Genomic DNA, 1153433 nt, shown 5'->3' on the forward strand with positions numbered 1-1153433 from the left:
CAGTATTGTGAAAGCAGTGATCAAAATTAGTGAAGTGCACTGGTACTGAAGCTCTGATGAGTTAGAAATAGGGCTCAAAGACTTTGGGAGTGAGAAAGCTTTTGAGTGTGAAACACTCCTAATGAGTGAGAACTGGTATCTCTATATCAAAGTACGATTTCCTTTACCAACTCTGCCTCTTCCCCCAACTCTGCCTCTTCCCCATAAACCTTACCTATGCATTCTAATAAAAAAAAACATATTCTTCAGCATAGTTTTCATCAACACCAGATTCAGCTTCACTGATCGCTTTCCAGTCTCAACACTGTCTGGAACTCGTTCTTCTGCCTCACTGGCACCCGTAGGCGCAGTTTATGTCACGTTACCGGATCTTCCTCCCGTCAGTCCCTGGCTTACTACAGTCCCTCCCTTTCCCTCTCCAGTGTTGCTAGGCGCCAGCGCTTTTATCTAACCTCTTTGATTCAAACGGTCTGTAGCCCTACTGTTCATTGGTAGCGCCCCTTGTCAATCATCCTGGTGTCTCCTCTCTCTCTTCCCAGCTACTGGCGTCTGTCACTTACTGCGCCTGCGTTCTAGGATAGACTGTCTTCGGGGGGGCGGTAGAGACGGGAGAGCGTGGTATGTGTCATTGAAGCCGGCCTGCGGTCTCGCCGTGCTTCCTCTGTGCTCTCAGGACATGCTGCGGCTTAGCAGGAAGGCCGGCTCCGCGCTCTGTCAGGTAAGGGTGAGCCCGAGGCGTTAGTATACGGCGTCTGAAAAAAAGTTTGGAAGTTGGCGGAATGTTACAGGGCGAGAGAAGGGCAACGGAATGGTGGAAATGGACAGGAGTTGGCGGGGTGTCGGCTGTAACGTGTCTCTAGCGCTGACCCACGCACGGGACCTCGTTGCCTTGCCAATCATTTTGGGTGAAAGCAAAATCCGTGGGCGCACAGAGCTTAAGTGGGGCGAGTTTTGCCCAGTGAGAAGGCGGAGGCGCTCTCTGGGGGAAAGTTGATGCTGGGATGGCAGGGCACGCGAGGCGCCTCTTTCGCTCCGTAGGGAGTTTTCCGTTTGTACTGGGGGAACGGAGGGAGATAAACGGTTCTTCCGAGCAGGAAAGCAAGCGGCGCGCGTATTTATTGAGAAGGAAGGGGAGGAGCTGAGGACGTTCCCCTCCCGGAGGGCAGGGGAGGAAGGGCGTGACGTGACCTTCATCCTTCAAGAGTTGGTGTGTAGTTCTGGACACGAGGGGCTGGGGGCTGCCACTTTTGTTGTCATCCAAGGTTTTGTGTCTTTAAGGTTCCGTCAAAGTCGCCACCCGTAGCCAAAACATAAGAGAATTGTGGGTGTCCTTTTGTTGTTGTTGTTTTGTACGCTGCCGGAAGCGAATCAGATCGCGCTTCACGCTTATTTTTACCAAGTGTGCAATAGTAAACATGATTTTTGACCATATTTGTATTATATTGCCTTACGTACCAACGTAGATTATAAGTTATTTGCGCAGGGACTTGCTGTTTTAGAATTGTAAGAGTGCCACAATGGGTGGCATCACCTACAGGACCCACATGGGAAGCGATTCCAGCTTAGAATTAACTAAAAGCTGCTTAATTACAACTGCACATGGTTTCTTTGGGTACTCTAATCATCCCTTTTGTTTAAAAGGAAGCCTGGTTATATTCTATGGATTTAAAGGAGGTGTATATTCACATAGGCCCTCATGATCAAAAGCAAACTCTGGTGCTAGAGGCTGTTAACGCCATACTAGCGCCAGAGTTTGCAGCCGACCCATGATCAGAACCCTCGAGCGCCTGAAACAGCGCACTCAAGGGCTCTCAGCGCAAGTAGCATGCAAATGCATGCTAAACAGGGCTTCTAGCGCAATTAGCTTGCAAATGCATGCTGATTGGCGCTTAACGCATTCATCCCCAATGATCAGTGACCAGCGCGCCAAAGATTGGGTTGCTGGCCGCAGCAAAATCAACGCCAGCTCCGAGCTGGCGTTAGATTTTGCGGATCATTGGGGAGGAATGGTGAGCCCTGTCCAGCATGCAGTTGCATGCTGGCAGGCCCCCCTTCCCCCCCAAGGCAAACGCGAACGGGGGGCTGGAGGTCCTCCAGCCCCCAGCCCACCCCAAATCCTCCCCCCAGCGTTGTCCTTAAATTCCCTGGTGGTATGTGGTGTCGTGACACCCCCCTGGCCCCCTCCCGGCCCCCCTACCTTGTGTTGGAGGAGGGACACAGCCTGCCTGCCTCCCTCCTCTTCCAGTCAGTCGACGCCCAAAATGGCGGCGCCCAGCACCGCCCACTGCATCCTGGGATGCACTGGGCGGGGCTACAGACCATGTAAGGGAATCGCTCCGTCGATGGAGCAACGATTTCTGGGGGTTTCGGGAGCTGGAGACCCACCGATCCTCCAGCCCCCCCTCCCCCCCCCCCCCCCCCCCCGTCGCCGGGAGGGAGGGTGGGAGAGGGTTTGGCCGGCGGCGGCCACGATGTTTTCTTGGGGTTTGGGGGGGGGGGCCTCGTTGTTCGGGCCTCAGGGCAGGCTGTTTGACAGGTTTGGGCTTTTGACAGCCCAGACCTGTCAAACAAGTGCGGGAGGATTATTCTCCTGCACTTTAAACATGATGATCAAAGATAATAGCGCTGCTTAGATTTGCATGCATTATCTTTGATCATCGATGCAGAAAAGCCCTGCGCTGTCCCGGCGCTATTTTTAGGGTGCTGTTTGGAACAGCGCAGGGCTTTTGATCATCTGGGCCATAGGGCTACATCTTAGTTACGGGGAAATATCAGTACCCCATGTTGTCTTTTGGCCTCGTATCATCTCCCGTGGTGGTTGTATAGCATATCTATGCAGACCGGGAGTGAATGTTATTCTGGCTGGGTGGTTGGCTACTCAAGAGTATGTCTCAGGAGGAAGCAGGAAGACAATCAAGTCTCTTCCCCTTGAGATCCATGCTGAGCTTTCTTTTAAAATGTTTTGCAAAGTCTTGGCTTTTCTGCCATGCTTATGTTTTATCTTAAGCTGGACTTTATTGCTGACTCCACTGACCTTACCACCTTCCCTTTTTCCTTTTTCCCTGTTTTCCCTTGACTATTATGATGACTGTATGAATATTTGTCTATTCTTTCTATCCTAAGTGTAGTTCCTTTTCATACTTTATTATTTGTTAGAATTGTTCACTGCCTGGGTGGTATAGTAAGTTTGCTTGTTTGTATAAATAAATAAATAGGCTTCCATCATAAACTACCCAAATCTCACCAAAGCCCATCAGTGCAATTGGAATTCATAGCACCCCTATTAGCTAGACGTATCTTGGGTAAAAGCCTTTCTACTGTAACAAAGTATAACCAATCTAAATGTCTGTCCTGGTAGAAATCCAAATGATTCAGCAGACACAAGCTTGGAACATGGTCTAATACCCGTGGCAAATCTCAAGATAATGCACTTTGTGGACATTAGCCACTCACAGGTTGCAGGATGTTAAGTGTCCTCAAACCCTTCAGGACTCTGGCCTGCTGGATGGTCCAGTCCAGTCAGGCAAAAGACATCCCCCCCTTCTGTATTTCATCAGTTAAAAAAATGCCAATGACAGATGCATCCAGATTGGACTGGGGAGTGCATGTAGGTGGGTTTCATGCTCGTGGATTATGGTCCTTCCAGGAGCAGCTTCATCAAATTTCCTGGAATTGGAATGCTTTAAAGGCTTTCAAGGATTGGTTGGCCAACAAAGTTGTGTTAATGCATTGCTACCTGATTGTATTTATCAATAAGCAGGGAGGAACAGGTTCGAACATCCTGTGTTGGGAAACTCTATGAATGTAGAACTGGGTCATCTTCCATGCAGTGACCCTTGAGGTCATGTATGTGGTGGGCAAAAACAACTCCCTAGCAGAAGTCATGTGCTGCAGCTATGGAGGAAATTTTGAAAGAGGCATTTACAATAAATCTATTCATCACTCTTGGAACAGGAAGGTTCATCAGTTATGTTTCAGGATAGGAACACAGCAAACTTACCTCGGGCACTTTCCTTCTAGATTGAGGGTGTGTGGGGGGAGGGGGGTGTTTGCTGTACGCATATCCTCCAGGACCCCTGATAGTGAAAACTCTTGTGAAATTGAGACAGGATCAGAGAACTATGGTTCTCATAACCCCATTTTGGCCTTGACAAGTGTAGTTCCTTTCTCTTCTGGAGCTCTCCATGAAAAGGTCCATAAAACTGGGGGAGTTCTTTAGTGCTAATCATGCAAGCTCTGGGTACTCTGTTGCATCCCAACATCAAGTCCCTTGCCTCCACTGCTTCGATGTTGAAAGGGTAACTGTGACCTCCCTGAATTTGCCTAACAGTGTTTAGCAGGTGGTTCTGGCTTCCAGGAGAGATTCCAACAGAAGGTCTTAACATTTTAAATGGAAGAGGTTTGCTATCTAGTGTGACAAAAGGCTTGGACCTTGTTCCACACAAATTACTTCTACATCTTTGAGTCAGTTTTGAAACCAATTCAGTTTGAGTACAACATAATGCAATTGAAAGAATAATACACTGGAAAAAATAACATGTTTAAGTGCCATTCTATAAACTGTGCTGAAAGTTATACACCATTTATAGAATATTCTTGGTGCCTAACTTCAGACATGAGGATTTACCCCAAGTAAACCCTGGTCTAAATCTTTGTCTAAATTGGGTGCGGATCACCCTTTTTCTATAACAGTTTACGTAAATTCTAGGAATGTCCATGACCCTCTCATGGCTGCGTCCCCTTTTCGGAGCAGCATGACTAAAAATGTGTAAGTTTCAATTAAGGTGAGTTAGTACCGATAATTGATCAGCACCCAATTATTGGTGCTAATTGGCTCGTTAATGAAACTGCACATGCAGATTGAGCTGCTTAGCGTAATTTTAAATGTATTGAAGAGCTGCACATTTTGAGGAGGGTTCAAATTGTATGCTACTCTGGTTAAACAAAAAAAAAAAGCCACCAAATCTTGATATCTTTGTTTGCACCTTTTTTCAGTAGTAGCTTAAAGCAAGTTACATTCAAATTATTCCAAGGAAATTGTTTTTCAACATCTGGAAAATCAGAGTTATTTGATTTATATGCCTCCTTTTGATATTCGTTTTCTAACAAAAAGTATCAAACGAAGTACTATAAAATTCATGCATATCACAAAATACATAAGTTAGCTTATAACACTCCAAGTAAAATATAAAAATTGAACAGGACAGCTAATGTTTTAATCCCCAGCCCCATATGATTATATAAGCATTTTGCTGTACAAAAGGTAAACTTTTTCATGGATCTCCCTCAGAAACCTGTTGCACAGCAGTGGACCCACATAGCTGAATGCCCAATCTGTAGTCAACTGAAAATGCACTATTGAGAGGAGTGGTATATGTAAAATCCCCTATTGAGAAAAATAGAGGGCCCTCTTTAAAGTAGTCACCTTATTTTCAAACTCCTCTTACCTATCTATATGTTCCATCTTTATTTATACCCTACGTTGTCTATTTAGATGTTCTATTATGTATTGTGTTGACATTGAGCCCTATTTTCTAAGCCATGCTGTAGGCGCGCAAACTTTTTAGTGCAAACTAAAAATTAGTGTGCACGAACGCTAGACACACCCATAGGAGTATAAGGGGTGTCTCTATCATTAGCATGCGCTAATTTTTAGCATGCGCTAAAAAGTTAGTGCGCCTACAGTGTGGCTTAGTAAACGGGGCCCATTGTAGGTAGTATACTGTGCCATACTTTATATTATTTGAATATTTTTACTGCTGTAATTGTTGTGTGTTTGATTTATTCCTACTGTACACCACGTTGAGTGAATTCTTTCAAAAAGGCGGTAAATAAGTCCAAATAATCAGAACACATAGCTAAAAATAGGGTTAGTATTTCCCAGCATCTTGGGTCAAAATTTTATCCAAGACACCAGACTGATTAATCACCAAATCAGCCCTAGTATCTACTTGTTCTTTCATATCCTGGTACAGATGATAGCTGGCAGTTGATCTGTGTCTTCTTAGGGTGATTTTTCAGGGTTGAAGAAATGAAAATAAAGGCTAAATAAGAAATGATACATTGTTTTATTTAACGCATTAAAAAATAAAACGTGGGGGTATGTTTTCTAAGGCACACTATAGGTGCGTTAGCGTTTAATGCGTGTTAATGCGCCCATAGGAATGTATTGGTGCGTTAGTGTTTAACGCGCCTTAACTTTAAAGTCAAGTTTAAAATGCTAACGTACCTTAATAAACATACCCCTTGGTTGGGGATCTTGGTTTGGTGATAATCAGTCCCAGAGATTTTGGTTCTGCCTTTCAGCCTCTGTTTTGAGAGCTTTTCATTTTGAAACAGCAGTTGAAAAGCCAGCGTAGTATTGCTTATGCTCATGGGTAAGGTGACTATCTTGGTTATAAAAAGAATTTAAGAAAATGTGCAAGCTTACTTGGATTCCTTGTTTTCTTGTAAGTTACAGATGTTTGAAAGGAAAATTGTACTGTGAGAGGCAGTGATTTTCAACCTTCATCTTGCGGCACACTGACAAGGCATATAAATTGTCAAGGCACACCATCAGTTTTTTTTACATGTATATATTTTGTCATGTAACAAATGATTATTAAGATTGTGTTTAAAGTTAATTACATTTTTAATCAGTCTTTATAGTTGAATATTTTTATTGAAGACACAAATTGACAAAGGGCAACAATACACTTCAAAGATAATGAAATTAGCTACAAATAACATGTATTAAAAAAAATGTTTAGATTTTCATGTCATCTGAGCTATAGCAAAATGAAATTCTCCGCTACTAAACGCATTTCCGGAGGATGTGGTAACAGTGGTTAGTATATCTGGATTTCTCCGAGGACAAGCAGGCTGCTTGTTCTCACTGATGGGTTGACGTCCTCGGCAGCCCCCTCCATCGGAAAGTTTACTAGCAAAGGCCTTTGCTAGTCCTCGCGCGCCTATGCGCACTGCGCATGCGCAGCCGTCTTCCCGCCCGAAACCGGCTCGAGCCGGCCAGTCTTCTTTCGTCCGCGCTCGGTACGGTCGTGTTACGCCGTTCGTGCCCCAGAGAGTCGACCTCGCGCGTCCTTTTCGACGTGTTTTCTCCTTCTTTTTCTTTCAAAAAGTTCGGGAAGCGCTCCGGAAGTGTTCCGGAAGACCCTTTCGGGTTTTTCTGCCCTTCCCGTATTTTTCTCAGCTTTTGCCCCGTAAGTTTTCTTTCGTTATCGGGGTAGGCCTAGTTTGGCCTCGGTCGGGATTTTTCTCCCTCTAAATTTTGGTGCTTCAATTTTCGCCATTTCGGCTTTTGATTTCGCCGGCGTGATTTTTCCGCCCATGACATCGAAGCCTTCCAGCGGCTTCAAAAAGTGCACCCAGTGCGCCCGGGTAATCTCGCTCACTGATAGGCACTCTGCGTGTCTTCAGTGTCTAGGGGCCCAGCACCGCCCTCAGAACTGCAGTCTGTGTTCCCTGTTACAAAGGCGGACTCAGGTAGCGAGATTAGCCCAGTGGAACGTTTTGTTCTCGGGCTCTTCGTCGACATCGGCACCGGAGGCATCGAGTGCATCGACGTCGTCAGCGTCCGGACCATCTTCCTTGGCTGCCACTCCATCGACTGCATCGAGGCATCGGACCTCTGCATCGGCGCCGAGGCATCGGGCGACTGCATCGACGTCGGTGGTACCGAGACTTCGTCTGCTGATGTCGTCGGACGGAGGTGCATCGTCAGGAGTGCAGGTGAGGGCTGTCCATTCCCCTGCTGGTGGCGGTGAGCCTTCGGGTGGGTCTCCTCCTACCCTGAGGGCTCCTGCGGTACAGCCCCCCCGGGATCGACCCTCTTCGGTCTCGGCCCCGAGGAAGCGACGGATGGATTCTACGTCCTCCTCGTCGGTGCCGGGGAGCTCCGGTGACATGCTTCGGAAGAAGTCGAAGAAGCATCGACACCGGTCTCCTCCCCGTGTCGGCACCGAGAGCTCTGGGTCGCCGAGGGATTCGGCACCCAGCAGGCATCGGCACCGAGAGGACCGCTCACCCTCTGTTCAGGAGGTGTCGATGCGCTCCACTCTGGACAGCCCGGAACAGCCTCCTCGCCCGGAACAGGTTCTGACGTCGACGCCTGCATCGACCTCTCAGCCTTTTTCTGCAGCCACTCTAAACGAGAGCCTCCGGGCCGTTCTCCCAGAGATTCTGGGAGAGCTGTTGCGCCCTACCCCTCCGGTACCGGCGGTGCTTGCGCCTCCGGTACCGTCGAGCGTGGCGCCGGCTGGCCCATCGGCCAGGTTGAGGTCCCCGACGTCGGTACCGCGTGCGGTACCGACCGCGGCCACCTCCCAGGACGGCTCCCCGACTACGTCGGCGGAGGGAGCTTCGCCGATGCGGGCGAGGGAGTCTACCTCTCGACGCCCCCACCGTGGACGTGGTTCCACCGAGTCGAGCAGGGCGAGGTTGCAGACACAGGTTCGTGAACTTGTGTCTGACACCGAGGGTGAGGCCTCGTGGGAGGAAGAGGAAGATCCCAGATATTTCTCTGACGAGGAGTCTGAGGGTCTTCCTTCTGATCCCACTCCCTCTCCTGAGAGACAGCTTTCTCCTCCCGAGAGTCTGTCTTTTGCTTCCTTTGTCCGGGAGATGTCTACGGCCATCCCCTTCCCGGTGGTTGTGGAGGACGAGCCCAGGGCTGAAATGTTTGAGCTCCTGGACTATCCTTCTCCACCTAAGGAAGCGTCCACTGTTCCCTTGCACCATGTCCTAAAAAAGACATTGCTTGCGAACTGGACAAAACCTTTAACTAATCCCCACATCCCCAAGAAGATCGAGTCCCAGTACCGGATCCATGGGGACCCAGAGCTGATGCGCACTCAGTTGCCTCATGACTCTGGAGTTGTGGATTTGGCCCTAAAGAAGGCTAAGAGTTCTAGGGAACATGCTTCGGCGCCCCCGGGCAAGGACGCTAGAACCTTAGACTCCTTTGGGAGGAAGGCCTACCATTCCTCTATGCTCGTGTCCAAGATCCAGTCTTACCAGCTCTACACGAGCATACACATGCGGAACAATGTGCGGCAGTTGGCGGGCTTGGTTGATGCTCTTCCCCCTGAGCAAGCCAAGCCTTTTCAGGAGGTGGTCAGGCAGCTGAAGGCGTGCAGAAAATTCCTGGCCAGAGGAGTTTATGACACTTTTGATGTTGCGTCCAGGGCCGCTGCTCAAGGTGTGGTGATGCGCAGGCTCTCATGGCTGCGTGCCGCCGACCTGGAGAATAGACTCCAGCAGCGGATTGCGGACTCGCCTTGCCGTGCGGACAACATTTTTGGTGAAAAAGTCGAACAGGTGGTAGAGTCTCTCCACCAGCGGGACACCGCATTCGACAAATTCGCCCGCCGGCAGCCTTCAGCCTCTACCTCTACAGGTAGAAGATTTTTCGGGGGAAGGAAGACTGCTCCCTATGCTTCTGGTAAGCGTAGGTACAATCCTCCTTCCCGACAGCCTGCGGCCCAGGCTAAGCCCCAGCGCGCTCGCTCTCGTCAGCAGCGCGCGCCTCAGCAAGGCCCCGCGGCTCCCCAGCAAAAGCAAGGGGCGAGCTTTTGACTGGCTCCAGCAGAGCATAGCCGACATCCAAGTGTCAGTGCCGGGCGACCTGCCGGTCGGGGGGTGGTTGAAAGCTTTTCACCAAAGGTGGCCTCTCATAACCTCCGATCAGTGGGTTCTGCAAATAGTCCGGCAAGGATACACCCTCAATTTGGCCTCAAAACCTCCAAATTGTCCACCGGGAGCTCAGTCTTACAGCTTCCAGCACAAGCAGGTACTTGCAGAGGAACTCTCCGCCCTTCTCAGCGCCAATGCGGTCGAGCCCGTGCCATCCGGGCAAGAAGGGCTGGGATTCTATTCCAGGTACTTCCTTGTGGAAAAGAAAACAGGGGGGATGCGTCCCATCCTAGACCTAAGGGCCCTGAACAAATATCTCGTAAAAGAAAAGTTCAGGATGCTTTCCCTGGGCACCCTTCTCCCCATGATTCAGCAAAACGATTGGCTATGCTCTCTGGACTTGAAGGATGCCTACACTCACATCCCGATACTGCCAGCTCACAGACAGTATCTGCGATTTCAGTTGGGCACACGCCACTTCCAGTACTGTGTGCTACCCTTTGGGCTCGCCTCTGCGCCCAGGGTGTTCACAAAGTGCCTAGCTGTGGTAGCAGCGGCACTTCGCAGGCTGGGGGTGCACGTGTTCCCATACCTCGACGACTGGCTGGTGAAGAACACATCCGAGGCAGGAGCCCTGCAGTCCATGCAGATGACTATTCGCCTACTGGAGCTACTGGGGTTTGTGATAAATTATCCAAAGTCCCATCTTCTTCCAATGCAGAGACTCGAATTCATAGGAGCTCTGCTGGATTCTCGGACGGCTCACGCCTATCTCCCAGAGACGAGGGCCAACAACTTGTTGTCCCTCGTCTCGCGGGTGCGAGCGTCCCAGCAGATCACAGCTCGGCAGATGTTGAGATTGCTGGGCCACATGGCCTCCACAGTCCATGTGACTCCCATGGCCCGCCTTCACATGAGATCTGCTCAATGGACCCTAGCCTCCCAGTGGTATCAGGCCGCTGGGGGTCTAGAGGACGTGATCCACCTGTCCACGAGTTTTCTCAAATCCCTGTATTGGTGGACGATTTGCTCCAATTTGACTCTGGGACGTCCCTTCCAAATTCCTCAGCCACAAAAAGTGCTGACCACGGATGCGTCCCTCCTGGGATGGGGAGCTCATGTCGATGGGCTTCACACCCAAGGAAGCTGGTCCCTCCAGGAACGCGATCTGCAGATCAATCTTCTGGAGTTACGAGCGATCTGGAACGCTCTGAAGGCTTTCAGAGATCGGCTGTCCCACCAAATTATCCAAATTCAGACAGACAACCAGGTTGCCATGTACTATGTCAACAAGCAGGGGGGCACCGGATCTCGCCCCCTGTGTCAGGAAGCCGTCAGCATGTGGCTCTGGGCTCGCCGGCACGGCATGGTGCTCCAAGCCACATATCTGGCAGGCGTAAACAACAGTCTGGCCGACAGGTTGAGCAGGATTATGCAACCTCACGAGTGGTCGCTCAATTCCCGTGTGGTACGACAGATCTTCCAGGTGTGGGGCACCCCCTTGGTAGATCTCTTCGCATCTCGAGTGAACCACAAAGTCCCTCAGTTCTGTTCCAGGCTTCAGGCCCACGGCAGACTGGCATCGGATGCCTTCCTCCTGGATTGGGGGGAGGGCCTGCTGTATGCTTATCCTCCCATACCTCTGGTGGGGAAGACTTTGTTGAAACTCAAGCAAGACCGAGGCACCATGATTCTGATTGCTCCTTTTTGGCCGCGTCAGATCTGGTTCCCTCTTCTTCTGGAGTTATCCTCCGAAGAACCGTGGAGATTGGAGTGTTTTCCGACCCTCATCACGCAGGACGAAGGGGCTCTTCTGCATCCCAACCTCCAGTCTCTGGCTCTCACGGCCTGGATGTTGAGGGCGTAGACTTTGCCTCTTTGGGTTTGCCAGAGGGTGTCTCCCGCATCTTGCTTGCTTCCAGGAAAGACTCCACTAAGAGAAGTTACTTCTTTCATTGGAGGAGGTTTGCCGTCTGGTGTGACAGCAAGGCCCTAGATCCTCGCTCTTGTCCTACACAGACCCTGCTTGAATACCTTCTGCACTTGTCTGAGTCTGGTCTTAAGACCAACTCTGTAAGAGTTCACCTTAGTGCAATCAGTGCATACCATTACCAAGTGGAAGGTAAGCCGATCTCAGGACAGCCTTTAGTTGTTCGCTTCATGAGAGGTTTGCTTTTGTCAAAGCCCCCTGTCAAACCTCCTACAGTGTCATGGGATCTCAATGTCGTTCTCACCCAGCTGATGAAACCTCCTTTTGAGCCACTGAATTCCTGCCATCCGAAGTACTTGACCTGGAAGGTCATTTTCTTGGTGGCAGTTACTTCGGCTCGTAGAGTCAGTGAGCTTCAGGCCCTGGTAGCCCAGGCCCCTTACACCAAATTTCATCACAACAGAGTAGTCCTCCGCACTCACCCTAAGTTTCTGCCAAAGGTCGTGTCGGAGTTCCATCTGAACCAGTCAATTGTCTTGCCAACATTCTTTCCCCGTCCTCATTCCTGCCCTGCTGAACGTCAGCTGCACACATTGGACTGCAAGAGAGCATTGGCCTTCTACCTGGAGCGGACACAGCCCCACAGACAGTCCGCCCAATTGTTTGTTTCTTTTGATCCCAATAGGAGGGGAGTGGCTGTAGGGAAACGCACCATATCCAATTGGCTAGCAGATTGCATTTCCTTCACTTACGCCCAGGCGGGGCTGGCTCTTGAGGGTCATGTCACGGCTCATAATGTTAGAGCCATGGCTGCGTCGGTAGCCCACTTGAAGTCAGCCTCCATTGAAGAAATTTGCAAAGCTGCGACGTGGTCATCTGTCCACACATTCACATCTCATTACTGCCTGCAGCAGGATACCCGACGCGACAGTCGGTTCGGGCAGTCAGTTCTTCAGAACCTGTTTGGGCTTTAGGATCCAACTCCACCCCCCCGAGGGCCCTGTTTGTTCTGTTCCAGGCTACACTCTCAGTTAGTTGGTAAATTTTTTAGGTCAATCTCTTTAATGTCCTCGCCGTTGCGAGGCCCAATTGACCATGGTTGTTGTTTTCAGTGAGCCTGGGGGCTAGGGATACCCCATCAGTGAGAACAAGCAGCCTGCTTGTCCTCGGAGAAAGCGAATGCTACATACCTGTAGAAGGTATTCTCCGAGGACAGCAGGCTGATTGTTCTCACAAACCCGCCCGCCTCCCCTTTGGAGTTGAGTCTTCCCTTGAAGTGTATTGTCTTGCTACATACTGGACTGGCCGGCTCGAGCCGGTTTCGGGCGGGAAGACGGCTGCGCATGCGCAGTGCGCATAGGCGCGCGAGGACTAGCAAAGGCCTTTGCTAGTAAACTTTCCGATGGAGGGGGCTGCCGAGGACGTCAACCCATCAGTGAGAACAATCAGCCTGCTGTCCTCGGAGAATACCTTCTACAGGTATGTAGCATTCGCTTTAAAAAATGGTTTGGACAAGTTCATGGAGGAAAAGTCCATAGTCTGTTATAGGGAAGGACATGGGGAAGCCACTGCTTGCCCCAGGATTGGTAGCATGGAATGTTGCTACTGATTGGGTTTCTGCCAGGTACTTGTGACCTGGATTGGCCATTGTTGGCAGCAGGATACTGGGCTAGATGGACCATTGGTCTGACCCAGTATGGCTATTCTTATACAAAATGTGAAATGAACACTGGGATTAACAGCCTTGGGGCTAATGCTGTGCCTCCACTGCGAAACTAGGATGCGTGAGGGGCAAAGCACTGCTATTTTCAAGATGGTGCCTGGAGAAGCAGGAGCAAGTGGGCATTTCTCCTCCTTCCTACAAGGTATGGGGGGAGGTCTGAGAGAGGGGTGTGCGTGGCTTCCACTGTGACTGGGAAGCCTAGCCTAGCTTGGGTTTATGGGGAGCATGGGACTACCAGGGAATTCTTAGATTGGAGGGCGAGAAGGGAGGGGCCATTTGACCATCAGGGCATTTTCTTTTAATAGGGGGAAGGGGGGGTCAATGTTCAAAATTGGTTGGGTTGGGGAAGTATTTTTGGGGGGGCCTGTGCTGGGTGATTGAGAAGGAGTGCCACTAAACACCGCTTCTCTCAACCAACCTTCTAATGCCACCCTGACCTGCTGTAAAGTTTCGCATTAAATGTGCTTGCAAAATGTTCTTGAGAATATCTACAGGGTAGATAATGACTGAATTAACATAAATGCATTTTTATGTAATCTATGCTAATGGTTTAAGTGCCCGTGCTGGAACCATTAAAACATTCATTGCACAATAACGTGCATGCAAACCCGGCTCAAACCCCCTTTTAGTGCTGGTGTTATTTTGAGCATTGGCCTTTTTGTGTTAATCCTTTTGAAATTCTGCGCGCCGCAATATGCATAGAATTCAACTTTCTGCGCAAAATCTACACTCTCCTCCCACCCACCCGTTCGCTGCCACCTGGCCTACCAAAGCACAGCATACCCTGGTGGTCTAGTGGCCTCTTTGGCAGCAGGAAAGAACTTCACTCTTTCCTGCCCTGCTGCCGCTGCTCTCCCACTAATGCCATGCTTCTTCCAAATGACTGCTAAGACTTCAAGTGGTAATCTTGTGAGATTACCACTTGAAGTCTTGGCGGCCATTTGGAAAAAGCACGGTACCAGCAGGACAGGAAAGAAATAGGATTCTTTTTTGCCCCGAAGAGGTTCTCCCGCTGCAGCTCTTCTCCTCCTACCTTACGGGTGAGTGTGGGGGTGGCTAGAGGGAGGGGCTGTAAAAAGAAAAAAGGGGGATGCTGTGGGTGGGATGGTGCTGCAAAGGTGATGCTATGTGTGGGGGAGGGAGAGGCAGCTTAAAAGGGGGTGGGAGGGGGCTGCGCAAAAAAGTGGGATACTGTGGGTGGGTGGGAGGGAGCTGCTATGTGTGGGGGAGAGAGGGGGGGCTGTAAAAAAGCTGGATTTTATTGGTGCTGGGAAAAATATAGATGGTATCTGTGTACAGGGAGAGGGAGCTGTAATATTACATTCTGCCAAATAAACTTGCAGAATTTTGCAAATTTTGTGCACAGAATGTTGCAGAATTTGCAAACTTTGCGCGTAGAATTTTGATTTATTTATTTAGTTTTGGTGTAGAATTCCGGCATGAGAATTGTGTAAAGGTGTGTGTTGTTTTTTTTAAAAATATCTGTCCCTTCCCTAGCTTCTGAACTGGAGCGAAGGCATGGCTACTGAGGTTTAAATGTTGCATCACTTTTTTTTTCCCCCCCTGCAGAATTGCCTGCATAGTAAATCTTCACTCCATCCATTGCAGTCATGCCGGCGATATGTTACATCAGGAGGGTCTGGGTAGGTATCCTTTTTTCTTTTTTCCAAATCTGGAGGTTGATTGTAGTTATTTGTTAAAGAGATTAATGTGATGGTGTGATTTTATTTTTTTTTTATGAAATGCCTATTCGTGGAAGTTATAGTGTAATAAGAGCTGGTGGTCTAGTGGATAGGCAGGTATAGAAGTTAACAAAGTGTTATCTTTGTATTGTACCAATTTAATGTATTTCTTGATTAGCTTTTGGGAATTAATGCTCCCTTTCTCTGCTCAGAACAGAATGAGCAAAAGATATTACCAGAAAATAAGTGAATTGTAAAAGCATTCCAGTGATCTGACAGTGAAAGGGAGGGGGCGGGGGGTTAATGAATAATTAAGGTGACATAAGGCATAAAAGCCTATGCTCTAGAGCATTAGAAGACCCAGGTCTTGAGTCTTGTCAGTTCTGAAGTATCTGACCATTTTAACTTCAAAAGCTTTATGTTCCTGGATTGTATTCAAATAACATTTTGTATTATAAAGGTTTTTGGTGTTGTGGTGTTTTATAGCACTTGAGATTTTTGGTGATAACTACCAAAATCACTTGATAAGAACAGCCATATTGAGTCAGACCAATGGTCCATCTAGCCCAGTATCCTTCTTCCAGCTGTGGCCAATTCAGTTCACAGAATCCCAAATAGTAGCAAGATTCATGCTACTGATCCCAGGGACAGGCAGTGCTTTCCCCATGTTAATCTCAAAAGCTTAGGAAAGCTTAAAATAAAAATTATAATGTAAAAATAATGAAATCTAGAGGTCACGTGATGCTGTGAGCAGCTCCGGACGTGTCCCTTGGGAGCGGCTTGAGTCTTCATCTCTAATCTTTTTTTTAGAGCTTTTGAAAGCAACAGGGCTTAGTGTTGTCTTAAGAACATTATAAATAGTTTATGGACAAATACCTGACTCGCTCAGCAATGGCAACATCTTCTAAACCACCATGGAAGAAGGAAGAGCAGAATAGGGTGTCTTGAGGCCAATATGACATCCTCATCCCCATCACTGTCACAGACAACAGCCCTGCTCCGATTATAGAGCTCAGTGAATCGGTGACCACTGATTCACTGAGCTCTATAATCGGAGCGGCTTACCAGTATGAGCCTTAGACCCTCGGTTTGCCCAACTATCAGAACAATTAACAGGACTTCTGGCGCTCACCTCTGAGCTTACCCGGCGTACCAGATATGCAGGTGCAGGTCTCGGAGGTGGACAATATCAGCAGGCCCATGCCACGGATCTGATGAGATTTGACCAGCTCACCCAGGGACATCAACAGAAATTAGACAATTTGAAAAACCATTTGAGAAGGGATAACATACAATTTGTGGGTTTTCCGTTCATCCAGGATCATAAATTAAAGCAAACCTTGGAAACGTGGCTTTTGGCAAATTTCCCCAAAAAACAGGAAAGGGTGGTACCATTCATCTTGACCAGGCCCATCACATAGGACAGTGACGTACATGGGATATGTGCTTACAGATTGTGCTGGCTAAATTTCACCGCTATTCACAGAAAGCGGCGATACTCCGACTTCATAAAGGTTGTAGAGACAAAATAAAGTATGATGAAGAACTGATCAGGCTTTTCCAAGACTATTCAGTAGTTCTTGCATGCTGGCGGGCTTTTCCACGGCATGTATGATACTGGTAGAAAAGAAGCAGTAGTTTATTTTGCAGTATCAACGCTGAAAGTGCTTACGGAAAGCCAATGGGTCACCTATACCTCACCTGAGGCCGTTCTTGACTGGCTCAATCGTTCAACACCAACTTGACGAACACTAGAGTAACTGATTGGGTTAAAATTTGGCTGAATGGAAGGAGACAGAGGGTAGTGGTAAATGGAGCTTGCTCTGAAGAAAAGGATGTCGTCAGTGGAGTACCGCAGGGATCGGTCCTGGGGCCAGTTCTTTTTGTGAGGGATATTGCGGAATGGCTGTCTGGTAAGGTTTGTCTCTTTGCGAATGATACCAAACTCTGCAACAGGGTGGACACCCTGGAGGGCATGAATGACATGAGGAAGGACGTAGCGAAGCTGGAGGAATGGACCGATATTTGGCAACTAAGGTTTAATCCCAAAAAATGCAGGGCCATGCACTTGGGTCGCAAGAATCTGAGGGAATGGTACAGTATAGGGGGTGAAGTGCTTCAGTGTACGAAGGAAGAGCGGGACTTGGTGGTGATTGTTCTGATGACCTTAAAGCTTCCAAACAGGTAGAAAAAGCGATGGTCAGAGCCAGAAGGATGCTTGGGTGCATAAAGAGAGGCATGACCATCAGGAAAAAGGAGGCGATAGTGCCGTTGTATAAGTCTCTAGTGAGGCCCCATTTGGAGTACTGTATGCAGTTCTGGGGACCGCACCTACGGAAAGATATAAAGAGGATGGAGTCAGTCCAGAGGACATCTACAAAATTATTAAGCGGTCTTGAATGCAAAAATTATAGGCACAGGCTTATGAACCTCAACATGTATACGCTGGAAAAGAGGAGAGAGAGAGGAGACATGATAGAGATGTTTAAATATCTCAAGGGCATTTATGTACAGGAAGAGAGCCTTTTTCAACTGAAGGAGAGCTCTGGAATGAGGGGGCATATGACGAAGTTAAGAGGGAATAGGCTTAGGAGTAATCTAAGGAAGTACTATTCACAGAAAGGGTGGTGGAGGTGTGGAATAGCCTCCCGGTGGAGGTTGTGGAGTCAAGGACTGTTCCAGAATGTAAAAAGGCATGGGATAAGCATGTGGGATCGCTTAGGAAAAGGAAGAGTTAGGGGTTACAGAGGATGGGTCATATGGCCTTTATCTGCTGTCATGTTTCTATGTTTCCTATAGGGTACCCTCTAGCTCTAAAGTTCCTGCCTATCCTGGATGGGCGAGGTCCAGTCATGTGAGCAGGGGGAGGTATGGGGGAGTGCAGGGAAAGGGTTGAAATGAATGTCCATTATCAATGCTAGTGTGTGGGCTCTTTGGTTGGTATTTCTTTTATGCTGCTGGGTACACTATTGTTTATCTTTTCTTTCGACACAGTGTATGGTACTTTTCAGAATCTTCTGTTTATTTTTTGTGTTTTACCGCCGGGCCGAGTTTGGGTGGTCTGGGGTTTTGGCTTTATGGTCAGCTTGCAGGTCCTTTTCATGCCTAGACCTCATGGCTAACCTTTCGGCCCCTCGTATTATTTCCTGGGACGTGTCTGGGATCATGTTTTCAGTCAAAAGCTCTAAAATACTTACTTTTTAAAAAAGCCACAAAGCACCCATCGCCTGCCTGCAGGAAACTAAACTCTCAAAAGAGCATCTAAAGTTATGGCAGCGGTGGGTGGGGGAGTGTTATTTTTCCTCACCAGTGGGATGTCGAGGGGGCTATCATGATAAGAGGGGCTTATCTTGCACTTCATGGCTCATGGCACTGGATGTGGAGGGTTGCAATGTTTTAATACACTTAATCTACCTAGGCCATGAATATTATATATGTTCAGTTTATAGTCCCAACACATATGACCCTGCTTTTTTTCACATGCTTACTAGGCTGGGATTACAATATGTTGGAGCCCCCTGGATATTGCTTGGTGATTTCAACCAAGTTTATGACCCTGCTTTAGACCACTTTTCCCAGCAGGCCTGCAATGCACTGGGGAAATCATTCTTCTCCTGCCAGTTTTCCTGTTATTATGGGAACACAACGGGTAATTGGTGCAAATTGTGAAGATTTCGTCATCATCCAAGTTTGTCCCTTCGTTAATCGCACCTGATGGTTCTCTTGTTCATCGACCCCAGACATTGTCAACACCCCTGGACATTGTCAACACTTTCTTTGATTATTTTTCATGCATGTATTCAGCGGATCCGGAACCTATGGGCCCGTCTTTAAGTGACTACCTTGATGATTCGGGCATCTTGAGGCTCACAATGGAAATGCAGTCGAAGTTGAATGTACCTTTATGCATGCGGGAGGTTTACCAAGCTATAAAATCTTTTTCTGCCAATACAGCTCCTGTGGCAGACTGGCTTACATCGGAATATTATAAACGTTTGTCCCCCCAACTCTGTGCCCCCCTCACTGCTTACTATGAGGTGATAGTTACTCAAGGAACCTTTCCCTGTTGGCTAACAAGGCTCTCATAATCTTAATCCCTAAACTAGGAAGAACGCCTGATCACTCCGAGATGGGTTAAGGTTTAACATTTTTTATTGATGATAAATCCAAATATACAGTACATATTCCAAGTTTTTCATTGAAATCTGAACCATCCACGTAAGCATAACACAAACTCATATCATCAGCATTTTAACACATATCTTCCCACCCTGACTATTCCTTAAACCCACCCACTTCCCAAACTTCTAAACGTCAGGATTAATTAACTATTGTCACCACACACGCATTAGATGCAATTTGTCCAGACACTCCTTTGGCCTGATAGAAAAGAAAATACGTTAGTGTCCATTGCTGTCCGAGAGTATTCAAAATACTTTCAATCATGTATGTGGGATCCTACTAAACTCCTTATTCCTCAGAGCCACTGATTTTTTAATTCGACCCTTCTTACTGAGGACAAAAATATAACAACAACATTTTCATTCAACATACATAAATTCCATTTGCATTACTCAAAAAGGCAACCCAACATCCGTATAAGATTCTATATTAACTTTATCTTTGCTATCTACTTCATTAATAGACCATCAAGACCCTCCCTAGCTCCCCCTCTCAATAATAATAATAAAAAAAAAAAGGCGTTACAAACCATTTAAAACTAAACTCCGTGCACTCAGAGAGAGGGATTGTATATAGGGTCTCCATATCTCTAAAAATCGTTCTCTTCTGGGAGGGTCCCACCGCCCTACGTTCATGCAGAAGCATCTCATGATATCTGTTCCTCCAGTGCCAGTAATCTGGGGGATCCCCACCCAGCCAGCCATTCAAGATTAATTTCTTCCCCATCTTACAGGCTTTACGAATTAGCTGTTGGTTACCTCCACGTTGAAGGGCAAATTTCTCAAATTTATCCAATATAATCCCCATGGGGTTAAGACTAATTTGGGATTTTACTAGGTTTCTAAGTATGTTATTATCGCTTTCCAATATTTTTGTATGACTTGACATTCCCAGAGATTATGATAAAACGTGCCCTCCCGCTGGTGGCACTTAGAGCACAACGGGTCCGGTACTCCTCCCATTTTAAACACTTGAGCTTTTGTCATGTAAGCTCTATACAAGATTTTAAATTGACATTCCCGCAAATTTGCATTGACCGAGATCGTGGGTATACGGGAAACCAGTTTGATATAGTCTAATGCTAAGCCGGGTTTCTGTAAATCTCGTACCCAACGTTCCGTGACTCTCAGCATATTTTTGGGAGGTCCCGTTGTCCACAATAGCTTATGCAGGCCCGATATTGAGAGCCGTTCTCCAGGCATTGCCATAAAAAACTGTCTAACATGCCTCCCATGACCGCTATTCAACTTCTTCAAGTGCAGGGTCTTTATATAGTGGGCCAATTGTTGATAGGCAAACTCCTGCCTTGTATCTATGCCTACCCCCAACGCCCCCAGATTTAATAGACCGCCATTCAACCCCAATACATGTTCTATTCTCGTGATTCCCAGAGATGCTCATTGTGAAGATGAGGCTTCCGCTTCCGCTCCCGCTCTCCAGCAGGCCTCACTGGCCTGTGACCTCTGAACAAGACTCCAAACAGTCTCTTCCCAGCCTCCTGAGCAATCCAACCTCAAGCTCCTGGGCCCCTTTCTCACTCAGGGTGGGAAGATATGTGTTGAAATGCTGATGATATGAGTTTGTGTTATGCTTACGTGGATGGTTCAGATTTCAATGAAAAACTTGGAATATGTACCGTATATTTGGATTTATCATCAATAAAAAATGTTAAACCTTAACCCATCTCGGAGTGATCAGGTGTTCTTCCTAGTTTAGGGATTAAGATTATGAGAGCCTCGTTAGCCAACAGGGAAAGGTAAGGTGATAATGGGTGGGCAGTGGGGGGGAGGGAACAGAAGGTAATGTGCCACCACCATTCTCAGGTCTGTGCTTCTCCATTTAATGCTTTTATTTACATCACTGTCTGATTCATATTGCATAGTATACATGCTATTTTCATAAGTAAGTTTTTGAATTGTTCGTGTGGCATTGCTTTATTTATTTGGCCTGTCCTTGTCCCCGTCTTAATGGCTTTTATGACAAAATAAATTTGGAACCCTATTCCCCAGATTCTATATATGGCGCCTGACATTGCTTGCACAAATTCAACAGCATGGCTGAATTACACACGCAATGTAATTTTCTAATGATCCAATTGGCACCGGTAATTGGGCACCAACAAGCAGTTATCGGCGGTAATTGCTATTAATTGACATTTGTGCTCATCTCTAGTCATACTCCATAAGGCCTTTTTTAAAGCATACAGGTGTGGTGAGATGTATATGGCTAAAGCTTGGCAGTGCTCTAGAGCTTTGATGTTTAGTTTTCTGATATTTTGTGATAAGCATTCTCCGAGGACAAGCAGGCTGCTTGTTCTCACGACTGGGGTGACGTCCGCGGCAGCCCCCACCAACCGGAAAAAGCTTCGCGGGACGGTCGGCACGCAGGGCACGCCCACCGCGCATGCGCGGCCGTCTTCCCGCCCGTGCGCGACCGCTCCCGCCAGTTCCTTTTTTTCCGCGACTGGAGAGAGTTGTGCTTTGGCCGCTCTCTCTGTTTCAGCCGCCGGATTTTCGACCGCGTTTACGCGGATCGTCGCTTCGCTTGGATTACCTCTCGGTTTTCCTTTTTTCTTGTTAAAAAAAAAAAAAACATCTGCGCGTGTGGAGCACGCGCTCCCTTTTTCCCTCGCTTCCAGCGGGGACGCCACGTTGCGGCCTAGTGGTCGCTCGGTCGTTTATTTTTTCGTGGTGTGATTTTAGCCACCATTGACGACTTTGACTTCGCCGACGCGATTTTTCCGTCGATGTCCTCGAAGGTCCCGAGTGGATTTAAGAAGTGTGGTCGCTGCGGCCGGCCGATCTCGCAGACCGACACCCACGCTTGGTGCCTCCAGTGCCTCGGGCCGGAGCACAATCTCAAGTCGTGTGCTTTGTGTCTCGGTCTCCGGAAACGGACTCAGGTTGCGAGGCAAGTTCTGCGGGACCGTCTTTTTGGAACTTGCGCCGGCCCCTCGACGTCGACCTCGACGGCATCGGTATCGAAGGCCGGTTCTTCGGTACCGGTATCGATGCCCGAGACATCGGCACCGATGGCAGCGACCCCAGGAGAACAGGTCCCGCCGGTCCGCCGGTGAGAGTGGGGTTGAGAGGCCGCGTGGGCAGTCGGCCCCGGTCACTCCCTCAGCTCGTGAGCCACGGGACCGAACCCTGTCTGACCCGGTACCTCGAGACCGAGGGGGATCGACCTCCTCCTCCTCCATGCCCTCCGGCGCCGGTGACGTGCATCGGAAGAAGGATAAGAAGCGCCGTCACCGGACGCCCTCGGTGCATCCTGAAGAGGAGTCGACGCCGAAGCGTCATCATCGAGAGGAGAGGTCTCCGTCGGTTGTGGAGGTACCGACGCGTCGGGGTTCCGGCACCTCGGTGCCGTCTCCTGGCCCCCAGCAGCTTCCGGCACCGACACCCTTACCGGCCCCACCGCCTTTCCCGGCAGCGGGCCTGGACGAGTGCCTCAGAGCCATCCTTCCGGGGATCCTGGAAGGGCTGATGCGCCAGGCTGTGCCGGCGCCGGGGGTGCTTGCGCCCTCGGCGCCGATGACTGTGGCGCCGGCGAGCTCTAGCCCGGCGCCGGGGACGTCGACACCGCCGCCGCTTGCGGTGCCGGTCTCGACAGCCACGCAGGTGGAGTCCCCGTCGACGTCGATGGAGGGAGCTCCGTCCCCGCCGGCGCGGGAGTCCACCGCTCGACGACACCGAGACCTTGGTGCCTCGACGTCGAGCCGGGCCCGGTACCGGACTCAGCTACATGAGCTAATGTCCGATACCGAGGATGAGGACTCGTGGGGGGAAGAATAGGACCCGAGATATTTCTCCTCAGAGGAGTCTACGGGCCTCCCCTCGGACCCCACGCCTTCACCGGAGAGGAAGCTCTCACCTCCTGAGAGTCTCTCCTTTGCCTCCTTTGTGCGGGATATGTCTATCAGCATTCCCTTCCCCGTGGTCTCTGTGGAAGAGCCGAGGGCCGAGATGCTCGAGGTCCTCGTCTATCCATCACCACCTAGAGAGTCCTCCACGGTGCCGCTGCACAATGTCCTGAAGGAGACGCTGCTTCGGAACTGGGTGCGACCATTAACTAACCCCACCATTCCCAAGAAAGCAGAGTCCCAGTACAGGATCCACTCTGACCCAGAGCTCATGCGGCCCCAGTTGCCCCATGACTCAGCGGTCGTGGATTCTGCTCTCAAGAGGGCACGGAGTTCGAGGGATACCGCCTCAGCGCCCCCGGGGCGGGAGGCTCGCACTCTGGACTCGTTTGGGAGGAAGGCCTACCAATCCTCCATGCTCGTGACCCGCATCCAGTCATACCTGCTCTATATGAGCATCCACATGCGGACCAATGTGCAACAGCTGGCGGACCTGGTCGATAAGCTCCCGCCGGAGCAGTCCAGGCCTTATCAGGAGGTGGTCAGGCAGCTGAAGGCGTGCAGAAAGTTCCTGTCCAGGGGTATTTTTGACACCTGTGACGTGGCATCTCGTGCTGCGGCCCAAGGTATAGTGATGCGCAGGCTCTCATGGCTGCGTGCCTCTGACCTGGACAACCGCACCCAGCAGAGACTGGCCGACGTCCCTTGCCGGGGGGATAACATTTTCGGTGAGAAGGTCGAGCAGATGGTGGACCAACTGCATCAGCGGGAAACCGCTCTCGACAAGCTCTCCCACCGGGCGCCTTCAGCATCCACCCCCACAGGTGGACGTTTTTCCCGGGCCCGGCAGGCTGCACCCTATTCTTTTGCGAAGCGTAGGTACAACCAGCCGGCCCGAAGGCCTCGTCAGGCACAGGGACAGCCCCAGCGCGCTCGTTCTCGTCAACAGCGTGCGCCTAAGCAGCCCCCTGCGCCTCCACAGCAAAAGCCGGGGACGGGCTTTTGACTGGATCCACGGGAACATAGCCGCCCTACAAGTGTCCGTACCGGACGATCTGCCGGTCGGAGGGAGGTTAAAATTTTTTCACCAAAGGTGGCCTCTCATAACCTCCGACCAGTGGGTTCTCCAAATAGTGCGGTGCGGATACGCCCTGAATTTGGCCTCCCTGCCTCCAAATTGTCCTCCGGGAGCTCAGTCTTTCAGCTCCCACCACAAGCAGGTACTTGCAGAGGAACTCTCCGCCCTTCTCAGCGCCAATGCGGTCGAGCCCGTACCACCCGGGCAGGAAGGGCAGGGATTCTATTCCAGGTACTTCCTTGTGGAAAAGAAAACAGGGGGGATGCGTCCCATCCTAGACCTGAGAGGCCTGAACAAATTCCTGGTCAAAGAAAAGTTCAGGATGCTTTCCTTGGGCACCCTTCTGCCAATGATTCAGAAAAACGATTGGCTATGTTCCCTGGATTTAAAGGACGCATATACTCACATACCGATACTGCCAGCTCACAGACAGTATCTCAGATTCCGCCTGGGCGCACGGCACTTTCAGTATTGTGTGCTGCCCTTTGGGCTCGCCTCTGCCCCACGAGTGTTTACCAAGTGCCTCGTGGTGGTAGCGGCCTACCTACGCAAGCTGGGAGTGCACGTGTTCCCATATCTCGACGATTGGCTGGTCAAGAACACCTCGGAGGCAGGAGCCCTCCGGTCCGTGCAGTGCACTATTCAACTTCTGGAGCTGCTGGGGTTTGTGATAAATTACCCAAAGTCCCATCTCCAGCCAACTCAGTCTCTGGAATTCATAGGAGCGCTGCTGAATTCCCAGACGGCTCAGGCCTACCTTCCCGAAGCGAGGGCCACCAATCTCTTGACCCTGGCTTCGCAGACCAGAGCGTCTCAGCAGATCACAGCTCGGCAGATGTTGAGACTTCTGGGTCATATGGCCTCCACAGTTCATGTGACTCCCATGGCTCGTCTTCACATGAGATCTGCTCAATGGACCCTAGCTTCCCAGTGGTTCCAAGCCACCGGGAATCTGGAAGATGTCATCCGCCTCTCCACCAGTTGCCGCACTTCACTGCTCTGGTGGACCATCCGGACCAATTTGACCTTGGGACGTCCATTCCAAATTCCGCAGCCCATGAAAGTGCTGACGACGGATGCATCTCGCCTGGGGTGGGGAGCCCATGTCGATGGGCTTCACACCCAGGGTCTGTGGTCCCTCCAGGAAAAGGATCTGCAGATCAACCTCCTGGAGCTCCGAGCGATCTGGAACGCACTGAAGGCTTTCAGAGATCGGCTGTCCTGCCAAATTATCCAAATTCGGACAGACAATCAGGTTGCAATGTATTACGTCAACAAGCAGGGGGGCACCGGATCTCGCCCCCTGTGCCAGGAGGCCGTCGGGATGTGGCGTTGGGCGTGTCGGTTCGGCATGCTCCTCCAAGCCACGTACCTGGCAGGCGTAAACAACAGTCTGGCCGACAGACTGAGCAGAGTCATGCAACCGCACGAGTGGTCGCTCCATTCCAGAGTGGTACGCAAGATCTTCCGAGCGTGGGGCACCCCCTCGGTGGACCTTTTCGCCTCTCAGACCAACCACAAGCTGCCTCTGTTCTGTTCCAGACTTCAGGCACACGGCAGGCTAGCGTCGGATGCCTTTCTCCTCCATTGGGGGACCGGCCTCCTGTATGCTTATCCTCCCATACCTTTGGTGGGGAAGACCTTACTGAAGCTCAAGCAAGACCGCGGCACCATGATTCTGATCGCGCCCTTTTGGCCCCGTCAGATCTGGTTCCCTCTTCTTCTGGAGTTGTCCTCCGAAGAACCGTGGAGATTGGAGTGTTTTCCGACTCTCATTTCGCAGAACGACGGAGCGTTGCTGCACCCCAACCTTCAGTCCCTGGCTCTCACGGCCTGGATGTTGAGGGCGTAGACTTCACTGCGTTGGGTCTGTCGGAGGGTGTTTCCCGGGTCTTGCTTGCCTCTAGGAAGGATTCCACTAAAAAGAGTTACTTTTTCAAGTGGAGGAGGTTTGTCGTGTGGTGTGAGAGCATGGCCCTAGAACCTCGTTCTTGCCCTGCACAGAACCTGCTTGAATACCTTCTGCACTTATCGGAGTCTGGCCTCAAGACCAACTCAGTAAGGAATCACCTTAGTGCGATTAGTGCTTACCATTACCGTGTGGAAGGTAAAGCCATCTCTGGAGAGCCTTTAGTCGTTCGATTCATGAGAGGCTTGCTTTTGTCAAAGCCCCCTATCAAGCCTCCTGCTGTGTCATGGGATCTCAACGTCATCCTCACCCAGCTGATGAAACCTCCTTTTGAGCCACTGAATACCTGCCATCTGAAGTATTTGACCTGGAAGGTCATTTTCTTGGTGGCAGTTACTTCAGCTCGTAGGGTCAGTGAGCTTCAAGCCCTGGTAGCTCATGCTCCATATACCAAATTTCATCACAACAGAGTAGTGCTCCGCACCCACCCAAAGTTCCTGCCGAAGGTGGTGTCGGAGTTCCATCTTAACCAGTCAATTGTCTTGCCAACATTCTTCCCCAGGCCGCATACCCGCCCTGCTGAACGTCAGTTGCACACATTGGACTGCAAGAGAGCATTGGCCTTCTACTTGGAGCGGACACAGCCCAACAGACAGTCCGCCCAATTGTTTATTTCTTTCGACCCTAACAGGCTAGGGGTCGCTGTCGGGAAACGCACCATCTCTAATTGGCTAGCAGATTGCATTTCCTTCACTTACGCCCAGGCTGGGCTGACTCTTGAGGGTCATGTCACGGCTCATAGTGTCAGAGCCATGGCAGCGTCGGTGGCCCACTTGAAGTCAGCCACTATTGAAGAGATCTGCAAGGCTGCGACGTGGTCATCTGTCCACACATTCACATCACATTACTGCCTCCAGCAGGATACCCGACGCGACAGTCGGTTCGGGCAGTCGGTGCTGCAGAATCTGTTTGGGGTGTAAATCCAACTCCACCCTCCAGGACCCGAATTTATTCTGGTCAGGCTGCACTCTCAGTTAGTTGTTCTTCGTAGGTCAATTTCTGTTGTACCCTCGCCGTTGCGAGGTTCAATTGACCTGGGTTCTTGTTTTGAGTGAGCCTGAGAGCTAGGGATACCCCAGTCGTGAGAACAAGCAGCCTGCTTGTCCTCGGAGAAAGGGTATGATACATACCTGTAGCAGTTGTTCTCCGAGGACAGCAGGCTGATTGTTCTCACCTACCCTCCCTCCTCCCCTTTGGAGTTGTGTGTTTCATCTTTTGCTAGTTATTCAACTGGCGGGAGCGGTCGCGCACGGGCGGGAAGACGGCCGCGCATGCGCGGTGGGCGTGCCCTGCGTGCCGACCGTCCCGCGAAGCTTTTTCCGGTTGGTGGGGGCTGCCGCGGACGTCACCCCAGTCGTGAGAACAATCAGCCTGCTGTCCTCGGAGAACAACTGCTACAGGTATGTATCATACCCTTTATTTCACCTAACGAGGTATTTAAAGTGTATGATATTAGGAACAAAAGTCATTTAACATCTAATATTAGCACTTGCCAAGGAATTGTTAAGAGGGGAGGGGGGAGAAAACTGGGGAAGAAAAGTGATTGGCGATGTTGAATATGTTGTAAGAATGCTGTTTTGTATATCAAGCAATGCTATATGAATATTCTAAGTTAATTTGTATTGTGATAACCGTCAATAAAACAGTTTAAACATAAAGCATACAGGTGTGTGCAAATCCCCTGAGAAGGGGTGGTGTCTCTTTGGAAAAAAATGAGTTGGGCCATGGGTGTTCCCACAATCTGCATGCATTGCTTTAAGAATGTGGGGCATCCACACATATTTATTTAAAACATTTAAAACCGGCTCAATCTATAATGTTCTAGGCAGCTCACAATAGATACATTCACAATATTAAAATAACACGATTAAAACAAAACAATCAAACAAACATTAATCAGTTTCCTCCTATATAGGACAAAACTGTCTCCTTCTTACATGTCAGCCATTATATTTTCAAAAATAGTTATTTACACCAGGTTTTCATTGGTGTAAATTGCCATTCGGCACTGTTCTATATATTGCGCCTATGACTTAGTCTTTCTGTTGAACAGGATACTTTTCCTGTGGAGTTATCTGTTGTTCTAGCTTATGGTTCTGATATATTTCCTCTTGTGCAAGCCATGCCTTTACCTGATCACAACAGTCAAACAGAGACATTTGTGTAGGTTGATGTGAATAGCTAGGTGTTTGATTTTTTGGGAGCTTCCAGGTCACAGCTGTACTGACATTCTCAACTGTGCTGTGTTTCAGTGAAAAGGCTGGAAGCTAGCCTGGTAGTGTAGTGTAATGGTTAGGACTGCAACCTTTGAAACTACTCTTTGCCACATTTTTTATTTTTGAGGGGCAGTTACTTCTCTTATAAATAGAGCTTCCAGTTTTTGTAATTGGAAAAACCACGAAAAATTGCATATTCCTTGGCATTCCAAAGATGTCACATGGCAGCCGCAGTCATAGCTGGGTGATGTCGTCTGAGCTGACCACAGCGGCAGTGTCCATTGGCAGTATAGGCAGTGGAATAGGGTGGGCTACTGGGACCATGGCCCTGCCAATATTGTGCCCAACACAGCATTAGCAAATAGCTTGGAAGCAGCAGGGCCAGAGGATTGGCTTGTTTGGGCCCTCCAACCAAAAGGTTGTCCCATTTCCCTGCTTGGCTGTGGCAGGAAGCTTATATTCTTACTCTGATTACTCTGCTGCTTTGCCAGCGCTAGAAAGGCTTTTAAACCTGAGAGCAGGCACAAGCCTCTCCATGGTGCAAGCTGCAGAGTTAGCAAAGCTGCAGAGAGTAGCAGAAGTAGGATACAAGCTCCCACTGCTATAGCAGGTGGTGGTGGGTTTGCTACTGATGCAGGGGGTTGGGAGGGGAGGTGGATCTCTTGCTGTTGAAGAGGGTTAGATAAAGGGCACTGGAAAATGTTTTGGGTCATTGAATGGAATCTACCTAAAAATGTACTTAAATTATTTCTCAGTGCCACTACACCCGTAAACCCCTTTTTTTCAACACTAAGAAAGCACCTAAATGCCTAAAACAATGAACACGTAAAATAGGAAGCCCTGTTTATAAGACAGTCTGTATTGCAATAGGATATATTCTGTGTTCCTTTAGCACCCTTCTGTGTAAGGCCCCAGCCCATTAACTGTATTCTGTCTTTAATATAGTGCCTCAGCATGGAAGATTGTTGGAGCGAGTGTTTTGTTTGCCACCGGAGGCCTTGGAGGAACTGTGCTGTATGCAAAGTGGGATCCACGATTCCGAGACAATGTGGAGAAATCCATCCCTTATTCTGAAAAACTCTTTGACTTGGTTCTTGGTACTGCCCCCTACAATTTGCCAGTGTCAGTGAAACCAGTAAGTAGTTGGTCAACTGTATATTTTTACTTTTTAAAGAATCAGGATACAGAATGATTTCTACTCCATAATTTGAGAAAGTGATGCATATGGCAGAATGTAACACTAAGAATGATATTTAAAATTTGGGTTTGATGGGAAATTAGGTTTGGGGAGGGGGGTATTCTGGATCAATGCCTGCTATTGGTATTTGTATCCTTGGAGGTTGCTCAGATGATGTTATTGATACTTGTGTATTGTTTTTATTTTTCTCAATAAAATTTTGAAAAATAAAATTTGTATTTGAAAAATTTGTGGATTCTCAAGGATTGTGAAGGGAAAGCCTTGAAACGAAATGCTTGATGTCAGTCTTTCACATGTTTCTGGACTTGCATGCTGCATCCATGGGTTCTCAATAAGTACACCCTCTGCACTGTTGCTCAGTTCCCATCCCATGCCACATTCCACTGCTAAACTTCCACACACCCTTTTGCTCCCCCACCCCTCCTTTTATTACTACTGCGTCACATCCTTTGCTATACCTTTAGGCATGTGCTAATCCTCTACCCTGAAAGCCTTTGGCCCTCCATAGTCCCCTTAACAGCTACTAATACTCACCTCTCCTGTACTGTTGTACTTGTGGAACCATAATGTTTGCCTCACCTATTGTAAGTATGTTTATTGTTGTCTTCTTTAATGTCAGAAGATGTTCTGTAATGTGAGGGACATAGTGGGGCTCATTTTCAAATCACTTAGACTTACAAAGTTCCATTGGTTATTATGTAACTTTGTAAGTCTAAGTGCTTGGAAAATACGCCTCAGTATGTTTTCCTATAGCAATTGCATTAGGTTTGCTACTTGACTTCAAACCCAAGTTTTTTATATTTGATTTCATGCTTGCTCAGGGTTACCTTCAGTTGGAATACAACTTTCTGTGCACACCATGGCTTTTGGCTTTCAGACAAAATGAAAACTTAACACATTTTCAGAAACCAATAATTTATAGGGAGGATGCTTCAGAATTAAAAATGTAGTTGGTGTTCTCATGGCTGTGAGCAAATGATGGCATTACTTGGTACCTTATCACTTGTTGCCTCTTTCCACTGTAATTTGTTACCAGAATGATTAGTGTGTATCTTCCCTCCTTACCCTTTTGGCCATCTCTTCATGCATGTTTGAACTCTTAAGTTCTTTGCTTCCTGTTACTATCTCTGCTGATAGCTATTAAGATATGCATTACTGCCTCAATAAAGAAGTATTACTTTGAGTCCCATTCCTCCAGCTTTATATTATGATTCCTTGTCCCTCAGGCATGCTTGTCTGTGGAAATTGCTACTGTTAGATATTTATTGAAACCTGTTTAAATTTTTGAATATTGTTACTATCCCCCTTTTTTTCTTCCAGTAAGTATATTTTGAATTCTTAAATCTTTCTCTGTAGAATGGGTGTTGCAGGACTTTGTTCCATTTTGGTAACTGAAGTGTTGCTATTCTCTCAATGGCCTTATGAACATGTGATCTTCTGTAAACATAGTTTTGATGGGGGTTTCAGCAGTGACCTATACAAGGTCTCTCTCTCACAGTAAATAGTGCTGTGGGACAGAGTGTGCTTTATGGACTCAATAACACTTCATGCTTTTCCTGTTGTAGCTGATTCATATATTTTTTTGTATGTCTTGTAAACATTTGTCAAGCCATGTTAGCGCATGGTAAAAACATTTAATCTTGTTCAAATGCCAATCATGCCTTGTGTATCCTTTTGGTTTTTCATTTTTTTAGATACAATCTGGTCCACTACAGATATCCTCTGTTACAGAGGTAATGCAAGAATCGAAACAGCCTAAACTACATAAAGCTAAAACGGAAGCCTCTACACCACCTTCAGTGGATGAAAAAAAAGATGGTAACTCTCCAGAGCAGTTTTTTGAAGAGAATGAAAAGGGAATTTTAATGTTTTAATCTTTGTTTCAGTTTGATGTATTAATGTATCTCAATAGATACAATGATAACTTAAGAACCTGGCACACAATGGCACACAATACAGTGAAACCTCGGTTTTCATCGATAATTCGTCCGAAAACTATCAATGAAAACCTAAACCAACGAAAACCGAGGCAAGTGTCTTCCCCTTACATTTGTCTCTAATCAACGTTGTGTGTCTTTTCCTCTCCATTCTCTTGCTTTTTTAGGCTTTTCTTCACAGACTGGCTGTCCAGGTTTCACAGTTCACGGGACCTTAGAGGCAGTGAACATCCCCTGAACTGAAACTTAATCCCTCAGCTTTGTCTCTCTCCTCTGCTCTTTCAAAGCTTGAGGGGGGAGGGGGAGAAAAAAACACTGTAAAAAGCTGCAAACCAGAGAAGGAAGCAAGGAGTGCGCAGATGGCAGAAGAAAGCCTGGAGCGGGCAGATACTCACAATGAAGCCTGTGTGGACTGCAGAAACAGCTGGAGGTGGTAGGAGAATCTAAATGGTTAAAGATTTTAGCCAGCGTCGTTCTGATGGGAGGGGCTCAGAGCCAGCCCTTTGCACGTTTGTGCTTCCGTTATTGCGCTTCTTGGCTGCAGTGAAACTCTGGCAGCTGTACTGTGTGAGCGGTCGGGACCCTCAGTCTCACTTCCCTCTCCCACCAGGAACGATGGGGCTTCCTTTTTTTTGCAGAAATCCTCCAGCTGCTCCTTCAGACCCTGCCAGCTGAAGACGAAATCCGAGGCGACAGAAGAAAACCGAGACAAAGTCTTTGATGAAAAAAAACGACGAAAACCGAGGTTTCACTGTATCAGCTTGCGGGGGGAAAACAAATCCAGGCAAAAGCAGTAGATAGCTAAAAGGTCATCAATAAAACCATTATACACAGTGTAGTGATTAATCACAGAAGAAACCTGCATTTATTAATAGGGTCTTCATCTAGTGACATATCCCCCAAACTGCCTTTTAATTCAAAAGGAGTTTTATCAGCATACCATTTTGTACTTGGATTGCTCATAACACCTGATCCTCCAGAATGTGTAGAACGAAAATTGTGTGTTCAGGAGTAGGAAAAACAGTTGATTGAAGCTGTCTTCATAGCCTTCTATGAAGAAGAGTGGAGTAGCCTAATGGTTAGAGCAACAGGCTGTGAAAATAAGTCAGGTTCAAATTCCAGTACATTTACTTGGGTAAGTCATTTAATCCTCTCTTTCCTCAGGTACAAACTTACTACTACTTATTTCTATATCACTACTAGACGAATTCAGTGCTATACACTAAACATGTAAAAGATAGTCCCTGCTCGACAGAGCGTACAGTCTAATCAAGACAGGCAATTACTTAAGGCAGGAATGATAAAACAGGCATAGGTGTTGAACAAGTGAATAGGAGTTAATAATTACTACTACTACTAGTACTTAACATTTCTAGAGCGCTACTAGGGTTACGCAGCGCTGTACAGATTAACAACAAAGGACAGTCCCTGCTCCAAGGAGCTTACAATCTAATGGGCGAAATGTCAAGTAGGGGCAGTCCAGATTTCCTGAATAGAGGTGTGATGGTTAGGTGCCGAAGGTGACATTGAAGAGGTGGGCTTTAAGCAAGGCTTTGAAGATGGGCAGGGAGGGGGCCTGGCGTATGGGCTCAGGGAGTTTATTCCAGGCATGGGGTGAGGTGAGGCAGAAAGGGCGGAGCCTGGAGTTGGCAGTGGTGGAGAAGGGTACTGACAGGAGGGATTTGTCTTGAGAACCGAGGTTACGGGTAGGAATGTAAGGGGAGATGAGGGTAGAGAGGTAGGGAGGGGCTGTAGATCGAGTGCATTTGTAGGTTAAAAGGAGAAACTTAAACTGTATGCGGTACCTGATCGGAAGCCAGTGAAGTGACTTGAGGAGAGGGGTGATATGAGTATACCGGTTCAGGCAGAAGATAAGACTTGCAGCAGAGTTTTGAACGGACTGAAGGGGGGATAGATGGCAAAGTGGGAGGCCAGTGAGGAGTAGGTTGCAGTAGTCAAGGCGAGAGGTAATGAGAGAATGGATGAGAGTTCGGGTGGTGTGCTCAGACGGGAAGGGGCGAATTTTGCTGATGTTATAGAGGAAGAAGCGACAGGTCTTAGCTATCTGCTGGATATGGTCAGAGAAGGAGAGGGAGGAGTCAAAGATGACCCCGAGGCTGCGGGCAGATGAGACGGGGACGATGAGGGTGTTATCAACAGAGATAGAGAGTGGAGGGAGAGGAGAAGTGGGTTTGGGAGGGAAGACAATAAGCTCGGTCTTGGCCATGTTCAGTTTCAAGTGGCGGTTGGACATCCAGGTCGCAATGTCGGCTAAGCAGGCCGATACTTTAGCCTGGGTTTCTGCAGTGATGTCTGGTGTGGAGAGATAAAGCTGGGTGTCATCAGCATAAAGATGATATTGGAACCCATGGGAGGAGATTAGGGAACCCAGGGAGGAGGTGTAGATTGAGAAAAGAAGGGGTCCAAGGACAGATCCCTGAGGAACTCCAACAGAGAGCGAGATGGGGGTGGAGGAAGAACCCTGAGAATGTACTCTGAAGGTACGGTGGGAGAAATAAGAGGAGGACCAGGAGAGGACAGAGCCCTGGAACCCAAGTGAGGACAGTGTGGCGAGAAGTAAGTTATGATTGACAGTGTCAAAAGTGGCGGATAGGTCGAGGAGGATAAGGATGGAGTAGTGACCTTTGGATTTGGCAAGGAACAGGTCATTGCAGACTTTAGTGCCGTTTCCGTCGAGTGTAGGGGGCGAAAGCCGGATTGAAGTGGATCGAGGATGGCGTGAGAGGATAGAAAATCAAGGCAACGGCTGTGAACGGTGCGTTCAAGTATCTTGGAGAGGAAGGGTAGGAGTGAAATGGGGCGGTAGTTGGAGGGACAGGTAAGGTCAAGTGATGGTTTTTTGAGGAGTGGTGTGACTACAGCATGCTTGAAGGTGTCAGGGACAGTTGCAGTGGAGAGAGAGAGGTTGAGAATAATTAAAAGCAGCCAGAGCTGGAGCTTGTTGTACTGACTTGGGAAGTCTATTTCAGGCATATGGTGCAGCAAGATAAAAGGAACAGAGTATGGCATTGGCAGTGGAGGCGAAGGATACAGATAAGATGGATTTACCCTATGAACCAACCCTTAGCCAGCCAGTATGTTATCAGTCTCCAGTAGATGGTTCCAAGCATTCTGTAGCCAGTTTGGTAGGCCTTGAGGGGGAGGGGACCTAGATTTTAATTTGGGATACAATCTGTGCTTCAAAAAAAATAAAGTGAGCTATTGTTTTCTGGGCTTTTCTCTGCCTTATTGAATAATTTGAAGACAGCCAGAGCTGGAGCTTGTTGTACTGACTTGGGAAGTCTATTTCAGGCATATGGTGCAGCAAGATAAAAGGAACAGAGTATGGCATTGGCAGTGGAGGCGAAGGATACAGATAAGATGGATTTACCCTATGAACCAACCCTTAGCCAGCCAGTATGTTATCAGTCTCCAGTAGATGGTTCCAAGCATTCTGTAGCCAGTTTGGTAGGCCTTGAGGGGGAGGGGACCTAGATTTTAATTTGGGATACAATCTGTGCTTCAAAAAAAATAAAGTGAGCTATTGTTTTCTGGGCTTTTCTCTGCCTTATTGATGCTATTGTGAGGTTGTTGGTCCACGGAGACCATGGATACCCCTGGGGGGGGGGGGGGGGGGGGGAATTACTGAGTCTTTCCTCTTGTACCCCTGCCTTCATTTGGCAGCAACCAGCCTGTTTCTGTGAGCAATGCTTACTTGTACTGTGCAGCCTGTCCTCCATGTCCTCCCTCCAGATTGAGCAGGTAGTTTGCAGGATGTCAGGGCACGGGGTCTTCCACGGAGGAGAGTGTGACATCTGTGGTACATCTGCTAAGTTGCACTGGTGTTGGGCATGCGGATGCTGGGGTCTCGAGGCTTTGGGCACAAAGTGCAAGTCTTGTGTGGGGAGCCCAAGTCACTGGTACTGCCTGGATCAGAGGGTGCATCTAAGGAAGGGTCTGGTGGTTGTTTTTCCTTCTGTTTGCTGAGGAGGGAGTGAATTGAGCGGCAGTTTCTCTTTTGGCGGGAAGCTACTACAACTATTACTACTACTAATTGTTGCTCATCTGAGCCTGGAAAACCCCTCCTGATCTTGAACTCAGTTGGCGACCCCGGGGTTTCTGCCAGAATTTATGTGGGCGCATTACCAAGCTTGGAGATCCAGGGGCCCTGCTCAGACTTCTTTTGCCGACACATGCTGTCCCAGTGGCTACTTTTGAGCCTTCTCCTGCTTTTGCGCTTCTCCTCCTCCTAAACAGACAATTGGAGGGGGACTTAGTGATCTTGAGCAGGATTTTGGTGGAGAGCTGCTCCCTCCTGGGGAAGGCCCCTTTATCATTTGTATGTTTCATAGAGAGGAGTTAGTGGAACTCATTTCTTTGGTCCTTAAGGTTGAAGGTGAATCTCCAGTCGAAGGCAACCCTTGGAAGGTAGATCCCCTGGTTCCTGAAGGCAGTGTCATGTCTCCTACCTCAACGCAAGCGGCGTCCTCGGGCTGCGCGGGGTCCTGTCGACAAGCACACTTGACTGACACAGCCCTGAGCCATGTGTGTGTAGTTCTTCTCTGGCTGTAGGCTCCTTGATTGCTTTGCTTCCATGCACCTCGGTCTGCTCTCTCTGCCTGGCTTCCAGGCTCCGTGATTGCTTTGCTTCCATGCACCTGAGTCTGCTCTCTCTCTGCCTGGCTTCCCTTGCTTTTCTCCTATTGGTCTTCTGGTTCCTCCTTCCCCTGCTCTTGTCCTATGGCTGTGCTCCTTCTCCCTGCTGGTCCCTGCTGATGTCAGACGCCAGCACTTTATCAGCTGAGCTCTTCTTGGACTCCATGCTTCGGCTTCTACTTTGGTAGGTGTTACTTGCTCAGTGTTGTGCTTCTTCTCTACTTTGTCCCTCGTTGTTGACTTTGCCTGTACCTGGATTACTCTCGTGTCTGCTGCCTGCCTACTGACCCTACCTATACCTGGATTACTCTTGTGTCTGCTACCTGCCTACTGACCCTGCCTGTACCTGGATTACTCTCGTGTCTGCTGCCTGCCTACTGACCCTGCCTGTACCTGGATTACTCTCGTGTCTGCTGCCTGCCTACTGACCCTGCCTGTACCTGGATTACTCTCGTGTCTGCTGCCTGCCTACTGACCCTGCCTGTACCTGGATTACTCTCGTGTCTGCTGCCTGCCTACTGACCCTGCCTGTACCTGGATTACTCTCGTGTCTGCTGCCTGCCTACTGACCCTGCCTGTACCTGGATTACTCTCTTGACCTGCTGCCTGCCTACTGACCCTGCCTGTACCTGGATTACTCTCTTGACCTGCTGCCTGCCTACTAACTTTACCTGTGCCTGGATTACTCTCTTGCCTGTTGTTTGCCTATAGACATTGCCTATACCTGGATCACTCCCCTGCCTGCTGCCTGCCTGTTGACATTGCCTGTTCCTGGATTACTCCCTTGCCTGTTGTTTGCCTATAGACATTGCCTATACCTGGATCACTCCCCTGCCTGCTGCCTGCCTGTTGACATTGCCTGTTCCTGGATTACTCCCTTGCCTGTTGTTTGCCTATAGACATTGCCTATACCTGGATCACTCCCCTGCCTGCTGCCTGCCTGTTGACATTGCCTGTTCCTGGATTACTCCCTTGCCTGTTGTTTGCCTATAGACATTGCCTATACCTGGATCACTCCCCTGCCTGCTGCCTGCCTGTTGACATTGCCTGTTCCTGGATTACTCCCTTGCCTGTTGCCTTCCTATTGACTTTGCCTGTACCTGGTTCACTCTCTCGCCTGCTGCCTGTCTGGCCGTTACGTTCACCGCCTTGCTCCCTTCTCCATCTTGTAAGTCCTGCAGGCTGCCCGCACCTAGGGGCTCAACCTCTGGGGAATGGCGGTCAGCGCAGATGAAACCCGGGGTTGTCCGGCTGCCAAGCGGAACCTGGTCTGAGTACCGGGCTCAGCAGCGCTCTACTTGGGAAGTAGTAGTACAAGAACTCACAAGTCTGACAGGCAGGAGATCATTTAAGCCTCCTACAGTAGATGCCTTGGTAGCAGTAACTTAGAAGACCAGGATTCCAGTGGATGGGAAAGTGGCTCTTAAGGATCCTCAAGATTGGAAAATTGAGACTTTGTTGAAGTTTTAATTTCTCGGCGCTTGCTTTGCAGGTGGCCATATGTGGCAGTCTCGTGGCTAGAGTATGATTCCACTGGTTGGAGAAGGCATTTGGATGTTCCTTCTGGGGAGTGGGCATTGGTAGTCCAGGAGGTGATGAATTTAGAGCTGGGGTCCTCATTCTTGGCTGATGTTCTTTGATTAACTTAGGGCCTTGGCCAAGAATATGTTCCTGGTGGTTGCTGCCTTTAAGGCTTTGTGGTTTCATGGCTGTGTGTCAGATGTAGCCTCTAAATCAAAACTTTGTTCCTTGTCCTTTTGTGGGTTCACACTATTTGGAAAGGAACTAGATAATGTTTAGGAGAATCCAAGTGTGAAGAAACAGTGTGTTTTAAGCCTGTAAAATGTATTCGTTATTTTCCTGCATTGGTTATGTTCTGAAGTGTATTTCTCCTATTTTGCCAGCGGATGGTGTGTGTTTATGCTTAAAGCTGTTACACAGGATTGACTTTTTCCTTCTTTTAGTTGGCACACAGATAATAGGAAGTGCCTGTAGTGATGTAACCAGTTTTTATTTGAAACTTGACTGTTCTGGGCTCTGATTGGCGGATGCTGGATGTTGCTTCAGTTTCAGCCTGGGAGAAGAGAAAGAGAGATCTCTTTACTGAAGCTCTGTGAACAGATATATGCCCTGATCTCCCCAGGTACTTTCTAGGAAGTATGCAGATGTGTAGTTAGTTTTCTAATTGATCCATTTTTCAGTTACTTCTTACTGTTTGCTATTTGCACATTTTAATTTTTGTCCACTGTTCCAAGTTCTGAGAATAAACACATTTATTTGTTCATTCTGCCTGTCTGTACTGATAAAGAATCCTGGTGATTTGGGTCTGTGAGTGCTTTCTGGGAACTGTGGGACCACTGGGAGTGTGGCTCCAGTAACCTTGAAATCACTGGGGTTAATTGGAGAGTGGGAGACTCGCCCAGAGGCGGTTGTGACCCAGTCGGTGGGAGGAGGGTGCTAGTGTAGAGCTCAAGCGGCAGGTGCAGGTGGACCTGAGCTGTACTATGGATAGACCCTCTAAGTGGCTGCAGGGTAACCCCAGGCAGGTGGCCAAGGGTTTCGTGACACCAAGGTTCCTCGCTTGGCAGAAGATAGGCTCAGGGGAGTGGGGCATGGTTCTTCAGCCTGGGGTAGGTGTTGAGAAGCTTGGTGCTATTGGCTGGGCAGATCGGGTGGATGTCAGCATGGTCGTTTATTTTAGAAGACTCAGTCCTTTCGGGGGGGGGGGGGGGGGGGGTGTTTGAATGTGACTCTGGCTGCTTTAACTCTGGTGAGTCCCGCAACTCCCGATGAAGGTCTTGTGGGCCCTCCTTTGCTGGCTGCAGCATTTTTACCAGAGGTGGACCCAGATCACTTCAGACAGGTTGCTTCCTGATTTGTTCACAATGGCTATGCCCTGGAATTTGAGCGCTTTCTTTCCCAAACTTTGTTTAAAGTGAAGGAGTAGCATAATGGTTAGTTCAGTGGGCTTTGATCCTGGCATCCTTCGTTCGATTCCCACTGCAGCTTGTGATCTTGGGCAAGTCACTAAACCCTCCATTGCCCCAGGTACAAAAACTTAGATTGTGAGCCCTATAGGGACAGAGAGTACCTGCATATAACGTGTACAACTCTGTCTAGTACTATAGTAAATGACGGCAGATAAAACCTGAATGGTCCATCCAGTCTGCCCAACAGTCACATTTATTTTAAATTCACGATTAAACTAACAATGAATGTGATACAAAAAAGTACTATAGAAATTATTAGTAATACTAGGTCCTGCTGAAAGATTGCGGCTATAAAGAACATGTTTCAGAGGCTTGTCTCTCTGCGGTGCTGGTGCTTCAGAATGTGGTTCTGACACTTTTACGCCATCTATTTTGTAGTGCTCAAAAGGAAGATTCTTATCCTATCCTGGATCTAAAACGAGTTAAGAGCCTTGAAGGTAACTGATTTCCACAGGGAGATGCTTCGGTTAGTTATAGTGGCGGTTCAGTGTGGAGAGTTTCTCTTGACGTTGGATCTCACGGAGGCGCACCTTTACATTGCTGCATGGTATGTCTGTCTCACCAGTGCTTCCTACATTTTGCTGTTTAAGTGTAGCACTTTGTTTTGCTCTCCCCCCTTCGATTTGGGTATTGCTCTGCAGACCTTTTTCCAGAATGATGTTAGTGGTTGTCGTGGCGCTGTGAGAGGAAGACATCTTGGTTCATCCCTACCTTGACCATTGGTTGATTCAAGTTTAGTCTGTTCAGGAGAGCGAATAGGCTACTGCAAGAATGGTTCTGGTGTTGGAGCATCTGGGATGGATAGTCAATCCAGCCAAGAGACATCTTGCTCTAATCCAGTGCCTGGAATATTTGGAAGCCCTCTGTAGTATGTATTCAAGTGGGGAAGGTCTTCCTTCCTCAATCAATGATCCCCAAGTTGCAGAGTCAAATTTGAAGTCTAGCCTCCAGTGCTCCACAGGCACAAGATTCTCTGCAGGTACTCATGGCTTCGTGTAGTGGCTGTGTTTTTAGAGGTTTTGCAATTATTACTGCTTTTAAGAGATGTTAGAAGTTGTTCAACGTGTATTGGTTAAATGTCTTATTAATATTCTGCCTGGGTTTGGGTTCTGTGGGTGGATTTATTCAGGGTGAACTGAAACATGGTTCTACAGCATAATTATGTAAGGAATTGTGATAATTTGCTGGACTGTGTACAAATTTGCCCATAAGTAATTCCAGCATTCTTATATGGTAGGCGGAAGGACAGAAAATGGAAAATACATAGGAGTAGATGTCCTTTTAATCATAATCTAATTCAGGTTCCCTTAAGGGAAGAAAATAAATATATTTTTTTAAATTATGAGGTTACTGAATGTTTATATTTTAATGCTAGTTTGATTTATGGAGAAGTAAAAATAGTGAAAGATTTTATAATGGAAATTGATCCAGGTTTGGTTTTTATTTCAGAAACTTGGATCCAAGATGTAAATTCACCCCTTTTAACTTTATGTCCTAGTGGGTAAAAAGCTATTAACTGTCCTAGAAAGGGGGAGCGGATTAGGATTAGTTTATAAGGGTTTCTTTGACATTAAATTGGTAGAATCATAGTGTGATGAATACTTGGAAATTATGCTATATCAGTTCTTAAACAGTACATAGGTTGGAACTTTGGGTTTGGTTTTACTATCTAGACCTCCTAAAAACTGGTTTTTATTATAGCCGAAGTTGTTTGAATTACTATCTTCATATTCAATTCGATTTATGAATCTAGTGGTGATGGGTGATCTGAACTTGCATTTGGAAGATTATAAAGATCCTTGCGTGAATCAGATTAGGCAATTCCTATTATTACTGGATTTAACTTTGGATTTAGATTTTGTGGCTTATTCTGCAATATCTACTTCTATTTCATTGAACCATTTTTCTTGGAGACCTTTAATTTGGTCCGATCATTTTTTCTTTCATTTTATTTAAACATTTTAGATTTTAATAATTATCTTAAAGAAGCAGATGTTAGCTAAATTAACACAAAAGAAATTGAATGTTGCACAATTTTGGCAAAAAATGGTCTCTAATTTGGAAATGGATTCTTGTGATATATTTCTTTACAACTGGGGTATTACTACTTGCTCATTATTAGAGGAAATTGCACTGTTCAAGAAGAAAATATGTCATAACTCTAGTGATGTTTGGTATAATGTGCAACTAGCAATAAAAAAAAAGTTTGTAGAAATTTGGAAAGAGTTTAGAGGAAAAATAGTGAATTATATGAAGTTTTGAGAAATGAGATTAGAGAATATAAGCGGATGATATCATGTTTTTTTTATGATCAAGAAATTCAAAGAATCAGATAATAGTAGCAAAACGTTTAAAATTTTTTGAGAATATGACTGATACAACTAGGTTCTGTATATCCAAGTTTAGAAGATCAAGCTAGATTAATAGGATAAAACAGTCCTTCAAGGATGTGAAGTTGGGAAAGGCTTTAATTCCTGTTTCTAATAGATTTAATGACATTCCAACAGATGTTGGGATAGGTTTGAGATGGTTACTTTCGAACTACTACTACTTAACATTTCTAGAGCGCTACTAGGGTTACACAGCGCTGTACAGTTTAACAAAGAAGGACAGTCCCTGCTCGAAGGAGCTTACAATCTAAAGGACAAAATGTCAAGTTGGAGCAGTCAAGATTTCCTGAATAGAGGTGTAGTGGTTAGGTGCCGAAGGCGACATTGAAGAGGTGGGCTTTGAGCAAGGATTTGAAGATGGGCAGGGAGGGGCCTGGCGTATGGGCTCAGGGAGTTTATTCCAAGCATGAGGTGAGGCAAGGCAGAAAGGGCGGAGCCTGGAGTTGGCGGTGGTGGAGAAGGGTACTGAGAGGAGGGATTTGTCTTGAGAGAGGAGGTTACGGGTAGGAACGTAAGGAGAGATGAGGGGAGAGAGGTAAGGAGGGGCTGCAGATCGAGTGCATTTGTAAGTTAGTAGGAGAAGCTTGAACTGTATGTGGTACCTGATCGGAAGCCAGTGAAGTGACTTGAACTGATTAAAAAAAACTGTGGTTAGATTATCGAAGAAATCATGTAGCTTAGATAAATTCCTACTTGTTACGGGAAGCTCCAGATGAAGTCATTAGGTGGTTGACCATTTTTGTAAGCAATTCTCTTGGATTAGGGTGTTAGCCAAAAGATCTTTCAGGAATTGTATTGACTCCACTCCCAAAATCTATAGGGGCATATCTGACACTTTTTGAAAGTTTCCGTCCAGTAGTGGGTGTCCTGTGCATGGGAAAGCTGCTTGAATTCTTAGTATATAAGCGGTTACAAACGTTTATTGAGATATATAATATTTTGCATAAAACTCAACACGAGTTTAGATCAAAACACAGTATGGAAACCTTACTTATTCTTCTGAAATTAAACAATATCTGAGCAAAGGACAGCAGGTTATCCTGCTTGTTTGATATTTCTGCAGCATTCGATGCTATAAATCACACTGTATTGCTTCTCAGATTAAGTGAGCTGGGTGTAACAGGTTCTGTGTTAACCTGGTTTGAATAGTTTTTGACCTTGAGATCATATATGGTGAAGGAGAAGGAAAGAAACTCTTGTAGTTTAAAACCGGGTTGTTGAGTTCCACAGGGGTTTCCATTCTCTCCTTCCTTTTTTAATATATACTTAATTTCACTAGGTAAATATCTTACGGGATTGGGAGTTTTTGCATTATCTTATGCTAATGATATCTTTTTGTTATGTCCTGCTTTGCCCACAATTACAGAAACTATTGGATAAAAAAAAATCATATCTCCATTATGGATGAATGGGCTACTACTCATTTTTTTGAAGTTAAAAACGCATAAAAACAAACTTGTTTGGTTTGGGGATTTTGATTTGCTTTCAGAAAAGAAGGTTGTATTGGTTTCTGGAGAAAGTTTGATGATAGAAGATCATTTGAAAGTGTTGGGCATTATTCTTGATTCAAAATTATCATATGAAAGGCAAGTCGATCCACTTGGAGAGTTGTTTTTTTTTTGATTGAGACAGTTGAGAGCAATCAGATCTTCATTAACACAAAGTAATTTTAGGTCAGTAGTCCAGGCAGTGATTTTCTAGATCTCTCAGTGGCACTTGGAGCAGAGATTGACAACTAGCAGGTGGATTTCTTGAGCAGGCATATGCTGAGTGGAGTCTAGAGCAGAAATCCTTTGATAGGGTGGTTGACATGTGGGGGCAACCAGTGATGGATTTGATGGTGACATTGGACAACGTAAAGGGAGCTCAGTTCTTCGGCAGAAGAGAACCATTGGCAGTAGGAATAGACGTGGATACAACTGTGGCCTCAGCAGGGTCTTGGCCAATGATAAGACATATCATCCAGAGAATAGAGAAATGTTCCAGGCAAGTGATTTCTTGTAGCTCTGAATTTGCTTATTCAACCATGGTACAGGTGCCGCAGCTGCTTAAGGCGCACTTTAGGAAAGGCACTGTGGCCTACTGGGCTGAGAGAAGTTTGATTCTCTCTCTAGATATTTGCAAGGCAGTGTTGTGGTTTTCTGTGCATTTCTTTGTGGCTTACTATTGGGTTGATGTCCGGGCACGGTAGGATGCAGCATTTGGTGCAGTGTGCTTTCTTCAGCCTTCCATGGTTCCCGCCCATAGCTTCCTACTGTTTTGGTACTTTCCAAGCATCAGCGTTTGGACCAGTCTGGAGGCCAACAAAGAAGTAGAAATTAGGGCTTACCTGCTAGTTTTCTTTCCTTTAGGCCTCCAGGCTGGTCTAGAACCCACCTGTAGATAAGTGGCAGATGCCATAGAAGACTTAGAGGTTAGGATTTGGAGGACTGTGTAGTTACAACTGGTCATCTGTATATATTTAAATCTCATTGCTATTTGTTCTGGTTGATGTTAGCTGTGTGTTTAAAAAAAAAAAAAGGAAGGAAGACAATATGAAATGTAAGACTTAATGAATGTACAATTTCTAACGGGCACATGTATAACACAACTTTTTGGTTTGAACGTTTGTGGTTGTAGAGAACAGCCATGAGGGGTATTGTTTTCAGTCTTGTGCTTTGTTAGTGAAATACTGACTGGCTGAGGGATGGCACAGTGCTATTATACAGGTCTCTGAGTTCTAGGGTTCAGTTTCCATCCGTCAGTAGATGAGCATAACCCCAAGTGTCGGCATTTGGACCTGTCTGGAGGCATAAAGGAAAGAAAATTTAGCAGGTAAGCCCTAATTTTTCCATCTCCTGATAGAAATTTCTTCCAGAGTTGTGCTGGCCTTAGTGATGGCATTTGTTTTAGAGCATGAAGGTAGCAAGCTGGAATCATGGTATTCACTGAAGTGAAGCATAGACCAATAATGCAGAAATGTTCTTTCCTTTTATCACTATTTACAGCTTAACCAAGTCAACCTGAGAGAGGATATATCTTCATACTTAGATTATCTATATAAATTAATTCCCACCTCCAACGTTCTGAAGCTCACTCCGTGCCAGTGAAGCACTGAAGCCCTGTACTGTTCCTAGGCTAGGCTGTCAGCACCACTCACCCTCCCTCATAGACCTGCCCTCAGCCATGCCCCATCCAGACATAATTCGCAACTCCAACGTTCTAATGAAGCCGGAAGCCGTCTCCCCAACTTCTGTAGTTGTGTAGATCGCTGTTCCCCCATGAGTGTGTGCCCCGCCCTTGTGTCACAACGTTATGACGTCGAGGGCGGAGCACTGACACCCAATCGCATCGCTCACACGACTGAGAGGAGGCATACGAACGCAACGCCACGCCAGGAGCAGCCCCCTCTGACTGACGTCACCTTCCCAGAATGACCTCCACATCAGACCCCGGGGGGAAAAACCCCCGAAAAGAAAGCTCACAGCTCATCCAACTGGCCCCAAACTGCCTCGCGTACATTTCCACTACCTTCCCAGTGCGCTGAACAACGGAGAAACGGAACAGAGAGAGGAGACGATCGCAAGGTTAAATGCCTGTTCCCTGTCTTTCCCCAGCTTCTCTCTGTCACACACACTGTAGGGGGCCTGCACCTCGGATGGAAATCGCGCCAGGGGGTCCAGGGGTCTGGAACATGGAGGGGGGTCTGGAAATCGGAAGGAGGGGGGTCTGGAAATCGGAGGGAGGGAGCCAGAGGGGTCTGCAACTCGGGGGGGGGGGGGGGGGGAGGGAGGGAGGGGGATCTGGAACTCGGTGGAGGACAGGGGTTTGGAACTTGGGTGAGGGGGTGTGGAACTTGGAGGAGAGGGGGGGGGATGCACCACCTGTACAAAAACTAGAAAAAACGAAGCGGGGGGACGACCCTGGAACTCGGAGGGGGGAGAACCACGACCCTGGAACACGGAGGAAGGGGGGACACTGGAACTGGGAGGGACGGGGGGCCCCTGGCACACACTCTCACACACACAGACACACTTGCACCCAGTCTCAATTTCTCTCTGTCAAACACACACACACTCGCACATTCACTCTCTCACACACACTCTCTTAAACATACACACTGCGACGAAACCCTTGCTAGCGCCCATTTCATTTCTCTCGGAAACGGGCCTCTTTTCCTAGTTAAAAATAATTACTCTTGTTCTTTCTTTGTCTGTTCTAACAAAGCATAACTTTTGTGGGCCAATCCTATATCATTGGTTTCAGAGAGAGAAAATTCTATTTACATAACAAGAGAAATGGATTATGAGGCTCGGACATCCATTTCAGAAAAGGACACTGTGCTTTGTGTTCATTGCTTGCTTTTATTGCAGTTTGACTTTGAGAAGCATGAGAAAATAAGAACAGAAATGATTAAGTTGACAATTCATTTAGCAGTTGCTTACTGCTAGTATAGTTTCAGATGTATTTATTATAATATTTTAATTGAATTTACATCTAATGAAAATTCTCTATGGAAATATTTATCTGAAATGTGTAATGTACTCAGCTACTAGATTTTGAGGTGAGCAAGATCAAGATACATACTTTTGAGGAGAGTCAGTGAGACAGAATTCAGGTATAAAGCCAGTGAAAGCAATGGAGAAAAGGAAAAGGCTGGTTTGGAGGAAGAGCAGAATGAAAAGAAAGCTAGGCTCCTCCAATAGGACATTAAAGGGCAAAAGCCAAAGGAGAGAGGAGATCAGAGAAAGGCCCTTTATAACAGGAGAAAAGATGGGTTTTACAGAGAAGCGAAAAAACTGAGGATGAAGAGGAAAAAATCACTAGCTAGAGAGGCAGCCAGGAAGAAGAGAGAGAGAAAAAAAAGTTAAGAGGGGCACAGTAAAAATAAATTTCTAGAGGTGGTGTTGCAGATGGGCTCATTTTCAAAGCACTTAAACATACGAGGCGGCATATTTTCAAAGCACTTAGCCTTCCAAAGTTCCATAGAAACTTTGGAAGGCTAAGTGCTTTGAAAATATGCCTCAAAGTTACATAGAGGGGCATTTTCGATATGATGTCTAAATCCAACTTTGGACATTTTGTTGAAAATGTCCAAAAATCAAGTAATGAAAATGACGATTTTCAAACCAGGAAAAGTCTTATCTTTTTTTCTTTGAAAATGACCCATTTCCTAGATGATGTGGTTAGTATGTTTATCTTTTTGGGACATTCCCTCCCCCCCCCCCCCCAAAAAAAAAAAAATGGCCAAGTGAAAAATTCACAAAATGAAGCCATTGAGATATAGGAGGAGTCAGCTTTCCTAGCAGATTAGTCACACAGGCATCCCAGCAGAGCAGTAGGGAGTGTTTTGGACAGTGTCCTTGCCTTTCATGTCTCCTCAGTAGACCTGCTGAGCTCAAGTAATTTCTCTTGTCATTGTTCCATTGCTACACATGAGTGCACTTACAGTAGCAAACATTTTAATGCATGATCTAATGGCTATTGGCAATTCTAGGCTGTAAAGATACAATAATTTTACAAAGTGCATGTTGTCTACATCTTTGCAAGCAGGCAGCATGCTGTAACTTACATTTTAAGTGTGCAAGGAAATAGGCTGCTAATACCTGAGGCACGGCAAGCATAAAAATCAAGCATGATACTTGAGTATTGTAGCAAACAAGAATCAAGGATGATCAGAGAACCTGCTTGTCTTAGACTTTTGACTTGATCAGTCCTTTCAGCAGGGTCAGTGATGTTTGTGAGTGTGGTAATGAAATGCTTCCTAGGTCACAGCCTTGGTTCAGCAGTAAACCTAAAACAAAACAGGAAAAAAAAATAACCCCTTTTTCCAAAATGTATAAAGCCCTTAGCTAACAGGTAATGCATTAGCTTGACACTTTGTGTTCACTAAGTCCTGCGCTAATGACAAACGTGGAATGGGATAGGCAGAGTCTGCACCTTACTCCTAATGTGTGGTACAGTATAGCATGTTATGCCGCAGATAACTGCTTTTATTTTATCTGTTACATTAATGCTGTTAATGCCGCCTAAATAGGTAGCACTAAATGCATACGCCTTATTTGTAATGTAGTTAACGTGGTTACTGCAAAGTTTTAATGCATTTAGTAAGAGAGATCCAGAGTTGTTTTCTTTAATAAAACAATTCATTGTTCCATCCCTAAAGGAATACCTATCACATAGATTTAAAAATATTCTTGAAATTAAGTAGATCCTTTACAAAGTTCAGAAAAAAAGTTGCAAGCAGCCATATTCAAAATGTCACAAAAATAACAGCACATGCTATTAGGTGATTGGTTTACATGATGGCTGTCTCACAGCTTAAACCAGTTGGAAGTGGTACATGTGAAGTGTTTTGCTCCACTGCTCTGAGAAGTGCTGCTGGAGTTATTAGGGAGCTTTATCTGTAACAGCAGTAATATAAACAAGAAAGCCCCCCCAGAAATCTAACAGGATGGGGATTACTACTTTCCAAGTGCACTGTGAAAGCACTGTAGAGCAACCATTGATCTAACTCTTGTTTTAGAAGGGACTGATCTAGTTTTAAGTTTTCCTGGCCGCTTTAGGGTTCCACTTATTTTGTTTCCCAGTTTGATACCCTGATATGTTTTTCCAGTTTCTACGCATGTAGCTCAAATAATTTCAGCAACGGGTGAAGCTGTCTCAGTCCCAGCTCCAGTGGTGCACGAAGATGAAACTGCAAATGTACAGGGGCATGGAAAACACAAGCACGCCCCCTCAGGTGCTCTCACAATGCCTTTGCACTTTGGAAGTATAGATCAGCACATGAATTCTTGCTTATATCATATGCATTTCTTTTGTCAGTGCTGTGACCACATTTATCCATAGTGATATGTTGTTGCAGTTACTACTGCTGAAATGTTTTGAGCAGATTATAAGATCAATTAAATACATTTGTTAGCAGCCTTCCAGCATGGTCAAGACGCTTGGATTATGCATGCCTATCAGCAGATGGAGACTGACTGAGAATTGTATAAGAATACTGTACAGGTCCCAGCCAGCCAACCAGTATTTCTCAGACTCCCAGCAGATGGTGGTCATGTAGTCTGAGTTGGTCTGGTAGGCCTGGGGCGGGGGATTATTTTTCTTGGTATCCCTTAAACATTTTTTGTTGGGGGGGGGGGCTTCTCCCAAAGGGGAGAAAAACCTCTTGGCCTCTGCCTGTTTAGATTTTGGGGTGTTGGTCTGAGGCGGGGGTCATGTGTTTTCCCAGGATAGTTAATCATTCAGCCAGGTCCCTCCCCTTGCAGCTGCCCTCCTTGAGAAGACCACTTGTGCCTTGGCTTCAATGTTCAATGGATGCCTTGAGTGACCCTGTTCCATATACAGCTGCTGCGGATTTGCAAATTGGGAAAAATATATATAAAAAAAAATCTACCTGAAAGTGCTGTAATGTGGTTTGAGAAGCTGTCTGAGAGCCTCACACCTAGTAGGCCTTTTTTTCCCCAAATGGGATTGGCTTGTGGTCCTCCTCTTGCCTCATGTGGGTTCCTTCATTGAGCCTTAGTTCCTGCAGTGCAGGAGAGGAAGCCTTGCCATGAGTGTGGAATTGCATTGCTGCTGCATGTGTGGGCAGCAGAGAATAGAGGCACATGGTGCTCCTTGCTGTGTCGAGACCCATTTTATTTACTATTAAAAGATATTTTTCCACACCATGTCTCCTTGGCTTTTTGGAAGAGTCCTGTTGATCATGCTACTCCTTTGTTGCTCCTCCTTGCATCTCTTCAGGGAGCCAAAGCCTTCGGCAGCAGCAGTGTCAAATTCAGCCCCGGCAGAGAGGCAGGCGCAAGTAGCTGTGGCTGAGGAAATAGTGGGCCTTTCAGCAGTGACCTATCTTTGGCAGAAATCGCCACCATGAGATGTCTCTAGAGGGCACAACCAAAAAGATGGACCTATTAATGAGGGGAATACTGCAGCTACCTAAATCCTTCCCTATAAACCAGGACCTCCAAGATATGGTCCACATGGAATGGAAGTCACTGTAAAGTGACAAGAGCAATGGGCAAGTTGTACCCCATTTTAACAGAGATTCTTTTTGACCTCCTAACTATGGGCGCGGTCATATAGAAAACTGCTATTCCACTGGATGAGGGTGCTGCCCTGATGGATCCAAAAGACAGAAAAACAGAAGCTTTGTTGAAGCGTAGTTTTGATATTTGTGTTGGCACTTCAGGCTTCCATGTGTGGTGGCCAGTGCATGTTTCAGGTGGGCAGAGTATTCCGGATGCTACTCCACCGGATCAGAGAGCCTTGGAAATGGGGGTAGCTAAGTTGGAAATGGACTCCTCTTTCCTTGCACATGCATTGTATGATCTGTTGAGTGCTTTGGCGAAGAATATAGTTCTTGGTGTTGGCCTGCAGGGCTTTGTGGCTGGGTAGTGAATGTTGCCTCTGAGTCTAAATCTTGTACACGTCCCTTTTGGGGTTCTATGCTCTTTGGAAAGGAGCTGGATAAGTTGGTATGTAGCTTAGGGGACCTGAAGGTCCTGCATTTGCCAGGGGACAAAAAGTAGTGTGGGTAGAGGTAACTCTGCATGTGTCAAGTTTTCAGGTTTTGGAATGCTAGAAGTTTCTGTCCCTGTAGATTTAGTGGGACAGAGAAGTCATGTTTTTTTTTTTTTAGAGAACCCAGGTTTTCTGGGGTTGGGGTGGCAGGAAGCCTTGTGCTGGTGACCCCAGTCAGATTAGTATACAATGAAGATGTAGGAGTCCAGCCTCTGGTGGCAATACAGACCCTGTTAAGAGACTTTTACCAGAGGTGGACCCAGATTACTTTGGACCAGTGGGTTCTTGAGGTTAAGATTTATCCTAAAATCAAAATTTTTTTATTTTGAAAATTTGTATTATGAAGTAATTTAGTATTTTGAATGGCTTTGTATAATTTCAAATTCTGATATGGTTAAATACAATTTTTTAAAATCTTTGTTATTCATTTTTTTGAATTTAACTTTGGTTATTCCAGGCATTTGCTTCTGTTTTTGTTCTGTTAACTGCTTATAACTACAAGGTATTAGTGGTCTACAAGAGTGTTATGTTTGTGATGGGTATTTGCTGGAGTTTGAGCGGCCCCTGCTGGATCTGTTTGTGATGTCTCCCTGCCATTCCTGTTGGAAAGTGGGGCAGTCAGGGATACGCTAGAGCTTCATAGCCCATTGTGGATTTTGTTTTTTTAGTGCATTGTTAGATTTCTACTGTTTTTTAGTGCATGGTTAGACTTCTACTGGTTTCTATCTCCCATCATGGTTTTAGCGATTTTTTGGTGTGCCTGATATATTTATTTGGCATTATTTGTATTGTTTCTACGTCGTATCCAATTACTGACATCACTCATTTGCATACAGTGTGGCATTTGAATCACTGCATCATTTAGTTTTTATGCATTTTGATTAAATGTTGTCCGGATATCAGATTATCTATATTATTTGCAGTCATTATTTTACCATTTTAGCGCGCCTTTTGTTTTTTTGTTTTTCGTTATATCTACTTGCTGATGTCACCTATTTGCATACAGAGTTGTATCTCTTAGCATTATTTTTGTTTTTCGTGTTTATATTATGACACTCGCATAGCAGACTATTAGTGTCCTCATTTGTTGTTATTTCATTGTACTACTTCAGCGCGCCTTCCAGATTTGCACTTTGACCTTTAACTCACATATATAATGTCGGAGTCAGACAGTGCAGATTTTTTTCAGCCGCTATTGGGACGCAAGGGTGTATGACGGCTCCTGCATTCAGGTTTATTTTACCTACTTCATTCATTCTGTTTTTTGTCATTTTTGTCATAATGTATTTGAGCTATACCGTGATTCATCCGTTTGTCAGCTACACATTGGGTACGTCTTTAGAGTTGTGTAAAGATATTATAGCACTCTTGTTATTAGTCGGCGTCCTTTCTCGTATAGGCTGGTATGGGACCATTGAACTATAGGAATAAGGATGTTCATTTTGAGCTCTTTCTTTCAAGTTTGGGTCATCATCTATCTAAGTCATATGGTTCGTGTACTTTAAGCCTATGAGGATATACAGTTTTGTTTCATGAACATGTGAGTTTATTTGTTATTCCACTATTTGCACATCCTTTTCATATGTAGATTTTGTTTTAATATTACATCTTTTTATCTTTTTTCTTTTTTTCTTAGTAATGGTTACTGGTTCACACAGTCATAAACATTGATAGTAAGATCATTGAGTAGTGGTGTCCTATCTGTTGTTTTTTCTATTTATTTATAATTTATATAAGTTTTTTTAGTTATATGATGTATTCTGAAGTACATTTATTTTAACTGTATGGCTTAAAAGACTGTGTAATTTAGTTTGAAAACACAAACTATCTTTTTAGTTATAGGATGGATTCTGTTGTTTTATCTGGATGAATATAAATGTTTTATATTTTATATTATGAATTATATATTTTATATATATCGGTTGAGTAGCTTTTTATCCGTACAAGTGACGTCTTTTTTTTTTTTTTTTTTTTTTCTACAGAGTGGGATATTTGTGGTTTATGATTTTTCATTACTTTATTAGTGTGGACATTTAATTTATGTATTTTATCCCTTTATTATGTACTAGTAAAAAAGGCCCGTTTCTGTTTGTAAGGAAACGGGCGCTAGCAATGGTTTTGGTTTTTTTTTTTTTGGTATCTGTAGAGTTGTTAGTAAAGTGTGTGTGTTTGAGTGTGTGTCACAGTGAGACACAGAGAGTGGAAAAGAGTGTATGTGTGTGTGTGACACAGAGCTACAGTGTGCCAGAGTATGTGTCTGCGTGTGTCTGCGTGTGTCTGCGTGTGTGCATGACCCCCTCATTCTGTCAGATGTGCAGTTACCCCCACCTTTTGTGTTTGAAGTTCTGGGACCACAGGGGCGAGCAGTGAGTCTGAGTGTGAGTGTGTGTGTGTGTGAGAGTGTGTCTGTCTCTGTGTGTGTGTATTTGTGTGTGTGCATGACCCCTTCCTTCTGTCCATGTTGCAGGGTCGTCCCCTCCCCCCCATGTGTTTGTATTTTCAGTAACTTTTCCTTGTTTTAATCCTGCGATTGTGCTCTTTTGTCCATGCCCTCCATCCATCCATGTGTAACATTTGTCCTCTCCCCTTTCCCTCTCATTCTGTTCTCTCCCCCCTCTCCATGTGTTTTTGTCTGTCTCCCCTTGAAGTTCCAGGCCCCTCTCTTTTCCTCCCCCCCTCCCTGCATGTGAGAGAGAACATGTGTGTGTGTCAGACAGAGAGTGTGTGTGTTTGAGAGTGTGTGTCACACAAAGAGTGAAAGACTGTGTGTTGTGTGTGTGTGTATGACCCCTTCCTTCTGTCTGAAGTGCAGGGAAGTTCCCCCCCCCACCTGGTTTTTCAGTTCCTTTTCTTTTTTTTTTTTTAATCTCGTGATTGTGCTCTTTTTTTTTTTCCTGCCCTTTCTCTCCCATAAGTGTACCTGCTGTTAGGAAAGTTGGTCCGTCTGCTAGGCTTCAAGCAGCTTGCGTTATAGTCGACCCCTGCTGATAGGCTGGAGGCTGTGTCTTCACCTTTGTTTTTGTTTTGTTAGTGCGGGTCCAGAGGGCTGTTCAGCTTCCTGCTGCTTGTTGGGGTGCCCGGAGCTTGCAGTGTGGTCGAGGGCCCCTGCTGAGTTGCCCAGAGGCTCTCTCTTCATCCTTTTGGGGGGTTTTTTTTTTTTTTGTTACTGTGGGTCTGGTGCCTTTTTTTTTCTTTTTTTTGCACGTGCCAGCAGCCAGTTCCTGCGTTCAGCTGTGTTTGTTGATGTCATTGAGTTCGATGCTGCCTAGTAGACCACCTGCTGAGGGAGCCATGGTCCCAAGCATTAGAACGTTGGAGGTGAGTTTTATTATATAGGATTGTGTACATGTAAAAAAAAAAAGTGTGAGCAACACATGTATATGTTTATATCATTTTATGTTATTGTGTTATCAGCTGAGTTTTGTTCTGCTTTATTAGTTCTACTTTTATTGTTTTATTGTTAAATTTTTATATATATCCACATATAATTTTTTTTAATTGTTATTGATTTGTTTGTGTGTTTTTTAATTGATTTTTATAACCCCTGATGCAGCCCAGCTGGGCAAAACATGGCCTGTGTCGGGCAATATACTCTAGTTATTTTATTAATAAAGTCTTTTCTGATTTTCCACTGATCTGCTTCGTTGTTTTCCATCTTGGAGTTTGTGGATCGTCTGTCTTGTTGTTTTCTTATACGCTAGAGGTTGGTTAGTTTATGAGTTGTTGCACTGATTCCATGGGAAGTGCAGGTTACAGGCAGTTGTTCTGTTTATTTCATGATCCCCAAAAAAGAGGGCATCTTTTGTCCCATCTTAGATTTCAAGCATGTGAACAGAGCCCTCAAGGTGCCCAGTTTTCATGTGTAAAATCTGCGCTTGGTCAGTGTAGCGACTCGATGAAGAGAGTTTCTCCTGTCGCTGGATCTAATGGAGACATATTTTTATATCTCTCTTCACCTGGTTCATCAGCAATTCCTATGTTTTGTGGCATTTTCACTTGTGTGTGCTGCTATTTCAGCTCAAAATGGCTCTTAAGACCTTTTCCAAGGTAATGGTTGCGGTGGCTCTGCGCAAGAAGGAATTCTGGTGCATCCCAATCTGAACGATTGGTTGATCACGGTGAAGTCCTTCCAAGAGAGCGAGTGAATTACAGCTTGAATGGTCCAGTTCCTTGAAGATCTGGATTGGATAGCAAGTCTTGCTGAGAATCAATCTCTCTCTCTATCTCTTCCCCCCCTCCTCGCAGCCCTTCCAATACCTGGGGGTGTGGTTTGACATTCAGTTGGATTGAGTGTGTGTTCCCTCTGAGAGAATCAACAAACTACAGGGGAAGATTCATCATCTTTTGTCAAAGAGCTTTTTTTGTCACTGGATTTATCTGCAGGTGCTGGGGTTGATGGCGGAGTCTCTGGAAGTGGTTCCATGGGCCAGAGCACACATGCGGCCCTTGCAGCTGGCGTTCTTGCCAAGGTGGTCTCCACAGAGACATTTCTAGAGATGTCATCCCCTCAGAGAAGGTGCAGCGCAATCTCCAGTGTTGGCTTCTGACAGACAATCTGGAAAAGGGTATGAATCTGGAGTCCCTGACGTGGACAGTGGTCACTACGGATGCCAGTCTCATAGGCTGGGGAGCCCACTCTCTCGGCCAGGTGGCCCAAGGTCATTTGGTCTGCGGAGGAAACCCAGTGGTTGACCCGACAGGCTGGAGACCAGGGCGATTCACCTTGCTCTGTTAGCTTGCCAACAGATTCTTGAAGGCAAGGCCATCAGGATGCTGTCTGACAGTGTCACATCTTTGGTATGTGTCAATCAGGGCGGCATAAAAAGCCATCAGGTGGCTTCAGAGGCCTTAAAAGAGCATAAGCGTTGCCGTACTGGGACAGACCGAAGGTTCATCAAGCCCAGTATCCTGTTTCCAACAGTGGCTAATCCTGGTCACATGTATCTGGCAAAATCTCAAAAGAGTAAATTAGATTACTGCTTGTCTTAGAAATAAGCTGTGGATTTTCCCTAAGTCCATCTTAATAGTGGCTTATGGACTTTTCTTTTAGAAAATTATCCAAACCTTTTTTTAAAACACCTACTAAGCTAACTGCTTTTACCACTTTCTCTGGCAATGAATTCCAGAGTTTAATTACATGGTGAGTGAAGAAATATTTTCTCTGGTTTGTTTTAAAATTTTCCATTCATTTCCTAATAATTCCTAACATTCTATTTGCTTTCTTAGCTGCTGCTGCACACTGTGCAGACTAGAGGGGTTCAGTGCATCATTAACAGTGACACCTAGAGCTTTTCCTGGGTGGTGACTCCTAATGTGGAGCTTTGCATCATGTAGTGTAATAGTTTGGGTTCCAAGTTCCCATATGCATCACTTTGCACTTGCTCATATGAAATGTCATCTGCCTTTTTGATGCCCAGTCTTGCAAGGTCCTCTTACGATTTAACAACTTTGTGTGTGTGTATGTTTGTATATGTATGTGTGTATGTGTATATATATGTGTGTGTATATGTATATATTAGAAATGATGCAGAGGAACAGTGTAAAGAGATAATGGGCAGCTGGCAAAGGTATGGGTTTGGTCCTACTGTCATCTGCCCTGAATACTGACTGGCTGGCTGGTGGGCAACTGCAGTGTTCTTACACAGTTCTCAGAGTTTGGTGTTCTCAGGCTCCATCAGCTGGTAGGGATGCAAAACCCAAATATCTTGAGTGGTCTGGAGGGCCTAACAAAGAAAATATCAAGTAATTTATAATTTCTCCTTTAAGAATGCTCCTTATATCTTACTATTTATTACCTGTTCTGATTATAGTTGCTTTAATAGTAACTGCATACACTTTTTCTGTTCTCCTCCCCATTTTAGCAAATTGTTTTGATATAAAGTGGCTCCATTCATTTTAACTGGTAGTGATGTCCTTACAGATGCACCTGTCTCTAAGTGTGTCTAGCAAAAGTAAAACACACTGCTGTTCACTGGTGTAGTGTAGACAGATGCAAAGTATGCAATCTCTGTTAACTATAGGTCAAACAAAGGAAAATGAAGACAGAGGAAATATTTTGTCTTGATTTTCATCTTTGTTTTGTAAACCCCCCTGATTAGCACGCTGTGCAGTCCATGTGCAAACTTTGCTATGGTTTAAATCAATAATGCATTAATATTCACCAGTAATGATATCATACACAGTTTTTGTATGTGAAATCAGTACCGCATCTTTCTATAAAAGAGCTTTGAGTTCTAGTGCTGTACTTAACTACCTTCCTTTTTTATCTGCTGCTTTGTAACCCATGGGGGGGAAAGGATATTGGATTGCTTGTGTTCATGATTTTCTTTTTTTAGGTCTTGAAGTTGATATACTGCCTTTTTGTAGTACAGTCAAAGCAGTTGATATATTATATGCAGGTACATGGCTCTGAGTCAGGATTGCTTAGGAGTGAGTTGGTAGGAGGGGCTTCTTATAATCTTTTTGTTTTTCAAGTTCTGTACCATTTCTCTCTTTCTGTGGGAAAGCAGAACCCCATGAGAAGCGTGACAAGGAGTCCTTACCTGCTGTGAAGGAAAGGCCTCCTGATGAAATTGCATCCCGGCTTACACAACAAGAGAAGGAAGATCAAGAGAAATTGAAAGGTAAGTTAAAAATATAAAAAATAGAGGGAACGTTTGGTCTCCAGATGGGTAGTTTTACAGGATATGATGTTCTTAACTGACTGACCTCTGTATGTGAAGCGTGTTGAGGCCAGATTTCTGCCTTAGTTTGACATAAATGTCTGACCATTTTATGACTTTGGGTCTCATGATGAATGTTAATGTTTCTTTTAAGAATTTTGTTACTATTTTAATTTACTTCTACTATGGATACCAATTCTAGAGGTCTCTATAAAGGCTGGGTGTGGAGTAATGCCTCTTGTGAAAACATATTTTTCCTATTCCTCTGGTCTGCCCCAGCATGGGAAGTGAAAAGCACATACCAACAGGAAAATCCAAGAAGTTTGCTATGAGCCATTTTGAGTAGATCCTCAGCTTATTTTTTTTTAATTTTTGTTACATTCCCACTCATGGCAGGCTCAATGCGGCTTACATGGGGCAATGGATGCCCACAGATATTAATGTTTTTACGTAAGTCTTACTGTTAGTCTATGTCCTTCCAGCTCTCTTTAGAATTTGTTTCTGCAGAGCACATAGGATGCATTACTGCCTCTTCTGTCTCATAGACCACAGGAATTCTGACTGGCCACTTGGGTCACGGTGTCCTGCGCTTGTGACAGTCGGGGTGAATGGCAACTCCTGCAGAGGCAGTTAAGCAGTGTTCCTGGTGGGACTACTGGCCAGCGTCGGGGTGTTGCAGTGTGTGCAAGCCGGGAATCCTGCGGGATGCACAGGGAATGGTCTGCAGTAGCAGCACATCTTCAGATTTGGCACTGCATCCGAATATGCCAGGGTCTTCGGGCTCTCCAGCAGGGCCATTGTGCACTTTGATGCAGGCGAGCATGAGAAAGGATGCCATTTTCTCAGGGTCGACTGGTAGTGAGGAGCAGCCTCTGATCACATGAGGAGCATAGCTGACATTTTACAGCCTCAGGGTACAACAGAGCATTCAGCTGCATCGGGATCTTTGTTTTCTCTGGAATTTATATTGCTCTTACACCAGGCCTATTTACTGAAGCAGGGACAGTCAGAGTTGTTGCAAGGTACTTCAGTTTCCTGCCCCGATGCCCCTCCAGCTCCTAAGAGATCAGAGGGCAGATGAGGTTATCTGTGCTTCTACGTCCTTATCTGATGTGGCCTTAGTCTATTCAGGAGAGCCGATAGAGGAGGAAGAGCTCCCAGGGATGATCTGAGAAGTACTGAGGTAGTTTCATAAAGAGGAGCTCAGTACTCTTTTATTTTTTATTTTTTTCTGTGGCAGTGCTTTCCATTGAGGAGCCTTGTGCTTCAGGAGTTTCATCTTCGTGGATCATGAGGGGGCTTGGAGGTCCTTCTAAGGCCTTCCCCATGCATCCAGCCATTCAGGACCTGATTACAGCAGAATGGGTCTTGATGGACATGGGGCTGAGAGTGGGAAGAGCCATTGCTTGCCTCTACCCATTACTTCCAGAGAGAAGATAAATTGCAGCTTCCCAGGGTGGACTCCTTGTTTACAGTGGTGACTAAGACTACTTTGCTGGTGGAAGGGGGCATTTCCCTAAAGCACCTTACAGGATATGAAGCTAGAAAGCTCGCTGAAAAAAGCCATTGAAGTGGCTTCTTTGGGCCTTCAAGCCACAGTGTGCAGCTTGCTTGTGGCAAGAGGATGCCTGAAGTAGCATCAGCAGTCAGCAGCACAAGATGGGTTGGAAGCAGGGTTGGCCTACTTGGAAGGTTTCCCCTGTTATTCCAAGAAGTTCTTGTAAAACTTCATTCCCAAAAATGTTACGGGTTATGACCTGCAGTATGTCTCTGGCTGTCATGGCATGTTGGCTACTCCGGTTGTGGCATTGGGCAGCGTCAAGTCACATCTTGTTAAACTGCTCTTTCGGGCTAAGTGGTTACTTGGAGAAGATCTCAGTAACTTGGTGAAAGAACTGGAGGGAACTAAGCCACAATGGTTGCTGGAGGATTAGCCAAAAGCCTCTTGTCTTCTGTCTTCAAGGAGCTCTCGATCTCCTTTTCGAGACAACAGACGGTACCAGCCTGGCTGTCAGCAGTATGATCAGAAGTCACACTTTCAGGCACGGCGGTCTGCCTTTCGTGCAGACAGGAATTCCTCTTCTCGGTTAGCTAGAGCACCTAATGCATCCATAGCTTCGCAATGATGCAATACTGGTCCACTCTTTTTCTTCTTCTGGTGGGAGGATGTTTTCAAGAGTTTCAGGAGGAGTGAGCCAAAATCACATTAGACCAGTGGATTCTGGATATTCTTACAGAAGGTTTGAAGTTGGAGTTTTCCTGCCTGGTCACCCTTCTCCTCTTTGGAATCTCCTTGTCAAAAGGGAACCAAGGCAGTCGAGATTCAGGCCACCCTAGATTCCTTGCTGGCGTTCCGGGCCATTGTTCTGGTATCCCCAGTCTGAACAGGGACAACTACTACTACTGCTAATTAAATTTCAACTGCCAAACCCTTGACCTAGCATTTGGAGACCCCTTCTTATGGTTTCTACTCCCTCTAGGGTATCCACTCTGTTGGCTATCTTTGTGTCATCTGCAAAAAGGCAAACTTTTCCTTCTAACCCTTCAGCAATGTTTTGCACAAATATATTGAACAGAATCAGCCCCAGCACTGACCCCTGAGGCATTCCACTACTCACCTTCCTTTCCTCAGAGCCGATTCCATTTACCCAACAATCTCTGCCGCCTGTGAGTCAACCAGTTTCCAATCCATTTCACCACTTTAGGTCCTAAGTTCAGCTTTTTCAGCTTATTCACAAGTCTTCTGTGAGGGACCATATCAAAGGCTTTGCTGAAATCCAAGTAGATTACATCTAGCGTACGTCCTTCATCCAGTTGTTTGGTCACTCAGTCAAAGAAGTCGATCAAATTCGTTAGGCAGGATTTCCCTTTGGTAAAGACATGTTGCCTCGGATCTTGTAACCCATTTGCTTCTAGAAAGTCGTCTATGCATTCCTTCAGCAGCAATTCCATTATTTTTCCTACCATCGATGTGAAGCTTACCGGCCTGTAGTTTCGCACTTCTTCCCTGTCTCCACTTTTGTGAAGAGGGACCACATCAGCTTGTATCCAATCCCTCCTGTTTCTAAAGAACTATTAAATAACTCCTTAAGAGGTCCCACCAGGACTTCTCTGAGCTCTCTCAGTATCCTGGGATGTATCCCATCCGACCCCATAGCTTTGTCCACTTTCAGATTTTCAAGCTGTTCATAAGTACATTGGAAATGGGCTGCCTCTTTCTTGGGCTGCCTGATCCTTGATCAATAAAGAGTGCCTGAACTGTCTTTGCCACTTTAGGGGGGAGTTGCTGGTCAGTAGAAGGGTGATGACAGAGCCCTCCCTACCCTTCTTTGTGTTTTTTGTAAAAAACTTTGTCAGGAACGAAGACCCACCCCACTAACTACCAAGAAACATTTCTAGCCTTCGGCTGTCAGATTCTGTACAGCTCCAGTTCTGTATGGAGTTTATTACTTAGCAGGTGATCTCCCACAACTCTGAGCTCACATCTGTTCTCGCTTTCTTCCCAGCTAGAGGGACTATGGTGGGAGCAGTCTGCAGAACCAGCTCTCTCTGCCTCCCAACATAGGTGTCTCCCCAAGAGAGCCTTAAGCAGTTTAGGCTGGCTATATTAAAATGGAAGGGAATCCTGGTTGGCCGTGCTTCATCAGCGCCTCCAGGTTCCACTAAGCCCTAATATGTGTCCCAGTATGGAAGGAATTGCAGATTATCCTTGGCTATATCTCTGGTACTAGAGCGTCTCTCTGACAGGAGCAAGAGAAAGGAGATTGTCTACTCGGTATGGAATAGTGTCGCTGAAAAGGTGATTGGGGGAGGTAATCTGGTATCCTTTACTTTCTACAGCTTGATGTCTGGGTGGCTCACAGATGGGCAGTGAGAGTGGATCCCCCTACACAGTACTCTATCTTCCTGGGTGGCTTTATGTCCCCTCTCCCTCACACAGTTGCTCCCTGATATTTTAGGTAGAAGTAGATGAAATTTTCTTATGCTGAGCCATATGATTCTAGTCTTAAGGTGGTCAAGGTTGAGGGTTTTCAATTATTTTCCTGATGTACAGAAGGATAAGGTGTTGGGGAACCAGGGGTTGTCTTTATTTTGTAAAATCGTAATTGGAGAGGAGCAAAGCATTCAGAGACTTCTGTACTAGATGTGACTGTGTTTAAACAGTATCTTTCCTGTTTTTATAGTCTCTTCTTTCCGGGCAGCTATATGCAGTGGCTCCAGAACTCAAATCTTTTTGGATGGGGTCAGAGGGATCTTCTGCAGGTGACAGCAAGCAGAGGAGAGAGTTCTTGAACATCCCTATGTAGGATCTAACCGATCCTGGATGGGTTACTGGGTGGTATATATTACATAGTGGAGATAAGTGATGCTATAAGGCTACTTGTTTGGCTTCTCCATATTGCCTAGTCTGTGTAGGAACACCTACAGGGCTGTAGTTTTCCCACATATTGACAGATGTGGCAGTCTTCACCTTGTTCTGCAATTTCATTCTCTTGAAGCGGTGATGGTCTTGGAAAGTGTTCTTGCCTTTGAACTTTGGTTCCAAGGTTTCAGAAGTATTTATTTGTAAACCACTTTGATTATAAGAAGGGCAGTTTATTAAATTTAAATAAACTAAACTGTGGTCCCTCTTTATCCCAGACCCCCCCCCCCCTTTCCCCAGTACTGGTCATGGTTGGTCCTAATCTGGATGCCATGAACAATTCTTTTTGGCAGATCCCTCCCTTACTCGTAAAAGTAGCCCTGAACAAAGGGTTTGGCTAGGATTGCTTGCTCCTTGCTCCAAATCGCAGTGTTCTAATTGTACATGAATGCTGTACTTGGAAATCCAATTCAGTGGGGCATGAGACTCTGCAGTATGTTTTCTTAAATGTCTTTGCTCCTGTGTTTGAGCATCACATAGAAATGCTTAGGGTAAGGGGGATGTTGTCTTGCAAAGATGGGGGTGTATCAGGGTCTCATCTTCCTTCCTTCTGTCTAGGGTTCTTAAAGCTTTGATATGTTTACTCATCTGCACCGGTCTTGCAGGTGACAGTGAAATTTATTCTTAACTGCTAATTTCCTTGAGCCCTGCTAGACCAAGGTTTAAGCATATTTGTAGTGGTATCTTCCACAAGTTGCGGTGGTCTTGCACTACTTAGGCTTTGAACTCTTTTTTTTTTTTTAACTTGATAATAGGGCAGCATTTCAATTAAAAACAAAATTAAAAAAAAATTTAATAGCATGATTAAAGGACCAATATCTCCCTCTCTCCCACCAGCATTTCTTCCCTTCTCTCCCATTGTCCAGCATCTCTCCCTCTTTCCCTTCCACCCCCATGTCCATTATCTCTCTCTTTCCATCCTTTTCTACTTCCCATTGGCCAACATCTTTCTCCTTGCCCTATGTACATTCTCTCTTCCTCCCTCCGCCTTCCAGTGCATGGTCAAGCATCTCTCTCTCTCTCTACTCCCCTCCTGCTTGCCTACCCTTGTTTGGCATCTGCCCCTCATTTCCTCCCGCCCCTCCTTCCCAGTGTGTGGTCTGGTTAGGAACATTTTCCAAGGTTATGGTAGTGGTAGCAGTGATTCTGTGCAAGGAAGAAATTCTGCTAATCCCTAACTGGGTGACTGGTTGAGCAAAATCATATCAGTAGTGTAAGGAGGAGAGGTGTTAAGCTGAGCAGACAATCGACAATGAGCAAGCAGTGCCCATTTCTGATAAGAGTATCTTGGAATGTGCTTTGGCACTTGGCAGGGGTGATCATCCCAGACAATGGAAACAGTGGAGAAGTTACAATCGCTAGTCTGTAGCCTGCTCAGCAGAGGGAAACCACGGTTTTGGGATTACCTACAGTTTCTGGGATCCATGTTGGTGACACTGGAGATAGTTCTGTGGGTCAGGGCTCATTTGTCCCCTTCAAAGGGCCTTATTGTCTTGATTGTTTCTACAGGAGTAGGACTTGGATGTGTGACTTTGAGGCGTATTTTCAAAGCACTTAGCCTTACAAAGTTCCATAGGTTACTATGGAACTTTGTAAGGCTAAGTGCTTTGAAAATACGCCTCTTTCTGTCCCAGGGGAGGTTAGGAAGAATGTGTACTGGTGGCTCCAGAGTTCAATTTGGAGAAGGGGATGAGTTTAGAATCCCTGGAGTGGTTGATTGTGGCAACAGACGCCAGTCTTAAGGACTGGGGATTTCATTTGTTTGGGTCAGGTGGCACAGAGCCTCTGGTCAATGGTGGAGGCTAAGTGGTCAATAAATAGATTGGAGACCAGAATGATTTGTCTTGCATTATGGACATTTTGGCCATTGACCCACTACAAGGAAGTTTGGGTGCTCTCAGACAAAGCTACAGTGGTGGCTTTTGTGAACTGCCAAGGTGGTATGAAAAGTCGCCAGGTAACAGAGGAGACACAATGGTTAATGAGATGGGCAAAGAGACACCTGTTTAAACATCAGCGGCACATGTAGCTGGAGGGGAGAAATATACTGGATCCAGGGGAATGGAGCCTCGGTCTAGAAGCTCTTTTGATTATAGTACAGCGCTGGAGGCTCCCAGTGGTGAATCTTGTGGCTTCAGCAGACACAAGGGTTACCATGTTTTTCAGTTACAGAAAGGGGTAGCATTAGGAATGAATCATCGTGTTGATTCAACAGTGTCCTCAGTCATCGTATACGTGTTTGGGCAGAGCCATACAGAGAATAGAAAGGCACAAGGGCTCATTGTGTTGGTAGCCTCAGTCTGACTGAGGAGAGCCTGATATGGAGATCTAATGTGTCTTGCAGTAGGGACTCAACTGGACCCTGCTTCAAAAGTTCCTTTGAAACTGGCAGGTGCAGTAGAGATGCCTCTTGCATCTTCATGCTGAGACAAAGGAAAAAGTCTGCTTCTTTATCATATGTCAGTGTGCTGTATATTTGAAGGAGCTGATCCCTCTGAAGTCATCAGTAGTAGGACATCCTAGAATTTCTGTAGGGTAGAATGGACTGGACAGGGGGGGAGGTAGTGTTGGCCTCCCTTAAGGTGCAGATTTTAGCATCGGTGTGTTGTAGAGGTTTGGTTAGTGGCAGTGTGTTGGCTTCCTATCTAGATGTGATGTGTTTTTGAGAATTGTTTTAAATTGTCAAGATCCCTAGAGATCAGATGATTCTTCCATGGCATTTGAATCCCTTTGAGACATGCAAGGAAACTATGGTGAAGGATGTCGCATAAAGACAGTTTTTCTGGTGGTTATTGTTTTAGTAAGAAGAATCTCCAAGTTGCAGGTTTTGTTAATCAGGAAGCCTTTCCTGGTTTTCTTCAGGGAAGAGGTGGTTCTTCAGCCCGTTCCTTCTTTTCTCTCAAAGGTTGTCTGTTCCTTCCATGTTAATCAGTTCATCTCTTTCCCTGGGAAAGGCATGTAGGACTGAGGAACAGAGGAAATATATTGTTTGGATGTTAGGAGGGCTCTGTGTGAATGTTAAGAGGATGTTCTCTCATTGGGATCATTTGTGTGTACGTTTGGGGGACAGAAGAGGGAGGCAACTTCGAAAGCAATAATATCGCAGTGTATTAGTTCTCTCATTGGTATCATTTGTTTGTGTGCTTGGGGGACAGAAGAGAAAGGCAACTTCGAAGGTAGTGATATCGCAGGGTATTAAGGAAGTGATCTCTTTGGCTTATTTACTCAAGGGAAGATTTGTTCCACTGATTCTCAAGGCTTGTTCTACCAGGGGACAGGCGCTCTCTTGGGTGGAGCGTAGTCTTATTCCCCTCAAAATGCATTCCACGTATTTTGCAAAAGTGGAAAGAAGAGAAAACGACAGCCAGGTGGCACTCAAGGAAGTTACATGGAAATGCTTTTAAAACAAATAGGAAGAAATATTTTTTCTCTCAACGAATAGTAAAGCTCTGGAACTTTTTTGTGGAGGATGTGGTAATAGTGGTTAACGTATCTGGGTTTAAAAAAGGTTTGGACAAGTTCCTGGAGGAAAAGTCCATAGTCTGCTATTGAGACAGACATGGGGAAGCAACTGCTTGCCCAGAGATTTGTAGCATGGAATGTTGTCACGATTTGTGTTTCTTGTGACCTGGTTTGGCCACTGTTTGGAAACAGGATACTGGGCTAGATGGACCATTGGTCTGACCCAGTATGGTTACTTTTATGTTCTTATGTGGGATATCTGCAAGACAGCCTCCTGATCATCTTTGTATTTGTTTGCGAAACACTATTGTTTGGATGTTCAGTTATGACAGAATGCAACGTTTAGGGCGTGGGTATTATCCAAAGGATTAGTGGGAACCCACCCTTTAGGTAACACTACTGTGGCACTTTCCACGTGTTTGGAGGGATGCCAAGGAAGGAGAAATTAGGTCTGTCTTACTAATTTTATTTCCTTTAGTTCGTCCAGACCAGTCCAAAATCTACCTGGGATCAGTCTGATTAGATGGTCGGAGATGAACAGTAAAACAGTGACTTGGATTTAGAGGTTTATAGAGTTGTAAATAGTTACATTCCTTTGTTTTTGCTAGTTGGTCTGGTGCTGTTTGTTCCCTGTTTAAGAGGGGGATTTTTAAGTATTTGTTAAGGTTATTCATCTGTTATGAAAATAGTGGCTGACTGTGTGCTGCATAGGATTGCTTTGAAGCTAGTGGTTCTCGGTTCGTCTGCTGGTAGAAGTTCTTAAACCCCACATGTCTGAATGGTCTGGAGGGATTAAAGGATAGAAAAGTAGTAGGTAAGAATTTTTTCTCCATTGCCTTTGACTGTCTTAGATTTGACCTAGGATACTGAAGAGTTGAAGTAAGCTTTGTTTTACTCCATCTGATGGCTACTTATTTGGATGGGTCTAGCAGGACTCAAAGGAAATCAACAAGCAAGTTCAAATTTCCTTGTTTCCATGTATTTATAAGCCCTTCAAATAAAAATCTTATTGGTAAGGCAAGACTTCCTTTTGCTAAGCATGTTTCCTGTGGATCATTATTCTGTGTCTGTCCAGATGATCAGTAATTTTGCTTTTAAAATAAGTTTCTAGCATTTTGCCTGGCATTAACATCAGGCTCGCTAGTCTGTAGTTTCCCAGGTCACCTTTGGATCACTTTTAAAAATGGATGTTAGCACACCTGCTCATCGGATGAAGCACAAAAATGAGTGTTAGACTGGGGACTGTTCATTCCTCAGGTACTGTAGCTGATTTGAATTGTAGATCACAGATAACTAGTAATAAGTCTACAGTTTCATTTTATTTATTTATTTTTAAAGAACTCTAGTGTGTATGCGATCTGATCCTGTTTACTCGTTACCCTTTAGTAGATAAATTTTCTATTACTTTTTATTGGTTCACTTCAGTTTCTCCAAATCCTTGCATTCAAGGAATAATTTCTGATGTGGATATCTCCCATTATCCCATTCTGTAAAAAAAAAAAAAAAAAATCATGTAGTTTTTCTGCCATGGCTTCCCCCCTCTCTCCCCCCCCCCCCCCAAAAAAAAAAATGTTCCTTTTACCCCTTAGTCATCTAGTGTTCCAGTTGATGCCCTTACAGGCCTTTTACTTTGAATATATTGGAAAAGTGTTTGAGTCTGCATATTTTCAAAATGTTTCAGCTTGCATTATTGTAGGTGTACATATAACTTGCCAGTGCCTATACTTCAGTTACTTGGCTATGAATGGTCCTGCTTGGACTATTGTCTTCTCAAGTCTTTATCCCATTTGATGAGCACTTTGTAGTTATACTTCAGGTACATGAATGACATGAAGTTTTCATGTTCTTGTTTTCTTTACCTGTGATCTGCCATAGCTTGCTTTCCCTTCAATGTTTTATCTAGGTGGCAAAGAAAGATATATAATATTTCTTTATTTTTTTAAGGTATAACAGCGGTATTAGAAGAAGCCCTAAGTCACACTGCTCGAGTTACACTTCAGGCCATTACAGCACAGGAGACTGCTGTCCAGGCCGTGAATGCTCATGCTCAAAAACTGAAGGAAGCCATGGATGATTGTGAGGTAAATTTAAATAACCCACCTAGTAATAGTTGTAAAGTTCAGAGTATCATAACTTTGGCAACCATAGGCATGGGGGAAGAGGGAAACTGAGGCAGCTAGATCTTCAGATAAAAAGAACTGTGCCAGTGTCTGGAATTATTGTGGATCTTGTGGTTGGACATGGGAAAGGAGAAATGGTATACTGGGGGTGAACCAAAAAGGAGATCTTGCATGTTAAGATATCCAGGAGGGTAGAGTACAGTGGAAGATGATAAGAAAAAGTGAGATCCTACTGGCAGTCGCACACTTGGCTGTCAGCTGGGATATGTCTTTAACAATATGGACAGAAATAACTGAGTAGACCAGGTCTTTTGGTTTGTTTTTTTCCTGATCTATTCTTTTACTGTAGCATTGGATAGGAACCCCAGTTGATGACTTGCATTTAGTTATAGTATCACTTAGAACTTTACAGAGTTTACCATATTTATATAGTTTGATTTGCTCATTATGGTTATTGCATTTTGTTTGTTTGGCTTTTAAGAAGACTGTGTTTAGACTTTGTAAACCTAAGGGTTGCTGGAGTATTACTGAGGGTGTTAGAGAGCTCTGAGATTTCTGTGGAAAGTCAGTGGATCTTGGCAGTACCTACTGTAAATGCTGCAGTTTGAGTCAAGGAAGTTCTGGAGACCTTTGCTTAAAAAAAAAAGTTAAAAGGTCCTGTCTGCTCTAAACAATCGTCTGCAGTACTCTATGGAGAGAGTTGTTCTGAGCTTGAAATGGTGCATTTTACTTGTAAAATGTACTATAAATATTCATGAGAGATTTTACTTAGCCTGGACTAATTGAGACAGAAAATTCATCTTAGTTATAAGTATAACACAGTGGAGGCATGTTCTGATTTTTACATGCTCAAATAGAGCAGGAGGAGCTTCTAGGCCAGAATCCTAAAACATACTCGGCCACCCAGCTGGTGCACACACTACTACTACTTATCATTTCTATAGCGCTACAAGGCATACGCAGCGCTGTACACCATGCAGAAAAGACAGTCCCTGCTCAAGGAGCTTACAATCTAGATACAGTTAATATGCAGGTCCTACTTGTTTGTATTAATCATATGCAAATCACAATCTGTTTCTGACCTAGAATATATGCATTGATAAAACCATTTTTCTAAACCTTTCTTCAAACTCTGTCTAACCAGTATATTGCTGGAATCCAATATGTACATATCCTGAGTTGGGCTGCTAGATATTGTTATATGTTGGCTGAGATGACTATTCATAAACGCCTTTCAGCCCCAGAGGGCTCTGAACATCGCCTTCACAATATCCTTAGCTTGGAAGGCTCAGTATGCAGAACCCAGGCACAGAAATTAAAGCCCAACTTTCTTTCATAGTAGCACTCTGCACTGTCACTGAGCTGTTGGATTCAGCCTTCTCTGTATTGCTTTAGATTTTATTGGTCAGACTTTCTGTGATCAGAAGTGTGTTTGAATTTTCTAGATTCCAGCTGAAAAGAAATCTGCTCAGTGGCGGGAACTGGAGAATGCTCTGAAGGATCGTAGAAAGGCTGTGGATGAAGCTGCTGATGTACTTCTGAAAGCCAAGTGAGTTGCCACTAATGCAGTGGTTTTTTTTAAAATCAGAATTTCAATCAAAATATTACAATAAACATGATCCAAAAGGAAATAATGTACACATTTAAGCAATAACCAACCACAAAGTACTTGAATTGTTTGTCTACAGTAAACTGATTAAGACGAAGAAATTAAAAATAATCATTAACCAAGTGAGAGACCCCCAGCACTCCCCTCCCATAGCCTCAAGAAGGCTCATAGTTCCCTTTCTCAGTTGTTGAAGTGCATACAAGATTAGTGCAGCCATTCTTCACTATGCTGGCTTACCTCTGGGATCCAGTCTGCTTGTGACCCTAGTACTAATGCAGCAAACCACACATCAAAGACTGGAAAACTCTTTGCAATTGCAATTTCTCTGTTGTGAAAAGATCCTTGGAGCACTGTGACTTTCTTTGCTATCAAGATGACTGTCTTTGCCCCAAAGCTTCTCTTGCTCCCATCAGTGGGGATGTATCCCTATTGAAATGTCATCTACTAGCCCTGAAGATCCACCATCATCTGCAATGAACCTCCAGTTGAAGACTCAGTAGAGGAGTATTCATACCCCAAGTTATTACAGACGATTCTCTCTGTGCTCTGTGCAGACGTCAAGAAATAAAAATGTTCAATCTGTTCTTCAGTCCTGCAATGCCCCAAAAGAGATCATAGTGATATCTTGGAGGATTTGGTGGGCTGCTGCTCAGATATCCATATGGAAGATACATTTCTCCATACAAATGACAATGTGACGCCTTGAATTTTTAATTGAAGTTTTATCATCTTACATAAGTACATAAGCATCGCCATGCTGGGTCAGACCAAGGGTCCATTGAGCCCAGCACCCTCTCACCGACAGCGGCCAAAAGAATAAGCAATTTGTCCCGCCCATCCTAGAAATACTGTATTCCCTCGTCCATTCAATAACGTTCTATGGCTTTTTCCTCCAGGAAGCCGTCCAACCCTTTTTTGAAGTCCGCTAAGTTAACCGCCTTAACCACCTTTTCCGGCAACGAATTCCAGAGTTTAACTACGCGTTGAGTGAAGAAAAATTTTCTCCGATTCGTTTTAAATTTACCACACTGCAGCTTCATCGCATGCCCCCTTGTCCTAGTATTTTTGGAAAGCGTAAACAGATGCTCCACATCGACCTGTTCCATTCCACTCATTATCTTATAGACCTCTATCATATCTCCCCTCAGCTGCTTTTTCTCCAAGCTGAAGAGCCCCAGCCTCTTCAGCCTATCCTGATAGGGAAGCCGTCCCATCCCCTGTATCATCTTTGTCACCCTTCTCTTTACGAGAAAAAATAAGACAAACGACCAAACATATTACGGCCTCTAGTCCACATTAAAGAAATATGTGTCATGAGATGATCAGTACAAAGAATTTTTTTTTCAAAGTACTGGCAAAGAAAATTAGTTAAACTTAGAATTATATTTTTTTATTAACTACTTAAAAAATAAAAGAAAAAATGTCTTGAACTTTTTTTTTTATTTGCATGGTCTTTATTAACAGGTTAAACATACAATAAAAGAAAGAAGTAAAGCACCAAGCCACTGAAAATCCTTCGACATTCACCTTAACTGTTTGGTACATGACAAAAACAATCCTTGTTAACCTTCCCTTTGAGAACTCAAAGCACTCCAAAATGTATAGAACATTTTTATACTTAAGTCCCCTCCTCCCGTAATAACGCTTGGTCTCCCCTATGCCTCACTGACGCAGTGTGTTACTGGTAAAAGGGACCCATATTGAGTGCCACCTTTGCTGTTGATTACGCCTTTCCGCTAAGAGCCTTTCCATTTCACAAACATGCCTCAGTTTACTAAGCCATCTCGCTATTGGAGGGGTCAAGGCCTGTCTTGAACTTTTTAAATACAAAGTGCGCTTGTCACCAGCAGCTCCCACACCAATCAGTTTCTGAGGCAGCCCTAGAGCACAACAATACATCTAAGCAGGAAGTCTGCCTATATTCTCTCTTACCCCCCTAGTAAAGAATATACAACTCTAGATGCTATGGAAATGTGTACCAGAGTGCAGTGTTAGTATCCCTGCCATTCCCTATCAACATGCAACAATCCAGATGTAAGAAATTGCTGCACTTCTATGAGCCATAATGATACAAATTCCTCTTCATCAGAGGGGGAATGAGGCTTTTATTCCAGGTTCTTCCTCAACTCCAAGAAGTTGGGTCTGAAACCCATCCTTGATTTATACAACCTGAATCCTATATATCAAGAAGGAAAAGTTCCAAGATGAGTTCCATGGTCACAGTTCTCTCATTGTTGGACTAAGACTGGCTTGCTTCATAAATTTCAGGTCCTCTAAGACATTGACAGTTCCTTCCCTTTCTTTCCTCAATCAACATTACTAACACAGGGAACTTTATTCAAACTATCTTCAACACCCAGAGTTTTCACCCAGTGTCTTGCAGTACTAGTTGCCTGTCTGCAAGAAAGGACACTATGGGCCAGCAGCGAACTGGCAGCAGTGAACATTTTGCTAACTGCTGCTGGCGTTATTCCTGGATATTCAATACCAGGCCATGTCCAGGCTTCAGCACTGAATATCTGGTTTTTGTGGAGCTGGGCTAACACACATACATTCCTACACTTAACTTCAGATAGGCATGCCCAAATAGCATCTACTGCAATGTTCCTTGGACTTTTAGGATGCATGGCAGCAGATTTCCATGTAGTTTCATTAGCTTGGTTGCATGTGCAACCGCTCCAGTGATATCTCAAGCTACACTGGGACCAGCATTGCCAGCCTTTTAGTAAAAAGATTCCCTTGCTGAGCCCATTTCAAATGCTACTCTGTTTTCCCTCAGTTAAATGACGACATATATTTGACTCTTCTGTATACTATCAAGCAGTGTCAATGTGGAATTTGTTACCAATACAGATTCGTGTTTCGCAGAATTATCTGTTTTTTTCGAAAAGGACTTAAAACTTATTTATTCAATGAACATGTCCCTTAAGGTTGTTCTAGAATAGTTGAAAAAGTTTCATTTGTAAATTCCTGGATTTTTATCTGGTTATCTTATACTGTGATCTGCATTGAACTATTTTTTGGTATTGTGGAATAGAAGAACTGTGTAACAACATAACATCCCTACATTGGTGGGTAAACCTATCAAACATGACCAGAGGCTGCCAATTCCAGACACTGCAACTTGAGATGACTTGAACCAAAGATGCATCCATGCATGGCTAAGGAGCTAATTTATTCCCATTTGTGCATGCAAGGATTACAGAACCAACAAGAACAATGGCTGCATACTAATGTTGTGAAGATCAGAGCAATTTTTAATGCAATACAAACTTTCATAACTTGGATCCAGAGAAGAGTTGTGCTTGTTAGAACAGACCATCAAGTAAGCAATGTTCTATGCCCTCAGACAAGAGGGTTCAGCTTCCCTTTGACTCTGATGCCTGTTGGGAGGCATCAAGAATTTGGCAGTTCACATGTTCCATGCAGACCATGCTTCAGACAGCATACCTGCTGGGGTTAGCAGACTCTCTTAAGTCAAAAACTTGATTGACTTGAATGGTCACTCAGTCTGCAAGTAGCACAGTAGTTTCAAGTTTTGTTTATTTTTGATATAGCCCACACCGTATAAAAATAAGTGGTTATCAAACCTTAAAAAGGGGTGGAAATACACAAGGATAGCAATTTTAATTACAATGCAATCATAAATGAGCACAGTAGGACGCTGATCATCGGTACTAACCTTGGCAGAGAGCAGGCCAGATAATGAAAAATCTGGGTAATTGGGCATTTCTTTCTGAAAAGAGTACACACTTTGAGAGTTACTTGTTGAGCATTATTTTTTGTTTTTCAATAATAAATGGGGGGAAAAACCTCTTTTTGATTATATAATTTTTTAAACTGTATATTGGGCATAATGTGATAACTGATAGAGATTACAGTAAAAAAAAAATTAAAGATAAAGAATGGAAGCAGTCCGGATAATTGGAGTTCGGATAGTCTGCATCCTACTTTAGTTAGACCCAGAAATAGACTTTTTTTCATCTGCTGAAAATGCAGCATGAACTGTTCTGTTTGTTCAAACCAGTCCAGATTAGCTCACAATGCTTTTGTAATGTTGAGGGGACAGGGTCTTCTGTATGCCTTTCCTCCATTTCCCTTGGATCCTGGTTCTGCAGGTCATTTTTATTGCCTCACAGTGGCCAAGACAGCTTTGGTTTTCCCAGCGTTTTGCCTTATCGAATATTTGGCGGATATTACTCCACCACCATCTGATGCAACTTTGCAGATTCCTACTACATGCCAACCTGAAAAATCTATCCCTCACAGCTAGGATATTGAGGCGAATATAAATGATCATCTTCCTGTCACAAAATTGTGAAAGGAAATTCTACTAGTGTCTAGGAGACCTGTGTTGATTAAATTATAAAAGTTTAAATGGCACCAGTTCTCTAAATGGCTAAGGCTCACAGACGGGACCATTTCTTATGCTCAGTATCTCAAGTCCTTTCTTATATTCTCCAGCTGTTTCTAAATAAAGCCTAAAAAATTTTCAGTGCACACCATTTGCAGCCTTTCATAACTGCATTCAAGGAAATTCCCTTTCCATTTATAATAGTGGTATTCTTGGTTCATTAGAAGCCTCATGCACATTAAAACCTCCTCTGAAAATGCCTCCGCCAGCCTGTGACCTCAACATTGTATTTCTCCAAGGACAAGAAGGCCTTCTTATTCTCACATCTGGGTGGCATCATTTGACCCAGCCCAGTGCAGATGCTGACAATCGAGTAAAGTAGAAGATTAAAGCAGCATCCCACAGCGCATGCGCTGGCACCTTCCCACACAAGCACAGGTCCTCCAGTTTTGAGCTGAAAAGTTACGTTAGCGTGTTCTTTCCTCACGCTGTGGCAATTTTTTGCCAAGTGCCTTCCTGTGTGGGTTTTAAAAAATTTTTTAGTCATTATTTTTCTCATTTTTCATCTTTCCAGCCCCTTGTATTTTTTTTAGGGGTTTTTTTTGGCCCTTTTTAAGTTTGCTTTATTTTCGGGTGTGGCTGCCTGGTTTAGGCCGTAGTCCTGACCTTAATTTGAATGCACCCCTTTTTGAGAGTTCAAGATTGAGGAATTTAATTTGGCCGAGATTCTTTTTATCGATGTCACAGAAAGACCCCAGATGTCTTCAAAAGGTGTGCCCAATGTAGATGGGTGATTTTTGCCACGGACCTGCACAACTGGTTCATTGGGTGCTTTGGACCAGATCATGTCTTCTCTGATTGTGATCCCTGTTTAAAAATGTAGGTGAGAAATCAGTGGGTGCAACTGACTCAGCAAACTTTTGGCTCCTCGAAGGCTGGAACATCAACTTTGGCACCAGCAGCATGGACCTGCATGGCTGCCCAGACTTCATCATCCACTGGGAGTGCACTGGCATCAAGGGGATCTTCACTTGTTTTGACACTGGACGCTGATAGACCCTGGGACAGGTCAGCATCGGACCCGACACCGAGGGCACGCACAGGTTCGGCGGCGTCCTCTTTGGCACCGGGGGATCGAAGCTCTATGCATTGGGGGAAGCCCAAGAATGGTAAGCACTGATCTTCATCAACACATGGTGCTGGGTGCACTGGGACATTGGATTCTCCATTGCCCGAGAAGTGCTGGGAGGAGCACTCCCTCTCCTTAGAGGTGCTGGTATGCAAAACAAGTGACCTAGTTCACACCACCAGTTCGACATCGATGCCTGCTTGGGCTGCCTGTTCCTCGGCTCGCATGCCTTTTCCAATACCCACCTTTTGATGAGCAGTTCCAGAGCATGCTCCCAGATGAGCTAATGTAGTTAATGCAGGGGCCTTCCGCTCAGGCATCGTAGGTTATTCGTGACATCAGGGAAGAAAGCTTTCCTGGAGTCTGAGTAGGGCTGTACCTCGGGGCTCTTTGGGGTGTGGATCTCGCTCCACCAAGCCAAGGTTGGTGCAGACTCATTCAGCTGCCTCTGAGTACGCAAAAGTCTTATTGGGACCACTTTTGGGAGTCCAGTGAGGATCCACATTACTTTTCAGAGGATCCATTTCCTCTTCAAGGGAGACAGAAATTTCCACCTGAGGCGCTCTCTTTTACTGGTTTTGTGAGGGAGATGGGTGCGGCCATCCTATTTAAGTTGGAGGAGGAACCTAGGGTGGAAATTTTCTGTCCTGGGCTACAAGTCTCATCCTAAGGAAGGGGTCACTGTGCCATTGCCCCCTATCCTTAAGGATGCATTGTTGAAGAACTGGGAATCTCCTCTCTCAGTGCAGGTCGTACACAATATCCTATCCAGAAGGCTGCTGGTTTTGATAGGGCATAGCTGCCTCACCACTCCATGATGGCTGAATCTGCTCTCAAATGGGCCAAGAGTACTCTGTCCTCGGCGCCTCCTGGACAAGAGGCCAGAACCTTGGATTTGTTTGGGGGGAAAAAACGCTTCAGGTCTCGATGGTCATTCCCGCATCCAGTCTTGCCATCTTTACACGAGCCTTTGCTTGGAGTCTTTTTAGTGAGCAGTACACCGAGTCTGATGGACTCTTTCCCTTCGGATCAGGCCACAGAACTTCGCCAGTTGGCCAACAAGTGGATGGAGTGCAGGCATTATCTGGCCAGGGGTCCTATGATACTTCTGATGTTGCATCCAGACTCTCTGGCATGAGTGTGGGGATGTACAGACTTTCCTGGCTGCTTGTCTCTGACCTCAAACTAGTGGTTCAAGAGAGATTGGTGGACATGCCATGCCAAGTAGACAATTTGAAGAGAAAGTGGAAGAGGTCACTGACCTCATTAAGAAACATATGGACACCATCCACACTCTCTCTTCTGGCATTCTCCATGTGCGTCTTTTTTTTTTTTTTAATCAAAAAGATTTCCAGTGTGCCTAGGCGGCGACCCTATTACCCTCAAAGGTGTAAGCTCCCACCTCCCGCTCACTCTGCTCAGGCCCCTCAGGCCCATACCTCGCATGCTCCATCCTCAGAAGTTCAGCTGGCTCCCCAGTCAAAGCAGGGCACGAGCTTTTGACTGACATAGCTGCTCAACAAATATACATTCCCAGATGGCTTGCAGGTTGGAGGAAGGCTCACTTTTTACCAACACAGATGGCCCATTGTAACATCCAACTGGTGGGTTCGTCAAATAGCCCATCTTGGGTACGCACTGAATTGGCATCAGAAACCACTAAATTGCCCACGGAGAGTATCTTTCATTAGATCTCAGCCCAATCAAGTAGAGAAAATCTCCACCCTTCTACAGCCCTGAGGAATTGAACCCATGCCACCAGGGGAAGTATTGAAGGGATTCTATTCCAGATACTTCCTTGTGGTCAAAAAACAAATAGGGGGAATTTTGGCCCATCCTAGACCTAAGGACCTTGAACAAATTTCTAGTCGAGGAAAAGTTCAGGATGATCTCCCTGGGCACCCTTCTCCCTCTAATTCAGGAAAACAATTGGCTATGCTCTTTGGAACAACACCACCACAGGCGATCAGGAGTAGTGAGCCCTTGGGCTGCTGCCAGAGACCGGCAACAGCAGGAAGACCACCCAACAGGGAAGCGTGGACAAACTTCAACAGACTAGGCTGGAACCAAAAGCTGGAACAGACTTGGCTGGACTGGAACCAAAAGCTGGAGCAGACTTGGCTGGGCTGGACTGGAACCAAAAGCTGGAGCAGACTTGGCTAGACTGGAACCAAATGCTGGAGCATACTTGGCTTGGCTAGACTGGAACCAAATGCTGGAGCAGACTTGGCTTGGCTGGACTGGAGCCAAATGCTGGAGCAGACTTGGCTTGGCTGGACTGGAACCAAATGCTGGAGCAGACTTGGCTTGCCTGGACTGGAACCAAATGCTGGAGCAGACTTGGCTTGGCTGGGCTGGAACCAAAAGCTGGAACAGACTTGGCTTGGCTGGGCTGGAACCAAATGCTGGAACAGACTTGGCTTGGCTGGGCTGGAACCAAATGCTGGAGCAGGCTTGACTGGGCTGGAACCAAATTCTGGACCGGGCTTGGCTGGACTGGGACCGGATACTGGAAGAAGCTTGGCTTGACTGGGCTGGAATTCAGGATTCTCGAACTAGGCAGACCCAAGCAGAGTAGGGCAGAAGCTAGGTCAAACAGAGTGATACAAACAGGAAGGGAGCACGAGCTGAGGACAGACAGAACAAAGACACACAGGAAGAAACTGAAACTAAAGACACACAGGGCAGCTACAAGGAAGGAAGCTAGAACTGAAGACAAACAAGGCAGATACAAACAGTAAGGAACTAAAGCCACACAGAGCAGCTAGATGCAAACAGTAAGGAACTGAAGCTTAAAGACAAGCAAGGTAAATGCTAGCACAGCTAGAAGTGCAACAAAAACTCACAGATGAAAGACCATCTGAAGACCTCTGTTGCAAAGGCAAAGCCTGAAAGTTCCCAGGAGCTTAATAAAGGCAATTACAGATGATGTCACAGGTGAGGCTTGGCAGCAGAACCACCGGGGCAAGTCTGGAAAGCTGGAACATCAGGACTGGAATGGAACCTGGAAGACATCTGGGAAACAGGAAAATCCAGTCCACATCAACCACAGGACCCGGTCACCCGGAGGCAAGGTGAGTGTAGGCGTGGAATATAGTCACAGTCGTGACATAAAGGATGCCTATACCCACATTTTGATAATTCCACGTCACAGGAGGTATCTCTGATTTTGTGTGGGGAAACACCACTTCCAGTTCTGCCATTTAGCATGGCATCTTCCCCTCCCCCCCAAGTTTTTACCAAGTGTCTGTTGGTAGTCACACTGCATCTACGTAGACTGAGGGTGTATGTGTTTCCCTACCTAGACAACTGCTTGTCAAGAGCACAGCTCATGAAGGAGCCATGGAGTCCATACGCCTAACTATTCAGGTGCTGGAGTTTAACTACCCTACATCCAGTTCACCAGTTGGAATACATAGGAGCCCCGCTTGATACAGTGCAGACTCGGGCCTTCCGTCCTCAAGCGAAAGCGGATACCTTAGTAACACTTGCTTCGCAGGTCTGCGGCAGCCAGCAGGTTTCAGCTTGGCAAATGTTGAGATTGATGGGCCACATGGCCTCAGCAGTGCATGTTATTCCTATGGCAGGTCTCCATTTGAGAATGGCCCAGTGGACCTTAGCTTCCCAGTGGCTTTGGGCAACAGGGATCCTAACAGATGTCATTCGCATTCCCCTGGAGCAGACTGACGCCCTTCTCTGGTGGACAATAGGGTCCAATCTGACCCTGGGACTTCTATTCCAAATTCCACCGCCTTGAAAGGTGTTGACAACAGATGCATCCAACCTGGGTTGGGGAGCTCATGTAGATGGGCTTCCACACTCGGGGCCGATGGTCCACGCAGGAGGTTAAGTTGCTCCAGGCCATTGGGAACACTCTAAAGACTTTCAGAGATCGACTCCAGAACCAAATTGTTCTTATTCAAACAGACAACCAGGTTGCAATGTTTTGTGTCAACAAGCAGGGGGGTGGGGGGTACAAGTTCTTGCCCTTTGTGTCAGCAGGCAGTCGGCATGTGGCTATGGGCTCTACTTCACAGTATGGTCCTTCTTGCCAGTTCCTGCCCAGCGGACAGACTGAGCAGGATATTGCAACCACATGAGTGGTCTTTAAACATGGGCGTAGCCCAGAAGGTCTGAGAGTGGGACACCCCCCTCTGTGAACCTTTTCGGCACTCATCTGAAAAACAAAGTCCCTCAGTTCTGCTCCAGGCTTGGGTCACACAGCATGTTAAACTTTAGATGATGTTGACACATCCAGGCAGCGATATCAGACAGGCAGGCTGAAACATTAGTCTGGATGCTGGTTGAGATTTCGGGGGTAGAGAGGTAGATCTGGGAGTTGTCATCGTGGAGATGATATCAGAGAGCCAAGGGAGGAAGTGTAAATGGGAGAACAGGAGAGGACCGAGAACAGAACCCTGAGGTACTCCGATTGGTAGTGGGATAGAAGTGGAAGAGGATCCACCAGAGTGTACACTAAAGGTGCAAAGAGAGAGGTAGGAGGAGAACCAAGAAAGAACAGAGTTTTGAAATCCAAGTGAAGACAGTGTATCAAGGAGTAAGCTGTGATCAACAGTGTCAAAAGCGGCGGATAGATCGAGAAGAATGAGGGTAGAATAGAGACCTTTGGATTTGGCCAGCAACAGGTCATTGGAAACTTTTGTAAGTGCAGTTTCAGTTGAATGAAGAGGGCGAAAGCCAGACTGGAGTGGGTCAATAACGGCATGAGATGAAATAAAGTCAAGACAGCGGCGATGAACGGCGCGTTCAAGTATTTTGGAGAGGAAGGGGAGGAGGGAGATGGGTCGATAGTTGGAAGGACATATAGGGTCAAGTGAGGGCTTCTTAAGGAGTGGTGTGACCACAGCGTGTTTGAAGGCATCAGGAACGGTCGCAGTGGAAAGTGAAAGATTGACAGATAAAAGGGGTGAGAGTAGGAGAGATGGTGTTAAGAAGGTGGTGGGTAGGAATGGGATCAGAGGAACAGGTAGTTTGTTTAGAGGAGGAGAGAAGGTGTGTTGTTTCTTCATCAGTGACTTCGGGAAGGGAGGAAAAGGACAGAGGGGTTGGGGACTATTAGGACACATGGTGGAAACTGTTCATTTAATTCCCTTAGCCAGATTGCACACTCAGCCACTTAGTGGCATCTCAGATTGCACTTGAACCAACATCAGCCTCTCAGCAGGAAGGTTGCATTGCTAGACACCATTCTATTCTCCCTGCAGTGTTATGACCCTACCAAACCAAACTGGAGGCTGTCTATTCCAAACACGGTAACCTCTGATCTCCCTAACCATAGATGTTTCCACACATAGCTGAGGAGTTCATCCCTATCTGCACATGCAAGGGATATAGAATAAACAGGAAAGAGCATTCCACATTAATGTACAGAAACTCAGGGTGATATTCAGTGCAACTGAACCTTTTTTTTCATGGATTTGAGAAAGGTTGTGCTCATCAGAACAGTCGGTCATGTGTTCTGCATCAACAAACAACAGGACTACAATTCTTTTCATCTGTATTAAGATGAAATGAAAAGCTAGCGGTTTGCTTACTCTCTCCATACTATAGTTCAGGCAGGCAGCCTGCCTTGCAGGGCAACAAAACCAAATGAAAGGCTGTTTAAGTCAAACCGTCTCATGAATGGTCACTTGATCACTAGTAGCACAATATCTTCTCAAGTATTGGGGAACCCAGATAATAGACCTCTCTGCATCTGCAGAAAATGCAAAATATCTTCTACTCCATTCATCCAAACCTGTACAGAGTAGCTCACAATGCTTTTGTAATATCTTGGAGCCAAAGGCTGTTCTACCATTCCTCCTCCCCCCCACCATTCCCCCAATTCCAGAAGGCCTACAAGAAATACAAAGGGATAGTTTCATTCTCATTGTGTTCGCATTCATAGCTCTCTTTTTAGCTTTGGCAAAATACTGGCCTGGGCAATGCGAATCGACATTGCCCGCTTGTAAATATGAAGCCTACTGACCTTGGAGAATACCTGCTACAATTAAGTATCTTCGCTTTCCTGACACTATTCCTGAGTCACCCCTGGGATTAGTAGCATGGAATATTGCTGCTAATTGGGTTTCTGCCAGTACTTGTGATCTGGATTGGCCACTGTTGGAAGCATGGGCTAGATAGACCATTGATCTGACCCAGTATGTCTTCTTATATAAGAACTGCCTAAACCAAAAGGGGGTGGTGGAGGATAGCCCAACCTGCAGAGCTAAGAGGCCACGTGATCATGAGAATACACTCTGTCTGTCTCTATTGGAGCAAACTTGGGTGCTGAATAGCTTGTCAAATTGAGCCCTAAGAGGGAAGTGCAGGTATTTCCTCATCCAGGAGAAAGGAGGGGAAGTTTGTTTAGAGGGAGAGAGAGTAGAGCCATTTTATGCTGCTTAACCCAGAAATAAGCAGTGGATTTCCCCCCCTCTATTTAGTAATGGTCTATGGACTTTTCCTTTAGGAAGCCGTCCAGACCCTTTTAAAACCCTGCTAAGCTAACCGCCTTTACCACATTCTCTGGCAACAAATTCCAGAGTTTAATTCCACGTTGAGTGAAGAAGCAATTTTCTCCGATTCGTATTAAATCTACTACTTTGTAGCTTCATCGCATGCCCCCTAGTCCTAGTATTTTTCAAAAGAGTAAATGATTTGTGTCTACCCATTCTACACCATTCATTATTTTATAGACCTCTATCATATCTCCCCTCAGCCGTCTCTTCTCCAAGCTGAAGAGCCCTAGATGCTTCAGCCTTTCCTCATAGGGAAGTTGTCCCGTCCCCTTTATTATTTTCTTCGCCCTTCTCTGCATTTTTTCTAATTCCACTATATCTTTTTTGAGGTGCGGCGACCAGAATTGAACACAATATTCTAGGTGTGGTTGCACCATGGAGCGATACAAAGGCATTATAACGTCCTCCCTTTTGTTTTTCATTCCTTTCCTAATAATGCCTAACATTCTATTTGCTTTCTTAGCCACCTCAGCACACTGAGCAGAGGATTTCAATGCATCGTCAACGCCGCCGCCGAGATCCCTTTCTTGGTCGGTGATTCCTAATGTGGAACCTTGCATTACATAGCTGTAGTTCGGGTTCCTCTTTCCCACATTCATCACTTTGCACTTGCTTACATTAAACGTCATCTGCCGTTTAGTTGCCTAGTCTCCAAGTCACGTAAGGTCCTATTGTAATTTTTCACAATCCTCTTGCGATTTAACCACTTTGAATAACTTTCTGTCATCAGCAAATTTAATTACCTCACTAGTTACTCCCATCTCTAGATTGTTTATAAATATGTTAAAAAGCAGCGGTCCCAGCACAGACCCCTGAGGAACCCCACTATCTACCCTTGTCCATTGAGAATACTGACCATTTAACCCTACTCTGTTTTCCATCCTTTAACCAGTTTTTAATCCACAATAGGACACTACCTCCTACCCCATGACTCTCCAATTTCAGGTAACATAGTAGATGACGGCAGATGATGACCTGAACGGTCCATCCAGTCTGCCCTACAAGATAAACTCATTTTACATGGTATGTAATACTTTATATGTATACCCGAGTTTGATTTGTCCCTGCCTTTCTCAGGGCACAGACCGTAAAAGTCTGCCCAGCATTGTTCCTGTACTAAAAGTTCTGAAGCTAACGTCGAAGCCCCTTAAAATTTACATTCCAGCCCATCCATATCTATTCAGTCACGATCAGGGCACAGACCGTAGAAGTCCACCCTGCACCGATTTTACCCTCCAAATACCAGCGTCACCACCCAATCTCCGCTAAGATTCCATAGATCCATTCCTTCTAAACAGGATTCCTTTGTGTTTATCCCACGCACGTTTGAATTCAATTACTGTTTTCATCTCCACCACCTCCCGCGGGACGTCATTCCACATATCTACCACCCTTTCCGTGAAAATATACTTCCTGACATTACTCCTGAGTCTGCCCCCCTTCAACCTCAACTCATGTCCTCTAGTTCTACCACCTTCCCGTCTCCGGAAAAGATTCGTTTGCGGATTAATACCTTTCAAATATTTGAACGTCTGTATCATGTCACCCCTGTTTCTCCTTTCCTCCAAAGTATATATGTTCAGGTTGGCAAGGCTCTCCTCGTATGGTTTGCAACGCAATCCCATACCATTTTTGTAGCTTTTCTTTGCACCGCTTCCAGTCTTTTTACATCTTTTGCAAAATACAGCCTCCAAAACTGAACACAAAGGTACTTTGTCAAGCACATTTTGAAAATCCAGATACACAATATCAACCGGTTTGCCTTTATCCACATGTTTGTTCACCCCTTCAAAGAAAAATAATAGATTGGTGAGGCAAGATTTCCGTTCACTAAATCCATGTTGGCTTTGTCTCATTAATCTATGCTTTTGAATATGCTCTGTAATTTTGTTTTTTATAATAGTCTCCATTTTGCCAGGCACCGACATCAGGCTTATCGGTCTATAATTTCCCAGATCCGCTCTGGAACCTTTTTTAAAATATTGGCGTTACATGGACTACCCTCTAATCTTTCAGTACCATGCTCGATTTTAATGATAAATTACATATTACTAACAATAGTTCCGCCAGTACCTTTTTCAGTTCTATCAGTACTCTGAGATATCTGGTCCAGGAGATTTGCTACTCTTCAGTTTGTCAAATTGCCCCATTACATCCTCTAGGTTTATAGAGATATCATTCAGTTTCTCCGACTCATCAGCTTTGAATACCATTTCTGGCACTGGTATCTCTCTGAAATCTTCCTCGGTGAAGACCGAAGCAAAGAATTCATTTATTCTCTCCGCTATGACTTTGTCTTACCTGATTGGTGGTTTACCCCTCAGTCATCTAGCAGTCCAGCTGCTATCTTTTTCATCTTTCTGAATCAGGACTTAAAGATTTCTTCAGTGTGCATTGACTTATCAGCTGTTGCCATCAACAATTGGCAAATTGAAGTGCCTTTCCGTTCACCCTTTGGTAGTATGATTCATGAGGGGATTAGAGAATACAAAGCCATCCCTGAAGGCCCGTTATCCAGCGTGGATCCTTAACAGTGTACTAGCTAGACTCATGGAGAGCCCATCCAAGCCACTGGGTGCCACCTAACTTTAAAAAAAAACCTATTTTTCAGGTAGCTGTAACCAAGCATTGATGCACTGCCCTCTCCTATAGGAATTCTTCCATAAGAGTTGTTCTCAGGACTCATCTCAAATTTTTACGAAAAGTCATCCCTGAATTTCACTTAATCCAATCTATAGTCCTACCAGCCTTTTTCCCCCCCCCCCCCCCTCGCTCATCACTATTAGAAGCCATGTTTATATTATTTACAAGGAACCAAGTCTTTTGGAAGACATCATTGTTGTTTGTCACTTTAAATCCCAGTAATCTGCTGTGATAAGCTCAGTGCAAGCCTTAATACCTTCCAGAAGTGGGTTTTCGCCCCTTCTGGGGGATCGGTCTAAGATCGTCAAGGCTTACAAAACCTGATCAATTCCTCTCTGTGCAAGATCCTACATAACAACATAAGAACATAAGAGTTGCCATACTGGGACAGATTAAAGGTCCATCAAGCCCAGTATCCTATTTCCAACAGTGGCCAATCCAGGCCACAAGTACCTGGCAAGATCCTAGAACAGTAAAACAGATTTTATGCTGCTTATCCTAAAATATGCAGTAGATTTTCCCAAATTCAACCTTTTCTTTTACGAAATTATCCATACCTTTTTTAACCCTGCTAAGCTAACTACTTTTACCACATTCTCTGACAATGAATTTAAAAGTTTAATTATTCTTTGAGTGAGATCATGTAGAATCAATCTATATCAAAAAGTACATAAAAAGAGAAATATGCGTAAGCAATACATACCAGGGTGGCACAATCGACCAAACCCGTACTTGCTGGGGACTGGCCTGCAACCATCAAAAAATGCCAAGATTTATATCTACGTGTTGATGAGTAATGATATATCCCCTTTTTAAATTAGAAAAAACATAACCGCGGCAGTCCAAAAAAGGCCCTTCTCTGGAACATAGATGTTAACATTGTATCCATTCTACTTCCATATTAAGACTCTTAGGAATAAGTGTCTCAAGTATAAATCAGTCTTTGTTCTTTTTGCAGGAGTATTCGTGTTACATTACCTCCAATGTCATTCAGGATGTGAAGCAAAACAACAAATTAATAATCAGTCAGTGGTGCCTCTGGCCTACCTGTTCTTATACAATTCAGATGTTCACCAATTTTCAATTTAATAGACCTTTTTGTTTGTCCTATGTAATATAGTCTACATGGGCATATAATGCAGTATACCACATTGGATGTTGTATAATCCATATGTGACTTCAACTGAAATTGTTCTGTTCCAAGGGGGATCTTAACACTGTCCTTTTCAACTGCATATGTACAGTATGCACACCTGCCACATTTATGGTGGTCAATTGATTTATATTTTCTATCATGATATCGAGAAGAAAAAGAAGGCCTAAAGTAAAAACATAGATTATCTATATAGGGGCTGGATATCACCACTATACAGATGATTTATGGTTACCACCTTTGGGTCCATCCTAACACTCGCCCATATCAACACTGATAGTGTGGAGCAGATAGACAGATATTCAACCTGTATATGGATGGTGATAGACTGAATATTTGCAGATAATTTATATCAATTCTAGTTGTCAATATTTTTATAAAACTTTTGAAAACTGACCCATATGTTGCTAAATTTGCCAACTTCCCATAGTAAAGTATTATATCTTATTTCAGTTGCTAAAATTAGAAGATGTGATTCAAAAATGGAAAATAACAGCATCTGTCTAGCAATGGTATACCCTTTTGTTTAGAAAATTGATCCATTAGCAAAAGTGTTGTTCTTTTTGGCTCCGTGCCCTCAGGAAATTAAAGACAGTAGATATAGCTTTCTACTTCACCTTACCAAATATACATGAGGCTAAAGATTGGAACATGGAAGGCATATATTGTATCCTAGTCTGATGGGGGCATTATCTTACCAGGAAATGCATCCAACCGCAAACCTACCATAGTAAGCCTGTCATTGCCTAAAAGGAAAAAAAATCCTTTAGTATACATTTTAGAACAAATAACGCCCTCAATAAAATGCACTAGCGTTGATATTCTTCAGAATATGGACAGATGCCTGATTGTCACTGTTGAAAGTACCTGTCTTTGGTGTGGCTGAATTGGATGCAGCAAAATGCATACTAATAGTATGTGTCTATTTGTAGAGAGGAGTTAGAGAAGATGAAAGGCGTTATTGATGATACTAAGAAGACTTCTGTTGCTGGCTCTAAACTGCACATTCTTGCTGCAGAGGAGAATCTCCATCACATGATTGTGGACTTGGACAATGTGGTCAAAAAGGTAATTGTTCCTGTCCTTCCTAGAAGCAGCACATCTCACTGGCAATCATTTTGTTTGGCAATACTGTATCTGTACTGCTGTCCATTTTAGTATCTAATTTTGAAGACAGTAGTTTCAGGCGTTTTAAGCTCGTTCTCCTCCTTTTGCAGGTTCAGGCATCGCAGTCTGAAGCAAAAATTGTGGCTCAGTATCATGAACTGGTTGCTGTGGCTAAAGAAGAATTTCAACGAGAACTGGATAGTATCACACCTGAAGTACAGTCTGGTTGGAAAGGACTCAGTACGTATGAGCTAACTCATGTTTGTGTATAAATACTGAACATTGCATAATGTGCTGGCAAAGTGATGGTGATCAGTGTTAAAGTTAAAATGCAAGCTGTAACTGGCAAATTGGCTTGTATAAGTAATAGAGACTACAAGGGAAATGGTAACATATGATACTGTGGACCTAAAAAAGCTGGCTTTACAGTAACCTTTGCTATTGAACTGTTCCTGAATTGTGGCACTCGCAAAATCCAACAAAAATAAATACCCTGAACCTTTAACTAGCATCAGTGTGGTGACCCGCGGGCTGTGTTAGCTGTCTGGAGGGCAAAAACCTTACAAACAAATCTTCATGTAAGAAGTGCTGTGTGTCTTAGTCAGCTAAAGAGTTGATAGTATATAAATGCTTCCCTGTGGTGCATACATTATGAAGGTTCAAACAGAAAAACTGAAAAAAAAATTATTTGATGAAATTAGGTTTAGTACAAAGAAAGCCACTCCTTCCTCTCTGAGGGTGATCTACCTTGCTATAACATATACTTCTTTTCATACTCCTAGATAAGTCCAGACCAATGGGTTTTGTTGCCATCAAATGGAGGCAGAGAAACTGAACCAGTGACGTCAACGACATATATAGCAGTGCAGCCTATTTCTCTGCCTCCAGCAGCAACAGGATTTTTTCAGTTTAGACCCGATTCCTCCAGGGCTCCAGTTTGATCAGGCCCTCACAGGTGTTGTGTAAGGAGTGGAGGATTAGCTTAATGGTTAACGCAGTCGGCTGAGAAACCTGGGGAAATGGGTTTGATTCCCACTACAGCTCCTTGAGACTTTGGGCAAGTCATTTAACCCTCCATTGCCCCAAATGCAAAAGCTTAGATTGTGAGCCCACTAAGGACAGAAAAAGTACCTGCATATAATGGTAAACCATTTTGGTTGTACCACAGAAAGAAAGGTGTTATTTCAAACCCATGACCCCCCCCCCCCCCCCCCCTTTGTTTTTACTGTGTGAAAAGCTTTCTTTGCAACACAAAATGTTTAAGCTGGAAGTATGGGAATAGATCCCTTGATAGCATGCCAAATTGTTTTTGCAGCTTAGGAAATGGCACTATAGATTGTGAACGCCTATTTAACAGTTGCCCTAGAAACTTCAGCCCCCATGTTCCCATCTCACAAAAAGTGCGTGATTTTTAACCAGGCTGAATTCAACGTTATATACCTAATTGCTGTAAAGTAATGGTACTGTTTTTCTCCCATTAGCTTTTGCTTCACCTTATTCCAAATCTTTAATGTGAACTGCTCGAATGGCCTTCAAGTACCCAGATCATTCAAGATTAGCTTATCTATAAATTGAAGTGGTATTGAATTTTTCTTCTCTTCCTCTATCAGCATCCATTGCTTCTCCTCTCTGGCATGCCATTCTATTAGTTTTTTCAATTCCACACCCAATAATACTGCCAATCTCCCTAACTTTTTTTGATAATTATAGGGTTTTCCTAGAAATCCTTGGGGGCTTTCTATTCCTGATGAAATAAAATAGTTTCCTATTGATATCTCGGAATACATTATCTGAAACCTATATGGGGAGTTTTTGGAATAAATTAAGAAAATGTGACTAAACTACCATTTTCTTTTTGAGCTTGGGTGATATATTATTATGGCCAGTTCTAAAGTCCCCCCACTTTGGATCCAGCACAAGCATGCAACTACTGTACTGTAGCAAATTTTCCACTGTTTGCAAAAATCATGGAGGGCTTAGGGTCCAGACAGCTGGAAGATTATTTAGATTTTCATGGTCTTGCTTTTAAAAACAGAGTCTGATTTTAGACAAAGTTTAGTACTGCAAAGTTACTCAATTCTTTATTAGCTTAGATTAGGTTAGTAATGTCTTGGTGACACCAAGTCATTTTAATGCAATTAGTTTTATCTTCGGCTTTGACTTGATGGACCAGTCTATTTTACTGGATATTTTGGACAATTTTAACTTGGCGGGCTCGATGATCTAATGGTTTGATGGATTTTTAAGGAAGGGGCTCTACAGGGTTCAGAAGGGGTAACAAAAGTCTGAATCTTGGATTTCTATGGTGGGAGTCCTTCATCACTCTCCCCTATCACCAATGCTGGGGAGATTCTTTGACTTTCTAGGGACAGTTTGTATCTATATGCAGATGATATTATGATAATTCTTCAGTTACCGAATTCTGTTGAGGATGGTATTGGACAGATTGTTAGATATTTCAATACAGTGGAATAGTGGGTGTCCCAATATAAGCTGAAGTTAAACACCAGTAAGTCAAAGATTCTTTGCCTTACTCCTCCGTCAAAAGAGCTTTCTAGTGCATCGTTAACGATCTTGGGCATGCCATTTGTTTTGGAAACTTCACTGAAGGTGTTAGGAATAATCTTAGTCATTTAATTATGAAGGATCAGATTAAACAATTTACTAGAAGAGTCTTTGTGAAGCTGAGACAGCTGCAGTACACGAAACATGTTATAAATCAGAAACACTTTCAAATAGTGGTACAGGCGCCGGTACTGTCTCAGCTTGACCACTGTTATTCGCTTTACATACCCTGTTTCCCCGAAAGTAAGACATCCCCCGAAAATAAGACCTAGTAGAGATTTTCCTGAATTGGTAGATATAAGGCCTCCCCCGAAAGTAAGACCTAGCAAATTTTTGTTTAAAAGCAGGGCCGCCGAGAGCCGGACAAGGCCGCCCCCCTCCACCCACCCTCCGTCGCTCCCGGAACTAATCTTAAACGCCTCCTTTCACCTTCGCAGCAAGCAGCAGCAGGGCAGACCTCTCCTTCCTTCCGTGCCCCGCCCTCGCGGACATTACATCAGGCGAAGGCGGGACACGGAAGGAAGGAGTGGCCTGCCCTGCTGCTGCTTGCTGCGAAGGTGAAAGGAGGCGTTTAAGGTTAGTTCCGGGAGCGACGGAGGGCGGGCGGGCCAACCCCGATCCAACCCCAATGTTTCCCCGAAAAATAAGACAGCCCCTGAAAATAAGACCTAGCGCATTTTGGGGGGCAAAAATTAATATAAGACAGTGTCTTATTTTCGGGGAAACACGGTAGTTGCTCTAAGTCATCTTTAAAACGTCTGCAAATTCTACAGAACACTACAGTGAAGCTAATTTTTGGTTAGCGAAAGACAAATCATGTTGCACCTCTATAGAGGAGCCTTCATTGGCTCCCAGTGGAGGCTCGCTGCCAATTTAAATTATGTTCTATGCCTCAGAATATCTGGTTGGTTTGCTCGTTGTTAAAACAGCAGTTTACTTGGGTCAAAAAAACTATGCTTTTTTTGCAGTTTTGTAACCTGAAAATGTGAAATATAAATCCATTCATACCATAGGTTTTGCCTATAGATCGTCACAATGTTGGAATTCACTTCCCCTTGATTGAGACTAACTTCATATTATCTGAAGTTTCATAAGTTGTTAAAAATATATTTATTTTTCTATATATTCTGCTATAGTGGATGTTTGTTCAGGATGTTGTTACTTTCTAGGGTTGGCCTAGCTTTCTTATACATTGTAATCCACACCGATCCAGAAATGGTTTGTAGCAGAATATAAATCTTATTGTAATTTTCACTGTATCTATCCTACCCAACCAGGACAAAACTCAGCTTTGACCATCCCTCTAAGTCTGTTTAATTTAGCTCTTAAGGGATTGTAGTTCAACTCAAATAATTTGTAGTATTGCACCATTAGTTGAATCCCAAGATATCAAATTGATTTAGCCACCCACTTAAAAGGGAATATCCTCGATAGCACTCCTTCCTACTCGGGTGGTATCGATACATTGAAAATCTGACTTGGACATATTCACCCAAACTCCCAATACTCCACTGTACTGTTGGATTTCTTGCATGATAACTGAAAGTGATACCTGAGGATTGGTGACAGCAAAATATCCTCTGCAAAAAGAGAAATCTTGCCCCTTGATTTTAAAACACAAGTTAAACATAAAATTGATTTTGACAATTAGATATTTCTCAGCAGACTGCAAGGGAGGAATTCAGGCACTCTGGGTGACATCATCCAACATTGCCTGCATAGCAGACTCTCCAGTAGCTCAGAGCTTGCGCAGGAAGTCCTGTGTTCTGCGTTCTTATGATCCTGTTTAGTCTGTTTTATCCATGAATCTGTGCCAGTACTTCTATCCACACCTCTGTGTCACATCCTCACGAATATGACTGACTCTTAATTGTTTTTGTTTTTCTCTTTGTATGGTTTTTATACTAAAAGAAAAAGAATTGCCAAGATGTCTAAGCCATTGTCAGTCTCCTCAGTTCATCAGTCTCCTCAGCTTCTTGTCACTGTTCCAGCTGCTGCTACCTCTCATATAGCCACTCAGCATGTCTCCATCATGCATCCTGTGGCAGGCAGTCTGCTGAAACAGGAACAGTTCCCACACCCTCTGCAGCTCCTCTGTCTGAAAACACTGTTAGTAAAAAAAAAAAAAACACACCTCTCAGCCAGTCTCATCCTGACAGAGGGAAAACTGCTAAATCTTCTACCTCCTAGAAGAAATCAGTACAACCTCCACAGAACCCCCTCCTGTAAAGCGTCAAAAGTTACCTCAAACTTGTTTGTGGCTTCTGTCTCCAGCAATTCCTCAAGTTTCTGACTGTACCTCATAGGGACTGACCCATAATGCCCTATTACATCTTCTCAGATGTTTTTTTCAGAACACTGCCAATATTTTACAAGCAGCAGATCCCCCTCCCCAGTTTCTTCAGTGCCCCCCCCCCCCCCCCCATGAATATATCACTCAAATTCAGGATATTCCCCATTCTGTGCTCTGCCTCATCTCCAGCCTGGTCTCTGCAGCAGTCACCTGAATGTCATATCAACAGAGCCCGCATTGCTCCCATTCCAAGGATATTGTGCCAACTCACTGTGCCAATGTATCGATACCACCCGGTGCCAACACACCCCTGAGAGTTTTCACCCTCTCCCTCAAGTTCCTTACTCAGAACAATCTTCTGAAGATTTTTCCTATACAAAATGTATCCCAAAAAACACAAAACATATATCACTAGGAGTTGCTCAACATCAGGAAGATAGAAAAAAAATTCAGGTCCATCCTACAGAACTGCTCTTTAACAAAAGACCTTGTGATTTTCCCTATACATGAGCTCCTTCAGGAACTTCAATTAAACATATTGAAGACTCCTACTATTCCTCCATCTTCCAGATGCCTGGAGCTCTGTTACAGGGTTTTTCTAGCCCCAGGACATAATCATAGCCAACCCCCTTTTCAGTGTCTAGTTCTGAAACAGCTCTTGAAAAAACAAATTCACTAAATGTCAGATTTTTAGTCCACCAGGGAAGGATAATAAATTCTTGGATTCAGTGGGTAAGAAAGTATACCAAAGTTCCATCCTTACACTCAAAGTATTTTATTTATTTTATTTTTACATTTGTATCCCACATTTTCCCACCTATTTGTAGGCTCAATGTGGCTTACATAGTGCCAGAGAGCTGCTTGCAGACGCCGGAGTAAACAAATACAAGGTGATGTTGTGGTAGGATAAGGTTCATGTGGTAGGACCACATAAAGGAATCGTACAACGGGAGAGTTGTGTAATGACCATTACGAACTTTAGTGTTGTTGTGTCGCAGAGATCAGGCATTTATGTTGGGTCGGTAGGGTATGCCTTTTTAAACAGGTGGGTTTTAAGTGTTTTTCTGAAGTGTAAGTGGTCGTATGCAGTTTTCAAGTCTTTTGGTAGTGCGTTCCACAGTTGTGTGCTGATGTAGGAAAAACTGGATGTGTAAGATGATTTGTATTTGAGTCCTTTGCAGCTTGAGTAGTGGAGATTTAGGTACGTTTGTGTAGATTCGGATGTGTTTCTAGTTGGTAGGTCAATCAAGTCTGTCATGTATCCCGGTGCTTCACCGTAGATAATTTTGTGAACAATAGTGCAGATTTTGAAGGCAATGCATTCTTTGATTGGGAGCCAGTGTAGTTTTTCGCAGTGGGGTTTTGCGTTTTCAAATCATGTTTTTCCGAAAATGAGTCTTGCTGCTGTGTTTTGTGAGGTCTGAAGTTTCTTTAAGGTTTGTTCTTTGCATCCTGCATAAATTCCATTGCAGTAGTCTACATGGCTTAGTACCATTGATTGTATTAGGTTGTGAAATGTTTCCCTCGGGAAGAATTTTTTTCGCGCGTTTGAGTTTCCAGATTGAGTAGAACACTTTCATTGTTGTGGATTTTACTTGGTTCTCTAGTGTTATGTTGTGGTCCAGTGTAACGCCGAGGATTTTCATGCTGTCTGAGACAGGAGGGTGTGGTCTGGGATGTTGATAGTTGTGGGATTGTCCATGGTATGTTGGGATGAAAGGATGAGATAGTGTTTTTTCTTTGTTGAGTTTTAGTTGAAATGCGTTAATTAAGTTTGGGTCTTCTAAGTGAAGGTTGATGTGTCCTAGTACTAGTACATTGGAGTTAGTTACCCATGTGTTTGAAATGAAGTCTATGAAATTATTCTGGCCTTCGTTCTATTTACCTTGGAGGTCTGTAAAACAAGATACAATTTAAGTAATCGCGTAGGGTTTTGCTGTGGATTCTGATTGAAGCGATTTCAAGTTGGGGTGTCATGGACTCGGCAATGGTTTCGGTGGTAAAGTGAGATCGGTAGATTAGTGCTATGCCTTCGCCTCTTTTTTCCCTTTCTGATCCAGTGTGTGATTTTGTATCCTGGAGGGCACAGGTCTAGGATTATGGGGTCTTTTTGGTCGTGGATCCAGGTTTTGCTGATGAAGAGTAGGTCAAGGTCTTCTGCCATGATCTAGTCTGCTAGAATTGCTGTTTTGTTTACTGCGGATCTGGCATTGATGTAGCCCACTTGGATTGTTTGGTATGTGTCTTCTGCGTTTGGTGTTGTGTGGACTTTTATTAGTTGTCATTTCTTAGTTGGGGTGAGTTTGTTTGGGCCCTTCTTTGCATTCTGAGTTGATTGTCTACATGTTGGGGTTCTTCTCTTGTTTAGGTTGTTGTCTGTTTGATGAGGTGTGGTGTGTCTGATCAGTCTTTGATGATTGTGCAGTATGCGTATAATGTTACTGTCTGCAAGAGGGGCGGTTAGTGTAAAGTGGGTCAGTGATAAGGAGTAGATTATTAGGAGTAGTTTGAGGGTATTCATTTTGGTTTTTTTTCACTGTGGGCTAGTAATGGGGCTGTTCCTGATGACTGGATGTGTGGGAATAATTTTTATCTTTGGTGTGTGTCTGGTGTTTTGATCTTGTGTGTTATTTCAGCTTGCCTATTAGCTGTAGAGGTCAGTGCTGGATTAGGTTTCAAAGATGGGTTGATGAGTAGTCAGGCAGGCAGACAGCTACAAATAGGTGCCTTCATAACATTCACAGCTGCACATATCCCCAGGGTCCCATTGCATCAGTTTTACAACAATAAATAAGTGATAGCAGTTTGTTAATTAGCAGGGGGGTAGGGGAGAAGAGACAGGGCCAGTGATCTCCTTTACTATGTCTCTTAGCAGCTTTATGTTTCCCTCCCTCTTTGCCTAGAGAGACTTCAGGGCTCTTGTTACCGCTGGCTTTGACAGGAGGTGGAGGGTAGGGGGAGGACTTCAGAGCTCCTTCAGGTAGTTAGCAGTGGGGAGTCACACATGCAGGCCAAAGGACTTAGGTTGGAAGATTCCATCTTCAGAGCACCTTCACAGAATTAGCAGGGCAGTGTCATACATGCATCACAAAGAATTCAGGTTGGGAGTTTCCTTCTCACTCTGATCCTGCTTCAAGATTCCTGATCAATTGCAAGATACACATTAGGTTAGTTTCAGTTCATAGGTTTTGCTCTTGGTCAGTGAAAGGTGCTTGAATGACAATAGGAAGGCACTTGACTCAATTGCTCTATGGTATGTGATCGGCAGGGGATGTTGGCTCTTAGATACTGTTTCAAACCTCCACAGACTCTTCTGCTCTTTCCCAGCCAGCTCCCCAGCAAATGTGCCAAACACTCCCCAGCATTGCTTTCCGTAGCTAAATCTCGCCTTTGTGCGGATCCCTATCAACATCCAGGTCTACACAAGCAGAGCTACTTGATTTACTTTCCCACTGGTATGGTCAATTCATTGAGCAGGCGTCCCTCATTGAGCAGGCACCCACTCTTTACTCACAATCAGCTGTTCAGAGGTGTGCCCAAGGGTACAGGGACGCCGGCTGCTCCCGGGCCCATGGACTCCGGCTGCTCCCACTGCGGCCTTCGTGAGCGGCGTGGAACCGTGGTAGCTCATCAGCTTCAAATGCTTCACTTCCAGCATTCTAAACTGCATCAATTAAAGGATTCTTTTTCCTCCATGTTAACTCCCGTCTGAACAACTCACTTTTTCTCTTTTTATGGATATTCAAGAAACTACATACCATTTGTTCTCCGAGGACAAGTAGGCTCCAGTAGTCTCAGAAGTGGGACACCGATCCATGTCGCCCGGTCTGGCATTTATGCCAAAGTAAAAAAAAAAGTAGAGCTTTGTGAAGCACAAGCTGCGCTCCACCATGCATTCGTGAGTGCCTTCCCGCCTCTCACAGGAATGCAGTCTCAGTTCTCTTTTTTTTCCGCATGAGAAGCTGTGTCTTTTCGATCCTCTCCTTACTCGCCTGGTTCAGAGAGCTTTTAGTGTTTTTTGGCTTTTTCTTTTTCCTATTTCCATTGTAGTTTTTTAATTTACTACCTTTTCAAACCCGTCCTTTATTTTTTTAGTGAGTTTTGCCCAGGTTTAAATTTTCTTTCATTTTTGACGTCACGGGCTGTTTTTAGGCCCAGACTCTGGTTGGGTTCTCCCCTTCTTATTTCGTGCCTTTGCCCCTTTTTTAGGCACTATCGAGTCATTTAATTTGGCCAACGAGGTTTCCCTGTCTATGTCCATGAAGGCTCCCAGTGGCTTCAAGCGCTGTAACCAGTGCAATCGGACGATCTCGGGAAAGGACACCTGCTCTTGGTGACTGCAGTATCTTGGGCCTGACCCTAGCCCTGCTAACTGTGTTCTTTGTTTTCGAATGAAGTAGAGGATCCAAGTTTTCCAAGAGGTTCAACGAGAGAAGATTTTTGAAGCCAAATCCATTTTCTTGACATTGGCATTGAGCATTGCAACGGCATCAAGAGCTTCTTCAAGACCTTTAGACACTGGGCGCATTGAGGCGTTGAGTGGGTCTCCACCTTTCTCGAGGCCACTTGTGCAAGCCCCCCGGGACCATCCATCGTCAGACCAGACCCTGAGGCGATGTGAGGATTGAAAGTCGTCCTCATTGGCACCAAGGAGCCTTGGTGACACGTTTTGGGCAAAGGCCAAGAAACGTCATCATTGATCACCCTCGATACATGGTGCCCGGAGCTCCTTGGCTTTGAAGGATTTGGCTCCCGAGAAGTGTCTGCACCAGGAGGACCGCTCTCCCTCCATACAGGAGGTGCCGATGCGACTGTCTCCAAGCAGCCGAGATCCTGCTCCTGTATCGACTCCAGCGGTTCTGCGACCTGCGCCTCAACTGGCACCCTGGCTTTTCCCGATGTTGACCCTCTATGAGCGCATCTGCTCCTTGATCCCTGAGCTGCTGGATGGCCTTATGCAGTGGGGTGCATTGGTATCAGGAGTGCTTGAGCCTGCCATACCTTCCGCTGTGGCACCGCTTGCAGCACCCAACTGGCACCCAAGCTGGTACCCCCTCATCGTTGGGGAGGAGTTTCACTGGAAGTGAGGTGGGAGCCAGTTTCTCGATGCTGCTCTCGAGGACATGGCTGCTCGGCATCGAGGCAGATTCAGTCTTGGGCGTCCCATAGTGAGATCCTGTCTGACACCGAGGAGGAACGCTCATGGGAATTGGAGGAAGATCTCAGATACTTTTCCTCAGATGAGTCTTATGGGATCTCCTCTGAGCCCTCCCCACCACCTGAAAGGAGATAGGCTCGCTGGTGGAGACCTTCTTTCCCATCTTTTGTCAAGGAAATGGCTGAGGCCATTCTATTTCCTTTGGAGGATGAGCTCAGGGCCAAGATGCTCGCGGTCCTTAACTATACATCTCTTCCTAAGCAGGCTGTGACGGCACCTCAACTCTTTACTTCTACGATCTTCTATTGTATGCCAAATTGAACTAAACACGTTTGGAAAATTTGAGATACAAATGCTGCTATAAATAAATAAATACAGTAGAAATGGAAATTTAAAAGTGTAGTTGAATGCATCATAAAGAAATTATACACTCCTTCAGGTTAAAAATACATATACATATGCAATGGGGCTGAAAACCTTCCTTGAGCTATGCTGGGTATGCTTTTCTCACTTCTCCTTCACGATGTACTCATTGTAATAAGTTGCACAGTACGTCACACTGCCATATTTTTGCATTTGTGTGAAAAAAATTAGCCTTTCTTTGTCTCTGATAGCTCACCAATTACTACTGTTTGGGATTCAATCTTATAAGTGATAGTAAGCTACCTTTAAGTTATTATGTCCAGGGTTTCACTACATTGTTGAATGTTTGAATGACTGACTGTCTTTTTTAAACATGCTCTAACATCTCCATACCTTGCCTCTTCTGTTTGCAGAAATCACTGATTTGGGTGAGTTTATGCTGACATTTTCTTATTCTGGTTCTTTGTTTCAAACCTCATCTTATTCTTTCTTCAGGGTCATGTTTCATTTTGGTATCTGCATGGTGTGACAAAATTGCAGCATGTCTTTTTCTTTTGCAATGAAGCATGTTAATATTTTAATAACCAAAGTCAGAAATGTTTTTCTTTACCAATCAATAAGCATTATGATGATGAAATTATTTGCTGCTTTAGGAAGCCAAAAAGGTGATTTTATTTCAAGAAACACTCGGTGCTTAAATTAAGTTTTTAAATTTTAGGATCCTAAAATTAAAAACATGTTACAGCTGAATTTTAACCTAGTTTTTCAGCTTAAAGCTTTTCCTGAATTTAGGCCTGTGGTTCATTTCCCTATACTTAGGCACGTAAATTAGTAACCTTCAGCTTGATGATCAAAAATAAATGCGGGTGCTAGAGGCAGCTAGCGCCCACATTTACTAAGCGCTGATGATCAGAGGGCTCCGGTGTGAGCGTGCAGGGATTCTACCCCTATGATCAGAGTACTGTGCTCTGATTGTATGTGCTGAATTGCGCCTTAACCCTATGCCAGCCAGCAGGGATTCGTTTTTTTTTTTTTTGTGATGGGTGGGGGGATTAGGGGGCTGGAGATACACTGTACCTTCAGCCCCCTGTGTCGCTATCCGGGGGGGGGGGGGGCATGGGAGGGGCACTAGGCCACCAGGGCCTTGCTTTGGGGGGGGGGGGGGGGGGTTTCCATGTGTTTCACAGCTTTTGACAGACCAGACCTGTCAATCAAGTGTGGAAGGTTTGTGCCTGAGCGCATGCCTAAGCACAATCCTCTCGCACTTTCCCCCAATGATTAACGCTAATAACGCACCTAAAATTGCATGTTATTAGCGTTGATCATTGGAGAGTTAATTCCCCGTGCTGTTCCAGAGAGATTTTTAGGACGCTGCTTCAGAACAGCATGGGGTATTGATCATCAGGGCCTTAGTGTTGAAAATTAGTGCTAAGCAACTATTTTTTTGTTTCAATCTAATTCTGCCACATAGCTGCCATTTCTTTATGAACCCTGGCCAATTTAAGGGATAATTTTATTAACAATTCTCCCAATTCTCCCTCTTCCTACCTAATGTTTCCCCAATGTATCTACCATATGTGAACCATATTCTTCCACATTCACAGCTTGTACTTGTGCACACTTTGTATTTGTTCAGACCGGAACCGGCGAACGCCGGTACAGTACTATGTAAGCCACATTGAGCCTGCAAATAGGTGGGAAAATGTGGGATACAAATGTAGCAAATAAATAAACAACCTCTTGGCACATAAAGCAGTGTTATATGCAAAAATAGGTGCTTTTAAAGTTCCCCAAGGGTATGCGTGCATAAAAATACATGCTGCCACTGCATGATATGTGCTCTTACATGTCATAGGGGTAGGCATTGCTGGAGGTGGAGTTGCAAGATCTATGCATATGTTTAAAATATGTGCATATTTGCACAGACTTGGGCAGAAAAGTTATGCTTTTTCTGAGCAGATGTAACTTTGTGCAAGAGCTTTTTGAAAAGGAATTTTTCAAAGGTATACAGATGCAAATGTTGCCTTTTAAAAATAGGTGCAATATCCATCTTCATGCCTTTACAGCCTAATTGCCCTGTTGTAAATCTATCCTCTCAATATTCTAACTTAGAAGCCTAAACTATTTGAATATTAAGCCCTGTAAATCCCATCACAAACTGTAATCTTTTATAGGCATGAACATTTTTACAATGTTTTAAAATAAGGACAACCCGTAAAACTCACTTTTTGAAGCTTTGGGGATCTTATCTGTCCTCTCTGTCTCCCAGAGGTAGAAGTTTGGTGATCAATGTAATGTGAAGTGGTTGGCGGGCCGATTAGACTAGTACTTGAGTTTGGATTCCATATAAGATCCACAATTAACCGTTAAGGTACCTGGGGTGGGGGGGGGGGGGGGGTAGAGGTAAAGGAAGTAGGATGTTCTTAATGGTCCTGATCCTATGAGCTCAGGGGGGGTCATAAGGAACCAGACCTCCTGGGACCTGGGAGGGGGCTTTGTGCTGTTTTATTTCAATAATTTTTTATTGATGACACAAATCACAGTACATCTTCCAACGTAAACAGGAACATTGTCCTCCGTCATCAACTTTTTTTAATTTTTATATACTTGAACTTCTTGCCCGCCCCCCCCCCCCCCCCCCACCCAGATGATAAAGACAATTATTTGCTACCAATAACTATATGGTAATAATCAAACATCAAACCTCCAATTAGGAACAGTGTGTCAAACCAATTGACCTCTAGTCAATTAAAACCTTGAAGTCTCTTTCATTCAGTGTCAAGTGGTCATCATAAACTTTACCCCCCCATCCCCCCCTGAAACCTTCCAACCCCCCTCCCACCCCACCAGGAACTTGAGATATCCTCCAGAGAAGGGCTACGCCCCTTTGAGATCGGCCTTCATTAAACAGTGTGCTACAACCCCGGGGGTGCAATATCTGTACATAAGGACCCCAAATGGCCAAGAAGTGTTTTCTTTTCTTTGGCGAAAAACGAGACTCCCTTGCCTCCCAGGTCGCTAGTTGATGTACCTTATTCCTCCAATGCCAATATGCTGGAGAACTTGGCGGCGTCCAATATTGTAATATATGTTTCCGAGCAATCAGGCACATTTTGTGAAGAAGCAGTATTATATATTTATTGCAACCTCTGAAGTCTCCTGGCACATCCAATATCAACTGTTCTACTGTTCCCACTACCCGTATATGCAGCTCTGCCTCCCAAAAGCTGTGAATATGACGCCAATAAACTCTTATTGTTGAACAACTCCAAAACATATGGGACAAAGTCCCGTTAGTGTCCCCACACTTCCAACACGCTGATTCCTGCAGCCCCCCCCCCATATGGCACAGCTGTGAGGGTGAGATATAACCCCTATGTATCACCCTGTAAGCGCATTCTCTTAAACGTGCGTATGTAACTAAAGTGGGTATGCGTGCAACTGAAATTGATATGTCCCAGTGTGTCAAAGTGACTCCCAACTCATGCTCCCATCTACCTTTCAAACCTGAAAAGTCTTTGTGTTGTTTCCACTTGTTCAAGGCCTTATATAATAATGATATTGAGATCTCCCCCTCCCTCAAAGACTGAAAAAATTCTCTGATCTTCCCCCCATTCTGCAACTCAGCTGCTCACAGGGAAGCGTTAAGATGTAGTGCGAAACCTGCCCATACGCAAATCTTGCTCCCCAAGAGTCTCCCGTCTGTTGTAACAAATTTCTCATCGAAATGGGCCTCCCTTCCCCCATCATTAAATGTTCCAGACAAGTAATATCTTGCTCCGCCCAATGCGTATAAACCTTATTAGTAAGTCCTGGTTGAAATTCACAATTACCTTGAATTGTAAGGAGATCCGTAGCACGCGGGTCACCCCCCCCCCCCCCCCCCCCAAGTTCTTCACCAGCATTCTCCACATGGCTGTTTGTGGGTGCAAAAGTACACTCCTCTGTAGCCTCAGAGGAAGCTGGGTTTGTTTATAGTGTATCAGTGAAAAGAACTGGTAAGGAGCATAGTATGCTTTTTCAAAATCTATTGGGGTATATATCTGAGTCTTAAGGCTCAAGTCCCCCAAGTAACTTAGTAACATAGTGAATGACGGCAGATAAAGAACAAAACGGTCCATCCAGTCTGCCCAACAGTCACATTCATTACCAATTCAAGATTTAATTAAGAATAAATGTGAGATTATATACTTGATCATGGTCTTTCTTTGGTATTTCTGGGACACAGACCATAGAAGTCCGCCCGGCTCTGTCCTTATGTTCCAATTTCTGGAGTTGCTGTGAAAACCCACTCCAGCCTATCCAAATCTGTCTTGTCATTTGCGGGACACAGACCGTAAAAAAGGTCTGCCTGGCACTGTCATCACGTTCCAAATTACTGGAGTTACCATGGAAGCCCTCTCCAGCACATCCTAAACTGGATTGCTATATGCGGGACAAAGACCATACAAACATTTCAAGAAAAGTCTTAGGTGACGTAATTGACAGGTGCAATTATAGAGTTTCATATCTGGGAGACCCAAGCCTCCCTGCCCCCATCCTCCAATCAGATACAAAAAGCTAATCCTAGGTTTCCTTCTATTCCAACAAAATTGTGAGATTAAACGATTAAAGGCTTTAAGATCTCTTTGAAGTAACCAAAGGGGCAGCGTATGTAACAAATAAAGCCACTTGGAGAACACCACCATTTTCACTAAGTTCACCCTGCCTAACAAGGTCATAGGGAGATCTCGCCAGCCCTCTACTAACTTACGTGTATCCTCAAGCAACATGGAAACATTTAAGTGAAACAACTGTGATACATCCTTAGGTAACAAAATTCCTAGATATCGAAATGACCCCCTCGCCCAGCGTAAAGGGAACTCTGTAACCCACTCCTGCTCTAACAGATCTGAAGAGGACAAGGCCTCGGATTTCCTTAAATTCATCCGTAAGCCAGCATAGTTCCCATATTCCTTTAGAATCTCCATTAACGCCAGCAACAATTCCTGTAGCTGCGTTAGATGCACCAAAATATCGTCCGCAAAAGCTGCAACCTTGAAAGTCAGTGAGCCCACTGATATTCCATGCACCGACGGAGTAGCTACTATATCTCTTAGCAAAGAATCTACTGTCAGGACAAAGGGGAGAGGGGACACCCCTGCCGCGTTCCTCTGAAAATTTGAAAATCCTTAGATTCCATCCCATTAATGGATATTCTCGCTCTAGGAGCCTGATATAGAGCTTTCACTGCCGACAGAAAGTGTCCTGAAAAACCATACTTAGACAACGTTGCATAAAGGAAACTCCACTTCACCCAGTCAAATGCTTTCTCAGCATCAAAACTTAACCAGGAGAGATTGTAGATTCTTCTGATTTCAATATTCCAGGGACGCTATAATTTTACGGATATTTTTGACTACCATGTGTCCACGTACAAAGCCCACTTGAGACTCGTGTAACAACCTCGGGAGGATATTTGCCAGACGGGTTGCCATTATTTTAGCTAGCAGTTTGACCTTGTAGTTTAAAAGCGAAATAGGTCGGTAGGATTCTACTAACGTTGGGTCTCTCCCAGGCTTGGGGAGCACTATAATCTGGGCTATATTCAACTGCTCAGGTAACCTTTCCGTCTCTATCATAGAGTTAAACATGTTCGTCAGTGGGGACAAAATTTCTTCTCCCATAAGCTTAAAGAACTCCGCTCGGTATCCATCTACTCCTGGAGCTTTTAATAGGGAGCTTTGTCGAATTGCCAGGTAAACTTCTTCAGGTGCGATCGGTTGGTTAAGCGAATCGCTATCTGCCTGTCGTAAACTTGGCAACACTAAGTTATCCAAATAAAGGCTGCTGGAGAGTCCCTCCTCTACCTCCACACTATATAAACTTTGATAATAAGAGTAGAATAAGTCACAATTTCTTGGTCAGTGTTGACTACTAAGCCCTGTCCCGCTTGCATAGTCAGGATTCTAGAGCAGCCCTTCCTGGCGGCTACCAGGCGTGCCAACAGACGTCCCCCCCTTGTTCCCATGTCTGTATAGCATATATTTATAATATGTTTGTGATTTAATGGCCCTCTGGTGTAGTAACTCATTTAGTGTCACCTGTATTTCTATCACTTTCTGTTTTTCTTCTGCTGAGTGTGATTTACCAAATCTCCTCTGAGCTGTGCCCAACAAGTGGCCCAGCTGGATGATCTCTCGGTTTCTGGTCTTCCTCTTATGGCTGGTATAACTAATAATTTCCCCTCTTAGTACTGACTTCGCGGCCTCCCAGTTAAGAACGGATTCCGCCTCATGCTCTATATTATGAGATTTATACTCCTTCCAGCATTTAGAGAGCACTTCCTGAAATGCCTTGTTTTGTATAATTCCACTGGAAAAACCCAATGCCATCCCCGCCCCACAGGCTTGGTCAACGCACAGTCCATCCAAACCCAGGCATGGTCCAAAATGACATAAGGCCCAATATCAGACTTTTTGATATTGAGCCAAAGATTGGCTTTGAGACCAATAAATAATGAATACGGGCCTGGGTGGAGTGCGTGCGAGATAAATGCATGAAGTCTCTCTCCTGTGGGTGTAGCACTCGCCAGACATCTACTTAATCTAACTGTCCACATAGATTTGAAAGCCCTTTTCCCCCCTGGTAGGTCGATTCCTTCACTGGGTGGGATTTATCTGTCATGGGATCTAAAACTGCATTAAAGTCTCCTCCTATCAATATTGATGTTGCCTCACTAGCCAACAACTTTGACGTAATCATTTTGTAAAAACGGCGGTCATATTAGGTGCATATACATTCCTTAGTACAAATTCCTGGCTTGCAATTATGGCCTTACAAAGTAAAAATCTACCTCCAGGGTCTATAAAATGTGGGCTAATTTTGTCTACTACTCCTTTCCTAAACAAAATAGCTACCCTTCCCTTTTTCCCCTGGGCCGCCACTGCCAAACAAGCCCCCACCCACCAAGTTTTTAGTTTGGCATGTTCAGATATAGATAAGTGGGTTTCTTGCAGTAATGCGATGTCTATTCTATGACGTTGAAGGTGTAGTAGTATTTTTGATCTTTTAATAGGGGCTTTGTGTTGTTTTAACATCCGGGGATAGTGGGGAGGGATGGGTTAAGGAGGTTTGGGGGTATTAAGTGGGGAGGGGTTTGATACTATGCTTACTGCTGGATTGTAGTTCTACAGCATGGGGGTGGGATGAGGGTAAAGGGGGATAAATGAGAAATATTTGTTGACGGCCCATTTTAGTGGCTTCAGTTTCTGTACTATACTGAATGGTCAAATATTTTCTGTCTTGAAACATTTGTATTGGTTATGTTGAGTCATCAATAAAAAAAATTGATGAAAGTAAAATAAGGACAACCATTTTAAAGAACATAAAGAGAAAAGCAACAGTTTCATTACATTCTCAAAATATTGCCCCTACCAGAGAGATTTTAAAATAATCTGACATTTTTTTTTCTGCATTTACTCAATAGTATTCCAATAGTTTTAATTCAGAATAGGTTCATTCCATCTACACAGAACAGGAACAGAAATGTATGAAGTAGGCCTTAAAGTCTATGATCATAATAAGGACAACTTTAAGTGATTTCATAAAAGCCTGCTTCTGCAGAAATAAGTTTTACTGAAACTGCTCTCCTGATAAGCATTAATTTGCCAGAGCTGAGTGGAGGTGTTTTTGGGAGCCGGGTTGGGGAGGGGGTCTTCTGTCTCTTGGTGCCCCTGACCAAGGCCTGGCTCTGTGATCAGTAGTGCAAGACAGAGACTCAAATGTCCCCTCTGGAATATTTCTCTAACTTGGAACGGTCATGGAACTATGACGAATAACCAGAGGTCTTCTCAGAGGAGATCCTTTCCTACCTCACAAAAGAAGTAAGTCCATACTGGAAGAACTCTCATTGATTTTGAGAGAGATGGCATGGGTTATCACATAAGTTAGGAGAAGGAGTCCAGGTCAGAAGCACTGCATATTCTCCAATCCTGAACCAAAGAAAATTGTGATTCATTTGAGAAGGTGGGATATACCCCCTTCTGTTTTTCCAGTGAATAAGGTGGTTGACTTTGTACAGAGCCTAGAAGACTTTGGACTTCAAGAAGCAACAGCTTCCTCCTTATTCCATGGTGGTGGTATGTGCTCTCAAGAGCCAAAACTTCCAGGACTCATTCCTTGGTGCCCCCTGGGTGGGAGGCATGGACATTAGAGTCTTTTGGGATAAAATGTTTCCATAATGCAGTGTTAACTTCTGGCATTGCATCCTACCAGCTCTTCAATTGGACATTGTGCACAGTGTAACAGAGTTAGCTAGCACTCTCCTAGACAGAGCTAAAAAAAAAGCAGCAGGCTAGTAGCTAATGGAAAGGAGAGAAAATACAAGATCCTGAAGCAATATTTTTGATACAGCACTGAGAACTTTTGCAACAGGTTTCGACTCCTGCATCAGGGTCTATGGTATCCACCGGCTGGAATTTTAAGAGCTAGATATCTACTGGATGAAGCTGGTGGATACCACGGACCCTGGTGCAAGAGTCAAAACCTTGGCCAAAGTTGGGCCGTGGTTAGTGGTCAGAACATGAGCAGAAGACCGGGCAGTTGGAAAGATACGTTACTTTTCACTTTCTAATTTAAGAGCTGTTTTGAAAAGTCTGTGTGAACTTTCAAAAACAATAAAGACGGGAGTTTTTTTGCCAGTGATGAATGCGTGGGCCTCCCTAAGGTCATTGTAAGGATTGACAACGGAGTTTCCCAGCGTTTGAGGCTTTTCCTCCTATAATAATAATTAAGACATCGACATTTTTAGGGGCCTATGGATGATGGGGGGGAGGGGGGGTAACAGTTGATATGAAAATTTTTACTAGAATGTTTGTATACTGAAATGTAAGGACAGTTTGAGGAGCCTAGAGCTCCTGTCAAATTGGTTGACTAATAAAAAGTTTACAAATTAAAAAAAAAAATAAGACATCGACATTTGTAGAAGTTGTACATTGACAAGGACAGGCTCCACCGTGATAGCTTCCAGTTATCTCCTGAGACCCTCTTCAGCCAGACTAACAGGTTGTGATCTGTGATGACAGTAAAGTCTCACCCATACAGAATGGTTGTAACTTCTTGAGGGCCCACACTGAGGCCAGATCCTCCTTTTCAATAGTGGCATAGGCTGCCTCTCTGTCAAGGAGCTTGCAACTCATGTACACAGTGGGGTGCTCCTCCCTTCTGCTGTTCACTTGACTGAGTATAGCCCCAATGCCATATGCATACAGAAAACTACCTACAATTCAGAAAAAACCTGAAAACACATCTTTTCAAGAAGTCTTTCTCCCCTGGATCTGTCTAATCCCACACCCACCATACATCACGAAAAGTTCAGAAATGGAAAACAATAATATTAACCTCTCTCACAATATGCTAATATATCAACCTAAGCGTTTATTGTACTTCTGTATTATGTACTACTACAAATCTAAATTTTGTAATCGCCTTTTTAGCAATATGTAAGCCACATTGAACCTGCCATACGGTGGGGAAAATGTGGGACATAAATGCAATAAATAAATAATTAAAATATGCTGAGGCGTCAGTCTGTACCTCAAATCTTTGCTGGTAATCAGTTTCAGCTGTCTTTAATTTTTGGAAGGCTGCTTCACATTCTGGCAACCAGGTAATGATTTGGGGTAGTCTCTTTTTAGCCAGGTCAGTCAAGGGTTTGGCTATAGTGAGGCACAAACTTTCTGTAATACCCCGCTGTTCCAAGGAAGGCCAGTACTTGCTTTTTAGTTTGGGGAGTGGGCCAACTCTGGATAGCTTCCACCTTAAGTGGTTCAGGCTTCAGCGATCCACCTCCCACTCTGTGCTCTAAATATTGCACTTCTGCCATTCCCATCTGACATTTGCTGAGATTTATAGTCAGGCGGGCCTCCCTGATCTGGTCCAGTACTCCACTCAAATGGATCAGGTGGTTATCCCAAATCTGACTATATACAGCAATGTCATCGGGATAAGTCGTAGCATGCTCCTGGAGTCCATCTAGCAGACGATTCACCAAGGATTGAAATGTATCAGGGGCATTTTTCATTCCAAAAGGCATCACAATAAATTCATATAGAGCAAATGGGGTAATAAATGCTGATCGCTGCTGAGCAGCAGCTGTTGGAGGAATCTGCCAGTACCCATGGCTAAGGTCCATTGTAGTCAGGCACTTGGCCCCAGTTAAATGGTCTTGTAACTCATCCATCCAGGGCATCGGATGGGCATCAGATACAGTACAATCATTAAGTCTCCTGTAATCCACACAGAAGCAGATTGTGCTATCTTTCTTAAGAACGAAAACTACAGGAGAGGCCCAGGGACTTTGAGACTTCTTGATAACACCTCGGGCTAGCATCTCATCAGTCTCCTGCTTCATTTGCCTCCCCACCTCAGCAGATATTCGATAGGGACCATGCTTCAGCGGGTCATACCCACTTATGTTTACATTGTGATTAGCCAAATGGGTAAGTCCTGGTTTATTGGAAAACATAAACATACTTTTGTAATACTGTGTCTAACTGCTGTCTCTGGGTGGGGGTTTGTTGCTCTCCCACTACAATTTATTGTATAGATACCTCTAGTAAGGTCTTTGCTAAGAGGTCAGGTATGGGCTCGTTATCAAGATACTCTTTTGGCAGGCTGTACACATCTAGCATCATAGCTGTATGATTTGCATAGGCCTTTAACATATTTACACAAAACGTACACTGCTTTCTGTCTTTAGAGTCCATAGGTATAACATAGTTTGTTTCATTCAGGCACCTTATGACCTTCTAAGTTCCCGCCTAATTAGCTTGAAGTTTATTCTGACAAACTGGGACTAAAACAAGTACCTGCTGTCCCTTATGATCATACCAGGTCTTTTGCTTAGTCTGGGCTGCCTGCATCTTGTCTCTGACAAAGCCCATGAGTTCTTCTAATCTCTGCTGCAAATTAACTGTGTATTCAATTAATGGGGTGTCATAGGTATTGCTTCCCCTCCAAAATGCTCTATTAGGTCAAGAGGCCCTCTCACCCTCCAGCTATAAAGCAGCTCAAATGAGTAGAACCCTGTAGACTCCTGAGGTACTTCTCTATATTCAAACAGTAGGTAGGGCAAGTATTTCTCCCAGTCATGATCTCCCATTTTCACAAAAGTCTTAGCATATGCTTTAATATTCCATTAAATCTCTCCACCAACCCATTAGTTTCAGGGTGATATGGTGTGGTACGTACAGATTTCACTCCACAGTGTGTGCCCACAGATTCTGGATCTACTCGGACATAAACTGTGCCCCTTGGTGTGAGAGTATTTCTCGTGGACATCCAACCCAAGCAAATATTTCTAGCAGGGCAGTGGCAATTTTCTCTCATTCTATGGAGGATAAGGTTATCGCTTCAGGATATCTGGTAGTAAAGTCCACCGCTGTCAATATATTATCTTTTCCCAGTCTGGCTAGGGACAGCTAGAGGCCTCCACTATATCCACAGCTATTCTCTCAAGGGGCTCACTGATAATGGGTAAAGGTTTCAGGGTGCTTGGTGGTGATCTTGGGTCTTACCCACTCTTTGGCACACATGACAGATTCGACAGTAGTCAGCTATGGCTCGAGATACTCCCGGCCAGAAGAAGTTCTGGTTCAGTCTAGTGCTTGTGCCTGTCACCCCTGATTTCCTGCTAGTGGAATATCATGTGCAATCTGTAGAAGCTCTCTGTATGCCCTGGGCACTATAAGCTGCTTGCCTGCTGTCCAGGGCCTGTTAGGATCGACAGGATCAGTCTCTCTGTACAACAGGTCCCTTTCCATAGGATACGATCTTTACAAGTCTCATTGGTTGGTTGATCAGCCCTCTGCCTTAGGGCTTCCAGGTCAGGGTCAGAATGCTGCGCTTCCTGAAAAGCATGTCTTTGTCCTCTATTTATCCATATCTGGAAGGGTCTCTGCTGGTGACACTGACAAATCAGGATCAACAGTCTGATCAATAGGTGTGTTAGTTAAGTTAGGCTATTCCGTACTCACGTCCCTGGTCACCTCTGGAACTGGTACTGCCTGAAAGACTGGAACATCTCCCTCCTGTCACTTGGTCAGCTGGTTTCACCTTGACTGGCTCAGGATATGGAACTGGAGAGGTGATCTCTGCTGCTTCTCTTGTTGGGCCGCCCTGGCCAGACTACGGGTCACCATAGCGGAAATGCTGACTCCGCTATCAAGGATAATGGTCATTGGACCTGTGTTGGTCCCACACAGCATGAGTACCGGCATGTTTTTCATTATGCCTACTTCTCTGTATCCAGGCTTCGTACCCCAATCCAGGAATACTCGAGCAATGGGTACAGTGTCTCTGGATCCATTGGCTAGCACTACTGCAGTGCGCCCTAGAAGAATAGCATCTTCTGGCACTAGCTCTAGTCGTAGCAAAGTGATGCTAGAGCCTGTGTCCACAAGCCCAGCTTCCTGGGTCTGATTAACAGTTACTGGAGAGCTGTAGTGTTGGGGAAACCCATCTGCTTCCTTGCTTGATGAATGACCAGTAATTTGTACTGCAGCAGCTGTGTGGGTCTCCTTCATGGGATTGGAGCCACCCATGAAAGCTGCCAGCTTAGGTGCATGAAGGTGCATGAATTGAAATGCTCTTTATTGCAGGCTTGGGATTATTTGGGTAATCCGCTTTGAAATGTCCTGTATGCCTACACTGATAACAAGAGTGCTCATGCCCAAAGTCTTTAGGTTTTTGGGGAACACTGGAGGGTTTGCCGACAGTCTCTGAGGTTGCAGGGATATTTGACTTAGGGCTCTGGCTACCCTTAGATCCCAACTGCTGTGGATATGAATGGCTTCTCTTTGCCAACTAGAGACAGTTAGCCATAAAGATGTCAGCCAACTCTGCCACTTTGTTTGGAGTTTGGGGTGATCTTGGACACGTTTCCTCACCTCTGGACAACAATGCTGAAGAAATTGCTGCAGGACCATCAGGTTTTGGCAGTCCTCCAGGGTTTTAACTTCAGCTCCACTGAGCCACTTACTGATGGTGGAATCTTAGCTGAATCACAAACTCATTGTGAGTATCATCCACCCCCTTTTAGCAAAGTCTGGAACTTTCGTCTGTAGGTCTTGGGGGTAATAATGTAATGGTTTAACAAAGCTTTGCACACCTCCTCAAACTGGGAGCATGTTTCCATGGACAGTCCTTGGAATGCCTTAAGTGCTCTACTAGTGAGCTTTCCTCCCAGATAGTACACCCAGTCTTTCTGAGGAATCAAACTGTGAAAACAAGTTGGAACCAATCCGGGTTGTGGATCCTGCCTCGGACTTTGGCACAGGGGTTAGGCTGGAGCTTTGGATACGAGCCATTTCCATCTCCATCTTTATTTTCTTCAGCTGGAATTCATGCTTTTCTCGCCGCTGTCACTCTTCCCGTTCCTCTCGCTGTTTGTTGGTTCAGCTGCTGTTGCTCTATCATGTAGATCTCCCGGATCTCAGCTGGTGTGGCATCTGGCCCTGCCAGTGCACAAGCCCTTGTCTATAAGGAGTCTGGTCTCCCCTCAGGAGAACTCTGCACAGGCCGGTCCTGTGTCTCCTCCTTGCTGAGGCCGTCTGGTTGCTCTTGTGTTAGGTCAGGCATCTCCATTGTCTGCTGGCCGCTGCCGGTCACTATCAGCACACTGCTAATCTCATAACACTACCAAAAAAAAAAATTACCAGGAAAGGGACCCTGTTACTGCTGCACTTATTCACTGTGTCTGGAGGTTGCAGATGAAAAAGACTAAATTCAGGCCGACAATTCTGCCGCTTCCACAAAAAAAGGACAAAGTCTGTCATGAAACGCTTAGCCACAGCCACTTAGATGGTCTATTCCCAGCTGTTATTCCGGACGTGAGCCCTTGAGCCCAGGCCGAGGCCTAGTATAGGGTTTTGGCCAAGGCCTAGGGTAGACCGAACAGGCTCTACGCATCACCTCAGCCACCAAGCCCCGCACACACACAACAGCCAACAGGCACTACCAGAAAGTGGGGAGATACATTCAGGTGGGCCTCACGGCCGATCGGGAACCCACTCGCGCAGAGTCCAAGCAAGCGGGCCTCACAGCCAACTGGGAACCGAATCACACTCTGGGAAGGGAGAAAGAAGAACAAGGGTTCCCCACGGAACTGGGCCACAAGCAGTACACACAGTGCAGGATAGAGGCACAAAGAAAGGGGTGAGAGGCAGAAGCCTCTAAAGGTATACAAGGCTGTGCACAGGGCGAACAAGAATACAGGAAGCCCCAGAAAAAAGGAACTGCTAAAGGAATAAACAGGACAGTGCTACTCAGCAGACAAGGATAAAGGGGGAGTGTAAGCAAACAGAGGAAGCTGCCTTGACACACACAGACCAGAAAAGGCACGCGGCTCTCCGGAAACTGGAGGCAGATACAGCAAACAAAGAGAGCTAAAACAACCAAACAAACAGGAGCAAAATACAAGGACAGGGGGAGACAGAACCACAGGTAGCAGAGCAGAAGCTCATCACAACAAAGGGAACACAGAGAGAGATAACGCTAAACAAACAAACAAACTGAAATGACTCAAGGCACAAGCTTACCCCAGACAGCACAACGTTAGAGTAGGAGAAAGCAAACCAGGTGTGGGGAAGTGAGGTAGTCAGGCTCATGCTGGGAATACCCAGCACACACACACACATACAATAAACAAGCACGAGGAGAAAGGCTAAACTCCAACGTGAACACAAACGCCCAAGCACAGGCTGGCTTCAGCTGAGCAAACAAAGCAATCAACGCTTAAAGCAATGATTGCAGGGGAAAGGCAGGCTTAAATGGATCACGCTTCTGACGTTTGCTGGCTCAAGCCCCTGACAAGCCAATCAGGAGTGAGTCCCAAACATTCCCCTGCCTGTCCAGCAGAATCATAACACCAGCACAGCTCAGGTCCACCTGCATCTGCTGCTTGTGCTGTACACTATCACCCTCCTCCCACTGACTGTGTCACAAATTCCTCTGGGCAAGTCTCCTCTCAAATTAGCCCCAATAATTCTAGTGTACTGGGGGCCACACTCCCAGTGGTCTCACATTTCCCAGAAAGCACTTACAGACCCAACACAGAAGCCACCAGGATTCTTTATCAGTCCAGAGAGGCAATAAACTAAGTATTGTTTGTTGTCTTTTAAAAATCAAACACGAGCAAAATAGTGCAGTCAGCAAACAATAACAGATATCTGAAATATAGATCAATTATAACACTAACAAAAACATTTGCATTCTTTCTAAACAGTACCTGGGAAGATCAGGACATATAATTCACTGAGCCTCAGCAAAGAGATCTGTCTCTTTTTTTCTCCCAGGCTGACTGAAGCAACAGCCAGCAACAACTGCTGGGTAATTTCAAACTCTAGGCCTATCAGAGCCCAGTCAGCAAGTTTTAAAAGTATACTGCTCACAGTACTGTTGATTCACTTCTTCACTAAGTGAAACTAAAATAGGGCATTCACTTTTCTATAACAGCTTTAACACAAAACATGCACCAGCTGCTAGCCGAACTAGAGAAATGCTCTTCAAGAGTTAAAGGCAATTTTACAGGTTTAAAACACACTGTTCTGTCAGAAATACAACTGCTTTACTGACATTACTTTTGAACGAGCCTATTTTTGTCCTTGGTACCTTAATTATCTTCTACATGCACATCTTGCATGATTGCCTATTCAAGTGTGCCACAGTCTTTTACTTCGATCCTATGAGCTCTATGGAGAAAGTTATTACCCTTTTGCAAGCAGGATGTCTCTATTATTTTTCTTCCACTGATGGGAAATGCAGAATTTGAATCTATTCTTAAAGGCAGTTAATAAATACCAATAAATAAAATCAGGTATGGAAAATGCAGTATTTAAATGGTGGAGGACACAAGGTATTTCACTGTTGGAACATTTGATTAGGGAGGATAGGTCTTTTTTGACTTTCCCACATTTGTAACAGCAGTGCTCGTTTGGACCGACTGATCCTTTTTCTTACAGTTAGTGCATTACCTATCTTCTTTACTATCACAGACCCTGTCTTTAAGGTTTGGGGGCCAGTTGCGTGACACTTTAGAAGACTATACACTGGATCAAATGTTCATTTCCTGGTTTTACAGGGCTTGGTCTGGGTATCACCCACCAAAGGATTACCAGTGAGTGGTGGAGGCTTGGGGTAGGGACCTGGGGTGACATCTCATATTCCAACTTTCTAACACATTTTTAAAGCATTACCTGAAACTGTGCATAGTACTGAACTTCAGGCGTCATTTCATACTGTTCGTAGGGTTTAGTTTTCTTTTTTTTTTTTTTAAATGTTTGAATATTTTTATTAAGCATCATTACAATACAACAATGTAAACGTATTCATTTTTCCCCACGTTTTCCCCCCCCCCCCTTTCCCCCTCCCCTCCCTCCTCCCCCTCCCAGCTTAATTTCTACTGTCCTTATTGGGTTAATCGCTGAAATCGAGACCACAGTTCAGAAGATGGGTTGTACCTTCCCATTCTTTTGTCCATTAGTTGCTCCAATTCCCCGACCAGGGAAAGTTTTAGAGTCCAGTCCAGCTCTGAGGGAGCCATCTGTTTCTTCCAGTGCATTGCAATGACACTCTTAGCCGCTGTTAAACAAATCCTCTTAAGGCGTCTTTGCCATTTAGTTCCTCTTCTGTGGGTTTAGTTTTCTTAATGCAGGCCTATCTTGGACACCCCACAATGCCAGAAATGTCAATTAGGTGATAATGCTTTCTCTCATGGGTTATGGCATTGTAATCAGATTAAAACTTTCTGGGTAGAATTATTTTCCTATTTACAGTTTATTGTGGGTCACCCACTTTGATTTTCCTTTGAGGGAACTATTTTTAATTCAACTAAGTTTTTTTTGAGCTAGTGTCCTTGAAGAAAAATTATTTCTGGGAAAATCTTGTATCTTGGGGAAAAATGTATATGTAATCATTGGCTGTTTGCTCATCCTCCATCATTTTGGTATTGGAAAAATAAACTTCATGTATTAACGTTGTGGTAGTCATACAGGGCTCGGGACTCTCCAAAGATGGTTATCTGTTTGGGATGCCTATTTGCAAAGGATATCTCCCAAAGCTCATAGTCGAGCCCTGAATCATTTCCATGGCCAATCTTCGGGATTAGCTAATATTCCTTGAGCTCTCAGGATGGGAGAGGGAGGGAGGAGTGATGCAGGGAGGGGGGGAATGTTTACTGTTCATGTGGTAGGTTTGGGGTCATAAGAACCTTAGGCCCCAAACTGTTGTTTTGTTTTCTACTGTTCTGGTTGTTGTTATCTAATGTTCAGAAGTTCAGGGGGTGGAGGGGATATAATTGACTTTGTATATCATTGTGATTTTCTGTTTCTGACCTAATAAAGAGATTTTCATCTTAATAAATCCAACCTATCATCAAATATCACCAGACACCTCAATTTTATCCCCATCATCTGTATTCCCTCCAGATTCTTGAACTCAAGATTTCGGTTATATAGTAGGCTTTTACAAAGGGTGGCATAGTCTCCAGGTATATGTAGAACTTCTTGCATATATTTTTTAAATAAATCAAGAAATGACAGCAAAGGATGCTTGCTTAGGATGAGTGAGGTTGCAAAAAAAAGTCAATGCTTGCTTTTAACTCAAAACCAGACTCTGCCGGCATAACTCCAGTGGAATGAGCAAGAAGCTCAGATATCTTTTGCTTGCCAATAGGGGGGAGAAATCTGTGACTTGATAGGGAAAGTCCCTGGTCATCCCCTGTATGCTTCTACATAGAATGTAGTAAGAGTAATAAGAACCAGACATGGAGCAAGACTCGATCGTGTCTCCCTTCAGGCAGTCATCTTGAATTTCCCCTTGAAAGTTAGCTAAATTCTAAAGGAATATTAAGGGCCTCTTATCAAGCCATACTAGCGGCTTCCGGTGCAGTAATGCCGACAAAGCCCATTCACTTTGAATAGTCTCTCAGTATTGCTGCATAGGAACTGCTTGTGCAGCTTGATAAGAGGCCCTAAGATTGCTATAATTGGCAGGAGAAGAGGTTGTTGGTAACTTAATATACTATGTGTAAGCAATTTTGGCTTTTTGTTGTATTCTTCATATGTTACTGTTTAGCAATAGTCGTAGTGTGCCATGTGTAAATACTAGTGAAGCTTCACTGCACTGGATACCTCTGCTGCTTCAGTTGTATAATAATGCTACCCATATAATGTCAATAACAGCCCTTCCCTTAAACTTAACATAATTTTATTTTTAATTATCCTGGGTTGAATTAGTGTTCAGTCTTGATAGATTGTGAGAACTTTTAAAAGATAGTTTTAGCTCTGAAAACCTTCCAAAACCTTCCTTCAAATTTGTGCCGAGTTAAAGATTAGACCCGTTCTCCGAGGACATGCAGGCCTATCCTCACAAATGAGTAACGCAGGCCGCATTGCTCAGTCCGGATCTTATGACAAGCATAAAAAGAGCTTTGTGGATCACGAGACACGCTCCACCGCACATACGCAATTGCCTTTCTGCCCGCTGTGTGAACACGGTCACCTCAGTTGCTTTTTACCGTGGATACTTTTTTCACCATCTCCACACTTTGCTTGGTCCAAGAGCTTCTTTTGTGCCTGTGGCGTGTTTTTCTTTACCTTTTTTGCGGTCCTTCTGTTCACGGAACACTGCTTTTCTCTTTCCATTTTTAAGTTTCTTTAATTTTTCATAGTCACAAGGTCACTTTTGGGCAGGTTCACTCCCTATTTTTTTTTTTGGGGGGGGGGGGGGTGCCTCATTCCTTTTTTCATCACCATCGCTTCTTTTAATTTAGCCGACAAAGTTTTCCCGTCCATGTCCAGTGGCTTCAAGTGCTGTACCTGGTGCAATCAGATGATCTCTGGAACAGACACCCATTCTTGGTGTCTCTAGTGTTTAGGGCCCGACCATAGCCCTGCAAACTGCAACCTTTGTTTTCGTATCATCGCACTAGTGTCAGGAGCATCAGTAAGCATGTCTGCTGCTGCTAGACCTGCAAACGCTGGGAGCAGTGGTGCATTGAGTGGGTCTCCACCTGTCTTGAGGCCTACTGCTGTGCAGAGCCCCTAGGACCGTCCATCGTCAGACCCGACCACGAGGCGATGTGAGGATTTGTTGTTTTTCTCGTCAGCACTGAGGAGCCTCAGTGATGAGCTTCGGGTTAAGACCAAGAAGCATTGTCATCGATTCCCCTCGATGCATGGTGCCAGGAGTTTTGGGGTGTTGAGAGACTGGGCCAGGCCCGGGACAAGGCCACCCCCCCCCCCCTGAAGTTGCTGCCACTCCCCCTCCACCCGCCCGCCACCGGGCCGGGCCCCTGCATTGAAATCACAGCGCCTCTCACCTCCATGTGAAAGCGCTGCAGGCAGCAGAAGATCGCCTCCCTCCTTCGGGCCTCCTTCCCTCCCTGTGTCCCGCCCTCATCTGACATAAATTCCATGAGGGCGGGACACAGAGAGGGAAGGAAGCCCGAAGGGAGGCGATCTGTGGCTGCCTGCAGCGTTTTCACACGGAGGTGAGAGGCGCTGTGATTTCAATGCAGGGGCCCGGCCCGGTGGCAGACGGTCGACGACGGACAGGGCTGGTTTTAGCAACTGCAAGGAGCTGTGCTTACCAGTTCGCTGGGGCCCACCCACCCACTTCTCCCTGATCCAGTATACCCAAAATGACAGAAACCAAATTAGCATACAGATTCTGCATGCAGCACAATACCAGAAAAACAGAACATTGCTATACATTGCAAAATAAGACAGTAGATGTAAATTCTCAAATTGGACATATTCGAAAAACTAAAATGAAATTAAAATGATTTTTTCTACCTTTGTTGTCTTGTGACTGTTTTTCAGATCATGTTGGTCCCAGTCTCTGATTCTGCTGCTCTCTGTCTGCTCCCTTAACTCCACTTCCAGGGTTTCCTTTCCATTTATTTCTTTACTTTCCTCCTTTCTTCTTCATTTCTTGACCTACATCCATAGGTAAAAGCTGGGTCCTCTGCAGACTTGACTGGAGGAAGTATAGAGTGGATCCAGGTTTTGCCTATTTTCTCCAGCCATGTGCAGTTTTTCTCCTCTTTTCCCTTTCCCTCATCTCTGTCAGGATGCATCTCCTTCCTCTCTCCCCTCTCCTCCATCCATGTCCAGCATTTATCCTCTCTCTCCTTCCCTCCATCCATGTTCATCTCATGTCCTCTCTTCCCTCCCCTCCATCCATATCCAGCATTTCATCTCTCCCCTCTTCTCCATCCGTATCCAGAATTTCTCCTCTCCCCTCCATCCATGTGCATCTCCTTTCTGTCTTCCCTCACTTCCATCTATGTCCAGCATTTTTCCTACCCTCCCCTCCACCCATCCATAGCAACTGTCCTCTCTCCCCTGCCCTCCCTACCCATGCATGTCCAGCAATTCTCCTCTGCCCTCCCCTCCCATCTACGTCCAGTGATTCTCCTTTGCCCCCTGTCCTCCCCTCTCATTCACATCCAGTGATTTTCCTCTGTCCCATGCCCTCTCCTCTATCCCCTCCATCCATGTGCATCTCCTTCCTGTCTTCCCTCATTTCCATCCATGTCCAGCATTTCTCCTCCCCTCCAACCATCCATAGCAACTCTCCTCGCTCCCCTGCCCTCCCTACCCATCCCCAGTGATTCTCCTTTGCTCCCTGTCCTTCCCTCCCTTCCCCGCCATGTCCAGTGACTCGCCCCAGCTGTGCCCTCAGTTTTCCACCACATTCCTCCCTTCCTTCCAGCCGCCCTGCGTTTAAAAAGTTGCAGCAGCGGCAAAAAAGCAGACTCGCCTCTCCTTTAAGCCCTTCCCCTTCTCAGCGTGCACTGTGCCACCTTCGCAGAAACCGGAAATTGCATCAGTGCACGCTGAGAGAGAAGGGGAAGGGCTTAAGGGAGAGGCGAGCCTGCTTTTTCGCTGCCGCTGCAGATTTTTAAATGCAGGGCGGCTGGAAAGAATGAAGCTGAGCTCGCAACGATGTGGCAGGGAGCGCCAGGGAGCGCCGCGGGGCCCCTGGAGGCGCGAGGTCCTGATGACGGAAGGCGGGTGGGACTCCGGTGCTGGGCCCCCCTGGAGGCCTGGGCCCGGGGAATTTTGTCCCCCCTGTCCCCCCCTCTCGGCGGCCCTGGATTGGGCACCTGAGAAGCGTTGGTGCCAGAAGGTCCGCTCTCATTCCATACAGGAAATACTGATGCATTCTTCTACCAGCAGCCACCAACTGGCTACAGTATCAACCCCAACAGTCCTGCAACCTGTTTCTCAATCGGAGTCCCAGCTTTTCCCGATGTAGGCCCTCGATGAGCGCAACCGGGCCTTTCTTCCTGAGCTGCTTGGATGATCTTATGCAACGGTGTGCATTGGCACCGGGGGTGCTTGCGCCTATCCTACCTCCCGTTGCGGCCTTGTATGGTCCTCGGCCTGCTGTGCAGACTCCATCACTGGTACCATGTGCATCCCCGGTTTCGACTGCCACCCAAGCCGGGACCCCCTCGATGTCGGTGGAGGAAACTTTGTAGGAGTCGAGTCGGGAACTGACTCCTTGATGCCATTCTCAAGGACATGGCTCCTCTGCATCGAGGCAGGCTTGGTCTTGATCCTCTCATAGAGAGTTTTTGTCTGACACCAATGAGGAGCGCTCATGGGAATCATAGGAAGATCCCAGGTACTTTTCCTCAGATGAGTCCTATGGGATACCCTCTGAACCCTCTCCACCTGAAAGGAGAAAGTCTCCCGTGGAGAACTTTTCATTTCCATCTTTTGTAAAGGAAATGGCTGACGAGCCCAGGGCCAAGATGTTCAAGGTGAACTATAAGTCTCCTAGGGAAGCTGTGACTGTCCCTCTCCATGAGGTACTCCAGGAAAGCCTTGTTAGGAATTGGGAGTCCCCTCTGTTGGTCCCAGTACTGCCCAAGAAGATCGATTTCATGTACCAAATCCACAGCACATCTGGATTTGATAAGCCTTAGTTGCCTCACAATTCCATGGTGGTGGAATCCGCTCTCAAAAGAGCCAGGAGTTCCAGGGAATTATGCCTTTGTGCCCCCGAGTAGAGAAGCTAGAACCCTGGATTCTTTTGGAAGGAAGATGTTCCAGACCGTGATGCTCATTTCTTCAATACAGTCCTACTAGCTCTTCATGAGCGTCTACTTGCAGAACTTGGTGTGCAAGTTGATGGACCTGGCTGAGACGCTCACTCCAGAGCAGGCCGAGTCACTTTGCCAGTTGGCCAAACAGCAGGAGTCATCTTGAAAGTACTTTGCCAGGGGCACTTACGACACTTTTGATGTGGAATCCAGGATCTGTATGCCCAGAGTATAGCAATGCGCAGTCTCTCATGACTACGTGTTTCTGACTTGGAACATTCTGTTCAGCAATGGTTGGTGGATGCCCCATACCGGGGGATAACCTCTTTGGAGAGACGGTTGATGAGGTCCCTGACCAAATCAAAAAACATATTGATACCATCTTTTCTCTCTCCCACTGGGAGCCTTTTGCATCTGCCTCCTCAGCTAGAAGAACTTTTAGCAAACCAAGGAGGAGTACCTATTACTATCAGAGGCGTAGGTATAATCCCTCTGCTCGCCAGCCTGTTCAGGCTTGGCCCATGAGCTCGTTCATGTCAACAACATGCGCCTAAGGCCCCTGCTTCTCCCTGGTCAAAGTAAGGGATGAGTTTTTGACTGGCTCCAGCAGAACATAGCCGCAGTAAAAGTGTCCGTCCTGGATGACTTGCCGGTTGGAGGGAGACTGAAGAATTTCCACGAAAGATGGCCCCCTTATAACCTCCAACCAGTGGGTTCTTCAAATAGTCCATCTCAGATATACCCTCAGTTGGTATCAGAATACTCCAAATTGCCCACCAAGAGCTCACTCATTCAGCTCTCAGCACAGGCAGGTACTTGCAGAGGAACTCTCCGTCCTTCTGAAGGCCTACGCGGTCAAACCCGTTCCGCCAGGTGAGGAAGGATGGGGATTCTATTCCAGGTACTTTCTTGTGCAAAAGAAAACAGGAGGGATACATCCCATCCTAGACCTAAGGGCCCTGAGCAAATTCCTAGTCTGAGAGAAGTTCAGGATGGTTTCCCTGAGCACCCTTCTCCCAATGATTCAGAAAAATGATTGGTATGCTGTCTGAACTTCAAGGATGCATATACTCGCATCCCGATACGTCCAGCCCTCTGGAAGTATCTTTGATTTTGGCTGGGAACAGATCACTTTCAGTACCTCATGTTACCTTTTCGCCTCATTTCAGCTCCCAGGGTCTTCTCCAAATGTCTAGTGGTAGTTGCAGTGTCGCTACACAGACTGGGAATCCATGTGTTCCCATATCTCTACAATTGACTGGTAAAGAGCACCTCTGAGGATGTTGCTCAGGCGTCCATGTGGAGGACTATTCAGGTGCTCAAACTACTACAGTTCGTTTTAAATTTCCAAGTCCCATCTTCACCCTGCCCAGCAATTGGAGTTCATAGGAACCCTGTGACACACACAAGGTTCGAGCCTGCCTTCCAGAGACAAGGGCAGACACTCTTGTCGCACTCGCTTCTAGGGTTTGAGCCTCTTAGCAGGTCACAGCTCTGCTGATGTTGAGATTGTTGGGTCACATGGCTTCCACAGTGTGTTACACCCATGACATGTCTTCACATGAGGTCAACCCAATGGACCCTGGCTTCTCAGTTGTGTCAAGCCACGAGGAGCCTAGAAATTGTCATCCAGGTGTCCCCAGAGCTTGTACGCTCCCTTCAGTGGTGGACCACTCAATACAATTTGACTCTGGGACTTCCTTTCCAAATTCCTCTGCCACAAACGGTGCTGATGATGAGTGCATCTCTCCTGGGTTGGGGGAGCTCATGTACATGGGCTTCACACCCAGGGTGTTTGGTCCAACTAGGAAATAAATCTTCAGATCCATCTCCTGGAGCTCTTGGCGATCTGGAACACTCTAAAGGCTTTCAGAGATCGGTTATATCAAATTGTGCTCATCCAGACAATCAGGTTGCCATGTATTACACCAACAAGCAGGGGTTCACCGGATCACACCCTCTGTGTCAAGAGGCCATCCAAATGTGGCATTGGGTTCACCAGCATGGGCATGTTCCTTCAAGCCGCTTATCTGGTGGGCAAAAACAACACTCTGGCCAACAGACTGAGCAGGATAATGGAACCACACGAGTGGTCTCTCAATTTGGCCACCCCCTCTGTGGGTTTCTTTGCCACTCACATCAACCACAAAGTTCCTCAGTTCTGTTCCAGGCTTTAGGCCCACGACAGACTAGCGTCAGATGCCTCCCTTCTCAATTGGTTGACAGGTTTTCTTTATGCATATCCTCCCATACTTCTAGTGGGGAAAACTTTGTTGAAACCCAAGCAAGATCGCGGAACCATGATTCTGATCACATTATACTGGCCGTGGCAGATATGGTTCCCTCTACTTCTGGAGTTATCCTCTGAAGAACCGTGGAGATTGGAGTGTTTTCCGACCCTCGTCACGCAGAATGAGGGGTCTCTTCTACATCCTAACCTCCAGCCTTCGCGCTCAGAGCTTAGATGTTGAGAGCCTAGAATTCGCTTCCTTGGCTCTTTTGTACCATTAGTGCAATTAGTGCTTACCATCACCATGTAGATAGTAAGCCCATCTCTGGACAGCCTCTAGTTGTTCGCTTCATGAGAGGTTTGCTTTTGTCAAATACCCCTGTCAGACCTACACCTTTGTCATGGGATATCAATGTTGTTCTCACCTAGCTGATGAAAGCTCCTTTTCAGCCACTGAATTCCTGCCATCTGAAGTTCTTGACCTGGAAGGTCATTTTCTTGGTGGCTGTTACTTTATCTCATGGTCAGTGAGCTTCAGTCCTTTGTTGTGATGAAATTTAGTATAAGGTGCATCCACCACTGAGTAGTCCTCCGCACTTACCTAAGTTTCTGCCGAAGGTAGTGTCAGAGTTCCATCTGAACCAGTCGATTGTCTTGCCAACATTCTTTTCATGACCTCATAGCCATCCTGGCAATAACACCTTGCACACTCTGGATTGCAAGAGAGCATTGGCTTACTACATGGAGCGGACCAGGTCCCACAGACAGTCTGCTCAACTTTTTATTTCTTTGATCCCAACAGATGGGGGTCACCATCGGGGAAAAAACACCATTTCTAATTGGCTTGCAGATTGCATTTCCTTCACTTTTATGCCCAGGCTGGGCTAGCCAAGAGGGTCATGTCATGGCCATGATGTCAGAGCCATGGCTGCATTGGTAGCCTACTTGAGGTCAGCCTCCATTGAAGAAATTTGTAAGGCTGCGACGTGGTCTTCAGTCCAAACATTCACATCACACTACTCCCTTAAGCAGGATACCTGATGCGACAGTCAGTTCAGGCAGACAAAGTTGCAGAATCTGTTTGTGGTCTAGAATCCAACTCCACCCTCCTAGGCCCATTTTATTCTGCTCCAGGCTGCACTCTTTCAGATTGTATATAGTTTAAGGTTAATCTGCGTTATGTCCTTGCCTTTGCAAGGCCCAATTGATCAGTGTTTGTTGTTTTTGGTGAGCCTGGATGCTAGGGATTCCCCACTTGTGAGACTAGATAGGCCTGCTTGTCCTTGGAGAAAACGAAGATACTTACCTGTAGCATGTATTCTTCTCCAAGTTCAGCAGACCTTAAATTCTCACAGTGTTTCCACTTGGCATTGTGTCCTTTATTATTTTCCTTTTTTGCTGTTATACTCAATTGAGTTGACTGCGTTCTCACGGCGGGCGGGAAGGCTCTCGCGCATTTGTGGTGAAGCACTTCTTGCGCTCCACAAAGCTCTTCTTTGCTTATCATAAGATCCGGACCGGGTAATGCAGCCTGCGTTACCCACTTGTTAGAATATAAAGCTTGCTGTCCTCAGGTAAGTATCTTTGCTTTTTTTTCTTTTCAAAGAAAGCAAGCTTACTAGTTAGAAACTGTTAGTACATGCAAGGTTTTACTGAACATTTGGTGCTCACTGTTGGATTTTTTTTTTTTAAAAACTTGTCCTGTTCTGTGTAGCTGGCCAGCTGACTACGGATGACCTGAATTCCCTCATTGCCCATTCACATCGACGAATTGATCAGTTAAACAAGGAACTTGCAGAACAGCGAGCGCGAGAAAAGCAGCACATTGAGACCGCCCTGGAAAATCAAAAGCTGGAGGATAAAAAGACACTGGAGACTGCTGTGTCTAAAGCCTTAGAACACTACAGATCAGAACTTGGCTTAGAGCAGGACAAAAAGGTACAGCAGGATAGCTCCAACTGGGTCGCATTGTTACTATACAAAACTGTGTAAAGTGTCTTTCATATTGGTTCTCTGAGATTACACTGATTTCCTGTGCTTTAGTTTTATATTTACAGAATAAAAATCACTGTTTTGCACACTCATTTCATGTAGGGGGTCAAGTAAAAATTAAGGTTCAGGATGTGTCCTTTCTGGAGCTGGTCATTACTGTAATGGTGTTAACAGATTGACAGTGTTGCTCAGGAAAGAACACATCCTAAGCTCTGCATTTTGGTTGCTCTGTAACAAATTGTGGAAAAATACTTGGAGAGAAGGATTTAGAGAAGTGGCAAACAGGCTGTCTCTCATGGTATAGAGAAAGCTGCACTCAAAATGAATGTTCTACCTAGGTTTTTATATTTGTTCTAGGCATTTTGAGATGAAATTTCCAAAGGGGTGTAAATTAAACTGCCTAACATATCTGCAATTTATGTGGTAATGCAGAAGGTACTGTTTTGAAAGAAGAGAGGGAAAGGACTAGCTTTGCCAAACATTAGATACCATTATCTGGTTGCCCAGTTAAAACATGTATGTTAAACTGGGCCTTAGTGGGGGGAGGGGGGAGAACCTGTAATAAAAGTAGAGCAAGCCTAGTGGAAGAAAGATCAGCAGTGGACCTCGGTGGAGGGGATGAATGGATAAGGGAGATGTAAAACCCATAAACGCTTTACCTGTTGATAATCTGGAGGGAGATTATTCAACTGAAAGCGTAAATATTTAAGTTGGCCCTGATCAAAGAGGAAGTGGAGTTTAAAGGAGGAAGTGAAAAAGGCATATTTGAAAGGCTGGTATGGAAAAGTTTATATAATTTCACCCAAATGGTAGGGGATGAGAGTTTTATTCCTTTCTTAGAATTAGAAAGCAATATGGGTTGGGATTTTTGTTTTATTTTGCAGTTCATCAGGTGCAGGGGTATATGCGTACATAAGGGAAAGGGTTAGAAGGCTAGAGTCAACTATTACTCCAGCAATCCTGGGAGAAGGAAGTTCAGGTGGTGTTGGGAACATAATGCTATGAGCTCATAGGAATAAAGCCGAGATGCCCTGGCAAGTGTGTAGGATTGCGCTTGGGTTAGAGTTCCCTTTTAGAATTTGGTAGCAGCATACATGACTGATCAGTCAGAGGAATTCTTTTGAGCAAACCTTTTTTGGGACCCTTAAGTATAAGGACTAGAAATGGTTGTGGCTCTACCAAGGGGTCAGGTAGGACACCTCAGAGTAAACTTCAGTGGCTTTGAAAAGCTCTATGACAAGCAAGGTCTGCAGGAGCCAGGGGACTGGATATCCTGGTAGAGCCAGGACTGACATCCAGTCTCCTGTGCATACTCCTGCTCAGAGCATGGATTATGCTATGATCTGTTTTCTAAAACGGCCAGTCAGGACTCACCTTTATCCCTGTCAGATGATTCTTTCCTGGAAGACCCTTTCTATTTTTTTTTTTTAAGTTTAACAATTTTATTGAACAACCAAATAAAGATACATAAGCCAGTACTGAAGTGGGATGGACGTCTGTATGCCAAGGATGTCCAGCATGAGCAGTTATTTTACAGACTGGAAGATCCAACGTATGAACAGCAAAAAAGTAGGGACAAGGATGTCTGGCAGCATTCTTGGAAGAATGACCACACTGACATCCGTGCAGATCAGAGGTGTAACTTAGTAGTGTTATGTAATTATGTGCTTAACTTTATTACAGTGTGAAAGAAGTGTAACAGACTAGCTAGTAGTAAGTGAAATACAACAAGACTGGCACTAAATGTAAATCTGCATTAAAAATTGATCCAACAAAATAAAATGAATTATATAGGTACCTCTCTTCAGAACTCTCCACGGTAACTCTAGGAGCTACTTCTTTAGCTCACCGGGACAAGACACAATATCTAATGGTCAAGGGACTTAGCAAACCCCGCAGTCTAAACCTGAGTTATTAATTAATGCGTCCACTAATTATAACCTTTTGTATCAGGATCCATTACAAGACACTTAAGACGAGGTCGCTCAAAAATACCCTTATCACCCACAGTTTGGTCAACCTCAGGACCGCAAAACAATAATTTGGTCAACCTCGGGACCGCAAAAAATACCCAGTTCGGTCAACCTTAGGACCTTAAAAAACACCCAGTTTTGTCACTTCAAACCTCTAAAAAAATAATCCTCAGCTAAATGTATAGTACCCTAATTAGGGCACTCTCAAAAACTCCACCTTTGTGTTCATAAAGGGACGTAGGGCCGCAACACTCCTCTGAACAGAGGGACAACCGGACCCTAAAAAGACCACTGCTCTGTATAGGGACAGTAGATTCCCAATTCTTGTTTGTGGAGGAGTTGCCTAGTGATTAGGGTGGTGGACTTTGGTCCTGGGGAACTGAGGAACTGAGTTCAATTCCCACTTCAGGCACAGGCAGCTCCTTGTGACTCTGGGCAAGTCACTTAACCCTCCATTGCCCCAGGTACAAATAAGTACCTGTATACAATATGTAAGCCGCATTGAGCCTGCCATGAGTGGGAAAGCGCGGGGTACAAATGTAACAAAAGACAAAAGAAAGTAGACCTGCCACACTCCTCTTTCTCTTTTTTTTTCTTTTCTTTTTTTTTTTTAGAGGGAAACCGGATCTACATAGGGCCGAAGCCCCAAACACTCCTTTGCAGAGAGCACTAGGAACTACCTTAAGCCTGACGCACTCCACCTATCTGCGGTGGGAAACCAGTCTCAACCTCTCCTATACAAAGTATATAACCCTAGAAAATACCTTGGTAGAGGCTACCCCAGCGGACTCCAACTCTCCACCAATGGCGGGCACAAGTCCTAAGGAAGCCTCTACAAAGGGGGGGGGGGGGGGGGGGGGGTCAGTATCCAGTGTCTCATAAATGGATACTGTCTAACAAAAAAAGTGCAATTTTGATACAGAGTGAAGGCAGTGCCAGCTTTTGAGAAAAAAATGTAAAGTTTAAGCAGAACGTCTAGTGTGAGGCAGGATGTGGAACTAGCGGAGACTTTTCCAAAAGCAGGAGGCAACAAAAACACAGCTCAGAGCCCAGTATTACATTAAAAATTGCCTTTCCAATGCTATTGCAGCATCGAAAATGCAGCAGCTGGAGTTGCGTATGTTATCTGTATTGACAGAACATGAAGGGCTCTGTCTTGTCAACATCTGAGTTTTTGCAATCTTCCCGGAAGAAGAAGCCTGGCATACAGTTTTAGATGTAAAAAAAGTATGGAACAGTCTAAAGAACGGAGCTCAAAATTACTTGGATTGAGAAAAGAAAAAATAGATATATTTAAAGTGGGCAGATGCACTTATCCCTTTAATCCCAGTTGAAAAATCAAAATACAATAGACTCTATGTAATTAAACTAATCATCCTCTGCTACCAACTTGTTTATTGTAGAGTCTATTAGAAGGCCATAAAAGCCGTAAAACTATTAGTTTTGGTTGCGGAAGCAATAGGGTTTCTACCAATTAAATATAATTAATTACTTTAACCTTATCTAGTCTCAGTCTGTGTTTACACAGGCTGAACAGTAGTGAGCTCAAGAAGCAGAAGGACTCAGAGGGATAGATTTATAGGTTTATTTCATACTTACCAAAGGCAAACTTCAACAGAGAAAGGCATCGCAGCACAGGCATTCAGCTGTTGGGAGGGCAGCGCGACGTGGCCCATGGCCCGTGTCTTCACAGGTTTCTGGCTTCTCCGAGGCACTGCCTAGCCAACAGCTCTTTTATACATTTCTGGTCCCATAGATCCCTATTGGCATCTTCAAAACTTTGCCTACTATCAGCTGATACATGCTTAACATCAACAATTTTGATTCCCATTACTCTTAGATGGTCATGGTTCTACATCTTGCCAAGTTTCTCCAGCCCCCTCCAGATGGTTCCGTGTGACCCACTGCTATCTACTTGTAACCACACCATCCTTGGTCATGTAGTGCCCAGCCACCTGTTGTTTATAGAGCAGATTCCACCCTCCCTGTCAGCTCTCTGAGAACTTACTGCAGCTTCTGCTGAAGTGAAATTCAACTATGTCACAGACAGTCTTTAGGATTTTTACAGAGGCCTAGCTCTTAACTCTAAGCCTGAGCTCTTGGCTTGTATTTTACTGAAAGTCAGGGGTAGCATTTTTCTACAGTAGTTAGTGCAGTGAACTTTTAAACCAAGGGACCCAGATTCAAATCCCACTTTAATTTTCATTTTGTAATCATGAGCCCTCTAGGAACAGAAAAACATACTGTACCTGAATGTGTCTCGCTTAATAGTTTTCAGGCTTGCAGGTGGCTTCTATATTTAGGTATTTTTCTGTTTCTGGAGGGCTCACCAAAAAAAAAAAGTTAAAGTGGGATTTGAACCTAGGTCCCTTGGTTTAACGTCCACTGTACTAACCACTTGGCTGCTCCTCAGACTTGCTTCCATCTATAGGAATGTGTATAATACCTGAAGCTGTTAAGTCTGACATCCCCTTTCAGTTTCACTTTCAGGTGAGAGGGGGACAGCAACCACTGAGGGTTAAGGAGGTGTTGTGCCTTCATACTTCCAATGGTCAGCTGCTCAATTAGAGCACCTTTTTGTACCCTAGATGTAATTGAAACTGGCCTAACTTTGGATGTCCTTCTTTTTAGACTTGATGTTTCTTCCCATTTGGTAATTGTTGTTCCTTGTCATCAATACCAGACCAATCCAGACCAATAGGTTATGTCCATCCACCAGCGAAGAAGAGAAAATAGTTCCAAGTACTTTGCCTCTTAAGGGTATCGTGCAGCCTGGAATGCTCAGTATTTTCTCTGTCTCCTAGTAGATGGTGGACAGATGTGCAGCTCCTGTTGGTGTTAGCTGGCTAGCTCCTACCCCAGCTTGGCTGGGTGTTAGTTGAGCAAGGGGTCTGCTGGTAACCCTGGTTTGGGCTCCTTTAAGATGATACTCAGTTCTCCTGAGTCCCTCATTGATCAATTAGGGGATACATAGTACTTCTGGGTCCCTCCCCACCTCTCTCATGCATGAGGCCTGTGAGACTTGGTGGACTTTCATGTGGCAGGCTACAGTCTTGTGGTAGCTTCTTCTGACGAAGTATGTACCTCTGTGAATTGTGAAACTCTTCTTCCCTTAACTTTTAGGAGGTAAACTGTATGGGTTTTTTAAAAAATGAATTTTTGCTGACTTACTTTTCCTTAGAACTGTGTTGATTTCTCGTGGTCTTTTTCTTGTGGCTCGAGGTTCTTTGTCGATCTGGATGGTGCACTTTTCTCTTCTTTTTAGTAGGTTTTAGGGTGCTCTTAATGGACCTTCCCTTCTCGCTGCGCCTGTCGCCATTTTGGCTGGCCTTTTTTCCGTGGCTCTTTGTCCCGCGGAGGCCTCTGTTTTCTGAACCATCCAGGAGTTTGTGGCCGGGATCAAATTTCAGATGCTTGCTCTTTCTTTTCTGTGCGTGCTCCGAACCGGCATTGGTCTAGTTTAGGCCTCTGGGAAGTGCACTGGCAATGCACTTCTATCAACACCTAGTCACCTGCCTGGGCTAACCCTGTGGCCATTTAGAGGGTCTATCCCTAGCACAGCTTAGGTCCACCTGCACCAGGGCAAGTGCTATACACTGGCACCCTCCTCCCACCGACTGGGTCCCAGCCACTTGTGGGTAAGTCTCCCACTCTCAAGGTATCTCTGTTACTGGGGCCATAGTCCCAGTGGTCCCACGGTACCTAGAAAGCAGTCATGGACCCAACACAAACTACCAGGATTCTTAGTCCAGACAAGCAGAGTAAATAAACTAAAAAAAAAAAAGAGGTTTATTGTCATAAAAATATTGAACAATGAACTATAAAAACAGATGGCAAATAACAGGTAACTGAATAAGGATCACTATCTGGTTAGTGCCTGGGAAGTACAGGAAAAATAGCTGCTCACAGGTTACAGAATATAACTGCTCACAGGGTCTCAGTAAAGAGGTCTTTTTCTCTCTACTTCCAAGCTGATACTGAAGAATAATCCAGTATTTCCAGACTGAATTTGAGCTCCTGGGCCAATCAGAGCTCAGAACAACATTTTTTTTAAGTAGCTGGCTACATCACTGCAGACTACTTCCTCTTTGTGTTAAACTAAAGAAGGAACAGTCATTTGTCTGTAACAGCTTTAAACATAAGACATGCACCATCTGCTGGCCAAACTAGAGAAATACACTTCAAGAAATAATACAGTTTACAGGCTTACAAACCCATTGCTTTGTCACACCTCCCTCCTTAAGAGAGAGAGACCCCGGACTGTGGCCTCTATGGACCGCAGGTCTGATCTCGACAGTCCAGTGTCAGGGCGGTTCTGGCTCTTCCTTTCTGGAGAGTCTATCAGCATTACCATGTTCACTGCCCTTCAAATGCTGTATGGTAAAATTGTACATCTGCAAGGACAGGCTGTGCTGGAGTAGCTTCCCAGTTTCTCCCGAGACTCTTTTAAGCCACACCAATGGATTGTGATCTGTGATGACAGTAAAGTCTTGCCCATACAGATATGGCTGTGGTTTCTTAAGGGCCCACACTAAGGCCAAACATTGTTTTTCAGTAGTGGCATAGGCTACTTCTCTGTCAAGGAGCTTGCAACTTAAGTATACAATGGGGTGCTCCTCCCCTCTGCTATTCACTTGACTGAGTACAGCTCCAATGCCATATGCAAATCTTTGCTGGCAATCAGTTGCAACTAAAATTGGATCGATAGCTAATGCTGTCTTTAATTTTTGGAAGGCCGCTTCATATTCTGGCGACCAGGTAACAATTCGGGGTTGTCTCTTTTCAGTCAGGGGCTTGGCTGTAGTGCTATAGTGAGGCACAAAGTTTCTGTAATACCCCGCTGTTCCAAGGAAGGCCAATACTTGCTTTTTAGTTTGGGGAGTGGGCCAACTCTGGATAGTTTCCACCATAGCTGGCTCAGGCTTTAGCTGTCCACCTTCCACTCTGTGCCCTAAATATTGCACTTCTGCCATCTCCATCTGCCATTTCCTGGACTTGATACTCAAGTGAACCTCCCTGATCTGGTCCAGCACTCCACGTAAATGGATCAGATGGTCATCCCAAGTCTGACTGTACACAGCAGTGTCATCAAGATAAGCCCTAGCATGCTGCTGGAGTCCATCTGAAAGACGATTCACCAAGGACCGAAATGTACCAGGGGCATTTTTCATTCCAAAAAGCATCACAATAAATTCATGTAGAGCAAATGGGGTAATAAATGCAGATTGCTCCTGAGCAGCAGCTGTTAGGGTAATCTGCCAGTACCCTTATCTAAAGACCATTGTGATCAGGTACTGGGCCCCAGCTAATTGGTCTAGTATCCATCCGGGGCATCGGATAGGCATCAGATACAGTACATTCAATAAGTCTTCTGTAATCCACACAGAAGCAGGTTGTGCCATCTTTCTTGGGAACAAGAACTACAAGAGAAGCCCAGGGATTATGAGATTTCTTTATAAACCTAGGGCTAGCATCTCATCAGTCTCCTGCTTTATATGCTTCTCCACCTCAGCAGATATTCGATAGGCACTCTGCTTCAGTGGTTTATGGTTACCAGTGTCTACATTGTGGTTAGCCAAATAAGTAATTCCTGGTTTAGTAGAAAACACATCAGCGTACATTTGCAGTACTGAGTGGGGGTTAACTGTTCTCCTACCGTGTTTCCCCGAATATAAGACACTGTCTTATATTAATTTATCCTCCCCAAAACGCGCTAGGTCTTAACGTCAGGCGAGGGCGGGGCATGGAAGGAAGGAGAGGTCTGCCCTGCTGCTGCTTGCTGCTGGGAACTTGCGTTGCGAAGGTGAAAGGAGTTTAAGGTTAGTTCCAGAGTGACGGAGGGCGAGTGGAGGGGGGCCCGGCGACCTCAGGTGGGAGGGCAACCTCAGGTGGGGGTGGGGTGGGGGGCGGTCTTTTCCGGCTCTCGGTGGCCCTGCTGCAAAAAAAAAGTTTGCTAGGTCTTATTTTCGGGGGGAAGCCTTATATTTAGAAATGTAGCAAAATCGCTACTAGGTCTTATTTTCGGAGGATGTCTTTTTTTCGGGGAAACACGGTATTACAACTTGTTGTGTAGATCCTTCTGGTAATGTCTCTGTCAGGTATGGGTTCACTATCTTGACACTCCTCCAGTGGGCTGCATACAGCTAGTACCATGGCTGCGCAATCTGCATAGGCCTTTAACATATTTACGTGAAAGGTATGCTGCTTTCTGTCTTGAGAATCCATAGATATAATTTGTATCATTTAGGCGCCGTATAACCTTATAAGGTCCTGCCCAGTTAGCCTGAAGTTTATTCTGACATACTGGGACTAAAACAAGTACCTGCTGGCCCTCATGAAACTCTCCATTTCGGACTTCACGATCATGCCAGGTCTTTTTGCTTAGCCTGGGCTTGCCTGTAAGTTACCTATGGTAAATCCCACAAGTTCTTCTAATTTCTGCCTTATATTGACTACATATTCAATTTACAGGGTTGTCAGAGGTGTCAACTTTACCTTCCCAATGTGCTCTTATTAGGTCAAGGGGCCCTCTCATCCTCCGGCCATAAAGCAGCTTGAATGGGGAAGAACCCTGTATACTCCTGGGTTACTTCTCTTTACTCAAACAGTAGGTAGGGCAAGTACATTGCCAGAGATTGTGGTGGGGGCGGTTGGCTTAGCGGAATTTTAAAACAGTTTGGACGGCTTCCTAAAGGAAAAGTCCATAGACCATTATTAAATTGGACTTGGGGAAAATCCACTATTTCTGGGATAAGCAGTATAAAATGTTTTGTACTGTTTTGGGATCTTGCCAGGTCTTTGTGACCTGGATTGGCCACTGTTGGAAACAGGATTCTGGGCTTGATGGACTTTTGGTCTGACCCAGTGTGGCAATACTTATGTACTTTTCCCAGTCGTGGTCTCCTGACATCACAAAAGCTGTTAACATCTGCTTTAATGTCCCATTAAATCTCTCCACCAACCCATTTGTTTTAGGGTGATATGGGGTGGTAAGTACAGATTTCACTTCACAGTGTGCCCACAGATTTTGGATCAGCTTAGACAAACTTCGTCCCTTGGTCTGAGATATTTCTTGTGGGTATCCTAACCAGGAAACTATTTCAAGTAGGGCAGTGGCAACTTTCTCTGCTTCTATTGAGGATAAGGATATCTGATAGCAAAGTCCACCTTTGTCAGTATATATCTCTTCCCAGTCCGTCTAGGGACAGCTAGAGGCCCCACTATATTCGCGGCTATCCTCTCAAGTGGCTCACTGATTTATTTATTTATTCGTTCTTATATCCCACAATTATCCAAAAACAAGTTTCGGTTCAATGTGGCTTACAATTTACAGTTAGGAGAAGTTAGTGTTGTGCTATAATTACAGACATTATGGAACATTATGACCTTAGTAGCATGTGTGATTAACCATAAAATTTCTTGAAAAAAAAAATTTTTTTTTTCTGAACTTTAGATAGTCTTGTAATCTTGGGTATTGAATTCCACCATTTGGAACCCAGGTAGCTAGATCGAGCCATGTGGATGGATTTGGAGTTTTGTATTTCTACGGTTGGGTAGATGAAGTCGTAGGTACCCTCTTGTTCCTGGAGTTGTGTTTCTTGGTGATAGTATGTAATCAGGAGACATACCAAATAATATCTTAATATAATAATTTGCACCTCCAACGTTCCATGTCTGGCTGCCTGGGTTCGTAACATCTCCTGACGTCAGCCAGCCTCCAGCGTTTCATTCCCCCTCACTGTCCTGCCCTCGCGTCAAGACATAATGACGTCAGAGGGCGGAACAGTGATAGGGAGGGGAACGCTGGAGGCGAGCTGACGTCAGGAGGGATGTTAACGAACGGAACGGAAGCCAGCGCCAGCCAGCCAGAGAACGTTCAGGTACAAATCGAGGGGAGGAGAGAATCGTGGGGGAGGGAGGAAGGGGAGGGCAGGGCAGAGCAGAGGAGAATTGATGGACATGGATGGGATGGGAGGACAGGAGAGGAGAGAATCGCGGGACACGGATGGGAGGGCAGGGAAGAGGAGAATCGCTGGACATGGAGGGGAGGGCAGGGGAGAGAGGATAAAAAAAGCTTACATAACAGCCTTCCTACGTTTCATTGTTGAGGAAATGGGCATGGTTCCACTAGTTTTGAATATTAGGGTGTTAGTTTTGAAAAATAATCTGGTCTTAATTGGTAGCCAGTATAGCATTTCAAACAGTAGAGTTACTGTTTTTGAAAATTAGGCTTGCTGCCGTGTTTTGGACAGTTTGCAGCAATTTTAGCATGTTTTCTTTGCATCCTACATATGCCACGATGCAGTAGTCTAGTTGGGACAATATCAGAGATTGTACTATAAAATGGAATGATTTGCTGGGAAAATAATCTCTAATTTTTCTCAGTTTCCATAGAGTTTTGAAACTCTTTGATGTGACTGCTAAGACCTGATTATCAGTAGACAGATGTTTTTTCAAGAATAATTCCTAATATTTTTAGTTGTGGTTGATTGTGAAGTTTTGGCAAGAAGTTAGATTATGCAAGCTAGACAGAACCAGGAATTTGGTTTTATCTCAGTTGCAGTTTGAAAGTTGTGGTCCTGTTTTCCATGAGGTCAAGGCCTTGTTTAACCTTGTCTGATATCTCCATGATATATTAAAAGGTACATAAATAGTTATAGAAGCAAGAAGTAGGAAAGGTAGGCTCTTCTAAAAACCGGAGGAGACATCTGTAAAGAAACAATTCTTTATTGCCGTTGTTTCTTTATAGATGTCTCCTCCGGTCTCTCATGCAAAAGGTCATCTATTGGACTTACTAGTCTCAATATTAACCACATATTAGAAAATCATAACTGGGAAGAAGTAATATGGCCAGATCATAGTAAACTCACATTCACACTTCAATGGAAAGAAACAGCAAGAATAGGGAACCAAAGACATCACACAACTTCATAACTAGAGGAAAGGTGGACAATCATAACTTCTGGCTAATGCAGCACTAATAAATAGTCACATCACCCAATAACATCCACTTTATGAGAAATTGAGATGAACTGAGCGTGGAACCACGCTGAACAAAATAGCTCCACTTAAAATGAAAATAAGAAGTAAAAAAAACACCCTCACCCCTGGTTTAATGAGCTACTAGAGATGAAAAAAAAACTCTGCAGGAAACTGGAAAGAAACTGAACCAAATATAAGTCAGACATGAACAAAACTATATGGAGGAAAGCTTTAAGAATGTACAGACACAGTATAAAGAGAGCTAAAGCGAAATATTACAGCACATACATGAACCCAGAACAGATAAACAAGAAAAAAATATATGAACTTATGAACAATTTACTAAACAATCACAATTTAATAGAATAAAATAAAACATGGAAAAGAAAATAAGATGATACCTTTTTTATTGGACATAACTTAATACATTTCTTGATTAGCTTTCGAAGGTTGCCCTTCTTCCTCAGATTGGAAATATATAGATATTTTGGGGTTGTATTACAGCACATACATGAGCCCAGAACAGATAAACAAGAAAAAAAATATATGAACTTATGAACAATTTACTAAACAATCACAATTTAATAGAATCAAATAAAATAAAACATGGAAAAGAAAATAAGATGATACCTTTTTTATTGGACATAACTTAATACATTTCTTGATTAGCTTTCGAAGGTTGCCCTTCTTCCTCAGATCGGAAATATATAGATATTTTGGGGTTGTAGCCTTTCTGTTTGAAGGGTGCAGTCAGGGTTTCAAGGTGTCTGTCTCTATCCTCTGGGTCCAAGCAGCTATGGTGGTATCTTGTGGCTTGGCTGTAAAAATTTTTGTATGTGAAGGATGGAAGCTGGAGTTGTGGAGGTAGCTGCATCTGTCTGTGGGTTTCTTGTATATAGATGTTTGTATACAGCCATCACTGATTGAGACTGTGGTGTCCAAAAAATTGACACTTTCTGGGGAGTAGTCAATTTTGAATCTGATTGTAGGATGGTATGTATTGAAGGAATAGTAAAATTGTTTCAGAGTTTCTTCCCCCTCCGTCCAAATCATAAAAATGTCATCGATGTACCGGCAGTATTTTAGAGGTTTGGTCTGGTATGTATTCAGAAATGTCTCTTCCAGCTCAGCCATAAAAAGGTTGGCATATTGGGGTGCTGTCCTGGTGCCCATTGCAGTGCCCATTATTTGTAGATAGATATCATTGTTAAAGTGGAAGTAGTTGTGAGTTAAAATGAATTTGATTAATTTTGTAATAGTTTCTGGTGAGTATTGATGGTCCAGTGTGGATTTTTTTTAGGAGTCTTCCACATGCAGCTATGCCATCTGCATGTGGAATGTTGCTGTATAGTGATTCTACATCCATCGTGACCAGAAGGGTGTTTGGTGGTAATTGTTTGATATTTTTCAATTTATTCAGAAAGTCTGTGGTGTCTTGTATGAAGCTGTTAGTTTTGTGCACGAGAGGTTTCAGAATTTCCTCTATGAGTCCAGATATTTCCTCCGTGAGCGTGCCAATACCTGATATGATTGGTCTGCCCAGGTTTCCAGGTTTGTGGATTTTGGGTAACATGTAGAATGTGCCCACAGCAGGCTGGTTTGGTATGAGTTTCTTCAGATGTGGCTGTGCTTGTGTAGGAAATGTTCTGGCTTACCTGGCAGATGCCTTATATGATCAGGTTACTCTGGCTGCAGCAGTGGACCGCAGGTATAGTGTCTAAGCAACATCTTACCAAGTTGCCCTTTAGGGGCAAACTTTAATTTGCTGAGGACTCCCAAAGGCTCCCAGAAGAGAAACCTAAGGCGTCAGCTAGGATTGGATCCTCAAGGCCCGAGGTTCTGGAGGCTCGACGCTATCACCCGGGTAGGACTTACCTTCTTTTTAGTGTTCCCATTTCGAACAGCGATCTTCCTTTCGAGGGGGAAAAAAAAGAGGAGTGGCCTCGGTGGTCCGACAGGGAGTGGCCGGGCGGTCCTTGCAATGATGGAGTGCCGGTCCATTCTTTGGTGTTGCAAATAGGGGGGCGGCTGGCTCTCTGTTACCAAGAGTGGTCCGAGATCACCTCAAATCAATGGGTTCTCGAGGTTATCAGAGAACAAGCTAGAATTTGGCTCTCCTGTCAGAGATTCTTTCTTGGAGTCCCATTGCACAATGGGTACCAAATGGGAAACAGTTCTAGCAACATTGCAGGAACTGGTGGCCATTGGGGCCATTGTTCTAATTCCGCTGCTCAAAAGACACACGGGTCAGTATTTGATCTTTTTGTGGTACTGAAAAAAGGAGGCTCCTTCAGACCCATGCTTTACCTCATGGAGGTGAATCAATTCCACAGGGTTTGCCATTTTCGCATGGAAACTCTGCAAGCACTGGTAGCGGCAGTGCAGCCGCAGGAATATCTGACTGCCTTGGATCTCAAGGAGGCTTATCTTCATATTCCAATCTAGCCACCGCATTAGCGGTTTCTGCAGTTCACTGTGCTGGGGAAGCATTTTCAGTTCTAGGCATTACCCTTTGGGCTGGCCATGGCACCACGCACCTTTTCCAAGGTATGGTGATGGTGGCAGCATCTCTGCGGAAAGAGGGAATTCAAGTTCATCCCTATCTGGACAACTGGCTGATCCGAGCGTTGTCTGAACCAGAGAGTCAACAGGCTACCCTGGTGGCAGTGCTTCAGTCCCTCAAATGGGTGATCAACTTCTCCAAGAGTCACTTGGTCCAGTCCCAGATGTTGGTTTACTTAGGCGTCCGGTTCAATACGGCACAGTTTTCCTGCCGGAGAGCAGGAGACTCAAATTGGTGATGCAAGTGCGCAGCCTCTTGTGGCTGCCAAGTCCTCGAATATAGGACTATGTTCAGGTGTCAGGGGTTGATGGCAGCCACACTCGAAGTAGTACCATGGGCCAGGGCACACATGTGGCTGCTACAACATGCTCTCCTGAGCCAATGGTCTCCGTTTTCACAGGATTACTGTCAGCAACTTCCATGGTTGCATGTGGCGCAACTCAGTATGGCCTTGGGCACAACTCAGTATTGCAGCGGCATTGCCTCAGTGGGTGGTGGTGGTGGTAACAGATGCCAGCCTTACAGGCTGGTGTCTCATCTCTGGCTGTATGCGCAGGGGTGTTGGTCGATGGAAGAAGAAGCTTGGCCCATCATTCATTTAGAGTTGAGAGCAGTGATGTACACCCTTCTGGCATTACAGGAGGTACTGCAGGGCCCTGTGGTACGGGTGCTATCGGGCAACACGACGGCGGTGGCTTACATCAATCAACAAGGCGGAATGCACAGTCGGGCTCTGGACTCTGAGGTATGCAGGATACTGAAATGGGCGGAGGGTTGGGTTCCTCCTTAGCAACTCATCCCAATGTAGTGCTATTTTTGTGTGTGTGTGGCGGGGTGCTCTTCACCTTCGACCTCCTTGTCGGCGACCGTGTCTGAGCTGGAACTTGAATTACTTAGGGCATCAGATAAGGACTTGACCCTTAAAACATGTTTTTGGTGGCCATAGTGTCCGCTCAGTCTCGGAGATCCAGGCATTGTGTCGAGACCCTTTTCTTCAATTTTCAGAAGCAGGCTTAACCTTGCGGACAGTGCTGTCCTTTCTACCAAACGTTGTGTCGGCATTCCATCTTAACCAGGCTCTCTTCCTTCCTTTCTTTCAGTGGAAGGACTACCCAACGCAGTTTGCGTCTCTGCTTTGTGATGTGACATATACTAATTGGCATAGGGGCTGGCTGTCTGGTTTGACTCCTTTCAGTTTAGTTTCTCTATCTCCACCTGCTGGTAGACGGATACAACCCACTGGTTCCTCGATTCATCTGCTGCGACTAAAGGAAAGAAAATTATCAGGTAAGGCATAATTTTACCATCTGTCATGCTTGCCTGCATCTCCTCACACAAAAGACAGACAGTGGGCCATGCACAAAATTGTGACTGAATTAAGTATGCAACAGAAAAGTATGGGTCCTGCATTTACTACTGGTAATACTTTTTTCTGTAACACTAGTAGACATAGAGGCATATTTTCAAAGCACTTAGCCTTCCAAAGTTCCATAGGTTTCTATGGAACTTTAGAACACACACACACACACACACGAATCCCTGCTCTGCAGAGCTTAGTCTGTTTTATTTCTTTTTGAAAATGATTTAAAACAAAATGGATATTAAACAGGTGAAATTGGTTAAGGTTTAAAATCAGCCTCAAAGTTGTGGACTTTTAACTTAGATTTGAATTAGACTAGAGAGAGTATGACCTACCAACTCAGGAAGTCTGTTCCGTGCATACGGTACAGCAGGTTGCCATTGGGGAAGGCAACCATTACTGTCTCTGGAACCACTGATGATAAGAGATGCACGAGGAACTCTGCACTGATAGGAGGGGAGAAAAGGATAACATATGCATCCAGCTTCTCTTATATAAGCACGCAACTATGGAATGCACTTCCAAACGTTACGAAAACAATGCACAACCTAACAAACTTCCAGAAATTGTTAAAAACCACCCTGTTCACAAAGGCCTACCAGTAAGAACCAACCTAAACTCCTAAACTCTGCAACACAATAGAAACTCTTACTAGAACTGGACAAAATCTAACTCTCTCTCCTTGATCACTTAAAATACTCTGTCATCTATGAACATCAACACTAGACCACTCTGTATTTCTCTTACGGGAATTAGTGATCGCCATCACGGTACTATGTAAGCCACATTGAGCCTGCAAATAGGTGGGAAAATGTGGGATACAAATGCAACAAATAAATAAAGGGTTGAAAAATGGAGGCAAAGAAACAGGTAAGACACTATGTAAAGGGAGAAATGTTAGAGAAAACAAGGAATATGGAAAGAAGATGATGCTGGAAGAATTGACAAGAGGGTAAAAAGAGGGGGTGCTAGGAAGAGAAGGAAGGTGAGAGGTGCAAGGGAAGCATCTAGCCCTATCAGTGATTATATAAAGGGTCATATGACTATCAAAATATTTGCCAACCCCTGCTGTAGGATCTAAATTGGGTTAATGTATATGCATGTGTGTGTAATATAGATCTTTATTTAGATACGTGTATATGTACACATAACACAATATTCGCTTACTAGCCTGGCTTCTGTCCATCAATATAAACTGTTTACCCAGAAAAATGAGATGCCTATTTTTTCACAAATGTTTTTCCCTGGTTTTATTCTAGTTGTAATAAACACTGCTGTTTTGTAGAAAAATAAAATGAAAACTGAAAATAGTGGTTTGTTGGCTACTTGCAGGCTGAAGAATTGCGAAACATTATGGAGGCAGAAATGAGAACCCAGCTACGCAGACAAGCTGCTGCCCACTCTGATCACCTACGAGATGTCCTTAATGTCCAAGAACAAGAGCTGAAGACTGAATTCCAGCTGGTGAGTCTCACGACATTATGTGCAATCAGGCCAAGCTTTAGCCATTCCTCATTCAGTATATGTTTCGGAGGATACCAAAACTAACTCTGAGACCACAGAAAGACTTTGACACAGTTTCTTTAAAAATGGGAAAAGATGCCTTTCTTTAAAGAATGTATGACAAAACGTTATGCTACTACTACTTATTTCTATAGTGCTACTAGACTTACGCAGCGCTGTATACTTGAACATGAAAAGACAGTCCCTGCTCGACAGAGCTTACAATCTAATTAGGACAAACAGGACAAATGAGATAAGGGAATATTAAAAGTGAGGATGATAAAATAAGGGTTCTGAACAAGTGAATAAGGGTAAGGAGTTAAAAGCAGCATCAAAAAGGTGGGCTTTTAGCTTAGATTTGAAGACGGCCAGAGATGGAGCTTGGTGTACCAGCTCAGGAAGTCTATTCCAGGCATATGGTGAGGCAAGATAAAAGTGATCAAACACATAATTCAAGAAAGTACAGCATTTGTACCTGGATTGAATTATGAATGGCGAAGACATCAATATAATGAGCTAAGTACATTTTCCAAGCTTGGATAAGTGATTTGAGTCTACTACTACTACTTAACATTTCTAGAGCGCTACTAGGGTTACGCAGCGCTGTACAAAATAAACAAAGGAGGACTGTCCCTGCTCAAAGGAGCTTACAATCTAAAGAACGAAATGTCAAGTTGGGGCAGTCTAGATTTCCTGGGTAGAGGTGTAGAGGTTAGGTGCCGAAGGCGACATTGAAGAGGTGGGCTTTAAGCAGAGATTTGAAGATTGGCAGGGAGGGGGCCTGGTTTATGGGCTCGGGGAGTTTGTTCCACGCGTGGGGTGAGGCGAGGCAGAAAGGGCGGAGCCTGGAGTTGGCGGTGGTGGAGAAGGGTACTGAAAGGAGGGATTTGTCTTGAGAGTGGAGGTTGTCTCCTACAATGTTTGTGGTGGCACATGGCAGTGTTCATATGAAAGTTAATGTGGAGTTTTTTTTGTGAAGACATATGATTGCAACGGTTCCCTCATTATATCTAAGGTGTGTCCTTTAAAAATGAGGTGGATCCGATTTTTCTGAAGTCTTTTTTTCTCTACTTTTTTATGGTGTGCCTGCCATAGTTGCCCTCAAACTAATTGTGTACGAGGTAGAATTGCTTGTGTAGTGTTTTTAATGTTCCCATACTCTCCACCTAATGTCAAAAATATACATTTAGGAAAGCCTGACTTACACTATAATAATTCTTTAGTGTATTGTATTTTTGTCTTTATAAATCCTGTAGGTTAATGTTTGAATTAAACTTCAGGTCATGCCCCTTTTCTGTTCTCTGTGGTAAATATAGGTCCCCAGCCTCTCTGTCCCTGCCCCCCCCCCCCCAAAAAAAAAAACCCTAAAAATTAGCTGTTTTAAAAAATACAGGTATAGCAGTAATCTATATAAGACCACATATTTTGTGCCACACCCCTTGAGCCATACATTGAGAGCCGCTGATGTAGGTAAAGAGGAGAAATCCTGTCCAACACAGTATAAACTGTTTCCTTGGTGTTATATTGATGTCAGAATTAATTATGAATTTTACTAGGAATTGTTCTTTTAATGTTTACAGCAAATGTCTGAGAAACTATCCGAGCAGGAAATACAATTTCGACGTTTGTCTCAGGAGCAACTTGACAACTTTACGTTGGATATAAACACAGCCTATGCTCGACTGAAAGGAATTGAACAGGCTGTTGAGGGTAAGCTGAAAATCACAAAGCATAATATTAGATCTGAGTTTCAAACTATGGTTTGCCCTGACCTAACAAGAGCTCATGGTGAGAGGAAAAATTAGTTAACAGTATTAACGTTCTATTTCATTTGTTAAACACATTAGCTAGTGGTGGTGACTTTAGGAAAATGTTTTGTCCATCGGAGGCTTTTTTTTGATGGGGGAGGGGAAGTTGTTTTTAATTAAAACAAGTCCTTTTACTAAGCTGCTTTAAGTGCCTAATGCAGCTAAAAATGGAGTACTACAGGACGTGCTCAGAATGGGCTCACACTAACAGTACACAAAAAAAAATTTCTATTTTCTCTGGGGGTGGGGGGGTGCATCAGGGGCGGAAAGTGAATGTTCTTGAGCAAACCATTTAGCACATCTGTATTACTGGTTAATGCAGGGATACCATATGAACCCTTACTGCCTACAAAATGGATAGCAGTAAGTGCTCACACAGTAATTTTTTTAAGTGGCCACGCTCTAATGGTAACATGAGTGCAAGGCCATTAATACAAAAAATAGAAAATAGACCGTTCTACAGCTGCAGTAAAAATGGCCTTAGCATACAAAAAAGACCTGTGTAAGGGCACACTAAGGCCACTTTTTGCCACGATTTTGTAACAGGGCCTCTAAACTAAGCTCTAAATTCCAGGTTTACCTGATATTGCCTTAATCTGCTAATGGATTTTTATGTTTGAGCTGTAGCTAGACTGCCTTGGTGTGCTACCATCTGATGTCTAACTTTCCTGAGTCCTTGCAATACAAGGATAATAGGGGCCCAAGAAACAAAGGATCAAAATCAAATTGCTAGAAGTCTGATATTCTTTGCTTTGTCAAAGGTTGCTGACAAGGGATTCTAGCAGTTTTCCCTTTAATGCCAACTTGAGTGTGACAGACATCACTTGGAGAAGATACTGGAAAAATTGCTCTGATAGCAAAATAGGAAAGGAGGTTAACCTTGGCAGCATATTTACAGTTGAATCTAAATTTGTGCCAGTATTCTTCTGAAAACCATTTTTATTTAGGATTCCATGCTTCACAGATTTGGTCTTGAGTGAATTAGTATTTAAAGTGCAAATGTGATAACTATACAGTACAGAGGAATTAACAAAGACTAGCATAGTCCATCTGGCCTGCATAGCAAAGTGGCTAGAGTTGTAGCTATAGCTCTGTGCAGAGCATGTAGGTTACTTCCTCTGTTTAGGATTGTGCCTGCTACTCCGTACAGATAGATGTATTAATGTACAGACTTTATTAATATTATATACCACTTTACATAAAGAATTACATCAAAGTGGTTCCCAGACAAATCATAAACAATATCCAAATAAAATACAAGTTATGAAAGCTATCGAAATTTTTAAAAAATAAATAAATACAGTTCTTGAAATATTAAAATTGTGCACAGTATGGTGGAGTTAACAGATACAAGCAATGAGAGTGTGGAAAGTACACAGTGTGGGCAACCTATGATGCTTTCCATATGGCATCCAGAGCCTCCGTCATGGGTATTGGATTGCACAGACTCGCCTGGCTGTGCACCTCAGACCTAGAACCAGCAGTTCGGAAGCTGGCAGACATTCTTTTACCAGGGAGAACTATAGAAATGTTAAATAGTAGTAGTAGTGACAAGATGGAGTAGGTTGCAAATCTCATCGGGAAACATTCTGAGGGGAGGAGAGTCTTAAATGAAAAGGTTGCTGAGAAGGGACCAGTACAGTACCCTGCATGTTATCCACAGTATGAGTGGGGAAGTTAATGGGTTGTATGAATCTTCCCAGGAGTGGTCAGCCAGCCTGCCATAATTACTCCAAGGGTGCAGCAACAGCTCATCCAGGAAGTCACAAAATATGTCAGAAGAACATCCAAAGAACTTGCAGGCCTCAACTAAAGGTTACTGTTCATGACTCCATAATAAGAAAGAGACTGGGCAAAAACGATTCATGGGAGAGTAGCAAAGAGAAAACTGCTGCTTTATTCCAAGAGCAACATCTTTGCTAGTCTTACATTTGCAAAAACACCTGGATGATCCCTAAGCCTTGTGGAATAATGTTCTATTGTCAAATGAGGCAAAAATGGAACTCTGTGGACAGTGACCTTGCGGGGTGGGAGGGGGTAGAAGGCGGGTTGGAAGGGCCCACCTGTGTTAATTCTGGGATCACCCAAAATGGCAGGTCTGTCTATGTAGATCCCTTTATGTTTGGCGTAAAGCAAATATAGCATTCTACTGTAAGAATATCGTACTAACAGTCAAACATGGTAATGGTAGTATGATGATGTGGGGATGCTTTGCTGTCTCAGGACCTGGAAAATGTGCTGCTATTAAAGGAACTATGAATTCTGCACTATACCAAAAATATCTTAAGGAGAATATGTGGTCACCTATCCGTGAGCAAAAGCTGAAGAATAATTGAATTACGCAGCAAGACAGTGATCTAAAACACAAAAGCATGTCCGCATCTGAATAGCTGAGGAGAAACAAAATTAGTTTTGGATTGGCCTAGTCAAAGTCCAGACTCCAACCCTATTGAGATGCTGCAAGACCTGAAACGAGCAGTTCATGCACCAAAACCTAGAAAAATGTGTCTGAATTAAAGCAGCCAAATGATAGGAAGCATTTAGTTGCTGTTGCTAAAGGTAGTGCAACCAGTTAGTAATTTTAGGGGGCAGTTACTTTTTCACATGGGTGATATGGGTGTTGGATAACTGTTCACTCAGGTTCCCTTTGTCTAATGTTACATTTTGGTGAAAGATCAGAAACCATTCAGTGTGACTTATATGAAATAATAGAGTAAATCAGGAGGGGGTAAATACTTTTTCATATCACTGTAATATGATAGACAGTGAAAACTAACAAGAGACTACAATTCCTGAAAGGAGTGTGCATGCAGAGAGGTGAATGAAAATATACAGGAGAAAATCTCCCGATGGAGATGAAAGCAATCTGAATGTAAGGGATTCTGTTGGAGGAGCTTCCTCCCAAACCCACCTCCCCGCTCCCCCCGTTTTCTATTTCTGTTGATGGCTCTCTCATTCTCCCTGTCTCTTCAGCTCGTAACCTTGGGGTCATCTTTGACTCCTCTCTCTCCTTCTCTACTCATATCCAGCTGATCGCCAAGACCTGTTGTTTCTTTCTTTACAACATCCGTAAAACCCGCCCCTTTCTTTCTGAGCACTCTACCAGAACCCTCATCCACACCCTTGTTACCTCTCGTTTAGACTACTGCAATCTGCTTCTTGCTGGCCTCCCACTTAGTCACCTCTCCCCTCTCCAGTCGGTTCAAAACTCTGCTGCCCGTCTCGTCTTCCGCCAGGGTCGCTTTACTCATACTACCCCTCTCCTCAGGTCGCTTCACTGGCTCCCTATCCGTTTTCTTATCCTGTTCAAACTTCTTCTAGTAACCTATAAATGTACTCACTCTGCGGCTCCCCAGTATCTCTCCACACTCATCCTTCCCTACACCCCTTCCCATGCACTCCGTTCCATGGATAAATCCTTCTTATCTGTTCCCTTCTCCACTACTGCCAACTCCAGACTTTGCTCCTTCTGTCTCTCTGCACCTTACGCCTGGAATAGACTTCCTGAGCCCCTACGTCTTGCCCCATCCTTGACCATCTTTAAATCTAGATTGAAAGCCCACCTCTTTAACATTGCTTTTGACTTGTAACCACTTGTAACCACTCGCCTCCACCTACCCTCCTCTCCTCCTTTCTCTACACATTAATTGATTTGCTTGCTTTATTTTATATCTATTAGATTGTAAGCTCTTTGAGCAGGGACTGTCTTTCTTCTTCTATGTTTGTGCAGCGCTGCGTACGCTTTGTAGCGCTATAAAAATGCTAAATAGTAGTAGTAGTAGTAGTAATGGAGAAAAGGGACTGAACAGTCAAATGTGAACAGAATAATACTGCAAGTCCCCAATCTCTACTATCTTTGAGAGTGAGATTTAGACAAGAATATCAGGCAGGGGCAGCCTGTAATGTATAAGGTGTATCAGAACCATTTAACTGCCTCTGGCAGTTCATTACAACCAGATTATTTTACTTTGACTTTCTCCAAGCACGGGTGTCAAGGGAAGGACAAAGAAGGGTGACCAAAATAGTTAAGGGGATGGAACTCCTCTCATATGAGGAAAGGCTTAAGAGGTTAGGGCTCTTCAGCTTGATGGCAAAGGGGAAATATGGTAGAGGTCTACAAAAATCCTGAGTGAAGTAGAACTGGTAAAAGTGTTTACTATTTCAAAAAGTACAAAGACGGAGGGCATTCTATGAAGTTATATGGTGATACTTTTAAAACAAATAGGATAACATTTTTTTTTTTTACTCTGTGAATAGTTGCGTTCTGGAACTTGTTGCCCAAGAATGTAGTAAAAGCAATTAGCATAGCTGGGCTTAGTTTGGACAAGTTGCTGGAGGAAAAGGCCATAAACTGTTATTCAGGTAGACATGGGGAAAGCCACTACTTATCCATGGGGTCAGTAGCATGGAATCTTGCTACTCTTTGGGATTTTGCAAGGTGCTTGTGACCTGAATTGACCACGGTTGGAAGCAGGATGATGAACTAGAGAGACCATCTGTTTGACCCAGTATGGCAAATTTTTATTTTCTTGTCTTCATCTCATAGATGTATGTAGGGTCCCTCTGCAGTATTTGAAAGTAGCTAATCTTTTTCTTAAATAGAACAGGCCATTCATCCTTTTCAGTGGACTGCTGGAAGATGAGACAGCATCAAAATCTACATTGGGAAGGTGGATTAGGGAGGCCATAGCTTCAGCTTATTTGCTGAAGGGTATGCAGGTTCCAAAGGCCCTGAATGCTCACTTAGCTAGGGCACAGACCTCTTGGATGGACTTCAAGTTGGTGTTGTTGGAAGATATTTGTAGGTCTGCTACTTAGTTTTTGCCAACCTTTTGTGAAATTACAGGTTGGATGTAAGGCCAGGGCTGACTCGAGGCCACAACAACACTTGTTACTATCCCGTGGTCTCCAAAGGCTTATCTCAAAGTTTGGCCATCGCCTACCACTGGAGCGGGTGTCCTGAAGGCAACTGGTGCCTCTGCCCACCCTGTTTAGTCAAGCTTGGGTACTTCCTATTCATCTCGACTCGTCTACCAGAAAAGGAGAAATTAGTTCATATCTGATAATTTCCCTTCTTGGAATCCTACTATTCCAGTTCAGAACTCTTCTTAGAACATGGCTGCTACTGACCAGTTCTGTCTGCTAGAATAGTCCTAGCTGTCTGAGTCTTCCAAGGAATTGAGTGAGCTTCTGGGAGGGTGACTGAACCTATTGGGGTCATGATCTGGAGAGAGCTAAGTTGGTTGTTTAGTTGTTTGGGGATTTTTCCTCTTTTGAGTTGTTAATTTGTGGTTGAGCAGTTTGCCACTAAATACCTAGCCACCCATTTGGGGCTACTCTGCGGCCACTTAGAGGGTCTGTCCCCAGCACAGCTCAGTTCCGCACCAATGTCAGGCTCACTGGTCTATAATTTCCCAGATCATCTCTGGAATCTTTTTACAAAATTGGCGTTACATTGGCCACCCTCCAATCTTCCAGTACCATGCTTGATTTTAAAGATAAATTACATATTACTAATAGTTCTGCTAGTTCGTTTTTCAATTCTGTCAGGACTCTGGGATGAATACCACCTAGTCCACAGGGCCGTGCCAACGCGGTAAGCGGAGTAAGTACCGCAGGGGGAGCCGACCTCTGGAGGGCACCGCCGCGGTGCTTACCCTCACCGCTTACCTGAGCTCCGCGCTGCCGAGGCCTTTAAACCTTTTACCTCCGAGGCTCCGACGGTCACAGCAGCGTCAGTGAAAGCGCTGCCGACGTCTCCCTTCCCTCCGCGCTTGTTGGTTCCCTAAGAGGGGCATAATCGAATGCGGACGCCCATCTCCATGGGCGACTATCTCCGAGGACGGGTCTGTGAAGGGGCGGGCCAGACCGTATTTTCGAAAAAGATGGGCGTCCATCTTTTGTTTCGATAATACGGTTGGTGCCGGGCAAATGCATCGGATTTGAGCTGGACAGTATCAGTTTTCAGCAATAATGGAAACCGAAGGCGCCCAGCTCAAAAATGAATAAATCCAAGGCATTTGGTCGTGGGAGGGGCCAGGATTCGTAGTGCACTGGTCCCCCTCACATGCCAGGACACCAACCGGGCACCCTAGGGGGCACTTGTAACAATTAAAAAAAATTTTAAAATACCTCCCAAGTCCATAGCTCCCTTACTTTGGGTGCTGAGCCCCCCAAATCCCCCCCAAAACCCACTCCCCAGAACTCTACACCATTACCATAGCACTTTTGGCTGAAGGGGGCACCTAGATGTGGGTACAGTGGGTTTTGGGGGCGGTTTGGAGGGCTCCCATTTACCAGCACAAGTATAACAGGTAGGGGGGATGGGCCTGGGTCCACCTGCCTGAAGTCCACTGCACCCACTAACAACTGCTCCAGGGACCTGCATACAACTGCTGTGATGGAGCTGGGTATGACATTTGAGGCTAGCATACAGGCTGGCAAAAAAAGTTTTTTAAGTTGTTTTTTTGGGGTGGGAGGGGGTTAGTGACCACTGGGGGAGTCAGGGGAGGACATCCTTGATTCCTTCCGGTGGTCATCCTGGCAGTTGGGGCACTTTTTGGGGACTTGTTCGTGAAAAAAAGGGTCCAGAAAAAGTGACCCAAATTCTTGCTTTTAGCGCCCTTCTTTTTTCCATTATCGGCCGAGCGCGCCCATCTCTCCTCGGCCGATAAACACGCCCCAGTCCCGCCTTCACCATGCCTCCGACACGCCCCCATCAACTTTGGCCGTTACCGCGACAGACTGCAGTTGGAGGCGCCCAAAATCGGCTTTCGATTATACCGATTTGGGCGCCCATGAGAGAAAGGCGCCCATCTCCCGATTTAGGTCAAAATATGGGCGTCTTTCTCTTTCGAAAATAAGCCTATAAGTGTCCCGCCTTCTTCTGACATCAGAAGAAGATGGGACACTGAGGGAACCAACGAGCGCGAAGGGAAGGGAGACAGCAGCACTTTTCACTGACGCTGCTGCGACCGGAGGTAAAAGATTTAAAGGCCCTAGGGCGCGGAGCTGAGGTAAGGGAAGGGCAGAGAGGCATGGATGGGAGGGCAGGGACCAGGGAGGGGAGAAATTGCTGGAAATGGAGGGGAGAGAGGAAAATTGCTGGCTATGGATGGAGGAGGGAAGGGCAGAGAGGGACAAGGATGGACATGGATGGGAGGGCAGGGCCCAGGGAGAGCAGAAATTGCTGGAAATGGAGGGGAGGGGAGAGAGGAAAATTGCTGGTTAATGATGGAGGAGCGAAGGGCAGAGAGGGACAAGGATGGACATGGATGGGAGGGAAGGACCCAGAGAGAGAGGCGAAATTGCTGGAAATGGATATAGAGCAAGAAATGAAGAAGAAAGGAGGAAAGTAAAGAAATAAATGGAAAGGAAGCCCTGGAAACGGAGTTAAGAGGACAGATAGCAGCAGAATCGGATACTGGGCCAGCGTGATCAGAAAAAGAAAGTAACCAGTCAACAAAGGGGGGGGGGGGCGCCAACTGATAGTCTGCAGGGGGGCGCCAGAGACCCTAGGCACGGCCCTGCTGGTTCAGGTGATTTGCTACTCTTCAATTTGTCAAATTGCGCCATTACATCTTTCAGGTTTATAGAGATTTGATTCAGTTTCTCTGACTCGTCAGCTTTAAATACCATTTCTGGCACTGGTATCTCTCCTGTTGCAGTATACTCTTTCTTGTGTCTTTTGGTGCACTTGGACTGCAGTGCCTTATTTATGTTGCTGGTTTACCAATAAAAATTGTTTGGATGTAGGTTTGGAGTTTTAAGGACTAAGGCTCCAGAGGATTGAGTTTCAGCAATGTATTGACGAAACTGTGGGTTGCTCCAACTTGTCATTTTGCCCATTAGATTGTAAGCTCTTTTGAGCAGGGACTGTCCTTTTTGTTAAACTCTACAGCGCTGCGTAACCCTAGTAGCGCTTTAGAAATGTTAAGTAGTAGTAGTAGTAGGACTGGGGAGAGAGATGTTAGGATTGACTGTTGTATGCTTACTGTTTTCTTGCTATTAAATCTCAATAAAAAGATTTCAACAAAAAAAATTGTTTGGAACTAGATATCAAACAATTGTTTGGAACTAGATATCGAAGTCATGAATGATTTTCACAAATCGGACAGACTGTGCTTTTTGCTAAACAGAGGCTTGACTTCATGGCTTCCAAGCCCATAATTGCTAGATGGCTGAAGGAGATTTTCGTGTCAACTTATTTGCTTGTGGGAAAGCAGGCTCCTCAGGCCTTGAGGGCTTATTCTACCAAGTGAACAGTGACATCCTGGACAGAGACTACTTTACTGTCTCCAGTGGATATTTGCAAGTTGGCAACATAGTTTACGCTGCATACCTTTGCCAAGCACTACAGGGTGGATTTTGTGGCACAGACGGAAGCCAGTTTTGAGGCTTTGGTCCTCAGGACGGCAGTGCCAGGATCCTACCTACTCTAAGGATTTGCTTTTGAACATTCCACGGGTTCCGGAATAACGGGAAGTTACGTAATGGAAGGGAAATTAGGTCTTACCTGATAGTTTTCTTTCCATCAGTCCTTCCCACTATTCCAGAGGCCTTCCCAAGGTTTCTGAGATGTTGGTTTGAAATAATGGGTCAAATAATGACGATCACCTTGCTTGGTGCTTCCTGCATATTCTCTACAAGCTGTCCAGAAATGAGAGAGGTTCACATGTTTGCTTGACTGGTTAGTGTTAGGTGGTTAGCAAGTTGTTTAAGGTTGTTGTGCTTATTCTGAGCTTCTCCTTACTGTATGTTTAAGTAACTACTGAGAAGTTGGACTGGATGCCAAGAGAGAGATGTCTTAGCTCAGTTTTCAGTTCTGTATTTTCACCTACTGGTTGATGCACACAGGTATCCCACAGGTCTGGAATAGTGGGAAGGACTTATGGAAAGAAAATTATCAGGTAAGACCTAATTGTTCTTTTCAGTACTTCTGGATATTGACCTTCCTCAAAAGATTGATTTATTATAATCTTCAAAATACCAAATATCTCTGATTTCCACAATTTCAAAATCATCATGCCTGGATCTAATGCATATGTCATTTAATTCAACAGATAACAACAATCCAGGCAAGGGTTAGCTAGGAGCCAAATATGGTATTCCTAAACAGAGGAAAAGATCTCAGAAATTCAACTTCTTTTAACCGCAATATGCTGAACTATGTCTGCCATTTTTGCGGGTGAGAAAAACCTCTGTTTAAGAATTTTTATACATTTTTTATACTTTCACATATTTAAGACTGTAATTTACTTAATTGGCACTGAGATGACTTCCAGCTGTTGCACAAACCGTAGTTCCTAACTGTCATACATTCAAGTTTGTTTCAGATAATTAAAAAGCTCAGCTCAACAGAGCGCTGCTGTTTCACTGCGGCTTTTTCAAGAGCTTAGCTTTATTATCTCACCGATCAGCCCTGAAAGTAAAAACATAGCGGCTCACTCACTATTTTTCAAAAAAAGAGCTTAAGCATAGTATACAGAAACCTCGCTGAACAGTAACTGTACTGACACTGGCAATATGTTGCCAAATGCATTATGTTTCACTGAACCAAAGGAAAAAATGGTACAGGAAAGTTTTTTTTAAAGAGACGCTGTCAGCCTCACATGTGGGTAACGTCATTAGATGGAGCACGGTTCAGATGCTGCCTAGTGTATATTGCTTTAAAAAAGCTCTATCAGCGTCCCACCACACTTTCATAGATCCCCTCCCCTCCCCTGCAGAGCTAAGAGGTCATGTTTTTCTTGGTCTCCCCTCAGCAGTTGAGTGCCTTCCCTTGCAGGTATTACATTTTCTTTCCTTATTACCTTATATTTTTTCTTTTAGGTACCTTCCCTGTCATTTTTTTTCCTGCCCCTCATAGTTTTTATTTTTTTTACGGTTCTTTAGGCCTGCTTAGGTTTCAGCACCAGCCTCAAATTGAGCGTAGCCCCTTTTTGATGTCAAAATTGAGGAGTTTAATTTAGCCACGATTCTTTTCTTGAAGAAGACTCCCAGTTGCTTCAAAAGGTGCACCCAATGTAATCGGGTGATTTCTGTCAGGGACCCACCTAATTAGTGCATCAGGTGCCTAGGCTTGACCGTGAGCCTGATTCTTGTTCTCTCTGTTCATAAATGTAGCTAAGAGCACGCCAGGTCCAGCAGGAGAAACCTTTTGGTTCCTTGAAAGCCGGTCCACCAGATTGGCACCAGAAGCATCGACCTTGATGGCTGTCCAAACTGCTTCTATCACTGGGAGTGCACTGTCATCTAGGAGGTCTCCATCTCCCTCGACATCCAGTGCTGTTAGTAAGCCCCAGGACTGGTAGCATTGGACCAGACACCAAAGATGCGCATGGATTTGACTACGTCCTCATCGGCACCGAGGGACTGCAGTGCCAAATGTCAAGGGAAGTCCAAGAAGCATTGTCATCAGCCCCCTACAAAGCACAGTGCCAGGAGCTCCGGGGCATCGGCATTGCTAACACCCAAGATGCATCAGTGCCAAGAGGACTGCTTCCCCTCTTTAGTGGAGGTACCGAAGCAATAGTCTCCGGGCAGCCAGGTCTCGGCTTCTGGTTCAGCACTGACTATTCCCCAGGCTATCCCTGAACCAGCTCCCCAACCTTTGCCAATGCCTACCTTCGATTAATTGTACCAGGCCATGCTCAGGGAGGAGCCAGGTGCAGGTGTTTCAGCTGCACACTGTCCAGACATCAAGGGCGCTTGCGCCAGCTGCAGCTCAGCCTCAACTCCTTCTTGAGACTCAAGCTTTGCCAGTGGAGTGGTTTTCAATGCTGGCGTCTCGTCCACATCGACCCATGCGGTACTGCTCTCAGCATCAGGAGAGGAAGCTTCCCTGGAGTCTGAGAGTAGGGCTGTATCTTGGTGCCCTTTGAGTTCTGGGCATGGTCCCACTGAGCTGGGGCATGCACAGATTCACTCAGTCCACCCAGAGTACTTTGAGGAGTCTGATCTGGATCATTCATGGGAATCAGAAGAGGATACACATTACTTCTCAGAGGTGGAGTCCTTTGGTATCCTTTCTGACCCCTCGTACACTCTTTCCCTCAGGAGCAGGCCATAGAGCTTTGTCAGTTGGCCAGAAAGCAGCTAGAATGCAGAACATATCTGGCCAGGGGCACTTAAGACACTTTTGATAGTGTCCAGACTCTCTACCATGGGTGTAGGGATGCATGGACTTCATAGCTATTTGTCTGTGACCTAGAGCCAGGTTCAAGAGAGATTGTCAGATGTACCTTGCTGGGGTGACAACCTTTTTGGAGACCAGGTGGAGGAGGTTGCTGATCTCATTAAAAAAAAAAAAAAACAACCAGACATCATCCAATCCCTTTCTCAGCAGCTTCCAACTAGGGGGTTCGTGAGTGGGCCTAGACAGAGAACCTACTACTCTCAGAGGCATAGGTTTCTGCCGCCTTTCCGCTTTACCCAGCGGTCCTGACCATGTCAGCCACAGATTGGCTATGTTTTTTTTAATTTAAAGGATGCTTAATACCCACATTTTGATGCTTCCCAGTCACAGGAAGCATTTCAGATTTTGAGTAGGGAAATACCACTACCAGCACCTCGTTCTGTTGTTTGGCCTTGCATCAGATCTCAGGGTCTCTACCAAATGTCTAGCAGTAATCGCAGCATTGCTACACACAGACTGGGAGTTTGTGTTTCCCTACCTGATTGAGTGGCTAGTCAAGAGCATGTCGAAGGCAGGGGCGCAGGAGTTCATGCAGAAAACTATTCAGGGACTACTAGGGTTCATTATAAACGACCCCAAGTCCCACCTGCATCCAGTACAGCAATTGGAGTACATAGGAGCCCTGCTACATACAGTTCAAGCTTGGGCTTTCCTGCCACAAGTGAGGTTGGATGCCTTGGTTGCGCTCACTTCACAGGTTCATAGCAGTAAGCAGATCACAGCTCAGCAGATGTTGAGGTTACTAAGCCAGATGGCCTCCACAGTGCTTGTCACTCCCATGGCACACCTCGCATTTGAGAAGGGCCCAGTAGACTCTAGCTTCCCCAGTTGTCCCAGGCCATAGGGAATCTGGCGAATGTCATCCGCATCCCTCCAGAGCTAGTTCACACCCTACTCTGGTGGACAATATGGCCGAATTTAACCGTGGGACTGCTATTTCAAATTCTGCCACCTCAGAAGGTATTGACAATGGATGCATCCAACCTCAGTTGGGGAGCTCATGTGGATGGGCTTCATACCCAAGGGACATGGTCTACTCAGGAGACAGATCTCCACATCAGCCTCCTGGAGCTAAGGACCATTTGATTGTTCTCATTCAAACCGACAGCCAGGTTGGAATATACTGTGTGAACAAGCAGGGGTATGGGACCCTACCCCTTGTGTCGGGAAGCAGTAGGGATGTGGCAGTGGGCCATCCTTCATGGGATGGTTCTGTGGGCCACGTACCTGGCTGGCAAGAAGAACAGCCTGGCAGTCAGACTGAGCAGGGTGATGCAACCTCACGAGTGGTCTCTCAGCATGGGCATAGCCTGCAAGATCTTCCAAGCATGGGGCAGGCACCCTCTTGGTGGGTCTTTCTGCCACTCATCTCAACAACAAAATCCTTAAGTTCTGTTCCAGGCTCAGATTGCACTTCAGACTAGCATTAGATGCCTTTCTCCTTCACTAGGGGGAGGGAGAGTCTTCTGTATGTATATCCTCCCATACCTCTCAGAGAAGATTTTTCTCATGCTCAAGCAAGATCGGGGAGCTATAATCCTAATCGCTCCATCCTGGTCAAGACTGATCTGATTCCGGCTTCTTCTGGAGTTGTCCTCTGAAGAAATGTGGACACTGAATTGTTTTCTGACCTTATCACCCAGAACGAGGAGTCTCTTCTGAACCCCAGCCTCTGTCCCTGGCCCTCACAGCCTGGATGTGGAGAACGTAGAATTTCAGACCTTGAGTCTTGCTCACTTCCAAAAAAGATTCCACTAAGAGTTGTTCTTTTAAATGGAGGAGGTTTGCTGTCTGGTGTAAGGGCAAGACCCTAGACCCTCTTACTTGCCCTACACAAAAACTGTTTGAATTCCTCCTATACCTCTCTGAGTCTGGTTTGAAGAACAAGTCTGTAAGGATGCAGCTCAATGCAATCAGTGCTTATCTTCCTGTAGGAGGTAAGCCCATCTCTTTGCAGCCTCTGGTTGTTCAATTCATGAGAGGTCTGCTTTTGACAAAGCCCCCCAGTCAGACCTCCTCCTGTGTCATGGGATTTCAACATCGTTCTCACCCAGCTTATGAAAACTCCTTTTGAACCACTTGACTCCTGTCATCTGAAGTATCTGATTTCGACAGTTGTGTTTTTGACCTGGGCCCTAATCAATAAGCTGAAATTGAACTAGCAGAAATCCATTATACTGTGGTTCCAACATCATGGAGGAGTTGTCCCTCCCTCAATTTCATTAGCTAATGGTCAAATCTTTGCAGTTGATTCAGAAACTAGAGTATTAGGGGTCTTGACTCGTTACTCACTGTCTCCTCGCATATTAACCAGATATGGAGGAAATCTTTATTCAAAATGAGAAAACTACGACTAGTCAGATCACTCTTTGATCAAAAAGCCTTTGTTTTGTTAGTTCAAATGTTAATCCTACGACACTGGTATTAAGTGTAAATATATGAAAAAAACTACAGATCATACAGAACATAGCTGCTAGACTAATATTCAAGTTGAACAGATATATTAGCATTTCACACTCTTATCAAACTCCACTGGCTTCCCATTCCAGAAAGAATCAAGTTTAAAGCCGCCTGCTTAACCTTTCATATCCTACAGGACTTCACATCTGAACTGTTAACAAGAGCCACATCACTATGTGTAGCCCAGTCTAACAGACTGCAAGAACAAATGAAGCTAGTCACACTGTTCCAAAAGGCAATCCAATATAAGAAGATCTTTAACTCTCTATTCCTGGTACTAGGAGTCTCATCATGGAACTCTTACCTATTCCCATCAGAACAGATAAATACCTTAGCTTCAGGAAGAGGCTAAACATCTTTCTCTTCCCAAAAACCGCTTTACAACAATCCATTACAACCTCTGTCTTCAGATTATGCACTAGTTTGTCCTAAAATTGTTCTCCTGTTTCATGCATTCATTATTGTAGTTACTGCTTCTGGTCTATCCTAAAATGTTTGTTTACTACATGTATGCTTTCTAATAGTTTCTACTTTGTTTCATAAAGAATGTAAAATGTAATGAACCCTGGAAAGCGGATATTAGCAGTATACAAGAACTGATTTGAGTTGGTGGCGATCAGCTCACAGTCACTGAGCTTCAGGCTCTAGTTGCTGATGTACATTACACAAAAGTTTCATCACAATAGAGTAGTTCTTCACACACACCCATAAGTTCCTTTATAAGGTAGTGTCAGACATCCATCTTAACCAGTCACTTGTTCTGCCATCATTCTTCTTGATACCTCATACCCATCCTTGCGAAAGTTCACTGCATACCTGATACTACAAGCAAGCCTTAGCCTTCTGTCAGGAGCGGTCTAAAGCCCATAGACACTCCACCCGGCTTTTTGTTCTTTTGATCCAGACAGGATGGAGGTAGCCATCGGCAAACGCACACATTTTCCAGTTGGCTAGCAGATTGCATTTCCTTTGCTTATGCCCAGGCTGGGCTGACTGTTCAGGGTCATGTCATAGTTCATAATGTCAGAGCCATGGCTACATCAGTAACCCACTCCTCTTTTATATGAGCTACATTGGTTACTAATAAGAGAGAGAATGTCTTTCAAATTATGCGTTTTCGTTCACCAAATTCCCACCAAAGCCCCATCATATATGAATAACCAAAATTTGGAATTCTCTTCCTAAATCAATCAAGTTTACAGATGTTTACCTAACTTTTAGAAGTCTTCTAAAAACACATTTCTTTCAGTCTGGCCTTTCTGAATACAAAGAACTCTTATTTGAATTTTACCCACACCCTTTTCTTAATCTCATTTCCCATCTGGTCCTGCCTAATTATGCTCTCACCTATCCACTCTTAATTATTTGTCCTTGAGATAGTCAAAATCCCTGGTTACTTACTGCACATGTATGTATTGCCTCTTGAACTTACTGAAATTTGTGTTATATTCTGTATGTTATGTTATATTCACTTTTTTGTTTGTAAGCCACATTGAACTTGAGTCTATTTCAGGCTAGTGTGGGGTATAAATGTCATGAATAAATAAATAATCCTCTAACTCCAGTAGATGTATGCAAAAATGGCAGAAATCCTTAGCATTGTTTTTAGGGCTCATGGTTCATATCCAGCGATTCACCCTTCCATGCTGGAGATCTAAAATCAGTTCTTGAGACTGGCTTAACAGCTGCTGAAGATTCTACAAGACACTATTTTGAGCTGGGAGTTGGTAGAGTGGGTGAAAGCTTAGCCAACTCACAAATGGGAACATTTAGTAGCCAGATTTGAGTTGCACAAGGTTCTAGATGGACACACTACTCTATGTGGCTTCTGACTTAAGACTAGATGTCAGGAGATGATGTGCTAGGTAAGTGCAAATGAAGTACCATGACATTGTAGCCGAAGTAGTGTCGGGATACAAGTAAGTTGAAGACCAAAGGCATTGAAAGAAGCAGCTGGGTCAGAAAAAGGAAACATCTGTGAAGTCATTGGTGTAAAAATTGTGCTTTGTTTCATTTATATTAATAATGTGCCAAGTTCTCTAGGTCAATGGATTCTCAGCATTTTCTTTTATGTAGGTCCTAATTAAAAATTGATTGCTAGTGGGAAGATCACCAGAAATTATGGAAAGTGGTTCATACATTTACAAAGAAAGAAATCACAATTTTTTTATTTTTATTTATTGTTTTTCCAAATCCATAAATGTATAGTTGACTGTCTTGATTTCTGAATGGAGTATATCTTGTAACCCAATTTGTCTTGCTTTTTATTTGTGGGTCTGTACAATATTTTCTTCTGAAAGCCAGCTCAGAGTGATAGTGGACATTCAAAACCATCTGTTCCAAGTAATTAATATATTATACCAGGAATGCTTACTTTGTGCCCCCCAGACATGCCTCCTCCAATAAAAATTTGAACCAACCTTTGACCCACTGCTGAAGTAAACCTTACTAAACCCTAAATATGGGATATTAGTGGTATAGAAGCCTGAATTGAATTGCAGTCATACAGGACAATATGTAGGCATCTAATAGTTATTTGTCTGATTTTGATTTATAGGTCAGGCAGCTGCAGAAGAAGAGGCCAGAAAGGCTCATAGATTGTGGCTTTCAATTGAGGCTCTAAAGTTCACAATGAAGACTGCATCAGGGGATAGCCCTACAGAACCCCTGGAGAGTGCAGTTGAGGCTATTAAGGCTGGCTGTGCTGAGAATGAATTTACTCTAGCCTTAACCAAAGCCTTGCCCCAGGAGTCTCTGATGCGTGGTGTTTATAGTGAAGAGGCATTGAGAGCTCGCTTCTCTACCGTTCACAAACAGGCACGCAAGGTGGCTTTGATAGATGAAACCAGGAATAGCTTGTACCAGTATTTGCTGTCTTACATACAATCTGTGCTGACATTTGAACCTAGGCAGCTCAAACCCCCAGCTGAGCTCAATGCTGAGGACATGAACACATTCAAACTACTCTCCTATGCCTCATACTGCATTGAACATGGAGATTTGGAGCTGGCAGCTAAGTTTGTCAACCAGTTGAAAGGGGAGTCAAGAAGAGTGGCAACTGACTGGTTGAATGAAGCCAGACTAACCCTAGAAACCAAGCAAGTAGTAGAGATCCTTTCAGCTTATGCCAGTGCAGTGGGGCTTGGGACCACTCAGGTGCAGCGATCTGAGTAAAGAATTGAGACTGGAATTTTATATGTATAATTCCGGTGTTGATGGGAAACTGAAAAAATAAGAAAAATTCTGGTCACTGTTTTATGAACAAAGATCTTGAATTGAATTAAAAAGGAGTTATTTAACCAAACCCTCTTTTGCCAATTTTCTTTCACTGTACTAAACCTCTCTAAACTGCATTATATTGTGTACAAAAGTTAACGTCAGCAAATGCTTATGCTTGCAATCTGTATAATAATTTAATGTTTTCAGTTTTTACTGATGGGATTTTAAGCTCTAACCAAAATGTTTGTAACCTAACATCATCAAATTACTTGCCTCCTGGTTCACATGGAATAAAACAAGACATTTAAAAAGAGCTGCTTATCTGCATACTTGCTACTAAATAAATATCACAAACAGGATTTCATATCTGACCCCTAAAATAGGGGTGGTTGTGTGTTTTTACTGTAAACATTTTAGGTTTTATTTTAATCTGTCAAAAAAGTGAAGTTTCCCAGATTTGTATCTGTGGAAATTTTGACCTCAGGAAACAGGTATTTGAAGCCCTGGCTGCAGGAAATAAGGTAACTACAACTAATATTGATTGGGATATAAAAACAACCTTTTGATTCTACTGAACACACAGAAACAGTGGTTCAGGGGATGTTCTACACACTGCCATTCAGAGGATCTGCAGTCAGTTCCTAGGTCATGCTTTTCATTTCTTGAGTTGACTACAGGTAATAGAAAAAAAAGATGATTATGCAATTGCAAAGGTCATTGGTGAAATTCGCTTGGGAGTGTTGTCCAGTTTTGGAAGGGTATAGGCAGAATGAAGGTGGTCCAGATACATGGGACCAAAATGAGGCAAGGTTTTCACCTGAAGTCGTGTGAGATCTAAATGTGTATATTCTACAGCAATATTTCCCAGCCCCTGTCCTGGAGCCAAATCCTAACTGGTCTGGTTTTCAGGATATCTACAATGAATTTGCATATTTGTGTACATTGAAGATCCAGTGTAAGATATATCTCATGAATAATAGTTATGCTAAGTTTGACAGCCTGACTGAGGGTAGAAGGAGACAAAGGAGATATAGTCAAACACCTCAAAAGTATAAATACATTCAGGTACAGTAGGTCAGGGTTTCCCAAACCAGTCCTGGGGACTCCATAGCCACTGGGATTTTCAGGATATCAACAGTGAATATGAGAGAGCACTGCGTACTTCTGGTCGCCGCATCTCAAGAAAGATATAGTAGAATTGGAAAAGTTGCAGCAAAGGGTGACTAAAATGATAGCGGGGATGGGACGACTTCTCTATGAAGACAGACTAAGGAGGCTAGGGCTTTTCAGCTTGGAGAAGAGACAGCTGAGGGGAGACATGATAGAGCAGTGATGGGCAACCTTTTGAGCTTGGTGTGTCAAAATTCACCAAAAAACCGAGCATAACTCGGGTGGTGTGTCACTTCAAGAAAAATCACTGCTACTAGGACCGCCCCCGGGGCCCCCCCCCCACCCGAGGTCGCCGGGCCCCCCCTCCACCGGGCCCGGAACTAACCTTAAAGCTTCCTTTCACATTGCAGCAAGCAGCAGCAGGGCAGACCTCTCCTCCTTCCTTCTGTGCTCCGCCCTCGCGGACATTACGTCAGGCGAGGTCAGGACACGGAAGGAAGGAGTGGCCTGCCCTGCTGCTGCTTGCTGTGACGTGAAAGGAGGCTTTAAGGTTAGTTTCCGGGAGCGAGGAGGGAGGACAGACCACACTGCGGCGCCGCTGCGTGTCATTGAAAATGGCTACACGTGTCAGTGCTGACACACGTGTCATAGGTTCGCCATCAGGGTGATAGAGGTATATAAAATAATGAGTGGAGTGGAACAGGTGGATATGAAGTGTCTGTTCACGCTTTCCAAAAATAGTAGGACTAGGGGGCATGCAATGAAACTATAGTGTGGTAAATTTAAAACAAATTGGAGAAAACTTCTTCATCCAACACATAATTAAACTCTGGAATTCGTTGCCGGAGAACATGGTGAAGGTGGTTGGCTTGGCAGAGTTTAAAAAGGGGTTGGATGGTTTCCTAAAGGACAAGTCCATAAACCACTACTAAATGGACTTGGGAAAAATCCACAATTCCAGGAATAACATGTATAGAATGTTTGTACGTTTGGGAAGCTTGCCAGGTGCCCTTGGCCTGGCCGCTGTCGTGGACAGGATGCTGAGCTCGATGGACCCTTGGTCTTTTCCCAGAGTGGCACTACTTATGTACTTATGTAAGATGTTTGTATTCATCATGCATAAGTACGTAAGCACTGCCACGCTGGGAAAAGACCAAAGGTCCATCAAGCCCAGCACTCTGTCTCTGACAGCGGCCAATCCAGACCCCAAGAACCTGGCAAAACCCCCAAATTTAATAATGATCAATGGACTTTTCCTTCAGGAATCTGTCCAGACCCTCTTTAAACTCAGCAAGGCCTGCTGCCGTCACTACCTTCTCTGGCAATAAGTTCCAGAGTCTTAACTACGCGCTGAGTAAAGAAAAACTTTCTCTGATTTGTTTTAAACCTACTGTATTCTAATTTCATCTTGTGTCCCCTGGTTCTATTATTGTTCATTATGGCCTTCATTTTACAAGCATTGTTCATGTTTGGTGCCTGCATTAACCATCACTTAAGCTTATCTTGCATAAATGTCTTAAGTTCTCAATTTACAAATCCAAGTTGTGCACATATCTAACTCAAGCGCGTACAAATAGTAAGGACGCATGGTCTGGGCAGGGACAAATGTGGCAAGTTCATAAATGTCTTTTCCCCATTTCAGAAGGGGGCTAAATGTCTGTGTCTTAAAAAGATTGTTGTAAGTAATTATACCTACTGCTAAGCATGTTTAGGATTTCATAAACATCTTGATTAGCACTCCACTGGTGGGATTAGGGGGAAGTTGCCTCCTCAATCTTCTAGTAGTTTTTCTGCCACTTCCCCCACCCCCAATGCCAAAGTGTTAAGGGAAGCCAGGCACTGTGAAAGCATTCTGATTAAGTTTTTAAAAATTACAAAGATAACTTATGTGCCAGCACATACCCAGTTATGCTGCCATTGTATAACAACTGGGTATATGCTGGCTTTGAACATGACGATCTTATATGCGTTTATTTTTCTAAAATGAATGTTTATGCTGCATGTACCTGGCACATATATGTCCTTTTCTCTTGTAATTTACAACAGACTCTACATCTGTTCTAAAATCCTGATGAAACTTGAGATGCACTGACCTGCGTGTGTCTGATCCTGCTTTTACGACCTGTTTAAAATGTTGCTGTATAAGTATCCTGAAACTTTAGAATGCTAGTATTAGTGGTTCCAGGACAAGTTCGGGAAACCTGCAGGAAGTATTCTGGAGCCCTGAGGGGTTCACAGTCTAAGTTTGTATGAGAAGCAATGAAGGATGAAGTGATGTGCCCAAGTTCACAAGGAGCCCGAGAGACAAAAGGTAAAATTATGTATCATACCTGATAATTTTCTTTCCATTAATCATAGCTGATCAATCCATAGACTGGTGGGTTGTGTCCATCTACCAGCAGGTGGAGATAGAGAGCAAACTTTTGCCTCCCTATATGTGGTCATGTGCTGCCGGAAACTCCTCAGTATGTCGATATCAAAGCTCCATCCGCAGGACTCAGCACTTAGAGAATTACACCCACGAAGGGACACTCTGCCCAGCTCACCACCGCCGAAACGGGGGAGGGGAATTAACCCAGCTCATCCCCACACAAGTGGGGGAGGGGAATCCGTCCAGCTCATCCCCGCAGAGCGGGGGAGGGACACCACACCCGCCGATGCGGGGGAATCTGGCTTATCCTGCAACTGCGGGAGGAGCTGACTGACCCTAACACCGCCGAAGCGGGAGGGGTACAAAGCTGCCCTACAGCCGCACGAAGCTGGAGGGAGTGCCGGCAGAATTTAAATCTCAATCCAGCCCCGTAAAACGGAGGGGAGAGGAATGCAGCAGCTCACTGTAACACAAACTCGTCTCAACTCTTGAAGAATCCAAGTGAAAGAAGAACTTGAACACGAAGTCCTCCTGAAGTAACTGAAGGCTAAACTTGAACCTAAAATTCAACCAGAATATAAACAGTACAGATATCTGGGAGGGGCTATGGATTGATCAGCTATGATTAATGGAAAGAAAATTATCAGGTATGATACATAATTTTACCTTCCATATCATCAAGCTGATCAATCCATAGACTGGTGGGATGTACCGAAGCAGTACTCACCCAGGGCGGGACATAGAAATCCCTGACCGCAACACTGAAGCTCCAAACCGGGCCTCCGCCCGAGCAGCCACAGTCAAGCGGTAATGCCTGGCAAAGGTATGGGCCTTCCCCGCGGCCACCTAAGCCGCTGCAATGGCTTCCTTGCCCATCTTGCCACTGTAGGCTTAGAATCCTGCAGACCCTTACGAGGACCTGTAAACAGGACAAACAGATGATCTGATTTCCGGAAATCATTGGTCACTTCCAAGTATCTGATGATGACTCGTCTCACATCCAGAAATTGAGAGCAGAGTATTCCTCTGGGTAGACCTCCCTACGAAAGGAAGGGAGACAGAGCTGCTGAATCACATGGAAGCGAAAAACAATCTTGGGCAGGAAGGAAGGCACTGTGCGAATAGTCACTCCTGCCTCAGTGAACTGCAGAAAAAGCTCTCAACATGAGAGTGCCTGGAGCTCGGAAACTCTTCTGGCTGAAGAGGTAGCCACCAAAAAGATTGCTTTCAACGTCAGGTCTTTCAGAGATGCCCTCGACAAGGGTTCAAAAGGCGGCTTCTGCAATGCTCTTAGCACCAGGTTGAGATTCCACGCAGGCACCACTGAGTGCAGAGGAGGGTGCAGGTGATTAACTCCCTTGAGAAAGCGCACCACATCTGGCTGCGAAGCCAGGGAAGCACCCTTCAGGCGGCCCCTGAAGCAAGCCAGAGCCGCTACCTGAACTTTCAGGGAACTGAGCGACAGGCCTTTGTCCAGACCTTCTTGCAGGAACGCCAACACTGAAGAAATTGGAGCAGTGAAGGGAGAAAGTGAGCCTGCTTCACACCACGCTGCAAAGATACGCCAAACCCTGGCGTAAGCAGTAGAAGTAGAGCGCTTCCTCGCTCTCAGCATAGTGGCGATGACCTTGTCTGAGAAGTCCTTCTTTCTCAGACGCTGCCGCTCAATAGCCAGGCCGTAAGACCAAAGGGGGAGGGATCCTTCATCACCACGGGACCCTGATGTAACAGGCCCTGCTCCACTGGCAGCCGCAGAGGATCGCCGACTGAGAGCCTGATCAAGTCCGCATACCAGGGACGTCTGAGCCAATCCGGACCCACCAGGATTACCCTGCCGGGATGCTTTGCCACCCGGTCTAGCACCCTGCCCAACATGGGCCAGGGCGGGAACACATAGAGAAGCTCTTGTGTCGGCCACCGTAGGAGAAGAGCATCTACTCCCAGGGATCGAGGGTCCCGTCCTCTGCTGGAAAAGCGCGGCACTTGGCAATCGGCCGATGACGCCATCAGATCTAGGCTCGGCTGGCCCCAGCGCTTCGTGATGCCCAAGAACACCTGAGCAGATAGCTGCCACTCTCCAGGCTCCAAGGTATGGCGACTGAGAAAGTCCGCCTTGACATTCATGACTCCGGCAATGTGGGCCGCTGACAGCTGTTCCAGGTTCGCTTCCGCCCACTGGCATAGATTCATGGCCTCCTTGGCTAGAGGGGCGCTCTTGGTACCTCCCTGGCGGTTGACATAGGCCACAGCCGTGGCATTGTCCGACAGGACCCGTACAGGCTTCAACACCAGTACCGGGATGAACTCCAACAACACCAACCGAATGGCTCTGAGTTCCAGGAGGTTGATAGACCACTTGCCTCTGCAGGAGACCAGAGCCCCTGCGCTGTCCTTCCCAAGCAGTGGGCTCCCCAGCCCATCAAAGAGGCGTCTGTCGTGACGACAATCCACTCCGGGGTCACCAGAGGCATTCCTGCAGACAACTTGTCTGTCTGCGTCCACCAGCTCAGCGCCTTGCGCACTGCTGGGTCCAAGGGAAGGCGCACAGCATAATCCTCCGACATCGGAGTCCAGCGCAGCAGCAGAGATTGTTGTAGTGGTCTCATATGAGCCCTGGCCCAGGGCACTACTTCCATCGTGGCCGTCATAGAGCCCAACAGCTGCACGTAGTCCCAAGCCCGAATAGGAGAGGCTACTAGGAACTAGTCCACCTGAGCCTGAAACTTGACAATCCGATTGTCTGGCAGGAACACTCTGCCCACTTGGGTGTCGAATCGAACTCCCAGATACTCCAGGGACTGAGTCGGGCGCAGCTGGCTTTACTCCCAGTTGATGATCCACTCCAGGGAGCTCAAAAGAGCAACCACCCGGTTCACAGCTTTGCCGCACTCTGCATAAGAGGGGGCTTGGATCAACCAGTCGTCCAGATAAGGATGGACTTGAACTCCTTCCTTCCTCAGGAGGGCCGCGAAGACCACCATTACTTTGGAGAAGGTCCGCGGAGCAGTAGCCAACCCGAACGGGAGGGCTCTGAACTGGAAGTGTCGGCCCATTACTGCAAAACGCAGAAAGCGTTGATGAGGAGGCCAGATGGGAATATGCAAGTACGCTTCCTTGATGTCCAAGGATGCCAGGAACTCTCCTGCCTTCACTGCCGCTATAACAGAGCGGAGGGTCTCCATGCGAAAGTGCCGAACTTTCAAGGCCCAATTGACCCCTTTGAGGTCGAGGATAGGCCGTACAGAACCTCCTTTCTTTGGAATCACAAAGAAAAAGGAGTAACATCCCTTGCCAAGCTGATTTTCTGGCACCGGAACGACCGCCCCCAGGCGGATCAGATTGTTCAAGGTCTGCTGCACTACCACAGCTTTGACCGGAGACTTGCAGGGAGAGAGTACAAACCCGTCTTTTAAGGGTCGGCAGAACTCTAGCTTGTAGCCGTCTCTGATGACTTCCATCACCCAAGCGTCTGAAGTTATTGTGGTCCACTCGCCCATAAACGAGGACAGCCGTCCTCCAATCTGCACTGGGGCGTGGACCAAGGCCCCGTCATTGGGTACTAGACCCTGGGGGAGGACCGGAGGGAGCACCTCCGGGACGGCGGTCTCTGCGAAAGGAATGCTGCTTGGGGGAGAAGTTCCTCTTGAAGGAAGAGGGGGCAGAGGAGCCCGACCTGCCCGGGCGGTACCGACGGGTTTCCTGAAACCGTCCTCTGGAGGTACCAGGGCGAGTACTAGCCCGAGCCCTGACCTCTGGTAACTTCTTGCCCTTAGACGTGCCAAGATCGGTCACGATTTTGTCCAGCTCGACCCCAAAGAGCAGCTTGCCTTTAAAAGGCAATCTAGCCAGGCGGGATTTAGAGGCGTGGTCAGCAGACCAATGTTTCAGCCAAAGCCACCGCCGCGCAGAGATTGTCTGAGCCATGCCTTTCGCTGAAGCCCTCAAGACATCATACAGCAAGTCTGCCATATAGGCTAAGCCCGATTCCAGGGCCGGCCAATCAGCCCTCAAGGAAAGATCCGAGGGGAAAGCCCGCTGTACCATAGTCAGGCACGCCCTGGCCACATAGGAGCCGCAAATTGAGGCCTGCAAACTTAAAGCAGCTGCCTCAAAGGACGACCTTAAGGCCGCCTCCAATCTTCTGTCTTGGGCGTCCTTTAGGGCCGTGCCACCTTCCACCGGCAACGCCGTTTTCTTAGTCACCGCAGTGATTAAAGAAACCACGGTAGGCCACAGATAGGCCTCACGTTCACTTTCAGTCAAAGGATAGAGGCGGGACATAGCCCTAGCCACTTTAAGGCTCGCTTCCGGGACATCCCATTGAGCCGCAATTAAGGTGTGCATGGCATCATGCACGTGGAAGGTTCTAGGCGGGCGCTTCGTCCCCAGCATAATGGCAGAGCCAACAGGGGCTGAGGGAGAGACGTCCTCCGGAGAGGAAATCTTCAGAGTGTCCATGGCCTGTACCAACAGGTTGGACAAATCCTCTGAGCTAAAAAGCCGCGCTGCAGAGGGGTCATCCGCTCCATCCGAGCGGGGATCCGTCTCCTCCAAGGAATCCGCAAAGGACCGTTGGGAGACCTCAGATACGCTGCCCTCATCTACATCGGAGGAGACAAAGTCCTCCAAGGCCTGTGAATCAACCCGAGGGCGTTTACCTCTGGGAACCTCAACCTCTCTACCAGACGAGGGAGCAGGGGCAGCGTTTTGCATAAGGAAGGCCTGATGCAGCAGCAAAACAAACTCGGGGGAGAAACCCCCCAGACTGTGTACTTCCGCAGCCTGGGCAACAGCCCTAGACGCACCCTCAACCGGCGCTCGCAAGAGCGGGGGAGAGACATGCTGCGCATTCAAAATGGCGTCCGGCGCGACACTCCGTGAAGGAGCCGCGCGGGAAGAACGGCGCTTAACTGTAGCCGCTTTTGTGCCGTCGCCCAAATTAAGGGCGTTTATGGCATTAATGTCTCCAACCTCAAGGGCAGCCCAAGAAGAAGCCGTCCGAGCCGCGTGGCCAGCCAAGATGGCGGAGGCGAGGAGCGGGGGATGGGCGTTTATGGCGGGAAAAATCGCCACGCCGGAGGAAGGACCGGGACATTCATCGGCCACGAAACTGTCACCCAACAAGGGCGAATCAGGCTTTAAGACCCCCGCATCCCCTCTAGAAGCGCCCAAGCGATCCGGGGAGCGACTCTTTACGCCCTCGCCCTGCGACGCCATATGCCACGTGGAGATAAATCGGGGAACCCCCTGCCCGCTATAAAAAGGTAAAAATTACCTGCTGTCCGCTCCGAGCTGTAACGACCTGGTGTCCCAGTGAGTAGCTGCAATAAACGTTTAAATAAACGTCGAAATAAACGCCTTTAAGGACGTTCAAAATTTTTTTTTTTTTTTTAACGGAGCCAGCGGGAGGGGGGAGAAAAGGAGGGACCTGGCACCACCAGGTTTGCACTTGCTCAAAAGAGCCCTCAACCCCAGGCACTCAACAAAACCTAAAAATTAGGCTTGGAGGCCTAGCCAGAGCTGCTGCTGTGTGTGACCACCACCTGCTGAGATAGAGAACATACTGAGGAGTTTCCGGCAGCACATGACCACATATAGGGAGGCAAAAGTTTGCTCTCTATCTCCACCTGCTGGTAGATGGACACAACCCACCAGTCTATGGATTGATCAGCTTGATGATATGGAAACAGGATTTCAACCTTGGCTTCCCTGGAACTGCTCTTCTCACCATATAAGGATCTGAGGAGATACACAGTAGCAAAATATATATTTTATTCATAGATAAGTATGTTGGATGCATGGTATGCCCTTCCACCGTAGATGGCTATTATAGTTGGCTGGATTTCAAGAAGGCATGAATATGAACAAGATGTTTAGCTGCAAAAAAATGTGATGAAAATTTAACTTAACAGCTGGTTATGGCTGACATACTCCACGTATCTTTTGTTGTCTAGCTGAGTGTGACAGGTTCATAATTTCGGCATATTATCTGGGAAGACTAGGAGGCTTTTGGGCGGTCAGAATCTGATGGCTAAGTCATGGAACCTTGCCAATGGACAGTGAGGCAAAGGGTGCCAATTGTAAACTAAAAAGGAGGTTTTGAATGCTTAAAGTCAAAGAGGTTGGAGGAAGGTGACATTTTCTTCCATTGTAAATAACAGCATATAAAGAGCCAGCATGGCCATCTAGTCTGCTGCTCGGTGCAGGTTCACCCTTCTGTGACTTTTTTGAAGTGTGAAAGTTATTAAGAGGATGGAATCAAAGCACTATAGGGGTCCTTTCTGTTTGTACTACATCTTTTTTAATTCTGTTTTTGTCCCCACTCTTTCTGTGAAAAGTTATTTTGTGGTGGTGCTCTTAAATGTACCTTCTGCCAGCTTCATTTCATGCCATCAAGGTCTATAGCTTCCCTTCTGTAGAAAAAGGTGTTTATTCATTAATACCTTTCAAATATTTAAATGCCTGTGTCTTATGTCCTGTGTTCCTTTTTTTTTTTTTTTCTCTAGAGGTCTTCAAGTCTCTTCTGGTGCATATATCTTAATTTTTATTTTAGGGTTTTTTTTTTTTTTTTTGCATCCTGAATTTTTTCCTCGAATGACGATTACCATCAGGTTTCTGACACATGTCAAAAATGAAACTACCGCAAGGGCCGCCACATGGTAGCCGGGTATGTCCAAATTGACGTGCATATGGCACACGGTGCCCACGTGGCTTAAAGGGCCCCTTAACCCTCCATTGCCCTAGGTACAAATAAGTACCTGTATATACTATGTAAAACCACAGAAAGATGGTATATCAAGTCCCATTCTCTTTACCAACTGCATCTGCTTTACTCATTAACTAGCTGCAGACATTGTTGCAGTATCAAACAGAAGAATTAGCCAAAAAATATTTAAAGATAGCAGGATCTGTTATATCAACACAAAGCCCAACTTTTTGAATAGCTGTAGGATTTTAAAGCAACTATTAGCTGCAAATAGATATTGAACAGCATCACTGAAATTGAGGATCCTTGTGGAACCCCAAACATTATCACCTTACAACCAGGTTCTTGATCACACCGTACTAATTTTGTTGACAATCCTTCAAAAACAAATTTCTGAAACTAGCTAGATAGTAACTCACAAATATTTAACACTGCATGTCAACTATGTAAAAAAGCAAAGCTATAGTCAGGGAAAGCAGCAAAACCACATCCTTTTTCAAATTGGGCAAACTCCTTGCTTCCTCAAATGCTAACAGCAAAAGGGTTCTGTACTTTCATTCTGAAAGTAGCCATTCTGATTTCCAACAGATTATGACCTTCTAAAAACACCACCAGTTATCTCAACACAATTTTCTCAATAGTTTTGACACTACAGCAGCATCCGATGCTTTTTTCTTAAATACTGGTCAAATCCTTGCGGCACCAGAGCTGAGAGAGAAGGGAGAACTGAAGTAAGTGCCGAGCCTGCATGCTTTTTATCGCTACTGCCGGCTGCCATAACCCTGACGAGGTAAGTCAAGATGACTTTTAAAATTCGGAGGGAGGGGGCCTGGAACTTGGAGGGATGGACGGACCCTGGAACTCGGAGGGAGGGAGACAGGGGGGACCCTGGAACAGAGAGAGGGGGGCTGAGGGGGAGGGGGGAATGCACCACCTGTTAAAAAAAAAAAAAATTTTCAGCACCCCCCAATCATTTTGAAAAGTTGGCTCCTATGGCCTTAGACCTGCCAGTATTTTTCTGGTGGTGTGCTCATGCAGTAGACAACACACAGCTCAAGACTTCTTTGCATTGCTGGGGATTAACTAAAAGCCTCCTTACTATATATTTTAATAGGGGGATGTTCACTTTGTGAGTGAACTTCAGCACTGAAATTCTTTCTGCATCCTGTAGCAACGAGTGTGTAGGCTGCTCATTAACCACATTCTTTTGACCACGGTAGATTTCTGCATCTGACCCTGAGAAAGCTTCAACAGGTAATGGTTTGCTCTATGGGGGCCAAAACCCCACCTTTTGATGCTGCTTTTAACTCCTAACCCTTACTCACTTGTTCAGTACCCATATTTTATCATTCCTACCTTCGTAATTCCCTTATTTGTCCCGTTTGTCCTAATTAGATTGTAAGCTTTGTCAAGCAGGGACAGTCTCTTCATGTTCAAGTGTACAGCGCAGCATATGTCTAGTAGCGCTATAGAAATTATATGTAGTAGTAGGGAATTGGACATCCCCCAGCAGCTGTAAATAAATTTTAATAAGCAGTATAGGAATAGCTGCCAGCCCCTGTGCCTCTGAGAGGGCAGACTAAGGGGACGTTATGCTGCTGAAGTTTGTCTGCACCGATTACAGGCATGGATTGCAATGCTGAGGCAGCGAGTAACAGGTGCTGGAGTCCTAGAGGGGATGCATCAAGGTTAGGTAGAAAGGAGGGAAAGAAAAGCTGAGGGCCAAGGATCCACATGCTCAGGCCAATTTCTGGCCACAGCCCACTCCATTGCCTAAAATGCCTTAAAAATGAAATGTTTCAAATAAGAATACATGTCATCTATCAAATTAGAGCTACTGGATCTACAGTATAGCCAAGAACACAATTTTTTGTTTTAATTCTTGCAACCATGTATCCTCAGTTTTTGCCTTCTTATAGCCTGAAGTATCAAATTTCAAGTCCCATCTGCAGTTCTAGCTTAAACGAAAGCATGGCATGGTCAGACCAAGGTTATTACAGTGGCTGTTATTTGTGGAATGTTCTCCAATAAAAGGGGTTCACTGAAAACGTTGCCTACCTTGTGTCCCACCTCAACCTGCGGCTCTAATCCATGTGGCTGCATAGCTTCAAAAAACACACAGAAGCCAGCTTGTCTAAGGGTGATCAACATACGAATTAGAATCCCTCAGCATGATCAACTGGCAACTTATTTCAGAGATTATGGGGCACTGCTGGTCTGATAATATACTATGGAAACAAAGAATAATGAGGAGATAATATGAAACACAGAAAGATGGTATATCAAATCATGACCTCTTTTTAAAATGTTCCTGTTGCCAAGTCTTATTCTAAGACCACAGCTTACGGGTTTTAACATTTACTACATCCGTTTTATTTTTTTTTTTAGTTGCATTATGATTGTTTACCATAAGTATCTTTAGAGTTTTCAGCTCCTTCATAACCATAGGAAGGAAGGTTTCAGTTTCCTTGCCAGCAACTATTTTCTGTGGTAATAGAGAGTTCTGTTTAGACCTTTTGACATCAAGTGATGCTGCAAATGTTGTGTTTACGTCATATGACTTACTACTGGCTGTTTAGTTCCCTCATGGGATAACTATTTGGAAAACTAAGCAAATCCATGTGGTTTTTAATCCAGCAACTTTCTCACATATGAATATTCATCCAGCAATCTTTCGCCACACTCCATGACAGTTCCAGATAACAGAGGAAAAGCTAGATCTTTTCTGTACTATCCAGTATCTCAACAATATTTATGCCAATTATTGTGATTTATTGGTTATTGCATTTAAATAAGCAGAAAAATATAGGGCAACAAGCAAACTGCAGGCACCTTTTTATTGCACTAACACACTTGTCTAGCTTTTGTGAGTTATTCTCCATTCAATTAGGTCAGTGGGAAAACAACACTATAACCTATTTATCCCCAGTGCAACTGTGTTCTCTTTTCACTGATCTGATGAAGGGCTTATTTCTGAAAGCTAGTCACAGATGTACTAAATTAGTTAAATAAAATTGTAAAGCCTACAACTTGTGGTTGACCCTTTTTTTTTCTCCTGTAAGTAGCAATTTCAATTGACAATATCATTTTACAATTTTTGTTATTAACCTTTATTTCTGTACTACAAATAGCAGCACCTTTTCTCTGAACATGAAGAAACAAGTAATATTTTTAAAAATAATGTAAGCATGTTCTCTGCATTTTTCTGACAGTAGCCATACTTTCTTCAATCCTTTTTGACTATAAAATAAGTACTTGCATGTAATATGCATGCAGCAAGTAGTTTTAATCCAGCATATAGGTTTGGCAATTAAACTTCAATGCGAAGAAATGCAAAGTGATGCACTTAGGGAGTAGAAATCCACGGGAGACGTATGTGTTAGGCGGGGGGAGTCTGATAGGTACTGACGGGGAGAGGGATCTTGGGGTGATAGTATCTGAGGATTTGAAGGCGACGAAACAGTGTGACAAGGCAGTGGCTGTAGCTAGAAGGTTGTTAGGCTGTATAGAGAGAGGTGTGACCAGCAAAAGAAAGGGGGTGTTGATGCCCCTGTATAAGTCGTTGGTGAGGCCCCACCTGGAGTATTGTGTTCAGTTTTGGAGGCCATATCTTGTTAAGGATGTAAAAAGAATTGAAGCGGTGCAAAGAAAAGCTACGAGAATGGTATGGGATTTGCATTACAAGACGTATGAGGAGAGACTTGCTGACCTGAACATGTATACTCTGGAGGAAAGGAGAAACATGGGTGATATGATACAGACGTTCAAATATTTGAAAGGTATTAATCTGCAAACGAACCTTTTCCGGAGATGCGAAGGCGGTAGAACGAGAGGACATGAAATGAGATTGAAGGGGGGCAGACTCAAGAAAAATGTTAGGAAGTATTTTTTTCACAGAGAGAGTAGTGGATGCTTGGAATGCCCTCCCGCGGGAGGTGGTGGAAACGAAAACAGTAACGGAATTCAAGCATGTGTGGGATAGACATAAAGGAATCCTGTTCAGAAGGAATGGATCCTAAGGAGCTTAGCCGAGATTGGGTGGCAGAGCCGGTGGCAGGAGGCGGGGATGGTGCTGGGCAGACTTATACAGTCTATGCCAGAGCCGGTGGTGGGAGGCAGGACTGGTGGTTGGGAGGTGGGGATAGTGCTGGGCAGACTTATACGGCCTGTGCCAGAACCGGTGGTGGGAGGTGGGGCTGGTGGTTGGGAGGCGGGGATAGTGCTGGGCAGACTTATACGGTCAGTGCCCTGAAAAAGACAGGTACAAATCAAGGTAAGGTATACTCAAAAAGTAGCACATGTGAGTTTATATTGTTGGGCAGACTGGATGGACCGTGCAGGTCTTTTTCTGCCGTCATCTACTATATGTCTGAAATTCCAAAGGTAGCCGCAAAGCACCCCAGTTTGCTGACGCTCTCTCTGACTCAAGCTTATAGCTTGTTACTGTGAGATTGGTGGAAGGAGGATAACCAGTGGGACACTGTCATACCGGGGTACAAAGTATATCGTAATGATAGGGTGGACCGGACTGGTGGAGGGGTAGCATTGTATATTAACGAGAGCCTTGACTCAGATAGATTACAAATTCAGCAGGACACAAATCACACCTTTGAATCACTGTGGGTTGAAATTCCATGTATAAAAGGGAAAAAAATGAGCAGGTAGACACAGAAATGATAAAAGAAATCAGAGACGCGAACAAAATGGGCAATGTGATAATAATGGGTGACTTCAATTATCCAAATATAGACTGGGTAAATGTAACATCGGGACACGCTACAGAGATACAATTCCTTGATGAAATCAAGGACAGCTTTATGGAGCAACTGGTGCAGGAGCCGACAAGAGAAGGAAAAATTCTAGACTTGGTCCTTAGTGGAGCGCATGATCTGGTGAGGGACGTTATGGTACTGGGGCCGCTTGATAACAGTGACCATAATATGATCAGTTTTGACATCGACCTTGAAGTAACTGTACACAGAAAGTCAAATACGTTAGCGTTTAACTTTAAAAAAGGAGACTATGATAAAATGAGAAGAACGGTAAAGAAAAAACTTAGGGGGGCAACTGAGAGAGTAAAAACTGTACAACAGGCGTGGACGCTGTTCAAAAACACCATCCTGGAGGCCCAGGCCATACATATTCCACGAATTAGAAAAGAAAGACGGAAGTCCAAAAGACACCCGGCCTGGTTGAAAAGTGAGGTGAAGGAAGCTATTAGGGCTAAAGGAGACGCCTTCAGAAAATGGAAGAAGAAACAGTATAAGGAGTGTCAAAGCAAATGCAAGGCATAGATTAAGAAGGCCAAGAGGGAGTATGAAAAAAAAGATAGCATTAGAGGCAAAAAAACATAGTAAAAAATTTTTTTCAGTATATTAAAAGCAGGAAGCCGGCAAAAGAATCGGTTGGGCCGCTGGATGACTGAGGGGTAAAAGGGGCGATCAAGGAAGACAAAGACGTAGCGGACAGACTGAATGAATTCTTTGCTTCGGTCTTCACTGAGGAACATTTGGGTGGGATACCGGTGTCGGAAATGGTATTTCAAGTGGACGAGTCGGAGAAACTTACTGACTTCACGGTAAACCTGGAGGACGTAATGGGGCAATTCGGCAAACTGAAGAGTAGCAAATCTCCTGGACCGGATGGTATTCATCCTAGAGTACTGATAGAACTGAAAAACGAGCTTGCGGAGCTACTGCTAGTGATATGCAACTTATCCTTAAAATCGAGCATGGTACCGGAAGATTGAAGGGTGGCCAATGTAACGCCCATTTTTAAAAAAGGCTCCAGGGGAGATCCGGGAAATTATAGACCGGTGAGTCTGACGTCGGTGCCGGGGAAAATGGTAGAGGCTATTATTAAAAACAAAATTACAGAGCACATCCGAGGACATGGATTACTGAGACCAAGTCAGCATGGCTTTTGTGTGGGGAAATCTTGCCTGACCAATTTACTTCAATTCTTTGAAGGAGTAAACAAACATGTGGACAAAGGGGAACCGGTTGATATTGTGTATCTGGATTTTCAAAAGGCGTTTGACAAGGTACCTCATGAAAGGCTACAGAGGAAATTGGAGGGTCATGGGATAGGAGGAAATGTCCTATTGTGGATTAAAAACTGGTTGAAGGATAGGAAACAGAGAGTGGGGTTAAATGGGCAGTATTCACAATGGAGAAGGGTAGTTAGTGGGGTTCCTCAGGGGTCCGTGCTAGGACCGCTGCTTTTTAATATATTTATAAATGATTTAGAGATGGGAGTAACTAGCGAGGTAATTAAATTTGCTGATGACACAAAGTTATTCAAAGTCGTTAAATCGCGACAGGATTGTGAAAAATTACAAGAGGCCCTTACGAGACTGGGAGACTGGGCGGCTAAATGGCAGATGACGTTTAATGTGAGCAAGTGCAAGGTGATGCATGTGGGAAAAAAAGAACCCAAATTATAGCTACGTCATGCAAGGTTCCACGTTAGAGCACAAGTCTTGTAATCAGAAGGTGGCTGGTTCAAATCCCACTATTACTATTGTTTTAATTTGGACGTCCCTGACTGCACTTGCATGGTTTTTTTTTTTCTTCTGATTTTTGCTCTCTGCATGGGTCCCGCGCAGCACCAACTAAACTAAAATTGCTCTGGTTCAAATCCCCCTATTACTATTGTTTTAATTTGGACATCCCTGACTGCACTTGCATGTTTTTTTTTTTCTTCCGATTTTTGCTCTCTGCATGGGTCCCGTGCAGCACCAACTAAACTAAAATTGCTCCAGAGACTTGCATACTGCTGTCATGGAGCTAGGTATGATATTTGAGGCTGGCATAGAGGCATCTCAGGGGGACCAGTGCACTACAAATGCTGGCCCCTCCCACGACCAAATGGCTTGGATTAGGTCCGTTTTTGAGATGGCCAGCAGCGGTTTCGATTATCGCTGAAAACCGCGGACGGCCATCTCTAGGGTCCAGCGATCTCACCATTTGTGTCGTCTATCTCTAGAGTCGACACAAATGATGGGATTTCAGCGGGCCGAACCGTATAATCGAAACCGAAGATGGACGGCCATCTCGTTTCGATTTTACGGTTCGCTCCACCTCTTCGCCGAGCCGTCTCCGGAGATGGACGTTTTTACACATGGGCGTTCGCGTTCAATTATGCCCCTCCTTCTTTCTTTCAATGGAAGGCAGGATCATGACAAATCTGCCATGGGTTATGGTAGATTGTTAACACTATTAACACAAAATAGAATGTCAAACTCATATTAAAGTGTAATAGACTGACCCAATCACTAGCTACATATCAAAACTGAAAAATATATAAACAGAATTTATTTTGTACCTGACACACTATATGCATATAAACTGACTAAATCAGGATATTGCAGACTTGTTGCACTGGCATGAGAATTTGAGAACACAATTATCTTAAATACACAAGGTGGTAAGAAAGTGGTTTCTCTCTCAGTGCATGAGAAGAACTTAACATAAACTGCAATCTATTACATCCAGCCAATACCAACAAAACTATTTAGTACACATTCACAGAATGAGGTCAGTTTAATTTCACAACACAGCTCTCTAACACAAAATGTGGGAGGGTGACCAAGGATACCAAAGACTGGAAGATGTATATTGGTAAAAGGAGTTTATTGAAGTGCGAAGTCTTCGCACTTCAATAAACTCCTTTTACCAATATACATCTTCCAGTCTTTGGTATCCTTGGTCACCCTCCCATTTTTTGTGTTATATTGTTGTTTTTCCATGGGGCGTTCTGAGTTCTCTGTCTTTGGACGAATTTCTTCTTACAACACAGCTCTCTAAAATGTGGTCGAGGAGTTGGTGACATAATCTTCTGGTAAGGTTGTTGCTTCGAATGTTTCCTTTGAACACTGCCTCCATGGACTCGACTGTAAAAATTGTAGAACTTATTTCTGTTCCCAGTCACTATCACTATTATCACTGCTCTCTGCTTCCAAATTCTCCAGAGTTTTCCTAAAAAGAAAGGTAAATTAATATAGGAAAAGAAAGAACACAATATCATAGTGGCGACAGCGTGAATATAGCAAGCTGGTTAAGGATTATGTTTTTGTTTATTACAAGCATTTGATATACTACATTTTCCAAAAGAGGATCATAGCGGGGTACAAACAGTTAATTACGGGAAGAGCCAAAACATTCAGTAGGACTTAGACTTTTCCCATTAAAAAAAAAGAAAGAAAAATCCTGAAGCTGTTTATAGTGGCTAATGTTTTCCTCACATGTAATGTACAAACAGACACAAGAAAAAAAAAAATATAAAAATAAAAATATATTGTCCCACCCAAAAATCAAGATTCAAGGTTTTAAGGCCAATAAGCCCCTTCTTCTGAGTTGGGCCCAATAAAAGAAAAAAAAAAAAACACAGGAAAAAGCAGAGTAACTTATTACTAAGTTGGTGCTTATAAGTACATAAGTAATGCCATACTGGGAAAAGACCAAGGGTCCATCGAGCCCAACATCCTGTCCACGACAGTGGCCAATCCAGGCCAAGGGCACCTGGCAAGCTTCCCAACGTACAAACATTCTATACATGTTATTCCCGGAATTGTGGATTTTTCCCAAGTCCATTTAGTAGCGGCTTATGGACTTGTCCTTTAGGAAACCGTCCAACCCCTTTTTAAACTCTGCTAAACTAACCGCCTTCACCACTTTCTCCGGCAACGAATTCCAGAGTTTAATTATACGTTGGGTGAAGAAAAAATTTCTCCGATTTGTTTTAAATTTACTACACTGTAGTTTCATCGCATGCCCCCTAGTCCTAGTATTTTTGGAAAGCATGAACAGACGCTTCATATCCACCTGTTCCACTCCACTCATTATTTTAAATACCTCTATCATGTCTCCCCTCAGCCGTCTCTTCTCCAAGCTGAATAGCCCTAACCTCCTTAATCTTTCTTCATAGGGAAGTCGTTCCATCCCCGCTATCATTTTAGTCACCCTTCGCTGCACCTTTTCCAATTCTACTATATCTTTCTTGAGATGCGGCGACCAGAATTGAACACAATACTCAAGGTGCGGTCGCACCATGGAGCGATACAACGGCATTATAACATCCTCACACCTGTTTTCCATACCTTTCCTAATAATACCCAACATTCTATTCGCTTTCCTAGCCACAGCAGCACACTGAGCAGAAGGTTTCAGTGTATTATCGACGACGACACCCAGATCCCTTTCTTGGTCCGTAAATCCTAACGTGGAACCTTGCATGACGTAGCTATAATTCGGGTTCTTTTTTACCCACATGCATCACCTTGCACTTGCTCACATTAAACGTCATCTGCCATTTAGCCGCCCAGTCTCCCAGTCTCGTAAGGTCCTCTTGTAATTTTTCACAATCCTGTCGCGATTTAACAACTTTGAATAACTTTGTGTCATCAGCAAATTTAATTACCTCGCTAGTTACTCCCATCTCTAAATCATTTATAAATATATTAAAAAGCAGCGGTCCTAGCACGGACCCCTGAGGAACCCCACTAACTACCCTTCTCCATTGTGAATACTGCCCATTTAACCCCACTCTCTGTTTCCTATCCTTCAACCAGTTTTTAATCCACAATAGGACATTTCCTCCTATCCCATGACCCTCCAATTTCCTCTGTAGCCTTTCATGAGGTACCTTGTCAAACGCCTTTTGAAAATCCAGATACACAATATCAACCGGTTCCCCTTTGTCCACATGTTTGTTTACTCCTTCGAAGAATTGAAGTAAATTGGTCAGGCAAGATTTCCCCACACAAAAGCCGTGCTGACTTGGTCTCAGTAATTCTTGTCCTCGGATGTGCTCTGTAATTTTGTTTTTAATAATAGCCTCTACCATTTTCTCCGGCACCGACGTCAGACTCACTGGTCTATAATTTCCCGGATCTCCCCTGGAGCCTTTTTTAAAAATCGGCGTTACATTGGCCACCCTCCAATCTTCCGGTACCACGCTCGATTTTAAGGATAAGTTGCATATCACTAGCAGTAGCTCCGCAAGCTCATTTTTCAGTTCTATCAGTACTCTAGGATGAATACCATCCGGTCCAGGAGATTTGCTACTCTTCAGTTTGCTGAACTGCCCCATTACGTCCTCCAGGTTTACCGTTAAGTCAGTAAGTTTCTCCGACTCGTCCGCTTGAAATACTACTACTACTACTAAACATTTCTAAAGCGCTACTAGGGTTACGCAGCGCTGTACAATTTAACATAGAGGGACGGTCCCTGCTCAAGGAGCTTACAATCTAAGAGACAAGTGAACGGACAGTCCGATAGGGGTGGTCAAATTGGGGCAGTCTGGATTTAGTGAATGGTAAGAGTTAGGTGCCGAATGCAGCATTGAAGAGGTGGGTTTTAAGCAAAGACTTGAAGACGGGCAGGGAGGGGGCTTGGTGTAAGGGCTCAGGAAGGTTGTTCCAAGCATAGGTTGAGGCGAGGCACAATGAGCAAAGCCTGAAGTTGGCGGTGTTGGAGAAGGGTACAGAGAGGAGGGATTTGTCCTGTGAACGGAGGTTACGGGCGGGAACATAGGGGGAGATGAGGGAGAAGAGGTAGTGAGAGGCAGCAGACTGAATGCATTTGTAGGTGAGAAGGAGAAGCTTGAATTGAATGCGGTATCTGATTGGAAGCCAGTGAAGTGACCTGAGGAGAGGGGTGATGTGAGTAAATCGGTTTTGGCGGAATATGAGACGTGCCGCAGAGTTCTGAACAGATTGAAGGGGGGATAGATGGCTAAGTGGGAGGCCAGTGAGGAGTAAGTTGCAGTAGTCAAGGCGAGAGGTAATGAGAGCATGGACGAGAGTTTGGGTGGTGTGCTCAGAGAGGAAAGGGCAAATTTTGCTGATGTTAAAGAGGAAGAAGCGGCAGGTCTTGGCAGTCTGCTGGATATGCGCAGAGAAGGAGAGGGAGGAGTCAAAGATGACTCTGAGGTTGCGGGCAGATGAGATGGGGTATCCCATCCAAATCTTCCTCGGTGAAGACCGAAGCAAAGAATTCATTCAGTCTCTCAGCTACGCCTTTATCTTCCTTGATCGCCCCTTTTACCCCTCGGTCATTCAGCGGCCCAACAGATTCTTTTGCCAGCTTCCTGCTTTTAATATACCGAAAAACTTTTTTACTATGTTTTTTTGCCTCTAATGCTATCTTTTTTTCGTAATCCCTATTGGCCTTCTTTATCTGCGCCTTGCATTTGCTTTGACACTCCTTATGTTGCTGCTTGTTATTTTCAGACGGTTCCTTATTCCATTTTCTGAAGGCGTTTCTTTTAGCCCTAATAGCTTCCTTCACCTCACTTTTCAACCAGGCCGGCTGTCTTTTGGACAGGTATACTCACTGGTCTGGTACTATTGCCTCTGAGGCAGCCCTAGGTAGGATGAAACTTGGACAAGTCAGGCCTCTGTTTGAACTCCTCACATGGTGTTTAAATAAATCTCCATTTTAGAACTTTTCCTCATTCTGTTTTGCTCTTTTTTGGACAGTCTAGCATTTGCAAACCAGTTGCCTCTCTGTTGTCTGGGACCATGCATAATTACATCATCATAATCTGATTAGGTTCCAGTAGAAAGGTCAGCGATAAAGTGCTTCAAGTTATTAACTCCATGCAATTCTTCAGAACCACCGACAAATCCAAAAGAATCACTTTATGCTGACCGTCGTCCAGGCATACAAACTCTGGATGCTCACTCAAATCAAGACTGCCAGTAATATCATAATTAAGATGTAGATAATCATAAATATATCACCTGTAGAACTGCCTGAAAGGCATCTCAGCTGGTACAAAATGGCCTCAGCTCTGCCTGCATTTCGACTCAGCTAACTGGCAGAGGGAAGAAGCTGACCCCAGGTCAATGAGATTATTTATTCCTAAACCGGGGAAGCAGCTGCCAGGATGTTCCCCCTCCATGGGAGCAGCACACACTCCTTCTTGAGCAGAGAGCCCTCCCGAGGTCCCAGCCAGAGGCACGCTTTTTGCAAGTCAGTCTAGTCAACGTATATTCCAAGCTCTACCCTGACCTCTTGAAGCTGCCCGCAGCCACACTCCCTTCTTAATGGGCAGACACTACAGTTCAAAAGAGTTGCCTAGACAATGTGGGGAAGGTTCTTGGGCATGAAAGTCTAGGGTTTTCCCTGTCTCTTCCCCATCTCACTGCCAGAAAAACTCCAACACAAACTTGGTCCTCCAGCAGATTTGGGACACACTTCATTTGGTTTCTCCTCAGAGGCCCGTCTGATACGGGTCGCCCTATATTACAGCCCTCCAAGTTATCAAAATATACAAGCCCCATCCACCACAACAAGGTGGTGTCCCTCTGGAGAGACAGATATGATTTTCATGTAACCAGCTGCTGGAGACATATAAAGCACTATATTTATAAACAACTGGTATTCCTGGGGGGGGGGGGGGGGGGGGGATATGGCAACCACACAAGTTGCAGTGGCTGAGTGATCCTGCTGAGCTGGAGTTTACTTTGCTTTTTCTTCTTTCTTCAAGCATTATGCCCCATACTAGGAAAGGGATGGTAAAAACAGTTCTGCCACCTGCAGTGGCATCGTCCCCGCTTCAACCTACATTTCAGCAACCTCTAGAATGCTATGCTGCAAGATCACAACTAGGAAGCCCGGTGAGGGGCCCTGCTTTGCAGTTGGAGGAAGGAGCTTCTGACCATCATTTCGTCGTCTCCCCCAGTGGCTAAGGCATTTTCCTCATCCAGCAGCGGTGAGCTTTGAGGCTATGACCAAAGCTGCAGCAGAAGTCGCTGTAGCAGATGTCTGAGGCAGCGTGGCTTCTGCTTAGTAGCATAATACAAAGGAGAAGAGCTATTTGGATGGTTATCTAGAAGTAGGGTATGATACATACCTGTAGCAGTTGTTCTCCGAGGACAGCAGGCTGATTGTTCTCACGACTGGGTTGACGTCCGCGGCAGCCCCCACCAACCGGAAAAGCTTCGCGGGACGGTCGGCACGCAGGGCACGCCCACCGCGCATGCGCGGCCGTCTTCCCGCCCGTGCGCGACCGCTCCCGCCAGTTGAATGACTAGCAAAAATATGAAACACACAACTCCAAAGGGGAGGAGGGAGGGTAGGTGAGAACAATCAGCCTGCTGTCCTCGGAGAACAACTGCTACAGGTATGTATCATACCCTTTCTCCGAGGACAAGCAGGCTGCTTGTTCTCACGACTGGGGTATCCCTAGCTCTCAGGCTCACTCAAAACAAGAACCCAGGTCAATTGAACCTCGCAACGGCGAGGGTACAACAGAAATTGACCTACGAAGAACAACTAACTGAGAGTGCAGCCTGACCAGAATAAATTCGGGTCCTGGAGGGTGGAGTTGGATTTACACCCCAAACAGATTCTGCAGCACCGACTGCCCGAACCGACTGTCGCGTCGGGTATCCTGCTGGAGGCAGTAATGAGATGTGAATGTGTGGACAGATGACCACGTCGCAGCCTTGCAGATCTCTTCAATAGTGGCTGACTTCAAGTGGGCCACCGACGCTGCCATGGCTCTGACACTATGAGCCGTGACATGACCCTCAAGAGTCAGCCCAGCCTGGGCGTAAGTGAAGGAAATGCAATCTGCTAGCCAATTGGAGATGGTGCGTTTCCCGACAGCGACCCCTAGCCTGTTAGGGTCGAAAGAAATAAACAATTGGGCGGACTGTCTGTTGGGCTGTGTCCGCTCCAAGTAGAAGGCCAATGCTCTCTTGCAGTCCAATGTGTGCAACTGACGTTCAGCAGGGCGGGTATGCGGCCTGGGGAAGAATGTTGGCAAGACAATTGACTGGTTAAGATGGAACTCCGACACCACCTTCGGCAGGAACTTTGGGTGGGTGCGGAGCACTACTCTGTTGTGATGAAATTTGGAATATGGAGCATGAGCTACCAGGGCTTGAAGCTCACTGACCCTACGAGCTGAAGTAACTGCCACCAAGAAAATGACCTTCCAGGTCAAGTACTTCAGATGGCAGGTATTCAGTGGCTCAAAAGGAGGTTTCATCAGCTGGGTGAGGACGACGTTGAGATCCCATGACACAGCAGGAGGCTTGATAGGGGGCTTTGACAAAAGCAAGCCTCTCATGAATCGAACGACTAAAGGCTCTCCAGAGATGGCTTTACCTTCCACACGGTAATGGTAAGCACTAATCGCACTAAGGTGATTCCTTACTGAGTTGGTCTTGAGGCCAGACTCCGATAAGTGCAGAAGGTATTCAAGCAGGTTCTGTGCAGGGCAAGAACGAGGTTCTAGGGCCATGCTCTCACACCACACGACAAACCTCCTCCACTTGAAAAAGTAACTCTTTTTAGTGGAATCCTTCCTAGAGGCAAGCAAGACCCGGGAGACACCCTCAGACAGACCCAACGCAGTGAAGTCTACGCCCTCAACATCCAGGCCGTGAGAGCCAGAGACTGAAGGTTGGGGTGCAGCAACGCTCCGTCGTTCTGCGAAATGAGAGTCGGAAAACACTCCAATCTCCACGGTTCTTCGGAGGACAACTCCAGAAGAAGAGGGAACCAGATCTGACGGGGCCAAAAGGGCGCGATCAGAATCATGGTGCCGCGGTCTTGCTTGAGCTTCAGTAAGGTCTTCCCCACCAAAGGTATGGGAGGATAAGCATACAGGAGGCCGGTCCCCCAATGGAGGAGAAAGGCGTCCGACGCTAGCCTGCCGTGTGCCTGAAGTCTGGAACAGAACAGAGGCAGCTTGTGGTTGGTCTGAGAGGCGAAAAGATCCACCGAGGGGGTGCCCCACGCTCGGAAGATCTTGCGTACCACTCTGGCATGGAGCGACCACTCGTGCGGTTGCATGACTCTGCTCAGTCTGTCAGCCAGACTGTTGTTTACGCCTGCCAGGTACGTGGCTTGGAGGAGCATGCCGAACCGACACGCCCAACGCCACATCCCGACGGCCTCCTGGCACAGGGGGCGAGATCCGGTGCCCCCCTGCTTGTTGACGTAATACATTGCAACCTGATTGTCTGTCCGAATTTGGATAATTTGGCAGGACAGCCGATCTCTGAAAGCCTTCAGTGCGTTCCAGATCGCTCGGAGCTCCAGGAGGTTGATCTGCAGATCCTTTTCCTGGAGGGACCACAGACCCTGGGTGTGAAGCCCATCGACATGGGCTCCCCACCCCAGGCGAGATGCATCCGTCGTCAGCACTTTCGTGGGCAGCGGAATTTGGAATGGACGTCCCAGGGTCAAATTGGTCCGGATGGTCCACCAGAGCAGTGAAGTGCGGCAACTGGTGGAGAGGCGGATGGCATCTTCTAGATTCCCGGTGGCTTGGAACCACTGGGAAGCTAGGGTCCATTGAGCAGATCTCATGTGAAGACGAGCCATGGGAGTCACATGAACTGTGGAGGCCATATGACCCAGAAGTCTCAACATCTGCCGAGCTGTGATCTGCTGAGACGCTCTGGTCCGCGAGGCCAGGGTCAAGAGATTGGTGGCCCTCGCTTCGGGAAGGTAGGCCTGAGCCGTCTGGGAATTCAGCAGCGCTCCTATGAATTCCAGAGACTGAGTTGGCTGGAGATGGGACTTTGGGTAATTTATCACAAACCCCAGCAGCTCCAGAAGTTGAATAGTGCACTGCATGGACCGGAGGGCTCCTGCCTCCGAGGTGTTCTTGACCAGCCAATCGTCGAGATATGGGAACACGTGCACTCCCAGCTTGCGTAGGTAGGCCGCTACCACCACGAGGCACTTTGTAAACACTCGTGGGGCAGAGGCGAGCCCAAAGGGCAGCACACAATACTGAAAGTGCCGTGCGCCCAGGCGGAATCTGAGATACTGTCTGTGAGCTGGCAGTATCGGGATGTGAGTGTATGCGTCCTTTAAATCCAGGGAACATAGCCAATCGTTTTTCTGAATCATTGGCAGAAGGGTGCCCAAGGAAAGCATCCTGAACTTTTCTTTGACCAGGAATTTGTTCAGGCCTCTCAGGTCTAGGATGGGACGCATCCCCCCTGTTTTCTTTTCCACAAGGAAGTACCTGGAATAGAATCCCTGCCCTTCCTGCCCGGGTGGTACGGGCTCGACCGCATTGGCGCTGAGAAGGGCGGAGAGTTCCTCTGCAAGTACCTGCTTGTGATGGGAGCTGAAAGACTGAGCTCCCGGAGGACAATTTGGAGGCAGGGAGGCCAAATTCAGGGCGTATCCGCACCGCACTATTTGGAGAACCCACTGGTCGGAGGTTATGAGAGGCCACCTTAGGTGAAAGAATTTTAACCTCCCTCCGACCGGTAGATCGTCCGGTACGGACACTTGTAGGGCGGCTATGTTCCCATGGATCCAGTCAAAAGCCCGTCCCCGGCTTTTGCTGTGGAGGCGCAGGGGGCTGCTTAGGCGCACGCTGTTGACGAGAACGAGCGCGCTGGGGCTGTCCCTGTGCCTGACGAGGCCTTCGGGCCGGCTGGTTGTACCTACGCTTTGCAAAAGAATAGGGTGCAGCCTGCCGGGCCCGGGAAAAACGCCCGCCCGTGGGGGCGGGTGCTGAAGGCGCCCGGTGGGAGAGCTTGTCGAGAGCGGTTTCCCGCTGATGCAGTTGGTCAACCATCTGCTCGACCTTCTCGCCAAAAATATTATCCCCCCGGCAAGGGACGTCAGCCAGTCTCTGCTGGGTGCGGTTGTCCAGGTCAGAGGCACGCAGCCATGAGAGCCTGCGCATCACTATACCCTGGGCCGCAGCACGAGATGCCACGTCGCAGGTATCAAAAATCCCCCTGGACAGGAACTTTCTGCACGCCTTCAGCTGCCTGACCACCTCCTGATAAGGCCTGGACTGCTCCGGCGGGAGCTTATCGACCAGGTCCGCCAGCTGTTGCACATTGGTCCGCATGTGAATGCTCATATAGAGCAGGTAAGATTGGATGCGGGTCACGAGCATGGAGGATTGGTAGGCCTTCCTCCCAAATGAGTCCAGAGTGCGAGCCTCCCGCCCCGGGGGCGCCGAGGCGGTATCCCTCGAACTCCGTGCCCTCTTGAGAGCAGAATCCACGACCGCTGAATCATGGGGCAACTGGGGCCGCATGAGCTCTGGGTCAGAGTGGATCCTGTACTGGGACTCTGCTTTCTTAGGAATGGTGGGGTTAGTTAGTGGTCGCACCCAGTTCCGGAGCAGCGTCTCCTTCAGGACATTGTGCAGCGGTACCGTGGAGGACTCTCTAGGTGGTGATGGATAGTCGAGGACCTCGAGCATCTCGGCCCTCGGCTCTTCCACAGAGACCACGGGAAAGGGAATGCTTATAGACATATCCCGCACAAAGGAGGCAAAGGAGAGACTCTCAGGAGGTGAGAGTTTCCTCTCCGGTGACGGCGTGGGGTCCGAGGGAAGGCCCGTAGACTCCTCTGAGGAGAAATATCTCGGATCCTCCTCTTCCCCCCACGAGTCCTCATCCTCGGTGTCGGACATTAGCTCATGTAGCTGAGTCCGGTACCGGGCCCGGCTCGACGTCGAGGCACCGAGGTCTCGGTGTCGTCGAGCGGTGGACTCCCGCGCCGGCGGGGACGGAGCTCCCTCCATCGACGTCGACGGGGACTCCACCTGCGTGGCTGTCGAGACCGGCACCGCAAGCGGCGGCGGTGTCGACGTCCCCGGCGCCGGGCTAGAGCTCGCCGGCGCCACAGTCATCGGCGCCGAGGGCGCAAGCACCCCCGGCGCCGGCACAGCCTGGCGCATCAGCCCTTCCAGGATCCCCGGAAGGATGGCTCTGAGGCACTCGTCCAGGCCCGCTGCCGGGAAAGGCGGTGGGGCCGGTAAGGGTGTCGGTGCCAGAAGCTGCTGGGGGCCAGGAGACGGCACCGAGGTGCCGGAACCCCGACGCGTCGGTACCTCCACAACCGACGGAGACCTCTCCTCTCGATGATGACGCTTCGGCGTCGACTCCTCTTCAGGATGCACCGAGGGCGTCCGGTGACGGCGCTTCTTATCCTTTTTCCGATGCACGTCACCGGCGCCGGAGGGCATGGAGGAGGAGGAGGTCGATCCCCCTCGGTCTCGAGGTACCGGGCCCGACAGGGTTCGGTCCCGTGGCTCACGAGCTGAGGGAGTGACCGGGGCCGACTGCCCACGCGGCCTCTCAACCCCACTCTCACCGGCGGACCGGCGGGCCAACGGGACCTGTTCTCCTGGGGTCGCTGCCATCGGTGCCGATGTCTCGGGCATCGATACCGGTACCGAAGACCCGGCCTTCGATACCGATGCCGTCGAGGTCGACGTCGAGGGGCCGGCGCAAGTTCCAAAAAGACGGTCCCGCAGAACTTGCCTCGCAACCTGAGTCCGTTTCCGGAGACCGAGACACAGCGCGCACGACTTGAGATTGTGCTCCGGCCCGAGGCACTGGAGGCACCAAGCGTGGGTGTCGGTCTGCGAGATCGGCCGGCCGCAGCGACCACACTTTTTAAATCCACTCGGGACCTTTGAGGACATCGACGGAAAAATCGCGTCGGCGAAGTCAAAGTCGGCAATGGTGGCTAAAATCACACCACGAAAAAATTAGCCGACCGAGCGGCCACTAGGCCGCAACGAGGCGTCCCCGCTAGAAGCGAGGGAAAAGGGGAGCGCGTGCTCCACACGCGCGAAAATCTTTTTTTTTTTTTTTTTTAACAATACAAAGAAAGAAAAGAAGAGGAAACCGATACGGGAATCCAAAGCAACGATCCGCGTAAACGCGGTCGAAAAATCCGGCGGCTGAACGGAGAGAGAGGCAATTGCACAACTCTCTCCAGTCGCGGAAAAAAAGTAACTGGCGGGAGCGGTCGCGCACGGGCGGGAAGACGGCCGCGCATGCGCGGTGGGCGTGCCCTGCGTGCCGACCGTCCCGCGAAGCTTTTCCGGTTGGTGGGGGCTGCCGCGGACGTCAACCCAGTCGTGAGAACAAGCAGCCTGCTTGTCCTCGGAGAATGGACATTACACTGGGAAAGACTGCTTCAGACATAGCTACACTCATGAGTAAAGTTGATAAATGACAAAGTGCAGCAGGAAGGTTTTGATCAAATTCAACAAATGCAACTTGAGGTTAACAATCTTAAAGATGCTGTTTCTACTGTGATTAAGAGTCAGAAGTTTATCCATAGAAAGATTGAGCAGTTTGACAACTTTAATAGGAGACTGAACCTAAGAGTACTGAATTTTCCAGAAGTATTGGGTGTGGCCCTAATTGACATGTTTAAAAATGTTTCTTCTTGAGATTCTGAAGATTCCCTCTAAAACTATTCCCCCTTTGAATAAGGTATATTACTTGCCTGTCATGACAAAGAATGCCACAGAGGTTCAACTCTTGGAAGATCAATTGATAGCTGGGACTCAGATTCAGCCATTTGTTGGAGAAAATGATTTGAATAATATTTTTGCCATTCTGGAGGCCTTTTTTTCAGAGGTGAATGATCATGCTACCCTGATTGCTAAGTTTGTTTTTGAATAGTACTTAAACTCTATAATAAGATCATACTTTAGAAATTCTGGTTCTTTGTTCTGTGGTCAACAAGTTTGGTTATACACTGGTGTGACAAAATCAATGGAGGGAAAAACAATTTTTAGTTATGAGGGAAGAAACAAAAGGTTTAGGGGCCTTCTTTTTGTTAGCTTCCCTCTAAGTGTGTAGTGAAATATCTGGGTCTGAAGTATGTTTTCTTTGTACCTGAACATTCAAGATCATTTCTGGACCTGAAGCAGCTACCCTGAAGAAAACATCATGATTAGCTTTGTAATGTATAGTTGGATTAGTCTTGGTTAAATTTTCCTCCTTTTTAAAATAAATTCTTTCTGTATTTCTAAAACAAGTGGTATTGACTTGTGATTGTTGAAAATTATTTAACCCCCCCCCCCCCCCCCCCCCCACAATTGGTATTCCCCTTTACTTTCTACAATGTACAAGTATTGATTACAAAGCCATGCTTTAACCAGCTTCCTAAGTCTTCAACTATTCTTAGCCCTAGAGGAAAAGAATTCCATAGTATCAGGCCAAATTAACTAAGAACCATCTTTCTTGTTATCACCTTTCTGCCAGAAGCTGAACCTTTAACATTTGTTGTGATAAATGGAGGAGTGGCCTACTGGTTAGAGCACCGGTCTTGCAATCCAGAGGGGGTCGGTTCAAATCCCACTGCTGCTCCTTGTGATCTTGGGCAAGTCACTTAACCCTCAGGTACAAACTTAGATTGTGAGCCCTCCTGGGACAGAGAAATACCCAGTGTACCTGAATGTAACTCACCTTGAGCTACTACTGAAAAGGGTGGGAGCAAAATCTAAATAAATAAATAAATCTACCAGGTACATGTGACTACAAAGATATGGCAAAATGTTTGGGATACCCTGTACTTTAACATCTAAAAGTCACCACTAATACTTTAAGTCAAGCCATTAATGGAAGCTACTGTAAAGCCAGAAGTACTGATCTGATAAAGCTAATACTTCTTATTACCCATGATCAGTTTCACAACAATATGCTGTAACAGCTGCAACCATTTCATGTTTACTCCTGTCAAATCATAATAAAACTGTATCAATTAACTTCCAGATATACTAATAAGCAGAAGACTTACTACAGAGGAAACTTGTGCTGCCATAGTCGATTTTCCATCCAATTTAACACCTAAATGCACTACATTTTCCTTTGGAAAAATCTCCATACCATCTAATTTCCTGTTCCATATTTCAAGAAATCTGTTCAATGACTAATTACATAAGAACACTGGGTCAGACCATTGATCAATCTAGTCCAGTATCCTGTTTCCAACAGTGGCCAATCCAGGTCACAAGTACCTGACAAAATCCCAAATAGTAGCAACATTCCATACTACCAATCCCAGAGCAAGCAGTGGCTTTCCCATGTCTGTCTCAATTCAATTTCAGATGGTTTTCTGTCACCAGTCTACAAAATTCTGCAAGCACATTTACATAAGTACATATAAGAACATAAGTATTGCCATTCTGGGAAAGACCAAAGGTCCATCAAGCCCAGCATCCTGTTTCCAACAGTGGCCAATCCAGATCACAAATACCTGGCAAGATCCCAAAAAAGTACAAAACATTTTATACTGCTTATCCCAGAAAAAGTGGATTTTCCCCAAGTCCATTTACTAACGTCTATGGACTTTTCCTTTAGGAAGCCGTTCAAACCTTTTTTAAACTTCGCTAAGCTAACCGCCTTTACCACATTCTCTGGCAACAAATTCCACAGTTTAATTACATGTTGAGTGAAGAAATATTTTCTCCGATTCGTTTTAAATTTACTACATTGTAGCTTCATCGCATGCCCCCTAGTCCTAGTATTTTTGGAAAGTGTGAATAGACGCTTCACATCTACCCATTTAACTCCACTCATTATTTTATAGACCTCTATCATATCTCCCCTCAGCCGCCTTTTCTCCAAGCAGAAGAGCCCTAGCCGCTTTAGCCTTTCCTCATAGGGAAGTTGTCCCACCCCCTTTATCATTTTTGTCACCCTTCTCTGCACCTTTTCTAATTCCACTATATCTTTTTTGAGATACAGCGACCAGAATTGAACACGAAATTTGAGGTGCGGTCGCACCATGGAGCGATACAAAGGCATTTACCAAGTAAACTGAACGAGCAAATATATGGCATTCAATGTCATGTCTGCCAAAAATTGTAATCAAGGGGGATAGTTCAATATTAAATAGAAGCAGGGATAATACAAATCCTTGGGCTACTCAACTAACTAAAGGATAACTTTCAGATTATACTTTCCTTCAGTGGACATAGAACTTTCTATCAGGTATGATCAAACGCACTGCAATACATTTTCCCTACATCCTCCAGTCTTTGCAGCATTTAATGCTTTGAACCATGCCTTGTGGTTGCAAAGAGATCAAGGAGGACCAATAAGGAGTCACTGCCCTGCCTCCGCATAAACTCACCAAAATACTTTCATTTCTATGCCCAGTGCAGAATCTTGACTAGTTTGGATGTAAAATAAATACCTGTCTTTCAAAAATATGTTTACTCACATATCGCATAATTTTTCAGTTAGCTTAACCATAAAAGGAGATTTGATATTAGTCTATAATTTTTCACATTATTCAATTCCAATCTATTACCCTTAATTATTGGATTGATCATTACATGCTTTAAATGGAAAGGAAGTTTCTCTTCTGCAAAGGACAAAATGTACTATATGACATGATACAAAATCTTTGTTTCCTAACTTCTTAAATCTCATTAGCATTGGATCCAAAATACATATGTGATATGGTTGTCTAAGTTGGAAAAGAGAGACATTCAAGTCAGAATGTTCAAACTTTGCCAGGTTATTTTAAAATAAACTGAATATAGAGCAAGGCCACATTAAATACATATTTAAGTGACAGATTCTACAAAACTGCATGTCCAAGTGAAGCCAGTTAAGGAACAGAGAGCTTAAAAAACTGTCCACGTACTTTGAAACAAGACAGAACTAGATTCTGCCCTCTATAAGAACTGCAAGCTATGCCTCCATCTAATCTCTTTTGGATGAAGAATCAGACTGAAGCAATGTAATCCTCAGGGGTAATGCTGCATCCTTCGCAAAGCTGAACCCACAGAAGCTCCAAACTGTAACCTAGGTCCTATTACATGAACCTCCTTAGCATCACCAATGGTTGCAATCAATGCTGAGAAAAATCATTATGAAGACAGATTCTCAATTTCCAATATCCTAAGCGAAATGGAGGGATTTTCCAAGAATGAAGTCTCTGAAGGGAAAATAGAGGAGATTCCCTGCTTCTATTCTCTTTTGGTTGAAGAACTTGCTTTTCTTGGGGTTTTGCTAGATTGAATCAAAAGAGGAGTGCTATCCGACCCTTAGTAGGGCAAAGGATGCTTCTGCCAGTTCTCATATTCAAGGGTGTCAGGAAGGTCCATTCAAATAAGATTCCACTGGACCCCGACAGTGCTGGCTATGTAAGCTGAAGCTAGGTTATACAGGAGAAAACTCGGCCACAGTAAAAAAAAAAAAAAAAAAAAAAGAGTGGTTTACTTCTCCCAGTAGCTATGTGTAGAAGGGATTTCTAGAATCCCAACAGCTAATGGACAGAGATACCTGCTGGATTACCTAATCCAGGCTAGCATTCAGGACAACCAGAGCATACACATTTGACACTGTCTCTGGCTTAGTTAAGAGCAAGTGGAACTCCACACGCACCCCCCACCCCACCAAAACTGGGGCCACTGCTACCTCATCACATGGCTAATTACTGTTGATAAACTTTAATTACAGGAACTTGCTCAGTCTTTTTGAACCCAGCTATTCTGAATATATTGATCATAGCCTGTGCCAACAAATTCCATACTTTCTTCAATTTATTGTAAATTTGCTACCTGTTAGTCAGACTGTCCCCTGGTTCTTGCATTTCTTCAGAAATTGATTAAAGTTTGTAGCCCTTAAGCAGAGTCAGCTAGTGGTTCTGGGAAATTTTAATGCTGTTTTGTACCCTCAGATGGACAGACTTGGGTCCTTTTCTGAGGATTCCGTTAGTGGAATAGAGCGCTTCTGCAAGCTTTGAGTCATCATAATTTTTGTTGCCCTTTTTATACATTTTCTAGTTCCACTAGATCTTTCTTTACATGGAAAAACCATATGCATGTAACTGTACAGCAAAGATGTCACAAAGTGACAATGTATTATCTGTCATACTTTAAGTAGACTTTTACAGCACCGTAAAATGCATGGAGAATCAAACATATATGTCTAGCACCTTGTGCCTTGTGTCCTTAAGGAAAAATCTGCTCTCCCCCACCTCTCCCAAAAAAAAACAAAACAAAACCCTGGAAAACCCTTGGTGTGACTGAAAAAGTTAGCTAGCACTGTCTGGTACTGCATGGTCCCCTTGACAAAAGGGAAACCATAAGCAGAGTTTATATGTAGTAGTCAAGATTGGTTCTTTACTATCTAATTCATATACCCTTGTAGTTGGATCCACAGGGATCTGCTTCAGCTCATATATTGTTTAGCTTGCATTAATCATCTTGCTACTTTAATTCAGTCTTTTCTTTAGGTTGTCGACATTCAGCTACTTTTATTATGTTGATTCTACATGGCTGTACCTTGCACAGCATGATGACTGTTTATGCTAAGTGGTTGCTTGGCATTCTTCTAATCAGATGTCCTTCGTCCTCAAAAATGTCAGGCAATGTGGATTGTAGGTGGTTCTGTTGCTCCTTTCCATTTCCCCTGCTGCTTACTTGGACAGTAGATGATCCTATACTTAGAATCCAAGGTGTTGATACCTCATACACCTTCTGATGCTAAAACTTGCTTTTTTGTCCTTTGCCAAAACAGATCTCGGTTGACCAAAGATGCCACCCATATATTGACTCATGCTCTGGTCACTAGTCAAACTTCTACAATTCTCTTTACGAGAACAGGTTGCTCTTAAAAGACTGCAATTGATTCAGACCACCACCATTAGGCTTCATCATGATGCACAAGTTAGTGACCATATCATGCCATTATTTGTTGAATATCACTGATTTCCTATTAGCTATAGGGTTAAATTCAAACTTAAGATACTTGTTATTGGCTTTAAGAATATGCTGGTAGATCTTCTTGTATCTCTATACTACATTTATTCTTTAGGTCTCTTCATGTTTCTTAAAACTGATACAATGATAAATTACTTGTGATCCCTCCTTACTCGCGTGCATGGCATCAACCTGTGACTGCCTTCAATACTCTTGCCCCCTTGCTTTAAATTCCCTTCCTAAATATCTTCACCTTGAGACATTAACAAAATTTAAGGTGGCCCTTACAGCTTATTTTTTCCCATCTGGCATTACAGAGTTGTTCCCTTTCTTCTGTCTTTTTATTCTTACAGACGATATGACTATACACAGCTTTGATATACTTTGAACTGCAGTATAGTGAAACTGATTAACCAACATAATTATGGAATAGACAGACCGATTGGCTCATTCGGTTTGCTGGATAGATTTTTCCTCTGGTTTTCTAATTCTGTAAGCAAACAAGAAAAAAGGGGATTCGTTGCTGATTTTTGTGTGAGAGAATTTTTTAAACTCCTTTCCACTTCATTATACAGTACATCTAAATGGCAGATGAAAGAATGTGGACAAGTGCAAATTAATAGACGGGGAAAAAAAATCCCAACTACAGATACAAAATGCTAGGTTCTGTGTTAGAAGTCACCAAAAAGAACATTTTGATGTCACTGTCTATATGTTGAAATATTCTGCTCTTTTAGCACACAAGACACACTAGGCTGTGTGTGAGGATTTGAAAAAGGATAGAAAAAAGAAAATGACAGCACATGCCCTATCCAGTCTGCTCATCCATACCAATTACCAAGCTCTACAATCCCTTCCTCTCCCTTAGAGATCCTATGTGCTTGTCCCATGCTTTCTTCAATTCAGATAAAGTCCTCATCTCCACCACCTCAACCGGAAGGCCATTCCATGTACCTATCAACCTTTCCATAAAGAAATATTTCCTTAGGTAACTCCTGATTCTATCCCCCTTTTCTTCTTCATCCTATGCTCCCAATGTTCCACAGCTTCCTTTCATTTGAAAGAGGCCTGCCTCCTATGCATTTATACTATGGAGTATTTAAATGTATATCATCTCTCTCTCTAGTCTTTTTCCAAAGCATATATAAGCCTCCAAGAATACAAGCGGCCAAGTCCACTGTGTTACAATGGGAGATATTTGCAACCTAAGTTGTGAAGCATACAATTTCAGTAAAAAGAACAAGAAATGCCTGAATCGGCTTTAATCTGTCAGCAATCTACACATATCTTATCTCAACTCCACAAGACTTTCAACACAGACATGGCCCATTCTTGATCCAAAGACAAAATTAAAAAAGTGGATATGGCCTATTTTTGCTATGAAGGGCTCATAAATTGTTACATTTAAGACTACCCCCATATTGATTTATGATGAAAACCACTGACTATTTTCAGTAGCTGCCCTCTGGACCTATTTCATCACATTTATCTCATTTTGAAGGTGTGGTCTCCAGAACTGTACACAGTTCAAATGAGGTCTGGCCAGAAAAGTTAAATACTGGCACTAACACCTTATCTTTCCTGCTGGCTGTTCCCCTCTATATGCACCCAAGCATTCTTCTGGCTTTTGCCATTGCTTCTTCTACCTGCTTTGCCAGATACGGTCATCTCCAGCTTCTGCCCTTCTTTTGTGCACATTAGTACTAGCATTAATCTTTGCTGCTAAACTGTACACCATTTTTCAAGTTCTGCTAGATCCCTCCTCATGTTACTCACACCCTCTAGGGTGTCTACAGATTTTGGTGTCATCCACACAGAACTAGACCTGTATCAATCCATTGCAATGGCAGTTTTCTTCTTTTGCATAGATGTTCAAACTTGCCAAGCATATCATCCTTCTATAAAGATCTCTCTCTTCACATATGTCCACAGTATGAAAGGTATAGTTTTGTCATCTAAGCTTCCAAGAAAAGTTTAGGTTTGATTTCCTCCAATACTGAATGATTTGTCTTTTATGAAATCCATCGTATATGTAGTATTCTTCACCAGCTTCACAATTCAAAGACATTCATTTTCTTCTTATCTTGCTTCACTGTCCAACTTCATCATGTTATTCCATGGCTTGAAAAAGTCAAATCTTTGTGTCCAAAGAAACATCTTTGCTCTTTAAGATCTCTAGGTCCTTCACAATCATTCTGCCAATAGTGATTATTTGTTGGACTTTTTGCTGCTTATACTTTCATTATTGATCAATACTGATCAATGGTTGAAAGTGCCTAATATTTCTATTTCTTCTCCATCAAGGATGAAATTATGAATTTTACCAGTTGGCATGATCTTTTTCTTCTTCACATTAAGATACAGGATGTTCTCTGATCATGATAAGCAGATATTGCAGATAATCTTGACTTTCAGCCAGGAATGTAGTATCAGTCAAAACGTTGAGCCTTCTGCCAATTTTTACACCTTGATTTTCACCATATGGTCCTGCTTCTTTCATGATTTGTTCAGTGTACAAATTGAATAGATATTGGGGGGGGGGGGGGGGGGGGGGGAGAGTATGCAGCTTGTCATACACCTTTGCCAATTTTAAAGCATTCTGTTTCTCCTTGCTCTGTCTGAACTGTTCCTTTTCGATTGATGTAAAGGTTGTGCATGAGAACCATCAGGGCTCTTTAACGTGACCCAGAGTTTTTCATGATTTACACAGTCAAGCATGTAGATATCCCCTTTTGGTATCCTTTTCTCTTTTCAAGGATCCATCTAAAATCAGCAATTATACCTCTTGTTTTTCACCGTTTCCTGAACCCTGCGCATGCACTCTGGGCAGTTCTCATTACATTTAAGATTGTAATCTCCAGTGAGTTATTGTGAGTAGAATCTTGCTGAGATAAGACAGATTTGTGCAATAATCTCCACTGTCGGATTCCTTTTTTCAGTATCAGAATGAAAACAAGATCTTTTTGAGTCCCTCCCTCCCTCACAAGTATACATCTCTACTTTACTGTGCTGCTATAGACAGGAGTAAGCATTGAAGAGGAGGGTAAGGTATGATCTCTGCAGCCTGTACATAACCCATGAAACTAATAATTGGGAGGCACTGCAGGCAACATAGGAGTCTTGAGCTATCTGTGTTTCTGATAATGATGGTAATTTGCTTAAACTGCGGGTCTTGCGAGCCATAAATAATGATTGCATGGTTTTGACTAGACCATATCTTGCACAATTAGAGTCAACCCGGCAGGCCACTTTTTTCTATGCTGAGCCCTATCTTTGGAACTCTCTACCCTTATCTGTGCATGGCAAACAACGTTAAGAAATTTAAATCTTAGGGCTCCTAGTGAGAGACAGGAAATAGATGTTACTTGATAAAATATGTTTTATTGTATTTAGTTTCTTCATGAATGGGTGTGTTATCTGTCCTATTAATTTATTGTAGTTCCTTTTCTTTTGATGTTTTCAAATTTGTAAACCGCCTTGTTCTGTTTGATAGTTAAGGCAGTATATCAAGTTACAAATAAATTAAAAAAAAAATGTGAACCAAATAACCTAAAAACATTTTTGTTTATGAGGTTGCAACAGTGCTTTTACCAGGTTAACACAATATCTACTAGTATCAAAGCTGTACAATTTCAACTTGATAGATGCATTTATATAGTTGCTCACGTAAATAAATGTCTATAAATCTATAGGAAGTCAGCAAATAGTGCCAGAGCTTACTTCTGTTCTTCAGAGAGATCAAATTCTTCCATCACTCGTTTTGCAAGATTTGCAGTGGAAGGTAAAGCAAACTCAGCAGCCATCTTGACTAGGTTAACAGCCTGAACTTTGTTATTGCTCTGTTTTGCAGTATCCAAGAACTCATTCATCACTTCGTTACTAGAAAGGAAGAACAAAGATACCACCTTCTGATATTCACTTAAATTTACTCACAATTACCTGTAACTTCCTTTGCATTGGTGTAGTTTGGGGGGGGGGGGGTATTGCCCATCCAAACATTGCTGGACCAAGTGCCTCCCTCTACCTCCCCTTCCCCAGGTGCCCCAGTATATACCCCTCTTTCTCCTGTCCCGTCCCATCCAGCATTGTCCCTTCTGGCTCCCTCACTCCTGTGGTCCACCCCCTCTCATCCCCTCAAACCTGCAAGCTCCTTGCTGCTGCTGCAGCAATTCTATGCGCTAAAAAAAACACACAAGAGCTGCCAGCACAAAGCCTCATGCTGCAGTGTTCTGCCGGAACCTCCTTCATGGCAGCAGGATGAATATTACAGGGAGAGGTTTCGGCAGAGCCTGGTTGAATGCTGCAGTACAAGGCTCTGTTCCAACAGCTCTATCAGTTTTTTGTTTTAAAAGCACACAGAACTGCTGTAGCGGAAAGAAGCCACAGGTTTGAGGTGGGGGGGGGGGGGGGTGGACCACAGGAGGTGGGGGAGCCAGAAGGGACAATACTGGATGGGAAGGGACAGGAGAAAGAGGGGGTATATATCCTGGGACATGTAGGAAAGGGGAAGGAGAAGCAAGAAGCTGGATCGTTTGGGAGGGGGGGAGGGGAGATGCTGATCAGTAAGGAGATGGGACTAGGGAGACCAGGGGCAGCTTAGGAGGCAAGTCAGTTGGCACCTGGAGCACTTAGAGGCACCAAAAGCCTGCCTCAATGGATCACCCCTCCACAGCTGTACTGCTCCTCTTCCTTGACTGCCCTATTGATGTACCAGCTGAGTAGCCGAAGAAGAGGAGCAGGCAGCAGCACAATTGGGGAAGACAAGTAGGAGGGAGCTGAGGGGAGATGACCGGAGATGGATGCTGAGGCCGAGGGCAGAACACAGAGAAAGGAGCTGAGAGAAGGTTGCTGGAGACTGATGTTGGGGCCTCGGAGGAGGGGGAAAGGGGGATAATGCTGGGGCTGGGCATTTGGAGAAAGAAGCTGGAGATTGGGAAAAGGGAGTTTGTGGTTGATACTGGAGCTGGGAACTGGCAATTGATGCTGCGCCTGGGAGAAAGAGGCTGATGCTGGGAAAAGAGAGAAGGGGATTTTGGAAGAAGGATCTGATTCTGGAGCTGAGAGAAGGAGGAAGATGTTGGTAGGTGGCAATGGGAGAAGATGACTGATGCTGGGGAGTGAGAAAGGAGGACAGAGTGGTATGGTGAAAACAAGGGCATATGCAGTGGAAGATTGAGCTGGAGGAGTACAGGGATGGATGCTGGGGCAAGCAGGAAAGGCAAGGTAAATGAATTAAGGGTTCAGAGGAACTGTTTCCCTAATTGGACAGTTTTTGACTGTTGGATCTGTGGATATCAAGGATAAAGACACAGTTTGTTGATGGGCTCAATATATTGTATGAACCAGTGAATTTATGAGTGAAGTTTGGGAGCGTGACAGCAAGATCTTCAGCACCCCCGTTTAAGAGACGTTTGGGAACTATTCGTATTGGACATCTTATGGAACTGTGTCTGCATACAGTCTTTTAGTACTGCCTGCAAGGGACTTTAAAATCCAGATAAGAAGAGTATTTTTTAACATTTGGAGGTGCTATATGGTTAGGTTCATACATGATATGTTTTATACATTTGTGATATAAATGAAGGGTTGAAAATAAAAAAGTGATTTATAAGTGTTTTATATTATTTAACGCTATTCATATTATTTAATGCTATTTGGGTTAAGAACATTTGTATATTAACTATGCTTATATTAAGAAGTTGCTGTTGAGCATAGGGGGTACGGGTTATTTTTTTTCCAGTTTTTACAAATTAAATTTTAACTGCCAGACCCTTGACCATTCTTCTAATGTTTGGAAATCCCTTCTCATGGTTTCTACTCCCTCCAGGGTATCCACTCTATTGGCTATCTTCGTGTCATCCGCAAAAAGGCAAACTTTTCCTTCCAACCCTTCAGCAATATCTCACAAATATATTAAACAGAATCGGCCCCAGCACAGACCCCTGGGGAACTCCACTACTTTTCCTCCAAGCGGATTCCATTTACCACCACCCTCTGCCACCTGTCAGTCATCCAGTTTCCAATCCAGTTCACAACTTTGGATCTTAAGTTCAGCTTATTCATGAGTCTTCTGTCAGGGACCGTATCAAAGGCTTTGCTGAAATCCAAGTAGATTACATCTAGAGCGCACCCTTCATAGAATTCTTTGGTCACCCAGTCGAAGTCAATAAGATTCTTTTGGCATGATTTTCCTTAGATAAAGCCATGTTGCCTCGGATCCTATCCTTTCCTTAAACAGCGACTCCATTATTTTTCCTACCACAGAAGTAAGCCCACTTCTTTCTCGTCTCCACTTTTGTGAAGAGGAACATCAGCTCGTCTCCAGTGCCAAGGAACTTCTGTCATCTCTAAATATCTATTAAATAAATCCTTAAGAGATCCCACCAGGACTTCTCTGAGCTCCCTCAACACCTTGGGGTGTATATCCCATCCGGCCTCAGCTTTGTCCACTTTCAGTTTCTTAGGCTGTTTATAAATGTTCTTCTGTGAATGGTACAATATCCTCTCCATTCCCAGACACTCTCTCGGCAGACAACTGTGATCCTTCTCCAGGATTTTCTTCTGTGAACCCTGAGGAGAAGTATTTGTTTAGCACGTTCGTTTTATCCTCACCACTCTCCACATAGCCATTCTCAGCATCTTTCAGTCTACTAATTTCATTCCTAGCTTTTCACATTTCCCCAATATATCTGAAAAAGGACTTATCACCTCTCAACATTTTTAGCCATTTTTTCTTCCGCCCACACGTTCGCTAGCCATATTTCCCTTTTTGCTTGACTTTAATCCAATAATCTTGTCTGTGACCCTCTTGTTGCGTTCTTCTGTATTTCTTGAAGAAAGCTTCTTTTGCCCTTTTTTTTCAGCCACTTGTTTTTGTATACTTTCCTTGCATAAAGGGTATGATACATACCTGTAGCAGTTGTTCTCCGAGGACAGCAGGCTGATTGTTCTCACGACTGGGTGACGTCCGCGGCAGCCCCCACCAACCGGAAATAAGCTTCGCGGGACGGTCGACACGCAGGGCACGCCCACCGCGCATGCGCGGCCGTCTTCCCGCCCGTGCGCGACCGCTCCCGCCAGTTGAATGACTAGCAAAAAATATGAAATACACAACTCCAAAGGGGAGGAGGGAGGGAAGGTGAGAACAATCAGCCTGCTGTCCTCGGAGAACAACTGCTACAGGTATGTATCATACCCTTTCTCCGAGGACAAGCAGGCTGCTTGTTCTCACGACTGGGGTATCCCTAGCTCTCAGGCTCACTCAAAACAAGAACCCAGGTCAATTGAACCTCGCAACGGCGAGGAAACAACAGAAATTGACCTACGAAGAACAACTAACTGAGAGTGCAGCCTGACCAGAATAAATTCGGGTCCTGGAGGGTGGAGTTGGATTTACACCCCAAACAGATTCTGCAGCACCGACTGCCCGAACCGACTGTCGCGTCGGGTATCCTGCTGGAGGCAGTAATGTGATGTGAATGTGTGGACAGATGACCACGTCGCAGCCTTGCAAATCTCTTCAATAGTGGCTGACTTCAAGTGGGCCACCGACGCTGCCATGGCTCTGACACTATGAGCCGTGACATGACCCTCAAGAGTCAGCCCAGCCTGGGCGTAAGTGAAGGAAATGCAATCTGCTAGCCAATTGGAGATGGTGCGTTTCCCGACAGCGACCCCTAGCCTGTTAGGGTCGAAAGAAATAAACAATTGGGCGGACTGTCTGTTGGGCTGTGTCCGCTCCAAGTAGAAGGCCAATGCTCTCTTGCAGTCCAATGTGTGCAACTGACGTTCAGCAGGGCGGGTATGCGGCCTGGGGAAGAATGTTGGCAAGACAATTGACTGGTTAAGATGGAACTCCGACACCACCTTCGGCAGGAACTTTGGGTGGGTGCGGAGCACTACTCTGTTGTGATGAAATTTGGTATATGGAGCATGAGCTACCAGGGCTTGAAGCTCACTGACCCTACGAGCTGAAGTAACTGCCACCAAGAAAATGACCTTCCAGGTCAAGTACTTCAGATGGCAGGTATTCAGTGGCTCAAAAGGAGGTTTCATCAGCTGGGTGAGGACGACGTTGAGATCCCATGACACAGTAGGAGGCTTGATAGGGGGCTTTGACAAAAGCAAGCCTCTCATGAATCGAACGACTAAAGGCTCTCCAGAGATGGCTTTACCTTCCACACGATAATGGTAAGCACTAATCGCACTAAGGTGATTCCTTACTGAGTTGGTCTTGAGGCCAGACTCTGATAAGTGCAGAAGGTATTCAAGCAGGTTCTGTGCAGGGCAAGAACGAGGTTCTAGGGCCTTGCTCTCACACCAAACGACAAACCTCCTCCACTTGAAAAAGTAACTCTTTTTAGTGGAATCCTTCCTAGAGGCAAGCAAGACCCGGGAGACACCCTCAGACAGACCCAACGCAGTGAAGTCTACGCCCTCAACATCCAGGCCGTGAGAGCCAGGGACTGAAGGTTGGGGTGCAGCAACGCTCCGTCGTTCTGCGAGATGAGAGTCGGAAAACACTCCAATCTCCACGGTTCCTCGGAGGACAACTCCAGAAGAAGAGGGAACCAGATCTGACGGGGCCAAAAGGGCGCAATCAGAATCATGGTGCCGCGGTCTTGCTTGAGCTTCAGTAAGGTCTTCCCCACCAAAGGTATGGGAGGATAAGCATACAGGAGGCCGGTCCCCCAATGGAGGAGAAAGGCATCCGACGCTAGCCTGCCGTGTGTCTGAAGTCTGGAACAGAACAGAGGCAGCTTGTGGTTGGTCTGAGAGGCGAAAAGGTCCACCGAGGGGGTGCCCCACGCTCGGAAGATCTTGCGTACCACTCTGGCATGGAGCGACCACTCGTGCGGTTGCATGACTCTGCTCAGTCTGTCGGCCAGACTGTTGTTTACGCCTGCCAGGTATGTGGCTTGTAGGAGCATGCCGAACCGACACGCCCAACGCCACATCCCGACGGCCTCCTGACACAGGGGGCGAGATCCGGTGCCCCCCTGCTTGTTGACGTAATACATTGCAACCTGATTGTCTGTCCGAATTTGGATAATTTGGCAGGACAGCCGATCTCTGAAAGCCTTCAGTGCGTTCCAGATCGCTCGGAGCTCCAGGAGGTTGATCTGCAGATCCTTTTCCTGGAGGGACCACAGACCCTGGGTGTGAAGCCCATCGACATGGGCTCCCCACCCCAGGCGAGATGCATCCGTCGTCAGCACTTTCGTGGGCTGCGGAAATTGGAATGGGCGTCCCAGGGTCAAATTGGTCCGTATGGTCCACCAGAGCAGTGAAGTGCGGCAACTGGTGGAGAGGCGGATGACATCTTCTAGATTCCCGGTGGCTTGGAACCACTGGGAAGCTAGGGTCCATTGAGCAGATCTCATGTGAAGACGAGCCATGGGAGTCACATGAACCGTGGAGGCCATATGACCCAGAAGTCTCAACATCTGCCGAGCTGTGACCTGCTGAGACGCTCTGGTCCGCGAGGCCAGGGCCAAGAGATTGGTGGCCCTCGCTTCGGGAAGGTAGGCCTGAGCCGTCTGGGAATTCAGCAGCGCTCCTATGAATTCCAGAGACTGAGTTGGCTGGAGATGGGACTTTGGGTAATTTATCACAAACCCCAGCAGCTCCAGAAGTTGAATAGTGCACTGCATGGACCGGAGGGCTCCTGCCTCCGAGGTGTTCTTGACCAGCCAATCGTCGAGATATGGGAACACGTGCACTCCCAGCTTGCGTAAGTAGGCCGCTACCACCACGAGGCACTTTGTAAACACTCGTGGGGCAGAGGCGAGCCCAAAGGGCAGCACACAATACTGAAAGTGCCGTGCGCCCAGGCGGAATCTGAGATACTGTCTGTGAGCTGGCAGTATCGGTATGTGAGTATATGCGTCCTTTAAATCCAGGGAACATAGCCAATCGTTTTTCTGAATCATTGGCAGAAGGGTGCCCAAGGAAAGCATCCTGAACTTTTCTTTGACCAGGAATTTGTTCAGGCCTCTCAGGTCTAGGATGGGACGCATCCCCCCTGTTTTCTTTTCCACAAGGAAGTACCTGGAATAGAATCCCTGCCCTTCCTGCCCGGGTGGTACGGGCTCGACCGCATTGGCGCTGAGAAGGGCGGAGAGTTCCTCTGCAAGTACCTGCTTGTGATGGGAGCTGAAAGACTGAGCTCCCGGAGGACAATTTGGAGGCAGGGAGGCCAAATTCAGGGCGTATCCGCACCGCACTATTTGGAGAACCCACTGGTCGGAGGTTATGAGAGGCCACCTTTGGTGAAAGAATCTTAACCTCCCTCCGACCGGCAGGTCGTCCGGTACGGACACTTGTAGGGCGGCTATGTTCCCGTGGATCCAGTCAAAAGCCCGTCCCCGGCTTTTGCTGTGGAGGCGCAGGGGGCTGCTTAGGCGCACGCTGTTGACGGGAACGAGCGCGCTGGGGCTGTCCCTGTGCCTGACGAGGCCTTCGGGCCGGCTGGTTGTACCTACGCTTCGCAAAAGAATAGGGTGCAGCCTGCCGAGCCCGGGAAAAACGCCCGCCCGCGGGGGCGGGTGCTGAAGGCGCCCGGTGGGAGAGCTTGTCGAGAGCGGTTTCCCGCTGATGCAGTTGGTCAACCATCTGCTCGACCTTCTCGCCAAAAATATTATCCCCCCGGCAAGGGACGTCAGCCAGTCTCTGCTGGGTGCGGTTGTCCAGGTCAGAGGCACGCAGCCATGAGAGCCTGCGCATCACTATCCCTTGGGCCGCAGCACGAGATGCCACGTCACAGGTGTCAAAAATCCCCCTGGACAGGAACTTTCTGCACGCCTTCAGCTGCCTGACCACCTCCTGATAAGGCCTGGACTGCTCCGGCGGGAGCTTATCGACCAGGTCCGCCAGCTGTTGCACATTGGTCCGCATGTGGATGCTCATATAGAGCAGGTAAGATTGGATGCGGGTCACGAGCATGGAGGATTGGTAGGCCTTCCTCCCAAATGAGTCCAGAGTGCGAGCCTCCCGCCCCGGGGGCGCCGAGGCGGTATCCCTCGAACTCCGTGCCCTCTTGAGAGCAGAATCCACGACCGCTGAGTCATGGGGCAACTGGGGCCGCATGAGCTCTGGGTCAGAGTGGATCCTGTACTGGGACTCTGCTTTCTTGGGAATGGTGGGATTAGTTAGTGGTCGCACCCAGTTCCGGAGCAGCGTCTCCTTCAGGACATTGTGCAGCGGTACCGTGGAGGACTCTCTAGGTGGTGATGGATAGTCGAGGACCTCGAGCATCTCGGCCCTCGGCTCTTCCACAGAGACCACGGGAAAGGGAATGCTTATAGACATATCCCGCACAAAGGAGGCAAAGGAGAGACTCTCAGGAGGTGAGAGCTTCCTCTCCGGTGACGGCGTGGGGTCCGAGGGAAGGCCCGTAGACTCCTCTGAGGAGAAATATCTCGGGTCCTCCTCTTCCCCCCACGAGTCCTCATCCTCGGTATCGGACATTAGCTCATGTAGCTGCGTCCGGTACCGGGCCCGGCTCGACGTCGAGGCACCGAGGTCTCGGTGTCGTCGAGCGGTGGACTCCCGCGCCGGCGGGGACGGAGCTCCCTCCATCGACGTCGACGGGGACTCCACCTGCGTGGCTGTCGAGACCGGCACCGCAAGCGGCGGCGGTGTCGACTGCCCCGGCGCCGGGCTAGAGCTCGCCGGCGCCACAGTCATCGGCGCCGAGGGCGCAAGCACCCCCGGCGCCGGCACAGCCTGGCGCATCAGCCCTTCCAGGATCCCCGGAAGGATGGCTCTGAGGCACTCGTCCAGGCCCGCTGCCGGGAAAGGCGGTGGGGCCGGTAAGGGTGTCGGTGCCGGAAGCTGCTGGGGGCCAGGAGACGGCACCGAGGTGCCGGAACCCCGACGCGTCGGTACCTCCACCACCGACGGAGATCTCTCCTCTCTGCGATGACGCTTCGGCGTCGACTCCTCTTCAGGGTGCACCGAGGGCTCCCGGTGACGGCGCTTCTTGTCTTTTTTCCGGTGCACGTCACCGGTGCCGGAGGGCATGGAGGAGGAGGAGGTCGATCCCCCTCGGTCTCGGGGTACCGGGTCCGACAGGGTTCGGTCCCGTGGCTCACGAGTTGAGGGAGTGACCGGGGCCGACTGCCCACGCGGTCTCTCTACCCCACTCTCGCCGGCGGACCGGCGGGCCGACGGGACCTGTTCTCCTGGGGTCGCTGCCATCGGTGCCGATGTCTCGGGCATCGATACCGGTACCGAAGAACCGGCCTTCGATACCGATGCCGTCGAGGTCGACGTCGAGGGGCCGGCGCAAGTTCCAAAAAGACGGTCCCGCAGAACTTGCCTCGCAACCTGAGTCCGTTTCCGGAGACCGAGACACAAAACGCACGACTTGAGATTGTGCTCCGGCCCGAGGCACTGGAGGCACCAAGCGTGGGTGTCGGTCTGCGAGATCGGCCGGCCGCAGCGACCACACTTTTTAAATCCACTCGGGACCTTCGAGGACATCGACGGAAAAATCGCGTCGGCGAAGTCAAAGTCGGCAATGGTGGCTAAAATCACACCACGAAAACTGAAACCGACCGAGCGGCCACTAGGCCGCAACGAGGCGTCCCCGCTAGAAAGCGAGGGAAAAGAAGGAGCGCGTGCTCCACACGCGCAAAATTCTTTTTTTTTTTTTTTTTTTTTTTTATAAAAGAGAAAGAAGAAGAAGAAGAGGCCGAACAGGCCAAAAGCGACGATCCGCGTAAACGCGGTCGAAAAATCCGGCGGCTGAAACGAGAGAGAGGGGAAAACACAACTCTCTCAGTCGCGGAAAAAAAGTAACTGGCGGGAGCGGTCGCGCACGGGCGGGAAGACGGCCGCGCATGCGCGGTGGGCGTGCCCTGCGTGTCGACCGTCCCGCGAAGCTTATTTCCGGTTGGTGGGGGCTGCCGCGGACGTCACCCAGTCGTGAGAACAAGCAGCCTGCTTGTCCTCGGAGAAAGATCAGTTGCCATGTTTACAGCAGTTTTCAACTTGGATCACTGTGCTTCCACTTCACCCAAGCCTCCCCATGCCATCAGTTCCTTCTTTAAGTATCCCCCAATTTTACCAAAATCAATACGTCTGAAACCCAGTACTTTGAGTTTTGTACGTCCGCACACCACTTTTGATCTTATAACAAACCATATTGTGTTATGATCACTATTACCTAGGTGGGCACCCATATGAACATTGGAAATACTTCCTCCATCTCTAAGCACTAGATCCAGCATTGACTCATCCTTCGTGGGTTCCGTCACCATTTGTCTGAGCAAGGCACTTTGACAGGCATCCACAATCTTTCTACTTCTTTCAGATTCTAGCAATGGGACATTCCAATCCACATTAGGCAAGTTGAAATCTAATCACAGAACTTCCCTTTCATACCAAGCTTTTGAATATCTTCTATCAGATCCTTGTCCAGCTTCTCCATTTGTGCCAGAGGTCTGTAGATAACACCCATGTGGATACAGGTTCCATCTTCTCTTTCCAGGACTATCCATATAGCTTTATTCCTGTCCCCATGTTCCCCATATTTCAGTCGCTCTGATATTGTTCGTTTACATAACTGCGCCACTCCTCCACCTCTTCGGCCATCCCTGCCCTTCCTAAAAAGATTATAGCCTGGTATGGTCACATCCCATTCATGGATAATAGCAACAATATCCAAGTTTTCCTCAAACATCAGGGCTTGCAGATCTTGAATCTTTTTACTTAAGACTATGAACATTTGTACTTATTGAGTTTGGATGGTTTTCTATATCAACATGACTTTTCCCTCTTCCATTGTGTTTTCCTGGGGGTGAATTTCTTTTTGTTACCCTCACCCTCTAGTTTAGAAACATACTGTCTGAATTTGTCCCAAAGGATCCTTTTTCCCATCATAGAAAAATATAGCCCATCATTACAGTACAGCCTGTTAATTTTCCGTGCATTATCCCACCCTCCTATGTATCTAAAACCTTCTTCTTTACACCAAGATTCAAGTCACTTACTGAATTAGTCTGTTTTACGTTGTCTTTCTTCTCCTTTCCTACATGTTGGAATTACTTCAGAAAAAGCTGCAGTACGAACCAAAGAGTTCAGTCCTTCCCCAAGCTTCTGGAACACAATCTTTGCCTTAAACTTGGTATTGCTGACCAGGCCATTTGTCCCCAGTTGGATTACACCATCAGTTTTAGAATCCTTGCCATCTTCTTGGACCATGTTCAGTATCTTGGTTGTTACTTTTGATAGCTGAGGATCCTGGAAGGCATTTCACTAGGTTGGGACCCTCTATGTTCCTAAGTTAATGCCTCTGATAATGGAGTCTCCTAGCAGTAAGAATTTTCCACTTTGCACCAATTTGACATTGCTTTGTGGATGTCTCTGTGTTACATTTTATTTCTTTTTTATTTATTGCATTTGTATCCCACATTATCCCACCTATTTGCAGGCTCAATGTGGCCTCTGGTTCCACATCAGCACCTTTCCAAGCATCATAATACTCCAATGCAACAAAGTAATTATAAAGGGGCAAAGGTTGGGAGGGTGAATGCTTCTGTGTCACAGGTCGTAAACTACCCGAGCCTACTGTGATCCATCATTCCTCTGTTGCTTTATTCTCTGTGGCAATGCTAGTGGTAAATGGGCAATCCTGGATGCTTCCTTAATTATAGCCATTTCTTTCTTGAGGTTGTTGATCTCATCTTTCATAGTTGATAATGTTCACATTCTGTCTCTGAGGCAAAGGCAGGAATGCAATAATTGGGCAAGCTCTAAGGTACCAGGTGGTTTGCCTTAGGATTACAGCACAACGTGTATTCAATTGTATGAAGATCATGCTGATGTGATCCACAAGTATGAAAAAGGTGAACTGGGTTTATGGATATGAATAAGTAGGATTGACCAATTAGGGTGAATTAAAGATATTTGCCTCTTGATATTCCTATACAGATGGAGTTAACTTAGGGGTGGGACTAGAGAGTCAGATCCCTGTAAATGAAAAGAAAAAGGATTTTTTTCTTTCTTTAAAAGACAGATGGAGGTAAAGTCAGCAGATTATCAAGGAGATATTAAGAGAAGGGGGTAAGATCAGATTAGTATCAATGAATCAAAACAAGTCAGAAAATTCAGTTTAGCTCAGTGGCAGCACTCCAAGTGTTCTAGTTTTTGTCTTTTACCAAAATGCTCTACAAATTGCTCCTCCTCCACAGTCTGTCACCAGACACATTGGCACCAAATTGACTAATCACGAGATAGTTGGCATCTATTGGTTTTCCTGTGTACACACCAATTCTCTCATGCATATTTTTTTATCATTTTTATATATTTATATATTACACACAAACACATTCACACGAAGACCAAGAGAGGAATATACACATCACTATATTCTAGTGAACTGACCTGGGGACGCGGTTATTCTTTTTGAAGAGCTCCAGAATGTTCCTGTGTGAAAGGCAACAATTTTATGATTAGGATTTATAAAAAAAAATTTTTTTTTAAACCCTGACACCCTGTCTGGATTCTTTAATACCACTATGAATGATAAGTAAGTCCCCCCCCCTCCTTTTTAAAACAGTGGAAGCATGTTTTATTTGCTAATTTGCCTACTGGCTTTGGGGGCAGGGGAGATCATAAGAATCCAGACCCCCTTAAGCCTGATTTTTCTGTATTAAACTACAGATGGGAAGAGGGGGGGATGTTCTACATTGTTATTTAAGATTGTTGAGTACATAAGTACATAAGTGTTTCCATACTGGGAAAGACCAAAGGTCCATCAAGCCCAGCATCCTGTTTCCAACAGTGGCCAATCCAGGTCAGAAGTACCTGGCAAGATCCCAAAACAGTATAATACATTTTATGCTGCTTATCCTAGAAATAAGCAGTGTATTTTCCCCAAGTCCATCTTAATAACGTTTTATGGACTTTCCTTTTAGGAAGCTATCCAAACCTTTTTTAAACACTGTTAAGCTAACTGCTTTTACCACATTCTCTGGCAACGAATTCAGAGTTTAACTACACATTGAGTGAAGAAATATTTTATCAGATTTGTTTTAAAATGTACTACTTTGTAGCTTCATTGCATGCCCCCTAGTCCTAGTATTTTTGTAAAGAGTAAACAAGTGATTCACGTCTATGTTCCACTCCACTCATTTTATAGACCTCTATCAAATCTCCCCTCATCTGTCTTTTCTCCAAGCTGAAGAGCCCTAGCCGCTTTAGCCTTTCCTCATAGGGAAGTCATACCATCCCCTTTACAATTTTCGTCACGCTTCTCTGTACCTTTTCTAATTCCACTATATCTTTTTTTTCAGATGTGGTGACCAGAATTGCTCACAGTATTCAAGGTGCAATTGCACTATGGAGCAATACAAAGGCATTATAACATTATTTTTGTTTTCCACTCCTTTCCTAATACCAACTAACATTCTATTTGCTTTCTTAGTCGCCACCACACACTGAGCAGAGGGTTTCAACGTATGATCAACGATGACACCTAGATCTCATTCCTGGTCGGTGACTCTTAATATGAAACCTTGCATCTTGTAACTACTAGTAAAGCAGGCCCGTTTCTGACACAAATGAAACGGGCGCTAGCAAGGTTTTCCTCGGAGTGTGTATGTTTGAGAGAGTATGTGTGAGATTGACTGTGTGTGTGAGAGAGAGAGTGAATGAATGTGCGAGTGTGTGTGTTGGACAGTGAGACTGCTGGGTGCGAGTGTGTCTCCTCTGTTCCCCCTCCAGCCAACCAGCGATTCTCTTCTCTCCGCTGCCCCCCACTCCAGCCAACCAGCAAGTCTCCTCTGTCCCCTGCCCCCCCTCCAGCGAGTCTCCTGTCCCCTGCTCCCCCTCCAGCCACCCAGCGAGTCTCCTCTCCCCTGCCCCCCCTCCAGCCACCCAGCGATTCTCCTGTGCCCCCTGCCCCCCCTCCAACCACCCAGCGATTCTTCTTTTCCCCTTGCCCCCCCTCCAGCCACTCAGCGAATCTCCTCTCTCCCCTGCCCCTCTCCAGCCACCCAGCGATTCTCCTATCTCCCCTGCCCCCCCTCTCCAGCCACCCAGTGATTCACCTGTGTCCCCTGCCCCCCTCCAGCCACCCAGCAATTCTCCTGTGTCCCCTGCCCCCCCTCCAGCCACCTAGCGATTGTCTTATCTCCCCTGCTCCCCCCTCCAGCCACTCTTCCACTTTAATCAGCATATATTAAATTCCCCCCATGTGCTACAGAAAAGCATCAAGCACATCCTATATAATAAAACGCACCTGCAACATTCTGAAGCCATAGTTCCGGAACGTTGCAGGAATGCTTCAAGGCTTGAAGGCTTCACTTTCTCGGCTTCAGAACGTTGGAGGTGCGTTTTATTATATAGGATAGGATAGTTTGGGTTCTTCTTTTCCACATGTATCACTTTGCACTTGCTCACATTAAACTGCCATTTGGATGCCCAGACTCACAGTGTTGTAAGAATACTCTTGTAATTTTTCACAATCCTCTTGCGATTTAACAACTCTGAATAACTTTGTCTCGTCAGCAAATTTAATTACCTCACTAGTTACTCCTATCTCTAGATCATTTATAACTATGTTAAAAAGCAGCGGTCCCAGCACAGACCCCTGAGGAACCCCACTATTTACCCTTCTCTATTGAGAAAACTGACTCTACTCTCTGTTTTCTATCTTTTCACCAGTTTTTAATCCACAATAGAACACTAACTACCATCCCATGCCTCTCCAATTTTCTCTGGAGCTCCTTTAACCCCCCCCCCCCCCCCAAAAAAAAAAAAACAACACTCTTGACTTACTCAGGACCCCTACATGGGGTCCAACACCCTACACAATCGTCAGGGATAATGAAGATCCCAAAGCTTTATGATAAGAAAGCATCTGACCATGCTGTATAGCAGTAAGTTTAGTCCTCTAACAAATACAGTCCATTTTTCGATGGCCCTTCTTGGAAGTGGGAACTATTTCAATATCTAGAAGAAATGCCTAAAAGTTCTCACACTGGGCTAACTTTGTGTAGTCAGCAAATTTAATCACCTCACTAGTTACTCCCATCTCTAAATGATCTAGAGATGTGAGATAATTAAATTTGATGACGACACAAAGTTATTCAAAGTTCTTAAATCCCGACAGGATTGTAAAAATTACAAGACGACCTTACGAGACTGGTAGTCTAAATGGCAGTTAACTTTTAATGTGAACAAGTGCAAAGTGATGCATGTAGGAAAGAGGAACCCGAACTATAGCTACGTAATACAAGGTTCCACATTAGGAGTCACCGACCAATAAAGGTATCTCGGCCTCGTTGTTGATGATACGTTGAAATCCTCTGCTCAGTGTACTGCGGCGGCTAAGAAAGCAAATAGAATGTAAGGTACTATTAGGAAAGGAATGGAAAACAAAAATGAGGACGTTCTAATGACTTTGTATCGCTCCATGGTGCGACCGCACCTCGAATATGGTCTATGAGGAAAGGCTGAAGCGGCTAGGGCTCTTCAGCATGGAGAAAAGGCGGCTGAGAGGAGATATGATAGAGGTCTATAAAATAATGAGTGGAGTTGAACGGGTAGATGTGAAGCGTCTGTTTACGCTTTCCAAAAATACTAGGACTAGGGGGCATGCAATGAAGCTACAATGTAGTAAATTTAATATGAATCAGAGAAAATGTTCTTCACTCAACGTGTAATTAAACTGTGGAATTCTTTGCCAGAGAATGTGGTAAAGGCGGTTAGCTTAGCAGGGTTTAAAAAAGGTCTGATGGCTTCCTAAAGGAAAAGTCCATAGACCATTATTAAATTGACTTGGGGAAAATCTATTGCTTATTTCTGGGATAAGCAGCATAAAACGTACTGAACGTTTTGGGGATCTTGCCAGGTATTTGTGACCTGGATTGGTCACTGTTAGAAACAGGATGCTGGGCTCGATGGACCTTTGGCCTGTCCCATTGGGGCAATACTTACAAACTTATAACATTCAAGACTTTATTGTTAAGGTCACTATATATGCATACTTTGGAATTCAAAATTTTTGTGCTTCAGTTCTAGAAAATCCTCTGAAATTGAAGTTAGATCCCAGTGCTTGACAAACCAACATGTATTAGTAGAGAGGGCTGGAAGGACCGATACTAGGCTCCTACAGTGCTCAAATGCCTTAACTGGCACTTGAAAGAGCTGCACATGACTTGTGAATTGTTGATTGGCTACGCTTGCCTTGAATGATTGAGGCCCACCAGGAAGATTTTCAGGCCTACCTCACCAGCAGGTAAGTAGCCTAGTGGTTAAAGTAGACAACTGACCACCAGAGTGCTTGCAGTTGTGCTGGAACACCACTTTTCAATATTTCCCAGATCCTCTGAGGTAGGGTTAGACAGTTATAGCTGGAATAAGGCCTTTTCGATGATGTCATCAGTGGGGTAGCTGACCACTAGAGTGCCTGTAGTTGTGATGGAATACCACTCTTCGATATCACCCCCTTGTAGCTTCCCTCCCCCCCCCCCCCCATTTTTGTAAGGCAATGCTTTTCAAACCCATTTGTGAGGAACCTCAGCCAGTCAGGTTTTCAGGATATCTACAATGAATATTCATAAGTTAGATTTGCATGCAATAGAGGCAGTACATGTAAATCTAACTCCTGAATATTCATTGCAGATATCATGAAAACCTGGCTGGCAGGGGGTCCCTCAGGACAAGTTTGGGAACCACTGCTCTAAAGTTTTAATAGCCACGATTTCTATATTGGTGATTTTAATGACCAAACTCTATCTTGAAATTCGAACTCAGATAAGTGTATTGACTCAAGAAAAACAATATCTTTGCTTTGGATATCACCATCTACAAACAGAATTCTTTATAAAACTGAAAGGACCTATTTAACAAACCATTATATAACATCACTCCATCCTTACCTTCATAAATTGTTGGAGGCACTGGATTTGAATTATAAAGCCAATAACCTGCCTACTTTATTCATTTGTTCAAAAAATATTTACTTATTTTAGCTCATGTCTTTCTTCAAGGCAAGTTAACATTCAGGAGCAGCAGGCATTTTTCCTGTCTCTAACTGCCCCCCCCCCCCCTTTACAAAGCCACACTAGTGGCTGCTGGTGCGGTAATGCTGGTATTGCCATGTAACTTTGTAAAAGGGAGAGGGGTAGGTAAGTCTGTACCAGAGGCAATGCAGGGTTAAGTGACTTGCTCAAGTTCACAAGTAGCCATAGTGGGAATTTAAAACAGGTTCCCCAGTACTCAGCCCCATTACCCTATGCATTAAGCTACTCCTCGACATCCTGAATATTGTGATTTAATCCATTTCAACTTTAGTTAACATTCTGGAGGTGCAGTTCTGATAAAGCTCCTTCTGTGTTTTAATACAATGTTGTAAGGCATTAATCTTTGTTTCTTGTTTCCTTTTCACAGAAAAATATGGGCACCTTTCATGCAGTCCTAAAGGACGTGTGGATTTATATCCTGGGCTTTATTAAACTGGAAACATTCTTCAATCTTCTGCTCAACAGAACAAATGTGGTCATCTCTTAAAAGGCTACTAAATTTCCAAAAATCTACTGATGGGTCAACTGCTATCTATACTCTGATATCGTTACTCATGAAGCTGGAAACAGTCTTAAGAGTGCACCTCCTTTTCCAGCGTGAGTGGGGAGATATTATTGTGATCAATCTTGACCTTTCCACATACTCCTTTGGGTTTTTCTTTTAGGGTAAATTCAAGTACAAATAGGAAGGCTGTTCCTGTAACTCCAAGGATTTACACACCCCATCTAATTTTATAAAATGGTATCCACACACTGACCTGTTTGTTTTCAGGTAGTCTACCTCGTCCAAGTCTTACCTTGAACCTCCTTGGAACTACTATTTAGCCAGTAGATTCCTTTCACTATTAAGGTGTCCTTCTCGATTCCCAACTTTTTGTTCCTCATATATCCAAAGTGCGCAAGATCGGTTTCTTCATGCTTGATAAGTTACAGTCAATTAGGCAGTACTTTGACCATGATCCCTTCATCCTCTCTTTGCTGATCAACAGACTAGGCTATTGCAATATAGTTATTTTGGTTGTTCTCGCTCCCAGTTGAAGAAATTACAGTCGCTGCAAAATACAGCTATCAGGTTCCTCTGCCATGCATGATGATAATATTTAAAACTCATGCTCGTATTTAAGGCCGTCAGGGTAGGTCTCCCCTTTATTTGTCCTCTCTCAGTTCAGTATTCTCCGGCTCGTACACTTCGTTCTTTCAGTGATCAACGGTTAATGCTGCCTGGTACAAGACAAGCCCAATTGGAATCTACCAGATACTGTACTTTCTTTTTTGCTGCCCCCTTCTTATAAAACTCCTTGTCTATTTGGACTGAATTATCGTTGAAAAATTTAAATAACCTTTAAAAACTTGGCTCTTTCATTGTCCCTGTGACTCTTATCTAAACTGATTGTCATCTCCTACACTGGGTCTGAATTTGTCACTTTTGAAATTTTTTTCATCTTTTCCTTTAAAAAATTTTTAACCCCCCAACCCTTCTGTTCTTCTGCTCTCCCTGTCTGCTATGTCATTAAGCTGTTTGGTTTCTGAGTGTATGATTACTCTTTCCTGTCAGATTATGTAGTGCCTTTCCCCTCTTTGCTGTTTTTAGATTGTAAAAAATTAAATGAGGAAATTAAACTAAATTATGAGAACGCTTAATTATGCACAGAACTATGCACGTGTATAATTGCAAAACTCCCTACATCCTGACCAGCCTCTAGAACTGCCTGGTATACACCTTCTTTATCTTCATTCAGTCATATTCACTTGCATTAGGTATTGTTCTTACACTCTCTAAATTATTGGATAGCTCTCTGCTGTGTAATTCCAAGGACTCTGTGCAATTTTATGGAGCTGCCATATCTGGTTTGATACCTAGCTCTATTATATCTTGCTTTAATTCACAAAGTTTCCAGAAATATTCCCTTTACTACTGCAATGCTTTTCTTCAGCTTCTTATACCAAGGTAGGCATTCCGACCCACTAACTCTGACTATGCATATTGGTGCTCCCCTCCTCCCAACTGTGAGCATCTGATTTGGAACGCTCATCGCAGGACTGTTTGGCTGTGTTTTTTGCCTGTTCTTGTGCAGGTCTTTCTTCAGGGCCACAATAACTTCTCAAACCCTATATTTTTTAATTTTGATGACTACAGGAGGGACTGGAGATATTTGTTAAATCTTTCTTTTATTTAAGTTATTTGACCTGGCTTTCTATAGTTATCCATGCTGCACTCATCACCTAAGCAGTCATCTCACATGGTGAATAATTTCTTCCCAAATACAATGTTGATTTCAGATCTGTAAATAATTAATTGCTCAGACTGTTCACTCCCAATCTGCTCTGTTACATGAAATTAAAGTAGACAATTCAAAGATAAGGATCTTTAAAACAAATTTTTACACTTCGCTTTCATGTGGTCGACAGAACATAACTGGTCACAGGGTCTCAGTAAAGAGGTCTTTCTCTCTCTACTTCCAAACCAAGACTGGAGAAAAACCCAGTATTTCCAAACTGAATTTGAGATCTTGGGCCAATCAGAGTCCAGAACAACATTTTTTTTTAAAGTAGCTGGTCACATCACTGCAGGTTACTTCCTCTTTGTGTTAAACTAAAGGAGGAACAGTCATTTCTCTGACAGCTTTAAACATGCACCACCTGCTGGTCAAACTAGAGAAATACACTTCAAGAAATAATACAGTTTACAGGCTTACAATCCCACTGTTTTGTCACACTTACCATTAAATTAAAACCTAAAATGTAGGAATCAGTACACCTGTACTAAGAAAATACAAACATCTACAGGTGACCCAAAGCTTTTAGGCAATAGTTCATAAAGGTACCCCCATTCTCACCATGCTTCTTCTGTTCTGCCTGCTCTCGAGAGCAGTACGGTGATATTCCCCAAAGCACTGGCTGTCCACTCTAAAGGTACATATCGCATCTCTCGTGTCCCATACAGAGACTTTATGTCTAGAGCACAGTCTGCAAAGGAAACTTGAAGCTGGAAAATTAGAATACATGTCTGTTAATAAAAGGAATGTTACCTGTTTCAAACACCAAAGAACAATGCTACTTCGAGGTTAAGGGACAATGCTGCCAGTCAACATAGCATTGTGAAGTTTGCTGAGTAAGCTTGGGAAGCACTTATGTAAGGTGGTTGTAGGACTACTTTTAGGGGTTGACTTTGCTTTTTACCCCTATTAGTTTTTTTACCCCTGACGCAGCCTGAGGGCGAAACGTGGCCACGTCGGGTAACTTGTAATAAACCACTTCTTCTGTTACCCTCCTGTTCTATTTTTTTGTCTTTTTTGATCTGCTTTTTTTCTTTTGATTTGCCATTTCTGTGGCAGATCTTTGCCTTTTTTTTGTTTCTGTCATGTTTGGAGAGGGAAAGAAAAATAGCTTTTACCACATTCTGCCTTGAATTCTCCTTCAAAAGACACACTGTCAATGACTGCAAACATGCTTTCACAGTAATACTACTATTGGCTTCTACAAAAATTTATAAACAAATGCTGTACAGCAAATTGTAAAACATGACTGTAAACATTATATAATGTGGAACAACACACAGCTAATGGAACTCAAAGACAAGTAATTGGAAGTCAGCAATCCAGGAATCTTATCCTGAACAGATGAATTTGCTAGTTGGGATGCAATGTGATGGTAGGGACCTCCTGATTAGCTCACAAACAAACACCACGACTCACACCGCCAAATGTACTTACACAAGCAGCATAAGCATTAATCCCTAAAACAGACAGAATCCTGCAACAAATAGGCATCAAACTTAGATTTCACATGCCTGAGCTGGATTCTATGCTCAATAAACTGAATTAATGAGGTAATGTCAGTACTGCAACGAATGTACAATAGATTCACCATGTCAGTTACATTGATGTTGTTAAATTATATTCAATGTTTTGTTGAAATAAATCTGTACCTCTAGGGTTTGCTTGTCTCTTGCCATTAGTGCTAATACTTCTTCCACCAGATCAGGTTTGTTGCTATGACCAAGCTGCTTGATATCTTGACAGGAAAAGAAAAAAAAGCGGCTTTTAGACATCATCACTCCATTTACAGCTCACACTACAACCCAAACACAATAAACTGTTTACCAGGCTTCTTCCTTTATACAATGTCATCAGTTTAATCAGATCATTGGTAACACAACCACAATACTATGGATATGCAGCAGGCTCAGATTCAGGCAGTGTTCTCCTACAGATGTTCTCAAGTCTCCCACCACATATAGGATACAGAGAAACACCTGCAGTCAGCTCCCATAATCCAGCTGAGGTCCGTACCCCTGCGCCAATCATCACTGCCTTTTCGATTACAAAAGCCAAAAACAACAAATAGAGTCATTGATTTTTTTTTCATACTGTGATTTTAACAACATTTCTCCGTGGACAAGCAGGATCACTACAGTCACACAAGCAGGTGAGGTCACCACGACTGGCAGGGTCACGTCATCTCTCCCAGAGCTCAGACAAACAAAGTTACAGAATTGCCTGATGTAACAGTTCAAAAAAAGGCTGAAGACAGACCCAAACTGAACGAGTCCAGGCCCAGATGGAATGACTAATTTTTGGTGGGAAATGGGTCCTGGACATAAAAAAATACAACCAGGCTTGTTTATTGCATCACCTTACAGAATGGATGCTTGATTTTCCTATTTATACTCCGCTGCAGTTGGAGGGACAATATTTTGCTTCTTGGCATTTCAACTTTCTTTTACAGGTGCTGCTTGCTCAGCTCCCGTCCCATTTGAGGAATAGTATTTATTACTCATGCTGAGAGAGCTTTGGAAGGAGCTGACTAGATATTGGCAGTTTTCTTTGACTGTCTCTGATCTCTTACCTATTATAGAGCATGCAATGTTCTTCTCAGGAATGGATAATGGAACTTTTTGTTCTTGGGAGGAATGTGGCATCACTAGATTATCACATGTTTTATGGGAGAACAAGCCGTTAAGCCCATTAAAACGGGCAAGATTTTTTGCTAATCTTCAAGATGAGCTACCATCGATTCTTATATGTTAATGTGTGAGTGAACATTTGATTAAAAAACATTCCTCAGTTTTTGCTGTAAAATATATATATCCTCCAGAATCTTTCCATTGCATTGTTTCTTTCTGAGTTGGTTCAGATGATGTCTGCATCCAGGGTCCCTCCGAGTTCCAGGCCTCCCTCCCTTCCTCCCTCCCAGTTCCAGGCCCCCTCCCTCCCTCTCTCCCAGTTCCAGGTCCCCCCTCCTCTCTTCCTCCAAGTTCCAGGGTGTCCCCCTCCTCCCTCCCTCTGAGTTCCAGGGCTAGCCCTCCTCCCTCCCTCTGAGTTCCAGGGCCAGCCCCCCTCCCTCCCTCCCTCTCTCCGAATTTTAAAAGTCATCTTACCTCATCGGGGTTACGGCGGCAGGCAGCAGCAGTAAAAAGCGCGCAGGCTCGGCGCGCTTCAGCCTTCTCTCTCTCAGCTCTGGTCCCGCTCTCATTTCCTGTTTCTGCAAGGGCGGGACCAGAGCTGAGAAAAGGCTGAAGCGCGCCGAGCCTGCACGCTTTTCACTGCTGCTGCCTGCCGCCGTAACCCCGATGAGGTAAGATGACCTTTAAAATTAGGAAGGAGGGAGGGAGGGGGGCCCTGGAACTCGGAGGAAGGAGCATGCGCGGCACGTCGATCAGCCTTCATTTATATAGTAGGATAGTACAATGTGCCCGTTATGGGAGTTGGGGGATGATGCCCTGGTTCATTTGAAAGATGTTTTTGCATATCGCCAATTACATCATTATGCTTCCTCTTTGGAGGTAACATCTTTGGGTTCTAGGCACAGAAGTAAGCTTAGAACATTTTTAACGTCCGTTAGGGGGAATACTTTTCTATTCCAGAATTCCACCAGATTTTAATGGGCCTTATGCCTCAGATACTAGTGGACCCCTTGTTGACTGAGCGGGAGGCAGATTTAAATAGACCTTTAGGGGATGTCAATTTTACAGGATTGGTGTCAAGAATACCAGAAATTCATTGTGGCTGGTGCAGACTTGAGAGCATCAGGTTCAGGTTTTGCACCAGGCTTATATAACTCGGGTACAATTATTTAAAATGTGAGGGACTGATACACCACTGTCAGAAATGCCACCAGGACAGTAATTTTTATCACACTTTTTGGACATGTCCCTTGGTCCAGCATTTTTGGACAGACGTAATTCGTTATCTGGAATGATCATTATATTTCTCTATTCCAATCTCTCAGATGGGATTTCTTTTAGACAGTCATGAAAATTTTAGATTGCAGAGTAAAGGGGGGGGGGGGGGGGGTCTGCTTATTAGGAAAGCTGAGCTACTTGGGGAAAAAAGTAATTCTTAGCGGGCGGCTTAGCAAAGAAGCTCCTTCCTTTTGCAGTTGGCGTAGTAGATTTCATTGTCTTGGAAAAATTCCGCATTTTTAGGTATAACTTGTCTGGAATGTTTTTACGTTTGGGGAGCGTGCCAGGTGCCCTTGACCTGGATTGGCCACTGTCGGTGACAGGATGCTGGGCTAGATGGACCTTTGGTCTTTCCCAGTATGGCACTACTTATGTACTTATGTACTTATGTATGTCTTATGTTAATGGAGCAAAATAGGACCAGGTTGTCTTTCAGGCAGAAGTTTTCTCTCGGTTTAGGATCCATATATTCATTCATTGCTGAATGGAGGCCTGAAGTTTAATACTTAATTCTTTTTCATGACTTTAATGTATGGCTTTCGATCTGACAGTGTTTTTAGGACAAGATGGGTAACAAATTTAATGGGGGGGGGGGGGGAGCTAGAGGTATTATAGGAAGTGGGGAGATAAGAGTTTAGTCTTCCTACTGTTCTTTAGTTGTCTGTCAAAGAAATCTTCTCTTCTCCCAAGATTCCCCCCCCCCCTTTTTTATGGGATTATGGGAGTGGTAAGAGGAAGGGGGGTCTTTTCAATGGTTCTTAGGATTACAGAACCTCAAGACTTGTGCAAACTACTTTGAGGCATTGTATCACCATTTTTTTATGGTATTTATATGTTTCTTGTTTAATTAAGGTTATGTTCTAGATTCTATGACCACAGAGGTCCAGTATGGTGAGAAGGGGGAGAGAGAGGGGATGGGTTTCTTCATTGTAAAATATACTTGGAATGTTATTCAGTATTCTCTATGGATAATGTTCTTGTTGGGTTTACCTGTTTTGTTTGACCTCCAGGTTCAATAAACATATTTTAACATAACATCACTCCACCAAGACCTGATACATATAGCAAAAATCAATTGGTCAGGTGGCCAGGACTTACCACCACAATGGCTAATGACAGGCAGAACATTTCTTCCAAAGAGAGATCCAAGTAATATTTCCAAAAATTATAGACCAATAACTTGTCTACCTATAGTCTATAAGCTGTTCACTGCAACTGAAGCTGATAGAACATATGAGCCTAATTGACTAACTGCATCGTAGCATAGAATAGAAGAGTAATAAGAAGGGAGCATATGGAACCAAGGACAAGTTAATGCTGAACAAAGCCATTATGGCCATTGCTAAGAAAAGCAGAAATCTCATTATAACATGGATCGACTATAAGAATGCCTTTGATAGCATCCCACATTTCTGGATAATAAATTGTTTTGAAACGTACAAAATGAAGTCTGAGTACTGGCTTAGAGCCACAGCAACAGCATAAATACAGTTATTATCCACAGAGGATATTTGCAAAGCAGCAACATGGTCATCCATGAACTGGTGGGTTGTATCCATCTACCAGAAGGTGGCGTTAGAGATAACTAACTTAAGTGATGACCAGCCCCTCCATAGGCTAATATATGTCTCATCACAAAGCAGAACCTGGCAACAAACCGGAAACCTTCCTCAACAACGAAAAAGAAACCACAACAGTCTGAACAGACTAATAATTTACAACAAATTGCATCTCAAATTCCTTGTTTGATTCTCAAGTCTGTGCCCATTTCTCCATGTACATGTCAGATCATTTCATCTAAGCAAGAAGGAACAAAAACACACACAGTAAAGAAAGAATTGCCACGGTAAACCAGGGAGAGATCCTGGATTCAGGGCCGGTCTTAGCAAGTGCGGGGCCCTATGCAGACCAATTTGGTGGGGCCCCATCCTAGCCCCGCCCCGCCCCAGCCTGGCTCCGCCCCCACCCTAGCCCCACCCCATTGATAAGATTATTCCATTTTTAGAAAAAAATTTTAATTATGAAATTTCAAATAAAGACAAATGACGCTAAACTTGTACAAAAAAACTGATTGAAATAATAAGCAAAATGCTATCATGAAACCATAAACAGCACTAATTCCAAGGACAAGACGAGCTACAACCTTATGCGTGGCATGGAAAGCCAACTTTAATTACACCGGGCTCTAAAACACCAGTGCACAACCTAGTGAAAAAAAAACAAAAAAACAAAAATGGCTGCAAATTATACGCTAGCAGAATAGTGCACCTTCCTTGATCACATCTGAAAAACACATGAAGGCAAAATACTGAACTGGAAAGTAACCTCAAGAAGTCAGAATCAGCATGCAGCAATACTACAAAAATTGAAACTTACATGAAAAATATCACAGATGCACATTTCCAAAAACTGACATATTCCAATTAATAAATCCTGAATAAAATAGTTTTTTCTACCTTTGTTGTCTGGTGACTTTGTTTTTCTGATCATGCTGGCTCAGTATCTGATTGTGCTGCTATCTGTCCTCTTAACTCCGTTTCCAGGGCTTCCTTTCCATTTATTTCTTTACTTTCCGCCTTTCTTCTTCATTTCTTGCCCTACATCCGTAAGTAAAAGCTGGGTCCTCCGCAGACTTGACTGTCCAGTGGATCCAGCTTCTGCCTATTTTCTATATCCATGTGCACTTTTTCTCCTCTCTTCCTTTTCCCTCACCTCATCTCCTTCCTCACTCTTCCCTTGCCTCCATCCATGTCCAGCATTTCTTCTCTCTCCTCCATCCACCCATGTCCAGCGACCCTCCTGTCCCCCCTGCCATCCATCTATGTCCAGCAACCCCCCGTCCCCTCTGCCCTCCCCTGCCATCCACCCATGTCCAGCGACCCTCCTGTCCTCCCTGCCCTCCCCTGCCGGATATCCATCTATGTGCAGAAACCCCCCTCCCCTGCCATCCACCCATGTCCAGCGACCCTCCTGTCCCCCCTGCCATCCACCTATGTGCAGACACTCCCCATCCCCTTTGCCCTCCCCTGCCATCCACCTATGTCCAGAACCCCCCCTCCCATGCCATCCACCATGTCCAGTGACCCTCCTGTCCTCCCTGCCCTCCCCTGCCATCCACCTATGTGCAGAAACCCCCCTCCCCTGCCATCCACCCATGTCCAGCGACCCTCCTGTCCTCCCTGCCCTCCACCTATGTGCAGAAACCCCCCTCCCCTGCCATCCACCCATGTCCAGCGACCCTCCTGTCCTCCCTGCCCTCCCCTGCCATCCACCTATGTGCAGAAACCCCCCTCCCCTGCCAACCACCCATGTCCAGCGACCCTCCTGTCCCCCCTGCCATCCACCTATGTGCAGAACCCCATCCCCTTTGCCCTCACCTGCCATCCACCTATGTCCAGAAACCCTCCTGTCCTCACTGCCATCCTGTCCAGAAACCCCCTCCCCTGCCACCATGTCCAGCGACCCTCCTGTCCCCCCTGCCATCCACCTATGTGCAGAACCCCCCCATCCCCTTTGCCCTCCCCTGCCATCCACCTATGTCCAGAAACCCCCTCCCCTGCCATCCACCCATGTCCAGCGACCCTCCTGTCCCCCCTGCCATCCACCTATGTCCAGAAACCCCCCTCCCCTGCCACCATGTCCAGCGACCCTCCTGTCCCCCCTGCCCTCTCCTGCCATCCACCTATGTGCAGAAACCCCCCCCCCCCCGTCCCCTTTGCCCTCCCCTGCCATCCACCTATGTCCAGAAACCCCCCTCCCCTGCCATCCACCCATGTCCAGTGACCCTCCTGTCCTCCCTGCCATCCACCTATGTCCAGAAACCCCCCTCCACTGCCATCCACCCATGTCCAGTGACCCTCCTGTCCCCTCTGCCCTCCCCTGCCATCCACCTATGTCCAGAAACCCTCCTGTCCTCCCTGCCTGCCCCTGCCATCCTGTCCAGAAACCCCCCTCCCCTTCCACCATGTCCAGCGACCCTCCTATTCCCCCTGCCCTCTCCTGCCATCCTCTTCTCCCCCCCAACCAAGGAAGGTTAACTTTTCTTTTAAATTTACCCTCCATCGCCGCTGGAGCAGCATCAGTGAAAACGCTCCTCCCCTCCCGAGTTCCCCCGACGTCTGTAGCAGAACAGAAGCTCTTCCTGATTCGTTCATTCTCATTGTCCCGCCCTCGGGGGCGGGACAATGAGAATGAACGAATCAGGAAGAGCTTCTGTTCTGCTACAGACGTCGGGGGGACTCGGGAGGGGAGGAGCGTTTTCACTGACGATCGCTGCTGTGCTGGATTCCGGCGACGGAGGGTAAATTTAAAAGAAAAATTATCGTATGTCGGTGCCCTGGGAAGAGGCTGACTGAGGCGTGCCGCGCGGGGCCCCCTTAAGCGCGGGGCCCTATGCGGCCGCCTCGGTCTAAGACCGGCCCTGCCTGGATTCATCTGCTGCGGCTAAAGGGAAGAAAAATTATCAGTTAAGACAAATTTTCCTTCCTTAGCGCAGGCACCAGATGAATCCATGAACTGGTGGGATGTAACAAAGCAGTCCCTAGCCAGGGAGGGAACCTGTCCCTCACCCCCCCCCCCCCCCCCCCCCCGAGCCAACACCACTGCTCCAAAAAAAGCATTGGATCTGGCAGCCACATCCACTCTATAATACCTTGAAAAAGTGTGCAACGAGGCTCAAGTAGCCATCCAACAGATCTCATTCAGAGACAGAACAGAGATCTCTGCCCACGAAGCCAACTGCACCCTAGTAGAATGGACATGTAATGCCTCCAGCACTATCCGGCCACACAAGTAAGCAGAGGAAATCACTTCCTTAATTCATTTAGTGATAATAGGTTTAAAAACCACATCACCATGGTGGGGACCAGAAAGAAGCAGATGGTCTGTCCATCGAAATCATTAGACATCTGTAAGTAGAGGAGAAGAATTCAACCCCAAACAAGAAGCTTTTCGAAATCCAAGGGATAATCCTCCTCCTGAAAGGAAGGAAAAGAGGCTAGGATGAAAAGCCAAGATGACCTTCGGCAAAAAGGACGGCACAGTCCACAAAGTTACCCCCGATTCCGAAAACTACAAGAAAGGATCACAACACGAGAGGGCTTGAATCTTAGAGACCCTACAAGCCGAAGCCATAGCCACCAAAAACACCGCCTGCAAGGCGAGGTACTTATCCAAAGCCTTACGTAAAGGCTCAAAAGGCGGACCTTGCAACACCATGAGGGGAAAATAAGGTTCCAGGTAGGACAGGGTCAACACAAAGGGGTGTAAAGATTAAGAACCCCACGCAAGAACTGCACCACGACCGGATGAGCAGCCAGGGAAGTACCCAACACTCAGCCCCCGAAAACATGCCAGGGCTGCAACCTGAACTCGAAGCAAATTATAGGCTAACCCTTTCTGTAACCCGTCCTGAGAAAAGGCCAAGAGTTAAGCCACTGACGTCTGACAAGGTGACCATGGGCCTCACACCACACAACAAAGGTGCACCAAACACGGGCTTACGCTATTGAGGTATACTGCAACAAGGTAGATATCACCACCTAAGAATAGCTCTTTTTTCTCAAAAGCGACCGCTCAAGAGCTAAGCCGTAAGACCAAAGTTGCAGGGATCCTCTATATGAACCGGGCCCTGATGAAGCAGTCCGAGAAGACCCGGGAACCGAAGGGGCATTTCCATGAGAAGCTGCACAAAGTCCTCATACCAAGGGCACCAAGGCCAACCCAGAGCCACATGAATGACCGACCTGGGTGCCCCCCGATCCTGAGTAGAACCCGCCCAATCAAGGGCCACAGGGAAAAATATACAAAAGAGTGTCCTTTGCCCAAGGCTGAAGAAGGGCATCTAGTCCGGCGGACCCAGGCTCCTTTCTTCTACTGAAGAAGACTGGCAAATTGGCATTTGCCTTGGTCACCAGGAGGTCCATCGATGGTGTGCCCCATTTTTGGGAAATCAACCGAAATGTCTCTGTAGACATTCTGTTGATCCCAGGGTATGATGGCTGAGAAAATCCACCTGCACATTGCTCTGTCCCACAATTTGACCTGTCAACAGACATAGAAGGTGAGCTTCCGCCCACCGGAGAGACAATCCCCCTCGGCCTACAGAGCTGGGCCCTGACAACTGATATAAGCTACCGCCATTGTTTTTGTCCAAAAATACACAATCCTCCTTGTCTGTCAACAAGGTTTGAAACACCTGTAAGGCGTTCATGACTGCCCAAAGCTCCAGGCAATTGATCGGCCAAGCTGCTTCCATCGCCAAGTTCCTTGCACATAGCGGCAAAGACAAAGAGCTCCCCAACCGGAGAAACTGGTATCCATGACCACGACTACCCATTGGGTGGCTGCCAGAGACATGCCCTTCTGCAAGCGGGGGCCGTGAAGCCACCAGGTCATATTGCACCGTGCCCAGGGAATCCACAGCAGCCGTCATCGATAATCTTGAGAGACAGGCAACCATCTGATCAAAAGACAGGGTTGCTGCCATGGATCCCGAGACCTGAACGTGGTCCCGGGCCCGGGGACTCAACAACCACAGATGATTGGAAATCTGAAAATGGAGATTGACCATCCAGCTCCTCCGGCTGGAAGACACGTCCCACAGCTGTGTCGAAGTGAGCCCCCAGGTAGTCCAACTGTTGAGAAGGGACTAGATAGCTCTTGGGGATGTTGATAACCCAATCCAAAGACTGCAACAGCACAATGAACCAGACGGTGACTCTTCGACTCTCCTGTACCGAGTCCGCTTGAATCAACCAGTCGTCCAGGTAGGGATTGACTCTGATCCCTTTCTTCCGTAGGTATGCTGCTACTACCATCATGACCTTGGAAAATGTCCGAGGCGCAGTAGAAGCGCCAAAGGGCAGCATTCAAAACTGGAAATGACGGCCCAGAATGCATAAAACGCTGATATGGAGGCCAAATGGGAATATGAAAATACGCCGCCTTGAGATCCAACTCTGTCCGATACTCTTCCAGCTGAACTGCCACCACAGCAGACTGCAACATTTCCATGTGAAAATGCCAGACTCTCAAGAACTGGTTTACCTTGTGGAGATCGAAGATAGGCTGAAAGGAACCCCCTTTGCGAGGCACTACGAAATAAATGGAATACCATCCTGTCCGTGCCTTGAGAGGCAGGACAGGTACCACTGCACTGAGATCCAACAGGGAGTGCACAGTGGCCTCAACTGCCGCCCGTTTGGAGGCGGAAGCACTGTGGGACTCGAAAAATGCATTGCCTATGGGTGAACTGAACTCTAGCTTGTCTCTGACAATATCCAAGACCCATTGGTCTGACCTAATTTTGGCCCACTCTTCGTAGAAGAGAGTCAACTGACCTCCTATCCTGTTTATTGAGGAGTGGACTGGCACCCCATCATTGAGTAGAGCGACCTGTAGTTCCTGGATGTGAGGAGGAGACAGCAGGCAGTTTCTCTCCTCAAAAGGAAAAATGCTACTGAAAATGGCCTGGCTGAAAGTTAGTCGCAAGACAACAGGGGTGATAACGGCAAACCTGTTTTAGGTGAGGTTGCGCAGGTCCAGTCTGCAGAGCTGGTCTAGCTCTGTCCTCCAGAAGGCATTGACCTTTGGAGTCAGCCCAAATCCTTGACAATCTTTTCCACATCTTCTCCAAAAAGAAGCCTGCCCTGAAAAGGCAACGAGTGAGCCATTGCTTAGATGCCAAGTCCACTGTCCAACAGAGTAACCACAACAACCGGCGGGAAGAAACTGCCAGTGCCATCTGCTTTGGTAAAGTTCGGACTAGGTCGCAGAGGGAGTCAGCTAGATAAACTAAGCCCAATTCCATGTTGGAGGCAACAGACTCCAACCACAAATCCTCGTCCGGGTCTTGCTCCTGAGCTTGTTGCAGACAACTGAGGCATGCCCTGGCCGCATAAGAGGTACAAATCGAGGTCTGGTGAGCCAATGCAGAAACCTCAAAGGTACACTTCAGAGGCCTCCAGGCGATGGTCCTGGATACCCTTGAGAGCCACACCTCCTTCCATTGAGAGTGTAGTGTTCTTGGTGACCACAGTCACCAAAGCATCCACAGTAGGGAGCATAAACTTGTCCACCTGGTCAGAAACCAATGGATAAAGGCAAGACATCACCTTGGACACCTTGAGGGACCCCTCAGGGTCCGACCACTGAGCTCAAATCAACTCCTGTATGGCCTCATGAACCGGGAACGCCTTAGAAGGCTTCCGCATGCTGGCCATTTTACGATTAACCAAGGAGGCAACCTGCGCCTCAGGATCAGCTATATTTAAAGCCACCAAGGCATAAGAGATGGAAGCTTGTCCTTATGGAAAACTTGCATGGCAGTAGGATCATCGGGCTCCTCTTGCACCAATTCACCCTCCTCCAGCTCAACTACCCTTGAGGGGTGGAATGAACCTCCGAAAACATGGCCAGGGAAGGCAAAAGGGAATTGGGGCCCAACAACGCCCCTTCTGAAAGAGGGGTCAGCTGCCTCCTCTTCTGAGCATGGTCCTCAGGGGCCGAGTTCCCTACCTGTCACAGAGCTGTCTACGGACACCAAGAGACTCTGCAGGTGAAGCTGAGGAACGGCCCCCTCTTAAGCATATAGGCCTGATGTAGCAGAAGGACAAACTCCGGGGAGAATGGCTCCCCGGAGCTCCAAGCCCCCGAGGAGGTCCCCAGAGCCATCACCAAAGGAGATGGCAAGGTCCCCGCAGAGCTATCTGAAAAATCTACTGCTGCGCACAAGAGCTCTGAAACCGCCAACAGCTGACTGGTGGGAGCTGCGTCAGGTACCAAAGATAAAATGGTGCGCATGTTTGCGCCATCAGCACGGGAAAGGGCTGTCTTGATGGCGGGAACGTTCTCACTCAGCAAGGGCTTAGAACAGCTCGCCAACAAAGCCCTCTGTAGATTTCTTCCTACCGCAGTAGGAACACCGTTTTGCCAACTCAGCTGCCACCCTGACACTCACACCACGGTAAAGGGGAAAATAAAGGAGGCACTCACCAGGACACGACACAATCAGAACACTGAACCTCCAGGCCAGAAAACCGCTGACTGGACAGGTAGGCAGGCAGAAGCACACCAGCACCCCTCTGGAAAAATACATTGTGTATGTGCCATTCCTGCACTTTCTTCTTCCCCCCCCCCCCCCCCCCCCCCCCCCCGGTTGCCCAGATGAGGTGTTTCTCTTTTTTTTTTTTGGTATGTGAGGAAGGTTACAGCTAGCAGCCCAACCTGGGAGGCAAAGGGACATGGGGTGATGACAGCAAATGTATAATAAGAACAGCAATACAAATCCCTATTGAGAGCACACATAATCCCAAAACAAAACACTTAAAAAATGAGGATTCCTAGTGATGGTAAATGTTTGTACAGAAGAGCATGTTTCATTGGATCATTTATTCTGGAGATGATGGATCATTTGAGGGTATTAGGAGTATGTGACATGATATTTTGAGCATTAGCCAGAGATGAATGTGGGAATGACTGTGTCTGATTATTTTTCATCAATGAAGTTCCTAAAGGGGCAAGTGTTTTAAAAGAAAGGCCTCACTGTTGCTTAAGAAAGGTACCTTAACTGGTAAAGCTCAAAGCTTCCTAGTGCAAAGAAATGGAGGGACCTATTTAATCTAATGGTGATTAGGTTGGTGCAAATGAAGAAGAGTAATCTGGGATGGTGGGTGGCTTTTCAGAAGGTATAAGAGCCAGTGTGGAGAGCATTGCCAAACAGAAAATGAAGTCTGTTCATGAACTTTTGAAGGAGAGGATACAAGATGTTGGATTTATGAGGAAGAAATTAAGTCATTGTGGGAAGAAAAGGGGGAGGGAAAAGGGGAAGGGCTGAAAATATTGAAATGGGGCTGATTTTTTTTTTGTGTTGGGGGGGGGGGGGAGACTGTGTAAGGAAACTCACAATTCTCATGAATAAAGAACAAAGAGTATATACAGCATTGGGGGAGGGGAGGGGAGGGCGGTGGGTCAGGGGAAAATTGTTTTTATGATGTTTTCTGATAAACTGGAAGTGGGACAAATACTTAGTTTTAATGTTTTGTAAAGCAATTCACAGTGGGAGAGGAATTGTACATGAAGGTGGAGCTATTTTTCACAAAAGCATGTGGCGTCTGTTGGAAGGAAGGAATGAATGAGATGCTTCACGGCTGCATATTAGAAATGAATTACATTTCATCAAAGGCTAGCTCAAACAACCCTTTTTGGTTGGAGAGTCACATATGAAGGACTGTCAGCAGGTTTAAAGCAAAGTTATCACCACATACACACCATCAAGCTAAGTGGATTGAAGTAAGATCTGACTGTTTAGTTAATGAGGGAGGTTATAGTAAACATTCGGTTGTTGAGAGTCAAAGAAGAAGGGCCATCAGCAGATTTAAAGCAAAGTTAATATTCCTAAGCTAAGTGGATTGAAGTATTCTATATTATGCATAATCTGAATGTTTAGCTAATGAGGGCAGCCATAGTAATCATTTCAACATAAGAAATACAGTTTTGACTGTCTAGTTTAAACAAATTTATGTGTGGTTTTAAAATGTGTATAATTTTGATATATGAATAAAGACTAATTGAGTAAGAATTTAGTCACAATATAGCAGTAATGAGTATACATGAGAGAAATTTGCATGCCCGCTATCTCTACTATATGCAAATCTTTAATGATATTCCTAATGAATATGCATGAAAATCTAGCCTGTTTGCAGACTAGAGTAATAAAGACTTGAAGATAATAAAAATAGATCATGTTTAACCTTTCCATATTTGAGGAACCAGGTACAAACGGTTGTCCATGTCCAGAGCTTGGAGGAGATCTCGCATTCCTTGGGAGTTGGGGAAGTAGAGCTGGTTAAAAGAAATAAGCATTGAGGCTGTCAGAGCTGTTCATGTAATAGCACATTTTGAATAGGTGGATTTGAGAGATTTAAAAGCATGAAGGCAGCTCCTTACCGAAGGGATCAGTTCTCTGTACCACTTCAAAATCACATCGATATTCTCCATCATGCACAACAGATTGAAGAACCTCCCACTGCACAGTTAAATAATATACAAAGAAAAGTTATTTACCAAACCCAATGGCTACATAACCAGACTGGAGAGGTTATTTTTCACAAAGTCATTAATTTGAAAAATCTCGAGGAGATGGCAGAAAAAACAAAACACTGACAGTTGCAAAAACATGGCAGCGGGTAGAAAAGCCTAATCGAGATATATGTGTGTGTTGCTCTCTTAAACGCCACATTTTCTAAACATTAATAATGACTTTCGAATAATGTACACCATGTTTCAAAAAAAGGCCCCCCCCCCCTTTTTTTTTTTACTTTGTAACAAATTAATGGCAGGGTATACAATAATAAAACTTTCTCTCACAAATAGGCCTAAGATAGAACTATAAAATGATCATGCAACAAATATGTAGCATGATAAATATTCTCTGCAAACTTTATATAATAAAGGTACTTCAAAACATCACATGACCAAAGGAAAATGATTTCCAAAATGATCTACAAAAATTTGCTAGATTCAAGCTATTTGCACTGACAGTTTAAAAGAGCATGTTTGAAATGTCTATGCGCAAGTCTGCAGAGTGTCCTCTTGATTTAATACCAGATCTTCAACTTGTTCCATACTATGACGCTGTAATAGTAGGAGGCGCCTAAATGAAATAGCGTCTTTGTAATAGGCCCTTCGCCCTGAGGCAGCGTGGCGAAACATGGCCCATGTTGGCGTGGGTCTAACCTATAAAAGATAAGTTTTAAAGACTGTTCTTAATGTTTGTATATGAGATTTTGTAAGAAAGTAAAAAATGAAAAAGCATTATTGTGCAATTATGAGCCAATGACGATGAAAGCAAGTCACAGGATAGGTTCCTGTGTGAAACGAGTTGCTGCTGATGCTACCCACTTGTTCTACAAATTTATGTAAGTGGTAGAGTAAGTGAATAGCCGTGTTCTGTAATGTTTGAAGTCTTGAAAGTAATGCTTTTGAAATACCTAAATAAATGATGTTACAATAATTTATTCACGCTGTAAAAAGAGAGAACAGAATGAAAAGCGTCATGATCAAAAAACGATCTAACCAATCTTAGTTGTCGTAGAAGAAAAAATTACAATTTGCATAATACAGAAACCTGTGGCTCAAATAAGCTGGAATCAAGAAAGACACCCTGTTAACGAAAGCTTGAAATTGGAGTAATTAAGGTATCAAATACTGGAAGAGGAGTAGTAAGGTAAAATTATGTATCATACCTGATAATTTTCTTTCCATTAATCATAGCTGATCAATCCATAGACTGGTGGGTTGTGTCCATCTACCAGCAGGTGGAGATAGAGAGCAAACTTTTGCCTCCCTATATGTGGTCATGTGCTGCCGGAAACTCCTCAGTATGTCGATATCAAAGTTCCATCCGCAGGACTCAGCACTTAGAGAATTACACCCACAAAGGGACACTCTGCCCAGCTCACCACCGCTGAAACGGGGGAGGGGAATTAACCCAGCTCATCCCCACACAAGTGGGGGAGGGGAATCCGTCCAGCTCATCCCCGTGGAGCGGGGGAGGGACACCACACCCGCCGATGCGGGGGGATCTGGCTTATCCTGCAACCGCAACAGCGGGAGGAGCTGACTGACCCTAACACCGCCGAAGCGGGAGGGGTACAAAGCTGCCCTACAGCCGCACGAAGCGGGAGGGAGTGCCGGCAGAATTTATGTCTCAATCCAGCCCCGTAAAGCGGAGGGGAGAGGAATGCAGCAGCTCACTGTTACACAAACTCGTCTCAACTCTTGTAGGATCCAAGTGAAAAAACTTGAACACGAAGTCCTCCTGAAGTAACTGAAGACTAAACTTGAACCTAAAATTCAACCAGAATATAAACAGGACAGATATCTGGGAGGGGCTATGGATTGATCAGCTATGATTAATGGAAAGAAAATTATCAGGTATGATACATAATTTTACCTTCCATATCATCAAGCTGATCAATCCATAGACTGGTGGGATGTACCGAAGCAGTACTCACCCAGGGCGGGACCTTGAAATCCCTGTCCGCAACACTGTGGCTCCAAACCGGGCCTCCGCCCGAGCAGCCACAGTCAAGCGGTAATGCTTGGAGAATGTATGGGCCGATGCCCAAGTTGCCGCCTTGCATATCTCTTCCAAGGAGACGGACCCGGCCTCTGCCATCGAGGCCGCCTGAGCTCTTGTGGAGTGAGCCTTCAGCTGGATAGGCGGCATCTTCCCCGCGGCCACATAAGCCGCTGCAATGGCTTCCTTGACCCATCTTGCCACTGTAGGCTTAGCAGCCTGCAGACCCTTACAAGGACCTGCAAACAGGACAAACAGATGATCCGATTTCCGGAAATCATTGGTCACTTCCAAGTATCTGATGATGACCCGTCTCACATCTAGATATTTGAGAGCAGAGTACTCCTCTGGGTAGTCCTCCCTCCGAAAGGAAGGGAGACAGAGCTGCTGATTCACATGGAAGCGAGAAACCACCTTGGGCAGGAAGGAAGGCACTGTGCGAATAGTCACTCCTGCCTCAGTGAACTGCAGAAAAGGCTCTCGACATGAGAGTGCCTGGAGCTCGGAAACTCTTCTGGCTGAAGTGATAGCCACCAAAAAGACTGCTTTCAACGTCAGGTCTTTCAGAGATGCCCTCGACAAGGGTTCAAAAGGCGGCTTCTGCAATGCTCTTAGCACCAGGTTGAGATTCCACGCAGGCACCACAGAGTGCAGAGGAGGGCGCAGGTGATTAACTCCTTTGAGAAAGCGCACCACATCTGGCTGAGAAGCCAGGGAAACACCCTTCAGGCGGCCCCTGAAGCAAGTCAGAGCCGCTACCTGGACTTTAAGGGAACTGAGCGACAGGCCTTTCTCCAGACCTTCTTGCAGGAACGCCAACACTGAAGAAATTGGAGCAGTGAAGGGAGAAAGTGAGCCTGCTTCACACCACGCTGCAAAGATACGCCAAACCCTGGCGTAAGCAGTAGAAGTAGAGCGCTTCCTCGCTCTCAACATAGTGGCGATAACCTTGTCTGAGAAGCCCTTCTTTCTCAGACGCTGCCGCTCAATAGCCAGGCCGTAAGACCAAAGGGGGAGGGATCCACCATCACCACGGGACCCTGATGTAACAGGCCCTGCTCCACAGGCAGCCGCAGAGGATCGTCGACTGAGAGCCTGATCAAGTCCGCATACCAGGGACGTCTGGGCCAATCCGGACCCACCAGGATTATCCGGCCCGGATGCTTTGCCACCCGGTCTAGCACCCTGCCCAGCATGGGCCAGGGCGGGAACACATAGAGAAGCTCTTGTGTCGGCCACTGTTGGAGAAGAGCATCTACTCCCAGGGATCGAGGGTCCCGTCCTCTGCTGAAAAAGCGCGGCACTTGGCAATTGGCCGATGACGCCATCAGATCTAGGCTCGGCTGGCCCCAGCGCTTCGTGATGTCCAAGAACGCCTGAGCAGATAGTTGCCACTCTCCGGGCTCCAAGGTATGGCGACTGAGAAAGTCCGCCTTGATATTCATGACTCCAGCAATGTGGGCCGCTGACAGCTGTTCCAGGTTCGCTTCCGCCCACTGGCATAGATTCATGGCCTCCTTGGCTAGAGGGGCGCTCTTGGTACCTCCCTGGCGGTTGACATAGGCCACAGCCGTGGCATTGTCCGACAGGACCCGTACTGGCTTCAAGGCCAGTACCGGGATGAACTCCAAAAGCGCCAACCGAATGGCTCTGAGTTCCAGGAGGTTGATAGACCACTTTGCCTCTGCAGGAGACCAGAGCCCCTGCGCTGTCCTTCCCAAACAGTGGGCTCCCCAGCCCGACAAAGAGGCGTCCGTCGTGACGACAATCCACTCTGGGGTCACCAGAGGCATTCCCGCAGACAACTTGTCTGTCTGCATCCCCCAGCTCAACGCCTTGCGCACTGCTGGGTCCAAGGGAAGGCGCACAGCATAATCCTCCGACATCGGAGTCCAGCGCTGCAGCAGAGAGTGCTGTAGTGGTCTCATATGAGCCCTGGCCCAGGGCACTACTTCCATCGTGGCCGTCATAGAGCCCAACAGCTGCACATAGTCCCAAGCCCGAAGAGGAGAGGCTACTAGGAACTGGTCCACCTGAGCCTGAAGTTTGACAATCCGATTGTCTGGCAGGAACACTCTGCCCACTTGGGTGTCGAATCGAACTCCCAGGTACTCCAGGGACTGAGTCGGGCACAGCTGGCTCTTCTTCCAGTTGATGATCCATCCCAGGGAGCTCAAAAGAGCAACTACCCGGTCCACAGCTTTGCCGCACTCTGCATAAGAGGGGGCTCGGATCAACCAGTCGTCCAGATAAGGATGGACTTGTACTCCTTCCTTTCGCAGGAAGGCCGCTATGACCACCATTACTTTGGAAAAGGTCCGCGGAGCAGTAGCCAACCCGAAAGGGAGGGCTCTGAACTGGAAGTGTCGTCCCAGGACTGCAAAACGCAGAAAGCGTTGATGAGGAGGCCAGATGGGAATATGCAGGTACGCTTCCTTGATGTCCAAGGAAGCCAAGAACTCTCCTGCCTTCACTGCCGCTATAACAGAGCGGAGAGTCTCCATGCGAAAGTGCCGCACTTTCAAGGCCCGATTGACCCCTTTGAGGTCGAGGATAGGCCGGACAGAACCTCCTTTCTTTGGTACCACAAAGTAAATGGAGTAACGTCCCTTGCCAAGCTGATTTTCTGGCACCGGAACCACCGCCCCCAGGCGGATTAGGTTGTCCAAGGTCTGCTGCACTGCCACAGCTTTGACCGGAGACTTGCAGGGAGAGAGTACAAACCCGTCTCTTAAGGGTCGGCAGAACTCTAGCTTGTAGCCGTCTCTGATAACTTCCAGCACCCAAGCGTCTGAAGTTATTGTGGTCCACTCGCCCAGAAACGAGGACAGCCGTCCTCCAATCTGCACTGGGGCGTGGACCAAGGCCCCGTCATTGGGTACGAGACCCTGGGGGAGGACCGGAGGGAGCACCTCCGGGACGGCGGTCTCTGCGAAAGGAATGCTGCTTGGGGGAGAAATTCCTCTTGAAGGAAGAGGGGGCAGAGGAGCCCGACCTGCCCGGGCGGTACCGACGGGCTTCCTGAAACCGTCCTCTGGAGGTACCGGGACGAGTACTAGCCCGAGCCCTGACCTCTGGTAACTTCTTGCCCTTAGACGTGCCGAGATCGGTCACGATTTTGTCCAGCTCGACCCCAAAGAGCAGCTTGCCTTTAAAAGGCAATCTAGCCAGGCGGGATTTAGAGGCGTGGTCAGCAGACCAATGCTTCAGCCAAAGCCACCGCCGCGCAGAGATGGTCTGAGCCATGCCTTTAGCTGAGGCTCTCAAGACATCATACAGCAAGTCTGCCAAATAGGCTAGGCCCGATTCCAGGGCCGGCCAATCAGCCCTCAAGGAATGATCCGAGGGGGAAGCCCGCTGCACCATAGTCAGGCACGCCCTGGCCACATAGGAACCGCAAACTGAGGCCTGCAAACTTAAAGCAGTCGCCTCAAAGGACGACCTTAAGGCCGCCTCCAATCTTCTGTCTTGGGCGTCCTTTAGGGCCGTGCCACCTTCCACCGGCAACGCCGTTTTCTTAGTCACCGCAGTGATTAAAGAATCCACGGTAGGCCACAGATAAGCCTCACGTTCACTTTCAGGTAAAGGATAGAGGCGGGACATAGCCCTAGCCACTTTGAGGCTCGCTTCCGGGACATCCCATTGAGCCGAAATTAAGGTGTGCATGGCATCATGCACGTGGAAGGTTCTAGGCGGGCGCTTCGTCCCCAGCATAATGGCGGAGCCAACAGGGGCTGAGGGAGAGACGTCCTCCGGAGAGGAAATCTTCAAAATGCCCATGGCCTGCACTAACAGGTTGGGCAAATCCTCTGAGCTAAAAAGCCGCGCTGCAGAGGGGTCATCCGCTCCAACCGAGCGGGGATCCGTCTCCTCCAAGGAATCCGCAAAGGACCGTTGGGAGAACTCAGATACGCTGCCCTCATCTACATCGGAGGAGACAAGGTTCTCCAAGGCCTGGGAATCAACCCGAGGGCGTTTACCTCCGGGGACCTCAACCTCTTTACCAGACGAGGGAGCAGGGGCAGCGTTTTGCATAAGGAAGGCCTGATGCAGCAGCAAAACAAACTCGGGGGAGAAACCCCCCAGACTGTGCACTTCCGCAGCCTGGGCTACAGCCCTAGACGCACCCTCAACCGGCGCTCGCAAGAGCGGGGGAGAGACATGCTGCGCATCCAAGATGGCGTCCGGCGCGAAACTCCGCGAAGGAGCCGCGCGGGAAGAACGGCGCTTAACTTTAGCCGTTTTGGTGCCGTCGCCCAAATTAAGGGCGTCCATGGCATTAATGTCTCCCTCAAGGGCGGCCCAAGAAGAAGCCGTCCGAGCCGCGTGGCCGGCCAAGATGGCGGAGGCGAGCAGCGGGGGATGGGCGTTTATGGCGGGAAAAACCGCCACGCCGGAGGAAGGACCGGGACACTCATCGGTCACGAAACTGCCACCCAACAAGGGCGAATCAGATTTTAGGACCCCCGCATCCCCGCTAGAAGCGCCGAAGCGATCCGGGGAGCGACTTGCGCCCTCGCCCTCCGACGCCATATGCCACGTGGAGATCAATCGGGGAACCCCCTGCCCGCTATAAAAAGGTAAAAATTACCTGCTTTCTGCTCCGAGCTGTAACGACCTGGTGTCCCAGTGAGTATGCTGCAATAAACGTTTAAATAAACGTCGAAATAAACGCCTTTAAGGACGTTCAAAATTTTTTTTTTTTTTTTAACGGAGCCAGCGGGAGGGGGGAGAAAAGGAGGGACCTGGCGCCACCAGGTTTGCACTTGCTCAAGAAGAGCCCTCAACCCCAGGCACTCAACAAAACCTAAAAATTAGGCTTGGAGGCCTAGCCAGAGCTGCTGCTGTGTGTGACCACCACCTGCTGAGATAGAGAACATACTGGGGAGTTTCCGGCAGCACATGACCACATATAGGGAGGCAAAAGTTTGCTCTCTATCTCCACCTGCTGGTAGATGGACACAACCCACCAGTCTATGGATTGATCAGCTTGATGATATGGAAGAGTGGTTAAATAACCAGCCAACAGGCTACCGTTTTATTGCAATTCAGGACGAGATGGTGGTCTGTAAGCCACTGAGCGACGGCTTGTACACAGCACTGAAGAGATAAATCTAAGTTGGAGGGTTTCACTTTATATAGCAAGAGAATGTCGTTGGCATATATATGAAAGGAAATGCAAAACTCTTGGATGAGAATGACTAATGGACATGAAAATATTAAATAAAGGTGAAAGTATGGAACCCTGGGGTACTCCACATGATAATGGTTTATTTGAAGAAGTGAAACCATTAAAAATAACACGAAAACAATGATCATTAAGAAAAAAGACAAACCATTAGAGAACCACACCTGATATGCCTACTGACTGGAAGAACAGCCAAAAACACTGTTCTACCATTTCTTTTCATACTTCAGAGCTGCAAAGGTGTTCTGCTTCAGTCTCTCCCTTACAGACAGGCTGCAGAGAAGATGGGAGGGGTGAGCTTGGAGCACAGCAGAACACTCACTCTACCCCTCTTCTCCTGCTGCTCCTATTCCACCCCTCACCCCGGCTCACCCATTCTCCTCCCCTGCCTCTAGTTCCATTTCTTCTACATTGAGGAGACATGATAGAGGTATATAAAATGAGTGGAGTGGAACAGGTGGATGTGAAGCGCCTGTTCACGCTTTCCAAAAATACTAGGACTAGGGGGCATGCGATGAAACTACAGTGTAGTAAATTTAAAACAAATCGGAGAAACTTTTTCTTCACCCAATGCATAATTAAACTCTGGAATTCGTTACCGGAGAACGTGGTGAAGGTGGTTAGCTTGGCAGAGTTTAAAAAGGGGTTAGACGGTTTCCTAAAGGACAAGTCCATAAACCACTACTAAATGGACTTGGGAAAAATCCACAATTCCAGGAATAACATGTACAGAATGTTTGTACGTTTGGGAAGCTTGCCAGGTGCCCTTGGCCTGGATTGGCCGCTGTCGTGGACAGGATGCTGGGCTCGATGGACCCTTGGTCTTTTCCCAGTGTGGCATTACTTATGTACTTATTTTAAGCCCTGCCTGTAAGATATGTGCATTTACCAGCACAAGGTGACATCAGCTAGCACGATACCAAGTTTGGCCATTGGCAGCGTAGGAAACAGGACACTAGGAAGCTGGATGTGTTGGTGGCATTTTAAGAAAGGATCATGGCTGTGGTGGGCAATGTGGGTGAGTTGAGGCAGGAGCGCAATTGCACATGTAGTTGTCACAAGCCAACATCTACAAACAAAGCTGAATTAGCAAAAATATGTAACTTTAGCAGCACCAATTAAGGATTCAACCTCTGCAACTTTTAAAGTGGTGAAGAAATCATTAATAAATATGAGAGAATATTTTTCACCATACTTACTAATAGACACTTTGTTGGTAAGGGTTGCCCATAAGTTTCCAATTATCTCCCGTCTCCTTTAATTTGTGTAGTCTGTATGCAAGTTCAACATCCTTAAGATCAAGGCACTGTAATGAAAGTCAGCAGCCAGACATTACTAGCTCTCCCCCATTCTCTGAAGGGCTGCTGCCCTGACATGGGCCATTGCTGGACAGGTGAGATAATGAACTACCTGTCACTCAACCAGAATGGAAGCCCAAGCAAACAAGCACCTCTCACCCTCCATATCGCCTTTGTACCGTGCACAGATCCCTGACAAAAGTTTTCACATTAGTTTGGACATGCATCCATAGAAGTGCACTCAAAAGAAAAAGGTTTCTATATATAATTTTACTTGTATTAAGGCCAACATGAAAACATTCATATAAAGAATGCCTGTATAAGGGTCAGGGTGTGGTAAAAATGGGTGAACACTTTTTAACCTTTAGTAGATTTTGGCTTATGGACTATAAAGGATGCATGGCAAAGATGCTCTGTTTCATGATACAACTGCCAGCTTTTTGGTGCTAGCAACTGAGTGATAAGCAGTCCTGGGCTTTCCATATTGTATATGATTTTTCACATCACTTTAACATCAGGGGGCTGACCAGACTAGGATTTTACATAATCAGAAAGCAGTAAGAAGTTAGCATACTTACCACTCTCATAGCATTAGAAAAAAAATTCACTGAGAAGAAAAGACAAAGATGAATCAGTTGTGGTGCACTGCATGTAATTTCAAAACAACTGACTAGCACCGACTACATATGGGTCAGATACAAATATGGGTCAGACACATATTCAGATTATGCCTGTACAGTGGCTGCAGCAAGCCTACCTAAGCAGCTGATGAAGCTATAGGAACCTGGGGTGGCTATGTGAAACGTAACGCATGAAATGAACTGAAGCTACAAGGATGACCCGACAGCTACAAGCTCTCAATTTCCACTGCTGTACATGCTTTCTGCTCTGTAAGAAAGCCAGCGTGGGAAGAGAAGGAAATGACCACAGTACACAGCTACTGTCAGATCCTGCATTACTGTTATCAGTAATAAATGGTGATGGCTCAGAAAGAGAGAACAGACAGCCAGGGGGAGGAATCTGTGAAGTGAATCAGAAACATGCTTTCATGTTTAGTTCTTCAACTAATGCATAGTATTTACCATCCAAGTTTGTAAAAAGTTAATAGCACTGCAGTAAATGGATAAAGCAGTACCCTGGACAAAGGTACTACTTTATCCATTCTCCTTCAGCCTATTATGATCACATACTCAAAAAGATGGTTTGGCACCCTGGACACTACCCCTCTTGCCCACCCCTTCTACTTTCTCAGCTTGGCAAGTGCAACAGTCAAAGCATATTCAAATCTAAGTGAAGTCTCTTGTTTGAATTGCAAAGTCATATATATGTGTAAATAAAATGGATGACCATTACATGGGCTGTCATGCAATGCCTCCATATCAACTCCTACTACTCATTAGGGGTCAACCCCTACCTATTTGGAGGGTACCTATGCACCTGCAAATGTGCTCCAGTCTGGGTTACCTTCCACTCACCATTTTTTGGTCTTTTACAAGAAATATTCCCCCTCTCCCCATTTGTTGCTGTTAATAAAACTTACTTTATTTTTCCAATTCCTGGAATTCAAACTCAAATGGAACCGGTTTAAATCCTACACTCAGCCATGAAAAATGAGGGGAACTCAAAGCTGAGGCATCAGGAGTCTTTTTGTTTACAGCAACTGAATATATCTGCTCCAACCTATTGATTCAGCACTAAAACCATTACTATTACTACTAATCATTTCTATAGCGCTACTAGACGTACACAGCGCTGTACATGTCATATGCAGGTACTTTGTCCACCGAGGGCTCACAATCTAAGTTTTTGTACCTGGGGCAATGGAGGGTTAAGTGACTTGCCCAAGTTCACAAGGAGCTGCAGTGGGAATTGAACCCAGGTCGCCAGGCTCAAAGCCCACTGCACTAACCATTAGGCTATGCCTCCACTCTGATAACGGGCACACCCCTTACAACTCTGAAAGACTATATATAAATATGTAAATTAACACTCTTGCTGTGGCTGTAGAAGCAAAGATAATGAAGCACTACTGTAGCACTATGAGCACTATGCCCAGCCATCCATGTGACTATATGGACCTACATGGACTACATACATGGCACTATCCAGCATTAAGAACCTGATCATAATGTGCAAATTCAGACATTTTCTCTATAAAAACTCAGACACTGTAGAGTCAGCCAGTCTAACAGAAGAATAACAACTCTTGTTTACTGGACAGAAGCTGCTGCTAAGGTCATTATGTTCCAGGACAATCAAGTTGTTATCAGCATTGATGCAGGTTGTTACCAGAATGGACGTCAATGCAGCAAGCTGTTACCAGAATGGACATCTATGCAGGACACTTGGAGTTACTTGTTTATGTTCCTCAAGGACAGAACATACGTCAGTATGAGAGATAAGGCTCCCAATTTCTCCATAAAAGGCAGCTCTTGCCAGGGTTAGCTGCCTTGTGCCAACATCACGTCCGAGAGGCAAGACTCTGTGTCGGACCACACTGACATCTGAATATTCTGCTGACATCTGAAGGACTACATCAGGTTGTGTGTGTGCCAAGCATCGTTGTATAGTGCCCTGGGGACAGAGTTTAGCTAGGGATTTTAAATACCTTTACTCTAAGCTATCTCTGTGATAGGATTGTCTTTATTCATGTTTACTCCATGTCATTTGCTGCTACTTTAAGTAAATAAGACCCTATTTTTTATAATATTTGGGTGTGCAGATAGTTTCTTTTATTATTTTAGCACCATGGGCTTGGATCTAAGGATAAGGGGTGATACATTTACTTCTGACACTTCCATAACCAATGCTAGTCTGGTTGGGACCCATTTTTGTTATAGTGTCAGGTACCCCAATAACACCCCAAAACAGAGTGTATCTGTTTTTTGTCCACATGGCGTGCAGATTACACCTGTGTCAGATCAAGCATGTTTTTGGAGCCAGTAGGTACTGCTGTTGGGCAGTAAGCAGAATTCTTTCCATATGGCTGAAGGCACTACTGCAGCACCCCTTGGCCCTTTAAGAATAGAGTAGCAAGAATGTAGACTGAGATATCAACTCAAATTATATAAACTATGGTAGCTTATTTCTATCTAAAATTTCAGAACACATACCATCATCTGGGTCCTGACCAACAAATTCTTTTCCTTCTATTTCATCCAATACCTCAGACAGAATTTCAGTTTGTCCTCTGGTGGATGAAGCTGTAAGAAAGAAACGTAGAGTAAAACTCAAAAAACAAAAATTCTTCAGTACATTGCAAAGCATCTAACAAATTGCCAGAAAGTTTTCCCCACTCCAATCTTAAAAATGTATTTCATCCAAGTTTAGTTTAACGTGATCATCTTCACATGGTTACACGTTCCAAGTTTACTTTATTCAAAAATGTATAACTCGCACTATCCAAAAGAACTAGTCAAGGTACTATAAAATATAATTAAAAAAAAATTACAATAGGACATAACATAAAACATTACATTACAGGCATCTTTGAATACACCAATAGCTAAACAGTTCAGCCCCTAAAGCTTGAATTTGGTATTTTAAATGAACAGACATCTTAAAATATAACTGAACTAAAATGATCGAAAAGCCAGTGCAAATAAGCTCAAACTGTTTCCTGATCTGTAAAAAGTGATTAGTACAGCACAGCTCAAAAGGGAGAGTATTCCATAAATGTAGCACAGCAAAGTGAAATATAGAGGAGCCGTATTCATTTAATTTTGTTTGGTGGAAAAAGGGAACATCTAGCAGGAAAGAGGACACCTATGCCTATGAGATTAATAGCATCTCCTTTGTTCCTAGAAGAGGAAGCAAGTGGGCTGGGAGAAAGTCTCAAGAGTGTCACCGGGCTGCTTGAATAGCGTAGCAGTTTCCTTCATTTTTGGGCTCATTTTCAAAACAGAAAAACAAATAAAAATTGGTATAAAGCAGGATTTGGACATTTTTCTAACAAAATCATCCAAATCAGTATTTTCGGAACCTATTTTTAGACGTATTTCTTTGAAGTTCGTCAGAACTGCGTCCAAATCTCAAGGGGCCATATTAGGTGCACGTTCAGGGCAGGACTTGGGTGTTCCTGAGACAGACGTTTTTCAGCCATAATGGAAGAAAACAAAAACATCCAGGACTAAAACTAAGACGTTTTGAGCTAGACCTGTTTTTATAACTAATAAAGCACAAAAAGGTGCCCTAAATAACCAGATGACCACTGAAGGGAATCAGGGATAACCTCCCCTTATTCCCCTAGTGGTCACTAACCTCCTCTCACCCCCCAAAAATGTGTTGAAAAACATTACTTGCCAGCCTTTGTACCAGCCTCAGATGTTATACAGTACTCAGGTCCATTAGAACAGCATGCAGGTCCCTGGAGTAGTCTAATGGTGGGTGCAGTGCACTGCAGACAGGTGGCCCCAGGCTTCTACCTCCCCCTACCTGTTACACTTGTGGAGGAAACTGTAAGCCCTCCAAAACTCACTAGAAACCCACTGTACCCACATATAGGTGTCCCCTTCACCCGTAAGGGCTATGGTAGTGGTGTACAGTTGGGGGTAGTGGTTTTTGGGTGAGTTTTGGGGGGGCTCAGCAGACAAGGTAAGGGAGCAATGGTCAGATATGTACCTGCATTTTATGAAGCCCACTGCAGTGCCCCATAGGGTGCCCTATTGCTTTCCTGGGATGTCAGAGGACAACTGTACTAAAAATGCTGACTCCACGTACAACCCAATGGCTTGATTTTGTGCATTATTTAACTTAGACATTTTTTTTCGAAAATGGACCAAAAAATAAAATGTCCAAATCACAAGACCTTCTATTTTCAAAAACAAAAGATAGATGTTTTTCTTTTTTAAAAATGACCTTCTTTGTTATTCAGATTTTGGACTTTTTTTTGCAAAATGTCCAAAGTTGGACTTAGACGTCATATCAAAAATGCCCCTCTTAATCTCTGAAGAGATTCCCTCCATGAAACAGCATGTCTGTAAGCTTTTCTTGCAAAGTATATCTGAGCTTTGAAGCCCAGTCGGGCAACTCTTGGAGTCACAATAACCACAGCAGAAGCTCTTGATGCCATACTAAAAATATCACAGGTCACTTGGACCATGTATTTTGGAGTTGTTGGAGTTGCTCACCCTTCTGTGGAGGAAGAGTGCCTGAAAACTCATCAACACTACACAAAATGCTTTGCAAGTACATGTCATGAATTGCTGATCAGAAGCTGTACATACTTCAGGGTTTTGTAAATAGACTTCTAAGGACAGGGACAGGGAGATGTCCAACGTTTTAGCCCTTAAATGGAATGGCTTTGGCCATTTACCCTCACAAATCAAAGAACTGTGGAAATTTGGTTACAGATGTTCAAAAGTTGTGAAAGAAAAGGGGAAGTGCTGTTACTGGGAAATTTCAACTTGCCGGATGTGGACTGGAAAGTTCCATATGTGGAATCAGAAAGAAATAGGGAGATAGTAGATGCCTTTCAAAGTGCTCTGCCTCAGACAAATGATGATGGATCTCATGAGGGAAGAAGCAACATTAGATCTGGTGACACAAATGGGGAAAGTGTCTCTAATGTCAGAGTAGGTGCCCACTTGGGCAGTAGTGATCATCAAACGGTTTAGTTTGATATAACAGCTAGAGCAGAGGGCAGCCACTCACAACTCCTGGATTTCAAACATGCTGCCTTTAATAAAATGGGGGTGTACTTAAAGAAAAAGCTGATGGGATGGGAGGACATACGAGAAGTGGAAAGACAGTGATTCAGACTAAAAGGCGCTATTAAAATGGCTACAGAACTTTATCTAAGGAGAGTAAATAAAAGCAAGAAAAAAAGGAAGCTAATACAGTTCTCCAAACAAATGGCTGAGAAAATAAAGGCAAAAGAGGTGGCATTCATGACATACAGAGTAGAGAGATGTGGTAGCCGTGTTAGTCCACTTCTAAAAGCAGTCAACAGAAATAGAATAAAATAAAACATAGAAAAGAAAATGAGATGATACCTTTTTTTATTGAACTAACTTAATACATTATTCCAGGAACAACATGTATAGAATGTTTGTACGTTTGGGAAGCTTGCCAGGTTGTTGTTGTCACATTTGTACCCCGCGCTTTCCCACTCATGGCAGGCTCAGTGCGGCTTACATGGGACAATGGAGGGTTAAGTGACTTGCCCAGAGTCACAAGGAGCTGTCTGTGCCGGGAATCGAACTCAGTTCCTCAGTTCCCCAGGACCAAAGTCCACCACCCTAACCACTAGGCCACAGGTGCCCTTGGCCTGGATTGGCCGCTGTCGTGGACAAGATGCTGGGCTCGATGGACCCTTGGTCTTTTCCCAGTATGGCATTACTATTTTTTGATTAGCTTTCGAAGGTAGCCCTTCTTCGTCAGATCAGAAATAAGCAAATTTTGATAAGTAACAGCATATATAAGTAAAACATCAAAGTATTTCAGTGATGGTCTGAAAAGATGAGGGAGGGGTGGGCTAGGTGAGAAACAGAGAGGGCTGAGAGGATGGGGGACAGGGAGATATGCATGGTGATCAGAGGGTGACAAAGCAGTGAAATTTCATGGTTTATAATGGGCTAGAAAACCCAGACCTTTATTAAGTCCTGTCTGAAGGATGCCATATTGAAGAAACAAGCCAGATGCTGAAGAAGAGATTTAATTTACAGAGACATCATATGAAAAATGCCAGTACCAACCAGGATGTTACCCCTGTGGGACAGCACTTCACAAAACCAGAACACTGTACTAATGATTTTATGGTGAGAATACTTAAGGGAAACTTTAAAACAATACAGGAACGCAAGACATTTGAAGTTAAAATGATTAAATATTTTGACGCACACCAGACAGGACTTAAAGATCTGGGTTTTCTAGCCTCACTTCGGTTATTGGAAAAGTAATAAAAGCGTTGCTGAAGGAAAGGATAGTGAATTTCCTGGAATCCAATGAGTTGCAAGATCTGCAGCAACATGGTTTTACCAAAGATAAATCATGCCAAACAAATCTGATTGAATTTTTGACTGGGTTACCAGAGAACTGGATCGAGGACTTGCATTAGATGTAATCTACTTGAATTTCAGCAAAGCCTTTGACACAGTTCCTCAAAGGAGGTTCTTAAATAAACTTGAAAGGCTGGAGTTAGGAACCAAAGCTGCATTGTCAATATCTGATAGGTATTTGGACACAGGGTGGGTTAGGCTTGCTCAATATGAAGCTTTATAATATCGTTTGTCTGTTATGACATGTTCAGGATTGGTTCTACTCTTCCAAATGTTTCACTCCCCTGGGCCTCAAGATAGCCTACTTTGCTCCTTATAAACTGCAATCTCTTTTACACGTGGATAGTCTTTGATCCCCAGGCGTCTGAGGAGCAGAATGCTTTTGGGTCCACTGAGAGAGGCATGACATATAATAGTGAGGGGCTTGGGAGAGGATCCACAAGCTACTGATCTGTTATCCCTCAGCGGTAATCCCACTTTCCAGCCCGGTATGGATAATCAGGTTTTTGCTCAGTGAGAGGGGTTGGGTCTTGGGAGCTTGGAACATGTTATGGATGAGGAGGGAGGACTGAAGTCTTTATACCTTCTCAAAGACCAGGAGAACATTCAGACATACACAAGACAGAAAAACATCCAATACATTTCACAGGCTTGAAACACACTGTTTAGTCACACTTTCTCCCTTAAGAGTGAGACCCCAGAATACAGCCTCCACAGACTGCTGATCGGGTCTCGATAGTCAAGTGTCAGGATGGTTCTGGCTCTTCCTTTCTGGAGAGGCCATCAGCATTACAGTGTACGTTGCCTTTCCGGTGCTGTATGATGAAGTTGTACATTTGCAGGGACAGGCTCCACTGGAGTAGCTTCTCATTCTTTCCCAAGACACTGTTCAGCCAGACCAACAAACTGTGATCTGTCGTGTGCAATCTGTAGAAGTTGTTCTCTGTATGGCCTGGGCAACAATAAGCTGCTTGCCTGCTTTCCAGGACCTATTATGATCAACAGGATCAGCCTCTCTGAACAAGCAGCACCCCTTCCATAGGATACGATGCTTCCTGAAAAGCATGTCTCTGTCCTTTATCAATATCCATATCTGGAAGGGTCTCTGCTGGTGACTCTGACAAATCAGGGTCATCAGTCTGATCAACAGGTATGTCAGTTAAGTCAGGTTGTCCCATACTCACGGCCCTGGTCACCTCTGGAACTGGTGCTGCTGGAAGCACTGGAGTGCCTCCTCCCATCTCTCGGTCAGCTGGCTCCACCTTGACTGGCTCAGGATCTGGAGAGATGATCTCTACTGCTTTCGCTTGTTTGGCCACCCTGGCCTGACTACGGGTCACCATTGTGGAAATGCTGACTCCACTATCAAGGGTAATTTTCATTGGACCCACCTTGGTCCCACACAGCATTGGTACCAGCATGTTTTTCATTATGCCTTCTTCTCTGTATCCAGGCTTGGTAACCCTAATCCAGGAATACTCAAGCAATGCGTACAGTCTATCTGGATCCACTGGCTAGCACTACCTCTGCAGTACATCCTGGTAGAATAGCATCTTCTGGCACTAGCTCTGGCCGTAAAAGTCATGCTAGAGCCAGTATCCACAAGCCCAGCCACCTGGGTCTGGTTCACATTTATTGGAGCGTTGTGGTGTTGTGGAAATCCATCTGCTTCCTTGCTTGATGAATGGCCATTAACTTTTTGTGCTGCGGCAACTGTGTGGGCCTCCTTTGTGGGACTGTAGCCACCCATGAAATCCGCCAGCCTTGGTACAGGAACTGGAATGCTCTTTAGTGCAGCTTAGGATTATCTGGGTAATCCGCTTTGAAATGTCCTGTACGCCCTCACTGATACCAAGAACGTTCATGCCTGAAGTCTTTAGGTTTTTGGGGAACAATGGAGGGTTTGCTGACAGTCTCTGAGGTTGCAGGAATATTTGGCTTAGGGCCCCGGCTGCCCTTAGATCCTGGCTGTTGCAGATAAAAGTTTCTCTTTGCCAATCAGGAATGGTTAGCCATAAAGATGTCAGTCAATTGAGCCGCCTTCTCTGCAGTATGAGGTTGATGATCTTGAACATGTTCCCTCACCTCTGGACAACAATGCTGCAGAAACTGCTCCAGGACCAACAGGTTTTGGCAGTCCTCCAGGGTTTTAACCTCATCTCCACTGAGCCACCGCTGATGCTAATATCTTAGCTGAATCACAAATGTACAGCGAGTATCATCTGCCCCCTTTTGCAAAGTCCAGAACTTTAGTCTGTATGGCATAGCGATTCAAAAAAATCTTTGCGCACCTCCTCAAACTGGGAGCACGTCTCCATGGACAGTCCTTGAAATGCTTCAAATGCTCTACCAGTGAGCTTTCCTCCCAGATAGCTGACCCAATCCTTCTGAGGAATCTCACTGATGCGGAAAATGTTTTCAAAGGCAGTTAGATATCCACCTATGTCACCTCTGGTAAGTTAGATGCAAAGCACTGATGAGGTGCTAGAAGAGAATATTACGAGAAACTTGCCACAGAGGCAAAACCTCACAGCAACAACTTTTTCAGGTATGTCAGAAGTAGAAAGCCTGTGAGGAAATCTATGGGACAGTTAAATGATGGAGCAAAAGGGCACTCAGGGAGGACAAGGCCAAAGCAGAGAGACTGAATGAATTCTTTGCTTCAGTCTTTAAGGAAGATGATTTAAGAGATCTACCTGTCCAGAAACACCAAAGTAGGGATGTCAAACAGCTTTTCAAAACAAATCTAAGGAGACTCCAAAGGTAAACACAAAAGTCAACCTTTATTTGAACATCAAATTAAATCAGGACTCGAGAGCCATGTTTAGGCATGAAATTCCTGCCTTACGAGTCAAAGCTTCTTGGTCACTTCTCTGTACCTGAAATGTACGTAAGTACATAAGCACTACCATGCTGGGAAAAGACCAAAGGTCCATCAAGGCCAGCACTCTGTCTCCGACAGCAGCCAATCCAGGCCCCAAGAACTTGGCAAAACCCCAAAATTTAATAATGGTTGTCAAAGGTGACAATGCAGAGGAATTGAAAGAAATCTCTGTGAACCCGTACCGAGCCAAATCAACAAATTAAATAGTAAGTCTCCTGGACAAGATGGCATGTACCCTAGGGTACTGAAAGAACTCAAAACATGAAATTGCTGATCTGTGTTAGTGATCTGTAACCTGTCATTAAAATTGTACATAGTACCTGAAGACTGAGGGGTGGCCAATGTAATACCGATTTTTAAAAAGGATTTCTGGGGTGAACCGGGAAAATACAGACTAGTAAGCCTGACTTCAGTACCAGGCAAAATAATGGAAACTATTAAGAATAAAATTATAGAACACACAAACATGGTTAATGGGACAGAATCAGCATGGACTCAGCCAAGGGAAGTCTTGCCTCACCAATCTGCTTCATTTCTTTGAAGGCATGAATAAAGGTGAATCAGTTGATGTGGTGTATCTAGATTTTCAGAACGCTTTTGACAAAGTTCCTCATAAGAGACTCCTGAGAAAATTAAAGAGTCATGGGATAAGAGGCAATGTTCTGCTGTGGATTAGGAATTGGTTATTGGACAGAAAAGAGAAAGTAGGGGTTAAATTGCCATTTTTCCCAATGGAGGACAGCGAATAGTGGAGTGCCGCATGGATCTGTACTGGAACCAGTGCTATTTAACATTTATAAATGATCTGGAAATTGGAACAAGTGAGATGATTACATTTGCAGATGACACAAAATTAATCAAAGTTGTTAAAACACATGCAGACTGAAAAATTACAGGAATACCTTAGGATGGGTGTCCACTTGGTAGATCAAATTTAATGTGAACAAATGCAAAATGATACACATTGGGAAGAATAATCCAAATCATAGTTACCTGATGCAAGGGTCCACCTTAGGTACCATTGTAGACAATATGCTGAAATCTTCTGCTATGTGTGTGGCAGTAGCCAAAAAAGAAACAGGATGCTAGGAATGATTAGGAAAGGGATGGTAAATAAGACCAAGATAACTATAATGCTTCTGTAACACTCCGTGGTGTGACCTCACCTTGAATACTGTGTTCAATTCTGGTCGCCATATCTCAATATAGTGGAATTAGAAAAGGTTCAAAGAAGAGCGACCAAAATGATAAAGGGGATGGAACTCCTTTCATATGAGGAAAGACTAAAGAGATTAGGGCTCTTCAGCTTGGAAAAGAGACAACTAAAGGAAGATTTGATTGAGGTCTACAAAATTCTGAGTGGTGTAGAATGGGTAAAAGTGAATAAATTTTTCACGTTTTCAAAAAGGTACAAAGAATAGGGGACACTCAATGAAATTACATGGAAATACTTTTAAAACAAATAGGAGGACATATTTTTTCACTCAGCAAATAGTTAAGCTCTGAATCTCGTACAGCGGTTACTGTACCTGGGTTTTAAAAAGATTTGTAGAAGTTCCTGGAGAAAAAGTCCATAGTCTGATATTAAGACACACACGGGGAAGCCGCTGCTTGCACTGGGATTGGTAGCATGGAATGTTGCTATCTGGGTTTCTGCCAGGTATGTGTGACCTGGATTGGTCACTGTTAGAAATAGAATACTGGGCTGGATGGACCATTGGTCTGACCCAGTATGGCTATTCTTATATTCTTAGGAGTAGATATAAAACAAAGACCACCACCAGCATTATCATAACCAGCAGGTGCCACCTCTTCTCCCAACTCCAAGAAGCCTCTTAATGTGACAAAGAAACCCAACAAAAACAGTATAAGTTAGTCTTAAACCAATTGAAAGAGATTTTTTGTATTGGAGATATCGGATCCTATTTTTTTGGAATACTATGCTTTCCTCTTAGATTCATATGCAGCCTTATAGCTGTATTGAGTTTGTTTCCAGATCTTAATGTTTAGATCCTTGGATCTTAACCAAGCTGTCTCCAATTTTCTACAGGTCTGCTTTAATAGTTTCAAATTGGAGTCAAACCAAGCGTTAATTTCTCTTACAATGAGGGTTTTCAAAAATTCAGGAGCAATGTGATCTAAAGTTGTTCAATTCAGCTAAAGTCAAATTGAGGATCATCAGCAGAGATAAACTTTTGGTGGAAAAGTTCCCAAAAGTGTTCTACATTTATCTTACCCCTAGATTGGAAGGAAATTGTAACATGTTCAATTTGTAACAAAGCTCATCTTCTAAAAGACTGGCCACTGCATGAGCTGGTAGTGGGAGGCGGGGATAGTGCTGGGCAGACATATACGGCCTGTGCCAGAGCCGGTGGTGGGAGGCGGGACTGGTGGTTGGGAGGCGGGGATAGTGCTGGGCAGACTTATACGGTCTGTGCCAGAGCCGGTGGTGGGAGGCGGGGCGGGGATAGTACTGAGCAGACATATTTATTTTATTTATTTGTAGCATTTGTATCCCACATTGTCCCATCTATTTGCAGGCTCAATGTGGCTTATATGGTCTGTAACCTGAAAAAGACAGGTACAAATCAAGGTAAGGTATACACAAAATGTGGCACATGTGGCACATATGAGTTATCTTGTTGGGCAGACTGGATGGACCGTGCAGGTCTTTTTCTGCCGTCATCTACTATGTTACTATGAAAGCTAAGGAGGCACCAGCCTCAGAACTGTCGCTTACCAAAGACCCGAGCACCACATGTTTCTTCCATATGACCAATAGCTGGAGCTGATGCTGTTGGAGCAGTTCAACATTTGCTTCCAAAATGCCTAGTTTCCAGTTCCAAATACCCGCCCACCCCCCCTTCAAAGTGCTCCTCATGTTTTCCTTTGGTTATGTGACCATTTTTAAAATTTTTGTTACATTTGTACCCCGCGCTTTCCCACTCATGGCAGGCTCAATGCGGGTTACATGGGGCAATGGAGGGTTAAGTGACTTGCCCAGAGTCACAAGGAGCTGCCTGTGCCTGATGTGGGAATCAAACTCAGTTCCTCAGTTCCCCAGGACCAAAGTCCACCAGCCTAACCACTAGGCCACTCCTCCATGGCTGCTCCACAGGGAGATTTGATTTTAAGAAGAGAAACAGGCAGATGACATCATGGCTAAGGGCAGGACTTCCTTATGGGGTCTATCCTTTGTCCTCCTGTCACCTAAATGCCCCACGGCTAACCAACCACCACCGCAAAGCTTGTGCCTGTTTTTCAGATTCAAACCAGTTCTCCAGATTTTTTTTTTAAAGATTGAGAAATACAGGAATGAAAGAATCAACCGTTTCCTTAACTATGTATTTTAACTTAAAATTGATGACAATGGGATATAGCTGCTTTAAGACATTCTAATAGGGAACAATAATATTTTATAGCTATAATTTAAGAGAAATTCACACCTACCAGCTTTATAAAATATTCCAAGGAGGTGATCAAATGTTGCAAGGCTAGGTTCTGAAAGAGAGGAAAAAGCACAGTTGTATCAACATGTACGTACTTAAATCTCCACTACCCAATCTGTAAAGGACTCAAATACAAATCAACTTATGCATCCAGCTTCTCCTACATATGTACACAATGGTGGAATGCATTACCAAAAGCTGTGAAAACAACGTATGACCATTTCAACTTCCGGAAATCACTAAAGACCAACCTGTTCAATAAGGCATACCCTCCCGACCCAACTTAAGTGTCTGAACCCTGCAACACAATGTAACTAAAGCTCGTAATGAACACTATATAACTATCCTTCTCTACAATTCCCAATGTGTCTGCTGTAACATATGAACCTTATTCAATTATAACTTCACTTTGTATTTGTTTCTCTACCGGAGTTGGCAAACGCTTTCACAGTACAATGTAAGCCACATTGAGCCTGCAAATAGGTGGGAAAATGTGGGATACAAATGTAACAAATAAATGCACATGTAAAATGTTAAATGCCAAACACAGCTAAGAAACGATTGGTTGAAGATTATTTATTTATTTGTTACATTCTAGTTTTATGCGTTACATCAGTATTTTGCTCCGTCATTGCAGTTATGGCATCATTTCTCATGCTCTTTGGATTTAATTGTATGGAAAATATCCTCTCACACTTTTTTCTGTGTTTTTAATTTACAATTTATATTTATAGTTATTTTTATTGCCTGCACAGCCGTTGTTTTAAATATTCGTATTGCTTTATATGTTTTAAATATTCCTGTTGCTTTATATACTTTATTCTGTATTATTGTATGTTTCATTATTTTTATTTAGCTCATGATTATATTTTTATAGTATGTATGTTATGTAGTTTTTGCAGACATAATTTATTTGACTCCTGAAGCAGGCGCATGTGGCACTGAAAGACAGAACTGCATTGAGTCATTTGTAGCCATCATTCTTTAATAAACCACCTACTTTGGAACCACATTGGTGTGCCTTTTTTTTGTACACAGGTACTGATAAGAGGTGCTGTAGTAGAATAAGCTTTATTCTCAGGCCAGTATAGAGAGTGTTGCAATAATCTAGCTAACTAATTATAAGAGTGTGTATCAGTATGTTTAGAGTTGATGAATATATCAGGGATCTGATTGAACGAATCCGTTGAAGCCTAAAGAAGCATTTTTTAATAGTAGAAATTTGTGGTTGAATCGAGGGAAGATCCAGGAGAGGTGACTCTTACGGAGGTTTGGAAAGCGGTTCAAAGTTTGACCGTGGCAGTGACTAAGTCTATTAATGAGATTACAACGGTTGTAAGTAAATTGTAAAAAATTGATGCCTCACTTGAAAAAGTTAAAAAAGATGCGTCTGAACAGGCTCAGCAAAGCCAAATTGTGGCTAATGAATTAAAACCTTCAGTGGACGCATTGATAAAAGATAAACAAATAACTCAGCAAAAAATTGAACAAATGGAGAACTATAATCGTCGTTTAAACTTGAGGTTCCTGAATTTTCCCATTTCATCACTATTAAAATCAAGCGATTTATTTAGAATGTACCTTCAGGAAATTTTACAGATAGATTCTTCTAATATGCCCCCATGTAATAAGATGTATTATTTGCCTTTAAAAGATTCTGTAAAGAAGGTACAAGGAGAAAAGCAGGAGCCTCAGAATTTAACTGCATTCTTAGAAAAATCGGATGTTGAAATAACTAATCGTGGTACTTTAATTGTTCAATTTGTTTTTGAACAAGATTTAAATCAGGTCTTGAAGCTTTATTTTAAAAATTCATCAAAATTGTTTCATGGACAAAAAGTTTGGGTTTATCCTGACGTTGCGAAAGCAACACAAGAGAGGAGGAAACAATTTTTGGACTTAAGAAATGAGACTAGAGCCTTAGGGGCGATATATATGTTAGCATATCCATGTAAGTGTAGGATCAATTTTCAAGGAACTAAATATGTGTTTTATGACCCATCACAGCTACGGACATTCTTGAACTTGAAGAACCTAAGTAAACGCAATATAGAAACAACTTTACCAACTAAAGAATAATAGTTATGGTTCCAGGTTAAGCCGATTTATTTTAAATATTGAGGTTAATTTCTCCATTTAAATACCTGTCGCCCCCCTTTAACCACATAATTGAGGTCTAAGGAAGATATAAAGTGTTTCTTTGAATGGATAGCGATGTATATTACTGCTATGTATTTTAGCACAGTTGGATCTGTTTTTCCTTTGCAAGTGGATGTTAACTTGTAAAATAAATTTAATAAATAAATTAAAAAAAAAAAAAAAAAGAAATTTGTGGTTGAAAAGAGAGGGTGCCATCTAAGGTGGTACCCAGAATAATTGTGTGTGGTGGGTGGTTGTGGTGGGTATGGACCTACTTGGGCCACCATGGATCTTTTCTGAAAAGGGGTCATCTGAGATAAAAAAGTGGGATACATTTATTTTTCATTGTGGTTAATAACTGCCTCAAAAGAGGCGCTTTTGAAACAATATGCGTAGCTGCTGTCAATGTCAACTTTATGGAGAGGGCTACAGGGACACAGTTCCTCAACAGATAGGAAAAGTAGCAAGATAGCCAGGACTCTTCTAAGGAATTAAAAAAAAAAAAAAGATTGCTGAAGTCCAATGGGAAATGGGGACCTAAGGGTTAGAAGCACAATCTTGAAATTAGAAGACCTGCCCAGGTCATGACCCACAGTTTAGGAAGTTCTGATCTAACATTTTTAGATACCTGAAGATGAGGAGAGGCTATTTCTATTGTGATGCTCCCATGGGCTTCCCTACTCTTGCCTCTTATCAGTGGCCTTTGGAGTGCACCATCAGGAATTTTAATTTAAAGGCCTAGATGGATGATAAACAGTATAGCTTAACTCTGAAAGATCATACACTGGGCTTTGAATCTGCTAAATACTTGCCTTTCAGAAATGGGTCAGATGTAGTTGAACAGTGTGAAAATTAATAAAAACGAATCATATGGTTTGGATAGACCAACATCTCAGGTTTTAATCCCATGATGGTAACCATTACCTATAATTTTCAGGCTGAGTGTTTTATTTGATTTTTCCTCAACTACAGTTTACTTTAATTGATAGAAAAGTATTCCAGGAGTTCCACCTTATTACACAAATTCATCCACTTCTAAGGCTCCTAGCCTTTAAAACCATTATACAGACCTTGACGAATGCTGTAAAGCGAAAGCTACATACCTGTAGAAGGTATTCTCCGAGGACAGCAGGCTGATTGTTCTCACATGTGAGTGACATCCAACGGCAGCTCCAGATCAGAGATCTTCCTAGCAACAAACGTTTGCTAGCCCTCACGTGCGCATGCACAACGTGCATGCGCAACCGTCTTCCCACCTGCGAGAGAGCGTGCTCCTCAGTCCAGTAAATAGCAAGACAAGGGAAGAGAAAACTCCAAAGGGAAGGTGGGCGGGTTGGTGAGAACAATCAGCCTGCTGTCCTCGGAGAATACCTTCTACAGATATGTAGCTTTCGCTTTCTCCGAGGACAAGCAGGCTGCTTGTTCTCACATGTGGGGTATCCCTAGCCGCCAGGCTCACTCAAAACAACAAACAGGGTCAATTGGGCCTCACAACGGCGAGGACATAACTGAGATTGACCTACAACTTAACCAACTAACTGAGAGTGCAGCCTGGAACTGAATAAAAATGGGCCTAGGGGGGTGGAGTTGGATTCTAAACCCCAAACAGATTCTGCAGCACCGACTACCCGAACTGACTGTCGCGTCGGGTATCCTGCTGGAAGCAGTAATGAGATGTGAATACGTGGACAGATGACCACGTCACAGCCTTGCAAATCTCTTTGATAGTGGCTGACTTCAAGTGGGCCACTGACGCTGCCATGGCTCTAACACTATGAGCCATGACATGACCCTCAAGAGTCAGCCCAGCCTGGGCGTAAGTGAAGGAAATGCAATCTGCTAGCCAATTGGATATGGTGCGTTTCCCGACAGCCACTCCCCTTCTGTTGGGATCAAAAGAAACAAACAATTGGGTGGACTGTCTGTGTGGGCTTGTCCGCTCCAGATAGAAGGCCAATGCTCGCTTGCAGTTCAATGTGTGCAGCTGATGTTCAGCAGGGCGGGTATGAGGACGGGGAAAGAATGTTGGCAAGACAATTAACTGGTTCAGATGGAACTCTGACACCACCTTCGGCAAAAACTTAGGGTGAGGGCGGAGGACTACTCTGTTATGATGAAATTTAGTATAAGGAGCATGAGCTACCAAGTCTTGAAGCTCACTGACTCTGTGAGCAGAAGTGACTGCCACCAAGAAAATGACCTTCCAAGTCAAGTACTTCACATGGCAGGAATTCAGTGGCTCAAAAGGAGGTTAGTACTAGTGATGGGGATATATACCTTCACCTAACCATCTTCCTTTACCTTTTTTCATAGTGTGGGATATCATAATTTGTTTAGCTCAGCTGTTATATTAATGCCTAGGTATCAAAGCCCCTCCGAGACCACTTGAATGGGTAATAAGGCTTGACTCAACGATTCTCTATAAACAATAAGTCCAATTTAAGTTTATTTAGCTTATATCTGGAAATCTGGCTAAAATGCTGAAATTCCCTCAAACACTGAGAACAATGTCAATCGCCTCTCTGTAAATATTAAGGTGTTATCTGCATGTGGGCTTTTCCTCCGAAGTTCAAACCTGTGATGTCTGGTGATAATTGAATTTTTTTTTTTTTGGCCAAATGATTCAACTACCAGCATAAAGAGTGACAATAGTAACCCTTGTCTTGTGCCTCATCGAAGCTCAGTCAGCACATAACCAATCCATTTACTGTATCCTTAACCTTGTACTGAATTCCTGATACAATGCTCCTATAAATCTGTTCACCATATTCAAACACCTCGGACAGAATAAGTATATCCATGGCAATCTTGTAAAGGCCTTCTCTGCATTCAAGCCCCCCTCCAAAAAAAAAAAAAAAACCAATCCAAAACAAAACAAAACAAAAAACATAGCTGTAGGTTAGAACTGGGCATAGTGCTCTGTTGTGACAAAAGCACCTGCACCAGGAGTCAGTCAATCTTGTGGTGCACAGCTCTAGCCACCTCAGCAAAAACAAAGGTCTGTTTGTCAATACGTTTTTATGTGTGTATTGATCTTTGTTTTTGCTGAGATGACTACAGCTCAGCACCACCACACTGCATGACTCCCGGCACAGCTGCTTTTACCACAACAAAGCACTTTGTCGAGTTCCATCCTACAGTCCAGCCCTTGAGGTTCTCCTTCATGGAAATAAAGTAAACATATTTGGAGCTCTGTTTTTATCTGTTAGTAATACAGTAAATCTGTTTTGTTTTTATATAGTCTTGTGATTTTGTACACACTGTTATGTATGTTGGACATATAACCTTCTTTTTTTTAAACATAGCTCTTTTGAAGAACCTTCTGTTCCAGTTTTCTCTCTTTTTGATCTATCTGTACTTCTTTCCTTATTTAGTAAACCGCCTCAGAGATGCATGTTGTGAACTGGAAAATAAATTTGGGTTATCTGTAGGTCTTTTGGTATTTCTCTTACCTATGTTTAAGGCTTTCATTTCACTTAATGTCTGCAAGGCATACGACTTGCCTAGGGCACCACATTTCCTCAAACTTTTCAACACTGTATTAAACGTTAACAAGTTCGGCTGTACTTTCTGCTCAAACATTTGCTTCAGCAGCTCCTATTAAAACAAAATGTACTGTCTGAGGGTTTATCAGAAAGACATAACATAGTAATTAGCAATTATTCATAGCCAAAATTTGGTAAAAGTAGTGTATAACTTATCACAATGCATCTTTAAACAGAACAGTCCGCCCATACAGGCCAACTTTATCCAGTTTGTACCACTCTGTAAAATTCGATAAGGAAAGACAATTCTTTGTAGATATCCACTGTACTGCACTGGGGTTTTAATTCACATTTCTATAGCACTGTGTTACAATTGGTTCCTTTTGGAAAAATGACTGGAGAGTTTTACAGCACATCCAAATTAATGGAACTATTATATCAAGTCAGCAAATACAGTAGCAAAAAGATTTTTATAACCTCTGAGAATTAAAACGTGAGGTGTTAATGACTTAGGGCTGATGGAGTCTTGTCTGGTTAACAGGGCTGTGAAATACCACCACACAATTTAAATATTAAGTCAAGACTTACATACAGTCCTTGGCACATTTCATGCCAGTAGGTATTAACAAGAAATTTAGTCCATGGCTAAATTTTGGGTTTAGCTTTTATGGTATGCTGGGTGGCTCTCTATTCTGGGACAATCTGAGCCACTACTGACGAGGGGGAAAAGTCTGTCACGTATGAAAGTCAGGGTGAAGGAAGGACGTATCCTCTTTCAACAGCTGCGAACCACTCAATCTTCAGTGTTTAAAAAAAACGTAAGCATTTACATTTAAGTAATTAAATGGTTACCTTTTAAACAGTTACATCCTTGGTTAATAACTCACTTTGTTATTGCATACTTAAAGTTTTAAAAAAAAATCATAGTTGTGTCACCTATATGTGGTCATTCAATTATTAACTTACATCTGCTCATTATTACATTACAGCGCCATTTCTATTTTAAGGTTGTAAATATTTTTACCCATATGAACATCAATTCTGCCAAAAACATGTGGCACACAAATGGGTGAATAACTTTGGAATATCTGCCTTGCTCACAAAAATAATTTTTGAAGGTTTTCCTGATACCTGGTTCACAGTGTGCAAAGATGTTCAGCCCAGGCAGTGAGAGCCTCCACAGATAGAAACTAAAAATGGTAGGGCAGATGATGGCCTCAAGATAAGGACATCTTAGCTGCAGGCACTGAATTTGCTCATTATGTAAGCAAGGGGGCAAACAGCCTAGCCACACAAGTGTAAAAAGTAACAAAAGTAATTGGCAAAATGGCAGAGACTATTAAGAACAAAATTACAGAGCATATTCAAAAGCATGGATTAATGAGACAAAGTCAACATGGATTTAGTGACGGGAAATCTTGTCTCACCAATCTACTACATTTCTTTGAAGGGGTGAACAAACATATGGATAAAGGGGAACCGGTTGATATTGCGTATCTGGATTTTCAGAAGGCGTTTGACAAAGTACCTCATGAAAGACTCCAGAGGAAATTGGAGAGTCATGGGATAGGAGGGAGTGTTCTAATGTAGATTAAAAACTGGTTAAAAGATATAAAGCAGAGAGTAGGGTTAAATGGACAGTATTCTCAATGGAGAAGGGTAGTTAGTGGGGTTCCCCAGGGGTCTGTGCTGAGAACACTGCTTTTTAACATATTTATAAATGACCTAGAGTTGGGAGTAACTAGTGAGGTAATTAAATTTTCTGATGACACAAAGTTATTCAAAGTCGTTAAAATCGCGGGAGGATTGTGAAAAATTACAAGAGGACCTTACAAGACTGGGATACTGGGCGTCTAAATGGCAGATGACGTTTAATGTGAGCAAGTGCAAAGTGATGCATGTGGGAAAGAGGAACCTGAATTATAGCTACGTTATGCAATGTTCCACGTTAGGAGTCACGGACCAAGAAAGGGATCTAGGTGTCGTCGTTGATGATACGTTGAAACCTTCTGCTCAGTGTGCTGCTGCGGCTAAGAAAGCAAATAGAATGTTAGGTATTATTAGGAAAGGAATGAAAAACAAAAATGAGGATGTTATAATGTCTTTGTATCGCTCAATAGTGTGACCGCACCTCAAATATTGTGTTTAGTTCTGGTCACCGCATCTCAAAAAAGATATACTGGAATTAGAAAAAGTGCAGAGAAGGGCGACAAAAATGATAAAGGGGATGGGATGACTTCCCTATGAGGAAAGGCTAAAGCGGCTAGGGCTCTTCAGCTTGGACAAAAGGCGGCTGAGGGGAGATATGATAGAGGTCTATAAAATAATGAGTGGAGTTGAACAGGTAGATGTGAAGCGTCTGTTCATGCTTTCCAAAAATACTTGCCTTGCAGTACATGGCACGTTGAAATTCCCATGCCCCCCACCCCACCCCCAATCGCAACAGGAGAGGGAGAGATGGTAAAACCCCTACAGCAACTAACAGAGTCAGGGAAAAATGCTAAAAAGAATTTAGAATGAGGAAAGCTAAGGAAGAGAGGGGTCAAAGGAAGAAGAAAGCTGAGAAGAGGGAGGGCAGAAAGAAGTGAAGAGGAAAGGAGGAGAGGGTCAAAGGAAAAGGAAAGCTAAGGAGGAGTGGGAGGGCAGGTCAGAGAAGAGAAGAGAAAAGCTAAGGATGCAAGGGGACAAAGGAAGAGTAGAAGAGATGTTTTGAGAAGAGCCTTAAAAGAAAAAAAAAAAACGTAGCAGGTCTAAGAAGAGGAGGGAGGGTATTCCAAAGCTTAGGGCTAAGATAGCTGAAGGCTGTATTTATTTATTACATTTGTACCCCGCATATCATGCGCGAGCGAAAGATGCAAAACAGAGGGATGGGACGACTTCCCTATGAGGAAAGGCTAAAGCAGCTAGGGATCTTCAGCTTTGAGAAAAGATGGCTGAGGGGAGATATGATAGAGGTCTATAAAATAATGAGTGGAATGGAATGGTTAGACGTGAATGCTTGTTTACTGTTTCCAAAAATACTATGACTAGGGTGCATGAAATGAAGATACAAAGTAGTACATTTAAAACGAATCAGAGAAAATATTTCTTCACTCAACGTGTAATTAAACTCTGGAATTCATTGCCAGAGAATGTTGCAAAAGAAGTTAGCTTAGCGGGGTTCAAAAAAAGGTTTGGATAGCTTCCTAAAAGTAAAGTCCATAAGCCATTATGAAAATGGACTTGGGGAAAATCCACTGCTTATTTCTAGGATAAGCAACATAAAATATATTGTACTTTTTAAGGATCTTATCAGGTACTTGTGACTTGGATTGGCCACTGATGGAAACAGGATGCAGGGCTTGATGGATCTTTGGTCTGTCCCACTATGGCAATACTTATGTGGGTTCTGTGGGGCAAAGACTGGAGATAACTGTCCCAGGTAACCAGAAATAATTGTTTTCTAAGAACGAGCATGTCTGTGCTCCAATAACATCAGGGAATGAAACCTGTGCCTCCATTGCCAGAAGGATGGTGCTTCATCATTGGGCCACACTCCTAAAATAATGCATTTACCCAACATTCCTGCACTGCGGATCAAAAGACGAAAAAAGCGGCTATGAGTGCCAAGAGCTTCATACTTGTCCAAAAGAAAACCCGCTGGCGATGCTGCAATTGGCCGCCCACACAATGCCTCCAAATATATTATCACCTTCATCCAAAAGGATTTGGCTGTTGCACGGTCCAAAAAGCATAAAAGAATGAGTTGCCGATTTGGCAGCATTTCCGACATATGGGGGATTCCACCCCTCCCGCCTTATAGAGTAGCTCTTGGGTAAAATATGCTCAACGTAACACTCCAAATTGACACTCATTTAGCTCTGCATCAATCAAAATAGCAGGTACATGACAAATCAACTTATCAAAATCTACAGAATCTAATGGCAGTCCTAAATCCAGACACCAGCGAGTCCGAATTTCCACCCTATCAGGAACCAAATATAACGTTCTCAAAGCTCTATGTACAGAAGAAACTGACATACCACCATCTTGAAAAGTTTCAAAAAATTCCAGCAAGTGAGCCTGTAAGGGGAACGTAGGGTTCACCGGGTTCAAGCTCCCAATATAATGAACCACCTGTCTGAAAGCAAACAAATCACGTGGCTCTGTTACTCCTCTGGTAAGTAAAGCTTTCCAGGTAAGCATCTGAACTCTATCTGCCAGGAAATTATGTAAATATATAATCCTCCGTGTTGCCCAATGACAAAAACTAGCATTTTCCACCCCAGGCAAAAATTGAATGTTACCTAACAAGGGTTAGTGGTCTGATATTTGAGGGTTGCCCCCCCCCCCCAAAGTAGTACCAAGGTTTTTTCATGGGGTGCGCAGCGATTTTAAGAGGATACTACATCACAAAGGACAGTGTCTCCGATTTCTTTTAACTGTACTATTTTGTAGCTTCATTGCGTGCACCCTAATCCTAGTATTTTTGGAAACAGTAAAACAAGCGATTCACGTCCACCCGTTCCACTCCACTCAGTATTTTATAGACCTCTATCATATCTCCCCTCAGCCACTGCTTTTCCAAGATGAAGAGCCCTAGCCGCTTTAGCCTTTAGTCATAGGGAAGTCGTTCCATCCACTTTATCATTTTCATTGCCCTTCTCTGTACATTTTCTAATTCTGCTATATATTTTTTTAGATGCGGTGATCAGAATTGCAGTGAAACAAAGGAATTATAAGTATTCACATTTTTGTTTTCCATTCTTTTCCTAATAATTCCTAACATTCTATTTGCTTTCTTAGCCACAAATGCACACTGAGCAGAGGGTTCCAATATATCATCAATGATGATGCCTAGATCCCTTTCCTAATGTGGAGCCTTGCATCATGTATCTATGGTTTGGGTTCCTCTTACCCACGTGTATCACTTTGCATTTGCTCACATTAAATGTCATCTGCCATTTGGATGTATTTACAGCTATTCACCCAGAAAATACTTACTAAGTGTCTGAGGTTTGTGATAAATGCAGATGATGCATCGATCACATCACAGGTGACACGCCGATTACTCCCGGAGGAAGGGGGAGCAGCGGTTATGGCTTGGACGGCCAGAGCAGTGGGACAGCGCAAGATGCGGTGCTTGGAGTCTGGCGACTTTGGAGCGAGAGGATCACTCGATGATGCAGCACCAGAAAGCTGTAGAAACGGTGGAGTGCCAGTGGCGGTTGAAAAAACAGCACTACCATGTGCAGGCAGCAGGTGCCCTAGTTGTTTGCTCTGCATGTCTCTTGTGGGAACATAAGTTTTTGTTTTATAATACATGGCGGGACTATTTGCAAGGACGCTTAGATATCCTTCCCTCTCTAGTCTGGCTCCCTTCCAATAATAATCTAATGGCTACTTCACTGATACTAGTTGCCACTGGATAGCTTCCCACATCTAGTCTCTTAAAACAAGTTTTAACAGGCAACCATTCTTTTCATCTCCATGTAGTTGTGCCCTTGGCCCTATGGGCAGCAGAGTTCACAGAGTGGTAGGTGCAGGACCGCAACCCCTTCTGTGAGGAGATCTGTGGGACCGCTGCCGCTGAGCATTTTGGATTCAATTCTGCAACTGTCTTTTGATTTATTCTTCTACGGAATCGATGGCATCTCTTGCAACATCACAAGGGCTTTATAAGATTTGCTGTGCCCAGAGGTGTCTTCCACCAGATGACGTGGAGAAAAGGAAGGGCTTTAATGACATGCTAAGACCTAAGGCATTATTCCAAAGGGGCATGCCCCTTTGTAAGACCCATCCTATACAACTTTGTATGTTGCTTGAGGAATTTGTTTTCTGACTGCTTACTAGTATTAGTTGGTATTACATTTAATTTGGACAAAGCCCATCAGTCTACTTATGTTTTTTTTTTTTTTTTTTTTAATTGTGTTGGAGCTGTGTATTGAGGGCTTTTTATAACCCTGAGTATGCTTGGTTATCTTCTCAGACTTTACTTCCTCAACAGATTGGTGATGTGGCTGTCAACAGATAACAACCAATAGAAATGGCTTCTAATTCCCTTTGAGAGGTGGCCCCAAACTTAGGTCCAGGTCTTGTTCCTCACATAACTTAAAGATCAATCTAACATCAAAGACTGTTAAACCCCAAGTTCCTATCCCATGTTCTTACATAAATGCTCGTTCAATTTGTAACAAAGCTCATCTTCTAAAAGACTGGCCACAAGTTATGAAGCCTGGCTAGAAGTTATGAAGTCAGGTTGTTTATTCTTAACAAAAACCTGGCTCCAATCTAACTTGGACCCAGTCATCAACGATGTCTGTCCTGTTGGTTGTAAGATTGTTTCACTACCTAGAGAGGGTAAAAGGGGGGAGGTGTTGCTTTGATGCTTTATGGTTTTTAGGATTCATATATAGATTCAAACCTAGAAATTCTAGCTTACTATCTTCAGATGAGACATTAAGGTGAAAACTTGCCTGTTTTACTTTTTATTGCCCTCCTAAAAGCTGGGCTAAAATAAAGGATGGGTTTTATACTTTTTGTTTTTAAAAATCCATTGCATTCTCAACTTAATCTTTTGCTAGGGAATATTCATAGTCATCTAGACAATACGGAAGACCCTCCAGTCAAACGTTTGCTCTCCTTTCTATCTGCTCTGAATTATATCTTCCCATATTCTCAACCTACTCATGAAAAAGGGCACCAATTAGATTTCTTGGCCTACTCTCAGAATACTACCTCACAGTCTTCTCCACTCAATATCTCTCATTTGTCATGGTCCCCAGTCATTTGGTCTAATCACTACCTGCTCAATTTTACCCTCAATTGGGAACATGTTACTAAACCTAAAATTTCCTTCCAATCTAGGGGTACATAAGTACATAAGTAGTGCCATACTGGGAAAGACCAAAGGTCCATCTAGCCCAGCATCCTGTCACCGACAGTGGCCAATCCAGGTCAAGGGCACCTGGCACGCTCCCCAAACGTAAAAACATTCCAGACAAGTTATACCTAAAAATGCGGAATTTTTCCAAGTCCATTTAATAGCGGTCTATGGACTTGTCCTTTAGGAATCTATCTAACCCCTTTTTAAACTCCGTCAAGCTAACCGCCCGTACCACGTTCTCCGGCAACGAATTCCAGAGTCTAATTACACGTTGGGTGAAGAAAAATTTTCTCTGATTCGTTTTAAATTTACCACACTGTAGCTTCAACTCATGCCCTCTAGTCCTAGTATTTTTGGATAGCGTGAACAGTCGCTTCACATCCACCCGATCCATTCCACTCATTATTTTATACACTTCTATCATATCTCCCCTCAGCCGTCTCTTCTCCAAGCTGAAAAGCCCTAGCCTTCTCAGCCTCTCTTCATAGGAAAGTCGTCCCATCCCCACTATCATTTTCGTCGCCCTTCGCTGTACCTAAGATAAATGTAGAACACTTTTGGGAACTTTTCCACCAAAAGTTTATCTCTGCTGATTATCCTCAATTTGACTTTAGCTGAACTGAACAACTTTAGATCACATTGCTCCTGAATTGTTGAAAACCCTCATTGTAAGAGAAATTAACGCTTGGTTTGACTCCAATTTGAAACTATTAAAGCAGACCCGTAGAAAATTGGAGACAGCTTGGTTAAGATTCAAGGATCTAAACATTAAGATCTGGAAACAAACTCAATACAGCTATAAGGCTGCATATGAATCTAAGAGGAAAGCATAGTATTCCAAAAAAATAGGATCCGATATCTCCAATACAAAAAATCTCTTTCAATTGGTTTAAGACTAACTTATACAAATAAATTTACTCACCCGTATACAGCTATTCAGTAGCCATTTCTTTCATTCTAAAATATCTGATAGTAGATCTTCTAAGGATTGTATCAATGATGACCATGTTGTATCACCATCAGTCTATGATGCAATTTCCTGTTGACATAATCTGGCTAGATTTTATGCCCATTGATTGGGACTTGTTTTATTTCCTATTTCACAAATATTGCAAGATTTACTGAATTCTGGATCCCTGTTCACCTTTATCTATTTTCTGCTCCCCCATCTACTTTTTTTGAACCTTTTGACTGGATTCAGTCTTAATCAGACTAAGGTATTTTCATGAGAAATTAGGTAAAATAATCATTACACTTATTATTATAGACTCTAAACAACCTTCTACTTTAGCTTCCAACTATCGCTCTGTGGGGTCTATTCCACTGTTCATAAAAATTATGGAAGAATTAGTCTGTCACCAACTTAATGAAACATATTTTACACCTCTCAGTCTGGATTAAGATCATTATTTATTATTATCATTATTTCTGTGGAAGAACCATAAAGTACTCTTGCTTTAATTTATCAACGGCTTTCGGTTTAGTGGATCATGACCTACTAATTGGAGAACTTAGTAAGATTGGAGTCGATGGCCATGTTCTGAAATGGTTTAAAGGATTTCTGACAAAAAGATCTTATGCAGTATGACAAAGCGGAGTGTCCTGCAAGGCTCGCCTCTGTCCGTGGTCCTATTTAATATTTATCTTCATAGCTTGGGCACTACCCTCATGGATGCTGATTTCTCAATCTACAGTTATGCTGATGACATTTCAGTCACTATATCTATAGCTTCCACCCTAACACAGGAGCTACCCAATGTGCAGGACTACTTAGATTTAATTAGCTGTTGGATGAGCAAATTTAAACTGAAACTTAACACAGATAAAACCAAATTTATACTATTTGATAACAACCCAGTTCCTAACCTGGACTTCATTTTTATCAATCAAACTAATATACTCTTTGCTCTACAATTAAAATTTTGGGAATTTATTTGGATCAGACACTTTCATTGGACCATCATGTCAGCACTAGTCAAAAGCTCTTTCCTGTTGATGAGAAGACTAAGGGGAATTAGAAAATTTTTCGAAATAGAACAATTTAGATTATTAGTACAGGCCTTATCACTTTCTAAACCAGATTATTGCAACTTGATCTATTTGGGTTCACCAAAACAGTTAATTTGAAAACTACAAACTATCCAGAACACTGCTATCAGACTTATTTTCTCCTCACAGAAATCTGATAGTATCTCTGCTTACTATCTGAAGCTAAACTAGCTGCCTATACAAGATAAAATTCACTTTAATCTATGTTGTATGCTCTTTAAAATTTTATCAGGAGGCTGTCCAGACTATTTGGTTTCTCTTACAGATTTTATCAGGAGGCTGTCCAGACTATTTGGTTTCTCTTACAGAATTTGGTAAATTTAATAAGCTTCAGATACTTTGTATTGTTCCTACTTTGTTTTACCTCCTATTAAGAGTATAAAGAGATTTTCCATTTATGATAAATTACTTGCTGTGCAAACAACCAAGACTTGGAAGCTGGAATCCTCTTGTTTTAACCAGTTTTCTAATTACCTACTTTTTGGAAAAAAATTGAAAACATTCCTCTTCAAGAGATTTCTGGACTCAATATAATGCCTAGCTAAAATTCAGAATAAAATTACTAGTGAATTGCAAACTACTTTGTTTACAATGAACTACGCTTATTACATCTAGCATACTGCATGTCACTGTACGCCTTCCTAAGTACCAGCTTGCACAGACATACTTGGTACAGAATACAATGACCTAGTTGGTTTCTGGCAACGCTATTCATGATCATGTGTTAAAAGTAGGCTCCCTATGACCCAAATAGATATAATTTAAAATTTTGCAGGGTTCTCCTGTGTCATTTATCTTCCAGCATATAAAAACATGAACCTCTGTGTACACTACTTGCAGGTTCTACTGGTCTGAGATTGATGGAGACCAGCAACATGCCATTTTCACGTACTGGCCCCCACAAGTGGAATGTTATGACTTCTGAATTGAGGAGCCTGACACAATATGTGCTGCCAGAAGAATTGAAACCATGGTGGTTTGGGTGGACTCAAAGATTTTTTAACAGTTAGTTTTTTTATTGCAATTAGGTTTGTGTGTTGATTTAGGGGCTCATTTTCAAAGCACTTAAGACATTTTTCTTGTGTTCCTGCTTTGTAGCCCTTCGTGTGAAAGGTATGTTGTAAAAAATGAAAATTAAGTAAACCTGTCATTTGGCCTTGTATAATATGTAACAGAGGCAACAGTCTCTTTATACATTTTTGTTCACAATGTTTCTCTCTCTCTCTTTCTGCTGTCTTCCCTCTTTGCAAATAAGTACTGTAACTGACAAGTTACTCACAAAAAACACACACTAAAATTACTCTATAAAGATCATCTTCTTGGGATATTTAAAGGCAGACGGTCGTTCAAAAGAACGTGGTTCGGAACAAGGCATCTTAACAAGATATCGCCAAAACAGGGAAGATAGGGTATCCCGAAAGTGAGGTTGCAATACAGACCATAGTAGACCAGGTGTCTAAATAAAAAGCAGACAAAAGATTGCAAATTATCACTACCAACTGCCGAGCAAAATGTAAACAGGTACAACAAATAATCTGAAACGTCTATATGCGAATGCCAGAAGCCTAAGAAATAAGATGAGAGAGTTAGACTATATTGCACTAAATGAAAAATTAGATATAATAGGCATCTCTGAGACCTGGTGGAAGGAGGATAACCAGTGGGACCATATAGCCTATCCAGTCTGCCCATCCATGCCATCTATTCTCCCCATCATTCCCTTAGAGATCCTATGTACTTGTCTCAAGCTCTTTTGAATTCAGATACTGTTTTCTTTTTCCTTTTCACCACTTCCACCATGAGGTTGTTCCACTAATTTACCACCCTTTCCATCCTCCCATTTCCTCATTCTTGTGGACTTCAACCCTGATGTTAACAACCTCTCTTATAAAACTCTTGCTCCCCTACTCCTATTCACTGCCATTGTCTTGACCTTTTCTTCTCCAACTGCTTTCTCCACCTCCACTTTTCCCTACATTTATAGTTAGCCAATTAGTAAGCATCCATTCTTCAATTAGGACTAAAAATAGCTGACACTGATGCAAAAGCTTCAGAAAATAGAACTCACTGGAAAGAACTGAACGTCAGCATAAATCTGATAATGAATGCCTTGATAGTCTAATACATTTAGATCATATTTCCTAGCATCTGTGCAACTTTGGCAAGGCAAGGCTAGACTCCCCATCTGCCACAGCAGACAACTTAGGCAAATGAAGCCTGAAGCTCAATCTGCACTGCAGTCCAACACTAATGTTCAGCCAGCAGGAGTGTAAACCTCCGCTGGCTCTGTCTTCGTCACTGCAGTCTTAAACAGCCAGCACTGCCTAAATGGCCTGCTGCTGCACTGTCTCCCTACGTCTACCTTTGTTGGACTAACCTTCAATAGTGCCAGATGCAACACACCTAAATAAAACATATTATGTCCTTTACTCACTAGACAAAAATATGCACAAAACAAAGGCATGTATACAAAAAACAATCGTGTTGGAAGCGTACCCACATATCTACACCCAAACTATGGAAACAGCCACGCTTTTAACTTCTTTATCCTAAATACCTTTGCTTTATCTTAAGCTCAATGGACAATCCAATGGAAGAGCTAGCCTCTGGGATTATTCATCTGTACATTACACAACTGTACAAGAAGGAAAGAATAGTAACCAGCTTGAGTAGACTAAAACTGGCATCCCGATACACACCAATTTTATTTCTGTTTTAAGTATGTTGGCCCCTGACCCTTTAACACTCATAAAAACTAAAGAAAACTGGATACATGACCTAACTGGTAACCAGCGAAGATCTGATTTAAGGTGCCACAGAAAAATTTTGAATGGAAGCCTTTCAGCTGCATTCTGGAATATCTGACATCTTTGCACAAGTCTTGTGAAGCAACCCAGGCTCATAATATCACAACAGTCCAGACAGGAAAATACTATTACACAAAACAGCCCTGAAAGTACTAAGTTCAGGAAAGGGTGAATTTTACCTAATAACTGAAGCTAACAGTAGTTCTTATGACAGACATGTGAGAATCAAGACTGCCATACCAAAATTAGTGCTTTTCAAATCTTAAACAATGTCACACAGAATCTTATGACACTGAACAGCAGTAAAATACTTTCAAATAAACTTAAGTTCATTGATCATTATTTTTTTTATTTTTTTTGACATCTAGAATCTGAGATTTTCAAAGTGTCTTCAACAAAGAATTGAGACACACCAAAATCAGGAAGGACCTCCCCCCCACACACACACACTATTAACTGGACAATACATTAAAGGGGACAATTTATAAAAGATTTTTTGTGCATAAAGGCCTTTTTACATGCATAAAGAGACTCTTAAAAAGTTACCCCAGGTATGCATAGCGCCAAGAAAGCATATACTTTTATGTGACCCAGTGTAGGCATGTTCTGGGCAGAGCTGTGATTTACACGCATTTATAAACTACAGGTGTACTTTATGCATGAACAGTTATGCTTGTTCCTGAGAACACAAATGTCCATAACTTCAATCTAAGCATGATTTCTGTCACTTTGGCTCTACATTTTGTGTCTTTATAAAAACAGACGAAATTGGCAACTAGTTCTATTATCCTCCATGTATATTTAAATAGGTCATCCAGCTCTCCAAAATGCACACTCTGTCATAACTGGTTTTGTAATCTGTCAGGAATAAATGCCACATCTATGCCAACCTACTAGATTGATGTTCTTACCATAATAAGATCCCACTTTTCATTGTACTTCTCTTTTACTTCAGGGGCTGCTGAAATGAGTGCATTGAAGGTATATACATCAGCTGCCAGAAAACAAAAATTAAAAAGTTATTTCTGGTACAGCAAGCAACATGCCTTAACACCGGCTAAAGAAAAGTTCTTGAGAAGACCACCACTGCTGCAGAAAATAAGAGTAAGGGTCATGCATTTCATACACTGCCTTTCTATGGTACAATCAAAGCAGTTCACATATTATATACAGGTATTTTTTTCTCTGTCCCTAGCAATTTAAAGTTGGGGGTTTTTTTTGTACCTGGAGCAATGGTAGGTTAAGTTATTTGTCCAGGGTCACAAGGAGCCATAGTGCTAGACATTAGGCTACTCCTCTACTCCACTATGCTAACCAGGGCTCCAAGGAGCTTAGTCTCCAAAGTTGTGAGGGGGAACACTTTCATGTAAGAAAATATTTACAATACGCCTCATCCTCCCAGTAGAAAAAAAAAAATCTAGTAGTGTTTTGTTACTACTTTCAGATATATGTAATTTGGCTCAGATTCAGGCAGAGTTCTCATGTGAGTCTCTCAGAGTGCTGACCACACGTCAGCAATCTTGAGTAAGGATTCACATTCAGCTCCCATGATGTAGCTGAGGTCCGTACCCCTGCGCCAATCATCACTGCCACAGAAATTACTTTTATCTGTCTGAAACTTTAAAATAAATCTGGATTCCCATGGATTTCAGAAAGGAAAAACACATATGGCATACAATCAAATTTACTTGCCACATAAATAATTGTTGGCTGCTATGCAATACACATTGCATACAAACATAACAACATAAGAGTAGCCATGCAGGGTCAGACCAATGGTCCAACTAGCTCAGTATCCTGTTTTCCAAACAGTGGCCAAGCCAGGTCACCTGGCAGAAACCAAATTAGCAGCAACATTCCTTGCTACCAATCCTGAGGCAAGCAGTTGCTTCCCCATGTCTGTCTCAATAACAGACTATGGACTGACTTTTCCTCCAGGAATTTGTCCAAACCTTTTTTTAAACCCAGATATGCTAACTGCTGTTACCCTCTGGCAAAGTTCCAGAGCTTCACTATTCGTTGAGTGAAAAAATATTTCCTCTTATTTGTTTTGAAAGTATTTCCATGTAACTTCCTCGAGTGTCCCCTAGTCTTTGTACTTTTGAAACGAGTAAAAAATTGATTTACTTCTACTCGTTCTACACCACTCAGGATTTTGTAGACCTCAATCATATCTTCCCTCATCCATCTCTTTTCTAAGCTGAAGAGCCCTAACCTTCAAAAGATTTTCTGAGTTTTACTAGTTATTAAAATGTCATTGATTTTGCAGGAGACACAGGTATACTGGAAAGAATCTTTAGTGCTGAATATACAAGTGACGTCAGAAAAATGCTGGAGTCTTAAAAGATATTATTAAAATTAAGTCAACGGATTTCATTTTTTTTTTAAACCTGTAGAGATCACATCAGTTCACACAGCATATTATAAACTGAATCGGTAAAAGCCCTATTTTTAAAGGGAAAAATAAAAAATGTATTTTTACTTGTAAATTAAAGTCCTACTATATTCGTCTAAACACGGGGCTTTTGTTCCTCTACCAGCAAAAAGAAAAACTAAATTGCTGCCAGTACATAATATAAGGTCCTATGAAGCTTGCAAGTCTCCAGGACTTCTGCAAATACACTCCAAGGACCCCTCTACTAACTGTGAAAGGACTTGATAGTGAACTCATGGGCACTGATCTGCCCAGAACAAAGGCCAGTGGCCATTATGAACAATTCTAGATGTTATTGTTATGTATAAATCTAACAGAAAAAGTCCTGATATCTGAATGTATTCACAACCTTCAAATATAGCAGACGAGGCCCACAGACATCCAGCAGACAGCATGCTCTATAACTGGAAGACTTAATTCCTTTCTTGAAGAATGGCAGAGATACAGATTGATTCAAATAGAATGGCGATACCACCTTAGGAAGGAATGAAGATACCATGTGAATGGAGATCCTTGTTTCTGATATAAGCAAGACATGTTCCTGCAAGATAGGGCCTATAGCTCCAATATTTCCCTAGATGAACAGATCACTACTAAAGACTACTTTCAGAGAGGTCTTTGAAGGATGCTCTCCTGATATATTTGAACAGAGGTAACCCCAAGTCTCTAAAAACAAGGTTTAGATCCCAGGTTGGAGCTGCTGCCTTCCAAGTGTGGACAGAGATGGTTTTACCCTTGTCAGAAAGTGTGAGATCTCAGATACAACACAGAGGATTGGTAATATGCCTCTTCAACATGAACTTGTATCATAAGAGTTTAAAAGCAATCCCTTTCATCAGGCCATTCTGTAGACATGCCTGCACCAAAGAAATAAGCTCAAAAGGCATATTCGGAGAAAGCAGTGACATCACGTCCTGAGACAGCTAGCCCAATGTAAGGCTCCGCATACCCCATCACTAATTTAACTCAATCCCAGTCAAATAGGAGGATTTTGGAAACGAACTTACCTGTGTTCTCTCGCGTCGTTTCCTCTGCAATATGGGCACCGCACGAATCATTGAAAGATTTTGCTTATCGTTCACAGGCTCGAGCAGCTAAGATGGCGTCTCAGTCAAGCAACTAGGATAGCACAGAACAAGCTGCCTCGTGCACGCAACCTGTTGCGAAGGACAATCTAGAGAACCCCTTCTCAGAATTTCGTGGAGTTTTTTTATAGAAAATTTGGTCTGATATTAAAGGGGGTCTGTGAGGAGCTCTCGGCGCTAGCAGATTTGCACCGAGAGATTTCGGAGTTGGGCCATTGCATGGAGGACACAGAAACTCACACTGAACAGCAGCAAGAGGCCCTGATCTCTTTGGAGACTACCATCACGGAGAACCATCTTCTCCACACTCTTTTCCTTGAAAAGGTTGAAGATTTAGAAAATCGTGGCCAATGAGTCAATATTCACATCCAAGGGTGCCTGGTGAGTCAACAATTAGAGAGCATGCTTCTATCTTTGGACGAGCAAGCGGAACCTCTGGAAGCGATAAAAATAAGAGTGGGCCCATCGAGTGGTGACTCATCAGATAGCAAATATACCACAAGATATCATACCTTGCTTTATGGATTACAAAATTAAGGAATTGGTGCTGGCCAAAGCTTGCTCTACAACATTGCAATGGGATACATTTCATAGAAATATAGAAACATGATGGTAGATAAGGGCCAAATGGCTCATCCAGTCTGCCCATCCTCAGTAACTGCTAGCTCTTCCTTTCCTAAGGGATCCCACATGTCTGTCCCACGCTTTCTTAAATTCTGACACAGTCCTCATTTCCACAACCTGCACCAAGAGGCCATTCCATGTATCCACCACCTTTTCGGTGAAAGATTCTTAGATTCCTCCTAAGTCTATTTCCTCTTAACTTCATCATATGCCCCCTCATTCCAATGTTTTCCTTCACTTGGAAAAGGCTCGCCTCCTGTATATTGACACCACTGAGGTATTTAAACGTCTCTACCATATCCCCTCTCTCTTGCCTCTCTTCCAGCGTATACATGTTGTGGTTCCTAAGCCTGTCCCTATATGTTTTACGACAGAGACCACCTACTAATTTTGTAACTGCCCTCTGGACCAACTCCATCTTGTTTATATATTTCCGTATGTGCGGTCTCCAGAATTGCATGCAGTACTCTAAATGGAGCCTCACCAGAGACTTATACAAGGGCACCATCACCTCTTTTTCCCTGCTGGTCATTCCTCTCCTTATGCACCCAACCATCTTCCTGGCTTTGGCCACTGCCTTTTCTACCTGCTTGGCCACCTAAAGATCATCAGACATAATCCACCCCAAGTCCCGATCTTCTTTCATACACAGCAGCACTTCACCCCCTATAATGTACCGTTCCCTTGGAATCTTGTACCCCAAGTGCATGACCCTGCATTTCTTAGCATTAAATCTTAGTTGCCAATTATCAGACCACTCTTCAAGCTTCGTTAGGTCCTTCCTCAAACCATCCACTCCCTCTGGGGTGTCCACCCTATTACAGAGTTTGGTATCATCCGCAAAGAGATAAACCTTACCAGACAGCCCTTCTACAATATCACTCATGAAGATGTTAAAAAGAGCTGGACCAAGAACCTGCGGTACACTACTGATAACATCCTCTTCCTCAGAGCAAGCTCCATTTACCACTACCCTCTGTCTCCTTTCACTTAACCAGTTTTTAACCCAGTCAGTCACTTTAGGTCCCATGCCAAGGGCACTCAATTTATCAGTTGCCTGTGCAGGACCATGTCAAAGGCTTTGCTAAAATCCAAGAACATCACATCTAGCAGCCTTCCCACATCCAGCAGTTTGGTCGCCCAGTCAAAGAAATCAATCAGATTTGTCTGACATGACCTGCCTCTAGTGACGCCATGCTACCTCTGGTCCTGAAGTTTATTCGGTTCAAGAAACCTCACAATCCTCTGCTTTAGCTTTTCCATTAGTTTACTCACCACTGAGGTCTAACTGACAGGTCTGTAATTCCCAACCTCCTCCTTACTTCTGTTTTTGTGAAGAGGGACCACATCCACCCTTCTCCAGTTCTCCGGAACCACTCCAGAATCTAAAGGAAGCATTGAAGAGGTCAGAATCGTATCAGGACTTGGCAGCAACAACTCTGAAAAGATGCTCCAACTCTTCACAAGGCATCTTCGAGAGAAATGGATAAAATATTGTTGGCAGCACCCTTTTGCATTAACATTTTATTTAGATGGTACGTTCTATCGGGTGCACACACTGGAAGAGGCCCGATCTGTTTTGTCTGAGGTGGATCCTCAATCATCTAAGTCTCAGGGACAGGCTCCTAGGGCCAAGGCCTTAGTGGAATGTTCATCCCGTCCCTGATGGCAGTTGCAAGAGGCAAAGTGAGGTACTTGTCAACAATCCAGAGACCAGTTACTTCCTTTGGAGGCTACTTGACTTTTTTTCTAGCTGTATTATGGAGATTTGCAGCAATACTGGATTCCAATATATCTGTTTATGCTATTTTCTGAAATGCTATCTTATGTTCTATGATAGAATGACTGGTGTCATATCATAGTCCTTGTTGCCTTTGAAGATTGAGGGGCTGGGATTGTCTATAACAATCAAGTTTTTTTTGAAATATGTCTTTCTTGGGTTACGTTCCCTGGAAGTCGCTCTCTCTGGTTCAGTGGTTCGCCTTTTGGTCCTCAGTTGTCTGTGGTGAGGGGGTGGGGAGAGAAGAGATGGTTGGGAGAATGGATGAGGTGTAATCCAGTTTTGCTGTTCTTGGAACTCATGACTGTACACGTTACAATTTTTATTATGCTGCTTGCATCTTCTTTAAGATTTTTCTATGCCTTTATAGTGCACTGCATGTCTCTAAATGTGAGAGGCCTTAACATACCCATAAAACAAATTGCTAATGGGTGGGGGTGTGTGGGGGGATAAGGTAAAGAGTTTTGTTTGTTAGTGAAGTTGGGGTAGTAAGGGGGGGGGAGGAAACAGGGGGGGGGGGAGACAATGAAAAAAGTAATGATGATTGTTTTTCCTTTTTTTTTTTCATCTGTACATTCTACATGACTTGAGTCCCTTTTTTTGTACCATTTGGTATCATTTGGATGTTGGAAAAGTGTACATTACTTGTGTTAATAAAAATATGAAAATTTAAATGAAGTATTTGGCATCTAAGAGTAACACCTGTCATTTTATTATTACTCAGACAGTGATTCATTGTGTTGTGTTGACAAATAAAATTTGCAGAAATTAAAAAAAACAAAACAAATTGCTTAATAAAGAGGCGAAACGGCTGGAGGCTGATATACTATTTATAGAAGAGACCCATTAGCTCCCAAAATATGCATATTTGCTTAATAACCAACACTATTCACAGACCACTGTTTATCCCTGGGATCAGTGGCATGGAACCTGGCTACACTTTGGGATTCTGCCAGGTACTTCTGACCCGGCTTGGCCATTGTGGGAAGCAGGATACTGGGCTAGATGGACCATCGGTCTGACCCATATGGAAATATTTATGTTATTTAAATTACACTTTATATTCAAGGTGCAGTTACATCATGGTGCAGTCACATCATAGAGCAGTACAAAAGGCGTGATAATTTTTATTTTATCCTCTATTCCTTTCCAATAAACTCCTAACATTCTATTTGCTTTCTTGGCTACTGCAGAGCACTGAGCAGAGGATTTAAAGGAACTGTATTATGAAGCCTCAATGCTTCTCCTGGGTAGTGACTCTCAATGTACTGTAATTGGGACTATTCTTCCCTATGAGCGTCACTTTTCTCTTCTCCATATTAAATTTCATCTGCCATTTGGATTACAGGTCTCACAAGGTGGTCCTGCAATCTCACAATCTGCATGCAGGATCAACAGCCTCAGATCTACTGCTGCTTCCGATCTATGCGAGCAGAGGGAGAGACCCAGACTCACTGGCTATATTCTCCAGGTCCAAACAAATCATACTCTGATTCTAATGAGAGAGGAAGATCCAAGAGAACTGTGCTCTCGGGTCCTTACTCTTTCTCTCAGCTTCATTAGATTCCTGCTGGAGACAGAATACTGGAAAACTGCAAGCTTTTGATGTAGTTTGAGAACCATGCTTGAACTGTAACACAGATTAAATTTTGGAACCTTGTCTTCCATAAAAGGATGTTATTTTTTTTTTAATCAGGAGTTAACAAGGGAGGAGTAGGTATCTATGGTGGCTATAATAGCATGATACAAGTTACAAACAGTGAAGAGACTGATTGCTTCCATTTTCAGAGCAGGGCAATTTTATATTGTGGTCCAAGTACTGGTGATCTTACTCCACATCTAGATTACTACCAATGATCTGTCTGTGGCGCTGCCGTGTAGGCTACTGAAGTATCTTCAGGTGATTCAAAATGCAGCAGCATGAACAATGAGATGTCTGAAGTGGACACCAGTTTCCTCTTTTTTGAAAAATTCTGATCAAAGCAAGAATTCACTTTAAAGCTGCTGATTTGATTTTTAGGATGCTAAAGGTGAACTGGCCAGGCTTCTTATACAGCAAGATAAAGTTGTATTGCCCGGTTAAGCATTAAGGTGGTGTGTTTAGTGGTTGCTGTCAGATTAAGGAGATAATGTGTGAGAGATTTAGAGCTCAGGTCTTTTTGGTAGCTGTTCCCAAGCTGTGGAATCAACTTCTGAAGGAAGTATGGTTAGATCAGGATTATAGATTAATTTGACGGAAATTACCAACCTGGTTCTTTCTTAAATAAGTTGTAATGTGTGTGGAATGGGGGCAATCTGTTACTGGCTCATGCTATTTGTTTTCCCTCTGTAATTAAAAGAAGTGGGAAAGGGAGGGTCGAAGTATCACGTTTTTATGGGTTTTCTCAGATTTAATTTTTAGTTTCTTATATTTTAAATGTTTTTTATAGAGATATACAGTACATCACTTTGGATGTTTTTAGAAAATGGGAAAGCCAAACATAAAAGCGTTTTAGATGAATAAATATAAGGTACTAGCAGCAATCTTAGTTGTTTGTCTCCATCTACATGTAGGGGACAAAAGCCATGCACCTGAACTGGTCTGGTGGGATGAAAAAGGTATTCACATAAACTGACTCTTACCGTTTCTGTGCTTCCTATACCACAATTCCTTGCTTCCTCTTCTCTCTCCGGTGTAGGTTAACATGAAGCCTGTGCTTGCATGTTCATCTCAGACTAACCATAAGCATGGAATTGGGAGAAGGCTGTTCTCAGCAAAGTAAATAGCAGACACACTGATTGTTTTTTTCTTTTGGCTGTGATTGGCTTCATCAATTCCTTCTATCAGTGTCATTTTGCAACCATATAATCTTACTGCCCAAGTTTTAGCACTGATCAGAGTAGTACTGGAATACATTGAACAGTTGCTTTAGACTTGTATGTACAATCGTAAAACAACAAATACGAAAAGACTCACCAGTCAGCCTATTGTTTTGCAGTTCTCTATACATGTCAAAAGCCTTTGCATAAGCACCATACTGCAAGAGGGAAAAAAAAAAGAATTTGGATCCAAACACAAAGGGGTGGGAATTTAAACAGACTTCTGATTACAGTTTTTACCTTCACCATTCCTCTGATCATGGCACAAAAGGAAGGTGCATTCCGTTCTGCCATCAGATTAAATATCCTCTCTGCATTGTTGTTCTGTCTGATCTCAAAAGGAATGAAAATTTCAGATATCAGGCACAAGGGTACTGAACAGTGATCCCCTTGTTTAAAAAAAAAAAAAAACCCATCAGTGACATAAAAAATTTAATCAGTTTTCTAATCCTTTCATGAATAGCTCAGATGACTTCTCATATTATATTTCAAATTCTGAATGCAAATAAGTTTAACAAAGCATGGAGGTCACGTGATGCTAGGCTAAGGGGAGGACGCCGCACGTTAGAACAAAGCATTATCAGAAAGCAGAGCCTACTGTCAGTATACTAGAAAAACTACCAAGAAAAATTTTGTTTCTACCTGTTAGTTTCCTTTCCTCAAGTCTTACTGGATCAGTAAGACCAATGGATTGTGTTCCTTCCCAACCAGATGGAGCTAGACATACTGAATCCTTTCAGTGGCATCACCAGTATAAGGGTGCTGTGCAGGCTAGAAATAGTTTTAATTTCTTTTGTTGTTGTTTACAACGACTGTATCAGGCAACACCTCTGCCGAAAAGTAAAACAATAAAAACTAAGCTAAACAAGATTGTTGCAGTTGCCTGGGTCTTGCCATGTCGGTATAAGTGGAACCGATTTTTCACCCATTATGCTGTGGCTTTCTTCATGGTAAGCTATGAGGTCTGCAGTTTGTCTTTATATATAGTGGGTTCTCAAATCAGATTTGCTGGGGTTAGAAGTGGGTAGTTTCCTCAGGAAGGAAAGAGATTGAGGTGGGAATGTCTGTTGGTAACAAAGGTAAAATTATGTATAATCATACCTGATAATTTTCTTTCCATTAATCATAGCTGATCAATCCATAGACTGGTGGGTTGTGTCCATCTACCAGCAGGTGGAGATAGAGAGCAAACTTTTGCCTCCCTATATGTGGTCATGTGCTGCCGGAAACTCCTCAGTATGTCGATATCAAAGCTCCATCCGCAGGACTCAGCACTTAGAGAATTACACCCACGAAGGGACACTCTGCCCAGCTCACCACCGCCGAAACGGGGAAGGGGAATTAACCCAGCTCATCCCCACACAAGTGGGGGAGGGGAATCCGTCCAGCTCATCCCCGCGGAGCGGGGGAGGGACACCACACCCGCCGATGCGGGGGGATCTGGCTTATCCTGCAACCGCAACCGCGGGAGGAGCTGACTGACCCTAACACCGCCGAAGCGGGAGGGGTACAAAGCTGCCCTACAGCCGCACGAAGCGGGAGGGAGTGCCGGCAGAATTTATATCTCAATACAGCCCCGTAAAACGGGGGGGAGAGGAATGCAGCAGCTCACTGTAACACAAACTCGTCTCAACTCTTGAAGAATCCAAGTGAAAAAACTTGAACACGAAGTCTTTCTGAAGTAACTGAAGACTAAACTTGAACCTGAAATGCAACCAGAATAAAAACAGGACAGATATCTGGGAGGGGCTATGGATTGATCAGCTATGATTAATGGAAAGAAAATTATCAGGTATGATTATACATAATTTTACCTTCCATATCATCAAGCTGATCAATCCATAGACTGGTGGGATGTACCGAAGCAGTACTCACCCAGGGCGGGACATCGAAATCCCTGACCTCAACACCGAAGCTCCAAACCGGGCCTCCGCCCGTGCAGCCACAGTCAAACGGTAATGCTTGGAGAATGTATGAGCCGAAGCCCAAGTTGCCGCCTTGCATATCTCTTCCAAGGAGACGGATCCGGCCTCTGCCATCGAGGCCGCCTGAGCTCTTGTGGAGTGAGCCTTCAGCTGGATAGGCGGCACCTTCCCCGCGGCCACATAAGCCGCTGCAATGGCTTCCTTGACCCATCTTGCCACTGTAGGCTTAGCAGCCTGCAGACCCTTACGAGGACCTGCAAACAGGACAAACAGATGATCCGATTTCCGGAAATCATTGGTCACCTCCAAGTATCTGATGATGACTCGTCTCACATCCAGATATTTAAGAGCAGAGTACTCCTCTGGGTAGACCTCCCTACGGAAGGAAGGGAGACAGAGCTGCTGATTCACATGGAAGCGAGAAACAATCTTGGGCAGGAAGGAAGGCACTGTGCGAATAGTCACTCCTGCCTCAGTGAACTGCAGAAAAGGCTCTCGCCATGAGAGCGCCTGGAGCTCGGAAACTCTTCTGGCTGAAGTGATAGCCACCAAAAAGACTGCTTTCAACGTCAGGTCTTTCAGAGATGCCCTTGACAAGGGTTCAAAAGGCGGCTTCTGCAATGCTCTTAGCACCAGGTTGAGATTCCACGCAGGTACCACTGAGTGCAGAGGAGGGCGCAGGTGATTAACTCCTCTGAGAAAGCGCACCACATCTGGCTGCGAAGCCAGGGAGCACCCTTCAGGCGGCCCCTGAAGCAAGCCAGAGCCGCTACCTGGATTTGAAGGGAACTGAGCGACAGGCCTTTCTCCAGACCTTCTTGCAGGAACGCCAACACTGAAGAAATTGGAGCAGTGAATGGAGAAAGTGAGCCTGCTTCACACCATGCTGCAAAGATACGCCAAACCCTGGCGTAAGCAGTAGAAGTAGAGCGCTTCCTCGCTCTTAGCATAGTGGCGATGACCTTGTCTGAGAAGCCCTTCTTCCTCAGACGCTGCCGCTCAATAGCCAGGCCGTAAGACCAAAGGGGGAGGATCCTCCATCACCACGGGACCCTGATGTAACAGGCCCTGCTCCACTGGCAGCCGCAGAGGATCGTCGACTGAGAGCCTGATCAAGACCGCATACCAGGGACGTCTGGGCCAATCCGGACCCACCAGGATTACCCTGCCGGGATGCTTTGCCACCCGGTCTAGCACCCTGCCCAACATGGGCCAGGGCGGGAACACATAGAGGAGCTCTTGTGTCGGCCACTGTTGGAGAAGAGCATCTACTCCCAAGGATCGAGGGTCCCGTCCTCTGCTGAAAAAGCGCGGCACTTGGCAATTGGCCAATGAAGCCATCAGAACTAGGCTCGGCTGGCCCCAGCGCTTCGTGATGTCCAAGAACGCCTGAGCAGATAGTTGCCAGTCTCCGGGCTCCAAGGTATGGCGACTGAGAAAGACCGCCTTGACATTCATGACTCCGGCAATGTGGGCCGCTGAAAGCTGCTCCAGGTTCGCTTCCGCCCACTGGCAAAGATTCATAGCCTCCTTGGCTAGAGGGGCGCTCTTGGTACCTCCCTGGCGGTTGACATAGACCACAGCCGTGGCATTGTCTGACAGGACCCGTACAGGCTTCAACACCAGTACCGGGATGAACTCCAAAAGCGCCAACCGAATGGCTCGGAGTTCCAGGAGGTTGATAGACCACTTTGCCTCTGCAGGAGACCAGAGCCCCTGCGCTGTCCTTCCCAAGTAGTGGGCTCCCCAGCCCGATAAAGAGGCGTCCGTCGTGACGACAATCCACTCTGGGGTCACCAGAGGCATTCCCGCAGACAACTTGTCTGTCTGCATCCACCAGCTCAGCGCCTTGCGCACTGCTGGGTCCAAGGGAAGGCGCACAGCATAATCCTCCGACATCGGAGTCCAGCGCCGCAGCAAAGATTGTTGAAGTGGTCTCATATGAGCCCTGGCCCAGGGCACTACTTCCATCATGGCCGTCATAGAGCCCAACAGCTGCACATAGTCCCAATCCCGAGGAGGAGAGGCTACTAGGAACTGGTCCACTTGAGCCTGAAGTTTGACAATTCGATTGTCTGGCAGGAACACTCTGCCCACTTGGGTGTCGAATCGAACTCCCAGGTACTCCAGGGACTGAGTCGGGCGCAGCTGGCTCTTCTCCCAGTTGATGATCCATCCCAGGGAGCTCAAAAGAGCAACTACCCGGTTCACAGCTTGCCGCACTCTGCATAAGAGGGGGCTCGGATCAACTAGTCGTCCAGATAAGGATGGACTTGTACCCCTTCCTTTCGTAGGAAGGCCGCGATGACCACCATTACTTTGGAAAAGGTCCGCGGAGCAGTAGCCAACCCGAATGGGAGGGCTCTGAACTGGAAGTGTCGTCCCAGGACTGCAAAACGCAGAAAGCGTTGAAGAGGAGGCCAGATGGGAATATGCAGGTACGCTTCCTTGATGCCCAAGGATGCCAGGAACTCTCCTGCCTTCACTGCCGCTAGAACAGAGCGGAGAGTCTCCATGCGAAAGTGCCGCACTTTCAAGGCCCGATTGACCCCTTGAGGTCGAGGATAGGCCGGACAGAACCTCCTTTCTTTGGTACCACAAAGTAAATGGAGTAACGTCCCTTGCCAAGCTGACTTTCTGGCACCGGAACGACCGCGCCCAGGCGGATCAGATTGTCCAAGGTCTGCTGCACTGCCACAGCTTTGACCGGAGACTTGCAGGGAGAGAGTACGAACCCGCTTTTAAGGGTCGGCAGAACTCTAGCTTGTAGCCGTCTCTGATGACTTCCAGCACCCAGGCGTCTGAAGTTATTGTGGTCCACTCGCCCAGAAACGAGGACAGCCGTCCTCCAATCTGCACTGGGGCGTGGACCAAGGCCCCGTCATCGGGTACGAGACCCTGGGGGAGGACCGGAGGGAGCACCTCCGGGACGGCGGTCTCTGCGAAAAGAATGCTGCTTGCGGGAGAAATTCCTCTTGAAGGAAGAAGGGGCAGAGGAGCCCGCTTGCCCGGGCGGTACCGACGGGCTTCCTGCAACCGTCCTCTGGAGGTACCGGGACGAGTACTAGCCTGAGCCCTGACCTCTGGTAATTTCTTGCCCTTAGACGTGCCGAGATCGGTCACGATTTTGTCCAGCTCGACCCCAAAGAGCAGCTTGCCTTTAAAAGGCAATCTAGCCAGGCGGGATTTAGAGGCGTGGTCAGCAGACCAATGTTTCAGCCAAAGCCACCGCCGCGCAGAGACTGTCTGAGCCATGCCTTTAGCTGAGGCTCTCAAGACATCATACAGCAAGTCTGCCAAATAGGCTAAGCCCGATTCCAGGGCCGGCCAATCAGCCCTCAAGGAAAGATCCGAGGGGGAAGCCCGCTGCACCATAGTCAGGCACGCCCTGGCCACATAGGAGCCGCAAACTGAAGCCTGCAAACTTAAAGCAGCTGCCTCAAAGGACGACCTTAAGGCCGCCTCCAATCTTCTGTCTTGGGCGTCCTTTAGGGCCGTGCCACCTTCCACCGGCAACGCCGTTTTCTTAGTCACCGCAGTGATTAAAGAATCCACGGTAGGCCACAGATAGGCCTCACGTTCACTTTCAGGCAAAGGATAGAGGCGGGACATAGCCCTAGCCACTTTGAGGCTCGCTTCCGGGACATCCCATTGAGCCGAAATTAAGGTGTGCATGGCATCATGCACGTGGAAGGTTCTAGGCGGGCGCTTCGTCCCCAGCATAATGGCAGAGCCAACAGGGGCTGAGGGAGAGACGTCCTCCGGAGAGGAAATCTTCAAAGTGTCCATGGCCTGTAACAACAGGTTGGGCAAATCCTCTGGGCTAAAAAGCCGCGCTGCAGAGGGGTCATCCGCTCCATCCGAGCGGGGATCTATCTCCTCCAAGGAATCCGCAAAGGACCGTTGGGAGACCTCAGACACGCTGCCCTCATCTACATCGGAAGAGACAAAGTCCTCCAAGGCCTGGGAATCAACCCGAGGGCGTTACCTCTGGGAACCTCAACCTCTTTACCAGACGAGGGAGCAGGGGCAGCGTTTGCATGAGGAAAGCCTGATGCAGCAGCAAAACAAACTCGGGGGAGAAACCCCCCAGACTGTGCACTTCCGCAGCCTGGGCAACAGCCCTAGACGCACCCTCAACCGGCGCTCGCAAGAGCGGGGGAGAGACATGCTGCGCATACAAAATGGCGTCCGGCGCGACACTCCGTGAAGGAGCCGCGCGGGAAGAACGGCGCTTAACTTTAGCCGCTTTTGTGCCGTCGCCCAAATTAAGGGCGTTCATGGCATTAATGTCTCCAACCTCAAGGGCGGCCCACGAAGAAGCCGTCCGAGCCGCGTGGCCGGCCAAGATGGCGGAGGCGAGGAGCGGGGGATGGGCGTTTATGGCGGGAAAAACCGCCACGCCGGAGGAAGGACCGGGACATTCATCGGTCACTAAACTGTCACCCATCAAGGGCGAATCAGGCTGTAAAACCCCCGCATCCCCTCTAGAAGCGCTCCAGCGATCCGGGGAGCGACCCTTTGCGCCCTCGCCCTCCGACGCCATATGCCACGAGGAGAAGAATCGGGGAACCTCCTGCCCGCTATAAAAAGGTAAAATTACCTGCTTGCCGCTCCGAGCTGTAACGAACTGGTGTCCCAGTGAGTAGCTGCAATGAACGTTTAAATAAACGTCGAAATAAACGCCTTTAAGGACGTTTAAAATTTTTTTTTTTTTTTTTTAACGGAGCCAGCGGGAGGGGGGAGAAAAGGAGGGACCTGGCACCACCAGGTTTGCACTTGCTCAAAAGAGCCCTCAACCCCAGGCCTCAACAAAACCTAAGGATTAGGCTTGGAGGCCTAGCCAGAGCTGCTGCTGTGTGTGACCACCACCTGCTGAGATAGAGAACATACAGAGGAGTTTCCGGCAGCACATGACCACATATAGGGAGGCAAAAGTTTGCTCTCTATCTCCACCTGCTGGTAGATGGACACAACCCACCAGTCTATGGATTGATCAGCTTGATGATATGGAAGAACATATAAGCTAAACAATTCCCCCAGCCAGAGCCAGGGAGCAAACCAAGGACCAGAATCCAAACACCACAATTTTTCAGGGCTGGCTCTGGACTGGTCTAGTAGGGCTCAAAGAAAGGAAATTAACAGGTATTAATAAATTTCTCCATATCGTCCACTCCAAACCAATAGGATGTACTAGAGCAGTCCTTGAAAGGATGATGGAAATACAAGGTCCTCTGAATGACTGCCTCGTCAAAAATATATCTAGATTGTAGTCCTTCATGAAAGAGTGTAAAGATGACTAAGTTGATGCCCTGCAGATAAATTCTAGCGCCACTGCTCAAGCCTCTACCCAGTAAGACACTTGATTGCACACAGAATGTGCCTCAAAGTCCACGTCAACAGCTGACTTGATCTATTGCACTAGTGAAGATTTGGTAGACTCTTCTCTCTTACAGTGCCCTTGAAAGAGGAGGAACAACCTGTCAGACCAGTAAAAGGAATTAACATCTCTCAAACCACCTTCCCTTCCAACTGGGAATGGAAAAGGCAAGACAGCCAGAACCTACCACCAACCCTGCACTAAGCTGTCTCTGCAAAGGGCTCCCCAGCCAGCTAGGCTGGCATCTGTGGTTACCACTGTCCAACTGAACCCCCTGTACAGGATGAGATGATTGAGCCCACTACAGCAATTCTTTCCAGAGACGGCTCGGAAGCAGGAGACCAATCTCAAAATCCTGGGAGTGGGAATGGGGGGCCCACTTGGATAGCAGCCCCCCCCCCAGGCCACCACCTTGACTGTTGCACCACTGGATTGAAAAAGTTGCAGGAAATCCCCCACACTCAGGCTGGCCTGTGTATAAAAGGTCTGTAACTGAGATTACAGCTTGCGTATCTGCTCCTCCAGAAGAAAAACAATCCCCTTTTTCAGTGTCAAACTGGATCTCAAGGTCCATTTATGATGGAACTAGCTGATTCTTGGACAAATTCACTATCCAGTAGGGCAACCACCCTGACATTAGCATCCCTGAAATCTGCTTCCAAAGTCCGCCCAGATCAGCCAATCATCAATAAAGATGGATTCAGATCCCCTGCTTGCAGAGAGCTGCTGTTACTATCATCAGTACCTTGGAGGTACATGACATTATATTCAGCCCAAAAGGCAAGGCCCAAAATTGAAAATGAATGCCCAGGACACAAACGCTTGTGGTACTGCCAAATAGGGATGGAGAGATAATCCTCTGTCAGATTCAGAGAAGGAAACTTGTCTGGTCTGACATGATAAAGCACAAGATTTTCATAAGGAACCACTGGCCCCTTTGAGGTCCAGAATGGGGTGAAAGGTGCTTCCCTTCATTGTAAGTAGCTGGAATACCAACCAAAATCCCCTCTCTGAAGGCAGGGCTGGCACTACTACACCCAGATGAATGAAAAAGTGTAGGGGTATCCACACTTACTAACTTTCTGGGCGTGCACAGGGAGACATCATAAATCCATCTGAAACAGGTCTGTAAAAACTTCTAGGGCATAGCCTTCCTGAACTACCTAGAGGACCCACTGGTCCAAAGTTATTTGGGCCCACTTGTGGAAGAGAAGGGCAATTCTCCACCACCGTCAACTCCAGGCTCCGCTCATTCTGCCTCGCCTCACCCTATGCTTGGAACAAACTTCCTGAGCCCTTACGCCAAGCCCCCTCCCTGCCCGTCTTCAAGTCTTTGCTTAAAGCCCACGTCTTCAATGCTGCGTTCGGCACCTAACCCTTACCGTTCAGTGAATCCAGACTGCCCCGATTTGACTGCCCCTATCGGACCGACCGTTCACTTGTCTATTAGATTGTAAGCTCTTTGAGCAGGGACTGTCTCTCTTTGTTAAATTGTACAGTGCTGCATAACCCTAGTAGCGCTCTAGAAATGTTAAGTAGTAGTAGTAATTCTGACACCTATTACCATAGGGCCTGAAGCACCATCATCAGGACCCTCTGGAGGATGAGGTACCAAAGGAGACCAATATATGACCTGAAGGTCTTTCCAACAACGTGTCTGCAGATCATTTTAGACTCTCTTTTCCTTTCCCTATTTTCTTCTTTCCCCCTTTCTTCTATTCTATCTGATTAATTGTAGCCGTATCACCGCTGATTTGGCGATAGCCTATCAGTACATTGTAAGCCACTTTGAGCCTGCAAAACTGTGGGAAAAACGTGGGATATAAATGTGCAAATAAAATAAAATAAAAATAAAAAAGGAGATCCTCTATCCCTAGGTCTTTTGGCAACACAAAAGGTCAGGACCTTCTGGCCCTTGATACTGAACTGCCCCACAGGTCATCTGCCCTGTTGAAAATGGCCCCCAGTCTCTAGAGTGAGCCTTATTACCCATAGTTTTGAAGGACCCTTTGGGACAAGCTCAAGTTACTACAAAGGTTTTGCTCCCTTAATTCCCGACGAGCTTCTCCAGCTCTCACCAATAAGCATTCTCACCCTGAAGGACAGCTTGCTGAGGCAGCCCTTGGAGGCTAAATCCATAGCTACCAGCAAGACACCATCTGAGAGGACACATGGATCAAGTCATACAGAGCATCCATTAGAAAGGCAGTGCCTGACTCCAGATGTTGCCCCTTCTGAAGCCAATATCTGTGACCTAAAGGAAGAGAGCAAAAGCTAGATAACCAGCACAGAAGGAGCATTGTAACCTCAGGAAGGTGGACTAGAAAACCTGCTTGAGGTAATGTTCCTCTTTTCTGTCATAAGCATCCTTCAAAGCAGATCCTCCTACTAGAATGGTTATCTTGCAAAGGATAGAGCTTGCCCAGGTGCCTCATGCCCTAAGAGAGCTATCCTACTACTACTACTTATCATTTCTATAGCGCTACTAGACGTACATATTCCACTCTGTCAAAATCAAGTGAGACAGAGCCCTGTGCAGAGACTCAGTATCATAAGACTGTTCCAGGTCCGAGGCACAGATCTGTAGGACCACGGAGACTAAATGAGTAAGTTGATTCAATTCCTCCCTCTGTAACAGTGTTACCAGAGGTTCATCTTGTCCTCCTCCAGAAAGGGGAGGGGAGGACAGATGTCTTCCTCTGAAGAACAAGGATCCTCTATGTGGAGAGAAGCCAAATCCGCTCTCCTCTTGGGCCAGGCTTGAACAATTCCTGGGACACAACTAGATCTTCTCCTGTTCTTGGGGGCTCTGAACCAGGACCCAAAATCCCCCAACTAAGAGGCCAGAGATGCACTCTGAAATGGCATGAACCATTTCTGGCACCAGGGTTCCCACAGAACCTCCAGAGGGGCCCCTTATGAGTACCTCTAAGGAGTATAAGGTAGACCTATTGGGAGTATAAGGTAGACCTATTGGGATTCCCCCCCTCATTGCATGCTGGCTGCCTCCTTTGGTCCCATAGCCCCCCCCCCCCCCCAATTGCATGCTGGCTGCCTCCTTTGGTCCCCCCTGCTTTTCTGCAGGTCAGTGCCATGATGCCAATAGTTATAGGGAAAAAAACCCAAACAAGACTGCTAAAAGAACCATTAGGTTGCAATGCAGAGCAGGGCTGGGTGCAATTTCCTGGCCGGCTCCAATGATGGGATCTGGACGTGAATTTTCAGGCTTGGCCCTGATACAGCCATGCCAAAAGGAGTCAGCAGTGCTGCTCTGCTGCCAGCTTGCACAGGTCCCATAGTGTCATACCTGTGGAACTGCCATTGGCAGCTCTCCTATCTCCCCCCCTCCAAATTCAGTCCCTGCCCTTGACTAGCCCAGACTTGCAGCCAAGTCAGTCTGCCTCCAAAGCAGCTGACTGTCTTCCCTGCCAGGTCTGCACAAGAACACCCCTTTGCTTTTTTTTTTTTTTTTGCAACTTTATTCCTTCAGACAAGATAAAGGGAATAGAGAGTGATACTGCAAAGGCTTTGCTTTTCTTCTATAAAGCCTGGAAATTATACCAAGCCCCTCCCCCCCCCAAAAAAAAAAAAAACCCCAATATATGGTAGGAACCCCATGGGGACTTGTGCCAGCCTGTCCAATGAGCTAAGCTGGGCTAAGGACCTTGATCTGAAGCCCAGGAGCAAAGGCCCAAAGACCTAGCCAGGGGATTGGCCCTACCTAACCTTGCTGCACTGCACCAGGCAACATCAGCATCTACTAGAGGTAGAGAATGCTGAAGGATTCTAGCCTGCACCAGCACGCTTATACTGGTGAAATTATTTATTTATGTATTTATATCTCACATTATCCCCACAAACATGCAGGCTCAATGTGGCTTACATAAACCGGAGTGAGAGAGAGGACTGGAAGTATTCAGTATCTGTATCTCCATCTGCGGGTTGGGAAGGGACATAACCCATTGGTTCAAACTGGCTTAGTGGGATGATAAGGAAATCTTAAAGCTGAGAGTATCTTAAAAATTTCACAAATAATTTCGGACATTAAATATACACAATAACTTGGCACAAATCATTACTGTGCACACAGCTTACAGGCCTTTAAGATTCTTGTTGCACAGAGGAATATACACAAATAGGAACTGAACAGCCAACATGTCTTTTTTCTGACACTTATCTCCTGGTATACATGGAGGATTTAAAAAACAGCAGCAAAATGTCTAAATGGACACCTGATGTTATGCTAGACTGTATTCCATTAATGTTGTTTTAGATTGACTTTATATGCTGGCTGCCTATTCTAAGTCACCTGCAGTTTCTTTGGGTTAGATATCTCAATCAAAACAGTAAAACAACGTTGGAATACAGTTTATCAGGGAGGTGGGATGGGTGTGGGGTTGGGTTAGGTGGGGAGGGGGAAAAATTAAAAGTTTGATGATGAGGTTTATACCTGTATGTGCTTAGCTTTATATGTTTAATGACTCCAATTCATTGTACATTGAACTTTCTGGAGGCTTTCTATGCTTAATCATCAATGAAAATTGTTAAAAACAAACAAAAAATGAAAAAGCAACCACCACACAAATTTTAAAAAGTCCTATGAACTTCAGAAGAAACATATATTGTACCAAAGAGGGTTGAATAAGGTAAGCACCAGCACTAAATTTGAAATAGACTGTTATAACTGACATACTCAGGCTTTATTTACAGATCCCACTCATCTGGAGACACTGACTAGAGAAACTCTCAAAACATTTCTGTAGTGCAAATTTTCTAACCAAAGCACCATAAATAATTGATGAAACCTACAAGTACGTTTATAATTCTTTTACAGAATCAGGTGTTACATTTTAATTATGTTCACAACACTGCTAATCATTGATAGAAAAATTAGAGGAGTATATTCTATATTTTTTGCACCATACCTCCAAACACCAAGAAAATCTGAAGCTTTGCGCAGTTGACCCGGTCTTCTCTGATGATCTAGCTGGAAGAGATCAATCTGTCACTTACAAAGGAGAAATTAGATTTTCTTTCCTTTAGTCTTTTCAGACCATTCCCAACATGTGGGTAATATGCCCTCCCACCAGCGATGGGGAGACCGAGAACTACTTGAGTATAATAGACTTGAGTATAACTACTCCTGTGCAGTCCTGCCCTCCTCAGTATTTCTACTGACGAAACAAAAACAGAGCCACCAGAATAAAATTCCACAGGAAAACAAGGAACCACCACCACTGAAAATAGGAGTGCCTGCGAATTGCATCCATTTTTAAAAAATCATTGCTTATGGTTTGCTGCAAGTAACACCTGCAGAGTTCCTTTCCACAGTCCAGAGGCCGACCTGCAAAGAAACACAAAGCACCCTGGAACTGCCAGAAGACAGAAAGAAAACCACCGGGGTGGTTTTGGAAATGGTCTGGAGAGAGAATGAAAGAAAGAAAATTAGCAGGTAACATCTAATTTCTTCTTCCTTAGCGTCTACTTCAGACCATTCCAAACGAGTGGGAAGTACCAGAGCAGTACCTAACGAGGGCGGAAAACAAACAAACCCTGAGCCAACACTGTAGCCCCAAAGTCTGGGATGTGCAAGCCAGGAGGGAGACAAACAGTAATGCTTCACAAATGAATTCAAGGATGAACATGTGGCCACCTGACAAATGTCCAGAATCGGCACCAAGGAGTGACTTGCCCAAGTAGCATGAGAACTTGTGGAAGGAATGCACCAGTCAACACCATGCTTACCAATGAGCAAATAAGCGGAAGAAATCGCATCCTTAATCCACCGGGCCAGAGAGGCTTTGGAAGCCGCTTCCCCTTTCCATGGGCTGGCAAACAAGACAAACAGCCGCTCTGACTTCCAAAAGTCCTCTGTACAGTGCAGATAACAGAGAGCACATCCAACTGACAGAGTCCGAGGAATCCCTGTGAAACATCGGCAAAGAAATCAACTGATTCAGATAAAAGAGAAGTGATCTTTAGCACAAATGAAGGAACTGACCGCAGTATCATGTATTCCTCGAAAAAGAGAAGGAAGGGCTCCAGACAGGACAGAACCTGCAACTCGGAAATTCAACGGGCTGACGTGATGGCCAACAAAAAGGCAACCTTCAAGGAAAGATCCCTCAAAGTAGTGGAAGACAATGGTTCAAAGGGTGCCACTACCAAGTCAGCCAACAATAAAGACAAATCCCACGGTGGCACCACCGGACAAACCGGATGACGTGCCAATGAATGGCCAGAAATTGGTCCCCAAAAGGCTGACGCCAACAGGTGAACTCAGAGAAGAGGGACAAACCCTTCTCCAGCCCATCCTGTAAAATAAACGGCTCCGGCACCAACGACTGAAGGGGCGCTACACCATGGGCGTCACACCAGTCCTCAAAAATACACACACTCGAATATAAGCCAAGGAAGTAGAGCGCTTCCTGGAACACAACATGGCAGAAATGACACCCTTCGAAATAACCTTTCCTCAACAAGTGTAGCCGCTCAAGAGCCACACCGTAAGCGAGAACTGACCCACGTCAAGCATGATGACCATACCTTGCAGAAGAGGACCCTCCAGAACCAACCAAAGGGGATCCTCTATCACCAGCCACTGGAGCTCTCCATACCAAGGTCGACGGGGCCAATCCTGTGTGATGAGAACCACACAGCCACGATGGGTCTCTAGCCATTGAATGATGTGGCCAATCAGAGGACAAGGCAGAAAGATGTACAAGAGGCCCCGAATTCAGCCCCGACTGAACCAAGGCATGAAGACCCTCTGACATTAGCTCCTTCCTGCAACTGAAGAATTGAAAGACTTCATCATTCCTCAGAGTGGCCATCAAATCCATGCGAGGTTCACCCCAGTGGAGCACCACCGACAGGAAAACCACATCCGAGGGGGATCACTCCCTTGGGTCCAAAACATTCCTGTTCAGATAATCCGCCTCCAAATTGGAGACCCTTGCTACATGTGCTGCCAAAAGGCACAGCAGATGGCACTCCGCCCGTGCCAGTAACTATGCCGCCTCCAGAGCCTGCAAATGACTCCCTTGTGCTGCCCTGAGAATCTATGTACACCACCGCCATTGCATTGTTCTGCAGAGAAGTAAAAACAGAAAGGCCATCAGGGCCAACCAAATGGCCCTGGTCTCCAACTGATTGATGGACCACCGGGCTTTGGTGTGGGACCAGAGCCCCTGCACCAACTGACCCCAACAGTGAGCTCCTCAACTGGAGAGAATGGTGATTTCTGGGGCTTCAGATCCATCCCAGATGACAACTGAGTCTCATCCAGGCACCAGAGCAGTGAGTCCTGCACCTGCTGACTCAACGGCACGTGAACCAAGAGGTCATCCCACATCGGAGACTATTGAGACAACAGTAATAGCTGAAGAGGTCGCATGGCACCACCTTGATTATGGCTGCTATGGAGCCCAAGACCTGGAGGACAGCCCACGCCATTAGGCGCCGAAACAGAGTGAGCCAGCACACCTAATTTAATCTGAAATTTATAGACCGTACTTAGTCCCAGCATAAAGTTCAAGGCGCTGCTCTGGAAGAAACACTGCACCAGGGTAAGATTGCTCTTGGCTGCGTTGACCACCCAGTCAAGCTGTCATAGGAGACTGACTAACCACCTGATCGGTGGCCCTCCTGCTCTCCCCTCAAAGGACTTGGCTTGAATTAGCCAATCGTTCAACTACGGGTACATAAGCACCCCCCCCCCCCCTTCCTGGCACAAGTGAGCCGACACCACCACAATCATGACCTTGGAGATGATGTATGACGCTGTTGCCAGACTGAATGGCAGGGCCTTGAACTGACAGTGAAGACCAAGGACTGCAAAGGTCAAAAACTGCGATGGGCCGGATAGATCTGAATATGGTGATAGGCCTCCAAAAGGTCGAGACATCAGAAACTCCCCCTTGTGGATGGCAACAATGACCGACCGTAGCATCTCCATGGGAAATGGGAAAACCTTGAGTGCCTTGAGGTCAAGGATGGACCCTCCTTCTTCGGTACAAAGCAGATAGAATACCTGCCAAAACCTCTCTCGGCCAGCAGTACCGGACTATCACCTCCAATTCCAACAGCCTGTCCAATGTCTCACGCATGGCAGACACTTTCTGCACCATCTTGCAAGGCGAACTGATGAACAAGTATGGCAGGGGATAATGAAACTCCAGCCAAACAGTAAAATGTCCAGGACCTACCAGTCTGTGGTAATGTGGGTCCAGGCCCAGTAGAAATGATGTAACCACCTGCCAATAGGCGAATCCGGAGTCCTATCCTGGACCCCCAAACCTTCACTGCGCACAGTGGGGAGTCCCTGAAGCTCCCTGACTCCCTCTTGACCTCCACCCCGAAAGGGCTGGGACCTGCTCATTCGCAACGATTACTCTGAGAACTAGCAAACCGGCCTTGCTTAGAGCAATGATGGTCCCAGAGACGTCCCCTGGATGACCCCAGGAAGAAAGACCGGGTCCAAGACTCCAGCAATCTAGGAGTCTTAGACTCCCCCATATCATTCAATAATTTGTCCAAGTCCTCTCCAAAGAGAGCTCGCCCCCGAAAGGGCAACCGACTAAGGCATACCTTAGAAGCTACATCCACCGACCACTGCTGTAGCCACAACAAACAGCGTTCGACTACCGACAAAGCCAAGGACTTAACCCCGAAGCTCTGACGAGTCATACAGGGTATCGGCTAAATTAATTGGATCCTCTGACAAACGAGCAGACAACTGCCCTGCCCAGCGGAAAAAGTACGTGTCACATAACTGCCACAAATGGCCACCTTCAAGACCAGAGCAGAAACCTCATAGGACTGTGTGCAGATGCTTCAGGGCCGCACCACCCTCCAAGGGAACCACATTCTTAGTCACCACCATAACCAAGACATGTACTGTTGGTAAGTGAAAACGCTCATGTTCCTCTCGCAGAATCTGATAAAAGGCAAGTCATGGCCCTCACTGTCCGCAAGGGTGCCTCCGGATGCTGCCACTGGGCGTCTACCAACCACTGGGCGTCTACCAACTCCTTGAGGTCTTCATTTAAAGGGAAAACCTGCCAAGGGGCAAGCGTACCCTTTAGCAAGTGATCCCCCTTTCTGGGAACCGAAGAAGCCTCCTCCTCAAGACCCAGGCACCGTAACACCTGGGCTGCCAAGAAAGGAAGTTCTTGGCAGCAAAAAATCCAGACCACAGTCAGGTCCTCCCCAAGAGGAGCCACTGCATCCTCCGACTCCCGAAGCCATTCGTGGTCCACCTCCAAACCCTCTTCTTCCAGAGAGAGGCTCATAGTCCTCCAAGACCATCCAGCCCCTCACCCAAACATGGGCACTTGGACCCGGAAGATTCCTGTGGTACTAGGGACCGAGCCCCAGAACCAGAGGGCCCCAGTAGATCCAAGAGCCCCCCAGCACCAGGGGCCACAGCAACAACAGAGTATCAGAACCAGACCTACTCTGCTTCAGGCAGAAGACCTGGTGCAGAAAGAGGGCGAATTCTGGGGAAAATGGGAGTGCAGGAGAGGCAGGAGCCACGGCAACATCCTGCTGTTGCACCAGCGGAGGAGCGTTAGACAGACTGTGCATCTACAGCAGTGACTCAGACACTGCCGAGTTTCCCACCAACAAAATGGTGCTGGTCGTCTCTGAGGTCAACTGTCCTGGACCTGCCTGACTGCCAACTCCTCCCAATGCAATGGTTCCTCACCTCCAAGCCCTCCTGCGACAGCCAACTCAGCCGCGAAGGACCCCACAGGAGTGGACAAGCCTGATTAACAGCCCTCAGATGCCTCCTCACAGACTTGGAACAAACCGCTAAGGGGTGAAATCAGGCTTCACGCCACACAATACTTATCTTCCCGGAGTGAGCTGCCATTATCACAGAAGTGGTCATATGGGCTCACTCAGGACACACTCAGGACTACAGAAAGAACTTCAGTAAGTCTCGCTGAACTGCAAACCCTTGTCCTCTTTTGCTTGTCTTTTTTTTTTCCGTTTTAAATATGCAAGAATGATCGTTCCCAGTTTGATTGGGTAGCCTTAACGAACTCTTCTCAGGAAGGGGGAGGAGTCAAGGCTACCATGGCTCAAAGGGGTGGGGGAGGGACCCACAGCGCGAAGTGTGAACCCCCGGGGGCCCCACAACAGACAGGCTGCTAGATCACTCAGGCGCGCGCTTTGGGGGTTTATTTTTTTTTCAAGGCTATAGATTCAAGTGCTCTGCCCTCTGTTGTTCAACATGCCAAAACCTCAAATATAAGATGGCAAAACAGCCACAATAGACCGCAAGCCACCTACCTACCATCTGCTAAGGAGACTGAGAAATACTGGGGGGGGGGGGGGGGGGGGGGGCAGAACTGCACATAAGTAGTTATACTTAAGTCTCTAGTAGTTCCCAGTCTCCCCCCATCTGCTGGTAAGAGGGCATATTACTCACATTGGGAATGGTCTGGACTGGCCATTTTATTGATATTGAATTAAGGATTACTCTGCAGTCAAATGCACGGTGCACTGCTAATTTGCAAGTCAGTAAAAGCAGAAGGCAGCAGAATGCAAATACAAGTCCTATAGTCTAAAATCATGTGACATATCAGATTCCACTGGCTTGGAGAAATTATGTTCCTGAACTGTTCTCTCCATGGTTGGGTTACCAAAGGAGCCTTAATCACTAAACAGATTTCACATGGACAGACTTAAAAAGACAGATACCACAGAGCCATCACTATCAGCATTTTTTTTTTTTTTAAATCAGGTCTCTTGAAGTGGCCTTTAGTTGAAAAATTGCAACAGAATGCAGAGAATAAGATCATTCTTTCATATACTGCAATCAGATAATACAATGCACTTTGCTTATCCAATGTAAGCTCCTGAAAAATCACAATGTATGAAAGAAGGGCCTCAAATAGCTGTACTAGGCAGTAACAAAAGAAAACTGACTGGTAGCATGGAACGTTGTTACTATTTGGGTTTCTGCCAGGTATTTGTGACCTGGATTGGCCACTGTTGGAAATGGGATACTGGGCTGGATGGATCACTAGTCACTAGTCTGACCCAGTATGGCTATTCTTATGTTCTTAGGAGTAACTTTAGAAGAAGAAAACAGAGGAAGACTGAGATGGACCACTGGTCTGACCCAGTATGGCTATTCTTATGTTCTTATATACAGCTAAACAGCCGTTTACCTGTAGAAATAGCCCTTAACACTTTTCAAATCCTCTGTGGGTAAAAGCATTCATGCTGGTTTCAGCATGAACAATTATCCACTAGCAAGAAAGCGGTGGAATTGGGGCAAAGGAAAGGTATGAACAGGGCATTTTAAAGGAAAAAAAATGGGTATGCAGTTCTCACAAGGCTGCAGCTTGAAATCTCGGCCGCCATTCTAAAGATGCGACGGCAGCCAGCGGTTCAGCAGCAGCAGCACAGGAAAGAATGGGGATCTTTCCTGCCCAAAAGAGAAAACTAAACCACCAGGGTGTATAGAGGTATGTGCAAGGATGGCAAAAAACAATGAATTTTCATTTGTAATTGGGGTGGCTGCTGGCAGAAATGAAGATGGATACAAGCTTATGGGTGGTGGGTAAGTGGAATGGATGGATGGATGAATAGAGTGGTTCATTCATGTGTGGGTAGGTGGGAAGAGGCTGTAAAAAAGGTGGAGGGAGGGAGCTGTAAAAAGTGACTGGAGTGTGGGTGTAGGAAAGGAGGCCGGAAAAAAAACAGAGTGGTAAGGGGGACGTACATGGAGGGGGAAAGGGAAAAGGGAAAAATAGAGCACATGGGATAGAAGGGGATGGGAGGGAAGGGGGACATGCTGCTCATAGATGCTTGTTTTTGAAAATGTACATCTTTTTAAATTTTGTATTTAGCAGAGTATGGAAGAAATGCATTTATGTTACTTTTATCATTATTTTCATTGCTTAGAGATTGGGGGGGGGGGGGGGTCAAGGTGACTAAGCAGCGAGGTTGGGTGGGCCAGGGATGGAGAGGATTACTTGTGGTGGGGATGGGTTAGATTTCTGTCCCCATGCAACTCTATACTGGGATTAAGTTTCACCACTTTGTTATTTTAATATTGTTAATTCTCTTATTTTGTTTGGAGACCAGTGAGTTTTGAACATTTTAGTGCTCATTTTCAAAACACTTAGACTTTACAAAGTTCCACAGTAATCTATGGAACTTTGAAAGTCTAAGTGCTTTGAAAATATGCCTCTTTGTACACTAACTTTGATTGTTGTAACTTGTGTAGAACTCAGGTTATATTTATCTATATCAATATCTAGGTGGAATATAGAGAATCCAAATTAAACTGGGACATTATGCAGATAATGCAGTGGAGGAGTAGCCTAGTGGTTAGTGCAGTGGACTTTGATCCTGGGGAACTGAGTTTGATTCCCACTGCAGCTTCTTGTGACTCTGGGCAAGTCACTTAACCCTCCATTGCCCCTGGTACAAATAAGTACCTGAATATACTATGTAAACCGCTTTGAATGTAGTTGCAAAAACCACACAAAAGCAGTATATCAAATCCCATTTCGAGGACAAATCAAGGACAGGTATACATATAAAGTATCACATACGAGTTTATCTTTTTGGGCAGACTAGATGGACTGTACAGGTCTTTATCTGCCGTCATCATCTACTATGTAATTTCCCTTTCCCCTCCCTAATCAATCCAATCTGGCTTCTTCCACTTAAGGACATAAGAACATAAGCGTTGACATACCAGTCTGGGACAGACAGAAGGTCCATCAAGTCCAGTATCTTGTTTCCAACAGTGGACAATTCAGGTCACAAGTACCTGGCAAGATCCCAGAACAATAAAACAGATTTTATGCTGCTTATCCTAGAAATAAGCAATGGATTTTCCCAAGTCCATCTAACGGCTTACGGACTTCTCTTTTAGGAAATTATCCAAACCTTTTTTAAACTCTTAAACCCCGCTAATTAAACTGCTTTTACTACATTCTCTTACAATGAATTCCAGAGTTTAATTACATGTTGAGTGAAGAAATATTTCCGCCAATTTGCTTTAAACTTACTACTTAGTAAGCTTCATTGTGTGCCCCCTAGTTCTTGTATGTAGAACAAGCAATTCATGTCTACACGTTCCACTCCACTCTTGTGTCTGAACAACAGTGTTAAGCTTCAGAGAGAGCTCAACATTTCCCCTTCATAACTCCCAAATGAGTAATCCCAACAACAAACTGGAAGTAACGTATAACCTCCGACCACCCCCAAATGAAAGCAGTTAAGCATGAAAAATGAAAGAATTTGTAGTTTCACTGCACCAGAATTTCCAGAGACTCAGCTGCCAGTGACTGCATTCCAGCAATTTTTTCACTCATTTACGTTCACGCACAAAATGCACAAACAGTGATCCTGGGAGAGTCTTACCACTGCTTCCTGCTCTGGTTCTTCAAGCTGGTCATCCCTAGGTGGCTCCCTGTCTCCATAAAAACATAGCAGATCTAAAAGGTGGTTTGATGTTTTCAGGGATACTGTAGTTCCTACATAAAAATGTGAAATAAGAAAATAATCTACAACCCATCATTATGCCTCCTAAAAAGGTAACATTCCTCATAATTTAGCATCAACTAAAAACAAAAAAGAATTAAAAAAAAAAACAAACCTAAAACACCACAACCTTCTGAATAACTATCTTATAATCAAAACAAACGCCAATTTCAGATCCTCTCTGTTTGGGAGATGTGACAAGTAGCTTCTGGAAGTCAGTACAAGTCCTTAACATGCCTAAATGATTTTGATTCAATAAAATAAATAAATGCGCTAACGGGAGATTTATGATGAGCAGAAAAGGTATCCAAGCACAGGTTTGCACCCATTAAATCTTAAGAGCTGAAAACCTACAAAATAAGTATTTGATCCATCTAGATATCAACTTATGTCATTTAAGAGAATCCAATGTGATATAGGACAAATTTACAGAACAGGAAGTTCATTTTCTACATTTAATTAGCCTTTGACCTTCTCCTTGGAGCCTACTTAATGCTATCACTCAGCCATGAGAAAATGTCATAAGATTACACCTCATCCTATATAATAATTTGCACCTCCGTCTGGCTGCCTGGGTTCGTAACACAGTTCCTACTGGTCTGCCCTGGGGTTGACGTCACAGGGCGGACCAATGGGAAGTGAGAGGGAAGGGAACCCATCGGCAGCCACCAGAGGTGAGTAAACAAACGCCCCCCCCCCCCCCGAGTTCCATGATCCCCAACCTCCCTTCTTCTACTCCTGTCCGTCCGAGTTCCATGTGCCACGACGGCCCCACTCCCGTTCGAGTTCCACGCCTCTCCTCTCCTCTCCTCCGATTTCTGCCGCTCAGCACCTCCCTCCCACTATCTCTGTGGCCTCCGAGTGCAAGGGGGACGTGTGTGGGTGCCCCAGCCCTTCGTAAGTGGCAGCTGCTGCTTAAAATGTTTTACCTCCTGCTCGGCCGGCAACAGTGAAGTCCAGCAAGTACAGACGCCACTTCAGACAGGCTGTGGTTTTTCTTCTGTTTCAGCTGTTCCTCTGGTCCTGCCCTCATTTCCTGTTTGCGGAAGGGCGGGACCACAGCCTGTCTGAATCGGTGTCTGTACTTGCTGGACTTCACTGTTGCTGGCCAAGCAGGAGATAAAACCTTTTAAAATGCAGCTGCCACTTACAAAGGGCTGGAGCACCCGCACACATCCTCCTTGCACTCGGAGGCCACACAGACAGAGGGAGGGAGGTGTTGGGCGGTGGAAATCGGAGGAGAGGGGGTGCCTGGAACTCGGAGGAGGGAGGGGGTCCTGAGACGAGAGAGGGGGGAGGAGGGGGAGGTGGGGAGGGGGAGAGAGTCCTGAGACGAGACGGGGGGAGGGGGAGAGGGTCCTGAGACGACAGAGGGGGTCAGGGGGTCCTGGAACCTTGCTAGGGCCCGTTTCCTTTCTGTTAGAAACGGGCCTCTTTTATTAGTCTTACATGTATGATTGAATGGCCAGTATTCATTACACCGTTTGATGCTGGATTCCAGCAACTGCCTTAGCAGTGAAACCGTAAGACCCAAACTAATTGTATCATCCATTCAAATCCAAAAATCAATTTTTATTTCAAATCACATTTTTGACAGTTTTTATAACAGTTTTATACTGTAATTGTTCAAACTCCTCATTTATGCAAGATTACACCAGAAACAGCTGACAATTTGCTTTAAGTTCAAATAATAAAACGATTATGACAATTTTCTAACCCACTCTGTACATCTAAAAGCGTAAAAGGTAAACAAGAATTTATATTAAATTCTACAGCCTGCTTGTCATAGGCTACATTTTGGCTTTCTTACTGTAGTTGTGAACTACCTGTACACAACCTACCTATACCTGTATGTACATACACGATTTAAGGAGGCAGAACACCTAATGTGCTATGATGGTTCCATCTGTGACACTGCCACTTATTCCTTTTGGAGATATAATGATTGGAATGGGTACGGACTAAGCACATTAATATTATCACTTTGTGAGGTTTATTTGTGGTTAGTTTGAATTTATTGGTAAATGGATAAATTCTGAGTTATAGTTTTGGATTACAGTTAGACTCAGGAAGTTATTTTTTCTTCTTCCAGAAATTTATTTAATTAAATTTTAACTGCCAGACCCTCCACCATTCTTTTAAGGTTCGGAGATCCCTTCTCATCGTTTCTACACCCTCCGGGGTATCCACTCTATTGGCTATTTTTGTGTCATCCGCAAAAAGGCACACCTTTCCTTCCAACCCTTCAGCAATATCTCCCACAAATATATTAAACAGAATAGGGCCCAGCACTGACCCCTGAGGAACTCCACTGCTCCCCTTCCTTTCCTCCGAGTGGATTCCATTTACCACCACTCTCTGCCACCTATCGGTCAACAAGTTTCTTATCCAGTTCACCACTTTTGGTCCCAAGTTTAACCCTTTCTGCTTATTCATGAGTCTTCTGTGGGGGACCGAATCAAAGGCTTTGCTGAAGCCCAAGCAGATTACATCTAGCGCATGTCCTTCATCCAGTTCTTTGGTCACCCAGTCAAAGAAGTCAATAAGATTCTTTTGGCAGGACTTTTCTTTGGTAAAGCCATGTTGCCTCGGGTCCTGTAACCCGTTGGCTTCTAGAAAGTTAACTATCCTTTATTTCAGCAGCGACTCCATTATTTTTCCTACCACCGACGTTAGACTTACCGGTCTGTAGTTTCCCACTTCTTCCCTGTCTCCACTTTTGTGAAGAGGGACCACATCCATTCATCTCCGATCCCGCGGAACCTCTCCCTTCTCTAAAGATCTATTAAATAAATCTTTAAGAGGACCCACCAGGACCTCCCTGAGCTCCTTCAGTATCCTGGGATGTATCCCATCCGACCCCATAGCTTTGCCCACCTTCAGATTCTCCAGCTGTTTATAAACTCTTTCTTCCGTAAATGGCGCAGTACCCACTCCACTCCCAGACGTTCCCTTGGCAGACAACTGTGGTCCTTCTCCAGGACTTTCCTCCGTGAACACCGAAAAGAAATAATTGTTTAGCACGTTCGCTTTATTTTCATCACTCTCCACATAGCCACTCATTATCTTTCAGTCTCACAATTCCATTCCTATCTCTTCTCCTTTCTCCAATATATCTGAAAAATGTTGTCACCTCTCTTTATATCTTCAGCCATTTTTTCTTCCACTCGCGCTTTCGCGAACCGTATTTCCCTCTTCGCTTCGAGTTTAATCCGATAATCTTTTCCGTGATCTTCTCATTGCGTTCTTTTGTACTTCTTGAACAAAGCCTCTTTTGCTCTTATTTTTTCAGCTACTTGTTTGGAGAACCATATAGGCTTCCTGCTTCTCTTGTTTTTGTTTACTTTCCTCACAAAAAGATCAGTCACCATATTTAGAACAGCCTTAAGCTTGGACCACTGTTTTTCCACATCTTCTGTGCCTTTCCACGCCAAGAGCTCCTTCATCAGGTATTCCCCCATTTTATCAAAATCAGAATGTGTGAAATCCAGCACTTTGAGTTTTGTGTGTCCGCACTCCGTCTTCGCACTTATTTCAAACCATACAGTGTGATGATCACTATTACCTAGGTGGGCACCCACCTGGATATTGGAAACACTACCCCCATTCGTGAGGACTAGATCCAGCATCACCCCTTCCCTCATGGGTTCCGTCACCATTTGTCTGAGCAAGGCACTTTGACAGGCATCCACAATCTCCCTACTTCTTTCCGATTCCGCAGATGGGACGTTCCAATCCACGTCAGACAAATTGAAATCTCCCAACAGGAAGTGATCCTGTAGCTAGTACCTGTTCTCCAGTTGATGCAACATTACCTCCCACCGAGGATGTGTCTCCAGGGGCTTCTGCCCAGGAGGGAAGGGTTAGGACTGCCATTGTAGTTGGAGATTTAATCATCAGGCATGTAGATAGCTGGGTAGCTGGTGGACGTGAGGATCGCTTGGCCACCTACTTTGTCTGGTGCGAAGGTGGCAGATCTCACACGGAACCTACATAAGATTTTAGACAGTGCTGGGGAGGAGCCGGCTGTCTTAGTACATGGGGGTATCAACAACATAGAAAAATGAGAGAGAGGTTGTGGAAGTCAAAGCCAAATTTAGACTCTTATGCAGAACGCGCAAATCCAGAATCTCCAGGGTAGCATTTTCAGAAGTGCTCTCTGTTCCACGTGCAGGGGCCAAGACACAGACAGAGCTCCAGAGTCTCAATGCATGGATGAGGTGATGGTGAAAGGAGGAAGATTTTAGATTTGTTCGGAACTGAGCCTATTCCGAAAAGATGGGATTCACCTTAAGCAGGGTGGAACCAGGCTACTAGCATCAACATTTAGAAAGGAGATAGAGCAGCTTTTAAACTAGAAATTAGGGGAAGGCTGTCATTCAATTAAATGAATGGTTTGGAACAAGGTATCTATAAAAGATATCACCAAAACAGGGACAATAGATCCTCACCATCGGGATGCCCTAAGAGAGACCATAGTGGACCAGATGTCTTTAAATAAAAAGCAGATGGATTTTCAAGATTGCAAATTGTCACTGTCAACTGCTAAGCAAATTGTAAATAGGAACAACAAACATTGTTTGAAATGTCTATATGCAAATGCCAGAAGCCTAAGAAATTAGATGGAGAGTTAGAATATATTGAACTAAATAAAAAGTTAGATATAATAGGAATCTGCGAGACCTGGAGGAAGGATGATAACCAATGGTACACTGTCATATCAGGGTATAAATTATAATCACAGTAAAAGGGTGGGTAGAATTGGTGGGTAGAAGGCAGCTCCTTGTGACTCTGGGCAAGTCACTTAACCCTCCATTGCCCCATGTAAGCCGCATTGAGCCTGCCATGAGTGGGAAAGCGCAGGGTACAAATGTAACAAAAAAAAAATGTTAATGAGGGCCTTGAATTGAACAGACTAAAAATTATACAGGACACGAAAAAAATCTTGGAATCCCTATGGATAGAAATTCCATGTGTAAAGGGGAAAAGGAAAGTGATTGGAGTGTACTAATGCCCACCTGGCCAGGATGAACAGACAGATGTAGAAAGGTTATCAGAAATTAAGGAGGCTAACAATAATGGGTGATTTCAATTACCACGATATTGACTGGGTAAATGTAACATCACGGCGTGATCCCGGAAATTATAGACCGGTAAACCGACGTCATTGATGGGCAAAATGGTAGAGACTAACAAACAACTAAATTACAAAGCATATACATAAGCATGGATTAATGAGACAAAGCCAACATGGATTTAGTCAAGGGAAATCTTGTCTCACCAATCTACTACATTTCCTTGAAGGGGTGAATAAACATGTGGATAAAGGTGAGCCGGTCGATATTCTGGATTTTAAAAGGCATTTGACAAAGTACTTCATAAAAGATTCTAGAGGAAACTGGAGAGTCATGGGATAGAAGGTAATGTTCTATTATGGATTAACAACTGGTTAAAACAGAGAATAGGGTTAAATGGTGAGTATTCTCAAAGTAGAAGGGTAGATAGTGGGGTTCCCCAGGGGTTGATGTTGGGACTGCTGCTTTTTAACATTTATAAATGATCTAGAGATGGGAATAATGAGGTAATTAAATTTCCTGATAAGAGTTATTCAAAGTTGTTAAATAACAAGAGGACTGTAAAAAATTGCAAGAGGACCTTACCAGCCTAGGGGACTGGACATCCAAATGGCAGACAACATTTAATGTGAGCAAGTGCAAAGTGATGCACAGTGAGCAAGTGCAAAGTGATGCACATAGGAAAGAGGAACCCAAACTACAGCTACATGATAAAAGGTTCCATATTAGGAGTCATGACCCAAGAAAAGGATCTAGGTGTCAATGTTGATGATACATTGAAACCCTCTGCTCAGTGTGCAGCATAGTAGATGATGATGACGGCAGAAAAAGACCTGCACGGTCCATCCAGTCTGCCCAACAAGATAAACTCATATGTGCTACTTTTTGTGTATACCTTACCTTGATTTGTACCTGTCCTTTTCAGGGCACAGACCGTATAAGTCTGCCCAGCACTATCCCTGCCACCCAACCACCAGCCCTGCCTCCCACTACCGATTCTGGCACAGACCATATAAGTCTGCCCAGCACTATCCCCGCCTCCAGCTCTGCCACCCAATCTCGGCTAAGATCCTTAGGATCCATTCCTTCTGAACAGGATTCCTTTATGTTTATCCCACGCATGTTTGAATTCTGTTACCATTTTCATTTCCACCACCTCCCGCGGGAGGCCATCCCAAGCATCCACTACTCTCTCTGTGAAAAAATACTTCCTGACATTTTTCTTGAGTCTGCCCCTAGGGCAGTGGCGTAGCTAGGTGGCAAGCCAGGGAGCGGCTGCTCCCCCAAATGCAGTTCTGCTGGTGCCGATGCTTATTTTTTTTTTTGTTGTGTAGCACTGAAAATGTGCAACGGCGGAAGTCTGCTCTCGCTCCCCATGCGCCGTCAACCTGGCTGAACCTGGCTACGCTTCTGCTCTAGGGTCCTGTGTAATATTTATAGCACTGTCTTGTCATAGGTGGGTTAGGGCTGTTGTGTGTTTCTGTATAGGTTTTGAGTGTCTTTTTGAATGGTTTTGTGTTATTTCATGTGGAGGGGCATAATCGAAAGGGACGCCCAAGTTTTGTTGAGGACGTCCTCGCAAAACGTCCTGATGGGGGGCGGGGAAACCCGTATTATCAAAACAAGATGGACATCCATCTTTCATAGTAACATAGTAGATGACGGCAGAAAAAGACCTGCACGGTCCATCCAGTCTGCCCAACAAGATAACTCATATGTGCTACTTTTTGTGTATACCCTACTTTGATTTGTACCTGTGCTCTTCAGGGCACAGACCGTATAAGTCTGCCCAGCACTATCCCCGCCTCCCAACCACTATCCCCGCCTCCCAACCACTGGCTCTGGCACAGACCGTATAAGTCTGCCCAGCTCTATCCTCGCCTCCCAACCACCAGCCCTGCCTCCCAACCACCGGCTCTGGCACAGACCGTACAAGTCTGCCCAGCACTATCCCCGCCTCCCAACCACCAGTCCCTGCTTCCCACCACCGGCTCTGGCACAGACCGTTTAAGTCTTCTCAGCACTATCCCCGCCTCCCTACCACCAGCCCCGCCTCCCGATCTTGACTAAGCTCCTGAGGATCCATTCCTTCGGCACAGGATTCCTTTATGCTTATCCCACGCATGTTTGAATTCCGTTACCGTTTTCATTTCCACCACCTCCCGCGGGAGGGCATTCCAAGAATCCACTACTCTCTCCGTGAAAAAATACTTCCTGACATTTTTCTTGAGTCTGCCCCCCTTCAATCTCATTTCATGTCCTCTCGTTCTACCATCTTCCCATCTCCGGAAAAGGTTCGTTTGCGGATTAATACCTTTCAAATATTTGAACGTCTGTACAAAGAAAGCAAATAGAATGTTGGGTATTATTAGGAAAGGAATGGAAAACAAAAATGAGAATATTATAATGCTTTTGTATTGCTCCATGGTGTGACTGCATCTCAAATACTGTGTACTGAAATTAGAAACCGTAACGAGAAGGGTGACAAAAATGATAAAGGGGCTGGGACAACTTCTTAAAAGGCTAAAGCAGCTAGGGCTCTTTAGCTTGGAGAAGAGACAGCCGAGGGGAGATCTATAAAATTATGGAGTGGAGTGAACAGGTAGATGTGAATCGCTTATTAACTCTTTCCAAAAATACTAGAACTGGAGAAAGTATTTCTTCACTCAACGTGTAATTCAACTCTTAAATTTGTTGCCACAGAATGAGGTAAAAGCAATTAGCTGAGCACGGTTTAAAAAGGTTTGGATAATTTCCTAAAATAAAAGTCCATAAACCATTATTAAGATGGACTTGTGGGAAAACCCATGCTTATTTCTTGGATAAGCAGCATAAAATCTGTTTTGCTGTTCTGGGATCATGCCAGGTATTTGTGACCTGGATTGGCCACTGTTGGAAACACGATACTGGGCCTGATGGACCTTTGGTCTCTCCCAGTATGGCAATGCTTATGTTCTTATGTACGTTACAATCTATAATTGAAGAACTGGGTAGAAAGAAAGGAGGAAAGAACAGCACTATATGTAAGCCCTGCAGTGCTTACAAGATACAGAGCAAGCACTGTGGGATAATCTGGAAATAAGGAATGAAATATCTAACTATATTAATGTGATATACAGACATCTCTTGTAAATACAAGAAACAGAGAACACTCACAAAACTGCTATGAAAAGGGGATTTCAATCTTCCAGATGACTGGGACTGGTAACTGTGGATCCTGGATTCTCTGTAGAAAGTAACTGTGCCCACACCTTAGAAACTATATGAGAGGGGGTGATGGTACTGGACCTAATATTTATGAATCAGGATAGTATCTGAGGTCATAGTAGGTGACCATCAGGGATCCAATGATCACCGGATGGTTTGGTCCATTGTGAGCACACAGATGGATAGTCCGTTCAAAGGCAAGTGTCTTAGACTTTGAGAGAAAGAGCTGTGGATACTGGGTTGTTAGTTTTGATGGGCAGACTTGATAGGTCATTAGGACTTTTTTTGCTATCATTTTCTATATTTCTAGGTACAGTTGGCATGTTTCCTGCCCTTGAGTTTATATATGAGATGATGGAGAATGAATTGATTTGCTCACGCTCACAACAATGACAAGGAAGAAGCAGGATTTTAACTTTAGTTTCCGTGGCCTCACAGCATGCTGCTCTATCTGTACTTCATAAATCTGTTTTACAAATCATTGAAACATTCCACCTACAAATAAGAGAAGGGTGGCACTTCTAGAACAAATGCCACACAGCACAACTTAGAGGCAGCCAGTACACTGGAGGAGTGGCCTAGTGGTTAGGGTGGTGGACTTTGGTCCTGGGGAACTGAGTTCGATTCCCACTTCAGGCACAGGCAGCTCCTTGTGACTCTGGGCAAGTCACTTAACCCTCCGTTGCCCCATGTAAGCCGCATTGAGCCTGCCATGAGTGGGAAAGCGCGGGGTACAAATGTAACAAAAATAAATAAAAATAAACAAAGGCCAAATGTATTAAAGCTATACACATTCCCTTTTTTGCAAATCTGAAGAAGGTAGGGTCAAGTGATTTCAGGAAAAAAAAAAAAAGGCAAGCACAATTCATTTTCCTTCCCCTTCTTCCAGGGGTCCCGACTATTTCTTGAACATTTAACAAAAGCTGTATTAAATGAAATAAAGTTGTTTATATCAGCTTTTTGTTGGGCTGTCTTTGTCCCTTCATCCCAGTTGCACCATTCAAATAAAGCAAATAGTACTAATTTTTAAACCATTACAGTACCTGATTGTAGGAGTTGATCAAACATGTCAACAGCACTCTTGACTCTTCTGAGCTGTATGAGTTCCTTAAGGGCAGCCTCACTCACTCCTTCAATTTGAGGCTGCAAAGTCTCAGGCATCAAGCACTGAAAGGAAAAAAGGGACCCATGTTAAACTCCTCCTTTGAAAAGTCATATATGCTCCAATTCTTGTTACAATCATGGGAAATAAGGGTTGATACTGGGACAAAAGATGCAGAAGCATACTAGACGAAATAGCACCCTTACGAACAAGAACATCACGAAGACATCTCTCGATAACACGGTTCAATGACGAACTGAAAAAACTAAAAACATAATCCAGGAAACTCGAAAGAGCATGGAAAAAAATAAAAGATGAACTCACACTCAACGCTTGGAAACAAATACAAAGAAAATACAAATATGCAATAAAACAGGCCAAAAGGTCATACTACAGAACTAAAATAGGACCAGACTACAAAGACACGAAGAAACTATATCAACTCGTAAACAAACTACTAGACACCACCTTGGTCACCACAAACAACACAGACATCCTGTCTGCAGACAAACTTGCTAAATATTTCAACGAAAAAATTGAAAATCTACGCAACACACTTCCACATGACAATACTGATATTGAAAACTTCATCAACGGTCTGGACCCAACCTCTGGAGAATACCCAGCGAACCGAACCTGGTCAAACTTCGCTCTCCTCACCACCGAACAGTTACCCATGCGGTTTATAAGTTCTCCGGCACTCACTGCAAATTGGATACGTGCCCCAGCTACATAATGAAATCCGCTCCCAACTGCTTCATAGCAGACCTCACATCCCATCTAAACTATTTGCTAAAACAAGGTCTCTTCCCTAACAAAAATGGCAACATCCTACTCACCCCAATTCCAAAAGATACCAAAAAAAAGACAAGTGAACTTACAATTACCACCCAATAGCATCTATCTCACTAGCAGTCAAACTGATGGAAAGCATGGTAACCAAACAACTCAGTGATTACATAAACAAATTCTCAATATTACATGAATCGCAATCAGGATTTCACCCCTCCATAGCACTGAAACAGTACTCATTACTCTCCTGGCCAAATTCAAGCAGGAAACAGCAACAGGCAAAAGCATACTTCTCCTTCAATTCGACATGTCTAGTGCATTCGACATGGTAAACCATAATATACTACTAAGACTCCTAGATTACTTCGGTATTGGTGGAAACATACTTAATTGGATCAAGGGTTTCCTAACCACTAGAATTTGCCAAGTGAAATCAAATTCAAACATATCACCGTGGAAAGCAGACTGCGGAGTACCTCAAGGATCACCACTATCACCGATCCTCTTCAACCTAGTGATGACACCACTAGCCAAGTCCTTATCCAACCAAGGCCTCAACCCATTCATCTATGCAGACGACGTCACAATATACATCCTTACAAACATGATCTGGCAGAAATCACCAACGAAATCAAAGTCAGCCTAAACATCATGGACTCATGGGCAAATGCATTTCAACTAAAACTCAATACAGAAAAAACACACTGTCTCATCCTCTCTTCCCAACACAATAAGAACAAACCCACAAATATAAACACCCCAGACTACACCCTCCCTATCTCAGACAGCCTGAAAATCCTTGGCATTACTATCGACCGTAACCTTACGCTTGAGAGCCAAGTTAACTCTACAACTAAGAAAATGTTCCACTCAAAACGTGTGAAATCATTCTTCCTGAGGGAAACATTTCAAAAACTGATACAATCAATGGCACTAAGCCATGCAGACTACTGCAATGGAATTTATGCGGGATGCAAAGAACTACTCAAAGAAACTTCAGACCACTCAAAACAAAGCAGCCAGACTTATATTTGGAAAAACATGATTCAAAAGCGCCAAACCCCTTTGAGAAAAACTACACTGGCTACCAATCAAAGAACTTATTGCTTTCAAAATCTGCACCCTGGTCCATAAAATTATCTACGGAGAAACCCTGGGATACATGACAGACCTCATACACCTACCAACAAGAAACACAATCGAATCAACATGAACATACCTAAATCTCCACTACCCAAGCTTCAAAGGACTCAAATACAAATCAACTTATGCATCAAGCTTTTTCTACATAAGCACACAACTGTGGAACGCACTACCAAAAGCCGTGAAAGCAACGTACGACCACCTAAACTTCCGGAAATCGCTAAAAAACCAACCTGTTGAAAAAGGCATACCCTATCGACCCAACTTATCTATCCATGAATGGTTCCAACATCACTCTATAATAGCTTACACTAGAGGTAAAACCATAGGGGAAGTACTCACATATAAAAGGATAGACTATATGCAAAAGGAAACTACTCAAGTGAGTCACTTTGGCTGTGGTAGCCATCAGTGGTGTGGGTCAGCGACTGAGGGTTGCCAGTGGGAAGCGCCAGGTTCTACTTGTAAAATATGGCCAAGACATCATACTACATGTAAAACATCAAATTTAACTTATGTCATAGTATGCCCGTGCAATTTAAATTTATGTAGGAAGATCTACAAGGGCAATTAAATATAGATTGACTGAACATAAATCCCGAATTTGTAACCAAGTAGATATGCACCTCTGGTTCAGTGCTGGATAAATGAAAATCATTCCATAGCCGATATACGTTGGAGAATAATTGATAAATTGAACTGGGAGCAGAGGGAGGGGATCCTGAACAATTATTAAAGAGCAAAGGTAGATATTCACATTGGATACAGTCTACCCTAGGAGGCTTAATGTGGAACTTGATTGGGCCTCCTTAACGTAAAGTGACTCACTGATTGACTCGAATTTCAAGTTTATTAAGCACTTGCTATCCCACCTATCGGCGATGCCAACTAAGCAGCTTACAGACTACAAATAAAGAGGAAAGAGGAAGAAGAAAAGAGAGAAGGACAGAACATCAAACAGAGGGAAGGAGGGAGAACTACACTGTCATGATAGTAAAGAGGGGGAAGGGAAGCACACTAGGAAGGAGGAGAAGTCTCAAAAACCTTAGGACCTACCCACAGGGTATTAGGGACATGGAAAAAGCCTCTAAGAAGAGGCGAGTCTTTAGTTCAGCCTTAAACTGATCCAGGGAAGCACGAGACCTCAGGTGCTGTGAAGTTGGTTCCAGAGCTCAGAGCCTTGAGCAGAAAAAACTCTCTAGTAGCCTATGAGTATTTTATAAAGAGGAGTGCCTGAGCTGCCATTTTGTAAGACATAATTGTGATAATTGGCTGGTAATTATGGCAAAGCTATGATAAAGCTATCTCCCATATATAGAGTTGATGAACAGTTTAATTTGGTGTTTATAATTTCCATGTCTGCACCCCAATGAAGCTGATAGCTCAATGCCTAGCGAACCATGGCCCATGTTGGCGGCAGATCCAGAAGTACAAGTTGTAGTTTTTTGCTCATTTTAAGCTCATTTATATATTAAAAACAAAAGAGAAGAAAACAAAGTGCCTTAAATAAAGCTATAGGGAGGTTCAACAGGACCGATGAGGAGGCAGGTGAGCCATAAGCAGAGTGCTCATGTGAAACGAGTCACGGTTGAGGTCAGTTGATGAATTGTATCAATTTTTGAACTTTGAGCATTTGTGTTACCTACTATGCCCATAAGCTTGGCAGTATCCAAAACCATGAAAGAAACACAACTTTCTGCATTTCTGCACCTGCTAGACAGCTTCAGATGTCAAAAACGTTTCTCAGACAAGATACGTTTTGCTTCTCCTACTCAGTCAGCAGGTTTGCTCTCAAACTAGTGAGCAGCCGCTCCAGAAGCGAAGCAAAGAAATCATTATACTTCAGTGAACTGTCATATTTGAGACTAGCTACCAAATCAATCTAAGCTCTCCACTCTGATCTCTCCCTACATTCCTCCCCATGACCTCCGCTCACTGGACAAATCTCTCGTCGTCCCCCTTCTCCTCCACTGCTAACTCCAGGCTTCGTTCCTTTTCTCTCGCGGCACCTTATGCCTGGAATAAACTTCCTGAGCCTGTACGTCTAGCTCCATCGCTACCTGTTTTCAAATCTATGCTGAAAACCCACCTTTTCACTGCTGCTTTTGGCTCCTAGCCACTACTCATTTGCCTCCCCCCTTGTTCCATCTCGCCCACTACTGCCTTCGCCCTTAACTGTCTTGTCTGTCTGTATTATTTTAGATTGTAAGCTCTATTGAGCAGGGACTGTCTCTCTGTGTCAGGTGTTCAGCGCTGCGTGCGTCTGGTAGTGCTATACAAATGTTAATAATAATAAAAGCCACCTTGGTTTATTTTCAAATGGCACATTATCAAGTGAACAAATTGTCTGGAACAAAGATGCAACATTCTGTGTTGACGGGTATAAGCAATGCTTACAGAAACACTAACAGCAGAAATCTCTAAAAAAAGGACAAGGGCTGAGAGTTCTCCTTGTCTTCCATTTCTGAAACATATGAACTCCAGTGAAGGGCAGAGGCTCAGCTGAATGGGTAAGAGAATTCTTTATTCTACAAGTAACCCACATACTGGCAGACATGTCAACACACCATGTCACAACAGAAATGTCAAATAAATGATAACTGTACATAAGCACTTTCTGTATTAATAAAAAAGTGTTGCAACCTGAGCACATAGTCTAGTCTTTAGCTGATCTATTAACATCAAATTCTAAACGAACTGCTCCAAATCAAAAGCAATACTTAATATACAGGGAGTGTTATCATCAAAATCAAGTTGCTAGAGGTGGTCTCTTAGGATTAAAATACTTTATTACCAATTTGTACAAAGGGAGTCTGCCTTGTTACCTCCATGAAACTGATTCTAGGAGCTGGAAGAGACAAGGAACTTCAACACATTAAACAGTAAGAATAGGTATAACATATTTAATTTAAAAGTAAACAGACCATTTTGACCTGTGGATGAGGAATATTTTGCTCATCACAGCTATTGCTTTTTGTCAGAAGAGCAAGAAAGGCCACTACTAATTTTTAACTTGGTTTACTCGGCAAAAATTGCTTTAAACATTGCCCATTATAAAATTAACCACCCCCCAAAAAGAACAGGAAAAAAAACCTACAATTACTTACTGGTATAGAAGGTTCAGCATAATCAGCCTTAAAAAGTCGAGGACATGTATTAAAAACATATTTTGCTGCATTACATCCAGACTCCTTTGACAGGGAAAACAATTTCTAGGTAAGAACAAAAGAAAACAGTAACTCAAACCATATTTTCCAGAGTTCAAAAATGGACTTAACATAAGAAACAAGAAAAAAAAATGTTCAATTTAAAAAATACAATACTCACAAACTCAGCAGAAGTTTTGGGAATAAGGTAAGGGTCATCCTGGAACACGTAATGTGAAGCAGTGGGATCCTGAAATGAAAAAACAAACACACTACACTACATAGTAACATAACATAGTAAATGACAGCAGATAAAGACCTGTACAGTCCATCCAGTCTGCCCAACAAGATAAACTCATTTCACTTGGTATGTGAGGAGTGTGGTAGCCGTGTTAGTCCACTCTTAAGGTTATCAATAGAAATCAAACAAAATAAAACATGGAAAAGAAAATAAGATGATACCTTTTTTATGTTTAAATCTTTTTTATTCAAAACAAAAGTGACAATTGCAAATACAAGTCACAGGTAAAATTGACAACTTAACATGTCTGCAATCCAACTCCAATAAACATATAATGTGGAAAAGCATGTTTCAAACTCCCCCACCTCCCTTCCCTCCCTATTCCCCCCCCCCCCCAGACATTTAGGCAGTGCATCAGAAAGGCGTGGCACATTTCAACACTATTTCACAGAGGCATTAACTATTAAGGAGACTGCTCCTGGCTGTAGTGTGTCCCAGAAATGACTCCACACCAACCGCAAACGTCTGCCCTCCGGAGACTCAAAATTCTTGATTCCCCGTCTCTCCAGTTTTAGTCTCTCAATCATTTGCACCCTCCAATGCGCCACAGCTGGGGTGGTCGACTCCCTCCAGTTCAGTAGCAACACTCTCTTTCCCTGCAGCACAGATCTCCTCAAGAAGTCTTTCAGACCCGATACTTGAAGATTTCCTAGTTTAAAGTCCTCAAATAAAAGCAGAGGCTGCAGGGGCACTGAGTTGTTCCAATATTTCCGGATAGCTGCTAGGATCTCTGTCCAGAAGCTTGCCACTAATGGGCAAGTCCAAAACATATGGCCCAAAGTAGCTGGGTTCCTGCCACACTTTGGACACGCCCCTGTAGATCCAAAACGCGCCTTGAATGCTCTGTTAGGCGCAATATATAGTCTTAGCGCAAACCTGTATTGCAGCTCCCAGTCTCGGGAAAAGGTGGCCTGTCTCAGGATGCTTCTGAGAAATTCTGTAAACAAACTCTCCGAGACCTCCACCGCTAAGTCCGCTGCCCACTTCGCCGCATAGCCCGCATAGTCCAGATCTTCTGTTGTGTCCAACAAATTTCGATGGAAAAGATGATACCTTTTTTATTGGACATAACTTAATACATTTCTTGATTAGCTTTCGAAGGTTGCCCTTCTTCGTCAGATCGGAAATAAGCAAATGTGCTAGCTGACAGTGTATATAAGTGAAAACATTCAAGCATTACTATGACAGTCTGACAGGGTGGGAGGATGGGGGTGGGTCGGAGGTATGCATGGGGACATCAAAGCATATCATTGATATTCTAACAGGATGGGTGTGGATAGGTGAGGGGTGGGGTGATCAACAGAGACATACAGCTTTATGGTTTATAATGGGCTAGGAACCCCAGATCCTTGTTAAGTCCTTTCTGTTGGGTGTTAAAATATTCAATCATTCTGACTTCAAAGGTCTTACGTTCTTGTATGGTTTTAAAGTTACCTTTCAGTATTCTCACTGTGAAATCACTGGTACAGTCTCCTGGTTCTGTGAAGTGCTGTCCCACCGGGGTGGGGGCCCTACTGGCTGTATTGTTCATGTGATGTCTATGTAAATTGAATCTTGTCTTAAGCATCTGGCCTGTTTCTCCAATATAGCATCCTTCGTTACATTTTTTACACTGAATGATATATACCACATTGGAAGATGAGCAAGTGAAAGATCCCTTTATGTTGAATATCTTTCCTTTGTGGATACCTGTGGGGTCCTGTGAAATATTTTGGCATAGTTTGCAACTGGATAAATTACAGGGAAGTGTGCCCTTCTGTTCCTTTTCAGTCTGTGATGGAAGTTTACTTCTGATTAGCTTGTGTTTTAAGTTGGGTGGCTGTCGGAAGGCCAGTACTGGTTGGGATGGGAATATCTCTTTCAGTAATTCATCCTTCTGGAGTATAGGTTGTAGATCTCTTATGATTTTCCTCAGTTTTTCCAGCTCTGGATTGTATGTCACTACAAGGGGGATTCTGTCTGTGGATTTTTACTCCTTGTACTGTAGCAGATTCTCCCTGGGTGTTTTGAGGGAGGAGGCAATATTCTTGGAGATTATTTTGGGGTTGTAGCCTTTCTGTTTGAAGGATGCAGTCAGGCTTTTAAGGTGTCTGTCTCTGTCCCCTGGGTCAGAGCAGATACGGTGGTATCTTGTGGCTTGGCTGTAAATGATGGATCTTTTTGTATGTGAAGGATGGAAGCTGGAGTTGTGGAGGTAGCTGCATCTGTCTGTGGGTTTCTTGTATATAGATGTTTGTATACAGCCATCACTGATTGAGACCGTGGTGTCCAAAAAATTGACTTTTTCTGGGGAGTAGTCAATTTTGAATCTGATTGTAGGATGGTATGTATTGAAGGCAGAATAAAATTGTTTCAGAGTTTCTTCACCCTCCGTCCAAATCATAAAAATGTCATCGATGTACCGGTAGTATTTTAGAGGTTTGGTCTGGTGTGTATTCAGAAATGTCTCTTCCAGCTCAGCCATAAAAAGGTTGGCATATTGGGGTGCTGTCCTGGTGCCCATCACAGTGCCCATTATTTGTAGATAAATATCATTGTTAAAGTGGAAGTAGTTGTGAGTTAAAATGAATTTGATTAATTTTGTAATAGTTTCTGGTGAGTATTGATGGTCCAGTGTGAATTTTTTTAGGAGTCTTCCACATGCAGCTATGCCATCCGCATGTGGAATGTTGCTGTATAGTGATTCTACATCCATCGTGACCAGAAGGGTGCTAGGTGGTAGTTGCTTGATATTTTTCAATTTATTCAGAAAGTCTGTGGTGTCTTGTATGAAGCTGTTAGTTTTGTGTACGAGAGGTTTCAGAATTCCCTCTATGAATCCAGATATTTCTTCCGTGAGTGTGCCAATACCTGATATGATTGGTCTGCCAGGGTTTCCCGGTTTGTGGATCTTGGGTAGCATGTAGAATGTGCCCACAGCAGGCTGGTTTGGTATGAGTTTCTTCAGGTGAGGTTGCGCTTGTGTAGGAAATGTTTTGATAAGGTCTTTCAGCTGTTTTGTGTAATCCTGTGTGGGGTCCTCAGTTAGTTTCCTGTAGTATTTATTGTCTGAGAGCTGTCTGTGCCCCTCTTCAATGTATCACATGGTATGTGATAAAGCATTGTTTCTCACAGACAGCAGCATTGATTACTCCACAGAATTTCTAGTGCAGTACAGTACTGAGGGAACGAGGACTGTGGTAAAGGCCAGCTGGCCGCCACATCCCCCAAGCCTCGGTGGGCCTTCCCTAGGCCTACCTTAACACGCTCTGCTGGTCTAGTGGCCTCTTTGGGGGCAGGAAAGAGCCCTACTCTTTCCTACCCTCTGTCATGGCTCTTGCCGTACCACCACTTCTTCAAAATGGCTGCCTAGATTTCAAGAGGTAATCTCGTGAGACTGCCACAGGAAGTCTCACTTGCCATTTTGAAGAAGCGGTGGTATTGGCAAAAGTGGTGGCAGCAGGCAGGAAAGAGTAGGGGACTCTTTCCTGCCCTAAGAGGTACTCCTGATGTGCGCCCCTGCAGCTCCTCCCTCACTGGATGGGTGAGTGTGGTGGTAGGGGACTGGGATACTAATCAGTATCTGTGGAGGGATGAGGGAGAGAAGACTGGAAAAAATAAATACGGATGGTATTTGTACAGGGAGGGGAGACAGAGCTGGAAAAAATAAATATGGATGGTATTTCACATGTGATAAAGACAGGCTTCTTTTTTCTTCTCAAGTTAAGATCTCTGCTGAATTTTTGCACTCTTATGTTTGCTTTTGTCCACTCACGATATGATTATTATAATGTTACCTATGTTGGGATCACTAAACCAAATCTAAAAAAAAAAAAAAAGACTTCAAACTTTACAGAATACAGCAGCATTTCTTATCTGTAAGACAGATCATTTTGACCATGTCTCTCCTCTTCTATATCACTTACATTGCCTTCCTATCGAAAACTGTATCAAATTTAAGATTCTTACTATAACTCAAAGTGCTGCATACTGTTATTATTCCATACACCTCTACACGTACTCTGCATTCTCTTATTGATAGCAGATTGGTTAATCCTAGTCCTGCAAGAGCATGATGGGAATCTACAAGGGCATGAGATTTTTTTTTTTTTGCACCTGCATTGTGGAATTCTCTTCCGCAGTACCTCCAGTTACACACCCCTCTTTTTGCAAAGCTTTAAAACCGTACTTTTTTGAAATTGCCTTTGGAGCCATAAGATAGTTTGCTCCTGCAGTAGGAGATGGTTTTATTTTTACTATGGATTGGCTGAAGTAATTTTATGCTTTGTATGAGTGGTATGATTTGCTCAGACCACTGTAGTACAGATAAGTTCTGCATATGTGCTCTCTCATCTCATAAATGGCGTTCCTTTCTATGACTTGCACAATTTTGTTGTGTGTGTAAAGCGCCTCGATTTGCTTGCAAGGCAGGAAGTATATTAAATTTAATAAACAATAAATGATATTTGTACAGGGGGGGCTGTAAAATGGATGAAGTATGGGTGCAGGGAGAGGGGGGCGGTGGGTGGAAAAAATATTGTTTAAAGAATCTTGAAGAATTTCAAATTTTTTGGTGCAGAATTCTGGCAGGAGTGAATAAATCAAGCATACAACTGGGTGACAATGTCCGACGGCACCAGAACAAATAGCTCTGAGAATGCAGGACTTTCCTTCTGTGTGCATATGGACCTTTTCTGCGGCCAGCAGTTAGTTCCATAGCTCAAGAAGAAATGCAACTTGGGAGAAGTGGAAAGTATGCTTGAACAATTCTGCTTTCAATAGGAAAGATAAGCAATGCTTTTTCCCCCTACAAGCAAAGATGAGTCAGGTACACAAGTGGGTGACTCTCTAAACTTAGAACTGCTCAGTTTATTTACAACTACTTTATTGTGCAAGAACAGTTTGGTCAACGAAAAATGTAAGCGTTGCCAACATTACAAAGATAGATTGGTCAACGCAGCTGAACGAAATACAGTTTGTCAACTGGTTTAAGTAGTAGAGTGATATGAAAGTATGAAGCAAGGAACAAGTTGCTGCTTCGCACAGGAAATCCACGGTAGCTGCCATGGCTCTAAGGATTAACTATACTGGTTGGAGGAGAGATTCATCTTAAAACAAAAAACTTGCTGCACAAGGATTCCTACAGAATTTGACGTTGAACTTTCTATGTTAGCACTTGAGATCTTTTTCTGTTTTGATGATGTCTTTTGCCAACAGATAAAAGACATCACCATGGGCGCCACAATGTACCTTCGGTTGCTAACCTATATGTGGCACACTGAGCAGAAATATATCTGCACTCCCTTACAAAAACAATATCCTTTTATGAAAATGCAATATCATGAAAATATCATTGATATGTCAATATACAGAACAAAATTTGACGGAGTCCTACCAATGTTGAGGATTCTAAAACACTGGCAATTCTATGAAGAGAAACTCATCATAGCTTAAAGAAGAGAACAAAATTAGATATACTGGTACCATGAGCTGTAACTAGACCTTTAACTAGATACAGAAGAGTACCCCTTGGTCACTGCTCAGTACAGTGTTAACATAGCCAGAAGGATGCTTGGGTGCATAAGGAAAGGGATGATGACCAGCAGGAACAAAGAGGTGATAGTGTCCTTGTATAAGTCTGTGGTGAGGCTCCATTTAGAGTACTATGTGCAATTCTGGAGAACACACCTACGGATGGATATAAACAGGATGGAGTCAGGCACAGGGCGGCTACAAAACTGGTAAGTGGTTTTGAACATAAAACATATAGGAACAGGCTTATGAACCTCAACATGTATACGCTGGAAGAGAGGAGGGACAGAGGAGATATGATAAGAGACATTTAAATATCTCAGGGGCATTAATGTACAAGAAGTGAGCCTTTATCAAATGAAGGGAAAAAAAACCTCTGGAATGAGGGGGCATATGATTAAGAGGAAATAGGCTTAGGAGGAATCTAAGAAAGTATTTGTTCACGGAAAGGGTGGTGGAAGCGTGGAATGACCTCCTGGTGGAGGTCGTGGAGATGAGAACTGTGTCAGAATTTAAGAAAGCGTGGGACAGGCACGTAGGATCCCATAGGAAAAGTAAGAGTTAGTGGTTACGGAGGATGGGCAAACTGGGTGGTTCGGCCTTTATCTACCGTTATCTATATAAATAATTCTCACCTCCAACGTTCTGAAGCTTACTTTGTGGCAGGGAAACACTGAAGCCCTGTACTGTTGGTAGGCTAGGCTGTCAGCACCGCTCACTGTCACTCATAGACCCGCCCTCAGCCACGCCCCATCCAGACATAATTCACAACCCCAACGTTCTAATGAAGCTGGAAACTGCAAAGTCTCCAACTTCCGTCATGGTGTAGATCGCTGTTCCCCCATGAGTGTGTGCCCCGCCTTCGCGTCATAACGTTATGATGTCGAGGGCGGAGCACTAACACTTACCGAATGGGCTGCAGTGTAGCTCTGCCCTCACGTCAAAACGCGATGATGTCGAGGGCGGGGAACGCACAAGGCACGAGTCGCAAAGGTCGGATGAATCCAAAACCACAGAAAACCGCGAGCCAGACAGGGAGAGGAGTAGGGGGAAGGCACAAGGCACGGGCTACAGTGTAGCTCCGCCCTCGCGTCAAAATGCGATGACGTCGAGGGTGGGGCGGGGAAGGGAAGGCACGAGTCGAATGGGCTGCAGTGTAGCTCCGCCCTCGCATCAAAACGCGATGACGTTGAGGGCAGGGCGGGGAACGCACAAGGCACGAGTCGCAACCAAGGTCAGATGAATGCAAAACCACAGAAAACCATGAGCCAGACAGGGGGAGGAGTAGCGGGAAGGCACAAGGCACGAGTCGCATGGGCTGCAGTTTAGCTCTGCCCTCGTGTCAAAAGACGATGACGTCAAGGGCGTGGCGGTGAAGGCACAAGGCACGAGTCGCAAAGAAGGTTGGATGAATGCAACACCACAGAAAACCGCGAGCCACGCAGGGGGAGGAAACTTTCCCTACTCCTCCCCCTGCCTAGGAATCAGCTGTCAGTGCCCCCCTCCTCGGCGCATCACCAAAGCCCCCGCACGTGAACTCGGAGCTTCACAACGTTGCAGGTCAGATTTACATAATATACATGGGTGTCAAGAAAGTATAGGAGATGATACGTGTCTTCTTCCTCCCCCCGCCCCCTTCTTTTTAAAACAACAGAAAAAAAAACTTGCTATAAAGGAGGACAGGCTGAGTTGCAATGGCAGAACCCAGAGCGAAAGCACACGAGTTACCCAGCTCCACCACACTCCCTCCCTCCCTCCCACCCAAAAAAAAAAAAACCCAAAACATCTAATATGTAAAATCAGCATCTATCTCACTCACACACACACACAAACACACACTGTGCCATGCACAGACAGCATCTCTCTCACTCACACACACACCTATGTACCTCAATCACCCACACACACCCTCTGACCCCTCAACCCCTCCACAAACAACAGAAACACATACAATTATGTGGAACAACGGTACCCTCCCCCCAGACAAACCCCAACACCAAAATGGCAGCACTGATTGCTCATGCAACTCACACACTCCCCAACAAAACAATAACAAAGCCATGCTCAAAATCCACCTTCTGCTACAGAGGGGAGGAGGGGGTCCTCAGACCTGAGAGGGGGGAGGGGATCCTGAGACCAGAGGAGGGGGTGCAGAGACCACAGAGGGAGGAGGAGGTATCTCTATCACACACACACACACACACTCTCTCTCTCACAGTCACTGTCTTTCTGTCTCTCACTCTCATATAGTCACACTATCCTGTATCACATTCACTCTCTATGTGTCTCACAGTCACTCTCACACACTCGGTGTCACACACACTCTGTCTCATACACTCGCTCTCACAGAGAGTCTGTGTATCGCACACAGTCTCTCACTCTGTGTCACACACATTCTCTCTCTCTCACACAGTGTATCTGTGTGAAACACACTCTCTCTCACACTCGCACCCAGACACACTCGCACCCAGACTCACTCTCTCTCTCTCACACACACACACTTGCACATTAACTCTCTCTCTCACACACTCGCACATTAACTCTCTCTCACACACTCGCACATTAACTCTCACACACCCTCTCTCAAACATACACAATCCTAGGAAAACCTTGCAAGCGCACGTTTCATTTCTCTCCGAAATGGGCCTTTTTTTTACTAGTATATAGAGAAAAGGAACACCAACATACTATTTAGTATATTTCTACCCCACATTTTCCCAAGAAAGCTCAGGTTCAATGCGGCTTACATAACAAATTAACAAGAAGTATTACAAGACAATTAATATTAGGAAAGTGGACCACAATCTCACAAAGTCCAACCACTCAAACTTAAACCAAGTTCCCTGGTTAAATAGAAAGTCCTGCTCACTCCCAACCAGATCCCAACCAAACTGAGGGAATTCTGCACAAGAAGGATCTGTGTAGAATTCCCCCAGACCCAGAGTTTACCTGTTTCTTATCATGTCACTAAAAAGGTACACCATAGTAAAGAGAGATCATGCTAAGCACAACTCTAAACTGCGAGAGAGAGTCTGTATTCAACACACAAATAAACTCCCAAAACATTTCAGAATTGCCAAACAAAATGTTAACTACATACAAAAAAAATAAAATAAAATAAAAAAAAAGGTACTCACTCTATTCAATGTAGACGCCAGTGCCTGAAGAACTGCAAGCTTGTTCCTGTATTTAAGGAAATATGGGTCATTTTTTCAGTATTTCCATTACTAGGAGCACTGGACAGAACTTAAGATACCACACAAGCAAGAATCATACTCCCCTCAGCTCATTATTCTTATACCTTTTTCCTCTCCCACGCTGCATTTTCCTTTTTAAAAAAAACCCTGTGGCCTTTCGATACAATTTGGCGCATGCCAAATGCGCCATTTTATAGCTATGGTATTAGTTTTTAGCGTGCGCTAATTTTGTTAGTGTCTGTTAAGCTTTAGTAAAAGGGTCCCCTTGTGAAGTGGCTCCCCCTTCCCAATGTAACACATTTGCTTACATGTCTCATCAAAGAAAGGTACAAGAACAAAATACAACACAACAAAATGCTAGACCATCTCCTCAACAATTATTCCGAGATCTCTCCAATCCTACCAGTTTTAGAATTATTTTTGTTGAATTTTGTACTGTAATAACAAACAGTGCATCTTCATCATATATGAAACCAGATACAAAAGAAGTCTGCATCCACTACCCTATGCTCCAAATATAAACTATCCCCCCCTCTCCCTTCAGTGTAGGTAAAATGCCATTCCTTCCAGTTCCATGGACTGAACATTATGGAGAGAGGTCCCTTTAGGCTTGATAATGTCTACAACTTTGAAATTATTATTATTATTTGTTACATTTGTATCCCACATTTTCCCCACATATTTGCAGGCTCAATCATTGTCTGGCGCTCAGTAGGAGCAGGAGCAGGGGCTTTACATAGTGTATTCTGTAATCATTTAATAAAAGGTCTCCATAATGTATGTCAAAGATGTTAATTTGGTCATTAGAAAAAGACCACACCCTTTGAAAGGAATATTTTCAGGGCACAACTAAGGCTGTTCTGGCTGCTACTAGGCAGAATCATTTCCATTGTTTACAGGTTGATCTAAAATAGCTAACAAATAATCCCAGGGGTTTTTTTTTTTTTTGGGGGTGGGGGGGGGGGGTTAAGGAATATTTTTCTAAATTAGCTCTTTAATGAACTGTACTACCCAATCCCAATATGCCTGAGCTCTGGCATAGTCCCACAGTTTGTCCAGCACTTATTTGTACAAGGATATGATGTATATTGACTGGAGTATACCATCTGTATAATAGGTTTATATTAAGTCTCTATTAAGGTTGTAGAAATTAAAGTTTTATTTATTCCCACAGAGAGGGAGATAAGGAAAAACATGACAAGGTCAATGAAAACAGAGTACAGGATTTGGTTTAGCCATCGGGGGGGGGGGGGGGGGGGGGGGGGGGCAATACATTATAAAGTTTCAATGTACCACCCTCTCCCTCCCAAATTCCAGTAAGAATTCAAAGGGTGGCATATTCTGCAACAGAACCTTTTTAACTTGTGTTTATATATAATGGTAATAAATTTAGGTTTACTTATCTGTAACGGAGGTTCTCTTGAGGACAACAGGTAAGTCAGCCATATACTGGTGGCATCCAATGGTGCCATGGACAGGATAGCTTTCCTAGAGCTCAGAAAGGTCTGGAAAAGGCTTTGATCACCTGCTGGCTCCCCCATTTCCACTCCAGTGCATGCTCCAACCACAGAAAGGTTCATCCAAGAGAGGAAGGTGGGTGACTGACTTATCCTACTGTCCACAGACAATCCTTATTATGAAGAAGAGTCTGCAAGCTCACAATTTACAGCCCATGTAGAGAGTAATGTGGTAGGATGAAGCTACAAGATTTAGAGTTAGATCAGGGAAATTAGGGAGCTCTCGGTGCTGAGCATCAAAAGGGCATAAGCTACAGTGAAGGAGAAAAAGATGGGAACAGGAGCCACACAACCAACAAGGTCTTGTCAAGTGTGGACAAGGAATGAACAACAAAGGGAAATATTCAAAAAATAAGCCAAGTCAGGCTTAGTGAATCACCACATATGTAAAGGGGCCAGGCCAGTGTGTTAGGAAAGGGCAGTAAATGGAGACACCAAATAGGAAACTCCTACCCACACACCCCCCCAGAGCATCCACAACCCCTGGAAATCCCCCTCCCCCTCCAAGCATCCACCCACCTCCTCTGTAGGCCTCCTAAGGCCTATTGTTAGGATTCCCTGATGTCTAGTGCTGTGCTTCTCAACCCTCTCCTAGAGGCACATCTAGCCAGTCACATTTACAAGATTACCCCGATGAATACATATGAAAGACGTCCATGCAAATTTCTCTCATGTATTCATTTGTGGTAATCCTGAAAACACAACCAGCTAAGTGTTTAGAAGCACTGGTGAGCAGGAACAATTTACCATCATTCCTGTGTTGGCCCTGAGTTCAAAATGGTGGCTGCAAATAATGACAGTGCGAGACTACCACTATACCAGCATACTGTTTTGCCATGGGTTTATATTTTACATTCTGTGGCTTTAGAAAATAAATATTGTCAGGTCCTAAAGGCCCCATCACTAGACAAAAGCTCATGCCTTCTGACCCTTCAATGTCAAAAGGGTGACAACACATGACTTCAGGACAAGTTCTGTAAGGGGAAAAGGTCTCTAAACCTAAGAACTATCAAGATTGCAGGAGCCAAGAGAAAAATGTTTGTCCTTACAATATATTCATGTTTTTTTCACATTTTGATTTTCTTTAAAAAAAAAGAAATTCAAAAAGTAAATTAAGAAAAAAACTAAAACGGGTTGTGCATATTTTGTATTTATGTATACATTATTTATTACATTTATATCCTACATTTTCCCACAAACAGCAGGCTCAATGTGGCTTACAGAATAACGGAAAGCAATTGTAATTCCTATGTGGACAGATAAATAATAGAGGATGGGTGAGGTGGGGTACATGAAAATAGGGGAGGCAAGGTAGGTAAAGGACAAAAGATATGATCCATATGGGGGGGAAACCAAAGGAGGAATTGAAAATGTTCCAGTCTTTGTCGTTCATCAGGATATGGTGGGTAATAGATGATTTGTATTAAGAAGGATCGGGGGGGGGGGGGGTATGCTTTTTTAAACAGATGGGTTTTCAGTGATTTCTGGAAGGTTAGATGATTTTTCTAAATTCTTAGGTCAGTGATGGCGAACCTATGACACGCGTGTCAGTACTGACACGCGTAGCCATTTTCGGTGACACGCGGAGAAGCAGCGGAGTTCCTTGAGCGCGACCTCCCTCCCCCGGTGAAATCACCCCCCCCCCCCCCCGGTGCATGTTTACCCGCTGGAGGGGGGTGCCGTGTGCGCTCCTATTGGCTCCCTCCCTGCTGCTCCCTCTGCCCCGGCTCCTGCACGGCCGTTAGGGGATCTTTGATCTCACTTCCGGCCGGCGGAGCAGAGAGCAGCGGAATGCCGTGGGGGACGCATCTCTGAGGGCCCTGTGATCACCATTACCCGCAACCATCATCCAATCTACTGTTCTGGGGTGTCGTGGATTTGTAATTGACCATCATTACTGAGATAGGTGAGGGGGAGGCTGGGAGAGGCGAGGGCATGTGCTATGGGTGCCGTTTCCGGCCATTAGAAATAGCGGCAGCCGTCTTAATTTACATAAGGTGGTCAGTTAGGCTAGTTAACCCCTAATTGCCTGCAGGGCTAACAAGCTATCTATAATTCTATCTTCTGTCACTGCCCCCCTGATGGAGAACCCAAAAAATAAAAAACCAAGGTTAAGTAAAGGAAGTGGTAGTAGCAGTAGCCGACCCTTTCAAGAGACATGGACCGAGATGTATGGCATTATAGAAAAAAATGGCAGATCATTTTGCGTTCTATGTACTGAAACGATAGTAAGCAGAACGTGGAATATAAATAGACATTTTGAAACTAATCATTCCCAGGTCTTGAAAAAAAGTGAGGATGAAAGGAAGGAATACATTTCCAGGCAGCTACACTTTTATAAGAGCCAATCTAATTCCATCCTTAAATTTGTAAAAGGTTCTACAAATTTAACATCTGCAAGTTTGAGCATTGCTCACTCCATAGCTCAGCATGGAAAAGCACTCAGTGAGGGAGAATTTATTAAAGAAACTCTCCTAAGATGTGCACCAGTTCTATTTCACGATATGCAGAATAAAGATGCAATTATTAAGAGAATATCTGAGTTACCAGGAAATTTGGAGTGCCTGGATCCGATTACCAGACACTTTTAGCACCCTGAAAAATATAGCAATGGCTTTACTCACAATTTTTCCCTCTACATACTTTTGTGAAACCTTATTCTCAACGTTAAATAATATCAAAACCAACAAAAGAAACAGATTGACAGATGAAGTTAGTAGCGCTTGCTTGGGCTTGAAGTGTACAAAATACCAACCTTCAATTGAAGATTTAGCCAATGAAATTCAGCAACAAAAAAGTCACTAATAGGCAGGTTAGTTAAAGAATTCCCCCTCCCCCTCACTTATCTTAGTTCACGGCACCCCACACAAGTTAAATAATATCAAGACCAACAAAAGAAACCGACTGACAGATGAACAAAGAAGTCACTAAGCAGGTAAGTTAAATAATTAGGTTTTGGTTTATTAAATACAGTTATATATTACAATTATACATTTTTGTTATTTAAACTATAAATATCGCGAAATTATGGTTTTTTTCTCGAAGTGACACACCACCCGAGTTATGCTCGGTTTTTTGGCGAATTTTGACACACCAAGCTCAAAAGGTTGCCCATCACTGTCTTAGGTCTTTAGGAAGTGCATTCCATTGTTGTGCAGTGGTGTGCTGGTAACTGTTTACAACGGACTCTCTCTCCAAACAAACCAAAAACAAATCATTCCATTGGTACAAATATGTGCAGGCAACCAATTTGCAAATAATATTAAAATGTACAATATTCTTTACTATAAATTATTTACTATAAATTCCAAATGGCCAATTGATTTTCACAGAATGCTTTGGTTGATTTTTCCCGCTCTCTTGTATCTGTAGCCAGCCTGTTTGTTATTCATCCTAATCTGCTAAATCTCACATATGATTTACTGTTAGACTATTTCACATCCTATATACCAATATACCCATTACTGGGGAAACTGGAACAAGCTGGACTGTTACAGATTCCTACTACATGCCAGAAGAATCTCACACAAAGCAATCCTTACCAATTACAGAATAAAGGACCAAAATTAGAAAAGGAAACATTAAGAAATCACATTCTCTGTAAGCAGTACAGCACAGGATAAATAAAAATAAAAGGGGATTATCTATTGTAGGGAAAAAAATACAAGATCACTTTCTACCCCACAAAAATTTATATTCTGCCTACAACTAAGCAGAGTACAATAAAACATACACAATAAAAATCACACAAATAGATTTCAGCTTACAATAAACAAAGCTAACATATCTTGCACAAACAAATGTGTCTTCAGTATTCTGCAAAACGATGCCATATTGATATACAGTCTTAAAAACCCCAGGTAAAGCCTTCCAAATCTGTGGACCACCAAATGAGAAAACTGTATTCCAGGTACTGGCATATTTCACAGAAATATGAGAAATATAAGAAAGATATGTCAAATTGAAACCATTGAGACTAGAGACCTAAGACAGCATTGCTAGAAGATTTGGTTCTAACAAAATTAAGATTGGCTTTGGGATTTTCTGCAGCTGTTGATGTATAATCATGATATTTTGACCCTTTATTGAATTTTTCAACCTTATATCGGATGAGTTAAATGTTGATGATTGTTTTAGCACTTAATTTAAAATCTGTCACTTTTGAATAACCCCCTCCTCCGTTGTTTACTACAGATCTTTTCTCCAAATTTGAGGCTCTTGGAGTTGGTTTATTCTGTAGGTTTTTCGGAGGAAGGTGGAGCCAATGATGATAGCCATTTCAGTTGGTGGTACCCTAGGCTTATGAGGCTACGTTATTATAAATATATAAATAGGCAACTTTGGATATAAGAGCTTAACCAATCAATTTAATAATCTGGGCAATTAAACATTGTTTAGTTTATATTTCACAGAATGCAAATTCGCTAGTTGCCAACAGCATCGCATCAGGGGCAGAGTACTCTGCCCACCGCCCCCCCCCCCCCGCCATGCTGTTGTAGCACCGCCCACCATACTGTTGCCACTGCCACCAGTGCCCCCAACCCTACCATGCTGCTTCCCTCCCACTGTGTTGCCGTCCCCCACCCCTGCCGTGATGCCTCTCTCCCACTGTGCTGCCGCTGTCCCCCACCCCCACCTTGAAGGGCCCTGATGATGTAGTGGCTGTGGCTTCTTCGGGGGCAGGAAATAAATCCACTCTTCCCTACCCACCCACTGCTTGTACTCTGCCTGGCGCAGCGTCTTGTTTACAAAATGGCTGCTGAGACTACTGTGGAAGTATTGGCAGCCATTTTGTAAACACAGCTGTGCAACCAGGGAGAATAGTGGCAGTGGCCACTAGACCACCAGGGTCCCATGGGGGCTGTAGTGTGTGGCAGCAGGCAACCGGGCAGAGCCTCTGGGCCCTTAGGCACTGCCCGGTTGCCCGAATGGACAGTCCACCCTTGCATCGTATACTCCGACCTCAAGGCCCTTGAAAGCCGATAAATTACAATATCCTCTTTAAGGTATCAGGATACCCATAAAATTTTTTTACAAACTTGAGCCGCGGCCACTTAGAGGGTCTATCCCCAGCACAGCTCAGGTCTGCCTGCACCTGCCACTAGTGCTCTACATTAGCACCCTCCTCCCACTGACTGTGTACCAACTGCCTCTGGGTGAGTCTCCCGCTCTCAAGGTGTTCCCCAATGATTTCTAAGTTACCACACTCCTAGTGGCCCCACAGTTCCCAGAAAGCACCCACAGACCCAACATACAAACCACCAGGATTCTTAGTCAGTCCAGATAAGTAGAGGCAATAAACTAAAACTGTTTATTGTCATGAAAAACATTAAACAGTGAACAATAAAAACAGATAAAAAAAAAACAGCACATAATTACAGGTAACTGAATATGGATCAATTATAACACTATCTAAACATATCTAAATAGTACCTGGGGAAATCAGGACATATAGTTGATCACAAGGTATCAAATATAACTGTTCACAGAATCTCAGCAAGGTCTCTCTCTTTTCTCCATGGCTAAGACTGGAGAAAAAGCCAGTGCATCCTATCTGAATTTTGAACTCCTGGGCCAATCAGAAACCAGAATAACAAGTTTTAAAAATAGCTGGCCACATCACTGCAGGTTACCTCTTATCTGTGTTAACTACAGAGGGAACAGTCAACTCAGTAACAGTTTTAAACATAAACACGCACCAAGTGCTGGCCAAACTAGAGAAATACTTTTCAAGAAATACGGTTTTACAGACATAAAAACCCACCGTTTTGTCACAGTCATAAACAACACAGTTTATAACTAATTGTTCAACCACCCTTAGGATTCACTTTTGGGTTCAAAAAAGAAAACCATGTTCATGTAAAGACTGGATAAACGAATTAAAACAAAAAGTTTAAAGCAAATTACCTTAATACGTAATACTTGGTAGCAATAATGAAACAGTTATAGAATAGTCACATAGCAAGCAGCCTGAGCCAACAGATTTATTTTCCACTGAACATAATTAACTTTGTATGAACTTGGCGGCTAATAGTGTGCTGAACTGGACAATGTTGCCACATTAATGGGTTTTTTTTTTAGGTTGTTGTTTTGTTAAATGCTCCAAGGTCGCAACCTAATAATTAATGTCTTTTTTTGTTTGTTCTTTTAATTGTACTTATAAATAGTAAGTCTGATTATTAAGCACCAGACTCTCACAACATGATGTCTGTTTTGGTGAAAACATCTCTGCACAAATACAGGAATCCCTACAACGAGCCCCTCCAAAAGACACAATGATTTACAATTTAGAACTAATTACTACTCTAACCAATGAAACCAATACTTCCTCTGTGTACATCCTTATGCTACACAAGCCGGCATGTTTGAAAATATAAGTGAAATCAAATAAAAATGCTACCAAAAATAAAGAACGATAATGGGGATAGATCAGCTCATTGGTTTGCTTGTTTTGTTTTGGATGACGATGACGGCTGAGTAGAAGAGAGGGAAAAGGAGATCAAGTTCATGGACTTCAGCTGTCATGCTGTCTCCTATTCTCAATTTAATTTCCTTGGTCAGCTCTCTCCTACTCGCTCCCTTCACCACTGCCCTTCTTCAATTTTCTGGGCTGCTGGCCGCATCAGTGAGTAAGCACACTACCTTCGGCGGCCCCGGAAGCCCTCCCTGTTACAGCATCCCGCCGACAGGAAATTGTAGCAGAGGGAGAGATTCCAGGGCTGCCGAAGGCAGTGTGCTTACCTCACTAATGCTGCTGGCGGCCCAAAAAATTGAAGGACAGTGGTACAGGGAGCAGGAAGCAGACAGTATTGTCCAAAACAGGTACTTGACTTGCCACCAGAGTTGGGGGGGCCTGAGGCTCGAATAGGGGGGCTGAGCCCCCAAAGCCCCTCTGTAGCTACACCAGAGTGGAGACTGCATGGGCAGGAATGCTCCTGCTCCAGCTGACTTGACCTGGCTCAACAACTGGCTCGCAAAATTTCCAAAAAACTAACAAGACAAAATTAACACCTGACCAGAATAAAACCATAATTCAGATAGGAGGCAAGAACAAAATATATATAATACTAAAAAACAATATAAGGGCATATAGTCGCCACAAGTGACTTACTCAAGATCCCAAGAACATCAGTGGGAGAAACAAGATTTGAACCATAGTTTCCCCAGTTCTTAGCCTGCTGATCTAATCACTAGGCCAGAGGTGGGCAACTTTTGTCCTCAAGGGCCATAACCCAGTCTGGTTTTCAGGATTTCCCCCAATGAATATGCATTGTATGCAAATAGATCTCATGCATATGGGTTTGACGGTGTGGAAAGCTGCTTGTATGCTGTGATCATAGCCGCAAACAGTGAAAGGTTTGACGGTGTGGGACACTGGAGTGTTGATTGTATTGACACTTTATGATATGATGCAAAAAACTACGGACTACAAGAGGCATAGCTTTTGAATTACAGTAGAAGACTTTTTTGAGATAGAATAATAGTTTTCATTTCAATGATTACATCATTAGTAAAGAACGGCATAAATATTGCTGAAGGATTTCAAAGCAGTAAATGTGTAAAGCCTTATATATTACACAACAATGATTAATTGTGAAAGTTATGAAGATATAACCGTTTGAAGATTCAAGGGAAGATCGTTCATCATTGATAAAGAGACAACACACCATCTGGTTATTACATGAATAGAATGTTATTTCATGTTTAAGCTATGGTCTTGTAGTTGGAATGAATGTGCAGTGTGGTATTGTGGATAGGTATAGTATGAATGAGTGTATGAATGTCAATATGGTAGAGGGAAATAATTGATATTGCTCATGATGAAAATTGATAAAATGTGTTAAAAGCATATGAAAAAATAAAAAAACAATATTTTTGATTATAATGCTGAAATAGTGGTTTAAAGGTGTATTTAGTAAATATTTGGTAACCTCTAAAATCTAGTTGATCTCATCCAGTAATATGCATATTCGTAGGAGAAATCCTGAAAATCCTTCCTTGCACTAGGCCATCCCTCAATTTCAATGCTACTGATTTCCCCATTCCTGGCCAAACTCAAACCCCCTCAAAACCTCAATATTTAAATGAAGACTTGTCAAGCTGGAAGGCTTTTGGAGCTGGGAAAGGATTATGGCCTCAATACTTGCTCCATTACTGAGAACACTGACTGAAACATCTCCAGTGTGCTGCTGAAGGAGGATGGTGTCTCAGACCCACCACTAGGATTTTAAGAAGATCTTTACTTTAGAGTTCCCCCTTCCTTCTTACAACTGCAAAAAACACACACTTCAAATTCCACAGTAATTCAGAGGAGCTGGAACAAAGTAATATCTATATGGTAGGTAAATCATGCCCCCCTATTGTTAGCAAGTTTTATGAAACAGCTTATGTTTGTGTGTTGTGTGAGAATTTTCTCTCCATGCCAAATCTGGTTCTGCTTGAAAATGGGCCAGATCAGACAGTTCCAGAGAAATATGCCCTCCCTCCTTTTTATTCTATTGGAGTAGCAGTTTGTTTCTGCAGCACAGAAACAAATATAATGAAAAATATCTGTTAGGGAACTGCTCCAATCTCTCTCCTCTTCCCTACTGGTCACAAATGCACAACGCGCCACCACATACACATAATGCACTCAGGTGGAGTGGAAATAATTTCCTATCCCCAAAGAACAGCCTTTGTGTGACTCCAATATAGATTTCCTTTTCTTTCTTAATTTTACTGTGAAACCTACTGACTGAATCATACAATCTTCTTATTGCTTGCTGTGTATACTGCCAACTAATATTAGCTGCTAGAGCTAGGGCCAAATTAAAGCACTGGCAAACTAGGCACATGTCTAAGGCCTAAACATTTTTCTTTTGTGGGGAAGGGGAAGGGGCCCTGTCAGATGTACCAATGAGATTAGGATTGCCAACTGTTTTTTTCAGGTTTCTACAAATTTCTCCATTAATATCTGGAAAAGGATTGTTAACGTGTCTAGACATTTTTCAGAGTTTAAGATCTTTATCTGCAATTCTATCCTCCACCTCCATGTAAGTGAGCCTATCCTGCCTGCTTCTAAAGTAACTAGCAATATAGACTGTGGGTTGGGTCAGAACTGGAAGGCTAATCTAATCACAGAATTCAGGTGGTGGAACCACGGGAATACACAAGTGAAACTTCTGCATGAACTGGGGAGGAGAACTGAACTCAACGAGAGGCGCTTGGCTGACCTTGGGAAAAAAAAAAGCAAGTGAGCGTCCATGGAGGAGGGGTGGAAATGGAAAACATGGGATGAGGGTGATGAAGGGAAAGAGGGAAGCAAGTATGAATTTACCCATGAGTTACCATCTCTAGGAAAACATGACTAAAGCCTGGTGACTTTAATCATGTCTTTCCAGACACATTCACATAATTACCTGGGAAAATTCCTTTCAAAAATGTCCTGACTCCATTCTCTCTATATCCCTTCAGAAGGGCATCAAAGGAAGCTGAACAATTTTCTGTTGTTCCTTCCATTTGTGAAGCCTTTTTACTGATTATAGAGTTTTATACTTTGGACACACTGACTGTAACTATCACATTTTGGGGTGGCCCACTCTTGGCCATGGAGGATGAAAATTACTCACCCAGCTTTCCTGTTCTCAGCTCACTATTCTATTCATAGGCCAGTCCATTCAAAGCATTTGGGGAACTGAGGAACTGAGTTCGATTCCCACTTCAGGCACAGGCAGCTCCTTGTGACTCTGGGCAAGTCACTTAACCCTCCATTGCCCCATGTAAGCCGCATTGAGCCTGTCATGAGTGGGAAAGCGCGGGGTACAAATGTAACCAAAAAAAAAAAAAAGTCCCCTGCTCACCCACTGCACCCAAAAAGAGGCCCTGCATTTTCCCTACACTACTTATTGAGAGATGGAGGGGGGAGCCATGAACAAAGATCCTGGTATGGGGAAGGGGGCGCATGGAAAGAGTGAATGAAACTAAGCAGGGGCTTCAGAAAAGAAGTAAATGGGGTCTATGAGCACAGATAATGTATATTTATCTAGCACCTAACATAACCTTAATCCTGCCTTGGCTGTAGAACAGCGACACTCCTGCCAACTGCAAAATCCTTATTTTGAAACCTGCTATCAGCGGCACCTAATGGTTTCATATATATTGCACATCTGGTTTAAGTATTCTTCCCAAACCAACAGAATGTTTGGGTACTAGTCAAGCTACCCCTCCCCTCCCCTCTCCCATTCATCAAAGACACACAAATTCTATGAGCCATGCCCCAAGTGCTTTCTCCACTTGTTTAAAATTATGGTATGTAACTAAGTTCAATTGCAATTGTCTATGATTATTGGCATCATTTACTTACCAGGTTTTCCTTCTTGGAATAATTATGCTTTCATCTGTATCTTGAGAAATTAAAACACAAAACAATTACATTTACTTAGACACAGGAGCTCTTTTCTCTCTCTCTTTTTTTTTTTTAATATCCAAAAAAGATGACATTAATAATGGTCTAAACATGATGTGGTCTGTTAGCCCATGCTGCTACAAATCCATATACAGGTACACCATGAAGTTTTGCTATTTCTACTGTTTCTGTCTTGGATCACCTGTTCTGAGCTAGCAACTTGACACAGAATAAGGAGCAACAATTGATGTTTATTTGAATAGCCAGTAACACTACCTAATCATAGGGCTGTTTTTGGATATGCAGGTATTGTCCTGCATGGCTAGACTGAGTCCAGAAAACTCACTTCATTTAGTTATCAACATTTAACAATATATGGTGTCTTCTGACCTCTGCAAGGCATTATAATTGGCCCTGTACATTCAGAGAGAGTTAAATCAATCCTTAATCCAATTCACAATTTAATACAGTTGATAACATGATAAACAAATCAATCACTTCAGTTGCATTAAATCAGATTAGGAATTATGTACACACAGAGTGAGTCTCTGTGATTAGCCTCTCTCCCAGAGAAGAGGAACTATCAGTAGCTAGAAATATGAAAATCTGCAGCCACTGCAGTAACCACAGCAGCAGCAGCAATGCAGGTGAAAAATCACTATGGATTACTAACTCAGAGGGAAAAAAACAAGCAGCACTACTGCTGCAGCACAGAGAGTTCAAGCTCTCCACATGCTGGATTTATGACCCAAGTACAGCGGTAAACAGGTTGGGGGGGGGGGGGGGGGGAAATACTCTTCCCAGTATGCACAGAGGCACTGAGTGCAGAACACAGGTGTTCATAAAGGCTAATCAAAGAGGAGCGCAGAAATGCAAGGACCTGGTCCATTATACAGACATGTAATCTGTTACACACAGACAGTACAAGCTGCCTTAAGTAATGGGGACAAAGCATGGTGACATGTCAACTTTTTTTTTTTTTTAATTCTTTCCAACCTAATCAAACTCCTGCAAGATGGCCGAAGGGAGAGGAGCTCCGAAACTGAGCTCCTCAGGTCCTGAGTGGCCCGGCCCTCGAACTTATCCCGACATCTCACCCGAGCCCAACCAGGGCCGTAGTTCACTGGTGCGATTGGCTCGCCCTGTTCGGCAGATCACCCACAGCCGAGGCCGTGCGGTGAGAGATCCCTTGCTGCGGCGGCAGCAGTGACGGTGCCCACGCCGGAACGTTAAACTCACTCAACTCGCCCTGCCCTGCAACCGGAGCACAGGGAGAAATCGGGCGACGAAGCATCCAGGGCTACGGCGGTGACGGCGGCAGCAGTGGCGCCTCAACTGTGCGGGAGGGCTTCTGGTGTTCTGGCACCCAAGACCCAGGGTGGTAACACACGTACGCTGGTGGCCGAAGTGGTCCACCCGAACAGGGAGCCCTGATTCCCCCTCCTCCTCGAACTGAGGCGGCACCTGGATCATGCGGGAGAGCTTCCGCTGCCCTGGCACCCGAGACCCAGCGGACCCAGGGAGGTGACACAAGCCGGCGGCAGAAGTGGTCCTCCCGTTCAGGGAGCCCTGATTCCCCCGCCTCCCCGAACTGCGGCGGCACCTGGATCGTGCAGGAGGGCTTCTGTTGACCTGGTGCCCGAGACCCAGCGGACCCAGGGAGGTGACAAGTGCGCCAACGGCTGAAGAGGCCCACCCGAACCAATAGTCCCGATTTCCCCCCCCCCCCCCCCCCCCCCCCGAGCCGCCAGCATCTGGTGCACCTGGAGCTGCTGCTTGCCGGAGGAGGCAGGCTGAGAAAAGGGAAGAGGACACGCAGGTGTCCTGCTGCGGACTGGAACAGCGTCGCCGAGCTGGTGCCTACTGACCGACAACCTGGGAGCCTGCATTGACTCCGGAAGGAGCCGGAGTGGACGACGACAGGACCGAGGCGACGACACACAGAAGTTGCGACCGCGTTATGCAGCAGCTGATGAAGAGAGCTGAGTCCGGGCTCACCGATGGCACGGGCCCAGGATCTGAGGCGAGTCTGCTGCTTGTTATTCTAGTTCTACTTTATTTTATTTTTATTATTACTTTAATTCTATTCCAAATTTTGAGGCAAGCCTGCTGTCTGTTAACCCGGTTCTATTTTATTTTTTTTATTATTACTTTATTTTTATTCTAAATTTCATTTCGGAGAAGCACCTTGACAGCATGAACACCTCACCAGAGCTCTAACGCTGAATCTGTTGTCTGTTATCCTAGTTCTATTGTATTTTTACTACTATTTTATTACTTGAAGCGCTATTTGCATTTTTATTTTTGGAGAAGCACCTTGGCAGCTTGACGTACCTCACCGGAGCTCTGACTCTGCTAGCTCTATTTTTATTTCTTATCTTTTATCTTCTATTCCCTATCTGACAATCTGGTCTACCCCTGCAACTCTGGGTCTACTGGATTCCTCAAAACCAAAGGAAACCTTAGCTCTGTCTGCCTGAATCTCACTGGGAGGTGTTAAGTGCAGCTAATTGCCTCCTATCTGCCAGCATTGGCCACATCCCAAAAACAATCAAACTTAAGTACCATTATTGTCTTCCAATAATCCCTCCCTGCAGAAGAGTTACCCCTTCCCCTTCAAACCATCAACTACCAAGGCAAATAGGGAATAATAAAAGGAAACCACCCTTGCACTGGCAAACCTAATCACATTTTTAACATCCTAAGGAGCACAAGTGGGAGTAAATCCAGAACAGAGTATCTCAACAGCTAAAGGACAGAATCCAGCCATCAACGAATACACACCAAAATGAATATCTCAAGAATGTTCCTATTAATCTACTCACTAACACTGATCCAACAAACACTAACCACCCCTCTCACAGAAACCAACACTATACGCACATTATTTAACCATCAAAGACTGATCAAGTACGTCACAACTCATCAAACCGACAACCCTTAATTAACGGAAATACACAGACTTGCAGACATACACAGCAAAAGTCAAAGAAGGGTCCTAACAAACCCACCTCGACCAAGAAACGAAACCTACTAAAAATCCACACAACACCAAACGCTGAAGCACCAATCCAAACAATTCATACGGGCTACATTAACGCAAGACCTGCAGTGAACAAAACAGAAATACTAACCGATTGGATCATGGCAGAAAAACTTGACCTGCTTTTCATCACTGAAACCTGGATCCACGACCAAAAAGACCCCATAATACTAGACCTGTGCCCTCCAGAATGCAAAATCATACATTGGACCATGAAGGAAAAGAGAGGTGGAGGCATAGCACTAATCTACAGATCTAACTTCACCATTGAAACCACAGCTGAGTCCATGACACCTCAACTTGAAATTGCCTCAATCAAAATACACAACAAAACCCTAGGCGACTATTTGAACTGTGTCCTGTTCTAGAGACCCCCAGGCAACTGGAACGAAGCTCAGACAAATTTCATGGACTTCATTTCCAACACATGCATAGCCAACCCCAAAGTACTAATACTAGGAGACATCAACCTACACTTAGACGACCCAAACTCAACCAATACACGCGAATGCAAGGATTTCCTCCAACTGTGGGATCTCGAATGCCCACTTATACAAACAAACCACGTCAAAGGGCACACACTCGACCTTATCTCACACAAACTCTCAACAGACCAGAACCTAACCTTAACAGATATTAAATGGACTGAAACACCATGGTCTGACCACTACAAACTAAACTTATCCATACACTGGCAGAAGGTAAAATTATGTATCATACCTGATAATTTTCTTTCCATTAATCATAGCTGATCAATCCATAGACTGGTGGGTTGTGTCCATCTACCAGCAGGTGGAGATAGAGAGCAAACTTTTGCCTCCCTATATGTGGTCATGTGCTGCCGGAAACTCCTCAGTATGTCGATATCAAAGTTCCATCCGCAGGACTCAGCACTTAGAGAATTACACCCAGAAAGGGGCACTCTGCCCAGCTCACCACCGCCGAAACGGGGGAGGGGAATTAACCCAGCTCATCCCCACACAAGTGGGGGAGGGGAATCCGTCCAGCTCATCCCCGCGGAGCGGGGGAGGGACACCACACCCGCCGATGCGGGGGGATCTGGCTTATCCTGCAACCGCGGGAGGAGCTGACTGACCCTAACACCGCCAAAGCGGGAGGGGTACAAAGCTGCCCTACAGCCGCAAGAAGCGGGAGGGAGTGCCGGCAGAATTTAAGTCTCAATCCAGCCCCGTAAAACGGAGGGGAGAGGAATGCAGCAGCTCACTGTAACACAAACTCGTCTCAACTCTTGAAGAATCCAAGTGAAAAAACTTGAACACGAAGTCCTCCTGAAGTAACTGAAGACTAAACTTGAACCTAAAATTCAACCAGAATATAAACAGTACAGATATCTGGGAGGGGCTATGGATTGATCAGCTATGATTAATGGAAAGAAAATTATCAGGTATGATACATAATTTTACCTTCCATATCATCAAGCTGATCAATCCATAGACTGGTGGGATGTACCGAAGCAGTACTCACCCAGGGCGGGACATTGAAATCCCTGACCTCAACACTGAAGCTCCAAACCGGGCCTCGGCCCGTGCCGCCACAGTCAAGCGGTAATGCTTGGAGAATGTATGGGCCGATGCCCAAGTTGCCGCCTTGCATATCTCTTCCAAGGAGACGGACCCGGCCTCTGCCATCGAGGCCGCCTGAGCTCTAGTGGAGTGAGCCTTCAGCTGGATAGGCGGCACCTTCCCTGCGGCCACATAAGCCGCTGCAATGGCTTCCTTGACCCATCTTGCCACTGTAGGCTTAGCAGCCTGCAGACCCTTACGAGGACCTGCAAACAGGACAAACAGATGATCCGATTTCCGGAAATCATTGGTCACTTCCAAGTATCTGATGATGACTCGTCTCACATCTAGATATTTGAGAGCAGAGTACTCCTCTGGGTAGTCCTCCCTACGAAAGGAAGGGAGACAGAGCTGCTGATTCACATGGAAGCGAGAAACAATCTTGGGCAGGAAGGAAGGCACTGTGCGAATAGTCACTCCTGCCTCAGTGAACTGCAGAAAAGGCTCTCGACATGAGAGCGCCTGGAGCTCGGAAACTCTTCTGGCTGAAGTGATAGCCACCAAAAAGACTGCTTTCAACGTCAGGTCTTTCAGAGATGCCCTCGACAAGGGTTCAAAAGGCGGCTTCTGTAATGCTCTTAGCACCAGATTGAGATTCCACGCAGGCACCACCGAGTGCAGAGGAGGGCGCAGGTGATTAACTCCCTTGAGAAAACGCACCACATCTGGCTGCGAAGCCAGGAAAGCACCCTTCAGGCGGCCCCTGAAGCAAGCCAGGGCCGCTACCTGGACTTTAAGGGAACTGAGCGACAGGCCTTTCTCCAGACCTTCTTGCAGGAACGCCAACACTGAAGAAATTGGAGCAGTGAAGGGAGAAAGTGAGCCTGCTTCACACCACGCTGCAAAGATACGCCAAACTCTGGCGTAAGCAGTAGAAGTAGAGCGCTTCCTCGCTCTCAGCATAGTGGCGATGACCTTGTCTGAGAAGCCCTTCTTTCTCAGACGCTGCCGCTCAATAGCCAGGCCGTAAGATCAAAGGGGGAGGGATCCTCCATCACCACGGGACCCTGATGCAACAGGCCCTGCTCCACTGGCAGCCGCAGAGGATCGTCGACTGAGAGCCTGATCAAGTCCGCATACCAGGGACGTCTGGGCCAATCCGGACCCACCAGGATTATCCGGCCTGGATGCTTTGCCACCTGGTCTAGCACCCTGCCCAGCATGGGCCAGGGCGGGAACACATAGAGAAGCTCTTGTGTCGGCCACTGTTGGAGAAGAGCATCTACTCCCAGGGATCGAGGGTCCCGTCCTCTGCTGAAAAAGCGCGGCACTTGGCAATTGGCCGATGACGCCATCAGATCTAGGCTCGGCTGGCCCCAGCGCTTCGTGATGTCCAAGAACGCCCGAGCAGATAGCTGCCACTCTCCGGGCTCCAAGGTATGGCGACTGAGAAAGTCCGCCTTGACATTCATGACTCCGGCAATGTGGGCCGCTGACAGCTGTTCCAGGTTCGCTTCTGCCCACTGGCATAGATTCATAGCCTCCTTGGCTAGAGGGGCGCTCTTGGTACCTCCCTGGCGGTTGACATAGGCCACAGCCGTGGCATTGTCCGACAGGACCCGTACTGGCTTCAACGCCAGTACCGGGATGAACTCCAAAAGCGCCAACCGAATGGCTCTGAGTTCCAGGAGGTTGATAGACCACTTTGCCTCTGCAGGAGACCAGAGCCCCTGCGCTGTCCTTCCCAAGCAGTGGGCTCCCCAGCCCGACAAAGAGGCGTCCGTCGTGACAACAATCCACTCCGGGGTCACCAGAAGCATTCCCGCAGACAACTTGTCTGTCTGCATCCACCAGCTCAGCGCCTTGCGCACTGCTGGGTCCAAGGGAAGGCGCACAGCATAATCCTCCGACATCGGAGTCCAGCGCTGCAGCAGAGAGTGTTGTAGTGGTCTCATATGAGCCCTGGCCCAGGGCACTACTTCCATCGTGGCCGTCATAGAGCCCAACAGCTGCATATAGTCCCAAGCCCAAAGAGGAGAGGCTACTAGGAACTGGTCCACCTGAGCCTGAAGTTTGACAATCCGATTGTCTGGCAGGAACACTCTGCCCACTTGGGTGTCGAATCGAACTCCCAGATACTCCAGGGACTGAGTCGGGCGCAGCTGGCTCTTCTCCCAGTTGATGATCCATCCCAGGGAGCTCAAAAGAGCAACTACCCGGTCCACAGCTTTGCCGCACTCTGCATAAGAGGGGGCTCGGATCAACCAGTCGTCCAGATAAGGATGGACTTGTACTCCTTCCTTTCGCAGGAAGGCCGCTATGACCACCATTACTTTGGAAAAGGTCCGCGGAGCAGTAGCCAACCCGAAAGGGAGGGCTCTGAACTGGAAGTGTCGTCCCAGGACTGCAAAACGCAGAAAGCGTTGATGAGGAGGCCAGATGGGAATATGCAGGTACGCTTCCTTGATGTCCAAGGAAGCCAAGAACTCTCCTGCCTTCACTGCCGCTATAACAGAGCGGAGAGTCTCCGTGCGAAAGTGCCGCACTTTCAAGGCCCGATTGACCCCTTTGAGGTCGAGGATAGGCCGGACAGAACCTCCTTTCTTTGGTACCACAAAGTACCGTATTTTTCGGACTATAAGACGCACTTTTTTCCCCCAAAATTTGGGAGGAAAATGGGGGGTGCGTCTTATAGTCCGAAGGTAGCGTTTTTGGACCTCCGTTCCGTACTTACAGGATTCCATGTTCCCTGGTGGTCTAGTGACGTCGGGGCAGGAAAGAGCCCCCTCTTTCCTGCCCATCGCGCTGCTCTCCGTGCTTCTCAATGCTTTCTGACGGTCTCGGCGAGATTCAAAATGGCCGCCGAGAATCTCGGCGGCCATTTTGAATCTCGCCGAGACCGTCAGAAAGCATTGAGAAGCACGGAGAGCAGCGCGATGGGCAGGAAAGAGGGGGCTCTTTCCTGCCCCGACGTCACTAGACCACCAGGGAACATGGAATCCTGTAAGTACGGGACGGAGGTCCAAAACCCGGACAAGACGCACCGGAGCACCTAGGTTTTAGAGGAGGGAAAGAGGAAAATTTTTTTTTCCTATTTCCCTCCTCTAAAACCTAGGTGCGTCTTATGGTCCGGTGCGTCTTATAGTCCGAAAAATACGGTAAATGGAGTAACGTCCCTTGCCAATCTGAATTTCTGGCACCAGAACGACCGCACCCAGGTGGATCAGGTTGTCCAAGGTCTGCTGCACTGCCACAGCTTTGACCGGAGACTTGCAGGGAGAGAGTACCAACCCGTCTCTTAAGGGTCGGCAGAACTCTAGCTTGTAGCCGTCTCTGATGACTTCCAGCACCCAAGCGTCTGAAGTTATTGTGGTCCACTCGCCCAGAAACGAGGACAGCCGTCCTCCAATCTGCACTGGGGTGTGGACCAAGGCCCCGTCATTGGGTACGAGACCCTGGGGGAGGACCGGAGGGAGCACCTCCGAGACGGCGGTCTCTGCGAAAGGAATGCTGCTTGGGGGAGAAACTCCTCTTGAAGGAAGAGGGGGCAGAGGAGCCCGACCTGCCCGGGCGATACCGACGGGCTTCCTGAAACCGTCCTCTGGAGGTACCGGGGCGAGTACTAGCCCGAGCCCTGACCTCTGGTAACTTCTTGCCCTTAGACGTGCCGAGATCGGTCACGATTTTGTCCAGCTCGACCCCAAAGAGCAGCTTGCCTTTAAAAGGCAATTTAGCTAGGCGGGATTTAGAGGCGTGGTCAACAGACCAATGCTTTAGCCAAAGCCACCGCCGCGCAGAGATTGTCTGAGCCATGCCTTTAGCTGAGGCCCTCAAGACATCATACAGCAAGTCTGCCAAATAGGCTAAGCCCGATTCCAGGGCCGGCCAATCAGCCCTCAAGGAATGATCCGAGGGGGAAGCCCGCTGCACCATAGTCAGGCACGCCCTGGCCACATAGGAGCCGCAAACTGAGGCCTGCAAACTTAAAGCAGCCGCCTCAAAGGACGACCTTAAGGCCGCCTCCAATCTTCTGTCTTGGGCGTCCTTTAGGGCCGTTCCACCTTCCACCGGCAACGCCGTTTTCTTAGTCACCGCAGTGATTAAAGAATCCACGGTAGGCCACAGATAGGCCTCACGTTCACTTTCAGGCAAAGGATAGAGGCGGGACATAGCCCTAGCCACTTTAAGGCTTGCTTCCGGGACATCCCACTGAGCCGAAATTAAGGTGTGCATGGCATCATGCACGTGGAAGGTTCTAGGCGGGCGCTTCGTCCCCAGCATAATGGCAGAGCCAATAGGGGCTGAGGGAGAGACGTCCTCCGGAGAGGAAATCTTCAAAATGCCCATGGCCTGCACTAACAGGTTGGGCAAATCCTCTGAGCTAAAAAGCCGCGCTGCAGAGGGGTCATCTGCTCCAACCGAGCGGGAATCCGTCTCCTCCAAGGAATCCGCAAAGGACCGTTGGGAGAACTCAGATACGCTGCCCTCATCTACATCGGAGGAGACAAAGTCCTCCAAGGCCTGGGAATCAACCCGAGGGCGTTTACCTCCGGGGACCTCAACCTCTTTACCAGACGAGGGAGCAGGGGCAGCGTTTTGCATAAGGAAGGCCTGATGCAGCAGCAAAACAAACTCGGGGGAGAAACCCCCCAGACTGTGCACTTCCGCAGCCTGGGCTACAGCCCTAGACGCACCCTCAACCGGCGCTCGCAAGAGCGGGGGAGGGACATGCTGCGCATCCAAGATGGCGTCCGGCGCGACACTCCGCGAAGGAGCCGCGCGGGAAGAACGGCGCTTAACTTTAGCCGCTTTTGTGCCATCGCCCAAATTAAGGGCGTTCATGGCATTAATGTCTCCTACCTCAAGGGCGGCCCAAGAAGAAGCCGTCCGAGCCGCGTGGCCGGCCAAGATGGCGGAGGCGAGCAGCGGGGGATGGGCGTTTATGGCGGGAAAAACCGCCACGCCGGAGGAAGGACCGGGACACTCATCGGTCACGAAACTGTCACCCAACAAGGGCGAATCAGACTTTAAAACCCCCGCATCCCCTCTAGAAGCGCCCAAGCGATCTGGGGAGCGACTCTTTGCGCCCTCGCCCTCCGACGCCATATGCCACGTGGAGATCAATCGGGGAACCCCCTGCCCGCTATAAAAAGGTAAAAATTACCTGCTTTCCGCTCCGAGCTGTAACGACCTGGTGTCCCAGTGAGTAGCTGCAATAAACGTTTAAATAAACATCGAAATAAACGCCTTTAAGTACGTTCAAAATTTTTTTTTTTTTTTTTAACGGAGCCAGCGGGAGGGGGGGAGAAAAGGAGGGACCTGGCGCCACCAGGTTTGCACTTGCTCAAGAAGAGCCCTCAACCCCAGGCACTCAACAAAACCTAAAAATTAGGCTTGGAGGCCTAGCCAGAGCTGCTGCTGTGTGTGACCACCACCTGCTGAGATAGAGAACATACTGAGGAGTTTCCGGCAGCACATGACCACATATAGGGAGGCAAAAGTTTGCTCTCTATCTCCACCTGCTGGTAGATGGACACAACCCACCAGTCTATGGATTGATCAGCTTGATGATATGGAAGAAGGAATTACATAAAATACAAAAGCATACATCCTACAGCTCAAGAGGTCAAGTAGACAAGAAAACATTCTGGCAACTGAAATATAACAACGAATGGTCAGCACAAACAGACTCCACTCACTACCTAGCAGAATGGGGAAAAAAGATGCAAAAGCATCCTAGACAAAATTGCACCCCTCCAAACAAAAACATCATATAAATACAACTCTATACCATGGCTCACAGATGAACTGAAAAAGCATAAAACACTATGTCAGCAACTCGAAAGAGCATGGAAAAAGATACAAAGCTAACACACACTCTACGCATGGAAACAATCATTAAGGAAATACAAATACGCAATAAAACAAACCAAAAGACTATACTATAAATCTAAGATAGGACCAGATGCCAAAGACACAAGGAAACTATACCAACTCATGAACAAACTTCTAGACACCAGTCCGGTCACTACCTCAAACACAGACATTCAAACTGCAGATCAACTTGCCAAGCAGTTCAAAGACAAAATTATAAACCTTCGCAAAACACTACCCCAGGACAACACAGACATCGAAAACTTCCTCGACGAACTGGACTCAACCACAGGAGAACACCCGACCGACCGAATTTAGCCAAATTTCGCCATCCTTACCATCGATGAAGTCGCACAAGCGATCAACAGGCTCTCCAACACTCACTGTAACCTCGACGCCTGCCCCAATTACCTAATAAAATCCGCCCCTGACCGCTTCATAGCAGATCTGACATCTCATATAAATTACATGCTTCAACAAGGTCTCTTTCCCACAGAAAATGGCAACATCCTACTCACACCGATAACTAAAGACACAAAAAAAAACAATAAGCGATATCAACTACCGTCCGGTAGCATCCATCCCACTTATAGTCAAATTGATGGAAAGCTTGGTAACCAAACAATTTACACAGTATATAAACAAATTCTCAATATTACACGAATCACAGTCAGGTTTCCGCCCCCTCCACAGTACTGAAACAGTACTAATCACTCTACTAGCCAAATTCAAACAGGAAATAACGATTGGAATAAACAATCTCCTCCTCCAATTCGATTTATCCAGTGCCTTTGACATGGTGAACCACAATATCCTAATATGGCTACTAGATAAGTTCAGGATAGGTGGAAACATACTCAACTGGATCAAGGGTTTCCTCACCACAAGAACATACCAAGTAAAATCAAACTCGAACATACCCTCACCATGGAAAGCAGACTGCGAAGTACCTCAAGGATCACCGCTATCACCGTCCTTATTCAATCTATTGATGATCCCACTTGCCAAATCCTTATCCAAGCAAGGCCTCAACCCCTTCATCTATGCGGTTGACGTCACAATATACATACCTTACAAATCTGAACTGACAAAAATCACCCACCAAATCAACATTAGCCTGAACATCATGGAATCATGGGCTACCGCATTTCAGCTAAAACTCAACAAAGAAAAAACACACTGTCTCATTCTCTCGTCCCCACACAACACGGCCCACCCCAGACCACACACTCCCAATATCAGACAGTCTGAAAATTCTGGGCATCACAATAGACTGCAACTTAACAGAGAGCCATGCACAAGCCACAACAAAGAAAATGTTCCATGCAATGTGGAAACTAAAAAGAATGAAACAATACCTCTCAAGAGGAGTATTCCGCAAACTGATCCAAACTATGGTACTAAGCCATGTAGACTACTGCAATGGAATCTATGCAGGATGCAAAGAACAAATCTTGAGGAAACTCCAGACTGCCCAAAACATTGCAGCCAGGCTCATCTTCGGAAAATCATGATTTGAAAGTGCAAAACCCCTGCGCGAAAAACTTCACTGGCTCCCAATTAAAGAACGCATTACATTCAAAATCTGCACCATCGTCCACAAAGTCATCTACAGAACAGCTCCAGGTTACATGATCGACCTGATCGATTTACCAACCAGAAACATATCCGAATCATCACGGACATACCAAAACCTGCACTATCCAAGCTGTAAAGGAATCAAATACAAATCAACCTACACATCCAATTTCTCCTACATGAGCACACAACTATGGAACGCACTGCCAAAAGAGCAAGCGACCACTTGAGTTTCAGGAAAGTACTGAAAACCATCCTGTTCAAAAAAGGCATACCCTACCGACCCAAAACAAATACCAGACCTCTGCTACACACAAAACTAAAATATAATATGTACACAACACAACTCTCCAGCTATATGAACCCGTAATGCAACTGTACCACATAAACTTTATACTACTACTACATCATTCTGTATCTGTTTACACCGGAGTTAGAATCACCTCTCTGGAACTATATAAGACACATTGAGCCTGCAAATAGGTGAGAAAATGTGAGATACAAATGTACCAAATAAATAAATAAATAAATACACACACGGAATTGAGAGAATGCCCGTCTTGGGCAAATTTACTCTACAACAAAACAGATGGGGTCTGGCCAATGTTGACAGTACAATGCAAAAACCTGTATTATTTAGGTTTTCTTATGTATTTATATATATTTGTGTAATACGGGAAATGAACTCAGTGCAGATATTCACTTCTTCAAAATTATATTATTTTGGGGTCTACAGTGCATTCATTTCTTATCACGTTATCAAATATGGCTAACCTTAAAAAAAAAAACCCTCTTCCCCTTGCTTGTGATATCTTCAACTGTTTTTTTTTCACAAATCTGATGTAACTGACAAGTTCTTAAAGTACATATTCAAAAAAAACCCTCTTCCCCTTGCTTGTGATATCTTCAACTGTTTTTTTTTTTCACAAATCTGATGTAACTGACAAGTTCTTAAAGTACATATTCATGATTCTAAAGACTACCTCCTTGTGATATCTGAGGGAAGAGAAGGTGCTTTCCGGGAAAAATCAGATTCAAAATTAAGAAAGACACAGCACATTCTTGTGATCACAGAATACAGTAAAATAATAATTCCACTTTCAAAATAAACAAACTACTGTACTTATAATAAATTACCTCCTGTTTCAACAGAATACTTTTGGAGTGTTACAGCACCAGAGCAATGCCTGTAAAAAGAAAATCAGTAAGTGCTGGAAAAAATACCACAGTTTTCACACAAAGCCAAAAGAAGCTGCTGGAGTGCAGAGAAGAAACAGAGAAATATCAAAAAGAAAAGCTGCAGAATAAATGCTCTACCCATAGCTTATATTTAACGTTTTCTAATAGTATTCCCATTACAAATCATTTTTTCCTAGCACTGAAAGTAAAAGTAGTTTATTTAAAATTTACTGTCTCTCACCAGATTTAAACGCCACAGGGCTAACAGTTCGCAAAGTATAAAACCAAAATTGCTCATGATAATTTAACAATTTTTCCGAATGGCCACCCTCCCAACCCATCACGACAGTATCTATTATTCTCCAATGTAACTCTTCCCAATGGTGGTTCAATTGTTGCCAATGGGCAACCAATGGAGCTTGCAATGTCTCTGTAGTAATCCTGGATTTATGTTTACTTAGTCTCAGTTTAATCGAACGAGTACTCCTACCAACATAAACCAACTTGCAAGGACATTCGATGATATATACTACCTTACTACTACTGCAAGTTGTGTGTTGTCTAGATGGTAACTTATACTCAGTGTTAGGAGCTGTCCACACAGATCCAGTGAGGGTGCACCATTGGCAACAGCCAAATGCCTCATGAGACCTCAAGACTTCACAACTGGAGGACTGGAAATATCTCTGTGGGGTCAACAGTTCCCCAATAATCTTCCTCTTTTATAGGCAATAACTGGAAATTCTTAAAAACCAGGATATAGCTGTAATAAATGCCAATGTGTTCTCATAGACTGAATAATTTCAAGTACATGTTCCATTCCACTGGCTTTCGATATAGAATGGTCTGTAGTTTGTCTTCATATCTTTTAACTCTTACTTACAAAAATTCAATCTGCACAAGGCTATATTTCAAAGTAAATCGTAAATTTGGATTGATGGTATTAATCCATTGTTCAAATGATTTTAAGGATTCTTCTGTTTCTTTCCAAAGAAAGAAAATATCCAAAAATCTTTTCCATATTAAAACTGTTTTAAACTGATCCTTTGAATACAGATTTTGTTGTTCAAATAGAGCCACAAAAAGGATGGCTACTGATGGAGCTAGGGTGGCACCCATGGCCACCCCTTTGTTAATAAAAATCTTTATGCCAAAAGTAATTTTCTTTTATAACCAAAGCTGCATCAAAAATGTTGTTGACAATCTAGCTGGTTGTGGTCGTTTTTCCAACACCTCTTTAATCACCTCCAAAGCTCCTGTCTGTGGGATGACCGTATACAATGAAGTAACATCCAAAGTGGCTAACCAAACATCATCTGTAAGTGCTGATATCGATTGTATGATGTTTAAAAAATGTGTTGTATCTTTTAAATAAGAAAGAATTTAGGGACCTCAGGTTTTAAAATTTTATCTAAACATTTTGGAAAAATTGTTAAATTATCATGAGCAATTTTGAATTTATACTTTGCGAACAGTTAGCCCTATGGGATTAAATTCAGAATTAGAATGGTCCACCTTAATTTAGGTCCAAGCTTGTGATAGGTGGATTTCAGTATCAGCTGTCCTTTAAAATCTTGATTCAAACGCGTAGCCGCCATCTTGACAACAGTAGAGTATTGCTGTTGGCATGTATGACAGGCGTTTAAATCTGGTTTGAGACAATAAGTTTTAAATAAGATACTTTTATTTTCAATGCTTAGTGAATTCTAATATGATGTATGTATTTTTATCGGAGGGAGGGGGGTCGTCCTTGAAAAAGCCGTTAGTTGGCGAAACACATGACATGTCGGATTGAAGACCCCCCCCCCCCCCATAGCCGATTCTGTTCACTAAAAGCTAAGTGGTTTACCACACTATAAAGATTTGAGATGATAATTGACTCTTATTATTGAGTATTAATATTAAAATTATAAGATGACTAAGAATTAACAATTAGGGACCTGTGACGCTTGATCCCATGCTGAGGTCCTTTAAATCTTAAAAAACGTTTTGAATTATCTATACACAACATAGTAACATAGTAACATAGTAGATGACGGCAGAAAAAGACCTGCACGGTCCATCCAGTCTGCCCAACAAGATAAACTCATATGTGCTACTTTTTGTATATACCTTGATTTGTACCTGTCCTCTTCACAAGCTTGAATTGTTTATTATTGGTGATATTTACCAAAGCTGACATGTTCCAACTGATAAATTCAAACATGTTTTTTCTACCTTTGTAGTCTTGAGCATTTTATTTTTCCATTTGATTTGATCTGTGTCTCTTCTGCTTTTCCTGGATCTCATGTACATTTGACATTTCTTCTCTCTCCATGTTTGTCATCCATATTCTCTCTGCATCCCCATCTGTCCTGTTCAGCATCTCTCCTCTTTGTCCCTGTTCAGCATCTGTCCCTATCCATCCCTTTTCCGGTACTGCCCTGTGTCCCTATCTGTATTCTTACTCCATGCCCAGCAGCTCTTGTCTGTGCCCTTTCTGTTCCCCCTCGCTTCCTTTCCTCCCATACCCCACAAGTCCAGCATTTCTCTTTCTTTTTCCCCTGCCGCCCTCGTGATCTAGCATCATTTACTTATTTATTACATTTGTACCCCGTGCTTTCCCACTTATAGCAGGTACGATGCGGCTTACATAGTAATATGGTTACAAGGTATTGCAGAGAGAGTACAAGTTATAGTTTAGCAGAGTAGTAGTGGAGGTATGAAGGTAGGCGAAATGAACATGGAGAAAGGGGTAGGAGAGGCATGGGAGGGGCAGGAGAGGGGTAGGTTGAGATGAGCAGGGAATACGGATAGTATAGGAGAAGGAGATAGGGAGGTGGGCATGAGGTAGGCATAGGGACAGTTGGTGGCTGACGTGGATTAGGTCTTTATCGGTGTCTCGCGAGCTGATGTTGGGTAGATAGGTTCATAAGGTGAGGGCATAAGGTGAGGTTGGATCATTTGGTAAGCTTGATTGAATAGATGGGTTTTCAGTGATTTCCGGAAGTGTAGATAGTCTTTGATTGAACAAATAGGTCTGGGTAGGGTGTACCAGAGTTGGCTGCCTGTGAAGGAGAAGTTGGATGCATAAGAGGATTTGTATTTGAGTCCTTTGCAGTTAGGATAATGTAGGTTGAGGTAGGTTCGCGAAGATTCTGACATGTTTCTGGATGGGAGGTCTATCAGATTGACCATGTAGTTCAGTGATTCTCCGTGGATAATCCTGTGGATTAATGTGTGGATCTTGAAATTGATTCATTCTTTAATAGGGAGCCAATGTAGTTTTTTCTGAAGAGGTGTTGCGCTCCCAAATCGTGGTTTACCAAAAATGAGTCTGGCTGCCGTGTTTTGGGCAGTCTGTAGTTTTTTCAGGATTTGGGCCTTACATCCTATGAAAATACTGTTGCAGTAGTCAGCGTGGGCAAGTACCATAGATTGTACCAACTTACGGAATGTTATCAAGGGAAGATATGGTTTCACACGTTTCAGTATCCACATCATGTTGAACATTTTCTTCGTAGTGGCTTTTGCATGATCGAGTGATAGGTGTTTATCTAATCTCACTCCAAGTATTTTCAGGTTTTCGGATATGGGGAGTGTGACATCTGGAGTATTAAGAGTAGTTGGGAGGAGTGTAGAGTACTGGGATGAGAGGACTAGGCATTGTGCTTTCTCTTTGTTCAGTTTCATCATAAAGGTGTTGGCCCAAGAGGTTATGATGTTCATTCTAGTGGTGATATTGTCGGAGATTTCAGTTAGATTAGATTTGAAGGGAATGAATATGGTGACGTTGTCAGCGTAAATGAACGGGTTGAGAACGTGCTTCAATAGGGCCTTGTGGGATGTACTCAAGCAGTCCTCAAGTAGGGTGGGACACACCCAACCCGGCAGAAATCACCGACAAGCCAAACACCGCATCTTGATGAGCTGCCACATCCACCCAATAATAACAAGTGAATGTATGGACCTAAACCCATGTAGCTGCCCTGCAGATATCTTCCAGAGAAAACAAACGGGACTCTGCATAGGAGGAAGCTTGAGCTTGCGTAGAATGAGCACGAACTTGCAAAGGGACTCGCTTGCCCAATGCCACATATGCCGAAGACATGGCCTCCCACAACCAACAGGCTATGATGCCATATGACCCTTCTTATTGCCTCCAAAAAGGACAAAGAGATGGTCAGAAAGACGAAATTCATTAGTCATCTCCAAATACCTGAGAAGAGCCCGTCCGTCTCACATCGAGGCAGCGAAGAGCCTGGAATTGCTCAGGGTAATCTTCCCGGCGGAAGGCCGGCAAATGCAGGGACTGCCCCAAGTGGAAACGAGAAACCACCTTGGGCAAAAACGAAGGAACTGTCGTAATTGATACCCCTACTTTCGTAAAACGCAGGAAGGGGTTTCTGCAAGAAAGGGCCTGCAACTCTGAAATTCTCGGAGCGGAAGTAATGGCTACTAGGAAAATCGCCTTCAAGGTGAGATCCTTAATCGTAATCCCCGATAAGGGTTTGAAAGGAGGACAATGAAGCGCTTTGAGAACTAGATTAAGGCTCCAGGATGGCAGAACTGGCATGTGAGGAGGGCGCAAACGATTTATGCCCCTCAAGAAACGAACCCTATTCGGGTGGAAGGCAATGGACGCCCACTGAAGCCAGCCTCTAAAACACGCCAGAGCTGCCACCTGCACCTTAAGAGAACTCAACGAGAGTGATTTCTGTACAGCCTCCTGAAGAAACGTGAGGATAACCGATACTGAAGCCGAAGCCGCTGACAATCCCGAACTCGCACACCATGAATTGAACGTACACCACACCCTAGCATAAGCTATCGAGGTGGATATTTTCCGAGCCTACAGTATCGTAGCGATAACCGCGTCCGGATACCCTTTTCTTCTCAACCTCAGAGGGGAGAGCGTCCACTCACCCGGCTCCAACTGGTGGCGATTGAGAAAGTCCGAAAGCACATTCTGTGACTCCCGCTATATGAGCCGGTCAAGAAAGAGCGATGAGTCTGTGCCCAACGGCAGATCAGAGCCGCCTCACGCATGCTAGGTGCCCCCCACCACGCTTTACATAGGCGACAGCCATCGCATTGTCCAAAAACTCGAACTGGGCAACCGCGGAGAAGAGACAGAAACTCCAAGCGGTTGATGGACCATGACACCTCCGTCGAAGTCCAAACGCCCAGAGCTGTCTGTTGCAGGCAATGAGCCCCCCCCCCCCCCCAGCCAGACAGTGACACATCCGTGGACACTATCTTCCAGTCTGGAGTTGCCAGAGGAATGCCCGACACCAGATTCTTTTGAATGAACCACCAGTGCATGATTGTGTTGAATCCCTTCCTTCCTGAGATAGGCCGCCACTACCAGGACCTTGGAAAAGGTCCGAGGCGCTGTGGCCAGGCCGAAGGGCATCGCTTTGAATTGAAAATGACCTGAGAGGAAAAAATGGCACCCGTCAATGCGCTACACTAACTGCCCCAAGGAAACCATCGAAACTATTCGCTGCGCTTCCGACTCATTGGACACCTGAGGGGAACCCCCGTCGTGCTAAACACCCGCTGCGGGCTGACGGCGGCAGGACTCACACTCCCCTGATGCTGTTCTCCGGCCCCCACACCGGGAGCAGTGCTCAGCCACCTCAGAAGGCACTGACATGTTCCACAAACACCTGCCCCAAAACAGACTTGGCAGAACATCTAATTCCTTTGTATGATTAAACAAACACACAGTCTCTTACCTTTTTTTTTTTTTTTTTTTTAGTCAGGAGAGAAAGGAAACATCCGATCATGCCAACAGCCCCGGGCGACGGAGGAAAGGTAGGGGGAGACCAGGAGGGACCTGGAACCTGCAAACAGCCACTCAACCCCTACCTGTGCTAAACTAGGCCCAAAGGACACCAGTAGCCAGATCAAACTACAGCTGCACAGAGATGTCCCTCCACCTGCTAGATAGAGAATACTGAGGTTCAGCTGGCTGCACAGGTCCACATATAGCAAACCTCGGAGGTTCTCTCTATCTCCACCCGCAGGTAGAGGGACACAACCCACAAGTCTCTGGATTGATCTGTGGGACGCCATGGAAGCTTCACTTATGAATTTTTGGTTTGAAGCCACAATAAATTGGCTGCTGATCCCACCAATACAGGAGCATTGACCAGGTCTCACTCTTTGAACATCACAAGGATCACTGCTCATCTGGGGAAACCCTCCAGATTCACTTCTGGCTGGGTGCCCACCTACCGGTTCCAAGGCAAGCCAAATGCACCAGCTGAGATGCTGAACAGCTATGACTTAACTGTGTGTCACTTCCCTCCCCCCAACATACACGAAACAAATGTGTATGTAAGTGGGGCGGGGGGGGGGGGCATCACATCAGACCCCCTGACCAAGTTCATATCTGAAACAGTACTACAGAAAAGTGGGAAGCAGTCTGGGAAGAACGCTGTGCTATCAGTAGCTCCTACTGTTGGACCTCTAAGGATGAAACATCACCAGGTACCGGACCATTGGTGTGGAAACACAGCCACAAATTGAGTCTATTCCCAAGGGGAACAGAAATCAGTCCCCCAGGTCTTTTGCCTGCAGCATCCCAAGGACTTGATTATTGCTCCGCTGGAACCTGGACCTACTTGTAGGGGCTGAAGAAGTAGCACCAGCAGCAGACCCAGCTCCTTATAAGAGGAGCCAAGTTATTGCCGAGTTATTGCTCTCTAGCATTATTTACCGGCAGGGAGACATAAACCACTTGTCTGGACTGAACTAGCATGGATGATAAGGAAATAATAATGTTGAGAGGGGCCAGGAGAGGAACTGAAAGAAACCATCTGGAAGAGGAGCAGTGTGGCACTTGGGGGAGGAGGGAGACAAGGCTGAGAAAATTAAATCTCTATAGAGCAGGGGTGGGCAATCATGGCCAAGGGCTACAACCTTGTCAGGTTTTAGAATTCCTACAATGATATGCATGAGATTGATTTGAATGGACGTCTTCCATTATATGCAAATAGATCTCATGCATATTCATTGTGGAAATCTTGAAAACCCGACTGGATTTTGTGGCCCTCGAGGATTGTGGCTATTATACAGTAAAACAATGAAACCAAAATATAAAGCATTTCTGCTCATGTCAAAGCTTAAATGACATTAACACTTCAAAAATGGCATGGAGTGGTACAACTCGAGCAAACATTACAGGCAGACTGGATAGACCATACTGGTCTTTATCTGCCATTATTGTTTACTATGTCACTATTAAAAGGGTTCTGACAAAAGACTGTGGTGGAGGAAAAAGACAGGAAAGAGTGAAGAGAAGGAAGGAAGCAGGCAGACGGGTGAAACTAAGAGAAGGTAAGCTGTGGCGAGACAGCCTGTTTATAGAAAGAAGTATCCCCATGGAGGAAAAATAAAAAAATGTTAGGTAAATAAGTTTTAGAAGACAAGGTGTGAAGAGTTGGAGAGGAAATCAAGAATAAGCCAAGAACAAAAAGAGAAAAAGAAAATATTCAAACTAAAGCCACAAAAATTTGAAAATAGTTTATATGCTACCCCTACTTCTGACACAGCCCAATTGGCACTGGCTGAGAGAGATATTATTGGGCTGGGTCAGTTAAGGGGTAGCCAGTATCTGATCTTTTTTTCCAGCCCTGCAGCTACTAGAGTAGATATGGTATTTTACTGGAAGAATAGGGAAAAGGGAGTAGTTTGTGATGACATGCAATGTCATGAACTGAAAATCTCTTAAAATGTTGCTTTCCCTTGACAGCTGATATTAAGCTGGGCTATGACCACAGAATGAGTTGAGGGAAAATGGAGTGAGTGTAACACTGCTTTCCATTCTTCACAAAAAAATATCATTCCCCCATTTCCCACAGGAGGTAGAAATGAGCTCCCTCCCCTCCCCAACAAAAAAAAAGTTGTACAGGAGCAGCAGCCAAAAAACAAACAAAAAACAAAAAGGTAATAGGAGATCATGGGTGACTTATTTTATTTTTGAGGGAGGATGGCAAACAAGGGATATACCAAGGAGGTTTAATAGACAGGAGATGAAGTGACCTCAGAACGCTAAAACCAATTAGGTAAGTCTAAGCTTCCCCTTCCTAGCGTAGCCATCATCCCCCGTTCACGCAAAACAAAACATGCAAACCCTATCAGCTGCTGCATCCACCTTGTCGTTCTTTATTATTGTTGGCAGCATTTTTATTTAATCTTACTTATATTTTCAAACATGCCAGCTTGTGCAGAATACGGATGTACACAGAAGAAGTATAATAAAACGGAATAACTTTTCATAGGTAGAGTAGCAATTTGTTATAAATCTTAATCAATGGTCAGTTGGAGGGGCTGGTTAAAGGGACACCCTAGCACGTGTTATATTTGTGCAGAGATTTTTTTTTCTCCTTGTAATGGGCCACTAAAATAGACATCATGTTATGAGAATCAGGTGCTCAACATTCAGAGTTTCTATTTATGACATTCATATTCCACATTTAACATGTATTAGGTTGAAACCAGGGAGCATTTGAAAGCTTTTTTTTTTTCCTGTGCCTAGATCAAAAGAGAAAGATAGTTTGTGGGAACTTGTTTTGAAGAATGCAGTGGTATATTATAAAAATGCACTTCATATTGTTTATTATTGGTTGATATACAAAACGTTAACTAGCAAGCTCATTTTCAAAGCACTTAGCCTCCCAAAGTTCCATAGAAACCTATGGAACTTAGCCTCCCAAAGTGCTTTGAAAATATGCCTCTTCAAGTCAACTTCATGCTTTGTAATATAATTTTTAATAGCATTTTCTCAGTTACTACCTAAATACAAATAAACTACTACTACTTAACATTTCTAGAGCACTACCAGGGTTACGCAGCGCTGTACAGTTTAACAAAGAAGGACAGTCCCTGCTCAAAGGAGCTTACAATCTAAAGGACGAAATGTCAAGTTGGGGCAGACTAGATTTCCTGAATAGAGGTATGGTGGTTACGTGCCGAAGGTGACATTGAAGAGGTGGGCTTTGAGCAAGGATTTGAAGAAGGAAAAAGAAGCCAGCAGATCAATATAACATCAGAAGGATTTTATTGAAGACTAGTAAAAAAGGCCCGTTTCTGACACAAATGAAACGGGCGCTAGCAAGGTTTTCCTCGGAGTGTGTATGTTTGGGAGAGTGTATGTGAGAGTGACTGTTTGAGAGTCAGAGTGAAAGTGTGAGCCCTGCCCTCCCAATCCATGGCCATCCATGTTACTCTGTCACCTGCCCCCTCCATTCATCCCTATCCAGCATTTCCCCTCTCTGTCTGAGGCCTGCCCTGCAATCCATATCCATCGATGCCCATCTGTCCCCTCCATTCATCCCTATCCAGCAATTCCCCTCTCCCTGAGTCCTGCCCTTCCAATCCATGCCCATCCATGCTCCTCTGTCACCTGTCCCCTCTATTCATCCCTATCCAGCAATTCCCCTCTCTCCCTGAGTCCTGCCCTCCCACTGCTCTTCCAATCCATGTCCATCCATGCTCCTCTGTCACCTGGCCCCTCCATTCATCCCTATCCAGCAATTGCCCTCTCTCCCTGAGGCCTGCCCTGCAATCCATATCCATCCATGCCCATCTGTCCCCTCTATTCATCCCTATCCAACAATTTCCCTCTCTCCCTGAGTCCTGCCCTCCCAATCCATGCCCATCCATGCTCCTCTGTCCCCTGCCCCCTCCATTCATCCATTTCCAGCAATTCCCCTCTCTCCCTGAGCCCTGCCCTCCCAATCCATGCCCATCCATGTTCCTCTGTCACCTGCCCCCTCCATTCATCCCTATACAGCAATTCCCCTCTCTCCCTGAGGCCTGCCCTGCAATCCATATCCATCCATGCCCATCTGTCCCCTCCATTCATCCCTATCCAGCAATTCCCCTCTCTCCCTGAGTCCTGCCCTCCCAATCCATATCCATCCATGCCCATCTGTCCCCTGCCCCCTCCATTCATCCTTTTCCAGCAATTCCCCTCTCTCCCTGAGCCCTGCCCTCCCAATCCATGCCCATCCATGCTCCTCTGTCCCCTGCCGCCTCCATTCATCCTTTTCCAGCAAGTCCCCTCTCTCCCTTCCATGCTCCTCTCTCTCCCATGTCCCAGCCTGGCCCGCCCTCTTCTCCCCCCACCCCTTCGCATCCATGCCTCCCCCCCTTCGCATCCATGCATCCCTTTGTTTTTTTTTTCTTCTTTTTAAATTTACCTCCGTGGCGGTTCCGGCAGCGAAGCGTCAGGGAAGGAGGCGGCGCTCCCGACGTCTAGCTTTTCCTTCGCTGTGTTCCGCCTTCTTTTGAAGGCGGAACACAGCGAAGGGAAGGCTAGACGTCGGGAGCGCCGCCTCCTTCCCTGACGCTTCGTTTCCGGATTTGTTTGGTTTGATGCGAGGGCGGGGCAGAGACGGCTGGCTGGCTTGAAGGCTTCACACCACGAATCCACGAACCCTTCAGCCTGGGAGTGACGTCAGATGGCTTCATAGAACGTTGTCCTCAGAACGTTGAGGGTGCGTTTTATTATATTAGATACCGCATGTAAACAAATTGCCCGACACAGGCCGTGTTTCGTTCACCAAGGGCTGCATCAGGGGCTAATTTGAAACCTTCTGGTTTTTTTCCAGGTTTGACAGCAGTGCATCTGCTTGCATTGTGTTAAGAGTCACATCATTTTAGGCATCTGCTGTATGCGCTGGTTTTTTCCAATCTATTATACACCACAAGTTTTCCGTTTTTAGAGTTGCTCCTTTCAGAAGGTTTCAAATTAGCCCCTGACGCAGCCCTTGGTGGGCGAAACACGGCCTGTCGGGCAATTTGTTTACATGCGGTATCGTCAATAAAATCTTTCTGATGTTATATTGATCTGCTGGCTTCTTTTTCCATATTGGATTTTGCAGATCGCTTGCCTTGTTGTTTTTTAGGATTTGAAGATGGGCAGGGAGGGGGCCTGGCAAATGGGCTCAGGGAGTTTATTCCAAGCATGGGGTGAGGCGAGGCAGAAAGGGCGGAGCCTGGAGTTGGCAGTGGTGGAAAAGGGTACTGAGAGGAGGGATTTGTCTTGAGAGCGGAGGTTACAGGTAGGAACGTAGGGGGAGATGAGGGTAGAGAGGTAGGGAGGGGCTGCAGATCGAGTGCACTTGTAGGTTAGTAGGAGAAGCTTGAACTGTATGCGGTACCTAATTGGAAGCCAGTGAAGTGACTTGAGGAGAGGGGTGATATGAGTATATTGGTCCAGGCGGAAGATAAGACGTGCAGCAGCGTTCTGAACAGACTGAAGGGGGGATAGATGGCTAAGTGGGAGGCCAGTGAGGAATAGGTTGCAGTAGTCAAGGCGAGAGGTAATAAGAGAGTGGATGAGAGTTTGGGTGGTGTGCTCAAAGAGGAAAGGGCGAATTTTGCTAATGTTATAGAGGAAGAAGTGACAGGTCTTGGCTATCTGCTGGATATGCGCAGAGAAGGAGAGGGAGGAATCGAAGATTACTCCGATGTTGTGGGCAGATGAGACGGGGAGGATGAGGATGTTATCAACTGAGATAGAGAGTGGAGGGAGAGGAGAAGTAGGTTTAGGTGGGAAGACAATAAGCTCGGTCTTGGCCATGTTCAGTTTCAGGTGGCGGTTGGACATCCAGGCAGCAATGTCGGATAAGCAGGCCGATACCTTGGCCTGGGTTTCCGCAGTGATGTCTGGTGTGGAGAGATAAAGCTGGGTGTCATTGGCATAAAGATGATACTGGAAACCATGAGATGAGATCAGGGAGCCCAGGGAAAATGTTAATTATACGACCGTGTCTGCCTCTTCAAGTAGTTAGGATAACCTGGTCCTGGAGTTACCCAAGGCAGTCAGGTTTGTCAGGATATTGACAATGTTCTCTGTAAAAGTTTTAATTGTGCCATGTTAAATGGTTTACTGTTTTTTCTTGTTCTGTATGAAGCTTATCAACCAGCTTGTTTTGCTTTTAATAAATATGATTAAAACATTAACAAAAATAAGTAATGGATGTTACTGACTTCTATTATTCTGTCTCACTGTATTTCCAGTTTTGGCACAGTATAAACCATATCTTCACAAATCAGCTGGATGTGAGTGTAGTCAGATTTGTGTAGACATAGTGTTGTAACAATACAAAGAAAGGTTTTTGGTAAACTATTGGAGTCTTTAGTGTGTTAAGGTATCGGTAAAACTCCGGTATAGAATTACTATCCCCTATTAGTAGGATTGGCAACAGTATAAACCATGACAAGAACAAAATATAAGAAAACCAATGAACTGCATTAGGGACTTATTGCTCATTTAGTTATGTTTCAACAAATGAGAGATCTTTTTGACAGAAAATATTTTTATTACTTTGACTTATGAACACCTTGTCCCTGAAACATGCTCAAACAACAGAATAATCAATTTCTGTAACTAAAAGGTAAACTTCTACAAAACAGATGAAGATGTGATTCAATGTGCCCCAATGAAAGGAGAGTTTAATTCTACTTCCATTTAATTTCAATATATTCCATCATCTTTGTAACACCAGGCTTCCCAAGGCAGATTACAACATTTAAAATTAGCCCATCAGGAAACAGGTTATTCTCACTGAAATTTGGCTATCTGTATTGTATACAGTGTATTTATTTAGTTTTTAGTGTAGAAAAATTAGCACAAAATACAGAGGTTAAAATTGCTATTTCTCTACCAGCTATAATAACAATTATCACAAAACCAGCTTAAAAATTATTTCACGATATTTATATCCACATATGGGAAGCTTTCAAACAAATTAAAAAGCTGTCCAATAAATTAAAAAAATAAAAATAAAAACTTTTGACCTCCACCTTTTAAAAGCACTGCCTAGCCAATTGAAACAACTTTAGTCTTGTTATTGTTGGTTCATCTATAACATTAAAAAAAAAACGACAATGTGGATGCAGCAGCTCATAGGTTTGCTTGCTTTGTTTTGAATGAACGGGGATGATGGCTGCGCTGGGAAGGACAAACTTAGACTGTCCTAATTGACTTCCTTGCTTACAATGGACTACATAGGCTCACTAACACTCCTGATTATTAAACCTCCTTGGGATACACATACACACACAGCTGCGGCTCTGGCTTCTTCCTACATCCTGACTCCACATCTCAAGCCAGACAGATCCCGTGGGGATTCGAACTTCAACATATTGATAGAAATGTTTAAATATTTCACTCCAGCTCCTTCTCTCCCCAGATGTGAACGGTAATAACAAAAAACCTCCCTACCTAATCTCAGTCAATCTCTGCAAAGTCCCACGGCACCATAACACTCGACTACTGCCCGACATTACCACAGCAGCCATGATGATATGTGCGAGTATCGCACGTGACGGCACTATTCACACTTTCCGCTTCCGGGACAAACTTCTTGCTCATCGCAGCGAACATGAGGGGCAGGGGAACAGAAACCGTTATTGTCCTCAATATTACGCATTTATCTAATCGTTGCACTTAAAAATTTATCGGAATCAAAAATACGTATCGGTTCTCATTTTATGTATAGTTCGAGGGAGATTCTCGCTTAAAAAAAAAATAAAAGTTGTAAATATCGATCCTCCCTATATGTGGTATGGTCCAGTTAACAAGCGGTGGCTCAGTGGTAGGGCAGGGTTGCGCATGCTCAGTGATAGCGGCTACCGGCTAGCCTAGGTAGGCAGCCTACCGCGAGTTGCGGGTTTGGTGTTGTCTGGTGATGATACATAAGTACATAAGTATTGCCATGCTAGGAAAGACCAAAGGTCCATCGAGCCCAGCATCCTGTTTCCAACAGTGGCCAATCCAGGTCACAAATACCTGGCAAGATCCCAAAAATGTACAAAACATTTTATACTGCTTATCCCAGAAATAGCCCATTTAATAACGGTCTAAGGACTTCTTTAGGAAGCCGTCCAAAACATTTGTAAAACTCTGCTAAGCTAACCGCCTTTACCACATTCTCTGGCAACGAATTCCAGAGTTTAATTACACGTTGTGAGAAGAAAACGTTTCTCCGATTCGTTTTAAATTTACTACATTGTAGCTTCATAGCATGCCCCCTAGTCCTAGTATTTTTGGAAAGCGTGAACAGACGCTTCAAATCTACCCATTCAATTCCACTCATTATTTTATAGACCTCTATCAAAGCTCCCCTCAGCCACCTTTTTATCCAAGCTGAAGAGCCGTAGCCGCTTTAGCCTTTCCTCACAGGGAAGTCGTCCCATCCCCTTTATCATTTTCATCACCCTTCTCTGCACCTTTTCTAATTGCACTATATCTTTTTTGAGATGCGGCGACCAGAATTTAACACAATACTCAAGGTGCGGTCGCACCATGGAGCGATACAAAGGCATTATAACATCCTCATTTTTGTTTTCCATTCCTTTCCTAATAGTACCTAACATTCTATTTGCTTTCTTAGCCGCAGCAGCACACTGAGCAGAAGGTTTCAACGTATCCTCAACGACGACACCTAGATCCCTTTCTTGGTCTGTGAATCCTAACATGGAACCTTGCATGACATAGCTATAATCCGGGTTCCTTTTTCCCACATGCATCACTTTGCACTTGCTCACATTAAACGTCATCTGCCATTTAGACGCCCAGTCTCCCAGCCTCGTAAGGTCCACTTGTAATTTTTCACAATCCTCCCGCAATTTAATGACTTTGAATAACTTTGTGTCATCAGCAAATTTAATTACCTCACTAGTTACTCCCATCTCTAGGTCATTTATAAATATGTTAAAAAGCAGCAGTCCCAGCACAGAGCCCTGGCGAACCCCACTAACTACTCTTCTCCATTGAGAATACTGACCATTTAACCCTACTCTCTGGTTTCTATCTTTTAACCAGTTTTTAATCCACAATAGAACACTACCTCCTATCCCATGACTCTCCAATTTCCTCTGGAGTCTTTCATGACGTACTTTGTCAAACGCCTTCTGAAAATCTAGATACACAATATCAACCGGCTCACCTTTATCCACGTTTGTTCACCCCTTCAAAGAAATGTAGTAGATTGGTGAGGCAAGATTTCCCTTCACTCATAGGAGCCAACTTTTCAAAATTATTGGGGGTGCTAAGCCCAGTGGACACATACAAGGAATTTTCTCAATATTGGGGGTGCTCAAGCACCCACAGAGTCAGCTCCTATGCCTTCACTAAATCCATGTTGACTTTGAGGCTCATTTTCAAAGCACTTAGCCTCCCAAAGTTCCATAGAAACCTATGGAACTTAGCCTCCCAAAGTGCTTTGAAAATATGCCTCCCCGTCTCATTAATCCATGCTTTTGAATATGTTCTGTAATTTTGTTCTTAATAATAGTCTACCATTTTGCCCGGCACCAATGTCAGACTCACCGGTCTTTAATTTCCCGGATCTCTTCTGAAACCTTTTTAAAAAATCGGCGTTACATTGGCCACCCTCCAATCTTCCGGTACCACGCTCGATTTTAAGGATAAATTACATATTTCTAACAATAGCTCCGCAAGCTCATTTTTCAGTTCTATCAGTACTCTGGGATGAATACCATCCGGTCCAGGAGATTTGCTACTCTTCAGTTTGTAGGCCTGCCCCATTACGTCCTCCAGGTTTACAGAAAATTCATTAAGTTTCTCCGACTCGTCAGCTTCGAATACCATTTCCGTTACCGGTATCCCACCCAATTCTTCCTTGGTGAAGACCAAAGCAAAGAATTAATTTAATTTCTCCGCTACGGCTTTGTCTTCCCTGATTGCCCCTTTTACTCCTCGGTCATCTAGCGGTCCAACTGATTCTTTTGCCGGTTTCCTGATTTTAATATTCCTAAAAAAATTTTACTATGTGTTTTTGCCTCCAACGCAATTTTTTTTCAAAGCACTTTGCATTTGAGTTGACATTCCTTATGCCATTTCTTATTATTTTCAGTCGGTTCCTTCTTCCATTTTCTGAAGGATTTTCTTTTAGCTCTAATAGCTTCCTTCACCTCACTATTTAACCAGCTATGCTTAGTGAAGGAGCACTAAGCCATGATGAGAACGAGAGGAAAAAAATGTTTCAATGCTTTCCCTGTTGAAGCACAGCCCTTGGAAAAAGCCTGTAAGCGAAATAGATGTGGCCACCGTCGGGCAACAGATAAGTGCTCGACTTTATTTGTGAAAATAGCTGCTTCATAGCATTTCATAAGAATTGGTAAAGGTTTTTGTGTACCAAATAAAATTTGAAGCTACCATTGAGACTAGTAATATATTTTTTAAAATGTAAAAAAAAAAAAAAATAAATTTGCTAAAATCTTTTTGGAAATAAATTAAAAGTTGAAGTAATTGTTTGAAGCAAGGTTTTTATGACCAGTGATGAACACCACGCCCCCAGTTAAAGCCACTGAAAATTGAAAGTAAGCGGTCGGGCGTTTGAGGTATTTTCCGTGCCTTTTAGAAATATTTTGTAAAAATTTCAACATTATATTTCCATATAAGTTTTACTGGATTTCTCTATTATGAAGAAACTTTTGTAAGTATTTAAAAAAGCATTTTTTATTTTTTTTTCTATTCAGAAAATTAAGTGTGAAAGCCATTACGAACCCTCAATACTTGGAAAAAGTGGGAAACCCAGCTGTCAATGGACTGTATGACTTGGCATTGGGACCTAGTGACTTCAAAGAAGTGTGTTCTACCTGTGCACAGGATTTTAACAACTGCCCGAGACATCTGGGTCATATCAAACTTCCACTGATGGTCTATAATCCTCTGTTCTTTGATGTAAGTATAGATCTCCACACTGAAATGGTGGTGAACTCAGTTTGTCTTGTTTCTTAGAAAAGGTAATAGAAAAAAACATAGAAACATAGCAAAATGTAGACAAAGACCATATGGCCTATCCAGTCTGCTCATCCATGCCCTCTATTCTTCCTATCACTCCATTACAGATCCTTTGTACTTGTTCCAAGCTTTCTTGAATTGAGACATTGTTTACATCTCCACCACTTCCACTAGGAGGCTGTTCCACTAATTCACCACTCTTTCAGTGAAGAAGTATTTCCTCAGGTTACTTCTCAGTCTATCCCCTTTCACCTTCATTCTATGCTCCCTTCATTCCAAAGCTTCCTTTCAATTGAGACTCGCCTCCTGTATGTCACATAGGCATTTAAATATCTCTATCATATTTCCCCTCTCCCACCTTTCCTCCAAAATATACATATCAATCAGATTTGTCTGACAAGACCTGCCTCTAGTGAAGCCAATTTTCCTCGTGTTCTGTAATCCATTGGATTCCAACAATTTTATTGTTCTCTGTTTTAAAAGTATTTCCATTACCACAGATGTCAGACATCACCAATTCATGGCAAAGCCAAATCTTAGCGATTTACATGATTTAAAATCGCACAAAAAATTACGTTGTCTAATGCCTCTTCACTTAGTCATTTCTCCCTTGCACTCCCCTCTGACATAAGCATATGGGTGGGTCAGCAAGTGCTATTTCTGTTGAACTGGATTTCTTGGGTATAGTATTACTAGGATGATAATAAAACTTTCAGTATTTTTCTCACAATGCCTTTCAGACCTAGATCATGGATATGCTCACATAGATTTGGTTTATAGCCTTTCTTCCTCATAAGGTGGATGTTATGGGTCTTAAATAGATGAACTCTCACCCTATTATGGCTCTCTAAGTATCTGTATAAGCCTTTCCTTGAGGTAGTGGGACATGGGTGTTCATCTTCTGTGCATTTCTTATATTAGTGTTTATGTAATGGCTGTTTAGTTGGGATATGATTTTTTTTTCCAATTTAAAGTTTTATTTCACACATCCGAAAGTATACAATACATATGGGATATGATTTTTTTTATCTGCCTCTACTGTAAACATTTGAAGTTGAAAAATGGTGAATGACCAGTTACTCCTCCAGGATCTTCATCCTCATCCCTGTCCCCCAAGCACTAGACCATCCATTAGAAGCCACTCAGGTTGTTTGGGGGGGGGGGGGGGCAGGGCTGAATGAAAAGTGAGACCTAGGGCCATTTTGTTTTTCAGTTCCAGGTTCCCTCTACCCATGACTTAATTTCTGCACACACAAAAAAAAAAAGTGGCACTGTACCTAGGAGCTGGATTAGGGAAAAGAGTGGCTGTTATCTGCTGTGTTTTGGAGTCACCCCCTTCCTCTTCTCTTTCCTGCAGGCTACATGAAGCATAAAGTGAAGTTACTTACCTATAATAGAATTCTCTGGTTGGCATTGTTATGATATCAGTTTAATTGTCAGATTTATTGAAATATGTAGCAGTATGTCAGTTTATTTTACTGGTTCAGGTATCAATATAAAAATGCAGCTTTTAAAAGACTTATTGAAACTACAACAGGGAAACTGATCTGAACTCCAAATCCCTCTTTCATCTCCCCCTCCCTTTTCCCTGGGAAATTTCTACAAGTAAAAGGCACTACTTCAGAAGTCTTCAAAGTTCCTCTGATCAAAAACAAAAGAGCAGCAGCCAGGGAGACTGGAGGTGCGAATCCACACACCTATTGGCTCAGAGGAAACCATAAAACAAGATACAATAAACCATCTGCTGGACACTGCCACAGAGATTCAAAGGGAAAACCTTTTGCTTCAATTTGTCAGCAAAAGCCCAAACAGGAATGTCATAAAACATGAGACCAAGTGCAAACCAGGAAGCAAATGGTCCAGGACATGCACTCATGTTTCCCTGCAAACTAACAGTATAAAAACAGAAGCTGTTTTCCCAAGAGAGAGAGAGCCCTCCCTGCTCTTGGGACCTGTTTCCTTTGCTGAACTCTACACACACACACATTCAGACAAGACTTCTCACCAGGCTCCAGCAACCAAGATAGAGAGCCCTCCTTCTCTTCTTGGGAATCTGCTGCTCTTGGGACCTGTTTCCTCTGCTGAACTCTACACACACACATCCAGACAAGACTTCTCACCAGGCTCCAGCAACCAAGATAGAGAGCCCTCCTTCTCTTCTTGGGAATCTGCTGCTCTTGGGACCTGCCAGCTTCTTGGGACCTGACCTGCAGCTCACCTGCCTGCTATGAGGACCTCTCCTAACCATGTGCTTACCTCAAGCTGCTCATACTTTGTAACCAGGACTTGTAAGTAACATAACTTTTGATCTAGACCTGCTACCTGGCTTTAAGTGCAGATTCTCTGTAAGACCCTTACCTCTTGCTGCCACATTAATCGCTGCAATTGTATTATAATTGTAACTTTAAATAAACCTTTTGAATCTAAATATATAGTGTTCTTGTTCTTTAAATCTGGTAATGCAGGTTAATGTAATCCAATATATATTTAATTCGTGGCAATTGTGACTCTTGTTGCTTTAATCAGCAACTGGTGGAGAATTATTCAATATAAATATATATTTTAAAAATTATAAACAATAGTGAGTGCTCTAGCTATCCCCAAGTATAAATTAATTCCTTGTAACAGCATAAGTCAGCTACACATTGGTGATGTTATCTGGCAGCACCATGGCCTCCTAGAACTCAGAAAAGCCGAAAAAGTCCTTTCTGAGCATATGCGGCTACCCCTCTATCACAGTGCCTGTCCTTTTCCTCTCCAGGACATTCCCAAGCTGTAGACAGGTTCATCCAAGAAGGGAATGAGGGCGGGTTTGAGTGGCTGACTTATCCTGCTGTCCCTAAGGTCTACATTGCTGGCAGTTTGGAGCAAAGGCTGGGTCACAGTTGGGGAGGGGAATCAAAAATAACAAATGATTTATCAAGAGAGCACAAAATAACTAAGAAGGAAAGAAGAATTCTTAAAGGGAGAAAAGGAAGATCAATCGTATCATCGGATGGATTGAACAGACTGGAAGACTGGAGAGGGAAAGTTTGAGCTAATCCATCCATGGCACTGTCAGATGATATCACCAGCATGTGTCTGACTCATCCTGCTTCTACATGGAGAATACTCCCACTGCTGCTCTGGAGTCTGAAAAAAAAAAAAAAAGTGATGGAAATGCATTCCAGGGTTTTCTTAAGAAATTATGCCCTGTGTCTACATGAGGTGTGCTTCCCTCTTTGTTTCTCCCACCTCCTGAAGTGTGATTTGATTTTTTTTTTTTTTGCACAGGGAAGTAGTATATAAGAACTGGAAATAGGGCTGCATTTCAATTTAAATTTTTATTTGTAATAGTAGTGTCCAGCCTGCCATCTTTTATTCCCCCCCCCCCTATTATATCTAGCCTGCCAGCATCTTCTTTCTGACCCATGTCCTTCTTTCTCTCTGTTCCATCGCCCCCAGTTCCAATATCTATCCTTCTTTCTGAATATCAGTACTTAACTGCACATGTGCCAACTCTGCCCCCAGACCACCACAAATTTACCAGCTTTCACTTTAGTAGTCTGTGGTAATATTCAGCAGCCCTAACCGGTTAAGTGCCACACAATATTAGCGGATAGCCCTGCACAAGTGGTTTAAACTGACCAAGAGCCATTTCTGGCTGCTTAAATCACACTGAATATCGACTTCTTTATTCTCAACATGAGAAAAACGTTAAGTGCTGGATGTTTACAGATGCTATGACTATTTGGCTGCTTATGCAACTTGACTGTTTTACCTGCTAGATGTCCTGGATTGAAAACATTTTAACAAGATGTGCCAGATAAAACAGAATTGGTCAAAATGGCCATTGAAGTAATCCCTAGCATAGAAATACTGTCAGCAGTCTTTCGTTACACACGTTATCTGTGGTGGTTTGAATTTGGCCCCACTTAAAATTTAGTAATTAAGTCGCCTCAGACTTATTTAGAGACTATATATTCTGCTTCGGGGCTCCTGTTTCAACTGCCACATGCTGACATGTTCTCGTGCTGTTGTGCATTTGTTGCTGAACCAACTGAAACTCATAGAAGCTGGAGACCTTCAGTCAGTGTACGAGAAGGAGTGTGTACTACATTAGGTGTGTAAACCTTTTATAGTTAAAATTCAGAAATGGGCAGGGCGGTCCCTGGTGCCTTGTTGAATAGAATGCAGCTTCACATTGGTGTTCTCTGATAGTGGTTTTCTGATTCTGTGCCTGGATCCCAAAGAATGAATTTTCCCAAGAGTCTAACTGGATAACTTGGGAGTTAGCTGATTTAAAATTCTACTTTCAAAAATAATCCAATGCTGACCGGCTAAATTTAATCACTTTAATTTACAAGGTAGCCAAATTTAGTCAGGTGGTTCCAGAGAGTAGTCTATAAACTTCTCTAGTTAATGTTGACTTTCAGTGCTAATGGCTAAGTTTAGCTGCTCAATCTTGGTCGCACAAATATCAAACCTGTATGTAAGTGACCACATTTTGTTTCAGTAAAATGTGGAGGGGCATTTTAAAAATAGACGTCCATCTCTCATATATTTTCCAACAGGAAATACGTCAGAATTTCCTGTTTGAAGATATGTGAGATGAGTGTCCATGTGCTGAGGACATCCAGCATGAACAACCATTTTACAAAGTAGAACGTCTAACATATGAACGGCAAAAAAAGTAGAGACAAGGACATCTGTCTGGCAGCATTCTTAGAAAAAAGGCCACAGAGATATCTGTGCGGAGCAGACAGGCAGCCTAGTGAAACTGAAAGGCTCTATGGCAACTTCAGGTATTATGAGCATTCTTAGCAAAGTAGGAAGCAAGTCTGCAGAGTAGCCTAGTAGTTAGTGCAGTGAACTTTAAACCAAGGGACCCAGGTTCAAATCCCACTTTCTCTATTATTGCGAGCCTTCCAGAAACAGAAAAATACCTACTTATCTAAATATATTAGTGGGATTTGAACCTGGGCCCCTCAAGTTAGAGTCCACTGCACTAACCACTAGGCTACACCTCAGACTTTTTTCCTACTTTGCTAAGAATGCTTGTAATACCTGAAGCTGTCATGGAACCTGGTATCCCCTTTCAGTTTCACTTTCAGGGGAGCGGGAGGGGGACAGCAACCACTGAGGAATTAAGGGGTGTCATGCCTTAATCTCTCCAGTGGACAACTGCTTAATCAGAGCAACGTTTTATATCCTGGACTTGACTGAAACAGGTCTAACTTTAGGCTTGGATGTTTCTTCCTGTTTGGTAATTGCCATTGGATGTCTTGATTTTGGGCCCTCCCTAGTCCTGCCCAAAACATGCCCCCTTCCTCTTTGGACATACTGCAGTGTTGGACATCCCTTTTCTGCCTCTATACAATTGGGATTTGAACGTTTCAAATACTTGGATGTCCATTTGGGCATTTTGCGATGTCTGTGTGCTTCGAAAATAAGCTCTATAGCTGACTTACCTCTGATAATATTATGTGAATGATAAAAGTAGCTGATTCTTTGCTGCTCAGTAGCAATTTCAAAATTGCAAGATTCTGGTAGACATCTAAAGATTGATTTAACACACATTAGAGTCCTTTGTGTAGAAATAGTATTGTTCTCATAATATAACTAAAAATAAAAAGGAATCTCTTATCCTAACTATGAACATTTTATTTTTGAGTTATTATTGATAGACATTTTCAATTTCCTTTGAAGTGGCCTCTTTTAGCCTTGAAGTGACAGTGTGCAGTTCGTTCGTGGCTGGAGCATATCTAAATTGGCATGAGGTCTGCAACACAAGACTGGCGCTGTGAAAGAACAGTGTGCTTTAAGTCTGTAAAACTGCCTTAATTTCTGAAGCGTATTTCTTCTAGTGGCTAGCAGATGGTACATGTTTTTTATGTTAAAGCTGTTACAGAAAAATGAATGCTCCCTCTTTTAGTTTCACTTGGTGAAGAAGTGATCTACAATACTATGATCAATATACTTTTAAAGTCTGTTGGCTGGGGTCTGATCGGCTCAGGAGCTCTTTTCATTTGGATTGTACTGGTTTCTTCCCCAGTCTCAGCCAGGAAGAAAAGAGAGACACATCTCTTTGCTAAGGCCCTGTAAACAGTTACATTTGATATCTTGTGAGCAGCTATATGTCCTGATCTTCCTAGGTGGTACTTAGTAAACAAATGTTTAGGTAGTGTTATAATTGAACCATATTTCAGTTATCTGTTACTGTTTCGCTGATTGCACATTTTTTGTTCATTGTTCAGTTTTTCAGACAATAAACATTTCTTTTAGTTTATTATTTATTGCATTTGTACCACCTTTTTGCAGGCTCAATGTGGCTTACAGAGTAAGGTTATGATAAAGTCAGAACATGATTTAAATACAGTTGATCATAAGCTGAGGTAAAAGAGGATTTAGATGGGCGGATGTTGGATAGGTTCTGTGAGAAGTGTTTTAGGTGTGCTTGGGTGGTTTGGGGGATGATTTGTATCATTGAGGGTGACTTTTGTAAGCTTTGTTGCAGAAGCTGGTTAGATTGTTCATAGTTTTGCCTCCGCTTGTCTGGACTGATAAAGAATCCTGGTGGTTTGTGTGTTGGGTCTGTTGAGTTCTTTCTGGGAACTGTAGGCCCACTGGGAGTGTGGCCTCCAGTAACCTAGAAGTTACTGGGGATAACTTGAGATCGGGATATTTGCCCAGTTGGTGGGAGGAGGGTGCAAGTGCATAGCGTAAGGGACTGGTGCAGGCAGCCTGAGCTGTGCTGGGGATAGACCCTCTAATTGACTGCGGGGTAACCCCAGGCGGGTGGCTAGGCGTTTTGTGACAGCCTCCTTGAATGATCTTATGTTAAAGACAGTGCTCTTGTTGGCTGTTGCGTCGACATGTAGGGTTTAGGAGCTTCAGGTTCTTACTTGACAGGATACCTTTCTCCAGTTTTCGGAGGAGGGGGTGTCCCTGTGCATGGTTCCTCTCTTTCTTCGAAAGTGGTATCAGTATTTCATCTGAACCAACCAATCTGTAGAGTTTTCATCATTTTGCAGAGGGGACGAAGAGACTCAGTATTCTTCCTCGAAGCTTCTCGATGTGCACAGAGTCCTGATTAGATATCTAGAAGTCACAAATGAGTTTTGCAAATCAGACAAAAACTGTTTGTGCTTTTTGGTAAGCAGAGGCCTGGCCTCATGGCTTCCAAGCCCAATATTGCTAGATGGCCGAAGGAGACTATTGCGTCTGCTTATTTGCTTGCAGGGAAGCAGGCTCCTCAGATCCTGCAGGCTCATTCTACAATTGGTACAGTGATATCCTGGGCACACACTACCTTGCTGTCTCTGGTGGACAGTTGCAAGGCATTTATACAATTTCACAGAGAGGTACTGAATAATGAGGGAAGGGCTTCCTTCATGCAGAAGTTCTGTCCAGTGTCAAGTTCAGAACACTATTAGCCACAAAGTTTATACAAAGTTAATTATGTTCAGCAGAAAATAAATCTGTTGCCTCAGGTTGCTTGCTATGTGAATATTCTACACTACATATGTAAGTATTGCCATACTGGGACAGACCGAAGGTCCATCAAGCCCGATATCCTGTTTCCAACAGTGGCCAATCCAGGTCACAAGTAACTGGCAAGATCTCAAAACAGTACAATATATTCAGGAGAGAGATTTGCATGCACTGCCTCCACTATATGTAAATCTCTCTCATTAATTTTTATAGTGGTTATCCTGAAACCTGGGGTGATTGCAGGACCCATGCCAGTACTAAGTAGGAATGTCTATGGAGGCTAGAAGGGACAAAGTTATTTTATTGTTCAGTGTGTGATTACTCCATGCCAAGCTAGACAGTTTTAGTTCTAGGTTTAAAACAATCCTAACCTAACCTGGCACTAGAACATTTAGTGCTGCTCAGGGCGTAGCCAGAAGTCCATTTTCAGGGGTTCACAAAGAGGGGCATAACTGAACGGGGACGACCATCTCTAAAAACACCCATCCCCGAGGATGGCGAAAAGGGGTGGGGCAACCCGTATAATCGAAAGCAGATGGGCGTCCATCTTTTGTTTCGATTATAGGGTCGGGGACGCCCAAATCTCATCATTTGTGTCGACTTTAGAGATGGGCCAACTTGGTTTTCGTAGATAATGGACACTGAGAACGCCCATTTCAAAAACGACCAAATGCCTACAAATGCTGGCTCCTCCCACAACCAAATGTCTTGCATTTGGTTGTGGGAGGAGCCAGGATTCGTAGTACACTGGTCCCCCTGACATGCTAGGACACCAACCGGGCACCCTAGGGTCACTGCAGTGGACTTCACAAATTGCTCCCAGGTGCCTAGCTCCCTTTCCTTGGGTGCTGAGCCCCCCAACTGTACACCACTACCATAGCCTTAAGGGGTGAAGGGGGGGGACACCTACATGTGGGTAAAGTGGGTTTTGGGGGGGGGGGGGGGTTGGAGGGCTCAACATTTACCTGGATTGGCCACTGTCGGTGACAGGATGCTGGGCTAGATGGACCTTTGGTCTTTCCCAGTATGGCACTACTTATGTACTTATGTATTTATAACAGGTAGGGGGTGGATGGGCCTGGGTCTGCCTGCCTGAGGTGCACTGCACCCACTAAAACTGCTCCAGGAACCTGCATACTGCTGCGATGGACCGGAGTATGACATTTGAGGCTGGCAAAAAAGTTTTTTCACGTTTTTTTTTTTTTTGAGGGTGGGAGGGGGTTAGTGACCACTGGGGGAGTCAGGGGAGGTCATCCCCAATTCCCTGCGGTGGTCATCTGGGCAGATCGGGCACCTTTTCGAGGCTTGGTCATAAAAAAAAAAAAAAAAAGGGACCAAGTAATGTCGACCAAGTGCTCATCTGGGCCGCCCTTCTTTTTTCCATTATCGGCCGAGGACACCCATCTGTCCCGCCTTCGCTACACCCCTGACACGCGCCCAGGAACTTTGGTCACCCCCACGATGGAAAGCAGTCTGGGACGGCCTAAAATGGCTTTCGATTATACCGATTTCGCCGACCCTGAGAGAAGGATGCCCATCTCCCGATTTGTGTTGAAAGATGGCCACCCTGCTCATTTGAAAATAAGCCAGAAAGTGGACTAAGGGAGTCCTGATACTCTCTCCTCCCTCCCGCAATAAAATTATTACTTTTGCTGGTGAGGATGCGAAGAACCACCAGCCGAAGACATCTCCTGTCTGGGTTGTGCCTGCAGTAGCATGTAATTCAGCAGGTGTGCTTCGGCTGCTAATGCTGGCTCTCTTGCACATGGTCAGCCCCCCCCCCCCCTTCAAGATAGGAAAGAACAAACTGGAAATAAGAATCCATACCACAGAATTGCTGCAGAAATTACCCTTGAACTACTGTATGAAACCGGGGGTTCTGATTCATAGTTTCTTTGGTTTTTTTAAAAATAAGGATTAATGCAAGCCTGCAGACTTATATCACACTTTTTCTCTTCCCACATGCTCAGAGGCCTCCCCACCTCCCCCCCCCCCCCGGCTATGCCATTGGTGCTGCTTAAAGCATCTACAACAGCAAGTTAATACTTCCTTCTTTCCAAGCCCCTGTAGCAGAGAATGAACTGATGCCACTGAGTACTTCACTGCTGGCACAGAACAGATACACTCAGAAACAGGAGTCACTCATAGCCAAAGACCCACTTAAGGGTTAATTCCTCTCCATACAAAAGGACACTAAGCTGCACAATAAGCTTTGAACCAGAACAATAACTTGAGACAGGAATAAATATCAGTATGGTAATTCTATTAGTTAGTTAACCATCCGTTTTCTATGGTTAATAATGTCTGCACAATAATCTCCTTTCTCCCGCTCTACTATCAGTTTTACTAAAAGCAGAGCTCACAACACTGAATAACAATATATTTCACAAGTCCATTGTGCTTAACACCTATGATGAATTATAAGTCTGTGGAGTTCTCTGTCAGCAGTGGTATGATAGGAAACAGAACTGTTAAAATGATAGTGTCTACACTTTAAGGTTGGTGCGATCATGATACTTCTGGTAGGGATCATTGACAAACCAGTTTCTTCTTTTCCAGAAGGAAGTGGTCATTTTATCCAGCATTTTACTTTGGGTTTTATTACAGAACACTTCTTCTCGTAAGCGTTTCTTTCTGGCAGCACTCTTCTTCCACAGGCTCTTCTTGTAGCCAGCCTATTAGGGACCACAGTAAAACACAGTAAATGCATAGTAACATACATAGGTGTTTCAATTGGTATTATGCTGACATTGTATTATATTTATGTTATTGAAGGTAAAATTAGTCCTTACCTGATAATTTTCTTTCCATTAGTCCCAGCAGATCAATCCAGAGACTTGCGGGTTGTGTCCCTCTACCAGTAGGTGGAGATAGAGAGAACTACAGAAGTTTGGCATATGTGGTCACGTGCAGCTGCCAGAACCTCAGTATTGTCGATACCAAAGCAGTGGAAGAAACTGATATATGATCAAAAAAATTCCTCTCCTGTCCAAATATAATGCAAAACAAAAACCATCTCTACCACAGATGCAGGAGGATTAAGCCTAACAGAAGCTATAAACAACTAGTGACAAATTTCCTTTTCTTCTTCTTTATTAAGAAAATAAGCAACTCCTGGAAGCAACAGGAAAAAAACAAAACTTGAAGAATAACAATGTAACCAAATACATAGAATAAGTATAGGGCAGGCCCCTGGATTGATCTGCTGGGACTAATGGAAAGAAAATTATCAGGTAAGGACTAATTTTACCTTCCATAGCATCCCGCAGATTAATCCAGAGACTTGCGGGATGTATCAAAGCAGTCAACAAGTGTGTGTGGGGGGGGGGAAATGTCACTCCTGCGGCTAAAACCGAAGCACCAAAAGCCGCTTCCTGACGCACAGAAACATCAATTCTGTAATGTTTGGAGAAAGAATGGACCGACGATCAAGTGGCCGACCTACAGATTTCCTCCAGAGGAACACACCGATACTCAGCGAAGGAAGTAGCCTGTGCCCTGGTGGATGAGCTCGAAGAAGGGATGGCGGAGACTTCCCCATAGCAACGTACGCCGACGAGATTGCATCTCTAAGCCAGTGGGCTATTGTTGCTTTAGAAGCCATTTCACCTTTTTTTCTGCCGGCATAAAGTACAAAAAGATGATCAGATCGACAGAAATCATTAGTGATTTCCAGATACTTAAATAACACGCGTCTAACATTGAGACATCGCAGAGCTCTATATTCATTAGGATAATCCTCTTGGTGAAAGGATGGAAGGAACAGTGTCTGATTTAGGAGAAACCGCGACACTACCTTAGGAAGGAAGGATGGAACCGTCCTAACGGATACTCTGGCTTCCGTGAAACAAAGAAAAGGATTCCTACAGGAAAGGGCCTGTAACTCTGAAACATGTCTAGCAGAAGTAATAGCCACCAGAAACACAGTTTTCATAGTGAGATCCTTTAAAGATATAGACACTAACAGCTCGAATGGAGAATGCTTTAGAGCACGTAAAACCAGATTCAGGTTTCAACTTGGTACTACCGGTAGAACAGGAGGGCGAAGATGATTAACTCCACGAAGAAAACGGACTACATCCGGGTGAGAACCCAGAGAAGTTCCTTGTAAACAACCTCGGAAGCAAGCTAAAGTCGCCACCTGAACCTTCAGCGTAACTAAAGACAACGATTTGTCAAATCCAGCTTGTAAGAAGGAGAAAATGGAAAAAATCGAGGCCATATAGGGTGAAAGACCCGCTGACGAGCACCAAGACTCAAAAGTACACCACACTCTTGCATACGCTGTGGAAGTAGACTTTTTCCTTGCTTGCAACACAGTCATAATCACTCCATCGGGGAACCCTTTCCGACAAACACGTGCCCTTTCAAGAGCCATGCTGTAAGACCAAAGGGGGAGGGATCCTCCATGAGGACAGGACCCTGATGCAACAGCTCCCAACTTCCTATCAACCTTAGAGGTTGGTCGATTAACAAACGAATCAAGTCCGCGTACCACGGTCGCCTGGGCCAATCCGGAGCTACTAGAATCACCTGACTCGGGTGGCGAGCAATGCGACCCACCACTCTTCCTACCATCGGTCATGGTGGACGAGATTTGAGGGCCACGGTTGAAGCAGCGCATCGATCCCTTCAGATCCATATACTTTTCTTCTGCTGAAGAATCGTGGAACTTTGTTGTTGGTGGCGCTGGCCATTAAGTTGAGACCTGGAATCCCCAATTGATTCATGATCTGATTGAAAGCTAAGGAGGAGAGTTCCCATTCCCCCGGATCCAAGCGATGACGACTGAGGAAGTCCGCCTGAACATTCAATGATCCTGCTATGTGGGCAGCCGAGAGAAGGGGAACATGGGATTCTGCCCAACTGCAAATCAGAGCTGCCTCTCTCGCCAAGGGAGCGCTCTTGGTGCCCCCCGTCTGTTGACGTATGATACAGCAGTCACGTTGTCGCATAAAACTCACAGGGTGACCACCTATCCAAGGCTGAAAGGTTTGAAGAGCCAATCATATTGCGCGAAGTTCCAGGCTACTGATGGACCAAGAGGTCTCTATCCAAGTCCAGGTGCCCTGAGCCACTTGTCCCAAGCAGTGAGCTCCCCAACCCTGACAGGGAGGCATCCGTGGTCAATACCAGCCAGGACAGAGGTCCTAAAGGAAGCCCCTTGTCCAGGTGGGGAGGTTCCAACCACCATCTCATGGCCGTTTTTGTGGCAAGCATCCACAGGAGGGAAATGAGTTAATCCTCCGAAAAAGGCAACCACCGACTGAGAAGAGATAGTTGAAGAGGACAAATGTGACTCCTGGTCCAAGGTACCACATCTATTGTGGCTGCCATGGAGTCCAAAATTTGCACATAATCCCATACTTGAGGAGCCTTCTGAGAGAGAATTGTCTGTAATCTGAGATTGGAGGCGGAGCTTGCGACTCTGTGGAAGGGAAACTGTCTCCTCTTTCGTGTTGAATATGACTCCCTTATATTCCAGAGATTGAGTAGGAGTCCTGTGATATTTGGGGAAATTTAGAACCCAGCATAGAGATTGCAACAAGGAAATCACTTTGTCTGTCGCTTGCACACTGTCTAGGTAAGAGGGGGCACGAATTAACCAGTCGTCTAAATAAGGGTGGACTTGAATTCCCAGCTTCCGCAGATAAGCGGCGATTACTACCATGACTTTTGAGAAAGTTATTGGAGCCTTTGCAAGGCCAAAGGGCATGGCTTGAAACTGGTAATATTGACCTAGAACTGCAAAACGAAGAAAGCGTGATGAGGAGGCCAGATCGGAATGTGAAGATAGGCCTCTTTGAGCTCTAACGATGTCAAGAATTCTCCTGGCTGAACTGCTGCGATGACAGATCCCAGTGTCTCCATTCGAAAATGACAAACCCGTAAGGCCTTGTTCACAAATTTGAGATCTAGGACGGAACGAAAAGTTCCGCCTTTTTTGGGAACCACGAAATAGATGGAATAACGGCCTAAGCTGCGTTCCGCCGCCTCTACTAGCCGAACTGCGCCTAGACTGAGAAGCTCGTCTAGTGTTTCCCGAATCTCCAGACGTTTGACTAGATTTTTGCACGGGGACTCCAAAAGGAAGTCTTGTAGAGAAAGGGCGAACTCTAACTTGTAACCTCTTAGGCAAAAAAGATAGGGGAGGAGACTGAGAACTGTGAGAAAAGGATGGACCAGCAGAACCTTGCAGGTTCAAAGATCCCTTCAATAAATATGCTTTATGCATAAGAATCACAAATTCAGGAGAAAATGGCATCTGTTCAGCCAGCAATGCTTCTGAAATGTCTCCTGCAGTCTCCTGAGCCAGATTAGACGGCGGGCTAACAGGTCGTTCCGAGGGAATTGAAAGCTGGGCCACAGAAAAAAAAAAGCTGCTGCAGAGGCACGCTGCCCTGATCTTCCCGCTGAAAAAGATTCAGGCGCCGCCATTTTGAGCACAGAACGCTCTGGCGGCTCAAGCTGCGGTGTCTGAGCGGGTCCCCGTGCACAAAAATCACATGCCCCTGACGCTGCTCGCCAGTTCCCACACCGGGAGCAGTGTTTTACAGATTCCGACGGGTTAGACATGAGGTGCGCTTAACTTAACGAGAGTGTGCCCGAGGGACAAAATATCCAGTAAAAAAAAAAAAAATCACCTCGCCAAAACCCAGTCCCAATGTTACAAATAATGAATACTGCTTCTTACCTCGGGAGTCGCTTCTAACTGCCCTGCTTGCTTGCTTTTTTTTTTTTTAATCTGACAGGAGAGGAACAGTCAGAGACAGGAAAGAACAGCAAATAAACTCCTCAGGAAGCAGTGGGACAGTTGGGGGGAGGAAAGGGAGGGACCCGGCACCACCGGGTGTACCCAGAAGTTCTCAACCCCACGACCAGGCTACTACTAATCCCAGGGGACGGGAAAGGAGCCGGTCAAAACAGAGCTGCACTGAGGTTCTGGCAGCTGAACGTGACCACATATGCCAAACTTCTGTAGTTCTCTCTATCTCCACCTGCTGGTAGAGGGACACAACCCGCAAGTCTCTGGATTGATCTGCGGGACGCTATGGAATGATCTTGCATGCTATTATAGTATTTGTAGCATTGTACCAACGTTTACCATATGACTCTGGGCAAGTCACTTAACCCTCCATTGCCCCAGGTACAAAATAAGCACCAGTATTTAATATGTAAACCGCTTTGATCACAACCACAGAAATGTGGTTTTATCATGTCCCATCCCCCCCTTTCCCCCCTATGGTTGTTCCTACAGTGATTTTAAATATGTATATTTTTGATACTGTTTCATGGTAGTCCTATTATTAGTTTTCAAGTTGCTGTTTCCAAGTTTACCGTATTTGTTTATATTTGGTCATTCTACTATTATTTGGTCATTCTACTATTGTTGAGCTGTTAAAAAAAATTGTAAGTTTTATGTTAAACAGTACCTGCTGTACACCGCGCTTTGGGTGAATCTCTTCATAAAGGAAGTTAATAAATCCCAATAAACAAAATAGTAAGTGATAGCAGATAACAACCTGCATGGTCCATCTAGTCTTCCCAGTAAGGTGGTTGGAGTTTACCTGCCTCTCCATGCCCTGTTTAAGTGTAAAGCCATTAAAATTTTTGCTTTGATTCCCTCCTCTTTCTATATAGGGATCCTCTGGGTTTATTCCACAGTGTCATGGAGAAATTGATCAAGTGACATTGTGAGGTTTGACCCATTTGCTCCCTATTAAATCTATTGCTCTTCCTTTAGAACTGCAACCAGAACACATGCACCCTTCCTCCAGTGAGCTACTTACCATGCAAACAGATACAGTTGCTGATTAAACAAAGACATTTTTTGATTAAAGAATCTTGTCATGAAACACCTAGCCACCCGCCTGGGGTTACCCCCAGCACAGCACAGGTCCACCGGCACCTGCCACTTGTGCTCTACACTAACACCTTCCTCCCACCAACTGGGTCACAAACGCCTCTGGGCAAGTCCCCTGCTCTCCAATTATCCCCAGTGTTTTCTAGGTTACTGGTGACACACTCCCAGTGGTCCCACAGTTCCCAGAAAACACTCACAGACCCAAAACAAAAACCACCAGAATTCTTTATCAGTCCAGACAGACGAGGCAAACAAAAAATATTGAACAATAACAGGTACCTGAAATATGGATCAATTATAACACTTTACTGGACGTTGTTGCAACCATGGAGACATGGCTCAATGGTTCCCATGAATTGGATGCAAACATACCAGGCTATAATATATTTAGGAAGGATAGAGATGATCATAAAGGTGGAGGAGTAGCTCTGTATGTGAGAAATGATATTGCAGCGACTGAAATGACAGGGGCCTGGGGAAAGGAAGAAGTGATATGGATCACCTTAAAAAGAGATGATAAAACCTCTATCCACGTGGGTGTTGTCTACAGACCTCCGACACAATCGGAGGAACTAGATAAAGATCTGATCACAGATATTCATAAGTACATAAGCACTGCCACGCTGGGAAAAGACCAAAGGTCCATCAAGCCCAGCACTCTGTCTCCGACAGCGGCCAATCCAGGCCCCAAGAACCTGGCAAAAACCCAGAATTTAATAACGATCAATGGACTTTTCCTTCAGGAATCTGTCCAGACCCCCTTTAAACTCAGCAAGGCCAGCTGCTGTCACTACCTTCTCCGGCAATGAGTTCCAGAGTCTAACCACACGCTGAGTAAAGAAAAACTTTCTCCAATTTGTTTTAAACCTACCACATTCTAATTTCATCTTGTGTCCCCTAGTTCTATTATTGTTAGAAAGCGTAAATAAACGCGTCACATCTGTCCGCTCTACCCCACTCATTATTTTGTAGACCTCTATCATATCACCCCTCAGCCGCCTTTTCTCCAGGCTAAAGAGTCCTAGCCGTCTTAACCTCTCCTCATAAGGTAGTTGTCCCATCCCTTTTATCATTTTCGTCGCCCTTCTCTGCACCTTCTCCAATTCCTTTATATCTTTTTTGAGATGAGGCGACCAGAAGTGAACACAATACTCAAGGTGCGGTTGCACCATGATGCTATATAACGGCATTATAACATCCTCATGCTTGTTTTCCATCCCTTTTCTAATAATACTCAACATTCTGTTCGCCTTCTTAGCCGCCGCAGCACATTGAGTGGAAGATTTCAACGTTCTATCCACGATGACTCTCAGATCCCTTTCTCGGTCCGTAACTCCTAAAGCGGAACCTTGCATGACATAGCCGTAATTCGGGTTGCTCCTTCCCACGTGCATCACTTTGCACTTGTCAATGTTGAACTTCATCTGCCATTTGGACGCTCAATCCCCCAGTCTCACGAGGTCCTCTTGTAATCTTTCACACTCCTCCCGCGACGAGACGACCCTGGATAATTTTGTGTCATCTGCGAATTTAATTACCTCACCAGTTACGCCCATCTCAAGGTCATTTATAAATATGTTAAAAAGCAGCGGTCCCAGCACAGACCCCTGAGGGACCCCACTAACTACCTTTCACCATCGAGAATACTGACCATTCAACCCTACTCTCTGCTTCCCGTCTTTTAACCAGCTCTTAATCCATAATAATACACTGCCTCCGATCCCATGACTCTCCAGTTTCCTTTGGAGTCTTTCATGCGGCACTTTGTCAAACGCCTTCAAAAGTTGGGAAAGAAGAGAGAGGTGCTTCTGTTGGGAGATTTCAATCTGCCAGATGTAGATTGGAAGGTTCCATCTGCGGAATCGGAAAAGCATCCACGATCTCTCTACTTGAGAGATCGTGGATGCTTTTCAAAGTGCTCTGCTCAGACAAATGGTGATGGAACCCAGGAGGGAGGGAGCGACGCTGGATCTGGTGCTCACAAATGGGGATAGTGTGTCAAATGTCCGAGTGGGTGCCCACCTGGGCAGCAGTGACCATCAAACAATTTGGTTTGATATAACAGCTGAAGTGGAGGGTGGCCACTCAAAACTCAAAGTCCTGGATTTCAAGCATGCTGACTTTAGTAAAATGGGGGAATACCCGAGGAAGGAGCTGATGGGCTGGGAGGACATACGAGAAGTGGAAGGACAGTGGTCCAGGCTGAAAGAAGCTATAAATATGGCCACAAACCTTTATGTAAGGAGAGTAAATAAAAGAAAAAGGAAACCGATACGGTTCTCCGAGCAAGTGGCTGAGAAAATGAAGGCTAAAGAGTTGGCATTCGTGAAATACAGAAAAACTCAAGAAGAGGAACACAGAGAGAAATACCGGATGAAACTGAAAGAAGCCAAGAGGGAGATATGTCTGCCAAAGAACAAATGGCTAGAAATGTAAGGAGGGGCGACAAAAATTTATTCAGGTATATTAGTGAAAGGAGGAAGACTAAAAAGGGAATTGTGAGACTGAAAGATGCTGTGAACCGCTATGTAGATAATGATGAAGAAAAAGCAAATTTGCTAAACAGATACTTTTGTTCTGTTTTCACAGAAGAAAATCCTGGAGAAGGACCACAATTGACTGGCAAAAGTACATATGAGAATGGAGTGGATACAACACCATTTACAGAAGAGAATGTGTATGAACAACTTGAAAATCTAAAGATGGACGAAGCCATGGGACCAGATGGGATCCACCCCAGGATATTGAGAGAGCTCAGAGAGGTTCTGGCGGGTCCTCTTAAAGAGTTGTTTAATAAATCCTTGGAGACGGGAGAGCTTCCGTGGGATTGGAGAAGAGCGGATATGGTCCCTCTTCACAAAAGTGGTGATAGGGAATGTAGGAGTATTTACCTGAGATCTCACCTTTGCTGGTCTTGGCCTATACAGCCATTGTTATAACAATATGGATTTTACAGCTTGTGGCCTGTATGCATCAGTAACCATCAGAAACCAGCTTGGTTACAAAGGAAAATTACTGCTGAGCATACCACGATGACTTCATCTAAGGACATATTCTTTGTTGCAAACTAGTCCAGTTATCTCCTGGGAAGATTGGAGGAGACACACATGCCTCCAGGAGTATGGGATCAGACAGGGAGGTTTGCATGCCATCGATAACAGTTTCATGGCTACAACAAAGGCTCTCTTCATGACCATGAAGCTGGCTGGACACACACACACTCCCTCTCTCTAACAGACACAAACACACACACACTCTTCTCTCACAGACACACACACACTCTTCTCTCACAGACACACATACACTCTTCTCTCACAGACACACACTCTCTCACAGACACACACACTCGCACATTCACTCTCTCTCTCTCTCGCACAGTCACTCTCACACATACACAATCAGAGGAAAACCTTGCTAGCGCCAGTTTCATTTGTGTCAGAAACGGGCCTTATTTACTAGTTATTTACTAATTATTAAGTATTAAGACTGATAAACCAATACTGTTCAAGGTTGTACAATCACGGCAGTAAAGAAAAACAAAAGGATCTGATTTAGGAAACACAATGAAAAATGAAATATTGCTCTGGTAACATCTTACCTTTTTTCTTAACCATAAACCACAGTGTAGTCTGAGAAACCTGTGTACAACCGATTTCACAGTTTTCCTTTTTCCTTTTCGTAAACCAAAAGAGGTGAGAGTCCTTACTGGCTGGTAAAAAATACCAGGAAGCAGAGGTGTTACACTGAAAAGAGAAAAAGAACTTAAAGTCAATGATGAAGGAAATGTGTCCAACATAAAAAAATATTTTAAAGTTTTAACCTCCAATGAACAGTCATGCTACCAATGTTTACTGGATAAACACTAGAAATATTCTGGTCTCCCACATCCCCCTTAGACCAGCTGCTCTTTTTTGCACTCTGTGCTAACAACTCCTCAACTGTATAAATTCTTATTTACCACTCTGTTCCCACCAGTGTGGGAGAGAGCCACTACAGAATCTAAATAAAACTCTAAAAAAAATAGCTAAACACCTAAAATGTATAGAAACATCTAAAACAGAGGCATAGCCTGACTCGGTATTTTGGATGGGCCCAGAGGTAAATTGGATGTGTCCTTCCATATGCATGTTCTGCCGCCACCGCCCCCCCCCCCCCCCAATCACCACCACACAAATCTTCCAGAGATATTTTTTAAGAACACAGATTTTTTTTCCATCTACCCCATATCTTCTCCCTCTCTTCTGCAGCATCTGCGCTCGTCTATGAACCCAGTCCCTCCCCTGTGTTGGTACAGGTGTCCCCGGTGCCTGCAGCGATTCATTTTTGCTGCTTGCGCTGGCCCCACAGGCTTCCATCTGTCGGTGTCCTGCCTTCGCTGACATCATTGCCTGTTTCCTGTGTGGCAGAACACAGTAGATGGATGCTTGCGGGGCCGGCGAAAGCAGTGAGAATGAATTGTTGTTGGTGCCTGGGACGCCTGTACTGACACCGGAGAGGGAAGGGGTTCAGACAGAAGCGTAGATGCTGGGATGCCACGGAGAAGAGGGGGGAAGACAGCAGTGAGGCGCTGTAGCTAGGTGGGCCTGAGCCAAGAATAGGTAAAACAAGACACTCCTCCATGCCAAATTAGCGAAGTTGCCATAAAAGTGGATTATTTCGGCCCCTTTAGACACTGTGGAAAGAGTTACTATAGCTGTGGCAACAGAAGCCCTCCTGTAGTGTTTTGTTTGGATAATGTGGTATTCAGTGCTGGGAGGTATTGGATATCTGTTACAGCTACTGATTAAGGAAGATGGGAATTTTTTTTTTTACTTCCCAGGATTTACAGCAACACTTTGGTTCCGCTGACACTTTTGCCTACCTTTAGTTATCTCATTACATGTCCTTTTTGCCTATGCAAAGCTTGTCTCCGAGATTCGGGGTTGTGCTACGGGAATGTTTGAAAGGGGTTGCCTTTGGCCAGGTTTCTATTTCATGGTTTCATAGGGAGTTCACTAAATGTTTATCTCCAGGGAGTGGCACAACAGGATTTGGGCCGTACTTTTCGGGCTGTGATTCTTTCAGCTGCCATTCGCAGGATTCCTCATTGGGTCCTAGAGTGGAGTTGAGGAATATCATTTCAGAATTGTGCACAGAGCCCATTTTTCACAAAAACAAAAATACTGGGTAGGTAGTGTCATCCCACGATCTGAAATGTACCATGGAGGATAATTTGTTTCTTCATGGTATGTGGCCATGCAGGCAAATCCAGACCTTTTGGGAAAATGTACTTACTTTTCTTTAGTCTGAATTGGGCCGTCGTGTTGGGTTCACCCTAGAGGGCATGTTATTTAGCTCCTTCTCTACCATTGGGGTGGGCACGCCTGGTGAAAAGCCATTTGTGGGGAAGTCCTGTATTTTGGGGAAGAAGTACATCCTCAACTATTGGATGCTTTCTTACCCACTATCCATATGGTATGTATGAGCTCATGTTATGGGAATTCCAGGGAGCCCAGTTATCCCCGAAATGACAAAAGACATTTCTAGTGATATGGGGTACATATTTAAATGAGATCCTCCTACAGCACACAGTCAAGTCTTGAATAGGTTTTCTCTGGGTCATTAGGGTACATCAGATTTTCAGTTCTTAAGAAGGGAAGGGGGAGTAGAATTTGATGTGTGCGGATTGTTTTCTGGATTGGTGGTAGTTTAGGGTTCTAAGAACAAAGGCCTCAGACACAGGAATTGTTTCCTGCAATGTATTTCATGAATTTGTGTTTTGTCTTGTTCAGCAGTTGGGAGGGGGGGAGGGTTTGAAAGTCATGTGGTTTTATTATGTACTATTTGGTTGTAAGGCAATTTAATTTCAATAAAAAGATTTGAAAATAAAAGGGATATGAGAACATTGACCATTGCAGTCCTGAATTCCTGTAGAAGCTCCTTCCTCCTCCACTGTAGGCTTCTCTGGAGTGGAATCCAGCTTCACAATGGAGAAGGGGCTGGAGTTGTTCAAAGGATTATAATTATGCTGTCACAATTCCCACAGATGCTATCTACATGCATGCTAAGCAGCAATGTGCTTTTAAACTCTACTAGTAGATAATGACAGGTTTGTAATTTTTTTCAAAAATTAAAGTGGTTCTAGCAAAAAAACATTGAAAGGGCTATCTATTGATAACATTTGTTTACACCAGAGAAAATACATACACTGAAGCACAAGACTTGAACTCATTCTGTTGAGCCAGTTCCGACTGGGCACATTGCTGAGACTCTGCTGTTAAGACTTTGCTCAAGCTAGGCTGCTGAACAGCAGCTATAAATTCAAGGAAGGCATTGTGGCAGGGTAACCTAGGGTCCTAAGCATTTCACAGCTTCACTTTAAAATTTTTAAAAATCTCCTAGGTGTCAAAACACAACTAGATACTGCAGACTGAACTATCACAATCTGTGTCTGCAATCAAGAAAATCACCATCCAACCAGTTAAGGGCTGAGTTCTAGACAATGGCTCACAAGAACTGGCATCTTCAACGACAGGGATTCACATATTCAATTTTACCAAGCTTAGCAACACCCTCTTACAAAGTGTTACTTATCCAAACCAAAACCTTTTAGAGCTACATTGCAGAAATACAATTTAATAAACCTCTGATCAAGAAACTGTCTTCATAGGTATCAAACTGACTCTTTATATCAATATTAGATGAGATTAATGAAAAACTCATTCTGCAAATATTCCAGAGAATGTTTAAGTCATCTGTGAGGCAATTTGTTCACTGGGTAAAACCTACCTATTAATGATTGATGCATTATATGTTGAGTTTCCTGCAACAGATGTCAGTTTTGTGGCTGCAAAAATAGGAGCTTGAACTGGTTTCAAAAAGAGAGAGGACAATCCAGAGGCAAGTCGTCCACTGTATGAAATACCACTGTAGGTCACAGGAATCAAAGATTCTAAAGGTTTTAGCAATCCTGCTAAAAAAGGAAATAGAAAATAATTGTGTAAATACTACAATCAATCAATCAGCAGTAAGTATATGCAAACTGTATTCAAGCATAAAACAAGGTTAGAATAAGCCAACACTTATTTAAGAGAATCCCAGAGGTTTATGTTAGTAAGTTTAAGTTTAGTGATTGTCCAGATTGGTCTCTTTGTTGTGTCTTCTTGTCTTCTTTTCCATGCACTGCCTTCTTGTTACAAGTTTCAAAGGCAGATGGGAAGTACCATCACATGTGCATGTCTGAACAAAACCAAAAGTAAAAAGACGTGCATCAATACCAGATCTTCTGTGACTAAATATAAGTCTCTCAAAAATTTTTACTTACAAGAAATTCTTGCGAGGCTCTTTTAAGCACAGAACAACACGCGCCAATGTGTGCTGGCACTTCTTTTTTTCTTCTGGAAATGTGAACTTAGAAGCTGTGTTTTCTGCAAAATCTTTGTGTGCATGCATCGGGCATGCTCCCCCATTAGCCGCAATTTTCCACGCATAAAATTTAAATACATTTGGCTTTCTGCATGGCACATTTATTACCCTCGTGGTAGAAGGGATGAGCTCAGACATTCGCATGCAGTTCTACTGCAAGCCTTTCTGCATCAGCCCCAGAAAGTCGAGTCAGAGTGTAGATGCAGGAAAACATGCTGTTTTCTGAAGCAATACAACTAAAAACACCATTTGAGGGCAAAACATCCTGGGTACCAGAGTGCAATTTTTAAGTGCTCTGGCACCTGGATTAAAACATACTTTCTTTACTTGAAGGAGGTGTTTTCCTTCCATTACTAGCTTCCATCAGCTTGCCCATGTTCTTCAGCGACTTAGGAGGCACTGAAAGGCCATTATTGTATTTTTACCCTGCTCCGCCGAACGCCTCTGGCGGAAATCTCGGGCCCTTGCTGATTTCTTACACTTTAAGTTCATGCTGACCTCCTTCCAATCTGCTCTTTTACGCGCCAAACAGGATTATTATATCCAACTGACGAACTCTCTTGGCTCTAACCCTCGACTTCTCTTCACCGCATTGAACTCTCTCCTCAAGGTGCCCCCTCCCCCAACTCCCCCTTCATTATCTCCTCAGACTCTGCTGAATTCTTTCACAACAAGGTTCAAAAGATAAACCTTGAATTCTCTACCTCGCCACCTCTCCCTCCACTAGTCCGTTCCCCTCTCTCTCCTTCCCCTCATTCCTTTTCCTCCTTTCCTGAAGTTACTATAGAGGAAACTACACTTCTCCTTTCTTCCTCAAAATGTACCACCTGTTCCTCTGATCCCATTCCCACTCACCTTCTTAATGCCATCTCACCTGCTCTTACTCCTTTTATCTGTCACATTCTCAACCTCTCACTTTCCACTGCAACTTTCCACATGCTGTGGTCACACCTCTCCTTAAGAAGCCTTCACTCGACCCATCTCCCTCCTCCCTATTCTCTCCAAATTACTTGAGCGTGCTTGTTCACCACCGCTGCCTTGATTTTCTCTCCTCACATGCTATTCTTGACCCACTACAATCTGGTTTTCGCCCTCTCCACTCTACCGAAACTGCGCTTACTGAAGTCTCCAATGACCTAGTACTGGCTAAATCCAGAGATCTCTATTCCATCCTCATTCTTCTTGTTCTTTCCGCTGCTTTTGACACTGTTGATCACAGCATACTCCTCGATACCCTGTCCTCACTTGGATTCCAGGGCTCTGTCCTTTCCTGGTTCTCTTCCTACCTCTCCCTCCGCACCTTCAGTGTTCACTCTGGGGGATCATCTTCTACTTCTATCCCTCTGCCTGTCGGCGTACCTCAGGGTTCTGTTCTTGGTCCCCTCCTCTTTTCTATCTACACTTCCTCCCTTGGTTCATTAATCTCATCCCATGGCTTTTCCTACCATCTCTATGCTGATGACTCCCAAATCTACCTTTCTACCTCTGATATCTCACCTTGCATCCAAACCAAAGTTTCAGCGTGCTTGTCTGACATTGCTGTCTGGATGTCTCAACGCCATCTGAAATTAAACATGACCAAAACCAAGCTTCTCATTTTCCCCCCCAAACCCACCTCCCCACTCCCCCCGTTTTCTATTTCTGTTGATGGCTCTCTCATTCTCCCTGTCTCCTCAGCTCGAAACCTTGGGGTCATCTTTGACTCTTCTCTCTCCTCCTCTGCTCATATCCAGCAGATCGCCAAGACCTGTCGTTTCTTTCTTTACAACATCCGTAAAATTACTACTACTACTATTTAGCGTTTCTATAGCACTACAAGGCGTACGCAGCGCTGCACAAACAGAAGAAAGACAGTCCCTGCTCAAAGAGCTTACAATCTGTTCCCTTCTCCACTACTGCCAACGCCAGACTTCGCGCCTTCTGTCTCGCTGCACCCTATGCCTGGAATAAACTTCCTGAGCCCTACATCTTGCCCCATCCTTGGCCACCTTTAAATCTAGACTGAAAGCCCACCTCTTTAACATTGCTTTTGACTCGTAACCACTTGCCTCCACCTACCCTCCTCTCCTCCTTCTTGTACACATTAATTGATTTGATTTGCTTACTTTATTATTTGTCTATTAGATTGTCTTTCTTCTATGTTTGTGCAGCACTGCGTACGCCTTGTAGCGCTATAGAAATGCTAAATAGTAGTAGTAGTAGTAGCAGACTGGGAAACAAGCAACACATAACAAGAAGCAACACAAAGACTAAACTAGAATCAGGCAAGAATTACAGACTATAAACTGGACTAGGCAAAAATGCACCAGCACCCCAACATACCAGGGCCTTAGGCGATGCAAAGGCCAAGCAGAGAGTTTCCAAATGGCTAATAAGCCCAGCAGTAGCTGAGATTCAGCTACAGCAATCACCAGACAGCTACGGGTGCTGTGCAGGCTCAAACAAGCCAAGCAAGTCTGGCAGGCCGGAAGATCTGGACTGGACTGGGCTGAAGTCTGGAACGGGAAACAGCACACAGACAATCCAACACAGCCACCAGGGCTGGCCACCAGAGGGCAAGAGGAACACAAAGCAAAACACAGGCAGAAAGCATAATGGAGCACAGAAAGGCCTAACACACACAGGTGCAGTATAGTGGAGTGATCAGAGCCATGCTGGAAGCAGCCAGCACACAGAGACAGAGAAAGAACTAACTCAGGAAGAACAGACAGGAGCCAGCTCAGAAGCCGACCGCCGGAAATAAGGTGAGTCTGAGAGGGGTCACAGCCACAGACGTGACAAAACACTATACTCCTCTCACCAGGAGCTATACAAGAGAATAAGAGAGGCTATACAGAGAAGCACTAAGATACATAAAATAATACTCCTGTGATATCAATAGACTGTTGAATACTCAAGTATGGAAAGTTAACTTCACTTGACTTGTAGGAGATTACATTCATTAGCCAGCGCCATAGACTTAAGAAAAAGTTAAGAAATTGCTGTAATCTCATTTCACATCAGTACCAAATCAATGCAGTGATTACAGGCATATCTGTGTGAGCATATATGTACAGTTTGTAATGCATCCTTATAAAACATGAATCAGAACTCTCTCGGCTTTTGATTTTTTTGTTTCATAAAAATGTCTGTGAATGACAAGTTCCTGACCTAGGACACAATTATTTTGACATGAAGGAGCAGAACTGCAGATTGAACATTAAGATACTTAGAATATTCTTAAGGTCACAAATAGTATAACAGGGAAGCATTCCAGTTTCAACAACTAAAATTACCTCCTTTTTTGGCTGTATGCTTTTGAAGAACTGCACCACCATAGTAATGCCTGTAGAAAGAAAGACAGTCAGTAAGACAGTGCTCGGAAAAACAGGATGGCTGTGCTTTGATCCTAAGATCAAGACTAGCAGAAGCTGTTGGAATACTGAAAGGATACAGGGAATAAGTAGTTGTATGGGAGAGAAGAAAATGTTTCCAGCTCTGGGATAGGAGGAAATACTATGATAATTCTACAACAGAATATGAAGCAACTGATAAAGCCTCTATAGACATAAAATAAAAGCCCCTTCAATACCAGTAAGAACACTACTTATCTTTCCAGGCAAGTAAGTGGGCACAACTGATTTTTACATAAAGCATAAAATGGGAGGAAAAGTTTAATTTTCTGGATCCTAAACAGCACATAATAAGTAGTGCAGTTAACAAGGACATCCTAATTTAAGATTAAAATTAATGATGCCACTAATGCAAGTGCCACAGCCTGCGTTAAACATCCCCCCCCCACAACAAACTCCCATTCCAAATCTCCCCATTGAGGCATTAACCCCTTCAGAGGAGGCAGTCTATGCTTCCTCTGTCTTGCCCCAAGAGATGGAAAGCTGTAGCACTTCAAATATGGGTAAAGCCAACTTGTACTTCTTTCCAATCAGGCACACAGATAAGGGCTAGGAAAAGCTCAAAAAGGAATGGTTTCCCTTTTTAGACATTATTTCTCAGCTTGCAAAGTTTTTCATGCATCACAAGTTTAATTTGACAAAGGCGCTCTGAGAAGCTTCACTGGTGTAGAGGACCAGAGAACCAGTTCTCCAGGCTGTTCCCAATATGGTTGGGAGGGAAGGGGAGGAACTCCGACATGCAAGTAATTGCACCTGCTGAAATATTAACTCAGTAAAGAACTGGAACTGTGCAGGCTCTGCCATGCCTGAGGGTTGGAAGAATGATAACTTTAATAAAATTCCTCTGAGGGAAAGAAGATCAAGAGCTCAGCATGGAAAAATTAATTCTTACCTGATAATTTTCTTTCCATTAGTCCCAACAGATCAATCCAGAGACTTGTGGGTTGTGTCCCTCTACCAGCAGGTGGAAAGAGAACCTCCAAGGTTTGCTATATGTGGACCTGTGCAGCCAGCTGAACCTCAGTATGAACGATGTCAAAGCAGTGGAATGGAAACAATAGAAAACTCTCCTGACATTGTCAGACCAATTGCCCAACATACTTCCACCACTTCTATATTTATTTATTTTTTAATCAAACGAAGGAACATTCAGAACAACGGAACCCGAAAAAAACCCTAACCAACCGCAACAAAACCGCAGACAGTAAACCTGGGGGGGGGGGGGGGGGTATGGATTGATCTGTTGGGACTAATGGAAAGAAAATTATCAGGTAAGAATTAATTTTTCCTTCCACGGCGTCCCACAGATCAATCCAGAGACTTGTAGGATGTACCCAAGCAGTCCTCAATTAGGGTGGGACACCCCCAACCCGGCAGAAATCACAGACGAGCCAAACACCGCATCTTGACGAGCTGCCACATCCACCCGATAATGACGAGTGGAATGTATGGACCGAAGCCCATGTAGCTGCCCTGCAGATATGTTCCAGAGAAACCAAATGGGACTCTGCATAGGAGGAAGCTTGAGCTCGCGTAGAATGAGCACAAACTTGCAAAGGGACTCGCTTGCCCAATGCCACGTATGCCAAAGAGATGGCCTCCCACAACCAACGGGCTATGACGCCATATGACCCTTCTTACTGCCTCCAAAAAGGACGAAGAGATGGTCAGAAAGACGAAATTCATTCATCACCTCCAAGTACTTGAGAAGAGCCCGTCCGTCTCACGTTGAGGCAGTGAAGAGCCCAGAATTGCTCAGGGTAATCTTCCCGGTGGAAGGCCGGCAAATGTAAGGCCTGCCCCAAGTGGAAATGAGAAACCACCTTGGGTAAAAACGAAGGAACTGTCATAATCGATACCCCCGCCTCCGTAAAACCATCTAGCCCTAAGCTAAGTAACAGAAATTGTTCATTTATCTTCAAGGCTCTTCTGATATGTAAGTGAATGTTTTCAATCTTACTTACTGTTTAAATGGTGGTAGGGAGGAAAATGGTGCGATGATGCTGATTATGTATGTTGCTTCTCATTAGTCCAGCCGCTGCAACATGATTGTTTACTGAGCACCTACTTGAATATTACTCACATGCTCTACTAGAATATTACTCATATGCTATGTTTTGGTAGTCACGAGTTATTCACAGCAAAATAAAAAAACAAAAATTCTTTTTAGCGATGTACAACGGTTTCAATTGTATATGGATACAGTATAAACCATCACAAGAACAATTTAAAAGAAAACCAATGGACTGCATTAGGTGCTTATTGCTCATTTAGTTATGTTTCAACAAATGAGAGATCTGTTTGACAGAAAATATTTTTATAATTTTGACTTATAAACCACTTGTCCCTGAAACATGCTGAAACAGAATAATCCATTTCTGTATCTAAAAGGTAAACTTGTACAAAACAGATGAAGATGTGATTCCATGTGGCCCGATGAAAGGAGAGTTTAATTCTATTTTCACTTAACTTCAATATATTCCATCATCCTTATAACACCAGGCTTCCCAAGGCAGATTACAACAACATTTAAGATGAGCCCATCAGGAAACAGGATATTCTCACTGAAATTTGGCTATCTGTATTGTATACAGTGTATTTATTTAGTTTTTAGTGTAGAAGAATGAGCACAAAATACAGAGTTTAAAATTGCTGTTTCTACCAACTATAATAATTTTTTAAGCTGTTTTAGTGATATTCAATTGTTAGTTCATGACATTTCTATCTACATATGGGAAGCTTCCAAATAAATTAAAAAGCTGTCCAATAAATTAACAAACTTTTGTCCTCCACCTTTTAAGGCACTGCCTATCCAACTGAAACAGCTTTAGAAACATAGAAACATGACGGCAGATAAAGGCCATATGACCCATCCAGTCTGCCCATCCTCTGTAACCCCTAATTCTTCCTGTTCCTAAGCGATCCCACATGCTTATCCCATGCCTTTTTAAATTCTGGAACAGTCCTAGACTCCACCACCTCCACCGGGAGGCCATTCCACGTCTACACCACCCTTTCTGTGAAATAGTACTTCCTTAGGTTACTCCTAAGCCTATTCCCTCTTAACTTTGTTGTATGCCCCCTCATTCCAGAGCTCTCCTTCATTTGAAAAAGGCTCTCTTCCTGTACATAAATGCCCTTGAGATATTTAAACGTTTCTATCATGTCTCATCTCTCCCTCCTCTCTTCCAGCGTATATATGTTGAGGTTCATAAGCCTGTCCCTATAATTTTTGCACTCAAGACCGCTTACTAATTTTGTAGCCGCCCTCTGGACCGACTCCATCCTGTTTATATCTTTCCGTAGGTGCGGTCTCCAGAACAGCACGCAGTACTCCAAATGGGGCCTCACTAGAGACTTATACAACGGCACTATTGCCTCCTTTTTCCTGCTGGTCATGCCTCTCTTTATGCACCCAAGCATCCTTCTAGCTTTGACCGTCATTTTTTCTACCTGTTTGAAGCTTTAAGGTCATCAGACACAATCACCCCCAAGTCCTGCTCTTCCTTCGTACAATGAAGCACTTCACCCCCTATACTGTACCATTCCCTCGGATTCTTGCGACCCAAGGGCATGACCCTGCATTTTGGGGGATTAAACCTTAGTTGCCAAATATCGGTCCATTCCTCCATTTTCGCTAGGTCCTTCCTCGTGTCATTCACACCCTCCAGGGTGTCCACCCTGTTGCAGACTTTAGTTTCATCCGCAAAGAGACAAATCTTATCAGACAGCCCTTCCGCAATATCACTCACAAAGACGTTAAAAAGAGTCGGCCCTAGGACTGATCCCTGCGGTACTCCACTGACAACATACTTTTCTTCAGAGCAAACTCCACTTACCACTACCCTCTGTCTCCTATCATTCATCCAATTTTTAACCCAATCAGTTACGCTTGGTCCCATACTGAGGGCACTCAATTTATTTATCAGTCGCCTGTGTGGAACTGTGTCAAAGGCTTTCCTGAAATCCAAGTATACCACATCAAGCGCCCTTCCCACATCCAACTCCCTGGACAACATATCTGGCCGGCAGATGGGTGCTTCGGTACCCCTGAGAAGTGAATCTGCAACCACCACTACCTTACGCTTTTTGGGGGCCAATTGTCTGGCTGTGATGGCATTTTTGGTCATTGTTTCCTCCTGTTTTTTAGATGTTTCTAGTTCTTCTACCTCCAGGGCTGTGAACCGATTCTTTAGTTGAATAGAAGATGGAGTCGGAGGATTGATCTTGTGGGTATTGGTGACCTGCTTCTAGCTGTGCTCTGTTTGCCCAAGATCTTCTCTCCCTTTGCTAGAAGTCCTCAATGTTTTGACCTGAGTCTCTGGGACAAATTTCTGGTTGTCCCAGATGTTTCTTAGTCTTGCCACTTCTTCTCTTAATTCTTGTACTTCTTTCACGAGGGATTCAATGTATGTACATTTTTCACATGAAGCCAGAATCTTGTCTTGGCCCAAGGGTTTGGTCTTGACAGCGGTAGAAGTTTTAGGGGCTCTTTGTTTCTTTACCATAGTTCCAAATGTAGGGGCTGTTGTACTTGTGATAATAAAATATGTAGCCTGTCACCCAACTACCAATCCTGTTTCTTCTCCTACTCCTGTTCTATGGAATATAGGGGGTAGGTAGTTAATGTGTAGTTTTAGGATAAGAACTGAGAACCTGTTACTGTGTGGGTGGAATTCAATGAATGTATGTGACTATTTGAGATTCAGTGATTGAGCTTTTTCCTTCAGGGTGTTTGTATTTTTTTCCCTCTCCTTTCCCTCCTGCTAATACGATACTGCTAACAGTGAGAGAAGCTTAATGAACAAGTTTAAGGAAGAGAAGGTAAATTGGTATCCTATCCAGCTTATAATTGAAAAAGAAAAACGCCTATATTGCGACCCAAATCGGGAGATAGACGTTTATCTCACAAAAACGAATAAATCGGTATAATGGAAAGCCGATTTTGGACGTTTTCAACTGCAGTCCATTGCGGAAGCGTACAAAGTTGACGGGGTCGTGTCGGAGGCGTGGCGAAGGTGGAACTGGGGCGTGGTTATCGGCCGAGGAGAGATGGGCGCCTTTCGCCGATAATGGAAAAAAAGTATGCATTTGTAGCTAGAATTTAGGGCACTTTTCCTGGACCCTGTTTTTTCACGAATAAGGCCCCAAAAAGTGCCCTAAATGACCAGATTACCACCAGAGGGAATCGGGGATGACCTCCCCTGACTCCCCCAGTGGTCACTAACCCAAAACATGATGTTTCACAACTTTTTATTTTCACCCTCAAATGTCATACCCACCTCCCTGGCAGCAGTATGCAGGTCCCTGGAGCAGTTGTTAGGGGGTGCAGTGGACTTCAGGCAGGTGGACCCAGGCTCATCCCCCCCCCTGTTACAATTGTGCTGCTTAATGCTTAGTCGTCCAACCCCCCCCAAACCCACTGTACCCACATGTAGGTGCCCCCCTTCACCCCTTAGGGCTATAGTAATGGTGTAGACTTGTGGGCAGTGGGTTTTGAGGGGCTCAACACACAAGGGAAGGGTGCTATGCACCTGGGAGCTCTTTTACCTTTTTTTTTGTTTTTGTAAAAGTGCCCCCTAGGGTGCCCGGTTGGTGTCCTGGCATGTGAGGGGGACCAGTGCACTACGAATCCTGGCCCCTCCCACGAACAAATGCCTTGGATTTATTCGTTTTTGAGCTGGGCGCTTTAATTTTCCATTATCACTGAAAAACAAAAACGCCCAGCTCACAAATTGTCGAATAAAACATGGACGTCTATTTTTTTCGAAAATACGGTTCGGTCCGCCCCTTCACGGACCCGTTCTCGGAGATAAACGCCCATGGAGATAGACGTTTTCATTCAATTATGCCCCTCCACGTGATATATAATGAGAATAACAACTAATGGATATGCTAACAGAGGTCCTTTTTATCTGGAGCAAGAAGGCCCCTGATGCCGAGCAAAAGGCTGGGGATATACTGTGATAATGAATGGTTTACTTTTCAGAAACAGTTCTAATTTGGATAGAGTTAATTTGTGTTAGAGTATTTAGGAAAGCTATTTATGAAGTGCCAATCTTGGGGTGGGTGGGCTTAAACTTAAACCCTGTCTCTAGAGCTTTTCTACACAGCTGGTTGGGATTAGGGGAAGACAAGGTTAAGAAATGCACCAGAAATGCCCAAAACCACAGCTCTAAGGTAGGGACAGCCAGAAATTATGCCAGAACAAGTCTTATCTGTGAGCTTTCAGTACTTCAGGCAGGAGTCGAGACCTTGTGGTAGCCTTGAGTTCTCTCAAAGCAGAAGTTTTAGCCACACCTAAGCTATACAAGCTGTCTACAAAAAACCAGGTGGGGGAGGGCTCAACACACTTTAAGGAAAAAGAGCTAACACAGAGTTACAGCAGTTTTTAAATCTAGTACTCAGATTAACAGATATCAAATAAACAAGTTAGAAAACACAGCAAGCAGATCACAAGATTAGCAGAGGAGATAGAATAGTTTTGCTTTTTTTTTTTTGTAAATGCAGTGACAAGGACAGACAAGGATTGGAGAAGACCAGCTTTAGACTTGTTACAGATGGACCAACAATAAAAACAAACAAACGACAATGTGGATGCAGCAGCTCATAGGTTTGCTTGCTTTTGAGTGAACGGAGATGATGGCTGCGCTGGGAAGGGGAAACTTAGACTGTCCTAATTGACTTCCTTGCTTACAGTGGACTACATAGGCTCACTTCCACTCCTGTTTATTAAACCATCTTGGTATACACATGCACACACTGCTTCGGCTCTGGCTTCTTCCTACATCTTCCTGACTCCGCTGCGTCTCAAGCCGGCCGGACAGATCCCCACGGGGACGGGAACAAACTTTGTCCCCGTGTCATTCGAACTTCAACATATAGCTAGAAATGTTTAAATATTTCACTCCAGCTTCTAATCAAGCTGGATATGAACGGTAATAACAAACAACCTCCCTACCTAATCTCAGCCCATCTCTGCAAAGTCCCACGGCACCATAACACTCGACTGCTACCCGACATTACCACAGCAGCCATGATGATATACCGCACTTACACTTTCCGCTTCCGGGACAAACTTCTTGCTCATCGCAGCGAACTTGAGGGGCAGGGGAACAGTCAGCGTTATTGCCCTCAATATTACGCATTTATCTAATCGTTGCACTTTCACGTATTTTAAAAATGTATCCGAGTCAAAGACACGTATCGGTTCTCATTTTATGTATAACTCGGGGGAGGTTCCCTGCTTTAAAAAAAAGTTGTAAATATCGAGCCTCCCTATAGTAGTAGCAGTAGTGGTATGGTCCAGCTAAAAAGCGGTGGCTCAGGTGGGGGGAGGGCAGGGTCAGGGACAGGGTTGCGCTTCAGTGGCTAGGCTACCGCGAATTGCAGGGATGGTGTTGTCTGGTGCAGTTATTCCTTGGCGGCGATTGCGGGGCGTCTCTTTTGGAATTTATTCTGCCGGAGAGATCAGGTAGGATTAGGACTCGGAGAGAGAGACACACACACTGTGCCAGGAGGCGCACTTCTGAACTTATGTACCACACTCGCTCAGTCCTTCCTCTAAAACGCGCAGAAACACGTGTACCTTGCAACTGTTTGGTTTTACTTGAATATTTTTTGGAGGGATGGAGAGAAATTAAAAAGAGCGACTAAAGCGCACTTAATATCTTTAGCAGAACACCCTTTGATGTGGTGTTCTTCTTTGTACGCTGTATGTTAGGTATGTTCACTATGCACTGTTGAGAATTGATGTGGTAACGGTGTTAGTCCACGTTTAAAGGTTATAAGTAGAAATGAAAAACACAACAAAAAAGAAAGTAAGATGATACATTTTTTTATTGTACTAACTTAATATATTGTTTATTAGTTTTTAAATGACATACTTCTTCAGATCAGAAATAAGCAACATGGTGATATATTAGAATATGGGTGTCTCTGATAACTCTACTGTTTTATCTGCACCAAGTATACCCTGGTTTGGTAGTTGGCATAATTACTATTTTCATGTGCAAAATTAACACGTTTGTAGACATTACCCCCCCCCCCCCTTCATCCCCAGAGCTTCTTTCAGGTCTGCCAGTTGGTGCAGATTGTGGGCACACATGTGCCCTGGGAGGGGAGGGGTTGTTTTAGAATTAATCTCTTCAGGCATCCAGGCCAAAGTATCAGCCTGCCTGTCTTGACATTGCTGCCTGGATGTTTCACTGCCATCTGAAGCTAAACATGACCAAGACTGAGCTTCTTATCTTTCTACCTAAACCGACCTCTCCTCTCCCCCCTTTCTTTATTTCTGTAGATAATACACTCATTCTTCCCATCTCATCAGCGCGTAACCTTGGGGTCATCTTCGACTCCTCACTCTCCTTCGCTTCACATATTCAACAGACTGCTAAAACCTGTCGTTTCTTCCTCTATAACATCACCAAAATTCACCCTTTCCTTTCTAAGTATGCAACCAGAACCCTCATCTACACTCTTATCACCTCTCGCTTAGACTATTGCATCTTGTTTCTCACAGGTCTCCCACTTAGCCATCTCTTTCCTCATCAATCTGTTCAAAATTCTGCTGCACGACTAATATTCCACCAGTGTCGTTATGCTCATATTAGCCCTCTCCTCAAGTCACTTCACTGGCTTCCTATCCGTATCCGCATACAGTTCAAACTCCTCTTATTGACCTATAAGTGCATTCACTCTGCAGCTCCTCAGTATCTCTCCACTCTCATCTCTCCCTATACTCCTCCCCGGGAACTCCGTTCACTGGGTAAATCTCTCTTATCCGCACCCTTCTCCTCCACTGCTAACTCCAGACTCCGTTCCTTTTATCTTGCTGCACCATATGCCTGGAATAAACTTCCTGAGCCGGTACGCCAAGCTTCATCTTTGGCCATCTTCAAATCTAGGCTAAAAACCCACCTCTTCGATGCTGCTTTTAACTCCTAAACCTAAACCTTCAACTGTCCCCTAACCCTGATATGTCCTGTCTGTCCTAACCCTTATCCCTTACTTGTCCTGTCTGTCTGTCGTAATTAGATTGTAAGCTCTATTGAGCAGGGACTGTCTCTCCATGTTCAAGTGTGAAGCGCTGCGTACGTCCGGTAGCGCTATACAAATGATAAGTAGTAGTAGTAGTAGTAGTAGATACTCGGGTAAGGCAGTGCCAGTGGTGTATCCATTCAAGGTGTGTGTGCTGCATACACACCCCAGTCAGACAGTTGATCTGTATTCTCCCTCCTGGCTCCTGCCCTCTGGGCACAGTCTGGCATCTCTCACTATCCTTCCTGGCCCTGCAAAGCTCTGCAATTCTCTTCCTCACCTACTGCACCCCCCCCCCCCCCCGGTACCTTAACATCACTTCGCTGTACTCCAGTTTTCACCCAGGTAGCAGTAGCCGCACTCATAGGCTGCTTGTGGCGTGTGAGACAAAGTCCTGGTGCAGGCCACAGGCAGCCAATGAGTGCCGCTGCCTGGGCAAAGACTGGAGCTGAGATGATTTGAAGGTACAGGGTGGGAGACACACTGGTTAAAATTTTCTGGCTATGCTGTTGGGGTAAAGGGTGGAGTGAGAAGCAGGATCTGTGATCAGAGAGTGATAAAGCAGTATAATTTTATGGTTTTATAATGTGAGAGGAAAGCCAGATCTTAAATCTTGGCTGGTGGGTGTCAAAACCACACAGTTACTCACATGGGAAAATCATTCAACATAAGAGGATCCCACACTTATGCTCGCTTTCAAATATAGTATATACAGGGGCGGGCCAAGACAGTCTGCTGCCTGAGGTGAGGGGATGGTCTGCCCCTCCCCAGTCTGACTGCTGCCCCCCCCCCCCCCCCGTTCTAATATCTCCCTTCCCTGAATTTATCTTCCTTTCTGGGTTTCCAAAAGGCAGGTTGGCAGTGATTCCCGTATGCTGCCCTTCCGCCGGCCCTGGCCTCTTCTATCAACTATAACCCGCCTCTGAGGAAATAGGAAGTACGTCAGAGAGACGGGCCCTTAAGAGAAAAGGGGTCAGTGGCAGGACAGCATATGGGAATTGCTGCTGCCCTGACTTTCGGAAAGCATGAAAAGAAGGTAAATTTGGGGACGGAAAGGCGGGAGCAATGCCAGAGCGTGGTGGGGGTGGCTGCTGCTCCGAAAGAGTGCTGCTTGAGGCCCCCACCTCATGTGGCCTAATGGTAGGGTCACCACTGAGTATAATCAATGCAAAAAATTTGAGGAGAAAGATGCTGTATTGAAGAGACAGACCAGATGCTAGAGTCAAGAATCAGGTTACACCCTGGGAGAATTCACAATGCACAGTGCATCCATTCGTCGCTTATTATATCAATTAAGATGGCATGCTGCAAATTGTCAACTGCTGCATAATTTCTGATCATATGCAACATGATACAGTTTCCGTGCACATGTTCATTCGGAAGTTGATTGAGTTTTTGACGAATAAAACGAAGATTACAAGAATATACTACTTTAGTGACTGTTCAGCAGCACAATACAAAAATTATAAAAATGTCATCAATCTGTGCAATCACAAGAATGATTTTGAAATTGAGGCTGAGTAGAACTTTTTTGGCACGAGTCACGGCAAGTCACCATATGATGGAGTTGGTGGCACGACTAAACGTTTGGCTGCTCGATTCAGCTTCCAGTGACCATTAACCGACCAAATACTGATGCCAATAGACAGTGGCGTTCCTAGGGGGGCAAAATACTGATGCCAATAGACAGTGGCGTTCCTAGGGGGGCGGACACCCGGGGCGGCGCCCCGCCCCCCCCCCGGGTGAGGCACCCCCCCCCCCGAATGCAGCGCGCAACCCCCCCCCCCCGGGTGCGTGCCGCAGTGCGCGCCTGCTCAGAGTTCCCTGACTTCGCGCGTTCGCTGGAGTTCCCTCTGACCCGGAACAGGGTGTAACCTGTTCCAGGGCAGGGGGAGCTGCAGCGAACGCGCGAAGTCAGCAAACTCAGAGCAGGCGCGCGCCACGGCACCCCCCAGCGGCGTGCACCCGGGGCAGACCGCCCCCCCCCCCCCCTCCTTGGTACGCCACTGCCAATAGATCTGTTTAACTTTTGTGACAAAAACATTCATGGAATTAAATATATGTATGTTCTGACTGAAGAAATCCAAGAAAACAGGATGCTGCAAGAAGAAAGATGGAAAGCTAGCTACACAATAGCTGGCACAAGATCTCATCACCAGTTTGTGCCAGTTGATTCGACCGATCCTCGACTTAAGGTCAGTCAACGAGGCACTAAGAGTGCGGCATTTTCTCATGGAAACCCTGCGCTCCGTCATTGCGGCGGTACAGCCAGGAGAATTTCTCATGTCTCTGGACCTAAAAGAAGCTTACTTGCACATTCCTATTTGGCCCCCGCATCAACGGTTTCTCCGGTTTGTAGTGTTGGGAAAACATTTCCAGTTTCGGGCCTTGCCTTTTGGCCTCGCCACAGCTCTCCCACCTTTTCCAAGGTAATGGTGATAGTAGCTGCCTATCTCAGGTGAGAGGGTATCCGTGTTCACCCGTACCTCAACGACTGGCTCATCAGAGTGGATTCGGCAGACGAAAGTCGTCTGGCCACAGCCAGAGTGGTCTCTGTACTGCAATCTCTAGGCTGGGTCGTCAATATACCCAAAAGTCACCTGACCCCCCTCTCAGTCTCTAGAATATTTGGGGGTCCGGTTCAACACGGCCTCGGGGTTTGTCTTTCTACCTGACCAAAGGCGGTGCAAGCTTCAGAATCAGGACAATCTGCTCCTGCGGATGCCTCGCCCGCGAGCTTGGGACTTTGTCCAGCTGTTGGGGTCGATGACGGCCACTTTGGAGGTAGTGCCATGGGCGAGCACACTTGAGACCACTGCAGATTACCCTGCTTCAACATTAGTCTCCTATGCCCCAGGATTATCAACGCAGACTAACGTGGCTCCCTGCGGCCTGGCTCAGTATGGAGTGGTGGCTCTCCGACAGCATGCTGCGGCGAGGAATGCCGCTGGCGCTTCCCTCCTGGTGCCTGGTGATGACCAATGCCAGTCTGGTCAGCTGGGGAGCACATTGCAAGGGAAGCTATGTGCAGGGTCTGTGGACGCCCGCGGAATCGGGGTGGTACATCAATCACTTGGAATTGAGAGCGATATTCCAGGCTCTTCTGGCCTTTCACAAGACCCTGGAGGTGCTGGCTGTCAGAGTGATGTCAGACAACACGATAGTGGTGGCCTACATAAATCGACAGGGCGGCACGCAGTGCAGGGCTCTGGCTGCAATGGCTGCTCAGATTTGCCACTGGGCCGAGCTCCACCTGCAGCTTCTTTCTGCAGCACATACAGCAGGTCAGAGCAACGTGCAAGCTGATATTCTAAGCAGGCATCAAATCGACCCAGTGGAGTGGGAACTGGCAGACGAAGTGTTTCTTCAGATCTGTGCCAAATGGGGAACACCCGTAGCGGATCTAATGGCGTCAAGCGCAAATACCAAAGTCCCATGCTTTTTCAGCAGATGGAGAGATCCTCGCTCGGCGGGGTTGGGTGCCTTGGCTCAACCCTGGCCCTCGGGCCCTCCTGTATGTGTTCCCTCCTTGGCCCTTGATAGGGCGAGTCCTCCTACGAATTCGTCTTCATCGAGGAGTGGTGATTCTCATTGCCCCGGATTGGCCCAGACGGCCGTGGTATGCAGACCTCCGGTGGATGCTGGTGGAGGCCCCTCTTCCTTTGCCTCTGGTGCCGAACCTGTTGATGCAGGGGCCGGTGACCATGGAGGATCCCTGCCGCTTTGGTCTTACGGCATGGCTCTTGAGAGACAAAGGCTATTCTAACAAAGTCATCTCCACTCTCTTGCAGGCCTGCAAGTGGTCCACTTCCGTTGCCTATGCTCGGATTTGGCGCCAGTTTGTGGCATGGTGTGTTTCAAAGGCGATCACACCCACGCGGGCTTCAGTCTCGCCGATACTGGACTTTTTGCAGGATGGTTTACAAAAAGGCTTTGCCTACAATTCCCTGCGAGTACAAGTGGCAGCATTGGCATGCTTTCGAGGGAAGGTCTCTGGCTTGTCCCTGGCCGCTCATCCGGACATTGCCCGATTTCTAAGAGGGGCTCTCCGGCTGCGCCTGCCGATGCAGCTGCCGTGTCCGGCTTGGAACCTGGGGCTGGTGTTGAAGGCTCTTCAGTGTTCGCCTTTAGAGACGCTGAGGCGAGCTTTGGAGAAGGATGTGACTCTATAGACAGTCTTTTTGATGGCCATGACATCGGCGAGGTGGGTGTCTGTGCTCCAGGCGCTATCCTGTCAAGACCCTTTCTTACAATTCTCAGAGTCCGGAGTAACGGTACGTACGGTGCCTTCTTTCCTGCCTAAGGTGGTTTCAGCGTTTCACCTAAACCAGCCTATTTATCTGCCCTCCTTTACTAGGGAGGAGTTTCCGGAATCTTTTGGGCAGTTACATCTTCTGGATGTTCGCAGGGCTCTTTTGCAGTATCTACAAATGTCAAATGACTTCAGGACCTCTGATCACCTTTTTGTCTTGTTGTCAGGTCCTCGAAGAGGGTCTCCAGTGTCTAAGGCCACTATAGCCCGTTGGCTCAAAGAAGTAATTTTTTCTGCTTATCTGCTGTCAGGGCGGTCTCTGGCTGATGCGTTTAAAGAGCATTCCATGAGAGCGATTTCCTCCTCGTGGGCCGAAACAGGAGCACTCTTTCTTCATGAGATCTGTAGTGCGGCTACTTGGGCTTCTAAGCTTTCCTTTTTCCGGTATTACAGGCTGGATGTTGCAGCGAAGCGGTACGCGCAGTTTGGAGCGCAAGTGCTGGCTCGTGGAGTGGCATATTCCCGCCCTAACTAGGGAGTGCTTTTGTACATCCCATCAGTTAGTGGATTCATCTGCTGCTGATGACAAGGAAGGGAAAATTAGGTTCTTACCTTGGTAATTTTCTTTCCTTTAGTCACAGCAGATGAATCCATGATCCCTCCCTGTATGACTCCGTTTTTTTGTTCAGTTTTTCCTGCAGTATGTTCCCTCATTGGGAGAAGAAAAATAGTCTTCAGGATTTCTGTTTACTGTTCTGTTATAGAAGGTTGAGATCGTCCCTCCTTTTGTGTGATTATTGCTCCTGTTCTGGGGCATTCGTTCGCTGTGAGGAAAGTTCATGTTATTCTACTTTGAGGATATACTCTGCTTTGGAAGTTTTCAAATACTGAAGGCAGATAGAGCTAGCTGTCCATAGAGTATTATGGTTTTTCAGTGTTCTCTATCTCCACCTGCTGGTGGGCGGACATAACCCATCAGTTAATGGATTCATCTGCTGTGACTAAAGGAAAGAAAATTACCAAGGTAAGAACCTAATTTTCCCTTCTGGGATAAGCAGTATAAAATGTTTAGTACTTTTTTGGGATCTTGCCAGGTATTTGTGACCTGGATTGGCCACTGTTGGAAACAGGATGCTGGGCTTGATGGACCTTTCGTCTTTCCCAGTATGGCAATGCTTATGTACTTATCACCTCACTTATCATTCCGATTTCCAGATCATCATTTATAAATATGTTAAATAGCACCAGTCCCAGTACAGATCTATGAGGCACTTCACTATTCATCTTCCTCCATTGAGAAAAATGGCCATTTAACCCTACCCTCTCTTTTCTGTCCATTAACCAATTCCTATTGCACAGAAGGACATTGCCTCCTATCCGATGACTTTTTAATTTTCTCAGGAGTCTCTCATGAGGAACTTTGTCAAATGCTTTCTGAAAATATAGATACAGTACATCAACTGGCTCACCTTTATCCACATGTTTATTCACGCTTGCAAAGTAATGAAGCAAATTGATGAGGTCCATGTCTGAACCTATGCTGACTCTGTGCCATTAAACCGTGTTTGTTTGTGTTCCGTAATTTTATTCTTTGATAGTTTCCACTATTTTGCCTGGCACTGAAGTCAGGCTTAGTGATTTGTAATTTCCCCGATCACCCCTAGAACCCTTTTTTAGTATTAAATGTTTGTTTATTAAATTTGTCAAAAGGATAACGCATCCAGTCAGAAAAACAAGTGACAACATAATATGAGACCTGAAACATCTCAACACGATACAATAGAGAAAGACCTTGGGCCCTGTTTACTAAGGTGCACTAGCGGATTTAGTGCGTAGTAACGTGTAGACACCATTAGCAATATTAGGCATCTACGTGGTTAGTGCGCACTAAACAGCAGATCAGCAATTTCATTTTTGAGTTCTTTCAGTACCCTGGGTTGTATACCATCTGGTTCAGGTGATTTATGGCTCTTTAACTTGTCGATTTGGCTCAGTACATCTTCCAGGTTCACTGACATTTCTTTCAGTTTCTCTGCATCATCACCCTTGAAAACCAATTCTGGTACAGGTACAGTGGTGGAAATAAGTATTTGATCCCTTGCTGATTTTGTAAGTTTGCCCACTGACAAAGACATGAGCAGCCCATAATTGAAGGGTAGGTTATTGGTAACAGTGAGAGATAGCACATCACAAATTAAATCCGGAAAATCACATTGTGGAAAGTATATGAATTTATTTGCATTCTGCAGAGGGAAATAAGTATTTGATCCCCCACCAACCAGTAAGAGATCTGGCCCCTACAGACCAGGTAGATGCTCCAAATCAACTCGTTACCTGCATGACAGACAGCTGTCGGCAATGGTCACCTGTATGAAAGACACCTGTCCACAGACTCAGTGAATCAGTCAGACTCTAACCTCTACAAAATGGCCAAGAGCAAGGAGCTGTCTAAGGATGTCAGGGACAAGATCATACACCTGCACAAGGCTGGAATGGGCTACAAAACCATCAGTAAGACGCTGGGCGAGAAGGAGACAACTGTTGGTGCCATAGTAAGAAAATGGAAGAAGTACAAAATGACTGTCAATCGACAAAGATCTGGGGCTCCACGCAAAATCTCACCTCGTGAGGTATCCTTGATCATGAGGAAGGTTAGAAATCAGCCTACAACTACAAGGGGGGAACTGTCTGTCATTTGCTCTTCTTTCCACCTTTGTTAATAAGTGGAATACATCTGGTCTGGGCCTCCACGATGGTATTTTTAAACAACGTCCATGCCTGATTTAAAGTCCTAACCTTTGTGACTGATCCTTTTAGGTTCTTTTTAACCATTTTCCTAATTTTGTCATAGTTGCCCTTTTAAAAATTAAATGCTGCTACAGTAGATTTTCTTAGTGACTGCTCTTATTCTTTGAGAAGTGTGAAATATAAGTTATTTTATTCAATATAATTATCTCTGTTACATAGTTTTTCTTCTTTTCCCAAGTACACTGAAAACTAGGTACATAATATAGTTGTATAGTTTTCTTAAGTGGCCTATTTAGTAACGGTTTTCTTTCATTTTGTGTCATGGGAAAATGCTTAGTAGGTAAATGGTTCCCTGCATCACTTTGAAGATATGTTTACATTGCAACTTAAATAGTTTACATTCGTCATGGAAATGCATTTAAGACTGTTTTCGTAACCAGTGTTAGATTCACTGCAAGACACTTAAATGAGACCCCTAGTGTAATTAGAATGGCTTCTATTATATTGATCTAGCATTGCATTATGACAGTAAGTCCAAGTCTTTTTATAGTATGGAAATAAGAATGACATAAAAATTTGTTAACTTTCGGTCCAATGTAGGCTGTATGAATAGTGCTGTGTGAGAAGAATATTCAGTCCTTTTTAGGACATAAATAAGGATATCACTTGATCAGGTCACATTTGAGTACATTAACTGGGCAGACTGGATGGTACAATTGGTCTTTTTTTTCTGCCATCATCTACAGTGTTTTGGGTGTTTTATACTATGCATGGGTAACAGGTACTTGCTGCATTGTGCCTTTTCATACTGCAAGGCACATAATTACTAGCATGTGTTGGCTATATCTTTGGACCCTCCATCATTTGAAAAACATGGGTAGACGTTAAGCGTCTGTTTACTGTTTCCAAAAAATACTAGGACTAGGGGGCATGCAATGAAGCTACAAAGCAGTAAATTTTAAAACAAATTGGAGAAAATGTTTCTTCACCCAACTCAATGCGTAATTAATCTCTGGAATTTATTGCCAGAGAATGTGGTAAAGGCAGTTAGCTTAGTGGGGTTTTAAAAAGGTTTGGGCGGCTTTCTAAAGGAAAAGTCCATAGACCATTATTAAAATGGACTTGGGGAAAATCCACTTCTTATTTCTGGGATAAGCAGCATAAAATGTTCTGTACTTTTTTGGGATCCTGCCAGGTATTTGTGACCTGGATTGGCCACTGTTGGAAGCATGATTCTGGGCTTGATGGTCCTTTGGTCTGTCCCAGTAAGGCAATACTTATGTCTTACTATTGAGGGCATTAATTCTCTGAGAAAAGATGTGTAAGTTTTTAGAATTCCTCTGACAATGAAAGGAAGTGACATTCAGTGCATAATCTGTGATACGCCCATTTCTATGATTGCTACCTTGTTGCCCCGTATGGCTGGAATTGTTTTCCTCGGTTGCAATATAGTGCTTCCTCTCTGGCTATAATCAAATTCTACCTTAAAGTTAAAAAAAAAATATTTCCAAATTGTAAAACTGTGGCTCTCCGTGATCATCACATTATTTTAACCATTTTCACTATAATTTACCAAAACATCTTGTTTATCTTTTCTGTGTGTTTTGACTAGATTGTAGTTCTTATGGAGCTAGAATTGTCTCTTGTGTATGTCTTGTAATGCTACGGAAATAAGTTGTACTCTGTTATAAGAGGTTTTTGATGATAATGATCCTTATTCTAGCCCTTCATTTTAATTAGATCCATAACTTTGGAATAGCAGAGCTTTAAGAATGGTGCTTACTTATTATTATTATTTTTTTATTATTTTTGTTACATTTGTACCCTGCGCTTTCCCACTCATGGCAGGCTCAATGCGGCTTACATATTGTATACAGGTACTTATTTGTACCTGGGGCAATGGGAGGGTTAAGTGACTTGCCCAGAGTCACAAGGAGCTGCCTGTGCCTGAAGTGGGAATCAAACTCAGTTCCCCAGGACCAAAGTCCACCACCCTAACCACTCGACCACTCCTCCACTTTACACTTTAATCTTATCAATTTTTATTTTATTGAAATAAATATCTAAATTGTCACTTGGTTTTTGTGTGTGCTCTATTATGAAGAAAGTTTTTTAAGTTTTTAAAAATAATTTGTTTTTCTTTTTTCTATTCAGAAAATTAAGTGTGAAAGCCATTACGAACCCTCGCTACTTGGATAATGTGGGAAACCCAGCTATCAGTGGACTGTATGACTTGGCATTGGGACCTAGTGACTTCAAAGAAGTGTGTTCTACCTGTGCACAGGATTTTAACAACTGCCCGGGACATCTGGGTCATATCGAACTTCCACTGGCGGTCTATAATCCTCTGTTCTTTGATGTAAGTATAGATCTCCACACTGAAATGGTGGAGAACTCAGTTTGTCTTGTTTTGTTTCTTAGAAAAGGTAATAGAAAAAACATAGAAACATAGCAAAATGTAGACAAAGACCATATGGCCTATCCAGTCTGCTCATCCATGCCATCTAGTCTTCCTATCACTCCATTACAGATCCTATGTAGTTGTTCCAAGCTCTCTTGAATTCAGATACTGTTTACATCTCCACCACTTCCACTGTGTGGCTGTTCCACTAATTCACCATTCTTTCAGTGAAGAAGTATTTTCTCAGGTTACTTCTGAGTCTATCCCCTTTCACCTTTATTCTATGCTTCCTTCGTTCCAGAGCTTCCTTTCAATTGAAAGAGACTCGCCTCCTGTACATTTATGTCACATAGGTATTTAAATATCTCTATCATATTTCCCTCTCCCGCCTTTCTTCCAAAATACCATATTTTTCGGACTATAAGACTCACCGGACCATAAGACGCACCTAGGTTTTAGAGGAGGGAAATAGGAAAAGAAAAAAATTTTGCCTTTTCCCTCCTCTAAAACCTAGGTGCTCCGGTGCGTCTTGTCCGAATCCCTCCCTCCAGGTTCGGGATCGCCTTCAGGGTTACCTCCTCCCCCCCCCCCCCCCCCCCCGGCCCTGTCACCACCTCTCCCCTTACTCACGCGATCTTCCCTGGTGGTCTAGTGACGTCGGGGCAGGAAGAGCCCCCTCTTTCCTGGCCAGCGCGCTGCTCTCCATCCTCCTGTATGCATTGCTGCCTGACGGTATCGGCGAGATTCAAAATGGACGCCGAGAATTGAAGTCTTGGCGGCCATTTTGAATCTCGCCGAGACCGTCAGGCTGCATACAGGAGGATGGAGAGCAGCGCACTGGGCAGGAAAGAGGGGGCTCTTTCCTGCCCCGACGTCACTAGACCACCAGGGAAGATGGCGTGAGTAAGGGGAGAAGTGGTGACAGGGCCGGGGGGAGGGCGATCCCTAACCCGGAGGGAGGGCGGGCGGTCGGCTTGCCTGCCAGCCAGCCAAATCTCTACCTTCGGACTATAAGACGCACCCCCCATTTTCTTTCCAAATTTTGGGGGGAAAAAAGTGCATCTTATAGTCCGAAAAATACGGTATACATATCAATCAGATTTGTCTGACAAGACCTGCCTCTAGTGAAACCATTTTTCCTCGTGTCCTATAATCCATTGGATTCCAACAATTTTATTGTTCTCTGTTTTAAAAGTATTTACATTACCACAGATGTCAGACATCACCAATTCATGGCAAAGCCAAATCTTTGATTTAAAATCGCACAAAAAAATTACATTTTCTAATGCCTCTTCACTTAGTAATTTCTCCCTTGCACTCCCCTCTGACATAAGCATATGGGTGTGTCAGCAAGTGCTATTTCTGTTGAGCTGGATTTCTTGGGTATAGTACTACTATGATGATAAAACTTTCAGTATTTTCTCACAATGCTTTACAGACCTAGACCATGGATATGCTCACATAGATTTGGTTTATAGCCTTTCTTCCTCATAAGGCGGATGTTATGGGTCTTAAATAGATGAACTCTCACCCTATTATGGCTCTCTAAATATCTGTATAAGCCTTTCCTTGAGGTAGTGGGAAATGGGTGTTTATCTTCTGTGCATTTAGTGTTTATGTAATGGCTGTTTAGTTGGGATATGATTCTTTATCTGCCTCTGCTGTAAACATTTGAAGTTGAAAAATGGTGAATGACCAGTCACTCCTCCAGGATTTTCATCCTCATCTCTGTCCCCCAAGCACTAGACCACCCATTAGAAACCACTCAGGTAGTTTGGGGGGCAGGGCTGAATGAAGAGTGAGACCTAGGGCCATTTTTTTTTCAGTTCCAGGTTATCTCTACCAATGACTTTATTTCTGCACAAAAAAAAAAGTGGCACTGTAGCCAGGAGCTGGATTAGGGAAAAGAGTGGCTGTTGTCTGCTGTGTTTTGGACTTACCCCCTTCCTCTCCTCTTCCCTGCAGGCTACATGAAGCACAAAGTGAAGTTACTTACCTGTAATGGGATTTTTCTCTGGTCGGCATAAGTCAGCTATACATTGGTGATGTTATCTGGCGGCACCATGGACTCCTAGAACTCAGAAAAACCTAAAAAGTCCTTTCTGAGCATATGCAGCTACCTCTCTATCACAGTGCCTGTCCTTTTCCTCTCCAGGACATTCCCAAGCTGTAGACAGGTTCATCCAAGAAGGGAATGAGGACGGGTTTGAGTGGCTGACTTATCCTGCTGTCCCTGAGGTCTGCATTGCTGGCAGTTGGGAGCAAAGGCTGCTGGGCCACAGTTGGGGAGGGGAATCAAAAATAACAAATGATTTATCAAGAGAGCACAAAATAACTAAGAAGGAAAGAAGAATTCTTAAAGGGAGAAAAGGAAGATCAATCGTATCATCGGATGGATTGAACAGACTGGAAGACTGGAGAGGGAAAGGTTGAGCTAATCCATCCATGGCGCTGTCAGATGATATCACCAGCATGTGTCTGACTCATCCTGCTTCTACATGGAGAATACTCCCACTGCTGCTCTGGAGTCTGAAAAAAAAAAAAGTGATGGAAATGCATTCTAGGCTTTTCCCTAAGAAATTATGCCTTGTCTCTACATGAGGTGTGCTTCCCTCTTTGTTTCTCCCACCTCCTGAAGTGTGATTTGATTTGTTTTTGCACAGGGAAGTAGTATATAAGAACTGGAACTAGGGCTGCATTTCAATTTATGTTTAAATCTTTTTTATTAAAGAGTATAAGGAATACAATACAGAACCCACAATATTTTGAAGATACAATATGTGATACAAAGTTTTGAATTCTCAATAAACCTGTTATTTGAAATTCCATATGTTGTCTTCTTTGGAAGTCATTAAGTTTAAATCTGTTTATTGACGTATTATATGAAACCTATGTATTTATTGTCCGGTATAAAGCCTTATTGATATCACAGACAACTTGTAATCCTTCCACATACATCAAATCATTTTCTTCTTTTATCCCTAGACCCCCCCTCCCCCCACCCTTCCTTCCTTGTAGTTTTATATATTAATCTTGTTTATTGACAGACGTAATGAACCATTCACTGAAACTTATCAAAGAAACTACACTACAGGAGATGTTCTCTGATGTCATATCTTCAACAAATAAGTTACCATTTTGCATTTATTTATTCCTCCCTTAATCACCCTCCCTCCCTCCCTCCTTCCCTATATTGTCAACCAACATTTTAGGGCAGTGTCACAGCTCTTTTTATTTCCAAGGTAACATGTAATTAACTGTCTGTACATCAGAATATGAACCAGTCTACGCCTTGCTGTAAAGTACTGCCCTACCTGTCACACTGTCTTAGTCTCCCTGACTGATGTAGGGCCAAAGAGTACCAGATTAGAAGTTCAGCAGCAAACTTCGCGCTCTAGGCGGGAGGGTGTCCCACAATGGCTCCCATTGCGCCCTGAACCTATGGCCTGCTGAACTGTCCAGATCCTGTACTCCACATCTATCAATTCTCATTTGTTTCACTAATTGGGATCGCCATATCTGCAGAGGGGGAACTTCTTTTACTCTCCAATATTGCAATATGGCTGTTATTCCAAAATAGATTGCTATCTTTGCAAATGTCCTAAATCCCTCTGTGGGGTCTGCGGTGTATCTAAAAATATTGAATAAGATTGTAGGTTCCCGCACAAGGGTGCAGTGCCATAATTGATCTATCCCTCCTATGACTTGTTTCCAGAACTTTTCAATACCGGGACAGCTCCAAAACATGTGGCCGAGTGAGGCCTCCTCATGGCCACATTTAGGACATGCCCCCGTTGTATCAAATCCCGCTTTCCTGCATTTCAATTTAAATGTTTATTTGTGAGTAATAGTAGTGTCCAGCCTGCCATCTTCTTTTATTATTTTTCCCCCTACTATGTCTAGCCTGCCAGCATCTTATTTCTGACCCGTGTCCTTCTCTCCCTCTGTCCCATCGCCCCCCCCCCCTGTCCAATATCTATCCTTCTTTCTGAATATCAGTACTTAACTGCACATGTGCCAACTCTGCCCCCAGACCACCCACAAATTAACTGGCTTTCACTTTAGTAGTCTGTGGTGATATTCAGCAGCACTAACCGGTTAAGTGCCGCTCAATATTAGCGGATAGCCCTGCACAAGTGGTTTAACTGACCAGGAGCCATTTCTGTCTGCTTAAATCACATTGAATATCGACTTCTTTATTCTCAGCGTGAGAAAAACATTAAGTGCTGGATGTTTACAGATGCTATGACTATTTGGCTGCTTATGCAACTTGACCGTTTTACATGCTAGATGTCCTGGATTGAAAGTATTTTAAGAAGGAGATGTGCCAGATAAAACAGAATTGGCCAAAATGGCCATTGAAGTAATCCCTAGCATAGAAATACTGTCAGCAGTCTTCAGTTACACCCACGTGATCTGTGGTGGTTTGAATTAGGCCCCATTTAAAATTTAGTCATTAATCAAACTGAATGAATTCACTGAGCACTAGTATCTTAACTAAGATAAAAATCTGAAACTGAATCCCAGGGTCCTGCATCAAATGGCTAGGAACTGGGAGCTCACCTTGAGGAAGAAAAAAGCATAGATTGCAGAGGCTGGAGGTGGCCCTCAGGCTTTCTACAGCTAACAGGAAGTGTACAGGCAATGAGGGAGACAATTGTACTTTTGGGGTCAAACATGCATTTTAGCATTCATTGATATGTTTATTTTTTTCCTCCCTCATTTAGAGACTATATATTCTGCTTCGGGGCTCCTGTTTCAACTGCCACATGCTGACATGTTCTCGTGCTGTTGTGCATTTGTTGCTGAACCAACTGAAACTCATAGAAGCTGGAGACCTTCAGTCAGTGTACGAGCTGGAGTGTGTACTGCATCGGGTGTGTAAACCTTTTATAGTTAAAATTCAGAGATGGGCAGGGCGGTCCCTGGTGCCTTGTTGAATAGAATGCAGCTCCACATTGGTGTTCTTTGATAGTGGTTTTCTGATTCTGTGGCTGGATCCCAAAGAATGAATTTTCCCAAGAGTCTAACTGGATAACTTGGGAGTTGGCTGATTTAAAATTCTACTTTCAAAAATAATCCAGTGCTGACCGGCTAAATTTAATCACTTTAATTTACAAGGTGGCCAAATTTAGTCAGGTGGTTCCAGAGAGTAGTCTATAAACTTCTCTAGTTAATGTTGACTTTCAGTGCTAATGGCTCAATCTTGGTCACACAAATATCAAACCTGTATGTAAGTGACCACATTTTACCTGGTTAAATTGAGGAGACGTTTCAGCTAAAATGTGGAGGGGCATTTTCAAAATAGAGACGTTCATCTCGCATATATTTTCCAACAGGAAATACATCAGAATTTCCTGTTTGAAGATTTGTGAGATGAGCGTCCGTGTGCTGAGGACATCCAGCATGAACAACCATTTGCAAAGTAGAACGTCTAACATATGAACAGCAAAAAAAGTAGAGACAAGGACATCTGTCTGGCAGCATTCTTAGAAAATTGGCCACAGAGATATCTGTGCGGAGCAGACAAGCAGCCTAGTGAAACTGAAAGGCTCTACTGCAACTTCATGTATTATGAGCATTCTTAGCAAAGTAGAAAGCAAGTCTGCAGAGTAGCCTAGTAGTTAGTGCAGTGAACTTTAAACCAAGAGACCCAGGTTCAAATCCCACTTTCTCTTACTATTATTGTGAGCCTTCCAGAAACAGAAAAATACCTACTTATCTAAATATATTAGTGGGATTTGAACCTGGGCCCCTCAAGTTAAAGTCCACTGCATTAACCACTAGGCTACACCTCAGACTTTCTTCCTACTTTGTAAGAATGCTTATAATACCTGAAGCTGTCATGGAATCTGGTATCCCCTTTCAGTTTCACTTTCAGGGGAGAGGGAGGGGGACAGCAACAACTGAGGAATTAAGGGGTGTCATGCCTTAATCTCTCCAGTGGACAACTGCTTAATCAGAGCAACGTTTTATATCCTGGACTTGACTGAAACAGGTCTAACTTTAGACGTGGCTGTTTCTTCCTGTTTGGTAATTGCCATTGGACGTCTTGATTTTGGGCCCTCCCTAGTCCTGCCCAAAACATGCCCCCTTCCTCTTTGGACATATTGCAGTGTTGGACATCCCTTTTCTGCCTTTTTTATAATTTGGATTTGGACGTTTCAAATAATTGGATGTCCATTTGGGCATTTTGCGATGTCTGTGTGCTTCGAAAATAAGCTCTATAGCTGACTTACCTCTGATAATATTATGTGAATGATAAAAGTAGCTGATTCTTTGCTGCTGAGTAGCAATTTCAAAATTGCAAGATTCTGGTAGACATCTAAAGATTGATTTAACACACTTTAGAGTCCTTTGTGTAGAAATTTAGAGTTATTTGGTATTCAATAGTATTGTTCTCATAACTAAAAATAAAAAGGAATCTCTTATCCTAACTATGAACATTTTATTTTTGAGTTATTATTAATAGACATTTTCAATTTCTTTTGAAGTGGCCTCTTTTAGCCTTGAAGTGATAGTGTGCAGTTCGTTCGTGGCTTTAGCATATCTGAATTGGCATGAGGTCTGCAACACAAGACTGGCACTGTGACAGAACAGTGTGCTTTAAGTCTGTAAAACTGCCTTAATTTCTGAAGCGTATTTCTTCTAGTGGCTAGCAGATGGTACTTGTTTTTTATGTTAAAGCTGTTATAGAAAAATGAATGCTCCCTCTTTTAGTTTCACTCGGTGAAGAAGTGATATACAATTCTGTGAGCAGTATACTTTTAAAGTTTGTTGGCTGGGCTGTGATCGGCTCAGGAGCTCTTTTCATTTGGATTGTACTGGTTTCTTCCCCAGTCTCAGCCAGGAAGAAGAGAGACACATCTCTTTGCTAAGGCCCTGTAAACAGTTACATTTGATATCTTGTGAGCAGCTATATGTCCTGATCTTCCTAGGTGGTACTTAGTAAACAAATGTTAGTGTTATAATTGAACCATATTTCAGTTATCTGTTATTGTTTCGCTGATTGCATATTTTTTGTTCATTGTTCAGTTTTTCAGACAATAAACATTTCTTTTAGTTTATTGCCTCTGCTTGTCTGGACTGAAAGAATCCTGGTGGTTTGTGTGTTGGGTCTGTTGAGTTCTTTCTGGGAACTGTAGGCCCACTGGGAGTGTGGCCTCCAGTAACCTAGAAGTTACTGGGGATAACTTGAGATCGGGAGATTTGCCCAGTTGGTGGGAGGGAGGGTGCAAGTGCATAGCTTAAAGGACTGGTGCAGGCAGCCTGAGCTGTGCTGGGGATAGACCCTCTAATTGGCTGCGGGGTAACCCCAGGCGGGTGGCTAGGTGTTTTGTGACAGCCCCCTTGCAAGATCTTAAGCTAAAGACAGTGTTCTTGTTGGCTATTGCGTCGACATGTAGGTTTTAGGAGCTTCAGGTTCTTTCTTGTCAGGATACTTTTCTCTGCTTTTCGGAGGTGGGGGTATCCCTGTGCATGGTTCCTCTCTTTCTTCGAAAGTGATATCAGCATTTCATCTCAACCACCAACCAATCTGTGGAGTTTTCATCATTTTGCAGAGAGGACAAAGAGATTCAGTATTCTTCCTCAAAGCTTTTTGATGTGCATAGAGTCCTGATTAAATATCTAGAAGTCACAAATGAGTTTTGCAAATCAGACAAAAACTGTTTGTGCTTTTTGGTAAGCAGAGGCCTGGCCTCTTGGCTTCCAAGCCCCAAATTGCTAGATGGCTGAAGGAGACTGTTGCGTCTGCTTATTTGCTTGCAGGGAAGCAGGCTCCTCAGATCTTGCAGGCTCATTCTAGGCTCATTCTATGAATTGTACAGTGACATCCTGGGCAGAGACTACCTTGTGTCTCCAGCGGATAGTTGCAAGGCAGCAACATGGTCAGTGCTGCATACCTTTGCCAAGCACTACAGGGTGGATGTTTTGATGCGCTCGGAAGCCACTTACTGGACTTCAGTCCTTGCTAGAATCCCACCCACTCTAGGGATTGCTTTTAAACATCCCATGGGTTCTGGAATAGTGGAAAGCTATGTAATGGAAGGAGAAATTAGGTCTTACCTTATAATTTTCTTTCCATTAGTCCTTCCTGCTATTCCAGAGGCCCGCCTAATGTTTATGAGATTTTTAGTCAGAGTGAAGTAATGGATCAAGTAACGACTGTTACCTTGCATGATGCTTCCTGCTTATTTCTTGTTCTCTACAAGTTGTCCAGAGATGAGAGAGGTCCACACGTTTGTTCGTCTGGTTAGTTTTAAGTTAGCAAGTTGTTTAAGATCTGTTGTTTTCTGAGTTTTTCCTTACTGCTTATCTACGTAAGTACTGAGGAGCTGAATTGGATGCCAAGAGAGAGAGATGTCTCAGCTCACTTTTCAGTTCTCTGTCTCCACCAGCTGGTTGATGGACACAACTATTCCACAATTCCTGGAATAGTGGGCAGGACTAAAGGAAAAATTAGGTCTTACCTGAAAATTTTCTTTCCATAATGGGCGAGTTCAAATTTCACCTTTGATTTTGGATTTTGATGCACACAGTGATAAGGTTGGTCTTATGCAGTATAAATGTATATGCCCCCAATGCTGACCACAGGGGCTATTTGAACCAGTTGGATCAAATACTTCTGTGTCATGGGGAGGGTTCCCTGTTGGTGGGGGAGGGGTGGATTTTAACCTTATGCTACATCCCTGACTGGATAATTCGGCACTTTCAGTAGAGTATGTCCAATGGGATCGGGAATTATTTATCTTTTTCTTACTTCTCTGGCACCTGGTAGATTTTCTAGCAGCAGGATTTTCCTGTGGCAAGGGATTACACTTATTATTCTTCAGTTCATAAAACTTTTCCCGTATTGATTTTTGGTTGGGTGACGCTTCTATTCTCCAACTTGTTTAAACCCATCAAATAGTGACTCGTACTTGGTTGGATCATGTGTCTATATTGTTGGTTTTGCAGATTATCCCGGTGCGGAGGGATCCTCCGAGGTGGTGTCTGGATGATGCTTTGCTAGCGGATGCAAATAATATTACGCAGTTTGAGTGGCACCTCCGGGATTATCTTCAATTAATGATAATGGGGAGGTTCCACCCTGTATTCTGTGGGAGGGCCTTAAAGCAGTCATGTGGGATCATTTTATAGCCTTGCGAAATCACTTGCAGAAAATCCATTTTGCGGCTGAGGAGGCTCTTCGGGCACGCTTGGTGAGTCTGGACCACTGGATCCAGCAGGGGGATGGGACGATGCAACTAGAGGATCAAGCATATAAGCTGTGGCTTGATTTGCTATTCGCTGATACCTCAGAACAATTACAACACGTTCGCCAAGCTCATTTTGAATTTGGTACTAAAGCTAGTAGGCTTCTAGTCAAACACAAACAGAAGGAAAACTCCACTGAAGGAGAACACCAGGCATCAAACAATAGAGGAACAAAGGAAAATAACCCCTCGCAGATGGTGTCCAGGAAAGATCTTTATTAATAGTTTTCAGTAGTAAAGGGGACCCAACACGACTCGTGTTTCAGCCCTACCGGCCTGCATCAGGGGTCTAAAATATTATAAAAAAATAATTATAATTAAATAAAACATAACCAATAAAAACATTAATATAAAAATGAATCTAAAAGAGGAAGTATAAAAGATACATACCTAGGAATTTGTCATGTCAAACATATTCCCAGACAAATCATGAAACGATGTCTTCTATTGGCAATCTAAACATATTCAAAAATAAACTTGAACAAAAAATGGTATATACAACAAATGTATACAAATGGACTTGTAAAGAGACACACAGAGAAATAGAAAATTAACATTTGAAAACAATATAAATATAGAGACATCAAAATTGTAAAAGAATTTATATAAATAAACAGTAGTAATATAAAGGCTTCAATGTCTAGAAAGGATCTTGGCCTGGATTGGCCGCTGTCGTGGACAGGATGCTGGGCTCGATGGACCCTTGGTCTTTTCCCAGTGTGGCATTACTTATGTACTTATCTATTACAAATACTAGCCGTTGAGCCCGTGAAAACGGGCTACTTTTGGAATGGGGGGGTTTCCGAGCCCCCCCCCCCCCCCGAGGTCGGCGCCGCCCCGCCTCCCCCGGAGTTGCCGCTGCCGCCCCTCCACCCGGCCTGAGCAGCACTGTAAACTTACATCACCACGCAGCAGCAGGCACATCAGCAAAGCTGCCGTCAGGGCGGGCTTCCTTCTCTGCCTGTGTCCCGCCCTCGTGTGACGTAACGTCGGCAAGGGCGGGACAAAGGCAGAGAAGGAAGCCCGACGGCAGCTTTGCTGATGTGCCTGCTGCTGCGCGATGATGTAAGTTCACAGTGCTCGGGCCAAATGGAGGGGTGCCGGCGATTCCAGGGGAGGGGGAGCGGTTCCGATTTCTGCAGCATGCCAGTAGAGACTTCCCTCTCTGTCCTGCCCCCGTCATCACGTATTGACGCGGGGGCGGGGCAGAGAGGGAAGTCTCTACTGCGCATTTGCGAGTGAGTACGGTCACTCGCCATTTATATGTTTGATATATATATCTCAATGGTAAATATAAATACGTAAAACTCACAAAGGGTTTCCTACAGAAACAGGAAATGAGGGCGGTACCAGAGGCAGAGCGATTCTCTCCTCCCCTAGATTTGTACCTGAACATTCTCTGGCTGGCTGGTGCTGGCTTCCCTTCCCTCTCACTGTTCCGCCCTCTGACGTCATTACGTTTTGACGCGAGGGCGGGGCAGTGAGTGGTTATGGATGTTATGAACCCAGGCATCCAGACGAAGAAATTTGGAGGTGCAAATTATTATATAGGCTGATTAAGTCCTGTCATTTACTATCTATTTATCTATATATCTTAAGTACATAAGTATTGCCATACTGGGGAAGACCAAAGGTCCATCAAGCCCACCCAGCATCCTGTTTCCAACAGTTGCCAATCCAGGTCACAAATACCTGGCAAGATCCCAAAAAAGTAAAAAACATTTTATACTGCTTATCCCAGAAGTAGTGGGTTTTCCCTAAGTCCATTTAATAATGGTCTATGGACCTTTCCTTTAGGAAGCCGTCTAAACCTTTTTTTTAAACTCCGCTAAGCTAACCGCCTTTACCACATTCTCTGGCAACGAATTCCAGAGTTTTACACGTTGCGTGAAGAACAATTTCTCCAATTCGTTTTAAATTTACTACATTGTAGCTTCATTCAATTCCCCCTAGTCCTAGTGTTTTTGGAAAGCGTAAACAGACGCTTCACCTCTACCCGTTCAACTCCACTCGTTATTTTATAGACCTCTATCATATCTCCCCTCAGCCACCTTTTCTCCAAGCGGAAGAGCCCTAGAAGCTTTAGCCTTTCCTCATGGGGAGGTCGTCCCATCCCCTTTATCATTTTCGTTTCACTTCCCTGCACCTTTTCTAATTCCACTATATGTTTTTTGAGATGCGGCGACCAGAATTGAACACAATATTCGAGGTGCGGTTGCACCATGGAGCGATACAAAGGCATTAGAACATCCTCATTTTTGTTTTCCATTCCTTTCCTAATACCTAACATTCTTTTTGCTTTCTTAGCCGCAGCAGGAACACACAGCAGAAGGTTTCAACGTATCATCAACGACGACACCTAGATCCCTTTCTTGGTCTGTGACTCCTAACTTGGAACCTTACATGATGTAGCTATAATTTGGGTTCCTCTTTCCCACATGCATCACTTTGCACTTGCTCACATTAAATGTCATCTGCTATTTAGACTCCCAGTCTCGTAAGGTCCTCTTGTAATTTTTCACAATCCTCCCGCGATTTAATGACTTTGAATAACTTCGTGTCATCAGCAAATTTAATTACCTCACTAGCTACTCCCATCTCTAGTTCATTTATAAATATGTTATAAAGCAGCGGTCCCAGCACAGAGCCCTGGGGAACCCCACTAACTACCCTTCTCCATTGAGAATACTGACCATTTAACCCTACTCTTGTTTTCTATCTTTTAACCAGTTTTTAATCCACAATAGAACACTACCTCCTATCCCATGACTCTCCAATTTCCTCTGGAGTCTTTCATGAAGTACTTTGCCAAACGCCTTCTGAAAATCCAGATACACAGTATCAAAAGGCTCACCTTTATCCACATGTTTGTTCACCCCTTCAAAGAAATATAGTAGATTGGTGAGGCAAGATTTCCCTTCACTAAATCCATGTTGACTTTGTCTCATTAATCCATGCTTTTGAATATGCTCTGTAGTTTTGTTCTTAATAATAATCTCTACCATTTTGCCCGGCACTGACGTCAGACTCACCGGTCTCTAATTTCCCAGATCTCCTCTGGTAGGTGTGTGTGTGTGTGTATAGATGTATATAGGGGTGTGTGTGTGTATCTATCTATGTATGTGTGTGTGTATATTTATATATATTTTAAATCCCTTTGTGAGTTTATGTATTTATATTTACCGTTGAGATATACATGTAATAGATACAAGATCCTTTCTAGATATCGAAGCATTTATATTACTATTGTTTATTTATATAAATTCTTTTACAATTTTGATGTCTCTGTATTTATATTGTTTTCAAATGTTAATTTTCAATTTTTCTGTGTCTCTTTACAAATCCATTTGTATACATTTGTTGTATATATCATTTTAATGTTCAAGTTTATTTTTTGTATATAATGTTTAGATTGCCAATAGAAGACATTGTTTCATGACTTGTCTGGGAATATGTTTGACATGACAAATTCCTAGGTATGTATCTTTTATACTTCCTCTTTTAGATTCATTTTTATATTAATGTGTTTATTGGTTATGTTTTAATTATTTTATAATATTTTAGGCCCCTGATGTAGGGCTGAAACACGAGTCGTTTCGGGTCCCCTTTATTATTGAAGACTATTAATAAAGATCTTTCCTGGACACCATCTGTGAGAGTTTTTTGCTTTGTTCCTCTACTTTTTGATGATAGGCTTCTAGCCCATAAACTTAAACATCGAGTAGCTTGCACCCACATTCCTTGTCTTAGAGATGAGCAGTGTTCTCTCCATACTGATCCTGTTACTATGTAGACCCTGTTTTTACAGTTCTATGAAAGCCTTTATACCCCAGGTATCAATCGGTCGATAGATAGTGTTTCTTCCTATTTAGCAGGGGTGAAGCTACTCTGGTTGACAGACACTGAGCAGCAAGCACTTTCTAATCCAGTCGACATAGAAGAGATTAACCAGGCGATTCAAGATCTACCTAACAGTAAGGCACCGGGACCTGATGGCTTTACTAATAATTTTTTTTTTTAATATTTCATCTTTTTTATTGATGACTCTTCAAGAAATATCTCTTTACATTCTCATACCTAAGATAACTGAACATACACTTGAGGACACTAGAGCAGTACAACCAAGGAACATATCATCAACATTTTCCATTTACTTGCCCCCACCTATCCTACTCCCTCCCACCCCTTATTTCCCAACTTTGGTATACCAACAGTTTTTATTGTTAACAAATCCAGTTACGCTGTTCCATATAGAATTTCCTTAGCAGGTCATACATGACAATATGAGTATATACCGACTGTCATCAAACTGTTACAAGTTGCCTCCCCTTCCTCTACCCCTTGTTATGCCCCTAGTCAAAGGCCTCATTTACTAATAAGTTTTATAAGACCTTCCAAGGGCTGCTGGCTCCAGTGCTCTTATGAATGTTTAATTCATTTGATGAGGGGGATCCTGTACTGGGGACTGGTCGCTGGCAGCGATAACTGTTTTACCTAAGCCAGGCAAGGACCCCCAGCTTTGTAGCTCTTACCTACCTATATTGTTGCTGGTTCCGATTATAAGGACTTTATTAAGATTTTAGCTAATCGTTAACAACATTACCTACCAGCCCCGATATCTGAGGACCAGACTGGTTTTGTTCATGGTCGTCGGTACTTTAACAATGTGCGGAGGGTATTACATCTCATCCATAGCGCCTTGTCTAGAGAAATTCCTATGTGTTTACTATCACTAGACACAGAACAAGTGTTTGACTGGGTGCATTGGCATTTTTATTTGCAGTCCTCGATCGAATGGGCATTTGAGGCCATTTTCTTAGCCTGCTTCACTTTTTTTACGGGCTCAGGGGAGTATGGGAGTCCCTTCTTTCATTATTACCAAGTGGCACACATTAGGATTTTGGCGGGCTGGCTTGGGGGCCCCCCTAAACCATGGAAAGACCTTGACCAAACATGGCTAAGATCATCCCTTTGTGAGCGATCCCTTGACTTTTTCGCCAGCTCCTTTTGGTGGTTATTAGAGGGACCCCTCCCTTGATTCGCTGGCCTTTTTTTATGTGGAGCTGGGTCCAGGCCCAATTTTTTTTCTTTCCTCTATATGGCTATTTGTTTTGCGCCTGCTTGTACACCGGGCACACTAGATTCCAGTTATCGCTATTCGGCATGTCATGACCTCAGGGTGCTTGGGCAAATAAGGGAGGAGGGAGAGTTTCCTTTGGGGAGCTTCAGAAGGAGTATAGTCTCCCAGTTTCTCCATACATTTCAATACCAACAGCTGCAAGATTATATTACTCGTTGGGCCAAGGGTGAGTTAAGCTTGGCAGAGAGACTCATGGAATGTGCACTGGGAGCTAGAGGTGGGAAGGGGGGGATTTCCCGCCTATATAGAGCTCTTCTTTCTTATCAACACATTGTGCAGTATAGTGAGAGGTGGGAATGGGATCTAGGAGTCTCCTATGAATATCCTAGGTGGGAACATGTTTTTGAATATCTTCTTAAGGTATTGGTAGCCAGCAGCTTGATAAAGAGTAGTTTATAAACTTCTTTACCGCTGGTACTAACCCCTCAACGGCTTGTTAAAATGTTCCACCAGGGTTCTGCCCTATGCTGGAGGCAATGTGATCAAGTAGGCGATATGTTTCATATATGGTGACCCTTCTCAAAGGCACAGTTGTATTGGACTATGGTGTTGAACTTTGTTACTTGCCTCACTCAAGCTACTTATACCTTGAGGCAGATTATTGTCTTACATTTTAAACCTTAATGGGATGAAACCAGCAACTCATAAGCTAGTGACTTATGTTTTTGTGGCTAGCAAGGTAACGCTAGCGGCATCATGGAAACAATCCACACTACCTGGCCTACCAGTGATCTTGAGAAAATTGGCATATATACATCAAGGGTGTCTATTTACGAAGCTACGCTAGCGCCGACACAGCTCATTCAAAGTGAATGGGCCGTGTCGGCACTAGTGCATGGACAGCTTCTAGTGCTGCTTTATAAACCAGAGTGCAAATGAGGGGAGGTTGTACTGTTGATTTATGCTTGAAATGGGGGGGGGGGGGGGGGGGGGGGGTGGAGTTTGTAAGGAGGATGTGGAAATTAAAAAAAATAAAAGAAAAAGAAAAAAGGCTGGTCTTATGGTTTTAGAGCTTGTATGATTTTATTTATTTTGTAAACACATTTTTTAATAGGAAACAACTTGTCATCAATATTGTTATTGCAAATACCATGTATTATTTCTTTTAACATTTCCTTCACTAAATTATTGGTTTTATTTTATTTGCAGTTTCTTGAAGGAAATCCAAATGCTACTGGAAATGAGATTCAGGAAATGCTGGACCCATACACGTGTGAACTATTACAGAATAACCCAGTAGGAGTAGAGAGCTCGCATGTGAGTGGAAGGAATCCCATTTCCTGGGCTTGGACTTGGCATATTGTACATCAAATCATAGTTTTTTGTATTCACACTGAGGCATATTTTCAAAGCACTTAGCCTCCCAAAGTTCCATAGAAACCTATGGAACTTAGCCTCCCAAAGTGCTTTGAAAATATGCCTCATTGTCTCATGTTCGGTTGTGTGGAACTGTGTGTCACCTTGAAATACTAGAACCAGAGAGCAACAGTACTTACACAGAGATCTTCTAGAATCAGTGTATTAAAGAAAATAGTTCAGTAGCAATTTCCCAATAGGGCTGGCAAAATTGTGAACTGCTTTAATGCATTGGGAAAAGTGGTACAGTAAATATACTAATAAACTAACTTACTAGGTTTGCTGAGAGTTTCAGATCCCCTTAACTGTGCTTTCTCCATCAGAGAACAACTCCTGGTTAACTTCTGACCGAGATGAGGAATGAGAATGACCCCTTCCAAAGCACCCGAAAAGGAGGGCCCTTTCAGAGCTCTAGTTTAAAGAGCAGGGTCCTCTCACTCAGAACATTGACTAGGCAATGTCCCAAGAAAAAAAAGAACGTAACTTATATTTTCAGGCTATATAATTAAAAAAAATGAAAGTTTTGCAATCTCTAGTTATATTCAGCAAACTTTCTAGCAGTTATGTATCCTAATACTCTGCTATAAAAAAAAATGCCAGCCCCTGACCCTGCATACCGTACCATCATTGTGTTTATTGTAAACATGTGTTCTGTATCTGCAAATGTCTCATTCGCCCAACAATGGGTATAAGCAGAACTGGGACATTTCTCCAGAAAACTCGCCTATCAAAAAACCCCAAAACAAAACCCTATTCTGGTTTCATTTTAGTAACGGTAACATAAAGGGGTCTCCTTACAAAGATGTGCTAATGGATTAGTGTGCATTAAGTGCCCTGCAGCCCATAGGTATACAGTGGGCTGTGTGGTATTTAGTGAGCTCTAATGATTAGCATACCTTAGTAAAAGGACCCCAAACTCTCTCTAGTAGCAGGCATATTATGGAACAATACAAAACCTTAATTCAGATCCACAACCTGTACAACAAGGAGCTTAAACCACAAAAATGCAGCACTGTAAATATTGCAATGGGCTCTAGGAGAGTACTTCTCAGCACTTCCTCCAGGTTCTAGAAAAGTACTTTGCGACCCCCAATCCCTCTTTTAGAGGCACACACAGCCATCCAGGTTTTTAGGTTTCTCCGAGGACAAGCAGGCTGCTTGTTCTCACGACTGGGTTGACGTCCACGGCAGCCCCCACCAACCGGAAGAAAACTTCGCGGGCGGTCCCGCACGCAGGGCACGCCCACCGCGCATGCGCGGCCGCCTTCCTGCCCGTGCGCGACCGTTCCCGCTCAGTCTTTTCTTTTCCGCGCTGGAGAGAGCTGCGTTCGTCTCTCTCTCTGTCAGCCCCGGAAACTGGATCGCGCTTTCGCCGCGAACTTTTTCTCTTCGTGTTCTCCGTTTTTCTCTTTTTTCATAAAAAAAAAAAACAAAAAAACGCTGTACTTTGTTTTTCCCTCGTCTTTTAGCGGGGGCGTCTCGTTGCGGCCTTGCGGCCGCGTGGTCAATTTATTTTCGAGGTGTGATTTTTACCACCACCATCAACGACTTTGACTTCGCCGACGCGATTTTTCCATCGATGTCCTCGAAGGTCCCGAGTGGATTTAAAAAGTGTGGTCGGTGCAGCCGGCATATCTCGCAGACCGACACCCACGTTTGGTGCCTCCAGTGCCTCGGGCCGGAGCACTATACCAAGACGTGCACTTTGTGTCTCGGTCTCCGGAAATGGACACAAGTAGCGAGGCAAGTTCTTCGGGACTGTCTTTTTGGAACTTGCGCCGGCCCCTCGACGTCGACTTCGACGGCATCGGTATCGACGGCCGGATCTTCGGTACCGGTATCGATGTCCACGAAATCGGCACCGACGGCATCGACCCCAGGAGCACAGGTCCCGTCGGCCCACCGGCTCTCCGGAGACGGCAGGGGTGAGAGGCCGCGTGGGCAATCGGCCCCGGTCACTCCCTCTACCCAGGGCCCTCGGGACCGAATAGGATAATCCACTAAATACACCAAAGACACTAAGGTCCTCCCAAGGACTTTCACTAACTACACCTCTCCAAAAGACATTACTCGATGTGATACCCGCAAGTGAGCCTTCTCCGGAGTAGCCCCCACACTCTGGAATGCATTGCCTGAAAAGCTCCGCTTAACACAAGACTACCTCTACTTCAAGAAGCAGGTGAAAGCTTGGGTCTTCAACCAAGCCTTTAACGGAAGAAATAACTAACTTGTCAGTCTCACTCACACACACAAGGATTGACTCAGGCTGCACATACTGCAGCGGGACATGTTTATCCACTCCTACCCTAGCTGAGATAATATTTAATCATCTCTCTGACCTCATGTGCAATTTTTTTCAAATCAATCACCTTTCTAATTCTTACTCATCTGTATGCTACAACTTTGCCTTACCCTTCACTATCAATTATAATGTTCAAGTACATATTGTGTTGACATGGAAAGTAGTATACCATGTCATACTTTGTATTGTTGTGCGAATATTTTTACTGCTCTAATTGCTTTCTGTTCATATTTGAACTATTCTTACTGTACACTGCCTTGAGTGAATTCCTTCAAAAAGGCGGTAAATAAATCCTAATAAATAATAAAACCACATAACAAAAATATGATAAATGTCAGCAGAGTAGAAATGATACCATAAAAAGCAGCATGTAAGAACATTCATATAATATACGTGATGCTCACGATATCTGCACAATACAAATGACACACCTGAACAGGCAACACGTTGAAACATTCAAATAACAGATATGATGCTCATAATATCAGTACAAGACAGTGAAACATTTTAATAGGCAATGGTGGGGGGGGGGGGGAAGTGCAATTGAAACATACAGATGTGTATGGTCAATATTCAGCCAGTGGTGGTGAGAATTTTGTTTCCCCAATGCTGACTGTTATCGGCTATGTTAGACCTAAATAGTCAACATTGGGCCACGGAATATCAGTCTGCAGTTGCACCCTGTATTTATGGGTGTATGGCCATATCTGCATGCCTTTATGATTTATCTCATGCATATTCATTGTGATAATCTGAAAATGGAAGTGGCTTTTGGAAGGCATTCTCTGTTGCAGAATATATTGTCAGGTCATGGTAGATAGTTGCAGTTTTACCTGATACCTCATTGTGTTCAGTTATATAATAGTGTATATTAATAGTTCTATTTAACACATAGCTCACTTCTTGTGAAATATCTTGCTTCTCCTTTAAAAATCTCTCCATAGCTTTGTACTTCTAGTCCTGTTCTTCCCCAGCATTACATCCTGCTGACAGTTATACCTATGACGTGTCGCACACAGCCTACTCGTAGCAGCTCTCTGTTTTGAAACCTTGAACATGAAGCTCTGGGTACTTTTTCGTGTCCCCGCCCTTCTGTTCATGAAGTTCTGCTATGGCGAGACTCCCTGTAGAGAAGGGATTCTCAACTCAGTCCTCATAACACACCCAGCCAGTCAAGTTTTAAGGATATCCACCTTGAATATGCATGAGAGAAATTTACATGCACTACCTCAATTGTATGCAAATTTCTGTCTTGCATATTCATGGTGAATATCCTGACAACCTGACTGGCTGGGTGTGTCCCGAGGACTGGATTGAAAACCACTGTTCTTGAGTCTGTCCAGTGTTACCTAGGGCTGGTGTTCGATATTCAGGGTCCCAGGGCAGAAACCAAGGAGGGGCTGGTGTTAAATATTCAGGGGCCCAGAGTAGAAACTGGGGAGGAAGCCTGTGGTAGTGTGAGCAGAAGGCCTTCATAAAATACAGCCAGACAATTAAAAATAAAAGCAAAACTCGATTTATTAAACAAAAATGGAACCCTGTTACCTCAAAGGTATAGTAAAGATTAAGGTTGTTTTTGGTTTTTTTTTAGTTTGAGGCAAAAGTTCACGCAGGCCTGCAGCTGACAGGCCTCAAGCCCACAGTACAGATAGCTACTTGCAAAAATTAAATTCAACCTGCCTTGGTAGCTTATACATAAGCTGGGGAGACCTACACTGCAGGGCTTCCCTGTTCTGTTCTGCCAGAGGGTTTTTACTTTCTGCTCACTTCTCTCTGGGTGGAACTAACGGTTTTACGGTGGCTGGCAGTACCTGAGAGATCATTCTTAAGGGTGAGGGACAGTGTTCTATATACCCTCTCACAGGGCCCAAAAGCTGGACTTCAGCCTATACCTCCTTGAGTTTGAGGCAGATTTGGGCCCAGGGCAGTAGAAAGTTGCATGGATTCAGAAATCTAAGCTGTCCCCAACCCAAGCAATCTACTTCATCCCAGCTTCCGGCCCACCCTGCCCTTGCTATGCTGCAATCACCTTGACCCCCCCCCCCCCCCCAAAGAAAAATTCTAGTAAAAGTAACATGAATCATTTTCTTCTGTACTCTACTAAGACAGCAAGTGTACAGATAGCAGGACCCAAAGCAGTCAAAAAAAAAAGTAAAAGAAACAACACAGCTTATACTTAATCGTTCAACCGCCCTTAGGATTCAGCTTTGGGTTTAAAAAGCAAAATCATGTGCTTGTAAAGACTGGGTAAACGAATTAAAGCAAAGTTTTTAAAGCAAATGCCCTTAATATGTAATAATTGGTAGCCTTTGTATCACTCCATGGTGCAACCGCACCTCAAATATTGTGTTCAATTCTGGTCACTGCATCTCAAGATATAGTTAAATTTGAAAAGGTACAGAGAAGGGCAACAAAAATGATGAAGGGGATGGGACAACTTCCCTTTGAGGAAAGGCTAAAGCAATTAGGGATCTTCAGCTTGGAGAAAAGACAACTGAGAGGAGATATGATAAAGGTTTATAAAATGAATGGGGTGGAATGGGTAGACGTAAATCGCTTGTTTACTCTTTCCAAAAATCCTAGGACTAGGGGGCACGCAATTAAGCTACAAAATAGTAAATTTAAAACGAATCGGAGAAAATATTTCTTCACTCAACGTGTAATTAAATTCTGGAATTCGTTGCCAGAGAATGTAGTAAAAGCGGTTAGCAGGGTTTAAAAAAGGTTTGGATGGCTTCCTAAAGGAAAGGTCCATAGACCATTATTAAATGGACGGGGGAAAATCCACTATTTTTGGGATAAGCAGTATAGAATGTTTTTGTACTTTTTTGGGATCTTGCCAGGTATTTGTGATCTGGATTGGCCACTGTTGGAAACAGGATACCGGGCTTGATGGACCTTTGGTCTGCCCCAGTACGGCAATACTTACATATCTAGTGATAGAATATTCACATAGCAAGCAACCTGAGGCAACAGATTTATTTTCCGCTGAACATAATTTTTTTTTTGTTACATTTGTACCCCGCGCTTTCCCACTCATGGCAGGCTCAATGCGGCTTACATGGGGCAATGGAGGGTTAAGTGACTTGCACAGAGTCACAAGGAGCTGCCTGTGCCTGAAGTGGGAGTTGAACTCAGTTCTTCAGTTTCCCAGGGCCAAAGTCCACCACCCTAACCACTAGGCCACATTAACTTTGTATAAACTTTGTGGCTAATAGTGTTCTGAACTTGACACTGGACAGAACTTCTGCATGAAGGAAGCCCTTCCCTCATTATTCAATACCTCTCTGTGAAATAGTAGTAATGAAAAAAGGCAAGTGTATTTTTATAATATACCACTGCAAAACATAAAACAAAAAGAGCAAATTCCCACATCCTATCTTTTTTTCTTTTAATGTGGGCACAGGAGAAAAAAAAGATTTTAAATGCTCCCAGGTTTCAACCTAATTCATGTCTAATATGGGATATAAATATAATTAATAAATAAGTAAGTAAGTAAATAGATAGAAACTCTGAATGTTAAGCACCTGATTCTTATAACATGATATCTGTTTTAGTGGCCCATTACCAGAAGAAAAATATCTCTGCACAAATACAACAGTGCTAGGGTGTCTCTTTAACCAGCTCCTCCAAATGACACACTGATTACAATTTATAAACAAATTACTACTCTACCTATAAAAAGTTGTTCTGGTATTTATACTTTCTCTGTGTACATCCGTATGCTGCACAAGTCGGTATGTTTGAAAATATTATTGTGATTAAAAATACTACCAACAATAAAGAACCAAGTGGGTGCAGCAGCTCTTAGGTTTGTTTGCTTTGTTTTGCGTGTATGGTGATGACTGCTGTGTGAGGAAGGGGAAACAGAGACCACCCTAACTGGCTTCAACTCCCTCCCTCCCTCCCGCATATACCACCATTCATGCAGCCAGTGGTGTGATGGAGCTGGCTTGCACTGGCTCGCAAGAGCCAGTTATTAATTTTTGTGACATTTTTGTGGGCCGGTTGTTGAGACAGGACGAGCCGGTTTGCCTCTCCTCCCCCCAAGCCGCAGGGTCCCAGCACATACCTGAAGGCAGCCGCCCTGGTGGTCTAGTGGATTCTTTGGGGCAGGAAAGATCCCCAGTCTTTCCTGCCTGCTGCCACCTCTGACCCTCGCGCTACCGCATTGCTCTTTAAAAATGGCTGCTGAGACTTCCAGAGGCAGCCTCGCGACTTCTGCTGCAGTCTTATGAGGCTGCCCTTGTAAGTCTCATCAGCCATTTTAAAGAGCGAAGAGGTCTGGAATAGAGGGGTGGGGTGGAGAATGTGGGGAGGATACTTGTGCGTACAGATGTACACAGAGGAAGTATAATAAGGGAATAGCTTTTCATAGGTAGAGTAGTAATTTGTTATAAATTGTAATCGGTGTGTCATTTGGAGGGGCTGGTTATAGGGACACCCTAACTCTGATACATTGGTGCAGAGATTTATTTTTTCTTCTGGTAAAGACCTTCTAAAACAGATACCATGTTATGAGAATCAGGTGCTCAGCATTCAGAATTTCTATTTATTTATTTATGTAATTTTATCCCACATTTAAACATGAATTAGTTTGGAACCTGGGAACATTAAAAAAAATTTTTTTTCCTGGAGAGAGTAATGCATTGCCCCCCCTCCCCAAGGCTCTCTCCCCTGGTATAGCCAGCTCGGCAATTTGGGGGGGGGGGCAGGGACTCCCAGTCCACCTCTGCACCCCCCTCCTCAAATTGCAGGGCTAGTTATACCCAGGGAGAGAGCCTGTTGTTAAAAAATTTACCAGCACACCACTGTATCCGGCCCTGGATGTCCTCCCTGCACATACCTCAGATTATCCTGGTGGTCTAGTGGCTTCGGGGCAGGAAAGGTCCCCACGCTTTTCTGTCCGCTGCTCTGATCCTCTCATCACCACTTGTTTAAAATGGCTGCCGAGACTTCAAGCTATCTTGGAGTCTCAGTGGCCATTTTAAACAAGCGGCGAGAGGATCAGCGGCAGTGGGCAGGAAAGCATGGGGTCTTTTCCTGCCCTGAACCATGCCACTAGACCACCAGGTTAATCTGAGGTATGTGCGAGGAGGGAAATCAAAGCTATGTTAGTTTTACAGTTCTGCGGGAACCCTGCGGTCCTGGAGGGGTCCCTGCAGGATTTCTGCTATCCCTGTTCCCGTGCAGCTCTCTACAGGGCAGTTGCCCTGTTTGCCACCCCTTAAAGCCAACCATGGTGTTCCTGTTGCTGAGCTGTAGTTCTTTGATAGTAAGCAGTGTTGCTTTCAGTGATCTCAAGCACTACCTGTGTTTTGCTTTTATCACCCTGACCCCCTGGAGGAAAAGGCATTGGGATAGTGTTGCAAGGTTTGCCTTTTTTACTTGGAGTTGCTGCTGGAGAATCGAGTTATCCTAAAGCATACTTTATTTTTTTTTTTCAATCGATTCCCGTCATAGATGCTAAATAAGAAAATCTCTTTTGAAAATGGGGCTTAGATGGTATCTTCAGGTCCTTTGTTTCGGGCTTTGGGCAAGGGTTTTTTTTTTTTTTTCTTCTACTGCTTTTCACTTCTTCAATGACAGATAAGAATTCTCTTGCCATAATGCAAACCACCTAATCATTTCTGTGACAATGATTTTTTTTTGTGCTGTAGTTTCCTAATTCAGTGTGTATGCATATTGTTTTTTTCCCCCACCAGGTGAAAAATGTCTGTGAGTGCAGAAGTAGACTGATTGGAGAATTCTGGAAAACTCACATGAAAGCAAAGAGATGCCCACACTGCAAGTAGGTAACTTTTTGTGTTTCCCAGTAGTCAGGCACTGGTGGTTGGGGGAATGTAACTAGGCAATAGCATTACCAAAAAAATTGGGGAGAAACTGTGGCAGCATACATTTCGGAGCAGTGTTGCCATTAAAGTCCAGTGAACTCATGGCCAATCTTTATTCCCACCATCCTGCTTCTTGACTGTTACTGCAGTGTGGTTATATCTGAGATCTGACTGTCATCAATTAGTTGTATTAAGCAGCATAATGGACAGAGCTGTCTGGCTCTGCAGAGCCCCACTGCTGTCATTTTTCATGTTGGACCAAATGGTGATTTTCCTGAATCACTGTATTGTGAAGTCACAAGTACCTGGCAGAAACCCATATCTTGGCAACGCTCCACAAATCCCAGGGCAAGCAGTTTCTTCCCATGTCTGCCTCAATAGCAGACTACGGACATTTCCTCCAGGAATTTGTCCAAACCTTTTTTAAACCCAGATACTCTAACTGCTCCGGCAAAGAGTTCCAGAGCTTAACTGTGCGTTGAGTGAAAAAATATTTCCTCCTATTTGTTTTAAAAGTATTTCCATGTAACTTCCTTGAGCGTCCCCTAATCTTTGTACTTTTGGAAAGAGTAAAAAATCAATTTACTTCTACTCGGTCTACACCACTCAGGATTTTGTAGACCTCAATCATATCTCCCCTCATCCGTCTGTTTTCCAAGCTGAAGAGCCCTAACCTCTTTAGCCTTTCTTCATTTTAGTCTCTCTTCTTTGAAACTTTTCTAATTCTGCTATATCTTTTTGAGGTACGGCGACCAGATCTGAACGCAATACTCAAGGTGCGGACGCACCGTGGTGTCTCGTCTTCCGCCGGGACCAACGTGCGCCGGCTCGCTGCTGGCGCCGGTGGACCGGGGGGCCCGGGGCCGCCAGGAATGGCCGGCCTTCGCCGCGGGTCCTCCGGTGGCCGGCTATCACCAGCCAGTAGGGAGAGGAGGCATTACCTTTAGTCCGGCTGCCGAGGATCGCCGGTTGCTCCCGCCTTGTTCCTGCCGATGGCCGGCTTTCCAGTTCCGGTATGGAATCCCGGCAACATGGCGCCGGCGGAGGATAGCCGGCGTCTCTTCCGGTTGCGGGGCCGAGCAGGGGAAGCGGTGACTAGCGTCACCTTGGATTGGCTACGTAAGGCTAAACCGCAGGAAGCACCAGCTGGGGCCCCGCGCTAATGAGAAGGCCTACTTAAGGAACACCACTCCTCCTGACCAGTGCTTTGGCTTCTCGTTCCTGAGAGCTCCGCATCGTTGGATGGAACTCTGTATCTTGCTATCGGACTTTGCCTGCCTCGACCATTGCCTGCTACTGATTCTCCTTGACCGCTGCCTGCCTCGACCACTGCCTGCTACTGATTCTCCTTGACCGCTGCCTACCTCGACCATTGCCTGCTACTGTTTCTTCTTGACCACGGCCTGCTACTGATTCTCCTAGACCGCTGTCTGCTTCTTCCAAAAGCCCTGTCCGCCCCCTGTTCCCGAAGCCCTGTAGGCTGCCCGCACCTAGAGGCTCAACTTCCAGGGGACGGCGGCCTTCCCAGGCGAAGAGTGGGGGTGGGTCGGCTGTCCTCTGGAGAAGGAGGGGTTTACTCCGCCATCTTCGGCCGGATCCAAGAGCTCACACCAGCAAGCTGCTCATCCTTTGGCGGAGCAAGACAGTAAGCCGAAGCCATGAGCTCGCCGACTCCACCTGACTTGAGGGACCTGGCGAGGATCCTGCGGCAGCAGCAGGAGCAACTGAATGCCCTCTCAGGGGCCTTCCAGAATGTGTGTTCCCAGATCAACTCCAGGCAGGCGCAGGCTCTACCAGCGAGTCCCCGTGTGAGTGCCACCTTTTCGGGCCCCCGCTTTCCTGAGCCTAGCCGGTTCAACGGGACCCCCCGAGAACTGCCGGGGATTCCTGAACCAATGCAATCTGTACTTTGAGATGCAGTCGGAAGCCTTCACCTCGGACCGAATGAAGGTCTTCTATGTGATCTCCCTACTCACCGGGTCGGCCTTGGCATGGGCTTCACCCCTTTGTGAACACCGGGACCCCATTCTCACGGACTTTGAGGAATTCCAGCGCCGATTCCGGCTCGTCTTTGATGTTCCTGGAAGACCGTCCTCCGCTTCCTCGGAACTCCTGCGGATTCAGCAGGGGCCCGGGACCGTGGGCGAGTACGCCGTGCGTTTCCGCACCTTAGCCTCAGAACTGCGGTGGAACTCTGAGGCCCTGTCTGCGATCTTCTGGCAAGGATTACAGGGTCGCATCAAGGACGAACTGGCCGGACGGGACCTTCCCCCCACCTTGGATGCCTTGATCACGCTCTGTACCCGGATTGATACACGCTTCCGGGAGAGGGCCCGGGAACGGGCCGAACAGCACAGGACGGCGGGTCCTGGGCCGCGACCACTGAGGGTTCCTTCACCTCGAGACACTTCCGCTGGGCCGGGCAGTGTCTCGGAGGAGCCCATGCTCGTGGGCCGGCAGCGATTGGCTGCCTCAGAGCGGAACCGTCGACGTCGGAATAACCTGTGTTTCTACTGTGGGGAAGCGGGACACTTGATTCAGGCGTGTCCTACGCGACCGGCAGGAAACGCCGAACCCAAGGCCCCTTGAGGGGGCTGGTCTTGGGTCACTCGGGGCCCCCTCCCGACGATTTGTTCACTATACCAGTGACTCTCCAGTGGCAAGACCATTTGATCCAGACCCAGGCCCTGTTGGACTCAGGGGCTGGGGGAAACTTTATTAGTTTGGAACTGTTTGAACAATGGCGACTACCGGCGCAGAATTGCAACCCGGCGGTGCAGGTGACGTCCATTCAGGGGACAGTACTGCCCAATCCCATCTCTCGACTCACTCCGCCGGTCGAGCTAAGAGTAGCTCAGCAGCACCAGGAGAAGATCCAATTCCTGATAATGCCTAAGTCCATTCATCCCCTGGTGTTGGGCCTGCCCTGGCTACGCCGCCATTCACCCCTGATTGATTGGACGTCGGGGCACATACGAGGCTGGGGGAAGTATTGCTCGGAGCATTGTCTGACCCCGGAAAGGAGCCCCTGCTCGGTGCTGGCAACCACCCCCGGGAAGACTGCTGGCCTGCAAGGCGACACTACCTAAGGAATACCAGGCTTACGCCGATGTCTTTAACCCGGTAGAGGCGGACAGGTTGCCCCCGCACAGGCATTTTGATTGTGCTATTAATCTCCTGCCGGACCGGATGCCACCTCCCGGGAGACTGTATACCCTCTCCCCGGGTGAATCAGCGGCCATGCAGGCCTATGTTCAGGAAAACCTAGAGAAGGGATTCATCCGAGCATCGTCCTCCCTGGCGGGAGCAGGATTCTTCTTTGTCAGCAAGAAAGACGGAACCCTCAGGCCCTGTATCGATTACCGGGCCCTGAACGCCATCACGGTTAAGGACCCGGTACCCGTTGCCCTTAATTCCAGAGCTATTTGACAGACTCCAGGGAGCCCGGGTATTCACGAAGCTGGACCTGAGAGGAGCGTATAACCTTATACGGATTCGACGGGGTGATGAGTGGAAAACCGCGTTCAATACTCACGAGGGGCATTTCGAGTACTTGGTCATGCCCTTCGGATTATGCAATACCCCGGCGGTTTTCCAAAAGTCACGTGTTTCAGGATCTCCTCTACTCATTTGTTATTGTTTACTTAGACGACATCCTGGTGTTTTCCCGGTCTCCACAGGAACATGTGGACCATGTAACCGAGGTCCTCAGACGCCTAAGGCAACACCGGTTATATGCCAAGTTAAGCAAGTGCGTATTTCACCAGGTAGTGGTGCCCTTCTTGGGCTATATCATTTCCGGGCATGGGTTCCAAATGGACCCGGACAAAGGGAGAGCGATTCGGGATTGGCCGCAGCCGATGAACTTAAAGGCTCTACAAAGATTTTTGGGCTTTGCCAACTATTATCGCCAGTTCATCGAGCACTACTCCCTGGTCACGGCTCCCTTGACAGCTCTCACCCGGAAGGGAGCGGATGTACAGCACTGGCCAGACCTGGCGTTGGAGGCATTTGTTGCTCTGAAAAAGGCTTTCCTGTCGGCTCCCATCCTCCGAAGTCCAGACCCTAGTAAACCTTTCGTGGTGGAGGTGGACGCTTTGGCCGTGGGGGCCGGGGCCATTCTCTCTCAAGTCACTTCCTCGGGGAAACGACTGCCGTGCTTTTTCTTCTCACGAAAGTTCTCCCCCGCCGAAAGGAACTACACCGTGGGGGATCGGGAGCTCCTGGCCCTCAAGCTGGCCCTGCAAGAATGGAGGTACCTGCTGGAGGGCGCCGAACATATTTTCACAGTAATAACTGACCACAAGAACCTGCTGTATCTCCAAGGAGCCAAGAGGCTCAATCCACGACAGGCGCAGTGGTCTTTATTCTTTGCCAGATTCCAGTTTCGCCTGATGTTCCGGCCCGCGGAAAAGAACATTCTTGCCGACGCCCTCTCCCGGGCGTTTCAGGCCCCCGAGGAGCCTGAGGACTCGCAGCCTATGTTGAACCCGGAATGTCTGCCAGCAATGCCTACGGCCTTGGTACCTACCAGAACGCTGGTACCTCGCCAAGACCGGAGGAGAGCGATGCACTGGGCCCACTCGTCAGCGTTTGCGGGGCATTTTGGGTTCCATAAAACGTTGCACTTACTCGCACGACAGTACCACTGGCCACGGATGGCACAGGACGTGCTTCACTTTGTGTCTTCCTGCCGCGTTTGCGCCCAGACCAAGTCTACGGTAGGGTGGCCGTGGGGGGAACTCCAGCCCTTGCCGGTGCCACAAGGCCCCTGGGAGGAACTTTCCATGGACTTCATCACCGATTTACCTCGCTCCCAGGGGCATACGGTCATTTGGGTGGTAGTGGACCGGTTTTCCAGAATGGCCCACTTCATTCCCCTGAAGGGACTTTCCTCAGCAGCCACGCTGGCCACTTGCTTCGTCCAACACATCTTCCGCCTGCACAGGCTCCCTGTACGGATCATCAGCGACCGGGGTACCCAATTCACCTCCCGGTTCTGGAAGGCGTTATGTGCCGCCTTAGGAGTCAAGGCCCATTTCTCGTCCGCCTACCATCCTCAGACAAACGGGATGGTGGAACGTATTAACCAGACCCTGAAGGGGTTCCTCCGAGCCTTTGTGAACAACCGCCAGGATAACTGGGTGACACTCCTTCCCTGGGCAGAGTTCGCCTACAATAATAGCCTACACTCGGCCTCCCAGCAGTCTCCGTTCTCTGTGGTATTCGGCCGGCACCCTCGGCTTCCTCCGGCTATCTCCTCGGAACCGGATATTCCTCAGGTACAGCAGGTCCTGAATAGTATGCAGGACACCTGGAAAACGGTCCGTGAGCAGCTGCGGAGGGCGGCTGCCATGTACAAACTATACGCGGACCGCCGCCCCGCTCCGGTGTTCCAACCTGGGCAGAAGGTCTGGCTAAGCACCAAGCACCTGCTGCTCCGGCTGCCGTCTCGACGGTTAGCGCCACGCTTCATCGGACCCTTTTCCATTCAGGAACGGATTGGAACTGTCACCTACCGGCTTCGCCTGCCCCGGTCTCTGCGGATACACAATGCATTCCACGTATCTCTCCTGAAACCATTTCAGAAGTCCCGCTGGCATCCACGAGGGGAGGCATCCGTGATTCCGGACTCCGATCCAGAGTTTGAGGTTCAGGAGATTGTAGACTCCAAGTGGAAAAGAGGGAGACTGTATTACCTCATTTCTTGGAAGCATTTTGGCCCAGAGGATAACTCATGGGAGCCGGATTCCAATGTACACGCTCCGGACCTAGTACAGGAATTTCATCTACGCTATCCACAGAAACCCGGACCCCGGGAAGGAAGGGGGTCTTCCGGGGGGGATACTGTCCCGTCTTCCGCCGGGACCAATGTGCGCATGCTCGCTGCTGGCGCCGGTGGACCGGGGGGCCCGGGGCCGCCAGGAATGGCCGGCCTTCGCCGCGGGTCCTCCGGTGGCCGGCTATCACCAGCCAGTAGGGAGAGGCGGCCATTACCTTTAGTCCGGCTGCCGAGGATCGCCGGTTGCTCCCGCCTTGTTCCTGCCAATGGCCGGCTTTCCAGTTCCAGTATGGAATCCCGGCAACATGGCGCCGGCGGAGGATAGCCGGCGTCTCTTCCAGTTGCGGGGCCGAGCAGGGGAAGCGGTGACTAGCGTCACCTTGGATTGGCTACGTAAGGCTAAACTGCAGGAAGCACCAGCTGGGGCCCCGCTCTAATAAGAAGGCCTACTTAAGGAACACCACTCCTCCTGACCAGTGCTTCGGCTTCTCGTTCCTGAGAGCTCCGCATCGTTGGATGGAACTCTGTATCTTGCTATCGGACTTTGCCTGCCTCGACCATTGCCTGCTACTGATTCTCCTTGACCGCTGCCTGCCTCAACCACTGCCTGCCTCAACCACTGCCTGCTACTGATTCTCCTTGACCGCTGCCTGCCTCGACCACTGCCTGCTACTGATTCTCCTTGACTGCTGCCTGCCTCGACCTCTGCCTGTTACTGATTCTCCTTGACCGCTGCCTGCCTCGACCACTGCCTGCTACTGATTCTCCTTGACCGCTGCCTGCCTCAACCACTGCCTGCTACTGTTTCTCCTCGACCACGGCCTGCTACTGATTCTCCTAGACCGCTGTCTGCTTCTTCCAAAAGCCCTGTCCGCCCCTTGTTCCTGAAGCCCTATAGGCTGCCCCCACCTGGAGGCTCAACTTCCAGGGAACGGCGGCCTTCCCAGGCGAAGAGTGGGGGTGGGTCGGCTGTCCTCTGGAGAAGGAGGGGTTTACTCCGCCGTCTCCGGCCGGATCCAAGAGCTCACACCAGCAAGCTGCTCATCCTTTGGCGGAGCAAGACACACGGACCGATACAAAAGCATTATAGTATTTTCAGTCTTAATCACCATCCCTTTCCTAATAATTCCTAGCATCCTGTTTGCTGCCGCACACTGAGCAAATTATTTCAACGTATTATCTACAATGACACCCAGATCTTTTTCTTGACCGCTGACCCCTAAGGTGGACCCTAGCATCAGGTAACTGTGATTTGGATTATTCTTTCCAATGTGCATCACCTTGCATTTGTCTACATTAAATTTCATCTGCCATTTGGATGCCCAGTCTTTCAATTTTCTAAGGTCTTCCTGCAGTATTTCACAGTCCGCACGTGTTTTAACAACTTTGAATAGTTTTGTATAATCTGCAAATTTGATCACCTCACTCATCATTCCGATTTTCATTTCATTTATAAATATGTTAAATAGTACCGGTCCCAGTACAGATCCCTGCGGCAGTCCACTGTTCACCCTCCTCCATTGAGAAAAATGACCATTTAACCCTACCCTCTGTTTTCTGCCCAATAACCATTTCCTAATCCACACCAGAAACTTGCCTCCTATCCCATGGCTCTTTAATTTTCTCAGGGGTCTCTCATGAGGAGCTTTATCAAAAGCTTTCTGAAAATCTAGGTGTACATCAACTGGCTCACCTTTATCCACATGTTTATTCACGCCTTTAAAGAAATGAAGCAAATTAGTTTAGCTAAGAATAATGCCTGCAATTTTAACCTATACTGCTCAAATTGAAAAAAAATTGTTATACTCTTCAAGTTCCTTGAGAGAAAAAAAGCACTCCCAGCCAGATTGTTAAGTTGAGGTTCTAGAGAAAAGAGTTAGATCTATATTTACCCACAAGATCTTAACTTTGGGGGATAATGAAGTCAAGTGTGCAATCTGCTATCAGCTTGCTGGAGGCAATGTGGTGATAGAGGTACTTTGGGGCAGATGTCCAAAGCAAAGGCGTACTGGAAGAGTATACAGTTCCAAATAAAATTGCTTACTTGGTTTTGGGTCATCTGAAACCCAGGGATCTTTTTACACAATAGAAAGGACTCAGTTGTAGACTGTTTAAATGCATCCAAACTGAACCTGATAGACTAAGATGAGTTTACTGCATTGAGACATAAGGCTAAATTGGAAAGATTTGAGGTTGTTTATAAAGTTTGTCTCCCAAAGTTGATTCTATCAGAAATTCTGCCATACATTCACATTGGAGATTCCCTGTGGGTCTGAGCTGTGATGGAATGATTGGAAACTGAGAGTTATTTTCTCCTTTTTCCTTCTCACTGTCTCTCTTTCTGATTTAATTTGATGATGATTGATATTGGGTGTATAAATTATTAGCAACTCTGTTTTTTGTTTCCTGTTGTTTTCTTTTGTACTTGGATAGAGTTGATTGAAAACATAAAGACAACTTATTATAGCTTACTTTTTTCCTATAGGTAATTCTGGATTGTTTGCAGTCATCATGCCTTTTATTGGCCCAGTATAAGAAATACTTAGATTATGATGCACGTGGATCTTTAGAATCAAATATTAAGTTCCAACTGGTGTGGCCATATCTGGAAGAAGGACCTCTGTGGTATCAGCATTTGTATTTCAAATGCCTGTAAATACAATAAATATTTGGTTTAATCGCTGGTCCAATAAAATGTATCTTAGTCTGCAAAAAGTTTTAAATTTTTTCTAGCAGTAGTTCTGCACCAAGAAAGCTGCATCTCATCAGTATATAGTGAGATAAATCTCTTAATGGAAGATGTACTTAAACAGAGGAAAAAGATTCTATTTATTTTTTTATTTTAATTAAAAGGACTGGAAAATCCGTCTTGCGAAAAGAGCACAACAGCAAACTGACAATCACTTACCCATCCAATGTACACAAAACATCTAGAAAAGGCAGAGGAGTGGCACAGCAGCCAGATGGTAAGGATTTCTTTATTTTTCTCTGCGTACCTAGAAAGCTGTTTTAAACTGTAGGTGGAATTGGTAAACCCTTGAATCTTTGTTCACATTGTTGAGGTCCTTTTTCTCCTGTACCACAGGAGGTGGTGGTGGTCTTTAAAATAACTAACGTGCCTTTTATTATCGGGACTTGTCATTTAAAAAGTAGAGAGAAAGGAAAGTGTAGGTAGAGCAGAAAAGCTGTTCTCTTATATATTACAGGTAGAAAGAAATCACAGATTTACATATTTCTTTATTTCAAGTTTGCATACGTTGGTACACATTGGCAGATTAGCTGCACCCAATGTATATGCACTGGTGAGATATTAACTGGAAATTGTACGATCACCTCAGAATTATTTAGCCTTTCTCTGCCAAAATCTCACACATGTACACCACCCACTAGGTCAGATCCAAATCCCCAGCATGGAAATACATGCATTGCTCCAAGCACATGCCATTAAAGAGGTACCTGTCCATGAGGACTGGCAAGGATTCTACTCCAGATATTTTCTTATCCTGAAGACTAAGCCCATTCTTTGACCTGAGATATCTTTAACCTATTTATCAGGAAAAAGAAGTTCAAGATCAACTCTTAGAACCATCGTGCCATTTATCTGTCAGAATGACTGGCTAGCCTTTCTAGATCTGAAAGATGTGTGCACCCTTATATACACCCATGCCATTGGAAGTTCTTAGCTTTCACATTTGAGTTGCAATTACCAATATTTAGTCTTACCATTCAGTCTGTCATCAACACCCAGAATATTTGACATGTCTTGCTATCTTAGCTGGCCATATCAGGAAAGCTGAGACATTTCTCTAAGGTCTGAGTTGCAGAACTTGGGATTAATTACTAACAAGATGCTCACCCTCACCCCAATCCAAATGCTGAAATTCAATGGTGCCCACTTAAATACCTTTTAAATATCAAATCATTCCTTATTCAAAACGAATTGAACTTTTTTGGAGATTCACTTTCAAAAGAAAACTATGGCAAAAAAACAGGATCCCAACCTGAATTCATCTTTCAAGGGACTTGCCCCTTCAGTTTCAATTTGCAATTCTATAATTCTCAAGACAATAAAAAAACATTGAGGAATGCACTCTTCATGCTACTTTCTCTTGAACAGCAGAAATATCCCACCAACATAGGCTAAATCACATAGGCATAAATCACAAATATAACCTACACAGAGTTACATGTAGTGTTCCAACATGTCTTCATTAGTTTTCCAATTTAGTCTGAGGATCCTGCCAAATAGACCCTTCTATATTATTTGCACACCATTGACAACAGCCACATTTTATGTGTTCCCAACTCGGCCATATTCGCCTTATCCAGAATGATTTTGGACAGCTTCCTTTTGAAAGTGAATATCCACACAAGAGAAGTTCAGTTCTTTTTGAATAATGAATGATTTAATGTTAAAAGGGAAAACGATCAATGAACATTATCATAATGCTCTGAGAAGGAGGAAGTTTTGAAAGGCTACAAGACTGATGATCCAAAATAAATAAATAATTAAAAAAAAAAAATATATATATATATACATACACACAGTCCACTCCATTTAAGTGTACGTTGGATAAGCACATGCTCTGTTTAACTGCATGCCGTACTTCGGTCCCGTTTTTGGCGCCATCAATTTCTATGGGGACAAACTTTGGTTTAGCGCACCACTGATAAGTGCAAGATTCGCTTATATGCATGGTTCAAGACCACTCCTCTGCAGGAAAGACTCCGCATAAGCATGCGCGTGGAATATGGAAGCCGATTCACGCGCGACAATCAACGAGATTTCAAATTTACCACCCCTTTAACTGCCACAGGCAGAATAAGCGAAAGAATGTTGTTAGAGTGTACACTGGAGTTGTCACGCAACTGTAAGACTTTATCACTGGCTGAACGAATAGAAGTTCTTAAATTAGAAAACAAACAGTCAAGCATCTATTGCTAAAGAATATGGTGTCAATCCCAGTCAAATTTCACGTATCTTGAAGCAGAAAGACCAGCTTCTGGAAGACTGGCAAAATAATACAAATCCACACCGGAAACGAAAACAGGTGGGAAAAGCTGAGGAGGTAGAAGATGCTCTTCTTCGGTGGTTTTCTCAAGTCAGGAGCAGACAGTTTCCTGTCAGTGGTCCACTGCTTTTGGAGAAAGCTAATCAGCTAGCGGAAAGTCTTGGACTAACTGAATTCAAAGCCACTGTTGGATGGTTGGAAAGATGGAAGAAGAGGAAAAACATAAAATTCGAGAAACAGCACGGTGAAAAACAAGACGCTGATGACTTTGGTGCTGAAAATTGGTTTGTTTCAGTTCTTCCTACCATCTTGAACGAGTTTGCACCTCGTGACATTTTTGATGCTGACAAAAACGGTCTCTACTGGCGAGCGATTCCTGATGGAACACTTTCATTCAAACAAATTGAAACTACAGAAGGTAAAACGTCGAAGGACCGACTGATGATCCTCCTTTTGCTGCAATATGGATGGGAGTGAGAAGTTGGAACCCCTTGTCATTGGAAAGAGCAAACAGCCCCTTTGCTTCAAGAATGTTAAGTGACTTCCTGTGTCATACAAGGCTAACACAAATTCATGGATGACTGGGGAAGTTTGGAAGCAGTGACTAAAGAAGTTAGACACTAGAATGCTGGCACAAATAGCCAATTTCAGCACAATTATCACAAAGCAACAAAATCTGATGCTTTTGTGCCCGCATTCTAGTGTCTAACTTATTTAGCCACTGCTTCCAAGTTGGCTATCAGGCCCTGATCCATAGGTTGGATCAGAGAGGTAGTGGTTGGTGGCAGGAAGACCACCTTGACGTTAGACAGTCTGACATCATCACTGTGTGCAGCACAATTATCACAAAGCAGCAAAATCTGACGCTTTTGTGCCTGCATTCTAGTGACTAACTTCTTTAGCCACTGCTTCCAAATTTCCCCAGTCATCCATGAATTTGCATTAGCCTTGTATGACACAGGAAGTCGCTTAACTTTCTTGAAGCAACCGGGCTGTTTGCTCTTTCCAATGCCGAGGGGTTCCAACTTCTCACTCTCATCCATGTTACAGCAAAGGAGGATTGTCAGTCGGTCCTTCGATGTTTTACCTCCAGTAGTTTCGGCATGTTTGAATGCAAGTGTTCCATCAGGAATCGCTCGCCAGTAGAGACCATTTTCGTCAGCATTGAAAATGTCACGAGGTGCAAACTTGTTCAAGATGGTAGGAAGAACTGAAACAACCCAATTTTCAGCACCAAAATCATCAGCGTCTAGTTTCTCACCATGCTGTTGCTTGAATTTTATGCTGTTCCTCTCCTTCCATCTTTCCAACCATCCAACAATGGCTTTGAATTCAGTTAGTCCAAGTCTTTCAGCTAGCTGGTTAGCTTTCGCCATAAGCAGTGGACCACTGACAGGAAACTGCTCCTGTCTCGAGAAAACCACCGAAGAAGAGCATCTTCTACCGCCTCAGTTTTTCCCGCCCATTTTCATTTCTGGTGTGGATTTGTATTGTTTTGCCAGTCTTCCAGAAGCTGGTCTTTCAGCTTCAAGACACTTGAGGTTTGACTGGGATTGACACCATATTCTTTCGCAATAGATGCTTGACTTTGTTTTCTAATTTTTTAAGAACTTCTATTCGTTCAGCCAGTGTTGGTCTTACAGTTCCGCTGCGACGACGACCCCGGTGTACGCTCTAACAACATTCTTTCGCTTATTCTGCCTGTGGCAGTTAATGAGGCAGTAAATTTGAAATCTCGTTGGCTGTCACGCGCCAATCGGCTTCCATATTCCATGCGCGCGCTTATGCGGAGTCTTTCCTGCAGAGGAGCGGTCTTGAACCATGCATCTAAGTGAATCTTGCACTTATCAGTGGTGTGCTAAACCGAAGTTTGTCCCCATAGAAATTGATGGTGCCAAAAACGGGACCGAAGTACGGCATGCAGTTAAACAGAGCATGCACTTAAACGGAGTGCACTGTGTGTATATATATCCCTCAAGTGCTGCTGAAGTGCTATCTTATTAAGTTGAAATTGAATGTGGCTATAGGCACTGGTCAGCAGAAGGTTTATTTTATAAAGGCAGTATAGGCATCCTGTACCTTTATAAAATATGCTTAGGCAGTGACTCTAGTAGTGTGCATGTTTTTGCCCCAAAAGATTGAAATAATCCTTGAATGAAACATTTCAAAGTAATTTGTTTTGGGTTTTTTTTTCTCCCTTAGGGATTGATGAAATGCAGCTAGGAAAAAGAGGTTACTTGACACCTGATACTGCCAAGGAATATATCATGGCTTTATGGGAAAATGAAGGTAACATAGCCAACTGCTAGAATATGTACCTGTGGTATTCACTACCATAGTAGGGGATCTCAGGTCATCATCCTAGTCTGGCCCACCACAGTTTTCACAGCCAATCAGTGGGACAAAGGATTTTCTACTCTATGCCTCTGAGACAAACAATTGGTAGCCTTATTGGTTGGGGGGTAGTATGGGGGTGCATACTGACACTTCTCCAATAAAAGATGTTTGTTATGGCGGAGGTGCTAGACCGTTCCCTCATCTATATTATATGTATGTTAATTTAAAGGGACGTTTTCAAAATAGTATCAAGGATAAGAAGTGTTTTTATCAAGTAAATCTAAGCTTGAGGCCAAGTAAATGAGCAATTTCCCTGCCCAAATTGGCAACGCCTAGCCACTCGCCTGGGGTTACCCCGCAGCCACTTAGAGGGTCTATCCCCAGCACAGCTTAGGACTGCTTGCACCTGCTGCTTGTGCTCTACACTAGCACCCTCCTCCCACTGACTGGGTCACAACCGCCTCTGGGCAAGTCTCCCACTCTCAAATTATCCTCAGTGATTTCTAGGTTACTGGAAGCTGCACTCCCAGTGGTTCGTCAGTTCTCAGAAAGCACACTCACAGACCCAATGCACAAACAACCAGGATTCTTTATCAGTCAAGACAGGCAATAAACTAAATATTGTTTATTGTCTTTTAAAAATAGAACAGTGGAACAAAATAGTGCAATTAGCAAACATTATAACAATAGCTAAACATTTGCATACATCCTAGGAAGTACCTGGGGGGAGATCAGGACACATAATTCACCAAGCCTCTGCAAAGAGATCTGTCTCTCTTTTTTCCCGGGCTAAGACTGAATCAACAGTCAGCAACTGCTGGGTAATTTTTCAAATTCCAGGTCAATCATAGCCCAGTCAACAAGATTTAAAAGTATACTGCTGCTTGCTTCCTGCTTGTGTTAAAGGTAAAGGACATTCAATTCCCTGTAACAGCTTTTACAGCAAAGAAGCACCACCTGCTGGCCAAATAGGAAAAGTACACTTCACTTCAGGACATAATTAAAACAGGAAAATATCTAGTATTTATTTTTATTTTATTTATTGCATTTGTATCCCACATTTTCCCACCTATTTGCAGGCTCTAAGTGGCTTACAGAGTTTTGTTATGACATAGTCATTCCAGGATGTCAGATACAATTAGTAATGTACAAAGGTTAAATCAGGGAAGAGAGAAGGAAGGTGTTAGGCAGTATAGTGTAGAAGGTGGACTATAATATCTGGGTGGGTTGGTGAGGTAGTTTTGTACGGCTATGGGTTCTCTTTGTAGGCCTTGTTGAAGAGATGTGTCTTCAAAGATTTGCGGAAGTTAGTTATTTTGTCAATAGTTTTCAGGGCTGTAGGTAATGCATTCCACAACTGTGTGCTCATGTAAAAGAAGGTGGTGGCGTGTATCAGCTTGTATTTTAGTCCTTTGCAGCTGGGGAAGTGCAGATTGAGAAATTTGCGGGCTGATCTTATGGCGTTTCTGGGAGGCAGGTCCACGAGGTTTAGCATGTAGATTGGGGCGTCGACGTGAATGATTTTGTATACAATTGTGCAGATCTTGAATGCAATGCGTTCCTTGAGGGGGAGCCAGTGAAGCTTCTCTCTTAGGGGTTTTGCACTTTCATATTTAGTTTTTCCAAATATGAGTCTGGCGGCGGTGTTCTGGGCTGTTTGGAGCTTTTTGATAGTTTGTTCTTTGCAGCCAGCGTATAGTGCGTTGTAGTAATCCAGATGACTTATTACCATTGACTGTACCAAGGTACGGAAGATGTATCTCGGGAAGAAGGGTTTTACTCTTTTGAGTTTCCACATGGAGTGGAACATCTTTTTTTGTCGTATTCTTCACGTGGGCATCAAGTGTGAGATTTCGATCAATGGTAACTCCAAGAATTTTCAGATTTTGTGAGACGGGAAGTGAGCAGTATGGTGTGGTTATGGTGGAGTAGTTGTTTGTGTTGTGAGGTGAGTACAAGACATTGTGTCTTTTCTGCGTTGAGTTTTAGTTGGAATGCATCCGCCCAGGAGTGCATGATTTGAATGCTTTGGTTGATCTTATTGGAGATTTCGTTTAGATCATGATTGAACGGGATGTAGATCGTGACATTGTCTGCGTATATGTAGGGGTTAAGTTTTTGATTGGCTAGAAGTTTGGCCAAAGGTATCATCATTAGGTTGAAGAGAGTTGGTGAGAGGGGGGATCCTTGGGGAACTCCACATTCAGATATCCATGGAGGTGATATGTCCGCGTTCGTTGTTACTTGGTATGATCTTGTGGTCAGGAATCCTTTGAGCCATTTGAGAACTGTACCTCCTACTCCGAAGTATTCTAGTATATGTAATAGTATTTCATGATTAACCATGTCGAAGGCGCTGGACATGTCGAATTGTAGGAGGAGTATGTTGTTATCAGTTGCAATTGCTTGTTTGAATGAGTTCATTGCGGACACTAGTACAGTTTCGGTGCTGTGATTTGACCGAAATCCTGATTGAGACTCATGTAGAATTGAGTGTTTATTTAGGTATTCAGTGAGTTGTTTCGTCACTATGCCCTCCATGAGTTTGGTTATGAGCGGAATAGATGCTACTGGGCGATAATTGGTTAGGTCCATTGTGCTTTTCTTAGCATCTTTTGGCAGCGGAGTAAGTAAGACGTTTCCTTTATCCGTGGGAAAGAGACCATTTTGAAGCCTGTGATTTACATGATTCGTGAGGTCTTTTTTTGAATTGTTTGGGGGCGGATCTTATTAGGCTGTTAGGGCAGATGTCTAATTGGCATTGTGACTTGGCGTATTTTCCGAGCCATTGTGAGATTTCATCTAGTGATATCGTTTCAAAGTTGGTCCATGATCAATCTGCTGGGCATTCCCCAGGTTTTGGGTCTAGACATTCAAGGATGCTTGTGTACTCAGTAATATTGGTAGGTATCCTGAGTCGGAGCTTTATAATTTTTTCTTTGAAGTAGTTCACAAGATTGGTTACGGGTGGGGTGTCTATATTATTAGAGGTAACCGTTTTAGTATTTAGGAGTTTGTTTACGAGTGAGAAGAGTTTGTGTGTATCCTTGTAGTTTGGTCCTATTATGGTTTTGTAGTACGTTCTTTTAGTTTGTCTGATAGTGTATTTGTATTTTTTTTGTAGCTGTTTCCAGTTTTGAGTGTTCGTCTTTTTTCTTGCTCCATGCTCTTTCTAATCTTCTGACCTGTGTTTTTAGTTCTTTCAATTCTTCATTAAACCATGGTATGGAGTTTTTTCTATGGGAGGTTCTAGTTTGAAGTGGTGTGATGTTGTCTAGTACTGTTCTGCATCTGTTGTCCCATTCTTGGAGAAATTTGGGTGAGTCTGTAGGTGTTGTCCATTTGTGGGTCTATTTTGCCTCTCGTAGTATAGGTTTTTTGTTCTTGTTTTTGTTGTGCCTTTTTTTTGTTCTCCAGCGGAGGGAAAGGTTTGCTTTGTAGTGATCGGACCATGGCGTGGCTGTCCATTTTGTTTCTATAAGTGTGAGATTAGGTTCTGATGAGAATTTGTGGGTGATAATATCTAGTGTATGTCCTTTGTTATGGGTGGGTTGCATGTTTGGCCAGTGGAGCTCCCATAGTTGGAGGAAGTCTTTGCATTCACGTACATTGCTTGAGTTATTATCTTCAAGGTGAAGATTGATGTCTCCTGCTATGAGAAGGTCCTGGATGGAAAAGCACGTATTCGATATGAAATCCATGAGGTGCATTTGTGAATCTTGCCAATTGCCTGGGGTTCTGTAAAATAGGATTAGGTTTAGGTGATCACATAGGTTGGGGTGGTTGATTCTGACAGGCTATTTCAAGTTGGGGAAGTATAGATTCTGCTGTTGTTGTGACTGTGAATTGAGATGTATAGATTATTGCTACGCCTCCTCCTTTTACAGGCTTAAAACACACTGTTTCTTCACAGTTGTATGCTGCAACGCATATATTTTTATCTGGACTTGGAGGTGTTCCCAGGATTGGAATTGAGGTGGGGACTGAAATGATGTTTTGAAAGGACTGCTTTCCCACCTTTGTACAAGGGAGGCTTATTAATTTTATGGTTAAAATACTTTATACATTTTGATGTGTCACTGTAGGACGTTGGACATGTTGTTGTGGTTTTATAGTATGGTTAAAATCCCATATTTTGGGGAAAGGTGAGGCTCTCCTCTGTCTTCTTGTAAATTTACTGTCTCAACTATAATATCTACCAATGCTGGACTGTACTGGGTGGGGTCCAATATATGATAGGATGTTGCGGGCCTTGCCTTTTGTGATCCCAGTAATAATGGGTAGGTGAGAAGAGAAAGATATTACGGGCCAGGACCAGAGCCCTAACAGAAATGGAAAAGGCTGAGAACTTTAGTCCTTTTGGGTGCATGTGGTATTGGGTCTTGCGGCTGGCTGCAGGACCTCATAGAAATGTGGTGCACATGCACAGGTTGTAGGTAAAAAGTCAAAAGTACTTTATATATGTATACCAAAAAGGCTACAGTTAGCTCTGTTACTTCACAGGCTGAGGCCCAGATGCATCAACCAAACGTAAAAAAAATCAAAATCGTAAAAGTACTTAGCGAATTTAAAAAAACGAAAAATGCATTAAAAAAACAGCTGAGAAATGTTCCGTGCGGTATTGAAAAGTACAAGGTATCATATGTCCGTAATCCCTGTCGGTAAAAGGCCTCTAAAGCATGCGCAGAGCAGCCAAGCGTTATACTGGCTGCTCTGCGCATGCCACTGTCAAAACAAAAAAAAACAAACACATGGCTCCCAAAATAAAAACAAAACTCAAAAAAGGACCGGGAGGGGGCAAAGGCGCTCGTCAGGAGCGTCCTGTTTGAACGGCCTTGCCCCCCCCACCCCGTCCGAGGTCGCCGCTGCTGCTCCCCGCATTATAAATTTAAAAAGCAAAACGAAGAAATCCTTACTTTAGAAGCCCCGGCCCCCCTCCATTCCTCTGTACTCTTCTGTCAACAGCTCCGCCTCCTGACTGACACCCTCCGCCCTGTGCCCCGCCTCCTCCGCGGGTCCTCGCCGCCATTCCCCCCCCCCCTCCATCGGGCCCCCCTCCCTCTTACCGGGCCCGTGCAGCGCCTCTCACCTCTATGTGAAGGCGCTGCACGGGCAAGATCAGCTGACGCCTCTGTCTTCCATTCTTCCTTCGCGTCTCTCTCCTTTTGGGCCCACCCCCGTCTGACGTTGGTTACTTACTTCAGACGGGGACGGGCCCAAAAGGAGAGAGACGCGAAGGAAGAATGGAAGACAGAGGCGTCAGCTGATCTTGCCCGTGCAGCGCCTTCACATAGAGGTGAGAGGCGCTGCACGGGCCCGGTAAGAGGGAGGGGGGGGAATGGCGGCGGGGACCCGCGGAGGAGGCGGGGCACAGGGCGGAGGGTGTCAGTCAGGAGGCGGAGCTGTTGACAGAAGAGTACAGAGGAATGGAGGGGGGCCGGCCGGGGCTTCTAAAGTAAGGATTTCTTTGTTTTGCTTTTTAAATGTATAATGCAGGGAGCAGCGGCGACCTCGGACGGGGTGGGGGGGGTGCAAGGCCGTTCAAACAGGACGCTCCTGACGAGCGCCTTTGCCCCCTCCCGGTCCTTTATTTTTTAACTTCTGGATTGCTTGCAGAGGGAGCGGGGAGCAGCGGCGACCTGGGGTGTCAATAAAGGACGCCCCTGGCGCGTGTTTTCACCCCCCTTGTTCATTTTTTTTTAGTTCTACATTAGAGTTTTTAGCCGGAGAGCCCTAACGAGAGGTACAGACCTCTCGTTAGATTTCTCGGTGTTTTCCTTCGTTAAACCAATCGGAAAACGTTAGTCCATGTCATTTCAAAAGGGTTTCTACACTAATTGCTCATCTGCATTCCATTTTCGTTAGCTGCTACGGTCCTCGAAAAATGGGCTTTAGTACATGAAACGGTTGACAATTTCTTCGATAAAGGGTGGTTAAAGGGTTGTTAAAGTTTTGAGCATCTGGGCCTTAGTCCTTTAAGTAGAATCTCTCTCTTTCTCCCTCTCACTACTCTTCATGGGGCTGGCTCCTAGCCTGGCTCAAATAGTGTAGCTACTAATACCGTCCTAGGTTCCTTCTGGACACACACCAAGTTCATATACTTTATGAATATTCTGCAGGGTGTTCTCCTACCTCGGCAGTCTTCTTTCCACATATTAGTGACTCCTGGAGGCTGAGAAGTAAACGCAGTTTTTCATCCCAGGGAAACTACATCTCTTCCGTAGTACTTCCCCCAGGTACTGTAGTCATATCTCTCGCTCGCTTTCTCTCTCTCTCTCCCCCTCTCTCTCTGTATCGGTTGCTTTGAGGGCCTCTCTGTTACACTCCTACCTGGCTGCTTCTGGTGGCTGCCATCTTGGTTGGTTCAGTTGTGGTGGTGGCCATCTTGGGAGGTGCAGTTTCATCAGCCTCTGAGGGCGGCCATCTTGGTGCTAGGCAGCCTCAGGAAGGAAATACATATTTGGGCGTAGAGCATCTCTTCTGATGGAGGCTGCCATCTTGAATCAGCTGCACATGTTTTAGACAGATTCCTACACTATTTAAAGCCCTGCCTCCAGTCAATCCTTGCTTCGGCTTCTATTGCTGTAGAGGTTGTAGTTCCCGTCTGTGTTCTGTTACTGGTTATCCTGTATCCTGTGTTTTGACCCTTGGATTGTTTCCTGACTACTCTGCTGTGTTGCCCAGACCTTGGATTGTTTCCTGACTACTCTGCTGTGTTGCTGCCTGCCCAGGCCTTGGACTGTCTCCTAACTACTCTGTTTTGCCATCTTCCTGGTCCTTGGACTGTGTCAGTTCCCCCGCCTGTCTGGTTGGTGACCGTACACTCCGCCGGTTCCAGAAGTCCTGGTGGTCGCCTGCACCTGGGGGCTCAACTCCCGGGGAACGGTGGTCGCTTCCCAGGTGAAGCTAGGGGTTGTCTGGCTGCCTGACTGAGCGCGGTGCTGCTCCATCTTCTCCGTGCTCAGCCGGGGCACAAGGGCTCACTTCCCCAAACGTAACACTATCTTAGGACTACTCCCTAGAGGCTTTTTGACTTGGAGACCTCTGGCCTCAGGGCATTTAACCATCTCCCTGCCTGAGCCTTGCCCCTCTGACTCATCAGAAGTAATGCCATCTACCCTAAGGTAGCTTAGCTTCAGTGAGGGGGTGAACCTATGGGAACCTGGCCATGTACCACCCACTCCCTCACAGTGCTGCATTTGTATTTGTTAGGCACTGTTAAGTCAAAGTGTCTCTGGTTGTATACCAGTGTGCGTTCATTGCAGAATAAGACAGAGGGAAATTCTGTAAAGGGCACTAAAGGTTTGGCCTAGTTATCTGAGTGCTAAGATAATAATCTATAGCGGCAAATTTGCACACCAAATCTGTTATAGAATACTAGTGTAAGTCAGCAGTTAATCACCAACATTTAGGCACACCCACTTACGCCATGTCATTAGCAGGTGTAAATGTGTGCACCTAAATGTGGTATCCTGCACATGCAACTGACAGCATTCTATAAGTTGCACATGGTGGTGACACAACCATGCCCTTTTTATGTAAACATCCCCCTTGTATTTACATGCTAGAATGCTTAGGTGACAAGTTATAGAATAACACCTAAGTACACTTACATGTGTTCCTGCCGTTTAACTGCCATTGTAGTGCATAAGTTATGCGCCAAATTGGCACCTCACTTTTGGTGCACTATGTAGAACAAGGTGAAAAGTGTTTCCATCACAGTTCCAGTGTTTCCCACTGTTCCACAACCTGTGAAAATAGTTGTCAACTAGCAGGTGAAGATAAAGGACTGAAAACTGAGCTGAGACTTCTCTCTTTCGGCATCCAGTCCAGCTCCTCAGTATTTTCTATTTTCAGTAGGTGGATGGACACACTTTTCAGCCTCTGGTTCTGAGTGCTTTGCTTCTGGTCCCAGTTGAGCTTTGCGGTTGATTTGAGTCTGCAAAGACATATCTGAACGTCTTCAGATCCCTTTCTCTGATGCCTTGTAAATTTACTTCTTCCCTCCCTTCACCTGTTTTTTATTGAACTGTCCTTTTACAACACAGCAACCTTAAGAGAAAAAAAAAGGAAAGAGTTTTTTTTGCAGCGCATGCAACAGAGTGTCAGTCCTGATCCTTTCTCATCGTGTTAAGACTTGTGGAGACTGAGAACTTTGGGGGAGCAGCCGGCAGTGGAAAATCCAACTAAAGTTTGACTCAGAAATGCTTGGAGGACTGCAGGTTCTACTTGGTGTGGGGGAGGCATCCTGACTCACCACTTGGAACATGTTCTGCTGTGGTTGTGACAGTTGGGGTGAATGACTACTCCCACAGAGGCAGTTAAGCAATGTTCCTGCTGTAGGACACGCACATCTTTGTATTTTGCACAGCATCCAAATATGCCAGGGTCTTGGGGTTCTTGGGCAGAGCCGGTGCGCAGTTTGATGTAGGAGAGCATGGGAATGGACCCCATTTTGGGGGGGGGGCCAACTGGCAGTGAGGAGCAGCCTCTGTCTGATTATGGGCGGAGCACATCTGCCATTTTACAGACTCTGGCCCCGACAGTATTCAGCTGCATCAGGATCTTTGTTTTGTCTGGAGTTTATATTGCTTTTACACCAGGCCTATTTACTGAAGCAGTGACAGTCGGAGCTGCTGCAAGGTGCTTCAGTTTCTTGCCCCGCTGCCCAGGGATTGCTTTTAAACATCCCACATATTCTGGAATAGTGGGAAGCTAGGTAATGGAAGGAGAAATTTAGGCCTTACCTGATAATTTTCTGTCTGTTAGTCCTTCCCATTAAGCCGGAGGCTCGCCTGAGATTTCTGAGATGTTTAGTCGATGCGAAGTAATGGTTCAAATAACAACTCACCTTGTATGATGCTTCCTGCATATCTCGTTCTCTACAAGTTGTCCAGTGATGAGAGATCCACACGTTTGCTCATCTGGTTAGTGCTTGGAGTAGTATACTTCACTAGTATTCGTCAACCATTTGTTATCGTTAGTTGGTTTTGACAGGTGGCCACACCTACTTCCGGTCATGTCATCCAGTGAATCAAGGATCCACCCAGGCAACATCAACTCTATACTCAAGCACTGTCCCACCCCTTTGATGTCGCGGCCCTCCCTCACTCCGTTTGCATAATCCTGACCCTAACAACTGCCTTATTTGCATAACCCCATCCCCTTCATTGCATAACCCTGCCCAAACCCAACCTTTTGGTGACATCACAGGAATTGACTTAACCACACCCCTTTTCCGGGATGGTAGTGACTACTGTACACATCATGACTCTTGTTTCACAGTACTCTCCACCATCTTGGATGGGGTCAGGTGATGAAAAGTGCATCAAAAGCACCCAACACTGCCCTCTACAGCCTTGAAGGTTCATGTGCAGCTTAAACTCCCCCCCCCCCCCCCCCCCCCCCCCCCCCCTCTCTGTCAGGAAAGGAAAAAATAATTTTTTAAAAGCCTTCAGACTACTTTAAACTAAAAGGCTTGACCCCAGATCCCCCTCCTCTTCCTACCAAGCCCCGGTGTCAGACATATTTCTTTTTCTCTCAGGAAAGAATGCTACTAACCCAGATGTCCCTCCCTCCTCCCTGAGCAAACTCCAGCTGACGGAGCCATGTGCTGTATTGTGTGAGGGAATCTACACCTCCTCCCTCTCATCCCTCATATCCTCCGCCCCTCCTCTTCCTCTCACAGCCCTCCTGTTTCAAGGCTTCATAAGAGTTTCCCGGTCTGTATGAGCTCAAACAGGCTGCTACTCTTCCTACCAAATCATGCAAAACACAGACATTCCTTTAGCAAAGAAGACCTACCCCCTCCGCAGCCCCCTCTCTCTCCATCCCTGCAGGCAGAAAAAAAAAGATGGAAAATTTCAAAGGACCTTTTAAAAAAAGCATCCTCATTTTATGATAAATGCTGTTTTTTAAACGCACACCGCCCTATGAAGTTGTGTACAGATAAAACCTAAGCAGAATTTACTTCGATCTGGAGGTGGTCAGGAGTTTAGGAGACATCGTTCCTCTGCTCAATGCCACTATAAAATATAATAAGACTCTCAAATGAAAACAGGTCAAAGAATGGCTCAAGGGGCAAGTCGCTTCTACCTTATAGCGACTTGCCCGCATTCTTATCAAAAGAAACAAAACCATAGTTTCAGAGGTGGATGCTCAGTGGCAAGCGGACTTGGTGGATCTGTCAGCTCTTCTTTTAACTGTAGCTATAAATCCTATATAATAATTTGCCCCTCCAACGTTCTACGTCTGGATGCCTGGGTTCGTAACACAATTCCCATTGGTCCACCCTCGCGTCGGAATGTGATGACGTCAGAGGGAGGATCAATGAGAGGGAAGGGAAACCAGCCAGCCACAGAACATTGGAGGTCAGGATTCAATCGCGGGATAATCGCACCCCCTCCCTCCCCCCCGTCCTCAGAGTTCCATGCCCCCCATCTCATCCGAGTTCCAGACCCCCGTGCCTCCCCCCTCCCTCTCTCTCTCCCCTCCGAGTGGCAGCCCGACCTGCATTGCCCGCCCTCTTCTCCCAGTCCTCCGCCTGCCCCTCGCCTTCCTGCGTGCCGGCTTGAATTTAAAAGTTCTTATCTCGGGGTCCGCCGGCAGCAGTAAAAGGCAAGCAGGCATGGGGCTTCAGCCTGCCTTGCCTTCTGTCTCAGCTCTGCCTCTGGTCCTGCCCTCATTTCCCGCCCTCTCATCCTGGGAATTTTTATGCATATTTGCAATTCGCACATTATATGTCCCATCTTTTGCGTACTGGGTGTGCGTTGACAGTAGTAACCAAACTACAGTCCTTTTTTACTTCACCTCAGGTGACTCGTAGTTTGGTGGCTTAGTTTTCGAAATCCCTTTACGTTATTGATGCCCGAGAAATCATATGTTGTCATAGCGTCCAGATGGACAGCTGAGCTAGGTCACTATCAAGCTCATTTTCAAAGCACTTAGCCTCCCAAAGTTCCATAGAAACCTATGGAACTTAGCCTCCCAAAGTGCTTTGAAAATATATGTATATGTGAGGGGGGATGCGATATTTGCCATGTTGCGTCTGGTGCCGTGGATTGTTTATAATGCTCGCTATAGGGAATGCCTGTTTTGAATGTTGTCATGAGCCTACTTTATTCTGAAGCAGGCGTTTTATGCTGGATGTGCTCTTTCTTCACGGTGTGAGGCCTGTGGAATATTAGAGACTACCCTTTCTCATGCTGTTTGGACTTGTTCGATAATATGGAATTTTTGGCAGAGTATTTTTTTCATTTATTAATACATTGTTTCCTTTGCCCCTGGATTTTGCTCCCTCCAGCTTTCTGTTGAGGATAACATAGTACAGACCCTTATTGTCTAAGGGGCATCGTTATTTCATGTAAGGCATGTGTGGTGGGTGTGAAGTGTATCTTACAGAATTGGTGCGTGAGAGATGCTCCTACTTACTGGCATTGGTGTAATGCACGCCAGCAGCTATTAACCCATTAGTGCCCAATGTTCCCATATGTGGGAACAAATATGGGAACACTGGGCACTAATGGGTTAACTTGGGAAGTGCGATCCGCCTCACAGCAAAGAGGAAGAAGTGGTTCTGGATGGTTTGAGATTCATATATTCAGGGCCTCTCCCCCTGAGTGCGCAGCCTCCTTCTCAGTGCTCAGCCATTATAGTTGTTGCTCAAATGAATATTAACTCTGTGCTTTTGTTCCCTCATCTTCGCTTTTTGTGGTTGAGATAAGGTGGTTGGGATATTGGGAATTTTTTTTGTTTGTTTGTTTGGGACATGTTGCTCTTAGAGTATAGTAATAGAAGGGGTATTTATTTTTATTACATTTGTATCCCGCGCTTTCCCACTCATGGCAGGCTCCATGTGGCTTACATGGGGAAATGGAGGGTTAAGTGACTTGCCCAGAGTCACAAGGAGCTGCCTGTGCCTGAAGTGGGAATCAAACTCAGTTCCTCAGTTCCCCAAGACCAAAGTCCACTCCTCCACTCCTGTTCTTGATTCTGTTTTACTGTGAAGATGTTTGGGGGTAGATATTTGGGATGTTGTGGAGGTTTTAGGGAGGGGAGGATAGCAATGTTGTTAATTGTATATTTTTGTACGGTTTTGTTTGTTTACTGATGATTCTTGTAAGTCCTTCATACTGAACTAGGCACTTGCTACAATTATTTTGATTTGTTATGGGAATTTGGGAGGGGGTGGATGGGAGAAAAGTTTTAAAAGTTTGATGGTGGACCATATTATCTATATAAACTATGCCTGTTTTGATTATTGCTATTGGTCTTTTTTTTTTTTTTTTAGACTTTTGGCAGTATTTTTTCTGTGTTTTGTCATCAATTAAAATCGTTGAACTAAAAATACATTTGCATTGTAACGTGGACAATAATTGTCTGCCGTCTGATCTTGAGCTTGGTTCTTTTCCTATGAAGATGTGAAAGCAGTTTCAGCAGTATTTCAGGTTTATTTCCTTCCCAGTTTGTATCTAGGAAGGCAAAGTACTTTATTGTAACTCATCTCAAGACTTATTTGGGTGAGTCAAGTAATCAAATAATAATAAAGTAAAATAAAATGTGTCACAAATAAGAAAATGCCCCCTTCTTTTTATAAAAAAAAGATTTCTTGCTTTGATTTTCAAGAAACAGTGGTGTTAGCTCATAAATGACTGCCTGGTTAAAGATGCCTCGAGTCTACAGGGGTGATTTAGTTGTGAACCTTTTGTTTGCCCCATTGTTGAAAATCAGTGTAAATATTTTGTATCAGGCTCTTGTCTCTGGTTATAGTTAATGAATTAGAAAGATTTGGGTAACTTCTGTATCATTTATTTTTTTCAGGTTTCTTCCTAAGTCACCTTTTCGCTGGGCTGGAGACTAGTGGGAATTGTGAGGCTGTTTTCAGCCCAGATATGTTCTTCCTTGATCTCGTCGTGGTGCCACCTTCCCGGTAACCTACATGCAGATTGCAGAAATGCATTATGCTTACATATATCTGGAAATTGGGCTTAAAACTGCAAGATGATAGTAGTAGAAAATTATACTTTTAGTACTAATTAATTGTAAAAGGGTGTTTGTGCTGTGAAATTCATGAAGAACTTATGACTGTTAGGTTATTTATTTATTTATTTTGCTGCATATATATCCCACATTTTCCCACCTATTTGCAGGCTCAATGTGGCTTACAATATAATACAACTACAATCATATTGATGGAATAGAAAATCAGAGTAAATATAACAGATAAGGTGCATAGGAATATTATGGCAATCATATTAACGGAGAAGAATTTCAGAATTATTGCTATTAAGGTTCATATGAAAATTATGTTGATTAAGAAGTGGATAACATAATATAATGATATCAGGACAAGGTATAATTGTCAGTAATAAGGATAAATGGATAACAACATAACATAATGATATCAGGACAGGGTATGATTATCAGTAATTAGGGTGTAAATAAAATAGGCAAAATAAAAGAGTTCCAATATAAAATTGTGTCTGGTGTAGTTTAGGAGTCAGATCGTTATGAGGGATCCATTTTGTACGCTTTTTTGAACAAGTAAGTCTTCAGTAGTTTCCGGAAGGTCATCGTGTGTTTTTCTTATAGTGGTTGGTAATTCATTCCATCGTTGTGTACAGATGTATGAAAAGCTAGATGTATGTATTGATTTGTATTTAAGTTCTCTGCAATTGGGATAATGGAGGTTTAAGAAAGTACATGATGAACTTTTGTTGTTTCTCTCTGGTAGATCTATAAGGTCTGACATGTAAGATGGGGCATCTCCATAAATAATTTTATGAACTAAGATGCATATTTTGAATGTAACTCAATCCTTTAGTTACAATCTTTTTCCCATAAAATACCCCAAGAAATGTTGTTAGGGTGAGTAATGGGTGTTTGCTTCGAAGAACTTTGTACTGCAACCATCCAACAAGTGGTACAGTTCTAAGCTCCTTGAGTAATCTGGGCATTTGCTAGCAGGAATAAAGCATACCGTGTTTCCCCGAAAATAGGACATCCTCCGAAAGTAAGACCTAGTAGAGGTCTTGCTTAAATTTGAAAATATAAGGCCTCCCCCGAAAATAAGACCTAGCAGGGGAGGCCTTATTTTTCGGGGAAACATCGGGGTCACCCCCCCACCCGAGATCGCCGGCTAGCCCCCTTGATCTGCGGCTCCCCCCGCCCTCAGTCGCTCCCGGAACTAACCTCTTAACCGCTTCCTTTCACCTTCGCACTCGCCGCAAGCAGCAGGGCTGGCCACTCCTTCTTTCCGTGTCCCGCCCTCGTCTGACGTTACGTTACGTCAGGCGAGGGCGGGACACGGAAGGAAGGAGTGGCCTGCCCTGCTGCTTGCGGCGAGTGCGAAGATGAATGGTGAAAGGAAGCATTTAAGAGGTTAGTTACTTCCGGGAGCGACTGAGGGCAGGGGGAGCCGCCGATCGAGGGGGGGAGCCGGCGATCTCGGGGGGGGGGGGGGGGGTGACACCGATGTTTCCCCGAAAAATAAGGCCTCCCCTGAAAATAAGACCTAGCAGGTCTTGGGGAGCAAAATTTAATATAAGACAGTGTCTTATTTTCGGGGAAACACGGTAGGTAGTGTAAAGAGTACTACTAGTAACTTACAAATGACATCTCCCTTTCTACCGTGCCTCATTGTTCCTTCCTCACTAATGCCCATTCCGTTCTTCGCTCTCCTAAACTCTGTCGTCTCCCTTACTTGACCTTTGTGAAACCCTAAAGGTTGCTGGCATTTAGAGAGCTTGTGAATAAGATTCTGGATTAGCTTTGTAGAGGAGAGGTGTGGTAGCCGTGTTAGTCCACTCTTAAAGGTTATCAATAGAGATCAAACAAAATAAAACATGGAAAAGAAAATAAGAGGATACCTTTTTTATTGGACGTAACTTAATACATTTCTTGATTAACTTTCGAAGGTTGCCCTTCTTCGTCAGATCGGAAATAAGCAAATGTGGTAGCAGATAGTATATATAAGTGAAATATGCAAGCATTACTTTGACAGTCTGACAGGGTGGGGGGTGGGGTGGGTAGGAGGTATGCATGGGGACATCAAAGTATTTCATTGATATTCTAACAGGATGGGTGTGGGTAGGTGAGAGGAGGGTGATAAACAGAGAAATACAATTTTATGGTTTATAATGGGCTAGAAAACCCAGATCCTTGTTAAGGTAACTTTAAAACAATACAGGAACATAAGACCTTTGAAGTCAGAATGATTGAATATTTTGACACCCAACAGACAGGACTTAACAAGGATCTGGGTTTTCTAGCCCATTATAAACCATAAAATTGTATTTCTCTGTTTATCACCCTCCTCTCACCTACCCACACCCATCCTGTTAGAATATCAATGAAATGCTTTGATGTCCCCGTGCATACCTCCTACCCACCCCCACCCTGTCAGACTGTCAAAGTAATGCTTGGATGTTTCACTTATATATACTATCTGCTACCACATTTGCTTATTTCCAACCTGATGAAGAAGGGCAACCTACAGTACAGGAGAGAGAGTATACTAGTCATCTCTGGGGTTTAAGTGCTGCTGCGGCATATTTGGTCTTTGTGTTACAAGTTTAGAATTGGATGGTGTGTTTTTCAAACATAAAGCTGTGCAGTTGTTTTGGTCCCCGATTGCAACATTTGTGGTAGAAAATACTGGTGTGGCAGCTCTTGTAGCCAGGTTAATTTACTCTTCATCTGGTGAGATGCTTTCTTTTTTTCCCCTCATGTTAAGGGCAATTCTAGAACTGTGCTTCTGCAGTTACACATGTCTTGCATGCACTAGTGCTTTAGCGAGTAACTGTATGGATCATACATGTGAGCAGAGCATGGATGGGACATGAACAGTTACAGTATCGAGTTTACGTCTCCAACAGCCATTGTTGTCATTGAGATCAGGAACAACCAATATGGTGGATTTTCCTTCTTTTTGTACAATTTATTTAGAGGAATCTTAGCGGAGATTGGGTGGAGACACCGGTAACTGGGAAACAAAACAGGAGCTGGGCAGACTTTTACGATTTACGCCCTGATCGTAGTTGAATAGATAGGGATGGGCTGGAGTGTAAATTTTAAGGGGCTTCAATGTTAGCTTCAGAACTTAGTACAAGAACAATGCTGGGCAGACTTCTACGGTCTGTGCCCTGAGAAAGGCAAGGACAAATCAAACTCGGGTACATATCTATTTCATTTAAAATAACATCACTCTATATTTGTTTCTTCACCGGAGGAGGCTTTCGCCCCATGGCGCTATGTAAGCCACATTGAGCCTGTAAATAGGTGGGAAAATGTGGGGTACAAATGTAAGTAACAAAACAAAAATAGGGATCACTCCGCTGGATCATAAATTATGACAAACCAAAAAACAGCGGGCATTCTATATCAGTTGTGAATAAATGACTGAGGAGGAGAGGACCTCAGACCAGTGACACTTTTTTAATCGAAAAGATTATATCAATGTGGCCACGAAAATGTAATCACTGGTCCTCTGCCAACCTCCTACCTCAATGTTCATTTGTGTGCTTCCAATATCCGTTAGTGCTAAATAACACAACCATATTCAAAAATATCAATCATCACAGCTACTTAGCTTGTTGCTGCTCCAACCAGGGGCTCCCCAACGGTCCCGTTTCGCCACTGGGGCTTCGTCAGGAGAAGAGCACCCTGCAACGCCGAGCTGTGGTAAGTATACCCGGCGGATCAATGAAACCGCCGACAAAATGTGCGCACATTTTGTCGGCGGTTTCATTGATCTGGGCTGGGGTCACCATCTTGTTCCATATGAACTATTGGTTTTCAGATGATGATCTGAGCTGGGAGCTTTGCAGCAGTCCCTTGAGCCCTCCAGTCCTCTGCTATCTAAACTGTTACTTAAAGGACAGAAGTGACAGTTCTGCTTTCCTAATTGCTAAAAGTTAGGGGCCTGATATTCAAAGCATTTATGCTCCTAAATTGGCCTCCTTGAAATTTTACTAGAGCTGAATGCATACATTTTTACTCAGAATGTCACTAAACTCTTAGGGCCCCTTTACCAAGCGGTAGTGTAGGTGCACAGGTTTGCCACTCACCCGTTCCCCCTTTTACTGCCACCCGGTAAAAGGGAATTTCTGGCTGAGGAAGGAAATGGTCATGTGGTAAGTGAAACATTTGTCGTACGGCCATTTCCTGGAGGAGCCCTTGAGGCATATTTTCAAAGCACTTAGCCTTCCAAAGTTCCATAGAAACCTATGGAACTTTGGAAGGCTAAGTGCTTTGAAAATATGCCTCCTTACCACCTCCTATTTAGGAGATGGTAAGGGCTCCTGCGGTAGCTCAGCGGCGCTAAGAATCAAAAACTCTGATGCGCCAGAAATGGTGCACAGTGGGGTAGGCACTACCACGAGGCTGCTGCGGTAGCCTGATGGTAGTGCCGAATTGGTGTGCAGCAAGCTCGTAGTGGGCTTGCCTCACCTCTGTAAAAGGGCCCCTTAATTTTAGGAGCATAAAAAGTGGGTAGCAACAGGGGTAACATAGTAACATAGTAGATGATGGCAGAAAAAGACCTGCATGGTCCATCCAGTCTGCCCAAGAAGATAAATTCATATGTGTTACTTTTTTATTTGTACTGTCCTCTTCAGGGCACAGACCGTATAAGTCTGCCCAGCACTATCCCCGCCTCCCAACTACCAGTCCCGCCTCCCACCACCAGCTCTGGCACAGACCGTATAAGTCTGCCCAGCACTATCCCTGCCTCCCACCACCGGCTCTGGCACAGACCGTATAAGTCTGCCCAGCACTATCCCCGCCGCCCAACCACCAGCCCCGGCACAGACCGTATAAGTCTGCCCAGCACTAGTCCCACCTCCCAACCACCAGCCCCGGCACAGACCGTATAGGTCTGCCCAGTACTAGCCCCGCCTCCCAACCACCAGCTCTGCCACCCATTCTAGGCTAAGCTCCTGAGGATCCCTTCCTTCTGCACAGGATTCCTTTATGTTTATCCCACGCATGTTTGAATTCCATTACTGTTTTCATCTCCACCACCTCCCGCAGGAGGGCATTCCAAGCATCCACCACCCTCTCCGTGAAAAAATACTTCCTGACATTCTTCTTGAGTCTGCCCCCCTTGAATCTCATTTCATGCCCTCTCTTTCTACCGCCTTCCCATCTCCGGAAAAGGTTTGTTTGCAGATTAATACCTTTCAAATATTTGAACGTCTGTATCATATCACCCCTGTTTCTCCTTTCCTCCAGAGTATACATGTTCAGGTCAGCAAGTCTCTCCTCATACGTCTTGTAACGCAAATCCCATACCATCCTCGTAGCTTTTCTTTGCACCGCTTCTATTCTTTTTACATCCTTAGCAAGATACGGCCTCCAAAACTGAACACAATACTCCAGGTGGGGCCTCATTTAGGGCCGGGAAAAGAAGTTAGGAGCTTAACACTGATTTTCAGTAATAGGTTCAATTTTCAGCTGAAAAGTTATGCTTCTAAGTCTGGCTGAAAATAGGGCACAAATTTAGGAGACTAACTTAGGAACATAAATTTAGGAGCTCAGCATTTTCTGAATATCCGGGCCCTAAATGATTTGGCTTCTTACTCATCCTAAGTAATTTTTTTTTTACATTTTTATTGAAGAAACACAGAATCCATTAACCTGAAGCATGAGAATTAGAAATTGATTGTTTTTAGCTATGTCCTTGCAAAATTAGCATGAGTTTCCATCACACTGAATTTAGGCACAGCTGCTGGCAGCCATTGGAGCTTCTGAAATGTATTGAAAGGAAATTTTGCAATATTCTAGGGCTAACCTCATTGTCAGTCGAATATTTATTATGTATAGAGAGGCTCCAAGGTAGCCAAGAAAGAGGGGGAGCTGGATCAGATAGTTTCAGCAGAAAGTCTTGATGTTTAACAATTTCTGGAATCTTCTCAGGATCTTATTACTAAGCAAGTTACTTTACTAGTGACATTCTTTTCTGAAATTGAAAAGAACTTGATATTGAAGTTATATTTTCCTAAAAAGCAGATCCCATTTTGTGGTGAGCCAATTAATGTTTTCAGATGTGGCCAGACAAACAGCTTCATAGGAAGCAATTCCTGCAGTTTAAATCTAAGGTTTTGACTGTGTGAACTTTTTTTTTTCCTTAGATTTTCCTGTAAATGTCTGCTCAACTATGGAAACAATAGATATATATTTGTTATATTATATTTCTGACTTACATCCCCCTATCATCTTACAGTTCTAAGTGGGTCACAAAGATCAAGAAGCCCGAACAACCTCTGGGAATTAGATAAACCTAACACAAAATATTACAAACAAATTTACTAACCCTCTTGTAAAATAAATGTCTTAAATAAGCTCTTCCTTCTAAATGAAAAATACAATTGGGGAAATGAGTAAAATATAACAAGATCCTTCCAAAGCCTTGCTGCTTGAAAAGCTATTGAATTCTCAAAACATGTTAGTTGCTTCTTTCCCTTAGCTGAGGGAAAGGCAAATAACATAATATTGCCAACTCTTCTGTCTCTAGAGACAGTGCCAATACAAAATTGGGGTAAAAAAATAAAACCAAACCATTTAGAAACTTTTTAAAAAATTTTTTGAATTGGGTAAACCTGCAAGGAAATGTTACCTAAATTTATTTTAGTTTGTGAGATAAGAGTCATAAATTGTATATGCTTTGAATCCCTGATTATTTCTATGAGGCATCTGTGATGTTAAGTCCCAAGATGTGGACTATATAATGTATTTTTTTCCTAAAGTTTTTTTTTCTTTGTAGTTTATTTTTTTCTTCCATTTCCCTGTATATTTCTATGTAAAATAATTGAGAAAATAATTAAAAAAGATTGTACATAATGTTAGCTTACTCTATAAAAGCTAAATATAATACCACAAAATGACCCCTGACTATGGCTGATCCCTTCTATCATTTGTAAACTTTAACATTCTAGGTATCGACCTTTGAATCGTCTTGGAGATCAGATGTTCACTAATGGTCAGACAGTGAACCTGCAGGCCGTGATAAAGGATGTTGGAATGATTCAGAAGCTACTAGCTCTCATGGCTCAGGAGCAACAACTGATGCCCCAGCCCTTGGAGACTGAAACTGAGGTAAGCATATGTCAGTCTGATTTTGTTTTTGTTTTTTTTAAATTAAAGATTACTGCATGTTATCTGATTTTGTTTTTGTTTTTTTTAAATTAAAGATTACTGCATGTTATTTGATTTTATTCCTATGGGCCCTGCTGTAGATAATATTTGCTAATCTTTTATGTTTCAATCATTTTTATTGTTGCATAATAAACAGGTTCTACCAATCACAAATCATCAATTATCTTATACAATTTCCTTTTTGTTGTCCCGTACAATCTTATTTTTATTTTACTTCCCCCCCACACCTATTTCCATTCCCCTCCCCTCTTCCCCCCCTCCCTTCCCTTTCTGTCTCCAGCGAGCGAGCAACACCAGAGTTTATAAATTCAGTATCTGGCTCCGAACTGTTAGGGTCAGAGTCTCCCAAAACGGTGCCCATCTGTTTTCAAATTGCTGTTGTGTCCTCTTTGGCTGGTTCCTCACTGTTAAATGTTCTGCTCATAAGAGCAATATCATTTGTGTTCGCCAGTATTGCATCGATGGCAGTCTGTTCCCCAGCCACTCTTGTAATATTGCCTTCTTCGCTATCGCTGTAGCTCTCTTTACAAAGTCTGCAAAACCTTTTGGCATTGGTTTACTTAACCCTGGTTGTCCAAAAAGCAATCTTGGCTCATAAGTCCATCTTCGAGACCAAAGTGCTGATATTTGTCTAAGTATTTGCTTCCAAAACTGGACCACTCTTGGGCATGTCCAGAACATATGAGCTAACGTAGCCCCTTCCTGGTGGCATTTCCCACATGCTCCATCAGGCGAAGCCCACATGTGAAACGCTCTCCTAGGGGCCACATAGATCCTCAGTGCAAATTTATATTGTATTTCCCAATGTTCTACCAGTTTTGATGTCTGCCCAAGAGACAGTACATGTTCTTTAAACATTGTCTCTGTTAGTTGTATCCCTAGGTCGTGGCTCCACTTTGCAGCATACCCTGCATAGTCCATCTCTGTCATGGTGTCTCTTATATGGCGATGGTGATAGCCATTGGCACTTTCTGTTGGGCTCCCAACGATATAGCAGAGGCCAGTTCCTCCCGTACATCCTCTGTGAGGTCTGTCCACAACAAGCTAGATACATAATGTCTTAGTTGGTAGGAATGAAAAAACTCCATCGGTCTTATCTTATATTGTTCTCTCAGCTCTTGGAACATTTTAATATGTCCTTCATCTGTGAGCACATGGTATAAATATTCTGTCCCCTTTTCCTTCCATTTACTGAATACTGCGTAGCTTTTCCCAGGTTCAAACCCTGGGTTGCCACAGATTGATAGATATGGAGTGGTTTTAGGCGAAAAACCATGCATTCAACAGATCCACTTCTACACCGCAACTATAGTGGGCAGGATGTGCGCCCTCTGCAGGATCTCTGGGCTGTTCTGTTATTTCCATGTAGAAATCCTGTAAAGTGTTCTGATCCAAACAATTGTAGCTCCATATGTGTGGCAGAGTAGTCACTCGACTTACAAAACCAGTCATTTAGGTGCCTAATTCCACAAGCTATCGTTAAGTATCGTAGACTCAGAAGGCCCAAGCCCCCATATTCTTTTGGTATCTGCAGGGTCTGGATGGAGAGTTTTGCTTTCTTTTCTTTCCAAAGGAATTGTTGAAGTATTTTATTGGTTTGTCATTCCACTGTCTTTGAGAGGTAGAGTGGTAGTGTTTGGAACACATATAGCCATCTCTGTACAATCATCATGTTGTATAGCGCTATCCTGCCAAATAGGGAGAGCGGGAGGGGTTGCCAAAGCTTCAATTTATGGACCGTATCTTCCAAAGGTTTGTTTACATTCTGAGTATACAGCTGAGTGAGATCTTGAGGAATCTGGACTCCTAAATACTTAATTGCTCCCTCTGCTTCTTTTACTTCCGTTTCCTCTAACCCTGTGCCTCCCATCCCATGGAAAATTGTTAACCAGTGTGATTTGTGTACATTTATTTTAAACCCTGAGAGAGTGCTATATTGTTCTATCTGCGTCCAAAGCTTCTTCATTGAGTTCTGCTGCCTATGTATGAGCACCAGACCTGTGACAAGTGCAGACCTTTGATACATTATCCTATATAATAATTTGCACCTCCAACGTTCTGAAGCTGAGTGCCAGAAAGTTGAAGCCCGGTTCGAAATGTCTGAAGCCTTCTGGTGACGTCACCGTGTTGCCTGGGAAACCGCGACGCATCTCAAGCAGGGGCGCTACGAGTTCGCACCACCATCTCCATCCCCTCCCAGTTCAGCAGTCCCCCGCCCCCCCCCCCGGTACGTCACCGTGTTGCAAAGGAAACGATTGCAGCAGCAGGCACCGGAGGTAAGGAAACAATCCCTCCCTCCCTCCCCCCCCCCCCCCATCCTACCTTTCGAGTAGCAGGATGCCCGCTCCCTCCCTCCCTCCACTCCCCTCCGAGTTCCACGCCCCCCCCCCCCCGCCTCCCTCCCTCAAAGTGCAAGCAGGACCTGTGCTCCGGCAGCCCCTCACCTTCCTGCATGCCAGCTCTAATTTAAAAATTGTTACCTCGGGGTCCGGCGTCAGCATTGAAGGTGAGCGGCGTTTCACACTGCCTTCCCATCTGTCTGAGCTCTGCCTCTGCTCCCGCCCTTCCGGAAACTGGAAATGAGGGCGGAACCAGAGGCAGAGCTCAGACAGATGGGAAGGCAGTCTGTAGTGCCACTCACCTTCAATGCTGACGCCGTACCCCGAGGCAGCAATTTTTAAATTAGAGCTGGCACGCAGGAAGGTGAGGGGCTGCCGGAGGACAGGTCCTGCTTGCACTTCGAGGGAGGGAGGAGAGGGGGGTGTGGAGGGAGGAAGGGGGGCGTGGAGGGGGAAGGGGGGCGTCATGCAACTGGAAGGGGAGGGGGGCGTCATGCAACTGGAAGGGGAGGGGGCGTCCTGCAACGGGGAGGGGAGGGGGGCGTCCTGCAACTGGAAGAGGAGGGGGGCCTCCAACTCAAGGGGGAGGGGCCGTGGAACTCAAAGGGCAGGGGAGGGGGACTCCTACAACTCGAAGGGGAGGGGGGCCTGGAACTCGGAGGGAGGGGGGCTGGAACTCAGATGACAAAGAGGGACAGAGGGAGGGAGGGGGCCATGGAACTCTGATGACAGACAGGGAGAGAGAGAGGGAGGTAGGGAGGGGGGCATGGAACCTTGCTAGCGGCCGTTTCATTCCTCTACGAAACGGGCCTCTTTTACTGGTGTTTGATATTCGAGAATTTTGCTTTGGTTTACCCTGCATGCTGACTGTGTCTGTGAAGGCTCCACACTCTGCCACTGCCCACACTGTTACAGCAGGATACGAAATTTTATAAATAAATACACAGGCAGAGGCCAGTTCCTGTCACAAAGCTGTTAACTCAGGATTAACTGCAACCCAGTGGCCTACCAAGGGGGGGGGCGGTGGGGGCTGTCCGCCCCGGGTGCCAGTGGGTGGGGGATGCTCCGCTCCCGCCGCATCCCGTGGCCGTTCCCGCGGCGCCGCACATTTAAAAAACCGGCGAAGCAGCGTCGCAGGCAGCGCCTCGTGCCCTGCTTGTAAAAAAAAAATCAAATCTCCTTCTGCTCCTCGTCTTGACGTCGACTCGGGCCTTCCAATCAATTTGATTGGAAGGCCCGAGTCGACGTCAAGACGAGGAGAAGGAAGGAGATTTGATTTTTTTTTTTTTTTACAAGCAGGGCACGAGGCGCTGCCTGCGACGCTGCTTCGCCGGTTTTAACGGGACTGAGGTGGGGAAGGAGAGGGGCGAAAGGGACTCGGGTGGGGGTGTTCAGAGGGGAGAAGGGGACTGGGGTGGGGGTCTCAGACAGGGGAGGGGAGAAGGGGACTGGGGTGGGGGTCTCAGACGGGGGAGGGGAGAAGGGGACTGGGGTGGGGATCTCAGAGGGGAGAAGGGGACTGGGATGGGGGTGTTCAGAGGAGAGAAGGGGACTGGGGTGGGGGTCTCAGACAGAAGAAGGGGAGGGGAGAAGGGGGCTGGAACTGGGGGCTGAAAAAAGAGGCAGAGAGAGAGAGGGGACAGATCCTAGATGGAAGGGGGAGCGAGAGGGAGGGCAGACCCTGGATGGATGGGAGAGGGAGGGCAAATGGTGGATTGAAGGGGCAGAGAGAAAGGGCAGGCAGTGGATGGAAGGGACGGCAGAGAGGGCAGACACTAGATTGCAGAGAGAGAGAGAGAGAGAGTGAAGACAGATGCTGGATGGAAGGAAGACGGTGAAAAGAAGATGAGGAAAGCAGAAACCAGAGACAACAAACTGTAAATAAAATATATTTTTTTATTGTTTTTGCTTTAGGATAAAGTATTGTAGATGTGTTAAATGTTTATAATAGAACGTGTAAATAAGGTAATCTTTTTATTGGACTAATTTTAATACATTTTGACTAACTTTCAGAGAACAAAACTCCCTTCCTCAGGTCAGGATAGGATACTGTAACAGCACTATACTGTACTGACCCGAGGACGGAGGTTTTGGCCTCTGAAAGCTAAATGTATTAGTCCAATAAAATGGTATTATTTTACTTTCTATATTTGTTTTATTTCTATTTGTTAATTTGTAAAGTGGTGATTGGTACTTGTTAGGTTTTTTTTTCAAATTTACATCTGCTGTCTTTATATTTTGCACAGTACTAGGGGACAGTTTCTGTTTCTGTGGTGTTGCATTGTATGCAGAGTCTGGCATTGGAGGTTCAGTTTAATTTTTGTCTAAATAGAAAGTTTATGATTACTTATTCTATAGTGGATTAGGGTGTATCTGTGTTTGTGAAAAAGACATGGCTTTCAGTTGGCATTGACTGTGCAGGATCTACGATCTGTACTATTCTGTCTGGTTTCGTTTTACAATAGGTGAATTGATGTTCTAGTGCTCACTGTAGTGTTTAAGATGCTTTCCTTTTCCTTGTGTGACTCGTAGAAATGACTGCTTATGGTATGGTAGAATTGCTCTATAGGTCCTGAGTGTTTTGTATTCTCGGCATGCCTAGTACTGGATTTGGGGGGGGGGGGGCGGGGTTAAAAAATGACCGGCCCCGGGTGTCAACTACCCTAGGTACGCCACTGCTGCAACCCAGTTCCTAACGTAAAAAGGGAATGGCTCCTGCCAAGCTGCAGTTAGTCAATGTGTGCCTAGGAATATTAATGTAAAGTTCTGCATTAAACAGACAAGGAAAGGCCTGACTGCTGTCAGGCCACAAGATCAACATTTCATAATGTGCAACCGAGAACTTTCCTGTCTTGGCCATTCTTTTGGTTCCTTATCCATGACTCGTGGAGGCCTATCCTGCTATGGGCTTCGGTCTTGTTTCTGCTCATGGTTTTTACTTCCCCCCTGTCTGGACCATGCCCTCCTGGTTAAGCAGTCTAGAGCTAGAACTCTCTTAAGGTGGCCCTGTGAGCAAGTATACTTAAGGAGAACCAGGGTATTCTACACGCTCCATCACAATGGAGTTAATCCCGAGTAGGTAATAAGGGTACACTTCCCTTCTGCTTCCCTCTTTGCTCTCTCTTCCTATTTTACCTTTTAAATCTGGCATAAAGATTACCAAAGCAGCAGAATTTGCTCATAGTAATGAGGGCAGCTCAGGTTTTCAGGAAATTGAAGCACCAAACTTTGTACTGCAAAAATTGAGCTTTTTGGGATTTTACACTTCACTCAGTTACCCCTCTTGGTTATTTTTCTCCAGGTGGAAAATCAGTCTTCAGAACTTATGGATCGTGCTTTCCTGTCCATGATCCCAGGACAGACCTTAACAGATAAACTCTACAATGCCTGGATACGGCTACAGAGTCATGTCAATATTGTGTTTGACAGTGACATGGACAAGCTAATGACAGAAAAATACCCTGGTATCCGTCAGGTGAGTGGTGCCAATCCTCTCCATCACTCCCCAACAGTCCTGCTTCAAACATTGAAAGATAATAAAATCTGGAAGAGTGAATTAAGAAGCCATCAGTCTTTTTATTGTTTACTTCTGTGCTTTAAATAAGACACTGTTAAGCATAGGTGAGTTGTTTTTTTTTTCCTTGAAACTGTCTAGTCACTGATGAGAGAATGTCAAAGAAACATACAAGAGTCAACCTGTGGCGTGCATCAAGATAGTGGCATATCCTCTGTTCACAGGGCTGCTCACTTAAACCTATATGGGCTAACCTGCAAATAAGTGGAAATGTCAGCATGCTTAGTCCTTTTCTGTATTAGCTTCCAAATCATAATTATTTCTCGTCCCACTCCTGTAATCATGATGACCTTGAGCATGCAGCATTCACCTCTCTTGTGATCTCTGCTTAAAATGTAGGAAGCAAAGAGGCTAACTTTAGATAATGAAATCCTTGGTGTTGGGCCGTAGTTTTTAAAGGTGACATCCTTCAGCTAGATTCAGACCTAGTAGTGGTGATGAGTGATGGGCGATCTAGGGGTTAAAACAGCAAGCTGAGAACTAGGGAATCCAGGGTTAAAATCCCATTCCTCCTACTGATTCTTCGTGACCTCAGGCAAGTGGCTTCATCCTCCTTTGACATCCAGTAATTAATGGTAGTTATTTGCCAGGGGTAATTTTGATAAATCTTTTTCTGCTTGAAAAGGTGTCCCATTACACGTAAGCAGAGTACCTTAGCGAAGATGTTCTGGAAATTTATATCCTTTTGCTTCTGTTTTTTGCAGATATTGGAAAAGAAGGGGGGCCTGTTCAGGAAGCATATGATGGGAAAGCGTGTGGACTATGCCGCCCGCTCTGTTATCTGCCCTGATATGTACATCAACACCAATGAAATTGGGATTCCTATGGTAAGAGAAGAACCCCTTGTGGGAAACCATACCATGTACTTGCTGAACTTCTTTATACATGAACACCACCTTCCCTGCAGTTTCTGGTCTTGTTAACTAAGCAGTGTTCCCTGTAACAACACAAAATAAATTGCAACACTTGAAAGTGTGTTTGTGGTATGGATATCTCTTTAAATTAATAGCATTTTTTAAATGTGTTTGTGTTAATGTGTTAGCATTCTTTAAAATAATTTAAACATTCTTTTTATTAAAGACAAAATACACAAGAAGGGTTACAGACAAACTAAACACCTCATGATCACAAACGCATATGGCTAATAAATATTGTATAAAACCAGGTGTAACAAGTGTAGACTATACACAAAAACTAAACACCATGTGACAAATGTGTTGATCTGGATTAGAGCTGTCACACACTATATGAGAGGAAAAAGAGACCTTAGTAATCACACTGAAAGACAAAACAAAATCTGTCATTTTAGAAGTGGTTCTTTGTCATTCATTGGTCATCTTGAAAAAAACCTTTCCTTTTGTTTTTGTTTTCTGTTGCTTCTAAACATTGGGTCTTGTCTTTTCCAAAATTGAGCCAGAGTGTTATGTTCATAGTATGCACTGCTTCACCAGCCGGTATGGTGAGTGATACTGCCATGATGCTTATGTTGCCACTTAGTTGGAACACCAGGAATCTACACTATAGAAAGCACATCGAGATGGCCAAAAGATGCTCACATAGAAAATACTATCACAGTAATATATAGGCATACATCCAATTTAAGTAGTGAAGGGAGTGCGTAGTCAATTACTTTCAATATACTGAACTTCACCTCAGTTATATCCTCATTATAGCTGAACACACAGAGGCACACATAGAAAATACGGCATTTGTGCTTTTTTTTCTGTACTGGCACCTAGACTGAAATGTTTCGACACCTGACCTAAGATTATTGGATGGCTGCTTCTGTTTCATAAACACTTGAAGGTGTGGTTGTTTATTACATTATTGTGATATTTAGGAGAGGACTTGTAGTGCGTGAGGGGGATTTTAACGAATGTGTTTAGTGAATATGGTAACTTTACTGTTATATGATGTAAGTTGCTATGAGTGCTTTGTGGTAGCATCTGCTAAAGTAAATGAAATATATCTTGTTTCTAGAAGCATTAAATGTGACCAACATGTGCATCATTTAGCTACCCAGGTGGAACCACTTAAGGAGATCTGAGATCACCCTTGAGCCTAAATCTGTCATAATGGTGCATTTTACTAGCTAGAGCACAAGTCTTTGCTGTGTGTTCCTTATACAGACCGATGACTCCTGTAAAATTACATCTACCCATGATGAAACAGGACCTTTTGAGTGTTAAATTGTGCTGGCCAGTCAATAATGCCTTTTTTTTTTTTTTTGCTCTTGTTTAGGTGTTTGCTACCAAGCTGACCTATCCTCAACCAGTTACTCCCTGGAATGTGCAGGAGCTCAGGCAGGCAGTCATGAATGGACCTAACACGCACCCAGGTGCCACCATGGTGATAAATGAAGATGGCTCCCGCACAGCTCTAAGCTCAACAAGCCAGAGCCAGAGAGAGGCCGTGGCCAAGCAGCTCCTCACTCCGTCAACAGGAGCTCACAAAGGAGGATTGAAGATAGTGAGTACTTTATCAAGTGAATGTTTGAATCATGTTGGGGGCAATCTATAACTGGGCACCTAGATGCAGTGCTCTAAGCGCTAATTCTATAATGGTATCTGGGTGCCAAGATTCTGTTTTGAGAACTTCATTGTCTTCTTTAAAGAGACTCGCCTATCTTTTAAAAATGATCACAAAATGAGATTGTCTGAAACCTGTATGAAAAACTTTCTCAGACAAGTTTTATTATAAACTAGTAAAAAAGGCCCATTTCAGACAGAAATGAAACGGGCGCTAGCAAGGTTTTCCTGCCTGGGGGAGGGTACCATTGTCCCACATAATTGTATGTGTTTCTGTTGTTTGTGGAGGGGTTGGGGTGTCAGAGGGTGGGTGTGGGTGATTGAGCTACATAGGTGTGTGTGTGTGTGTGAGTGAGAAAGATGGTGTGTGTTCATGGCACACTGTGTGTTTGTGTGTGTGTGAGTGAGATAGATGCTTTTGGGCGGGAGGGAGGGAGTCTGGTGGAGCTGGGTAACTTATGTGCTTTTGCTCTGGGGTCTGCCATTGGAACTCAGCCTGTCCTCCTTTATAGCAAGTTTTTTTTTTTTCGTTGTTTTAAAAGAAGGGGGCGGGGGGAGGAAGAAGACACTTATCTCCTATACTTGCTTGACACCCATGTATATTATGTAAATAATTCTGACCTGCAACGTTGTGAAGCTCCGAGTTCACATGCGCACTGGTGTTAGTGCGATTTTCTGTGGTTTACCATTCATCCGACCTTCTTTGCGACTTGTGTCTTCCCCGCCCTGCCCTCAACGTAATCGTGTTTTGATGTGAGGGCGGAGCTACACTGCAGCCCATTCGGTGAGTGTAACCTACTCCTCCCCCTGCCTGTCTTGCGGTTTTCTGTGGGTTACCATTCGACCTTCTTTGCGACTCGTGCCTTGTGCCTTCCCCGCCTCGCCCTGATGTCATCGCATTTTGACGCGAGGGCGGAGCTACATTGCAGGCCATTCCTCGATGTAATCGTGTTTTGATGCGAGGGTGGAGCTACACTGCAGCCCATTCGGTGAGTGTAACCTACTCCTCCCCCTGCCTGTCTCGCAGTTTTCTGTGGGTTACCATTCATCCGACCGTCTTTGCGACTCGTGCCTTCCCTGCCCCGCCCTTGATGTTATCGCGTTTTGACGGGAGGGCGGAGCTACACTGCAGGCCATTCAGTGAGTGTCAGTGCTCTGCCCTCAACATCATAACGTTGTGACGCGAGGGCGGGGCACACACTCATGGGGGAACAGCAATCTACACCAGCACGGAAGTTGGAGACTTTGCAGCTTCCGCCTTCATTAGAACGTTGGGGTTGTGAATTTTGTCTGGATGGGGCGTGGCTGAGGACGGTTCTATGAGTGAGAGTGAGTGGTGCTGACAGCCTAGCCTACCAACAGTACAGGGCTTCAGTGTTTCCGTGCCACACAGTGAGCTTCAGAACGTTGGAGGTGAGAATTATTTATATAGATTCCTATTTTTCAGAATTTATACTTAAACAATTCTTCTAATTTTAAAATGAACTGTCCTCTGATTTAACAATAAACTGTGTAGCTTTTATTCACTTCAAGCTATTGAACTTGTAATTGTTATTTAAACACAAACAAGTTCCTGTAAATAAATTCTTTCTTTTTTAAATCAACAGATATTAATTTAGCTGTTTAATCAGATCTTTATTAAAATATTTATTGAAGAGTTACCTTACACTTTTCTCTTTCAACTAAAGAAATTACTTTCAAAATGCATGCTATTACTCTATTTCTCAATTAAATAAAGCTATTTAGCAAATATCAAATCCTATTCAATTATCTTTTTTAATCCTTCTCAATCGCACACACCTTCACACCTCCTGCCTCTTCCAGTCTCTCTCAGCTTCTCCCCAACGGTCACCCTGTGACGTTGGTATTGGTTAGAACAATATTCTGAGACCCATGTTCCTTCAGGGAGTAGTTCAGTCAACCAGCTTGCAGCTTACATAAACTTGTAAACAGAATCAGAGAAGTCACTTTCAAAAACTTTTTGTTTTTGGGTTAAACCTCACTAAGGAGGTCTTTTACAAAGCCATGCTAGCGTTTTTAGCTCATGGTAAAAATCAGCATGCGGTAAACGCTGAGACGCCCATTATATTCCCCTTACCCTTAATTGTTCTGTCTGTCTGCCTGTCTTATCTAGATTGTAAGCTCTTTGAGCAAGGACTGTCTTTTTTGTGTATGGTGTACAGCGCTGCGTATGCCTTGTAGCGCTATAGAAATAAGTAGTAGTAGTATATTCCTATGGGTGTCTCGGCGTTTACTGCCAGCTGAGTTTTATTGTGAGCTAACAACACTAATGCGGCTTTATAAAAGGCAACCTAAGGGTATCTTTAACTAAGGTGCGCTAGCATTTTTTAGCTCATTCTAAAAATCAGCTGGCGCTAAATCCTGAGGCGCCCATTATATTGCTTTGGGCGTCTCAGCGTTTAGTGCGAGCTAAAACCTTAGTAAAAGACCCCCTAAATCAGGTTAGCAACTATAGGACTTCGCTTTTATCTAAAAATTTTAACTTTTTGGTAACATTCAGAAATTTGTTTTTGATTCTGTACTGTTCCCATTAAATACAAGCTTCTGTAACATTTTTATCACTTAGCAACCACACATTACTCATTAGTGACCTTCCACCATCTCTAATATGTCTTTAAAATTACTTTAAACACATAAAACTAGCATTTTTAACTTTAATGTAAAGAGCCAGCCTCTGTGCTGGTGTTCTTTGCTGCAGGGCGCCTGTGTGAAAATTTGCGACATTTAAACCCCCTATGAGCCCTACCTTTGCCTCCCAGCAACCATCGGGGCCAAATGCAGCAGTTGCTGTGCATGCACAATCATGTTTATATCTCAGATTGCAATTATGTATGCTGCCACACAAAAAGAACCCCTCTGGGTCTTTGCCAGTCCAATCAGCGCTTTATTTTAAATAAATTTACATTCTCCGAGGACAAGCAGGCTGCTTGTTCTCACTGATGGGTGACGTCCACGGCAGCCCCTCCAATCGGAAACTTCACTAGCAAAGTCCTTTGCTAGTCCTCGCGCGCCCACGCGTACCGCGCATGCGCGGCCGTCTTCCCGCCCGAAACCGGCTCGAGCCGGCCAGTCTTCTTTTGTCCGCACTCGGTACGGTCGTATTTTCGCCGTGTCGAGCCCCGGAAAGTCGACCTCGCGCGTCCAAATTGTTTTGAGCGTGTTTTTTCTTCGGAAAAGCTTTTGCTTGAGTCGGGAAGTGCTCCGGAAACCCTCCACCGGGTTTCGTGTCAATCCTCCCCGTACTTCCAGCTTTTTGCCCCGGTAAGTTTTCTTTCGTCGTCGGGGTAGGCCTCTTTTCGGCCTCGGTCGAGATTTTCTCCCTCTAAAGTTTTGGTGCTCTTTTTCCGTCATTTCGGATTTTGATTTCGCCGGCGTGATTTTTCCGCCCATGACATCGAAGCCTTCCAGCGGCTTCAAGAAGTGCACCCAGTGCGCCCGGGTTATCTCGCTCACTGATCGACACTCGTCGTGTCTTCAGTGTCTGGGGGCCGAGCACCGCCCTCAGAACTGCAGTCTGTGTTCCCTGCTTCAAAGGCGGACTCAGGTAGCGAGACTAGCCCAGTGGAACGTGTTGTTCTCGGGCTCTTCGTCGGCATCGGCACCGGGATCTTCGAGTGCATCGACGTCGTCAGCGTCCAGACCATCTTCCTCGGCCGCCCCTGCATCGAGTGCATCGAGGCATCGGGCCTCTGCATCGGCGCCGAGACATCGGATAGCTGCATCGACGTCGGTGGTACCGGGACCTCGTCTGCTGATGTCGTCGGACGGTGGTGCATCGTCAGGAGTGCAGGTGAGGGCTGTCCATTCCCCTGCTGGTGGCGGTGAGCCTTCGGGTGGGTCTCCTCCTACCCTGAGGGCTCCTGCGGTACAGCCCCCCCGAGACCGACCTCCTTCGGCCTCGGCCCCGAGGAAGCGACGGCTGGATTCTACGTCCTCCTCGTCGGTGCCGGGGAGCTCCGGTGACATGCTTCGGAAGAAATCGAAGAAGCATCGACACCGGTCTCCTCCCCATGTCGGCACCGAGAGCTCTGGGTCGCCGAGGGATTCGGCACCCAGCAGGCATCGGCACCGAGAGGACCGCTCACCCTCTGTTCAAGAGGTGTCGATGCGCTCCACTCTGGACAGCCCGGAACAGCCTCCTCGCCCGGAACAGGTTCTGACGTCGACGCCTGCATCGACCTCTCAGCCTTTTTCTGCAGCCACTCTGAACGAGAGCCTCCGGGCCGTTCTCCCAGAGATTCTGGGAGAGCTGTTGCGCCCTACCCCTCCGGTACCGGCGGTGCTTGCGCCTCCGGTACCGTCGAGCGTGGCGCCGGCTGGCCCATCGCCCAGGTTGAGGTCCCCGACGTCGGTACCGCGTGCGGTGCCGACTGCGGCCACCTCCCAGGAGGGCTCCCCGACTACGTCGGCGGAGGGAGCTTCGCCGATGCGGGCCAGGGAGTCTACCTCTCGACGCCCCCATCGTGGACGTGGTTCCACAGAGTCGAGCAGGGCGAGGTTGCAGACACAGGTCCGTGAACTTGTGTCTGACACCGAGGGTGAGGCCTCGTGGGAGGAAGAGGAAGATCCCAGATATTTCTCTGACGAGGAGTCTGAGGGTCTTCCGTCTGATCCCACTCCCTCTCCTGAGAGACAGCTTTCTCCTCCCGAGAGTCTGTCTTTTGCCTCCTTTGTCCGGGAGATGTCTACGGCCAACCCCTTCCCGGTGGTTGTGGAGGACGAGCCCAGGGCTGAAATGTTTGAGCTCCTGGACTATCCTTCTCCACCTAAGGAAGCGTCCACTGTTCCCTTGCACCATGTCCTGAAAAAGACATTGCTTGCGAACTGGACCAAGCCATTAACTAATCCCCACATTCCCAAGAAGATCGAGTCCCAGTACCGGATCCATGGGGACCCAGAGCTGATGCGCACTCAGTTGCCTCATGACTCTGGAGTTGTGGATTTGGCCCTAAAGAAGGCTAAGAGTTCTAGGGAACATGCTTCGGCGCCCCCGGGCAAGGACGCTAGAACCTTAGACTCCTTTGGGAGGAAGGCCTACCATTCCTCTATGCTCGTGTCCAAGATCCAGTCTTACCAGCTCTACACGAGCATACACATGCGGAACAATGTGCGGCAGTTGGCGGGCTTGGTTGATGCTCTTCCCCCTGAGCAAGCCAAGCCTTTTCAGGAGGTGGTCAGGCAGCTGAAGGCGTGCAGAAAATTCCTGGCCAGAGGAGTTTGACACTTTTGATGTTGCGTCCAGGGCCGCTGCTCAAGGTGTGGTGATGCGCAGGCTCTCATGGCTGCGTGCCGCCGACCTGGAGAATAGACTCCAGCAGCGGATTGCGGACTCGCCTTGCCGTGCGGACAACATTTTTGGTGAAAAAGTCGAACAGGTGGTAGAGTCTCTCCACCAGCGGGACACCGCATTCGACAAATTCGCCCGCCGGCAGCCTTCAGCTTCTACCTCTACAGGTAGATGATTTTTCGGGGGAAGGAAGACTGTTCCCTACTCTTCTGGCAAGCGTAGGTACAATCCTCCTTCCCGACAGCCTGCGGCCCAGGCTAAGCCCCAGCGCGCTCGCTCTCGTCAGCAGCGTGCGACTCAGCAAGGCCCCGCGGCTCCCCAGCAAAAGCAAGGGGCGAGCTTTTGACTGGCTCCAGCAGAGCATAGCCGACATCCAAGTGTCCGTGCCGGGCGACCTGCCAGTCGGAGGGAGGTTGAAAGCTTTTCACCAAAGGTGGCCTCTCATAACCTCCGATCAGTGGGTTCTGCAAATAGTCCGGCAGGGGTACACCCTCAATTTGACCTCAAAACCTCCAAATTGTCCACCGGGAGCTCAGTCTTACAGCTTCCAGCACAGGAAGGTACTTGCAGAGGAACTCTCCGCCCTTCTCAGCGCCAATGCGGTCGAGCCCGTGCCATCCGGGCAAGAAGGGCTGGGATTCTATTCCAGGTACTTCCTTGTGGAAAAGAAAACAGGGGGGATGCGTCCCATCCTAGACCTAAGGGCCCTGAACAAATATCTCGAAAAAGAAAAGTTCAGGATGCTTTCCCTGGGCACCCTTCTCCCCATGATTCAGCAAAACGATTGGCTATGCTCTCTGGACTTGAAGGATGCCTACACACACATCCCGATACTGCCAGCTCACAGACAGTATCTGCGATTTCAGATGGGCACACGCCACTTCCAGTACTGTGTGCTACCCTTTGGGCTCGCCTCTGCGCCCAGGGTGTTCACCAAGTGCCTAGCTGTGGTAGCAGCGGCACTTCGCAGGCTGGGGGTGCACGTGTTCCCATATCTCAACGATTGGCTGGTGAAGAACACATCCGAGGCAGGAGCCCTGCAGTCCATGCAGATGACTATTCGCCTACTGGAGCTACTGGGGTTTGTGATAAATTATCCAAAGTCCCACCTTCTTCCAGTGCAGAGACTCGAATTCATAGGAGCTCTGCTGGATTCTCGGACGGCTCGCGCCTATCTCCCAGAGACGAGAGCCAACAACTTGTTGTCCCTCTTCTCGCGGGTGCGAGCGTCCCAGCAGATCACAGCTCGGCAGATGTTGAGATTGCTGGGCCACATGGCCTCCACAGTTCATGTGACTCCCATGGCCCGCCTTCACATGAGATCTGCTCAATGGACCCTAGCCTCCCAGTGGTATCAGGCCGCTGGGGGTCTAGAGGACGTGATCCACCTGTCCACGAGTTTTCTCAAATCCCTGTATTGGTGGACCATTTGCTCCAATTTGACTCTGGGACGTCCCTTCCAAATTCCTCAGCCACGGAAAGTGCTGACTACGGATGCGTCCCTCCTGGGATGGGGAGCTCATGTCGATGGGCTTCACACCCAAGGAAGCTGGTCCCTCCAGGAACGCGATCTGCAGATCAATCTTCTGGAGTTACGAGCGATCTGGAACGCTCTGAAGGCTTTCAGAGATCGGCTGTCCCACCAAATTATCCAAATTCAGACAGACAACCAGGTTGCCATGTATTATGTCAACAAGCAGGGGGGCACCGGATCTCGCCCCCTGTGTCAGGAAGCCGTCAGCATGTGGCTCTGGGCTCGCCGTCACGGCATGGTGCTCCAAGCCACATATCTGGCAGGCGTAAACAACAGTCTGGCCGACAGGTTGAGCAGGATTATGCAACCTCACGAGTGGTCGCTCAATTCCCGTGTGCTACGACAGATCTTCCAGGTGTGGGGTACCCCCTTGGTAGATCTCTTCGCATCTCGAGTGAACCACAAAGTCCCTCAGTTCTGTTCCAGGCTTCAGGCCCACGGCAGACTGGCATCGGATGCCTTCCTCCTGGATTGGGGGGAGGGCCTGCTGTATGCTTATCCTCCCATTCCTCTGGTGGGGAAGACTTTGTTGAAACTCAAGCAAGACCGAGGCACCATGATTCTGATTGCTCCTTTTTGGCCGCGTCAGATCTGGTTCCCTCTTCTTCTGGAGTTATCCTCCGAAGAACCGTGGAGATTGGAGTGTTTTCCGACCCTCATCACGCAGGACGAAGGGGCTCTTCTGCATCCCAACCTCCAGTCTCTGGCTCTCACGGCCTGGATGTTGAGGGCGTAGACTTTGCCTCTTTGGGTCTGTCAGAGGGTGTCTCCCGCATCTTGCTTGCTTCCAGGAAAGACTCCACTAAGAGAAGTTACTTCTTTCATTGGAGGAGGTTTGCCGTCTGGTGTGACAGCAAGGCCCTAGATCCTCGCTCTTGTCCTACACAGACCCTGCTTGAATACCTTCTGCACTTGTCTGAGTCTGGTCTTAAGACCAACTCCGTAAGGGTTCACCTTAGTGCAATCAGTGCATACCATTACCAAGTGGAAGGTAAGCCGATCTCAGGACAGCCTTTAGTTGTTCGCTTCATGAGAGGTTTGCTTTTGTCAAAGCCCCCTGTCAAACCTCCTACAGTGTCATGGTATCTCAATGTCGTTCTCACCCAGCTGATGAAACCTCCTTTTGAGCCACTGAATTCCTGCCATCCGAAGTACTTGACCTGGAAGGTCATTTTCTTGGTGGCAGTTACTTCGGCTCGTAGAGTCAGTGAGCTTCAGGCCCTGGTAGCCCAGGCCCCTTACACCAAATTTCATCACAACAGAGTAGTCCTCCGCACTCACCCTAAGTTTCTGCCAAAGGTCGTGTCGGAGTTCCATCTGAACCAGTCAATTGTCTTGCCAACATTCTTTCCCCGTCCTCATTCCTGCCCTGCTGAACGTCAGCTGCACACATTGGACTGCAAGAGAGCATTGGCCTTCTACCTGGAGCGGACACAGCCCCACAGACAGTCCGCCCAATTGTTTGTTTCTTTTGATCCCAATAGGAGGGGAGTGGCTGTAGGGAAACGCACCATATCCAATTGGCTAGCAGATTGCATTTCCTTCACTTACGCCCAGGCGGGGCTGGCTCTTGAGGGTCATGTCACGGCTCATAATGTTAGAGCCATGGCTGCGTCGGTAGCCCACTTGAAGTCAGCCTCCATTGAAGAAATTTGCAAAGCTGCGACGTGGTCATCTGTCCACACATTCACATCTCATTACTGCCTGCAGCAGGATACCTGACGCGACAGTCGGTTCGGGCAGTCAGTTCTTCAGAACCTGTTTGGGCTTTAGGATCCAACTCCACCCCCCGAGGGCCCTGTTTGTTCTGTTCCAGGCTGCACTCTCAGTTAGTTGGTAAATTTTTTAGGTCAATCTCAGTTATGTCCTCGCCGTTGCGAGGCCCAATTGACCATGGTTGTTGTTTTGAGTGAGCCTGGGGGCTAGGGATACCCCATCAGTGAGAACAAGCAGCCTGCTTGTCCTCGGAGAAAGCGAATGCTACATACCTGTAGAAGGTATTCTCCGAGGACAGCAGGCTGATTGTTCTCACAAACCCGCCCGCCTCCCCTTTGGAGTTGTGTCTTCCCTTACGTGTATTGTCTTGCTACATACTGGACTGGCCGGCTCGAGCCGGTTTCGGGCGGGAAGACGGCCGCGCGTGCGCGTGGGCGCGCGAGGACTAGCAAAGGACTTTGCTAGTGAAGTTTCCGATTGGAGGGGCTGCCGTGGACGTCACCCATCAGTGAGAACAATCAGCCTGCTGTCCTCGGAGAATACCTTCTACAGGTATGTAGCATTCGCTTTCCCGGACCTTTGGTGGGTCTCCCCTTTTGCTCCCATGCATGTGCAGATGAAGCAACCGCTGATGTCATTGTGTTCTGCATCACCACACATGCACAGGAATTCAGCCGGGGCCTTTCCTGTTTACTTTCCCCGACTACCTGCACAGCAAAACAGCCCAGAACAGCTGCAATTGTTCCAAAAATGTGACCCCCCCCCCCCCCCCCCCCCCAGTGGCAAGACTCCAATTTTAAAGGCTCCCAGGGTCTTTCCTAAGCCCTGGGATTGCCCAGGTACATATTTTTTTTTTAATTATTGTGAAAAACATTTTTTAACCAGCTGGTTATGAGAAGAATCAGCCCTTTCTATTATCCTGAAAACCAAGGAGAAGCTTTTACCTTTCGTGGACGCCATGGTTCCCAATGAGTTCTGGTAGGCCCACTCCAAAGTACCCAAAGGGGGGGGGGGTGCCTTTGCCTTTTACTCAGAGTGGCCATATATAACCTGGGATCAGTGGGTACTTGACATGGTCTAAAACAGATACAAAGTGAAGTTTGCTTCCCCAATTTCCACTGCCTTTATAGTGTGTCTCTGCGGGCCAGCTGTCATAGTTTTCTTGGTGGACATGACTCAGGAAAGGTTGGTTCTACTGGGAGTTGGTCATTCCATTTCCAGTGGAAGAGATAGATCAAGGCCGTTATTCTGTTTGCTCCAAAAGGGCAGATAATTTCAACCTATCCTTGTCCTCAAGTAAATCGACTCTTCTTTTGTGGTCCTTGTTTTTGGATGAAAACCTTATGATAAGTGATGTTGCGGTTAAAAGGGAGAATTACTGTCATCACAAGGCTATCAAGAGTCTATTTTCACAGCAAATGTTTCTCTGGTTTTTCATGCTGGGACAAATTCTTTCAGTTCAGTGCCCTCCCTTTGGCCTTGCCAAAGACCTTTCCGTGGTTATGATGGTGATGGTGGCCTACTTGGATGATTGGCTTATTTGGAAAAGTCATAGGTGGATGGCTGGGAACCATTTGAAAGTTGATAGAAGTTCTGGAGGGTCTAGGTTTGGTGGTGAATTATTCCAAGAGCAGCCTAGCACCATCTCGGTCCCTTATTTATCTCTGTGTCCATTTCAACATGAAGGTAGGTGAAGTCTTTCTGAATCAGGAGGACTTCTCCAGGTAAAGTTATTTTTATTTCACTCATCTTGGGATTGGGATTATTTCCAGCTGCTGGGGTTGATGGTAGTAATCCTGGAGTTAGTGCTCTGGGCATGAGGTGTGACACAGCCTCTACATGGACTCATTTATCTCATTGGTCACCCCAGATGCAAGGATTCAAGATTTGGCTCTTCCTCCCTAGTTCAGCCTGGAGGAGTTTGCATGGTGGTGTGCTCAGCAAAATCTTCTCAGAGGGATGATCTGGAGCCCCCTTAGCTGGTTGGTAGGGAGTTCAGATGCAAGTCTGACAGGTTAGGGGCCTACTGTCAGGGGCAAGTGGCACTGTGCCTTTGGTCATAACAACAACAAGCCTTTTGGTCCATCAGCAGGTTGGATGCTGGGCAACTCTCATGCTACTCTACTTTCTTGCAATTGTGAAAGGGATGGTAATATGCATCCTTTTGGATAGTGTTGCAGTGGTGGTTTGTGTTAATAGGCAGAAGTGCACACAAACTGCAGAAGTTGTACATGAGATCAGTACTATTCCAGTGGTCAGAATGCAATCTGGCAGCAATTTCAGCACTCACATAGCAAACATGCAGAGTATTACTAGACTTTGTCAGCACGCACATCTTGAATCCAGGGAAGTGAGAGATGGCTGACTAGGAGGGGCATAATCGAACGGGGCGCCCAGGTTTTCATGAGGGCGTCCTTGCAGGACAGCCCCGCGAAGGGGCGGGGAAACATGTATTATCAAAACAAGATGGGTGTCCATCTTTTGTTTTGATAATACGGTTGGGGATGCACAATAGGTCAACCTTAGAGATGGTCGACCTTATAGATGATCGTCCCTGGTTTTCGGCCATAATGGAAACCGAGGACACCCATCTCAAAAATGACCAAATCCAAGCCCTTTGGTCGTGGGAGGAGCCAGAATTCGTAGTGCACTGGTCCCCCTGACATGCCAGTACACCAACTGGGCACCCTAGGGGGCACTGTAGTGGACTTCACAAATTGCTCCCAGGTGCAATGCTCCCTTACCTTGGGTGCTGAGCCCCCCCCCCCCCAAAACCCACTCCCCACAACTGTACACCACTACCATAGCCCTAAGGGGTGAAGGGGGGCACCTACATGTGGGTAAAGTGGGTTTCAGGTGGGTTTTGGAGGGCTCACATTTACCAAAGTGTAACAGGTAGGGGGGATGGGCCTGGGTCCGCCTGCCTGAAGTGCACTGCAGAACCCACTAAAACTGCTCCAGGAACCTGCATACTGCTATCATTGAGCTGGGTATGTCATTTGAGGCTGGTAAAAAAAAATTTTTAAGTTTTTTTTTTTTTAGGGTTGAGGGGGGTTGCTGACCACTGGGGGAGTAAGGAGAGGTCATCCCCAATACCCTCCGGTGGTCATCTGGTCAGTTCAGGCAACTTTTTACGGCTTGGTCGCAAGAAAAAAATGGACCAAGTAAAGTCAGCCAAATGCTCATCAGGGATGCCCTTCTTTTTTCCATTATTGGCCAACTCTCCCGTTCATATCTTACCCTTCACTATCCAAATTACCATGGAATCAAGCACAAGTCCATGTATGCTACCTCCTTCTCTTTCCTTAGCACTCAGTTTTGGAATTCTTTACCGAGGACCATCAAAACCATCACAGATCATCTAACTTTCCGGAAGTCACTGAAGACCATGTTATTCAGAAGTGCCTACCCTGCAGACTCTTCCAGTGTCTCCACTGCTGGAAGCACACCAATCTAGAGGCATTTGTGCATATCCCCCTTCCCTCTTCCCTCAAAGCTTCCCTTCTCCTTCCATCCATTCCTGTTCTTCCCCATTATCTCTTGTAGGTTTTCTGTATTACTTCATTTTACTGCACTGGCGCCTGCCTCTGTGGTGCATTGTAAGCCACATTGAACCTGACACTGTTAGGAAACTGTGGGGTACAAATGAGATAATAAATAAATCTCTTAATCACACCCCAGTCCCGCCTTCGCTACGGTGCCGAAACGCCCCCGTGAACTTTGGTCGTCCCCGTGACGGGAAGCAGTTGAGGATGCCCAAAATCGGCTTTTGATTATGCCGATTTGGGTAACCCTGAGAGAAGGGCGCCTATCTCCCGATTTGTGTCGGAAGATGGGCGCCCTTCTCTTTCAAAAATAAGCCTGTAGTCCTTCCAGTTTAATTGTGGAGCGATGGTGACACACTGAAATTGCAAGAATTCCAGGTTCTTAAGTCACAGAAAGGAACTTTACTTTGCCGACATTGATGCCTTGGTTCAGCAGTGGCCCTACACAGACCTTGTATGTGTTTCCTTCATGGCATCTCAGGATAGAGAATCATTCACAGTTGTCATATTGGTGGCTCAGCAGCCATGATATACCATGGGTAATGGATTTGATATACCACCTTTCTATGGTACAGCCAAAGCGTTTTATGTATATTATATGCAGGTACATTCTTTGTCCCTAGGGGGCTCACAATCTAAATGTTGTTTTTTTTTTATCTGGGCCAATGGAGGGTTAAGTGACTTGCCCAGGAGATTTGAACCAGGCTTCCCTGGATCTTAGCCTGTTGTTCAAACCATTAGACTACTCCTTTCCATTTCCAGAAATTTGGTGGGATGTTAATAGAAAACCTGCATTTGCGTGCTGTTAAAGGGTGTATGTCCTATCACTGGGAAAGAGGTCTCTCTGAGAAAAGATGGTATTTTCAGGCCCCGCCCCCTACCATAAGACTACTTGGGTCTGGTCCCCACTATTACATTTAGGGGGGGTCCTGGAACCTTGCTTGAGGTGGTTATAGTCAGGTAGAGGAGACTACGTGGGAGGTGGCAAGGGCGGGGCTAACACTCTGGGGAATAGTCAAAATGGCTCCTGGGAGGGGGAAACGATTTAATGCTGAACAGCTGAGAGTTAGAAGAAACTGGACTCGTTTGCATGAGATTTGCTTGGACGAATTATATGAGGAACTTTGATCGCTGTCAAAAGATTCTGGGAGTTTCAGAGAAAGAGGCCGGGAGCTGGAGAAACTGTTGGGACCCTTGGGGGTTTCTCCCTGGCCAGTACCTGAGGAATTGTTTTGATTATATCTCCCTCTCCCTGAGAGTAAAGGGGTGGTGAGTCAAGACTCTCTGGCAGAGGAGAGCCAAGAGGAGGAGACCAACTCTTCCGGGGTTGGATTCGGCAAGCGGAGCCGTGGATTGAATTTGTCTTGTTCTTCGGCAAGCTGAGCTGTGGACGCAGTATTCCTCGGCCAGTGCTTTCGATTAGGTGGCGCAGGACAACTTGTGCCTAACTACCATTAGTTGGGTATCAGGATTTACCCCAGCCTTTGGCTGGTGTAAGTGCTCACGGCCAAAGTTAGGCATGAAGTGCACGCTAAGCTAGTATTCTGTAAAGGAGAATACTAGCTTAGCATGGATTATCCTGGCACCTGACTTTGGGTGCCATTTATTGAATTTCCCCCTATATGTCTAAAGAGTTAATTTAAGAAAGGGAAGGTACATGTGTATGTTCTGAAATCATTACTTTATATTGTGTTCAGTGGAACAGGTTTGTATATATACATGTGCTTATATTGGGTCTTTAGGTGACTCCAGGGTGGAGTTTGGGTTTGACATGTATGCCTTGCACTTGCAAAGTGTACATATAGAGTAAAGGAGTAGTAGCCTAGTGGTTAGAGTACCAGTCTTGACATCCAGAGGTGGCTTCAGGTACAAAATTAGATTGTGAGCCGTCCAGGCTCCAGTGTACCTGACTGTAACTCATCTTGAGCTACCACTGAAAAGGTGTGAGCAAAATCCAAATAAATAACCAAACTTTGCTCCAAGTGTAACGGGTCCGAAAATCAGGAGGCGAAAGACAAATTGGTTCCAAAACAAAGCAGCTTTTTTATTGCTAGCAACGAACAGTACTGAGTTCTCTCAGGATACTGCTCCCTGAGCGTCACCTGACACTCGTTCTTATACACTCTTATCAGTAGTCATGCGCAGTTACAGACAGAGGATCTTACACAGAACCCAGGAAACGAAACTTATCTTTGGCTTTGCACACAACCCTCTATTTCCAACACTGGTCTCTAGTCTATTCACAGTTATTTGGCATTGCATATACCATATAAGGCAATATACTGATAAGCAGCACAAGTTCCAGCTGGTTCTGCTATCTGGTTACAGCTGCTTCCTCTGAGCTAACTGTCAGCTTGCAAGCCTTATATTTCAGAAAAGGCACAGAAGGAGAGAAAATGTATTTCACAGAAAAAACAAAGTTAATGGCTGCCATGCTACAAGTTACAGCTTCTTTTAGCTAAGCACAATAAATTGTCCTTTACAGCAAAATCTAACTTCTAGTATAAACTGCAGCAAAACAGTAACTTATTTCAGTGTTCCAGCACATTTACACAATACAGCCTCTATGCAGGGATCACGAGACTGCGCTGGCAGAGCCAGCTGCCTTCCCTACAACCCTAAATTGCTGACTACTACTGTACAAGTTGTTATCTAGCTGCTGGTTCACAAATACATACTACTAGTAAAAGTCCAAACTGCACAGGTTTAGGTCTTAGTCTAGGCTCTTTATATGAAAGCTGAGGTTTTGGGACAAAGCAAAGGTGCAAGTGTGAATGCAAAGTCCATAGGTAGTATGCACAGAGCTTGAGGTTGTCCTGCCAGTCTAGTGATGGCTGCAGGCCGTGCACAGTGTTTGCTTGTCCACTCCTACAATTCCCCCCTTTTGATACTTGAACATCCATTCTGGTGGAGAGTATCATCTCCAGAAGCCCTGAAAGGGAAGAGAGAGACAAGAAGCATTAGCAGGGAGGCAAAAAGGGAGCCCTAGTCCCTTGCGCAGCCGCTGGTTACTTCGCCGGGGTTGAGACGGAGGGTCCCTAATGGAATCCCCCCCCTTTGTAGCCGGACTTATGCTGTTACAAGGGCATTGGCCCATTAATTGCCTGCAGGGAACAGGGTTCTGTTTCGTCCACGTCGTTCTGCGGTACGGGGGAATACACCTGGAGGGCCATGAGTTGGGCTGCCGCCCTGCGATCAGCAATGTTTTCCATGGTAGTGCGAAGGCACCTGAAAACAAGGGGAGAGACAAGGGTATTAATAAGCAGGACAACAAGAACAGGCCACCCATGACGAGGATACTCTTGAGGCTCCCAGAGGTCGGTAGCCAGTTGGTTAAAGAGGGATCGGTTAGCTCTCTCCACTATTCCACTGCTCTGGGGTCTCCATGCACAATGTAACGTCCAATCGAGACCCAGCCTTGTACTGAGTTGTTGTGTTACTTCGCTGGCGAATGCAGGACCGTTATCGGAGTTTATCTGTCTGGGAAGGCCGTATCTCGGCAGGAGGTGATGGATCAATAAGGAAGTGACTTCTTTCGCCATTTCCGTTCTGGTAGGCTGGGCCTCAATCCATCCAGTGTAGGTACACACAGCGACGAGGATAGCTTTATATCCCCGTGCTGGGGGCATATGCGTGAAATCAATCTGGCAAACGTGGAAGGGGCTAGTGCCCCGGAGAACATGTCCTGGCATAGGACCGGGCCCCGTTCTCGGGTTGTTCCGAGCACAAGTTGCGCATTGGCTGGAAGCATTTTTGGTCCACAGGGACAGGTTGTTGATGTAGTAGGTTTTCTCGAGTAGGCGTCCCAGAGCTTCCTTGCCCAGGTGTGTGCGGTCGTGGGCCTCCTTGGCCACAGTCCATGCCAGGGCTTCGGGTATCCATATGCGCCCATCCTGTAGTACCCACCAGCCATTGCTTGACTCCAGGCCCTCTTGCCGGGCCCACTCAGCCTCTTGTGGGGCATAGATAGGGGTCTCTGTGGGGAGGTGAACGACGAGTACAGGGTCAGAGGAATGAGAAAGGTAAGGGAGTCGACTCACCCTTTTTGCAGCGTCGTCTGCCCGCTGATTTCCCCGGGTGATAGGGTCCGTCCGGCCTGTGTGGGCCCTGCAGTGCATTACAGCTACCTTCTTCGGTTTCCATACTGACTCGAGTAATTGGCAGATCTCAGTGGCATTTGCAAGTCCTTTCCCCTCAGCTGTCAGAAATCCCCTCTCCTTGTACAAGGCTCCATGCACCTGGAGGGTGAGGAAAGCGTATTTGGAGTTGATGTAAATGTTAACAACTTTTCCTTCAGCCCACAGGAGGGCTTTGGTGAGGGCGATCAGCTCCGCTTTCTGGGCTGACGTTCCGGGCGGCAGAGCCATAGCCTCGATCACATGGTCCTCAGACACGACAGCATAGCCAGCTCTTCGAATTCCCTCTATCACCTGGCTGCTTCTATCGGTGAAAAGGGTGATGCCCCCTTGCCAGGGTTGGTCCTTGAGGTCAGGTCAGGTCTGCTAGAATGCACAGTGGCCATTACCTCTTCACAGTCGTGGAGTGGTGGTTCAGGGGCCGGGAGGAGGGTGGCAGGATTGAGGTTGGTCGTGTGCAGGATCCGCACCTCCGGATTTTCGCACAGGAGGGCCTGGTATTTAACCAATCGGGAGTTGGTCATCCATCTAGGTCCGTGGCTCTCGAGTAGGCCGCGGATGGTGTGGGGTGTGGTCACAAAGAGTGTCTGGCCAAACGTGAGTTTATTGGCCTCGTGTATCAACAGACAGGCCGCCGCAATGCTTCGGAGACAGCCCGGCCATCCTCGTGCCACGTTGTCCATGCCCTTGGAGAGGTATGCTACAGGGCGTTGCCAGGTGCCGACCAGTTGGGTGAGGACTCCAAGTGCCAATACCTTCTTTTCGTCGATGAACAAGTGGAACGGCTTAGTCACATCTGGCAGTCCGAGCGCTGGTGGGGCCGCAAGGGCATCCTTAAGGTCCTGAAGGGCTTTCAGTTCGCTTTTCTCCCACTGGAGATCTTGGCCCTCGAGTTCAGGCCCCTTCAGTTTGGCATACAAACTGTGGGTCAGGATAGCAAAATTGATGATCCAAATGCGGCAATATCCAGCGGCTCCGAGGAGTGCCCGCAATTCCTTCTTATTTGCAGGAGTGGGTTGGTCGCGGATGGCTTGGGTTCGGGGGGTACCGAGCCTTCGGGTTCCTTCTCGGAGGCGGAAACCCAGGTATTCGACTTCGATCTCGCATATCTGGGCCTTTTTTCTGGCTGGCTCGGTACCCCTGGGCTTCCAGGGTCTTCAAGAGGTAGAGGGTAGCTTCAGCACATTCGGTGAACGTTTCACGGGCCAGCAACAGGTCATCCACGTATTGGACGACCGGCCCGTACTCGTCCTGGTACGTTTTCAGGTCCTGAGCAAGTTGGTTCCCAAAGAGGATAGGCGAGTTCTTGAATCCCTGGGGAAGCCGGGTCCATGTGAGTTGCTGTTTATTTCCAGTCTGTAAGTCTTCCCACGTGAAGGCAAACAACTTCTGGCTGTCGGCAGCAAGGGGGATGGAGAAGAAGGCGTCCTTCAGATCAATGACACTATACCACTTGCTCTGGGCTGGCACTTGGGCTAAAATGGAGTAAGGGTTCGGTACGAGAGCAACTATGTCGGCCACCTGGTTGTTGACCTTCCTTAAGTCTTGGACGGGCCTGTACTCGGGGGTTCCTGACTTCTGGTAAATTTCAAGACTCCCTGTTGGGGGAGTTTCTGTAAATGCGGGGGTTTCTTCAGGGAGATGGATGAAGAGTAGGTTCAGGAGGATAGGGTTCTTGATAGGCTTTCTTGGCTGCCTCGTCCGCACGTCAGTTGCCCCGGGCTATGGAATCTGTCTTCCCTGTGTGGGCCCTACAGTGCATCACAGCGACTTTTCTTGGCTTCCACACAGCTTCAAGCAGGTGACAGATTTCAGGGGCATTTGCAGCCCGCTGTCAAGAACCTTCAGGCGAACACTACACAATCAACAGGTCACCAACGTACTGGACAACCGGTCCATATTTGATCTGGCACATCATCAGATCTCTGACGGGTTGCTATGTCGAGTTGCATAGGGTATACTGTGTGTGTGGGACTGGATGAACTTTAGGATCTTGTGTTTGCAACATGAGACAATACATGCGATCTTGAAACAATATCATACAGGAAACAATCGGTGGCTTCAGAGGCGTTACTGATGATGCCTATACCAAGTAAGCAAAAAGAAATCATTACAATTGAGAATGTATAGCAATATTCCTATATGGACCACCAGTTTAAATGCTGGCCTAGAGTTTAGCAGTCTATCTAACAAAATGAGTTCAACCAAAATCCCCTTCCAGCATTGGTGCAACCTTAACAGAGTTGTTTTGGGATATAAAGGTTACAATTCTAGAAAGTTCATTTCAGTAATAGGCAACAACCCTGAGAACAGAGGAGAATGCGGTGGCCAGGTCTGTTTCAGGAATGGTGGACAGCAGGCCTTAACACAGACTGGTGCCATCAGTGATCACAGTCAAATGATGTCACGTCCTGCTTGCCAACTAAGGTGAGAGGACAATTTGATGAACCTGAAAAACAAGAAAGAGGACTCCAAACGATACAGGGCCTCTATGTAGGCCTCAGGGCATAAATGATAATAATTCACTCAATATCTGGTCAAACCCTTAACAAAATGCCATTAGCTTACTTCTATACTCAAATTTCATGCTTCTTTTGATAGGTAATACAGAATAAAATGAATTGCTATTCTGTGGCCTATCCCCAAACAGTATAGTCCTGTTGAAACACTCCCACATATATCCACTTCCACAACCCTTCTATCTAACTTACAAGTGTACTTTCATAGCACATAATCATGTACTCCTGCCATGTGGTTCACACAACTTGCACATTGGCAGTATATCTTTTACAAGCATCAAACATCTCAGTAACCTTTCAATGACTGGGAACTTGCTTCCATCTTCTTCACAATGTGATTCCCTATGATTTAAAACTTAAATTTAGATCTTTATCATGGTACACCTCACCTCTCTGGACAACCTGGTTTAAGCGTCCAGCTAAAATCATGAGACATATGATTTACGGAGAAAAGTTAGAACAAGGATGATGTCAGCAAGTAGGCAGGTGCCTAGAAATGTTCTATAGCAGCACAAAGCATTCTCATTCAAGGTACATTAACAACTTCTTAATCTGAGCATTCAGCTAAATTCCTTTACCCTGGAGGGGGCAATATCTCTGGAGTCCCAATTGCCCAAGGTAAAGTAACACAGATATATTTATCACAAGCATGATGAATTAAACACATTAAGTAGGTTAGTAGACAAACGGTTCCTTGCATAAATCACATTATTAAAACAAAAGTCTGTAATTGTGAGTCTTATCTGTCTGCCCTAGTTTAGACCGCAAGCTCCTTTGGGCAGGGACTGTCTTTTTTTTTTTCTCTCTTTCTTTCTTTCCCAAAGCAACTTGTGCATGTAATACACACAAAGATCAGCAGAGGGAGCAAGTCATCAATAAAAGAAAGAAGAGTGACATCATAAGCAAACAACTGAACACTGAAACAACGAAAATCCACATGAAACCTAAAACTCCTTGTCTCTCTGAAATCTCAATTACCTGTGGTACAGAACATACACGTGGAATATTTCACTAGACAAACATTTATTGTACAAATCCTACTGAGGTAGATACAGAGAGTAGGCAAGAAATAGTCTGCAAGTCTCATGAATAACTTAGGAATTTGCATCCCTCCTCTGCAGTGGAGGAAAACAAATTTAGTGCAATACAATTAAGCAGCTGTGATTTGCACTGCCTACGAGACTCATAAGGTTTGCATAAAAGGCAACTGCTCATGGCTACAGGCAGCTGATATGTCCCTGAAGAAAAGCACAAACTGGACCCCTTTTTTTTTTTTTTTTTTTTTTTTCCAAAGGCAGGGTTTGTTTAAACTGAATGTAAACAAGCTGCCACAAGCTCTCTCGGTAACTTTGACAGAAGCTACAAATCTGAGTTTTAAAATCCAATGTTTTAGCTTTTGGGGTGTGGGATACCTCCTGTGGTTTTCTTTACATTCTTTAGGGACTATGGTCAGTAAATGAACATGATACCATAAATCTCACAGTAAATTACAACAGATGCACCGTGCTTTGAACCCAAGTGCAGCATGGAGCTATAAGAATACAAATATTAAATCTAATGTAATAAAAGAGAAACAAAGTGAGGCCACCCAGGCAGTTGCCTAGAAGGGCACTGGGATAGCACAAAATCCTGGTATACAAGGTATATAAAATTTGTAATAACTACACAATCCAAAACTCAGCTAAATAATTCCTATTTATTTATTTTAAACCTCAGAAAATGCCGTCATGCACCTTTCAGTAAATCACAAAGTTGAAAGTTAACATAGCGTGACAAAAACAGCTGGAGGAAAATCAAGGCTGCATTCCTGAAGGGAGGCTCCATATTTAACCTCCGTAATACTATACCCATAAGACTTAAAGAAAAGCATGAATTGTCATACCCTTTTTAACAACCAGATTCAAGAAAGATAAACAACATTATCCCCAGCAACGAAATCCTGGTGCTGCATATACAAAGCTTGCACCGTCTGCTGTAGAATACATAGTTCTCCTGTTTCAGAGAAACAAAATCTTATCTCTCTATGTAAAAAAACAACACGTCAAAACGTCATGACGTCGAGGGCGGAGCTATAACACTCGAGGGCCGAAATACGAGGCAAACGCGAACCCCGAACAAGTAACGCGAGTAGCTCCGAGGGAGGGGGCCCCTTGCTAGCGTCCGTTTCATTGCACTCAGAAACGGGCATTCTTTCCTAGTATCTTATAATAACTTCTAACATGATGCAACAGTTAAGTTCAAAGGCTTATATCACTCTGTTAACATGCACCCGGAGTAATTATTTCCTCGAGCCCACTCCCACCACCGGCTGTGGTCTTATGAGTGGGTCCCAAACCCCGGACTGCTTTTACTCTATAGCAGCCTAAGACAACAAAAAAACCTGCACTCCTCAGCTGCTGAACAGTTTATCTGGTTCTCAAGCACGTTATCTAAACACATTCCATTCTACAGCTCATGCAGCTCGTGTACACAAGGTCATGGAATCTGCAGTTCAGAGACGCCTGAGAATCTACATTTAGTTCACCATCCTAACCTGAGTGCCAAAGGATAGGAGACAGACAGAGGGGGAAAGGGGTGGTGGAGCCACAAGAAACCCTCCCGTACGGTTTCTTCGCCCAAAGCCTAGTGACGTTGCGTGACCTAGTCCGTATTAGTCACTGGCTAAGAGGGTGATCAAGCCTCTTCTTCGGTCCTTTACCGGGCCGGTCACTACGTAGAGTATACTCGCCTGTCCGTCGTCGTTGCAGGCCGCGCCGTCGTACGCGCCTCTCCAGAGAGGAAAAAAGAAAAAGGAAAAGGTGCTTTGCCAGAACCACACAGTCCCACTTTCAGCAGGCCGGAATCGATCGGCCCTCCGCCGGGAGGTGAACGCTGAAATCAGCGGTGGCCACTCACCACCTTCTCGGGAGGGGGTCGATGAGCTGACCCGGCTGCAGTGGGGAGGGGAAAGAATATAATCCGATTTCCCTTTCTACTCCTGTCCCATCTGGGTCGCCAATGTAACGGGTCCGAAAATCAGGAGGCGAAAGACAAATTGGTTCCAAAACAAAGCAGCTTTTTTATTGCTAGCAACGAACAGTACTGAGTTCTCTCAGGATACTGCTCCCTGAGCGTCACCTGACACTCGTTCTTATACACTCTTATCAGTAGTCATGCGCAGTTACAGACAGAGGATCTTACACAGAACCCAGGAAACGAAACTTATCTTTGGCTTTGCACACAACCCTCTATTTCCAACACTGGTCTCTAGTCTATTCACAGTTATTTGGCATTGCATATACCATATAAGGCAATATACTGATAAGCAGCACAAGTTCCAGCTGGTTCTGCTATCTGGTTACAGCTGCTTCCTCTGAGCTAACTGTCAGCTTGCAAGCCTTATATTTCAGAAAAGGCACAGAAGGAGAGAAAATGTATTTCACAGAAAAAACAAAGTTAATGGCTGCCATGCTACAAGTTACAGCTTCTTTTAGCTAAGCACAATAAATTGTCCTTTACAGCAAAATCTAACTTCTAGTATAAACTGCAGCAAAACAGTAACTTATTTCAGTGTTCCAGCACATTTACACAATACAGCCTCTATGCAGGGATCACGAGACTGCGCTGGCAGAGCCAGCTGCCTTCCCTACAACCCTAAATTGCTGACTACTACTGTACAAGTTGTTATCTAGCTGCTGGTTCACAAATACATACTACTAGTAAAAGTCCAAACTGCACAGGTTTAGGTCTTAGTCTAGGCTCTTTATATGAAAGCTGAGGTTTTGGGACAAAGCAAAGGTGCAAGTGTGAATGCAAAGTCCATAGGTAGTATGCACAGAGCTTGAGGTTGTCCTGCCAGTCTAGTGATGGCTGCAGGCCGTGCACAGTGTTTGCTTGTCCACTCCTACACAAGGACCCCTTCTTCATATACAAAAAAATGTATATATAACATTGCTCTCTGTGTGTACTTCTATATGTGTATAAAGTGGGAAATTTTAGAAAATATTATTTCTAAAATTATCCTCATGAAGAGCAATTCCATAATTAGGCATCTGTGGTTATGCACCTTTTGCATGCGCAAATATAGAGAAAAATACCATTTCACTTGCAAGCTTCCTAAGTGTTATTCTGTAAAAGTGCATGTAAGAGCAATGGGGGAATACATGTTGGTGGAGCATGGGCAGGACATGGATGAAGCTCCCAGTTATATGCAAGTAAGTTATGAGGGCCCTTGCTGCACTTAGGTGCCCACAATTAGGCCTCTGGCTGGTGTAACTGTGGGCGCCAATTCCAATTTATGCTAGTATTTTGTATTGACATCTGGACATCGAGGTGTTTTTATATAATATGCTTCTATTGGGTTTTTTGAGGACACCTAAAAGGAAGCTCCCACTTATAGAATTTCCCTCTATATCCATCAAAATACTACGTTGTGAAGACTGTCTTTGAGTAATAATAAATTTAACCTACCAAAATAAAGTCCTTATTCAAGGAAGGTAGAGTTAAAGATTTTGGTGCAGAGTTTCCTCAGAAGTACAGTGATAGTGCATCATAACTAGGGCTTCAGGTTTTCCTGAATTTTTTAATTGATTTATTTTTAACACTATGCAGAGTCTGAAGAAAATTATAAGTAGCAGGCAGTGCTGATTTCTAGCATTGACTAACACAATACTAATACTTGCAGTGAAACAGCAGATACTGGCAGTTGAAAACATCTGCTGCTTACAGCCTGGACTCCAGACAACTCCACAAGCTGGAATTCTTTGTGGCTGCTTCTTGCACTCACACCATTTTGCAGAGCTGCCTGAAATCCTTTAATTTCATCTTGAGCTCTATGAATTTCTCTACATTCCTTGGGAATCCAGTCTCGGTAAAGGATATGTATAATAAATATGCATAAAAGTTGATTTGCACACAGATATATCCATTGTGGATATCTTGAAAACCAGACTGGGTGGACCTATAGATCAGTTTGGAAATCCCTGCTTCAGAACTTCTTAGTTGGCTTTGGCTTAAGGGATTGTTCCCTTCCCCTCTCCTTTATTTTGTAGCTTTTTGCTGTATGCTTGTACTAGAATCTCTCACTTTTTTGGTCTGAGTTTATTCAGCTCTGTTATTAGCTGTTTATTTTTATTTTTTCAAGGTATCTCGTCATGTGAAAAATGGGGATATCCTTTTACTGAATCGTCAGCCCACTCTCCACAGAGCGTCCATCCAGGCTCACCGTGCCCGAATCTTACCAGGAGAGAAAGTGCTGCGACTTCACTATGCTAACTGCAAAGCCTATAATGCAGACTTTGATGGGGATGAAATGAATGCTCACTTCCCACAGAGTGAACTGGGCCGAGCTGAAGCCTATGTAATAGCATGCACAGATGAGCAGTACTTGGTTCCCAAGGTAGTCCTTTGATTTTCTCCTACCTTTTTTCTTTTTAAAACTTAAAACATTGGGATACTGCTGTGTGCACTATAAATGAATCCTGTATTCTGTTTACAGTTACTACTTATTTCTATAGTGCTACGCTGTGCTATACACAAACATGCAAGAAAGAGCCTCTGCCCAACAGAGTTTACAGTCTAGTCAAGGTAGATAAACAAGACAAATAAGAGATTAGGGAGTTAATTTTATTATGGGAATGACTAAAACAATACGGGCATTGAATAATGGGTTAAGAGTCAAAAGCAGCCTTAAAAAGGTGGACTTTTAGCCTGGATTTGAATAGGACCAGAGAAGAAACATGATGTACCTAATCGGGAAGGAGTAGTCCAGGCATAGGGCACAGCAAGATGAGAAGAAAGAAAAAGGATTTTGGAGTAATAGCTTGCTTTGCTGCTGTAGTTTTGTTTGGTGGTGGATAACAGCCCTATCAGTTAATTTATTCCTTTATGCTTAACAAACATAAGGCCCTGTTTACTAAGCTGTGCTTTAGGCACACTAGCATTTTTTAGCGTGCACTAATTCTAGAGGCACCCAGATATTCCTATGGGTGCCTCTAGCGTTGGCGCTTGCAAATTTTTAGCGCATGTTAAAAATGCTAGTGCACCTTAGTAAACAGGGCCCCTAGACAATATATTGATCTTTAATAGACCAAAAGTACCTTTGCTTGCCCAGGGTGATTAGGCTGAATTTTCATTGACCAAGATGGCAACAGAAATTCAGTAGTTTAGTTAATTACTCTTTGGTATTGGGCCTTTCAACAAAAACACACTTAAAATTTTCTCTTTTTTTTTTTCTTCTTTTTGTAAATAATAAAGTTGTGTGGGAGTAGGCAGTTTCCCCTCGAATCTTAAAATAAACAAACAAGCAATAAAATATAAATAAATACATTTCACCTCATTTGGGGTTTTTTTTTTTTTGGGGTCTTCATTTAGTTCAAATTACTGAATCACAGTTGCTGAAAGTAACAAGAGTTGGAACATTGACCCATTGCCAGATTAAAAAAATAGGTATTTTTGACAACATTTTTATTTTTGTTACATTTGTACCCCCCCCCCCCCCCTTTCCCGCTCAATGCGGCTTACATATTGTATACAGGTACTTATTTGTACCTGGGGCAATGGAGGGTTAAGTGACTTGCCCAGAATCACAAGGAGCTGCCTGTGCCTGAAGTGGGAATCGAACTCAGTTCCTCAGTTCCCCAGGACCAAAGTCTACCACCCTAACCACTAGGCCAGTCCTCCACTACTCATGCATGCTGAGTTAAAGTTGTGATTTATCAGTTCCACATAATGTTTATGTACCTGTTTGTCAGAATACCTGTCTCAAGTATGCCAAAACTACAGAACAAATTTGCATATGATTTATATTATCTAATACAAAATTGAAAGCAAGAAGGAAAAATGATGAATTTTTATTCAGTACTTTTTTTTTTCCAGCTTGAATTGTATTGGTATTTTCAAAAGAAACATAAACCAGATAACAGAGTAACACCAGTACCTCATATAGGGCTCCTTTTACCAAGCTGTGGTAAAAAGTGGCTGATGCTGTTGTCAGCGCATGGGTTTTCCGTGCACTGTGGCCACTTTTAACATGGTGGTAAAATGGCCGTTTAATTTTTTTTTTTCAAATGGCTATGCGCTAACTTCCCCATTAGCACGGGAGCCCTTACTTCTACCTATTTAGGAGGCAGTAAGGACTCCCACACTAATCGGGTAGCACACAGTAATGTGCCCATGCTACCCAGTTAGCTCAGGCACACCTACTGTCTGCCCATGGGCACGCCTCCCAGGCTGAAAAATTAAAAATAAAATATTTTCCTGCATGAGATTAGCACGTGCTAAGCAGAAATCTGCTGTGGGATCCCTCAGCACGTCCTGTGGTAGTACTCTTTTAGCATGCAGTAGGCCTGCGCTAGGCCTACCATGCCTTAGTAAAAGGACCCCATAATTGACCCTTCACAGTATGTGCAAAAAGTGATTCCAAATCTATAATATAATATTATAAACAATCTATATCATTCTGTTTCAGGCATAATAGTATCACAAAATCAAGAGTACAGAACCCGTCCCACTTGTAGCAATATGTTACACCACTAAGAGATATTGGTGGAATTATGCCACTTCACAAAAGGCTCCAATAATTTATTGAGGACCGTTAACTTAAATAATAAGGTTGCCATGATTTAGATGTTATACTTTCTAGCTGTGATAAAGTAAGAGTTGTCCGCAAGCAAGTCATCTTCCTTGCTTATTTAGTATGAAGCTCATTCCTTTCCAGGTACGTTACATTCAGATATACTAGTTATTGGCTCGTAATTTAAGTTTGTACCTGAGGCAATGGAGGGTTAAGTGACTACTTTTTCAAGGCCACAAGGAGCAGCGTTGGGATTTGAATTTTCATATTTCTGTTTCGCAGCCTGCTGCTCTAACCACTAGGCTACCATGTTTAAAAAAAAAAAGAAAGAATCAATCCATAAACAACAAAACACAACCCAATCTTGTCTTGTGGTTAATGTCTTAACAGAATATGTCTCTTATTGCAGTTACTGTAGTGCTGTAATTCAGTGGTTTCTTTTTAATTGTGTGTGTGTTTTAGGATGGGAAGCCTTTGGCAGGTTTAATCCAGGATCATATGGTCTCTGGTGCCAGCATGACCATTCGTGGCTGCTTTTTTACTCGAGAGCAGTACATGGAGCTGGTTTATCGAGGGCTGACAGATAAAAAGGGACGTGTGAAAACTCTAATGCCAGCTATTATAAAACCATATCCACTTTGGACAGGAAAACAGGTAAGTGAGACGCTTTATTGTATAATTTGCCTTCAGTTTGGCTGCCCATCTATTTATCCCAGTACTTTGTCCTTATCTAGCTTGTCTGTCTAAATGTCTCAACTGTGCTTGCTCCTTTGGCTGCCTATTAAGATGTTTCATTGTATTCTACTGATATTATTGTCATTATGTCTGTTATTAGATTGTTCTAATGCATGCTGACGTCGTGTTTATCGTATGTAATTTGAATATTCATTCCATTCTCCCTGTTGTGGTATCATTTGTATTCTGCTGACATTATCATATTTCTGTTATATGCTTGTTCTGTTATGCTATTTAATGTTTGTTGTTGTGTCATGTTACTCCTGTTTTTAGAAATCAATTTACCATCTCCAAGTTTACCTCATTGATTATTTTTATGCTTATGTTTAATCATTTTACTATTGTTACGCTGGTAACAAAATTGACAGCTTTATGTCAAGCTTTGCCTGCTGTACATCACCTTGGGTGAATCTCTTCATAAAGGTGGTTAATAAATCACAATAAATAAGTAAACAAAAAATAAATCTGGTCCTTGTCTTGGAATTGCCCAGTCCCCGCAGAACCATAAGGAAACAAGGGATGGACAGCTGAGCATGAGCTAAAAAGCTGATGAGGTCTGTTACTCTGTTTCTTCTTAACCTCCTATTTCCCACTTACCCCTTTTATTCCCAACCCTTAAGTCACTGATAAACCCTCACCTCTATCACCAAGCCTCGGAGGAGATTGGTGGTGTCTTGGGCTTCTGCCGCAGGGAGTCACTTTTTTTGAGCACCACAGGACACCATAGGGATAAGTGATATCCTGTGTAGGTTAAACCATAACACTCTGTGAGTGGGGGATATAAGGATGGGGCTTTCCACATGGGGTGGTGGGGAGGGTGAGAGGAGATCCTTTTATCCCGATCTCCGATCCTCCTCCTTTTTGTTTTTTCCATCTCTAATTAATTCATTCCCTTTCTCTGCTATTGCACTCCTCTTAAGAAAATTATTTGGTTCTATTGCTATCCCATCATTTCATTTTACATAGGCCAGAACGTGGTGTAAGTTCTGTGTGATGAGATGAGATTTAGCAATCAAACCTTGTATAGTTTGTATATCTTTTACTAGCAGTTACATTACTACTACTACTACTTATCATTTCTATAGCGCTACTAGACGTACTCAGCGCTGTAGTAATGTGTGATGAGATGAGATTTATCAATCAAACCTTGTATAGTTTGTATGTCTTTTACTAGCAGTTACATTGAGCAAACAGTGGGAAACAGTAGGGAAAACAAATGAGATGGAGAGATCATTGCAGGCCAGTTTTAATTGTGCTTCTGTAGGTCAAGATTATACAACAAACTTCTCGGTGCAGATACAAGAATTTTGAAATCTTGTTTACACTGCTGAGTGATCTGTCTTTGATAACCTATTTCTTTTTCAGTGCAGTAGTAAATATTTGAAGTTTGAATTCTTGAGGGATATTATATACCAGGGTGCCTAGGTAGGAAAGACACGTGGAGGAGCATTTTCGATATGACATCCAAATCTGATTTTAGACGTTTTGTAAAAAGAACATCCAAAAATCCAGTGCCAGACATGGTCATTTTCAAACCATCTTTTTGGTTCAAAAATCGCCCTCTTTTAGATGCTTTTGTGCTCAGTGCATCGTTGCCATTTTCAAACAAAAAACGTCCAAGGGGAAAAAAAACACAAAAACAAGCCACAATGATATCTGGGGTCTAGAAGTCTTACTAGGCTGACCACTCAGACTTTCTATCAGAGCAGTGGGGCAGCCAAGGGGGCACTGCAGTGAACTTCAAATAAAAGGTCTCAGGTGCACATCACATCATAACCCCTTATATTGTATAGTGATACTGTACACAACTGTACATCACTACAGTAGCCCTTATGCCTGCAAGTGTCAACCTATATGTGGGTTTTGGGGCTCTCATATTTTTCACCACAAGTGTACCAGTTAGTGTGGGATTCAGGCCTGGGTCTCCTCCTCTACAGTCCACTGCATTGACCACTAGACTACTCCAGGGACCTGCTTGCTGATATAAGAGGAATGACCATTATATCTGCAGCTATTATAGAGCCTGATATGTATTGTCCCATTCACCTCTTAGGGAGTGGGAGAGGGGTCAGTAACCACCAGGGGATTCGGGGGGGAGTCTTGCCTTTATACCTCCAGTGGTCATCTGGTCAGTTTGGGCATCGTTTTGACACTTAGTTGTTCTTGAAACTGGTCTTGCCAAATGTGTTTTGTTTTTTTTGGCCCTGAGGATTTTTAAAATGTTCCATTATCGCAGAAAAACATCCAAATCGTAAGCCCGCACAAAACATGCCTCCAATACGCCCCCTTGAGATTTAGATGAACTGCCTAGAAAAGTCTTAAAAATTAGTTTTGAAAATAATGTTTTTGCAAAAAAAAGAAAAGTCTGTCTGCCGCTTTGTGCCATTTTTTTGTGGACTTTTTTCCTGTTTTGAAAATGAGCCCCGTAGGCACATACGTTTCACCTCTATTATGAAGACAACTTAAACACCCACTGTGTGCATATATAAGGGAAATATATGCACATATTTACATCCGCTCAAGTCCTTTTTTTTTTTTTTTTTGAGGGGAAGGAGTATTAATTTTGTAAAGCACTTCCTGTATGTAAAGCATGTTTAACCTGTGGGAAATGGTCTTTGTAAAATTGCGAGAGTGTACATGAACGTGAAAGTACATGTGCCAACAAGAACACACATACTTCTATATAGACCATGCATATATGTTCTTGTGGAAGGCATTTGAATGGAGCTGGAGCAGAGAAACAAAGTGCTTACATGCATTGTAAACTATGCCTTTTCTGCATGCACTCTTGTGAGTAGTTGTAACTTTTTGAGGGAGTATTTGTGTGTTATTGAATATTATTCTAGGAGCCTACTGCCTTTGTAAAATAGGCATGTTTTTCAAATTTTTCTTGTAGGCACCTTCTTATATAATTCCCCATCACGGGGCAATTCTATAACAGGGTGCCTCCATTTAAGCGCCCCAATTTGTGCAGGGAGCACCCATTAATAATGACATCTGAGTGCCCTAATTTCATTATAACACACTAGCATAGACTCTAAATTTAGGTGTGACCATTTTTGCCAGATCAATGTGGGGTGTAAACGGGTGCACTTCAGTGTACCATGCAGTGCGCTTAACTTATAGTATTCATGTAAGTTGCATGAATTTCTGTGTATTGAAAACAAAATTGTTTTGTATTCTGTTATTTTTCTTCTAAGATACAAGTGAAAAAAAAGAGAAAAACATATAAGTTGCATGTGTAACTTGAAGACACACCAATGCCCCTCCCTTGTTCTCTCCACATGTACAACCCATTGCAGTTAACGTGGTATAGCACTTATGTGCTACCTTACACAATAGTGTGTAGTGCACATGCACCTATGTAGTACTTTTCTGTGCAATTACATGTGCAAGGTGCATGTACTTGCACGTACTCAGTTATAAAATGTGCCTGTCATGAATGCAGTTCTATAACAAGACACCTAATAGGATCTTAATTCTGTTAATGAATATAGGCATCTACATTTCTTTATAGAATACTAGCCTTACTGGCTATCAATGTCTCTAACATTTAGACATGATTACTTATGCCAAAATGTATGTGTTAGCGCCTGAGGGCCCTGTTTACTAAAAGGGCAAATTAGTGTTTTTAGCGCACACTTGTTTACTAAGCAGTGCTAAGAGCACGTTAGCGTTTTTAGTGCGTGTTAATGATTATTATGTGCTAAACGCTAAGTCGCCCATAGGAACTTATGGGCGAATCTAGCAATTAAGTGGTTCAGTCTGCCTCGCAAGGTGAGTTTGGGGCTGTGACATGTTGCAGGTCAGGGGCGGACTGACACTGATCTGGGCCGTGGGCAGTAAGAGTCATTGGACCCACCGCTGCAGCTGCTGCCTCGCTTCCGCACAGTACAGTCCCCCAAGCCTTGGTGGGCCATCCGTGGTCCTACCTTGAAGGGCCCTGGTGGTCTAGTGGCTTCTTCGGGGGCCAAGAAAGACCCCCCCCCCCCACTCTTTTTTGCCTGCTACCACTATTCTGCCCTGCACTGCCATTTTTTCAAAATGACTGCCAAAACTTCTCGCGGTAGTCTCGCAAGTCTCGAAAGTCTCACGAGACTGCTACAGGGAGTCTTGGCAGACACTTTTTAAAACATGGTGGCACGGCGCTGGACAGAATAGTGGCAATGGGCAGGGAAGAGTGGGGTTCTTTTCTGCCCTGCAGAGGCCACCAAGACCCTTCAGGGAGGGACTGGGAAGGGCCCATTGAGGCTCGGTGGGCTGTCGTGTGCAGCGCCAGCAGTGAGGGGAGGGAGAGCCTCTGGGCCCTTGGGTACTGCCCAGTTGCCTGAACGGTCAGTCCGTCCCTGCTGCAGGACACGCCCTACTTTTTGATGGGAGGGAAGATATTTCAGTGTCTTAAATTTTGTCCTTCTAGGATTCCTTTACAACGGGAAGGATGAGCTATTTGACATCTGTGTCTTTTTTTTCTTTCCAGGTTGTCTCTACGTTGCTAATAAACGTAATCCCAGAAAATCGCATCCCTTTGAACTTGTCAGGAAAAGCTAAGATTGGTGGGAAAGCCTGGGTGAAAGAACCTCCCCGGGCAGTTCCTGGGTTCATTCCAGATCCTATGTGTGAATCTCAGGTAAGAACCCTGTGGGTGTGGAGCCATATACTGTTTGTCAAGCTTTGGAGACATACTATTGCATCCTTTTTTTTTTGCGTGTGTGTGTTTTGTTTTGTTTTTTTGTTAAAGCTCAGTTGTTGCATAGGTGGGGCCATCTGATACTCAGTTTTTGGTTTTTAATAATACATTTGTATTGAATATTTTGAATAACATACAAAGCATGATATTGACATCCAAAAAAACATATAAAAATCAAGACAAAACCTCTCAATATGCACCCAAACAATCTGCATAGTTCCTACCCCAACTCCCCCATCTCTAAGCTACCCCCCCCCCCCCCCCCCAGTAACAAAAAGAGACTCACCAAATCACTAATTCCTTGTCATCAACAGCAGATGAATCCATTAACTGATGGGGGAGCTCATTGCCGGGGACGCTATGCTCAGGGTCTGTGGTCCACCGCGGAAGCGGGATGGTCCATCAATCGCTTGGAACTGAGAGTGATATTCCAGGCTCTTCTGGCCTTCCACAGGACGCTGAATGGTCTTCCTGTCAGAGTTCTGTCGGACAACATGACAGCAGTGGCCTGCATCAATCATCAGGGCAGCACTCAGTGCAGGGCCCTGGCTGCGGAGGCGTCTCAGATTTGCGAATGTGCTGAGCGCCACCTAGAGCTGCTGTCCATTGCTCACATAGCCTGTCAGAGCAACGTACAAGCCGCTTTCCTCAGCAGACATCAAATCGATCCGGTGGAATGGAAACTGGCAGAAGAAGTTTTTCTTCAAATTTGTGCCAAATGGGGGACTCCAGGCTTGGACCTCATGGCGTCAAGCGTAAACGCCAAAGTCCCTTGCTTTTTCAGCAGAAGGAGAGATCCTCGCTCGGTGGGGTTGGATGCCCTGGCTCAACCTTGGCCCTCGGGCCTCCTGTATGTGTTCCCTCCTTGGCCCTTGATAGGGCGAGTACTACTTCGGATTCGCCTGCACCGAGGATGGGTGATTCTCATTGTCCCGGATTGGCCAAGGCGTCCGTGGTACGCGGATCTCCGGCGGATGCTGGTGGACGTGCCTCTTCCTTTGCCTCGGGTTCCGAACTTGTTAGTTCAGGGTCCAGTGACTATGGAAGATCCTTGCCGCTTTGGTCTTACAGCCTGGCTCTTGAGAGGGCGCAATTGAGGGACAAGGGCTATTCTAATAAGGTTATTGCCACGCTCTTGCAGGCTCGCACGAAGTCTACCTCTGCGACTAATGCTCGGATGTGGCGCACTTTTGAGGCGTGGTGTACTCCAAAGTCTATCACACCGACTCTGGCAACAGTCTTGCTTTTGCTGGACTTTTTGCAGGACGGGCTACAAAAGGGCCTGGCCTACAATTCCCTTCGAGTTCAAGTGGCAGTGTTGGCCTGCTTCCGGGGGAAAGTCTCCGGCTTGTCCCTTGCTGCTCATCCGGATGTTGTCCGATTTCTCAGAGGAGTGCTTCGTCTCCGTCCTCCTTTGTGGTCGCCCTGCCCGGCTTGGAACCTGGGGCTCATGTTGAAGGCACTTCAGCGATCTCCGTTTGAGCCTCTTAAACGGGCTTCTGAGAAGGATCTGACTCTCAAGACAGTTTTTTTTAGTGGCAATGACGGCGGCAAGAAGAGTTTCTGAGCTTCAGGCTCTTTCCTGTCGGGATCCTTTTCTACAGTTCTCGGAATCCGAGGTAACTGTTCATACGGTGCCTTCCTTTCTGCCTAAGGTGGTTTCAGCTTTTCACCTGAACCAGCCCATTTTTCTTCCTTCCTTTTGTAAGGAGGAGTTTCTGGACTCCTTTGGGCAATTGCGCCTTTTGGATGTCCGCAAGGCTCTGTGGCAGTATTTGTAGATGTCAAATGAGTTTAGGAATTCTGATCATTTTTTTGTTCTGTTGGCAGGTCCCCGACGGGGGTCTCCGGCGTCTAAGGCCACTATAGCCCGCTGGCTTAAGGAACTAATTTTTTCGGCTTATCTGCTTTCAGGGCGGTCGCCGCCTGAAGCGTTTAAAGCGCATTGTACTAGGGCAATGTCCTCTTCGTGGGCTGAAACGGGTGTCTTTTTTTCTCTTCAAGAGATCTGTCGTGCGGCTACCTGGGCTTCTCAGCTCTCTTTTGTGCGGCATTACAGGCTAGATGTGGCAGCGCAGCAGGATGCGCATTTTGGAGCGCAAGTGCTTGCTCGCGGAGTTGCCTGTTCCCACCCTACTTAGGGAGTGCTTTGGTACATCCCATCAGTTAATGGATTCATCTGCTGTTGATGACAAGGAAGGGAAAATTAGGCTCTTACCTTGATAATTTTCTTTCCTTTAGTCACAAAAGATGAATCCATGATCCCTCTGTGTCTGACTTTAGTTTTTGTACAGGTGTTGCATACAGACATTGTGCCTCATCTGGAGTACTTGAAGACAAGCTATCAGTTTTTACATGCTGTTTTTATTGCAGGAGGTTGATAACGTCCCTCCTTTGTTTGGTTATTGCTCCGGTTCTGGGGCGTTTGTTCTCTGTGAGGAGGTTTATGTTATTTTGCCTTTCTTATTCACTCTGCTTTGGAAATTTCATATACTGAAGGCAGTGGGGGTTGGGCGTCCAGGAACACCATATGCTTTCAGTGTTCTCTATCTCCACCTGCTGGTAGGCTGATACAACCCATCAGTTAATGGATTCATCTGCTGTGATTAAAGGAAAGAAAATTCTCAAGGTAAGAACCTAATTTTCCCGTACTCAGTGGACTTGTCAGAGTACCCAGCCTCCCCAGTTCCCAACCCCCCACCCCAGAACTTCATCCCCCTACAAACTGTCATGAAACATTAACTAGGTGATCAAGATGAACTTATTCATCATCTGTAGGGGGATAAAACCTGAGCCTAGGTGAGCTTATTCAAGTCCCCAATAAGAGATAACTTCAAAATCCAATCAAACACCGTTGGCCCCAATGTCTGCTTCCACGCCACTCATTATTTTATAGACCTCTATCAACTGTCTTTTCTCGAAGCTGAAGATATCTAGCCGCTTCAGCCTTTCCTCATGCAGCGACCAGAATTGAACACAATATTCAAGGTGTTGTCTCACCACGGACCGATACAAAGACATTATAACGTCCTCACTTTTGTTTTCCATTCCTTTCCTAATAATACCTAATATTCTATTTGCTTTCTTAGCCACCACAGCACACTGAGCAGAGGGTTTCAACATATCATAAAACGACACCTGGATCCCTTTCTTGGTCGGTGTCTTCTAACGTGGAACCTTGCATTACGTAGCCATAATTTGGGTTCCTCTCTCCCACATACATCACTTTGCACTTGCTCACATTAAACGTCATGTGCCATTTAGACGCCCAGTCTCGTAAGGAGCTCTTGTAATTTTTCACAATCCTCGCGCGAATCGTGAATCATTTGTTTACTCTTTCCAAAAATACTAAGACTAGGGGCAATGCGATGAAGCTACAAAGTAGTAAATTTAAAATGAATCGGAGAAAATCTTTCTTTACTCAACGTGTAATTAAACTATGGAATTCATTGCCAGAGAATATGGTAAAGGTGGTTAGCTTAGCGGGGTTTAAAAGGTTTGGGCGGCTTCCTAAAGGAAAAGTCCATAGACCATCATAGACCATTATTAAAATGACTTGGGGAAAATCCACTGCTTATTTCTGGGATAAGCAGCATAAAATGTATTGAACTTTTTTGGGATCTTGCCAGGTATTTGTGACCAGGATTGGCCACTTTTAGAAACAGGGTGCTGGGCTTGATGGATCTTTGGTCTGTCCCAGTGTGGCAATACTTATGTTCTTATAGCAAAGTTAGAGCCTCTGAACAGAGAGTTCAGAGACAAAAAGAGGAAGACAATAGTAGATCATCTTTTGAGAAAAAGGGGTTAGTTTCTGGAACAGTCTGGAATTATCAACTAAGTCCTAGGGCTGATAAAAGCTGGTAAAAACTGGGCGTCTAAATGGCAGATGACGTTTAATGTGAGCAAGTGCAAAGTAATGCATGTGGGAGATAGGAACCCGATTTATATCTACATAATGCAAGGGTCCACGTTAGAAGTCACTGACCAAGAAAGGGATCTAGATGTATGTTGATTCATACTTCATAATTTGCATAAGAAAGGCAAATGTTCTCTGTTAAGTAATTCCACTGTTTTGTTATCGAAATACTGAATTTTTGGAGTCACACACAGGTCTTATAGGAAACAGAATTGTGCTGTGCTCTATATCTCTACTTGCTGGTTGATAGACATAACCTGGACATAAGTTCTCAAATGGTATGGAGGACTAAAGTAAAGAAAATTATCCGTTAAGCCCTAATTTCTTCTTTTCTCTGCCCTTCTTTTTGCTTTATATTTTTGATTTTTAATTTCATGGTCAATATAACAGGAAAATACCATATACATCTGAATCTAACTGACCTGTACTACTACTGAAAAGGTGCGAGCTAAATCAAAATAGTATTTTTATTGTCAGTAATAATAGCATTAATAATATTCATGATGATAATTTGTACTGATTTCAAAATATATTTCTATATTTGTAAAATTCAATAAAAATAAGTGTTAGAGGAAAAAATGCAACATTTTTAGCATAGCTGTCCAAAATATCACCAAAATTCATTTATCCTTTAAATAACAATTATGTTATTAGTAATTACCTGTCTGTTTTTTCCTTAAAAATCATTGCTTCTGTTATATGAGATGGAAACTTCTTGCAGGGTTTGGCGAGAATGAGGATAGAAACTTGCAAACTGAATATCCTGATGAGTGACATTGGTTTTTTTTTAACATAGGTCATTATTAGGAGTGGGGAATTGCTCTGTGGTGTTCTGGACAAGGCTCACTATGGCAGCTCTGCCTTCGGTTTAGTCCATTGTTGCCATGAGCTGTATGGCGGGGAAACCAGTGGCAAACTGCTTACTTGCCTGGCTCGCCTTTTCACTGCATACCTGCAGCTCTACAGAGGATTCACCATGGGTAAGATAAAGCACAATAAATTTACACTTCCTAATGAATTTACAATACTTTACTGGCTAGCCCATTTCTCTTTCCTGCAGCCCACATACATTTTACTTTGGAAGCAGCAGAAGGACTTCCATACTTTTTTTTTTTTCCTGTGTTAAATTGCTAAGGGGTACTTTTACTAAGCCATGGTAAAAAGTGGCCCGCTCTAGTGTGAGCAAGTGAAATTGTTACGTGCGCTGGGCCATTTTTTTACTGCAGCTGGGCATGGCTATTTACTGCCTGCGCACTTAACACCACCTATTTACTTGGCAGTAAGGGCTCACGCGCTACTCCTGCGCTAATCAGGCAGCAAGCGGCAATGTGCCACACTGCTGATTACCCCCGGGAATGCCCTCTGTAGTAGAAAATAAAAAAATTATTATTTTCTACCACAGGAAGCAATGCGCGCCAACTTCGAAACTACTGCAGCGCGTTACCCCTGCTGTAGGGTCAATTTGGCACACACTACCCGTGAGTTAGCCCTACCGTGGCTTAGTAAAAGGGTCCCTTAGTAGTGAAGAAGTTTCTTGACACTTCCCTTTTTAATTTTATTTATTCCTAAATTGAAATGTGAGCTTAAAAACACCTCTTACTGAGATGCATTCTGATTTCTGTGCAAAATTAAATTGAGCGTTTCTATGTTGATTTCTAGTCTTTTGAAATGTTAATATACGATAAAAAGGAAAATGTTAAACCTTGGGAAGTTTGAGACAGGAAATTAAATTATTTCATTGTTCTGTTCTTCAGCTTTGACACAGAGATCCTAACTTAAAGCTTTTGACACAATGCATACAGCAGTTCTGTTAATGAAGAGTATCTTCACTACATATTTTGTGGTTAAGGGTTTGCACCCATACTTAAAGCTGCTGCAACTTAAGTTTGATTTCTTTGTCTGTGTGACTTTGTAGGAGTGGAAGACATTTTGGTCAGACCCAGAGCAGATGTAAAAAGACAAAAAATTGTTGCAGAATCCACCCACTGTGGCGCTAGGGTAAGATTTTGAAATCATTAAGGAGATACCTTGTATTTTAATGATTTTTTTTAATTATTAAAAAATGAAATCCCACTGTGACTCTAGTACTATGTTACCCCACTCAGTAGCATCTAAGAGACTTCTGTGCTTTCAGGCGGTCAGAGCTGCATTCAGTCTGCCCAACACCGCAACCACCGATGAGATTCGCGGAAAATGGCAAGATGCCCACCTCAGCAAAGACCAGAGGGATGTTAACATGGTTGACCTGAAATTCAAGGAGGAAGTAAATCATTTCAGCAATAAGATTAACAAGGTTAGTGCCATAAAATATTAAAGCGATGAATGATTGTCTTGGCCAAATGGACAACACAACTGTCTCTCACTTTTCATGAATTCCAAAGTTCTGTAAAATACACAGTTTCAGCATCAAAGAGATGTGAAAACATGTAATTTATAAGTAATAAAAAAAAAAAAAAGCTTTGTCTTATTTGTACGTGTAGTAAAAACAATATTCATCTTTGTGGTCTCTTCTTCTCATTTTTATCACTCACCCCCATTCAGTTTTAATTGTGTTTGTACCTCACGCATCTATCAAATAAGAATTTCTTGTGTAAAAATGTTTTCAGTTTTTTACAAAAACTTTTGTGGTTGGTGTCGTGCCGTATGTCTTTATTTTTTTTATTATTTTATTTTACAATTTCAACTTACATTTCCAAGAATAATCTTGTATAAGAAGTGTTATAGCTTCACAAATGTCAAAGAAATATTTATAGACTATAATCAACAGTATTAAGTAATAGCACTTAAGTCCTCATTATATGGATTCCAAGATTAAGGTGGAGAAAACAGGAAAAAAGAAAGAGAAAAATCAAAGCAATCTAGCATATAGCAAGGCTAGTACAAAACAATTTTCATTTAACTCCAATAGCATTTTTTGAAGCCACGAATGCGGACAGTTGACTCGGATCCATAAACACATATTTAAGGGAATTATAGTTCACAATACATTTGCATGGGAATTTTAAGTAAAAAGTTCCTCCTAGATGTAAAACGGCTGATTTTAACAAGAGGAATTGTTTCCTCTTTCTTTGGGTGTCCCTTGCAACATCAGGGAACAATAATACTTTATGTCCCAAGAATAACTTCTCTTTGTGTCGAAAGAAAAGTCTAAAAATCCACTGCTTATCCGGTAGCAGAGCTACGGCTGCAAGCAATGTTGCTGTCGTTTTCTGCTCTGTAATTGATGTTTCAAGAAAGTCTGTTATATTCAAAGGTGATTGTTGTATTTGTGTAACTTTCTCTTTTTGTGGAATATAATAAGACTGAGTAAATGGAGGATAATTAGATTCCGGTATTTCCAGTATCTCTTTCATGTATCTTTTTAACATATCTAGTGGACTAATCATATTCACCATTGGAAAATTTACAAATCTAAGATTGTGTCTACGCATATAATTATCATATATCTCCCCTTATTCCTAAGGTTCGATACATCTTTAAGAATAGTAGCTTGAATATTTTCAACCTTAGACACCTCTTTTTCTATTGTTTCACAACGTTTTTCAAGAGTCTTTATATCTAAAGAATTTTTCTCCACTTTCTTATCAGTCTCTGCTGATTTCTGTAACATAAGATTTGTTTATTTAAAAAAGGCTTGGGACATCTGGGCCATTAAGTCCCACAATGAGTTCAGGGTTACCTCTGCTGGTTTTACTAACGTTCCAGGAGGTAATCCAAACAATGTATCCAAGATCTGACCTGATTCTGTGGCGTCCCCAACCTCAGAAAAACTCGGACTGCTACTTTCTGAGGGTAAAATCTGACCCTCCGACTCCCTCGCCAGTTGTTCTGACTGAGCTTCACTCAGGGAGGTTTCCCCTTCACACTCCGGTACGGGGCCTCCCGATTCCAGGGAAGGGGAGCTTGTCCGCTGAGGCTGCGGGGGCGGAGTTCTTTCGTTGGGGCTCAGAGTGACTTCGAGACCTGGAGACGCCGTAATGCCCTCCTTAGCCACAGCACCTCCTAAGGTATCGCTCCCAACTTGTACGTTTTGACCCACAGGCCGCGCGAATCTGTCCATCGGACCGATAGGAGAAGAGGTAGGCGTCAGGGGAGCTCGGACCGAGGCTTTCCCTCTCCGTTTCGGCATAATTATTTTCAGGAAAAAACGTGGTCTGCAGCGTTGCTATATGCGTGCAGCCATCTTGGAATCCAGCTCGTGCCGTATGTCTTTAAGCAATGTATTTCACCATTTGGCCGCGTTATATGGAAAGCCAGTGGTATGGGCCGATTTATAGACTACCTTTTTACAGCTGAGGAAATGGACAATTAGGTGGTCTCTCAACTTTTCCTTGAGATTTGGTAGTTGTAGCTCTGCTAGTGACATCATATGGCTGGGTGCATTGCCATAGACTGCAAAGGTCTAAAATACAAACTAATGCACGCGTCAACCTTTTCCTGCTTGAGCACACAATTCTGGAACGCGCTGCCGCGCAACTTACAATCGATCTGTGAACTAACTGACTTCCGCAAACTATTGAAGACCCATCTCTTTAACAAGGCCACAAAGACCAACAAATGTGAACTACTTCCCATATATCCAGCACTGCCTTGAATATTTGCTTGTTATACTAATATCATGCTGTATCATTATCATGTTACCCAAAATCCTTTGTAGTACTAAATGTTTATTTCTTATACATCTTCACCATTCATGATGTATTGTAAGCCACATTGAGCCTGCAAAAAGGTGGGAAAATGTGGGATACAAATGCAATAAATAAATAAAAAATAGACAACCCGGTATACAAAAGCACAAATTTTGAAAATCACTCTTACTCTTATTGGTAGCCAGTGCAGGGATTGCAGTAGTGTTGTGGCATGATCTTATCTGGATGTGCCGCACATCATACGCACAGAGGTGTTTTGTATTGTTTGTAGCTTTTTGAAAATGTATTCTCTGCATCCCACATAGATTGCATTGCAGTAATCTATCTGAGACATAATAAAACTTTGGACCAAGATGCGAAAGGTGTTTTTTTTTAAAAGTAGGCTCTTAGTTATTGCAGTTGCCATAGTCATCTGAATACTTTTGATGTTAGGGCTGACACTTGTGGTTCTTACCTTAGGTGCTGGTCAAGTATTATTTCCAGCACTTTGATGTTGGTGTCTAGAGAGTATTTGGTTCGATCGATGGTGAATTTGTAATGTGTTGTTGGTTTGAATGGGCTGGCTTTCGTCATGAACTTCATCTTTTCTCTGTTGAGCTCCAGCTTAAATGTTGTGGCCCAGGATTTAATCAGATCGAGCACACGTTTGATGTCTCCTAGCGCATCCATGATGTTGTTTACAAAGGGGTTGCATATGGTTACATCGTCTGTGTAGATGTATGCCTCCAGTTTGTGGCCTAATGGGGCCATCAGAATATTAAATAGTGATGGAGAGATGGGGGAACACTGAGGCACTTCATATTCTGGGATCCATTCTGATGATAGAGATACTGACATCTTCACTGCATTTGGGAGCCATTAAATATAGAATGTTCTGGAATATTCAAATCTGTGCATGAGCAGGAGTTTGGTCAGTTGTATGTTTGTGTGTGTGTCGTGTACTGTGATAACTGGCACATAAACACTCTTATTTTGCTTCTCATGATCTCACGTCCTAGTTTAGACCTTGGTCTCATATTCATTTTTAAAAAGTCAGTTTTGTGCTTAGGTACTTTATTAATTGGCAGTTGTATACATGCTTCTTTCTTGTTTTTTCTTCATCTGTCTCATAGGACTGCTGCCATGCACATTATGGTTGAAGTTTATTAGTTTTTTCCTAGACATAAGTTGGTGATTTCATCCAACAGTATTGAGATTTTTTTTATTCTGAGAGTACGCTGAAATTCCCATGCAGCCACTACCATATGAATGCCCTCATTTATTTTAGTTTATGTTGCTGTGTGGACATGACGTCTCTTTCAAGAATTTTTCAAGCCACTGAGGAGAGCCTTTTATTTTCTTCTCCTTTCCAAACTCTTAAGTCTCACACCCCCCCCTTTTCAAAATTAAACTCAGTTTTGATCATTTTTTTAGAATAGTTTTAATCAGGCAGACCAGGTTTTCCACATGGCAGATGCGATGAGAGGATATAAGTACTAGTTATATGGGTGGAAGATGTTCATCACAGATGGTCACCCCTCTGCTGCTGATGTTGGGAACTGAATTATGATGTCCCATACTGTTCTTACTGTGCTAAAATGCCCCCAAGAGTCAGACTATGTAGCACCTTCAAGATATCCGAGTTAACAAAGCAGCAGTGAAACCTGAATCAGCTAAGGAAGGATATAAGAGATCCTCAAGGGATCTAATTATTCCCATAGAAGACAGAGTGGGGGTTGTGCCTTATGAAATCTCATGTTAGAAAACTCCATTAAAAAAAACAACAGATTTGATGCTGCATGGCGCTGAATGGAACCTACCTTTTCACAAGTGCTATTGGTGCTAAGAGTGTATGTCTCCCTTAACATAATTGGAGCTAAAAAGAACAAAGCTCAAAGGATACCTCTCCATAGAGCACCTCCCACAAATTAGTGCTGAAAAGGCAGTCTACCTTTGTGCTGAACCATCCATGTTTGTGTTTGTTAGTTAAAATATTTAGAGGTTCAGTTTTGAAACAGAAAAATATTCAAAAAGCAGCACAAAGCAGCAGATGGATGTTTTTCTTGCAATAATGTCCAAATTGCTATTTTTGAAACCCATATTTCTGATATTTTTCTTTGCAATTCATCTACAGTGCATCCAGATCAGAAGGGAGTGTAGGCAGGATTTGGGCATTCCCAGAACTTAGACAATTTTCTGCCATAATGGAACAAAGCAAAAACATCCAGGGCTAAAAGTTGGACATTTTGGTCTGGACCTATTTCAATCATGACCTAGTCAAAAAAGTGCCCTAAATGATCAGATGACCACTGAAGGGATTAAGGCATGATCTCCCCTTACTCTGCCAGTGGTCACTGACACCCCTCCCACCCCTCCAAAAGCGTGAAAGGAACAGTTCATATCAGCCTCTATGACAGCATCAGATGTTATGGCCAGTCCTGTTAGAGCAGCAAACTGGTCCCTGGAGTAGCCTAGTGGTTGAGATCAAGAAAATCCGCCACAGGCGGAGAACTCGAACGCCCCACAAGAAAAACGGGTATAGAAGAAAGTGGGATGTTTGACTACGGGAAGCCAAAAGCTGGACAAGTGAATTCTTAAAACATCAATAAACAGCTGTTTTAAGAATTCACTTGTCCAGCTTTTGTTTTCCCGTGGTCAAACATCCCACTTTCTTCTGTAGCCTAGTGGTTGATACAGTGCACTATAGAGAATGGGACCCAGGCCCCATATCCCACTCTTACACTTGTGGTGGAAAGTGTGAGCCCTACAAAACTCACCAAAAACCTTCTATACCCTCATATAGGTGACATCTACAGGCATAAAAGCCATTGTAGTGGTGTACTGTTGGGTATAGTAGGTTTTTGGAGGGTTTTGGAGTGCTCCCCATACAATACAAGGGGATAACGGTGAGATGTGTACCTAGGACCTTTTATGTGAAGTCCACTGCAGTGCCCCACTGTTCTACTGGGATGTCTGTGTGACCAGTCTACTAAGAATGCTGGCACTCCATATGTCTCAATGGCATGTTTTTGTGCATTTTTCTTTTGGATTTCTTTTTTCTTTTTTTGAAAATGGTCATAAAAGAAAAGCACACTGAGCACAAAACGTCTAAAAAGATCAAATATTTGAAAGGTATTAATCCGCAAACAAACCTTTTCCGGAGATGGGAGGGCGGTAGAACGAGAGGACATGATATGAGAGTGAAGGGGGGCAGACTCAAGAAAAATGTCAGGAAGTATTTTTTCACGGAGAGAGTGGTAGATACTTGGAATGCCCTCCCGCGGGAGGTGGTGGAGATGAAAACGGTAGCGGAATTCAAGCATACGTGGCATAAACATAAAGGAATCCAGTGCAGAAAGAATGGATCCTCAGAAGTTTAGCCGAGATTGGGAGGCGGGGCTGGTGTTTGGGTGGTGGGGCTAGTTCTGGGCAAGACTTCTACGGTCTGTGGCCTGAAAATGGCAGATACAAATCAAGGTAAGGTATACACAAGAAATAGCACATATGAGTTTATCTTGTTGGGCAGACTAGATGGACCGTGCAGGTCTTTTTCTGCCGTCATCTACTATGTTACTATGTTATGTTACTATCTATGAAATGGCCATTTTCAAAATAAAAAGAGATGTTTTTCTGGTTTGAAAATAGCCATGTTCGCCACTTGATTTTTGGACGTTTTCAGCAAAATATCCAAAGTTGGATTTGGACATCATATCGAAAATGCCCCTTATATACTGCTTAGCTAAACAAAATATCAAAGTGGTTTACAATAAACTTAAAAACACACAGAAAATTAGAAAAGAATTCCAATGTAAAATAGTAGAGAGGCATATTTTCAAAGCACTCTTAGATTTAAAAAGTTACTTAGTAATCTGTGGAACAGTGTAAGTCTAAGTACTTTGAAAATGAGCCCCAAAATAGCCCACTCCGTCAGAAGATAGAACTAACAACAAGATCTCATGGTATATAATCATTCTAACCAGACTCATTTGGAACATATGGAACTACCAGAGAAGATGGATAAAGCCAAAATAAAGCCCTATGGGCTAATACAAATATCTTAAATTCCACTTGGTATTTCATTGTAAGCCAGTGAAAACTTAAAAACAATGGAAAAACATGGTCCCTAAAATGAAATTTCCCCAATAGCTGTGTTTTGAAGAATGTGGAAGTCGCTTTAATTTTCCCATTGCCAGACCTGCATATATCAGATTACCATAATCTAACTTTGACATTAAAAAAAACGTGTGATCCTAATGGCCCTAAGATGTCGTAAAGTACTGAATGTGTTTTTTATGACTGAATAACCCTGATCTGCAAAAGTAAATTGAGAATTAATATAAGCACCCAAATATTTGAAAGTGTATTCTAAATGTATCAAATGCCCCCCCCCCCCCTAAAGTCAACTGAAAATGTGGGCGATTTATACTACCTGTAATAGAACAGGTTATTGTCTTTGAAATATTCATCACCAAGTGATTCTCATTCAGCCATTCAGACACCCTGTCTAGGCAACTCTGTAAAGGTCTGAAATCAGGTTCAGAAGAGGACATTATACACACTAGTAAAATGTCATCTGCATAAATATACACACTCATTCCAGATTCCTGGACGAGTGTGGCTAACGGGCTCAGAAAGATATTAAATAAAATTGGTGATAATGCTGAGCCCTGAGGAGCTCCATAGTTCAAAACCTTATTCTTCGAAGATTTATCTCCACAGACTACCCTAAAGGTATAGTTCAGAACATAACATAAGAGTAGCCATATTGGGTCAGACCAATGGTCCATCTACCCCAGTATCCTGTTTTCCAAACAGTGGCCAAGCCAGGTTACAAGTACTTGTCAGAAACCCAAATCGTGGCAACACTCCATACTACAAATCCCAGGGCAAGCAGTTGCTTCCCATGTCTGTCTCAATAGCAGACTATGGACTTTTCCTCCAGGAATTTGTCCAAACCTTTTTTAAACCCAGATACACTAACCACTGTTACCACATCCTCCGGCAAAGAGTTCCAGAGCTTAACCATTCGTTAAGTGAAAAAACATTTCCTCCTATTTGTTTTAAAAATATTTCCATGTAACTTCCTCGAGTGTCCCCTAGTGTTTGTACTTTTGGAACGAGTAAAAAAAAAATCGATTTACATCTACTCATTCTACACCACTCAGGATTTTGTAGACCTCAATCATATCTCCCCTCATCCATCTTTTTTCCAAGCTGAAGAGCCCTAACCTCTTTAGCCTTTCCTCATACGAGAGGAGTTCATCCCCTTTACCATTTGGTTACTCTTCTTTGAACCTTTTCTAATTATGCTGTATCGTTTTTTTAAAATGTGGCAACCAGAACTGAACGCAGTACTCAAGGTACGGACACACCATGGAGCGATATTAAGGCATTATAGTATTTTCGGTTTTATTCACCATCCCTTTCCTAATAATTCCTAGCATCCTATTTGCTTTTTTGGCCGCTGCTGCACACTGAGCAGAAGATTTCAGCGTATTATCTACAACGACACCCAGATCGTTTTCTTGAGTGTTGACCCCCCAGAAATGATTTGAACTAATCTAACAAACATCCTTCAATCCCCATGGCATAAAGCCTATGAAGAAGTAAGTTATGATCTACTAGATCAAAAGCTGAACTAAGATCCAAAGAAACTGTGAGTGCTAGGTGACCTAGTGGTTAGGGTGGTGGACTTTGGTCCTGGGAAACTGAGGAACTGAGTTCGATTCCCACTTCAGGCAGCTCCTTGTGACTCTGAGCAAGTCACTTAACCCTCCATTGCCCCATGTAAGCCGCATTGAGCCTGCCATGAGTGGGAAAGCACGGGGTACAAATGTAACAACAAACTATCCAGAATTGCATATATCTCAGTCAAAAAACCTGCTAAAATGGTTTCTGTACAATGGACCTTTTGAAATCCTGCCAGCATAGGATGTAGAACATTTGTGGATTCAATAAAAGAAACCAACTGATCTAACACCACCTTCTCCGTTAATGTATCCAAAAAAACCAAAGATTGGAAACTGGTCCGTAGTTTGAAGGAATAAGTTCATCCAATGAGCTTCATTTCAAAATAGGTTTAACTACAGTCTGTTTCCAACGCAACGGGACCTCTCCTGTACTAAAGCTCTGATTAACCACTATTAAAGCTATCCCCAATAGGCCATGTTTAGACCACGCTAACCATTTAGAGAGAATTGGATCCAAAATACAGTAAATATGCATTTTAGTAAAAATCTTAGAAACAGTCAGTGATAGTAATTGAAATGTAGTCCATCTTGACTTACCCACAGTCGTATCAGATAATAACTCATCCTGTAAGGGTGGAACAACTAACTCTAGTAAATCTGTGGCAAAAGAACCATGCAATGTTGCAGTCTTAGAGCAAAAAAAAGTTTGCTACCTCTTTGCCCTGAGGCAGTACTCTGTTTAATTTCCTATGTCCCTCAGTAGTTAAGAATTAAAAAAAATTGAAAAAAGTTGTTTCACGGGAACAGTTGCTTCATTAATGACTTTTGTATAGTATGAATTCTTTGCCAATTTTACTTTTATAACTCTTTTTAAAAGTGTAAGGCAGACTGACCGCTGCTTCCTCCAAGATTTTTTTGCTCTCCTTAACTGACGTTTAGTCAGTTGTAAATCATCATGATACCAAAACTTATTTCCTGGATGAAAGCATTTAGTCTGTGCTGGGGCCACCATATCCAAAGCTTGCTCAAAACCTCATTCTGGGTTGCTGCTTGATAGAGCTGCTCACAATTATCTGGAAAAAGATGAAAAAGAGGACATCTTCTCTATCTCAATATAATTAAGAACACAAAGTATAGATTCTATCAAAGGAAGATTTATTTTTTCTTAATTTCCTGCATATTTAAGCTAAACTGTAGAGCAGAATGATCTGTCCAAGAAATTGGTTCACTTTTCAAATCTGTTAAGGTACCTTTAATATCTTAAAATGAGATATTCAAATCTAACATATGATCTATGTTTTGGAGTTCTGACCCATTGTGTTAACCCTAAATCTGCTAAAAATGATAAGAAATATACTTTCCTGGGATCAGACACCTGGTCTACCTGTGCACTGAAATCTCCCAAAGTAATCAGATTGGAAAACGTTGCTGTTAAATCTCCAGTTGTTTGATAGATATTATTCCAAATAGAAATCGTCAGTCCTGGTGGACAATAAAATAAGACCAAATACAAAGGAGTTTCTAACAACAACTGAAATACCAAAGCCACTTTACAAAGAAAATCCAAAGAAAAAAGTTTTATCTACCTGCCATCCTAGGAAATTGGCTTCTAAGCTCTGCAGTAAAAAAAAAAAAAAAAAAAAGGGGGGGGGGGGGGAATGGTATAAGATAGCGACTATGCAAGAACTCCCATGACATGGCTATTTGTGTTCCCAGTTTATCTTGCTCTCTGCAGTGAACCCTTGTACAGATAAGCAGCTTCATTATCCTAGTTCAGGTGTGTCTAATTTTATTTTAACTGCTCTGACCTGAAGTTAACTTATTTGTCAAAGATATCCTAGCTCATTCTGTCAAGACGTAATTGGCCTCAGCTGCCCTTCAGTTCGCCAAATAGGAAAAGGGTCCTAAAATGAGAGAGGGGCAGCCATTGTTGTAACACAGTCTCCATCTCGCTTCCCCATCCCAACAATTGCTTTCCCTCTTTCCCCCTCTCATCCCAGCAGTCATTTTCCCTCCTTCCCCTCCTCCCATCTCAGCTGTCACTTGCCCTCTTCCCCCATGGCTGCTCCATCTCATTCCTGTGAGAACAATGCTGCCTTTATCTGCAATCACACACGTTGTTGATTAGAGCTAAACTATAGGCATGTTCACATTGCTTCAAGTGTGGGGGGTAGTTGTAGAGGGTGGGTTTTAGATGGGAGGAAAGATATCTGGGGAGTAGATTTTGGGGGTGGGGATACATGTGAGGGACAGATGGGGGGGGCTAGTTTTAGTGGGTGCAGTAGTTGAACGATGAGAGTAGTTGGGAAGGGAATGGGGAGATGGCGGTAGTTTTAGTGGGTGGGAATAGTTGGGGGTGGAGGAGCAATTCTCTGTTTCATTTATTTGCGTTTCTATGCTGTGGAAGCTGAACTGCTTCTTTCATAGAAATACATTGGGTCGTTTTTGGGGGGTAGTTTATTTCTCTGGAATCCACAGTCTGATGTGGCACATTTTTGAATTTGCTGTGTCTTTCAACTGTTTTTTCCTGATGGTAAATGAATCCTGTTTCATTAATTTTCAGTTATTTTGCCCCTAAGTAGGTGTTCAACCCCTTATGTATATTTTTTTCTAACTTGTTGATTTGGCAAGAATGGGAAAAAAACATTGAGGAGAAAGCCATATAAATTTCATCTGTGTATTAGCAGCAGATATTTATGATGTGAATTAATGATTTTTTTTTTTCTTTTTTTGTTCTCTCTTAACCATAAAATTCAGGTGTGCATGCCTCTTGGTCTTCATAGGCGCTTCCCAGAGAACAACTTACAGATGATGGTTCAGTCTGGAGCCAAGGGATCCACTGTAAATACCATGCAGGTACAAAACAGGCCCAGAAAACAAAAGGTTTCTGTTTAATATGTAAGTGCATTCCAGCCATAGAAGGGGTGGGGGGCAGTGTTTGATAGCTACCTGAACCTTTTTCCTCTGCTCCTATGTATGTTCATCAGATTGCCCTGTCACTGTTACAGCGATGAAGCCTGCGCAGACACTGCACTCAATGCTGTTTTTTAGTCCCTTCTCTGAGATCTGGCTCCTTCCTCTTTATTCCTTTGTTGAAATGGCACTGATGAACTGGTCATAATTACTTTAGCTCAGAAGCAAAATGCCAGTATGTGTTTTTGTTGGTGTTGCTTTGTACTCTTCTAATCTGCTTCTTCCCTCTCTTACAGATTTCTTGCCTGTTGGGTCAGATTGAGTTAGAAGGTCGGAGACCCCCACTGATGCCTTCTGGGAAGTCGCTGCCATGTTTTGAGCCGTATGACTTTTCTCCTCGGTCGGGTGGATTTGTCACTGGCAGATTTCTCACCGGTATCAAACCTTCTGTAAGTTATTTCACTAAGCATAGGGTGTGTTAAATGAACAAAGCAACATTTTATGTTTTCTTTTTTAGTTGTTTGTAGTGGATGTCTTAAGTCACATGGCTGAACAAAGGTCAATATTCAAGGCTGTTCGACCAGTCAGCACCCGGTGATGAGTTTCAAGAGAAAAAAAAAACTCTGCAGGCTAACACATTTTACCATGCATCCAGTTTTCTGGCCAAAGTTTACCTGTTTCAAATTAGTTGAGGGCCAGAATTTATCCAGATAGTAGCTAAGGCCAGTGCCAGGCACACTTTTACGGTCTGTGTCCCGTATATGGCAAGACTGTTAAGGATCAGCTGGAGTGGGCTTTGACAGCACCTCCAGTAGTTGGAACGTAAGAGCAGTGCCAGGGGGACGTCTATATTCTGTCTCAGAAATGGCAAAGAAAGACCAGGATCAAGTATTTTATACCACATTCATTGTTGATTTAACCATGAATTGATAAATAAGTGTGAATTGTGAACAGACTGGATGGACTGCAACCATCTACTATGTTACTATGTAATGACATCTAGATTTCTTTCCTGGGTGGTGACTCCTAATGTGGAGCCTAGCTTTGTGTAGTTATAATTTGGATGATTATTCCCAATGTGCGTCACTCTGCACTTGTCCACATTGAATTTCATTCTGTAGGCAGTTGTCAAAGGAACAGTATACTTATGTTTTCCTTTTTGAAGGTTGGGGCAAAGGCCACAGGTAAAAGTGTGCTAGATTTGGTATAGTTTAATGGATTTGATTATTTCATATTCCACCTTTTGACTTTGTCAAGGATAAATCAAAGCAGTTTACAAGAAACAGTGCAACACAGTTTAAAGAAAATTAATTGCACTGTGTTAAGTTAGGTAAAGGAGAGGAATAATATTGGTGCTCTCTCTAGTCCCCAGTGGCCAATCCTCATGGCTCTCTAAATGCTAAGGTAAAAAGGTAAGGTGTTTTTTTTTTTTTTTAAAGGCTACTTTAAAACATGTACGGTTTAGTTCTCTTTTTGGTTTGTGGGCAGAAAGTTCCAATATAAAGGGCCAAAACTGAGAAGGAAGAGTGTATTATTGCACCCTTTGTAGTTATGAAGGTTTGCCCACTTACATGCTGTTTGTTCTTATGGCCTGTTTTTTTTACTTATTTTACTCGTTTAGAATATTAGTATTTGATATTGCTTTGTCTTCAAACATCTCTACAACAGCACTACTACTTTGATATGATTAGGTTATTGATATACTGCCTTTATGTGGTACAACCAAAGCAATTTAATTTATTATATGCAGGTACTTTCTCTGTCCCTAGTGGGCTCACAATCAGTTTTTGTACTTGGGGCAATGGAGGGTTAAGTGACTTGCCCAGGGTGACAAGGGGCCACAGTAGGAATCAAGCCCAGTTCCCCTGGTTCTCAGCCCACTGCACAAACAATTAGACTACTTCTCCACTCTGCTATGGTGTTTCTTGGATTGTCACAGCTTGCCCATAAGCAAGAATATCATCCTCCTGGTGATGAAGCTGTATAAGTAAAGCCACACTGGGAAAAGACCAAGGGTCCATCGAGAGCCCAGCATCCTGTCCATGACAGCAGCCAATCCAGGCCAAGGGCACCTGGAAAGCTTCCCAAACGTACAAACGTTCTATACATGTTATTCCTGGAATTGTGGATTTTTCCCAAGTCCATTTAGTAGTGGTTTTATGGGCTTGTCCTTTAGGAAACCATCTAACCCCTTTTTAAACTCTGCCAAGCTAACAGCCTTCACCATGTTCTCTGGCAACGAATTCCAGAGTTTAATTATGGGGTTGGGTGAAGAAACATTTTCTCTGATTTGTTTTAAATTTACTACACTGTAGTTTCATCGCATACCCCCTAGTCCTAGTATTTTTGGAAAGCGTAAACAGACGCTTCGCATCCACCTGTTCCACTTCACTCATTATTTTATATACCTCTATCATGTCTACCCTCAGCCGTCTCTTCTCCAAGCTGAAAAGCCCTAGCCTCCTTAGTCTTTCTTCATAGGGAAGTCGTCCCATCCCCGCTATCATTTTAGTCGCCCTTCGCTGCACCTTTTCCAGTTCTACTATATCTTTCTTGAGATGGGGCTACCAGAATTGGACACAATACTCAAGGTGCGGTTGCACCATGGAGCGATACAACGGCATTACAACATCCTCACACCTGTTTTCCATACCTTTCCTAATAATACCCAACATTCTGGGTTTGATTGTTTTCTATCAAAGTAATCAACTTCAGTGACTTGTAGAATATACTACACAATGTGGCTGCTTAGAGAGAAGTTTGTTATACACTATCAGATTATCCATGAAATGATACTGACCAAGGTTCAGGAATGTGCTGAATTTTCTTATTCCTTCTCTGTCTCAAATTTTACAAAGCAGGGCTATATCAGTACCAGCTCTTGTCTTTTCCATAGTGCTCATGGGCACCTTCCAATGTATGAATTGGGCAGTGGCGTACCTATCTTGGTTGCTCCAGGGGTGGAACACCCTCCTCCTCCTCCCAGTGTGTCATACTGCTTCCGGGGATGAAGCACCCACTTCCTCCTGGGGCATCCCTCGCACCCTTCCTCCTTTGAGCAAGGGGGTGCACTGACCAGTCACACGGTTGTTGGCTATTGCTGGCCCCCTGCCCTGGAACAGGAAGTTGATGTTAAAAGAGCAGGGGACCGGCAGAGCCATCAATCTCGCAACTGCTCAGCGCACCCCCTTGCTTCCTGCACCCGCAGCAGACTGCTTCTACTGCCCCACCCTTATTATTCCAGTGGAATTGGGGAGTTTACATTCGGTCATGAACAAGTGTTGGATTGTTTGTCTTGTGATATCCACAGTGCACTTCATAGTGTTGAAATCAGTGATCAGGTACTTGTTGTGAATTCAGCATTAGTAGCCCACATGCTGGAAGACAGGCACGTTTTCATAGCCTGGATTGTATAGTAAGACTTGCACTATCTCATGCATGTTTATTGTGGATATCCTGAAAAACTGACTGGCCAGGTGGTCCCTGAGAACTGGATTGAAAACCACTGATCTATAGGATATAAGAGGGCTAAACTACCCATTACGATCTAAGTTCACCAGGTAATAGCACTGTTCATACTGCTGTATGGATATGAATCTTGGATGCTGTACTGCACTAGCAACTTGACCAATTTCACCAGCATGCCCTGAGATCCATCTGCAGTACAAGGTGCCAAGACAGAGTTTTCAACAGGTGCCAGATTTCTAGTTTGGAGGGAATGGTGGTAAAAACTCAATTTCAGGGGACAGGAAGAGATTAATGGGTTTTGGTTTTTAGCTCACCCGTTTTCAGTACTAGCTCAAGGTGAGTTACATTCAGATACAGTAGTTTTTTTTCCTGTTCCCAGAGGGCTTACAAAAAGTTTATACCTGAATCCCCCACTGCTTAAGTGACTTGCCCAAGATCACAATAAGCATCAGTAGCATTCAAACCTTGGCTTCCCTGGTTCTTAGCCCACAACTTGAACCATTAGGCTACTCCTCCACATCAGAAATCTTGCATTTGTGCTCTATGGCCAACTGAAAAATGGACATGGATCACAGGGAAGACCGTACACTGGGTAGAAGAATATCCTAAAATGCAACTTTAAAAGTTGTAAAGTAGACCTCAGCAGTTAGGAGGATACACACAGGGTCAGATGGAGGCAGCTTTCAGGCTCATTTTCAAAAGAGAAAAACATCCAAAAAGTGTCTTAAGTCTGCATTTGGACGTTTTTCTCACAAAAACGTCCAAATCAGTATTTTCAAAACCTATTTTTAGACGTTTTTCTCTGAAGTCCTTCAGAAGTACGTCCAAATCTCAAGGGGGCGTGCCAGGGGCATGTTCAAGGCGGAACCTGGGCATTCCTAGGACTTAGATGTTTTTCAGCCATAGTGGAACAAAACAAAAACGTCCAGGACTAAAACTTAGACGTTTTGAGCTAGACCTGTTTTTATAAAAAATAGCTGCAGTGGGAATTGAACCCACTTCCCCAGGATCAAAGTCCACAGCACTAACCACTAGGCTACTCCTCCACTCCACACAAAAGGTGCCCCAAATGACCAGATGACCACTGGAGGGAATCGGGGATCACCTCCCCTTACTCCCCCAGTGGTCACTATACCATCCCACCCCCCCCCAAAAATGTGATTAAAAATATTACTTGCTAGCCTTTATCCCAGCCTCACACGTTATACTCAGGTCCATTAGAATAGCATGCAGGTCCTTTGAGTAGTCTAGTAGTGGTGCAGTGCACTGCAGACAGGTGGACCCAGGCTTCTACCTCCCCCTACTTGTTACACTTGTGGAGGAAACTGTGAGCCCTCCAAAACCCACCAGAAACCCACTGTACCCACATATTGGTGCTCCCTTCACCTGTAAGAGCAATGGTAGTGGTGTACAGTTAGGAGTAGTGGGTTTTTATAAAACGTCCAAATTCAGACTTAGATGTCATATCGAAATTGCCCCTCCATGTCATTTAACTGCCCAAAGGCTGTAAACCAAGCACATACAAGCACAAAAGGAAAAGAATAAGAGAAGGAAGGCTAGCTCTGCAAGTTTCTCCTCCATCACTTGTGATCTCAGTTGTGTGTCAAGTACTGGTTTTACCATGTTAATGGGCACATAAATAAACTTAGTCAAAGGGAGTTGTTTAAAACCTCTTAACTTGTCTTTGAGGGGATATTCCATCAATGTAAACTCAAGTAACGTCTTTAATTCAGATAGAATCCCAACAGTCTGATACTTAGGAAGAGTGTCGGCATCCTGCACTTGGGGGAGGGTAACGTAAGAGCATGTTGTTGATTCATGGAATACTCATATTCAATATGTAGAGATAATTACCTTGCACTTGCAGTTGGTGCTGGACACACTGGGGCCGATGCAGAAAGCTACCACGAGCCTAACTGCATCATTATCGTGGGAGATATGCACATGTTACTTGCTATGCAATGCAGAGAGGGGTTGAGCGTGGGTGTTAATGCACATGGAAGACATGGCCACATATTCCATTCATTATGAGCCTATTAAGTGTACCCTGCAATGCAGAGAAGGAAATAGTGGCTTTTGACATGCGCATAATCTGTGATATTTTCGCCAAGATCAGGGCAATGTAGAAGGGTTAGCAGAGAGGAATTAATAGTTGTTTTCCTCTACAAGCAGAAAGAAGTGCCCGTACATGTGGCAAGTACAGATCTCATACATGTGTCCAAACAAAAACGAAAGTGGCAGCACACATCAGCGCCTGTCTATGCATAAATATCAACCTCACGAGAAATTTTTGTGAGGCTGATATTATGTGAGTAGATGCACAGGCTCCAATGTGTGATGGCACTTTCATTATGTTAGGATATGCACTCAAGAAGCCACGCTTAACCACAAAACCTTTGTGTACATGTATCAGGCAGGCTTCCCCTGATTCACATGCAGGTTTATTTTATGTGCATAAAAGTTTCATATCATTTCCTTTCTATATGGCGTGAAATTAAATTTGCAGTAGAAGTCGCATGCTGAGGCATCTGTGTGTGGTTTTCTGCTTCAGCCCCATAGTGTGTCACTAGTAGAATTTCAGTGCAATCTCAGGTCTCTTCTGGTTTTTAACTTGCTTATAGGCCTTGCTGTCTTTCTATATGTTATCATGGTCTTATTTTTATTTAAGGAATTCTTCTTTCACTGTATGGCCGGTAGGGAGGGTCTTGTTGACACTGCTGTCAAAACCAGTCGCTCTGGATACCTTCAGAGGTAAGAGTCTTAGCTGTGTTATCATTTATTGTTGTCATGTAATACTGTAATGCTACCGCTATTACTCACACAGGGCTGACCCCGTGGAAAATTGGAGGGCTCTGCACGAATGCCCCTACACTAGCAACCACTATCCCACCCAGTAGCTGGGTTCCTGCCTGGCTTTGGGTAAATACCTTGCCCAGCGCGATATGGTGAAAGTCACTTTTATTCAAAGGAGCCTGACGTGACCGCGTTTCAGCTTACACCTGCATCAGGGGTATAAACAGTTGTCCTGTAGCTTTATGCAATTTATCTTCAAGTACGTTGAATTAGTAAACCACCTGATGAAAAAGGATAATGAAACTCCTCGTCAGTGATGTGTCAGGCTTGTTTGAATAAAAGTGACTTTTACCATACTGTGTTGGACTGTGTGTTGTGTTTTAAACAAACTCTTCTTCATACATTTGTGGGCTTTTTGTTGGTTCGTGCCTCTATTTTTTATTTGGTTTCAATACCTTGCCCTACAAGCTATTCCCTGATGGTTTCTAGGGAAACTGAGACCCACACAAATCCTTGGGGGTCGCACAGTTTGAAGAAGTGCACCTACCGACCACATAAGAATGCTGGGGTTGCTGATCAGACACAGACCCAGGGCTAGCAAACTAAGCAGTTCATTTGGGAAAAAAGAGATTTCAGTGAAATATAAAAGTTGTAGGCAGCAAACATGAAAAGGAGAAAGTAACTTAATTATCACTGTTTAATTAAAGTTTACTTAACTGTCAGTTTCCTGAAAGCTCTGGTAAGTATGACCACAGGATACTCTTCAGAAGGTGGAACAGGATGTTGACTGCCTGTACTCCTCAGACAGGCCCGATGTTCCCTGTAATTTTATCTAGGGCATGTGGTGGTGTTCCCTACTTCTGGGCACATGATTTTTGCAGGTTGAGGAGGGGCTCTCTCCCTTGTGAACAGTTTCTGACGTAGCTTGACCCCCTTACTGATGCCTGTAGTCCACCATCAGGGACCAGAGCGCTTACCTTTGTCTTCATTCCATTATTTTCTCTACTTCTCTTGTACTTATTATCTCTCCCATCCCTTGCCTCCCTCCCCTATTCCTTTGTTTCTAAATCATCCCTCATGCATATTAACCTCTTTTTCCTTTGACCTGCTCCCACTGCTTCATGCTTGCACCTGCCTTTGGAGTTTTTCCCACTTCTGCTGCTCTGTGCTGGCCAACAGGAGCTTGTTCAAAACTCATAGCCGGCATTTCCTGTGTGCTGATCCAATGTAGCACAAGATCAGCCCTGCAAAGTGTGTCCAAGGTTTCAACAAACCCGCAGTGCTGACACAGAACAACAGTGATGTTATGAACTCTAGCGTCTTCTTCTGCAGTTCTCTGTTGTGCATGTCCTGGGATGCAGTGCTGCATGGTCACAAATGTGCACACCTTAGAGGGAACAGTAGTCAGGACTGGAGTTCTAGTGAATTTAGCACTAGCTAGTGCACTGGTTTCTGAGCAATCACAATGCAGATTGTTGCAACCTTACAACTATTGAAGGCTCCTTGGAAACATGATGTCCCAGCCTCACTGTTAGTGTTGTAAGAGTAAGAAGAATACCTAGAAACAAGCTTAAAAAAGGAGTTAGGCTGCTTTGTGCCTATCGGTTAAAGGATTACAAGGCGAAGGAAAGTTTACTGGAGGTATAAAAGATCTTGGTGCACGTAAGCTTCCTCAGCCTTCTGTTTTGCCATAATCTTTTTTAGCCTTATTTGTGATTTTTTTTTTTTTTAATTTTGCTTTTAACTGTTTATGTTTAACTGTTTGGTTTGTGTCTTTCTGGTGGCGTTCTAAAGTAGATCTTCCCAAACTGTGGGTTGTGACACCCTCCATAGGATGTCATTAGTTTGTGCCATCTGGAGCTTGCATACTTTCTGTGGTTGAGGCCATAGAAGGATTCTGAGCCTTTTCAAAAAGTATTAATTTTATATACTCTGCAATTTTACTTTGATTTTTATTTTGTATTAACATTTTTATTGATGTTTTTCAAATGTAACAAAACATAATGGTTCCACCATCCATCAAATAACACACAGCAGTATTGTACAAAAATGTCCCTGAACATAGCAACTATGATAACATTCACAGCTTAATATGCAGCCATCAGTAGATCTCCCCATAAACTCCCCCAACATAAACTCTCCTCAATAATTCCCCCCAAACCTCCCTAGCTCACTCTTTAGGGCCCTTATTTAGCCTTCTGGCAGTTAAAACTTCCATAAGAACCATATTTTGTAAACATCCGTTCCAGATATCTAATGAAATGGCAGCAGAGGTCTTCCAGCAACAAGCCAGAACCCTTCTTGCCACTAAGTAGCATAAATGAACTTGGAGCCCCAGGGATGAATGATGTCTGTCCACTCCTAGCAGACAAATTGCAGGCTCTAAAGTAAAGGGCTGCTTGAATATCCTGGACATTTCTTGTGCCACCTTCCCCCAAAACTGAGCAACTTCGCATACCCACCTTAAATGAAATAAGAGTACCCGTCCTTCCACATCCTCTTCAGCATTTAGAAACATTGAGGGCCTTTTAATAATCACGGTACAAAGTGACCTGCGATAGTGAGGTGCGTGTTTTGGGTACGTTCAGGGCCAGTTTTTATCGCGTCTGCAAAAAAGGGCTTTTTAAAATGGGACTTGAAAAGGGCATGCGGTAAAACTGGACTGAGCCCTTAATGCCACCCGTTGATCTAGTGGAAAGGGCACACATGCTACACGTGTGGTAACCAGTCGACGCACTCCAACTGCCGATAAACCGCCGGAAAGGCTGCGCACTGGGGGAAATAAATAAATCATCCAGTTGTTATGGGTGCATGGCGAATCTGAAATTACCGCAAAGGGTGGGGGGGGGGGGGGTGAGGTAGCCTGGTGGTAGTCTCATTTTGGCGCGCAAGGCATGAGTGTAGAGCCTAATACACCTTTGTAAAAGGGCCACAGAGAAAAGTGTAGGCAGATAAAGACCATATGGCCTGTCCAGTCTGCTTATCCATGCCATCTACTCTCCCTGTCACTCCCTTAGACATCCTATGTATTTGTCCCAAGCTGTCTTGAATTCAGATAGTGTTTTCATTTTTTTTTGTCTCCACCAATTCCACTAGGAGGCCGTTCCACGAATTCACCACCCTTTCCACAAAGAAGCATTTCTTCTGAGTCTATCCTCTTTCACCTTCATCCTATTCCCTCTCATTCCAGAGCTTCCTTTCAAATGAAAGAGACTTACCTCCTGTGCATGTATGCCACATAAATGCGCAGGAGTTGATGATATCAAATTTAATTTCTATAGTCGAACACTTGAGAGGTGTTAGCACATTATAACTTTTACATTGGCCTCTTTAATACTGGCAGCAGCCAAGAATTTATGGGCATTCAATAGTATATCCTTCCACTGGGAATCTGAGTATTTCACCCCAAGGTCTTGTTCCCAACCCAGCATATAGGGAAGCCTACAAAAACCAGAGGATACGCATAGAGCATTTATAGAAGATATTAAGCCCTTGGCCCCTAGGTGTAACAGCCACAGTTCTTTCCACTTATTCATTGACCTGCTCTATACTGTAGCCCATGCATTTTGACTCAGATATATCCTTAATTATAAAATTCAGTGTGGGTAGGTCAAACTCTGCCTGTAGTGGTGTGAAAGATTTAATGTAGCCTTGATCTAGTAACTGATGACAAAAATCTAGACCATAAGTGTCCAATCTCATTTCCATATCTACACCCTTCTTCCTCTATGGGCTAGTTCCTAGTTGAAAGGAGTAAACAACGACTTAGGCCCTCTTGTCCTCTCACACCTCCTTCGCACACCTTCCACCGTATAGCTAATATATGTTTTGGATTAACGATCTCAAACCCCATATGTAGTCCTTTTCTAGTTCAAATTAAATAACTTAAATTAGCTTGACCCCGTAGTGCTTGTTCCAGTCGCACATACCTTTTCTGTTCCTTCCGTAATTGCCAGTCCTATATATGGCAATTTTATGCATTTTTATAATAATTATGAACACCTATACCACCCTCCTTTTTATGCTCGCGAAGAAGGCAAAATGTGATGCGGGGGGAGGGTCCCTTCCAAATAAAGCAAGTAATATTCTGTTGTCATTGTTGCAAGTTTGCTTTGGGATATATATAGGGAGGTATTGAAATAAGTATAGATATCAGGCAAGGCCCTCATTCTACCAAACCAAGACAAAAGCATAGCTCGAAATCCCTGTCTCTTCTCAACCGAGATGGAATATACAGCCTTTTTCACATTAGAGTAGAGGAGTGGCCTAGTGGTTAGGGTGGTGGACTTTGGTCCTGAGGAACTGAGTTTGATTCCCACTTCAGGCACAGGCAGCTCCTTGTGACTCTGGGCAAGTCACTTAACCCTCCATTGCCCCATGTAAGCCGCATTGAGCCTGCCATGAGTGGGAAAGTGCGGGGTACAAATGTAACAAAAATAAATAAAAATTATCTGTCTCCCAGCCACAAGCCTGGTTTGATCTGGGTACACAATAGTAGGGAGAAGAGGAGACAGTCTATCCGCTAGCAACTCGAGAGAGAGAGGCTGATATGACCTGCATAGAACACTATCTCTCCCCACCTTACACAAGATTGTAATCCCAGCCATTTTCATAGTGTCTGGCAGTGCCTCCCCATCGTGTACACCTTTAAACACCCTAGTAAGCAAGGGCACCAGTTGAACCACAAACGTTTTATAAAATCCTGAGGAAAATCCATCCAGCCCAGGCGCCTTGCCAGCAGGTAAGTGTCTGATATTTGTACAAATCTCTTGGGCTGTGATGTCAGTTTCTAGCTGGTTCTGCAAAGTGCCAGATATTCTGGGTAAAGAGCTATTTTCAGTGGTGTGCTGGTAAACGTTTAACAGGCTCTCTCCCCGGTCCAACTGGGCGCCCCCCCATCCACCACTGCGCCCCCCCCCCAAATTGCAGAGCTGGCTATAGCCGGGGGGGGGGGGGGGGGGGGGGCAATGCATTACTCTCTCCAGGAAAAAAAAATAAATGATCCCAGGTTCCAATCTAATTCATGTTTAATATGGGATAAAATGCCATAAATAAGTAAATAAATATAAACTTTTAATGTTCAGCACCTGATTCTCAAAGTGGACATATTCCAAACACTATAATGAAAATAAAATTATTTTTTTCTACCTTTGTTGTCTGGTGACTTTGTTTCTCTGATCATGCTGGCCCAGTATCTGATTTTGCTGCTCTCTATCTGTTCCCTTGAGTTTCCAGGGCTTCCTTTCCATTTTTTCTTTTCTTTCCTTCTTTCTTCTTCTTTTCTGGTCCTCTGCAGACTTGACTGTACAGTGGATCCAGCTTCTGCCTATCCATGTGCAGTTTCTCTCCTCACTTCCTTTTCCCTCATCTAATCTCCTTCCTCTATCTTCCCTCCATGTCTAGCATTTCTTCTCTCTCCCATCCCTCCCCTCCATCCATGTCCTGAAACTCTCTTCTCTCCCCTGCCCTCCTCTACCCATCCATGCCCAGCAATTCTCTTCTCTCCCCTGCCCTCCTCTACCCATCCATGCCCAGCAATTCTCTTCTCTCCCCTGCCCTCCTCTACCCATCCATGCCCAGCAATTCTCTTCTCTCCCCTGCCCTCCTCTACCCATCCATGCCCAGCAATTCTCTTCTCTCCCCTGCCCTCCTCTACCCATCCATGCCCAGCAATTCTCTTCTCTCCCCTGCCCCCCTCTGCCCATCCATGCCCAGCAATTCTCTTCTCTCCCCTGCCCCCTCTGCCCATCTATGCCCAGCAATTCTCTCCCCTGCCCTCCCGCTCCGATCCATGTCTAGCGATGTCCTTCGCCCCCACCCTCCCGCTCCCATCCGTCAGTTTCAATTACCTCCCTCGAAGCACCGCATTATTTAAGGCCCTGCTGCCCGTCTCCAGTTGCCTTCTCTGCTTGCTTCTGAGGAGTTTGCGCCCTTAGTCCCGCCGTCACGGGAAAAGGAAATGACATCAGAAGGCGGGACTAAGGGCGCAAACTCCTCAGAAGCAAGCAGGGAAGGCAGCTGGAGACGGGCAGCAGGGCTTTAAATAAGGCGGCGCTTTGAGGGAGGTAATTGAAACTGACGGATGGGAGCGGGAGGGGAGGGTGGGGGCGAAGGACATCGCTAGACATGGATGGGAGCGGGAGGGGAGGTAAGCATGGCGCCCTCCTGCCATGCTTACCTCGTGCAATGGAGCCAACAACCGGCTCGCAAGAGCTGTCAAAATTTAACAAGCGGCTCTTGCATGCCGGTGCGAGCTGGCACCAGCACACCACTGGCTATTTTCTAAATACTTGCTAATGGTATCCTTGGTAACCTTGGATTCCTGACTGTATAGATGTTTATAAAACTGTACAAAACACCTCTGAATATCTTTTTCCTTATAACAGGTTTCCCCCTCCCCCTTAATTTTAAGAATAGCCAATTCTTTTTGCCTCTGTTTTAATTTCCCAGCTACCAGTCCACCTTATTTCCAAATTCATAATGCATTTGTTGGATTATCTGGAGATTATGTGCTGTCTCATCTATCTGAAGCTGATTAAGTTCGAGTTACAATTGTCACAATGTTTGTAATGCAATCCTTGAGCTTCCCTGTTTTATGTTGATTTTCCAGTCTCTCAATTTTCACCAACAGTTCCCGTTGCCTAGCTATTTTCTGCTTCCTCCTAAGCCACCCCCCATTTAATAAAAACTCTCCATATAACTATCTTTAAACCTTACCAAAAAAATATCATTCTTTACATCCCCCCTCTCCCCACATATTATTAAACTCCAAATATTCATTAATGGCTCTCTTGGGCCACATGCCCATGAGAGAGAAGTCCAAGTTTGGAAAGTAACCCACACAGGGGTGTGATCTGACCATGTCAGGGAGCCAGTACACACATCAACCAGATTTTGTAACCAATAAGGATCCTCCAAGAGGAATAACTCTCATGGCAGGGAGAATAGAAAGAATAGTCCCTACTTGCAGGGTATAGACTGCCATAGTTCGGCCAAGGAAAAGTCATTCATTAGATTAATGAGCTGTTTATGTGTGTGTTGTGTCCCATTGTGCCTGCGTAGTAGATCCTGGCAAATATCCCTTACCATCTGCATAGAGTCTCTGAAGGTCTCTTCTTCTGGTACATCCCGAAGTCTTAGATTAGATCACCAGGTGCGATTCGTTCCTTGATTTTGTCCCATTGTTCCATCTTTCCTTTTTGTATAGTAATCACCACCTGCTGGTGTCATCCACCTCCTTCACAACTTCGTCGATTCTAATTTTCACCAAGTCCTGTTTAATTTCAGCAATTGCATGCTTAATGTCTGCTCAGATAGAATGTACATCCGACTTGAGTTCCATAAGCTCTTGTCACCACTGGATAATTCCACTGGGCTTTCTATAGAGCAAGGCCCTGACATCGCCACCATCTTAAGATTTCTTGCTAGGGCTAGCTGCATTCTGCGCTCTCGAGCTAGTCTGGCCATCTGTGAATTTTTAGTACATCAGCTTTTGCCATGTGGTCATTGCAGTGATAGGAGAGAAATCAGACACTTCACAGCAAGAAAAGGATGCCCGTGGAGGAATTTATAGCATAAAAACAGCACTGCCCCTGATGGAGCTTCACTCCAGCATGACCATTCACACCGGTGATGTCACTTCACCCCCACACCCCCCTCTTACTTTGAATTTTTTATTTTTTTTAGTGTATATTTATGTGAGAGAGGGAACAGGCAAACATTTGAATTCAGTTTGTCTTGCTCTGAACTTTTATGGTAGAGTGTTGCACTGTAACACGGAGTATGGGACTGAAAAATTTCTGCTTTCTCTTTGGCTGTTAGCCCACATTGAGGCATATTTTCAAAGCACTTAGCCTTCCAAAGTTCCATAGAAACCTATGGAACTTTGGAAGGCTAAGTGCTTTGAAAATATGCCTCAATATCTCAGTTTTAGTCGTAATCTACCTTATTTGATTTGGTCCCAAAAATATGAGAGAACATAAGAACAGCCATACTGGGTCAGATAAATGGTCCATCTAGCCCAGTATCCTGCTTCCAACAGTGGTCAATTCAAGTCACAAGTACCTGGCAGAAACCCAGTTAGCCCCATGCTACCAATCCCAGGGCAAGCAGTGGCTTTCCCTATGTCCATCTCAATAACAAACTATGGACTTTTCCTCCAGGAACTTGTACAAACCTTTTTTAAACTCGGACACACTAACCGCAGTTAACATCCTCCAGCAATGAGTTCCAGTGCTTAACTATTCATTGAGAGAAAAAATATTTCCTCCTATTTATTTTAAAAGTATTTCCCTGTAATTTCATTGAGTGGCCCCTGGTCTTTGTACTTTCTGAAAGAATGAAAAATTGGTTCACTTTTACCCATTCTACTCCACTCAGGCTTTTGTAGACCTCAGTCATATCTCCCCTCAGCTGCCTCTTTTACAAGCTGAAGAGGCCTAACTTCTTTAGTTTTTCCTCATATGGGAAGAGTTCCATCCCATTTTATTATTTTGATCACTCTTCTTTGAACCTTTTCTAATTCCGCTATACCTTTTTTTGAGATACGGCTACCAGAATTGAATGCAGTTAAGGTGAGGTTGCACCATAGAGGGATACAGAAGCATTATAATATTCTTGCACTTATTTTGCATCCCTTTCCTAATAATTCTTAGCATCCTGGTTGCTTTTTTGGCCACAGCCAACAGAGAAATCTTAGAATTAAGCACTGTTAAACCTGGTGTATGATTTACTGAGTGTGACTGACAGTATAACTGGTGTAGTATCTGTTTATGCTGGTGAATTTTTTTCTTTGTAGTTACTCGTGCCTTATATTCCGCAGATACCATGTATTGATTCACAGCGGATTACAGTAGAAAAAAGCCAGCAAAATTAGACAGGAAGCTAAACAGACATAATATTGTTTACAACAGGAAATTCCATACAAGATCCACTACCTAGTCATCTTCAGTAATATACTTTGCAAAGAGAAAGTTTTCAAGGCTTTAAGAAATATTTCATAATTATTAAGAGCTGCCTGATATTGAATAGAAGAAACAAAAATTCTTTTTGACTTTAATCTGAATTATGGGGGGGGGAAGCATGTACACCACCTTGAGTGAATTCCTTCAAAAAGGCGGTAAATAAATCCAAATAAATAAACATCGATTTCAGGTTCTACCTACCATCAAATTGTGTAACAAAATAGCTAAGTTGCATAGATATGACTGTACCATTACATTTGAGATTTTAAAGATCGGTATACACAGTTTAAACTTGTTCGAGCTGGAATAGGTAGCCAGTGCAATTCTTTAAGTAAGCGACTGGGAGACTAATATCTGCTCACCAATTATATTAATCTAGCTGCCATGTTCTAAACTAATTGTACTCTTTTAATTTAGTGATTTACTATATTCAGTATATTGTAGTAATAGAGCCTTGACAGAATGAGTGACTAGACTACGATTCTGAATTTATTAGGCTCAAAAAAGCTACAAACAGACCTAAGCTTCCTCAGCATATAAAAAGATTTACTTATCATAGATTTAATGTGTACATTAAAAGTTAGCATTCTATCTAATTCCACACCCAAGATTGTTGAGCATAACTCAAATTGAAAAGAATTGCTTCCATTAAAAAACTGTTGAGGATATGGGAGAGGTTTCAATTGCCAAGCCATAACAATTTTTATTTTTTAATCACAGTTTAATTTTAAACGTTGGAAAGTAATCCAGATTTTTAGTGTAACGGATCTAGTGATGTCGTTCAGTATGGCAATCACTAGTTATGGGCAGTAAAATGGAAATATCATCTGCATATATAGAAAAGTTTACATTAAGTTGCAAGAGGTGCAAGTAATATGTTAAACAGTAGAGGCAACAGTGGGGAGCCCTTTGGCACGCTGCAACCAGGGCTCCCAGTTTCTGAGAGATTACCATTTTTGCACCCTATAACTACAAGATGCTAAGAAGCCCTGAACTCAATTTAAAACAACACCTATACCAATATTGCTTAACCTTGTCAACAAGATTATTTTCCACCATTGTGCATTTATTAAGTAAATGGAATCTGTACCATTATTATCTAGAGTGTCAGTTGGACAGGTGTCTTGTATCCTTGCAGAAATGCTTAAGTATGTAGCACGTCTGTCAAAATGTAGAAGCTAAGGCATACGTTTCCCTACCCATTTCTGGAGGGACTGTATTCCCATGGGTGCACTTTCTTTGGGTAGGTTTTAGTTTCCCTCTGGCATAGGGCTTAGAGCAGTTGTCCTGTTTGCACCCTCTAATGCCAGCCATTCTATTCATATTTCATGTGTGCTTATCTTGGTCCTCTTCAGGATATGGGAAGGTAGTACTAGTTTTGTAAGCATAAACATGTTCTGAGAATCTGTATGAACAATATGCTTCCTCAAAAAGCCTCAATTTACAGTAGTTACAACAGAATTTTTTTTTTTACTGCACATACTACAGCAGGACATGTTTATCCACTCCTACCCTAGCTGAGATATTTAACCATCTTTCTGACCTCATGTGCAACTTTCTTGAAATCAGTCACCTTTAATTTCTAACTCTTCTTACTCTCTTATTTATTTATATGTTACATCTTTGCTTTACCCTTCACTGTCAATTAAAATATTCTATTATGTATTGTGTTGACATTGTAAGTAGTACACTATCCAGCTTATAATCGAAAGAGAAAAACGCCTATATTTCGACCCAAATCGGGAGATGGGCGTTTTTCTCGCAAAGGCGCCCAAATCGGTATTATCGAAAGCCGATTTTGGGCGTTTCCAGCTGCACTCCGTCACGGAAACGAATAAAGTTGATGGGGGCGTGTCAGGCATGGTGGAGGCGGGACTGGGGCGTGGTTATCAGCCGAGGAGAGATGGGCGTCTTTAGCTGATAATCGGGAAAAAAAAAAGGCATTTTTACCGCGATTTTGGGTCACTTTTTTTGGACCCTTTTTTTCACGAACAAGTCCCAAAAAAGTGGCCCAACTGCCCAGATGACCACTGGAGGGAATCGAGGATGACCTCCCCGGACTCCCCCAGTGGTCACTAACCCCCTCCCACCAAAAAAACCCCCACTTTAAAAACTTTTTTTCCAGCCTCTATGCCAGCCTCAAATGCCGTACCCACCTCCATGACAGCCGAATATGTTCGATCCTGTCACAGCCTTTCCCTGGGTCAGATGTGGCTCTCGGGTGCACTACAGGGTCACATCAGCATTGCATTGTGGTGGGTGTAGGGTATTGGGCTCCGTGATTTCATTAGCTTCTGTTACAGTCTCACGATGTTGGTAGTTGGTAGGCTCTTCTCCCATGGTGCTTTTCCCCCTGCCTACTGGGTCAGAGTGTGCCCTGTTGTGTTTCCGGTAGTCCATGAGGTAGTGGCCATTTTTGTAAGCCAGTTTTAGATCCCTTCCATGTGTTAGCCACGTTAGAGAACTTAGTTCTTACCTTGAATGTGGCTGAAAGAGGGCATTGTACAACATTCTGCCAGCTCTGACCTGCTAATCTCACTACCAGGGAGACTCGTTGCCAGTGGTGGGGCACAACCTCTGATCTGCAGTTAACTGTGAGTAAGCGTGCTTATTCCAATAAAGGACGTTTTTGGAGAGATTAGTCTTCAGGTGTAAACTGGTGTGCCAATGTTATACAGCAGTAACAAGTCCTAGAGGCCTGCGTGTATGCAGGTCCCTGGAGCACTTTTAGTGGGTACCGCAGTGCACTTCAGCCAGGTGGACCCAGGCCCATCCCCCCCCCCCCACCTGTAACACTTGTGCTGGTAAATGGGAGGCCTCCAAAACCCACTGTACCCACATGTAGGTGCCCCCTTCACCCCTAAGAGCTATGGTAGTGTTGTACATTTGTGGGTAGTGGGTTTTGGGGGAGGGGGGATAGGAGCTCAGCACCCATGGTAAGGGAGCTATGCATGTGGGAGCTTTTTCTGAAGTCCACCGCACTGACCTGGGGTGCCCAGTTGGTGTCCTGGCATATCAGGGGGGTGAGTGTACTACGAATCGTGGCCCCTCCCACGACCAAATGGCTCGGATTAGGACGTTTTTGAGCTGGGCGTTTTTAGTTTCCATTATCGCTAAAAAAAAGAAACGCCCAGCTCAAAAATGTCCATTTTTTTGGCCCGCCCCTTCACGGACCCGTTCTCGGAGATAAACGCCCATGGAGATAGGCGTTTCCGTTCGATTATGCCCCTCCACGCCATACTTTGTATTATTTGAATATTTTTACTGCTGTAATTGTCTATTGTTCATGTTTGATCTAATCTTACTGTACACCACTTTGAGTGAATTCCTTCAAAAAGGCGGTAAATAAATCCAAATAAATAAATAAAGGAACATGGCACACGTGAATTGACTTTCTGCTCTGTAGTCTAGAGAATTTACTGTTGATCTGTAAGCACTGAATGCCTGTTTTTCTTCTAGGTGCATCATAAAACACTTAGAAGGGCTGGTGGTACAGTATGACCTCACAGTGCGAGACAGTGACGGAAGCGTCATTCAGTTTCTCTATGGGGAAGATGGCCTCGACATCCCGAAGACACAGTTTTTGCAGTCTAAACAATTCCCGTTTATTGCTGATAACTATGAGGTGCAGTGCTTAGAAAAACCTTGAAATGCTGATGATAATAAATCTTCGTTAAACTGCTTTCTGACTTGAAATTTGCCAGTGGGACAATGCAATTGCTTTCATGGTAGTTTTCATGTATCTTGATGCTGTGGACATCTTCATCACTCTACAGAGCTCCATCTTACAGGTTTTCTTACAAAACTGCAGCATACATCCTGCAGAAACATTTTATCAATCAAGTAGAGCATTGCTTTATTCACAGCTGACTCCACTAGGTGCTGCGTGGTACTTAATTTACCCAGAAAGCTCAAGCGTTACTTGTAATGCACTCTAATCCTTGTTCAGGGAGCTGATTATTAATCTTTGTAATGACTAACCACAAGGTCTTCTGCATGATAGCTCAGAATATTATGTGCTAGGTTTTTGGCACTGACCTAAGTATTTTAACATTGATCTTATTTTCTTGAGACCCAGCCAAGCTGTCTTTTTTACCATACTGGGCTTAGATAGAGCAATTTTCCATAGACTCTCCCAAGAGCTTTGGTAAACCAAGTACTTTGCATCAGGCCAACTTGGATTTAATTAAGGCTGCTCTACAGCAAAATACTTCATGATATTTCTGTTCTCTTGTGACCTGGACTGTCACTTCTGCTTCCTTTCTGTAGTCAGTGGGTGTGTGACACACAGTCCCCACACACACTATGAATGATGGCAACATGCCGATGGTACTTGGGGAAATGGCATTGCTGAGTATCCTTGTCACTGCTCAGTGCACATACCTGCAGACACATATTCCCTGAGCTGCCAAACACTGGCTGTGATTTGTATGCTAAACCAAGGGTTGTCATTATGGACGAAACTCCTGTGATCAGCATGTGCTTTTGTGCTGCATAAATCAACTTGGCTGTTCTGGTTGGGTAGTTTGGCTTTCTTTGCAAAACTTTGTAGGAGGTCAAGGCCTGAACAGTAAAACATCATTGTTGAGTAATTATTGTTTAGTAAGACTTTATCTTTGTTTAGGTGAAAAAAAGATATCATTATATCTGATAATTTGATTTTTGGTTGAAATGATATTTTATTGGTGGAAGCCATTGATTTGACATCTAGATCTTTGAGGGGTAGATGATGTCCTAGAAAGTGACACAAGCATAACTTTTGAATGACTTACTATCTTTTTCTTTCCCAAGAACTAAAGAAGTTGTCTACTGCTATGTATATAGCAAATATGGACGACCATTGAGCTCAGTGGTAGAAAATCAATATGAAGGAAAAAAAATGGTGATTAGGGTGAATTAAATTGCTCTTAGTTGAAGACAAAATGGATTTTTTTTTCTGAAAACCGAACAAAAATGCAAGACTTTGACTAATGCAATTCCTAAGCTGAAGATAATAGCAGAATATTCCCAATAGTAAATGCATTCTTAGAACATAGCCACATATATTTTTGTATTATGTATAGACTTATACAGGATAGACACACATGGTTTATGTTTATATTACCTCCAAAAACACTTCCAAGAGCAATATAATTGGAAGACAACCTCTGCAGATAAAAAACGAGAGGAAGGATGTCAATTTTTAACATGGTCCATCAAATGATCGTAGATCTTTACAGCATTGTTTGCCTGCATGTTTGATTAACAACGTGGGATGACTGGACGGTCAGAAGTTTTGTAATTGAGTTGTTTACATCCTTAGCGATAGAAGAATTTAGATCTGAGCACTTTGGTGAAGATATTGTTAAAAATTGACATCCTTCCTCTCGTTTTTTACCTACAGAGGTTTTCTTCCAATTATATTGCTCTTGGAAGTGTTTACTCTGTTGTTTTTTTCGGAGGTTGGTGGAGCCTATGATGTTAGCCAATACAGTGGTGTCCTAAGATGTTGGTACCCTGGGCTTTTGAGGCTTATTTTATTTATTAAAGTTTATTTATACATTTGATCCCGAAGTGCCCAGTCTAAAGATATAATATAGAGTGTTTTTGGAGGTAGTTTCTATTGAATATTGGCACTCTTACAGTTCTTTGATTTTTATGTTTTTATTACTAAAATAAGCTTAGGAATGTGTGGATCTGTGTTTTGGATTCTAAAGACCTCTGACTCACTGGGAATATTCTGCTTCGATTCTGTTTGTCAGGTGATAAAGGAGTCAAAGAACTTAAATGACGTTTTGGCAAGGATGAATCCTGAACAGGTGACAAAACACTTCCAAGTCCTCAAAAAGTGGAAAGCCAAGCATCCCACCACATCACAGAGACAGGGAGCCTTCCTGCTCTTCTCTCAGAAAAAAAAAGCAAGAGAAAATGCACTGAGCCAAACAGGAGACCTTATTAATGGCAGAGACCTTGCAACCAAGCAGGTAATATTGTGTATGTAGTGGTAAAACAAGAGAGGCTAGCCTGCACACAATATAGAACAAAGAGCAGAACCTGCAAAATTATAAAGAAACTATTTTATTTTAAAAAAAAAAAAAACTTCTTATACTGTTGTTTCAATAAATGTACTTGCTGAGCTTGTTATTTTGAGACTGCCAGTTAGCTTTTATATTGGAGTGTATGTTTGAACTGAAAGAAGATATTGAAGTAAATAAGTTCCTGAGAAAGGTAGTAGATTTATTGAAAAAAAATGTATATGAACTTGGAAATTTGAACATCTAGTTACAGTTTTTAGTATACTTCACCCCTAATACAGCCTTTGGGCAAAACATGGCTTTATTGTTCCTTTTATAATTTTCGGAGGTTTTGCTCTTTGGTTAATGGTGTGTATGTAGCCAGGGTTAAGGCAGCATAACTGCTTCTGATTTTGTTTTACATTAATCTAGATGTACTTTGTAGTGTGTATTATACCATGTCAGGGTGCCATATAAAATTTACAATTCTTAGCATTACTATGGAAATGTTGTGATGATGCCTCTTATTAGGGGCGTAAGCCAGGGCTGGGCGCTGTTGCCCTTCATATAGGCTTGTGATAGTATGCTTGTAAGAGGAGCAATCTTAATCTAGGAGCAGATATTGTGGGTAGGATCCAGCAAGTGGGAGTTACTAAAAGGCAACTCTAGCTACAGGAAGGGAGGGGAGAGCTGGGGTAAGTTCTGTACTGTACAGGTGAGGTGAGGCAATGAGGTCTGTAAGGAGCACTGGACTGACCATGGAATTTTAGTCGGAGCCAGTGGGGTTAATGAGTGTCGTGGACGGTAGGTTAAGAAGGGATAGGAATGGAATAGGCGTGGGGATAATGTGTGAGTTGACTGTGCAAGCTGAGACAGAGCTGGCAGCAACTGCAAGAACTTTGTGATGATGGGCAGAGCTGATGCTGAAGGGCACTGACTGAGTGAGCACTTGAGCAGCACAGTGTCACAAGTGTGTGCGTGTGTGTCTTAAGAGAGGGAAAATGAGTGTGCATTTCCCCCTCTGTTTCTGTGTCTTTCCCACATAAATTTGGGTTGAAGTCAACTGGTACAAATGTACCCATATACCTACTAAGCAGAGAACAGATTTCAGCCCAGAGAATTTACCCAGGTAACTATTTAGTTACATAGATTCCTTTGAAAACTGGCCTAATGCTGCCTCCAGTCTGTCTATATCCTTTTCAGAGACACCAGAGAAAGCTAAGTACTGTTTTATGTTGCTTCTTCCCTTTGTGAAGTCTTTCTGACACTTAAATTTTTATAAATTTATACGATGTGTCTATCTCGTTCTTTTGATCTTCAGTCTCACTATGGAGCAGTCCATCCATAGCATCTCTGGTTTGTACCAGAGAAAATAACTGGCTTAACTTGCCATACTTATCTGCACCCTTCTCCTCTACCGCTAACTCCAGACTCCGTTCCTTTTATCTTGCTGCACTATATGCCTAGAATAGACTTCCTGAGCCGGTATGTCAAGCTCCATCTCTGGCCGTCTTCAAATCTAAGCTAAAAGCCCACCTTTTTGATTCTGCTTTTAACTCTTAACCCTTACTCACTTGTTCAGAACCCTTATTTTATCATCCTCACTTTAATATTCCCTTATCTCTTATTTGTCCTGTTTGTCTATCCTAATTAGATTGTAAGCTCTATCGAGCAGGGACTCTCTCTTTATGTAAGTGTACAGCTGCGTACGTCTAGTAGCGCTATAGAAACGATAAGTAGTAGTAGTAGCTTTGTTCTAGAGAATGACACAGGGACAGATTTTGTCCCCATTTCATTCTCTTCTTTGAAGGCTGTTAATGAATTGGACAGTTTTTATTTAGGTTTGATTGTTGCATATGATAATCTTTTCATGTTTTGGAAAAACAAGCAGAAGTGCTGGCCACAACTGCAAATTTGCACGGGGATCCTGTGCAATTCTGCTAGTAGCACATCTGAGAAGGCATCATCTTTTGCAGGAAGGACTGTGGAAGATGGGAGAACTAGGCTGAATCCTGAGATTGTTGGTGACTTGTTGTTCCTCCACAAGATTAAAAAATCATAACGTTGCTTCATGGGGCATTTTTCTCCCCCATTAGGGCATACAGAACAGGTTATATTTTGTACCCATGGACATTTTAACAGAGTGAATTAGGGTTCCTGGGGGTAGTGGAAGTCAGCTGTTATTGGGGTTGGAAGGGTAGAGGGTGGTGGTGGGGGATTATTATAGTTGCGCATTATTATTGTTTTCTGTTCGTGATTTATAAATAGTTGCACAGGATATGTTACTTTTTATACTGTAATAAAAAGTTTTAAAATATAAAATCATAAGTGTTCAAGCCTTCTGCAGATGAAGACAGGGCCAGCGGGGATGGGACAGGGATAAATTTTGTCCCTGTCTCATTCTATACCATGTTCTCAGCCCACTGGTCTATGTACTTGGGCCACTTCCCTTAAACCATCTGCTTCCACAGTCCACACACTTGCTCATTGCACCCAGAATTGTGTCCAGCAGTTTTCATATTATTTCTGGAGAAGTGAAGTATGGGAGAAAGGCTATAAATGAAGATTCCCTTGGAGGGCATTGAGTAAAGTAAATGGAGGTCTGTGGAAAGGGCCCACAGATGTGTCCGGCTCTAGTTAAATTAAGAGACAGCAAAACATGAATCTCTGTTTTAAGCGGCTACCTAAATTTTCCACATATGTTTCCATTTACTGTTATTTACTCGTAATGACATGCTGATTTCAGTGTGTTCAACCCTATCGGAGGCATAATTTTTTTGCAATCTAATGTTGCTCACAGTTGTTGGAAAGGTGGTACTCTGTGGATGAGAAGACTGAGAACAAATATCGAAGGAAAAGTGCTCGCTTTCCAGACCCATGCCTGGCTATCTACCGTCCAGATATTTTCTTTGGTTCAGTGTCAGAAACGTTTGAAAACAAGGTGGACAATTACATTGAAGAATGGGAAACCCAGGACAGCCAAGAGTACCAAAGATCGGAGCTGACTTTAGATAGGTAATAGTGTTCTCTTTTTCATTTATTACTTGCTTACTATTTGTATATTTTACATCTGTTTTGGAGGCTGCATCTCCAAAAGGATATAAATAGAATGGTGTCTGCGCAGAGGGGGGCTACCAAAGGGGCCGATGCACCAAGCATTAGTGCGACTTTAACCTGGTTTTACTGCGGGTTTTATTGGCCAAGCAATGCTCAAATGGTTTCAGCGCAAGTATAAATGTGTGGAAACCATTACTGCTGTCCACATTAAAATGCATTTAAATGCATGTTAATGCTATCACTTTGTATTCCCTGGCTATGCTCCCCCCCTAAAAAATAAAAGTTTCTCATGCGCTTTTAACGTGAGCAACTTTTCACCAGGTCCGGGGCAGTGTAAAAGGGTTAGGTGAGAGGAGTGGGTGTTTAGCGGCACCCTTTCTCTCTCCCTCCAACCCATCTACTCGCCCTGGACTGCTTTGTGCACCGGCCCCAGCCTCACTCCCTCTTCCCAACCTGACTCTACCCAAATACCCTTCCCCCATCCCCAACTTAAAAATTCCCACCTGATAGTGTAGTCGGCCCCCACCCCTCCCGACTACTTTCCAACCTCCCTGGTGGTCTAATGGCCCCCTCCCCACTGACCCCTCTTCTCTTAATATAAAAAGTAAATTCCCTGGTGATCTAGTGGTTTCTCCCCCCCTCCCCCAGCCAAAAAAATAAATGCTTTGGTGGTCTAGTGGGCCCACCCACTCCCAAACATCACACGAGGCAGGTGCATCGGGTGAGACGTGTCTACCATATAAGGAAGAAATTCCCTTATGTGGTAGGCAGGCCCTGCTCGGTGAATCCCCAGCATACACCATGTGGGGTGGGGCACTACCATTTTGCAGATGATGACACCCAAAGGCAAGAATAAGTAGGCATTGCTCCTGCTACGAGCAAGGTATGGGGGTCAGGAGTTGGTTGGGCTCTTGCTAGACCACCAGGGAACTTTTTTACTATTAGGGGGAAAGGGGTTGTGTCAGGAGGGGGGTGGGGTGGGTGCTTCTAGACAACAGGGGTATGTTTGGGGGGGGGGGGGGGAAGGAGGTGCTGGAAGATTTTAAAGTTGGGTGTAAGGAGCTGATGTATGCCATGTGGTATGCTTATGGGTTTGTTGGTTTTGTTTTTTTAATATCAACCTTTCTAACAGTGCCTGAGCCAGTCACCACTCAGGCACTGACAGGAAAGTTGACATCATCGGGTGGCAGTAATTTTCATGCTCATTAGTTTGATTATTCCGCAGCAATTTTTTGGCGGTCAGTATTGGCATACATGTCTCACATTAACTTCATTATTTACTAACTATATGTGTGAATTTGGTTTGAAATTCCAAGTGCAAAATAATGTGTTTGTGTATTGAAGGTTGAAGACACTGCTTCATTTAAAGTGGCAGCGGTCTCTTTGTGACCCAGGGGAAGCGGTTGGGCTCTTGGCTGCTCAGAGTATCGGTGAACCCTCCACACAGATGACGCTAAACACTTTTCATTTTGCTGGCAGAGGGGAAATGAATGTCACATTGGGTATTCCAAGGTAAGACCTTTATATTTTCTGTACTGCCACAATAGTGAATTCAGCCTAGTCTCCCAGCTCAGGCATCTGGGCTTTACTATACATGTCAATTGGAAAGAAAGCCTTTAGGAGGTGACTAGCTGACCTCATGATTGGTACTCTGCTCTTTCCTGCTATTCTGGGTGCTTTGTTTGGATTCCTGGGCTAGGCATCTGCTAAAATGTAGTTGCAGCTTTAGCCCTAGGGGAGGGAAGAGACAAAGAACTACATGTAGTTGTTGAAGTGACGCCTAGTGGCTAGTCAGAGAACAGCATTGGAATTAGCTGAGAAGGAAGCTGGAACTTATAGCCCCATTTTACTTAAGGCATAGAAGTTAGAATTGAGACATCCAGGTGCGGATATTTACGTTTCACTAGTATTTCTAGTATTATAGAACAAAATCTGCTGATGTAGAGGATGTTCTAAAATATAGAAGAAAGGGACGTTTATATGCCAAGTGCAGGCAACATAAACATCCATGTTAGGAAAAAAAGGTTGAACATTTCTTTGGGTAAAAAAACTAGCACAAAAACTTGTTCTTGCTGGCACATAAATGCCATTTCATAAACCTATATTTTCCCAGTTCTATCACAGAAACCGTTATCCCGGGGGGAGAGGGGTAACGAAAACCATTGGAATATTAATGGGGCAACCTCCCCTAATCCCTCCAGTGGAGTGCTGACCAATAGGAGCAGTTAGCCAAATCTGAAACATGCTCAGTAGCAAGTGTAAATCCTGATGTCGATCTGTTGAGACATCGTTTATTCCCCTTCTGAAATGGGAATAAATGTCTATTAACTTTCCATGCTTTTGCCCTGCCCAAAACATGCCCAGACCACACTCCCTTGCTATTTGCATGCCCTTGGGTTTGAAATGTGCATATTCTGACTTTGAAAAATGGGGATTTAGGAAGGAAGATATCAACATGGCCTACCTTTAAGATGTATTCTTTTACTATTAACTTGGGTTTTAGTAACTAGGTGTCTTCAGTACTGAGACGCGGCTCTCGACCACCTCGTGGCCGTACTGCCCGCCCAATCCAGACTTCCACCGGCTCCCAGTTGGAGGGTGCACCTCTGACCTGGCATCAAAGGCTGGAGGTAGCCCCCTGTGCACACTCCGTGACGAGCAATGTGCAGCCGAACAGCTGATTGTCCACCGATTGAATCGGAACGGTGGAGAGAGAAGCACACGCCGAGCAGCTGATCACCCGCCGACTGGGTGGAGCGGTGGAGAGAGGAGCACCACGAAGTGGAAGTCTGCCCCGAAGTGTAACTCCGACAGCGATCCCGATCCGTGGCCGACACTGCGAGCCCTCGCTGATCGTGGTGGTCGCACAGAGAGAGGCCAGTACCCACCCTGCAGCGACCGCTTCCCAAGGCAGATTACAACCACAGTTAAGATGAACCCAACAGGGAATGAACACCCGGCTGGGAGCGTGGTGCCGTGAGGGCAGTGCTCACGGCAGTAGAGGCGACAGTGACCCCCGCTGGTTATTGGAGTCATGAGGCGAGCCGAAGCCGAGGGGCCGTGTTTGCCACAGTGGTGATGGAGAGAGCAGCCTAGTGGGGTGGATAATGGCGGAGTCGCGGGAGCCACGCCATTGAGGAGCGAACCGATCGGACAAGGGCGGAACTGCTTCCTCGCAGCAAACCGGATGCTCATGCAAGGAGCGGCTCGCCCTCGCCCCCCTTGACGGAGCTGCAGTAAATGGACCACTCTTCACCAAGATCTCAGGGATCGGGGTTTAGACCACACGCAGGACCCTGGAGTATTACAGCACCGCAACGGACGAGCCATGTATAGCCCAGCTGCGGGAGCAAGGGCAACTCATGCCATCCAGTTTGCTTCCCCACCACCGGAACAAAACCGCAATTCACTTCTGGACTGCCTTCTGCCACACTGAAAACCCACTTCTTCATCAGACTTCTACCCCCAAATACTGAAACAACTTTAAATATCAGAACCAGGGAAAAAATATCCACACATCTAACTGTGGGTAAACTAGTTATTTTCAATCATTCAACCCACTCACCATCAGCCCAAAACGAACCAGCACCACAATGAATACCACCAATCTGTTCCTAATAATCTACTCCCTATCCCTAATCCACCATACGCTAACCACCCCCCTTACAGAGACCAACATCATACCCACAATACTCAACTTCAGTAGATTGTCCAGACACAACACATCTCACCAAACTAACAACAACTAAAACAATGGAAGATCTCCAATACACGGACACAATCAGCACAAAGGAAAGAAAGGACACAACAAACCCACACTACAGGAGAATAGACAACTAACAAAAATCAACATAAACTCGAACTTAAATGACCCTTACCAAATAATTCAAGTGGGATACATAAAAGCCAGATCAGTAGTTAACAAAGCAACAACAATAACAGACTGGATCACATCAGAAAACTTAGACCTACTATTCACCAGTGAAACCTGGATTCACGATCAAAAGGACCCCATAATCCTAGATCTATGCCCCCCAGGTTACAAAATCACTCACTGGACCAGAAAGGAAAAATGAGGCGGAGGCATAGCACTAATCCATAGATCCCACTTCACCGTAGCAATCATAGCCGAGTCCATAACACCCCAACTTGAAGTCGCCGCAGTCAGAGTCCACAATACAACCTTGCTTGACCACCTTAACTGTGTCTTGTTTTACAGACCACCAGGTAACTGGCATGAATGCCAATCACACCTCATGGATTTCATATCAAACACCTGTGTATCTAACTCCAATATAATTATATTAGGGGACATAAACTTACACCTAGAAGACCCAAACTCCACTAATGCACGAGAATGCAAGGAATTCCTTCAACTATTGGGCCTTAATTGGCCAAATATGCAAGCAACCCATGTCAGAGGGCACACACTCGACCTCATCACATACAAACTATCTACAGACCAGAACCTAATATTATCAGACACAAAATGGTCCAAGTATACCATGGTCTGGCCACCACAAATTAAACCTATCCCTACAATGGCGAAAAAAAGGCTCTAACCATAAACAAGAATGCATAACCTACACCACAAGAGGCCAAGTAGACCAGTTAATATTTTGGCAACAGATTTACAAGAATGAATGGATAACACAAACGGACTCGATACACTATCTCCTAGATTGGGACAACAGATGCAAAAGCATATTAGACGAAATAGCACCACTACAAACAAGAACCTCACGAAGACACAACTCGATACCATGGTATAACGAAGAACTGAAAAAACTAAAAACACAAGTTAGGAGGCTTGAACGAGCATGGATAAAAATAAAGGATGAACACACACGCAACGCATGGAAACAAATGCAAAGGAAATACAAGTATGCAATAAGGCAAACCAAAAGGTCTTATTACAAAACCAAAATATGGCCAGACTACAATGACACCGATAAACTTTACCAACTCGTCAACAGATTACTAGATACCACACCGGTTACCACAACCAACACAGACACTCCATCGGCAGACAAACTTGCCAAGTACTTTAATGAGAAAATTGTAAACCTATGCAATACGCTACCACAGAACACCAGTGACATCGAAAAATTCACTGACTGTCTGGACCCAATCCTATGTGAGTACCCAGCAGACTGAATCTGGACAAACTTTGCACTCTTCATCGCTGAAACAGCCACCCAAGCTATTAACAGGTTTGCCAAATCCCACTGTAAACTGGACATATGTCCCAATAACCTAATAAAATCCGCCCCGCAACGCTTCATAGCAAACCTCACCTCACACCTAAACTACTTGCTACAACATGGACTCTTTCCTAAGGACAAAGCCACTATACTACTCACCCCAATACCTAAAGACTCAAAGAAAAAAAGCAAATGATATTACCAACTACCCCCCAGTAGCATCTATCCCTCTGGTAGTCAAACTAATGGAAAGCATGGTAACCTAGTAACTTACTACCTGAACAAATTCTCAATATTATACGAATCGCAATCAGGATTCCGCTCAAACCACAGCACTGAAACAGTACTAATCATTCTCCTAACCAAATTCAAACAAGAAATTGCAGCTGGCAAAAGTGTACTTCTCCTTCAATTTGACATGTCGAATGCGTTTGACATGGTTAACCATAAAATATTACTAAACATACTAGAATACTTCAGGATCAGTGGAAGCGTACTCAGTTGGATCAGTGGCTTCCTAACCACAAGAACATATCAAGTGATAGCAAACTCGAACACATCACTACCATGGAAACCAGAATGAGGAGTACCCCAAGGATCACCGCTATCACCGACCCTTTTCAACCTAATGATGACCCCACTAGCCAAATCTCTATCCAACCAAGGCTTCAACCCCAACATCTACGCAGATGATGTCACGATATACATCCCGTTTAAACGTGACCTAACAGAAATCACAAACGAAATCAAACTTAGCCTCCCAATCATGGGCAGATACATTTCAATTAAAACTCAACGCAGAAAAAAAACACACTGCCTCATCCTCTCATCACCACACAACACGAAAAAACCCACACATACAAACACCCCAGACTACACCCTTCTTGTTTCAGACAGCCTGAAAATTCTTGGAGTGACAATCGACCAAAATCTCACTTTAGAGAGCCAAGTGAAAAATACAACAAAGAAAATGTTTCACTCAATGTGGAAACTTAAGCGAGTAAAACCTTTCTTCCCAAGGGAAATATTCTGCAGCCTTGTACAATCAATGGTTCTGAGTCACCTAGACTACTGCAATGCAATTTATGCTGGATGCAAAGAGCAAATCATGAAGAAACTCCAAACTGCCCAAAACACCGCAGCCAGACTCATATTTGGCAAAACGAAATACGAAAGTGACAAGCCCTTACGAGAAAAACTACATTGGCTCCCAATCAAAGAGCGAATTGCGTTCAAAATCTGCACCCTGGTTCATAAAATCATTCACTGTCGAGGCCCCAGTCTACATGGCAGACCTTATAGACCTACCAACCAGAAACACAAAAAGGTCAGCACGCACATATCTAAATCTCCACTACCTCAGCTGCAAAGGACTAAAATATAAAACAACCTGTGCATCCAGCTTCTCTTATATAAGCACACAAATATGGAATGCACTTCCAAACGTCATGAAAACAATGCACGACCTAACAAACTTCCGGAAATCGCTGAATACCAACCTGTTCACAAAGGCATACCAGAATGATCCAACCTAAACACCTGAACCCTCCAACACAATCGAAACTACTACCAGAACTGGACAAAACTTAACTCGCTCTCTCCGTGAATACTTGTATACTTGTCATCTATGATCATTAACACTTGACCACTGTATTTCTCTTACTGGAATTGGCAATCACCATCACGGTACTTTGTAAGCCACATTGAGCCTGCAAATAGGTAGGAAAATGTGGGATACAAATGCAATAAATAAATAACTAAAATAGCACAAGTTGTGGTAAAAGAACTTGTCTTAATGATAGCCCATGTTGATAAGTTCTCCCTCCCTTTAGATGTTTATGTAAGAGAAACATTTAAGTGCAGTTTATGCATATCTCAAATGCGAATAGTTCTTCTAAAATGAGTGCCTTAAGGGCCCTTTTACTGAGCTGTGGTAAAAGGGGGCGCTGCGGTAGTTGCCATGCGCTGAAGCCCTTTTTACCGCAGCAGGTAAAAAGACTGAAAAAAGAAATGGCCATACGGTAAAGATTGCACTTACCATGTGGCCATGCGCAGGGGGAGCACTTACCGCCACCCATTGAGGTGGCGGCAAGGGCTCCCACTCTAATCTGGTGGTAACCGGCCAGCACACAGCACTGCCTGATTCAAATATTTCTGCTAGCGGCAGAAATGCCGTGCACTGGGGGTGGAACTACTGTCAGTGCCTGCATTTGGCCAGCAGTAGTTCTGGATTGCCATGCGGTAAGCTTGCAGTGGGCTTATTGCTGCTTTGTAAAAGGATCCCTTAGTCTCCTCACCAGGGTTCATTTTAATATTAGACATGATTAGGTGATGTGAGAAAAGAAAATTGAAATTGACAGGCTGACGTGTAGGATGGCTATTAGATGAAAAACGTTAGGAAAGCGACTTTAAAAGGGAAAAGAAGAAATCAAACTTTCATTTGGTGCTAAATTAATTAAATTTCCAAAGTGCAATAGGGACACACTGGCTATTGGTTTAATTAATTTATCAAAGCTGGTCTTATTTCATACGAGACCGTTCCTGCTGAGTATTCCTACTTGAATGCTCATAGCGGGTGGGATGGGTTTCAATGTTTATTTTATTTTGAAGTTCCTTTTGGTAACTGGTTAGATCAACTGTTGCTGAATGTGCAGTTTATAAGTCAGTTCAAATAAATAAGATGGATTTTCTGTTAAAGGCTGAGGGAAATCCTCATGGTGGCCAGCGCTAATATAAAAACTCCTATGATGAGCATTCCAGTGCTGAACACAAAGAAAGCGCACAAGAAGGTGAAAAAGCTAAAGAAGCAGCTCACTCGAGTGTGCTTGGCAGATGTAAGTATTGTGTTTACATAATGCATTGTTAAACTATTTTCATGAAACTAGATTCCTTGGGAAAATGTGCAATGTGAAAATAAAACTAAAGGTATTCCCACCTGATACAAAAATCTGCCCAGCCCCCTTTCCCTATCAACTTGATGCCAAAAATAATCACCCACAATACGCCTTCCCTCCCTCCTATTTGATGCAAAAGAAAAAAAAATTCTCTCTTTACGTTTCCCAGCCTTACCTCTTATTGGTTACATTGTAGTAGAGGCCAGCTGAAACGGGGATTTTTGGTGTCTGCTGAAAACGAATCTGTGGTTGAAATTCAATTGCTCGGTTTCAACTAAAATCAAAACAGTTGCTCCCCCAGCCCTGACCACAAACTCTACCCTCCCACCACCCAAAAGCCCTCCATGAGCCTATCTTTAGAATCCTGGTAGTCTAGCGGTCTCTTTGAGGCAGGAGTAATCCCCAGTTGCTCCTGCCCATGCCAGCTCCGTAGTTAAAATGGCTGCTGCGATGCCCCTTGGCAGCCATTTTGAGATTGGAGCTAGCATGGGCAGAAGTAATCCCCAGTTGCGCCTGCCTGTTTTTGGCTCCAATCTCAAAATGCCTGCCGTGGAAAGTCGCAGCAGCCATTTTGACTGGAGAGCCAGCATGGGCAGGAGCAACGATCACTCCTGCCCCATAGAGGCCACTAGACCACCAGGGCTTCTAAAGATGGGCTCAGAGAGGACATTTATGTGGTGGGGATGGGACTTGATATACTGCCTTTCTGTGGTTTCAATCAAAGTGGTTTACATATTGTATATAGGTACTTATTTTGTACCTGGGGCGATGGAGGGTTAAGTGACTTGCCCAGAGTTAAGGAACTGCAGTGGGATTTGAATCCAGTTTACCAGGATCAAAGCCCACTGCACTAACCACTAGGACACTACAGCAACTGAATGATGACAAGCAATAAAGCTTTGATTTGGATTAGCTCAGCGCTATAAGAGATCTCGTAGCTTTTTTTTTGTTTTTTTTATAAACATCTGATGCCACTGTGTCTTTTGATCAATTATTTACACTTGATTTAAAAGGTGATCTTTTGTGTGTTATACTTCGCCTTTGTTTTTTGCTGTAACGTACCTTGGTCAGATCTGTTGATGAGTTTTCCTGTTGGGCAAGAGAGTTGGGCATTAAATTATGGTTCATCCCTTTGGGCCCTGTTTACTAAGCTTCTCCCTCCATCTCTGCTTCTCATCTGTTAGCAGTAGCAGTCCTTTCATTGCCAAAAGGTGAGACAGTATTAAGTAACATAGATGACGGCAGAAAAAGACCTGCATGGTCCATCCAGTCTGCCCAAGACAAACTCATATGTGTATACCTTATCTTGAATTTGTACCTGTCCTTTTCAGGGCACAGACCGTATGAGTCTGCCCAGCAGTATTTCCCGCCTCCCAACCACCAGTCCCGCCTCCCATCATCGGCTCTGGTACAGACCGTATAAGTCTGCCCTCCCCTATCCTAGCCTCCCAACCACCAACCCCTCTTCCCCCCACCTGCTCCGCTTCCTTTCCTGTGACATCAGTGTTTGTTGGAAATGTGGGTAATTTTAGTCAAGATGATGTCTAAAGCTATAAAAGCAAACAGTGTTTGCAGATGTGATAAGGGAAGGAATTGGTTGAAAGATTTAAACTTTATTTTCCATATCTAGTATTTGCTCTTCAGAAAGGAATTAAAGTCTTATGCATGTGTGCCCTGGAGCAGAGGAAAGAGAGCTATTACCCAGCATTTATTAATGTAAAGGAATTCCAGATCAAATGCTGGAAGGAGACTGAATCAAAATGTTTATAGAAGATAATTTTCTGAAGAGAATTTCAATACATGGAATAACTTTCCAGTTGAAAAGGTTGGAACAAAATTGGTATTGAAATTCAGAAAACATGAGGGAAGTTCAAAGAATTCTTGGGAGTGGGGAAGTGATGATAAAGCCAGAGATCAACTAGGGTTTGTGGTATTGTGGTGAGTATGGGGATAAGCTCAACCACCAGGCAGACTACTCATCCATCTAGGGCAGCAGCATATGGGGGCAGTGGAAACAAGTGACAGAGCAGCTTGAAAGGTGCTGTTAGTGTGCTGAAGACCTCCCATATCCTGTCCCCTGGGGAACTGAGTTTGATTCCCACTGCAGCTCCTTGTGACTCTGGGCAAGTCACTTAACCCTCCATTGCCCCTGGTACAAAAATAAGTACCTGAATATATGTAAACCGCTTTGAATGTAGTTGCAAAAACCTCAGAAAGGCAGTATATCAAGTCCCCTTTCCCTTTCCCTCTGATAGGAAGTTTACATCAAAGGGGCCCAATGCTGCAAAGTTCCTATGCAGGCTTAGGCGAAGGAAAAGGGTAGAGTGGCAGTGCAACAGGAAGGAGAAATGAAAGGGGGGATCTGCTGGACACCACGGGGCTGGGGGTAGGGAAAAAGAAGCTGGACACATTTGGTGGTGGGAGTTGGGGTAGGAAGACATCAGTGGTGTGCTGGTAAATTTTTAACAACAGGCTGTCTCCCCGGTCCACCTCTGCGCCCCCCCCCCCCCCAAATTGCAGAGCTGTGGGGGGGGGGGGGGGGCAATGCATTACTCTCTCCAGGAAAAAACTATTAAATGATCCCAGGTTCCAATCTAATTCATGTTTAATGTGGGATAAAATGCCATAAATAAGTAAATAAATATAAACTTTTAATGTTGAGCACCTGATTCTCAAGGTGAACATAGTCTAAACACTATAATGAAAATAAAATGAGTGTTTTTTCTACCTTTGTTGTCTGGTGACTGTTTTTCTGCTCATGCTGGCCCAGTATCCGATTCTGCTGCTATCTGTCCTCTTAACTCCGTTTCCAGGGCTTCCTTTCCATTTATTTCTTTCCTCCTTTCTTCTTCATTTCTGGTCCTCAGCTTCTGCCTATTTTCTCCATCCATTTGCAGTTATTCTCCTCTCTTCCTTTTCCCTCTTCTCATCTCATTCCTCACTCTTCCCTCCCCTCCACCCATATCCAGCATTTCTTCTCTCTCCCTTCCCTCTCCTCCACCCATGTCCAGCAACCCTCCATCCACCCACCCATGTCCAGCAACCCTCCTCTCCCCTCCAGCCACCCACCCATGTCCAGCAGCCCTGCTCTCCCCTGCCCTCCATCCACTCACCCATGTCCAGCAACCCTCCTCTCCTCTCCCCTGCCCTCCATGCACCCATGTCCAGCAACCCTCCTCTCCCCTCCATCCACCAATGTCCAACGACCCTGCTCTGCCCTCCATCCACCCATGTCCAGCAACCCTCCTCTCCCCCCTGCCCTCCATCCACCCATGTCCAGCAATCCTCCTCTTCCCTCCATCCACCCATGTCCAGCAATCCTCGTCTCCCCCCTGCCCTCCTCTCCGCCATCTTCCAGCCCTCTCCGCTCCCCTGGTCGTCCATCTTCCGTCTGCCCTCTGCTCCCCGATAGTAGCCCTGCTGGTTTCCTTTCTGTGCTGCTGCCGCCGCCCTGCCTTTAAAACATTTATTTTCCCTCGAGGCGGCCAGCGTTGAAGCGAAGGCAGCAGGCTCAGCTCAGTTCCTGCCTTCGTTCCGTTCCTTCACATCATGGCTCCGCCCTTGCCTGACGTATTTCCTGTTTGCGCAAGGGCGGAGCCATGATGTGAAGGAACGGAACGAATGCAGGAACCGAGCTGAGCCTGCTGCCTTCGCTTCAACGCCGGCCGCCTCGAGGGAAAATAAATTTTTTAAAGGCAGGGCGGCGGCAGCAGCGCAGAAAGGAAACCAGCAGGGCTATTATCGGGGAGCAGAGGGCAGACGGAAGATGGATTAGCGGGGCGGGGGAGCGGAGGCGAGCCGGCTCGCACGGGCCAACAACCGGCTCGCAAGATGCCAGTAAATTTAACAAACGGCTCTTGCGAGCCGGTGCGAGCCGGCTCCAGCACACCACTGGAAGACATGCTGGATACCTTCGGGGGTGGGGGTAGGAAAGGAGAGATACTGGACACTTGGGGGACAGAAGGAAAGCAAAGAGAAATGGTGGGACCACAGGAGAGTCATACAGCTGAAGGTTTGCCTAGGGTGTCAGATACCATTGGGTGGCCCTTGGTTGATAAGGATGATGGCTGTCTCTGTCTGCTATTGATGAGCATTCGTTTAGATGTTTAGAAGGGAATGTCAGGGTTTTTTGGGTCTGACATTGAAAGAGCTTTAGTAAGTTGTTCCTCCTCCTTGGTGTTTGTTTTCAGTGCCACAAATATGGCTTGGAAGGATTTCAAATTGTTTGGTGTTTTGTTAACAGGTGCTGCACAAAATAGACGTGCAGGAGGCTTTCCGAGTGGAAGGGAAATTAAGTAAACATCATGTATACCAAATCAAGTTTCATTTCTTACCATATGAACATTATCAACAGGAAAAATGTCTGAAGCCAGAGCATATTTTACATTATATGGAAACAAGGTACACATTTTAATATCTGTTTTTTTTTTCCTTTTTTTTTTTTGTACAGGTATATCTCTTGCAAGCTGTCATTCTTTGGGGAGGGAAGGGAGCATAAACATTCCTGAATCCTAGATTCTCAGTGAACCTATTTGGTGGAAATCCTGTATAAATGGCCTCATTATATTATCTGTTTGATTTCCAGATGTACAGGGGTTTTTTTTTCAAATTAAACATATCAAATGCTTATTCCATGCATACTTTGGAGGTAATACAGTAGCCTGCAAAAGTTGTACCAATTTTTAAAGCAAAATTACATGCATAGGTTTACTTTGAAAAATACCCTGACCAAACTACTAGCACACAGTTACATGCTATTAGGTATGGGTAGTTTTTGCTGTGAAATTTCATGTACAGCGTTTTTTTAAAAAGCTATATGGATTTATGTATCTACTTATATTACTGTATACCACTTTCTGTAGACAAAGGGACCCTTTTATTAAAGCTTATAACGTGCTAAATGTTAAGAAGCCTGTTTTATTCCTTTGGGCTTCTTAGCATTTAGGGTGCGCTAATTCTGTTAGTACACGTTAAGCTTCAGTAAAAGGGCACCAAAATAAATTCAGACTACCATAAAATATATTAGAACAACCAAAATTACAATAAAAACATGTCAAATTGTTAGGAGTTTAGCACTGATTTTCTGCAGTAGGTTCACAAATTAGGTTCATAAATCTAGCAATTGAAAGGCAAGTCTAAATTTATAAAGCCTAACTTTTAAGCTTCTAAATTAAAATTAATTTTTAGCTGGAAACTTAGGCTGCTGCATTTGTTTGAAAATAGGTCACAAATTTAGGAGCCCATCTTTTTTTTTTTTTTTTTTTGTAATATTAGGCCCAAAGTTTCTGCATGTGGTGGAAGATGGAATAGAAATGTAGCCATTCCCTTCTCCGTCCCAAATGGGAAAAACAGTTTCAACAGCAAGCATAGGTGAAAAACATATACACACTTTCGCAAAGGGGCTAAAAAGAATTCCATGAGCTATGCTATCCATGCCTTTTTTGTTTGTTGGAAATGAGGTGTCTTTAATCTCCTTTTGAAACAGAGGAGAAAGGGGGAATTCCATTTCAGTTTAAAAAAATGGTAACACAAAGAGGAAAGTAGCTTCTCTTGATGAGTCGTAACTGGCAACGCTGTATCAGGTTGATTCATTAAGTTGCACTAACCCTTATAATCAATGCAGTTTCCCATGTGTGTTAATTCCTGCAGGCCCCATTATTTTCATAAGAGATGATCCAATAAAAACTGCAGAGTAAAAGCAGCACAGGTTACCTTGCTTTAGTGAATCAACCTCTATTTAAGTACACATTTCATTTCTGAACAACCCTATATCTGTGTATAGAATTTGTCATAGCAAAGCCCGCAGAACAACATTGCATACACATTGCAGGATTCCTTTCTGAAGTGTGTAAAGGTTATTCTCCGAGGACAGCAGGCTGATTGTTCTCACTGATGGGTGACGTCCACGGCAGCCCCTCCAATCGGAATCTTCACTAGCAAAGTCCTTTGCTAGCCCTCGCGCGCCTATGCGCACCGCGCATGCGCGGCCGTCTTCCCGCCCGAAACCGGCTTGAGCCGGCCAGTCTTCTTTTGTCCGCACTCGGTACGGTCGTGTTTTCGCCGTGTCGAGCCCCGGAAAGTCGACCTTGCGCGTCCTTTTTCGACGTGTTTTTTCTTCGGAAAATCCTAAAACTGTTCGGGAAGTGCTCCGGAAGCCCCTTCGGGTTTCGTTTTGCCCCTTCCCGTATTTTCAGATTTTGCCCCGGTAAGTTTTCTTTCGTCGTCGGGGTAGGCCTCACTTAGGCCTCGGTCGAAATTTCTCTTTAAATTTTTCTGGTGCCACTTTCGTCATTTCGACTTTTGATTTCGCCGGTGTGATTTTTCCGCCCATGACATCGAAGCCTTCCAGCGGCTTCAAGAAGTGCACCCAGTGCGCCCGGGTAATCTCGCTCACTGACAGGCACGCGTCGTGTCTTCAGTGTCTGGGGGCCGAGCACCGCCCTCAGAACTGCAGTCTGTGTTCCCTGCTTCAAAGGCGGACTCAGGTAGCGAGACTAGCCCAGTGGAACGTGTTGTTCTCGGGCTCTTCGTCGGCATCGGCACCGGGGGTATCGAGTGCATCGACGTCTTCAGCGTCCAGAGCTTCATCCTCGGCTGCCAGTGCATCGAGGCATCGGCCCTCTGCATCGGCACCGAGACATCGGATAGCTGCATCGACGTCGGTGGTACCGGGACCTCGTCTGCTGATGTCGTCGGACGGTGGTGCATCGTCTGGAGTGCAGGTGAGGGCTGTCCATTCCCCTGCTGGTGGCGGTGAGCCTTCGGGTGGGTCTCCCCCTACCCTGAGGGCTCCTGCGGTACAGCCCCCCCGAGACCGACCTCCTTCGGCCTCGGCCCCGAGGAAGCGACGGCTGGATTCTACGTCCTCCTCGTCGGTACCGGGAAGCTCCGGTGACATGCTTCGTTCCAAGAAGTCGAAGAAGCATCGTCACCGGTCCCCTTCCCGTGTCGGTACCGAGAGCTCTGGGTCGCCGAGGGAGTCGGCACCCAGCAGGCATCGGCACCGAGAGGACCGCTCACCCTCTGTTCAGGAGGTGTCGAAGCGCTCCACTCTGGACAGCCCGGAACAGCCTCCACGCCCGGAACTGGTTCTGACGTCGACGCCTGCATCGACTTCCATGCCTTTCTCTGCAGCCGCTCTGAACGAGAGCCTCCGGGCCGTTATCCCAGAGATCCTGGGAGAGCTGTTGCGCCCTACCCCTCCGGTACCGGCGGTGCTTGCGCCACCGGTACCGTCGAGCGTGGCGCCGGCTGGCCCATCGCCCGAGGTGAGGTCTCCGGCGTCGGTGTCGCGGTGCCGGCTGCCGTCGCCTCCCAGGAAGGCTCTCCGACGGAGTCGAGTCGGGCACGGTTGCAGACACAGGTCCGTGAACTTGTGTCTGACACCGAGGGTGAGGCCTCGTGGGAAGAGGAAGAAGACCCCAGATATTTCTCGGACGAGGAGTCTGAGGGTCTTCCTTCCGATCCCACTCCCTCTCCTGAAAGACAGCTTTCTCCTCCTGAGAGTCTGTCTTTTGCTTCCTTTGTCCGGGAGATGTCTACGGCCATCCCCTTCCCGGTGGTTGTGGAGGACGAGCCCAGGGCTGAAATGTTTGAGCTCCTGGACTATCCTTCTCCACCTAAGGAAGCGTCCACTGTTCCCTTGCACCATGTCCTAAAAAAGACATTGCTTGCGAACTGGACCAAACCTTTAACTAATCCCCACATCCCCAAGAAGATCGAGTCCCAGTACCGGATCCATGGGGACCCAGATCTGATGCGCACTCAGTTGCCTCATGATTCTGGAGTTGTGGATCTGGCCCTAAAGAAGGCTAAGAGTTCTAGGGAGCATGCTTCGGCGCCCCCGGGCAAGGACTCTAGAACCTTAGACTCCTTTGGGAGGAAGGCCTACCATTCCTCTATGCTCGTGGCCAAAATTCAGTCTTACCAGCTCTACACGAGCATACACATGCGGAACAATGTGCGGCAGTTGGCGGGCTTGGTTGATGCGCTCCCTCCTGAGCAAGCCAAGCCATTTCAGGAGGTGGTCAGGCAGCTGAAGGCGTGCAGAAAATTCCTGGCCAGAGGGGTGTATGACACCTTTGATGTTGCGTCCAGGGCCGCTGCTCAAGGTGTGGTGATGCGCAGGCTCTCATGGCTGCGTGCCTCCGACCTGGAGAACAGAATCCAGCAGCGGATTGCGGACTCGCCTTGCCGTGCGGATAATATTTTTGGAGAGAAAGTCGAACAGGTGGTAGAGCAGCTCCACCAGCGGGACACCGCATTCGACAAGTTCTCCCGCCGGCAGCCTTCAGCCTCTACCTCTACAGGTAGAAGATTTTTGGGGGGAAGGAAGACTGTTCCCTACTCTTCTGGCAAGCGTAGGTACAATCCTCCTTCTCGACAGCCTGCGGCCCAGGCTAAGCCCCAGCGCGCTCGCTCTCGTCAGCAGCGTGCGCCTCAGCAAGGCCCCTCGGCTCCCCAGCAAAAGCAAGGGGCGAGCTTTTGACTGGCTCCAGCAGAGCATAGCCGACATCCACGTGTCAGTGCCGGGCGACCTGCCAGTCGGAGGGAGGTTGAAAGCTTTTCACCAAAGGTGGCCTCTCATAACCTCCGATCAGTGGGTTCTTCAACTAGTCCGGCAAGGATACACCCTCAATTTGGCCTCCAAACCTCCAAATTGTCCACCGGGAGCTCAGTCTTACAGCTTCCAGCACAAGCAGGTACTTGCAGAGGAACTCTCCGCCCTTCTAAGCGCCAATGCGGTCGAGCCCGTGCCATCCGGGCAAGAAGGGCTGGGATTCTATTCCAGGTACTTCCTTGTGGAAAAGAAAACAGGGGGGATGCGTCCCATCCTAGACCTAAGGGCCCTGAACAAATATCTGGTCAAAGAAAAGTTCAGGATGCTTTCCCTGGGCACCCTACTTCCCATGATTCAGGAAAACGATTGGCTATGCTCTCTGGACTTGAAGGATGCCTACACACACATCCCGATACTGTCAGCTCACAGACAGTATCTGCGATTTCAGCTGGGCACACGTCACTTCCAGTACTGTGTGCTACCCTTTGGGCTCGCCTCTGCGCCCAGGGTGTTCACAAAGTGCTTGGCTGTAGTAGCAGCAGCACTTCGCAGGCTGGGGGTGCACGTGTTCCCATATCTCGACGATTGGCTGGTGAAGAACACATCCGAGGCAGGAGCCCTGCAGTCCATGCAGATGACTATTCGCCTCCTGGAGCTACTGGGGTTTGTGATAAATTATCCAAAGTCCCATCTACTCCCAGTGCAGAGACTCGAATTCATAGGAGCTCTGCTGGATTCTCGGATGGCTCGCGCCTATCTCCCAGAGGCGAGAGCCAACAACTTGTTGTCTCTCGTCTCGCGGGTGCGAGCGTCCCAGCAGATCACAGCTCGGCAGATGTTGAGATTGCTAGGCCACATGGCCTCCACAGTTCATGTGACTCCCATGGCCCGCCTTCACATGAGGTCTGCTCAATGGACCCTAGCTTCTCAGTGGTTTCAGGCTGCTGGGGATCTAGAAGACGTGATCCACCTGTCCACGAGTTTTCTCGAATCCCTGTATTGGTGGACGATTTGGTCCAATTTGACTCTGGGACGTCCTTTCCAAATTCCTCAGCCACAAAAAGTGCTGACCACGGATGCGTCTCTCCTGGGGTGGGGAGCTCATGTCGATGGGCTTCACACCCAAGGAAGCTGGTCCCTCCAGGAACGCGATCTACAGATCAATCTTCTGGAGTTACGAGCGATCTGGAACGCTCTGAAGGCTTTCAGAGATCGGCTGTCCCACCAAATTATCCAAATTCAGACAGACAACCAGGTTGCCATGTATTACGTCAACAAGCAGGGGGGCACCGGATCTCGCCCCCTGTGTCAGGAAGCCGTCAGCATGTGGCTCTGGGCTCGCCGTCACGGCATGGTGCTCCAAACCACATATCTGGCAGGCATAAACAACAGTCTGGCCGACAGACTGAGCAGGATTATACAACCTCACGAGTGGTCGCTCAACTCCCGAGTGGTGCGCCAGATCTTCCAAGCGTGGGGCACCCCCTTGGTGGATCTCTTCGCATCTCGAGCCAACCACAAAGTCCCTCAGTTCTGTTCCAGGCTTCAGGCCCACGGCAGACTGGCATCGGATGCCTTCCTCCTGGATTGGGGGGAGGGTCTGCTGTATGCTTATCCTCCCATACCTCTGGTGGGGAAGACTTTGTTGAAACTCAAGCAAGACCGAGGCACCATGATTCTGATTGCTCCTTTTTGGCCGCGTCAGATCTGGTTTCCTCTTCTTCTGGAGTTGTCCTCCGAAGAACCGTGGAGATTGGAGTGTTTTCCGACCCTCATCACACAGGACGAAGGGGCGCTTCTGCATCCCAGCCTCCGGTCCCTGGCTCTCACGGCCTGGATGTTGAGAGCGTAGACTTTGCCTCTTTGGGTCTGTCAGAGGGTGTCTCCCGTATCTTGCTTGCTTCCAGGAAAGATTCCACCAAGAGGAGTTACTTCTTTTTGTGGAGGAGGTTTGCCGTCTGGTGTGACAGCAAGGCCCTAGATCCTCGCTCTTGTCCTACACAGACCCTGCTTGAATACCTTCTGCACTTGTCTGAGTCTGGTCTCAAGACCAACTCCGTAAGGGTTCACCTTAGTGCAATCAGTGCATACCATTACCGTGTGGAAGGTAAGCCGATCTCGGGACAGCCTTTAGTTGTTCGCTTCATGAGAGGTTTGCTTTTGTCAAAGCCCCCTGTCAAGCCTCCTACAGTGTCATGGGATCTCAATGTCGTTCTCACCCAGCTGATGAAACCTCCTTTTGAGCCACTGAACTCCTGCCATCTGAAGTACTTGACCTGGAAGGTCATTTTCTTGGTGGCAGTTACTTCAGCTCGTAGAGTCAGTGAGCTTCAGGCCCTGGTAGCCCAGGCCCCTTACACAAAATTTTATCATAACAGAGTAGTCCTCCGCACTCACCCTAAGTTCTTGCCAAAGGTTGTGTCGGAGTTCCATCTGAACCAGTCAATTGTCTTGCCAACATTCTTTCCCCGTCCTCATTCCTGCCCTGCTGAACGTCAGCTGCACACATTGGACTGCAAGAGAGCATTGGCCTTCTATCTGGAGCGGACACAGCCCAACAGACAGTCCGCCCAATTGTTTGTTTCTTTTGATCCCAATAGGAGGGGAGTGGCTGTGGGGAAACGCACCATATCCAATTGGCTAGCAGATTGCATTTCCTTCACTTACGCCAAGGCTGGGCTGGCTCTTGAGGGTCATGTCACGGCTCATAATGTTAGAGCCATGGCAGCGTCGGTAGCCCACTTGAAGTCAGCCTCTATTGAAGAAATTTGCAAAGCTGCGACGTGGTCATCTGTCCACACATTCACATCTCATTACTGCCTGCAGCAGGATACCCGACGCGACAGTCGGTTCGGGCAGTCAGTTCTTCAGAACCTGTTTGGGCTTTAGGATCCAACTCCACCCCCCGAGGGCCCTGTTTGTTCTGTTCCAGGCTGCACTCTCAGTTAGTTGGTAAATTTTTTAGGTCAATCTCAGTTATGTCCTCGCCGTTGCGAGGCCCAATTGACCATGGTTGTTGTTTTGAGTGAGCCTGGGGGCTAGGGATACCCCATCAGTGAGAACAAGCAGCCTGCTTGTCCTCGGAGAAAGCGAATGCTACATACCTGTAGAAGGTATTCTCCGAGGACAGCAGGCTGATTGTTCTCACAAACCCGCCCGCCTCCCCTTTGGAGTTGTGTCTTCCCTTGTCTTTGTCTTGCTACATATGAGACTGGCCGGCTCAAGCCGGTTTCGGGCGGGAAGACAGCCGCGCATGCGCGGTGCGCATAGGCGCGCGAGGGCTAGCAAAGGACTTTGCTAGTGAAGATTCCGATTGGAGGGGCTGCCGTGGACGTCACCCATCAGTGAGAACAATCAGCCTGCTGTCCTCGGAGAATACCTTCTACAGGTATGTAGCATTCGCTTCAATAGAAATCAAACAAAATAAAACATGGAAAAGAAAATAAGATGATACCTTTTTTTTATTGGACATAACTTAATACATTTCTTGATTAGCTTTCGAAGGTTGCCCTTCTTCCTCAGATCGGAAATAAGCAAATGTAGTAACAGGTAGTATATATAACATTTATATATTTATAGTATATATAACATAGTATATACCACATTTGCTTATTTCCGATCTGACGAAGAAGGGCAACCTTCGAAAGCTAATCAAGAAATGTATTAAGTTATGTCCAATAAAAAAGGTATCATCTTATTTTCTTTTCCATGTTTTATTTTGTTTGATTTCTATTGATAACCTTTAAGAGTGGACTAACACGGCTACCACACCTCTCTACTGAAGTGTGTAAGAAACCTGTGATTCAGTACGGTATTTAGATTTTTAGTAGAGGGTGGCATACCAGAAGACATGAAGAAAAGACTTCAGTGTCGTCTGGTCACCTTTTGTTGTATTGGAGTCATTTTTTTTTTTCCTGAACTTAGACTGATGTCACTTTCTAAAAATAAATATGATCTCATCTCTTAAAAAAAAAAAAGTGTGACTATAATGAAGTCAGTTGTCTTCAACAAAATCCCTTCTGAGTCATTCCCAGCTCATGACTGGTCTACGGGTTTTTTTGTCATTGGGTGAGGTAATTTTTTTTTCATTTGTTTTTAAGAAGACAAAATAAATTATCCAAAATACTATTTGGTGGGTGGTACTGGAGAGAGGAGTGAAAGAAAGTTAATATGATAATTAATACATGCCCTCCTTCCTCCCACATCCCCATACTTTAACTTGCCTATTATTTTTACCCCAACATTGTGTCCTGCTGTTGCTGTCTGGCATGCCTGTTTTATAAGAGGACCCACGTGCCTCTCGTTTCAGGTTCTTTAAGCTTTTGCTGGAAACCATTAAGAAGAGAAGTAACAAGCTGGCTTCCTTCAGAGCAGTTAGCGCTCGGAAGGTAACTCGGAAGGATCTGGATGACGACAGCGGAGAACTCCAAGTAGACCTGGTAGGGACATGCAATAAGCTAGCATTATTTAGGTGATGCCAATGCAATTGACAGGGTAGCTACATGGTTACAAGTATAGCACTTCAGAGCGCATTGAGTCTTAAAGTCTGTGTACAGGATGTGTTTGAGGTCTCAGACTACAAATACCTTGTAACCTCCGTCCATATTCTACTTTATGGCTATGGGAAGACTGTAAATTTGTTGAACAATACCATAATTAGATTGAACTCTTGGAGCGGTAGTCCCTTTGTCCCTGCTGAAAAACAGTGAGTTGCACTACTTGAGGTAGTGTAACAGATGCAAGATGTTTTTCTATTACTGTGCTCTGAAACTGCCTCCCAGTGGAAGGTGGTGGTGATGAGGACTCTATCTGAATTCAACAAAGGGTCATGGATTTGATATACTGCCTTTCTGTATTACAACCAAAGCGGTTTACATTTATGATTTGTAGGTACATTCTCTGTCCTTAGTAGGCTCACAACCTAAGCTTTTGTACCTGGGGCAATGGAGGGTTAGGTGACTTGCCCAAAAAAGATGGCTATGGGGAGATATGAAAGAGTTTTATAGAATAATGAGTGGAGTGGAACATGTAGATGTGAATCACTTGTTAACTGTTTCCAAGAATACTAGGACTAGGGGGCACGCAATGAAACTACAAAGTAGTACATTTTAAAACGAATTGGAGAAAATAGTTCTTCGCTCAATATGTAATTAAACTCTGGAATTTGTTGCCAGAGAATGTAGTAAAAGCAGTTATCTTAGCGGAGTTTAAAAAAGGTTTGGATTGCTTCCTAAAGGAAAAGTACATAGACCATTATTAAAATGGACTTGGGGAAAATCCACTGCTTATTTCTAGGATAAGCAGCATAAAATGTATTGTACTGTTTTGGGATCTTGCCAGGTACTTGTGACCTGGATTGGCCACTGTTGGAAACGGGATGCTGGACTTGATGAACCTACTACTACTACTACTACTACTACTACTAACTAGCATTTCTAAAGCGCTACTAGGGTTACGCAGCGCTGTACAATTTAAACATAGAAGGACAGTCCCTGCTCAAAGAGCTTACAATCTAAAAGACAAGAAAACAATCTAAAGACAAGTGAACAATCTAGAGGACGAGTGAACAGTTAGTCTGATAGGGTGGATAGATTGGGGTATTTTATATATCTCGAGTGGTTAGGCGCCGAAGGCAGCATTGAAGAGGTGAGTTTTAAGCAGAGATTTGAAGATGGGTAGGGAGGGGGCATGGCGTATGGGTAAAGGAAGATTGTTCCAGGCATGGGGTGAGGCAAGGCAGAATGGGCGGAGTCTGGAGTTGGCAGTGGTGGAGAAGGGTACTGAGAGAAGGGCTTTTTCCTGTGAGCGGAGGTTACGGGCGGGAACATAGGGGGAGATGAGGGTGGAGAGGTAGTGAGGAGCCGCAGACTGAGTGCATTTGTAGGTAAGGAGGAGGAGCTTGAATTGTATGCGATAACTGATCGGAAGCCAGTGAAGTGATTTGAGGAGAGGGGTGATATGAGTATATCGGTTTTGGCGGAATATAAGACGTGCAGCAGCGTTCTGAACTGAATGAAGGGGGGAAAGATGGCTGAGTGGGAGGCCGGTGAGGAGTAAGTTGCAGTAATCAAGGCGAGAGGTAATGAGAGCGTGGACGAGAGTTCTGGTGGTGTGCTCAGAGAGGAAAGGGCGAATTTTGCTGATGTTGAAGAGGAAGAAGCGACAGGTCTTGGCAGTCTGTTGGATATGCGCAGAGAAGGAGAGGGAGGAGTCGAAAATGACTCCGAGGTTGCGGGCAGATGGGACAGGGAGGATAAGGGTGTTATCAACAGAGATAGAGAGTGGAGGAAGAGGAGAAGTGGGTTTAGGAGGAAAGACGAGGAGCTCGGTCTTGGACATGTTCAGCTTCAGGTGGCGGTTGGACATCCATGCCGCAATGTCGGATAAACAGGCCGATACTTTGGCCTGGGTCTCCACGGTGATGTCAGGTGTGGAGAGGTATAGCTGGGTGTCATCAGCATAAAGATGATACTGAAAACCATGAGACGAGATCAGCGAGCCCAGGGAAGAGGTGTAGATTGAGAAGAGAAGGGGTCCAAGGACAGATCCCTGGGGAACTCCAACAGATAGTGGGATGGGAGTGGAGGAAGATCCATGGGAGTGTACTCTGAAGGTGCGGTGGGAGAGATAAGAGGAGAACCAGGAGAGGACAGGGCCTTGGAACCCAAAAGAGGACAGCATGGCAAGAAGTAAATCATGGTTGACAGTGTCAAACGCGGCGGAAAGATCGAGGAGGATGAGGATGGAGTAGTGACCTCTGGATTTGGCCAGGAGCAGGTCGTTGCAAACTTTAGAGAGTGCTGTTTCTGTCGAGTGCAGAGGGCGAAAGCCGGATTGAAGTGGATCGAGGATGGCATGAGAGGAGAGAAAGTCAAGGCAGCGGCTGTGAACAGCGCGCTCAAGTATTTTGGAAAGGAAGGGTAAAAGAGAGATGGGGCGGTAGTTGGAGGGGCAGGTAGGGTCAAGTGAAGGTTTTTTGAGGAGAGGTGTGACAACGGCGTGCTTGAAGGTGTCAGGGACAGTTGCAGTGGAGAAAGAGAGGTTGAGGATGCGACAGATGGCGGGGCTGACAGTATGGGAGATGGTGTTGAGTAGGTTGGTGGGGATGGGATCAGAGGAACAGGTGGTGCATTTCGAGGAGGAAAGAAGGCGGGAAGTTTCATCCTCGGTGATCTCAGGAAAAGAGGAGAAAGAGACCTGGGTAGGTTGGTTGATGGAGAGGGTTAAAGGGTGAAGAGGAGGTGGTGGCTTGGTCGTGAACTCAAGGTTGATCTTTTGCACTTTGTCGCGGAAATAGTCGGCCAGTGATTGAGGAGAGAGAGAAGGGGGAGTAGGAGCGGGGGGCAGTTTTAGGAGGGAGTTAAGGGTGGTGAAGAGACGACGAGGGTTGGAGCTGAGAGAATTGGTCAATTGGGTGTAATAGTCCTGTTTTGCACGGAATAGGGAGGAGTGGAGGGAGGATAGCATGAATTTGTAGTGGAGGAAGTCTGGAAGGGTACGAGATTTCCTCCAGAGGCGCTCAGCGGATCGGGTGCAGGAGCGAAGGTAACGGATGCAAGGAGTCAGCCAGGGCTGGGGATTGGTGCGCTTTGTGGGACGGGAGATGGATGGCGCAAGGGTGTTCAAAGCAGAGGAGAGAGCGGTATTGTAGGCGGAGACCGCTTTGTCGACAGTTTCGGAGGACATGATGGAGGGGAGGAGATTAGAGATAGTAGATGATAAGGTGGAGGGGTCAATAGCCTGGAGGTTCCTGGAGGTGGTGGTTAAAGTTGGACGGGGTGGAGGGGGGGGGTGAAGAAGTGTGAATGTGATCAGGTGATGGTCGGAGAGAGGAAGAGCTGAGACGTGGAAATTGGAGGGTGAGCTGGAGGAGGAGAGGACGAGGTCAAGACAATGGCCGTCACGATGAGTAGGGGTGGTGGAGCACAGCTGGAGGTTGAAGGAGGATGTTAGGGTGAGGAACTTAGAAGCATGGGGGTCTGTCCCAGTATGGCAATACTTACGTACAAAGAGGCACAGTGGGAATTGAATCCAGTTTCCCTGGTTCTCAGTCCACTACATTAACCATTAGGCTATACTTCCACTCCATGGGATAAGCATGGGATAATCACAGAGGATCTGTAAGGGAAAGGGAGGCATTGTAACTCTGAAGTAGTTGGTATAGGTGGGCAAAGTGGATATGGTCTTTATCTGCTGTTTTTTTCTGTGTTTCTGTGTAACTGTATAAATGCCATTTAAAGGTTTTTCATGTTGTTTTAGATAATTGCAGTGCTTTCTGTGACTAAGCAAGCCTCATGTGCTGAAGGCCAGAGGTAACATGCAGAGCCGTTTGTGATGCTGTGTATAAACTGTCAGATTAAAAATGTATTTATTTGTAAGCTGGCTCCTTTGATAGAAGCCCTGGTCTCATCTGTTCCACACTGTGCCTTGTGGGCTGACTGATAACGTTGCAGCCAGGTTTCCACCTTTGAGCTTTGTTATAAGAAATTGGCATAGACAATGCCGATGATTGGAAACTGGGCCTTATACAGCAGTTGAGTCTGTGCGGACAATGGCAAGAATCCATTTGCTCACTGACCCATACTGCATAAACAGTGATGTTTATCATCAGTGCAAGTCTCCTTTCATCAGGTGCAGAAAACCATTTCTGTTGTCTTTAAAACTTGCTGTGATAAGCCATATGAAATAAGAATGAAAGGATGGAAAGCAGAGTAAACGTTTGCTAAATAAAACCCACATATTTGTTAATAAATAAAATAATGCTTCTTTAACACTTCACTTTAAGATATCTCTAGGAGACAGAGAGCCTGTGATGTTTTAAGACCATAAGGATTGTGCTGGTTTTGTAATTAAGCTGCTGGGGCCCTTCGCTTTCCTCTGTATGAGTACAGCTAGCACACAGATTAGTGGAAATAGTGCCTGTGAGACTGGCAACCATGAGCAGTAATGATTTAAAAGTTCTAGTATGAAAGCATTTCCTTCTCATGAATAAGATAATCTTCTTTGCTACTTCCATTTAATAGTGTAGTTTATTTATTCAGTGCTGTTTTCCATCCCTTGTTCTAGAAGTGTTCTATTTTGGTGTGTGTGTGTGTGTCTGTCCAGCCAGACTAATCTGTCATGACAGGGTGTGATAATGAATTCAGGACTAACTGGGATGGGAGATTCAGTAATCTCAGTGCATTCATATTTAAATCATATTTCCTTAGCATGTTAGTCTGATATAAAACACAGTGAGAATCTGCTGGTGTTCAGGGCCACTCTAAGAGTATTAAGGGTTAGATTGAGGAAATGGCGCTTAAAAATTGGCGCTCAATACTGTTCTATAAAGGGCATTCAAAGATGAATTCCCATTATAGAATAGCACTAAGTACCGATTTCGGGTCCCAAATTTGGACGTCAGGACTTACACCTGCTGAAACCAGGTACACTTCCCAGCACCCAATTTGGATGCATATCCTCAGTATTCTATAACACTGCATGCAAATTTCAGGAATGCCCCGTATCTGCCCATGTACTTTCTATGACCACGCCCCCTTTTGAGTTGCACAGTATGGGATTTGGGTGCGCATTGTTATAGAATAGCGCCTAGTAAGATGTGCATCCACTTATTGGCACTAATTTGTTTTTAGCCAATTTGGTTGGACACACATCTTGAATTGGCGCCCACTTTAGGGCACCATATATAGAATCTGAGGGTAAATGCCTTATGCAAATCTTCAGCTTTGTGCATCCGTTTAATCTTTTTTTTCCATACCCCCTGCCTCCCCCAGGAGTTTTGAAAATTAAACCTGACAGTTATGATTACCCTATGACTCCTCCCATAACCATCCTGTAAAAATTCATTTGTTGCTCTCGCGTAGTTACATGAAATAATTCCTACTCCTGAGGAAATTCTGCATCAGTGCACAGTGCAGTGTTCTGCACAAGAACCTGCAGGCAGTCGCAGCAGCTGTGATTGACATGTGTTCATGGTTTATTTAGTTGGTTATGGATATATAGTAGTCCACCTATTTATTATATTATGCAAAGTAAAAAAAAAAAAAAAAGTACACAATAATAATAGAAACAAACATTTAAAAAAATAGAAATTAAAAAAACAAAAAACAACTGGCATAAAAGAAAGAGGAGAGCAGCTGCATATCAGGCCACATCCTCCTTTGTTGGCGGAGTCTGACAACCAAATTTGAAGCATGAAGACTGTTTCAAGTCAGGGCCAGGGTAGTGGAAGAAGGACATGGTCCACTGTGCAAACACTCTTCCACTTCCTTATGCCAGTCATTACCAGGGGAGGGGGAGGAAGAGGGCAAGTTATGGAGTGTATGCCGCAGGAGTTGGGGGGGAGGAGAGGAGCTAGTAGTTGTGTGTGTCAGGGATAAGGGTTTCAGAATAAGAGAAAGATGGTGTGGAGGGTTCTGAGGGGCATTGGAGAAGGGTTTGATAAAGAGAACTATAGAAATTTGTTCCGAGGGCGAAGAGTTGAGAGAGAGCTATGGGGGATGTGTGTGTTGGGGGAGAGGTTAGCAGTGAGTGAGTCGGAGAGAGCTGAGGGTATTAGTGAGGGATAGAGAGAGAAAGCTGAGAGTCGCTCACCCTGGAGAGAGAGGGCAGAGAGCCTGCTGGTAAGTCAAAAGAGATCAAGCCTAGGGAGAGGTGGAAAATGAGACTGCTAGGGGGGTTGACTGAGGCTGAGCAGTGAATAATTTGGAGGTATCAAGCCTGCGATAGGGAGGAGCCAGGCCTTCATGATGGGGAATTCTATACAAATAAAGGATGCAGCATTTTAGAATTCTGTGTGCAGAATTTTCAAAATCTGTGCACAGAATTCCCTGAGGAATAAATTTTCAAAAACAGTTCCCTTGGTTAAATTAGCTCACCCTCCTTTCAGGTAAAAGAACTGACTCATGCTTCTTTGAATTTTGTGGTGCCGTTCAGTCCTATTGTTTAGTTTTTGACTGCAGTTACTCCCCAGACATCCCCCTGCGCCAAAAAAGAAATTTTATTTCCATATCATCATGCTGATCAATCCATAGACTGGTGGGTTGTGTCCATCTACCAGCAGGTGGAGATAGAGAGCAATCCTTTTGCCTCCCTATATGTGGTCATGTGCTGCCGGAAACTCCTCAGTATGTTCTCTATCTCAGCAGGTGGTGGTCACACACAGCAGCAGCTCTGGCTAGGTCTCCAAGCCTAATTTTTAGGTTTTGTTGAGTACCTGGGGTTGAGGGCTCTTCTTGAGCAAGTGCAAACCTGGTGGCGCCAGGTCCCTCCTTTTCTCCCCCCTCCCGCTGGCTCCGTTAAAAAAAAAAATTTTGGACGTCCTTAAGGGCGTTTATTTCAACGTTTATTTAAACGTTTATTGCAGCTACTCACTGGGACACCAGTTCGTTACAGCTCGGAGCGAGAAGCAGGTAATTTTTACCTTTTTGTAGCGGGCAGTGGGTTCCCCGATCGATCTCCACGTGGCCTATGGCATCGGAGGGCGAGGGCGCGAAGAATCGCTCCCCGGACCGCGTGTGCGCTTCTAGCGGGGATGCTGGGGTCTTAAAGTCTGATTCGCCCTTGTTGGGTGTCAGTTTGGAGGCCGGTCAGTGTCCCGGTTCTTCCTCCGGTGTGGCGGTTTTTCCCGCCATAAACGCCCATCCCCCGCTGCTCGCCTCCGCCATCTTGGCCGGCCACTCTGCTCGGACGGCTTCTTCTTGGGCCGCCCTTGAGCTGGGAGACGTTAATGCCATAGCCGCCCTTGATTTGGGCGACGGCAAAAAAGCGGCTAAAGTTAAGCGCCGTTCTTCCCGCACGGCTCCTTCGTGGAGTGTTGCGCCGGATGCCATCTTGGATGCACAGCATGTTTCTCTCCCGCTCTTGCGAGCGCCGGTTGAGAGTGCGTCTAGGGCTGTGGCCCAGGCTGCTAAAGTGCACAGTCTGGGGGGTTTCTCCCCCGAGTTTATTTTGCTGCTGCATCAGGCCTTCCTTATGCAACACGCTGCCCCTGCTCCCTTGGCCGATAAAGGGGTTGAGGCCCCCGGAAGTAAACGCCCTCGGGTGGATTCCCAGGCCTTAGAGGACTCTGTCTCCTCTGATGTAGATGAGGGCAGCGTATCTGAGTTCTCCCAACGGTCCTTTGGGGATTCCTTGGAGGAGACGGATTCCCGCTCGGATGGAGCGGATGACCCCTCTGCAGCGCGGATCTTTCGCTCAGAGGATTTGCCCAACCTGTTAGTGCAGGCCATGAGCATTTTGAAGATTTCCTCTCCGGAGGACGTCTCTCCCTCAGCCCCTGTTGGCTCTGCCATTATGCTGGGGTCGAAGCGCCCGCCTAGAACCTTCCACGTGCATGATGCCATGCGCATCTTAATTTCGGCTCAATGGGATGTCCCGGAAGTGAGCCTCAAAGTGGCTAGGGCTATGTCCCGCCTCTATCCTCTGCCTGAAAGTGAACGGGAGGCCTTTCTTTGGCCTACCGTGGATTCTTTAATCACTGCAGTGACTAAGAAAACGGCGTTGCCAGTGGAAGGTGGCACGGCCCTAAAGGATGCCCAAGACAGAAGATTGGAGGCGGCCTTAAGGTCATCCTTCGAGGCGGCTGCCTTAAGTTTGCAGGCCTCAGTTTGCGGCTCCTATGTGGCCAGGGCGTGCCTGACGATGGTGCAGCGGGCTTCCCCCTCGGATCCTTCCTTGAGGGCTGATTGGCCGGCCCTGGAATCGGGCTTGGCTTATTTGGCAGACTTACTGTATGATGTCTTGAGAGCCTCAGCTAAAGGTATGGCTCAGACAGTCTCTGCGCGGCGGTGGCTTTGGCTGAAGCATTGGTCTGCTGACCACGCCTCTAAGTCCCGCCTGGCTAAGTTGCCTTTTAAAGGCAAGCTGCTCTTTGGGGTCGAGATGGACAAAATTGTGACTGATCGCGGCACGTCTAAGGGCAAGAGGTTACCAGAGGTCAGGGCTCGGGCCAGTGCTCGCCCCGGTAACTCCAGAGGACGATTTCAGGAAGCCCGTCATTATCGCCCGGGCAAGTCGGGCTCCTCTGCCCCCTCTTCCTTCAAGGGGAACTTCTCCCCCAAGCAGCATTCCTTTCGCAGAGACCACCGTCCCAGAGGTGCGCCCTCCGGTCCTCCCCCAGGGTCTCGTACCCAATGACGGGGTCCTGGTCCATGGCCCAGTGCAGATTGGAGGACGCCTGTCCTCGTTTCTGGGCGAGTGGACCAGGGTAACTTCAGACGCTTGGGTGCTGGAAGTCATCAGAGACGGCTACAAGCTAGAGTTCTGCCGACCCTTAAGAGACGGGTTTGTACTCTCTCCCTGCAAGTCTCCGGTCAAAGCTGTGGCAGTGCAGCAGACTTTGGACAATCTGATCCGCCTGGGTGCGGTCGTTCCGGTGCCAGAAAATCAGCTTGGCAAGGGACCTTACTCCATTTACTTTGTGGTACCAAAGAAAGGAGGTTCTGTACGGCCTATCCTTGACCTCAAAGGGGTCAATCGGGCCTTGAAAGTTTGGCACTTCCGAATGGAGACTCTCCGCTCTGTTCTAGCAGCAGTGAAGGCAGGGGAGTTCCTGGCATCCTTGGACATCAAGGAAGCGTATTTGCATATTCCCATCTGGCCTCCTCATCAACGCTTTCTGCGTTTTGCAGTCCTGGGCCGACACTTCCAGTTCAGAGCCCTCCCGTTCGGGTTGGCTACTGCTCCACGGACATTCTCCAAAGTAATGGTGGTCATCCTTATCTGGACGACTGGTTGATCCGAGCCCCCTCTTATGCAGAGTGCGGCAAAGCTGTGGACCGGGTGGTTGCTCTTTTGAGCTCCCTGGGGTGGATCATCAACTGGGAGAAAAGCCAGCTGCGCCCGACTCAGTCCCTGGAGTATCTGGGAGTTCGATTCGACACCCAAATGGGCAGAGTGTTCCTGCCGGACAATCGGATTGTCAAACTTCAGGCTCAGGTGGACCAGTTCCTAGTAGCCTCTCCTCTTCGGGCTTGGGACTATGTGCAGCTGTTGGGCTCTATGACGGCCACGATGGAAGTAGTGCCCTGGGCTAAGGCTCATATGAGACCACTACAACACTCTCTGCTGCAGCGCTGGACTCCGGTGTCGGAGGATTATGCTGTGCGCCTTCCCTTGGACCCAGCAGTGCGCAAGGAGCTGAGCTGGTGGCTGAAGACAGACAAGTTGTCGGCAGGGATGCCTCTTGTGACCCCTAAGTGGATTGTCGTCACGACGGACGCCTCTTTGACGGGCTGGGGAGCCCACTGTTTGGGAAGGACAGCGCAGGGGCTCTGGTCTCCTGCAGAGGCAAAGTGGTCTATCAACCTCCTGGAACTCAGAGCCATTCGGTTGGCGCTATTGCAGTTCCTCCCGATACTGGCGTTGAAGCCAGTACGGGTCCTGTCGGACAATGCCACGGCTGTGGCCTATGTCAACCGCCAGGGAGGTACCAAGAGCGCCCCTCTAGCCAAGGAGGCCATGAATCTATGCCAGTGGGCGGAAGCGAGCCTGGAGCAGCTGTCAGCGGCCCACATTGCCGGAGTCATGAATGTCAAGGCGGACTTTCTCAGTCGCCATACCTTGGATCCCGGAGAGTGGCAGTTATCGGCTCAGGCGTTCTTGGACATCACGAAGCGCTGGAGCCAGCCGAGCCTAGATCTGATGGCGTCATCGGCCAATTGCCAAGTGCCGCACTTTTTCAGCAGAGGACGGGACCCTCGATCCCTGGGAGTAGATGCTCTTCTCCAACAGTGGCCGACACAGGAGCTTCTCTCTGTGTTCCCGCCCTGGCCCATGTTGGGCAGGGTGCTAGACCGGGTGGCAAAGCATCCGGGCCGGATAATCCTGGTGGGTCCGGACTGGCCCAGACGTCCCTGGTATGCGGACTTGTTCAGGCTCTCAGTGGACGACCCTCTGCAACTGCCAGTGGAGCAGGGCCTGTTGCATCAGGGTCCCGTGGTGATGGAGGATCCCTCCCCCTTTGGTCTTACGGCCTGGCTATTGAGCGGCAGCTTCTGAGGAAGAAGGGCTTCTCAGACAAGGTCATCGCCACTATGCTGAGAGCGAGGAAGCGCTCTACTTCTACTGCTTACGCCAGGGTTTGGCGTACCTTTGCAGCGTGGTGTGAAGCAGGCTCACTTTCTCCCTTCACTGCTCCAATCTCTTCAGTGTTGGCGTTCCTGCAAGAAGGTCTGGAGAGAGGCCTGTCGCTCAGTTCCCTTAAAGTCCAGGTAGCGGCTCTGGCTTGCTTCAGGGGCTGCCTGAAGGGTGCTTCCCTGGCTTCGCAGCCAGATGTGGTGCGTTTTCTCAAGGGAGTTAATCACCTGCGCCCTCCTCTGCACTCAGTGGTGCCTGCGTGGAATCTCAACCTGGTGCTAAGAGCCTTGCAGAAGCCGCCTTTTGAACCCTTGTCGAGGGCATCTCTGAAAGACCTGACATTGAAAGCAGTCTTTTTGGTGGCTATCACTTCAGCCAGAAGAGTTTCCGAGCTCCAGGCACTCTCATGTCGAGAGCCTTTTCTGCAGTTCACTGAGGCAGGAGTGACTATTCGCACAGTGCCTTCCTTCCTGCCCAAGATTGTTTCTCGCTTCCATGTGAATCAGCAGCTCTGTCTCCCTTCCTTTCGTAGGGAGGACTACCCAGAGGAAAACTGTGCTCTCAAATATCTGGATGTGAGACGAGTCATCATCAGATACTTGGAAGTGACCAATGGTTTCCGGAAGTCGGATCATCTGTTTGTCCTGTTTGCAGGTCCTCGTAAGGGTCTGCAGGCTGCTAAGCCTACAGTGGCAAGATGGGTCAAGGAAGCCATTGCAGCGGCTTATGTGGCCGCGGGGAAGGTGCCGCCTATCCAGCTGAAGTCTCACTCCACTAGAGCTCAGGCGGCCTTGATGGCAGAGGCCGGGTCCGTCTCCTTGGAAGAGATATGCAAGGCGGCAACTTGGGCATCGGCCCATACCTTCTCCAGGCATTACCGCTTGACTGTGGCTGCTCGGGCGGAGGCCCGGTTTGGAGCTTCAGTGTTGCGGTCAGGGATTTCAATGTCCCGCCCTGGGTGAGTACTGCTTCGGTACATCCCACCAGTCTATGGATTGATCAGCATGATGATATGGAAGGTAAAATTATGTATCATACCTGATAATTTTCTTTCCATTAATCATAGCTGATCAATCCATAGCCCCTCCCAGATATCTGTACTGTTTATATTCTGGTTGCATTTCAGGTTCAAGTTTAGTCTTCAGTTCCTGTTCAGGAGGACTTCGTGTTCAAGTTTTTTCACTTGGATTCTTCAAGAGTTGAGACGAGTTTGTGTTACAGTGAGCTGCTGCATTCCTCTCCCCTCCATTTTACGGGGCTGGATTGAGACATAAATTCTGCCGGCGCTCCCTCCCGCTTCGTGCGGCTGTAGGGCAGCTTTGTACCCCTCCCGCTTCGGTGGTGTTAGGGTCAGTCAGCTCCTCCCGCGGGTGCAGGATAAGCCAGATCCCCCCGCATCGGCGGGGTGGTGTCCCTCCCCTGCTCCGCGGGGATGAGCTGGACGGATTCCCCTCCCCCACTTGTGTGGGGATGAGCTGGGTTAATTCCCCTCCCCCGTTTCGGCGGTGGTGAGCTGGGCAGAGTGTCCCTTTGTGGGTGTAATTCTCTAAGTGCTGAGTCCTGCGGATGGAGCTTTGATATCGACATACTGAGGAGTTTCTGGCAGCACATGACCACATATAGGGAGGCAAAAGGATTGCTCTCTATCTCCACCTGCTGGTAGATGGACACAACCCACCAGTCTATGGATTGATCAGCTATGATTAATGGAAAGAAAATTATCAGGTATGATACATAATTTTACCTTTTTTAGCATGTGGGTAGCACATGCATATGTCAAAATTACTGCGGTAAGACTTTTTTTTTTTTTTTGCTGCAGTAAGCACGTGTTAGTGCTTACCGCAGCTTTGTAAAAGGGCCCCTATTAGTGACATAGACAAGGAGCAGCTGTGGAATCTAAAGGGGCTTCAGTCCACCAGGCTACTCCACTATAAACAGTCATGCTATCATCAAGGCTTTATTAAGGGCAGTTTCTGCACCACAAGTGTGTTGTAAGGGTTTTGTAGAAGAGCCAGACAGGTAATGGCACTTTGCCAGTTGTAGGGTTTAGTCCCTCATTTTATGTCTATTTAATCAATGGTTCTCTATAGGACCTTTGCCCCATCCTGTAAATACTTGAGTCAGCTTTGAATTATTTTAATTATTTGTAGCATTCCACTACTTGCCGATACACAGATAATTGATGGTCTATGTTAAAGTAATTGTACAGTTGTTAGATGAAAATCCGAACAGTCAGTGGAAGCAATATCTCTTATGTGAGGCAGAATTGGTATGTTTGTTTATATTTATTAAGTAAAGGAGTGTGGTAGCCGTGTTAGTCCACTCTTAAGGTTATCAATAGAAATCAAACAAAATAAAACATGGAAAAGAAAATAAGATGATACCTTTTTTATTGGACATAACTTAATACATTTCTTGATTAGCTTTCGAAGGTTGCCCTTCTTCGTCAGATCGGAAATAAGCAAATGTCAGCTAGCACATTTGCTTTATATTTATTAAAATTTCCTATACTGCCCTATCTGAATAGGCAGGTCAGGGTGGTTTACAAAACTAACAACAAAGCAAAAATGAGGTAAATTTAATTGTGCATGAAAACAAAATTTATTTTGGCTCCACATTGTGTATGTGTATATATATGTATAGAGAGAGATGATTTAAGTGGGCAGAAGACGATTTTGCCCATTTATTCACTCTCAAAGAGCTGGCCACTAATATTCAGCACTGAATATTGGCACTAACTGGCCATTACAAATGTGAGCAGGAGCTGAGTCATGGAGGAGCTGAGAATTCTGCAAGTACTGTTTTCTGATTAAACTGCAGAAAAGGCTGACCTGTCTGTGGACGCATAGCTATGTCGGTGCCAGCACTGAGCATTGTCCTGCACCTGCAGAACTTCCAGGTACTGACCTGAAGATCGGAGCTGTTCTCCTCTCTTCCCTCCCCCCTGATCCCATCTCCCAACCCCCCCATAAAAAGAAAAGGGCCCTCTCCCAACATGACACAACTCCTGAAATTTCATGGGAAAAGACCCCTTCTACACCCCCCCCCCCCCACCAGAGAAGCCCCTCCATGAACACCCTGCCGCTGGTGGCTCCAGATGCAAAGTGGCCGCCACAACCCTTAGCAGGACCTGCGTGAAATCCAGCATCTAGCGCATGCTCGCATAGCCCTGGATATTCAATGCTGGTGCCCAGATATGGCTCAGCATTGAATATCCAAGTCTAAATTAGCCGCCGACGGTCAGCACTTTATAATTAAAAAAAAAAAAAAAGGGTTAGCCTCCACTGGTTGAATATTGGGGGGGGGGGGTATGTGTATATATGTTGTCACCCTCTTGTGGTAGTACACTGAGATCATACTGTGATGGGCAGGGATCCACGTAGAGCTAGACTGGACTCTTATGAGGTGGAACACGAAGTCAAAAAGGGAAACCACTCTGCATAGCAATGCTGTAATCAAGTTCCTTTATTCTACGTCTGTGCCTCCTATACAGCCAGCTTAAAATCCAGAGGTCTGGGAGAGAACACCTCTTGAGCAACCAACAGAAACTTTTTATCTTTCTTCATAACAGTTTATAAGTAATAAAGACTTGGCCAGCTCTTGGGGCTTTTAGATACAGTCCCATGTGCCCTCGAAATAATCCCATCAGGAAAAGCTGTAAACCTATGTCACCATCCTATCTGGAGTACAGTCTTCATTTCACTCCAAGTTTTCCAATCCTTATTAAATGGCAGGTATCAACCATAGGCTTTAGTTCAGAATGCAGCACAAGTCTCACACAGAAAACAAACAGCACAGTTCCTCTGCAGCTCCTTGAGATCTCTTGTACACAGATGAAATTAATACCTCCAGCTGCAGTGTCCTTAGTTCTTAGCCAGGGCAGCAAACAAAACTCTACAATTCTTACTCTGGTTTAGCTTCAGACCTCAGCTTACAGGCAACTTAAACATAATAAACAACCTCTTCATTATCTAGGCTGGCACTAAGCCCTTACATATCTAGGCCTTCTTCCTTGGGTGCTAACTAAGGCACAGGACAGCTCCTGACTTCTGGCTAGGCTTGGCAAAATTCTTCTCAGATGGCTTTACCAAACTCTGTGTTTAGACTATATTTTGCTCCTGGCTTTGCAAATTGCTTCGGGGACCTCCAGCCCTGGGCATTGATAGCCTGTGTCGTGTTTCTGATTCAGCATCTACTTCAGGGACCTCCAGCTCTGGGATGGGTAGCCCATATATTTTGGCTGGCCAGCATTGAAGGCTTTCCTTTCTCTCCTCTTCTCATCTCCTTGCCAAACTGCTTCTGCCATATATTCCCTTGTAGCCCTCAGGAAGGTTCTGGGCCACACTCCTTTTCCCAGTTCTGGGTCAGTTAGAGCTGACAATCCTCCCTATTGGTGGAAATGATAGAACTATATTTCCCATAATTCATAGGGCTGCCTTACTGCACTGCATTGAATCTGCCTATTCCTTTAGACTTTCCTTCCCCCCCCCCCCCCCCACCCCTTAACAGATTTTCCTTGGGGCTTTATCTGGGATCTGGCTGATCCTTCAGGTATGCCTGTTTGTGGCTTATGTAAGCATTTCACCTGACTCTTAGATTTCAAGAGTTCAAGGGATCCTGAGGGAAATAATCTGCCTCTATCATGCTTTCTCCTCATGGATTCAGGTTTAACTCAGCTCTGAAGTCCCTTCCTCTTCGGATATTCCTGACCAGCTTTCTCCTTCCACTCAGGATTCCAGGCCTATCTTGAGATTCCTTTATGTTCTCTCAACTATGTGAGAGCAACCCTTGTGACTATTTGCCCGGTCAGAAACAGCCGCTGACCAGTTAAATAGCATTTTTGTGGTAACCACGAATATTCAGTGGGAGATGACTTATCTCCCACTGAATATGGGCAGTTAGTACCTACTGCTAAACTGGCTGTATCACGTGACTTATCCAGTTTCGCATGCATATTCAGCGCCAGACTGGATAAGATTAGCAAACCACATAAATAGCAGTCCTATCTTTAATTACTAGAACTTAACCGGTTAGCTGCTGAGTATCTGCTTAACCGGATAAGTGTTTAGTGGCCAATAAAACGCCGGATATTCAGTGCCGGTTGCTGGAAACAGCCCAACATTGAATATCTGGGTTTAATGCCAGCAGCGGGCAGTCAAAGCGCTGCCTGGAACCGGCTGAATATCAGGGCCATAGTGAGTAAATCATAAGGGTTACTCTTGCTCAGTTGAGGGAACCTAGAGGGGGGGGGGGGAAATATATATATATATGTATATATATTATGTACTAGTAAAAAAGGTCCGTTTCTGACACAAATGAAACAGGCGCTAGCAAGGTTTTCCTCGGAGTGTGTATGTTTGAGAGAGAGAGTGTGTGTGTGAGAGTGACTGTGTGAGAGAGAGAAAGTGAATGTGCGAGTGTGTGTGTGACAAAGAGAGAGTGAGACTGGGTGTGAGTGTGTCTGTGTGAGCATGAGAGTGTGTGCCAGGGGCCCCCCTCCCTCCGAGTTCCAGGGTTGTCCCCCCCTCCCTCCCTCCCTCAGAGTTCCAGGGTTGTTATCCCCCCCCCCCCCTCAGAGTTCCAGGGTTGTCCCCTCCCTGCCTCCCTCCGAGTTTGAGTCCCCTCCCTCCCCTGCATTCATCCATATGCAGGCAACGTCCTCTGTGCCCTGCCCCCGCCATCCAACCTTGTGCAGCATCTCTCCCCTGCCCCCTCCACCTCCCTCCGAGTTCCAGGCTCCCCTCCCTCCCTCCCCCTCCCTCCAAGTTCCAGGTTCCCCTCCCCCCTCCCTCCAAGTTCCAGTGTCCCCCTCCCTCCTTCCCATTTCCAGGGTCCCCTCCCTCTGTCCCTCTCTCCCAGTTCCAGGGTCCCATGGAACTGGGAGGGAGGGGGGAACGGAGAACGTTGGAGGAGTGACGTCAGCAGGTGGTTACAATCCCAGTGACACACATTGGAACGTTGGAGGAGTGATGTCAGCAGGTGGTTACGATCCCAGTGAGACACATTGGAATGTTGGAGGATCAAATTATTATATTAGATATATATATATATATCAGGGCTGCACATTTAACGTGTTTTTAATATGATTAACGCATAAGTTTAACTTGCGTTAATGATTTTAATGCGTTAATCGTATTACGATCCTTGCCCTATGCCCTCTCTCCATTTCTCCCTTTGTCCTTCTCTCCTGCTTCTGCCTTGCCTCCTCACCAGCCTGTCTCATTCTGCCCACGCACGCTCTGGTATCTCCCTCCGTATCTACTGTCTGCAGCATGCAGCACTAGACACATGCTGCTTTTCTCGATCCAGAAGCCCTCCCTCTGTAGCTTCAGCCTCTTCTGGCAGAACTTCCTGTTTCCTGTCAGCGGGACACTACAGAGGGGAGGGTTCCTGGCTCGAGAGAAGCAGCATGCATCTGGTGCTGCAGACAGTAAAAGCAAGCAGGGAGAGTTGGGGAGAGTCAGATGCCTGAGTGCAGGGGGATAGGAGACCACAGAGAGATGCGGACCTGCAGGAGAAAACTGAGAGACTGTTGGGGGGGGGGGGGGGAGCGCGAGTGCCAGAGTGCAGGCAACGGGGATGAAGATGCACCCAGGCCAGGCAAAGATGCCAGGAGCTGATATAGGGAATGGGATAAACAAACAAGGGGTATGGTGCCCATAGAGGAGAAGGGAAGAGATGGTGCCCTTGGAGGGGAGGGGAGCAGAAGGAGGAGTGGCCTAGTGGTTAGGGTGGTGGACTTTGGTCCTGAGGAACTGAGTTCGATTCCCACTTCAGGCACAGGCAGCTCCTTGTGACTCTGGGCAAGTCACTTAACCCTCCATTGCCCCAGGTACAAATAAGTACCTGTATACAATATGTAAGCCACATTGAGCCTGCCATGAGTGGGAAAGCGCGGGGTAGAAATGTAACAAAAAAAAAAAAAAGGGGAAAAAAGAAGAGTGTACTGGCTGCGTGCTTTTAGCTTTTCTATTCTTACCACGGAAATAATTAGGCAGGAATCAGAAAGAGAATATGTCTTTTATTACTCACCAGAACAGGATCAGATATCAGTAACAAATTGTGGAAAATAATAACAAACTTACAACATCTAACATCAGTAGCTTTGGTAATTATAAAAAGTCAGGCTACATAAAAAGAACAGCTGAAAAGAGGAGGAGGAAGGAAAGTTTATTCCTCACTGTCATACAAAGATCACAGAGCTGAGTGAGAGAAGAGAAGGAGGAAGAAAGAGAGAGTGAATGAAAGATTCTTAGCTGCAAAGAATTAGTTCTTACACCTCCCACGGGAAATAGGCTGTGGCAAGGATCAGGGGCATAGCCACGGGCGGGCCTGGGCCCACCCAATTTGGGGTCAGGCCCGCCCAGCAGCAGCACAGCGATTCGGTCGCAGGCTCCGGTCCCCATCATCGTCCCTTCCCCCGTGGCGTGCCGTAACTTTCACCCCATCTTCCCTCACCCTTGCAGGCCCGCCCAGCAGCGATTCCGATCGCACGCAGCTTCTTCGGCTCGCACACGCTGCCTGCCGGCTGCCGCTCAAATCTCCTTGCAGCTACCAAGCAGCAGCGCTAACCCAGAAACCTCTCCTCTGAGCTTCCGGGTTAGCGCTGCTGCTTAGTAGCTGCAAGGAGATTTGAGCGGCAGCCGGCAGGCAGCGTGTGCGAGCCGAAGAAGCTGCGTGCGATCGGAATCGCTGCTGGGCGGGCCGGTGAGGGTGAGGGAAGATGGGGTGAAAGTTACGGCATGCCACGGGGGAAGGGATGATGGGGAAAAGATGTTGGATGGGGGAGGGAAGACCGGGACAGCAGCTGCACAGGGGGGGAGGGAAGAAGATGGAAGGAAAGATGCTGCATAGGGAGGAGGGAAGATGGAATGATGAGGCATGGTGAGTGGAGGAGAAGCTGCATGGGGAAGAAGGGAGAGATCCAGTAAAGGGGTGGAGGGGTCAGGAAGGGAGAAGTCTTGGCTGCATATGAGGTGGAGAAGAGGGAGACATGCTGCATAGAGAGGAGTTAGGTGGTGAGAGGGGGAGAAATGTTAAACATAGGGGTGGAGAGGAGGGCAAAATGGTGGGCATAGGGGTGGAGGGAAGGGAGAAATGTTAGACATGCTGGTAGAGGGGAGGAAGGTAGATATGCTGTATGGGAAGGGGAGAGAGATGTTGGACAGTGGGAATGAGAGGGGGAGATAGACATGGGGGTGGATGAGAGGGAGGGAGAGGTACACAGTAGGTGGTGAGGGGGGGAAATGCTGGGCCATGGGGGAGAGGACTACTACTATTACTATTTAACAGGAATGAAGAGAGAAGGGGCAGGAAAATATAAGGCTACCATGGTGGGGAGGGGATCAGATGCTGGTTAGAAGGGTGGAGGGAGAAGATGGGAATGGTGGAACCCTGTGCGAGAGGGCAGGAAATGAATGAGAGATAGTGATTACAGAGGTTAGAAATATGGTAACGGGAAGTAGATTAAAGATAAAAAGAGAAAGTAGAGATGAGGAGGAGTAAGATGGGGAATGGGAGAGCAAGAAAGTAGAGGTGGGGAATGGGAGAGCTAGTGGGTGAAAGAAGAAGATAGAAATTTGATAGGTAGTTGAAAAGTAAAAAGGAGACAAAGAAGGGTGAGAGAGGCAGAAAAGAGCTACAAAGGAATGATCAACATGTCAGAGGCAGGAATAGTGAGGGAACAGACAGGAGAGAGGAGAAAAGACAAATGGACTACAGCCGCTTGAAGAAGAATTAGCAGACGGCAGAGAGGAAAGCAGAAAAGAGAAATTGGAACCAGCAAGATGGAAAAATAAAATGTCCAGACAACAAATGTAGAAACAAAGCATTTTATTTTGAATGTTTTAAATGGAATATGTTAGCTTTTGGAAATGTGCATAGGAAATGTCTTTGTATTGTGTTCTGTAGAAAAGGAAATGCATGTTTTATGTCTCCAGTGTTGCAGTAATGCTGTTTAACTTCTTGGGGTTCCTTTTCAATTTTTGTCTAAATATTTTTATTTCTAATTTGTGATCCCTTGTTCTGTATTTGGTGAGGTTCTGTTGGTGTGATAGTAATGGCAGGTTGGAAATTGGAAGGGAGGCAAAGAGGAGAGGGAATCGGGGAGGGGAGCCCGCCTTTATTTTCAGACCTGGGCCCAAGCAGGTCTAACACCAGTCCTAACCCTTGCTGTATAGCTGGTGAGGATTCCCAGACATCCCCAGCTTAAGGACCTCCTCCAAAGGCAGCCAGAACTCCCTTCTACCAAGCTCTGGTAACAGCATCCTTGAGCCATCGACAGCTAAGCATGTGTGGGGTGCTGGCATCAGTGGCTTAGGGTCATTGCTGCTGCCTGCCAAGCTTGGTAAAAGAGAGTTCTGGCCACCTTCAGAGAAAGTCTTCAGCTGACTGAGCTTGAGGATCCTCATTAGCTAAAGTATTTATATTTTGAGGTGGAGGTAGGGCGGAGCAGAGAAAATTTTGTGCCTACCCACTTTGGGCTCAGGCTCACCCAAAACTGGCTGGCTGGGAAGGATATGAAACTTCTCTTTCCAGCCGGGCTATTTCAGAGTCTCTTTAGATGAGCAGTTACTTATATACCCTTCCCATCACAAAGGACCACCTCGTATATCATCCAGTCAGCAATCCTGCAAGTACATAGGAGACCTGTGATAGGGCCCTTAGGGTCCTTGCCACACCTCTGTTCAGTAAATTATATTTGTAACAAACAGTTGGGATGTCATGACAAAGGGGGTCTTGCCAGTTTGTAACAAGACAGTTGGTTGGGATGTCATGGCAATGGTCTTGTCAGTTTGTGGTCAGGCTGAAATTCCTGTCTTCCCACTATCAGTGGAAACTCACAGAAACACACAGAAATAAGGAGACCCAAAAGAAAAGACCAGAAAATTCCAGAACAAGAGGAGATTGTGTCCATAGAGGGAGGGGATGGGAGAAGAGAGGAGATTGTGCCCATTGAGGGGAAGGAAAGAAAGAAGAGAGGAGATGGTGCTCATGGAGGGGAGGGGAAGGGAAGAGAATAGATGAAATCTAGACATTTCATGAGGAAGAACAATGGAAGAAAGTTGAACTTGAAAGATGAATATAAGGCAGGATGTGAAGAAGAGAGAAAAGAAGTAATGAATGGGTAGGATGCCCTGGAAACAGAGTTCAGATCACATACAGAAGGAAACAGAAGCAGGGAACAAGTTATTTATTGCATTTGTATCCCACCTCTTTGCATGCCCAATGTGGCTTACAATATATCATGGATAGTGGAAATAAAAAGGAGAATTGACATTTAGTGTTACAGAAGTATTTTGGGTTGCATAGTAATGGAAAACATGATAATGATATAATGTAAGGCATTCTTAACATTATTAGATATATGTGGGGATTTCACATGTTTTGGTCTTTGTGATTAGAAAACTGAAATCACCAGGCAACAAAGGAAAGAAAAAATGATTTTATTTTCAGTTTAATAATTGAAATATGTCAGTTTTGAGAATTTACTTCTGCTGTCTACATTTTGCACTGTTCAGGAAGAAATGAGAGAGAGATCCTTTATGCAATTTAATTGTGCGATTTGAAAATTTAACAATGTGCAGCCCTAATATATAGATAGATAATTTTATATCCCTGTGTATATGAGCACAAATGGGAGAAAATACTACTTTAATTAATCAGCAGCTCCCACACTCAGTATATAAACTAGACTTCTTTTAAATTTCATGCTACCAAGCAAATAAAAGGGTACAGGGATCTTTCTGGTTATGTTTATATTCTCACCACCCACAGAGTGATACAGAAGTCCAAATTGGGCATTTCTGCTCTTGGTCCCCTCTGTGTGAAGTGGTTGGGTCTTTCGCACTGTCGTATCATATTTGCCACCATGCAGTGCCCTGGGTAATTTTTTTTTTAACAGCATGTATAGTGTCCCAGATTGAAGAAATTAGTACAAGGCTGACATTCTCTCAATTGATCCAAAGGAACAGGTTGATGGTGAATCTGAGAATGCAGAAAGTGGGAAGATTGTCGATGGAGAGGCAGATGAGGGAGATGCCGATGCCACAGAAGCAAAAAGGAAGCAAAAGCAGGACGAGGAGGTAAAAGCACCTTTTATTGCGTAACACTTAAAAAAATATTTCTCCTTAAAAAAAAAAATATATATATATATATATAAACAATAATCGCAGCTGCTATCTTTGTTCTACATAACCTACATTGTACTGAATGTTTACAATTTTAGAACATTGTCATGTCTAGCCACCCGCCTGGGGCTACCCCGCAGCCACTTAGAGGGTCTATCCCCAGCACAACTGAGGTCCGCCTGCACCTGCCGCTTGTGCTCTACATTAGCACCCACCGACTGGGTCCAAATTGCCTGGGGCTACCCCAAGGATAAGGTCTGTCATGAAACGCCTAGCCACCCGCCTGGGGCTACTCTATTTAGAGGGTCTATCCACAGCACAACTCAGGTCTGCCTGCACCTGCCGCTTGTGCTCTACACTAGCACCTTCCTCCCACCGACTGGGTCCCAACTGCCTCTGGATGAGTCTGCCCCTCCCAGTGGTACCACAGTTCCCCGAAAGCACTCACATACCCAACACACAAACCACCAGGTTTCTTAGTCAGTCCAGACAAGCAAGGCAATAAACTAAAATGTTTATCGTCATGAAAAAAAAAAAAAATTAGAACAATGAACAGAAAAGGTGCAATCAGCGAACGGTAACAGGTAACTGAAATATGGATCAATTTAACACTAACAAAACATTTGTTTACTATCTAAATAGTACCTGGGGAGGTCAGGACATATAGATGCTCACAAGTTATCAAATATAACATTTCACAGGGCCTCAGTAAAGAGATCCTTCTCTCTTTTCTCTCTGGCTAAGACTGGAGAAAAAACCAGTACATTCTAGATGAATTTGAGCTCCTGGGCCAATCAGAGCCCAGAACAACAAGTTTTAAAAATAGCTGGCCACATCACTGCAGGCTACCTCTTTATCTTTGTTAATTAAAGAGGGAACAGTCATTTCTTTGTATCAGCTTTAAACATAAACATGCTCCACCTGCTGACCAAACTAGAGAAATACATTTAAAGAAATAATACAGTTTTACAGACTTAAAACCCACTCTTTGTCACCAAACATACTCAAGATTTTCGCATTAAAGCAAAAATAACGTAAAAGGACACTTTTTTATATAGAAATTAAATGTTAATAGGCCAGATAATATCACTATATACAGACAGTTTTCTCCTTCACTCCCACTCATTTGCCAGTCACCTGAAAGAACCGTGGGTATGTGAAATTATTACCGTATTGCAGCTTTGTCATTTTTACAAAAGAGTTTTCCTCCTTTGTGCATGTGTGTGGGAGAAATATCTAGTAGATCAAGTCTTACAGTGTTTTTAAATAAAGAATTCCATCTGCTAAAAGCCTTGGGGGGGGGGGGGGAGGGGGGACATGGTTCCAACAAATGTGTTTCTTGAGTCTGTTTAAGAATTAAATAAAAAGAGGAAGGAACCACGTTAGTACATGCAGAGAGACAAACAGCTATATTGAAAAAAAAAATCCAAACTTTGGGCCTGAAATGAAAAAAGCAAAACAAAACTGGTCTCTTAATTTATGTGCCCTATTTTCAGCTGAAAATTCAACTTTTTGCCTAGATTTTTGAGCCTTGTGGTAAAAATCAGTGCTAAGCTCCTTGGGGTTTTTTTTTTTCTTCTCTGCCCTAAATCTGCTCTATTGCTACCTCATTTTTCATTCTTTCAATTTGAGTTTAGTGAAATTTTGAGTATAAATTTAGGCACATTCTAGTAAATGTTTGAAAATCAGGTCCTTTTATATTTATTCATTTCATTTCAAAAAATATACAAGTGAACACTTGCTTTGGAAATATATATCTCAAAGTAGTAACATTCCATTCCATATCATCATGCTGATCAATCCATAGACTGGTGGGTTGTGTCCATCTACCAGCAGGTGGAGATAGAGAGCAAAATTTTGCCTCCCTATATGTGGTCATGTGCTGCCGGAAACTCCTCAGTATGTTCTCTATCTCAGCAGGTGGTGGTCACACACAGCAGCAGCTCTGGCTAGGTCTCCAAGCCTAATTTTTAGGTTTTGTTGAGTACCTGGGGTTGAGGGCTCTTCTTGAGCAAGTGCAAACCTGGTGGCGCCAGGTCCCTCCTTTTCTCCCCCCTCCCGCTGGCTCCGTTGAAAAAAAAAAAAAAAAATTTTGGACGTCCTTAAGGGCGTTTATTTCAACGTTTATTTCAACGTTTATTGCAGCTACTCACTGGGACACCAGTTCGTTATAGCTCGGAGCGAGAAGCAGGTAATTTTTACCTTTTTGTAGCGGGCAGGGGGTTCCCCGATCGGTCTCCACGTGGCCTATGGCGTCGGAGGGCGAGGGCGCGAAGAATCGCTCCCCGGACCGCGTGTGCGCTTCTAGCAGGGATGCGGGGGTCTTAAAGTCTGATTCGCCCTTGTTGGGTGTCAGTTTGGAGGCCGGTCAGTGTTCCGGTTCTTCCTCCGGTGCGGCAGTTTTTCCCGCCATAAACGCCCATCCCCCGCTGCTCACCTCCGCCATCTTGGCCGGCCACTCTGCTCGGACGGCTTCTTCTTGGGCCCCCCTTGAGGTGGGAGACGTTAATTCTATGGCCGCCCTTAATTTGGGCGACGGCAAAAAAGCGGCCAAAGTTAAGCGCCGTTCTTCCCGCGTGGCTCCTTCGCGGAGTGTCGCGCCCATACGCCATTTTGGATGCGCAGCATGTTTCTTCCCCGCTCTTGCGAGCGCCGGTTGAGGGTGCGTCTAGGACTGTGGCCCAGGCTGCTGAAGTGCACAGTCTGGGGGGTTTCTCCCCCGAGTTCATTTTGCTGCTGCATCAGGCCTTCCTTATGCAAAACGCTGCCCCTGCTCCCTTGTCCAATAAAGGGGTTGAGGCCCCCGGAAGTAAACACCCTCGGGTGGATTTCCAGGCCTTAGAGGACCCTGTCTCCTCTGATGTAGATGAGGGCAGCGTATCTGGGTTCTCCCAACGGTCCTTTGGGGATTCCTTGGAGGAGACGGATTCCCGCTCGGATGGAGTGGATGACCCCTCTGCAGCGCGGATTTTTCGCTCAGAGGACTTGCCCAACCTGTTAGTGCAGGCCATGAGCATTTTGAAGATTTCCTCTCCGGAGGACGTCTCTCCCTCAGCCCCTGTTGGCTCTGCCATTATGCTGGGGACGAAGCGCCCGCCTAGAACCTTCCACGTGCATGATGCCAAGCGCACCTTAATTTCGGCTCAATGGGATGTCCCGGAAGCGAGCCTCAAAGTGGCTAGGGCTATGTCCCGCCTCTATCCTCTGCCTGAAAGTGAACGGGAGGCCTTTCTTTGGCCTACCGTGGATTCTTTAATCACTGCGGTGACTAAGAAAACGGCGTTGCCGGTGGAAGGTGGCACAGCCCTAAAGGACGCCCAAGACAGAAGATTGGAGGCGGCCTTAAGGTCGTCCTTCGAGGCGGCTGCTTTAAGTTTGCAGGCCTCAGTTTGCGGCTCCTATGTGGCCAGGGCGTGCCTAACGATTGTGCAACGGGCTTCCCCCTCGGATCCTTCCTTGAGGGCTGATTGGCCGGCCCTGGAATCGGGCGACTGGTTGATCCGAGCCCCCTCTTTTGCAGAGTGCGGCAAAGCTGTGGACCGGGTGATTGCTCTTTTGAGCTCCCTGGGGTGGATCATCAACTGGGAGAAAAGCCAGCTGCACCCGACTCAGTCCCTGGAATATCTGGGAGTTCGATTCGACACCCAAGTGGGCAGAGTGTTCCTGCCAGACAATCGGATTGTCAAGCTTCAGGCTCAGGTGGACTAGTTCCTAGTAGCCTCTCCTCTTCGGGCTTGGGACTATGTGCAGCTGTTGGGCTCTATGACGGCCACGATGGAAGTAGTGCCCTGGGCCAGGGCTCATATGAGACCACTACAACACTCTCTGCTGCAGCGCTGGACTTCAGTGTCTGAGGATTATGCTGTGTGCCTTCCCTTGGACCCAGCAGTGCGCAAGGCGCTGAGCTGGTGGCTGAAGACAGACAAGTTGTCTGCAGGAATGCCTCTTGTGACCCCGGAGTGGATTGTCGTCACGATGGATGCCTCTTTGATGGGCTGGGGAGCCCACTGCTTGGGAAGGACTACGCAGGGGCTCTGGTCTCCTGCAGAGGCAAAGTGGTCTATCAACCTCCTGGAACTCAGAGCCATTCGGTTGGCGCTTTTGGAGTTCCTCCCGGTACTGGCGTTGAAGCCAGTACGGGTCCTGTTGGACAATGCCACGGCTGTGGCCTATGTCAACCACCAGGGAGGTACCAAGAGGGCCCCTCTAGCCAAGGAGGCCATGAATCTATGCCAGTGGGCGGAAGCGAACCTGGAACAGCTGTCAGCGGCCCACATTGCCGGAGTCATGAATGTCAAGGCGGACTTTCTCAGTCGCCATACCTTGGATCCCGGAGAGTGGCAGTTATCGGCTCAGGCGTTCTTGGACATCACGAAGCGCTGGGGCCAGCCGAGCCTAGATCTGATGGCGTCATCGGCCAATTGCCAAGTGCCGCGCTTTTTCAGCAGAGAACGGGACCCTCGATCCCTGGGAGTAGATGCTCTTCTCCAACAGTGGCCGACACAGGAGCTTCTCTCTGTGTTCCCGCCCTGGCCCATGTTGGGCAGGGTGCTAGACCGGGTGGCAAAGCATCCGGGCTGGATAATCCTGGTGGGTCTGGACTGGCCCAGACGTCCCTGGTATGCGGACTTGATCAGGCTCTCAGTGGACGACCCTCTGCAACTGCCAGTGGAGCAGGGCCTGTTGCATCAGGGTCCCGTGGTGATGGAGGATCCCTCCCCCTTTGGTCTTATGGCCTGGCTATTGAGCGGCAGCGTCTGAGGAAGAAGGGCTTCTCAGACAAGGTCATCGCCACTATGCTGAGAGCGAGGAAGCGCTCTACTTCTACTGCTTACGCCAGGGTTTGGCGTACCTTTGCAGCGTGGTGTGAATCAGGCTCACTTTCTCCCTTCACTGCTCCAATCTCTTCAGTGTTGGCGTTCCTGCAAGAAGGTCTGGAGAAAGGCCTGTCGCTCAGTTCCCTTAAAGTCCAGGTAGCGGCTCTGGCTTGCTTCAGGGGCCGTCTGAAGGGTGCTTCCCTGGCTTCGCAGCCAGATGTGGTACGTTTTCTCAAGGGAGTTAATCACCTGCGCCCTCCTCTGCATTCAGTGGTGCCTGCGTGGAATCTCAACCTGGTGCTAAGAGCCTTGCAGAAGCCGTCTTTTGAACCCTTGTCGAGGGCATCTCTGAAAGACCTGACGTTGAAAGCAGTCTTTTTGATGGCTATCACTTCAGCCAGAAGAGTTTCCGAGCTCCAGGCCCTATAATGTCGAGAGCCTTTTCTGCAGTTCACTGAGGCAGGAGTGACTATTCGCACAGTGCCTTCCTTCCTGCCCAAGATTGTTTCTCGCTTCCATGTGAATCAGCAGCTCTGTCTCCCATCCTTTCGTAGGGAGGACTACCCAGAGGAGTACTCTGCTCTCAAATATCTAGATGTGAGACGAGTCATCATCAGATACTTGGAAGTGACCAATCTTTCCGGAAGTCGGATCATCTGTTTGTCCTGTTTGCAGGTCCTCGTAAGGGTCTGCAGGCTGCTAAGCCTACAGTGGCAAGATGGGTCAAGGAAGCCATTGCAGCAGCTTATGTGGCCGCGGGGAAGGTGCCGCCTATCCGGCTGAAGGCTCACTCCACTAGAGCTCAGGCGGCCTCGATGGCAGAGGCCGGGTCCGTCTCCTTGGAAGAGATTTGCAAGGCGGCAACTTGGGCATCGGCCCATACCTTCTCCAGGCATTACCGCTTGACTGTGGCTGCTCGGGCGGAGGCCCGGTTTGGAGCTTCAGTGTTGCGGTCAGGGATTTCAATGTCCCACCCTGGGTGAGTACTGCTTCGGTACATCCCACCAGTCTATGGATTGATCAGCATGATGATATGGAAGGTAAAATTATGTATCATACCTGATAATTTTCTTTCCATTAATCATAGCTGATCAATCCATAGCCCCTCCCAGATATCTGTACTGTTTATATTCTGGTTGCATTTCAGATTCAAGTTTAGTCTTCAGTTCCTGTTCAGGAGGACTTTGTGTTCAAGTTTTTTCACTTGGATTCTTCAAGAGTTGAGACGAGTTTGTGTTACAGTGAGCTGCTGCATTCCTCTCCCCTCCGTTTTACGGGGCTGGATTGAGACCTAAATTCTGCCGGCGCTCCCTCCCGCTTCGTGCGGCTGTAGGGCAGCTTTGTACCCCTCCCGCTTCGGCGGTGTTAGGGTCAGTCAGCTCCTCCCACGGTTGCGGTTGCAGGATAAGCCAGATCCCCCCGCATCGGCGGGGTGGTGTCCCTTCCCCGCTCCGCGGGGATGAGCTGGACGGATTCCCCTCCCCCACTTGTGTGGGGATGAGCTGGGTTAATTCCCCTCCCCCGTTTCGGTGGTGGTGAGCTGGGCAGAGTGTCCCTTTGTGGGTGTAATTCTCTAAGTGCTGAGTCCTGCCGATGGAGCTTTGATATCGACATACTGAGGAGTTTCTGGCAGCACATGACCACATATAGGGAGGCAAAAGTTTTGCTCTCTATCTCCACCTGCTGGTAGATGGACACAACCCACCAGTCTATGGATTGATCAGCTATGATTAATGGAAAGAAAATTATCAGGTATGATACATAATTTTACCTTTATAGTCTGAACAGTAGCTTTCCATCCCTGAAGAAGTGATCACTTGTCCACTTAACTCTCCAAGTCTACTTTGATAATGGTTCATGGATTCTTCCTAAATCCTGTTTGTTCAATATCATGGTCCATTCAGCCTCCAAAGATTGGAACTATGACAGGGTGCCTGTTCGCATTAGCTGCAGGGGCATTCCTATGGGAAAAGGAAAGAGCACACACACATTCAGTTTCCAAATGCACCTGTGAGGTTTTTAACCTCTCCTGCCAACCACACAGTCGCTTTTAACACACTTGCTAGTTTTAAAGAGTAAACGAAGGCAGTTTCTCTGTAAAATTAGGATTAGTTACATGCATTAAAACCATCCACTTATTTTACAACCACCAGAGCTATATGAAAATTGTCGTTACCTGCCTTCCCATTACCCCCAGTGTGTGCTTCATTGGTTGGCTCAGTTTACATACATTCTGAATCTATTGCAGTTTCAATTTTGCTCTCTAAGTATACCTTTCTTCCTTCTCTTTCTGTATGTAGATTGATTATGAGAACGAGGAAGACGAGGATGAAGAGAGTGAGGAAAGCACAGAGGAGCGTGAGGAAGAGGAGCCATCCTCCCTTTTTAATAAAAGCTCCTCAAATGCTGAGCAGGAAATGGAGAGTTCTCTTTCAGTCACTGAAGAGAGTCTTCCACCTGCTCCCTCAGCTGCTCGCTCAGAAAGAAGGAAAAGCGGCTCCCAGACAGCAGGAGTGAGTGAGCAGAGGATTAACGCTGTGCTGGACAGTCACCAAGCGGTGGAACACTATGCATATGACACAGAGGAAGGCCTGTGGTGTGAGGTAAGGCAGCAGGCCTAATCTTTAGCTGCGCATTCCTATTGTATTTTATGGTTTCATATTCTAAGACTCAGGAACAGTACCCATGCAGAAACATCTGGCAAAGAAAATGTGTCACGGGAGCCTTTAAGTATGACCAAAATGTATTGGCTTTAAAATTATTTGTTAGCATTGTCCTCTACTGTGTTTTCATTTGGACAGGCTTTGCCTACAAAGATGATTGGGCTATAAAATGATTGTATCCTAGTTAGAGAGTAAGAAAAAGGAGTCTTTGTTTACTGATTTCAGCCCAAGCTTTATTCCTTACTCTTCTTGCCTCTTGCACTGTCCTCTGTCCAGGTTTTGAATTAGTTTGTTTGTGGCCCAAGATTTTGTTCTAGGTTAGAGCACCAAGAACAGTCTTGAGACGCAGCTTTGCTGTTATGTAAGAGTGGAGAATTGCAAGGGGCATAGGGGGTAATTCTTTGCAGGCGATGGGATGCTGTGCGTTAAGCACAAGTTCTGTATTGGCAGTCACATGTCTAATTGCCCTTATAGAATACTAGTGTAAGAGGGCGTTTATATGGTATAAAAGGAGCAGATCACACAGGAAAAAGGTCCTTTGAGAAATACTTTATTCATGTGAGATCTATAAATAGGCCGACACTGGCAGTGTTTCACCCCACACAAGGGCTGCGTCAGGGGCTAAAGTAACCAAGCGGTGTTTACAATCCACTTCAACTCCTTGGTAAAAAGCAGTCTTCTGTGACAATAGAAGGCAACCAGCATCACGTTTCAGTAGTGCAACTGGCATCATTACATGAATAAAGTATTTCTCGAAGGACCTTTTCCTGTGTGATCTGCTCCTTTCATAGCGCTGTTCTAGATCTTGCGGATCACTTGCCCTGCTGTTTCCTTAGAGGGCATTTATGTTCTAACATTTAGACACGGCTGCTTACAACATGTCAGTGGTTGCTGCGAATGTCTGTGCCAAAATGCTACAGTTGCAAGCGTAACTGTTGGTATTTTATAGCGTTAGCGCATATGTGCTGGGCATACCTTTGACCTGCTCATGCCCCTCCCATAACCACAGCCCCAGCTCCTTATAGTTACAGGCCGAAGAATTTGCATTCTAAGGGTATAGAATACTGTCTAAGTGCAGTTAACACACATAATTGCAAATTAACACCATTATAACAAATAATTGGTTTAGTGCCCAGTAGCAGCTCATTTGTTAATTAAGCTATGCACATATTTGTAGGTAACCAGTGCATGCAATTTTACACACCAAGTCCTGGACTCTATGTGTGGCACTTTGACTTGAGTGCGCAAATTTGGTTGCAACTTAATTGAATAATGAGCCAATCAGTGCCAATAATTGGGCAATAGCAAGCAATTATTGGCACTACGGTTGATAATTAGAATTAGGGGGATCTGTACTTAATTTCTGTGTGGAGATTTACACCAAGCTAAGCACCTAACTTTAAGCATGGTTTATAGAATAGGGCTAAGCTGTATTTATTTGGCGCCATTTATAGAATCTAGTCATAAGCGTAAAACTGGGGTTGAAGATTATAGAATGAGAGGGGTAGTGTGCTCTATATTTTGCTGCTCTCTGCCTCTTCCCGTTTTTTTTTTTTGTAAATTAGTTTATTTAATCTCTTGGATCCTTCTGGGGTAATTTTGTACATCTCTCACCAGTTGGATCCAGCCTTTGATGACTGCTTCATGTTGCTTTGTGCCCTATGGAGCTGCCGTATGGTTCCATTTTCTGCTGGTGAAAGGTGGCCGGCCTCCTCCTGTTGCTTGCCTTACTAGTTTTCATATGGTTGACACCAAAAGTTTTCTTTGGTACGAATATGGAGCAGTTTCAGGTTCACTGTCACTATCCACCCGGCTTGCCTTTTCCCTTTCTTTTCCCCTTTTCCTAATCCCTCCCCCCTGCCGTCAAGTCCTCGTTTGATTGCCTTGGTTTGATTGCTTATTTACTTTCCTATTGCACTGATGTAGTTCCTTTCCAACTATTTTGTTTTTAAATTATAAACTGCTCAGTTCTGCGAGTCAGCTTGGGCAGCATATCAAGTTTTAATAAACTATAATTGGCATTCCTGTGGCAAGAATTGTTAGATTGAAATCTTATAACAACAAAATGCAGTACAGGTTTTTGTTTTTCTGGGAACATGACTGATCTGTTTCTTCCAGATCACACTGAAGCTGCCACTGATGAAGGTGTACTTCGATATCTCTTCCCTCGTGACCTTCCTTGCACAAAACACCATAATTCATGAGACAAGAGGGATCACACGCTGTCTCTTAAATGAAGCGACAAACAAGCACGGAGAAAAGGAGCTTGTTCTGAACACAGAAGGCATAAACCTCCCTGAGCTTTTCAAATATGCAGATGTATGTATTCGTTCCTGCACAGCATATTTATGTCATTTTACCGTTTTGTAAATATTTAAGAAAAAACAGTATCCAGGTGAGGGGTAATTATATAGTGGTGCACTTATAAAAATTCTCAGAAGGCACCTATTTTATAAAGTCAACCTAGATGCTTATGTGCTTTTATAAAATAAGGCTAAAGTGGCTAGGGCTCTTCAGCTTGGAGAAAAGACGGCTATGGGGAGATATGATAGAGGTCTCTAAAATAATGAGTGGTGTGGAACTGGTAGACGTGAATTGCTTGTTCACTCTTTCCAAAAATTCTAGAACTAGGGGGCACGCAATGAAGCTACAAAGTAGTAAATTTTAAAACAAATCTGAGAAAATACGCTCAACATGTAGTTAAAACTCTTCGTCAGATCGGAAATAAGCAAATGTTGGTAGATGACAGTATATATAAGTGAAACATCAAAGCATTTCAGTGGCAGTCTAACAGGATGGGGGTGGATAGGTGAGAGACAGGGAGATATGCATGGAGACAGGAGGTTGACAAACAAAGCAGTACATTTTTATGGTTTATAATGGGCTAGAAAACCCAGATCTTTAAGTCCTGTCTGGTGGGTGTCAAATATTTAATCATTCTGACTTCAAAGGTCTTATATTCCTGTATTGTTTTATGTTTCAACGTTTTTATTGATGATTCCACATAAGAAACAATCAACAGATTCCATTTACATGAAATTGAGAACAAAACCAGAACATCTGAATCTGAACAAAATAATACTCTCATCATCAAAGTTTGAACCTTTTCTCCCTCCCCAGCCCCATCCCATACCTCTCCCCCCACCCTCCTACTCAAGGTTACAGACACTCCTACAGGCTAATTCTCCAGTAGATTTCCCTATTCACAAAACATTGAGAACAAGACTTCTACTCCTTGCAAGCAAACAAAGTTTATGACACAACAATATCCCGTCAGCATTGAGATCCCCAAATGAGCCAGGACAATCCAACACCAGCAGGCGTGCCATACCGACGATCCTGCAAGACATTAAGGAAGAAAGAAAAGGCAACACCCGTCTCCAAAAACATTGTACAACCCTACATTCGCAAAATGCATGATAAAATGTATTATCTGACAGTTTACATTGCAAACATGTGGGCGCAGTAATCCCTCCTGCTCTGAACAATTGAACTTGGGTAAAATACGCTGTATGTATTACTCTATATGCACATTCTGTATACCCCGGCCCACTTATTAGTCTGGGAATACTTTTAAGATGCGATACAATATCCCAGGAAAATAGTTCAATCTCCGTCTCAGCTGAGCAAGCTCCTCTCCAGGTACCAAAACCCATAATTTCTTCTGAATGGTCGAAATAGTTGGAGCCTCATCTGAAAACTCATTAAAAAACGCAATAATCTTCCCTCCTAACTTAGATTTTAACGCCTCTTTATCTAGGAATTGAATGGTAATGATGGATAGGAAGCAGAGAGTAGGATTGAATGGTCAGTATTCTCAGTGGAGAAGGGTAGTTAATGGGGTCCCTCAGGGGCCTGTGCTGGAACCGCTGCTTTTTAACATATTTATAAATGACCTGAAGATGAGTTTGTATATAGCCATCGCTGATTGAGACCAAGGTGTCCAAAAAATTGACACTTTCTGGGGAGTAGTCAATTTTGAATCTGATTGTAGGATGGTATGTATTGAAGGAATTGTAAAATTTTTTCAGAGTTTCTTCCTCTTCAGTCCAATTCATAAAAATGTCATCGATGTACCAGTAGTATTTTAGGGGGTTGGTCTGGTATGTATTCAGAAATCTCTTCCAGCTCAGCCATAAAGAGGTTGGCATATTGGGGTGCTGTCCTGGTGCCCATCACAGTGCCCATTATTTGTAGATAGATATCATTGTTAAAGCGGAAGTAGTTGTGAGTTAAAATAAATTTGATTAATTTTGTAATAGTTTCTGGTGAGTATTGATGGTCCAGTGTGGATGTTTTTAGGAGTCTCCCACATGCAGCTATGCCATCCGCATGGGGAATGTTGCTGTATAGTGATTCTACATCCATCGTGACCAGAAGGGTGTTTGGTGGTAATTGCTTGATATGTTTCAATTTATTCAGAAAGTCTGTGGTGTCTTGTATGAAGCTGTTTTGTTTTATGCACGAGAGGTTTCAGAATTCCCTCTATGAGTCCAGATATTTCCTCCGTGAGTGTGCCAATACCCAATATGACTGGTCTGCCAGGGTTTCCAGGTTTGTGGATTTTGGGTAGCATGTAGAATGTGCACACAGAAGGCTGGTTTGGTATGAGTTTCTTCAGATGTGGCTGTACTTGTTTAGGAAATGTTCTGATAAGGTCTTTCAGCTACTTTGTATAATCCTGTGTGGGGTCCTCAGTTAGTTTCGTGTAGTATGTATTGTCTGAGAGCTGTCTGTGCCCTTCTTCAGTGTATTTTTGTGTGTCCATAATTACCACTGCACCTCCTTTGTCTGCGGGTTTTATGATAATTCGTTCGTTAGCTTGTAGAGTTCTTATGGCCACTCTTTCTGGTGGAGTAAGATTGTACATAATTTTCTTTTGTTTGCTGGAAAGTTGTGATTTTACCCTATGTTTGAAGCTTTCTATATAGTTGGCCAGCTTATAGTTTTGTCCATCCTGTGGGATGAAATGTTCTTTTGTTTAAAACTGTATTCCGGTCTGTTGGGGGTCCCTTTATTGTGAAAATGTGCCTTCAGGCGCAGTTTTCTAAAAACAACTCTTCTAGGTCCAAGTATAATTGGGTTTCTTCCAGCTTGTTGGATGGGCAAAATGAAAGTCCTTTGGAGAGTACAGAGACTTCATGCTGTGATAATTGATGGTTCGAGAGGTTTACTATCCCCATTTGATCTGCATCTCCAAAAGTGTGATCAGTGTTTCTTGGTTTGTTTGGGCTCTGATTTTCACATACTTCAGATGTGTATCCAAGTGTCTCCAAGGTGTCTGGGAATGTTGGTTTTGCAGAGCTGTTTCTCTCTCTCTGATTCTGCAGAAGAGAAGACAGCTTTATTTCTTTTTTGCGGATAGCGATGTATTGTTTTTCTCCTTGGATATTATGCTTAAGTTGGCTTATACGGTGTGGATGTAGTTCCTCCATGTTCCTCATGATTTCATCCCTTTGGGTTTGTATTATTTTCTTCTTCTTGTAGAGTTGATGTATAAGTTCATTTCTTAGTTTCTGACTAGTGAGTCTGCAGAGTTTCTCTGCATAGTCAGAATTGTAAGTAGTAGCCAAAGGATTTTTGATCCTCAGTCTTTTAGGAATGATGTCATTCTTCTTGCAGATTGTCAGAAAGTAAAGATGACTGTTCACTTTTGTTTCTTTTTACATAAGTTTGTTCATTTGCTTTTTCATGCGGCTGTATGCGGTATCTTCCATCTTGAGTAAAGAGGTGTGGTAGCCGTGTTAGTCCCCTTTTAAAGGTAATCATCAATAGAAATAAAACAAAACATGGAAAAGAAAATAAGATGATACCTCTGATGTTTTAAGAACATAAGGATTGTGCTGGTTTTGTAATTAAGCAGTTGGGGCCCTTTGCTTTCCTCTGTATGAGTACAGCTAGCACACAGATTAGTGGAAATAGTGCCTGTGAGACTGGCAACCATGAGCAGTAATGATTTAAAAGTTCTAGTATGAAAGCATTTCCTTCTCATGAATAAGATAATCTTCTTTGCTACTTCCATTTAATAGTGTAGTTTATTTATTCAGTGCTGTTTTTCATCCTTTGTTCTAGAAGTGTTTTATTTTGGTCTATGTGTGTGTGTGTGTCTGTCCAGCCAGACTAATCTGTCATGACAGGGTGTGATAATGATTCGGGACTAACTGGGATGGGAGATTCAGTAATCTCGGTTAATTCATATTTAAATCAGATTTCCTTAGCATGTTTCAAATGGAGAGCTCTGGAATGAGGGGACATATGACAAAGTTAAGAGGGAATAGGCTTAGGAGTAACCTAAGGAAGTATTATTTCACAGAAAGGTGGTGGAGGCCTGGAATGGCCTCCCGGTGGAGGTGGTGGAGTCGAGGACTGTTCCAGAATTTATAAAGGCATGGGATAAGCATGTGGGATCGCTTAGGAACAGGAAGAATTAGGGGCTACAGAGGATAGGCAGACTGGATGGGTCATATGGCCTTTATCTGCCATCATGTTTCTATGTTTCTAGATAAAGTAGCAGGGAGTTTTTGGCTGTACAACATAAGAGAGAAAATTGATAAGTGAAAAGAATGAAGTAATGTCTTTTATGAAAAGGCTTTGTGTAGAAACATCATATAAGCAGCAGCATGATTAGTGAATGTTTGAGACCGTCTCAGCCAATACTTTTGTATAAACAGAACTGTACTCCTGTGAGAAAATTTATTTTTAATTCTGTATGCTCTATTGGTAAGTTAATAAATTGCTTTTAGTGTCAGGGTGTTTTGGACCAGATATCCCAGGGAGAGGGGGATGTTAGAGGGCCCGACGTAGGGGGTGGGGGCCAGGGCTCATCGGGCCAGCAGGGAATTTTTATGGGTGTAGTGAGGGGAGTCCAGGTTTTCTGTTTTTAAATGTCTTCCTGTCTGTGCATGAACTGAGGGCAGCTTATGCACTGACGAGAAGGGAGACATATTACTTGCAAACTACTGCAGATTATCATGAAGTTAGTGATTATGATGTTTGTCTGTCTGCCTGTACACCCCTTTTAACACCGTAGTAATCTACATACTGTATACTGCATCAGGAATAAAATATTTTGTTTAGCGCACTGTTCTAACACACAGCTTGTTTCATTGGTCCCTAAGTGGTTCTTTCAGGAGAAATGGGGGCAGCGCAAATGTCAGTCTACAATACAAACAAAGCAGAGGCGTAGCCAGACAACAGATTTTGGGTGGGCCTAGGCAAGAATTGGGTGGGCACCAAGTGTTCTCACCCACCCCCCCCCCCCCCCACCACCAAAAAAAAAAAAAGAATTATCTCAGCTGGTGGGAAAACGCTTCTTTCCACCTTGGCAGCAGGCATGCACTGAAAACTGAGTATGCGCAGGTGCCAGTGTTGTGGAGAGTAACATTTTCGTTACCATCAGGGGGGAATCTTCAGTTGGCGGAGCTTGGGATCCCCACCAGTTACCACTAAACATGTGCTACTATTGGGTGGGCCTGAGCCATAAATGGGTGGGCCAGGGCTAAGTTTTTTTAGAAATGATGGCATAATCAGTATTTCATGAACCACTCAAATCATCTCCTCTAGTAGGAGGGAAACTAAAACTTTTGTAGAAAGTCCTGACCTTTGGAAAAATTTAGTATTAAGGATAATAAACCAAGGATATTGGCTACATTACTCTGAAGCCACATATGTCCTCAACAACCTGTGCAGAAGACATGGATTGGATTATGTTCTCTTTGTGGTTACCATCCTCAAAACATCACAGGCCATGATGTAGGCCTTTTAGAATAATGCAAAAAAGATAGGAATTTTTCAGGTTTTTTCTTTCTTTTTTTTTTTTTTGCAGTACTTCAATGATATATGTAACCATGCAGAACATTTTCTGTAACAAATATCTAGAGCAGTGTTTCCCCAAGTTCAGTCCTGGAGTACCCCTTGCCAGTCAGGTTTTCAGGATATCCACAATGAATATGCATAAACTTGATTTGCATACACTGCCTCCATTATATGCAAATCTCTTTCATGTATATTCATTGTGGTTATCCTGAAAACCTGATCTAGAGCAGTGGTTCTCAAACTTGTCCTGGGGGATCACAGCCAGTTGTTTTTCAGTATATCCCTAATGAATATGCATTTTATATACCAATTGAGTTACTTAATTTCAATCTGATTACAACTATATCAACTTACCAAAGTAATCACTTTTAAAGTTTTGCTGTATCAATCTACTTTATTAAACCTTTATATTTAGATTACAAATCCAATCATTTAAAGCTTCCTATATCCTAGCCTCATTCATGCTTGCATTCAGGGTGTGGCAGGAGTATCGACTCTTACCTCCAGCGGGAGGAGAGTGTTAAATGAAGGAGAGGAGACTCGAGGAGAGAGACTGGAAGATATATGGAAGAACGAAAAGATTTACACGTAATTGATCAGAATTGGCATTGACTTTTATTATAAATTGGGAACGGTGAGGCACAATTTAAGAACACGTTGATGGAAAAATAAGAAGGCACTTTGTTGGCATTTATGGATTATCGTCATATGGTGAAAAACAGAAACAAAGAAGAACAGAAGTGCCAGGGTTAAGAAATAATTGGCCTTTTATCGCTGGCAGTTGATGAGAAACATGTATTTAATTGAAGACAGCCAGGATGATGCTGTATATGAAGAGTAGTCATTATTTCTTAGAAGTCCTGCAATGTGTACTTTATGTGCAACAACCTAGTACGATTAGAATTATAGGAGTGAATGCAAATATGAATGAGGCTAAGATGTAGGAAGTTTTAAATGATTGGATTTGTAATCTAAATATAAAGGTTTAATAAAGTAGCTTGATACAGCAAAACGTTAAAAGTTATTACTTTGGTAAGTTAATGAATATGCATGAGAGATTTGCATGCCTACTCCCTCCATTTTAGGCAAATCTCTCGTACATATTCATTAGATATCCTGAAAACCTGACTGGCTGGTAGTCCCCCGGACAGGTTTGAGAACCACAGATCTAGAGTAAAAAGCCTTTTTGATTTCAGGTTTTGGAAAATACTTCCCAGCTCTCTCTTAAGTAGAGAAGTGTGGTAGCCGTGTTAGTCCACTCTTAAAGGTTACAGTGGCGTAGGAAGGGCGGGGCGGTGGGGGCAGTCCGCCCCAGGTGTCAGCGGGTGGGGGGGGGGGTGCTCCGGACAGCCCTCGTCTCTTGCCTTCACCCTTCGTTTTTTTTTTAATCCATTGCAGCGACGCAGGCGTCGGCAGGCCTTCCCTCGTTGTGTCCCGCCCTCTTCTGAGGTAACTTCCTATTTCCTCGAGGGCAGGACACAACGAGGGAAGGCCCGCCGATGCCAGCAAGGTGATTTTCTCTCTTCACAGCACACGCAGGGCAGACGCGAAGCGCTACCTGCGTCGCTGCAGTGGATTTTTAAAAAACGAAGGGTGATGGCAGGAGACGAGGGCTCTGTCGGCTCTCCACGAGGGGGGACGGGACCGGTTCGGGGGGGGGGGGTCAGATGGGAGAGCGGGAGCTCAGAGGGGAGAAGGGGTGGGGGAGCTCAGAGGGGAGAAGGGGAGTGCTCAGATGGGAGAAGGGGTGGGGGTGTTCAGAGGGGAGAAGGGGATTGGGGAGGGTGGGGGAGCCCAGATGGGTGCTCAGAGGGGAGAAGGGGATTTGGGGAAGGTGGGGGAGCCCAGATGGGTGCTCAGAGGGGAGAAGGGGATTGGGGAAGGTGGGGGAGCCCAGATGGGTGCTCAGAGGGGAGAAGGGAATTGAGGAGGGTGGGGGAGCCCAGATGGGTGCTCAGAGGGGAGAAGGGGATTGGGAAGGGGTGGGGGAGCCCAGAGGGGAGAAGGGGATTGGGGAGGGAGGGTGGGGGAGCCCAGAGGGGTGCTCAGATGGGTGCTCAGAGGGGAGAAGGGGATTGGGGAGGCTGGGGGAGCCCAGATGAGTGCTCGGAGGGGAGAAGGGAATTGGGAAGGGGTGGGGGAGCTCAGAGGGGTGCTCAGAGGGAAGAAGGGGATTGGGGAGGGGTGGGCGTGCTCAGAGGGGAGAAGGGGTCTGAAGCTGGAACTGGGGTCTGATAAGGGGCAGGAAGGAAAATTGGTCCGTGCCCTGGGGAGGTGGGAGAATGGGTCTGGGGCTGAAAAGGGGGGATACAAGGCATATGGTGGATGAAGGGGGCTGAAAAGGGGATAGGGAGAAGTGGCTTGGGGCTGAAGCTCTGGACTAATGGAAGAAAAGGGCTGGGGACTGGTGGGATAGTGGGGCTGAAAAGGGGGGCAGGTGGAAGATGTGGGCTGGGGCTGGAACTAGGGGCAGGTGGAATAAGGGGGCTGGAACTGGAGGCTGAAAAGAGGGGGCAGAGAGAGAGGGGACAGACCCTGGATGGAAGGGGGGAGTGTGAGGGAGGGCAGACCCTGGATGGATGGGAGAGGGAGGGCAGACGGATTGAAGGGGCAGAGAGAAAGGGCAGATGGTGGGTGGAAGGGGGAGAGAGAAAGAGGGCAGGCTGGGGCAAATGATGGATGGAAGGGGCAGAGATAGAGGGCAGATGTTGATGGACGGGAGAGAGAGAGATGGCAGACTGGGGCAGATGGTGGATGGAAGGGGCAGAAATAGAGGGCAGATGTGGATGGAAGGGAGAGAGAGGGCAGACAGTGGATGGAAGGGGCAGAGAGAGAGGGCAGACACTGGATGGAAGGGACATTAGAGAGGGCAGACACTGGATGGCAGAGAGAGAGAGAGAGAGAGCGAAGACAGATGCTGGATGGAAGGAAGACTGAAAAGAAGATGAGGAAAGCAGAAACCAGAGACAACAAACTGTAAATAAAATACATATTTTTATTTTTTTGCTTTAACATGTAAATAAGGTAATCTTTTTATTGGACTAATTTTAATACATTTTGACTTAACTTTCAGAGAACAAAACCCCCTTCCTCAGGTCAGGATAGGATACTGTAACAGCACTATACTGTATTTGACCTGAGGAAGGAGATTTTGGCCTCTGGAAGCTAAATGTATTAGTCCAATAAAATGGTATTTTATTTTCTGTATTTGTTTTATTTCTATTTGTTAATTTGTAAAGTGGTGATTGGTATTTGTTAGTTTTTTCAAATTTACATCTGCTGTCTTTATATTTTGCACAGTACTAGGGGACATTTTCTGTTTCTGTGGTGTTGCATTGTATGCAGAGTCTGGCATCGGGGGTTCAGTTTAATTTTTGTCTAAATAGAAAGTTTATTATTACTTATTCTATAGTGGATTAGGGTGTATCTGTGTTTGTGAAAAAGACATGGCTTTCGGTTGACATTGACTGTGCAGGATCGACGATCTGTACTAATCTGTCTGTTTTCGTTTTACAATAGGTGAATTGATATTCTAGTGTTCACTGTAGTGTTTAAGATGCTTTCCTTTTCCTTGTGTGACTCGTACAAATTACTGCTTATGGTATGGTATAATTGCTCTATATATAGGTCCTGAGTGTTTTGTATTCTCAGTATGCCTAGTACTGGATTTGGGAGGGGGGTGTTAAAAAATGACCGACCCCGGGTGTCAACTACCCTAGCTACACCACTGAAAGGTTATCAATAGAAATCAAACAAAATAAAACATGGAAAAGAAAATAAGATGATACCTTTTTTGTGGGACATAACTTAATACATTTCTTGATTAGCTTTCGAAGGTTGCCCTTCTTCGTCAGATCGGAAATAAGCAAATGTGTTAGTTGATAGTATATATAAGTGAAGCTTCAAAGCATTTCAATGACAGTCTAGCAAGGTGGGGGTGGGTAGGAGGTATGCATGGGTACATCAAAGCATTTCATTTCATTGATAGTCTAACAGGATGGGTGTGGGTAGTTGAGAGGAGAGTGATAAACAGAGAAATACAACTTTATGGTTTATAATGGGCTAGAAAACCCAGATCCTTGTTAAGTCCTGTCTGTTGGGTGTCAAAATATTCAATCATTCTGACTTCAAAGGTCTTACGTTCCTGTATTGTTTTAAAGTTACCTTTCAGGATTCTTACTGTGAAATCACTGGTGCAGTGTCCTGGTCCTGTAAAGTGTTGGAATCTCTTGTAAGCGAGATTCTTTTTGATACAGCAGGACACTGTTGTTGGCTCTGTAAGGAGTCAGGGTTGAAACGATCCATGCAGCCGTGCTTCCTTTCTGGATGCTAAGCAAAACTGACTGATGTGATGTCTTCAGTTAACCCCAGAAAAGACCTTAATTTTATAAACAGAAAGAAAACAAGAGCTTTGCTGTAGCTGTAACATTCTTTTCTTGTTCACCAGATTCTGGACCTGAGGCGACTTTATTCAAATGACATTCATGCAATGGCTCGGACTTATGGCATAGAGGCAGCCCTGAGAGTGATAGAAAAGGAAATCAAAGATGTGTTTGCTGTGTATGGTAAGGTAACACTTTAGGTCTTGGGGTTCGTTTATACAGCCTGATTTTACTAGAAGTTTAATATCTAATTAAATTAGCTATAAATGATCACTTCCCTCACCCTGGGGTATTGTTAAGCATTTATTTAATAGATGATACATTTGGTTCATACATTACTTTGTTCATGCACATTGTTGTGATATATGCATAAACTCTCTCTTCCTATTGTTTGCCTATCAGTTCTTTTGTGTAAATGTTGGGGGTGTTGTAGATGATGATCCCCCTGGTCACAGACTATGTTAATAGACTTGCTTTTCACTTAAGCTGGCATCTCAGCCTAAAAGCAAAGACATCAGAGCTAATGTGCCATCAGTTACATGCTTCCTTTACTTCCCATCAAAGGTGTCCTTCTCTTTTTTTTCCCCTCAAAAAATAGTTTTAATTTCAGACTTCAACTTTCAAAGTACAGGTGGAAGCATATACATAAAAATTAGGCTTATACAAAAAATGAAGAAAAATACACCCATTGCAAGCTGCCACCTAGGTAAATTGATGTAAGCATCCTGTTGACTCTTTTCCCCTGCTAAATGACCTTTCCCCAGTCCAATCCTGTCATCTCTGACCTGAACATATGGTCCTCAGCTCTACCACATACCCAGCCTTTTCATCTCTCCCTCCCTCCCTTCCAGCCTGACCTCACCCCAAGCAACTTCTCTAAGATACATAAGTAATGCCATACTGGGAAAAGACCAAAGGTCCATCAAGCCCAGCATCCTGTCCCCGATAGCGGCCAATCCAGGTCAAGGGCACCTGGCAAGCTACCCAAACGTACAAACATTTTGTACAAGTTATTCCCGAAATTGTGGATTTTTCCCAAGCCCATTTAGTAGCGGTCTATGGACTTGTCCTTTAGGAAACTGTCCAACCCCTTTTTAAACTCTGCCAGGCTAACCGCCTTCACTACGTTCTCCGGCAACGAATTCCAGAGTTTAGTTACACGTTGGGTAAAGAAAAAGTTTCTCCTATTTGTTTGAAATTTACGACACTGTAGTTTCATCGCATGCCCCCTAGTCCTAGTATTTTTGGAAAGTGTGAACAGGCGCTTCACATCCACATGTTCCATTCCACTCATTTTATATACCTCTATCATGTCTCCCCTCAGCCGTCTCTTCTCCAAGCTGAAAAGCCCTAGCCTCCTTAGTCTTTTTTCATAGGGAAGTCGTCCCATCCCTGATATCATTTTTGTCGCCGTTCGCTGCACCTTTTCCAGTTCTACTATATCTTTCTTGAGATGCAGCGACCAGAATCGAACACAATACTCAAGGTGCGGTTGCACCATGGAGCGATACAACAGCATTATAACATCCTCACACCTGTTTTCCATACCTTTCCTAATAACACCCAACATTCTATTCGCTTTCCTAGCCGCAGCAGCACACTGAGCAGAAGGTTTCAGTGTGTTATCAACGACAACACCCAGATCCCTTTCTTGGTCCGTAACTCCTAACGTGGAACCTTACATGACGTAGCTATAATTCGGGTTCTTTTTTCCCCACATGCATCACCTTGCACTTGCTCACATTAAACGTCATCTGCCATTTAGCCGCCCATGTGGGTCAGAGTCGCTTTCTTCTCCTGCAACTAGCTCTTTTCGCTTGGCTTTCTGTTTCCATTCAGCAGTGTACCCACTGGAATCTTGCAGCCAGTTTGTTCCCAGCAAACACCATGCTTTATTTGGTACATTTTTAAATGAGTAAACATACATATGCACACTAGCTTACTTCTGGTGACATCCTTCTGTTTTATTTATTTTCCAAATTTATATACCGCCTACAAGTCCAGCAGTTTCCAATAAAACATACATTGATTAAAACAAAGAAAACACAAGACAAAATATCACATAATACAAAAGAAAAATAAAAATGCTACTCTAACTACCTCTGCAATATAGATGGAAAAAAGGCACTGCTTATAACCAGTTCACTACCTCAAAAAAGGCCTCCGCAAACAGCCGAGTCTTCAATCATTTTTTAAATTGTAATGCTCCAGACCATAATAACAGCTCTCCCAGCAATGCATTCCACATCTGAATTCCTGAGCAAAAGCTCTTGTCTTCCAGCCTGAGGAATCTCTCCCATTTTACTACTGTTTGTTTCAGGGGTGTAGCCACGGGTGGGCCTGGACGGGCCCAGGCCCAGCCACTTTCCCTCCAGGCCCGCCCATCCAACATCCTACTACTGCCACTGTCTTTTCTCCCACGGCTCCGCCGGGTCCGGGAAGCAGCGTTGCCTGCCTGTCTTTTAAAATAATTCGTCTCCCCAGGTTCCGCTGCATTTACTTCTTCGCCCGTCGCAAAACGCTGCCGTTCGCACAGGCAGCTCCACTCCCCTTTGCCGCATCCATCTGATCCTACTTATCCACTACAGGAAGTGGATCAGAGAGGGCCAGATGGACGCAGCAAAGGGGAGCGGAGCTGCCTGTGCGAACGGCAGCGCTTTGCGACGGGCGAAGAAGTAAATGCAGCGGAGCCTGGGGAGACGAATTATTTTAAAAGGCAAGCACGCAGGCAACGCTGCTGAATGCTGCTTCCCGCCACACTGGTGACTGGCGCAGGGATGAGACTTCTCAAGCCTTGGGGGCCTCCAGAAGATTCTTCAGCTGGCAGGGCTAGGAGATCCCCGCCAGCCCAGGTATTTATCTTTACGGGAGGGGGATGGACAGAGAGGAAATATGTGGGTCATGCCCACCCAGTCCACCCCCAGGCCCACCCAAAAATTGAGGTCTGGCTACGCTACTGGTTTGTTTCCTTTGCTCACTGTCTGGCTTCTGGGTCTGTCTGGCCCAGCAGCCTCAGCAATTGTTTCCTTTTCTGCCTCCAGTCTGACCCTGGCTTCACTGAGTGCCCATGTCACTGTCTGGTCCCTCAGCTTCCAGGTTTTAAAGAGGGCCATAAGGGTGATGTCGGAAGCTCTAGATCATTGAGCCTGCCATCAATTCTTTGTAAAATGGTAGATATTAAAACAACCCCCCACCCCCGAAGTTACTGACCATATAAACGGACAAAGCTTAATGGGAATGAATCAGTATGGGTTTAGTAAAAGTACTACTACTACTAATCATTTCTATAGCGCTACTAGATGTATGCAACGCTGTACACATTATATGCAAGAACTTTCTCTGTCCCTAGAGGGCTCACAATCTGAGTTTTGGTACCTGAGGCAATGGAGAGTTAAGTGACTTGCCCAAAGTCACAAGCAGCTGCAGTGGGAATCGAACCCAGTTCCCCATGATCAAAGTCCGCTTTACTAACCACTAGGCTACTCCTCCACTCCACTTGCCTTACCAATTTATCAGATTATTTTGAAGTTGTAGTCAAACAAGTGGCTAAAGGGGAGTCAGTTGATATAGAGGTGTATTTTCAAAGCATTTAGACTTTCAAAGTTCCATAGCAACCTATGGAACTTTGTAAGTCTAAGTGCTTTCAAAATGAGCCCCATAGAGTGTTTGGATTTTCAAAAGGCATTTAACAAAGCCACTCATGAGACTCCACAGGAAATTTAAAAGCCTTGATATAGGAAGCAGTGTTCTATTATAGATTGGGCACTGGTTAAAACAGGAAACAGTTTAGGACTAAATGGTCAGCTTTACAAATGGAAAAGGTCATAATGGAGAGCTCTGGGGATGTGTTGAACAATTTCATAAATAATCTGGGAAAAAGCAATGAAGGAGTGAGAAGACACAAAATTATTTGAAGACTTTTAATATATTTAAAATAGCAGAAAGTTGTGAGGATTTGCAGAAGGATCTTGTGACTCTAGGAGACTGGACATCTAAATGGCAGATGAAATTTAATAGGGACAAGTGCAAAGTGATATTGACAGGGAAAAATAATCCCAACTATAGGTACAAAATGCTGGGTTTTATGTTACAAATCATCACCCAAGATCTTGGATTCATTGTGGATAATATTTTGACATTTTTTTTTTGTCCCGTGACTGTTGAAAAAGGAATTGAGAATAAAACTGAGAATATCATTGTTCCTCTGTATAGGTCCACAGTGCAACCACACCTTGAGTATTGAATGCATTTCTGGTCATTGCATTTTCAGAAAGCTTGTAGTAGAATTAGAGTAGGTTTACAGAAGTGTTACAAAATAATGAAGGGGAATGTACCATCTCTGCTTGATATAGAGATTAGGGCTCTTCAGCCTGCAAAAGACAACTAAGCATAGGAGCCAGCTCTGTGGGTGCTTGAGCACCCACAATGTTGAGCAAACTCCTTGCTTGTGTCCAGGGAAGAGTAATTTCCATTGGATTTAGCACCCCCAATCATTTTGAAAAGTTGGTTCGTATGCAACTAAGAGGAGATGATAGAAATGTTTTTAAAGATCATGAGAGAGAGAGAGAGAATTGTTAAATAGGGGGCAATTGTTTTAACCTTTCAAACATTAAAACAAGGGGACACTTCATGAAACTTGCAAGCAGCAGATTGAAAACAAATAGTAGAAAGTATCTGTAAAGTTCCAGTTAGGCAGATCTTGCTTCCTGCCTGCAGGGGCCACCATGGAGCTAGCTGTTAGTTCTCCCAGCAGAACTTGGTCAATGCTTACATCCTTGACATTGGAGTCCTGTTTTTGCTAATTTCCTTTCAGATTGATTCCTGTCTCCTTCAATCACTCTGGTGAAGAATCCTTCCCTAGTTTCTCCACCTGTCCTCCTTCAACTTGAGGGGGCAGAAGACCAACTGTTGTCTTGCCTTGGCCACCCACAGCCTAGGGTTGACATTTCCCTGGCTGAATTCTGTGACTGGTATTGTCATGCAGCACACAGTTAAGCTTTGGAATCTGTTGCTGGAGGATGTGATTAAGGCAACTAACATTGCAGGGCTCAAAAGAGGTTTGCATGTGTTCCTGGAGGAAAAGTCTGTTAAAAATATTAGCCAGGTAGCTTTGGGAAGCTATCACCTGTCCCTGGAAAAGATTTGTAAGTAGATGATCTACTTTTGAGGACCTGCTGGTTACCTGTGACACGGTTTGGCCTCTTTTGGAGACGGGAGGGTGGGCTTGATAGATCTTGGAGTGATTCAGCATAACGTATGCTCTTATGTTCCTAATTTTAAGGACCTTGCTCACAGCTGGACACAAATGTATACTGATGTACATTGGTTGACATCTGCTTTGGGTGAAGAATGCAGGTTTTAAGGAGTCTCACTTAGGTATGGTTGATATGGTGAGGAAACTGTAACCTTTCTTCTATGCCTGCTCCCCACGGATTTAGCCTAACCTAGCCCTGTGGAAGGCTTTCCTGAGTAACTACACTTCCCAGCAATTTACAGAAAAGCTTCTCTTTTATTGTGGTTCTAACAAAAAGCACATTTTAACAAATAAACCTCCCTTATCCCTGGGATCAAATCACAGCAACAAAACAATGCATAGGGCACAAAGTTAATCAAATAGTATCACTTTCTGTTTTCTTTCTGACAGTAGGACATAGTGAGGGGCATAATCGAGGATGGGTCCGCGAAGGGGCGGGCCAGACCGTATTTTCGAAAAAGATGGGCGTCCATCTTTTGTTTCAATAATACGGTTGGTGCCGGGCAAATGCATCAGATTTGGGCGGATTTGAGCTGGGCGGTATCGGTTTTCAGCAATCATGGAAACCGAATGTGCCCAGCTCAAAAACGAACATCTCCAAGGCATTTGGTCGTGGGAGGGGCCAGGATTTGTAGTGCACTGGTCCCCCTCACATGCCAGGACACCAACCGGGCACCCTAGGGGGCACTTGTAACAATTAAAAAAATTTTTAAATACCTCCTAAGTCCATAGCTCCCTTCCCAAAACCCACTCCCCAGAACTCTATACCATTACCATAGCACTTATGGGTGAAGGGGGGGCACCTAGATGTGGGTACAGTGGGTTTTGGGGGCGGTTTGGAGGGCTCCCATTTACCAGCACAAGTGTAATAGGTAGGGGGGGTGGGCCTGGGTCCACCTGCCTGAAGTCCACTGCACCCACTAACAACTGCTCTAGGGACCTGCATACTGCTGTGATGGAGCTGGGTATGACATTTGAGGCTGGCATACAGGCTGGAAAAAAAAAGTTTTTTAAAGTTCTTTTTTTTTTTTGTGGGAGGGGGTTAGTGACCACTGGGGGAGTCAGGGGAGGTCATCCCCGATTCCCTCCTGTGGTCATCTGGGCAGTTGGGGCACTTTTTGGGGACTTGTTCATGAAAAAAAAGGGTCCAAAAAAGTGGCCCAAATTCTCGCTTCTGCCGCCCTTCTTTTTTTCCATTATTGGCCGAGCGTGCCCATCTCTCCTTGGCCAATAAACACGCCCCAGTCCCGCCTTCACCATCCTCCGACACGCTCCCGTCAACTTTGTCCGTTCCCGCGACAGACTGCAGTTGGAGGCGCCCAAAATCGGCTTTCGATTATACCGATTTGGGCGCCCATGAGAGAAAGGCACCCATCTCCCAATTTGGGTCGAAATATGGGCGTCTTTCTCTTTCGAAAATAAGCCTGAAAGTCTATACCAACCCTTTTTGGGATTTCTAACTTAGCATTCTAGCTTACTGTCTTTCCCTGGGTTACCAGTTATTTATTTACGGATTACACAGTTTTTATACCGTGCTGTCAAACTTTCTAGGTTGTTTACAATTTCCACATACACAATAAAAACAATAACACTTGCTCTTCCAGCAAAACAAAAAAATCACAGACGGCAAACATCCCTAAGCCTCCAGATGAATACCAAAGGCTTCTCTTAAAAGGAATGTTTTCACACATTTTCTAAATTGACCATAGTTCTTCAATAGGCAAATTTGATCTGGGAGCTGATTCCACAGCCTCGCTTCTTCCACATAAAATATTATCAATCTGTGATCTTCCAATCATATGTATTTCACAGTAGGTACATCAAGTAACAACTTGTTATCAGAGCGAAGGAACCTTTTTGAACAGTAAATTCGTAATAGAGTAGCCATACTGACTGCAGCCTCATAGTTCAGACACATAATTTTTGGCGCCATATATAAAATCCAGGGATTGGCATGTAAATGTTGGTGCCCATTTTATAGGTTTACCCCCACTGTTAGTAAGCAGATGTCATTGAGAATTAGTAAATAAGGGTATAAGTTTGTGCCTGAAGTAGTGGAGGGAGAAGTGACTTCCTGAAAATATTAGACACTTCTTGACTGATGTCCTAAAATCATCAGGGACTCTGATCCGTGGTGTTCTCTGTTATTCATCTTATGAGATCAGCTTCTCACTGAAGCCCCGATGCTCAGAAGCAAACGGGCGCCAAACTAGCATCCACATTAACCAGTGTATAATGCTCAGTGCTCCATAGCGTGGGAACAGACTGGCACCTGCATTAACCAGCGCACAATGCTCAGGGGCTCATAGAGTGGGAAACAACGAGCTTGACAAAGATCAGTGCAAGTAGCATGCTAATGTAGGCAAAAGTATATAAATAGTTATTTCCTATTCCTTCCAATGCTCGGAGAACAGCGCACTGAACAAGGGTGCCCTTACTACTGAAAACCTAATGCCAGCTAGGAGCAGATGTTGGGTGGTTGAAGAGAGATTTCTCATTGGGAGGACCCGGGGGGGGCGGGGGCTCAGGATTGCCATAGTAACAGAGGAGACAGAAAGGGGGAGCTTAATGTTTGTGCTGTACTTGGTACACACTCGGAGGAAATTAGCACACATCAAGGCGAAGCCGGAAAATATTTCCTGTACTAGTACGCACTTTTTGATGAATCCTGCCACTTGATTTATTTGCTCTCCTCCCTCCACTCCTCAGAGCAGGCTCCTGCTCCCCAGTTTGACTGGGCACACTCACAAGAGGTGTGCTTAATGTACTACTTTTGTGTGCTTGCACCAGGCATAATCCCCCACCTTAACTTCTTAATGCTCAACACTAAGTGTGCATAGATGATTTGCATACTATTAGCGTTGAACGTTAGGAGGCTTTTTTTACGGTGCTGTTGCAGCAGTATTTTCTGGTGCTGTTCCATACAGCACCGGAGTTTTGAGCATCGGGGTCTATATCTGTTATGTTCAGCTGCGATGATCGCTTTCACCATCAGCACAGTCACTGGATGCTGTTTCAGCCCTGGCTGCTTGCTGCTCTCTCTGATCCAGTGGTCTTTCAACTGACATCGCTGCCTCTCAGCAGCAGGAGGTTAACCCTGTCGGTTCCAATACCAGTGGCTGTAGAACACTGCACAGTTATGCTGTCAGTTGACTGGTTAGCTTAAAATCATTAGGCAAAACAAGCCTTCACAAGATAAGATATATGTCAAAGTGAATTGGGACCAATATTAACGTGTAGAAGAAGCCATTTAACCATGGGTCAATTTTCAGACTGTCTGCATTCTGACAGAGGCCATGAGTTCTTAATACCTGTGGGCTCTGCACCAATTCTCAAAGCAAATTTTTAATTTGAAGCCTTACTGCAGATTTGTTTTAAAAATGCATGCTGACAGTTGCACTTGCATTTTCTGCAGGAGGTGCTATAATAGGGCATTCTTGCTGCTTGGATATGGTCCTCCATTTTAAATAGTTGTAGTAACTGTGAAGTACCCAATTCAGTATGTTCATTGAAGTCCTGGTGTAAAGTAACATGATTAACATCTTATTCCACATGGATGCTCAGAAATAAAGGTCAACAAACAAAGCTGTAAGTGATATTTTATTTAACTGAACTATGTTTGTGGCCAGCTTTCATATCAGCACAGAAAGAAATTCTAGAAGGTATGTGGTAAGGATTTCTACAGTAATTGAAGAGCTATAAATATTTGGTACTATCGGTACAAGAAGGAATTTAATTGTCTAGAGTTGACAAATGTTTGTTTTATTTTCTCAAACAAAATACTGATCAGTTTCCAAAAGATAGGTGCTGTTGAGAACAGGCTCAGGTACAAGCTTACGTTGTGAGCCCTCCAGGGACAAGGGTATCTAGTATACCAAGGTGGGATCTAAATCCAGATAATAAATAAAAGGTATAATTAGGTGTAAACAAAAAGCTTATTGGAAGGTTTCTGCAAACAAAAATAAATCAAGTTGAACTACCAGATCAGATTAACTAAAGTACTGCACAACTCATTTATCTTTGTACTGTAATCTAACCTGAAGTTTGATCAGGATAATTTTAATTTGAGGATGGAAATTGTTCGGTGCCTTCTGTCACTCAGTGGCAGTGCAGCTTTTAGTAACATCAGATGGAGCAGCTTTAAGAACATAAGACATGCTGAATTGGACCAGGGTTGTCCACTGATCCTAATATCCTGTGTTTGACAGTGGCCGCTGCTACCCCCAAGTATACAGCAGATTCTGTCAAACTACTCATAGCTCATTTCAGGTGGCAAGCAATGGCTTTCACAGGGCTACCCATCTGTTAAGTTTTTTTATCCAGACCTAAGTGCTTCCTCGTCAGTTGTACATTAGCCAGTTAGTGTGTGCTAAGTATAACAATCTCACTAGATAATGTTTCCGTGCCCGTTCCCTACCCACACTACGCTCCAACAGAGAGAGAAATTTTGAGAAATTCATTAACGCGCAGTTTACCATGTGATAAGTTTAATTACTGTAAAACACCTTAATGCATTTGAATGTTAGCCTGTTTTTGTGCATTAACTGCATTAAGTGCCTAACAAACTTTAGTAAAGGGGCTCCTTAGGTGGTTGTTTAAATTTAGCAGTGGTGGTATCTTGGGTATAAAATTTGTTTTTCATGATATTTCCAGGGCCTTCCAGGAGAGTCAGAGGACCTTTCTGGAGGAGCAGCAATGAGTGCTTGCTCCTGGGGACTACCTCAATGTTGCAATTTCCCAATTTGTGTGGTTAAATTGTAGAATGCTAAATTAATTATTTTATGACCCCTCGCCACTTAACCATTTGCTAGATTTATGTGTTTATTTTTTTTAATGTATATTCCACTTTTCCATTATTTAGCTTCCCATTATTTCAGAACCTGTGGAATAGTTGTGTCCATCAACCTGCAGGTGGAGATAAAGAATGGAAAACTGAGTTGAGACATATCTCTCTTGGCATCCTGTCCAACTTCTCAGTATTTTCTATATCCAGCAGGTGGATGGACACACTTTTGTACTCTAATATAGAGTACTCTCTCCTTTGCAGACTTCCTTCCTCCTGAAAAGGCTGATGAGTTCCTAAAGCTTCACAGAAAGCTTCTAGATTGTTGTTAATATCTGTAAGGTAGGCCTTTGATGTCTCTTCTCGCATTTCCACCTTAGAAGAAGCATTGCAGTGTCTTTCATGGCTCAGGGTCTCCGACCTCGATTCTGCTGTCCAACAGCTTCTAGCAGATGTCCCTTGTCGTGGAGATAACTTGTTTGGTGAGAAAGTCAAGGAAGTGGCCAACCTAATTAAAAAGCATACAGATACTATTAAAATTCTATGCAAGCCACAGACTTCTGCTACCTCTTCTTCTTGTAGAAGATTTGCATGGTAATTTCAACCTGCTATACATCCAATTGCTATACATCTAAGCATCATTACACTCCCACTCCTCCACCCCGAAGGACTACGCCCCAACGCTCATGTCCCCGGCTACAGCAGGGACAGAAATCACAGGTTCCTTCTCAGTTTAAATAGCAACCCAGCTTTTGACTCCTTCTTAGAGAGTATTGCCATCGTGCAGTTGTCCGTGCCAGGTGACCTTCTTTCAGCAAGGGTGGCCACTCACAATCTCCGACCACTGGGTGCTACACACCATACAGAACAGTTATGCTCTACGTTGGGAAAGAAGATATCCCAACATCCACCAAGAGAGTCTTGTTTCGACTCCCTCCATATGATAGTACTTCGGGAGGAACTCTCTGTCATCCTCTGGCAGAATGCAATAGAGCCAGTTCCTCTGCCAGAGAGGGGTTGAGGGTTTTACTACAGGTACTTTCTTATACCAAAAAAGACAGGGGAAGTACAACCAATTCTCAGCCTGTGAGATTTAAACAAATTCATGTGCAAATAAAAAAATTTTGCATGGTTTCCCTTGGATCACTCCTCCCCATGATCCAGCTCAATGACTAGTTTTGCTCCTTAGATCTGAAGGAGTCATACATTCACATACCTATCCTCCCTGCACACAGAAAGTTCCTGTGCTGCTGCTGTGGTGCTCTCCTTTATCAGTACAAGGTCTTACCGTTTGTCTTGGCTTCAGTTCCTTGAGTCTTCACAAAATGACTGATAATGGTAGCTGCAACGCTTTGCAAGTGGGGCATACACGTCTTCATCTACCTCAACGACTGGTTAATAAAAGTAGCCTCCCAAGAGACTTCAATTTTATCCGCTATAAGGCTCATAGAACTCCTCGGTTTTGTGATAAAATTATCCCAAATAACATCTTCAATCTGTTCAGACCTCATCAGGGCTCTCCTAGACACTACTCAAGATTGAGTCTTCCTCAATCGAGAGCAAACAACATAATGCATCTCTCCACTCAAGTTTCTAAATCCACCCAGGTATCTGCTCCGCCTACATTATGATTGTTTTGCTTTGCTTTTGATTATATTTGTGTCCTTTATTTTGCAACAGCATATTGTGTATTGTTATTTCAAGATTTGTTCTTGATTTTAATGTTATAAATATAAGTAAAAGGTTAAAAAAAATTGGTAAGGCAGGATGTATATTGCTAAACCTATGCTTACTTATTCCAGTTAAGCTGTTTTTGTATATGTGGTCAGTAATTTTTTTTTTTTTTTTAGAATAGCTCCTACCATTTTGCCCTTCACTAACATGAGACTCATGAATAGGGCTATCTGTAGGGATGAAATTTGGCATGTAGGAAAAACTGGCAAAAAGAAAGTGATTTCAAGAATGAGCCAGATCTGACCATCGATTCCAGATAAATAAGCCCCCACCCCCCAAAAAAAAAAAAAAATGCCCGTTGCACTTCTGTGGGAGAAGTGAGTGATATGTGGCAGTTAGAGAGCAGGACCAGGCAGTTTATTTTATTTCAATATATTGATTTTAATCATGTAGATACAGGTAACCATATCACAACAAGAAAGAACAATACAGTGTAATATAGTAAAATGTGTACATGAACAGTAAATGTTATAATCCAGGACAGTGAAATAATAATTATCTGAGTCACCATAAGACATCCATGTAGCAATGCTATTTGGCAAGGTAAATATTCAGTTTCTTCCATTTAGATAATTGCCAATTCTTCTGTAAAGATTGTAATTCCAGAATGTTTTCATATTTCTTGAATAATAAAACCCAGTTCCACCACATGTGAATAGAGAGTTGAGAACTGTCTTTCCAATGGATAATTATTAGCTTAAGAGCCATAGATCATGAAATCAAATAAATGTGTCTCTTCTTCTGATAGTGAAGTAGGTAAAGCAGCGGACTTTCAAATTATGAGTTTGAGTGATAGGGTCTCTGAGATTTGCAAAATTTCTGCAATTTTTGTCCAGATGTCTTTTCAGAAAAGTTGAAGGATCTTGCATTGAAACAATATGTGAAAGAGAATCCTGATTTCTTTTTGGCATGACCAACAACGATCAGAAGTTGAGTGAGCATTGGCTTTTGATTTCCTAAGTGTCCAAAATGATCTGTGTTGTATAAAGTACAGAGTTTGTGTAATAGACGCAGACATTGAAATTCTAGGGTCTTTAGACTAGAAAACGTAACTGATGACCTCTGGCAAGTTATCATTTATGTCCTTTTCCCAACTTTTTGGGTGCCATTACTGTAATTTTTCTTGCATAATAGTAAAGATTTATCAAATAATGAGGCTTGGTGTGGAAGATAAAACATTTGTTTAATAAAAAAGTATCAAGTTTACAATAACTGGAGAGATTGGAAAGATTTTTAATGTATTAATAGAACTTTGAAGTTGTACTCAGGAGAAATACAAAGATCTGAAAGATCAAATTCAACCAGTAATTTTGCAAAAGCTTTCAGCTTATTGTTGATTAACAATTGGCTTAAGTACCAAATGTTATTAGCTTGCCATGTGGGCCAACTTACTATAGATTTATCTATTAAGATATTTGGATTATTCCAAATAACTACATTATAACTTTTTTGTTAGACTGACTTGGTAAAAATGTGTATAAAGTATGAAAGGCTTGTTATGTTGCTTTTATAACTGAAAATAATTGATAATATGATAGAATGCATATATTTGCTAAAATATGTAAAGGAATTTGAGGTGACAAAGCTACTTCAGCTCTTAACAAGCTAGGAGAAGTAGAGTCTGTGGAAGAAGAAAACCACTGACTACCTTGATTAAATATATAAGCTGTTTGATAGTTAATACAATCTGGAAAATTAACCCCACCATATTGTTTGGGGCGTTTCAAAATTTTAGCCACAATTTCTGGGGTGTTTTGTTTCTACAAAAAGTCTAGAAGAATCTTATCAACTTGTTTTAAAAAATAGGGTGCAAAGGATGTTGGTAGCATGCTCAAAATGTAATTATCTTTAGATGCTAACCTTCCCCACTAATTGAAAAAAAAGAGGAGACCAGTGCAATATTGAGGACTTTAGAGAGGAGAGTATAGATTCTATGTTTTTATCCACCATTTCTTCTTTCAAATGGCAGAATAGTATACCTAAATATTTAATGAGGGATTATTATATTTTAAAGGGGAACTGGTTTAGATCCTGGAGAATTATATTTTCATTTAAAGGGAGGCATTCTGTCTTATCCCAGTTAATTTTATAACTGGATATAAGAGAGAAAGCATTGATGACTGTAAATATGTGTGGAATTGAGGGTATTGTGGTATACAGTAAAAGATCATTTGCATAGAGAGAGAATTTAATTTGAAAATCATTATATTTAAATCCATCTATCTTACAGTTGTGTCTAAGGGCTAGCTCTAATGGTTCTATGGTTTTCTACTATAATAAAACTCACCCTCAACGTTGTGAGGACACTGACGTCAGTGAAGCCAAGCCCTGACTTCCTTCAAAAAGGTTCGAAGGTTCGTGGTGGTGAAGCCACCAAAATCGCTCTGGGCCCCGCCCCTTTTCCAGCATTACCTCTTTGTCCCCATCTCACCCCTTTTTCACCATTGACCCCATATCCCCCTTCCAGTGGTGCCCCTCTGTGTTCCTATCTCCCCCTCCCCTTTTCAGTAGTGTCCCTATCTCCTCCCCTTTCCAGTAGTGAGTTCTCTGTGTCCCTATCTACTCCCCCCTTTCCAGTAGTGCCCCTCTGTGTCCCTAACTACTCCCCACTTTCCAGTAGTGCCCCTCTGTGTCCCTGTCTCCTTCCCCTTTCCAGTAGTGCCCTCTTTTGTGTCCCTAATCTCCTCCTCCCTCTTTCCAGTAGCGCCCCCTTTGTGTCCCAAATCTCCTCCTCCTCCTTGCCAGTAGCGCCCCCTTTGTGTCCCTATCTACTCCCCCCTTTCCAGTAGTGCCCCTCTGTGTCTCTATCTCCTTCCCCTTTCCAGTAGTGCCTTCTCTGTGTCCCTATCTCCTCCTCCCCTTTCCAGTAGTGCCCTCTTTTGTGCCCCTATCTACTCCCCCCTTTCCAGTAGTGCCCCTAATCTCCTCCTTCCTCTTTCCAGTAGTGCCCTCTTTGTGTCCCTATCTCTTCCTTGCTTGTTTTTTTTAACTGAAAGGTGCGCGGGGGGGTGGATTACTCAAATTGGCTTCACCCTCTCTTCTGCCTCTCTCTCCCATCTGCATGGTCACGTTTACTTCCCGAAGCATTCTCCCTCCCGCACCAGCGATTCACAGTCAGCCTGCCAGCGTTGGGGCTTCTTCTCCTCAGGCACGTCCCGCCTACTCTAAGCAACTTCCTGTTTTCCGCAGAGGTGGGACGCGCCTGAGGAGCAGAAGCCCCGACGCTGGCAGGCTGACTGAATTGCCAGTGCCGGAGGGAGAACACTTCGGGAAGTGTAAAAGTGACCTCACGGACGGGAGAGCGCGGGCAGAAGAGATAGGAAAAGGATTACACTAGGGAGGGAGCAGAAAAAAATAATCTGGTTCAGGCGCATAGGCGCCATTTTTTTCTCAACAGCTGTTTAGGGGAGCGACCGCTCCCCCTGCGCCCCACCTGGCTACGCTTCTGAGTAGACCTAGAGACTGCTTCTTTGGTGGAACTTTTCAAAATCTGAGTAATATTGAAACTATCAGAAGAAACATCCACATCAGAATTAACATCAGAAGAACATGAACACTGTCTAGGAATAGGCAGATGGTAAATTTTGTGAAGAGGAGGCAAACCTGAATCTCCTTCGAAAATCTAAAGAATAAATGCCTTGGAGTTACAGTCAAAAGTTTAGGAAAATTCAGTAACTTCAAGTTCAAGTGTCTCACATAATTATCAAAGTTTTCTAGTTTATGATGGACTATCAGTTTATCGTGGTCCATACTGTCTTGTAAGGCTTAGGACTGCTGAGCCTGAGATTCCAAAGTACAGATTTTCTCAGAGTTGGCTTTCAACTGCTCTTCACATTTAGTAATCCTGTGTGAATATTGGTTCAAAGAAGAAGATGTCCCAACACATACCATAGTTAGGGATCTCAAAGTAGTCCATATCACATCCAAAGTCACCTTAGCAGGTTTTACCAAGGGTGGGAGAGATGGACTCTCCCTTGTGAAGTTCCCCCAAGCATAGATCTCTGAGATCCAGGTCACCCGGCCAACACTGACTTCAGCTGCATGAAATTCGGCAGCTTTGGCATGCCCTCAAGCACTCCCTGCAACACTGCTTCATTTGTCAGGGGTAGTCCCACGGTTACGGAATCTCAAAGTGGTTGGGGAGGAGTTGGTCCAGCCGGACTGAGCGGCACCTCACTCCCAAGGCCCAAGCAAGAGAGAGGGTTTGGGTCAGCCAGAACGCCCTGTTCGGAGACCAACATGAAGCCGGTAATCTCAGCCTGTTTCATTCCAGGGTTCTGAGGCTGCCGGACAGTAGCAGCTATCGTCCCCTTTCTTTTTGGCATAGGTAAGAGACAGACTTTGGTGAATAAACACCAACCTTTGCATACATTTTACTACCAAGGTTAGTTAACAAGAGGGGTCTGTAATTAGTGACTAGAGAGGGATCTCTACCCGGCTAAGGAAGGACTATTATTTGTGCAACTGGAAAAGTTCCATCAACTTTCTGATCTTTAAGTGTGCGAAAAGTAGTTGTAAGAGTGGTGTTAATTCTGTAGCAAAACATTTATAATATCTTAATATCTTGTGTAGTGGCAGATAAATCTGAGAATTGTTGAAATTGATCTAGAATATCTTCATCTTTTATAATGGGATCATCCTGATTGGGATGTTTTAAGGACTTCACTTTCAATTTTAGCCTTTTCCCTTAAAGGTGGTTGACCAGGAGGCATCCTGCTTTATTTTGTTGAGAATAGTATCGGACGCCTAAACTAGCTAGTTGATGCTAAGCTACTGTACTATAAATCGAGTTGTACTCATGACACAGCTTACATAGCTCTACGCAGTAATTATAGGATGATGGCTGCATAGTTAATTTCCAAAGTTCTAATTGCATTTTTAGATCTAAAGTATGAAGTTGTTTTTTTTTTAACCAAGAACTGGTAGAACTGATTATGGTTCCTCTTATGTATGCCTTTAAGGCATCCCACCATGAAGCTAAAGAAGTGTCTTCTAATTTGTTGAATTTGCAATACTCCAGAATGACTTTTTTTTTTAACAGAATCTTGAAATTCTGTTTCATTTATAAATTTGGAGTTGAAACACCACTGCAGTCTAGCTTAGCCAACTAATTTCAGGTCTATATTAATTTGAATAGGGGCATGATCGGACATTGTAGTAGCTAGTATATTAGACCAGGTGGTTAAAGAACCAGTGATTTTTAGATAAAAAAGTAATCTATCTGAGTGTGAGTATTATGTGGGGGTGAATAGAAAGTATAATCTAAAGACTCCATATGTCTGTTAAATTAAGTTCGATAATTGTACTATTCAGAATTGAGCAACTTTTAGATGGGAGGGGGGGGGGGACTTTTAGATTTCCTATCCAGAATTGTATTTAACACCAGATTGAAATCTCCTCATAGTAGTATGGGAGTATCGGAGTATTATATCAGGGAATTTGTTAAATCAATAAAAATTGAAGGAGTATCAGTATTAGGACATAAACGTTACAGAAATTGAGAGATAGAGAGTTTAATTGAGCATAAATGCATCCATGTCTTGCTTCCATGTCAGTAGATTAAAATGTCATTTGAATTGGAAGTGTTACTTTATGAAAAATAGAAGTGCCATTTTTCTTGTTGAGGGCAGGAGAAGCAGCAGTTAGTGTGTATGCATTATGTTTTAGAAGGTGCAAAGAGTTAGCATTCAGATGGGTTTCCTGCAAATAGATAATATCTGGAGATAACCTGGATATATAACTCCAAGATGTTTTCCTTTTAAAAGGATTATTTAAGCCTTTAAAGTTAAGTGAGAGAATATATAAAGAATGGGTTGTCATTATCTAAAATAAATAGAAATGCAGAACAACAAAATTAGTATCCATAGTGAAAGTGAAATGACTGAATTAAGATAGTTGTAGTGTTGAATTGTTCATGTACAGCTGAAAGATTAGTAAAGCTATATAAACTGTACAAACAAACCATGTAAGTACCTTCACAATATTGAACATGCTAGGACGCAACACTGGAACTTCAGATAATGTACAAATTGTTTAAACAGATTAATAATGAATATTATTTACAGTAGGTTATTAACTAATATAAAATATATATCAAATATCAATTGAATACATTACAGAATTTTAATATGAGACAGGAACTTGTCAAGTCTGCAATCAGAAATTACCATATAGCATTCTCACCAAAGCGAACTTTAGCACAACAAAGAGTATAAAGTGAACTACATAAGCAAAGTGTTAGAGTGTAAAGAGAGTAAGATAGCCTATAGAGACCTGGTGGTCAAAAGAAGACTCCAGGAATTCATATAGCAGGTCAGGGTCTTCGAATGATTTGGTTGTGTTGTTAATAGTTGTCAGGCTTCTTCCCTGGAAGCACTGGGTTTGTGAGCCCTTGGACCACTACCGTGGAGCGGCAGTGGCAGGCAAGGTCACCTTCAAAGCAGAGACGAGGCAAGGCTGGACTGGAACCCCGGACTGGAGTTCTGCACTGGAATACACAGGACTGGAATGCACTGGACTGAAACCCACTGGAGTGGAGCCCACTGGACTGGAACACACGGGACCGGATCCCGCTGGACAGGAACACACTGGACCTAGGCTTCACCTATGCTTAGCCACCGTTCCCCGAGGGTTGAGCCCTCAGGTTTGGGCAGCCAGCAGGGCTTACAGGAAAACCGGAACTGGAACTAGCAAGCAGGAACAACAGGAATCAGGATGCAGAAGTGCCCCCAGGCACCTAGGCGAAAAAAAGGCAGACAGGCAGGGAATGTCCGGGTTCCGGCAATAGTCAGGTCTGGCCACAGGCAAAGAATATCCAGGTTCAGGCAGTAGTCGGGTCAGGCAGCAGCAAGTATCAGGGTTCAGGCAGTAGTCAGGTCAGGCAGCAGGCAGCAAGTATCTGGGTTCAAGCAGTAGTCAAGATCAGGCAGCAGGCAGCAAGACTATGGCTGGAGCTCCAGTAGCAAGGATTACTGGCAGCGGACAGGACTAGGGCTGAAGCTCCAGAAGCAAAGGAAAACACACACGGGAAAACCAGAAAGCTAAACACATGAAAACTAGTAAAGCTGTACACAAGCTAACAAGAAAGTTATGCCCAAGCTAACTAGTCACAAGCTAGAAACTCTCACTAAGCAAAACACAGGAGAACTAGTAAAGCTGTACACAAGCCAACAAGAAAAGCTATGCCCAAGCTACTAGTAACAAGCTAGAAACTTACACTGAACTGGACAAGGTAGCAGTGCACAGAGCACTCTTCACATACCAGGGACCTTAGACGATGCAAAGGCCAAGGCTGCAGTCTCTAAGTGATTAATAAAGCCCTTCAACACCTGAGGAGCAGCTGCAGCCATCAGTAAGCAACTACGGAGGCTGTCCAGGCACAAACAAGAGAGACAAGTCCGGCAGCCTGGAAGAACCGGACCGGACTGGGCTAAAGTCTGGAACGGGTAGGAACAGCAAGACAAACTATGGCAACCACTGGCTCTGGCCACCAGCGGGTGAGAGGAGCACAAACCAAGGAGCAGACAGAGCGCACACAGAACATAGAGAGACTTAGAATACCTAGGTGCACCACAGAGGAGCAAACAGAGCCAGGCTGGAGATAGAGGTAGAGCTAACTCAGGCAGCACCCCCAGGTGCAGTAGAGTGGAGTAATTAGAGCCATGCTGGAAGCAGCCAGCACACACAAGGAAAACTACTCCAGAAAGGATAGGCAGAAGCCAGCTTAGAAGCTGACCCCCAGAAATAAGGTAAGTCTGAGGGTGGTCACGGCCAAAGACGTGACAATAGTAACCTTCATTATTGCCAGGAAAAATAGACCGAATTTAACACTGGTGTTTTTCAGGCCTCATATTGAACAATCTTTTCCGGTGTTGCACCATGCAAGTATAAGAATAGTGTGACCTTTGAATTTGAGAGGAGCTTTTGCCTCGGCAAGCTGAAAGATATGCATGGCATGTTGCTATAATCGGTCATAGATATTTTGAGTTTGCAGGGGTAAAGGAAGGGGTGTGATGTGCTCTCTCTCCAGCTACAGTGGCGTGTTTAGGTTGAGATGCAAAAGCTGGGATAGCCACTTTTTTTAAAAAAGAGATGGTATCAGCTCCTTCTATGCATTCTGGTAGCCCCAGTATTCTGAAGGTGTTAAGCTGGGATCTATTATTTAAAGCCTCAGTCTCTTGTTCAGTGTTCTGGATGGATCTCATGGCATGTGATATGGCCTGGAGTTTCACATCATGGGCCAGATTCCATATATGATGCCTAAAAAATCCATACGGAAAACATTTCTGCCTGTGTATTCTATAAGTGGCGCCTAGATTTAGATGCGGTATATAGAATATGCTTAGTTGATATCCTAGTGCCTAAAACTACGTACCTCAGTTTACACCAACGAAAATGTGGCATAAATCCCAGCACAGAGGGCTATATTCTGGAACATCATGCATAAATTTTAGAACACCCACAAAATGCCGATTTCCTTGCCGATTTCCTCCCCCCCCCCCCCCCCCCCCTTTGGCTGCACGCTTTAGAGCTATTCAGAATGGAGCTACTTTTAGATGCTTAGTGAATTATATGCATAAATTCTAAGTATTCCAATTAGTGCTCATTATTGCTTAAGTGCTGTTAACAACACTGATTAGCTTATTAAGCCAATTAAGTTACATGCATTATTATAGAATACGCTTGGATTTCAGCGTGGAACGCTAGGTGCACTATATGGAATCTAGGGACATGTGCATTTAGCCTATTTTCAGTCATTTCTGCCTTAATGGAAAGAGAAGGTATTTGGTGTTCGATGTTCAGTAATTGTTCTTTAAATTCGTTTAAGGATTCATTATCCTTTTTGAGAATATCTTTTATTTGAAGGATTTTCTAAATTAGTGCCACCAGTTTGCCGAGGCCAGATTTGTTAGGTAGAAGCAACTCAAGGTTTGCCGTTTTAACTCTTTGGTGTGGGTGAGCTGCATTTTCAGCTTTCTGCTTCTTCCCGGTAGATGTATTCGTTGTAGGTTGTACAATTTGTAGAAATCCGGCTGATAAAGGATTTGAAGAAGGGGCCAGCGGAACTAAAACTGTAAGTGACCATGCTGTTCACGGCTTACGAATGCCCCCCCCCCCCCAAGGACAAGGCAGTTTACAAGATAAGAATTCCATACTCTTTCAAACCCCTAAACTGCCACTAGCCCCCCCCCCCCCCCCCCGAATAAAACTTGCCCAACCACCAGACTGCCCCCACCGTGCAAAACCTACCCTCCAGCAACTGCTCCACCACTCTACATACTGCCCCATATCCCAAAACTGCCCAACCCCAAAACTAGTCACCTACAACTACCCTACATATTCCCAAACTGTCCCCTACCCCATAAAACTTCCCTGCAAACTGCCCCAGCCACCCTCAGCACTGTTCTAAGCTGAGCAAGAGTCCTCCACCTAAAATCCTGCCAGTGGGGGATGCTGTTTCATTATCACATTTTCAATGGGGGGGGGGGGGTGCAGCACAGGCAAGCTCTGCATTATTCTAGGGAACTTCCTTGTCCGTAGCCATTAAAAACATAGTATTGAACTACCATCCCCAGTGGCAGCAATGTAGTTGAACTGACATGTACCCTACAGTCCCACAAACTGCCCCTGTCATCCTACAGATTATGCCACATCCAAAAACTACCCTCTGCAATTCCCCCAGCCCCAAAACTAGTCCCCCTCAACTACCCCTACATATTCCAAACTACCTTCGCACTCCTAAATCTGGTGCCCTGCAAGTGCCCCCTCACCCTCACTACCTCCCCCACAGACACATGACATGTCCAGCACACTCTAAAAAATGCAAACGTCACAGATATACACACAAGGAAAATAAATTTCCTATCTCTTTATTTCATTTGGCCCACATTTTACAAGCAATATTCGCATCTGATAGTTGCATAAACTGGCAATTCCTCAGCGACCCTCCAGACCGGTCAAGACGCGTGGGTTATGTCCTCCTACCAGCAGAGGGAGACTGAGAAAACACTAAGCTTTTGAAGCCTGTATATATAACCTGTGCAGAACCTCCACTAGCCAGTATTTTCTCAGTCTCAGCAGAGGTAGCCTGTGCAGTCTCCAATAGTCTGGTGAGGTAGTTTGTCATTGGGTCGTAGGATTTTTTCCTTCCAAACTTTATTCTGTTGCAGCACCCTGTACGTGTGTGTAAAAAAAAAAAAAAAAAAAAATGCTTTTGGGCCCTGGGTCCGGTGGGGCCCAGTTTTTTCCCCCTGCGGTGTTACACCTATGTTTGGGTACCTCCCCCTGTGCTGCTCTCTATTTCTGTTTGCTTGGCAGCTTTGTGCCTCGGCTGCTTTCTCAGTATTGTAGCCTTGAGTGCCTTACAATTTCCAGCTGCCAGAGTTGGAGTACTGTGCCTTTAAGGGCATTTATTTCTTTATTTTCAGCGGACCGAACGGGGGTTTCGATTCCTTGCTGGAACGAGGGAGCAGCGCTTTCTTCAGTGCTTTTGCAGTGTGAGTGAGTTTTTGGTTTGGCGCATTTGCGAAACAGCTTTTCCCTTCCCTCGTGGTTTATGGCGGCCCAGCTCCTCCGATGTCGCGCGTGCTTGTGGCGAGGGGTAGAGGCGCCGGGCGCTTAGTGTAAGCTTTGCGATGCGCCTATAAATGTGGCTCCCCCCGACTTGACCTCGGAGGGATCGATGGTGTTGGGAGTCTCCGGGTCAGCGGGAGCGTAGGCAGGGCCGCTGTCAGCGGGAACAGTTTCGGCGGGAACGGCCGCCATCTTGAGTCCGACGCAGCCCGTGGAGCCAGCTGTTTTTGGGCCTGTGGCCTCCGTTTTTGGCACAAAAGGGCCTAATGACGGTCCAGGAATGGTGGGCTTTCCTCCAGATTTTGTCTGGACACGGTATCAGGCCTGGAGATCGGGACCCCCGCCCCCCAATTGGAAGAGGGGGCTGTTTCCGTCTTGGCTGAGAGATCACGGTTAGAGTGGTCAGAGGACAGGCATTGTTTTTCTCCTGTAGCTGCAGAAGCTGCGCTTAGTGATCTGGGGGAGTCAGATGGAATTGACGGCTCTCAGGAGCAGGATTGTTGGATTCCTGGAGAGGATCCTTCAGTAGTGCGGATTTTCCATAGAGATGAGCTGTCAGAACTCATAGATCGGATGTCGTCCACCCTTCAGTTTGGTCCTGAGGTGGCTTTGGGGGAAACTGGCCAGGATCCGTTGGTGAAGGGCATTCAGCGTCAGGCGTGATCCTTCCCTATGAACAAGGATCTCCGGGAGATGATTTGTCAGGAATGGGATTTGCTGTGTAAGGTGGCAAAGGCAATGGCGAGGCTTTATCCCCTCCCTCAGGAAGATAGGGATTCCTTTAAGGCTCCCAAGGTAGATGCAGTAGTGACGGCAGTAATTATAGCTACGGCTATCCCGGTTGATGGAGGAACGGCCCTCCGTGATCCTCAGGATAGGAGGTTGGGATCTTTTCTCAAGCGTAGTTTTGTTTTGGCGGCTCTAGCCCTGCAGGCCTCGGTTTGTGGGGGTCTGGTAGCTCGGGCATGTTTTTGTTGGGCCGAGAAGCTCCTGGATGATTCGGTAGATGTTGGTTCTTCTGGGGGGGTCAGGAGTTAGCCAACTTGGACATGGGTTCATCCTTTTTGTCTGAGGCATTTTATGATTTGTTGCGAACTTCAGACAAAAATATGGTTGTGGGAGCGCGTAGGGCCCTCGGTTTACAAGGTTGGGTCGCGGATGCGGCTTCTAAGGCTAAGTTGTGTTCTCTGCCACTTAAGGGGAGCTATGCTGTTTGGAGAAGATTTGGACAAGTTAGTGTGAGGTCTTAGTGATACCAAGGTTCTATGGCTCCAGATTTTCGGTTCAAGGCAGGGGCCAGAACTAGTTCCTCTCGGGGACGGTTTAGGGATGCTCAGCGGTATAGGCCGGGCAGATCGAGTGGGACCTACCCCTAGCTGTCTGTTCGTCTGTCCAATTTAGATTGTAAGCTCTGTTGAGCAGGGACTGTCTTTTCATGTTAATTTGTACAGCGCTGCTTAAGTCTAGTAGCGCTATAGAAATGTTTAATAGTAGTAGTAGTAGGACCTCTAGGGGTCGGTTTTTCCAGCGCACACAGTTCTTTCGTGAGAGTCGTCGCGGAGGGCGTGGCTTTTCCGCAGGAGGTTAGTATTCAGGCCGCAATTCCCAATGAAGGTGTGCGGGCTCAGGCTCTGGTGCATGTTGGGGCTCGGCTGAGTCTGTTTTACCAGAGCTGGGCCCAAATCAGGTCAGATCAGTGGGTTCTCGAGGTGTTTCGAGGCGGATATGCGCTGGAATTCGAAAGCTGTTCTCCCGAAGTGTTTCTGGAATCCCTCTGTCGGTCTTGGAGCAAGAGGGCAGCAGTGAGGGACACTCTGCGGTGGCTGCTCACGTTGGGAGCCGTGGTTCCTGTTCCTTCAGATCAGCAACGCTCGGGGTGCTATTTGATCTATTTTGTGGTCCACAAGAAAGAGGACACTTTTCGTCCCATTTTAGATGTCAAAAGGGTCAATGCGGCACTCAAGGTGCCCTCTTTCCGGATGGAGACGTTGCGGTCGGTCACTGGTGCGGTCCGGAAAAGAGAGTTTCTCACTTCCCTGGATTTGAAGGAAGCTTATCTTCACTTTCCTTCGTGCGGCCTTTTGGTTCCAAGTTGCAGGGTACGATTCGTCGGTTCCTTGCAGAGAAGGCGCCAACGGCCCGTACTTATCGTCAGGTCCTGGGCCTGATGGCAGCGACCATAGAGGTAGTTCCGTGGGCCAGGGCGCACATGCGTAAGGTACAGTCAGCTCTGCTCAGTCGTTGGTCCCCTCTGTCGCAGGACTTGGAGATGTGTTTTCCGCACTGGTGGCTCAACCCGCGCAATTTGGGAAAAGGAATGCCGTTGGAGTCCCCACAGGGGCTGGTAATGGACACGGATGCCAGTCTGCAAGGTTGGGGGGCACATTGTCTCGGTCAGGTAGCTCAAGGCCGGTGGTCTCGGGCAGAAGCAGAGTGGTCCATCAACCGGCTGGAAACTCAGGCCATTCGGGTGGCGCTCCAGGCCTTGCCGTCGGTAGTTCGCCACAAGGCAGTCCGAGTGCTCTGCGACAACGCCATGGCAGTAGCGTATGTCAGCCGTCAAGGGGGGACGAAGAGCCTTGGCGGCGCAGTTGAACTCCTCTTCAGGCTCTCTTGGCAGCGCATGTGGCCGGGGTAGGTCACATAGATGCAGATTATCGCAGCAGGCACACTCTAGATCCCAGAGAGTGGTCTTTTCTTCGGTCAGTGTTCCAGCGAGTTGTGTCGGTCTGGGGACTTTCGGTGATAGATCTTAGGGCAACGGCTCGCTATGCGCAAGTTCAGAGATTTTTTCAGTCGCTGAAGAGACCCTCGAGCGGAGGGAATCGACGCTCTTCTGTTGCCTTGGCCTCGGGAGTGGCTGTATGTGTTTCCTCCGTGGCTGTTAGTCGGTCGAGTAATATAGCGCATCGAACATCACTCCGGTCGGGTGATTCTGGTGGCTCCAGATTGGCAGCGTCGACCATGGTACGGAGACCTGGTGCGGTTGGCAGGGGCGGCGGCCCTGCCTTTGTTGGGATCAGTTCTGTGTCAAGGCCCGATAATCATGCCGGATCCGGCTCGGTTTTCGCTTACGGCTTGGCTCTTGAGCGGCACAAGTTGAAGAAGGGGCTTTCGTCCAGTGGCTTTGCTACGATCTTGAGTTCCCGTAGACGATCCACTTCCTTGGCGTATGTCCGGGTTTGGAGAATCTTTGAGTACTGGTGTGAAGACCATCGAGTTCGGCCGTTTCGCTCTTCGGTGGCGGAAGTTTTGGAATTTTTGCACGATGGTGTTGATAGGGGTCTGGCCTTGTCTACACTGAAGGTTCAGGTGGCAGCTTTGTCATGTTTTCGTGGGAAGCTTCAGTGAAAGTCCTTCGCTTCTGTGCCTGAGGTAGTGCGTTTTTTGAAGGGTGTTAAGTTGCTGCGTCCGCCTCAGTGACGGATGGTGCCTCCGTGGGATTTGAAGCTAGTTTTGGATGCTTTGATCAGGCCTCCGTTTGGGCCTCTGGTATCGGCATCTTGTAAGGATTTATCTTTAAAGACGGTCTTGTTGGTGGCGATTACTTCAGCACGGAGGGTTTCAGAGCTTCAGGCTTTGTCTTGTAGGGAACCATTTTTGTCCTTTCTGAGGGAAAGGTTTCGTTGCGGACGGTGCTTTCCTTTTTTGCCCAAGGTGGTTCCGAGTTCCATGTTAATCAGGTCATCTCTCTGCCAGTGTTGGATGATATGGCTGGAGACTCGGAGCAGCGTAGTATTGCCAAGCTGGATGTCAGGAGAGTTTTGAGTTGTTATCTCTCTGGAACTCAGGACTTCAGAGCCTCTGACCGTTTGTTCATTCTTCATGGTGGCCCAAAGAAGGGTGCAGCGGCTCCTAAGGTGACCATAGCACGGTGGTTGAAGGAGGCAGTTGCATCTGCTTACTTGAAGGGTCCTGTGGTGCCTAGGGGCTGGTCTGCTCATTCCACTAGGGGAATGGCAGCCTCGTGGGCGGAGAATAATATGATTTCTCCATTAGATATTTGTCGGGCTGCGGTTTGGTTTTCGTTGCATTCCTGTGTGAAGCATTGTAGGATTCCTGTGCATGCAAAGGACGAGGTGCACTTTGGGGCAGCAGTTTTGACCTTTGGCCTTAGGTCCCTCCCATAAGTTAGTTACTGCTCTGGTACGTCCCACGCGTCTTGACCGGTCTGGAGGGTCGCTGAGGAAGGTGAAATTAGATCTTACCTGCTAATTTTCTTTCCTCTAGACCCTCCAGACCGGTCAAGAGCCCGCCCTGTCTGTATTGGAGGCCAGGAGGTGTGTTTGTTGGATAATTCTTGGCAGCTGTAGATTGTTTCTCTAATTGCAGACTGTTTATTTCTGTTTTGTGATAGGAGTCTGGGACAGGTGGGGCTCTTCTTTGATAGTCCACCTGTAGAAGCCCAACTGTTTTATCAAAGGCAAAGGAACATGTTTCCGTAAGAGCAAGTGGAAGATGTTTCTTGTTTTTGCAGTTTACTGTGACCACGTACAGGGTTGCTAGTTGTTGTTAGTGTTTTTTGTTTCTCTGCTTTGTCAGGGTTATACTGGCTAGTGGAGGTTCTGCACAGGTTATATATACAGGCTTCAAAAGCTTAGTGTTTTCTCAGTCTCCCTCTGCTGGTAGGAGGACATAACCCACGCGTCTTGACCGGTCTGGAGGGTCTAGAGGAAAGAAAATTAGCAGGTAAGATCTAATTTCACCTTAAACGTGTATCTTGCATAAACGTTTAAGTCTCTATTTTCCAAAGCCGGGATATGCAAGTACAAAACTTAACCGCATGCAAATGGCAAGGGTGTGGGATCTGAGTGGACTTGGGTTAAGACAAAGACACAGCAAGTTCATAGACGTCTATTCACCATTTCAAAAGGAGACTAAAGATATCTGTGTCCTAAAAGATTAACAGGAGCTGCACCTGCTCCCAAGCACAATTAGGAGTTGGTAAACAGCTGCTATTGAGCAGCACTCCATTGGAAGGATTGGGGGAGGAATTGCCTCGTAATCCCTCAGTGGTTTTTATACCCCCATAGGCCAAACTGGCAAGGGAAACTGGTTACAATTACAGCCTTGGGATAGTACCTGGTTATGTTTCTAACTTCACAAAGATGACCAGTTTTGTGCTGGCTTTGAAACTATCGATACTATATTCGTTTAATGTTCTAAAACGGATGTTTATGCTGCACACACTTGGTGCATAAACATCCATTTCTATTCTAAAATACTGGTGAAATTTGAGTGATACTGACCTGCACATCTCAAGTCCTATTTCTGCGTCCTGTCTAAAATGGGGCTGTATGTTTGTATTGTAAAACTACTTAAAGACTCATATACAGTTCTTATTGGTTGCTATGTGTATTGCCAAGTAACATCTGTTGCTTTGGGCAGGGCCAGTTTAAACCATTGGCAAATTTTACACATAATTTGTGCCCACATGTTTAAGGAGGGGGGAGGGCTGTGAGATGTGCTTAGGACTCAGGATTGCCAACTGTATGGCATATTTCAAGAATTGGCAGAATTTTACATTGTCTAGAAAGTAGAAGCAGGAGTGTCACAAAATGCCTAGCCACCTGCCTAGGGCTGCCCCTGCGGCCACTTAGAGGGTCTATCCCCAGCACAGCTCAGGTCTGCCTTCATCTGCTGCTTGTTCTCTACACTGGCATTCTCCTCCCACCAACTGGGTTCCAACCATCTCTGGGCGAGTCTCCCGCTCTCAAATTATCCCCAGTGATTTCTAGGTTACTTGGGCCACATTCCCAGTGATCCCACAGTTCCTGGAAAGCAGTCACAGACCCAACACACAAACCACCAGGATTCTTAGTCAGTCCAGACAAGCAGAGGCAATAAACTAAAAATGTGCAAACAAAAAAGGTGCAAAACAGTAACTGAAATATCTAAACGTTTGTATACAATCTAAATAGTACCTAGGGAGATCAGGACAGGTTATCAAACATAACTGTTCACAGGGTCTCCACTGCATGTAAATCTCTCTCATGAATATTCATTGTGGATATCCTGAAAACCTAACTGGCTGGGATGCTTCCAGGTTTGGGAACCACTGATAGGCTTAAAACCCACTGTTTTGTCACAATGAGTGGACATGTTTCTGAGTTTATGACCTCTGTCTGCAGTTCTCTAGTCTAGTGTTTCTCAACTTCAAGTGAAGTACCCCCTAAGTTGAGCAAATTTCAACTGAGTACCCCCAAGCGCAGAGATTTTGAAATGGACATTCCAAAAAGAGACACATTCTTATCACAAAGTAGAGTGGAGTGGCCTAGTGGTTAGGGTGGTGGACTTTGGTCCTGGGGAACTGAGGAACTGAGTTTGATTCCACTTCAGGCACAGGCAGCTCCTTGTGACTCTGGGCAAGTCACTTAACCCTCCATTGCCCCATGTAAGCCGCATTGAGCCTGCCATGAGTGGGAAAGAGTGGGGTACAAATGTAACAAAAATAAAAAAATAAAATAAAAATAACATTATTTTTCTACCTTTCTTGTCTGGTTATTTTATTTATTGTGTTGGTCTGAGTCTAGTTTCTGATTTCCTCTATCTTTTTCTTAATTCTCTTTCCTCCTCCTTTTCCTTTCAGCTTCCTTCAATTTACTTTTCTGCCTGTCTGTCCAGATTTAATTCATTCTTACTATCCAGTCTTCTTTTTCCTTCTTTTTACTGTACCTACCAACAGCTTTCCATCTCTTCCCTCACCCCGGTTCTCTTCTTCTCCCTCCTTTTATTCCCCAGTCTTTCATTTTCTGTATCCTCTTTCTCTCCCCATCCTTCCATCCAGTATCTCCCCTTTTTCTCTCGCCATCCATCCAGCATGTTTTCTCTTCCCTCACACCTTCTGTCTCTCTCTCCCCCCCCCCCCCCCCCCCCCCCACTTCTCCAGACTGGCATCAGCAGCGGTGGTAAAACAACTTTAAAAAGTTGTGCTATCCCAGTCTTCAAGCGCATGTTGTTGGCTTTGTTGGTCCCCTGCCCCTTCTGACATCAGCTGTGCTTGAAGACTGGAGTTGCACAACTGGTGTAAGGGGTACACATACTGCCTGTTGAGAACCTATGCTGTAGTTCACCTTCCCACCCACCCCCTCCCTAGTTATGAGTGAGCCTGCCTTGCATGCTTCCATTATAAGCAGCAGAGGCAATAGGTAGGATCCAGCCAGTAGAAAGGCAGTAGGAATATAGGACTGGAAGGCTGCTTTACACATGGGAAGAGAGGAAGTTTCTGGATATGGTAGAGAGCAGAAGAGAAATGAGCCCCCTTCAAAAAGTATCCCAATAGATTTCTATGGGACAAGCAGTTCCAGCAGCTGCAGTATACATACACTGATTCACTGTAACATTGTGATTAAGGAATTGCCTTTCAAACTGCCTTCCCCTCTCATCTCCTCTCCTGATCACAGACAAACCAAAAGCACTCGCACACACAGATAACCAACACAAATGTAGAGACATGAACACACATCTAGTTAACACTCACCAACCCCCCCCCCCCCCCCCCCAAACACACACACGCACACACATTCACAAACGTGCATTCACATGCAGAGGAGTTGGAAAACATTTCATGAGCCATACTCTGCATTCTTTTCCCGGTTGCCTTGGTACTTTGGCTTTTTTATAAAATGATAGGTTATAGATACAGGTTAGCAGTTTCATGTTTCCACACTTTCAGAACTCTCTTGTCTTCTGGATTTACAGAAATTTGCTTTAGTTGCCCTTAATAAAAAACGTAAAGCGTTCTTCTCCACATCATTGTCTTATCCAAGCATTCAGACTCCAGAACTCTGCCTGCCTCTGTGGTCCTGCATGTGGAACAGATAGCATTCTTTGAATGCTACCCTGAAGGTTCTGGATGTCACTTTTCAACCCATAAGTGTAAATTTAGCTTCTAAAACCTCCCTTCTGCACCTTCCTAAGTCATCATTGCAACATGTGCTAATGACAGCTAGTTCGTCTTTAGTGCTGTCTAAAATCCTGTTAGATTAAGCAACCCTATTCCCTTAGCATCCTGACGTAACTAATGTAAAATCCTTCAAATGTGTTTGTGTATATTATGTTAATTTGTCAATGACCTACAGAGACAATGGTAAATCTGTTGATCAGTGCAGAGTTAATGTGTTTGGGGAACATGGAAATAATTTTTATTTTAAAGCAGTTTATACAGAGAAATACCTAACTTTTTCTTTTTTTTTTGTTTGTTTTTTGTTACATTTGTACCCCGCGCTTTCCCACTCATGGCAGGCTCAATGCGGCTTACATGGGGCAAATAAAAAGAAATTATCTAGCTTTTTTTTTCAATCCATCAGAGATTATACAAGTGCTAAGGCACTTTAATTGCTAGCTGCATTCCCTTGTCATTTTTTCTCTGCAACAGGTATTGAGGTGGACCCCCGTCACCTGTCTCTGGTGGCAGATTATATGTGCTTTGAAGGTGTTTACAAGCCATTGAACCGGATAGGGATGCAATCAAACTCCTCCCCTCTTCAGCAGATGACATTTGAAACCAGTTACAAGTTTTTGAAGGAGGCAACCATGATGGGTAAGTTTTTTTTTTTTTTTTTTTGGGGGGGGTTTGTTTGTTTATAGTTTTTGTTTGTATTTTTGTTTTGTTTTTGTTCTTCATAGAGACAATGCAAGCTATGTGATTGTCTGGGTCTTACCACGTCTGAGTAAGTGGAACCAACTTTTCAGCCATCGCGCTGTGGCTTTCTTCATGTTATGCTGTGAGGTCTGCAGTTTGTCTTCTTTTTTTTTTTTTTAATTGAAAGGTTTTGCAGTTTTTATATACAAACATATTTAAATTAAAAAGGATAAAAATTAACAAATTAAAAAAAAAAATCAACCAAAAAAGATGTTCTAAAGTCCACATCAAGGAGAGAAGTTCCAGAGATTAATTAAAAAGAGGGGTATGCTGTGAGGTCTGCAGTTTGTCTTTTATGTATAGTGGCTTCTCAAACCTGATTGGCTGGAGTTTGAGGTGGGTAGATTCCTCAGGAAGGAAGGAAGGAGATTGAGGCAGGGAAGTCCATTGATCAAAATTTTGAGCAGACTTTCCTGCCTCAATTTCCTACCTCAGTCCCCTTCCTTCTTAAGGAATCTACCCACCTCAAACTGCAGACCTCACAGCATGTCAAGTAAAATCAAGCTCAAACATATCACTGTGGAGGGCAGACTGTGGAGTACCACAGGGATCACCGCTATCTCCTACCCTCTTCAACCTAATGATGACCCCACTAGCCAAGACCTTATCCCTTCCATCTACGCAGACGATGTCATAATATACATTCCTTACAAAAATAAACTGACAGAAATCACCAACGAAATCAAACTAAGTTTAAGCATCATGGACTCATGGGCAAATGCATTTCAGCTAAAACTCAATAAAGAAAAAACACACTGTCTCATCCTCCCATCCCACCGCAGCACGGACAACCCCACAAGTGTCGACATCCCAAATTACACCCTCCCTATCTTAGCTTGAAAATCCTTGGCGTTATAATGGACCGTAACCTAACACTGGAGAGCCAAGTGAAATCTACTACAAAGAAAATGTTCCACTCAATGTGGAAACTCAAACGCGTGAAACAGTTCTTCCCGAGGTAAACTTTTCGCAACCTGATATAATCAGTGGTAGTAAGCCAATTAGACTACTGCAATGGAATCTATGCAGGATGCAAAGAACAAACCTTAAACTTCAGACTGCTCAAAACACGGCAGCTAGGCTTATATTTGGATAAACGCGATTTGAAAGTGCAAAACCCAGCCGCGAAAAATTACACTGGCTCCCAATCAGAGAACGCTTTGCCTTCAAAATCTGCACCCTGGTTCACAAAATCATCTACGGCAAAGCCCATGGATATATGACAGACCTAATTGACTTACCAACCAGAAACGCATCCGAATTAACACAAACATATCTAAATCTGCACTACCCAAGCTGTAAAGGACTTAAATACAGATCCACCTACGCATCCAGCTTTTCCTACATAAGCACACAACTGTGGAACGCATTACCAAAAGCATTGAAAATGATGTACGACCACCTTTACTTCCGGAAAACACTAAAAACCACCCTGTTTAGAAAGGCATACCCTACCGATCCAGCTTAAATGCATGATCTCGGCTACACAAGAAAACTAAAGCACGTAATGAACATAAAACAACTCTTCCGCTCTACGATTCCTATTGTGGCTTCTGACACATGAATTCCTATCTTACCACAAATCACATTGTATTTGTTCACACCGGAGTCGGCTAACGCCTCTTCGGTACTTTGTAAGCCACATTGAGCCTTCAAATAGGTGGGAAAATATGGGATACAAATGTAACAAATAAATAAAATACTATGAAGAAAGCCACAGCACAATGGGGTTCCACTTGGACGTGATAAAACCCAGACAACTGCAACAATCATGACGCCAGCTGTGGAAGCCTAAAACATGCAGGCTATGAATTTGCAGGAATGGACTTCAGTCTACTTATCTGCTGCATCAGGCAGACTGACATGGTTCTTAGAAGTGACCAGAAGTGACAACAGTTAAATTTGAGTTCTACTGTATGTAGCAATATATCTAGAGTGCTTTTGGCATATAATCCTTTATTTCTCCAAGGATAATCAGTCATTGCTGATGGCCAATTTCAGCAGCTGAAGCATGGGTCAGAGTATTGACTCCAAAGCTATTAAAACAGCTGACATGCTATTCTGAATGTGTGCAGCATGTCACCTATTAGTTTTCATGCAGAGCCTTCTTTTTTTTTTTTTTTTTTTTCCCTACAGAGCAATGTGGTTGTTTTTTTTTTTTTCATTTCTATTGGTGATGTTAAGGGAAAGGAAGGAAAGTATGAAATTATCTCAATTTTCAAGTTTTTCTTTCCTCAACCACATTTGCTAGCAGTGCAGGTACATTAGGCAGCATGAGTGGCCTTTGTTTTCCATAATGAATACTTTGATTTTGCTGCTACTATTTTTCATTCTGTTTGCCAGAAAGAGACAGCCAGTGGCTTCAAGAAGCACCTCCATTGTACCCACATAATGTTGATCACTCACCCTTATAACTGGAGTTGAGCACAATATCCCTGATTAGGACCCCTGCCAGATGATATCATCCAGAAGATTTTGTAATAGAGGAGCATGTAGAAAAATTCTTATTTAGATAAATCCAGTTCATCTGCATCACAGGAGTCACACCAGACATTGGTGGAGCATCACCAATAAGTAAGCATTGACCTTCATTGTAATCAAGCTCCAGTAGTGGTCAAGGAGAGAGAGTATCCCTTAAGTTTGGAGTGTAGTCTAATGGTTAGTGCAGCAGCCTGAGAACCTGGGCTTGATTCCCACTACAGTTCCTGGTAATTTTGGGCAAGTCATCTAACCTTCTATTGCCCCTGGTGCAAAATAAATACCTAATATGTAACCACCTTTGAAAGGTGGTACCAGTATCAGGGACTGTCGTTGATACATTGAACAAATGTAAAGCATCATTGGCATTAGTCCATGTTGATGCATGATGTTAGGAACAAGGGGATACTAGCCCAGCCATACAGCCTCCCAAGCATTCCCATAGAGATAGACGCTCTTATTCTTCAAGGCAGTGCAGGGACTCTCTGTCTTAGTTCAGTCAAATCTGAGTAGGGCATCGCTTTTAAAATTCCTCCTCCTGATTTGATCTAAGCATAGTTATGTCTGTCCTGAGCTAGAGATCCCTTGTAGAAACTCTTCATACCATCAGATAAATTTCCCCGACCTAAGAGCAATATGAGACACTGTAAAGGCTCTCAGCAATACAGTAACCCAATTAAGATTACTGTTCAGTATAAAACAGTTTCTTAATATATAGTCCTTTCACAACAAGCAAAACAGCTTTTTCCATGATGCACAATGATGGATGACTCTCAATATGAAAAATCAAAACAATTTGACAAGGACCTTGGTTTCAACATCCTCTTCCTCAGGGAGAGAGGAACCATCTGTCCAAAAAACAAAACAAAAACTTTAAAGTGGTCATGTTCTTTTCAGTGACTCAACTCTGCACAAAGATGCCATGGTGATGTAAATACACAGAAAGAGTTCAAACATCCAGTCACACACTTCAGTCCAAGTTTCATCCAATCACTCTACACACCCACTTTGTAAATGGAAAGTACACACAGGAATATCTATATAAATAAAACCCACCTCAAACGTTCTGAAGCTCACCCCATGGCAGTGAAGCACTCAACTCCTGTACTGTTCAGTAGGCTAGGCTATGACCTATGAGGACCACTCACCCTCACTCATAGACCCGCCCTCCGCCACGCCCCATCTGCACATAAAACGCACCCTCAACGTTCTAAACCTGACTTTGTGGCTTCAGAGTTCGTAAGTTCGAAGCTCTGTAACCACTTTTAACAATCAGGTATCTGTGCCCCGCCCTCACGTCAAAACGTTATGACGTCGAGGGCGGGTACTAATGACCACAACTACACTAGCTGACATAGGCCCCGCCCATCCCCCTACCCTCGCCATCCACACACGTCACTCCCTCCCTCCGATTTGAACACCCTCCCTCCCTTCCTGTTACTGCCCTCCCTTCGCGTTCCTTCAAAACCTCCCCCGAAGCCTCTGACTGCTACCCACCACCCCAGGTCGCTCGCTCACTCCCCCACCCAGGTCACCGCACCGCCCACAACTTTGCTGCTCCACCCACTTCCCCCCCACTTTTCTAAGAACGCCCCACGCCCCCTCCATTGAACTAACACAGCCAGTACCTCAGAAACGCAGAAGTACAGAACATCGCTTCTCTTCGGCTCTTCTTCCCTCCCTGTGTCCCGCCCTTCCGGAACTTACGTCACATGAGGGCGGGACAAAAGGAGGGAAGAAGACCCGAAAAGAAGCGATGTGCTGTACTGTTGCGTTTCTCAGGTATTGGCTGTGTTAGTTCAATGGAGGGGGCGTGCGCCGTTCTTAGAAAAGGGGGGGCGTGTGCAGCGGCAAAGTTGTGGGCGGTGCGGTGACCTGGGTGGGGGAGCGACCGACCGACCTGGGGTGGTGGGTAGCGTCCACAGGGACGGAGGAAGGCGCGGAGAACCGGTGACCGACGATCTCGGGGGCTGGGACGACTGCACAGCTCTGGGGGAGGGGCAGGATGGCCTGGCCTGCTGCCATGCATCGGAGGACAAACACCTTGCGCCCGTTTCATTCGTTTCAGAAACGGGCCTTTTTTCCTAGTAAAAATATAATCCCTAGATGGTCACGTGACCCCATGCAGCGGAGCAGACGCTGAAACGCGGAGCTCCGTGCTCACCTCTCAATAATCTGACGTTTGGCAGCGAAAACAGCTAAATTTATTGCTAAATCAGCAAAGCTCCTCTTCTAACAAACTTGCCCTTTCAGCAATGACAACAAAACCCACTCGGAAAGACCGGGAGAAGCAGCGCGACAAGGAAAGTAAAATGGCTGACCAGAACAAGGCGAAGGAAGGAATGGTGGACTCGGCTTGGGTAGCTGATATCACTGCGGAAGTCACTGCAGCAGTTGAGGTTGCCTTGGATAAGAAGCTACAGCAGATATATGATCGGGCAGAAGAAGCGCATGAACGTATAGATAGCATGAGCTTGGAATTGGACTGGGGCCTGCAACGCACTTCGCAAGTAGAAGACCGCACGTTGACATTGGAGGCGGCACAGAAAAAATTGGAGCAGAAGGTAGCAGATCTAGAAACTAAATTAGACGACTTGGAGAATCGTAGCCGACGGAATAACAAGGTTGGTGGGCCTTTCAGAATCATTGGCAGATAAAGACCTTTTGAACTTTCTGGAAAAATGGCTTCCTGAGGCCCTTCAACTCAATGAACAGTTGTAACACTTTTGTGTGGAACGAGCACACCGGGTGGGGATGGCCAGGCCAACCTCTAATCGGCCGAGAATGGTAATATTTAAGAGTTTGAATTTTCAACATAAACAACAGATATTAGCGGCTATTCGTAAAGGCAGACAACTCACTTTGCAAGATCATACTACACTCTGCTTCCAAGATTACTCTCAGCATGTACAGCTGCAAAGGAGGGCCTTCACGTTGGTATGCACAGAACTTTATAATAAAAAGATCCGCTTTGCTCTGCTATACCCTGCTAAATTGTGCATTAATCATGATGGGGAATGATGCTTATTCAAGAAGGTAGCAGATGCCAAGGAATATTTGAAATTGTTAAACAACACGGACAGATGAAGGCCATATGGAGGACAGAAGAATATTCATTTATTACTATGGGATTGCTTTGGATGGTCTTTGAATAAGGGTTAATCTCAGTCGACATAGATTCGCAGCAAATTCTGGATGACGAGGAAGCAGGAGGCATTATTGTTATTGTATTAGGAGACTTTTCATCCCCGAACTACATTGAGTGAATAGACATATAATAAGGGACCAAAATTTCCTGGCCTAAAAGTGCAAGGAAATTGGGCAGGCTTGTCCAAGCTTAGCCGAAATTTGGACGATTTCATGGCAGGTGATCCGTGAGCTTTTATGGGAGAGTTTATTCCTTTATTTTTCCTTCTGCTGTGTGTGGGATGAGCATTTGAGGAGAGAGGGGTAGGGGTTAATGAGAGTGACGTTCTCCCTGTGACCTAGGGAGTCTACTAGTAGATGGGTTGGGATTGGGGAGGGGGAAGGGGGGTTTCAACGGTGGGTGGGTAAGATACGCAGGAAGAATTGGTTCCTGTATTACATTTTTATGGCTCTGTAACTTCACGATGCGAAGTTGGGGGGAAGGCTTCCAATTTGTGAGATTGGTGTGGGAGGCGCTGAAGCTGGGCTCGTGTCTCTCATATGAGGTGGAAACTATCTTTTGTCAATTAAGTATCTTCTCTAACAAATCGTCCTGGGGTTAAATATTTATTCCTGGAATGTGGGAGGTATCACCTCACCCATTAAACGAAAGAAAATATTGCATAATTTAAAAAGGAGGGGTGCGTCTATACCATGCTACAAGAAACCCATTTAACTTCGGTAGAACATAATAAATTAAAGACTTGGTGGGTTGGGGACATATTAGAGAGGTCTATGTAGATCTGGAGGGTAGATGTATTATTGCTCAATTACTAATAGATGGTGTCCCATTCCTTCTGGGTAATATATATGCCCCTAATAACTATAGTCAGAAATTCTTTAGGAATATCATTGGTAGAATTCGACCTAGCTCCAAATCTATTATCGTAATTGGAGGAGATTTTAATATAGTAGCAGATCCGGATCTGGATAAAACACAAAATCCACATAGAACCCGCATTGATAAGACTAAGGGGATACCTTTGCTATGTGATTCCTTGGGAGTGGTGGATGTTTGGAGGATGTACCCGGAGGTTCGTGATTACACCCATTTATGTAGGGCACATCAAACGCAATCACGAATTGATTATCTTTTGGTTGATAGTGACAGCTTTTCAAGCTGCAGGCATAGACCCCACAATAATATCAGATCACGCGGCCATATTTGTGGACCTGGTTATATCGAGTACTCAGCCCACACAGAGAAAGTGGATGTTCCCATCAGAATTATATTGTGATCAGACTTTTCTGGCTTATATTAGAGAAAAGTGGGCGGATTATAAATATTATAATCAGGAAACCTGCCAGGACCCTGTGCTTTATTGGGAATCTGCCAAGGCTGTCATGCGTGGAAAGATAATTGCCTATTGCTGTGCAAAGAAAAAGCAGAGGGACAAGGACATTATTAGATTTGGGCGGAACTTGGTAAAACTTTGCAGAGCATACAGGGCAAATCCAACCAACTCTCTGAGGGTACAGCTTCTAGTTAGACTACTTTACTACTACTACTACTATTTAGCATTTCTATAGCGCTACAAGGCATACGCAGCGCTGCACAAACATAGAAGAAAGACAGTCCCTGCTCAAAAAGCTTACAATCTAATAGACAAAAAATAAATAAAGTAAGCAAATCAAATCAATTAATGTGAACGGGAAGGAAGAGAGGAGGGTAGGTGGAGGCGAGTGGTTACAAGTGGTTATGAGTCAAAAGCAATGTTAAAGAGGTGGGCTTTCAGTCTAGATTTAAAGGTGGCCAAGGATGGGGCAAGACATAGGGGCTCAGGAAGTTTATTCCAGGCGTAGGGTGCAGCGAGACAGAAGGCACGAAGTCTGGAGTTGGCAGTAGTGGAGAAGAGAACAGATAAGAAGGATTTATCCATGGAGCGGAGTGCATGGGAAGGGGTGTAGGGAAGGACGAGTGTGGAGAGGTACTGGGGAGCAGCAGAGTGAGTACATTTATAGGTTAGTAGAAGAAGTTTGAACAGGAATGGAAAACAGATAGGGAGCCAGTGAAGGGTCTTGAGGAGAGGGGTAGTATGAGTAAAGCGACCCTGGCGGAAGATGAGACGGGCAGCAGAGTTTTGAACCGACTGGAGAGGGGAGAGGTGACTAAGTGGGAGGCCAGCAAGAAGCAGATTGCAGTAGTCTAAACGAGAGGTGACAAGGGTGTGGATGAGGGTTTTGGTAGAGTGCTCGGAAAGAAAGGGGCGGATTTTACGGATGTTGTCAAGAAAGAAACGACAGGTCTTGGCAATCTGCTGGATATGAGCAGAGAAGGAGAGAGAAGAGTCAAAGATGACCCCAAGGTTTCGAGCTGAGGAGACAGGGAGAATGAGAGAGCCATCAACAGAAATAGAAAACGGGGGGAGCGGGGAGGTGGGTTTGGGGGGGAAAATGAGAAGCTCTGTTTTGGTCATATTTAATTTCAGGTGGCGTTGAGACATCCAGACAGCAATGTCAGACAAGCACGCTGAAACTTTGGTTTGGATGCAAGGTGAGATATCAGGGGTAGAAAGGTAGATTTTGGAGTCATCAGCATAGAGATGGTAGGAAAAGCCATGGGATGAGATTAATGAACCAAGGGAAGAAGTGTAGATAGAAAAGAGGAGGGGACCAAGAACAGAACCCTGAGGTACGCCGACAGGCAGAGGGATAGAAGTAGAAGAGGATCCACCAGAGTGAACACTAAAGGTGCGGAGGGAGATGTAGGAAGAGAACCAGGAAAAGACAGAGCCCTGGAATCCAAGTGAGGACAGGGTATCGAGAAGTATGCTGTGATCAACAGTGTCAAAAGCAGCGGAAAGATCAAGAAGAATGAGGATGGAATATTGACCTCTGGATTTAGCCAGTAATAGGTCATTGGAGACTTTAGTAAGCGCAGTTTCGGTTGAGTGGAGAGGGCGAAAACCAGATTGTAGTGGGTCAAGAATAGCATGTGAGGAGAGAAAATCAAGGCAGCGGCGGTGAACAGCACGCTCAAGTAATTTGGAGAGAAATAAGGAGGGAGATGGGTCGGTAATTAGAGGGACAAGTAGGGTCGAGTGAAGGCTTCTTAAGGAGAGGTGTGACCACAGCATGTTTAAAGGCAGCAGGGACAGTCGCAGTGGAAAGTGAGAGGTTGAGAATGTGACAGATAAAAGGAATAAGAGCAGGAGAGATGGCATTAAGAAGGTGGGTGGGAATGGGATCAGAGGAACAGGTGGTACATTTTGAAGAAGAAAGGAGAAGTGTAGTTTCCTCAATAGTAACTTCAGGAAAGGAGGAAAGGGAATGAGGGGAAGGAGAGAGAGGGGAACAGACTAGTGGAGGGAGAGGTGGTGAGGTAGAAAAAGCAAGGTTTATCTTTTGAACCTTGTTGTGAAAGAATTCAGCAAGGGTCTGAGGAGATAATGAAGGGGGAGTTGGGGGAGGGGGCACCTTGAGGAGAGAGTTCAATGTGGTGAAGAGAAGTCGAGGATTAGAGCCAGGAGAGTTGGTCAGTTGGATATAATAATCCTGTTTGGCACGTAAAAGAGCAGATTGGAAGGAGGTCAGCATGAACTTAAAGTGTAAGAAATCAGCAAGGGCCCGAGATTTCCGCCAGAGGCGTTCGGCGGAGCGGGTACAGAAACGTAGGTAGCGGATATTAGAAGTTATTACATCAGAGGGCTGGGAAATCAGCTGCTTATTTTAAATATCAGCTTTATAAGTATGGTAATAAACCTGGTTGGCTCCTGGCCCGTCTGGTGCGGCAAAAACAGGGTATGCAGAAGGTTCTCTCACTCCATCATCCCTCGGGAAGGGTAGTACACACTGATTCAGATATATTACAGGTATTCTATAATTACTATGCCCAACTATATGAGGCAGAAACAACTGAGAGTCTAGATCCTAATACCAATTTAGACAGCTTAGATCTGCCGAACTCTCAGAGACTCACGCGGTAATTCTACACAGGCCTATAGACTCTGAAGAAGTACAGAGAGTGATAGGGAATAGCACCCTCTGTAAGGCACCGGGACTGGATGGATACAGAGCGGAGTTCTATAAACTCCTAGTATCAGACACTGAAATGCCGCTGACAGCATTCTTTAATGCCTGCAGAGAAAATAGTACTCTGCCTGCGTCACTGCAAATAGCAGACATCATGGTCTTTCTCAAAGCGGGGAAAGATCCTACACGCCCAGGTTCTTATAGACCTGTATCTTTAATAAGCTATGAAGCGAAATTATTGGGAACGATTCTGGCGAATAGATTGGCGGGAGTTTTACCCACTGTTATAGCAGACCCTCAGGTGGGATTTATTAAGGAGAGACAGGTAGTCAGGAATATTAGGAAAATATTAGCCGCCTCGGAGTGGGTACGCTCACAGCAACAGGATTCCTTGTTGATCACTTTCAATGCTAAGAAAGCTTTCGATAGGGTCAATTGGCATTTCCTGTTTGGGTTGCTGAAGAAATATGGTATTGGGGTACGTTTTGCCAGAGCAATGCACACTTTGTATAAAGACCCCTCAGCCAGAGTTATAGTGAATGGCCTATTCTCCTCCCCCTTTTCAATTTGTTGGGGAACGCATCAGGGCTGTCCTTTGTCACCCCTATTGTTTGCTTTATCATTAGACCTCTTGATACGGGAGATATTGGGGAATCCAGAGATCAAAGGAGTATCCATGGGGCCCTTTCAGTTTAAAATATCAGCCTTTGCTGATGATATTTTGGTACATTTGACCTCCCCTTGAAAGTTTTGCTGAATATGCAAAAATCGGAGGGATTAGCTTCCAATTTAGGGCTACGATGCCAGTGGAGGGGGGAATGTCCACTGAGGTGGGCAAGGGATGAATTCGTATATCTGGGAATCATCCTTATGATGGATCCCAGAGTAATTTATAGAAGGAACCTGGATCATCTGCTTAAATATACTAGTCAACAGTTGATCTGCTGGCATAATTTACCTGTGTCGCTAAGTGGTAGAATAGGCCTTTATAGTATGATTATATTCCCCAGATGGTTATATGTTCTTAGATATCTGATGTTAAAGCACTGAGAAGGCTACTGGTGAGATTTTGTTGGGGAGGCAAAAAACCCAAACTTAAATTGGAATATCTATATGGGTGATGGCAACTTGGAGGATTGGGACTCCCAAATATACGTACATATAATTGGGCATGCCTGCTGCGCCATTTGGCAGATTGGGTGTTGGGAACTGATGATTATACGCCTTGGGAGATGGAACGAATACTTTTCACCCCTTACCATCCACATTATTGCATGTTGCCTCCAAGGGTGTTCCCCAACAATTGAGAAAGCATATTTTACTACGCTCTATTCGACGCATCTGGCATTACTTGCTTTCAAAATTACTACTCCCCAGAAAAAGTCAATTTTTTGGACACCACAGTCTCAATCAGTGATGGATGTATGCAAACATCTATATAAAAGAAACCCACAGACAGATGCAGCTACCTCCACAACTCCAGCTTCCATCCTTCACATACAAAAAGATCCATTATTTACAGCCAAGCCACAAGATACCAACATATCTGCTCGGACCCAGGGGATAGAGACAGACACCTTAAAACCCTGACTGCATCCTTCAAACAGAAAGGCTACAACCCCCAAATAATCTCCAAGAATATTGCCTCCTCCCTCAAAACACCCAGGGAAAATCTGCTACAGTACAAAGAAAAAAAAGCCACAGACAGAACCCCCTTGTAGTGACATACAACCCAGAGCTGGAGAAACTGAGGAAAATCATAAGAGACTTACAGCCTCTACTCCAGGAAGATGAATTACTGAAAGAGATATTCCCATCCCCACCAGTGCTTGCCTTCAGATAGCCACCCAACTTAAAACACAAGCTAATCAGAAGTAAACTCCCAACACAGACTGAAAAGGAAAAGAAGGGCACATTTCCCTGTAGTACATCCAGCTGCAAGCTATGCCAAAACATTTCACAGGACCCCACAGTCATTCACAAAGGAAAAATATTCTACATAAAGGAATCTTTCACATGCTTATCTTCCAATGTGGTATATATCATTCAGTATAAAAAATGTAACGAAGGATGCTATATTGGAGAAACAGGCCAGACGCTTAAGACAAGATTCAATCTGCACAGACATCACATGAAGATAGCCGGTGCCAGTCAGGTTCCCACCCCGGTGGGCCAGCATTTTACAAGACCAGGACACTGCACCAGTGATTTCATAGTTAGAATCCTGAAAGATGTATACCCTGGTGGAAAAGGAGAGACGGGGTGATAAGACACAGACATTCAAATATTTGAAAGGTATTTATCTACAAACAAACCTTTTCCAGAGTTGGAAAGGCCCAGACATTGTTTTCCAACTACTGAAGCTACCATCGAAGCCCCATTCCAGCCCATCAAAATCTGTCCAGCCATGATCAGGGCACAGACCATAGATGTCTGCCCAGCATAGGCTTTACTTCCCAATTACTGGAATTGCCATCTAAACACTAAGTTTGTTTGTGTCCATTCTCTTTCCATACAGGTTTCTTTTATGTTTATCCCAAACGGTTTTGAAGTCTGTTACCATATTCATCTTCACCACCTCCCATGAGCCAGTAAACTTCTAGGATAGACATTATAGAAACTGCTGTGGCTGAAGTAAAGACTTCTCAAACAAATACAGCCCAGGATAGAAGTTTGTTCATGAGGAAGATGCAAAGTCTTGAAAATTTTAATAGAAATCTTAATTTAAGGCTCCTTAATTTTCCTAAATCCAAATTTTTAATCAGTTAAGGACTTATTTGCTAAGTTCTTGGTTGTCCTGAAACTATGGCCCTTCTATTATTTTAAAAAAAAAAATTACTTGACTTAAATGAGTGATTCTGGAGATAGGTCTGTTCTATTGGATGTTTCAGCAATTTTTGAGTTATCAGAAGAAGAGGTTAAAAGTAGATGTACTTTACTGGTATTGTTGTCTTTCTTCAGGATAAAGAAACTATATTAAAGATGTACTGTTGTGCCAAGGATGCTAGCTTTCTGGGATGGAAGGTGCAAATTTTTCCAGATGTTTCTAAATGGGATACAGTTCAGGAGGAATACATTTCTTGAATTAAAACAGGCTGTAATTTCTTTAGGAGCAACTTTTCAATTGAGATTTCCTTGTAAATGTGTTATCTTATTGCAAAATATTAGATATGCTTTTTATGAACCATCACAATCGTAGGAGCCTACTTTTCAAAATGATTGGGGGTGGTAAACTCTTTGGAAATTACCCGTCCCTGAACTCAGTCAAGGAGTTTGCTGAATATTGGGGGTGCTGAAGCACTCACAGAGCTAGCTGCTGTGATTACAATTGAGATTTTTCTTAGAAGGAAAGGGAGCTCCTTTATTTATTTATTTATTTATTGCATTTGTACCCCACATTTTCCCACCTATTTGCAGGCTCAATGTGGCTTACAAGCACCTGTTATGGCATCGCCATTCCAGGAGATAGATACAATTGCTGTTACAAAAAGATCCTGGATCAAGAAAGAACAAAAGGTCTAAGCAGAGTTATAGAAAGATAAATATCGGAATAGGGTGAAGTGGTGAGGTGTTGTAATTAGCTATGGATTCCCATTGTAGGCCTTATTGAAGAAATAGGTTTTCAAAGATTTACGAAAGTTCGTTATATCGTTAATCGTTTTCAAGTCAGTTGGTAGTGCATTCCATAGCTGCATACTCATGTAGGAGAAGCTGGTCACAAGTGATAGCTTGTATTTTAGTCCTTTGCAGTTGGGGAAGTGCAGGTTAAGGAATTTGCGGGCTGATCTTTTAGCATTTCTGGGAGGCAGGCCTATGAGGTTTAGCATGTAGATTGGGGCTTCTCCTTGGATGATTTTATGAACAATCATGCAGATCTTGAACGCGATACGTTCTTTGAGTGGGAGCCAATGAAGTTTTTCTCTTAAAGGTTTCGCACTTTCATATTTTGTTTTGCCGAATATGAGTCTGGCTGCGGTATTCTTGGCAGTTTGAAGTTTCTTGATAGTCTGTTCTTTGCAGCCAACGTATAGTGCGTTGCAGTAGTCCAGGTGACTTAGCACCATTGACTGTACCAGGGTACAGAAGATGGATCTTGGAAAGAAAGGTTTTACTCTTTTGAGTTTTCTCATGGAGTGGAACATCTTTTTTGTTGTGTTCTTCACGTGGGTGTCGAGTGTGAGATTTCGGTCCTTTGGTCACTCCCAGAATTTTCATGATTGAGATTGGCAGAGATAGGTTAGGCGTGGATATGGTGGTGAAGTTACTTGTGTTGTGAGGTGAGTATAAGGCATTGTGTTTTTTCAGCGTTGAGTTTTAATTGGAATGCATCAGCCCAGGAGTGCATGATTTGGAGGCTTTGATTAATCTCGTTGGTGATTTCCTTTAAATCATGTTTGAACGGGATGTAAATCGTGACATCGTCTGCGTATATGTAGGGGTTTAGGTTATGATTGGCCAGTAACTTAGCCAAGGGTATCATCATTAGGTTGAAGAGGGTTGGTGAGAGGGTGGATCCTTGGGGGACTCCACATTCCAGTGTCCATGAGGTTGAGATATCCTTGTTCGCTATTACTTGGTACGATCTTGTGGTTAAGAATCCTCTGAACCAGTTGAGAACGTTACCTCCAATTCCAAAGTATTCAAGAATATTTAGTAATATTCCATGGTTGACCATATCGAAGGCGCTGGACATGCCGAATTGTAGTAGGAGTATGTTATTGCCAGTTGCAATTGTTTGCTAGAATGAATTCCCCATCATTGGTATTGAAACCTTGCTCTGCATCAGGCCTTCCTTGCTTCTGACCCATTCTGCTCCCTTCTGAAAGCAGGAAGCTATGTCAGAAGAGGACGGATCAGAGGAAAAGGCCCAATGCAGGCAAAGGCAGTGTTTGAAAACTGCTGCTGCTGCACGGCAAAGATTTGCTGGGTTAAAAAATAAAATAAAGGTAAGAGAGATCCCGGTGGTCCAGAAGGGTAGGAAGAGGTGCCAGACCAACCGTGCATGCATGCGTTTAACTTTAGAAAAGGAGATTACAATAAAATGAGAAGAATGGTGAAAAAAAGAGTGAAGGGAGCAGCTGAAAGGGTAAAAAACTTGAATCAGGCGTGGATGCTGTTCAAAAACACCCTCCTAGAAGTACAGGACAAATATATTCCGCGTATTAGAAAAAGAGGAAAAAAGACCAAACGTCAGCCGGCGTGGCTAAACGGTAAGGTAAAGGAAGCTATTAGAGCCAAAAAACAATCCTTCAGAAAATGGAGAAGAGAACAGACTGAAGACAATAAGATAAAACATAAGGAATGTCAAACCGAATGCAAAAAGGAGATAAGGAGGGCTAAGAAGGACTTTGAAAAAAAGTTAGCGTTAGAAGCAAAAACACATAGCAAAACTTTTTTTAGGTATATTAAAAGCAGAAAGCCGGCTAAAGAATCGGTAGGGCCGCTGGATGACTGTGGTGTTAAAGGGGCGATCAGGGAAGACAAAGCCGTAGCGGAGAAATTGAATGAATTCTTTGCTTCGGTCTTCACCAAGGAGGATTTGGGAGGGATACCGGTGCCGGAAATGATATTTGAAGCGGGACGAGTCAGAAAGACTAAATGATTTCACTGTAAATTTGGAGGATATAATGGGGCAGTTCTGCAAACTGAAAAGTAGTAAATCACCGGGACCGGATGGTATTCATCCCAGAGTATTAATAGAGCTGAAAAATGAACTTGTGGAGCTACTGTTAGTAATATGCAATTTATCCCTAAAAACAGGTGTGGTGCCGGAAGATTGGAGGGTGGCCAATGTAACGCCGATTTTTAAAAAGGGTTCCAGAGGTGATCCGGGAAATTATAGACCGGTGAGTCTGACGTCGGTGCCGGGAAAAATGGTGGAGGCTTTTATTAAGAATAAAATTACAGAGCACATACAAAAGCATGGGCTACTGAGACAAAGTCAGCACGGTTTTAGTGAAGGGAAGTCTTGCCTCACCAATCTACTGCATTTTTTCGAGGGGGTGAACAAACATGTGGACAAAGGGGAGCCGGAGGATATTGTATATCTAGATTTTCAGAAGGCGTTTGACAAAGTGCCGCATGAAAGACTCGAAAGGAAACTGGAGTGTCATGGGATCAGAGGCAGTGTATTATTATGGATTAAGAGCTGGTTAAAGGATAGGAAGCAGAGAGTAGGGTTAAATGGCCATAATTCTCGATGGAGAAGGTTGGTTAGTGGGGTCCCTCAGGGGTCTGTGCTGGGACCGCTGCTTTTTAACATATTTATAAATGACCTCGAGATGGGAGTAACTAGTGAGGTAATTAAATTCGCAGATGACACAAAATTATCCAGGGTTGTCTCGTCACGGGAGGAGTGTGAAAAATTAGAAGAAGACCTTGTGAGACTGGGGGATTGGGTGTCCAAATGGCAGATGAATTTCAACGTTGACAAGTGCAAAGTGATGCATGTGGGAAGGAGGAACCCGAATTACAGCTATGTCATGCAAGGTTCCGCGTTAGGAGTTACGGACCGAGAAAGGGATCTGGGAGTCATTGTGGATAGGACGTTGAAATCTTCAGCTCAATGTGCTGCGGCGGCTAAGAAGGCGAACAGAATGTTGAGTATTATTAGAAAAGGGATGGAAACTAAGCATGAGGATGTTATAATGCCGTTATATCGCTCCATGGTGCGACCGCACCTGGAGTATTGTGTTCAGTTCTGGTCGCCTCATCTCAAAAAAGATATAAAGGAATTGGAGAAGGTGCAGAGAAGGGCAACAAAAATGATAAAAGGGATGGGACGACTACCCTATGAGGAGAGGTTAAGACGGCTAGGACTCTAGCCTGGAGAGAAGGCGGCTGAGAGGTGATATGCTAGAGGTTTACAAAATAATGAGCGGGATAGAGCGGACAGATGTGAAGCGTTTGTTTACGCTTTCTAACAATAATAGAACCAGGGGACACAAGATGAAATTAGAATGTGTTAGGTTTAAAACAAATCGGAGAAAGTTTTTCTTTACTCAGCGTGTAGTTAGACTCTAGAACTCATTGCCGGAGAAGGTAGTGACGGCAGCTGGCCTTGCTGAGTTTAAAGGGCGTCTGGATAGATTTCTGAAGGAAAAGTCCATTGATCGTTATTAAATTTGGGGGGCTTTGCCAGGTTCTTGGGGCCTGGATTGGCCGCTGTCGGAGACCGAGTGCTGGGCTTGATGGACCTTTGGTCTTTTCCCAGCGTGGCAGTGCTTATGTGCTTATGCTTGCGGGCGGGAAAGGGAGGGCAGTGAATTATTAATTGCAATTACATTTTTTAGTTTGATTAATAATTAATGGTTAACTCTATTAACGTGCAGCCCTAAATTTTTTCACTCCAGTTGTTTGGCATACTATTTATAATTTCAAATTATGAATATAAAAAAAAATATCAGTACACCTATTGGAAAATTAAACAAGCCAGATTAATATAGATCAATCCTACACAAACATTCAATGCTAACAGAAAACTTAGTCTCTCTTGCACGTGCAAAACATAGACCCTTACCCAGTATTTGGATAAGTAATCACAAACTAAAAATAAAATATCTAGACAAAAATTAAGCTGGCTTCCAAGAAGCCAGACTCTGCATACAGTGCAACACCAGAGAGAGAGAAAAAGTGGCACATACCCCCCTGTACTATGCAAAATACAAAGATAGCAGATATAAATTTCAAAAACTGACACATTACAGTCACTACATTACAAATTAACAAATACCATAACAGCATCATAGTAACATAGTAGATGATGGCAGATAAAGATCTGTACAGTCCATCCAGTCTGCCCAAACAAGATAAACTCATAGCATAAGGCATAATGTGCTACTACATATGCAATACTTTATCTTAATTTGACCTTGCCATTTTCAGGGGCACAGACCATAGAAGTCTGCTCAGCACTGGCCTTGTTCTCCAACTACAGAAGCTGTCATTGAAGCCCTCCTGCAACCCATCAAAATCTGTCCAGCCATTCTCGGGGCACAGACCATAGATGTCTGCCTGGCATTGGCCTTGTTTTCCAACTACTGAAGCTACCATCGAAGCCCCATTCCAGCCCATCAAAATCTGTCCAGCCATGATCAGGGCACAGACCATAGATGTCTGCCCAGCATAGGCTTTACTTCCCAATTACTGGAATTGCCATCTAAACACTAAGTTTGTTTGTGTCCATTCTCTTTCCATACAGGTTTCTTTTATGTTTATCCCAAACGTTTTTGAAGTCTGTTACCATATTCATCTTCACCACCTCCCATGGGAGCACATTTCAGGTATCTACCACACACTCCATGAAAAAGTAGTTCCTGACATTATTCCTGATTTGGTCGTGCTGCAACCTAAATTCATGCCCTCTAGTTCTCATGCCTTTCCAACTCTGGAAAAGGTTTGTTTGTAGATAAATACCTTTCAAATATTTGAATGTCTGTATCTTATCACCCCGTCTCTCCTTTTCCACCAGGGTATACATCTTCAGGTCCAAAGTCTCTGCCTTGTGACGCAAACCCCATACCATTTTCTTCACTTTCTCTGAACTGCTTCATGTCTTTTTATGTCAATAAGATATGGCCTCCAAAACTGAACACAATGTTCAATGGGGCCCTGCCAACAGTTTGTACAGGGAAATCAGTACCTTACTTCTGCTGGTTATATCCCTCTCCATGCAGCATCCTCTTTGTATCCTGCCCTGACCTGAGGAAGGAGTTTTTGGTCTCTGAAAGTTAGTCAAAAATATATTAAAATTAATCCAATAAAAGCTATCACCTTATTTTCCATTTTTAAAAATTTGTATTTAAGGCTAGCAATTTATTAACCTTATTTTAACAAGGCTATTGCACTACGTTATACTAAACTAAACATGAGATTCTTTTTTTCTACCTTTGTTGTCCAGCCCTTTACATTTTTAAATTTTGTTGGTCCCAGTCTCTGATTTTTGCTTTATGTCGTTGATGATATGTTGAAACCCTCTGCTCAGTGTGCTGCACACAAGGTTGCACTTTAGGAGTCACCGACCAAGAAAGGGGATCTAGGTGTCGTCGGTGGTGATGCGTTGAAACCTTCTGCTCGGTGTGCTGCTGCGGCTAAGAAAGCAAAATAGAATGTTAGGTATTATTAGGAAAGGAATAGAAAACAAAAACGACGTTATAATGCCTTTGTATCGCTCCATGGTGCAACCGCACGTTGAATATTGTGTTGAATTCTGGTCGCTGCATCTCAACAAAGATATAGTGGAATTAGAAAAGATGCAGAGAAGGGTGATGAAAATGATAAAGGGGATGGGCCGACTTTCCTATGAGGAAAGACTGAAAGGTCTAGGGCTCTTCAGCTTGGAGAAAAGACGGGAGATATGATAGAGGTCTATAAAATAATGAGTGGAGTGGAATGGGTAGACGTGAATCACTTGTTTACTCTTTCCAAAAATACTAGGACTAGGGGGCACATATTGAAGTTACAAAGCAGTAAATTTAAAATGAATTGCAGAAAATATTTCTTCACTCAACATGTAATTAAACTCTGGAATTCGTTGCCAGAGAATGTGGTAAAGGTGGTTAGCTTAATGGGTTTTAAAAAAGGTTTGGATGGCTTCCTAAAGGAAAAGTCAATAGACCACTATTAAAATAGATGGGGTAAATCCACTGCTTATTTCTAGGATAAACAGCAAAAAATATATTGTACTTTTTTGGGATCTTGCCAGGTACTTGTGACCTGGATTGGCCACTTGGAAACAGGATGCTGGGTTTCATGGACCTTCGGTCTGTCCCAGTATGGCAATACTTATGTACTTATGTTCTTGTCTGTTTGTCATTTTTCTCTTTCTTCCTCTTCCTTTCAGTGTTGTTAGATTTATTTTTCTGCCCCTCTGTCCAGATTTAATTCATTCTATCCAGTCTTCAGTTTCCCTCATTTACTGTGTCTTCCTACAGTTTTCCATCTCTTTTCATCTCTCCTATTCACCTTCCTCTTTTCCCCAGTCTTTCACTAACTCTATCCTCTTTCTTCCATTCAGCATTTGACCTCTTTCTCTTTCCTGCTTCCATCCAGTGTCTCTCCTTTTTTTTTTTTCTGTCTTTCCCCTTCCATCCAGTGCCTTCCTCCCACTTCCATCCACCATCTTCTGCCTCTCGCTCCCCCTTCTCCATCTGGTGTTTTTTTCTCTTCCCGCTCTTGTCCACCCCTGACTCCCCAGATGCGGCAAAACATAAAGCATTTTCAGGGCTATAACCTCGATGGGGAGTAATACTCTACATGTCACCTAAAATAAGTGCTGGGATGATGCATGCTAAGCACAAATTCTATATTACAATTAGACACGTAACTTAGGACTTACACTGGTATTCTATAATGGCAATTACATGAAGAACTTTAGGCAGGAGCACTTACCCTAACTTAAAGGCTGGTATAAATGTTCACGCCTAGATGTTCTCAGGTGTATAACTGATTAGTATTCTATAGCCCGTGTGCGTGCTAAGCATGCACTTGACCTGTCCATGCCTTTCCCAGGTCCACCTCCCCCCCCCCCCTTGCAGTTGAGTGCTATGGATTTTGTGTACGCAATATGTAGAATCCCAACTATGGGCAATTATACGCATAACCAAGTACCAGTTAAATGGGGAAAGTCTTCTCTAAACAATGACATCACTGGAGAAGATCTTGGAGTGTTCCAGCTGGCTTCCACAAGTGCCTGGTCCACCATCTCTGCCACAACCTCAGTCTCCTTGGTCACAGGTGCTAAAGCTCTTCCTACTCTAATCTGTGCAGCTAGTGGGCCCCTGTTAAATGGGAAAAGTCCAGTGCTAAATGATGGCATCACTAGAGGGGACTTTGAATAACATAGTGTGTCCAGGTGGCTTCCACAAGCACCTGAACCACCGTCTCTGGCATGACAACTCCAACCTCCTTGGCTACAGGTACTAAAACTACTACTCCTTCAATCCATGCCATAACCAGAACAGGGTTAAATGCTAAAAGCTTGGCACTAAATTATGATGTCACTTGAAGGGACCTTAGGCATTCTGGGTGGTTTTCACAAGCACATGATCTGATGTCTTTGCCATGAGAACTCCTGCCTTCTTGGCCACAGGTACTGAAGTTACCTCCCTCCCCTCCCCCCCCCAAAGTTTTTTTCATTGAAAGAAACAAAAGATGTACAGAAAATTGCCTGTTGCCAACAAAAACATGTTTACATTTTCTGGTGTACTTCATTGTCACTTCAAAGGTGTAATTTTTTGGTCAAGGTAAGATTTCTCTAAGGGTTTCCCCTTGTGAGAACTTCATCTCATGCTTCTCAGAGAAACCATTACCTGTAAACCCACCTATAGCTACCTCCCTTGGAACTGACTTCTCCTAGTAACAGCTTCATAAGAACTAAGGTGTCTCTGTATAACAGTATTTACATATCTTCTGCCCAAGCTCCTTCAGATAATTTCACCCACTTGTGAGGACTGATATCCTCTTGTCCTCTGAGAATACCTGCTACAAGTAAGAAACTTCTAGAAGATGCAGCTGCAAAGAGCAAACAGTTCTGTTGTGTTTTCTGGTTCAGTTCACAATTGACTTTTTTTTTTTAAGTGGTGGGATATGAACTCAGTTTGGGTAGTGAGAATCAGTTATGCATAATCAAAGGTAAGAAGTAAACAGTGAGAAGAATGAACCCTCTTTTTGTTTTTCCATTGTGCATGCCTATAGCATTAACATTGAAACATTTCTTTCTGTAATGTGTGTGAACCCTCTCTGCATTAAGCTTTTCATTTTTAATTATTTTTCTCTGCGTTCAGGTGCTCATGATGAACTCCGATCTCCTTCTGCATGTCTGGTTGTTGGAAAAGTTGTCAAAGGAGGAACTGGCTTGTTTGATCTAAAACAACCACTCAAGTAGTTTCGTCATTTCAAGGAGCATTTTCTATATTTTGTAATGAAATGGTTGATTGACATTTGTGGATATATTTATTGTGTACTTATCCTTCTTGAGATATGTATATAGTTATACATATACAGGGCCATAGCAAGCTATATGCGAGTGGTGCAGCCACACAGGGTGCAAGGGAATCTTCCATTGGCTTCCCTTGCAAAGTGGTTGGAATGAGGGTGCGTCAGCGGGCATGTCGCACAGGGTACATGCTGGGCATGCTGCGTACAAAGAAGAAGGGGGTAGACCAATGTGGTTCCAAACACGTGTCCTTTATTATAAAAATCAACTGCAGCAAAAACTCGACGCAGTCCTGGGTTTCGGCACCACATGCACTTGCCTCAGGAGTCAAGCTGTATATTCAGACTTAGTTGATGAAAGTTCTTCAATGAAACACAAACACTCGATGAAATAGCACTTTAAATACAACAGCATCAGATGTGCCATCAAACGGTGAAACCTACATAAAGTGCAGAGTTGCAGGTCTGCATAAATGAGCAGTAAATGTAGACTCACCACTCTACACTTCATGCAGCTTTCATCAACTGCAATTAAATATATAGCTTGACTTCTGAGGTGCCGAAACGCAGGACCGCGTCAAGTCTTTGCTGCAGTTGACTTTTATAATAAGACACTTGTTGGAAACACATTGATCTACCCCCTTCTTTTTCTTTTTGTGTTTTTGCTCTGTTGTAAGGAGAAACATTTCTGCTTCATTCCTGAGCATACATACATACATAGCTGTGTGTGTATTTATACAGCACAGCATGTCAGTCTTTAAATCCCCTTGGTTCTGTATAGGTCGCCCAAAGTTGATTAGGTGATAACCAATAATGTTAACAGGTGCTACTTGGCAGTCGGTAATTATGAGCAGATCTGCTCTACGCCCCTATTCTGTAACCGGTTCGCCTAATTTATTTTGCACACAACTGCAAAGGGGGTGAGGCCAGAGGAGGGGCATGGGTGCGTCAGGGGCATTCCCAGGATCTATGCGCACAGTTGTAGAATTGCATTTCTGCACCTGACAGTAGTTAATTGCAAGTATTAGTGCTCGCACCCAAAGTTTTGCAGAAAATTGCACAGTAAGCTAGTATTCCGTAAAGACGGCGCTGCACGCAAATGCTTTCATAGATTTGTGCTTAGTGTATGTAATTCCGGCACCTAACATTGGGCAATCTGTACTGAATTCCCTCCTAAATGCATATTTAATGGAACCTTAGAAAAGCAATCTACCAGATATATTTTATAAACCTGAGATGGAAAAGTTTTTTTTTTTGTTTGTTTTTTAATTAATGTTTGTATGTAATACCTTGTAAAAAAAATTGGGGGGGGGGGGGAAATAAGAGTTGATTTTGTTTTGTATTGGTTAAAAACTGGAAAACCGTTTTATATAGTATGTAATGGAGTAAGCAATTTAACTTTGATTGCTTTTCATGCAAATTAAACAAAAGCTTACAGACTTCGATTAGCATTAATATGGTTTGTGCATTGGTGGTGTTGCTGCTTTAGGTGGTTGTTGCATGGATTAGTAATACCATATCACTGTCTGGCAGTGGTTGGTGACTGTTCGAATTCCAAAACCCCATATGGATGAATGTTTTCTTCAGGACAGACCACCTCAGGAGAATCCAAACTCTTCTCTTGCCTTCTCCATTCATAGAAGAAGGCTGCTCAAAGCTGTTTGCAGAGGATGATCTTTATGGCTTTGAATACAACTCTAGAGAAGTTTTGTTCTAGATGATAGACTTGCTTGGCATATTCTGCCCCCTGCTTATGACTCTGGCTCATCTGAAAACCTGGTATTTTCTTTGTCTCCTGGAGCACTTGACTTCACTATCCCGCTACTTTCATGATTGCCTCTGTGTCCTCTAAAAAGAATGTTTATGTTTTGGTGGTTTCCAGTTGGAGCAAACTAAAAGGTTAGATGTATCTGCTGATTTTGACAGACTTCTCCAATGGCATTCGGTGAAGAATTGAAGAACCCCCATCTCTTCTCTGGCTCTGGTAGTGTGTAGACTACTATACTTTTTGGTTGATGAATACATTATTTGCAGTTGCAAGCTTCTAAGAAATGTGGACATGACAGGGCAGGAAGGGAACGCCATTACAATTAAGTGTCATCAATTTAGCCATCTTACCTACAGTATCTAATACCTCCACCGAGGAAAGGTAGTGAGAATTCTGACAGACAGAACCAAGGTTGTTTGCAGTATGTGTATACTAGTAAATATGCAGTGTAACAGCGAATCAGGGAAGGATCTGAGAAGTAATATTACCCCATAGGAGAGTACTGCATGAGTATATGCACTTACTAAAATGGAGCTCAGTCCATGTCTCAATCCCAATCAGCTTATCATTTTTGTGAGGTAAGGAAAACAGCAGCAAATCACCAGAGTGAAATGAAAAACACCATATGTAAAAATTATTCAAAACATTTCATTAAATCACATGATTCTGCAAAGAAAGATAATATAAAGTTTAAACAGATACATATCATGGTAAAATTATTAAACAAATTATCTTCTACTGCCTGTCATAAGACTGAGTTAAAATAAATTGATATAATTTTCACATCTGATTGAAATGTTTATAAGTGGTTAAAATGATAATTGTTAAATTAATTTTGAGATTTTTTTTTTTAGCTTACAGAAATATGAGTAAAAGAATAATAAGTATGCATTTTCTATCTAGGGGAATATAAATACTTTTACAAAGAATATTGTGTATGTCCTGGTGTGTTATTTATGAATTCATGGGTTCATTTCTGTAATGTTTTTTTTTTCCTGTGTTTAGGATGGCTAGATTTATATGCCATATCTGTAAATATTTGTAAAATGAAACATTATTCAAGTTTTTATTGTATTTTTTCATTAAATATGTTTGCACATACGGTATTGCTTCTGTTTTATTCTTCAAAAAGTAAAATAGTTGCTATGTTAGTCCACTTGAACCCAAAAAAGTAAAGGTTAACCTAATCCATTTGTGACTAGCTTTTGAGAGCAATGCTTCTTTCATCAGACCCATGCGTAGCTGTCAGGTTACCTGGCCACACTGGTACTCTTGGGGAGGAGCCGGAGCTAGATGCTAGAAACCACCCGTTTGGAGGAGGAACTGGCTGGAACAGGACAGTACTGGAACTAGACTAAGGAGGCTAGAAGCTGAGGGCCTGGGGAATGAGATTGAGGGAGAGGAATATATCAAGTTCTCATCTTGAGTTACTGGCACCATATTATTCTTGGAATCCACAGAGTATTTATTCTCACTACCAAGGCTAACAAAATCAACACATTGTTAATATCACCTTCATAAAGTCCAGGCATACACTCTTCAAAGGCAGGAGCAATCTTCAGAAAATGTCCAGGTACTTCGAGCTACTAAATAGAAGAATTACTAAAAGGGTAACCAACTTAGAACAGTCCTGAATAAAACTCCTCCCAAATATGGACTAGTTACTGGCAACATACAGATATGAAAAACATCTTATTATAGACAATAATGCTTTATTAAAGAATTTAATTACATAAGTACCACATAAACAAACAGAGCTGAATGCTCACCTAACTCATTATAACAACCCGTACATTACCCAATAAGTCCATCCCTTTGATAAAATTAACTTTCAGTCACTTATCTGTAAAAAAAAAAAAAGACCAGAAGGGACCTGTCTTTATTATGGTTTATAATTTTTATTATTTTTAAATATACTCATACAGAAACAATACTGGAAAGTGTAATACAGCCATTAATAAAGAACAAATAATAATACAGAAAAAACATTTACTATATTCCAAGCGCAATGAAAATAGTAGAAAGAGAATCTTCAATTGACTTACAAAATATAACAGCTATTTTGGAAGAATCAATTGTGGATGCTACTGAAAGAGGGACGTTGATAGTTTCCTTTGTTTTCTATCAGGACTTAAATGCAAGAATGAGATTGTATTTTAAATCAACTAACCGTATGTTTGCTGGCCAGAAAATCTGGCTTTACCCCGATGTGACTAAAACCACACAGGAAAAGAGTAAAAAGTTTCTATCTATGAGGTCGAAGATTTTGGAAATAGGAGGATCATTTCTTCTTGCATACCCTTGTAAATGTGTGATTAGATTGAATCAAACAAAATGTCTATTATTTGCCTGATCAGCTTAAGACTTTCTTAGAAGCAAAATAACATCAGAGATTATTAATAATATGGAAATAACGTCGACATAATTTCTTACATGATTTGTATATGGTATAATCTTCACTAATTCCTACCCCCCCACCCCCCCCAAATAGATGTCTAAGGAAGCCACTTGATCTTGGATTTTTGAAAGAAAGAAAAAGTTTTTTTCCTGTCTTTATTATAACATGCAGCACTCTTCAAACCAGTCTGGGTCCTTCAAAAATTCCTTGATGTTGTCCATTCAGATATACATGCCAACAGCATCCAGACCAAATAATTCAATGTTGTGAAGACGTTAAACTGATGTTGCAGGACTGCATGTGTGTGACTGAAAGGCTTTCACAACATTGAACCCCTTGGTCAGGATGCTGTTGGCATGTATATCTGAATGGACAACATCAAGGAATTTTTGAAGGACCCGGACTGGTTTGATGAGTGCTGCATGTTGTAATGAAGATAGGTCCTTTTTGGCTTTTTTTGCAGATAAGTGACTGAAAGTTAATTTAATCAAGACTGATTTTAGGGATGGACTTGGGTAATTAATGTAGGGGTTGTTATAATGATTTAAGTGAGTATTCAGCTCCTTATGTTTGCTTATGTAGTACTTATGCAAGTATGTTCTTTAATAAAGCATTATTGTCTATAATAAGATGTTTTTCACATATGTATATTGCCAGTAACTAGTCCATATTTGGGAGCAGATACTTCAAGCAACATAACAGCACTCAAAAACAAATCATGTGCGGTACCATAGTATATAATGCCCCACAATGGCATCCCGACCTATTGAATCTCTAGTTAAGATTTGGATCATTGCTGAACAGATCATGGAAGCTTGAATCACAGATACCCTAATTTGGGTTCCATTAATAGCCTCAAGTTGTGTGGCAACAAGGTATTGTTCTCTGCAAACCCCTTTTGTAATCCCCAAGGACCAATCCAGTTTCTTAGGGGTGACGTCAGATTTGCTTCAGATTGCATGTTAGTCCTAGCTTGTACCCCTTTAACCTATCAAAGCTACTCTGGCTCATAGGCAAAGTTCTGGCTTCTCAACCTCATAATCCAATGTTTAAGGCCAGCCAGAGCATCTGTACCTGTATACTAGCTATTGAAAGCTAGTCACATATGCGTTAGGCTAGTCTAATTAAAAATAAAAAATCCATAACTTGGGCCTGATCTAATAAGGCACTGGTGGGGAATGGAAAAGCTCAGTAAATTAGACCTCTTGTATGGATTTAGCTTGCACCGTTTTCAGTAGTAGCTTGAGGTGAGTTACATTTAGGTACAGTAGGTATTTCTAGGTCTCTGGGAGGACTTACAATTTAAGAGCTCCTTTCACTAAGTTGCAGTAGTGTTTCCCGTGTGGCAAATGTGACAGGTGGGCTTCATTGCATTTGCCGTGCCGGGAATCACTACCGAGGGTTTGTAGAAGTTTAACTTTTCTCTTGCAACCCTTGCTGGTCTGTCTCATAATGTTTTCTTGGTATATTACTATCATGTTCTAACATTATCATGTAACCCCAAATCCTCTGTAATACCAAATGTCTATTCTCTTCTATTTCCACTATTCATGATATATTGTAAGCCACATTGAGCCTGCAAAGAGGTGGGAAAATGTGGGATACAAATGCAATAAATAAATAAATCCTTGCAGTTTTTATTGTTTAGAGCACTGTATTTGGTAAAAGTCTAATCTAATCCTGTACTTATAGACCACTTTCTCCCCCAAAGGACCCAGAGCGGTTTACAATAAAATACTGAACTACAATTACATTAATGAAAATAAAAATTGTCCCTAATTTAAAAGCTGTTGGAAAAGATAAGACTTCTGCAAAAAGCAAAATAAGAAGTCTGTTTCATCACCGGTAAAGGAAGCTCATTCAGATCGCAACAGCTGTATATGAAAAAGATGACACCAACATCTTTTTATGCTAAACACTTTTAAAAGGTGGAAATATTAACAGATAGGAATCTTTTCACCAGGAAACGTTTCTGTCTGAAGGAAATACTAGTAAGAGTCAAACTTTCTGGAGCCAAACAATGTACAATTTTAATCATAAAGCAAGCTAATTTAAACAAGGCTCGTGCTTTAACAGGAAGCCAGTGAACAGAAACCAACAATGGAGAAATGTGGTCAAACCTTTTCTTTCCAAAAATCAAACTAACAGCTGTATTCTGGAAAAATTATAATCTTTTCATGAGAATATCTGAAATCCCAGAATAGTCCAATTGAGATATAACCAAAGTCTGGACCAACTTCAAATTGGCTTTTGTAGAAGTAAGGATGAATAGTCTACATATGCCTCTTAATTTATTTCAAGCAATATTCCAGATCTGTAACTTCCTGATATATACAGGAGATAATTTTAGAAATGATTTTTTTGTGTCTATATGCTAGCATACATATAGAAAAAGCCTCTTATGTTGATCACTTACTGAATTGGAGCCCAGGGAGTAAGCTCTGGTTTGCTGCTCTCCACTATAAACCTGCAAGTAAAAACAGCTTAAAGGAAGTCCTTCTTGCAATTGAGAGCCCAACATTACCCTGGAGGAAGAGAAGGGTGGAACCTGAGAAGCAGTAATGGTTAAGCAGATCCAAGGAAACCCCATAGGAGAAGAGCAGGCAGTTTGATAAAACCAAGAAGTGTATTTATTTATTTATTGGGATTTATTAACCGCCTTTATGAACAGATTCACCCAAGGCGGTGTACAGCAGGTACAGTTTAACATAAAACTTACAATTTTGTTAACAGCATAACAGTAAAATAACCAAGAATAAACATAAATACAATAAATGAGATAAACTTGAAAACAGTAAATTGAAACTGTAGATAATACCTGAAGCTGTAAATAGCTGACATGATGGAAAGCTCATCATGAGAGCAAACAGAGGGCAGCATGACCTATGGGTCACGGGAAAAATGTGAGTAACAAAGAAGTAAAGTTGTGCAGGTGAGTGGGTGGAACAGGAGAAGCTCGGAAGGAATGTAGATGACCATTGCAGCACTAAACATTGATTGTAAGCCGAGTGAAAATATTGCTGACATGATGATATGCCAACCATTATGTAGAGATGTATATAAGTGATCCTGTAAAGGCAGAAAGCTAAGCAAATGTGGATTTACCATTGCAGCTTGTGAGTATGTTGATTTTGCTTCCTGTATAATGTTCTTATACAGCCTCTGTCCAAGGGAGGACAGTTGAAAAAAATAAAAGTTTTTTTTTATTCTTTCTTGATGAATATTGTGAATGTGATTGGTATAACCTAAGAGAATAAGGAGGTTTTAAACAAAACCTAATAACAGTACTACTGTGAAATAGTGTCAAAAATATACACATTTAAAAGCACTGGGATTCAAATACCAGAGATATAATACAATGTTAGCATAGTAAAAACATTTTTAGGTATATTAAAAGCAGGAAGCCATCATAAGAATCGGTTGGACCGCTAGATGACCGAGGGGGTAAAAGGGTTGATCAGGGAAGACAAAGCCATAGCAGAGAGATTAAATTAATTCTTTGCTTCGGTCTTCACTGAGGAAGATTTGGGAGCGATACTGGTGCCAGAAATGGTATTCAAAACTGACAAGTCGGAGAAAATGAATGAAATCTCTATAAACCTGGAGAATTTAATAGGGCAATTTGACAAAGTGAAGAGTAGCAAATCTGGACTGAATGGTATTCATCCCAGAGTACTGATAGAATTAAAAAATGAACTTGCAGAACTCTTGTTAGTAATATATCATTGAAATTGAGTGTGGTGCCGGAAGATTGGAGGGTGGCCAATGTAACGCTGGTTTTTTAAAAAAGGTTCCAGAGGAGATCCGGGAAATTATAGACCAGGTGAGCCTGATGTCGGTACCGGGCAAAATGGTAGAGACTATTATAAAGAACAAAATTACAGAGCATATTCAAAAGCATGGATTAATGAGACAAAGCCAACATGGATTTAGTGAAGGGAAATCCTGCCGCACTGATCTATTACATTTCTTTGAAGGGGTGAACAAACGTGGATAAAGGTGAGCCGATTGATATTGTGTATCTGGATTTTCAAAAGGCATTTCACAAAGTACCTCATGAAAGACTCCAGAGGAAATTGGAGAGTCATGGGACAGGAGGTAGTGGCCTATTGTGGATTAAAAACTGGTTAAAAGATAGAAAACAGAGAGTAGGGTTAAATGGTCAGTATTCTCAATGGAGAAGGGTAGTTAGTGGGGTTCTCCAGGGGTCTGTGCTGGGACCGCTGCCTTTTAACATATTTATAAATGACCTAGAGATGGGAGTAACTAGTGAGGTTGTTACATTTACTGACAACACAAAGTTATTCAAAGTTGTTAAATCACAAGAGGATTATGAAAAATTACAAGAGGACCTTGGGAGACTGGGTATCTACATGGCAGATGACGTTTAATGTGAGCATGTGCAAAGTGATGCATGTGGGAAAGAGGAACCCGATTTATAGCTACGTGATGCCAGGTTCCACATTAGGAGTCACCAAGCAGGACCCCATCTTTTTTCAATCTACACCTCTTCCCTGGGCTCCCTGATCTCATCTCATGGTTTCCGCTATCATCTTTATGCTGACGACACCCAGCTTTATCTCTCCACACCAGACATCACTGCGGAAACCCAGGCCAAAGTATCGGCCTGCTTATCCAACATTGCTGCCTGGATGTCCAACCACCACCTGAAACTGAACATGGCCAAGACTGACCTTATTGTCTTCCCACCCAAGCCCACTTCTCCTCTCCCTTCACTCTCTATCTTAGTTGATAACACCCTCATCGTCCCCGTCTCATCTGCCCGCAACCTCGGTGTCATCTTCGACTCCTCCTCTGCGCATATCCAGCAGATAGCTAAGACCTGTCGTTTCTTCCTCTATAACATTAGCAAAATTCGCCCCTTCCTCTCTGAGCACAGCACCCGAACTCACATCCACTCTCTCATTACCTCTCACCTTGACTACTGCAACCTACTCCTCACCGGCCTCCCACTTAGCCATCTATCCCCCCCTCAGTCCGTTCAGAACTCTGCTGCACATCTTATCTTCTTATCACCCCTCTCCTCAAGTCACTTCACTGGCTTCCGATCAGATATCGCATACAGTTCAAGCTTCTACTACTAACCTACAAATGCACTTGATCTGCAGCCCCTCCTTACCTCTCTACCCTCATCTCCCCTTATGTCCCTACCTGTAACCTCCGCTCTCAAGACAAATCCCTCCTTTCAGTACCTTTCTCCACCACCGCCAACTCCAGGCTCCGCCCTTTCTGCCTCGCCTCACCCCATGCTTGGAACAAACTCCCTGAGCCCATACGCCAGGCCCCCTCCCTGCCCATCTTCAAATCATTGCTCAAAGCCCACCTCTTCAATGTTGCCTTCGGCACCTAACCACTACACCTCTACTCAGGAAATCTAGACTACCCCAACTTGACATTTCGTCCTTTAGATTGTAAGCTCCTTTGAGCAGGGACCGTCCTTCTTTGTTAATTTGTACAGCGCTGCGTAACCCTAGTAGCGCTCAAGAAATGTTAAGTAGTAGTAGTAGTCATCATTGGTGACATGTTGAAACCTTCTGCTCAGTGTGCTGCGGTGGCTAAGAAAGGAAATAGAATGTTAGGTGGTATTAGGAAAGGAATGGAAAACAAAAATGAAGATGTTATAATGCCTTTGCATCGCTTCCATGCTGTGATTGCACCTCAAATATTGTGTTCAATTATGATCACCGCATCTCAAAAAAGATATAGTGGAATTAGAAAAGATGCAGAAAAGGGCGACGAAAATGATAAAGGGGATGGGACGACTTCCCTATGATGAAAAGCTAAAGCTTCTATGGCTCTTCAGCTTGGAGAAAAGACGGGTGAGGGGAGTTATGATAGAGGTCTATAAAATAATGAGTGCAGTGGAACGGGTAGACGTACTAGGACTAGGGGGCATGGAATCAAGCTACAAAGTAGTAAATTTAAAATGAATCAAACAAATTTTTCTTCACTCAATGTCTAATTAAACTCTGGAATTCATTGCCAGAGAATATGGTAAAGATAGTTAGCTTAGCTGGGTTTAAAAAAGGTTTGGGCAGCTTCCTAAAGGAAAAGTCCATAGAACATTATTAAAATGGACTTGGGGAAAATCCATTGCTTATTTCTGGGATAAGCAGCATAAAATGTTTTATACTTTTTTGGGATCTTGCCAGGTATTTGTGATCTGGATTGGCCACTGTTGGAAACAGGATGCTGGGCTTGATGGACTTTTGGTCTGTCCCAGTATGGCAATACTTATGTACTAATGGTACACTTAATAAGCATGCATTAGAACATTCAACTAACATAGATATGATGCTAAAGATTTTCTACAATATAGCCACAGTGACGTTAAGAAGTAACCAACTTTATCACCACACAGGTCTTTCTAAAGGTAATTCTTTTTTAATTCTTTTTTTTATCTTTGAGCACTGTGTTTGTCTGCTCCACGATCCCCAACTACGCCTTAATTCAGTCTCTTCCTACACCACTTTCAGTTTTCATTACACACCATCCGTATGTCCATCTTGTTTTTCACAGTGCTATGCCTTTTTCTCCACTGTACAGCACTAGTCCTTTTTATACGTACTGCACATTTAGCTACCCCCCTGACCCTTCACTGTTCCTCCATTATTTCGTTGTATATTTTCCTGCTATACATCCCCAAGTGGTTCAGCATGTTTCCCAAGTCTCACCTATCTCACAGCCTTCACTACTATTCGCTTCTTTCCTTCATACCGTTCAGTTCCCCCTACACACTGATTGTGCTTCCAATTATTTTTCAGTACCCCGACTTGTTTCTACCTTATACCACTGGTCCAAGCATTGTGCATCGATCTGCCACTAGACCTTTCACTGTCCCTTCACACTGAGAGTGCAGCTTATCCAACAGGTCTCTGTCAAATACTTTTGGTTTGTTTTTCAGTATGTTTTTTATTTCACACGGTTCCACACGTAATACAGCATTCATACCATTTTTTATGCAATGTGATACCTGTCTCGCACTCTTGACGTGCTGCTCATCTCCACATACATATTTATTCATTTTTAATATATCTTTTTCTTCCTTATATATTTCCAGACCACTGCCATTCAGAATCTACACACGGAGGATTTGTTTTTCCACAAACAAATAACAAGCCTATCGAGCCAGAACGCGCCCTGATCACACCTGCTTGAAATGTTCTTTGAACAATGCCACATTAGGCCATATGTTCTGGAATTGTACCCAATACAGCCTTCTGGGTTGGCGTGACGGCCTGTGTATGTTATTTGTGGAAGCTACGGTGGAAACTCACCCCTCTTGGTTTATTTGATGTCTTTGCGGTGCCACATCCCCTGCCTAAAGGCTTCAAAGGTTTTCTGAAACGCATTATGTTAGGGGGAAGAAATGTATCCTACTGTGTTGGTTGTCGGCTACTCCACCAACCTTAGCACATTGATGCTCAGAGATGATTCAATTTTTGATGATGGAGAAGATGCAGATTAGGAAACTGGACTCAATTCCTGGACAGAAACTCACCCATATTTGGGAACCCTTTTTGAACTTGCTATCTCATCTGGCACACAGCAGATTATTAAACTCATAACCCTCTACACTTGATTGGTATGACACAGGGATCAGGCAGGGGTGGGGTGTTGAAGGGGCTGGGGTGGGTGGATGATTGCAATTTTTAAAACTAATGAACGGTTTGTACTGTGCGGAGTCTTTATACTAATGTTATACATGTTGAATAGTGAGTTGTAGTTGAATCTTGCTTTATAAAAATGATTCTTTAAAAATAAATATTGTGACCCAAATGTTCAGGGATACAGAAAATGCTATTATCCTTGTACTATTGTTAAACCATACTTCTGCCCCCCCCCCCCCCCCCCCCCGCGAACTGCTTACTTAAAGTGCCTCTTATAAAATTACCTTGCTCATAAAAATACCAGCAGTCTACTTAGGCTTCTACATGAATTTATAGTAGGCATATTTGGGCAGGAGTTTGGACAGAGCACAAGTAGAATCATCATTTATGTACAAAGCTCATGAGCTAACATAGTAACATAGTAGATGACGGCAGAAAAAGACCTGCACGGTCCATCCAGTCTGCCCAAGAAGATAAATTCATATGTGCTACTATTTTATTTGTACTGTCCTCTTCAGTGCACAGACCATATAAGTCTGGCCAGCCCTATCCCCGCCTCCCAACCACCAGCTCTGGCACAGACCATATAAGTCTGCCCAGCACTATCCCTGCCTCCCACCACCAGCCCCGGCACAGACCGTATAAGTCTGCCCAGCACTAGCCCCGCCTCCCAACCACCAGCTCTGCCACCCATTCTAGGCTAAGCTCCTGAGGATCCATTCCTTCCATTTAGGCCTACAAATCCTGCAACTGTTAATATTTTATAAAGACACATAGGGGGTATTTTACTAAAGATTAGAGCATTTTATGCATAGGAATGAAATGGGTCCTGTGGCAGATATGTGCTAATCTTTAATAAAAAGACCCCAAAGGCATCTCTGTATCTTTGTCTTTAAAAAGTAGACTAAAAATCTGTGCTACCTCACTTTCACACATAGATTACCCTCACAGTGTCGTGTTCAGGGCCGGTGTTAGGGGTGGGCAAAGAAGGCAATTGCCCTGGGCCCCCATGTTACAGGGAGCCCCAAATCTGCCTGAAGTTGAAAGAGGGATAGCTTGCAAGGAAGCTTTTGGGCCCCCTCCCCAGCATCTGCCCTGGGCTCCATCATGTCTCGCACGGTCCTGGTTGTGTTCTGTTACCCTGGATGGTTTGTAAGCAAAGTATCCTATCCGTTAGTGCTACTGGAGAAGTGAATTCTCATTTGTAAGCAAAAGGGATCACCATTTTTGAGCCACTACTTTGTCCAGTTTGGGACAGAAATCCTTAGGTGACATAGTTTTCATTGTGTAATTTGCCTACATTAAGTCATCAAGCAGTTTATTAAACCTGTCTGCATTTGACATTTTGATTATTCCCCCAACATAAAACTTTGTTCCTTGGAGGGACATTTTCAATATGACGTCTAAGTCCGACTTTGGACGTTTTGCAAAAAAACATCCAAAATCTGAATAGGAAAGAAGGTCATTTTCAAAAGAGAAAAACATCTATCTTTTGTTTTCAAAAATACTGTTTTGAACAAGGTTTTGTGATTTGGACATTTTGTTTTTTTGGTCCATTTTCAAACACACAATGTCCAAGTGCAAAGCGCACAAAATCAAGCCATTGGAATATAGGAGAAGCCAGAATTTGTAGTAGACTGGTCCCCCAGACATCCCAGGAAAGCAATAGGGCACCCTAGGGGGCACTGCAGTGGACTTCATAAAATGCACCCTGGTACACATCTCACCATTGCTCCCTTACCTTGTCTGCTGAACTCCCCAAAAGCCACTACCCCCAACTACACCACTACCATAGCCCTTATGGGTGAAGGGGGCACCTATATTTGGGTACAGTGGGTTTCTGGTGAGTTTTGGAGGGCTCACAATTTCCTCCACAAGTGTAACAGGTAGGTAGGGTGTGGGCCTGGGCCTGGGCCTGGGCCTGGGCCTGGGCCTACCTGTCTGCAATGCAGTGGCGTTCCTAGGGGGCTGCCACCTGGGACGGATTGCCGATTCGCCCCGCCCCCCGGGTGCAGTGCGGATCCCCCCCCCCCCGGTGAAAGGACCCCCCCCGCCGCCCGGGGGGGGGGGGGGGGTGCTGCGCGCGGCTGTCCTCCGTTGTTCCATGCTTCTTCTCTGCCCCGGAACAGGAAGTAACCTGTTCCGGGGCAGAGAAGAAGCATGGAATAACAGAGGGCAGGCGCGCGCAGCACCCCCCCGGCGGCGTGCATCTGGGGCGGACCACCCCCCCCCCCCCCTAGGAATGCCACTGCTGCAATGTACTGCACCCACCACTAGACTATTTCAGGGACCTGCATGCTGTTCTAATGGACCTGCGTATAACATCTGAGGTTGGCATAGAGGCTGGCAAGTAATGTTTTTAACCACATATTTTGGAGGTGGAAGGAAGTTAGTGACCACTGGAGGAGTAAGGGGAAGTCACCCCTGATTCCTTCCAGTGGTCATTTAGGGCACCTTTTTGCAGGGCCGCTGAGAGACTGAGCTGGGCCCGGGGCCACCGCTGCCCCCCCCCCAACCACTGTTGCCTCCCTCTCCTGCTCTCAGGCTGCCGGCACTGCAGTCCCCGGTCTCACCTGCCTGCCCTCGGCTCCATTGATAGCCCCCCTTGGTTTGCCACCGTGACCAGGCCCCCTGCATTCAAATTGGCAGTGCCTCAGTCACCTCTATGTGAAAGTGGCAGATCGCCTCCCTTCGGGCCTTCCCTCACTATGTCCCGCCCTCGTCACTTCCTGTTTCCGCGAGGGCGGGGCACAGTGAGGGAGGGCCCGAAGGGAGGCAATCTGCCGCTTTCACACGGAGGTGACTGAGGCGCTGCCGATTTGAATGCAGGGGGCCCGGTCACGGTGGTGGATGGAGGGGAAGCTATCGACAGAGCCGAGGGCAGGCAGGTGAGACCGGGGACTGCAGCACCGGCGGCCTGGGAGCAGGAGAAGGAGAGAGACCCCGGCGCCAGGCCCCCCCTTGGAGGCCCAGGCCTGCGGAATTTTGTCCCCCTTGCTCCCACCCTCGGCGGCCCTGCCTTTTTGTGCCTTATTTGTTATAAAAACAGGTCTAGCTCAAAATGTCTTAGTGTTAGTCTTGTTTGAATGCACTTGTGACGGACTTCATAGAAAAATGTCTAAAAATTGGTTTTGAAAATGCCAATTTGGACGTTTTTGTGCAAAAAACATCCAAATGCAGATTTATGCCACTTTTTGGACGTTTTTCTCTTTTGAAAATGAGCCCATTGTTTGCGGAATCTTTTGATTGCCACCATGATTCCACTGAGACAATCAGAGTATGGAAAGTTTTAATCTCTCTGCAAATAAGAACAAGAATTTTTATCAATATGTGAACATCCACTAAACAGCTTTTTAGACGTCTTTCAATATTTACCTGCTGTAGGTTAGTTTGGCCAAGAATAACAAGTCTTTTTAGATTGTGAGCCCAATAGGGAGAGAAAAAGTACCTGAATATAGTATATACATAGTAACATAGTAGATGACGGCAGAAAAAGACCTGCATGGTCCATCCAGTCTGCCCAAGATAAACTCATATGTTGTAGCTGGGTTGCCCATCCAGGACCCAGCCAGGCTTGACCCTACTTAGCTGCCTCTTCCTCCACACGACTGTTGCCTTCACTCCACAGCAATCTGGCTCCAGGCCCTGCGAACTCCCAGGACTTCCTCCTCCCTCCGTTCCTTTCACAGAGGCACATTCAAAGCCCAATGTTTATAAGTAAGAGCTTTTATTTTCTTGCTTCAAATCAACAAAACACCCTTCACTCCAGGTTGTTTAGGCTAGCAGCCCAGAGCACAATTCAGGCTCAACCCAGTCATTTTCAGGCTCAAAAACAGTCCATATAACTTCAAACTCAGGTTCAAAAACAGTCCATATAACTTCACTTTAGTTCAGATTACTTCACTTAGGGAACAGTACATTATCAGAGGGAAAAAACCAATAGCTTGGTAGGTTGCAGCCCAGACCTTTTTAGTATGAACCAGTTTACACAGTCTTTCTTGTACCTTCTTACAACACGGTTACACAGCTTTATTCCCACCTGGTTCAGGCTGGGGTTTCAATTGTGCCCAGCTCTCTTTCTCACCCACAGGCTGCACCTGTTTCCTCTTTAGTAGAGATTTCCCCCAGTGCCTTAGCCTCTCTCCTCCGGTCTTACACCAGTCTCTCCAAGGTACCGCTAGCCACCCTCTTACAGCAGCTTTTTGGGTTTGAGCCAGGGCTCCAATCTCCATCTGTTCCTCCCCTAGCCCTTCAGTAATCTCCATTTTATCCTCCTCTCCAACTTCCCCCGCCCCCAATCTCTCCAGCTGGCCCTCATCACCTTCCTCAGAGACCATTTCCCAATCTTCTATCTCCTCCCCTAACTCTTGCACAGCCAGGTGGGGAACAGAAGGATTCTGGGACTGGTAGTTCCTCCCCTTCTTCCTTAACCCAGCCAACCTCTCTGCCTCCGGTAGCCCAGCTTTCTGGATGTGGGTGTTGTGCACATGAAATCTGCCCTTTTGGGATTCCCCGGCTCCCTGTACCCCCTTTCTTCGTGCCTTCCCGGATCCCCTTTCACCTGCACTCTCACAATGTGTATACCTTACCTTGAATTTGTACCTGTCTTTTTCAGGGCACAGACCGTATAAGTCTGCCCAGCAGTATTTCCCGCCTCCCAACCACCAGTCCCGCCTCCCATCACCGGCTCTGGTACAGACCGTATAAGTCTGCCCTCCCCTATCCTCGCCTCCCAACCACCAACCCCTCTTCCCCCCACCTGCTCCACATTGATTGTAATACATAAAGGTGATATATCATATCTCATTTCCTTTCCCTTCCCCACAACTGTCCTTAAACTGGCAATGTTTCTTAAAGGTCTGATCCTTTGTATGTTAACATTGCCAACCAGATGCCTCACCCAGGAAGGTACTGACTCTAGCTGTGCAATCAATGTTCAGCTAATGTGCTGGACTTTGAAGCAAATGGACCTTGTTGGTCTAGTGTCAACATATAAAACAAGCACAAAACAAAACCCACACAAATTTGTGAAAATATTTGCATCAATATGTTAACGGATGTGTGTGTGTTTTGAGTGACGAGATTTGTAGAGAATGAGTGATTTGGATACTGTGGCTTTCAAGGGTTTTGAAATGTTTTCAAAAGTAGCCTTCTAATAATCATTTTCACATTGAGGTTCTGGCAGCTAGCAGAGCATGGCTGCCAACAGCGCCAGGAGCTGGGCAACCGACATTTCTCTGTGTGACTGCAAGAGCCACTGACTGCAGTTTCCTCCTCTGCTCTTTCTGTGCATCCTAGCTGTCATAGTTCTCGCCTTCCTTCAGTTCACATCTTCTTGAGTGCTACCAGAAATGGTTCCTACAGTGCTTGCCTTTGTTCATGGGGTGCACCAGAGAATCTGGTTTCTTCTTATCTACCATTTAGTTGTGGAGAGTCAATGATTAGAGACAAATAGTAAAAGCTTTGGGTTTGGAGAGAAGTGGAAAGTTTCTTGTTTCTTTACAGAAGGTGATTAAATACAGCAGTCCCGGCTTAAAACACAATTCACATCCCCATCCTGACAGATAAAAGGCTGGATGCAAGAAAAGTGGCCATTGTGTTAAAAGAGGAAAAGGAACCAAGGCGTAGTGTCCCTCGGGTGCATGGAGCCACCTTTAACATGGTGCCGTGCACACAATGAGCCTGCGCAGGGTGGGTGTTGGGAACCAGAGGGTCTTCCTGCTGTGCACTGGCACCCCGCTGGAGAGGCGGAGAGAGCAAAAGGGGTATATAACCCCAAAGGCGATCCCGAATACCATCTTTGACTGGCGTTCTGGAGAAAGTGTCCTTCTTTTCCTTCCCCCCTTCTTCCTTTTACCTTTTCTTTTACCATTGGTCACCTCGCTGTCACCACTGTGCAAAACCAGCGTTCCACTGTCCCCCGCAGCTTCAGCATGCGCAACTGGTGGCTGTGGACCATGTCCACTACAACCCACTGCTAAAGGGAAGGCGCTTTTTCCCCCCTGGCACCACTGGTTTTTTGCCGTCACCTACTATGTTACTATCCAGCTTATTTTCGAAAGAGATCGCTGGCCATCTTCCGACACAAATCGGGAGATGGCCAGCCATCTCATGAACCTGGCCAAATCGGTATAATGGAAAGCCGATTTTGGCCAGCTCCAACTGCTTTCCATCGCAGAGCCGGCGAAAGTTCAAGGGGGCGTGTTGGCAGGGTATGGAAGGCGGGACAGGGGCATACTTAAGACATGGGCGGCTTCGGCCGATAATGGAAAAAAGAAGGGTGTCCCTGGCGAGAATTTGGTCCGTTTTATTTGGTGCCCAAACTGCCCAGATGAGCACCAGAGGAAATCGGGGATGACCTCCCCTGACTCCCCCAGTGGTCACTAACCCCCTCCCACCCTAAAAATAACAACTTTAAAAACTTTTCTTGCCAACCTCTATGCCACCCTCAAATGTCATACTCCGGTCCATCGCAGCAGTATGCAGGTCCCTGGAGCAGTTTTAGTGGGTGCAGTACACCTCAGGCAGGCGGACCCAGGCCCATCCCCCCCACCTGTTACACTTGTGATGGAAAATGGAAGCCCTTCAAAACCCACCAGAAACTCACTGTACCCACGTGTAGGTGCTCCCCTTCACCCCTTAGGGTTATGGTAGTGGTGTATAGTTGTGGGGAGTGAGTTTTGGAGGGGGGGGGGTTGGGGGGCTCAGCACCAAAGGTAAGGGAGCTATGTACCTGGGAGCAATTTGTGAAGTCCACTGCAGTGCCCCCTAGGGTGCCCGGTTGGTGTCCTGGCATGTGAGGGGGACCAGTGCACTATGAATCCTGGCCCCTCCCACGACCAAATGCCTTGGAGTTGTTCGTTTTTGAGATGGGCGCCCTCGGTTTCCATTATGGCTGAAAACCGAGGGCGCCCATCTCTACAGCCGGCGATCTCAGCATTTGACCCAAATGTTGAGATTTGGGCACCCCCAACCGTATTATCGAAATGAAAGATGGACGCCCATCTCGTTTCGAAAAAATACAGTTGGCCCCACCCCTTCGTGGCGCCGTCCTCGGAGATGGGCGCCCTTAGAGATGGGCATCCCCAATCGAAAATGCCCCTCCACGTATGTTACTGTTGTCTTGCACTGCCGCATGGCCATCTGCTCTACCCACATTTAATGTACTATCAACATTAGGCGTTATCACACAATTGCTGACAATACCTGCAACAACATCTGATGAATGAGATTGTGCCTCGGTACTGCCCATAGGCCATCCAGCTGTCACAGTGGGTGCTTGCGGAGTCTCAGTTACAAACGAGTTCTCTGTGTGAACGCTATGATGCTCCAAGTTAGTTGCTGAAGCTAGCCCAGGTGCCACTTCATGGACCGCACAATAACTGCCCTGAAGCTGGCTATAATTGTCTGAGGGCATCTGGCATTCGTAGCCGGGCAGCATGCACCCTGGCCCTTGACTGCTTGGGGCCGTAGTCAGAGGAGGATCTGATGGGGGGGGGGGGCGTCTGATGTCTCAAGAGGGGCTGCTGTGTATCCCAGTGCTTGGAACTGAGGTTGGGTAGGGCCATAACCGGGCCACGCACCGTATATTGGAACGTGTGCGGGGTAAGCCCAGCCCACGTTGTATGGAGGCATCGCAGGTAGGGGGGGATGCCATTACCCGAAACTGGGCCCGGAGTTTCCAGCCGGAGAGGCGGCTGCCACTTGTGGAGCAGACTGGGTCGTTGTGCAGCTGGGGTAGGCAGCGACTGGTGGCCAGTAAATAGGAGCAGCCAGTCTGTGCTGGAGGTGTACCTCATCCAACAGCTTGGGGGTCAGTACTTTTTGTCACCATTGCTGGCTGCTGCTGAGTGCTTGCAGGGTAATCTTCAACCTCACCTTCCCCCTGTATTGTCTTCTTATGTGCCCCAGTAGCGCTCTTCTTCCTCTTGTTCTGCTTCTTGACTGGTCGCTAATCTGCTCCGCTATTCCTGCCTTGTTCCCTTTCGTGGGTTGATTGGCAACACTCATTGCGGTTTGCACCTTTCTCATGGACAACTCACTGCTCCGTTTTTGCAGGCTGAGCATTTGCTTTCATCCCCATCTCCTGCACATTGGCCGTTATTCCTTGCCCGGCATTTGTCTTCATCCCTTATCCATTTTGCTTCAAGGGTCATAAGGGACACGGGAGAAAGAAATCTGAATAAACTGAGAAGATAAAACAGTTAGTATAAGGCATAGCCAAATGCTGTATTATGGGAAAATTATTTGTTTGTTCTTTTTTTTAATCTATCTATTTATTTTATTTATATATAATTTTTTTTTTTTAAAGTCCATTACTCCGTTACTGCAGCGGGGAGCCCACACAAACCCTGTTGATGACCTCCCAAAAATGGCAGCCTGGGGACCCAACCATGCAGCCATGACTTTGACTGACCTCCCCCTAGCTGACCAGCACCAAATCAGACACACAACCATCCAAAATATGACTGCAGGACCTCACTGAAACGGCCTTGGGGGGGGGGGGGGGGGCTGATAATGGAATCTATATTCCTTATACATTAAGACAAGACCGGGCCAGACCACAGCATTAAGCATAGAGGTGTCAGTCCTGAGTGATTACTCTGTGAATCACATGAAGATTTTCAAGTACCAAGAAACACAGTCTGAGACCAAGAAAATGTGGCAGAAAAATGCAGAATTATTTCCTATCATTTTGAGTGCCAGAGGCTTGATCAAAAAGAATTTACAAACACACGTAGATAGGTTGCCTATATATGTTAAATCTTTTGAACTCCAGAAGGAAGCTCTTTTCGGCACAATGCGAGTTATACGGCAAGCGTTAGCAGTAAATTTGAGAGCCTGAGATCATACTACACATGACCTGGCTTAGAAGTAAGGTTTATTCCTGTCATGTTATTTGCAAAACTAACCCATTTGGAGAAATTGCCCCAACAAATTTACATTTTGAGATATGGGCATATAGAATGTAGATATCAGCTACAATGGGAATTTGCTGATCTGTCAGCTCAGATATTCATATGTGTAAAGTTTTCTGGTTTTTATGAGCAATTTTTTAAAGCAGTGTCTCTTTCTGGTATTGCTGCATAATCAGAAAGAAATTTAAAAATAAAACAGCAAGGTCAGTATAATTTACACTGCTTTCCGTAATCATCACTCCGATTTAAATCTCAGGGAATGATCATTTGTAAAGTTAATGAGATGAGCTGGCTCTCATTTCCAGACCCATCAGCAAACTGCTGAATTTTCATTAATGCTTGATCTGTTCATGATGGATTGCCCTTTTTTGTGGTTTTTATTGTATTTCTGTGTAGAGCTTTAAATAATTTGAACTAAAATAAGTGAATTGTTCCTTTCTTGTGTATTTGTGTGTGTGTGTGGGGGGGGGGGTGTGGCTGGTATTGGAATGCACCTGACTGTTTTTTTTTTTTGTTGTTGTTGTTGTAATGAAACTTGGTGGGAGAACAGATTTTGATATACAGAATTATATTAAGGGATTTCTGCAGTGAATTTGTGAAGCTGTTAAACGATATCTGGAGAATACCTAGGATTGGGAGGTGACACTGCAAATTTGTGTGGTGCAGCCAGTTCTTTTAGATTAGATTGTAAGATCTGTTCTTGTTTATTTGCAAATAATTAATTTTCTGACAATGTGTGTTTTACACTTAAAAATACCACTGCCAGATTTAGGGGGGGGGGGGGGGATATAGGGGGTAATATAGTTGGTTTGGGGGATCTGTAGGGGAGGGGGTACTTTGAGCTTGGGAGAGGCTATAAGAGCACAGGCCTCTGGCACAATTGTTCTCTGCATTTGACACATGGTTGGGGGATTTCTTGTTGTGAAGGGGATGGTTGAGTGTAATTAATAGAGATTGTCTTTGTTCTCGTTATTGCTGGATTCTTGCAGTCCTATTTGTATTTACATCGTAGTTACCATGTCTAACTGTAGTGTGTTGCATAAGCTTCAATAAAAAGATTCACACATAAAAACACCACTGCCATTTTGTCTGGTGTAACAGAAGTGCACTACCTTCTCATCCACACCAAACAACCAAGTTTGCCACTACTGTACAGTATAGATGAACATGTAGCTCTCAAATGCAAGATCATTTATTGTATCTCCAGCCCATAAATTTCCTTCCATTGAGTAGATGGAATACCTTAGTGAGATACAAAATTAAGAATTTGGCCTTATGTTTTACCACTCTCTGACTGGAACCTTACCAGTAAGAGTCTATAACATCAGATCTCTAACATCCATTGGCACTAATGTTCTATGTGTGTTGCAAGCTGGATTTCCACAGCAAGATGGTCATGTTTTTGCCTTTTGCTTTTTTTTTTTACCCAGCATGAGGCCTGTTCCCTTATTTGGTATTTTGACTCCTAACAGTAGTACCAAGAGGCTACCAGTAGGGGTCAGCTGCTGTTTTTACCCAGGCCTGCAACAGGGCAGAAGCAGCCAGAGATTACTCCTGCTCCTTCTCTCTGATCCTCCAGATACACCCCCAGTAAGTACTGGTTGAAATGGGTTATAGATGTTGATCTAAGCTGTTATAGAAGCTATCGGCTGCTGTGACAGCACTTGCTAAAGTACCATGTGCTAACTCAGTTATGCAGTCCATGCCTATTCTTCAAACTAGCATATGTTGTCATGCGAGCATAGCAATAATTAATGTTCTTGCGCGCTAAGAGAAGGCCTATTTTTGCAATGTTTTGGACATATGACTGCTCAATTTGGCACAATAACAGAACTAGTCATTTGGACTCCACTCTGCCACTGGTGCCAAGTTCAACTTCTGAACACTCAACAACCCCTCCCTCGCAGGGCAAGTACACCACCCCTCCATGATGATGTTATAGACTATCACATAAGATTTCCCTGGATGAAGAGGCAAGGGATTGGCACTAAATTATAGTAATAAGTGGTTTCTCTTAGAAGATGGGGAAAAAGAAAAATCAAAGCAGGCTTTTGGGCACTGCCATTTGGGTGCCTATGCCTATTGACACCGGACTTTTTTTGCCCAAATCACAGCATCTAAAAACCATGGGATTACTATATGCGAGTCAGCATGGGTTCAACCAAGGGAAGTCTTGCCTGACCAATTTGCTTCATTTCTTTGAAGGCGTGAATAAACATGTGGATAAAGGTGAGCCAGTTAATGTAGAGATTCCTGAGAAAATTAAAGAGTCATGAGATAGGAGGCAATGTTCTTTTGTGGATTAGGAACTGGTTGTTGCACAGGAAAGAGAGGGTAGGGTTAAATGGCCATTTTTCTCAATGGAGGAGGGAGAATACTGGAGTGCCACAGAGATCTGTAGTGGGACCGGTGCTATTTTACACATTTATAAATGATCTGGAAATTGGAATGACAAGTGAGGTGATTACATTTACAGATGACACAAAACTATTCAAACTTGTCAAAACACATGCAGACTGTGAAAAATTGCAGGAAGACTGGGCATCCAAATGGCAGATGAAATTTAATATGGACAAATGCAAAATGATTCACTTTGGGAAGAATAATCCAAATCATAGTTACTGATGCAAGGGTCCACTTTAGGAGTCAGCACTCAAAAAAAAAAAGATCTAGGTGTTGTGACAATATGCTGAAATCTTCTGTCCAGTGTGCAGCAGCAGCCAAAAAAGCAAACAAGATGTTAGGAATTATTCGGAAAGGGATGGTAAATAAGTCCAAGAATATTATAATGCCTCTGTATCACTCAATGTTGTGACCTTGTCTTGAATATTTGTCACTCTTCTTTGAACCTTTTCATATTCTGCTACATCGTTTTGAGATGCAGTGACCAGAATTGCACACGATATTTGAGGATACAAAGGCATTATAACGTTCTCATTTTTGTTTTCCATTCCTTTCCTAATAATTCCTAACATTTTATTTGCTTTCTTAGCTGCCACTGCACACGGAGTAGAGGGTTTCAATGTAGCATCAACAATGACACCTAGATCCTTTTCCTGGTTGGGTGACTCCTAATGTGGAACCTTGCATCACATAGCTGTAGATTGGGGTTCCTCTTTCCCACATGCATCATTTTGCACTTGCTCACATTAAATGTAGTCTGCCATTCAGTGATTCCTGAAACCTTAACTTCAATGATGATGTGAGAAAATATGTCCACCAACTTGAATCATTTGCTGTGCTATTACAGCCAAACTCCATTGACGCTAACTTCAATGGAGAACTATCAAGTATGAATATTGAGAAGAGCGGAGTTTGGCTGTAATAGCACAGCAAATGATTCAAGTTGGTGGATATATTTTCTTACACGATCGTTGAAGGTTCTAAGGTTTCAAGGAGACTGGGACATGATGATGGATACATTTGCTATTAGCATTGATTGAACTGGCCTGTTTGAGAGGGGATGATATGAAGGATACCGATATTATAATAATGTGATTTCAATTTGAAAACTATTATTTTATTTATTTGTAGCATTTGTATCCCACATTTTCCCACCAATTTGCAGGCTCAATGTGGCTTACATTTGCCGTAATGGCGTTTGCCATTTCTGGGTAACAGAATTACAATGGTATTGCGTTAAGTTGCATACATACATGGTAACATATATAGAATATACATGAAACATATATATTATATTATGGACATATATTGCAGTAATGATCTAAGTATTAATATATGAACAGCACAAGTATCATAAAACTGCAAGAAAATATTCAGTTTGAGTAACTCAGAAGAATGAGTGTGAGGTTATTTTAACAATTGTTGAGTGTGAATGACAGGATTGAATGAGTATGATTGTGCTTTGATGTTAGCAGCAAGGGAAGTGGATTAAGTTAAAGGTGTGAATTTTTCCTATAAATTTTTTTCTAATAAAGCTAAATACGATAATAGTGTTTGTAGTTACTTGTGTGAGAGATTTTGATTTTTGTAACTAGAGTGAAATAAAGTTACCCATTAGGAAGGGAAATGTATATACGAGACATTTAAATGTCTCTGTGGCATAAATACACAGGAGGTAAGTCTCTTTCAGTTCAAAGGAAGTTCTTACTAGCTAGGAGACTTGAACGAGCATGTAAAAAAAACAAAAGATGATCATTCACTCAACGCATGGAAGCAAATGCAAAAGAAATACAAATATACAATAAGACAAACCAAAAGATCATACTACTACTACTACTAGTACTACTATTTAGCATTTCTATAGCGCTACAAGGCATACGCAGCGCTGCACAAACATAGAAGAAAGACAGTCCCTGCTCAAAGAGCTTACAATCTAATAGACAAAAAATAAATAAAGTAAGCAAATCAAATCAATTAATGTGAACGGGAAGGAAGAGAGGAGGGTAGGTGGAGGCGAGTGGTTACCAGTCAAAAGCAATGTTAAAGAGGTGGGCTTTCAGTCTAGATTTAAAGGTGGCCAAGGATGGGGCAAGACGTAGGGGCTCAGGAAGTTTATTCCAGGCGTAGGGTGCAGCGAGACAGAAGGCGCGAAGTCTGGAGTTGGCAGTAGTGGAGAAGGGAACAGATAAGAAGGATTTATCCATGGAGTGGAGTGCACGGGAAGGGGTGTAGGGAAGGACGAGTGTGGAGAGATACTGGGGAGCAGCAGAGTGAATACATTTATAGGTTAGTAGAAGAAGTTTGAACAGGATGCGAAAACGGATAGGGAGCCAGTGAAGGGTCTTGAGGAGAGGGGTAGTATGAGTAAAGCGACCCTGGCGGAAGATGAGACGGGCAGCAGAGTTTTGAACCGACTGGAGAGGGGAGAGGTGACTAAGTGGGAGGCCAGCAAGAAGCAGATTGCAGTAGTCTAAACGAGAGGTGACAAGGGTGTAGATGAGGGTTTTGGTAGAGTGCTCGGAAAGAAAGGGGCGGATTTTACGGATGTTGTAAAGAAAGAAACGACAGGTCTTGGCAGTCTGCTGGATATGAGCAGAGAAGGAGAGAGAAGAGTCAAAGATGACCCCAAGGTTTCGAGCTGAGGAGACAGGGAGAATGAGAGAGCCATCAACAGAAATAGAAAACGGGGGGAGCGGGGAGGTGGGTTTGGGGGGGAAAATGAGAAGCTTGGTTTTGGTCATATTTAATTTCAGGTGGTGTTGAGACATCCAGGCAGCAATGTCAGACAAGCACGCTGAAACTTTGGTTTGGATGCAAGGTGAGATATCAGGGGTAGAAAGGTAGATTTGGGAGTCATCAGCATAGAGATGGTAGGAAAAGCCATGGGATGAGATTAATGAACCAAGGGAAGAAGTGTAGATAGAAAAGAGGAGGGGACCAAGAACAGAACCCTGAGGTATGCCTACAGGCAGAGGGATAGAAGTAGAAGAGGATCCACCAGAGTGAACACTAAAGGTGCGGAGGGAGAGGTAGGAAGAGAACCAGGAAAGGACAGAGCCCTGGAATCCAAGTGAGGACAGGGTATCGAGAAGTATGCTGTGATCGACAGTGTCAAAAGCAGCGGAAAGATCAAGAAGAATGAGGATGGAATATTGACCTCTAGATTTAGCCAGTAATAGGTCATTGGAGACTTTAGTAAGCGCAGTTTCGGTTGAGAGGGCGAAAACCAGATTGTAATGGGTCAAGAATAGCATGTGAGGAGAGAAAATCAAGGCAGCGGCGGTGAACAGCACGCTCAAGTAATTTGGAGAGAAAAGGAAGGAGGGAGATGGGTCGGTAATTAGAGGGACAAGTAGGGTCAAGTGAAGGCTTCTTACAAAACCAAAATAGGGCCAGACTACAAAGACAAGCATAAACTCTTCCAACTTGTGAACAAACTACTAGACACTACACCGGTTACCACATCCAACACAGACACCCCATCAGCAGACAACCTTGCTACATACTTCAACGAGAAAATTATAAAACTGCGACTCACGTTACCACTCAATACCACCGACCATGAACAATTCTTTGACTGCCTAGACCCAATCCTCAATGAATACTCAGCGGACCAAATCTGGAGAAACTTCGACCTACTGACCAACGAAACTGTCACTCAAGCTATCAACAGGTTCGCCAAATCCCAATGCAAACTGGACATATGTCCCAATAACCTAATAAAATCTGCCCCACAATGCTTTATAACAGATCTCACAACACACCTAAACTACATGTTACAACATGGACTCTTCCCTAAGGACAAAGGAAATATACTACTCACACCAATACCAAAAGATACAAAGAAAAAAGCAAGTGACATAACCAACTATCGCCCGGTAGCATCCATCCCTCTTGCAGTGAAACTAATGGAAAGCATGGTAACCAACCAACTCACCGACTACCTGAACAAATTCTCAGTATTACATGAATCCCAATCAGGATTTCGATCCAACCACAGCACCGAAACAGTACTAATCACTCTACTAACCAAATTCAAACAAATAATAGCAGCTGGCAATAGTGTACTCCTCTTACAATTTGACATGTCCAGCGTGTTCGACATGGTTAGCCACAAAATACTATTAAACATTCTAGAATACTTTGGGATCGGAGGAAGCGAACTCAGATGGATCAACGGCTTCCTAACCGCAAGAACATATCAAGTAATATCAAATTCGAATACATCATCACCATGGAAACCTGAATGCGGAGTACCCCAAGGATCACCACTCTCACCAGCCCTTTTTAATCTAATGATGACACCCCTAGCCAAATCATTATCCAACCAAGGCCTCAATCCTTACATCTACGCAAACGATGTCACAATCTACATCCCGTTTAAACATGACCTAACAGAAATTACAAACAAAATCTCTCACAGCCTCCAAACAATGAACTCATGGACGGATGCATTCGAACTAAAACTAAACGCAGAAAAAACACAGTGTCTCATCCTCTCTTCACAATACAACACAAACAAACCCACCACCATAAACACCCCAGATTACACCCTCCCTGTTTTGGAAAGTCTGAAAATTCTCGGAGTTACAATTGATCGAAATCTCACACGAGAAAGTCATGTGAAAAACATAACAAAGAAAATGTTCCACTCAATGTGGAAACTCAAAAGAGTAAAACCTTTCTTCCCAAGAGAAATATTCCGCAGCCTGGTACAATCAATGGTACTGAGCCACCTAGATTACTGTAACGCCATCTTTGCAGGATGTAAAGAGCAAATCATTAAGAAACTGCAGACTGCGCAGAACACAGCAGCCAGACTCATATTTGGAAAGGCGAAATATGAAAGCGCCAACCCCCTAAGAGAAAAACTACACTGGCTTCCACTAAAGGAACAGATTACATTCAAAATCTGTACCCTGGTCTATAAAATCATTCATGGTGAGGCCCCAGCCTATATGTCGGACCTTATTGACCTACCAACCAGGAACACAAAAAGATCAGCTCGCACATTCTTGAATCTCCACTACCCCAGCTGCAAAGGTCTTAAATACAAATCAATACATGCAACTAGCTTCTCATACATAAGTACACAAATATGGAACGCACTACCAAATGTCAATAAAAAAATGCACGACCTAACAATCTTCCGAAAACTACTGAAAACCAACTTGTTAAAAAAGGCATACCACAAAGATCCATCCTAAACACTAGGAAACAGAACTCTACCAAAACTTGATAAAACCAAACTTTCTTACACTTGACTGCTTCAACCACTCTATCACTAATGAAAATGTTCAAACTATCATGCTACCTCTCATGCTGAAATGAACTCTCTATATTTAATTGTTTAACTTGCTCTGCAAATTAATGTCTAACTACTCTATAACTTACTTTATCAGATATGAACTTTGTATTTCTCACTCCGGAAATGGCAATTGCCACTATGGCATAATGTAAGCCACATTGAGCCTGCAAATAGGTGGGAAAATGTGAGACACAAATGCAATAAATAAATAAGATGAATGTGAAAGGGGATAAACTCGAGTACTGTAAGAAAATACTTCATTATGGAAAGGGTGGTGGATTAGTGGAACGGCATCCCGGTGGAGGTGGTATAGGTGAAAACTGTATCTGAATTTAAGAAAGCATGGGGACAGGCCCATACGATCTCTAAGGGAGAGGAAGGGATAATGGATGGTATGGATGAGCAGACTGGATAGACCGTACGGTTTTTATCTGCTGTCATTTTCTCTGTTTCTGTGTGCAAATTAGATGGGATGCAGGGCTACCAAAGCTGGCTGAAGACGGTGGAAACATTATTGCTTCTTCAAATTCTTCATAGCTAGTCTTGAGGCTGAGGTGGCATCAGGCACCTGCTTCACTGCATATAACACAGTAGGAAAACAATATCTCATTCACAATTTACATTCCGGCAGCTTGGCAGTTTTGTAGTATTACAAGTTCAGAGTGCTCTGCAGTAGAATCCATGGCAGTTTCGTTTTGGCATCATATAGGCACACAAAAAGTTAGTTGGACCGTAGCGCTACATATTCCCCCTCTTAAATCCAACTACCAATACAACTGTGTAAGAACCAAATCATACAAAGACTAAATGGTTATATTACTAATCTCTTCAAAAAAATACTGTGCATTCAAGATGTGAGTTCAATCCCCGCAGTTCCAAGGATTGAAGGGTATGTATCCATCGCTGTTCACACTGTATTAAAACGTTATCACAATCATCTCCCCTGACACTAGGAGGAATCTGATCAATATCAAAACATCTAAAGGAATCAAAATCATGGGCTTTACCAAAGGTGAATATGCATGAGATAGATTTACATGCACTGCCTCAATTGCATGCAAATCTAACTCATGGATATTCATTGTGGATATCCTGAAAACCCAATGGGACTAGGTATGCCCTGAAGACTGGGTGGGAATGGTTACATTAGGATGACACTCTACAAAATCATGTAGATGCATGGATAAAGGTGCAGGTCCACAGTGGATAGTGTAGTGTAGACCCTGTTGACCCTGGTAGAATGAATTTAGGAACTGTATAGTCCAGAGGACAACAAAGAAAGTGAAGAAAAAGGTAACAAGCATATCATTCTGTAAAATGTCCTTATGACATGAATCAAAACTGTAGTCAGCAATCTGCATATTGTCTTGGTTCTGATAGGCTGGAGTGGGCTTTAACGGCAACTCCAGTAGCTGGAACATAAGGACAGAGCCGGGTGTACTTCTACGGTCTATGTCCCAAAAACAGGAAAGAAAGACCATGATCAAGTATATAATATTATGTTCATTGTTGATTTAATCTTGAATTGAGAATGAATGTGACTGCTGGGCAGACTGGATGGACCATTCAGGTCTTTATCTGCCGTCACTTACTATGTTATACTTGTGCAAGGGTCCTTGTAGTCCAACAAGTAGTTCAGATCTTGGGTAAAGTTGATCTTGTGTCCTCAGAACATATCTAAGATCTTATTTTTAGTACAGACAGGATCTGATTCAAGTTAAAGCAAGGATACTCCATCAACATTAGCAATGGAATTCTTGGGAACAGCAATGAGTCAATTCTGGATAGAGGAACTCTGTTATTGATGTCATATCTGTTAATATTAACAGCAAATTTTCTCTCAGTGGGGTACTAATTAACCAAACATTATTTACAACTACCTTGGTCTCAGAGAAATGACCTTTAGGAATGGTTTATCTTAACACAACCAATGAATTTCTTTGGTCTATTGACACATCCCTAAACTGGGAGCTAGGTACTGATGAGGGTCTTCATATTGGTAAATTAGATTGTAAGCCCCGCCCCCTCCTGAGAATTAAACCTCCAAACAAGTAAATCTGAGAGCCTTTCTAGTGTAGTCGGGCCAGGCACCCAGAAAATTTCTCAGGAACAGGGTGAGGAATACAAAATAATTTGAGCGAGATGGAAATGATTTTTTAAAATTTTTTATTTAAAACCAGCTCAAGTAATAAAAATTCACCAATGGCTCTATCTACTAGAACAGTTTCACACCTAAACTTCTGTGTGTAAATCTTCTAATGCACCCTAGTTTCAATTACTTCAAAACATTCACAAGCTTTAGTGACAGCAACTTCTAACATTTGTCTCTTAATTCCCTCCCCCAGATTTCCTTGCCTGCCTAAAGTACCTTGTCAATATCAGATAAGTACACCATAAATTTTCCTAACTCAAAAGAAAATCAAACATGCATGCAATTAAAACAGGTTAATGAAGGTTCAATGTCAAGAATTGATTCTTTGTTTATTCTTCTTTTCAGGTTCTTCTCCCGACGAATCCAAGGTAGTGCTGTCATACTCTTCATTCCCTTTTACTTTAGTGGGATTCAAAAGGATACTTTTGCTAGATCTTGTTGTGCCAGTTTTTCTTCTTTCTTCTCTCTGCGAACAGTGGGCACCATTTGATGAGCTGCAGCGTTGATCCCTGGCCAGGGAGCAGGAACCGGAACTGTACCTACTATCCTAAGCTTTTAAAGAAATCAATAATAGAAAACCCCAAACCCTAACTGATAAGCAATAACCCATCTCCACCAAACTTTAAGCACTTCTCTGACTAGCTGTCCCTTTATAAAAAAAAATGTATAATTAGGTTTCCCTATTCTGTTCCCCCCATAGTTAATTTAAAACACCAAGTGAATGTGAAGTTCTACCTCTAACAATTGGAAGCATGAACTCCCTTAACAGTAATGCTGCTTCCAATTTCTTTTCATACACACTGTCACCTCTAAACAGTGTGCAAATAATTTTCCTTCAAAGGATTGTGTTTCACAATTCCAATGAGTCCTCTCACCTTAAACACCTCTTATCAAATCAACCAGACTTGATAAAACATTAGTGCTCTGGTACAACCAGCACTTTTATTAAATATATGGAGTAGGCGCTTTATCAAACCAAAACCCTTTTTTATCAGCTTATGAGTAACACTACTATACTGACAGGATTTATAGTCAATACATGTTTTGTTTCTCCAAATTGTCAACTAACCCAGTCTCTCACTAAAGCCCTTAATCCGCGTTTGGCTTTTTAAATTAAAGTAATTACAATCAGGCACTCACTTCACATTCATCAATCACCTTTCCAACCCTCTCAAATCCGTTTTTCCAACAGATTTTCTCAAAAGCTGGAGTCAGACAGCTAACATACATCTGCTCTGGTCTCTCCTTACCTCCCAACTGCCTAACAGTAACATTTGGAACTCTGTCTATGTCATACACAGCTCAAGCCCAGCACAAGCCTCTGCACTGCTCACTGTCTCCACACCAGATCCAGAAGGAGCCAGGTAATCTTTTAAACTTTAACCCATAGGGTTACAAGATACTCTTTGGGGTATCTTGTAGTATGGCACCAGAAGTTGGCCAAGCTCAATTAATCTGGCAACACTGGATCCCACTACAGGAAAGTCAGGAACAGGACTTGGTTCTCCATCTGTTAGAGAAAACAGACTAACCTGTATTCATTTAGTGGTGCTTTTATTAAGCTGTGGGAAAGCAAACAAAAATGGTAAAAAGCCCCCCCCCCCCCCAAAATGACTATGTGGTAAGATAACTCTTACTGCATGGCCATCCAGTGGGAAACTCTTACCGTCACCCACTGAGGTGGCAGTAAGGGCTCCCATGGTAGCCTGGCAGTAACCGGGCAGCATGCAGCAATACCCGATTACCATTAGGTTACCGCTGTGCTAGAAAAACAAAATTTCCAGAGCGCCAGAAATGGCATGCCCTAGACTCTCAACTACCACCAACAGCTGCATTGGTCCAGCAGTAGTTCAGATTTAGCATTGGCTTTGAGTCTAATAAGATAATCTGAGCATAGATAAAGTGGTAAATTAAAATCTTTTCTCTTAACAAAACTAAAAATTGTGTTTACAGATATGGGTGCTCATTTTCAAAGCATGGTGTTTGTGTGAGAGTCTGTAAGCAGGGCCGTGCCTAGGGTCTCTGGTGCCCCCCTGCAGACTATCAGTTGGTGCCCCCCCCCCCCCCCGTGTGTGTGTGGCATCTCCTTTCTCTCTTCTCGCACCCAGCGGTCTCACTCTCTCTCTGTCACAAACACACACTCGCACATTCACTCTCTCTCTCTCACTTACAGTCACTCTCACACACACTCTCTCAAACATACACACTCCGAGGAAAACCTTGCTAGCGCCCGTTTCATTTGTGTCAGAAATGGGCCTGTTTTACTAATAAATAAATAAACAGCCCTACCAGGCACCCCCTTTATAGGAGATTGAGAGTAAGTAACACCAGACATCCCCTGCTTATAATAGACAATCCATGGGCTGTAAGTCTCCAGATGTTTGCACACTAACCTAGCTCTAAGGTCCCTGGGTGTGCCAGACCTTTCCAGAAGTCCCTGCCCTCTCCCCCACAGAAGGATGTTAACCTGGTGCTGAAAGGTACAGCAGTCTCAACAGTGCTCTGTCCCTATGTACAGTTCCAGCCTTTTCAATGATGATGTGCCTATACTTATGTACAGTGGCATTCCTAGCCTGGATGACACCCGGGGCGGATCGCCGATGCGCCCCCCCCCCCCCCTGCGAAATGACACTCCCCTCCCAGCGAAATGACACCCCCCCCGGGTGCATGCCGCTGGGGGGGGGGGTGCCGCGGCACGCACCTGTCGGCTCCGAGTTCGCTAACTTCGCTCGTTCGCTGGAGCTCCCTCTGCCCTGGAACAGGAAGTAACCTGTTCCGGGGCAGAGGGAGCTGCAGCGAACGAGCGAAGTTAGCGAACTCGGAGCCGACAGGCGCACGCCGTGGCACCCCCCAGCGGCGTGCACCCGGGGCGGACCGCCCCCCCTTGGTACGCCACTGCTTATGTATCTCTACTCTACCCCGTGGCTTTCTTCGAGTGGCTTTCCTGTACCCCACAGCTTATGTCTGGTGGCAGGTCTTTGTTATTATTCACTACTAGGAAGCTCGGAAGGTTTCAGTATGGGGTCAAAGAGCTTTCCTTCAGTGATAAAGCCACTGCGGGCCTCAGCTCTGCAACTCCCAGCTCAGATTTGCAGCGGTTACTGATTTAAACTCCCCTTTGCCTCTGCACCTGGTGCCAGCTTGTTCTGCAGGAAGGGCGAGAACAGTTATCTATTCTGGATGTGAGCCTGAGTCCTAGGGGACAGCTTAAACAGCTGCAGGGGGCTATTTATGTCAGCTTGCATTGGAAATCAATAGCCTGGTTGTTAAAAAGCCAGGCCTTCTGTGCAGGAGTCTAGGGCGTCCCAGGGGTCGGTGGCTCTGTACAAGCTCTTGCACCCTTGCAACAAGCACAGGAAAAGGCAAAATCTTTGCCTCTGCCCCTGTTGTGACTTTCTCTCCTTATGTTCTTCTCTTGACCTCCCCATTTCTGTCTCTCCCCTCCCCCGCTCTAGTCTCCTTCCCACTCAGATCTGCCTCCATTATTGCACAGCAGTGGAAAAGGAAGATGGAGCCTGGAGAAGGAGGAGTGCAGTGTGACACCTACCTTTAAAAAAAATGTTGTGAAGCCAAGCTGCAGGCAGCGCCTCGCGTCTGCCCTGCTTGTAAAACAAGTAAATCTCTCTCTTCTCCTCGTCATCGTCGGGTCTCACTGTGTCCCACCCTCGCAGAAATAGGAAGTTACCTCAGAGGAGGGCGGGACACAGTGAGGCCCGACGATGACGAGAAGAAGAGAGAGATTTACTTGTTTTACAAGCAGGGCAGGCGCGAGCCGCTGCCAGCAAATTGGCGTCACAAAATTTTTTTTAAAGGTAGGTGGGAGGCAGGGCAGCACCACAGTGGCGCCCTTGAAGGCAGGTGCCCCCCTGCGATGCTTACCCCGCTTACCATGTTGGCACGGCCCTGTCTGTAAGAATTCTCTTGTCAACATTGGGCGGGTTATTGTAGGGTAATAAATTAACCTTTACTTTGGATAGCTAGTCAGGGAATCTCTGAACACCCAGTTAGGGTTGTAGGTTTCTCTCTTTTATTTATGTAAGGTATTCAAGTACTCTGGAATATGGCAAGGAAGAGCGCAGGTACCCAATATAAAGAACAAAGAGGAAAGAAGACTATCAAGAAAGCTGGAAGAGCAAAGTTAAGTGATTACAACATAATGACTGAGTTAGAGTTAAGAAAGAAAATAGCTATGAGAGAGAGATGGAGAGAGTTAAGAAATTTCTTGTAATTACCTGATCCCGGGTTTGCTCCCCTGTGGAATGCGATAAACTTGAAAAAAAAAAAAGATTTTTTAGACACAAAGCATCAATTTCAGAAACGATTGTTTCATTTAGAAGAGACAAGGAGGCGCATTTTTTCTGTTGCTGGACCGACAGAGTGGAATAAGTTACCTGGAACTCTCAGGCTACAGAAGAATTCAGTATTGTTTAAGAAACTGCTGAAGCAGCACTTGTTGGTACAAGCCTAGGCAGTTGATGAACACAATATAGAGAACTGTTTTTTTTTGTTATGTTTTCTTTGAGTCGTGTTGTATTAGATATTTATTTGTAATATTTTATTATGTATGTTTGCTATGTACACTGCTTTGGATAAGGGCGGTATATAAATGGTAATAAATGAAATGAAATAATGTAAAAACTTGTTGCATTACAATGTTCGAAGTAAACAAAAGAGCTACTTATCTGATGCTGATCCTTAAAAGCTGAATATGTCTTTGCAATGCATCTCTATATTATGCTGTCGACTTCTGAGAACAATGTAGAAAGAAAAAAAATGGTAAATACTGCTGTTAGCATATATAAACATTTATAAAATAAAACTTATTTTTATTGTTAAACTCTACTACTACTTATAATTTTTATAGCGCTACTAGACGTACGCAGCACTGTACACTTGAACATGAAAAGACAGTCCCTGCTCGACAGAGCTTACAATCTAATCAGGACAGACAGACAAGATAAATAAGGGATAAGGAAAATACTAAGGTGGGAAAGATAAACAGACATGGAGGGGCAAAATCGAACGCGAACGCCCATGTGTAAAAACGTCCATCTCCGGAGACGGCTCTGCGAAGAGGCGGAGCGAACCATAAAATCGAAACGAGATGGCCGTCCATCTTCGGTTTCGATTATACGGTTTGGCCCGCTGAAATCCCATCATTTGTGTCGACTCTAGAGATAGACGACACAAATGGTGAGATCGCTGGACCTAGAGATGGCTGTCAGCGATAATCGAAACCGCTGCCGGCCATCTCAAAAACGGACCTAATCCAAGCCATTTGGTCGTGGGAGGGGCCAGCATTCGTAGTGCACTGGTCCCCCTGAGATGCCTCTATGCCAGCCTCAAATATCATACCTAGCTCCATGACAGCAGTATGCAGGTCCCCGGAGCAATTTTAGTTTAGTTGGTGCTGCACGGGACCCATGCAGAGAGCAAAAATCGGAAGAAAAAAAAAACATGCAAGTGCAGTCAGGGACGTCCAAAAAAAAAAACATGCAAGTGCAGTGAGGGACGTCCAAATTAAAACAATAGTAATAGGGGGATTTGAACCAGAGCAATTTTAGTTTAGTTGGTGCTGCGGGGGACCCATGCAGAAAGCAAAAATCAGAAGAAAAAAAAACATGCAAGTGCAGTCAGGGACGTCCAAATTAAAACAATAATAATAGTGAGATTTGAACCAGCCACCTTCTGATTACAAGACCTGTGTTCTAACCACTGCACCACTTATTCAGCTTCCTAGCCTTTCTTCCCTTTCCATTAAGTCCCTCCAAATTTCTGTCAGCCAATCACAGTTCCTTTAGCTGACACCAATGTCAGGTAAATGAGCTGTGATTGACTGACAGAAACTTGGAGGGACTTAATGGAAATGGAAGGAATATCTAAACAGCTGAATAAATGGTGTAGTGGTTAAAACACAAGTCTTGTAATCAGAAGGTGGCTGGTTTGAATCCCCTTATTACTATTGTTTTAATTTGGACGTCCCTGACTGCACTTGCATGTTTTTTTTTTTTGGACGTCCCTGACTGCACTTGCATGTTTTTTTTCTTCCGATTTTCGCTCTCTGCATGGGTCCCACGCAGCACCAACTAAACTAAAATTGCATTTTGGAAGCTTGGTCGTGAAAAAAAACAGGACCAACTTTGTGTGGACTAAATGTTTGTCGGGGACGTCTTGCTTCTTTCCATTATCAGGCGCGGAGGTCCATCTGTTAACCACGCCCCGGAATGCCCCTGTCCCGCCTTTGCTACCGTTCGGCCACGCCCCCAAGAATTTCGCCCGTCCCCTTGACGGAAAGCAGTTGGGGCCGTCCAAATTCAGCTTTCGATAAATACCTGTTTTTGAGACGGACGTCCATCTTCCGATTTGTGTCGGAAGATGGGCATCCGTCTCTTTCGAAAATAAGCTGGATGGTGTGCTGCTATGGATTTACAGCCTATCTCACTGACACAGAGAGGGGCATAATCGAATGCGGACGCCCATCTCCATGGGCGACTATCTCCGAGGACGGGTCTGTGAAGGGGCGGGCCAGACCGTATTTTCGAAAAAGATGGGCGTCCATCTTTTGTTTCGATAATACGGTTGGTGCCGGGCAAATGCATCGGATTTGAGCTGGACGGTATCAGTTTTCAGCAATAATGGAAACCGAAGGCGCCCAGCTCAAAAATGAATAAATCCAAGGCATTTGGTCGTGGGAGGGGCCAGGATTCGTAGTGCACTGGTCCCCCTCACATGCCAGGACACCAACCGGGCACCCTAGGGGGCACTTGTAACAATTAAAAAAAATTTTAAAATACCTCCCAAGTCCATAGCTCCCTTACTTTGGGTGCTGAGCCCCCCAAATCCCCCCCAAAACCCACTCCCCAGAACTCTACACCATTACCATAGCACTTTTGGCTGAAGGGGGCACCTAGATGTGGGTACAGTGGGTTTTGGGGGCGGTTTGGAGGGCTCCCATTTACCAGCACAAGTATAACAGGTAGGGGGGATGGGCCTGGGTCCACCTGCCTGAAGTCCACTGCACCCACTAACAACTGCTCCAGGGACCTGCATACAACTGCTGTGATGGAGCTGGGTATGACATTTGAGGCTAGCATACAGGCTGGCAAAAAAAGTTTTTTAAGTTGTTTTTTTGGGGTGGGAGGGGGTTAGTGACCACTGGGGGAGTCAGGGGAGGACATCCCTGATTCCTTCCGGTGGTCATCCTGGCAGTTGGGGCACTTTTTGGGGACTTGTTCGTGAAAAAAAAGGGTCCAGAAAAAGTGACCCAAATTCTTGCTTTTGGCGCCCTTCTTTTTTCCATTATCGGCCGAGCGCGCCCATCTCTCCTCGGCCGATAAACACGCCCCAGTCCCGCCTTCACCATGCCTCCGACACGCCCCCATCAACTTTGGCCGTTACCGCGACAGACTGCAGTTGGAGGCACCCAAAATCGGCTTTCGATTATACCGATTTGGGCGCCCATGAGAGAAAGGCGCCCATCTCCCGATTTGGGTCAAAATATGGGCGTCTTTCTCTTTCGAAAATAAGCCTGAGACTGTGCACAGTCTGTGCTCTCCTTAGTTTCAGACTCTTAGGCCTTGTCTCTCCTGTCCTGGAAATTTTGATAATTAAATGTTGTTTGCCTCAATACCACTCCTCCTGTAAACTTCACCCCCATTATGCTAATGTACGCATAGAATACACATAAAGAAGGTAATTTTATAAAAGTTCTTCCACATATAAAGCTTGTTTTATATTTGGAAAAGGCCTTTTCTAAAAATCTGTGGCAGTGTGTGCATAAGTATGCTGGTGACAAGATGGCGTGTACTTATACATGATAAAAAAAGAAGAAGGAAAACGCCCTCCATGAAAATGATGAGTCAAAACAAAAAGGAGTGAAGTGAATCAGAAAACCCTTTTACCAGCTTTCAATCAGTACCCGACACAACAGCTTTCAATTAGTACCCGACACAGCTGTGCTTCAGCACAAACATATGCCTGCATCAGGGGTCACCAGACAAACTTTTTAGGATATAAAAACCTGCTGATAATTTGATCCTATTCCATATCAGTCTTTGATCTGCCTCTGGAAAAGAATGCCTAAACATGGCAGTATAATAATGACACACTCACGTCTTCAGCAAAAGTTTATAAACATGAAGATGCTGAAGACGCTCTCTGGTGCTCTTCCGGTTAGCGGTTGACTCACACAACACGGTGTACTGTGCACTTTCTCCTAGGGCACACCCATGCTGAAGTTTTGTGGCAGCATTGCTGGGAGTTCCATGGAGAGCATTACTTCCTGCCCAGCGGTACTTAAGGAATGCCCAGGCTTACTCCTGGGGCCTTTGCAATGAGGTCTCCAGCCTTGCCTAGATTCCTGACCTTGCTATAGACTTTGGACCTTGCCTAGCCTTGCCTCGGACCCAGCTTTGCCCTGCATTGTCTTTGAGTTCCTGCCAATCTCCAGCCTTGCCTTGTCACCAAGTTCCTGCCAAGCTCTGGTCCTGCCTGGTCTCTGAGTTCCTGCCAAGCTCCAGCCCTGCCTAGTTACAGAGTTCCTGCCAAGCTCCAGCCTTATCCTGTCTCCAGACTTTGCCTTGCCTTGGCCTCTTGTTTCTGCCCCAACTAGCCCTGTCTTGTCTAGACCTTGCTTCCCTCCATGCCTTGTTTTGTCTTTAGTGTCTGGCTCTAGTCTTGGCTGTCTTGCTCGTTGCCTAGTCCTGTCCCATCCACATCCAGTTCTTGCCTTGCCCTCGTCTTGCCTGTCTGAACCCAGTTCTAGCCTAGTTCCTTGTTTTGCCTTGTCCTGTCTGGGTTCCAGTTCTAGTCCCTCTGCCATGCATTCCCTGTCCTGTCTGGATCCAGGCATTGTCCTGTCTAGTTCTGTTTGCCCTTGTTCCTGCCTTTGTTCCCCTTGCCTTGACTCCTGCCTTGTGCCAGCACAGGGTACTTGTCTACTGCAGCTCCAGCTGTGGTCCAAGGGCTCACTATCCTGTGGTTGTGACAAGCATATTGGGCCCATGACGTTCAGCTATGTATTTTTACAAGATTATTGTGGCATGATCGTTGAATTTAATTATTAATCTCAGTGGGTGGAGATGAGAGGAGCCTAGGAGCCTGGAAATAAAATGAGGGGGGGTGAGGCTGAAGGTTTGCCTAGGGTGCCCAATATCCTTACACAGGTCCTGGCAACTGCCTAGTTTGCCCAATGGTTAAGCTAACTCTAGGAGTGTCTGCATTTACACCAGGATCTTGACTTGCCACAAAGGCGTTGGTTACCCTTGACTTTTAGTGCTTTCACATGTGGTCTACTTAGGGTTACCATATGTCTGGATTTCCCTAGACATGTCCTTTCCAGGGGACTGTTGGGGATCCAGGCAGTTTTTTTCCAGCCAGTCTGTTTGTCCAGGTTTCTGGGCTGGGTTGGTGGGCTTGCCTCCCCCCCCCCAGCCTCAGGGTACCCTCCCTGAACCAACTGTTAACATGCCCTGGTGACCTAGTGGCCACCACTTGAAGTCTTGGAAGCCATTTTGAAGAAGCGGTGGCAGCAATAAATTCAGTGGCAGTGGGCAGGAAAGAGTGGGGGATCTTTCCTGCAACAAAGAGGCCACTAGACCACCAGGGCGCGTTACAGTAGGTTCGAGGAGGGCACCCTGGCCTGACTCAGGGCTGCAGGGAAGAGGAGGTGGGTTGATGGATGGAGTTATGTGGGTGGGTGGGTGGATGGATGGAGGGAGGGAGGAGGCTGTAATAAAAGGACAGATTGTGGGCGGAGGGAGGGGCAGCTGGAAAAAGATTGGTGATGGGGATGTACATGGAGGGGTGGAAGGGAAAAGGGGTGTATTCAGCACATAGAAGGGGATGAAGAGGAGAGGGGATCATGCTTCTCATGGATGGGAGGGAAAGGAAAGTGGGACATGCTGCTCTCGGGGATGGGTCAAGGTGACTGGGCGTTGTGGCAGGGAAGGGGCAGCATTCTATTTCTTTTTGTGTCCTATTCTTTCTCTCCGCAAATGTGGTAACCTTAGGTCTACTACACCACCTGATCAAACACAATACAGAACCCTTATATTGTGAGGAACTGATACTTTGATCGATCACTTACATACACACGGCACATCAAAATGATGCTCGACCATGTTTTCCCACTGTTTATTCAACTACATTGGCTTCCCATCCATTTTCAAATACTATTTTAAGGTTTTGATTTTAACCCACAAAGCCTACTACTTTGCTACTCCCTCTTATCTTTCAGCTTTAACTATCCCAAATATTCCTCATTCTCTGCATTCTCTCAGTTCCCACCAACTAGTCCCACCTATTCTCAAGAAAGCCCACCTTGAATCCATCAGACATTCAGCATTTTACTTTTTATCCCCCAAGCTTTGGAATGAGCTACCCGCTCACATACATAATGAGCAATCATTACCTTACTTAAGACATATTTCTGCCACCTTGCTTTCGGGGTCTTGGAGTGGTCAGATGGCTGGTGTGCCTGCTCTTGCTTGAATGTTTATCTTTCCTGTCTGATACCTTGGCGCTCTTTTCTTTAAAATTGTATTTTATTAGTGATTGTACACCACTGAGATCCACTTGTTTGGTATATGCAGTATAATTAAACCATAAATCAGGTTCAACTGTTTGATTCTCTTACAAGCAAATTTAGCTTCAACACCTCACTTTTGTGCATTGTCTAAATCACTTCCTCATAGCTGTTTGTCTCTAATGAAATGGAGATTGAGCAACGATCGGTTTAAAATGGGATACTTTAAAATTTCTACACTTCTAACAACAACATGTTTGAAGCATAAGGCTTATGTTTGCACCACAAATACAAATTGGAATGTCTCCAGCTTCTTAAGTCTCAATGTCTCGTCTCTTTATGCTCAGATGGAAAGCTATTTTTGATAATGCTTTTATAGTGTCTTTCTTTCCATTTATATTTTATGACAGAAGCACGAAGTCAGTGATGCCTCAATGGAAGAGGACCGATGTCTAGGACAATATTTCTCAACCCTGTCGTAGAGACACACCTAACTGGTCGGATTTTCAGGATATCTGTAATGAACAAATATGAGTGTTTCCAGTGTATGCAGATCTCGCTCATGCATATTCATAAGGCAGTCCTGAAAACCCAGCTATGTTTCATTAAAAAATGTGTACAGATTTTATATCACTTCTGCTACTACTACTTATCATTTCTATAGCACTACTAGACATATGTAGCATGTTAACAACCAGGGCTGGACCCAGAGATGTAGCCACAGGTTGGCCCGGGCCCATCCAGAAGTGATGCATATCAGCCATCCATGATTCAACATTTATTTATTTATTTATTTATTTATTTATTTTATTGCATTTGTATCCCACATTTTCCCACCTATTTGCAGGCTCAGTGTGGCTTACAATACATTGTAAATGATGGAAGTACAATTTGTTACCACTCAGTTATGGATTACATTGTGACAGTTATGTGAAGACAGAGTCAAGTATCATTAGGGAATAGGACAAAGGAAGAGAACAATGGAACAGTGGAAAGAGACAACGGGAAACTGATAGGGTAATAGAACAATAGCAAGAGAACATTCGGTATAACATTTTTCTGTGAGTAAAGGTATAAATGTGATAAAATTACGGGGATAAGAATTCAGAAGAGAATGTATTGGTGTATATCTGAATAGTGAGTGTGGACTTCATGTGTTTTGATCCTTACAGTAAATTTTATCAAAGAGATAAGTCTTCCCTCCCCCCTCCCATGGGTCTGGTATCTCTCTCCCTTCCCTCTGCTCCCACCCCTGTCCCATGGGTATAGCATCTCTGTATCTTCCTTTCCGCTCCCATCGCAGTGCTTCCACCTTACATTATCAGGCCACCTGGCTGTGACTTACACAGGCCTGATCTGGTGCCTTTCCTCTTTTGTGCCCCACCCTTGCATAAACAGGATGTTGTATCAGAGAGGGCAGAATGCAGCAGGGTCTGGAGTAGGCCTGTGTGAAGCACTGCCAGATGGCCCAATAATAAAGTGGAAGCACCATGGCAGGGGTGAGGTAGGGAAAAAGACAGAAAGGTATTGGACCTGCTGGAGGGAGGGGAGCTGGAGGGAAGAGAAGGAGGTGCTGGACCCATGGGAGGAGGTGGCAAAAAGAAAGGGAGAGAGGTGCTGGACCCGTGGGGAGGGAGAGACCTGGAGGGAAGACAGAGGGGTGCTGGACCTCAGGGAAGGATTCTGGGGGGAAGGAAGAGAGGTGCTGGATCTGTAGGTGAGGGAAGGGAAAGAGATGCCAGAACAAGAGGATGAAGGAAGAGGAAGTCAAATACTAAATCTACAGTGGGAAGGAAAAAGGAGGGACAGCAGCCATGTCAGATACTGGGGAGAAGGGGAAGAGGAGCAATGGGGTAGGGTCAGAGGAGGTATACACAGAGGGGAGATGATGGGACTGGAAGGAACATATGTACCAGTGGCGTAGCCACAAATTCTGGCACTCTTTTTATGGCTGGCAGGGGTTCCCAAGCCCCACCAGCTGAAAGAGGTCCTTTGGCAGACAGAACATCTCATACTTGCTGCAGCCAGTGGCACTGTCCATGCATTGCCACTACACTGCCCCTCCCCCGTGCATGAACAAAAAATGAGCATGTGCGGGGGGAGAGGCCAGTGCAGCAGCAGTATATGAACAGTGCTACCAGCTGCAGCAAGTAGGAGAATGAGCTGTTCTGGCTGATGGAGGACCTCTTCCAACTGGTGGGGCTTAGGGATCCCCATGTGCTCAGGAATGTATTTTTTGGGGGTCACTGGTGCAGGAGTGAGGGTGGGGACAGAAAGCTCAGGCCCACCCCGAATATCATGTCTAGCTATGTCTCTGATAGGTAAGGGACACAAAGGGGAGATGCTGCTTGGGGATGGTATATGGACACAGAGGGGAGATGCTAGACATGGGGGAGAATGGGAACACAGAAAGGAGATGCTAGACATAGAAGAGGGCATAGTGATCAGAGGAGTGATACTAGACACAGGGGGGAGGGGATAGGGGCATAGAGGGGTAATGATGGTTGCAGGGATATGAACACAGGGGGATGCTGGACAGGGGAATATAAGGGAGATGAATGGTGGGCATGGAGAGAGAAGAAATGTCAAATGGACAGGAGACCCTTGTGAGTGAGTTAAGAGATGACAGAAGGAAGGAGAACCAGAGGCTAGGACCAACATGATTTGAAAAGTAAAATGACCAGACAACAAAAGGTAGAAAAAAATAATGTTATTTTCTATTTTGTGACATCAAATTCGACCACATCAGCTACATGGACACCTGAATGCGGAGTTCCACAGGGATCCCCCCTCTCACCAACCATATTTAACCTAATGATGACGCCCTTGGCCAAACTACTATCGAATCAGAACCTAAACCCATATATATACGCTGATGATGTAACGATCTTCATACCATTCAAACAAGATCTAAGAGAAATCTCCAATGAAATCACGCAAAGCCTACACATCATGAATTCCTGGGCAGATGTATTTTAGCTGAAACTTAATGCAGAGAAAACCCAATGTCTGGTACTCACTTCGCAACACAATAAGAATAAATTTACCACTATTAACACACCGAAACTAAATCTACCAGTTTCGGACACCCTAAAAATTCTTGGAGTCACCATTGATCGACACCTAACACTTGAGAATCATGCGAAAAACATAACTAAAAAGATGTTTCATTCAATGTGGAAACTAAAAAGAGTTAGAGCATTCTTTCCAAGGACTGTCTTCTGCAATCTGGTACAATCATTGGTACTCAGCCATCTGGACTACTGTAACTCACTCTACGCCGGTTGCAAAGAGCAAATACTTTAAAAAACTCCAGACGGCCCAGAACACGGCAGCCAGACTAATATCCGGCTCACTAAAATACGAAAGTGCGAAACCCCTATGAGAAAAACTATACTGGCTCCCACTAAAAGAACAGATCACATTCAAACTCTGCACCCTAGTCCATAAAATAATCCATGGTAGCGCCCCAGCCTACATGTCAGACCTAATAGAATTACCACCCAGGAACGCAAAAAAATCTTCTCGCACATTCCTTACTCTTCATCCTCCCAAGTGTAAAGGTCTGAAATACAAATTGATGCACGCATCTACCTTTTCCTATACGAGCACGCAGCTCTGGAACGCGTTGCCACGGAACCTGAAAACGGCTTATGAACTGACCAATTTCCGAAAACTACTGAAAACCTATCTCTTCGACAAGATATATCACAAAGATCAACATGTGTAACTGTACTATCTTTAAAACTTCCAGAATTGTATTTCAATGTCTGCTACTTTAACACTATTATGTATTTCACCACCATGTAACACTTAACCCTCTGTGAACCAAATGTATATTCTCTTCTACTGCCAGTATCCATGATGAATTGTAAGCCACATTGAGCCTGCCAAGAGGTGGGATAATGTGGGATACAAATGCAATAAATAAATAAATAAATGTTAATAGAACATATGCTGTGGGATGTGAGCAACTTCATATAGAAGTGCTGAAACGGGCACCTTGGAATAGCTATTGGCGAACCACGTCTCAGCATAGTTTCCCATTCTTTGAAAGAAGTGGAGGGGCATTTTTGATATGATATCTAAGTCCGAAATCTGTATAGCAAAGAAGGTCATTTTCAAAAAAGAAAAATGTCTATCTTTTGTTTTTGAAAATAGAATGTTTTGTGATTTGGACTTTTATTTTTTGGTCCATTTTTGAAAAAAAAAAAAAAAAAGTCCAAGTGAACGCACAAAATCAAGTCATTGGGATATAGGAGGAGCCAGCATTTTTAGCACACTAGGCCCCCTGACATCCCAGGAAAGCAATAGGGCACCCTAGGGGGCAGTGCAATGAACTTCATAAAATGCTCCCAGGTACACATCTGACCATTGCTCCCTTACCTTGTCTGCTGAGACCCCCCCAAACCCAGGGCCGTGCTGACACGGTAAGCGAGGTAAGCAACGCAGGGGGGCACCGACCTCTAGAGGGCGCCACTCACTTGCAAAATCTTTTACTTAAAGTTGTGATTCTCCTCTCTCCGCTGCCTGCATCAGGAAGTGAAGGTAGCCCAGCAGTGCTGAGACAGACACCAACCAGCAGCTATTTATGGCTTTGGTGTGTGAGCAACTTTCATTCAGGGTGAGCTTGAACAACATTCAAATTGAAGAGAACAGGTTTGGAGGCAGGTGTGCAAGTGAGACTGGGGAGAAATAAAAAATAAATAGTGTAATTGTTATCTGTAAGTGGTTCAAAGTTTTTGTTTTTTGAGCATGTACACTGAGAAGAGGGCATGACTGCAATGATGTGTACATAATTATCATAGCTACAGCTAAAATCCATTTAATTGGCTGAGGAAGTTTAGCTGACGTATAGTGTAGAATAGCTGGTAAGTAAAAATCTGATTGCTTTTTTTGTGTGTTTGTTTTTATATAAAACATTCTGCTTGGATAGGGAGAGTTTGTGATATTTGAAAATACATTTTGCTTTAATGAAATTGCTAAACTTTAGAGTCAGAGACTTATCAATGAGGGATACATACAGTGGAAAGGAAGCCCTGGAAACAGTTAAGAGGACAGATACCAGCAACAGAATCAGATACTGGGCCAGCATGATCAGAAAAAGAAAGTCGCCAGCCAACAAAGGTAGAAAAAAATCGTTTTATTTTCATTTTAGTGTTTGGAATATGTCTACTTTGAGAATTTACATCTGCTATCTTATTTTGCAATGTATAGCAGTGTCCAAGAGACTGGGCTCCCAGTGAGCCAGGGAGGTCAGACTGTGTAAATGAGATGAAGAGACCCCCCCCCCCCCCCCCACCCCCACTGTGACAAAGACAGGAACATGCATAATCAAAGCTTAGGTCTCTGCAGTTACAAGGGCTGGCCATTCCTAATTATGCTAATAGTTTTTAATAGGCTAAGTCCCACTGAAAAGCCTCTTTATAAAGGCAGTGCTTTCTCTGGAGAGCAGTGTTAAGAAACAGCAGGAATTGTGTTTATTTTTTTTAAACTGCTTTCCTGTGTAAGCTAATTTACAGTTTTCTAGTATATGCTTGACATTGAAGGATGTGGTAGACCCTTTTGTCAGGTCTGGCTGGGCCTGTAGTTTTCAGTCTAAAGGAAAGACAGGTAGCAATGGAGAAACATCTAATGAAGAAGCGAGACGGGGGGGGGGGGGCACCAACTGATAGTCTGCAGGGGGGCACCAGAGACCCTTGGCACGGCCCTGCCCAAACCCATCCAAAACCCACCACCCCCAACTGTACACCACTACCATAGCCCTTGCGGGTGAAGGGGGCACCTATATGTGGGTACAGTGGGTTTCTGGTGAGTTTTAGAGGACTCACAGTTTCCTCCACAATTGTAACAGGTAGGGGGAGGTAGAAGCCTGGGTCCACTAGTCTGCAGTGCACTGTACCCACCACTAGACTACTCCAGGGACTTGCATGCTGCTCTAATGGACCTGAGAACAACATCTGAGGCTGGCAAGTAATGTTTATCATCACATTTTGGGGGAGTGGGAGGAGGTTAGTGACCACTGGGGGAATAAGGGGAGGCCATCCCTGATTCCCTCCAGTGGTCATCTGGTTATTTAGGGCACCTTTTTGTGGAGGAGTAGCCTAGTGGTTAGTGCAACCGGGGAACTGGGTTCAATTCCCACTGCAGTTCCTTGTGACTGTGGGCAAGTCTCTTAACTTTCCATTGCCCCAGGTACAAAATAAGTACCTGTATATATGTAAACTGCTTTGAATATAGTTGCAAAATACTATAGAAAGGCAGTATATCAAGTCCCATTTCTCCTTTCCCTTATTCATTATAAAAACAGGTCTACCTCAAAACATCTTTGTTTTAGTCCTGGACGGATTTGTTTTCTTCCATTATGGCTGAAAAATGTCTAAGTCTCAGGAATGCCCAAGGCCCGACACGCCCCTGATATGCCCGCTTGAGATTTGACGCACTTCTGATGGACTTAAAAAAAAACGTCTAAAAATAAGTTTCGAAAATACTGATGTGGATGTTTTTGTGAGGAAAACGTCCAAATGCTGCTTTATGCCACTTTTTAGACGTTTTTCTGTTCTGAAAATGAGCCCACTAGTCAGCTAAGTGATACTTACTATGAAATTTAAGTTAGAACTACAAAATATAAATATTTTTGTTACGGTTTTTGAAAAAAAGTTTAAAATACAAACAAATACAAAAAAAATGACTGATATTTTCAAGATGGTGATAATAACATCTATGGTACCAATGAAGAAGTAGATGTAGATGAAATCCCTTTTGAAAAACCTTATGGGATTTACATCACTGAGGTGCCATACCTTAAAACTAAGGGCCCTGTTTACTAAGCCAAGCTGTAGGCGTGCAAACATTTTACCGCATGCTAAAAATTAGTACACGCGCTAATGCTAGAGACACCCATAGGAAGAGTATTTTCTAATGGCTCTTCTTCCACCCCCATCCCACTCTCTGTTGGGGTTCCTCAAGGATCTGTCCTTGGACCACTTCTTTTCTCGATCTACACCTCTTCCCTGGGCTCGCTGATCTCATCACATGGTTTCCATTACCATCTCTATGCTGATGACACCCAGCTTTATCTCTCCACTCCCGACATCACAGTTGAAACTCAGGTCAAAGTTTTGGCCTGCCTCTCTGACATCGCTGCCTGGATGTCCAACCGGCATCTGAAACTGAACATGGCAAAGACTGAACTCCTTGTCTTTCCACCCAAACCCTCTTCTCCTCTTCCCCCACTTTCCGTCTCTGTTGACAACGCCCTCATCCTCCCCGTCTCTTCAGCCCGCAATCTCGAGTCATCTTCGACTCCTCCCTCTCCTTCTCTACCCATATCCAGCAGACAGCTAAGACCTGTCGCTTCTTCCTCTATAATATTAGCAAAATTTGCCCATTCCTCTCTGAACAGACCACTCGAACCCTCGTCCACTCGCTCGTTACCTCTCGTCTTGACTATTGCAACCTTCTTCTCGCTGGCCTCCCGCTTAGCCACCTATCCCCCCTTCAATCTGTCCAAAATTCCGCCGCACGGCTTATCTACCGCATGAACCGATACGCTCATATCACCCCTCTCCTCAAGTCGCTTCACTGGCTCCCGATCCGCTACTGTATACAGTTCAAGCTTCTCCTATTGACCTTCAAGTGCACTCAATCTGCAGCTCCCCATTACCTCTTTACCCTCCTCTCCCCGTATGTTCCCACCCGTAACCTCCGCTCTCAGGACAAATCACTCCTATCCGTACCCTTCTCTACCACCGCTAACTCCAGACTCTGCCCCTTCTGCCTCGCATCACCTTATGCCTGGAACAGACTTCCAGAGCCCATATGCCATGCGCCCTCCCTCCCCATTTTCAAGTCCTTACTCAAAGCCCATCTCTTCTCCCTTGCTTTTGGCGCCTAATCACCCTCCCCATTCATGTTACCTACACTGACTACATAGTTTGTAACCTTTAGATTGTAAGCTCTCTTGAGCAGGGACTGTCCTTCCCCATGTTAAACTTGTACAGCGCTGCGTAACCCTGGCAGCGCTATAGAAATGCTAAGTAGTAGTAGTAGTAATGGGTGTCTCTATCATTAGGGCGCGCTAAAAGTTAGCGTGCCTACAGCATGGCTTAGTAAACAGGGCCCTAAGTATTTTTTTAGTGGACTAGCCGTTGAGCCCGTAAAAACGGGCTGGTATTGGAGTTTTCCTTCCCCCCCCCTGCGAGGTCACCACCGCTCCCCCCCCCTCGGAGTCGCCGCCGCTGCTGCCACCCCTCCACCCGGCCCGGGCCCTCTCTTCGCTTCTGAACTTACACATCCGTTTGCCGAACGCAGCAAGGCACATCAGCTGAGCTGCCGTGGGCCCTTCCTTCTCTGCCTGTGGCCCCGCCCTCCTGTGACGTAACGTCAGCAAGGGCGGGACACAGGCAGAGAAGGAAGGGGCAGCTCAGCTGATGTGCGTTGCTGCGTTCGGTGAATGGATGTGTAAGTTCAGAAGGAAAGAAAGGGCCCGGGCCGGGTGGAGGGGTGGCGGCGGCGGCGACTCTGAGTGGGGGGGGGAGGGGTAGCAACCTCGGCGGCGCAGTTTCCCTCTCTGTCCCGCCCCTCCCGTCATCACGTATTGACGCGGGGGCGGGACAGACAGGGAAGTCTCTACTGCGCATTTGCAAGTGAGTACGGTCACTCGCCATTTATATGTTTGATGGGCTAAACAGAATCTTTGGGGTCCTTTTACTAAGGTGCACTGAAAAGTGGCCTAAGCAGGTGTAGAAGCGTGTATTGGACATGCGCAGGTTCATTTTTCAGTGCACCTGCAAAAAAGGCCTCTTTTGTTTGGCCAAAAATGGATATGCGGCAAAATGAAAATTGTCATGTGTCCATTTTGGGCCTGAGATCTTACCGCTACCCACTGACTTAGCAGTATGGTCTCACGAGTTAAATCGGGCGGTAATCGTCAGCACGCATACATTGCTGATTACCACCCAGTTAGCATCGCTTGCTGTAAATGTTCTGGCACGTGTAAAAAATGAAATTACCGCCCGGGTCACATGGTAGCCGGGCGGGAGTTCCAAATTGGCACATGTTGATATACCGCAAGGTGTCCACATAGCGACTTTGCAGGTTATAATATTTTTAATAAATTATTACTAGGGTACAGAGGGGACAATCAATCACGTAACGGAATTCAAACATGCGTGGGATAAACATAAAGGAATCCTGTTCAGAAGGAATGGATCCTCAGGAGCTTAGCCGAGATTGGGTGGCAGAGCCAGTGGTGGGAGGCAAGGCTGGTGGTTGGGAGGTGGGGATAGTGCTGAGCAGACTTATACGGTCTGTGCCAGAGCCGGTGGTGGGAGGCGGGGCTGGTGATTGGGAGGCGGGGATAGTGCTGGGCAGACTTATACGGTCTGTGCCCTGAAGAGGACAGGTACAAATCAAAGTAGGGTATACACAAAAAGTAGCACATATGAGTTTATCTTGTTGGGCAGACTGGATGGACCGTGCAGGTCTTTTTCTGCCGTCATCTACTATGTTACGTAGCAACACCGAAACATTCTTGAAACAGATGGATTTTGATTAAAACTTTAAATTTGGAGTAAGAGGCTTCAGAATGGAGTTCCAGAGAGAAGGTCATAGGAAACTGAAACTGGTCTCACGAGATATGGAAAGGCGAAGGAAGGTAGGGAAAGTATGGTAAGTAGATTGCCAGATGCTGAACGAAGAGCACGAGAAGGAACATAGGGTGTCAAAAGAGAGAAGAGATAAGCAGGGGCTGAAGGAGGACAAGATTTAATGGTGAGGCAGAAAAGTTTAAATTTAAAGAAAGCAGAAACTGGAAGCCAGTGTTCAGCATGAAGAAGAGGGGTGACATGATCCAGTGTAAAAAGACTGGAAGCAGTGCAAAGAAAAACTACAAAAATGGTATGGAATTTGCGTTGCAAACCATACGAGGACAGACTTGCAGACCTGAACATGTATACCTTGGAGGAAAGGAGAAACAGGGGTGACAGGATACAGACATTCAAATATTTGAAATGTATTAATCCGCAAACAAACCTTTTCTGGAGATGAGAAGGTGGTACAACTAGAGGATATGAATTGAGGCTGAAGACTTAGGAGTAATTTTTTCACGGAAAGGGTGGTAGATACGTGGAATGCCCTCCCGCGGGAGGTGGTGATGAAAATGGTAATGGAATTCAAACATGCATGGGATAAACACAATGGAATCCTGTTTAGAAGGAATGGATCTACAGAATATTAGTGGAGATTGGGTGGCGACGCTGGTAATTGGAGAGTACAACCAGTGCTGGGCGGACTTCTATGGTCTGCACCCTGATCGTGGCTGAATAGATATGGATGGGCTGGAGTGTAAATTTTAAGGGGCTTCAACGTTAGCTTCAGAACTTTTAGTACAGGGACAGTGATGGGTAGACTTTTACGGTCTGTGCCCCGAGAAAGGCAGTGACAAATCAAACTCGTATATATATATATAAAGTATACATCATCCTAAACAACCATTTCAATTAATTAACAATCTTTATTCAATAATAATTTTAAAAAATCACAATGTTATACACTTACAAATAAAAACTTTTCATACTCACACTCTCTCACTCAACTATCTCACAAATACACCCACCATACTCACATCTTACTAAAATAAATGTCAACAATTCTTATCAAAAAATATATCAAATCTTAAACACACAATAGTTCTAAATCCTGTGTGGTCGTGATTCCAAGGGACAAAGTTCAGCCTCAGGTAACAATCTTCTGCTTGTTAACCCATGCAATCAGGCAGGTATAGTCCATATAATCAAGAAGTGTATTTTTCAATGGGTTATCCCCGGACAATATAAACTTCACATTCGTAACTATACGAGTTTTTCTCTTTCAAAAATCCATGGGAAAACAATCTTAGCAGCTCCAATTGTTCCACTTGAAAAAACTTCACACTCCAACTGTTTCCTTTCTCAATATTAATCAATTTCGTGATCTTCTCAATAATTCTTTAACATCTTCAGCGTGAGTAGGCTGGAAATATAAAAGCAGCACGACCCTACACGCAAGTGTTTCGCTCAATAGAGCGTCCTCAGGGGTCTAATCTGACTATCGCTGGTTTCTGGGAACACGAACAACCAGTCACCCTCAGGGTCGTCGACAACGACGCCAACGCCCATGGTATCACATACCATGTAAAATGAGTTTATCTTGTTGGGCAGACTGGATGGACCGTTTAGGTCTTTATCTGCCGTCATTTACTATGTTATAATGTTACTAAACCATTGTGCAGAGTGAAGTAACTGAACAGCTGAACAGATCTGTCCATCTATCTAGGACAGTCTTTGTTGCATCTTCATTTTCCTCTACTGGTCATTGTTCCTGTAGTAACTTCGATAAACGATCTTCTGGATAGCTAAGAACCTGGGCCCAGGATGAAAGGCCACGTCAGGTCTTCAAAAACTTTAAGTCCAAAGACAAGAGAAAACCAAAAAACTTCCACACAAAAATGTAAGCAAACCAAACCAAGATTGGAAGATGGCAAATGTCAAGATGACCAATTATATGTTGCAAAAAAGAACTAAATTGGAAACTAACACACCATTGTAAGAACAGGAAATAAGGATCATACTAGCACTATGATGAAAATCCAACCTGAATCGGTAAATGGGCTGCTTATTTCTAATTTAACTAGTAAGAATGTGCTGTTTGTCTGGACATCTCCTCGAGCAGAACACCAGCTTGGCCCTTGTCTCCCGTCACCGGGAGAAGCCAAGAGAAATAATATCACCCACAGACAACTGACTCAATCCACCCTGTTACTCTTGCCATTTTATTGAAGAGCCTCTGACAGATGTCACATAAATGAACAGGTCAGCAGTCCAAGTACTGTAAACAATAACTGTCAGCAGTTAGGTTGCAAAATCCTACTGTCTTGTCTGGGGAGAAGGTGAGCCCTTAGGTCCTGCAAGGCCCCGAAGGACCTCAGAGGACAGCCGTGCAACCCCAAGTCTTCACCCGCGGCGACCGCAATTCACCGGGGGTTGAGCCCCCAGCTGCAGGCGGCCAACGGGACTTCCAGAACCGCGGGGTTGACGGTCTGACCCAGCACTGGAACTGGGAGCGGGGAGAGCAGGTGGAGAATCAGAGAAGTCCAGGGACAGGCAGCAGGTCAAGATAGGCGGCTATCAGAGTCGTCCAAAAACAGGCAACAAGTCAGGGCAGGCAGCTATCAGGGTTGTCCAGTAACAGTCCAAAGGTCAAACCAGGAAAACAAGGGAACACACAGAGAACAGGAGCACACAAAGACTGGCCTCGGGAAACAGAACCTGAAGCAACGTCCTGTTTCAACCCCGCTCCTTAAATACTGTCAGCATTCAACCGCCCAGCCCCAGCCGACATGGCCGGCCAATCGGAACCCGGCTACTGAAGAAATCCCTCTGATTGGTTCCATCCAGCCTCTCAGGCGGAGCTACAGCACCGGCATCCCAATCTGGATCCTCTGAGGTGGAGCTTCGGGTTCCCGCGCCCAAATATGGAGAAGACGCCTGCCATCGCGTCTCAGCGCCATCTTCCCTGCTAGTGCAAGCGCGGACTCCGTAGCCGGTGACTGAGAGCCTGGAAGCCGTGATCACCGGCCTACGGGCCCGGCCGCGGATAGGGCGGCTATCGCTGTGACGGGTCCTGGCTCTTGGCCGCGGTTCTGGAAAGGCCGGCCATCGCCACAAGGAATACCGGCTCGGCCCCGACTGTATTCGGGATGGACGGCCATCCGGGGAACCGTCGGGTAAGTCCTCTCTGGCTGCGGATCTCTCCTCCCGGCCCTTGCTTCCCGCAGAGGAGCAGCCTGAGGGAGCGAAGGATGTGACACCTACTACTGTAATCAGTAAACAAATGCTGATTAGATAGCTACAATAAATTTTGATTACATACACAATGTTCAAGTAGTTCAGGGATAAGCAAAGCTAAAAATAAAAGTTCAACTTTGTTCCTGTTCTATTTGCACAAAAGATGTTATAGCTTTTAGAAACATTCCAATTTCTGAACAGGATATTTTTGTCAGTAATAAAACTTATAGATATGTCTAGTTCATTTTATTTCCCTACCCATACATTCATACATTTAACCCTTGATACTCTTCTGTGGATAGGGGGATCCTATTCTATAAATGTTCTCAGAGTCTTTAGTGCCAGATATATACACTGCTGTGTGCATCTATCCCCTAATTCTCTACAAGTTGCCAAAATTTGTGCGCACAATTTAAGTGAGTAACAAGCCAAGTAGTGTCAATAATTAGCTTGTCAACAAACAATTATTGGCACTAATTCAATTTAATTGGTATTTAACCATGTAAATTTAGGCACAGGATCCACACCTAAATTATAAGCGTGGCCCAAAAAGGAGGTGCGGAAATGGGAGGGTAATAGGCATTTCAGGGTGATCAGGGGTGTGGTTTTGAGTTACGCGCATTGGTGCAAATGGCAGCACCTATGGCAGCACTCCTGCACATAAGTGCTGTTCTATAAATCGCACCTAACTTTAAGCAGGGCTCATAGAATAGCATTTTTTCAGCACCGATTTTTTAGGCATCATATATAGCATTTCCCCCTTAATGCTATAGAAATGATAAGTAGTACCAGTAGTAAGAACGAGAGCTGTCTCAAAAGAACTGGAATGGATGAATTTTTTTGCAGGGCAGAAAAAAATTGTCACTTTTTGACTCAAATTAGGAACTGGGTTTGTTTTTTTTTAGATGCAGGCTAGTTGGCTATTGTTTTCAAAAACCCTGGGGGGGGGGGGGGGGTAATTTTATAACAAGATACCAAGGTTTCAAAACTCGTGTCTTTATAAAATGGGCTCTTAGAACCAGCCCCAGCAATACACAAATGTACAAATTTAGGGGCCCTTTTAAGCTGTGAAAGCGTCTACGTACACCCAATGTGCGCCAAAATGGAGTTACCGCCTGGCTACTGTGTGGGTCTTGCGGTAATTTCATTTTTGGCTCGCATCCGATACGTGTGTCTGAAAAATTTTATTTTCGGACACGCATAACGGATGCACACCAAGTGGCATTTGACGCGCATAGGTCATTACCGCCCGGTTACTGTACCGCTAGGTCAACGGCTAGCAGTAAGGTCTCAGACCCAAAATGGACGTGCACCAATTTTGATTTTGTTGCAAGTCCATTTTCGGAAAAATTTTTAAAAAGGCATTTTTTGCAGCCGCACTGAAAAATGGATCTACGCGTGCCCAAAACACGTGCCTACACTACTGCAGGCCATTTTTCAGCGCACCTTAGTAAAAGGACCTCTTACACCTGCTCTGACGTTTCTGTAATTGTGTGCATATATTCTGTGCGTGCATTTGTATTTTATCAAATATGCCTGTAGATCGCAATACTGCCTCCATGCCACCCATACTGCACCACAGTAATGCCTACGTGCTGCACACGTGTAAATAGGCACAATTTTTCATTGCACCTACTTTCTACTAATGTATGCGGCCACACATGCAATTTTGTAAAAGTCCTTTTCTGCATGTAAAACAGGCTTTAGTCATGGAAAAGTTTTATTAAATTTACCCCATAATAGGAAATGATGTAATGGGCTGCATCATGCCAAAATATAAATAACTAGCCGTTGAGCCTGTGAAAACGGGCTACTTTTGGAATGGGGGGGGGGTTCCGAGCCCCCCCCTGGAGTCGCTGCCGCCGCCCCTCCACCCGGCCCGAGCAGCACTGTAAACTTACATCAGCACGCAGCAGCAGGCACATCAGCAAAGCTGCTGTCGGGGCGGGCTTCCTTCTCTGCCTGTGTCCCGCCCTCGTGTGACGTAACGTCGGCGAAGGCGGGACAAAGGCAAAGAAGGAAGCCCGATGGCAGCTTTGCTGATGGGCCTGCTGCTGCGTGCTGATGTAAGTTCACAGTGCTCGGGCCAGATGGAGGGGCGGCAGCGACTCCGGGGGAGGGGGGAGGGGGGAGGGAGAGCGGTTCCGACGTCTGCAGCATGCCAGTAGAGACTTCCCTCTGTCCGCCCCCATCATCACGTATTGAAGCGGGGGCGGGGTAGAGAGGGAAGTCTCTACTGCGCATTTGCGAGTGAGTACGGTCACTCGCCCTTTATATGTTTGATTATCATGATTTGGATATGTAAAAGTAAGTTGAAAGTGTAACTAGTTACTTTTTTGAAGTAATAGGTACATAGGAGACATCTCTAGGCAGTGGTACTCATTTTAGTTTTCATTTCAGAATAAGTACAGCCATTTGCAAGTAAGCTTGTAAAATAGTTCTTTATGACAGGGTTGTATTTTTTTTAAAGATTCACACCAAACTCATGCGCGTTATTGGCTGTGCGTTACGTTTAGATACCCACAGTTACACCAATTGTACACCTGGCATAACTGCAGGCACCTAAATGCGGCAAGAGTGCACGTAACTTATTGTATTCTGTAAGTAGTGTATGTGTCAGCCCCGCCCATGCCTCTCCTATGCTCCGTCCAAGTGAACGGGGCCCTTGCATTTGCATGGTTTGCCACTTAAATATACTCTTATAGAATAACGCTTTGAGGGGTATTTTCAATATGACGTCTAAATCCGACTTTGGACGTTTTGCTGAAAATGTTCAAAAATCAAGTGGTGAATATGGCCATTTTTGAACCTGAAAAACATCTTTTTCTTTCAAAAATTGCCATTTCCTAGACTTTTTCCGCTTAGTGCGTCTATCTTTTTGGACCATAAAAAAGAATCCAAGTGAAAAACGCACAAAATCAAGCCATTGGGATGTAGGAGAAGTCAGCATTCTTAGTAGACTGGCCACACAGGCATTGTAGCAGAGCAGTGGGGCACTGAAGTGGACTTCACATAAAAGATCCTTACTCCCCTTGTAGTGTATGGTGAACCCTCCAAAAACCCACCAAAAACCTACTGTACACTACTACAGTAGTCCTTATGCCTGCAAGTGTCACTTATATCTAGGTACAGTAGGTTTTTGGTGAGTGTTGGAGGGCTCATATGTTCCACCACAAGTGTTCTACTTAAGAGTGGGATATGGGCCTGCAGGGACCTACTTGCTGCTCTAATAGGACTGGCCATAACATGTGAAGCTGTCATAGAGGCCGGGATCGCAGCTCTGATGGGTAGCTTCAAGATGGCCGCCAGGTAGGAAGCTCCGCAACGAGCTCCGTGAGTTCCTAGGAATAGGACTCACCCGCGCCGTCTTGCCGAGCGAAGACAGGAAGGAGGAAGAACATCGTGGAGCCATCGGAGGATCGGAGGTGGTGATCTGCGTCGTTGGTCTCCGGTGCGGCTGGACGGTCCGGGTCAACTGTGGCCTGCCTGCCGCGTGGCTGCGGCCTGCCCCCACTATCACCCGGCCGCTCAGGGCTCCCGCGGTCTCTCTGCCTCGGCCCGTGCAGTCCGGGGGAGCCCGGAGTGCTCGGGCTCCCTGCGTAGGGGGGTTGTGCGGGCAGTAGTCTGCCGCGCTGGTTGACCGTGGTCCTGTGCACTGCCGCCGCACTCCCCGGCCGGAACGGCCTGGGCGCGTATTGCAGTGCAGATCACGGGACCGAGTCGCCTAAAGGACCATCTGGAAAGGAGGTCGCAGCGCCGACAGGAGAGTCCACCAGCCCCGGCCCATTCCAGCCCGCCAACCCAGCGTCTGCAGTGGCCATCTGCATGCCTGCTCTGTTCCTTCCGCTCCATCTGCCTGCTCCAGCTCGCTCCACTTTGCTGACCCAGCTTTTCCCTGCCTGCTCTGATCCATCTGCTGAATCCGGACCATCTGCTCAGCTTGCTCCAGGACACCTGACCCAGTTTCTACCTACTGTTCCATCCACTCCGCACGATCCAGCTTCTTCCTGCTTGTCCCAGTCCGCCTGCTCCAGCGTCCTGCTCGTTCCAGTCCATCTCCACCACCCTGTTCCAGTCCGTCGGATCCAGCTTCTTCCTGCTTGCTCCAGCTTGGTCCAGCCCGCCTGATCCAGCTCGTCCAGCTTGTTCCACTCCATCTGATCCAGCTTCTCCCTGCTCGTTCAAGTCCATCTGCACCAACCTGTTCCAGTCCGTCGGATCTAGCTTCTTCCTGTTTGTTCCAGTCACCTGCTCCAGCTGTTCCAGCCCGCCTAATCCAGCTTCCCTCTGCTTGTTCCAGCTTCTCCAGCCATTCCAGCCCGCCTAATCCAGCTTGCTCCAGCCCGCCTGATCCAGCTCCCCCTGCTCGTCCCAGTCCATCTGCTCCAGCCTCCGTCGGATCCAGCTCTTCATGCTCGTCCCAGTCCATCTGCTCCAGCCGTCGGATCCAGCTCTTCCTGCTTGTTCCAGCCACCTGCTCCTGCTGTTCCAGCCCGCCTTATCCAGCTTGTTCCTGTCCGCCTAAACCAGCTTGTTCCTATCCGCCTGATCCAGCTTCTCCCTGCTCGTTCCAGCCTCTCCAGCCCGCCTAATCCAGCTTGCCCCAGCCCGCCTGATCCAGTTCCCCCTGCTTGTCCTTGTCCATCTGCTCCAGCCTCCGTCGGATCCAGCCCTTCCTGCTCATCCTAGTCCATCTGCTCCAGCCTCCGCCGGATCCAGCTCTTCCTGCTCGTCCCAGTCCATCTGCTCCAGCCTCCGTCGGATCCAACTCCTCCTGCTGCTCCAGCCCACCTAAACCTGCTTGCTCCAGTCAGCCTGATCCAGCCTCCCCTGCTCGATCCAGTCCATCTGCACCAGCTTGCTCCAGCCCGCCTGATCCAGCTTCCAGTCCATCTGCACCAGCTTGCTCCACCCCACCAGCTTCTCCAACTTGCCTGCTCACCCACTCCCTACCTCTCTCACTACCTATGGCCCCCTTTCACATTCTATTCCTCGCCCTATCCCTCCCCAATCTCTTACCCCTCCCTCCGCTGTCTACCACAAGAACTCACTACCCATCCCCCCGTCCTGCCCACTACTGCAATACCCTACCTACCCCTATCCCCCACCACCTCACCATCCCTACTGTCCTCCTCCTCCTTCCTAGCTCTCAACCTCCAACACCTCCTTCCTGCCATGAACCCTTCCCCATTCCTCCTCAGCGCATCCCGCCTTCGGCGCCTTCGTCGCCCTACCTCCCCCACCCTTCTCCGCTCTGTCTTGCTCCTTCTCCTGCTATCCGTGGGAGACATCAATCCCAACCCGGGTCCACCACACATGTCCTCGTCCTCGTCTCATCTATGCAAACGTTCCCGCGACATCTCCAATCTCATCTCCATTCCCCTCCTCCCCCCTTCCTCCCTCCCCTTCTCGTGTGCCCTGTGGAATGCCCACTCAATCTGCAACAAACTTACCTTCACCCATGATCTCTTCATCTCCCATTCCCTCCATCTGCTCGCCCTAACCGAAACCTGGCTCACCCCCGACGACTGCCTCAGTCGCAGCCCTTTGCCACGGAGGCTACCTTTTCTCCCATTTGCCCCGCACAGCTAGCCGCAGTGGCGGCGTTGGCCTACTACTTTCGCCCTCCTGCAGTTTTCAACCCCTCCTCCTACCACAGTCTCACTGCTTCTCATCCTTTGAAGTCCATTCCATCCGTCTATTCCACCCACTGCCACTCCGAGTTGCAATCATCTACCGGCCCCCCTGATAAGTCCCTCCCTTCCTTCCTTACTGACTTCGATGCCTGGCTCTCCGTTTTTCTTGAGCCCTCATCCCCATCCCTCATTCTTGGTGACTTCAACATACACACTGATAACCCATCTGACTCATACGCTTCTCAATTCCTCACCCCAACCTCCTCCTTCAACCTCCAACTGAGCTCCACCACCCCTACTCACAAATCTGGTCATTGTCTTGATCTCGTCCTCTCTTCTACCTGCTCGCCCTCTAATCTCTGCGTCTCCGCTCTTCCCATTTCTGACCATCACCTGATCACATTCACACTTCATCACCCTCCCCCTCAGTCCCGCCCAACTCTAACTACTACCTCCAGGAATCTCCAGGCAGTTGACTCCCCCACCCTATCCGCTAGTATCTCTGATCTCCTCCCGTCCATCACGTACTCCGAGTCCGTCGACAAGGCTGTTTCCAATTACAATGCCACTCTCTCCTCCGCCCTAGACACCCTTGCACCGTCTGTTTCCCGTCCCACTAGGCGCACTAATCCCCAGCCCTGGCTTAACCCTTGCACCCGTTACCTTCGCTCCTGCTCCCGATCGGCTGAACGCCTATGGAGGAAATCTCACACCCATACTGACTTCATTCACTACAAATTCATGCTATCCTCCTTCCAGTCCTCCCTATTCCTCGCCAAACAGGACTACTACACTCCTTTGACTAATTCCCTCAGCTCTAACCCTCGTCGTCTCTTCGCCACCCTCAACTCCCTCCTCAAAGTGCCCTCCGCTCCCACCCCCCTTTCACTCTCTCCTCAATCACTGGCTGACTACTTCCACGACAAGGTCCAGAAGATCAACCTCGAATTCACCACTAAACCTTCTCCTCCCCTTCATCCTATCACCCACTCCCTCAACCAATCAACCCAGGCCTCCTTCTCCTTTCCTGATATCACTGAAGAGGAAACCACCCATCTTCTCTCCCCTCGAAATGCACCACCTGTTCCTCTGACCCCATCCCCACCAACCTACTTACCACCATCTCTCCCACTATCACCCCTCCCATCTGTCATATCCTCAACCTCTCTCTCTCCACCGCAACTGTCCCTGACACCTTCAAGCATGCTGTTGTCACACCTCTCCTCAAAAAACCTTCACTTGACCCTACTTGTCCCTCCAACTACCGCCCCATCTCCCTCCTACCCTTCCTCTCCAAAATACTTGAACGCGCCGCGCTGTTCACAGCCGTTGCATTGATTTTCTCGCCTCTCATACCATCCTCGATCCGCTTCAATCTAGCTTTCGCCCACTTCACTCGACAGAAACGGCATTATCCAAAGTCTGTAATGACCTGTTCCTCGCCAAATCCAAAGGTCATTACTCCATCCTCATTCTCCTCGACCTATCCGCCGCTTTTGACACTGTCAATCACAACTTACTTCTTGACACACTGTCCTCTTTTGGGTTCCAGGGCTCTGTCCTCTCCTGGTTCTCCTCTTATCTCTCCCATCGTACCTTCAGAGTACACTCTCATGGTTCTTCCTCCACCCCTATCCCGCTCTCTGTTGGAGTCCCTCAGGGTTCTGTCCTTGGACCCTTTATTTTCTCTATCTACACCTCTTCCCTGGGCTCCCTGATCTCGTCTCATGGCTTCCAGTATCATCTCTATGCTGATGACACCCAGCTTTATCTCTCCACACCAGACATCACTGCAGAAACCCAGGCCAAAGTATCGGCCTGCTTATCCGACATTGCTGCCTGGATGTCCAACCGCCACCTGAAACTGAACATGGCCAAGACCGAACTTCTTGTCTTCCCACCCAAACCCACTTCCCCTCTACCTCCACTCTCTATTTCGGTTGATAACACCCTCATCGTCCCCGTCTCATCTGCCCGCAACCTCGGTGTCATCTTCGACTCCTCCCTCTCCTTCTCTGCGCATATCCAGCAGATAGCCAAGACCTGTCGCTTCTTCCTCTATAACATTAGCAAAATCCGCCCTTTCCTCTCTGAGCACACCACCCGAACTCTCATCCACTCTCTCATTACCTCTCGCCTTGACTACTGCAACCTACTCCTCACTGGTCTCCCACTTAGCCACCTATCCCCCCTTCAGTCCGTTCAGAACTCTGCTGCACGTCTTATCTTCCGCCTGAACCGATACACTCATACCACCCCCCTCCTCAAGTCACTTCATTGGCTTCCGATCAGGTACCGCATTCAATTCAAGCTTCTGCTACTAACCTACAAATGTACTCGATCTGCAGCCCCTCCTTACCTCTCAACCCTCATCTCCCCTTACGTTCCTACCCGTAACCTCCGCTCTCAAGACAAATCCCACCTTTCAGTACCCTTCTCCACCACCGCTAACTCCAGGCTCCGCCCTTTCTGCCTCGCCTCACCCCACGCGTGGAACAAACTCCTCGAGCCCATACGCCAGGCCCCCTCCCTGCCCATCTTCAAATCTCTGCTTAAAACCCACCTCTTCAACGTCGCCTTCGGCACCTAACCTCTTCACCTCTACCCAGGAAATCTAGTCTGCTCAACTTGACATTTTGTTCTTTAGATTGTAAGCTCCTTTGAGCAGGGACCGTCCTTCTTTGTTTATTTTGTACAGCGCTGCGTAACCCTAGTAGCGCTCTAGAAATGTTAAGTAGTAGTAGTAGTAGTATTTACTGTTTCTTTCCCATCTTGGTGGGGTGGGAAAAGGTCAGTAAGGGGGTATCATTTCTTTATTCTTCCAGTGGTTATCTGTTCACTTAGGGCATTTTTTTGTGGCTTGGTCATTATTAAAACAGGTCTAGACCAAATCGTCCAACTTTTAGCCCTGGACATTTTTGTTTTGTTCCATTATAGCAGAAAAATGTCCAAGTGTTTGGAACGCCAAATCTCGCCCTTAACAATCCCTGACATGCCCCCTTGTGATTTGGATGCAGTTCAGATGAACTGCAAAGAAAAAAGTCTAAAAAATGGGTTGGAAAAATAGCGATTTGGTTGCGAGAAACATCCATCTGCCGGTTTATGCAACTATTTGGACGTTTCTCTCTTTCGAAAATGAGTCTCTTAGGGGCTCATTTTCAAAACAGAAAAACATTTAAAAAGTGGCATAAAGTAGCATTTGGATGTTTTGATTGGTAGAACGGTCAAATCCCTATTTTAACAAGCTATTTTATAAAGTTTCTCTATGCATTTCGTCTGCAGTGTGTCCAAATCACAAGGGGGCATGTCGGGAGCATGTTGGGGGGGGGGGGGGGGCCGGGATTAGGGTGTTCCTAATACTTGGATGTTTTCCTGCCATAATAGAACAAAATCAAAATGTCCAGGACTAAAACTAAGATGTTCCGAGCTAGACCTGTTTTAATAACAACTAAGTCATAAAAAAGTGCCCTAAATGACCAGATGACCACTGAAGGAATAAAGGAATGATCCCACCTTACTCCCCCAGTGGTCACTGACCCCCTGCCAACCTCCAAAGATGTGAAAGAAACAGTACAAACCAGCCTCTATGCAGTGGTGTTCCTAGCCTTTGCCACCTGTGGTGGGTCACCACTGTGTCCCCCGGTGCATCACACTCCCCCCGAAGCGCATCCCCCCCCCCGAAGCACAGCAAACCCCAAAAGCGCATCACCAGACCTTTCCTCTCAGCAAGGGGGTCTGTGGAGCAGGCGCGCGGCTGTTGGCTCTGCCGGTCCCTTGCCCCAGAACAGGAAGTAACATTAGAGGGGGCAGGGGACCAGCAGAGCAGACAGCCACGCGTCTGCTCTGAACACCCCTTTACTGCCTGCACCTGGGGTGGAACACCCCCACTGCCTCACCCTTGGTATGCTACTGCCTCTATGACAGATTAAGATGTTATGGCCAGTCCTATTAAAGCAGCAAGCAGGTCTCTGGAGTAGCCTAGTGCAGTGCACTATGGAGAAGGGGACCCAAGCCCATACTCCACTCTATTATACTTGTGGTGGAAAGTGTCAGCTCCCCAAAGCCCACCCAAAACCTACTGTACCCTCATATAGGTGACACTTGTAGCCATAAGGGCTATTGTAGTGGTGTATAGTTGGGTACAGTAAGTTTTGGGTGGGTTTTGGAGGGGTCTCCGTACAATATTAGGGGGTAATTGTGGGGCCCTTTTACAAAGTCACAGGAAGGCTAACGTGTGGGTAGTGTGTGCCAAATTGGCACTACTGTCGAGGTAGTACATGCGCCCAGCAGTAATTTTGGTGTGCGCCAAATCCTGCGGTAGAATATATTTTTCTGTTTTTTACCACAGGGGGGGTGTTCTCAGTGGTAATCAGCAATGTGGCCACATTGGTGCACGCTGCATGGTTACCTGCTGGTAATGCGTGAGCCCTTACCACTTGGTCAATGACTGGCGGTAAGGGCTCAGGCTGTAAATAAGTGCATGCTAGTTTTTAATTTTTGTGCATGCCCATTTCCCAGCCCATTAAAAAATGACATTGTTCTCAGCCATGGCAAAAAGTGGCTCAGCACGTGCCAAAAAGATGTGCCCACACTACCGCAGGCCATTTTTTTACCTTAGCTTTGTCAAAGGACCCCAGTGAGATGTGCTCCTGGGACCTTTTATGTGAAATCCTCTGCAGTGCTCCATAGGGTGGCTCACTGCTCTGCTGGGATGTCTGTGTGACCAGTCTACTAAGAATGCTGGTTCCTCCTACATCTCAATGGCTTGATTCTGTGCGTTTTTCACTTGGACTTTCTTTTTTTTTTTTTTTTTTGTGAAAATGAACCTAAACGATAAATTCATACAGCACAAAAAAATCTAGCAAATGGCCATTTAAAAAAAAAAAAAAAAAAAAGATAGACGTTTTGCTGTTTCAAAAATCACTATATTCACCTTTCAGATTCTAGACGTTTTGAGCATAACATCCAGCTGGACATAGATGTCATATTGAAAATGCCCCTCCACGTAACTTTGTAAGTCTAAGTGCTTTGAAAATACGCCTCCACTTCAATTTGCTGCCACTTATGTGAATAAGTGCCAGCTTTCTTTACATTTATATGTGCAAGTGCCTTGTTATAGACTTGTCCTTTTAAGTTCCAAATTTTCTCTCTGTGGTAGATTGAGCATTGCAAAAAATTTGAATTAATTAACCTTAATGCAATGTCTAATGAACACTTTAATTATTGAGCATTAGTCAAAAACAGAATGCTGGACCACCTGTTTACCAGATGGCATTTCCATAAATCCCCAGTAATAGAATACACCCACCTTTGTTACACTACAGCAATAGCACACAATGGTAGCAATATGGGAGACTTGCCACATCAAAGAATTATGTCCTAGAATGGAATTTTGTTAGAAGCATGTAATGGGTGTTCTGTTTCATTCACCTTTGAACTAAGAATCTAGGCTTTAGTAGCAGGCTAAGAATCCCAGATCAAATCCTATTGTGGCTCCTTGTGATCTTGAGCAAGTCACTTATCCCTCCGTTGTCTCAGTTTATGAACTCTTCAGAGACAGGAAAATACCTACTGTACCTGAATGTAACTCATCTTGAGCTAAATCTGAAAAAGATGGGAGCTAGTCCAAAGTCCCTTCTAAACTGGTTCTTTCCCTTTCGTATCAGCTGCCTCAAACCAGGAAGAAGTAACTGACAATAATGCTGCTTGTGATTGCTGAGAACTTCTTAAAAACTGGCAGGGTGCACATGTCACTGTACAGTACAGTAAAAAAAGGGTTCTAGTTTGTTGTTTCATCCCACTAGAGTTTTTAAATTGATTGTGTAGCCTCTCTTTGGCTTAGTGTACTTCCAGCCATGTTATTTTTTTTTCAATCAGTATATTTGGTTATGATTATTTGCACATTAACTGTGATTAAATATACAATATTTACTTAACAACGATGCTTATCCTGTCATGTTATGATCTACAGCTCGCAGTAGGGAACTATTGTTATACATAGAACCAGTGGCGTAGCTACATGGGGCCTGGGGGGCCCTGGACCCTCCTGTAGGACGTCAGAAACAGAAGGAAGCCTTTTGTGGAAAGAAGAGGACCTCAGCTGGCGGAGGTTGGGGTCCCCCACCAGCAAAGGTAGGCGACGGCGGGTTGGCGGCGGGAGGGGGGTCCAGAGGATCATCGGCAGGGGGGGGGCAAAGTTGGTTGTGGCAGCGGCAGTGGGGTCGGCAATGGCGGGGGGATGGGGGTTGGTGGCGATGGGGGTGGGGGCTAAAATGTGCCCTCTCACTACAGGCTCTGGACCCCCCCTCCCGCTGAAGTCTGGCTACGCCCCTCCATAGAACAAGACTAACTGGACAGACTGAATGAGCCAGCTGCAACCATCAATTATGAGACTGTACTGAGGGGTCCTTTTACTAAACCGCGGCAAAAAGTGGTCTGTGATAGTGTGGGCACAAGTTTTTGGTGCGCGCTGGCCCAGTTTTTACTGCATCCGGGAGAAAGGGCTATTTTTCAATGGGCCGGGAAAAGGGCCTGCAGTAAAATTGAAACTAACGTGCGCCTATTTACAGCCTGAGACCTTAATGCCACTCATTGATTTAGCGGTATGGGCTCATGCGCTACACACGTGGTGGTTGGTCAGCATGCACCAACTGCTAATTAATGCTGGAAATGTCACGCACGCTAGGAACTAAAAAAATATTTGTCCCTGCAATATGGGCCTGCACCAAATCCAAAATTACCACCAAGGGGACTCAGTAGCCTGACGGTAGTCTCATTTTGGTGCATGATACACACGCGTAGAGCCTACCGCACCTTTGTAAAAGGGCCCCTAAGATTCTATCAATATACAGCAACTGTTCTATACAAAACATAACACAGGGCCATAAGAACATAAGAATTGCTGTACTGGGTCAGACCAAAGGTTCATCTAACCCACTATGCTGTCTCCAACAATGGCTAATCCAGGTCTCAAATCCCTGAAAGGATCCCAAAAAGAAGGAAGATCCTATGCTACTTAGCCCCAGGGATAAGTAGTAGCTTTCCACAGGTCTACCTTAAGAACACTTTATGGACTTTTCCTCCAGGAATCTGACCAAACCTTTTTTAAACTCTGATACGCTCACTGCTCTTACTACATCCTCTGGCAGTGAGCTCCAGAGCTTAACTATGCATTGAGTGGGGAAAAAAAGCCTTCTATTTGTTTCAGAAGTATTACTATGAGCCTCCTTTACTAAACCGCGCTGGTGATTCCTGCATGGCATATTAGAGGATGCGCATGTGTGGGCGTTTTGAGAGCTTAGCCTGTCGTCGTACTCGGGTTTGACGTCCTAGACACCCGTACAGACCCCCTGAAGATGCTCTTTTCGAGCGAAGCACGGCACCATGTAGGATCATAACGAGTGATCTGGGATACTAAAATTATGAGAAGAACTATACAAGCTTTTGAATGCAACTAGAACTCAGTAAATATGACACTGGCGATTAGAGAAGATCTCACAGGAAGAAAGAGAACTGGTGTAATTTTCCAAGAGAGACATAACGCTAAAGCCATTGATATTGGGAGTGGTTTGCAGCATACAAGGACATTGATATACAAAGGAAGCGGTAACGCTGTGAAAAGAGACCATTATTAACTCTCTATGAAAGCAATGTTTGTTAGATTGCTGTGGTGATAATATCAGTTTTTTGACCAGGAACACCGTTAATGATATGCTGTAACCTAAATGTTGTCAAAACACTTATTGATGATTTGCTGATAAATTTATGTAAGGTTGAATAGTTATGTGTGAATGGTGAGAGTGAGTATGTTTGACTAGTGATATTTAAGGAGTAGGATACATTCATATATATGTTATGATAAGAAGATTAATAAATATTTTTGCAATGATACATAGCTGTGTTCAGTGGCTATATTTTAAGATAAACTCTACAGCTATATTGGACTAGCTTTACCCAATTTTTTTTAGATATTAGAGGAAGCCCATTTAATTCCTACGGGCTTCCTCTCATTTGCCGTGCTGGGAATCGCTAACGTGATTTAGTAAAAGAGGCCCTATATAACTTCATGGAGTGTCCCCTGGTCTTTGTACTTTTTGAAAGCATAAACAATCAATTTGTGTTTATCCACTCCACTCAATATTTTGTAGATCTCTAAACCCCGTCGGCCATCTCTTCTCCACCATGAAAGGCCCTAAACTCTTTAGCCTTTCCTCTTATGAGAGTCATTCCATTCCCTTTCATTAAGGTTATTGATGATTACTTTTGTCACCCTTCTCTTCAGGGTATTTATTTATAAGCTGCCTATCTAAAATTCTAAGTGAAAAATAATAAACCATGAAAAATAATAAGCTCCAGATATTTAAAAAAAACATATCAATTGAATCACAAAAATGTACTAAAACAAAATACAAAAATTAAATGATTGATTAAAGTTATATGCATTGGTTTTAGATTACTATGGACACATTTTCCTGGAGACATTACATCTATCTGCTAAAATATTATTAACTTGGTGCCCTGTTTACTAAGCCGAGCTAGAGGCGTGTTAGCGTTTTTAGCACATGCTAACCATTAGCTCACGCTATGTAGGTGACCACAATATTTCTGTGGGTGCCTACACAGCGTGCACTAATTTTGTGCATTTGCTAAAAATGCTAGCGCACCTTAGTAAACAGGGCCCATAGTAGCTCTTTTTTTTTTTTATTTCCCTTTTAGTTTTGTGGTGACACTGATTAGAAATATACCACTTTATTGAAGTAATTTTATAAAACAGTTTTCAGGAGACCACGTGATGCAGTGAGTAGGTAGAGACGCACTCTCTGCTAGGTCCATGGGCCCCAAGTCCCTTTTGAGCCCCAAACCTGACCTGCACATATTTTGGAACCCGGTTTTGAATATCAGAAAATCTCAGGACTGTATGGACCAGTTTATACAACGTGAAAGCACATCAATGGGCAGTAGATCCATTCTCAAAGATAACCGGGCTACGACACCTATGGACATGATGGCAGACAGCCCGGACACGGCGGTATCGCAACTCATAGAGACTGCTATCTCAAATCTCACCAAAGCTATGACTTCTACTTTGGAGCCACGTTTCAATCAACTGGCTTCTCAAATCACGCACCTGGAAACAATCTTCAAGGATCTGGCTAATCGGGTCCCCACTGTTGAAAGGCGGGTTTCTACCATAGAGAATAATTACCAGGCCCTGGCAATGGAGATCAACACGCTACAATTTGGTCTCGCAGCACAAGGAGAGGTTGGAAGAGCTAGAGAAAAGATCCCGGAGAGAAAACCTCTGTTTTTTGGGGTTTTCTGGAATTGTTACCTGACTCCTTGCTCCTTTCTGTTTTGGAAAAATGGCTGACAGAGTTCTGTGGCCAAGACGGACAAAGCCTAGAACGGTTGGACTGGGTTCAAAGTTTAGGCTGCCAATTGCCCAATGCAACAATACCATGCATAATCATTGCAAAATTCCACTATCTTCCACAACAACAGGAAATACACTCAGAAGAAGAACGTCAGAAGAGGAATACACTCAAGCATGATGGCTGCACCAGCCACATATTCCAGGACTTCTCAGCCTCTCTGATAGCCCAGTGTGTTCAGACCTAGCTGAATCTGGGAGGCGGTTCATGCTGACATACCAGCGATCTTAAAATTTTTCATGCAGGCAAATGGGAGATCATGGAGTCGCCTGAGCAAGCTACCTCATTTCTTCAAAATTGTAAAGGGTCATCACTGACTGAGAACATCACTGAAGCTTCTTGACCACATGGCAAATCCCTGACTCTTTTGTATGCTGTACTTGCAAAGGCAGTTAATGGCTGGACTTACTGTTTGTTAATAGGATTTAAAGGTTTTGCATGTCACCGCCTTTAATTCACAAAGGGGCCCTTTTACTAAGCCATCTACGCGTGCCCAACATGGAGTTACCGCCCGACTACTGCGACTCTTGCAGTAATTTCATTTTTGGCGTGCATCCGATCTGCATATCTTAAAAATATATTTTTTAAAATTTTCGGGCATTTGACGCACGTAGGTCATTACCACCCAGATTCTTTACTGCTAGGTCAATGGTTGGTGGTAAGGTCTCAGACCCAAAATGGACGCACTGCAATTTTGATTTTGCCGCACGTCCATTTTTGGCAAAAATCTTTTAAAAAGGCCTTTTTTACAGGCGTGCTAAAAAATGGATCAGCGTGCGCCTACACTACTGCAAGCCATTTTTCTGCGTGCCTTTGTAAAAGGACCCCAGAGTGTTATAAGGGGTACTTCACTTTCCACTTAATCGGTTCCAGATTGGGGGGTTCAGAGGGGGGGGGGGCTCGAGGCCTGAGATGCAGGTGCACATGGTTGACCAGGGCTGTCCAAACTGCCATGGTTGTGGTTGCTGTTTCTGGTTGTGAGATGAGGGGTAATGCAGAATAGAGGGTGTTTTGCAAAGATTGGGGGGGGGGGTTCTGGGAGGAAAGAGGGTATTGGGATAAGAGGGGGAAGGGGTTCAGAGAATCTGTGCCGAGGCAAACTGGAGGATGGAAAATGGTATCTACGATTGAATCATTATCAGGTGAATTTTCGAAAGAGAAGGGCGCCCATCTTCCGACACAAATCGAGAGGTGGGCGTCCTTCTCGCAAGGTCGCCCAAATCGGCATAATCAAAAGCCAATTTTGGGCGCCCTCAACTGCTTTCTGTCACAGGGACGACCAAAGTTCATGGGGGCGTGTTGGCAGTGTAGCGAAAGCGGGACTGGGGCGTGCTTAAGAGATGGGTGTCCTTGGCCGATAATGGAAAAAAGAAGGGCGTCCCTGACGAACACTTGGATGACTTTACTTGGTCCATTTTTTCAAAGATTCTAATCCAGCATTTGTTCCTTTTAACTTCCCTTCCAAGACAGTCTGATCTTGACTCAATTTTTGGACCTGGGGGCATAATGCTTTACCCAGGTCTGCAATTAAACACTACAAACTATACAGAGTTAGCTCAGGAGGTTTAGAAAGTGATATAGTAAATTGGGTGGTCAGTACCTCGGATTGCTGCTTAGAGTAGTCTCTCTCCTTGCTTGTAGTTTCCATCTCACCCAAAGCAGAAATAGCCACTTCGCCCCTTGCTGGTAGAGCCAGCAACTCCAAACTCCCCAGAACTTCCTCGAGATCACAGACTGTCTCTCATTGCTCAACTCCTGCTAATCCCTTTGCATGCAGGGCCGAGGACGCCGACATCGGGGAGCTGCTTCCACGCGGCTGCGGGGGAGGGGCTCTCTCATTGGGGCTGAGGGAAACCTCCAGCCCAGAGATCACACTGGGTCCTCCACCCACCCCGGGTTGATCCAGCGGGCTACTCTCTGATGTCACCGGAGTCCTGGCTCGCTGCAAAAAAGTCTCAATAGAACCGATCACAGAGGGAGGATTCTGCCACTGAGAGGCTGCAGCACTGGCCTGACCCCTTCGCTTCGACATAGCGGTAAAAGTGAAATTGCAGAGAGCTATCACGCACGTCTGGTTCAAGCGGTGGCCATCTTGGATCTCCCATGTTGTCGGCAAATTTAATTACCTCACTAGTTATTCCCACATCTAGATCATTTACCACTCTACTCTAACAGCATTGAATACCCTAAAATATGAGCAAACATCCCGATCATCTTTATACCGGAAATTCTGTTTTTAATCAATATGAGAATAAATCAGGGAAAATGTTGGCCCACATAGTAAAGACCTAGGGAGGTTCTAGAACCATAACCACCCTACAAGACCCAACAGGAGTGCTCATGAATAATAATGAATGTATTCAAAAAAGTTTCTTGAATCATTTCAGCTCCCTTTACACCGGAGGACAACAGGTGCCCACACAGGCTATAACTGATTTTCTCCACGCAGCTAACCTCTCATCCTTGACACAAGAGGCCCTGCAAACTCTAAATCACCTATTTCAAGCTAAAGAACTACAACACACAATGCGCAGCCTTAAGTCCTGTTTGGCTCCGGTACCAGATGGATTTTCTGGGGAGTTTTATAAAATGCTTCAATTACAATTATTAGTATCATTCCTCTCCTATTTCTCTACAGTGGTGGAAATGGGGTGATTCCCCATCCACATTAATATGGCCTTGATAATGCTTATTCCAAAACCAAATAAGCAAAGGGACCAGGCCGATTCTTTCAGGCCTATCTCCCTTTTAATTGTTGATCTAAAATTATTTGCTAAAATTTTAGCAACTAGGATGGGGAAGATAGTACCACAGCAGCTAGTGGCAGAGTCACAAGTGGGATTTGTTCAATCCTGCCACTCAGTTCTCAATGTCTGCAAGATCCTCCTTGCAATGTCATGTGGTCACTTAAATGAGATCTTGGCCTTGATCGTCAGTTTAGATGCCGAGAAAGCATTTAATAAAGTTCACTGGCCTTATCTTTTTGAAATGCATGCTTGGTTTGGGTTCAAAGGATGGATCTTTCAAGCAGTTTGCTCCCTGTACGACGACCCTCAGGCACAACTGATGGTGAATGGGGGACATACAAACAGATCTTCTGTTAGGGCACAAGGCAGGGGTATCTGCTTTCCCCTCTCCTATTTATTTTAGCATTGGAGCCCCTGCTTCGTGTCTTGAACAACGACAAGGACATTGTAGGAATGATCCTCATGGCTGCCAGATTAATGGATTGGCTTTCATAGATGATTTATTAGTGGTTATGATGGAACCACAACAGTCCTTGCCAGTCCATCTTCGACTGGTGAGATGCTATGGGGACATAGCGGGTTTTTCCCTTAACCTATCAAAATCTAGAGCAATGTCACTACACAGGGGGGGGTGTGTGTACGATTGTTGGGGAAGAGAGTTTCCATTAAAATGGGAATTGACGGCTCTTCGTTACTCGGGTATCTTCTTGCCAGCAGCTCTCTAACTTATAGGCCTCTAACATCTAACATTAAGCTTCTGCTGGAGGAGACATGAGTAAGACTGCAATTTTGCATATCCTCTATCCCTCTAGGGCCGTATCCGATTATTCAATATAATTTTAGCACCCAAGTGGCTTTACATCTTTCAAATGTTACCCTTATTTTTGACGGGCGGTGATCAACTGAAAATCAATAGAGTCCTGCAGCACTTTTTGTCGGCATTTTCGTCATGCGCCACACTATTTTTATCTCTTTGTAACAATGTGAATTTCCCACCAGGCCACGGCCAGAGTGTTTTTATACGTTGGGGTCGACAAGGAATTGATTATCTGTTACAATTGGTTGACTTAGAGGGAAAGATAAAGTCCTTTTCTGACCTCCAATGTGAATTTAATCCCCCCGCAATGGATGTGTTTGCTTATGGTCAAGTCCGACACTATATCCACTGAAGATGTGCAGGAGATGCTCTCTGATGCATTTACACTGGGCTCCCAGATGTTGGTTCCCTTACAATTTTATCACAGAAATCTTCTCGATGCTACAACGGATATTGATTGTGAATGTTTGGCATGGCAATGGAGTGAGGATCTTCACTTTGATATTACCAGTGCCCATTTACAGATGTTTCTCCAGAACCTGAAAGCTTATTCAAACTGTGTTTTTCACCGTGAAACTCTGTACAAACGTGCCTTACATATGTATGCTATGCCCCACAGAGCTCACCAAGTGGCTTTAGACACTACTGAATATTGCCCTAAATGTCAAGAGCCGAGAGTACATCTAGGACACATGCTTTGGGCTTCTCTCGAATCAGAACTTTTTGGTATAGTGTTCTCCAGTTTTTCACCAAGATATGGTTAGTTTCAGTTGCCTGCACTCCTCAACTTCTCTTTGGGATTTACACGCTGAACTCTCTTAAATAACAGGGTTGCAGCCGATTTTTGTGAAGGAGTGCTTTTTGCTATCAAGTCCAAAGCTGGCTTGCATCCACTGGCCTGACATATCAATAATGGTGTATAATGGTGTTGTGAGACTTATGTATGGAGAGAATGAAAATTTGGGACTTATCACATGGTCCAGATCTTCTTTTCTGGGCCACATGGGAGCCTTTTTAGTCCACTATTCAACCTAAAGCTCACAGTATCCTTCTTAATCTCTGAAGAATACAGATAACAGCTCAGTTCACACTTCCTGGTATATGTATTTATATATTTTCTTCTATGCTATTGTTTTTGCCTCGATACAGGGGATGGGTTCAGGGAAGGAAGGAAGGATTTCAGCAGGTTGGGGAGGGGCTTCTGGGGTGTTATGGTTCACTCAAAAAACTAAGTTGATACTTTAATATGTTCCATGTATTTGTATGCATTTATCTGTTGCTAATTGAACAGTATGTTTTTTCATTGCAATAAAAAGATTTAAACATAAAATAGTTTTCATGTCTAAATGGCATAAAAGTGTATGTGATGACATGATGGTAAATACTTCCAGTAGACATGTACAGTGGGCAGTCTGGGTGGAACATGGGTAGAATTTGCAAGTATGCAGATAGCTTATAAAATATGCTAATTCATGTGTGTAGTTGAAAAATCTAGGCATGGACATTTAAACCTGCTAGGCAGATTAAGCAGGCTGCTAATTCTACTAAGCAACTTTTCTCCTTCTTTAATAAATTGACAGCATCTTCCACTCAGGTAATACATTCTGATCATCTCCCCTCGGATACTTTGGCTGCCTACTTTGCTTCAAAAATTGAGATGATTCAGTCCTCTTTTCCACCTCTGGGGACTCCTGCCCAGCCCAGTCCTTCAGACCCCTTAGTATCATCCGTGACTTGGTCTTCATTTAACATCCTTCGCCGGAGTCTCTATCTAAGTTTATCTCGCAATTACACAGTACCTTCTGCCCTCTAGTTCCATTTCAGTCTAATTGGTTGAAGCCATCTTCATTGAGGCTGCTTCCATTTATTCATGCTATACTTGCTAACAGTTTGCCCACTGGCACAGTTCCATCTTTGCTCAAGGAAGTGTTTATTAGGCCTCTCCTGAAAAACTTTAATCTAGATCCTTTGGAACCTGAGAACTATTGGCCGGTGTCTAATCTGACTTTTCTTTCTAAAATCATAGAAACAGTTATTTTTAATCAACTCCAAACATTTTCAGAATCTGTCGGTGGTTTACATCCCTGTCAAACGGGGTTCAGACCCGGGTTCAGTACAGAGACTATACTGACTGCATTATTAAGTGAACCCTACAGCAATTTAGAATCAGATAAAATCACTCTGGTAGTTTCACTAGATCTCTCAGCCGCCTTGGACCCGATTAACCATGAATTACCTCTTCATTGCCTGGCCTCCCTAGCCGTTGATTATACAGTGCTCAATTGGTTTACTTTGTTTCTCTCACAATGTTCTTTTCAAGTCAATCAATCAACATCTTGATCAGGTTTTCTTCCATTATCATGTGGTGTGACTCAAGATCCAGTAATGTCACCATTACTTTTCAATCTCTATGTCAGTCCTAGCTTTACTTATTCAATCTATGGGGATCAGTGCTTACTCATACGGGAACAACTTCCTTCTAGTATTTTATACCAGTGCTCTAAATATTGATTTGCATCCCCTCCAATACTGCTTACACTCTGTTGCATAATGGTTGAAGGAACATCGCCTGGTTTTAATCCAATTAATCCAGTTATGTTTGATAGATTACACCAGACCTATCATTCAGATATCTTGGAATCATTATTGACTCAGCATTATCCTTTTCACCTTAGATTTCTCAAGTAATGAAATCTGATTTTTACACTGCTCCTCTGACCAAATCTCCAACGATGGGGAAAAGACATTGGAATACTAGACCTGTGCTTACCCTTGAGTGCGGGCTTCCACACCCTGATTTTTGCAGACGAGATGAAGATTGCGGCCTTTGTACTGCTGACACAGCATCGAGAACTTTGGGCGGCTCTGCAGTTTGGAACGGGTCTCGTTGAGTCCCAACTTACAGCTGCCACTCCCCAAACCCAGAAGTGTTCCTGCAGGAGATTCAGCACAGCAGTGAATGATTGAAGCTGTCTCTACTGTAGCCATTGAAGAGCTCTCTTACCCTGTGGTGTCTGACTCTGGTGAGTTGGTGGACGAAGGAGGCCTAGAGGGTGTTTTACCCTCTCTTGGTGTACCCAGGACATCTGTACTTTTGGAGAGCCTCGTGGGATAGCTCAACCGGAGGCAATCACTATGATTTCAATATGGGAAGCTCTTCAGGGACTAAATAGTCCCCTACGGGTACATTCATCTCAATGTTCAAAATATGATGATTTTTCCTCTCAATTTGTGTCTCAGGCTCAGACACAAAATTTGCATTCTGCCAGACTTAGACCAGTTAGAGAGCCAGGTGTCTACTTTAAAGAGCTGTAAAACAGCTATGGAAAAAGAAAATACTCTGATACAACATAGTTTGGAATATTTGGACAATCAAGTAAGGAAGAACAACTTAAGATTTTTAAATTTTCCCAGATCACCTATATTGTCAGCAGTGGAGTTAGTTAAGTGTTACTTGAGGGACGTTTTGGGCTTGCCTGCAGATAATCTTCCCCCCTATTTCAAGAGCTATATACTTAACTACTCCTACTGGTCAGAAATATGTACAAGGAAACATTCAACCTGGAATTCAACAAGCTGATATGAATTTAATGAAATTCCTTGTGTCATCTTTGGAATTAGTCACCAGTCAGTCTTCTCTGGTTACCTTTGTGCTGGAACCTGATCGCAACTTTATTTTAAAACAATACTTTAGAGGAAACGAGAGGCACAGCTATACGTACTTTCCTCCCCGGTCTCGAAGCTTTGGCAGAGCGAGTCCAACCGTAGGGATCCAGCCGGCTTCTGGCTCCCCGGGGGAGCGGAGGGAGAAAGGCGCTCACCTCGGCTGCTGCTCGGTGCAAATTCAGTCCAAATCGCAAGTTGAGCCCGGAAAAGTGGGAGAGAGGGTTGGTGAGAGCCCGTCTGGGTGTCTCTGCACTCCGATCAAAGCAAAATTCCTACTGCTGCGGCTGGTCACTTAGAGGAACTTCTTCTCATGGAACTACTACGTCACACCTGAAGGATCATCTTCAATGTTACTCAGCAATACTTTGCCCTAGAGCAGTGTCATGACTCTTGGAGCTTGGTAATTAGAAGCCCCAATATCATGGAGCATAACCCTGGCGCAGCAATCACCTGAAGTCTCTATTATTTTATAAAGTCTCTTTTATTGAATAAATCACAGATAATTTACTCACAGATAGATGTTCAGGATACAGAGACTTCTTAATCTGGAGGCTGTGGGAGGTGGAGATCTGAAGAGAGGTAGTTGTATTGCAGGGGGAGGAGAAGGTAGTTGAACAGGTAGAAATAGTCCAAAGCTGGGTGACTGCAATGTGCAATATCTCATTTGGAAGAAGATATTTACAGGGTAAAAAATCCAGGTTCGTTACAGGGATTTTCAATAGGACAGAGCTGTCTGGAGCGAGATGGTGTTGGCTCCATGTCCCTGGCTATAATGGAGGAAGAAGCCCCACATGGCTGAAAGGACAAAGAAGTGGTGGGGCTTCACACAGGGAGGAGCAGATAGAGACCAATGGGGACAGAGCCTGCTATCGGATAGCAAGGGGTAGTCTTAGAGATAGGAGGGAAAGGTCATACCTGGCTGACCTCTGAGGACAGGAAGACAAAAGAGCCAAGCTTGGCACAGAGAGAGGGAGAGAGAGAAGGTCTGAGCAGCCTCACAACCAGTGATAGCAGTTCTTACACAGCCAAACAAGTGTAGTTGCACTGCCTGTGAACTACATTACCCACAGTGCATTGCTCATGTATTTTTCCAGTGGGGAAACTGCAGCAATGATAGTCCTTGGGACTGAGAATAACAGTAAAGGCATTACACACATTTTAGGATCACGTTATAAACTAGTGCGAGGCTGTCGGAGGACAGAACAAGCAGTGATGGGCAACCTTTTGAGCTTGGTGTGTCAAAATTCGCCAAAAAACCGAGCATAACTCGGGTGGTGTGTCACTTCAAGAAAAAAACCATAATGTCGCGATATTTATAGTTTAAATAACAAAAATGTATAATTGTAATATATAACTGTATTTAATAAACCAAAACCTAATTATTTAACTTACCTGCTTAGTGACTTCTTTGTTCATCTGTCAGTCGGTTTCTTTTGTTGGTCTTGATATTATTTAACTTGTGTGGGGTGCCGTGAACTAAGATAAGTGAGGGGGAGGGGGAATTCTTTAACTAATCTGCCTATTAGTGACTTTTTTGTTGCTGAATTTCATTGGCTAAATCTTCAATTGAAGGTTGGTATTTTGTACACTTCAAGCCCAAGCAAGCGCTACTAACTTCATCTTTCAATCTGTTTCTTTTGTTGGTTTTGATATTATTTAACGCTGAGAATAAGGTTTCACAAAAGTACGTAGAGGGAAAAATTGTGAGTAAAGCCATTGCTATATTTTTCAGGGTGCTAAAGGTGTCTGGTAATCGGATCCAGGCACTCCAAATTTCCTGGTAACTCAGATATTCTCTTAATAATTGCATCTTTATTCTGCATATCGTGAAATAGAACTGGTGCACATCTTAGGAGAGTTTCTTTAATAAATCCTCCCTCACTGAGTGCTTTTCCATGCTGAGCTATGGAGTGAGCAATGCTCAAACTTGCAGATGTTAAATTTGTAGAACCTTTTACAAATGTAAGGATGGAATTAGATTGGCTCTTATAAAAATGTAGCTGCCTGGAAATGTATTCCTTCCTTTCATCCTCACTTTTTTTCAAGAGCTGGGAATGATTAGTTTCAAAATGTCTATTTATATTCCACGTTCTGCTTACTACCGTTTCAGTACATAGAACGCAAAATGATCTGCCATTTTTTTCTGTAATGCCATACATCTCGGTCCATATCTCTTGAAAGGGTCGGCTACTGCTACTACCACTTCCTTTACTTAACCTTGGTTTTTTATGTTTTGGGTTCTCCATCAGGGGGGCAGTGACAGAAGATAGAATTATAGATAGCCTGTTAGCCCTGCAGGCAATTAGGGGTTAACTAGCCTAACTGACCACCTTATGTAAATTAAGATGGCTGCCGCTATTTCTAATGGCGGGAAACGGCACCCATAGCACATGCCCTCGCCTCTCCCAGCCTCCCCCTCACCTATCTCAGTAATGATGGTCAATTAGAAATCCACGACACCCCAGAACAGTAGATTGGATGATGGTTGCTGTGGTTATGTGGTTGCTGGTAATGGCGATCACAGGGCCCTCAGAGATGCGTCCCCCACGGCATTCCGCTGCTCTCTGCTCCGCCGGCCGGAAGTGAGGTCAAACGACCGTGCAGGAGCCGGGGCAGAGGGAGCAGCAGGGAGGGAACGAGCGGAGGACTCGGAGGGAGCCAATAGGAGCACACACGGGTAAACATGTACCGGGGGGGGGGGGGTGATTTCTCCGGGGGGGAGGTCGCGCTGCACCTTGGGGGGGGGGGGGGCGCATCGGCGATCCGCCCGGGTGTCAGCAAGGAAAGCCGCTGCTTCTCTGTATGCGGCCACATGCGGCCGTGTGTCATTGAAAATGGCTACGCGTGTCAGTACTGACACGCGTGTCATAGGTTCGCCATCAGGGCCCTAGAGTCTGCTGTGTGATCTCCAAAGGTTTGTCATTATTATTGCTCCGCAGCACTGTGTAAAGCAGACTCCTGATGCAGGCCTGATGGCCGAAACACGACGTTGTGTCGAGTCTTCAAATTATTAATAAAGTTGTTTACTAACGAACATCTTCCAGTTTCTGGTATCCTTGGTCACTCTCCCACTTTTTTTACACACTTGTCTCTACCGTGGGGCGTTTGAGTTCTCCGTTTTTTGGTGCATTTCCTCTCACAAAACAATACTTCAGACATATGAATAAACTGGTTATTTTGGCTCTGTTATTAGATTATTTCCAGACCTGTCTCGTATGACCCAAGCTAGAAGAAAGAACTTCTTGGCTTTAAAGCCGAGTGTTCTGGCTTTTTGCCAGGGACATTTATATTGAAATTTCCTGTCGTTGTTTTGTTACTTTTGGTGCTACTACATTTATATTTCTTGAGCCAAAGCAGCTCATGGACTTTATGGTTTCAAGGGAAAAAATGGAGGCTCCTGAATAATTGACTATATTGAAGACCCTTAACCAAGCTGTTCCATGCTCTCTTTTGAATATTTGAGACTTTCAGGCTTATTTTCGAAAGAGAAGGACACCCATCTTTCAACACAAATCGGGAGATGGGCGTCCTTCTCCCACGGTCGCCCAAATTGGCATAATCGAAAGCCGATTTTGGGCGTCCCCAACTGCTTTCCGTAGCAGGGACAACCAAAGTTCACAGGGGCGTGTCAGAAGTGTAGCGAAGGCGGGTCTTGGGTGTGCCTAACACATGGGCGTCCTCGACCCATAATAAAAAAAAAGGGCGTCCCTGACGAACACTTGGACGACTTTACTTGATCCTTTTTTTCTTACGACCAAGCCACAAAAAGGTGCCTGAACTGACCAGATGACCACCAGAGAGAATCGGGATGACCTCCCCTTACTCTCCCAGTGGTCACTAACCCCCTCCCACCCTCAAAAACAATTTTGTAAAATATTTTTTGCCAGCCTCTATGCCAGCCTCAAATATAATACCCAGCTCCATGACAGCAGTATGCAGGCCCCCGGAGCAGTTTTAGTGGGTGCAGTGCACTTCAGGCAGGCGGACCCAGGCCCATTCCCCCCCTACCTGTTACACTTGTGGTGGTAAATGTGAGCCCTCCAAAACCCACCACAAACCCACTGTACCCACATCTAGGTGCCCCCTTCACCTGTAAGGGCTATGGTAGTGGGTTTTGGGGGGGCTCAGCACCCAAGGTAAGGGAGCTTTGTACCTGGGAGCAATTTCTGAAGTCCACTGCAGTGCCCCCTAGGGGGCCCGGTTGCTGTCCTGGCATGTGAGGGGGACTAGTGCACTACAAATGCTGGCTCCTCCCACGACCAAAGGGCTTGCATTTGGTAATTTCTCAGATGGGCGTCCATAGTTTCCATTATTGCCGAAAATCAGAAACGACCAAGTCTAAAGACAACCATCTCTAGGGACAACCTAAATGTCAAGATTCGGGCATCTTCGACCGTATTATTGAAACGAAAGATGGACGCCCACCTTGTTTTGATAATATGTGTTTCCCCGCCCCTTCGCCGGGACGTCCTGTGAGGAAGTCCTGAGGAAAACTTGAGCACCCCTTTCGATTATGCCCCTCTTTGTCTTAATTGTTCCTTCCTTATTTCTCATTTTTATATCTTGACTCCCAATTTTGTGGGCTAAAGTGATATTAATCTTTGTTACCTTTGTAATATTAGTATTTCCTTTATATTTGTTCGTTATTTCTTCATTCATGTTATTGATGGATGTAATATTTTGAAAGTCATAAATAAAAAATAAAAACAAATCTGGTTTTTACTTTTTATGCAGGCTAAGATCAGTCCATTCCTTACTTGACTTTGATTGATTATCTTTGCACCCTTCTGTATGATAATGTGCATTCCAGATATGACTATTGCAATATTTATGCTGGCATTACTAAATTGAATATGAAACAGTTACAAACTCTGCAGAACACAGCAGCGTGTCTTCTCTCCAAGGCAGATCGCCACAACCACACTTCACTGCTCCTTCAATGCCTTCATTGGCTGCCAATTGAATTTTGAGTCAAATTCAAAGTCCTTATTATGACTTATAAAGTTCTATACACTAATACCCCTGCATATTTGGCATCCTTGATCATACCATACTATCTTTCACATTCTCTTTGTTCTTTGAGAGATGATAGACTGGTCATTCCTAGTCCTGGTAAAGTGAGCAAGTGCCTTTTTCTTCTTGGCACCCGCCCTCTAGAATTCACTCCCACAACACCTGCGGCTGGACACCTCCTACTCTTCGCAGAGCTTGAAGACTTAAATTTTCAACACCGCTTTTGTGACCCAATTACAGTTTGTTCCTGTGGTGAGAAATTTGCTTTTAGGTTTGAGTGATTTCTTTTTGCTTTGTGTACTTGATCTAATAAGAATGTTGTAAGAATACTGTAGAGTGTGATTGTACTGTATGATTGCTCTTTTCTGTTTTTATTAAGGAGTTCTTTTCTTATTTTCACAAGATTTTGATAAACCACCTCAATTTGCGTGCAAGGCAGGTGATAAATGAAATCAATAAATGATAAATATCTGCACCTACAAGGCAGATGTGATTTCTTCCACTTATACTAGAACTTTATATAGACCCAAGGCACCTGTGAGTCTTTATAAAATAATTCTTAAGCAGGCAATGATTAGCCCTCTTAAAATGGTGCCCTGTTATAAAATTATCTTCTCTGTGCCCATTTTTCAGCAGAAAGGACATAAAATTATTTTAATCTAGAAAATGTATGTATGAAAAATGTTTTTATATTTTCTTGGTATATATGGATTCTAATTCGCATCACCCATTGTTACTAAATACATTTGTAGAATGAATGATTGGCTAATGTAAAATATTTGTTTGAAATCAATTACATTTTTAATCAGTATCAGGGCAATTCTATAAACTGGTACCTTGAGGTAAACACCACTTGTGCACTTCAAAGGTGCCATTAATTGGCAGGCTCCTATGTACACAAGGTGCTTTTCTGTAAGGTAGCACCTAAGTGCCATAGCATCTAACTGCAAGGGGGCATACATAAGCCATTATGAAGATGGACTTGGGAAAATTCACTGCTTATTTCTTGGATCTGTCCTGGGACCTCTTCTTTTCTCCATCTATACTTCTTCCCTTGGTACTCTGATCTCATCCCATGGTTTTCAGTATCATCTTTACGCTGATGACTCCCAGATCTACCTCTCCACACCAGAAATCTCAGCAGGAATCCAGGCCAAAGTATCAGCCTGCCTGTCTGACATTGCTGCCTGGATGTCTCAGCACCATCTGAAACTAAACATGACCAAGACTGAGCTTCTCATCTTTCCTCCTAAACCAACCTCTCCTCCTCCCCCATTCTTTATTTCTGTGGATAATACTCTCATCCTTCCTGTCTCATCAGCTCGTAACCTTGGGGTCATCTTCGACTCCTCCCTCTCCTTCTCTGTACATATTCAACAGACTGCTAAAACCTGTCGTTTCTTTCTCTATAATATCAGCAAAAGTAAAGGCATTACACACATTTTAGGATCACGTTATAAACTAGTGCGAGGCTGTCGGAGGACAGAACAAGGATAAGGATAGAATAGAGACCTCTGGATTTAGCCAGTAGTAGGTCATTAGAGACTTTGGTAAGTGCAGTTTCAGTAGAGTGAAGAGGGTGAAAACCAGATTGGAGTGGGTCAAGAATAGGTTGCGAAGAAAGAAAGTCAAGACAACTGCGGTGAACGACACGTTCCAGTAATTTGGAGAGAGAAGGGAGATGGGGCGATAGTTGGAGGGACAGGTAGGGTCAAGTGAGGTTTTTTTAAGGAGTGGAGTGACCACAGCATGTTTGAAGGCCATAGGAACAGTTGCAGTGGAGAGTGAAAGATTAAGGATGTGACAGAGACTGGGATGATAGTAGGAGAGATAGTGTTAAGTAGATAAGTGGGGATGGGATCAGAGGAACAGGTAGTAGATTTAAAGGAGGAAAGAAGAAGGGTAGTTTCCTCAATAGACACTTCAGAGAAGGAGGAAAAAGAAGAAGAGGAAGGAGAGTAGGGGGTGAGGACTAAGGGAGAGAGAGGTGGGGAGGGTTTGGATGAAAATTCAAGGTTAATCTTATGGATTTTATCATGGAAGTGCTCAGCTAGGGTCTGAGGAGAAAGAGATGGGGGAATTGGGGGCGGAGGTTCCTTGAGAAGAGAGTTCAGTGTGGTGAAGAGGAGTCGAGGGTTGGAGCCAAGGGAATTTGTCAATTGGGTGAAGTAATCCTGTTTGGCAAGTGAAAGGGCAGACTGGAAGGAGTTAAGCATGAATTTAAAATGAGTTAAGCATTAATTTAAAATGAATGAATCTGCTGCCCTAGGCATAGAAAGGGTCCTTTTACAAAGGCGTGATAGGACTACCATGCGGGTAGCATGTGGCAAAACAGCACTACTGCTGGGCGCCAGGCAGCGCAGACACATTGCCATGCACTGCCTGATTACCGCACAAGTAGCTCATGAGCCATTATCACCTCCTAAATAGGAGCTGGTGAGAGCTCAGGCAGTAATGGCCATGTCCTAATTTGGAAATTAGCACATAGCCATTAATGACACAAATAGAATTTGGCCATTTTACAGCCACACTAAAAAGTGGCCACAGCATGCGGCATACCCATGCGTTAAAACTACCACCGGCCACTTTTTAGTGCCGCTCAGTTAAAGAACCCCTTAGTTTGCCCAGTGGTAGGGCCAACTCTGGTTCCAGGACTAATGTTCTCTGCATATTTCTCATAATTTACTCCTCATAATTAAGTGCTAAAAATAACACTCAAGTAGCATGGTGAGTGGTTGAAATTTCATTATACAGTACAGTACCCCACAGCTACAGGACAAGCTTGAAACAACCAAAAAACTCTTCCTGTGTAAAATGCAGCATATTTGTTTTCTAAATCTCTACAGACAACCTAGTCAGCTCTTTTAAATAAAGCATGACCCAGCTTATTTTCCTGACTCTGTACGCTTGGTCATAAAATCTCAATCAGCACTTTACATAAATCATGTTAGGAAAAGACCAGAGATCTTCTGTGGAGAGGACAAGTTTCAGGTGCTCCACATTCCTTTGTGAGATAAGGAGCGCACTTTCCTTTTGACTGATTACTGCTAGTAATTTGGAGAAAAAGTATTCCTTCACCATAATATACTCATCACTTTGAGGTATGGGCTGGAGTGGACTTTGACAGAAACTTCAATAATTGGGTGATAAGGCCACTGCCAGGCAAACTTCTAGGGTCTATTCTGAAGGTGGTGGTTATATCATGTGCTCTGGGTGTGGGTGTTGAGCGTCTCTGTGGAGGTTGAAATTGGAGAGAAAAATTATGTTAATTTGGGGTGTGGTTTATTTAATCATCTCTCTATATAAAACGCACCTCCAACATTCTAATGAAGCCTCACTTTCCCAATGTTCTAAAGTGAGGCGGCAGAGACCACTTTTTGAACATCAGTGTTTGCCCCGCCCACGCGCTGCTGATTGGCTGTGCCTCAGGTGATGCACACAACGGATCCCTCTGGTTTCAACAAAAATACAAGTGCCTACAAATACCACATCAGAGTGCCCTGCTGAATTAAGATTACTGTATCACACTCACACGCAGAGAATCACCCCCTACCAGCCACAAAAAAAACCCACATCTAATATGGACAATCAGCATCACTCACTAACACACATACATACAACCAAACTGCCCACCACCCAAAATGCCACACACTGCCATGGACAGACAACATCTTGCTTTCACACTCATACACACACACACCCCCACAAAATGGCACACACACCCACAGACACCCACAATCCCCCTCAAAACCACAAACACTCATACAGAACAACGCTACCCTACACCACAAACACCCCTCCCCCCCCAAAAAAATAGCATACACCCATAGACCCCCACAACCCCCCCTCAAAACCACAAACACTCATACAGACTTTACAACTTTAAAAAAAAACTCTTTTCCTTTTTTAAAAAAAAATATATCCCTTAATATCAAACAGAAAAAGAAAAAAAAAAACAAACCACATGCTAGCGCCCGTTTCATTTGTTTTGGAAACGGGCCTTTTTTACTAGTTATTAATAATGTGACTATGCTGAGGCCATAATAATAAAACCAGTTTTCAGACTATTGCCATGAAGTGATACTGTGAAAACATATAGAACTGTCTATATCTGATAGGCATGGTTACAAATTGCCAAACGCCCTCAATAAGATGTCAGTGTTCAAGTCATGAAGGAGTGTAACCTGAGAGTAGCAAGGTATGTCTCTGCCCTCTATGTTGGACAGTTTGGATAGACCATGCAGGTTTTTATCTACTGTCATTTACTGTGTTCCTGTGCCAATATTTAGAAGGGCCGTAATTACTCCATAATGAAGCATCTGACTTATCCATTTGTCTTTATAGAGGATTTATAGCCAGCTTATCTTTTTAAGTAGGACTGATTTTTGTGGGTCCTACTTATGTTGGAGACATATTATTATTAACAGTGTCAATAACAGAACACAAACCAGCCTCTGAGCAGAATCAAGAATATTTGTACATTTAGATTTTTCTGGAGCTACTCCTTAACTCCACTCCACCTTCCACCCTAACTCCACTCCATCTTCCACCCTATTAAGTATCACTCCCATGGTGAGTATCAAAACACAAGGACAAGGTGCATAGGTGTCCCTTATATAAGCCAGCCCATAGTAGAACCAATATAGAACATGCACTCTCTCCCTTGCACCTAAACGTATCATTCCCTATCCCTCCACTCCGTAGTCTGAACAATTACTACAAGGATGTAGTCTCTATTTTATCACCTACCACCTGCCTGTTGCTCGAATCATTATGTAGCTCACGCCTTTAATGTCTCCACCCCATCTTCCCCCGAAAATACTCAGTGATTAGCTGTCTCACACACCCACATCTTTTCCATCAGCTTGAATCTATGTAATCTATTTTTCCATTGTCAAAAGGTAGGAGAGAAGGAGTCTCTCCAACCTGCTAGAATCATATTCTAGAAAATCCAAAAAGCTTTCCTAGTGCAGTCCTGCCGTCTCCCATATTCAATGGAAGGCTCCCACTTTCTCAGGTCATCTCCCACCACACTCCCCCTGGGGAGCCAAGAACTGCTATTCAGCATCTTCTCCCTCCATCAGCAACAGGAGATTAATTAATAAAACATCATCTCCTTCTGCCCTGGTACCAGTCCTGTAATTAGAACTGCAAACTCTCATAGGACTTATCGCAAGATTGGCTCTGTGGCAACAGGAAATGATGCTTTATTAAGGCATCTTCTTCTGCCAGAGGGGAAGGTTGCTTGCTGTTGTTGCGGCTGTGGAATTGAGGTGTGCAAGGGGCTGCAACCATGAAGCAGTGTGGGTGGGGCATGTCCTAAAATCTCCCTCTCAAAAATCAGTCCCCTCAGCAGCTATGCTAGTGTTCCTTGATGGTCAGTCTGGAGCTGATATGTGAAATATCCCCCTATGGACAGGATCACCTCCTGCTCCATGATCATAATAAGACATCCAACACTTTTATCCCAGAATCTTCTAATTTCCGGGCATGACCAGAAGGTGGCACCCAGAATACTTACTGTAGATCCTGATTATATCTCTGGCCCTGAAAGCCCTAGTTACCATATGTAAGAGTGAATGAATCCCTTTCTGATTCTACACCTGAAAGGTTCATACCTGAGCCCCAGGCACAAAATCCATGTTCCCCACACTGGAAGAAATTGATAAACCCGATAGTGTGCTACAGAGTGCTTTATGTCTCTAGGCCTTCCTTAGTGGAACTATCATCACACTTTATATGCAGCTCCACTGTCAGTTTCTGAGCTTGGCAAGTGTAATATGTAACCCACTCCAGGGGTTGGGGTGGGGGACAGCTGATAATAATCCATGACATTAAGCCAGTCCTTAACTTGTCTCAATAAACATGCCCAAATATATTTCCCTAAGGCCAGAAGGCTCATTCATCCCATCTGCTAAGGCTTCATCTTAAACAAGTCAGCAGTATCTGAACCCAAAGGAATTGGTGATAAGTCTATTTTCTAATCTTGTTACTCCTTAAATAAGTACGTGTATATAACATAAACTGCTTTGATTGTAGCCACAGAAAGGCGGTATATCAAGTCCCATCCACCTTTCCTTAAAATATGCAACAGGTGTTCTTGCAGGATGTAGAGCCAACTAGGGAAGACCATCATCTAAACAAGTGTTTGATGCCTGCGAGAGAAAATAGGACGGCTCATCAATGCCCCAGCCTATTTTTAGTAAACTCGCTCGATGTGGAAACATTGTTTTAAATTTACATAAGAACATAAGAGTAGCCATACTGGGTCAGACCAATGGTCCATCTAGCCCAGTATCCTGTTTTGCAAACAGTGGCCAAGCCAGGTCATAAGTACTTGGCAGAAACTCAACCAGCAGCAACATTCCATGCCATCAATCCTGGGGCAAGCAGTTGCTTCCCCATGTCCATCTCAATAGCAGACTATGGACTTTTCCTCCAGGAATTTGCCCAAACCTTTTTTAAACCCAGATAAGCTAACCGCTATAACTACACCCTCTGGCAAAGAGTTCCAGAGCCTAACTATTCATTGAGTGAAAAAATATTTCCTCCTTTTTGTTTTACAGGTATTTCCATGTAACTTCCGAGTGTCCCCTAGTCTTTGTACTTTAGGAACGAGTAAAAAATCGATTTATTTCTACTCATTCTACACCACTCAGGATTTTGTAGACCTCAATCATATCTCCCCTCATCAGTCCAATGACAGTTGTATGTCCGTGTATTAAAGGTGTTCCCTACCTCAGTGCTTTTCAACCCTCTTCAGGAAGCATACCTAGCCAATCGTGTTGTCAGGATAACCAGAGAAGAAAAGCAGAGGGACAGAATAGAATTCACAGTATCTCGGTTTATATCAATTAATTCTCAGTGCTTAAAAGCAATTTACAGATTCAAAATTACATTAAAAAAACCAATACGGTCCAATGAATCAAGCAGAACAATTTTCAGACCAGACCTCCTTCCCATGTACTCACTGTGATCTGAGACTCCTCTCCTTAGTCTTTCACACACACACACCCTTCTCACTGCTCCACAGCACCAGACACCCTTCATGACACACATAACATGCACACGCTTCCACCTCAACCCGATATATACACATCCCTTCTCTCACACTTTAGACATCTCACCCACAGCAGACATCGCTATATATACACCTACTGTCCTAGGTACCCCCTACACAACCCATTGTCCAAAATCCTCAGACCCAAACACCTCTTTCCTCTATCCCCTGCTCCCTTCTTCCAGTTTCCTCTACCTTGGTAAATATGGTGTTAAAGGGGCCCATCTTGATTTTTCTGCCTGGGGTCCATTCAATCCTAACTACGTTACTGGTGTCTACAAGCACTTTAAATTTAAATCTGACACTGGCCTCAGCAAAACAGAGGGGGTGAACTTAAGGTAGAACAGAATCTTTTGTCTGTGCTGTTTACTCCTGGCTTGCAGTAACTTAGTAAATGTTGGCAAATAAGACCTGCATGATCCATCCAGTCTGCCCATAGGTTCCACTTCTTCATGATTAAACATTGGTATACTTAATCTCAATCTCTCCCTGTCAAATTTGGCGCACAGACTATAGAAGTCTGCCCGGCACTGGTCCTACTTCCCAACTACTGGAGTTCCCTTCAAAGCCCACTCCAGCCTTGATCATGATATGTCATTGCCATCTACAGGACCCAGACCATAGAAGTCTGCTTGGCCTTGATTATACTTCCCAACCTCTAGAACTGTCTTTAATGCTCACTCTAGCTATAAGGTCATTTCCTCCTCTTCCCTGCAGGCGACCTGGAAGTGAAAGGCTAGAGTAGAACACCCCTGCTGCTCTGGCTCTGGAGCCTGCAACAAAGTGACAGAACTGTGTTGTTAGCCATTCTACCAGACATTAGACCCTGAATAAAAAGTAAAGCTACTCCAATATGAAAATGTCAGGATTATGGAAGCAATTCCCTCAGAATTCTTCAATTAATTTACATTATGAGCATAGTGTACAGGGGCCTTCTAAAAAGATGAAGAAAATGGAATATCAGTAGGATTTAAAAAGTGATAAACAAATATAGTTTACAAAATATTTTACAGAAAACTCTATTCTTACAGCCAAGATCTCTGCCACACTGTGCCAAGTGGAAAGACATGGAATGGTAGCCGCTTTCTAAATAATACCAATAGAATGGGGGAAAAAACACACTTAACTTCAGGTCAACCCTTGCTTTCTCAAGTTCTTAGATTCCCAGATGGGAGGCCTTTCATGTCAAAACATCTCCATCCTTTAGCAAATGCATGCAATTACGCTGGCGTGTGGAATGGTGGCTGTTTTCAATGCACTGGGGTGAGGACTGAGACCAGGAAGAACAGAGACAGTGGATAAAGAGGGGTAAAGCTGCAGGAGGGGGGACATTTATTTATGTATTTATTTGTTACATTTGTATCCCACATTTTCCCACCAATTTGCAGGCTCAATGTGGCTTACATAGTACCATAGAGGCATTTGTCAGTCCGGTAAAGAAACAAATACAGGTGGTATTATGGTTGAGTAAGGAACATGTTTCAGTTACAATGGGAATCAAGGAGAGGAAAGATTATTTAGTGTCCAGTACAAGCTTTGGTTATGCTGTGTTGCAGAGTGCAGGCATTTATGTTGGGTCAGCGGGGTATGCCTTTTTGAACAGGTAGGTCATGGATAGCAGTCTTGGCATTCTAATATCTGACTATAGCTTGCTGAACTGGGATCAGCCTTTATCAAATTGTGGTAGAGAAGTAGTGTTGTAGGATCTGCAATTTCCAGAGAACTGTGATTTAAGTTAGGCCTTACTGATGAAATGTGTCCTGTAATTCAGGAGCGTAGCCAGATACCCAATTTTGGGTGGGCACGAAAACTCTGCCTCCCCACCCAGCATCTCTCACTTCCCTTCCCCCCACGCTCGGTTGATTCTTAACTGCACTCTCCCAAGCTCCCGATACCTTTTAAATCCTTCTCTTCTTCACCGGCAGCAAGCAGCGACTCATCCACAGCTGAAGAACCAGCCAAAAGAACGAACTCTCTCAAGAAACAGCGCTTTGAGCTGTAGTGACTGCTGGATTTTCAGACGACAATAACTTATTGACCTCAGACTTCTTGTAGGTGTATATGTTTCAAGAATCATGAAGGCATAAGTCAGAATAATCAATAATCAACAAGAACAAAAAAAACAAAATACCAATGCTATAGCTTTGAAACTGGAACCATTTTAAAAATATGTATCTGAAGATCAGAAAATGGAAATGTTTAACACTACTACTACTACTACTAATAACATAGAAGTGAAAAGAACTGATAAATCAAACAATGACTTTTGGGACTGTAAGAAGGATGTGGAAGGAAAACATGAATTTTAAAGAGATTAGAAAAAAAATACAGATTCTCTGAAATGTGGTCCTACAGAAGAATTCGGAAGATTAGGTGGAGAAACATAGAACTAGATTCTATATGTCACTCATAAAAAAATGATACCAAAGTGAAAAATGCCTAAGCGTATTCTATAAAGTATGACTTAAATTTAGGTGTACTTTAAGCCTAAATTTCTGTGGTTTATAGAATACTAGTGGAAAAGGCCCGTTTCGAAAAGAAATGAAACGGGCGCTAGCAAGGTTTTCCTCGGAGTGTGTATGTTTGAGAGAGTGTGTGTGAGAGTGACTTTGTGAGAGAGACAGATTGAATGTGTGTGGCTGCAAGTGTGTCTGTTAGAGAGTGTGTGTGTGAGATTGACAGTGTGTTTGAGTGGGTATGTGAGCGAGAGCGTATGAGAGTGATAGAGTGTTTGACAGTGACTGTGTGACACATAGAGAGTGAATGTGATCGAGTGTGAGACATAGCGTGTGTTGTAGACAGTGTTAGAGAGTGAGAGAGACAGTGAGTGTGTGAGAGAGAGAGAGAGAATGTGTGTGAGAGATAGTGTGTGTGACGGAGATACATCCCCCCTCCCTATGTTTGCTGGAAGGACCCCCTCCGTCTGCGTCTGCCACTGTGTTGTCGCAGGACCCCTCATCTGTCTGGTCAGTCTCCCCCCCTCCTTTCAGGTCTCCCTGCAGCCCTTCTCTCAGGGCTGTGGGTCGCCCCTCCCCCTTCACCTGTGCTGTCAGGACCCCCTCCTCCGCCTCCATCTGTGGTCTGTGTACCTGTTCTGGCCCTCATCCTCCCCCTCCTTGTGCCTGAACTGTTGCTTAGCCTGTGGCAACAGTGGAGAGAGCTGTGCAGGACCTCCTCAGGAGCTGACTTACTTTGCCAGATGCGAAGCAACAGCTCCCGCCCTCGTTAAACAAAACAAAACAAAAAGGAGTTTTGTGCTGCCTGTTCAGTCCCAGCTCGTATTCGCTGCTTGAAAGGACAGGAGGGGAGGGTGCACAGCAGGAGCTGACTTACTTGAATTGCAGACACAGAAAAAAATGTCCCAACATAGCAGCGGGGGAAATTTGAACACAGAAAGCAGGAAGAAGCAGAGGGGGAATTGCGGTCAGAGAAAAGATCAAGAACGTGGTAATACGTTGTTTTAATTTTTGAAAAGTAAGTCCGTGTAGATGAGTAGAAGCAGATGAAAGCAGTATTTTCGTTCGGAGGACGCTTTATTGTGGGTACTAATGTCCCGGCATAGCAGAGGAGGAATTGCGGACACAGAAAGCAGCAAGAAGTAGAGGGTGAATTGCGGACAGAGAAAATAATGTTCCGGCATAGCAGAGGGGGAATTGCGGACACAGAAAACAGGAAGAAGTTGGTAATATATTTTTGATAAATAAGTTTGCGTTACCTTTATTCCAACAAAGTAAAGGAAAGCGTTTATTCCAACAAAGTAAAGGAAAGCAATGTTGTTTTTCCAGCGTTGTTGGGCTCGTGTTACCCAGAGAAGGAGTGACCCCTTTTACGTTTAATGCTCCTCCTTTGTTGTGTAGCAGTTGGCTGTGATAGGTCCATCATCCGTCGTTGCATTGCGTTGCTTGGCAACGATGGAGGTGCACGTATAGAGTGAGCCGTTCGCGTGTTAGGTCCGCCCCTTCTTTTCTTTGAGTTGTTTGATAGGTGCATGGGAACGATGGAGGCGCACGTATTGAGTGAGCCGTAGGTCCGCCCCTTCTTTTGTTTGATAGGTGCATGACGCGTGATTGCATTCCGTTGCGTGGCAACGGCGACTGACGCCTTCGCCTCAGACGCTCCTCCCTTGTTGTATTCCTATTGTTGTGTTGCAGCTGTGACGCTCGTTTCAGATCATGGCGGCGCCCAGATGTACTGTGGTTAAAAGTGGTTACAGAGCTTCGAACATACAAACTTTTGAAGCTTCAAAGTGTGGTTCAGAACGTTCATGGTGCTTTTTATGTCCAGTTGGGGCGTGGCGTAGGTCGCAGAAGGGGCGTGGCTGAGGGCGGTGGTGAGTAGTCCGAATAGCCAGGAGGACTACAGCAGTTCAGGACTTCACTGCCACAGTTGGAGGGAGTTTCAGAACGTTCAAGGTGGGATTTATTTATATAGATGTCAAGCACCTGTCCATGCAACTAAACTTAGTTTGGGTAGTTACACCAAATAAAAGTTGGTGTAAATCCTGATACCTAAATTAGGCACAGACCAGGTGTATTCTATAACAACACATGTAGATTTTAGGAATGCCCATGACCCGCCCATTCTATACCCATGGCCACGCCCCTTTTCAACTCTGCAACTTAGAATTTATGAGCATCACATTACAGAATACACTTAGTTGTGCGCTTAAATTCTAATTAATGCCAATTAGTGTCAATAATTTCTTGTTAATTGGCAATTATCAGAACTGATTGGCTTGTTAACTAATTAAGCTGTGTGTGTGCAAATACAGAATATATCTGTACATGCAATTTAATTTGCGCTATATAGAATTTGGTGGATAATGTTAAATGGAAGAGTGCAAGAGCTTTTTGGAAGGAGAAGAGCAGGAGAAACCTGGCCAAGAGGAAAATAAAATCCGTTGGTCACATACTGAGCAGCTTGGCTGGCAAGACAAAAATCAAAACAGAGAGAGAACACTCAGGAATGACATTAGAAAATGGTCCAAAATCTAGAAACATAGGTAAAAGAAAGAAATCTGAGTTAAGAATAACTAGCCTATCAAAGATGGCACTCAGTGATGATGATACTAATACTTTATGCAATTTCTCCCATTTAACCAATGTCCTTTCCAAGGAAAAAATGCCTAGTTACACCAGCCATAGACTTGGCGTGACTGCAGGTGTGTAAATGAGGCACTGACAGTATTCTAACCCCACCCATACTCCACCTATATGCAGCAGCGATCCTAGGTTGGCTGCCACCCAGGGCGGATCGCTGCTGCGCACCCCCCCCCCCAGGGTGCAGCATGACACCCCCCCAGCGCATCAACACCCCCTCGGTGCATCAAACACCCCCCCCCCCGGGTGCCTTCTTGGCTGCTGGGAGCAGCCGCACACCTGTCGGCTCTGCTGGCTCCCTGCTCCCTCTGCCTCCCTGGAAGTAACCTGTTCCAGGGCAGAGAGAGCAGGGAACCAGCAGAGCCGACAGGCACATAGCACCCCCCCCCCCCCAGCAGCATGCACCCGGGGCGGACCGCCCCCCCCCCGATACGCCACTGCCTATATGTATGGCCTCTTTGCATTTATGCGCTATGTAATTTAGGCACATGTTTACAAAATAGTGCTTAGGTGCTCTGCTGGCACTTTTGCAGGTAAATGTACACTCATTCTAGTCATTTATGCATGCAGGGCAGGCTATAGCACCAAGACAGTGTTGGTATCTTTGCTAAGTACATGTAAAAACAGATAAGGGATATGTGGCATTGGTGGTTTCACTGGACTTGGCCTCTGTGTTTGATATTTATTATAGTCCAGACTGACATCAACTGGCATTGGGGGCCAGGTCTTACCGTGCTTTGTGTCTTTTTTTAAACAGCTCAGACATGCACTGTGGTTGAGGAGTAGTCTGGTGGTTAGTGAAGTGGCCTGAGAACCTGGCAAATTGGGTTTGATTCCCACTACAGCTCCCTGTGACTCTGAGCAAGTCACTTAATCCTCCATTGCCCCAGGTACCTGTATATAATATGTAAAATTGCTTATAACCACAGAAAGGCAGTTCTTCAGAGTGTCAGATGATGTGTGATGTACCACAGGGATCAATCTTGTCACTGCTGCTTTTTAACATTATTTTGGTGGCATTGATATAGGATTTTGGGATGAGTGTCTATGTGTATGCTGACAATATCCTGTTACTGGGCTACGTTACGGGGTCCATTTGGACATCTCCTTCTTGCAGGAGGTTGTTTGGTGGCAGTTTCAAAGTGGTTAGCAGAATATTGTTCAGTACTTAATACAGATAAAACTTAAGACATGTTGGCTTCCAGATCACTGACAGTGTCCTACAGGGATTCCTAACTTGTTGGGTCATTCCATTCCTGTATTACCATCTTTTAAGTATCTAGGAGTTACTATTGATTCCCAATTAACAATTGTTCAGCAAGTTTCAAGGGTTTTGCAGAAAGGGTTGTTCTTCATTTTCTTTGTGTGGTTAGACCATATTTTGATGAGGATATGTTGCATATGATGCTTCTTCATTATTGATTTCATGGCTAGATTATGGGACTATCATTCTTGCAAGGGTTAGCCAGTATCTGGTGAAGCAGCAGCAAATGTTTCAAAAGGCGGCAATTCATTTGTTTGGTGGGTGGAGTGTTTGTGGAAATGAGACCATATGGCTCTGCTTTATTTGAAGTTCCATTGGTTACCGATTGCATGCAGAACTGAGTTTAAAATTCTTACTCCTGTACATAAGGCGGTGTATGATCAACGACCTCCTTGTTTGGCTGCATTAGCTCAAATGTATGTACCTAGGTGGACACTTAGGTTGTCAGTCACTCATATGCTTGCTTTGCTAGCTTCCAACATGGCTCTATTGGTGTCTATGAGAGAGGGTGCCTTTTTTGGGGGGGGGGGGGGGGCCTCAGTTTTATGGAATAAATTGCCATTGCCAATTTGGTCAAAAGCCTGTTACAAGAAATTTAATACTTCTAAATTAAACAGCATAGAACATAAACTTTGTCATCAAAATACATTCCACGTATTCCTGCAAACTCTTACTTAAATCTCCTGCCTGACCTTGCTCACACACACAATCCAAGCCAAGTTTTCTTATTGGTCATATACAGCATAGCTCTAAGCACAGCTTACTTTACAAACAATTAATGGGACCCTTTTCCCCATGAACCAGGCCCATATAACAGTATTGCTGAAACCAGGAAAGCCAGCTCAGCACCCAGAGTCCTATCGGCCAATTTCACTTTTAAATTCAGAAGCCAAATTCCTGGCCAAGCTGTTGGCCAATAGACTGGCCAGATATCTCCCCTATTTGGTAGAAGAACCGCAAGCGGGATTTGTAAGGGGTAGAAAAATAGCAAAGAATATGAGGAGAATACTCTTAGCATTGGAGAAAACACGGAGAGACGGAATGTCAATAATGTTAATTAGTTTTGATGCCGAGAAGGCTTTCGATCGGGTGGACTGGGATTTCTCTTTGAAACACTTAAAGCATATGGTGTGACTGGATTCTTCCTGCAGGCGATTAGAACTTTGTATACTGATCCTAGAGCGAGAGTCTTGGTCAATGGCCTTGTCTCGGACTGGTTCCCCATTGGCCGTGGCACACGTCAGGGATGCCCTCTCTCACCATTACTTTTTGTTTTAACACTCGACCCGTTGATACGAGAGATCAGTCATAACACAGACATAAAGGGTGCACATTCACGATAGGGAATTTAAAATAGCAGCCTTTGCGGATGACCTGCTGGTGTTGGTTACAAATCCCAAGAGTTCTTTAGGGTACCTCATGGAAAGCATAAGGGAATATGGGGACTATTCCGGACTCCACTTAAACCTGATTAAATCAGAGGCCTTGGTGAGTCCAGACATTAGGAAGGCAGACTGGGAACAGTTCCCATTACGGTGGGCGACGGGGTCATTTAGATACTTAGGTATACAATTAACACTAGACCCAGCGCAAATATATGCTTTCAATGTCCCTCAGTTATTGAGAGACACGAAGGTGCAGTTGGCTAAGTGGAGCTCTCTGCCATTATCACTTCTAGGCCGAATTCACTTGTACCGTATGTTGATATTTCCGAAGTGGTTATACGTGTTGCAAGTATTACCAATACGGATATGGAAAAAAGATTTGCAGGTGCATCAGAGACAGGTAGCCCGATTTTGTTGGGCCGGGAAGAAATCAAAGCTTAAATGGGAACATCTTAGTGGGGCCCAGGCGAACGGGGGGTTGGGAATTGCTGACATGCGAACATACAACCAAGCATGCCTTTTAAGACATTTAAGAGATTGGATCATGGGCACAAACAACTATACAGATGTACAGTTAGAAAGCACCTATTTTAGCCCCTGGCACCTTAGTTACTTATTACACACAAATTTTAGAAACTCCCACAACAAGTTAAACATAGCTTGCTTTTACAGCCTCTAAGATACTTGTGGAGAGAGCTGACAAAACTTTGGAAGCATAGCCCAGAGAGCAGTGTATTGCTGCCCATCACAGGTAATGTGGAGTTTTCACCGGGGAGAGAAAATAAAATCTTCCGAGACTTGGGGAAAGAGGGAGTGATACTTTTGGAAAACTTTGTTCAAAAGGTTGGAACAGTCATGGATTATTCAGAGTTTGAGAGGCACTATGCTGGAGGACTGTTAGCAAAATTAGCCTATTTTCAACTTTCCCACTATATACGCGGGCTCCCCACAGCGAGTTTATTACCAGATTTTGGGAAGGATATTCGGGAATTTTTGACTGGGGATGCGGTAGGACAAATCTCTGTGTCATGGTTTCACAGGGCACTAGAGGCAATAAAACCTAATAGGGATGTTAAGAAGGTTGCTGAAAGATGGAGCCGGGAGGTGGGAGGTCAAATAACAGAAGGAAAGATTTTAGCAGCACTCCAGGGAGGGGCAAGGGTGGTACATAGTGCTGAACTACAGGAATGCCACTTTCGAACCATACACAGGGCCATAGGCGCCGACTCTGTGGGTGCTGTGGGTGCTCGAGCACCCCCAATATTTTGAAAGCTGTCCTCCTTGCTTTCCTGCAGCTCAGCCAGCGCTTAAAACTGATTTTACCTGACCGAACGGCAGTGAAAGCAGAGCAGGCTGGCTGCCTGTTTAGTCTTCTCCGTCCTTCGTCCTTCCGGGCTGGACACTGAGAGAGGGAAGGACTGAGAAGACTGAACAGGCAGCCAGCCTGCTCTGCTTTCACTGTCGTTCGTTCGGTCAGGTAAATCAAAGTAATAGATTTTAAACTAACAGGAGGTAGAAAAAAGTTTAATTTGTGTCGTCCACAAGGATAGGATAGGAAATGCTGAATAAGTATGCACCGGTCAAAGTGTTGTAAAATAAATCACTACTACAAGCAGGATGGTGACTATATCAAGGGCTATCAGGATAGTTTTGTATAATATGCAAGGATTAGTATAACGGTGCTATTCTGCAGTCTTAGGTAAAACTAGGTTTTATATTCAGAAGCATGGGACATGGAAAAAATTTACCCATCTGAAAAGAGGCTGTTTGAGATATGACTTTTAAAAAATGTAAGTGACTGTTTAAAGTTATAAGTGGGTAGACTTAGGTGGGTAACTGCCATTGAAAGTACATGTTATTTGAATTGTATAAGTTACACATTTTAAAGTTAAGCAACCAGCTGGATGTCTACCTTATGGTGTTCTCCTAACTACAGGCATACTCTTCTTGAGCCCTAAACCTTTCAGCCACAAACCTCTTCAGTTTGGCCTCCTTATGCCCACTTGCATTTGTGTTTATTTTTTTTTTTACCTCAAATCCTCTGTCAGTTGCTGATGTTGCTGTAACACAGTAATTAAAGAGCTGTGAAAAAGATTTTGGTATGTAAATGGTACACATAATGGAAGATGCATGGAGAATAGCACTTCTTAAGAGTGCAGGCTCTTGTAATCCTGACTTCTAATTCTGGCAAGTTATTTTGTCTCCTAATTGATATTGACAAGTTCTGGAAATTGTCCTAGTCACAGCACACTAGAAAGTAAAGCTGGCTAAGTCAAAGTGTGACCTCTGTCGAGCAGGGACTGTCTCTTCATGTTAAAGTGTACAGCACTGCGTACATCTAGTAGCGCTATAGAAATGATAAGTAGTAGTAGTATGGATGGAAAGGCAGGGGAGAGAGGAGAATTACTGGATATGGATGGGGGGGGAGAGAGGAGAGTTGCTGTACATGGATGCAGGGGAGGGCAGGAGAAATGCTGGACATGGAGGAGAGGAAAGACAGGAAGTAGATGCACATGGAGGGGAGAGGAGAAATGCTGGACATGGAGTGGAGGAAAGACAGGAAGTAGATGCACATGGAGGGGAGAGGAGAGGAGAAATGCTGGACATGGATGGAGGGAAAGAAGGACAGGAGGAAATGCACATGGATGGCGGGGAGAGAGGAGAAATGCTGGACAAGGATGGAGGAGGAGGGAAGAGAAGAAGTGAGATGAACATGGATGGAGGGGCGGAGAGAGAAGAAAAATGGTGGACATGGATGGAGGAGAGGGAAGAGAGAGGAAGGAGTTGCATATGGATGGAGGGGAGTGAAGAAAGAGGAAGGAGATGCATACTGACAGATCAGTCCCCCTGTACTCTGCAAATATAAAGAGATGCAAATTTCAAAAACTGACATATTTCAATCACTATACTATAGGTTAACAAATAAAACAAAAAATGGAAAATATGATATCATTTTTGTGAAAGGGAAAGAGGAGAAAAACTACACATAGATGGAGAAAATAGATGCTGGATGGGAAGAGAGGGGGCAGACGCTGGATGGAAAGGAGCGAGAGAGGGGGCAGACGCTGGATGGAAAGGGGGGAGAGAGGGGGTAGACGCTGGATGGAAAGGGGGGAAAGTTAAAGATCGAGGAAAGAAGAAACAAGAGACTGGGACCAACACAATTAGAAACAGTAAACGGCCAGACCACAAAGGTAGGAAAAAATGAATTTTATTTTTAGTTTAGGATAAAGTAGTGTGGTAGTTGTGTTAATAAATACAGAAAATGGAAGTAAGGTGATATCTTTACTGGACTAATTTTAATACATTTTTGACTAATGTTTGGAGACCAAACCCTCCTTTCTTGTGTCAGAACAGAATACCATAACAGCAGTATACTGTCCTGACCTGAGGAAAGAGGTTTTGGCCTTTGAAAGCTAATTGAAAAATGTATTTAGTCCACAAAAATGATATCATATTTTCCATTTTTTGTTTTATTTGTTAACCTATAGTATAGTGATTGAAATATGTCAGTTTTTGAAATTTGCATCTCTTTATATTTGCAGAGTACAGGGGGACTGAGGGGTGGGACTGCTCAGAGAAGAAGTCCTGGTGCAGGTTGCAGGCAGCCTATGAGTGGCGCTGCCACTGCCCAGGTGAAGACTGCAGTAGACAGAATTTTAAGATTGGTGGGGGGGGGGGGGGGGGGGGGGAGAGAGACGCACTGCCTGTAAAAAAAAAAAAAAAATTCAGCACCCCCAATCATTTTGAAAAGTTGGCTCCTATGCACAGGGCATATTTTTCAACTAAGCAGGCCTGGTACGCAGGGGTGATAGAAACAAGTGAATGCCCTAAATGTGCCGAAGCAAATGCATCCTTCAGCCACGGTTTGTGGCAATGTAGAGAGATATAGGGGCTCTGGTCGGCTCTCTTCCGGTTTTTGAGTTGGGTTCTTGGACATCAGGTAGACCTGTCCTTTGAGGGGGTGATATTGAGCTCCATGATGACATGGAACAAAGGAACTTTAGAAGAAAAGATGTTCCTTAGCAAACTCTGTATTTTGGAGAAAAAATGTATTCTCAATCACTGGATAGCAGATAAGGGCCCCTCATATTGGTATTGGAGAAATAAACTCCATGAACTAATGTTATGGGAACTGCAGGATGCCCGTTATACACCGAAGAGGAGACAGTGATTTATACAAATTTGGGGAGCGTATATACATAAAATATCACCACGAGCGTGGAGTCAAGTTTTGAATACTTTGGGATAATCGGTATGCATGGAGTGAGTATGATAAGAAAGTAAGAGGTAGAATCAATGTGTCAGATCTCACTGCAAGATGATTGAGTGTCATGACGAAGGGGGGAGGGGGAGAGACAACAATAAAGGTTTTAAGGTGCTTATCATTACTGTCTCTAATGATAACGGTTCTGGACATACTTGAAATTTGTTGGATATATGGCAGATTAGAAATATGTGAAACCTTTCATAATTGTATTGGATAAGGGGGGGGAAGGGGGGAGAAGGGGGTGGGGTCTTCGGGGGAGGGTAAGAGGGGAAGAAGCATAAAACAAAACTGTAATGGACAATGAATAGCTAAGTTGTTGAACTACTATAACATGGTACGATGAGGATGGAATTTGAGCTATGCAAGTTGTAATGCAATAACAGTGGATTAAAGATAAGAGAGGGAAGGGGTGCGAGGGGGACAAAATGACAAAAGCTTGATGACAGAAGATAGCAAATCACTTTAATTGTTTGCTTAATTACGATTGAGTTTGGTACAGTTAAGAAGTGGAATGTGTTTATTATGTTGACGGTTCATCAATAAAAACGTTGAAACATAAAACCTCTCGTTTCTAACAGGTGGAAAAGCCAAAAGCAAATGGTTGCAACTCTTAGTTACAGTGGTAGAATTTAGCAATTTAATAAATTGAAATAATTCTTCTGGGCAATAACATTCTAAGATCTTCATTACTAGATAGACCACCTTATGGACCAGATTGTATTTATGGTGCCTGAAAAATTGGAGCTGAAAAAATAGTTCCAGAGATTAATGTTCATTGAGAGAAAAAAAATGTCCTCTTATTTGTTTTAAAAGGATTTCCATGTAACTTAGTTGAGTGTCCCCTAGTCTTTGTACTTTTTGAAAGAGTAAAACATTGATTCACTTGTATTCATTCTACCCCACCCGGTTGACTGGAACATGTTTTTGTAAAATTTATTAAGAAACTGTTTGAATACAATATGTATGTCAAGGTTCTTGGTTGGTAAACTCTTGGGCCGTTGCCATGGAACACTAGGGCTCTGGTAGGGCCAGTGGTCCCTGAGATGGTGGGCGAGACATGCCGGGAAAGACCGGGCTAGGTGGGAAGTCAGCGGATAACCCTGAGAGGCTGGTGCGGGAGAAACTGGACCTGTGGATGGCTCTGAAAAGAGTCCTTGGGGCAGGCCTGGCAGACCAGGGTCTGGGGTGGAAATGTTGGGAGGAGGCTGAGACGGGAACGCTGAGGCAAGAATGTTGGGACAGAAACGCTGGGGCCAACAGAGACAACACGAGCAGTTGCAAAGGCAATATGGGATGGGCCCATGGCCTCAGAAGTAGGCCTGTGAGGGTGACATCAGGGGGCGGCATCCAGATCTCTTCCCGTCACAAGCCTCTTTAAAAGTATAGCCAGTGGGCGTGTGTGCGCCTAGGGACAGGCGCTGCTGGTAGATAAGCCATCAGGCAAGCACCCAGATGCAGAAGCAATCGTGCTGTTGGCCTGCCACAACGCAGAGGCAAAGTATGGGACCCCTGGAGAGAACACCGACCCTTTCCCCAACCCTCGATAAGGGCTGTCTAAGTCAGGGTGCGGGGCACGGTGCAGATCATGACAATTGTGTGGGATACATTTTTGCAAAAGCACATTTGACTGGAAACGATTAGCATTCGGTTCCTATTTGCTGGTATTTGGCAGTATAACACAAGTTTTTAATAAACAAACATATATTAAGAGCCCATGGCATCTGATGCAATCAACGCCATTTTGATGAGCAAGTTTGGAGAGTGAGGCTGTAAGTAGTCTGCAGCTTTATTTTGGTGAAGACCATTGAACTGAATATTTGGCTAATCTATTTATGTTTTGTTCTTAAAATGCAAATATTGAAGCCGAGCACGTAAGGATTATAACTCCCAAGGAAGCCAGCATTGTTGAGGGAAATGGCAGCCCCATCGGATATATTAGATAAATGCTCTACTTGTTTCATTAAGGTGCTTTTTTATATTTAAATATATTTTATTGATGTCACCAAACATAACACAAACAGTTAAAACAGTGTCTGAAGCTATGGTATCACACAATATACAGGTCCATCCATGTGACAACAATACAATGTTTCATAACCCCTACCCCCCATCCCTATAAACCAAGATTGTCCAATGTAAACAGTTCAACAAAAAGAATTACATTTCCAAAAAGGCAGAATGCACTCTCATCGACAAGGTGGTCAAACACGCTGTCCAGACTCTAAGGAATTGTTTCTTTACTCTAGGTCCCCTTACTTCGACCATAGAGCATTCCATAAGCAAAAGTTCATACATCTGACTTCTCCACTGAATTATGGTTGGGGCCTGGTCCTTAATCCATTGAAGCATAATGCAACGTTTGGCTATCAAGACAGCCTTATAAAGAAATAATACCAAAACTTTGATGCCCTGCTCTATATGTACCATATTATCCAGGAGGCAACACTGCGGTATTGATTCCCATCTGTCCCAGGTCGTGCCAAAGCAAATCCCCAAAACGATGGATAGGCGCAGAGTCCCACATACAGTGCTTATACGATGCTTCTAAGGTGCCACATTTAAGACAGGATCCATCTGTACGGATACCCATCCTTTTTTGCACAAGAAGGATGAATATAAATGCGCAGTAAAAATTTATAATGCAACTCCTGCACGGAAATACTCTCTGCCAGTCATGATCCTTCTTGTAGATGTACCAAGAAATCTTCAATATCATAAGGGCCAAAGATAGTTATCCATTTGTCCAGTACAGCCAATAAGTAGGTATTTCTCAACGGTTTCTGGAAACTATTATAGTAACTTCTCAGCAAATGATTGTGATTTGCCATCTGGAGCCAATGCTCCTTAAAGATCGATTCCTCAAAGTCTATTTGTGAAATGCAAAACAGAGAATGTACATAGTGATGAAATTGTCTATAGGCATACCAATCCTGAGGCAAAAACCCATATTATTGCTGCAGTGATTCAAAGGATCTCATCACTGGTTCATTTTCCTCAAGGACACGATAAAGTAACCTAATTCCCTTGTACCCCATCTCTGAAAACCACTGCCTAATTGGCCCAGGGGAAAGGATATGTTACTCAGAATAGGCATCAACCGAGAGCAATGGGCATGCAGATGGAAATGTCTTTGAATTTGACTCCATGCCCACTGCAACAATCTCAGTAACGAATGCTTCCGCAACCATGGAGATAAATGCCTATTCGGTACATGCAACAAATATCCTAAGGACCAATCAGTATGGATCTCCCATTTAAGTGCATTATTACAAAACTCTGAGGTGCCATATATCCAGTCTCTAATCTGTCACATAAGGCACGCTATATTATAAATTTTCAAGTCTGGCAAACCCATGCCCCTGTCCCTGTGATGGAGCTGAAGATGGTGCAATGGCACTCAAGACTTTTTACCCCTCCCCCTAAAAAAAATAATCTTAAAATTGCATTCCTGCTGTGTAAATCAGCTGGCTTCAAAATAAGTGGTAAATTAAGGTGCTTTTTTAAAATAAACAGAAAGTCAGTAGCAATCACATGTTTTTGATTAGTTTGAGGTGATGACTGTTTTGCATGATACAATAAAAAATAAGGGAGTTTTTTTAGCTCACCAACTAGCAAAAAAGGAACCATGTTTGAGAAAGACTGAAACATTGGTCTTTCAGAATGGTTACTGAGGGCTCTTTTTCTCCCTTACATTTTGAGTGTTTTATATGTTCTCACACTTACGAACTTGGTGCAGTGATTGCTGTTATAGAATAGCATCCAGGAAGATCAACGCGCAAATATTTAATAATGCCAATTAACTACAATAATTGTTATCAATTTATTGCAATTAATCGGCTCATAAGCCAATTATTTTGTGTACACATCTTTGACTGGTACCCAAATTTGGGCCAAAATATATCAAACAGAAACAGAAAACACCTCTATGCAAAACACAAGGATCCAAAGGATCCTCACAGCTCACGAGTTGGAGCTGTGTGTCATCCTCTACCCAAATCTGGGCACCATCAGGGAAGGTGCTAGGGACTATGGTGCCCCTCAAACTATCAGTCAGCGCCCCACCCCGTTCCAGTATCTCCTTTCTCTCGTCTCCCTCCTGCCCTCAGGGTTACAAAGTGCTAAAAGACATTTACCCGTTACCTGTTAGCAGATGTTCTTTTCTGTCTCCCTCACCTGCCTGGTCTAACTTACAAACGTTTTTTTTTCTAAACAAAGGGTATCCAGTGAGGGGACAATTCAAACATGCTGCCTTTGGCCTCCTCGGCACACTCATAAGTACATAAGTATTGTCACACTGGGACAGACCAAAGGTCCAACAAGCCCAGCATCCTGTTTCCAACAGTGGCCAATCCAGGTCACAAATACCTGGCAAGATCCCCAAAAAGTACAAAACATTTTATACTACTTATCCCAGAAATAGTGGATTTCCCCCAAGTCTATTTAATAATGATCTATGGACTTTTCCTTTAGGAAGCCGTCCAAACATTTTTAAAACTCCGCTAAACTAACTGCCTTTACCACATTCTCTGGCAACGAATTCCAGAGTTTAATTACACGTTGAGTTAAGAAACATTTTCTCCGATTCATTTTAAATTTACTACATTGCAGCTTCATCGCATGCCCCCTAGTCCTAGTATTTTTGGAAAACGTAAACAGATGCTTCACATCTACCCGTTCAACTCCACTCATTATTTTATAGACCTCTATCATATCTCCCCTCAGCCGCCTTTTCTCCAAGCTGAAGAGCCCTAGCTGTTGTGCTTGCGGTCCGCCCCAACTCTGACACAACTTCCTGTTTCTGCCTGGGTGAACTGAGGCTACAGCGGGAGAGTGCTGAGGAGGCTGAAGGCAGTATGTTTGAATCACTCTTGCGCCAAAACCCCTCTTTTTAGAAATGTTATTTTTTTAAGTTAGAGTGGGCAGGTGAGGGAGATGCCGGATGGGGGTGAAGAAGGGGAAGAACTTAGAGCTGATTTCTATGCCAAACTTTGGGCATGAGGATTTACACCAACTGAAACCTGATGTAAATCCTGGTGCATAATTTAGGCATAATTTAGGCCCAGATCCCTGGTATTCCGTAATAATGCACACATCTTTACTGAACGCCCCTGACCCGCCCACGCTCCTTCTGTGGCCATGCCCCCTTTTGAGTTGTGCACTATAGGATTTGCAGGCCGATTTTTATAGAATAGTGCTTAGCAAGATACATGCGCCAGGGGCGTAGCTACGGGTGGGCCTGGCTGGGCCCAGGCCCACCCAATTTCAGCCCAGGCCCGCCCAGCGCCAGCGCCAGCCCCCATTGCCGGCCACTGCTGCTTTTCCTGTTGAGCAGCAGGGCCGGCGCTACAAAAAGAAGAAGCGCTAACGGCGCTAAGGACGAGAAATGTTAAAAAAAAAAAAAGCGCGGCACCGGCAGGCACTGTCTCGGCAGCCTTGAGGCATTGGCTGCTGAGGCATTGGCTGCTGGCTCGCAGGCTCCTCTCGTCCTACGTGTTGGAATAATGTATTGTGTTTTACATGCATTGTCTGTCAGCAATGTTTTCTCTGTGATTACTCTGTGACCTCTGATGTGAATTGCCTAGAGAGGTCACACCCATGCAACTTCCTGTGGGGGTTAGGAACAGCACATGGCGCTCATGATCTCTCCTAACCTGAGGATCTATATCTATGGTGTGAGCATCCATTACCATCTAAGCACATGGAAAGAGCTGATAAACCAAATGTATTATATTATGTATATATAAGCCTGCTGAATATCAATCTAACTAAAACTGTGAGTAAACAGATGTTTTGTTACTTCAACTTTAAAGTGACTCAGCAGTGAATTATTCTGGGGTGTATGTGAGAGAGATGAAGAAAAGAAATTAACATTTCTAAAGCTGAAGCTGTGTGTATAAAAATCTGCTAATTATTTACTACAAATAATCCAACAAAAGGGTTATGGGCCCAGCCCAGGAATTGAAAAAGGAAGAAGAGAAATATTACCAGGCAGTGAAAAAGCCAAAATTTTCTCTTAAGTTTTAAAAGAAAGATTCAGTCTGTCTCTCTCTCCCCCCCACACACCAAACACAAGGCTAAGAAATGGCTGAGGGAGGAAATTCACCATTTTTCCACTCTCTCAAAGTGCCTAAGTTAACTGAACATAATTATAAGCAATGGGAGCTAAGATTCGGATGTCTCCTTCAAGCAAAGAAATTAAGCATATGTTTAGACCAAAACAGAACAGCTGAAAATATGGCTGAATGGGACAATGCAAACTATTATGTGAAGTGCATGTTTTTTGAAGCTCTCTCAGAGAAACAAGCCATATTGGTGGAGGCAAAAGATACAGCAAAGGAAATTTTAGATAAACTGAGAACTATGTATGCAACTACATATGCAAAACAGCAACCAATTTGGTTGGCAGAGTTGAATGAAACCAAATTAAGGGATAAAAGTAAGTGTAATGATCACATTATGCATCTTATGTCTTCATTTCAAAAGCTAGAACTTTCTGGAATTCTCATGTGTGATGCATTGAAAAGAGCATTTCTTTTTACCTCACTATCAAAGAAGTTTGATGTTTTTAGGTCTGTAAATGAAGCCATTGAAGGGCAATCTTTTGAACAGGCAGCATCAAAATTGAGGCAGGAATGCATAATTAATGATTCTGAGGAGATGTGTTCTCAAGGACAGTCAGAGAGAAATAAAACAAATTTCTTGGCAAAGAATAGAGGAAGGCGGAGCTATGGGAAAACTCCATCCAAGGGCAAGCTGATTTGCTATTCATGTGGAAAGGAGGGACATGTATCTAAATGGTGTAAGGAAACACAAAACACCCCCTCTAGCTCACCTAAGCCAATGGAACAAAAGAATTTTCCAAGCAGGAAATGTACAAAGGACAATGATAAACATAAGAGCTTTCTAATAGCAGAAAAATCTTTGACTATGGTAAATAATAATTCAAATGAAAGTACTTGGATTTTGGATTTGGGGAGCACATGCCATTTAACCAATTGTAAGGATTTCTTTCAGGAAATGTGTCCAGAAGAAGGTATTCTTAATACTGCAAACGCAGGGACTGCTAAGATCCAAGCAAAAGGCATTGGATTCTTAAAATGCAAAGTGTCTAATGAAGTTAAAGAAATTCCTGTAAGTGATGTCTTGTATATTCCCCAAGCAGTTTGCAATATGCTTAGTGTATCTACATTAGATAAGAAGGGATTTGTGATTCATTTTGAAAACAGTAAGTGCACAATCTCTAAAAATGATGAAGTGTATGCTGAAGCTTTTATGCATAATGATATTTATAAACTGAGCATTTCAGGTGAAGCCTCACATATGGCGCAAGTAAGGAAGAATGATGGTAAATGTAGTCTGGAAATCTGGCACCGCCGCCTGGGACATCGTGATTTTAAGGTGATCCAGGATCTTCACAGTAAGCAACTTGCCACTGGCATTCAAATAAGTGCAGATACTGGTAAAATGGAGAAATGCATAGACTGTGTTACTCAAAAAGGTGTGAGACCCTCATTTCCTGCATACACAGGAAATAGGAGTAATAAAGTACTGGACTTAATACACAGTGACTTATGTGGACCGTTTAATATCCCATCATTGGGAAATAACAGATTTGTGCTAATATTCTTGGATGATTTCTCTAGATACTGTGTGGCCTATTTGCTGAAAGAAAAAAGTCAAGTCACAGACATGCTGAAGAAATACGTAGCCATGGTGAGCAATAAATTTGAAAGAAAACCAAAGGTTCTTCAGACCGACAATGGTGGTGAGTTCACTTCACAAAGCATGCGCACATTTCTAGAACAAGAAGGCATTCAGCATATCACAACAGTAGCTTATACACCAGAGCAAAATTCTGTTGCAGAGAGAAAATTTAGGTCACTTGTGGAAATGACCAGATGTATGCTGTCAGATAGCAATCTCCCTAAAAGACTATGGGGGAAAGCCATTCTCACAGCAGTGTACCTACAAAACAGAATGCCAACTAAAGGCGCTGAGCGCACACCACATGAGACATGGCATGGTAGGAAGCCAAACCTGTCACACATAAGAACATTTGGAAGTACAGCATATGCTCATGTACCAAAGCATAGAAGGCATAAGCTGGATTCCACAACAGAAAGGGGCATTTTAGTTGGCTATGCTCCAGGACACAAAGGATATAGAATTTTGAATCTGAAAACTGGCATTGTTGGCATAAGACATGTTACATATTTTGATGAAAACAAAAGGGTTGATAAAGGCTGGATTATCCCAGATGAGCCTTGTCATCCAGAATATGAAACTAGAACCATAATAGACATGCCAGTGTATATAAATGCCATACCAAGGCAGATGTCTGAAAGCAACTCATCTGTATCTAACGAGGAACAGGCAGAGGAAGCAGACACAGAAAGGATCATTGCAGAAGACAGTACAGTTGGAGAAGGGGAATCAATTGGAGAAGGACTCTCAGATTTAGAGGATGCGGAAAGGTCGGACCAACCTGTTGTCAGACGCTCATCCAGGGAAAACAAAGGTGTTCCACCCCCAAGACTGTCTTACCTAACAAAGTCAGCAGAAGCTCAAGAGCCCTTAACATGGGATGAGATTGAGAAAATGCCAGCAGAAGAAGCTGCTGAATGGCGTAAAGCTGCACAAGAAGAAATTGATGCATTGCATAAAAATAAAACTTGGATTCTTACAAAATTACCTCCTGGCAAGAAAGCTATAGGATGCAAATGGGTATTCAAGTTAAAAAGGAATGCACAAGGAAAAGTGGAAAGGTATAAAGCCAGATTAGTCGCAAAGGGATATCTTCAAAAATATGGAGAAGATTTTGATGAAGTGTTTGCACCTGTAGTGAAACACACGACAATTAGAACACTTCTGAGCATTGCAGTCTCAAAAGGCATGCAAGTCAACCACATTGATGTGAAAACAGCATTTCTTCATGGAGATATAACTGAAGACTTGTACATGGAACAGCCAACAGGTTTCATAAATACAAAACAAAGACAGCTAGTGTGTAAATTAAACAAAGGTCTTTATGGATTAAAGCAAAGTGCAAAATGTTGGAATGACAAATTGCATGAAATATTGACAAATTTAGGATTTAAGCAAGGTGAAGCAGAGAAATGCTTGTACACTAGGTGCTGAAATGGACAATATGCATACATTTTAGCTTTTGTTGATGATCTGCTCATTGCAAGCGAAAGTGAGCAAGAATACAAGGACATTGTAAAATATTTAAACCTGAATGTTGAGATAAAAGAACTTGGTAATGTGTCATACTATCTTGGTATAGAAATTGAGAAACAAAATGATGGTTCTTATCTTCTAAGCCAGAAGCAGAAAATAAATGAGCTTATTGAAAGTTTAGGTATGCAAGATGCCCAAGTTGTAAGCACTCCCATGATCACTGATTTTCTGAAGGATGAAACAGTAAGAGAACCTTTACCAGATAACATCCAATATAGATCAGCCATAGGTAAGCTTTTATATCTGACTACCACATACAGGGCTGATATAGCAAATGCAGTAGGAATTTTGAGCAGAAGGGTCAGCTCACTTACCAAATCAGATTGGACTGCAGTTAAAAGGATGGTAAGGTATTTAAAAGGTACCATTGATTGTAAATTAAAGATTTCAGCCAATAGTAATCCAAAACTAATATGTTACTGTGATTTAGATTGGGCAGGGGATCATTCTGATTATAAATCCACAAGTGGATATGTGTTTATGTATGGAAATGTACAAATTTCTTGGGCCAGTCATAAACAAAGTATTGTGAGTCTGTCTTCTACAGAAGCTGAATATGTGGCTGTATCAGAAGCATGCAGAGAACTGATGTGGATTGAAAACTTTTGCTGGATTTTGGAATAGATAAACAGAGACCAATCCAGATAATGGAAGATAATCAGAGCTGCATCAGACTGTCACAGAATGACAAGGTTCAGTCACGCACCAAGCACATCGCAACGAAATATCACAACGTGCGAGAGCTGGCGAAAGAAGGGGTTATCAGTCTACAATATTGTCACACCAGTGAGATGACAGCTGACATCATGACCAAACCGTTACCCAGAGAACGTTTTGAGAATCTGCGAAGAAAGCTTGGACTTTGTATGAATTAATAATTGCATGACAGTTATGCATGAGAAGGGGTTTGTTGGAATAATGTATTGTGTTTTACATGCATTGTCTGTCAGCAATGTTTTCTCTGTGATTACTCTGTGACCTCTGATGTGAATTGCCTAGAGAGGTCACACCCATGCAACTTCCTGTGGGGGTTAGGAACAGCACATGGAGCTCATGATCTCTCCTAACCTGAGGATCTATATCTATGGTGTGAGCATCCATTACCATCTAAGCACATGGAAAGAGCTGATAAACCAAATGTATTATATTATGTATATATAAGCCTGCTGAATATCAATCTAACTAAAACTGTGAGTAAACAGATGTTTTGTTACTTCAACTTTAAAGTGACTCAGCAGTGAATTATTCTGGGGTGTATGTGAGAGAGATGAAGAAAAGAAATTAACATTTCTAAAGCTGAAGCTGTGTGTATAAAAATCTGCTAATTATTTACTACAAATAATCCAACACTACGGTCCTTAGCGCCGTTAGCGCTTCTTCTTTTTGTAGCACCGGCCCTGCTGCTCAACAGGAAAAGCAGCAGTGGCCGGCAATGGGAGCTGGCGCTGGCATGCAGGGCGGGCCTCGAAGAAGAAAAGAGGGAAAACATGGAAGGATGGGGAGAAAAAGAGGGAAAACAGATGGAAGGATGGGGAGACAGAGGGAAAACATGGAAGGATGGGGAGAAAAGAGGGAAAACAGATGGAAGGATGGCAGAGAATGAGGGAAAACATGGAAAGATGGGGAGAAAGAGGGAAACATGGAAAGATGGGGAGAATGAGGGAAAACATGGAAGGATGGCAGAGAATGAGGGAAAACATGGAAGGATGGGGAGAAAGAGGGAAAACATGGAAGGATGGGGAGAAAAGATAGAAAACAGATGGAAGGATGGGGAGAGAAAGAGGGAAAACGGATGGATGGGGAGAGAGACTCTGGATGGAAGGATGGGGAGAGAAAGGGGAGAGACTGGAAGGATGCAGAGAGAAAGGTGAGAGACTGGAAGGATGTGGAGAGAGAAGGGACACTGAACAGAAAAGGGTAGAGTGATACAGAGACACTGGTTAGAAAGAGGGAGAGAGACATTAGATGGAAGGATCAGGAGAGAGGATAGATGGATGGAAGGATGGGGAGAGAAAGAGGGAAGACACTGGATGGAAGGGTAGGGAGAAAGAGGTGACATTGGACGGAAGGATGCAGAAAGAAAGAGGGGAGACTACTGGAAGGATGGGGAGAGAGAGGGGAGACTGGAAGGATGGGGAGAGAAAGAAGAGAGCTGCTGGATGGAAAAGGAGAGTAGTGAAAGACTGGAGAATAAGAGGAAGGAGCATGGGGAGAACATGGGTGAGAAAAAGATGAAAAGCCATAAGTAGATGAAGGAAATTAAAGAATGGATAGTAAGAATGAATTAAATCAGGACAGAGAGAGAGAGAGGCAGAAAAATATTGAAGAAAGCAAAGAAAAAGGAGAGAAAAATGAGAAATGGCCAGGAAACCGTGGCAGAAGAGTTAAGCGAAAACGAAGGAAAGCAGAATCTAGAGACTGGGAGCGACACAATGAGAAAAAGTAAATGGCCATACAAGAAAGGTAAAGAAAATAATTTTATTTCTAATTTAGGATAAAGTAATATGGTACCTGTGTTAATGAAGTTTCAGAGACCAATACTTCCTTCCTTAGGTCAGGCGAGGATACCGTAACAGCATTATACTGACCTGAGGCAGGAGGTTTTGGCCTCTGAAAGCTCATTGAAAAGGGTGTTAGGCTATTAAATAAATTTTCTGAAATCTGATGCACTGAAAAGCAGCACTTTACCCTGTGTGACAAATGCATCTGATTAGCGTGACTAAATTTTGTTGGGGGAGGGGGGTAGAGAGAAAATTTTGTGCCCACCCACTTTGGGTTCAGGCCCATCCAAAATTGGCAGTCTGGCTACGCCACTGACATGCGCAAATCCAAATTGTTACCAATTACTGCCAATAATTGATAGCACCCAATTCTCGGCATTGTCTCTGTCAGGAGTGCTGGAAGTCAAAATTATTGTTGGACATACTTATATTAATATAAAACCAGCTTGACATACTTAGATTAATACTAGACCAGCTTCTGATAAACTTGCCCCTCTCCCTCAGGAACCACTGAGGATGACATGGAACAAATGGTGTTGAGCTGCCTGCTAGCCCTGTGTTTAATTACTCTTGATCAGCATACCTTTTGTTCCATCTGAGAGCAGGGCTCTCTAAGAACAAAGGAGGCCAGACATAGAGGCTCCATGACTAGTAACTTCAAAAGGACAACCTGTGAAATTGGTCACCTCTCCGGACTTCAGAGAAGTTTGGCTGGGAAGGAAGATAAGTTTTTTTTATCTCTTTGTTCTAGAGGTTTAAAAGCAGAGCACATACTCAAGGCACTGCTCTCTGTCCAGGGCACTGCTCTCTGTCCGAGGCACCTCCCCCCCTCTCTCTCTACAAGCAAAGCACACAGGGCTCTGCATGCACTACTTCTCTCTGTCTTTCCCCCTGCACCTACCCATCTCCAGCCACCAGAGCTCCAGCTCTGGCTCCCCCCTTTCTCCCCCAAAGCTTTCTCTCCCAGAGCACATGGCTGTGCTTTAGGCTCTTCTCTCTCTTCCTTTCTCTCTGCACACATATATACACCTCTTGCAGCACAACCCCAAGGCTTCTCTCTTCCTCTGAACCAACACCCTATTCTTTTATCTCTCTCTCTAAACACACACCCAGAGACAGCCTGTACAATTTACCTGTACTAAGGGCTGTGAGTCTATACATATCTGCAAATATAATATACTTTACATATCCAAACCTGTGTGGATTGTGCATTCTTTGAGAACCCACTGCCTCTGTGAACTCGACCCAGGACCAACCCTAGACAACGATTGCTGACAGTCTCATTAGCCAATTTAGTTGCACAGTCATCTCAGGATAGCGCGCAATTTTGTACACAGAAATTTGCACACCATTTATTGAATATGGGGGGTTTACTCATGAGAAAGGTTTATAGAATTACAATCTAATTTTTTAGCACACAGGTGGAAATCCTATAAAGTCGCATCAAAATATGGGTGCCACAAAGGGATGGCAATTCTATTACAGCGGTAAGGTGTACATTGTCGCCTAAGTTGTCACACTTAAGTTCACCTTGCAGCATGCACAACTCATAGTATTCTATAAGTTGTGCATGTCATTAGGTGGAACAACCATGACACACCCATACTCCGCCCACAGGGACAGCCTATCTGCAGATGCGTGCTAAACTATATGTGCAGCATGTTTATAGAATAACGCCTAGCACTTATAAGCATATTTGCCAATTAAGGGCACTAATCCCGCATGTAAGTGCTTCTATTCTATTAGCCTTGGGGAGGAATTGGCACCTTAATTTAGGCGCACCTTATAGAATTGCCTTTTAGAGGAGTAATTCTCTAAAGATATTTTTGTAGGGGTATGACAGTATAAAATGCCACTTATAAAATTATCCCCCCTGTATAAGTACAAATGGTGGAAAGAACATGCATATATGTACTCCACACAACTGTTGGCATGTTCAGGGCATGTTTTAGGCACAGCACAGAAGGAGTTGCAATTTACATGTGGTGTTTATAAAATATATGAACATAACATAAGAACATAAGCGTTGCTATACTGGGACAGACCGAAGGTCCATCAAGCCCAGTATCTTGTTTCCAACAGTGGCCAATCCAGGTCACAAGTACCTGGCAAGATCCCAGAACAGTAAAATAGATTTTATGCTGCTTATCCTAGAAACAAGAATGGATTTTCTCAAGTCTACCTTAATAATGGCTTATGGACTTTTCTTTTAGGAAATTAGCCAGACCTTTTTTAAACCCCTCTAAGCTAACTGCTTTTACCACATTCTCTAGCAACGAATTCCAGAGATTAATTGCACATTGAGTGCAGAAATTTTATTTTTTTAATTTTTGTTACATTTGTACCCTGCGCTTTCCCACTCATGGCAGGCTCAATGTGGCTTACATGGGGCAATGGAGGGTTAAGTGATTTGCCCAGAGTCACAAGGAGCTGCCTGTGCCTGAAGTGGGAATTGAACTCAGTTCCTCAGTTCCCCAGGACCAAAGTCCACCACCCTAACCACTAGGCCACTCCTTTTAAATAGCTTTAGGTGCAAATATTTACACCTGTTCCTAAGGGTCGGAGTACATGTCCACAGCTTCATTTTAGCCACGATTTCTGTAGCTTTTGGGGGCAATTTTATAAAGACATACAGGCCCAAAATATGCACTCATTTCCTCTGTCAACCTAGGTGATCTGTTTGAAAATTACTCTCCATCAGGGGAATAGGAGTATTTTCTTTGATCCTTCTCGACTGGAAGTTTTTCTAAATGATTAGGGAGCCTATTTATAAAAGCGTGGTAAAGTTTTTCACTTACCATGCTTTCTCCGAGGACAAGCAGGCTGCTTGTTCTCACGACTGGGTTGACGTCCACTGCAGCCTCTACCAACCGGAACAAAAACTTTGCGGGCGGTCCTGCACGCAGGGCATGCCCACCGCGCATGCGTGGCCGTCTTCCCGCCCGTGCGCGACCGTTCCCGCTCAGTTTTTTTTTATTCCGCGCTGGAGAGAGACGTGTTATCGTCTCTCTCTCTGTCAGCCCCGGAAACCAGATCGCGGCCTAGCCGCAAGCTTTTTTCTCTTTTTGTGCGCGTTCACGCTTCTTTTCTTTATTTTCTGTGTTAAAAAAAAAAAGAAGTTAGTTTGTCCCCTCGTCGTCTTTAGCCGCGGGGGCGCCTCGTTGCGGCCTTGTGGCCGTTTCTTTTTCGGGTGTGTTTTTCACCGCCACCATCGACAACTTTGACTTCGCCGACGCGATTTTTCCGTCGATGACATCGAAGGTCCCAAGCGGATTCAAAAAATGTGGTCGGTGCGGCCGGCAGATCTCGCAAACCGATACCCACGCTTGGTGTCTACAGTGCCTTGGGCCAGAGCACAATACCAAGACGTGCACCTTGTGTCTCGGCTTGCGGAAGCGGACACAGGTGGCGAGGCAAGTTCGTCGGTGTCAGCTATTGTTATCTAGGGTGGTCCCGGAGTCCACTTCACGTGCATGATGTTCAGGGAATAGTAGACTGGTCTGTCTTGCACCGAGCAGAAACTCAGGATAACCAGGTCTTTTCCTTCAGGGAATGGTGGGGGTATTTCTTGATAGCGATATACCCCATCTGTGCAATTGGTCCAACCAATTGTGCATATTCGGACGATAGTTCCTGTAATGAGACTTGGGTAAAGGAGAACACATACCACACTAAACAGAAAATGTGCCATACTTACTTATGTTTACTAATGTTTACTAAGTATTATTATCACTATTGAATGCTTGTATCAACTATACAGATACTATACATTATGAGTGGCTATTATAGTTACCACTCTTCAAACATCTTTTGTTCAGAGGGCAGCGACTGTGCTGTTTTCAGGAGTCAGTCGTCTGTGCTGTATTCAGGTGGAATCTGAGAACAAAAACTGGTAACCACTAATTATCCATAAGGTTTCAACTGAGTGATGTGTTTCCAACATCGCTGGTTGTCTGGTCTTAGGATCTGATATAGGCTTGGGCCTAGTGCATCTGTAACCAAGTATGGTCCATCCCACTTTGCTGTGCAAAAGGGGAGGTTTGGTCTAGGGTTTAGGAGCATGACCTTACTCCCCACTTTGAGTGGTCGCAAATCAGAATCTTTGGCATGCACCTCCTGCAGATAATCCCTAGACTTTTCTGTGTTTGCCAGCACAGTGGTCTGGATTTCTTTTAGGTGTTCTTGCAGGGATTTCATCCACTCATTTGCAAGAACTACAGTCTGATCCTCCGGGAGAAAAGGATGTAACAGGTTTTCCCATCGAGGCATTGGCCTTCCCATTAAGGCTTCATATGGGGCAAAACCTGTGGACTTACAGACATTGGCTCTGATACGCATAAGGACCAAAGGGAGGGCCTGATCCCAATTTTTCCCTGTCAGATTCAGCATAGGGCTGAGATGTGATTTGATTGTTTGATTCATACGTTCTACTTGCCCCGCTGCTTGGGAATGGTATGAAATGTGCAATTGCCGTTCTATGCCTAGAAAATCAAACAATTCCTTGACTAGCTGAGAAACAAAAGCAGGACCATTATCAGATTCAATAGTCTCAGGAATTCCCCAACGTGTAAAAAATTGCATAGTTAGTACCTCAGCTGTGGTTCTAGCAGTTTGATCTGATACAGGAAAAGCTTCTACCCAGTGGGAAAAAGAGTCCACTACTGTGAGTAAAAATCTGTTTTTCCTAGCTGTTAAAGGGAGAGGGCCCACATGATCTATCTGTAGTCTTTCAAATGGTCCCCGTGGTGGCGCTCTCATCAGCTGTCCCCTTTTCTTTTTAGGTTGTCTCCCAAATGAAGCACAAATCACACAGGAGGCCACATGATCCTGTATATCATGTTTCATTTCTGGCCACCAGACCAACATATTTAGAGTTGCCAACATCTCTTCAGTTTTAGGGTGCCCCATGGGACCTGCTCCATGAACCCAATGCATCCAATCTTTCCCTTGCGCTCTGGGGATAGCTATAACCAATCCTTCCTCCTTCTTCACACACAGTATGTCTTTCTGTATAGTGAGTGTGAGAAAGGGTGTATGCTGGTAAGTGTTATCTGGGGTTTGTTGCACTAGCTGCTTCAGATTGGAAAGCTCTGCGTCATTCTCCTGCAGTGTACTGAAATAATCTGGTGGTACCACCTGATCATAATCAGTGGACCGTGTGGCCGTGGCTACCATCCGTGTCTGTTCATACCAGGGCCATATAGGGCCTACATGACATGCTTCCTTCGCTAGTGAATCCGCTAAAGTGCTTCCTTTCACTAAAGGGCCTTTTTTTCTGTGTGCTTTCACCTTCACTAAATGAACTTTCTGAAATTTTTCACTGAGTTCTTGTGCCATAGCCCATAGTGTTGAATGTTTTACCATGGACCCATCTGTGGATTTAAAGTTGTGGCTTAACCACCATGGCAGCAATGCAATGGCACTTCTGAATACATAATCTGAATCTAAGATTATCTGTATTTCAGGGTGAGAGTCTTGATAATGCTGCAAACAGGCCACAAAGGCAGCCAGTTCACAGTATTGTCCTGAGGCTGACCCACAGGAGTACTGCCTTTGCAGGATTACTTTGTTACCTGGGCCCAGTTGTACAATTGCAAACCCTGCTAATCTCCTTCCTCCCTCACATTGGCTACTGCCATCAATATATACTGTAGGAAGAAAAGGGGATATTCTATCCAGTACTAGTTATTTAAATATCAAATGATTGGGGGTACTGGGTGAAGACTGACAGTCATGAGGCTGTCCCTCCAATAAGATCCCTGCAACCTGCACCTTAGGCTCTTTCAGTAATTCAAATTTCACATTCTGTGCCTGCAACATCAGGGTCCAATGGACTATTCTCTCTGTCCTAATTCTACTACAAGCCAACTTGCCCTCCACAATTAATTTAAGGGGGGTGTGGTGGCTACATATGTAAGTGGTTTGAGCCCCAATAATGTATGTAAACTTTTGCATAGCAGCCAGAACATGTTTTTCACAGGTTCCAATTTTAAGTTCTGGAGAAGTGAGAACTCTGGAAAAGAAAGCAATTGGCCTGTCTGTCCCTCCTAAGCGCTGTGTTAGGGCAGCTCCTATACTGTTCTCACCAGTGCTTTTTTTGTGCCGGTACGCAACGGTACGGCGTACTGGCACCTTTTTTTTTTGCTCCCCCCGCCCCGTGAGTCCATGTCCCGCACGCAGTGCCAGCCCCCATTTCCGGCCGCTGCTGCTTCTCCTGTTGAGCAGCAGCGGCCGCTACACAAAGAAAAAGATTTTAAAAAAAACTTCAAACCTGGCTGAAACGCGGCACCCCGGCACTGTAGACAGCCATTAGGCATTGGCTGTTGCCCCGCAGCCGCTCCTCCTCTTGCCTCTACGTCACTGCGCTCCTCCGGGGTCTTCCTCCAGGGGCAGTGACGTAGAGGCAAGAGGAGGAGCGGCTGCGGGGCAACAGCCAATGCCTAATGGCTGTCTACAGTGCCGGGGTGCCGCGTTTCAGCCAGGTTTCAATTTTTTTTAAAATCTTCTTTTTCTTTGTGTAGCGGCCGCTGCTGCTCAACAGGAGAAGCAGCAGTGGCCGGAAATAGGGGCTGGTGCCGCGTGCGTCGCGACTTCGCGCCGTTCGCGGGGAAACTTGGCAGGGAGAGGGAAACCAACAGAGGGAAGGATTGGGGAGAGAGAGAAAGAGGGAAACCAACAGAGGGAAGGATTGGGGAGAGAGAGAGAGGGAAACCAACAGAGGGAAGGATTGGGGAGAGAGAGGGGAAAACAGATGGAAGGATGGGGAGAGAGAGGGAAAAACAGATGGAAGGATTGGGGAGAGAGGAAAAATAGATGGAAGGATGGGGGAGAGAGAGGGAAAAACAGATGGAAGGATGGGGAGAGAGAGGGAAAAACAGATGGAAGGATTGGGGAGAGAGGGGGAAAAACAGATGGAAGGATTGGGGAGAGAGAGAAAGAGGGAAAGCAACAGAGGGAAGGATTGGGGAGAGAGAGGGGAAAACAGATGGAAGGATGGGGAGAGAGAGGGAAAAACAGATGGAAGGATTGGGGAGGGGGAAAACAGATGGAAGGATTGGGGAGAGAGGGGAAAAACAGATGGAAGAATGGGGAGAGAGAGGGAAAAACACAGATGGAAGGATTGGGGAGAGAGGGAAAAACAGATGGAAGGATGGGGGAGAGAGAGGGAAAAACAGATGGAAGGATGGGGAGAGAGGGGAAAACAGATGGAAGGATTGGGGAGAGGGGAAAACAGATGGAAGGATTGGGGAGAGAGGGGAAAAACAGATGGAAGAATGGGGAGAGAGAGGGAAAAACACAGATGGAAGGATTGGGGAGAGAGGGAAAAACAGATGGAAGGATGGGGAGAGAGAGGGAAAAACAGATGGAAGGATTGGGGAGAGAGAGAAAGAGGGAAAACAACAGAGGGAAGGATTGGGGAGAGAGAGGGGAAAACAGATGGAAGGATTGGGGAGAGAGAGAGAGGGAAACCAACAGAGGGAAGGATTGGGGAGAGAGAGGGGAAAACAGATGGAAGGATGGGGAGAGAGAGGGAAAAACAGATGGAAGGATTGGGGAGAGAGGAAAAATAGATGGAAGGATGGGGGAGAGAGAGGGAAAAACAGATGGAAGGATGGGGAGAGAGAGGGAAAAACAGATGGAAGGATTGGGGAGAGAGGGGGAAAAACAGATGGAAGGATTGGGGAGAGAGAGAAAGAGGGAAAGCAACAGAGGGAAGGATTGGGGAGAGAGAGGGGAAAACAGATGGAAGGATGGGGAGAGAGAGGGAAAAAACAGATGGAAGGATTGGGGAGGGGGAAAACAGATGGAAGGATTGGGGAGAGAGGGGAAAAACAGATGGAAGAATGGGGAGAGAGAGGGAAAAACACAGATGGAAGGATTGGGGAGAGAGGGAAAAACAGATGGAAGGATGGGGGAGAGAGAGGGAAAAACAGATGGAAGGATGGGGAGAGAGGGGAAAACAGATGGAAGGATTGGGGAGAGGGGAAAACAGATGGAAGGATTGGGGAGAGAGGGGAAAAACAGATGGAAGAATGGGGAGAGAGAGGGAAAAACACAGATGGAAGGATTGGGGAGAGAGGGAAAAACAGATGGAAGGATGGGGAGAGAGAGGGAAAAACAGATGGAAGGATTGGGGAGAGAGAGAAAGAGGGAAAACAACAGAGGGAAGGATTGGGGAGAGAGAGGGGAAAACAGATGGAAGGATGGGGAGAGAGAGGGGAAAACAGATGGAAGGATGGGGAGAGAGAGGGAAAAACAGATGGAAGGATTGGGGAGAGGGGAAAACAGATGGAAGGATTGGGGAGAGAGGGGAAAAACAGATGGAAGGATGGGGAGAGAGAGGGAAAAACACGGAAGGATTGGGGAGAGAGGGAAAAACAGATGGAAGGATGGGGGAAAGAGAGAGGGAAAACAGATGGAAGGATGGGGCGAGAGAGAGGGAAAACGGAAGGATAGGGAGAGAAAGAGGGAAGACGCTGGATGGAAGAATGCAGAAAGAAATAGGGGAGACACTGGAAGGATGGGGAGAGAAAGCAGAGCTGCTGGATGGAAAAGGGGAATAGAGAAAGACTGGAGAATAAGTGGAAGGGCATGGGGAGAACAAGGGTGAGGAAAAGATGAAAAGCCACAGGTAGATGAAGGAAATTAAAGAATGGATAGTAAGAATGAATTAAATCTGGACAGAGAGAGAGCCTGAAAAATATTGAAGAAAGCAAAGAAAAAGGAGACAAAAATGACAAATGGCACAGAAGAGTTAAGCGAAAACAAAGGAAAGCAGAATCACAGACTGGGACCAATATGGAAAGAAAAACAGTCACCAGACAACAAAGGTAGAAAAAAAATCATTTTATTTTCATTTTAGTGTTTGTAATATGTCCAATTTGAGAATTTACATTGGCTGTCTTATTTTGCACTGGGTATACTGGAGCTGTAAGAGCTTACAGAGATTATTTATAATGAAAAAAATCACGTTATTTTTTTCTCCTATAGTACTATAATATTTTCAATGATGTCTGTTTATATGCGCCATGGCTGGTATAGGGGGTGTGGTTAATGTGGGTGTGGCTATCATAGGGGTGGAGCCATATGTGGTGACCCCGCCCATAATGAGTACCGGCACCTTTTTTTCTACAAAAAAAGCACTGGTTCTCACCAACCACTGGGTATAGGAAAAAATTCTGCTTGTGATCTTGGGGAGCTCGTCTCGGTTTCAAAAAGAGGATCTCCAGCTGGGTAAGTAAGACATTGTTTTGCTTTCTGCATGTTTGCATATGTACTTTTAGGCTTGTTAAGGGGGATTGAAAGTTGAAGTAATTTAATGCTGTGTTTGGGGCTGCTCAGAAAAGACTGATAGATCTTCCAACTTTATTGGAAGAGGTACCAAGTGAAACACCAATTTCCACTTCCCTAGACAGAACACAAGAATTGATTGCACCCCCAGATAAATACTTTCTAGGCCCTCCTGCCTTGATTCTATACAATATTTCCTGTCAGGATAAAGGGACTTGGCAGATCACTTATATGTGGATTCAAAGTAATCAACAGCACATTACTGAGACTTCTTTCTTTTTTGATGTACTTTGTTTACCTACCACTCCTCCCCCCACCTCCCCTACCACTCCAGTTCCTCCTATTCTGTACCTCTCAGATATTAATTTGTTCCAGGAGGGGAAACCATTTCAGATTAAATACAATGCACCCCATGATGTTTTATATGATGTAGAATACCACTTTCTTACTTGGCATCTGTATCCTAAAGTATTTCTAGTCACTACCAAATATCCAAACTGCTCTCAATTTGTTGCCAACCACATACATATGCTTAATACATGGTTGGATATGCAGTCAGCCACACCCCCAGTCAATCCCTCTAGATACAAGCGGGAATTATTGGACACTATTTTAGGGGGCACAGGAACTGTACTGGGAGCCCTTAATACAATTGATATGGAAGTGCTCCGAAATAAGATGGGATCCACAGCACAACATGCTTCTGAAGGGTTTACATCACAACATATTATTAATGAGGCTTCAGCTAAACTATCTAATGTAATTGTAGATACATTTGCTCTTATATCACCCATTATAGAACAGAAAATTGTGACTCTAGCACATGAAGAATACAGGTTGGGAAAGAATATTTCATGGGCTATGGCCTGTGATCAAATACAGATCGAGCTTATTACTATCTTAAAGGAAATTCTAATCACGTCTAAGTTAGGCCACTGGCCACCATCTCTTGTTCAGATGGCTAGCACCAAATTACCAGAATTTGCTACAGCTAACCTTGATTGGTGGACGGTTAGTGTTCCAATCTGTTCACAACAAGGATGCTCTATCTGTACTTTGGTCCCATGGTCAGGACAACATACAGTTATTTACCCGGTAGTTAATATTGGTGTGCAAATTAATAATGTGATAATGTATCCTCTGGACCATCTCGCATGGGTGCAGCCCCTGGACAATGACTGGACATCATTCAGACCAATGGACCCTAGCCTGTGCCAGCGGACACCCTTTCATTTCCAGTGTGAACCTCATCAGTTTAAAGAGAGTGACAGCTCCTGCTGGAACAATTCATCCTCCTGTACTCTGACTGCTGAACTTTTGTAATCACCCACTGTCTCACATAGGGTGTACTACCTTGGAGCTGGACACTTTTGTTTTAATCTGTTCTTTCCTCAAAATATTTCTTTTTCTATTGCTCCCCAAGTACATGACATCCGCCTCCCTAAGAACACTGTGCTGTACAGTTCGAACTATTTACAGAACAATACTTGGTGCAGTTGGACACCAGGGGTGATTTTAAAAAAAATCAGATGGGAAGGAAAGTAGTGTGTATGTGTGTTTGTGTGTGCATAGCTGCCTTATAGGGGTGAGGGTATTTTATAGGTTAAACTTTGCACAGAGTTGTACATATGTCTAAACTACTTCCTTCCCAGCATTTACATTTTTAATCTGGCATGGTAATTTGGTTTTCTTTTTTAACAGTCCCATCATCTACTTTGGAGCCACTCTAGTCTGGCAGGTTAATTTGAGCTTTGTGTACCGGGCATCCTGGTACCAGTAGGCCTTAACCTCCCAAATGCCTGCATCCCTTATGCACTGTCCATTCTGCTCTAAGACGGGTAAGGTGGCATATTAAGAACTGCCCAACCTAAGACACGAGGTTTGGACTCATATTGGGATTTAAACATCTCACTGCTGTGGAGATATGAATGAGCAGGAACAAATATAACTGGAGGTATGAGAACAGGAATAGTCTGTCACTACAGTGACAGATCAGGTACCCAGGTTTGCTTCCATCTTGCCTCCCAAAAAAAAAAGAAAAAAGAAAAAGAAAGAAAGAAAGAAAGAAAGAAAGAAAGAAAGAAAGAAAGAAAGAAAGAAAGAAAGAAAGAAAGAAAAAAGAGGTGTGGAGATGTCAGGATTGCAGGAGGTCAAAATTATTGCTGGACATACTTATATTATTATGAAATCAGTTTGACATTATTAAACCACCTTCTGACCTCTGATAAACTCTCCCCCCTCTCCTGCAGGAACCATTGAGGATGAAATGGGCCAAATAGTGCTCAGAGAGGCCTGATAGCCCTTTGGTTTCTCAATTACTCTTGATTAACATACCTTTTGTTCCATCTGGGAGCAGGGCGTCAGAGCAACCAAAGCTAGACAGTGTGGCTCCAGGACAACCTGCCAAAGTTGTCACCTTTCCTGACTTCAGAAAGTATCTGGAGTTCTGTAAAGGAAATAACTGGGAAAGAGAAGTTTTTGATCTCTCTCTGCTCCTGTTCCTTCTCAGTTCTTATTAGGTATAAAGCAGAGCTCACTAGGGCTCTCCCGCTCTCTCTGTCTTTCTCTGTGCAGCAGAGCACAGAGCTCAGCTTGGAGTCTACTGCCCCCCCTTTCTCTGTCCCCGGGCACTTCTCTGTGTCCAGGGCACTAGGTCTCCCTCTTTCTTTCTCCCTGCAGCAGAGGGCACGGGACTCTGCTGGGCTGTCTTTGTTTCTTCTTCTTTCTCTGCACACCTCCATCTTTAGCCACCAGAGCACCTGGCTCTGCTCCCCCCCCCTTCTCAGACAGCCCTAGTCCAAGGTTTCTTTCTTCCTATGAACAAACACCCTATCCTTTCTTTCTCCCTCCCTCTAAACACACACACCAAGACAGCTTGTATCCTTTTTCCTGTACTAAGTGCTGTGAGCCAATACATATATGCAAATATAATATACTTTATATATCCAAATCTGTGTGGATTGCGTATTCTTTGGGAACCCACTGCCTCTGTGAAGTGGACCCCGGGACCACCCTAGACAACGATAGCTGACAGTCGGGACCGTCTTTTTGGAACTTGTGCCGGCCCTCCGACGTCGACGGCATCGGTGTCGACGGCCAGATCTTCGGTACCGGTACCGATGTCGACGAAATCGGCACCGATGATGGCACCGACCCCAGGAGCACAGGTACCGTTGGCCCGCCGGACCACCGGCGATGGTGGGGGTGAGCGACCGCGTGGGCAGTCGGCCCCGGCCACTCCCTCTACCCAGGGCCATCGGGACCAAACCCTGTCAGACCCGATCCCTCGAGGCTGGGGGGGGTTCTACCTCCTCTTCATCTCTGCCACCGAGCGCCGATGATGGGCACTGAAAGAAGACTAAAAAACATCGTCATCGGTCACCCATGGCACACGGGACTACCAGTTCTGGCGCCTCCAGAGATGACTCGACGCCGAGGAAGCGGCAGTGCCGAGAGGAGCGTTCCCCCTCGGTCGAAGAGGTGTCGCTGCGTCAGTCCATGGGTGCTTCGGTACCGTCTCCTGGACCCGAGCAGCTTCCGGCACCAGCACCCACACCGGCCCCCCTGCCTTTCCCGACAGCGGGCCTTGACGAGTGCCTCCGAGCCATCCTTCCAGGGATTCTGGAAGGGCTGATTCGCCAGGCTTTGCTAGCACCGGGGGTGCTTGCGCCACCGGCGCCGTTAATGGAGGCGCTGGCGTGCTCTAGCCCAATGCAGAGGCCTCCGACGCCGTTTGCGGTGCCGGTGTCGACAGCCACCGGTGTCGCTGCGTCAGTCCATGGGTGCTTCGGTACCGTCTCCTGGACCCGAGCAGCTTCCGGCACCAGCACCCACACCGGCCCCCCTGCCTTTCCCGACAGCGGGCCTTGACGAGTGCCTCCGAGCCATCCTTCCAGGGATTCTGGAAGGGCTGATTCGCCAGGCTTTGCTAGCACCGGGGGTGCTTGCGCCACCGGCGCCGTTGATGGAGGCGCTGGCGTGCTCTAGCCCAATGCAGAGGCCTCCGACGCCGTTTGTGGTGCCGGTGTCGACAGCCACGCAGGTGGAATCCACGTCGACGTCGATGGAGGAAGCTTCATCCCCGTTGGCATGGGAGTCCACTGCTCGACGCCACCATCGAGGACATGGTTCCTCGCAGTCGAGACGGGCCCGGTTCAGGTCTGAGCTGCAAGAGCTCATGTCCGACACCAAGGAAGAGGCCTCGTGGGGGGAGAAGGAGGACCCCAGATATTTCTCCTCAGAGGAGTCTAAGGGCCTTCCCTCCGACCCCACTCCTTCACCGGAGAGGAAGCTCTCGCCCCCTGAGAGCCTCTCCTTTGCCTCCTTCATGTCGATTTCCATTCCCTTCCCCGTGGTCTCTGTGGATGAGCCGAGGGCTGAGATGCTCGAGGTCCTCAACTATCCATCACCACCTAGAGAGTCTTCCACGGTGCCGTTGCACAATGTCCTCAAAGAGACACTGCTTCGGAACTGGCTGAAGCCCTTATCTAACCCCACCATCCCCAAGAAAGCGGAGTCCCAATACAGAATCCACTCTGACCCAGAGTTGATGCGGCCCCAATTGCCTCATGACTCGGCGGTCGTGGACTCTGCTCTCAAGAGGGCACGGAGTTCAAAGGATACCACCTCGGCGCCCCCGGGGCGGGAGTCTCGCACTCTGGACTTGTTTGGGAGGAAGGCCTACCAATCTTCCATGCTCGTGACCCGCATCCAGTCATACCAGCTCTACACGAGCATTCACATGCGGAACAATGTGAAGCAACTGGCGGACCTGGTCGACAAGCTCCCTCCGGAGCAGTCCAGGCCTTTTCAGGAGGTGGTCAGGAAGCTGAAGGCGTGCAGAAAGTTCTTGTCCAGGGGTATCTATGACACCTGTGATGTGGCATCTCGAGCTGCGGCCCAAGGTATAGTGATGCGTAGACTCTCCTGGCTGCGTGCCTCTGACCTGGACAACCGCACCCAGCAACGACTGGCGGATGTCCCTTGCCGGGGGGATAATATCTTTGGCGAGAAGGTCGAGCAGTTGGTGGACCAACTACACCAGCGGGAAACCGCTCTCGACAAGCTCTCCCACCGGGCGCCTTCAGCATCCACCTCAGCAGGTGGACATTTTTCCCGGGCCAGGCAGGCTGCACCCTACGCCTACAACAAGCGTAGGTACACCCAACCGGCCCGAAGGCCACCTCAGGCACAGGGACAGTCCCAGCGCACTCATTCCCGTCAACAGCGTGCGCCTAAGCAGCCCCCTGCGCCTCCACAGCAAAAGCCGGGGACGGGCTTTTGACTGGATCCATGGGAACATAGCCACCATCAAAGTGTCCGTACTGGACGACCTGCCGGTCGGGGGGAGGTTGAAAGTTTTCCACCAAAGGTGGCCTCTGATAACCTCCGACCAGTGGGTTCTCCAAATAGTGCAGTGTGGATACGCCCTGAATTTGGCCTCCACTCCACCAAATTGCCCAATCCTTCAGCTCCCATCACAGGCAGGTACTTGCAGAGGAACTCTCCGCCTTTCTCAGCGCCAATGCGGTCGAGCCCGTGCCACCAGGGCAGGAAAGGCAGAGATTCTATTCCAGGTACTTCCTTGTGGAAAAGAAAACAGGGGGGATGCGCCCCATCCTAGACCTGAGAGGCCTGAACAAATACCTGATCAAAGAGAAGTTCAGGATGCTTTCCTTAGGCACCCTTCTACCAATGATTCAGAAACACGATTGGCTATGTTCCCTGGATTTAAAGGACGCTTATACTCACATCCCGATACTGCCAGCCCACAGACAGTATCTCAGATTCCGCCTGGGCGCACGGCACTTTCAGTATTGTGTGCTGCCCTTTGGGCTCGCCTCTGCCCCACGGGTGTTCACGAAGTGCCTCGTGGTGGTCGTGGCGTATCTACGCAAGCTGGGAGTGCACGTGTTCCCGTATCTCGACGATTGGCTGGTCAAGAACACCTCGGAGGCAGGGGCTCTCCAGTCCATGCAGTGCACTATTCACCTCCTGGAGCTGCTGGGGTTTGTGATAAATTACCCAAAGTCCCATCTCCAACCAGTCCAATTTCTGGAATTCATAGGAGCTCTGCTGAATTCACAGATGGCTCAGGCCTTTCTTCCCGAGGTGAGGGCCCACAACCTCCTGTCCCTCGCTTCCCAGACCAGAGCGTCTCAGCAGGTCACAGCTCGGCAGATGATGAGACTCCTGGGTCATATGGCCTCTACAGTTCATGTGACTCCCATGGCTCGTCTTCACATGAGATCTGCTCAATGGACCCTAGCTTCCCAGTGGTGTCAAGCCACCGGGAATCTAGAAGATGTCATCCGCCTGTCCCTCAGTTGCCGCAATTCGCTGCACTGGTGGACACTTCGGACCAATTTAACCCTGGGACGTCCATTCCAAATTCCACAGCCCACGAAGGTGCTGACGACGGATGCATCTCGCCTGGGGTGGGGAGCTCATGTCGATGGGCTTCACACCCAGGGACTGTGGTCCCTCCAGGAACAGGATCTTCAGATCAACCTCCTGGAGCTCCGAGCGGTCTGGAACGCACTGAAGGCCTTCAGAGATCGGCTGTCCTATCAAATTATCCAAATTCGGACAGACAATCAGGTTGCAATGCATTACATCAACAAGCAGGGGGGCACCGGATCTCGCCCCCTGTGTCAGGAAGCCGTCGGGATGTGGCGTTGGGCCTGCCATTTCGGCATGCTTCTTCAAGCCACATACCTGGCAGGTGTAAACAACAGTCTGGCCGACAGACTGAGCAGAGTCATGCAACCGCATGAGTGGTCGCTCCATTCCAGAGTGGTACGCAAGATCTTCCGAGAGTGGGGTACTCCCTCGGTGGACCTTTTCGCCTCTCAGACCAACCACAAGCTGCCTCTGTTCTGTTCCAGACTACAGGCACACGGCAGACTAGCATCGGATGCCTTTCTCCTCCATTGGGGGACCGGCCTCCTGTATGCTTATCCTCCCATACCTTTGGTGGGGAAGACCTTACTGAAGCTCAAGCAAGACCACGGTACCATGATTCTGATAGCGCCTTTTTGGCCCCGTCAGATCTGGTTCTCTCTACTTCTGGAGTTGTCCTCCGAAGAACCGTGGAGATTGGAGTGTTTTCCGACCCTCATTTCGCAGAACGACGGAGCGCTTCTGCACCCCAACCTTCAGTCTCTGGCTCTCACGGCCTGGATGTTGAGGGCGTAGACTTTGCTTCGTTGGGTCTGTCTCAGGGTGTCTCCCGCATCTTGCTTGCCTCTAGAAAGGATTCCACTAAAAAAAGTTACTTTTTTAAGTGGAGGAGGTTTGTCGTTTGGTGTGAGAGCAAGGCCCTAGAACCTCGCTCTTGTCCTGCACAGAACCTGCTTGAATACCTTCTGCACTTATCAGAGTCTGGCCTCAAGACCAACTCAGTAAGGATTCACCTTAGTGTGATTAGTGCTTACCATTATTGTGTAGAGGGTAAAGCCATCTCTGGAGAGCCTTTAGTCCTTCGATTCATGAGAGGCTTGCTTTTGTCAAGGCCCCCTGTCAAGCCTCCTGCAGTGTAATGGGATCTCAACGTCGTCCTCACCCAGCTGATGAAACCTCCTTTTGAGCCACTGAATTCCTGCCATCTGAAGTACTTGACCTGGAAGGTCATTTTCTTGGTGGCAGTTACTTCAGCTCGTAGAGTCAGTGAGCTTCAAGCCCTGGTAGCTCATGCTCCTTATACCAAATTTCATCATAACAGAGAAGTACTCCGCACTCACCCTAAGTTCCTGGCAAAGGTGGTGTCGGAGTTCCATCTTAGCCAGTCAATTGTCTTGCCAACATTCTTTCCCAGACCACATACCCGCCCTGCTGAACGTCAGTTGCACACATTGGACTGCAAGCGAGCGTTGGCCTTCTATCTGGAGCAGACACAGCCCCACAGACAGTCCGCCCAATTGTTTATTTCTTTCGACCCCAACAGGAAAGGGGTCGCTGTCGGGAAACGCACCATCTCCAATTGGCTAACAGATTGCATTTCCTTCACTTACGCCCAGGCTGGGCTGGCTCTTGAGGGTCATGTCACGGCTCATAGTGTTAGAGCCATGGCAGCGTTGGTGGCCCACTTGAAGTCAGCCACTATTGAAGAGATTTGCAAGGCTGTGACGTGGTCATCTGTCCACACATTCACATCACATTACTGCCTCCAGCAGGATACCCGACGCGACAGTCGGTTTGGGCAGTCGGTGCTGCAGAATCTGTTTGGGGTTTGAATCCAACTCCACCCTCCAGGACCCGATTTTGTTCTGTTCAGGCTGCACTCTCAGTTAGTTGTTCTTCGTAGGTCAATTTCTGTTATGCCCTCGCCGTTGCGAGGTTCAATTGACCTGGGTTCTTGTTTTGAGTGAGCCTGAGAGCTAGGGATACCCCAGTCGTGAGAACAAGCAGCCTGCTTGGCCTCGGAGAAAGCGAATGATACATACCTGTAGCAGGTGTTCTCCGAGGACAGCAGGCTGATTGTTCTCACCTACCCTCCCTCCTCCCCTTTGGAGTTGCGTTTTTTCCTCATTCCTTTGCTTGTCATTCAACTGAGCGGGAACGGTCGCGCACGGGCGGGAAGATGGCCGCGCATGCGCGGTGGGTGTGCCCTGCATGCGGGTCCGCCCGCAAAGTTTTTGTTCCGGTTGGTGGGGGCTGCCGTGGACGTCAACCCAGTCGTGAGAACAATCAGCCTGCTGTCCTCGGAGAACACCTGCTACAGGTATGTATTATTCGCTATACACACCATGTGGTAAGTGCCCACAGTTACACATAGTAAGGGGTAAATTCTCAAAAGGTCACCGAAATTTAAGCACTTGGATGATTTTATTTATTTATTTATTTATTGCATTTGTATCCCACATTTTCCCACCTATTTGCGGGTTCAGTGTGGCTTACAATACATTGTGATTGATGGAAGTACAATTTGTTACAATACGATTATGGGTTACATTTTGAGGGTTTAGGGTAGACAGTCAGTTCATAATATCATTTGGGGATATAACAATAGAATGTAGCAATGGGGAATGATAGGACGATAGAACAATAGCCAGAGAACATTAGGGTGTCACAGTTTTATCTGTGGGTAAATTATTAAGTGTGCTGAAAGTATGGGAAGAGAATTTAGGAGAAGTGTATTGGTGCATTTCAATTGATGTGTATGGACTTCATGTGTTTTGAGCCTTGCCGTAGATTTTCTCATGCGCACTAAGGGTGAATTCTATACCAGCAGTTGTACGCACAACTGCCGTTATAGAAAATTAGTGTAAGTCTGCATTGACATGCCTAAACTTTAGGTGTGAGCACTTCCATCAGCCTAACTGTATGCAGGCTGGTGGAAGTGCTCACCAGCCTGTAGGCAAAGAATAGTATTCTATAACCATTTACATAACTACCAGACATGCCCCTGACCTGCCCATGCCCCCTCTAAATGCTAATTGGTGCCAATGAGTGCCAATTATGACCAATTACTGGAATAAGTTAAGCGCGCACAACTGACCTTATTCTATAAATTATGCACACAAATGTGCATGCAGGTTGGAAATTTGAGCATGGAAGTTTATAGAATCGGGGGGGGGGGGGGGGGAGGGGGGGTAAATGCAAGGCTTATGCGTAACTGCTGAGGGGGCATGCCCAGACTCTGCCCAAGCAGTTGCAGCAAATTAAGGGGTTCTTTTACTAAGTCGTATTAAAAAGTGGCCAGCGCTGCTGTCAGCACATGGGTTTCCTGCATGCTGTAGCTATTTTTAGAACAGTAGGAAAATGGCCATGTTCGGGGTTTTTTTTTGTAATGGCCACACGATATTATCCCCATTAGCGTTCGGCCATTACCGCCGGGAGCCCTTATCAACATCTATTTAGGAGGCAGTAAGGGCTCCTTAATTGGATAGAGCGCAGTAATGTGCCCGCGCTACCCAACTAGCACAGGCATGTGTACCCTTCGCCCCAGACAAGTCTCTCATGGCGGAAAATTAAAAAATATATAGTGTGGGTGGCGGCCAGGCACAGAGCCTCAACAAACACAGGGGCCGAAGTTCAAAACTGGGCGCTAAAGCCCACAATGCAAAACCCCATAGTGTAACAACAGTGAAGAAAAATAGATAAGCGATGCTCAAAGGAAATGATATGCAAATAATATGCACAGTTAATTTGCGCTAACAAACTGAAAGCAAGGGGAGGAACTTGCCTGGCACTTGCGCACAAGGGTTTTTTTTTTGCGGCAAGCAAAGTCTTGTGCGCATGACCAGACAAAACCAGAAGCACAAGCACGCAACAGCACTGTACTTCTATGCTTTTAAATATGGGCCTTTCAAAAATTGTTTGCACTTTTTTGAAAGGCTTATATTTAAGTACAGAAAAACAGATGCTGATATGCGCTTTCCCTTTTGGTTTTGCTCAGACTTGCACATGTTTGTTTTTCACTATCAGCGCTTAATATAAATGGGCTTCCTTTTGCTTGCAAAAGATAACAAAACCCACAGTTTAAGGTGAGAAATTGACGAGAAATCCTCTCCTGAAAACCTTCTATGCTGCCCCTGACCTGGTGGTAAGTTTTTGATGTTTGGGCCGTCATTTCTTTCTATGTATTGCAGCGCTTTCATTTGTCCATCAGGAAGGAATACTTACTGATCTCATTAACATCCCATTTAAATACAATTTGCGGCCATCAGTGCGCATGTTAAGACCAGCGCTCAAGCCCTCTGAGAATTTGGCACTATATAACGTGCGTGCAAACCTGGTGTTAACCTTATGTTAATGCTGTCAGTAGCATCGGCCCCACAGTTACTCAGAAAGGTGAAAGTGAACTAAAATCACTTTACTGGTATTTTACAAGTGTGTGAAGCCTATTCACTTCACAGACTGGATTAAGTAAGAACACAACGTCTCGTAAAATTAATGTAATCACAATAAGGAAGGTAAACACTCCACCTAGTTCTCTTTCTCCTTATGTCATTGCTGTCTCATTTTATGACGAAGTTCACCAGCTTAAATCTACTCTGCAACCTTCACCACCCTACTTGGTCACTGTTCCTTTGATATATTCCATTCCCTCGCCACTCACCCCTATTGCAGCCCTTTCTATTCCACCCATGGTTCCACCCATTGCTGATTTTCGAAACCCACACTGGGATTCTATAAATTGTGCACACAAATTTGTGTGCTGATTTGTTATTTATTTTTAAGGTGCAGGACTCTGGGTCCCCTACATTTTTGCTTCCCTATTTGGTGCCTTATGTTCCTCTTAGAACTTTGCATTCTAGTCAGCAACAGCTCCTGGCCGTGCCCTCAGTCCAGGAGGCACTACTTTTCTGAAAGCAATGTTTAACATAACTGGATCTTCCTTATGGAACAACCTTCCATTGCTGCGAGTGGAGGATTCCCTTCTCCGCTTTAAGGCTCATCTGAAATCGCACCTATTTTGGTCTGCATTTCACTCTTGATCTGCCTAACATCTGGGCTGGTCTCTCGCCTTATGAGTCTGTCAACTACAGCATATTGCCATCCCTTTGCCTTTTCCTTCTTCTTTTTCCTTTCTTTTGCTATCCGAATATATGGCGTTCTTTTCCATTGATTTCATATATTGTAATCCGCCTTAATGGTACTGCTTTAGGCAGACTATCAAACAATGACAACCTTGAACCTTGATTTATTCTCTGTCCCAAGCCTTACAATATTTATTAAACTTATTAAATCTATTACCACCTGCTCTCTTGATCCTATTCCTTCATCCTGGCTCTCTCTCCCCCAGCATTGTCTCATACCTTTTCTCCTGCAGAATGTATCTACCAGCCTTTCCACAAGAGATTTCCCAACTACTTGGAAATATGCAGTCATAAATCATCACAGAAAAACAAAACTTAACTGCAAACTGATCTCCAGTTTCTATCACATCTCAATCCCTTGTACTCAGGGCCGGTCTTAGGCAGGGGCGACAGGAGCGGTTGCACAGGGCCTCATGCCTCCAGGGGCCCCGCAGCCCTTCCTGTCGCTCCGTGCCATATGGTTGCTCAGCTGCTTTCCTTCCAGCCGCCCTGCGTTTAAAAAGTCTCAGCGGCGGCAGCAGCAGCAGCAGCAGCAAAAAAGCAGGTTCGGCTCTAGCCTTTAAGCCTTCCCCTTCTCTCTCAGCGTGCACTGATGCAATTTCCTGTTTCTGGTTTCCACGAAGGCGGCACAGTGTGCACGCTGAGAAAGAAGGGGAAGGCTTAAAGGCTAGAAGTGAGCCTGCTTTTTCGCTGCTGCCGCTACGACTTTTTAAACGCAGGGCGGCTGGAAGGAAAGCAGCTGAGGAAAATTGAGGGCACAGATGGGGCTGGGGTAAAACGGGTTGGGACCCGAAACTCGGGGGGGGGGGGGTGGCGGGCAAGTGAGTCACTGGACATGGAGGGAAGGGCAGAGGAGAATCGCTGGACATGGATGGGAGGGCATGGGACAGAGGAGAATCACTGGATGTGGATGAGAGGGGAGGACAGGGGGCAAAGGAGAATCGCTGGGCATGGATGGGTGGGGAGGGTAGGAGAGAGAGGAGAGCTGCTGGACATGGATGGATGGAGGGGAGGGCAGGAGAAATGCTGGACATGGATGGAGGTGAGGGAAGGCAGGAAATGGATACACATGGATGGAGGGGAGAGAGGAGAGGGCAGGAGACAGAGGAAAATCACTGGATGTGAACGAGGGGAGGACGGGGCAAAGGAGAATCACTGGACATGGAGGGGAGGGCAGAGCAGAATTTCTGGACATGGATGGGTACGGAGGGCAGGGGAGAGAGGAGAGTTGCTATGGATGGATGGAGGGGAGGGTAGGAGAAATGCTGAACATTGGTGGAAGTAAGAGGAGAAATTCTGGATACGGATGGAGGAGAGGGGAGAGTTGAAATTCTGGATATGGATGGAGGGAAGGGAAGAGAGAGGATGTGAGATGAAGTGAGATGAACATGGATGGAGGGGAGGAGAGAGAGGAGAAATGCTGGACATGGATGGAGGAGTGGGAAGAGAGAGGAAGGAGATGCATACTGACGGAGATGAGGGAAAGGGAAAAGAGAAGAAAAACTGCACATGGCTGCAGAAAATAGGCAAACGTTGGATCCACTCTATACCTCCTCCAGTCAAGTCCACGGAGGACCCAGCTTTTACCTATGGATGTAGGGCAAGAAATGAAGAAGAAAGGAGGAAAGTAAAGAAATAAATGGAAAGGAAGCCCTGGAAGTGGAGTTAAGGGAGCAGATAGAGAGCAGCAGAATCAGAGACTAGGACCAACATGATCAGAAAAACAAGTCACAAAACAACAAAAGGTAGAAAAAAATCATTTTATTTTCATTTTAGTGTTTGGAAAATGTCCAATTTGAGAATTTACATCTGCTGTCTTATTTTGCAATGTATATAGCAATGTTCTGTTTTTCTGGTATTGTGCTGCATGCACAATCTGTATGCTAATTTGGTTTGTGTCATTTTGGGTATACTGGAGATGTAACAGCTTACAGAAATTATTTATAATGAAAAAGAAACAAGTTATTTTTCTTCTCCTGTACTGGTGTAATATTTTCAATGATTACTGTTTATATGCGTAATGGCTGGTAAACGGGTGTGGCTAAATGTGCCAACATTGTCCAGTTCAGCACACTATTAGCAGAGATGGTGTAAAAGCCAGATCTGCGGGATCCCTGGGATCTTCCGGATCTAAGTACGACCTTAAGACTGGAGCGCGTCTTTGTTTTGACGGCTGCTGATGCTTACAGTATGCAGCGATCACCAGCCATAACTCAGCGCTGCGATTTTCTATTCCCCTCTTTCCGTGGCAAATCTTCAAGGAGGTTAAACCAAGGAGGTGTAATAGACTGGAGTGGAAGTAAGCCTATCTAGTCCACTGTAAGTAAGGAAGACATTTGATTAATCTCTGTTTCCACTCCCCCGTGCAGCCATCATTGCCGTTCACTCAAAACACAGCAAGCAAACCTGTGAGCTGCTGCATCCACGTTGTCGTTCTTTATTGTCGATCCATCTGTAACAAGTACTAACATTGTTTTTGTTGGCTAGGCAGTGCCTTACAAGGTGGAGGAGAAAAGACAAAATTGAGTATCACTAAAACAACTTCAAAAATGATTGTATCTAGTAGAAACAGCAATTATAAATTCTGTAGTTTGTGCTCATTTTTCTTCAGTGTGCTTCTATACAATTCAGATAGCCAGATTTCAGTGAGAATATTCTGTTTCCTGATGGGTTCATCTTAACTGGTTGTAATCTGCCTTGGGAAGCCTGGTGTTTATAAAGACAATGGAATATATTGAAATTAAATGGAAGTAGAATTAAACTCTCCTTTCATTGAGGCACATGAAATCACATTTTCATCTGTTTTGTAGAAGTTTGCCTTTTAGATACACAAATGGATTATTCTGTTTTGGAACATGTTTCAGGGGCAAATGGTTTTATAACTCCAAATAAAAATAAATATTTTTTTTCATGCAGATCTCTTTTGTTTAAACATAACTAAATGGGCTATAAGCCCCTAATGCAGTCCATTTGTGAAGTTCCAATTCCGAGGTGAATCACGGCGGGGAGACGGAAGAGGGAAGTACACCAATACTCCAAGTCACTCCGAAATGCACAAAGGTGTATGGAAAGAGCCACAATGACAGATCCTGCACCAAGGTATGCTTGGCAAAGGTGTATCCTGAAGGGCGGCCTGAGAAGGCAGTCAAAATGTACATCATCACAGATGAGCAGAGAAACCGGTCCCTTGCAAAGTCAGAGTTTTACGACCTGTTTGAAATTCAGCAAGGCTTCTCCTCATATACCATCAAAACTTGTGCAGGAGTTGTACAAATGTCGGGGAGAGTAGCAAGCGGCTATGTAATAGAGGCAATAGATGGGGAAGGGGAAGGGAAATGGGACTTGATATACCACTTTTCTGAGGTTTTTGCAACTACATTCAAAGCGGTTTACATACATACAGGTACTTATTTTGTACCAGGGGCAATGGAGGGTTAAGTGACTTGCCTAGAGTCACAAGGTGCTGCAGTGGGAATTGAACTCAGTTCTCCAGGATCAAAGTCCACTACACTAACCACTAGGCTACTCAGATTGCCTATGATAATTGAATGTGACCAGATACCAGATGACAAGGATGAGATTCCTATACCAGAGGAGGCGTGGAATCACCCCCACCTAAGGCCAATAGCCAACCAACTCACACCTTTGGATCCAGACGCTGAGATCTTACTCTTGCTGGGCCGAGATGCACCAGAACTCTTGGATAGCCAAGAATCTTGTAAGGGCCCACGGGATACTCCCTATGCTCACCGTCTAGACCTGGGTTGGACTATAGTAGGCGATGTCTGCCCCAATCAAAGGAGAAGAGCAAATGTCAGAGTACTCTCTAACAATGTCTTAGAAGGCGGGTGCACTTCACTATTTGAGTCATGCGCCAATCACCTAACCACCAAAGAGACTCCTGCTTACAAAGAACGGAGTGCTGTCTCAGCACTGAATAAAACCAGCTCCGTAGCAGGTTTAGGAGAATACCTGGGAAGCTCAGTGTTCCAGACCACCAAAGATGATGACAAACTTGCCTTCTCCATTGAGGATAAAGAGTTCCTGAACATTATGGATAAAGAGTTCAAGAAAGACGAGACAAATAGTTGGGTAGCACCCCTTCCATTCCGTAAGCCAAGGTCTCGACTCACAAACAATAGAAGTCAAGCCCTTTCTCGTCTTGCCTCGTTGCAGAAATCCTTGAGGAGAAAACCAGACATGAAGCAGCAGTTTATAACTTTTATGCAGAACATGTTCACCAACGGCCATGCAGAGCTGGCCCCACCACTGAAAAAAAATGAAGAGTACTGGTACCTACCTATCTTCGGAGTATACTACCCACAGAAGCCACAACAAATCCGAATTGTGTTTGACTCTAGCACCCAGTTTCAAGGAAACTCACTGAACTCACTGGGCCAGACTTAACCAATAGCTTACTGGGGATCCTAATCCGCTTTAGGAAAGAGCCCATTGCCATAATGGCTGACATTCAACAAATGTTCTACTGCTTCACTGTTCACAAAGACCACAGAAATTACTTGAGGTTCCTGTGGTTCCACGATGATGACACCAACGGGGAAGGTGATTGAATACAGAATGGAAGTTCATGTCTTTGGAAACAGCCCATCACCAGCAGTAGCCACTTACGGGCTTAGATGAACTGCACGAGAAGGAGAGAAGAAATATGGTACAGATGCCAAACAGTTCATAGAAAGAGATTTCTACGTGAATGATGGGTTGAACTTTTTGCCCACTGCAACAGAAGCTATCGACCTGCTGAAGAGAATGCAGATGATGTTAGTGGAAGCTAATTTGAGGCTTCACAAAATCGCATCCAACAGCGCCAATGTAATGAGAGCGTTCTCTCCAGTAGACCATGCTACAAATTTGAAGAATCTAGACTTAGGCGTGGATATCCCCCCACTTCAACGCAACCTTGGTTTAAATTGGGATTTGAAAAGGGACACCTTCAACTTTCGTGTCTGCATGCAAGAGAAACCGTACACCCGACGAGGCGTCTTGTCTACAGTGAACAGCCTGTATGACCCACTATCATTGGTGGCGCCATCACTATCCAAGGGAGATCGTTGCTTCGTGAGCTCTCTTTAAGTTCAAATGAATGGGATGCCCCATTGCCACAAGAAGAAAAACAAATGTGGAATACATGGAGAAATTCTCTAAAATCACTAGAACAAATCCATATCCCATGTACACACGTCTCCATGTCCCTCACGAACGCATGCCACAAGGAGGTTTGCGTCTTCTTGGATGCATCAGAGAAAGCTATTGCTGCAGTAGCATACCTGAAAACCATAGATGCCTACAACAGTGTACATAAAGGATTCATCTTTGGCAAAGCAAAGCTAGCCCCGTGGCCCAGTCAGACTGTGCCACGCCTGGAACTATGTGGAGCAGTCCTGGCAGTAGAAATAGCCGAACTGATTGTAAGCAAAATGGACATCCATTTAGATTCAGTTAAGTTCTACACAGACAGCAAAGTCGTACTCGGTTACATATACAACCAGAGTAGAAGATTTTATGTATATGTGAGCAACCGAATAGAACACATCCGGAAATCCACCAGACCTGTCCAATGGCACTACGTGTCAACCGACAAGATCCCAGCAGATCATGCCACAAGAGCTGTCTCAGCAAAGCACTTAACGCAAACTACTTGGTTAACCGGGCCGAAATATCTTATGCAACCAATAAGCGACCCTTTAACTATTGCAAACTCCTTTGAACTGGTGAACCCAGAAGAAGATGTCGAAGTTTGCTCAATAGTGATGACCCTCACTTTAACCGATTTTCGCGGTGGGTGACACTGAGGAGAGCCATAGCCCACCTTATCCATATCATGCGTTCTTTCCAACAAAGACCTGATAGGAAATCGAGTAAATGTCATCACTGGCACCTCTGCACCAAGCCTTTGTCAGCAGAAGAGTTCATCGAAGCAGAAAAGATGGTTCTGCGTTGTGTGCAGCAAGAAATGTTTGCTACAGAGTTCCAATGCCTCAGCAAAGGAAAGAACATTTTGAAAGGCTGCCCACTCTGGAAGCTAAACCCCTTCAAGGATGAGGATGGTTTGTTAAGAGTAGGCGGCCGTCCTACCCATGCCAAGATAGACAATAGCGAAAGGAATCCTCTGATCATTCCAGGTTGACATCCTGTATCCGCCCTACTTGTGCACCATTAACATGAGCGAGTCAAGCACCAAGGTCAACACTTTACCGAAGGAGCAATCAGGACTGCAGGAGCGTGGATCATCAGGGCTAAGCATTGTATTACTGCAATTATCCACAGATGCGTCAAGTGCTGTAAACTGTTTGGCAAATACCAAGAACAAAGAATGGCAGACTTACCACCTGAAAGACTGAGCGTTGACCTACCATTCACTTATGTGGGGCTAGACATCTTTGGGCCATGGTCAGTTATCTCGAGACGGACCAGAGGAGGAAGTGTGAACAGCAAATGGTGGGCCGTTATGTTCACATGCATGAGCATACGTGCTGTCAACATCGAAGCTATAGAGTCAATAGACACATCAAGCTTCATAAATGCACTCAGAAGGTTCTTTTCAATCCGTGGTCCAGCCAAACAGATCCGCTCTGATTGTGGATCCAACTTCGTGAGTGCTTGCAAAGAATTCAAAATAAACTCAGAGAAAATCAATACTCCTGCCATCAAAAGATACCTGAGCGATAGCCACTGTACATGGATATTCAACCCTCCCCATGCTTCACATATGGGGGGAGTATGGGAGTGCATGATTGGGATTGCTCGTCGCATCCTTGATTCTATGCTATCAGAGACAGGGGCTAACCGCCTCACCCATGAGGTTCTAACCATACTGCTGGCAGAAGTGTCCGTCATCATCAATGCAAGACCTTTGATCCCAGTGTCCTCTGATCCAGAATCGCCTTTGGTCCTGACTCCAGCCACGCTCTTAACACAAAAAACAAGTGTGCCTCCCAACCCGCCTGGAGACTTTGATGAGAAAGATTTATGCAGATGGCAATGGAGACAAGTTCAGAGCCTTGCCAACATCTTCTGGAACCGCTGGAGACGAGAGTACCTCCCGACCCTACAGATCCGTAACAAATGGCAGACCAGTAAGGCCAACATTCATGAAGGTGACAGTCTTACTCAAGGACAACCAGACTCAACGCAATGATTGGCCCTTGGCATTAGTCATAAAAACTATTCTCAGTAAAGATGGAAACGTCAGAAAGATTGAAGTCAGAACTGTGAAACAAGGAACAGCAAAGAACTTCTGCAGACCCATCACTGAAGTTGTGCTTCTGTAGCATGATATAAGTTTAATTGTGAGAGTTATTAATTTTGCTGCATCAGATCTAAATCATATAAAATATACAGCTTCAAAGACACTACCCCCCCACCTTTCCTCTGGAAAACTACTAGCTGGGTGGTTACCTAAGACCATCAACACCTATCCAAAGAATCAATCACAGAACAAAAGACAGTGAAACTCCACCTATTACTCAGACTCAGAAAAGCCCATCAGACAAAAGAAGCTCAATCACCCTCAGACAATGGACCAGCAGATGTTCCTTTCAAAGACAGCTATCTCAGAGACTGCAGTAACAAAAGACTACACCTCCACCTATTTTCAGACAAAGACTAAGCCCATCTAAGCTCAATCACTCTCAGACAATGGACTAGCAGATGTCCAGGCAGGAAGTCTTGTGATGTCATTGAGCATGTGACCTGTTGCCATGCTCCATCTCAAAGCCAGATGCCCAGGATTCAGCTATCCAGGAGCTTTCCAATTGGACCAAGGGCAACCAGCTGACATGAGTCCTAATGCCCAGTTCAGACACTTTAAAAAGCAGGGACTCTTTCTTTAGAAAGAGAGTTCTTCCTGGCTGTTCCTGAGTTCCTGATGCTCCTGTCCTAGTCGCCGCTGCCCTGAATTGATTAAATCTAAAAGCAAGCTAGAATCCTGACTTCTCAAGCTGGACATCACATCCACCTTAAAAGAAACTGCTTCAAGCTCCATCAGACAGCAAATCTACAAAGAAACCTTTTGTTTCAGCAAGATTCTCATGCATGACTCTCCATAGCAGCCTCCATCAATGTGAGTTATCCAGCTTAATTTACAATCAAACCTGTTATTTTGTAGCATACTTCCATTGGTAAAAGATCCTTTCTAAAACTACCGCTCTATTGTAAACTTATTACCTTGCCTGTACTAGAAATAAACATTTTCTTTTAAAGTTAACTATGTGGCCTTTATATTGGGAAAAGCACATGTTCTCACATGTGCAGGCTCCAAATACTCTGAGCACATGTTACCTTTTAAAGTTACACTGATAGCACATGTTCGCTTTTTAAACTTAGTGCCATGCTTTGAGCACATGTTCCAAAACGTACAAGGCAGGTTAATGTAATTAATTCGAATTTAGTATATAAAATTCCCCTCTATTCTTACATGATTATTATTCTTAACAATTTACCTTTAATTGGAATGGAATAAGTATGTATAAGACTAGAGAATCGAATTAGAATTGGAATTACAATTGGAATATAAGAACATTTCATTTTGTAATTCTTTGCGACCACATGCTCTGAGTAATTCCCTCTGTTAACACATATTCTATTATTAACTAGAGAAATATTATATTATAAATTTATTCGTTTCACTTCTTGTACCGCATGAAGAAATGCAAGCACAAAGAGCCAGCGTCCATCCATAAATACAGAGACTTAAAGACTCTCTCTCTCTCTTTTGTGTTTAGTGTTGTTGTTGTCTGTCTCTCGTTGCAGGTCCTGAATGGTGAAGAAGATGACCCTACAGCTGAAAGCCTGAATACAGATAATGGACTTTGCATGTTATTAAGCTGTTAAATTGTGATAATATTGATAGTAGTATCTACCGATATGAGGTGGGAAGTGTTTTGTCCTTCGACAACCTTGCCTTAGTTATAGTAGGTTCTTGAAATGTGTTTAATGCGTTACTGCAGATCTGTCTGTAAGTTAGAGGAGCAATGCATTATGTGTAATATAGTTCTCAGCTAGTGCAGACACACTTGTCTGTTTGTTTAAAAACTGTTATCATTGATGTAATGCTGCCTGAACCTCTTCTCCTTCTCAGCCTAGCTTGACTGCCTTGCTACCTGATGGCTCTGTCTCATTGGTCTTTATGCTCTTGTTCTTTGGGCTTTGGAGCTCCCCTGCTTTTCCCCTTGTTCTAGCTTTGAAACTTTCTCCATCTTGTTTTCTGTCAGTACTTGGCCTGATAAACTCCTTGAAGAGAACTTGTTTTTTTACCTTGTAAAATATATCTTCTCAATAAGAAATAGCACGTTCCAGTAATCCATTTCTGAGCTGTCTCTGCCTGTTCATCTGTTTTCCACCTCAGCAGTAGAATTGTTTTTCTGCAGACTTCTGCCTCCAAGCATTGTTTCAGCCCAGAATAAGGAAGTCTCTGTGCTTTGAAGCACCCCTTTTGAATTTGAGTATATAAAGAAAGAGGCTTCAGGGTGTGCTGATGTGCCAAGGTTTATGCTTCAGGATATTAAGATTTTGCTAGTTTTCAAGGCTTAAGCGAACTGAATAATACTTCAAAAACAAAATAACACACACACACACACACAAGATCAAACCTTGCAAAACCACAAATAAACATCACAGACTACCTACAGGACTGCAAAACAAACAACCATGCCGCAGCAGATAGAATATGGACCATGTTCAAACCACCCAACTAGACACAGTAAAGACACTATTGACAAAATACGTTAATGCATACTGCCTTCTTGACAAATGCCCCAGCTACATGATGAAAACCCCACCAGACTGGTTCATCAAAAACCTCATCAAACACATCACATACATGTTTGAAAGAGGTCAATTTCCAACAGACAAAGGCAACATAGTACTGACACCTATCCCCAAAAGCACTACCAGCAAGTTCAGTGATATCACAAATTATAGACCAGTAGCTTCAATACCACTACTGACCAAAACGATGGAAGGTCTAGTAACACAGCAACTAACGGAATACTTGACAATATTCTCAATTCTTCATAAATCCCAATCAGGTTTCAGACCACAACACATCACTGAGATGTTCATAATCACCCTGATAACGAAATTCAGAAGCATAATGTGCCAAGGACAAAACGTATTACTACTACAATTCGACATGTCAAGTGCATTCGACTTAGTAGACCACACCACACTAATGACACTGCTCAACATAGGAATCAGCGGTGCAGTGGCAACATGGTTGAATGGCTTCCTAAAGACCAGATCCTACATTGTAAAGGTGTCCAACCAAACATCGGTCTCATGGATCTCTGAGTGCAGGATACCACAGGGATCACCAATATCACCAATACTGTTCAATGTAATGATGGCACCACTTGGAAAAAAAACTGGAATTAATGGGTTTCAACCCATTTACATACGCAATCAACATCACCATCTTCATACCTTTCCAAAATACTATCATAAACATAAAGGACAAAATAAAAAAAAGATTGGGCCTCATGGAAGAATGGGTAACAACTTTTAAACTCAAACTAAAGACAGACAAAACCAAATTCCTAGTACTATGTAGCCCACACAACCCCACATCCTACCAAAAATTCACAATCAATCAACCAACAAACATACCACATCAAAACTCAACTTAAAATACTAGGAATCATTCTTGACAAACATCTAACACTGGACAATCAAATATCAGCAGTAACATCAAAATGATTCATAACACTATGGAAACTGAAAAGAATAAGAGCCTATTTCCCTAGACAATCTTTCCAGATACTTTTCCAATCAACGATACTATCTCAGCTAGACTACTGCAATGCAGCATACATAGGATGCAAGGAAAACACACTAAAATTACTGCAAACAGTCCAAAACACAGCAGAAAGACTGATTTTGAGGAAATCGAAATATGAAAGAGCAACCCCACTACCAATGCCTAAGGGCAAACAGTCAGCTAACACAGGTGACTCAGAACAGCTGTAAAAATTAAATAAAAAAAATATTGCTATTCCAAAATAGAAAACAAGCATACCATTGAGGCCTACCTACACCATATCTCCTTTAAAAGTATGTGTGCTACTTGTAAGTAGCTTCTTTTCTATTTATGTATATAAATTTACTAGTTATAAATGTAAATGCCACACAAGCCTTCTACAATGAACCATTAAGTGGCTATCCCACCTGAGGAATGCCATGGTCCTGGTCCCTTTTAATACTCAGGTGATTTTGTATGGGTTGTACAGATTTAGCTGGTTAAAATAAGTACCTGAATATATGTAAACCCCTTTGAATGTAGTTGTAAAAACCTCAGAAAGGCGGTATTATCAAAAGTCCCATTTCCCTTCCCCTTCAAGGGGCCAAAAGTACATAAGTACATAAGTAGTGCCATACTGGGAAAGACCAAAGGTCCATCTAGCCCAGCATCCTGTCACCGACAGTGGCCAATCCAGGTCAAGGGCACCTGGCACACTCCCCAAACGTAAAAACATTCCAGACAAGTTATACCTAAAAATGCGGAATTTTTCCAAGTCCATTTAATAGCAGTCTATGGACTTGTCCTTTAGGAATCTATCTAACCCCTTTTTAAACTCCGTCAAGCTAACCGCCCGTACCACGTTCTCCGGCAACGAATTCCAGAGTCTAATTACACGTTGGGTGAAGAAAAATTTTCTCCGATTCGTTTTAAATTTACCACACTGTAGCTTCAACTCATGCCCTCTAGTCCTAGTATTTTTGGATAGCGTGAACAGTCGCTTCACATCCACCCGATCCATTCCACTCATTATTTTATACACTTCTATCATATCTCCCCTCAGCCGTCTCTTCTCCAAGCTGAAAAGCCCTAGCCTTCTCAGCCTCTCTTCATAGGAAAGTCGTCCCATCCCCACTATCATTTTCGTCGCCCTTCGCTGTACCTTTTCCAATTCTACTATATCTTTTTTGAGATACGGAGACCAGTACTGAACACAATACTCCAGGTGCGGTCGCACCATGGAGCGATACAACGGCATTATAACATCCGCACACCTGGACTCCATACCCTTCCTAATAACACCCAACATTCTATTCGCTTTCCTAGCCGCAGCAGCACACTGAGCAGAAGGTTTCAGCGTATCATCGACGACGACACCCAGATCCCTTTCTTGATCCGTAACTCCTAACGTGGAACCTTGCAAGACGTAGCTATAATTCGGGTTCCTCTTACCCACATGCATCACTTTGCACTTGTCAACATTGAACTTCATCTGCCACTTGCACGCCCATTCTCCCAGTCTCGCAAGGTCCTCCTGTAATCGTTCACATTCCTCCTGCGACTTGACGACCCTGAATAATTTTGTGTCATCGGCGAATTTAATTACCTCACTAGTTATTCCCATCTCTAGGTCATTTATAAATACATTAAAAAGCAACGGACCCAGCACAGACCCCTGCGGGACCCCACTAACTACCCTCCTCCACTGAGAATACTGGCCACGCAATCCTACTCTCTGCTTCCTATCTTTCAACCAGTTCTTAATCCATAATAATACCCTACCTCCGATTCCATGACTCTGCAATTTCTTCAGGAGTCTTTCGTGCGGCACTTTGTCAAACGCCTTCTGAAAATCCAGATATACAATATCAACCGGCTCCCCATTGTCCACATGTTTGCTTACCCCCTCAAAAAAATGCATTAGATTGGTGAGGCAAGACTTCCCTTCACTAAATCCGTGCTGACTTTGTCTCATCAGTCCATGTTTTTGTATATGCTCTGCAATTTTATTCTTAATAATAGCCTCCACCATCTTGCCCGGCACCGACGTCAGACTCACCGGTCTATAATTTCCCGGATCTCCTCTGGAACCCTTCTTAAAAATCGGAGTAACATTGGCTACCCTCCAGTCTTCCGGTATTACACTCGATTTTAGGGACAGATTGCATATTTCTAACAGTAGCTCCGCAAGTTCATTTTTTAGTTCTATTAATACTCTGGGATGAATACCATCAGGTCCCGGTGATTTACTACTCTTCAGCTTGCTGAACTGACCCATTACATCCTCCAAGGTTACAGAGAATTTGTTTAGTTTCTCCGACTCCCCCGCTTCAAATATTCTTTCCGGCACCGGTGTCCCCCCCAAATCCTCCTCGGTGAAGACCGAAGCAAAGAATTCATTTAATTTCTCCGCTACGGCTTTGTCCTCCTTGATCGCCCCTTTAACACCATTTTCGTCCAGCGGCCCAACCGACTCTTTGGCCGGTTTCCTGCTTTTAATGTATCTAAAAAAATTTTTACTATGTATTTTTGCTTCCAACGCTAATTTCTTCTCAAAGTCCTTTTTTGCCCTCCTTATCTCCGCTTTGCATTTGGCTTGGCATTCCTTATGATCTATCTTGTTACTTTCAGTTGGTTCTCTTCTCCACTTTCTGAAGGATTGTTTTTTGGCTCTAATGATTTCCTTTATCTTACTGTTTAGCCACGCCGGCTGACGTTTAGTCTTTTTTCCCTTTTTTCTAATACGTGGAATATATTTGTCCTGAACCTCCAGGATGGTGTTTTTAAACAGCATCCACGCCTGATGCAAGTTTTTTACTCTGCGAGCTGCTCCTTTCAGTCTTTTTTTCACCATTTTTCTCATTTTGTCGTAATCACCTTTTCTATAGTTAAACGCTAGCGTACTTGATTTCCTAGTTTCACTTCCTTCAATGCCAATATCAAAACCGATCATATTATGATCACTGTTATCAAGCGGCCCTCGTATCGTTACCCCCTGCACTAGATCATGAGCACCACTAAGGACTAAGTCTAGTATTTTTCCTTCTCTTGTCGGCTCCTGAACTAGCTGTTCCATGAAGCTGTCCTTGATTTCATCAAGAAATCTTATGTCCCTTGCGTGTACAGATGTTACATTAACCCAGTCTATATGCGGGTAATTGAAATCCCCCATTATTATTGTGTTGCCCAGTTTGTTTGCGTCCCTGATTTCCTTTAACATTTCCGCATCCGTCTGTTCGTCCTGGCCAGGCGGACGGTAGTACACTCCTATCACTATCCTTTTCCCCTTTGCACATGGAATTTCAATCCACAGTGATTCCAAGGAGTGTTTTGTTTCCTGCAGAATTTTCAATCTATTTGATTCAAGGCTCTCGTTAATATACAATGCTACCCCTCCACCAATCCGATTCACCCTATCACTACGATATAATTTGTACCCCGGTATGACAGTGTCCCACTGGTTATCCTCCTTCCACCAGGTCTCAGAGATGCCTATTATATCTAATTTTTCATTTAGTGCAATATATTCTAACTCCCCCATCTTATTTCTTAGGCTCCTGGCATTCGCATATAGACATTTCAAACTATGTTTGTTGTTCCTAAGTACATCATGCTTAGTACTTGACAGTATTAATTGGCAATCTTTTGTCTGATTTTTATTTACAAAAGCTTTAATGGGTCGATTTATGGAGCAAATGTCATAACTCTTTAGAACTTTACCTTTCTTTTTCTTTAAATGCATTGCAGACTAGTGATATTAAATACTAGCTTTTGCTTAAATGTTTAAAGCAACAATCCAGTATGAATTGTGTAATCAGTAACTGATCTGTTCAAATTTAAGATATCTTTGATGTTTCAATAACGATTGGTATGAAGGAGTAGCCTACCGGTTAGTGCAGTGAACTTTGATCCTGGGAAACTGGGTTCAATTCCAACTGCAGCTCTTTGTGACTCTGGGCAAATTACTTAACTCTCGGTTGCCCCAGGTACATACCACATAAACCGCTTTGAACGTAATTGCAAAAAAAAACAAGTCCCATACTCCCCCCCCCCCATAAAAAATATTTTTTTAACTGTATAAAGTTTATTTTGACATAACACAAAACAAAACGATCGTGCCTGCCACACAGTTTGCTGCATTTGAAAGTAGAGGAGTGTGGTAGACGTGTTAGTCCACTCTTAAGGTTATCAATAGAAATCAAACAACGAAGAAGGGCAACCTTCGAACGCTAATCAAGAAATGTATTAAGTTATGTCCAATAAAAAAGGTATCATCTTATTTTCTTTTCCATGTTTTATTTTGTTTGATTTCTATTGATAACCTGCATTTGAAAGTACTTGGCATCTGTGTAACCCGTCAGGGGTAAAGTCACAACTAAATTTACCCTGCAGGCGGCATCAGTTCTCTAATACCCTGTCATCTGAATACGTACCAGAAAAGCCAACCAAATTCCAAGGACAAAGTGGCCATCATTCCCCTTCCCAGTAGGGTGGTGGGAGAATGCTCGTACATTTGAGTGACAGCTGCTATCTATCGTTTGTTGCCCGGGAGACTGCAAAGCAGGATGCAACTGAACCCCCCCTCCCCCCCCAACTGACCACTAGGTCCAGCGAAGTTCACGTGACGCTATACTCCGTTCACTATCTCCTCTCCCCCCCCCCCCCCCCCCCCCGTTATGTATCCAAATATATCTCCCTCCTTCCTCCTTGCTCTCCTCTCTACCGACCCCCTCCAGCCAGAGTCGTATCCAGACCCCGTGATTGGCTCCCTCGCTTCCGACTTGAGAGTTGAGACTCCACTTAGGTAATTTTCAGCGGGAGAGCCAGGGAAGGGGCGGAGCTTAGTCTTTCTTTCCCCTCTGCCGAAACATCCATAATAACATTAATTATAGCGATACGGCCGTCTCTGCCACTTCAAAAGAAGAGTGGGGGAAGGAGCTGTGCTGCTGGGTTGTTAATTAGTATTGCTTTTGCATTTCCAGGTATGCTTTCTGTATTAACAGTGTATTCTTTCTCCTCTCCCCTCCCCCCAGTTCTTTGTGATGTAGTTTTCTGTTGCCCCTTTTCCTCCCAAACCCCCAATGCAGTTTTTTTGTAACGTGGTTTGCCTTTGCAACTGGGAAGGGGATGGTGTTTCTCGTTGTAAAATGCGTTATCTCCTCCCAGCAGAATTGCGCTTACATTTGTAGGACTGACCCCTGTTTGCTGAAGAAGATTCATTTCTCTTATGTCGTGGCGATCAGACTCCGCTCCGGAGGACTCGGCACATTCCTAATTGATCCCTTTCCACCTGCTAAGACTTTTTCCCGCAGGGGCTTTAAAAGGAACAGATGAGGTTTACATTCTTTCTAAGAATTGGTTGTCTTTGTGTGCGCGTCTGTATGAAAGAGATTTTTGAACGGAGCTCTAGAAATTCGTAACTGTCCGAGAGGTTCCGAACTGTCTGGAATTCTTTGGTACGAGGTGGTGAAAATGGCTTTTCTTGTTTGCCAGTTGGAGCAAAGCAATATTTAGATGAAGACGTCTAATTTAAAGCCCGTTGACTTTTATGTGTTTATTTTGTAAGGGTAATGATGCAAAGTACGTCACTTGTGATATTTCATGAGACTGCACGTTTTTGCGATCTCAGTTATTAAATATCGCAAACAGTGTTGCCCAAAACGCAAATTTTAAAATGTACATTTCTAGAGACTGCCTAGTTGAGGTGAAATATTTATGAGATGTTACTTATTAAAATGTGCATAATTTAACCATTTTCTGTATGGACGTCAAGGTCTTGATCGACTCAAATGCAGGGCTTAGGGATATTTATAGTCCAAAGGTCATAAACTGCTTTATGTAACGAAAACAACCACATCCTCTGTTAAAAGTGACAAAGATTTTACTGTTCTCGAAACACATCCATCATAGAGAGATTGTACACATGGTCCTTTTATATCTTCTGGCCGTGTTGCGTTTTGCTGACTGATGTATTGAACTAGTTGGAGGAGGCACAGTAAGCATTCTCTCCTCATGATAAAATTTATTTATTTAATTAATTTATTTATTGCATTTGTATCCCACATTTTCCCACCTTTTTGCAGGCTCAATGTGGCTTACAATAGATCTTGAAAAATAGAAGACATTTAGAAAATAGACATTTAGTATTACAGAGGAATCTTGGGCAATATGATAATGAAAAAGCAAGGTAATAGTATAACAAGCAGATATTATAAGACAGTTTTGAATATATGTGGTGGAATTGTGTGTGTTCACGTTGGTTGATCTTTGTGAAAGAAGGGCAAGATACAAAAAAAACTCCCCAAATATCTCAGATTTATATACTCTATAATTCTATACTTGTTAGTGCTGTTATTGGTATGGTAAGGTTCTGAGTGTTTTTGCACAAGTTTGTTCATAGTGTTTTGCAGTGGAGGGATTGTGTGGAAAAAGTTTACAACAGAGAAGATACAAAATAGCAATATAATGACAAAAAATGTACAATAAAATCAAATAAAAATACAAGTGGGGATTCCAAGTCTGAGGTGAGGCCTGTAATGCCCAATCCTTCTGACTTGTCATAATTAACGTTAAAGCCAGATACAGCATCAAATGCTCGGAGCTCCTTACAAATGGAAGCTAGGGACTCTTCAGGTTGGCGCACATAAAAAAGAATATCATCCGCAAACAGAGCTATTTTATGCTCTCTATCACCCACCGAGAGCCCCTTGATTCGTGCTGTTTCCCTAATCCTCGGCGCCAATGGTTCAGTCGCCAGAGCAAAAAGTATAGGTGAGAGAGGGCTTCCCTGTCGTGTACCTCGATGTATCTGAACCTGTTCTGAGTACCCCCCATTTACTTTTATCCGAGCCACTGGTGTCGCATATAGCCCCTTAAGCCAGGTCAAGGCTCCCGAGCCAAACCCCATAATCTCCAAACCCCCCCACAAGTAATTCCACTCAACCCTGTCGAAGGCTTTTTCTGCGTCTGTTGTTAAGAGCACAAAATCTTTGCCTCGATGTTGAGCCTCCCATATTATATTAAGAGTTGTCTTAATATTGTCAGCTACTTGTCGCTGGGGCACAAAACCTGATTGATCCTCAGCCGGTTGGCTGAGTGAGTGTATATTATATTATTGATGGTGTGTTTAATAAAAATTCTTTAAAAAAAATACAAGTGGGGAAAGTATGCAGAGCATGGTTCAGGGAAGGGGGGATAGGACTTGATATACCGCCTTTCTTTGGTTACAATCAAAATGATTTACATATTATATACAGGTACTTATTTTGCACCTGGGGCAATTGAGGGTTAAGTGACTTGCCCAGAGTCACAAGGAGTTGCTAACCCAGTTCCCCAGGATCAAACTCCACTGCACTAACCACAAAACTACTCCTCCATTCTTTCCCAACCTCTGTGTATGTAAAAGCATGTGTTTTTTTTGGGGGGGTGTACTGGCTGCGTCACGTCGGGGTCACCAATTTTTACTGGCTGCGTTTATATGCTATTCACTTTGTACCAAAAATAAAGAAAAATATCATAGAATAAGTTTAAAGGAATCAGAGAGTTAGAAGTGGTTTTTATTCTTACCAGCACAGCTTCAGATATCAGTTTGAAAGTCTTAGGAAAATATCACATGTACAGAATCTCAGTTAGAAAAATATCATCACATGTACAGAATCTAATATCAATAGCTTAGGTAATAATAATAAGCAACCAGACTAATTTGATAAGGAACAGTTGTAAAGAGGACAAATAAAATGAGAGAGAGAGAGAGATCAGCACATGTTATCTGAAAACATGTAGGGATCAGCACATGTTATCTGGAAGCATGGAGAGAGACAGAGAGATCACAGGTGTTTCCTGAGACCATGGCTTTCTTAGAGAGAGAGAGAGAGGTCACATGTTATCTGAAAACTTGTAGGGATCAGCACATGTTATCTGGAAGCATGGAGAGAGAGAGAGACAGATCACAGGTGTTTCCTGAGACCATGGCTTTCTTAGAGAGAGAGAGAGAGAGAGAGAGAGAGAGAGAGAGATAGGTCACATGTTATCTGAAAACATGTAGGGATCAGCACATGTTATCTGGAAGCATGGAGAGAGAGAGAGACAGAGAGATCACAGGTGTTTCCTGAGACCATGGCTTTCTTAGAGAGAGAGAGAGAGAGAGAGGTCACATGTTATCTGAAAACTTGTAGGGATCAGCACATGTTATCTGGAAGCATGGAGAGAGAGAGAGAGACAGAGAGATCACAGGTGTTTCCTGAGACCATGGCTTTCTTAGAGAGAGAGAGATAGGTCACATGTTATCTGAAAACATGTAGGGATCAGCACATGTTATCTGGAAGCATGGAGAGAGAGAGAGAGAGAGAGAGATAGGTCACATGTTATCTGAAAACATGTAGGGATCAGCACATGTTATCTGGAAGCATGGAGAGAGAGAGAGAGAAACAGAGAGATCACAGGTGTTTCCTGAGACCATGGCTTTCTTAGAGAGGGAGGGAGAGAAAGAGAGAGATAGGTCACATGTTATCTGAAAACATGTAGGGATCAGCACATGTTATCTGGAAGCATGGAGAGAGAGAGACAGAGATCACAGGTGTTTCCTGAGACCATGGCTTTCTTAGAGAGAGAGAGAGAGAGAGGTCACATGTTATCTGGAAGCATGGAGAGAGAGAGAGATCACAGGTGTTTCCTGAGACCATGGCTTTCTTAGAGAGAGAGGGAGAGAGAGAGAGAGATCAGCACATGCTTTCTGAAAGCATGGAGAGAGATCACTAGCAGGAAATATCAGGGGTCCTAAAGTGAAATAAAATGAGAAGAGAGAATAGTCTGTTATAAAGAAATAGTTCTTACCAGAAGCAACGCAGAAATAAAGAAGGGAAAATATATATTTCCTGGAGAATAGCCAATTAGCAAGGATGCCCTGAATCAGGACAGACAAAAGTCTCCTGCAAAATATGGCTAATTCTGAAGATTTCTTTGTGTGCAGGTATTCTTATAGAAAAAGTGATGTCACCTCTCCCCTCTCCTACACCAATGGAAGGTAGCATAGGTGTCCTGCCAACACCCTATTGGTACATTTGACCTTACCATCTTGTAACTGAAGAAAATATGTGTATTCCAGATACTGGGCTGCCATAGTAATGAAAGCCAGGGATGTCTGCATTTCTGTCTATGGCTACCAGCAGTGACTAGCAGCCAGGTACAGAAAAGACAGGGGGGGGGGGGGGGGGATGGGAGGCAGTACAGCACAGGTAGGATAGAACATCTTTTTACAGTAGGGGGAGGGTGTTGGGTGTATATGTTTTTGTGTTGTGTACATGCTTGCATGTTGTGTATTTTGTGTCTGTGATGAGAAGAGAAGGGACTTTGAAAGGTGCAATTCCTTAATAAGTGTGGAGGAGTGGCCTAGTGGTTAGGGTGGTGGACTTTGGTCCTGGGGAACTGAGGAACTGAGTTCGATTCCCACTTCAGGCACAGCCAGCTCCTTGTGACTCTGGGCAAGTCACTTAACCCTCCATTGCCCCATGTAAGCCGCATTGAGCCTGCCATGAGTGGGAAAGTGCGGGATACAAATGTAACAACAACAACAAAAAAACTACAGTATGTGAGTGAGTGAATTTCCCGCTAGCCGGTAACACCTCAGGAAGTTTAAAGGGATGCCGAGTGCTGCGAGTGAGTTTTGTGCTAGCCGGTGATGTCACCTCCAGAAGTTTAAAGGGACTCTGAGTGCTGAGGTGTCATGCCAAAGAGGCGTGCCAAGGAGCACGTCTTGCCCCTTTGTATGCCCCTTCATATATATTTACAGAAGTTTAGTGAAATGTTGGTGTTTTGTAATACACTTCGTTGATCAAGGAAGCCTTTATTCTGTTTTATCTTTTTTGGTATTTTAAGATGTGTTTTTATAGGCCTATTGAAGTGATTACATCAACACTGAAAATTGTGAATACTAACTTGAATCAGAGTTCTGCGCTTAAAGTAGGATTGTTGAATGCTAGATCAGTTCGGAATAAGTCAGTATTAGTACATGATATAATTGTTCAGCCACAGGCAGCTCCTTGTGACTCTGGGCAAGTCACTTAATCCTTCATTGCCCCATGTAAGCCGCATTGAGCCTGCCATGAGTGGGAAAACGCGGGGTACAAATGTAACAAAAAATATATATATAATTTTGATGTCTTTGTGACAGAATCATGGCTCCTGAAGTCTGATTTAGTGGTGGTTAGATAGCGTTGCCCTAAAGAATATAAATGGGAATGGTCTTGTAGATCTTATAAAAGAGGAGGTGGAGTGGTTATTTTTTTTAAAGAAAACTTTGACCTTCAAATTATATTGTGCTGAGTCATCTGATTTTGCAGAAGTTTTAGTTATTGAATGTAAATTTATTGCTTTTTGTTTGTTTTATTGTCTTCCAGGGAAAATAACTGCTAATTGTTCTTCATTTTTAGAATTTGTATCTACTTTGTCTATTGATTTTCAGAAAGTGTGTATTTTGGGTGATTTTAATGTTCCAGGAGATGTACTTGCTGGTGAGTTCACACCACAACAACGAGTATGGAGTTTAGTTTTAGAACAATCTCTATTTAGACAAATGGTTAAAAATTCAACTCACTCTTCTGGTCATATATTAGATTTAGTTTTTGTGTTACCAGTATTATTTCAATCTTGAGTTATGTCACCTGTTGTTCAAGAGGTTGGGTGGTCTGATCATTCACTGGTAACGTTTGATTTTTTGATGCATGATTTGGATGGTAAAAAAGAAAGTGAAGTTAAAATGTTATATACAAGACCAAAGTTTGAATTAGCAGATTTAAAGGCATGTTTATTAGAGAAATTATCAGTTGCTGCAGATATGAGTCAAGATTGTATGGTGAATTATTGGATGAAATCTTTAACGGAGTCTTTGGATTATGTAGCTCCAAAACAAATGGTAAAAGCTAGGAGCTCAGTTGAAACTTTATTTATTTATGACATTTATACTCTACGTTAGCCTGAGTAGAACTCAGGTTCAATGTGGCATATATAACAATTAGAAAAGCATGAACATGTTGCTAGTTTACATAGCTTTAAAACAAGTTAGGAAAGAATAAGGGTCTAAGAGAGAGTATGGAAAAAATGAGGGATAATGATGATTTAGAATCATTAAATTGATTGAATATAAAAATGTTGTGAAGATGTAAGATTACAACATCTCTATATATAAAAGGCACCTCCAACGTTCTAATTGAAGCAGCCGGAAACTTGAGGTGGTATAGATATCCTTCCTTCTGTGCCCTGCCCTCGCAGACGTTACGTCAGGCGAGGGCGGGGCATGGAAGGAAGGAGTGGCCTGACCTGCTGCTGCTTGCTGCGAAGTGAAAGGAGGCTTAAGGTTAGTTCTGGGAGTGACGGAGGGCGGGCCAGGTGGCGGTGGCAGGACCCCCTGGAGGCCCGGGCCCCGGGACTTTTGTCCCCCCTGTCCCTCCCTCTCGGCTGCCCTGGATAGGTTCTGGTAATGACGGTTACCAAGAAGACCACGCTTCCTGTGGAAGGGAGTGTCACTCTTAGACATGCAAGACCACCATCTGGAAGCTTTTGTCAAGCGTGCCCTTGAAGTTTCTGTGTTGGCTCTCCAGACCTCTATATGTAGTTCATACACGGCCAGGTCTTGCCTCAGTTGGCTTCAACAAGCTGTGGAACGGGACCAGGAGGCAGCCTCTACATTGGGGTCTCTTGTACCCCACATGGAATCTGGCCTGGCTTATCTTGCTGATTCCCTGTATGATCTGGTTCGGACTTCAGCCAATTAGATGGCACTGGTGGTTTCTTCTCGCCAGTTGTTGTGGCTATGTCATTGGGCGGTGAACTTGGTGTCTAAACAGCGCCTCACTAGTTTGCCTTTTCATGTCAAGCTCCTCTTTGGAGAGGATTTGGAGCAAGTATTCAAGAATTTGGGGGACTCCAAAGGTCAGAGGCTTCTGGAGGATAAGTCCAGATCGTCTCCACAGACGGGGGTCTGTGAGACCTGGCTTTTGGGAGGCTTGTCGTTACCGACCTGGCCTTCCTACTGGTAGTTTCCAGTGTCCCTGTTTTCAACAGTGCTCTTCCTTTTGAGGGGATAAATGTCCAGTGGTTGCATCCACACATTCAGGAGCTGCTGGGCGTTCTTCCCTATGATAAGGTGCTGGTCCACTCTCCAGTAATCAGAATTGGGGATCATCTGAGTCTCTTATGAAGAGTGGGCCAAGATTACTTCAGACCGGTGGGTGCTGGATGTTATCAAAGACAGCTACAGGCTAGAATTTGCTTCGCCCATAGGCAACACATTTTTGGAGTCCTGATGTGCCACCGCCTCCAAGAGAACAGCGGTCAAAGCCACTCTGCACTCCCGTTTGGAAATCGGGGCCATGTTGCCAGTTCCACCCCCAGAGGTTCGTGCAGGCCAGTATTCCATTTATTTTGAGGTGCCACGAAAAGGAGGATTTTTTTGTGCTATCCTCGATCTCTGCAAGGTGAATCAGTTTTTGAAGATCCGGCATTTTCACATGTAGACTCTGCGGGTCTGTCGTTGCAGTGGTTCTACCGGGAGAGTTTCTGACGGCATTGGACCTCAGGGAGGCTTACCTCCATGTTCCTATTTGGCCCCCACACCAGCGTTTCCTCCATTTTGCCATTTTAGGACACCATTTCCAGTTTTAGGCACTGCCGTTTGGCCTGTCCAGAGCCCTCTGTATCTTTTCCAAGGTTATGCTGATTGTGGCAGTGTTCCTATAGAGAGAGGGGTTCAGAGTTCATCCCTACTTGGACAACTGATTGATTTGGGCAGACTCTGTGCAGCAGAGTCACAGGGCCACCAACTGAATAACTCTTTGGGATGGGCCACCCCTGGTGTCTCTGAAATTATTCTGTTTTTCTAAATCAACTGTAAGGCAGCAAGAGTTTTTACTTCCTTGCTCCTGTCTGTTCTCTGTTGGCTCTGGCCACTGCACTGGCGTTGCAGAGCTGCTGAAATACTAGGGCAAGTACTTCCTGCTCTCAGACTTCTTCTGTGTAGTACCAGCAGAGGCATGGAAGGGCTAAAGTAACAAATTCCTGCCGCTCTGCAGCAGATTTAAAAGTTTTGGAGAAGTGGGGAAGGGATCTTCTGATGGTGGGAGACTGGGGGCAGGAGAAGGCATCTGGGAAGTTGCACACAGCTGGGGATGGCAGAAGGGGGCCTAAGTGCTGCCTTTGATACACTTGATCATGCACTCAATTCTATTAAACAGATTAATGGAGATTGGGATATGTGATATTACGCTACTCTGGTTTAGATCTTTTTAGAGAATAGGTCCCAGAGCATGTTGGTTGAATCTGAAACCTAAATTTTTGAAATATGGTGTACCACAAGGTGCTCTATTGTCACCATTGCTTTTTTATCTTTATATAGATAGACATTGTGTTGAGATATTTAATCCATATCACCTCATTTGCTGCTGATACTCAGTTCTTTAATTGGAATCACCCTGAGAGGGCCAGTTGGAGAAATTGCGGATTTGTGTGACTGAAATTTTAAAAAATGGATAATGTTGAGTAAGTTGCAATTGAATGCGTCCAAAATCGAATTCTTGGATTCACAGAGGTAATTGTCGGTTCTTGTCCATCTTTATCATTTGGAAGAGTCTAATATAGTGGTGAAAGACCAAGTACATAGCTTGGAAGTTTTGCTAGATACTGGATTAACTTTTGATAGCCATATTTCTCAGTTGGTCTCTTCATTTTACTATCTGTGCTAGTTTATGCAGGATTCATAATTTTAGAGTCTGATTTTGCTCAGTTGCTTTATGCTTATGTAATTTCATGCATTGATTATTGCAATGTATTGTTTGTTGGAATTACCTGATAAGGAGTTTTAAAAGACTTCAGCTGGTATTGGCGTTTAAAGTGTTTTATGGCTTGGTACCAAGTTAGTTTCCGATAAGCTGCCAGCTTATGTTCCTAAGTGATCATTACGTTCTCAGAGTGAGAGGCATTTTCTTTTACCTCCTGCCAGATCCTTTCAGTTAGTGTGCTCATTCTTGCTTACTCTTATTTTGTGACCTGGCTGTGGAACAAGGCTCCTCTTTCTGTGAAATCTATTGATGCTCTTTTGGGATTTCGTAAGGTTGTTAAAACTTACTTGTTTTAATTTAGCAATTTGAAGAGTTGAGGCTGGAACTCTTGTTTAATTTTATTTTGTTATATGTTTGTACTGTTTTATTATATTATGAATGTAATTCTGTAACCTGTTCTGGGCACTGCCGGGAGGATGGGCTAAATGATGTTTGCAGAGAGTGGGGTAGTAGAAAGGGGCTTGGAGCTAACACAGGGCCTGAGGAAAAAAATGCTAAGGAATGGGTGTGGGAGAAGTGGGCAGACAGGAAGGCATGTGATCGAAAGAAAGAGGTTGTGGCTTCAAGATGGGTCTAATGCTGGGGCTGGGGGAGGATGCTAGGGGTTGATGCAGGGACTGGGGATGAGGGAGGGAGGGAGGGAGAAAAGACTGGAGTGGATCAGTGGGAAGAGGTCAGAATGGATGGAAAAGAGGGAGGGAAGTGGTGAGAAAATCAGACTAGAGGAAGAGGAGATAGGAAAATGTGGAAGGAGGGGAGAGGATGAGACAGGGGAAGAGGTGATGGAGCTGGAGAAGGTGGTAAAGGGTTGAGAGGCACTGGAAAGGGACATATCTGAGAAGGGAATAAAGAAACTAGGTAGAAGGTGGCTGAATGTTAGAAGTTGAATGACAGGTAATAAGCTGGGTCTGGTGAGGGAGTGAGATTTGGTGGAAGATAAATAAGGGTTGGTGAGAGGCAAGAGCAGAAGATGGGAAGCAGGTGAGATGTGAAAAGAGAGAAACTGAAGATTAGAAGGTTAGAAAAGGGGAGAATGTGGGGTAAAATCTAGCTGCTGAGTGGAGATGCACAGAAGGGAGAAAGAAATGAAAAAGGGGAATGATCTATTTCAAAGAGAGGAGAAGAAAGACAGAAATAAAAATAAGAGCTTGAAAAAGAACTTGGATAAAGATAACACAAGAAAGGTCGAAAGGTGAGGCTTGGGACCAAGTGGATTAGTAAAATAAAGTACCCAGACAACAAGTGGAGAACACGTTTTATTTTCAGTTAAGTGACTGGAATGTGGTAGTTTTTGAAACGTGAAACCCTGATAACTTCCGTTAGATATTCAGCTAGCGAGTCAGTGGTCAGTGGTTTTTTTTTTTTTAAACGCTGACCACTGCGTGTAGAATTGGTCCCAGATTGTCAGTTCCAGGGCCATGTCTGGGCACTGGCACTGAACATCTATGGCTAATTTGTTATGTGCTGGCCGCTGGAGTTTATGTAATCCCCAGATAAATATGAGCTGGGATCCACATAAGGGATGCAGATGCCTTCTGTTCCCATGATTCCAATTCTTCCCCCTCGAAAGAAGATGAAGTTTCCCTAGGTTTACCTAAAGTTGTGGTGGTCCAGTGGGGTAATAGGGGCAGGAGCAAACCCCACTCACTCCTGCCCCTAGTAGCTGCCTCAGAAAAATGGCTGCCACAACCTCTAGTGGCAGGAGTACTGTGAGAAGTTGTGGCAGCCACTTTTCGGAGGCAGCCACTAGGGGCAGGAGCGAGTGGGGTTTGCTTCTGCCCCCACTGGACTACCGGGGACCTTAGGTAGGTGGGGAGGGGGGTTATGAGGAAGGATTGGAGGTGAGATTTGTCATATTCGGGGGGGGGGGGGGGGGGGGGGGAAGAGAGTTGGCACCACTTCAGGCCAGGACTCAGAAATTAACTGGGCACTGGCCAGTATTTAGACTGGTGTTAGTTAACTCTCCACATAAAGTTAGGATAGTCTTTGGGGTTTATATTTAGCTATTGATAGGGTGGTGGGAGGGCATAGGTGGGTTGGTATTGAAGTGGTAATTTATATATATATATACACACACATACATTATAGTATTTTCATGCTGTTTATTGTTATCGGTTCTGTTTATCTGTACCTTGTATTGATGTTAGGAGTATGTTATGGGAGGGGTGGTGGGGTGAAAATTGCTAAAGTTTGATGAGTGATCTAATTTTTGGTTTCTCTTTTTCTAGTGTGAGTCTTGTTCTGGGCGTCACTGTAAATTTTTGTTGTATACTGGATTGTTTTGTTTTATTTTTGCTTTGTCATCAATAAAAGTTGTTGAAACTTAGGATAGCCTTTTTGCTGTACAAACTATGGGGCCCTTTTACTAAGGTACGCTGAAAAATTGCCTGTACTGGTGTAGGCGTGTGTATTGGACACTTGCGGGTCCATTTTTCAGCGCACCTGCAAAAAAGGCCTTTTGGTTGTGTTTGTCTGAAAATGGACGTGCATCAAAATAAAAATCAGCGCGTGTCCATTTGGGCCTGAGACCTTACCGGCACGCACTGACTTAGCAGTAAAGTTTTTGGTTGTTAACCGGGTGGTAATTGTTAGCTCGTGAACACTGCCGATTACAGCCTAGTTAGTAGCGCCATGCGGTAGAAAATAGAAATTATTTTCTGCTGCGCATTTTGGACGCGGGTCAAAATTAGAATGACCGCCCAGGGCACATGGTAGCCAGGCGGTAGTTCTGATTTGATGTGCGTTGTACGCACGTAGGCACCTTAGTAAAAGGGCCCCTATATATGGTTGCTGAGTTGATTAGTGGACTGAAAACCTGCTAACTAGTTAAGCTTCCTTTCCGTCCTAACTCTGCCTCGGATTGCCCACAAACTAACTGGTTTCAGCTTGGACAGAAGTGATATTCAGTTAAGTGCCACCTGTATCCCCAGATAACCCTGCACTAGTGATTTTTAAACAGCTAGGAGCCTTTCCTGGCCGTTTAAATTGCTTTGAATATCTATCCCTTTATATTTTACCCGGTACCAAAGAAAATATATTCCTGTTTCTCCAGTACTGCATTGCATTCAGACTTCTCGCAGTTCCTGTTTCTAGTTAGTGGTTGTTTATTTTATATTTAAGGCTCTGTCTGTATTTGCAGAAGTGATAGAAGTGATGTATTTTCCTAGTATCGGTAGTAGTGAAACTATATTGGCATTCTAGGTGGTTGCTTTTTATAGTTAGTGTTTTTTGAGTTCTGGGTGTTAGTACTGCTTTTAGATGACAGGTTTTCTATATAGATGTGGGAAAGGTGTTTGTTTTTGCAGGGTTAGCTTATTGGAGCTCTGAAGGGGGTCCTCCTTCTGTGCTGTCCGTAGAGATGGTGTTATAGGGAGCCACCTTAATTTTTCCACTTTGGGTCCATTCAATCTTGGTTATGCCATTGTCCAGACATTTTACACATCTTTCTACTTTCTAGACAATCTAAACTTCTGCTGATTTTTCTGAAAAAAGGCAGAGAATTGACAGTACTAACTCCCCGAGAACATGACTGACTCTTCCTAAACATGTGGACACAAAGTATGTTCAGAGGTTGCCAGTGGCTTAATCTGGCCCTGGCTACAGCATGTAGGGATAGTTGTAGTGGGGTAGTTGCAGGGGGTGTAATTTTGCAGGCTGAGAACAGTTTATGGGTTGTTTTGTCAGTAGTGGGTGGAGGTAGTTTTAGGAGGTGAGAGCATTATGCAGGGTGCTGTGACAGTTGCGGGGGATTTGATTGAGGGGGCAGTTTTGGTGTGGCAGGGGCAATTTTGGGGTATAGAAAAAAAGGGAATCCACCTTTTAAACTGCCTTGACCTGTTCCCTAACTGCTAAAGAAGCTGGAGCTCGCTTTCTCATATAAATAGCTTGGGCCACTTTTTATGGACAGAGTGAGGACTTCTATGGCATCCCCAGTTTAATTTGGTCCATTTTCAAACTTGTTTCATCTTCTTACTGGTTTTCCCTGTATGCCAAGTTTCATCTCATCCATTAAACGTTTGAAGCTATTTTGCCCCCAGACAGATGAACAAATGAACATTCTTGACCCTTGTGTATAATTCTTTTCCAATTTCCAATGAAAACCGAAACATAATACCTAAAACGCAAAACAGTTTTGACTTCTTATAGTATCCCACCACTTAATGGGGAGTGAAGCGCCTTGAGGTGACTTTAAATTGCCTGTCTCTTTTATAAAGGAATGGTACCACATTGAAACTATTTGTCATTTCCAGTTGCGGCTACAGATCATCAGAATACCATCCACTAAATCAAATGTACTTGCTAGGTCCAATAGTGCAATTAAAATAGATTTTATTTTTGTTTTTCTCTGTTATCTTTGACAGAGGCAAAAGTATTTTTAGTTCATTTTCAGATTTTTTGGGGGGGACTCTTCTAGTTTTTTGGCAATTTCTTTGGGTCATTTCGCACAATCAGTTTAATAAAATTTTAGTGCTTGTTAGAACTTTAACGTGCACAAATCGATACAATGTACATTTAATTTGGTTAATGACTATTTAAATTATATATGCATTACATTTTTTGAGGGGTGGTAATGAATTGAATGTATACTAACAATTACACTTGTTAAATCCAGTTTGCCCATCCACACCAACTACTAGGTTTTCCTATAATCCCTTCCTCTCCCCTGAGATCCTCTGCCTGTCCATACTTTCTTGAATTCAGATTCTGTGCATCCGCTATTTGTTTTTTCAGTAAAGAAATATTTCCTTAGTTTACTCCTGTCCTCTCTCATCTTTATTCTAGGAGCCCTCATTCCAGAGCTTCTTTTCATTGAATGAGATCTGCTTGCTATTCATTTTTACAATGGAGTCATTTAAAGATTTCTACTAGATCTCCCCACGCCTGTGTTTCTTCAGAACTGGACGTTTTAAATCTTTACGTGTATTCCCAAATGCTTTAAAACACATACTGCTGACCATGTTAGTAGCTTCCCTCTGACAAAACTACATCCTATATCTTTTTGAAGGTGCAGTCTTCAGAGTAGCACAGAGTGTAAATGAGGATTCACTAATACATCCTTTTTTTTTTTTCCTGCTAGCCATTAATTGTTCTATCCATCCAAGCATCATACTGTCTTTTGCTGTTGTCTTATCTATCTGTTTGCCTTAAGATCATCAGATAGGATCATCTTTGGGTCCGTCTCTTTCTTTCATAGAACTTCACCCCTTATGCTATGCTGCTCCTTTGGGTTTTTACAGCCCAAATACGTGACCCTGCATTTTTTATTTGTAAATCTTAATTGTCATACTTTAGACACTGGATCCTTCTCATGTTATCCACGCCTTCCGGGGTTTCTGTCCTGTTACAGATTTTGGTATCATCCACCAAGAGGCAAGCCTTTTCCTTACAGCCCTTCTGCAGTATAGCTTACAAAACAGTTTGAAAGAACTGGGCCACGGGCCAAGGCCCAATCTCTGTGGCACATCGCTGGTAATATTCTTTTTTTTTTTCAGAGTGAATTCATTTACCTCTGTCCTTTTTGTCTCCTTATACTCAACCAGTTTCTAACTCAGTCAGTCACTTTAGGGGCCATACTAAGGGTTTTTTTTATAAGTTGCCTATGCATTACAGTGTCAAAAAACCTCCTTTTCTCCTTGGAGGGAGCTGGAGGGGGAGCTCTTGGAGTCAGGACAGAAGGATCCAGGAGAAAGAGCACATGAGAACAGGAAAGAGCTTTTGAAAATGGGGGTGGGGAAAACATGGAAGAGGAAGGGGTTGAGAGCCCTTGGGAGTGGAAAAGTAATTAGAAGTGGGGATGAAAGCAGTGAGAGAGAGAAGATGACGGGGATAAGAAAGAGGGACAAGGGAGTATAGAAAGCAACTGAAAATAAGGAAGAGGGGTACTGGATACCAGCGAGCTTGAAAATGGGTGAAAAGGGGAGGGTATGCTTTATATATGTGGCTTAATATCCAAACCAGGACAAAAGTTACGAAAACAAAAATTCATCACAGCATTGGCTCCGCCAAACTACCCCAAGATATCGTTCTCTTGTTATATTCAGTAAAGTCTTCAATAAGTGTTCAGTAAAAGTCTTTATTTTATTTTGTTTTTTGAGTGTACCCTCAGATGTTCCCACTCAATTTGACAAGTAATAGTTATAACTGCCTGGTGCATTTCATCGGGTAACTCTTTTTATATCTCGTGTGCTTGTGTTCATATAATTTTATACCTCATTTCACCATCTTCATAAAACAATATCAACTGGAAACGTCAGCCAATACTGAAAATAGCACTTGTCTTATAGTCCACATGCACCCCGGCTTGCTGAGTCGCGATGAAAAACATCCAACTGCCTTCCCCTGAAAACGCCTGACACCGCGGGTTTCAAAATCCTTTCTTCAGGGACTTGAGTTAGAGGCATTGAATTTCAGCGTTTCCTTCCTTCCTAATGCCGACTTTCTTCTAGCTCTGTGGGGCACAGAGCACATGTGTTTGGAAGTGGGAAAGGTGGGTGAGGATGCTTGGAGGCCGAGGGACAGGTAGGGGTGGCAGAGGAAAGAATTAGGGGAAGGGTAAGAAAATGGATAGGATCCTTGAAGATTAGGAAAGGTGCTTGGAAGAGTACTTGGAAGTTGGTGGGTAGGGAAAGGGGAGGAAGATTCTTGAAGACAAGGAGAAGAAAGAAAATTTAATATTTAAAGGTCCAAAATTTTCTTTTGGGAGCTGTGTTTTCTAAGTTTTTTTTCCACCTCTGGTTGAAAGAAAACGATGAGGCTGTGTCAGAGTCCCTAAATGGGATGTAGGCAGCCAGGAAATGGGGACTTGGTTCAGAGTTTCGTAGCTGGGACATCAGCAACTAGCAGGAAGAGGAATCTAACTAAAAGCTCTCATAGAACATTAAGTCCAGGGCAAAACAGAAACAGTACTGGGTGTAACTTACCTAACAGTGACAAAAAAAGCCATGAGCTAAAGAAGACCCACCAGCCAAGACAGGTAATTCAGAACAAACTCCTGTGCACAACGCAAAACCAGACTTTAAAGCAGTACAAGTAGTATGTCGGTATTCAGGACTATTTATTTGATTTGATATACTGCAAATCGCTGTATGGCAGCTATGCGGTTAACAATAAAAGCTCAAGAAGAGCACAAATAAGGAAGCAAGAGTGGAAAAATAGTCTAAATCAGGAAGGAAAAGCTTGAGTAAAAAGCCAAGACTTTACGAGGTTTTTTTTTTTTAAAGGTAAAGTATGATGGTTCAGATTTAATGTAAGGTGGCAGGAGTTTTGGACCAGAATAGGCAAAAGCATTGGCCTGAGTAGTGTCTAGTCTTATAGCAGTGGGAGAAAGGAAGGTGAAAGAGGGACTGCTGAGAGGAATGTAGAGGTCAGGGGAGGAGTACGGAATGAGAAGATTGAAAGTATATTCTGGAGCAGATGGAAATAGACCTTTATAAACCAGGAGAAATAATTGTAGGTGATACGGTAGTATACAGGTAGTCAGTGTTCTTATTTGTGGAATGGAGTAACACGATCAAATTTGTGGGCATTGTATAAAAGTTTGTCAGTGGTGGTAGATTGTACAAGTTGGAGGTGCGTTAGTGAATGAAGAGGTAAACCAGAAAAGAGTGTGTTACAGTAATCCAAGTGGATAACGACAGAGGGATGAGTCTAGATACATGAAGTTGGGAGATGAGAATTAACTGAGCAAATTCATTTTAGGGCAAAAAAGGATGACTGAATAATTTTATTAATATGGTGTTTGAATGGGAGCTTAGAGTTAGATGACTCCCAAAACATGACGTTTGTCGGTTTAGGTCATGATATGACCATGGAGGGCAGGGGGTGGGGGAATGGTACAGTAGGGATTATGGAAGTACATTGTTAATCTTTTGGAGATATTTGAAAGAGTCTGTGTTTACCAAGCCAAGTATCCGCGTGTTCAAGACATGATTTTAACAGAGATGAATCCCTGCATTCTGAGGTGTAAGAGCACAGAATTTGAATGTCATTGGCGTAACAGTATGGGCTGCCTCCATGAGACTGTATAAGTAGAATCAAAGGGGTGATAAAGAGATTAAACAGAATTGGTGCCAGAATGGATCCCTGGGGACACCCAGGGTTTAAGGATAGCTCACAGAAGACAGGTGGCCTGAAATTAGTTGATGAGAACGTTGATGTAAATATAAAGTAAAACAAGATAAAACTGTGCCAGAGAGACCCATGAGCGATAAGTGATGTAGAAGCAAATCATGGTCAAACATGTTGAACGCTGAAGAAAGATCTAAGTAGACAATGGGTATCCAAATGGCAGATGATGTTGAATTTGAGCAAGTGCAAAGTGATTCATGTGGGAAAGAGGAACCCGAACTATAGCTACGTAATGCAAGGTTCCACATTAGAAGTCACCAACCAGGAGGAATCTAGCTGTCATTGTTAATGATACGTTGAAACCCTCTGCTCAGTGTGTGGTGGCAGCTAAGAAAGCAAATAGAATTTTAGGTATTATTAGGAATGGAAAACAAAAATGAGGACGTTATAATGCAGCGGTTCCCAAACTGTGCACCGCAGCAAGCTCCTCTGGGGTGTCGCGGCAAATCCCGATCTCCTTCCCGCCACCACCCGAACCACTACTGCAGACAGCAGCAGCAAAACAACAACAAAAAAGCAAGTGCAGGGCTGCAGCAGCCTTCAAGCATGTGCTGTCAGTTCTGCCGATCCTCTGCTCCCAGAATTGGAGGTTGACGTCGGTATGATCAGAGGACCCACAGAGACGACAGCGCATGCCTGAAGGCTGCTGCAGCCCCGCATTTGCTTTTTTTTGTTGTTGTTTTTGTCACGGCCACTGGGAACACAGAGCAGACAGCCTTCGGGACTTGCTTTTGCTGCGAAGGAGGTTGGATGAAAACAGGAGATGGGATGAAGTCAAAAAGTTAAAGCCAAAATTTCATCAGCTCGAGCAGGTATGTGTTGACCCCAAAGGTATACAGAAACTGATATCTCGGTTGTATGCGTATCAAGTGGCAAGAGCTAAACCGTTCATTTTTGCGTAGGAAGAGATGGGAGCAGGAATTACAGTTCACTTTGCCTGAGTCAGGCTGGGATGCTTTGGAAAAGAAGATTTTTAGGTCCTCCTTGGCGGTGGCCATGCAGGAAAACGCTATAAAGATTTTCTATCGGTGGTACCTGACACCGGTACGATTAAATCACGTTTGCTCAGGTATCAAAGTTTTGTTGGAGGAACTGTGTGTGTGTGTGTGTGTGGGGGGGGGGGGGGGGGGGGAGAGACCACCGGTCATATCTGGTGGCTATGTCCCAAAGTGCAGGCTTATTGGAAGGAGGTGCAGGCGCATCTTCAGAAGTGGGCGGGTCAGTCTGTGCAGTGGCATCCTTTAGTCTTTTTGTTTGGGCTAAGACCGGAAGGGTTAACATTTGATCAGTGGCTATTGGTGAGATGCTCTCTGAATGCAGCTAGAGTAAACTTAGCCCAAAGTTGGAAATCACCATTAGTGCCCCCACTGAAAAGATGGATCACCAAAGTAAGATACATGTGTGAGATGGAGAGGTTGACAGCTTTAAAACGGAAAACTTTGTCTAAATGGAATAGAGTTTGGGAACCCTTTCTACAAAGGTGCTCTGAATAAGAGATGAGCTTACTGGATGGGAGGGAGGACGTTGGGGGTAAATGACGTGGGTGGGGGAAGGGAGGGGAATAAATAGGTTTGGGGAAGGGAGGACTCTATAAAATAAAACTGGATAAAGGTTGAAGTACAATACGCTTCTGATAAAGCATTGATATTGAACTGATTTTTTTTTTATTGTTTACGTGTGTGGTATTGAATGTCTGCTTCTGCATTTCATAGTGCTGCATATGTATGGAATTGTTTATCAATGCTTAATAAAGACTTCTTTAAATTAAAAAGTTAAAGCCAATAGGTCAGTCTCTGTTTCCCCTTCCCAATCAAAATAAAGCAAGCAAACCTATGAGCTGCTGCATCCACGTTGTCATTCTTTATTGTTGATAGAATTTTTAATTTAATCTCGTGTATATTTAGACATTCTGGCTTGTGGAGCATATAGATGTACACAGAGGAAGTATAATAAAATAACTTTTCATAGGTAGAGTAATAATTTGTTATAAATCGTAATCAGTGTGTCATTTGAAGGGCTGGTTATAGGGACATCCTAGCACTTTTCTGTTTGTGCAGAGAAAAAGATGGAGACGTGTGTGGCCGGGGGGGGGGGGGGGGGGGGGAGGGGGGAGACTTGTGTGGCTGGGGGGGGGGGTGTGCTGGGAAAGATTGCTTGGTTACGAAGGGTGTCGTAACTGAAAACTTTGGGAACCACTGTTTATAATGCCTTTGTATTGCTCCATGGTGCGACCGCACCTCGAATATTGTGTGCAATTCTGGTCACCGTATCTCAGAAAAGGTACAGAGAAGGGCAACCAAAAATGATAAAGAGGATGGGATGACTTCCCTATGAGAAAAAGCTAAAGCGGCTAGGGCTCTTCAGCTTAGAGAAGAGACAGCTGAGGAGAGATATGATAGAGGTATATAAAATAATGAGTGGGATGGGTAGACGTGAATTGCTTGTTTACTCTTTCCAAAAGATTCCATGCTACTAATCCTAGGGCATGTCTAGTAGCCTATGATTGACTTGCCTTCTGTAAAAATATTTAATCTCTTTTTGAATGCAAAAAAGAAAGAAGATATCTCCAAGCATACCAATAAAAAAAAAAAAAGGTGATGGAAGGCTAATGAAATGTCGTGGAAGATTCTTTAATGATCAGGGAAGGAGCCAGGAGATTAATTCCTGAGATTATCTAGTTTATTTTGCCAAGTCATGGCAACAGTGTCGAGAGAAGTGAGAAATTGAGAAAGTGGAAGGGAAGTCAGATAAAGCAGGGAGATGGATCTTATGTTTAAAATCAGTCATTAACAGCAGAAACAAGATACAAAAGCTATGCATGCTATTAGGGTACATCAAATCTCAACAGACAAAAGAGATGACCAAAATATTACATCCCCCCCCCCCCAAAAAAAAAAACAAAAACCATACTCCTCCTCCCCAGGCCAAGGAGAGCTCCAAATAAGCGCCTCGTATGGTATCATGAATCCTGGCCTGACCCAGACGGAATACACTCAGTACCTAATGGTAGGTGTGCACAAGTAACAAGAGAACGCTGGTCCTCCAAAGCGCCCATATTCTAAACATCCAAATCATTTAACATCTCAGTATAGGCTCTCATAGGCAAAGTAGCCAAATAAGGGTCCCAAATCTTCAAAAATCACATATTTGCAGCTCAGACTGTAAGTACTGCCATCATCATCTCCATCCGAAGCAGCTCAAACATTTGATTACAACTTTGTGCTGCTGTAGGTGGGGGCTGTGTGTATCCATTGTAACAGTATACAACATTTCGCTATCAAACATGCCTTACATAAGAGTACTGAGAGGGTCGCGCCCTTAACAATCCCTTCCATCAAATCCAGGAGGGATGTAGGAGGGAGCACTGGCCAAGCACTGCCACACGTTGAACTCAAGTGGGTCCAGAGACTTGTCCAAAAGTTCTGAAGCAGGGGACACTCCCAGACGCAATGTTTATAAGTGGAGTTCTGACCTGAGCATAAACAAGCCACTGTTGCAGGATAACCCATCTTCCTCGCACGATGTGGATGGATAATATTCTCTTTGGTAGTGGAGCTAGCTGAACGATATTCAGCGTATTTAAGCTTAAAGTGATAACGAGCAGCCGAGGGTATGATTCTTATGCCATCTCCTTTCTTCATTACGTGTTTGTGCTTTTAGAAGTTGGAGTCCAGGATGATACCGTGGTGCAGAATATCATGAGGGACAAGCAGTACAGTATGTTAATGGTGCAGCAGAGTCTAAAATATTACTGAGAGAAGAATGAAACAAAGTGGTAGTGAACTTAGGTGGTGGTTCAAGGTAATGTAATGCTGATTTAATGGTTTGTTGTACCGTACCTATGAACCATGATTGGTGCAGAATTCAAGAACAAATCTGTATTTGAACTGGTGAGGGGCCAAGATAAGGATTGAAATACTGTGAGTGATCCAGTAAGGGCACTGCCTAACTTGGGAACAGAAGAAAGTATTAGAAAACGGACACAGAACCAGCCAGGTAACATCACAGAACATGAGTGCAGATATAGAGATACGTGAACTAGCTATTTTTTATTTATTCTTTAGACTTGCAGCACTGTGCATCCAAACCAGGCTCAAGATGGTTTACAGGACAGTATAGATATATTAAAAACAAGCAATTAATGACATACAGTAGATAAGAGATTCAGACAGCAGCAGATCCAGGGATGGAGGCTCACAGAGAAACTGGCTCGAGCCAGCTCCTAGTAATTATATGGAGCATGTCAGAACTTAGCTCAGTTTTTTTTGTTTGAGGACAAGCAGTTTAAAATTCAGAGACTTGCTTACACCATCGTGAAAGGAGATGCAGGGCAGATGGAATAATGCCATTCTGTTTGAGGAAGCAAAAGGCTGAGAGAACAATGTAAAGGATTAAAAAAAAAAGTGTCATGCTCACTAATTGGTTTAGTGAAATTCAAATCCATGAAAGATTTGTGGCTTTTTTTTGGCTGACATATATACAAAAGATGCTACGATAAAAAGAACAGCTGTTGAGCAGTACCTGGAGAACCCAGGTCTTCCTACACTACTGCAAGACCAGGCAAAAATTTTAGATAGTAAAAAACCCAAGGGAGATCCTGCAGGTCATTGGATCCCTTTAAGATGAGCAAAGCTCCTGTCCTGGATGGACTGACTTCAAAGTCTGTAATTGTGCACTGCAGGAGGAAAGACTGCCCCCTCCATGCTAGAAGCACAGGTGGCTGTAATTTCCAAAGATCCAACAGAATTCCAGTTCAATAAACCTATTTCTGTTTTAAGTACTGATATAAAAATTCTAGCTGAGGTGCTGGGTAACTGACTGAGACAAGTTCTCTCATCAGGTTGACTTTCTGCTGTGAAGGTAGGCTGCAGATAATGCCTGTAGGGCACATGGTCTGATCAACTGTGTCTAGGCCTACTCAGTCTTGCCTTGTGGCAACAGATGTCGAGAGAGCATTTGACAGGGTGCACAGGGAATTTTTAGTGTGTATTAATTAAAGCTGTGCTGGGGGCAGGTTTTCAAGATTAGCTCTGAGTTGTATTTCCAACCTAGGGCCTGTGTCTGAAATAATAGGAGTAACTGTGAAATGTTTGCTTTAGGGTGTGGTACCAGACACATGTCCCCTTCCCCCTGTTGTACTAGTTATGGAACCTGTTTCTGATTCTTTATGGACAAATCGTGATATAGAGGGAATGACCATAGGTGATCATAAGATCGCACTTTTGCTGATGTCTTGCTCACCCTGTGAATTTCCCTGACAACTTGACTCAAATCTTGACTCAAGATCAGGTTTTTAATGTGTATCTCCATCCAAATTTAGTCTAGAGACTATAATTGAGCTTTCCTTTTCAGTGGGCACCTATGACCCTCAAATATTTGGGTATTTGACTGTGATGAAGAATATGCTCTAGCAGGTCAATTAACACTTCGTAAATCTGGCCTGGTGTATGTGTATTCTGGTCTCTGAGCCGTAACATTTTAAGAGACCCCTCCACTTTGATTAAGTAGGAAATAAACTTTAGGCTTAATAGTTTTCCACACTAGGGATACATGAGGCCCTAAGCTGTAGCTTGTCTAGCTTGAATGAAAAACCAGCCTCAAGTCTAACAATCTCCTGGTTTTGACAGAATAGCCGTGGTTAAATTTTGAATGTCCTACTTTTGACTACTCTATGTGGACTAGATCCGGTATTTATGCTGAGAAAGGACCTGTGAAATCTTATCTTCCTTGTCATCAAGCAGATGCAGCCATTACAGATGGGTTGTGTCCATCAACCAGCAGAGGGAGATAGAGAGCACACTTTTTTCAGTGCCTCATACCAGCTTGCTCCACTGCCTCTCTTCAGTATTCTGTATCTCCCCTAGCAGAGTGGCTGCAGCTTCTTCGAGCTCCATCTAAAATCTGCCTGGAGGTTGCTCCTATGCTTTTGCCAGTTGTTAGCAGGGGTGTTGGAGGCTATAGCAGCTTCACTTTAAAGGCACATAGGTTCGCCTTTTCCCTGCCTTACCCATACCTCCGTGGATATGGACACATTGCTTAGCTTTTCCTGTCCTTCCCCACCAACAGTGGATGCAGGCACATAGGTTCGCCCTTTCCCTGCCTTTCCCACTCACCTGAGCCTCCGGAGTTCTATTTACCTCTGCTTTCCTCACAGCGTTAAAAAAAAAAAATAAAAAGCGCTTAGACGCTGGAACAGAGGTTTTTCCTTGCCTTTTTCTGTGGGACCGGAGCTGTGATGGTCCAGTGAGGTAAGAGTGTTTTCTGACTCCTCCGGGGTGGGCCCGCGATCGGGGCGATTTTGGAGCGAACCGCCATTTTGAATTTTACCGCCGTTTTCAGCGATGGCTGCGGAGACAGTAAAGCGCTGTTCCAAGTGTGGCAAGCGCAGATCAGCAGCGGGGCTCTGTAAATCATGCTGTACAGTTGTTAGAGCCGGCCCGAGCATGGCGAGCGACGATTCTTCGCGCTCTGAGCTGGCAGTGGGCGCCATTTTGAATTTACCACATGGCGCGACCTCCGCTGAGACGGAGAGTCCTGAGCTCGGGGGGAGGACTCGGAGTGAGGCTGATATGGGAGCTACTAGCCCCGGCAGAGATCCAGGTGCCCAGGGTGAGTTTTTCTCCCCTGATTTTGTCTTATTAATGCATAAAGCATACATGCTTAAAAGAGCTCTCCCACAAAGCCCGGCATGGGCCTCTTCTAATGTACCCCGGTGGATTCTAGCCTGGGTATGCCCTCTGAGGCGTTATTCCCTGATAATTGGCAGAATATGAAGCGCAGAAGGGCTCATTCTCCTTCAGAGAGTGCTGCACCTCCATTTCCCCCCCCCCCGTGGTCGGGCTGCGAGGATTCGGAGGACTCTGGCAGGCCTTCATGGTCTGAGGAGCCAGAGTCTGGTGCAGAAGTGACTCCGGATCTGGACGATCCCTCCGCGGTGAGGATTTTCCACTGTGATGAGCTGCCAGCGCTTATTTCTGTTGCCCTGCAGGCTCTCTCTATTGAGGACCCTGCCAGTGGCACAGCCTCCTCTGTGAATCCTAGGATGGCTAGTACCAAAAAGCCTGCTCGAGCCTTTCCTTTGCATGACTCCATCCAAGAGCTTATTTCGGCTCAATGGGCTGACCCCAAGGGACCTTTGAAAGTTTCCAGGGCTATGGGGCAATTATATCCTCTGAGTGAGGAGCATATGGCTCGCTTTGCTATGCCTAAAGTGGATGCCCTAGTCACAGCTGTGACAAAGAGAACTACCCACCCTGTTGAAGGAGGTGTTGCCCTGAAGGATATTCAAGACCGTAGACTGGAATCAGCACTTAAACGGTCATTTGAAATTGCAGGTCTCACTATTCGGGCGTCTGCATGCAGTTTTTATGCTGCTAGAGCCTGCCTGGCTTGGTTGCAACAGGCAGTGGAACAGCCTGGTGATGGAGCGGAGACCTTTTCAGATGTGGCTCCGCGGATGGAGTCGGCCTTGTCCTTTCTTGCTGACGCCCTTTATGATATTGTCAGAGCTTCGGCTAAACACATGGCAGTAGCAGTGGCGGCTCGCCGTCTTCTTTGGCTAAGGCATTGGGCGGCGGACATGGCCTCTAAGCAAAGGTTGGTGAAGTTGCCCTTTCAAGGCCTTCTCCTGTTTGGTGAGGAGTTGGAGAAAACTGTGAAGGGCCTGGGTGAGGCTAAACCCCAGCACTTGCCCGAAGATAGGCCTCGGCCTTCCTCTAAGGGTGCGGCGGTCCACTCCTCTTACAGACCTCGCTTCCATGAAGCTCGAAGGTACCGCCCGGGGCGTTCTGCTGGGTTCACTTCTCATGCCCGTTTTCAGCAGAGGAACTCCTTTCGCTCGGACAAACGTTCCACAGCCACTGGCTCAAGGCCTGGAGTTCAGGGGCGACCCTCTCAATGATGGTGCGCCGGCCCTCTCCTCGAGTCCTGTCATCGGAGGACGTCTTTCTCTCTTTGCCAAGGAGTGGGCCAACATTTCCTCAGATCAGTGGGTCTTGGACCTGATCAGAGACGATTACAGAATAGAATTCGACGCCCCTGTAAGAGACGTGTTTGTGGAGTCCCGATGCGGTTCTGCCGCCAAACGGGCAGCGGTAGAGGAGACTTTACAAGGTCTGATTCAGATAGGGGCCGTGTCCCTGGTACCTCCCGCAGAACACGGCTGCGGCCGCTACTCCATCTACTTTGTGGTGCCGCGAAAAGGAGTGTCTTTTTGCCTTATTCTGGACTTAAAAGAATTAAACAAGTCCCTGAGAGTGCGGCATTTTCACATGGAAACCCTGCGCTCCGTCATTGCGGTGGTACAGCCAGGAGAGTTTCTCACGTCTCTGGACCTGAAAGAAGCTTACTTGCATATTCCAATTTGGCCCCCGCACCAGAAGTTTCTGAGGTTTGCGGTGATGGGAAAGCATTTTCAGTTCCGGGCCTTGCCTTTTGGCCTCGCCACAGCTCCCCGCACCTTTTCGAAGGTTATGGTGGTAGTAGCTGCCTTTCTAAGGCGAGAGGGTATTCAGGTTCACCCATACCTGGACGACTGGCTCAATCGAGCAAACTCTGCTGCAGAGAGTCAGCATGTAACAGCCAGAGTGGTCTCAGTACTTCAATCTCTGGGCTGGGTCGTCAATTTGGCTAAAAGTCACCTGACCCCCTCGAAGTCTCTAGAATATTTGGGGGCCAGGTTCGACACAGCCTCGGGGTATGTGTACCTACCCGAGCAAAGGCGGAGCAAGCTTCAGAATCAGGTCCGTCTGCTCCTGAGGATGCCCCGCCTGCGAGCTTGGGACATTGTCCAGCTGCTTGGATCGATGACGGCCACCATGGAACTGGTGCCCTGGGCGAGAGCGCACCTGAGACCTCTACAGTATGCTCTACTCCAAAGATGTTCTCCAGTATCTCAGGATTACCAATGCAGACTTACTTGGCTCCCTGCGGCCCGACTCAGCATGGAGTGGTGGCTCTCAGACAGCATGCTGCGGCGAGGAATGCCGCTGGCGCTCCCCGATTGGTGGCTAGTGGTGACAGATGCCAGTCTGAAAGGCTGGGGTGCACATTGCAAGGGGAAGCATGCCCAAGGTCTATGGACACCCGAGGAGTCTGAGTGGTCCATCAACTGCCTAGAGTTGAAAGCGGTGCTTCTGGCCTTTCAAGTGACCCTGGAAGGATTGGCCGTCTGAGTGATGTCGGACAACACGACAGCAGTGGCCTACATAAATCGACAAGGCGGCACTCAGTGCAGAGCTCTAGCCGCGCAGGCCGAACAGATTTGCCACTGGGCTGAGCTGCATCTACAGTTCCTGTCGGCAGCTCACATTGCAGGTCAGAGCAACGTGCAAGCTGATTATCTAAGCAGGCATCAGATTGATCCAGCAGAGTGGGAACTTGCAGACGAAGTGTTCCTGCAGATATGTGCCAAGTGGGGCAAGCCCGTGATGGATCTAATGGCGACAAGCACCAATGCCAAAGTCCCGTGCTTCTTCAGCAGACGGTGGGGTTGGATGCCTTGGCTCAACCCTGGCCTCCGGGCGTACTGTATGTGTTCCCTCCGTGGCCCTTGATAGGGCGAGTGCTCCTGCGGATTTGGCTGCATCTAGGAGAAGTGGTTCTCGTCACCCCGGATTGGCCCAGGAGGCCTTGGTATGCGGACCTCCGACAGATGCTCGTAGAGGATCCCCTTCAGTTACCACTGGTTCCCAACCTGTTGTCACAGGGTCCGGTGACCATGGAGGACGCCGGCCGATTTGGTCTTATGGCCTGGCGATTGAGAGGGCGCAATTGAGAGGCAGAGACTATTCCAATAAAGTACTTACCACTCTCCTGCAAGCCCGGAAGCGTTCCACTTCCGTGGCTTATGCCAGGATTTGGCGCCAGTTTGAAGTCTGGTGTGCTTCCAGGGAGATCACACCCCTGCGGGCTCCTGTCTCGCCGATTCTGGACTTTTTGCAGGATGGTGTACAAAAAGGCTTGGCCTATAATTCCCTGCGGGTGCAAGTGGCAGCATTGGCCTCCCTGCGTGGCAAGGTTGAAGGGGTGTCTTTAGCTGCTCATCTGGATGTGGCACGGTTTCTTAGAGGGGTGCTTCGGCTCCGTCCTCCCGTGCGTGCACCTTGTCCAGCTTGGAACCTGGGGCTAGTGCTGAAGGCCCTTCAGGGTGCTCCCTTTGAACCGCTTCGGCGTGCTTCAGAGAAAGATTTGACACTGAAGGCCGTCTTGTTAGTGGCCATTACTTCGGCGAGACGGGTGTCAGAGCTCCAGGCGCTGTCCTGTAGAGACCCTTTTCTGCAGTTTTCAGAGTCCGGGGTCACGGTTCGGACTGTGCCTTCCTTCTTGCCTAAGGTGGTTTCAGCGTTTCACCTAAACCAACCAATTTTCTTGCCCTCCTTTGTCGAGGAGGAGTTTCCAGAATCTTTTGGGCAATTGCACCTGTTGGACGTGCGCAGGACTCTGCTGCAGTATCTGCGAGTTACTAACTCTTTCAGGACCTCTGATCATCTGTTTGTTTTGCTATCAGGTCCTCGCAGAGGGTCTCCAGCGTCTAAAGCCACTATTGCCCGCTGGCTTAAAGAATCTATTTTTTCAGCTTATTTGCTTGCCGGCCGGCCTCCGCCTGATGCCTTTAAGGCGCATTCCACTAGAGGAATTTCCTCTTTTTGGGCTGAAACTGGAGCACTCTCTCTTCAAGAGATTTGTAGTGCAGCAACATGGGCTTCTAAGCTCTCTTTTGCCCGACATTTACAGGCTGGATGTGGCTGCCAGGAGGGACGCACATTTTGGAGCGCAAGTGCTGGCGCGTGGTGTGGCTTGTTCCCACCCTATCTAGGGATTGCTTTGATACATCCCATCTGTAATGGCTGCATCTGCTTGATGACAAGGAAGGGAAAATTAGGTTCTTACCGTGATAATTTTCTTTCCTTTAGTCATAGCAGATGCAGCCATGATCCCTCTCTGTCTGATGCTATCTGCTGTAAATCTATTTCAGGTTCTGTTCGTGTTTCCTGGAGATTCCGTCCTTTGGGGAAAGTCGGAAAACAGTCTTCAGGATTCTTGTTCAATTAAAGGAGGATGACTTAATTCCCTCCAGTTTCATGTTTTGGAGGATGAGTTTATTCCCTGCGGGAGGTTGAGTTTATTCCCTCCAGTTATGTCTCAGTGGAGGATGAGTTTATGCCCTCCGGGAGGATGTTTCATTCCCTCCATTCTGAGTTAATGCCCTTTGTTGTAGGGCCATCGTTCGCTGTGAGGAAAGCTCATGTTATTCCCATTGCGGTTTGCCATACTGCTTTGGAAGCTTCAAATACTGAAGAGAGGCAGTGGAGCAAGCTGGTATGAGGCACTGAAAAAAGTGTGCTCTCTATCTCCCTCTGCTGGTTGATGGACACAACCCATCTGTAATGGCTGCATCTGCTATGACTAAAGGAAAGAAAATTATCATGGTAAGAACCTAATTTTCTCTTTTATCTTGGGCAATGAAAAAAGAATCTAGAATCTCAAGAAGCATACTTTTATACAGGCCTTGGGATACCAAACTTTGGAAGCCTTTTACAAAGTTGCGCTAGCGTTTTTAGCCCGTGGTAAATGCTGAGATGCCCATAGGAATATAATGGGCGTCTCAGCGTTTACCACCAGCTGACTTCTTTACTGCAAGCGTGGCTTTGTAGAAGACTCACTTTATTTCTTATCAGGCAGCCCAATTTTAGACCAGCAATAGAGTGCACCACATCATTGCAGGAAAAGAGATGTATAGCAATTGACCAAAGATTGGGGAAACCCCTAAATTGAAAGACTGTGGATTCCCAAATCCCATACCTATGATGCAATATACATTAGTTTTCCTGAGAACAGAGAGTCCCAAACCTGCAGTCGGTCTCAGCCCCATAACACTGATAGTTCCCGCTGGGAACATATTCACCAATATTTAAGCTTTGGGAAGATAAAGATCTTGCTTGCATCCTTGGGTAATTGCTAGATGAAGACAAATTAGTCCTGTTTCCTGCTTTGCCGTGGGAATACCATATCTCTCTTTACTGTTAGTGGACTTTTATGCAGGAGGGGGAGATTAATGAGAAACTATTTTGGTGGACCTGTGTGAGGGAGATGGACAGATGAAGGGGTTGCTTTCCCTGCTATTGAAATATTAGCGCACTAGAGTATCAAGATACAGGCACCAATGAGATCAAATGTTTTGCCGTCAATTTGATAACAAGCAGCAGGAGCAAGATGGAGGAGGTAATTTGAAAAGCATCAGTGGCAATATATGTAGTAGCTCCACCTGAATAACAAACTTTTGCTTATGACTGTTTGAGACTATTCCACATCGGTCTTTGAAATTGTAGAATTTATAAAATGAAGCCTCACCGCCCCGGGGGAGCAGTTACTGATTGATTAATCAATCAATCCCGTATGGGTTTAACTATCATCAGCTTCTTATCCTAGACTAAAAAAAACAGCAGTGAAAAACAAAAAGTCTGTCTCAAAAAAAACAAAAACAAAAACAGTCTGTGTATGACTAAACTAACAGTGTGAAGTGTTTTCAACAACAGTCTCAATTAATTAATACATCAAAAAGTTCCACAAGACTGATCCCGGCTTCAAGGGACAAAATATTCCCTGAGCTCCTGGCTTCAAGGGACAAAACATTCCCTGAGCTTCCAGTCAGTTCAAGTCCATTTACCATGACAAGGGTCCCCTTGTTTCACCTTGCTGCTTCGGGAGGAGGAACATTATGGCTCAGTCAAGGATAAGAAGCTTAGTTAAACCCATCCGGGGTTGATTAAGCAGTCAAAGACTGCTTTCTCGGGCACCATATATAGCATGCTCTCAAGCCATAATACATGCAGTAACAGGAAAAGTACTTTGGGACATGTAGTCTCATTGTGTCTGTGACACACTGTGAGACTCTGTGGCAGACAGTTAAGATGAGTGTTTGATGGTGAGAGAAGCTTTTCTGTCATTTTTGAAGGTCTCTAACTAGTTTCTAATGTCAAGTATGAATGATGCAGACTTCGTTGCTCACTGGGAGTTTGTTTCTCTGAACAAATTAGCAGAGGTCTGGGGAACAGTATTTTAACAGTTAAAATAGTCTTCTGGAACCTGTGGGTTGTCATCTCTATTTTTCTGGTCATTAAGAAGGTAATTTTATAACGGGGTCACTGAAGTCATGTTGCACCTGTTTCATAAAGGCAGCCTACACATCTGTGCCTCTTTCTAATTAGCTTCCCCTTAAGGCTCCTCCTGCTCAAGGTTATACCTGTTCAAATGCAAAAGTAATTTCTACACATTCATGTCCTGTTTGATTGCCTGCTGAGGTAGCATTTTTCAGTGCAGCTTGCTCAGGCAGTCCAGTTAGCAAATGGAAAACTTTTCCTTCCTTTTAATTTTCTGCTACCTGAAGTGTGCCTAAAGCTCCTTTTCACAATACCAAGAAATAGTTCTGTTTTTGCCCCAAACTAGTAATCCCAAGGTGATGAGACTCCACTTGAGTGCTCACAGGTCCTAATTGCTATAGGAGTTGGATAGTAAAAGGCCTGATTGTCTTCCATCCTGGAATCAATACAAACAATTATAACCCACAAAACTAGAGTTCAAGTTTATTTAGGCATTTTGTCCTCTGGGCAAAAAGCTACATCGAGGTAGTCAGGTGAAAGGAGGAGTATAATTAGGAGCAGAGGATACAGTATTTGTGAAACATTGCTGTTGATTGGTAACAGTTGAAGTATTGAATAGGTAAAGGGAATTGGTAGAATTAAAGCAGTGCTTCCCAATCTTTTTATGGCTGTGACCCTATGATTTGTATCCAAATAAAATTGTGTGACCACCCCACCCCCTCCCGAGATGCAGAGTTAATAGTGCATCTATAGAGAGCCCACCTAGGGTGTGACCCCATTTGGGTTCTCAACCCACAATTTGGGAAGCTCTACATTAGGGGCTAGTAGACTGGAAAGAGAGCTTTTCTTGTGGCAGAACCATTACCAGTGACCTAGGGGAGGTTTTCATGCCCAGAGGCTGACCAGAAGCTTAGCTGAGGTGGTGGCCTGCCTGAACTGCTTCAATAGTTTTCAGGCAGTATATAATAAAACAGAGTCCTGCAAAAAGGAAAACAAGGACAGGTTATTCCCCTAACCCGAAGTTTAGTTTGGTATAGTTTAGCTGAGATTACTCTGGCTGTATAGTGCTGTCAGCATCTAGCAGTACCATAGAAATTGTTAACCATCCTATTATGGTGATATCAGTATTTTGTGTATGTGGTATACATTAACCTAATGGGTCAAACACTTTTTTTTTTTTTTTTTAATTATAAGATTCTGTGTAGAAATTGGGAGGTGGGGGATAAAAGGACGGATCCATGCTAACTCCCAGAACTCTGTACTTTAGTTAGCAAAACCAACAATACTACAAGCATGGAGCAGCACAAAGCCAAGCAGAGATCTAACCTATCCGGAGTGTAGAAATGCCCGGGAGGCCTAATAGCCTCATATTTTGTGTGGGGAAACGACACTTGGTCTGAAGAGGGAGGCAGACGTCAGCTGTGTTGAGCTTGGGTGGGGGTCCATTCTCCTCTCTCCCCTCAAATGTACTCCTGGGGGAGTTTTGCACAATATACAGTTTCAAACTCCCCCATTCTCACCCATCTCTTTTTGAAGGCTTTTAGAGAGGCAGATTTCAGGCATCTTTGTGGATGTATGAGGTGTGTATAGGGGTTTGGGGATGATTATGGGGGAGGAGTAAATGTTCTTGTTTCGGCTGCATTTGCTTTTTTTTTCTCTGTTACTGTGGGATTCTTTTCTGCTTTATAATTCATTTTGCTTGTAAACTACCTAGACCTTTATTAATTATTGATTTGTCTGCTAAACTATAAACTATTCTCAGTCAGAATTCTTGAACAGTTGACTTGCTATATGCTAGCTTTGTGGGCCAGCTGAAGGAGAAGCAACCTGTGTAGCTATGGTTGTTCGAAGTTTGAGATGCTGCAAAGCCACGAGAGGAGGAGGGAGCCAGTATTATCTTCCTGTGCTGCACAGCCCTTCAGTATGAACTGCTCAGCGCACTCTCACTCTCGTCTTACAAGCCTTTGAATACATCTGTGGGGGAACAAGATGGCTGCCTATGGAGAGCCACAGGAAAGCAGCACTCTGCACTTCCCCGACTTTTTCCTCCGAGTCTCAGTTGAGGCACTCTTAACCGGCAACTGTCTGTCGTTGAGGCTTTCTCCTGAAGTAAAACTCTGATCCTTTCTGCTCAACTGCCTGAAGAAGCAACTATGGGAGAAGCTTGAAGCACCTTGAGCCTGGATCAACAGCAAGCTCCTCTCCCTCTAGCGTCGGCACTCTCTGTTGAAGGGCTGCAGCAATTCATGTCTCTGGATCTGTAAATTTCCTCCATTTTCTTGTCTGTCTTCTTTGTACAATCTCCTCTGTTTGTCCCATGCCTTCCCAGCCAGCTGTTTCCTTTCTCTGCTTTTCCTTTCTTCTTTCTCCTATTTTTCATCTCATCCTGACCTAGCCCTCCCTCTTCTTCCTTTTTGATTGTGTAAACTGCTTAGCAGCATCAGTGGTGCAATTGTTGAGATGTTAAGCCACAGTAAATACATAAATAGTCAAAGCAGAGTTTCTCAACTTGCGCACCTTTAGGGCGCCTCAATCTAGATTCTTCAAGTTTGGCTGAAAATTGCCTACATTTAAGAGCTTAAGGGCCCTGTTTACTAAGCTGTGCTGTAGGTGTGCTAATGTTTTTAGCGCACACGGTAACACTATGGGTGTCTCTAGCATTAGCGTGTGCTAAAACCGCTAGCGCATCTTAGTAAACAGGGCCCTAAAAGTTATGCCTTTAAATTTAGATTTTTAAAGACAAAAATATTGGGTGGGGGAGGTATTTGCGGCGTCCTCCCAGAGTCGTAAAGGAGGGGTGGCGGAGCTGTTTCGAAAGGGGCTCCCATATAAAGCAACTGTAATAGACAAAGGGGCCCAGGGGGACCACATATTGCTAAAAATATGGTTATCTGGTAGAGTCATTTTGCTATTGGTCCTCTATGGACCTAACAATCATAATCCGGCCTTCCTTACCAACTTAGCTGGGAAATGCTTACAGAGTAATAGTGGGGATTTGATTGTAGTGGGAGACTTTAATGCGGTTTTGGACCCGAGACAGGATTTCTCTAGTACAAAAGATTCTCAGTACAGAGGAGTGCGGGCCAAAGAATTTCAGACATTTAATAGGACCCTCGACCTGGTAGACACGTGGAGGATACTCCACCCTGGAGAGAAAGATTACACGCACAGGTCGAGGGCCCATGGCACATTTGCCAGGATTGACTATATTCTGTGTGCTCGCTCCTTATTCCACCTAATAGCTGCAGTATCTATAGGCCCAGAGGAAGTAGCAGATCATGCTATGGTGTGGTTAGACCTTGTTAACTCTGCGGCAGCTGGGGGAGGTAGGGGGTGGAGATACCCAGTGGGCCTCCATCAAGATTTACAATTACGGGCACACGCACAGCAAAGTTGGGAACACTATATATACGACAATCACTGGCATGCAGTTCATCAACCTGAGTTGTTCTGGATGGCCTCGAAGGCGGTTCTGCGGGGTGCCATTATAGCCTACTGTAGTATGAAAAATAGGAAGAAAGCGGCAGGCATCCTGAATTTGGAGCGCCAGTTGCAAAAGGCCATCTTCACCACCCCACACCAGTTAACTTAGAGAATCTAAAAGCTACCCAGGCAGCGTTAAATAGCTTATTACATGAAAAGGAGATGAAGTCCGCCCTGTTTTACAAATATAAATTGCAGAGGTTTGGTAACCGGGCAGGAAGAATGTTAGGTAGGCTGATTAGAAATTTGGGAGCCCCAAGGACAGTGACTGCATTGAGGGATGCAAAAGGGAACTTAACAACAGATAGTTGAAAGATCGGGCAGGCCTTTACAGAGTACTTTAAAACATTATATAAATCCAGAGTGTCTCCTTCGGCACAAAAAATGCAGGAATATTTGACTCAGATTGGGCTCCCAAGACTAACAGGGGAGCAATTGGAGAACCTGAACAAACCGATAACAATGTTAGAACTGCAGGGTGTGATTAAAAAGTTAAAGCTTTGGTCTGCCCCGGGCCCAGATGGATTTTCAGGGGAGTACTATAAAATTCTGTCAGGGGAGGCCCTAGCATCCTTGCTGGAATATTATCAGGAGGTGGTGGGGAAAAAAGAATTTCCGAGGCATGCCAACTCAGCGCTCATAACCTTAATACCCAAGCCAGGGAAGCCTTTGGATAATGTTGAATCTTACCGACCAATTTCTTTGCTAAATGTTGACACTAAAATATTGGCAAAGCTGAGCGTTTGGCAGAATATCTCCCATCCCTGATAAGTCAGGAACAGGTTGGGTTTGTTAGGGGCCGTCAGTCGGTTCATAATATCAGGAAGACCTTGATGGCTATGGCGGCCAGCCAGCAGCTTGGGGCCTCCACCCTGCTCCTGAGTCTAGATGCTGAAAAGGCTTTTGACCAGGTGGGGTGGGAGTTCATGCACCAGACCCTGGCTGCCATGGGTATAGAGGGGTGGTTCACACATGCAGTTCAAGCACTTTATTGTCAACCCAAGGCGGGAGTGTTTGTAAATGGAGTCAGAGAGCCAGAGTTCCAAATAAGCCGGGGTACGCGACAGGGTTGTCCCTTGTCCCCTTTATTATTTATATTGTCCTTGGAGCCGTTGCTGCGGAGGGTCTCTTCAGCCCCAGACCTCCAGGGGGTTAATCTGGCAGGAAAGGATATTAGGATTCTAGCTTATGCAGATGATTTATTAGTAATTTTGAGAGAGCCCGCTAAGACTTTATCAAATTTGCTGCAGTTAATTGAGCAGTATGGGAGATACTCAGGGTTTCGTTTAAATCTACATAAATCTATAGCCTTACCAGTGTTGTCAGAAGAACCAATAACCTGGCTGGAGAGTTTCCCCATCCAATGGACACAGACCTCCTTGAAATACTTGGGAATCACCATCACTAGGGATTTATCACAACTATATGTGCAAAATGTACAGAGATTATTGCGAGACACTAATAGACAGTTGGAGGCCTGGGGGCCATTGCCACTTTCTCTGATGGGAAGGATTGCGCTGTTTAACATGGTTATGGCCCCTAGATGGCTCTACACATTTCAGTCACTCCCATTGTTTCTAAAAAAAATCTGATGAACAGAAGCTGATAAAAATGGTACAAAATTTTTATGGAAGAAGAAGAGGCCACGTCTGTCTTATTACGCATTGAGTGTTCCAGTGGAGTACGGCGGCCTGGGACTATTAAATATCAAGTTTATGACAGTGGCAAGTGGAATGCGACATATCAATGACTGGTTCCGTGGATCCCAGGACTATACAGCCACTTCCATAGAAATGCATCTGTATCCTGAAACGCATTTTAGTAACTGCATATGGCAGGGCCTCCCTTGCCATATATATTGCAAACGACAGGAATTCTGAGGTCAGCGAAAGCTGTATGGCAATGGGTCTGTAAATTGCATCAATTCTCTCCAAAAACTACCCCGTTCCTATCGATTTGTGAAAACCCTGCCTTCCCACCAGGCATTTTATATCCAGCTTTCCAAAGGTGGAAGCGGAAAGGGATGATATACTTACTGCATGTAGTCTCTCCAGAAGGACGGATAAAGTCATTCCAGGAGCTCCAGGAGGAATTTGGTCTGCCCCCTTCGGACGAGTTTCACTACAGTCAGTTAAAACATTATATCCAGTCCTTGTCCTGGGAGGATTTAGCGGAAGACGTTCAGGAAGAACTGGCCTCAGCATTTTCCTTAGCAGCACAACAGCAAGTACCGCTCAAGTTTTACCACAGGCACATTAGAGACACAGTGCAAGAACCTGATTATGCCAAGTTGTTAGCCCAGTGGAAGCAGGACATTCCGATGGATTTTACAATATCACAGTTGAAAACTCATGTTTTGACTATGAGGAAACACACTTCTGTGGTTTTGCACTGGGAAACTCAGTACAAAGTGGCACTTAGACTGTACATTCCTCCTAGGAGGGCTTTCCATATGGGGGTCTCTCCGTGGGGGGAGTGTCCCAAATGTAAGGAGCCTGGAGCCCCTCTGGGGCATATGCTCTGGAGGTGCAGAGGCATTGTCAGGTATTGGAAGCAGATAATACACTATGTATCTCATATTTGGCAGGCCAGATGGAAATATGACCCAGGTTTGTTGCTGGGCCACCCTGTACTCGTCCGACCAATACCGAAAGGATTTACAACTTTTGTGCACAAAACCATAATAGTTGCCATACAAGTGATACTGTCGGAGTGGGTATCCTACGTTTACCCATCCTATTCCCAGTGGCGGACTCGTATGATCCTGCTGTTGAGAGTCGAAAGGATGGGGGTGCATGACTTTAACTCTGGACCTGGTCTGCGGTTTCTAGATACTTGGCACCCATTGTTAGACACGCTGACCCCAGCTGCCAGGAGTAGGTTGCTGAACTCTTAATAGTTCCCAGGCAATGCATAAGAAAGGGGAGGGGGAGGGTCTGTAAAGGGAGGGAGGGAAATTTGGTAATTGGAGGGGAGGGGGGAAGAGAGGGGTGGTAGGGGGTTGTTTGGGGAGGTAGGGGAATTTATTAAAATCTGTATTAAGTTGTGGATATGGTTGATGTTCTTTACTCCTGTTGTGATATGGACTCACAAATCTGAGTGTATAACTATCGTTTAGTATTTTTTGTCGTACAGGATAACTTGTCTTCAATAAAAAAGATAAATCATAAATTTAGATTTTTAAATCTAGGCAAACTAAAACATAAGTACAAGTGTTAAGCAACTTCATAGACCATTATTAAATGGAATTTTTTTATTTAAAAATGTCTTTTGGAGCTATTACTCATAATTGTTTTGTGGGGTTTTTTTAAAATTGAAATTTCAAGATTTTAACAAAAATCACAATAAGCAGAAGTCACCAATCACAAAAAGTAATATATTCATTAAGAAAATTACTAAAGAAAATAGGTGCTTTAACCCACATCTAAGAGGACATATGAATAGCACTTAGAAGAATTAGAATAAACAAATTAGAAAACCTCCAAGTCTAAATAGATCAGATCTTCTCAATTATCCAAGGATCAAACCCCCCAAAACCCAAATCATTCTAAAACAAAAAATGATTTCCTACCTCCAAGAGAATTTTCCAGTTGAGTGGTATCAAAAAAGACATATTCTTTCCCTTGCCAGCTGACTCAACATTTAAGAAGGTAGCTCCCATGGCAAGAACAAGAGCTTTTAAATCTAAGAATTGCTTCCTTCTCAGCTGTGTGGAATGAGCCACATCAGGAAAGATCTGAATTTGTTCTCCACAAAATGACACATCCTTGTTTGTTTTTTAAAACTAATTTTTTTTTTTTTTTTTTTGCTTTTTGTATGTGAATATGTCAAAAAGAGTAGCTCAAGTATTACATTGTTGAAACTCTCTAGGAAATTAGTGACGTCCAAACTTGATTCCACATGGGTATTCAAACCACCTTCTGTCAAATTCACAACTCGAGGAATGTAATAACTCTGAGAGATCATTTTTTCTGATTGAGATAGTTTCAACAGATCTTTAAAATATTGTTTTAACAAAATATGTGAAGACAAAAGTTTAGTCTGAGGAAAATTCAAAAGCCTCAGGTTTTTGGGAGTGTAGTGAATTTTCAAGCCCAAAATGTATAGAAAGGATATCCCTAATCACCAAAGCCCCAGTGGCCTGAAAATTCGAGGGCCCAAAACTTATTGCAAAGTTGATAAACCTGGGATTTAATCATATATATCTTGAAGAGTTATATCTTGTCTGGTTTGGGGGAGAAAGACATCCACCACAGCAACAGCAAAAACAGATTTAGGTTTACGGTCACTGGAGAGAGTCTTACTAACAACTCTGAGGTTCCATCATAGCTCCTTCAACCTCCACGGGACCCTTAACTTGATGAGAGTTCATTAAAGAGGACATAGGCATGGGAGGGGGGAGTCCTCTGTGGCAAGCTAATTGAAGCTTCATCAGGAGAGACAGGCACATCCGGGTGACTACCATCCACTATGGGCAAAACATGTCTATCCATAGGTCCCCCTCACAGGGATTCTCACGGTTGATGTACTTCTAGATTGTACTTTCCTCCTTTTCCCCCATCGTTACTGAAGAGGTTAGTACAGTACCCATTCCTCACCGCTCCAAGGAGCTCACAAGGGGCCTTTGACCACACTCTGTGGCTGCATGCCACAGGCACTGCTGCTCTTCAAAGTGTTCCGGGGTATGCAGTAGTGATGTCACTCTCCCGTGCTTCCACTCCCAAATTAGCGGGAACCCTTGTGAGGAATTCCACAGTGGTTTCCTATTCTCCTGCTTGCCGACACCTCCAATAAGTGCACTGTCCCCCCTATTACTTATAATTTTTTGGGATGTTTTCTGTAATCATAAAGAAGTTAGTTTCTGGTGTATTATGGTTACAGATTCCTTGAATCTTATATGAGGAGTCTTGGTGCTGTAATTTTGCCTTTTGTGTCTTCTCTTAATGCCATAGGGTGAATCAGTTGTAAGTAAATAATATTACTTTCCATGTTTTGGAACTGTTAACTATTTCTTTGGGACTTTCATATGTTAAGTATTGGGTTTGTCTCCTTTTAGTTTGCACAAGAAACAGCTCCGCAGTGCGGCGTGCGCTTGGCACAAACATCATTCTTCAACTACCTCAGATATCTCCCGTGCACCCTACCATCAGTATAGAACTCTCTTGAGTCAAGCTAAAAGGGACTTTATATCGAGACATATTTCCAATGTGGCTTCTAAACCTAGGGCTCTTTTTCAGCTCATTGAATTAGTCGCCCCATCGGGTTCTTTTTCACCTTCTTATGATCTCTCTATTCTTTCTCCATCTACATTAGGCACCTTTTGGGAACAGAAGGTTAAAAACTTACATTCCTCACTTCAAGTTCAAGCATCACCACCTCAGGTCTCCACTCCTGTCACTTCACCCCAAGTCTCCTCCTTCATCCCCAAGCCCTCTCTGAACTTAACTCCTGTCTTTCCAGTCTCTGCCTGATTTCAGGACCATTGTTTTTATCTTCACTTTCAGAAATGTAAGGCTGTTCGTTTCCCAAATCCATGTTCCCCAACCCTTTCTTATCCTATTCTCTATCTGTGTGTTCTGACGTTTTAGGATATAGTTAAGATCCTTGGGGTACTTTTCGATAGCCATCTCACTTTCAAACCACAAATTAATGCCGTGGTGAAAGCCTCCTTTTTCTCACGCTACCGTATCCGCTCTGTTTGCTCTATCTTTTCCCTCTGTTCTGTTCGTGCTCTTCTTTTGTCACTCATAATCACTCATTTGGATTATTGCAACTCTCTTTATGCAGGTCTACCACTAGACTCTCTTTTTAAAGCGTCTTCAAGTAGTGCAATCTACAGCCGTTCGCCGCCTTCATCATGCATAACCTTTTGACCACACTACACCTTTACTATATCAAGCATTGGTTACTCCTTTCTGTATGCATCCAGTATAAACTCCAGATTTTGGTCTTTAAGTCTTGTCTTCCCCAGATTACTTCTCCTGCCTCATTCCCTACACACTTAAACACTCCCTTCGCCAAACAGATGCTAGCCTGCTTCAGTTAACATCCTCCCTCTGTTTTCAAATTAGGAACCACATGTGCATGTGCACTCAGTTATGTTGGTCCTAGGCTTTGGAATGATTTACTCACCCACCTCTGTTCTTCCCTGAAAACTCACCTCTTCTCTCTCGCCGATTATGTCCACTCTTAAGACTTTGTTCAGTCCTCTCCAGCAGCATGTCTTTATTTTATTGTAAACCGCCTTGAAGCCATGTTTTGGCATAAAGCGGTATATCAAGCTTTCTGAAATAAAAAAAATAAAAATAAATGCCTACCTGATGATGCTGGATATAGGATGTTTGCTCAGCATGGAGTTCTGTGTGATGCTTATGCACTAGAGCAGGGATTATCGGCCTTTAACTGATCAATGAAACCCTTGTCCACCCTCTTTCCTAAACCATGTGTCTACTGACATCTACATATGCCACTGTTAGCTGCTAACAGTGCTAAATGCTAACATGTAGCTAAAATTAAAGTAGTACACAGTTGGGATCACGTGGTGCCATGGGAGAGAGCAGTCGCTGAAAAGCGAAGCTCCCAATCCTCCAGAGAATCTAACTCACTAATCGAACAATAGGGGCTTGATCCGACCCGAGGAAACAACTGGAACAGTGAGAAAAGATACAGAAGAGACATCCAGCACTTATTGGGCAAAAATCGCCATAATGACCTCCAGAATACCGAGGAAAGACAAAGACAAGCACAAGAGCGTGGAGAACAAGATGGCGGACGAACCTTGCTCCTCGGTGTGCTCGGCATGGACGGTGGAGATAACAGCGGAGGTAACCGCTGCAGTAGAAGCTGCGCTAGATAAAAAGCTGCAAGCTCTATATGATAGAGCGGAAGAAGCCCACGAACGGCTGGATGGCTTTCACTTAGATCTAGATCACCTGCAGCAGAGACTTAGCGATGTTGAGGACAAAGTAACAGAAACGGCGGGGCCTACGGAGGAGATGGAGAGAAAAATGGCCGAACTTGAACAAAAGCTGGACGATTTGGAAAATCGGTCCAGACGTAATAACTTATGCCTAATCGGCTTACCGGAGCACCTGAGAGATTCTGATCTGGTGGAGATACTGGAGCGGTGGCTCCCGAAGGCCTTACAGCTAAACGTTGCGCTGGGGCCTTTAAGAGTGGAGAGGGCCCACAGAGTAGGGCCGAAAAGAAATACAAATGGCAGACCGAGAGCGGTGATCTTAAAGATCTTAAACTATGGACATAAACAAGCGATATTGAGAGCTATGCGATCGGGCCAAAAACTTCAATATGAGGGGAAAAATGTGCTTTGCTTTCAAGATTATTCGGCAAGGGTGGCGGCGGCGAGGAGGGCTTATGCGCCTATATGTGCTGAACTGCATGCCCGAAAGATCAGATTTGCACTGGTGTACCCCGCCAAATTACGGGTGACCCATGAGGGATCTGAGAAAGCATTTGAAGAACTAGCAAAGGCGCAAGAATTTATCAACAGCTTATTGCCAAGGACAAAGGAGTGAGAAGATTGAAGGCTGAGAGTGGCATGGAATTGGCGGGAGCCGAAGCAAGGCAAGATTATCGAGCAGCCTAACATTGGGAGTCAGAATCAAAATGACGCTTTGCAGTAGAGAGCTTGGAACTAGTTACAGAGACTTATTGACCAAGACATGAGCCATTAAGCGTTGTGGTTTGAACCTAATGCAACCAAGATATAAACAACTATCCTGAGTGGCAGAGAGATTTCGCAACATGAACAATCTTCATTCAAAGGGCAAAACGGATAAACACTACTGAGTAAGGCTGCAGAGCTGCGCCTAGCGATACAGTTCTCTGCTGACTGTTTTATTTTGTTTGCTGGTTGTGCACTTTGTAGCTGTGTTGGATTAGGAATATGTTTCCAGTTAAACAGACAGAAAGTAATTTAAATGAAGGAGGAAGGGTGCCTACATGTGAGGAGTTCAATTTGAACTTAAAGGGGCAGAGGAGGGAATGGAATATGGGGGGCAAGGGAGGGAGGGGGGGAGACGGGGGGATAGGGGATTTTACAAGGCTAGGATGAGGAGGATTTTATGGATAAAAAGAGGGAACAGTTTGTTACAAGAGAATAATGGGAGGAGGGGTAAGCTGGGATACCTCTCTTCTGCAGGAAAGTATAATCAACATGACGTATCATTAGCTGAGAGGCTAAAGGAAACGTAATGGTAAAGGTAATTTCATGGAATGTGGGGGGATACACTCCCCACTTAAACGATCTAAGATTCTGCAAACATTGAATAGATATAAAGCGCAAATAGCCTTTTTGCAGGAAACCCATCTAAACTCATTGGAACATAGTAAGTTGTGTAAATGGTGGGTCAACGAAGTGATAGATAATCCAGCCCTAAATAAAAAAGCAGGAGTAGCCATACTGATCCACAAAGGATTACAATATGTATTAAACCGTAAAATTGTAGACCTACAAGGGCGATATATAATTCAACATATCACATTGCAAGGTAAACCTCTTTTGTTGGTTAATGTATATGCACCAAATCAATATGACAAAACATTTTACGAGAACCTTGTTAGGCAAGTGCAAAGTTTTGGTCAACTCCCAATAATCATGGGGGGGGGGGGGGTGGGATTTTAACATGGTGTTTGACCCATTGATGGATAGCACGGGCCCCACACGGGTAAGACCAGTGAATTATAGTAAAGGAGTGCCATGGATCTGCTCGAGCCTGGACTTGGTGGACTCCTGGAGATTGCTACATCCAGGAGAACGAGACTTTACGCATCTCTCCAGGGCCCATGGGACGCAGTCCCGTATCGATTACATACTTACATCACAGAATAGTGCTACATACCTGGTAGAGGCAGTGATAGGTCCCACACAAGTGTCAGATCATGCTTTGATTTGGGTTACAATAGAGTGGGGGGACACACCAAAGAAACCGTTTAGGTGGAGATTCCCGAGAAAGCTCTACTATGATGCACAATTCCATTCCTTTATGAAGGATAAATGGAAAGACTATGCAGAGCTAAATAGGGACAGCTTTCAATCAGACCCCATACTTTTTTGGGAAGCGGCCAAGGCGGTATTGAGGGGTCATATCATCTCATACTCTGCCCATAGAAAGAAAGCAAGGGAGGCTGAAATGCTTAGGCTGGAAACAAGGGTACGCAAGCTGAGGCAAATTTATGGGCAAACTCATTCCACTGTTCATAAAAAAGCATATCTGATGGCACAAATTGAATTAAATCATCTAGTGCACACCCGCACACAGCAATCTCAGATATATTACAAATACCAGTTGTACAAACACGCCAACAAGCAGGGGAAGTTATTGGCGAGACTGGCACATCAAGTGGGAGGCAGACGATGGATATCACATATACAGGATACACAGGGAGTGAGTCATCATAAGAATACTGAGATTGGAAAAGTATTTGAAACCTTTTATGTTCAATTGTACGCACCACCTACAGAGGAGGGGCTAGAGGCAAAGACATACTTAGAGGGACAAAAACTGCCAAAGCTTACGAGGAGTCAGCAAGAAGTCCTGGAGGAGGAAATCACGGAAGATGAAGTTAGTTGGAATATAAGAGCTAGCGCCCTGTATAAATCGCCAGGAGTAGATGGGTTTACAGCAGAGTGGTATAAAATTTTGGTGGAAGATATTACTCCCTGTGTGACTAGGGTGCTTAACTCGCATATCCTTAGAGGAGAGTTGCCGACTTCACTGAGACTGGCACAAATAATTGTGCTATTGAAACCCGGGAAAGACCCCAGCAGGGCAGAATCTTACAGGCCCATTTCCCTGATATCGTTTGAAGCTAAGCTGTTGGCCAATATACTGGCCAACAGACTGGCCAGATTCCTTCCACACTTGATATTAGACCCACAGGTGGGATTTGTTAGGGAAAGATCAGTGGTAAAAAATCTAAGAAAAATACTACTGGCGCTGGAACAGGTCAAATACATGAAAACCTCTTCACTCCTTATTAGCTTTGATGCACATAAAGCATTTGACAGAGTGAGATGGGACTTTCTGTTTGGGGTCTTAGAGGAGTATGGTATTGGAGGATTTTTTAGGGAAGCCATACAGACTTTTTACAAGAACCCAATAGCAGAGATATCCGTAAATGGAGTGACTTCTTGTCAATTTCCAATTTGCAGAGGCACTAGACAAGGATGCCCTCTTTCGCCACTCCTGTTTGTACTGGCGTTAGACCCTTTAATTCGGGATATTATGAATTTAGAGGAGATACAAGGAGTAAATATATGGACTGAACAATTTAAAATTTCAGCATTTGCGGACGATCTTTTAGTCATTCTTCGGACCCCAAAAGACTCATTGGCAGCACTTTTGGAAATCTTTAGGGAATATGGGGATTACTCAGGATTTTGCTTAAACTTAGATAAATCTGAGGCCCAGGCATTATGGATGTCTGAGGAGGAATGGGTGAACTTAAATTGCCCCTTTAAGAGAACGAATTGTTCGTTTAAATACCTTGGCATACAGCTGCTGGGAGATCCGGCCAAATTATATTCACTAAACATAGCTCAATTGTTAGAACATACGAAACAGATGTTAGAGGTGGACAAATTTACCATTGTCATTATCAGGGAGGATCTCGTTGTATAATATGATCCTGTTTCCAAGGTGGTTGTATTGTTTTCAGACCTTACCACTTTATCTAACTAAAAGAGATTGGAAAAAACTGATGGGCCTCCTTTCCAAATTCTTTTGGAATAAGAGACGCCCACAGATCAAATGGCAAAACCTATTGGACCCATGGAGTCGAGGAGGATTTGGGGTGATAGATTTAACACGCTACAACAAAGCGAGCTTGCTGAGGCATATAGGGGACTGGTTGTTGGGAACCTCACATTATACCCCAAGGACGATGGAAGAGCAGTGGGTGCACCCCCTGAAATTACACTATGTGCTACAAGCAAAGCTAAAGATGCTGCCAGCACATTTAAGGAGGAATGTAGTGATTCGACCCCTTAGATTGGTGTGGCGAGATTTGGGCAGGATTTGGAAGTTTGATGAACACCTTAGTAGACTCCTTCTCTGCCCATATCCAGCAGACAGCTAAGACCTGTCGCTTCTTCCTCTATAATATTAGCAAAATCCGCCCATTCCTCTCTGAACAGACCACCCGAACCCTCGTCCACTCACTCGTTACCTCTCGTCTTGACTATTGCAACCTTCTCCTTGCTGGTCTCCCGCTTAGCCACCTATCCCCCCTTCAATCTGTCCAAAATTCCGCTGCACGTCTTATCTACCGCGTGAACCGATACTCTCATATCACCCCTCTCCTCAAGTCACTTCATTGGCTCCCGATTCATTACCGTATTCAGTTCAAGCTTCTCCTAATGACCTTCAAATGCACTCAATCTGCAGCCCCCCATTACCTCTCTACCCTCCTCTCCCCCTATGTCCCCACCCGTAACCTCCGCTCTCAGGACAAATCACTCCTATCTGTACCCTTCTCCACCACCGCTAACTCCAGACTCCGTCCCTTCTGCCTCGCATCACCTTATGCCTGGAACAGACTCCCCGAGCCCAGACGCCATGCGCCCTCCCTGCCCATCTTTAAGTCCTTACTCAAAACCCATCTCTTCTCCCTTGCTTTTGGCGCCTAACCACCTTCCCCATTCATGATACACTGACTACACTGACTACATAGTTTGTTACCTTTAGATTGTAAGCTCTCTTGAGCAGGGACTGTCCTTCCCCATGTTTTAACTTGTACAGCGCTGCGTAACCCTAGTAGCGCTATAGAAATGCTAAGTAGTAGTAGTAGTAGTAGTTAATAGGGAATGGTGAATTTTTACCGGGCATAGACGGTCCAAGATTTAGACGATGGCAGCAAAAAGGGCTTATCCTCCTCCAGGACATTGTGGAGTCAGATGGTTGTGTCAAAAAATTGGAATCGTTGGGTTTGGGGGAGCTTCAGTGGATAGACAAATTTGCATATCGGCAGATATCACACTATATTGAAAGTCTACCACGCCAACCTCTCGCTATTGATGTACTTACCATGGTAGAAAAATTGTTTGAAGTACCCTCAGAGGAACCTATAACCATTTCCTTAATACAGAGACGACTTATGCATAGTACATCACATAGAATGCAAACACACTTACAGGAGAAGTGGACAGAAGACTTAAAAAAAGGAATCACTGCACAAAGAGTTCTGAGTAGTATGAGGCATATCCCGCAGAGAATAAATAATGCAGAGTTAAGAGAGTGCCAAGGCAGAGTATTGTTCCGGGCTTATACCTCCACATATAGACTGTATCTTATCGGAGGAATAGACTCCCCACAATGTGGTAAGTGTGGAGGACCACAATGCACATACTTTCACGCCATGTGGGACTGCCCCAATATACAACAATTCTGGGTGGGGATATATAGGTTTATGACACAAATATTGCACCGACCTATCACAATGAGCCCAGAAAATGTGTTACTAGGAAAGGAGACAGTAGGAGGTACTAGTGATGCCCATCATGATCTTTTACTGTATAGAGCGTTTTTAATAGGGAAAAAATGCATTTTAACAAATTGGGTCTGTCAAGAGGCGCCTTCATATTGGCAATGGCGTAACAGACTACATGCGTTGTTATTAATGGAGCTGCAAGAAGTTCAATGGAACTTTAAGAAACAAAAAAAGTTCTATCTAATATGGAAAGCTTACATACAAGTTTTGGCCCCAAGGGCACGCAGCACTGTTCTCAATCAATTAGGAGGTTTATGAAGGGAAACAGAAATCCATCAGCAATAAGCAAGTAACAATCACTCTCAGCATATGAACACCTGGCCTTGAGGGGAAGAGGGGAGGGGGGAAGGGGGGAGATAAGAGGGGAAAGGGGAGTGGAGGGGGGGGGTATTAGGAGAAGGGAGAAAAAAATGTAATTACCAATAACAATTGTATTTGATGTGGAAGACAATTGCGACTCTGCGCATTATAGGATATGTTTAAAGGAAGGGTCTGGAATATTACACTTAAGCGGTTGCTAACCATTATCACGACAAGAGGGTTAGCCTAGATTTGGATGGTAGATGTAATGTGATGTATTCCTCTCTGTAATGGAACGTGGGTGTTTGTAAAGGAGGCGGGCGGGGGGAATGAACAAATGTTGTAATTCAGAGTTGTATTTTCCAAAAAATTTAATAAAAATGTTTTCAATTAAAGTAGTACACAGTTATAATACTAAAGAAGGCACACTTAAAGCTACAATACTACATAAATTGTACATAGAGGGGCATAATCGAAAGGAGCGCCCAAGTTTTCCTGAGGACATCCTCGCAGGATATCCCGGCAAAGGGGCGGGGAAACCTGCATTATCGAAACAAGATGGGCGTCCATCTTTCGTTTTGATTTTCGGCGATAATGGAAACCGAGGAAGCCCATCTCAGAAACAACCAAATTCAAGCCATTTGGCCGTGGGAGGAGCCAGCATTTGTAGTGCACTGGTCCTCCTCATATGCCAGGACACCAACCGGGCCCCCTAGGGGGCACTGCAGTGGACTTCAGAAATTGCTTCCAGGTGCATAGCTCCCTTACCTTACATAAGTACATAAGTACATAAGTAGTGCCATACTGGGAAAGACCAAAGGTCCATCTAGCCCAGCATCCTGTCACCGACAGTGGCCAATGCAGGTCAAGGGCACCTGGCACGCTCCCCAAACGTAAAAACATTCCAGACAAGTTATACCTAAAAATGCGGAATTTTTCCAAGTCCATTTAATAGCGGTCTATGGACTTGTCCTTTAGGAATCTATCTAACCCCTTTTTAAACTCCGTCAAGCTAACCGCCCGTACCACGTTCTCCGGCAACGAATTCCAGAGTCTAATTACACGTTGGGTGAAGAAAAATTTTCTCCGATTCGTTTTAAATTTACCACACTGTAGCTTCAACTCATGCCCTCTAGTCCTAGTATTTTTGGATAGCGTGAACAGTCGCTTCACATCCACCCGATCCATTCCACTCATTATTTTATACACTTCTATCATATCTCCCCTCAGCCGTCTCTTCTCCAAGCTGAAAAGCCCTAGCCTTCTCAGCCTCTCTTCATAGGAAAGTCGTCCCATCCCCACTATCATTTTCGTCGCCCTTCGCTGTACCTTTTCCAATTCTACTATATCTTTTTTGAGATACGGAGACCAGTATTGAACACAATACTCCAGGTGCGGTCGCACCATGGAGCGATACAACGGCATTATAACATCCGCACACCTGGACTCCATACCCTTCCTAATAACACCCAACATTCTATTCGCTTTCCTAGCCGCAGCAGCACACTGAGCAGAAGGTTTCAGCGTATCATCGACGACGACACCCAGATCCCTTTCTTGATCCGTAACTCCTAACGCGGAACCTTGCAAGACGTAGCTATAATTCGGGTTCCTCTTACCCACATGCATCACTTTGCACTTGTCAACATTGAACTTCATCTGCCACTTGCACGCCCATTCTCCCAGTCTCGCAAGGTCCTCCTGTAATCGTTCACATTCCTCCTGCGACTTGACGACCCTGAATAATTTTGTGTCATCGGCGAATTTAATTACCTCACTAGTTATTCCCATCTCTAGGTCATTTATAAATACATTAAAAAGCAACGGACCCAGCACAGACCCCTGCGGGACCCCACTAACTACCCTCCTCCACTGAGAATACTGGCCACGCAATCCTACTCTCTGCTTCCTATCTTTCAACCAGTTCTTAATCCATAATAGTACCCTACCTCCGATTCCATGACTCTGCAATTTCTTCAGGAGTCTTTCGTGCGGCACTTTGTCAAACGCCTTCTGAAAATCCAGATATACAATATCAACCGGCTCCCCATTGTCCACATGTTTGCTTACCCCCTCAAAAAAATGCATTAGATTGGTGAGGCAAGACTTCCCTTCACTAAATCCGTGCTGACTTTGTCTCATCAGTCCATGTTTTTGTATATGCTCTGCAATTTTATTCTTAATAATAGCCTCCACCATCTTGCCCGGCACCGACGTCAGACTCACCGGTCTATAATTTCCCGGATCTCCTCTGGAACCCTTCTTAAAAATCGGAGTAACATTGGCTACCCTCCAGTCTTCCGGTATTACACTCGATTTTAGGGACAGATTGCATATTTCTAACAGTAGCTCCGCAAGTTCATTTTTTAGTTCTATTAATACTCTGGGATGAATACCATCAGGTCCCGGTGATTTACTACTCTTCAGCTTGCTGAACTGACCCATTACATCCTCCAAGGTTACAGAGAATTTGTTTAGTTTCTCCGACTCCCCCGCTTCAAATATTCTTTCCGGCACCGGTGTGTCCCCCAAATCCTCCTCGGTGAAGACCGAAGCAAAGAATTCATTTAATTTCTCCGCTACGGCTTTGTCCTCCTTGATCGCCCCTTTAACACCATTTTCGTCCAGCGGCCCAACCGACTCTTTGGCCGGTTTCCTGCTTTTAATGTATCTAAAAAAATTTTTACTATGTATTTGTGTGCTGAGGCCCCAAACTCCACTCCCCACAACTGTACACCACTACCATAGCCCTAAGGGGTGAAGGGGGGCACCTACATGTGGGTACAGTGGGCGTCTGATGGGTTTTGAAGGGCTCACGTTTACCACCACAAGTGAAATAGGTAGGGGGGATGGGCCTGGGTCCGCCTGCCTGAAGTGCTCTGCAGTACCCACTAAAACTGCTCCAGGGACCTGCAACTTTACGCTGGTTGCAAAGAACAAATACTTAAAAAAACTCCAGACTGCCCAGAACACGGCAGCCAGACTAATATTCGGCAAACCAAAATACGAAAGCGCGAAACCTTTACGTGAAAAACTACACTGGCTCCCACTTAAAGAACGGATCACATTCAAGCTTTGCACCCTAGTCCATAAAATCATCCATGGCGAGGCCCCAGCTTACAAGTCGGACCTAATAGACCTACCACCCAGGAATGCAAAGAAATCTTCTCGTACATTCCTCAATCTTCATCCCCCTAAGTGCAAAGGCCTGAAATACAAACTAATGCACTCATCTACCTTCTCCTACATGAGTACGCAGTTCTGGAACGTGTTGCCACGTCACCTGAAAACGGTCTATGAATTGACCAACTTCCGTAAAGCATTAAAAACTTATCTCTCTGACAAGATATATCACAATGAGCAACACATGTAACTGTACAACCCTTAATACATCCAGCATTATCTTATAATGCCTTTTGCTCTTACACTATCATGTATTTCATCTTCTTGTAACCCAAAACTCTCTGTAAAGCCAAATGTATACTCTCTTCTATTTCAGTATCCATGACTAATTGTAAGCCACATTGAGCCTGCAAAGAGGTGGGATAATGTGGGATACAAATGTAACAAATAAATAATAAATAAATAAATAAATATTGTGGTCATGGAGCTGGGTATGACATTTGAGGCTGGCAAAAAATATTTAAAACATTTTTTTTTTAGGGTGGGAGGGGGTTGGTTACCAATGGGGGAGTAAGGGGAGTTCATTCCCAATTCCCTCGGTGGTCATCTGGTCAGTTTGAGCACCTTTTTGAGGCTTGGTCGTAACAAAAAATGGACCAAGTTCAGTGGCCCAAGTGCTCATCAGGGATGCTCTTCTTTTTTCCATTATCGGTCGAGGATGCCCATGTGTTAGGCATGCCCCAGTCCCGTCTTCGCTACGCTTCCGACACGCCCCTGTGAACTTTGATCGTCCCCGAGACGGAAAGCAGTTGAGGATGCCCAAAATCGGCTTTCGATTATGCTGATTTGGGCGACCCTGGGAGAAAGACACCCATCTCCCGATTTGTGTCGAAAGATGGGTGCCCTTCTCTTACGAAAATAAGCCTGATATTGCTGTTAAATAAAATAACCATTGACTAACAATTCGTACTAGGAAACATTTAATTCATAAGCATTGTAATAACAATTCAATAATTTTAGTTATAAGGTTGTAGCCTTTGTCACGAAGTCATGATTATGCAACCTGGAGAAATATGCAAATGAAGTAAAAACACCCTAAATTTCATCTCCATTAGTGAGAGCATTTGCTGCTGTTTATCCTCAACCAATGCTCAAAACTGTGGTTCAGTTTTCAGCAGCGCATCACACATATCAACATGCATTCAGTCTTTCTGTTGTGGGCAAATTTCTTTCAAAACTGTCCTAACTGCCTTCACTCTTTTCAGAAAGTTTCAGTAAATTGCCTCAGATTTCAAGACTTCTTCTTTGCACCCCGTTTGATCTGTTCCTACATACCTTGGGGGTGTGAGCACCACTGGTTAAGAACTTCTCCCCTAGGTTCTCTTCACTAGGCTTTAGGGAGATTACAAGTGAAATGCAGAAGTATGTACTTACTACTACTACTACTACTTATCATTTTCTATAGCGCTATTAGACGTATGCAGCGCTGTACACGTGAACATGAAGAGACAGTCCCTGCTCAACAGAGCTTACAATCTAATTAGGACAGACAAACAGGACAAACAAGAGATAAGGGAATATTAAAGTGAGGATGATAAAATAAGGGTTCTGAACAAGTGAATAAGGGTTAGGAGTTAAAAGCAGCATCAAAAAGGTGGGCTTTTAGCTTAGATTTGAAGACGGCCAGAGATGGAGCTTGAGGTACCAGCTCAGGAAGTCTATTCCAGGCATATGGTGCAGCAAGATCGAAGGAATGGAGTCTGGAGTTAGCAGTGGAGGAGAAGGGTGCAGATAAGAGAGATTTACCCAGTGAACGGAGTTCTCGGGGAGGAATGTAGGGAGAGATGAGAGTGGAGAGGTACTGAGGAGCTTCAGAGTGAATGCACTTTTAGGTCAATAAGAGGAGTTTGAACTGTATGCGGAAACGTATGTACTTGGACTGTGTCTGTAATTTATTAGCTATATTTGTAGATTTTGGCATGTGATTAGTTTTTAGGAATGTGAGCATTGTGTGATTTGCATTTAAATCTTCCATCAGTAAAGGGGTAGAAAAAGAATAGAAACTACAGAGCCAAATTTATGCAAACAGCCTTACTGGTAATCTAGCTGTTCTAACTCTTTTACTTCTACGACCGACAGACCTGTTGGGGTTTTTTTTTTTTTTTGACTCCTGGTCTTTGAAATAAAAATCTGATAACTTTTGTAGCTGCATGTTTATATTTGGAAAATGTAATTTTGGAAGTTAAGAAAATATTTCCACAAGCACTGTAGTGAAATCTGTTCAACTTCAGTGTCGCATTGCCACCTAAGCCTCTCTTGTGGAGTTTAAAACTTAACAGACTAAACTATCAAGCAGGTAGCCAACTTCCTAGATCCTTGGTCTTCACTTCCAGTCCTTGAGACCAACAGCAACTCAGGTTTTCAGGATATTTCTAATGAATATGCCTACCAGCTCCTTGTATCTAAATCTCTCTCATGCATATTCATTCATCAGGGATATCCTGAAAACATGACCCATTTGATGGCCCTCAAGAACTGGGAGTGAAGATCCAAGAGCTGAGATCCTTGCTTTTTGTTTACCTTTGGAGTCCTGACTACTGATGAAGGCTTTAGGAGCAGCAGATTGGACAGGTAGAAAAAGAATTAATCAAGGAACGCTCAAGAACTAGATTACTGTACTCTCCTGCTCTGCTGTGTGAACAGTTCCTCCCCACTCACTGTCCCTGATCTCCATTAAGCACCTGCCTCATGAGACACAGATGACACATCACTACTTATGTTTATTGGTTCTTGATATTCTGCCTTTCAGGGACTACCAATTAAAGTGGCTTACGTTAAACAAAATAAAACAAAGGGAAAGAATGCCAAGTTCTTGACAGGAAAGAGAAGAGAGGAAAATGGAGTGAGGCCAGACAAAAAGAAAGAAAGTCATAGTTCAAAAAGGATATACACTATCAGGCTTTTCCTTGTCATCAAGCAGATGAGGTCATTACGTATGGGTTGTATCCATCAACCAGCAGGGGGAGATAGAGAGCACTCAACTTTTCACAGTGCCTCATGGCCAGCTAGCTCCACTGCCTCTTCAGTATTCTCTATCTCCCCAAGCAGGGTGGCTGCAGCTTCTTCAAGCTCCATCAAAATCTGCCTGGGGGTGGCTCCTGGCTTGCCAGTTGTTAGCTGGGGTGTTAGAGACTATAGCAGCTTCACTTTTTGAAGGCACATAGGTCAGCCCTTTCCCTGCCTTACCCATGCCCCCATGGATGTGGACATATTAGCTCGCTTTTTCCTGTCCTTTTCCACTCAGTGGATGCAGGCACATTGGTTCGCCTTTCCCTGCCTTTCCCACTTATCTGAGCCTCCGGAGTGTTTTTATTTACCTCTTTTGCCTCTGCTTTCCTCACAGCATTAAAATAAATAAATAAATAATTAGTCGCTTCGCGCTTTAGCGCAGTGATCTTGGAAAAGAGGTTTTTTTCTTGAGATTCTTCTGCAGGACCGGAGCTGTGATACTCGGTCTAGTGAGGTAAGAGTGTTTCCTGACTCCTCCGGGGTGGGCCTGCGATCGGGACGTTTTTGGCGTGAACCGCCATTTTTGAATTTTACCGCCGTTTTCGGCAATGGCTGCGGAGACTGTAAAGCGCTGTTCTAAATGTGGCAAGCGCAAATCAACAGCGGGGCTCTGTAATTCATGCTGTACAGACGGTAGAGCCGGCCCGAGCATGGCGAGCGGCGATCTGTTGCGCTCTGAGCTGGCAGCGGACACCATTTTGGATTTTCCACATGGCGTGGCCTCTGTTGCGACGGAGAGCCCTGAATCCAGGGGGGGGGGGGGGGGGTGTCCTCTGAGTGAGGCTAATAATAGAGCTGATAGCCCTGGGCAGGATCCGGGCGGTCAGGGAGCGGTTTTCTCCCCTGATTTTGTTTTAATACTGCATAGGGCGTACATGCTTAAAAGAGCTCTTCCACAGGGATCTTCGGACCCTCTGCCTGCCCCCCCCCCCCCCCCGGTGGATCCTCGCCTTTTGGAGTTGGCTTTGCCTGTTTCTTATCCTCCTGATAAACACAGAAGGGCTAATTCCCCTTCTGAGTGTGGCGCACCCCCCCCCCCCCCCCCGTGGTCGGGCTATGAGGATTCTGAGGGGTCTGGCAGAACTTCTTGGGCTGAGGAGCCAGAGTCAGGTGCAGAATTGCCACAGGAGCTTGATGATCCGTCTGCGGTGAGGATTTTCCACCGCGAGGAGCTGCCAGCGCTTATTTCAGATGCCTTACAAGCCCTCTCGATTGAAGATCCTGGGAGTGGCACAGCCTCCTCGGTTAATTCAAGGATGGCTAGTACCAGAAATCCTGCTCGAGCCTTTCCTTTGCATGACTCCATCCAAGAGCTTATTTCGGCTCAATGGGCTGACCCCGAGGGACCTTTGAAGGTTGCCAGGGCTATGGGGCAATTATACCCTCTGGGTGAGGAACATTTGGCTCGCTTTGCAATGCCTAAAGTGGATGCCCTGGTCACAGCTGTGACAAAGAGAACTACCCTCCCTGTTGAAGGAGGTGTTGCCCTGAAGGATATTCAAGACCGCAGGCTTGATTCAGCTCTGAAGCGGTCCTTTGATTTGGCACGTCTCACTGTTCGGGTGTCTGCATGCAGTTGTTATGCTGCTAGAGCCTGCCTGGCTTGGTTACAGCAGGCAGTGGAACAGCCCGGTGATGGAGCGGAGACCTTATCTGAAGTGGCTCCGCGGATGGAGTCGGCCTTGTCCTTTTTGGCTGATGCCCTTTATGATATGGTCAGAGCTTCGGCTAAACAAATGGCTGTAGCAGTGGTGGCTTGCCGCACTCTTTGGCTACGACATTGGGCGGCGGACATGGCCTCTAAGCAAAGGTTGGTGAAGTTTCCCTTTCAAGGCCTTCTCCTGTTTGGTGAGGAGCAGGAAAACATTGTTAAAGGCCTGGGGGATTCCAAACCTCAGCGCTTGCCCGATTTTAGGCCGAAGCCTTCCTCTAAGGGTCAGGCGGTCCGCTCCTCTTACAGACCTCGCTTCCGTGAAGCTAGAAGGTACCGCCCGGGGCGTATGGCTGGGTTCACTTCGCGTGCCCGCTTTCAGCAGAGAAACTCCTTTCGCTCGGACAAACGTTCCGCAGCTGACGGTTCAAGGCCTGGAGTTCAGGGGCGACCCTCTCAATGATGGTGCGCCGGCCCCCTCCTCGTTTCCTGTCATTGGAGGAAGACTTTCCCTCTTTTTCGAGGAGTGGGCCAAAATCTCCGCAGATCAGTGGGTCTTGGACCTGATCAGAGACGGATACCGAATAGAATTCGATGCCCCGGTGAGAAACATGTTTGTGGAGTCCCGATGCGGTTCTGCCACCAAACGGGTGGCGGTAGAGGAGACGTTGCACAGTCTGTGCCAGATAGTGGCTGTGACCCCGGTGCCTCCCGCCGAACAAGGTCTAGGCCGCTACACCATTTACTTTGTGGCGCCACGAAAAGGCGATTTTCGCCCGATCCTGGACTTAAAAGAGGTAAACAAGTCCTTAAGAGTGTGGCATTTTCACATGGAAACCCTGCACTCCGTCATTGCGGCGGTACAGCCAGGAGAGTTTCTCACGTCTCTGGACCTGAAAGAAGCTTACTTGCACATACCAATTTGGCCCCCACACCAGAAGTTTCTGCCGTTTGCGGTGTTGGGAAAACATTTCCAGTTTCGGGCCTTGCCTTTTGGCCTCGCCACAGCTCCCTGAACCTTCTCCAAGGTAATGGTGGTAGTAGCTGCCTTTCTCAGGCGAGAGGGTATCCGGGTTCACCTGTACCTAGACGACTGGCTCATCAGAGCAGACTCAGAAAAAGAGAGTCATCTAGCTACAGCCAGAGTGGTTTCAGTCCTTCAATCTCTAGGCTGGGTCGTCAATATGGCCAAAAGTTACCTGACCCCCTCGCAATCTCTAGAATATTTGGGGGCCAGGTTCAACACAGCCTCGGGCTATGTGTTTCTTCCGAGCAAAGACGGTGCAAGCTTCAGAATCAGGTCCGTCTGCTCCTGAGGATGCCCTGCCCGCGAGCTTGGGACATTGTCCAGCTGTTGGGATCAATGACGGCCACCTTGGAAGTGGTGCCATGGGCGAGAGCGCACCTGAGACCTCTACAGTATTCTCTACTTCAACGATGGTCTCCAGTATCTCAGGATTATCAGTGCAGACTTTCTTGGCTCCCTGCGGCCCGCCTCAGTATGGAGTGGTGGCTCTCGGACAGCATGTTGCGGCGGGGAATGCCGCTGGCGCTCCCCGATTGGTGCCTAGTGGTGACAGATGCCAGCCTGAAGGGCTGGGGCTCACATTGCCAGGGGAAGCATGCCCAGGGTCTGTGGACGCCCGATGAGTCGGAGTGGTCTATCAACCGCCTGGAGTTGAAAGCGGTGTTTCTAGCTCTTCTGGCCTTTCAAGTGACCCTGGAAGGATTGGCTGTCTGAGTGATGTCGGACAACATGACAGCAGTGGCCTACATAAATCGACAAGGCGGCACTCAGTGCAGAGCTCTAGCCGCGCAGGCCAAACAAATTTGCCACTGGGCCGAGCTGCATCTACAGTCCCTGTCAGCAGCTCACATTGCAGGTCAGAGCAACGTGCAAGCCGACTATCTAAGCAGGCATCAGATCCATCCAGCGGAGTGGGAACTAGCAGACGATGTATTCCTGCAGATATGTGCCAAATGGGGCAAGCCAGTGATGGATCTTATGGCGACCAGTTCCAGTGCCAAAGTCCCGTGCTTCTTCAGCAGATAGGGAGGGATCCTCGCTCTGCCGGGTTGGTTGCCTTGGCTCAACCCTGGCCCCTGGGCTTGCTGTATGTCTTTCCTCCATGACCCTTGTTAGGGCGAGTGCTCCTGCGGATTCGGCTGCATCCAGGAGAAGTGGTGCTCATCGCCCTGGATTGGCCCAGGAGGCCTTGGTATGCGGACCTCCGACAGATGCTGTTGTGGAGGCTCCCTTTCCGTTACCTCTGGTTCCGCACCTGTTGTCACAGGGTCCGGTGGCCATGGAGGACGCCGGCCGATTTGGTCTTATGGCATGGCGATTGAGAGGGTGCAATTGAGAGATAAAGGCTATTCAAATAAGGTAATATCCACTCTCCTGCAGGCCCGTAAGCGCTCCACTTCCATGGCTTATGCCAGGATTTGGCGCCAGTTTGAAGTCTGGTGTGTTTCAAGAGCGCTTTCTCTGTTGCGGGCTCCTGTCTCGCCGATTCTGGACTTTTTGCAGGATGGTGTACACAAAGGCTTGGCCTATAATTCCCTGCGGGTGCAAGTGGCAGCATTGGCCTCCCTGCGTTGCAAGGTTGGAGGCGTGTCCTTAGCTGCTCATCCAGATGTGGCACGGTTTCTTAGAGGGGTGCTTCGACTCCGTCCTCCCGTGCGTGCACCTTGTCCAGCTTGGAACCTGGGGTTAGTATTGAAGGCCCTTCAGGGGGCTCCCTTTGAACCGCTTCTGCGTGCTTCAGAGAAAGATTTGACACTGAAGGCCGTCTTTTTAGTGGCCATTACCTCGGCGAGACGGGTGTCAGAGCTCCAGGCGCTGTCCTGTAGAGACCCTTTTCTGCAATTCTCAGAGTCAGGGGTCACGGTTCGGACCGTGCCTTCGTTCATGCCTAAGGTGGTTTCAGCGTTTTACCTAAACCAGCCTGTTTTTCTTCCCTCCTTTGTTGAGGAGGAGTTTCCAGATTCATTTGGGCAGTTGCACCTTTTGGATGTGCGCAGGACTCTGCTGCAGTATCTGCGAATTACAAATGCTTTCAGGACCTCTGATCATCTTTTTGTGCTGTTTGCAGGTCCTCGCAGAGGTTCTTCAGTGTCTAAAGCCACTGTTGCCCATTGGCTCAAAGAAGCTATCTTTTCAGCATATCTGCTGTCTGGCCGGGCTCCGCCTGAAGCCTTTAAGGCACATTCCACAAGAGCGATTTCCTGTTCCTGGGCGGAAACTAGAGCACTATCTCTTCATGAGATTTGCAGTGCTGCAACATGGGCTTCTAAGCTCTCTTTCGCCCGACATTACAGGCTGGATGTGGCTGCCAGGAGGGATGCTCGTTTTGGAGCACAGGTGCTAGCGCGTGATGTGGCTTGTTCCCACCCTATTTAGGGATTGCTTTGTTACATCCCATACGTAATGGCTTCATCTGCTTGATGACATGGAAGGGAAAATTAGGTTCTTACCATTATAATTTTCTTTCCTTTAGTCATAGCAGATGAAGCCATGAGCCCTCCCTGTATGATTGTATTGCAGTGATTCTGATTTTAGGTGCTGTTCTTTTTTCCTGAAGTTATATTCCTTCCTTGGGGAGTCGGAAAACAGTCTTCAGGATTCGTGTTACAGTTATAGGAGGATGAGTTCATTCCCTCCTTTTTTGGAGTTTATGCCCTTGTTAAGGGGCCATCGTTCGCTGTGAGGAAAGTTCATGTTATTCCCATTGCGGTTTGCCATACTGCTTTGGAAGCTTCAAATACTGAAGAGGCAGTGGAGCTAGCTGGCCATGAGGCACTGTGAAAAATTGAGTGCTCTCTATCTCTCCCTGCTGGTTGATGGACACAACCCATACGTAATGGCTTCATCTGCTATGACTAAAGGAAAGAAAATTATCATGGTAAGAACCTAATTTTTCCTTATTTCTGGGATAAGCAGCATAATATGTATTGAACTTTTTCGGGATCTTGCCAGGTGTCAGGTTCTCAGGTTCAGAGCCCACGGGGCCGGGCTCTGGAGCAAACGTGAGCCCTTGGGCTGCTGACGAGGAGCGACAGCAGCAGGCAAAACCCACCAACCAACGCTGGGCAAGCACACTGACACCGGCAGGGACTGCAGGCACCGCCCAGCGAGCCGGAACACATGGACTGGAATCCCTCGGACTGGAGGACACAGGACTGGAACACTGGACTGCAATCCCCCGGACTGGAGGACACAGGACTGGAACACACACCGGACCAAAACACACTGGACTGGAGCACATTGGACTGGTCCGCACAGCTTCACCTGCGCTTAGCTACTAAGCCCCCCAGAAGTTGAGCTCCTGGGTTCGAGTAGCCGGCAGGACTTACTGGATACCGGATGACACAGGGACCAGGACTGGAAACAGAAGTGCTCCTAAACCTAAACTGATCTACGTGCTCCCAAGCCCTAAACCAGCAGGAGTGTTCTTAACAGTAAACTGACAAAAAGGACTTCCTAAGCCCTATACTAAACAGGAGCTCCTAATCCCTGCTCAAGAAAGGGACTTCCTAAGCCCTAAACTAACAGAGCAGGGAACTAAACACAAAGCTAACACAGGTGCTACTAAGCACCAAGCTACAAGCAGAGCTTTACACTAATAAGCTAAACACAGAACTAACCAGCTACCTAAGCACTGCTCTAGCAAGCTAGAAACAACTAACAAGGTGCTTCCTAAGCACTACTCTGGCAAGCAACCAGAAGAGCTCCTAGCACTAAAAGGGAAGACAGGGGAGCCACAAGGAAAAAGCAGGGAAGCTAACACATAAGCCAAAAGTGATTCTAAATCACCAAACACTGCAATGCTCCCAATAGCACAAACACCAGAAGTACTTCTAACAGCAAACTCTGCAGTGTTCCTAACAACACCAAACCCTGAAGTACTTCTATCAGCAACAGAGCTTCCAAAGCCCTACACATAGCAATGCTTCCAAAACCAAGAGGGAAAAGCAGGGGAACCATAAGGGAAAAGCAGGAAAGCTAAACACACAGTCACCAGTGCACACTGCACTAACACTAACCTGGCCCTTAGCAAAAGCAAGCAGGGAAACTAGACACAAAGTCAGAAGTGCACACTGCACCACCCTACCTAAAGCAAACACCACTGTTGCAAAGGCCCTGAAGGAAACAACACCACTTCCTTATCAAGGCCCTCCCTGATGATGTCACACTCCCTAGACCTAGGCAAAAGCACACTGACCCAGAGAGGCCCAACCCACACCAATGCAACACTGTGAAGCACTTGAAGCCAGTACACCCAAAGAGAGGTAGAGCAACTCAGGCAACACACACACACAGGTGCAGTATAGTGAAACAATTAGAGCCATGCTGCTGGAAGCTGCCAGCACAGAGAGACAGAGCCAGCTCAGAAAGGACAGAGAAAAGAAACAGAAGCCAGCTAAGAAGCTGACCCCCAGGAAAGAAGTAAGTTTGAGAGGGGTTCAGACCCCAATCATAACAGCACCTCCCCCTCAAGGCTCCCGTGTCCCCACGGGAGCTCCAGGTCTCAAAAGACAATTTAGGTCTCCAAGGGTAGCTGTGATGAAATCTCCCAATGGGTTTCACAACATAAATCTGGGCGGCTGGGCAGGACGTGACAAGTACATCTGGAACTAGGAAACCAGAATGGCTTTGGCTGCCACGAGGCTCTTTAGAACGGCTGCTAGGCAGGATCAGAGTCTTGGATGCAACAAGCGGAGTTCTATTCAACAGGAACCATCTCCTGAAGGAGTCCACAACTTCCTTGACTTCCTGGCACTCCACTGTAGCAGCCAGAACTGGGCTAGACCCAACACCCATCCTGGAATCTGAAGCCAGACAGGAACTCGAACTGGACTTCAGACTAGACCTTGCCCCTTGGCTGGAGCTGGAACTCAGAAGGAGTTCAACATCTTGCCTGAAATGGGAACTCGGAGTAGACTCAGCATCTTGCCTGAGACTGCAACCTGGTCCGGCCTCAGCATCTTAGCCGGACCTGCCACTCAACTCGGACTCAGCATCTTGGCTGGACTTGGTACTCAGCATAGACTCAGCATCTCGGCTGGCACTGGAACTCGCTCCGGACTCAGCATCTTGGCCGGAACTGCAACTTGACCCGGACTCAGCCTCTTGACCGGGACTGCAACTTGACCCAGACTCAGCATCTTGCCTGGGACTGGAACTCCAACTTGACCCGGACTCAGCATCTTGGCCGGGACGGCAACTCTCACCGGACTCAGCATCTTGGCCGGGACTGTAACTCAATTCTGATTCGGCATCTCGGCTGAACTCTGCACTCGGTGCAGACTCAGCACTCATCGTGGACTCGTCATCTTGGCTGGGCTCTGCACTCGGTGTAGACTCAGCACTCATCGTGGACTCAGTATCTCGGCTGGCCTCTACACTCAGTGCAGACTCAGCACTCATCATGGACTCAGTGTAGACTCAGCATCCCGGCTGGGACTGCAACTCGATCCAGACTCAGCATCTTGACTGGAACTACAACTCGCTCCAGACTCAGCATCTTGACTGGAACTACAACTCGATCCAGACTCAGCATCTTGACTGCCAATGCTGCAACTCACTCCAGACTCAGCATCTTGACTGGAACTGCAACTCGATCCAGACTCAGAATCTTGACTGGAACTGCAACTCGATCCAGACTCCGCATCTTGACTGGAACTGCAACTCGATCCAGACTCAGCATCTTGACTGGAACTACAACTCTCAGCATCTTGACTGGAACTACAACTCGATCCAGACTCAGCATCTTGACTGGAACCGCAACTCGATCCAGACTCAGCATCTTGACTGGAACCGCAACTCGATCCAGACTCAGCATCTTGACTGCCAATGCTGCAACTCGATCCAGACTCAGCATCTTGACTGGAACTACAACTCGATCCAGACTCAGCATTCATCATGGACTCATCACTCGGTGTAGACTCAGCATCTTGACTGGAACCGCAACTCAATCCAGACTCAGCATCTTGACTGCCAATGCTGCAACTCGATCCAGACTCAGCATCTTGACTGGAACTACAACTCGATCCAGACTCAGCATTCATCATGGACTCATCACTCGGTGTAGACTCAGCATCCTGGCTGGGACTGCAACTCGATCCATACTCAGCATCTTGACTGGAACTGCAACTCGATCCAGACTCAGCGTCTTGACTGGAACTGCAACTCGATCCAGACTCAGCGTCTTGACTGCCAATGCTGCAACTCACTCCAGACTCAGCATCTCGGCTGTCACTGCTGCAACTCGCTCCGGACTCAGCATCTCGGCTGCCACTGCTGCCACTTGATCCGGACTCAGCATCTCGGCTGCCACTGCTGCCACTCGATCCGGACTCAGCATCTTGGCAGGCAAAGCCCTTCAGGCTGGACTCAGAAGTTTGGCGGGAAAAATCAGGAAGCCACCTTCTTTCAGCTTGGGCTTCCGGAGTATCCCGCAGGGCTGGATCCGAGAGAAGCTGGAAGTGATAAAAGAAGAGCTTGGTAGAAGGGTCAGTAGCAGAAACTGGATTCTCTTCGAACCCAAGCCAGGAGACACGCCTTCTCTCCGCTGCAGCTTCAGGAGTATTCTTCAAGGCTGGATCAGACAAAAGTGCAACCCGGTAATCCTGGAGTGTCAGAAACGGATCCAGATCAAAAATGGGGTTGGAACTGGGATCCAAACTGGTACTAGAAGGCTCAGTAGACAGCGCCACTTGAACTGGATGCAGAGACTTGGCTTGAAGCGCTGCTTGGACTGGAATCGGAGACTCGGTCGAAAGCATCCCTCGGACTGGACTCAGAGACTCGAATGGAAGCGCCACCTGAACTGGGATAGGCGGCTCAGTTCGAAGCGCCCCTTGGACTAGGCTCCGAGGCTTGGCTGAACGCGCTGCTCTGCCTGAACGGGACTGGACCCCTGCTGGGCCCAGAGCGTGGAATTCCCAAGACGTCTTCTCTCAGCGACAGCTTCCGGAGTATCCCACAAAGCTGGATTCAAGACCAGGCTGCGGCGATATTCAGCGAGCGTGATAAAAGGGTCCATATCTGAAACTGGGCTTTCAGTGATTCCAAGCCACCGGACACGTTTTCTCTCAGCTGCCGTTTCAGGGGTCTTCTTCAAAACAGGATGAGACAACAGTTTCCCACGATACTGACGAAGTGTCATAGAAGGATCAAGCACAATGACGGAGCTGGACCCCAGCTGGGTCGGCTGGGTGGGGGTTCTTGCCGGGCTCTTGGCCTTTGCATTCTGTCGCGTGCTCAAGGACCTTGGCATACTGTCAGGCTTCTTCCCCGGGAGCACTGGGTTCGTGAGCCCATGGGCCACTACCGTGGAGCGGCAGTGGCAGGCAAGATCACCTCCAAGGTAGAGATGAGACAAAACTGGACCGGAACCCCGGACTGGAGTTCTACACCGGAATACACGGAACTGGAACGCACCGGACGGGTGCGCACTGGAGTGGAGCCCGCTGGACTGGAACACACTGGAGGGCCCCACAGGACTGGAACATACAGGAGTGAAACCCGCTGGACTGGAACACACTGGACCTAGGCTTCACCTACGCTTGACCACCTTTCCCCGAGGGTTGAGCCCTCAGGTTCTGGCAGCCGGTAGGACTTACAGGAAAACCCGGAACTGGAACTTGCAAGCAGGAACAGCAGGAATGAAGATCCAGGAGTGCCCCCTGGTACCTAGGCGCAGGCAAGGCCGACAGGCAGGGACTGTCCGGGTTCTGGCAGTTGGCAGGTTTAAACACAATGACTAGTAAACTGTACCTAGGCTAATAGAAACGCTATATCCAGGCAAACCAGTCATACACAAGAAACATACACAGAGCACACTCAGGAGACTTGAAAGCTATACACCAGCTAACAACAAAGCTGTGCCCAAGCTAACAAGTCATGCACTGGAAACAAACACAGAGCACTAGCAAAGCTATACACAGGCTAACAAGCCACACGGTGCCTAAGCTATCTAGTCAAACATAGAAATTCACACAGAGCAAACACTGAAACAGTGTACAGAGCACTCTATACACCAGGGCCCTTAGATGAAATGCAAAGGGCAGGGCTGTAGTCTCTAAGTGATTAATAAAGCCTTTCCACACCAGAGGCACAGCTGCAGCAATCACCTTGCATCCAAACAGAGGCTTGACACACAGAGAAGTCAGCCCAGCGGGAGCCATCTTGGATACTGGCATAGAGGAGTCGGCGGCAGCCATCTTGGAAAAGGCATAGCCCACACAGGTGAGGTTCAGTAGGGCAATCAGCACACAGAGCCAGAGAGAAACTAAGACAGAGACAGAGACAGACACAGAGACAAGCAGAAGCCAGCACAGCCACTGACTCCCAGAAACAGGGTAAGTCTGAGGGTGGTCACGGCCACAGACGTAACACCAGGTATTTGTGTCCTGGATTGGCCACTGTTGGAAACAGGATTCTGGGCTTAACAGACCTTTGTCTGTCCCAGTGTGGCAATACTTATGTACTTATGTACCCCTGACCCGAGTGACTGCAGAGGTTTGAGTCCACAGCACTGGGGCAAGGCAGGAGAGGCTCTAGGCAGCAGTGCTGGGGCCTGGAAGATATGGCTCATAGGATGGAAGGTCACAGCAGTGGTCTGCACTGTACAGAAGGTGTGCTCTGGTGCTGGCGCATGCACCTTGATTGTGCATGCACAAGTGGGCCAAACATGATAGTTAAATTTATAGCCAAAGTCCTTGTAGCTAGCGGCAGACAGTCTATCTAATTGTTTGTCAGAAAATTACCTTATGAAAACAAAATATGAAAAAGGGGCAGCATTAAAATGCAAATTGACAAACATCAGAATTAAAAAAAAATTTAAAATAAAAAAAAAAACATCAAATGCATATGAAAGGATAGTGATGTGCTTCTGCAATGTTGGTAAGATCCATTTCTCTAAGTTTTAATATTTTCTCGTTTTTTTTTTTTAGTATTTATTTTATTTGACGCAAATGTAGCGTTGTCAGTATTCCTGATAGAGGTGTATTGATTTTTTTTTAAACCACAGGGTCCTTGTAGCCTGTCTTGTTGTAGCATTGAAGAGCTTCTGCTACACCTTCTGAATATTTAGTGTTTCACGCTGCTTTAGTTGGTGTGTAAAATTATTGTGGTTATGTAGATCTTTTTCAATCACATTGTATCCTATTCACTGGTTACACAATGAATGTTTATTTATTTATTTGTTTACATTTGTATCCCACATTTTCCCACCTCTTTGCGGGCTCAGTGTGGCTTACAATAAGATAAGAATAATGAAAATACATTTGTTACAACTTGGTTATGGGTTATATTGTACAAGTTATGCGAGATAATCGAATTATCATTAGGAATATCACAATGGGACATCAACATTGAGACATTGGGAGGAGACAATGGGAAGCTTAAGGGCAGTGTTAAGACACAAAGGCATATGGTGTACATATTTCTGTGAGTAAATGTATGAGTAATGTGGAATTATGGGGGATGGGAGATCATAAGTGGATGTATGATGCATTGATGAACAGTGAGTGTGGACTCTGTGTTTTGGTTCTTTCCGTAAATTGTTTCAAATAGATGGGTCTTCAGTAATCTGCGGAAGGATGCTTGTTCGTGGATCGCTCTTAAGTTGCGCGGCAGTGTGTTCCAAAGCTGCGTGCTCGTGTGAGAAAAGGTTGACGCGTGTAGCGTCTTGTATTTCACGCCCTTGCAAGTAGGGACATGGAGGTTGAGGTATGTTCGGGAAGATCTTCTAGCATTTCTGGGTGGTAAGTCAATCAACTCGGACATGTTCCATTTTTAGCTTTCTTTTAATAACTAAGGACTCCTTTTACAAAGCTGCGGTACTGATTCCCCTCACAGTAAATGCAACGAAGCCCATAGGAATTGAATGGGCTTCGTTGCATTTGCTGTACGAGAATCAGTGCTACAGCTTTTTAGAAGGAGTCCTAAGTAAGTTTTTTACAGTATGTTTGGTATTGGCTCTTTTGATTCAGTTTCTTTGCATAGTCTACTGCTATTAGTCTTTTATGAAATACTGTGGCTACTTACTGACTTTTTGAATATTATCTGAAGTATTTTTTATATATGTACATGCATTTGTTTTTTTTTTAAAGTGTTTTTATATGATGTGTATGCGCACATTTATCTCACTTGGATCCCTCACATTTTGCATGTTATATGAATTATAGATAGATTGTATATGTTCCTTAACCTCAGCAGCAGACGAATCCAGAGACTTGTGGGTTGTGACCATTTACCAGCAGGTAGAGAGAGAGCACTGAACTGCACTTCCTTATAGGACAGAATGCTCCATGGTCGGTCAGTATTCTCTATCTCCAGCATGCGGATAGATGGTCTCTTACAAGCTCCTGGTCTCATCTGTTGGTGGCTCCTGTTCTGGGTCTCCCAGTTCAGTAGAGCTTAGGGGTGTCCAGCTGAGTGGTGCTGGCTTTTATTTTAATTTTCCAGCAATACTATGATGCTTGGGTGCATGACTGTCTTTAGCTATCTTCCCTCAGTCATATATATATGATCTGTGCTGGTATTTTCTGACTTCTGTACAATTGGTTTTTGGAACGTACATCTTTTTACAAGCATTTTATAGCAAAGATCCCTTAGTAGCCCCTGATGCATCCCTGGTGGGTGAAACATGGCCTGTGTCGGGCAATATATTTTGTGTGCAACTCTACTAATAAAGTTTGTGTATATCAACCACTGATCTGCTTTGTTGTTTTCCGTTTTGGAGTTTGCGGATCGTCTGCTTTGCTGTTTCTTGGGACCCTCCTACAAATAGCCTTATTTGGCTACCCATTCGGACTCGGTTACTCCATCTGGCTCTGACCATCAGTCCTACTGGTTAGCTTCATGGTACAGTCCTGCCGGCCAGTTTGAGTTCACAGCCACACCAGCCAGCGCGTACTTTGTAGGCATGACAGACTGCTGAAAAATAGGTGCTGTCGCGTTCAAGTCCATTTGGGGGAGCAGTCGCTCCCCTGTGCCCCACATAGCTACGCCTCTGCTACAGACGAATCCAAAAGGACTCCCAATACTTTGGAAACAATAACTGAATAGATCCTGGAATAATATCCTTCTTTAAACCAAACCATAGGAATTTCACCTTATCAGTATTCAATTTCATTCTATAATTCACAGACCAACATTTAACTTGCTCCATAATTTCTGAAACCCTGATAGTTCATACGTACAGGAATTGGAAGAAAAACATAATCCGCATAAGAGAAAATCCGTTCCCCTGGTAGCAGTTGATTCATACTGTACTTAATGTTGTCATGCTGCTTTTTCAATCTGCTTGTGTTGCTATGGGCAAAGCTACTGGAATGCTGGAAAGGTGAGGGAAAAAGGGGCCTTTTGGAATAAAGCAACAGTCAGCATTCTAGAATTCTAACAGTTTCCAATAAAAAGCAATGTATTTGATGGATCATGTGGTACCATGAAAAGGGGTAGCCACTAAACTGTGGAGCTCCCGAGCCTACCCCTGATTTGGGCTCCTAATCTCATAGATCATGATATTTGTGCACTAAAGCAGCTTGAAATTGATCCAGAAAAGGTTAGTCTCCTAACAATTTACTTCTGAACCACTGTGATGGCTGCAAAATCTCAATGAAGGGACAAGGAAAAGATGAAAACACCAGAGAACAAAATGGCAGAGATGCCCTGCCCTCCGAGACCCTTGGTCTGCTCCACCTGGACAGCAGAAGTCACTGTGGAAATAATAGTGGCAGTGGAAGCTGTTCTGGACAAAAATACTCCAAAACCTGTATGACTGGACTGAAGCTGCTTACGAGCGCCTGGATAGTTTTGGGCTGCAGTTTGATCAACCGTCTTAGCGTGTCACAGATCTGGAGGACTGGGTTGTGGAGATGAAATGGCAGACAGACCAGATGGCAAAGAGACTAGCAGAAGCAGAAACCAAGCTCAATATCGAGAATCACTTGAGAAGGAATAACCTACAGCTAATAGGCCTGTCAGAGTTGCTGGCAGAGGGAGAAGTGGTGGGCTTCCTTGAGACATGGCTGGCTCAGTCTCTGCAGCTCGATAAACAGTTAGGCCCACTTCGTGTGGAACATGTTCACTGTGTGGGCCCACCAAGACATAAAATGGTTCTAGGCCACATGCAGTCATCTTAAAAATTGCAAAGGTCTCAAATACAAAACCTACTATGCATCCAACTTCTCCGTTATAGGCAGCCAACTCTGGAATGCCATACCAAGATCCATCCTAACCACCAACGAACATCTACCCTTCCGAAAGCTGTTGAAAACTTACCTCTTCAAACAAGCCTATCCAAACGACCCGACCTAATTTACGAACCTAATCCACACCACTAATATTACCTATACCTCAATCCTCCCCTCCACATCTCTTCCTCTTGTCTTACTCTATACAACCACACCATAATTCTACTATCCTACAGCTGTGCTATTTCTGTTATACTTTGCCCCATCCTTGGCCACCTTTAAATCTAGACTGAAAGCCCACCTCTTTAACATTGCTTTTGACTCGTAACCACTTGTAACCACTCACCTCCACCTACCCTCCTCTCCTCCTTCCTGTACACATTAATTGATTTGATTACTTTATTTTTTTGTCTATTAGATTGTAAGCTCTTTGAGCAGGGACTGTCTTCCTTCTATGTTTGTGCAGCGCTGCGTACGCCTTGTAGCGCTATAGAAATGCTAAATAGTAGTAGTAGTAGTAGTATACTTTGTAACCCATACTTTGTAAGCCGCACTGAACCTGCTATCAAGCAGGAAAGAGCGGGGTATAAATGCAATAAATATTGAGAAGCACTTGAGAAGGAATAACCTACAGCTAATAGACCTGCCAGAGTGGCTGGCAGAGGGAGAAGTGGTGGGCTTCCTTGAGACATGGCTGGCTCAGTCTCTGCAGCTCGATAAACAGGCCCACTTCGTGTGGAACATGTTCACTGTGTGGGCCCACCAAGACATATAATGGTTCTAGGCCACATGCAGTCATCTTAAAAATTCTCAACTCTGGACATAAGCAATTTTGAAAGCCGTTCACTCTGAAAGAACATATAAGGGAGAAAAATCATCTGCTTTCAAGACTATTCAGTCTGAGTTGTCATTGCAAAATGGACATTTGCCCCCCATCTGTGCTGTATTGTTCAAGAAAAAATTATAATTCACCTTGTCATACCTGCTATGCTGTGGATGACTCACAGTGCCATAGAGAAATGATTGGAAGTTCTTCAGCGGTGAAGTTTCTTAAAACCGTGAATAGAGTCTCCACACAACTGATCCCTGATGTCTTTCATGTGGGTATGGAAACTAGACTATATGGGCTAGATTCTATATTTTGCACCTAACAAAAAGCGGCACCAAAAATAATACACCTAGTCGTATTCTATAAAGTATGCCTAAATTTCCACTTAAATTTCCACATGGTTTATAGAATATACCGAGTGCCTGTTGACACTTCTAAATTTAGTCTGGGCAGTTACGCCAAGTAAAACTTGGTGTAAATGCCGATGCCTGAATTAGGCGTACAGCCGGTGTATTCTATAACAATGCACATAGAATTTAGAACTGCCCGCAACCTGCCCAGTCCATGCCCCCTTTCAGCTATGCGACCTAGAATTTATGTACATCATGTTGCAGACTACGCTTAGACAGTTGTGCATGTAAAATCTAATGAATGCCTGGTGTCAGTTAATTTGCAATTATCAGCGCTGATTGGCTTGTTGACTAAGTTGCATGCTCAAATCCAGAATATGACTGGATTTGCATGTGCAGCTTTCGTGCTGTATAGAATCCTGGGGTATATGTACACTTTGTGGAGCAGTACAAGTTTTTTCTCCTGTTCAGTATGTTGAGTTAAGTGCAAGTACTAAAGTAATTGAAATGCAGCAAACACTAAAAGGCATTTTTGAAAGAATGTCCAAGTCAGAATTGGGATGTCCTGCTCATAATGTCCACAAAAAAAAAAAAAAGTTCATCTCACAGCAGTTTTTGAATAGGAAAGACATCCAGCTTTCCTGTTTGAAAATACATGAGAAAGGGGAAAGGGAAATGGGACTTGATATACTGCCTTTCTGTGGTTTTTGCAACTACATTCAAAGCAGTTTACGTAGTATATACAGGTACTTATTTGTATCTGGGGCAGTGGAGGGTTAAGTGACTTGCCCAGAGTCACAAGGAGCTGCAGTGGAAATCGAACCCAGTTCCTCAGGATCAAAGTCCGCTGCACTAACCAATAGGCTGCTCCATGTGAAAGATGTTCTTACTTTGGAGATGTCCAGCCTGAACAACAATTTTGTTAACGGGGGGGGGGGGGGGGGGGGGGGCAAGACACAGGGACTTCTGCTGGCAGCAATTTTTTTTTTAATGAAAATGGCCACACAGCCAGGTCCTTGCAGAACAGAGGAGTAGCCTAGTGGTAAGTGCAGTGGATTATAAACCAAGGAACACAGGTTTAAATCCCACTGTAACTTTTTTTTTTTTTTTTTGTAAATGTGATCCAGGATCAGAAAAATACCTATTGTACCTGAATGTACACCACTTCAATATCTATCAGGCTTGCTGGTGTCTTGTATTTTTCTGTTCCTGGAGGGAACCCCAGGAAAAAAAAAAGTTAAGGGTTACAGTGGGATTTGAACCTATGATCCTTTGTTTAGTCCTCTGCACTTACCGCTAGGTTACTCCTCTGATCTGCTTATGTTCAGAATGGTCATAATACTTGCAGCTGACAGCGCCTGGTTTTCCTTTCCTGTTTCCCTTTTAGGGGGGAGAGAGGGGGACAGCAACCACTGGGGGATTAAGGCGGTGTAATGCCTTAATCCCTCCAGTGGTCATCTGCTCACTCAGAGCCCCCCCCCCCCCTTTTTTAAACTTGGATGTGACTGAAATAGGTCTAGATAAAAACATCCTCCTTTTTAGATATGGATGTTTCTAACTGTTTGAAAATCGCTGTTGGATGCCCTACTTTTGGGCCCTCCCTAGCCCTGCCCAAAACACGCCCCTTCGCTATTTGGACAAACTGCAGTATGAAACGTCCAAATTCTGACTTTCCAAAATTGGGATTTGGACATTTTTAGTAGATGGATGTATTTTTTAGTCATTTTAATGTGTCTGTCTGCTTTGAAAAGGAACACCCGTATCACCAAAATCTGGTTCTTGGTTATGCTTTCTGGATAACTTTTTTTTTTTTTTTTTTTTTTTTTTTAATTGAGGTTGTAAAAGCCTTGGTTATCGGGGAAAGAGTGAGATGAAATCTACCTGTAGAATGAAACCCTGGAGGAGGGATGCACTTAAAGACCTATCTGGAACAATTTTCTTCAATTTTTGGAGTACATAAAGATAGTGGATTGCTATCCCATGGTTTTCAGTATCATCTTTACGCTGACTCCCCCCAGATCTACCTCTCCACACCAGAAATCTCAGCCGAAATCCAGGCCAAAGTATCAGCCTGCCTGTCTGACATGGCGCTGAGACATCCAGGCAGCAATATGAAACTAAACATGACCAAGACTGAGCTTCTTATCTTTCCCTCTAAACCAACTTCTCCTCCTCCCCCATTCTCTATTTCTGTGGATAACACTCTCATCCTTCCTGTCTCATTAGCTCGTAACCTTGGGGTCATCTTCGACTCCTCCCTCTCCTTCTCTGCACATATTCAGCAGACTGCTAAAACCTGTCGTTTCTTTCTCTATAATATCAGCAAAATTCGCCCTTTCCTTTCTGAGCACACTACTAGAACCCTCATCCACGCTCTTATCACCTCTCGCTTAGACTATTGCAACTTGCTTCTCACAGGTCTCCCACTTAGTCATCTCTCTCCTCTTCAACATGTTCAAAATTCTGCTGCACGACTAATATTCCACCAGTGTCGTTATGCTCATATTAGCCCTCTCCTCAAGTCACTTCACTGGCTTCCTATCCGTCTCCGCATACAGTTCAAACTCCTCTTATTGACCTACAAGTGCATTCACTCTGCAGCTCCTCAGTACCTCTCCACTCTCATCTCTCCCTACATTCCTCCCCGGGAACTCCGTTCACTGGGTAAATCTCTCTTATCTGCACCCTTCTCCTCCACCGCTAACTCCAGACTCCGTTCCTTTTATCTTGCTGCACCATATGCCTGGAATAGACTTCCTGAGCTGGTACGTCAAGCTCCATCTCTGACTGTCTTCAGATCTAAGTTAAAGCCCACCTTTTTGATGCTGCTTTTAACTCCTAACCCTTCTTCGCTTGTTCAGAACCTTTATTTTATCATCCTCACTTTAATATTCCCTTATCTCTTGTTTGTCCTGTTCGTTTGTCCTAATTAGATTGTAAGCTCTGTCGAGCAGGGACTGTCTCTTCGTGTTCAAGTGTACAGCGCTGCGTACGTCTAGTAGTGCTATAGAAATAAGTAGTAGTCGTAGTAGCTATAAGTCATGGATAGAGACTCTGAAAGTTTTGTGTTTTGCGTGAGGCAGGAGTCTGTGTAATTAATTTGCTAATATTTTGATAAGGGGAAGGAATGTATCATATACGTGGTGGGTTAGATACATTTTTTTTTGTTAGGGTATAGATGTGGATCTTGGGCTGTAAAGGTGAAGAGAAGAGTGAAGAGGTGGAGGAGGGATAAGAGAAGAGGAAAGTTTTGGGGATAAGAAGGGGGTATTAGGATTTGGTGGGTTTTCCTTCAGGTACTTTGTCGAATGAACCTGGACAGATAGGGGATGAGGTATTAGACAGATTTTATGCAGAATTCTTGAACTATTGGAGGGGGAGTGGTGGTTGGGATGCTCCTTCTTATGATTATACTTACAATTGGCTTTACTTTTTCAGTTTGCTTGGAGTAATATATCATGGTTAAACTAATTCATCAGATACAGAAGGATTTGCTCCTCTAAAACGGAATTTAAACAGCACGCCAATAATTTAGAACAGAGATTATTGGACCATGGTTATCCTGATAAATTGGTAACCACTGCTAAAAAGAGAGCCTTACACAACCATAGAGAATGGCTGTTACAACCTAAGACTGAGGTACAAGATACAAAGGAATTGCTCACGTTTGTGACGAAATTCAGTTCTCATACTAATTCTATGACCAGAATCATTAAAAAAACATTTACCGTTATTACGGGTACATCCTTCTTTCCAGAATCTCGACGTGATTTTTTCCTTTCAAAGAAACAGGAATCTGAGTGACATCTTATGCACAGCGAAGACGTGGAATCGAACTACAGCACGGATTGGCAGTGGGGGTTCTCATACATCTTGTGGAAGATGTTCTGTATGTGACAATATGACTGTGTCTAGTGTGTTTATAGATCAGCGCACAGGAAAGAATTATCCTCTTTGCCACATAACTAATTGTACATCTAGAAATGTTATATACGTTATAAATTGCCCATGCAATCTATACTATGTGGGCCAAACGCGACTGATAGAACATAGGCACTGTATCCAGACAGAGAGAACACAAGAACCTGTGGTAACTCGCTGCATGCATAAACAGCATAAATTCATCGAATTACAGTGTATTGTAGTGGAGCAGATCCAAACTACAGAGCGAAAAGGAGATATCAGAAGATTGCTTAGACAAAAAGAGCAGCGCGGGATTTTTATTTTGAAAACTGTGATCCCATCGGGATTGAATATTTCCATTGAGTGGAAAGCCTTTCTTTAAGCCTATTGGTATGGACAGTGGTGACGTCACACGCCAAGTATATAAACATCAACGACTGATGGAGAAGCCGGCCGCCATTTCAGTTCATTTGTAAGCCTAAGGAAGCACAGAAGGCGAGCTCATTTCTTGGATGTTGGTATTGAAAACTTTCCCCTGACGCAGCCAGTTATCGGCGAAACAGGGTTCCCCTGTCGGGATATGAAGACGATGCCACATTTTTCTTGAGTGGTAGTATGGACTTGTGTTTATCGTTATGCCATCCAAGATAAGTAACAGTTTTTGATTGTTACAAGGTACTTAAGTAATTGTGTTTCCACCTATGAGTGATTGATAAGGTGTTTGGACAGCAGTTTATGAAGTTATTCAGTGTGGAGTTTTTTTTAAGACTTATGATTAACGAGGCACTCCTTCTTATTATAAGGTGAATCCTTTGAAGGGAGGTGTTGCCGGTCATACTGAGGTCTTTTTTTCTCCACATTTTTTTCATATGAGCGGGTCCAGAATCATCTTTCAACACTTCTGTAATTGTAGAAAGTTTTGAAATTGATGTGAGGGATATCCTCACCCCATTGAAAGCACCAAGATATTTCAAACATTAAATAGGCATAAAGCTCAGATAATATTATTGCAAGAAACACACCCTAAGTCCATCAAACATGGCAAGCTGAAGGTCAGGGTGGATGGGTGATTACATAGAAAGACCCACGAGCAATAGAAACGCGGGAATGATTATCTTATTTAGAAAGGGCATGTTAATAGAGAACTATAAACACTTTGCTGACTTGCAGGGCAGATACATTATAGCTTATGTGTGATTAGACTGACAACCTCTAATCATTTGCAACATATATGCACCCAGTCCATATGATAAACACTTCTATAAGGCACTATTATCACATTTGCAGGAATTTCATGGCATCCCCATGATAATGGGAGGGGACTTCAATAGTGTGTTTCGACCCCTTGATGGATAAATCTCATACCCCTTCCATTATTCAGAAGTAGTACAGTGGGCGTGGCAGAGCAGTTTGCATATCGTCAGTTGACAAATTATATAGGGCCTGATATTCAGCCAGCAGCAATCAGCGCTTAGACTGCCTGCTGTTGATGTTAAACCCGGATACTTGGTTCAGGGCTATTTCTGGCTACTGTTTTTTTTTCTAATGGGGGATGGGGGTGGAGGGAGCATCAACGCTTAACCAGTTAAGCAGATATTCAGTGGTTGACCGGTTAAGTTATAACGGTTAAAGATAGGACTGCTATTTATGCGGTCCGATTTTACCGTTAATCTTATCTGGTCTGGTGCTGAATATCCATGCCTAACCTGATAAAATGTGCTACATAGCTGGTTCAGTGGTAGCCACTTACTGTGAATATACAGCAAAGGTAACTAGTTATTTCCGATTGGATATTTATGGTTAGCCACAAAAACACTATTTAACAGGTCAGCGGCCATTTCTGGCCAGTTAAATAGCACTGAATATTGGGGTGGGTGGGTGGGGGGGGGGGGGGGGGTTATAAATTCATTAGGGAAAGGGAAATGGGACTTAATATACCGTCTTTCTGTGATGTTTTGCAACTACATTCAAAGTGGTTCACATATATTCAGGTACTTATTTTGTACCTGGGGCAATGGAGGGTTAAGTGACTTGCCCACAGTCACAAGGAGCTACAGTGGGAATTGAACCCAGTTCCCCAGGATCAAAGTCCATTGCACTAACCACTAGACTACTCCTCCATTCCACATTAGGTAAAATAGAACTGCGTAGCAAGGTGGGTACAGGTTTAGAGAGGAGTTCACTATACCTGAAGATGAGTTTCCTTGCTTTATAGAAAGCTAGTGGAGGAATATCCAGATAAGGATTTGTCCATTGGTGGAGGGAGAATGTGGGGGCCTTCAGAGACCCTTAATATATCTAGATAAGGTTGTCCAACCTCGGTCCTCAAGGGCTGCAATCCAGTCGGGTTTTCAGGATTTCCCAGTAAATATGCATGAGATCTATTTGCATGCCCTGCCTCCATTGTATGCAAATAAATCTCATGCATATTCATTGGGGAAATCCTGAAAACCCTTACCTGGCGAGGGCTGAGGTTGGACATCCCTGATCTAGACCACTGACAGGCAGATGATCTAAAGCAAATGCTGGCGCTAGAGGCTGTTAGCACCATACTAGCGCCGGCGTTTGCAATCGCCCCATGATCAGAGCCCTCGAGCGCGTGAAACAACCCGTTCGAGGGCTCTTACCGCAAGTAGCATGCAAATGCTTGCTAAACGGGGCTTAACGCATTCATCCCCAATGATCAGCGACCAGTGCGCCAAAGATTGGGTCGCTGGCCGCGACAAACCCTACGCCAGCTCCGAGATGGCGTTATGGTTTGCAGATCATTGGGGAGGAATGGTGAGCCCTGTCCAGCATGCATTTGCATGCTGGCAGGCCCCCATTCCCACCAATGATGCAAAGCACCCCCCCCAACGACAGGTTCAGGGAGGGATGGAGATCAGGTGGGTCTCCAGCCCCCCCAAACCCCCAGAAAAAGACTCCCTGGTGGTCCAGTGGCCGCCGGTCAACCCCTCCCTCTCCCTTATATGGTGTGTAGCCCCGCCCAGCGCATCCCAGGATGCACTGGACAGGGCTGGCGCCGCCATTTTGCGGCGTCGAAGGAAGAAGAGGGAGGCAGGCTGCGTCTCTCCTCCAACTAAGGTAGGGGGGGCCAGGAGGGGGTTCAGGGTTATTTTTTACCAGGTATTCGGCGGCAGACAACTCGGGGAGTTGGGGTGGGCTGGAGGTCCGCCCACCCCTGTCGCTCTCTGGGAGGGGTAGTCCGGGCTTGGTGGTCCCATGGACCTCTAGCCCCTGTGTTTGACAGGTTTGGGATTTTGACAGCCCAGACCTGTCAAACAGGGGCGGGAGGATTGTGCTGAGCGCATGCTCGGCACAATTCGCCCGCACTTCTACCCCATGATCAGAGATAATTGCGCTGCTTAAATTTGCATGCATTATCTCTGATCATCGGTGCGGTAAAGCCCCGCGCTGTTCCAGTGCTATTTTAGAGTGCTGTTTGGAACAGCGCAGAGCTTTTGATCATGAGGGTGTCAGTGAGGTACTGCGTTGGGCGAGCAGTGCAGCATTAATGGAGAACTAGTATAGGGTGTTACATTGGGCTTTTGTGTCTAAAGACCAGCTGCATAAAATGAAGGGAGTGGATACTTCAATTTGCAAGAAGTTCTCATGAGAGATTGCTACGTTCTATCACGCATTGTGGGGCTGCTACAAAATACAAAAGTTCTGGAGAGCAATAGTTGGCTTTTTGGAATGCTTCATCAAAAAATAATTACTCCAGTGGGCATTTTGTTTGGTCAGATGTCTTTCCTTTGGCATTAAAGGAAAGAGGCAAAAGCATCTGGGGTAGGGATGCGGTCAGGCACCCTCCACATTACAAGGAACTAGAGACATAGCTAGAATTGGAACCCAAGAGAGAAATGGTGGAGCTATTAAATGTCTCTTATCAACAAACTGATTTCTAATGCAGTTTTTCTTACTTCTGCATTATTTGTACCTTTTTAGATGTGATGTGATATGCTAGTTATGTACAAAAAAACAACAAAGTAAACTTTGCACTAAAACCTGAAGTGAAATTTAAAACTAAACGAAAATTAGCACAAAACCATAAATAAAATGAAAGTTTAATTTCTTCACAATTTTACCTCCATTTTTATTAATTAAAGCCACATTGAGCCTACAAATACAGTGGGGGAAATAAGTATTTGATCCCTTGCTGATTTTGTAAGTTTGCCCACTGACAAAGACATGAGCAGCCCATAATTGAAGGGTAGGTTATTGGTAACAGTGAGAGATAGCACATCACAAATTAAATCCGGAAAATCACATTGTGGAAAGTATATGAATTTATTTGCATTCTGCAGAGGGAAATAAGTATTTGATCCCCCACCAACCAGTAAGAGATCTGGCCCCTACAGACCAGGTAGATGCTCCAAATCAACTCGTTACCTGCATGACAGACAGCTGTCGGCAATGGTCACCTGTATGAAAGACACCTGTCCACAGACTCAGTGAATCAGTCAGACTCTAACCTCTACAAAATGGCCAAGAGCAAGGAGCTGTCTAAGGATGTCAGGGACAAGATCATACACCTGCACAAGGCTGGAATGGGCTACAAAACCATCAGTAAGACGCTGGGCGAGAAGGAGACAACTGTTGGTGCCATAGTAAGAAAATGGAAGAAGTACAAAATGACTGTCAATCGACAAAGATCTGGGGCTCCACGCAAAATCTCACCTCGTGGGGTATCCTTGATCATGAGGAAGGTTAGAAATCAGCCTACAACTACAAGGGGGGAACTTGTCAATGATCTCAAGGCAGCTGGGACCACTGTCACCACGAAAACCATTGGTAACACATTACGACATAACAGATTGCAATCCTGCAGTGCCCGCAAGGTCCCCCTGCTCCGGAAGGCACATGTGACGGCCCGTCTGAAGTTTGCCAGTGAACACCTGGATGATGCCGAGAGTGATTGGGAGAAGGTGCTGTGGTCAGATGAGACAAAAATTGAGCTCTTTGGCATGAACTCAACTCGCCGTGTTTGGAGGAAGAGAAATGCTGCCTATGACCCAAAGAACACCGTCCCCACTGTCAAGCATGGAGGTGGAAATGTTATGTTTTGGGGGTGTTTCTCTGCTAAGGGCACAGGACTACTTCACCGCATCAATGGGAGAATGGATGGGGCCATGTACCGTACAATTCTGAGTGACAACCTCCTTCCCTCCGCCAGGGCCTTAAAAATGGGTCGTGGCTGGGTCTTCCAGCACGACAATGACCCAAAACATACAGCCAAGGCAACAAAGGAGTGGCTCAGGAAGAAGCACATTAGGGTCATGGAGTGGCCTAGCCAGTCACCAGACCTTAATCCCATTGAAAACTTATGGAGGGAGCTGAAGCTGCGAGTTGCCAAGCGACAGCCCAGAACTCTTAATGATTTAGAGATGATCTGCAAAGAGGAGTGGACCAAAATTCCTCCTGACATGTGTGCAAACCTCATCATCAACTACAGAAGACGTCTGACCGCTGTGCTTGCCAACAAGGGTTTTGCCACCAAGTATTAGGTCTTGTTTGCCAGAGGGATTAAATACTTATTTCCCTCTGCAGAATGTAAATAAATTCATATACTTTCCACAATGTGATTTTCCGGATTTAATTTGTGATGTGCTATCTCTCACTGTTACCAATAACCTACCCTTCAATTATGGGCTGCTCATGTCTTTGTCAGTGGGCAAACTTACAAAATCAGCAAGGGATCAAATACTTATTTCCCCCACTGTAGGTGGGAAAATGTGGGGTACAAATGTAACAAATAAATAAATAAATTATGGTGGATTTTTGGTCCAGGGAGTCTCAGACCTGGGTCCCCGCATAGGAGGCCATCCAGAAAACCCGCAAATGAGCTCTTCCCCTGTTCTCTCTCTCAGCATACTTATCTCTACCAGGGAAGCATTCTCCTTATTTCTTTTGCACCTCCATTTTGGAAAATGGCTTCTGTTCATTTGATGAAAATGACGTTCAGAGTATGATGGATGAATCTTCCCTGGGACCAGATATTATTGGTATATAGGGGTGGGGGGCCTAGTAGTTTGAGGGCCTCCCTGTACTGGCTGCCTGGGCCAGGGGTGCCTTGTTACTTTTAGCTGTGGGTCTCTTAAGTTAGGAATCCTATGCTGGGTTTTCCCCTCTCCTAATTTGCCAGTGACTTCCACTGAGGTTAATGGGAACTTGAAACTTTTCTCCATTTCTGAAGGTGAAATAAAGTTCTGGCACAAAATCTGAAGCGAAAAACTGTGTGAATCTGTAGTATAGATTTTCTGTATTGGAATTCCATATGCAGCTCATCAGCATGAATTTCCATGCTGATCACATGGAGATTAACAGAGTGATTTACTTCGTTTAGCACAGATGTGTTTTTTTTTTCTTGTGCACTATAACTTGCTACATTGGAAGTAGTCAGTGTACATAGAATCCGTATTGAACTGGAAGTAAGCCATTCCACAGAGATTAGAATAGTTGGTTACATTGGCTTACTTCCAGTTCAATACGGATTCTATGTACACTGACTACTTCCAATGTAGCAAGTTATAGTGCACAAGAAAAAAAAAACACATCTGTGCTAAACGAAGTAAATACTAGTGCACTACAGAGCATGGCAGGATTAAAGCATAGGCAAGCTAGGCATGTGCCTAGGGCCCATATTTTTTTAGGGATCCCTTTCAGTTCTGTTGGTTCAATGTCTTCCAAGGCAGATTGCTGCCCTGGTTAGTTGACACTGTTAGAAATATGAGTGGGAAGGGAAAGAGAGCCACCACTGCCCATAGAGGCCTGTTTATTCTAACTCCTCCACCGCTAGTCAGTAGGAGGGGCTGGCAAATAGTAATTCTTTCCCACTGCTTCTTCCTCTGCAGATTTTCCATTGTTAGAACCACATAGGGCCCTGTTTGTGGGTTTTTTTTTTAATGTATGCAAATTACAGTGGGGAGAGGGGGCCCAATGTCCTCTTTGCCTAGGGCCCACCAGTGAGTTAATCCTGCCCTGCTACAAAGTTGCTTAATCAGATATTTGAATGCTGGCATTTATAACATGTCCATTAGCTCTATATGAATTTGTCTCCATTAGAATTCTAGTTGCAGTCCTCCCCTCTCCACCCTCAGTAAAACTGTAATACTGTTCTGTCCCTAGGAATAAGGTGTGCCCATTATGTAGAACCAAAATAGGACTTTCATTGTGTATGTCAATTGTGCTTGGTGAAATGTGCCACTTTCATAAATCTTAACGTTCCAGATAGTGATTGCATGGAAACATTTTATAGGGATCAGATTGCTATCGTAGTGAGGTGGACGATTGGTGCAGGTTAATGTTTTTCTAACACTCATGCTGCAGTGTACGTGCCCTGCAGTGCTGATTAGATTGTGCATGTCAAGCTTGAGAAGTCATGCCTCCAGTTTAATTTATTTACAGATTTGTTATTCTGCTTTTGGTAAGAAGAGCATCAGAGCGGTTTACAATGTTAAAATTAATTTAAAAAAGATTATATAGGTGGGATGGGGGCGAGGACACAGACAGGGAAAGGCACAAACAGGCTATATACAGGTGACTTCATAACTTTAGTTAGTTGTCAGAGTGGTGGAAATCAGAAGAGAATTAGCCATATTCAGAAAGAGCGTTACCCTATTCTGTTCCTTTAGAAAAATCTTTACTGAAGAAGGCCCTGTGTATGTGGAAGAGACAAGGGGGGAGGAAGCTGCAAGGTGGAAAAAGAGATTTCTACTATACATAGCTATTTTGTGTGTCTCTGTACACAAATTATTAAAAGATAATGGACGTAGGTGCTTGTGTGACCCACATGGAAACCCCCCCCCCCCCTTTCTGAGTGTTCAGGTTTCAGGCTGTTCAGTTTCCAGGGATCAAAAACATGTGTGGCCAGTAAACACCAGGTATCACAACCTTTAAAGATTCCTTTTTGTCTTCAGGGTCTGTGCAGCTACTGAAACTATATCATAGCTGCTAAGATTTTGGGTATTAAATTTTTATTTTGGCTTACTCAGTAAGTGTGTACGAGACTGGCACAAAGCAAGAAAAATAAAAGCTAAATTCCATTACTCTATCTTATCTATCTATATGTTCCATCTTTGCTTCCTTGTCATCAAGCAGATGAAGCCATTACGTATGGGTTATGTCCATCAACCAGCAGGGGAGATAGAGAGCACTCAAACTTTCACAGTGCCCTCTTGGCCAGCTAGCTCCACTGCCTCTTCAGTATTCTCTATCTCCCCTAGCAGGGTGGGCTGCAGCTTGTTCGAGCTCCAGAAAAATCTGCCGGGAGGTGGTTCCTGGCTTGCCAGTTGTTAACCGGGGTGTTGGAGGCTATAGCAGCTTCACTTTAAAGGCACATAGGTTAGCCCTTTCCCTGCCTTACCCATACCTCTGTGGATGTGGACATATTGCCTTGCTTTCCCTGTCCTTTCCCACCAACAGTGGATGCAGGCATATAGGTTCGCCCTTTCCCTGCCTTTCCCACTCATCTGAGCCTCCGGAGTCTTCAATACCTCTGCTTTCCTCACAGCTTTAAAAAAAAAAAAAAAAAAAAAAAAAGAACAGAGGTTTTTGACCTGATTTTCAGCAGGATCATAGTTGTACACTAGATCCTTTGAGGTAAGAGTGTTTTTCCAACTCCTCCGGGGTGGGCCCGCGATCGTGCAGGTCTCACTGTTCGGGCGTCTGCATGCAGCTGTTATGCTGTTAGAGCCTGCCTAGCTTGGCTGCAACAGGCAGTGGCTCAGCCCGGAGATGGAGCGGAGCCCTTCTTGGATGTGGCTCCGCGGATGGAGGTGGCCTTGTCCTTTCTGGCTGATGCCCTTTATGACCTTGTCAGAGCTTCGGCTAAACAAATGGCAGTAGCAGTGGCGGCTCGCCGTCGTCTGTGGCTGCGACACTGGGCAGCGGACATGGCCTCTAAGCAAAGGTTGGTGAAGTTGCCTTTTCAAGGACTTCTCCTATTTGGTGAGGAGTTGGAGAAAATTGTGAAAGGCCTGGGTGATCCTAAACCCCAGCGCTTGCCCGAAGATAGGCAGAGGCCTTCCTCTAAGGGCCAGGTGGTCCACTCCTCGTACAGACCTCGCTTCCGTGAAGCTAGAAGGTACCGCCCGGGGCGTTCTGCTGGGTTCACTTCACGTGCCCGTGGTCAGCAGAGGAACTCCTTTCGCTCGGACAAGCGTTCCGCAGCCGGTGGCTCAAGACCAGGAGTTCAGGGGCGACCCTCTCAATGATGGTGCGCCGGCCCTCTCCTCGATGCCTGTCATCGGAGGACGGCTTTCCCTCTTTGCCGAGGAGTGGGCCAAGATTTCCTCAGATCAGTGGGTTCTGGACCTGATCAGAGATGGATACAGAATAGAATTCAACGCCCCAGTAAGAGACGTGTTTGTGGAGTCCCGATGCGGTTCTGCTGTCAAATGGGTGGCGATGGAGGAGACTTTGCAAGGTCTGATTCTGTTAGGGGCTGTGACCCCGGTGCCTCCCGCCGAGCAAGGCTGCGGCCGATACTCCATCTACTTTGTGGTGCCGCGAAAAGGTGGGTCCTTTCGCCCTATTCTGGACTTAAAAGAAGTGAACAAGTCCCTGAGAGTGCGGCATTTCCACATGGAATCCCTGCGCTCCGTCATTGCGGCGGTACAGCCAGGAGAGTTTCTCACGTCTCTAGACCTGAAAGAAGCTTACTTGCACATACCGATTTGGCCCCCGCACCAGAAGTTTCTGAGGTTTGCGGTGTTGGGAAAGCATTTCCAGTTCAGGGCCTTGCCTTTTGGCCTCGCCACAGCTCCCCGAACCTTTTCGAAGGTAATGGTGGTAGTAGCTGCTTTTCTCAGGCGAGAGGGTATCAGGGTTCACCCGTACCTAGACGACTGGCTCGTCAGAGCAGACTCTGCAACAGAGAGCTTACAAGCTACAGCCAGAGTGGTCTCAGTACTGCAATCTCTAGGCTGGGTCGTCAATATGGCCAAAAATCACCTGACCCCTTCTCAATCTCTAGAATTTTTGGGGGCCAGGTTCGACACAGTCTCGGGCAATGTGTTCCTACCCGAGCTAAGGTGGTGCAAGCTTCAGAATCAGGTCCGTCTGCTCCTGAGGATGCCCCGCCCGCGAGCTTGGGCCATTGTCCAGCTGCTGGGATCGATGACAGCCATGATGGAAGTGGTACCCTGGGCGAGAGCGCACCTGAGACCTCTACAGTATTCCCTACTCCGGAGATGGTCTCCTATTTCTCAGGATTACCAATGCAGACTTACTTGGCTCCCTGCGGCCCGACTCAGCATGGAGTGGTGGCTCTCGGACAGCATGATGCGGCGAGGAATGCCGCTGACGCTCCCCGTTTGGTGCCTAGTGGTAACAGATGCCAGCCTGAAGGGCTGGGGCGCACACTGCAAGGGGAAGCATGCCCAGGGTCTATGGACACCCGAGGAGTCGGAGTGGTCCATCAACCGCCTAGAGTTGAAAGCGGTGTTTCAGGCGCTTCTGGCCTTTCAAGTGACCCTGGAAGGATTGGCTGTCAGAGTGATGTCGGACAACATGACAACTGTGGCCTATATAAATCGACAAGGCGGAACAAGGTGCAGAGCACTAGCCGCGCAGGCCGAACTGATTTGCCACTGGGCCGAGCTGCATCTTCAGTGTCTGTCGGCAGCTCATATTGCAGGTCAGAGCAATGTGCAGGCCGATTATCTGAGCAGGCATCAGATCGATCCAGCAGAATGGAATCTGGCAGATGAAGTATTCCTGCAGATCTGTGCCAAATGGGGCAAGCCCGTGATGGATCTAATGGCGACAAGTGCCAATACCAAAGTCTCGTGCTTCTTCAGCAGATGGAGAGATCCTCGCTCGGCGGGGTTGGATGCCTTGGCTCAACCCTGGCCTCCGGGTCTACTTTATGTGTTTCCCCCATGGCCCTTGATAGGGCGCCTGCTCTTGCGGATTCGGCTGCACCCAGGAGAAGTGGTCCTCATCGCCCCGGATTGGCCAAGGAGACCTTGGTATGCAGACCTCCGACAGATGCTCCTGGAGGCTCCTCTGCCGTTACCTCTGGTACCGAACCTGTTGACTCAGGGACCGGTAGCCATGGAGGACGCCGGCCGCTTTGGTCTTACGGCATGGCTATTGAGAGGGCGCAATTGAGGGATAAAGGTTATTCCAATAAAGTTATTTCCACTCTCCTGCAAGCCCGCAAGCGGTCCACTTCCGTGGCTTATGCCAGGATTTGGTCCTGTTTGAGTCTTGGTTTGCTTCCAGAGCCATTGTTCCAATGCGGGCTCCTGTCTCGCCGATTCTGGACTTTTTGCAGGAAGGTGTACAAAAAGGCTTGGCCTATAATTCCCTGCGGGTGCAGGTGGCAGCGTTGGCCTCCCTTCGTGGTAAGGTGGAAGGCGAGTCTTTGGCTGCTCACCCAGATGTGGCACGGTTTCTTAGAGGGGTGCTTCGGCTCCGACCTCCAGTGCGAGCACCCTGTCCAGCTTGGAACCTGGGGCTAGTTTTGAAAACCCTGCAGGCATCTCCTTTTGAGCCGCTTCGGCGAGCATCGGAGAAAGATTTGACACTGAAGGCCGTTTTTCTGGTGGCCATTACCTCGGCGAGACGGGTGTCAGAGCTCCAGGCGCTGTCCTGTAGAGACCCATTTCTGCAATTTTCAGAGTCCGGAGTCACGGTTCGGACCGTGCCTTCCTTTAAGCCTAAGGTGGTTTCAGCCTTTCACCTAAACCAGCCCATTTTCTTGCCCTCTTTTTCAGAGGAAGAGTTTCCAGAATCTTTTGGGCAGCTGCACCTTTTGGATGTGCGCAGGACTCTGCTGCAGTATCTGCGAGTTACTAACTCTTTCAGGACTTCTGATCATCTGTTTGTTTTGCTATCCGGTTCTCGCAGAGGGTCTCCAGCGTCTAAAGCCACTATTGCCCGCTGGCTCAAAGAAACTATCTTTTTAGCTTATCTGCTGGCCGGCAGGGTTCCGCCTGTAGCCTTTAAGGCGCATTCTACTAGAGCGATTTCTTCCTCTTGGGCTGAAACTGGAGCACTATCTCTTCAAGAGATATGCAGTGCAGCAACATGGGCTTCTAAGCTCTCCTTTGCCCGACATTACAGGCTGGATGTGGCTGCCAGGAGGGATGCGCGTTTTGATGCACAAGTGCTAGCGCGTGGTGTGGCTTGTTCCCATCCTATCTAGGGATTGCTTTGTTACATCCCATACGTAATGGCTTCATCTGCTTGATGACAAGGAAGGGAAAATTAGGTTCTTACCTTGGTAATTTTCTTTCCTTTAGTCATAGCAGATGAAGCCATGAGCCCTCCCTGTATGATTGTCTGTATGCTGTGAATCTGTTTTTCAGGTTCTGTTCTAATTTCCTGAAGTTCCTTTCTTGGGAGAAAGTTGGAAAACAATCTTCAGGATTCATGTTCAGTTTAAATTTAGGAGGATGTGTTCATTCCCTCCAGCATGTTTTGTTTGGAGGATGTGTTGATTCTCTCCAGGAGGCGCGTGTGTTCCCCTCCACTTATACAATAAGGAGGATGAGTTTATTCCCTCCTTTATGAGTTCATGCCCTTGTGATGGGCCATCGTTCGCTGTGAGGAAAGCTCTTGTGATTCCCATTGCGGTTTGCCATACTGCTTTGGAAGCTTCAAATACTGAAGAGGCAGTGGAGCTAGCTGGCCAAGAGGGCACTGTGAAAGTTTGAGTGCTCTCTATCTCCCCTGGTGGTTGATGGACATAACCCATACGTAATGGCTTCATCTGCTATGACTAAAGGAAAGAAAATTACTAAGGTAAGAACCTAATTTTCCCACTCAATTGCCAGTGATTTTTTTTTCTTCAATATTTGAAAGGTATTAATCCGCAAACGAACCTTTTCCGTAGATGGGAAGGTGGTTGAACTAGAGGACATGAAATGAATTTGAGGGGGGGGGGGGGCAGACTCAAGAAAAATGTCAGGAAGTATTTTTTCACGGAGAGAATGGTGGATACTTGGAATGCCCTCCCGCGGGAGGTGGTGGAGATGAAAACGGTAACGGAATTCAAAAATGCGTGGGATTAACATAAAGGAATCCTGTTCAGAAGGAATGGATCCTCAGAAGCTTAGCAGAGATTGGGTGGCAGAGCCGGTTGTGGAAGGTGGGCTAGTGCTGGGCAGACTTCTACGGTCTGTGCCCTGAAAATGGCAGATACAAATCAAGGTAAGGTATACACAAAAAGTAGCACATATGAGTTTATCTTGTTGGGCAGACTGGATGGACCGTGCAGGTCTTTCTCTGCCGTCATCTACTATGTGACTATCAGGCTTATTTTCGAAAGTGATCGCCAGCGATCTTCCGACATAAATCGGGAGATGGCCAGCGATCTCGCAAAAGCGGTGAAATTGGTATATTTGAAAGTGGCGTTTTTGACACCATCTCCGCTTTCCCGTTGCTGCGCCGGCAAAAGTTCAAGGGGGCGTGTCAGTGGTGAAGCTAAGGTGGGGCATGGGCGTAGCTACCAGATGACCGGCTTTTACGGATAATGGAAAAAAAAAAGTGGCGTTAATCAGTATTTTGCCGGGTTTACTTGGTCCTTTAATTTTCACGACCAAGCCTCAAAAAGGTGCCCCAATTGACTAGATGACCACCGGAGGGAATGGGGGATGACAGCCCCATTCTCCCCCAGTGGTCACCAAACCCCTCGCACACTAAAAAAATAAAAATAAACACTTTTTTGCCAGCCTCTATGCCAGCCTCAAATGTCATACCCAGCTCCCTGACAGCAGTATGCAAGTCCCTTGAGCAGTTTTTAATGGGTGCAGTGCACTTCAGACAGGCAGACCCAGGTCCATCCCCCCCCTACCTGTTACACTTGTGCTAAGTGTTGAGCCCTCCAAACCCCCCCCCCCCCCAGAACCCACCGTACCCACATGTAGGTGCCCCCCTTCACCCATAAGGGCTATGGTAATGGTGTAGAGTTGTGGGGAGTGGGTTTGGGGGGGGGATTTGAGGGGCTCAGCACCCAAGGTAAGGGAGCTATGCACCTGGAAGCTATTTGTGTATTTTTTAAACATTTTTAGAAGTGCCCCTTAGGGTGCCCGGTTGGTGTCCTGACATGTCAGGGGGACCAGTGCACTACAAATGCTGGCTCCTCCCATGACCAAATGCCTTGGATTTCGCCGGGTTTGAGATGGCTGGCATTTTTTTCCATTATCGCTGAAAAACAAAACCGGCGATCTGAAACCCGGCGAACTCTGGCATTTGGCCAGGCTAAACCGTATTATCGAAAAAAAGATGGCCGGCCATCTTTTTTGAGAATACGGTTCCGGCCAGCTGTTATGCCGCCGCCAAAATAGATCGCAGGTGACCTATTTCTCCGGTGACGTTCGATTATGCCCCTCTATGTTACTATTTCCTCTAGCACCCCACTGGGGATTAACTGGGCCAATATGGCAGTTTTTAGTTTGGTTGTTTTTTCTGAGATTCTCAACAAACATCACTGTTACCATGTGACATATTTTCTGTGAGATAGTTTCTTCATATCACTTTAGTGTAAGATGTATAAAACCTGACAGAGTTGACAAAAGTCTTTACACAGACATGTTAATGTTCAGTAAAAATGTGGTGATCTTTCCTAGCAGTGCTGCTGCTGTGATGTAGACAGCCAGCGTGATTGAATGTTATGCTGGGAATGGATAATCTTTTGGAATTCCACACATGACTTTGTGTTTTGTTTGTAGGCTCTTGCTGGTCTCGTGTAGAATCGCTGTGCTCTTCAATTGTGAAGCATCATGATGCTTGCAACACTAGAGGACTCGACAGTGACCCCTCTTTGCTAAAGGCATTTGTTGTAGATTTAATTCTAATATGGTGGCATGATACCATGCAAGCATACCTTTTGTTTATGTGCTGACATTCTTCCTGTTATTTATTTAAACGTATTCTATATAGTGCACTTTATAAAATTGTATTATTTGTAAAAATTTAGAAATATAAAAGACAATTGCAACCTTGTACAAAAAATAAAGAATTACACAGGATAATAATGGCCCTGCTTACTATGCTGTGTTGTAGGCGCGCAAATGATAGAGACACCCATAGGAATATAATGGGTGTGTCTATCAACGGTAAAAGGTTGGCATGCCTACAGCGCAACTTAGTAAACAGGATCCTAAGAAAAGTTAAATACCATAAATAAAAAGGGGAATCCATCAGCAAATTAAGGGAAGAATTCAAAAACTGGAAATTGTCCAAGAGAGTTTGTCTTATTTGAGGCCAGATCTGCTTGTTTCCAGTACAGAAAACATATTAAAACTCTTAAGGTGCATGGATTCAAAAAGAATATATCTATTGCCTGAAAATTTATTGTACATGTAGCCAGATAGTTAATTCAATTCACCCCTCTATACAAGACATCCTGTTGAAGTTGAAGGAAGGATTTCCTCCTGCTTTGTCTCCATACGGAAGTCATGAAAACATCAAATCCGTTGCCTCAAAAAGTCCACTAAACAATTTTGGAAAAAAACAATTGTATAATTAAATTCTTATCACACTCAGGGGCCTTTTTATGAAGCGGCGGTAAGCCCAATGTGAGCTTACCGCTCGCTAAAAGGGAAGTACCGTTGGTTACCGCAGCAGCCTGGTGGTAGTTCCCTCCCCCAGCGCGTGCCGTGTCCAGCACTGCAAAAATATGTCAATTTTTGTATCGCCTGTGTGTACCTGGTGGTAAACGGGCAGTGCCGCTCGCTGCCCGATTAGCGAGGGAGCTCTTACTGCTACCTCAAAAGGTGTTGGTAAGTACTGTTTGTAGTGGAGTCTGTTAGGGCCTCCTCTGACAGCCTAGTATCAGTGAGAACTGTGATTATGTGGGAATTATTTCTCTGATATATCTATGTGCCATAAGAAATATACAATTTGGAAGTATGGGGCAAATAAGGTTTTTCTACCTCCTCACACCCACCCCAGATATGATGGACCAACCACCCCCGAGGTAAGGGGTGATAGAAAGGACAGAAGCTATTTTCCTTCCAAAGGGATAGTCTTTATTCCAGTACAGATAATTACAAGGCAATAAGATGATAAAGCAATTAGACAATAATCTAATTAGGCAAAGTAATTAGGTTTGTAATTAGGGAATTAGGTGAAGGAATTAGGGAATTAGGTGAAGGAATTAGGGAGTTAGGTGTGGAATTAGAGAATTAGAGGGAATTAGATCATTAGAATTAGGTCAAGTAATTGGACAGAGAAATTAGATGGAGACAGAGCATTTAGACAATAAAGCAATTAGAAAACGAAGTAATAACAAATAGCCATTTGTTATTGAGAGGGAGTGAAACCACAGCTGCAAAAACTTACTCTCTGTTGGTCATCTCAGCCCTCTGACTAGGTGAAATACAACAGACACTTATATACAGTGGCTGGAGCATCAATCCCCCTCCCAACCAGTGTACAACTTGTAATGTCAGCCAAATTTATTGTAACATCAGCTAAATTTTGTCTTGCGTTATTGCTTACAGAATACAGAATAATGTTATAAAACTCAGCATCTTAAAATAAGTTCAAGGTTCTTTTACTGAAGATTGCAGTGCTATTCCGTTACAAGAATTTCCCTCGGACTCGGGTCTTATCACTGTGTTATCTAAATCCTCAACACTTTTTCCTTCACAAACTGTAAACATATTCTTCCGAGCTAGAGTAAGTGGCACCATTTCTGTAAGGGGAGGCGGAAGAGCACTCTTTGCTGGTACAGTGTGACCTTGCATTTACAGCTCTCGGCAAAAATACAGAAAGATGAAGTTTGAGCTTTTAGCTATGTAGGTCATGGGTCATGCCTGTCAGTAAGCAGAAAAGTGCAAAATCAATTCAGTACACCCCCCCCTCTCCGAAATGGTTGTGCGGCAAGTTCTTCACTTGCTGCACTGCCATTTCTTGAAAAAAAAAAACAGACCTGCATTTTACCTGCTGCTGTAAAAGGGGGCCTTGGCGCATGTCAAAAACACGCGCCGACGCCAGAGCAGGCCCCCTTTTGCCACAGCTTCGTAAAAAGACCTCAAAGTCTAAGGAGACCAGCAGGGTCGGACAGTGCCCCAGAATTTTGGTCAAAGTCTCAAGTAGTATTGATACATCCAGATATTGCACTTAATAACATAGGGGTTGTTTTACTAAGCTGCAGTAGAATGTGGCCTTAGTGTGTGCCCTTACTCTGGTTTTTCCCACTCGCTAAGGCTATTTTTTACCGCAGCCGTAAAATGGACAATTATCCATTTTGTCTACTAATGGTTGTGCGCTAATTTTGCCATTAGCACGTTACCATTAAAAAAAAAAAATTAGCTGTACAAAATCCAATAATTGTACCAAATCCAATTGCCCAAAACTCAGTTCATAGTATATAAAAAAAAAATAATGTAGAAACCAAAGGTACCAAGGAAATATTTTTATTCAACTGTCAATGCCATGACAGAGCAATGCAACATCAGGTTGCATAGGAAGCAAGTATACAAGAACAGTCTCATCAGTTACAAAGCTACAGTTATAATTGCTTGCTAATACATTTCACCTCTAGTTTATATACAGTTTTTTTCTTTTCATCACACACTGCTCTATTCTTTTCATGTGAATCATGATTCTCACAAAAGCCATCTGGCGTCTAGGTTTCTTTCACTCCTTTTTTTCCTTATCTGCAAAAGTTACAGCCACAAGTTTTAGTTCTCTTGCCAATCGTTGTTCTCTGTTATTTTTTCTTTATGACTCATATGCACATGTTCATTCTGCAGGCCTCTGTACATTCTGTACAAGGTCAGATTATATTTCAACCGCTGCTTGTCCAGCAAGCAACCATTTTCTTTCTGTTTGACTCCATTTTGTATTGCCAATTATTTACATACCTCCCTTGAACACTGATGACAGTGTTCACATTTATGCACTAATAGTTTCACTAGCATGTTTGAGCTTGTTTAAGATGTAGAATGTCACATTACTCTTTTTCACAAGGCCGTCGTCACTAGGAAACAGTTTCTGTCAAGTGCTATTTTTTCATTACAGATGCTTTAGCATACACATTGTGTATTTCTTTTTTCTCAATCAATTCCTGATTGATCTGGGTTATGTTTACATTTTGTTTTTGAGAGATCATGGTTGTGGTTGTTACTTTTGTCAATATATTTCCACACATTTTCATACAGCAAGGAATTAGACAAGCCAGTAGCAATAAAACTATTATAAAAACAATTGCAAATGTTACAAGACCTTTTAACCATGGGCCCAGTCCTCCAAACCATCCTTTTACTGATTCCCACCATGAGGTATCCAAGATACCTTCATAATCTTTGCTTGATAATTTTACTAAGTCAACAATACGTTTCATTGCATTTCTTACAATTATTGATTTATTTCTAATAACTGAACAACAGGAGGTATCATTCACTATGCCGCACACTCCTCCAGATTGGGCCAACATAAAGTCAACCGCCATGCGTGTGTGCATTGCATATCTCGCTGTATCATCAATTTCCTCTTGAAGTGCTGTTATAGCTATGTCTAATTCATGTGTTACAACATGTAATAGTGATTGTAAGCATCTGATTGACATACCCATTTCAGCTGCAATGGCAGATCCTGCAAATGGAAGCCATCCAGTGGCTGACAAGGCATCTAGACGTTTCTTGGTCATAGGATATGTACTGTTAATATAATCCAATGCTAATTGTAAAGCTTGATCATCTCCTGTTAAAGCACTAAAGGAGGTACTGGAAACATGTCTTTTACGTCGTCTCTGACTATTAGAACTATGTGATGTGCCATCTAATGGAATGATCAAATCAAATAGATTTAGTTGGACAAGAGTGCAGAACTTATAACATGATGGAAGATAGGTGTACAGGATATTATCACATAACAGATAATCTCCCAACCGTAAAGACTGTAGAGAAGTTAGGTTATGATATAAAGCATAAGTTTGAGAAAAAGGAAAAATAGGATTATTTGGTGCCTTAAGTGAAGAACACGCAGTAGGCATAGCAGTAATGGCTTGTATAGAAGAGGCATTAAATTGACATAATGAAAAGAAGAAAGTCAAATTTGTAAGAGTAAGGTTAGTAGAGGTCACATAAGAGGTTGTCAGCATCCGGTTACAGAACATTTTGTTAGCACAAGCTATAGATGTTGCAGTCTGATTTATGACATAGGATCCCTGTAACACAGTCCAATTTCGGGATTGTATGTCATAAGTATAATTACATAAAACATTAGGCATCTTACCCTGAAGTGAACTAGAGTTTATCAGACACCAATAGTTTAGTGCAGAAATAGTATGAGCAAACAAAGAAGGCAGGCGTTGGGCAGTAACATTGGTCCAATATTGCCTGTGCTCATGACCCAGACCCAAATAGCAGGTACCATTACTGAAACAATTATGAATACCTTGCAACTTAATCATAGAGTAAGGGTGAATGTGTGCTGGAATGGTAAGTACGGAAGTGACAAGTGGAGTGCAAACAATACAGTTAGTTAGATTAAGAGTCTTTGAGGCATGTTGAATTCTTTCAACATATGTATTGAGTCCATAAGTAAGTCCTACCAGCAAACAGATTGCAAAAACCTTCATAATTCTTCTGCACTGATGATGTTGTTAATCAATGCCTTCTGGGGGTACAATGGTGGTTTCTATTTGCACAGGTGGTCCTGGGTCAGGAGCCTTGCGTAAATCAGATAGATGTATCCAGGTGATGTGGTCTGACAATTTTGCTGCTGTGTGAGTTAGCTCTTTTATTTCGAATGGTCCCACGTAAATTGGGTCCTTCCAGGTCTTATGTGTGAAGTTCTTTCGAAGGACCTTTTGACCCACTGAAAAAGATGAAGAAAAAGTCAGATTAGGAGCTTCCTTCGATTTACAAATTGCCATGTCTCTAGTTAAATTTATTATTGGATTTATTTGTTTCCAATAATTAGTTATACCGTCAAAGCCGGTATCAATTTCTTTTACAGGTACCCCTCTAGGGTCTCGTCCTGTATGTAATTGAAAAGGTGAGATCTGCAATTTTGTACTTGGATGACACCTTAACTGTAGCACAACCATGGGCAATAAGTCTAACCAGGTATATCTCTTTTCTGAGCCCCGATTTAATGAGGCTAGTAAGACTCTAAGTCTTGTTTTTAATAGGCCATTATAGCGTTCCACTAGGCCATTAGAAGTAGGGCGATAGACTGCCACCCGTCTATGCAGTATTCCACATAAATCAGTCATATCTTTGACCAGTGAGTTTACAAAATGACTTCCATTGTCCGTTACCAATTTTTGTGGACATCCATGGGCTGGTAATATATATTTAAAAAAGGTGTCTATTACCACCTGAGCAGTTTCCTTTGAACACGGAAACGCTTCCACCCATTTTGTAAATGCGTCAACCCACTCTAAAAGATACCTTTTACCTTTTACCAGTGTTACCATATCCGTGAAATCCACATGTCATTCTACTCCAGGTCCTGTTGGAATAGGAATGGATCCAGGAGAAATAACTGGACCTCGATGTACTATATTTTTGGAACAAACTAAACAGTTTAATACAATTCGTGTGGCATAAGAAAACATATTTGGATGCCAAAATGAGGCTTCCATAGCTTTACTCATGTCAGACGCTGGTAAGTGCAATGTCACATGCCAATTATAAAAATTATTTATCAATTCAGAAGTAGAAATACATATCTTTCCACTCGGGTGTATCCATTTAGTTTTTCCTGCACACACACAGGGAAGAAGTTGTTTTGGGATATAAAGGTTACAATTCTAAAAAGTTCATTGCAGTAATAGGCAACAACCCTGAGAACAGAGGAGAATGCGGTGGCCAGGTCTGTTTCAGGAATGGTAGACAGCGGGCCTTAACACAGACTGGTGCCATCAGTGATCACAGTCACTAAGGTGAGAGGACAATTTGATGAACCTGAAAAACAAGAAAGAGGACTCCAAACGATAAATCAATTAATCAGAACAGGGCCTCTATGTAGGCCTCAGGGCATAAATGATAATAATTCACTCAATATCTGGTCAAACCCTTAACAAAATGCCATTAGCTTAATTCTATACTCAAATTTCATGCTTCTTTTGATAGGTAATACAGAATAAAATGAATTGCTATTCTGTGGCCTATCCCCAAACAGTATAGTCCTGTTGAAACACTTCCACATATATCCACTTCCACAACCCTTCTATCTAACTTACAAGTGTACTTTCATAGCACATAATCATGTACTCCTGCCATGTGGTTATTCACACTATTCACACAACTTGCACATTGGCAGTATATCTTTTACAAGCTTCAAACATCTCAGTAACCTTTCAATGACTGGGAACTTGCTTCCATCTTCTTCACAATGTGATTCCCTATGATTTAAAACTTACATTTAGATCTTTATCATGGTACACCTCACCTCTCTGGACAACCAGGTTTAAGCGTCCAGCTAAAATCATGAGACATATGATTTATGGAGAAAAGTTAGAACAAGGTTGATGTCAGCAAAGTAGGCAGGTGCCTAGAAATGTTCTATAGCAGCACAAAGCATTCTCATTCAAGGTACATTAACAACTTCTTAATCTGAGCATTCAGCTAAATTCCTTTACCCTGGAGGGGGCAATATCTCTGGAGTCCCAATTGCCCAAGGTAAAGTAACACAGATATATATTTATCACAAGCATGATGAATTAAACACATTAAGTAGTTTAGTAGACAAACGGTTCCTTGCATAAATCACATTATTAAAACAAAAGTCTGTAATTGTGAGTCTTGTCTGTCTGCCCTAGTTTAGACCGCAAGCTCCTTTGGGCAGGGACTGTCTCTTTTTTCTTCTTTCTTTCCCAAAGCAACTTGTGCATGTAATACACACAAAGATCAGCAGAGGGAGCAAGTCATCAATAAAAGAAAGAAGAGTGACATCATAAGCAAACAACTGAACACTGAAACAACGAAAATCCACATGAAACCTAAAACTTATCTCTCTGAAATCTCAATTACCTGGGGTACAGAACATACACGTGGGATATTTCACTAGACAAACATTTATTGTACATATCCTACTGAGGTAGGTACAGAGAATAGGCAAGAAATAGTCTGCAAGTCTCATGAATAACTTAGGAATTTGCATCCCTCCTCTGCAGTGGAGGAAAACAAATTTAGTGCAATACAATTAAGCAGCTGTGATTTGCACTGCCTATGAGACTCATAAGGCTTGCATAAAAGGCAAATGCTCATGGCTACAGGCAGCTGATATGTCCCTGAAGAAAAGCACAAACTGGACCCCTTTTTTTTTTTTTTTTTTTTTTTCCGAATGCAGGGTTTGTTTAAACTGAATGTATCTGTGCAGAAGCGGGGAGGAAACAAGCTCTCTCGGTAACTTTGACATAAGCTACAAATCTGAGTTTTAAAATCCAATGTTTTAGCTTTTGGGGTGTGGGATACCTTCTGTGGTTTTCTTTACATTCTTTAGGGACTATGGCCAGTAAATGAACACGATACCATAAACCTCACAGTAAATTACAACAGATGCACCGTGCTTTGAACCCAAGTGCAGCATGGAGCTATAAGATACAAATATTAAATCTAATGTAATAAAAGAGAAACAAAGTGAGGCAACCCACAAATATGTAAATGTTTGTCCAACGATTTACCTTTCTTATTTTTCTGTATGTAGTGTATCATTTGTAAAAGTAAAGAACGATCAAAAGAGCCATTACCTGGCCACCCTAAAAAGGCGTCCTTAGACGCATATTTTATCCATTTGGTGTGAATCTTACGAATTTGATCCTTTTGAAAAGAAAAAGCAGTGCGTACATGCTCAAGAGGAGTCAATGAACTAGCACTATCAACATACAATGTATATTTAGAATCACTAACATTTTCCGAAACAGGAACCTCAATATCAATATTAATATTAGCCATTTTACATATAGTACAATAGTATTGCAAATAATAGCAAAGAACAAAAAGTACAAGAAAAAATAAAAAATAAAACAGAAAAATGGCAAGCAGCATAAGGAAATATAATACAGAAGAAAGAATGACGTCAAAGTTATACTCACAGGATCCAAATAACAAGATAAACTCTGCCACGAGATCAGAAGATTGCAGGGCACCTCTCACGAGCTGGCCAGTATCGTAAGACCGATGCACCTGGGCTCAATCAACAGCTCCAAGGAATGGAGTCCCTTCGTGCAGGTCGCCAATTGTACAAAATCCAATAATTGTACCAAATCCAATTGCCCAAAACTCAGTTCATAGTATATAAAAAAAAAATAATGTAGAAACCAAAGGTACCAAGGAAATATTTTTATTCAACTGTCAATGCCATGACAGAGCAATGCAACATCAGGTTGCATAGGAAGCAAGTATACAAGAACAGTCTCATCAGTTACAAAGCTACAGTTATAATTGCTTGCTAATACATTTCACCTCTAGTTTATATACAGTTTTTTTCTTTTCATCACACACTGCTCTATTCTTTTCATGTGAATCATGATTCTCACAAAAGCCATCTGGCGTCTAGGTTTCTTTCACTCCTTTTTTTCCTTATCTGCAAAAGTTACAGCCACAAGTTTTAGTTCTCTTGCCAATCGTTGTTCTCTGTTGTTTTTTCTTTATGACTCATATGCACATGTTCATTCTGCAGGCCTCTGTACATTCTGTACAAGGTCAGATTATATTTCAACCGCTGCTTGTCCAGCAAGCAACCATTTTCTTTCTGTTTGACTCCATTTTGTATTGCCAATTATTTACGTAAGCGCAAACAGTTACTGACACCTATTTTGTAGGCTGTAAGGGCTCGTGTAATAATCCTCCTCTAATCATTTAGCACTTGGTAGTGTAGCTGTGCTAACTGATTAGCACAGACACGCCCCCTCCCAGACAAATTACGAAATATTCTTTAGCGTGTGGGTAGTGCACGCAGATTTCAAACTTACCGCAGGATGCTTGAGCGTGTCCCGCGGTAAGCTATTTGAAGCTGTGGTCATCGTGCACTAGCTCTTAACCACAGTTTAGTAAATGGACCCCATAGACTTCAGAGCGGTGAACAAAACACATAGAGAGGAGCAAAGGACATAACCCCCCTCTCCCAAATATTAGGACAGAAACAAAAAGGATGTATAAGCTCATTAAATAATAAAAACATAAGGATTGGGAATGCAACCATAGCAGTATAAGCGATCATCCGTTCCCAAACTCGGTGGAAAACCAAGTTTTTAAACCCTTCTTTAATCGGGGTTTTCCTTCCTGAGTTCATGCAGTAATGTTTTCCAGAGCTTACTAAAAGCATCTCTCTTCAGTTGCCATTGTATTTCCCCTCTTCTTTTTTCATTTGAGCTAGACATGTTCCTAGAACCGTAAATAGCTTCATGAGCTGGTAGCCTCAGAGGAAGCTTTTATAACAGCAGGAGATCACCATAATGAATCTGCTTTTGATGTTCAAACAGTGTGTCAGCATTAACAGTGATGGATTTATGTTTTTTTGTGTCTCCTATGCACTGTTGATGATGCCACCATCTCTTCTTTCCAAGGTCTGGACAGGGACCCCATGGTAACATTTTAGGGCCTGGCCTTTGTGTCACAGCTTGTGCTATGTAGTGAAAACAGAAGGCAGGTTGAAATTTTCAAGTATGTCCCTAGCTCCAACAAAACTGCCAGTGCTGTGAAACTTGTTCAACAGGATTTGTGGCTGAACTGCCACAACATTTCACAATCCTCAGAAATGACCTGCTTTCAGAATATTGCCATCCTAAGTATAGGTCTAGTAGACTTCTGCAGAAATGTAGTCCTGATTCCTCATATAAAACATATATATCACTGCACACCTCTTTGAGAAGACACACACCAAGGACCCTGTTTCTGTTTCCAGTGATGAAAGAAAGAAAAGTCAGGTGTCCACCTGGGAGGGAGCACTGTTAAGCTGGAGTATGCTAGCTAGATCTTGTGAGTTTTACAAGGGTGGTTTTTTTTGTTTGTTTTTTTTACAGATAATGTGATCATATAGCTCCATATTTAGGGGCCTGCTCAGTTGATCTTGGTTTTACCCCATTAATGTGTGCTGATTGAATTCACTAAGAAAAACTGAACTGCAACTCCCTGCATGCAATTGTGCAAAAAAATCAGGACTGGCTTCCTGGACAGAGTTTATGGTCATTCAATTTAGAGGTTATTTAAGCACACAACTATGGAACGCACTATCAAAAGCTGTCAAAACAATCTATGACCATCTAAACTTCAGGAAATCACTAAAAACCAACCTGTTCAAAAAGGCATACCTTACTGACCCAACATAAATGCCTATATTCTGCAACACAGCATAACCAACGATCGTACTGGACATTATATAAACTTCCCTCTCTTTGAACCCCTTTTTTTGCCTGACTCTAATGTACCCTATTCGACCACAACATCACCTGTATTCGTTTCTCTGCCAGACTGGCTAACGCCTTACGGCACTATGTAATCCACATTGAGCCTCTGCAGATAGGTGGGAAAATGTGGGATACAAATGTAACAAATACATAAATTATTGGAATGATCATGCTTTAGTAATGACAAGCAGTTCAGTATAACCTCTTGGTTTTCTTGGCTGTGCTTTGCCTACAGCAGCTTTTTGATTTGATGTATTTAGTACTTTGGATTATTTTCCACCTTTTCATTAGTAGCCCAAGGCAAGTTGTATTCAGATACAGTAGGTATTCCCCAGAGGGCTCTGTATGAGGCAACAGAGTGTTAAGTGACTTGCCTAAGGTCACAAGGAGACTTGGCAAGATTTGAACCCCCGACTTGCTGGGTGCTCAGCCTTCTGCTCCTAACTTGATTTTTAACTTGTTATTCTGCCTGTTATTAAAGGCATAAAATAAATCCTGGAGAGCAGTTGTGTGTGCTTAATTGAGGGCATGCATGCTCTGGTGGTATGCAAGCAGAGTCTGATAAAGTGAAGCCTATCTGAGACTAATGGAGGGTTGAGGAGCCCAGCAACAGCAGCAGCAGCAGACAGATGTGACTGGCAGTCATGAAGAGCCAATTCTGCTGCCTGCTCCTGCTGAGGTTGTTGAAGGAGAGATCAGCATGTGGTGCTGCAGAGGAGATTGTAGCTGCTGCATCTGTTAGGGCTGCCATGTGAATAAGCTGTCTTGGAGGAGGGAGAATTACTATGGAAGTAGCTACATCCCCCCATGGAGAGCTACGTTGCAAGAAAGCTGGCCCGCACAGACTACCGTATGGGTGCCTTTGAAGGTGGGTAGGAGGGGGGGGGGCCTTGATGATGGGAGAAGTGGGGGGGGGGGGGGAGACTGTCTGGAGGTGCCTTTCCTGAGGAGAAGGAGAGGGATCTTGATGGGTGAGGAGATTTCAAAATCCATGTGTGTCTGATGGGAGAGATGAAGAAGGAGAAGGCAAAGAGGGGGCACCTTAAAAGGAGAGAAGAACATAGTAACATAGAGGGGCATAATCGAACGTCGCCGGCCAAATAGATTGCCGGCGATCTATGTTAGCGGCGGCGCTACAGCTGGCCGGAACCGTATTATCGAAAAAGATGGCCAGCTATCTTTTTTTTTTTTTTCCGATAATATGGGTTAGCCCGACCAAATGCCTTGGAGTTCGCCAGGTTTGAGATGGCCGGGTTTGTTTTTCAGCGATAATGGAAAGTTATGTCGGCCATCTCAAACCCCGGCCAAATTCAAGGCATTTGGCCGTGGGAGGAGCCAGCATTTTTAGTGCACTGGCCCCCCTGACATGCCAGGACACCAACCAGCCACCCTAGGGGTCACTGCGGTGGACTTCAGAAAAGCTCCCACGTGCATAGCTCCCTTACTTTGGGAGCTGAGCCCCCCAACCCCCCCCCCCCAAACCCACTACCCACAAATGTACTGCACCCACTAAAATTGCTCTAGGGACCTGCATACAGCCTCTAGGACTTATTGCTGCTGTATAACTTTGGCACACCAGTTCACACCTGAAGACTAATCTCTCTGAAAAAGTCCTTTCTTGAAATAAGCACGTTTACTCACAGTTAACTGCAGATCAGAGGTTGTGCCCCACTGGCAAAGAGTCCCCTGGTACTAAGATTAGCAGTAGGTCAGAGCTGGCCCAATGGTGTACAATGCCCTCTTTCAGCATCATTCAAGGTAAGAACTACGTTCTCTAACGTGGGTAACACAGGAAAGGGAACTAAAACTGGCTTACAAAAATGGCCACTACCGCATGGACTACAACAGGAAACAAAACAGGGCACACTCTGACCCAGTTAGCAGGGGGGAAAAGCACCATGGGAGTAGAGCTCAGTACCCTACACCCACCACAATGCAATGCTAATGTGACTCTGCAGGTCACCTAACAGAAAAGGTGTCACACTCACCTGAGAGCCACATCGCAACCAGGGAAAGGCTGTCGGAGGATACAACACATTCTGCTGTCATGGAGGTGGGTACGGCATTTGAGGCTGGCATACAGGCTAGCAAAAAAGGTTTTTAGTTTTATTTTTTTAGTATGGAAGGGGGTTGGTGACCACTGGGGGAGTATGGGGAGGTCATCCCCCATTCCCTCCAGTGGTCATCTGGTGAGTTGGGGCACCTTTTTGAGGCTTGGTCGTGAAAATAAAAGGAGCAAGTAAAGCCGGCGAAATACTGCTTAATGCCGCTTTTTGTTTTTTCATTATCGGCAAAAGCCAGCCATCTGGTAGCCACGCCCATGCCCGCCCATGTCCCGCCTTTGCTAATCTACCGACACACCCCCTTGAACTTTCACCGGCAAAGCGACGGGAAAGCGGAGATGCTGTCTAAAATGCCGCTTTTGATTATACCGATTTCGCCGCTTTTAAGAAATCGCCGGCCATCTCCCGATTTGTGCTGGAAGATAGCCGGCGATCACTTTCGATTATAAGCTGGATAGTAACTGTACTGGCTGCGTTTATGCTATTCACTTTGTACCAAAATAAAGAAAAATATCATAGAATAAGTTTAAAGGAATCAGAGAGTTAGAAGTGGTTTTTATTCTTACCAGCACAGCTTCAGATATCAGTTTGAAAGTCTTGGGAAAATATCACATGTACAGAATCTCAGTTAGAAAAATATCATCACATGTACAGAATCTAATATCAATAGCTTAGGTAATAATAATAAGCAATCAGATTAATTTGATAAAGAACAGTTGTAAGGAGGACAAAGAAAATGAGAGAGATAGATCAGCACATGTTATCCAAGACCATGGAGAGATCAGCACATGTTATCTGGAAGTATAGAGAGAGAGAGAGAGAAACAGAGAGATCACAGGTGTTTCCTAAGACCAGGCTTTCTTAGAGAGAGAGAGAGAGATAGGTCACATGTTATCTGAAAACATGTAGAGATCAGCACAAGTTATCTGGAAGTATGGAGAGAGAGAGAGAGAGAGAAATAGCAGGAAATATATCAGGGGTTCAAGCAGGAAATATATCAGTGGTTCTGAAGTGAGAAAATATAAAGAAAGTAGAGGATAGTTCTGTTATAAAGAAATAGTTCTTACCAGAAGCAATGCAGAAATAAAGAAGGGAAAATATATTTCCTGGAGAATAGCCAATTAGCAAGGATGCCCTGAATCAGGACAGAGAAAAGTCTCCTGCAAAATATGGCTAATTCTGAAGATTTCTTTGTGTGCAGGTATTCTTATAGAAAAAGTGATGTCGTCACCTCTCCCCCCCTCCTACACCAATGGAAGGTAGCATAGGTGTCCTGCCAACACCCTATTGGTACATTTGACCTTACCATCTTGTAACTGAAGAAAATATGTGTATTCCAGATACTGGGCTGCCATAGTAATGAAAGCCAGGGATGTCTGCATTCCTGTCTATGGCTACCAGCAGTGACTAGCAGCCAGGTACAGAAAAGACAGAGGGGGGATGGGAGGCAGTACAGCATAGGTAAAGTAGAACATCTTTTTACATAACATAGTAGATTACGGCAGAAAAAGACCTTCACGGTCCATTCAGTCTGCCCAACAAGGTAGACTCATATGTGCTACTTTTTGTGTATACCCTACCTTGATTTGTACCTGTCCTTTTCAGGGCACAGACCGTATAAGTCTGCCCAGCACTATCCCCGCCTCCCAACCACCAGCCCCGCCTCCCACCACCGACTGTGGCACAGACCGTATAAGTCTGCCCAGCATTTTCCCCGTCTCCCAACCACCAGCCCCGGCACAGACCGTATAACTCTTCCCAGCACTATCCCCGCCTCCCAACCACCCAATCTCGGCTAAGCTCCTGAGGATCCATTCCTTCTGAACAGGATTACTTTGTTTATCCCACGCATGTTTGAATTCCGTCGTTTTCATTTCCACCACTTCCCGCGGGAGGGCATTCCAAGCATCCACCACTTTCTCCGTGAAGAAATACTTCCTGACATGTTTCTTGAGTCTGCCCCCCTTCAATCCCATTTCATGTCCTCTCGTTCTACCGCCTTCCCCTCTCCGAAAAAGGTTCATTTGCTGATTAATACCTTTCAAATATTTGAACGTCTGTATCATATCACCCCTGTTTCTCCTTTCCTCCAGGGTATACATGTTCAGGTCAACCAGTGGCGTAGCTACGTGGGGCCTGAGGGGGCCGGGGGCCCCCGCAGATTCACCCCCGGGCCCCCCTCCCGGCAAACCCGCCCCCGCCTCCGCCTACCTTTACTTTTGCTGGCGGGGGATCCCACTCCCCGCTAGCCCATGTCTTCTCAGTCCTTCCTGCTCTTCAATTTGTTTGCTGACGTCCTGCACGTTGTACGTGCAGGACGTCAGACTCCGAGAACAGTTCTGTTCTCTGAGTCTGACGTCCTGCACGTACAACGTGCAGGACGTCAGCAAACAAATTGAAGAGCAGGAAGCGACTGACAAGAAGACGTCGGCTGGCGGGGAGTGGGATTCCCCGCCAGCAAAAATAAAGGTAGGCTGCAGTGGCGGCGGGTTTGTGGCGGGAGGGGGGGTGGCAATGTCAGCGGGGGGGGGGGGGGGGGCGGCGCCGGGGGAGGGCTAAAATGTGCCCCCTCCCCCACGGAAGGCTGGCTACGCCCCTGAGGTCAACAAGTCTCTCCTCATACTTCTTGTAACGCAAATTCTGATAGGGAAGGGGAGATTTCAAGGATGCTTGATGAGGTAAAGGGGGACCTGATTGGGATAGGGGAGGGAGAATTTTGATGGGTAATGGGGTGAGATTGGAGATGGCTGATGGGTAAGGGGAGGGGGAAAGAAAGAGAGAGAGCTTGATTGGGAAGAGGTGGTTTTCCTGATAGGAAAGGAGCACTTGATGAAGGAGACAAGAGATGCTTGATGGCAGGAAGTAGGGGAGAAAGGCCTTAAGTGGCAGCAGTAAATCAAGGCCTCAGGGAGGTGGAGATACCCTGTAGTGAAAGGAGGGGGCCACACAAGGGGGAGGAGTGTCAAGAGATAACAGACTGAGGGGGCAAAACATTCTGACACACACACTCACACACTCACTCACCTTATCAACATTCTGTGACAAGACACACCTACTCACTTTGTTTCATTTACAGGTTTGGCTGTATACACAGACCTGCATTGCAGACTTGTAGACACCCCGTATCAACAGCCCCCAACCTGCAACATTATCCTTCACGCATGCATTCTATCCACTTCCACTCAGTCATGGACAAGTGCACACGGTGCCCTATGGTAACCCCCCCCCCCCCCAAACTCATACTGAACCCAGTTGCTTGCCTACTGAACAATCACTTAGGGACTTATTCTATAAAGGTTACGCTCCTAAATTTACGTAATTTATGCTCCTAAATGTATGCGAAGTCTATAATAGGCCCTAAATTAGGAATATAAATTTAGGAGCATAGATTACGCTCATAATTTAGGAGCTTAACCTTTATAGAATAATGCTCTTAGGGCCCCTTTTACCAAGCTGTGGCTAAAGGGGGCCTGTGCTGGCATCAGCGCATGATTTAGACGCACGCCTAAGTCCCCTTTTACAGCAGCAGGTAAAAGTAGGCCTGTCTTTTTTTTTTTTTTTCAGGAAATGGCTGTGTGGCAAGTGAAATACTTGCTGTGCGGCCATTTCAGGGGGTAGCCCTTACTGCCACCCATTGAGGAGGCGGTAAGGGCTCCCGCACTAACCTGATGGTAACTGGGTACATGCCGGATGGCGCGCTGGGGGTGGGAACTACCGCTGGGCTGCTGCTATCCTGACTGTACTTCCATTTTAGCGAGCGATAAGCCCATGTTGGGTTTACTGCCACTTTGTTAAAGGGCCCCTTAGTGCACTCAAACACATTGGAGTCGGTCATGTAGTCCTTTATTGCCCATTTAGTCACAAAGTCATGAATTCACCACACCCTTTTGCCCTGCTAGCACACTGCATACATCTTGTCCACTGCCAAAATGTTGTGTGTGTGTTTGGATCTTTGGAGAAACATGCCTTTGTGTCATACTATGATAAAACAAACTACTAAATAGTTCTCACACACAATATTTTTTTGTGGACCATCAGATAGTAGGTAGTAAGAAATCAAAATCAGCACAAGGCTTTTGCAGTCACCATTTTTTTTCCTCATCGGTCCTTTTTGTCTTATATCTTCCAGTATTTTTTTATCTTGTATCTTTCAGTTATTCTCATTTAAATGACTTCTTCCAATCAGAAGTCTGACAAATAACTTGGAGCCACTTTTACGAAGCTGCGGCAAAAGGGGGCCTGCGCTAGCGTGGACGCGTGTTTTTGATGCGCACTGAGGGCCCCCTTTTACCACAGCGGGTAAAAAGTAGGTCTTTCTTTTTTTTTCAGGAAATGGCTGTGCGGCCATTTCGGGGGGGGGGGGTTGGGGGCCCTTACCGCAGGTGGCGGTAAGGTCTCCTGTGCTAACCTGGCAGTAACTGGGCAGCACACTGCACTGCCTGATTATCGCTGAGTACACACTGGATATGACGTGCGCTTGGGGTGGGAACTGCTGCTGGGGTAGCCCGGCGGTACTTCCTTTTTAGTGCGCGATAAGCCTGCATTGGGCTTATCACCGCTTTGTAAAAGGGGCTCTTAAGAAAGTATTTATCTCTGAGTGCCAGGCAATATATTTCATTCAGCCATGGCTGAATGAAATTTTGCTTGACACTTAGGGGTGTCTTTTACTAAGGTGCATTAGTGTTTTTAGCTCACGCTAAAAATCATCTATGGGCATGTCAGTATTTAGCGCCAGCTGATTTTTAGCGTTGGCTAAATTCGCTAGTGCACCTTAGTAAAAGACTCCTTTACAGGTAAGTACTTTTGTAAGTTTTGTCATATTTCTGATTGGAAGAAGTAATTTAAATAAGAATAATTGAAAGAGACAAGATAAAAATACTGGAAGATAAAAAGAAACGATGAGGAAATAGGCATGACTACAAAAGCTTTGTGCTGATTTTGGTTACCTACTATCTGATAGGTCTCACACACAATATTTTTTAAAGTGTGTATAGTACCACATAATTAATTCAGTACTTTTAGTATGACTGTGTACTTTTCCTGCTTGTTACAATCTGTGAATACACGTTTTTATATTTGTTGCAAAGGTACCTGAATCTACTTGTAAGCAAATTATATAGCATTATTTAATTTATTATTTGTTTGTGTGAAAATACTTTTATATAATTTTGAAGTTTGGTGTATAATTTTGTGGGACATAAAGCAAGTTGCAATTAACCCGCCCCCATTAAAAAAAAATAATTCCCTCATTTTGCCTACTTGAACTAGAGAGTATGGGGTTAGCAAAAAAGCAAATTAGTATTGAATGCAAACCTAGCTCAATACTAAATATGCTTGGTCTTTGTATAGCATCATTGTGCACACACCACCTGTAACCAGAAGGGTGAAGCTGTGGTTATCCTCAAGTGCTGCGGGCAGTCTGCTTCTCAAGGTATACAGAATATTCAAATCCCACAGATAAAAGATCTGTAGGATATCCTCAAAAGCAGGCAGATTCAGCAGCTCTTGAGTTTTGCATATGTCATTCCCATGACTACAGTGTTCCTTTCTCTGAAGTGTTTTTATAGTCTGAGCACAAGATGTTGCCTGCTGCAGGACTCTCAGAGACTGATGGGCAGGGGAATGAAATTCCAAACAAATTCAGAACAGGAAGTGGAATCATTTGTTGGAGCATGTCAGAAAAGGAGTAGTGATCTTGAATCAGCCCTTGCTGTGGCTCCATTACTTGTGATAGCCATCACTCTTGCAGTATTGTTTCATGTTCCCTTGTCTGTTCCTTCAGTGGAGAATTCTCCCTTCTGACACTGACAAGGTATTTGACTGCTTGCAGCGGATATCTCCTTTTCTTTCTGTCTAGAGAGTACATTTGTAGCTACCTCCTTTCTGTCTATGCATGACTTATTTATTATGTATGTGATTGACACTGAAGGCTTTAATAGCTGCTTTGAAAAAGAGCATGAAATGCCTTCTTTTTTTTTCACATAGTCAGCATACTGGTAGTTTGATCAATGTGTTTGGCAGAGTACATGCCTGTATACCCAGATGCCCATAAAGACTGAGATGAGAAATGGGTCACCCTCTCTCACCTGTGCTGCCTCTACGAGACAGTTTTATTCCATTTGATCTTTGCAAACAGACTCACCCAGTCCTCCTCCTCCTCAAAACCAGTGTATTTCTGTAACAGTTTCTATTTGTGTTGGTTCAGGGCTATTATTTATTTATTTATTTATTTATTATTTAGATTTTGCTCACATCTTTTTCAGTAGTAGCTCTAGGTGAGTTACATTCAGGTATTCTGGATATTTCTCTGTCCCAGGAGGGCGCACAATCTAGGTTTGTACCTGAGGCCATGGAGAGTTAAGTGACTTGCCCAAGATCACAAGGAGCGGCAGTGGGATTTGAACCGGCCACCTTGGGATTTCAAGACCGGTGCTCTAACCATTAGGCCAGTCCTCCACCCAAATTCTAGTGTTTACAAGTATAGAGAGCTAGTCAAGTGTAGGAGCTGCTCCTTGTGTACATTACAGGTTTGTTTGGTGCATCTTAACTGGCCTTAACGCCTATATCTAGGTACACCCAGGCAAAGCTATAGTTTTGCTAGCCATGGCCCTGCTTAATGTACTATGTGAGCTTGAGACCAAATCCCCCCCCCCCCCCCCCCCAAAAAAAAAAAAATATAGGGTGGCATGTGTGTACCACCATTCTGCTCAATGTGAAATCTACTTTGTGTGCTTCTTTTGGGAAGCTAATACAACTATGGCATTTTCGTAAAACACCCTTAGCTGCTGGCACAACAGTATAGTAACAATAGATGCAAAAAGAAAATTCAAGGGTCAGTACTTTATGTTGAACACTGCCTGCTTCAACACCAACAGAAATGCTGGGAAAGATAATAAATGGGGCACTAGGGACTGGGAAATTCAGATAATTTATTTGAGCTATTTTGACAGTGTCACATGCTACAAATGAGACACTTCTGGTGTATGACTCCTACTTTTAAATTTTACAGAAGAATTTCTATACTGGGTCAGACCAAAGGTCCATCTAACCCAAAATCCTGTTCATAACAGTGGCTAGTCAGTCCAGGTCACAAGTACATGGCAGGATTCCAAAAAGTAGGGAATAAATAGTGGCTTTCCCCAGGTCTATCTTAACGGAAAGTTATTGTACTTTAGCAAGCAGGTGACGTGGTTGTAAACACCGCTTGGTTACTTTAGCTCCTGACACAGCCCTTGCATGGGCGAAAGACTGCCAGTGTCGGGCTTTTTTTTTATATAGACCTCACATGAATAAAGTATTTTTCAAAGGACCTTTTCCTTTGTGACCTGCTCCTTTCATACCGCTATCATTGCTGAATATACATGTTTTGAAATATCATCTGATATTTCCAACTTATCCATTGACCACACTGTGGAATATTTTCTACGTGTTTTTTAAAACTTTTTTTCTAATTTCCTCATCTAATATATAGGCAATCCCCTGATAACCAAACTGCTTGTGTTTTCAGTAGATCAGGCAGGCATCTGCTATTCATGCTGGAATATCTAAACTGGCAGGATATAAGCCTTTACAGTCCAGTTTGGCAATTTATTTCTAAGCTTCTGGAGAATCGGAATTTGTTAATTTAGGTTTATATCAGGTTAACAAAGCAATTATGGGCTTCCTTATTTAATAATTCATGGGATGTTTCACCCACTATTAAATGGGATGCTTTTGAAATAAATCTTAAGGGAGTAATTACAAACTTTGGTGCTGGAGTGAATAGACTGAAAGTAGGAACTGCTGAATTCTGAAATATCACACATACAGAGCCAGCGTATCAGTAGGGAAGATATGTTTATTCTTGCAATTCCAGAACCTGCTGCCACAGCTTTTTTTTTAATTTTTTTTTGTTTATTTTAAATTTCCAGATGAGTCTTTTTATTACCGCTGATGAGCACACGTAAATGCTTGAGTTATTCTCAGCAGATGCCAGTAATGGGCAAAAAAAATTGCAGATTTTAGATCAAGTAGAAATTGGAATTGAGACGTCCAAGTTGGGATATGCCAAATTCCTGCAGCATTTTAGAAAAGGATCTGCTATTGGCAACATGCAGTGGGATCAACCATTTTACAACTATCATCATGTAAAACATCAATGGAGGCAGTGCAGGTCTAAATTTTAGTACAGAGCCCACAATCATTTGGCTTTATTTATTTATTTTATTTTGTTTTGTTTATTTATTTATGGCATTTGTACCCCACATTATCCCAAACAAGTTCAGGTTCAAAGTGGCTTACATCAAACTTTTAAAGCAAATTACAATGTTTATGAACTGGTTTCTAAGTTACTGTTAGTAAAACAAGTTGAAATGTTTGCAGCTGAGACCTATTGCTTATGTACACTGTGTCGGGGTTTATAGAACACTGCCTCTCACCCTTAAGAAACACACCCTCTCTAACTAACAACCAAGAACACTGATCCCAGCCCGGGAGGACATGAGCCGAGAGAGGCGGTGTCAATACCTGGGAGTTTAAAAGACAGGGCTGGACTGAGGTTAAGGAGACCCAGGGAAGGAAGAACTGAAGCCCCAGCATACGCCTTTACTGAACACTTCTAGCTGCTCTGATCTGGCTGAGGTAAGCCAATCTTTTATTTGAAGAATTGTGATCCTTGTTCCGAGGTCTGACTGGGGCTTGGCTGTCACAGGCCATAGACTGTATTTTAAAGGGGTGGAAAACACTAGATGCTAAGGGGTGAACTTCCTTATTTCCTCCTGTATAGTGCTGCCCAAAACAAGCACTTTTGCAAACCACTAGACTAGGGGTGTAGCCAGCCGTCCATTTTTTGGGGGGTGGGGGGGGGGGGGAGAGGGGCCATACAGAGAAATCTGCTGCTCGCTTCCCCTCCCCCTCCCCCAAGTGGGTCTGGCGTCTGTCTCTGACCTCTCCTACCACCATGCATGCAGGGCCGGTCTTAGGCAGAGGCGACCAAGGCGACCGCATAGGGCCCCGCACCTAAGGGGGCCCCGCATGGCGTGCCTAAGGGGGCCCCGCACAGCGCCTCAACTCTGCCTCGCTCGTGCCTCCGCTCCGACCTCCGCCGCTGCTCGCCTTAGTCGCCTGAGATGATCCCCATTCCTGCGGCTCAGCCACTCCGCTCCCGCCACCACCGGCGCGGCATCCACCCCCGGCTTGGGCCCGCTACTAATTGTAGTGGACTTGAACTGAATAATTTCTGGGGAGGGGAGGTTTCATGATAGTATTGTGCTTATTATTTCAATCAGTTTTTTTTGTACAAGTTTAGCTTCATTTGCCTTTATTTGAAATTTCGTAAATAAAAAAATGTTCTAAAAATGGAATAATCTTATCAATGGGGTGGAGCTAGGGTGGGGGCGGGGCTAGGATGGGGCCCCACCAAATTGGTCTGCATAGGGCCCCGCACTTGCTAAGACCGGCCCTGCATGCATGCCCTCTTTGCACTGCACCTCCCCCCGCCTCTGCCACTGCATCAAAAATCATACAGAGAAATCTGTTACTCGTTTCCCCTCCCCCATGTGGGTCTGGCATCTATCTCTGACATCCCTCACCCCTCCTCCAGATTCCCGGCGGGCAACCAGCACAGGCAGTGAAACACTTCTGTGGCCAGTCCCGCCCTGGCCTTTCCTCTGTCTTCTCTGCTCACAGGAAGTTACATCACAGGAAGCGGGACACGACAGAGGAAAGGCCCTGGCAGGACCTGCCACAGAGGTCTGTTTCATTGCCTATGCCAGGTGCCCGCCGGGACTCTGGAGGACTGGGCAATGGGGGGGGGGGGGGGGAGACGCAGAGAGATGCCAGATCCACGTACAGAGGAGGAAAGAAGGGAGAGTGATATTGGACAGGATTGAGAAAGGGAGAACAGATAGCAAAGGGCAACAGGTGGCCTGTGCAACAGTTGCTGCAATTTTGGAGGGGTCCTGGGCTGGGCCCCCATGTTGCTACGCCACTGCCCTAGACATCCCTGGGAGTAGCTGTAAATCCTGACAATTATCTTTGAAGTTATAGAACTACATTCCCCTACTGAAACCTGACTGGGTGTGCTGCAAGGACTGGGTTGAGAAGCACTGGTGTAGGTGGAAGGGACTGGCCCAGGGCTGGATTAACACTAGGCAAGCATGGTGGGCTCCTTAACATGGACCCCTGTTTACTACTTTTCTCACCTCTAAACCAAGTTGTATTCACTTTCCCTGCCCCCCTTCCATCTTTGTTCATGGGATTCCCCCCTCCCTCCCACATATTTTACCTTTCCAGAAGAAGCAGGGGAAAGGGTGGACAGTTTGCATATAGTTTATTTACCTTAGTGCAGTGGTTCCCAAACTTGGTTCTGACCTGGAGGCACCTCAGCCAGTCAGGTTTTCAGGATATCCACAATGAATATTCATGAGAGAGATTTGCATACCAATGAGGCAGTGCATGCAAATCTCTCATGAATATTCATTGTGGATATCCTGAAAATCTGACTGACTTGGGGTGTCTCCAGGACCAGGTTTGGGAACCACTGCCTTGGTGGCTTTTGAAAATATTTCCTGGTGGGGTAAAAAAAATTTAAATTGGCTGAATTGGTGCAAGCTTCAGGGGTACTTGTTTACTAGGGGATTTTTACCACTGAAATGGAAGTCCCCTTGGAATTTAACTTTGATTATTCTCCCAGGTAGAATTGCATGCAAAGAATATGCCTGCTTTTTCTGCACACAATTTTTCCATCCAAAAATATGTGTAGTACTAGTTATCCGGATGTGTACCTGAGTTCTACACTAGCCCTGCTGTGCTCCCTAGACCCTCTTCTCATCCCCATGCTGCTTCTACACTCAGGGCTTGATTATATATTTGGTGCCGGAAAAAAATCATTCCGGATGGAAAATGCGCCTACTTGTATTCTATAAACCACACCGTTATTAGAATACAGGTAGTGCCATCCACATGACTAAAATTTAGGTGCAGCCATTTACACAGTGAAAAGCTGGTGTAAGTGCCCACGCCTAACTTTAGACGCGGAACAGGTTATTCTGTGACATTGTGTGTAAATGTTAGCAGTGCCATGACCCGCCCATGCTCCTCCCATGGCCACGCCCAGTTTTGAGATCCATGCAGTAGAATTTACGTAGACTATTTTATAGAATAAGTGTAACGAGTAGTGCATGTAAATTCTAATTAGTGCCAATTAGTGCTGGTAATTGCTTAAGATCCAATTATTGCCACTGATTGGCTTGATAACCAATTGAGTTGCACGCACAAATCAGAATACGGCCAGCTTTGTGCACGCAACTCTATTTGCACTATATAGAATTTGCAGTGGCGTTCCGAGGGGCGCTGACACCCGCCCCGCCCCCCCCCCCCCCCCCCCCCCCCCGGGTGCATGCCGGTCAGTGTTGTTGGTTTCCATGCTCCCTCTGCCCCGGAACAGGTTACTTCCTGTTCCGGGACAGAGGGAGCCTGGAAACCAACGACGCTGACCGGCGCACGGTGCACCCGGGGCGGACCGCCCCCACCGCCCCCCCCCTTGGTACGCCACTGAGAATTTGCAGGTTAGTGGGTAAAAATGTGCACATCCTACTTTTATCCATTTGCAGGTTGAGTAATAAAGCACCAAAATCAGTGCTTTAAAGGTTACTCATGAAAAGGTCTTTCATTATTTCTCTCTCTCTGTAAGATTGAGCATATTTAATTCATTTCTGTTTTGATCCCTGTTTATTCTGGAGATAAAGTAAATTGAACCATCCAATTACATAGTAAGGAATTCAGGAAGCCATTAAATCATGATAAAGTTATTCTCCTACTTGGTTTGCAGCTGCTTGTGCTGTGAAAGCTTGCATGCATCAGTAATACTAGGAGTTCTGTTATTGGTAGGCTAACTATTTATAGTCTTCAAAGGTAGACGAGTTTCAGCTGTGGTGCCAGATTCAGACAAACCACCCATTTTGGCAGCAGCAATGTGGGACAGTGTTGGTGGTGAAGGATCATATTTGGTGTTAGTGGCAACAACACTGGCATTATCTGTTGTCACAAACCTGGAGTGTAACGTGCGGAGCCATATGTATGTGCCCACGACGTTCCTGACCTGGACGCTGTGCATCTAGATTCCTTCCCTCCTGGGTGCCTACATTCCAGCGTGCCTACAGTCTGGGCGCGTCAATCAGGCGTGCTTATAATCTGGGCGCTTACCTGCGGGCGTGCGCTCCTCTGACGTCAGACGCCTTCAGCTTTAAAATGAGGACTCTGTCTCTGCTTCTCTGCCTCGGCTACAACCTTGTTAGATTGTGCTGGTGTGTTTCTTTTTGCTAACCTGTCCTGACTTGACCTCTGCCTGAACCTGACTTTGCCTCCTGGATTGCCACTTGTCCTGACCTCTGCTTGAACCTTAATTGAAACTTAATGCAGAAAAAACACAATGTCTCATACTTACTTCACAACATAACACAAATTCACCACACCAAACTTTTCCCTCCCCATGTCAGACACCCTGAAAATTCTCGGAGTTACCATTGATCGAAATCTTACACTTGAAAGTCACGTAAAGACTACAGCTAAGAAGATGTTCCACTCAACCTGGTACAATCAATGGTGCTAAGTCACCTTGACTACTGCAATGCACTCTATTCTGGCTGCAAAGAACAAATCATCAAAAAAACTTCAAACAGCCCAGAACACTGCAGCCAGACTCATATTTGGAAAAACAAAATACGAAAGTGCAAAACCCCTAAGAGAAAAGCTACACTGGCTGCCACTTAAGGAATGTATCACGTTCAAGATCTGCACATTAGTTCATAAAACATTCACGGAGATGCCCCGGCCTACATGCTAGACCTTGTCGACTTACCACCCAGGAATGCTAAACGGTCAGCCCGCACATTCTTTAATCTACACTTCCCAAGCTATAAAAAACTGAAATACAGACTAACACACCCGTTCAGCTCTTCATGCACGAGTACACAGATGTGGAATGCACTACCACGTAATTTAAAAACAATCTATGAACTAACTAACTTTCGTAAATCTCTGAAGACATATCTCTTCAACAAGGCATACCATAATGTTCAATAATTGTGACTGCAACACCACTCTACCTTTATTTAGACTGGTTCCTTCTATGCCTGTCTGCTTATTTTTATCACGTCAACCTATTCTCCATGTAACACCAACTGTAACTTCGACTCTGAAATGGCGAATGCCATTACGGAACATTGTAAGCCACTTTGAGCCTGCAAATAGGTTGGAAAATGTGGGATACAAATGCAACAAATAAATAAATAAACAAACCTGACTTTGCCTCTTGGATCGCTTCCTGCCCTAATCTCTGCCTGAACCTGACTTTGCCTCTTGGATCGCTGCCTGCCCTAACTTCTGCCTGAACCTGACTTTGCCTCTTGGATCGCCGCCTGCCCTGACTTCTGCCTGAACCTGATTTGTCTCCTGAATCAGACCCTGCCTGAACCGCGGCCTGCTTTCACCATTGTCTCCACTCAGACAAGACAGGTACTTCCCGGGTAGTCTCTTCCAGCCCAGTTTCCATCGATGTCCTGCCAGCCGCCTGAACCTAGGGGTTCAACCTCTGGGGAACAGCGGTCACCGCAGGTGAAACCTTGGGCCTGTCCGATTACCTGTTCAAGGACCGAATCCTCGCCTCTGGGCCTGGTTCTCTGCCCTGGGATCGGCATAAGGGCTCACTTCTTGGGTCTGTGTCCGATATTCAAATGACCAACCTAGACAGACCGTGACACCTGCACAGAAAGAAAGCCTGGCAATCTACTTCCATATCTTGCCATGAAAACTCAAAGGATAGTTACAACAAAACAAATTGCAATATAGTTCTGGAAGAGGAGTCGCTCAGCTCAGAAGGCAATGGGTTACTGAGGAAGAGCTGACGCTTCTTGTGAATAAAATTGCCATTTGTGAAGCAGTTGAATCCAAAACCCCCAGGACATCTGGCTGCTAATGTAGGTGCACATGAAATAAGTCAGAAGTGGCAAAAACATCTTAGATACTGGGACGCAGAGGTGTAACTAGGCGGCCGCTCTCCCAAACGGACTTCCGATGGCGATCTATCACGTTTAAATAAAGCGCCAGCACCATCAGGAGCCGCTGTCCGCTTCCCCTGCTCCCCCAACCTGGCTATTCTTCTGCTGGGACATGGAACATACAATGCATGAACTGAAAAAAGCTGGATATGCTAGATATGCTGGATATTCTAGTTGTATGCTAGAATGCTTAGGCATCAAGTTGTAGAAAAGCATCTAAGTGCACTTATGTGCCTAACTACCATTTCATCCCCGTTGTGGTGCATAACTACTGGTACTGAAGTTACATGCTGAATTGATGCCTAATGTTTGGCACATTATATAAAATGAAGGAGATACAGTGGTGGAAATAAGTATTTGATCCCTTGCTGATTTTGTAAGTTTGCCCACTGACAAAGACATGAGCAGCCCATAATTGAAGGGTAGGTTATTGGTAACAGTGAGAGATAGCACATCACAAATTTAAATCCGGAAAATCACATTGTGGAAAGTATATGAATTTATTTGCATTCTGCAGAGGGAAATAAGTATTTAATCCCTCTGGCAAACAAGACCTAATACTTGGTGGCAAAACCCTTGTTGGCAAGCACAGCGGTCAGATGTCTTCTGTAGTTGATGATGAGGTTTGCACACATGTCAGGAGGAATTTTGGTCCACTCCTCTTTGCAGATCATCTCTAAATCATTAAGAGTTCTGGGCTGTCGCTTGGCAACTCGCAGCTTCAGCTCCCTCCATAAGTTTTCAATGGGATTAAGGTCTGGTGACTGGCTAGGCCACTCCATGACCCTAATGTGCTTCTTCCTGAGCCACTCCTTTGTTGCCTTGGCTGTATGTTTTGGGTCATTGTCGTGCTGGAAGACCCAGCCACGACCCATTTTTAAGGCCCTGGCGGAGGGAAGGAGGTTGTCACTCAGAATTGTACGGTACATGGCCCCATCCATTCTCCCATTGATGCGGTGAAGTAGTCCTGTGCCCTTAGCAGAGAAACACCCCCAAAACATAACATTTCCACCTCCATGCTTGACAGTGGGGACGGTGTTCTTTGGGTCATAGGCAGTATTTCTCTTCCTCCAAACACGGCGAGTTGAGTTCATGCCAAAGTGCTCAATTTTTGTCTCATCTGACCACAGCACCTTCTCCCAATCACTCTCGGCATCATCCAGGTGTTCACTGGCAAACTTCAGACGGGCCGTCACATGTGCCTTCCGGAGCAGGGGGACCTTGCGGGCACTGCAGGATTGCAATCCGTTATGTCGTAATGTGTTACCAATGGTTTTCGTGGTGACAGTGGTCCCAGCTGCCTTGAGATCATTGACAAGTTCCCCCCTTGTAGTTGTAGGCTGATTTCTAACCTTCCTCATGATCAAGGATACCCCACGAGGTGAGATTTTGCGTGGAGCCCCAGATCTTTGTCGATTGACAGTCATTTTGTACTTCTTCCATTTTCTTACTATGGCACCAACAGTTGTCTCCTTCTCGCCCAGCGTCTTACTGATGGTTTTGTAGCCCATTCCAGCCTTGTGCAGGTGTATGATCTTGTCCCTGACATCCTTAGACAGCTCCTTGCTCTTGGCCATTTTGTAGAGGTTAGAGTCTGACTGATTCACTGAGTCTGTGGACAGGTGTCTTTCATACAGGTGACCATTGCCGACAGCTGTCTGTCATGCAGGTAACGAGTTGATTTGGAGCATCTACCTGGTCTGTAGGGGCCAGATCTCTTACTGGTTGGTGGGGGATCAAATACTTATTTCCCTCTGCAGAATGCAAATAAATTCATATACTTTCCACAATGTGATTTTCCGGATTTAATTTGTGATGTGCTATCTCTCACTGTTACCAATAACCTACCCTTCAATTATGGGCTGCTCATGTCTTTGTCAGTGGGCAAACTTACAAAATCAGCAAGGGATCAAATACTTATTTCCACTACTGTACATGTGGTGTAGTTCTTCAGCTACTCTTAGCAAACTCAAGCTAAAGCTGAAAAAGAGCAAACCTGTCATGAACACAGCCAAGTGTGTTCTTGAAAAGTACTATTGGAATGTAAGGAAAGCCTGTAAAATTGGCTTTATTACATCGAATACTAATGCCAGAGTACCAGAAGAGTTATGGGAAGAGCAAGAAAGTTGTAATGGAAGAAATTGGAAAGTCCTTGCAAAAGGTGAAAAAAGCAAAAATGGTCAAAATGGATGACTCGAGAAACTCTCAAAATTGTTCAGAAATGTAGAGAAGCTAAAGCCAGAGGAGAGAGGGAAATACTACAACAAAGTATGCAAGGAAAGAGTATCAGAAAATGTAAGAGCAGAACAATTCAGCTTTCTTAAAGCTAAAAGAGTCAGATAAAATTCCAACCTTGAATTAGAATGATAAAAGAAACTTAAGGATCCTTGTTGAATGATGGTGAGTCATTATACCAACAAGATCAAGTGGATCAACAGCCATTTCAACCTGTACCTTATGATCAGGAACCATTGTGAAAAAAGAACAGAATCAGAAGCTTTATCAAAGAACAAAGCACTAGTCGATGGCATGAGAACGGAAGTGTTGCACTGGGTTAGACCAAGGGTCCATGTAGCCCAGTGTAATGTTTCCAACAGTGGTCAGTCCAGGTCACAAGCACCTGGTAGAGACCCAAAAAGCACCAAGATTCCTTGGTACTTAATCCCAGGGATAAGCAGTGGCTTTCCCCAGATTTACTGAAGTATTACTGTAATTAGCTGCAGTTGTTACCAATACTTACAAGGCTCTGCCAGGAAATTTGGAATACAACATGGCCAACTGATCGAAAAAGATCTGTGGTTATACCAGTACTGAGGAAAAAAAATTGTACTGATGGAAATTATTGCACACTTGCTGTGATCCCATATGGCGATAAGATTCTATCAAGATCCTTTACTGGAGATTACAACTGTACCTGGAATAAGAACTACCTAAAGTTCAAGCAGGGTTCAGAAAAGGGCAGGGAGCAAGAGATGTCATCATGGATGTGAGATGGATCTTTGAAAAGACAAAAGAATATCAAAAGGATATCTGCATGTGTTTCATTGACTACACAAGTCATGAAAAACTCTGGGTAACATTAAGAAACATGGGTATACCCATGCACAACCTTTACATTGATCAAGAACCAACAGTTCCAACAAAACAAGGAAAAACAGATTGGTTTAAAATTGGCAAAGATGTACGACCATGACTGCATGCTTTCTCTTTAAATGTTCAATCTATATGCAGAACACATCATGAGAGAAGTACTCCGTATGAAGAAACCAGAGATGTGAAAATTAGTGAAAGACTCATCCACAACCTTCGCTGTGCTGATAATACCATGTTACTGACTGAAAGTGAAAATAAAAATTATCTGAAATATCTGATTATCAAGTGCAAGGAGCATAGTCTCAAAATGGGTCTTCATCATAACATGAAGACAAAGATCATAACATAGTAACATAGTAGATGACGGCAGAAAAAGACCTGCACGGTCCATTTAGTCTGCCCAACAAGATAAACTCATATGTGCTACTTTTTGTGTATACCTTACCTTGATTTGTATCTGTCATTTTCAGGACACAGACTGTACAAGTCTGCCCAGCACTATCCATGACTCCAAACCTACTGGTAAAATCAATTTCATTTTCAATGGAGAAGTAATAGAAATGGTAGACAACTTCAACTTGCTAGGATCAATGATAAAGCAACAAGCAGTCAAGAAAAACAACATCAAATCACTCTTGGCAAAAAGGCCATGAAGGATATAGACAAGATCTTCAAGTGCAGAGATGTATGTCCCTGCTATGGTATTTACAATAATTTAATATGGTTGTGAAAGTTGGACAGTGAAGAAGCAAGACTGGAAGGAAATCAAGGCATTTGAATTAAGGTGCTGGAGAAGAATACTGTGGACTGCCTGAAGAACAAATCAATTGGTATTGGAGGAGATCAAGCCTAAGCTTTTCTTGGAAGCTTATATGATGAGACTTAGACTTATGTACTTTGAACATATCATGGACTAGATTCAGTAAATCGAGCCAAGAAATCGGTGTGGAAAAAATTATGCATCAAGTGCTATTCTATAAAGGGTGTCTGTGCCTAACTTAAGGTGCCTACATTTACGCCTGCTGAGACCAGGTGTAAATGCTGGTGCCAAATTAGGCCCGGATCAGGCATATTCTATAAAAATGCATGCAACTCATAGGAATGGCCATGAAACGCACTTAAGCACGCCCCCTTTAAATTTCACACTTATAGGAGTTAAGTGCACATCGTTATAGCATATGATGTACCCATAACTCCCAGTTAAGGCCAACTAACATCATAATCAGTTGTTAGCAGCCTATTATTGGTGTTGATTGGCTCATTAATCAGTTAAGTTGCACGTGCAACTTTGGTCTCCATGTATAGAATCCGGGGACATGTGAAGAAAAAGGTAATTGGAGAAAGTCAGTACAAAAGAGGAAGACTAGCAATGTGATGGATCAGTACAGTAGCAGCTATGGATATCACTCTATCCATGATTAGCTGCCTGACTGCAAACAGGGCAACTATCCAGAGGCTCAACATGAATCAACACTGACTCGACAGCACTTAAAGATACTGGGACTGGTTGGGTCAGTGGTTCATATGATTGTCAAGCCTTTAATAGTAATCTTATTCCCCAAGTTTAAACAACTGCCTTAAGAATAAAACTGAGGGTATACTGAAGACTTTTATTTTATTTCAGTCACCTCTTATCTCTAGAGTTTTCGAGCCTAGTCATAAGCTGTTGTAGATGTTTCTATCTCCACCTCTGATCCTTTTTCCATTCTTAAGTTATTGCACATCCCACTTTATAATCTGCACTCAGTCCTCTTCTAATCTTGTTCTATTGTGCAAAATAAAAGGTCTCAGTAGAAAGAATATTAGTGGGTACAGTACTCTGGTCTCAACTAAAAAAGCATTGAGGGAGCTAAGCCACGGTAGCGTTTTTAGCTTGCGTTAAAAATCATCTGGTGGTAAACGCCGAGATGCCCATAGGAACATAATGGGTGTCTCAGTGTTTACTGCCAGCTGATTTCTACTGTGAACTAAAAACGCTACTGTGGCTTGGTAAAAGACCCCCTAATTGCCTGGAGATATAAGAGCTTGAAACTTAAAGAGCAGTAAATGAACCTAGTGGAACTTTATCAGCAAAAAATAAAGACAATTGTGAAGCTTCAGAGAAGACATACTTAACCTCCTATCTGTAGTGCTCTTGGATGCAATATCAAAAACTGTTGTCTTTTCTTCTGGGTCTGTCTTGCAACATCCAGAAATACACAAACCTTTAAACCACAAAAGGCAGAATCTCTATGCTGAAAATAAGATCTTAAATCCAGTCACTGTCAGATTTAGGAACTGCTTGGGCTTCCACGGAGGTTTCCAAAAATGTTATTAATCCCTTGTTTATATTACGTTGAATAGACTGTGTAAGTTGTAAAAGTTCAAGTGAATCCACTATAGTTAGTTATTGCGTTAAAGCTTTAGATGGTAACAGCAAATGATGGAGCCCTTTTACAGAGCGGTGGTGAGCCCAATGTGAGCTTACCGCTTGCTGTTCTGGGATTACCGCCAGCCCAATGTAGACACTGGCAGTAGTCCCGCCCTGAGCGTGCGCCATTTCCGGGGAAGAAAGAAAACCCCAGGAAATGGCTTGCGTGGCGGTAATCGGGCAAAAAACCTGGAGAATGTAATGGGGCAGTTCTACAATTGAAGAGTAGCAAATTTCTTGGACCGGATGGTATTCATCCCAGAGTACTGATAGAACTGAAAAATGAGCTTGCACAGATATTGTTAGAAATACAGTATGTAATTTATCCTTAAAATCGAGCATGGTACCGGAAGATTGGAGGGTAGCCAATGTAATGCCGATTTTTAAAAAAGGTTCCAGAGGAGATCCGGGAAATTATAGACCGGTGAGTCTGACATCGGTGCCGGGCAAAATAGTAGAGACTATTATTAAGAACAAAATTACAGAGCATATTCAAAAGCATGGATTAATGAGACAAAGTCAACATGGATTTAGTGAAGGGAAATCTGAGTCTGACGTCAGTGCCGGGGAAAATGGTAGAGGCTATTATTAAAAACAAAATTACAGAGCACATCCGAGGACATGGATTACTGAGACCAAGTCAGCATGGCTTTTGTGTGGGGAAATCTAGCCTGACCAATTTACTTCAATTCTTTGAAGGAGTAAACAAACATGTGGACAAAGGGGAACCGGTTGATATTGTGTATCTGGATTTTCAAAAGGCGTTTGACAAGGTAACTCATGAAAGGCTACAGAGGAAATTGGAGGGTCATGGGATAGGAGGAAATGTCCTATTGTGGATTAAAAACTGGTTGAAGGATAGGAAACAGAGAGTGGGGTTAAATGGTCAGTATTCACAATGGAGAAGGGTAGTTAGTGGGGTTTCTCAGGGGTCTGTGCTAGGACCGCTGCTTTTTAATATATTTATAAATGATTTAGAGATGGGCGTAACTAGCGAGGTAATTAAATTTGCTGATGACACAAAGTTATTCAAAGTCGTTAACTCGCGACAGGATTGTGAAAAATTACAAGAGGACCTTACGAGACTGGGAGACTGGGCGGCTAAATGGCAGATGATGTTTAATGTGAGCAAGTGCAAGGTGATGCATGTGGGGAAAAAAGAACCCGAATTATAGCTACATCATGCAAGGTTCCACATTAGGAGTTACGGACCAAGAAAGGGATCTAGGTGTCGTCATTGATAATACACTGAAACCTTCTGCTCAGTGTGCTGCTGCGGCTAGGAAAGCGAATAGAATGTTGGGTATTATTAGGAAAGGTATGGAAAACAGGTGTGAGGATGTTATAATGCCGTTGTATTGCTCCATGGTGCGATCGCACCTTGAGTATTGTGTTCAATTCTGATCGCCGCATCTCAAGAAAGATATAGTAGAATTGGAAAAGGTGCAGCGAAGGGCGACTAAAATGATAGCGGGGATGGGACGACTTCCCTATGAAGAAAGATTAAGGAGGCTAGGGCTATTCAGCTTGGAGAAGAGACGGCTGAGGGGAGACATGATAGAGGTCTATAAAATAATGAGTGGAGTGGAACAGGTGGATGTGAAGCGTCTGTTCATGCTTTCAAAAAGTACTAGGACTAGGGGGGCTGCGATGAAGCTACAATGTAGTAAATTTAAAACGAATCGGAGAAAATATTTCTTCACTCAACATATAATTAAACTCTGGAATTAGTTGCCAGAGAATGTGGTAAAGGCGTTTAGGTTAGAGTTTAAAAAAGGTTTGGATGGCTTCCTAAAGGAAAAGTCCATAGACCGTTATTAAATGGACTTGGTGAAAATCCACTATTTCTGGGATAAGCAGTATAAAATGTTTTGTACATTTTTGGGATCTTGCCGGGTATTTGTGACCTGGATTAGCCACTGTTGGAAACAGGATGCTGGGCTTGATGGACCTTTGGTCTTTCCCAGTATGGCAGTACTTAGGTACTTATGTTAGCGCAGGAGCCCTTGTTGCCACCTCAATGGGTGGTGGTAAGGGCTCCCCACCGCATGGCCAAGTGGTAAGAGTTCTCTTACCGCATAGCCATGTGTGTCTGGGGGCTTTTTACCTGCTGTGGTAAAAAGGGCCCTGGCGTGTGGGAAAAACTGCCCCCGTCACTAGCACAGAGCCCCTTTTCCCACAGCTTGGTAAAAGGACCCCAATATGCCTTAAGTATCACAGGAATATTATTTTTAGGTATCTTCAATATAAAATTCCAGCTAGGGTAAAAGTATGCCATTTAAGTTTCATGGCATATACTTTCATAATGGGCATGCAAAGAGGTGGAGTTTGGGTGGAAGATGGGCAGTCCCCACACGTTTGTAGATTATAAAATTCATTTATTTACGCATGTACTTGTGGAAAGTATGCCCTGTTGTTTACACCATCCCTGGAGCTGGTGTGGGGGTTTTTTTGCACCTATTCTAGTATTTTATAAATTCAAGTACATACTCACGTTATTAGGTGCATGAAAACATACATTAATTAGACACAACTGTATAATTACCCTCCACATGCTGAGTTAAACTCAGTTTTAACATAAATTATAAATTGAGTATGTTTAATTTTTCCACATGCTTTCAGACTGCATGCTTTCAGAGTTGCTCTGGAAAGAAACTGAAAATAAAGCAGTAATTTTTAAAAATTAAAGTCTTGTAACAGTTGTCCTGGGTGGCAGAGAGAAAACATATGGATGTTGCATTACATATTAAAAGAAGAGTTTAGTATCCTTAAATTTCGTCCTTAACCTTAGCAAGTTCTCAAAGATTTTAAAAGCTTATAGTATTTAGGTCACACTTTTCCAGTGATAGTTCAAAGTGACATACATAAAGGTACAGTAAGTAGTTCCCTGTATCTGGAGGGGCCCTTTTATTAAGCTACTAGTAAAAAAGGCCAGTTTCTGACACAAATGAAACGGGCGCTAGTAAGGTTTTCCTTGGAGTGTGTATGTTTGAAAGAGTGTGTGTGAGAGTGACTGTGTGAGAGAGAGTGAATGTACAAATGTGTGTGTGAGACTGGGTGCGAGCAGGGCCGTGCCTAGGGTCTCTGGCGCCCCCCTGCAGACTATCAGTTGGCGCCCCCCCCCCCCCCCCCCGTGAAAATGATCACCCCCCCCCCCCATGAAAATGATCGCTCACCACTTGCCACACTGAAAGGAATTGTCAGCAATATTCTTAGAAACAAATTGCTATACATTGCAAAATAAGATAGCAGATGTAAATTCTCAAAGTGGACATATTCCAAACGCTAAAATGAAAATAAAATAATTTTTTCTACCTTTGTTGTCTGGTGACTTTCTTTTTTCAATCATGCTGGTCCAGTATCTGATTCTGCTGCTATCTGTCCTCTTAACTCCATTTCCAGGGCTTCCTTTCCATTTATTTCTTTACTTTTCTCCTTTCTTCTTCATTTCTTGCTCTATATCCATTTCCAGCAATTTCTCCTCTCTCCCTGGGTCCTGCCCTCCCATCCATGTCCATTCTTGTCCCTCTCTGCCCTTCCCTCCTCCATCCATAGCCAGCAATCCTCCTCTCTCCCCTCCCCTCCATTTCCAGCAATTTGTCCTCTCCCTGGGCCCCCATGTCCATCCTTGTCCCTCTCTGCCCTTCCCTCCTCCATCCATAGCCAGCAATCCTCTCTCCCCTCCCCTTCCAGCAATTTGTCCTCTCCCTGGGCCCTGCCCTCCCATCCATGCCTCTCTGCCCTCCCATCCATTCAGGGTCTGCCCTCCCTCTCACTCCCCATTCCATCCAGGATCTATCCCCCCTCTCTCACTGCCCCCTCTTTTCGGCTCCCAGTTCCCACCTGCGGCTGCCCCTAGTTCCAGATCCATTGATTCTCCCATCCACCCTTGCCCCAGGCATGACCCCATTCTCCCTCCTGCTCACTTTTCAGACCCCAGTTCCAGCTCCATGCCCCTTCTCCCATCTGTCTCCCACCCAGTCCCTTCTGCCCATCCGAGTCCCCCTCACCCCATCTGTCTCCCACCCAGTCCCTTCTGCTATCCAAGTGCCCCCCATCCTCACCCCATCTGTCTCCCACCCAGTCCCTTCTGCCCATCCGAGTCCCCCTCACCCCATCTGGCTCCCACCCAGTCCCTTCTGCTATCCAAGTGCCCCGCACCCTCACCCCATCATCTGTCTCCCACCCAGTCCCTTCTGCCCATCCGAGTCCCCCTCACCCCATCTGTCTCCCACCTAGTCCCTTCTGCTATCCAAGTGCCCCCCACCCTCACCCCATCTGTCTCCCACCCAGTCCCTTCTGCCCATCCGAGTCCCCCTCACCCCATCTGTCTCCCACCCAGTCCCTTCTGCTATCCAAGTGCCCCCCACCCTCACCCCATCTGTCTCCCACCCAGTCCCTTCTGCCCATCCGAGTCCCCCTCACCCCATCTGGCTCCCACCCAGTCCCTTCTGCCCATCCGAGTCCCCCTCACCCCATCTGTCTCCCACCCAGTCCCTTCTGCTATCCAAGTGCCCCCCACCCTCACCCCATCTGTCTCCCACCCAGTCCCTTCTGCCCATCCGAGTCCCCCTCACCCCATCTGTCTCCCACCCAGTCCCTTCTGCTATCCGAGTCCTCCCCCACCTTCACGGTCACCCCATCTGTCCCCCACCCTCACCCTGCCTCGTCTTCTCCCTGCCACCCGTCTTTAAAAAGAAATCGCCGACGTGATAGCGAGCGCAGCACCTCGTGTTCAAGTAAAAGAAGCGAATCCGATCATCTCATTGGGCCTTCCTTCACTGTCCCGCCCTAGAGGAAATAGGAAGTTGCGTCAGAGGAGGGCGGGCCAGTGAGGGAAGGCCCAATGAGATGATCGGATCCGCTTCTTTTACTTGCACACGAGGTGCTGCGCTGCGTTCGCTCGGCAAATAAATTTAAAGGGCTGGTGCGGGGGGGGGGGGGTGCCAGGATGAAGAGCGGCGGCGGCGGCACCCCCCCTCTCTGGTGCGAAAAGATTTGAGGTCCTCGGCGGGGCGAGGGTAAGCACCGCGGCGGCGCCCTCCAGAGGTGGGCGCCCCCCTGCGGCGCTTACCTCGCTTACCGCATCGGCACGGCCCTGGGTGCGAGTGTGTGTGTGAGAATGAGAGTGTGTGCAAGGGTCCGTCCGTCTCCCTCCCTCCTTCCCTCCCAGTTATGAGGTGTGTGCCAGGGTCCCCCCTCCCTCCCAGTTGCAGGGTCTGTCTCTCTCCCTCCCTCCCAGTTGCAGGGTCCATCTCCCTCCCTCCCTCCCAGTTGCAGGGTCCGTCTCCCTCCCTCCCAGTTCAGTTTCTCTCTCTCTCTCTCCCTCCCTCCCTCCCTCCCAGTTGCAGGGTCTCTCTCTCTCCCTCCCTCCCAGTTGCAGGGTCTCCATCCCTCCCAGTTGCAGGGTCCATCTCCCTCCCTCCCAGTTGCAGGCCCCCTCGCTTCTACTCACGCGGCGGCAGCTCTAATTTCCGGCACCGCAGGCAGCCATCAGGCATTGTCTGTCGGCTCTAGTCTGCAGCCGCTCCTTTCGCCTCTTACGTAGCTGCGCTCCTCCGGGGTCGTCCTCCAGGGGCACTGACGTGAGAGGCGATAGGAGGAGTGGCTGCAGGGCCGGCAGACAATGCCTGATGGCTGCCTGTGGTTCCGGAAATTGGAGCTGGCGCCGCGTGAGTAGAAGCGAGGGGGCCTGGAACTGTGAGGGAGGGAGGGGGGGTTTGATGTGCCGAGGGGGGGCTTGGTTGATGCGCTAGGGGGCCTGGAACTGTAAGGGAGGGAGGGGGGGCTCGTGCTCCTGGAGGGCGGTTGGTGAGCGTGGCACGTTTGGAAGGACGGCAGCCAGTCTCGAGCCTTTTCGGTTTTTTTTGTCTGTGAAATATGCGCGTGGATCAGTTGTGTGGTTTTTTTTTTTTTTTTACTCACCTGGGATAACATCATAATGCGGCCAGTGACGTCAGTGTGATCTACGGAGCCTAGCAGACCAACTCCGAGGGAGCCATGGTCCCAGGCAAGACAGAACGTTGGAGGTGAGAATTATTATATAGGATTCTAAGAAATAGGCTTAGTGTGCCGTTATACAGGCCTTTCCCACACAGTAAACCCATTTCTAGTGCGATCATCAAATAGGACTTTTAAAATTTTGTTTTTTTTTCTGGCTGTGCACTAATGTTATCATAAATGAAGGATCACTTACCGCCTCCTATTTAGGAGGTGCAGAGGGCTCCCACATTATGGATGTGCTAACCAGTTAGCATGGTGGTAATGTTAGTGCATCTATGCCCATTCTCCACTCCTGATACGCCCTCTCAAAAAAAAAACAAAAAAAAAACTCGCTTATCACATATAGATAGATGGCAAAACTAAGTCGGAAAGCTTTAGCTCGTTCTGTGTTAGGCCATTTTTGTTGTGTTAGGTGCGCATTAGCACCTAATACAGCTTAGTAAAATGGAGGGTTAAGGGCCCCCCCTTTTACCAAGCTGTGGCAAAAGGGGGCAAGTGCTGGCATTAGTGTATGTTTTTGATGTTCGCCAAGGCCCCTTTTAATGCAGTGGGTAAAAGGTAGGTCTTTCTTTTCTTTAGGAAATGACCATGCAGCAAGTGAAGCACCTGCCGTGCATCCATTTATTTTGGGGGGTGGGGGGAAGAGCCCTTACTGGCACCATTAAGGTGGTGGTAAAGGCTCCCTCGCTAACCCAGCAGTAACCATTCAGCACACAGCACTGCCCGATTAGCATCGGGTACACAACGACGCTACAGAAATAAAAATATTTTTGTACTGCCCGATATGACAGTGCACTGGGGGTGGGAACTACCTCCGGGCAGCTGCAGTAGCCCGGCGGTACTTCCTTTTTACCAAGTGGTAAACCCACGTTGGGCTTACCACTGCTATGTAAAAGGGCCCCTAAGTAACTTGCACTGGGGCAATAAGGGAGTGACAGTTGGATTTGAACCACGGGCGTAGCTGATATGGGGCCAGGGCCCCCATAGATTTGGCCCTGGACCCCCCTGCCAACAACCCTCTCAACCCCCCTCCCGCCGCCAATCCGCCATCAACCTGCCGTCTGCTACCTTTGCTGGTGGGGGACCCCAACCCCCGCCAGCCAAAGTCTTCTTGCTTCGTTTGGTTTCTGAGTCTGTCTGATGGACGTCAGACTCGCAGAAACAGAACGAAGCCTTGCGATCTGCAGGGCATCGTTCTGTTTCTGTGAGACTGATGTCGTGTAGGACGTCAGACAGATTCAGAAACCAAACGAAGCAAGAAGACTTTGGCTGGCGGGGGTTGGGGTCCCCCGCCAGCAAAGGTAGGCGACGTCATGGCGACGGTGGGCGGGGGGTTGTCGGCGGGTGGGCTACAGTTGTTGGAGGTGGTTCTGATGGCGGCAATGGTGGCAATGGGGGGGGGGGGGGTCGGCGCCGCCGGGGGGGGGGGGGCTAAAGTGTGCTTCCTCACCTTGGCTCTGCACCCCCCCCTAACGGCGAAGTCCAGATACGCCCCTGAACCCTGATCTCTCTGGTTTATCACCTGCTTCTTTACTAGGCTACTCCTCCATTCATTTAAAGCTTCATTTGAGGTACTGTATTTCTGCAAAGGAAACTGATACTCAGTCATTACAAGTTGTACCAGAGATGTTCTGAAACATTTTGATAAGGTGCTGGCTTTCTTTATTTTAGATTTCCAGATTCTGTTTTCAGAATGCACTTTGAGGCATAGAAAAATACGTAAAAGGATTTAAGGGTCTATTTTTAAGATGCATTTTTCTATTCACACTATCAGAAGATTTGTTTTAGTACAGTACATCCAGGCTTTTAAAGACCTATGTGAATCTGTGCCTTTTTTGGCGCATTTCATTGTGACCACATCCTTTATTGTTCATAGAATAGTTTGGGCACTGGTAAGATGTCTAAATTCTAGAACAGAAGTGGCCAACTGGTATCTCTTGAATAGCTCAATTTTGACAACAGGTGAGGTTCCCCCCCCCCCCCCCTCCATTATGCTTTAAATTATAATCTTCAAATACAATTAAATAAAGATAGAAAAGTGAACATAATCCACAAAAAAAATAAAAATTAATATATCCACTACAAGGGGGGAAAAAGATTCTGTATCAATCTCAAGAAGGAAAAGAAAAAAGAAAAGAAAAGTAAGGAGCCAAGGAATTAACCAAGAGGTGGAGGTGTCAAGTTTTTGGAAAAGAAAAAGGAAAAAACCAAATCAAACAAAATAAAAAGTGAAGGGCAATGAAAGAGAAGATGCACCCATTAACTCATGTCACAATTGGAGAACTGGATGTAGCTGTCCGCACAGGAACAAGTTGGCATACAAAATTATTTTTGTAGCCTGATGGGATCATAAAAGGGAAAGGGGATGGGATTTGATACAACTTACATGGAACTTTCAGGAAAAAAGTGGGTCCAACTGCCAATATGTGAGAATGTTTGGCCAAAAAGGCCTTATATCTTAGTTGTCACTGAAAAAAATCAGATTACATATTAGATGACAGCAGAGAAAGACCTGTACGGTCCGTCCAGTCTGCCCAACAAGATAAACTCATATATGCTACTTTATATGTATACCTGACCTTGATTTGTATCTGCCATTTTCAGGACATAGACTGCCCCGCCTCCCAACCACCGGTGCTGCCACCCAATCTCTGCTAAGCTTCTGAGGATCCATTCCTTCTGAACAGGATTCCTTTATGTTTATCCCACACATTTTTGAATTCTGGTACCGTTTTCATCTCCACCATCTCCCGCGGGAGGGCATTCCAAGTATCCACCACTCTCTCCGTGAAAAAATACTTCCTGACATTTTTCTTGATTTTGCCCCCCTTAGCCTCATTTTATGCCCTCTAGTTCTACCGCCTTCCTGTCTCCGAAAAGGTTTGTTTGCGGATTAATACCTTTCAAATATTTGAACGTCTGTATCATATCACCCCTGTTTCTCCTTTTCTCCAGGGTATACACATTCAGGTCAGCAAGTCTCTCCTCATACGTCTTCTAACGCAAATCCCATACCATTTTTGTAGCTTTTCTTTGCACCGCTTCAATTCTTTCAACATCCTTAGCAAGACACGGCCTCCAAAACTGAACACAGTACTCCAGGTGGGGCCTCACCAACGACTTGTACAGGGGCATCAACACCTCCTTTCTTCTGCTGGTCACACCTCTCTCTATACAGCCTAGCAACCTTCTGGCTACAGCCACTGCTGGTCACACCTCTCTCTATACAGCCTAGCAACCTTCTGGCTACAGCCACTGCCTTGTCACACTGTTTCGTCGCCTTCAGATCCTCAGATACTATCACCCCAAGATCCCTCTCCCTGTCTGTACATACCAGACTCTCACCACCTAACACATACATCTCCCGTGGATTCCTACTCCCTGAGTGCGTCACTTTACATTTCTTTGCATTGAATTTTAATTGCCGAACATTAGACCATTCTTCTAGCTTCTGCAGATCCTTTTTCATGTTTTCCACTCCCTCTGGGGTGTCCACTCTGTTACAAATCTTGGTATCATCCGCAAAAAGACAAACTTTACCTTCTAACCCTTTGGCAATGTCACTGACAAATATATTGAACAGAATCGGCCTCCCAACACCGATCCCTGAGGCACTCCACTCCTCATCTTTTCCTCATCCGAGTGAATTCAGAAACAGGTCCAACTAATAGTTGAAGAAAAGCTTCAAAATCAATTGCAGTCCATCTTGAGGGCAAAAGAATCTAGCAGCATGGACCTAATTTGGACCTTACAGGCTTCTTGGAGAACTCACAGGAAGCAGCAACAGCTGTTTGCTGATTATTCAGGTAAATTCAGACCTTCCAGGTTCATGTGAAGTACAATAAATGTAAGCAATGTTTCCTAGCTGTCTCCTTTAAGAGATCTGGTACCTGTTGAAAGAGTTCTATCTTTCTTGGTATCCTCCTGCACCCAGGCGGTTTTCCTGGATTTACCGTATTACACAGTGGCATCGTCCTCCTGATCAGCTGTTTCATGCTGCCATACAACTCTACGCTTTACTATTTCTTTATGGGAGCAGGCCATGCATTTTCTCTACAGTGTGACTAGGTCACGTGTGGGCAGCTTGGGAAGTTAACATGACCTCTTTTTGATTGTGTTGGCTCTTCCCGGTATGTGGCATATGTTTTTTTTTTTTTTTTTTTTCTGTAAACACATTGTTTATCCAGGTATTGCTAGTTCAGTTTCAACCTTGAAGGTATCGTTACCTGACTCTACATTGTGAAATGTTCAGTTTTGGTATTGTGACAACCAATCTGTGTTTGTAGAATGAGGTAGGCAGGGGAGCTTTGGGATTATTGAGCAACCTTGAGCAGGCTTATGAGCGCCCTGCCCAAAGATATTTTAACCCATTAGTGCCCAATGTTCCCATAATAAGCCATATGGGAACAAATTGATTTGTTCTCATATGGGAACATTGGGCACTAATGGGCTAAGGTGGTTATAATAATTTTTAGAGGAACTGATGATCGCAACAATGCTGTTGGGTCGATGTTTGAAAGTTCTCCTTAGAACTATATCAGGCTGTCTCCTTTCAGACATACTACATAACTTGGAAGTCCTCTGTAGTACTATGACAATCTGGGGTTGAATTTTTGACCTTTAAGAAATTAAGGGGCCCTTTTACTAAACTGCAGTACAGGCCAGGAGTGTTCACAAAAGATGTGCACAGTGTTAAAAACTTCCTGGGGATCCACGCCCAACTCGCACGTCTGCTAGGCGCTGTTCTATAGAATGTGCTTATCTCGGAGAGCTCTTTATAGAATGGCGCTGAGCACTGGTTTGTTTTCCTGGTGCCTATTTTTCTGTGCCATTTACTGAATATTAGACTTTTCAGTTTGTACTGCAACGAACAGGATAACTAAAGAATATATAAATAAGCATTTATACCGCAATACTGGATGACTGAAGAAGCCTACCCAGATACTTTATAACACATGTGCAAACCTGTTAACACTGATAGAATCACAGGACAAAAATTTGTACTCCTTAGGCTAATAGGGGAGATATAGATTTATGAAAAGGAAGGAGACATAATAGGATCTCTCCTGTTCTTACACTAATTTGAATCAGTGCTCCTGCCCTCTTAATTATTGTGCTTTTTAAAAATATAAATACATATATTTAAATAAGTGAACCATAGTGGGCCAGTGACTACTTGCAACTCTGTGGTGTTGTCTTTATGACTAGTTTGATTACTTTAGTTTTACCTTGTACAGGTATACTTTTTTTTTTTTTGGGGGGGGGGGAGAGGGGTACTGAAAATCATACAAACAAATACACGTGCATACTGGAAAGTGGTAGATCACTGGAGGGTTTTTTTTTTAATGCTTACTGAGTAGAGTGGAGGAGTGGCCTAGTGGTTAGGGTGGTGGACTTTGGTCCTGGGGAACTGAAGAACTGAGTTCGATTCCCACTTCAGGCACAGGCAGCTCCTTGTGACTCTGGGCAAGTCACTTAACCCTCCATTGCCCCATGTAAGCCGCCTTGAGCCTGCCATGAGTGGGAAAGCGCAGGGTACAAATGTAACAAAAAAAAAAAAAGATAGTGAAAAATGGCTCAGTTTACTTATGGCTCATACTCATGATGTAGCAGAAAAACACTCTTACTTGTCATTGAGAACAGTGTGTGAACCATGTATGGTATATGTTATTTACTCATGACTAAATCAGAATATGACAAAGATCCCCAGAGGCAGTAATGGTAGGATTATGACGTCAGAAATTTGTCACAGTGTTGTACTGTTACTATTGAGTTATTGGAAAATTGGAATTGCTGTGGATTTGTGTGGAACACTGTGTGCTTGTTGTATAAGTGAGTCTATAGCCATTACAATGTATAGCAAGATAGGTGAATATGGGATTGCAAAATGAATAGTAACTTTCATACATGGATTGGGCAATTGGGAAAAGATGTTCTTTCCTTTCTTCTCCCACCTTAATTTCTTTTAAAGAGAGAGATCTGTACTAAAAGAAAAAAATGATTTGTTCTAAATCCTTCTAATATACACAGAACATTTGTCCTGTCTTTCCTGTTTCATTCTTTCCACCCAGTGTGTTGGAAAGAATTATACACAATGAACTCCTTATGTGTGTAGCAGGAATAACTTCACCTATAAAGTGGTTTAAAATAACTGCTCACCTTGAAATGATATGAAACGGACATTATGTACAGAAAACTAGGTTGATGGATGGGGAACATGAGAAACTTAAGCACAAGGTAATTAGTGTACCCACAGGAGTAAAGGAGGTGGTTTAAAAAAATTATTTCATAAAGCATTACCTTAACAAAATAAAAGCAAAATTTTGTTGATGCCCTGTGGCGCTTTGTCAGTTCATTTAGAAATACAGGGCCACACCCAATGTTTATCATCACTTTTTTCACTTCATTAGTTCAGACATATTCTAAACATATTGTTATCCTCCTCCTATTAAGGAACAGTAAGAGGATCCCAATAGGTTGAGCATATGTCTGAACTAATGAAGTGAAAAAAGTGATGATAAACATTGGATGCAAGACTCTTCCTGGATTGTGGTCCGCTCCTCAGGGCCTCTGAGAGGGGGGACAGGAGGGCAAGGTTCCCCCGGGCCCGGCGGGGGGGGGGGGGGGGTCTGTCTCTGACCTACTACTGATAGGACCTGGGTCACGTCTTGACAGGAGCAGGAGAGAGAAAACTTGGGCACCGGGTCCCTCTTAGAGGCTGGGGAGGAGTGGACACAGCTTCGGGGCCTCTGGTTTGGCTGGCAGAGGTCCCCAAGCCCCGCCAGCAGAAGCCTTCCTCCAGAGCTGTTCTCTGTTGCATACCTGCCCTGTGGCTGCTTTTCCCCTCACGTTGTGCATTCTTTTTGAGGGGGGCTTTTGGCGGGCTTAGGGACCCCCGCTAGCCAAGGTATGTGGAGGAGTTGCGGTGGGAGGCAGGAAGGTGGGGCAAAATGTGCCCCCCATTTTAGACTCCAGTCCCCTCAATTTTTGTCTGACAACGCAGTGGTCCGGGGGGGCATAGCGGTCCTAGGGGGGCCCAACAGTGGCAGCCCTGCCCTGTGTCTGGCTCACTCTTGGCGGCCCTGCCTCTCCTCCTGTGACCTGTCTAGCTCAGCCTAAGTGATTTTAAACTCAACGTACTGAGCTAGACAGGTCACAGGAGGAGGGGACCATAATCTAGCAAGATGTAAGGGTCTGCTCTTTCTATGCAAAGCCTTGGGCCTTATTTATGGAAAACATTTATATCCCTTTGAGCATGATTATGTATGTTTATCCTACCCACATGGCACTGTATCCTGCATAGATTATATGTTACTGAGCTATCCCAATCCAGCAGAAATGGGGTGGCGGGGGTAGAGATTGGCCCAACTGAAATTTCAGATCACATCTTGCTATGAGCTGACCTGGAAGGCAGAGTAACTTCCCCCACTGAGATGGGCTGATGATTTATGGCTTATTTATATAGTGACCTAGGCTTTCAGAGACCTCTAAATGGAAAAAGTATTATGAATTTAATTAGGTACATCTAGATGATGTGGTGTTATTTTTGGACACTACTAAGGTTGTGCTGCACAGAGAAATAATTGTGTACCAGTTGTTGGAAATGATGGCACAAGAGATATTGCATCTTGAGTCTCAACTTAAAGATAAGTGCCAATTTGTTGCAGGTTTTCCCTCAGCAAACAAAGAAAATTAGAATATCCAGGTAACACTGAATACACTTATCCACAAATGCACCCAGAAATTATTGTTGTATTTATAAATACAAGGTGTTCTGATTTGGGAATAAATTGGGGTGACTGCTGACAAATCTTATCAAGATGTGGACAAGAGGTAAACGTATTTCAGTCATACGAGCTGAGACAGGTACCACTGTACATTCCATGGCTGAAACTGCAGATATCTTTCAGAGCATTTTATACTAAAATTTACACTGTGGATCTTGCATTTACTGAACAGGCAGTGGCAGCTTTTCTGGCTAAGGCACAATTACCCCACTTCTTTCAACAATTATAAGTAAAAATGATAAGCAAATTTACATAAATGAAACTTGTAGCAAAACAAAAAAGCAACTTAAAAGAAGAATGGATCACCAGAGCAGGCAGCAGGAAAGTACTCTTGATATTTATATGATTAAAAAAAAATTAATAATAAAAATAACTAATTTTTTATGCACTTTGGGGTCTTTTTACTAAGCCGCGCTAGAGCAGAGCTTTGTGGAGTGCGAGACATGCTCCTCCACGCACGCTCGTTTGCCTTCCCGTCCGCCGTGAGAACGCGGTTTCCTCAGTTCTTTTTCTACTGCAGTGAGGAGAGGGTGTGGGTTTTTTTTACCGTCTCCTCACATTTGCTCGGTCCAAAGAGCTTTTTGTGCCTTTCAGCGAGTTTTTTCGTCCTTTATTGTGTTCCCGTTCGTAGAACCCCCATTTTTCTTATATTTTCCTTTAGTTTCTAGTTTGTTTTGCCCGGTTTTAAGTTTCTTTTTTTGTCGTCATTCAGCTTAAGCCAGAATTTTTCCATTCATTTTTGCTGTCCCTTGCCCCTTTTTCAGGCACCATCGCTTTGTTTAAATTAGCCGAGAAAGTTTTTCCTTCCATGTCCACAAAGGTTCCCAGTGGCTTTAAGAGCTGTACCCGGTGCAGTCGGACGATCTCTGGTAAAGACACCCATTCCTGGTGTCCCCAACCATAGACCCATTAACTGTGTTCTCTGCCTTCGTATGAAGAAGAGGTTTCCAGAGAGGCTCAACGAGAGAGGATTTTTGGAGCCAAGTCCAGTTCCTTGATGCTGGCATCGGCATCAAGGTCGGAGGCGGCGTCATTGAGCATCGCACCGGTATCGGGAGCGTTGGAAAGCATGGCTGCTGCTAGACCCTTAGACACTGAGAGCAGTGAAGCATCAAGTGGGTCTCCAACTGCCTCAAGGCCTCCTGCTGTGCAGGGCGCCTGGGACTGTCCATTGTCGGACCCGACCCTAAGGCAACGTGTGGATTTGACGTAGTCATAGTGGGTCAGACCAGTGGTCCGTCTAACCCAGTATCCTGTTTTCCAGGTCACAAGTATCTGGCAGAAACCCAAATTGTGGCAACACTCCATACTACAAATCCCAGGGAAAGCAGTTGCTTCCCATGTCTGCCTCAATTGCAGACTATGGACTTTTCCTCCAGGAATTTGTCCAAACCTTTTTTTTAAACCTAGGTATGCTAACCGCTGTTACCACATCCTCTGGAAAAGAGTACCAGAGCTTAACCAGTGGCGTAGCCAGACAGCCAGTTTTGGGTGGGCCTGAGCCCAAAGTGGGTGGGTACAAAATTTTCTCTGCCCCGCCCTACTCCCACCTCAAAATATGTATACTTTAGCTAATAAGGATCCCCAAGCTCTGTCAGCTCAAGACTTTCTCTGAAGGTGGCCAGAACTCTCTTTTACCAAACGAGGCAGGCAGCAGCAATGACCCTAAGCCACTGATGTCTGTACCCCACACATGCTTACTTGTCGATGTTTCAAGGATGCTGTTGCCAACTGCAGAGCTTGGTAGAAGAGAGTTCTGGCTGTCTTTGGAGGAGGTCCTTAGCTGGGGATGCTTGGGGATCCTCACCAGCTATACATTAAGGGTCATGACTGGTGTTAGACCTGCTTGAGCCCAGATCAGAAAATAAAGGAGGGCCCCCCCACTCCTCGATTCCCTCTTCTCTCTGCTTCCGCTCCGATTTCTCACTTGCCATTACTATCACACCAACAGACCCTCACCAAATACAGAACAAGGGATCACAAATTAGAAATAAAAATTTTAGACAAGACTTGAATGGGAACCCCAAGAAGTTAAACTTTGACATTAATGCAACACTGGAGACATAAAACAGAAATGCATTTCCTTTTCTACAGAACACAGTGCAAAGACATTTGCTAGGCACATTTCCAAAAGCTAACACATTCCATTTAAAACATTCAAAATAAAATGCTTTGTTTCTACCTTTGTTGTCTGGGCATTTTATTTTTCCATCTTGCTTGTTCCAATTTCTCTTTTCTGTCTGTCTGCTAATTCTTCTTCAAGCGGCTGCAGTCCATGTTTTTTCTCCTCTCTCTCCTGTCTTTTCCCTCACTACACCTGCCTCTGACATATTGATCATTCCTTTTTAGCTCTTTTCTGCCTCTCTTTCACTCTTCTTCTCCTCCTTTTTCAACTACCTATCAAATTTCCATCTTCTTCTTTCACCCACTAGCTCTTCCATTCCCCATCTCACTCCTTCCCCAGCCCTACATTCCCTTTCATCTTTAATCTACTACCCATATTTCTACCCTCTGTAATCACTATCCTCTCATTCATTTCCTTGTCACCCCTCCTGGCCTCTTCCACAGGGTTCTACCATTCCTATCATCTTCCTCCTTCCACCCTTCTAGCCCAGCATCTGATCCCTCTTCCTCCCTTCCCAACCCTCATAGCCTGACATTTCTCTGTCCCTTCTATCTCCCCTCCTGCCCTCTCCCCCATAGTCCAGCATTTTTCTCTTTTTCTCCCCTCTCCACCTCCTATGTACCTCTCCCTCCCTCTCATCCACCCCCATGTCCAACATCTCCCCCTCTCATTCCCACTGTCCACTATCTCTCTCTCCCCCTCCCTTGTGTTCTGGGTCCAACATATCTCTCCCCTCCCATGCAGCATCTCTTTCCTCGCCTCTGCCATCATGTCCAGTATGTCTCCCTCCCCTCCACCCTTTGTCTAACATTTGTCCCTTTCTTCAACCCCTGTGTCCAACATTTCTCCTTCCCTCCTCATGTACCATTTCTCCCTCCTCTCCTCCCCTATATTCAACATCTCTCCCTTTCTCACCACCTATCCCCTCTCCATGCAGCATGTCTCCCTCCCTGAAGAACTTCTGCTTCAGCGTCTTCCACTGCTCGGTCCCTGCAGCATTCTTTTTTTTGCCCATCGCCGGCAGCGCTGCGATTCACACAGGCTGCTCCGCTCCCCCTTGCCGCGTCCATCAGGCCCTCTCTGACGCACTTCCTGTTTACGTAGGGCCAGATGGATGCGGCAGGGGGGAACGGAGCTGCCTGTGTGAATCGCAGCACTGCAGGCGACAGGCGAAAAAAAGAATGCTGCAAGGACCGAGGCAGTGGCGGGGAGGAGAAGAATTTCAGGCAGACAACGCTCCTGGACAGCTGGACCCACAGGAGAAAAGGCAGCGAGGGATGTTGTTGGGTTGGGGCTAGTTAGGGTGGGCGGGCCTGGAGCAAAAGTGGCTGGGCCTCGGCCCACGCCCCTGAGCTTAACTATTCGTTGAATGAAAAAACATTTCCTCCTATTTGTTTTAAAACTATTTCCATGTAACTTCCTCGAGTGTCCCCTAGTCTTTGTACTTTTGGAATGAAAAAGAATTTGATTTACTGCCTTTCTGTGGTTATAGTCGAAGCAGTTTACGGTGGGAGTTCCTTAGGGTTCTGTGTTGGCACTGGTACTCTTTAATATATTTATGGCCCCATTACTTGAACTTACTTAGATTCTCCCTTATATGGTAGTTGGTCCCCGCCCAGTGCATCCCAGGGCGCCACCATTTTGAGGAGGCACCCAGCAGAGGAGAGTCCTAGTCCCTCATCAGTCTTCGAAGGTGGGAGTGGGGTTGGGGGGGTCACCACTAGACTACCAGGGCTAGCCCTCGGGTGAGGGGTCAGGGTCCTCTCCAGGGGTCTCACTGGTCCACCAAGGTGTTATTTATTTTTCATGGGGAGGGTTATGTTTTGAGGGGGGTGGAGGGCCTGGAGTCATTCAAAACTTAATTTTTATGTTTAAATCATCTTTATTGAAAGCACATCAACACTATCCCTGCCATTCTGGAAGGGAGGGCAAACAAAATATCCAGGGTAAGGGAAAAGAATTTGATATACTGCCTTTCCATGGTTATAGTCAAAGTGGTTTACATTTGTTATATACAGGTAATTTTTCTATCCCTAGTGGACAGAAAAAGTGCCTCGGTCACAGAAGGTTAAGTGACTTGCCTGGAGTCACAAGGAACTGCACTGGGAGCTGAACCTAGTTCTCCTGGTTTTCAGGCCACTGCACTAACCATTAGGCTACTCTTTCACTCCAGGCAAAGATAAACAATATAGCCAGACAACTGAAACAACCTGGGGGGAGGTTGGGTAATTTTCAAGGACAGTAGAGTCCTGATTATCCAACATAAACAAGACTGACAGGTTGTTGGATAATACAGAAATGGTGAATGAGGGGCTTTGTGTATTGCTGTCATGCAGTGCATTTAGACACCACTGTCGCCACACTTAGTACATCCCTGGCTCTTGAACAATTGAAGCGCAAGTTGGATCTAATCCTAGACACATTTTCATTGTCTTCATTGGAAGATCAAGCTATGAGTTGGAATTCATCCTTAAAAACAGCTTAGCTCCCCCTCACATCAGCCACGTAGAAGGGAGGCTTGCTATAATAAATTATTTTTATTAAAGTACCAACTTTGCCCTTGGGATCATAGAATGGCCTAAGACACATAGTTCACAACATTTAATTGCCTGAGACACACACAGTTCACAACATTTAATGATATTTAAAAATAACTTCTTTATTTTTTTAAGGCGAATGAGGAATCTAAACAAAAACTATTATTCCATTCAAACTGAAAAGGCTCCATCTGCAGGGAAGTTATACAGTCTTTTGAGATAACTCACTAAACCATTATCTGGAGCATGTGACCTTAACACTAATGTGCTTGCTCAATTCTTTTCTGACAAGATACATAATTTACAGTTAGCCTTTCAGACAGCAGTAGGGCCTCATAACCAGGTTTTGTCATTAGGTGGGAGTAGACCTTTTGTAAAATAAGTGCTGGTGAGAGGCTGAAGGGGCAATCAACGTAGGTGCCATTTCATTCAAAATTTTTTGGGGGGAGCAACTGCTCCCTTGCACCTCTCCTAGCTATGCTCAAAACAAAGGTAATTTATTATATAGTACTTTTTCAGTGTTTATACCTCCATCTTCTTGTCTGTTTCAAGATACTCTACAAATAGGCTTACCGCAGTGCTGCATGAGACTGAATCCTGAGTAGCGAGTTGCACGGGGACTGAAATCTCACCATTCCGTGCAAGTATTCTAATCTGTCTTGTAAAATAACCCAACCTATGCCATCGTTCTGTAAATGAAAGATATCAGAAATGCACATTTCCCATACCTGACATGGTCCAGTTGATAAAATATTTTTTCAATTTTTGTAGTTTGAGCATTTTATTTTTCCATTTGATTTTGTCTGTGTCTTCTGATTTTCTGTTTTTATTCCTGCCTTTCCAAGATCTTCTCTCCATTTGCATTTCTTTTTTCTCTGTGTCTCCATCTGTCCTGTCCAGCACCTCTCTCCTGTGTCCCTGTTCTTGTCTACTCCTCATGGGTCCAGCCCAAGTCCCTCCAGACCCTCATGCCCTCCTCTCCAGCCTTTACCCAGTTTCTCTCATGACCCCTCCCTATCCTTCCCCCAGTCTCTTCAGCCCCCCTCCATCCTTCCCACAATCTCGTATGGCCCATCTCCTGCCATTGCTGACAGTGCTGCTTCAGACCCCTCCTCTTCCCCTGCACAGCGATCGGACTCTGCAGAGATTTGAGCTGTGTGGTGCAGAAAGTTGGGGTAGTCTGTGGTTTGAAGTCCTACAGGACTTCCTGAATTAAACCCATATAATTGTTAAATGTTTAGGTCTTTTTACCACCTCTCCAAATCTTCATATATCAGTTACCCACAATTTGTAGAGATAAAAGACCAAGGCTGCCGTCTATGAGAGAGGTAATTTATTTACTTACCAAGTATACCAACATACAGAACTGAAACAGCTATTTTTATACACTTTGTATTTAACTAATGATTTACAACGCTTCAACAAGTTATCTTACCCAGGATCATCTAGTCTTCTTTCAAAGCCATCTGGTTTCCCTCACCTGCTAAACCACATTCCCATGTTTGTTTATGCTTCCTCCTTTCCCAGGCCTGTTTGCCAGTAAGGATATCATATCAGATCATAAGTTCCTGGACCTCACGATTTGTGGCCTTTGCCCTTTGACTCTACTCCAGGGTGCATAACTGTGTTTATTATCTACATTCCCCTACTTTCTGCACTGCTCATGTCACAGTGCAGGGGAAGAAGAGGAGTGGCGATACACTTCTGCCATCCCTGTCCAGCCCCACAGGATCCCTGTGGACCTTAAGGGCATCACTGTGGGAGTCCCATGGTCCTGGAGGGGATCCCTGCAGGGTTCCCACAAACCCCGTTCCCATGCAACTCTCTAATCCTGAGATTGTTGATGGCTTATGATTTTTTTTTTTAATTTGTGGGTAAATAATAGTGCTTCATAAAGCATATTTCTCCTCCACTGGGGCCGAATGTGGGAAAGAAAGCCAGCAGAGTGGGTTGTATTTTGTTCCCCTGGACATTTTAACAGGGTGGATTAGGGTTCCTCAGGGTAGTAGAAGTCAGATATTGAGGTTGGAAGGGTAGAGGGTGGCGGGGGAGGGGGTTCAGTTGCTCATTTATTGTTTTCTATTTGTGATTTATAAACAGTTGTACTTGAAAACACTCTGTAATTTGGTACAATCCACGGTAATTACACACGCTGACTACTGCAACAGTATTTTTATAGGTTGCAAGGCCCAAATCCTGAAGAAACTTCAGACCGCCCAAAACATGGCAGCTAGACTTATTTTTGGTAAATCAAGATATGAGAGCACAACACCTCTTTGTGAAAAGCTTCATTGGCTCCCTATCAGAGAACGAATAAACTTCAAGGTCCACACACTGATTCACAGGATTATCCATGGAGAATCTCCGGGCTACATGATCGATCTGATAGACCTTCCAACCAGAAACATGTCAGAATCTTCTCGAACATACCTCAACCTACACTATCCTAATTGCAGATGTCTCAAGTACAAATCTCTTATGCATCCAACTTCTCCTTCAAGGGCAGCCAACTATGGAATGCCCTACCGAGATCCATTCGCTCAATCAACGATTATCTACCCTTCCGGAAATCGCTGAAAACCCATCTATTCAAGCAAGCGTACCCAAATGATCCAACCTAATCTTATGAACCCTCTTCTCAACACCTAATCACTCAACAACGACTATGACTTAGACTTAGCCTTCCATCAACTTTCCCCTATGCTATCCCTCAAACTATTCCCTCCTCCAACAACTCCCACCCCTTATCCCGTGCTCTTTTCAACCTTCCCCCTCCCGCCTCTCCTTCCCTTCTTACTTGCCCATCCCACCTATCTGCATATCTCCATCATTAATCTGTTATACCACAGCTTGTACTCTCTGCAATACCTTGTAACCCCATTACTATGTAAGCCGCACTGAACCTGCCTTGAGTGGGAAAGCGTGGGGTACAAATGTAACAAATAAAATAAGAATATTGTTCCTTTTCATATTTTAATGAAAAGATTTCAATATAAAATCATAAATGTTTGAGGCTTGTGCAGATAAGGACAGAACCGGGTGGGGGGGGGGGGGGAGGGGTAGTGATTACTAGTGGTCTATTCTCCTGCTAGATCTCCTCCTCTTCTTAGCCAAGCTTGGCTCCTTTGTTACTTACTGTTATTTCCTGGTCATTTTTACTATCTCTGTCCTGAGAGGTCAGCTGGATATGATCTTTCCTTCCAATCGAGGACTGCCCCCTGGGACACCACCTGCTACCTGATGGCAGGTTCTGTCCCTGTTGTTCCCTTTATCTCCTCCTTCCTGTGCTTGTGTGAGCCCTTTCTTGACCTCCCCTTCTCCATGAGACATTCTCCATCTTGCTTCAGATAGCACATGTCCTGCTACCTCCCCCTTGTAACAAACTTGTTTTTTTACTTTTCTCTCAAGGTACTGCACAATCCCAGCTACCCAGCTCTGAACTGCTTGCATCTGTTTAACTATTCCCCCCTCCTCTGCAATAAAGCTCCTTTTCTTCAGATTTCTATCTCCAACCACTGATACAGCTCTCAGAATTATGGAGTCTCTTGCCTTGGGGCAATACTTCTGAGCATCTGACTGAGTAAACTATCTATATTTATTCAATAAAGTAAATTTCAGAAAATAGAGAGGCTTCAGGTGTGTGCTGATGTGCCAAGGTTATACTTCTAGGATATCAAGGACCCAGTTTACTAAGGCGCCTTAGCATTTTTAGCGCGTCTACAATTAGCCTTTAGAGAGATTGTAGGCATGTAAAAGGTTAACGCGCGTTAAAGATGTTAACATGCCTATAACGCACCTTAGTAAACAGGGCCCTAAAGCTTCACAGATATTATGCTTTAAAAGGCCTAGACAATGTCAAGGCTTGCGTAGTGACATCAGAGTTCAGTATATGCCTGGTGCCCTAAATCCTGCACTGTTCCGAGTCCTGTGAGAACAGCATGGGAGTTTCAGGCTCACAAACCCTGCATGTAGTGCAGGTAAAGCTGCCCTGCCTGTTTCCCCCTTCTCTCCCATCGGCTCATGGAGTGGCTGTTTACTTTGCTATATTCATGCAAGCTGACTTTTCAAGATTTCAGGGTGGAGAAAGGGGAATTCTGCACAACTTCTGCATTGTGCAGAATTTGGATTTCACCAGAGTAAAATTTTAAATTTGATCTGAGTCCTTTGGCCCCTTCAAAGTCATCTGCTATATTACTAAAAGCTTTTGAAATAAGAATTTCCAGAAAGTCTAAGGGGTCGGGTGAATTGTAAGTGGGTAAGAGCGCCTCCTACTTGCTCAAACCATGCTTAGCAGGCCATCACATTGTGCTACTGAAGATCTCCTTTGACTGTACTGCTACAGTACTGTGTGGTTAGTGCCAGGGCAGTCCTTGAGCAGAGTTGGGGAGAGGCCGGCAGTTATGCAGGCACTGGCCATGTTCAATGTTGGGGCAGATAAGACTGCCTTTTGGGTGGGCTAGTCATTGCCCACTTAGCTACTGCTGACATCTGTGTAGCTTCCAGGTTGGTGGGTGACATGGATATTTGGTACCACTGCCCAGAGATGGCTCCCAGCATTCAATATCCAGATTAGATTCAGCCTGTAGAGATCAAGAGCTTTAACCACTGACCACTGTGGGCTATATTTCAAGTAATAAGAATGAAAGATGATATAAATTTTCTTTCTAGAACCTTCATTTGCATTTATTAGGATAATCCTGCAACAGGCTGCTGGTTACAGCGCCTATTTTAAGCCTAATCCATAAAGAAAAGTAGGACACTGCTTTTCTTTATGAAATACTAGTGCAAATGACTGAAAACGCATATATATTAAAGTGCAATCACACCTAAATGTTAGCATTGGAGGCCTCTGAAGAGGGAGTGTGGAATGAGAGAGTGATTGTGGGGGCTGAGGGCCAGCCAGAGGAAGTGGGGTGGACTGAGTGAGAGTGATGGGGGAGAGAGGATGGCAAGGAAGGGCAAGAGGGAAAATTATAGGATACAGAGAGGACAATGACATTTCCCAGGTCCTAGTACTGATCCATATTGTTCCTGGTCACATTACATTTGTGTCCTAGTGGCAGGAGATGTTTTGCTTCTGTAACAAAGGTTTTTCCCCAGTTTCTTGCTCATTCTTTTGAGAAAAGTTTCTGGTTTATCTCTCTCAGCTTGTGAAAATGTGCATCTGATAATCTTTGTACAGTGTAGGAGGAAATGTTGTCTGTTCCTGTTTCTCCAGTGTTTCATTGCATGGGATTTCCAGGTGTTTTTTTTATTTTGTTTTGCATATTTCTGTTTCTAGTTTATTTCTTTATTTACAGTACCTGTTATGCTTTTCTCATATAAAATTCAACCCAAGGTAGTTTACAGAACAAAAGTAGAATAGGTATATTGGAGATATTTTGCTAGTGTGTAATTTCTGTGTACAGATCTATAGCAGTTCAGCTTGTTTTTTTTTTTTTTTTTTGTTCCTCTCAGCAGGAGATACATATTCATATTTAGGGTACATTTTAATATTTACAGTGCTGTCTCTTCATAGGTAGGATTGTTGCTGTTTGGAATAGAGAGTTGCATGGGGATAAAAATCTTACCCATCCCCGCCCGTCCCTGTGGGAATCTTACTCGTCCCCACTGGAATCTTACCCATCCCAACAAGAATTTAACCCGCCACAATCTTTCCCCACCCGTCCCCGCAAGAATTTAACTCATCCCTACCCATGCCCGCAAGAATTTAATGGTACATAAAAATTCTGGTCAGCTCTCTGTCTCTCTCTGGATTTGAGCCACAGCGCTGCAGGCAAGGAAGGAACAGTTGGAACACTCTGGTGCACTCATGTAAGATTTGTCTCTGATTCACTGGCACTGTGTGCTGAGAGGTCGCCACATGCACGCGCCAGTAGGTCAAGTGACATGTGATGCTCGTGCCTATGTCAGAGCTGAGCTCTGCTCATCAGCCCGGGAGCAAGGAAGATTAATAGTAACTTAGTAAGTGATGGCAAACAAAGACCTGAGCGGTCCATTCAGTCTCCCCAATAGTCACACTCATAATTATCTGTTCACGATTACATCAATGAGTGTAGTATTATATACTTGATTATGTTCATTCTTTGGTGTTTCTGGGACATAGACCATAGAGGTCTATCCAGCCCTATCCTTATGTTCCAACTGCTGAAGTTGCCGTTGAAGCCCACTCCAGTCTATTTGTCTTATTTATTTATTTTTTATTATTATTTGTGGCATTTATACCCCGCTCTTTCCCGCTCAATAGCAGGTTCAGTGCAGCTTACAAAGTATGATACAAAGTATAACAGAGATAATACAAAGTATGGAACAAAGTATAACAGAGGATTACATAATTACATAGAGTAGTACATTAGTAAGAGATATGGGGAAAGGATTGGAGTATGGGTAATACTAGTGGTGTGGAATTAGGTTTGAGAGTTAGGATGGGTCATTTGGATAGGCTTGTTTGAAGAGGTAAGTCTTCAGCAGTTTTTGGAAGGGTAGGTGTTCGGTGATTTTTTGGATGTATCGAGGTATGGCGTTCCAGAGTTGGCTGCCTATGACAGAGAAGTTGGATGCGTAGTAAGTTTTGTATTTGAGGCCTTTGCAGCTAGGAAGATGAAGATTTGAGGTGTGTTCAAGAAGATTTGGACCAGTTCCTGGCTGGAAGATCGATCAGGTCGGACATGTAGCTTGGAGATTTGCCATTGAGGATCTTGTGGATCTTGTGGGACACAAACAGTAAAAGTCTGTCCAGCACTGTCCTCATGTTCCAGCCACTGAAGTTGCAGTCTAAGCCCTTTCTAGCCCATCCTAAACCTGATTGCCATATATGAGACACAGACCATACAAGTCTGCCCAGTATCGGCCCTAATTCATCACAGCCAGAGTCGCCATCTAATTGTCATTTGACACATCCACACACATGCAGCCATTTAAGGTTAGGTGTTTTATAACTTCCCTTTTCTAATTAGAGATCCTCTGTGTTCATCCCATTCCTTTTTGAATTCCTGTATCATTTGTGTCTCTACCACCTCCTTAATGGAAGACTTTCCGCATTTACTACTACTACTACTATAAATCATTTCTATAGCGCTACCAGTCGTACACAGCGCTTCACAATTGAACATGAAGAACAGACAGCCCCTGCTCAAAAGAGCTTACAATCTAAATCAGGACAGACAGACAGGACCAATAAGGATAAGGGTAGGACAGACAGAAGGACACATAGGGAAAGGGACTATTGAAGACAGGAAGACAAGATAAATTTGTGTTGTTAAAGCAAGGAGGAGACAGCACTCAAAGAACTTGATACTTGGTAGATGAGAGGCTGGTGCAGGTGTAGCTTACACTTCCATGGGAACCCTGTAGGAATTGTTTTCATCCCTGTGGGAACCCCGCAGAGCTGCTTCCATCCCTGCAGGAACACGCGGGACTCCCGCAAGCCCCATTCCCGTGCAGGTCTCTAGTTTGGAAGCTGGCGCTTTGGTGTAGCAGTTTAGCTACATCAGTGCTGAGTATATTTTTACAGCTTTGTGTGTTGCATCCCATAGTACCTGATAATGGAAGGTGTTTGTGGTTACTGCATAGTGGGAAATAAACACAAAATGTAATGTAATTACTGTGATGACACCAACATTTGAAATGTTCTTTTCCTATGGTAAATAAAGGCGAAGTGTCCTACTTCTGTTCTGCATTAATTAGTAGAAGGGTTTCTGTGAGCACCTTATTTATTTGTGGAATTGGAGGTGCAGGATTTCTGTTGGGGGGTTTATCTGGTGGTAGTAGCTGCCTTTCTCAGGCGAGAGGGTTTCCGGGTTCACCCGTACCTCGACGACTGGCTCATCAGAGCGGACTCTGCAGAAGAGAGTCATTATGTAACAGCCAGAGTGGTCTCAGTACTTCAATCTCTGGGCTGGGTCGTCAATATACCCAAAAGTCACCTGACCCCCCCCTCAATCTCTAGAATGTTTGGGGGTCCGGTTCGACAGAGCCTCGGGGTTTGTCTTTCAACCCGAGCAAAGGCGGTGCAAGCTTCAGAATCAGGTCTGTCTGCTCCTGAGGATGCCTCGCCCACAAGCTTGGGACATAGTCCAGCTGTTAGGGTTGATGACGGCCACCTTGGAAGTGGTGCCATGGGCGAGAGCGCACCTGAGACCTCTATAGTGTTCCCTGTTTCAACTATGGTCTCCAATATCTCAGGATTACCAGCGCAGACTCACGTGGCTCCCTGCGGCCCGGCTCAGTATGGAATGGTGGCTCTCAGACAGCATGCTGAGGCAAGGAATGCCACTAGCGCTTCCCGATTGGTGCCTGGTGGTAACAGGCCTGCAGGGCTGGGGGCACATTGCCAGGGAAGGCATGCCCCCAGGGTCTCTGGACACTTGAGGAGTCGGAGTGGTCCATCAATCGCTTGGAGTTGAAAGCGATATTCCAGGCGCTTCTGGCCTTTCACACTACCCTGGAGGGACTGGCTGTCAGAATTCTGTTGGACAATACGACAGCCGTGGCCTACATAAATCGACAAGGCGGCACTCAGTGCAGGGCACTGGCCACAGAGGCTGCGCAGATTTGCCACTGGGCCGAGCTACATCTGCAGTTTCTGTCAGCAGCTCACATTGCAGGTCAGAGCAACATGCAAGCCGATTAAGCAGGCATCAATTCGACCCAGCGGAGTGGGAACTGGCAGACGAAGTGTTCCTTCAGATCTGTGCCAAATGGGGGACGCCCATAGCGCATCTTATGGCGTCAAGCGCAAATGCCAAAGTCCCGTGCTTTACAGCAGATGGAGAGATCCTCGCTCAGCGGGGTTGGATGCCTTGGCTCAACCCTGGCCTCAGGGCCTCCTGTATGTGTTCCCTCTGTGGCCCTTGATAGGGCGAGTACTCCTGCGGATTCGGCTCCACCAAGGAGAGGTGGTTCTCATTGCCCCGGATTGGCCCAGGAGGCCGTGGTATGCGGACCTCTGGCAGATGCTGGTGGAGCTCCCCTTCCTTTTCCTTTGGTACCGAACCTGTTGTCACATGGGCTGGTAACCATGGAGGACGCCTGCCGCTTTGGTCTTACGGCATGGTTCTTGAGAGGGCGCAATTGAGAGACAAGGGCTATTCCAACAAGGTCATCTCCACTCTCCTTCAGGCCTGCAAGCGTTCCACTTCCGTTGCCTATGCTTGGATTTGGCACCAGTTTGAGGCTTGGTGTGCTGCTAAAGCGATTACACCCATGCGGGCTTCTGTCTCGCCGATACTTGACTTTTTGCAGTATGGTTTACAAAAAGGCTTGGCCTATAATTCCCTGCGTGTTCAAGTTGCAGCCTTAGCATGTTTCGGGGGAAGGTGGCTGGCCTCTCCCTGGCTGCTTATCCGGAGGTGGCACGGTTTCTTAGAGGGGTGCTATGGCTCCGTCCTCCCGTGTGGGCTCCGTGTCTGGCCTGGAACCTGGGGTTAGTTTTAAAGGCCCTTCAGTGTTTGTCCTTTGAGCCGCTTAGGTGAGCTTCGGAGAAGGATGTGACCCTAAAGGCGGTCTTTTTGGTGGCCATTACATTGGCAAGATGGGTGTCTGAGCTCCAGGCACTGTCCTGTCGAGACCCATTTCTACAATTGCACCTTCTAGGTGTGCGAAGGGCTCTGTTGCAGTATCTGCGCATGTCAAATGCTTTCAGGACCTCTGATCACCTTTTTATTTTGTTGTCAGGTCCTCGCAGAGGGTCTCCAGCATCTAAAGCTACTCTGGCTCGTTGGCTCAAAGAAGCTAGTTTTTCAGCATATCTGCTGTCTGGCCGGCCTCCGCCTGAAGCCTTTAAGGCACATTCCAAAAGAGCGATTTCCTCTTCTTGGGCTGAAACTGGAGCACTCTCTCTTCAAGAGATATGCAGTGCAGCGACATGGGCTTCTAAGCTCTCATTTGCCCGACATTACAGGCTGGATGTGGCTGCCAGGAGGGAATCGCATTTTGGAGCACAAGTGCTGGCGCGTGGTGTGGCCTGTTCCCACCCTATCTAGGGATTGCTTTGATACATCCCATTCGTAATGGATTCATCTGCTTGATGACAAGAAAGGGAAAATTAGGTTCTTACCTTGGTAATTTTCTTTCCTTTAGTCATGGCAGATGAATCCATGAGCCCTCCCTGATTGATTGATTGATTGATTGATTGCTTGATTGATTGATTAATGCTGTGTTGGGTTCAGTTTTTCCTGTAGATATGTTCCCTCATTGGGAGAAGTTGGAAAACAGACTTCAGGATTTCTGTTCTGTTACAGGAGGTTGAGTTCGTCCCTCCTTTGAATTACTGCTCCTGTTCTGGGGCGTTTGTTCACTGTGAGGAAAGTTCATGTTATCCAACTTTGCAGTGTAACACTGCTTTGGAAGCTTCAAATACTGAGAGGCAGATGGAGCTAGCTGGCCAAGAGGCACTATGGTTTTTCAGTGCTCTCTATCTCCCCCTGCTGGTAGGTGGACACAACCCATTCTTAATGGATTCATCTGCTATGACTAAAGGAAAGAAAATTACCAAGGTAAGAACCTAATTTTCCCTTGGTTCCTACATCCTTTTAACTCATCAATGAAACTGTTGCACCTAAACCACATTTCCACTAGTGACCACTGACAGCTACATATGTCGCTATTATCTGCTAACAGTACTAAAATTTACCAATAACTGTCCTAATAACTGCCTTCGCTCGGTCTAGAAAGCTTCAACAAATTCCCTTAGATTTCAAGACTCTTCTCAGTACCCCGCTTGACCTCTTCCTGCGCCCCTTGGTGCTGCCAGAACCACTGGTGAAGGACTCCTGATGTAAAAGAATTCTGTAGCTCCTCAGTTTGCTGATCCCTGCAGTGCATTTTTGTTTTGCTTTGATGCGGAAATTACTATTTTAGAGTTCCTGTTCAAGTTTTTACCACTTCTCAAACTCTCTGCAGAATTTCTCTGGGTAATTGTGTAATGACGTATGCTTGAAGATGTTGAAGCCAGTCCTGGTGGTTTTCAAGCAGGTTGTCTTCCAGCAACGTGACATTACATGACCTTTCTACCTACCCCAGTTTTCCCTTCTGTTGATCAGTAGTGCAGTGCTTGTTTCCCATTCTTCATTGGAAATAGTTCGACCTTGATTTATTTTGGACCTTGTGATTTGCTGAACGCATGGTTACTGTACCTCTGAAACAACTGAAAGGGTACAGAAATAAGGCTATACTATTCCTAAAAGCTGTACTGCTCTGTTAACCCAGTAGGCAATGATTCTCAGGTGGCATAATAGCTTACTTTTTCTCTCAAGAGGAGTTCCCTGTTTTTAATTTTCCATTGCATCGATATAAACAGTGGCGAGATGGGATTTTTGCTACAGTGCACTGCAGTAAACCGGCATGCTGAACACTGTATTTGTTCTCATCTTTGGTCTCAGAGGCCCAAGAAGCTGTGCTTGAAGTACCAAGTTTTGTAAACATTAATCATAGTAAATGAGAAATGGAAGGCACTGGTCTTCTATTGTATCTGTCTTCCGCCGTATTTGCATACAACCTTTAACTAAAGGAATTACAGACAAAAGACTTGCATTGGGCTTGCTTCATGTACTGTTGTGTTGGTGGTGGTGGGGGGACTGCTCATGGTAGAGGTGTCTGAGAACCAAGGTCCCCTTGATGCAGTTCCTATGTGTGCAGAAACAAATACAGTACTGCATTCCACATAAAATATGTATTCTTTCATTGCCTTTGGTTATCCAGTTGTACCTTGCATTTTTTTTCTCCTTGTTCATAAAAATCCTTTTCTGTCTGTTAAAAGTGGTTTGAATATTCTGCCCCCGTTGGCTCATTGCCACAGCGTTAGGGCTGTACTGTACTGCTAAAATGCCCGTAGCCAGATCAGTCTCCCTTTACTTATCCTTTTATTTAGATTAAATTTAGTTTATACCTTTTCTGAAGGTCAGGGTGAGTTACATTCAGGTACTTTGTGTTTTTTTCCCCCAGGAGGGCATACAATCTAAGTGTATACCAGATGCAGTGGAGGGATCAGATCACAAGTAGCTGCAATGGGATTTGAATCCTGGCCTTCTGGGTTCTCAGCCCTAACCATTAGGCTACTTCACTCTAACTTTAATCTAGTATCGGGGACTGCAGTTATCTTTTGTGGCATTTCAGATTATTACTTTTGTCAGAGAAGTAGGGAGACAGTTACTAGAGCTACCACTCTTCAAATGGGAAAATGTGCTAAACTTTAGTAAAACAAAGTTTTACTCCATGGAGGGGTGAATATTATCCTTTAGATTTCAACAGATATGAATGTGTTGCATGTAGTATTGTGCGCTTCCTTATCAGACACTAAAAACCTCTTCCTTATTGTAGACCAGTCCAGACTGACAGGTTATGTACCATTACTAGGAGATGGAGATAGACGGGAAGATTCTGATGACATCAGTATAACAAGTGGTACAGCCAGGATCATTCCATTATTTCTGTGCCTCCTGGAGATGGTGCAGCAGTTTCTCTCGTTGTTTTTCTTAGTTTTTGGCCAGACTCTGAGGCTTGGGCTATGGCCCTTGGCTCTAGGATTGAAGTATCACCAGAGGACTCCCTCCCAGGATCTGAGGCTGTTAGATTCTCCTCGGCAGCTTGGAGCATTGGCCTATGGGCCTTCGCATCATGTGCTGGGCTGCATTGTAGCCTGTAGAGCCACGCTATAGGATAAGTCTTCCCCCTTCCCTCTGTCCTTTCTCCCAGGGCTCTGGGAAAAAAAAAAGCAGTGGTGCTCTTTTTTTTCCTTCACGTGTAATACATTTAATAACAACAACACCAACACTGTAATGGGGAGGGAGGCAGAACTGCTGTGCTTCAGCCTGTCATCTTTCCCAGCCTTAGGCAGGTGGCAGGCTTATTGTAGTTGGACTCTCTGTGGGCTGGGGGAGAGTCACATGTTTGCAGCTGCACTGGTGTGGTGCTATCCAGAGCTTCTCTGATTCCTGTTGGCTAGCACTGTGGGCCCTCATGAATCCCGGTGCATAAGTATGGTGGCTGGTTCTTTTTGCCCCATGTGCGCTGTGATTGGGTCAGATTACATTGGGACACTCCATTAGGGATAGGAGTACACTTTTGGGGAAGTCTCCATTCCAGCAATAGCTGAATTAATTTTGGTAGGAACAGTGGATACTTTATCTGTGGACCACATCGGCATGTGCAATCCAAGGTCAGTTGGTTTCCATGGTGGGGGAGGGGGTGTTTGGCTGAAGGACCTCCCTGTCTGTTGGAATTGGGGTCATGGGGGTCCAACAGGCTGAAAGTTTCAGCCCTTCTCCATGAGTGTCTTAGGCAAACACTCTTGGTGCTCCAAGAGCACATCCTGCAGGGAGTTTTCCCAGGACAGTTTGCCCTCTGGCGCTTTTCTTTGGAGTCTGGAGAGTTCTTTCTTAATGAGGGTTCAGCACCCCAATAGTGCACTCACTTCCTTGAGAGAAGTTTTTCTCCATCATAAACCAGGTATTGGCACTCCTGGCAATCCCTGGATCTAGTTATCAGGGGAACAAGACTGATGAACAAGCTTTATCCTCTTCCTCAGAATGACTTGAAGAGGTTGTTCAATGTTCCTAAAGCAGACGCTTTCATTGAGCATCATCAGCAGTCATCAAGAAGACCATAGGCAATCGGGGCAAGCCCATTGTTAAAAGCAAAGTTGTTTCTTAAGCATCTCTACCTCCTCATCATTGGGGTATAGGCAGAGGTCTGTGGCAGTTACATGGCTCAGACTGTTCTATGTTGGATCCAGTGGCTTCCCTTTTTGAGCTCTTTGGAGTCAGTGGCAGCCTTGTTCACATCTGTTTGTGCTCAATGGTAGCTTATAGATGTCTGTGGCTTAAAATTTGGCTAGTTGATGCTGCCTCTAAGGTGCACCTTAGTAAATTTCACTTCTGTTGCTGTTTGCTCTTTGGCAAGGAGCTGGAGCAGATTAAGGACCTGAAGTGTTTCCTGGAGGCCACAACCAACAAAAGAAGGGGCAAAGATCACCACTAGATAACTATTCTACCACAAAAGTGGATCCATTGGAGACACAGTAATGAAAAAAAAGTTTATTGATGGTATAAATCAAATACCTGATATGTCATGTTTCTAAACATCTTCATCTTGATCTCTAAGTGGCTTCTAATATGGAACAGCTTCAGTGCAAGCAGGAAGGCTTTATTTACATTCTATTAGCCTATTAGCTTATCAACAAATATTAAACCTCAGCCCTTAGTATACTTCCAGTTAGAGGACCTATAATCATTCCTTATTCAACTGTGCCCTCACAAACACTGCTTTGATTGTGTCGAGCTGTCATAAGTCTAATCAAGAGGGACAGATTAAAGAAACGGCTTCAGGTCTGGAGTGGAGTCCTCCATGATCAGTGGTCTTTCATAGGGTCTAAACAAGTCTTTCTACCTGGCAATGAGATGGCTTTCCAGCCCCTCATAGGTTCTTGAGCACTAAGCTGCTGCTGGATTGAGGGGCAAGATGTTATCGTGAGGAGACGCTCTGTCTGATGCACCTCACCTTTCCTCTTGAGATTTGTCTGTTCGAGGCTCTGACTCAGCTTTTCCGATGGGGGAAGAAGGGGAACACCTGTCAAGATTCCCTTGCTGCTGGTTGGTACTCCATTGTCGGGAGAGCCCATGTTGGAGCAATTTGTGGTTTCATCAAGACCCGGACCATGAACCCCTTTAGCCAAGCTGTGGGATGCTCATCTTGGCACTAATTGAGAGAGACAGGGCATTTCTAATCCTTGCGTCATGGGTGACTCCACCTCAACTTCTACTACTACTATTGATCATTTCTATAGCGCTACAAGGCATACGCAGCGCTGTACACCATACACAAAAAGAGACAGTCCCTGCTCAAAGAGCTTACAATCTAGATAAGACAGGAAAACAGACAGAACAATTAAGGGTAAGGGAATAAAGAGGTGAGGAACTGTGTACCGCCCAATGCAGCATTCCACGGAGAAAGAAGTAGCGCTACTCTCTCCTGTGCTGTTCGATGGAATTCTCCTGGCATGTCCGTTCACTGTGTGGAACATCTCCCCCCTGCCAAGGTACAAAACTTGCAGCAGCAGCAGAAGGAAATCGAGGAGTTCAGTGTTCCGAGGTGGTGAGAGGTCACATTATTCCCTCTCTGGGATGCGATTCAGGTACTGAATTCTTACTTGATTAAACTATTGTGTAAGTTTGCGGGAGATGCTTCTTATTATGCAAAATGCAGGGGTGCAGAATCCAGCGCTGATACAGCACACTAGTTGCTCCTCTGTTTACAAAGCCACGTTTTAGCGGCTGCCGGTCCATTCACTAAGAAAGGGCTGTGTCGGTATTGCCCCGCGGCAGCCGCTAGCGCAGCTTTGTGAACAGCGGTTTTGGACTCGTCTTTATAGATTATAACCCAAAGATCTACTTTACTAATGACTTTTGCGCATGAATTCAGTGCTTTGATGATATTTCCCTGGTGTTATTTCTTTGTTTATGGGTTTAAAAGTCAGAATATTTCCTGATTTATCTAGATTGACTGACTCAAAAAAAGGCATCAAGAGTTTTTGGCTTTGCAGCCTAGGAGAGTCTTAGCCCTAGTTGGAAGTGCATGTTTCCTGCAATTCCTGTGCATACGTGACGTTAGGTTTTCAAGCTAAAAATTCCTTATTTTTTGACCCCAAACTACTGGTAAGATTTCATTGCTACCAAGGAAGAACCCAGTATTTCTGTATTATGATTAGGAGATGTTAGTGGCTGGCTGGTGTTCAGCATCTCCTCAAGTTCATTTTTTTACATGTTTTATTTTCCTAATTTCTTGCCCCTCTTTTCCATTTATTGTGGGCAAAAAAAATTTGTATTCGATTTTTCCTCTTTCAACCAAAGTGTTGATATGTACTTTGTTTCTCTTCCATTGTTTCTTATATTTCTATCATAACAGTGGTATGTGGTGATTGTATTTGAAAATTCTCTAAATAAAAAATTTAAACAAAAAAAAGCCTGTTACTGGATTTCTTTCCTGCCTTTTTCCTGGTAATCAATAGAAATAAAATAAAACATTGAAGAAAAAATAAGATGATACCTTTTTTATTGGACATAACTTAATACATTTCTTGATTAGCTTTCAAAGTTGCCCTTCTGCCTTTTTCCTGAAACCAGTCTTTCATCTTCTGTATAAGGTGTTGACTTTCAATGTCCATTCTCAGTTTCCCCCTTCTCAGTGCTAAGGCAAGTTCTGTTAAACTTCCTAGTGACCTCCTGTGGTCTGAACTCCTCTTGGTTACATTTCCCAACCAGATCAGAGGCTCTGCCTTTTGGAGCCCCCCCCCCCCCCCAGCTCCGTGTTGCTGCTGGTGGTCCTAAATACAATGGTATGTTACTGGCACATCACATTACACATGTATGTGGTCCAGGGCTTAATTTGTACACAAAAAAGAAGTGGAACTATGGATGTAAGAAAGGTAGGAACAGGGCAGTGGCTAGAAGTGAATTATAGGGGTGGGGCAAGGCCCAGAACTGAACAATGCCATTTCAGACCACACCATGCTGCTTCTGTAGATTTGAAGAGGTTGTAGAAGATGCCTATCAAGCAGCTTAGATGCCTGTTAGTCTCCTGAACAGATGCCAACTGTCAAATCTTTCAAGATCCCTGTCTCCCCTTTTAGGATGATTTAACTTTCATTTGGAGTGGATATGGAAGTGAGTGGGTGAAACATAGGTTGGATGTAGGGAGGTGGAAAGGTGTCTACAGTTTTATAGTTGGGGTCTGGGGATGTATGTGGCTGCATGAATGGAAAGGTATGTGCAGATGAGACTGAGCCAGTGGATTTGGATAGGGGTATATGACTATAAATAGTTACAGGATATGATGGGTGGGTGCAACTGGGAGCAGTGCACCCCTTTTTGTATAACTTATTTCTAATATTCTTTTGGGTTCCAAAGCATAAAATGTATATTTTGTAAAAAATAAATGAAAGAAAAAAATTTACTTTCTAAATTGCTCAAAGCAGGACTTGGATTTTCAGGATAGCCGCAATCAATATGTATGAGCTAGATTTGCATACAAAAATTTGCATGCACTGCACTGGAACAATTCTGGGATCAATGTCTCGCCTACAGATTATAAGCAGATGAGCGTCATAGCCTGTATATAGGCTGATGGTTGGGAGGTGGGGATAGTGCTGGGCAGACTTATACGGTCTGTGCCAGAGCCGGTGGCGGGAGGCGGGGATAGTGCTGGGCAGACTTATACGGTCTGTGCCCTGAAGAGCACAGGTACAAATCAAAGTAGGGTATACACAAAAAGTAGCACATAGGAGTTATCTTGTTGGGCAGACTGGATGGACCAGTCTACTATGTTACTATGTAACTGGGAGCAGTGTGCTTTCAGAGTGAGTAGGGCATGTGTAGGGGTGAGTAGGTGGGGGTCAGTGTGTGCATCTGGATTATATGAGTAAAATAAAAACAGCGTTTACTATCTACAACACGTGTCCTGAATCTGTAGGGCTGAGCCTGCTTAATTCAACCTATCGCTCTTTAGTACGCATGTGACAGAAACCCTCCATTTCAAAACCCAGTGTAGAGCACAGTATTTTCAGTACTTGGAGAATGGCCCCATGCACTGCAAAGATGTCTCATAACTTATGTTTGTTGTTCACTTTATGCATGTCTGCATTGTGATTCACCCTTCCAGCTGTTGCTTTACGTTGGAAACCAGAAATATACCTTTGTCAACTGATGTGCTTCTGGTGGTATAAGTATGGTTCATGTGCTTGCATGCTATCCATTGACCCTGGACTTCATATATTCTCTCCAGTATGTAAAGTAAAAATGCCAACTAAATTGCCCGGAATATCAACTTGCCAGTTTCCTGTCTGCACTATTGGCACCAGAATGGAGTGGGCCTCTGGTGCTGTGCCCAATATAGCATCAGCAACTAGAGAGCTTGGTGGCAGGGTCAGAGAGAGGTTTGTTTGGCCCCTCCGATCGAAAAGGTGCCCCTGGTCTGTAGCGCTTCTTTGAGCCTGCTACTCTCTGTAGAAATGTTTGTTCCTTTCATTTTGATGCAAGTATTTTGTTGCTTGTTTTATTTATTTCCCTTTTCTGCCTTTACATTTTTTTGTAGGAAGACTGAGTGGTAAGTCACAGCACAAACCTATAAAGTGACGTGTTTTCTTTTCTGGAATGGTACTTCTTGTGACAGAAAATGAAAAGACCTGGCTGTGTCAAAGGTGGTCTCAGGTAATGTACTGTGTGCATGTGTGTGTGTAAATAAATATGTAGCTATATCTACATATAATATGTTTTTGCTGAGTTAAAGATAATACTTATCAGTTAGCAATTTGTACCAATCATTTGGTTCATAATCTGCACAAATCAGTATATAGTCAAATTCAAGTACACCTTCCCTTTGTTATAAGGTAACTTTTCAAAGTCCTTGCCATGAGTAGAAAAATGCTTTACTTGTAAAAATGGGATATGTTAAGATTTCCTTTTTGTGTATATACATAGTGCCATTTTGCTGTGTACTGTTATCTTTTCTTTGGGGGGGGGGGGGGGGGGGGGTTAATTCCTGTGGACAGGCTTAGGAACTTTTGAAAGGAAAATAGTAATAAAATAAAATCTTTGCTGTAGGAAAAACATGAAGTGGAACTATGAGGGGAATGGATGAGGGCTGGGGCCAGTTAAGGGGGAAGGGTGGTAGAACCATGGCCAGGGCTGTAAGTGAATTGGAAGATGCATCAGTTCCTCCCATTTTGAATTAAATGTAGTTCATACACTTCTACAGAGCACAGCACAGTACATCATAGTACCATGACTGTACATCTCGAGAGCTTAGCGAGAAATGGGCCTTACAGAAACAGATTATACAAACAGAGCAATTATCAGAGGCCTCCAGGCATCAATGGCCTAAACTAATCCAAAAAAGCTAAACTACACAGTGACCAGTCTCCAACAGCACCCATGGATGGAGAAGAGAAAAATAACCTTAAGAGTTTGAGCAGCAAACAAGCTAAAGGAAGTGACAAATGTAGAAATAATGGTGGGGAAATATAAAGAGTTGCTTTTACAAACACAGATTGAAACCTGACACAGGAATTATTGCGGCTTATTTTTATAGTGCTTACACATAAGAAACTATCACTTCCCAGAAGAACTTACAGCCTAGTGAAGACAAGCGTATAGGAGAAAAAAAAACACTGAGACTCTCAAGTTTATGATCAGGAGAATTAGGGGTTGAGATTTAAAAGCAGCTCAAAAAGGTTGGGGTAGGAGATATTAATTCAGAAAGTCTGATTACAAGTTGCAGCAAGGTGAAAGCAGGGAATTGGGAGTTGACTGTAGAGGAGATTCTCTGAGGGCAAGCAGGACAACATTTTGTTTGTTTGTTTATTTTTTTCTTATATCCCACAATTATCCAAAAACGAGTTTCAGTTTAATGTGGCCTACAATTATGGGATTACACTCAAAACAAAAATAAGAAGCATGAAACAGTCCCACCCCTGGTTCAAGGATTAATGACTAGAGATGAAAAAACTTTGCAGGAAACTGGAAAAAAAACAGGCTAAAAACAAAACAGAACTGAACAAAATGACATGAAGGAAAGCCCTAAGAATGTACAAACACAACATAAAGAAAGCTAATGAAGAATACTACAACACATACGTAGACCCAGAACAGATCAACATGAAAAAAGTATATGAACTCATGAATAACCTGCTAAACACCCAAAACCTACTGACATCAAAAGAATCACCACCAATAGCAGATGAGCTTGCACAACACTTCGAACGAAACATAACAAAAATAAGATCAACCCTTGCCTCACCGCAAACATTCCTCACATAATTCTTACATGAATACGAAACCAACAATGATCATATCAAGGCAGATAGAACTGGTCATCCTTTAAAATACCAACAACCAAACTGGTCAAAACAATGCTAACAAAGTATACACATGCTAAATGCCAACTAGACAGCTGCCCGAACTATATGATGCCAAATCCACCGGACTGGTTCATCCAGCGCTACATAGAACACGTAGAATACTTGTTTGCAAATGGTCATTTCCTCTCGGATAAGGGTAAACATCATATTCACCCCAGTTCCCAAAAATGCCACAAACAAGATCAGCGATATCACAAACTACAGACCAGTGGTCTCAATTCCACTATTGACCAAACGATGGAGGGTTTGTAGCAACACAATTAACAGAATATTTGATGCAATTCTCACTACTCCACAACTCCCAATCAGGGTTCAGACCACTACAGAGTACGGAGACTGTCATAACCACACTGTTAACAACATTCAGAAAACTGATAAGCCAAGGCCAGAAAATACTACTACTACAGTTTGATATGTCGCATGCCTTCGATGTAGTAGACCCCACAACACTAATGATCCTGCTGGACAACATGGGAATCAGTGGAGCAGTAGCATCTTGGATAAATGGCTTCCTGAAGGTGAGATCATATATAGTCAAAATGGCAAACCAGCTTTCAGCCCCCTGGATCCCAGAATGTGGAGTTTCACAAGACTCAGCAATATCACCTATACTATTTAATGTTATGATGGCACCACTCAGAAAGAAACTGGAGAACATGGGATTCAATCCATATATATTATATATATATATATATATATATATATATATATTGATGACGTCACCATGTATATATCGTTTAAGAACAGTATCACAGAGATATCGGAAAGGGTAAAAAAGGTATGAACCTCATGGAAGGATGGGCCAACACCTTTAAATTCAAACTAAGAGACAAAACCAAACTACTGGTATTATCCAGCCCGCATAATACCAATTCTTACCAAAATCTCACAATCAAATAAATAACATACCATATTGAACAACAACTAAAAACACTAGGAATCATTTTCGACAAACACCTATCACTCGAAAATCAAGTCTCGGCAGTGATATGAGAGTTTCAAAACTCTAAGGAAACTAAGAAGGATAAGAGACTATTTTCCCAGACATGCATTCAGTCTTATAGTACAATCTCTGATACCACCACAGCTAGACTATTGCAACGCAGCATATGTAGGATGCGAAGACAATGTACTAAAATCACTGCAGACCATCCAAAATACGACAGCAAGACTTGCATTCAAAAAATCAAAATACGAAAGAGTAACTGAACTTCTTGTATTGCTACACTGTCTCCCAGTCAAAGCTATACTATCTTTAAAGCTATCACTTAATTTACTGTTTAGCATATCTCCTGACTACATGTTAAACCTGATTGAGCTATCACCAAGAAATACAAGTCCAGAAACCAGGAGCTACCTATTACTTCACCTACCCAACTGCAAAAACACACACATCCATCTACACCGGAGGATTCAGCTACATGGGCACCAAGTGGTGGAACTCAATTCTCAAGGCCATAAGAGGCATCAACAATTATCTCCAATTCAGAAGGGAACTAAAAACATAACTATTCAAGAAAGTTTATGGTTAATCTTATATGCACAAATGTTACTATTACTGTAATCACTTAAGGGTGATGTCATCTGACAGAGCCTGGCACGGGCGCTACCCAGCGTTCTAGTATCTTCTAAAGCAGTGATGGGCAACCTTTTGAGCTTGGTGTGTCAAAATTCACCAAAAAAACAAGCATAACTCGGGTGGTGTGTCACTTCAAGAAAAATCACTGCTACTAGGACCGCCCCCGGGCCCCGCCTACCCGAGATTGCTGCCCACCCGAGGTCGCCGGGCCCCCCTCCACCCGCTACCGGGCCCGGAACTAACCTTAAAGCCTTCTTTCACGTTGCAGCAAGCAGCAGCAGGGCAGACCTCTCCTCCTTCCTTCTGTGCTCCGCCCTCGCGGTCGTTACGTCAGGCGAGGTCAGGACACGGAAGGAAGGAGTGGCCTGCCCTGCTGCTGCTTGCTGCGACGTGAAAGGAGGCTTTAAGGTTAGTTTCCGGGAGCGAGGAGGGAGGGCGGACCACACTGCGGCGCCGCCGCGTGTCATCAAAAATGGCTACGCGTGTCAGTGCTGACACGCGTGTCATATGTTCGCCATCAGGGTTCTAAAGCCTTTGGAACGCTGCACTGTGGAGGTGCAGGTGCCTTCCCGCCCAACGTGAGTGCTTGGGACCAGCAGTCTTCAGAGCACAGCAGTTGCATTTGGGCAAGCTGTCCTCAGCACGTTCTTTTCACATTTTTCATGTTTTTTATCTTTGATTTTTATGCCCCTTTTTAATTTTCTTAGTTTTTGTCGGCTTGTGTAAGTTTCCTTTCTTTTTTTTACATAGCTTCTTTGGCCCTCTTAGGGCTGTGCACCTGTTTGTATATTCTTTATTTAAAAAAGTAAAATAAAGTAGAAATTGAGCCATTTGATTTCGCTTCAGCCATTTTCCTCCAATGTCACTTAAAACTCCTAGTGATTTTAGAAGTGTACTAGGTACGGCAAGCTCATTTCTGTAACTGACGTTCACAGTTGGTGCTTGTTGTGCCTTGGACCAGACATAAGGCCTCTAATTCTTTTCTCTGTTCCAGAATTCAGAAAAGAACCCAGAAAATTAGAGAGGCCCAGTGCGAGAAACGTTTTGGTCCTTTTAAATCCATTGGTCCATTGACTTCAGCTTTGGAAGCATCAGTCCTCATGGCTGGCAGAGCTGCACTGGACACTGGGGGCACACCAACATCGAGGAAGTCTTACCCTGCCTTGACATCAGGTGCTAGTAGGGCCCTGTCAGACCATCATTCATTGGACCCAACACTGAGGACCTGTCAGGATTTGACGCTGTCCTTGTCGGCACTAAGGAACCCCAATGTCATGTGCTGACATCAGTCTCACTCGAAACACATTGTGGCACCGCTGGTACTTGAGAAGCATTGGTGCTGAGGGGACTGCTCCCCCTCCATGGAGTTGGGGCCAGTGCACCAGTCACTCAACACCGGGACCAGCATTCTGATTCAGCTCTATCATCATCTCATGCTGTCCCCGCATTGACACTGGCCCTGTCTTTGCCGATGCTTGCCCCTGAGGAGTGGGTCCTGGTACTTCTGCAGAAGGAATTGGAGCGGATCTTGGCTCAGTGCAGTGCTCAAGCCTCGACAGCACTGATGCTCACTATGGCTCCACCCTGGCTGATCCTCAAGACCCATGCCTTGTCTTGTCTGTTCTTCGTTGCCAGTACCACACTGGTGCTTGAGTTGAAAGAGGCTGTATGCTCTCCAGTGTCCAGGAAAGGACTTGGCCCTTGGCACTTCCATTTGGAGTCTGTCTGTGAGTCCAATAGACTGAGGCGAACAAAGACTCAGCCCACTCATGAGGAATATTTTACTGAGTCTGATACAAACTGGTTTTGGGAGTCTGAGGTGGAGCCAGAGAAGATCCCAAAGGAGGGCTCCTTTGGTCTTCCATCTGACCCCTCCTCACCTTAGGAAAGGAGAGTCTCCACCAGAGGAACTCTCCTTTGCAGCTTTTTGAGGGAGATGGGTAAGTCCATCTTGTTGATTTGGAGGTTGTAGACGATCCCAGTGCCAAGATGTTGGATGTCCTTGATTATGAGGCTTCCCCCCCCTAGTGTAGCAGTGACAGTGTCCTTGCATAGCATCCTTCGGCAAGGACAGAGGAGGAATTGAGAGACCCCTCTCTGTGTAGCATGTACCTCAGAAGGTGGAGTCTATATATATAGAGTCCAAAAGGCTCCCAGATTCGAAAAGCAATAGCTACCACTTCACTCTATGGTGGTTAAATCCAATCTCAAGAGAGCTAACAGGTCTAGGACCCTGCCTTGCTACTTCTGGTGTGAGACGCCAGAGCCATAGTCTTTTGAGAGAAAGGACTGAATACAGCATAGAGACCTGGTGAACCTATCAGCTCTATATGTGCATCTACATGTGGAATTTGTTGCGCAGTGTGGAGGAGTTTACAGCCTCTGTGCCCTCAGATAAGGCTGCAGACCTCCATGCATTAGTAGCCAAGCAGAAGGAGTATTAAAAGCACTGGGCTTCCAGATTTCCACATTAGGTATTGACATGCACAGACTCTCTAGGCTATCAGGCTCATTTTCGAAAGAGATGGCCGTCCAAAAAGTGACATAAATTGGCATTTGGATTCCATCTCTCAGAGACGTCCAAATTGGTGTAATCAAAACCTGATTCTGTACGTCTCTAAGTGAAGTCCGTCGCAAAGATGTCCAAATTTCAAGGGGGCGTATTGGAGGCGTGGTGAAGGCAGGACTTGGGCGTTCCTAAGACTTGGACATCTTTAACTCATAATGGAAAAAAGCAGAGATGTCCATGAGTAAAACTTGGACGTTTTCACCTAGACCTGTTTTTATTATGAATAAGGCACACAAAAGTGCTCGGAATGACCAGATGACCACTGAAGGGAATCGGGGATGACCTCCCCTTACTCCCCTAGTGGTCACTAACCCCCACCCACCCTCAAACAACATCATTAAACATATTACTTGCTAGCCTCAGATGTCATACTCAGGTCTATGACAGCGCATGCAGGTCCCTGGAGTAGTTTTAGTGGGTGCAGTGCACTTCAGACAAGTGGACCCAGGCCCATACCCCCCCCCCCCCCAACTGTTACATTTTTGGAGGAAACGGCAAGCCCTCCAAAACCCACCAGAAACCCTCTGTACCCACATCTAGGTGCCCCCTTCACCTGTAAGGGCTATGTTAGTAGTATTCAGTTGTGGGTAGCGGGTTTTGCGGGGCTCAGCACACAAGATAAGGGAGCTATGTACTTTGGAGCATTTTATGAAGTCCACTGCAGTGCCCCCTAGGGTGCCCGATTGCTGTCCTGGTATGTCAGGGGAGCCAGTGCACTACAAATGCTAGCTCCTCCCACATCCAAATGTCTTGCATTTGGACGTTTTTGACTTGGACATCTTTGGTTTCGAAAATCACCGAAAGTCAAAGACGTCCAAATCCAAGGATGTCCTTAGTATTTTAGAAATGAAAGATGGACGTCCATGTTTTTTTTGAAAATGACCTTTTCCCCTGTCTCAGACCTAGAACCAGTAGTTCAGGAAAAACTGGTGGATGTCCCTTGCCAGACTGACAGTCTTTTTGGGGACAAAGTAGAAGAGGTCACAGACATCATTTTAAGAAATTAACTTATATGAAATCTCTCCCTATCTGCTCACTCCTTCTGCAGCCTCCACTTCTCATAGCTTTTGTGGTGAGGCTCAAAGGAGATCCTACTGCCCTCAAAAGCCCAGCAGTTTCAGCTGCCCCGCTTCAGACCTGGGCAGCAGAGGCCCCAAAAAGGCCAGCCAGTTCCCCAATCAGAGCAAAGGACAAGCTTTTGACGGGCTCCAGGAGAACCCGCTGGCCACAATAGCCGGTTAAATAGGATTTAAGCACCTAACCGTGGATATTCAGCGGCAGATAACCGGTTATCTCCCGCTGAATCTCCCAATTAGGTGCAGACATTCAGTGCCAAACCGGCTATGCTTAGCAGTCAAAACAGGCCACTTAAATAGCAGACCTATCATTGACCATTAAAAAGCTAATCGGTTAGCGCTGATATCGGCATAACCAGTTAACTTTTTAGTGGCCAAAATAAACCCAGATATTCAATGAAAAGCACAAAAGAAAGGCACAATGGACTTAACCAACTACCGACCAGTCGCCTCTATCCCACTCACTACAAAGTTGATGGAAGGCATAGTGATGAAGCAGCTCACGGATTACCTGACCAAACACTCAATTCTGCACGAATCACAGTCAGGATTCCGATCAAATCATAGCACAGAAACCGTACTAGTATCTGCAATGAACTCCTTCAAAAAAACAATTGCAACCGGCAAGAACATACTCATATTACAGTTCGACATGTCCAGTGCCTTCAACATGGTGGATCATGAAATACTATTACACATACTAGAATACTTTGGAATCGGAGGCCCAGTTCTCAAATGGTTTAAAGGATTCCTCACCACTAGGTCCTACCAAGTTATTACGAACATTGCCAGATCACCGCCTTGGACACCGGAATGTGGAGTCCCTCAAGGATCCCCCCTTTCACCAACAATCTTCAACCTTATGATGATACTACTAGCTAAACTCTTGGCCAATCAAAACCTTAACCCCTACATATATGCCGATGACGTCACAATCCACATCCTGTTTAAGAAGGACTTAAACGAAATAACCAACGAGATCAACCAGAGCTTCCAGATCATGTACTCATGGGCGGACTCATTCCGGCTAAAGCTCAACGCTGAAAAAACCCAATGCCTAGTTCTCACCTCTCAATACAATGCAAACAATTACTCCACTATAACTACACCTTACTGCACACTTCCTATATCAGAAAATCTGAAAATTCTTGGAGTCACCATTGATCGAAACCTCACACTCGATACCCATGTGAAGAACACAACGAAAAAAATGTTTCAATTGATGTGGAAACTCAAAAGAATTAAACCTTTTTTCCCAAGAAACATCTTTCGCACCTTAGTACAGTCACTAGTTATAAGCCACCTGGACTACTGTAACGCCCTGTACGCAGGCTGTAAAGAACAGATCATTAAAAAACTCCAAACAACCCAAAACACGGCAGCCAGACTCATATTTGGAAAACCTAAATATGAAAGTGCGAAGCCCCTAAGAGAGAAACTACATTGGCTTCCGCTCAAGGAGCGAATTAAGTTCAAGATCTGCACAACCGTGCACAAAATCATTCACGCAGATGCCCCACTCTATATGCTAAACCTAGTGGACCTACCGCCCAGAAACGCCGAAAGATCGGCCCGCAAATTCCTTAATCTGAATTTCCCCAGCTGCAAAGGAATGAAATACAAACAGGCTTATGCTATGACCTTTGCATACAAAAGCACACATTTCTGAAATGTGCTACCCAAAACCCTGAAAACCATGAACAATCTAACCAGCTTCCGCAAAGCTCTGAAAACACACCTCTTTAACAAAGCTTACAAAAGTCACCCTCAGTGATACAATTCATTCCCCAAATCACCCGAACACACCTAAAACACTTCGCACACAACCTACCCAACACCCGCCCATCTACTACCTCCTTTACCTCAGCTTATGATCAACTGTATTTAAATCATGTACTGACTTTATCATAACCTTACTCTGTAAGCCACATTGAGCCTGCAAAAAGGTGGGATAATGCAATAAATAATAATCAAGTGTCAGCCCAGGTTTAGTTAAATTTGAAAAGCACACCCCACCCAGCTGCTTTTTCAGCTGGTTAGCTTTATGCTAAGAGACTCAGGGGGCTCTTTTACTAACAAATTGCGTTGTTTTGGGCTTAACGCATTATAATGCAGGATTTTTAACACGTGGCAGCAAGAAGCATTTTCAGATTCTGGCCACGGAGGACCCGCATGCTGTTACTGCACCCGCAGAGGCACTTTAGCACCTCCTCTTTAGGAGGTGGTAAGTTCCTCTACATACTCTGGCTTTACTGCGCACTAAACTGCAGGGAGCATTCCAAGCCCATTCACCCATGCTCCACCCAGTAATGCCTCCTAACCAGAAACCCCATTGACACGGAACTTAAACACAAACTGAGGGAGTTTTACCACGAAGGCAGGTTAATATGCCCTTACAGTAGCTGTTACATCAAGCTGAACTGTGTATTAACAGCTAATGCAGCCTAGCTTGTTGTCAGGGTGGTGATATGACGTTAAAAGCTGATTTTTTTTTTTTATTAAGGATGTTCCCTGTATAATTATTAAGGATGTTCCCTGTATAATGTGGACTTGAGTGTTGAAATATGTGAATTTATATATTTCCCTTTTTTATTGTTAACTTGAGATAACACTTTCCAATCAAGTGTAATTCCTTGGAAATTTTTGTTATATGCATAAAAACTAAAAAAAAAAAGCTGATTTTTACTGTGGAAAAGAATAAAATTACTTTTTTTGAAAGCACATTCTTAAAATAAGAGGGGCCCTTTTACTAAGCCGCGTGGGCGCCTATGCGCACCCAACGCATACCAAATTGGAGTTACCGCCAGGTTACCATGTGGCCCTTGCGGTTAATTTCAATTTTGGCGGGCGTCCGCTACACGCGTCTGAAAAATATTTTTTATTTTCTGGTGCACGGCAGCTATGCGCCTAGACCATTACCGCCCGGTTACTACGTGAGACCTTACCACTAGGTCAGTGGCTTGCGGTAAGGTCTCGGACCCAAAATGGACGCGCTGCAATTTTCATTTTCCAACACATCCGTTTTTGACAAAAAAAAATTAAAACGGCATTTTTTGTAGATGCGCGAAAAAATAATTCTGCGTGTGTCGAAAACCTGCGTCTACACTACCGGAGGCCATTTTTCAGCGCACCTTAGTAAAAGGCCCCCCTGTGTCAACACGGTTGAAGAGAAAAGCTTTCATGGATTTGAAGCCCTGAACTTTGGTACCTGGAGCTACATTTTTTTAAAAGCTTCCATGCAAATGTCTTATGACTTTGGAAGAAAAGAATTACATGTATATTTTATGCCCTTTATTTGGAATACTTTTTAAGTAAAGAAGCTTTGAAGTTGTAAGCTGTGAGATCGTGGAAGTGTTAAACTGCTGAATATCATTTTTTTTCCCTTCTCAATTTTGTGATTGTAATTTATCTTTCTCTTCCCTGATGATGTGCGCGCTAGTTGAAGTTGGTGGTTTCTGTCTTCTTTTTTGCAGACATTTGGGGGATTTAAAAAAAAAATTTACTTTGAATACCTGAGTCTAAATGTGTTAAACTTCAAGTTGGATTATGCAGTTTCTTATACAGAAGGGCATCAGAATATATGGGTGTCTCTAGCATTAGCGCGCGCTGATTTTTAGCTTGGATTACATAATTGTAAATATTGAGAGTCACTTATCTTCTAAAAGTCTCTCAGTGCTGATCTAGAATTCTCTCAGAGCTAATGGATTCCCTGGTTTTTGGAGGGGCACAACCCTTGCAGATCTTTTCAGATCCCAGTAATAGACATATCACCCTCTTTCAGCTTCTGTGATAAGGAGAGCACTTAAGGTTTTTTCACTCCTATCTATGTTCCATTAATTCAAAGATTAATAAGGATCAACCTTCCAATGCCCTCCATTGTAGCCATGTTCTCTCACAACTTCAATATTTTTCATATCATTCCCAATAAAATCATATTTAAAAACAAAACCACAAAATTTTCTCTAAGCCTTCTAAAAAGTTACTGGTAAAATTCAGCATACAATGTGTATGAAGATAGCATAGAAAAGGGATTGACCCTTTAGATGTGCCCCTTTGATGGCATGCTTCCAGCACAACACCAGAGAAGTGACATCATATATAAGTAGGAGAGAATACCCATAGATGATGTCACAGAGCTCATAGCATTCCAAGGCATTTGCCCATAAATTGCTATGTGCAAGTAAAGTTAATAGTGGCAGAGTCCCAACTGGAAACAGAAAAGTGTCAGATGCAATGCAGGAACAAGGAGGAGAGCTTAGATATTTTCCACAAGAGGCACCAACAAAAGTTTCTTGCAACATTTTTGTCACTTTTAATTTCTTCCACTCCCTTTTGGCAGTTGTGACATCAGCAAGTTCTTGCAGCAATACGTTTACCTCAATTATCCCCTGAAGAGGTAGAATATCTCAGTTCTGTTTGCAGCAGCTGTAATTCAAGGAACAATCACACCCGGTTACTATGTATGTTACCAATAGAAATAAAACAAAATAAAACATGGAAAAGAAAATAAGATACCTTTTTTATTGGACATAATACATTTCTTGATTAGCTTTCGAAGGTTGCCCTTCTTCGTCAGATTGGAAATAAGCAAATGTTGGTAGATGACAGTATATATAAATGAAACATCAAAGCATTTCAGTGGCAGTCTAATAGGATGGGGGTGGATAGGTGAGAGACAGGGAGATGTGCATGGAGACAGGAAGGTGACAAACAAAGCAGTACATTTCTATGGTTTATAATGGGCTAGAAAATCCAGATCTTTAAGTCCTGTCTGGTGGGTGTCAGAATATTTAATCATTCTGACATCAAAGGTCTTGCGTTCTTGTATTGTTTTAAAGTTACCTTTCAGGATTCTTACTATGAAGTCACTGGTAAAGTGCCGCCCCACAGGCGTGACATCCTGGCTGGCACTGGCATTTTTCATATGATGTCTTTGTAAATTAAATCTTGTCTTTAGCATCTGGCTTGTTTCTTCGATATAGCACCCTTCGTCACATTTTTTTTACACTGAATGGTGTATACCACATTGGAAGATAAGCATATAAAGGATTCCTTTATGTTGAATATTTTTCCTTTGTGAATGACTGCATGTTACAAAACTCCTGTACTGAATAGGCTTACTGGAGAACTGTATGAGCTACCTCAACTATAGGTAACTAGCCTTTGAAGGCTTTTTATGCACAAGCTATTGAACAGGAGATTTCCCCTGGAGTTAATGTTCTATTCTAGGCATAGTGTGTATTAGAGGACCTGTATACTATGCTGCTTTATACATTTGTTAGCATGCATACAAGGAAGTGCGATACATATCAGTTTTTTCTTTTTTTTGTTACATTTGTACCCCGCGCTTTCCCACTCATGGCAGGCTCAATGCGGCTTACATGGGGCAATGGAGGGTTAAGTGACTTGCCCAGAGTCACAAGGAGCTGCCTGTGCCTGAAGTGGGAATCGAACTCAGATATTAGTTCCCCAGGACCAAAGTCCACCACCCTAACCACTAGGCCACTCCTCCACTCGTTGAGTTTCACATATTTCTGCACAGAAATGGAACGCATTCCCGAAAGCCTTAAGAAGCATGAACAACTACTTGGTCTTCCGAAAACAATTTAAAGTGGTATTCTTCTAGAAAGACTTGGGGAGAATCCAAAACTAGACATATTAACTTGATTTTCGCCACTAATCTGTACTCCACAGACACATCATTTCATCGAATGTAACTACTCTGTTTTGTTTGTAAGCCGCATTGAAACAATGTTAATTGGAAAATGTGAGATATAAATGCCCAAAATGTGTTAACCATAAGTAAACATATACATTCCATTTCTGTATGAAGAGTGTTAACATGCACTAAAGATTGTAAATTCAGTTTGAAATGAACTGGGAAAAAGTCTCAAACTTTGCTGAAAGATCTGAAAACTAACTGAAAATTATTTCCTTACATGACCTTATTGCTGAGTGTTTTATTCTGGAAATAAGGGAGAGTGAATCTGTCAGAACTGTTTTCATTTCGCTTATAATTTTTAATAAATTTTGGCATGGCCTTGCTGCTCCTCATCAGAACACCATGTGAAATGTCACACTCATACATATAAATCCTCAGTACAGCATGAAAGCTAAAGATCATTTCCTGTTACTACTACTACTACTATTTAGCATTTCTATAGCGCTACAAGGCTTACGCAGCGCTGCACAAACATAGAAGAAAGACAGTCCCTGCTCAAAGAGCTTACAATCTAATAGACAAAAAATAAAGTAAGCAAATCAAATCAGTTAATGTGTACAGGAAGGAGGAGGGTAGGTGGAGGCGAGTGGTTACGAGTCAAAAGCAATGTTAAAGAGGTAGGCTTTCAGTCTAGATTTAAAGGTGGCCAAGGATGGGGCAAGACGTAGGGGCTCAGGAAGTTTATTCCAGGCGTAGGGTGCAGTGAGACAGAAGGCACGAAGTCTGGAGTTGGCAGTAGTGGAGAAGAGAACAGATAAGAAGGATTTAACCATGGAGCGGAGTGCACGGGAAGGGGTGTAGGGAAGGACGAGTGTGGAGAGATACTGGGGAGCAGCAGAGTGAGCACATTTATAGGTTAGTAGAAGAAGTTTGAACAGGATGCGAAAAGGGATAGGGAGCCAGTGAAGGGTCTTGAGGAGAGGGGTAGTATGAGTAAAGCGACCCTGGCGGAAGATGAGATGGGCAGCAGAGTTTTGAACCGATTGGAGAGGGGAGAGGTGACTAAGTGGGAGGCCAGCAAGAAGCAGATTGCAGTAGTCTATATAGGGTAGAAAATGAATATGTACATCGTATTTATATCTTTGATGGCTGTGGCCGTTTTCCTCCCTGTTCCAGATGCTAAATCCCATTAGCGTGGAATTTTCTCCTAGTTTGGGGTTGAAATCCTTCACATCAATAATGTTGTTTAGGACAAATGTACTTATGTGTGATCAACTTACAACTGTTCTCTCTCTCTTTTTTTCTTTTTTAGGCATGCTGCTGCTGTGCTTCTGCTTCTAATAAGTGTTACTTTTCTCTTCAAACTAAGGCTCAGCCCTGAGACATGTGCTAAGAAGCAGGTGGATCTGGAACGAATAAAGGTTGGTTTGTCTTCCTCTTCATTCTGTTTGCTTGCTAATCTCTTGAGTTCAGTTGAGGGATAGGAATATGATGGGATGGCCTAGTTCTGGGTTGCTTCCTCTTTATTTATAACTAGTAAAAAAGGCCCGTTTCGGAAACAAATGAAACGGGCGCTAGACAGGTTTTCCTCGTAGTGTGTGTGTGAGAGTTACTGTGTGAGAGAGAGAGAGTGACTGTGCGATTGTTTGTCAGAGAGAGATTGAGACTGGGTGTTTGTGTATCTGTGAGTGAGTGTGTGTGTTTCAGAATGATTTTGTGCGAGTGCGTATGTGAGACACAGTGAGTGTGAGAGAGGAGTGTGTTTTACGCAGATACAGTGTGTGTGACAGAGATAGTGTGTTTCCCCTCCTCCTCTTCCTCCCTCCTATCCCCCTCTCTCTTTCCCCCTTTCCTTCCCTGTGTTAGTTCCAGAAACCCCTCCCTGGCCCCCCCCCCTGCCAACTGTTCCTATCCATCTGATTCTGCTCCTTCTCCGCTCGGCAATATCAAAACGGCATTGCAATGTTCATAACGAATATACATACAACCTCACCAAAGTTTCTCTAGAATTCTCCCCCATAACATTGAGCTTACGTCCAACTCACACCTGGAAGGATGTGCATGTTTCCATGGTGACTTGCGTGGTCCCGTGTCTGCACACATCTTTGTTTGCGCAAGTTATTTGCATACTATTTAAAACAGAAGAAGCACATGTTTAAATGTGCAACGTAGGGCTGTTAACGTACAGCTTGCTACCTATGCCTCTTAGTGCCCTTGCATTTGCAAGAAAGGGGTTGCAAGCCCTGTCTGCTTCAGTATCCCATGACCGCTGCTCAGCTCGCGGAGATAGCCAACAGCAGAGATCGCTAACAGCACGGCGCAGAACAGGCACAGCGCAGCCAGCGGCACGTGAGGGGCGGGCAGATTTCGGCTGAGTCAGCGCGCACACGGTCAGGTCATTGGGAGGCTGCGTGCCGGTCATTGTGTGCTGCTGCCACTGCTGTGTGGCGTTGAGTGAGTCAGTTGTGCCCTGGGGGGGAGAGAGAGATACCGGCGGAAGCCACCTCCTCCTCTTTCCCCCCACCCCGCTGCCACTGAGCTAGCAGCTCTTACATGCACACCCACTTTCCCTCCCTCCCATTCCCCTTCCTCCTAACCGTCTCCCCAATGCGGCTGTTAAAATCTCCGTTCCTGTCTCTCTGTGCCCCGCAACAGCGTTGCCAACCCCCTTTCCGGCGAACAGCTGACCCCCTCTTTTCTCCGACGGCCCTGCAGCCCTCCTGTGCCTGTCCTCCCCTTTCCCACTCATGCTGTGCTGCAACTCCCCACATGGCTGCCTGAATCTTGACTGTGTGTTTTGCTCATTCTCCTCCATTGTTTCGTTTCGCAAAGCGTGTGACGTCGTGACATCACGTTTTGACGCCATCATGATGGACGCGAGGGCAGGGCAAACACTCGTGGGCGAATTTTGATCTACACCACCACAGATTTAGAACGTTGGGACTTGTGGAGGCTTTATTAGAATGTTGGAGGTGCATTTTATATAGAGAGAGATTTATTTACCACCTTTTTGAAAGAATTCACCCAAGGCAGTGTACAGTAAGAATAAATCAAACATAAGCAGTAAAAATATTCAAATAACAATAGAGTATGGCATAGTATACTACTTACAATGTCAACACAATACATATCTGGGCTGGTGACAAAGCCTGGCTGCACTTTATTCATGGGGAAAGTGGTGAGGGACATGTTGCAGAGCCGTGGTGCTCCTTTAAGATATTACCTGTTGTTGCAGTCTTTCATTCTGTCACAGCAGTATGTGATCCGTGGTCCAGTGCAAGCAGACTTTACTAACACTTATATTTGGATACTGCAGTTCAATAAGGGCCCCCTTTTACCAAGCTGCGTCAAAAGGGGTCTGGTGCTGGCATCGGCGCGTGTTTTACACGCTCGTCGAGGCCCCCTTTTACCGCAGCTGGTTAAAGGGAAGTCTCGACTTCCTGCAGGAAATGGCCAGGTGGCAAGTAAAGCACTTGCTGTGCGGCCATTTTTTTTTGGGGGGGGGCCTTACTGCTTCCCATTGAGGTAGCAGTAAGAGCTTCCACGTTAACCCAGCGGTAACTGGGCAGCGCATGGCACTGCCCGATTACCGCCAGGTACACTTCGGCAGTACAAAAATAAATAAATTTTTCTAGCGCCGGAAATGGCACGCTAGGGGTGGGAAGTACTGCGGGGCTGCTGCAGTAGCCCGGCAGTACTTCCTGTATAGTGAGCAGTAAGCCTGCCCTGGGCTGACTGCCGCTTAGTAAAAGGAGCCCTAAATCCAGTGAGAATAAAATTGATGCAGGCACAGTCTTCCACACCTTATTAAATTGGTGACTGTCTCCTCTGAGTGAAACCACCTTTGTCACAGCACACCAGGGTGTGGCTCTGATTGACTACTTTCTTTGGCACTTGCACTGCTCTTCTCAAGAGTTTGTTCCCTGTAGGACCAGAATTCTTACACAGCCTTACTGCACTTACAGACCTAAAGTGTACATTTGGGACCAGAGGACTGGGAAAGAGGATAAAATAGACATTTAACTCCTCAAAGGTCTAAGCAACATAAATGAGGAAAATAATGCTCAGTGGGAAGTAAGTTCCAGAACAAGGGATCGTATCTGGAAAGGTGTAAGACACAAGAATACTATGTGAAAGTATTTCTGCACAGAGGGTGTGATGGGCTTATGCTACAGTCTCCCAGTGGAGGCGACAGCCAAATCCGAATTCAAGAAGGTGTGGAACAACAGAGTAACCTAGTAAGTGACAGGAGGTAAAAGACCAATAGGTACATCTGGTCCACCCAATTCTTGCCCAGTTTTCTACCATTTTGGGTAGATACACATATACATTCCCATATTTAAACGCTAACTCTCTCTCCCCCTCCCTCCTGCATCTTATTTTACCTGACATGTCAACTCTCCAGCGGGGGGGGGGGGGGGGGGGGGGGAGGAGTGGAGGTGTAGCCTAGTGGTTAGTGCAGCAGACTCTGATCCTGGGGAACTGGGTTTGATTCCCACTGCAGCTCAAGTCACTTAACCCTCCATTGTCCCAGATACAAATAAGTACCTGTATATAATATGTAAACCACTTTGAATGTAGTTGGAAAAACCACAGAAAAGCGGTATACAAGTCCCATTCCCTTTCCATATTCATCCCAAGTGTGCCTGTAATGTTAGAATAAATATGGAGGATCCCTAGCTGTGGAGGAGCAGGGGTAACGTTGCAGGTGAAAAAAAGGACCATAGTATTACAGTGGTCAGGGAAAATGGTTAGTTTTTTCTTTAGTTTACTACAGGGAAATCGCTTATGTTAGAGTACAATTCAAACAAATTCCATAAAACAGAGTACTCTATTAACAATTAACTTTACCATTTATTTATTTATTTATTTGTTGCATTTGTATCCCACATTTTCCCACCTATTTGCAGGCTCAGTGTGGCTTACATTATGCCGTAGTGGCGATCGCCATTTCCAGAATGAGAAATACAAAGTTCATATCTGATAAAGTAAGTTATAGAGTAGTTAGTAATTTGTAGAGCAAGTTAAACAATTAAATATAGAGAGTTCATTTCAGCATGAGAGGTAGCATGATAGTTTGAACATTTTCATTAGTGATAGAGTGGTTGAAGCAGTCAAGTGTTAAGAAAGTTCGGTTGGTTTTTGTAGTAGTATTTAAATAAATGGTAAAGTTAATTATTAATAGTGTACTCTGTTTTATGGAATTAGTTTTTTCTTTAGCCAAGTTCACTTTCTTTGTTTTATGATAGTGTTTCATTTAATGTAGGGTTGAAACATAAAAGTCTATTATATTGGTTTATTAAAGCTTACTATACCACCTGGCTTACGAAGATAATTTTTCACATGTCAACCATGTTTTACTTTTGGCTTTTATAAAATAGTACTGAAGATTTAAGTGCATAAAGATCCATGTGCCAGCAAGAGGACAAGTACTTTTATGCAGTCCTCATGTAAGAGGTTTCTGAGGGTATAATTTAGGCAGAGTAAGGAAGGAGATGTGATGTACATTAGGAGTGAGCAGCTAAAATATTTTCTGTCTATTTTTCTTTTCCGTTTTCTTGTTTTGTTCTGGAACGAGTGTCAAGAGTGCAAACTGCATGCAGAGAGGCACCCTCTTTACACATAGAGGCAAATTCTCTACAGGCCGCCCAAATTTAGACACTAGGATGATGCACACTAATCGCAAATTCTATATCAGTAATTACACGCATAATTTCTGTTATTGTAAGGCTGCAGTTACATTCCTAATTTTATGTACGAGCACTTGCCCGACAGCTGGTGTAAATGTTTCCAAATGTATTTGGTTAAATCACCCATGCGGTAAACAATAATAAAACAGTATTCAAGAATAAAAAGAATGCCATTTACGACAGAATAGAGAGCGAAAGATAAAAAGGTAGAAGAGACTAAAAGAGAGGAAAAAAAATGTCAGCAGATGCGGGATGGCTAGTAACTGACAGTATTCTGTAACCTGCGCACATAAGTACTAGGCATACCCTTGACCCTCCTAGGTGCCACCTTGAATTCCCACGAAGGACAGTTAACACGCATAACTGCAAATTAGTGCCAGCTTGGAGAAAAGACGGCTGAGGGGAGATATGATAGAGGTCTATAAAATAATGAGTGGAGTGGAATGAGTAGATGTGAAACACTTGTTTACTCTTTCCAAAAATTCTAGGACTAGGGGGCATGCAATGAAGCTACAAAGTAGTAAATTTAAAACAAATCAGAGAAACTTTTTCTTCACTTAACGTGTAATTAAACTCTGGAATTCGTTGCCAGAGAATGTGGTAAAGGCAGTTAGTTTAGGGGGTTTAAAAAATGTTTGGACGGCTTTCTAAAGGAAAAGTCCATAGACCACTATTAAAATTGATTTCAAGAAAATCCTCTGCTTATTTCTAGGATAAGCAGCATAAAATGTATTGTACTCTTTTTGGATCTTGCCAGGTATTTGTGACCTGGATTGGCCACTGTTGGAAACAGGATGCTGGGCTTGATGGACCTTTGTTCTGTCCTAGTATGGCAATAATTATGTACTTAATGGCAATTAGCTAATTTTACGATTGTTACATGCATAACTGGCACTGTTCTATAATATACTTGTCCAACTTGGTGTGCTATGTATCAAGTTTTACGCACAAGTTTATAGAATTGAGGGGCTCATGCACACACTGTGTGCACTTAATATCTGTGAATGATATTTCATAACAAATGACAGCCCATCCCTAATGTATATGCATACTTGATAAAATAGACAAGCATGTACTGTAGTTCATGGACACATTGATACTTTCCTTGGAGAAGGTATAAATTTGTTTGAGAGTGTTTGTGTGCATCTGGATAGTTCTAGATGCCCATTTTTATAAAGGCACATGGGCACCTGTTTTGGCCTTTATATACCATGCATAAAATCTGTGCATTTTTTTGAATTATTTTATTGGTACCTTCTTATAAAAGAACCCCCGGTATGGCAAAAGTATTAGCTTGGTAAAACAAAGTTTTGCTTATTTTAAATGATGCTTGCATATGTAAATTGCCAGGGAATGCCTCACTGTATTTGGGTAAATGAGTGGAAATAAGTAGGTAAGCCATCAGTTGAAAGAAAATAAGTAGGTTAGTGAAAAAGAGGTATGAATGTGTCACTGCCCTGTCACTTTTTTATCTTCAAACAAAAAAACAGCACCACGGGCCTTTAAAATGGAACAAAGTTCTTTAATGAATGAGCCTTGACCCGACACGGGCCGTGTTTCGGTGACTAGCACCTGCGTCAGGGGTCACAGTGATGACGTGGAAAACTTGGGGAATAACTCGAATATTTTCATCTACAATATTCCTTACCCCACGTCTCACGTAGCAAAAGTTATAAAGCACCAAGGCACCTTCACTTTCTGTACTTTGTTCCCTCTCTTTTGTTATACTTTTTTATCTTCAACATTAGCAAAATTCGCCCCTTCCTTTCTAAACACGCCACCAAAACCCTTATTCACACCCTTGTTACTTCTCGCCTAGACTATTGCAATTTACTTCTCACTGGTCTTCCACTCAGTCATCTTTCTCCTCTTCAATCTGTCCAGAATTCTGCAGCTCGACTTATTTTCCGCCAGAATTGTTATGCCCACACTAGCCCACTCTTCAGGTCACTTCATTGGCTCCCTGTCCGCTTCCGTATACAGTTCAAACTCCTCTTGCTGACCTTTAAATGCATCTACTCTATGACCCCTCACTACCTCTTTTCTCTCATCTCTCCCTACATTCCTCCCCTTGAACTCCGCTCTCTGAACAGATCTCTCTTGTTGTCCCCCTTCTCCTCCACCGCTAACTCCAGACTTCGTTCCTTTTGTCTTGCGGCACCTTATGCCTGGAACTGTCTTCCCGAACCCATATGTCTAGCTCCTTCTTTACCTGTTTTTAAATCTATGCTGAAAGCTCACCTTTTCACTACTGCCTTTGGCTCCTAACCGCTACTCATTTGCTCTCCTCCTCCCTGTTCCTCTCTACCCTGTAATTCCCTTGCCTGTAATGTCTTGTCTGTCTGTTTTACTTAGATTGTAAGCTCTTTGAGCAGGGACTGTCTCTCTATGTCAAGTGTTCAGCGCTGCATGTGTCTGGTAGCGCTATATAAATGCTATTAGTAGTAGTAGTAGTACCAGTGGAAACGAGACAGGGAGAGGAGAATAGTATGTTAGAGGTGGAGAAATTTCTGTTGCCTCTGTGCCTCTATCACTCCACTGTCACTCTTATCACTCCAGTGTATTAAACAACCTATCACCATTTTCCCCTTCTCATTCACACCACCACTACAATGTAATTTGAGGTTCATTCATTTGTGAGACTATCTAGCTCATTTTCGAAGAACATCACCGACCATCTTCCGACACAAATCGGGAGATGGCTAGCGATCTCCTTAACCCGGCCAAATTGATATAATCGAAAGCCAATTTTGGCCGGTGCCAACTGCTTTCCATTGCGAAGCTGGCCAAACTTCAAGGGGGCGTGTCAGTAGGGTAGCGAAGGCAGAATGGGGGCGTGCTTTGAGATGGCCCACTTTGCCCGATAATGGAAAAAAGAAAGCTGGCCTTGACGAGAATTTCGCCGGCTTCACTTGGTCCCTTTTTTTTCAGGACCAAGCTTCAAAAAGGTGCCCCAACTGACCAAATGACCACCGGAGGGAATCAGGGATGACCTCCCCTTACTACCCCAGTGGTCACTAACCCCCTTCCAACCAAAAAAATAAAAATATTTTTTTGCCAGCCTCAAATGTCATACCCAGCTCCCTGACAGCAGTATGCAGGCCCTGGAGCAGTATCTAGTGGGTGCAGTGCACTTCAGGCAGGTGGACCCAGGCCCATCCCCCCCCCCACCTGTTACACTTGTGGTGGTAAATGTTAAGCACTCCAAAACCCCCCAAAATTCACTGTACCCACATGTAGGTGCCCCCTTCACCCCTAAGGGCTATGGTAATGGTGTACAATTGTGAGGAGTGAGTTTTGGGGGGAATTTGGGGGGCTCAGCACCCAAGGGTAAGGGAGGTATGCATCTGGGAGCAATTTTTGAAGTCCAATGTAGTGCCCCCTGGGGTGCCCGGTTGGTGTCCTGGCATGTGAGCGGGAGCAGTGCACTACAAATGCTGGCCCCTCCCACGACCAAATGCCTTGGATTTGGCCGGGTTTGAGATCGCTGGCCTCGGTTTCCATTATCGGCGAAAACCGATGCCGGCCATCTCAAACCTGGCCATCTCTGACATTTGGCCAGCCCGAACCATATTATCGAAACGAAAGATGGCCTTCCATCTTGTTTCGATAATACGGTTCGGGTATGCTACTTTACGGGGCCGGCCAAGTAGATGGCCGGCCATCTATTTGGCCAGCGCCGTTCGATTATGCCCCTCCACATCATCTTTTGCTCTGATAAAGTGAGAGGTGATTCTTGAGAAAGAGTCTAAAAATGTATTGACAGTCTGATTTTTTTTTTGTTTATTTATTGGCCTTTATTTTCATACATTTAAGTGACTAATATGGCAAGTGTGTGCTTATTAGATATTTTGTTAGTATTATGATGCTGACACAGTATTATATCTCTTTGCATTTCAGTGCTGTTAAATGTGTGTATTTTTGATGCTGTTTCATGGTACTCCTATTACTATGTTTCAATTTTCTGTTTTCAAGTTTATCTCATTTATTGTATTTATATTTATACTTGGTCATTTTACTTTTGTTATGTTGTTAACTAAATTGTAAGTTTTATGTTAGAGTTAAACAATTTTATTGAACATTATGAAGAAAATACAAGCAAACAAATGCAGTGTTCAACGTTTGACAGTGGCATCCCAAATCCCCATTCCTCTCCCACTTCCCAATAATCAGAAACCCTTGAACAAAAACTGTGAGAAAAAAAACCCAAAAGGAAACCTCACACCACAACCAACAACAGTTTACTGCACCCCAAGAAACCACACAGAGCTGTCTCCCCACCTGAGCTCCAACAGAAAAAGAACAAACAGAAACCCCACAACCAACCCAAATGAGCAGTGCAGGACTCCCATCCTAATAGCTTAAAAAGAATTAAGAATTAAGCTCCTTGCTTTATGCGGCAGGGATTGCAGATATTGGCTCCAAATAGATAAAAAGAGCGTTTTACGTTTAGGAGAAGCCTTAGCTTGGCGGTGCTCCAAAAGCGTTAAAACTATGAGAACAATTTTGCCAAGCCCAATAGAAAGGCGCATCTCCAGTAAGTTTTATGTTAAACTGTACGCCACCTTGGGTGAATCTCTTCGTAAAGGCGGTTAATAAATCCCAATCAATTAATAAATGTGCTCCAACACAAAATACAACTAGTAAAAAATGGATTGCATGTGTACTACATTCATACAGCTTTTAGAGAGTGATTTTATGAGGGAGTGCCTACTTTAAGCTTGAAAGGCACCAATTTAGGCTCTATTTTACAATGAAAAGAAGGTATAACCCACACCTAAATGGCAAGTGTAGACATTTGTCTCAGACCTAGATTGGTGTAAACACAGTCTTAAAAATATGACTTTCAGAGCCGTCTCAGTTGACATCTCTTCTTGTGTCCAAGGAAAATATAAGAAGCTCAAAAGAAGAAGTTCCAGCTCTTTCGTAAACGATAAAGAATTATATAATGATTTCCTTTTTCTCTTCATGTCTGAATTCTTGGATCTCCTTTAATAGTGGACTTGAGTAATATTGTTACTATCTATCTAAAAAGTTACTATCTATTCAAGAGTTAATTCTTGATACTAATTATGTAAACTATAAATAAATAAATATGACTTTACTCCTGATGATGTAAACTAATAGTATGCAAATTACAGTTATAAGTGTGCTCAGAGCTGCGGTAATGTGTGTGTAATTTTCTGCTGTGCTGAATTTATTTGCAGGAAAAGTTAATGCACATAAAAATCATGAATTTGCACCCAGACTGTTTAAAATCCTTCTATTGGTTGAGTTTGGAGCTTGGCCACTTATTGTGCATTGCCTTTACTTACTTGTTGATTAATGTTTTTCCCTGGGTTTTCCTCTGCGTTTTAACTTTGCCTCCTAGTGGTGGTCTTCTAATATTAGGGCTGCTTTTGCTAACTTTGCTTTACATTGCCTAATTTATTTTTCTTTTTGTATGGAAGTGGTAAGCTTTGTAGAGTAATTTAAAATTGCAAAGAAAAGTTTTTAAAAACATGGATTTGTGTGCACAGTTTAGATTTTTATGTTTCTAAAACTTTTACTGCTATAGCCATTGTTTTCTGTTCTGATTTGTGCTCATATGCATATGACTGGGACTGTACCTGTGCCAGATGAGGGCTGATCTCCTCCTCCTCTTCATTCACTCTCTCTTTCCTCTTATTCCCTGGTGAGGGCTAGAATTAATCATCACTGTTCATGTTGGCTGGCACTAATACAAGTTTCTATTCAATCTTAGACAAGTTAAATTCCTAGTACTGTACTAAAAAAATGTGTTATGCATGCTGGGATTCTGCACACTTTTCTGCATGAAGGGGTAACAGCTAATGATATTGTTAGCATAGAATTTAAATGGCAATGCACTAACAAGCATACAAACTTTTGTGTGCACTTTTATTTTTGCACACAAGTCTTTTCTGCACCAGGCATTGAACTGTGCACATGGCTTAATGCTTTATTACATTGATCCCATGGGAAGGACTCGTATAGCCAAAAGAACAGCTGGGGAAATGCTGAAAACCCTACCAGTCTGACATCCAAATTATATATATTGGAGTGAATTCGATAAATGGTGCCTAAAAAATCAGCACCAAAAAAATAGTTCTTAGCACCATTATATAAACGGCACTCAAAGTTTATAGAACGGCATTTAGTGCTGGGAGCTGCGACTATTTTAGGCGCAGCCACTTACACCAACAAAATCCTGGTGTAAATTCTCATGCCTAAATTAGGGGTGGATCTCCTTTCTTCTTTAACTGCACATAAATTGTGGAAATCCCCCCCCCCCTCATTTGCCCATGATCCTCCCATGGCTCTGCCCCCTTTTTGGTTCCACGTGTAAATTTTAATTAATGCCAGTTAGCACTGATAATAGGGCCCAATTATCAGTACTAATTGTCTCATTCAATTAAATTGCACGTGCCACCCACCACTTCCTGAATTTCTGATGTTCAACTGAAGATAAGTGGGTTTCTTGAAATAAAGCGATATCAACCCGTTGTCTCTGTAAGGCTTACAGTATTTTTTTACATTTAATAGGTGATGTTACCCCTCCAACATTCCAAAACACGATTTTATGTGTAGTCATCTATAAACCCCTTCAAACAGAGAGAAAATAGAAAAAGCCACAAGGTATGAATACTACAGAAGAGACCGTTCCCAGCCAGCGGTCTCCCCAATAAAAAGAATAGACGGGGCATGCTGAATTCCCTGGGTGCTTGGTATAAGAGACTGTTTGTGGAAAATACCAAATTGCAAAAAAAAAAAAAAAAGGGGGGGGGGTAGAGGGAAACTCAAAAAGGAAAAGTAAAGAGACCAAATTCCCCTTTAAGTATGCTGACAACCCCTGTTCCCTCCTCCCCCCTCCAGAACCAACAAAACCAAACAAAACCTTATTAGACTTCACTGGGGTCACTGTGAAACAAACCCCCAACCTTCCCAGCCACTCTCCCCCCCCCCCCCAAGACAAATAGAAAATATATATTTAATATATAAATATTCTAACTCACAAAACTAAATTTAAAAAAAAAAGGGAGGGGGAATAATGTGGAATAGCAGTCTTAAAAATCCCAATATAAACACAGAAGCTAAAAAAAAGAAAAACATACACCAATGAAGCTTACAAAGTAAATATAAATATAAAGAGAAGAATGCGTAAAGCAGCCTATCCATTGTTAAAGCATCATATCTCAACAGGTTGCATTCCTTGCACACCCAGCTTAATAACAGATAAGTACTCATCTAGTAGCCTGCGCCCCAAGGCGAGCTATTATACTGCTCTCCTTCCCAGTCATTAGCAACTCACGTACAGGCACATGTCAATCAAACTCAGGTTAATAACAGTGCTAGAGCATCTTGCAGAATCTCTAGAATTACAAACAAGTAGAACAGTCAATCTGCTAGTAAAACCAAAGTCACTCAGACCCGATCTCCACGCACTCTTCCAAGCAGATAGTCTAACAAACAACCATGCAGAGCAATTGTAAATTGAAAAGCAGAGTAAGCCATCCATTAAGGGACGGTCAAGCATACTAATAAAAATGCAGTCGGTGAAATCAGGTAGTCCCTGTCTAATAAACAACAGAAATAGTGCGTACCAAATATGCCAGGGAAAGTCCAGAAATAAAAAATCCAGTAGGAGTCTCTAGGACTAATAGAAAATAAAGAAAAAAAATACAGAAACTGGGCAGCCTGCAGCGTTCGGGGGGAAAAAAAACAACAACAATATAGTCATTGCCACTCAGGAGTCCCAGCCAACACCTACAAGTAGGGTGCAGGAACCCCAACAAAACAACAATAGAAGGTTTACTAAGAATGTCTCCGATGGAAGTAGCCAATGTCAGGGTTGCTTAGTATGTGTATGAAACCTTCACCCAGAGTGACTGTCTATAAAGAACAGCAGCATGGCCTAAAAAAAGTGATGAAACAGACCAGCTCGAGTAATTCAGACTACTCCCCAGGAGAAGCATTCCAAGGCCTGGTGGAAAGCCAATAGCTGTAGTAACCAGTCTGAAAGGAGCGCTCCCAACAGGTATCTAGCATCAAAGTACTGATTCTGCTAGGGTCCAGTCTGATCATCCAGTCTCCTCTGTTGACCCAGGCAGTTGATTAGCGAAGGTCAAAGCCTCTGCCGCCACTGTGAAAAGCTGAGGCTTACCCTCCCGCACAACATGCAGCTTGGCTGGGTATTGTAGTACAAAGGGAACCTTTCTCGCATATAGAAGTCAGCATACAACGTTGAATGCCTTGCGCTTCGCTGAGACCAGAGTGGAAAAGCCTTGGAAATAAAGAATTTTATGATTGTCATACTGTAGGGGGCCCGCAAAAGTTTTTGTTATGGCCATAATTAAGCACCTTGAATATCACAGTGTGGGGTCGAGGGTCAGCATCTCTCAAGGGACCCAAGCGGCAAACCCTCTCGATCCTCAAAGGGCCTGAATCCGCAAACAGTTTCAGAGATTGAGAGTGCCAGTGTTCCAAAAAGGCTCCGAGGTCCACCCACGATCAACACAAGGTTCAGGATGAGAGAGTTTTTTTTTCTGCAGTGGGTCAATATTTATGGAATTTTAAAAATCTAGATACTAGATTAGAAATTGTTGCGAAACAGTGGGTTTCTAAGCCTGTAAACTGTATCATTTTTAATGATGACATGTATTTTTCCTAATTGGCCAGCAGATGGCATTTGAAAAGGGAACTTGCAGTACCATTGACCAGATACTTTCAGAGTTGGTGCTCAGGGCACTGATTGGTCCTGGAGTTCAGTTCTAGTGAGGAGGTACTGGACTTTCTTTAGTCTTAGCTTAGGGGTACAGAGGAGAAATATCTCTGTCCTGAGACCCTGTTCAAGACTTGTGAGCAGTTATTCTTGAAACTCCCCAGGTGATACCCAGGTAGTAGCAAGTGTTAGATAGTTTTAATGTTGATCCTTGTTTTGGTTATTTGTTATTGCTTGCTCTACTTCTTTACCTGGTTTTTCAAACATTCACTGTCTTACTGTATCAATAAACCTATTAGTTTATTGACTCTGTTGTCCTGGACTGACTAAGAATTTTGGTGGTTTGTGTTTTGGGGCTGTGAGTGCTTTCTAGGAATTGTGGCACCCCTGGGAGTGTGGCCCTAGTGTCCTAGAAGTCACCGGGGAATAACTTGTGGGTGGGAGACTCGCCCAGAGGCAGGTGGAACCTAGTGCGTGGGGTGGAGGGTTGGCTAGTATAGAGCATGTGCCCAGGTGCAGGTGGGCCTGAGCAGTGCTGGGGAACGACCCTCCAGGTGGCCTGAGGAGGCTCTATCATCTAACGGTCCAACTGATTCTTTTGCCGGCTTATTGCTGCTAATATACCTAAAAAAGTGTTTACTATATGTTTTTGCCTCCAACAAAATCTTTTCAAAGTGTGTCTTTGCCTTCCTTATCAACGCTTTGCATTTGACTTGCATTTTTGACTTGCCATTCCTTATGCTGTTTTCTATTAATTTCAGTTGGATCCTTCTGCCATTTTCTGAAGGATTTTCTTTTAGCTGTAACCCCAGTTGCAAGGGACTTCAATATAAATCAGCATATGCATCCAGCTTCACCTACATTAGCACGCAACTATGGAATGCACCACCAAATGTCATAAGAACATGCATTACCTAACAACCTTCCGAAAATTACTGAAGACCAACCTGTTCAAAAAGTCATACCACAATGACCCATCCTAAATACCAGACAACGAAACTCTACCAGAACCAGATAATATCGAACTCTCTACACCAACTGCTCAGTTATTCTGTCACCAATGAACGTTAACGCACTACCACCTTATTTCTCACGCCGGAAATGATCTGATTACCTAACTTAATCTATAACTCACTCTATCATTTATGAACTTTAATGCAATACCACTTTGTATTTCTCATTCTCCGAGGACAAGCAGGCTGCTTGTTCTCACGACTGGGTTGACGTCCACGGCAGCCCCCACCAACCGGAAAAAAACTTCGCTGGCGGTCCCACACACAGGGCACGCACACCGCGCATGCGCGGCCGTCTTCCCGCCTGTGCGCGACCGTTCCCGCTCAGTTTTTTTCTATTCCACGCTGGAGAGAGACGTGTTATCGTCTCTCTCTCTCTCTGTCAGCCCCGGAAACCGGATCGCGGCCTAGCCGCGGTTTTTCTTTCTCTACGTACGCATTCGCGTATTTCTTTTTTTTTTTTCAATTGTTTAAAAAAAAAAAAGAAAAGGAAAGTGTCCTCGTCGTTCTTAGCCGTGAGGGTGCTTCGTTGCGGCCTTGTGGCCGCACAGTCATTTTCTTTTTCGGGTGTGCTTTTTCACCGCCACCATCGACGACTTTGACTTCACCGACGTGATTTTTCCGTCGATGTCCTCGAAGGTCCCGAGCGGATTCAAGAAGTGTGGTCGGTGCGGCTGGCAGATCTCGCAAACCAATACCCACGCTTGGTGCCTCCAGTGCCTCGGGCCGGATCATAATACCAAGACGTGCACCTTGTGTCTCAGCTTACGGAAGCGGACACAGGTTGCGAGGCAAGTTCTTCAGGACCGTCTTTTCCGAACTGGCGCGGCCCCTCAACGTCGACTTCGACGGCATCGGTGTCGACGGCCGGGTCTTCGGTACCGGTACCGATGTCGACGAAATCAGCGCCGACTCTGGCACTGACCCCAGGAGTACAGGTACCGTTGGCCCGCTGGCGACGGCGGGGTTGAGCAGCCGCGCGGGCAGTCGACCCCGGCCACTCCTTCTACCCAGGGCCATCGGGACCGAACCCTGTCGAATCCGATTCCTCGGGGGGGGGACGGGGGGGTTCTACCTCCTCTTCGTCTCTACCGCCGAGCGCCGATGACGGGCATCGAAAGAAAACCAAGAAGCACCGTCATCGGTCGCCATCAATCCGCGGGTGCTTCGGTACCGTCTCCTGGACCCGAGCAGCTTCTGACACCCACACCGGCCCCCCTGCCTTTCCCGACAGTGGGCCTGGACGAGTGCCTCCGAGCCATCCTTCCGGGGATTCTGGAAGGGCTGACGCGCCAGGCTCTGCCGGCACCGGGAGTGCTTGCGCCCCCGGCGCCGTTGATGGAGGCGCCGGTGTGCTCTAGCCCGATGCCGAGGCCGCCGACGCCGCTTGCGGCACCGGTGTCGACCGCCACGCAGGTGGAGTCCCCATCGACGTCAATGGAGGGAGCTTCATCCCCGCCGGCGCGGGAGTCCACCGCTCAACGCCATCACCGAGGACGTGGTTCCTCGCAGTCGAGACGGGCCCGGTTGAGGTCTGCGCTGCAAGAGCTCATGTCCGACACCAAGGAAGAGGCCTCGTGGGGGGAGGAGGAGGACCCCAGATATTTCTCCTCAGAGGAGTCTGTGGGCCTTCCCACCGACCCCACTCCTTCACCGGAGAGGAAGCTCTCGCCCCCTGAGAGCCTCTCATTTGCCTCCTTCGTCAGGGATATGTCTATTTGCATTCCCTTTCCCGTGGTCACCGTGGATGAGCCGAGGGCTGAGATGCTCGAGGTCCTCGACTATCCATCACCACCTAGAGAGTCTTCCACGGTACCGTTGCACAATGTCCTCAAAGAGACACTGCTTCGGAACTGGCTGAAGCCATTATCTAACCCCACCATCCCCAAGAAAGCGGAGTCCCAATACAGGATCCACTCTGACCCAGAGTTGATGCGGCCTCAATTGCCTCATGACTCGGCGGTCGTGGACTCTGCTCTCAAGAGAGCACGGAGTTCGAGGGATACCGCCTCGGCGCCCCCGGGGCGGGAGTCTCGTACTGTGGACTCGTTTGGGAGGAAGGCCTACCAATCTTCCATGCTCGTGACCCGCATCCAGTCATACCAGCTCTACACGAGCATTCACATGCGGACCAATGTGAGGCAACTGGCGGACCTGGTCGATAAGCTCCCCCCGGAGCAGTCCAGGCCTTTTCAAGAGGTGGTCAGACAGCTGAAGGCGTGCAGAAAGTTCCTGTCCAGGGGTATCTATGACACCTGTGATGTGGCATCTCGAGCTGCGGGCCAAGGTATAGTGATGCGCAGGCTCTCCTGGCTGCGTGCCTCTGACCTGGACAGCCGCACCCAGCAGCGACTGGCGGATGTCCCTTGCCGGGGGGATAACATTTTCGGCGAGAAGGTCGAGCAGTTAGTGGACCAACTGCACCAGTGGGAAACCGCTCTCGACAAGCTCTCCCACCGGGCGCCTTCAGCATCCACCTCTGCAGGTGGATGTTTTTCCCGGACCCGGCAGGCTGCTCCCTACGCCTACAGCAAGCGTAGGTACACTCAGCCGGCCCGAAGGCCTCCTCAGGCACAGGGACAGTCCCAGCGCGCTCGTTCCCGTCAACAGCGTGCGCCTAAGCAGCCCCCTGCACCTCCACAGCAAAAGCCGGGGAGGGCTTTTGACTGGATCCATGGGAACATAGCCGCCATCAAAGTGTCCGTACCGGACGACCTGCCGGTCGGGGGGAGGTTGAAAGTTTTTCACCAAAGGTGGCCTCTGATAAAATCCGACCAGTGGGTTCTCCAAATAGTGCGGTGCGGATACACCCTGAATTTGGCCTCCACTCCACCAAATTGCCCACCGGGAGCCCAATCCTTCAGCTCCCATCACAGGCAGGTACTTGCAGAGGAACTCTCCGCCCTTCTCAGCGCCAATGCGGTCAAGCCCGTGCCACCCGGGCAGGAAGGGCAGGGATTCTATTCCAGGTACTTCCTTGTGGAAAAGAAAACAGGGGGGATGCACCCCATCCTAGACCTGAGAGGCCTGAACAAATACCTGGTCAAAGAGAAGTTCAGGATGTTTTCCTTGGGCACCCTTCTACCAATGATTCAGAAAGATGATTGGCTATGTTCCCTGGATTTAAAGGACGCTTACACTCACATCCCGGTACTGCCAGCTCACAGACAGTATCTCAGATTCCGTCTGGGGACACGGCACTTTAAATATTGTGTGCTGCCCTTTGGGCTCGCCTCTGCACCACGGGTGTTCACGAAGTGTCTCGTGGTGGTTGCGGCGTATCTACGCAAGCTGGGAGTGCATGTGTTCCCGTATCTCGACGATTGGCTGGTCAAGAGCACCTCAGAGGCAGAAGCTCTTCTGTCCATGCAGTGCACTATCCACCTTCTGGAGCTGCTGGGGTTTGTGATAAGTTACCTGAAGTCCCATCTCCAGCCAGTCCAATCTCTGGAATTCATAGGAGCGCTGCTGAATTCTCAGACGGCTCAGGCCTTTCTTCCCGAAGCAAGGGCGCAGAACCTTCTATCCCTTGCCTCTCAGACCAGAGCGTCTCAGCAGGTCACAGCTCGGCAGATGTTGAGACTCCTGGGTCATATGGCCTCCACGGTTCATGTGACTCCCATGGCTCGCCTTCACATGAGATCTGCTCAATGGACCCTAGCTTCCCAGTGGTGCCAAGCTACCGGGAATCTAGAAGATGTCATCCGTCTGTCCGTCAGTTGCCGCAATTCGCTGCACTGGTGGACATTTCGGACCAATTTGACCCTGGGACGTCCATTCCAAATTCCGCAGCCCACGAAAGTGCTGATGACTGATGCATCTCGCCTGGGGTGGGGAGCTCATGTCGATGGACTCCACACCCAGGGTCTGTGGTCCCTCCAGGAACAGGATCTGCAGATCAACCTCCTGGAGCTCCAAGCAGTCTGGAACGCGCTGAAGGCCTTTAGAGATCGGCTGTCCTACCAAATCATCCAAATTCGGACAGACAATCAGGTTGCAATGTATTACATCAACAAGCAGGGGGGGCACCAGATCTCGCCCCCTGTGTCAGGAAGCCGTCGGGGTGTGGCGTTGGGCTTGCTGGTTCGGGATGCTTCTCCAAGCCACATACCTGGAAGGTGTAAACAACAGTCTAGCCAACAGACTGAGAAGAGTCATGCAACTGCACGAGTGGTCGCTCCATTCCAGAGTGGTACGCAAGATCTTCCGAGAGTGGGGCACTCCCTCGGTGGACCTTTTCGCCTCTCTGACCAACCACAAGCTGCCTCTGTTCTGTTCCAGACTACAGGCACACGGCAGACTGGCGTCGGATGCCTTTCTCCTCCATTGGGGGACTGGCCTCCTGTATGCTTATCCTCCCATACCTTTGGTGGGGAAGACCTTACTGAAGCTCAAGCAAGACCACGGCACCATGATTCTGATAGCGCCTTTTTGGCCCCGTCAGATCTGGTTCCCTCTACTTCTGGAATTGTCCTCCGAAGAACCATGGAGATTGGAGTGTTTTCCGACTCTCATTTCGCAGAACGACGGAGCGCTTCTGCACCCCAACCTTCAGTCTCTGGCTCTCATGGCCTGGATGTTGAGGGAGTAGACTTTGCTTCGTTGGGTCTGTCTGAGGGGGTCTCCCGCGTCTTGCTTGCCTCTAGAAAGGATTCCACTAAAGAGAGTTACTTTTTTAAGTGGAGGAGGTTTGTCGTTTGGTGTGAGAGCAAGGCCTTAGAACCTCGCTCTTGTCCTGCACAGAACCTGCTTGAATACCTTCTGCACTTATCAGAGTCTGGCCTCAAGACCAACTCAGTAAGGAATCGATTAGTGCTTACCATCATCGTGTAGAGGGTAAAGTCATCTCTGGAGAGCCTTTAGTCGTTCAATTCATGAGAGGCTTGCTTTTGTCAAGACCCCCTGTCAAGCCTCCTGCAGTGTCATGGGATCTCAACGTCGTCCTCACCCAGCTGATGAAACCTCCTTTTGAGCCACTGAATTCATGCCATCTGAAGTACTTGACCTGGAAGGTCATTTTCTTGGTGGCAGTTACTTCGGCTCGTAGAGTCAGTGAGCTTCAAGCCCTGGTAGCTCATGCTCCTTATACCAAATTTCATCATAACAGTGTAGTACTCCGCACTCACCCTAAGTTCCTGCCAAAGGTGGTGTTGGAGTTCCATCTTAACCAGTCAATTGTCTTGCCAACATTCTTTCCCAGACCTCATACCCGCCCTGCTGAACATCAGTTGCACACATTGGACTGCAAGCGAGCATTGGCCTTCTATCTGGAGCGGACACAGCCCCACAGACAGTCCGCCCAATTGTTTATTTCTTTTGACCCCAATAGGAAAGGGGTCGCTGTTGGGAAACGCACCATCTTCAATTGGCTAGCAGATTGCATTTCCTTCACTTACACCCAGGCTGGGCTGGCTCTTGAGGGTCATGTCACGGCTCATAGTGTTAGAGCCATGGCAGCGTCAGTGGCCCACTTGAAGTCAGCCACTATTGAAGAGATTTGCAAGGCTGCGACGTGGTCATCTGTCCACACATTCACATCACATTACTGCCTCCAGCAGGATACCCGACGCGACAGTCGGTTCGGGCAGTCAGTGCTGCAGAATCTGGTTGGGGTTTGAATCCAACTCCACCCTCCAGGACCTGATTTGTTCTGTTCAGGCTGCACTCTCAGTTAGTTGTTCTTCGTAGGTCAATTTCTGTTATGCTCTTGCCGTTGCGAGGTTCAATTGACCTGGGTTCTTGTTTTGAGTGAGCCTGAGAGCTAGGGATACCCCAGTCGTGAGAACAAGCAGCCTGCTTGTCCTCAGAGAAAGCGAATGATACATAACTGTAGCAGGTGTTCTCCGAGGACAGCAGGCTGATTGTTCTCACCTACCCTCCCTCCTCCTCTTTGGAGTTGCGTTTTACTCATTCCTTTGCTTGTCATTCAACTGAGCGGGAATGGTCGCGCACAGGCGGGAAGACAGCTGCGCATGCGCGGTGGGCGTGCCCTGCGTGTGGGACCGCCTGCAAAGTTTTTTTCCGGTTGGTGGGAGCTGCTGTGGACGTCAACCCAGTCGTGAGAACAATCAGCCTGCTGTCCTCGGAGAACACCTGCTACAGGTATGTATCATTCTCTTTCTGGAAATGGCGATCGCCATTATGGCATAATGTAAGCCACATTGAGCCTGCAAAAAGGTGGGAAAATATGGGATACAAATGCAACAAATAAATAAATAGCTTCCTTCATCTCACTTTTTAACCATGCTGGCTGTCATTTGCCATTTGTTCTTTCCTATTTTTTTTAATACATGGAACTTTCAGGATGGTATTTTTGATCATCATCCACTCCTGATGTAAATTTTTAACGTTTGCAGCTGCACCTCTAAGTTTCTTTTTTTTTGACTGTTCTTTTCATTTTATCATAGTCTCCTTTTTGAAAGTTAAACACTAATGTATTGGATTTCTTGTGTATACTTACTCCAGAGCTGATATCAAATCTGATCATGTTATGATCACTGTTTTCAAGTGGCCCCATCAGCATTACCTCCTGCACCAGATCATGCACTCCACTGAGGACTAGGTCAAGAATTTTTCCCCTTCTTATTAGTTCCTGAACCAGCTGCTCCATAAAGCAGGCCTTTATTTCATCGAGGAATTTTACCTACCTAGCATTCACTGATGTTAATTTATCCAGTCAATATCAGGGTAATTGAAATCACCCATTACTATTGTGTTACCCAGTTTGTTAGCCTCCCTAATTTCTGATATCTTTTCTACATTAGTCTGCTCATCCTGGAAAGGTGGGCGGTAGTACACTCCTATCACTATCCTTTTCCCCTTTACACATGGAATTCCTATCCATAGGGGTTCTGTTGTCCTTCAGAATTTTTAGTCTATTTGTTTCAAGGCCCTCCTTAACATATAATGCTACTCCTCCACCAATTTGATCCACCCTATCACTGCAATATAATTTGTACCCTGGTATGACGGTGTTGTACTGGTTATCTTCCTTCCACCACATCTTAGAGATGCCTATTATATCTGTCTTTTCATTTACTGCAATATATTCTAACTGTCCTATCTTATTTTTAAGGCTTCTTGCATTTGCATATAAACATGTCAAACAATGTTTGTTTGTTCTTATTTACAACTTGCTTAGCAGTTGACACTGTTAATTTGCAATCTTGAAAATCTGTTTGCTCTTTATTTAAAGACACCTGATCTACTATGGTTTCAACTTCAACCTCGCTAACAGGATGCCCTATCTTCCCTGTTTTGGTGATATCTTTTATCAGTGCTTTTTTTGTAGAAAAAAAGGTGCCGGTACTCATTATGGGCGGGGTCACCACATATGGCTCCACCCCTATGACAGCCACACCCACATTAACCACACCCCCTATACCAGCCATGGCGCATATAAGCAGACATCATTGAAAATATTATAGTACTATAGGAGAAAAAAAAAAAGTGATTTTTTTTTCATGATAAATAATCTCTGTAAGCTCTTACAGCTCCAGTATACCCAGTGCAAAATAAGACAGCCAATGTAAATTCTCAAATTGGACATATTACAAACACTAAAATGAAAATAAAATGATTTTTTTCTACCTTTGTTGTCTGGTGACTGTTTTTCTTTCCATATTGGTCCCAGTCTGTGATTCTGATTTCCTTTGTTTTCGCTTAACTCTTCTGTGCCATTTGTCATTTTTGTCTCCTTTTTCTTTGCTTTCTTCAATATTTTTCAGGCTCTCTCTCTGTCCAGATTTAATTCATTCTTACTATCCATTCTTTAATTTCCTTCATCTACCTGTGGCTTTTCATCTTTTCCTCACCCTTGTTCTCCCCATGCCCCTTCCTCTTATTCTCCAGTCTTTCTCTATTCCCCTTTTCCATCCAGCAGCTCTGCTTTCTCTCCCCATCCTTCCAGTGTCTCCCCTATTTCTTTCTGCATTCTTCCATCCAGCGTCTTCCCTCTTTCTCTCCCCATCCTTCCATTTTCCCTCTCTCTCTCTCCCCATCCTTCCATCTGTTTTTCCCCCTCTCTCTCCCCATCCTTCCATCTGTTTTTCCCTACTACTACTACTACTATTTAGCATTTCTATAGCGCTACAAGGCATACGCAGCGCTGTACAAACATAGAAGAAAGACAGTCCCTGCTCAAAGAGCTTACAATCTAATAGACAAAAAATAAATAAAGTAATCAAATCAATTAATGTGAACGGGAAGGAAGAGAGGAGGGTAGGTGGAGGCGAGTGGTTACAAGTGGTTACGAGTCAAAAGCAATGTTAAAGAGGTGGGTTTTCAGTCTAGATTTAAAGGTGGCCAAGGATGGGGCAAGACGTAGGGGCTCAGGAAGTTTATTCCAGGCGTAGGGTGCAGCGAGACAGAATGCGCGAAGTTTGGAGTTGGCAGTAGTGGAGAAGGGAACAGATAAGAAGGATTTATCCATGGAGCGGAGTGCACGGGAAGGGGTGTAGGGAAGGACAAGTGTGGAGAGATACTGGGGAGCAGCAGAGTGAATACATTTATAGGTTAGTAGAAGAAGTTTGAACAGGATGCGAAAACGGATAGGGAGCCAGTGAAGGGTCTTGAGGAGAGGGGTAGTATGAGTAAAGCGACCCTGGCGGAAGATGAGACGGGCAGCAGAGTTTTCCCTCTCTCCCCAATCCTTCCATCTGTGTTTTCCCTCTCTCTCCCCATCCTTCCATCTGTTTTTCCCCTCTCTCCCCATCCTTCCATCAGTTTTCCCCTCTCCCCAATCCTTCCATCTGTTTTTCCCCTCTCTCCCCAATCCTTCCCTCTGTTGGTTTCCCTCTCTCTCCCCAATCCTTCTCTCTGTTGGTTTCCCTCTCTCCCCCCAATCCTTCCCTCTGTTGGTTTCCCTCTCTCTCCCCAATCCTTCCCTCTGTTGGTTTCCCTCTCTCCCCCCAATCCTTCCCTCTGTTGGTTTCCCTCTTTCTCTCTCTCCCCAATCCTTCCCTCTGTTGGTTTACCTCTCTCCCCAATCCTTCCCTCTGTTGGTTTCCCTCTTTCCCTCTCTCCCCAATCCTTCCCTCTGTTGGTTTCCCTCTTTCCCTCTCTCCCCAATCCTTCCCTCTGTTGGTTTCCCTCTCTCCCCAATCCTTCCCTCTGTTGGTTTCCCTCTTTCCCCAATCCTTCCCTCTGTTGGTTTCCCTCTTTCTCTCTCTCCCCAATCCTTCCCTCTGTTGGTTTCCCTCTCTCCCCAATCCTTCCCTCTGTTGGTTTCCCTCTTTCCCTCTCTCCCCAATCCTTCCCTCTGTTGGTTTCCCTCTTTCTGTCCCCAATCCTTCCCCCTCCCCCCCCCCCCCCCGCGACACTCCTGGCGAGTCCTGCACTTAGTTTTTTTTTTTTTAAGACTCAGAACGTGCGAACCATGCAGCCGGCAGCGATTGAAAGAGGCTGTCTGGGCTGGCGTCTGCGTCGGAGCTTCCCTCACCCTCTGCGTGTCCCGCCTTCGTTGTTACAACTTCCTGTTTCGCGGGACTCGCAGAGGGTGAGGGAAGCTCCGACGCAGACGCCAGCCCAGCAGACAGCCTCTTGCAATCGCTGGCGGCTGCATCGTTCGCGCGTTCTGAGTCTTTAAAAAAAAAAACTAAGTGCAGGACTCGCCCGGAGTGTCGCAGGGGGGGGGGGGCAAAAAAAGGTGCCGGTACACCGTACCGTTGCGTACCGGCACAAAAAAAGCACTGTCTTTTATACCTTGATCCAAACCGTGCACTTTTGAGTGATTGTTTGCCTTCCCCCAATTTCTTGTTAAAGGCTGCTCCATCTCCTTTTTAAATGTTGATGCTAGCAGCCAGGTTCCATCCTTGTTAAGGTGGAGCCAGTCCTTTCAGATCAGGCTCCCCCTACCCCAGAATGTTGCCCTGTTCTAACAAATCTAAATTCCTCATCCCCGCACCATCGTCTCAACCACACATTTAGAATTCGGAGCTCTGCCTTCCTCTTAGGTCCTGCGTGTGGCTTCCAGAACCTTCCTACTACATTTTCCTATGTCATTGGTACCCACATGTACCAACACAGCCAGCTCCTCCACACCACTTTCTAAAATCCTATGTCAGTGATGCGTGAGGTCCTCCACCTTCACACCAGACAGGCAGGTTGACCAGGCAATCCTCATGTCCATCTATCTACATGCCTAATAATCGATTCACCAACTAGAACAGCCGTCATAACCCTTCCCTACTGGGCAGAAGCTCCTGGAGAGACATTCTTGGTGCAAGAGGATATTGCATCCCCTTGTGGGCTGTTTCTGGCTACAGGATTACTTACAACTTCTCGAGAGTGATACTCTCCTTTTAGGAGACCTCCCTTCTCCAAGGCAGCACTGGGGCTGCCATATTGGAGGTGGGGCTTCTCTACAACATCCCTGTAGGCCTTCTCTATGTACCTCTTTGTCTCCCTAAGCTCCTACAAGACTGCTACTCTAGCCTCAAGAGAACAAAATCATTCTCTGAGAGCTAGGAGCTCTTTGCATTGAGCACACACATACAGTGGGGGAAATAAGTATTTGATCCCTTGCTGATTTTGTAAGTGTGCCCACTGACAAAGACATGAGCAGCCCATAATTGAAGGGTAGGTTATTGGTAACAGTGAGAGATAGCACATCACAAATTAAATCCGGAAAATCACATTGTGGAAAGTATATGAATTTATTTGCATTCTGCAGAGGGAAATAAGTATTTGATCCCTCTGGCAAACAAGACCTAATACTTGGTGGCAAAACCCTTGTTGGCAAGCACAGCGGTCAGACGTCTTCTGTAGTTGATGATGAGGTTTGCACACATGTCAGGAGGAATTTTGGTCCACTCCTCTTTGCAGATCATCTCTAAATCATTAAGAGTTCTGGGCTGTCGCTTGGCAACTCGCAGCTTCAGCTCCCTCCATAAGTTTTCAATGGGATTAAGGTCTGGTGACTGGCTAGGCCACTCCATGACCCTAATGTGCTTCTTCCTGAGCCACTCCTTTGTTGCCTTGGCTGTATGTTTTGGGTCATTGTCGTGCTGGAAGACCCAGCCACGACCCATTTTTAAGGCCCTGGCGGAGGGAAGGAGGTTGTCACTCAGAATTGTACGGTACATGGCCCCATCCATTCTCCCATTGATGCGGTGAAGTAGTCCTGTGCCCTTAGCAGAGAAACACCCCCAAAACATAACATTTCCACCTCCATGCTTGACAGTGGGGACGGTGTTCTTTGGGTCATAGGCAGCATTTCTCTTCCTCCAAACACGGCGAGTTGAGTTCATGCCAAAGAGCTCAATTTTTGTCTCATCTGACCACAGCACCTTCTCCCAATCACTCTCGGCATCATCCAGGTGTTCACTGGCAAACTTCAGACGGGCCGTCACATGTGCCTTCCGGAGCAGGGGGACCTTGCGGGCACTGCAGGATTGCAATCCGTTATGTCGTAATGTGTTACCAATGGTTTTCGTGGTGACAGTGGTCCCAGCTGCCTTGAGATCATTGACAAGTTCCCCCCTTGTAGTTGTAGGCTGATTTCTAACCTTCCTCATGATCAAGGATACCCCACGAGGTGAGATTTTGCGTGGAGCCCCAGATCTTTGTCGACTGACAGTCATTTTGTACTTCTTCCATTTTCTTACTATGGCACCAACAGTTGTCTCCTTCTCGCCCAGCGTCTTACTGATGGTTTTGTAGCCCATTCCAGCCTTGTGCAGGTGTATGATCTTGTCCCTGACATCCTTAGACAGCTCCTTGCTCTTGGCCATTTTGTAGAGGTTAGAGTCTGACTGATTCACTGAGTCTGTGGACAGGTGTCTTTCATACAGGTGACCATTGCCGACAGCTGTCTGTCATGCAGGTAACGAGTTGATTTGGAGCATCTACCTGGTCTGTAGGGGCCAGATCTCTTACTGGTTGGTGGGGGATCAAATACTTATTTCCCTCTGCAGAATGCAAATAAATTCATATACTTTCCACAATGTGATTTTCCGGATTTAATTTGTGATGTGCTATCTCTCACTGTTACCAATAACCTACCCTTCAATTATGGGCTGCTCATGTCTTTGTCAGTGGGCACACTTACAAAATCAGCAAGGGATCAAATACTTATTTCCCCCACTGTATAACCTCTTACCAACTGGGAGATAATCATACATGTGATACTCAATTGATACTCAATGCAAAAGACTTAATAGCACCCCTCTCTCTGCTGGACTGCTGTCTGCATCTTAGTATTATAGAGTTTTTAAATGAAAACTTCTTAATATACTATGGATATTAGGCGAATATAAAGGGCCTTAAGATAATATGGCATAATATGTAATTTATTTTGTGTTAGTTTCCCAGAAACTAATTAAATATAATTAAAATTCTAATGAAAACTCTCCTCTTGTTATCCTAATTAGAATAATTTACTATAAATGAAGAGATGTGCTAGGGGTGGGTGAGAGGTGTGAGGGGGTGGAAATGAAGATTGAATTAGGCCCTGCACTGCCTTCTAGATGGTATCTGTAATTCAGAGGCGTAGCCAGAAACCCAATTTTTGGGTGGGCCTGGGCCCAAGATGGGTGCGCAGAAGAACTCTGCCTTGTCCCACAAGTGATTTGGTCTTTCCCCCTCTCGCCTGCATGCCATATGGTCTCTCAAACATTCCCTCTCCCCTGCATTCCTTTTAAATAGCAGATTTACACTGACAGCGAGCAGCAACTAATACACACTGCTCATGTTGTTCCCACAGCCTTCCCTCTGATGCAACTTCCTGTTTCTGCATAGGCGGGAATACATCAGAGGGAAGGCTGTGGGGCCAGTGCAAGCAGTATGTATCAGTCACTGCTCACTGCAGGCAAAGATCTGCTATTTAAAAGGTATGCAGGGAGGGACAGTTGTTGAGAGTTTTTGGCTGGTGGGGATCCATGCCAGCCACATCATAGGTGTGCTGATACTGGGTGGGCCTGGGCCCACTCTTGGCTATGGCACTGCTGTTAATGTTGTTTGGCAGAAAGTTTAGGTTCTAAAACTATGGGGGAAAGAGGGTATGGAGACTACTTAATAAAATTTGGGGGTTTTTTGTTTTAAATTCTGTTTATCAATAACCTACAATTCCTGTTTTAAACCCCAGTTACCAAAGCATAGAGCAAAATAATGCTCACTTACCCAGAGAAATGTCCTCTTCTCTCAGAACGTCTCAGAAAAAGTGGTATTATCTTGGGGGTTGTGTCTGAGATGGTGCTGGGCCTCTTTGCATAGTTTTATATGTAACCCTCTTTTGCAAAGCACTCCCTTTAAAACTCAAGGAGACATCTTCAGAAGCTGCAAAGTGCTGTAAAATTCAGTATCTGGAACACAGATTCTGAGATTGAGTATAGCCACTCTGTTAGGTCCTAGGAGACCAGTCACTTGGGGACTGATGCAGAAAGCATTGATGGCTTAGTGCAGTGGTTTCCAAACCTGGTCCTAGAGGCACCCCAGCCACTCAGGTTTTCAGTAGACCCACAATGAATATTCATAGTAACATAGTAAGTGACAGCAGATAAAGACCTGAATGGTCCATCCAGTCAGCCCAACAATCACATTCATTCTCAATTCAAGATTAAATCGACAGTGAACATGATATTATATACGTGATCATGGTCTTTCTTTGCTGTTTCTGGGACATAGACCCTAGAAGTCCACTGGCTCTGTCCTTAATGTTCCAACTACTGGAGTTGCTGTCAAAGCCCACTCCAGCCTATCCGAATCCATCTTGTCATTTTGTGGACACAGGACCATAAAAGTCTGCCTGGCACTGTCCTCACATTCCAAATTACTGGAGTTCTGTCCAAGCTCTCTACAGCCCGTCGTAAATCAGATTGCTATATGTGGGACTCAGACCATACAACCCAACCCAGCACTGTTGATACAGCCAGAGTCGCCATCTAAGCACCACTTGACATGCAAACACATATGCAACCCTTTAACTTTGCATATGTGTTTGTATGTCAAGTGATGCTTAGATGTCAACTCTGGCTGCTTAAACTAAGGCTGGTGCTGGGCTGGCTTGTACGGTCTGAAAGAGATTTGCATGCAATGGAGGCAATACGTGCAAATCTCTCTCATGAATATTCACTGTAGGAATCCTGAAAACCTGACTGGCTGGGGTGCCTCCAAGACCAAATTTGGGAAGCACTGGCTTAGCGCATGGCTTTTCCTGCAAGCTTAATGCACAATTTTTCATGCTCGATGCAGTAAACTAATGGCAGGCAATTTACCTCCATGTTAAAAAGTATGCACAGTCAGAAAAAAAAAATCCAGCATACACTTCGGGGGTAGTATGCAGCTATTTAATCTAATAATGAAGTTTTTATTCCGCTCAACCTAATAAGGCTCAAGGCGAAACACAGTACAAAATGACATGGACAAACCTGTTAAAGTACAATTAATGAAGTTAACCCAAAAGCCCTTCTCCTACATCTAGTTCAGGAGTCCCTCAAAATTGCTGAGGAGCAAAAAGCTTCCCTATCAGGTCAGAGGAGGTGTAGAAGGATTAGTTCATTTTTCTGCAGCAGTTGCATCACAGCAGAATAGCTAATAGCCTCATGACTCGCAGCCACAGGCCATCTCCACCCGAGTCTCTGGTGTTTCCCTACCCCCCCCCCCCCCAATCACCAGAGCCCAGAAAGAATCCTCTAATGCCCCAATTCCCCCACCTAAAAAGGAAACAAAAAACCCCAGAATAAAACAGAAAAGCTAAAAGGAAAAAAGAAAAGAAGGGAAGGACGACATCCACATGATATCAATGTTAGAAATGTCATTGTCATGCTGGTGTAATTCTCCTCTGTCTAAAAATAAATAAATAAGTATAATAATATTTATTTATTTATTTATTGATATAAATCTCACCCTTGACAACCATGTGAACAATGTGACAAAGAAAATGTTTTTTGCAATGTGGAAGCTGAAAACAGTGAAACCTTTTTTCCCAAGGGAAGTATTTCATACGCTGGTGCAATCATTGGTATTAAGCCACCTGGATTATTGTAACTCCATTTTCGTAGGATGCAAGGAAAAAACTATTAAAAAACTTCAGACTGCACAGAATACCGCAGCTAGACTCATATTCGGTAAGGCCAAACCCCTTAGAGAAAAATTGCATAGGCTTCCACTAAAGGATCATATTGCCTTCAAAATTTGCACCTTGACCCATGAAATCATCCATGGAGAAGCTCCTTCATACATGTCAGACCTAATTGACTTACCGGCACGAGACATCAACAGTTCGTCGCATACCTTCTTGAACCTCCACAACCCTAGTTGTAGAGGACTCAAATACAAATCAATACATGCATCTACCTTCACATACCTCTGCACAAAAGCATGGAACAAAGTACCAAACACTATAAAAATAACACATAACTTAAACTTCAAGAAACTACTGAAAACACACTTGTTTGAAAAAACTTACAATAAGAATCCTCCTTAGAACTTGATTATTCTATATCTAAACCAACCACCTACTAATCCCTCTAAACTGATTATATTAGCCATATTATCATATTTTTTCTTTTTCATTATGTGTTATGTAAATTATTTCACAGACATATCTTCCTCAATTCTCACATAGTAATATGTTAATTTAGAACAAACCTCTTACTCTGTTCATAACTATATCTTTTGCAATATAATGTAAGCCACATTGAGCCTGCAAATAGGTGGGAAAATGTGGGGTACAAATGTAGCAAATAGATAAATATATCTATATCTATATCTATCTATCTATCTATCTATATATATATGTATACCATATTTTTCGGACTATAAGACGCACTTTTTCCCCCCAAATTTGGGAGGAAAATGGGGGGTGCGTCTTATAGTCCGAAGGTAGAGATTTGGCTGCCTGGCAGGCCACCCGCCCTCCGAGTTCGGGATCGCCCTCAGGATTACCTCCTCCTCCCCCCCCCCCCCCCCCCGGCCCTGTCACCACTTCTCCCCTTACTCACGCGATCTTCCCTGGTGGTCTAGTGACGTCGGGGCAGGAAAGAGCCCCCTCTTTCCTGCCCAGCGCGCTGCTCTCCATCCTCCTGTATGCAGCCTGACGGTCTTGGCGAGATTCAAAATGGCCCCGACGTCACTAGATCACCAGGGAAGATCGCGTGAGTAAGGGGAGAGGTGGTGACAGGGCCGGGGGGGTGGGGGGGGGGGAGAGGAGGTAACCCTGAGGGCGATCCCGAACTTGGAGGGAGGGATTCGGACAAGACGCACCGGAGCACCTAGGTTTTAGAGGAGGGAAAAAGCAAATTTTTTTTTTCCTATTTCCCTCCTCTAAAACCTAGGTGCGTCTTATGGTCCGGTGCGTCTTATAGTCCGAAAAATACGGTATCTATCTATCTATCTATCTATCTATCTATCTATCTATCTATCTATCTATGTGTATATATATATATATATATATATATATACACACACACATACACACATTGTCATGAGTTTAGCCACCCATCTATTTATCCCAGTTGACTCTATACTACCCATCTTGTCCCCATCTATATATCTGCACTTGGCCCCTTGACTACATAGTTAACTGTATTGTAGAAAAAGCATTAGCATCATATCTGTGCTATTTGAATGCTCTAATGTTTGCTTATTAGGTGTTTAATTGGCATTAAGCTGACATCGTATTGTATCTATGTTATTTGGGAATGTTCTTCCATGCTGTCTGTTTGTATTGTATTAACATTTACCATATTTCTGTTATATGGATTGTTCTGCAGTGCTGTTAAACATGTACATTTCTGAAACTGTATCTTGTTAGTTTTTAGTCCTATTATTAGGTTTAAGTTTGCCATTTCCAAGTTTGCCTCCAAGTTTGTAATTGTGTTTATATTTGGTCAGTTTACTATTGTTATGCTGTTAACAAAATGATACGTTTTATGTTAAACTGTACATGCTGTACATGGCCTTGGGTGAATCTCTTCATAAAGGTGGTTAACAAATCCCAAGGAAAAAATTATATATATATATATGTGTGTGTGTGTGTATATTTTACATAACTTAATGTTAAGTTTTGAGTGTTATGTTTTTCACATTTTGTGTTTTACTGCTATTATTAAGCTACATATGTTTAATTTTTGCTTAAAATTTGTTAAATGGCTGTACTTTGACAACGTCTGCTGTTCTGTCACTAATAATGGTTCTTGTATAATGTATTATATTTTTGTTTACTGTTGATTTGTTGACTTTTTTTTACCCTAACACAACCTTTTGGGGTGAACTATGACAGTGTTTATTGTGTTGGGTATTACCTTGTTCTGCTTTTATTTTTCTTCTTGTTTCTTACTAAATAAATATTTATTCATTCCTTTATTTTTTGGTACAAGATTTTAGAATAGCAGCAATAATGATGGTAGCAAACAGTTTGACAAATCCATATCTGCCAGTATTTATTGCTGTGTTTGAAAATATCACTCTTTGATATTTTACAGTGTCAGAGGATTAAATTCTTGATCATTTCTTTGCAGCGAGCACAGATGCATGCCATCCGAGTACTGAAAGAGGAGTGTCGGCCCTATTCAGTGAAGAAAGTGATGAACAGGTTGTTTAATAAAAAGTACAGCACAAATCTGCCTCCTTTTGTAACACGCACTGCAGTTGTGAATGAATCTGTATTCAAGCACAGACCTCCTTTTGGATTTCATAACTATTTGTCTAAACTCCAAAAACTCTTAGAGCTGATGCCAGAGTACAGTTTGCCAGAAGAGCTGAAGTCCAAACACTGTAAGCGCTGCGTTGTTATAGGAAATGGTGGAATTCTTCATGGATTACAACTTGGTCATATTCTGGATCAATATGATATTGCAATAAGGTACATAATTTCTGTTTTGATTCTTTGGAAAATTAATACAGTTGTTATTCAAAATCAGGGCAGAATTTTGTTTTGCTAGCTGTTACAGTTTCTGGAGTCTCACTGTCTATGTGATGCAGGATTCTTTGCTCTCTAATTTCAAACCACTCAGACTTCATTATCAGTAGTTGCCTTGATTTCTTCTTGTGGGCTATCATCACACACCTCTGCATGATTTATATGTAGATTTTATTTTTTCTTCTGCCTAATGCCAACCAGCCCCTACCCCACCCCATTTATCTTATTCAAGCCATCCTTAGAAAGAGCAACCCACTGCATCATCAATCGGAACATGCTTAAAATGAAAGACCCTTTACCATGTTTTATATAACCGAATGGTTTCCCTCTACTATTTTGAACCCAAATCTGCTGTACCTCAACTCAAAACAGCACCCTAACCCACAAGGGCAGCCCCAACTAGACTCATCCACAGCAAGCTCTCATGGCTTTTGTTAAGCATCAGTATGAAAGTCCTGTTGAAAATTCACCTTTAAAGTCTGTTCTCTCTCTTGGTGAGAAAACAGACTAGTGCTGATTCTGTCATTGATGGTGACAGGAATCTGTCATTTGTTTTAAACTCATGCACATGCTGAAAACACATCCCTTGAGCTATTGTGTAAGCAAAGTGTGCTCCTTTTTTACTGACTCTTTGGCAATCCATCATTTTACTACCTCACATCAATCAGGTTTATAAAACCCATCTTTTTAACCCATATTACAGTATCTCAGTACTCAGTAAATTTCTCTCACTGTTTCTTCATCGTTGATTTTATTTCTCATGACCCTTGCCATTTTTTTGCAATACCTGAGTTTAACAATTTTTAACTTTCAGTAAATACCCTCACAATAAGTTGGTGATTAATGGAAATAATTAGGATTTACAGTTATGTAGCTGTTAAATACGGAATAGAAAGATTTGAGGTAGGTAGAATGGCAAATGGTAAAAAAAAAAAAACCCCAAACATAACTACTAAGTATGTTTGAGCTACATGGGATTCCTCTGCCTGCATTCCTGCTGGTGGGGAGAGGTGTGATCACATTGTGCTTTCAATCCAAAGGGACAGGCAGCCACAAGTGATCTGCCCGTTACTTGCAACTGAAACTGTGATATCATCACACTTTCCCTCACTGGCAGGAATACCAGTAGAGAACTCCCATGCATCTTAGAAATGCTTAGAAAGAGCACTAGTAAAAAAAAAAAACTTTGACTGGTTTAATAATGTAAAATTTTCATTAGCTTCAGATCTCTAGTGTCACACTTCGTTTCTTCTTGATAATTAAGCAAAATTGCTTACTTGTAACCGATGTTTTCTGTGGACAGCAGGATAAATCAGAATCACAAGTGGGTGACAACATCGGATGGTGTCAAGACACTATATTTAAAAAAAAAATTGGCCATGCATGTATCTTTCTGCATATATTGTGCCTCTTCCGAGGCACTTTCATAAATAGCTTGACATCGGATCTCTAGGAGGTGAGTGGAGTTCTGTATCTGATTATCCTGCTATCTATAGAGACCACATTATTACAGGTAAGCACATTTTTCTCTATTACCCAGCAAGATGAATCGGCCATACAAGCAGGATCTCCCTAAGAGATACTTTATTATGCTTTCATGCTTGGGAAATGAACAATAACTTTTTACAAGTTACTGGGGGAGGAACATGTTAGGTAAGACAGGTTGGAAGCAACCAGCGATCTCTGCAGATCTGAGAGAGATGATGCTATCTAAACAAAAGAATTTTGCAGTACTGCTTGTCCTACGGCATTGTCTGACCTTGAAGCCTCATCCGGGTAATAACGGAATTACACAAGCATAAAGCAAGGAACATTTGTATTGAGACTTGTCTTAAATGGGCTATGGATACTGATATATTTCTTTGATGCATCTTTACATTTTCTTTTATGGAGAGTCCAGCTTACCAGTAGCAAAACTGTATGCAGTCCACTACAACAATTGGATGTAATTCTGTCAGATACATCCAATCCCTACTGATTTGGATCAAGTGATATAGAAGTGTTGCAAAGATTTTGTATTGATGTCTTTGTTTTATACAAATATCCAGTGTACCTGAATGTAACTCACCTTGAGCTACTACTGAAAAAGGTGTGAGCAAAATCTAAATAAATGAAATATTTTTTAAAATGTGGGCTTTCTTGAAATATACCATATGAAAAGCCTCTTCTGATAACTGTATTGATTGAGATGGAAGGGCGATACCACATTGGAAAAAGGTTAGCATGGGTTTTTAGCATAGCTTTGTTGGAGTAAACTGACTATAAGGTGGATATGACAAGTGGCTTGAAGGTAACTGACCCTTCTTGTTAAGGTGATTGCTATCAGAAAGACTACTTTCCAAGAAAGGCCCTTCAAAGAAGGAACTGGAACAGTAAATTTAGTATGATGGGATTTTCTGCACATGAAACCTCATGGATTGTTTCATGGTAAGCTGAAATAGCACTGAAGTATACCCTAATTGATGAAGTTTGAAGACCTTGCTGGGTAAGGTAGCATTATCAGAGGAAGGTAAAGGGGTTTTGGTTCCTGTCTTTGTATCTCCTCCATTAAAATGCATAAGTTCTTCTAGATGAAGAGTTTTCTGAAAATCTGTTGAATTTGAAAGGGTAAGTTGAGAGATGCTACCATGCTGTGATGAATATCCACATCATCTAAATTCCACAGATAGGGATGAAGGATTCATCATGGACTACTGCTGTTCTTTGTCAGTGTTTAGGAACAAAAAGCAAATAGTTCGTTAAAGCTGGATGCAAACAGTACCACCTGAGGAGTTCACCATCTTTTGAAAAGTTTTGTTAATATTGTATTTTTCAGGAACCAAGTAATTCTGATCTCCCGGTATATGATTCTTAAGAAAACCTGTATGGCCACCAACTCAGTTACATACACTGAATTTCTAATGACACAGGGATAGGAAACTTGTGCTTCCGTAACTGTTGTCCCTTAGCATCTCCAGAGGAATAGTCTATGCTTGTAGGTTGTGCCTATCTACCAGCAGGTGGAGATAAAGAACAAATTAGAACTTTGCTACATAAGGCTGCCAGTTCCATTCAGTATCTCTCTATCTCCAACAGCGGTAGAACCTCGCTATGCAAATCTGTCTCAGGTTCCTTTCTGAGGTTTCAGTTGAGCTTCTGTGACAGATGCTTCATATATTGGCCTTTTGGGTGTAAACGTGGTGGTGCCAGGTCCCTTCCCCTCTCGCCCCCCTCCACTACTCCCCTTTCCTGTGGTGGGTCCTGACTAGAGAATGACACGGGGACAAAGTTTGTCCCCCACCCCATAGGCGGTCGGTGGCCCAACTGTTTGGGGAGGCTAAAGGGGGCGGGGTTAGGGGTGGGGCCAGGGGTGGAGCTTAAATCCATAATTGTCTGATAACACACAGAAAAAATAAATAAATAAAAATAAAAGTCACAATACCTTTTATTAAATTTAGATATTAGCTATGTATCATATGTCAAAGAATAAAGTGGTTGCTCAAAGCATATACTAACCACAATCGCTCAACTGCAAAACACTATGCACAACTTTGTGCAAAAACACACTCATAACCTTACTGTACCATAAATATTACACTGGGCAGAACCTAATACACCAATATACCACCCATACGGAAAATGCAGACCGTCAACAATATGAAACAAGGGATCATAATATCACAATTCTCATGTAGAGCCACAAAACACCGTAATTCATGTTTAATGTAGGATAAAATGCCATAAATAAGTAAATAAATAAATATAAACTTTTAATGTTGAGCACCTGATTCTCAAAGTGGACATATTCCAAACACTATAATGAAAATAAAATAATGTTTTCTACCTTTGTTGTCTGGTGACTTTGTTTTTCTGATCATGCTGGCCAAGTATCCGATTCTGCTGCTATCTGTCCTCTTAACTCCGGTTCCAGGGCTTCCTTTCCATTTATTTCTTTACTTTCTGCCTTTTCTTCTTCATTTCTTGCCTTACATCCGTAAGTAAAAGCTGAGTCCTCTGCAGACTTGACTGTCCAGTGGATCCAGCTTCTGCCTATTTTTTCCATCGAAGTGCAGGTTTTCCCCCTTTTCCCTCATCTCATCTCCTTCCTCTGTCTTCCCTTCCCGCCATGCATGTCCAGAATTTCTCCCCTTCATTCATGTGCATCTCCTTCCTGTCTTCCCGTCTCGCCATCCATGTCCAGCAACCCTGTTCTCCCCTCTAGCCACCCATGTCCAGCAACCCTCCTCTCTCTTCCCTGCCCTCCCCTCCATCCACCCATGTCCAGCAACCCTCCTCTCCCCTCTAGCCACCCACCCATGTCCAGCAACCCTCCCCTCCATCCACCCATGTCCAGCAACCCTCCTCTCCCCTCTAGCCACCCACCCACCCATGTCCAGCAAATTTCCTCTCCCCTGACCTCCTCTCCACCCATGTCCAGCAACCTTCCTCTCTCCCCTGCCATCCCCTCCACCCATGTCCAGCAACCCTCCTCTCTCCCCTGCCATCCCCTCTATCCACCCATTCCAGCAACCCTCCTCTTTCCTCTGCCATCCCCTCTATCCACCCATTCCAGCAACCCTCCTCTCTCCCCTGCCATCCCCTCTATCCACCCATTCCAGCAACCCTCCTCTCTCCCCTGCCCTCCATGCATACCCAGCACCAGCGCGATTCTCCTCTCCCCTTCCCCTCCCCTTGTTTACTATCTGCCCCGTGCCATCTTTAATTTACCTGCGTCCCAGCGTTGGCCCACTGCGTCATTTCAAAGCCCGCCCTGCTGCCTGTCTCTATTCTTCCCTTCGTTCACGATGTGATTCGTTTGGCAGAGACCCGCCTTCTGCCATCATTTCCTCGAGGGCGGGACTCTGCCGAACAAACACGTCACGAAGGGAGGGAAGAATAGAGACAGGCAGCAGGGCGGGCTTTGAAATGACGCGGTGGGCCGATGCTGGGACGCAGGTAAATTAAAGATGGCGCGGGGCAGTTAGTAAACAAGGGGAGGGAACAGGGAGACTCACGGCGCCGCCTAACTCTTTCCTGCTGTGGCTGGGGAAGCTTAGCCTCCCCAAGCCTCTTATACCGGGCGCCTATGCCCCACCCCATCCCCAGAAACTCTGTCACTGTCCTCACAAGCTGTATCTGATCCCATCTACACAAGCCTCCTAACAGTTTGGATTTTATATTATATCTCTGTATCCCTATCTTTCCCCTTGTCCAGCATCTCCGTTCTCTGTGTCCCCTATACATCCCTGTCCAGCATCTCCCTTCTGTGCCTATTCTTTTTCCCCCTCCCATGTCTGGCATTGCCCCTCTGTGTTCATATACCATCCACAGGCAGCATCTCCCCTTTATGTCTCTGACCCTATGCTCCCCTCTATGCCCATCATCTCCCCTCTGTCTCTGTATATCTCCCTGTGTCCAGTTTCTTCCTTCTCTTAGAGCAGCAGGCCCAATGCATCAATTTTATGGTGAGAATACTAAAGGGAAATTAAGACAGTCCAGAAATGTAAGATCTTTGAAGTCAAAATGATGAAATATTTTGATACCCACCAGACAGTAGTTAACAATGGTCTGGGGTTTCTATCCCATTATAAACCATAAAATTATACTGCTTTGTCACTCTCATCACCCATCCACCTCTCCCTGTCTCTTACCCACCCAGCTCTTCCTGTTACTCACTTAACCCATCCCTACTCTATTCCTGTGAGACTATCATTGGAATGCTTTTGTATTTCACTTATATATTCTGATATTTGTCAACATTTGCTCATTTCTGATCTGAAGAAGAAGGATTACCTTCAAAATCCAATCAAAAACATGTATTAAGTTAGTCCAATAAAAAAGGTATCTTAATTTCTTTTCTTTGTTTTGCTTTATTTCTATTTATTACCCATGATTCAGGAAAATGATTGACTATGCTCTCTGGACTTAAAGAATGCCTGTACCCACATTTTGATACTTCCCAGTCACAGAAAGTATCTCAGATTTCAAATAGGGAAACACCATTACCAGTATGGCATACTGCCATTTGGCCTTGCTTCAGCTCCCAGGGTATTCACCAAATGTCTAATGGTAATAGCAGCATATCTGCGCAGGCTGGGAGTGTATATGTTTCCCTATCTGGACAATTGCCTGATCAAGAGCACATCACAGGAGGGGGCATCAGTCAATGGGCCTTACTATTTGGGTGTTGGAGTTACTAGGGTTCGTCATAAACTACCCCACGTCCCACCGTCTCCCAGTACAGTAATTGGAATCCATAGGAGCCCTCCTAGATACATTGCAGGCTCAGACTTTTCTTCCTCAAGCAAGAGCAGAGACCATATCAGCACTTGTCTTGCAAGTCTGAAGCAGCAAGCAGGTCACAACTTGGCAGATGTTGAGATTGATGGGCCACATGGCTTCAACAGCCTCAACAGTGCATGTCACGCCCATGGACCCTAACTTCCCAGTGATCTCTGGTGGCTGGGAACCTAGCAGGTGTCATCCAGATTCCTCCAGAGTTGACTCATGCTTTTCTCTGGATAATTTGGACTACTTTGTCTGTGGGACTACCATTCTAAATTCCACCTCCTCAGAACGTGCTCACAACGGATGCATCCAATCTAGGATGGGGAGCTCAAGTAGATGGGCTTTCGTACTCAGGGGACTTGATCTGCTCAGGAAACGGATCTCCATATCAATCTCCTTGAGCTCAGAGCCATGTAAAACGCTCTGAAAGCTTTCAGAGATTGGCTGCAAAACCAAATTATTCTTATCCAAATGGACAACCAGGTTGCAATGTTTTATGTAAACAAGCAGGGGGGTTACAGGATCCTACTCCTTCTGTCAGGAAGCAGTGGGCATGTGGCAGTGGGTTCTCCTTCACGGGATGGACCTCTGAGCCACATACCTCCCAGGAAAGTACAACTGCCTAATGAACAGACTGAGCAGGGTTTTGCAGCTGCACAAGTGGTCTCTCAATATGGCATAGCCTGCAAGATATTCCAACAGTGGGGCACCCACTTGGTGGATCTTTTTGCCACTCATCTTAACAATAAGGTCCCCCAGTTCTGCTCCAGGCTCAAATTGCATGGCAGGCTAGTGTCAGATGCCTTTCTCCTACATTGGGGGGAGGGAGAGGATCTTCTGTATGCGTATCCTCCAGTATCTCTCATGGAGAAGACATTGCTGAAACTCAAGCAAGACCAGGGAACTGTGGTCCTAATTGCACCTTACTGGCCGAGTCAGATCTGGTTCCCTCTTCTGTAGTTATCTTCCGAAGATCTGTGGAGATTGGACTGTTTTCCGACCCTCATTACGCAGAACGAGGGATCTCTTCTACATCCCAACCTCCAATCCCTGGCCTTCATGGCTTGCATATTGCGAGCACAGAATTTGAAACCGTGGATTTGCCGGAGGGTGTCTCCCGCATCTTTCTAGCTTCCAGAAAAGACTCCACTAAGAGGTGTTACTTATTTAAGTGGAGGAAGTTTGCTGTCTGGTGTAAGGGCAAGGCCATAGATCCTTTCACTTGTCCTACACAAAACTGCTTGACTATCTCCTGCACCTCTCTGAGTTTGGTTTGAAAACCAAGTCTGTATGGGTTCATCTCAGTGCAGTTAGTGCTTATCAAGGTGTTTCAGGTTGATTGAATAATAGGCCTCTACATTTCAAATCTGTATTGTCCTAGTGTAGACACTGTTGGTATACAGAAAATCACTTAGATAGCAATTACTCTGGACTCGTTTGGCTGAGGAGATGACCAGTACCTAAATTAGTCCTTAGATTCGTGCTAGGCTGTCCACCAATGAAAGGAACAGTCAAATTGGAAATATATTATTTATTATATATAAAAATAACACTGTTTACACAAAAGCCTTCTTATCTAACTCTAATTTTGTAATTAATGAGAGGAAAAGACTTCAGGCGCTCGATAACTACATATTTTGTAGTAGGTGTTGACTATTGAAAATGAATTTTCTTTGTTTACATAAAATTCATTTTCAAGAGCCAACACCTACTACAAAATATGTAGTTGAGTTATCGAGCGTCTGAAGTCTTTTCCTCTCAATTACAAAATTGGAGTTAGATAAGAAGGCTTTTGTGTAAACAGTGAATTGTGAATGAGACTTCTGTAGATACTACCTTAGTGGAGTTAAAATATAAAAATAATAGCAAAACAGCAAAGCAAAATACAAAAATAAAATACTGTGCACACAATCCTAAGGATTATACCAATAGATATATGAAAATGTAATTATGTTATTTATTTATTTCACTTGTATCCCACATTTTCCCACCTATTTGCAGGCTCACTGTGGCTTACAAAGACCTGTTGTGGCATCGCCATACAGGATGAAGTAAACAAATGTGTTACAGAGAAGTATACATTTGGTGTTACAAAGAAGTGTACATTTGGTGTTGCAAAGAAGTATATATTTGGTGTTACAACAAAGTCAAGGAAAATAAGAGGATTTGATCAAGTAGTTGTAGAGAGATACATTCTGCCTGAAGTTGGAAGGGTGTTGTATTATGGTTAGCTATGGGTTCTTGTGGTAGGCTTTGTCAAAGAGGTAAGTCTTCAGAGATTTGCGGAAGTTAAATAAATCGCTGATCGTTCTCAAGTCAGTTGGAAGTGCATTCCATAGCTGTGTACCCATATAAGAGAAGCTAGTCGCGTGAGTTAGTTTGTATTTTAATCCTTTACAACTGGGGAAGTGTAGGTTGAGAAAGGTGCAGGAAGATCTTTTAGCGTTTCTGGGTGGTAGGTCTATTAGGTCAAGCATGTAGGTCGGGGCATCTCTGTAAATGATTTTATGAATAATCATGCAGATCTTGAACGTGGTACGTTCTTTAAGTGGGAGCCAGTGTAATTTCTTTCTCAAGGGTTTTGCACTTTCATATTTTGTTTTCCCAAATATGAGTCTAGCTGCGGTATTTTGGGCTGTTTGAAGTTTTTTGATGATTTGTTCTTTATAGCCAACATAAAGTGCATTGCAATAGTCCAGGTGACTTAATATCATTGACTGTACCAGGTTCCGAAAAATGGCTCTTGGGAAGAACGGGTTCACTCTTTTGAGTTTCCACATGGAGTGGAACATTTTCTTAATTGTATTCTTCACGTGGTTTTCAAGTGTAAGATTTCGGTCGATGGTAACACCCAGGATTTTCAAATTGTTTGAGACGGGAAGGGAGAAGTTTGGGGTGGTTATGGTGGTGAATTTATTTGTGTTGTGTTGTGAGGTGATTATAAGACATTGTGTTTTTTTCTGCATTGAGTTTTAGTTGAAATGCATCTGTCCATGTATGCATGATTTGGAAGCTTTGGCTGATTTCGTTGGTGATTTCTTTTAGGTCAAGTTTGAATGGGATGTAAATCGTGACATCGTCTGCATATATGTATGGGTTGAGATTTTGATTGTCTAATAGCTTGGCTAGTGGTGTCATCATTAGGTTGAAGAGGGTTGGTGAGAGGGGGATCCTTGAGGAACCCTGCATTCGGTTATCCATGGGGCTGATGTCTCCGCATTAGTGGTTACTTGGCAGGATCTTGTTGTTAGGAATCCTCTAAGCCAGTTAAGAACATTGCCTCCCACTCCAAAGTATTCCAGGATGTGTAATAGTATGTCATGATTGACCATGTCGAAGGCACTGGACATGTCAAATTGTAGAAGTATGTTATTGCCGGTTGCAATTGTTTGTTTAAATTTATTCATTAAGGTTAGTAATACTGTTTCTGTGCTGTTACTATAAACAGCTATAATATATCCTGAGAAGAGATTACCAACTTAGCAGCAAAGTTAGGCTAATGACCACAGGCCCTGAGACAACCAGTCCTTCACAGGCAAAAACAAAAACTAACTAAAACCTGAGCATAAGAGGAAAAGTCCTGTTTATCTCATCCTCTGGGTCCATAGCTTCGAATCTCAGATGGGGTGATGAATTGGCTCCTCCTTCAGGCTCTAGCAGAGTTCCCTCCTGCAAGCCACTTCTGGGTCAGGTTTTAGTCCAAGGTCTCTCTACAGCAAAACTACTGGTTACTCAGTTTGTAGAGAGCCACAGAGCCACTTTTGGAGCTTGGCCTTGTGCTGCATTCAGCACAGAGATAAACTTCACAGGTGTTCTGGCAATTCAGTCTCTCCTCTGAGAAAGATCCGTACACCATGAAATCTTCTCTTCTCCTTTCCCTTCCTTCTCTCCCTCCTCTCATACCCAGCTTTGGCACAGTCCTCTGAATCCACAGATGACTATCATTGACTAATCATGCACCATTTGTCCATCTGTTCAGGTCAGAACAATAGGGGCCTTGTGGGCATTCAGCAAGAACAGCTTATCAGTCAGTATGAAACTCCCTTCCATGGTTCACAGATGTTCCTGGAGACTGTTGTCTCTGTGTTGCACGCTCCTACACATCATCCTCCCAGGAGATAACTGGAAGGCTAGTGCACATAAACAACATGTCCTTGGATGAAGTCAGCAGCACAGCTGTGCCAAGAAGTAGTTTTCTTTGTAGAAAAGCTGGTTCATGTATTGAAGCCTCAGCCTGCCAAATCCATATTGGTTCAGTAAAGATAATTCAGGCCTGACCAGGCCTCAGACCAGCAAAGATGATATAGCAGGAAAAACCCCTATACTAGCATTGTTTTTGGTGCGCCTGGTAGCTAGGGATTCCAAGTTGTGAGAATATGACAACCTGCTTGCCTTTGGAGAAAGCAGAGTTACTCACCTGTGGCAGGTATTCTCCGAGGACAGCAGGCCAACTATTATCACATACTCTCCCACTTCCTCATAGAGTTAAATTCTTTGGGGGGTTTTTGTTTTTTGTTATTTTAACAATGACTGAGGAACACATGTTCACATGTTGGGCAGGAAGGCACCAGCGCATGTGCAGTGGGAAGCTGCTATAAAGTTCTTGATCTCACTAGTAACTGTCTGCACAGGGCTCCGTCGGATGACGCCACCCAGCTGTGAGAATACGTGGCCTGCTGTCCTCGGAGAACGCCTGCTACAGGTGAGTAACTCTGCTTTTTCCATAGACAGGATTGATAAGGTCCACAAGGACAGACACCAGGATAGAATTGCTCTCCTAGAGTTTAGAACTTAGTGTAAAGTTCTGAACATGCACAGTGGTCTCCTCGGTTCCAAAGTTCAAAGGATTCAAAACTCTCGGGGAGGATTGTTTGCCTTTTCAGTCCTTCTGTCTATAGAAAACATGTTTATAGGTGAGCAACACTGCTTTTTCTGTTATCTCAGGAATGAGTTGATGACTCCCAAGCCTAGGGCTGCTCAGTCTTAAATTGTCCTAGTATTTTAATCAGCCTACACAACTGAACATGAGTTCGGGGACAGATTGGTTATATGGTTTGACCAAAGGCAGTATCTTATGCAGCAGCCTGGTCCCAGAAATAATGCACAGGGACAGTCTGAAGAGAGGACCACGCTAGGTGGTGGTTAGTAGGTGAACTTTCTATCCTCAGGGTTCACAAGATTGAGGATAAATATATTTTACCACATTTAAAGAAGGAAATTCCTTTCCCAGAGAATGAAGTAATGGAATATTTTGCTCACAGAGTCACAAGTATAAAACTAAATTGAATCAAAAGTAAGTTGCAGAATTTAATGGAGAAAAATTTGCTGGCAGATTTGATGCAGTTGGACTTCAGGAAACTGAATAAGACTAGGAACTTTAGCTGATTTTTTATTTTGGATTCAGGAAAATCTTCACTGACACAGACGAGCGAGCTTCCTAAGAATTGGGAGTACCTCTTAGTGCTGCTACATTATTAGAAGATTGTTATAACTGGAATTGAGAATAGGACTTTTATTCCATTATCAGAAAATACTTTTTGAGCTGTAGGGCTTGAATGTTCTGTAGATTGTAATTCTGGAACCATAAATATTTGAAAATGTATTTCTTTATTTCTGTTTTAGGCTTCTGTATTGCCCTATTCTAAGGATCCATAGTGGTTTATAACAGTTCATATCAAATGCATAAAAATTATTTGTCTGCCTTTTGAATGACATGGAACAGACGTGATTGATGGGGTTATCTATTTCTGATGGTTTTCTCAAACTTTTTTTTTCCATTTTTCATCATAAAACAACACTCAAAGAGTTTTTAAAATTAAGGCATACATTTGAAAATTTCCAGATTAAATAATGCACCGATCCACGGCTTTTCAAGAGACGTTGGTAACAAAACTACAGTAAGGATGACTTACCCAGAGGGTGCTCCACTTTCTAATCACGACTATCATCACGTTGACCTCTTCGTTGCTGTTCTCTTTAAAAGTGTTGACTTCAGTTGGCTTCAAGCAGTGTTGAAGAATGAATCACTGGTAGGTACTGACTTTCGTAGAGCTACAAAATGTTTCCTTGCATGTGCCCAGAAATTAACAAATCTTATAATGTTTTGTTTTCCTAACTATTGTATTCCTTATTTTGTAGACATAATTGGTAGGTATTGACTAGTGACTTAAGAAAATATTGGTGTTAGCTATTTACTGTACAATTAACAGTGTGCAAATTCATTTAATTTTTGATTAGCTATATTTTCTTTCTAATGCCAGCTTAGATCTAGTGGATAGTGCAGGATATAAGCTTGATATTTAAATAGTGTGTCTTAAGACATTGCACCGTAAAATATTTATTTATTTCCAGGCATTTGATATTTTGCAAATTGAGCCTTTACAGGCAACTAAGTGGTTTACAACAATATAAAATAAACACAATTTTTCTGAGCTGTGGGTAGGGGTAGGAGGAAGAGAGGGGCAGGAAAGGGGAGGGGCAGGGTCAAAGACAAAAGGTAAGGTAACGTAACTTAAGACAAGTAGAAGTAAAAGCGGAGGAAAAGAAGAAGGTTTTCAGAAGCGTTTTGAAAGACTGAAGAGGCATGTCAGCTCTTGAGAGAGGGGGGGGGCATCATTCCACAACTTAGGGCCTTGATAACTGAATGCTGTATCTCGGGAGAGAGGCAAGTGGAGAGCTTTTGGGGAGGGAACACAAAGCAGATTACCTGAAGCGGACCAGAGAAGACATGAGGGAATATAAGGGACCAAGAAGTTTTATGCAAAAGTTTAACTTTTATTGATTGGATTAACTGAAGACGTTTTAAAGAACAGAGTGGGAGGTCTGCATACAGAGAATTGCAATAATGTATCTGGGTTATAACAAGTTCCAGAATGAGGGAACGAATGGATTGGGTTGACAGGGCCGAACTGAATGTATACGGTACAGCGCAAAAAGGAGGGTTTAGTTGCATTATCTGCTTCTTGAAAGTAAGTTTAGAGTCAAATATGACACTTGGGGGCCCTTTTACTAAGATGCGCCGAAAAATGGGCTGCGGTAGTGTAGACGCGTGTTTTGGGCGTGCACAGATCCATTTTTCAGTGCTCTTGTAAAAAAGACCTTTTTTTATTTTTGCCAAAAATGGACGCGAGTCAAAATAAAAATTGGTGCGTGCCCATTTTGGGTCTGAGACCTTACCACCAGCCATTGACTTAGCAGTAAGGTCTCAAGTGATAACCGTGCGGTAATCGTGTATGCGCATAGAATGTCAATTACCGGCTGGTTTCTGCCGTTCACCAGAAAATAAAAATTATTTTCCGGCATGCATAGCAGACGCGCATGTAACTCCAAATTGATGCGCATTGGGCGCGCGTAGGCACCTACGTGGCTTAGTATAATGGCCACTTAGGACTCTAACAGAATCACTGTAACATATCTGTGTATCATCAAGAGTTGGTGGAGGGAGGTACAAGAGAATTAGGGTTAGAAAAAACAGTAGTTTCACATTTTGCTTTATTTAGGAAGAGACACTTATCTCTTAACCAGGTGGAAACAGCAGTGAGACAGGCATTCAAAGTATCTGGAGGTGAAGAGGGATGAGATAAACGGAAGAGAATCTATATATCGTCAGCATAACAGAATGGTTGACAGCCTTGCTCCTGGATAATGGTTAATAAGGGAGACAGAAAAATGTTAAATAGTGTGGGGGATAAGATAGAACTCTGAGGAATGCCGAAGAGAACAGAATAAGTAGAAGAAAGAGATCCTGGGTGAGTAAGTTGGTAGGAACGATTTGAAAGGTAACTACTAAACCATGTATAAACAGTTCCAGAGATCCCAATAGAGCTAAGATGATTAAGAAGCAGGGTGTGATTGATGTGAAGGGGCATAATCAAAAGGAACGCCCAAGTTTTGCTGAGGACGTCCTCGCACCCATATTATCGAAACAAGATGGACGTCCATCTTTTGTTTCGATAATACGGTCGGGGACGCCCAAATCTTTAGGTCGTCCTTAGAGATGGTCGTTCCTAGACTTGGTCGTTTCTGGTTTTCGGCGATAATGGAAACCAAGGACGCCCAGCTCAGAAACGACCAAATGCAAGCCCTTTGGTCATGGGAGGAGCCAGCATTCGTAGTGCACTGGTCCCCCTGACATGCCAGGACACCAACTGGGCACCCTAGGGGGCACTGCAGTGGACTTCATAAAATGCTCCCAGGAACATAGCTCCCTTACCTTATGTACTGAGCCCCCCAAACCCCACTACCCATAACTGTACACCACTACCATAGCCCTTACAGGTGAAGGGGGGCACCTAGATGTGGGTACAGTGGGTTTGTGGTGGGTTTTGGAGGGCTCACATTTACCACCACAAGTGTAACAGGTAAGGGGGGGGGAATGGGCCTGGTTCCACCTGCCTGAAGTGCACTGCACCCACTAAAACTGCTCCAGGGACCTGCATACTGCTGTGATGGACCTGAGTATGACATTTGAGCCTGGCATAGAGGCTGGCACAAAATATTTTTAAAGATTTTTTTTTTGAGGGTGGGAGGGGGTTAGTGACCACTGGGGGAGTAAGGGGAGGTCATCCCCGATTCTCTCCGGTGGTCATCTGGTCAGTTTGGGCATCTTTTTGTGCCTTGGTCATAAGGAAAACAGGACCAGGTAAAGTCGTCCAAGTGCTCGTCAGAGACACACTTTGTTTTTCCATTATGGGTCGAAGACGTCCATGTGTTAGGCATGCCCAAGTCCTGCCTTCACTACGCCTCCGGCACGCCCCCATGAACTTTGGCCTTCCCTGCGACGGGAAGCAGTTGGGGACATCCAAAATTGGCTTTTGATTATACCGATTTGGACGACCCTGTGAGAAGGACGCCCATCTTCCGATTTGTGTCGAAAGGTGGGCGCCCTTCTCTTTCAAAAAAATAAGCCTGAAAGTCAAACTCAGAAGAAAGATCAAGAGAAACAAACATGACAGTGAAAAGGTGATCCAAAGATGCCCGAATGGTGTTGTAGATGGAGACAAGAATAGTTTCAGTGCTGTGACAATTGCAGAAACCTGATTGGAAGGGGTGAAGAACATTGGAATTTTCAAAAAAATTATTTAATTGATATAAGATCAGCTTATCTAGGATCTTGCTAAAATTGGGAGATTGGAAATTGGATGAAAATTAGAAGCCTGGGAGGGGTCAAGATGAGGTTTCTTGAGCAGTGGAGTAACTGAAGTGTGTTTAAAAGCAAGCAGAATTTTACCAGAGGAAAGGCAAGAATAAAGTTGAGGCAGGAGAAGAGGAAGAAGGGGTTGAACAAGTCACTTAACCAGATGTGCTAGCCAAGGATCAGTGGAAGATAATGTAGAATTAAGGGAATGAATAACTTTATGAACAACAGTGGCAGAGGGCAATTTGAAAGCAGACCAGTTGGAGGGTGTGCCTGTAGTCAATACCTGGAAAGAAGGGGATGGGAAAGCAAGAGAAAGAACAGGTACTGATGAATATAAAAGTAGGCTCAGAGGCACCTATTTGGAGCCTATTCTATCGAGAAAAGTAGAGACCTACTTTTCTTTATAGAATACTAATGTAATAATTCAAACATGCACTTATATTTTAGGCATGACCACTTGCACCGGTCATAAAGCTGGTGTAAATGCTCAAACCTAGATTTTGGAAAAATGGTGCATAAATCCTATAATTCCATAATTTTATGCATGTAATTGTGCGCTCTGCCCAAACTTTGTTCTAGTCTAGAATATAGATGGCAAACTAGACTGCAGACAAGGTTGAATTGAAACGCATTGTAATACAGTTCAATTTCAAAAATGTTCCCAGTGTTTACTCACTGTGAATGAAATGCACTCCCCATGATTTCCTGATGGGGAGCGGCAGAAGTACATAGTGAGAATATTTTTTCCCTGATGAATGCACATACCCCACACTCCCACACAGACTTCTCCCTTTCTCCACTAGCCACCCAACCTCATCTGAGCTAGGTGCAGTCCTCTCACTCTCTTGGAATAGTGAGTGGTGTGTGGCGTTCAATCTCCTCTGTTATCCATTATCTCCTATTCTACTTCCCTGCTGCCTGTTGCAGCCCTCTCTCACTCTTACCCAGAGATTTTCTTGGACCTGATTTAGAGTTATTGCCTAGACTAATCATCTGGCTGAAAATAGACACCTACCTTTGGTGCCTGAGGGGGAGTAGTTATCAATGTGGGCTACTGTTGAGATGTTATTTTACCACTTATTTGTGCTATTTTAACTGGGGTTAACAATAAAGTAACCAGTTTTAACGGTTGCCCACAGTGATAATTTTCTCCATAAGTTATGAACTCAGCTTTTTTTTTTTTAATACCACCCCAGGTATTTCACTATGAATTATGTAGAAAGGTCATTTATACAATATTATGCAATCAGGTTATCTGAGAGAACTCTTGTTCTGTTGTAAAGTTCTGCTCAGAATACAGTTAAGCAATGTAAAGGTTTTCAAAACATTACATAAAAAAGCTTGACATTAAATAATATTCTGTACATAAAACTAAAGAATTAAAAAATAGGGGGGAAAAAACAGTCTGAAGACAGATGTTAGTGATGATGCACGAATGCAAAGAGCAAGAGTTGTACTACTACTACTACTACTACTATTTAGCATTTCTATAGCGCTACAAGGCATATGCAGCGCTGCACAAACATAGAAGAAAGACAGTCCCTGCTCAAAGAGCTTACAATCTAATAGACAAAAAATAAATAAAGTAAGCAAATCAAATCAATTAATGTGAACGGGAAGGAAGAGAGGAGGGTAGGTGGAGGCGAGTGGTTACGAGTCAAAAGCAATGTTAAAGATGTGGGCTTTCAGTCTAGATTTAAAGGTGGCCAAGGATGGGGCAAGACGTAGGGGCTCAGGAAGTTTATTCCAGGCGTAGGGTGCAGCGAGACAGAAGGCGCGAAGTCTGGAGTTGGCAGTAGTGGAGAAGGGAACAGATAAGAAGGATTTATCCATGGAACGGAGTGCACGGGAAGGGGTGTAGGGAAGGACGAGTGTGGAGAAATCATCATTCATTTGCTAGTTTTTAGTCCCAAATAAGCTCTTATTTAGTTGTTTGCCTTGGTCATTCGGAACACTCCCACTTCCACCCCTGCTGGTTTTCCTCGACTTTCTTTGTAGAAGGTGTGTGGATCCTTTCTCTTCTCCTGTTGTGCCCATGAACTTGCCATGCTTTGTTTTCCTTTTTACAGACATGGTAATATATGCCAAGTTGAGCACCCTCAATCAGAATAAGAAAACTTTTGTACACAAAACAAAAAAGTAATCTGAAGAGGGAGCCTTTTTCTGGTCTTAACCTTGAGCTTTTAACATCTTTGAGAATTCTCACGTTGTTCCAGAAAGAGGTACTACAACCTAGAAAGAATACTGTTCTGAACCAGTAGGTGTTATCCCTTCCTACCAGCAAGTGGAGGTAGTGAAAGCTGAATTCTACCAGTGACATCACCAGCATAAGCTGACAGTGCTCCTGTCCCTGGCATAGCTCCGCACGCTATTGACAACGGCCGTACAGTGTGGTTCAGTCTCAGGACCGTCTCTGGTTCAGCTCGGAGCTTTTCTCCAAAGCTCCCAGTCACACTTCTTAGTGCCACTGTGTGACTCTTTAGCTTGGTCCTGTGGGGCCTTGTCTGAAGGGTGCAGGTCTCCATCTCTCCCTCACCCCTCTTTCCTGTTCAGGTGTACTACCTCCCACAGGCTCCCTCTGCAGCTCCCAGTTTTTCCAAAAGTGCTCACTTCTGCAGCACATATTAAAAAAAAACAAAAAAACAATTGGTCTGGCTAGCTTTATGTACTTTGTCAGGGGCAAATGCTATGGTAAAGAATTAAGTAGGGAATTACCCTTTAGGCACCCCTAGAGAGAGCCAGGTACAGTAGAGATGCTGGAGCCCTGAGTCAAGGTAGGCCGGGGCAGTCAGACAGGCCTGTGTGTGCATCTGCCATGTGGTAGAGCATGCTGGTGGCACCCGCTGCATGGCCTTCAGATTCAGCAACTGAGCAGGGGTAGTGGATTATTATTCTAGTGTGTAAATGTGGACTCATTCAGTCTGTCTTTTCTCTATGTGAACATTTTACATGTGCTGTTCCCTTATCCCTTTAGCTCAAATAGATAAATTTACACAGTGTAGCTTCTAAGAGATATTGGCAGTTAGAATCCTCTTGTCTCTTCCAATTCACTTAGACTGGGAGGGCAAATTCCTGGTCATATGGCAGGCTTTTTGTTTCCTGTCCACCCCTGTGCAGGGAGAAGGGTCCCAATGGGGGCCCTGGTGGTTTTTGTCTGTAGAGCTTGATCCAGATAAGAACATAAGAATAGCCATACTGGGTCAGACCAGTGGTCCATCTAGCCCAGTATCCTGTTTCAACAGTGGCCAATCCAGGTCACAATTACCTGGCAGAAACCCAAATAGCAACATTCCATGCTACCAGTCCCAAGGCAAGCAGTGGCTTCCCCATGTCTGTTTCATTAACAGACTATGGACTTTTCCTTCAAGAACTTGTCCAAAACTTTTTTTAAACTCAGATACACTAGCCACTGTTACTACATCCTCCAGCAAAGAGTTCCAGAGCGTAACTATTCGTTGAGTGAAAAATATTTTCTCCTATTTGTTTTAAAAGTATTTCCATGTAACTTCATTGAGTGTCCCCCAGTCTTTATAGTTTTTGAAAAAGAGTGAAAAATCGATTCACTTTTACCCATTCTACACCACTCAGGATTTTGTAGACCTCAATCATATCTCCCTTCAGCCGTCAGATACTTAAGCAGACTTTGCACAGGTCCCCTCGTGGGACTAATCCTAGCCCTTACTCTCAGCCTCTTCGTGGGGGAGGGAGCCCTAGAGACCCCGTTTTGGGGTCTCAACGCTGTAGAACATATGTGGCCATTTCGGGGGTTCCGAGTTCTTCAGAGGGAGTGGAGAAGGACTCAGAGGTCCTCTTGGGCACCCAGTCTCCCGTGGATTCCAGTTCCAAGGACCCTCACTGTTGGGAGGCTATAGAAGAGCGATCCCATGGGTTCAGACCCTTTTGTCATGAGGAGCTGTCTCGTCTCTTACCTGAGGTTGCGGGTGCCTTGACTATGCTTAAGCATCCTGCAGGGAGCTCCTTGGGACCCCGAAGCATTTTCCACTCCATAAGGCCCTCATCTGCTTGATGATGGCGGAGTGGGTCCTTGGATGATCCCCTCAGGGTCACCAGGGCTCTTGCTCATCTCTGTGCCTTTGCTGAGGAGTTGGTGAAGTTTTGGGTCTTCCCAAAGGTAAACGCCTTGGTTACGGTGGACATGAAGGTGACCTCTGTACCTCTTCAAGGGGGCTCAACCTTTAGGGAATTACATGAAAGGTATGTGGAGCAGCAGCTCCACCTAGCCTTTTCAATAGGGGCTCCAGCATTCAGGCTGCTATTTGTGCCAGTTATATAGCTCCAAGCTGCATTGGTTCCAGCCTTTTTGGGCGGTCGTTCCATACAATTTGGTCCGTCTGCTTCCCGCTCAGTGGTGGCGTTGAGGGTCTCCATTGGTCGTGGCTTTGCCACTGGGGGCTGATACAACTTCCAAGAAGCTTTTGCGTTAGCTGCCCTTTTGAGGGCTCTTGCTATTTGGTGATGACTTGGAGAAGTTGATGATGGATATGGGGTAGGTGTGGCTCATCGTCTCCCTGAGCTGTGGAAATGGTTGTAAAACTCCGCGGCCCCGGGGCGAGACAAAATGCAGTCCCCCACTGGCCCGAGTCTTGTAAAGCTGCCTGGCACAGCTGCTGTCCTCCCTGTGCAGCTTTAAAAAAACTTGTCAGTCCACTGGGAAGTTCCTTGGCTCCCAAGATTCGATACACCTTGTAACCCACAAGGTAAAGTAAATATTGTAATCCACAAGGTAAAGAAAATATATACCAGGCAAACAATCCCTCCCCTTTAGAGTTCAGTCAGTTCACCTGTTTCTCCAGCACAGCTCCTCAGATGCACCTCTGTTTGTTTCAACCTCACCACTCTCTTTCTCCCTTGCTAACCAGTAAGAGGAGTGCAAGGATCCCACCCTTCTTTGTCAGCTCCACTCCTGACAACCTCCCACACGATCCTGGTTGAAACAAGTATTCCTCAAATCCCCCTCTGAGATAGCCACCTTCTTCCCTCTCTCACCAAGCCCCCCAAACCAGGCTCCTACATGTTTTTTATTTATTTTATTTATTTATTTATTTATTTATTTGTTTGTTTGTTTATTATTACATTTGTATCCCACATTTTCTTGCATAGCAGTAGGCTCAATGTGGCTTACAGGTTCCGGAGAGGAGAGTACCAACTCCGAGAATATGTGCAGAGTGGAAAACAGAGTAGCAGTAAACTCTCTACCTTTGGTTTTTGCCAAAGCAGAGATATCCATGGGCTCCTCTTGTTCACTCTCCTCCCTCTCTGCCGCCTCTTGTCACTCCATGGGTTCCTCTATCCACCTGTCTCCCAGCTGCTCCTCATTTCCCTGATAAGACCTGCTCAGATCCTCCTCCCTTCCCCTAGCTCCCTGGGACGGGTATTGCAAGCCACCCTCACCTGTCTTTCGCTGGGTTACCTCTGAGGGCTGCTGGTAATGGTAGTCCCTGATCCTAGTGTGTGGTTCTCTCAGGGGCTGCTGAGAATTGTAGTCCCTGATCCTAGCGTGTGGTTCTCTCAGGGGTTGTTGGGAGTTGTAGTCTTTACCTTTTCTCCACTCCGGGGAAAGTGATCCACTACTTTCCCTGAGGCTGGGTCCTCGAAGGACAGAACCGGGTCAGCCCTCGCCCATGGACCAGATTTGTTCCCCCTCCGGGTGCCCAACTCTCCCTCCTGTCCTCGTACCCTTCACATGGTGCACGGTGATCCTCAGTGTTAAAGGGGTGGGCTGCTTCAGGTCTGCTTGGCGCCTTTCAGCCTTAGGCATAAGGCAGAGTAGATCCTTCAAGCAGGGGTTCTTTTGAGGTCCCAAGTGAGCCAGGTCCTCTGGTCCCTTAGGCGGGACCACAGCACTTGGTCTGCCAAATGAGGGTGCGCCGGGTAACTCATTTCCGGTGGGAGGCAGGCTTTCTCCGACATTGAGCAGGTCCTCATCACCTCAGATCAGTGGGTTCTGGAGGTGGTCAAGAGGGGGTACTGCATGGAGTTTGCCCTTTCTGTGCAGCTCGGCTGTAAAGCTCTAGGCTGTCAGCCTTCAGCTTCTCTGTGATATGGGAGCAGTGGAACCTGTTCCACCTGCGGATCACGGGCCTGGACAGATACTATCTGTTTCATGGTCCCAAAGAAGGGTGGCTCCTTTTAGACTATACTGGACTACAAAGGGTCAATGTTTGCCTCAGAGTCCAACACTTTCGGATGGAGGCTCGGGCCATCACATCTATGCTACCAGGGCAGTTTTTGACTTCCCTGGACTTCATGGAGGCTTATCTCCTCATTCCCACTCCGCTTCTGTGTGCTGGGGCAGCATTTTCAATTTTAGACCTTGCCTTTTGGCCTGTCTATGGTGCTGCGGACGTTCTCCAAAGTGATGGTGATTGTTGCTATCTTCAGCGCCAGGAGTTTCGGGTTCACCCATATGCGGATGACTGGCTGATTCAAGCGGATTCAGTGGCGGAGGCCAGTCAGGCCGCCGCTCAGGTCATCTCATCTCTCTTGGAGTCTCGGGTTTGAGTTGTGAATTGATCCAAGAGCCACATCACTCCGTCTCAGGTTCTCAAGTACCTAGGAGTTCACTTTGATATGAGCCAGGAAATGGTTTGCCTTCTGAAGGAACGAGTGGAGAAGCTACAGGCACAGAGGTGCTGGTTATGCAAGCTTCCATAGCCCATGGTCTGAAACTATTTGCAGCTTCTGGGCTTCATGGCTGTGACTCTGAAGACGATGCCATGGGCGAGGACTCGCATTCACTTTCTGCAGCAGGACCTGTTGTCCTTGTGGGGCCGGCCTCTCTGGATTCCATCATTCTCTCCTGTTCATGAACAGGGCGAGGATTACTCTGGCCTGATGGGACAGTCTGGTGAGCTTTTTGAGAGGGGTCCCTCTGGATTATTCTAAGTGGGTGCTGGTCACCCCGGATGCAAATCTCCTCAGTTGGGGAGATCGCTGTCTTGGGCATGTGACACAGGGCATCTGATCAAGCCAGGAGGTGTCCTGGTCCATCATCTGTCTACAGACCCAGGCGGTCTGTCTGGCTCTGCAGATATTTCAGCTGTCCTTGGAAGGGAAAGCAGAGTGATGTCGGACAGTTCCACAGCAGTGGTGTACATCAACAAGCAGGATCGAATCAGGAGTCTGGCGGGGGCCCTGGAGGGGCAAGTCTGTTGGTGGATGGAGATGCATCCACAGGATCTCTCAGCAGTTCATACTGCGGGCAATGACGATGTCGCTCTTTCCAGGATCTGGGAGAATGGGATCTAGGACTTAGGCTTTCCAGCTCATTAAGGACTGCTGGTGGCCTCCTCAGTTCAACTTGATGGCATCCAGAGCCAATGCGAATGCGGAGTGCCTTTTCAGTCGCCTAGGGACCTGGCCTCTCAGGGGATAGATGCCGTGGTACGGCCTTGGCCAGTAGTTGAGACTTTCTATATCTTCCTTCCATGGTTTCTCTATATCTTTCATGATCTCTCTATATCTTCCCTCAGTGGCCTCTCATTGGCCGCTTGTTGCTCAGGATTGTGCATCATCCTCATCTGGTTTTGCTGTGGTGTCAGATTGGCCTCGCAGACCTTGGTATGTGGCTCTCTCGCATCTGCTGGTGGAGGACCCAAGGGTTGGGGTTTTCTCTAGCAAGGGCCAGTAGAGATGGAAGATCCGTATCACTTTTGGCTTACAGTATGGCCATTGAGAGGCAATGGTTAGAGAAGCATGGGTATTTCCCCACAGTGACTTCTAACCTGCTTCATTCCAGGAAGTCCTTTACATCCCTATCTGGTGCAGGAAATGGTTCCTATCTCCCTGGAGGGCTCATGTCCCCAATGTACTCAGTTTTCTGCAGCAGGGCCTGAAATAGGGGGGCTGGCCTTGAGCTTCCTGAGTGTCCAGGTGGCTGCATTGTCCAGCTGTCCAGGAGAAGGTGAAGGGCATCTCTGACTTGGCATAGTGAGGTAGCTCTGTTTCTGAAGGGGGTGGTGCATCTGCACCCCTCTCTTTGTCCTTCCTTTCCTTCTTGAGATGACAATCTGGTCCAACAGGTGCTGTCTGAGGCTCAATTTTAGTCCCTTCACTTGGCTTTCTTCAAGAATCTAACCCTCAAGACGATATTTTTGGTGACCATCATCTCTGTTAGAAGGGTTTCAGAATTGCAGGCCCTATCGTGTTGGGATCCCTATCTCTCTTTCTCGGAGGATTCCTTGTCCTTGCACGCAGTATCATCCTTTTTTCCAAGTTTGTTTTTCCCTCCTCTGTGGTGCATGGATCGTCACTGGAGGATCAGAGGCTTCAGAAGCTGGACGTTCAGAGGACGCTGCTCAGGTACCTCAAGGAGATGAATGAGTTTTGTGTCTCGGACTACTTCTTTGTAACTTTCCAAGGCCCTCAGAAGGGCCAGGTGGCCTCGAAGGGCTCCTTTGTGAGGTGGGTTAAGGCGGCTATTGAGTCCACTTACATCAGTAAGAGTCATCTGGTGCCTCAGGGGCTTTAAGCCTACTCTACTAGTGGCAGTTCCTCCTGAGAAGATCTGCAGGGCAGTGACTTTGTCATTGCTTCGTTCCTTTGCTGAGCACTACAGATCGGATGCACTGGCCAGAGTCTGCTCAGACTTTGTCAGAACCGTCATTCAGGGAGCCTTGTCTTCCCCCACCCAATAGATCGGCTTTGATACATCCCATTGTTTCAGAACAGTGGAGCTGAAGCTGAGAAAGGAGAAATTGTCTTTCCTGATAATTTTCTCTTCTTTAGTCAGCAGCAGTCTTCTGAAGTCCTGCCTTTGGAAGATCTTTGCCTGAGGTTCTGGGTGTGTGTGCTCTAATCTTCCTTTTCAGTGCTTAAAAAAAGAGAAATTCATTTTATGATTGGCAGTCATGTGGGTTCCCGTGATATGGTTATATCCTGGTATGGAAAAGACTACATATGAACAAGTCGTGTTTACATCTGGCTCCCACATTTCACGCTAAATGACACACTGTTTATTTACTGCTCTAATTCTTACTACTTCTGCTCAGTATATGTCAGGTTACCGGCCCTGAGTTTATTTTGAGTTTTCTTTCCTTCACTCAGTTTAATTTTATTGTTTTGACTGGATAAAAGCAAGTTTTTGTCTCCCTGCACTTTTCAAGCAAGAAACCGCTCTCTTTCCTGTGATGAGCTGGATCTACAACAACAACAAAAGAAAAAGCTTCCAGTGATCTGCATCAATTGGATCATCAAACATAAGAATTCAGAAACTGCATAATGATGAAAACATAACTGTAGTTCCTTGAGTTAAAGTTCATATCTTTAACCTAATGTCAGCAGGCCACCCCCTCCAGGCCTTCCTGCAGGTATGAACTCGGCTTGACCCTGGAAGGGCCCTTCCCTGGATACAGCACTCCCAGAAGCAGACTCCAAAAATATGCTTAAAACCGTTTTATTCCATCAGCAAGGCCAAGACATTTCCTCATCCAGACACAGTCCTTGGTTACAGCACATATCCCCCCTTGTTCCTTCCCCCCGCTGGCCACAGTTTCTGGATATAGTTTAAATCATTCACTGCTTCCCCAGCATGGCCTGATTCCTGGACACAGTTTAAATCACTCACTGTTTCACCAGCATGGCAGTGTTCTGAACACTGTTCAAGTCACTCACTGTTTCCCCAGCATGGCACCACTTCTGGACACAGTTTAAATTACTCACTGCTTCGTAGCATGGCAAGACTTCTGGACACAGTTTAACTCACTCACTGCTTCCCCAGCATGGCATGACTTCTGGACACAGTTTAACTCACTCGCTGCCTCCCCAGCATGGCATGACTTCTGGACACTGTTCAAGTCACTACCTGTTTCTCCAGCCCGGTCTGACTTCTTGCCACAGCTGAAATCATTCACTGCTTTACAGCATGGCACCTCTCTCCCCCTTGAGTGGAACAGCTGCTTAACATTTCCTCCAAGCTTTCCCCAGCCTTGAAGAAGCTTTGTTATGAAGCCTTTCAACTTCTTCCCTTGTACCTGAGCTAGAGCATCAATCTCCATGGGCTCACTTCCCCAGTCATCTTGAGCTTGGATCTCCTTTCTGACCTCTTTCTCCACCTCCCATTCCATGGGTTCCTTTCCCTTTATGGTCCCCAGTTGGTCCTCTCCCTCCTGATTATTCCTCAGCCAATCCCCCTCCTCTCTCTCGGGATCCTGGGACTTGTAGTTCCCTTGCTGCTCCATTTCCTTGCCCCCCAGGGGTTCTTGGGAACTGTAGTCCTCCTCCCTTCTCTGGCTCTTGGGAAACTTATGCCTCCATGGGGGCATGGCTTCCCAGCCCCTAGGGTCCTGGGACTTATAGTTGGAATCCCGGGTATGAAACCTACCCATCTTGCTCCTCTCCTGGATCCCTTCTTCCCTTACCCTCAGGGGTTCCTCACTCTATATTATCACTAAATTTCTGATACCCTGCAGAAGCTCCCCTCAATTAAACTTCCAATAATCTCACAGAAGTGAAATACAGTCTTTAAATCGATGTCTCTAGTGAACAGAAATGCCTGCTAGATATCAGATAATGGACTTTAAAACTATTTTACCTTGTTTTAAGATATAAAAGTATAAAATATAAATAGAAAAGCAGTTCTACTGAATGAATACATAATCTATCAGAGAATCTCAACTTTTCTACTTCACTGTCTGTGAAATTAACATTCCCCTGTTAATTGCTGCCAGAGACAGGGGCATATTTTCAAAGCACTTAGACTTACAAAGTTCCATAGTAACCTATGGGACTTTGTAAGTCTAAGTGCTTTGAAAATGATCCCCAAAGTGGCCTTTTATTTTACTGACTAGATAGAAAGTTCTGAAATCTTACCTATTTTAATACAAAAATCAGCTCTAGCCAAATAAAGATCTTCAAACACCCTAGTAATCTGGGGAAAAAGATACAACCGCCTCAAGAAAACAGTGTTTCTGACTTAAGACTGTTTAAGTGCACAAAAAGAGCTAAACAATAAAATGAAGCAACACTCTGAGATGAATAAAGGTATGTAAATGTATCTATCATGTATAACCCATAGCCTTACAAAACTACCTCACCAATCCACACAGTTATTACAGTCCACCTCTATCCTGCCTAACACCTTCCTTCTCTCTTCCCTTACCTAATCTTTGAACATTACTAATTGTATCTGATATCATGGAATGATTATGTCATAACCAAACTCTGTAAGCCATATTGAACCTGCAAATAGGTGGGAAAATGTGGGATACAAATGCAATAAATAAAATAAAATATCAAGATTTAAGTTTTGTGGAAATTTAAAACAAGCATTGTGGAAGCTTTTCTCATAGCTGCATTCCAAGACGTGGTTAAGGTCAATCACTTTCCTTTGTCTCACTCAATTCACCTCCCCTCTCCATTGCCTGCAGTAATTCCAAACCGGCAACTTGAAAAAGAGATTTGTGCATTTGTAACCTTCCTTCAAACAACAAACAGAGGAAATTGATGCATCTATGAAAATGAGAGCTAGACTGTGGCCTGTCTTCTGCTCTCAACTCTCCCTTCACAGCTGCACGACTAAGGAAGAACGGTAGCATAAGTTTTGTGGAGATTTAAAACAAGCACTGTGGTAGCTTTTTCTCATAGCTGCATTCCAATCTTAAGGTCAACTACTTTCCTGTCTTACAAATACCTATCCTGTTCAGCTCACCTCTCCCTCCCCTCTCCATTGCTTGAAGTAATTCTAAGCCAGCAACTTGAAAAAGAGAACTGTCTGCATTTGTAACCTTCCTTCAAATAGCAAACTAAGGAAACTGTCAAATCCATGAACATGAGAGCTACACTGTGGACTGTAGCCCACTCTAAACTCTCCCTTCACAGCTGTATGACTGACTATGGCTTTTCTACTTCATGATAATACTATGGATAATGGGGTTACAAGCCGCCTCAATCAACGAGTGGATCAAAATCCCTGTACTTATTACAGCAAGATCACGCCCCCCCCCCTCACCAACTGGAAAGACCAAACTATAAAAACCAAAACAAACTAGATATCAACACCCTAACCAATACTAAAAAGATAAGCACAAATGTCAATCACAATGGCCACAACATCAAAAAAGAATGCACAGACATTTGCAGACTTTTAAGAACACCAACATCAACATTGATACATATGTACCCATTCCTATTGGTTACATAAATGCGAGATCAGCGATTAACAAGTTAACCGTAATTAGAGACTGGATTGAAACCGAGCAATTAGGTATACTATTCATAACGGAAATGTGGCTGCAAATGCGAGACGACCCAATACTGCTTGACTTATGCCCACCGGGATATAAAATAACACACATCAACAGAACTAAAAAGAAAGGTAGTGGGGTCGCCTTAATATACAAATCCTTCTTTACAGTAGAAACCATAGCTGAACATATATCCCCTGCAAATGAAATCATGGCATGCAAAATCACAGACTCACATTAATTGATCAATTATGCAGTATACTTTTCTACCACCCGCCTGGAAGATGGTCCAACATCTAGGATGACTTTATGGACTTGATATCAAATATATGTACAAACTTCTCAAATGTCCTTCTACTAGGTGCTTGTCTAGGTACACCTAGACAAGCAAATGATACCAACACCAGGCTTCTAGCAAACTTTCTGAACCAATGGAACTTCAAAACAGTACCAGCCACCTCATTTCATGTAAAAGGTCATCAATTAGACATACTAGCTTACAGATTCTTAGCCAATAACAACCATATAATAGAGAATCATAACTGGGCAGAGGTGCCATGGCCAGACCATAACCATCTCGCCTTCACACTTCAGTGGAACGAGAACGGCAAAAACAGAGAACCGAGGACACCACACACTGCCCTAACCAGAGGAAAAGTGGACAGCCATAGCTTCTGGTCAACAGCGATGAATGACCAAACAAACATAACACCCACTAACATTCACTTCATGAGAAACTGGGACAAACTAAATGGAAACACATTAAACGAAATAGCACCACTCAAAATGAAAAGTGCGCCCCTGGTTCAATGAGGAGCTATTAGAGATGGAAAAACTGTGCAGGAAACTGGAAAGAAAATGGGCCAAAAACAAATCGGACATGAACAAAACCATAAGTACATAAGTACATAAGTAGTGCCATACTGGGAAAGACCAAAGGTCCATCTAGCCCAGCATCCTGTCACCGACAGTGGCCAATCCAGGTCAAGGGCACCTGGCATGCTCCCCAAACATAAAAACATTCAAGACAAGTTATACCTAAAAATGCGGAATTTTTCCAAGTCCATTTAATAGCGGTCTATGGACTTGTCCTTTAGGAATCTATCTAACCCCTTTTTAAACTCCGTCAAGCTAACCGCCCGTACCACGTTCTCCGGCAACGAATTCCAGAGTCTAATTACACGTTGGGTGAAGAAAAATTTTCTCCGATTCGTTTTAAATTTACCACACTGTAGCTTCAACTCATGCCCTCTAGTCCTAGTATTTTTGGATAGCGTGAACAGTCGCTTCACATCCACCCGATCCATTCCACTCATTATTTTATACACTTCTATCATATCTCCCCTCAGCCGTCTCTTCTCCAAGCTAAAAAGCCCTAGCCTTCTCAGCCTCTCTTCATAGGAAAGTCGTCCCATCCCCACTATCATTTTCGTCGCCCTTCGCTGTACCTTTTCCAATTCTACTATATCTTTTTTGAGATACGGAGACCAGTACTGAACACAATACTCCAGGTGCGGTCGCACCATGGAGCGATACAGCGGCATTATAACATCCGCACACCTGGACTCCATACCCTTCCTAATAACACCCAACATTCTATTCGCTTTCCTAGCCGCAGCAGCACACTGAGCAGAAGGTTTCAGCGTATCATCGACGACGACACCCAGATCCCTTTCTTGATCCGTAACTCCTAACGCGGAACCTTGCATAACGTAGCTATAATTCGGGTTCCTCTTACCCACATGCATCACTTTGCACTTGTCAACATTGAACTTCATCTGCCACTTGCACGCCCAATCTCCCAGTCTCGCAAGGTCCTCCTGTAATCGTTCACATTCCTCCTGCGACTTGACGACCCTGAATAATTTTGTGTCATCGGCGAATTTAATTACCTCACTAGTTATTCCCATCTCTAGGTCATTTATAAATACATTAAAAAGCAACGGACCCAGCACAGACCCCTGCGGGACCCCACTAACTACCCTCCTCCACTGAGAATACTGGCCACGCAATCCTACTCTCTGCTTCCTATCTTTCAACCAGTTCTTAATCCATAATAATACCCTACCTCCGATTCCATGACTCTGCAATTTCTTCAGGAGTCTTTCGTGCGGCACTTTGTCAAACGCCTTCTGAAAATCCAGATATACAATATCAACCGGCTCCCCATTGTCCACATGTTTGCTTACCCCCTCAAAAAAATGCATTAGATTGGTGAGGCAAGACTTCCCTTCACTAAATCCGTGCTGACTTTGTCTCATCAGTCCATGTTTTTGTATATGCTCTGCAATTTTATTCTTAATAATAGCCTCCACCATCTTGCCCGGCACCGACGTCAGACTCACCGGTCTATAATTTCCCGGATCTCCTCTGGAACCCTTCTTAAAAATCGGAGTAACATTGGCTACCCTCCAGTCTTCCGGTACTACACTCGATTTTAGGGACAGATTGCATATTTCTAACAGTAGCTCCGCAAGTTCATTTTTTAGTTCTATTAATACTCTGGGATGAATACCATCAGGTCCCGGTGATTTACTACTCTTCAGCTTGCTGAACTGACCCATTACATCCTCCAAGGTTACAGAGAATTCGTTTAGTTTCTCCGACTCCCCCGCTTCAAATATTCTTTCCGGCACCGGTGTCCCCCCCCAAATCCTCCTCGGTGAAGACCGAAGCAAAGAATTCATTTAATTTCTCCGCTACGGCTTTGTCCTCCCTGATCGCCCCTTTAACACCATTTTCGTCCAGCGGCCCAACCGACTCTTTGGCCGGTTTCCTGCTTTTAATGTATCTAAAAAAATTTTTACTATGTATTTTTGCTTCCAACGCTAATTTCTTCTCAAAGTCCTTTTTTGCCCTCCTTATGTCCGCTTTGCATTTGGCTTGGCATTCCTTATGATCTATCCTGTTACTTTCAGTTGGTTCTCTTCTCCACTTTCTGAAGGATTGTTTTTTGGCTCTAATGACTTCCTTTATCTTACTGTTTAGCCACGCCGGCTGACGTTTAGTCTTTTTTCCCTTTTTTCTAATACGTGGAATATATTTGTCCTGAACCACATGGAGGAAAGCCCTAAGCAAGTACAAACATACCATAAAAAGTACAAAAGTGGAATACTATAGTATATACATGCACCCAGAAGAGATAAACACGAAAAAAAAATATATGAACTAATGAAAAATGTACTGAACACACAAGCTCTGCTAATGTCAAACAAAAAACCACCAACAGCAGATGAGCTCGCACAATATTTCAAAGAAAAAATAATAAAAATAAGATCAATCCTAGCTTCAACACAAACAACACTCATACTTTTCTTACACGAATGTGAAATCAATGAGGACCACATCAAGGCAGACAGAATCTGGTCCACCTTTTAAGATACCAAGAACCAGCTCAGTTAAAGCACTACTGACAAAATATGCACACCCCAATTGCCTACTAGACAGCTGCCCAAACTACATGATAGAAAACCTACCAGATTGGTTCATCAAATGCTTAACTGAACACATAGAATATATGTTCTCAAAAGGCCATTTCCCTTCTGACAAGGGCAACGTCATATTCACTTCAATCCCTAAAGATGCCACCAGAAAGATCAGTGAACTCACTAATTATAGACCAGTGGCATCAATATCACTGCTGACAGAAACAATGGCGGGACTAGTAGCACAACATTTAATGGAATATCTAATGCACTACTCAGTCCTTCACAGCTCTCAATCAGGCTTCAGACCATGCTATATCACTGAACCAGTCATAACCACACTGATCACAAAATTCAGAAGACTAATAAGCCAAGGCCAGTCAATACTACTACTTTAATTCGATACGTCACTCGCCTTCAACCTAGTAGATCACACAATACTAATGACCCTGCTGGACAACATAAGAATAACTGGAACAGTAGCAGCCTGGTTCAGTGGTTTTCTAAGAACTAGATCCTACCTTTTCAACATGTCCAATGAATTTTCAGCCTCCTTGATACCTGAATTCAGGGTCCCTCAGGGTTCCCCAATATCATCAATATTATTCAATGTCCTGATGGCTCCACTTGGCAAGAAACTTGAAAAAATGGATTTAAACCCAGTTATATATGCAGTCAATGTTACCATCTGCATACCTATTAACAACAGCATCACAGAGATACTGGGTAAAGCTAAGAAAGGACGCAACCTCTTGGAAAATGGGGCCACAACTGTCAAACTTATACTGAATTGAAATAAAACCAAACTCCTGGTTTTATCCAGCCAGCATAATCCCACTACTTACCAAAACCTCATAATAGATCAACAATCTTACACAATCGAAACAGAAATAAAAATAGTAGGAATCATTCTCAACAAACATCTGACCCTTGAAGACCAAGTTGATGCAATCACATCAAAAAGCTTCAAAACACTATTGAAACTGAGAGACTATTTCACCAGACAGTCATTCCGTCTTATAGTGCAGACGCTGATATTGTAGACTACTGTAATGCAGGATATGTATGCTAGAAAACCTACTATGATCATTGCAGACCATCCAAAACATAGCAGTGAGATTGATATACAAAAAGTCGAAATATGATAGAGCAATATATATATTGTTTGGTTTAGTTGCACTGCCTGCAAGATAGCACAAGAATTTGGGTTGTGGCATTTTGATGTTAAGAAGATGCACCTTTGTTTGTTGGTTTATGCTTGAGCACAAGATGCAAACAAGCAGGTGCTGTTATGATAAGCATGTGACTGCCCTTTGAAAGTGAGGTATCCTATGATCTGCTCAAAGCAGGTAACCAATTTCACTTAACTAACCAATAAATTTAAAGCAGAATAACTTTCCTTAACCACCTTATTTCTAGGTTTACCTAGCTAGAGACCAAAGTAGTAAGCTGCACTAACTTTTAGAGCAGTGGCTAATTCCTAATTTTCCTTTGATCTTACTCCCAGTGCAGTAAGAATTTTTAATGTGATTAAATCAGTGGTAAAATGTCTATACTAAAGGGTAATGTAGTGGTTATTTATAGTGCTTTCATAAATTAGTTTTAAATTACTCCTGTTGTAAACTGCGAATTGTTTGCACTTTTTAACTTTTTCATTGCACTGAATCTTTACTAACTTAACAAAAGGAGTTTGATAAATATATATGAAGATAGTTTGGAGGTGTCCCTTTAAATTGGTGGAAAACAAATGCTTTCACCCCATATACAATTTAAATCTTAACAAATGGAACCTCAAACCTCCTAACAGGGAACAATACCAAAGTACTACCAATCCCTTGTATAAACAGGAGTAAGTTAATATCATAGGTTCCTATTTAAGGAAGAAAAAGAGAAAAAAATCCCAACGCAAAAACTCATGCTACATGAGAAAACAGTATGGGATAAAAAAACTCTCTTTCCCTCTTAAAAAATATATAAATTATAAATTAAACGGACACCAAAAAACCAAACTACCCAAAACTGACCCCAGCCAGTAACAGACTACCTAAAGAAGCCCCCCTGGGAGGAAAAAAGCCTGAAGTTCAATTAAAGGTAACATAAAGCCTCAGATATATACTTAAAGGAACCTTCTCTATCCTACCGAAATATATAGCAAACCAAGTTTACTTAACTTAATCCAGGCGTAACAGCTTCAGGAATATTCCAATCAAAAATCCCCCCCAAAAGGACTCCGGAGCCTTACAAAATTTCTGCAGCGGCGGAAAAACGCCGACCCTTCAACAAGAGCGCCTTCTTTCGCCAACCTCGTGGCTGCTTCAGGAAGGGCGCTTCACATCCATCTGGAAAAATAAAACCATATTAGCACTGAAAACTAAAGCGTCAGTCGTATGGATCCCAAAGATGGTGCAGGAGCAAGGACTCCAATTCTGATTGAGTTTTTTAAAGGAAACGTGTCGTAACATCATGACGTCATAACGTAAAAACGTCATTACGTTACATGTCCAATCCTGATGTCCAGGGTCATAGAACATAGGCATTGTATTACTAATGCCAAGATGGAGGCACCTATGACTCGTCATTGTGAACAAGCTCAACATCGGTTTAACCAGTTGCAGTGTATGATCATTGATCAAGTACTCATGGGTAAGAGAGGGGGGGATTTAAAAACAATTCTATGGCGTAAGGAACAACACTGGATCTACACACTTAAAACAGTTGCTCCTCAAGGGTTAAATAGAAACATCGAGTGGAATGCTTATTATTAATGAGGTGCTACTGGGGAGGTGTGGTCTCCTTCGCCTTTTGGACATCAGGATTGGACATGTAACGTAATGACATTTTTACGTTATGACGTCATGACGTTACGACACGTTTCCTTTAAAAAACTCAATCTGAATTGGAGTCCTTGCTCCTGCACCATCTTTGGGATCCATACGACTGACGCTTTAGTTTTCAGTGCTAATATGGTTTTATTTTTCCAGATGGATGTGAAGCGCCCTTCCTGAAGCAGCCACGAGGTTGGCGAAACAAGGCGCTCTTGTTGAGGGGCGGCGTTTTTTCGCCGCTGCAGAAATTTTGTAAGGCTCCGGAGTCCTTTTGGGGGGGATTTTTGATTGGAATATTTCTGAAGCTGTTACGCCTGGATTAAGTTAAGTAAACTTGGTTTGCTATATATTTCGGTAGGATAGAGAAGGTTCCTTTAAGTATATATCTGAGGCTTTATGTTACCTTTAATTGAACTTCAGGCTTTTTTCCTCCCAGGGGGGCTTCTTTAGGTAGTCTGTTACTGGCTGGGGTCAGTTTTGGGTAGTTTGGTTTCTTGGTGTCCGTTTAATTTATAATTTATATATTTTTTTAAGAGGGAAAGAGAGTTTTTTATCCCATACGGTTTTCTCATGTAGCATGAGTTTTTGCGTTGGGATTTTTTTCTCTTTTTCTTCCTTAAATAGGAACCTATGATATTAACTTACTCCTGTTTATACAAGGGATTGGTAGTACTTTGGTATTGTTCCCTGTTAGGAGGTTTGAGGTTCCATTTGTTAAGATTTAAATTGTATATGGGGTGAAAGCATTTGTTTTCCACCAATTTAAAGGGACACCTCCAAACTATCTTCCTATATATTTATCAAACTCCTTTTGTTAAGTTGGTATATTTTCTACAGAGTTTGTATTCTCCTATAGTAGTTAGAGTTTTACTGAATCTTTACTCCCATTTCAAGCTTTTCTGGTATCTCAATAGGCCCTTGGACCTCCCTCACCCACGTTAAGGATTGGGAGGCAGGGCTCATACCCATTCGCTTCTGTCTCTAGCAGCACCATCTTATAAAAGGGTGGAGCATGGCACCTAGCAGTTCCATGGGATGCACCACTAGGCGTCAGTATGCTCAGTAACAGAAGCACTTTCAATATGGGCGTACTGACCCCTAGTAGTACATCTGCCATTTTACAAGAAGATGGTAAAAGGAACTGGACACCAGACTATCTGCTTTACTTGGGCATCATTCCATACCACCAAAAGCTCTGATTGAGGACCTCCCTGTGTCAGGTGCCTGGACCAGGGATACCCTGGATCAGATAACCCTAGGGGGGACAGGAATCGGGGGGGGGGGCACACTGGGCCACCAGCAATTTTTGAATGGGCTTTTTGTGGTTGTCTCCCTTCCTGTCAAGGTGTGATCCAGTTCTCGTTCATGCATTTAAAGAAAGTGAAACAGAATGCCCGGTGCAGTAAACTACAATAGATTACAGTGGTGGTGGTGTGCACTATGTTTTGTCAGTGCACTTTTTTTTTTTAACGTTGTGATAATGGAGTAAAAACAAATCTTTTCAGCTTGTGCATAAGAATGTTGTGCACTGAAGTTTAGCGCATTGTTCCAACCCACCTCTTCTTATATGATCCCTTAACCTGAATTAAGCATCCATATGGCATGAGAACATTCAGAAGGGAGAGCTGTTGTCTGTGCATTGGTAGCATTGGAACATTGGCTGTTGGTGGACCTGTTGATAATTTGGTAATTTCTGTCACTCACAATAGTCCAGATTAAATTACTTTGGGGTTCATTTTAAAAAGAGAAAAACGTCCAAAAAGTGGCATAAATCTGCATTTGCACATTTTTCTCACAAAAATGTCCAAATTGGTATTTTCAAAACTAATTTTTAGACTTTTTCTATGAAGTTAGTCAGAAGTGCGTTTAAATCACAAGGGGGCGCATCAGGGGCGTGTTAAGGATGGGATCTGGACGTTCCTAGCACTTGGATGTTTTTCTGCCATAATGGAACAAAGCAAAAACATCCAGGGCTATAAGTTGGACGTTTTGGTCTAGACCTAAAAAAAAGTGCCCTAAATGACCAGATGACCACTGGAGGGAATCGGGGATGACCTCCCCTTACTCCCCCTGTGGTCACTAACTCCCTCCAACCCCCTAAAAATGGTGAGATGTGTACCTGGGAGCATTTATTTGAAGTCCACTACAGTGCCCCCTAGGGTGCTCCGTTGCTCTCCTGGGATGTCTGTGTGGCCAGTCTGCTAAAAATGCTGGCTCCTTCTACATCCCAATGACTTAATTTTATGCATTTTTCACTTGGACTTTTTTTTTTTCTGAAAATGGACCAAAAAGATAAACGCACAGAGCACAAAAACATCAAGCAAATAGCCATTTAAAAAAAATATGTATGTTTTTCTGTTTTGAAAATGGCTATTTTCCCCACTCAAATTTATGGACGTTTTTAGCAAAACGTCCAAAGTTGGACTTAGATGTCATATCGAAAATGCCCCTCTATGTGGATAGATTTATGCATGTGTTTTCATTTTTTTTCCTCTTTAGCCTATATGGATCCGAGTATTTTTCTGGAAGCAAGTGGCTGGTAAAATACCACTGAAATCAAAGCAGTTTCGGATTTTGAATCCACTCATCATTAAAGAGACAGCCTTCGATTTACTAGGGTATCCAGAACCTCGGCAAAAATGGTGGGGCAGGGATAAGGTATGGTGTCTGTATCAGAAGATCAGTTAATGTATACATGGATTGCAATTATTTTATTTGTGAACTAGTGGTGTTTGGGCTCAGGTTAAGGAGCCCTTGGCCCTTTGGCATCAGCCTGGGAGATTGGTGGGGGGGGGCCCTGGATGATCAGCATGGACTTTAAAAAGAAAAAGTAAACATGAGGCTTTGAGCCCATGCACATGCCAAAGAAGGCCCTTTATGTTCTGGTGCTTGGTAACAAGGAACCTTTGTGAGGGGGAGTGAGGATGCAGGAAGTTGCAGGGACTTCACATGAGACTCAATGTGCTGTGCTTTGCTTTTTCATTTAGTGCTGGTGCTGCAACTTAAGCTCAGGTCAGGACAGCACAGTGGTGCTAGAGAGAGAGGAGTTGCTGGATAGGAGGAGTGGTAGAACAAGAGGGGAGGTTCTGATCCTTAGTGGGAAGAAGACAGTTCAAGGAAATGTGGACAAGGGAAAAGGAAGGAAGGGGGATGAGAGACAGGGGAAATGCATGAATAGGGGAAGGATAGAGAGGGGAGAGTTAGTGGTTGGTTCTGAAGAGGTTGGTGATAGAGGGAGACGGAGGAATGACAGGGAAAGGAGATTACATGGGTAGATAGTAGATGCAGGTTAAAAAAAAAAGATTGTATTATGTGGAGATGTGAAATCTGATTGGATAAAGAAGCAGAAAATAAAATGGAAGAAGGCGGAAAGAACAGTGTAAGAGACACGTTTAGGGAAGGAAGTGAGAAAGACAAGAAAATAGATATGAAATGGCAAATTAACAAGAGATCCTGGAAAGAGAGAGGAGAAGACAAAGCAGAAAACAGATTGGGACCAACACAAAGAGAAAAAATAAAATGCTTAGACAACAAATTTTGAATTTATTGTAATTCGCCAGCTTTGAAAATTCTGCAGCTCTAATGACTCTGTATATTGCTTAGCACAAGAGGAAATGCATTTCTGTTTTCTTTCTCTGATATTGCAGTGCATCAGAGTCTGTCTTCTTGGGATTTCCAGTTCAATTTTTGTTGAATATTTTTATTTTTAACTTGTGATCCTTTATTCTGCCATCGTGAAGGTCTGTTCATGCTCTGTGTGACCGGGATGTGTTGTGCTGCCGGTGTTAATTAACCCTCTGATTCCTGTACCTCTAAGTTTCTCACTGTAACATCCTCATTCAATCTTCAGCTGTGGTCCACTACCCCTGCTCACTAGAATGGCCACTGCCTTGATCATGTTGTCTTCTCCAGCTGCTCACACCCTCCCCCCAACAATTTCCCCACCTCATTTCTTCCCTTCTCTGACCATCATCTGATAACTTTCACACTTAATCCCCCTCCCCCTCAGTCCTGTCATCCTTCCTGTCAGTCCTGTTCAATCTCCACCAATAGATTTAGAGACTATTGACCCTTGCACTCTCTCCACCACTGTTTCATCTTTTCTCAATCTCTGTGTTATCCAGATCAGTCATTGTCTCTTCCTATAATACTATTCTCTCTCTCTCTGCTGTGGACATTCTTTCACTCCTCTCATTCCCCATTCTGTAAGCCATAACAAGCCCCCTAGCCTTGGCTGACCTCCAGAATCTGCTACCTAATCTGCTGATCGCCTTTGGCTAAAATTCTGTGCCCACTCTGACTTTATACATTTCAAATTCTTGCTGACCTTCCATTTTGCGCTTTTCACTTGCCAAACAAGACTATGACATCCATTTAACAAACTTTCTTGGCTCCAACCCTCAATGTCTCTTTGCCACACTGAACTCTCTCCTCAAAGTGCCTGCATCACCAACCTACTTCACTTTCTCCCCAGACTATGGCTGAGTACTTCCATGACCTTGAGTTCTCAACAGTCACCTCCACCTCTCCTTCCCCAGTCCATTCTGTTAACTTTCCTTCAACCCCTGCTACTTTTTCATCCTATTCACTGAAGAGGAAACTGCACATTTTCTTTTTTCTTCCAAACTCACTACCTATTCCTCAGATCCTATTCCCATCCATCTGCTCAGCACTATCTCTCCTACTGTCATACCTTCTATGTGTCATATCCTCAGTCTTTCACTTTCCACTTCACCTATTCCTCATGCCTTCAAATATGCTGTAGAGACTGTGATAAAATAAGGAGAATGGTAAAAAATTTATATCAGGTGTGGATGCTATTCAAAAATACCATCCTAGAAGCCCAGATCAGATATATTCCATGTATTAGAAAAGGAAGAAGGAAGGCCAAATGACAGCTGGCATGGTTAAAAGTGAGATGAAAGAAGCTATTAGAGCTAAAAGGAAATACTTCAGAAAATGGAAGAAGGATCCGACCAAAAATAATAGGAAATAGTTTAAGGAATGGCAAGCCAAATGTAAAGCGCTGATAAGGAAGGCAAACAAACTTTGAAAAGAAGATTGCATTGGAGGCAAAACATACAGTAAAATCTTTTTTAGGTATATTAGAAGCAAAAACCAATAAAAGAATCAGTTGGACCACTAGATGACTAAAGGATAAAAGGGGCACTCAGGGAAGGTAAGGCCATAGCAGAGAAATTAAATGAGTTCTTTGCTTCTGTTTTCATCAAGGAAGATGTGGGGAAAATACCAGTGCCAGAAATGGTATTCATTGCTGATGAGTCAGAGAAATTGAAACAAATCTCTGTAAACCTGGAAGATATAATGGGGTAATTGCATAAATTGAAGAGCAGCAAATCACCTGGACTGGATGGTATATGTGAGTGATAGGGGGCAGTAGTAATAGCTCCCAAAAAGGGGGAAGGCCACACTACTTCCCAACCCTCAAATGCAAAAGCTTACCCAATTAGGAATATTTTTTTTAAAAATACCAATTACTATACTAAAATTACTTAGTTACTTAGAAGAAAAAAAGAAAATAGTACAAAGCTGGGATAAGCAGTTATTTAGTTTATTATGATAAGAGCAATTTGTAAAAACAGGTTAGAATTTCAAAGCAAAGCAAATGCAAGAACAGGTTAGAAAGGAAGGGGACTGCTGCTAACTGGTTCACCAGTTAGAGAAATTTATCTCCCCCTTCTGCTGAAATAATATTTATATTTATACAGACTAAGGCTGAAAGACATGATCACATGATTTATGTTCAGGTATTCAACTGTCATCTGGAGTTCCTCTAACTGATGCTTCAAACCATAATTTTCCACCAGCCTTATGTCTGCTTGGTCTTGTGTCTTTTCTCCATCTCTGAACGCTGTCATGTAACACGCTTATACCTGCTTTGCACTGTTCCATTACTGCAGCACCTGAGCTGTAACGCAACATGGCTCATATGCCTCATATATCAAAAACAGGACAACTGTCACCAGGTGCAAAAATTCCCTTTTTTTGTTCTGATTTTCCAGCAGCTTCACCATTTTATTTTATTTATTTTATGTGTAACATTTGTACCCCACATTTTCCCACCTATTTGCAGGCTCAATGTGGCTTACATAATACCGTAAAGGTGTTCGCCAGTCGGTTGATAACAAATACAAGGTTGTATTGTGGTCAAATGAGGTAGGTGTGTGTCAGGCACCGTGAAGGTCGAAGGGAATGTGGATTGTATATTGGCCAGTACGATCATTGGTAGTTTACTGCCCCTTATCCAGTTTTTTATTGTCCAGTGTCAAAAGTGGGCATTCCGAACATATACATCCCAGAGTACTGATAGAATTAAAAAATGAACTTGCAGAGCTAGTATTAGTAATATGCCATTTATCTTTAAAATCTAGCATGGTACCAGAAGACTGGAGGGTGAACAATGTAACGCCTATTTTTAAAAAGGGTTCCAGAGATGATCCAAGAAATTATAGACTGATGAGTCTGACATACAGTGGTGGAAATAAGTATTTGATCCCTTGCTGATTTTGTAAGTTTGCCCACTGACAAAGACATGAGCAGCCCATAATTGAAGGGTAGGTTATTGGTAACAGTGAGAGATAGCACATCACAAATTAAATCCGGAAAATCACATTGTGGAAAGTATATGAATTTATTTGCATTCTGCAGAGGGAAATAAGTATTTGATCCCCCACCAACCAGTAAGAGATCTGGCCCCTACAGACCAGGTAGATGCTCCAAATCAACTCGTTACCTGCATGACAGACAGCTGTCGGCAATGGTCACCTGTATGAAAGACACCTGTCCACAGACTCAGTGAATCAGTCAGACCCTAACCTCTACAAAATGGCCAAGAGCAAGGAACTGTCTAAGGATGTCAGGGACAAGATCATACACCTGCACAAGGCTGGAATGGGCTACAAAACCATCAGTAAGACGCTGGGCGAGAAGGAGACAACTGTTGGTGCCATAGTAAGAAAATGGAAGAAGTACAAAATGACTGTCAATCGACAAAGATCTGGGGCTCCACGCAAAATCTCACCTCGTGGGGTATCCTTGATCATGAGGAAGGTTAGAAATCAGCCTACAACTACAAGGGGGGAACTTGTCAATGATCTCAAGGCAGCTGGGACCACTGTCACCACGAAAACCATTGGTAACACATTACGACATAACGGATTGCAATCCTGCAGTGCCCGCAAGGTCCCCCTGCTCCGGAAGGCACATGTGACGGCCCGTCTGAAGTTTGCCAGTGAACACCTGGATGATGCCGAGAGTGATTGGGAGAAGGTGCTGTGGTCAGATGAGACAAAAATTGAGCTCTTTGGCATGAACTCAACTCGCCGTGTTTGGAGGAAGAGAAATGCTGCCTATGACCCAAAGAACACCGTCCCCACTGTCAAGCATGGAGGTGGAAATGTTATGTTTTGGGGGTGTTTCTCTGCTAAGGGCACAGGACTACTTCACCGCATCAATGGGAGAATGGATGGGGCCATGTACCGTACAATTCTGAGTGACAACCTCCTTCCCTCCGCCAGGGCCTTAAAAATGGGTCGTGGCTGGGTCTTCCAGCACGACAATGACCCAAAACATACAGCCAAGGCAACAAAGGAGTGGCTCAGGAAGAAGCACATTAGGGTCATGGAGTGGCCTAGCCAGTCACCAGACCTTAATCCCATTGAAAACTTATGGAGGGAGCTGAAGCTGCGAGTTGCCAAGCGACAGCCCAGAACTCTTAATGATTTAGAGATGATCTGCAAAGAGGAGTGGACCAAAATTCCTCCTGACATGTGTGCAAACCTCATCATCAACTACAGAAGACGTCTGACCGCTGTGCTTGCCAACAAGGGTTTTGCCACCAAGTATTAGGTCTTGTTTGCCAGAGGGATCAAATACTTATTTCCCTCTGCAGAATGCAAATAAATTCATATACTTTTCACAATGTGATTTTCCGGATTTAATTTGTGATGTGCTATCTCTCACTGTTACCAATAACCTACCCTTCAATTATGGGCTGCTCATGTCTTTGTCAGTGGGCAAACTTACAAAATCAGCAAGGGATCAAATACTTATTTCCACCACTGTAGGTGCCGTGAAAATGGTAGATATTATTATAAAGAAGAAAATTACAGAGCATATACATAAACATGGATTAATGAGACAAAGAGGGGCATAATCGAACGCGAACGCCCATCTCCATGGGCGTCTATGTCCGAAAACGGGTACGTGAAGAAGCGGGACAGACCGTATTTTCGAAAAAAAAAATGGGCGTCCATCTTTTGTTTCAAAAATACGATTTGAACGGACCAAATGCCATGGATTTGGTCCTTTCTGAGCTGGGCGTTTTTTTTTTTTCTTTTTGCAATAATGGAAAATAAAAACGTCCAGCTCAGAAACGTCCTAATCCAAGCCATTTGGTCATTGAAGGGACAAATGTACAACACTGCCATAGCTCTTAGGGGTGAAGGGGGCAACTACATGTGGGTACAGTGGGTTTCAGAGGCCTCCCATTTACCACCACAAGTGTTACAGGTGGGGGGGGGGGATGGGCCTGGGTCTGCCTGCCTGAAGTGCACTGCAGTACCCACTAAAAGTGCTCCAGGGACAGGACTTGCTGCTGTATAACCTTGGCACACCAGTTGACACCTGAAGACTAATCTCGCTGAAAACGTCCTTTATTTGAATAAGCACGTTTACTCACAGTTAACTGCAGATCAGAGGTTGTGCCCCACTGGCAACAAATCTCGCTCTTTCAGCAACATTCAAGGTAAGAACTAAGTGCTATAACGTGGCTAACACATGAAAGGATCTAAAACTGTCTTACAAAAATGGCCACTACCTCATGGACTACCGGAAACAAAACAGGGCACACTCTGACCCAGTAAGCAGAGGGAAAAGCACCATGGGAGTATAGCCTACCAACTACCAACATCGTGAGCATTTAACACAAGCTAGTGGAATCACGGAGCCCAATACCCTACACCCACCACAATGCATTGCTGATGTGACTCTGCAGTGCCCTTAACAGAAAAGGTGTCATACTCACCCGAGACCCACATCAGAACTAGGGAAAGGCTGTCAGAGGATAGAACACATTCTGCTGTCATGGAGGTGGGTACGGAATTTGAGGCTGGCATACAGGTTGGGAAAAAAAGTTTGTAAAGTGGGTTTTCTTTTGGTGGGAGGGGGTTAGTGTCCACTGGGGGAGTCAGGGCAGGTGATCCCCGATTCCCTCCAGTGGTCATCTGGTCAGTTGGGGCACTTTTTTGGGACCTGTTTGTGAAAAAAAAGGGTCCAAAAAAAGTGACCCAAAATCGTGGTAAAAACGCCTTTTTTTTTATTATCCGCTAAAGACGCCCATCTCTCCTCGGCCGATAATCACGCCCCAGTCCCGCCTTTGCCATGCCTCTGACACGCCCCCGTCAACTTTATTCGTTCCTGCGACGGAGTGCAGTTGAAGACGCCCAAAATCGGGTTTCGATTATACCGATTTGGGCGCCCGCGAGAGAAAGACGTCCATCTCCCGATTTAGGTCGGAATATGGGCGTTTTTCTCTTTCGATTATAAGGTGGAAAGCCAACATGGATTTAGTCAAGAGAAATCTTGCCCCACCAGCCTACAACATTTCTTTGAAGGGGTGGATAAAACACATGGATAAAGGTGAGCCAGTCGATATTGTGTATCTTGATTTTCAAAAGCCATTTGACAAAGTACCTCATGAAAGACTTCTGAGGAAATTAGAAAGTCATGGGATAGGAGGTAATGCCCTATTGTGGATTCAGAACTGGTTAAAAGATAGAAAACAGAGAGTAGGGTTAAATGGTCAGTATTCTCAATGGAGAAGTGTAGATAGAGCTAGGACTGCTTTTTAAACATTTATAAATGATCCAGAGATGGGAATAACTAGTGAAGTAATTAAATTTTCTGATGACACAAAATTATTTAAAGTTGTTAAATTGCAAGAGGATTGTGAAAAATTGAAAGGACCTTACAAGAACCCACAGAGACGGGGCGGGGAAAAATTTTATCCCCATGTCATTCTTTAATTTTGACCTCGCCATTGCGAGGTCTCGTCGGCCAGTGGCGGTTATTTTCTGTGAGCCTGGTAGGTATGGATTCCCACATGTGATAATATGGCCTGCTTGTCCTCGGAGACAGTGAAGATACTTACCTGTAGCAGGTATTCTTTGAGGACAGCAGGCCATTCATTCTTACATACCCTCCCACCTCCCCTTGGAATTGATTCCATGCTATATTATTGTACTGCTGGTCCTGCGCTCTTGTGGCAGGCTGGAAAGCACGTGCACATGTACGGTGAGGATGCTGCGCGTGATCTTAAAGACATATTAACTTTTTAATGCTCCACACCAAGCGACGTGGATGACATCACCCACATGTGAGAATGAATATTCTGCTGTCCTCGGAGAATACCTGCTACAGGTAAGTATCTTCACTTTTTGACTTGTTCGGTAGGAGATATATTGGGGTTCTAGGACATGGTGTAATATTTCCAGCACTGCGTTTTCAGAGGTATGGTTGGTACTGTATGGTAATTAGTAATGCTGTGGTATGGTAGGTTTACTGTAAATTCTGTGAGTTCTTTGCATGGTTTTATATTACTTCATAATGTGCCTTACAGTGGAGGGAAGCTGTATTGCTGTTAATGTGTGATCATTGCTTTATTAATAAATTCTTAGGAGGGGTGCTATTGGCCTGAACACTGGTTGTTCAAGTATCTATGGATAATAGATTTTTTTTTTAGCATAGCATACTAATTTCTGTCCATCACAGGTGTGAATATTTTATATGCTCGGAAATCAGTCATAGAACCCTTCACAGATCCTGTAGGATCATCAATGTTATGTATTTTATTTATTTTTTTACCAAATTGATGTCAGATTTGTTATTATCACCATCCTACCTTTGGTCATCTGCAAATGCTTTTAAAGAATTTGAATTACAGCTTTGGCGGTGCCATGCTTAATCCCTGTCTTCTACCATTATAGCAGGAAAAGCTAGTAGGGTAACAAGTTGCTTAAATCTGCAAAATGTCAGTCTTACGAGGCAATTTTATAAGTGGACAACTTTTTAGGTGCCCCAATTCTATGGGGTGAGCGCCTATTGTATAGCACCCAGATTCTGCTATAGAATACTAGTGTAACCCAGCATCGGTGGACCTACATGCACATGACCACAGATACCAGCCATAGACCTTACAAAACTGCAGTCACATAAATGCCACAGGGGCCTAGGTAACTTGACAGCCCCGCCCATGCTGCTCCCATGCTCCATCCATGTGGATGCCCTATGCCACTTTTACCCACCCATACAAAATAGCACTTAGTAGCCCTGCTGCCACTTAAACATGTAAGTGTACATTTGGGAAACTGTTAGCATTTTGTTCATTTATGTACTCAAGTAGCATGTGAATGCAGGTGCCCAGTTATAGAGCATGCCAGAAGCTGAATTCTATCAACCGTTGCATCCGTTTTTTTTTTTTTTATCTAGGCCAGTGCTTCTCGACCCTCTCCTGAAGGCACACCTTGTAGTCAGGTTTTCAGGTTCACTACAATCAATATGCGTGAGACAGATTTGCCTTAATGGGCCTCTGCTGTATGGAAATCTATCTCATACATATTCATTGTGGTAAGGCTAAGTGTGCGTCCAGAAGAGGGTTGATCTAGGAAAATGTTTTCCACTTAACCGAGCTTTGGCTGTCAAGGTGTTACCAAAAATACTGATTAAATTCAGAGTAGAAGATGATCTTTTTTTCTGTTTCCCTATTTAGACATTTTGAATTACGTGGAATTGCAAGAGATATTAGAAAATGTGAACAGTTTCAGTGGGTGATGAATTGGATAAAGTCACCTACTACTACTACTATTTACCACCTGTCATTATTCAAGACATCTAAGAGTTTTTAACAAGTCAATTCACTGTTCGTTTGGTCCAAGGAAAAGTAAAGGATTTAATTGAGTGGAATAATAATTGGAGTGAATGTGCTGGGCATGATGCACATAGCAGAAGTGCTCCCAAGAGTCACTTGGCAAACAGTTCTAATTCATGATGGATGTATAATTTAAAAAATGTTGTATGGCAAAGATCCCTGAATGAGCATTTGCCAGTCTAATCACCTTGCTGCCTCTGTTTCTTTCCGTAATTACAGTCATCGTGGTTTATGAAGGGGAAGTTAAGTCTAGTGATATTGCCAGATAAATACTAGGTCACTGCTTATGTGTAATTTATGGAATGAAACAGTCACAAAAAGGGTGACGAAAGAGAGGGCAGCAGATGATGACACAACTAACACCTTGATGTTTAATAGAGGTGTTAGTTGTGACATCTTCTGCTGCCCTCTCTTTTGTCACCCTTGTTGGGACTGTTTCGTCTGTTTGACCACAAGGGTTACTGTTCTTCTGTTGCTCTGTCTTATTTTATGGAATGGAAATTCAATACATACTGTGCCTGTCATCCTCCTACTCAGGGGGTCTGATTTCAATTTTTGCATGCTGTGTCTCCTAAAGTGAACAATTTGAGTGAGAATGCCTTAAGTTGTCATTGCCCCTGGTAAGCTGTTTTGCAAGAAGGGAACCTTACTGATGAGACTTCTGAAACAACATCCATTTTCTTGAAGGTGGACTCTTCTGAAGTGTAGGACCTTTGTTACAGTATAGTTTGGGTCTCATTCAGTGCTTATATTGAAGCACGTTGGTGTGGTGCCACTAGACCTACCCTCCTCTCCTCCTTCCTGTACACATTAATTGATTTGATTTGCTTACTTTATTTTTTGTCTAATAGATTGTAAGCTCTTTGAGCAGGGACTGTCTTTCTTCTACGTTTGTGCAGCGCTGCGTACGCCTTGTAGCGCTATAGAAATGCTAAATAGTAGTAGTAGTAGACCCCTGTTTGATCTATACCATAGCCTTAGTGACACTGTTTGTATTTGGCAGTACCAGATCCAATGTCATTACCTTTTGTATTTCTAAATTATCCTATATAATTTGCATTCCAACGTTCCATCGCTATCTGGATGCCTGGGTTCGTAACATCAAATGACGTCAGCCAGCCTCCAGCGTTCTGTTCCCCCTCACTGCCCCGCCCTCGTGTCAAAACGTAATGACGTCAAAGGGCGGAACAGTGAGAGGGAAGGGAAAGCTGGAGGAAAGCTGAACTGACGTTAGGGGATGTTACGAAAACAGACAGACAGCGATGGAACCCCGAGGTACAATGTAGGCAGCAGGGTGGCGGGAAGCGGGCGAACGCAGTAAGCAATGGTGCGAGACTGAGAGGCGAAAGACAGCAGCCTACAACGCTACATTCCCCCTCACTGTCCCGCACTCGCAAAAAGACATTATGACGTCAGAGGGCGGAACAGTGAGAGGGAAGAGAAAGCTGGAGGCAAGTTGAGCTGATGTTAAGCAGACACGGAACCGCGAGGTACCCAGCGGATAACACATCGCATAAATTTATATATAACAGAAAAAACTGGATAATATCTAAAAAAAGAAAAGGATACAAAACACACAGACAGTGCGATCACTGTCACACACTCTCTCTCTCACACACAGACACACACACACTGTCTGTCTGTCTCTCTCACACACACACTCTCTCTCTTGCAAACACACTCTAACACATGGAGGGGCATAATCGAACGCGAACGCCCATCTCCATGGGCATCTATGTCCGAAAACGGGTATGTGAAGAGGCGGGACAGACCGTATTATTGAAAAAGATGGGCGTCCATCTTTCGTTTCGAAAATACGGTTTGGACGGACCAAATGCCATGGATTTGGTCCCTTCTGAGATGGGTGTTTTTTTCTGGGGTTTTTTTTTTTTTTTCGATAATGGAAACTAAAAACGCCCAGCTCAGAAACGTCCCAATCCAAGCCATTTGGTCGTGGGAGGGACAAATGTACAACACTACCATAGCTCTTAGGGGTGTAGGGGGCAACAATATGTGGGTACAGTAGGTTTTAGAGGCCTCCCATTTACCACCACAAGTGTTATGGGTGGGGGGATGGGCCTGGGTCTGCCTGCCTGAAGTGCACTGCAGTACCCACTAAAAGTGCTCCAGGGACAGGACTTGTTGCTGGTGTATAACCTTGGCACAGCAGTTGACACCTGAAGACTAATCTAGCTGAAAACATCCTGTATTTGAATAAGCATCTTTACTCACAATTAACTGCAGATCAGAGGTTGTGCCCCACTGGCAACGAGTTTCGCTGGTACTGAGATTAGCAGTAGGTCCGAGCTGGCAGAATGGTGTACAATGCCCTCTTTCAGCAACATTCAAGGTAAGAGCTAAGTGCTGTAATGTGGCTAACACATGAAAGGGATCTAAAAGTGTCTTACACAAATGGCCACTACCTCATGGACTACCGGAAACAAAACAGGGCACACTCTGACCCAGTAAGCAGAGGGCAAAGCACCATGGGAGTATAGCCTACCAACTACCAACATCGTGAGCATTTAACACAAGCTAGTGGAATCATGGAGCCCAATACCCTACACCCACCACAATGCATTGCTGATGTGACTCTGCAGTGCCCTTAACAGAAAAGGTGTCACACTCACCCGAGACCCACATCAGAACCAGGGAAAGGCTGTCAGAGGATAGAACACATTCTGCTGTCATGGAGGTGGGTACGACATTTGAGGCTGGCATACAGGCTGGGAAAAAAAGTTTGTAAAGTGGGGGTTTTATGGTGGGAGGGGGTTAGTGACCACTGGAGGAGTCAGGGAAGGTGATCCCCGATTCCCCCCCGGTGGTCATCTGGTCAGTTGGGGCACTTTTTTGGGACTTGGACCTGAAAAAAAGGGTCTAAATAAAGCAGACCAAATTCTCGTCAAAAAAAGTCCTCCTTGTTTCGATTATCAGCTAAAGACGCCCATCTCTCCTCGGCCGATAACCACGCCCCAGTCCCGCCTTCGCCACACCTCTGACACGCCCCAGTGATCTTTGTTCGTCTCCGTGACGGACTGCAGTTGAGGACGCCAAAAATCAGTTTCGATTATACCGATTTGGGCACCCACGGGAAACGGACGCCCATCTTCCGATTTGCGTCGAAATATGGGCATCTTCCTCTTTCGAAAATAAGCTGGATTGTCTCTCGCACACACAATCTCTCTCACACACACAATCTCTCTCTCTCTCTCTCATATTCTGTCTGTCTGTCTCTCTCACACACTCACTCTCACTCTGACACACATACACACACTGTCTCTATCTCACATCACACACATGCTCTGTCTCTCCCACACACACACACACACACTGTCTCTCTCACACACACACTCACTATCTCTCTCTCACACACACATTCTCTCTGTCTCACAGACACACTCACTTTCTCACAGACACACTCTCTCTTACTGTGTCACACTCACTGTCTTTGTCTCACTCTGTCTCTCACACACACACACTGACACACAGGCGAATTGCAGGATATGGATGGCATGGGAGGCAAGGGGAGGGGAGAACATAGGAGAATTGGTGCACATCATGTAGAGGCCACAATCGCTGGAGACGAGGGAAGGGGAGGGAATGGCATAGGAGAATCGCTGCACATGGATTGCATCGGAGAGGATGAGAGCGTAGGGAAGAATTGCAACATATGGAGGGGAAGGCAGAGCACCGAGGAAAAGCAGAGGCACAGTCCAACGTGTACTGTAGCTAACAAACAACAATCAGAGACACATTCCAACGTGGTGAACATCACATGACTAGAAAAAGAACACTAACTGCTGAGGAGCAGGCTGAAGTTAAAAGAAAAAGAGCGGAAGCACAACGAAAAAGGCGTGCAGCTCTGAGTGAAGACGAAAAGGCACATGAAAGTCAAAAAGCCACTTCAAGAAAAAGGTCCAGGATACAAAAGATGACTGATGAGGAAAGTGCAAGTAACCGACAAAGAAACGCCGATTCAGAAAGGCAGTGGCGTACCAAGGGGGGGGGGGGGGGGGGGGGAGGTCCACCCTGGGTGCACGCCGCTGGGGGGGTGCCGCACAACTGTTGGCTGAGTCTGCTCATTCCCTCCCTGCTGCTCCCTCTGCGCGGAACAGGTTACTTCCCGTTCCAGGGCAGAGGGAGCTGCAGGAAGGGAACGAGCGGACTCAGCCAACACGTGAGCGGCACCCCCCCCCCCCCCCAGCAGGTAAAAATGCACCCGGGGGAGGGTGTAATTTCACCAGTGGGGGGGCGCTGCACCCGAGGGGGGGGGGGCGCATCGCGATCCGCCCCAGGTGTCAGGCAACCTAGGAACGCCACTGCAGAAAGGCACAGAATTGCTGAAATGATGGACGAACAGAGACAAACACACAGAACAAGGCACACTGCTATACAACGCAAAAGATTTGAAAAAATGACAGAAGAAGAAAGAGCAACAAACAGAAAAAGGAGAACATATTTAGAACATGAAAGAATTAACAACCTATTTACACAATGTTTTAGTAAGGGCAAAGTACAACTTCCAGGAATTAGGTATGGTGAATTAATACAACAGCTTCTCTCTGGGGAACATGAATATTCAAAGAATTTTGTGCAAAACATTAGGTCCATTAATAGTTCCTTAGCTTTTGCCTCCATGGGAGCTAACATTGCACCACCACCCGGATATGGCCCTTATTATTTTCGAATTAATGGTACTGTTTACCATAGAACAGCAGCACTACATCCTCAAAATGACAAAGACAATTTGCTCAATTATATATTCTTGATCCTGATGAAGCAGCCATTCAGAGACTACGAATCTCAACAAATGCACACATCAACCATACATTAATGAGACAAGCGATTTTATGGCACAGGAAAATCCATTTGCAGACACATGCAATATGCTGTATGAAGTAGAAAATGAATTCATATGTGAAACACAACGAAGAAGAATAGAACCTCCAACAGTTTCAATGGCCATTGTTCTAGATCACAAAAACGATTCAAGACGATACAATGCCCTTAGAGCCAATGAAGTGGCTTTCATTTTTCAAAATACTGATGGGGAACCTCCCTTACAAAGAGATCTGATAATACATTGCCGAAACAAGCCAAATGAAGAAAACAAAACTGAGATAATCAGTGTGTTGGATCCCAATCTAGAACCAATGGTAGGTATATCCATTACTCTTTCCATATGGTCTAAACAACCAAAATGTATAATGCACCTCCATCGCAAATCACACAACCCAAGACTAAGAGTTACGCAAATGCAGTACTATGGGTACCGTTTGGCAATAAGAGTGCAGGAAAACTAACGCAACAATATTTTGTGGATGTATATATTAAAACAGAGGCAAACAGACTTAATTATATTTGACAAAATCAAAAACTATTAAGAGTTGAAAAATACTCTGGGTTAATGGACCACCTTGCAAGTGAAACTTGCAAATGGAGGATTTCACCTGGCCAGGCATTTATTTACCATCATCATTTGCTGGCAGCCCAACAAATATGCAATGGGAATAGTTCTGTTCATTACTATGACCTGCAACCCAAGATGGGAAGAAATTACTCAAAATCTAAAAAAGGTCAGGCACCAGAGTTTCGATCTGACTTATTGGCAAGGGTATTTCATTTAAAACTAAGAGTTACTACACGATATATGCAAAAAACATATACTTGGTGTCCCTCTTGCAAAAATTCATGTAATTGAATTTCAAAAGCGTGGTTTACCTCACACTCGTATATTAATTATCATGAAAGAGGAACACAAGCCGAAAACAAAGGAAATAATTGACAAAATCGTATGTGCTGAAATTCCAGAAATAAACAACTTTCCACGTCTCCATGCAACAGTTGCTAAAAAATCATACATGGCCCATGCAGTGACCATAACTTAAATTATCCCTGCATGCTTTATGGGAAGTGCTCTAAACAGTTTCCAAAACCATTCCACTACTACTACTATTTAGCATTTTTATAGCACTACAAAGCGTACGCAGCGCTGCACAAACATAGAAGAAAGACAGTCCCTGCTCAAAGAGCTTACAATCTAATAGACAAAAAATAAAGCAAGCAAATCAATTAATGTGTAGAGGAAAGAGGAGGGTAGGTGGAGGCGAGTGATTACAAGTGGTTACAAGTCAAAAGCAATGTTAAAGAGGTGGGCTTTCAATCTAGATTTAAAGATGGTCAAGGATGGGGCAAGACGTATGGGCTCAGGAAGTCTATTCCAGGCATAGGGTGCAGCAAGACAGAAGGAGCAAGGTCTGGAGTTGGCAGTAGTGGAGAAGGGAACAGATAAGAAGGATTTATCCATGGAACGAAGTGCACGGGAAGGGGTGTAGGGAAGGGTGAGTGTGGAGAGATACTGGGGAGCAGCAGAAGTTTGAACAGGATGCGAAAACAGATAGGGAGCCAGTGAAGCGACCTGAGGAGAGGAGTAGTATGAGTAAAGCGACCCTGGCGGAAGATGAGATGGGCAGCAGAGTTTTGAACCGACTGGAGCGGGGAGAGGTGACTAAGTGGGAGGCCAGCCAGAAGCAGATTTCAGTAGTCTAAACGAGAGGTGACAAGGGTGTGGATGAGGGTTCTGGTAGAGTGCTCGGAAAGAAAGGGGTGGATTTTACGGATGTTGTAAAGAAAGAAACGACAGGTCTTGGCGATCTGCTGGATATGAGTAGAGAAGGAGAGAGAGGAGTCCAAGATGACCCCAAGGTTACGAGCTGAAGAGACCGGGAGAATGAGAGCGCCATCATCAGAAATAGAAAATGGGGGGAGCGAGAAGGTGGATTTTGGGGGGGGAAATGAGAAGCTCGGTTTTGGTCATGTTTAATTTCAGGTGGCGTTGAGACATCCAGACAGCAATGTCAGACAAGCACGCTGAAACTTTGGTTTGGATGCAAGGTGAGATATTAGGGGTAGAAAGGTATTGAGAACTGTGACGGATATCCTAAATACCGCAGAAGGGATAACGGAGTCGGTACACTCTTAAATGGAAAATTCATTAATAACAGTTGGGTAGTCCCTTATAACACTTACTTTTAAAGTACAATTCTCGGAGACCACGTGAGGGCATGAGCTGAGTAGCAACGTGTTGCTGAAGCTCTGAGACTCCCCGCCCGAAATCGAATCAAAAGTGCAGTAAATTAACAAAAACTTTGGCGTAGACCCATCGACTAAGACTGCCCTAGTTTATGGACAAATATTTGCGGAAAACAGCCGGAACTATGGCACAGCGGTCCGGGAAAAAAGAAAAACTTAAATTGAACGACTCGGAATCCAAAATGGCGGATGAAACAGACAAATCGCCTGGAGAGTTTACAGAGGTACAGCTTGCACAACTTACCAAGGCGGTGACAAATGCATGGGAGCCAAAGTGGGAAGCGTTGGAACAAAAACTAGAAAGCTTAGCCACGCGAATGGATGGCATAGGGACGAGAGTGGGAGATCTGGAAGCACGCATGTCGGCTCTGGAGGACGAAGGGAGAGGTTACGGCCCGGACATAGCGGCTCTAACACAACAATTAAAAGGCTGCCATGAAAAATTAGAAGATCTTGAAAACCGTTCGCGCCGGAACAACATACGGGTGGTAGGACTCTCTGAAAACATTCCGGAGCGGAACTTAACGCCCTGGCTTGAAAATTGGTTAAGTAAGGAACTGGCGATCTCAGACGCCACAGGCCAGCTGGTAATAGAAAGAGCACATCGAGTAGGCCGCAAACACGAGGGCAAGATGCGGCCGAGAGTGGTAATGGCCAAGATATTTAATTACCGCCATAAAATGGAAATCATGCAAGGCTTTAGAACACGCAGAGATTCCCTAACGCACGAAGGGCAGAAAGTGCTAATATTTCAAGATTTTTCAGCTGAGGTACAATTACAGAGGAAACAATTTCACCCGCTTTGCTCAGAACTAGCCCAGAAAGAGGTGAAGTTCACATTGCAATTTCCAGCTACCCTGCGAGTCTTAATAAAGGGACAATGGCAAGTGTTTAAAGAAGCGGCAGAAGCAAAAACAGCAGTGTTGGAAGCGGGCCTGATCGAAGGAAAGTAAAGAAGGTAATGCTGCAAGCGGGGTAGTAATAACTGAAGCTGTTTTTTTCAAAGGGTCAAGTCAAGTAAAAGGGCGGGGGTCCCATGTGCTCAAGGTCTCACCACTTGATCTTCTGGGGTGCCAGGGGATGGAGAAAGGGTACAATTGGGTCGGGGGAAGAGAGATGAGGGTGGGATGGGGGGGAGGGAAGGGGAGATGGGGGGGAATCAGAGAAGCTAAATACAAAGGGCATTGTCATTTGAATAAGGGGACACGTCAAGAACAAGAGAAAATACCAATAAATACACAACCAAAGCTAACATACACCAGGCAGATGGGAACAAGGCTTGGAGGGGGTAAGACGACTAGATTATTAGACTTGGTAATGGAGGAACTAGAGGAAGATGCCTGTTAGAATAACAACATGGAATGTTGGGGGGGTTAATTCCCCAATAAAAAGAGCAAAAATTCTGACGGCCCTGAAGAGATATAAATCAGATATAGCGTGCTTACAAGAGACGCATTTATCAGATATAGAGCACGATAAACTGAAAAGACAGTGGGTAGGAGAAGTGTATTCCGTTCCAGCAAGAGGGAAGAAAGGAGGGATAGCAGTCCTCTTCCGTAAAGGGCTGGCTTATAAAGCGACGCAAGTAGCCATAGGGAATGAGGGAAGATACATGATAGTGAAGATATGGATGCCAGGGTTAGAGATCGTTCTGGTAATACTGTATGGCCCTAACGTTTACACTCCAGAGTTTTTTCAATCCCTAGTGGGTAAATGCAACGTTAAAGGCAAGCAAAAGTTGGTAGTAGTAGGAGACTTCAACCTGGTGCATGATCCAAAACTGGACTGTTCGAACAATCTTTCACCCCACTACCAAGGGAAAAGGGCTAGAGAAATGACACTATTTGCTAGAGAGCTAAATCTAATAGATACCTGGAGAGCGTTGCACCCGACAGAACGTGAATTTACACACAGATCAAGGGCTCATGGTACACAGTCCAGGTTGGATTACATACTAATTGATAGAGCAATATTTCCACAAGTAATAACGACCGACATAGGCCCAGAGGCTGTGTCAGACCATTCACCGGTGTGGGTAGATCTGGAACTGCAGGGAGACATAGGGAAAGGAAGAGGTTGGAGATTCCCAGCATATTTATTTTCAGACCCAAAATTCTCAAAATATCTCACCCACAGATGGGCAGAGTATAGCAAAAATAATGACGGGCATGCCCGGGAACAACCTATTTTATTCTGGTCGGCCTCTAAAGCAGTCCTAAGGGGGGACATTATTGCATTTTGCAGTAAACGTAATAAATGTAGAGCGGCCGGGATACTGTTACTAGAATCCAGATTAAAAAGAGCACAAAATGTATACACGTGCAGGCCGACGAAAGTTAATCAAGAAAATTTAAAAGCAGTGCAGATAGCTCTTAATACCTTGCTACATGAGCTAGAAATGAGATCGGCGTTATTTTATAAATATAAATTATATAGATATGGGAACCGGGCGGGACGCCTGCTTGCAAGAGTAATAAAGAATGGGGGAGGGCCTAGAACAGTGCCCACACTTAGAGATGGAAATGGTGGGTTGATCAATGATCATCACCGGATAGGTCAAATCTTTACTACATATTTCGCCACGTTATACAAAAATCAAGGGGAACCCTCGGGGGGGGGGGCACTCTCTGAATACCTCCGAGAAACGAAATTACCACAAATGCTCTCTAAGCACCTAGAGCAGTTAAACGCGCCAGTGACAATGGGAGAATTGCAACAGGTAGTGAAAACACTGAAATTGCGATCGGCCCCCGGCCCGGATGGGTTTTCCGGGGAGTATTATAGGTTGTTACCCCCCCGGGCCCTAGTTAACCTGCTTAGTTATTTTGAGGAGGTGGTGGAAGAGGGTAGATTACCATTATATGCTAACTCAGCTCTTATAACATTAATTCCGAAAGCAGGCAAATCCCCAGAAAGACCAGAATCATATAGGCCAATATCCCTACTAAATGTGGAGATAAAAATATTATCAAAAATACTGGCAGAACGACTGGCGCGGTGCTTGCCAGATTTGATAGGACCAGAACAGGTGGGGTTCATAAAAAACAGGAGAGCAGTCCATAACGTTCGAAAGCTAATGCTTGCAATGGCGACGTGCAGACTAAAAAACATACCAATGTGGGTGTTAAGCCTGGACGCAGAAAAGGCGTTCGATTTAGTACACTGGGATTACCTCTTCCAGGTATTGAAGGCGGTGGGAATATCTGGATGGTTCTTAAGGGCAGTGAATGTATTGTACAAAGACCCTAAAGCCAGTGTAATTGTTAATGGAAGGCGAGAAAGCGAGTTTTCCATACAAAAAGGCACTAGACAGGGTTGCCCGCTATCACCCCTATTATTCGTGTTGGCAGTGGAGCCGCTGCTAGAGAATTTAAGACGGGCACAAGAGGTGAAGGGGGTAAGGGTGGAAGACTGTCATCTGAAGGTGTTCGCATATGCGGATGACCTGCTCTTGACCATAACAGATCCTAATACCTCCTTAAAGGAAGTGCTAGAAAGGGTGGAGAGATTTGGAGGATTCTCAGGGTTTAAGTTAAACTACACCAAGTCCTATGTTCTCCCGGTGGTAGAGTCAGACCTGGAGCAGCACAGGGGACCCCGGCAGCTGACCTGGACTAAAGGACCGATTAAATACTTGGGAATTTGGCTCCCAGCAGATCTAAACACCATGTATAGTGAAAATATCAAACGATTGTTGAAAGAGACTGCTGAGAGATTGAACAGGTGGAGGGCACTACCGGTGGCGCTACTGGGACGAATTGCCTTATATAACATGTGCATTGTACCAAAATGGTTGTACGTGTTTCAAACGACGCCATTATACCTGACAAGGAAGGATGAAAGGAAGTTAAATAGACTCTTGCACTCATTCCTGTGGCAGGGTAAGAAGGCGAGACTCTCAATGGCAATTCTGACAACTCCAGTGGAATACGGTGGATTGGGCCTATTAAGTGTGAGATACTTGACAGTGGCATGTGGAATGCGCCATATCAATGACTGGTTTCGGGGGACTGAGGATTTTTCTAATACCAAACTAGAACTCCAGATGATACCTGAGCTGCATTTTACAAATTATTTGCATGCAAGAGGGGGACAGATCCCAGACATTTTGAAATACTCAATGATAATGCCAATGGCAAGAGCGACATGGTCCTGGGTATGTCGTCTTCATAAATTTTCGACAAAAATAACACCTTTGCTGACCATCTGTGGGAATGCACAGTTTGCGCCTGGGATATTGTATCCAGCATTTCAGAAGTGGAAGCGTAAGGGAATGATATATTTGCAGCATGCATTGGACCGGGAAGGTAAGATCAAATCATTTGTGGAATTACAAACTGAGTTTGACCTTCCAGACACAGACAAATTTCACTACATGCAGCTCAAGCACTACATTACATCCTTGGGGTGGGAATCGTTGGCAGAGGATGTGCAAGAGGAATTGTCATCAGCATTTTCGTTGACAGCTCAGCAGGAGGTCCCATTCACATATCATCATAGACACATTAGAGACACGAGAGAAGAGCCAGACTTCATCAAATTAGCAGCACAATGGAACAGTGAACTACATACCAATATCTCAGCCGCGCAAATAAAATCACACATATTATCTATCAGACGTGTCAGTGCGGCAGCGAGCCATTGGGAAGTTCAGTACAAGTATGCAATGCGAATCTATGTGGCTCCCAGAAGAGCGTTTCACATGGGAATGTCTTCTTGGGGCGAATGCCCCAAATGTGGAGAAACTGGAGCCACATTAGGCCATATGTTTTGGACATGTGTGGTGGTGGAGAAATTCTGGAAATTAATGTTGTTTGTTGTGTCCAAACTGTGGAATACAAAATGGTTCTTTGATGCTGGGCTGTTGCTTGGAAACCCTAGACTATTGAAGCCCAGTCCTAAGGGATTCACGAAATTTGTGGCTAGAGCGACTATCATTTCCAAACAAGTTATTTTAGCAGAATGGATTTCGCATAAAGCGCCTAAGCTACAACAATGGCGGACTCGCATGTTACTATTGATGCGCCTAGAACGGGCTGGATTATATGATTTGGAATCGAAAGAAGGGAGGGACTTTCAGCAGTGCTGGGGTCCCTTCTGGATGACGCTCACGCCTAGAGCACGAAGCCATCTGTTGAATCTATAATTGTAGAGAAGTGTGTATTGAAGTAAGATTGGTTAAGAGATGACGAGTCCTGGAAAAGGGGGGGGGGAGGGTGGGGGGGGTAAAGATGTTGTAAAATGATTGATGGTTGTCTGTTGTGTTGTGCAATACTACAGTCTGTAATTCTGGAATGCTGTTCATCAATAAAAATGATTTAAACATAAAGTACAATTCTCATATAAATGTGGAAGTATGTGCATCTATTAAACGTGTCAAGTACCTCTTTAACTATGTCTATAAAGGACATGTTTGTGCCAATGTGGTTATTACAGAGCACCAAACTTTACAACATGATGAAATTAAAACGTTTACTGACTCTAGGTATGTTAGTGCTCCTGAAGCTGCATGGCAATTAAACATTTTTGAAATGCATCACCAATCATACTATCCAGAGATTGGAAGTACACTTACCAGATCATCAAAGCACTGTTTTTCACCCTAACGAAGTTGAGGCTACAGTACAAAAAGCCAGAACCAGGGACACCACTTTAACAGCGTGGTTTAAACTTAATGCAGAAGACAATCCTTCAAAGACCGTTTTGTATGTAGATATTCCTATGTACTATACTTTTGACAAAAGAGAACGAAAGTGGAAACGTAGAAAAGCAGGACATGACAAAACAATTGGGAGAATGTATGCAGTTCATTTTTCAGCGGACCCTGAGCGTTACTGTTTAAGGCTAATTCCACTACACAAACCAGGGGCTAAGTCCTTTGAAGACTTAAAAACAGTTGCATGTGTTCTTTATAATACATTTCAAGATGCATCCAATAAAATGGGGCTCATTGACGATGAAGCTCTGTGGGAGAACACCTTAGACGATGCATTCACATGCAGCATGTCACAGCAAATCAGACACCTTTTTGCATACATTTATGTTTTTGCCGTACCATCAAATGCTTTCCAAATTTTCCAAAAATAAAAACTTAATATGACACAAGATTTTCAACACATCCATGGTTGCTCGATTTGTGAACAATTGTGCCTTCAGAAAATCCAAGCCATTCTGACTACACATAGCAAAAAACTTGAACACTTTGATTTACCAACAGTCATCCACAGAATAGAAGATCCTAAACTTGCCTTCAATGTTGGAGATGAAAAGCAGAAAGCTGAACAAATGGTAGACAGACAGACAGTGTGTGTGTGTCTGTGTGTGAGAGAGAGAGTGTGTGACAGTGATTGCACTGTCTGTGTGTTTTGTATCCTTTTCTTTTTTAGATATTATCCAGTTTTTTCTGTTATACATAAATTTATGTGATGTGTTATCCGCTGGGTACCTCGCGGTTCCGTGTCTGCTTAACATCAGCTAGATTCAGTACTTAACTCTGATTTCCCCAAATCCAAGCAGCCTTCAAGAACTGCTTCTGTCATTTACAACAACTACATTGCCTCTCTCCTTACATTGAGAAGGCAAGTCTTGTCTCAGTTGTGCATACCGTGATAACATCAAGACTGGATTACTGTAATACACTCTGCATTGGTCTGACTACAAAAGGTCTGCACCAGCTCTAATTTATTCGGAATGCTGCAACAAGACTAATAGAAGGTAGTAAACGAAATGACCACATCACACCATTTTTGCAAAAACTTTACTGGCTACTAGTACAATACAGGACTAAATTTAAAACTCTTTCTGATCTTCAAGACCTTCAAGAAATGGCTCAGAGTACTTGAACAGGGTCTCCAGCTACACACCTCCAAGTTCACTAAGGTCCTCCCAAGGAGTATGCCTAACTACACTGTCTCCAAAAGACATCACACGATACCTCCAAAAGATACCTGCTAGCGAGCCTTCTCTGGTAGCCCTCACATTCTGGAATGCATTCCCTGAAAGGCTTCACTTAACACAACACTTGATGCAGATGAAAGCTTGACTCTTCAACCAGGCCTTTAATGGAAGACATAACTAACTTGCTCATCTCACACCCAAACACACAAGGAGTGACACTGGCTGCACATACTGTAGTAGGACATGTTTATCCACTCCTACCCTAGCTAAGATAATATTCAAGCAGCAATCTGACATCATGTGCAGCTTTCTTAAATTAGTCCCCTTATTTTCTTACTCCGGTTTCATCTTTGCTTACAGCCTATAGTCTATTAAAATATTTTAACACGTATTGTATTGACATAATGTAGCACACTATGCGATATTTTGCATTATTTGAATATTTTTACTGTTGTAATTGTCTCTTCTTGCTGTACACAGCCTCGACTGAATTCCTTCAAAAAGGTGGTAAATCTTAATAAATAAACATATTTGCATTCAAATCCCATGAATGTAAATGAAATGCAGCCAACAACCTTCTCTATCCTGCTTGTAATCGAACGAAAAAAACGCCCAAGAGTCGACCTAAATCGGGAGATGGACGTTAATCTCACAAAAACGAGTAAATCCATATAATTGAAAGCAATGTTTCAGTGCGTCCGTGTCGCTCGTACGTGGACGTAAAAACGTCCAAATAAGAGGCGTGTCGGGGGCGTGTTAGGGGTGGTGATACGACGTGGACGGGTATAACGTATAACGAATAGCGAAAGGGCTCTGGTTGGGCGGGAAGATGGGCGTAATATGATGGACCCGAAATAAAAGCGACCAGAGCAAGGGGGAAAGCGTCTGTAGACCCATTAGCGATTGTGTGTAGTTGGAGAGTGGCGATATTGTTGGTGGAAGAGCTGAAGTGGTGGTTGCAGAGAGAAAGCCGAGCGTGTTCAGTACCTGTGACGGTCGTCTGTGTGCCCTGCCTCTTTTTGTGTCTTACCCTTTCACCGTTCCTTACTCCTACTCCTTTGCTCCATCGCCCCCTTCCCCTCCCCCTATCCCTCCCCATTCACTCTTCCCACGTGTATACTCTATTCCCTGACCTCCGTTTGTCTCTGTGTTCCTGTACTGTTTGGCGAGTGGGTGGCCAGAGGGCGTGGTGGCTGGAAGTGACAGATCTGTGTGTGTTGCTGTTTGTTTGACTACTAGTCCTAATACTTGCACTGGTGGTGGGGATATGGATGCACTTAATGCACTTGTGGCATGCATGCTACACGAAGAGGCCACCCACCGCAGGAGGTATTCACGGCCCCAAGTGTTTAGGCCCCGCACCACCTTCCTACAACTCACTGACCAGCAGTGTCTAACAAGGTTCAGGTTTGATAGGGCCACCATTCGTCAGCTGTGTGAGCAGCTGACACCCCTCCTTCAGCCCCAGACACGTAGGAGTAACCCCATCCCTGCCCACCTCAAAATCACTTCCGCTCTCTCTGTCCTGGCCACTGGCAGTTTTCAATCCGTATTAGCTGCTAACACAGGCCTCACCCAGGCTTCTATTTCACACTGTCTCACCCAGTTCCTGGATGCCTTCATAACTCACACCTCACACTACATCACTTTCCCCACCACCCCCCAGGCCCTGCACAACAACATGGCCGCCTTCTATGCTGTTGCTAGATTCCCCTCGGTCATCGGTGTGATAGACTGCACACACGTAGCCCTCAGACCCCCCCGGGCACACTAAGCCACCTACAGAAATAGGAAGGCATTTCATTCTATGAACATGCAAGTTGTATGTGATGCCCAGGGGGAGATATTAGACGTGTGTGCCAGGTACCCCGGCTCCAGCCACGATGCCTACATCCTACAGCACTCGGGCATCTTCCGCAGGTTCCAGCGAGGGGAGTTCATTGGTGGATGGCTACTAGGTAAGTGCAACATGCATGTACCACCCATACTAGACCTCCTCCACTGGGCAACCCTCCGCCCTGGCTTCCTCCACCACAACCCACTATCCAAATCCCCCCGCCCCCCCTGTACCTGCTCCAAGCGATACACACTCATCTATCTCATTCTGCTTTTCTGCAAAGGTGACCGAGGCTACCCGCAGAGGACATGGCTCATGACCCCCCTGATCCACCCACAACCAGGGCCAGAAGAAACCTACAACAGGAAACATTGCAGCACCCGGGGGATCATTGAGCGCACCTTTGGTTTATTGAAAAACCGCTTCCGCTGTCTGGACCGGTCTGGAGGAGAGCTGCTCTACAGTCCAGAAAAGGTGGCCAAGATCTTTGTGGCGTGCTGTATGTTACACAATTTGGCCCAGCGCAGAGGACAGCCTCTCCCAGAGGAGCCACAGCCACCACCAGAAGAGGCCCCAGATGAGCTGGAAGAGGAGCCCCCTCCACCCCCAGCCCACAGAGCAGAGCTCAATGCCTACCAGCTTGGCGTAAGAGCAAGACAAAGACTCATTGAAACAAGTTTTAGGTGAATGTAAGTGAACATTTATTTTGTACATACAGTGCATATGTGTTTGGTCAACCCCACCACCACCACCACCACCACCCCCCTCCCACACCCACCCCCCTCCCACCAACCCTCACCCTACAGCATGTCCCATCATTTTCCCCTTCCCTTCCCCCGTCCCCTCCTACCCCTCCCACGCCCTTCCTTTGCAGCTGGTGCTGCATGGGAAGTCTCTTCTGAGCTGCTGCTCCCAGTGTCCTCCTCCGTATCCCCACGGCAGCCTGCGGCTTCGGCTGCACCGTGGAAATCGGGCCACCTTCTTGCTTCTAGTGGTCTGGCCACAGGACCCAGAATGGGAGCAGATTTCGCGGGTGCTGCAGGAGTGGGTGCGGAGGCTGAGGAGCGCAATGCCCACCTCTTAGCTGGTGGTTGCTGGTGGTCAGTGGAGGAGGATGTTGATGGCAGGGGCTGCTCCAGCAGCACGGGGGCTGGAGTAGGCGCGGTGCCCTGAGGGCGCAGGTGTTGGATGCTCTGCTCCAGCCGTCTCAGTTGCTGGAGCACCTCCTGGTGGCCTTCACGGTGCGCCTGGAGGAGTTCCTGGTGTGCTCGCTGCTGTGCCTCCAGTGCTTGGCGCTGCAGCTCCAGTTTCTGCTGCCGGTACTCCTCCAAGCGCACGTTGTGGCGGAGTAGCTCCGTGGCCAGCCGCAGGAGTTGCCTCCTTTGGCCAGATGGCCTCTGGCGGGGAGCTGGGCCCTCCTCCTCCTCCTCCTCAACAAAGTCCTCCGGTGCTGGAGGTGCGGCCTCTGCTGGTGCAGGTGGTGGTGGTGGTGGCAGAGGCTGGACAGCTGGTGCAGGTGGTGGTGGTGGCTGGACAGCTGGTGCAGGTGGTGGTGGTGGTGGCAGAGGCTGGACAGCTGGTGCAGGTGGTGGTGGACGCAGAGGATGCATAGCTGGTGCAGGTGGTGGAGGCTGGACTGCTGGTGCTGCAGGCTGTGGAGGTTCAGGCTGGACGGATGGTGTAGGGCGTTGGCCTTGCAGGCCACTAGGGCCGGCCTCCTCCGAGTCTTCACCTGTATAGCACAAGAGTGAGGAATAGTGTTGGTGCAAATAACCCACTTTTGTCTTTCAGCATTCATATACATTGGTATGTCCCCCAACCTGATGACCCAGCAAAGAGATGGTGAGGAGGAATGGAATTGACACAGGTACGAAAGAGAGAGCCCCGCAGGCAGCTGGGTAGAGGTGGTGGATGAGCAGCCAAGAGAAGGACACCACTCACAACGTTGTGCTCAAGCTGTTAGTTGTATAAATGTTAAATTGAACAACATTGCAGCATGTGTTGTGTTACTACTGACTTGCTAAACTGCCTAGAACTGCTTTATGACCCCCATTACAGGCTCCTTCAGTTGAATGCATGTGGCCCACACTCAGTAGAGCACAGAGGTCACAGGAGGAACTAGGCACAGGTTGGTAATGGGAAAATAGAGGAGTAGTAGGGAAGGACGGCCCCCAAAGTTCTGCCACAGTAGTAACCTACCCACACCCATAGGAGCCAACTGGAAAGTAGTATTGGGGGTGCTAACCAACCCTCCTCCCTGCACAGCTACATGATCTTTCCTCATTATTGGGGGTGCTCACACACACAGCACCCACCCTGTCCACCCTGTCTGCTTGCTCCTATAACACACATGACCACTACCACTACTCAAATAGAGCTTACAATTAATTCAATAAATATGGGCACACAGGACAGGTAAGAGGAAACCCAATGACAACGGTTGGGATAGGGAGTAAGGGTAGAGAGCTAGGGAGTAGGGGTTACCAGGTCACAACAGCATCATAAAGGTGGGCTGTTAATATACATAAAGACAGCCAGAGATACTCCCCCCCCCCCACACCTACCTCCCTCCTCCTGCCCCCCACTCCTCACCTCCCTCCCCCTGACCCCAACACAAGTGTAGTGCAGCACAACAGATACCCCAACTGCATAATGAAACACCTACCTGAGTCCTCAGCCTGGCCCGAGGTGTCCATGGAGCCAATCCCGTGGATGCCCTCCTGGGGTAGGAGGGAGTACACCATCAGCTCCATTGGTGTAAGGTTGGCAGTGTCATTGCCTGGGGGATTGGCCCCTGCCTTCCTGCGAACATCCCTCCTCAGCTTCCGCCACTTCCTCTTGCAGTCCTCCACGTCTCTCCCAGCATGGAAGACAGCATTCAGGCTGTCCCGTACTGCCTCCCATTCCCGCTGCTTTACTGTTGCTGCCAGCCTCTGCCCTGTGGGAGCAAACAGACTCCGGTGCCGCTGTACAATTTCTTGCACCAGGAGCTCCACCTCTGCCTCGAGAAAATTACCCTTCCGGGTCGGCGGCATGCGTGGTGGCATTGTACCAATGGGGTTTTGGAAAATACGGAGTGGGCGTTTATATAGGCGCCAAGAACGCCCATTGAGACGGGGGAATAGGCGTTTCTGATTTGGGCGCTACTTTTTCAATTATACACATAATTCCTAAGCGTGCCCAGCTCAGATAGTGATTAGGAACACATGCTTTCGATTATGAGTAGATAAGTATGGGGGTCTCCACCTGCCTTCCCTTTCTTCATTGCCATTTTACCTGCCATTTCCTGCACTTAGACCTTGCCCGATGTTCGTAATAATCAGTTACAGGGTTTTACCCTCACTTATATGAAGGTATGTGTTTAGCAATGTATGCTTGGGTACACCTGTGTATTTAGGGGGGGGGGGGGAATTATTGTTGGCCCTCAGCCACCACGCCTTCCGTTTCCTGTCTTCCACATCCCCTGATGCTCCCTTTCTTTCTCCCATTCTCTCTGCCTAGTTGTAGCAGGCAGTGTGTGGGGGCCACGAATTTAGTACAGTCGGCCCAAATCAAACACCCCTCGGTGAGGGTCATTTCAATCAGGGAGATGTGCAGCTAATGTTCCAGAAGATAAAAGGCGCACTACACAGTCTTGAAACAGACGTTCATGGTAAGCTCTCATTTGTCTGCCACCTCTTCTCTTTGTGCTCATAGTCAAGGAGTGTGCATTCACTGTATGTATGTAGTCTGGAGTCAGATGTTAGGTAGCTCTCTTTTCACCAGGTTCCTGTGCACTGTACTGTGGGGTTGGCAGGTCCTCAGTGGTGTGGGCCAGCTGTTGGAGGTGCTGTATTGGTTCCCGGTAGCTTCCATCTTCCTTGTTTATGTGGTGTACCCCAGTCCCCATTTATGAAGTGGCCACCCATTCTCAAGGTCCATAGGCGGGGGAGGGGAGAATGATTAATGCAATGGATGTGTATAGCACATTATGGAACACCTTCCTAAATTGCTCCATAGGTAGTAGGGTAGGGAACATGCACATTACATTGTTTTTAATCGGTAGCCTGGACAAAATGATCGAGGTGGCTACAGGTAGTGCCACTGAGGCCTATGACGTGGTGGTGAGGGAGAGGGGTGTGTGTACAGGTACCAACCCAAAGTAACTGGTGGTGGCTAAAACCTGGTGGCTGCTGTGGCCTAGTGGTTAGAGCACCAGCCTTATAATCATAAGGTTGCTGGTTCAAATCCCACCTAAGGCAAGTCACTTCAGAGACAAAGTTTGACACAAACCCAGAATACTTGAATGTAACACACCTTGATCGACTACTGGAGAAAGTGTCATCACAGCTGCAAATAATGAGCACCATTTTTTTGTGCCCTTCCCTAACACAAGTATTACATTGCAACTGTGATGAAGTAACCATCCATCTATTGGGTTTCCCATTGTTTCCCTTTTGCTCCTCAGCATTATATACCATAGCTGATGTATTCAATGTGAAAATATGAGCCAGCTGTTTGTAGGTCCTTCTTGGGCCCCCCCCCCCCCCCCCACCAATGTGGCTTGTGGGTACGGATATGTGTCCATCAGACAGCAAACACTGTGTATGTGGTACCTGGAGTTATGTGGAAGTGTGTACCTGGCAGATCACACGTGGTACACTATTAATCTCTTATTGATGGCACTCTGTATTGTGGGTCAGTATGGTGGAGGGGAGGGAGGAAGGGAGAGAGAGATGCTGGCTGGCCATTTTTATTCATGAACACAAATATCCATCCAGCCTCCCTGGCCCAACCCCCCTGCACATATGGCCATGCAGGTTGGAATGAACAGGTGGCGTTCTGTCTGGCCAACATTCTCAGACATACATCACCTTCTCATTCACACAGCACATTTAATGCTATGCATATTGCTGCCTCCTTCCTCTCAACTCAACAGCACCATTTGGTGATATGTAATGCACAAGGGAGACAAACACACACACACACCCTGATAGTTATCTATATAAATAAATCCCACCTTGAACGTTCTGAAACTCCCTCCAACTGTGGCAGTGAAGTCCTGAACTGCTGTAGACCTCCTGGCTATTCGGACTACTCACCACCGCCCTCAGCCACGCCCCTTCTGCGACCTACGCCACGCCCCAACTGGACATAAAAAGCACCATGAACGTTCTGAACCACACTTTGAAGCTTCAAAAGTTTGTATGTTCGAAGCTCTGTAACCACTTTTAACCACAGTACATCTGGGCGCCGCCATGATCTGAAACGAGCGTCACAGCTGCAACACACCAATAGGAATACAACAAGGGAGGAGCGTCTGAGGCGAAGGCGTCAGTCGCCGTTGCCACGCAACGGAATGCAATCACGCGTCATGCACCTATCAAACAAAAGAAGGGGCGGACCTACGGCTCACTCAATACGTGCGCCTCCATCGTTCCCATGCACCTATCAAACAACTCAAAGAAAAGAAGGGGCGGACCTAACACGCGAACGGCTCACTCTATACGTGCACCTCCATCGTTGCCAAGCAATGCAATGCAACGACGGATGATGGACCTATCACAGCCAACTGCTACACAACAAAGGAGGAGCATTAAACGTAAAAGGGGTCACTCCTTCTCTGGGTAACACGAGCCCAACAACGCTGGAAAAACAACATTGCTTTCCTTTACTTTGTTGGAATAAACGCTTTCCTTTACTTTGTTGGAATAAAGGTAACGCAAACTTATTTATCAAAAATATATTACCAACTTCTTCCTGTTTTCTGTGTCCGCAATTCCCCCTCTGCTATGCCGGAACATTATTTTCTCTGTCCGCAATTCACCCTCTACTTCTTGCTGCTTTCTGTGTCCGCAATTCCTCCTCTGCTATGCCGGGACATTAGTACCCACAATAAAGCGTCCTCCGAACGAAAATACTGCTTTCATCTGCTTCTACTCATCTACACGGACTTACTTTTCAAAAATTAAAACAACGTATTACCACGTTCTTGATCTTTTCTCTGACCGCAATTCCCCCTCTGCTTCTTCCTGCTTTCTGTGTTCAAATTTCCCCCGCTGCTATGTTGGGACATTTTTTTCTGTGTCTGCAATTCAAGTAAGTCAGCTCCTGCTGTGCACCCTCCCCTCCTGTCCTTTCAAGCAGCGAATACGAGCTGGGACTGAACAGGCAGCACAAAACTCCTTTTTGTTTTGTTTTGTTTAACGAGGGCGGGAGCTGTTGCTTCGCATCTGGCAAAGTAAGTCAGCTCCTGAGGAGGTCCTGCACAGCTCTCTCCACTGTTGCCACAGGCTAAGCAACAGTTCAGGCACAAGGAGGGGGAGGATGAGGGCCAGAACAGGTACACAGACCACAGATGGAGGCGGAGGAGGGGGTCCTGACAGCACAGGTGAAGGGGGAGGGGCGACCCACAGCCCTGAGAGAAGGGCTGCAGGGAGACCTGAAAGGAGGGGGGGAGACTGACCAGACAGATGAGGGGTCCTGCGACAACACAGTGGCAGACGCAGACGGAGGGGGTCCTTCCAGCAAACATAGGGAGGGGGGATGTATCTCCGTCACACACACTATCTCTCACACACATTCTCTCTCTCTCTCTCACACACTCACTGTCTCTCTCACTCTCTAACACTGTCTACAACACACGCTATGTCTCACACTCGATCACATTCACTCTCTATGTGTCACACAGTCACTGTCAAACACTCTATCACTCTCATACGCTCTCGCTCACATACCCACTCAAACACACTGTCAATCTCACACACACACTCTCTAACAGACACACTTGCAGCCACACACATTCAATCTGTCTCTCTCACAAAGTCACTCTCACACACACTCTCTCAAACATACACACTCCGAGGAAAACCTTGCTAGCGCCCGTTTCATTTCTTTTCGAAACGGGCCTTTTCCACTAGTATTATAATAACAGAAACATTTATTTCCCCCCCCCACCCCCACCCCCCACAGAACCCCCAACATTTCCCTCCCCCCACACACACAACCCCAACATTTCCCTCCCCCCACACACACAACCCCAACAATTCCCTCCCCCCACACACACAACCCCAACATTTCCCTCCCCCCACACACACAACCCCAACAGGCCCCCCCTATTTAAATTAAGGGCGGCCATGCCCTCTTAGTAAGGCCCTCTGTAGCAGGGCAATGAGCAGCCCCAGCAGTACCCTTAGTGGGCCCTGGAGCTGCTCATTGCCCTGCCGTAGGGCTGTCACCTCCTGCAGCAGCTGGTGCTGGCCAACTAGAAGTTGCTGCTGGCCAACTATAATTTGCTGCTGGCCATCTACCAGCTGCTGCAGGAGGCGCACCACAGTGGCAGGCCCAAAGGCTGGAGGTGGGCCAGGGGACACGGAAGAAGATGGCCCAGGGGATGGAGGTGGGCCAGCAGGGGACACAGAAGCTGGCCCAGGGGATGGAGGTGGGCCAGGGGACACGGAAGCTGGCCCAGGGGATGGAGGTGGGCCAGGCGATGGCGCTGCAGGTGGGGAGGGGTCCTCATGAATGTCCTCCTCATCTATGATGAGGACTCCCTCCTCCGAGTCCTCCTGGTGGGCCGCCTCCTGGCCTGGCTGCTCCTCCTCCTCCTCATCCAGGTGCCCCTCCTCTTGATGTTCCTCCTCCTGCTCCTCCTCCTCCTCCTGCTCCTCCTCCTCCTCCTGGAGGTGGTGGCCCTCCTCATCCTCCCGCTCAGCTTCCTGCTGGTGGAGCCCTGTGTATGTAAAAGGAGTGTGATTGAGATCAGTGCATACACCATGGCTTGCATAGTGCAGTAGCTGGGTGGCGTGAGGCAGGGGATGGGGCAGGGTGTGGTAAGGCGTAGCCTATGCCCATGGGGAATGAGCTGCATCAGATGACATGAAACAGAACCCTGGACCCTCCTCTGACACACACCACGCAGGACATGTTGCCATACCAAATTCATTGCTGACCAGCATGTTTGCATTGTGAGATGCAACGAGGGGTTGATGGGCAGTTGTTGTAGGAGTTATTGGGGGGGGGGCCAGTGGGAAGGGTGTTGAGCACAATTATTTTATGTGATTTAGGCCATAACATGCAGTAAAAGTAGGGCCTCAGGCAGCTGTACCAGGACACAGTAAGCCACCACAATAAGGGGAATAGTAAAGTGTGGCATATCATCTCATTCATCTCGGGGGGATGGTCGGACGTTGCAAGCACGCTCATGGGAGAACCCCTGCAACCTGCATCCTTGATCTGGGACAGATATGGTATTACTAGGTGGCTATTAGGCACATGGGAAGTGATATTGTACAACACATTTGCTTTATTCATGAAATGTATGTAGTAATCTGTATACAGGTGTCCTGTTTTTGAATACTTACGGCGAGCCCTGAGGTGCCTTCGCACCGCCCGGATGACGTCGGGCCTCTCCCGCCTCACCCTGCGGAACCGCCTCCGCAGGGACTCGAGGTCCCGGTGGACTCCAAAGCGTCTGTAAGATATAAGTTTGTAGAGCAGGGGTCAGGGGTGTTGGTCCTTTTTGTCCTCTGCACACATTCATTTGCTATTCACATACCAGAGAGAGAGGGTCTACAGTGTTGGGGGGGGGGGCACCTCCATTGGTAGTGAATCATAGGAGCCACCTTTTTTCCATTTTGGGGGGTGGAACCCCCAGTGGAGATGACCCCTCCCTCCATACATATTTGATATTGGGGGTGGGGTGGTGAAGCACCCACAGCAGCCACCGAGTTGGTTCCTATGCAGATGATGCCAGAGAGGTGGGCATGAGGCCAGACAGTACCGTTTGTATACATTATAATGTATGCTTGTTAAACTACTTTATATGTGTTATCATGACCATGTTATAAAGTATGGTATAGGTTTCATTGGTCTCATGCTTCCACTATTCGGAGGCTCCAAAGAGGGGTTGGAAAATGTGGCCTTCACATAACTAACGAAATTGTCACATAACACTAATAGCAAATGTCACATACCTAACCTAACGAAATACATTCTTGTAGGGATGTGGGAATGGTGGTCGTTTCAATAACATACAGATTATTAGTGATTGTGCATGTTCCTATATTACTCATGATCCTTGCATGGACACTCCAGTTACTGCTGGTAACATTGATGACGGAGCTGTTATATGTGTAGGTACAGGAGGGGAGGGGGGTTGGGCCATAACCTTACCTTTCTAGCCTGTCCCGGATGCGGGACCAGGCTCGCATGGCCTGCAGCCTGGGGGGCAAGTGGTGGTGCTGTACAAAAAGGCGGTGGCGGTGCCTTAGGCACAGCCTGACGAGCAGCAAGCTCTCCTGTTCCCCAAAATTCGGCTCTCGCCGTTGTGCCATTTTTCCACGTGTTGGAAAAGAAGTGCCTTATATAGACGACCTTGCGTGAGGGACGTCGTTTCATGCACAGCTCCATATATGGATGACCATTCCATATATGGCCCCTATCCATTCCATATATGGCCCCTATCAGCACGTGGACGCCCTCGTAAGCATAGACGTCTTTGACGTGCACATGCCTGCAGGAGTGTGAAACGTGGCTTCTATAGATGAGTATGACGCACCCCACCCGACCCTTTTCACATATACACAATATACATTTACTGCATGTTCAGTAGGTGTACAGTGCATGCAGATCCGCACATTCAGATGGGCACATATGATGAATGTATGGGTGGAGCAGCATGATATGTCTGTAGTTGACACATATATGCGTTCGTCATATATTTCCGTACCTGGATGGCCTGAACAACATGTACTGTACTTGCGATACACCTATGTACATTATTTTACACACCACGTGATTTGGTCGTTTGCACCTGCAATAGTCGACCGTGTTAGGGCGCCCAATTTAGTCACGCTTATGCGCTCGTCATTTGATTGTTTTCTTACAGGGATAATCGATTGTCGAACAACGCCCACACTATTTTTCCATTATACAGGTCTATTTTTGGACGTTATCGTAAGAACGCCCTAATTCGTACTTGGACGATCTTTCCATTTTGCCCCTCCATGTGTCTTAATTAAAGAAAATGCTTACAAGGTATTAAGCAGATGGTATTATACACCTGATAGGATAAGGGTAATGTTTCCTGGGTCCACGGACCAATGTTGGAGATGTGGAACTGATATGGGGACCTTTTTTTATATCTGGTGGACTTGCTCATCGATACAGAACTTTTGGCAAGAGGTGGCTATCTAACACTTTGGAGGTTTCGTTCCCTTGTGACCCAAAGTGGTGTCTCTTAGGATGGGGCAGTCGTAGAGAATTAAAATGGCAGTATCGCATTAAACGGCTCTGTCTAGCTGCTGCAAAGACAAGTATTGCATCATACTGGAAGCAGAACAGAGGACCTACAGTACACAGCTGGTTGGTAAAAATAAAATTAGTGGCTGAATTGGAGAAGTTGACAGATCGCAGAATTGGATGCTATGATCCTACTGCGAAAGAATGGACGCATTTGGACCACTTATTAAGAGTTCTTTAATGGGGCGGGGTAGGGAGGGGGTTATATGAAATAGGGTGGAGGGAGGTAAGGGGTTGGGAGGGAGTTGGGGGATATGGGGGGTTATAAAATTGTACATGTGGAATGGTGTGAGCAGTGGAAAGTTTACCTTGAATGTGGGAGATAGTTATTGTCTTGACAGTGTGCAGTCATGTGGTGATGTGTCTCCCTCTTGATACTTCTTGATATGTTTTGTTGTAACTTCCAAAATTGTTTTCAATAAAAATTTAAAGAAAAAAAAAAAAATTAAAACATATTGCTCAAATTATCCCATAGAAGCCAAGGAGAAGAAAACATTTTTTTTTCCTAGAAAGGACAATAACAATGAGCCAGATAAGGGAACCTTATGACCAATGCTACTGTGTTTTCTTATTCGGTTAATGCATTCAAAATACATATTCCTCCTTTAGCAGTTTTAAATTCTAACCATTTGGGGGTTCAAAGAAAAAGTAGTTAATACCATCCAAAGACACTAAGAATTTACAGGAAAATTTTTAAAAGAATTGTAGCACCCAAGGGAAGACTTCTAGGCCTAAGGGCCAAGAATTCCTTTCTCATTCTTCTTTTTCTGGGTATTTCTGGAGAAATCTTGAAATATTTGAACATTAGCATCCGAAAACATTGCATTAATATAACAAAAATACAAAGAGGTGTATTTTCAAAGCACTTAGACTTACAAAGTTCCATGGTCACAACAGCTGGTCTCACCAATGCCAGGATCTCCAGAAGCAGATATTATCCCCTAAAAGTACTGTACAAGCTTAACCCTCCATTGCCCCATGTAAGCCGCATTGAGCCTGCCATGAGTGGGAAAGTGCGGGGTACAAATGAAACAAAAATAAAAATATCTCTAGGCTGCTCCAAAACTGATCATAAATTCAAAGGGGAAGAAATTGCAGCAAGTGCCTATCTTGCACTGGCAGGCTCAGGTGTAGCAACCAGCTCTGTGTGTCCCAGCGCACTTACCATTCTAGCTGTACTACTGGGTTGCAGTGGAGCTGTTCTTGGGCAGGGATTGAGTGACACATATTGCAGTCTGTCAGAGAACTGGTGAACCTCACCAAAGAGGTAGCAGTTCCCTCTCTCAGTTGATTGCTGTAACACTCCAGGGTTGCCTGATTCGATGCTGGACCACCCCTGAAACTAGGGTTTTTTTTTTTGGGGGGGGGGGGAGGGGTGCCCTAGATCTTAGCTTTTCTCTTTCCTATCAAAGAAGTCAAGGTAAGCACAAAGAAATACATTTCAATTGCTGGGAATCAGGAGCTCAAGCACACATCTAGCCTATGTGCCATCTTGGCTCCACCTGCCATCTTTTGTATTATTCTATCCCTTGACTTGCCATTTTCCTCCAACTGTCTTATGTTCTCTGTTTTTATGTCTCCTGTTTTAAAATTACCTTGTATATCCCTTAGATACTTTTCTGATATGTGGTATATCAAATAAAAATGAACTATGAACCTTACCTAAGTGGTCTCCTCATATGGTAGCTTAACACTTCTATTAATTTATTTATTGGGATTTATTAACTGCCTTTATGAAGAGATTCGCCCAAGGCAGTGTACAGCAGGTACAGTTTAACATAAAACTTAGTTTTAGTAATAACATAATAGTAAAATGACCAAAAATAAACATAAATGAGGCAAACTTGGAAATAGCAAATTGAAACCTTATAGGACTACCATGAAATAGTATCAACAATATACACATTTAACAGCACTGTATAACATCCATATAACAGAAATATGATAAATGTCAATACAATACCATAATAAACAGCACGGAAGAACATTCAGATAGCATAGATATAATATAATGCCAGCATAATACCAATGAAACACCTGATAAGCACACATTAGAATACTGAAATAACATAGATACATACAATACAGCTTACCATGTGCCTGAGAGGCCAAGTGCAGTTATATAGACGGAGACAAGATGGGTTAGTACAGTGTCAGCTGCAATAGATAGATGGGTGGCTAAACTCAAAGCAAGTTCTTTGAACAGTTAAATAAGGTATAAGGAACCGTTCTAAATTACAGTGTATGTAGCAAGCTAGTCCAGATGTGGAGTGAGAGTGTAGTTGGAGGGGCATTTTCAATATGATGTCTAAGTCCGACTTTGGACGTTTTGCAAAAAACATCCAAAATCTGAATAGCAAAGAAGGTCATTTTTTGAAAAAAAGAAAAACGTCTTATCTTTTGTTTTCAAAAATAGAAGGTTTTGTGATTTGGACATTTTATTTTTTGGTCCATTTAAAAAAAAAAAACCGTCCAAAAATCAAGCCATTGGGATGTAGGAGGAGCCAGCATTTTTAGTACACTGGTCCCCCTGACATCCTAGGAAAGCAATAGGGTACCCTAGGGGGCACTGCAGTGGACTTCATAAAATGCTCCAAGGTACACATCTGACCATTACTCCCTTACCTTGTCTTCTGAGCCCCCCCCCAAAACCCACTACCCCCAACTGTACACCACTACCATAGCCCTTACAGGTGAAGGGAGAACCTCTATGTGGGTACAGTGGGTTTCTGGTGAGTTTTGGAGGACTCGCTGTTTCCTCCACAAGTTAACAGGGAGGGGGGAGGTAGAAGCCTGGGACCACCTGTCTGCAGTGCACTGCACCCACCACTAGACTACTCCATGCACTAGACTACTGCATGCTTTTCTAATGGACCTGAGTATAACATCTGAGGTTGGCAAGTAATTTTTTCATCACATTTTTGGGGGGTGGGAGGAGTTTAGTGGCCACTGGGGAAATAAGGGGAGGTCATCTGGTTATTTAGGGCACCTTTGTGTGCCTTATTCATTATAAAAACAGATCTTGCTCAAAACATCTTAGTCCTGGACGTTTTTGTTTTCTTCCATTATGGCTGAAAAATGTCTAAGTCTCAGGAACGCCCAAGTCCCACCCTGAACACGCCCCTGATACATCCCCTTGAGATTTGGATGCACTTCTGACGGACTTCAAAGAAAAAAGTCTAAAAATAGGTTTCGAAATACTGATTTGGACGTTTTTGTGAGAAAAACGTCCAAATGCTGCTTTATGCCACTTTTTCTGTTTTGATAATGAGCCCATTGGTCACCATATGTATTAAAGACTTTAGAGAAGAGCCAGGATTTCCCTTACTTCCTGAAGTAGATGTAGTCATGTCATGAGTTAGACGGAGCCCCTCTGGGAGTAAGTTCCAAAGTGTGGGGGTTACTCCTGAGAAGGGTCGGTGGGCATTACATCGTACAATTTCTTTTGATGAGGGTACAGATAGTGATTCTCCTTGACTGGACTTTTGACGTCTCAAAAGTGTGTAAAGGGATAGCTTATTCTTTCAGTTCTCTGGCCTATTTAGCCAGAGGACCTTGAAAATCAAACACAGAATTTTAAATTTAGCCCTGTAAAGTAGTGGTAACCAGTGTAGTTTTTGCAGGGGGGGGGGGGTGGTAATGGGATCACGCTTTTTGCAGCTTTCTATCAGTTATGCTGCAGAATTCTGAATTAGTTGGAGCTGATACAAGCTCTTTTTTGTTTGACCAGTGTAAAGGGCATTACAGTAGTCCAGTCATGACGACATCATGGTATGGACCACTGTGGTCTCATCTTTTCAATATATGGAGAGAGATTTTGTAGCTACCACAGGTGATTGAGACAGTTTTTAAAGGTTGATTCCTGACCTGTGATTTTAGGGGGGGGTTCATACTTCCCAAAAGGTATTTTAAAGTCAGGTATTTGTCCACTTGCGTTAGGTACCCAAAGAATCTCTGTTGTGTTTGGGTTCATGCAGAGTTCCCCCCCCCCCCCTAATTTCTGAGTTACAGTTAGAAAGGTTGTCAGTTTACTCAAAGCTGTGGGTAGATCTGGTTCAGTGGGTATGAGTAGTTGCACGTCATCAGTATAGATATAGAATTTCGGGGCCCTTTTACTAAGCCGTGTAGGCACCCAATGTGCATCAGCTTTGAGTTACCACTCGGCCCTTGTGATAATTTCATTTTTGATGTACGTCTGCTACGCACGTAGACCATTACTGCCCATTTACAGCAGTAAGGTCTCAGACCCAAAATGGACACGGCAATTTTCACTTTGCCACATGTCCATTTTCGGGAAAAATTTAAAAAGGCATTTTTTACAGGTGCGCTGAAAAATGATTCTGCACACACCCAAAACACGCGTCTACACTACTGCAGGCCATTTTTCAGTGCACCTTAGTAAAAGGGCCCCATAGTGTCCATAGACTGAAGCAGCTCTGCCAGAGGCTTGAGGTAAATATTCAATAAAATGGGAGACAGTATGGATCTCTGTGGCACTGCACAGTTCAGTTTCCAAGGTAATGATGTGCTGTTGTTGAACAGAGCTAATTATTGTCTGTCGGGCAAATAGGATTTGAACCATGTAAATACTGTGCCACTGATACCTGTTTCTGCCAGCCTTGTAAGCATGATGATATGATCCACAGTGTCAAAGGCTGCTGAGAAATCCAGCAACACTAGTATTGAGGCAGATCCCTTGTCACTGTTTTTGTGCAGATCATCAAGAAGGGATACAAGAATTGTCTCTGTTCTATACCTAGATCTGAAGCCAGATTGACATGAGTCTAGCCAATTACTTTCATTTAGCCAGTTATATGTACATAAGTATTGTCACACTGGGACAGACCAAGGTCCATCAAGCCCAGCATCTTGTTTCCAACAATGGCCAATCCAGGTTACAAATACTTGGCAAGATCCTGAAAAAGTTCAATACATTTTATGCTGCTTATCTCAGAAATAAGAAGTGGATTTACCCCAAGTCAATTTAATAATGGTCTATGGACTTTTCCTTTAGAAAGCCGTCCAGACCTTTTTAAAACTCCGCTAAGCTAACCGCCTTTACCACATTCTCTGTCAACAAATTCCAGGGTTTAAATACACATTGAGTGTTTAGAAAGATTTTCTCCAATTCATATTAAATTTACTACTTTGTAGCTTCATCGCATGCCCCCTAGTCCTAGTTTTTTTTGGTAAGAGTAAACAAGCGATTCATGTCTACCCGTTCCACTCCACTCATTATTTATAGATCTCTATCATATCTCCCCTCAGCCATCTTTTATCCAAGACACTTCAGCCTTTCCTCATAGGGAATTCATCCCATCCCCTTTATCATTTTTGTCGCCCTTCTCTGAACCTTTTCCAATTCTAGTATATTTTTTTTGAGATACGGCGACCAGAATTGAACACAGTATTCGAGGTGTGGTCACACCATGGACCAATAGAAAGGCATAATACCGTCCTCACTTTTGTTTTCCATTCCTTTTCTAATACCTAATATTCTATTTGCTTTTGTTAGCCGCCACAGCACACTGAGCAGAGGGTTTCAATGTATCATCAATGACACCGAGATCCCTTTTTTGGTTGGTGACTCTTAACGTGGAACCTTGCCTTACGAAGCTGTAGTTCGGGTTCCTCTTTTCCACATGCATCACTTTGCACTTGGTCACATTAAACGTCATCTGCCATTTAGACGCCCAGTCTCCCAGTCTTATAAGGTCACCACAGCACACTGAGCAGAAGGTTTCAATATGTCATCAACGACGACACCTAGATCCCATTCCTGCTTTATGTAACCTTGCATCATGCAACTATAAATTGGGTTCCTCTTTCCCACATGCATCACTGCACATGCTCACATTAAACGTCATCTGCCATGTAGATACCCAGTCTCGTAAGGTTCTCTTGTAATTTTTCACAATCCTCTTGTGATTTAACAACTTTGAATAACTTTGTGTAGTCAGCAAATTTAATTACCTCACTAGTTACTCCCATCTCTAGATCATTTATAAATATGTTAAAAAGCAGCGGTCCCAGCTCAGACCCCTGGGGAACCCCACTATCCATTGAGAATACTGACCATTTAACCCTACTCTCTGTTTTCTTTAACCAGTTTTTAATCCACAATAGGACACTACCTCCTACCCCATGACTCTCCAATTTCTTCTGGAGTCTTTCATGAGGTACTTTGTCAAACGGCTTTTGAAAATCCAGATACACAATATCAACCGGCTCGCCTTTATCCACATGTTTGTTCACCCCTTCAAAGAAATGTAATAGATTGGTGAGGCAAGATTTCCCTTCACTAAATCCATGCTGCTTTTGAATATGCTCTGTAATTTTGTTCTTTATAATAGTTGTTGAATTGAATGCACACTGTTTATTCTATAAGTTTTGCCAGGAAAGGTGTGTTAAAGACTGGTCGGAGCTCTTTTTCAGTAGGGGGTGCACCACAGCTCTCTTTAGTGTTGTTGGCAGCTCCCCTTCCACAACATTGAACAATTTTAGTGGCCCTTTCAGTGAGGCCTATGATCACTTGTACTATCTTTGCTGGGCAGGGGTCAAGAGGGACAGGTTGTTGACTGTAGACCTTTCAGGATTTTTTTTTAAATAGTTTCCTCTCTGACCTGGTTGAATGAGTCCCCAGATGGCTGTGCATGGTGGGGGAGAGGGAGTGTTCTCCTTATTAGCTGGTGGGAGCTTTGATGGGACTGTCTGTAAGTCCTGATGGGGATCTTTAATTTTGTTGGCAAAGTATTTGTTAAAATCATTGCTAGTTAGTTATGGCTGGGAAGGCTGTTTCTGTTGCTTGTTTAAATTTGCAACTTGTTCAGTGTGTTGAGAGAAAAATTGTTGTTGTTTTTTTGACTGTTAAGACTTGGTGCTATATTGCCATGTGTTTCTTACAGTTCAGCCTGTCTTCATCTAAGTGAGATTTTGCCATTTTCTTTCATGTTGAAGTCCTCCTTGATGCTTAAGGACCCATAGTTCTGGGGAGAACCAAAGGGAACATTTGTACGGCAAGCATAGAACCTTCTTTAGAGGGGCTGTTTTTTCTAGTGTTGTTGCTAAGCGTGTATACCAGATATCAGCCTGTTCTGACACTGTCTTCATCCACATGGTAGTAGGACAAGGCCTCTAGGAAGTTATCAGCAGTCAGATTTCTCATATCTTGAATTTCCTTCCAAAGTTTGGTTGTGGCCATTTGTTTTAGGTAGTCCTTAATAGAAAGTTTGATTAGGAAATGATCAGTCCATGATGGAAGTGTTATCTGAATACCACCAGCCTTGTATTCAAAGATGTTGTTGACCCTCTATCCACCCCCCCCCCCCTCCCCGATTCTAGCTGATTTCCACAGCTAGAGATCTTGAGGCTATTGTTGCAACAACTAACTGGAAAGACAAAAAACGAAATAAAATTCCTCTTAATATCTTTTCAGGCTATAAATATTTGAGTCTATTCGTAGAAGGGAGGGTAATAGCCAAGAATCTAAGGAAAATCATAGGGGCTTTAGAAAGGAGGAAGAACAAAGATATGCCATCCCTCCTGATTAGTTTCGACACCGAAAAGGCGTTCGATAAAGTGCACTGGACATTCTTGTTCTCCATGCTAAACAAGTACGGATTTGGGAGCCGGTTTATATCAGCTGTACGGGCCCTCTATCATAAGCCTAAAGCGAAGATATGGGTCAACAGGACGGAATCGGAGGAGTTTCCGATACACAGGGGAACCAGACAGGGTTGTCCCTTATCCCCATTATTATTTGTCTTGTCACTTGACCCGCTGATCCGGGACATCGTAGTTAGCCCGATGATAAAAGGCGTGCATCTAGGTCAGGCCGAATTTAAAATAGCAGCCTTTGCAGATGACCTCTTGGTACTGATCACAGATCCCCAGAAATCGTTTTCGGTGTTCATGGAGATCCTGAAAGAATATGGAGATTACACAGGGTTAAGCCTGAATCTGACTAAATCAGAAGCACTGGCCTCATCTGAGGCAGTGAGAGCTTTATGGGACCAGGATTTCCCTTTGAGCTGGGCAGAGGGATCATTTAAGTATTTAGGGATCCAATTGAGCATGGATTTAGAGAAGATACATGACTTAAACATAAATATCTTACTAGAGGGGACAAGACGACGACTGGATAGCTGGGAGGGCCTACCGATATCCTTGACTGGCAGGATAAACTTAATACGAATGATGATATTCCCAAAGTGGTTATACCTCCTGCAGACACTGCCCCTGCGCCTGAAAAATAAAGACCTAGTGAAAATTAACAGAATGCTCAGCAGGTTTTGTTGGGCGAAAAAGAAACCTCAAATACAGGCCAAAATGATGAGGGGAGGATGGAATAGAGGGGGCCTGGGACTACCAGACTTAGCTATATATATTCAGACACATAGGGGACTGTGTAGGCCAATCAAATGCATTTACACCATTGGAAATGGAACGGGAATACTTTGCCCATATGACATTATTACACTACTGCATTTGGAACAGGGACAGATCCCGGCACCATTCAAGCGCTGCCACTTGCTGCAACCTATGCGCAAAGCATGGAAGACTTTGGCTAGGACGATGGGGGGGAACGCCAGAAACATCAGAACTCTCAACCTTTAGAGGGAACCCGAGTTTTGAACCTGGGCTAACTAACCAGGCCTTCCTTAGGTGGGCAGCACAGGGAATCACAAAGGTGGAACACTTGATTAGCAGGGAAGGGGATATCATAAAATTTGAGGACTTGCAGAGTAAGATAGGAAATGCTTGGGGAGACTATTTTGCATATGTCCAAGCTAAACATTACATTTTGAGCCTTAATCAAACCACCCTACGAGCGAAACTTGGTGGTCAGATACAAACCTCCTTCCAGGCTCTGGAGGGGGTAGGAACGACAGTGTCGATTATAAGCCATGCATTGATGAAACATGGCCCCACCAAAGACCTAGGCTACATCAAATATAAGTAGGAACAAGACTCGGGGGGGGGGGAATATGGAGGGGTGGGATGTCGGGGCCACATTGAGACATATTCCGAAACTCACCATAGACGAGAGGCTAAGAGAGAGCGGATATAGGGTGACAATGCGGGCCTATATTTCAGGGCAACAATGGGGACACATGAATACCACTAGAGATGCGAAATGTGTTAAATGTGGACATGAAGCTCATACACTATTTCATGCCTTTTGGGATTGCCCGAGCATCCGTGCATTCTGGAGGCAAATTCAACGGTTCCTGACCAAAACAATACAGGTACCAGCAGGGGGGATGTGGGAACACTACGTGCTAGACACGCAGTCCGTGTTTCATACACAGGCGAAAGGACCTAGGCTATGGTGCTGTAAGGTCTGTCTGATAGCTCGCAAGACCATTCTACAAAAATGGATATCCCCAGACCCGCCTGCATACTGGCATTGGCGGAACCAAATACACGAAATGGCAACCTGGGAAGCTAGAGAGGTGAAGGGCAGCCCGAAACGAAAAAAAAATTTCATGCAAATATGGGGTCAATACATACAAGGGCCTAGTCCACGGGGTAGAAGCTTATTGCTTAATCAACTATGATCTGTTCCCGGATACCCCAACCAAAGGACACGTCTTAGCCCTGATGCGGATTGGGAGAAAAGGAGGGTGGGGGTTTTACGGCAATATGGAATATATGAATAGGAGGGGGGGATGAGGGATAGTATGGGGAGACAGTATGGGAAGGTCTAGGGGAGGGGATGGGAAAGGAGGAAGGGGGGAAGGGAGGAGGATGGGGAAAGAGATCAGGGAATACAGAGAGAGTGTACGTTGACAGCTGGGGACACAATTCATGTACTAATGCTGCAAAATGTACTGTAATGCTGACGTAAAGGACCTGGTGGAAATGAAGGTCAAAGATAACAATAAAGAATGAACCGAGGTGTGGGAGCCACAGGAGCAAGGGCTCCTGCCCAGGACAGTAGGAGGCCACCGAGTCAACAGAGGATGTGAAAACGGGTAGGCCCGGACCAAGACGAGGGTTCGGAAAGCCGTCCGATGCCCAGAGAAGCTTGCTGACAAAAGCCATGGTCAGCTAACCCGTCTAACCCATAACCGGAAGGCAAGGGGGGAGGGGGTAAAAAAATGGAGGGAGGGGGGAAAGGGGGGGGAAGAAGAGGTGGGGAGAAAACATGAAAAACTTGTTGATGATAGTTTTTACTCAGTCTACACCAATGTTTGTTGAAAGCAGTGAAATATTGTATTTGAAGTTTTATCGATGTAAACAACTGGTTGATCCTTCAATAAAAATGTTGAAACATAAATATTTGAGTCTGCAGGTAAACCTCTCTTTTATTAGCCTTGTACTCTCTGTTAGTTTTCTAGTAGTCAAATATAGAAAATTGGTTTCAGTATACTTTGGGGTCCTTTTACTAAGGCACTCTTAACAGATTTAGTGCAATGCTAAATGATAGGACACCCATTATAGTCCTGTGTGTGTCTTATCATTTAGCACTCGTCAAATCTTAGTAAAAATGGACCCCTTTGGTTTTTTATTCTGTATTCCTGCAATGAATTATTGCTGAAACTGTTGTGGAGATGTTTAGTATTTAGGTTCCAGCAATTGCTTTTAGGGGAAACATATTGAATGAATCCTTTTATGTATTTTTTTAAGGCTATATTTAATTTGTCTTCTCTGTTTCAGAATGTGCCCACCATAGGCGTTATGGCCCTCGTCCTGGCAACCCATCTTTGTGATGAAGTCAGTTTAGCAGGATTCGGGTATGACCTCAGCCAGCCTGATGCCTCTTTGCACTATTATGATGATCAGTGCATGACTGAAATGCAGCATCAGAAAATGCACGATGTGACAAGGGAAACCAAGTTCCTTCAAAAACTGGTCAAAGGTGGAGCTGTGAAAGATCTGACTGGTGGAATACACTGTGAATTCTGCAAAGATGCAAACTCATAATTAGAAAGGACAATGCAGATTTGCCTACGCCCATGTTGTACACTTTGTTTGATGTTATTTTCACTGTTTTCATTCAATAAACACTATAGAAATTGCATCTGCAATGATTTGCATTGAAAATTTAAATTACCCTGCTTTACCTTTTAATTGATTGACGATTGTTTGTTTTTAATTTGTGTTTATGGCAAAATATTTCTCTAAAAGATTGATTTGGGGAGCAAAAGTAGATATGTGTGATAAATCATTTGTTATTCAATATGTTATTCCCTAGTGTGATTGAACAAGTAGTATTTATAATCAGTGAGTGAATAATAGTTCAGCATCATAAATGGCACATCAAAGGTAAGTTTGTCTGTGCTGAACAGAAGCTTTCTTAGAAGCGGGGTTGTGGAAGGATAGCGTCTATATGGATACTTTAGAAATTTCTACTGTATGCATGTAGACTAACTCCGAAAATATATGTGGCCAAAGAACAGGTATGAGTGTATGCTCATAGTTTTCCTGGGATAATTTTCAAAGTATGCATTACGTTTGCTTTGAAAATCCAGCCAAGCCTGTAAATTTTGAGCGTAAATTATCCCCTCAATGTCCAACTTTATTTTTTAAAAAAAACAGCAACAAAAAAGCAGCTGTTAAGGTGTGACAGATGCTTCAGGGGTAGCTTTAAAAAAGAGGAAAAAGCTTTGAAAAACAAATTTACAAGCTTAAGTTTGAGCAAGAAAAATACAGTAGTAATTAAAAAAAAAATCATAAAGCAAAAGTGAATAAACATGTACCACTTAGTCCATGATTACTGAGGAGACCCAAGGGAAGAGAATCGTAAAGAGTTAAAAGAGGAGAGAATAGATTCATATCTTAAAGAACCCAAATCCCACAACCTTAGTACCGTTCCTAAACCTGGGATTTCCCTGGGAGCTTTACCTATTAGCATTGAGAAGAAAAAAAAAACAATTGATCAGGCTCAGTGGAAAAAAATATATACAGGTTTTGAGCAGATGGCATTATTTGGAGGGAAAAGCTTTGGTTTAATTTTTTATTGATTTTTTGATACAGATACAATCAAAAGCTCACAACATAACAAGTAACATTTTACAAAGTAAGGCAATACCGGAGCTCACATGTAAGAAGTAGCTATCTATATCTAGGTTGAAAATTAAGAAGAAAAGAGATAGGCAGAAAAGAGAAAAAGTAGGGAAAGGGGGGGGGGGCTGGAGAGTACAGATCAAAATAGAAAACATGCATAGGCCATAAAATACATCTAAGGAAGTGCTTATCGCTGTACAATGCTGAAATACGATACAAGTGGTAGCCATTTCTCCCAATATGCAACAAAACGAGAAGATGTCTTTGCAAGGTGTGATTCGTATTTGTAGATTTGGAGCACTAAGTTCCACCATTCCTGGTAGGTGACTTGGTGCAAGGATTTCCAATGCGAGAAAATTACCTTCAATGCTAAAGATACCATGGTGCTAACAGGAGACCCTTCACTAGGATTCAGCAAACTTCTATAGCACTGATCCCGAAGAATCACAAATTTATAAGTGATTGAGCCAGGAAAGTGGAAGATGTCTACCAGTTGTGACCATATGTCTAGCCAGTATTTATGAAAGCACAGACAGTCAAATATAAGATGCTTTATATTACCCACTTGAGAGTGGCAAGACCAGCATACACTAGGATTAGACGGAGAAATAACATGCAACTTATGTGGCGTCCAAAGAGATCTATGCATAAAGAAATACATAGACTGCATAATAGTAGAAGAGTTTGATCATCTGAAAAGGGACTTCCAAAGCCGTTTCCACAGGCTATCGGATATAGGGTGCTGTATGTCTTCCTCCCAACATCTACATAACCCTGTACATTTAGTGCGGGATTTGCTGAGAAGGTATTTGTAAATGTGGGAAGCAGCGTGAACAATATGCTAAAGCTTCAAATTAAAATCTAGAAGCTCTGGGGTTTGGGTTAGGAACTGTGTTTGCAACCTACCTGTAAATTTCTTTTTTTACCATGGAGCTAACCTGAAGCCATTGATAAAATTCGGTATCTGATAGTGCAAATTCTGTTTTCAGCTCTGAGAAAGTTTTCCAAGTCTGTCCACTCATGTGGATCAGATCCTTTAAGGATCAAATTCCTATACGCTGCCATTGAGCCCACAAAACTTGCTTATTGCCAATTTTAAAATTAAGGTTATTCCATATAGGGGTGAGAGGTGTTGCAGACAATCGATTTATCTAAGGATACCATTAATTTCTATGCAGTGTTGATTATTGGATTATAAACAATGCTTTTGGTAAGGCACATGCCAATTATATGGGAATGCTCCAACGGGTCAATAAGGGCTTGTTCAAAGGTGAACCATCTGGGAGGGGAGGTAACATTTACAGGAGCGATCCATTCCATGCCCTGCTGCACAAGGAAGGCTTTGTGATAAAGCAGGAGATCAGGAAATTTCACTCCCCCATGCCTTTTTGGAAGCTTAAGCTTACTCAGAGAAATTCTGGGCAACCTAAAATTCCATAAGAAGTTGGCAAGCATCTTTTCCAGATGCCTATAAAAGGCACAAGGAAAGAAAAGAGGGATCATACTCAATGTGTATGTGATTTTAGGGACTAACATCATTTTAATAGTATCTAGTCTTCCCCACCAAGTGAGGTGTAATGGGGACTTTAAAATGCATCAGATGTCTTTGATTTAACTGAGTTTAATGTTTGAGTGGTTTGGGTTTTTTTTGTTTTTCATTAGCAGACACAAAATGTCGGTGGCATGTACAATTCTGTTGAGTCACTATAGAAGCATTTACATTTTACTGATCAAAATAGCAAATGGTGCTATTTCAATGATCAATAACTATGGTTTGTATGATATGCCATTTTCTGATGCTGACATATACAGTGCAATCCTCTTAAGTGCAAGGGTCTGGGACCAAAGAAATGCATGCAGTTAACCAGAGCATGCACTTAACCGTTGTGACCCAAAGAAGCTTGACATCTGATAAACATTTGTAGAGTACTGTTTATTGTTATACGTACAGTATACAGTCTCAGTTAACTGACAGGCTTACTTGAAGTAATAAGTTATAGTCCTCTGTATACATTTGGGTCTGTGAGTCCCATAGACTACATCTGCCAGACAGTAAAAACTGTCATAGCACTGACATCCAGTGGCCTCCAGATAGGCCCACACAGTGTTGAGACTCTCCAGCGCTCTTGCAAAAGTGACAGGAGGAGGTTGTTGATTTTCATCAGCATGTGCCTCACTGCTCATTTCTTCATCTGTTCAATCATCAGCCGTTGTTACCTGCGTGTAGGAGCATATCTCGACATCAGTGCTGTCTTCAGCTGTTTGTAGATCGTAATCAACAGCTACATAGCGATGGAACTCCTCTTCAGTAAAACTGGCTGAATGTCAATAACCTCTTCATCTGACACATTTGCAACAGCTGCACCTGTTTTGTCCCTCTCCACATCCTTAACAAAGCTTGCCCACTTGTAGCAGTTTACAATGGTTGCCTGTGTAACATGATTCCAGGCTTCTTTCTGTATATGTTGGGAATCCAACAGTGATAGATTACAAGCCAATTCAACAGCATGTTTATCCTTCCAAGTCTGGTCATCCATAACGCTCATCAGACGACATAGCACAAGAGACTAATAATGTTGTTTGAAATTGGCTATTATGCCCTGATCCAGAGGTTGGATCAGAAAGGTAGTGTTTGGTGGTAGGAAGATCACCTTGACGTTAGCCTGACATCATCCCTATGTGCAACACAGTTATCACAAAGCAGCAAAATCTGACGCTTTTGTGCCCGCATTATAGTGTCTAACTTCTTTAGCCACTGCTTCCAAATTTCCAGTCATCCACGAATTTGCATTAGCCTCATATGACAAAGGAAGTCGCTTAACTTTCTTGAAGCAACAGGGCTGTTTGCTCTTTCCAATGACGAGGGGTTCCAACTTCTCACTCCCATCCATATTGCAGCAAAGGAGGATTGTTAGTCGGTCCTTCGATGTTTTACCTCCAGTAGTTTCGGCATGTTTGAATGCAAGTGTTCCATCAGGAATCGCTCGCCAGTAGAGACCGTTTTCGTCAGCATTGAAAATGTCACGAGGTGCAAACTCGTTCAAGATGGTAGGAAGAACTGAAACAACCCAATTTTCAGCACCAAAGTCATCATGTTTCTCACCATGCTGTTTCTTGAAATTTATGCTGTTCCTCGCCTTCCATCTTTCCAACCATCCATCAGTGGCTTTGAATTCAGTTAGTCCAAGACTTTCAGCTAGCTGGTTAGCTTTCTCCATAAGCAGTGGACCACTGACAGGAAACTGTCTGCTCCTGACTCGAGAAAACCATCGAAGAAGAGCACCTTCTACCTCCTCGGCTTTTCTCGTCCATTTTCATTTCCTTTGTGGATTTGTATTGTTTTGCCAGTCTTCCAGAAGCTGGTCTTTCTGCTTAAAGACACGTGAAATTTGACTGGGATTGACACCAAATTCTTTAGCAATAGATGCTTGACTTTGTTTTCTAATTTTTTAAGAACTTCTATTCGTTTAGCCAGTGTCTTACAGTTGCGTGACGACAACGACCCCAGTGTACACTCTAACAACATTCTTTTGCTTATTCTGCCTGTCGCAGTTAAAGGGGCGGTAAATTTGAAATCTTGTTGGTTGTCACGTGCCAATCGGCTTCCATATTCCATGCGCTCGCTTATGCGGAGTCTTTCCTGCAGAGGAGCAGTCTTAAACCGTGCATATAAGCGAATCTTGCACTTATCAGTGGTGCGCTAAACCGAAGTTTGTCCCCATAGAAATTGATGGTGCCAAAAACGGGACCGAAGTACGGGATGCAGTTAAACAGAGCATGCGCTTATCCGACGTGCACTTAAATGGAGTGCACTGTGTGTGTGTGTGTATATACAGTGGTGGAAATAAGTATTTGATCCCTTGCTGATTTTGTAAGTTTGCCCACTGACAAAGACATGAGCAGCCCATAATTGAAGGGTAGGTTATTGGTAACAGTGAGAGATAGCACATCACAAATTAAATCCGGAAAATCACATTGTGGAAAGTATATGAATTTATTTGCATTCTGCAGAGGGAAATAAGTATTTGATCCCCCACCAACCAGTAAGAGATCTGGCCCCTACAGACCAGGTAGATGCTCCAAATCAACTCGTTACCTGCATGACAGACAGCTGTCGGCAATGGTCACCTGTATGAAAGACACCTGTCCACAGACTCAGTGAATCAGTCAGACTCTAACCTCTACAAAATGGCCAAGAGCAAGGAGCTGTCTAAGGATGTCAGGGACAAGATCATACACCTGCACAAGGCTGGAATGGGCTACAAAACCATCAGTAAGACGCTGGGCGAGAAGGAGACAACTGTTGGTGCCATAGTAAGAAAATGGAAGAAGTACAAAATGACTGTCAATCGACAAAGATCTGGGGCTCCACGCAAAATCTCACCTCGTGGGGTATCCTTGATCATGAGGAAGGTTAGAAATCAGCCTACAACTACAAGGGGGGAACTTGTCAATGATCTCAAGGCAGCTGGGACCACTGTCACCACGAAAACCATTGGTAACACATTACGACATAACGGATTGCAATCCTGCAGTGCCCGCAAGGTCCCCCTGCTCCGGAAGGCACATGTGACGGCCCGTCTGAAGTTTGCCAGTGAACACCTGGATGATGCCGAGAGTGATTGGGAGAAGGTGCTGTGGTCAGATGAGACAAAAATTGAGCTCTTTGGCATGAACTCAACTCGCCGTGTTTGGAGGAAGAGAAATGCTGCCTATGACCCAAAGAACACCGTCCCCACTGTCAAGCATGGAGGTGGAAATGTTATGTTTTGGGGGTGTTTCTCTGCTAAGGGCACAGGACTACTTCACCGCATCAATGGGAGAATGGATGGGGCCATGTACCGTACAATTCTGAGTGACAACCTCCTTCCCTCCGTCAGGGCCTTAAAAATGGGTCGTGGCTGGGTCTTCCAGCACGACAATGACCCAAAACATACAGCCAAGGCAACAAAGGAGTGGCTCAGGAAGAAGCACATTAGGGTCATGGAGTGGCCTAGCCAGTCACCAGACCTTAATCCCATTGAAAACTTATGGAGGGAGCTGAAGCTGCGAGTTGCCAAGCGACAGCCCAGAACTCTTAATGATTTAGAGATGATCTGCAAAGAGGAGTGGACCAAAATTCCTCCTGACATGTGTGCAAACCTCATCATCAACTACAGAAGACGTCTGACCGCTGTGCTTGCCAACAAGGGTTTTGCCACCAAGTATTAGGTCTTGTTTGCCAGAGGGATTAAATACTTATTTCCCTCTGCAGAATGCAAATAAATTCATATACTTTCCACAATGTGATTTTCCGGATTTAATTTGTGATGTGCTATCTCTCACTGTTACCAATAACCTACCCTTCAATTATGGGCTGCTCATGTCTTTGTTAGTGGGCAAACTTACAAAATCAGCAAGGGATCAAATACTTATTTCCACCACTGTATATATATATATATCACAAAACCACAGACCATTGTATATTCTCATTTAACCCCCCCCCCCCCCCCCCCATTTCCATTGACTGTAGTTGATAAATCCAGCTTTGTTCACACTGCAATAATTGTTGATTCCAATCATCCCCTCTTATATTTGGAGAAATCAAGTCAGTCACATGGCGTTCAAAGTTCTTAATTTTGTGTTTATGCAACATGTGTACTATCAAAAGGGCTCTTTTTTTTTTTTACTATGAATCAAACTGTGTCAGTGTTCATTCATATGGACATTCAAGCTTGGTCCTCGCAATATAAAGTTTGTTACAGGGACATCTAAGCAAGTAGACAACCCCGCAGGATTTGCAATTGGTATGATTTCTCAAAAAGTAGGTCTTTCCATTCACTGTATTCTGAAAAGCTGTGCATTCTTTCGTAATTGTGCATGTTTAACAATGGTTGCATTTAAAGTATCATTTAGGTTGTTCAACTTGAGTCTTGATACTGCAGTACTCAATAACGCCTTTAAATTCTGCCCTCTAGAAAAAGGCTTATGTGTAAAAAATGATCTGCAAAGTCTGGATGTGATCTCATAATATCCCAGTTGTCTCTGAGAATCTTGGCCATCTCTTCCCCTCCCTTCATGTATTTAACTACACAAACATCAATATTAGATTTTTCTAAAGTATTTTGCCATTCATTCAACAACCATTCACAGTAGTTGTACTTTGCTCTCATGTAGGCAGATTTTAACACATGCGTTGGATAACCTCTTTTTCCAAATTATCAAAAAGATCTCAAGCCTGCACCCTAAATAAAATTGAGAATACAGCAGACTCTCCTTTAACCATCTAGGATGACAACTGTCAAAGGAAAGCAGTGTATTATGATCAGTTGGTTTCTTGTATACTTTAGTACTAAATTTACCAACAGACTGTAATTTCTACATCCAAAAAATGTATACATTTATAAGAATATGTGGGAGTAAATTGAATTGCAGGATTTCGTTGATTTAAATACACAATGAAGGTCTCCAAATCTTGTGGACCACCCATTCAAAGTAGAAAAATATCGTTGATGAATTGCCACCAAAGAAAGATCTTACTTTGATAAGGGGAATCTCATAACCAATAGTCTTCAAATTTTGCCATGAAAAGATTCGCAATGGTGGGAGCGAAGGTTGCACCCATTGCAACTATAGAATTCTGCAAAAATAATTGTTCTTCAAAAAGAGAGAAATTCTCACAAAATTCTATGGGCACTTCGTGCGGTCTCAGTCTCAAGTGTAAAGCATACCAAATAACAAAAAGGGCCTGATCCTGTGGAATTGATGTGTAGTTTCCCCTGATGAAGCCTATCGTGGTGAAACAGGTCCTTGTTGGGATCTGAAGAAGAGAACACAAGTTTTTTTTCTTGCTGTGTGACTGATCGCAAAAATATTAACTCATTAAGTTTGAGTGATTCCCAGTCGCTTTTGCCCATGTCAGTTCTAGAGCTCATAGCAGCAATTTTGAGAGCAGAGCCAGCATGGGCAGGAGCGATTGGGGATCACTCCTGCCCAAACAACACCCTTAGAATGCCAGGGATTGTAAGATAGGCCCGAGGGGGCGCCCTACAGGTTAGCAGGGAAGAAAGGCAGAACTGTTCAGGAGAGGGGGAGATGAACAGGTCAAAGCACAAATTTTCAGCTTCCACCGAAAACAGTCAGTTTCGGTCGAAACTGAAACCATGGCTGTAACATTTTAGCTAAAATTGAAACCAGGCAGAAAAATGACTTTAGGATTCAGTTGGCCTCTTACTGTCTTTGTTGTCCCGTCCGCCCCCCCCCCCCCCCCCCCCCATCTGCTCTCACGTTTGCTGTTTTTTTTTTAATTTTTTTTATTTATTGGTATAAATCATTATTTCACAACAAATCATGAATATGCAATAGGCATTAACAACAAAGAAAAATAAAACAAGAAATTACATTTAAAGCTCACGTTTGCTGTTATGACTTATTTTGCTGTTTCCCTCAACACTTCCCAATATTCTCCTCTATCATTGCTGGAGATATCATGTACTTTATTTTTTTTTTAATGCTAATCTAGTTTCCTTTTTTAGCTACATTAAATTTGTGCCCCTACGGGGGGGGGGGGGGGGGGTGTTGTTTTTAAGTTTAGCTCAGCCTCCCCCTGAAAAACTCCTAACTTTGTCGTGCAGCCTGTCCAATAGGCTGCAGAACAGAAGGAGGAAGCTGCTGTAGCCTAGCAGCTGCCAATGGGGAAGGCAATTGTAACAGACAGACACTGACAAAAGGAACAGAAAGATTTAGATAACTTTATTGGCATGACAATTTACCTATGTTGCTAAAGTAATACCTTTAGCATGTAAGGTAAACAAAAAAAAAGACAGGTACTGGGAAAGGAATAAAGGGAGCAAAGAAGAAGTGAAGGGAATAGAAAGGGGTCACTGGTTAGGAGAGACAATACTGCTCTGAACAGGGCCAGTGCAACACAGTAAGCGGGGTAAGCACGGCAGGGAGGTGCCAAAAACTGCCGATGCTTACCTGTTGCGCCAACTCTGGGTCATGGTGCTTTACTAGCTTTAGCCCTCCCCAGCTACCCTGCTCTTTGGAATACTTAGCAGAGTGATGGGAGCATCTCTTTCATTGCCACCACTCTGCCTCTTGTCAAATGGGTCTGGTGCGCCAGCACCGTGTGCTCTTCCGAGTCACAGATTAACTACTTCCAGTTTTGTGAAACCGAAAGTAGTTAATCTGTTGCTCAGAGGAGCACGCGTTGGTGTTCCAGTACTACTACTACTTAACATTTCTAGAGCGCTACTAGGGTTACGCAGCGCTGTACAGTTCAACAAAGAAGGACAGTCCCTGCTCAAAGGAGCTTACAATCTAAAGGACGAAATGTCAAGTTGGGGCAATCTAGATTTCCTGAATAGAGGTATGGTGGTTAGGTGCCAAAGGCGACATTGAAGAGGTAGGCTTTGAGCAAGGATTTGAAGATGGGCAGGGAGGGGGCCTGGCGTATGGGGTATTTCCCGCCTCCCAACCACCAGTCCCGCCTCCCATCACCGGCTCTGGTACAGACCTTATAAGTCTGCCCTCCCCTATCCTAGCCTCCCAACCACCAACCCTTCTTCCCCCCACCTGCTCAATCAGAGGGGGGGTTTTTTCCTGTTAATCTTTTTTTTTTTCTCTTTCTCTTCTGAGCGTATACTGCTATGTAAGGTCATGATATAGCTAGACCACTGGCAGAACGTAAAGAAATACTTTCTTGGTTTTTTTTTTACCTATTTCTATGCACCTTCAGATTACTGATCTGCTGCAGAGATACAGTATCTGAATGGAGCATTTATACAGTATTTTTCCCTGCCTTCGGAGTAGCTATCCCATATACTTTTGCACACATGAGAAGTACTTCTGCCCCAGGACAATGTTCTGCTAATTTATCATATGTACTTGTATATAATATCATGTTTGTTCACAGGTCATCCATATCCAAATTTCTTACTGTTGCCATGGACCTGATCTGAAACCAAGTATACCTATTTTAGAGAAAGCAATACATTGCGATTCCGAATTTTTGATCATTCCAAATTGTGTTCCTGAACAATTATTTTTCCGGAAAGGGAGCAGAAATTGAGTACTCCGCCCGATTAATTTTACAATTTTCCATAATAAACTCCCAATTCTCTTATTTTATCTGTTTGTCTTGAATAGACTGTAAGGTTTGCTGAGCAGGAACTTTCTGCATAGGTCTAGTAGTGGTATGGAAATGATAAATGGAATTAGTAGAGTCCATCTGATTAATGGCTTGGATCATAGTCTATGCTCTCATGCTGTTAATGTGCTTTACAGTATCAATTTCTGTTGGAATGTTTTGTATTTTACATGCATTGCCTGTCACCTATTATTTCTCTGTGATTACTCTGTGACCTCTGATGTGAATTACTTAGAGAGGTCACACACCCATGCAACTTCCTGTGGGGGTTAGACACAGCACATGGAGCTCATGATCTCTCCTAACCTGAGAGGATCCATGGTGTGAGCATCCATTACCATCTAAGCACATGGAAAGAGCTGATAATACAAATGTATAGTATTATGTATATATAAGCCTGTCTGATTATAATCTAACTACAAACTGTGAGTAAACAGATGTTTTGTTACTTCAACTTTAAAGTGACTCAGCAGTGAATTATTCTGGGGTGAATGAGAGAGAGATGAAGAAAGAAATTAACATTTCTAAAGCTGAAGCTGTGTGTACTAAAATCTGCTAATTGTTTACTACAAATAATCCAACAAAAGGGTTATGGGCCCAGGGCCAGGAATTGAAAAAGAAGAGAAATATTACCAGGCAGTAAAAAAAAGCCACATTTTTCTCTTAAGTTTTAAAAGAAAGATTCAGTCTGTCTCTCTCTCCCCCCCACACAGAAGGCAAGGCTAAGAAAATGGCTGAGGGAGGAAATTCACCATTTTTCTACTCTCTCAAGGTGCCTAAGTTAACTGAATTTAATTATCAGCAGTGGGAACTAAGATTCATATGTCTCCTTCGAGCAAAAGGATTAAATATATGCTTAGATCAAGACAGAACAGCTGAAAATATGGCTGAATGGGACAATGCAAACTATTATGTGAAGTGCATGTTTTTGGAAGCTCTCTCAGAGAAACAAGCCATATTAGTGGAGGGAAAAGATACACCAAAGGACATTTTATATAAACTGAGAACTACAGTGGGGGAAATAAGTATTTGATCCCTTGCTGATTTTTTAAGTTTGCCCACTGACACAGACATGAGCAGCCCATAATTGAAGGGTAGGTTATTGGTAACAGTGAGAGATAGCACATCACAAATTAAATCCGGAAAATCACATTGTGGAAAGTATATGAATTTATTTGCATTCTGCAGAGGGAAATAAGTATTTGATCCCTCTGGCAAACAAGACCTAATACTTGGTGGCAAAACCTTTGTTGGCAAGCACAGCGGTCAGACGTCTTCTCTAGTTGATGATGAGGTTTGCACACATGTCAGGAGGAATTTTGGTCCACTCCTCTTTGCAGATCATCTCTAAATCATTAAGAGTTCTGGGCTGTCGCTTGGCAACTCGCAGCTTCAGCTCCCTCCATAAGTTTTCAATGGGATTAAGGTCTGGTGACTGGCTAGGCCACTCCATGACCCTAATGTGCTTCTTCCTGAGCCACTCCTTTGTTGCCTTGGCTGTATGTTTTGGGTCATTGTCGTGCTGGAAGACCCAGCCACGACCCATTTTTAAGGCCCTGGCGGAGGGAAGGAGGTTGTCACTCAGAATTGTACGGTACATGGCCCCATCCATTCTCCCATTGATGCGGTGAAGTAGTCCTGTGCCCTTAGCAGAGAAACACCCCCAAAACATAACATTTCCACCTCCATGCTTGACAGTGGGGACGGTGTTCTTTGGGTCATAGGCAGCATTTCTCTTCCTCCAAACACGGCGAGTTGAGTTCATGCCAAAGAGCTCAATTTTTGTCTCATCTGACCACAGCACCTTCTCCCAATCACTCTCGGCATCATCCAGGTGTTCACTGGCAAACTTCAGACGGGCCGTCACATGTGCCTTCCGGAGCAGGGGGACCTTGCGGGCACTGCAGGATTGCAATCCGTTATGTTGTAATGTGTTACCAATGGTTTTCGTGGTGACAGTGGTCCCAGCTGCCTTGAGATCATTGACAAGTTCCCCCCTTGTAGTTGTAGGCTGATTTCTAACCTTCCTCATGATCAAGGATACCCCACGAGGTGAGATTTTGCGTGGAGCCCCAGATCTTTGTCGATTGACAGTCATTTTGTACTTCTTCCATTTTCTTACTATGGCACCAACAGTTGTCTCCTTCTCGCCCAGCGTCTTACTGATGGTTTTGTAGCCCATTCCAGCCTTGTGCAGGTGTATGATCTTGTCCCTGACATCCTTAGACAGCTCCTTGCTCTTGGCCATTTTGTAGAGGTTAGAGTCTGACTGATTCACTGAGTCTGTGGACAGGTGTCTTTCATACAGGTGACCATTGCCGACAGCTGTCTGTCATGCAGGTAACGAGTTGATTTGGAGCATCTACCTGGTCTGTAGGGGCCAGATCTCTTACTGGTTGGTGGGGGATCAAATACTTATTTCCCTCTGCAGAATGCAAATAAATTCATATACTTTCCACAATGTGATTTTCCGGATTTAATTTGTGATGTGCTATCTCTCACTGTTACCAATAACCTACCCTTCAATTATGGGCTGCTCATGTCTTTGTCAGTGGGCAAACTTACAAAATCAGCAAGGGATCAAATACTTATTTCCCCCACTGTATGTATGCAACTACATATGCAAAGCAGCAACCAATTTGGTTAGCAGAGTTGAATGAAACCAAATTAAGGGATAAAAGTAAATGTAATGATCACATTATGCATCTTATGTCTTCATTTCAAAAGTTAGAACTTTCTGGAATTCCCATGTGTGATGCATTGAAAAGAGCATTTCTTTTTACCTCACTATCAAAGAAGTTTGATGTTTTTAGGTCTGTAAATGAAGCCATTGAAGGGCAATCTTTTCAACAGGCAACATCAAAACTAAGGCAGGAATGCATAATAAATGATTCTGAGGAGATGTGTTCTCAAAGCAAGTCAGAGAGAAATGAAACAAATTTCTTGGCAAAGAACAGAGGAAGGCGGAGCTATGGGAAAACTCCACCCAAGGGCAAGCTGATTTGCTACTCATGTGGAAAGGAGGGACATGTATCTAAATGGTGTAAGGAAACACAAAACACTCCCTCTAGCTCACCTAAGCCAATGGAACTAAAGAATTTTCAAACCAGGAAATGTATGAAAGACAATCATAAACAAAAGGGCTTTCTAATGGCAGAAAAATCTTTAACTATGGTAAATAATAATTCAAATGAAAGTACTTGGATTTTGGATTCAGGGAGCACATGCCATTTAACCAATTCTAAGGATTTCTTTCAGGAAATGAGTCCAGAAGAAGGTATTCTTAATACTGCAAACGCAGGGACTGCTCAGATCCAAGCAAAAGGAATTGGATTCTTAAAATGCAAAGTGTCTAATGAAGTTAAAGAAATTCCTGTAAGTGATGTCTTGTATATTCCCCAAGCAGTTTGCAATATGCTTAGTGTATCTACATTAGATAAGAAGGGATTTGCGATTCATTTTGAAAACAGTAAGTGCACAATCTCTAAAAATGATGAAGTGTATGCTGAAGCTTTTATGCATAATGATGTTTATAAACTGAGCATTTCAGGTGAAGCCTCACATCTGGCGCAAGTAAGGAAGAATGATGGTAAATGTAGTCTGGAAATCTGGCATCGCCGCCTGGGACATCGTGATTTTAAGGTGATCCAGGATCTTTACAGTAAGCAACTAGCCACCGGCATTCAGATAAGTGCAGATGCTGGTAAAATGGAGAAATGCATAGACTGTGTTACTCAAAAAGGTGTGAGACCCTCATTTCCTGCATACACAGGAAATAGGAGTAATAAAGTACTGGACTTAATACACAGTGACTTATGTGGACCGTTTAATATCCCATCATTGGGAAATAACAGATTTGTGCTAATATTCTTGGATGATTTCTCTAGATACTGTGTGGCCTATTTGCTGAAAGAAAAAAGTCAAGTCACAGACATGCTGAAGAAATACGTAGCCATGGTGAGCAATAAATTTGAAAGAAAACCAAAGGTTCTTCAGACCGACAATGGTGGTGAGTTCACTTCACAAAGCATGCGCACATTTCTAGAACAAGAAGGCATTCAGCATATCACAACAGTAGCTTATACACCAGAGCAAAATTCTGTTGTAGAGAGAAAATTTAGGTCACTTGTGGAAATGACCAGATGTATGCTGTCAGATAGCAATCTCCCTAAAAGACTATGGGGGGAAGCCATTCTCACAGCAGTGTACCTACAAAACAGAATGCCAACTAAAGGCGCTGAGCGCACACCACATGAGACATGGCATGGTAGGAAGCCAAACCTGTCACACATAAGAACATTTGGAAGTACAGCATATGCTCATGTACCAAAGCAAAGAAGGCATAAGCTGGATTCCACAACAGAAAGGGGCATTTTAGTTGGCTATGCTCCAGGACACAAAGGATATAGAATTTTGAATCTGAAAACTGGCATTGTTGGCATAAGACATGTTACATATTTTGATGAAAACAAAAGGGTTGATAAAGGCTGGATTATCCCAGATGAGCCTTATCATCCAGAATATGAAACTAGAACCATAATAGACATGCCAGTGTATATAAATGCCATACCAAGGCAGATGTCTGAAAGCAACTCATCTGTATCTAACGAGGAACAGGCAGAGGAAGCAGACACAGAAAGGATCATTGCAGAAGACAGTACAGTTGGAGAAGGGGAATCAATTGGAGAAGGACTCTCAGATTTAGAGGATGCGGAAAGGTCAGACCAACCTGTTGTCAGACGCTCATCCAGGGAAAACAAAGGTGTTCCACCCCCAAGACTGTCTTACCTAACAAAGTCAGCAGAAGCTCAAGAGCCCTTAACATGGGATGAGATTGAGAAAATGCCAGCAGAAGAAGCTGCTGAATGGCGTAAAGCTGCACAAGAAGAAATTGATGCATTGCATAAAAATAATACTTGGATTCTTACAAAATTACCTCCTGGCAAGAAAGCTATAGGATGCAAATGGGTATTCAAGTTAAAAAGGAATGCACAAGGAAAAGTGGAAAGGTATAAAGCCAGATTAGTCGCAAAGGGATATCTTCAAAAATATGGAGAAGATTTTGATGAAGTGTTTGCACCTGTAGTGAAACACACGACAATTAGAACACTTCTGAGCATTGCAGTCTCAAAAGGCATGCAAGTCAACCACATTGATGTGAAAACAGCGTTTCTTCATGGAGATATAACTGAAGACTTGTACATGGAACAGCCAAAAGGTTTCATAAATACAAAACAAAGACAGCTAGTGTGTAAATTAAACAAAGGTCTTTATGGATTAAAGCAAAGTGCAAAATGTTGGAATGACAAATTGCATGAAATATTGACAAATTTAGGATTTAAGCAAGGTGAAGCAGATAAATGCTTGTACACTAGGTGCAGAAATGGACAATATGCATACATTTTAGCTTTTGTTGATGATCTGCTCATTGCAAGCAAAAGTGAGCAAGAGTACAAGGACATTGTAAAATATTTAAACCTCAATGTTGAGATAAAAGAACTTGGTAATGTGTCATACTATCTTGGTATAGAAATTGAGAAACAAAATGATGGTTCTTATCTTCTAAGCCAGAAGCAGAAAATAAATGAGCTTATTGAAAGTTTAGGTATGCAAGATGCCCAAGTTGTAAGCACTCCCATGATCACTGATTTTCTGAAGGATGAAACAGTAAGAGAACCTTTACCAGATAACATCCAATATAGATCAGCCATAGGTAAGCTTTTATATCTGACTACCACATACAGGGCTGATATAGCAAATGCAGTAGGAATTTTGAGCAGAAGGGTCAGCTCACCTACCAAATCAGATTGGACTGCAGTTAAAAGGATGGTAAGGTATTTAAAAGGTACCATTGATTGTAAATTAAAGATTTCAGCCAATAGTAATCCAAAACTAATATGTTACTGTGATTCAGATTGGGCAGGGGATCATTCTGATTATAAATCCACAAGTGGATATGTGTTTATGTATGGAAATGTACAAATTTCATGGGCCAGTCATAAACAAAGTATTGTGAGTCTGTCTTCTACAGAAGCTGAATATGTGGCCGTATCAGAAGCGTGCAGAGAACTGATGTGGATTGAAAAAACTTTTGCTGGATTTTGGAATAGCTGAAAAGAGACCAATCCAGATAGTGGAAGATAATCAGAGCTGCATCCGACTGTCACAGAATGACAAGGTTCAGTCACGCACCAAGCACATCGCAACGAAATACCACAACGTGCGAGAGTTGGCGAAAGAAGGGGTCATCAGTCTACACTATTGTCACACCAGTGAGATGACAGCTGACATCATGACCAAACCGTTACCCAGAGAACATTTTGAGAATCTGCGTATAAAGCTTGGACTTTGTATGAATAAATAATTGCATGACAGTTATGCATGAGAAGGGGTTTGTTGGAATGTTTTGTATTTTACATGCATTGCCTGTCACCTATTATTTCTCTGTGATTACTCTGTGACCTCTGATGTGAATTACTTAGAGAGGTCACACACCCATGCAACTTCCTGTGGGGGTTAGACACAGCACATGGAGCTCATGATCTCTCCTAACCTGAGAGGATCCATGGTGTGAGCATCCATTACCATCTAAGCACATGGAAAGAGCTGATAATACAAATGTATAGTATTATGTATATATAAGCCTGTCTGATTATAATCTAACTACAAACTGTGAGTAAACAGATGTTTTGTTACTTCAACTTTAAAGTGACTCAGCAGTGAATTATTCTGGGGTGAATGAGAGAGAGATGAAGAAAGAAATTAACATTTCTAAAGCTGAAGCTGTGTGTACTAAAATCTGCTAATTATTTACTACAAATAATCCAACAAAAGGGTTATGGGCCCAGGGCCAGGAATTGAAAAAGAAGAGAAATATTACCAGGCAGTAAAAAAAAGCCACATTTTTCTCTTAAGTTTTAAAAGAAAGATTCAGTCTGTCTCTCTCTCCCCCCCACACAGAAGGCAAGGCTAAGAAAATGGCTGAGGGAGGAAATTCACCATTTTTCTACTCTCTCAAGGTGCCTAAGTTAACTGAATTTAATTATCAGCAGTGGGAACTAAGATTCATATGTCTCCTTCGAGCAAAAGGATTAAATATATGCTTAGATCAAGACAGAACAGCTGAAAATATGGCTGAATGGGACAATGCAAACTATTATGTGAAGTGCATGTTTTTGGAAGCTCTCTCAGAGAAACAAGCCATATTAGTGGAGGGAAAAGATACACCAAAGGACATTTTATATAAACTGAGAACTACAGTATTTACTACAAATAATCCAACAATTTCAGCATATATGATAATGTTCGCTGATCTTTTCTCTCAGTAATTAGTGCTGGATGGTTGCTCTATTTATATCTTCCTGCTCAGCCTCCTTTATGTCACAATCTTCATTCAGGAGAGATGTTTTCAGTTTACTCTGTTTTAAGGAAGGTTGGGCATACCGTCATGCCCAGGGCTCTTTTGTTACATCAGGCCATTCCCATGGAAAAGGCAAACATTAATATATATATATATATATATAATATATGAAAAGGCCTGAAGTAACAAAATAAAAGCCCCAAAATGAGAGCCCAATTTCTGGCAAACATGTAACATCTGTCCACCGAGCTTACAGGGTCCTCCTACAAATCTCTGGAACTTCTCTGCTTCAGTTTTAGAAGTGGGTTCTTAACTGCATTGACTCTCTCAGTTCACTTTAGAATTGCTTTGGTTTCTCTCTAAGGGGTCCTTTTACTAAGGTGCACCGAAAAATGGCCTGCGCTAGTGTAGGTGCTTGTTTTGGACACGCGCAAGTCCATTTTCCAGCACACCTGTAAAAAAGGCCTTTTTATGGGGGGGGGGGGGGAGGAAGGGCTGAAAATGGATGTGTGGCAAAATAAAAATTGGCACGCGTCCATTTTGGGCCTGAGATCTTACTGCCACCCATTGACTTAGCGGTAAAGTCTCACACATGAACCGGGCAGTAACCATCAGTGCGCGTACACTGCCGATTACCGCCTGGTTAGCGCCGTGCAGCAGAAAATAAGAAATATTTTTGGACACGCGTAAAAAATGGAATTACCACCCGGCGCCCATGGTAGCCGGGCAGTAGTTCCAAATTGACACATGTTGGATGGGCGTAGGCATCTATGCACCTTTGTAAAAGGGCCCCTAAATGCGTTCTTTGTATCTCTGCAGTTTTCTGCTACTGCTGCTAATTTCAGCTTGTTATTGGAGCTTATGAATTTAAGGACTTCTGCTAATGCTCAATGTTTTGTATCTTTCTCATTGTCTTTAGCGAGTTTGATCCTTTGAAGTATTCATCTCTGTGATACCTCTGCATGCAGTTGTTTCCAAGAAAGGACTCTTATCTCTTTCGTTTTCTTCTGGCCTTGTGTCCTAGTTGGTAGGGATCCTCTTTTTTTTCCCCAGCACAATATTTATCGTTGGAGTTATAATGAATAGATGCTGCCTTTTCAGCAGATGCCTTGTGGATTTCCTGTGGGTGTAAGGTTTAACTAATTTAGGTGTCCTTTTACTCAGCTGTGGTAAAAAGTGGCCTTAGTGCACCTTTATGCAGGGTATTTCCATGTACTAGGTCCATTTTTACCAAAGCCATAAAATGGCAGATATTCTATTTTGTTAATGGCCATGTGTGAATGACAACCCGTATGTGCATTCAACTTGAATTTCTTATTTTGTATAGGGGTCACAAACTCAGTCCATTCACAAATTATGCAACAAGTCTTACAGTCATCACATTTATAATAACCACCGCTTCTCATTAATTGTGGATTAGCTCTAGATGTAGGTTAATAAGCTAAACTAAGCAATTCATTCAAAATATGTCCCTTTGAGAACACAATTCTTAATGGAAACTTTTAGAAAGCTGGATGAGTTTGGATTATGTTCCAATTCTTACAGATAATCATGGCCACCACTTCCCCACCCGACGAATACTTCAATACAAAAGTCTCACAGAGTTCATTTTGTGTGAAATTAATTGGATCAGACAATAATAGATCTCTGTTATTAAATTTAACTCTTGTGTAGGAAGTCTTCAAAACTCTAGCAGGATATCCTCATTTGAAGAGGTCCTTCACCAAATTCTTAGATTGCATTTTAAAATAATTTTGATCAGTACAGCTTCTACAAAATCTCAGAAATTGGGTATATGGTAAATTGTTGTATAATGTTCTCGGATGACAACTTTGGTATTGTAAAAGTGTGTTACTGTCTTTTTTTTTTAATAGAACTTTGTGTAAAACATCTCACCTATCAGATGAACATCTACATCTAAAAAAATGTATTGAAGAGTCAGAAAACTCATACGTAAACTGCAAAACTGTATTGCATGTATTCAAACAATCCACAAAGGTCATCAATTGCTGATGATTTCCCGACCATAACATGAAAACACCATCAATATAGCGATGCCATATGACAATATGACTTTTGTAAATAGTCATATAGCCATCGCTTCTCAAAACATTGTCGTGAAAAGATTTGCGATGGTAGAAGCAAAAGTGGCTCCCGTTACTCCTCCAGAGATCTGAAGAAAAAAAGTGTCTTGGAAAATAAAAAAATTCTGAAATAATGTCAACTTGGCTAAGAATTCTGAAGGATTTTCTACTGGTCTGGATCTCTAGGGCATCCCATTGTCTCAAGAGCTTGTTCTTGTAGAATGAATGCATATAAAGATTTTATATCCAGAGTAACAATAGTAAATTATCCGAAGCATCAATCTCAGTTTCTGCTAGAATTCTCAAAAAATATGTTGTATCTTTTACATATGACGGTGACGGTGGAACTAAAGGTTTTAAAAAGAACCTCTTGATGACAAAATAGGTCGACCAGGGGGTTTATATAACTTCTTGTGTATTTTAGGAAGAGTGTTGAATATTGTTCACATATTTGTGGTAGTATTGCATACTTTTCTAGATAATTTTGTGAACAAGATCCATGATTGTGTATGTTAAGCATAACATTAGTAGGACATAGCATAATAGATGATGGTTGATAAAGACCAAAATGGCACATCCAGTCTGCCCATAAAGTGCTCTTTGTAGGTTACCCCCACACCATTTAGAGCTGTAACTGCCTCTACACATCCTGCTAATCCTCCCATGATTAGCCTAATGGTTAAAGCAGTGGGTTGAGAACCAAGGGTCAAATCTCACTACAGTTCCTTATGAATTCGAGTAAGTCACTTAACTCTCTAATGCCTCAAGTACAAACATATTGCAAGCCTGCTGGAGACAGGAAAGTACTTTCTGTACCGAATGTAACTCATCTTGAGTTTCAAACACCAGAGGGCATTCAATGAAATTACATGGAAATACTTTTAAAACAAACAGAAGGAAATATTTTTTCACTCAAAGAATGGTTAAGCTCTGGAACTCATTCCTAGATGATGTGGTAACAGCGGTTAGCGTATCTGGGTTTAAAAAAGGTTTGGACAATTTCCAGGAGGAAAAGTCCATAGTTTGTTATTGAGACAGACATGGGGATGCTACTCTTTGCCCTGGGATTGGTAGCATGGAATGTTGCTACTCTTTGGGTTTCTGGCAAGTGCAGAAACAGGATACTGGGCTAGATGGACCATAGGTTTGACCAGGTTGGGGGGGGGGGGGGGGGGGGAGGAGGAGATCAAAATTCCCGGGGCCTAGCCTACAAGGGGGGAGCCTGGCGCTGGGCTCTCTCTCTCTCCTGCTCCTGATGGAATCTGAGTGATTGCATCCCAACAGGCACAGGAGAGAGAAAACTCTGGCACTGGGCCCCCCTTGAAGGCTGGGGAGGAGCAGACACAGCAGGGCTTCGGGCCAGGGCCTCTGGTTTGGCTGGCGGGGGTTCCCCCCAGGCCCCACCAACAGAAGAGGTCTTCCTCCAGTGCTACTCTTCACTCTGCCGCATTGCCTGCCAAGCGGCTGCTTTTCCCTTAAGGCCCAACATGCTCGGTTTTGAAACCGAGCATGTGCGACGTGAGAGAAAAGTAGCCACAGGGTCAGGGCAGGCAATGCGGCAGAGTGAAGACCAGCGCTGGAGGAAAACGTCTTCTGCTGGCGGGGCCATCCAAGGTATGTGGAGTTGTGTGTGTGTATGTGAGGGGGGGGGAGGTTGGCAGCAGCGGCAATTCTGGGAGGGTGGCAGTGGTGACAATCCTGGGGGGGGGGGGGGGCGGCCCTGCCCCGGGCCTGGCTCAGTCTGTCGGCAGCCCTGGGTTTGACCCAGTATGGCTATTCTTATGTGCAACTGAAAAAAGGTGTGGGCTTAATCTAAACTTTCCTTCCCTTCTTCAAAAGTGCAAAATCTAATTTTGGAGCTGTTTGAATTTAAGCACTCAGTTTATCCCACTTCTTGTTGAATTCTATAAAAAGGAATTTTTCATAGGCCCTCTTAGCCATTTTTAGCCCTTTTAAGTTTTTCATTCTTTCCTATGGGTATATTTACTAAGGTGCGTTAGCATTTTTAACGCACCTGTAAATTTAAGGCGCGTTAAACGCTAATGCACCTATACATTTCTATGAATTACTCACTAGTAACCATTTAACATTTATAAAAATAATCTTTATTAATGAATTAATATAACCTTACTAAAATTAAATCCATTCCTTTAACCCATTGTTATATATCAGTCACTACATACATACTCTCATTCACCAACACACTGATGCGTTTGGAAGAGCAGTTTGGCTCGCCATCGCATTGCTGGTATTCGACTACCTCACCACCTGGATGAGCCAAATTCAAGACCCCTGATGACGCTTACACAGCGAAACATGAGCATGTTGGGTCCTGGTCGTATGGTGGAAAGACTATAAGGATATAAGAGAGTGAAACTTTAGAAAGAAGTGCTACAACGATTTAATGCACATATCTGGAAAATAAATACTATGGACAGTGAAGACGAGTTATGCCCGTATCCTGGATGTGTATGACTGTTATCATCATTGACAACACAATGGTTTGCTGCAGGAAAGAATACTTTAACTTTACAAGTTGGTGACTCTGATCCATTGAATGCGATGTGAAAGAAGTTTGCTCTTGTGGGAGACTCCAATTCACTGGATATACAAATGATTAAAGAGTAGTGACCATATGTTGTTGAGAAATTTTGATATGATGAGAAATTACCAGATATATGTCATTTAATTGTGACTGAAAGAGTATTTTGGAAAAGTGTTTATGGTTTTAAGTGTGTTGGTGAATGAGAGTATGTATGTAGTGACTGATGTATAACAATGGGTTAAAGGAATGGATTTAATTTTAGTAAGGTTATATTAATTCATTAATAAAGATTATTTTTATAAATGTTAAACGGTTACTAGTGAGTAATTTGTAGTATAATGTGTAACCAATTATAGAGTATAGACCTTGATTGCGTTTGTGATATACATTTCTATGGGCGCATTAGCATTTAACACGCGTATACCATTTACACGCGTTAAAAATGCTTACGCGCCCATAGCGCTGCTTAGTAAACACTAGAGTTTTTTCCTGTGGCAGTAGGTCTGTGAATAAGTCCACCATGTTCTGTCGCTGCAGTTGAGATGTTATTTCTCTGAAGGTTCTGTGCTATTACTACTACTGCCCTTGAGCAACAGGTAAAAGTGGGCATCTTTATTCTGGGCGATGTGCAGTCAATATGTAACTTCCTATTACTACTTATCCATTGTTAGTGGTCACCTTACTGAGATTTAGCATAGATCTTGTGCAACACAATCACCATCAGCCAACCATGAGGAGAGAATTTATTCTCTGAATTCAGATTATTTATTTATTTATTTATTACATTTGTATCCCACATTTTCCCACCTTTTTGCAGGCTCAATGTGGCTTACATATAACCGTTAACGGTGTTAGCCGATTCCGGTCTGAACAAATACATAGTATGAATGAATACAAAGTGATATTGTGGTAGAATGAGGTACATGTATGGTAGGTACAATTGGGGGGAACTTAGGGAGGGAAAGGAGGAAGAAGAGTCCGGTAAAGTACGTTACGGTCTTTGTTTATATTGTGTCGCAAGTGTCCAGGTATTTTTATGTTGGGTCGGTGGGGTATGCTCTTCTGAACAGGTCTGTCCTTAGTGCTTTCTGAAAATTTAGGTGGTCGGGCGTAGTTTTTACTGCTTTTGGTAATGCGTTCCATAGTTGTGCGCTTAGGTAGGAAAAGCTGGATGCATAGGTGGATTTGTATTTGAGTCCTTTGCTGCTTGGGTGGTGGATCGTGCAGATTTTGTGGTGTTTCTAATTGGCAGGTCGATAAGGTCTGCCATATATCCCGGTGCCTCGCCGTAGATAATTTTATGGACAGTTGTGCAGATTTTGAAAGTGATACATTCTTTGATTGGTAGCCAATGCAGTTTTTCTCAGAGTGGTTTGGTGCTGTCAGAACGTGTTTTTCCAAATACAAGCCTGGCTGCTGTGTTTTGGGTGGTCTGGAGTTTATTTATGATTTGATCCTTGCATCCCTCATAGAGTCCATTACAGTAATCTGCGTGGCTTAGTAACATTGACTGTACCATGCTACGAAACATCATCAGCCTAGATAAATGGGTTAAGGCCTTGGGTGGATAAGGTCTTGGCTAGTGGAGTCATCATGAGGTTGAAAAGGATCGGTGATAGTGGTGATCCTTGCGGTACTCCGCAGCCTGGTTTCCACGGTGGTGATATGTTTGTTTTTGATTTCACTTGATATGCTCTTGTGGTTAGGAAACCCTTAATCCAATTGAGAGTGCCACCACTGATTCCGAAGTATTCTAGGAGTCTTAGCAATATGTTATGTTTAACCATGTCAAATGCACTTGACATGTCAAATTGAAGGAGGAGAATGCTCTTGCCTATTGCTATTTCCTGCTTGAATTTGTTTAGGAGAGTGAGTAGTATTGTTTCGGTGCTGTGTAGGGGTCGAAATCCTGATTGTGACTCATGTAGTATAGTGAATTTGTGTATGTAGTCATTGAGTTGTTTGGTCGCCAGTCCTTCCATTAGTTTAACTACTAATGGGATAGATGCTACTGGGCGGTAGTTGGTAATGTCGTTCGTTTTTTTCTTGGTGTTTTTTGGTATTGGGGTGAGCTTGATGTTGCCTTTTTCTTTAGGGTAGATACCCTGTTGAAGCATGAAGTTTAAGTGGGATGTAATATCTATTATGAAGCGGTGGGGGGGCAGATCGTATTAGGTAGCTGGGGCAGGTGTTCACTTGACAATGACTGTTGGAGTATTTTTTTATCGCTTGGGTGACTGTGTCGGTGGATAAGGTCTTGGCTAATGGAGTCATCATGAGGTTGGGAAGACACATGAGCATCCCGCATCCAGAACACATCTTTGTGAAGACTTGGGGTACCAAACTGTGCACGGAGAAGGAGTTCTTCCAAGATCGTGTCTCTCTTTTGGCTACATGAGCTTGCATACGGTATAGCTTACTGGTTACAGCAGCAGGCTGTGGACCAGAGTGACTAGGGTTAAAATCTTACTGACACTCCTTGTGGCCCTAGGCAAGTCATGTAACTCTCCATTGTATATAAGTTAAAGAAAAAGAAATCAGGAGTTCCGGAAAAGAACAAGTTTGGCAATGGTGCAATAATGTCTGGTGATAAGATAAGAGTCATGAACATGTGAAAACAATGAACAACCCAAATGATTAACAGGGTGATGGAAAATAGAGAGGATGGCTGTGAAAGGTGGAAAGAATGTAGCTGACATTTGCAGATTTAGCAAAAGAAGCCTTAAGGGATTATGAGAAATGACGTACAGAAACTAGGTGCAGGTAGCAAAAGTAGACTATATAAGAGGTATGACTGAGAATGTAACTTAAGCAAAAATGAGCTAGCTTTCCTTCTGTGTATGCTGTTATTGTAAATATATACTTTGCTTCCTGTATAATGTTCTTATACAGCCTCTGTCCAAGGGAGGACAGTTGAAAAAAATAAAAGTTTTTTTATTCTTTCTTGCTGAATATTGTGAATGTGATTTGTATAACCTAAGAGAATAAGGAGGTTTTAAACACCATTGCCTTGGGTACAAACTTAGGACCCTGTTTACAAAGGCGCACTAGTGTTTTTAGCTCACGCTAACTGGGCAGACGCCCATAGGAATATTACAGGCACCCACACGGTTAGCGCACACTAAATTTTAGCATGTGCTAAAAATGCTGGAGTGCCTTTGTAAACAGGGCCTTTAGATTTTAAACCCTCTGGAGACAGAGAAATACCTACTGTACCTGAATGTAACTCTCACTTGAACTACAGTGGAGCCCCATTAGTACGCGGTGTTCGGGAGGCATGGCTCTGTAACCATGTACTATCAGTGCACTTATTACCGCAACAATAATGAAGCATTATAGCGTCAAAGACATCACTTTGCTTCATTTCCAAGCCAAGGAAGTTTGTTGTAGCTACCACCAGGTCATTTCCGGTACAGCCTACCGTGTGTTCATTTTATGCTCATTAATTTTATGATTTTGGAAGGCAGGTTATTACCACATATAAAACGATCAGGTGCTCTAATGGTGCACATACTAACAGTGCTCTACTGTACCACTGAAAGGTCTGAGCTAAATACTAAAAATAAAAATATTCTCAACGGCACAATTCTGGTTCTTTTATCTTGGTGCCATCTCTAGATGGTGTGGGAAAAGGGCAATGCACATATGTATGCTAAGACTTCTGGAAAGCCGAGGTCTGCAGATGTTTTACGTTTGCTAAAGCGATCAACTGATTGAAAAAACGGAACATGTTTAGCTCATTTGAATCCCTAAAAGTGCTCTATAATTGGAAATAAATGAATTGAAGAATAAAGTAGATAAGAGTGAGATACCACTGCAAACTGGAATTAAGAGGAAAAAACCCATCTATGTTCTAAGTAAATACAGGCATCCATCCATCAATTGTAAGATAAACACTATGCAGACAACCTGCTTTAGAGTGGAGGGAGAAGTAAAAGTTGCAGTCTGTCTTGTCCTTTTTAAAAATCTGCATCCCTGATCTCTACACACTACTGGAAAGATCCTCAGCCCTATGATGTAAACTAAGGGGCAGTGAAGGGTGACTAAAATGATAGCGGGGATGGGACGACTTCCCTATGAAGAAAGACTAAGGAGGCTAGGGCTTTTCAGCTTGGAGAAGAGACGGCTGAGGGGAGACATGATAGAGGTATATAAAATATTGAGTGGAGTGGAACAGGTGGATGTGAAGCGTCTGTTCACGCTTTCCAAAAATACTAGGACTAGGGGGCATGCAATGAAACTACAGTGTAGTAAATTTAAAACAAATCAGAGAAACGTTTTCTTCACCTAACGCATAATTAAACTCTGGAATTCGTTGCCGGAGAACGTGGTGAAGGCGGTTAGCTTAGCAGAGTTTAAAACGGGGCTAGACGGTTTCTTAATGGACAAGTACATAAACTACTACTAAATGGACTTGGGAAAAATCCACAATTCCAGGAATAACAAGTATAGAATGTTTGTACGTTTGGGAAGCTTGCCAGGTGCCCTTGGCCTGGATTGGCCGCTGTCATGGACAGGATGCTGGGCTCGATGGATCCTTGGTCTTTTCCTAGTGTGGCATTACTTATGTACTAATGTACATTTTCAAAAGAGAAAAATGTCTAAAAAGTGGCATAAATCTGCATTTGGACGTTTTTCTGCCATAATGGAACAAAACAAAAATATCCAGGGCTATAAGTTGGATGTTTGGGTCTAGACCTGTTTTATTAACGAATAAGCCACAAAAAAGTGCCCTAAAAGACCAGATGACCACTGCAGGAATAGACACCCCCTTACTCCTTCAGTGGTCACTAAACCTTCCAAGATGTAAATGAAACAGTACATACCAGCCTCTATGACAGTATAATGGCCAGTCCTATTAAAACAGCAAGCAGATTCCTGGAATAGCCTAGTGGTCGGTGCAGTGCACTGTAGAGAATATGACCCAGGCATATAATCTACTCTAACTATTACACTTGTGGTGGAAAGTGTCAGCCCCAGTGGCGTAGCTACATGGGGCCATGGGGGCCTGGGCCCCCCAAATTTCCTCCGGGCCCCTGATTTTGCTGGCAGGGGTCCCTAACCCCTGCCAGCTGAAGCCTTGTCTAGCGCCGGTCTCTGGCGCCGCCGTGTTGCCTGCCCTGCTCTCTCTTCCCCCCTCACGTCCTGCATGCTCTTTTTAGTGAAACTGAGCATGCTCAGTTTCACTTAAAGGAGCGTGCAGGATGTGAGGAGGAACAGAGAGCAGGGCAGGCGACGCAACAGCGCCGGAGACTGGAGTTGGACAAGACTTCAGCTGGCAGGGGTTAGGGATTATGTGCCCCCCCCACCTCGAGCTCTGGCCCCTTCCCACCGCAAGGTCTGGCTACGCCCCTGGTCAGCCCCACAAACCCCCCCAAAACCTACTGTACCCACATATTGGTGACACCTGCAGACATAAGGGCTATTGTAGTGGTGTATAGTTGGGTACAGCAGGCTTTTTGTGGGTTTTGAAGGGCTCGCCATACAATATAAGGGGGTAATGGTGAGATGTGTACTGGGGACCTTTTATGTGAGGTCCATTACAGTGCTTCCTAGGGTGCCCCACATCTCTGCTGGGATGCCTGTGTGGCCAGTCTACTAGGAAAGCTGGCTCCTCCTACTTTCCAATGGCTTGATTTTGTGCCTTGATTTTTTTTTTTTTTAATGGTCCAAAAAGATAGACGTACTAAGCACAACAAAGTCTAGGAAATGGTCATTTTCAAAGAAAAAAGAGAGATGTTTTTCTGGTTTGAAAATGGTAATTTTCACTACTTTGATTTTTGGACATTTTCAGCAAAACGTCCAAAGTCAGATTTAGATGTCATATCGAAAATGCTCCACCATATATATATCAGAGAACAAATGCCTGCTGTGTGTAACTGATCCGATCATTTTACTTTGTGAACTGAGAGGAAGTTGCTCGGGGAGCTTTCCACTAGCTATAAAGATGCACAATATAGAAAACATCTAATAACATTGTTCAACCAATTCTCTTCTGTGGGGAATGAAGCCTGGTGTCTGTTATTAATCTCAAACTCTGGGATAGAGTCTCAGTAGTAATCCTGCACTTCCAGTTCTGCAGACAAGATAGAGAAACCCCAGCCCAGAAGCACCCCTAATAGTAAGTGCAGAGCCAAACGAGGATGCTTTCCCATAGTGCTTCTCACACCAAATTCTGGTATCACCTCTGTAATGGTGGCACCAAATCCTTTATTTACGGGGCACTTTGTAACACAAATCACGGGGGCAGGGGGACAGACCCAAAACAGAAAAAAAAACCCTGTGATACTATTAACAGCATTAGCGCCCAGATGGAAACTTCAAGAATCCTACCCACCACAATGCAACATCGCAACTATTGCGACAGTTTCTAGAACACCAATGTGTTCATTATGTAATGTTTCTTATATTCTGCCGCCAGCTACTCCGTTCTATGCAGATTACAACCTACGAAATATAGAGACGTATTTTCAAAGCACTTGGATTTACAAAGTTCCGTAGTAACCTATGGAACTTTGTAAGTCTAGGTGCTTTGAAAATAAACTCTTTGGTATCCTAAGGAATGTCGATCAAAATGAGAGAACAGAATTACAGAAAGTACATATTTCTGAAGTAGAAAAGTCTTCACTGCCTTCCTATGAGGCCCTTTTACTAAGTCACGTAAGAGTCTACTCACGCCCAATGCGCAGCAAAATGGAGTTACTGCCCAGTTACCACATGGCTCTTGCAGTAATTTCATTTTTGGCATGCGTCTGATATGCGTGGCCAAAAAATAACTTTACTTTTCGGACGCGTGCCAAGTGGCATTTGATGTGCATAGGTCATTACCACCCCGTTACCGTGTGAGACTTTACAACTAGGTCAATGGCTGGCGGTAAGGTCACAGACCCAAAATGGACGTGCGGAAATTTTGATTTTGCCACATGACCATTTTCGGCAAAAATATAAAAAAGACCCGTTTTTACAGGCACGCTGAAAAAATGGATCAGCACGCGCCAAAAACCCACGCCTACACTACTGCAAGCCATTTTTCAGTGCACTCTAGTAAAAGGATCCCTAAATAAAAGATAATTCTCTAGCATTCTGATTTTTAGTGGCAAGGAATTCTAGAATTTAGCTGCCTGACGAGGAAATGATAATATCAAGAATTGCTGATATCTAACCATTCTTGAACATAGATATTGCGATAACATTTGGTTATTCAGCAAACAACAGCTACCAATACTCAACCTGAAAATCAAATCGGCCATGTATCACAGGGCTTTCCCCAGCAGAATTTTAAATATTGTACACAATTTAAACATTACTTGAGCCTCAACAACAACCAGTGCAATTTGACAAACAATGGAGCAACTTTGTCCCCTTTATGAGCTGCTGTGCTTTGCACCGATTGCAGTGTCTTAAGAAAATATTTATGATGCTCCATATACACAATATTACAGTAATCAAACAACAATAAGGGTTGTAGCACTAAGCTAAACAAGGACTACTCAATATACTTCCTTAATTTCCTCAGGCTTCTCAGTACTCTAGGTGGAGGAGTGGCCTAGTGGTTAGGGTGGTGGACTTTGGTCCTGAGGAACTGAGTTCAATTCTCACTTCAGGCACAGGCAGCTCCTTGTGACTATGGGCAAGTCACTTAACCCTCCATTGCCGCATGTAAGCCCACATTGAGCCATGAGTGGGAAAGCACAGGGTACAAATGTAACAAAAAAATGTTCTTTTAATCACTGTATTCATTAGTGGTTCCATAGATAACATTTTGTCTGCCTGAACCCCCCAAATTTTCAGGGTCAAATTAAATCTATAGTTACCTACTTTCAATGCACTTTTTGTAGTGAAAAAGGTGCCGGTACTCAAATGCTAGGCCACCCTTCAGGGGTGGGAGGGGAGGGGGTTCACCGAGGGACCCTCCCCACAATAGCCAGGCTCCCTGCAACCAGTCAAAGAACCTATGACAAGGCAGAATTAGTGTGTAGAGCCTGAGAACTTTCATTAAAACTTGGGGTCCTTGGATCAATTTTAGCAGACAATGGACAAGGTGCCGGTACTCAGTACCCTCAAGTACCCCCTCAAAAAAAGCCCTGCCTACGTTAAACAACAAAACAAGCCAGACTGCCATAGGTCCATACAGAGAATTTATAAGGTGCAGTGGCGTACCAAGGGGGGGGGGGGCGGTGGGGGCGGTCCGCCTCGGGTGCACGCCGCTGGGGGGGTGCCGCGCGCCTGTCGGCTCTTTGTTTTCATGCTCCTTTTGCCCCAGAACAGGTTACTTCCTGTTCCGGGGCATGAAAACGAAGAGCCGGCAGGCGCGTGGCACCCCTCCCCAGCGGCGTGCACCCGGGGGGGGGGGTTCTTTCGCCAGGGGATCGGGGGTTCTTTCGCCGGGGGGGGCATCACGCTGTTCCGGGGGGGGGGCGCTGCACCCGGGGGGTGGGTACATCGGCGATCCGCCCCGGGTGTCAGCCCCCCTAGGAACGCCACTGATAAGGTGATAGGAAACCTCACCCTTGTCACCCATAGAGTGACAAGGCCCTCACCATAAGGAATCATATCTGAAAATGTACAGAAAAATCCAGATAAAAACTGATCACAAAACCTCAAGAAACACTGAGTGAAAATTTACATGCAGGGCTGCCGGGAAAGGGGGGAGAGGGCAAGATTCCCCAGGCCCGGCCTCCAATAAGGGCCTGGCACCCTTGATTGAAACAATTCGAAAGAGACTTCTCTGCTGGCCATGGATCCTTCTTCCTGCTGTGTCCTTCCTGCCTATGTAGAAACAGGAATGGCCCTGATGATTATTTGCCCTGGGTCCGGCTTTGTCTCTCAGCGGCCCTGTTTAGATGTTTTTGCGGTTCACCAACATGTGTCCGGGTCTACCACCTTCTCTTTGCTTCTTGTTTGTTTCTGCTACTACACTGAGTGAACAGAAACATTAATGCATTTCCTCCTGTACTGTGCAAATTAAAATGATACAAGAAGTACTACAGAAAGTTGACCAGAGGAAATGAGGTTTTTCACAAAAGAACTGACAAGCAGGAAAATCCACAGCTATAGCAGAAATGTAATCTGACCAGAGACAATACTGAACTTCATAAAAATCTTTGTATTGTCCTTTCTATATATATATTTTTAATTATTATTACTATTTTCTATCCTCATTTTGTAACTGTGGTCTACTATATTGCTAATATGTACGTTGTCATGACAATGAAGTTTTTTTGGAATCTGATTGCGAGACATAGTCCTTGAGCACCCTCTAGTGGCACAGAATGGTTGCTCCCTGATATGGTAATGCTATATAAAGAGATTATTTCCCTACAAAGAAAGGAATCTAGACTAGAATTTATTCTAGGCTCTTCACTCTCAGTGGAAGCTCAGGTTGTAACAGTATTCAATTAGGCACAGATTAACATCAGTGCCTCAGGTGTGATCCATGTTAGACCTGCAGCATTTTTATATTGTAGTCAGGCAGTGGTTCTTACCCTCCTAGATTACTGGAGAGAATGACACAGGGACAAATCCCCACCCCGTCCCCGCAGGCCCCGTCTCCGTCCCCATCCCAACCCTGCAGGCCCTGTCTCTGTCTCCACCCCGTCCTCTCCCTGCAGGTTCTGCCCCCATTCCCATGGGCGCTGTTCTTATCTGCAGAAGCATCGAACACTTATGATTTTAAATATCTTTTTATTAAAATATACAAAGGAACAATATGCTGTGCAACTGTTGTGTATAAATTACAAATAGAAAACAATAACAACAACTAGCAGCTATAATAACCTTTCCACTACCCTTCCAACCCCAACAATAGCTGACTTCTACTACCCCAAGGAATCCTAATTCACCCTGTGGGGTACAAAATACAACCTGTTCTGTATGCCCTAGAGGGGAGAAATATGTTATTTTTGTAGTTTAATTTCTTTATTAACTTTTTATAATTTACAAGATAAACTTATAAATGGCAATACAGCAGTAATCATTACAGAGATTGCTATAATCTATACAAACAAAACATATCCAACCTTTCTGGTATTAGCATTCTCCAAAAAGTAAAACAAAACATATTAGAAATAATTCTTGCTTTCTTAGACCCCAATCCTATATTGGAGAGAAGTAGCTGATCTAAGGAGAAAAAGAACAGGTAATACTTAAGGATAAATGGCCTGGCTCAAAACCCCCAGCATTATATAATTATACCTTAATTACTCAACACTCATTATTTGGGCAACTTTTTACTTTCTATGAACAATTTGAGCTGATCTGGCTCAAAAAAAGACATATTTATTTCCCAAGTATTTAATACAGCATTTACATGGATATGCCAACAGAAATGTAGCTCCCATTGCTTTAATCTCTTCTCTGTAAACAAGAAAAGCTTTTCTACGGTCTTGTGTAGATCTAATCACATCTGGAAAAATCCAGATTTTTTTGACCACAAAATGTTTTATGGGAGTTTTTAAAATATAGTCTTAATAAAGCATTCATGTCCTGTTCAAAGACAAATGACACCAAAAGAGTCTTTCGTGTAGTTACCTCTGATATAGATTCTTCTAGCAAAGCAGATATGTCTTGTAAATTCAGTTCAGAATTCTGATTGTTTTCAATTGGATTCACCTTGGAGTGTTTAGAGTCAGGCAAATAGTAGATTTTGTTGATTGGTGGTATTGCAGTTTGAGGGTATGCCAAAACTTCAAGCAAATATTTTTTCAGAAAATCAATTGGTGAAATTCCAATTGAAGCAGGAACATTTAGAAACCGCAAATTTAATCGTCTATTATAATTTTCAAGATGTTCCAACTTTAAAGAAACTTTGATTTTATCCTTAATCAGGGCATCCGTTACCGTTTTCAAAGAAGAGATTTCAGATTTCTGAGTAGATGTTTCAGTTTTAACATTTTCAAGAGCTGAAGTTAAAGTATCTATTTTATTTACCAGTAAAGCCGTTTCTTGCGAGGTTTTTGTAACCGCAGCAGTAAGTTGTTGAATAGCTGACCAAATAGTTTGAAGAGTAACCGCTTGTGGAGCAACAAGCTCCGTGTTCGTAACGTCTGCTTCCTGGGGTAGAGCACCACCGTCTGAGGGCCTCTGGTTACCGACTTCCGGTTCCATCGTGTCCTCCTCACTCGTCCGAAGGATTGCAGGACAAAGCGGCGGATTAAGGTCTGGTGGGGACAGAGATGTCTCGACCCCTAAGGGAGATGTTGCTCCTTCGACAAGACCACAAGCAGGATCACTCTCACCAGAGTTTACTGGGGTGCTGGAGACGAAACGCAGAAGCGTTTGCTGACCGGGGGTAGGTATTCGGGCCGACGGTAGTGGACCCTTTACCACCCCCTTTCTCTTAGTATGCGGCATAATGGTAAACGGAAAAAGTAAAGCAACAGAGTTTCAGCTCATGCGACTGCGAAGTCTCAAGCTTGAGCCGCCATCTTAGCTCCTCCCCTCCATCGCACTGTTATTTTTAATCTGTGGATAAATAAGAAGCCATCAACAATCTCAGGATTCAGTGTAGCTCTCCTGTATTCCACAGTCCCTCCTGCAATAGAAGATATCTTCTTAGAAGATGTGCTGGTAGCAGGACGTATAGGATCCCCCATGCAAATTTTGCTAGCTGTGGCCAGCATGTTTGCTTTGTTTTTCCAAAAAATAAAAATATAGTCATCTGCATCAATCAAACATAAATAACAGTCCAGTTCATTAACAGGCTTCAAAGTAGAAAGTGACACGGGGACAAAGTTTATCCCCATCCTCAAGGGCTCTGACCCCATCCCCGCCCTGTCCCCGTCCTCATCCCCACAGTTACTTTGGGCCCCCGTCTCCATGTCATTCTCTACTGGAGAGTTAAAAACTTGCCAGTAAAAATAATTACTTATAATAGTAAATGGGATAGAGTGACCCTGCTGTTACATGCTTTACCTTGGCTGCTTGTAGGATCCAGTTTAAGTTTTTGACTATTGCCTTTACAATATTGTAAAGTGGTGTCCCTGTATATAATCAGAGAGAAACTGAGATGGGTAGTACTTAAGTACAATTTTCAATACTTTTACTTGAGTTACATTTTTTTGTGATACTTTTTACATGTAACTCGTTACAAATAAGCACTACTTTTGTACTTACTAACGAAGTACAAGTTAAGAAAGTATTTTAAAAAGTATTTTTACTGCCTCTGCTTGAACCCTTTTAAATACTGCAGGAGTGGGGACCACGGTATCCAATCGAGTTCAAACAGAGGCAGGGAAAAATAACAGGAAAGCTGTCCGCCCCGTGACTGGCCCTCCCTTTATGTGCCCTGGTGGTCTAATGGTCTCTTCAGGGCAGGAAGGAATCCCACTGTACTAGGCTGCATTTGGTTGCTAGTCTTACAAAAAAAAAACTCAGGCTAAGTTAGAAAACCAAAAGGAATCTTTATTTCTCACTGCAACAGCACAAGAAATACTATTGGCTCTTGGCATTAGTAGTTGTACAGAACAGAGTCTGACAATAGGAAGGAAAGTTTTATTCCTCACTGTCATACAAAGGTCACAGAACAGAGAGAAAGTAGAGAAAGAAAGGAAGAAAGAATGAATGAAAGATTCTTAGCTGTAAAGAATTAGTTCTTACAAGGGGGGGGGGGGGGGGGGGGGAGACACCCTCCCTGGAAATAGGTTGTGGCAAGGATATGAAACTCTCCTGCCAGCCGGACTATTTCAGAGTCTCTTTAGATGAGCAGTTACTTATATACCCTTCCCATCACAAAGGACTACCTCATATATCACCCAATCAGCAATCCAGCAAGTACATAGGAGTCCTGTGATAGGACCTTAGTTTCCTTGCCACACCTCTGCTCTCTAACAAACAGTTGGGATGTCATGACAACGGGAGGTCTTGTCAGTTTGTTTGTAACAAGACAGTTGGTTGGGATGTCATGGCAATGGTCTTGTCAGTTTGTGGTCAGCTAGAAATTCCTGTCTTGTAACTATCGGTGGAAACTCACAGAAACACAAAAATAAGCAGACCCAAAAGAAAAGGCCAGAAAATTCCAGAACACCACTCCTTCCTGACTGCTACAGCTGCTCTCCTCAATACAACTGCATATTCAAAATGGCTGCTGAGACTTCAGTCTCTGTGGCCATTTTGAATATGTGGCAGTATTGTGGAGATCAGCAATAGTGGACAGGAAGGAGTGGGCTTCCTTCCTGCCCTGAAGAGGCCAGCCATGCCCAGCTGGTGAGGGGGAGCATATAAAAAATGGGAGACGAAGGCCAGCCAGTCAGCCAAGCCGAAGCAAAGCCCATCCGGTGAGTGTGTGTGTGTGGGGGGGGGGGGGGGGGGGGGGGGAGGGGGGTTGTAAAAAAAAGGGGAGGCCTGGGGCCTGTCAAAAATGATGGTTGAGGCATGGTGGAGAGGGGCTGTGGTATGTGTGCGGGAGAGGGGGCTGTAAAAAAGGTAGATGGAATGTGGGTGCAAGGAGGGGGCTGAAACATTATGAGAGCCAGCCATGGCAGGACACCTTGGGAAAGGGAGGGAACGGCTGGATGCTATGGGGAAGGAAGGAAGGAAGGAAGGAAGGAGAGAGAGGGGCCATTTTGAGCAGCCCACAGTTCTACCATTATGCACGGTTTCTGTTTCCTTGGTTTTGCACTGTATGCAGAGTATTGCTTCTTGGGGTTCAGTTTAATTTTTGTCTACATATTTCTATTTTTAGTTTGTGGTTACTTATTCTATGCTTCATAAGGGGCTACCTCTGTTCATGTGTGAAAAAGGCTGGGTATTTTGTTAGCATCAAGTGTGTGTATAGGACTGATCTGTACTAGTTCAGGGCTCCTTTTACAAAGCAGCGGTACTGATTCCTGCACAGTAAATGCAATGAAGCCCATTCAGTTCCTATGAGCTTTGTTGCATGTACCACGGCTTTGTAAAAGGAGCTCCCAGCTTGTTTTGTTTTCCAATAGGTGTATTAATGTTCTTCTGCCCACTGCAATGCTTAGGGTGGTTTTTTTTTTAGGAAGGACTGGAAGTTAGCTTGTAAAACATACTATATTCTGTGGTCCAACTGCTTTTACGTATTTTTTTTATAAGACTTTCTACTTTTACTTCACTACTTTTGAAGCTAGTACTTTTACTTTTTACTTAAGTATTTTTAAAAAGTAACGAACCCATCTCCACAAAAAACTACACTGGCTCCCAATCAAAGAATGCATTGCTTTCAAAATCTGCACTCTGGTTCACAAAATTATCTACGGTGAAGCCCTGGGATACATGACAGACTTGATCGACCTACCAACTAGAAACACATCCGAACCAACACGAACGTACCTAAATCTGCACTACCCAAGCTGCAAAGAACTCAAATACAAATCAATTTACGCATCCAGTCTCTCCTACATAAGCACACAACTGTGGAGCGCATTACCAAAAGCCTTGAAAACTACGTACAACCACCTAAACTTCCAGAAAAAAATAAAAAGTAACCTGTTTAAAAAGGCATACCCTACCAATCCAACATAAATGCCTGATCTCTGCAACACAACAAAACTAAAGTACGTAATGGACATAACACAACTCTTCCATTGTATGATTCCCTAGTGTGGCTGTGCCACATGAACTTTATCTTACCATTACATCACTTTGTATTTGTTTACACCGGAGTCTGTAACGCCTCTCCGGTACTATGTAAGCCACATTGAGCCTACAAATAGGTGGGAAAATGTGGGATACAAATGTAACAAATAATAAATCTCTGGAAACCAGTAACATATTTTCCTCCCAGTTCTGCACAATCTGGAAATATGTCTCGTCATTCCTGGTTCTTGCAACTTTTGTCATTTCATTCAACAAAAGACTTTACGTAGCATAACTCACAAATTATGATATGCCAGATACATTAAGGATGGTGGATAACTATCAGCCAATCCATTGTCATCTAAAAACCCAGGGCCCAGTTTTCAAAGGATTTATGCTTCTAAACTGGCCACTCTAAAAATGTATTAAGGCTGTTGTATATACTTGAAATTTTACTAAACTCCTAAATTTAGGAGACTAAAAAGTGGGTGGCAACAGGGGAGGATTTAAGGAGGGCAAAACAGTCAATGCTGGGCCATATGGGCACCGGCATTGAATTTCCAGGCTTGAAACCAGGCATGTGCTGGCCACTGGCACTTATGTGGGTCCCAGCCAATATTCAGCCAGAACCCACATAAGGGAACCTGTCTAGTCTTCTAACCCCCACAATAAATCTGATCATCTGTCATAACCCCCCCCCCCCCAATCCAACTTCCTCCAACCCAACACCACTTCTTTCTGATCACCCCTCCAGGAACCTCCCTTTCTAATCCCCTCCAAATTAGGAACCCCTATTAATCCAATCCTCCAAACTCAGCACCCCATTGATACTCACTCTGCCCCCCCCTCGAGAACCCCTAAGACTTACCCAGGGCTCTCTGTGGTGGTCTAGTGCAGTGTTTCCCATGTCCAGTCCTGGAATACCCCCTTGCCAGTCAGGTTGTCAGGATATTCACAATGAATATGCACGAAAGAGATTTGTATTTAATGAAGGCAGTGTATGCATGGGGAGGGGAGAAAGCAGCTGATGCTGGATGAGTGTGTCATGGGGATGGGGAGGTGCATTGCAAGTTGTGTGTGCCTTGTGGGAGTTTGGGTGTGTGTGTGTGGGGGGGCAACCTCATGTCATATGGCTTTTGGTGCAGACTCTCCACCATTTGGCTTGTCATTCTCTGGACAGTCTTCAACCTTCCTACATTCTTTTGCAGATATAGCTTTCAGAATTAGACGCTATATTCTAGGTGAGGTCTTGTCTTCACTAGTAGCCTGTACAGAGGTATGGTTACTTTATTCTACTGGTGACAACTGTTCTCCTGCACCCTAGCATCCCTCTGGATTATCAAACTTTTTCACTACTTTTACATTATGTAATAACGCCAAGTGGTCTCTTTGGAAAAGTTGAAAGCAAAAGGAATGGGAGTATAGATAAGAGGAAAATGAACAGCAGGGTTAAGGCCAACCAAAACCAAAACTGCTACCAAATCTGTCTGACTACTTTTGGCCGAAACTGTAGCCGAAACTTATCACCTCATTTCGACCGAAGCCAAAACCAAAAACTAAAGTTTGGTTGTATGAATGTGAACCAACAAGGCCCACTGGGAATTGTCAGAGCTTGTTGGTAGCCCACAGGAGATTATTACCCTCCACTTCTGGGAACAGCAAGCAGAGGCTGACAACTGGGAGAGCCATTTTAACAAAGACTTCTTAACAAGTCTGGCATGATTAGGTTCCCGAGTCAATGCAGATGTAGTTAAATGTCCTCTGAGACAGGACCATTGTAAGATCATGTAAAATAATAATCATGATTACCAGCTTTTTATGCTTACCCAAACTATGTACAAATAACAAGAGAAAGTAGCCTTAAGGGCAGGGTCACTATCTATGGCTCCACCCTTACAGCAGCCACATCCCACAGTAGCCACACCCATTTTACCAGCCATGGAGTATATAAAAAGGCATCATTGAAAACAGTACACTAGTCCCTAGGTCCAGCAAAAGAACCCATAAGAGTGACCATAAACTAATAAAATATGTAGACAAAAGTGTATTAAGTTATTTATGACATTTATACCCCACATTATCATAGCAAACTGAGTTTGATGTGGCTAATAATACATTTAATCAAGGCTAAAGTACACAAAACAAAGTGAATACAACTACATCATATAATATTACAGAGAATAAAAAACACTACAATGCCTGGATCAGACGGAGACAGAAAGGTAAGAGCGATCAGATCAGCCTAAACAGGAAGATCAGGGACCGCTTCTTGAAATCTGCTAAGAGGAAGGTCTTCAGCATTTTTCAAAATGTCATGTAATCACATTGACCATGGACAGATTTAGGAAAAATTCAGCTGCAGCCCCCCCCCCCCCCAAACCAGACTCTGGCATGCAGGACAACACCAGAAAAACAACAATATTTCCCCTTGTACTGCTATAAAGACAGCAGGCATAAATTTCAGAAACTGACATATTCCATTCACTACATTACAAATTAATAACTACAAATAAAACTAAAAACTAATACAGATACTACACTACTTTTTCTTAAACTAAAAATAAAATTCTTTTTTGTACCTTTGTAGTCTGGCCACATACTTTTTTTCAATTGTGTTGGTCCCAGGCTCTGGTTTCTACTTTCTTCGTCTTTTCTTAACTCTATTGTGAGGATTTCCTGTTCATTTGTCATTTTTCTCTCCTCCTTTTCCTTTCAGCTTTCTTCAGTTTATATTCTGCGTCTGGCCTCATTTAATTCTTTCTTACTATCCAATCTTCATTTCCCTCTTTTGACTGTGTCTATCTAGAGCTTGCCCCTCCCTCCTCCCCACTTCCATCCAGCATTTCCTGTCCTCCTCCTTCTCACTTCCATCGCCTTCCCCTCTCTATCCTCCCCACTTCCATCCAGCATTTACCCTCTCTCTCCTCTTCACTTCCATCCAGCATTTTCCCCCTATCTTCTCCAAACTTCTAACCAGCATCTCTCCTCTTTCTGTTCCCATCCTTCCTGAGTCTCTCCTCTCTCTCCCTGTCCTTCCATCCAGCATCTCTCCCTTTCTTCCTCCTTCCAGCCAGCATCTATCCTCTTTCCAGGGCTTTTTTTGTGGGGGTACTTGGGGGTACTGAGTACCGGCACCTTTTCCATCGTCTGCTAAAATTCACCCAAGGACCCCAAGTTTTAATGAAAGAACTCAGGCTCTACACACCAATTCTGCCTTGTCATAGGTTCTGTGACTGGTTGCAGGGGGCCTGGCTATTGTGGGGTGGATCCCTCAGTGATCACCCCACCCTTGAAGGGTGGCCTAGCATTTGAGTACCGGCACCTTTTTTGCTAGAAAAGATGCACTGCCTCTTTCTCTCCCCCTTTCATCCAATGTCTTCCCTCTCTCCCCACCTTTCTAGCCAGCATTCTTCTAACTCCTCTTCTGTCCACCATTTCTTCCCCCTCTTCCTTCCATTCCAGGTCTGCTGCTGCTTCTCCTGATGAGCAGCAGTAGCAGGTGCGGGACTGCAGTGCTCAGGCGCATGCTGTCGTCTCTGTCTGTCCCCTGCCCTGGAACAGGAAGTTGACGTCAGAGGGGCAGGGAACCGGCAGAGCTGACTGCATGCCCATAAGCATAAACCTTGCTACTAACACTATAAGCTGTACTTGTGCTCAAAAACAATCACTGCGGGTTCCTCTCTCTTAGAATCTAGCTTCTGCACGCCCCAAGTTTGACTAAAACACTGCATCTTCATCACACCCAACAGAGCCTGGAAATTCTTTAGAATCACCCAATTAGTATCCAAGCCAGAATATATAAAATAATTTAAATAATGAAAGACCATATTTTACCTCCAAGCAAAATAGACTCTGCACACATGGACCTCAGGTAATGAAAACTGAAACTAAAAGCCACAGTGCTTTTACAATGGCTGAGTTTGTGCCACATTTGGAATGACAGCTGATATCATATCTCCACGGAGAGGCTAATTCCTAAGAAGCTGCTTATCCCAAATTTAGGGACTTAAATTCCTGCTAAACTTTTGTATCAACAGCATTTATTTAGAGCACTCTATTTATCACATAAGCTAGTATGCAATATAAAACGAATTCAAAGAGTAGCTTCCTTACCCCCTCCAGACTGCCTTAAAAACCCTTGTAGTGTCATTCCCATGGACACATGTCCTCTTTTTCAGGGGACTGTTGGGGGTTTGGGCAGTTTTTACCAGCCTGCCCATTTGTCCGGATTTCTGGGCAGGCTGGTGGGCCTCAGGGTGCCCTCCCATCTCGTACCTTAATGCGCTCTGGTGGTCTAGTGGCCTCTTCGGGGCAATAAAGAACCCCACTCTTTCCTGCCTGGTGCTGCTGCTGACCCGCTCGCTGCTACACCGCTTCAAAATGGCTGCCGAGACTTCAAGCAGCGGCCTCGTGAGACTTCTGCTGAAGTCTAGCGAGGCCACTGCTTGAAGTCTTAGCAGCCATTTTTTTAGTTCAATAATTTTTATTGAGTTTTATAAAAAGTCAACAGAAGTAACATGAAAAGCAAGGACATTAAACAATATATAAACCAAAAATTAGAACCTATGTCCACTAATGATGGACAAAAATAGAAAAAGAGATCACAATTAAGTGGAGTTCTTTCCTGTTCTGAAGAAGCCACTAGACCACCAGGGGGCGATAATTTACGTGAGGGGAGGTGGATGGAGTTGTGTGGATAGAGGGAGGAAGGGAAAGAAGGAGGGAACTATAAAAAAAAGGTGGGTGAAGGGAGGCTGGAAAAAGATTGGGGAGGGAGGTAAAAAGGGGAAATGCAGCATATGGATAGAAGGGGATAGAAAGGAGATAGGGATATGCTGCTTATTGATGGGAGGGAAAGAAAAGAGACATGCTCATAGATGTTTGCTATTTGTGTCCTCTTTCTTTTACAGCAAATATGGTAACCCTATATGGGCCTGGGTCTACCTGTCTGCAGTGCACTGCACCTAGGGATACCAAACATCTACTTTTACCCGGACATGTCCTTTTTTTGAGGACATGGCCGGAGAACCAGGCGGGTTTTGCCAGCTGAAGACACCGAAGAGTGAGGATGTGTGTGAGGGAGCTCTGACGGCATGATAGGATATCTGAGCCAGAAAGTGGTTGAAAGGTAGTTTTTCTGCAAGTTCTTGAAAATTGGGTGAAGGTAAAGTGAGCTGGAAGTGAAAGGAGTTGGATTTGAACAGAAAAAAACTCTAAAACTGTGTTGTGTTTTTTTTTGTTATTTGTATGCTGTTTTGCAGTGAGAGAGAGAGAGAGAGAGAGAGAGAGAGAGAGAGAGAGAGCATAACTGTGTGAAACAAGTGGATTAATCCCAGTTAAGCCACTAGGCCTTAGGTTGGACCTGGGGTATTGTAGCTTGTGCGTTCTGCATGATCTGTTGGTGTGCTGGTGTGGGAGATTGCATGCTTTTGGAGAAACCAAGTTGTTGTGGGCAGTGTGACTGCAGCGTTCAATGAAGAGTGCCCTTCTTTAGTCAGGGTATACAGTAAAGAATAGGACAGTTATTTAGGGCTACAAAAATATTATTTATTTTGTCAGCTAGAAAGCCGTGGAGGGGCATAATCGAACGCAAATGCCCATGTGTAAGAACATCCATCTCCAAAACCGAAGCGTCCCAGCTCAAAAACAACCAAATCCAAGGCTTTGGGTCTTGGGAGGGGCCAGGATTTGTAGTGCACTGGTCCCCCTCACATGCCAGGACACCAACCGGGCAACCTAGGGGGCACTTTTAAAAAATAGGAAAAAACATTAAATTACCTCCCAGGTACATAGCTCCTTTACCTTGGGTGCTGAGACCCCCAAATCCCCCCAAAGCCCACTCCCCACAACTTAACACCATTACCATAGCACTTAATGGTGAAGGGGGCACCTACATATGGGTACAGTGGGTTTTGGGGGGGGGGGTTAGAGGGCTCCCATTTACCACCACAAGTGGTACAGGTAGGGGGGATGGGCCTGGGTCCGCCTGCCTGAAGTGCACTGCATTACCCACTAAAACTGCTCCAGGGACAGGACTTGTTGCTGCTGTATAACCTTGGCACAGCAGTTGACACCGTAAGACTAATCTCGCTGAAAATGTCCTTTATTTCAATAACCGCGTTTACTCACAGTTAACTGCAGATCAGAGGTTGTGCCCCACTGGCAACGAGTCTCCCTGGTACTAAGATTAGCAGTAGCTCAGAGCTGGCAGAATGGTGTACAATGCCCTCTTTCAGCAACATTCAAGGTAAGAACTAAGTTCTGTAACGTGGCTAACACACGAAAGGGATCTAAAACGGACTTGCAAAAATGGCCACTACCTTGTGGACTACCGGAAACAAAACAGGGCACACTCTGACCCAGTAAGCAGAGGGAAAAGCACCATGGGAGAAGAGCCTACCAACTACCAACATCGTGAGACTGTAACACAAGCTAGTGAAATCACGGAGCCCAATACCCTACACCCACCACAATGCAATGCTGATGTGACCCTGCAGTGCACCCGAGAGCCACATCTTACCCAGGGAAAGGCTGTGAGAGGATTGAACACATTCTGCTGTCATGGAGGTGGGTACGGAATTTGAGGGTGGCATAGAGGCTGGGAAATAAGGTTTTTGCAAGTGGGGTTTTTTTGGTGGAAGGGGGTTAGTGACCACTGGGGGAGTCATGGGAGGTGATTCCCGATTCCCTCCAGTGGTCATCTGGTCATTTAAGACACTTTTTTGGGACCTGTTCGTGAGAAAAAAGGGTCCAAAAAAAGTGTCCTAAATTCTCGCTAAAAACGCCTTTCTTTTTTCCATTATCGGCCGAGCGCGCCCACCTCTGCTCGGCCGTAAACCATGCCCCAGTCCCGCCTTCACCACGCCTCTGACACGCCCCTGTCAACTTTATTCGTTCCCGCGACGGAGTGCAGTTGAAGACGACCAAAATCGGCTTTCGATTATACCGATTTGGTCGCACATGGGAAATGGACGCCCATCTCCCGAACATGGGCGTTTTCCTCCTTTCAAAAATAAGCAGGAAAGTTATCCCTGTACCCCAGCTAGGGCTGTTCCTGGTGTTAGACAGGAAGAAAGTTTTTTTTTTCTTTAAAGTGTGAGGCAGTAGGTTCCTGAACTGGAAGAAAAGAACCTGAGCTCCAACGTTCAAGCAAGGTGAAGAAAGAAGCTCAAAGACCAAACTAAAGATAAGTCTGTACTTCCGTGCACAGCAAAGGAAAGGACATTGAGAAGTCATTGAGTTTAATCTAACTTACTTGTTCTAGAGACTGGATCTGGGTGTTTTCACCTGAAAGACTTAAATTAGTTCAAAAAGAATCAATTCTTGAGACATAAACTACAAAGGAATGTTATAACTATAGAGTAAGAGAGAGCAAATAAGATCATTTAGTCAATATTTATCTGATGGTTTCACTGTTGTTCCTAAGCAATACTACTGCACCTGTTAGAGAAATTTGAATGGTTAGTTTATGTTTGAATGTATGTTTATGCATCAAAAGAATCTAATTTAACAACATCACATTTTCTATACCCCAAATTGGGTTTAAAATAAAAACTAGTAACTTGTACTTACCATCTGTCTGGTTACTGGGTGTTTAAATCCTTTTAGTTTCCTTTCCTCTCCATAGTTTAGAACTTTGGAGGTGAGGTCAGTTTAATTGTCTCTGAGCTCAGAGGTAAACTGTGAGCTTGAGGTATTTGGCCATGGATAATGATAGAGTTCGCAGGGCCTTCTGAGACTTGTAAGCTACATTTGATTATTCCTTTCAGAATAATTATGCGCTGAAAGTGCATGTGCTTTTTACTGTTGGAAAATATGTTTAGAGTTTTGACTCTGCAGAACTACACATGTTTCTCCAGGTGGTGCTCAGTAGCACCTCCTCTTTTTTTGGTGTGTAAAACTTTATGCATTGTCAAATAATGTGTGTATGTTTGCCTGTTGAGAAGTCAGCTAATGAGCAAAGCTCCGGCATTTATATGTAAAGTGCTTCTGTGCCCCTGAAACAACTTGGTTTATACTGGTGTCATCCAAAAGGTATATGATGCCCTAGGCAAATCATCAGCCATGCACTCCTGCCCTGCTTAGCCCATAGTCCTGCATCTACCCTTCCCTTCAGGGACCTAAGCAGACATGCAATTTTGGGCAGGCCTGAGCCCAAAGTGGGTGGGCATGACAACCCCCCCCCCGACTACTCCAGCATGACCCCCACTCCCGACTCCGCCGGTATATGGGGGGTCATGCTGGAGTAGTCGGGGGGGGGGGGGGTTGTCATGCCCACCCACTTTGGGCTCAGGCCTGCCCAAAATTGCATGTCTGCTTACGTCCCTGACCTGTTCTATGTGATGCTTTAACAGATTAGTTAAAGAGTTAAATAATTGAAAGGTTTTATGACTAGAATCCTGTTTTCAAAACACCTCCTATTATTGTCCCAATAAATCTGCACTGTTTTTCACATATTGGCAGGCATATATCATTCCAACTTCCCCAGCACGTTTCCTGCTTCTTATTGTGCTCAAAGCCTTGTCGGCAGCTTGCACATATCCCTTCTTGAAAGCAAACAGCTCATTAGTTCCTTTCATCAGTGAATACATATTGTAACATACTGTACGGGTGCAAAAGAAGCCAACTCAAACCAAGTCAGAACAAATAAATTCATGCTTCCCCTCAAGTACCTACAGGGAATGTAGACTCTGTTTTGTGATGATTGACACCTCCAGGGCCTGAGTGTATTTTCTCCACAGAGGTATTAAAGCACAGGAGAATGAAGAATCAACTGACTTAGCCTCTTCCAAACTATGAACTTAATACCTGTCCCCAGCCCATGGAAGACATCATCTTGCCCTGAAGAGTTTACTCAGACCTGGTTGTTTTACTCTGTTTTCTTCTTGGATTTGTCAGGGAATTATTTTTGTAGTGATTAATGTACAAACACTTTTTCCCTAGTGCAGTCATGACTTCTTTCCCCCCAGCATTTCATCCTTGGTCCTGTTGTCACACCTTCACTGTTCTTCATGTTCTTATCCTCCCTCACCCTCTCTAAATATATCAGCCCACATTCCTTTCAAGCCTAATCCATTTCTCCTTCCCTCTCTCCTCTTTCTCACGATCCCTGTGCGTGTTCATTTTCCAACAAACTTGTCTACATTCATGATCTTTTTGTCACACCTTCCTTCCATCTCTCTTTAATCCAAGGGCGTAGCCAGAAGTTCAGTTTTTGGGGGTCCCAAAGATGGACTGAGGGTGCCAGGTATTCTCTCTCCTTTCCCACTCCCCCCCGGCTGCGCCCCCCCCCCCACAGCCACCACGTTAAAATATACATTTGTTGGCAGGGATGCAAAGTTCCACCAGTCAGCGCTCAACTCAGTGGCGCACTTCAACCACTGGTGTTGGCACTTCCGCACATGCTCAATTCAGTTGCTGAACTGAGCATGCAGGAGAGAGCAGGCACTGGCGTCTAGAGCACACCTGCTGACTTAAGTGCAGCTTGGACAGCACAGGTGGGACTCAAGCAGGAGATGTCTTCGGCTGGTGGCACTTGGCTTCCGCACCAGGCATTAAATCATAGGGGGCTGAAGGTAAGGGGGCCCAGGCCCCTGAGGCCACCCCCCCCTCCGGCCACCCCCGGCTTTGCAACTGCTTTAATCTAGGCCTGGCTTTCTTCTGGGACTTCAGTTGCTGCTCTCTATCCAAGGGCTTTATCTTCTCCCACACTTCTCACTCACTAGGCCCTCCCTTCAAGCAGTAAAAGGGTGTACTGAGCAGTTATTTGGCGGTCAGCTCTGTCAGTCCTCTGCCCTAGAACAGGAAGTTGATGTCAGAGGGGTCAGGGGACAGGTAGAGCCGACAGCCATGTAAATAATAGGTTCTCACCTGTAACGGTAGTTTTCCATGGACAGTAGATCTTCTAGCCACACCTGTGAAGTTACATCATGCTGACTTGACCAACCCAACATTCCAATAGCATAAGCACTAAAATTTTAAAACTGAGCATGCTCAATAATTGTCACCTAATATACAGTATAAATACAGTAGAACACCTCAGAAACCTGTTTAGTGATAATAGCAAATGACAACTTAGGGAGGGTGGGAGGGATGGTATGGCTAGAAGATCTACTGTCCATGGAAAACTACTGTTACAGGTAAGAAACTATTATTTTTCCATGAACACAATCTTCTAGCCACACATGTGAAGACTCCCAAGCATACACAGGTAACAGAATAATGCATAACATTTAATTAGCAATATGTTATATAGAAAAAGTAATAATTGGTACCTGTGTGAGGAGAAGGAGGACAGTTGTCATTTGGGAATCATTTGTCCAAAGTTAGAATCAGCAAGAGATGCAGCATCTAGACAGTAGTGTTTATGAAAGTATGGACAGATGACCACGTTGCTGCTTTGCACATGTCAATGAGTGGTGCTCTGTAAAAATACGCTCTTAGTCTATGAGCTGTGACGTGAGAATTAGATGATGATTCTTGAATTCCTGATTTCTTGACGGCTATCGATAGTAGATTGATGCAGAGGTGAATGAAATATTGGTAACAAAACAGACTGATTGACAGTGCTAGTCTTAGCAATTGCGGGGCCCTGTGCAGACCAGCTCGGTGGGGCCCCCTGGCCCCATGCCTAGCCCTGACCAGCTCTGCCTCCACATAGTCCCACCCCCTCATGACAAGAAGTTTATATATTTTTAAAAAATTGTAATTTATGATCTCTGGTGAGTCTCCTTTCCATAAAACATGTTAAAACAACAAAAACTGAAACTGACACACTCGCTGTCTCTCTGTTTCTGTGATACATGCACATTCACTATCCCTCTAAGAAGCACACACATTCATTTTCTTTGACCCTCTCCCTGAGAAGCACACACAAACTGTCTTTCTGTCTCTGAGAAACACACACGTCAAATATATCTCTGATTGTCTATGAGAAACACACACACATTCACTCTCTGTATCTCTGAGGAACACACACACTGGGAGTCTAAATAAAAGTGACCCAGAGAAATTATATAGACTATAGAGTTTGGCTGCCATTATTGTATGGTAATTATTGGTCAAATGGCTTAGAGTTACCATAGTGTCTATTAGAGTGTGCCTCACTGTCTACCCACCACAAACCTCTGGGCTGGGCACTGAGTTCCATTCTTGGCTCAGGTCTTTTATTCCCCAGGTTTATTTAAGAACCCAACCAATACAATACACATGATACAGGATACAGCATGCACTAAGGACCGAGGTTGCTAGGTCTAGGAGTTGAATGATGCTACACAAAAACATCTAGTTTTCTTGGAAGCACAAATATAAGACACATGTACATAAAAGAACTAACCTCACAAATATAAAATATATATGTGTAAAAAAGACAACCGTATATGACCTAGGAGCTAATAAAGTATTCCTGCATTGTGCTTTAGCTTTCTGAAGTCCTTGCTTAATACTCTTTGCAGGATATCCTGTTTGTTTGAATCTATTGGCCATGATGTGTGCTTGAGCATGAAAATCCTGAGGTCCAGAACAAATTCTATGTAGGCTTAAAAACTGGCAATAAAGTAAATTGTTTTTCAAACTTCTATTGTGATAACTGGTGACATGAAGAAAACTGTTCTTGTCTGTTGTTTTTTTGTAAATGGTTGTGTTTGTTTTTTGTAAATGGTTGTGAAGAATGTAACTGTGTCTTTCTTATGAAAATGTTGAAAAGGGGGATCTCCTGAAGATTATAACTTGGTTGTTTTTTATTTTTATATATATATTTTTTTAATTTGTATTTGCTCACACCTTTTTCAGAAGCAGCTCAAGGTGAGTTACATTCAGGTACACTGGATATTTCTCTGTATATAGGTTTCATGCTTTGTATTATGATGAGTATATAACTATTTACACCTGATATATGCACATCTGGCTATATATTTTTTGCATTTCCAGTTTTAAATGATTTGTTTGTTCTTTAAACTAATTTATACATTTTAGCCCTGAAAATCTTTTAGTGTACCCCTAGTTTTAAGTTATTTAAATGGAATTGCATATGTGGCTAAGTTGCCAGTTACGAACCCCTCTTTTGAAGACATCTTTAGCTGCATTCTGGGCATTTTTCCTGTACGGGTTAGTTTCTTTCACGTGGAATGTGTGCATTGCAACAGTTTTTGCTTTGTGTTCAATATTGTTTCCTTGTAGGATGTTTATGCTTGGTTCTATTCATTAAAAGATTTATATATATTGACTCTTAATTCCACACAGAATTCCTGTTATCAGGCATCAGAATACCCATGGAGACAAGGGTTAAGAAACAGATGATAGCTAAATTAAAATATAACCCATTTTTAGTTTAACCTTTTAACAAGAAGTGTCTCTCTGCTGGCTCTTTTTCATTATATTTTGCCTACACATTTATTAAGTTGCATGACTAAAATTTAATATACTGGTGGTAGATACCAAATACCCATAGTATTACCTGCTCACAAAACTCTGTATTACTTAAAGATTGTCATGTGTAACAGTTAAATTATTCCTTTTGTGTGTGTGTGGGGGGGGGGGGGGGGGGGGGGGGAGGGGAGAAAAAACCCAAAACTTGAACATAGATTTCTACATGCTTATGTGTGTGCTTAATTTTCAAGGAATTACAGTCCCCCTAACAGACAGACAGTTGTATATACAAGATTTTAGTATTTCCTCTCTGGCTCCAGCACCAGTTTGAAGGACTGTAAAAATTTGAGTCTAGTACTGTGAGGTTTGCACGGTCTCTGCCACAGCACTGAGCCAAAACAGTCCACACAGACATAGTCTGCAATAAATCTTTAGAAGAACATTTCCTCCTTTGTGAACACAAATATTCACACAAGACACACACTCAGATGAGACAGACACACACACCCAAATATATTTTTTAACAGACACTCATGCATACTGAACCAATATGCACATACAAGGCAGACATGCGTGTACGCACTACAGACTGATGCATTTCTTCATACAGGACAGAAATACGGTTAACAAAATAGAAATGTATGACCTTATTTTTTTAACATATAGATTAAATACATTAAAAAATATATATTTATTTTTAGATTTGGCTCAAACCTTTTTTTTCAGTTATAGCTCAAGGTATGTTACATTTATTTATAAAAGGGCCCTTTTACTAAGCCGCGTCGGTGCCACTGAATATCATCACAGACTGCTAAACTCAAAGCTGGCTATTTTGTGGGCAGTGTCGGCATTTATGCGGTTAAGGGCTAGCACTTAACTGCCTTACCCCCCTGTTTACTAAGTCGCGCGGCAATGCTGACACAGCACATTCAAAGTGAATGTGCTGTGTCAGCATTAGCGCACCGGCAGAAAACAGGGGGATCAGTTTAGCAGTTAAATCAAACTGCATAAAAGTCAGTCCTATCTTTATGTGGCATCGTTTAGGTGATTCAGTGTTAAATATTGTGCTTAATATACAAAAATAGTACCTAAATATATGTAAACTGCTTTGAATGTAGTTGCAAAAACCTCAGAAAGGCGGTTTATCAAGTCCCATTTCCCTTTCCCTTAACTGCATAAGGGAGAGCCAGCCACACAAGCCTAGATATTCAATTCCAGTGCCCGGACATGGTCTGACATTGAGTATCCAGGAATAACGCTAGCGGTGGTTAAAAAAAATGCTCATTGCTGGGCGGCTGAATATTGACCCCAATATAACCACATGAATCAGAAACATTTATTTATTTATTTGTTGCATTTGTATCCCACATTTTCCCACCTATTTGTAGGCTCAATGTGGCTTACATAGTACCGGAGAGGCCTTTGCAGGCTCCGGTGTGAACAAATACATACCCAAAAAACTGACAGCGTATATACAGTGGGGGAAATAAGTATTTGATCCCTTGCTGATTTTGTAAGTTTGCCCACTGACAAAGACATGAGCAGCCCATAATTGAAGGGTAGGTTATTGGTAACAGTGAGAGATAGCACATCACAAATTAAATCCGGAAAATCACATTGTGGAAAGTATATGAATTTATTTGCATTCTGCAGAGGGAAATAAGTATTTGATCCCCCACCAACCAGTAAGAGATCTGGCCCCTACAGACCAGGTAGATGCTCCAAATCAACTCGTTACCTGCATGACAGACAGCTGTCGGCAATGGTCACCTGTATGAAAGACACCTGTCCACAGACTCAGTGAATCAGTCAGACTCTAACCTCTACAAAATGGCCAAGAGCAAGGAGCTGTCTAAGGATGTCAGGGACAAGATCATACACCTGCACAAGGCTGGAATGGGCTACAAAACCATCAGTAAGACGCTGGGCGAGAAGGAGACAACTGTTGGTGCCATAGTAAGAAAATGGAAGAAGTACAAAATGACTGTCAATCGACAAAGATCTGGGGCTCCACGCAAAATCTCACCTCGTGGGGTATCCTTGATCATGAGGAAGGTTAGAAATCAGCCTACAACTACAAGGGGGGAACTTGTCAATGATCTCAAGGCAGCTGGGACCACTGTCACCACGAAAACCATTGGTAACACATTACGACATAACGGATTGCAATCCTGCAGTGCCCGCAAGGTCCCCCTGCTCCGGAAGGCACATGTGACGGCCCGTCTGAAGTTTGCCAGTGAACACCTGGATGATGCCGAGAGTGATTGGGAGAAGGTGCTGTGGTCAGATGAGACAAAAATTGAGCTCTTTGGCATGAACTCAACTCGCCGTGTTTGGAGGAAGAGAAATGCTGCCTATGACCCAAAGAACACCGTCCCCACTGTCAAGCATGGAGGTGGAAATGTTATGTTTTGGGGGTGTTTCTCTGCTAAGGGCACAGGACTACTTCACCGCATCAATGGGAGAATGGATGGGGCCATGTACCGTACAATTCTGAGTGACAACCTCCTTCCCTCCGCCAGGGCCTTAAAAATGGGTCGTGGCTGGGTCTTCCAGCACGACAATGACCCAAAACATACAGCCAAGGCAACAAAGGAGTGGCTCAGGAAGAAGCACATTAGGGTCATGGAGTGGCCTAGCCAGTCACCAGACCTTAATCCCATTGAAAACTTATGGAGGGAGCTGAAGCTGCGAGTTGCCAAGCGACAGCCCAGAACTCTTAATGATTTAGAGATGATCTGCAAAGAGGAGTGGACCAAAATTCCTCCTGACATGTGTGCAAACCTCATCATCAACTACAGAAGACGTCTGACCGCTGTGCTTGCCAACAAGGGTTTTGCCACCAAGTATTAGGTCTTGTTTGCCAGAGGGATTAAATACTTATTTCCCTCTGCAGAATGCAAATAAATTCATATACTTTCCACAATGTGATTTTCCGGATTTAATTTGTGATGTGCTATCTCTCACTGTTACCAATAACCTACCCTTCAATTATGGGCTGCTCATGTCTTTGTCAGTGGGCAAACTTACAAAATCAGCAAGGGATCAAATACTTATTTCCCCCACTGTAGATATACATACAAAATACAACACACACACACACCAGTGACAATCAGATACATTCAAGCACACAAAATATATAGACCATGGTTGGGGAGTGGTACTTTATAAGAAGGATTTTCTGCATCTAGGGACTCCAGCAATGTGTGTGTAGGTTACTACTGTTTCACAGCTTTGGGGGCCTTCCCCACTCCCTCCTCTTTTCCCCATCACCAAACTCTGCATATCTCCTTCCCATACCTCTGTGTTGTAGCCACTGTGTCCTCTGCACTCCTTCCACAGTTCTATGCAGTGCTTTTTTTGTGCCGGTACGCAACGGTACGGCGTACCGGCACCTTTTTTTTTGCTCCCCCCGCCCCGTGAGCCCATGTCCCGCACGCAGTGCCAGCCCCCATTTCCGGCCGCTGCTGCTTCTCCTGTTGAGCAGCAGCGGCCGCTACACAAAGAAAAAGATTTTTTTTAAAATTCAAACCTGGCTGAAACGCAGCACCCCGGCACTGTAGACAGCCATTAGGCATTGGCTGTTGCCCCGCAGCCGCTCCTCCTCTTGCCTCTACGTCACTGCGCTCCTCCGGGGTCTTCCTCCAGGGGCAGTGACGTAGAGGCAAGAGGAGGAGCGGTTGCGGGGCAACAGCCAATGCCTAATGGCTGTCTACAGTGCCAGGGTGCCGCGTTTCAGCCAGGTTTCAATTTTTTTTTAATCTTCTTTTTCTTTGTGTAGCGGCCACTGCTGCTCAACAACAGGAGAAGCAGCAGCGGCCGGAAATAGGGGCTGGTGCCGCGTGCGTCGCGTCTTCGCGCCATTCGCGCCAAACTTGGCAGGGAGAGGGAATCCAACAGAGGGAAGGATTGGGGAGAGAGAGAAAGAGGGAAACCAACAGAGGGAAGGATTGGGGAAAGAGGGAAAACAACAGCGGGAAGGATTGGGGAGAGAGAGGGAAAACAACAGAGGGAAGAATTGGGGAGAGAGAGAAAGAGGGAAAACAACAGAGGGAAGGATTGGGGGGAGAGAGAGAAAGAGGGAAACCAACAGAGGGAAGGATTGGGGGGAGAGAGAGAAAGAGGGAAACCAACAGAGGGAAGGATTGGGGAGAGAGAGGGAAAACAACAGAGGGAAGGATTGGGGGAGAGAGAGGGAAAACAACAGAGGGAAGGATTGGGGAGAGAGAGGGAAAACAACAGAGGGAAGGATTGGGGAGAGAGAGGGAAAACAATAGAGGGAAGGATTGGGGAGAGAGAGAAAGAGGGAAACCAACAGAGGGAAGGATTGGGGAAAGAGAGAAAGAGGGAAAACAACAGAGGGAAGGATTTGGGAGAGAGAGGGAAAACAACAGAGGGAAGGATTGGGGAGAGAGAGAAAGAGGGAAACCAACAGAGGGAAGGATTGGGGGGAAAGAGGGAAACCAACAGAGGGAAGGATTGGGGGGGAAGAGGGAAACCAACAGAGGGAAGGATTGGGGAGAGAGGGAAACCAACAGAGGGAAGGATTGGGGAAAGAGAGAAAGAGGGAAAACAACAGAGGGAAGGATTGGGGAGAGAGAGGGAAAACAACAGAGGGAAGGATTGGGGAGAGAGAGAAAGAAAGAAAGAAAGAGGGAAAACAACAGAGGGAAGGATTGGGGAGAGAGAGGGAAAACAACAGAGGGAAGGATTGGGGAGAGAGAGAAAGAAAGAAAGAGGGAAAACAACAGAGGGAAGGATTGGGGAGAGAGAGGGAAAACAACAGAGGGAAGGATTGGGGAGAGAGGGAAAACAACAGAGGGAAGGATTGGGGAGAGAGAGGGAAAACAACAGAGGGAAGGATTGGGGAGAGAGGGAAAACAACAGAGGGAAGGATTGGGGAGAGAGAGAAAGAGGGAAAACAACAGGGAAGGATTGGGGAGAGAGAGGGAAAAACAGATGGAAGGATGGGGAGAGAGAGGGAAACACAGATGGAAGGATTGGGGAGAGAGGGGAAAACAGATGGAAGGATGGGGATAGAGAGAGAGGGAAAACAGGGAAGGATTGGGGAGAGAGAGAAAGGGAAAACAACAGAGGGAAGGATTGGGGAGAGAGGGGAAAACAGATGGAAGGATTGGGGAAAGAGAGAGGGAAAACAGATGGAAGGATGGGGAGAGAGAGGGGGAAAACAGATGGAAGGATGGGGAGAGAGAGAGGGAAGATGCTGCATGGAAGAATGCAGAAAGAAATAGGGGAGACACTGGAAGGATGGGGAGAGAAAGCAGAGCTGCTGGATGGAAAAGGGGAATAGAGAAAGACTGGAGAATAAGAGGAAGGGGCATGGGAGAACAAGGGTGAGGAAAAGATGAAAAGCCACAGGTAGATGAAGGAAATTAAAGAATGGATAGTAAGAATGAATTAAATCTGGACAGAGAGAGAGCCTGAAAAATATTGAAGAAAGCAAAGAAAAAGGAGACAAAAATGACAAATGGCACAGAAGAGTTAAGCGAAAAGAAAAGAAAGCAGAATCACAGACTGGGACCAATATGGAAAGAAAAACAGTCACCAGACAACAAAGGTAGAAAAAAATCATTTTATTTTCATTTTAGTGTTTGTAATTATGTCCAATTTGAGAATTTACATTGGCTGTCTTATTTTGCACTGGGTATACTGGAGCTGTAAGAGCTTACAGAGATTATTTATAATGAAAAAAATCACGTTATTTTTTTCTCCTATAGTACTATAATATTTTCAATGATGCCTGTTTATATGCACCATGGCTGGTATAGGGGGTGTGGTTAATGTGGGTGTGGCTATCATAGGGGTGGAGCCATATGTGGTGACCCCGCCCATAATGAGTACCGGCACCTTTTTTTCTACAAAAAAAGCACTGGTTCTATGTCTACCCACCTGCCTGTGTGGCTCTCTTGCACATCAGTCTCTGTAGTACACTGCGCTCCTCGTCTCCAGCTCTGTACCATGTACAATGACATCTCTGGCTTGCCTGCCAATCCCATTCCTCACCATCTCTTTGCTGGGTCTTTGCCTGTGGGGCTATGTATATGAATGCTGAAAAACAAAAGTGGGTTATTTTGACCAACACACTTCCTCCCCTTTTGCTATGCAGGTGATGACAGCCAGTTGGAGGAAGAAGCTGGCCCTAGTGGCCACCAGCCCCAGCACACAGAGCAGCAAACCAATGGGCCTGCATAAGAAAGCACACAGGACCATGGGGTGGAACCACAGGACCCAGCAGCAGCAGCGCCGCCTCTCCCTCCACCACCCGCAGCAGAGGCTCTGCCTTTGGCGATTGTGGCACTGAAGAAGAAGAAGATGATGCAGAAAGGGGGGGCACCTCTTCAGCAGAGGCCATCCAGCCAGAGGAGACAGCTACTGCACAATTGCTGGGCCAGAATGTGCACATGGAAGATTACCGGTGCCAGAAATTGGAGCTGCAACGGGAAGCGCTCCAGGTACAACGGGAAGTGGTACAGGCCCAACACGAAGTGGTACAGCAATATATACATAGAGCTCTCAAACTCTACACTTGAGAGCTCTATGTGTATAGCCTGTTTGTGTTATGTTAGCTCTCTGTTTATTTATTTATTAAATAAGATAACAACTGCTATGGCGATTTATTATCATTATTAAAGGAAGATTTAACTTTTAAAATATATATATAAACTTTTTTTTTAAGTCTCCAAGTAGCATATGGAAAGTTTTTCCTTCTTCTTTTTTCTTACTTTTCGTAATTTGTTTGCAGTGTCCTCACCTTGATTGAGGAAAGCACCCTGCTGGTTTTTTACGTTTCAATCTCATGTCCTGCTTGGACTATTGTGAGTTATCTATGTTTTTATTATTTTGATTATGTATGTTTTCAAGTAACATTATAGTAATAGATTTCTCCTATTAAGGTATTCATCCAACATATATGCCATTCCTTTCTGAAAGAGATAACTGATAACAAATGACATTTTAAATAAGTACTGCCATAGAATCTTTTCTGTGTGGCCGTTGTCTTGTTGAATCATATGATTTATTTTGGTCCTTTTAATAGTCTATTTTACCTTTTTTGTATATATATAATTATAACTGACATTTTATATGTATTATAAATATATATTGCCATATAATTCTTTTTGTGAGTTTTATTGAGTGATAAAATTGTTTGAGGTATTTTGTTATAATTGTTGTGAGTCCGATTCTTAAGTATAAATGATATTTTATTATGTTAATTATTGTTTGGACTATTGTTCTTATGCTATCTAAATCAGTTATCTCTATTTCAGATAATTATCATATGCATAACAGAGAATTTATGATTATGTCTTATTTGTGTTACTCAAATTCGTATGTTTGTAAACATAGGTTTATGCAAGTATTTATGTTTATTTCCTCGACGATATTTGATTTCTCCTTCTAAGTGTTTGATTGATTTTATATATCTGATATGGTTTCTTTTTCATTATTAACGTTTTATGATATAGTATTATACAAATATATATGTTTTTAATTGTATTTGATTTTATTTGCTTTTGTAGAGCCCCTGATGCAGCCCTTGTGGGCGAAACACAGTCTGTGTCAGGCGAATCTCTGAAAATAAAGTTTTGAACCATATCACTGATTGATCTGCTTTGTTTGTCTCCGCGTTGGATTTTGCGGATCACTTGCCATCTTGTTTCTTATGTGAGGGTGAGGCAGCATTTAAGCAGGAAGTGCCGCTGAATATTGCCTGTGACCATCCAGGCACTGTCTGGTTAGTGCCATGGTGGTCTGGTGGCGAAGCTTTGGCAGAACTTGCACTTAACTGGTTAGAGGCACTTAGCACAAAGGCTGTCCTAACTTTGGAGCCTTTTTACTAAGCCGTGTAGGCGCCTACGCATGCCCAATGCGCTCCCATTTGCAACTACCACCTGGCTACCGCGTGGCCCAGGCGGCAATTTCATTTTGTACATGGGTCCAGTAGGCGCGCCAACCTGGCGGTAATTGGCACCCAGGCGGTAATTTTATTTTGTACATGTGTCCAGTAGGCGCATCAACCTGGCGGTAATTGGCACCTAGGCGGTAATTTCATTTTGTACCTGCATCCAGTAGGCGCATCAACCTGGCAGTAATTGGCACCCAGGTGGTAATTTCATTTTGTACCTGCGTCCAGTAGGCATGTCAACCTGGCGGTAATTGGCACCCAGGTGGTAATGTCATTTTGTACATGTGTCCAGTAGGTGCGCCAACCTGGCGGTAATTGGCACCCAGGTGGTAATTTCATTTTGTACGTGTCCAGTAGGCGTGCCAACCTGGCGGTAATTGGCAGTGTACACATGCTGATGATTGCCGCCCAGTTAGTGTGTGAGACCTTACCGCTAAGTCAATGGGTGGTGGTAAGGTCTCGGGCCCAAAATGGATGCACGCCAATTTTCATTTTGCCGCACGTCCATTTTCAGTCAATAACAAAAGGCCTTTATTGCAGGTGCACTGAAAAATGAGCCTGCACGTGTCCAATTCGCAGGCCACTTTTTGCCACACCTTAGTAAAAGGACCCCTTTATTTGTCAAGCTAACTGTGCACCAGTCTGAGTATCGTCTGGTATGTGGTTAGTTTCCAGGTGACCCTTGTGACCTGGATATTCAGTGCTGATTCCCAGTCATGGCCCATCATTAAATATCCAGACGGTTCAGCCCTCGGCACTAAGCGGCTTAAAAACCACTCATCACCGCTGGCTGAATATTATCCCCTACAGTAAGCTATATTTCCTTTTGTTTTCTATTTCCCTTGGTTTAACACTGAGGTCTCTACCCTCTTTTCTCCTCCTTACGGATTCACAGTTGGCAGTTAGTAGTGGGGAGTGTGTGCAGTTTATTTTGGATTATCTTGCTGGGGTTTTTTTTGGATTATTTTACCCCTGGTGCCTCCAGTAATGGTAGACTGTGTTGGCTGTCCCCATTTGTTTGTACTGAAAGTAGAGTGGTAATATTGTGCTTGCCTTTCAAAAATAAAATTAGTGAAAAGAAAACCAATGAACTAGTTGGACAGCTGTGATACTTTCATAAATCAAATTAGTGGTTAAAGATCCTGTCGTGTAGCTGCTATTTTAAGGAAGCAGTTCAGAAACTGGGTCTCCCCACAGATCTCTAGGTCTGAAGCTTCTTTCTCAAGACGCCTTCTGTCTTAGAGATTACCAGTTACCTCTCTTTGCTAAAAAAAAAAAAAAAAGATGGGAAGGGAAACATTTACTAAATGGGCTAATAGTTTTGATTTTAATACAGTAGACCTCATTTGTTAAGTAGTCATAAGAGTAAAATGGGACTAACCCATTAGTATATATACATATGACTCATTTTGTCTTAGGTTGCAAACAAAACAGTGAAATCCTATTTTCTTTATTTGGTAGGATCAGAAAGAGTGAGGTTAGAACTAGGCATTAACTCAGTGTCACACTTCCAGGTTCCTTGTTGATTTTAGACATACAGTCTGAGTGGCTACGAGACACGCAGACTGAAATTTGTAGTAA

At 44.6% G+C, this 1153433-nt stretch overlaps 4 protein-coding genes and 2 non-coding genes across 14 annotated transcripts; 3 read left to right on the forward strand and 3 right to left on the reverse strand.

The window, feature by feature from the left end:
• Positions 1 to 545: 545 nt before the first annotated feature.
• Positions 546 to 157209, forward strand: IMMT (inner membrane mitochondrial protein). Of its 5 annotated transcripts, none has more exons than XM_030191054.1 (15): positions 546 to 724; positions 14853 to 14926; positions 29221 to 29410; positions 31168 to 31291; positions 48042 to 48167; positions 56461 to 56574; positions 66443 to 66579; positions 68064 to 68167; positions 84960 to 85095; positions 85245 to 85374; positions 95927 to 95941; positions 121554 to 121777; positions 138042 to 138173; positions 139793 to 139922; positions 156235 to 157209. In XM_030191054.1, exons 1-15 carry the CDS (start codon positions 677 to 679, stop codon positions 156849 to 156851), a joined length of 2301 nt encoding a protein of 766 aa, XP_030046914.1. In that variant the 5' UTR covers positions 546 to 676; the 3' UTR covers positions 156852 to 157209. The 5 variants fall into 5 exon arrangements, with proteins under 5 accessions (XP_030046914.1, XP_030046915.1, XP_030046916.1 ...); XM_030191055.1 differs by having other exon boundaries at positions 546 to 718; XM_030191056.1 differs by lacking the exon at positions 95927 to 95941.
• A 17174-nt stretch (positions 157210 to 174383) lies between these two features.
• On the reverse strand, positions 174384 to 396152 carry PTCD3 (pentatricopeptide repeat domain 3). Of its 2 annotated transcripts, none has more exons than XM_030191059.1 (24): positions 396054 to 396152; positions 388976 to 389025; positions 332950 to 332989; positions 321031 to 321076; positions 312263 to 312331; positions 312043 to 312147; positions 306942 to 307065; positions 297497 to 297609; positions 289027 to 289088; positions 277037 to 277124; positions 276894 to 276954; positions 268926 to 269008; positions 256261 to 256405; positions 250671 to 250721; positions 240452 to 240541; positions 237917 to 237945; positions 237240 to 237346; positions 228719 to 228797; positions 228523 to 228613; positions 215516 to 215601; positions 214425 to 214573; positions 206942 to 206983; positions 195272 to 195430; positions 174384 to 175062 (listed from the first exon to the last, which is right to left on the reverse strand). In XM_030191059.1, exons 1-24 carry the CDS (start codon positions 396128 to 396130, stop codon positions 174996 to 174998), a joined length of 2013 nt encoding a protein of 670 aa, XP_030046919.1. In that variant the 5' UTR covers positions 396131 to 396152; the 3' UTR covers positions 174384 to 174995. The 2 variants fall into 2 exon arrangements, with proteins under 2 accessions (XP_030046919.1, XP_030046922.1); XM_030191062.1 differs by lacking the exons at positions 388976 to 389025; positions 396054 to 396152 and adding exons at positions 346147 to 346196; positions 359414 to 359517.
• Positions 215768 to 215903, reverse strand: LOC115463946. The gene has a single exon (XR_003941201.1). It is a non-coding gene; the product is annotated as a small nucleolar RNA SNORD94 (small nucleolar RNA).
• LOC115463947 lies at positions 269470 to 269607 on the reverse strand. The gene has a single exon (XR_003941202.1). It is a non-coding gene; the product is annotated as a small nucleolar RNA SNORD94 (small nucleolar RNA).
• Positions 396153 to 396411: 259 nt separating the features above from the next.
• Positions 396412 to 664217, forward strand: POLR1A (RNA polymerase I subunit A). The gene is made up of 34 exons (XM_030191063.1): positions 396412 to 396566; positions 407286 to 407490; positions 412260 to 412409; positions 423079 to 423186; positions 431293 to 431378; positions 440057 to 440169; positions 444418 to 444504; positions 457372 to 457480; positions 464487 to 464646; positions 470347 to 470520; positions 471324 to 471446; positions 472861 to 473088; positions 497028 to 497282; positions 499920 to 500111; positions 504670 to 504819; positions 509592 to 509775; positions 510711 to 510793; positions 510930 to 511088; positions 521871 to 521969; positions 522323 to 522475; positions 528163 to 528245; positions 540710 to 540875; positions 542992 to 543213; positions 546044 to 546258; positions 547645 to 547812; positions 554203 to 554338; positions 558642 to 558799; positions 567268 to 567397; positions 589004 to 589120; positions 596283 to 596585; positions 598764 to 598964; positions 608908 to 609025; positions 639563 to 639727; positions 661249 to 664217. The coding sequence occupies exons 1-34, from the start codon at positions 396487 to 396489 to the stop codon at positions 661347 to 661349; spliced, it is 5181 nt and encodes a 1726-aa protein (XP_030046923.1). The 5' UTR covers positions 396412 to 396486; the 3' UTR covers positions 661350 to 664217.
• A 93916-nt stretch (positions 664218 to 758133) lies between these two features.
• Positions 758134 to 1095302, forward strand: ST3GAL5 (ST3 beta-galactoside alpha-2,3-sialyltransferase 5). Of its 4 annotated transcripts, none has more exons than XM_030191066.1 (7): positions 758134 to 758198; positions 965985 to 966100; positions 980008 to 980116; positions 1011577 to 1011920; positions 1024087 to 1024273; positions 1048336 to 1048494; positions 1094553 to 1095302. In XM_030191066.1, the coding sequence occupies exons 2-7, from the start codon at positions 966066 to 966068 to the stop codon at positions 1094817 to 1094819; spliced, it is 1101 nt and encodes a 366-aa protein (XP_030046926.1). In that variant the 5' UTR covers positions 758134 to 758198; positions 965985 to 966065; the 3' UTR covers positions 1094820 to 1095302. The 4 variants fall into 4 exon arrangements, with proteins under 4 accessions (XP_030046926.1, XP_030046927.1, XP_030046924.1 ...); XM_030191067.1 differs by lacking the exon at positions 758134 to 758198 and adding an exon at positions 809826 to 809849; XM_030191064.1 differs by lacking the exon at positions 758134 to 758198 and adding an exon at positions 809893 to 810027.
• Positions 1095303 to 1153433: the final 58131 nt, after the last annotated feature.

The sequence above is a fragment of the Microcaecilia unicolor genome, chromosome 2 (genome assembly GCF_901765095.1).
Source record: "Microcaecilia unicolor chromosome 2, aMicUni1.1, whole genome shotgun sequence".
Lineage (NCBI taxonomy): Eukaryota > Metazoa > Chordata > Amphibia > Gymnophiona > Siphonopidae > Microcaecilia > Microcaecilia unicolor.

Bases quoted from the DNA above. Each gene is read 5' to 3' on its own strand.
- IMMT (XM_030191054.1), top strand. From the start codon at position 677: ATGCTGCGGCTTAGCAGGAAGGCCGGCTCCGCGCTCTGTCAGGTAAGG. The intron at 14,927-29,220 runs GTAGGTATCCTT...TCTTTAATATAG, and splicing joins GTTACATCAGGAGGGTCTGG to TGCCTCAGCATGGAAGATTG. The intron at 66,580-68,063 runs GTAAATTTAAAT...TGAATTTTCTAG, and splicing joins AAGCCATGGATGATTGTGAG to ATTCCAGCTGAAAAGAAATC.
- PTCD3 (XM_030191059.1), bottom strand. From the start codon at position 396,130: ATGGCTGCTGTGGTAATGTCGGGTAGCAGTCGAGTGTTATGGTGCCGT. The intron at 389,026-396,053 runs GTAGGGAGGTTG...TTCTTTCTACAG, and splicing joins CAGAGATGGGCTGAGATTAG to GCATTACTATGGTGGTGCAG. The intron at 307,066-312,042 runs GTAAGTAATTGT...TTTTCCTTTCAG, and splicing joins ATGCTGAACCTTCTATACCA to TGCTTGATGCCTGAGACTTT.
- POLR1A (XM_030191063.1), top strand. From the start codon at position 396,487: ATGGTGTTGTCTGGTGCAGTTATTCCTTGGCGGCGATTGCGGGGCGTC. The intron at 423,187-431,292 runs GTGAGTGGAAGG...TTCCCCCACCAG, and splicing joins TAGGAGTAGAGAGCTCGCAT to GTGAAAAATGTCTGTGAGTG. The intron at 639,728-661,248 runs GTAAGTTTTTTT...CTCTGCGTTCAG, and splicing joins GAAGGAGGCAACCATGATGG to GTGCTCATGATGAACTCCGA.
- ST3GAL5 (XM_030191066.1), top strand. From the start codon at position 966,066: ATGAAAAGACCTGGCTGTGTCAAAGGTGGTCTCAG. The intron at 980,117-1,011,576 runs GTTGGTTTGTCT...ATTTCTTTGCAG, and splicing joins TGGATCTGGAACGAATAAAG to CGAGCACAGATGCATGCCAT. The intron at 1,024,274-1,048,335 runs GTAGGTACTGAC...TTTCCTCTTTAG, and splicing joins TGTTGAAGAATGAATCACTG to CCTATATGGATCCGAGTATT.